The sequence below is a fragment of the Gopherus evgoodei genome, chromosome 2 (assembly GCF_007399415.2).
Source record: "Gopherus evgoodei ecotype Sinaloan lineage chromosome 2, rGopEvg1_v1.p, whole genome shotgun sequence".
NCBI lineage: Eukaryota > Metazoa > Chordata > Testudines > Testudinidae > Gopherus > Gopherus evgoodei.
In genome coordinates, this window is record NC_044323.1 from 141,918,003 (window position 1) to 142,924,311 (window position 1,006,309).

At 41.2% G+C, this 1,006,309-nt stretch overlaps 1 protein-coding gene and 3 long non-coding RNA genes across 6 annotated transcripts; 3 read left to right on the forward strand and 1 right to left on the reverse strand.

Annotated features, from left to right (window-relative positions):
• Positions 1–348,180: 348,180 nt before the first annotated feature.
• CDH12 (cadherin 12) lies at positions 348,181–971,197 on the reverse strand. Of its 2 annotated transcripts, XM_030551749.1 has the most exons (13): positions 971,136–971,197; positions 690,824–690,967; positions 581,566–581,981; positions 518,757–519,051; positions 458,241–458,360; positions 453,993–454,160; positions 411,066–411,253; positions 387,745–387,998; positions 369,332–369,468; positions 362,277–362,398; positions 358,774–358,891; positions 355,153–355,404; positions 348,181–349,205 (listed from the first exon to the last, which is right to left on the reverse strand). In XM_030551749.1, the coding sequence occupies exons 3-13, from the start codon at positions 581,794–581,796 to the stop codon at positions 348,706–348,708; spliced, it is 2,385 nt and encodes a 794-aa protein (XP_030407609.1). In that variant the 5' UTR covers positions 581,797–581,981; positions 690,824–690,967; positions 971,136–971,197; the 3' UTR covers positions 348,181–348,705. The 2 variants fall into 2 exon arrangements, with proteins under 2 accessions (XP_030407609.1, XP_030407608.1); XM_030551748.1 differs by lacking the exon at positions 971,136–971,197 and having other exon boundaries at positions 690,824–691,059.
• LOC115646189 lies at positions 454,374–457,919 on the forward strand. Its single transcript, XR_003998966.1, has 2 exons — positions 454,374–454,639; positions 457,857–457,919. It is a non-coding gene; the product is annotated as an uncharacterized LOC115646189 (long non-coding RNA).
• Positions 494,046–495,719, forward strand: LOC115646187. The gene is made up of 3 exons (XR_003998962.1): positions 494,046–494,149; positions 494,714–494,801; positions 495,647–495,719. It is a non-coding gene; the product is annotated as an uncharacterized LOC115646187 (long non-coding RNA).
• On the forward strand, positions 511,603–516,912 carry LOC115646188. 2 transcript variants are annotated; one of them, XR_003998965.1, is made up of 3 exons: positions 511,603–511,809; positions 512,008–512,097; positions 514,807–516,912. It is a non-coding gene; the product is annotated as an uncharacterized LOC115646188 (long non-coding RNA). The 2 variants fall into 2 exon arrangements; XR_003998964.1 differs by lacking the exon at positions 514,807–516,912 and adding an exon at positions 512,504–513,207.
• Positions 971,198–1,006,309: the final 35,112 nt, after the last annotated feature.

The window sequence follows — 1,006,309 nt, forward strand, 5'->3', positions numbered from 1 at the left end:
GTCTATGTACACTACATTGACTGATAACCTGGCCCACATGTTTGTTGACACACTCAAAGAATTCTGATAGATTGGTGAGGTATGATTTATTTTTACAAAAGCTATATTGACTCTTCCCGAACATACTATGTTCATCTATGTGCTGATAATTCTCTTCTATACTATAATTTCAGCTAGTTTGCCAGGTATTGAAGTTAGGTTTACTGTCCTGTAATTTCCAGGATCGCCTCTGGAGTCTTTCTTAAAAATCAGCATCACATCAGCTAGTTGACTGTCATCTGATACAGAGGCTGATTTAAGTAATTGATTACATACCACAGTTAATAGTTCTGCAATTTCATATTCCAGTTTCTTCAGAACTCTTGGGGGTATATCATCTTATCCTGGTAACTTATGACAGTTTAATTTATCAATTTGTTCCAAAACCTTCTCTACTGAAACCTCAATCTGGGATAATTCTTCAAATTTGTCATCTAAAAAGAATGGGTTAGGTATGGGAATCTCCCTCTCTGCGATTACTGTAAAGTTACTAAAGTGTGTAAATATTTGTGGAATCAGGGGCTATCTTAACTACTAGTTTAAAGGTATTGTTTTACACAGAATTTTCATGAAACTGGCATTTTAAGAATTAGGTATGAATATTTTTTTTTACAATAGACATTTAATCTTTTTTTGTTACCTTCTATATAATAGAGCTGGTTGGGAATTTTTTGACAAAATGTTTTTTTTTTCCCACTAGGAAATACTGATTTGTGAAAATCAAAACTGTTTGTGATATCTGTTCCTTTCAGTGTTTGAGCACTCCTCCCTCCCTAGTACAAAGCCTAAATTTTGTTAGTTTCAGATTTGCTGCTATAATTCTAAAGCAAGCACAGAAGACAGCTGCGTTTGTCAGTTCCCTCTGTATCTGTCTCTTTCTCTGCTGGATCCAGAAATATAACCAGTTGGTTTTGACAAATTTCCCATTTTTTGATTTTTTTTGAGGGGAAAAAGAAGTTTGAAATAGTCAAAATGGCCTGTTTTGAATTTCCTCAATACAAAAGTTCTATTAGTGTTTTTTTTTTAAATTATTTTTAATTTCAAAATTCAAGTTAATATATAGCAAAAATCCTATTAAAGGTCCAAATTGAAACAAAAGATTTCAAAGTGTTTCAATTGACCCAATCCATTTTTTTCCTGTTGGTGAAAATTTTCAAGATTTAGACTTTTTGTCTTGATTTGGGATGGATTTTTTAATCTTAAACATTTTCAGGGATGAGAAAACCCTTGCTGCTCAGTTCTATATATTACCATATTGCTTGTGAACTATTAGTAGTGTCCTCTGGATAATCGTTTACCTATTCAAGACAAAACCAAAGTGAACATTGAGTCATCATTTATTTAAACTTTAGCAAGATTCAAATGCTTAGCTCACAAATCTAAATTTAAAAAGAAATCAATAAGAAGAAATAATGTTTTTGGTTGTGTAAAGTACATAATGGTTATATTTTAATAGGCTGGAGGGGGAAAATAACATTGACAAAAAGAAAGCAATGATTAACACACAAACCCTATTTCTTCACCCCACGCACATAACAGAAACAAGATGCTTGAAAATAATGAAAACATGATTTAAGTCATAAGGTCAACAGCACGAAATGCATTATTCTGGCTAATGAGACACAAAGGACCTAGCAAATACAACAGTGCTGTTTCTCCCATTGTTGTTTATTCATGCTAAAACATTATAAAGATAAAAATACAATATCAGTACAAGAATCCACTGTTCATGGATTACCTGTGGGAGCAACATGGATACAATTTGACACATGCACTCAAAATGTTGCTAGGATAAAGCTGAGGGACGGGAGGTCATACTGATATTTTGAATAGATCTTACCTTTCAGGAAAGTTGGCTAAAAATAGGAATCCAGAAAATTCTGAAGTTAAGATTGTATTTCCACAGGAAACCATGGATTTACAGTCCAATTGCCATAACCCTAGGAGTGCCTAGATAGAGTTGATACAATGTAGAAGTCTCAGATTGATTTAGAGAACATTGCGTTATTTTGTTTTATTTTGTTTTTCAATTCACCTTAAGGGAGTTTGGGTATTCAGTTTAGTTATCTTTACATAAGTGAACTCCATTAAGAGAATGATGGTAAAATTGTTGACTTCATTTAGAGACCAATTGTGCCAAGCTCTTTCATGAACATCTTTCCTACATGGTTATTTGAAATCATTTTCTCTTGGTCAATATAAGCATCATAAATCCTATATCCCACCTCCTACAAGTGTGAACCTCGGGCACCATAATGAATTTGTATCTTGTGTTACTTAGTCGTGTATTTGTGTAAGCAAAACTGATATTTTAAAATGTTTAGACAAACTTATCTAAACTCATTGGGTTCCACTGAGCTTAAGGTTCTCAGTGGTCATGAAGGATCCCACTAAGTTTTTATGAAGGTTTCCAGGGGAATCCTCAAGAAGCATCTCAAGACTTTCAATAGGGTTGACACATTTCCTGAAGACTTCCCAAGGTCCACAAGAAGTGAGCACCTTAACAGGCCCCCAGTAGGCGTGCCTTGGGTTAAGCATAGGATATGTGTCAGGAGAGGTAGAGTGGATAGCAAAACAGGAAACCATGCACTAAATTGCCATATAGTTATATCCTAATTAACTTTCATGTTGGTAGTAAAATCCCCACTCATAGGAACAAAGGAGTACAGAAATTGCCATAATAGATCAGGCTAGCGGTCCATCTAGTCCAGTATCCTATTTCTGTCAGCACCAGCTGTTCTATTTCTATTGGCACCAATTATTCCATAATGGATAATTATGGAATAACTTGCCAGGTGATGATTAGGCAAACGCATTGACCACATTCCTTCTTACTCTTGTCAATTAATGTGTGGCTTTCTCTTTTGTTTCAGTCTAAGCCTAATTTGGAAATTTGAATTAAGAGAGAAAATCTTGGGGAGAGAAAGGGGGTTTGGGAAGGAATTGTTTGTGGAATAGGGGATCTTGAAGGAGGATGGGTTATTTTAAAATCTGACTCTCAAATAATCTGTTATTTTTTGTTAACTTTTATGTGTTACCAAATGTAGCCAAAATGAATTCTGGAAGCATGCATCATAATATCTGCCTGGGACTGATGAAAAGTCATTTGTATTGCAACGCAGGTTGCAAAAATTCTCAGTTGCTAATTTCTATTGTTTTGGTTCAATGTTTTTGTTTTGTTTGTGTTATTAAGTGAAGAATTAGTGCTCAGGACCAAAATGCTGTGCTCTTTACATGAGTAAAGAGAACCAGCCACCATCATCTTCCCCACAAAATCACTTGCACTGCAAAACCTAATGCCTGGCATCACCTCCTGTATATTTTGTTTCTGAATGATGGAGATAATTGCATACTGAATCTTGGGACTGAGATTTGGAAAGGCCATTTCCTCACTCCATTTATATTAAAAAAAAACCCCCAAAACTGCAATTCACAGTGGGTAAATGCCCATGCTCTCAAGTGAGACTTAAATGGTGCACATGCCTTGTACTGGCCCTCTGCACAAGGATGAATTTCACCTGTCTAATTTTAATCTGCTCTACTTGATCACCTCAAGAGAGGGTGCTTTATAACCAATGAAAATGTGCTTCTGAAGAAAATGACTGAAGCTGGAATAAATAACATACTTGTAATGGTCAGTAAGCAGAGCTCATTTATATTCAATGAAGCTTAACATTAAAGCTCAATTTTCAGAACCATAAAAAGGTTTTGACTTCCCTTGAAATATATGTCAATGGAAAGCTGTGAGCCTGCTGAACTTCAGGAGCTCCTACTGAGGTGGCATATGGCTTATTCTTGATACTCTCTGGGAGCATCATCCACTTCTTTGTTTATGCCTGTAGGCTGAGAGTTTCAAATTCAAATCCTCGTGGATTTAATTTTAATGGGAACTGGGCATCCAAATCCCTCAGGTGGCTTTGAAAAATCTCATTGAAGTAACACTTGTGCTTGATGGCTGGATATCTCAACATAGATAGAGGCCAAATGCTGTTCACCTTGCCCATGTGAGAGAAGCCCCATTAACTTCAAAAGAGACTACTGATACAAGGCAGGCAGGAGGCAGGTGTTGGCACTAATTGAGAAGGTCATTGTGTTGTCTTGCAGTTGTCACTTGTGTGGTGCAACAAACTGACCAGATCAGGCAAGACAGAAAAATTAACTGCTGACAGCTGATGGAAAAGATAATACTTTTTCCTTTTTAAGACTTCTAAGTTTGTTCTGTGAGGTTTTTTTTCACATTTAAGAGTCAGTGGGATGGTTCAGAAAAAATAAGAGGCTGTCCTAATTTCATCTGCGTTGATTTTAAAGATTAGAAATGTTGGAGGGAAAAAGCTCTGGGAAGAACTTTCCACAAAACTCTGAAGCTCCCGTTAATAATTGCTCCGGATCAGTTCAGTGCATTCACAGATTATAAGAACAGAACATTTTGATCATCTAGTCTGGCCTCCTGTATAACAGAGGTCCTATTAATTAATTCCTATTTGAACTAGAATATGTGTCTTGGGGGTGGGGGGAAAATCTACTTTTGATTTACTAATTTGGATGCATTGCCCTGTGCAAATTCCACTTGTGCTGAACATCTGGTTATAAAGCCCAAACCTGAATTCCTTATGCACAGGGGCATCAGGACTGGAGCATTAGTATAGTTGTCCTGGGGGAGGTGGAAATGGGTTTAAAACAAGACGGCCACTGTTCTTTCTTCTCTGCAACCTCCCACACCTTCTACCTTTGCTGGGCCTAAGCTGGTTTGTCAGTGAATGCTAGGTTGCATTATCTGCTGTTTTCTAATCTAATGCATTCTAAGCCCTCCTTAGAATGGGGGATGATACACCAGAGGCTGTTCTGGTTTGTGGAAGCTCCAAAATGTACTAGCTTTGAATAAGCAGCAAAGAATCCTGTGGCACCTTATAGACTAACAGACTTTACTTTGAATAGAGTAGCTTGACCACAGCCCAACACAATAAGTGTCTGATGTGAGAACCATCTTAAGCTCTTTATTGTCTAAACCCATAAAGGGGATCACAAAAAAGGACTTAAGGAACAACCAAAGAAATGAATGGGACAAATGATAATTTGTTTGGGTTGAGAGGCTGGGGAAAGGCTGTAAGAAGACAAGAAGGCCCTGAGAGAACAAAGTTCACATAAATTTGTATAGTTTCCAGCTAAGCCTATAGAAATTCAGAGGTTTATCAAAATTGGAATGACAATTTTGCCTTCCAGTATTTGTAAAATGTTTGTTTGTGGCTTTTAAAGGTGTGTGGAAATAAATTTGTTTTAAAGACTGTAATAACCTTTCTAAATGGATAATATACGAGGCTATACTCTTCAGGAAATGGGATGTAATTAACCTACTTGTTTTCTATCTCTCTGTTAAATGGTAAAGGCCTCTTGGGTATTCTAGTCCATTCCCAACAATGTAATTCTCTATAGCACATTTCCTAGTGCACTATATGATTTAGTTTTAAATGTGCAATGCGGCTATGTCCATTTTCCACACCTATAACACATTTCATTCTCTGGAAATCGTTTCTGATATTTGGCCTCTGCCTTTTCCCATTCTTCATTTAGCACAGTTCCTCCTAATTAAATTTGTTGCAGATCCCTAAACAATTCTTCTCTCTGATTATTACTTTCATGGTAGTCATGCTGAGATGAAGGCCCCATTTTACACATACATAATAAGAGAGATTTCCTGTTCCAAAGAATTTACAGTTTACATAGACAAGAGAGAAGTACTGCGGTGTCTATTTTACAGATAGGAAACTGAGTCACAGAGGAATTACACGACTTCTCTAAAGCCTCACAGGCAGTCTGTGATAGAGCTGAGAATTGAACCAAATTCTCCTATGTCCCATGCAAAGATCTTAAACCACAAGGCCACTTTCCCACCTCTCTTAGCATTTATAATGTTCAGTAATTTGTTGACTGTTTTAACATCCCTCCACTAGCCAAGAAATGCATACTGGCATAAACAGGCACAGCATCATTGCAATCAATGATACTATGCTCATGTACAGCAGCTGAAGATTTGAACCATTGTCCTTAGCTTTCATTCTTTCCTCTTAAGTCAGTCCTTCCAGCCCCCTAATCATTGATAAAATATCCAGGTAGTTATCATACCATTACTTCCCTTAGTATATGCAGTCTATAATTGCACTGGACTATTTTAGAACCACAACACATTACTAAATCATGTCTGTCTGCTGTCCACTATCAATCTCAGCTCACTTTTTTCCAAGATTTGCTTTCAACTAAATAACTATATATTGGATTAGATTTTTGGAGATGTATTTAGTTGCTTCTTTTTCAAGTCAAATATATCACTTTATATTTTTGCCCATGTTTCTAATGTCTTGAAATCCCATTGTGTTATTCCTCTATCCTTACTCTTATCTACAACTCCACGGAACCTCTGTATTTTAGCATGCAGTTTATCCCTCTGTAAAAAAAAAAAATTTAAATAAGAGTAGGCCTAATACGAGTCTCTGTGTTAACACTAGACATCTCCCCTTTGTGTCATGTGTTGTTGTCGTTGTTTTTATTACCCTTTTTTGCCAGTTTTAATTTTTCCCCAAGATATTTTGAATTAATTTCAAAATATTGCTTGAAATGTTGTATTAAAATTTAAATACATTCCATTTTCCATTTTTTTCCATAGAAGGGTGGAGTACATTGCTACAAAGTCATCTTTACTTTGTAATAGTCCAAACTTCTTTTCTAAGGCCATGTTTACAATATGAAAGCTTTGCCAGTATAGCTATATAGTATATTATATCAACAAATTGCTCCTTGTTTGGATGCAGTTCATACCAGTATAGCTGCAAGTTTACTGGCATAGCTTATTCTATCCCGACTAGGAAAGACAAAATATAGTGGCTAAAGTACAGTTTTGCCAATATAACTGATTTTGCTGGCACATCTAGGTCAATCAAGGATCACAACCCTTCACACGCCTGATACATGTACAGATACATGTACAGTCTCTTGTGTAGATGTAGCCATGAAGAGTGCAATAAACAGTCATAGGGTTTTGTAAATGTATGCCTTGGGAAAAGGATGAAGGAGTAAAGGAAAGAAGAGATGGAGACAAAGAGAAGTGACTTAATTACAGTCTACAAGTAATAATAAATAATAATAATATAATAATAATAATTTTTTTTGTTATTATTATTATAAATGCCTATGTTGGGAATAGATTTCTGATAGCTGTTTAAGAGAAAAAGGCAAATGAGATCTAATGGTTGGGAGCTGAAGATAGACAAATTCAGACTAGAGAAGTAAGGTACTTCAAAATCTATGAGAGCAATATATTACCACTATTGTGAGTGAGTGGAGAATTAAACAGAAGAATAAAGACAAACACACACTAATTTTCCTTGATAAGTATTTGTCACTCTGCACAAAATGAAATGCTATGATGTCAGAATTCTAACCATGCATTGCAACTTGCCAATGGTGTCATTTCATTTGCATATCTCAGTTTGAGATCGGGTCACCTCTTTAAGTTTTCTAACGAAACCAGGACAGAAAATGATATAGATACTAAAGCACATGTGTAAATCTATCTTTAATGAGGACAGCAGTTAAAGACATGCTCAACTTTATGCATGTTTTAAGTTTCATTGAAATAAGACATAAGGACCTGCTTAAATGATGTCCTGAATAGGGATGCTTTCTTTAAAGTCCTTAAAAATTCATTAGTTCTTTTCCTGCTGTCTTAAAATATAAGAACAGGGAGTAACTAGGTAAAAATAATGGAAGATACATTTAGATCAAATAAAAGGAAATATATATTTTTTCACATAGTATGTAGACAGACTGGAATTTACTGTCAGAGAAGATTATAGAGTCAAAAGCATGTGCATATGGATTTATAAAAGGGCAGGATATTTTTATGACCTGTTTTATCACTGATTCTGCATGTTAAGAGAAGTGTAATTAAGTTTCACAGTTAAAATTATAAGCAGATCATCTCAGCTGTTAGGTTGGAGTCTCTTCTACTGTGTATTGCACTGAACATTGGGCTAGGTTCATTGTCCCCTCACCCCTTCCTTTGAAGCATCATGTTATTGAATATGGCCAGAGGCAAGATATTGAACTCAGTGGACCAATGGTCTTTTTCAATGGCAAATCCTATATTTCTGTGTAAACTATATATATTGGAGATCTCAACATTTCTTACATAGGATGGTAGAGATAGAAATGTTGCAGCAAAGCATGCACAATGTTGCTTGGTGAATGACTAAATCTGAAAATCAGTAAGCCTTTTTTTAGTTGGATTAAAAACTAGGCTGTTCATTAACCAGAATGGAAAATTGTGACAGTTCTTCACAAGGATTTTTTTTTCTTTATAGAATCATGGAAGATAGAGATGGGGTAACCCATTTGAATAATCCATTCCATCTCTTTGCCAATGCAAGTCTGTTTCCCAGAGTACTGGGGTACTTTATAGTGCTTTGTCAAGTTTCATGTTTTGAATGTCACAAGATAAAGAGTTTCTGCCATTTCCCAAGAAAGATACTTCTAAAATTTAATAGATTCCATGTCAGGAAGGTTTTCCTGACATTCAGCCTAAATTTCCGCTTTCTTAATGTCATTCCATTATTCCTACTTATAGTCCTGTTAAATACAATCATGTAAAAAAAGAGAATAATTATATAAAGAAATAAATTGGAAGATCCTAATCTACACTAATTAAACAGAATATGGATGTAGTGCAGTACCTTTCAAAACTATATTACAATATTCCTTCTCATGTATCATTCATGTGAGCTCGATTCTCAAGGCAAAAACATATTATGAATCCTGAAATTTCCAAGCTCAGTCTTTGCTTTGGACCACCTGTATTTCTATCCATTGCAATGCAAATAATATTCAGATTTTCTCACCCCAATACATTATATAAAATAAAGAGATAATCACAATACTTAGAATATTGCATGGGTTCAAACTTAAAAAGATTGCAATGAAGAAGAAGTTTAAGAAGAAATTTACTCTGGGTGGAAAGTATGAAAAATGTATCTGAAGTGTACTTAACTCTCAAGAGGCCTTCTGCATGATCCATAAGGATATTTAATATGCACCTCAAAAATAGACTGAGATAATTTTGAGAGTATTACAATTGTTTATTTTAAGACCATCAATCTTGAGGACTTTTTGAACTGATAAATTACCAACCACTTTAGTAATTTGGGACGGCAGTTTTGGTATATTGGTTATTTTAAGAGCTAAATGCCAAATTCTATACTGACTGAAACCCTGTGCAAATTTGTTGATATCAGTGAGGTTGCATGGGCTGCAAGCCACGACAGAATATGTTTGTATATCATCTAATCAGTCAATATAAGCCACAAGGCTCAAAAGTTGTGGGTTTCCTAAACGTTTGTGATTTTAATAACAAAACAAAACAAAACTTTTTGAAAATAACATTCATATACATTACAGAATCCTTGGCTGAATTCATTTTCAAGCCTGATTCATTTTTAATTGCCAACTATACCCTGAAAATCTTTGTTATTAATCAGTCTAGCCTTCCATCTCTGTTATGTCATGCATATAATTAGAAAGCTGCAGATGTTCTTGAACTAAAATGATCGTATTGTAACTAAATATTTATCAACATACAACTATAATAATAGTGAAATTCTGTTACAAGAATTCATACGAATAGCCCTATTTAATCATTATGTCTAAACTAAACAAACAGGTCCATTTTAAATTTAAAAAAAGGGTGGTTCCCAAATCAGAAACATGTGAGCAGAAACATGAAAATCTCCATCTACTAGGCATTTCAATGTGCAGATAGGCCAATTAAGTTATAATTGGCACTAAATAGCACCCCTACAAGCTGTAGCAAACCTTACTTTCATTTGAACTACAATCAGGCATGAAATTCTTTCTTCCTTTGAAAAATGAAAGCAGTAGTTCCCGATATGATCCTTACAACTAAAAGCTCACTGATTAGTATAATCAAGAGGCAAGTACATTAGAACCAATGACATCTGAATTGCAAAGCAATTTTTGATCTGTGTAGTTGAATGAATGCAACAAGTAGTTATCAGTAAAATTGAACTACAGCATACATTAAAATGAAAATATACTGGTCAATGCAAATTAATGGATTAGATTACCCATTAAAGGTAAGTACTTAAAAGAAAAAAAACAGAACATAGATACAGATGAGCAATAGGTAGTACTTAATTACACACCCACTTTAATTATATGGAGAAAGAAGAATGACATATGGAAGAAAACAGTCTATGGTATTTTACCTTTATAGTATATACTGTTAAAATAAGCTTCCCAGAGAATTATGCAAAATAGAACTTTTGAGAACTTCCTGGTCTCAGCAGTTTCACAGAAATAGTGCTTCCACCACACATAAACCAGGTGCTTTACTTTGTTTGGTCAGCTACAAGAGGATAACTTAGGTTCCCGTTTTCTTGTATTCTCCATTGAAGTGCTCTCATCTTCCTTCCTCTTTTTTTTTTTTTTTAAATCTAAGTTGCTTACCTCAGGATAGGACATAATCGTATTGTTGCCATAATGGATTTCTTGCCTTCTTGCAGTATACACAATCAACTTCTGAGCATTACTGCTAGCAAGATTTATTTCTGCAGCTCCCTTCATCTGGCCTCACTTTTCTCCTGAGAATTCTTGATTGTCTTTCAATGTAGATAAGATACTATCCAATGTCTTATCTGTGGATAAATAGAGACTCTGCTTCACAAATAAACTCAGAGAAGTCAGAAAGTTGTTTCTTAGACTCTGATTCAAGAAGCCTTTTCAGCACATTCTTAAGTGCCAATGAAATCAGAATAAACATGTGATTAAGTGCTTTGTTGACTATGGATCAACTGCTGAATTGAGGCCTTCTTTCTCTGAAACAGTTATTCCAGAGCTGCAGGATAATTTAAAAAACAACAGGAGTACTTGTGGCACCTTAGAGACTAACAAATTTGAGCATAAGCTTTCATGGGCTACAGCCCATTTCATTGGATGCATGCAGTGGAAAATACAGTAGGAAGATATATATATATATATATATATATACACAGAGAACATGAAACAATGGGTGTTACCATACCATATATACCATATATATATCTTCCTACTGTATTTTCCACTACATGCATCTGATGAGGTGGGCTGTAGCCCACTAAAGCTTATACTCAAATAAATTTGTTAGTCTCTAAGATGCCACAAGTACTCCTGTTCATTTTGTGGATACAGACTAACATGGCTGCTACTCTGAAACCTGTCATTATGCAAGGATAATTTTAGAATTTTAAGGGCAAATTTTCCAATGTGTGCACAAAATTTTGCCTCCAGTCTGCATGCATCCACCTTATGCTCACAGTCCTGATTTACATAATGAGGTGTTTATGTGCCTAAGTCTGGTGCATATGAAAGTGTAGGCAGCCTTAATTTGAAATGCTGGTCCTTTATTTGCCTTTACCAAATGTTCAATGGAAGTAATTATCCATGTTAAGTAATCATTTTTATGGAATAAGATACAGAAAGACAGATCTTAAATGCTAATGTGCTCTGGAAGTAGTGTGAGTCTAGTTCAGGGATGCTCAGATTGTGTTGCCTGACTCCAAAGATGATCACAAAAAGTTGCCTATAGGGATGCCAGGCCTCATTCCCTGCCAGAAGCATTCTGCATCATCCAGCTGATACATTTCCTCCAGGCTCTGTATGCTAATAGAGAGTGAGCAGAGCACAGGAAAAAAGCTACAGTTTCCAAAGGCTCTAGAGGTCAGAGGCATTTTTCATGCCTAAACCCCAGCACCATCCTCAGACCAGGAGAAGACAGACATTGCCCCACCTATCACATCTGTGGGGCCCTATCCAGTGGGTGTGCTCTGAACATGCCTATCACTATACAAAATGGCCAAAGCAGGGTGTATGTGAAAGGTGGCTGACTCCCTCTAACCTTAGCCTATGGTTGGGGAACTTCCATGGGACATGAAAGAAATCCAGTTCAAATTCCACTTCTGTCTGGTTAGACAAAGAGATTTTTACAGGGCTTTCCCATATCTAACGCAAGTGCCATAGCCACTGGACTATGGGATATTGTGAGATGAGGCTCTCATTCTTTCCTGTTGAAGTCATTCCACTTTGTATTATTAATTAAATACTAATTGGGCCAGAGAGAGAGCTAGAATGTCTCTATAGTTCAGTGGTTGGTGCACTAACTTGAGAGATAGGATTTGAACAGGGATTTCTTTTCTCCTCAACCTGAGGGGGAAAAATAAAACCTGGGTTTCCCACATCTGAGCTAAATGATATCAAGGAGGCTTTTGTCTCCTTCTTCCATCCCCTGGCCAATTTATATGAAGGTATATGTATGTTGCTGCCCTTGCAAGAAACAGTTTACAAGCCTGACTATAGAGAGAGTGACTGGTTCTGGAATGGAAACAGAGATAAGTATATCCCCCCAGCCAAGGTGAAGGTGAGAGGGGTGGGATTTAAGCAGGGCTTAAATTCTCAGAGTCTATTTTCTGGAGCCTCCGCATCCCACCTCCATCTGGGGCTCTGAGCCTCAGCTGCAGGCAGGGGTGGGGGGTTTCTTGAAGCTTTAGCCCCATGGAAGGAGGGAGCACAACAGGATTTGTGGCTTTAGCCCCATGGGGAGGTGCCGGGCCTCAGGGCTTCAGTCCCACGGTGTGGGCTGGGTGTCTCATGGGTTTTAAAATATTTACTGGCTGAATTTTAAGCCCTGGGTTTAGGACACACCTCTTGCTGTCTGCTTTTGGCTATCTTAGATTGCTCCACACCTACTGAACATGCTCTTGTGGATCTCATTCTCAGGTGCCTGTCTCTCCCCATGCATTTTATAGGGAGCGTTGGTGCCCAGCTCAGGGTTTGCAGATTGTGCTAGATGCCTAAAAGTCCCTTTGGGGATGGGCCCCTGTCCCCAGTGCACACAGCTGCCTTGCCTACACCTCAGCCATTTTTTTTTGAAAACTTCATGGACATGATTAGGTGCTTATATCTTTAATGTATATGCCTATCCAGCTCATAGAACCACCACTCTGTTGAGCAGTTTTCTCCCCGCACTGCCAGATTTCCATGAAATCCAAAGGACTCCCTTGTGCTCACTGCATGTCTGCATCTCTCAGGTGAGGTAAATAGCTTGACCTCAGGCAACTGAGACAGAAAACTGAGGGCTTGTCTACATCACAAAGTTGCAGCGCTGGTGAGGGGGTTACAGCGCTGCAACTTAGGAGGTGTACACATCTGCAGGGCATCACCAGCGCTGCAACTCCCTGTTTGCAGCGCTGGCCGTACTCCCGTTTTGTCTCGGGTGTAGAGGATCCAGCGCTGGTGATCCAGCGCTGGTAATCAAGTGTAGACACTTACCAGCGCTTTTCTTGACCTCCGTGGAATAAGCAGGTATCCCAGCATACCTGAGGAAGCCTCTGGTAATCAAGCTGGTCTCCTTCCCCGGTTTGCTCTCGCATTCCCCGAACCCCGAGCAAGCAGGTCTCCTTCCCTGCGGTTTGCAGGGGGGTTCGGGGAACGCGAGAGCAAACCGCGACGAAGCTGGTCTCCTTCCCCGGTTTGCTCTCGCGTTCCCCGAACAAGCAGGTCTCCTTCCCTGCGGTTTGCAGGGGGGTTCGGGGAACACGAGAGCAAACCGCGACGAAGCTGGTCTCCTTCCCCGGTTTGCTCTCGCGTTCCCCGAACCCCCCTTGAAGCCGCCCAACAGCGCTGCAGTATGGCCACATCTAACACCACTTGCAGCGCTGGTTGCTGTAAGTGTGGCCACTCTGCAGCGCTGGCCCTATACAGCTGTACTAATACAGCTGTAACAACCAGCGCTGCAAAATTTTAGATGTAGACATACCCTGATAGTGATGAATTTTGCTCTCACAGCCTAAGTCTTGCAAACAGGGTCAGGCTGGGAGAGGGAACTCAAGGTGGCCATCAGGCATAGGATAGTGAGAGAGAGAAAAGGCAGTCTGTGTGGGAAGAACAGCTGTGGTAGGAAGACAAAGGAGGCTTTAGAAAACCTAATATGTTTTCAATATATGTAGTACAAGGTAATCTCTTTCCCCTAGCCCCATATTTGTAATTGATTTTCAGGATCTTTACTGTAATCATTGCATTTCCCCTGTAGAGGTAAGGTCCCAGTTTAGTCATTGAAATACACCTCAGGTTATGCTGCCAACCCATATTCATCTTTGCCAAATGTTTACTCATTCTGAATCTGTATGTGTTTAAAGAGATTGGTATTTTCTTCTTGGTCCTGCAACCACGTGTCCTATCCTTTTACATTTGCTTTGTAGTTTTAATGTAAAGAGATGTAAATCCTGTACCAGAGAGGCAGTAGCCGTACTTGACTTAAAATTGTATAACATTTGTTTCCTCAATAACCATCTTAAACAACAGATGAACAATGAAAATTGAACATCTACTTTGTCTATCACATTCTTGCTAACACACAGACAGCCTTTTAAAGAAATTTCAATGGATATAACACATCAGGTCCAACACATCAGGTCCAAATTTCAATGGATATAACACATCAGGTCCAATAAAAGGGAACATACCACGCAGCAGGATGATGTAAGCTGCTTTGCTGCTGCAATTGGGTTGTGTTTTGTTTAGCTTTGACAGAACGGTCCTAGTGGCCACATATTGCACATGTCATTGTTCAGTTATGTTGCAGGAGGGTCAGTTAATAAACCAGCAGGTACAGATTGGAGAGTAAGTAGTGCACTGTATTGTTTCACTCTCCTGTGGCTTCACAAGAACCATGTGGCATTCTGAAAGCCTTCAATTGCTTTGCTTATTTTTCCTGGTATAATTATGCGTGGTGGGTGGCAGCAGGTGGCTGTGCTTATGACATTGTCATTAGTCTAATAATAGTATTATACTCTGCCAGAGTGGGACCCACACAAATGAATGCATTTTTTAAAAGGAACTATTTAAAAAGATGCACTTTCTGGGCAAGAAACCAAAATATATCGACTACACTGAAGCCTTCATAAATGAATAATTAGGAAAGAAATAGACTTGTTAAATGCATAAATCTCTCATGCCTAAAAAAGAGAGAAAACAATAGAAAAGAAATCTGATGATGAATACATTCTCCATGTACTAGACTCAAATATATTTTATAAGAACCCAGGGGCCTTTTGAAATTAATACCTCTTTAAGAAATAGATCTGTTAATATATATATATGTATATATATATATATATTTCTGCTACCCAGTTATCAGTTTGAAAGGATTTTATATTTTATTTATTACTTAGCATAGTAAATGAAATCAGCACTGACTTAAATTAGGTGCATGGGGAGGGAGCCTAGATGACAGTGACAGGGTTTACCAACCCTACACTGGTGAGGTGAGCGTTAAGGATTTGCTCTGGACACAGGAGGCCATGCCCCCTAATCCTTGCTAAGCATGGTCTCAGAGGTGGGAGAGTTCAAAAGGGATCAACTTAGTCTGAGTGGACTGAACTGAAGAGCTATTGGGTGAAGCAGTGTCCTGCAGAGAAGTTCTGGGCCTCACAGTCAAACCACTGTCACCCTTCAATCGTGGGGCTGAAGATGATGAGTCACTACTGATAGGGAAAGATGCTCCAGAGAGTGACCCAAGAGGAACAGAAGTAGGGGTAGGAAGTAACCCAGGGAATAGGTGTAAAGGTGATTCCCCCTAGGCCATGTAATTGGACCATTATTTTGAAGGGCCCAGGGTTGGAACTGGGTAGAGCAGGGTAGGCCTGGGTTCCCTCTGCCCTTAGTAACTGACTCTCACTGTTGGACAACATTGACACTGGCTCAAATGGCTAGGCGAGGCAGCCAAAGCCTCTCACTATTGAACGACATTCCCATTGACTCTAGCGGCTAGGCCAGGTGGCCACTGGCTCTCACCACTGGATAGCCTAGGCTGGAGTATTGCCACTAGACAGTACTACTTGCCTTGAAAACAACCCCCCCACCCCCAACAATGTTATAAAGACATAAAAGGGATTGCTTTTTAGAAGCACTGAGCACTTGTAACTCCCTTTGGCTTCAGTGGGGTTGTGGATGCTCAGAACATATGAAAATCAAGCTCAGACAGTCAAATTCTGCTGTGTTACATCCCTGTAAATCTGGAGTAATTCGAGTCCAAGCAGTGATAGTGTTGTTTACTTGTGTTACAGTAGCATATAAAGACCCCAGTTTAGGTCAGATCCCCTAGTGCTAGGTGCTGTGCAAACCCAGATTAAGAAATGGTCTGTCTGAAGAGTTTAGAGCCTAAGTAGACGAGGGTGGGAGAAAAAATGAGGCATAGAGCAGTGAAATGATGGTCCCAAATTCACACAGAAGTTCATTGGTACAGGTAGGAATAGAATTACCACTGGTCTTCTGTATTCCATGATAATAAGTCTAGATGCTGCAAGGTGCTCAGTGCTCTGGCCCTGATCCAGCAAAACACTTAGCTGTATGCTTAACTTTAAGCATGAGTATTCCCACTGAAGTTCCCTATTGACTACACACATGCTTTGCTAGATGAGGGCCACAGTGCTCAGCATTTTTCAAGATTTAGCTCTGAATGAGGCTGGTAGAATATAGCAGAATGTGGCCCATAGCAGATGCTCTTAATTTTGATTCAGTTGATTTTGTTTTTCAGTTAGACTTATCCTCCTGACCAAGCAAAATTTGCTTCTGTTGTTCTCATTCTGTTTCTTAATGAGGATAATGTTCTTTTTAAATGGATTTTAATTCTGATGTTCTCAGTTTTCTAGCCTTTCTTGTTCCTTCAAATGACAATTGCATGGCAGAGACTGAAAGCAATCTCAGCATTCTTTCTTGATAAGTGTAAACAACTCCTACACTGCTCTGCTAATATTAATTTATTTGTTATGTTGCCTGAAGACACTCATAATCGGTTCATAAAACTGATGCCGCCTGAAAAGGCTTTCCTTCTCTTTCTCTTTCTCTCTCTGAAATTTTTGTGACTTCCCTACGTGACTCATCGATGCTCTGGTGTGTTCTTATATATATTTTTTCATTTCTAAGACTAATAACCTTCCTTTGTTCCCTGTTCTTCCTCCTCTTTATTCATTAGATTCCACAATGCTCTCTTATATATCAGTTATTGAAGCATTAGAATGTTTGTCAATTAAAACCTACTCCAGAATTATCCAAAATATTTACACACATGCATCTGAAGAAGTGGGTATTCACCCACGAAAGCTCATGCTCCAAAACGTCTGTTAGTCTATAAGGTGCCACAGGATTCTTTGCTGCTTTTCCAAAATATTTAGTGAATTTAGACCTTTTTCTTTTTCACTAGTGGTAAAATTCTGGCCCTCTTTGAAGCCAATGGCAAAACTCCTATTGACTTCAAACAGGCCAACATTTCTCCCTAAACAGTCACAGACTACACTTATTACATTCTCATTTGGTATTCAGAATTGATCAGTGACTGTTTTATGTAAACAAATTATCACTCCCAGTTGTGTTCAAACTGTGTTCAAGTCTCATGACTAGAAGATCTAAAAGGATAGAGCTCTCTGCTCTCTCTGTTGGGGAGAAGCTGAGGCTGGCCAGCCTCATTTGCATATTTTTACCCATAATTCCACCTACTGAGTTTTAAGTTTTCCCGTTTTGGTTGGTATTTGTTTCATTTTTTAGGTGTAAAGGTGATATTAAATAATTATCTTTACGGTCTAAGGGCATAGGATCTGTGCAAAATATGCCCTGGATGAGATGTTACCATGATTAGAGAAAGATAAAGCTAACACAGAGAGTATGGTTCCTAGAGTATGCTGGATTCAGGACAAATGGACATGTGGTGCCAGATAAGTGACTGATTGGCTTTGGCTGAGGATGAGCACTTTCAAGTACAAACTCTCATCTCAGAAGAATGTTAAAAAACGTACTAGGGATGAACTTTAGTTGGGCAATGAAGATCAGGCATAGCAAAAAGAAAAGGAAAGTACTCTTTCCTGAAGACTAGGAGCTCCATACATTGGAACCAATTGGACTAGCAGTGAATCTGACTCCACAGCAAGGACCAACTTGACCAGCAGGTAAAGCAGTAAAGCAGAAAACTGACTCTACCGTTAAGCCTGACTGAACCAACAAAGGTAGAAGTAAGCCAGAGATGACTCCATGGCAAAGTCAGATTGAACCATCAATGTCAACAATGAAAAATCTCTGAACTGCACGAGGTGGCTGCACCTTGGAGTTGGATTTAGCTGAACAGTTCCCTCAGGACTACAGCAGACCAACAGAGGACAAACACCCTCAGATGTCTTTGGCTACCACTGAGACTGACACTGTTGGAAGTGGAGTTGTTAATGGGAGAGGTTTGCGGTGAGACAGTGTTCTGAGACTCCATCAGCCAGACATTAAGACTAAGAGGGGTGAACCAAACTGCTAATCTATTCATTTGGGTTGCTCAATTTCTTATATGAATATGTAAGTATATATACTGGTTATGTGTGTGGGGGAGAAAGGGTGTATGTGTGAGAGAGGAGTCCAGTTATATTTCCCAGAAATAAGAGTTGAGTTCTGGGTGGGAGCTTCAGCCATAGATTGATTTTTTTATTTTTATTTTAGTTTTTATAAAGAAGAAACCCAAGACACTTGGAACCCCTTCCTTGTTTCTGCCATTGGCACCTGGTAGAAGTGTCACACTATTTATTGGAAGTCTTTCTTTGAGTAATTGGTATTCATAATTCAATAGTCAGGCTTGGTAACATGGTAACTGTAGTCATATAATATTTTTCTTTTCTTTCATTGGATGATCTAACCAAAACTAATTTTGCTTTGTGTTCTTCACTGTGATCATTGGGACAAGTAAAAAATTCACACACAAATGTTTCTATAAAAAAAAGATTACACCCCCCCAACTTTTTTGCAACATGAAAGCCTCTATTTCCATATTCCTTATATTTATGTCAGTTGATTGATTGGTACATGGATTTAATGAGGTCATATATTGTCTCACCAGTTCTATTTTGTAACAATTTAAAATTCAGTCTCATAGACTCACAGACTCTAGGACTGGAAGGGACCTCGAGAGGTCATCGAGTCCAGTCCCCTGCCCTCATGGCAGGACCAAATACTGTCTAGACCATCCCTAATAGATATTTATCTAACCTACTCTTAAATATCTCCAGAGATGGAGATTCCACAACTTCCCTAGGCAATCTATTCCAGTGTTTAACTACCCTGACAGTTAGGAACTTTTTCCTAATGTCCAACCTAAATCTCCCTTGCTGCAGTTTAAGTCCATTGCTTCTTGTTCTATCACTGGAGGCTAAGGTGAACAAGTTTTCTCCCTCCTCCTGATGACACTCTTTTAGATACCTGAAAACTGCTATCATGTCCCCTCTCAATCTTCTTTTTTCCAAACTAAACAAACCCAGTTCCTTCAGCCTTCCTTCATAGGTCATGTTCTCAAGACCTTTAATCATTCTTGTTGCTCTTCTCTGGACCCTCTCCAATTTCTCCACATCTTTCTTGAAATGTGATGCCCAGAACTGGACACAATACTCCAGTTGAGGCCTAACCAGGGCAGAGTAAAGCGGAAGAATGACTTCTCGTGTCTTGTTTACAACACACCTGTTAACGCATCCCAGAATCACGTTTGCTTTTTTTGCAACAGTATCACACTGTTGACTCATATTAAGCTTGTGGTCCACTATGACCCCTAGATCTCTTTCTGCCATACTCCTTCCTAGATAGTCTCTTCCCATTCTGTATGTGTAAAACTGATTTTTCCTTCTTAAGTGGAGCACTTTGCATTTATCTTTATTGAACTTCATCCTGTTTACCTCAGACCATTTCTCCAATTTGTCCAGATCATTTTGAATTTTGATCCTGTCCTCCAAAGCAGTTGCAATTCCTCCCAGTTTGGTATCGTCCGCAAACTTAATAAGCGTACTTTCTATGCCAACATCTAAATCGTTGATGAAGATATTGAACAGAGCCGGTCCTAAAACAGACCCCTGCAGAACCCCACTTGTTATACCTTTCCAGCAGGATTGGAAGCCATTAATAACTACTCTCTGAATATGGTTATCCAGCCAGTTATGCACCCACCTTATAGTAGCCCCATCTAAATTGTACTTCCCTAGTTTATCTATAAGAATACCATGCGAGACCGTATCGAATGCCTTACTAAAGTCTAGGTATATCACATCCACCGCTTCTCCCTTATCCACAAGGCTCGTTATCCTATCAAAGAATGTTATCAGATTAGTTTGACACGATTTGTTCTTTACAAATCCATGCTGGCTATTCCCTATCACCTTACCACCTTCCAAGTGTTTGCAGATGATTTCTTTAATTACCTGCTCCATTATCTTCCCTGGCACAGAAGTTAAACTAACTGGTCTGTAGTTTCCTGGGTTGTTTTTATTTCCCTTTTTATAGATGGGCACTATATTTGCCCCTTTCCAGTCTTCTGGAATCTCCCCGGTCTCCCATGATTTCCCAAAGATAATAGCTAGAGGCTCAGATACCTCCTCTATTAACTCCTTGAGTATTCTAGAATGCATTTAATCAGGCCCTGGTGACTTGCAGGCATCTAACTTTTCTAAGTGATTTTTTACTTGCTCTTTTTTTATTTTATCTTCTAAACCTACCCTCTTCCCGTAAGCATTAACTATATTAGACATTCCTTCAGACTTCTCAGTGAAGACCGAAACAAAGAAGTCATTAAGCATCTCTGCCATTTCCAAGTCTCCCGTTACTGTTTCCCCCTCCTCACTGAGCAGTGGGCCTACCCTGTCCTTGGTCTTCCTCTTGCTTCTAATATATTGATAAAAAGTCTTCTTGTTTCCCTTTATTCCCATAGCTAGTTTGAGCTCATTTTGTGCCTTTGCCTTTCTAATCTTGCCTTTGCATTCCTGTGTTATTTGCCTATATTCGTCCTTTGTGATCTGACCTAGTTTCCATTTTTTATATGACGCCTTTTTATTTTGTAGGTCACACAAGATCTCATGGTTAAGCCAAGGTGGTCTTTTGCCACATTTTCTATCTTTCCTAACCATCGGAATAGCTTGCTTTTGGGCCCTTAATAGCATCCCTTTGAAAAACTGCCAACTCTCCTCAGTTGTTTTTCCCCTCAGTCTTGATTCTCATGGGACCTTACCTATCAGCTCTCTGAGCTTACCAAAATCCGCCTTCCTGAAATCCATTGTCTCTATTTTGCTCTACTCCCTTCTACCCTGCTTAGAATTGCAAACTCTATGATTTCATGATCACTTTCACCCAAGCTTCCTTCTACTTTCAAATTCTCAACAAGTTCCTCCCTATTTGTTAAAATCAAATCTAGAACAGCTTCCCCCCTAGTAGCTTTTTCAGCTTTCTGCACTAAAAAGTTGTCTGCAATGTAGTCCAGGAACTTATTGGATAGTTTGTGCCCCGCGGTGTTATTTTCCCAACATATATCTGGATAGTTGAAGTCCCCCATCACCACCAAATCTTGGGCTTTGGATGATTTTGTTAGTTGTTTGAAAAAAGCCTCATCCACCTCTTCCACCTGATTAGGTGGCCTGTAGTAGACTCCCAGCACGACATCACCCGTGTTTTTTACCCCTTTTAGCCTAACCCAGAGACTCTCAACACTCCCATCTCCTATGTCCATCTCTACCTCAGTCCAAGTGTGTACATTTTTAATATATGAGGCAACACTCCTCCCTTTTTCCCCTGTCTATCCTTCCTGAGCAAACTATACCCATCCACACCAACATTCCAGTCGTGTGTATTATCCCACCAAGTTTCAGTAATGCCAACAATGTCATAGTTGTATTTATTTATTAGCACTTCCAGTTCTTCCTGCTTATTACCCATACTTCTTGCATTTGTATATAGGCATCTAAGATACTGGTTTGATCTTGCCTCCGAGGTTTGCCCTGACCCTCCTTTCTCTCTGCCATTATAAGCTGTGCTCCCTCCTGTTTCCAACCCATCTCCCAGGTCTTGTTCCCCACTTACCTGTGGGGTTTGCTCACCTGTCCCCGTCGAACCTAGTTTAAAGCCCTCCTTACTAGGTTAGCTAGTCTGTGCGCAAATAAGGCCTTTCCCCTTCTCGAAAGGTGAACGCCATCTGTGCCTAGCAGTCCTTCCTCGAATAGCATCCCGTGGTCCAGGAAGCCAAAGCCCTCCTGGTGACACCATCTTCGCAGCCAGGCATTCACCTCCACGATGCATCTGTCTCTGCCCGGGCCCCTACCTTCGACAGGAAGAATCGAAGAGAATACCACCTGCGCTCCAAACTCCTTAACCCGTACTCCCCGAGCCCTGTAGTCACTCTTGATCTGCTCAGCGTCACACCTCACAGTATCATTTGTGCCCACATGGATGAGTAGCATGGGGTAGTAGTCAGAAGGCCGGATAATCCTCGACAATGCCTCTGTAACATCTCGGATACGGGCCCCTGGCAGGCAGCATACCTCGCGGGATGAACGGTCAGGGTGACAGATGGGTGTCTCTGTCCCCCTCAGCAGAGAGTCTCCAACCACCACTACCCTACGTTTCTTATTATCAGTGGTGGCAGCAGACCTCCCAGCCTTAGGAGTACGAGGCTTCCCCTCCTTAACTGTTCGGGGTGATTCCTTCTCTCCTGTATCAAGAAGAGCATAACAGTTATCTATTACCACAGCAGGAGGGTTTGCAGCAGGGGTGGAGCACTGCCTGCTGCCAGAAGTAACCAGCTGCCAGTGTCCACCCTGAGCCATCTCCTCCTCCACTGGTGTGTCAGTAGTCCTGTGAACTGGGACAGCTATGTCAGCTGTCTCCACATGGATACTGTCCAGGAATTGCTCATGGATACGGATGTTCCTCGGCCTAGCCATCTCCTCCTGTAGCTCTCCCACCTGCTGCCTGAGAGATTCCACCAGTAGGCACCTTTCACATTGGATGCCACCCCCAGCCTGGATATCAGCAAGTGGAAATTGCAAGTTACAGTCTTTGCAAGCCCACACCAGAATCTGGGTAAAAGCATCCATGCTTTGGTGCTCTGTCTGGCTACAGGCGCAGGTGGATGAGACAGAAGCAGTGCTGCCACAGGTGTTGCGAGTCCTCCTCCTCACCATCGTAAGCCTCCCTCTGTCAAACTCTCTCAAATTCCCATCAGCAGCTCCCTGTCCGCTCTGCTCTGCTTTAAACAGAAAGGTTTTGGATGTGGCTTGGTTTATAGGTTCAGGGGACCAATGGGTCACAGATGAGACCGACAAGGGACCCCCACTCCCTTCCTCCTCCCCTTCCAAACTCCCTTGCGAAACTCCCTGTTAGCAGCTCCTGTTCACTAAGCTCCATGGTCGCTTGTGCACAGCTTTATGAAGCCCTGGCCTGAGTGAATGCCCCGCCCATTGGTTAAGGCTCAGCCAATTACCAGAGGCTTCTAGCTTTCAAACCTTCCTTAGTAGCTCCGCCTCCAACTGCCAGCTACAGCACACGTTCCTTCAAACAAACAAACCACCACAACAACCACCTTTGGTGTCAGATTGAGACAAAAGCTTCTTGCAATTTTGGCAGAGAAGTTATGGCAAGCAGTTTGTTTACATTTACTTGTACCTGTTTATTGTATACCCCCACTCATGCCTGGAGTAAGTTTAATTTTTATTGGGTAAAAGGCAGATATTAACATGGTTATTGAACTGAGGGATCTCCTCATGTGATGATAGATTGATGTCTGGTAGAGAAGATATTTGGATTATTCTGTTCTTTTGTTTAGTTCCTTGAATATTTTATCTGCAGTATTTTGTTTCTATTAATTTCTCTAGTTTTTGTGAAGATGCAAAGTGTGAAGTAATTTTTTATTTTTTTATTTTTTTATATATGGCCAGCATGGTTCTCTTTATTATTATATTTTATTTGCTTTTTGTATAGTGGCAACTCCTACAAGGACCAAATCAGGACCCTATTATGCTCAGTGCTATACACACCAATAACGAGGAAGTCCCTGCTCCGGCAAGCTTAGAAGTCACTTACCATACATTAGCTACAACATAATACCACAGTGTCTTTTTGGTATTTGATGGCCAATGTTACAAGAGAAAATGGTAAATAGTGCAAAGTAAAAGATCTTCATTTGGAATGGTGGGTTATTCTTGTTTATAATACTGAACTAAGTTAAAGACTTAAAACAACACCTTATATGCCATTAAACTGGAATCAGTCTGCTGCAGAACCTGGGCAGCAGCTGCCCAATAGAGGGAAATATACTCAGAGATGTGGGAGGTGAGTATCAGAAGCACAAAGTGGAAGGGAATGGAAGGATAGTTTAATGGTTAGGTGATTCAGAAGACATGACTGCAATTCCTTATTCAGTCATAGATTTTCTGTGTAACCTTGGGCAAGTGGAATTTCAGATTCTTCTGCAACACATATTCATCAGTGAAATTAAGGTGGGCCTGCTTTATAGCCTAGAATGTTTTTAATTACCGTAAGTCATTATCTCAAGTTACAATCAGTGCAGACTGCAGACGATTTAAAGGACTTGATTACACAGACCACAGTGGTTGAGGTACAGACCGTCTCCTGAGGACTAGAGAGAAGTTTAAGGAAGGAATACCACGAACAGCCATTAAACCTCGTCAGTTATTAAACACCAGGAAATGCCTGCACTTCAGTCAATATCATATTACAAACTTAAATAAAGAGAGAACCAAATTCTGCTCAGGTGTAATTCTGGAGTCACTCCATTGATTTTGAATTTACTCTGATGTATATGAGTGCACCCACACCTTAACTGTGTTTCCAGTTCTGCTTGACCCATCTCAAAGAGGATTTAGTGGAACTGGAAAAGGTTCAGAGAAGAGCAAGAAAGGTTGTTAAGGGTATGACATGACTTCCATATGAGGAGAGACCAAAAAGATTAAATCTGTTCATATTAGAAAATAGATAATTAAGGGGAGATGTTATAGAGGTTTATAAAATCATGAATGGTGTGGAAAAAGTAATAGACATGTTATTTACTCTTTCAAACAACACAAAAGCCGTGGGTCAACCAATAAAATGACGAGACAACATAGGATGTTGTAATTGCCAAAGGTATAATGAGGTTCAAAAAAGAATTAGATAAGTTCATGGAAATAGGTCTATCAATGGCTATTAGCCAGGATGATCAGGGATGCAACTCCATACTTGGAGCAACCCTAAATTTCCTGGAGGGGAAGACAGAGGTGGATCAATCCATAATTGCCTTAATGTGTACACTCCTCTTGAAGTTTAGTAGTGGCCACTGTCAGAAACAGGATGCTTGGCTAGATGGAGCTTGGTCTGGTCTAGTATGACAGTTTTTATGGTAGCAGAAATTGGCTCAAAGACATTTGCATTTTTGATAAAGTGGTACATGGAGGGTATTTCAAAAGACTCAATATCCTGTACAATAGACAATCAGATTACTTCATTCAACCTTTAACATTAAATTCACTTGAGAATGAAGTGTATTGCATTGCTACATGAATTAAACCATTGCTATTTTAATGCTCAGGAGATTCCCACCACACTGATAGAAACAGTGGGTATGCATTATGTCTATAAAGTCCCTAAGCAGTGGAAAGATGCCGAACTCCGTCCCCCACATAATATATGGCAGAAAAAGGATTTCCAGTAATATCTTACCATTTCCTCAATGAGAATCGTAAAATGTTCGGAAATCAACCTACTGCATAACGCCACTAAATACAAATGTAAGACACTAAACAATATAGGCAGTGTGCCACAATTATATTGTGAAAAGATAACTCAGGTATTTAAGTAAGTAACGGGGAAAAGATGGTAAGATTAAATTGCATTCTTTGTCAAATGAGTTTGCAATCATGTGAAATTGCCTTGCTTAGTATTTAGTGCAATGTTGTCATGTGTTGTGTTCTGCTTTATGGCGAGATAATGCAAAAGTACTAATCCAGTAATGTGAATTGCTATTTCATTGTGACATTAGGCCAGATCTTCAGCTGAGGTGTATTGGCATAGCAATATTGAAGTAAAAGGGGCTTATGGCAATTTACATCAATTAAAGATCTGGCTTATTGTTCCCAGCAATGTATTTAGGTTTCATCAGGGTAACAAAACAGCACATAACTATGAATACCATTTATGCACCATTAGAAGCTATTTGTCTCAGCACTTAAGACCAAAGTTTGCTGTGAAGCCAATTAAGTTCCTCATATTGGTGTATAGGAAGTAAGAATAGAGGTTGGCCTCATGTCTTTCAGTAATTCACAAACATGTCTATCTATAGTCAGGTGTCAAGGCAAATTCAGTGTCTTAGAACCAAAAGAGAGGTTTATTAAATCTCTCAAAAATACATCATTATTGAGCTCTGAACTAACGTATGGTAAATGTAATGGAGAAAGGCTCCAAGCCCAGTTTCGTTATCAGTCACACCATTTGTAGAAGGCAAAAGGACTCAACCAGTAACATACAGACAGAGCTAGAATTTGCAGGCCAATGTTAAGAGATAAAAAACCACATGAGATAATGTGAAAGGGGTTAGGGAAATAAGAAAGGATTTTGCAAACATATCATCAACAACAACAATAAATACTGGAAAGCGGGCACCTTAAATTAATGAGGACTTCAAAATGGCAGTAATACTGAATTGCTTTTAAAAATCAGTCTTAAATAAACAAAAGAGAGAAAAAGTAAAGATAATTAAATATAATGAAGGCCTTGTAAATATAGCTATTGATTTTTTAAAAAAAGAATGATTGGGAAAAAATGCACAAATATACATCAATTAATAAGGCCAGATGAGACATATGTTTGGGTGCTGAAGTATAATTACTGCCTGCCCAGAGGAGAGCTATATAAAGATACCTTGTTAGTCAATGTATCTGATCCCTCTGCACAGAGTCTTTCCAGTGAGATTTATTAGTTTTACTAAGGCCTGGTCTACACTACAGGGTTAGGTTGATGTAAGCTGCCTTGCATCAACCTAGCTGTGGAAGTGTCTTTCCTTAAATTTGGCTCATACCGACATAAGTGCCTCTCTCCACCAATTTAGTAATAATGTTGAGTCACGGTTGATGTAAGTAGGTCAATGCAGTGTCCGTGTAGACATTATGTTGCCTATGTCAACTGTTACTGCCCTCCAGGAGCCATTCCACAATGCCTCACACTGACAATGCAATTGATACAAGCATTCATTGTGAGAACATGTACCGCTGACACAAGGAGCCAAATGAGTGTGTGCACACAAGCGATTTAATAACTGTGATGGCTATATGCCAAAGTAAGTTAGGTTAACATAATTGAATAGCCGGAGTCGGCAACCTCTGGCATGCGGCTCACCAGGGTAAGCACCCTGGTGGGCCGGGCCAGTTTGTTTACCTGCTGCATCGGCAGGTTCAGCGGACTGCGGCTCCCACTGGCCACGGTTCAGGAAGCCACGGACAGCACATCCCTCACCCGTGCCGCTTCCCGCCAGCCCCATTGGTCTGGGACGACGAACCGCGGCCAGTGGGAGCCGTGGTCCATTGAACCTGCCAATGCAGCAGGTAAACAAACTGGCCCGGCCCACCAGGGTGCTTAACCTGGCAAGCCGCATGCTAGAGGTTGCCGACCCCTGTTGTATAGTGTACGCAACCTGAGAGAAACAAGTTTTATTACTATTAACAGAGACAATGGGCAGACCAACCTGATTTTCATTCTGACTCATTTGTTATCAACAATCATGTCAGTTTTGATTCCAGAATCTTCATAGTGATAATGATGAAAAAGAAAGACAGAGCCCAGTTCAAGGTTAATTATCAGAACTGGCCATTATAAAAATAATCATTTTAATTTTAAAATGAATATATTTGCTTTTTGCATTATTGTTGTAGCTGTGTTTGTCCTAGTATATTAGAAAGACAAGATGAGTAAGGCAGTATTTTTTATTGGACCAATTTCTGCTAGTGAATGAGACAAGCTTTTGAGCTAACACACAGCTCTTCTTCAGATCTCAGAGTTCTATGTAGCTTAAAAGCTTGTCTCTTTCACTAACAGAAATTAGTCCAATAAACAATATTGCCTCACACACCTTGTTTCTCTACATTAGCCATGGATGTCATTGACATACTAAACATTAAACCCCACAATATCACTTTTCTGGCCATACTCATACTTCATAAATAAATCACTAGCTATTACTTTTTTTTAAAAGCAATGGAGATATGGGACAGCAGTGGGAAGAGGAGAGAAAAGCAAGCATAATATAATTCTTTAAAACACTAAAAAGTGAATATACAACTCTTTACACAGGTGCACAAAACTAGGAAAATTGAATACTATAGACTATTGTTATATAACCAACTGAGTGGATAAAACAGGCCTGTGTGCCATACCGATATGGTCTGAATTACCTAATCAGAGTGAGAAGAATATAAGCTTTCATTTTAAAAGAAGTAAGTTTCTAACCCTTGAGGATACAAAGATAATCTCACAGAGAAGAAATGACTGTAAAGTGATACAAAACTCCCATTGACTTCAAGGGTTTCACCCATAATGTTTGCCTAAGTCTGCAGGTAGCTGGAAAAATGATTCAAGAGGGTGAATTCCCTTGTCCCTTCAGTGTCATCATTAGTTATGTCACTGCAGATCATTTTAACACACAAAGGAGACATAAGGTGAAAGTGAAACTCTCGAGTGGTGAGGATTGGTAAAGAAATGAAAAAGAAAGAACAGAAGAGACATGAGAAGAGGGAGAGAAATAGAGAAAGGAAGAGTAACAAAAGATAGAAGTAGTAGTGGCCAGCAGAGGTACATGATCATGAATGTAACAAAATACAGAATAAATAATAAATAAGTTTCGTTTTATATAAAGTCAGAATTGTCCTCTTGATTTATCTGCAAATCTCCTCCTGACATCAGAGGAATAGATGTTCTGGATCGAGGGGAGTATTGAAATCCTGAATTTATATCCTGGCCCACTAACCATAATTAAATATGGAATCCAGCCCTCTCCTCTGAATGAGCTCATCATCCCTGCTATGGGTAATTCTCTTTCCAAGCTATGCTGGAGAAGCTGTGGAGCTCTGGCATTGTCCAATGGTGATTATCTCACAAAATTTCCTGCCTAGATTCTCTGCTGCATCAGGTTGCGGGGCAAAAGCAATCAGAGACTAGTCAGAGTTTCCTGATTTCTCTGTTCAGTTTCACATTTGCCACAGCTCTGTCAGAGTTTAGAGCAGCTTATCACTGCTAGCTAGTGACTGTCCCCCAAGGCCTGTTTCAGACTGACTCTTTTAGTGCACAGTATCATGGATCCCGTTGTTTCTCTCTCCACCTCGTCTCCTTTAGGGTGATTTATGCCCTGTGAGAAACATGGGGGAGCCCTAGCACAGGAAATACAGTTGTACCTGGCCTACATGTACAGTTCATGAAGGAGCTTGCACAAAAACTGACAGTCTAAATCCATAATTCTAGGACACAGTTTATACTAATCTACCCTTTCTCATTTTGGTCCTTTAAGAAAACAGCACCTATATATTATTATTCTTTTCACACTGTTTACATTTAATGCCATCAATGATTGCTCTTGAGAACGTTAAAGGAGTCGTACATAAACCTAATATTCTTCCAAAAACATTTCAGAATAAAATAATGTATAGAGAATCAGGTCTCAGAAATACTGTTGGATTTACAATATGCAAGATTTTAATAGTTCTTTCCTTGCTTGGCCAAAATGTAAAACTGAGAATATCTTGGGGGAGAAATATGTAACAGACTCCCACATTACTACCAAAGATCATGCTTAGTTTTTATGCTCCCTTAGACTGTCCATTAGTTTGTCACAAACCTTGCAAAGCTATAGACCCAAACTATTCCTCCTTATCCTGAATTCTTTGCACGAATTTCCTAAACATAAATACTAACTAGAATGGCATAGGTTAAGCTGATTACATTAGCTCAAGAGAAAGCTAGCACAAGGACCATTATCAGGTAATGAAAAATATCCTATCTGTCCTTAAGAAGCAGCTCAATTTTTCCTCTTATCTTGCTGGCATTTTGTGTGGTCCCAATGCCACGCAGAATCAAATGTGAAAATTTAATCTAGTGTACAGTCAAAACCATCATCTGAATCCTGCAACAGTAGTTAAAATACAGAATTAAAACAGCATGATCAGATATGTTTATCATGCAATGGCAGTACCAAAAAAATATAGGGAGCTGAAGAATGAAAAGTAACATAATTAGCATGGAAATCCAATCAAAGAAGTTTGCATTGCGAAAATTACTTGCTGTATCTAGGCTCCAGCCCAGAATGATGGGGAGATGCCATAAACCCCACACTGCTCAATATCTTCTCAAAAGAAATCTCGTGGAAAGCAAGAAAGCATTTCTATGCCAGTTGTACTAACATATGGCATGTGTATTATGCCTTCAGCCTAGTAGGTTGGGATTCTCAGAATGAGACCCAATGGGCTGAATAAAGTGTGTCTACTACATATCAATCACACTTCTTCTTTTCAGCAATGTGGGACATGCCGAATGCTATCTAGGATCCCTTATGGGTATATGTAGATCTGCTAAATGTCAAATATCTCATATGATGCCCATACATGAAGGCTTTCCCCTCATGGATCCCCTCAGATCTGCCTTAGCTGGGCTCTGCGCAACGAGGAGCCTCTCGCTAACGCAAGGCACAACAGTGGGGCAAGTTGAGCAGGTGGTCACACCCTCTGCTGCTTTTTGCTACCCCTGCTGGTTCTCAGCCTACATAAGCAGCAGCAGACAGCAAAGGAAGCAGTGGCATTGTCATCAGTGTCCCACAGAGATGGGCAGTAAGATTGTGAAGGGAAGAAGGGACAAGACCCAGGAGCTAAGCAAGAACTAGGGGGAGCAGCAGTTTTTGCGGGGAGAGGGGAAACAGAAGCTCAGGGAAAGAAGGTAGGAGCAGAATCTAGCATGAAAGTTGGCACTAGCAGGGAGCATGGGAGCAGGAGCTAATGATGGAACAGGCGAATAAGTTTGGCACCCTTTAATAACCCCCTTTCACTGGTTTCACTCCAATAATCTCTTGGCTCTCTCCTGGCTAACAACTACACTTGTCTCAGTCTTCCTAGCTTCCCCAAGCTGCTACTAGTTCCTCTCATCCTCTGAACCTCTGTTCCTGAGGGCAGCAAGAAATAAAGTCCTACCTTCCCACACCTTTTCCCACCACTCAGGGGAATCCTGTGAACAAAACCAGTCACTTGTCGCTACTGCCTCTCTGCTTTTCATCAGTACAACCGGCACGCACTTTTTAAAATGGAAGTGTATGGTTATATGCAAGTTATCAAATTATTTACAAGCATGCCAATAATGTATTGCATAATTTGCATAAAATGTCACACATGAAGCTGCACAATACTTGGCAGCCATGCACATGGTGGCCAAAAGGGGGCTGAGAGGATACAAAACCATGGCTTTGTCCTTACATATCAGCTTTCACAGATGACCCACTGTGACTTTGTGTATCTCAGTGGAATACCCTGCACCCTCATGTTCATCCTTATAATATGATTATTTGGTATCCAATGCAAAGTTTGTCACGTCGGGTGTCTTTGGAAGGCTCATGATGCACTGAGTATTGTTGTTATAGTAATGTTATATGTTGTAATTTCATGTATATAGTTATGAGGCTAAAAATATGTCCTCGTGGCTTAAAGCAGGCCTGGGCTAAATCTCCCCAAGAGCAGAGGGGCAGTTCACACCTCATCAGGGCATGTACGGAACAAACTCAGCCCAGCCTCACAGGAACAAAGGACACTTGGCTAGGCAGCAACAAAGGATCTGTTGGACTCTCGAGTGAGTCATCCCCCTTCCTTTGGTCAGTTTGGGACTGTGATGAGGTAATGCCCACCTGACTCTGAAGGGGGAGGCAAAGCCAAGATGGAAGAAAGAACATAATGAAAAGAAGAGACTTTTGCCATTCTCTTCCTCTCTTCTCCACCTCCATCTATAGACATCATCACCAAACTACTGAAGCTCTGATGAAAGGGGAGAGCCTGGCTGAAGGGCAACCAGCCAGTCTGTGTTGAGAAGTATCTAAGTTTGTAAGGGCATTGAAAGTGTTAAGATGAGCTTAGAATGCTTTTTGTTTTTATTTTATTTGACCAAATATAACTTCTTGTGCTTTGACTTATAATCACTTAAAATCTATCTTTGTAGTTAATAAATCTGTTTGTTTATTCTACCTGAAACAGTGTGTTTGGTTTGAAGCATGTCAGAGATTCCCCTTGGGATAACAAGCCTGGTATATATCAATTTCTGCAAGACAGAGGTTCCTAGGGTTGTGTCTGGGACTGCAGATATTGGCTAGTGTCATTCAATTGCACAGTCCAAGGAGCAGCTTACATGCCAGAGGCTGTGCATCAACAGCCCAGGAGTGGGAGTTCTCACAGCAGAGTAGAGTAAGACTGGCTCCCAGAGTCAAGGACTGGAGTGACCTAGCAGATCACCAGACCAGATAACACCAGGGGAATGTCACACCCACAATGTGGGGAAGAGAGCTTCACCCCAGGATGGGGCACTCTGAGAGGCATTCTGCTTCCCAGTTCTCCCAGTAGGGCAGTGTACTCCCCCTCACTATGTGCCATTAACACAGTTCAGTCCTTATTGATTGGTCACCACTTTGCTAATGAAAAATAAAGATTCAGTTGTATATTCTCCTTGTAAAACACATTACTGAGATAAATGCAACCTGATGACTGAAACCACTAAGTTTCAAGTTTTCACAGAGGTACAGATCTTTGGGCATTCCTGATCTCAAGGGAGTGAATTTAGTTGTTTAGCTTCTTAATTTTGTATTTTCAAGAAGTAGTATAATTTAGCACTCATAAATACTGGTTCTCTTCCTGACATATTTCTCATAACAAGATTATATATATATATATCACATCACTTAAATTAAAGTCATTATATAGATATAATTTTAATTCAATTAAAGAATATGCTACATCTTAGAAAGGAAGATCCAGAATAACAGAGCAGCTTTGTGTTAAACTTTCACCTTTCCATCAAGAAGGCAGACAGCACTACTTTTCCATCGCAGACAAGAGATTTCAAATCAGCTTATGCTAAGAGTTTCAAAGTCCTTTAATGAACTCAGTTTTAAGGTGGTGGGGTTCCTTTCATGCGCTTTCTCATGTGGCTTTGCATTTTTACATTTCAGAATGTCAGACACAGCTAGGTAGAACTCACATTTTATGCTCCAGCTGTCAAACTAAAATGAAATAATAATTTTTGAGTTTCTGCAGCTGCTCCCATATGTCCACATTTTTAAGCCAGACCAGAAGTAGTACTGTACTGCAGTTCAACAAGTCATTTTTTTCAGGTCAAAAATCAGCAACAGAAATGGTCATTGTTAGAATATAATCTAAAAATAATAACTCTGTCCTCAAATATTCAGCAGGTGTATTATATACTCTTGAGTATAACCGTTAATTCAAATAATGTTTTGCATAATTTTCTCTCTGATGGTTTGCATAACTTTTTGTTGTGCTCATAAATTTAGTAAATATAGATACAGATGTGCAAGTAAAAAAGTATCTTGCTAGCATAGCTTATTCTATTTGGACAACTAATTTAAGCTATACTGGCAAAATAACTCTTTTGCTAGCAGGGGTGGCTCTAGGCATTTTGCCGCCCCAAGCAGGGCAGGCAGGCTGCCTTTGGCACTCCTGCAAGAGGTCCGCCGAAGCCGCGGGACCAGGGGACCCTCCACAGGCAAACCGCTGAAGGCAGCCTGCTTGCTGCCCTCTCCGCGCCGGCAGAGCACCCCCCGCGGCTTGCCACCCCAAGCACGCGCTTGGTGTGCTGGGATCTGGAGCTGCCCCTGTTTGCTAGTATAAGCTGCATCTCCCCTAAGGGGGTTTGCCAGTATATGTCTAGCAACAAACCATGTGAAGTGTAGACAGGCCTGGGACTACATTGTACCAGTATAAACATATTTATATCTGTGTCCACTCTACAGAAGCTTACAACTTTAACTATAGTGGTATAATGAAAGTGGGAGTTCAGTTCAGACCTTTCAAATGTTATGAGACTGTGTGGAGACTGAGAAAAATTACAAAGGCATTCTTCATTTTTGGCTTTTTTGTTTGTTTTGCAAAATACAGGCTAGAAATTTGACTTTAGTTTCAACAAAAGCTTAGATTTTAATTCATTTATATTCTGTAGCAAAAGGTGGACTTTGCAGCATGGTTTTGCCTTTTATTGCAACAGTATTGCACTGTTGACTCATATTTAGTTTATGATACACTATAAACCGCAGATCCTTTTCTGCAGTACTCCTTCCTAGGCAGTCATTTCCCATTTTGTATTTGTCCAATTTATTATTCCTTCCTAAGTGTAGTACTTTGCATTTGTCTTTACTGAATTTCATCTTATTTATTTCAAGTTTGTCAGGATCATTTTGAATACTAATCTTGTTCTCCAAAGCACTTGCAACCCTTCTCTGCTACATATAATCCCCAAACTTTGTAAATGTCATCTCTACGCCATTGTCCAAATCATTTATGAAGATATTAAAAGATTGGACCAAGGACAGATGCCTGTGGGAACTCACCTGATATGTCCTATCAGCTTGACTGTGAACTATTGATAATTATTCTCTCAGTACACTTTGCCAACCAGTTGTGCACCTACCTTACAGAATGACTATCTAGGCTTATTTCTCTAGTTTGTTTATGAGAAGATCACATGAGATGACATCAGAAGCCTTACTATATATTGCATCTACTGCTTTCCTTCCTATCCAGAAAGTATGCTATCCTGTTAAAGAAGGATATTAGGTTGGTTTGACATGATTTATTCTTTACAAATCCACATTGTTACTCATCGCCTTATCTTCTAGGTACTTACAGATTGATTGTTTGATTATCTGATCCATTATCTTTCCAGGTACCACAGTCAAGCTGATTGATCTATAATTCCCTGGGTTGTCTGCATCCCCATTTTTATAGATAGATATTATAGTTGTCCTTTTCTGGTCCTCCATGAGTTCTCAAAGATTATTGCTAATAGCTCAGAGATTTCTTCTTCCAGTTCCTTAAGTATTCTAGGACATATTTTATCAGGAACTGCTGATTTAAGACCACTATTTTTTTTCTAAGTAATTCTTAAGTTTTTCTTTTCCTAGTTTCGCCTCAGATCTTACTCCATTTATATCGATATTCACTGTTAATCATCTAATCACTGCAAACGTTTTGGTGAAAACTGAAACAAAAAAGGAACGTAACATTTCCACCATTACTGCATTTTCTGTTATGTTATTTTCCTGCTCACTGATCAACAGGCCTACCCTGTCCTTCGTCTTCCTCTTGCTTCTCATGTATTTGTAAATTTTTTTTCTTGTAACTTTTATGTCCCTAACTAGTTTAATATTCTTTTTTGTTTTGTTTGCCTTGGCTTTCTAATTTAGTCCCTACGTGTGTGTATGTTCAGTTTTTGTAACTTGACCTAAATTTCCATTTTTTTTATGACCTTACTGAGTTTCAGATCATTTAAGATCTCCTGGTTACCATACGTCCTGTCTTTCCTGTCTTTCCTATAGGTTGAGATAGTTTACTCTTATGCTAGTAATAAAGTTGCTTTAAAAAAAACAAACAAACGATAAAGAAAACCTGCCAATTCTCCTGAACTCCTTTCCCTTATTTGTTTCCCACAGAGTCTTACCTATCAATTCTTGGAGTTTGCTTAAGTCTGCCTTCTTGAAGTCTATTGTCTCTATTCTGCTGTTTTCCTTTCTCCAATTCATTAGAATAATGAACTCTATCTTTTCATCCTTAAATGTGATTTATCAATCTTTTGTTCTTAGCAGACTTCATGTAAGTCTTATCACAAATTAACACTTGTGGTGTTCTAATGCAGCTGATACAATATGGAAGTCCAGAAAGCTAAACGAATTAACCTGCACAATGACTATATCCTCAGCTTTGATGTTCGTTCACTCTCTTTGTTCAGGTTAGTGCCATGCCCGGGTTTTGCTGGTGAAACAAGATATAGACGTTTAAAAATGTGATAGCTGTAATTACTACTTTTTCTAGCTATTTTAACCCACTTGAAATGCCAGCCTGATGAGTCATCTCAAATTATTGTCCGCCTTTGCAGAAACTTGCACAATAATCAGCCCTCCCAAGCTACCTTTGTTGTCACCTGTGGGAAAACTAAGCAAAATAATATAAAGAGAAAATACTTTTACCGTCATGATTTCTTTCCACTGTGTCTCTAGTCTATCATTCTATCTGCATTTTCCAAAGAGTGCAATAATATGATAACGCAGGTTCTAATTAAAGCAGTGGTTCCCAATCTGTGGTGGTGTATATCTATGTATGCTACTACTAAATTGTCATTTATATATAATACATATAAAAATAGTAATGCCTCAACGTACTTATCAAGGATCGTAGCCTCATATTAAAGGTACAATAAAGAGACAGTGCCTGTCTCAGAGAGCTCACAGTCTAGGTTATGGCAAGATACAACAGGTATATTAGACAGATAAATGATGGGCAGAGAAACAGTGAAACAAGCTTAAGCAGAGGTCCCAGCCAAGATATGTTGAAAGTGGTTTACAGGCAGTGTAGCCAAGATGCACCTTAAGGATCAGTTTGAAGGGGGTTAAGATAGTGTCTTCCCAAACCTTTTGATGGCGTTTCCCCACTCATACAATGCAGCATGAGAGAAAGTGTTGAGGTGTTTGAGGGAGATGACTGGTGCACAGTGAAGTTTTGGTACACTAGTACAGTGAACAGTGAGGTGAACATCAAAGTAAAATAATAGACTTGTGTAGATGGTGTGTAGATGGTACTTGAGGCTCTCTTTCCTTGACTTAATGATGCGTTGCCACACTGTGGCAGATGCATCTTTGCTGCCTGATTCCATGCTGTGCCTGTTGGTTGGATCAGCGTCTTCCTCTTTCCCTTTAATTGTGCATGTTATAACCCACAATGGGGCTTTAGCAGCTCTAAACCCGAGTCTAGCATTTCCCTTCCTTATAGGAGCAGCTGTGCAGTGGAAAGACACCTTGCCAACATACCAAGGAATGAGGATGAACAGCTTTTGCAGTCTGATGACAGCTGACAAGTTTCTGGGCAGGCTCTGCAGCTTCCTTTCCCACTCCTTTCTTGAGGCCACAGCTGCACAAAGGAAAGGGCACAGCTATCACCAACAAAATAAAAGTCACTCTCAAGTCTTCACAAACTTAGGGGAAGGAGGTTATGTCTCCCTAAAGAGGGGTACAGACAGAGGAACCTCCACATCCCCCACTTTCAATAGGAACCAGAGTAGGGTATCACCCTCATCACATGTAACCAGCTTAGCTCTGATCCTACCATGGTCTTAGAGCTTAGAAACCCTTATCCGGGAAGGGTTTTCTCCTCATCTGAGGAATAAGCAGTATGGGGCCTTTCACTGCTTGGTATCAAGAATAGATTACACCTTCCAAGGCCATCCTGACCTCTGCTTCCCACAACAGTCTGATTCCTTTTACAAAGACTCCTTTTTGCAGTCCCATTTCACATTACTCTGGAGCAGCAGTTAGCCCTTTCCCCCAGCACAGCAATAGTACAGTGCCCATGAATGCCAAGCATCCTTGGCATATCCTGAACATCTGACTGCTTTCTAGGTATCTGGCAATCACTAGATCACCACCATTTCCAATCAGGCCAACCACTCACCTGCATCTGTCCCCAATATAAGTCATAGTAGGAAGAAATAAATAGAGAAAATAGCAACCAGTGCCTGGAAATAAGCTCACTAGAGTTTCAACCATTCCAGTGCAGTCAACTTCTAACCTAACTAAACTTTTCCCTGGGAAGTAAATAAGAAGGGGAGAGGTGGCTATTGCTATTTTTTTATTTGTGAATATTTGAAAGATAGTCAGATCCTAAAGTGAAGGGAGTGTTGAGGGGTATTCATATAGCTAGATGGGGATCTGACTCCAAGAAGTGCTGAATGCAAGCATCTGCATGTGGAATCAGTGGGAGATGCAGGTGTTCCTCACCATTTGGATGAATTATTAAGAGTGTTGCATCACTTACAGTATGCTTGACACTAATTTGTATTTAGCAATAATAAACATGGGATGTGGAACTTCCTGGAGGCGACAGGCACCTATAAGTGCATCCCTTTGATGTTATAAAGGCCAAGACTATAACAGGGTTCAAAAAAGAACTTGATAAGTTCATGGAGGATAGGTCCTTTAATGGCTATTAACCAGGATGAGCAGGGATGGTGTCCCTAGCCTCTGTTTGCCAGAAGCTTGGAATGTGAAACAGGGGATGGATCACTTGATAAATACCTGTTCTGTTCATTCCCTCTGGTGCATCTGGCATTGGCCACTCTCTGAAGACAGGATACTGGGCTAGATGGACCCTTGTCTGATCCAGTATGACTGTTCTTATGTTCATTGGCCTCAAGAACTTGGCGCCTGAATTAGAAGCATCACATACTTTCATAATACACACGGCCAAATTGCTTCCAGCTGATAAAGGGTCAGTAGGTGATACTCTCACTCCTATTACATAGTACTTTACATCGGGACTAGTTCTAGTAATGTCAGTAGGTATATTTGTGGAGTAATGTCCTAAGTGTGAGCAAGGGGATTTATCATGAGCTAGCCTAAAGATTTGTCAACCTTTTCTTCAAATCCCTGTTTTAGTTGGCTAGGTTTTTCTTAAGCACCCAAATGCCCATAAAATCAGAAAAGAAAAACAGCATAATTGACAGAGGCTACTCATCTGTCTTGTTGATTCCTCTAGACATGAACTCAGCAGTGAAGTTACTTTGTACTTAAGACAGAGTTTCAAATCTTCTTTTACATAATATGTATTAAGTTTTCATTACTAGCACATGCATATTATACCAATTGATCGAGTACATCTTAAAAACTTTTATCCAAATTCTTTTCTTATACCCAATATATTCTGCAACCCATTTTATCTCAAAGTCCTATGGCTAAAAATAAAGATGGTAAAATAAAATCAGTAAAATCAAGCTGTTACTCATTGTCTTCCCCACCATGCTAAAACACACATGCTATAAGAAGATTCTTTTGCCCCAAAAGTGGTACCCATCTGTCATGTATAAGTAAATTAGTCACCTGTCTGAATCTCTGACCTAAAGACTAGCTCTGCTGTTCATACACTTCATAAGCAGCATCCAGAGATGATCAAACTGGCGTTGGCCTATTTAGAAATTATACATTACTTCATATGTTGCCATTTGAATCAGTACTAGTATTCAGCCTCTAACTAGCTTCCTTCTACTGAGGAATCAAAATCCATTATGCCACCATAAGAAGTGTTTAAAAAACAGTCCAAAGTCTAGAGGAATACCAAAGCCATTTTAAGTATCTTTATTCTGAAAAGTAATTCTAAAGATGGTGTTTTCTTACTCAGAGACTCTAATCCTTATATGTATTCTAGATTCATATCTTCTTCCTTTTACTGACTATGAATTTTTTGATACAACAATCAAGAGTAAAAATTGTTGACTGTGCAGTGCTATAAAAGGAGGACCTGGATTCCTCAATCGTCACAATATGTCCATTTCTTTCAGTAGTCCAAATGCAATATATACTTTAAGACTTTCATAATGGAGAGTTGAGCCTGTACTATAAATATATTTATACTCAGACAATAAATAAATAATCACTTCAAGATATATGTTGGTCAGTTATCAAGTATCTTATCAGAAGTACCATGTCTGTAGTTTCAGAGCCAGTTAACCTCCTCCTCCTGAGAGGCAAAGGTGTGTGCTTGAACTCTATTTCTGATTATAGCCTTGGCAAACCCCCATTCTAAGCATTGCTGGTACATCTTCAATTATTTCCCATAGTTAAAAAAACTTGGAGTATAGGCTGCAAGAAATAGGGCAAAAATCTTTAGCACCTCTCTGAAAGATGTCCCTAATGAGTACAGCAGTTGGAAAAATCCTCTCGCTCTAGTTTAAAGTAGCATTTATACAACCAGATCATGTTTGAGGCTTTAATCTCCTCAGAGTTCTTCACAAGAAAAGCATATTACTGAGTTTAATAATAGGTTTTTCAAACCCACTACTTTTGACAACTTTTTCAATGTAACACTGTCCAAGTTTCCATCTTTGAACCTGTGACAGGTATGCTAGCAATCCACATACTTTAAATCCCTGTCTGAATCTACACAGATCATTATTTTTTCAGATCTTTTTCACTTGCAGAATTTCTACAATGAGAATGTCATGCCTGTCAGTGATGATCTCCAGTGCTAATACCTTCCCATTAATGTTTTGCATTTTCTTCCCACAAGTCACCAAACCTTTCTCAATCACTTCCTGTAAAGAGTCAAAACTGACTTTTAATCATTTCCGAAACTTTTTTGTAAAGTTGGTTCTCCCAATGGACCCATGAAGCAGGCATGATGTCTGGTGAAGGTGTCACACTTCTTGAATTTCTTGTCTGGCAATGTTCATTTAGCGTGGTAAGACCAGGAAAAAGATATATTAGAAATAACAGCAGACTATCTATAAGTAAATAAGACTTTCAAATAAGTAAATGCACCAAATAATGCTGGAAAAAAGTGTGATTAAGCCACTGCATTTTGTGCTATCACCTTATTTTATTATTTATTTATACTGATGCCCCTTGGCCCTATTGCAGCCAAAAAGCCCATTGTGTAGTCACTCTATAGACAACTGTAAAAAGACAATCCCCATCCTAAAGATTTTTGCAGCAATGCTGTGTCCACCTCCAACTCCACATATTAAATATGAAGGGCATTGATAAAAAAAAAACACATTACTAGATAATGCAAAATAAATTTGATATGTATTCATTCAAAATAACCTCATTTAAATTTTTATGCAAGAATCTTAAACTTTCCTGGGACTGTTTTTTAAATGAAGGAAAATGGCCAGGATTTTAGGCCCAGATTTAGCACATCACTTAAATGTATGGTTAATTTCAAACACATTCCAAAGTCCCATTGATTTAAGTGTTTTACTGAACACAGGCTGACCTAAGGTTATTGCACTGCATATAAAATTGGGATAAGGAGATGCAGCAGTCAGGGACTTCTTGGGGACAATTTCATCTGTGACTTACATCGGGTAAAAGTTACTTGTGGGGTGTAAGTACATACAAATTGTAAAGTAGTGTAACTTTCACTAGTTTGGCACTCAGTGGGTGTGCAAAACAAGTGTTTGTTTTTTAAGTTTACAATCGCTCCATAAAAGAGGTGGAGGCCATCCTGTAATTTACATAGCAAGGAATTGGGGTGCTGCTCAAATAGGAGAGTATTGACCAGGATAAAAAATGATGATTAAAAATTTCTTTTTAAATTAAATATGTTTTCTTTTAAAAAAAACTATTTAATTTTAATAGGTTTCAAAATTTCATATCTTAAGACCTACACTTACTACAATCTTTTAATTATTTAATTTAAATAGAAATATTCAAGAAATACATGTTTGCTGCACTTTAATGAAAGTCAAACCACTGAACAGGTGGAGGCTGCTAGCTTAGCATCTAGAATAAGTTTCTTAAAGTATTAACACAACTTTTCACAGAAGTAGCCTTTTCTACAGGTGAAGAGAGAATACTTTCTTCATTTCAGTTTATTCATCCAGTTCAGTTCAGTCACTAGTTCAGTCAAAATGATGACAAAAAGGAGTTGAAAAAGGTAGGAAAGCTGTGAATGAAAACAAAGTGTTAGAAAATGAGCTCATTTAGTTCTAAAATCTTGAAAGACATGGTGATCAGAAACAATCTGTTTAATTCACTAACAGATAATACTTTTCTTAGTAAATTATTTAGTTTTAAATACAAAAATATTTTGATAAATTTATTTTCCCTACATCCTGCACATTTGAGGCAACTTTATTTAATTAATAAACAACTTTAAAATGCTGTTTGTTTTAATTACAATTTCCATCTTTGTGCAACTTGATGCAAATCGTGTTTTTTTAAATGTTCATCTAGTAAATAAGTGTCTTTCATATTTTTTCTAATAAAGTAAAATAAGAATTTGAATAAATGAATGTTAAGCTATAATAGTTATTTAAATTAATGTGTATAGCTTTGGTGTATCCCCCTGGTTAGCAAAAAAGTGCCAGATTATCTGAATCAACAAAGTATATAACAAAGTACAAATGCAAAACAAGATTTAATCAAGGTTTCTGCTTGATGATTTTAATTCATGATTTGTTAACATAGGATATGCAATCACTGATATGGTGAGGAGGACATGTTTAATTGAGCTGCCTTTTGGAACTTGATGTATTATACATACATACATATTGGTTGTATTGCTGTATTGGTGAACTGGTCGAGGGGACCCAATAAACAGCACACTGGTGCTTATAAACTTGGAAGCATCCAGCCTGTTCGTAGTGGTCCAAGAGGTAGAGAAAAGAGTGCTAAACTGGCAGGGTGTGTGGCATGAGGTCGCTTTCCTTTATGCCCATGTTTTGCCACTAACAATCTAATGCCCTCCCACCAATAATCACACCCTAGTTCAACATCAAACAGTCTGAGAGCAAAGATATTCAAAGAGCATCCATTTGTCCAGGAACTATGCCAATATATGCCCACTGAGGCTCTGGCCTGTCATTTCTTAGACAACCGCATGGAACTTGGCAGAGATTGCACCAATTTCAATCTCCCATTTGACTAAAATAGTTCTGGACACTTCCTTGACTGAAATCCAGTAAATAGAACTGGGGATTTCAGTGACTTTCATTTCTCTGAACTGGAGGCTTCACACTCAAACATACCTCCCCAGAGTAATGTTGTTTTTGTAACTATTTCTCCCAAACAACCTATAGAGGAAATTTGATTTTCGAATGGTTGACCTTTCTGTGAAGACTAATGGAAGTGCTAAGTTTCAAGTGTAGGGGTGAGACTTTCAAAGCAGATGAGCATAGTTAGCCACCCAATCCTAATTTCAGTGGGAGCTGTGAGGCTAAATCTGAGTCAGCTTTCAAATTCTTAAACTGGGGTTTCTACTCATCAACCTATTATGTCCAAGTATACCAAATATCAAGGTTTTAGCTTGATAGGAATATGAAAATTATCAACTATTGTTACATATTACAGGTTTCTGTATTATATGTCCCATTAAATTTTGGTGTTTTTTTTATGATGGAAGCTTTGTAATTAAATTGTACTTCATTGTACCTTATAACATGTAAAGATTCTTCACAAATTTACACTTGCTGTAGATTACAAATGGAATTAATAGTTTAACAGAGGATTAGACAGGTTACACATGGAGTAAAGGATTCACACATGGAGTTTGAATAACCCTATATCACCATGCTGAAATGCTTAAGAATTGTTATGTTCCAATCTCTTCCCCAAGGAGAAACTAAAACAGGCAATCATTCACTGAATATAGCCAGATTTTTATTTATAAACCTACAATGTTCAATTTTTCCTTGACTCAGCAGTTTTTCTCAAAGCCCTGCTTCTGTGAAATGTTTAGACAAATACAGAGGTGTCTTAAGGTACTCTAATACATTTTTTTTTACCATGTTGTACTTAGCATTGTCTGAAAATTACATATGGTAGAGAACTGTTCTTGAAAATTGCAAGCCGAATAAAATATTTCTCTAGTCTTGCAATTTTCCATTATAATGGCTCCTCATTTAAAAAAAATCAGTTGGTAGGTCCCCAGCAATCAACAGAACAAAGATTAAAGTATTTCAATATGTAAATAAAGAATTATTTCTATAGCATGCTTCTCCTGCCTTTTTTTCTTTTTTGTGGAATCTGTAGACAGGGACCATCATTTTCAGATTTTGGGTGCTTAAAGCAAGACACTCAAATATATATATAAGCACTTAAAATACCGGACTGACTTTCTTAGCACCTGCAACATCTATTGAAGTAAATGGGAGCTGCAACTATGTAGCACCTCTGGAAAACCTCACCACTTTTGTTTAGGTTCTTAAATACAGGTTTGAGGCATCTAATTTGAATATTTTGGCCATGGGCCTTCTGACCATATTTGTAAAGACATATGTGAGCAGATACACAGAAAATATTGAACCTATACTATGCAATCACAGCTGTTGGGTTATATGTGAATTTGCTTTAATGTTTGCCATATGGCAGATACATAACCAGTTATGGCAATGTTTAAATGAAGAAACAAATGAAGGTTGTCCCCTTTCACACAGTGCATAAACAACCCACCAGCCAATACTTGGCTAGACATATTCAAATACTGAAAATTTTGAGCATAGTGTAGAATAATTGCAATAAAACAGAAAAACACTAATGCTGGTTAACTCACCTTACTATTTTCTTCACTTCTGTTCTGTCAGTAAACACATTTTCTTATTGTTTATACTGTAGTTCCCTAGGCAGCCATTAAAAATGACCTTTACATAATTGTACACAGGGCAATTTCGCCGTCCCATGCCTGCGGGAGCTTCACCGGAGCCGCCTGCCGCCATCCTGGCAACCAACAGAGCATCCCCCGTGGCATGCCACCCCAAGTACACGCTTGGAGTGCTGTGGCCTGGAGCCGGCACTGATTATACATCTGTCAGAGAATATTAAATTTTGTATTTACTCCCTGCCCTTCTCCTTGCATATTTCCTGCTGAATTTTGTCTTCTCAAAATGCAGTAAACAAGGAATGCAGAGACATTAAATTCAGAATAAGCACTGTGTGAAAGGAGACAACCTTTTAGAGATGTGCATGGAACCACATTTTTTATACACCTTAATGTAACAGGAAGATACTAGAAATGGATCAGGACTGAACTATCTAGCACAATGCCTTTGGCTAGAACATGGTAACAAGGGATAGCTCAGTAAGGAGATACAACTTAGCTCAATAGCAAACAATCCTTCAAATTGGCAGAGCTTTTGTACATAATATTGGAAAGCACATTTCATCCTAAATATGGCAATTACAGATTATACAAAAGGAGTATTATTGATGAACTACTTGTCTTACTATACCGTTCAAATAACGAGTAAATCTGTGCATATTTTCAGTGGTATGTTTCACCTTCTGAGGTCCTGTCTCACTTATTTTTTGCTCAGGCAAACACCTATTGACCTCAGTGCATTTTACTGTATAATTTTCCTGAGGACACTATGAAAACTGAGTAAGGGCTCCCACCAGGGTTTGGTCAATGAGAACTTCTGAGCTGCCAAAAGGAAATATATGCATTATAAAATATTCCTGACTTTCTATCTGTCTAATAATGAACTGAAGTATGTAACATAGTGCAAGGCTTTGCAAATCTTAAAACTTATTTTCTTCATATGTGTGATTTTCATTCTGTGTTATTCCTGTCTCTGGAATTCCCAGACCTGAGTTTTGTTGTGAATAATTTATTCATAGCAAGATAAGATCGTCTTCCCCTCTTCTACTTATATAGAAGTCTTCAGAACTGGACATACTTACTACACATAATGCATTGCTCCACTTCCTTGCAATGGTCTTGAACAATACAATACAGTACAATACAATGTCTGCTTAATTTTTTAACAAAGGTCTGTAGCCAAATGAACATAAGAACATAAGAAAGGCCATACTGAGTCATACCAAAGGTCTGTCTAGCCCAGTATCCTGTCTTCTGACAGCGGCCAATGCCAGGTGCCCCAGAAGGAATGAACAGAACAGGTAATCATCAAGTGATCCATCCCCTACTGCCCATTCCCAGCTTCTGGCAAATAGAGACTAGGGACACTATAGCTGCACATCCTGGCTAATAGCCATTGATGGACCTATGCTCCATGAATTTATCTAGTTCTTTTTTGAGCCCTGTTATAGTCTTGGCCTTCATAACATCCTCTGGCAAGGAGTTCCACAGGTTGATTGCATGTTACGTGAAAAAAAATACTTCCTTTTGTTTGTTCTAAACCTGTTGCCTATTAATTTCATTTGATGGCACCTAGTACTTGTGTTATGAGGAGTAATTAACACTTCTTTATTTACTTTCTCCACACCAGTCATGATTATATAGACCTCTATTATATCCTCCCTTAGTTGTCTCTTTTCCAAGCTGAAAAGTCCCAGTCTTATTAATCTTTCCTCATATGGCAGCCATTCCATACCCTAATCATTTTTGTTGCCCCTTTCTAAACCTTTTTCCAGTCCATTATATCTTTTTTGAGATGAGGTAACCACATCTGCACACAGTATTCAAGATGTGAGTATAGCATGGATTTATATAGAGGCAATATGATATTTTCTGTCTTATTACCTATCCCTTTCTTAATGATTCCCAACATTCTGTTCGCTTTTTTGACTGTAGCTGCACATTGAGTGGATATCTTCAGAGAACTATCCACAATGACTCCAAGATCTCTTTCTTGAGTAGTAACAGCTAATTTAGATCCCATCATTTTATATGTATAGTTGGGATTGTGTTTTTCAATGTGCATTACTTTGCATTTATCAGCCTTGAATTTCATCTGCCATTTGGTTGCCTAGTCACCTAGTTTTGAGAGAATACCTCAAATGCCTTTGAATTACAGTCATGTGGGTAATTTTTCTAAAATTCATGAGCACCGATATGTTTAGAAGGATAGTCTGGTGGCTAAAGAAATGGTATGCATGAGACCCTAACTCAATGTTTCTCAAACTGGGGCTGCAGCTTGTGTAGAAAAAGCCCCTGGTGGGCTGGGTCGGTTTGTTTACCTGCCCCGTCTGCAGGTCAGCTGATTGCGGCTCTCACTGGCTGAGGTTTGCTGCGCCAGGCCAATGGGAGCTGCTGGAAGCGGCAGCCAGTAAGTCCCTGAGCCCGCATGGCTTCCAGCAGCCCCCATTGGCCTGGAGTGGTGAACTGCAGCCAGTGGGATCCACGATTGGCCGGACCTGCGGACGGGGGAGGTAAACAAACCGGCCTGGCCCGCCATGGGCTTTCCTTACAAAAGCAGTGGTCCCAGTTTGAGAAACACTGCCCTAACTGTTCCACATAATTCCTGTATGACATCAGGCAAGTTATTTAGGGCCAGATGATTCTCAAATCCAGTCTACACCCAGGGGCGGCTCTAGGCATTTTGCCATCCCAAGCATGGCAGGCAGACTGCCTTTGGCAGCTTGCCTGCAGAGGATCCGCTTGTCCAAGGCTTCGGCAGATCTCCTACAGGCGTGCCTGCTGAGGGTCTGCTGGTTCCGCGGCTTCGGCGGACTCCTGCTGGAGGTCCACCAAAGCCGCAGGACCAGCGGACTCTCCACAGGCAAGCTGCCAAAGGCAGCCTGTCTGCTGCCCTCACGGCGACTGGCAGAGCGCCCCCAGTGGCTTGCCACCCCAAGCATGCACTTGGCATGCTGGTGCCTGGAGCTGCCCCTGTCTATTCCTCTCAGGTGGGACCAAGGAATTGGATTTTGTCCATAATTGGCCAATTGGAAACTTCTCTTAGAGCAGGTAATCATTAGAGCCAGAACATGTACCAGCCACTCTCAACCCCACTTCAGTATATGGGACATAGATGAGGAGAGAGGCAGCATGGAATAGGCAGGGTGGAACTCCTCTTTCTTGTTTCTCAACTAGCACATGAGCCCTAGGCTGATCTAACTCAGGCTGGGTCTGAACCCAGCATAGGCCATCTCAGAGAGTCAAACCATATACTTTTTCTAAGCCCATTTTAAGTTTTGAATCATGTTTTTGTTAGAGCCTTTTGCAGATGTTGAAATTCTAAGTTCAGTATTAGTTGTGGGTTATTAGACAAATTCAGGTCTAAAATCTGCAAAAAACAGTCCCAAAATAGCAAAATTCCTATAATCTCTAACTTCTGCTAAAATGTTTTGCATCATGGGAAACTGATCCCAGATCTTCAGGAATCTGTTCCGATGTTTCATCCACGTAGCAATTTCTTTCATGCATTGTGGGAGTACATGCTTCCTTATGGATAATGTCAGCAATTACACCCCAAGAGTTTGTGTTGATAATGGAAGGTAAATGAGATGTGAGCTTGCAGCACAAAGAAGCTAATACTGTATTATTTAAGGTTGTTATTCAGAGAGTCACTGTAATGGATCCAAGGGAGATCCCTGTTCATGAAACTCTGGTGATCATATGGAGTTTTTGGTCACTCAGTAGCACAAAGACAAATTAGAAGGAATGCCGAGGGGAGCAATTTGATTAAGGGGGCTGTGCAAATTAATTTAGAAGGAAAGATTTATTTTTTTAAAAAAAACCCACAACCCTTAAATGTGCATAGATGCACTAATCAGTGAATACTGGAGGAGAAACAAAACAGCCTATGTATATTTTACAGACATAAATACAAGGACATACAATTCATGAATAAGCAAAACTAGCATTTTATGGTATGAAACCATAAAGATAATCAAGCAAAAGATAATCTAGACTGGATTATTTTGTTAAAGTTTTGAAATCTGGGTATTTTTCTGGATTTCTTGCCGCTCCTGGCACTGCAGTTGGCCTTAGTGGCCAAGAATGCTGTCTCTGTCGGAATCTACGTAGACATCTGAATACATTTTTCTTCTATCTGGACCTTTCCCCAGTGACTTCTGGACTGAATCATGCCCTACTTGGTGATACAAATTGAAGACTATTCAGAAACTATAACTGGTGAAGAATATAGCTGCTTCCCTGTTTAGTGATATTATCCGTAAAGACTATATTAATCTGCACTCTGGCAACTATCGGACTCCTTCTCTGCTTCAGAGGGAAACTTAATTGTTTAAATTTTGATCTCTGTAGGATGGCAGTACCTTATGGTTTCAGATCAGGATCAGTGCCCATTGTGTTAGGCAATATGAACAGGATGTACCTTGCCCTGAAAAGTTTTAAGAGCCTGCAAACTCGTGATCATTTATGCACATGTTTGGGAATACGACTGGGACCTAAATTTGAAAATAGGTTGAGAGAAAAAGAGCATGGATGAAGGTAACAGTGATAAAATCATGCAGATATATAGGGTAGATAGAGCACAAATTGTTGATTTTTGATTCAATTAAAAGTTTGGGGCAGAGGGTGTTTTTTTATAAAAATGCCTCTGCCTGTAGTTAATTCTTATTTTATTTCTTAGGTTTTGGATAAGTCCTCTCTCTATTCTTTCTTTCAAGGTTTTGTGTGTATGTGGGTGCATTTTATAATCTCTGCTTCTACTTGTATTTAACTATACATACTTACATCTCTACCTTTGTCTAATTTTTAATTATAAGATTAAAAAAAACAGTAATGATAATGTAATCATTTCCATGCTAATTGTCTAGGCACATACCTTTCATAAGAGCCTTATTTATATTTCAGGAGCACCTTGAAGCTAGAACTGACACCATGCTCCGTTGTACTCAACACAGTACCAATTCATGAGAGATAATCACTCCTGCAAAAAGCTTGCTGCCTAAATAGACAAGGCTGACATAGAATGGGAGGGAAAACAGCAGTGACTTGTCCAAGGTCATTGAAAAAGCTGGGACTAAAACCCAGTGCTTTTGACTCCTAGTACATTGCCTTATCCTTTACATCACACTGCCTCTCTTGGGGCGTCTCCTAACATCCCCTTTATAGTCAGATAATTTCCCTTTATGGAAGCACCAATAAAGGGCAGTAGTGATGTCACAGGTTTGTCCCCCCATACCACGCAGCCAAATCTGGGTTAGGGTTCTATTATACTAGATATTACACAAATATATATGATGTCATAGACCCAGTCTCTCAGCATAGAGAATATAAGGGTTGGAAGGGAGCTCAGGAGATCATCTAGTCCAAATCCCTGCTCAAAGCAGGACCAATTCCCAACTAAATTATCCCAGCCAGGGCTTTGTCAAGCCTGACCTTAAAAACCTGTAAGGAAGGAGATTCCACCATAGGTAACCCATTCCAGTACTTCACCACCCTCTTAGTGAAAAAGTTTTTCCTAATATCCAACCTAAACCTCCCCCACTGCAACTTGAGACCATTACTCCTTGGTCTGTCATCAGGTACCACTGAGAACAGTCTAGATCCAACCTCTTTGGAACCCCCTTTCAGGCAGTTGAAAGCACCTATCAAATCCCCCCTCATTCTTCTCTTCTGCAGACTAAACAATCCCAGTTCCCTCAGCATCTCCTCATAAGTCATGTGCTTCAGCCCCCTAATAGTTTTCGTTGCCCTCTGCTGGACTCTTTCCAAGTTTTCCACATCCTTCTTGTAGTGTGGGGCCCAAAACTGGACACAGTACTCCAGCTGAGGCATCACCAATGTTGAATAGAGGGGAATGATCACGTCCCTTTATCTGCTGGCAATGCCCCTACTTACACAGTCCAAAATGCCATTAGCCTTCTTGGCAACAAGGGCACACTGTTGACTCATATCCAGCTTCTCATCCACTGTAACCACTAGGTCCTTTTCTGCGGAACTGCTTCCTAGCCATTCGGTCCCTAGTCTGTAGCAGTGCAAGGGATTCTTCTGTCCTAAGTGTAGGACTCTGCACTTGTCCTTGTTGAACTTCATCAGGTTTCTTTTGGCCCAGTCCTCTAATTTGTCTAGGTCGCTCTGTATCCTATCCTTACCCTCCAGCATATCTACCACTCCTCCTACTTTAGTGTCATCTGCAAACTTGCTGAGAGTGCAGTTCATGCCATCTTCCAGATCATTAATGAAGATATGGAACAAAACTGGCCCCAGGACCGACCCTTGGGGCACTCTGCTTGAAACCGGCTGCCAACTAGACAGGGAGCTGTTGATCACTACCCGTTGAGCCTGACGATCTAGCCAGCTTTCTATCCACCTTATAGTCCATTCATCTAGAACATACTTCTTTAACTTGCTGGAAAGAATACTGTGGGAGACCACGTCAAAAGCTTTGCTAAAATCAAAGAATAACACATCCACTGCTTTCCCCTCATCCACAGATGCAGTTATCTCCTCATAGAAGGCAATTAGGTTAGTCAGGCATGACTTGCCTTTGGTGAATCCATGCTGACTGTTCCTGTTCACTTTCCTCTCCTCTAAGTGCTTCAGAATTGATTCCTTGAGGGCCTGCTCCATGATTTTTCCAGGGACTGAGGTGAGGCTGACTGGCTTGTAGTTTTCTGGATCCTCCTTCTTCCCTTTTTTAAAGATGGGCACTACATTAGCCTTTTTCCAGTCCTCCGGGACCTCCCCCATTTGCCATGATTTTTCAAAGATAATGGCCAATGGCTCAGCAATCACATCCGCCAACTCCTTTAGCTCCCTTGGATGCAGTGCATCTGGCCCCATGGACTTGTGCTCGTCCAGTTTTTCTAAATAGTCTTGAACCACTTCTTTCTCCACAGAGGGCTGGTCACCTTCTCCCCATATTGTGCTGCCTAGTGCAACAGTCTGGGAGCTGACCTTGTTTGTGAAGACAGAGGCAAAAAAATCATTGAGTACATTAGCTTTTTGCACATCCTCTGTCACTAGGTTGCCTCCCTCATTCAGTAAGGGGCCCACACTTCCCTTGACTTTCTTCTTGTTGCTAACATACCTGAAGAAACCCTTCTTGTTACTCTTAACATCTCTTGCTAGCTGCAACTCCTAGTGTGATTTGTCCTTCCTGATTTCACTCCTGCATGCCTGAGCATTATTTTTATACTCCTCCCTGGTCATTTGTCCAATTTTCCACTTCTTGTAAGCTTCTTTTTTGCATTTAAGATCAGCAAGGATTTTACTGTTAAGCCAAGTTGGTCACCTGCCATATTTACTATTCTTCCTACACACTGAGATGTTTTTTCCCTGCAACCTCAATAAAAGTTCTTTAAAATACAGCCAGCTCTCCTGGACTCCTTTCCCCCTCATGTTATTTTCCCAGGGGATCCTGCCCATCAGGTCCCTGAGGGAGTCAAAGTCTGCTTTTCTGAAGTCCAGGGTCTGTTTTCTGCTGCTCTCCTTTCTTCCTCGTGTCAGGAACCTGAACTCGACCATTTCATGGTCACTGCTTCCCAGGTTCTCATCCACTTTTGCTTCTCCTACAAATTCTTCTCTGTTTGTGAGCAGCAGGTCAAGAAGAACTCTGCCTCTAGTTGCTTCCTCCAGCACTTGGACCAGGAAATTGTCCCCTACACTTTCCAAAAACTTCCTGAATTGTCTGTGCACCGCTGTATTGCTCTCCCAGCAGATATCAGGGTGATTAAAGTCTCCCATGAGAACCAGGTCCTGCGATCTAGTAACTTTGCTAGTTGCCGGAAGAAAGCCTCGTCCACCTCATCCCCCTGATCTGATGGTCTATAACAGACTCCCACCATGACATCACCCTTGTTGCTCACACTTCTAAACTTAATCCAGAGACTCTCAGGTTTTTCTGCAGTTTCATACTGGAGCTCTGAGCAGTCATACTGCTCTCTTACATATAGTGCAACTCCCTCAACTTTTCTGCCCTGCCTGTCCTTCCTGAACAGTTTATATCCATCCATCCAGTCATGTGAGTTATCCCACCAAGTCTCTGTTATTCCAATCACATCATAGTTCCTTGACTGTGCCAGGACTTCCAGTTCTCCCTGCTTGTTTCCCAGGCTTCTTGCATTTGTGTATAGGCACTTAAGATAACTCGCTGATTGTCCCGCTTTCTCAGTCTGAGACAGGAGTCCTCCCCTCTTGCTCTTGCTTCCTCCCGGGATCCCATTTCCCCACTTACCTCAGGGCTTTGGTCTCCTTCCCCCGGTGAACCTAGTTTAAAGCCATCCTCTCTAAGTTAGCCAGCCTGCTTGCAAAGATGCTCTTCCCTCTCTCCGTTAGATGGAGCCCGTCTCTGCCTAGCACTCCTCCTTCTTGGAGCACCATCCCATGGTTGAAGAATCCAAAGCCTTCTCTCCGACATCACCTGTGTAGCCATTCGTTGACTTCCACAATTCGACGATCCCTACCCAGGCCTTTTCCCTGCACAGGGAGGATGGATGAGAACACCACTTGCACCTCAAACTCCTTTATCCTTCTTCCTAGAGCCACGTAATCTGCAGTGATCCACTCAAGGTCATTCTTGGCAGTACCATTGGTGCTCACTTGGAGAAGCAGGAAGGGGTAGCGATACGAGGGCTTGATGAGTTTCATCAGTCTCTCCGTCACATCATGAATCCTAGCTCCTGGCAAGCAGCAGACCTCTCGGTTTTTTCAGTCAGGGCTGCAGATAGATGACTCAGTCCCCCTGAGGAGGGAGTCCCCAACCTTCCTCCTTCTCTTGGGAGCAGTGGTCATGGAACCCTCATCCTTAGGACAGTGCATCTCATGCCTTCCAGTCAGTGGAGTCTTCTTCTGCTCTGTTCTCTCAGATGTACCATCTAGTCCACTTTCCACATTAGTACCTGTGGAAAGAACATGAAAACGGTTGCTCATATGTATCTCCATTGCTGGTACATGGATGCTCCTCTTTCTTCTTCTGGAGGTCACATGCTGCCAAATTTCTTCACTGTCCCTCTCTCCTCTCTGCACAGCGTGCTCCAATTCTTCAGGACGTTGTGCCCGTAGAAGCATATCCTGACGTCTGTTCAGGAAATCTTCATTTTCTCTTATGAAATTCAGGGTCTAACACATGTTCTAAGTGTTCTAAGAAGAAATGTAACATATGACATCTGCCAGTAAAGGCATACAATCAAATGTAAACAATTTTATATACATTTGGTTTATAATTATTAAATAAAATGGCAGTTATTCCCATCTGCCCACTAGCCATTCTTAATCTAGCTGTTGGCAGTTTATCAATAGTCATTGTAACAGAATTGGGTCTCGAGGATGGGATTTGAAGGAGTAGATGGATTTATATTTTGTTTATTTTAGATCTAGCCCTTTGGAAATAATAATCACAGCCCCTGTGTACATAAATATTATCCGCATTTTACAAAGTATAAATCTGTGCCAGAAAGGTAAAATGACTTAACCAAGGCCACTAATAGAATCAGAACTGGGATGAGAATGCAGACATGACTCATTGTTAGTTCATAGATTGTGTTGCCTCATACACCGAGGGTATGTCTACACTACGGGATTATTCTGATTTTACATAAACCAGTTTTGTAAAACAGATTGTATAAAGTCGAGTGCACGCGGCCACATTAAGCACATTAATTTGGCTGTGTGCGTCCATGGTCCAAGGCTAGCGTCGATTTCCATAGCGTTGCACTGTGTGTAGATATTCCATAGCTATCCCATAGTTCCCACAGTCTCCCCCGCCCCTTGGAATTCTGGGTTGAGATCCCAGTGCCTGATGAGGCAAAAATAATTGTTGCAGGTGGTTCTGGATAAATGTCGTCAGTCATTCCTTCCTCCGGGAAAGCAACGGCAGACAATCATTTCGAGCCCTTTTTTCCTGGATTGCCCTGGCAGACGCCATAGCATGGCAACAATGAAGCCTGTTTTGCCTTTTGTCACTGTCAGTGTATGTGTACTGGATGCCGCTGACAGAGGCGATACTGCAGCGCTACACAGCAGCATTCATTTGCTTTTGCATGATAGCAGAGATGGTTATCAGTCGTTCTGTACAGTCTGCTGCCATTGTAAATTGGCAATGAGATGACGGTTATCTGTCATTCTGTACCGTCTGCTGCTATTATGCGTGTCCCTGGCTGAGGTCGGCCGGGGGCGCAAAGGCAAAAATGGGAATGACTCCCTGAGTCAATCCCTCCTTTATGGCATCTAAAAATAGAGTCAGTCCTGTCTAGAATATGGGGCAAGTGTACTAGAGAACCAGTGTATCAGAGAACCAGAGAGCACAGCCGCTCTGTGTCAGATCCTGCAGAAATGATGAGCTGCATGCCATTCACGGGGGTTGCCCCTGCAACAACCCCACCCATTGCTTCCCTCCACCCCCAACCTTCCTGGGCTACCATGGCAGTGTCCCCCCATTTGTGTCATGAGATTATAAAGAATGCAGGAATAAGAAACAATGACTTGTTAGTGAGATAAAATGAGGGGGAGGCAGCCTCCAGCTGCTATGATAGTCCAGGCAGGACATTAAGTGGTGTGGGGGAAAGGATATGCTATGATAGTCCAGGCAGTACAGAATCTTTTGTTTACATATGAAGGGGGGGGGCTGATGGAGCTCAGCCCCCAGTTACTATGATGAAGACGGTTACCAGATGTTCTGTACCATCTAGTGGGAATGACTGGGAATCATTCCTATTTTTATCCAGGCGCCCCCGGCCAGCCTCACCTGAGGCCAGCTAGGAGTGCCCAGCAGCTATCAAGCATATTGTACCGTCTGCCACCAAGGAGGGAAGAGGAGCGGATACTGCTCTTTACTGCCGCGGCATCGCGTCTACCAGTAGCATTCAGTACACATAGGGTGACGTTAAAAAAAGTCAAGAAATTATTTCTTTCCCTTTTCTTTCACATGGGGGGAGGGAGTAAATTGACGAGCTATACGCTGAACCACGCTGGACAATGTGTTTGAACCTACAGGCATTGGGAGCTCAGCCAAGAATGCAAATACTTTTTGGAGACTGTTGTGGACTGTGGGATAGCTGGAGTCCTCAGTACCCCCTCCCTCCCTCCATGAGCATCCATTTGATTCTTTGGCTTTCCGTTATGCTTGTCATGCAGCACTGTGTAGCTTGGAGATTTTTTTCAAATGCTTTGGCATTTCGTCTTCTGCAACGGAGCTCTGATAGAACAGATTTGTCTCCCCATACAGCGATCAGATCCAGTATCTCCCGTATGGTCCGTGCTGGAGCTCTTTTTGGATTTGGGACTGCATCGCCACCCGTGCTGATCAGAGCTCCACGCTGGGCAAACAGGAAATGAAATTCAAAAGTTTGCGGGGCTTTTCCTGTCTACCTGGCCACTGCATCTGAGTTCAGATTGCTGTCCAGAGCGGTCACAATGGTGCACTGTGGGATACCGCCTGGAGGCCAATACCATTGATTTGCGGCCACACTAACCCTAATCTGATATGATAATACCGATTTTAGCGCTACTCCTCTCGTTGGGGAGGAGTACAAAACCAAATTAAAGAGCCCTTTATATCGATATAAAGGGCCTCATAGTGTGGACGGGTGCGGTGTTAAATAGGTTTTATTGCTGCTAAAATAGGTATAAATGCGTAGTGTAGACCAGGCCTGACTCACTGCTTTTGGAAAAAGGACTCATGGTTAGCAAGCAGTTGGCTGGGGGTTAGGGGAACTCACAGTGGCCTTACTGCCATCAGTGGCAGGCTGCCTTCACAGCGGTGAAACGAGGTCCTCCCCAAAATGGTGGGATTTGTGGCTATGGGTTTCAAAGGCCAGCATTGGGCAGCTATGGGGCAAGGACTTTGTGGAGTTCAGGAAAATCAGGAACAATCTTTCATTCCTAGAGATCAGTTTGCGATGTCAAGACTATTTCTCTTAAGAAAAGGTCTAGGAACATCTTAAAACGTGTTCTGAGAATTAGCTCTGACATTTCTAGTTATCTCAAATCAGATGAGGTTTTTTTGCAGATCCCAGCCTGTCTGTGTCATCAGGGACTGCTAGCTAGTTGCTGGAACCTAACAGGGATTCGATCATTTTAAAAAAAATAAAGAAAAGAATTCTAAACCTAACCAGGCTTGGGAAAGTCCTTATCTACAGAGTAATGGAAACCTTTTTAATTCTAAAGAACAGTCTCCTGTGTTTTGCAAGACTACGAAACCAGCCCTGTTATGCTAATCACAGGAAAGCTTTCTGGGACCATTCATTTTTAACCTTTTAAAATAAATGTTCTTGAGCAATAATAAAAGCACTTTTTTTTCTCTCTCTCTCTTTCTCTCTCTCTCAATGTCTGGTACCTGGATGGACTTGCTTGAAAGAGCCTGCTATCTGAAAAATGCGACATGCGGCATTGACAGGCAGCTATTCAGAGAATGGCAGACAGCCAATAAATCACTCAGTGGAGTTTCCTGTCCTTCCAGCCATGTCGTAAAAAATCTACAGTTGTCTTCAAACAGTATACATCAATGTCAAAGAGTTTATGTACTGTTTAAACTTTTATATCTTCCTCTGACAAAAAAACAAAACAAAACACATGTTGCTAATTGATTTCTTCTCTCTTTTTAAAATTCAGGTGCACAAATCTCAGCATATGTTAACAAATCTCTTACAGTGCTCCAAAATAGCTTGTGTGTGGGTTTTTTCCCCCCTGATCTCAGGGAAAAATCATGCTACATCCCAGGACCCTGGATCATCCAAATTTCTAATTGAATGATTGGCAGGTTTTCATAAATCTTCAGACCTGAACCTGCCATTTCAGTGCTAGTTGTAGTATAAAATCAATATAAAGGATTACATACCTTCTTTATATTTATTTCAGTATAAACACACATTGAATGGCTTTTTTTAAAAAAGCTTTTAGCTTCATTCTAACCTCTCTCACTGAAATTGGTGTATATGGGTGAATCTGGTACTATGATTTATGGTCAAGCAATTCAAGGGAATTTATGATAATATACTTTAATCTTGATGGCCTAACTTTGGAAAAGTGAGCAGTGATATTTTGGACATCAAATGTGAGATGCCATAGAACTTAGCACTTTCTGAGCACCCATCCTATGAAATATCAGGCCTTTTTAAGGTGTCTCCAACTGGATGCTCAAAAATGGATAAATCCCAAATCACTAGTCACGTCTGAAAATTGAAAACATTGTCTTCATGTCTTTATCATATGGCCCCCTATATAAATTAAACACACACACATTATATATAATATTCATATATCCAGAGATACAAATGATGCATTTTCACAGATTTCCGATATATATTATATAGAAGTTTGAACTGCTTGATTTTCAGGTTTGAGTCTGAAATCTGTCTAATTTTCCACCTGTTATCTGTCTGAATCTCAATACATATTGCTTCCTATCCTTTTCCCAAACAGATTTTATGTATACCATCAGTGTTCAGCAAAATGCCATGTACGGAAGATGCTTGAAGTACAATACCCCTACATTTAATTAGTATGTGTGACATTGTGCTCTCTGATAGAAGTTCGTCTAAACTGATATCTAATTTTTATGGTTTGCTTTGCCTCAACTGTAGATAGCGTCTTCATCTTACTGAATCCCAGTGTTTTATGTGAATCCAAAATTATATAAGAATAACGGCCAAGTTTGCAAGTGCCCTTTGGCTGCTCTGTGACACTTGAATAACACAAAGAAGCCATAAACTCTGTTAACTGGCTGGTTAAATCAGGTTTATAGCTTCTTTGCATCATCATAATGTACTTCTGAAACTGGCCTTAAGACCTGTGTAAACTCTTAAATTGAAACAAACAATATAAGCATTTTACCATCAACAACAATATAAGCATAGTTCAAACTAATAATAATTCTATGCAATTTTATATTTACGCTCAGCTTTCAGTGCATCAGAACTTAGAAGACAGTATTAATCTTGAGCAATGCTGAAAAACAAAGGTCATATTTGTGATTCTAGCCATGTTAAGCAGCTGGCTATATTCATTCAATTTGCTGATATTATTGGAAACTCTAGATTATTTTCTTACCTCCATTTTGTCACCTACATGAGAAGGATTGACAGATTGTTTTCTGGAACAACATGATGAATGTGGGGTCAATTGAGCAAGTAAGAAGGACCTGGAATTATTGGGCCCAACATGAAAGTCTTTTAGGCACAAGACAAAATATAGACGTTGAAACCTAAAACTCTGTGTGCCATGCAGATGCTATTCCTCAACCTGGATCCAAGAGGAGCCTGCAGTGTCTTTTACTCTCTCAAAGAGCCAGGTCCTCAGACAATGTAAATCAATGTAGCTACACTGATTTACAGCAACTCAGTACCTGGCTCAAAGTCCTTATTCAATGTTATTCATAGCTTATTATCTATGAAATACTTACAACATAATCTAATCACTAGAAAATTTAAAAGCCTTTAGCCTGGTTTTCAGAGTAGATGAGCACCCAGCACTCTCAATGAGCTCCACAGGAGCTGACCACCATAAAAAGTAGATTTGAATTATGTAACCTATCAGAAAAGTCCTGTCATACATCCACTGGGAATGATGAAATATTAGGTGCCATATGTGAGTTCACTCAAAAAGATCTTCTACTACAGGGTTTCTCAAACAGGGGTCGCTGCTTGTGTAGGGAAAGCTGCTGGCGAGCCGGGATGGTGTGTTTACCTGCCCCATCCGCAGGTCCAGCCGATCACAGCTCCCATTGGCCGCGGATCACTGCTCTGGGCCAATGGGAGTTGCAGAAAGCCGCGGCCAGTATGTCCCTCAGCCTGTGCCGCTTCTAGAAGCTCCCATTGGCTCGGAGCAGCAATCCGCAGCCACTGGGAGCTGCGATAGGCTGGACCTGCGGACAGGGCAGGTAAACATACCGGCCCAGCCTGCCAGGGGCTTGCCCTACACAAGCAGTGTTTGAGAAACCCTGCTGTTCCTGATGTTTATTTAACCAAGGATATTGTCGAAGAAGTTCATTGTAATCCAACCTTCATCATTGATAATATCACTAATGGAAAGAAGTGGCAATTTCATTGCAGGACCCATGCAATGTATAGTGGATCATTGAGACATGCAGAACTCTAACCACACACTTGCACTACTTTATGAATCCTTTTTCTTATCCTGTTAACTTGGAATTCACTGATAGTTAAGGTTGCAACTTTTTTTTTGAATCGTAGTTGATGACTAAATGAGAATTTGTGATATATGTGATTATTTGTGTTTGGTGGATGTATATTTCACTGATGAGACACCAAACTGAGGGGCATTTCAGTTTAATTTCCCTGCCTTCAGTGGAATTCAACCTCTTTTTGAACAGTTGTTCTTATTATAAGGTTTTCTTTTGCTTATTTTTGTTGTTTAAAATATCTGATTATGCAAATAAGCAGGCCAGATAGCAGTATGTAGATTTACACCAATTTAGATTCTGACTTGACAAGCTTATATTGGTAGGACATGTATGAGTACTCATAGATTTTACTGCATATTTGAGAATTAGCATGTTTGTATATCAACTGAAGTAATTAAATCTATAAAATGTAACTATTCGTATGAGACTTTGGCTTTCTAATCCAGCTTCTCTTTCAGTTACTACCATTTGCCAAGCAAGGTCATCATGGTACCCACCTAGGCATTTCTTGCACTCCCTTTGAAATTGTTCTGACCACTTCTGGAAACTACTGATCCAGATATATGTTACATAGGCAAAATACTCAAATATATGGGATCTTTTTCCTTCAAACACCTTCAACTGGGAAATATTTAAGATTTACTCAATAAGCTTAAGATGTGTCTGTATATGATTCCTGTTTAACAAAGATAGAATATGTAAAACAAATCCCTTCTAAAAAAGATATTGTAGAAATTAGAAACTACTCCGTACCCTTGTTTAATTGAGGCTACCTTATCACAATATAGGACCCGATCCTGCAAAAAATTAAGCACATGGTTAACTTATGTACTGAATGCAATCTAATTAAATAGATAATGGGACTACTCACAAAGCACAAAGATAAGCAATGTCATAATGAATATTTGACATACTATTTCTAGAGGCTGTACTTCTGTGGAAGGGAGTAATAAATACACATGTCTGATTTTTCCAAAATTAAGACCCAAGGCCTTTTGTATAATCTGTGTGGAACTTCATGCAGTAGTTACAAATGAAAATTAGGCAACTGCACACACAATCAAAAATTTGCATCTAAAAATTTACATATGCTTATGCCCAATTATGTGACACAATACCATCTGTTGCATAAATATCTGATTTGTAAGCCTAGTTGTGGTAGCTCTGTGCACAACTGTGATAATTGCACAGGTGGACTGCCACACACTAGTATGCACACAATAACATAATATACTATTTCTGCTGCACCATAGATTTCTTGTGGGACCTTATGCAAATCACTTAGGCCCAGAGCCTCACAGGTATTCAGACACTTTTTTGAGGATCTGGGCCTTTTGTCTCTTTGCACCTCAGGTTTCCATCTTTAAAACTGGGATAATAGCACTTCCCCACTTGACAGGAATATTGAGGATAAACATATTAAAGATTATGTGGCACTCAGATACTACAATAATGTGGGACATATAAGTAACTAAGATAGATAATAAAAGAATAGGTTACAGAGCTTTTATCTTCACTTAGTACTATTAGAAACAGTACAATTGAAATTACAATAATATAGGAAAAAGGGCTAGCATTTTTAACTGAGTACTTTACTATTCAGACAGCTGTGGCCAGTAGGCAATTTCATATTGAATTTAATGTATTACTTTCATTTTCAAATCGTAGAAAGCAGATATATACCTTGGGATAAATACAGAGAATAAAAACTTCTAATTAGCATTGCCACCGAATATCATCATAGTTATTTGAAACACCTGGTTGAGACACAGATAAAATAATGTTGAAACAAGAGGGACAGTAATAAAGCAGATGTTTAGAGATATCATTTGTTATGATGGAAATCTGTGGTAATTCAGCTCATCTGAAATGTGGTTGTTGCACTTCTTTTAAGAGAACTGTTTGCTGACTGTCTCACTTCGAAGTTTTCTTCTGAGAAACATTATAAATGAGGTGTGTACACACAACAAAACACAAGTAAAAAATAATAATCAAATTTATTGTAGATAATCTGATACACTTCTTAGTATGAGTAGTACTTGTGTCCTGACACCAGTCCTTTTTCACGGCAGATGGGATTAAGTGATGGTCTCCTGCCCACATAGCTTCTGCCTTCCATGGATGTGGAGTAATTATGCTGATGGAGAGTACTGTCCCATCAATATAGTGCATCTTTACTATAATGCATTAGTCTATGTTAAATCTCCCTTGCTGCAATTTAAACCCATTACTTCTTCCCTACCCTCCATGAATAAGGAGTACAGTTGATCACCCTCCTTTTTTAATATAACCTTTTTATATACTTGAAGACTGCTTTGTGCCCCCATGTCTTCTTTTCTCCAGACTAAACAAACCCATATAAATATCCAGTCTCTTTTTAATCATGTTAATTTCTTAGCTTCAACAATTGCCTGTGGTAAACCACAGTCAAAGCACACTCTGTATGAAAAAAATATTTCCCTTTTCAGGAATTCTTTGGTTGAGTTCCCTCAGCTGAGCCTGGGGCTAGCTGGTTCATCCCTAAGTCATGTTAATGAGCCCAACTGAGCTGTAACAGAATTGCCTGATTGATCGGCTTGTCTAACTGGCTGAAAGTAGCCAACAGGTCTGTATGTAAGGTCAGAAACAGCAAGCAGCTGACTGCTCAGTGGTTATGCCTGCAGTTGTGATCACTCTTATGCTTGCCTTGTTCCCAGCCTTGGACCTGCCTTACTCATGTTTTTTCCTGTCCTGTTTCAGTCTGCACCTGCCTCCTTCTGGACCTGCTCCAGTCTGCCCCAGCCCTGTTCCCGCCCATCTTCTGTCTCTGGCTGTGACCACTGGGTCTAGTTACTGATGTCCAGTTCTGACCACTAGCTCCAATTACTGGTTTCTGACTCAGGCTTTGACCTCTGTCTCTGATTATTGACTTCAGCTCTAACCTTTGGTTTGATTCCCGGTTCCTGATTCTGGCTTTCACTTGTGGCTCTGGTGCCTGTCCTCTGGCTCTAAACACTAGGTAAGGCCATCCACATCCTGGTCCTGACATTCTTTTGTGGCTTTTGAATTTCCTATCTTTCACTTTCATTGATTGTCCCCTTGTTCCTGTGTTATGAATTAGAGTGAACAGAAAATCCCAATCTCCCTTTTCTAGACCATTCATTATTTTATATACTTTTATCACATCCCTTCTCCTTCATTTCCTTTCTATGATAAACAATCCAAGTCTATTCAATCTCTCTTCACATACAAACTTTTCCATGTTCTTGATAGTGTTCAGAGATGAGTGCTAAAACCATTCTAATTCTACAATTTCCATTTTGCCAGAGGGTGACTAGTACTTCACAGTGTATTCCAGATGAAGCTGCATCATTGATTTTTATAAAGGCATTATAATATTCTTTGCATCCTAACTCCTCATTAACGTCTTTGTTTTTACCACAGCAGGCCAATGAGCGGAGATCTTTATTGAGCTACCTAACAATGGTGCTTCAGGCCCCTTTTAGAAAAGAGGAAACTTTTCTAGGTTTAGTTTTGCTTTCATTGAAATTGTCCATGTGGAGAAAAAAATCCAATTAGCTCTGATGTATAAATTACTTCACTAATTTCAGTTTACTGACTGATTTGAACAAAGCAAGTAGGAGTTAGTTTGCTATATCCAAGTTTTTTTTCCCCCTGACTTTTTATAAGTTTCCTTCTAAAATTGTACTCTGCCTATATTGTATGCAGTTGCCCATAGACATTGTGGGCTAAATTCAGCCCTGGTGCAAATGGGTACAACACCACTGTTTTAATGTGCTCCATACTGCCTTGATGGTAACTGCTTGTTCCATTTCTATGCCATAGCAAGGGCTGCAAAAGGTTATTTCGTCTGCAACAAACTGCACAACGCTTGTAACAACATGCTTGAGGAAAATAGCTAGTGATCACTATTAAGTATTAATAAGTACTATAACTTAAAACTGCAAAATGGGAACAAGCAACACAATGTGGTGCTCTTCTTATCACTATTATTTATTACATAGAGCAATTTTATTTAAAACAAAGACTTCAAGAAGAGACTAGGTTCCAAGACCAGTTAAAACACCTTTGTTTTGGAATGACATTTACTCAAAAGGTACATTTTAAAAAAAATTCAGGTAGACTGAATCATGAATTATTTGGAGTTCTTTCTGCAAGACTTACATCAAAAATAAATGGAATAGACAGCTGTAGATTGCTGTAAAACAGCTCCATTCCAGACACAATCAATTTCAGTGGATTGTTGAAAATAAGCAGTGAATTGATAAATCTTGTGTCTGTGTGTTGTATAATTTTATTTTTTCATACTTCTTTTCCTAGTTTTTTAAAGACCAGGAATGACCATTACGATCACCTAGTCTGACCTCCTATATAACCCAGGTCATAGAATTTCACTCAATAATTCCTGCTTCAATCATAATTTATGGTTGATCTACAGAATATATCGTTTAGAAAGACATTCAATCTTCGTTTAAAGATCTCAAGTGATAGAGAATCTACCACATCCGTAGATAAGCTATTTCTATTATTTGCTCCCCTCACTGTTACAAATATTTCTGGCTTGAATTTGTTAGCTTCATCTGTTCACTTTTCTTTGGATAAACTAAATAGATTGAGCTTCTTTAGTATCTCACATTTATGCTGATTTTCCAGAAATTGAATCATTCCTGTAGCTCTTTTCTGTGTCCTTTCCAATTTCTCAACATCCTTTTAAAAATATGGACACCAGAACTGAACACAGTATTCCACTATGGTTTTGCTAATGTTTTATACTGAGATAGTACCATATCCCTGTTTTGACTCAATATTCCCCTACTTGTGTATCCTAAAATTACATTACCCCACTTAGCCACAGTATCTCACTGGGAGCTTGTGTTCAGTTGGTTATCTACCATGATCCATAAGTCCTACATTCTAGGGTACAAACCCCAATCTGTATTACCTATGTTATTTGTTCCAACATGTATGACCTTGCCTTTGGCTGTATATTAAAACATATGTTGTTCAAATGAGCCCTGCCTGCTTACCAAGTGACCAAGATCACTTTATATAACTGACTTATCTTATTGTTAAATTACCACTCCACCAATCTGTAATATGACATACCTCAAATTTAAACTTATAAGACAAATAGCTAAATTAAAAAGTAAGTTCACGCACAATACAAATTTCTATTAAGATCTTGCAAGTAATTAAGTTGTCATCACTAGGAGTGAAAAAAAGTTAAGGCTTGAGTTTCTCTCTTCTTTTGATAAATCCTAAATTCAGTTTTCCTAGGAAATAGCCATCAAGTCACATCTTGTTATCATGAAGGCCAAGGTAGGTGGAGAAATCAGAATTAGAGCTTCTGCTGATGAAAGCTGAAGACAGTCTATATTGCATGTATTTCATATATAAAGACTGAGTTTGATAAGTAAAACATATTCACAAAGGAACTGGGAATATATGAATTGGCATAGCTCCAAGAGAAGAATCCACCCAGGTTATTGACAGAATAAGATGTGCTCTAGGAAATATTATTTGGAGTAGGAGGGAGTTCTATGGCTTGTGTTATACCAGAAGCCAGACTAGATGACTACAATGATCCTTTCTGTCCTGGGAACCTGTATATCTAAATGCTGAAGAGATCTTCTACATCTACTCATTTAATCAGGGAAGGTTTGTTCCTGCTAATGGCATAGAAGAATAGTTTTTAAAAAGGTCATCATTTTTAAGTCTGTTTCTATAATAGGCTGAAATAGGATTCTGTTTTGAACGGAATCACAGCTGAATTAGGCCCATATTTTTTGTGGGGTACATTTAAAAAATCTAAACATTCATAGTCTCGGAAAAAAAAAGTCTGAAAAATGTGTGGACTTGGTTCTAATATGAAGAAGGAATATTCTTAGATGCTCCCCCACCCCACCACATTAGCTGCCATATTTACTCTTGCAAGCCATAATAAGTCTTTTCTACTATTCTGTTATAGGAATAAGGTAAAAGTTAATTTTCTTTGAATATTCCTTAATTATAGTAAGGAAAGTAATAGTTTTAACAGGCCCATTCACCAGAATTGAAGGGCCAGATCCTCAGCTGTTGTACAGAAAAAAATAGATTAATTGGCTTAAATTAAACTATTCTGATTTATACTAGTTGATGATGTGACCCATAGCTTTTATTAGTAGGAATAAGAGAGTTTTATATTCAAATTGTCTTTTTAAAAGATGCTGGATTTGCCACTATTTAATGAACAGTGCAATCTTCCCAGGCTTTAACATAACCTTTAAATTAAAATAATGGCAATCAGTGGAATAAATCTCTAAATTATAAAGGCATTATATTAATTTTTTTTTTACTTTTTAACATTATTATCCTTAATTCACAGATAATTAGATGCATATAATCCTTTGAGGACAAGGACTGAGAGTTCAGATATGGAGTGATCACTTTGTGAAAAGTATTTTCCCATGGCTGATAAAATGATAAAAGACAAAAAGCACCTTATTTAACCTAGTGCTTACAGCCAGATGCCAGAGCCAAAGGCCATAGTTAGAGTCAGGAACCAGGAATCAAGCCAAGGGTTAGAGCAAAAGTCAATAACCAGAGACAGGGGCCAGATCCTGAGTAAGAAGCCAGTAACTGGAGCCAATGGTCAGAGTCAGAAGCTGGATAAGGGAGCGGGGCCAGGGCAGACTGGAGAAGGGCTGTAATGGGGCAGGAGCAGACTGGAGAAGGACAGGAGCAAGGCTAGAGTAAGGCAGGACCAAGGTGGGGAACAAGGCAGGCACAAGAGTGATCACAGCTGTGGGCATAAGTGCTCAACAGGCTTATTTATGTATTGTCAATGGGGCCTTTAGGAGTGCTTTGGTTAATTGCCTTTAAAGTTTAATTTCAAGAAGGTTCAGATCCCAGGATTGGTGTGTTTTCTTTATATTATCATTTATTATTTGAGCTGGACAAACAATGCAGAATTTAAAAAAAACCCAAAAAACAGGTGAAAATGTTCACCTACATTTTCCATAAAAATGTAGAGGTTTCGAAACCTATTTACCATTCTGTAAAATGGCTGGCAAAATAAAGGAAGAAACTGGCTTGTACTGAAATGATTATTATTTGTATTGTGGCAACAAAAAAGGGCTCTAAAGAGGCTTCACGGCACAATTGTGCTAGTCCAGGGATTGGCAAATTTTGCCCGTGGCCCATCAGGGAAATCTGCTGGCAGGCTAGGACAGTTTGTTTACTTGCAGCATCCACAGGTTCAGCTGATCACAGCTCCCACTGGCTGTGGTTAACTGTTCCAGGCCAATGGGGGTTTTGGGAAGCGACATGGGCCGAAGGATGTGCTGGCCACCACATCCCGCAGCCTCCATTGGCCCAGAACGGTGAACCACAGCCAGTGGGAGCTGTGATCAGCCAAATCTGCGGACGCTGCAGGTAAACAAACCATTCCGGCCCGCCAACAGATTTCCCTGATGGGCCACGGGCCAAAGGTTGCCGATCCCTGTGCTAGGCACTGTACAAACACATATCAAAAGATGGTATCTTCCCTGAAGAACTTAAATTCTAAATATTCAGAGAGAAATGAAATGCATGTATGGTATTTATCTGTCCTCCCCCATTCCCACCATTACTGTAGTATTTGACTTCCCCCCCATTAACCCCCTGTGAGGTCAGAAAGCACAGAAATCCCAATTTTACAGATAGGGATCAGATGCACCAAGGCCCTGATCAACAAATAAATGTAGGCATTAAGACACTTAGCCACAACACCTAACATTTAGGCACTTGGAAAATCACAGGAATAACACTAAAATCCATGAAGTCTGAGTTAGGCCCTTAGGGTCCCTATACAATGAATGGGGAGAGACTGGCACTCTGAATATGAGTCACAAAAGCCAGCACAGTAGATGTGGAGCCACCTAAACTAAACAGGAGGAGTTGCTGATCAGAGGTATGTGTGCTAAGCCCTGCCCATCTCTTGGAGATTGGCCCCTAAGTCTGGTCTGCAGGGAGGTGGACAAAGGCACCACCATCACTTTCTCTTCCTACTCCTGTGGCCAGATTTTGAATGGTACTCAAATGTGTTAGGGGCCTCTGAGCAGAGCTACCACACTGGTGAAGCCTCTATATTTCCCTGGTTTGTGGATCACTCTGGGAATTGGTCAGGAGAGAGGTATCTGGATGCCTAGAGGGACATAGTAGCGTGCATGCATGGAGGCAGAAACTTTTACTGGGTAGTAATGTAGGCACCAAGTGCATATAAGCATCTGCAGGGTTATATGGCAACTGAGCAGGAGTTGTGTGAATCGCAGTACTGCCTAAAACTGGAGTTTAGGTGCCTAAATCCTTGGTGGAGCTGAGTCAAAGTGGCTTACCGAAGGTCACATATGAAGTCTGTGGTTAAGTAGGGAATTGACTTGTGTCTCCTTAGTCCTAGGCTACTGCCCTAACAAGTGGACCATCCCAAAGTGATTTATTATGGAGGATCCAGTTGTGTTCCTAGAGGTAAGTTTGACTTGATAATGGGTACAGTTTTAAACAGGTATGGAAAAAACAAAGCACATCTATAAATTCCATTGATTTCAATTGGAGTTGCAAATTCTCAGCAAGAGCCTGACCAAAGTCCATTGAAGTCAATGGGAGGGTTTGTTTTTGTTTTCAGTTGGATCAGGTCACGCAACATCTCAGAATTTGGCCATTTGTTCCTGTAGTCCAATGGCTTGACACTCTGGTGGGGTAAATCAACATAGATCCACTGATTTTAATAGAGCTTATGCCAATTTACACCAGCTGAGGAGCTGGTTCTAAACTTTCTTGGCAACATGTGATTTGAGATGTTTCAAGAAGCACCTTGAATTGAATCTAAAATACATTTTGTTCATATTAACTGTAACCTTTAAACAATCAATGGCTATGCAATTTCAGTAATAGTTCCTTAAAATTACAATTTTGAAAAAGTCTTATGAGCAGTGATGAACCAAATAAAGCAATATTGATCAGCCAAGGAAAGACATTGACTTGGTAAACTAGTCTAATGCTGGAAGAATTATATTATTGTGCTCCTTTCTGCTACTATGTTCCTGAGTTGACTATAATCAGATTCACAGATTTTATTTTATAAAGTAAATAGTATTTTAATAACTTAAACAAATTTTTGACTGCAGAAACTTCAGGATCTCAAATACAGCATGTCGATTGAACAAGGGGTGTAAATATACACAGTTATTCTGTATTGCGTATATTTATGCTGCTTATCTTTTACTGAAGAAATATATTTAGTGATATAAGTAATTGTGTTTCTTTGTTTCAAATATGCCGAACTTGTGGAAATCTGAGCTTGTTCAGCCTTAAATAAGAGAGAAGAGTAATATGTAATTTTACACTTATATAATTATTTTTCATTGTTACATTAAATTCAATCCAATTTGCAAAGGATATTTTTGCTGGAACTTATGAGGTACGTGCATTATGAATGTCTAAATGGAGATAAGATGATCTGTAAGAGGATTATGTCAGGAGATGCTAAACCGGAGGACTTCCAAATAGATTATGCGATTAGAAATATTCAGTTTTTATTTAGGGAAGTATAAACTAAAATAGAAGCTTATACAGTTTAGCACACTTATGGCTAGCTCATGGTCCATGGTCTGCAAATGACACATAGGAAAGTTTCTACAGCTTGTGACCTGTCACCTCACTGCAGGTACTTCAGAGAAAGATTTAATTGCCTATTTTAAATATGTGGAATCAAACTGTATTTATGCTAGGATCCAGCAGAGCACCTACCAATTAAATTATTTCCTTCTCTGGTACACCTAATCCCATTCTCATCTGAGAGAGTATTTGGTGAACTTCATACTCTGTTACTCCTGGAATCATCCAAAAAATTAACTGGTATGAAGAGTGTTGCATTTAAGCTGGGCCCCACCTGTAACAGAACCTCATCCATAGTACAAGGTAAGGTAGGATAATACAGAGGAAGATGGAGAATCATGGTATCTGGTAGAGAGGCCTTCTGGAAGCCGAGGGTGGGTGGAGAAGAAAGAAGGTCGGAAGAGTCTAAATATACATGGACCGGCAACCTGCACCCCAGATACCAAAATGTTCCAGCGGTCCACTACATGCTCTTCCAATATAACCCCTTTGCAGGTGCCAAGCCTTCTGCTTGAACAATGCACACATCCTGCCTTCCCTAAACTGCCAAAATCTGCATCCAGCAGCATTTTAACCAGCATACACATGGAATCCAAGCCTAAGGCACAGAGATTAACACCATAGTAACTATAGTTGCTTGTTGGCATATTTTTATAATAATTTACTAGACAATCTTAAAAAAAATTTTTTTTACTGTTTGACCAGCTTTACAAACCATAGTATATATTTTATAACTTAGACCTGCCAAAAACAGTGAGAGCTGAGTTAACAGTAAACTCATTGCATGAGCAAAGTAAGTTCCCAGAACTCAGACATAGGCAGTACTATGCACCTCATTTCATACATGACAAAGACAGGATTTTCAAAAGTAATCAGTGTCGGCCCAACTTTGCTCCCATTGAAGTCAGTACCAAAGCTTCCATTGGCTTCAGTGGGAACAGAGTTAGTCCAACGCCAAGTGTTTGTTTCTTGAAGATCTCAATGTGTCTTTGGGCCTCTATTCAAACCCTGCAGCAGGAGAGTAAGAGAATGAAAAGAAATTATTTGCCCTGTGTGCTGATGCCCAAAGTTAGTTCTGTGTTTACTCAGAAGAAAGACGCTCTTAATCACCATGTTGTACTAATCTAATCATCCCATCTTCAGAAAAAATGAGTCCCATAATTCTGTACAGCACTGACGCATCAGCCAGCCCCTGAAACTAAGAGGCGACTCTTTCAGGACATGGACTGTATTGCCACAAGCAGGGATCATTACCCACTTAGGCCATGAACAGTTTCAAACATTGATTGAGACAGATGTCCCTGGAGAAAAGGACACAGTCCCTAGGAATCCTGAGAGGAACAGGAAAAGATTAAGCTTGCCTGTTAATTAAGTTACCTGGGCAAACACATTAAAAGTACATCAGAAATGCTTAGTGTCATAAAGGGGAAAAAAAGAAAATAATAGCAATAATAGAAGACCAGGACAACTGTTATTTGTGCAAAATTAGAACAAATAAACAAACAAAAAAAACAACAACACTTCAGTTGTTCTATAGTCCTGTCCTCATTGGCAGTAACCACAGATTAATTTCTTGACACCTGGCAGCCTAAGTAAAATTGGTTGGTCTCAGCCTAGATCCTAGTGAATAGATGACCACATCACAAAAACTACAATGTAAGTAGGCATGTTCAGAGACAGTCAAAATCTACAATTTACTGAACAATATTTTATTTCTTCTATGGACAGAGGGCTTTCATTTGTACTATACTCTGATTCCTCCACCCATCCACCCATTTGTTGAAGTCCCATTTCTCTCACTGTCTTCCTTCTTCTGCATACTTCATTAATAGTGCTTTTTTAAAAATCTCTAATGAACCATCCCGACTATAATAATTGCCCAAATATTGTCCCTGCTGTATCTCCATAACAACTATTGCTAGAGAGGAGATATACGCATGTGGATCTGTGGCATGGAATGTTTCGGCTCCTTCCTTCCTCAGTGTTAAATTAAAATTCTTCTCTCTGATCCACATTATGGACATCTTATCAGCATGGATCTATATTGCAAACTCTGTACTTGCTCTGTGTGCAAATCTCCTGTTAATGTCAGTGGAAATGTCAAGCATTTAATGAGTTCAGTGTATGCAAAAGGCCTGCAATGTGGCTCAGGAGAGATTTGTGCTCCAAGTTTGTCTGCATTTCTAAACCCTGGTATATAAAAGAGATCTTCATAAACTCACTTGCAAGGGTGTATATTTGTATGTAAGTATGAGTTATGTTTACGAGGCAGCTGAGTTTCATATTGCACTGGTTGCACTAGACTAGTTAACTTCTATTGAATGAAATGTAATTACACTAGACTTGCACTGTGGCTCCTGAGTGTCCATGGTTTGGCAGGAGGATATATGAAAAAGACCACATGACAGAGTTTCAGAATGCTGAAACATTTTTCATTGTTCTCAGTGGGAACTTTTAGGTGCTGAACACTTTTCAAAGTCCACCCATTTTATTTAGATGCCTACATGGAAGCTGAGCTCTTTAGAAAATCCAGGCACTTATTTAAACTAGATGCAATCCATTGAGTGTTGAGCATACTTTGCTGCTTTAGATTTTTTTCCTTTAGTTACATCTGCTCTCAAAGAGACAGAATCTTATTCTTCTTCTGTGTACTTTGGATTTACACTAGTGTAATACATTTTGCAATTCAATAGTATTATTCCATTTTTATACCAGTGTGAAAGAAGAAAATCACATCCACACTATGGGATTTCCTTCCATATGTTTTAAGAAACAGTGTTGTTTGGGTTTTTAAGTTTCCCTGTAATTATTTTCCAGAACTGACAAATGTGGTGGAGAGGCTTTTGAGTTTATTGGATTGAGTGAACAGACAGGGAACACATTATCCATTTTAGGCTTTTGAGCATGTGCTCAATAGGATGCTGTTGGGATCAGTTCAATGGGTCAGAAAGAAGCCACACTAGAAGGAAGGTAAGAATATCACCCTTTTGTGTGACATTGTGATATTATTTTCTCATAAGATTTTCCAAGTTTCTCCTGAAGACTACATGCAAGAATATTTTTCAGTAGGGGCTAAAGACTATGTAACCTCAGTTGTATTGTTTATTTACAACTACTCTAAAAAAGAGATAGAGAAAGAAACAGAGAAAAATGAAAGGGGATACTAGAGAATCTGAAGAATTTGAAGCTTTTTTATATTTTTGTGGGAGGTAGTCAGATAGCCACAGATAGTCAGGGAAGGGCAACCTTATAAAAACCAAGATAAATAAATATACCACCAAAACATGCTAAATAATAAATCACCTCTGAATTCTTCTGCACTAGTGGTCACTGGGAGATTTGTGTCATTCTCTTAAATCTAGCCATGACTCATGTAAGCCTGGGAAACAATATGCACTGAAACAACAAGGGATTAACAAATTCTCAGGTATATAAACTGAGGACAACCAAACAAATCATATGAAAACCATGCAGGTTCATCTTTAATGAATCATAGCAGTCTGAAAGTCTGAAGGCTTTAAATAATTCTCTGTCTGAAACTAACCCTCTCATGACTGGTTAGGCTACCAACAGAGCTAGGGTTGAACAGTATTGTCAAGGTTTTTTCCCCACTTTGAACTTTAATCCCACCTCTCCCACCATGTCAAGGTTTTTTCCCCACTTTGAACTTTAGGGTTCAAGAAGTGGGGACGTGCATGATCACTTTTAAGCTTAATTACTAACTTAAATTTGGTACGCTGCCACCACCCAGAAGTCTGTGTCTGGCGCACTTCTGTTCCCCAAAAACCTTCCCTGGGGAACCCAAGACCAAATCCCATTGGGTCTTAAAACAAGGAGAATTTAACCATCCCCCTCCTTTTCCCCCCACCAATCCCTGGTGAGTTTAGACTCAATCCCTTGGATTCTAAAACAAGGAAAAATCAATCAGGTTCATAAAAAGAAAGCTTTTAATTAAAGAAAGAAAAAGTAAAAATTATCTGTGTAAAATCAGGACGGAATATGCTTTACAGGGTACTCAAATTCATACAGACTAGAGGGACTCCCCACCCCGCCAGCCTGAGATTCAAAGTTACAGCAAAAAGAGGTAAAAATCCTTCCAGCAAAAAGACACATTTAACAGTTGAAAAAACAAACATAAGACTAATCCGCCTCGCCTGCTATTACTTACTATTTGGAAACATGAAAGACTGATTCAGAAAGATTGGGAATCCTGAGTGTACGTCTTGTCCCTCTCAGTCCCGAGAGCAAACAACGAACAAAACAAAAAGCACAAACAAAGACTTCCCTCCACCAAGATTTGAAAATATCTTGTCCCCCTGTTGTTCCTCTGGTCAGATGTCAGCCAGGTTCACTGAGCTTCTTAACCCTTTACAGGTAAAAGAGACATTAACCCTTAACCATCTGTTTATGAAACGCCCCCCAAATCTCAGACAATGTGGAAGCACACTGGCGGGTGATTTCTTCCCAGAACTTTAGAATAAACAGATTAATAAAACATATGCACCTTTACATATACTACTAATTATGTAAACTACAATACTTTTCACATTTTAAGGACAAGTTTTAACCAGTTGATTCTGGGAAACTTTCACGGGAGAGTGCATCAGCTACTTTTTTAGAAGCTCCTGAAATGCGTTGAATTTCAAAAGCAAAATCTTGGAGAGCTAAACTCCATCGAAGCAGTTTTTTGTTGTTTCCCTTGGCAGTATGAAGCCACTTTAGCGCAGCATGGTTGGTTTGTAGCTGGAAACGCCATCCCCAAACATACGGGCATAGCTTTTCCAGGGCATACACAATGGTGTAGCATTCTTTTTCACTGATTGACCAATGGCTTTCCCTCTCAGACAATTTCTTTCTGAGAAACACGACAGGATGGAAGTTTTGATCCTGTCCTTCCTGCATTAAAACTACTCCCACACCACTCTCAGATGCATCTGTGGTTACTAGGAATGGTTTGTCAAAGTCTGGGGCCCTTAGCACAGGGTCAGCCGTGAGTGTTGCCTTAAGCTGGGTAGAGGTCTTCTGATACTCAGTAGTTCACTTAACTGCATTGGGCTGGGTCTTTTTGGTCGGTCTGTTAGTGGGGCAGCGATTTGGCTGTAGTGTGGTACAAATCGCCTGTAATACCCGGCCAGGCCTAAAAAGGATTGGACCTGTTTCTTTGACTTTGGGACAGGCCACTTTTGGATAGCATCCACCTTGGCCTGTAGGGGGTTTATGGTTCCTTGATCTCCCTGGTGTCCAAGATAAGTCACTCTGTTTTGGCCTATTTGACACTTTTTAGCCTTAGCAGTTAGTCTTGCCTGCCTGATGCGCTCAAAGACTTTTTCCAGGTGTTCTAGGTGCTCTGCCCATGATTCAGAAAAAATGGTCACATCATCGAGGTAGGCAACTGCAGATTCTCCCAATCCTGCTAGGACATCATTTATAAGTCTTTGGAAGGTGGCGGGTGCATTTCGCAGCCCGAAAGGAAGCACATTAAATTCATACACCCCTGCATGGGTAGTGAAGGCTGACCTTTCTTTGGCTGGTTCATCTAGTGGTACTTGCCAGTACCCCTTGGTTAAGTCTATTGTAGAGATGAACTGGGCACATCCCAATTTCTCCAATAGCTCATAGGTGCATGGCATTGGATAGTTGTTGGGACGAGTTACAGCATTTAGCTTATGGTAGTCCACGCAAAAGCTTATTTCCCCATCTGGTTTGGGTACCAGAACCACTGAAAATGCCCAGGCACTGTTAGAGGGGTGGATTATACAAATCTGTAGCATGTTTTGGATCTCCCATTCTATAGCAGCTTGGGCATGAGGAGACACCCGGTAGGGTGGGGTTCTAATTGGGTGAGCATTACCTGTGTCAATGGAGTGGTATGCCCATTCAGTCCGTCCTGGGGTGGCTGAGAACAGTGAGGCAAAGCTAGTGCACAGCTTCTTAATCTGTTGCCGCTGCAGATGTTCAAAGGTTGTGGAGAGGTTCACCTCTTCCACACCACCGTCACTTTTTCCTTCATAGTAGACACCTTCAGGCCATTCAGCGTCATCTCCCTGGGCTGTAAACTGACAAACCTTTAAGTCTCTGGAATAAAAGGGCTTTAGAGAATTAACATGGTACACTTTAGGCTTTAGGGTGGAGGTGGGAAATGCTATGAGATGGTTAACAGCTCCAAGGCGCTCTTGGACCGTGAATAGCCCTTCCCATGATGCTTCCATCTTATGAGCCTGTTACATCTTCAAGACCATAAGCTGGTCTCCTATTTTGAAGGAACGCTCTCTGGTATGTTTATCATACCAGGCCTTTTGCGCTTCCTGAGCATCCATTAGGTTTTCTTTAGCAAGGGCTAAAGAGTGTCCTAGGGTGCTTTGTAGTTTGCTTACAAAGTCTAGAATGTTAGTTCCTGCAGAAGGTGTAAACCCCTCCCATTGCTGCTTCACCAACTGTAATAGCCCCTTAACCTCATGGCCATCCAAAAGTTCAAATGGTGAAAACCCTAAACTGGGATGTGGTACAGCACTGTAGGCAAAAAGCAACTGCTGCAACATAGGTCCCAATCATTGGAGTGTTCATTTACGAATTTACGTATCATGGCCCTCAAAGTTCCATTAAGCCTCTCCACCAGGCCATTGGCTTGATGGTGGTAAGGAGTGGCAACCAAGTGATTCACCCCATGAGCTTCCCACAGATCTTTCATGGTCCCTCCCAGGAAATTAGTTCCTGAATCTGTAAGGATGTCACAGGGCCAACCTACCCTGGCAAAAATGTCTGTTAAGGCCTGGCGCACAGTGTTAGCCCTGGTGTTGCTTAGAGCTACTGCTTCCAGCCATTAGGTAGCAAAGTCCACGAAAGTCAGTATGTACTGCTTTCCTCTGGGGGTCTTTTTTGGAAAAGGACCCAGAATATCCACAACTACTCGCTGAAATGGGACCTCAATTATGGGGAGTGGCTGGAGAGGGGCTTTGACCTGGTTTTGGGGCTTTCCCACTCTTTGGCACACCTCACAAGACTGGACATAATCAGCAACTTCCTTGCCCATCACCTCCCAGTGGAAGGACTTCCCCAACCTGTCTTTGGTTCTGTTCACCCCAGAATGGCCACTGGGATAATCATGGGCTAAGCTTAAGAGCTTTCCCTGGTACTTAGTTGGAACTACCAACTGTTTTTGAGGATGCCAGTCTTCCTGGTGTCCACCAGAAAGAGTATCCTTATATAAAAGTCCTTATTCTACAACAAACCGGGATTGGTTAGAAGAGCTGAGAGGTGTTGGGGTGCTCCGTGCTGCCGCCCAAGCTTTCTGAAGGCTATTATCTGCTTCCTGCTCAGTCTGGAACTATTCCCTTGAGGCTGGAGACATCAGTTCCTCCTTGGACTGTGGACTTGGTCTTGTAGGTGATGGGGTTGTTTTCATTGATGGTGAACCGCTTTCCGCTGGTGCACTATGCGATATTTCAGGCTCTGGCTGAGCCTCTTGGGTAGGGTTGTCTGCTGCTTCTGCCAGTTCAGGCCCGCTGTGCCCTCTGGCATTGGAGTTGGAGATGGTTTTGCAAGCGCTGGCCTCAGTGCTGGCAACAGTTCTGGTGTTGGTTGCTTTTCCAGTTCCGGTTCTGGGACTGGATGCACTGTGGCTATTGCAGTTGTTGGCAGGGAATCCGGGTCCACCACATCTGTCTGGGTCTCTGGTAACACAGATGGGGCCCTTGTGGATGGCTCAGGACCAGGGATGGATCTGGAAGCTTGCCTGGCTTGGCTGCGTGTAACCATTCCCACCCTCTTGGCCTGTTTCACCTGGTTGGCCAAGTCTTCCCCCAGTAGCATGGGGATGGGATAATTGTCATAGACTGCAAAAGTCCACATTCCTGACCAGTCCTTGTACTGGATAGGCAGTTCAGCTGTAGGCAAGTTTACAGATTTTGACATGAATGGGTAAATTGTCACTTGGGCCTCTGGGTTGATGAATTTGGGGTCCACTAAGGATTGGTGGATAGCTGACACTTGTGCCCCCATGTCTCTCCATGCGATAACCTTCTTTCTGCCCACTCTCAAGGTTTTCCTTCGCTCCTAGGGTATTTGAGTTAGGCATCTGGGCCTGAGGATCTTTAGTGTGATGATGGTGTAATGAACTGCACTCGGTTGGGGTTCTTGGGGCAGTTGGCCTTTATATGTACCAGTTCATTACATTTAAAACATCGCCCAGATGACTGGTCACTGGGTCGAGGTGGGTTGCTGGAGACTGGTGAGGTGGGACAATAGGGTGTCTGGGGCTTTCCTTGGGTTGTAGGTGGGGTCTAGGGTTGCCCTTGGTGATAGGGTTTATTTTCTGTTTGCCCCCAGTGATATTTGCTCCCCTTGCTAGTAGCTTTTTTCTTTTCTGCCACTTCCACCCATCTGGCTCTAATCTCCCCAGGCTCGGTTACAGTTTGGGCTTCCTATCTTGGACATACCTTTCTATTTCCTCAGGAACACCTTCTAAGAACAGTTCCATTTGCATTAGGAGGGACAGCTTTTCCAGAGATTTAACATTTGCTCCTGATATCCAGGCATTCCAATTCTTTCCAATGTGGTAGGCGTGTCAGGTAAATGACACATCTAGTTTCTACCTTAGGGCCCTGAACCTCTGACGGACATGCTCAGGTGTTAGCCCCATTCTGATTCTGGCTTTGGTTTGAAAAAGATAATAATCGTTCATGTGTTCCTTAGGCATTTCAGCCGCCACCTCTGCTAAGGGTCCACTGAGCTGTGACCTCAGCTCTATCATGTACTGGTCTGTAGAGATGTTGTACCCAAGGCAGGTCCTTTCAAAATTTTCTAAGTCCTCAGTGTCATCACTTGCCTTGTAGGTGGGGAATTTTCTGGGCTGGGAAACAGTACCTGGAGAAGCGTTGTTAGGGTTGGCTGTTCCATCCGGCTTAACCTTTGCTAATTCCAGGGCCTGCTGGTGGGCCTCCCTCTGGAGCTCCAAAGCCCTCTGGTGGGCAGCTTCTTTGGCTTGTTTTTCTATTTCTTTCATCTCCAGCTTCCTCCTGTGGTCAGCCTTTTTGGCTTTCTCTTCTGCGTCCAGCCTAGCGATTTCCTGTTTAACTGCTTTTTTGGCACTCATTTTTTCTGCTTTCTTGTGCTGGTCACAGTACCTCTGCAGCTCAGGCTGCTTGGTTAACAGATATTTTTCTAACTAGCTATACCTGAGAGGTAGAAAGAGAAAAAAAGACAATTTAACTTGTAAATGCCTTTTGCTGGCTATCTGCTGGCTCACAGCTTGAAGCCTCCTCTTAAAAAAGATCCTTGTTAAAAAAAACTTAACACCTCTGCCCTCAGGCTGCTTTCCAAGCAGCTAGAAAGGAGAGGGAAAAAAATCCTACTGGCTTTTGTTTCCTAGAAATCTCAGCGCTGCTCACCATGTCAAGGTTTTTTCCCCCCTTTGAACTTTAGGGTTCAAGAAGTGGGGACTGCACGATCACTTTTAAGCTTAATTACTAGCTTAAATTTGGTACGCTGCCACCACCCAGAAGTCTGTGTCTGGCACACTTCTGTTCCCCAAAAACCTTCCCTGGGGAACCCAAGACCCAAATCCCTTGGGTCTAAAACAAGGAGAATTTAACCATCCCCCTCCTTTTCCCCCCACCAATCCCTGGTGAGTTTAGATTCAATCCCTTAGATTCTAAAACAAGGAAAAATCAATCAGGTTCATAAAAAGAAAGTTTTTAATTAAAGAAAGAAAAGGTAAAAATTATCTCGTAAAATCAGGACAGAATATGCTTTACAGGGTACTCAGATTCATATAGACTAGAGGGACTCCCCACCCCGCCAGCCTGAGATTCAAAGTTACAGCAAAAAGAGGTAAAAATCCTTCCAGCAAAAAGACACATTTACCAGTTGAGAAAACAAACCTAAGACTAATCCGCCTTGCCTGCTATTATTTACTATTTGGAAACATGAAAGACTGATTTAGAAAGATTGGGAATCCTGGGTGTACGTCTTGTCCCTCTCAGTCCCGAGAGCGAACAACAAACAAAACAAAAAGCACAGACAAAGACTTCCCTCCACCAAGATTTGAAAGTATCTTGTCCCCCTGTTGTTCCTCTGATCAGGTGTCAGCCAGGTTCACTGAGCTTCTTAACCCTTTACAGGTAAAAGAGACATTAGCCCTTAACTATCTGTTTATGACAAGTATGAAAAGAGATTCCCAAATAGTTTCATTCCTCCTCACCATGAATTTGTTATGCTGTTATTCCTGGTGTTATAGCTGCCATTATTTGGGACTTTTAATTGTTAAAAGGTTCATGAATCCCCAAACTTTCCTAAATAGTCTAATGAATGATTATGGATGTGAATATTTACACTGGAAGTACATTTTACTGTTATTTTTATGTTATTATACTCCTGTTTAAAAAAATTAAAAATCCTATCAAAGCTCAGAAGCTATACCAAGTGATTTAGGTGATTTGCCCAACTCTACCACATCATGCACAGGAACTGAAGTTGGAATTTCAGGCCAGAAACTCTGCAAAAGAATTTAAAGTTTATCTTTTTCATATTTTTTAAGCTCTATTTTGTTTTCAAGACCTGATGTATTCTGTGATGCCAAGGGCTACATTTTTTTGCCACAGACCTCACCCCTTGCCAAAGAATGATGAATCAGAATTAAACTTTTCTTTTAAAAAAGAATATGTCTATATTATTACTGCGGTGACACCCTAGAGACCAGATCTGATATTAGAGTCTCTTTGTGTCAGGTGCAATTTTTGAGGCTGCCCCACACATCAAAACCCAAGGGTGCCTGTAGCATGCCAGGTGTACTGCAATTTGGAGACAAGCACCGTAGGTGGTTCGTCAACTAGGTCTTGGAGGCTCTACTCCTGGTGGATCACAAGAGCCAGTCACGTGCATAGCCAAGTGAGAGAGTATATTACTAGGGCTGTCAGGAAAGGGAAAAGTTCCAGATATCTTAGGGTATGTCTACACTATGGGATTACTCTGATTTCACAGAATTCGATTTTTGGTAACAGATGTATAAAGTCGAGCGCATGCGGCTGCAATAAGCACATTAATTTGGTGGTATGCATCCATAGTACTGAGGCTAGCGTTGCACTGTGGGTAGCTATCCCATAGTTCCGGCAATCTCCCCCACCCATTGGAATTCTGAGTTGAGATCCCAATCCCTGATGGGGCAAAAAACATTGTCGTGGGTGCGTCTGGGTACATGTCCTCAGGCCCCCCTCTCCCTCCCTCTGTGAAAGCAATGGCAGACAACTGTTTCACGCCTTTTTTCCAGGGCTACCTGTGCAGACACCATACCATGTCAGCATGGAGCCCGCACAACAGACCATCACTGTAAGTCTCCTAGGTGCTGGCAGACGCGGGACTGCATTGCTACACAGCAGCAGCTCATTGCAATTTGGCAGCAGATGGTGCATTAGGACTGAAAGCCTTTATCATCCTACAGAGATGAGAGTGACTCAGCCAGGTCATTTCCCATTTTCTGCAGAGCGTCCAGGAGACGTTGAGGGCTAGCAGTCATAATGCAGCATCTCCTAGCGAGTAGTCAGACGACAATGGCTTGCACTCTTAATGCAGCATCTTGTGCTAAGCGCCCAGGAGATGACGATGGCTTGCAGTGATACTGCACTGTCTGCTGCCAGCCTAAGATGTAAAAGATAGATGGAATGGATCAAAACAAGAAATAGACCAGATTAGTTTTGTATTCATTTGCTCACCCCTCCCTCCATGAAATCAACAGCCCACTAAAACCAGGCTTTTGAGTTCAATCCTTGAGGGGGCCATTCTGTGTAACAGTTGTTTGTGTTTCTCCTTGATGCAAAGGCTCCACCTTTGTGGATTTTAATTCCTTGTAAGCCATGTTGTCAGTCGCCCCTTCCTCCATCAGAGCAATGGCAGACAATCGTTTTTTCCTTTTTTCCAGTGGAGACGCCATACCACAGCAAACATGGAGCCTGCTCAGCTCAATGCAGCAGTCAAGAACATTGTAAACACCTCACACATTATTGTGCAGTATATGTTGTGCAGTATATGTTGTGCAGTATATGTTGAACCAGAACCTGGAAAACCAGGCAAAGAGAAGGCGACAGCAGAGCGATGACGAGAGTGATGAGGACATGACACAGAATTCTCTCAAACTGTGGGCCCTGGCGCTTTGGAGATCCTGGTGTTAATGGGGCAAGTTCATGCCGTAGAACACCAATTCTGGGCCCGGGAAAAAAAAACAAACTGGTGGGACTGTATAGTGTTGCAGGTATGGGACGATTTCCAGTGGCTGTGAAACTTTTGCATGCGTGAGGACACTTTCATGGAACTTTGTGACTTGCTTTTCCCTGCCCTGAAGCACCAGTATACCAAGATGAGAGCAGCCCTCATAGTTCACAAACGAGCGGCGATAGCCCTGTGGAAGCTTGCAACGCCAGACAGCTACTGGTCATCAGGAATCAATTTGGAGTGGGCAAATATACTGTGGGGGTTGCTGTAATGCAAGTAGCCAAAGCAATCACTGAGCTGCTACTACCAAAGGTAGTGACTCTGGGAAATGTGCAGATCATAGTAGATGGCTCTGCTGCAATGGGATTCCCTAACTGTGGTGGAGAGATAGATGGAACCCATATCCCTATCTTGGCACCGGAGCACCAGTGCAGCAAGGGGTAATTTTCAAAGGTGCTGCAAGTACTGGTGGATCACAAGAGACGTTTCACCAACATCAACGTGGGATGGCAGGGAAGGGTTCATGACGCGAGCGTCTTCAGGAACACTAGTCTATTTAAATGCCTGCAGCAAGGGATTTACTTCCCAGACCAGAAAATAACTATTGGGGATGTTAATATGCCTATAGTTATCCTTGGGGACACAGCCTACCCCTTAATGCCATGGCTCATGAAGCCATACAAAGGCACCCTGTACAGTAGTCAGGAGCTGTTCAACTATAGGCTGAGCAAGTTCAGAATGGTGGTAGAATGTGCATTTGGACGTTTAAAGGGTCACTGGCACACATCACTGACTCGCTCAAACCTCAGCGAAACCAATATTTCCATTGTTATTGCTGCTTGCTGTGTGCTCCACAATCTCTGTGTAAAAGTTCTGTTTGTTTCTCCCAGATGAAAATGCGCCCCCTTGATGACTCATTCCTTGTAAGTCACCTATCCTCCCCACTTCAATCACAGCTTGCTTGCAAAGGAAATAAAGTCACTATTGCTTAAAAACCATGTGTTCTTTATTAATTGATTATAAAAATAGAGAGAGAACTGACAAGGTAGCACGGGTAGGGTATGGGAGGAGGGTAGGAGGGAAGGAAAAGGCCATTTCAAAACCTGTTGAATGACAGCCTTCTGTTGCTTGGGTTGTCCACTGGGGTGGAGTGCAGGGTGCATGGAGCCTCCCTTCCCCATGTTCGTGGGCGTTTGGTTGAGGAGGCTATGGAACTTGGGGATGTGGGAGGGCAGTTAAACAGGGGCTGCAGCAGGTCTGTAATCCTGTTGCCATTCCTGAAGCTCCATCAGATGCCAAAGCATGTCAGTTTGATCCCGCAGTAGCCCCAGCGTTGCATCCTGCCACCTCTGACCTTCCTGCCGACACCTCTGATCTTCCTGCCGCTGCCTCTCATCTCAAGCGTCCCTCCTGTCCTCACATTCATCCCTCCTGTCCTCATGTTCATTGGCCGCTTTCCTATACTGTGATACTGTGTCCTTCCACTCATTCAGATGAGTTCTTTCATTGCAGGTTGACTGCATGATCTCAGTGAACATTTCATCTTGCATGCATTTTTTCTCCGCCTTATCTGAGATAGCCTTCGGGATGGAAGAGGGAGGCTTGAAAAATTTGCAGCTGCAGGATGGATGGAAAAAAAGGAGAGAAGTATTTAAAAAGATACATTTTACATAACAATGGGTATACTCTTTCACAGTGAACAACACTATTCACATTACATAGCACATGTGATTTTGGTACAGGGTCACATTTTGCATCTTCATATTGAGGGCCTGCAGCTTCAGTGTTAGAGATCACAGACTCAGGGCCAGGCAACAGAATTCAGCTTGCATGCGGCCATGGTAAGCCATTGTCTTTCGGCTTCTGCAACCTTCATAAAAGCAGCACCCTCCTTTCCCATACCAAGCAAAGCCCATTGAGTGCTGCAGTTTTCCTGTTAACGTGCAGCAACAGAAACCAAGGCAACTCGCCTCCCTCCTGCACTCCAATTCTCTGGGATGATTGCTTTACCCCTCCTCCCACAGTGTGGCTGGTATCAAGGAAGATCCCTGCTAGCCAAATGTGAACAGTTCAGTGCCAATGCCCCCCACACACACACACCACTTGGCTAACTGCAGGGAGGATTTCTTTTCAGCCACAGGCAAACAGCCCAGTAGGAACAGCAACCTCTGAATGTCCCCTTAATTAAATTCCCGTATTTCAATGAGGTTACCATGAACAATATCACTCTCCTGAGGAAAACACAGCAAGATAAAGAACGGATGTTGCTTGAATGCCAGCAAACACTGGGAACATACGCTGCCAGGCTTTGTCATGCAATGATACCAGTTTACTTGCTACTAGCATCGCGTGGTAAAGTGTCCTGTCATGGAGGACAGAATAAGGCTGCCCTTCCCAGAAACCTTCTGCAAAGGCTTTTAGAGTACCTCCAGGAGAGCTTCATGTCCCTGGAGGATTTCCACTCCATCCCCAGACACGTAACAGACTTTTCTAGTAGCTATACTGGCCATGAATGCATCTCAAGTCCTCAGGGCAAACTAATCATTAAAAAACGGTTGTTTTTTTTGAGGTCCATTCTCCAGCTTCATGGTCCAGGATACTGCTTTGGAGGTTGGGAGGCTATTTCAGTCAGGCTGAGGAAAAGACCCTGGCTGTTGGGAAGAAGAGTGTGCTGTGTCCTCTCTGCAAGCTCATCCTCCTCCTCATCATCATCTTTCCCATCCGCAAAATCCTCAGGCATGGCTGAGAGTACCCCCTCCTCGGAATCTACGATCAGGGGTGGAGTAGTGGTGGCGGTGCCCCCCCCAGAATTGCATGCAACTCAGCTTAGAAGTGGCATGTCTGCAGCTCTGCCCTGGAGCATCCTTTTGCTTCTTTGGCTTTCTGATAGGCTTGTCTGAGCTCCTTAACTTTCACACTGCACTGTAGTGAGCCCCTGTTGTGGCCTCTGTCCATCATGGCCTTGGAGATTTTTTCAAATGTTTTGACATTTTGTATTTTGGAATGTAGTTCTGCTAACACAGAATCATCTCCCCATTCAGCGATCAGATCCAGTACCTCCCATACAGTCCATGCCGTAGCTCTTTTTTGATTCTCGGACTGCATGGTTACCTGTGCCGATCAGCTCTCCACACTGGGCAAACAGGAAATGAAATTCAGAAGTTTGCGGGGCTTTTCCTTCTACCTGGCCAGTGCATCCTAGTTCAGATTGCTGTCCAGAGTGGTCACAATGGTGCACTGTGGGGATAGATCCCAGAGGCCAATACCGTAAAATTGCATCCACACTAACCCTAATTCGAACCAGCAATGTCAATTTCAGTGCTACTTCTCTCATCAGGGAGGAGTACAGAAATCGATATTAAGATTCCTTTATGTCGAAGTAAATGGCTTTGTTGTGTGGACGGGTTTATTCGATGTAACGCTGCTAAACTTGTGTAGACCAGGACTTAGGTACAGAGGCTTAAACAGTTACAGTACAAAGTGAGCTAAAGTGGTTCCATGGGGTCCATGTGAAAATTTAGGGAGAGTATAAAGTAAATGTAGTTCAACATCAAATTAAATAACTCAAGGAATGTTGTAGTATTCATTTTCATATTTGATTTAATAAAAAGCCTCAATTTTTAATTTGCCAGAGGCTGCTACAGAATTTCTATGCTATGTCTTTCACACTCGTGCCTAAAGCTGAGTTCCTAAATAAGTGGATGGAGTTTCAAAAAGTCAGTGGAAGCTGCTGGATGCTCAGTTCTTTTGAAGATCAAGTATTTTAGTTGGCAAACAAAATAAGGATTCACATTTTCAGTAGTACCTAAGAGCTAGATTCACAAATGTACTTAGGCATTGCAATATTGAATGTTGAAATGCCTGACCCCGAGTCATGCTAGCCAGCTGTGAAATGCAAAAGAAAGAGGAGGAGTTTAGGCCCATATCTTTGAAAGTATTTAGACACCTATGTCCAGTGATCTGAACCTTAGGTGTCTCACTAATGGGCCAGAGAGAATCACCTCCTTCTGCTCAGAGTTCTCAGCTGTGAGTCCTCTCTGAGAATTAGGTGCCTAAGCCAGGTCAGCCCTTTCTTATGCAAAAAGACAGAGAGCCACCTCACACCCCACCGTTGAACAGCCAATATCCCAGTGGTTAGGGCACTCACCTTAGATGTGGGAGCCCTGACTTTAAGCAGATGGGCCAAGCACGACTACAGGCTTGAGTCCCATTGGTGAGGTAAATGGTGGAACACACAGGTTCAGAATCCCACTTTAGAGCTGCTGGGTATTTAGTTTGCTTACGGCTACAAGCAGTTCATTAGCTCTGGGGTGGCATCAGGACTTAGGCAACTTTGTACATGGAAAGCAGAAGAAAATTAGGCAGCAGATGAGCAGTGCATTTTGGAAATATCAATGATGACTAAACGTTGGACTTTGTGCCTAAAGGTCAGATAGGATCTGATGTAACTTTGTGAATCTGGCCTTCTCAGGTGAGTGCCTAGCCATTGGACTATACAGTGACTCTCTGGTTCCTAATTCAGAGAGACCCACATAAGAATACTCGTTCCTTGGCCTTCCCTCCCTGGGCCATTTTGTGCAGGTTAGGCATTCCCACAGTACATCTTACTGCTGAGGGCATTATGAACCAAAAACATAAAAATTCTGCACACAATATTTTAAAATTCTGCAAAATTCTTCAACTATCAACTGTCAAATAAATGTGGAAGCTCTATCATGGCACTAGGGAGTATGGGTCACTGGCTGCAGAAAGGTAGGAGATTACTGCATAACTCCCTCTGGGACACAGACTCAGCAATGAGGCTGCACCCAACCTTGACACAGCACAAGGACTGGGCCTGCCCCAGAAACACACCAGGGTCCTTCCTGCCTCTCTGTGCCAAGTGGACCAGGTGTGTGCAGGCAGGCTCAGCAATGCAGGATCCAAGTATGGAGGTGATAAGTGTGGGAGGATCCACGTGTGGGTTGAGAGGGCTCTGGGTAGGGCAATCTGGTTGCAGATGCCTCAGTGTGGGATCTGGATGCACAGGGGCTTGTTGGGGGGTTCTGGGTGTAATGGTAATTGGGCTCTGCAGAGGGGGGTCCAGGTGAAAGTGGTTGGGGCTTAGCAGGGGTGGGTCTGGGTGTGGGGGCGACAGAACTTGACAAGGGGGTATCCAAGTGAAGATGGTTGGGGCTCAGTGGGGAGTCCAGATGCAGCTGGTTGGAGATCAGTGGAGTGGGGATCCAGATGAGGGTGGCTTGTCAGGGTGGTCCAGGTGCAGGGGGAGTGGGGCTCATTGGGTGGGGTTCCAAGTGTAGGGGATGAGTCTCGGTGTGAGGGTCTGGGTGTGATGGAGTCTGGATGCACAGGGATTGGGCAGATGGGGAAGCATCTCCCTGAACAGGGATCCCTCCTTCTGCAGCTGAGGAGCAATGGATGCAGGAGGCTGGGGGTTGTGGAGATTGCAGCCGGGGGAGAAATCTAGAGGTGGGTCTGACTCAGCCCTGAATGACATAGAAGGGAAAAGGAAGTCCCTTCCTCCCCAGCCCAGCCGGGACTAGCAGCTGAGCCTGGTGCAGGGTAGGAGCCACCAGCTGGGTCTTCCCCAATCCCACTTCCTGCCCTACGGTGATTTACCTCTGTGCCGACTGGCCTTGACCCCTGCCACCAAAACATTGCTGCGGAGGGTTACATGACCACTCTTGTGGCTTCCCTTTGTTTCCCCATCAGAAAGTCATTTTTCTGCTGGGAATCAAAGAAATCTGCATAGGACATAAATTCTGTGAATGCACAGTGGCACAGAATTCCCCAAGGAGTAAAACATATCAGACTAGGACCCACAGACAAGATAGATTGAAAAATGCCCATCTTCCCACAATGTGGATCACATTGAAGTTTAGGTAGATGTCAGAATGCCAAGAGTGAGGTAGCAGTGCACATGTCTCTTCAGAAGAAGAAAAATAGGCACCCTACGGATTTTTTTCAGTGAGAATTTAAGGTGTTGACTAAATTAAGTACCTATACCATTATGTGGCAGCCAAGAAGAGTTTTATAGATTGCAATGGTGCCTTAAAATAGGACTTAAGCACCTAAATCTCTATTTTTCATATGGCCCTAAGTCTCATTGACTTTCACTAGTAATCACTGTTCAATGTGGTTTTTGTCTCACCTTTGGGGAAAACTTGATTCCAGTCCACTGATATAGAATGCTGCAGAATTTAGGGGCATGCATGGAGAATTTACTTCATGATTTCAATAGAGTAAACGGGGGCCTTGTATATGTTTAATACATCTGTTAGGGGTATTTTATCATTATGTCAGTTAACCCGAATGCAATTTTGTTTGTTTGTTTTTTTAATTCAAGTATTTTAACTATTACCTACAGATTTATTTTTGCTCATTAGCAATTTAAGATATCACCATGTTTACAAGAAACAACCTGATCGCTGAGGCCTTATCTTTGCAATATCTTAAATGCTAAAGCTGAGCATGAGGTAATTTAACCACACATCACCAAAATAATAATTATAACTGATTTCCCTTGGTGTAAAATGTATTTTGAATTATTCTACAACAGTTTCATGGATGAGGCATTCCAGTGTGATGATTTCCATCTTAATGGCTTAATCAAACTATTTTTGATCTTTGTGTCATCTCACATTTGAATGCACTACCTATTGAACGTGAAATAGCTATGCAAGTAATTGTTGCTTTTGTGATTCCGAGAAAGACCACTGTTTTCAGGCAATGGATATTTCTTTTCACTGAAGAGGAACAATGTTTCTGGATTCTAGATACAGTAGTTAAACTTCAAAGCCTGTTTCTCTTTTTATCCTTTGGTCCTTTAATAAGAGACTATTTGTACAACTATCTGTACAAGAACAAACTTCAGAGATCACAGAAAAAGATTTTAACAGTATCTGAGGGGGAAGCAGACTCTCCAAAAGCAATTTTTTATTAGAGCAAAAGGCAAGGAGGAGAGATTTTGATTCATCTTTGTTCCCACATTGAACTCAGGCTCGTCTATCAGGGACAATAAAATGTTTCTCGTCTTTCTCCTATAACCTGCACCTCACCACACATACAAACAGGTGTGGATTCATACTCTTAATAAAATAAAAGACAGGAGATCTAAAGCCTGTCCATGAGAATTTTTTTCTCAATCAAGTAACTTAATGGTATCTACCATTTGGAGGGGCTACAATTCCATTGCAGAGGTCTCTGTGTCATAAACAACAAAGAGCTGTGTAGGCACAGTATTCTAAACATTATTATTATTATTATTATTATTATTATTATTATTATTGTGCAGATCAGGAGCCCATCGGACTAAATGTTGCACATAGTCAGAGGCGATCTTTGCACCTGATGGGACTGGTCACAAAAGTAAAGTTATGCACATTCATAAGTTTTTGGAAGTTTAGGGCCCAAACAAACAAATGAGTATTATTATTATCCTCATTTTACAAATGGAGAATGGAGATTCAAAGGCACCATTCAGTAAAGGGTTTAAGCACCTGAATAGTCCCATTGATATGAATATAATTACTCAGGTGATAAATTTAGGCCCACTGCTAAGTACCTTGCTGAATCAAGAGATTTATATGGGATAGTCTGATGTGGGGCTCTCCTTTTGAAGCTCTTCCTCTGAAGGTGTTGAAGCTGTACCACTTCCCAGGTGGGCCCCTTAACCATGAGACAACAGACTCATTCTCTCTTGTACTTACTTTCTCTCTCTCTCTCTCTCTCTCCTAATGAGTATTTAAGTATTTGTCCACAATGTAACAGACTTTGGGTTACAAAGACTGTAATCTAGTGTTTGGGACACTCACCTGGTAGATGGAAGACCTCAGGACAAGTCCCCTTGTTCCAATCACTCTTTCATTATTTATCCACTGTGGAACAGCTTCAATGGCAGACACTGCACATAGTCAGAATACTCCATAACTCAATGGTTAGACCACGCTCCTAAGCAAGTGGGAGCTCCTTGTTCAAGTCTTTTCTTAAAGTGAGCACTGGTACCACCATCTCCTCCTTCTCCTACTGGATTTTGAATGGGACCTGATCAGACAGAAAGCCTCTGAACAAGCTACTGGATCAGGCCCTGCACAGAACTTAGGTAGCCAAGTGCCTATCTTCTCCCAGTTTGTGAATCACTCTGGTGCATTTAGGCAGGAAATAAGTGTCTGGGCTCCTAGAGGGTGGTAGCAGTGGTATGCTCTGAAGCTGAAACCTTGGAGCCTAGGGAGCTTTTACCCTGAAAATTTAGGCACTGATGAGTTTAGGCACCTACCAGGATTAGTGGGAATTTTGTGGATTGCAGTGAAACTAAAACTGGGACTTGGGTGCTCAAATCTGAGACTTAGGTTCCTAAATCTGGGGTTTGGGTAGATAAGTACCGTTGTGGAGGTGGGCCCAGGTGATTGCTCTGATGTAGTAAAGGAGAAACAGCGAATGTGTCTGAAAGTAGCAGAGAAGAAACAGTGATTATTTCATACTGTTTCTAGCATACTAAGACAAAGCTAATACTACCATATTGTTTTTGAGGACCCCTCTGTTAGATAAACCCACTACAGCTGCTGGCTTATAGACAGAACAGGTTGAAATCTTTCTTGTCAAACATATGGGGTTTGATTTTGTTTTATCAAAATGAAAATATTCGTGAATGGTTTTCATTTGAATGAAAATTGACTGTCAAATAATTACAAAATTAAAAAAAATATCAAAGTCTCTCATGTTTTGCTAGGGAAAAAGTCCATTCACTTTTTTTACTCTCTCCTCCTTTATTCCCACTGGAAAAGAAGGAGAGAGAGAGAGAGGGAATTAAAGACAGTGTTGTTGATTTTTTCCTGCTCATGAATTAAATTGTCCAGAATAAGAAACAATTTTAAAAACTTTCATTTAAAAATACCTGAAAAACTATGAAAAGAAAAATGTTTTTTTTTAAATTTCCATACTACTTTTTTTGTTGGTTTTTAACCAACATTGCTCATAGAAATTTTATGGGCTTCCTGACTATCTGCAGCTATGATGCTAATCCCTGTCTGGCAGGGGGAGTACTTCTTAGTCGAATCATTCATATGTTTATATTTTTCTACTTCTTGGGCAACCCCTAGATACTGAACTTGATTATTTGATGGGACAGGTGAAATAAGAAGGAGGTGCGTGCTATATAAAGCCATTTTTTCCCTTGATAAGTTCAGTCTCTTATGAAACTATCATGCATGGTTTTCCTTTGCTAAATGATTTGGAAAGGCATGGATCTCTTCAACTGAATGAGGCACCAATTTTTCCTACCATTATGTTTAATTTGGTTCAATTTCTATAGGTCAGAAATATGAGTGAGGTGCATATATGTATTTTACTCAAAAAACAAAAGAAAAGAAAAAAAAGAAAAGAAACCAAGTATAACCCAGGGTGAAGTATAAATTTACTTTGCCACTGACTGTGCTAATACAACAATCTTCATCTTTGCTAACATGCAAAGACCTCAGGGAGTCAAATACATAAATCTCTACAGATTATGCTAAAAAGCTAGGTGGGAGTGAGGCTAGATCCACAAAGGCATTTACATATTGCAATACTCAGTGTTGCAGTATTTAGTCTCCCAATAGTGTCCAAAGGTGTGAGTTAGCCACCCTGACTCCCTGCACAATGCAGATGGAGATTTAGGTGCCTAAGAATAGGCTTCACAAAAGACAGCATGCCGAGCAAGGAGAAGCCTAAATTAAGCAGTAAGAAATGCCAAGGAGACAGGTGTATCCTAAGCCCCGCATCTGAGAAAGAGGTCAGTTAATAAGTCTGGGTCAGATGGAGACTCCTCAATCTGCTTAGAATTCACAGCTAGACCTTTCTCTCTCTCAGATAAGGCACACCCTTCCCCCTGTTTACTTTTAGCTCAGTGGTTAGAAAAATCATCCAGGCTGTAAGATACCTAAATTCATTTCTTCCCTGCTGTAGAGAAAGGATTTGAGTCTCCCACATGAGTGCCCTAATCACTGGACTATGGGTTCATCTGCTATCTGGCTAGCCTACTGAATATTTAATTGTTATACAATGGAACAGCTTCAACAGGTGAGATTGAAAGCCCAGTGCCAGAATGCCCCAAAGCCCAGTGCACTGTCCTGTGAGCAGGGGCGGCTCTAGGCATTTTGCCACCCCAATCACGGCAAGCAGGCTGCCTTCGGCGGCTTGCCTGCGGAGGGTCTGCTGGTCCCTCAGCTTCAGTGGACATCCCACAGGCACACTTGCGGGAGGTCCGCCGAAGCCACCGGACCAACAGACCCTCCGCAGGCACGTCGCCCAAGGCAGCCTGCCTGCCACCCTTGCGGCAACCGGTAGAGCGCCCCTAGTGGCTTTCCACCCCAAGCACGCACTTGGCGTGCTGGTGCCTGGAGCCGCCCCTGACTGTGAGGTAGGAGGCTCAGATCCAAATCCTTTTTCCACATCAGACAGAGGGAGGATTGAATCTGCCTCTTCTACATCCCAAGTGAGTCTGCTAATCACTAGGCTACAAGTTGGTCTCTTTTTCTGTAGGGTTAGGTGTGTGTTGAGACTTCCTACTAGCTTTGACCCTGCAGTCGAAGTAGGTAGGGGAATACCTAATGTGAGGATCCTGCTGGCACCTGAGGCACCTAGGTTGTAGCAACAGCGCACAAACACAGTGACAGATTTTTAGGTGTCTAGGGGACTTTACCAGCAGAAATTTAGGGACCTCCAGAGTTGGGCAGTAGCTGAGCCAGGGTTTTAAGAATCTCAAAAGTGTTTAAATGCCAAAAATTGCAAATAAGCTAAATCCCCCTTGTGAATTTAGCCCTTTGCAATCAGAGACTGTAACTCACCCATCCGCTGTATGTTGGGGATAGAGGAGAAGACACAGAACATACTATTCAGTGTGTTATAATATAGTAGTAATATACACAACACAGAAGAGGCCGCTTCTTTACCAGTTTCTTGATTCCTATTAACTCTTTATAAAACCTTCTTTTAAAGGGATTTCCTTTTATACAACTTGCTTTCCCAGCACACCTTGCTGCACTAGTCCTTTAAATTGGGCAGAGCTAAGCAACTTCAGCCCTCAAGGAGCCATTTTGTACCTGGAAGGTGCCTCTCTACTTTTCTTGTTAGTACTTACTTTGTAAGTACTCAATTAATATTTTCAGCTGCTTTTTCCTTTTGTACTTCAGGGAGATACACTCTTACACTGGGATCAACAAATATAGTTCTAAGTGACATGAAATGGCAAAAATCTGGATCCTCATCTGGCAAACACTGGCCCTTGTGTTATCTGTGAGTGTTCCTATTGAAATCAACGGGGATACGGGTGGTAGCAAAATACATGGGTTAGTGTTTGCAGTGCAAGAGCTTTGGTTAGTTCTCACTGTTCTTTATTTGCTGATGTAAGAGTCAGAAGAGTGTCCTCAGCAGATTTTGTGAGGTAATTATATAATAAAGGATATACTCACATTTAATCAGTTCTAGCAGAAAATACTATTAAACTGTGTGTGTACCAATGTGTTAGGAGAAAGCCACCACCCTGTCTTTGAGAGAAATTATTGGAAGACTCAAAAGTTTTGAAGCCTCACCTTTGCAATGATGTCTCAAGGCTGCAGTCTTAATTAAGGCAAAATGCCCACTGAGGTCAATGGGAGCTTTGCAGGATTGGTCATTTTGTTAAAAGTTTTCAGAGAGAAAAGCCAATGGTACTAATTTGTTACTCTTCTGTATTAACTCATTTAAGAGAATATCCCTAAGTGTTAGGGAGTCTATATAAATATTTTCTCAATGAAAAATCTTTGAGAGACCATCCCTCCTCTCCATGAAATTACATATGCATTAATCCTTTCTTTGATCTAAATATTATCTTCATCTGGAAACGTGCTATCAAATCCTAGTGAAAAAAATGACATATTTATTTATTTGTTTATTTAGGCAATGGGCTCTTCAAGAAGACACCTCGTTGATTTAAATAAGGATCTACAGAGAAACAGAAATCTGCCTGTATGGGGTTCCCTGCAGAAGAATTTAGGTTGTAAGCTGTAGGCTACAATCCTGCAAACATTTAGGCATGCACTTAACTTTAATGAGACTATTCATGGTAATCAAGTTTAGCACATGTGTAAGTGTTTGCAAGATTGGATTATATTAGTTAGGGTCTTGCCAAAAGAAAATTCCACAGTACAACACACATCTGAGGGATACAAAAGTATTAGTCATCAGTTCAAATATTAGTGGGGAAAAGAGCCATAAGCATGTTTATTAATTAAGACATTTCTAATTGTAATTTGTAATAAACTTTCCTTAACTAAAAAAAGACTTTAAACCCTGATCCTGTAATAATTTATGCACAAGCTTATCTTTGCACACTCTTAATTCCACCAAAGTTAATGAGACTACTCACTGTGTGTAAAGTTAAGCATATGCATAAGTGTTTGCAGTGTTGGAGCCTTTGATAACAAAATTCTTGTTTCTTTTTCTTTTTCTTTTCAATTATAGTTTACTTCATTTTCAGTAATTTGTATTTTTTCCCCACTGGCTTAAATATTACATGTGATATATCAAGTGCATGCTATTGAAAAAAAGACAACATTTACATTAAAAATGGCTTGTTAAAGTGGTAGTGGTCTCTGATAAAACTGGATTTCTTCTTTTTGAAATATATATATATATTTTACTCTGGCAATTTAGAAGCACTCATTAGCTATGAAACAAACAGGGCAACCTCATTTCTTGTATTACCCACAAGTTGTCAAGGCCCTTTCTTCAGAGTTTGTACCTGAATCTTTTTAGGGATAATTTGGCTTATCATACTATATCTTCATTTACAATGATGCTTATTCCGCAGATGATAGAATATAGGGCATTGGAAGCTATGTTCCACTAGCAAAATTCCTATTGTAGCCTCCAAATTACTTTTCAAAATATTTTTATAGCACGTTCCAGTATTGCTGTTACAAGCCTTTACCTGATCATTTTAAAGTGCTTTATAGATTTTTAGTAGTATAAAACATTAATAAATTCTTCCCTTGCATATAAAGGGGAAAACAAAGCTTTGTGTTAAAGGATGACAGGAAGCTACTGTACTTCAGATCCCAATTAAAGATAAATTCATTCTAAACATCCCTCTCCCTGCTTCAATGATACTTCCTGACAAAGAGGCTCTTGGTATATTGTGTTTGAAAATGTAGCAGTGGTAAATTAAGATGTGCGAAGCAGTATCAAGGAAAACTATCTGTCCAAGGACACATCTTTTATTTTTCACCTTCTATCAAACCATTAAAACATATGGGCCAGCAATAGATAACTTCTTTTGCAAATATAAAAATAAAAGGTCCTATCCTGAGTGTCAGTACAGTAGATAAGAGTTTTTTCTGGCTGCAGTCTTGATTGTCTTCCTTATTTACAGTGGAAGCTTCAAGGATGCTTTGAATTTATTGTCAGAAAAGAAAATAATTTGTAAAGTTTACTTTTTTAGTCATATAAAAATGAATTTTAACTATAGCTCATCCAGTGTACTCTACAGTTAAAGTCTATTTCACCTATTTCTATTATAACCATCTGTTTCCTGGGATTTTTAACAGGCTTACAAATTGGCTAAATGTCAGCACGCAGAAGTCTCAGGCTGGAAACGATGTTGTTGTGTTCAGGAGTTAGAAAACTCCAGTGATATTTTTAGAATAAAAAATAATTTGGATAAGACTTTATTATTTTCTTGGTTAGGACATCCAAGATGTTAGTAGAAAAGACTCAATTCATCCAGCCTTATGTTGAGTGGTATCCAACTTAGTGAACGATGCCATGGACCCACAGGTTGAATATGATACTACTAAGTTGTGTGTGTCAAAAATAATTTGGTGAAATCATTTTCCATTGAAAAATGCTGTGTCATTGAAACTGAAATGTTTCACAGAAATGTGCCGGGTCTGTGGAAATATATATTCTCAGGCCAAGGGTGGAATTTCACAGAGAAATATGGAGATGCTCACCACCCCAGAGTAGCTAACAGCATGGTGGTAAGGGTACTAGCCTGCTTAATTCATAACAGGAACTTGAATTGGGGCCTTCCAAATCCTATGTGAGGGCCTTAACTACTGGACTATTGGCTATTCCAGGATGGGTTTCTTGTCTTTTTTTCATTAATAAAATTTCAAAAGTTCTCATTTTTGTTCTGCATCAGAAAAAAAACAAAATGTGAAATGTCAATACTATTCATTGAATGGGATTGTTGCTTTTTGAACAGCTCTGCTACTTAGTATGAGTAAGATGACAAAATTAGACTGTAAATTAGCACATCTAACTTTCAAATATATTAATAAACATATCTTAATAACACTTTCTATTAAGTTTTGGAGTAAAACTGAATTTTGTACAAGCTTAGCCACACTAAATTAATGTAGAAATGAAGTTCTTCAACACAGAATAAATGAAAATCTTCAGGAAGTTGGAAAATAGATATTGTGTGCTTAAATAATTAAAAATGATGTAAACTGGTGATATATAAAGAACTTCATGCAGCTTTAATGGTAATAAAGTTATTTTTAAGAGCTATTAGAAAAATATTAGGCAACAAGATTCCTGAACTATCAGTATTGTTTGAACAAAGGCCACCTATTGGAAAACTTGATAAACATCTATTACATAAGACAATTAATCAAGATCTTATCAACTTGATTTTTATATGAGATGTTTCAAAAAGGGTGCAGGCAAAAGATGCAGGTATTCTTCATGTAACTCAATCTAAAAGACAACTTATTTACAGTTTTAATAGATATCAGTGAAAGGCAGATGCAATATAAAAGGACCTTTTGCATCTCCACACTGAGTTCCAGTTAACATCAGAAACCTCCGACTACGGAAGAAGAAGCATCTTGAGGAATAATGAAATAATTCTCTACATGGCAAACATCATACCACAGCTTCAGCAGTTCAGATACTGAGGCCAGTTTGTGGGTGAGACCAAATGTGTACAAAATATTTATCTATTTTTATCCATAAGTCAGCCACCTATATAGATAGCTGGTATTCTGATTTGATGAAATAAGAAATAGTATTAATTATAATTTCTAGTCATAGAATTATTCCTCAAGCAAGTTTAGTGGGCCCAGAGATACCTATATTGGAGCTAAAGCATACAGATACTTTAGTAATTTCCTTTGCTGGACATTTACAAATATGTACTTTGAGATCTAACCGCAAAGACCAAAAAAAAAAAAAAAAGATTTGTTTGTGTCCAGTATAAAGGACTGCCATTTAAAGGAACAGAAGCTTAGTCTAAGCTTTCAGTTATGAATAGGGTAGGCTAAAACACACAGACAAGGTTTACTGAAACTGAATGTTGTAGTACTAAGCAACTTGCTGTTGAACATTGAATTGTGAAAGGAGAAATAGATGTGCTGTATTAGCAATCATGTATTGGTAGTTATTACTGAAGTTCATTTTGTTGTGTGATAATGATTAAGTAATTAATTTAAGGTTGAAGAATTCACATAGATCAGCTTCTGAAGGTGTAAAAATGACCCTGGGAAATGAGTTAAGACTGTGGTGGATGGTTTTTATTGGTAATAATTAATTGCTAAGGTTTTCTGAGTATTAAACTCTGTCAAGGGCAAGACAGAAAACCTAGCTCTGGTCATTTGTCTGTAAGTTACTTCATGAATTGTACTGGAATATAACTGATGTCTGAAGGGAGTCATCCCTATTTTCCCTGTTTTGTTTTTCATGTAAATTCACAACTGTTCAATTAGTAGCTCAGAAACTTTATTCTCCCTAAAATACATTTCCAGGAAGAGTTTATTCCCATTAATTACCCCTGTTTGAATGTTTAAAGTGGAGAGAGAGGAAGAATAAGAGCAGCAGAGAGTGAGCTGAACCTTAATACATTACCAAGTCTTGATTTTTATGTTATATCTTGATATCCTGGAGAACTTTCAGGACTCTTAAAATGTTCCTTTTTTGTGTGGGGGGGGTCATTTTGTTTAAAAATGATTCATTATTTTAATCGTCAAATCATTTTTTTAATAACTACAAAATCTGTGTTCAGAAAGTATTGCTTACCAAGTAGAATTTTCTCTGTGTTTGCCAAGAATTTACAATCCCAGGGAATGAGCACTCTGTGTGATGAACAGTTTTTGCCAGGGTCAACGCTCGTTTGACGTTTCTTTTCATTTCAGTGCTGCTGTTTGGCACAAAATGAAGTTAACCATGGCTCAGTGTTTCATAATACACTCATTCAAAGCTCTCTGTTACTGAAAAATATCCTGTGCTCAAAGACATTATGGACATGTTGCTTCTGAGTCAAAAGATGGTAGTAGCTACAACAGCATACACTTTAAAAAGTATAATTTTGTATTATATATTATTATTTCACAACCCCCAAATTTGTTACAGTTTTGAAAATATAGTTATCTAGTCCATAAAACAGGTTTTCAATAACTCACTATATTTATAAACAAACAGGCCTCACTTAATGTAACTCTAAGCTCTTAAGTGATCTAGATCGGAATCATTATAATTTCATTTTTAAGCATAAATTGCAGTAGGTTAGAGTTGCATGTCAATATATGGCACAAAAACATTATTACCAACCCATAGTAACCAAGCAGTATTGATAAAACAACATCCAAAGACTAGTTAAAAAGAAACCTCTACCAGATCATCCTTTTTTAGATTATTAAAACATAGCAATGGTTAGAAAATTTGTTAAGTCAGGAATTGGCAACCTTTGGCACATGGCCCGCCAGGGTAAGCTCCCTAGCAGGCTGGGTTGGCTTGTTTATCTGCCACATCTGCAGGTTTGGCCAATCACCCTCCCACTGGCTGCAGTTCGCCACTACAAGCCAATGAGAGCAGTGGGAAGTGGCGCGGGCCAAGGGACGTGCTGGCTATCACTTTCCACAGCCCCCATTGGCCTGGGATGGCGAACTGTGGCCAGTGGGAGCCACGATTGGCCAAACCTAAGGACGCAGCAGATAAACAAACTGGCCTTGTCTGCCAGGGTGCTCACCCTGGTGAACCAGGTGCCAAAGGTTGCCAATCCCTGTGTTAAGTTCATCTATTGCACAATTAAGGGAATATAGCTTTAAAAATGAAAATGTAATTTCAAATATTAAGTTAATCTTGTTGTGTTCCCCAAAGTATACTGCAAACAATAGTCTGATTAATGTTAACATACCAATCCCAATAGTGACAACTTTTATATGGTTATGTAGCAGCTTGTATCTCAGAGAGTTCTGAAGGGCTCTATATACTATTTTGGCCCATGATCCAAAGTAGCTCTGCTGAAATGAGTCCTGGTGTAACTGAGACAAAATATAACCCTCTGTCATTGAATGTGAACTAATGACTCCCATTGACTTCAGTGGAAACTGCACATGTATCACGGAGTTGAATTTGGTCCATAATAAGTAAAGTGCCTTAGAATATTCTGTCATGAAAACTGCTACATGAATATAATCTGTTGGTCTTTATTAGCATGATATGACTGTGATAATTTGGGGGAGATATGATTTTTATTCATGGGTATATTCTTTGTCCTAAGCAGCAAAGAATCCTGTGGCTCCTTATAGACTAACAGACGTTAGTCACTTTGTCCTGTGCTATACGTGACTATTTTTTTGTGTTAAAATAGAGCATAATGTGAAAATTCCTTTTTGTTCAGTTAACATTTAACTTGGCCAGCTTCTTACTTCTGTCTTCAAAATATTATGTCCTTCAAACTATAATATGACTCAAGAAACTAGAGTTCATTCTGTTAACTATATTTCTGTCACGTTATATTCTTTTGTGGTTTATTATCCTATACTAATCTATAACTATATTCTTTAGTATGAGCATTATTCTTGTATTTGAGAAGTTTGCCCATGAATTTCTTGTGTTGACCTTTCACTTGTATCAAATTCCATTTGAAAAGCTGATTTTTTTATTGAAAAAAAAAAAGGCTTTTGCAACCAATTTCTGTTTAAAAATAGTCTTTATACTTACCTTGATCAAGAACATACAAAGGGCATGCAAGTACTATAATGGTTTGTAAAAAATAATCTAGTTCATTATACCCATTCCTTTTATTGTGCATAAGTCTCTATACTTGTGTGTGGATTTGATTTCCTACTGATGCCATCATCACCCTAACTCAGTTTAGCAGAGTCTTTAAATAACTGTATACGTCAAATCTGATTTAAGTGAAATCTGTCACCTTTATAGTTCTAACCTTCACACCTACTACATTAATGAATGGTTCATGTAAAGGTTATGCACAGTGACATTGCAAGCACCCTTAAAGATCATTATTCTCACAGCAATAAATATTCTACTTGCAATTGAAGAGGATAATTAAAACCATTTCTGTGACTAGAATTTTGGTGCTTAGTGGAGTCCAAGCACAACATTGCTGAAGGATTTATGAATTAAATTTGCCTGATGAGCTGCAACAAAGATGACAGCAACTCCCGTTTACAGCCCTGTTTTTAATTTCAACATGTTATGCATGGCCAGAAACAACAACAGTAATTTCCTTTTAACAAGCATTATTATTTATAAATCATGTCAGTGGCATAACTGCATTAATGTGAATGGATGAACAGCTAGAGGTGCTGTAACTACTTGATCTGCTTTCTAGTCTTCATCCGACAAAACAAAACAAAACCCAAGATAGTCAATAGGGTAGGACTTCAGGTTTAACTGCTTTTATGCATTAAAAGTAGCTATTTCTGAGATGCAGGTTTACAAGGGAGGATAAAGGTCTAAGGCTCTGATTCGGGAAAGATCATAAACCAATTCTTCCCTGAATTGAAACCTAAGTCACCCAACCCACGAAACCAGTGTCAGAGTACTGCATGTGAGGCAAAATTAGAACCATATCAGAAAAAGGTGGAGTTTCCAAACTGCCATTTTTCTGTTAAAATATTTTATTATAACTTGTTCTTAATGGTTAAAGATCAGTCCCTGACTTTATTATTTTTTTATTTTAATATTAAATCTTCTCAGTTGGATTCTTATTAGGACTCTTCTCTGAGTAGCATCCTGTGATTGGAATGTGATTAGGAATTTTTTGATGAAACTGTTTTTTATCAGAAAATGCCAGGTTATTGAAACTCAAACTTTGCAGGAAAATATTGATTTTTTTTTACAAAAGTTTTGTCAGAAAGGCTTCTCATCTCCAGCTTGGAAGGAAAGGGAAGAGTGAGAGAACAAAAGCGACAACTGCACTCATGTGCCTCAGAATTTGGAAGCAGGGATTACAGTAAAAACATTGATAGCAAATTCCTGTATTTTAGTGGAGGGTTCAAAAGATAATATCCATCTTATTGGCAATATTGTCACCTCTGTTGAGTAGTAGTGGGTATCAGGGATTTGCAGATTAGCTTCTTGTTAGAGGAGAAATCTATTTTATATATTCTTAATGTGACTTGTTTCATTAACATATATGCACCAGTCCTGGAACAATGGTGGGCTCCAGTGGTAGCCTGCTAATCTCCTCTTTCAGAAATCTCAACCAAGTACCAGTTACTATAATCCAAAAAATAGCACTTCTAGCTGAGATGATGACACTAGAATGCTATGAATGGTAACACTGGCTTTAATTACTTCCACAACAGAGTACTGAACACTTATTTGGGAAAGAAACTCACACACGGACTTTGTTGATACCCAGCTAAATGTGGCTATGAGACTTATAACTAGAACCCTGATGTCTGCTCTACTGCCTTACTCTGCCTCACAAACATTCCTCCTGCAACCATCAGGAGAGAGATGGCTACATTACTTGAAGAACTGGAAAGCTCTTTGTAACCAAAAGCTCCCACTGTATGACAATTTTTTCACCCTTCTCGCACTCACCTTAAGTCCTGCTGACCATCCTGGGTGGTTGGAGAAGCAGTTTGGTCATCCAGCTTCAAGCCAGAAGACATCTGCAGGATGCAATGGGCAGACTTTGATGTAAAAATAGCAAGCACCTCATAAATGATCCCACCACAAAATCACCTGGTTTCTTGCTCTAACAAACACAGTGAACAATCATTAACCACATCAGGACATCACATGGAAGATGAGCACACCCGATACACAAATGGATAACTAAGGATTTTCCATAATATGAATGCGGAGACCTGCAAACCATTGACTATAGTGTGAACAAGTGTCCCATTTCTTCATTTCCAGGAGGCATAGCAAAGATGCATTGTGCATCTCCCGAAGCTCTCAAATGGATTTCAAACCTTTCTATTAATTTTCAAATATTGTTATTTTCCTATGAAAGGAGTGTCAATGGCCAGATCCCAGGAATATATCTGTCTCAGGAATGGACCCTTCATAGAGAGATTATAACAAAGTCTAAATTCCCTTGCTACTTGCAACAGTTACACACACACACACACACACACACACACACACACACACACACACACACACACACACACACACACACACACATACTCGAAAACTAAAAATAACACATTTCTTCCAAAATCAAAGTTTTATCGCAGTCAAAGAAAAAAAATGTAAGAGAATGTATAATGGCACCAGCTAGTTATCCCTTGCCATAATCATATTTAATATTTTTATTTTGATAATGTCTGGAGGACTCAACAAATTAGGGGGTCCCATTGTATGATATGCTATACAAACATTGTAAATGATAGTCCTTGCCCCCAAAAGCTTACCATCATGATAGATTAGGTGGATAAACAATTAAATTATAATAACTGCCTTTAATGATTTTAATTATCATTAACCAACAAGGGTATCAAATAGACACGACAGCTAGAGAGGGGGAAAAATTGACTGCTAAACAGGAGCGCTTAAGATACAGACAGATGCAAGGGTCAGATCCTATCTGCCCTCAGTGTAGCTTTGCCATCATGCTCTGAGCATTTGCAGAAACATGATTGTGAGTTCTTAAATTCCACATCATGTGAACATTTTTTTTTGCAAATCAAACATAGCTGCTCAAATGTTAACTAACTTTACAGAGATAAAGACAAAACTGGAGACAGAGAAGTCTGAGCAAATATTTGGGTAAATACTTTTTACAGTACTCTCCTGACTTTACTTCACAGTAAATTAATAAATACACTGTAGTATATTTTGCGAAAATAATTAAATCCTGAAATGACAAGTCTTTGCAGCAGCTGTTATTAAATCTTTACTGATACGGGGGAGAGACAGATTTTTTTTCCTGAAGATTACGAAGTATGTGATTTAGCAAAGCAATGATCACAGTACAGTTGTAGATTTTAATTCAATAGCTATGTATCAAAATGTGTACATTTGTCTGACCCATCCGGTATCCCAATTTGATTGGAAAGATAACAATGAAATATGCACTGTGGTGGGAGTTCCAGCACTTACTAGTTTCATAGCATTGTTCTGATAGCTTTTCCTAGCACAAAACAAGAGGTAGATAAAATGCTAAAGGGACAGCATGGACATGGTGCCTGTCATGAGAAAAATCGCATTTGTGGCTCATTGTCAGAAAACGTAGCAGAAGTGCTTCTAGTATCCACACATCATCTCATGATGATCTCCCTTTCTGCTGTTGCCTTATGAGTTACACAAAGCCTATATTCTGAAGGGAAGTGACTGTACATTTCTTCTGCTACCCCTCATCTTGAAGATGGAATTGACACTTTAGAATATCCATGTCATGTGACTCTGATTAATTTGAAATGGCTCATATTATAGCATATTCAGTAATTAATTTTTTTTCCACCAATGTTTTTTTCCACCAATTTTTGTACCAATGTTTAATTTCCCCTATTAAACCAGAACAGTTAAGCCTCAAACCATTCTCTGTTTAAAGTGTCAGTGCAGTGAAATTGAAGAAGTTTCAACTTGCACACAACTTGAAAGGTGAAAAGATTATCTTGGTAAATGTTGAAGATTATAAAATTTAGACTCTAACATGCAGCTCCATGTAACCATGAGGTTTTCATAGAACCCTATGCAAAGACAAAGTAGGGACTGTAAAGCTAATGATGAAATAGCATGTGATCATGCAGTTTAAGACTTTATCATAATGCATATCAATGATTTAGCCAAGTATTTTCAGTGTGAACCAAACTGCTGACCTGTCAACCAAATCAGAAGCTGCTTTGATGTTGATATGTCCTGTGAGAAGCAGGTGATTATATTCCTGGTGCAGTTCAGTCAGAAGCCAGAGTATGAGGACAGTGTTTATTGTTGACCAGCAGACAGTGGAATCTGAATGCTATGGATGACAATGTCTGTTATGGAGTGGCTGCATCCTGCCAAGCAGAATGTGACTGAAGACTTTTTCCAGGAACTGATAACCATGAGATCGGCTTGTGTTACCATGCCTCAGTGGGTCACAACTGAAAATACCAGATTTAGGACAAACTGCTGAGAAATAGGGCAGACAACCTCAAAACTAGTGATTGTTCTTGCATAGGATATACCAAACCAGGAATAAAAGTCAACTTCTGTCTCACCACACTGGCTAACCAGAAGTCAGAAATGTCATCTCCTTAGGTATCCCAGCTCTTGTTCCAACTCCCAGACACAAAACTTAATGGCGAATGGTTATTTAAAACCAGTTTTATCAAACAAACGTTTTTTCTGATCCCCAAGGACCAGCCACATATGCAGGTCAATAAATAACTCAGATCTTACCCAACAATCACATTGTTGTTAATCCTTTAGTATCTAATATCTTAAGATTTATTTATAAAAAGAAAGAAAGAGTTGAGAGTTAAAGTTGGTCAAAGGAATCAAATACATACAATAATTGCAAAGTTCTTGGATCAGGCTTGAAGCAGTGATGGAATAAACTGCTGGCTTGTTAAGTCTCTGGTTCCTTCAAAATGATTGGAAGGTCCTTAGTCCTTTGGTTAGAATGCTCCCATTAGTATAAGTTAATAGTCCAGAAATTAGAGCAGGAAAGAGGCAAAATGGAGATGGTTTCCATGGCCTTTTATAGCTTCTGCCATGTGGAGGGAACTTCATTATCCTAAACAAAGCCCTCAGCACGGTTTGCAGAGTTCAGTACCACATGACCTAGTCACATGCTTTTACATACTTTAGTGAGTCATAGCAGAGGCCATAACCCATATTCTATCTAGAACATCCACAGGAAAGTCCATTAGATATGGACAGCTTCTTCTATGACCTGTTGTTTTTGTTGATGGGCCATCAACCTGAATACTCCACTCACAATGTGCTGGCTAGACTTGATGTAAATTACTATATGAGTGTTACCACAGGAGAAAACATATTTGAAATACAGGTACATAGTCAATATTCATAACTTCAGGTATGAAAATTATATACACATACAAAGAAGATAATCATAGTCAGCAAATCATAACTTTTCCATTGACACCTGACATAACATACTTTGCACAAGCTTTGTTGCTATTGTATAACAGTAGCAGCAACAATGATCTGCATGGTCATATTTTAATCATATAATGTCGCAACTTGCACCAGGTACTTGACTCTCATCCTGTGGGTGGAGTGCTGTTGTCCTTTTAGCAGGCTCTGGAATTTGTTGGAGTGCTTGAATCTTCACTGTCAAATCAAGTTCATTGATCTGTCTTGTTTCCTGGAAGAGGAAAGATCTCTGACTACTGCCTTAATGAAGTGATGGTCTGTCCAAGATAGTGGTTGTGTTGTAAAGTCCTCCATATAGTTATTTAGGCCAAAGGCCAAGTTGAGGATGTGATGAGCTGTGGGGGTTGAACCAGAGATGACCTGTGAAAGTCCTCGGAAGGAGATTAATTTTAGACTTTTGCATCTGTGGCCTTTTTCGTGTGTATTGAAATCTCCCTGGGTGACAAGTCTAGAATATTTCACTACCTTCACCAATAAGATATCATAAGCTTCTCTTCTCTTTTTTTTCTCTTTTTTTAATTCTTTAGTCTGTTCTAGTTAATGAGTATAAAATAGGTTTGGCTCCTGCACATCTTTCATTTGATGGTTTCAGAGAAGCTTAATGCAATTCTGCTTGCCTTCTAATCCTGCCTGAGTCTGTGATGTACCAAGCCACACAGGATTCACTGAGTCATTCTACTAGGTCTCAGAGATGCAGGCTATTTTGGATGCTTTGTCACTGATGAGGTTGCATAGTTTTTGTGTGTTTGTGCTGTCTGCTCCTGGCCTATGTTGAGGTACAGTTCCGTTGCAGTAAATAAGTGCTAGATATCTGGAATCTGGATTCTTATATCTGTTTCCTAGGACAGTTCCTGACTATCTGAACTGTGATAGATGATGACGTTGATTGTACCATGGGATAATCCAAGTGGAGGAATGATTCTCTGATGTGCCAGACGCCATGGGAAGGCAGGTCTGTTGGCTACCTTTTGGCATGGTAACATGCATCCAACAAAGTGGGTATTCACCCATAAAAGCTCATGTTCCAATACGTCTGTTAGTCTATAAGGTGTCACAGGACTCTTTGCTGCTTTTAACAAATATCAGAATTTCCTACAGGATGGAATTTTTTCTTTTAATTTATCTCTACTTAGGGTAAAATTTTCAAAAGCATTCAAGTCCCTAAACCAAAGGATATACAGAAAGTCTTGGGCAGCTGGAATGGAACCCAAACCTTCTAAATTCAGTCCAGTGCCTTAGCCACAAGACCTTCGTTGTTGTCAATAATACTTACATCACAGTCATGGACCCAGAACCCGTTGTACTAGTTTCTGCACAAATACAGAACAAAAAGAAAGTCCCTACGCCAAAGAGCTTTCAATCGAAGAATAAGACAAGAGAAAACTGATGGATATAGACAGACCATCGGGAAGTACAAGGAAATATGGAGACAGTATTGGTCAGCATAAGCATTCTAACTGTTTAGATTTTTGTAAGCATCGCAACAAAGGAAGGATTAGGGAAGCTAAAGGAAAGATTTGAAGGAGGATAAGGAGTTCATTTTGCAGATGTTTATTGGGAGCTTCTCCCAAAAGTGAAGTGGAGCATGGGAGGAAGCATGAAAGTGCTTGTTTGAAAGTTTAACAATGCTTGAATCTGAACTATTATTTTCTAGTGCAGCTCTAATGTCTGGTATGCTTTAGGTATGTGCCACCTGCATTTACCCAGTGCTGTTCTCTGTTCTGTCTAGTGGCTGGACCATATAGGGGTTTGAGTCTGCTACAGCCCTTGTGCTAACAGAACTGTGATTTCTAGTCCACGCACTAGAGGCTCATGCTTTTAAATGAAGAATTACCAGATATTATCCTCACTGCTGGCAGTTGTGTTACATATTCATTCAGATATGAGAAAATTCTGCATCCCTGCTAGAACCTTGGGCAGCTGCAACCTGTGAGGTTTTGCTGCATGAGGACAGGACAGGATTTAGAAGGAACTCCCTTTATGGCAAAGCCTGGAGGTAGATAATGTATGCAGGCAAGGGAAAGGGCTGGACATTTTGCTGCTATGTGGTTCATTCCATCTTCCACCCAAGAGCTGAAAACATAAAATCCACTCCATCCCTTTAGCCTGGGATGGTGGGAGTGACAGTTACTCTTCCCTCCTTTTCCCTATTTGTCTGTGGAGTCTGGTTACTTGGGCTGGACACTGAGCTCTAGATTTCACCTATAACTACTTAATGATTATAGTTTTCTTCCATGCTGAACATTAGTACTATGCATTAGTCAGATGGGTATACAGTTTTGGTAAATGGCCTCTTGAAATGTAAGATGAGAGAACTGACACACAAACTAATTTTCAATTAGTCCCTTAATTGCTTACAGCTAATAAGATCAGAATAGGTCAGCAATTAAATTGTCCTGGCAAATTAATAGCCAAGAAGCTTTGGAAAGAAAGTCTGCTAACAAAGCAGATAGTGAGGTAGTTTGCTCAGCTAAATTCCTCTTCAGAATTACAAGGTGGATTTTTTTCTCTTGTAGTTTTTAATAGGTTATTTCATCAAAATTTTGTTATGCAAAAGAGCAATTGACCTAAAATATACTAGGGCTAAATATTTGCTTGGCCTTAGACACAAAGTCATCTCAGACAGAGCCCAGATTCTCTGCTATAGTCAAGATCCATGGAATGTAGCAGAGAAGGGGGATGCACTAAACTCTGCCAGCCCCTAGTGGATTGTATGCCAGATGGGGATTGTTGGAGCGCGGCACTCTCTGATCCTGCTCCTGCACTACCTTTGGCACACACTGTGAGAGGCTGATGCAGGAGCTAGGTATGCTAGTTTGAGCATTTCCTCACATGAGGGGAATTAGAAAATGGCCAGATCTAGCTGCGTTCTGGCATCCTTACCTTGCCTGAGTGGCACAAAGGAGCAGAATGCACAAAATCATCAGTCTTACACTCTATATTGTTTTTTTTTTAAAGCATCTAGAGGGATGAAATCTATTTAAGCATGATCAAACTGGTTCTGGGAAGATGAGAAAAGGACCTAATTTCTGACCAAATGTTGACACAAGTCAACCAGGAAACTTTTGTTAAGTTTGAGCTATTTAAAAATTTTCCATTGATGTTGTTTTAGAAAATAGAAAATGGTTTTGCTTTATTAATTTATTAATTTATTTTTTGTCCTAAACATTGCTTTAGGCAATGTCCATTTTTTTATTAAGTGTTAATTGAAAAAGTTATTTTTCCCATTTTTTTCTTACTAAAACCTGAAAGACAGAAGAATAATTTCAACAAAAGAAATCATTTACAAAATATTTTGCAGGGTAAAAAAATTTCCCAGGGAGCTCTAAAAAATACTTCCCTTCCTTCTCCACATGTTCCAACATGGGAATTACTGCGATGGAAGGTTGTCCTTGGGTCTCAGAAGGGTCTGACAATCTCTCTTGCTTCTGTCTTCATATCTTACGAGATACGGAGCTGCCTAATAGTGGTTATTTGACGAGCGTTTTGGGCTTTTGATGGAACTGCCATAGCTTTAAGGACTGCCCCCTAAAAGTCAAGTTTTTAGGCTTTGATCTGGTTGTATCTCTTGGCATGACTGCAAGAGCTGCAGCTGTGAAAGTGAAAGCTGAATTCAGTGTTCTGTGGTTGTCAACAGGGGTACATGCACTCAGGGGGAATGCAGAGGTCTTCCAGGAAGTACATCAACTCATCTAGATATTTGCCTAGTTTTAAATTGGCTACGTAAAAATCGCTAGCAAAGTCAGCACAGACTAAAATTTCATAGAGACAATGACTGGTTCATACTGCTCCATATAATGAAACGCAAGTGCAATATTTATATTCCAATTGTTTTATTTTATAATTACATGGTAAAAGTGAGAAAGTGAGCCATTGTTCAGTAATACTGTGCTGCAATACTTTTGTATTTTTATGTCTGATTTTGTGAGGTGAAACTTGGGGGTATGCAAGACAAATCAGGCTCCTGAAAGGGCTACAGTAGTCTGGAAAGATTGAGCACCAGTGCTTTAGACCAAGTCACAGCAACGTGTGCTTACAGACACCCATCATTATGGAAATATTGTTTTTGTGCAAGATTACAATAAAAATTGAAGGTTAGAACTTTTTCAGAATAGAATAAAGTTGTAGGGAATATTTTATTTCAGAACAGTAGATGCCTGTGTAAGAGTGGGAAAAGATTTAGGACATTAATCATTATAAATACACTTCGCAAAACAAAAGGTTCAGGCATAATGATCATACTAATTGAATTATCACACTAAATTACAGAAGTAGTGCAGTATGTTTGGAAACGTTGCCTAAATGGAGGAAGTCTTGATCTTGTTTGTGTTTATAAGAAACCTTTTTAACAACGAGTAGTATCTTACTCAATAAGCAGTCCCATTGACTTCAATGGATCTGCTTGTAGGGTAAGATAATTTGCAGCATTAGTAAGGGTGGCAAAATCTGCCCCAAAGACAGTATGAATCAAACTCTAGCTTGATGGCTTTGACAGGTCATGGATGCTTTAACCTGGGATTTTGAAACAAGGCTAATAGAATTAGATGTTCAACTTCTGTTCCATTTCTTTGTGAGAGGTGCATCTAACTCCTTCAGGATTCTGAAAATCCCACCCTTACACAAATACAGGATTTTCTATTAAACTTTGTTAGTGCCTGGAGGGAGGAAGAGGGCTAATAGTAAAATATACTAGTATGATAATCAGCATCATTATTAAAGATCTTCTCTAAAAGGGAAATAGACCAAATGATAACAGGCAAATATATCTTGCTTCAAAAGACCCAGAACATTGTTTTCAACAATAACTTTCTGATGTATATTCTTTGACAGAACTGTGTTAAAGAAAGATTGACCATGGTTTTGGTAGACATGCAGTAATAAAATACTAGAAAAATATTGATATTTAAATATAGGTATTGATACATACAAGATCTTTATAATCTCTTAATTGCCTTACAGACAAAATAAAAAAAACTTAATCTCAAACCTGTGTAAATCTTGTGTAAAACACTGAAGAACTGAAATCAACATGCTCTCTGGCTGTCTTTATAACTGAGATAAAATAATATGCATATAAAGATATATTGTAGACAAAAAGTAAAAAAAACATTTATCTAAATTGGACAAGAATGAACACAATGTTAAAAAGGCATTATGCATTCAAAATGAGATACCACTGTCCAAAAGTCACAGTGATTCTAAAATATATCAACTAATTCACGTGCTAGGAAGGGTGCAGCACAGCAAGGAATCAACACAGAAACAAAAGCAATAACAAGCGGACAGAATATTGAACTTGGCAAGTTAAAGCAAATAATCTTTTAAATCATAAGCTTTATATGCAATTTAATTGTTTCATATTGTGCCACATGAATATGGAAAAATTTACCTTTAACAGTGTCCAATGTACAAGGTATGTCATTGTGTGATTATGCATTGTATTCAAGGCTAGTTCTTGGAGAAGATGAGTGGAACATTTGCCGTGGATGACAACTTCCAGGGAGCGCTGTGCCTCTGGGCTTTTTTTTTTTTTCTCCCACCACTGATCATCTGGCAGTGCACTTCAGCTGCTGGGATCTGGGGAGCACAAAAATGTTTTCCACTTTGACCAACAAAACATCTGGGACCACTTCAGATTGTGTTATTCAGGTCAATGCTACTGATCCACATTATCTCATTATATGACCTTGAACAGCTACCAGTTCTGCAGGGATTTAAGACCTGTTCTAACTTCGGTGAAAGTCAATGGAAATGCTCCCATTGAGGTTTGGTTTTTTTTTATTTATTAGGTCCAGACTGCCAGGCAGTATTAACTATTGTGAGTAGTCACTCTCGCCTACCCATTGCCTAGTTTACCATCTCTTTACAATTCACTATTTTGTACACCATTATTATGAATCCTCTTAGTCTACCTTCTACACTATGCAGACCTAGGTTGCAATTTTCAAAGGAACCTAAGACAAGTCAGTGCTCAGCTACCATTAATAGTATCAGGGTCAGATTCTTCATTGACCTGCACATTGTGTAATCACTTCGATCAGTGCAAAATGGGTGCAAAACACTAGCAGTCTAATTTAGTACCCTCTGTGTCCATTTTGCACTCCGGCCTTTTGTACAGTTTCTCAGTTTATTAAAAATTACCACAGGACAAAAGTTTGAAATGAAAACTTTTTTTTTCTTGCTTTAATGCTTCATCACTCAGTATTGTCAGTGAACTTATTTTCCCAATTCCACAGCTAGCAATTTCTTTATTCAGTGTCTTGGGTTAAATGTTCAGTACATTGCATTGAGAAGTATATATACAAATCCATTAACAATAATTCCCTTCATATATTTGGAACAAAGAAATTGCCACACACAGGATGAGAAAATTTGTCCAGTTAGAATAGCATCCTGTTCCCAGCAAATGCCTAATACTTTACAGTAATAGGAAGCATACATACCAAACACCTTGTGAGATATTTATTCAATTGTCTTGATATTCTTGGGAGGAAACATTTTTCTTGACAGGGATAGATGATCTCTTTGCAAAATCTAGCATGAGATTTACTTGCCCATATCATTATCTTTGCATGCATAATTTTATGAATATTGATAATAATATCCAATCTTTCTTTTTTAATTTTTTTCATTTTTAATCTAGACATAGTGTTGGAGTCAATCAATCCTCTGGAGGAAAATTAACCCAAATATATTAGTTAAACCAGTTGCAACTCTACAGACACAGAGGTGAAAAGACTGAATCAAAGCTATGTTTATTTGGTCAAATGATCAAATTAAAATAGTACTAAACCTAGCTAAAGGGTTTGAAAAATCCACTCAATGCTGTAAAATTAGATTTACATATGTACTAGATGGCTTAATTCTTCACCCTCTGTTCAGAGAAAGTTTCCTACTCACCAATAATAATTGTATGCATTTTTGAAGCCTTTTTAATGGGATTAACACGGTTTTAATTTGTCACATATGTAGTCATTATTGTAGTGAAAATAACCTTCCAAATGTGAATCTGTGCAGCTCTGTGACTGAATCTGCAGACAGACAGCTCATGTGTCTCTCATCTGGTTTATACCTTTCCCAGAGTGAAATTAACTAGTCCTCAGTCAGATACATTGACTAAAACTGAAACTGACTGGTCCTGTACTTTATTTGCTGATGACCAAAGCAGCATCAGAGGCAGGCACTTGGGGTATTCACAAAGAGGGAGGGTCTAAAAATAGATTTGTGGGAAAAAGAGGTATAGTAGTTGCTAAACCCAGAGGTTCCCATCAGGAGGCTCTGGGTCAGGATGGCACAAAGAGAGAAGGAGACCTCATTTTTCCTTCTAGTAAGCCAGAGGCAAATGGAGAACAGCTTGAGATTTCAAAAACCTACTAATCAGAAGCTGACCTGAACTATGAAACCCCTGAAGAAATTATTGTGAGAAGCACTCACTGCTACTATTATTTTCCTCTTGTTTCAGGATATTCTATTTTAAAGCTGGATGAATACTGAAGAATTTCTCATCAGTGTTCACTTAAAATTCAAAATGAATTCACTAGGTTGTGCTCATTGTATGAGAACATTTAAGTAATAACATTGTGTATATATATATACACACACACACAATATAAATTCCACACTTGGAATTTTGGAAGGATACATAATAAAGTAGTTGAAACATCTGCTTTAAATGCAAAAGTCAGCTCAATCTTAACTATAGAAGTGCAACTGGAGCTTCCAAATTATTCAAGGGTTTGGTATTTTGCTTGACACCACTACTGGCAAAGGTACAAATTACTTGATTTCTTAACTTTCTGGTGGTGAAGACATGCACAAGTACTGTGTATACAGTATCTATATTTTGGATTGAAAAACTGCAATCTCGTTTGGCAAATATAAAAGTTTAATTTATTCTAGAAAGCTAATTGATATCCTGAGCCAAAAGCAAGTAAGATCACAGCATGGCAAACACAGATTTGCACTGTCCCCAGGTTTTTTCCAATTCTCATTAAAATAATAACAGTTAATTCCGTTCTGAAAAACATGTTGTTTGTCTATTATGTTCCACTTCCTCAGTTAATGTTCTTCTTAATCCTTTCTTATGCCCGACAATTGGCATCATGCTCTGTGCACAGCAAGGGTTCAAGTATGAGGTAAAGAGATTTTTTTTCCTTCCCAAATTGCCTGTGCTACTTAGAATTAACTAGTATATCTAGCTTCCTTAAGATGATAGATGTTCTTCCCATGTTCAGAAAATACAAAAGTGACACCATTATTAGAAATGCATGTTCATTATTAACACAAAACTCTGAGAAGGGAACTATATTTTTATTTTAATCCACATGAATTAACTTGAGGTTTATTTTTTAATCTGGCTCATCTAGCTGTGATAGGTTTTTATACCATGGCTGTCGTTATCCAACAAACTCAAAATGAAACCAAGTGAAATCACAAGGCTTTATGTGGTTTCCAATCAAAATGAGACCAAACTGCAAATTTCACATTATTTTGGGTAAATATAGGCTAAAACAAGGAAACTTTTGTTTGCTAACCCCTCCAACCCATGCCCCAAACCTTGCAGTATTCAGATGCAATGGGATTAGGGGGTGCATCACTTGTACTTTCGATTTTCAGTTCATAAAACTAAAATCTGATGAGACTTTGCAAAATTGAAATAATCTCTCTTCTCCCCTCCCCCTTCATTTTTGTGCACATTTAATTTGGGAGTGAAATTACAAACTCCCCCATATTGACTTGAAAGATTGATGAACACTGGCAAACCTTTCAGGTACCGTGGTTTGAATGTGTAACAAAAGCTAAAACCAGGTGAGAGTCAAAATTTTGCACATCGCTAATCTTATGAAAAGAAATATCAGTGTCTGTGGAAAAGTACTGGAGAGTGCCTACACAATTCAGGATGAAATTCACACAGACTTTTCAGCAGACACCACATTCTGCAAAGTGTCCTTGGTTTTGAGCTCATATGTAAATACTTTATTATTAGTAGTAAGTATTTATTTTTCCAATAGCACACAAATGTCCTGAGGGCAGGGTGTTGTACAAACACAGAAAAGACAAACCTTGCACCCAGATTCTATAATAATCACTACTGTTCAACACATTGTTCATTTGCTAATTCAAGTTCTTCAAGGAGATTAATATCCTTTTGATTATAATATATTAGAATATATTGCTTACACTTTTTAATGAGAAGTTTAGTTTTTTCAGGTTTTGAATACTAACCATGTAGAATAACATTCTAGGGCATTTAATTGTGCAGGACAAATACAATGTAATATAATCTCAATGTTCTTTCTATGCATGAAAAATCAATGTTTCCCCTCTCCTTTTCTGAAACAGAAATGTGTCTGCTACAGCTATCCCCCTACTCCATTTTGTTTCTTACAGCTGTCCCCATACTTCATTTTGTTTTTGTTCTCCTCCTGTTGGGCCCGGGTACCAGGGCCATCCTCTCAACGGGAGGGCTGTTAAGTTGTTTACCAGGGCCATTGCCCTTCTCAAAGGGATGGCCACTTGTGCTGTGTGCTAAGTGGGACCACTGCCCTGTTCAAAGGGTTGGTCCTGTTATCACCTTGTTAAACCTGGGCTTTGTGTAGGGTAGGCAATGCCTAGAGCTGCAAGACCTAATATGTTTTTAAGATCCTGGGCATGAGTCATAGGCCTCATGTGCTTTTGAGTCCTGAGGTGTGACCTCACACCTATTGTTCAGGACTCTGCCCAGGTACCTCTCTGTGCTCACCTGCAGTTTTTCCCTGTGCCTCCTCCCCTGTGACAGAGGGAGCCTATCAGGATTACTGGCGGGAAACTGCCTGAGTCTGCCTTTAAAAACAGGCATTTTTAAAACAAACGTTGGAAAGGTTCCTGCATTGCTGCCTGGTCTGATCAGCCAGAGGTTCTGGGGGGGTCCTTACTCTGCTCTCATTTTATTTTTGAGCATACCCCCATTTTTTAACCCCCCTCCCAAGAACGAATTGCTGCCTGAGAGATCTCCTGATTATCGAGACCATACCAAGCCCTCCTTGCTTCTTCTGATGTTGTTGCTGCTTCTGCCTTTGCTGCTACCTTGGGGACTGGTAAGGATCCCTCTGTGAAACTTTCTATACTTTTATTTTATTATTTTAGCTGCTGGCTCTGTTTCCCCAGTGCACAGACTCAAGCTAAACCTTGGTCTGTGTCTTAAAACCTCTCTTAAGCTCCACAGCGCTTTGCCGCTAAAAATAAGTTTGTGCCCCTGCCAAGCTCTGGTCCTGTGGGCTTTGCTTCAGGGCTCACTGCTTTCAGTCATATCCACTGCTGCAGCCACCATCCCTTGGCTTCCTGTGGGGGGCTGTCTTGGGAGCTGTATTCTGGGCACATACTACTCTGCCCTCTATGACTTCCCCATAGCATAAGGTGCACCATAGGTTTTGCTTTTTAATTTAATAAGTCATAGTTTGCTAAGATTGTAGCGCTTGTAAGTTTCACCTGCCTTGCTATAGTTGCTTGTTATAGTTTGCTTAGAATTGTGATATTTGTTGTTTTGTCTAGTCATTGGTTAAGATAGATTTAAAAAAGCCATTGCCTGGTCGTATTCTGTGCCTGTTTTGTTACTTTGTATAAGCTGCTTGTCATTTTATATAACTTTGATTAAGTTAGATGATAAATAAGGTTTTTGCTGTTTGAATTCGTCTTCCCGCTGTCCCTATCTCTCCCTGAACATTCCCGTGTCTGTTTTTCCCCTGGTCCAATCTCCCCCTCTGTGTACTTCCCCGTGTCTCCCTGTTGTAACCCCTTGCTTCTTCTCCCCCTGTGTAACTTCCCAAACCTTTTGCCGCTTCTCTTCTTCTTTTTTTTTTTTGGGTGTCCCTCCAGCCCTTCCTTACACCTCTCTGCTGCCTCTCCCTGTATCCCCTGTGTTCGTGCTCCCGCTTCTCCGCTGCCCCTCCCCTACTGAAGATCACCATCACACTGCTCTGCTTATCTTCACCCCACTGCTCGGCAACTTCCCTGAAGTGCTCTCCGCTGCTGCAACCTGCTTCTTCCCTCAGCCGTCTCCCCCATTCTCCACGTGCCTTCCCATCGCTTGCACGTTCAGCACCCTCCCCTCTTGCTGCTCCCAGACTCCCCTTAAGTGCGCTCCAGCTGCTCTTGTCTCCCATACGTCCAGCCCGCAGGCTCCTGAAGACTGCTCTGGGCTTCACCCCACAGGGCTTCACAGTCCCTCGCTGCTTGCAGCTGCACTCTCCTCTCATCAGTTGCCACTGATCATTCACTCCCCTCCCCACTCCTGTTTCTTGACTCAGCCTTTAGGTACATTCTTGCAGATTATCTGCTATTACAACCTCACAAATTAAGTCATTAATTTTCTTCTATGCTGTTACATTGCATAATTTCACTTATCACCCATATTGTACTATTGCACTGTGATTCACATTTTACTTGTGGTTATAACACCCCATTGGTCGCCTCCACTTTTCTGATATACTTTGTATTTGCATTGATGCCACTGTGTTACATTGTATATATAGCTATTAACCACTTAATACATTCTATCTGAGATTGTTGACCATTTCATATAGAAGCTACCATTTTACTTTGCATTTCTTTTTGGTACATTTTGCATTCCACACTGTATCTAGAGTTGTTCCTATATAAAGTTGAGTTGCTTATTGACTGTACTGTATCCCATTGTGCTGAACCCCACTTACTGCACCGCACTGTTAGAACTCCCTAAACTGTTCAATAAGAACCTCCCCCTATCATTGTCTATTGTAAACACCATATACACCCCATCCCATCCTATTTCATTGTTAAATTCCCACCACTTCCTTTTTCCTTTAATAAAGAAATTAATTGGCACCCCACCTGTGTGGTAATTGCTCCCCAAGATCCCATATACCTGCGGGCAGGGACAAAATGCTTCATTTTTTTACCTCTTGCAGACCCTGATTTTCTTATTTATCTATTTTAAAACAATTTAAAACAATTACTATAACAATGGAAATGATCTCCAGTAATCTTTTACTGGGTTCACTTTCTAATCCATCATAGTTGGACAAGTTTATATGAGAAAATGGGGCCAGATGTTTTCCATATATTCTTCCATGTAAATGGGCAAAAGAGATACTTCAAACCTCTGAATTATTTATTGCTGATTTATTAAAATAAAATATTCCCTTTTTGCAGGACAGTTGTAGCAATCTTCCAGTAGCACCAGCAAATGTTCCTTTGTCTTATTTCATACTTTCTCCTGCTTGTCAGCGAACAAAAATGTTCATTAAGTGAGATTTATGTCCTAGATCAGCTCAGGCTTCAGCAAGCAGAACTTGTTGCATCTGAGGTGTATGCAGGAATTTAAATGTTACCATTTTTGGAGTGGCATGTTAGAGCAGTGACCAAGGGCTGGATCAGTGGCCAACTGCTGGGTGATCGGCTGGGGCTGGAGCAGTGGCGAGGGCTGGATCCAGGGCCAGAGCAGCAGCTGGGGCTTGGTGCAGGGCTGGAGGAGAAATACATATTTTTAGATGCATGAGGGGGGACCTGCCCCTCCTCCTTGCTCCCCCTTTGTGCACTCCCCTGCTTCTAGCAAAACAGTGAAAGGCTCATAAGGTCATGGAATGCAGAGCCAACATTACTTTCTGGGCAACTTTGTACTACTTATATCATCAAATATCCTATTTATACACTTAGTTTCATCCTATGTAACCTCTGCGTTTCTCTTTGATCATTCTTTATTACCAGGGGCATTTACCATTAAGCAATACATTTTATTTCTTAAGGATTTAGTTGCACCCAGCCCCTACACAGTTGCACAATGCAAGGGGAAGGAGAGGGCAAAAGATATTTTTCCCCCACCCCTTGTCTTGTTCCCATGTGCAGGGCAAGGCATAATTGCATTCTTTGCTCTCAAGTTACCGAAGAGCTACAGAACTGTAAGCAACTATTGGTTTAATGACTGCCATCTCTGTCCTTACCAGCGATTGAATGCAGGGCCCTCCTGAATTAAAGTTCAGGTATCTATGCTTCAGTCTATAGGATTTAAAGCCAAGATTTTCCAAATCTGGTGCTTAAATTCAGGCTGCTAAATAAGTGACCCGAGTTTTCAAAAGTGCTGAGCCACCCTACAGCTCTTTCTGACTTGAATGGAGAGTGCTGAGTTTTTCAGATGCAAATTTTGGCTCTTGTATGTAGGTGTTAAATTGCTTGTACCTACAAAGTTCTAGTTGCATGTATGTATGTATGCAATTTTGGACTCATTCTAAAGCTGAGGAACAGATCATTTACACCATAGAGTCAACCAAAGCAACAAAACTCTCATAGATGCTCACATCCTAGGTAATGAAGTACAAAATGTTCTCAGAAGCTAACATAATCAAAACAAGAACAAAAATGACCCTTGAGTGCCTCAACTTCTTGATGATTGAGTATAATTGCCCAGGAAGCTACACAATTACATAGTTGTAGCACAAACATTTGTCTGAAGGTTCTACAGTAAAAGAGATCACTGCTAAATGTTGCTGCCTTTATCTACAAGGAATTCTTCAAAGCATCTTCCAAAGTCCTTAACTAGTTCATTAAAGTTCTGTAATGCTGTGTTTCAGGGTAGGCACTTTCTTAAGAGACTTTTCTAGATAACAAGTACTGTCATTAATCAATTCAATCAATGAAGAGAAAAATAGATAGGCCTTGTCACTGTGTAAGTGACTGTGAAGTAGCAAAGACTTTATTTCAAAGACAGATATGGAACCAAACATCTGTTATGTGTTTCTCACAGATAACATGTCCAACATGTCCAATGATGTGTGGTGTGTCACAAGACAGTCAAGTCTAATACCTTTCAGGACTAATAGGTTCTGGAGGAGAAAATAGTTCTTTTTCTTTAGTAATATCACTAGAGCTGAGGGGTGGGGAAAAGCACAAACCCTGCTTCTGCTTAGTCTTGTGACATACGAATATGATACCAGGTCCTGATTTTACATGGCAATATGTTTATTTTGTGTGTGTTAATATTTGTGGATGTGGTGCCCTGGAGTCTCAGTTCTTGAGCCAGATATTCAGCTGGTATATCTTGGTGTAACTCCACTAATTGGAATAGCTCTACACTGGATGAACATTCTGGCTTTCTCTGTTTAGCCACTCCTTCCCCATTGGCATTTCAACATCATGCCCACCAGTGTATCACCCTGAACTGGAAGGCATATCTCTAAGGGTGAATGAATAATCCAATCTCAGTCAGTATTGCCAAACCCAAATATCCAAAAAACCCTGAGTCAAACCTAAAAAAATAAAAAATTTCTAATAGAACATGATTATAAAAAATCACCTATGCATATATTTTGGGTTCTTTTTATTTTCCTGCTCATTTCTGAGTCATTTTGGGTTCATGTTTTCAGACTGTTCTCTACAACCATGAGGACTAGAAACTTTTTTTTTCCTCCTATAATCACGACTCCAAGAGTTGAGGGCTTTAAGAAAATCACCCCAAATCTCTATACTTCTGACAAAATCACAGCAGTTGGCATTACTGCTTCATAATAACTCATTTCATAGTCTCTTGACTGAGGGACCCACTCCAGAAATACTTATTCATTCATGACATTGTCATCTGTATCCTGCTGGTGGTAGAAGGCATTCTGGAATGAAGCTGAATACTCCTGTGCTCCAGCTTGTCTGATTTAATTAAGCTTGTTGATGTCATAGCTTAGTTTTTCTAATTCGCTTCCAAAATTTTTAATGTCACAGTGTTGCAAACTATGATACTGTGCTTCTTGTGAACATTTGGTATTTTTCATAAAGCCCCAGATCCTGGAGTTATGTGAGGATCCTACCTTTCATTTAAAAAAAAAAAAGTTTCCTGCTCTCTCATTTGTGGAGGAAAGCTTGAAAAAGTGAACTTAAATGGCTCAAAAATCAGAAAGCAAAGAACCCACCATTTATTATATATTAAAAATATCATGGCTTTTTAAGCCAATCTCATGATTTTCTTGTGCTCCTGACATGATTTTTGAACACTTACTATTAGCAATACTGATGCTATTGCTGCAAATGAAACAATATGAACATCTGTCTGCTAGTAACTGAACTAACTAATTTTCCATAAGCCACTAAATTGAATCTCTCTTCAGTTATGTGGGAGGGATTTCAACTGTTGTTTTTAGACCCTGATCATACAATTCACTCTGCACAGGTAGACCCCTGCCTCTGTACAGAGTCTCACTGAAATTAATGGGGCTCCGTGAAAGCCCTGGGGTCCCATTATTGCCACCCCCCAATGTTCATCGCCTGCGGACACTGGAGGTAAACAAATCATCTCAGTCCACCAGTGGCTTGTCCTGATGGCTCGGGAGCCAAAGTTTTCTGACCCCTGAATTATAGGGTCAGCTTATGAACGAGTTATAAAAATTTACCATTTTTACTTGTCCATCTGAGGGCTTCGGCTTATAAACGAACTGGCTTATGTTCAAGTATATATGGTATCTCACCCATCTTGTCTCTCTATTATAACTCTGATATTCTTGTTATCCATATCAATGTCCACTCCCTTTTTGAATCTTGCCAAATTCTTGGCCTCAGTGACACTTTGTGGCAATGGATTCACAGTCTAACTATATCATGTTTGAATAAAGTATTTCCATTTATCTGTGAAAACTTTCATTGAATATCCCTTTTGTCTTGTGTTATGAGACAAGAACAGAAGCAATCCATCTGTCATCTCAATAACATTTGTTATTTTATATATTTGTTTAGGTGGAATGATTCTTTGAAAATCTGGCCATGAAAGTCTCTGTGTTTCTGAATTTTACCCAGGAGCAGAACTGGAAATGCCACAAAACATCTGTTCTCATGCTAATTCTAGTCACAACATAAGTCTCAAATACTTCATGAGAGGGCTCTTTTCTTGCGATTTCCAGTTCAGTATAGCTAATTTATATGCTTCAGACAGTACAGGGAATCATCCAAACTTTTAGAGGTTCACCTTTCTTTCGTATTAAAGCATGAAGAGCAACATCAGCCTGAACTAGAAAGTTACAGAGAATTCCTGTGAGTTAATGCTGTGTATTTTAATAAAGTTTCACTGATGCCATGCCCCTGAAGTTAAAAAGACCCAAAACCATGAAAAAAGTTCAACTGTCTTTGAGTAGCAATTCTTGTAGGTGGTTATTTAATTCCATTCCAGTTATAAAAAGCTAACATTCTGTAAAAAGCCTTTCATTTTGTCTTAGTTTTTTTTGTTATGGAAGACAGAGGGCCAAATTCTGCTTTCATTGACTGATGTAAACCCAGAGTAATTTAATGGACTTCCTGGGAGTTGCTCTGGATTTTACATGAGTGCAAGTGAGAGATGATTAGACCTTAAACATATAAAAATAAGATTTTATATCAATCTTCAACATTTCCTGTTTTCTAGCTCTGCAATGATCTGATTTATTTTACTTTGTGTTCCTTAGATTCTTAGCCAAAATCAGAGTTGTCCCAAAGCAAACTTGCAGCTCATCCTGCTAGTAAAAAAGAAAGATATTAGCATTATTGCTGACATCTAATTTATTTTATTTACAAGAACCTGTTTCTAATGACCAATGATTAAACCCATTGGAAGTTTGAAGTTAATGTTCCATTTAATCTCTTGTCAATGAAGACTTTTCTCTGTTAAACATTTATTTTACTCTGCAACATGAGGAATGGTTGAAAACCCATGTTTTCTGCCAATCTTGCTACAGCAATATCCTCTGGGCAAGATTAACTTCCTTGTTCATGTCTGTTTCTGCATAACTGAGGAAGTAATTTTAATAGGGACTTCAGCTGGCATAAACTAAGATACAGGTCTCCTGCTGCCTGGGAAGGCCCCATGGCACATTAATCCTTCCATTGATGTGTCCACAGGTGACCAGAGGAGTAGGTGAGGTAGGGACATGACCAGGGCACCTACGGTTATTCAGCACATCCTTACTGCACCTTCCACCGATAGGTCATTTGTACAGCCTATCACAGAAAATAAATCTGCCTTCCCTTTGCATGCCCCAGGGGAGGATGGCAGTCTCTCTTTACAAAGTCTTTCCCCATTATGCACTGAAAATACTTGTTGGTGTGCTTTGATGGGCCAGGAAGTTGCTCAGATACTACAGGGATAAGGTCTGTATAGGAACTTAGTCTGTCTTTACATTGGAGTTGGTAGTGTAATTTGCAGCTTGGGTGGACATAGCTGCACTACCTCTGATCAAGCTAGTGTGCTAAAAATAGCAGTATAGCTGTGGTTGAATGCGTGATAGGAGAAGCTGGATTTCCCAATTACATACCCAGGGTTACAGTTCGGATTGTAATCAGGATGACTAGCCCAGTCCTGCAGTTTATGCAGGGACACTGCTGTTTTTACTGGGCTAGTGTGAGTATGTTTATGCATGCTGGAAACTACCCCTCCAACTTCAAGTATAGACAAACACTTTGATTCAGCTTCTTGTGCCTGATGGAGTGAAGCTGGCCTTGTTTTTATAAAATGATAGGGTATTTTCAAAAGAGGTTTGCTACCTGATGCCTGTCAGCTTGGGAGTTTAATATATATTGCTGCCACTGACTCCATGTGTGTCTCAAATTGGTAGAGTAAGCAGCTCTGCCACTCATGTTTGATTAAATGAAATCAATAATCCTGTCTTTGTTTGTCATAAGCAATGTAGTCATGCCAACTTTCTGCTACACTAATTATTCTGAACCTTTCTTTATTTTGTTATACTGTAGCAATTTTATACTACCAGAATCTGGATTTTTCTGGTCTCATACTGTGTAGCTTAAGGCTTGTATTCTTCCCTCAAGAAAGTTTGATTAAATAATTGTTATGCAGATAACCAGTGGAAGATAATGTTTTATTATGTGATACACTGACTGTATCATTAAAAGAAACAGATTGTTTTAGATATATTCACATGTGGGGATGATATTCATGTGATAATTTGCAGAGCTCTAACACTGGTGCCTGTACAAGTTTTGTTTAACTGAGTGAACAGGCAGTTATATTTTAGGGAAATGTTAGTTGTGGAATAGTTCAATTTCAGAAGCTGTTACCTATACATTAGACAAGTTGATTCATGATGTGCGTCGCTAACAGAAACATTTTTTTAGTGGCAGAACTGCTATCTGCTGGATATATACACACACACTATGTGTAAACCTTGCCAAAAAAAATTGAGATCCACCATTAGTTGACACCATCAACACCTCTCTATGAGAAAGCACCTTGCCAGCAGTTTATAGATGGGCAGTGTATCTCTTGAGGAGCCTTATTAATATCACCTTCTCCCATTTGGGGGAAAATATTATTGAGATGGTTATGGCAAAGTAGTTCTGACAATATCTGGATCCCAAAGATTTTCTAGACCTTTCAGTCTGGTTTTTGGCCTGGGTGTAATACAGATATCAGTTGGCCTAACTGGGCAATCATCTTTCCCCACAAGCAGCTGTACCCTTTGCTAATCTCCTCTTTTGGTTTCTTTTATATTATTACTTTAATGTAAACACATATTTCCAATATTTACTTTAATACTCTCAAGGATTTAGTTAAGTGAAACATTTCAGAAGCACAGATTTAATTTTTTTTCTGGCACTGCCAAACTGCTTCAATATCTTGACACCTGTAAAACTCAGCGATAAAAAGTGATCAAATTCACATAATGAGAAAAACAAACAAAAATCAATTCAAGCCTGTATATGAAATACCTTGTCACAGTTAATCAGATGCAATCTATCAAACCATATATTTTGTTTACTTTCTGGAAAATAAGTTCTGATGATCTATAGCTTGAGGCAGTTAATTTTAAATTGGAAAATAAGTAACATTGCATATAGTACTTCTGAATTCTCTGTACACTAAGTGCAAAAGCAAACATTCTAATACAGTGAGCTGTGGTTTCACTCTTACGCTAGGTCTTCTAAAAGGTACTCTTTAAAGTGTTCTCATGCTGGCATCTAGTGACTATTGACTAAGGATGAGCATTTGAGGAAGGATGCAGAAGGCACAGAACACACAGGGGAGTGTGGGTATTTTGTTGTTCTGTTATTTTTTTATTTATTCCTGGATTTTCCTCCCCTCCTGCAAAAAAACAAACAAACAAACAAAACCAGTCATTAGAGAAAGGCAAACAAAAATTAGAAATAATGATGGATTGGTTCTTTCTGCAATCTGATTCACAGATTCTAATACTTCCAGGGACAAACTCATCTTTATCGCAACTCAGTTGATGTCAGCAGAGTTACTGGGAGTGGGTTTTGCTCCATGATGTCTATGAATAATGTTGTAAAGGAGATGCAAGGGTTTGGGCTATCTCTGATTAGTGGTGCTGGAATAATGTTAAAAGTGGGGGTGCTGAAGGTCAAAACCCTATATTTGAATTATTATCACTTCAAGCCAGAGGGTGTGGCAGCACCCCCAGCGTGCTTAGTTCCAGCATCTATGTCTCTGATTCTAGTTATCTCTAATATTTAAAACAAAAGGTTGAATTCTACACTCATTTGCTCACTTTGTATACCACCATCATTGATCCCGTTGTGTCTGCTTTAAACCTAGTACACTCTGGGTTGAGATGTTGATTTTTGTGAGCCATGGTATACTGTTATATGTTCTTTTGCTAGAGAGATGCTTAATAGTGCTCCTTATTGCGATCTACAGAGCAATTATTTAAATTGCAGGAATAGTGGCTGCAGATATACTAAGATATCCATATATAGTCAATACTAAGATATCCATATATATTCAGATATACTAAGATATCCATATATAGTCAATATTTATTCTATTCAGGATGCTATTTATTCATTTCATCTACCCGACAAAACTATAAAATGTATTTAACAAACTATTTAGAGTACCTTTAAAGTACTAGTAATATATCGTATTTCTATAATTAGTCAATGAAAATTAGTTGTTCTATGCCAAGGCTATTTTCATTGCAACTTAAATATGTTTATTTCTAATAAAACTACTGAAAATCACTAATATTTTTGTGAATAAAAACAGTTAATTCAGTTGACTGTTGTTCATGCCAGCCATGTGAATAGGCAATAATCAGAAAAGTATTTTTTTTCTGAACTCAGGCAAATTGAAAATGGTAGCATGAATAATTATGCATCTTAATATTCATATTAGAAGTGTATTATGTATTATTTGCTATCATTATTCATCATTCTCTGTTTATTCTTCTTTTTTATTTTTTTTCTATCTTTTAATCAGGGAGCAGAAACAATGACCTGTGACTTGGGTAGCTAATCATTCTCCATGAATAATGAGTATTTAACAGAAAAATTGGTCAGTTCATGAAAAACACCTTGGGTGAAAATTGTTCAGTAGATTACTTAGATATTCACAAATAAAATAAATTTGCTGAAATCAGGATTAGTTTACAAATAATAGGGGCTGTAAAATGGACTAGATTGGTAATGAATATTGTACCCATCATTTAATTCAGTCAGCTCTCGGCTAAATTCTCTGTTAGTGTAAATGAGTAAAATTGCATTGAGGTCATGTGAGCTGGGCCCATTTATAGCAGGAGAGAATTTAGCCTGTTGTCTCCATGAATTGCTGTTAACTGCTGGAGTATTAACATCAGATATTGCACTGTCCTTAAAATCAATTAAAATCTGAGTTATTCACAAACACTGTATTTAAATACCATCAGTGTGTTATTAAGGGGGGAAACACATTTTTATTAAAAGAGAATTCAATCACAAAATCACACACAATTGCACTTTAAACTTCATAGTTTTTTAGGATTTATTACTACCCTGATGACTTGACTACATTGCAGGGGTCAGTACAGTTTATCTTTGTATAATAATCTATTGAGTGATCAAGCCCTTTCATTAAGCAGTTTAAAACCAACAAAGTACATCTAAAAAAGCAATTCAGTGGAAATGTGCAATGTCACGTGCTAGAAAAAATGGTAGTGTATCTATAGATGCTTCTTTACCTACATTACCCAGCACACTTGCCTTCCTCTCCTTCATCCACAATGGAATGATAATTAAAAAAACATTGAAAAGACTGAGAGAAAGGGAGAAAGTTGGGACACATGCAAAGTACAAACTCTGCACTGTCCTCCCCACTCTTGCTGAACAGGATATTTGCAATTTGGACTGATGCTATTTGGCTCATTTAGGTTCATCCTAAAACCTGAAGGCAGATGCTCAACTAGTGTAAACCAACCTAACTTCACTGAAGTCAATGGATTAGGCTTCATACACTTAGCTGGTGCTTAGGTGTTTGTTCATTGTGGTATTTTTAGATTAATCATCACTCTAGTATCTGATGGTAGAGTATTTTCAGTAAAGAGTTCTTGAAGTGGAACCAAAAGGCTGGCAAAACTTACAAGCTTCGCTGGATTTGTCCACAGTTTGTTCTTGAAGCATTTATCAGCTATCTCCAAAGGAAAAGAAATCTATGAAGGTTACACACAGCAAAAAAATGTCCTCACTTACAGAGATTATAAACTCAGCAGGAGAAAGTCTCCCTCTAGTGGAAGCTACAGATGCTATGGTACCATAAAAAAGTTAACAGAATGTTTCTGCTCTGAAAAAGTTTCCAGAGAAAAAGTTTTCTATGCTGAAAACATTTTGCTAAGGTATTGACTATGATACCAGCTTCATGGTTAGTATCACAACACTCTAAATTTGAGGTAATTTAGTTTTATATGGCCAGGAAGTGATGGCAAAGTGATGGCAAATTACCTGTTTTCCCTTAGAATAATTGGTTTTAAAATCTGGGCTCTTGTGAGGTTTTCGACAGAGTTGTGGTTAAGTTTATTCCCGTATTTTTCCTCTCTTTAACCTGGGGAATAGGGGGATTACACTTCTCCTGGGGTTTGTGCCTCCTGTGAGCCCTTGAGTCAATATATTCATCAGCAATCTCTGCTACCTCCACAAGTATAGAAGGTTTTTTGTCACAGATGGCCACTTTTACCTCATCAATGACCATCCACAACAATTGTTCTTGCACCATCAGATCAAACACTTTTCCATAGTTACCTTCAGATCCTGCCTCATTATGTATTTTTTTTCATAAAATTACACGTTATGCACATATCCATAATGAGTGATATTGTCAATCATTTAAAGATTTCTAAACTTGCTAAGATTCTGGCGGTAATCTTAAACCTTTTCAATACATTTTCTTAAATTTTTTTATACAATTTATCATCACTCTCTTCCATATCATTAAAAACTTGTCTTGCCTTCCCAGTTAATCTGGTCAAAAGGATGGGCATCTACTTATTCTCTGAAATCTTGTGGATCCCACATGGTCTCTTAAAGTTAGACAGGAACTCCTTGATAAATTGGGTAGGCTTTTCCCTACTCCCTGGTGCTAGGGTGGGCCAGGCGGGGTGGGGCGTGGAGGAGGTGGGAGGAGGAGCAGTACTCACTGGCTGAGGCTGTTGTTTTTGCTGCTCCAGTACTTTGAGCAGATACTTTGAGCACACGCTCCTCTTTCTAGCTCTTGAATAAATTTGTGTAATACATTTTAAAAAACAAAAATAAAAAAAAACATTGACTAGTGTTACTTGCCATTGTCCATGCCCACAGCCTAAACCCATTCTGAAAAAACACATAAACATATATATCACAATATATGTTGAGAGATCACAATACCTTATTTTTCAATAGCTCTGCTAGCTCCTTTGCTTGGAAATTTTGGGGATTTCTTTTGGATTGAATTTTGTGAGTTTAAGATTTGGACTTTGTATATCCAGTGGACACATTCTGACTTGAGCTGAAAGAATCAACCAGCAGGTAACTTGCATGTTCCAAGCAGTTTGTTTAGTAGTGTTTGTCAACCTGGTGAACAGGTCACTAAAACTTTACTCTGTGTCATCACTAAGTGACAGGCACAGCTCAGTTGAGCAAACAAAGTACTTTATTTCCAAGATTTTGCATTATGATTAATTCAATTATCTCCCCTTCTGTAGGAGAGCAGTGATTATATTGGATAGTTTTGTTTCCTGCAGCAAAGTAATTTTCTGCATGACCAGCAATAATGTAATATGGGAGATTTTAATAAACGGCAATTATTTTTTTTAAATTAAACTTTAAACAGAATGCAGATTGTAATTATATGGCAGATATGTGCACAAAATTATGAGTCACTCTTAAAACGGTTAACCCTGAACTATGTTCCAGTATAGGATAGCTATGACAAAAGGAACAGATTTCACCCCGCCCACAAAACAAACAAACAAACAAACAAACAAAATCTTAATACAAGCAGAATTGTTGCATCTTGCTTCTATTGAAGTTTGGCTATTGGCGTCAATGACAAGACAGTCTATGCATTATTACACCCATAGATCTATGTTAAAAAGGTTGTTTTTAAGGTTGCAAAGTCAAGCACTCAAAAATTAGGAAATGCCAGAATTAAAATTGCCCATGCAATTCTGGCATTTCCCAATTTTTGAGTGCTTGAGGTTGCAACATTTAAAGAACCATTATTAAAGTAGTTCGTGAGTAATTTCCTAGGTTTTTTAAAGCACCAAACTGGAGTGGGAGAGGGAGTGAATCCTAGTGCTAGCATAATCTTGCAGGAAATCGACTGAAGTGGTATTGATGAGCTGTGTGGGCTCTGAACTACATTACCCACCCACGCTTAGGCAATACCATGGGTTAGATAATATTCCTTAAACTGGAACATCCCTTAGTGTTAGGCTTGAGACCTTAAGGTGGTTCTCCATGCAAATGGTACATATCAAACATGTAGTTCTCATCTATCAGTCATGTATTGCTTTGTCAATTGCTATATGTCACGTCGCATCTTGTTGAAACACATATTATTTAGCAGCAAGGTTGGAACCTTTAGATCCACAACACAGACCTCTGTCACTTGAGCTAATGGAGTAACTGATAACAGTAGTACGTTATCATTCTCTGTGTGGCTTGACAGTAGAGAGGGATGAGACATGCATTTGCCAGTGGATTTCACAGATAATTGCTGACATTAGAGGAACATGCTCTAGTCTGTAGACACATACTCTTCTGCCTGTTCTCCACAACCTTGACCCCCTTCTGTCCTGTTTCAGTCCTGTCTCTTCTCTGCCCCTGCTCATTGTTCCAATCCCATGCTCCTTGCCATCCCACTCCCATTGTCTACTCAGGGGTTTGTCTTCGCTACCGTACTACATCTGCACAACTGTATCAATGCAGCTGAGCCGATATAGTATGTGTGGTGAAGATGTGCTGTCGACTGGAGAGCACTCTCCCATTGATATAATTACTCCACCTCAATGAGAGGCAGAAGCTATGTTGGCAAGAGAGCATCACCTGTGGACGCTAGTGCAGTGTAGAAAGTTGGGACACATGCAAAGTACAAACTCTGCACTGTACTTTTAAGTCAATATGACTTACATTGGTTTTCACACCCCTGAGTGACATAAGTTACAGTAATTCCTCGATTAATGTTGTAGATAAGTTCCTGAAAAATGCGACTTTAAGCAAAATGATGTTAAGTAAATCCAATTTCCCCATAAGAATTAATGTAAATGGAGTTAGGTTCCAAGGAATGTTTTTTCGCCAGACAAGACTATACACACACACAGAGTATAAGTTTTAAACAAACAATTTAATACTGGTACACAGCGATGATGATTGTGAAGCTTGGTTGAGGTGGTGAAGTCAGAGTGGAAGAGGGTGGGATATTTCCCTGGGAATGCCTTACTACTAAATGATGAACTAGCAATTGACTGACTCCTCAAGGGTTAACACACTGTTGTTAATATAGCCTCATACTCTACAAGGAATGGAGGGAGGGGAGACAGCATAGCAGACAGAGAAATACACTGTGTGTAAGAGAGATAAGCATTGCCCCTTTAAGTATGCTGACTCCATTCTAAGTACACTGCCTTTTTAAATAGATCAGCAAGTTGAGACAGTAGCTCCTTCGAGCAAACTCTTTCCATCCTGAATCCTGCCATGTATCCCCTCTGCTCTTTGGAAATGAGGCAAGCGTGGAGCAGAGGGGAGGGGGACACCTTGACAGCCCCTCTCCCCCCACCTTTTCACAGCAAGCAGGAGGCTCTGAAGAGCAGTTCCAAGCAGAGGGCAGGAACAGCACAGGGCAGTGGGGGGAGGGACAACTGAACTGCCGGCAATTGATAGCCTGCTGAGCGGCTGCCATACATAGAACTTAGGGGAATGGGGAGCTGATGGGGGGCTGCCGCTCCACCTTGATTCCAAGCCCCCACCAGCTAGCTGCAATGGGCTGCGCTTTCTGCAAGCCATGGACAAAGCGGGCAGCTGCCAAACAATGTTATAAGGGAGCATTGCACAACTTTAAATGAGCATGTTCTCTAATTGATCAGCAATGTAACAACAAAACAATGACAACGGGGATGATTTTAAGTGAGGAGTTACTGTACACTGATATAAGTAGTACTGTGGTGTATACCAGCCCTCAGACTTCTCATCTCAGTTCTAGTCTCTTTGCTCGACTGGTTCTAATCTCTTCCTCTGTGCTTGTTATCATAGTCCTATTCTCTACTCCCAATCTCTCCCTGTCCCCACATCCAGTCCCACTCTCCTTGCCCAGCCAGTACCATTTTCCCCAGCTCATCATCCAATCTGTCTTTTCCTCATCCCCCCAGCTCCCAGTCCTGGTACCCTTCCCAGGATAATCATCCAACCTAAGTCTTTCCATGCGCCTCATTCCTGGTTCCTTGCCCCATTTCTCTCCCTACACACTGCTCACATTCCCTCCGCACTGGTTCCTAAATCAGCTGATTGCAGGATGAAAATTCTGTTTCCCAGCATTATTGAGGCTTCAATTTTGTTCCAGTGAGGAACAAATCCAAAACTTTTTCAAATGTTTTTGGTAAAATGGAATTGTCAAAATCTCTAGTTTTGAATAATAAAAAAAACCCTGAGGAGTCCACCTTGATGTCACAATCCTCAGCAGGAATAGTTGAAATTTCAATGCACTGGAATTTTAATAAAGTGTTAATTAGCAAGATTATTAGAAAGCCAATAAGTCCTTCCATTAGACTCCTTTTACTGACCTTTATAGTTTTGACTCGTTTCTTCTGGTCTCCATTGTTTCCAGCTCCAGGAAACAATAGATCAGTGGACTGATTGTTCTATTCCAAAACCCACATGAGAACTGGAACCGGCTGAAAATAAATCTGTACAAATAGCCGCAAAAGGAAAGCTTATCACAATGTTTCTCCTGACTGAAGTAGATAAGGACAGATAATAATGAACAGAACATTAGCAGATGAGGAAGGTTCCTTAACTCATGAGTATCTTGAGAGAAGTCTGTTGTACATGATGGCCAATTGGAGAGAGGGGAATGTCTGGATCTTCAAGGCTGCTATTACCTCAATCTGGTAACATCTCTATTAGGTCATTATCACTGTCTGCAGAAGTTACAGAAACTAGATTCAATTCAGCTTACTTTATGTGGAGTAGAAGCTAAAGTTTTAAATATGAAAAAATATTTTACAGTTTTACTTGAGAAGGAGGAAGAAACCTGAGCTTTGCTTCTTTTTATGGAAACACAAATTGAATCATTAATTCCAGACAATGTATCTTTCAAAGAATGGAAAACAGGTAGCAGTTTTACAAATATTTAAAATATACTACTTGTGAACTTTCTCATTTATGGACCTGATCCAAAGCCCACTGAAGTAATTTGTAAGACTTCTACTGAAGTCAAGGGACTTTGGGTCAGCCTCTATATCATCAGGGAATTCTAATGACCAATTGCCTCTTCTGTTCTTTTTTTAATAGATCTCAAATGGGTGTTTGAAATTAAAAAGTAATGTGTTCTTCCAACAACCAAAGCCCTTTTTAGTCATCTTACTGTCTTCACCAAAATCAAATAATCTCAGAGGGGGAGATTTTCAAAGACCCAAATGGTATTGAGGCACCTAATTTGCACTGAAAGCCAATAGCAACTATGCATCTAACCACCAGTTGTGCGGTTGAAAATCTTTCACAATACCTGTTGCTGACAGGTTTTGCTCAACCATACAATGTGTTCCCAAGAAACACCTGTATTGTGACATTTGTCTTTACGGTGTTTTAAACTGGGAATGGATTTTATGACTAGAGATATGGTATAATGGAAATATTATTCAGTGATTAGACAGATTTTTTTTCTTTCCTGGCATGATGTGAAGAAAAAGAATGTTAACCTTTTTTGACAGAGGTTATACATGAACTATAAAAGGAAATTTTAAACTCAGGTTCCCCTGCTGTTGCTAGAGGAGATGAATGGCAAAGTGCATTTGTTTTATGATCCTAAGTAGAGGCCTGATTTGTGTTTCTTAAGAATAAAGCTTTCAACAACCAAAAAAAAAGTCTCTCCTCAGCCCTAGATACTCAAAGGTCCAATCCAAGAGAGGAAAGATTTTTGAGGAAATTGTAATAATGACATTTCTGTCCCTTAGATTTATTTTTAGTGTTTTCTTTCTTCTTCTTGAATGTAGAAATATATATCTTCAGTCTGAGATTGACAGTTTTATCATACAGAATTAAAAGTTGAGCTACAGCATGAGTGGAAGATTGTTGTATATTTATAGCTTTGCTTTGTTCCAACTTTTTAAGTTTCTGTACTATTAGTCACAGTTCATGAAACTACATAAGCCCAGAACTTGCAAAGACTTACACACATGCTTAACTTTACATCCTCTGAGCAGGACTTCCACAAGAATATTCACAGTGCTCAAAGTTAAGCACCTTTCAAGTCTCTGCAGGACTTGAGTCCTTTTTTATTAACAATTTTGCTATTTTATATCTCTGCTTGTGCATTTTAGGGAGATTTTCAATATTGTGAATGGCTATTAAAAATTTTTATGTTAGAAAGCAATGAGGAGAAAGAATGTTTTATGTAAGACTTTCAAAAATACCTAAGTCCCATTGAAAGTCATTGAGATTTAGATGGTGCTTGAAATTTTAAGGTACAGGACTCAGAGGCTAGAATCCTGGTCCAAATCTTAACAAGTCAAAGATCTTCAGAACATCTGAAATAGCACTCACTGAGTGTAACTATTCAAACTTGACAAGATCATTCAATTTTCCTATCATGAAATTTTGCAATGGTGAGTCCAAGTAACTTGTATTCATATTTGCAATGTTGACAGTGAGGTTTTTTTATGCTTTTATGTGCAATTTTCCAATGATGAGGTTGACTTTTTTTTTTGTTGCAAGCTCTTATGTGTACTTTCCCAATAGTAGGGACAGATTTGCCCATTTTGTTTACACTCCCAATAAATAGCCCTACAAGCAGGAGAAGAAATAATTAAAGGGGAGAGGAGATATTTCAGTTAGCAAGTCAAAGGTGCACAGTGGAAACCGGAAAGGGGTAAAATACTGCAGATTCCAACAGGCAGCGACTGCCAATCTTGGAATAGTTTGAAGCTAGCAAAACTAAAGCACAATAACTGGGCTTTCACTTAAGTATCATGCCTGAAAAATAAAGAAACATACTTTTCACGGCTAAAAATCCTTATAACTTCCTTGCTTACATATAGTCTCATATTCCTGAGAAAGTGGTGTTTTCCCGTATCCATTTTTTGTCTTAAGTTATGTCTGTATCTGGAGATGGCCGAAGAATGAAAATACAATGTTCATGAATGTTTGTTTGCTTTTCCAAGCAACGGCTCATATTGTGAACATCAAGGGCGGCTCCAGGCCCCAGCATGCCAAGCATGTGCTTGGGGCGGCAAGCCAGTGGGGGCGCTCTGCTGGTTGCTGCGAGGGCGGCAGGCAGGCTGCCTTCAGCGGCTTGCTTGTGGAGGGTCCCCTGGTCCTGCGGCTTCGGAGGACCTCCCACACAAGCTGCGGGACCAGCAGACCCTCTGCAGGCAAGCTGCCGAAGGCAGCCTGCCGTGCTTGGGGTGGCCAAATGCCTAGAGCTGCCCCTGGTGAGCACCCTTTTACCTGCTGTTTGCATTCATTCATGTGAGTGCATTTTGTGATGTAAGAATATTTGCAAAATGTCTGTTCTAAGAACAAATCATATACCACAATTGGCATGCATTCAAAGGTATATGTGCATGAACAAGACGGTTCACTTTTCATTATTCACAAATTGGTATTCATTATTTACCACTTGTTATTATTCTCCTATTTAAAATAGTTCAGACAATCAGGGAATCGGCAGCATTTCTACATGACTTAAGGGGCTCTGCAAATAAAAAATAGCCAATAATGGATAGTTGAAATGAACAATTTGTAAGTAACCTATAATGTGAATATTATTTGTCAGAGTTACTCAGTAAAATCTTACTAATGACAAATACATTTACATGAATACAGTAATTGCAGCACTGGTCAGACTCAAGCTCCAGTTAGGCAAATATCTTCTCTCTGACTGTGTCCAGCACCAACTGCTTCAGCAGAAGATGTAAGAACTCCATGGTAGGCAGTTGTGGGATAATCTGTCCTCCACATTAGATCTCATCTTGATATCTAACAGTTAAAAATTAAGTCCTGAAACATGAGGTTTAATATGCCTTCCAATATTTTTATATTGGAAGGCATATTCTAGAGCATCTTGCTATCCATATAACTATCTATCTATATCTATAACAATTCATGAACTGAGAATGGGCCTAAATTAGTCATATAGTTTATTTGCAATGAATAAGGCCACCTCATTCTCTTACTATTTTGTTTATTTGTGTTTCAGTAGGGACAAGACACTGATGCCCATTTTACTGGGCACTGTGCAAACATATAACAGAGGACTGCTTCTGCCCTCAAGAATTTACAGTCTAAGTATGAGATAGAGACAACGGATGGAACCAACATCCACAGTGAGATTGTTTCACTTTGATGTTCTCTACACATGCAGAAAGTCCATTTGAAAGTTTAAAGGAAGTGTTAGTGCTTAAGTGATAACTTGCAGCAGCAATATGCAGAAAGGCATGTGGAAATCACTTAAGTGTCAAAAATATAATTTGTTCCTTCCCCTAATACACTGCACATAGTTTATCTACTCCAATGTTGTTATGTAGCATACTGAACAAAAGTTCAGGATGGTAATAGATTAATGAAACATTTGTCACAATATAAATGAGGAAGTTAGCAGATTTACGTTACTGTAAACCAGAAGATGGATGAATGTAATTTCTATTTTGGTGCCTTGAATTTAATTCATCAGTGTTACCAGGAGAAAATGTGTTATTGGGAACATGCTTCAAGGGAGTATGGATTATAGTCGTACTAGGACCATGTAACTTGAGTATTATTTACTATGGATCACTGCAACAAAAAATGAGGGCCCAATTCTGTGATATGCTAGGTACTTTGACAGGATCAAGCTCTTACTTTGTAAGAAAATGGAATAATTTCTGTTACCTTTCTGTGTGCTGAAAAGCAGATATAGGAAAAGTATGAACTGAGTGGGAGGGGGACTGCATTTTTTTCTTTGGTCTTAAATTTCTTTAATTGTTTTGTAAGAAAAATGTAAAAACTTTGTTTTTATGCAGACTGTAGAAATACAGTCCTAATCTCAGAATACTGATAGCTCCCTAATTCAGGAAAATGAACTTGATTGCTTTCCTGGATAGGAAGGGATTGAAACACGTGCTTAACTGCTTTTCTAAATACAGGCCATTATTTTTGTCCATAGATCTTTTACTTGATAAGAATAGGGTAATATTCCTTTAACTAGTCTGTGAACCTTCCAGAGCAGCCCAGGGGTGAGGGGGGCAGGTGGGGCAATTTGCCCCAGGCCCCGGGCTCCACAGGGGCCCCCACGAGCATGGCTGAGGCCCCCTCCTGGGCCCCACCCAACCCCGTCTCCTCCTCTCCCCTCTCCAGGAGTCTCAGCCCATCCAGCAGCGTCCTGGACACCTGCAGCGTGGAGCTCCCAGCCCCGTCCCCTGATCACGCGGCTCTGAGCAGGGCGGGGTTCAGGCCCCGCTGGAGTCACGCTGCCTCTGTCGAGCGAAGCTCCTGAAACCCTTAGGCTCCAGGTGAGAGGGGAGCCGGGGTAAGGGGCCAGAGCTGGGAGGGTTAACTAAGGGGCAGGGAGTCCCAGGGACAGTCAGGGCACAGGGAGGGGGCAGAGGTTGGGGTAGCAGTCAGGGGACAGGGAATGGTGAGGATGGATTGGATTGTGGGTGTTCCGGGGGTCTATCAGGATTCAGCGGTGGGGGGGGAGGAGGTGGATAGGGTTGAGGGCAGTCAGGGGACAGGGAGCAAGGGTGGGGTCCTGGGGTGGTGGTGGGGGGTCTCTGGGGCATAGTGAGGGGACAAGGAGCAGGATGAGTCAGGGATTCTGAGGGGGGTGGGCAGTTTGGGGGCAGGAAGTGGGTGGGGGTCAGATAGGGGGCAGGGCCAGGCTGTTTGAGAGGCACAGCCTTCCTTACCCTAAAGCTCATTCAGCAGTTTGAGGCTTGCAGAGGAGCCAAGCTGTTAGCTTTTCCATTAGGACTACCATCCCTTTCACTTCTCAAATACCAAATTATAGTCTATATTTAATTTCAGTGCCACAGGGAGATTCATGTCAGGGGAGGGAAGCTTCATTTAAAATTAGTCACTGAGGGAGGGATCACATGAGAAGAGCAATTTGCTACACCACCTACCTCCTTTCCAACCCTACCAAGGGAGACCCTCCCCCACTCCTATATTTCCTGAGACTCCAGAAGGTTTAATTCAATGGTTCTCAAACTTTTGTACTGGTGACCCCTTTCACATAGCAAACCTGTGAGTGTGACCCCCCCCTTATAAATTAAAAACACTTTTTTATATATTTAACACTATTATAAATGCTGGAGGCAAAGTAGGGTTTGAGGTGGAGGCTGGCAGCTCATGGCCCCCAGTAATAACCTCATGACCCCCTGAGGGATCCCGACCCCCAGTTTGAGAACCCCTGGAATAATTTAATTTTAACATCCTATGTCCGTTCACATGCATGTGCTATTTTGAGCATTTCAGTTTTCACAACATGGGCTCATCCCAGATTTGGAACAAGCTCAAATGCTCAGTTCGTGGAGTATGTACATAAGACAAACCCACAGTAACCGCTTCCAGTTTATGAGGGACCCCATGGAGCCAGTCTCTAGGAAACAGATAAATGCATGGAGGTTAAGTCCATTCATGGCTATTAGCCAGGATAGGTAAGGAATGGTGTCCCTCACCTCTGTTTGTCAGAGGGTGGAGATGGACGGTAGGAGAGAGATCACTAGATCATTACCTGTTAGGTTTACTCCCTCTGGGGCACTTGGCATTGGCCATTGTCGGTAGACAGGATACTGGGCTGGATGGACCTTTGGTTTGACCCAGTATGGCTGTTCTTATATTCTAACCTAAGTGAACCCAAAAAGTTATGGAGACAGATTTGAGTCAAGGAAGCCAGCAGAGTATCAGAACCCCGGAAAAATCTCTGACTGGATGGGCTCAGGCGTTTGGTCACAAGCTGAGGTGGTTCAAAAAGTTTTGGATATTTTTTTAAGCAGAATTTTATTAGTGTTTCTTTAAACAATCAAACATAGCAAGCAGCAGATATTTGGCCACACACTTCTAAAATCCCAAACCATATTCAGGTTATGGCAGACTAATTTCAGCTTTTCAATTAAAAAAAACACAACAAATTTTGAAGGAAAGCAGACGCTGTCTGTGATTTTTTTTTTGCTTTTTAAAACCCCCTAGTTTTCGATTCAAAAAATGTTTTGATGTAAAATGTTTGCCCAACCCTTTTAATGAGCTTTAATGCCTTTTAGCACTAGCTGATGCTGAGAACCAGTGATACCTTGTAAAGAAGTTTTCTCAAAACTGGATTTGTGCCAAGATGCAGAAGGTTTATTTTTCCCAGGGCCGCCCATGGTGGGGGGGGAAGCAAGTGGGCAATTTGCGCTGAGCCCCGTAGGGGCCTCATGACAATATAGTATTATAATTTTTTTAATGGAAGGGGCCCCTGAAATTGCTTTGCCCCAGGCCCCCTGAATCCTCTGGGCGGCCCTGGAACCTTCTAGTGGTGCTCACTGTGTTCTGTGGCTAGAACTGGACAGAAGTCAGCCAGCGCAGCGATATATACTTGTAGCTAAGCCTTGAATGTTGTGATTATTTAGTAAACACATTTATTTGAACTCCACCATGCCCATATGAGTCCTCTACATTATGTTCATTTTGTTAAGAGCAAAAGATACAATAGAGAGTGAAATCCTTTACAAAGGTATTATCCCCATTTTATATGTAACCCTGTTCGGGAGATATCTTAATCCTGAAAGAGGCCTTGAGCACAGCCTGTGCTTAACTAACTATAGTGATATAGTTAAATTAGTGCAATTACCCCTAGTGTGAACACAGTTACACCTGTCAGGAAGGGGAATAAATGATACCAGTATAAATAGTTTTACACTGTTAATAACTGTATCTACACTAGGGGTCGTAATGGTACATTTGAGTTTTTAAAAAAAATCACACCCTTAACCAACATAGTTATACTGGTACAATACCTGTGTGTAGACCAGGGCAATGTTCAATAAATATGGCAATATTTGATCTTGCAGCCTGTTGTCACTTCTGTTTTCCCAAGCAAAGTAATGAGTGTGAGAGAGGGACGGGTTAATAAAACTTTATAAATAAAAGCATCATAAAACACTTTCTAAAGATAGAGCCCTGGTGTACATTACAGATTAGGTCAATGCAAGACAGCTTACGTCGACCTCACTCTATAAGCATCTACACTAAATTGTTGCTCCCACTGATGTAACTGCCCACTACACTGACTGAATAACTCCACTTCCACAAGAGGCATAGTGGCTGGGTCAACTTAGTTAGATCAACACAGTGTCAGATTTTATTGCTTACATCAACTGTTGCTGCCTTTCAGATGACGGCCCACAGTGACCCCAACTGACATTTAAATTGGTGCAAGTGCTCCTGGTGAGGACTTGCCCACCAATACAAGGAGTGTAGTGCGGATGTGCAAAATCCATTTAATTACTGTGGTGGCTGTATGTCAACATGACGTAGGTTGACATACATTTTTAATGTTGACATACCCAGAGTTCTTTGCAACTTCTCGCTTCATCCTGCTGTCCTTCCAGTCAGCAGAGAGAAGGAAAATAAATGAGAAAATCTGCTCTTCCTGTTACTGTGAATTTGAAATGAACCAACAGTGAGTGTTCCCTAATTTTGAGGGGGATGGATATTAACTTCTGGAAGTAGGAACAGACTTTTAATGAGCAATCCAAATTAATTCATCTGTTCCAGTTAGCCTTTCAAAAATGCGAAGAAAGAATCTTGCAGACATTCTAATATAAGTATCCTTCATAGCTTTTGATATGTAAAAAATTGTTTGGGTCAAGAGCAAAGCACCATATGACATTTATAGATAGATATAATATAGATATATACTATATACTAGGAAAAAAAGATCACTAGTTCTAATATTCATGAAAATGCTGCACCATGATTACTTTTTGATTGTCTTACTAGTTGGATGATTAAAAGATTTTTTTTAAAGATCACCCTCAAAGAAACATAACTAAAATGCTTTTATTTTATTATATTTTACATTCTTACAATCTTTTTGTTTGTTGTATTTGATCCCACCCTCATTTCCCCCTCACTTAGTTACTAAAGCAAAAATGCAATTGTGCGAACACAATGATTTCCCTATTCTAGTGCTATGTTGTAGGTCAAGAAATGTCTAAATCAAAGAGATGTACTTACTGAAATGTTCTTTGTGGATTATTTTTATTCCATTTATTTCAACTGGATGGGGACCTGTGCAATCTGAAATGTCTGTTTTATAGGTTGTTACCATAGAGAGGGAAAAAACACACACAGTTGTAATCAGAGATAGTTGAACAATGGAAATATTGTGAGTTAAAATTCTGCTGGCCCTTGGAGACATAGAAAAGTGAAATCTCACAAAAAGAGAGGTGGGGGCGAAGCATAAGTTACAATAAGACTGTTTCCAAAGAAGCAAAGCGAAGGAGGTCAGACCCTATTATATATCTTAAATACCTTCCCAAAGGTTATCCCAACAATGGTTAAAAAATTCTTTATAGAAGAAAAGCCTCAAGGACATCATAATTCTTGAAGGGAGACAGCTTCTTTGATTATAAATTCCTCAAAAGGGACTGCTCCGTATAACTACAGAAATCTTCCTTTACTCCTCATACCTTTCACTTTCAAAATGAACATAAATCGGTATGGTAATGTCTTTGAGAGATGTTGTGTTTTACTATTTCTGCAATATCCATTCCAGCTCTGATTGAACCTTCTGCTTATATGAGGGCTATTGACCAAAGGGGAGAAAGAGAGAAATGATTGACTGAAATTCTTGAATCCCACAACAAACATAACTAATCAGGCATTATGAGGGTGTCTCATGTGAGAACTGAGGGAAAGAAATCCAACTTCCAACCTTGCACAGATCTTTGGTCTGCAGCTGTTTGGTGTCCCTCAATATCCCTTTTTCTAGCAATGGGATATGTGTAAAGACAGATTCAGTGGTCTTTCTCCATCTCACCTCCAATGCCCCTCTCTTAGGGTGACCAGGTGTCCTGATATTATAGAGACAGTCCCAATATTTGGGACTTTGTCTTATACAGGTGCCTATTACTTCCCACCCCATCTCGATTTTTCACACTTGCTGTCTGATCACCCTACCCTCTCTGCACTGGCAAATTTGGAACTAACATGGAGCACACAGGGAGTATAGAATTCCCCCAGCACAACTGTTCCACCCATTCCACCTTCTCTATTGCAGGCAGGGCTGCCCAGATGGGGAGGCAAGTAGGGCAATTTGTCCCGGGCTCTGCAGGGGCCCCCACAAGAATGGATGAGGCTCCCTCCCTGGCCCGACCCCACCTTTGCCCCTCTCCTGGAGCCTCAGCACATCCAGAAGCATCCCTGAACAGCTGCAGCATGGCTCCGGCGGGGCCTGAGCTTCTCCCCACTCAGAGCCGCGTGGTAAAGGGGCAGGGCTGCAAGCTCCAGGCCAAGCAGAGGGACCTCAGGCCCTGCTGGAGCTTGCTGCCCCTGCCCCTTACCGCACGGCTCTGAGCGGGGAGGAGCTCAGCCACGCTGCAGCGCTGTTCAGGGATGCTCCTGGATGTGCTGAGGCACCAGGTGAGTGGGGAGCCGTGGTAAAGGGGCCAGGGTGGGGGGGTTGGATAAGAGATAGGGAGTCCCGGGGACAGGGAGGGGGCAGAGGTTGGAGGAGGCGGTCAGAAGACAGGAAATGGGGGGGGTTGGATGGTGGGCATTCCGGAGGTCTGTCAGGATTCAGCGGGGAGGTGGGGGGGTGGATAGGGATCAGGGCCAGGCTGTTTGAGAGGCACAGCCTTCCCTACCCTTAAGCTCATTCAGCAGTTTGAGGCTTGCAGAGGAGCCAAGCTGTTAGCTTTTCAATTAGAGCTACCATCCCTTTCACTTTTCAAATGCCAAATTATAGTTTGTATTTAATTTCCATGCCTTAGGGAGATTCATGTCAGGGGAGGGAAGCTTCATTTAAAATTAGCCACTGGGGGAGGGATCACATGAGAAGAGCAATCTCCTACACCACCTACCTCCTTCCCAACCCTACCAAGGGAGACCCCCTTCCCCTGCATTCCCCGAGGCTCCGGTGGGGTTAATTTAGTGGTTCTCAAACTTTTGTACTGGTGACCCCATTCACATAGCAAACCTGTGAGTGTGACCCCCCACCCCTTATAAATTAAAAACACCTTTTTAATATATTTAATACTATTATAAATGCTGGAGGCGAAACGGAGTTTGAGGTGGAGGCTGACAGCTCGTGACCCCCAGTAATAACCTGATGACCCCCTGAGGGAGAGAAGAGACTGCCCCCAACTTTTTTGCCAGGGAATTCCTATCAATCATAGACCCAATGCGTCGGAGGTGGATCAGCATAGTAGGTGGGGAAAAAAAGGGTGAATGGAGGTAGTGGAGGGTACAATATATTCTGGCAATCACCAGCAGGCTTATGGTGGTTTGGAGACAATAGCTAGCTGGCACAGTGCGCAGTAACCAGCTGTTTGGTAGCCTCCTCATCTCTGTTGCATCCATCAGGAATCAGGATACAGCAGAAGTGGTTTTTTTGTTTGTTTGTTCTGTTTGTTCTCACTTTTCTCTCCCCCCTCCAGCCCAGCTGCATTTTTCCTCTCTGCAACTTTTCCAAATGGAAAAACGTTTGAAATGTTGCCGTGGCGGGGAGGAGAAGAATAAAAGCCTCTTCTTTCTATTTCAGATAATGGCAAAAACAGGAAGAAAAGAGAGATACAAAATTGAAAAATTAATTTAAAAAAAATCAAAAGAAAATATTTCTGGGGAAAAAATAGTTTTCACTAGGATTGAGTGATTCTGTGGGAAATATTCCTGGCCTATGGAAAATTCCTTTTTTTCAATATTTATTTTTGACTCAGTCTGGACAAAACTTTGCATTGTCAAAACTTTGAGCAGAATGAAAAGTTCAAAAAAAATCAGAAAAATTGAAATGTTTCATTTTACATTTTTGATTGAAACAATGTTTCAATGATCATGAATTGAAACATTTTGTATTGGTGCATTGAATCAAATTGAAACATTTCACTTGGACTGATTTCAGTATTAAATTGCATCTGCCAATGAAGTTCGGGTGCCTCATGACATCCTTCTTCCCTATGGACTGGTCTTCCTGGGTGCAGAACATCTTCCATGATGCACCACAGTTGTATTACTACATAACATTGCATGGCTTGGACAGTGGAGAGACCTTTGGTTCATCATGAGTGGTGATATTCCTCCTGGGAGCCTGGCCCATAAAGGAAAATAGAGACATAGAGTGACCAAACTACAGCTCCTATGAGATACCACAGCATCATAGTCTGATGATTTTAATTCAGTCTTTTGATTCAGTCCTACACACTGACATTTTTCAATTTGGGTTCAGCCAAACCAAACCAAATGAAAATATTTCTTTCTAACTTTGCTGATAGAATTTGAAACATATTGGGCTGGTCTACACTGCTGCTTAAGTCGATGTAACTCACATCACTCAGTGGTGTGAAAAAGCAACCTAATGAGCAACGTAAGTTACATTGATTTAAAGCGATGTTTACACCCATGCTATGTTGGCAGGAGACGCTGTTCTGCTGGCGTAGCTTCTGCCTCTCGTTGTGGTGGAGTAATGCCGATGCGTGAACACACTCCTGTCAGCATTGTGCATCTTCACCAGACTGTAGCACGGTAGTGTAGACTAGCCCTTAGACTAAATCAGAATTTTCCATAGGATTTTGCAGAAATTGCATTTTGTCAATTCTCAACTAGCTTGCATTTTAACTAAACCCATTTTTGCCAGATAAGTTTTTCAGTTGAAAAACTTAAGCTTAAAAACTAATGATAAAGGACTTGATTTAAAGTTGATCCCTCCAAGTAAGTCTCTGCTGCTTTGTGGTTGTTGGATTGTAAGCTCTTAGCATTGATTGTATATCTCTCCCACCGAAAAAAGAAATAAATAAAATTGTTCACTTGTGGTTTTGTCCATTTTGTCTACACTTGGGGTCCACCTTGACTATGGAATCAGCATAGGCATTATATCTTTTTAGGCAAAGCTATTGATAAATATATTTTAAAAGGAACTTCAGTGACAATTATGCTAATACTTCCAAATGGCCTTTTTCTTTTCTAAATCTCAGCCATTTACTCTAATGAGCATAATGAAGCCTGTTTCCTTAAGAATTTTGTGTATCGTAAGCCACTTAAGCAAAACTAATTATACCTGAGTGAGCCTGCATATTTTGTCTGGACACAGTCATAGTCTTCCCATCCAATCTGCCATTTTGATCAATTATTCACACAGTAGAGATTGCTGGCATTCAGTAAAGATTGGCCTGCTGATTTGTTTTTGGCTCTGATCGAGCTCCAACGCTTTTGCTGGTATTTATATAATTTGATTGCTTAATGAGATTGCTAGCTTTTTAAAATTTCTTTCTTTCTTTCTAAATTATTTCCACTTTTCTTCCAAAAGATCCTTTTGGCTGGAATTTTATTTTCCTGAATGATCGTGCACATCATTTGAAATCCACGTGCCTACTTTGACGACGATGATGATGAAAATCAGTCATATATTTGGCAATATCTAGGGCTGGTTGACATTTCTCAGATAAATAGAGCTGGGCAGTCATTTTTCTTCTGTGAAATTTCAAATAATTTTTGCATGCTGAATCAGGATGAAAAGACAAAATCTCAAAAACATTCATAAACTGAAAATAAATAAATAAGTAACCTGAGGCCAATATTTAAGAATAATTATTTCATTTCAATAATTCCAAAATGTTTTTTCTTTTTATCTTTTATTTATTTATTATAATTAGTTTAATTTCAAGACAAAAAATATTTTCAAACCAGAAAACTGGAATTTTTCATTTTGAAATTGTCAGATTTTTTTTTATTTCAAGTCTTATAACTTTCTTAATTTTTCAAGCAGTTTGTCTAAGCACACCCTTTCCAGAAAAGAAATAAAGCTATATCAAACTGATATTTTTCAACATTTTGTCAAAAAATTCCTATCCAGAGCTACAAATGAAAAGATTATTTTATTGAAACATAATTTTTTTCAATGAAAACATTGGCTAAAACTGTTCTTTTTCCCTCTATATTTTTTTGCCACAGAAGTTTTTTTGAGATTTTGAATAAAGATTTTATTGAAACCACAATTGATATATCTTTTTTTTTTCATTTTCCAGCAGTCAATAAATTAAAAGGTATGTTTATATCAGAGCTGTGTACATACCATTTTTTTTCAGTTCACTTGTCTCTCCTGTTGCAGCTGTTTCACTTTGTATAAATAACACTGGTCTACAATTTTTGAGAAGTTGTCTGCTTCAGAGATAAAATGTGCTATTTATTATGTATTTTGATGTGCTGAATTCAAATATGACAATTAAAACAACTGATTGGCTACTGTTTCTAAGATATTTAAGTTTTTACATTTTATGTCTATGTATATTGTGTAGATAGTAGAGTTTTAATCATAAATTGTAAACCTAGGTCTTTTTATGTGTTTATGGTTGCTTTACATGATAATATTTCACTTTTCCTGTTTATGTAACACTTTAAAATCAGCAAAAGGGTTATATAAATAAAATGTATTATGAAACAAAAGGCAAAAAACTATTATGTACATAGTTTAGTCCTATTCAGTATCTACTCGGCGCTTCTTGGCTTGTCTCTTGTATTCATTAAATGGAGCATCTCTTGTCACTGTCCAGCAATAGTCTGCAAGCATTGATGGGCTCCATGTGCCCTGATAGCCTGCCAGGAGATTCCACTGCTGTAGTCTGGAGCCCAACAGCTCTGCCTTACTCTTGGGTAGTTCCAAATCCCTGACAAGGTCATTCAGTTCACCTTGTGTTATGAGGTGTGGTTCAGAGGAGGAGGATGGGAGCAAATGTGGGTCCCGTGACAATGATGGTTCAGGACCAGAAGTTTCATCCTCTTCCTCTTCCTCGTCTGACTCAAGTGAGAATGATTCTGGTGCATCAGGAACTGGCAGTTCTTCTCCGTGGAGTACTGGGCATATAGCTGATGGAATGTTTGGATAATGCACAGTCCACTTTTTCTTCTTTGACACACCTTTCCCAACTGGAGGCACCATGCAGAAGTAACAATTGCTGGTATGATCTCTTGGCTCTCTCCAAATCATTGGCACTGACTGCAAAAGGCATAGATTTCCTTTTCCTGTTCAACCACTGGTGAAGATTTGTTGCACAAGTGTTGCAGCATATGTGTGGGGCCCACCTCTTGTCCTGATCTCCAATTTTGCAGCCAAAAGAAAGGTGATTGGCTTTCTTAACCATAGTGGTTATACTGCGCTTTTGTGATGCAAAAGTCACTTCACCACAAACAGCAGAAGTTATCTGCACTGTTCCTATAAGTACAAGGCATCTCTGCTCACTTTGGCTAAACAGAAATGTGTCCCTTTGCAAAATCAAACACTGACAAATAAGAGAGCACGACACTGTATGATTTCTAGAGCTGATATAGGGCAATTTGTTCAGCAGAGTGATGTAAGCTTCGCTATGATTGCATCATCCATGACTTCTAGGAATAACATGATGCAATTCATATCATGTATGATGCAGTACCAGCTTCAGATTGCATCATTCATTGTTTTGCCTAAAAAGCAAGTACTGTCCAAACCTAGTCATAGATTTATTCATAGATCCAGTCAAAGATGTATTTTAGTCATTTCTGGTTTAAATTGAAATCCTTTCCCTTTATAACTCACTTATCCTCCGCCATTCCCAAGTCAAGGGTCGTATATACTGACCCAATATCATATCTTGAAAACTAAAGCCAATCAACAATTTTAAGCATCATTTTCATTCTGTGACCCAGAATTAGTAAAGTTGGACTACAATTATTTCAGAAGCATTTTGGCTGTAGAGCAGTGTAATTAGTCATGGGAGCAGGAGTCCAGATATCCCCCTCTCAGGTGCCTGACTTAACCACCAAGCTATAGAGTCATTCTGTCTCTGGCCCAATAGCTATTTAAGAATTTATGTGTAACCCTTCTGCCCCTCTAAGTTGGCAGCAACAAAGGCCGGTTTCAGTATCCAGGGGTTCTGTTTCAATAACAATGCAAAACTGGCTCGAGCCCCCACCCAGTGACCTGGGAGAATAACATTCCACCTCCACAGGCACCTCTAGAGGCAATACTTCCCCTCTCGAAAGCACGGAGTCTGAGTGTAGCAAAATCCTTTTAATGAAGGAGGGAAACAATGCAGCATCACGTTGGAGAAACACCACAAACAGGATTATAACGAACCATAAGCAAAACCCCACCTCCAAGTATGTTTGGCAATGTCCTTTCCCCCTTAGGATCTTAAGTCCAATCACCTCAAAGTCCAACAACCCGAAAATCTCTGATTAGTGCCACCCCGGAGTTCAAAAGTTTAACTGCAGAGTTTTACCACCCCCAGCCTGGGTGGAAATGGGAGGGGGCACACATACACAGGGTGTTAAGGGGCACTTTACGTGAGCCAGGGCCAACTGCTCCGCCTCTCCGTGGAGTTCTGCTGCAGCCTTCACCACGACCAGCTCCACTCTGCTCACTGTTCCATGGGCTGCTCCAACATGCTGCAAACTGCTCCGCTCTGCCAGCTGCTTAGTGATATATCTTCAGGCTCTCCCACTAGTTAACACAGCACTCAGTGATCTCAGCTCAGTAAGCTTAGCTCTTTTAGTGATTTCAGCTTGTAGTAGGGGAGCCCTGGTGCTGGCACACCATTGGCCCAATGTGAATTCAGCTCAGCAGCCTCTAGATGGACTCCTAATGGAATCAAAATTAGCTCTACTCTTCAACAGTGGAGAGAGGAGGCTGTGCAATTGGTGTTCCAGGCCCTCTAAAGGGGCTCATACCATCAGGTACACACACCAGTCCCCAACCTCTCTCATTTCAATGGGTTTTGGCACCCATGTCCCTTGTCTAGCAAGTGCTATTTAATTGATATTAAGACATCTCTGTCATAAAGCAGTCTCATAGTTCCTCATTCACATAATCAGGGTGACAACACTTTATTCCTCCTGCCCCAATAACAAAGAAATTGGGAATCCCAGAGCTGTCAAAATAACCATCCCAGGCTGCCGTGGGCTGTGCTAGATGGAGTGGGTGTACCAATGAAAATACCTAAAATTCCTTTCCACACTCCCCATAATTCACCACCAGATGTCAGGGTAGAGCTCATCCTGACTGCTTACATCTGCAAAGTGGTGAAGAGACAACTATTGAAAGACATCATCTCAAGGAACAAATATCTGAAGAGTTTAAATGTAAAATACAGAACGAATGTAGCATACTCGAAGGGGGTATAATTTGGAGTAATGAGATACAATTAAGAAAGGGGAGAAGTAGGCTGACTCTCAGGAAAACTGATCGGTTAGGCTATGGAATAGTTTTACAGGAGAAAGGCTAGAAGCCTTGGTACCTTTAAAACTAGGTGTGACAAAACTTTTGTAAATGTACAGTACAGTATACTCCCTATTATCCAAATCTTCCCATTATCTGAATTCCTTCCTTCTCCCCCAACATGAGACCCGATCTCTGCTAGCACAAGGTGAGAGTTGTGAGGTGGGAGTGTGAAGAGGCTGTGATCCTGGGTGAGACAGAGCACAGACCCCGAGCCATTACTATGAAAAGGAGAGAGACAAGTCGCCAGATGCAGGGGAAGCCACCCTAATACTGAATGGCTCCTGCCCTCTCAATTATCTAAACTCCCAGTTATCAGAATAAAATCTGTGTCCCTCATGCTATTTGAATAATTGAGAGTATACTATATTCCTAAAGAGATGGGCTAGGTAATTTAATAGGTCTGTATTCCATGGGGCAAATGAATGCTTGCATAGCTTGCAATGCTGTGAGGAGATGGAGGTGCTGTGTGAGATCCCTCCCTTCCTTTGCACTAAGGGAACAAAGTTCTTCCTGTAAAGGAGGGAACATTATTGGGAGAAGCTTCTCTACATCCTCTCCCCAGCACACTTTAATTAGGCCAGCCATGAACTGACTCTTAGCATCTAGGATATAGATGTTGGAATGTAATTCCTTTGAACCTGGTGCTCTGATAACCTTCAGTAGCTCTAATTGCCTTATCTGCTCTAGTGCAACGAGAAAGCCTTTTAACACTTTGAACCTGTCCCCAAGAAAAATACAAGTTAACCTCTCCAATGTTACCTTTCATTTCCTTTATGAAAGTTCAAAATGAAGAAATCATTTAAGCTGTTCCTCTGCATATGAAGGCTTGTTAGCAGCAACCAAGTTTAATCAAAGCTGAAAAGTAAATAACGACTAAGCTGACAGTGTAAATTGTAACAAATTATCTGTTGTTGATTTCACTTTTGCAGGTTTTAAATAAGCGTAATCACAATGACTTCATTAAAGCTACTCCTGATTTAGACTCTTGGAATTGAGGTCAGATCTATCATATATAGGTCCCTAAAATGCCTACATCACTGTAGAATGTGAGAGCCTTCTAGTTGTGCATTAAATGACATAACTAACATCTGTCACATTTGGTTTATTCTCTTTCATTGTTTCTACAGGGGGAGAATTGTGTCTATAGTGTAGTGTTCAGTTTTGGTATTTATTTAAAATTAATATGTATATGCTATCATGTATGTATATTACAGAAGACAAGGTCAAATAAATAATAATTGGAGATATACTAGTCTCCTAGAGCTGGAAGGGACCTTGAAAGGTCATCAAGTCCAGCCCCCTGCCTTCACTAGCAGGACTGATTTTTGCCCCTGATCTCTAAGTGGCCCCCTAAAGGATTGAACTCACAACTCTGGGTTTAAGCAGGCTATCCCTCCCACCCACCGAGCTAAGGTGGTGAGATTTGTGATAGCCCTTAGTTCCTCTGAGGAAGCTCATTCCACAGTCTTGGACAGCCACCAAGAAAACATTATCTCCCACACAGACCTTTACCCTTATGATGGAAATCTCCATTTTGCCTGAGGAGTAGAGTTAACCACCACTGTATTCATCCCAAGGCTTTAGGAGATATTTTAGGTATCCTGGGCCATGGCCATTGATGCTAAGGACTAAGACCTTGAATTTAACTCCTTATTTTATGGGAAGCCAGATTAAAGAGCAACAGATAGGTCTGATGTGCTTGTAGTAGCCCCAGCAGGTGAAGTGCTGGAATGCATGCACTGTAAAATGCAGTTCTGGCTCCCTAAAAAAATGCTGGACCTGTGTCCTAGAGCATCCTGGCAGGACTCAATCACTTGGTAGCCAGATTTCTGAGAAGCATTCTGTGCTAGCTGGAGTTTAAGCATTAATGTATTAATACCCAGGTACCTTACACTGCTGTGGTATCTGACGAGGGCATGGTCATTGTCTGCCAACATGAGATGGAGTGTCCTATTAGTCTCTGAGTCTACTGTATTGTGTCCACTTATTTTCACCCACATATGGAATTATGGGTACAAATCAGAGCATTTGTTCTCCCAATTACATGGAGCACACTCACTGTCAGATACTTAGAGGCATGAGCCTGCTTGCAATAGAACGGTTAGTGGTCGCAGGATATCGGTATTCTTGCAAGCTTGCCCAGAAAGTAAGCTGTGCCTAGTTGAGACACTAGGATTAAGTGGTACTCACAGATTGTGCAGATCTTCATAATAGGATTCTTCTCCTTTCTTAGATGTTATGATCAGCAAACAAGCTAAAATGTTGACATTTAAATTATCACTATTGGCCATTTGAGTTAATAGCTCGCTGTGATGAATGGGATAGTTAATAGATTGCAGAGCAATTCTTAATTGCTGTCTGCTAGACTTGGCCCAGAATATCTAAAAAAATCTCCTGAAGATTTGATATGAATACCATGGTGGTGCTTTCAGGCAGAAGTCACTGCAGTAGTTACACTCACTTCAGGTTTTGAAGGCTAGCTTTGCATCCATAAATGCTGGAGACTATTTTAAAAAAATGAAAACTATAATTACAGATCACTAGACCATTTGGAGGAGCTGAGCAAATACAATATCTCCATACAATCTCAATTAAAACCGCACTCATAATCCACTTGTGGATGCAAAAAGTCAGCCATACATTTTGTGGGCACAAATTGCTTCAGAAAAAGGCAGGTTGTGTTTTGAATATTTGTCCCAGTCTGTATTTTACAATGAATTACATACTTAAATAATTAAAATTTGTATGGTACAATAAGTCTCCTCTAGGCCTGAGTCGCCACTGATTTATTTCAGTTTTATGGCAGCGTAATAGGATATTAACCACTCCGTGCTGCACTTGGCGTTGTACAGAACTAGCATTTAACAGTATAATGATTGTGTCCATAAAACTTCTTATTCAAGTGTGCAACAGAGAACTACAGAACTGCAGACTATAATTTCCAGAACAGATTCATGCAGTTTTCTTATGTTTAATATTAAGTTTCTCCAGAACAAATATGGTTATGCTGTCCCTTCACAACTGCATGTGCAGAATGGTTAAGTAGTCATGTAACTGGCTGTTTGTATGCCCAATTGCTACACTTACATACGAATGAGATGTGCACCACACCTGAACCTTTCTGAAAATCCTGCCCTTTATGTCTAATTGTAAACTTCAGAGACTTTGAACTAAAACTGTGAGCCATTTTTCACACATGATCTGTCCCCAATTGTCTAATTTACATATATAAGTAAATCAGATTTTTACTGTAGTAATATCAACACTAATAATGCATTTGAACAATGCAAAGAGGCTAGAATGGATGGGAATTGGTTGATTAAATGTGTCAACCATAACTTTTAAAAAGATAAGTCAATTAATTAGACACTACAGTATTTATCATCAGATAAATTTAGGAGATAACTGTTTAATAAGACAACATTGTTTTACATTCAAATGAACAGTCATATGAACTAATTAACTCTCCTAGTACCACCCACTTTCAGAGCATGACCAAGAAAATTATATCCACTTGCTAATCTGTATTCATGCTATCATTGTGCATATAAATAAGGACCTTGTACATTCAGTTCTAGAATTTATATCTAGAAATCTTTCATGGTCAATAGATAGACAGAGGTACAGAACAATACTTAGGCCTTGTCTAGACTATACAATTTTGTCAACAAAAGTTAGGTTTCATTGACAAAACAGTAGATGTCTACACACAATAATGCTACTCCCACTGATTTAACACTCCTGTGATGCCGACATAATAAAACCACTTTAACGGGTGGCATAGAACTTTTGGTGACAAAGTTAGAGTGATCCAGGGACAATATAGACATGACACTTGCTTATGTCACCTTATGCAGCCTCGAGGAGGAGTCCCACAATGCTGATCGTGACCTCTCTGGTAAGCAGTTTCTATTCCACTGCCCAGAAGCCAGGTACACAGGCATGTGCCCCTCCCTCCTGAAGCACTGAGAATTTTTTAAATTCCACTTCCTGTTCGCTCGGTGTGAACAGCTCACACTGCATCTTCCCAGTTAACCATTCTGGCTTTCCACAGCAAATGGACTCCCATGTGGGGTACAGCAGAGTTGATGGACCTGTGGGGAGAGGAGGCTGTGCAGTCACAGCTCCTATTCAGACATAGAAACTTTGACACATACGAGTAGATTACTTGTGGCATGGATGAGAAGGGGCACAAAAGTAACATTCAGCAGTGCCGTGCTAAGATCAAGGAACTGAGGCAGGCATACCAGAAGGTAAGGGAAGCCAACCAACATTCTGGTGCAGTGCTGAAAACATGCTGCTTCTACAAGAAGCACTATGCCATTCTCAGCGCTGACCCCACCTCCACTGCCAAGAGCCCAGTGGATACTTTGGGGAGAATGGAAGCAGCAGACTGTGGAGTCAAGCCTGAGACTGAAATGGTGGATGAGGCTGTTGAGTAGAAGGACGACGTGGGACAGGTAACAAGCTCATCCAGTGGCATGATGAGACAAGACCTTTTTTCCGGAGGGGATTAGCCAGTCCCAGCAGTCTGGCTCTGGCATGCCTGAAGCAGGGACAGGAAGCTCTCATAAGTACTCATTTTTCTTTTATCGTGCACGGTTACAGGCAGTAGAGATGTCCTTTATTTTGCTACATGGGGAAAGGGATCAAAATTAATCCCATTTATAGGAACTTCAGCCTGGTAAAATGACAATCTCTGTTCTCCACCACCTCCTTCACCCCCTGCCAGCCTTCTGAAAAAAATATAAGTACTAGCAGCAAAGAGCATCCGACGAAGTGGGTATTCACCCACGAAAGCTCATGCTTCAATACATCTGTTAGTCTATAAGGTGCCACAGGACTCTTTGCTGCTTTTACAGATCCAGACTAACAGGGCTACCCCTCTAATATAAGTATTGTTGTTGCAGCAATCCTGTTCTGATGCAATACTGTGATCATGTGTGCTACCTTAGGTGTTAGGTAGATTGAGTTACTATACAAATGTCAGAGAAAAAAAAATCTACTTCTTTTCCCCCATCAAACTGCTATGCTTTTGCCCTTTCTCCCTGGAAACATAACCACTGCTTTATGTGTATTATATATTATATGTGTAAGGCTCTGGGCTGGCAAATTTAATATCTTTCTATTACTGTTTTTATACTGTGCTCATCACTATGGTACCTGAGTGCCTATGAAATAAGAGTAGAAAATCTATAGTGCTTTCTTTAACATGTTTTAATGTAATCTGTTTCCCTTATTTCTCTCTGTAGATTATCCACATCCAAGTCTCTCCACAAGATATAATTCAAAGCAAAGATTATCTATCTAATCTATTTTATCTGTCTATCTAATCTATCTATCAATTCATATTCCTTTTTGTTAAGTTTTTACTGTCTTCAGTTTTAAGATTTTCCATTTCAATGCATTCTGGTTTTAAATTTGTTACAGTAATTACTTGGGGCTGTGTTGGAATCAATTAAATTGTTTCCTGGGAGCAGAGAAAAAATTGTTATGCAGAAAGAAAGGGCATAATAATATGTAGCTGATATGCATTTTTCATTTTTTAATCTCTGTTTTGTCAGTGTACAGAACTAGGCCCTAGAACTGCAAGGAGTTGTGGATGTTTAATTTTATGGGTCTCCTCATGTGTAAGTTAAGCAAGAGACTTAAACTGTAATTATCTGTTCCACCTAACAGTTAGAGCTAGGTGAATAATGAGTTGTTTAGTTTGCTGGCAATTCTGAAAAAAATAATTAGTTTTGGCTCTAACTGAAAACAGCATTTTTTTATTTTTTTTTTTTTAGTGTTTTGGTAAAGTGCAAAGTTACAAAAAAGTGAGTCAAAATGAAACAAAATGTTTCAACATTACTGTAATGAAAAATTGAGTGGAAACATTTTGTTACAGTTTGATCTGAAATTGTTTTTTTTTTTTCGGTTCAACCACTGAACCAAAAAATTAATTATTTACCCAGTCCTAGTGATAACGTCCCTTCTGCAATAAACAGAAGTAATACTCTTTTGTTTCATTTACTTGCTCTGTATTTATTGACTGGTGATTCCCTACCACGTGAATCAGCTCCCTTGTGTACTTTTCTCCTCCTCAAACCCTTTTATTTCTCTTTTTTTTTAAATTTCCATTTGTTCTGTGTGTGTTTCTGATCAGTATTGTGATCTTGTCTGTGTGAATCTTAGGCTAGTTCTTCACTACTGGCCGTATCATAGACTCATAGACTCTAGGACTGGAAGGGACCTTGAGAGGTCATCGAGTCCAGTCCCCTGCCCTCATGGCAGGACCAAATACTGTCTAGACCATCCCTAATAGACATTTATCTAACCTACTCTTAAATATCTCCAGAGATGGAGATTCCACAACTTCCCTAGACAATCTATTCCAGTGTTTAACTATCCTGACAGTTAGGAACTTTTTCCTAATGTCCAACCTAAATCTCCCTTGCTGCAGTTTAAGCCCATTGCTTCTTGTTCTATCATTGGAGGCTAAGGTGAACAAGTTTTCTCCCTCCTCCTGATGACACCCTTTTAGATACCTGAAAACTGCTATCATGTCCCCTCTCAGTCTTCTCTTTTCCAAACTAAACAAACCCAATTCCTTCAGCCTTCCTTCATAGGTCATGTTCTCAAGACCTTTAATCATTCTTGTTGCTCTTCTCTGGACCCTCTCCAGTTTCTCCACAACTTTCTTGAAATGCGGTGCCCAGAACTGGACACAATACTCCAGTTGAGGCCTAGCCAGCGCAGAGTAAAGCAGAAGAATGACTTCTTGTGTCTTGTTTACAACACACCTGTTAATGCATCCCAGAATCACATTTGCTTTTTTTGCAACAGTATCACACTGTTGACTCATATTAAGCTTGTGGTCCACTATGACCCCTAGATCTCTTTCTGCCATACTCCTTCCTAGACAGTCTCCTCCCATTCTGTATGTGTGAAACTGATTGTTCCTTCCTAAGTGGAGCACTTTGCATTTATCTTTATTGAACTTCATCCTGTTTACCTCAGACCATTTCTCCAATTTGTCCAGATCGTTTTGAATTTTGACCCTGTCCTCCAAAGCAGTTGCAACCCCTCCCAGTTTAGTAACGTCCGCAAACTTAATAAGCGTACTTTCTATGGCAACATCTAAATCGTTGATGAAGATATTGAACAGAGCCGGTCCCAAAACAGACCCCTGCGGAACCCCACTTGCTATACTTTTCCAGCAGGATTGGGAGCCATTAATAACTACTCTCTGAGTACGGTTATCCAGCCAGTTAGGCACCCACCTTATAGTAGCCCCATCTAAATTGTACTTTCCTAGTTTATCTATAAGAATATCATGTGAGACCGTATCAAATGCCTTACTAAAGTCTAGGTATATCAGATCCACCGCTTCTCCCTTATCCACAAGGCTCGTTATCCTATCAAAGAATGCTATCAGATTAGTTTGACATGATTTGTTCTTTACAAATCCATGCTGGCTATTCCCTATCACCTTACCACCTTCCAAGTGTTTGCAGATGATTTCTTTAATTATCTTCTCCATTATCTTCCCTGGCACAGAAGTTAAACTAACTGGTCTGTAGTTTCCTGGGTTGTTTTTATTTCCCTTTTTATAGATGGGCACTATATTTGCCCCCTTCCAGTCTTCTGGAATCTCCCCCCTCTCCCATGATTTCCCAAAGATAATAGCTAGAGGCTCAGATACCTCCTCTATTAACTCCTTGAGTATTCTAGGATGCATTTAATCAGGCTCTGGTGACTTGCAGGCATCTAACTTTTCTAAGTGATTTTTTACTTGCTCTTTTTTTATTTTATCTTCTAAACCTACCCTCTTCCCGTAAGCATTCACTATATTAGACATTCCTTCAGACTTCTCAGTGAAGACCAAACAAAGAAGTCATTAAGCATCTCTGCCATTTCCAAGTCTCCCGTTACTGTTTCCCCCTCCTCACTGAGCAGTGGGCCTACCCTGTCCTTGGTCTTCCTCTTGCTTCTAATGTATTGATAAAAAGTCTTCTTGTTTCCCTTTATTTCCATAGCTAGTTTGAGCTCATTTTGTGCCTTTGCCTTTCTAATCTTGCCTCTGCATTCCTGTGTTATTTGCCTATATTCGTCCTTTGTAATCTGACCTAGTTTCCATTTTTTATATGACGCCTTTTTATTTTGTAGGTCACGCAAGATCTCGTGGTTAAGCCAAGGTGGTCTTTTGCCACATTTTCTATCTTTCCTAACCATCGGAATAGCTTGCTTTTGGGCCCTTAATAGCGTCCCTTTGAAAAACTGCCAACTCTCCTCAGTTGTTTTTCCCCTCAGTCTTGATTCCCATGGGACCTTACCTATCAGCTCTCTGAGCTTACCAAAATCCACCTTCCTGAAATCCATTGTCTCTATTTTGCTGTACTCCCTTCTACTCTTCCTTAGAATTGCAAACTCTATTATTTCATGATCACTTTCACCCAAGCTTCCTTCTACTTTCAAATTCTCAATGAGTTCTTCCCTATTTGTTAAAATCAAGTCTAGAACAGCTTCCCCTCTAGTAGCTTTTTCAACTTTCTGAAATAAAAAGTTGTCTGCAATGCAATCCAAGAACTTATTGGATAGTCTGTGCCCCACGGTGTTATTTTCCCAACATATATCTGGATAGTTGAAGTCCCTCATCACCACCAAATCTTGAGCTTTGGATGATTTTGTTAGTTGTTTGAAAAAAGCCTCATCCACCTCTTCCACCTGATTAGGTGGCCTGTAGTAGACTCCCAGCACGACATCACCCGTGTTTTTTACCCCTTTTAGCCTAACCCAGAGACTCTCAACACTCCCATCTCCTATGTCCATCTCTACCTCAGTCCAAGAGTGTACATTTTTAATATATAAGGCAACACCTCCTCCCTTTTTCCCCTGTCTATCCTTCCTGAGCAAACTATACCCATCCACACCAACATTCCAGTCGTGTGTATTATCCCACCAAGTTTCAGTAATGCCAACAATGTCATAGTTGTATTTATTTATTAGCACTTCCAGTTCTTCCCGCTTATTACCCATACTTCTTGCATTTGTATATAGGCATCTAAGATACTGGTTTGATCTTGCCTCCCAGCTTTGCCCTGACCCTCCTTTCTCTCTGCCATTATAGCCCGTGCTCCCTCCTGTTTCCAACCCATCTCCCAGGTCTTGTTCCCCACTTACCTGTGGGGTTTGCTCACCTGTCCCTGTCGAACCTAGTTTAAAGCCCTCCTTACTAGGTTAGCCAGTCTGTGCGCATATAAGGCCTTTCCCCTCCTCAAAAGGTGAACACCATCTGTGCCTAGCAGTCCTTCCTCGAATAGCATTGGCTAATTGGTATCAGCTGGTAGCAATCGATTTCTCAGGGATCGATGTATCATGTCTCATCTAGACGCTATATATCGATCCCCATCGACTCCGGAACTCCACCAACGCGAACGGCGGTAGCGGAGTCGACAGAGGGAGCCACGGACGTCAATCCCGCACCGTGAGGATGGTAGTAACTCGATCTAAGATACTTCGACTTCAGCTACGCTATTCACATAGCTGAAGTTGCGTATCTTAGATCGATCCCCTCCCCTAGTGTAGACCCGCCCTTAGTGATCTTGGCATTACTTGGAGAGGAGAAGAGGGAAAGGAAGGGCAAGGTGTGTGTGTGAGAGAGAGAAAGCAAGAGTCAGAGAGAGACAGAGATGGAAGTAGTGATGGTATACAAAAAACTGATGGCAAGCTCCTTCTCCCATTAACACTTTTTAACCAGAAGCAATGGGAAGATTTAATTTGCCATACTGACCTAAATGAACCCACTTCATGCATTGGGTACAGAATACTGGGACCAAACATACAAATTATGCAGAGAATCCTGAAAATATGCATTGTGTTTCATATGGCTTGAAAACATTCCCTTCACTTTTAAAGATTATGTTCTGTGTTTCATTGTGCCATCCAGCCAATTCCATTCCTAAATATTTAAGGACAAAAGGAACTAAAACTGGGCAAATTTGTTCACAAATAATAAAACTGCAAAATATGCATTTTCTGGAGCAACAGAACTATTCATCAAATCAGACTGATTTCAGCAAATAGTTTTGGGAGAAAAAAACAGGAGGAAAACAATATTTTAGAAATGTTTAATTTTGACATTTTCAAAAATGAACAATGTTGACATTTTTTTTGAAATAATGTTTTTTAAAAGAAAATGTTGATTCAAAATTAACACCTTTGATAATTTTGTTTCAAATCAACATTTTGTTTTGAAATCAACCCAACATTTTGTTTCAAATCAAACCAAAAACGGAGGGTAGGGGGAGTTTTTAATAAGAAACTTGTGTTCTTTTCTTTTTATCTCCTTTTTTTTTTTGGTTTGATCACCAAACTGAAAAGTAGGTTATTCACTTAGCTTGAAAATCAACTGCTATGATCATCTAGTTTATCCTCCTGCATAACATAAGGCATAGAATTCACTGACCTTATATGTTCATTTTTGTGAATTGTACATCTCTGCAAGTCCAGCAAATTCCAACTAAATGTGTCAAACTGAAGTCATCATTCCTCCCAAGCTCCCCACTCTGCTGGCAATTTTGCTACTCTCCACCCCCCTCAAGCTTCCTATCTCATTTCTTTCCACCTCCTTCCACAATGATGCTCTCACTAAATCCCGAATGTATTTCCTTTGACATCTTCTCCAAAATCCATCCACTCTTTTCCTTTCTGACTCTGGAAATTTTTTTTAAAGGCCGTGATGATTTCTAATCTTGACTATTTTGAAATTGTTGATTCACTGTTGTGGTTCTGTCATTTGCAGTACTATGGGGGTCCATTTTATCATCCCTCTTGCTTCCAGTATATATGAAGCTTTAATAGGCTAATGAGGAGGCATGCTTTGAAGTGCTCTCAGTACGTTGACTGCACACAGATTTATATTTCTATCTCAATCAGTCCAATGGGAGTGGTTCAACGCATTACCCTGTCTGGTAGAAACTGGGGCATGGATGAGAGCCTACTGGTTGAAGTTTAATTCAGATATGATGGAAATGATTATTGTAGGTTGCATAAAAAAACCCTTCAAAATCTATGGTTCAGATTATATCTGCACTTTTGATTGTGGGTATACATCTGCCACTCACTGCCTGATTTCATAATCTGGGATGTGGTTAGAAGAGCAACTGGTTTTACACAAGTAAGAAGCAACAGCAGACATATCATTTTTTTCATTTATAATGAGTCAGAAGAGTCCAATATTTTCTTTTAGCTGAAGAATTTGGTAGTGTAATCCATTTTATTACTGAGATTAGACTGTTCTTTATGGGGTTACACCTTCATTCTCATCAGAAACGTAAACTGGATAAGGAATACAGCCACCTGCTTATGGGAGGAAGTATCTCACTGGGAGTATACAGCATCTTTGCTCCATGAGCTGCACTGGCTGATGGTTGGCTTTCAGGTAACATTTAAAGTGTTGACTTTGCCCCATATAGCCTGAGACCCCCTTCTTGATATAGTGCATCTCTCTCCTTACATCCCTGCCACAGCTGCATTCAGCAGATATGTTTGAGTCGAACATATCTTGGTCCTTGTAGCATGCTTTAAAGGTAAAACCATCTATTGTCACAGGCATTTGGGAAGGGGATACAGAGATGATGAGGTGGAGCTTTGAGGTGGATTGGGGTATTGATTTATTTTTTTCTGTTATTTTGATAATGGATCAATTCTGTTAAAGGGTCAGGGTGATTGATTTGGCTTTTCAGTATTACATATATGTGTATATGATACTTTAATGTAAGTGTAACTCACACACTTTCTGGGTGTGGTGTTCAGTCCCATGTAGAGGCACTGAGACCACTTAGAGAGAGTTAAATGAGTCTGCTGTACAGCCTTAACTAAGAGCCAGTTGGCTTTTAGCTCATGCAGTAGAGGCTCATGCACTGAGGGCCCAAGTTTGATAGCACCTGCAGACGACTGGGGACTGTTGGCGTTACATAAGGACTGTGGATAGGTCCTTTTCTAGATATCAGAAGAAAGTCATTTTAAAAATTAATGAATACTGCAACCTACTCATCTCCGAACTTCTGGATTTAACTTTGCTCTCTTCATACCTTCCAAAATGCATCCACGTAAATTATCTACCTTCTTAGATGTGCTGTCGTATCCAGCCCTTTTACATTTCCTTTCATTGGCTTCCCATCTTCCCTGCATCAACTTTCAATTCCCTCTCTTTGCCTTTAAGGGCCCTCCTTAACCTGCTTCCTTTGCTTACTTCTGTGTTCTCATTTCTTTCTGCTGCCTTGTGTGCCCCAAACTCCCCCATGAATCCCCATTCTTATTCTTGTTTCCTCAGGACTTTTTTCCACATGGTCTTCTTGTATTCAGAATTTTCTTCATTAACCATTTCACTCTGTCTTAGGCAAAGGAGAAGGAGAGTAAGCACAATGTATATGTTTATCTCCTTATTTCCCTGGATGTGTTTCCCATATAGTTTCACTTAATGACTAGACCTAGGTAAATAACTTTTTTTAATTATTTTTTTATTTTTTTGTTCACTGGCAGTTCTGAATAAATTGAGGGAAAAAATCTTTTAGGTAAAAAAAAAATCCAAAGATTCTGAACAATCTCGGTGTTTGGGTCAAATGAAAAATGTCATAAAATAATGGCTTTGAATAGCCATTGGACCAAGGTGATAAAAATGACCCTACAGCCTGGTGGTAAGGCACTTTCCTGATACCAAGGAGACCTAAGTTCCAATTCCTTCTCTATAATATTTTTATTTATCCAATGTGGAATAGCTTCAACTGGAGATATTGATAAAGGCCCACATCAGAATAACAAGCAGCTTGGTGGTTACAGAATTCATGGGGATGGCAGACACCTGGCTTAAGTCCTTGCTCCAGAGTGTGAATTTAAACCAGGGGCTTCCACATTCCAGAATGCCCTAAACACTGGGTTCAAAGCTATACAGTGGCCACCATCACCTCCTCTAGCCTCTTTGTGAATCTAGCCTGAAAAAACAAGCATGGACAAAACTATGGTATTTTTCAGCAAATAAACCATTTGTTTGAAACATTTTACCCAGCTCCAATTAAGACCCTTCCCCTACCCAACACATCTATTTCCCAACACCTCCTCCAAATAGTCAAGTCATCCCCTTATTCCATACAGTCCCTCTTTTCTCTGCAGATACGGACAGTTCCCTCACCTAGGTCTGGCTGATGCCAGAGGGTGGAGTGAGCTTCTGGAGTTTTGAAGATGAGTTCCTGATATACCTGCTACTGTCTCTCCCAGGGTCCTTATGTGGCTGGCCAGTGGGAAATGCTGTTGAAATTTGCTGGGTCTGGGAAGAAGGCCTCAAGGGGGCTAGGTGGCCTAGCATCCAGGTTTCAAAGGGGAGTCAATTGGCTTGTTCCCACCCCTTGCCCTGGTATTTCCCTACTGCTCTCCGTTATGATCCTCCTCAGAGAACCTTTATACAGTTTCTACCCCACTTGGAATGTGTGGGTGGGTGGAAGTGTGTGCTTTGAACAGTATCAGTGGCCCAATCTCTCTACAATATAAACTCTGGGGACATTGTCTTCATACCTGTCTGTAAAGCCCCTAACACACTGCTGTTGATATACACATAAATAATGATATAGTAGTGTTTTAAATTGTTGTCCTTGTCTTTGTAGTAAGGACTTGTTCCCTAATGGGAAGCAGCACTGTTGTAACCACTGTATGTGTGTCCATGGTTGTAGCAAGCTGAGAAGTATCCCCCTCCCCATCCCAATCCTTGTAAATAAGGTAGTGCCACTACAGGGCCCTGTGACAGAGATTCTCAGAGACTCTGTGGGAGCCAAGGCTGTGAAGGTAAAATATTCAAACTGTCACTCAATTGAGAGTGACTGGATCTGACCATGAAGTGAGACAGCTGAATTCAGATGCTTCAGGAGAAAGTATTTGGGTATAATTACCTCCTGTGATGGGGTGGGGGTCCCCATCAAGTGTGGGGTGAGTACACCCCATCCCTTGAGTGTCAGTTTCTTTGGGGTAGGTCACCCAATGAACTTATACGGTAAGATTATTCCGCATCACAGGACAATAAGGCCTACTGGTCAGAGCCAGTGGCAAATATCTGGTTTGCGGGGTCAAGGCCTAGTGGCCCGAATCATTGAGGCACCCCTGGGTGGCAGGGCAGGCAGGCCTTGTGGATCAAGTTGCTGAGGTAGGCTACAGGGTAGTGGGCTGCCCCCTTGGGGAGTGTGGCAGCCTAGGGTAGGGGGACCCGGGCCCTCCCTACTACACAGTGTTCTAATCCAGGGCCCTCATAGTGGCAGAGGGTTCCTCCACTGAGGTCAGCGGGGATCCAACCACAACATGCTGCCTATGTCCAGGACTATGGCTAGTCCCTCCAGGCTACTTCCTACTATGGTTGTGGTGGCAGTAGTTGGGGCATCTTTGGATTGCTCGGCTGGGGTTGTTCCCACCGTCTCCGACCCCTTCTGGGTATCAGCGAGCACCTGAGCATTGGCTGAGGCCTCAGAGCTTTGGGCTTCTGCAAAGTGGACTGGGAGCTGCTCCCTGGCGAGAGCCTGTGTGCTACATCCTTCCCCTCTGGCAGTCAGCCCCAACTTAACTGAGCTGCCTGCCTTTATTCAGACACTGCTCCTGGAGCATGCCCAGTAGGGCCATGGCTTCCTCAGCCACCAAGAAAGAGTTAAACCCTACTTGTCCAATGTGGGGTGTCACCCCGTCACACCTCCCTATAGCTTACCTGTCCTACGAGTACCACTTTTCAAAATGACCTTGGTTATCCATGTATATCCATCCCACAAAAAAGCCCCAAAGAACTTGTTGCAGTCTTTTGTTTCAGATAAGGGCCATCAGAGCCACTAACTCCTGTTAGACAGAGCCAGGTTAATGAAAGAAGGGGAAGTTGTGAGGAAGTAAATAAGGAAATCCCCTTGAGAAACACTACTCTATTCTCTCTAGTGCCACAGTGTCTATTGCTTGTTTAAATAGAAGGCTAAAGTTGAAGGTCTGCAAGTTAGTTTAATCAGCAGTGTCTGGAGACACTAAAATGAATGCTGTAGCCTTTATTGCCCAGCTAGAGTTTTAGGAAGCGGCTGACAAAAGACAGAATAATTCTTGTTGGTAGTTGTCAAAGAGTGAACAGTGCTGATGTTCATCTATGTAGCCCTTTACTTATAGAACTAACTTGTATGAACTTGACATTTGCAAGTCTCAAAGTTTGGCCTAGAGAGATTTGCATCTTCAAAATACTGTATATATATTAATGAATTGATCATTGCAATATCCCTGCGAGAGAGGTAATGGATAATTACTCATTTGTACTTCTGCTTCTCTTAAGGAACCATTTAACTAGATTCCTACTCATAGGTCTCAGATACCTAATGTGAGCTAGACCCTCCGTCTCCCCCAAGTTCATAAAATGATGGGGTCTAAAGATGGGGTCAAGAAAGAGATCTTGGAATCATGGTGGATATTTCTCTGAAAACATCCACTCAATGTGCAATGTCAGTCAAAAAAGTGAACAGAATGCTGGGAATCATTAAAAAGGGGATAGATAATAAGACAGAAATATCATATTGCCTCTATATAAATGCATGGTACACCCACATCTTGAATACTGCATGCAGATATGGTCGCCCCATCTCAAAAAAAGATATATTAGAATTGGAAAAAGGTCAAGAAAAATTATTAAGGGTATGGAACAGCTTCTGTATGAGTAGAGATTATTAATACTGTGACTTTTCAGCTTGAAAAAGAGGTGACTAAGAGCGGAAATGAGAGAGGTCTATAAAATCATGACTGGTGTGGAGAAAGTAAATAAGGAAGAATTATTTACTCCTTCTCATAACACAACAACAACTAGGGGTCACCAAATGAAATTAATAGGCAGCAGGGTTAAAACAAACAAAAGGAAGTATTTCTTCACACAACGCAGAGTCAACCTGTGGAACTCCTTGCCAGAGGTTATTGTGAAGGCCAAGACTATAACATGGTTCAAAAATAGCTAGATACATTCATGGAGGATAGGTCAATCAATGGCTATTAGCCAGGATGGGCAGGGATGGTGTCCCTAGTCTCTGTTTGCCACAAGCTGGGAATGGGTGACAGGGGAAGGATCACTTGATTACCTATTCTGTTTGTTCCCTTCTGGGGCACCTGGCATTGGTAACTGTTGGAAGATAGTATACTGGGCTAAGCCAGTATCGTCATTCTTATGTTCTTTAAGAACTGTTGGCCCTGCATGAAACACTGGCTTGTGAGATCCATTCTGACTAGCTGCAAGCACTGCAGTGTATAATTCTTTACATTCACAAAAAATCAAGGATTGAACCACAGCCTTGCAAAGTGAAGTCTTGACTATACCAGACATTAAAAAGCAGTCATCTTGATGAAGAGTCTGTAATAACATTCTCCCTCAAAAATGTTAATGGAAGAAAATTTCTCCAGTAGGATAATCAACTGCATCTAGCATGTACCATATACGTTCCTTCTTCCTCAGCGTCTACTAAGGTCATTGGCCTATGTGTGTATGTGTGTTTGTGTCTGTATCCATCTATCTCTATCTAGATATTATATATGTGTATGTATGTATGTATACACACAATAGACACATTTCATCTTGAAGTGTAACTTACCCTCTACGTTAAATGTGAGGCTCTGTGCATGCCTTCAGACTTCTAAGCATTCCCTGAACAATGAAAACAATCATAAATAAGGCTGTGAGTCTGTCATGGAGGACATGGAAGTCATGGATTCCATGTCTTTCCATGATCTCCATGACTTCTTCAGTGGCTGGTGCTGGCTCAAGGGCTGCCCGAGCCAGATTGCGTCGGACCAGCGGCAGAAGTTTGGGTGGTGAGGGGTAACTCAGGGCTAGAAGCAGGGGGTTGATGGGTTGGGGGGGTGCTTACCTCAAAGTGGGGGGCTTCCACTGACATGGCCCTACAGCTCCAAGGTGGCGGAGGGCCCTAGGGGGAGCTCTGTGCCACGGGCTGCCCGTGCCCAGAGGTCCTGCCCCCACAGCTCCCATTAACTGTGGTTCCTGGCCAGTGGTAGCCGGCACTTGTCCCTCCGCTGCCCAGGAGCTGCAGGGATGCAGAGCTGGGTAGGGAGCCCCTGCCAACCCCACCAACCCTCCCACCCTCTAGAACCAGCAGGGGTCCTGGGCTACCTCCTCCAGCACCTTTGGTGCCCCCGGACTGCCTCCCTCCAGAGCACCCCAAGTTTTAGTCACAGGTGTTTTTAGTAAAAGTCATGGACAGGCCACGGGCTGTGAATTTTTGTTTACTGCCCATGACCCATCCATGACTTTTACTAACAATACCCATGACTAAAATGTAGTCTTAGTCATAAATTTATATTATTAACATGTTTTTTGTAATCTTTAACACTCTGCAGCTCTGCATCAATAAAACCTATTAAGTTTTCTGATTGTCTAATACATGTCAATATTGTCTCTGATATCAGGCTTGGGGAAAAATACATGGTTATCAGCTCCAGTATAGTACATTTTAATGTTTTCTCTTAGGTTTTATATGGAATCATATTCCTTAGTTTAGATGATTAACTTCAGCCACTGCGTATCATAACATTTCCCTCTTAGAAACAGTAAATCCTTTGAAATGTACTGAATGGTATTGGTACAAAAAGTTGCAAAGCAGTATTTGAAATGATAAAAAGTACCTACAGACTCTACAGAGACTCTAGACAACTTGTCAATCCATTTATCAAATTGTGTGTGATTCCTATCTTTAGGCAGATTGACATAATACTAAATATTAAGCTAAGAAAGTTCATCTTTCTCCAGAGCTTTTCAATAAATATGTTTTTTAAAAAATCAGCGCAGAACCATTGGCTTTTGCAAACTGTTTGGATTTGTGTCTTGTTGTAATCTCCCAATAGAATAAATAAAATTATTCCTAATACTGAAGTGACTGGCAATCCAAACGAGATTTTATCAAATTATATAACCCTTTGAGGGAAATCCTGGCAGCTACACCAATAAAGATAATGTTTATCAACCATATGTCAGGCTGTAGAGCAACTGTCTGTGGGGCTATGGAATGCATTCGTTGAACTACATTTTACATCCAGAGGAACCCGAAGGGATCGAAAGGATTATGCCATTGTAAGGCATTTTTCTTTTTATTCTAGATTAGAGATGAGTCAGACTGCTTCAGCAATGTGGAGTATCCCCAAAATCTGGGGATTTGGAACCCACCAATAAATGAATAATTGCCTGCTGCTGCTGGTCCACTTGAACTCAGATTAGTAGTCCAGACTATTGGAAGTGTACAAGGCATGGAAGATTTAACCAGAAAGAGGAAGCTCTGCTACTATATCTAGGTGTTCTCCAAAACCTTTTCGTTATTTCAAAATGAATTTAGATCATTCTTGACTATAAGGCAATTTCTAGCCTTAAATTATAAAGCTCCTGTCAGCTGAAAAATACAAGTTAAACAATCTACCCATATTTCACCTATTACTGAGGATCTCCAAAACATTTAAAAATAGAAATAGATTTCTCACTCTTTTTTCCTTCCCAGCCTTATTAGAGAAATGGATTATTTACTTGTGTATATATATATGTGTGTGAATAGAGCTGACTGAGGGAAAGGCAGGTCAAAGAGATGAATTTTTGCATTAAGTTCTTAACATGGCACACCCTGTCATCGAGATGGAGCAGTGCATATGACAGTCTTTCTGATCCATCTACAATGTACATCTGCTGGTATCTTCATACTCTTGATACAAATGATCTTAACTTATCACTGAGCTATAAAGTTAGTTTCTGTCTGTCCCTTCCCTTCCTCCAATTGAAAAATTTCAAAATGTCTGTTTTTCCTGTTTTCTGGAATGTGAAAACTGTTTCCTGCCCAGCTCTACTTCATACCTCTCTAATGTTTGTCCTTTATAACAGCAGCAAAGATTAATCCACAAGGCACATATCAAGTATCAGAGGGGTAGCCATGTTAGTCTGTATCAACAAAAACAATGAGGAGTCTGGTGGCACCTTAAAGACTAACAGATTTATTTGGCCATAAGCTTTCATGGGTAAAAAACCCACTTCTTCAGATATATGGAGTGAAAATTACAGATACGGGCATAAATATATATTGGCCCATGCGGAGAAGAAAGTTACCTTACAAGTGGAGAAACAATGTTGAAGGCTAATTTGGGACATAAGCCCAGCAAGTCCTTTAAAGTAATTATGAAGGGTAAAAATAGGTCCTTAAACAGGCCTTCCACTGGTGCAAAAGTCTGTGTTAGCCCTCTGTTCAAAGGGGGAGGTTTCACTTATAATGAATACTTAGCCTAAAATGTTGTTGTTGTAACATGCAACTCGGCAACCTGCAGACCTTATGGATGCTTTGTGTGCTTAGGGCTTGATCATAATAGTTGCTGAGCACCTACAATGCTCAATAGGTTAACTGGATGTTGTACATGCTCCAAAAGTATGTAGCAACTCTTAGGGCAGGCCAAGAGCCCTAGTCCTGCTTTAACTGTGATCTAGGGCAGTTTTTTTTTCCATTTACTTTATTAAGAGTAAGTTTAGGCCTTATGCTGGGCTCTTTTAAATCAGTGAGAACTTTGTCACTGATTTCAATGAGTGCAGGATAAGACCTTAAATGAGCAGAAGGTTTTCTACCATGTGTGTCCCTGTTGCTGTTTTATACTCTCTGTGGGAGTACAGTTATGATTTTTATTTGAAAAGATAACTGCATCTAATTTCCACAGTTCAGCTATCTGAAAGTTGAAAAGTTCACATGGGGGCAAAGCACTTGTCACCATGAATAAACTGTTAAATATATTTGAAAATATTTATTATAAATTAAAACTGACATTTTTAAGCCTTCTGCTGGTTGTGGCCATCTTATCATAGTCACATGATTATATGGCAGTATGGGAGAAGCTAGGACGTTTAAGATATTATTTAAAAAAAAAATCTGTTAATCATGAATACATTATCTTTTGAATTCTCTCTCTACTACTATTATTCCCCAAGCTTAAAACAAGTATCGTCTGGTGCGAACTGTTCAGAGTGACCAGCTATCATGACAACTGAAGCACAAGATCAATGAATAAGCCAAAAACCTTTTGTTCATAAAGCAGGGCAATTTTTTTCATCCAAAACTTCTTTCACCAAAACTTTGCAGATTTGGGTCAACTAAAACATTTTGTGAATTTATTGAATTCATCATATTATTATGGTAGGAAAAAAACCACCCATATTCCAAACAAAGTGAAAATGTTTTGTTTTGACCTTTAAACATGAAACATATGAATTTTTCAATTCAAAATGACTTTATTTCCAATTTCCATTCAATTTTATTTCACAATGTAGAAGGAAAAAAACAACAACCTTAAAATCAAAATGAAATGTTCTGTTTCAGGTCAAACAGAACATAGTGTTTGACTAAAACATATTTTTTATGGTATCTCATTTTGGTCAGCAGAAAAGTCAGTTATTTTTGTTGCTCTATTTCTTATTATTTGATGTAGTGTTTCACTAAAATACAGAATTGCAGTACCACATATTACCAAACCAAACATGAGGTCATCAGGAAATTAATTAAGAGACATTATCAAATTGTATACTGATTGTGGATAACCTGGTAGATACAAGCAGAATAAAACTTGAGTGCCTATGGTATCTGGGAATTACTGAAAAAAAACCCAATTATTTTTGGTAGCATGAAGAAACACACATTTAAGAGAAACTGTATATTCTTTTTCTCAAGGCCCACAATGCTGTACTCAGTCATTTTGTCATAAATATGCAAAATAAAGGACAAATAGAAACCATGAAGTTTTGAATGACGCATTCTAATATGAGTTGCTTTGTAGCCCTCCATTTATGGAGCTTTCTGTAAACCCCAAAAGTGTGGGTATACATTGCCTGCTCACCAAGTCAAACTATTCTGAGGAGGGTCTCTCTGTTGTAGTTAAGGGGAGAAAGTGATATTTATCGACAGTAGTCACATTATTCATAAAATGCCCAGTTATTCCATTATTTGGTTCCACCCTGATTATTGTTTTAAAGATTTAGGTTTCCAATTCAGCAAAGCATTTAATCACATTCATAAATCCAACTGAAGTCAATGGAACAGCTGCATGTGGTTAAAGATAAGCACCTGCTTAAGTACTTGGCAGGACTTAACCATGTGCTTTCATCGATTAACAGAATTTTCAAGCTGGAAGGAGTTGTCATGATCATCTAATCTGACCTCCTGCATAACACAGACAGAGTAATGTTAATTAGGCAGATAACTTCTGTATGAGCTATAGTCTATTTTTTAGACAGATCTCCAATCCTGATTTAAAGATTTGAAGTGCTGGAAAACCCATCACATCCTTAGGTAAATTGTTCCAATGGTTAATTACCCTCATTGTTAAAAAAATGCATTTTATTTATTGTCTGAATTTGTCTGTATTCAGCTTTCAGCTACTGGATCTGATTATGGGTTTTTTTCTGCCAGATTAAAAGTTCGTGTACTATTAGCTCCTCTCTCATGTTAGGTACTTGTAGATTGTGATCAAGTCAACTCTTAACCATCTATTAGATAAACTAAAAACACTGAGCTGTTTAAATCACTGGCTATGAAGTATGTTTTCCAGACCTTGAATCATTCTTATGGGTCTTCTCTGAACCCTTTTCTGTTCTCCAACATCATTTTTGAAGCATTGACATCACAGTAGGAAACTATATTACAATAACAGTTTTGCCTTTAAGCTAAGCCCGTGCTTCAGTGGTTTGATAAAATTGCTGCCTCTGTAAGTTCTGAGGGAGAATCATCCAAAACTAAACTTTTTAAAATAGTACTTCTCTCCACTGAAGAAGGTTTATGTGAGTTATTGTGTCTAGTTCAGAAAGTCAAGCACATTCATTCTAAATAGTAGAGATTCAAAACAGACTTAAAGAACCAATTCTGGTATCAGATACAGCTAGAGAACTGTGATTTGACTTACATTCTGAAGTATACATACTTATATAAATATCTGATAGAATCATAAATGATATGTAGAGATGTTTTGATGAACGACTTGGTAAGAATTTGAGGTCTAAACTAATGAATTTGTACCTACCTGCCAACCATTATACCTACAGAAACCTCTTATTTACACTAGTCACGCTCACCAGTCACAGTAACTGAATTCTGATTTGCCCATCCATTGTTCTTGGCTATAAGTGTTAAATCAGGCCTTCCTTCAGTCTGGTTGCATTCTGATTATATAGTGGCCGCTTAAGTAGAGAAAACAGATTTTTCCTGAATATGAATCCTTTATAATCATCTTTCATGGCTATGCAATATAAATTATTGAAAACCTTCTGTCTTTTTGGCACAATGTCAATTAATATTGATTGATTGATTTTACAGTGCACAGAAATGTGCTACATGCTGTACAGAACAAATTTGTAATTTAATTTAGTCCATATTACTTCATTTTTACTTTATACCTGATTTCTCTGCTGTTATAGGAATAGGTTAACAGATTGATTTACACCTGCTGAGAATCTGGCCCTGCATATTTATAGCTGGATGAAGAATTATTAATTTGAGCCACGTTAAATGCCTAATAGAACATGTTCAGTTATTTAGCACCTCTAATCTTCAGATGCCAAACAATTATTAGGCAGTGATAACATCTCTGTGTCGGGAAGGCATTATTTCTCTTTTACAGCTGAATAAACTGGGGACACAGAGGGGTTGAATAATTTGCTCATTTGCTACAGAGTGACTCAGAGAGATACTTGAGAATAGAAACCTTGCATCCCGATTCTCAATCCTGCTCTTTAATTACTAAAACCCCCTTCCAATTAAAATAGAAAAGTGTCATGGGAGGCCCACCAATATATTGAAACAAATATATCTTGCACTATTCATAACATTTGGAAAGGTTACTTTCACAAGGGATAATGATAGTATGTTGATCCGTGCAGGTAAAATTTTGGGTATACATTGTGAATGGTGAAGGTTGCAACTAGCCAAGAGTGAGACAGCTTTCAATACCATCAACAGCTGTTGACAAAGAATATCACTCTGCTCTAATCCTACACCTGTCCCTTTAATGCAGAATTTTTAAAAATTGAATACAACTAGAACTTCAACTATTTTGAGGTGGTAAAAGAATCCAAATTCTTCATGTGTTTATGACCACGGAAATTAATACACAGACGTGAGTAAAAATTACTTCATATTAAGGTCATTTTTTTTCCCCAGGATCATTTTTGCCAGTCTTTGAAGTAATGAGTGAGCTATTAACAACGATACATTCCACTACAATAATAGGAAAATGTAGAAGTATATACTGTAGCAACCAGAGTCCTTTCACAGTGATAAGAACAAAGATTGGCATACACATTATTAAAACTCATTACCAGGAACGAGAGTGGAAAAGGGAGGCTGGGGGAAGCAGATGAAATATTGAAAATGAAAGCAAGGGTTGAAAAAGAAATGAAACTGAACTGTGTATATAAAATGGAGATCAAAGTCCATGCAAGGAAAAAGAGTTTGAATGACTATCATTAAATATAACATGTACAACAAAGTGAATGTTGGTAGGATTTAGAAGGTCTTAGACACACACACCAGAGAAAATTTACCATGATTAAGAGATACGGGCTATGGGAACTCCACTGTCTTAATGAAGAAAAATGGGATAAACTAATGTTTAACCATAAGGAAATGTTCCCCAGCATTTTCAGAACCCAAAACAATGGTAACTTAACTGTTTCACTCCAGGGAGTGTCAGGAATAAATCAAAAAACACAGCACTCTGGCTGATGAAATTTAATACAGGTAAGTGTGCTCTTATCTAAAACTACAATTTATTAGATTTAAGCACACACAAGCAAGAGGTTTATATCCGACATATTTACTTAAAATCTGAGATGGTATTGAGTAAGATGAGGCATTTAAGCAATTGTTGGTTGCTTACCTGTTGGGGATTCAGGTGTCAGAAAAAAACCTCTCTCAGGGTAGCTTCAGAGGACTACCCCAAAGTGCACTTTATTATCTAGTCCTTTTTTATAACTAACTTTAACAAAATGCATAGATCATAGCATAGGCACTGACTTTTGGTTTTGCTGGTGGGTGCCTCCCCCCAGCCCTGCCCCCTCCCAGGGCCCTGCCTCTACTCCGCCTCTCTCTGCTCAGGGTAGGAAGGGTTTCCTAGTGGTTAAAGCACAGGCCTGAGACTCGGGTGTTCTGGATTTGATTCTCTGCTATGCCATAGATTCCATGCTTATCTCTCAGGAAAGTCACTTCACTTCTGGGTTCTCTAGATCTCTTCTTCCAAATGGGGCTAATACTTCTCTGCCTCCTAGGCTAAATCCATTCATGCCTATGTGATGATGGGGGCAATGGAGGTATCAAGGTTTTGGCCTTCACAACATCCTCTGGAATGAGTTGACAGGTTGACTGTGAGTTATGTGAAGAAATACTTCTTTTTGTTTGTTTTCTATAAGCTCTAAGACACCTGAAGATGTATTTCCAGTAGATGCAAATGTTATCACCTTTTTCCAATGGCAATGTTTTCTTTTCCTTTTAAGATACTCAGAAATTAGAAATAGAGTCTTAAACATTGTAATCTATTTATACAATGCATTTAATATTTCTCCAGCACAAATGAAAACACACTCCAGTTCAAGGTACTAAAGGTGTAAAAATTCAAAACATAAAAACAAATTTAAAAATTGAACTTACATTTACAAATGACTGATCCATAGTCCCTGGAACAGTTCATCCTGAGTACGTATCTACAGCGACCCAACTGGATGATTCTTAACCATGCCTTAATGAAAATATAATATTACTCTATATATCTTAAACGTTATTAAGAAGATTTGCCCTCTAAACAATGTCATTTTCAAGGGTATACTCAAATATTAAGGAAGTTAGTAAAGAGACCTGTTCTAAGGCTGCAACACCTTGTAGAATTAAGAGCACTTCAGGAGATGTTAAAAAAGAAAAAAAAGTCTCTGGGGTCAATAGACTAATTCAAGAAAGAAAACATTTGCATTTCCTGATTGAGAAGTCAAGGTATATACAATGACTTCCTCTGATTTCCATCAGGAGCAACTGAAATGTGTAAGGGAAGCACTGACTGTTATACTGAAAATAAAACTGATCATCTGTGTGAGAGAGTCTTAAGAAGATCAGCAGTAGTCAGGTCCCTTCTCTTGGCCAAGGCTAGCCAGACACTGCTCTCTCCTCACTCTCATCCTATCAGTTAGGTAACAAGGAGCTATTTACCCATATGAACTGCTTTCAGTGCCCCTCCTGGCTGGCAGCAGGGTTTCTAAGACACACAGGCTCTCAGCCACCCAGCCAAGGGGGCATTTGGGAACCTCATTAGACACTTCCTCTGTGTACGAAGGGGTGGGGCAGACAAAGCAATACAGACAGCTCTCCTGTTTCCAGCCAAGGTGAAGCAGCACCCTGCACAACTGGGGAATTTACCTTTCCCACAACCTAGAGCCAAGTGGGAGGGAGGGGCTGCTGATCCAACTCCTCCAGGACAGATCTACTAACCAACAGCAACCTCTTGCTCAGCTCACAGATAAAGGCTTTGGGTTCCTCCTGTAACAGAGTGGAACAGCAGTTCATTTCATGGTACAAAACTCAATGGGGAGCAGAAATCCTCCTTAAATGGTTCCTCTGCTCCGTCTACCCTGGAAAGGGACTCGCCTGCAGTCAGAGCTGGGCTGGGAGCTGCAGCCACACATGTTGGGAAACAGCTCAACCTGGCTCCCTGACAAACAGCTAACCAGGGGTCACCTGCCAAACAGCTGATTGGGGGGCCACCCGCATGCAAGAGCTGATTTGTGGCTGCCCACAGCTGATCATCCCAGTGGGTGATCTTTTCCATGGGTGCTCCAGCCCCGGAGCACCTGCAGAGTCAGCGCCTATGGATTATAGTGACCCCTACTGGGTCCTAACGTCAATAAACAATTTATCAGCAAACATTCCTAAAAATCTTAGTCCTAATAAGCTTCTATATCAAAGGTGCACAAAACTCCAGGTTCCCGTTCACTTATTTTCTTTCAGTCTCAAATTGTTGATTCTTTTTCTCCTCTCCTCCCATTCTGATTAGCAGAAACTACAGATAGTTTTGACCTTGTGGCCAGAAACCATGCTTGTTCAATTAACCCTTAATTAGGTGGTCTTCTATTTTATAAAATCATGGTGGATGAATGAACATAATATGTTTGCAATTGATCAAAATCTGGTGTGCACAATCCCTCAAATCTGGGCAACAGAAGAGCTAAACTCTAAAGGTATATCTGCCCAGCAGGAGCTGTGAACCAACTAGCCTCCCTGAGCTAGACTGAATCCAGCTAAGCTGGGTAACAACAACAGCGTGAGCTTCAGTAAAATCCTGACATGGGTATGTACTCAACTTACTAGCCCACTCTGAAGCCCACACTGCATTGTCTTCCCTGCTGTTGTTACTCACCATAGCTGGATTCAAGCTAGCTAGTGCACAACTGCTGCTGTACATATATATCCTTAGAAAAGTCAGTGTGCATGTATACATAAGTTTCCTTTAAAGAACAGATGAAATATTGACCCTAATTTTGTTTAAAAGTGAGTGTCAATGATAGACTGTCAAGATATTATAATAATTTAAGCACGTGAATAAGTATTCACATGGTCAGCATCTATATTATGAAGAAAAGGAAGAAAGAATCACTGCAAGTTTCTATGGACACTAGTTTGATGGGAATGGAAGGATTAAAGCCACACAGTTACTTAAGTGAGTATCAAGGGAGCATGAATTTACAGTCAAGGACTAAGAGAATATAGATGGAATTTTTATCTTAGATTACCAACATTAGGAAGACGAAGAACTAATGAAAACACTTTTTAAAAGGCATTAAATCTGTTAACATAATTGTTTTTATAAAACATTTTTATTAATGTATAATATTATACAATTTTACAGAAAAAAAGAAGACGGCACAATGACTAAACAAACAACGACTAAACCCCTCTCTATGGGCTTGATGTAACACTGATTAAAATCAGTATGGGGTTTTCATGGGCTTGGATCAGATCCCATATGAGCAAACAAAAATGAGTGGAGGTTAACATCACAGTTAAGTGCAACTGCATCTGTATTTCCCCTCTGTAGTCCAGCAAGTCACCTGCTCTCAGGCTTCTGACTCTTCAGCCTCTCTTTGGCAGAGGTATTCAACATCTCTTTTCTTCCTGATGGGGGTAGTTTCCGGCTGCATAGTTCCCTGCCTACACTGTGAATTCCCCAGCAAGTCATACTGCCTCAGCAGGCCTGCTTTGCCTTTCTTCCTCGGATGCTATAAAAAGCATAATTGCCAGAATGAAGTTACCACATAGCTCTTTCTAAGCAGACACATTCTTTTTAAGGTGAAAACATTAAAGAGAAAACATTAAAAACAATGAAAGAGACTATCTGCATTCTGATAAATGTACCAGAGATCACTCCAGCTCCATCAAGGGCTCTGTTCATCAAGTTCATTACAGGTGTTAGCTCAGACAAAGTACCCCAAGAATGAGAGCAGCTTCTTTATATAATTTGGGTCTTTGATCTGTCCTCATGTAATAGGTGATCAGCAGACAAAAGGTCCTTTCCTCCAGGTGAAAAGCTTCAAAAGGCTGAGTCTGGGGGTGGGAAATTAGAATTCCTTCCAACCAGGTCATTCCTAGAAAACCCACTTTACTTTAAAAGTTCACATTATTTCAAATTGTCCTTTGAAGCTGTCATAAACAGATAAGAGAAGTTAATAGCACAGAAGTACTTTATATCTCTTTGACTGTAAAGGGTTAACAAGTTCAGTAAGTCTGGATGTCACCTGACCAGAGGACCAATCAGGAGACAGGATACTTTCAAATCTTGAGGGAGGGAAGTTTCTGTGTGTGCTGTTAGTTTTTGGTGGTTGTTCACTCCGGGGGCTCAGAGGGAGCAGAGGTGCAACCAGGTTCCTCTCCAGTCTCTCCAATACAGGCTCTTATAAGTTCAGACTAGTGAGTACTAGGTAGATAAAGTGAGTTAGGCTCATATTTGTTTTCTTTATTTGCAAATGTGTATTTGACTGGGAGGAGTTCAAATGTGTATTTGGCTGAAAGGAGTTCAAATTGGTATTTTGCTGAAAAGATTTTAATTTGTACTTGTATACTTAGGCTGGGAGGGTATTCCCAGAGTCTATAGTGAAAGACCCTGTACCTATTCCATTATAATTTACAAAGATAATTTTTACTGTTTTTCCTTCTTTAATTAAAAGTTTTTCTTGTTTAAGAACCTGATTGTTTTTTTATTCTGGTGTGAGACCCCAGGGGACAGGGTCTGGATCCACCAGGGAATTGGTGGGGAGAAAGGAGGGAAGGGGGAGAAAGAGGCTAATTTCTCTCTGTGTTAGGATCACTGTCTCACTCAGGTAGAGTCTGGGAGGGGGAAAAAGAAGGCGGGGGGAAGGTGCATTTTCCTCTCTGTTTAAGATTCAAGGAGTTGGAATCACAGTGATCTTCCAGGGTAACCCAGGGAGGGGAAGCCTGGGAGAGGCAATGGTGAGGGAAAGGGTTTACTTTCCTTGTGTTAAGATCCAGAGAGACTGGGTCTTGGGGGTCCCTGGGCAAGGTTTTGGGGGGACCAGAGTGTTGCAGGCACTGGAATTCCTGGTTGGTGGCAGCGCTACAAGTACTAAGCTGGTAATTGAGCTTAGAGGAATTCATGCTGGTACCCCATCTTTTGGACACTAAGGTTCAGAGTGGGGAATTATACCATGACAGACGCTCATAACACTTCCTAGGATTTACATTAGACAGGTCTCTTCCTTAGAGACGTTACATATGATCACAGCAGGATACATAAATATTTGCATTTTAATACATGGAACTCCAAAGATACTTAAACTTAACTCAATAAAGTTTCACTTAATTCGGTAACGTTTTGTTCAGAATATTGCAGAAAATTGCCAAAACTGTCACAGTTAGAGCTGGTTGGAGATTAGTCATCACACTCAAAATATTTTGTGAAAACAGTCACTGCCAACAAATTGTTATTGAATTGCAGGCAGGGTTCCAGTGGGTTCCATAGTGAATGACTACAAATGACAACATATAGTCAAGGAAAGAAAATAAGTGATTCTATAGTTTGGCCATTAGCACACTTACACAGAATTTTTCATGTTCTAGTTTGCCTTTTAAATACCTATTTATGCACAGTGGAACAGTTTCAAAGAGGGAAGATTGAGGAAAAACTAGCCTTAGAATACTGTAGAGCCCTGTGTTTGGGGAACCTACCTACAATGTTAGGAGACCCAGATTCAAATCCCTTTTCTGTATCAAGCAGAGGGGATAATTCAACCTCAGTCTCCCACCTCCCAGGTGAATGCTCTTGTCATTGGCCTAAACATTATAAGGGAGATATGCTAGCTAGAAAATCCATTCCCAATTGACTCATTAGACCCAACATGGATTGTTTCAGTTCACCAAAAGCTTTCATAATTCTTGGACTTTGTGTCAAATCATTTTTTTTTGAACTGCCAGTGAACCAACAAAATTAGTTATTTGCCGTTATCTAGTTGTAACAAATATCAAGGGACTAGAGTGCTGGGAGGCAGATGCTTACAACAGTTAACTAGTGTGGTGGGTACGATTATTTGTGGGATCATTTTGGAAGAAACAATTTCAGATAATGTTACTTTGAGGGGAAAGCACAGTCTTGTAGGGTTCACAGGAGATGTTTTAAAGAGTGGCTTGAAAGCATGGTGGATTCAGACAGTAAGAGAGATCTGGATGCCTGGAGGAAGGAACTGAGAGGGGATTAAAAGAAGGAAACAAAGATGCTGGTTAATTTGTGCAGTTTGCAGCAGAATGGCAGAGGAACAATGTAACTGTAGTACATTATTGCTGTTGAAGGGTCAGAATCCATTAGCTATGGGTGTAAGATCTTAACTGCAGTTTCTGCTAAGAACTTTTCAATATAGGCCTGGAGTCCAGAGCTTGGTTTGGGTTATGGGGGCTGGCTAATAGAGAACAATACATAGCTCAGAGGAAGCTGCGGTAAACAGATAACTTTGTGTGTTTCAAGTCAGTGAGCGGAGTTAGCATAACTCTGAATGTAATTGGTCATCCTTATCGTGAGTTATAGACACATGAAGCGCTGAAAAATGCCTCCTGGTTACTCTCTAATGCAGGGAGGAGATAGTGGTACAGTATCCCTCAGATCCTAGACAAAGTTTGGGGAGAAGCTTAATATGATTGACATGAGTTCTGACACCCTCCCCTCACAGATGTATGCCAGTCCTAGCCCACAGAAATGCAAGGGTAAACTTTTGAAACTGTTAAGTACTAATTACTGCTTTTTCACTTTAAATCTCTAGGACTGTACCTGTTGGTCAACCAAGACAGCTGCTACCTCATTCCCCTGGACCCCAAAATTAGGATTTAACCTAAACACTTTAATAGACATAGTTTGGGGGTAATTACCTGTGTGTCAGCAATATGTTAATTTGGGCCATGGGCAAGGCTGATGCAACCATTTAGGCCACCTAGGATTTGGGGGGCGCCATTTTCTTTGGCAGCGACTGCGGCAGCCAGATCTTCGGCCATCCCGGTCACCGCTGGCATTTAGGCAGAGGGAGCTGGGGCAGAGGAGCGCAAGGAGGGCTGCAGCAAGGTGGGGGAGGCACGCAGGGGAACTCCCTGCCCCAGCTCACCCCTGCCCCGCCACCTCCCCGAGCATGCCATGGCTGTTTCACTTTTCCCACCTCCCTGGCTTGCGGTGCCTAAGCTGATTATCTTAGGCGCTGCAAGCCTGGGAGGCGGGTGAAGTGAAGCAACCACGGCGTGCTCTGGGTGGAGGCGGAGCAGGGGTGAGCTGGGGCGGTGGGGGGGTGCCTCAGGGTGGAGGGGGGAAGCTGCTGCGAGGGGGGGTTCAGAGCGGAGGCGTGGGGAGGGGCGCAAGGTGGAAGTTTCGCCTAAGGCACGAAACATCCTTGCACCAGCCCTGCCCATGGGCAGAAGCATTATGTAATCTTTTAGATCATTGGCTTATTGTGCTTATCTTGCCTTGCTGTTAGAACCTATCCAGGGGTTTGGGAAAACCCATCCCTGTCACTTCTCTCCATCTAATGAGCACCATATATAATCTATTGTAACTAATTGTTTTGCAGTGTCACTGAGCCTAATAAGCAAAGTGACACTCCGCCAGTGCTATGTGTAATAAACTCCTGTGCTTGACTCTACATGGTGTGGATTATTGTTCCTTCACTGTAATATTGTGGAGCAGAACTAGTAAATGAAAGGAGGTGATGGAAATACTGTGGTTGAGCTTTCAAACCTGCTTCTCCCCTAGATCTTTATGTATCTGACATTATGTCCCTCTGATACTGAGCAAGAAAAAGCTGTATAATAATAATAATTAAAAAAAGTGTTATGCACTGATGCAGGGAGATACTAGTTGAGGGTAATTAATTAAGATATATAACTACTTTAATTACTAAGAACATTAATGTATGAATCAAATGGTTGATTTCCATGGAAACTGCTTGGAAGTTGCAAGTACTAAATTCAGAATCAGAAATGCAGTTTTTTGGTGGTGGTTGTTTTAATCCAAGTTAATGGATCAGTTACTCAAAGCGATTAACAGATACTGTATCTTTTTTCTGAGTCACTCCCCTTGTAAGTCATACTCATTTGCACCTTAATGTACTTACAATTACATGCTTTAGTTTGATATTGTAATATGCTCCTTATTATTTACTAAAGGTCTATTTCTGACACAAAAAAAAGCAACCAACTGTGAAACAATTGCCTTAGCACTTTTGCCTGTTAGGGGACATAAACCCCAGCTTGTGTCTCAGAAGGAGACCAAACCACTGCTGATAAAAAGGTAGCCATAAGCCGTTCTGCTTATTTACTTGTTTAGTTATAGTTAAGATATGGTGTCAACCCTGAAAATGGAATCAGAAACAGTTTAATTAAATCTATTTTGTAAGTGTTGTCAAGTTACACAGCTTTCCTTTACTCTCCCAAATGATAATTAAAAACACAGTTGAGTTCCAAACATGCTAAAAGCTCCCCCTGCTGGCAAAGACCATTAAGAGATGAATCAGTCTTCCTTCTTTGTGTTGTAATGGAAAGCAAAACTTCAGAGCTGTAAACCTGTTAGTAACCTGAAAAACACTCATTAAGTAAGGGCATCTGCAACCGATAAAAAACAGGAATGTAATATGCTTGGTGGAGATTTTAAATTACTGTAAGAATCATAGGATAAGAAGAAATTTCAAGGAGGAAAAGAAAAGACTACTCCAATTAAGCAAATAACAAGAGGAAAACAAAGCTACTGTTTAATTCTGCAACAGCACTATTATTTTAGAGTTGTAGAATTAATGTATACTGTGAATAATTCCAGTTTCTGCCAATGTATATTTCACAGTTATGCTTTAGTCTGAGATACTTTGTTCAAAGGAATTCTATTTTAGAATAATATTAACTTCTGAGCCTGATTTACAGAAGTGCAGCCACTTACAACTCTAATTAAAGTCTGTGGCATATAAAGGTGAATCAGAACCTCTAAAAATCAGTCCCTTCATTATTATTCATAATAACTCAAATTAGTTTATAACAACGTTAATAGATTCATAGATTATAAGGCCAGACAGAACCACTTTGATCCCCTCCTGAATAACACAGACCATAGAACTTTCCTCAGTGAATTCCTGTTTGAATTTGAGACAACAGTTTATTAATGGCAGGGCTTTTTTGTGTGTGTGTGTGTGTGTGTGTGTGTGTGTGTGTGTGTGTGTGTGTGTGTGTGTGTGTGTGTATCCGTTTTTCCCCAAGGAAAACAGGTAATGCAATATATGTTATTCACTACTCCCAAGTGAAACTTTGTCCAAAGGGCCTGTGTATACTAAGTAGTGCATGTTGGTGAACACCATGCCTTGAAAATAATAATGAATTATGTTGGTGTAAAGGAAATAAGCAGAGATGAAGAGGCCCAGAATGCTTAGGATACTGAAATAAATTGGCTCTTTCGTAAATTAACTGATTTGTTTGCCTGTCCTGGCCAGATAGGCCTCTTCTGTTTTCTCAAAGGAGTGCCTGCTTTCCAGCAGCATTAAAAGCAGACTTTCAGGGATGCCCCGAATGCAGGTCTAGCATTGGGAAACCCACCAGAATCATAGCCATCCAAGACCAGCATTAAGATGGCTATAAGGTGTGCAAGGGTGGGTGGGGGTGGTGGCGGGAGGATGCTGTCATGAGAGGAGGGTGGCAGAAGCTGTACTGGTGAGGGTTGTGAAATGATGGGATGAGAAGGAAACAAAAACATATACAATATTGTGGTGGCTCATGAACCAAATAGGACAAGTAGGAAAATTGATCTGGAGTAGAAGGATGAGGGATGCATGTGTGCTGCATTCTATGTCTATAGCACAGAATCTTGGCCTGTGACCCAACTTGTCTGTTTCAGGCTGTTAAAGTGAATATAATTCACAGCTGAATTGGTGACAGTTACGCTGTACTCTAGGGTAGAGTCCCAGCTCTGCCACTGAGTTTCTGGGTGATATTGACCAAATCACTTCAACTATCTCTGCTTGTCCTCAGTTTATTCATCTGTAAAATGGGTTAATGATGCTTACCGTCTTTGAGGTTGAAAAATGAAAATTGTTATATAAGGGCTAAGTATAGAAAAAGGGTTATTGTATAAACTGGTCTGGAATTTTTCATCAAAATGGCTTTTAGTGGAAAATGCAGCCTTTGGCAAAAAAAAAAAAAATCTATCTGGAGAATCTGAACAAAATATTTCATATCAGGTTGACCCAAATCAAAAAATTTCAGTCTGTCAGACCAAATCAGAACTTTCATTTTGGATCACTGTTCGTCTGTCCAGTGGCAGTGCATCAGATGTAATTTGGGTGCCTTGTGCCCCATTCTCATAAGATGAGCTTCCTGGCTGGACTACATCTCCAATGATGCTATATCACAGCTTAAGTTGACATAAGTTATGTCACTCTGGGGTGTGAATTAGCCACACCCCTGAGTGATATAACTTATGCTGACTTAAGCACCGCTGTGGACAGCACTATTTTGGCAGGAGAGCTTCTCTCGCAGACATAGCTACAAACACTCATGGGGGGGTGGAGTAATTAAGCCAACAGGAGCTCTCTCCTATCAGCTTAGAGCAGCCACACTGCACTGCTGTAAGCTCTCTAGTGTAGACATAGCCTCTAGATCTCTCTGTTGGTTGAATTGATACAGTGCATCATGGGAGATGTAGTCCAACTGAGGCGCATGGGAAACAGGCTCTTAAAAGTGCAGGGTGTTTTTCATATTGAAGGCAAGCAAACTCTCTGCACATGGAGTATATCACCTTATACAACTAACATTTTGTTTCTATCAAGCTGAAATGCTGAAGCAAATTGTCTAGCAATTCAGTCAGTGGGAAGGATTCACGCAACTCAATATTTTAAAAGCGTCAACTAATATATTATGCAGAGCGTGCAGCATAAGACCAAATTCTCAGTTACATCCATGCAATACCATTACAATCAATTAGGTGGTACAGATATAGCTGAAGGGAGAACTAGCCCTCTAGCGTTCAGCTAGAAAAACTAAATGGAGGACCCATTTCACTGTCATGATTCTTTGTAAACAGAAGTGCAGCATATCTTGTTTTCCAGGATGGCAAGCGTAAAAACAGGTATTAATTGCCACAAAAGTCGTCGTGAGATCTTTGGTACACAGTGGATGTTAGGTATCATCTACATGATTATCTAGACCAGTGGTTCCCAAACTTGTTCTGCCAATTGTGCAGGGAAAGCCCCTGGCGGGCCAGACCGGTTTGTTTACCTGAGATCAAATGGCATATTTTAGATCTGGGTGGGGTAGTAGTCTTATGTAAACATCTATCTATAAAGCATATAGTAATCAAGATATCTGGTCTTTCACAATACATCTTCACTTTCATTTCTTTGCAGTGTGACTGGGTGATCAGGGAACATGTGACACTAGTTTCTCTTTTCATGGCTATTTCTCAATATTTTAACTGGCAATACTCCTTTTATGATTTCTGTATTAGACTTCTGTTACCCTTTTCATATTGGGAAGCATCACAAAGCTAGCTTTTTACCCTTCATCTTACAGTACTTGTAGCACTTAATACTGTTTGTTTTATACCAGCTGCATATCTGATAGTACATTTGGGTACTAGTTTATTCCCAAACTATAGATTATACAAGTGTCTATGTCTATGCCTTATTCATGGTAAGAGCTCCAAAGAATCCAGTATATTCTACTGCTCATCTATGTTACTTGATTCTGGATCAATTCCTTTGGTGAAACCTTTCCTGTTGTGACAGCCTTTATCAGTGTTTATGATTTACTTGGGGTTGTTCCTGTTTTGAGCAGGGGGTTGGACTAGATGACCTCCTGAGGTCTCTTCCAACCCTGATATTCTATGATCAGCTTATTGTGTGAGAATCACAGAGGGTTTACAGATTTGTTACTTGAGGGTGCTATAAGAAGCCTTTACTGATTTTAATAATGAGAAATAGTCTTCCAAAAATCCAGCTTTTCTCTTTGATCTGATACTTCTTCATTCCTTTGTTCCTCAAGTTCTGCTTCCCCATACATCAAGAAAGAATGCTGTTTTCATTCCACAAGCATTATCTTCAACAGCTGTTCGGTTTACATAATAACACCTATTTTAAGTTCTTCCCTTTCTATGTGTGCATTGTTGCAAATTAAGAGACTTAATTAACAAGGTGCTGAGCACCTCTTGCAAAGTGCTTAGCTACACAGACTAGAAGTTGAATGTCAGCATCTCACGGGTGGTACACAGTACTGATGGAATTGTGTCTTAGGTCTGTAACATCTTACTAAAGCAAAAATAGTTCTTTATCTCTTATGATTTGCCTTTCAGAATATTGTATTTGATTTCAACACTTTATTAGATGACAGCTGTCACCTTAGTACATCAATTTTGTATATGCCGAGTAATTTTTTTTCATTTTTTTTGCTATTTGTTCTAAAAATGCTGCTGCATTCTTTTGAGAATATGTCAAATATTTCTAAATGAGTCAATCTAGGAATCAACAATGGGTTCTTTTTCATAAAGCAAAATTGCTTGTAAAATATTTTCCTTTATGCTCATCTGAAAAATACAGAACCCAGAACCCGGTGACAAACAACATTGGCCCAGTTCTTTGTATCCCAGAGGCACCATACCTTTCTCAGCACCCTATGCAGCAGTGCTTCTTCAGACTATCCCCTACTCTTATTTGACTTTAAAAGGATTGGGATAAGAATGCTGAAATATCCTGAATTCCTGATTTTTTCCCTGTACTATTTACAGTCCTTATTCATGCTGCTGAGCATATAGATGTTGTCTACTTTTGGATTTTTACTCCAGTGTAGCTGCATTGATGCAAAACCCTCATGTAGATGCAATGCAGTGATAAAATCCATGACTTGTCTTGGTGCACAATTCTGCTCTAGGGCTTTGCACTGGTGCAGGTAAGCTGGTGTAGAAATATTAGTGTCTGAGAGCCCAATGTAGGTAAGGCCTTATACAAATGTCAGTGGAAGCTTCTTGTGTGAGTAAATACTCATTATCCTGAGTAAAGGCTGTACAATCTAGTTATATACACCTCTACTGATATAATGTGACCTGATATAACACGAATTCGGATATAATGCGGTAAAGCAGTGCTCCGGGGAGAATGAGGGGGCTGTGCACTCCAGTGGAGCAAAGCAAGTTCGATATAATGCCGTTTCACCTATAACGTGGTAAGATTTTTTGGCTCCCAAGAACAGCGTTATATCGGAGTAGAGGTGTACCTATATAGCCCTCATCACCATAGCATCTGAGCACCTCACAATCATCAATGGATATTATCCTCACGACACCCCCATGAGATAGAGAAGTGTTATTGTCACTTTATAGATGGGGAACTGAGGCACAGAGTAAATTAAAAGGAAGATTTTTCAGGGGAAGATATGACAAGTGCTTAACTCCCAGGCAGTATCAATGGAAGTAAAGCATCTCACTACCATTTATGCCTTTGAAAATTTCCCAGTAAGTGACTTGTCTAAGGTCACACAGGAAATCTGTGACCGAAGCAGGAGCAGAATGCAGCTTTCCTGAGTTTCAGTCCAGTGAATGATCTGCTAGACAATCCTTCCTATTCCAATTAGAGTAGGGATGAAAAAAGTCAGTACTATTATGATATAAGTAGTGCTTTAGTTTATAAAAAATAATATTAATTACAAATTGTATAACATTACTGTTTAAATTAAATGTGTAAAAAATTAGATTTAGCCTAACAGATATTGATGGTGTAATAAACTGTTGAAAAGAGTTTACTTTCCTTCATGATGAATGAAATCAAAACCAATGAATGTAAATGAATACATTAATTCAAATTTTAGGGAAGTACAATATTCCACAGTATACAGTACTCTCTAATGCTTTTATTGGTAGTGGTGATCATAATTTAACACCTCGGGCTCATAATAACTTTTCACATGGTGGGAATGTGGCACTAGAAACACAGGAAGAGGAGGGGAAACACAATAAAAGGCCCCTAGGATTTTCAGCACTCTGATAGTTTGTTAAATGGTTCTATGCTTGAGGTCATTTGGCTTTTCTTATTAAGCTGTAACTTATGGAAAGAAGATTTGTTGGTAAGAACACTTTTTATAAAGATCCCTTGATTGTACATTACAACATAAATATGAACATATGGGAAGCAGTGACCTATGCAGTGAAAAGATTCCATGTTGTGAGCAATTGGTCTTGGATGAAGAAATTTGAAATCTGTTAGTGAACACAGTTGTTGGCAATAAGAGAGAGAGAGATTAAAGGAACCGAGCAATCTGCATTACTAAGTGTTTCCTACAATTTTGGATGGCTGTCTTAATTTCCCCCTACTCGTGTTTAGCTGCTGTTAGATAAAATTTAAAATTTCAGTTACTTAGTTATCTATTCACTTGGCAGTTTTGAACTGCCGGTGTAGTAAGTGGGTCTGCATTGGGAGTGAGGTCAAACTTTTTTGGTTACCTGAGTTATTCACCACACATTAGCTAGTGTGTCACAAGTGTTTTGGAGTTGTTCTTTTAAACTCAGTTTGGATTTCCTTGACATTCCCTTAATATTATGGGCTGGAGTGAGAGACAATCGGAGAAGCTTATGAAATTGCAGACAATTTTTGTGGTACATAAAGAATGATTAGAGATACTCAGCCAACAGGCAAGCATGAAGCAATGACAGATGCCTTATGAAGCTGAATAAAACGACGTCTTGATGTCAACGAGAGGCAGAATTATAGAGGGAGAGTCAAAGTGAATAAGAATGAGTATGGAGATGCCAATTCTGAATGCCTGTGGGGAAAAGGGCTAAAAAAGTTCCATTAGTGGCATAGAGAAAGCAGGGACATGGTGTGGAAGAGGCCTGGAAGAATTATGGAAGTTAATGACTTCCATAATGACTGAAGTGAAACGATAAAGAGCATGCAGGATTTAAAGGACATGATGAAGTACCATTGAATGAATGGGAGAGAACTGGCATTTGCATGACATCTCAGGGATCTTTTGGATGAAGCTGACTGGTTTCTAAACATTTTGGAGCTGGAAACCATAATGAAATGGGTACGACTTGGTGAGATGGTGATACAAGTGAAATGGAGATGATAATATAACCATTAATAACCTAAAGCAGAGTTCAGAGTAGCAGCTGTGTTAGTCTGTATCCGCAAAAAGAACAGGAGTACTTGTGGCACCTTAGAGACTAACACATTTATTTCAGCATGAGCTTTCGTGAGCTACAGCTCACTTCTTCGGATGCATAGAATGGAACACACAGACAGGAGATATTTATACATACAGAGAACATGAAATGGTGGAAGTATGCATACCAACAGGAAGAGTCTAATCAGTTGAGACTTTAGTAAACATAATCTAAATATACCTGAGACTAAAGAGGTAAGTAAGCATTTCCCTAAGTAACTATCCCCCTGAGCAAACCGGGTTCTGGGGACTGCTCCAACGTTCATTGAAGTCAATGGAAAGACGTCAGTGGAAATTGCGTCAGGCTTTTGGTAATAATCCACTTAGCAATAAGTACAGATAAAGACTAATCATTGTTTTTTTTTAAATCCATCTGACTTATTTGAACACTTGTTTGTCATAGCTCAATGTGGCAATTAACCCCTTCACCCCAAATTGTAGCCACCACATGCAAAACTTGTCACTTATATAGCTTTTAGGATCTGAGTGACATTGACTAGAGAGAGGGGCAAATAGAGGGTGAGATTATGATTGGCCTTTGTGTGCATGCACAAGGGAGAAAGGAACAGGGAGCCTTATTTCCCACCAAATGCCTTAAACCAGGAACCACTGCAGTCCCTATGTTTTGTTCAGCACAGGAACTGCTTCCTGCTAGCAATCCCTGGAGTGCAAAGACTGGGTAGGGAGAATATGGCCCTAGTCCCTTTGCGTCTGCAGAGGAAGTAATATTCTGCACTATCTTGATGGGACATTCAGCAGCCCTGTTTCCTCCGTGCTCCAAGGAGATCTGGAAAGCATTGAGTTTTTCACATACTGGATGGTGAAAAGCTGCACTACACCAAAATGAACCTGTGCTTTCAAAGCACAATTTGGCTTTCAGGAATTTTTAAAAGCATTTGAAACCAGAATAGCTGGGGGAACTGAATATTTTATTGTAAATGTTTGGGGTTCCTTAGCACCTCAAAGGCAAAAATCAGCAAAGGAGGAAATAAGATAATGACAAAATACAATACAAAATTAAGCACTATAAAATGGGGGAAATAGTTTAATATCTGTGTGTATGAGAGAGTGCTTAAATATACCATCTGACACTCGGAATGCACATCATTACCTTTGGTTTCTTCGTCAATAGGATGTGATACTAGAATAACTAGAGCATATCTTAATCAGTTCAGATTCAGAACTAATTAGTGTTGCCTTTGAGTTTTGAAAGGTAAACAGGGCAACTACCAGTAGGCTGCTAACAAAACTCTCTGAAATCATATGGAGTTGCCAAATAAACATAGAATTTTAAAGACAATGGAATAGATTGTTAGGTAGTATAGATCTACATGGATCTACTCATGTCATTGAGATGATGTTGATTTTCATCATCTGATGTTCTGGCCTTCTGTATGTGTGCACAGCATATTTATATTCAAAGTCAGAAAGCTTTTTAACTTTTTAAGGAGACTGGGCCCAGTTTGTCTGATAGAACCCTGTTTAAGTAAATGGAAATAGATCAGGGATACATTTGGACCACTTAGTTTAAATTAACGTTTTCCTGGCCAAGACGTATTGCTAGTTTATGTTCTATCATTATGCAGAATGAATTCTGTATATGGTATACTCAGAAGAGAAGGGCAAAACTGAAAGCTTTAATGATTTTTGCAAGACCTCATTGGTCATGTGGTCACAAAACCAGTACAAAGATTTCGATCTCATTCCCGCTTTAAACAGCTGAGTTAATTACTTGCCCAAAGCCACTGATGTTGTTAGAAGTGGTATGGGGACTCAGAAAGAACTAGTTTGTCCTCTGTTCAAAACTCTGAACCACTGATTAGTCCAGAATACCATCCCTTGCATGAAAACATATAGGAAGCCGTGTGGCATGGTGGACAGAGTGGTTTGGGATTCAGGAGCCTGAGGTTCTCTTCCAGGTCTGTCACTTACCAGCTGTGTGACCTTGGACATTGATCTGCTTCTGTTTCCACTCCCACACTTTTTCTTGCCTATCTAGACTGTAAGTACTTTGGGTGTTTGAGGCAGGAACTCTCTCTCTCTCACTGTGTGTTTGTATGGCACCTAAAACAGTGGAGCCCCAATCACAGTTGAGGTCCCTAAGAGCTATTTTAATTCAAATAATAAGCAGAGAAACCTCACATATATATTTATGATAATGAGCACAGACTGAATATTGTTTAAGATCCAACTAACATTTTGTGGTACAATTTGGAAGAAGGAAGCATTTTGTTTTGCAAATTGTCATTCCCTAGCAAACCTAAAACTGAGGTCCCAAAACATATTGCCTGCAATGTGGACATCATTTAGGGGAAAAAAAATTACACACACACACAATGTAGAGTTAAATACAAGGAAGTGTCTTTTTTTGGTTGGTGTTTTCCTTTCTTCAGCAGAATCCACTATACCAAGATTCAAGGAAGAAGATGCAGTTACCCTTGATACCAATGGTATCTGGGGGTAGTAATTATTAATTGATTTACTCTTTTACTCTTTATTCCAGTTATGTATGAATATTCTCAGTCACATGTACAAGTTGAGCTGATCAACATATCTTAGAGGTCGAAGATATTTTTTCCCAGGACATATTGTCAAGGCTCTTAAAGGGTTTTCCCCCTTCATCTGTAGCACTGAGAAAGGCTCATCTGTTAAGATCAGTTAGCGGCCTATCCTACAGAATTAATATGCTGATATTGCAAAGGGACAGGAATTGGTGGCTCTCAAGCCTTTCTGTTTTACTTTTCCAAGAATAGAGGTGGTCACTGAAACTGTGTGAAAAGTTGATTGCAAAACCCGAGGACTTTCTACTTTCCGATTATGTAGCAAACCGAGATCACATTTGTTTCAAAATATTTGTTAAGTTTTGCAGATACTCTTAGCAAACCTGGACCTGACTCAAAGTGAAACTGAGACATTTTATAGTTTGTGATAAATTAATGATTTTGCTTGTAACAGGTGAAACTTGGTAGTTTTAACTGTTGATTTCTGTTTTGGGGTTCATTCATCTCAAAACAAAACGAACCAGCACAGATGGAAAGCAAAGAAAATGTCTAACTTTCCCCTGTAAAGTGACCCTAGATGTATGCTGGCTTTATTGCAAGATGGTAAATATATTCTAATCAACAAAAATTCCTCATACAAATTTGGCTAAAGCCGAGTATTAACAATTCCATCCAAAAAATCTTTTCTCTATTTTTGCTGCTGCATAGTGGTTCACTAACAGTTGATGGTCAACCTTTTTTTTGGCTCAGATTCTTCATCTGCTGAAGCTGCTTTGCACTACATTGTTGGTCTCACACAAACCTGACTATAGTGGTCCCTCAGGCTCAGAGAGAGGACATTCTGTCTTGTTGAGTCAGGCAGCAAATAGCAATCAATTATCAATCTCTGCCTCTGAGTGGGGGTAAGATCAAGCCTCCTGGCTAGGGCAGACAGCAAACACAGTCTTGACTCTGACCCTCTGGGTGGCACAGAGCAATGAGAAAGTCACAGGCCTTCAGACCTAAGGAGACTGTGCAGCCAATCCCCAGCTGTGGGGTTGGCAGCAAAGGGGGTAGGAGGACTCAGGGCCAACATACTTGACCAGGTTCCTCCAAGGGCCTTGTTAATGGTGGATGATCCTGCCAATTGGTCAGTGGGAAAGCCAAACTCCACTGCCCCGCTTCTTGGCAGCACAACTTGACCGAAGTCTAGTTCCCCTGGGCTACTTCCTATTGCCCTCCATTGGCATGGCTCCATAGTCAGCAAGTACTCAGTCACTCCCGGGTAGACTGCTGACGGCAGTCCTAGTAATGCCTCTCCTCTCTCGGTCTCCTCCGGTGGTAGGGTGAGGCACAGTTCAGTGCCTGGCCAGAGCCCTGTGGAGGGCTCAAGATGTCTGCCTCCTTCTGTGGCATAGCCCCAGTTGAGCTGTAGGGCCCTCTCTTTAGACTTTCTGTCCTGTATGGGGGGAGAGATAGCTCAGTGACTTTAGCATTGGCTTGCTAAACCCAGGGTTGTGAGTTCAATCCTGGAGGAAGCCATTTGGGGATTTAGTGGAGAATTGACTCTACATTGAGCAGGGGGTTGGACTAGATGACCTCTTGAGGTCCCTGACAGCCTATTCTTGTGAGGTCTCTTCTAACCCTAGTAATCTAAGATTCTGGTAGGGGAGCAGAACTGGTTCAGCTCCCCCCACTAGGGGAAGTACAGTGATCTCAAGCTTGGAGTGAGGCCACTCTGCCTCACTACACAGACAAGACAAGGATAACCACAATACAAAGGGGTCTTCCTTTACCATAAAGAGTATACTAACTCCTGCATGATTCTGCTGTCTGTGGCAAGTGTGAAGTGAAGGTGGCTGGGGGGGGGAAAGATTTTGTCCAGAGCTTTACTACAATCCTCAGCTACTATATCTGCTTTTTGGCAGTATTAGCCGCTGGGGTAAGCCCTCACACTGTATTTACTTATGCTAAGGGAGTTACACAATGAACAGCTGGCCCACGGGTATAGGAGAGCATGTGAATGCACATACCATAAGCTTATTCACTCAATAGAGAATGGACAGATTGGAGAAAAAGTGAAGAGACTGAGTTGTAAAGTTAATTACATATCTTGTTAATTTCACAAATGTTGCCTGAATTTTATATATAATGTATAATTTCTTCTACACTACCAAAACCTTTTCTGAAGGGTAACGTGCCGGTTGGGCTGAAATATGTTGTAATTGAATCTCTGCTCAGGAAATTCTCTTGACATTGAGGAACTAGCCTTCTATTTAAAGAAAGGTAATCAAGAAACTTGCAACTAAGCGGCTCCAGGGCATCTGGACAATATATGATTTTATCACATCTTTCAACTTGGTGTGGGTTTTTAATTCTTCTTAGCTTTGTCAGTTGCTCCATATTAAGTAGAAGGCAGGGATCAAAAATTAGGATATTCAAAGCAGAACCCACCAACCACCTCTATCAGCACAGGTTTAGTTTTGGAGGCTTTCTTGGTATGGACATAGTGGAATGGAAGACCAACAAATTCTGAAGCAGGATTACCAAGAAATGCTGCTATGTGGCCAGCAATCACATGGATGACAAAAGCTTCAGTGGTACAATAAGATTGCCAATATCAAGCATAACTGAATAAGAACGTAAAAGCTAGACTACCTTAAAGGTCTAGCTTAGGGGTCGGCAACCTCTGGCACGCAGCTCGCCGGGGTAAGCACCCTGGCAGGCCAGGTCAGTTTGTTTACCTGCCCTGTCGGCTGGTTTGATAGACCGTGGCTCCCACTGGCCGTGGTTCACCATCCCAGGCCAATGGGGGTGGCGGGATGTTGTGGCCAGCACATCCCTCGCCCGCGCCACTTCCCACCACCCCCATTGGCCTGGGACAGCGAATTGCTGCCAGTGGGAGCCACGGTCCACCGAACCTGATGATGTGGCAGGTAAACAAACTGGTCTGGCCCGCCAGGGTACCTACCTTGGTGAACCGCGTACCAGAGGTTTCCAACCCCTGGTCTAGCCAGAGACAAGTCTGGGTGGTGGTGAATTTTCAGATAGACTACGTCCTTCTGGGTTTTACCAAGATGATGATGAGGAGGAGGAAGAGGATCTTGGTGTGGGGATGTGGCATGTTGTGGCATTAGTGTGCGTTATGGATATTGGGATGAACACCAGACAGATTTCCAATGTTCTTTTCGACTAGCTGTTTTTGATATAATTGATTGCAAGTTGTTCCTCAGTCAACTGCATGATCTAACAAAAGTGAATGGGACTGATCACCTCAGTGATCACCTATATATTTCAGAGAGTGGTAATGAATAATACTCATCTAGTCCAATGACCATTGCATATGGTGTCCTACATAGGTCTGTTTAGTCATCGTACTGTTCAATGTGTATATGAAGCCACCTCAAGAATAGGCACCAAGGTCTATGCAGTGAGAATTACCAGGTCTTACATAACCACCGAGTCCAATCTCGGCAATTCTGTCTTGGCCAGAATTGCAGGGTGGTAGTGAGACATTTGGTTGAAACTCCTAATGGACAATATGTAGGTATTTTTATGATGCATGGAAAACATATTGAGGATTCTTCCTCTGCATTGGAGGCCGTAGAAATAACAAAACTTATTCCAAACAAATTAATAAAGTCTACAGTTTGGTGAGGATCCATTTCTGACGTGGAATTAAACATGAAAGTTCATATTTCTGCAATGGTCAAGAATGGCTGTTTCAATCAGCAGAAATCAGTCTTTTCTTCCCGCTGCATGAAGCTTGTCAGAGAATGATCATTGTCCTTTTGACTTCTAGGTTAGTTTGCAATGTGAACTTTCATTGGAGCTACATTTCAAAAGCACTCTTAGATTGTAACTAATTCTCTTGAGAAGCTGAGACGAATGATCTCAGCCCTATGTTTTCTAAAATGTCTGTGTAGAGTGAAAAACTTGATGTGAAACTATGGAGCTTCTATGACACTTCCATAATAGAATTCACAAGCTGTCTTATCCACTAAGTTTTCAAAATCTGTATTGCTTTTGAATCCTTTCATAAGTAATTTTGGACTCAAGTAGACCGGGGTCTTTTTAAGCAAATGTGTTGATTTTTTTTCTAAGTATTTAATCCTTGCATCATTCACTCTGAGTGGTACAATATGTAGTTTCTTTTAATACTTAATGAATAAAATATTATCTTCCTGTTTTCACAAACAAAGCAGAAAAGTAACCTGATCTGTTGTTTCTTCTCATGTCCTTGTAATTTACACTTCAGCTGCAGCATTGTTTATTGTGCTGAATTTCCTGACCAACTATTGTGACATGTTCCAATCTCATATTTGCAAGCATGGGTATTGTACTTTGTAATACAATGAGAAATGTTTTCTTTGCTTACAAAAGATGTTTCCATTAACACTGTCCATGTAGTTTGATTTTTTTTAAATATAATTGTAGTGACTATTCAGATAGATGAAACTAGACTGATGTTGCCCTGAAGTATGAGTAGTTCTATTTAACTCAATGGGAGTTGAAGGTGCTTACACAGGGGCTTAGTCTTATTCTTCATATGATGTCTTGCTATATGACATGGTTGTGTAGAGTGCCTTTACTTTTGTTGAAGAGTCTATTAATGGGAAAATACGTACCTAGAAATTTGATGAATTGAACTATTGTGCTGAAAAGCTTTTAGTTTCTAATGCTACATTTTAAATGTTGGGAAGTGCCTAATAGTCACCAAAGAAATACAAAATATAAATAAAAATTAACAATATATATTGTCTATTAGTCAGCACTTTAAAAACAAAGTAAGTTACATTCCTCCCTGTTGAGCACACCCAGGTAAGTGTTGTATGTTTCCCATATGTGTCAATTATCAGCCTTCAGATCACATCACACAGACGTTACTGCAAGGTGAAACTGCAGCTTCAGTGATAAGGTGAAAGACTGGTGCTGATAGTACTAACACAATTACAAAACTGTTCAACAGAAGGAAATTAATGTTCTGCAAGATACAGGAGAAGCAATTAACATGGTTTTTCACTGTGTATTGAACATAACAGACATAATGGCATTGAAATGGCTGACTGCTTGTCAATATCTGTACAAGTCATTATGAATAAGATATGTAGTTGATGAATTGTTATAGAAGAACAATGGAAGAGTTAAAGATATATATTTCTATATATAGATATATATTTAAAGTTTAGCACCAAGTTGCATTATAGTACAATCTTTAGGTTCTATCCCTATGGCTTGCGTTTTGCATTTTTGATAGGCATTTAATTCACATTCCTGTTGGAAGCAAAACATCTCACAATAATCATTGGGTTGTTGTGTTGTGTTTTCTTGATTTATTTCCCATGGTTCTAGTGCCAAGCTCAAACATTGCATTTTACACAGCCGACTAACTTCAGCCATTTAGTCAGTCACCCTGAAGATAAAGAAAGAGAGTCTTCCTGCCAAAAGAGAAATAGAAAGTTAGTTAAAAAGAACTGATGAGATAGCAATTGTATTGGACAAAAAACAGATCAGGTGGGTAAATTTTAACAATGTGTAGTAACAAACACAGGCATAGGCATCAACCAAACACCGAATATACAGCATGGAGAAAAAAAAACTTATAGCCTTTCAAATGTGAGCTCTGGAGATAAGCCTGGATCAAAACCCTGGATCCAAATACTCCTGATTTGGGGGCAAGTTTGGGTCTAGAACTGACAATCCTGACCTGATTTTCTTCTCAGCTGGCCCACATTTAGGCCAGTGTAATACCACTAACCTCAGAGGTTACTCCTGATTTACACTGGTGATAACAGAATTAAGCCTAAACTCGATGGCCTGCGCATATTTAGTGCAACTATCTATCTTGATGTGCTTTAAAGGGTGAGATCTTGCTTCCCAGCATCATCTATATTGTATGGCATTAGTAACAATCTTTAGGTATGAGGCAATAATGTGGCCACTAAAATGAATCCGTAAATTAGATAAATCACAAATATGAAGAATTTCTTGCAAAGAGGAATGGAATAGGACTGCATTGTCATGTTGGCATCTGGTTTCATTTAGTTCATGTGTCAGAAATGATTCAATACAGTTGCTTTCAACCTGGGGTTGTGACCAATGTTCCCCTTCACCTTTTTTCACCGGTGTAAGGAATGAGAGTCTGACTGAATGCAGGTTTAATACTGAGCTCAGCTCCTTCATTCTCTTTTCACATACTCTTTGGATAAGTGGTTCTCAGCCTGCGGCCCGCAAGCCACTTGCGGCCCTATCAGCACAGAACTGTGCCCATACAAGTAATATATATTTTGTGCGGATGCAGTCCACATAACACATAGAAATCTGCATATGAGGCCCACAATGGTAAATTGATTGAGAACCAATACTTTGGATTCATTCTTCTGAGGCATCGCATTCACTCTGTCCTAAATTCTATCCAACCCATTCACCAAGTCACTCCCTGTTCATTCTTAATCCCTCTCCTAGTCTAGCTTGCTCAACCATCTCCTCATTCAGTACTTCTCCCTATGCCAGCTATTGGGAAGCCTCTACTAGAGGCAGTAGCTCTGTTGTTGTTGTTGTTGTTGTTGCTTAGCTTTCCCACTGAATTTTGCATCAAATAGTAGTTTCTTCATTGTTTCAGGCTCACTGATTTGACTTGCTGTAGTGGCCCCTTGCTCTCAAGTGGGGAGGATGGCCACTCAGTGCTCGGGTGTGGGTCCTGCTCGTGGGGCTGACTCATGAGCAATCTATAGTTCTGTAGCCACCTAATAAAGGCAAACAAGAAGCAAGGCTCTCACCATCCTTAGGACGGGCAGGGGGCACTGAGCAGTCTTTAGCCCATAGCTGCTTGGCTAGGCTGGCACCAATTAACAATCTAATGCTCTGGTTCTGTGGGCAGGACAGAGCAGGGAGCATGCTTTAACCTAAGCTTGTGGGCTAAGGAAACCAACAGTTAGTTTAGGCTTCAGCTAGGGATGAGCATTCACACAGTCTAGGGGCTTCTGAAGGGGCGGCACCAACCGAGTCTAGCATCCTAGTTTGACGGACAATAGGTTCACACTGGTCTCTTGCCCAATGGTGGGGAGTCGGCCACCCTAGGGGTGGGGTGGCAGGGGAAGGGCGATGCGGGCCCACCTGACTCCACCAATTCCCAGCTCAGGACCCTAACAGCAGCAAAGTGGTCAGCCACTGGGTCAGCGAGGATCCAGCCACAAAATGCTGAACCTGAGCCAGTCAACAGTGTAGCCGGACAGTCATTGGTTGCCTCTGGGCTACTTACTGCTTCCCCAGGGTTTGGAACCTTTGTAATCCACGGGTCCTCTGGCTCCTCTGGGTGCACAGCGGATGGTAGTCCTGGCAATTTCCCTTCTGGGTCAATCTCTTCCAGGGGCAGGGTGCTGCAGAGTCAGTTCAACTCCAGGGTACTGCAGCAGAGTGGAGGCATCCATCTCCTTCTCTGGCTCCCACTCAATGGAACTGCAGCACCCTCCCTTTATACTTCCTGTCCCTCCTTGGTACTTCCAGCAAGGGGATGGGGCAGGTTCGGCAGGGTGGTCCCTTGCTCTCAACTCAGGAGGGAGGCCGCTCTGCCTCATTACACTTGTGCTTAGGCTGGTTCTCATCAGAATCTGTCGTCTTATCTCCCATGCTATTTATGAAGAAACTAACTTGGAATTCCCCACCTTAGTTATCAAGTGCAGATGCCAAAAGCAACTGCTAAAAATGGACAATCCATTAACACCAATGTGATTAAAAAGCAAAGCTAAAAGCATATGGGGCATTATGGAGAACATAATCTTTTTGTTCCTTTGCAAGTCCTGTTTTATCACTCTTCCCGTCATCTCCCCCCATCCTACCTTGCTGCTTCTGGACCTTTAAGTTTGGCGTGTTATTTTTTCCTCCCTGAAGATTGGCATGTTCTTTTTATTCTTAGATTCATAGACTCTAGGATTGGAAGGGACCTCGAGACGTCATCGAGTCCAGTCCTCTGCCCTCATGGCAGGACCAAATACTGTCTAGACCATCCCTGATAGACATTTATCTAACCTTCTCTTAAATATCTCCAGAGATGGAGATTCCACCAGCTCCCTAGGCAGTTTATTCCAATGTTTAACCACCCTGACTGTTAGGAACTTTTTCCTAATGTCCAACCTAAACCTCCCTTGCTGCAGTTTAAGCCCATTGCTTCTTGTTCTATCATTAGAGGCTAAGGTGAACAAGTTTTCTCCCACCTCCTTATGGCACTCTTTTAGATACCTGAAAACTGCTATCATGTCCCCTCTTTCCTAGGCCTTCTTGCTAGAGCTAGGTGGAATTTTTTGGCCAACACTCTTTTATGATGAAAAATGCAGATTCAGGTTGATCGCAACATTTTGCAAATGCATATTGAATTCATTAAATTTTTTTTGTTAAAAACAATCTATAAAATTTAAATGTTTTGAAATGAAATGTTCTGATTTTTTATTAGAAACGTCTTTTCATTTCAAAATTTACTTAAATATTATTTTTAAAAATAGCACTTTAAAAACCTCAAAAATAAAATATTTAGTTCAACTCAAAAAAAGCTTTTTTCTCCTTTTTTTTAATTAAATCAGTTCTTCACACAGCTATATTCCTCATATTTCTCTGTAGTTTCTTCCTAATGGAGTCTAATTTTTCTTTGGTCCTATGCTGGTCAAGGGCTTTTCTTGTCCTCTCAGCCCTTCTCTCCTTTCTGTGGATTCCTCTTTTGGGGCCTTCTCCAGTGCTTGGGATGAAGAAAACAATTCCTCTTCTCTGAAGGTGGAATCCAGTCGCTTCTAACCAGGGGCAGCTCTAGGGATTTTGCCACCCCAAGCACGGCAGGCAGGCTGCCTCTGGAGGTTTGCCTGCACTGGGTCCGCTGGTCCCGTGGCTTCAGCGGATCTCTGAAGCCGCGGGACCAGTGGACCCTCCGCAGGCACAGCTGCAGGAAGTCCACCAAAGCCACGGGACCAGCGGACTCTCCTCAGGCAAGCCGCAGGCAGAGCATCCCCTGCGGCTTGCCACCTCAAGCACGCGCTTGGCATGCTGGGGCCTGGAGTCACCCCTGCTTCGAACATCGTATTGTATTGTGGCGCATGCAAGAGCAAGGAGTATAGTGGTTCCAACAGAAGTAAGAGCTTTATTCCAAACAAGTGAATGAATACTATTTTCAGGTATAATGAGGCCGTCTAAATTAACCTACCTCAGTCTAAAGCAAGGCTGGCAAACTAGGTGGCCTTATGTGTGATGTTTAATAAGCAAGCAGGAGTCAAGTTTTTCAGGAAAGATGGCTCAGTACTACTTCCTGTTTGAGGACTTCATTATGATTCAACCTGTTCAGGTTTCTAGAAAATCAAATTGATTTTCCATTTCTCTGGTATGGAGGGGAAATACAGTATTTAGTTCCATGAGGTGGAATGAAGGGTTACTCCATGATGTTACTCAGTGACAACTTTTCTGGAGAAGTCTGTGTGTGGAGGGGAGGGGGAGAGAGAGGAGCAATCTTTATTTCTCTTTTATTTTTTGAGCCTACAGGGGACATTCAGGCTTTTCTCTGCAGGTATTAGGGCTAAAAACTTCTTTAATTTGTAAAATGAAAGCTGAAATAATAACACCTAGTGCTTATATTTCACTTTTCATCAGTAGATCTCAAAGTTCTTTAAAAAGGGAAGTATCATATTCTCCATTTTACAAATGGGGAAACTGAGGCACAGAGAGGTGAAATGACTTGCCCAAGGTCACCCAGCAGACCAGTCGCAGAAGCAGGAATAGAACCCAAATTTCCTTCATTCCCGTTCAGTGCCCTATCCTCTAGGCAATATTGACTCCATTGACTTCAGGTGCAGGGTCTTTAAGAAAATCACCAAATATCATGAGATTTACAATAAAATTGTGAGTTGGCAACACTAAATACCACTTTCCGTTATAGTAGACACTTCTGCTTCCGTGCAGCTGTCTTTGATTTAGAGATGGATTGGAGTAAAACAAAATGGCTGGTGTTTCAGGGCTGATGTTTCAGTTTGCATCCTTCTTATAGAAGAAGGATTGGGTCATAAAGTTTGGATTGGATCCAATCTAATTTACAGAATGTTCAAAGGGGTCTAGATGAAGTGTCCCGATTTGGGTCCATCTGTAATCTAATTCTAGGCATAAGTGCATCTGCTGTGAAGATATGTATAAAGAAAGAAGACATCTGGAGAGTGAACAAAGCAAAGTTTGAGTTTCACCAATTAGAGCACAATGCGGTGGTATTAATTCAGGAAAAATAAAGTGATCTTTATGAACTGGGCACAGAAAAATAGATTCTTAAAATATATTCATCTGAAAAATGCTTACAAACATTTGTATGGAAACTACACACACTTTTAAGTTGACAACAAATTTGAATATGCTCATTAAAATTGTTTTGAACTCTTTTTTAATCTGCAGGGAAAATAGCTACTGAGGAAGCCACTTTTGGACTTCTTCAGGATACCTGATCAAAATATTGTGCAGGCAGGGAGAAAAAAAACCAAGATGGAAAAGGAACTGTTAATTTCTTTAAAAATTAGGTCCAAATTGTGCTCTCACTCATTCCACCATGAATACTTATTGTCTTTAGTGGAGTTACTCCAGTTTTCCTCCAGGGTAACTTCAAGCTGAATTTGGTTCATACTATTTATTTAAATATGCCTCATTTGAACAAAGTCAGTCTTCTAACTAGTCAAATTAAGAAAGTTAAATTAGAATGTACTTATTTCCCTTTCTAGGGCTAATAAACACATAATGCAGATCTGAATTGGAGATATGCAAGATGCCATCTAATGGTGCTTTCCTACTTGACCATAGTACACTACTGAGACAGTTATTCTGATCTGTTACATTGTTGCAAACCTAGAGTGATACAGGGGTAGTGAAGTAACACCTATGTAACTGAGATCAGATTATCCCTACCCAAAGCAACTACATCTGTGGCATGCAACTCTCAGTAACACCAATGACTACCACCTATCCACAGATACCATTTTGAAAATGTAAAGCCTTTTCAGAATCAAGTTACAAACAGAGTGTAAGTAAAAACATTTCTCGCAGCAGATTACATGTAGGTGCCAGGTACCATGGTAGTTACACAGAGTGAGAAATATTGTGGTGAATGTATCAAAAATACTGCAAATACAATGGTAAAGACAAATATCACGGTGTGGTAAACATCTAGATTTTATGTTGCCCACTGTACCTGTAGTTACATTCCTATATTTACCCTGCAGTTTCATGCTATTTTTAAAACAAGAGACATGGGGAATACAGAATTAACGTGCATCAGCAAAAAGAGCATGTATTAATGGTGCCTATTCTACATCATTGTTCTGTAAATCGCGATGTCACTATTGTCGTTTCTCCGGGCATTCCCTGAGGCTTCAGAGGATTTAATTCAGTGGTTCTCAAACTTTTTTGTCCAGGTGAGCCCATTCACATAGCAAACCTCTGAGTGCGAATCCCCCTCCATACAATGAAAACACTTTTTTGTATATTTAACACTATTATAAATGCTGGAGGCAAAGCGGGGTTTGAGGTGGACAGCTCGCGACCCCCAGTAATAACCTTGTGACCCCCTGAGGGGTCCTGACCCCCAGTTTGAGAACCCCTGGGGTAATTTAATTTTAGCACCCTGTGTCCATTCACATGCATGTGCTATTTTGAGCATGTCAGTTTTCACAACATAGGCTCATCCCAGATTCTGGAACAAGCTGAAATGCTCAGTTCATGGAGTATGTACATAAGCTATACTAAAGACAAACCCACAGTAACCGTCTCCAGTTTGTGAGGGACCCCATGGAGCCAGTCTCTAGGAACAGATAAATGCATGGAGGCTAAGTCCATTAATGGCTATTAGCCAGGATGGATAAGGAATGGTATCACTAGCCTCTGTTTGTCAGAGGGTGGAGATGGATAGCAGGGGAGAGATCACTTGATCATTACCTGTAGGTTCACTCCCTCTGGGGCACTTGGCATTGGCCATTGTCGGTAGACAGGATACTGGGCTGGATGGACCTTTGATTTGACCCAGTATGGCCGTTCTTATGTTCTAACCTAAATGAACCCAAAGTTATGGAGACAGATATGAGTCAAGAAAGCCAGCAGAGTATGAGAAACCTGGAAAAAAATCTGACTGGATGGGCTCAGGCTTTTGGTCACAAGCTGAGGTGGTTCAAAAGTTTTGGATCTTTTTAAGCAGAATTTTTTAGTGTTTCTTTAAACAATCAAACACAGCAAGCAGCAAACCTTTGGCCGCACACTTCTGAAACCCCAAACCATATTCAGGTTTTGGTAGACTAATTTCAGCTTTTAATTAAAAAAAACGCAACAGATTTTGAAGGAAAGCAGACATTGTCCATGATTTTTTTTTTTGCTTTTTAAACCCCCCTAGTTTTCGATCCAAAAAAAGTTTTGACGGAAAATATTTGTCCAGCCCTTTTAATGAGCTTTAGTGCCTTTTAGCACTAGCTGATGCTGAGAACCAGTGATACCTTGTAAAGAAGTTTTCTCAAAGCTGGATTTGTGCCGAGATGCAGAAGGTTTATTTTTCCCAGGGCTGCCTCTGGCAGGGAGTAAGTGGGGCAATTTGCCTGGGCCCCTGCAGGGGCCCCCACGAGAATACAGTATTGCAATTTTTTTTATGGAAGGCCCCCAAAATTGCTTTGCCCCAGGCCCCCTGAATCCACTGGGCGGCCCTGCAGCAACCGTCATAGTAGTTGTCTTAAGTGCCTGGATGAAGCATATGTGAAACCAGGATTTGCCCAGAACTCAAGCCTAGAACAAAAAAGGAGAAGCAGGAGAGGCTGAAATTCCTGCTGATGGAGGCAGCACTTAGATCCCCATTCGAGCCTTCTGGTCCAACTCTTTGCTGAGTGCTGCAACTTCAGTGAGAAGCGCATGCCTCCAGCATTATCGGAGTCCCAGCACCGATCTCCTTCTCCCATGTCAAGGAAGAAATGAGACTCTGACTAGGGGAATATCTCCACCTTCCACGTCTGGTAGGAGGGTGAGAAGGAGTCAAGTAGAGTGCATCTGAAATCTAGGCACTCCTCCTACAAATCAGTGCCGCAGTTGGCTCCAGTACTAGAGAGGGCACTATTGTGCCTGATGCCACAAATGGCACTGTAAACTTCACTGGCACAGCAGCAAGATAAAATCTCCATACTGAGGTTCCTGGAGGTGTTTGCAGCAGCAAGGAATTTGCTTGTCCTTTTGATGCTAATGTCACCAGCAGTGCAGGGTTCAGATTCCTCGGCACTATTGCCCCACCTGGCATCAACACTAACAGTGGAACTTGTGGTACCACTCCAGCTGCCTTCTTCCCAGATGGTCAGCCTGATGGTACCGCCTAAGAGGATGCCAGCAGTGATGGACCCAACACCAACTGGAGCAGTCCCTCCATAGTTGGAGGAAGGGGAATCTTCATCATCAGACTTGGAGGTGGGATCTTATATCTCAACCCCAGACTAGAATCAGACGGTCCCTTTGAAGACTGTCCTTCTTCACTTACCATCACAAACTCACAGTTGGAGCTGCCATTGGAATGTGGTCAGGAGATCACTGGAATCCAGACCCATATCCCTGGCCTTTTTGGAACTTGTGGAGTTTTTCCCCAGCTTCTATATTTTCCCTTTGTCATGACTACTAAGTGCCCTATTCTAGGTGGGGGAATCTACACACCAGGCTGCCCTGTCTCCTGTGTCCAGTATTAGGCCCAATGCCAAGCCTCAAGAAGAGGTTCTGGAAGCAGAGGAATAGCCACTCTGTGGAAGAGTGTCAACCATTTCCAGTCTTGGCTTCCTCCTTATTCTCTTGGGATGAGGTGGTTTCCTCATAGGAAACTTTACTATCTCCTGCTGATTGTAAAGCTTATCAGGAATTGTTAAAGAGGGTGGATTCAGACATAGTGATTCAAGTCAAGGAGGTCAGGGAGTGCTCACATTGCCCAATTTACATTTATTAATGGCAGGTCCCTCTACCATCTCATTACAAATTACTGAAGCAATATACGAGCTTACAGAGACACTATGGCAGACCTCATTTTCATTGCCTCACATCTCAAAGCAAACAGAAAGAAAGTACTATGTGCCCTCCCAAGGCTCTGAATATTGTTATTTCCACCCACCTCCAAGGTTGTTAGTTGTTACAGCAGCTAATGATAGCTAGTGAGAGGGCATCAGGCTGCCACTCCCAAATCAAAAGACAAAAAGAGATTGGAGATTGGCAGAAAGATTTATTCAGTTGAGGAACTGCAACTTTGAATTCCCAACCATCAGGCTCTGCTGGAACACTATGATTTTAAATTATGGGGATGCAGGGAAAAGTTCAAAGAACTGCTTCCTGAGAGTGCTATGCAAGAGTTCTTTCTCTGATGAACAAGGGCAGACAAGTAGCAAGAACATCACTGGATGCTGTGCAGAATGTGGCAGACTCAGCAGCTAGAGCCATGACTTGTGGTTACAGTCTTCTGGTCTCCCCTATGAAGTCCAGAATACTATTCAGAACTTTCCTTTTGAGTGTCCTTCTCTGTTCTCAGGCCAGATGGCCTGTAAGCACCATGTTCTTGAGGACTCAAGAGCCACTTTAAAATCCTTGGGTTTGTACATTCCTGCCCCAGTCAAAAGCACTACTGACCTCAGCAGATGCACCATTTTTCTGCTCTACCTCTTTGTCAGGTTCTGTCAATAAAGAAGTCAAAGCATTATAGGCTCAGGCCTTCCCCTTCAGTTCCAGTTTTGGGACCTTCAAGATACCTGGGAAGTACCAAACAGTCATTTTGATGGGCCTGTTGAGAACACCATACCAATATCTCTCTCTCCAGACACATATTCCCCCACCTTTACAAAGAGTCTGTCTCATTTCTTTGCTGCTGGGTCCCAAATTACTTTAGACTGAGGGCCATGAGCACTGTGGTGTTGGGATAAAGTCTACAGTTGTTTCTACACCTTTCTCCCACTCTCTCTCTCTCTCCATCCCTTTCAGGAACCATTCTTAAAGGGAGCGCCTAGTCCAAGAGGTACAATCTCTCTTCTCTTTACAGGCGGTCTCATGCTGTCTGAGAGAGAAAAGGTTTTATTTCCACTATTTCCAAAAGCAAAAAGGGGAGAGGGGGTTCAGACCAATTTTAGATTTGCATTTACTCAACACATTTTTTAAAAAAGATAAAGTTTTGGATGGTTACCCTAGCTTCCACTATCCCTCTTTGGATCCTGGGGATTGGTATGCCGCCCTTGATATAAAATATGCCTACTTCTATGTGGTAATCAACGAAGCTCACAGGAAGTAGCTCAGATTTCTGGGTAATTCAAAATCAATACCAATTCAATATACTACCATTCAGCCTGCCAGCATCTTCCAAGGTTTTTACAAAAGTTGTGGCAGTAGTAGCTCCATTCCTCAGAAGATCAGGGGTTCAAGGTTACCTCTATCTGTACAACTGGCTTGTCAAGGGCTGATCCAAGAGGCAGGTACTCTGTATTAGGTATCCCTAATGTAGTCAACATTCAATGCTTTGGGACTGCTAGTCAATGCAAAGAAGTCTCTCTTGTCCCTGGTCCAGAGAATAAAATTTATTGGGGCTTACTTGATTCAACTCAAGCTAGAGATTTTCTTCTAGACTTGAGGTTTCAGGCAATTCAATCAATTGGTAGATAGAAAAGCATACCCAACATAACAGTATGAAAGTGTTTGAGGATCCTTGGACGGATGCCTCCAGCACTTATGTGGTTCAGGTTGCCAGACTGTGCCTCAGGGTTTTAAGGGTTGGCATGCACCAGTTTGCTCACCAAGCTGGCATCATCTAGACTTGGTAGAGTGTGTCCATGACTCCCTAGAATGGTGGATAATGTATGTATAGGAATTCTCTTAGCCCACACGCAACAGATGCTCATGTTAGTGATAGTCGCATCTGTCTTTCATTGCGGGGCCCATCTGGGTTCTCTACAGACTCAGGTCTAAGTCCATGGAGGACTTAGCTTTACACATCAGTGTCAGAGAGCTGACTGCAGTTTGATATGCCAAGTGTTTCAAGTGCAGATAAAGTTCTATCTCAACAAGCAGGGAGGACCCTGATTTTTTTCTACACAGTTCAAACACAAGTCTGCTCTGGGAGCTCTCCATTGCCAACTTATATCTAGAAGCTTCTTGGCTACTAAGATTCCAAAATGATCTAGCAGCAGTACTGGATTCACAATGCCACTAATAGTGCTGGGGCACCAGGCCCACACTCAGACGGGTCCCAGTGCCCAGACTGTGCCCCCACACTCCACCCTGAGGCCCTGCCCCCCCTTGGCCTCTTCCTCCCAAGGCCTCAGCCACCACTCACTCCTCTCCACCCCCTTTCCCTGTGAGAAAGGTGGGAAGATGCTGGGTGGGACGGGGCATTGTGTGAATGGGGCCCTAGTGGGACGAAGCTGAGTGGGGATGGTGTCCCGGGGTGGAGCTGGGTGCAAGACCATGGTCTGGACTCTGCGGCTCACAAAAGATTACCCTGTCCCTGTCTAGCAGACAGCCTGAGCAAATTATTTACAAATTACCAGGAATGGACTTTTTTTCCAGACATGGATAGATACATCTGCCATGGATGGGGTTTCCTCCAAGTAGACCTATTTGTGACAAGGACCAACAGAAAGTATCAGCAGTTCTACTCCCTGTGAGGTCACATCCTGAGTTCTCTGACAGATGTGTTTTTACTCCTATGGTCAGGCAGTCTCCTCTATGCTTTTCCCCCAGTTCTTTTCATTCACAAAGTATTATTAAAGATAAGATGGGACTAGGCCAGTCATAATATTAGCTCCAGTGTGGGCCCATCAGCACCGATTGTCCACAGTCCTGGCACTGTTAGTGAAACCTTCAATCTCACTTCTGCTGTACTTGGATCTAATCTTGCAAGATCATGGTCGCCTACTCCACCCAAGCCTACAATCCCTTCACTTGACTGCATGGATGCTCCATGGCTAGATAATAGAGAGTGGTCTTGGTCAAAAGAAGTTCAAGAGATAGAAAGCTAAGTAGTAGAAATCTTTCTACAAGAGCCACTTACCTCTCAAAATGGAGATGTTTTTTCCATCTGGTCTAGCCAGTATGGAGTATCACCAACCTGTTCTTCAATTCAGCATGTTCTGGACTACTTGTTGCCCCTGAAACATTAAGATATGTCTGTTAGTTTAATCAACTATATCTGACAGATATTTCAGTGTTCTGTCCTAAAGTTGATAATCACTCTATTTTCTCTCACAAGTCCATAAGGTTTTTGAAAGTCAAGTTATATTCTCAGGTGCAAGATCACATTCCCCTGTGGAATCTAAACTCAGTGTTATCATAACTTAAGGGTTCTACATTTGAGCCTTTGGCTACTTACTTTCTGCTGCATCTATTAATTAAAGTAGCAATTTTAGGTAGTCATCACCTCAGCTAGAAGGGTAGGAATGCCGGGCCTCCCTACATGATATTATTTAAGGACAAGGTTTAGCTGTGCCCTTCTCCAAGATTTGTCCCAAAGACCAAGTGGTGTCCTCTCCATATTAACCAGTCAATTTATTTGCCTGCATTCTACTAGAAGCCACATTTGAGGAGAAAAGAAAAGTGTTTACGTACCTAGGACACCAGAAGATCTCTGGCATTCTACATGGACAGAACCAGGCAATTCTGTAAGTCCTCCCACCTCTTTGTAGTGGTGGCAAACAGAATAAAAGGACAATCAGTCTCTACCCCCCAAAAAAACATCCTGGATAGTCTCCTGTATATGCATACACTAGGGCCTGACTAATGTCATCCTGCCAAGCAGAGTCACAGGTCATTCAATGAGATGGCAGTTGGCCTCAATAGCTTTTATGGCACGTGCTCCAACTGTGAATATTTATAGAGCAGTAGCCTGGTCTTCAATCCACACATTTGCCTCCCATTACCCTGTTGCTTAGGATTCCAGAGTTGAGGCTAGAGTTGTACAAGCTGATCTTCAATCTTTATTTAAATAGACTGATCCCACCTCCTGTTTTCATGGCTTGTGAGTCACCAAGACTGGGATGCATGTGTACAAACAGTGACTAACGTGTTCTGTAACTGTTGTTCTTCGAAATGTGTTGCACATCTCCTTTCTACAACCTGCTCTTCTACATCAGAGTTCCAGAAAGAAGGAATTGAGGTGGGCTAGAGATGGCTCTGCTCTTTATATCTGCGTACAATGGCGAGCAGCAGCAAAGGGTGTAGGAGCCTCCCAACAGGTACTGCTGAGGGAATAATTTTCTGACTGCTGTGCATTGAGTGTACAGACAACATGAGTGGAGTGGACATGTACAAGACATCTTGAAGAACAACAGTTACTGAATATTTTAGTAACTTTTTTCCTCCCAATGGGCTGAAATTCATCCCAGAGCATAGTACACTTTCATGACAAGATCCTGGGTCCATTGAAAGTAAATGATAGCTATTGCTTAAATATCTGTGTGGAATCACTACACTGGACTGCATCTCACCAAAAAAAATGAATATATATAATCTATTAGCTAAAATAGGGTTATTAAGAGTGATTTTGTGGGTTTTAATTACAATTTCAAAGTGGCATATGTATTATGTCCATTCTGTTAGCCAAGTAGCACACTTTAACGTATTGTTTTGTAAAAGACTACCAGGCTGAAAAGGCTCTGTTTATATTTGTAATATATTAAATATATTTGTGGCATATTATTGCTTCTGTGACTTTGAATATTTTTGTTCAGGACCTAACCCTGAAAATTCTTATCACCATGAGTAACCCCATTGATGTATGTAAGTATGTCCTTTGGTATTAAATGCCTGTATGACTGGACACTCATTTTTCATCAAGCACTTTTATTGACCCAGGTAGTATGTTAGTAAAACACAGTGGGAAATCTTTTGTTCTGTCGCCCAATAATTAAACTGTATTTATTTCTTTCCCCCCCACACACAAAAAGAGAAATAATTCCTTTAAATGAATTCACGTTTTGTAAATTATCACAGCTGAAGACAGTCATAATTTACACTCTATAGATAACACAGGTTGTAGACTCTTAATTAAATAATTAAAATTAATGTATTCAGTAAAAAGGTAGATAAAGGCTATAGTAACCCCTGTAATACACTTTCCATTAGAATCTTCTATTAGAATTTTAATGAGCCAAGTTGCTGTTTCAAAATACAAGGAGTCATATGATTTCTCACTGTGAGAAAACTATTTCAGTTTAATGGAAAGGCACAGAATATTGTGTTCAATGGTTTTCACAATGGGAAACCTGTGCTTGTTCACAAAAAGGCCAAACATTTGTCGACAGATGGCATGATTCCTAAGGGACCACACTAAAGAGGGAGAGTGTTTTGAAAAATATATTTTTTCCTTTGCCAGTTTCCTGAAAAAGAGTTTATCTTAGATTCCTTTTGGTCTTTTAATTCTTAATCCATGGTATAAAAAAGAGCAAATTACTGGATAAACTAAAGGAATTTTGCTCCAGACAAGCACAAATAGGATAAACCTTGATTTATAGTTTTGCCGAAACAATCATAGCAAATTGCAGACTTCTGCAGATAATTGAAAAAAGCCATATATCTCTTTTGTGGAAATTTTCAAATCTGATGTCTCTTTGCACCAGAAGCTTACTTAAAGGGATTTTATCATTAAGTCAACAGGAGAGAAGTTTGCAGCTGGGTAAAATAATTAATGTTAAATATAACGAATGCCAAATTTTGTGTCTATTTTTTTTGGCAACCCTGCTGTGAAAAAATCTTAAACACATTTGGAAGCTAAGTGTGCTAGACGTTGGGTGAAGCTTAACACATGTGAGGCAGAGATACTCATGTTTCTTAATTCAAACCTTTATTTGAATCAAAACCATAACTTGCACTTACAATTACTATAAAAGCAATACAGATATACAGAAATTTATAATCATCAGTTACTTTCTGCTGGGGCATAAGCAGGTCATAATGGATTTCTCCTACGATACTCCAACTACTCCATTACATTCTAGGATATTTATACCTTTCTAATTATGTAACCATAACTTTCCTCCAATTGACATTAAGCATTATATTGTATGTAATTCACATAATATATATGTGCAATTTTCAGATTAAGTAATTTTTGCTGTCCATGCTATTTTCATGTTATATTTCTTTTCTAATTGTGTTTTTTTCCCCTATTGATCACGCACTGATCGTGCATGCTGATCAGGCCATGTACCTCTTACTTAATTAAGGGACTTTCCTGTTTTTCCTTAATTGCTTTTTGGCAGTACAAGCTGTATATCCGTTGTTCTGACAACATCCTCTTATTTATATAATATTCCCCAACTTAGATACATTCCTTGTTCAAAATAGTACCTGTGTTCTACCCAACACCTATGAGCATTATTGAGCAAGTTTACATAGGGACAAGTCAGCAAAGGAGCATCCACATCAAATATTATCCCAGCCTGTCCAAACTTACTGACTGTCTGTGATCCATACTTCTGACATTTCCAACAACATGTAAGTACTGGCAGTGTTTCACCTCACTATATATAACTAAGATTGAACAAAAAGAATAGGATACTTGTGGCACTGTAGAGACTAACAAATTTATGGTAGCATAAGCTTTCGTGGGCTAGAGCTCAATTCATTGAACCGATATTCATCATTTTAACCAACTTATAACTAGAAATGGTAGAGCGGGAATCCTTGTAAATATTAGAAGTGTTTGAAATGTTTGTAATATTATCTGAAGTTAGGTGAATCTCAAAGGTAGTGCTATTTGTAAATGGTAAATATTTATGAATTTCACATGGAAATATTCAGCATTTTATTTTGTGATACATTCTCCTGAGATTTAATTTTCCCATAGTACTTTGGCATCATATGGTTATTTTAGATTTATTTGCCAGGATCCATCTCTGAGACCATTATTAAGTCAAAGATGCCTGTTGGTTCATATAATCAGTGACATTGTTACCCATGAGTGCTCCTCTGTCAAATTAATAGTAATTGATAACCTATATGTGAAAGCTTCCCCCCTCCACCAGGTAACACGGGTACTGAGTCTTGCTTATCTTAAGCATGTAAGTAGTCCTATTGAAATAAATTTGACTACACATGTGCTTAAAGTTAAGCAGGCATTTTGCTGAATCAGGGTCAGAATGCTCGGCAATTTGCAAGACTGAGTCCATAATGTCTAGATATCTAAGTACAGGAATTTAAACTCCTTTTAACCCATCCCCTGAACTTCATTCTCAAGAACTTTGAAGGAACTAGATGGAAAATCATAAAAATATTGAATCCATATTCTTTTTTTAAAACTGCAGTCCAGATCCACATGGGCAGTATTGTGCCCAGATGGAGCTCCGTTGACTACAATTGGACTCCTTGTGAGGGTGGAAGATTTTGCCCTTGCAGATTCCATTGCCTAAGTGGATCTAATTGAAAATCTCTAACATAAGAATTAACAGCATTTAGAGAAATCTTTCTTTGTCACCCCATCACAGGTATTGTAAACTGGTTATGTGATCAGAAAACACTCATCATCTGTTCCCATGTCATTCACACCTTTGATAGTAGCAGTAATTATATGTTTATTGACCTATAAACAGATTGCACAGGAGTTAATATACAATACAAAGTAAATATAAAGATCAGTTTAGTTGTTCAGCAAATGGCTCGGTTTTTTGAAAGGAATGCTAAACGGCTGGCATGAAATGAGATTTTAAATTGTATGTTAATTGTTGATATCTGACAGACTGGTGAACATAAATAAACACTGGATATTTATGTGATACAATTTTTGCCTGATAGGGTCTGAGATATTGAGGCCTGATGATTTTAAAGTACCTTTTATTTTCTGTAATTTAAATATTACTTGCACTGCAAATAATCTAAAAGAAATAATAGGATTACTTTTGATTGACTTAAATCAGCCTCTTTATTTATTTGTCCTGAGTTTTGTATAGATTCATGGATGTTAAGGTAGGAGGGGACCATTAGGATTCATTTAGTCTGATGTCCTGCATAACAAAGATCATAGAACAGTGGTGGGCAATCTGTGGCCCATGGATCACACACGGACCATCAGAGTAATCTGCTGGCAGGCTACAAGGCAGTTTGTTTACAATGACCATCCACAAGCACAGCAACTAGCATCTCCCATTGGCCAGGAATGGCAAACCGTTGCCGCTGGGAGCTGCGGGTGGCCGTGCCTGCAGACAGTCATTTAAATAAACTGTCTGGTGGCCTTCCAGTGGACTACCCTGATGGACCGCGTGTGGCCCGTGGGTCGCAGGTTGCCCACCACTGCCACAGAATCTCATCCAGTAATTTAGGTTTCAAGTCCATAACTTCCATTTGAAAGTTATCCAGTCTGATTTCATGACTTCAAGTGATCGAGAATCCACCAAGTTGATCCAATTGTTAGTTAACCTCATTGTCAAAAATGGGTGCCTTCTTTCTAGACAGAATTTATCCAGCTACAGCATTCAACCACTGGATCTCCTTGTGCCTTCTTGTACTTGATCTTCTGCTTTCAGAAATCTCATGATCAAGTCACCTATTAATCTTCTCTTGCATAAACTAATTAGATTGAGCTTCTTAAGTATCACTATAAGTCAGATTTTCCAGACCTTGAATCAATCTTGTGGCTCTTTTCTTAAAGGATCAACATACAAACCCTACTTTTCACATTTTATGCAAGTTTCCATTCAATAAATTTCAAGGTGATACAAGGTACATTATCATCCCTAAAAAGAGCATCAAGTAGTACAATTATTACAAATATTTTTATGTAGCACCTAAAAGTATGCTCACTATTTTACAGATCTATCAAGAGAAGTCATTTCCCTAAGAAGTTCATGCTCTAAGTCCCAATTACTTCAATTAGACTATTTCTGGGTGTCAAGTTAAGCATGTGCATAATTGTTTGCAGGATTAAGGACTAAATAGATATGAGTTGAGACAAGCGAAGGAATCAACACAGGATTTTTTTCTCACTTCCAAAATCTTATTTGTGATTTATTATCTTATTGCCTCATAAGCAGTAATTATAATGTTATTTATTTGTACTGTGCATAATCTCTATTGAGCTGCTAAAATTGAATTACTTTATTTTCCCATAAATTTAGCTCTGATTTCAGTCTGACCATGCATCTATATGTCAGACTCTTGGGCTCCTTTGCTCACCTGTGTTGCAATAGAGTGGGGAATAAATATGTAGAAAAAGGACTGAAGAGGCCACTGACAATTAAAAGATAGTTACAAGGAAAGTTCTCTCTCACACCTAGAGGACACCAATTTTGCGTCCTTTTGAACAGTGTTCAGTCAGAAATACGTGCAGTTGGAAGGTAGAAAATAGCTGATCAGAAACAGTTCAAACTCAGCAATATGCTCCTTGACTGCATGCTACTTTCACCAAGTAAGGTCAAATTCTTCTCTTAATCACACTGAGTCAGGAATAATTCCCCTGATGTCAGTGGAGTTACTTCAGATGTGTAAAGAGATCAGAATCTAAGTGTGTATTAAACACTATTGACTTGTGAAAGTAGAGCTGTTCAATGCTACACACTTCCTATTCCTGCTTCTGAAATTGGAATAGTGTGTGACCTTGGACAATAAATGTTACATGGCTCTGTTTATCCATTCACAAAATAATGACATACGCTGGGGTGCTGTGGGTTAGTTAATTAATATTTGTGAAGCACCCTGAGACCGTAATAACTTGAATTGTGTTTTTGATTTTTCCTTTTATCATTGCATTATTATCGAAACCATCTCTCCACTTCCCATGCCCATCTTTATACCCTGCTCCCATTCATATAACTATGGCCATCCTACAGGAACAGCACAAGGTACCATGAACAATTTCAGGCTTGGGGTTGGGGACAGAAAAATCAGTGAGTGAGCTGTCACATAATTTCTGACCAGAATGAAACTGAATTACAGATTCATTCTCTATGCCCATGCACCATAGAGATAAAATAAAACAGCATGCATACGACTGAATATAAATTGTTATACTCTGTGATTACATATCCAGTAAAATATTAAAAATTGGCTTGTTGTTCTATGAAATGTAAGCAATAAGTAAAGCATTGTGCAATATGTCAACTGTACTGAGAGTAAAATTAGGCTTGTTTTTCATATTTACATATTTGGAAATGACTTTAATATTGCACATGCAACACAATGAACACATTTATATGACATGATGCAAATCATATTGCCATATTATTGATGCTGTTTGTGAGGGGTGCAATAAATATGACATTAGCTATGCTTGAGTATGTGCGTGATTTCCCCTTTCTTAGTGCAAATCAGTGTTTTCATAAGAATATGCCATATTGGGACAGACTGATCATCCATTTAGGCCAGTATCCTGTCTGTGACAGTGGCCAGTACTGTAGCTTCAGGTGGAGGGCACATAATGGGGCAGTTTTTGAGACATCCACCCCTATATTCCCCTCCTGGCTTCTGGCAGTCATAAGTTTATAGTTGCCCCAAATAGGGGGTTGCATCCCAGCCCATTTTGGCTGATAAAGATTGATGGATCTATCCTCTTGTAAATTTATCTAGGTTTTTTTTTGTTTTTGTCTTTTTAATCCAGTTATACTTTTGGCCATCACAATATCCCAGGGCAATGAGTTCCACAGGTTAATTGTGCATTGTGTGAAAAAAGTATTTCCTCCTGTTTGTATTAAACCTGCTGCCTATTAATTTCATCAGGTGACCTCTATTTTTTGTATTGTGGGAAAGAATAAATAACACTTCTCTATTCATTTTTTCTGTACCATCCATGATTCTACTGACCTCTCTCATATCCTCCTATGATCATCTGTTTTCTAAGATGAACAGCTCTAATCTTTTTCTCTCTGGTCATATGTAAGCCATTCCATATCCTTTATCATCTTTGTTCCTCTTCTCTGGACCTTTTCCAGTTCCACTATATTATTTTTAAGATGAGGTAGTCAGAACTGCACAAAGTATTCAAGCTGTTGATGCACCATGGATTTATATAGTTGTGTTATATTATTTTCTGTCCCTTTCACAATAGTTCCCTGTATTCTGTTAGCCTTTTTTACTTCTTCTGTGCATTGAACTGAAGTTTTCAGAGAACTAGCCATGATGACTCCAAGATCTCTTTCTTGAGTGATAACAGCTAATTTAGGACACATCATTATGTATGTGTAGTTGGGATTATTTTTTTCAATGTGTTTTATTTGACTCATAGATTCATAGACTTCAAGGTCAGAAGGGACCAATGTGATCATCTAGTCCGACCCCCTGCACAAAGCAGGCCATAGAACCCTACCCATCCACTTCTATAACAAACCCCTAACTTATGTCCCAGTTATTGAAGTCTTCAAATTGTGGTTTGAAGATCTCAAGCTGCAGAGAATCCACCAGCAAGTGACCCATGCCCCACGCTGCAGGAGAAGGCAAAAAACCTCCAGGGCCTCTGCCAATCTGCCCTGGAGGAAAACTCCTTCCCGACCGCAAATATGGCGATCAGCTAAACCCTGAGCATGTGGGCAAGACTCACCAGCCAGCAGGAAAGAATTCTCTGCAGTAACTCAGATCCCATCCCATCCAACATCCCATCACTGCTCACATGGCATACTTATTAATATTGAATTTCATCTGACATTCTGATGCCCATGTCTTGCTGTCTGGACTGATTCACAACTGATTGCCAATCTCAGGGCAGACTGTCAAAAAATAGTGCAGATGCCTCAGACTGTTCTATAATTAGATTTCACCAACTCAGTAACAAATATGAACTCTTGAACACTGTGTTTGTCTTGGAGTCACAGACAGTCCCCTTGGGCACTCCAGTCTATCTTGCCACTCAGGCAAGCTGGACTCTGTGATAAATGGTCACTTACACTATTGATCACAAAATATTCAGGTTTCTCCCTTTCTCAAGAGACAAATCGCTTACCCCAGGTCAATGTGTAACTTTGACCTCACACCAAAGACAACATTAGTAGCCAATCCTATAGTAAATTAACTAAGAATTTATTAACTATGAAAAAAAGAAATGAGAGAATTATTTACGAGTACAGCAGGCAACATGTATGCACAAATGAGTGCATGGTTCCAAAAGATTGCAGAGTTGTAGTAATCTGTCCCCTGAATGTCTTTTAGGGCTAACCGTGGTTGGCCCTGGAAGTTTCTGCTTTTGTTTCCTAGCTCCAGCCCTGTGAGAGTTCAAACAGCATAAAGATGAAAATTTTCCTGTCTACTATCTTTTCCAGAATTCACACTGATGGCATATTCTATTCTGCATGTAGCCTGTTTAGGGGCAGTTTGCAAAGTCTTTCTATCATGATGCTTTACAATGGACAACTTAGTCTTGATAGTCCTCCTCAATGGGCAGGGGAAATCACTTCTTCTGTCTGAATTCACAGGGTCACAGCAGGCATTTTTACAATTATAAAGCAAAACATAGACATTACCTTACTGCATGGGATGCAGACATTACAAGTAATATTAATGGAAGCAGCAACATAAAAGCATTTTATAGAGACTGAACCAATCTTTACAAGTTAACACCAATTTTGAACAATACTAACATACAAGTGAGATGGTCTGTTTTCTATGGAAATGAATTTGTTAGTGCTCAGCTTACACCAACCACCTTAGCAAGAGCTGATACCTGGTCAACTAGGATCACAGCCCAGTCAACCAGTTACCAGGTCAACTAGGATCACAGCCCAGTCAACCAGTTCTGGTAGTTCCCTCTGTAACTCTTTGCAGTGAACTTTGGACTTAACTATCCTGAACAATTTTAACTCATCTGCAAACTTTGCCATTTCACTGTTTATTCCCTAGTTCAGATCATTAAGTAATATGTTGAACAGAACAGATCCCAGTACAGATCCTTAGAAGGCCCAACTAGTTACCTTTCTCCATTGTGAAAACTACCATTTATTCCTACCCTTTGTTTCCTGTTTTTTAACCAGTTACTGATCCATGTAACTCTTATCCCATAGCTACTTAGATTTCTTAAGAGCCTTTGGTGAGGGATTTTGTCAAAGAATTTCTGAAAATCCAGATATGCTATATTGATAGGCTCATCCTTATTCACATGCTTGTTGACACTCTGAAAGAATTTTAATAAGTGGTTAAGGCATGATTTCCCTTTACAAAAAAACATGTTAGTGTAACACTGACAGTGTCATAGGTCCAAGGACTCCATCCCTCGAGGTCCCATGGGGAGGCAAATCAGCACTGTATGTTGTTAATGAGGTTGCAAGCATCGCAAGGCTTTTTGGGGGAGGGTCAAAGGTGTGAGTGTGAAATGGAAGATTCCTTTGCAGGTTGCAAAAGGCCAAGAATGGGAAGGAGGAAGAGAGCAGAGAATGGGTTAACTCGACACTTTAGCTAGCTCTGTGTGAAGATTAGACACTGGCCCTTATCCAAGGTCATGGGCTCAACAAGAAATCTGCAGCTGCCCAGCCAGGAGAAGAGCAGAATTAAGTTGAGCAGGGCTGCAGAGATAGTAGTGAGAACAGTGAGAGCAAATGAGATGGCGAAGGCCAACGGGGGGAAAACAAAGTCTCTGGAGCCGGAGTGTTTTGGGAAGCCAAGGAGGCTACAGCAAGGAACAGACAGTCCTAAAAGAAAAACACCTCCAAAAGAACCCAGGACTTAAAAACCCTCCTGAGAGCCAAAGCAGGTCAGAGGTCACAGCGGACCCTGGACGACCCATGCATGGGACAAGAACTCCCATTCACCCCTCCCCCTCTTCTTCTTATGTTACACCCAGACTTGGCCAGCCTCGGGTTGTGCACATGTGAGTATTACAGTGGGTTAGGGCTGGGGTACTAATGCTTTCTTGCTTCTTTTGAGTGACGGAGGAGCAGTCCCAACATTCACCACTGTTATTTTATTAATAAAGCTTTAAAACCTAGACACTTGGTATGCTCCATCATCTCCTTCCCTAAAGATCCTGCAACCTCAGCCTGATCACCTGATGACCCAGGCAGTTTGGTAACAGAAATCTGTCACAACACACCCTGGTCCTTGGAGGGCTGGATTGAACCCAGGACCTCTGGAGCTTAATGCATGAGCCTCTGCTACATGAGCTAAAAGCCACATGGCCCTTAGCTAAGCCTGTAGAGCAGACTCATTAATCTCTCTCTAAGTGGCCTCGGTGCCACTACATGGGACAGAACACCACACCCAGGAGGTGTGTAGATTACAGTAGCTCTTCCCCAACAAATTGTGTTCATCTATGTGTCTGATAATTTTGTTTTTTACTATAGTTTCAACCAATTTGCCCCACACTGAAGTTAGTTTCATCAGCCTGTAATTGTCAGGATCACCTCTAGAGCTCTTTTAAAAACTCAGCCTTACATCAGTTACCCTTCCGGTCATTTGGTACAGAGGCTTGTTCCAATGATAGATTACATATGAGCTTTTCTGCAATGGCCTTGTCTTCCTTCAGTGCTCCTTTAGCACTTTTGTCATGTAGTGGCTCCACTGCCAGTTTGACAGGCTTCCTGCTTCCGATATACTTGAGATTATTTTTATGGTTGGTTTTTGCATCTTTAGTAAATTGCTTCTCAAATTTTTTTCTTGGCCTGCCTTATTATACGGGTACACATAGCCTGCCAGAGTTTGTTTTCCTTCTTATTATCCTCACAATATTTTGACTTCCAGATTTTAAAGAATGTCTATTTTGCCTGTAATCTTTGTGATGGGGTGTTTACCCCATACCAACCCTGAAAGGGTTTACGAAGCTCAGAAAGGGCCAATTAGTGTGATAGGCCCCACAGGAGGGGATTAGACTGGAGCAGCAATGCCTGATTGGAGGATAAAGCTCATCTGACCAGATATGGCTTGGGCTAGTATAAAGCCAGGAAGCTGGCAATAGAAAGGATGGCAGTGGGGAAATGTGTATCCTCCTTCTGTGCATTAGAGAGGGAAGGAGGGAACCAAGGGAAAGAATAGGACCCTGGGATCCTGGCCCTGAGGGAGAGGTATATCCCAAAGAGAGAAGGGTGGAGAAGAAAGCCTCTGGGAGGTGAGTATGAAGCAGCCCAGGGAATGAGCAGCAAGGTTGGGGACTGAGCAGACCTTGGCTGCATGTTGTACGGTCCCTGGGCTGGAATCCAGAGTAGTGGGCAGGCCCCGCTTCCCCTACCAGCCACTGACTGAGTGGCACTGGCTGGACATTGGATCCAGGAAGACTGTATCCTGGAAGGGGAAACCCCATAGTGACCAGTTTGGAGGGCTGAGTCATGAAGAGGAAGCTGCAGCTCATGGAGCGGGGGAGAGGCTGTAGTGTGTGTGAGAGAGGGCAACAAGTTGAGATACCACAAGGGGAGATGTTGGACCTGGCAGAGAGCTAATCTCCAGAGCAGCCAGAAGGAGGAACTCTGTGACATTCCCCCATTACTCTGCTACTTAGCCACGATGGCATTCTTTTGGTGATCTTACTGTCTTTTCTGATTTGGGGTACACATGTAGTCTCTGTTATAGTGTTTGTAAATATTCCCCTGGATGCTTTCAGGCATTTAACCCTTATGACAGCTCCTTTTAATATCCATCTAATAGCTATCCGCTTTTTGTGTAGTTCTCCTTTTTAAAATTAAATATTACCATTGTGGAGCCTTTTGGTATTATCCTCCCAACAACGATGATAAATTTTATTATTGAGTAGTTCAGCTATTTTTACTCTTGGACCAGATCCTGTGTTTCACTGAGGACTAAATCAAGAATTGCCTCTCCCCTTGCAGGCTCCAGGACAAGTTACTTCAAGAAGAAGTCATTATGGTGTCTTTATTGGTCTTTCTAAAACTGTCCTACATGTGAGCCAACTTCTGGAGAAGTCCTACCCTTCTGGGTGGAGTCAGAGCTGAGAATGGATATACTTCATGCGTATCACAGGATCTAAAGTACTCAGGTGGGGATGGGAACACCCATTGAGATGAATAGAGCAGTTCAGTCCTCTCGGTACTATTGTTTCAGTCTATATTCATCTCCACAGGGTGTTGTCATTCCACTGAGAACATCACATTGAGCTGAATGGGCCACTTCACACCTTTCAGAGCATTCTATGGCGCAGATGGAGATGTAGAGGAGCCCATTCCTTACATTGTCCTTGTATTCTTTCAGTTTAAAAGATGATGCTTTTAAGTGCTCTAAAATTCAATGCTTGTATGGAATTTCTTGCTGTTTGCTCTACCTTATGCAAGTGCAGAATAGGGTTAATGACTCATATTGGGGTTGTTTGATCCAGTAGTTCTGAAGAGAGAAGTCCTGAAAAATATAGACATTTAAAAAATAGGTGAAGTGGAGTTTTTGTGCAAAATTGACTACAGGCAATCTTTGAGATACCTGGGAACAGAACCTAGATCTCTTGGGCAAAACTTTGGCCCTATTGAAGTCAATAGCAGTTTTTCCACTGGTTTCCATGGGCTTGTAGTTTCACCTTTTGAGACCCAATTCTAGTGGTAGGCCTGGTCTAGAGTAAAAAGGCAGGTTGCTGTGTGTTGAAGCAAGTGGAGCTTTCATGGTCAAAACCAAGAAGACCTAACTTGAAGAAATAATGGAGGTGACCATCCATATCCAAGAGGAATGGGCATATCTTTTTGAATGGGAGCAGATAGAAGAAGAAATTTCTTGCCAGTATTTGCTTAAATTTCTAGGAGTAGTAAAGAGTTCAGCAGGACTCTAGGATGACATATCCAAGGAAAAATGACTTGTAGAATGGGAAAACTATGTTCCATAAATCTCCATGAGTGTTCTTTCTCGCTCTAGTAGTACAAATTATATTTTAGTTGAACTACCCTGAGCCAGTTGCTTTGCATCCATATGCTTATTGCTTATTTTTCATTGTAACTTCTAGGTTGTCCATGTCTCCTTGGAATGAAATATCCACCCGAGATAATGCACATTTCAATAGTCTAATCTCAGTGACCCTAACTATTGGTACATGGATATCTAAGCACATATGGATATCTAAAGCCATGTCTACACTACAGAATTAAGAAGGCTTAAGATTTGTTGATGATCATAAATTGTTTTAATAACATCAGTGCAGCACATCCAGACAACACTCCTTGTTTTGGCTGAGTGCATCCACAGTCATTGCTCTTGCATCAACAGAGTGTTGCATCGTGGGTAGCCATCCCACTGTGCAACTCACCACCATCTTTTATCCTCTGCTGCTGGGAGCTCTTGGAATGGATCACAATGCATCATGGGAATGTGCTCACCGTCCCGTGTTGCAGTTTATTCTGTTCCATCATTCCATGGGCTTCCTAATTCATTTTGTGCTATTTTTCAACAGCCCTTGTAAACTGTGTGCCCACCATCTCTGCCTGACAGGATGGATCCTGAACGGCTGACCATTCTGCTGATAAGTTTATGAACACAACATGACTGGTCCTGCAGTATTTCATGAGCTGCAAAACAGAGAGTGAATCAGTGATGCCTGCTCTGTTGTCTGCCATGGAAACTGTAGTGGGGTGGTTACCCCCCTCCTGCCCATAGGGGTTAAAAACAGCCCAGGAGAGGGCTGTGGCTGGGGCAAGCAGGTCCAAGCTGATTGGGGAAGGTCCAAGGCCCAGCTGGACCTTATAAGAGGGCAGTGGGCCAGGAGCAGACAGTCTCTCTCTGCCTGTAGAGAGGGAGATGGGCCTGGCTGCTTAGGAACTCCGACCTGGAAAGTCCCCAGGCAGCAGGCCTTGTTAAAGGCCCAGAAGTGTACTGGGATTGCAGAGAGCAGCCCAGGAGTAGGCCAAGGCAGCAGGTCTAAACCCCCTTGTGAATGATGAGTGGCTTTTACAGACTGCAGTCTGCCCCAGTAAATGGGAGCTAGATGCTGACTGGAAGTAGCCACTGAGGCAAGGTGGGGATAGGGGGCTGGGGGTTTCCCTGAGTGGGGAAACCAAGATTGTGGGTTGCTGAAGTGGGCAAAACCTCTAGGTAAAGGGCACCGGGGTCCAGGAGGGACACGGGGTCCAGCAGCAAGCGAGACACTGGCCTGCAGAGGATGCTCTGGAGCTGGAAAAAAGAGCTAATTCCCAGGAAACCAGCAGGAGGCACCTCATTGGTGAGTCTCGCACTGCTACGGAACAAATAATTCAAGATTGCTGGTGGCATTCATGAATCAGCTTGTCACAGTGGACTGACAGTACTGGGCTTTGGAACCCAGCACTGAGTGGCGGGATAGCATTGTGATGCATGTCTGAGATGATGAGCAGTGGCTGCAGAACTTTCAGATGCACAAAGTCATCTTTCTGGACCTGTGTACGGAGTTCATCCTTGCACTGCAGCACAAGGACACCAGACTGAGTGTTGCCCTCACTGTGGAAAAGTGAGTGGTGATCGCTGTATGGAAGAATGGAAGTTGGCAACACCAGGCTGCTACTGGTCAGTCATGAATCAGTTTGGAGTTGGAAACTCCACCGTGGGTGCTGTGGTGATACAAGTGTGCAAGGCCATTAATTGCCTCCTGCTACGAAGGATTGTTAATCTCAGTAATGTCCAGAAAATAGTTGATGGTTTTGAGGCATTGGGATTCCCTAATTGTGGTGGGTTGGTAGATGGAACTCATATCCCAATTTTGGCCCCTGACCATTTTGAGATGGAATACATCAACCAAAATAATACTTCTCCATGGTTTTACAGGTGCCGGTGAATCACCAGGGTTGGTTCACTGACATCAATGTGGGCTGGTCAGGGAAGGTGCATGATGGAACACTGGACTGTATAGAAATCTGTAAACTGAGACTTTCTTTCCAGACTAGAAGATTCCAATGGGGGATGTGCAAATGCCCATAGTGACCCCCTTGTTCCTGGTGTAAGGCTGCATGAGTCACAGGAGCTTAGACAGCAGCAAGAAGCACTTCAACAATAGGTTTATCAGGTGCCAAATGACCGATAAATGTGCCTTTGGCTGATTGAAAGGTCACTGGTGCTGTCTTTTTGGCCAGTTAAACCTCAAAAAGGAAAATATTCCAATAGTCATTGTGGCCTGCTGTACTCTCTATAATACATGCATATTGAAAGTGGAAAAGTTTCCCTAGGGGTGGGCTGCTGAGATTGATCAGCTCACTGCTGATTTTGAGCAGTCAGATACAAGGACAATGAGAAGGGCACAGGGGTGGCTCTTTGAATCAGGGAGGCTTTGAAGGAGCATTTCGACAATGATTCCCAGTAATGTATCTGTATATGATGCATTTGGCCAGGCAATGTTTATTTGCTGACATAAATTATCCTTTTAGTGTCAATAACTCAACAAATATTTTCTTGAAGTATCTGACCAACTCTAATAACAATATTCATGAAGGAATCAAAGTTCACAGTTAATGTCAGTGTATTTTGAATGTCATTCTCTTCATTGTAGCACAGACATAAAATGAAGTCCTGTGTAGTTTCCAGGGGATGGACCCTATCTGTTGTTTTGAACTAAAGCTGGTCCAAAATTTTCCCCTGAAAATTGTTTCCACTAAAAATATGTATTTTTGTCAATAACAGAAATGTTCATGGGGAAATATTTTTAAATTTTCCCTTGGAAACTTCTGAGCAAACTAGAACTAACATTTTCAATGGAAGTTTTTATTTTATTTTTGAAAACCTATTTTTAAAAAAATATCAGTTTTTAATGGGGGGAGGGATAGCTCAGTGGTTTGAGCATTGGCCTACTAAACCCAGGATTATCAGCTCAATCCTTGAGGAAGCCACTTAGGAATCTAGGGTAAAAATCAGTAATTGGTCCTGCTAGCAAAGGCAGGGGGCTGGACTCAATGACTCTTCAGGGTCCTTTCCAGTTCTAGGAGATAAGTATACCTCCATTATAAAATGCAGAGGTATGAATAATGGACAAGAAGGTTATTTTCACCTTTTCTCCCCCATTCAGTTTCTTTAACTTTTGAAAAGTTTTGGAGTGGCCAAAGATAAAAATGAAACTCTGTAACATTGCCACTTTGTAATTTTTGAAAAGTTTAAGTTTTCAGAAGTTACTGTGGCAGCATTACTATTGCCAGTCTAACTCATCCCAAACTGCAGAAGTTTTCAAAATTACAGTAGAATGAAGAGGAAAATGGGGATGGTGGGTATGTGAGGAAATGGACATTAGCCACTGTAGTTTGCACACAGTGAAGAAATGAAAATTTTAAAAAAATCACTAATTTGAAAAAGACAAAACCAAAAAATGTTTCCATAAAATGATAAACAAAATATTGACATATTGATATTTTTCATAGAATAGATTTTCCATTTTTCAACCAGCTCTATTTGGAATGAATCCATTTTCTGGAGCAATATCACCAAAACTGCTTCAGCTATCACGTGTATTATCTGCACAAAATATAACCAGCTTGTTTGGATTGTTGCCCTTTTTATTTCTTTCTTTGCATAGCTCTCCACTGCTGCGAACATTAATATCGTGCCTGATCCACTTCCAAATTTTAGCAAAGCATTAGTGGCAGAAGTTATAACCAATTAAAATGTATATTTCTTATTTTAGTTGAACACTGTTGCATGACTCAAACAGAGCCCTTATACATAGTCTCTGCCCTGAAGAACTTTCAGGCTAAAGAAATGAGAATCTACAAAAGGGTGGGAGGAAGAAAAACAACATACATGGAATAAAAATGGGAAACTGTGGTGCACAGAGATTAAAAGACTGATCCAAAGATTAACATAAATAGCCTTTACTTTAGTGACCTTTGAATCACACCACAATTAACTTGCTCAAGGTCCCAGCTGTAGTCTGTGGCAGAATCAGGAACTGAACCCAGATCTTCCCAGTCCCAATATAGCAGTTGTGCAAAACAACAACCCATGTTGGAGCTGAAATGCATCTGTGGAAAATCATACACAATTAATATTTATATAATACCAACACAGCTACCGTGAGAGCCCTTTACTCTTCTGCTCCTTTTTCTTCTATGGCTCTTCAACTCTCCATCGCTTTTCAAATCCAATTTTTAATTTTTTTCTTTGTACCGCCCCTTTTCCTTACCTGTTAATTTCTCTCTTTCTTTAACTTTTTAAATTTTGTAGCCGAGCTATTTTAAGACTATATTGTGGCTTTGCCAGAAGCCCTATATAATGGGATCATAATTCTTTCCTTTTCCTGTTCCACGTCAGTAGCAAATTATTGCTCCCCAACCCCCTCTGAGGTATCTTATGGGAGTGCTGGGGAAGTAGATCAAAGGCTAGATGTCAGTGGCATTTGTTATTCAGCACCTTTCCAGATTAAGCCCTTACATAGCCATTGCATAAGGCATGTTAGCCTATATTTTTTATCTCTTTGCATATTTTAATGTCACACCACCATTATTGAAGAAGTAATGGCTCCTTGATGTAAGCCTGGTTTGATTCAAGTAATTTGCCTCATTTTTTAATGAGCATGACTGGGACAGTGAATGGAAGGCTAAATTGTCATGACAAGTACTATGCTAGAGTCAGGATGGCTAGCTAAAATTAGCAGGAACATCCTGGTGTTAGTAAATGAAGCTCAATGTAAGGCCTGGTCTACACTATGCGTTTATACCGATTTTAGCAGTGTTAAACAGATTTAACACTACACCCGTCCACACAATGAGGACCTTTATATCAATATAAAGGGCTCTTTAAACTGGTTTCTGTACTCCTCCCTGACGAGAGGAGTAACGCTGAAATCGGTATTACCATATCGGATTAGGGTTAGTGTGGCCGCAAATCAATGGTATTGGCCTCTGGGCAGTATCCCACAGTGCACCATTGTGACTGCTCTGGACAGCAATCTGAACTCAGATGCACTGGCCAGGTAGACAGGAAAAGCCCTGCGAACTTTTGAATTTCATTTCCTGTTTGCCCAGCATGGAGCTCTGATCAGCACGGATTGCGATGCAGTCCCAAATCCAAAAAGAGCTCCATCATGGACCGTACAGGAGATACTGGATCTGATCGCTGTATGGGGAGGCAAACCTGTTCTATCAGAGCTCCATTCCAGAAGACAAAATGCCAAAGCATTTGAAAAAATCTCCGGACAGAGGCCACAGTACGGACTCAGCATAGTGCTGCGTGACAAGCGTAACGGAAAGCCAAAGAATCAAATGGACGCTGAGGACTCCAGCTATCCCACAGTCCTCGCAGTCTCCGAAAAGCATTTGCATTATTGGCTGAGCTCCAAATGCCTGTAGGGTCAAACACATTGTCCGGGGTGGTTCAGGGTGTAGCTCGTCAATTTACCCCTCCTCCCCCCCCATGAAAGAAAAGAGAAAAATATCATTTCTTGACTTCTTTATATGTCACCCTATGTCTACTGCATGCTGCTGGTAGACGCGATGCTGCGGCACTGAACAGCAGCACCCTCTCCCCTCCGCTCCCCGGTGGCAGATGGTACAATATGACTGCTATCCATCAGCAGCAGCAGCCCATGAGTGCTCCTGGCTGGCCTCAGGTGAGATCGGCCGGGGGTGCCTGGGTAAAAATAGGAATGACTCACGGTCATTCCCAGTAGATGGTACAGAATGGCTGGTAACTGTCTTCATCATAGCAATTGGGGGCTGAGCTCCATCAGTCCCCTCCTTTCATGTCTAAAGAAAAGATTCTGTACTGCCTGGAATATCATAGCAGCAGGATGCTGGGCTCCTCTCCCCCGCACCGTTTAATGTTCTGCCTGGACTATCATAGCAGCTGGAGGCTGCCTCCCCATCATTTTATCTCACTAACAAGTAAGTGTTTCTTATTCCTGCATTCTTTATTACTTCATCACACAAATGGGAGGGACACTGCAATGGTAGCCCAGGAGGGTTGGAGGAGCAGGGAAGCAACAGGTGGGGTTGTTTTAGGGGCGCCCCCTAGAATGGCATGCAGCTCATCATTTCTGCGGGATCTGACACGGAGTGGCTGTGCTCTCTGGTACACTGGTTCTCTAGTACACTTGCCCCATATTCTAGGCAGGACTGACTCTATTTTTAGATACAACATAAAGGAGGGAATGACCCGGAGGATCATTCCCATTTTTGTCTTTGCGCCCCCGGCGGACCTCAGCCAGGAGCACCCATGACAGCAGCAGATGGTACAGAACGACTGATAACCATCATCTCATCACCAATTTACAATGGCATGGCAGATGGTACAGAACAACTGATAACCATCTCTATTATCTTGCAAAGGCAAATTAATGCTGCTGTGTAGCGCTGCAGTACCGCCTCTGTCAGCGGCATCCAGTACACATACGGTGACAGTGACAAAAGGCAAAATGGGCTCCATGGTTGCCATGCTATGGCGTCTGCCAGGGCAATCCAGGGAAAAAGGGCGCGAAATGATTGTCTGCCGTTGCTTTCACGGAGGAAGGAATGACTGACGACATTTACCCAGAATCACCAGCAACACTATTTTTGCACCATCATGCATTGGGATCTCAACCTAGAATTCCAATGGGCGGGGGAGACTGCGGGAACTATGGGATAGCTACAGGATAGCTACCCACAGTGCAACACTCCAGAAATCGACGCTAGCCTCGGTACATGGACGCACACTGCCGAATTAATGTGCTTAGTGTGGCCACGTGCACTCGACTTTATACAATCTGTTTTACAAAACCGGTTTATGTAAAATAGGAATAATCTCGTAGTGTCGACGTACCCTAAGATAAATTAGCGTCAGATTATCTGTGAAAAGAGCATGCAGCACAGGGATTGGTTTTTACAAAAAAACCATGCCAATCCCAAATGTGTGATGCAATATAATGTGTAAATATATAGAAAGGAAGAGGTTTTCTATAACTTTGGTTGTAGATGCCCTGTACTAATCCTCTATGCTCAACTCTGCATAGATTTCCTGTATACCAAATAAAGGATACGCAAATGACAACATCTGAAGTCGAACTGAGTTCTTGGGAAGCTGAGTGGAAAGAGGTCTGAGAGGGAATCCCAATAATTGGTACTTATCTACTTTCCATGATTAAGTTGCCCATGCAAGCAAAGTCTTTTAAAGGATTGCAATAGAGTTTTTTTGACCATACATTAACATTTTTTTAATGAGATTTTTTCCACTTAACCCAATCCAATATTCAAAAAGCATATGGAAAAAAAGCATCAAAGGAGACTTGTATCTTTCATTCTTCTTCGAGTGATTGCTCACATCCATTCCAGTTAGGTGTGCGCGCCGCGCGTGCACGTTCGTCGGAAACTTTTTACCCTAGCAACTCCAGTGGGCCGGCAGGTCGCCCCCTGGAGTGGCGCCGCCATGGCGCCCAATATATATCCCTGCCGGCCCGCCCGCTCCTCAGTTCCTTCTTACCGCCGTGTCGGTCGTTGGAACTGTGGAGCGCGGCATAGCTGTCCTCCACGTCCCTAGCTCTCCTAGTTATCTATCGTTATCTATCGTTATTCTCTAGTTCCATTATAGTTGTTAATTAGTTTGTTAAGTTGATAGTTAAGTTAATTAGTTGTAAAGTACTTCTTCGCCGGGGGCTTAGCCCTTCCCGGCACCCGGCACCGGGCTCATGCCTGGTTCGCCGGGCTTCAAGCAGTGTGCGGCCTGCAAGAAGCCCATGCCTACCAGCGATCCCCACGAAGCGTGCCTGAAGTGCCTCGGGGAATCGCACAGATCTGACAAGTGCCGCATCTGTAAGGCCTTTAAGCCGAGGACAAAGAAGGAGAGGGATCAAAGGCTCCGAACTCTCCTAATGGAGGCGGCACTTGACCCGACGGCTTCGCAGGCCGTGGTATCGGCACCGGCACCGGATCGCTCCGGCACCGAGAAGACTCCTCGGCACCGACCCTCTCCGGCACTGGAGCCAGAGCCAAGGCCGTCGAAGTCTAATACTCCGGCCAGGCAGACCCGGCTAGAGCGCCCGGCCTCGACATCGGCCGCGGCGCCGCCGGCACCGTCAGCACCGTTGACTCCGGGCCCGGCGGGTCCGTTGAGTCCGGTGCCGCCGAGCTCCCCCATGAGATCTGGGGTTGAGATAGTGGTCCCATCCACACCGGAGACCTTCGCCTCGGCTCGGGACCTTATTGCCCTGACTGAGCCTACTCGGCTGCCACCCCCGGTACCTCCGGTGCGGGTCGTGTCCAGAGGCAAGCCCATGATGTCGGCACCGCCCAGAGACAGTCGTTCCCGATCCAGGTCCCGACGTCTTGGGCGCTCCAGATCCCGACGCCGCTCGCAGTCCCGGCACCGCTCCCCTCAGCGGTACCGGTCGCACTCGCGGCACCGGTCGGCATCGAGACGGTCGCGGTCAGGCTCCAGTCGACACCGGCACCGCGACTCCAGGAGCAGGTCCCGACGCTACTCGCCGCACCGGTCGACCTCCCGGCACCGAGCTGGTGGCAGGTCCCGGTCCCGGTCTCGCTCGACCTCCCGGCACCGAGCTGGTGGCAGGTCCCGGTCGACCTCCCGGCACCGAGCTGGTAGCAGGTCCCGGCACCGAAGCGGCGCCCGGCACCGATCAGGATCACGGCACCGTGACAGATCCCGGTCCCGGTCCCGATCCCGGCACCGATATGACTCCCGGCACCGGTCCCCGGCACCGAGACGATCCTCCGTGCCGACCCGCGCAGACCCGTACCATCCAGGGTCGGCCCCACCGTGGGCCTCGAGACAGCCGTCCGTATCCTCCCAGACGGACAGCGGCTATGCGCTGGGCACCGACTGGCAGGCGGCGCTGTTTGGTGATCCGCCGCTGCAGGACCAAGGCCCACAACAGTGGGGATTCTGGACACCCTGGGCGTACCATCAGGCCCAGGGCCCCCAGCAGCTCCCTGCTAGGCCGGCGACTGCGGAGCGTAGGGCCCCTGAAGCCTCCTTGTCTCGCCCCCCTCCCTCCCCGGAAGGGGACGAAGGGTCCAAACAGCAGGACTCCGCTGTGGCTCCGGAGACAGAGGCGAGGGCTGAGGAAGACCCTCAGTTGGACACTATCGTGCCTGGGGTCTCATCATCCTCCTCCCCGGATGAGGCGGTGGCGGGTACCTCCTCCAACAGTCCCCCCCCGCTAGATCTCAGGGCGCACCAGGACCTCCTCAGGCGATTGGCTCAAAACCTGAGTCTGCAGGCAGAGGAGGTCTCGGAGATAGAGGACCCAATTGTCACCATCCTCTCTTCTGATGCTCCCACCAGGGTCGCCCTACCCTTCATACGGACCATCCAGGCCAATGCCAATACTATCTGGCAGTCCCCGGCCTCCATCCCTCCGACAGCGAAAGGAGTCGAGAGAAAGTACATGGCCCCTTCTAGGGGCTATGAATATCTACATGTTCACCCGACTCCCGGTTCACTGGTAGTGCAATCGGTGAACGATAGGGAGCGTCACGGCCAGGAGGCTCCGGCCCCCAAGTCCAGAGAGGCCAGGCGGATGGACCTCCTTGGCCGTAAGGTGTATTCGGCTGGGGCGCTGCAGCTCAGGGTCTCCAACCAGCAGGCCCTGCTGAGCAGATATGCCTTTGATTCCTGGGTGGCAGTGGACAAATTTAAGGAGCTGCTGCCACAGGATGCTCGCCAAGAGTTTACGGCCATCTTGGACGAAGGCAAGAAGGTCGCACGCACGGCCTTGCAAGCCTCCTTGGACGCTGCGGACTCGGCTGCCCGTACCCTTGCGTCAGGAGTTACGATGCGTCGCATCTCCTGGCTGCAGGTTTCCGGCCTTCCGCCGGAACTCCAGCATACTATACAGGACCTTCCTTTCGAAGGCCAGGGCCTGTTTTCTGACAAAACAGACCCCAGACTCAAGAGTCTGAAAGATAACCAAGTCGTTATGCGGGCCCTCGGAATGCACACTCCCGTGACGCAGCGTAGACCCTTCCGGCCACAACAACAACAACAACAACAACAACAACAACAACAACGCAGGCCGTTTTCCCAGTTCCGCCAGCGGCAGGACCTTTACAGGCGCCGCGGCAGGAACGGGAGGCGCAGGCAGTCGGGGAACCAAGGGGGGCAGAACCAAGGCTCCTCAAAACCCCCGCCTGGTCCTAAGCCTTCATTTTGAAGGTGCGCTCGAGGGCGCAGTAACAGTTTCCCCTATGGATCCTTCCCCCCCGTTTTCCAACCGCCTTTCGTTTTTCCTCCCGGCGTGGTCCCAAATAACATCGGACCGCTGGGTCTTAAGCGTGGTGCAGACGGGATACCGCCTGCAGTTTGTTTCGTTTCCTCCTTCCCGCCCTCCTTCCTCGTCCCTCTTCAGGGACCCCTCTCACGAGCAATTCCTTCGGCAGGAGGTGCAGACGCTCCTCAGCAAAGGAGCTATAGAGGCGGTTCCGAAAAACGAGAAAGGCAAGGGGTTTTATTCCCGCTACTTTCTGATCCCCAAGGCCAAGGGGGGCCTCAGGCCTATCCTCGACCTGCGAGAGCTCAACAAATACCTCGTGAAGTTGAAGTTCCGCATGGTATCCCTGGGGACCATTATTCCATCCCTGGATCCGGGAGACTGGTACGCCGCCCTCGACATGCAGGACGCGTATTTCCACATTGCCATTTGGCCGCGCCACAGACGCTTCCTCCGCTTCGTTGTGGGGGCTCGTCATTATCAATTTGCAGTCCTCCCGTTTGGCCTGTCCACGGCCCCGAGGGTGTTTACAAAATGCATGGCAGTTGTTGTGGCGCATCTTCGGCGCAACCGTGTCCACGTGTTCCCTTATCTGGACGATTGGTTGATTCGGGGCACGTCGGAACAGCAGGTGAACAGCCATGTCCGCGTGATCACCGGCATGTTTGCGAGTCTGGGCCTCTTGATAAACACAGACAAGTCCACCCTGAGGCCCACTCAGAAGGTGGAATTTATCGGGGCCGTCCTGGATGCCACTGTGGGCAGGGCCTCGCTGCCTCTGCAGCGGTTCCAGACCATGGCGGCGATCGTTCAACGCTTGCGGTCAGCCCCGTTGACGTCAGTGAGGACATGTCTAACCCTGTTAGGCCACATGGCGGCGTGCACCTTTGTGACCGACTACGCTCGGCTCCGCATGAGGCCTCTCCAGCTGTGGCTTATCAGTCATTACAGGCCAAGGCAACCGTTAGACATGTTAATCACAATCCCCCAGAAGGTCTTAGATTCCCTCGGCTGGTGGTTGGACCAGTCCGTATTGTGTGCGGGTCTTCCCTTTCACCCGTCTCAGCCCTCGGTATCCCTGACAACGGATGCCTCAGATCTAGGCTGGGGGGCCCACCTAGGGACCCTGCGGACGCAGGGCCTGTGGTCCCAGGAGGAGGTGGGGCTACACATCAACATGAGGGAGTTGAGAGCGGTCCGCCTTGCTTGCCAAACGTTTTGTCATCAGCTTCAGGGTCGTTGTGTAGCCGTGTTCACGGACAACACGACGACCATGTATTATATCAACAAGCAGGGCGGCACCAGGTCCTCCTCCCTGTGCCTCGAGGCGATACGACTCTGGGACTTTTGCGTAGCCCACTCCATTCACCTCAGGGCTTCCTTCCTTCCCGGAGTACGGAACATGCTGGCGGATCGATTGAGCAGATCCTTCCTGTCACACGAGTGGTCCCTTCGCCCGGACGTCGCTCTCTCCATTTTCCGGAGGTGGGGTTATCCCCGGGTGGACCTCTTTGCGTCCAAGGGGAACAGGAAGTGCCAAGCGTTCTGCTCCTTTCAGGGCAGGGAGCCGGGGTCGATAGCGGATGCCTTCCTCATCCAGTGGTCGACCCACCTGTACTATGCGTTTCCTCCGTTCCCTCTGGTTCACAAGGTCCTCCTGAAGGTGCGCAGAGACAGGGCTCGTGTGATCATGGTGGCCCCGGCATGGCCCAGACAGCACTGGTACACCATGCTGCTGGACTTGGCCGTAGCCGACCCAGTTCCCCTGCCCCTTCATCCGGACCTGATTACTCAGGACCACGGGTCTCTCTGTCACCCAGACCTGCAGTCGCTGCACCTAGCGGCGTGGCTCCTGCGTGGCTAACTGGTTCCGAGCTGCGCTGCTCCACGCCTGTGAGAGAGGTGCTCTTGAGCAGCAGGAAACCGTCCACAAGAGCCACATATTCGGCGAAATGGAAACGCTTCTCCTGTTGGTGCGTAGAGAGAAATCTCCGCCCTATGGAAGTTTCTGTAACCGAAATCTTAGACTATGTTTGGTCCCTCAAAGAGCAAGGTCTGGCCTTATCGTCGTTGCGAGTCCATCTAGCAGCTATCTCCACCTTTCATCCGGGTGCGGACGGTCGCTCCGTTTTTTCTCACCCGACGGTGTCGAGATTCCTTAAAGGGCTGGAACGGTTATTCCCTAACGTCCGTCCCCCTGCTCCAACCTGGGATCTTAACCTGGTGTTGTCCCGGCTCATGGGGCCCCCCTTTGAGCCGTTAGCTACTTGCTCCCTGCTTTACCTCTCTTGGAAGGCTGCCTTTCTAGTGGCTATCACCTCAGCTAGACGGGTGTCGGAACTCCGAGCCCTTGTGGTAGACCCCCCATATACGGTCTTCCACAAAGACAAGGTGCAGCTTAGACCACACCCTGCCTTTCTACCCAAGGTGGTCTCAGCCTTCCACGTCAACCAAGAGATTTTCCTCCCGGTTTTTTTCCCAAAACCTCACTCCTCAGGCAGGGAGCAGCAGCTCCACTCGCTGGATGTCCGTAGAGCTCTCGCGTTCTACATAGAGAGGACCAAACCCTTCCGCAAATCCCCCCAGCTTTTCGTGGCGGTAGCGGACCGTATGAAAGGGCTTCCTATCTCCTCCCAGAGGTTATCCTCGTGGGTTACGTCCTGTATCAGGACCTGTTATGACTTGGCCCATGTCCCTACGGGCCGTGTGACTGCGCATTCTACCAGGGCGCAGGCATCGTCGCTGGCTTTCCTTGCCCGTGTGCCCATCCAGGAAATCTGTTGGGCAGCGACCTGGTCATCGGTCCACACCTTTGCTTCCCACTACGCCCTGGTACAGCAGTCGAGAGAGGATGCGGCCTTCGGAACTGCAGTGCTCCATGCCGCGACTTCTCACTCCGACCCCACCGCCTAGGTATGGCTTGGGAGTCACCTAACTGGAATGGATGTGAGCAATCACTCGAAGAAGAAAAGACGGTTACTCACCTTTGTAACTGTTGTTCTTCGAGATGTGTTGCTCACATCCATTCCACACCCGCCCTCCTTCCCCACTGTCGGAGTAGCCGGCAAGAAGGAACTGAGGAGCGGGCGGGCCGGCAGGGATATATATTGGGCGCCATGGCGGCGCCACTCCAGGGGGCGACCTGCCGGCCCACTGGAGTTGCTAGGGTAAAAAGTTTCCGACGAACGTGCACGCGCGGCGCGCACACCTAACTGGAATGGATGTGAGCAACACATCTCGAAGAACAACAGTTACAAAGGTGAGTAACCGTCTTTTCTTTAAACTGAAACATTTTGACCTCGATAAAAGGAAATGAAAAGATAGAGCGAAAGGAATATATGGATAATTGAATTGTTCTTAAAAAGAAAATGGTGAGCCTAAAAGCCTGCTATGACTCCAGTATGCATATTTTTTCATTGTAAAACCTTGGGTACGTCTTCACTACCCGCCGTATCAGCGGGTAGCAATCGATCCCCGAACGCACTTATATCAATTCCGTAACTCCACCAACCCGAACAGAGTTGTGGAATCGACAGGGGGAGCCACGGACATTGATCCCGCGCCATGAGGACGGTGAGTAATTCGATCTTAGATACTTCGAATTCAGCTACGTTATTCATGTAGCTGAAGTTGCGTATCTAAGATCGATTTTCCCCCGTAGTGTAGACCAGCCCCTTGTTAAGAGATGCTAAAAATGAAATAAAAAAAAACAGGGAAGATCTGTCATCTTCTTTGAAGGACAGAGTTAATAATAAAAAAGCCAATGCTATGGTTTAGAAAGATCATATTTTATAACTATTACTAAAACATAGTCACTCATTCTATAGTGAAACTGGTGGAGACCCCCGGAATTATAATTGAGGACTAGTCAATAAAGACATTTTAGTGCCTCTACCCTCTTTAAGTTGTTAATTCAATTTGCAAATATTAAATTTCTAAAGCATTCTTAAATGTTGCTGTTGCAAAATTGTGCTGTTGATTTCTCTTTGCCTTGTGTTCAGTCAGAAAATTGTTGATGATAAAGTGTTAAGATTTTCATGATTCCTAGGGCCAAGAAGTGAGTACTTAGCAATTCAGTGCCTTTCCTTAGGGAAACTGATGTGATGGCGTTAAAGTAGCAATTTCAGTCAATAAGAGGATTTTTTAACAAAAGATTCACATTAACCTTCCTTGCAGAGCTGCTACATCTTAAGGATTTCAGACCAGGAGGATCCCAAAATACAAAGAACCTGGTCTTGAACTGTTGTATAATTTTGCTCAAAGTGCATTTTCTTGCCAATTTTATTTGTCGACATAGGTAACTGAGTTCAGTGCCCTGGTGATTCCTTTAGCTTACTCTATAAATTATTGTTAAACACATGGTAACTCAGTCATGAGAACTACAATTCATGAGGAGGGGGCTTGTGTTGGGCTGATTTAGCATGCAAAAAGGACCAGATTTTTGTAGCCTCTTTTCTCTCAAATTATTCAGAAACAGAGGATCTCAAAGAATAGTGACTTCATCAACACCACACTCATAAATAGCTATAAAACAAGACTGCAAATACCCTGAGTGCCTCCTAAAAACATCTGTATCCAATTTCTGGTTCTAGGCTTGAAATCATAATTAGCTTCCTGAGAATCTTATCACTATTAAAAATGTTTTGTTTTTACAATTATAACCTATTGGAATATAAACTCATATCTATCGATATTCAAGGAAAGCTAAAATGCCTATTTAAGAGCATTTGTTTAATTTGTTTGGTTTGTATGTTTGTTTGGTTTGGCTGTATTTATTTTGGTGGTAGGGAAGCATCTAAGGCTTGTCTGCATAGGAAATATTTAACCAGAGTAGGTCAAGTTAATCCAGTTTGAAAATGCTTGCATACGCAGGATGCAATTCATTGTAGTACACTGACTCCACATGTATTTCAAACTCTGGAGTCCTCTTTCAAAGGAAACTAACTGTGAATTAATTTAGTCTGGTCTATTGTTTGTGTGCATGCAATGCTGCTGTAATCTACTCTGGCACTATTTGGTTGGCTAGCCCATACTGTTTTGATGGTGACTATTAGTGACCTGTGTGTCCTCACCTCCTCTGGTGTCAAGTGGACTGGATGTCCCCTTCCCCATTTATCAGTTGGCACACAGTTAGATTTTGTCCATTTGCTCCTGGATTCCAGTTTATAAAAACTGCTGTGATATTACTCCAGAAGCCCTACAGTCTGCCTCAAGAAGATGCACTGAGATCCTGGATCTTATTGCCATCTGGGGAAAAGCATCAGTGCAGGAGGTTCTTGTAACCAGCCACTGCATTTAAAGACCTTACTGTGGACATTGCTAGGTAAATCTCTGAGAGGGGCCAACAATGCCAGATAAAGAGAAAACAGCTTGGAAGGACCTACATTAAAACGAAGGATAACAGGGAGGAAAATAGGACACGTAAACTGTATTCTTTTTTTTTTTCAGGAGCTGGACAGGATCTGACATAACTATACAACCATTCAATCCAGGAAGCTTGCGGAGCCTGCTGCACACTTCCCTCTCTCACCTCCATCCCTCTCCCACAAAGATGACAAGCAAGATTCATTGGCGGATAAGCACGAGGAAGCCAGTGAAGAGAAAACTAGGATCTCTTTGGCACTCAAAGTGCTGATTCCTGCCCTGCAGAAATCCAACCTAATTCCCAGGCAGCAACTCAGCCCAGGGGGAGGCTGATCCTATGGAGGGAACCTCAGCTGGTAAGTCTTTTTATCATTTTTAAAAACAATTTAAGTTTTACAATTTATTATAATCCTGCTATACTGCCATACTAGCTTCTGTTCTGAGTGGCCCATGGCCATAGCCATGCTGGGCAGATTTTACCTGCAAGGCTCTCCAAGTCTCAAGTCCCTCCCTCCAACCGTCTCACACTGTCCATTCAGCCCCCACACATCATTTCAAAATGGAAGCTACTTCAGTTGGTCAGTCAGCCTCTGTCTCATACTAAAACTCTGACTGCTGACCATTTTAAGGCTAACGCTGCAGAAGGCATGTGCCCATGTACTTATTCTTCTTTCCCCTTCCCTCCACTGTCCTTCCCAGTGGACACTGCCACCCTCCAGTTCCTGCCCCCACCCCTCCAGCAGCCCCATTCACCATCTCATAATGGCATCCAGCAGGTGTAGCTACAGCTTCTACTATGCCTGTTGTATCCTTGGGGGTAGCCATAGACTTTGAAAAGCAGCCATTTATTGCCACACTGAAGTAACCAACAACCACCAAAATCAGCTGGGCTATGCCCTAATAGTCTAACTCAGTTGCCATAGCAACAACAAGATGCTATTACTACAACGAACAAATACACAGCATATTCTTCCCCCGCTTAATGAGAATATCCCCTAAATAAAACAAACACTAAACTAGAGAAGGAGGGTAGACTGCCTCCATTCCCAGCTAATCCCTGGGGATTATTTTCCCCTATAACCGTGGGTTCGCCCAAGCTAGAGATCCAGTCATTGAGAAGGTCTTCTTTCTCTAGATGGATGGACTTCTGGTGTTGTTGCACCCAAAAGTATCTAGAGGGCAGGCATGACAATGGGCTCAGGGTTCATAGTATAAATGGGTGAGGATGTAGTATCAGCTCATCAGGGAAGAGGTGTATCTCCATCACAGGAAGTAATGGAGGGGGAAAGTCAGAAACAGGTGACTCTTAATTTGGTGTCTCGCTGGAAGGAGTGAAGTCAGGCAACTCAACTGAAGATGTGTCCTGGGGACTAGTATGACCTGGAAACAGCTGATCTACATGTTGCCAGGTGAGATCCTTGGCAATCTGTACAATGTAGGAAATAGGTCCTGTTTGGGCAATGACAGCGGCAGGGACACATTTAGCTCCAGAAGCATAATTCCAAGCCAAAACCCAGGCTAAAGGTTCAGTCTTTTGCTCTGGGTGCATGCCTGAGGACTTGATCTTGCTGCTGACATTGCACAATTTGAGGGGTTCAGAAGATTTCAGCAGATCAAAACAAGTGCACAACTGTCATCCCATCATTAAAAGGCTGAGGATGCCTTGGTTGTCATGTGAGATGTGTTTCTGTAGGATAGTAAGAAGGTGTCCAGATGGTTTTGAATGGATAATTGTCCCCTTGTTGATTTCAAAGCTTGTTTCATTGTCTTCACAAATCTTTCAGCTAATCCATTGGTGGATAGATGATATGGTGTTGAAGTGATTTGTGTATCCCATTTGCCTTCATAAAATTTCCAAACTCCTGAGAGACAAACTGTGGTCCGTTGTCACTCACAGGTTGTTCTGGCAGACTGAAATGACTAAAGAGTCCCCATAGTTTTTGGATAGTACTCTCTGCAGTAGTGGACTGAATTATAGAGACATCTGGCCATTTAGAATGGGCATCTACTACCACAAAGAACATGCTTCCTTTTAATGGGCCAGCGAAGTCAATGTGAATATGCTGCCATGGGTTTTCAGGTCAGTCCCACGGATGCAGAGGTGCCCACTGAGGTGCATTCCTCACATCTTGACATGATGTACAACCTCTTGCCTTCTCTTCAATAGCACTGTTCAATCCTGGCCACCAAAACTAGCTTAGTGTAATTTCCTTCATGCGCAGTATTCCACAGTGACCAGGATGTAGCTGGTCTAACATCTGTGATCTCAGTGATGGCAGGATAATTACACATCTTCCACATAACAAATAGAATGGACCGATAACTCCATTCTCCCAGACATGTAGGTAACAAGGTTGGGTGAGACCGGAGAGGTTCATTGAGATGTTCCATGCATCACCAGGTCTATAACTTGAGACAACACTGGGTCAATGCAAGTTGCTTTCCTTACCTGAGTAGCGATGATGGTTGTATTGTTTACTAGTTCAGAGTAAAAGATTTCCTTCTGGGCATCTTGACATTTGACTGGCAAAGGCAGCCTTGAGAGATCATCTGCATTTCCATGCAGAGTGAATTTCCAATACTGGATTTCATATGTGTGTGTGGAAAGCAACAAAGTCCATCATTGCATACGACTACAGCTAATGGGGGAATCCCTGTTTGTGGTCCAAAAACTGAAATCAGAGTTTTATGCTCTGTGAGAAGTGTAAACTTTCGTCTGAACAGGTACTGATAAAACTTCTGAAGTCCGAAAATGATTCCCAATGCTTCACGTTTGATTTGGGCATAGTTAGTTTCTGCTTTGCTTAGGGTGTGTGAAGCAAAAGCAACAGGTCTCTCTTCTCCCAAAGGCATAATGTGTGACATGACCGCTCCCACTCCATAAGGGAAGGCATTGCAGGCCAACTGTAGAGGTAAGAATGGATTAAAGTGCGTCAGAACTCCCAAATTTAGCAATGCACACTTTGCTTTGTTAAATGCAACATCACGGGCTTCAGTCCACTTCCAGGCCTTGTTCTGCTCCAGGAGTTCATGAAGTGGTTTTAACAGTGTGGCTAACTGCGAGATGAGCTTCCCATAATTGTTCAATAGTCCTAGAAATGAGTGAAGCTGGCTAACATTTTGAGGAGGTGGAGTCTCCACAATATGTAACTTTTTCAGGGGCTTTATGAAGATCCGTAGCATCAATGATGTGTACAAAATATTCAACAAGGGGCTGAAAGAATTCACACTTGTCTTTGAGGACTCATAGGCCATACTTTTCCAGTCTTTGTAGGGTAGCCTCTAAATTCTTTAGGTGATCCTCCTCATTCCTTCCAGTGACCTGAATGTTATCCAGATAACACTGGACTCCTGGAAAGCCACACAAGATCTGGCCCACAGCCCTCTGGAACAAGGCCGGAGCAGATGTTATTCCGAAGGGTAGGTGACAGCATCGATAAAGCCCTTTATTTGTCACAATTGTCAACAGCTCTTGGGACTTTTCATTGACGTGCATCTGTAAATATGCTTGACTCAGATCAATCTTATTGAACTTTTGTCCCCCAGCCAGGCCCACAAAGAAGTCATCAATGTGGGCAAGAGGGTACTGGTCTGCACACAACACCGGGTTGACTGTTACTTTAAAATCTCCACAAATCTGGAGGGAGACATCTTTCTTCACTATTGGAACAATTGAGGTTACCCATGGGCTATGGGTAACTGGTATTAGGACTCCATTTGTGACTAGGTGCTCCACGTCCGCTTCAACCTTTGGCCTGAGAGCATATGGTACAGTTCTAGCTTTCAGATATTCAGACTGTCTAGTTTAATATTCAATGTCATGGTGATTCCCTTCATACTTCCCAGATCCTTTCCAAAAACATCAGCAAGTTTCCTTAGTACAGTGGTCTGACCTGTTTCATCTTTAGTCATTCGGTGCACTTTTGCCCAGTTCAGCTGAATCTTCGTCAGACAAGACCTACCCATTAAGGCTGGGTAATTTCCTTTTACCACAAATGGTGGCAATTTAGCAGCCTGTCCGTTGAGCTCCATCTTAACATCAGCAGTGTCCAACATGGGCACAGCTTCTCCCGTGTATGTCTTCAGAACAGTTTTCCTTGCCTTAAGTGGAAGATGCGGTAGCTTTTCTTTATACACAGTCTCTGAGGCCAGTGAGATGGCTGCACCAGTGAGCAGATCCATCCGTACAGGTTTGCCATCCAACAACGGCGTTACCCAGTGTCAAGTTTCCTTCCCCACTCTGAACTTTAGGGTACAGATGTGGGGACCTGCATGGACACTTCTAAGCTTAATTACCAGCTTAAATCTGGTATTGCTGCCACCATCCCCAAGCACTACTTTTCTTCCCTGGGTAGTCTTGAGAGACTTCACCGATTTCCTAGTGAACACAGATCCAAACCCCTTGGATCTTAAAACAAGGAGAAATTAACCACCCCCTCTCCTTTCTCCCACCAACTCTTGATGGATCCAGATCCAACCCCCTTGGATCTAAAACACAAGGAAAAAGTCAATCAGGTATTAAGAAAAAGGATTTTAATTAAAGAAAAGAAAGGTAAAGGAAAACCCTCTGGGAGAGATTAGCAAACCAGTTACTCTCACAAACAACAGATTCGAAACACAGAGGATGTTCTCCTGGGCAAAAACTTTTAGATAATGTTTTCACCTCTTAGCTCAGAGAGCCGAGAAGTGATAATACACACAAGTATGCCCAAATTTGATAATTCCCTTAATGGTACCAAGACAAGTTACAACGAAAATAAACATAAACCTATTTATCCCTTTCTAAAACTTACTACTCTGATAAGAGGCTGGTTCCTTGATCTTTTTTTACTCCGGCTGAAACTCAAACCCTAAACAAAGAAAAACTTCCCTCCTTCCTTTTTAAGCATCTTGTTCCCCCATTGGTTCCTCTGGTAAGGTGTCAGCTAGACTAGGTGAACTTCTTAACCCTTTACAGGTAAAAGAGGCATTAACTCTTAACCATCTCTTTATGACACGCCCCCCCAAATCTCAGACAGGGTTGAACGACACTGGCGGTGATTTCTTCCTAAAACTTTAGAATAAACAGATTAATAAAACACATGCACCTTTACATATACTACTAATTTTGTAAAACTACAAGATTTTTCACATTTTAAGGACAATTTAACCAGTTAACTTTGGGAAACTTTCATGGGAGAGTGCATCAGCTACTTTGTTAGAAGCTCCTGAAATGTTTTGAATTTCAAAATCAAAATCTTGGAGAGCTAAACTCCATCGCAGAAGTTTTTTGTTGTTTCCCTTGGCAGTATGAAGTCACTTTAGCGCAGCATGGTCGGTTTGTAGCTGGAAATGCCATCTCCAAACGTATGGGCGTAGCTTTTCCAGGGCATACACAATGGCGTAGCATTCTTTCACTGATTGAGCAGTGGCTTTCCCTCTCAGACAGTTTCTTGCTGAGAAACACAACAGGATGGAATTCTTGATCCGGTCCTTCCTGCATTAAAACTGCTCCTACACCACACTCAGATGCATTTGTGGTTACTAGGAATGGTTTGTCAAAGTCTGGGGCCCTTAGCACAGGGTCAGACATGAATGTCGCCTTAAGCTGGTTAAAGGCCTTTTGACACTTATCAGTCCACTTAACTGCATTTGGCTGTGTCTTTCTGGTCAGGTCTGTCAGTGGGGCAGTGATTTGGCTGTAGTGTGGTACAAATCGCCTGTAACATCTGGACAAGCCTAAGAAGGATTTGGGACAGGCCACTTTTGGATAGCATCTACTTTGGTCTGTAGGGGATTTACTGTTCCTTGACCCACCTGGTGCCTCAGGTAAGTCAATCTGTTTTGGCCTATTTGACACGTTTTAGCCTTAACAGTAAGTACTGCCTGCCTGATGCACTCAAAGACTTTTTCCAGGTGCTCCAGATGTTCTGCCCATGAATCAGAAAAAATGGCCACATCATCAAGATAGGCAACTGCAGATTCTTCCAATCCTGCTAGGAGACCATCTACAAGTCTTTGGAAGGTGGCGGGTGCATTTTGCAGCCTGAAAGGAAGCACATTAAATTCATACACCCCTGCATGGGTGATGAAGGCTTACCTTCCCTTGGCGGGTTCATCTAGTGGTACTTGCCAGTACCCCTTGGTTAAGTCTAATGTAGAGATGAACTGGACACGTCCCAATTTTTCCAATAACTCATCGGTGTGTGGCATTGGATAGTTGTCGGGACGAGTTACAGCATTTAGCTTATGGTAGTCCATGCAAAAGCATATTTCCCCAGCTGGTTTGGGAACTAGAACCACTGGAGATGCCCATGCACTGTTAGAGGGGCGGATTATACCCATCTGTAGCATGTCCTGGATCTCCCGTTTTATAGCAGTTTGGGCATGAGGTGACACTCGGTAGAGTGGGGTTCTAATTGGGTGAGCATTACCTGTGTCAACGGAGTGGTATGCCCGTTTGGTCCATCCTGGGGTGGCTGAGAACATTGGCGCAAAGCTAGTGCACAGCTCCTTGATCTGCTGTTGCTGCAAACGTCCAAGGGTCATGGAGAGGTTCACCTCTTCCACGTCACCGTCACTTTTTCCTTTGTAATAGACACCTTCAGGCCACTCTGCATCATCTGTTCCCTGCTCAGCCTGGAACTGTTCCCTTGATGCTGGAGACATCAGTTCCTCCTTAGACTGTGGACTTGGGCTTGGTCCCTGTGGAAGCGATGTAGGTGATAGGGTTGTTTTTGTTGATTGTGAACTGCTCTCCGCTAGTGCACTATGTGATATTTCAGGCTCTGGCTGAGCCTCTTGGGTAGGGTTATCTGCTGCTTCTGCCAGTTCAACACCAGAGGGCACCAGTGGGCCTGGAGTTGTGGATGGGTTTGCAAGTGCTGGAGTCAGTGCTGGCAACAGTTCTGGTGCTGGTTGCTTTGCCAGTTCCGGTTCTGGGACTGGATTCACTATGGCTGTATCATTCATGGGTAGAAGATCCCACCTCTGTCTGGGTCTCTGGTAACACAGAAGGGGCCTTGGTGGATGGCTCAGGAACAGGGATGGGTGTGGAAGCTTGCTTGGCCTGGCTGTGTGTGACCATTCCCACCCTCTTGGTCAGCTTCACATGGTTGGCCAAGTCTTCCCCCAGTAGCATGGAGATGGGATAATTGTCATAGACTGCAAAAGTCCACAATCCTGACCAGCCCTTGTAATGGACAGGCAACTCAGCTGTAGGCAAGTTTAAAGATTTTGACATGAATGGGTGAATTGTCATTTGGGCATCTGGGTTGATGAATTGGGAATCCACTAAGGATTGGTGGATAGCTGACACTTGTGCCCCAGTGTCCCTCCATGCGATAACCTTCTTTCCGCCCACTCTCAAGGTTTCCCTTCGCTCCAAGGATATTTGAGAGGCATCTGGGCCTGGGGATCTTTGGTGTGATTGTGGTGTAATGAACTGTAATTGGTTGGGGCTCTTGGGGCTGTGGGCCTTTATATGTCCTAGTTCATTACATTTAAAACATCGCCCAGCTGACTGGTCACTGGGCTGAGGTGGGTTGCTGGAGACTGGTAAGGTGGGACAATAAGGTGTCTGGGGCTTTCCTTGGGTTGTAGATGGGGCCTTGGATTGCCCCCTGTGATAGGGTTTGGTTTTGGTTTGCCCCCTCTGATATTCGCTCCAATTGCTAGCAGTTTTTTTCTTTTCTGCCACTTCCACCCATTTAGCTCCAATCTCCCCCACCTCAGTTACAGTTTTGGGCTTCCCATCTAGGATGTACCTTTCTATTTCCTCAGGAACACCTCTAAGAACTGCTCCATTTGCATTAGGAAGGACAGAGCTTCCACAGATTCAGCACTTGCTCCTGATATCCAGGCATCCCAATTCTTTCTGATGTGGTAGGCGTGTCGGGTAAATGACACATCTGGTTTCCACCTTAGGGCTCTGAATTGCCGACGAGCATGCTCAGGTGTTAGCCCCATTCTGATTCTGGCCTTGGTTTGAAAAAGTTTATAATCGTTCATGCATTCCTTAGGCATTTCAGCCGCCACCTCTGCTAAGGGTCCACTGAGCTGTGGCCTCAGCTCTATCATGTACTGGTCTGTAGAGATGCTGTATCAAGGCAAGCCCTTTCAAAATTTTCTAAGAAGGCCTCAGTATCATCACCTACAATTGTAGGTGGGGAATTTTCTGGGAAGGGAAACAGTACCTGGAGCAGAGTTGTTAGGGTTGGCTGGTACATTCTACTTAGCCCTTGCTAATTCCAGTTCATGCTTTCTCCCTCTTTCCCTCTCCTCCATCTCTTTTTGTCTTGCCTCCATAGCTCTTTTGTGGGCAGCCTCAGCCCTGGCCATCTGTCTGTCATGTTCCTTTTGGCTCTCCTCAGCCTGGAGTTTGGCTAATTCCAGCTGCTGTTCGATGGGTTTTTTTTCTTTGCCTGACATTTCACCCCGGTCTACCTTTGCTATCTGAGGGAGGGGAAAACAGCTTGGAATCTTTGGTTACTGTAATGTGACTCTTTAGAAAAAAAAAAACAAGTAAAACAGGTTTTTGTGACTTGTCTTGGCAATGTTAATGACCCTCCAGTGATCACAGCTGGATCTTCCCTTCTAACAAAGCTCTCTGTTAGAATCTATAATCTGTTTGTCTTCAGGGTTTCTCTCCTTCACTGCTTCCCCAGCATCTCAAAGGAGGAAAAAAAAATCTGCCTTTTGATTCCTAAAAAATCCCACACCACTGCTCACCATGTCAAGGTTCCTTCCCCACTCTGAACTTTAAGGTACAGATGTGGGGACCTGCATGGACACTTCTAAGCTTAATTACCAGCTTAGATTTGGTATCGCTGCCACCGCCCCCAAGCACTACTTTTCTTCTCTGGGTAGCATTGAGAGATTTCACCAATTTCCTGGTGAACACAGATCCAAACCCTCTTAAAACAAGGAGAAATTAACCATCCCCTACTCCTTTCTCCCACCAACTCCTGGTGGATCCAGATCCAACCCCCTTGGATCTAAAAAAAACAAGGAAAAAAATCAGATATTAAGAAAAAGGCTTTTAATTAAAGAAAAGAAAGGTAAAAGAAAACCCTCTGGGAGAGATTAGCAAACCAGCTACTCTCACAGACAACAGATTCCAAACACAGAAGATGTTCCCCTGGGCAAAAACTTAATACACACAAGAATACCCAAAATTTGATAATTCCCTTAATGGTACCAAGACAAGTTACAACGAAAATAAACATAAACCTATTTATTCCTTTCTAAAACTTACTACTCTGATAAGAGGCTGGTTCCTTGATCTTTTTCACTCCGGCTGAAACTGAAACTCTAAACAAAGGAAAACTTCCCTCCTTCCTTTTGAAACATCTTGTTCCTCCATTGGTTCCTCTGGTCAGATGTCAGCTAGGCTAGGTGAACTTCTTAACCGGTAAAAGAGGCATTAACCCTTAACTATTTGTTTATGACACCCAGTATTCATGTGAGCCCACTGCCAAAGACAAAACGTGTAGTGGCACCCCTTCTTCTGACGAGGTGTCACTTTGCTCATCCTAGGTCTGCTCTAGGGTATGCAGCATTTCCTTTTTGGTCCATCAGACCTCAGGCCTCTTTTTCTTTTGTTTACAGGCACACTAAATATGTCCCTTTTTGCCACAGTGTTGACACACCAAGTCCTTACACCAGCATTCCAATGCATGGTGACCCAGCTTACCACAGTTGTAACAATCCTGACTCCCCACAGTTTTGTGGGTAGGTTTCTGTGACACTTTATGCACCCTATGGGGTGCACCAATGTATTGCACCTCCTTTGTAGCCAGTTCCATGGAGACCGCAATATCAATGGCCTTCTGTAAGGTAATCTGAGCCTCTGACAAAAGGCACTTCTATATAGCTTCACTGTGCAGGCCACACACTAACCAGTCACGCAGGATTTAATTTAACATCTCCTTAAATTCACAGTGTTCCACAAGCTTTTCAAAGTTGCTATAAATTGTACAACTGTTTTGTCTTCTTTCTGGTCGCTTTTGTGGAACCTATATCTTTCAGCAATTACCAGTGATTTTGGAGAAAAATGGGACCCCAGTATTTCCACAATGTTACTGTAAGATTTGGTCTCTGGTTTAACAGGATATAGTAAGCTGTGTTGCAGGAAGTAGGTCTTAGCCCTGACCACATTTAAGAATATTGGCACCTTCTTCTCTTCTGCAATGTTATTTGCAATAACAAAAAACTCAAAACACTCAGTATATATGTGCAATTGAACTGCAGTCTCCTCAAAAGTTTCCAGTGACCCTGTGAGTATAGCCATGATTTTAGTTTCAGTTTGTACCAGTACATACCCCCTTCCAACAGTAAAAAGATTGTATTTTATTTTATTAATGACCTTGACTTTTACCTTATTCTGTTGCTGAAGCAGGGCAGGGATCCCACCCTCATCTCCATTTTGTTTTATCCTTGGAGAAAGCAGTTTTAGGAAGAATCACTTGAGACACAGAGAGCTGCAGACCTTGAAAAGCAGCCATTTATTGCCACACACTGAAGTAACCAACAATCAGCCAAAACCAGCTTGGCTATCCCCTAATAATCTAACTCAGTTGCCATAGCAACAACAAGATTCTATTACTATGGCAACCAAATATACAAAACCACCCCCCTCCCCTGCCACCCAGGCAGTTTTGAATGAGGAAAATATTCTTTTGTGCTAAATGCAAAAGTTTGAGACATAAGTGAGAGGAAAAGAAGTGTGGGCAGAGCTCCTAGTTTACATGAGGTAGACATAGATACTGGATGCCCTGAAAGCTACAAAGAGTACAGCTCCCCACTGAGGTAAAAATGCCCTCTAACATGCATACTTACAGACTGGTAACAGTGATCCTTCAGTCAATCATTGCAGAAGCCTGTCTTTTTCTCTGCACTGGCTGCAGGGGTGATAAAGCAAAATCTAAGGCTCAGAAATTGCTCGATTTTTGTTCAGGAATTTTCAGAAATAGTTGCACAGCCTTCTCCAGCAGTATAGTTTGTCTCCTTTCCACTTCTGCAGTACTTCTGGTGGGGACCATCTTGGTGGATAACTTCCCAAAGTATCTTGCTGGTCCACTCTTTGCCTTTTTGAACAAGGTCATTCTCTGCTGCCTCATTACTCACCTCAGTGTAACATCGTCCAAAGTCAGGACAGCCTAAAGGGGTTGTAGAAGGAATTATGATAGAGCTCGCCCCTATAGTCACCCTGCAAACCCCTTCAACACCATATAAGCACCTCTAAGGCATTTATCAATAGCTGAGCGGCTGGCAAACCTGACAGAAGGAATTTGACAAGGGGCTTTCCAGGGAAATCACTGAAGTGATCAATGACATGTGGCACTTGCCAGGCATGACCATGTCCAAAGACAGACTTAAAAAAAGCAACTCCTGCAATGCAAAGCCAGAATGCCCTGCTGCAGCCAGATGTTCCAATTAGGGCAGCAGGCAATGCAGTACCATAAAACAACACCCTGAACAATACAGACTACTGCAAACTACAAATTGTCTTCCCCTCTGTACGCCTGTAGCAGTGCTCCCAAAGGCCATTCTGCTCACAGACCCCAGCTCAGATTACTGAGAATAGTGGTACCTGGGAGTGGGATCCCAGCTCTTTTGAACCCTCTATCTCCCCTGGTAACATCATCTCAGTACTCAATACCAGAAGTCTCACAAACCAAGAGAAGCAGAGGCAAGACATGTACTTATATGTGACTTTAAGTTCTGTCCCCTTGTCTTGTGCACTGTAGTGCATTGAACTTTGCTTTTTTGTTTCACTGATGCTTTAATGAAAGGGTTTTTAGTGCATGGTTTCTTAATTAAAATCTGTTTTTTTCAGTTTAAGGTTCATTTATGTTTGTTACAAAATATTGTTTAATAATAAAAATCTTTAAAGTTTCCTTCATAAGTAATTGAGATTCCATCTTTAAGAGAAAAATGTGTTTGTACTAATTCGTAAGGTAATTCATACTTCATAACCAAACACACAAATGTACAAGAGAAATTGCCTCAATTATTGAGGCATTCCACTGCCCATATACAATGCTGAACTGCACAAAAAGCTTCCAACTGTGCCCTCTACAGGTCAGCAGCTCAATGTACATCTGCACAGTTACAAGCCTGAGACTCAAAATAAGAGCAATGGACATCCTTGACAATATTCATGGGTGACAGGTGGAGCCCCCCTTCTAGGAGGCTAGCTCCCAGTTCTGCCCCTTCCACCGCCCCACCCCCACCTTGAAGCTGGAGCCCTGATTTCTCCCCTCCCCTTGGCCGGAGGAGCCACAGGCCAACTGGAGCCCATCCCCTAGGCCCTCACTGCACCGCACCTCCCCAGACCCAAAGCTGCCCTGCAGGAAAAGCTCTTGTCTCTTCCCTTCCGGAAGAAGAACATGAGCTTTTGATATGCACCATGCAGGTTACGGGGTGGCTGAGGAGTCAGTATGTTACTCAGTTTCCTGGGTTCCCCAGTAATCTCCCTGAAATTTAGGGAGTTTACTGATGAACCCAGGAAACTGAATAGCAGATACTACCCCCTTGGCCATCCCGGAATGTACATGGGGCATAATAATAAGTAAAAAACTTTCCCCACCAAACCCACAAATGGCCTATTATACCCATTGTCCATGACAATATTGCCCCAGATGTTTTCGCTTTGTATTTGACGCCTTCCTGGCTGCTTTTAAAATACTGAGTCAGCCTCTGCACCTGAGTTTCCCACCCATCACTAAGACTATCTCCCTTATTTTCACAAATAGTGTGTAAAAGTACAATATTTTGCTATGATTTTGAGGATGTCTTTTGCAGCTGCTTCCACCATATTCCACAAACAGTACCATCTCTCTTTCAAATGGCACACTCTGATGGCTTCATTAACTAGGAAAGCAGAAAATAAGCTGGGACAACCGAAAGAATGTCCCTACCATTAATGTCCACAATGTTCCTGCATACAAACAGTCCTTTCTCCATTAATTTAAACAGACTCGAGTTTCAGAAGATCCTAGGATCGTGAATCTTTCCAAGCCACCCTGCATTTATGGGATACATCCTTTCCATTTTTGAATTCTGATCTCTGATTGGGTGGTAGAGATAGGAGCAAATAAGAGGCACATGTGTCCCATCAATTCCCCTAGTAAAGTTTGGGAACCCTATGTCTCCAAAGTCACCAGTAATGAGCATTACCAAGCTTTATAACCTGGTGCAACAGTATACTTTATTCATGACATCACTCACCTGCATGACAATTGTCCAACAATCAATCTCTTTGTAACCAGCTGGTTCGGCTTGGCATGGTAGCTTTCAGGGGTGGCCATTTTCCTTATGGCAGTGGTGACTCACTTGTCCATGGTTATGGGGCACCACATGTTGGTACATTGACACTGCAACTCAAGAGTAGGTTCAACACCTATCTTCAAAAATATTGCCTTCCCCATTCTGAAATTCTCTCTCCACTGCTAGTCATCCCAAGTCTGCAGAGCACTCCTTTCCCACCAATCTTCTGGTTTCCTGAACCCAGAAAGTATGTTGCATGCTGTGAAGCTGCTCCAATGACCAGTCTTCTCCAATCAGTTGTTCAGTATCTTCCTTTTCTGCATCCTGGTTTAATGGTGGCTGAGGCTCCTGCTGCTGCTGCTTCCATCTCAGCTGCTTGGTGGTGCAGCAGGCAAAATCCCAAGCTGACTTCATCTAGCACTGAGTGCTAGCCTCTGTGAATTCGTGGTTGCCACCATAGTGGCATGTAGCATTGCTGGGTCCATGCTAGCTGACAGCAATTGAAAAAGGGCAGTAGTCCACCTGTAAAGGAGGTACAGTGGGATTTGTTTCAAAATTTGAACTAGCTTGGCTTCTGCTATGCATCCCATAATGCACAGTGAGAAAAGGCCCAAAATACACACAGTATAAGTAACATGTTGTCTTTAAAATTCTAGCACTTTGTTCCTCTTCCACCATACTTAAATTGTTTGCTGTCCATTTAGGGCTGGGATTTCAAAGGAGTCTAAGGTGCCCAGTTCCCATCCATTGAATTTCAGTAGGAGCTGGGTGTCTTAAGTCCTCAGCCTGAAAAAGATGATGATCTTTTGGGAAGATACCTTATATTTTTATCTCTATGTGACTCACCCAGCATAATATGGATGCCCATATATGATAAATATAGAAGATTCCTGGAACTATTACCTTGTGCATCAGCATCAATGTATATCATGAGTGAGAAATGGGGCTAATAATTCTTCATTGTTTCATGGCAGGGTTTCTCTTTTCCTTCACTGTTATGAGTTTTGGATAAATACTGAGGATTTGCTTTCTTATCCTCCAGAAAAGCCACTTAGGGCTAGATTGTAGAGTTACCACAGGCCCTGAGGAAGGGACAATGTGTAGATGAACTGCTCCCAGGAGCTTGATTGTCACTTGGTAAATATCAGTAGAAAATTATTTGATCTGTGAATAGTAAATTCACGCCTCTCTTTTTTATAGCTTTAATCACCATTTTGTGGTTATTTTTATGGCATGTGTTGTTCATATTTTAGTAATGAACTTGGAAAATAAATATTGAAATATAAATGAAAATAATTTAAATTCACTTAAGATGTTGCAACTAGAATCTACACTCCTATTTTGAAAGCTATTCTAAGGGGAAGGATCCATTGACCTTTGGGAAAGCAAATGAAAAATCATTTCCACACAAATTGAACTTGCATTTTCCAGGAGCCTTTCCCTTATGAGCTTTTCAGAAGTTATTGGATGTACAAGAGTTTCTCATTCTTAAGCTTTATCACCTAGCTGAAGCACTTTGAAGTAGCCCTGAAAATTTGTGTGGCAGGGAAAAGTCAATTACAGTCTAAAATTATTAGCAGTCAGTAAGTGATAAAGTGTCCGATAAAGCAGGAGATCTCCAAATTAACTCTTTATTGAATAGCCTGCGAAGATATATATATGTCTAGGTTTATACAATTAACAGTTCATTGTTTTCTGATGATATATCTCACATTAGGAGCATAAAGAAAGATTATCTTAAGATGGCTCCAATGTGTACATGTTATAGGAAAGCAAAGCAGTTTTTCAAAGAGGTAATTTTTTTAAAATAAATATCAAGGCAAGTGAGGCCTAGAGCAGGCCTGCACAACATGCGGCCCGCAGAGGCTCACTGTGCGGCCCGCAGCAGGATTCAAAAGGCTCTGAGCTGCCCACAGCGGTGGGAAGCTCAGAGCTCTTTAAATCTCAGCCGCGGCCGGGATTCAAAAGGCACTGAGCTGCCTGCAACGGCGGGGAGCCCAGAGCCAGGGCAGGCTTTAGGCGGATTCACCCGATTCCTGGGAATTGGGCCCTGCGCTTTAGGCGCCTTTTAAATTTTTTTTACTTACCCTGGCTGCGGTCTGCTCCGGGGTCTTCCATGGCCCCGCTCCCCTGACCAAAGCTCCGGCGAAAGCGCGGCTGCCCCAGAGCCCCGCTCTCTCAGCTGGAGCTCTGACCAGAGCGCGACAAGCCCCGCGGCCCCGGCTGGAGCTCTGGCCGGAGCGCGACAAGCCCCGCGGCCCCGGCTGGAGCTCTGGCCGGAGCGCGACAAGCCCCGCGGCCCCGGCTGGAGCTCTGGCCGGAGCGCGACAAGCCCCGCGGCCCCGGCTGGAGCTCTGGCCGGAGCGCGGTAAGTCCTGTAACCTCGGGTAGAGTTCCGGCCGGAGGGCCGCAAGGCCTGCGACCCCGCTCTCCTGGCTGGAGCTCCGACTGGAGCGCAGCAAGCCCCATGCCCCCGCCTGGAGCTCTGGGCCCTTTAAATAGCCCCCAGAGCCCTGGGGTAGCAGGGGACTCTGGGAGCTATTTAAAGGGCCAGGGCTCCAGCTGCCTCTGCCACCCCGGTCCTTTAAATAGCTGCCGGAGTCCCGCCATCCCCATGCGTTCCCCAGGGCTCTCACGGCTATTTGAAAGGTCCAGGGTGGGGTAGAATCAAGGGAGTCCCAGGCCCTTTAAATAGCCCTCAGAGTCCTGGGATAGCGGGGGGCTTGGGGGCTTTTTAAAGGGCCGAGGCTCCAGCTGCCTCTGCTGCACCCCCTGCCCTGCCCACACCAGCCCCGCCCCCCCCCGCTGCCTGCAGCCAGCTCTGCACCCCATGCCCACAGCCAGCCCCTACCAAGCCCCCTGCCCTGTCTCCAGCCAACCCCTGCCACACACCCCTGCCCGCACCAGCCCTGCACTGCCCACCCTGTCCTGTGTCCAGCCAACCCCTGCTGCACCCCCCTGTGTGAAGCCAGCCAGTCCCATACTCCTGTCTCCAGCCCTGCCAACCCCTGCTGCACCCCCCTGTGGCCCTGCCTGAAGCCAGCCCACCCCACACTCCCCTGTCTCCAGCCAGCCCCACACCCCTTGCCCTGCCTGCAGCCAGACCCTACCTCCAGTCAGCCCCTGCCCTGCCTCGAACCAGCCCCATGTCCACTGCTGCCCTGCAGTTCCGAGGCCAGTGACCTGCACATCTGCTTCAATGAGGGGGCAGGAAGCAGTGGGGACCCACACATGTGCACACCCCCAGGGAGTGGCGGGGACCCACACATGTGAAACGGCATTCATTAATAACCAATCAACAGCATATATGATGCAATGTACATAATACAAAATTTTATTATTTATATAGTTATGGAAAGTAAATAATACATGGAAGAAATGGAAGGCTTTTTTTTTACACTTTTTTCTTTTTAAGTCATCCCTGCCAGGGCCCTGCCGAAAGTGTTCGAATTGGACCCCATGCTTCCTAAAGGCGGCCCTGCCCAGAGCTCTTTAAATCTCAGACGCCGCAGGGATTCAAAAGGCTCTGCGCTGCCCACAGCCGCGGGGAGCCCAGAGTCCTTTAAATCCCAGCCACGGCTGCAATTCAAAAGGCTCTGGGCTGCCCGCAGTGGTGGGGAGCCCAGAGCCATTTAAATTTCAGCCGCAAGCGGGATTCATAGGGCTCTGGGCTGACCGCAGTGGCGGGGAGCTCAGAGCTCTTTAAATCTCAGCCGTGGCCGGGATTCAAAAGGCTCTGAGCTGCCTGCAGCTGTGGGGAACTCAGAGCTCTTTAAATCTCAGCCGTGGCCGGGATTCAAAAGGCTCTGAGCTGCCTGCAGCTGTGGGGAACTCAGAGCTCTTTAAATCTCAGCCACTGCCAGGATTCAAAAGGATCTGGGCTGCCCGCAGCCACGGGGAATCCAGAGCCCTTTAAATCTCAGCCGCGGCGGTGATTCAAAAGGCTCTGAGCTGCAGGCAGCCACGAGCTCAGAGCTCTTTAAATCTCAGGCATAGCCGGGATTCAAAAGGCTCTGGGCTGCCTCCAGCCGCCAGGGCTGGCTTTAGGCCAATTCAACCAATTCCCCTGAATCAGCCCGCCCCTAGGAGGACCACATACCCAAGCCCCAGTACTGTGTAGTGGCAAAAGCCAGTGCGCTGTAGCGGGGTGTCCCAGCTTCCCTAGGGGGCAATTTAAAAGGCTTGTGGCTCCCAGGCCCTTTAAATTGCCACCAGAGTTCCACTGCTGGAGCCCTGGAGTAGGGCTGTGGGGCTCTGGGGGCTATTTAAAAAGTCTGGGGCTCCCATCACTTCTACCGCCCTGACCCTTTAAATAGCCACTGGTGCTCCACCACTTCCCCAGGGTTCCTGTGGCTATTTAAAGGGCTGGAGTGATAGGAGAAGGGGAGCCCCGGGCCCTTTAAATACCCCCAGATCCCTGGGGTAGCTGTGGGGCTCTGGGGAGTATTTAAAAAGTCTGGGGTTCCCATCGCTTCTACCGCCCTGACCCTTTAAATAGCCACTGGAGCCCCACCACTTCCCCAGGGTTCCTGTGGCTATTTAAAGGGCTGGGGTGGTAGGAGAAGGGGAGCCCCGGGCCCTTTAAATACCCCCAGATCCCTGGGGTAGCGGGGGGCTCTGGGGGCTATTTAAAGGGCCAGGGCTCCAGCTGCGTCTGCCGCACCGGTCCTTAAATAGTAGCTGAAGCCACACCACTTCCCCAGGGCTCCCTCAGCTATTTACAGGGTGTCATAAACAGATAGCTAAGGGTTAATGTCTCTTTCACCTGAAGCACCTGACCAGAGGACCAATCAGGAAACAGGATTTTTTTTCAACTCTGGGTGGAGGGAAGTTTGTGTCTGAGTCTTTGTCTGTCTGCCTGCTTTTCTCTCAGCTTTGAGAAGTGATTTCTGTTTTCTAATCTTCTGTTTCCAAGTTGTAAGGACAAAGAGATCAAATAGTGAGTTATATGATTTCTTTTCTTTGGTATTTACATGTCTATAGTTGCTGGAGTGCTTTGATTTGTATTCTTTTTGAATAAGGCTGTTTATTCAATATTCTTTTAAGCAATTGACCCTGTATTTGTCACCTTAATACAGAGAGACCATTTGTATGTATTTTCTTTCTTTTTATATAAAGCTTTCTTTTAAGACCTGTTGGAGTTTTCTTTAGTGGGGAACTTCAGGGAATTGGGTCTGCAGCTCACCAGGGAATTGGTGGGAGGAAGAAATCAGGGGGAGGTCTGTGTGGACTAGATTTACTAGTCTGACTTTGCATTCCCTCTGGGTAAAGAGGAAAGGTCTTTTGTTTTCAGGACTGGAATTACAGAGGGTGGACTCCCTCTGTTTAGATTCACAGAGCTTGTGTCTGTGTATCTCTCCAGGAGCACCTGGACGGGGGAAGGGAAAAGATTTATTTCCCGTTGTTGTGAGACTCAAGGGTTTGGGTCTTGGGGTCCCCAGGGAAGGGTTTCGGGGGGACCAGAGTGCCCCAAACACTCTAATTTTTGGGTGGTGGCAGCAAGTACCAGGTCCAAGCTGGTAACTAAGCTTGGAGGTTTTCATGCTAACCCCCATATTTTGGACGCTAAGGTCCAAATCTGGGACTAAAGTTATGACACAGGGCTAGGGCAGTAGAAGCAGGGGAGCCGCGGGCTCTTTCAATAGCCCCCTGACCCCTGGGTGGTGAGGGGGGTGTTTCCAGATGCCTTCGCTGCCCTGGTCCTTTAAATAGCCCCTGGAGCCCCACCACTTCCCCAGGGCTCCTGCAGCTATTTACAGGGCTGGGGCAGTGGAAGCAGGCCCTTTAAATAGCTCCTTAGCCACGGGCTGCTACTGCTACCCTGGTGGGGGAGGCAGGAAGAGGGGGCACTCAGCATACAGGATGGGCTGTACCCCCTGTTCCTACACCAGTTGCCCACAGCCAACCCCTGCCACACCTCCTGCCCTGCCTGCACTACTTCCTGTCTGCAGCCAGCCCTGCACCCGCTTCCCACAGCCAGCCCGTCTCCAGCCAGTCCCTCACCCCCTGCCTTGCCTTCAACCCTGCACCAACCCCTGTCTCCAGCCAGCCCTGCACCCCCTTCCCTGTCTCCAGCCAACCCCTGCCGCACCCCACTGCCTGAAGCCAGCCAGTCCTGCACGCCTTTGTCTCCAGCCCTGCCAACCCATGCCGCACCCCCCCTGTGGCCCTGCCTGAAGCCAGCCAGCCCATCCCACACGCTGTCTCCAGCCTGCCCCACACCCCTTGCCCAGCCTGCAGCCAGACCCAACCTCCAGCCACCTCCAGCCAGCCCCATGTCCACTGGTGCCCTGTAGTTCCCAGGGAAGTAACCCTGCACACCTGCTTCAATGAGGTGGGCAGGGAACAGCTGGGACCCACACGTGCACCCTAGCACACCCTCAGGGAGTGGCGGAGCTCATTTTTAGTTCAGACACATCTTTTTAAAAAAACAACTTTAAGTAGGGTTAACATACATCTGTACTTTCCCGGACATGTCAGGCTTTTTGGATCTTAAATCGCCATCCAGGAGGAAAATACGGATGTATGGTAACCCTATTGGTACAAAAAATACATACTGTGGCAGAACTTTTTATAGGGAACCGGTTGCTAAGAAATGAGAGGCTTTTTTTTTACATTTTTTTTTTCTTTTAGTCATCCCTGCCAGGGTCCCGCTGAAAATGTTCGAATTGGGCCCTGCACTTCCTAAAGCCAGCCCTGCCAGCTGCGGATGGGATTCAAAGGCTCTGGGCTCCCCACAGCTGGGTTTCAAAGGGCTCTGAGCTGCCCGCAGAGATTCTCGGCCATGGCTGAGATTTAAAGGGCTCAGGCCTCCCCGCCGCCACGGGCAGCCCAGAGCCCTTTGAATCCCAGCGGCGGCTCCAGCGGATGCGCTGGGGCTGGGATTTAAAGGGATCGGGCTCCCCTCAGCAGCAGGAGCTCTGGGCCCTTTAAATCCCTGCCCCAGCCCCACAAAGCTCCGGGTTCCCACAGCCGCCAGGGCCCCGGGCCCTTTAATTTGACCCTGAGGGCTCCCAGCCAGCTCTTCAGCTGGGAGCCCCTGGTTGGTTTAAAATCAAGTATCACCTCCTCACCCCCAACCTTCCTTTTTGGCCCACAGCTGTTTTGGTGGGGCGGCACTGGGAAAGGAGGGTTTGTTTCTGCAGGGCTAGGTGGTGCTGGGATGGAGTGTTTCCGCTGGGCCGGGGGGGGGGAGGGTGTTTCCACAGGGCTGGCGGGGTTTCGGCCCTCAGCTGTTTTCTTTGGAGTAATGTGGCCCTCTCTGCTTTACGAGTTGTACAGGCCTGGCCTAGAGGAATGACATAGCCTGAAATGGTAGGACTACCGTTAATGTGAATGGGCTCTGGATCAGACCATATACACAAAGAGTGCTTTGTTTCTTGGCAGCTCTCCCACATTTTTGTTCTTGATTCCTTGGAAGGGAAAAATGGCTAATCAGGGAAAGGGTTTGCATGAAGTCAATATTTCAAGGATTTCCTCTTGAAGCTAGGAATTGATCAGATTCCCAGCTGGGGAAGTTGGTGTAGCTTTATTGACTTCAATGGAGCTTTGTCTGTCTGTAATGACTTGTCATTTCAAGAGTAACATGTTTCATGTGGTGCTGTTTTAAATTAGTATTCACAAACATTTTTCATTTTATATGACAAAAGTGGGTAAGTGTTAAACACACACAAAATGAACTAAATAATCATCATGATTATGACGTATAAACCACCATCGGTACAAAGGATAACACTGGATGAACAAAAGTCATTAATTCTATTCATATTCATATATTGGTATCCACTTTACTCCCGTGCACACTGCAGCCATCAGTCTACATCCTTCCCAATGGGTCCATGCCATAGCCCTAAATGTAGAGTGGATCTAACAGACTAATTTACTATATTTTGACAAGGCTAAGCCTCCCTGCCAATGTCTTGTGCAGGGATGCTGTCAAACAATCAGGTGGATGGCATGCCCATTTTCTCAGATCCAAGTTACTCCATTACTCATCATGCCCTTATGATTTCTCTCTGCCCCAGTTTGTGTCATAGTTTCCCTAGGTAATCATGAGAATTTCTATATATTACCTTTTAAATATTATCTCTATTGGCTTTGAGAATGTGTAACATGTTTGGAACAGTCCACTCCTGTTTCAGTCTCTCTCACTGAAAAGACTAGGAGTGTCAGCTCCTGGAACTCACTACCCTATGGGGGAGTGCTCAGTGGCCTTGGCCCCTGGTCCTAATTCCCCATCTGCATAAGATTCAAAGGTATTTGATCAGTAACATGCTGCTGGCTGGAAGGGCCCATACCCTTTTGGCTACTGTCGCTACCCCAATTCCGCACAAAGGCATGACTGCAAATGGCCAAATGCTTTGTCTACCCCCTAAAGATTGGGCTATATCATCCACAAAATCCACAATTCCATTCTGGTCTCACAGTCCAGCCACTGGCAGCAGGTGGAGCCTACTCTATAGACTACTGCTAGTCCCTGGAAAATCCAAGGGAACAGAAAACTCCTCTAACACTCAATCCTTGTGTAGAGGATCCTCCAACTTCCTCCCCGAGATCACTGATTCCAACCCTGGAAAACTCCTGGCCTCTCCCCTACTTCTTATTTCCCCTCATAGCTTGGTAAGGGGAAGAGCATGGCTAGGATATCAACTGCCCTATGCCTACTCACCCACCCCTGGCCAAGAGAACACCTATCATCGCTGCCATCCTTCTTGGTTTCTGCTTGGGGAAAACAAGGGTCATGATGTCCCCACAAGGGAAAAATCTACTTTTAACCTATATTTAAAGGGCCTGGCCCTTGGGCTGCTACTTCTGGGGATGCCCACCTCTGTGCTCCGGGGGATGTTTTCCATCCAGTCTCTATGGCACCCTGCTGGTCACCCTGAGACTCAATGCAGTAATGGGTATGTGTGTAAACACAGCAGGCTCCTTGCAGCCTTTCCAATGCAGACTGCTCACCCCAAGTACAGGGAAGAGCTTATAAACCCTTCCCTTGGGTTTACATAAGTAAAATAGGCCTATGTTGTACCTGTTTGTTCAACCAGTCAGCCACAGAGCACTATTCCTCAATTGCATGAAGAAAGAGGTATACAGCAATTCTGACGGGGTGTCAAGGGTTTTCTTTTTCTTGGTGTTCCAGACAAAGCCCTTCCCCCACCTCTGAGACTGCAGATGGGGCACGTTCTATATATAAGTCATCAAAGAAGGTGCAAAGATGCTTGTGGAAGAAACAGACCACTGGACCATGCAGGCTGGAAACGAGGAGGTGGTGGAAAAAATGATAAGCCATAGTGGCAGACAAGTAAGTAGGGGATAGGGTGGGTAGGGCCTTAAAGTTGAGGACAAGAAGGTTGTAATTGATGAAGTGGACCTAGAGGAGCCAGTGAGAGGATTCAAATTTTTGGAGGGGCAGAGGATAAGATATGGACAGAACAAGAAGATAATCTTAACAACAGCATTTTGAATGGATTTGAGTCTGTCAAGGGAGTTTTTAGGGAGGCTAGAGAGGAGGAGGACCAGGCTGAGAAGTTTACCTATGTGAAGAGATTAAAAAGGCTAGATTTTAGGGCTTGTCTACACAGGAAAGTTAGTGCGGAGCTAGCTAGGTACAAGGAGATGAGTCATCCCTGAATGAAAGCCTGATTAACCTCTGACCTGGGGCTCCCACCAGTAAGTCCAACTGCCACCACTCAAACCCATAGGCCTGACCACACCCATCATGGTGTCTGATGCCAGGCTGTGAATTTACTCTGCACTAGCTATTCCCAACTAACTCCCTGGGTAGATACTGTGACCTAAAAATGCCTTTGTGCACTTTAGCTTAATATGCTCCAAAGTCTACTAAGCTATGCCACCCAAAGGCATTTTTCGTTCAGAGGAAGAGTGTCAAAATGGGGAATTAGTACAGAATAGCTAGTGTGATGTAAATTCACACCCTAGCTTGCTGAGCACTAACTTCCTGCATCAAAAAGCATTTACAGATGTTAAGGAGGAAGACACAGCAAGCTCTGTAGACAGATGTAGTCAACACTGTATTACCCAGTGATCCATGTGTGGCTGGAGCCATAATCTAAGCAGCCCTTACTCCAGGAAGCATGTAACTAAAGGAGGTGAGATTGGAGCAGAAGGGAAATACTCCTCTTCTTAGCCAAGAAAGGCTGTAATCCTTTCTGTGCTCATACACATCAGCATGTAAATTTTTTGCCCTGTCACAACTAATCCACTTGGATGACTTTCAAAATGGTTTTCCATAGGAACCAAGGGTTTGCCATATCACAACAGACCATTGGTTCATTAAGTCCAGAATCCACCTTTTGTCTGTGTCCAGCTCCTGATTTCAGAGAAAAGGGGAAATACATTTCTGCACCTCACTAAAAATGCTTATAATTTTGAAGTCTGAAATTTAATTAGCCATTTTTTGCTTTCATATCAGTTACAAATAGTTGCTCAAAAATATCTACCCTTTATTTAAAATCTATCTAGAGGATTTGAGCTCACACTTACCTATGAATATTGCTATGTAAATTTCATGTCCTTTGTATGTTAAGACCATCACTATTAATAAACTACAATTTCTTTGGACTTTTGTGATGCTTTGGGGATTCACCCAGATTAGTTAAGGGGTTGGGTCACTGCCTGCCCTGTAACCCTGGGCACTTCTGTGCTGCTTTGTCTTACACCATAATGGCCTCACCCTGGCTTCCAGCAGCCTGGTTATGCCAAGTACAATGACACCAAAACTCCTGCCATTCCCAGGTCTCCCCTCAGGAATCTCCTGGTAGCATCCAGTCTCTCACACTGGATACTCACAGAAGTTATCCACAGTTTGCTGCCTCCAAAAAGACAGAACAAACACCATCCTGAAAGTTTGGCTGAAGATCCACAGTTCAGTTAAATACAGAGCATTGAAATGGCTTTGTAATAAAACAAAAATAAGTATGTCATAAGGTACTGCCTTAGGTACCCTACATGCCTTACTGTCTAGCCAGTTACTGCCATAAACATGCCCCAGTTGTTTTCCTTTCAGCATATAGACCTTTTATTCCTTTGCTCATCTATGTACATAACATAGGCATCTCATAGCACAACTTGCCTTCTGACTCTTCCATCCATTCCTTCTACTTATATCCTCTCAGTTACATTATGAGCTCAATAATTACCACCCAGGGGCTCACGATCCCCCAACAGAAAGTGTTTCATTGCTCACAGCTGATCCTGCAGCCTTCTTTGTGCTGCAGCAATGTCAGCAATCAGGGTGCTGTTACTAGCACTCTGTCACAAAGTTTATTAATAAAGAATGTAGATTTAGATGATTTACAAGTAAGAGTGAGCGAGACAGGAAAGGTTACAAATAAAGCAAACAATATGCTTTCTACTGACTAAAACTTATTTCTAGTAAGTTACAATCTTTGCCTAAGCAGTTTGCATAGTTGCATCAAGTTATCACCACCCCTAATACTCCAGAAGGATCCAGCTTGAATAGATTCTGAGGTTTCTGTATTCTATTTTCCCCTCAGTGATGGATACCAAAATAATATTTTGGTTCTGCTCATATTTTCCCAAATATAATTAACGCTGTTTCAAGGGGCAGAAAGACTAGGGGGTATAGTCTCCATCCCCTGTTTTGACTGTTAAGAGGTCATTTTCTTCCACTTGCTCTCCTGATTGCTCTGCTGTCCACACTTATAAATATGCTTTTCTTTTTCTTTGGCCTTGTGACATTATCTGATTAAAATATGACTATGTAGATCTTTGTTGCTACCATTGTTATATAATTGCAACAAATCGTGCACAAAGTATGTCAAGTACAATGTCTATTGAAATGTTATGATTTGTTGAATACGATTATGCAATTTGTATGCATGTATCATTTTTGTATCTGAAGTTATGAATATTAACTATGTATTTGTATTTCAAATGTTTGCTCCTGTGGTAACACCAACATGGTATTTAGCCTGCATATCTTGAAAGGACTATTCAAGTTAAATGGCTCCTCAAGAAACACTTAACTCGGGATGGACCATGGAAGATGCCTATCTACACTTAATGGACTTTCCTGTAGTGGCCTCTTCTATGACTAAGCAAAATAATGCATTGCCATGTGACTTGCCCTTGTGACTCCAAACACCATCTTATTACCTGTAATTTTCCACAGTGAGAACAATGGGATTCCCTTTACTTGGAAGAAACTATAAAAGGCCCTGGAAACATCTCAGTTTCGCCTCTTCCCTGCTCAAACCTCTGGACTATGAACTTATACTAATGGGATCCTTCCAACCAAAGGACTGGGGACCTTCCAGTGATTTGCAAACAACTAGAGACTTAACAAGCCAGTAGTTTATTCCATCACTGCTACAAGCCTGATCCAAGAACTTTGCAATTATTGTATGTATTTGATATCTTTAACCAATTTTAACTCTCACTTTCTTTCTTTCTGTTTATAAATAAACCTTTAGGTTATAGATACTAAATATTGGCAACATCATGATTTTTGGGTAAGAGCTGAGTTAGATATTGACCTGCGTGTGGGGCTGGTCCTTTGGAATCAGATGAACCCTTTTGTTTGATTAAATTGGTTTTAAATAGCCACTCATCATTAAGTCTAGTGTCTGGGCGTTGAATCCAGGACTGGAATACCTAAGGAGGCTGCAATTCTGACTTCTTGTTAGCCAATGTGGTCAGACAAGTGTTTACTTTTGTTACTGGATTGGTATATCTTTTGGGAGAATAATCACCATTTTTGGGGTATGTCTGCCCTATTTCTCAGCAGCTTGTCTTGAATTTGGTATTCTCAATTCTGACCCATGGAAGCATGGTGACAGGCCTCACTTTGCTTAATTTACAGTGGAGACACAGCCCCTTTTAAGGCCACTTTACACTGGTAGAGTGGTGTAAAGGGCTTTCATGTAAATGAAAACGAGGCACATTTTACTACAACTGTATTATATTACATGATAAAGGAAAGGTCTGCTGCTTTCTTTTTTTCTCTTTGGTGTCTGAGCATTCCGCATGCTTCTGAACTCCCCATCAAGTTCAATGGCACTTTGTGGTGCATAAGGAGGACTGGACCATAATTTTGAAGCTAGCAGAAAATGCAGGGGGTTGGACTAGATGATCTCCTGAGGTCCCTTCCAACCCTAATAATCTATGATTCTATGAAGCCAGTGAAACAAAATTCCTTTGTCTAGGACAGGTTGGACTTATGCATTGCTTGCTAAACACAGTTTTTTGAGCTCACATTTGTAATTCTTCATACACTGCCTGTATATACGTCACACAATAATATTAATGACCAGTGTGTTACCAGTTTTCATATGACACCTTACATGACTTAATTTAGATACACTCATTGCCATGGTTCAGTGTTGTCATAACCTGTTACAGTCAGTTTTTGAGTGATCCATCCCTTGTTGTGCAGTTCCACCTTCTGACAGTCAGAGGCTTGGGGACACCCATGGGATTGCATCCCTGACCTTCTTGGCTAATAGTCATTGGTGGGTCTATCTTCCATTAATTTATGTAATTATTTTTTGAACCCAGCTATACTGTTGGCTTTCATAACATGTCTAGCAATGCATTCCACAGGCTGATTGTGCATTATGTGAACAAGTACTTTCACTTGTTTATTTCAAACCTGTGGCCTATTAATTTCATAGAGTGACTCCTGGTTCTTGTGTTTATTTGAAGTGGTAAATAACACTTTTTCATTAAATTTCTTCACACCATTAATGATTTTTATATATCTCTATCATATCCCCTCATTGATTCTTTTCCAAGCTGAACAGACCCAGGCTTTTTAATCTCTCCTCATATGGAAGCTGTTCCATACCCCTAATCATTTTTGTTTCCCTTCTCTGTAACTTTTTCCAATTCTAATATATCAGAGATCAGCAACCTTTGGTACACAGCTCTGTAGGGTAAGCACCCTAATGGGCCGAGCTGGTTTGTTTACCTGCTGCGTCCGCAGGTTTGGCCAGTCGCAGCTCCCACGGGCTGCAGTTCGCCATCCCAGGCCAATGGGGGCTGTGGGACATTGCGCAGGCCGAAGGATGTGTTGGCCACGGCTTCCCGCTGCCCCCATTGGCCTAGAGTGGTGAACCGTGGCCAGTGGGAGCTGCAATTGGATGAACCTGTGGACGCGGCAGGTAAAGAAACCAGCCCGGCTCACCAGGGTGCTTACTCTACAGAGCTGTGTACCAAAGGTTGCCGATCCTGTAATATATCTTTTTATTGAGATGGGGTGACTAGAATGGCATGCAGTATTTAAGGTGTGGGAGTAACGTATGTATACAGAGACATTATTATATATACTGTCTTATTGTCTATTCCTTTCCTAATGGTTCTTAACATTCTGTTAGCTTTTTTGACTAGCACAGCACAATGTTCATGATAACTGCAAGATCGTTCTTGAGTGGGATCAGCTAATTTAGACCTCATCATTTTGTAGGTATAATTGGGATTATGTTTTCCAATATACATTACTTTGCATTTATTAACATTAAATTTCATCTGCCATTTTCTTGCCCAATCAGCCAGTTTTGTGAGATACCATTGTAACTTTTTACAGTCGGCTTTGGATTTAACTAGCCTGAGTAATTTTGTATCATCTGCAAACTTTGCCACCTCATTCTTTACCCCTTTTTCCAGATCATTTATGAGTATGTTGAATAGCACAGGTCCAGTGCCATGCAGGTGACTTATTTACCAATCTCCATTGTAAAAACTTATCATTTATTCATACCCTTTGTTTCCTGTCTTTTAACCAGTTACTGATCCATGAGAGGACCTTCCCTCTTATTCCATGACTATTTACTTTGGTAAAGAGGATTTGGTGAGGACCTTGTCAAAGGCTTTCTAAAAATCCAAGTACACTATATCAACTGGATCACCCTTGTCCACAGATTTCTTGACTCCCTCAAAGAATTCTAATAGACTGTTAAGGCATGATTTCCCAGTACAAAAGCCATGTTGACTCTCCCCCAATATTCCTTGTTCATCTATGTGTCTATATTTCTATTCTTTAGTGTAATTCAACCAATTTACTTAATACTGAAGTTACGCTTATCAGTCTATAATTGCTGGGATGGCCTCTGGACCTTTTTTTTTTAAAGAGTGTTACAGTAGCCATCCTACTGTCATCTAGCATGCAGGCTGATTTAAGCTGATTTAATCACTACAGTGATTAGTTCTACAATTTCATATTTGAGTTCCTTCAGGTCTCTTCTGTGAATGCCATCTCATCATGGTGACTTATTGCCATTTAATGTATCCATTTCTTCCAAAAAAAAAGAATGGCTCATTTGTGGAAATCTCCCTAACATATTCTGCAGTAAAAAAATGATGCAAATAATTCATTTAGCTTCTCTGCAATGGTTTTCTTTTCCTTGAGTGCTCTTTTGGCTCCTCAATTGTCTAGTGGCCCCACTGATTATTTGGTGGGATTCTTACTTCTATTTATTTTAAAAAATTGCTGTTATTTGTGTCTTTTACTAGTTACTCTTCAAATACTTTTTTGCATGCTTAATTATACTTGATTTGCCAAAATTTATGTTCCTTTCTATTTTCCTCAGTTGGATTTGACTTCCATTTTTTAAATAATGTCTTTTTGCCTGTAACTGCCTCTTTTACTCTGTTGTTTAGCCATGGTGGCTTTTTTTTTTCCTATTTATTTATTTATTTATTTATTTATTTGTTGCTCCTCTTACTATTGTTGGGTATTTTTGTTTGTTTTTAATTTGGGGTATACATTGAATTTGAGACTTTATTATGGTGTTTTTAAAAAAAATTCCATGCAGCTTGATGGAATTTCACTCTTGTGACTGTTCTTTTTTATTTCCATTTCAGTAGCTTCCATATTTTTTGCGGGTAGTTCCCCTTTCTGAAGTTAATTGTTAGTGTGGTGTGTCATTTCCACAATAATGTTAAATGTATTTACATTATGGTTGCTATTACTAAGTAGGCTAGCTGTATTTTCCTCTTGGACCAGACCCTGTGTGCCATTCAGGATTAATTCAAGAATTTCCTCTCCCCTTTTGGGTTCCAGGACCAGCTGCTCCAAGAAGTAGTCATTAATGGTGTCTAGTCATTTTATCTCTGGATTGTATCCTGGAAGTGACATGTACCCAGTCAACATGGGATAGATGAAATCCCCCATTATTATTGAGTTTTCTATTTTTGCAGCCTCCCTAATCTCCAAGAGCATTTCACAGTCACTGTCACCAGCCTGGTCAGGTAGACAGCAGTATTTTCCTACTGCTATATTCAGGACCGGCTTTAGGCCGATTCGACCGTATCTGGGGAATCGGGCCCCGCCTAAGAGGGGCCCCCGCCTTAGGCATCTTTTTAATTTTTCTTTTAAATGTACCCTGTTCCCTGCTGCGGTCTGCTCCAGGGTCTTCCATGGTCCCGCTCCTTTGAGCGAAGCGCCGGCGGGAGCGCGGCGTGGCCCCGCTCTCCCGGCTAGAGCTCCAGCCGGGGCGGCAGGGCTTGCCGTGCTCCAGCCGGGAGAGCGAGGCCGCGGGGCTTGCCACGCTCCAGCCGGAGTGCGGCAATCCTGGCGGCTCCGGCTGGAGCGCAGCAAGCCCCGAGACCCTGGCTGGAGCTCTGGGCCCTTTAAATAGCCCCTCAAGCCCTGGGGCAGTGAGGGGCTCTGGAGGCTATTTAAAGGGCCAGGGGCTCCAGCTGCCTTTGCCACCCCGGTCGTTTAAATAGCCGCCGGAGCCCCGCCTACCCTATGCATTCCCCAGGTCTCCCGCGGCTATTTAAAAGGTCCAGGGTGGGGTAGAAGGGGGGGGGTTTGGGGGCTACTTAAAGGGCTGGGGTTCCAGCTGCCTCTGCTGCACCCCCTGACCTGCCCACACCAGCCCGGCCCCCCCTGCCTGCAGCCAGCTCTGCACACCGTGCCCACAGCCAGCCCCTGCCAAACCCCCCCGTCCTGTCTCCAGCCAGCTCCCGCCACACACCCCTGCAGCCGTGCCCAAAGCCAGCCAGCCCCACACACACTGCTGCCCGCACCAGCCCTGCACACCCTGCCCAGCCCGCACCCTCTGCCCTGTCTCCAGTCAACCCCTGCTGCACCCCACTGCCTGAAGCCAGCCAGTTCCACACTCCGCTGTCTCCAGACCTGCAAACCCCTGCTGCATCCCCCTGCGGCCCTGCCTGAAGCCAGCCCGCCCCACATCCCTTGTCTCCAACCAGCCCCACACCCCTTGCCCTGCCTGCAGCCAGACCCTACCTCCAGCCAGCCCCTGCCCTGCCTCCAGCCAGCCCCATGTCCACTGCTGCCCTGCAGTTTCCAGGGCAGTAACCCTGCACACCTGCTTCAATGAGGGGGGCAGGGAGCAGTTGGGACCAACACATGCACACACCCCCAGGGAGTGGCGGGGACCCACACATGTGAAATGGCGGTCATTAATAGCCAATCAACAGCATATATGATGCAATGTAGATAATATATAATTTTATTATTCATATAGTTATGGAAAGTAAATAATACATGAAAGAAATGAAAGGCGCTTTTTTTTCACTTTTTTTTTTAAATCATCCCTGCCAGGGCCCCGCCGAAAATGTTCGAATTGGGCCCCGCACTTCCTAAAGCTGGCCCTGGCTATATTCTTATTCAAGCATGGAATTACTATCCATATAGATTCTATGGTATAGTGTGAGTCATTTAAGTTTTTTACTATATTTGTCTCTATGCATTCTTTCAAATATATTGCTACTCCTCCCACTAGCATGACCTACTCTGTCATATATATTAATAGTACAAAGTATTACCATGTCCCATTAATTATCATTATTCTACCAAATTTCTGTGATGCTTATTATATCAATATCCTCATTTAGTACCAGTCTACCCATCTCAGCTTTTAGATTTCTAGCATTTGTATGCAAGAACTTAGAAAAAAATGTCATTATTTGGTTGCCTGATTTCATGTGATGTAACTGAATGAGACTCTTTTTCATTTGATGGTTTCTCTTCAGCTCCTACCTGTACTTTATCAACTTCCACTATACTAGGATCTAGTGAATCTCCATTAATAGATCTTTCCCTAAGGGATGGTTCTGTCTAAAGTGAGTGCTCCTCTACACCTGTTGGCTTTCTCCCAGCCCTTAGTTTCAAAACTCCACTACAATATTTTTTTGTTTTACATGCCAGCAATCAGGTTCATTTTGGTTTATATGGAGCTCATCCTTCCTGTATGGTCACCTACTTTTCCCAAAGGTTCCTTAGTTCTTAATAAACTTAAAGCTGTCCTCCAAATACCATTGTCTCATCCAATCTTTGACACTCTATCTGGCCCGGCACGTGGAACTGGAAGCATTTCAGAGAATGCTATCATCAAGGTCCTGGACTTCAATTTCTTATCTGGCAGTTTAAATTTAGCCTACAGGACTTCTCTCCTAGCTTTGCCATGCCTAATTATCAGGACCCTTCTTCTAGCATCCACTAACCTAGTTTATCTTTACAATCTGCCTCTTTCCCTTAACCTATAAAATTCAGTTTTGGGTTTGATTGATCAAATTGCTAATAATAATAACTACAACATCTGAAACAAACAAGGACCCTCTCATCCACAGACAGTTAGCTGTATAATCTATCTACACTAGAAACTGTCAAACTCTACCTCGTATAATTAGACATAAGAAAATTACACTTTTTTCTAGGGGCTTGCCTACACTTAAAACGCTACAGCAGCATAGCTGGGCCACTGTCATGCTTCATTATAAACACTACCTGTGTTAACAGGAGGGATTGTCCTGTCAGTGTAGGTAATCCACCTCCCCAGGAGTTGGTACTAAAGTTCCTCCTTCCACCTAGGGCTGTGTGCATGGGGATTTAGGTTGGCTTAACTACGCTGCTTAGGGATTTGGATTTTTCACACTCCTGACCAACGTGGTTATTTCAATCAAATTTTCTATTGTAGATCAGGGCTGACACTGCAAATAGTGCTTCCACTATGATTACATACCTTACCCAACCACCCCCCCACCCCAAACCCAATAAGAAAAATAACTTCTGAGCAAATATTTCAGAGGCAGACAATCACTGGGTTATTTATTTATTTATTTATTTGTTTTGAATAATTAGAGAGTAATTCTTTTCAATTTTGAGAAGTCAAACCAGTTCATATTTAAATTGGAAAGCAGACTTCTCTAAGTAAGCATGTCACAGCAAGAAAGCTAAATAAACTGAGGTTTAACAAAAAACCCACAGAGTACTACAATGGCAGATTCTGCTCTCAGATAAAAAGGTGTAAATCCAGAGCATTGCCATCACTGAACTGAAATGATTCCAGATTTACATTGGTGAAACTAGAGCTGAATGTGGCCCTTTGTTTTTTTTCATTATTATGTGACCTTGGTGACAGTATTCTGTAAAATACTTTGATAGCAGCCTTGGGCTCAGCATGTTCTGTTTGTTTTTAAGGAACCTATAATTACATTTTCTAAAAGTCGATGTTCAGAATTCAATAGTTTGTGATGATGTGTATTTCTTTGGTCAATTTCATCTAGCAGATTTTTGACACAGCCTGTACTTTGGCTCCATATTTTTCATCTATGTACATAAGATAAATAAATGGAGAAGAAAATTTTGCTTTAATAGTGCATTAACACATGTACTGTAAGTCACACTTCCTGGTATAGTTTACCACTCAGAGTGCCAAGCTCAGGTCAGACTGTCAGGAAACAGGGCAGACACCTGAAACAGGTGGTGTGTTCTATCATTAGATTTCACCAAGCTAGTAACAAATGTGCACTCCTGGATTACTATATTAGTCATACCATGGAGCCACACACAGTCACGTTAGGCTCTCTAGCCCGGCTTTGCCAACCAGAAAAATTGGACTTTGTGATGAAAGGTTATTAAAACCAAAAATCACCTTATATCAGGTTACTCCCAACCTCAAGGGTTCAGTCACTTATCCCAGGTCAATAGATACTCTGTATCTGATACCAAAGATCTTACAGCAAATTATTCTAGTAAACCAACTGAAGATTTATTAAATAGGAAAATAAATAAGTTATTGAGAGGTTAAAGCAAGTAAAATACAGGTGAGTCAAAATGTGTAAGTCCAAAATGATAGCAGAAATGTAGTAATCTTCTAGTTTTCCATAATCTCGCAGGGTTGCGCAAAATAACTTTGGAGACCTGTCTTTGCATCTTGATCACTCCCTGTAAGCGTCCAAGACAGCTCAGAGATACAGGATTGCTCCCTGGATCCATTCTTATAGCTATCTTCCCTGGAAAGCAATCTGGAAAGTGTCTCCATCACAGCATGGACTTTTCTTCTGTTGACTAAACACAGACCGGATCTGTAGATTTTCCACAATCAAACACAATGACCCATGCTTTGAAGTTAGCATGCTTCTTCATTTACAGTTCCAAGGCTCCAAACCCATTTGATGGGCAATCCAATTATTGTTGCATACATAATACATTTAGTTACCAGCAATATTTCATTAGTTTTAATGTCGTTTAAACATCAAGTAAATACACCTTTGATATAGGATTATTTCATTACAGTGTATACGTAATGTAACTACATGTAATGTGATAGCAGACAACAAAATACAGATAGGAGAAAAATGTGATGTTGCACTCCATATGCTTTATGGAAATAAGGTTATGAATATGACATAACTGGAATATGCTTTTCACTAAGTACTCCTTATATGGTGTCATTAGAAAGCTTGTTTGCAGGTATTATTTCTATATCTGGAGTTAGGAAAATAAGATATAAACTTGTATCACTGATATAAACATATTAAATGGAGGCCATTAAGAGTGCTCCAGAAATAATCTCTTGTAAATGGCCTTAGTTACTTCAAAGCCTTCCTGTGTATGTGTGGGCCACCCCATGGGGAATGGAGACTAGGGGTCTTACAGTGACATGTGACCATGTCATCTGATAATGAAATCCATCTTAAATCTGGTATCTTTCCATTTAGAAGGAGGGATGAGGATCCAGAGAGACAAAAGATTCCTGCCTTGTGCCAAAGCTATAAAAAAGGGTCTGCCAGTCCTGAGAAAACCCCTGCTTACCACCTGAGATGCCTGCTGGAACTAAAAGGACTGTACCAGGGGAAAGGATTGGGCCCAGACTAGAAAGGAGTCTAGTGTGTGAAAGAAGCTTATTGGAACATCTTTGAGGCTGAGATATTACCTGTAATCAGTTTCTTAATGGATTAGGCTTAGATTTGTGTGTTAATGTTTATTTTGCTTGGTGACTTACTTTGTTCCATCAATTATTACTTGAAACCACTTAAATCCTACTTTTTATACTTAATACAATCAAATCACTTTTGTTTATTAGTAAACCCAGAGTAAGTGATTAATACCTGGGGGAGCAAACAGCTGTGCATAGCTCTCTATCAGTCATATAGAGAGTGAACAATTTATGAATTTACCCTGTATATGCTTTATACAGAGTAAAACAGATTAATTTGGGGTTTGGGTCCCATTGGGAGCTGGATGTCTGGGTGCTGGAGGCAGGTAACTTGTTTAGCTGTTTGGTTCTACCAAGTGAATTGGCTTGAACATGCTATGACCTTTGAACATTTCCTTGATATTCATGCATAAGTGAATTGCCCTATTGCTCTATCCTGAGCAGGCAATCTGCTAGCCAGCATCACACTATATACAAAAGTTAAATGATAATAAATAGTGATTATAATCATTATCATTATAATCAACATAATAATTATTAATTAACTCTAGCACCAAGGGATCTAAATAAGCCCATTTTAGCCAGGGTTCATGATTGTTGCTGAGTAAGAGTGAAGGGGATTTGCTGAAGGGGACTAAGGTGAGAGCCCCCTTGCCATCACTAAGGTATACTTTATGAAAAGCCATCCCTGTAATGAGCATCTACAAACCTCTTAGCTCTTCTTATGCGCCTATCTAATTCACCAATTACATAATCTCACAGTTAGATTTCACCTTCCTGCTACAGTGACAAAGCTAGAATAAACACAAACACTTAAGCATACTCTACACTAGAAAATTAATTCAGCTTCACTGCGTTGCTCAGGGATGTTAAAAATCCACACCTTTAAGTGGTGTAGTTAAGATGACTTACCCGCCCCTCTCCCTGTGTAGACAGCACTAGTTCAATGGAAGCATTGTTCAGTTGACATAACTACTGCCTCTCACCTATGGGGAAAGGGGAGTATTCTCCTGCTCCACCCAATCCTGCCTGTTGCTTTGCCTGACTGTACCAGCTGCCTTGCTGTGTGTTCCCCTGGGATTGAATCTCCTGCCTATTGGACCTCTTGGGTACAGGGGCAGCTCCAGGCGCCAGCACACCAAGTGCGTGCCTGGGGCGGCAAGCCACAGGGGGCGCTCTGCCAGTCGCCGCGAGGGCAGCAGGCAGGTTGCCTTTGGCGGCATGCCTGTGGAGGGTCCGCTGGTCCTGTGGCTTCAGCGGACCTCCCGCAGGCATGCCGCCAAATCCGTGGGTCCAGGGACCTCCCACAGGCAAGCCACCGAAGGCAGCCTGCCTGCCGTGCTTGGGGCAGCAAAATATCTAGCACCATCCCTGCTTGTGTGAATGCTGACCACCAATCTAGAATGCCCTTCAACCTGCCTGACATTACATTGCTGGGCCTTACATCCTCCTTAGGACAAGCCACCTTTCCCATCCCCAACCCCACTTAATCTGTGCCCTCAAACTCCACCAGAGAACAAGTAGAGAGATTACATCCTTCCCCACCAACTTTTCTTCTTAAATAAATAAATCAAAGACAAACTGTAAACTCAGACACAAATGAAGGTATGCAGATGTGAAGAGCTAATGTGAACTTGGCCCTTTAGTTAAATTAATTTAATATTTGTGTCTATTAAGAAATGATGATATAAATTCTCCAAAGAAAGACTTTATATACAGCTGCCAATGTTAAAGCCCTCCAAATAATACAATAGCATTATGATTATCTTGAAACAGTATGTCCTTTTCTATCATGCAGATTTGCTTATGAGCTCAACTGCTTTAAAGCACAGTAGGCACATTACTGAAATCACTGCCTGGGTTGAATCATATACAGATTTTCTGGTGTCAAAAAGGAGTTGCTAGGTTCATTCATGTTCCATGTTAAGTGCTTTAAGAGGCTTTTCTTTGTATTTCATAGCTAGGAACTGCTTAAAGGAGAGCTATATTTTATTTTGTTATAGTGGTCTTTCCTTTTCAAGACTGTGACCCTTGCTCACCAAAAATTTTCTTTTTGTCTGAGGCAGTCTAGGCTTTTATTATCATCTCTTGAAGCTGACACAGCACACAAAAGTGTAGGGATCGGTCCTGGTTGGCAAACCACCAGAAACCGCCCCCTGCAAAACCCCCTTTTTGCCACAGAATGCTGATTTGTCTCAGAATGCTGACTCCATATTATCACAAGATTAGGAAAGTATAGCACGCTCTGCCCACATGCAGTGGGTGAGGGGAAAAGGGGAAGAAAGAGTCCTCCACCAATGCGAAACAAGTAAACAAGGCTGTAAGCTATGCATGACGCTGTAACTGAAAGAATAAAAAGGTTGCCACGCCTCATGGCGGCGCGCTTTCCTGAACACACAAGCTGTCTGCGTCTGGTTCCTTCCCGCATCTGGTGGCCCCGACGTGATTCCAGCCCTCCGTACCCACCGGCCGGTCGAGCCGTGGTGCACCTCAGTGCGTCTTTGCGCACTCCCTCGTGAGTATGGCGGGGGATTTATCCGTGCAACAGAAAGCTCATGCGAAAGAGCTGGTTAAGTTACTCAAGGTAACCGGTCGCACGACAGTGTCACAGCAACATGTGGAGCATTTGCTCCAGGTCATAGAGGTTAAGTGCCCTTGGTATCCCAAGAAAGGGTCTCTCGAGGTTTCTGATTGGCAAAAGATAGGCGAACGGCTTTGAAAGGAGCCACGAGTGCCCATCCAACACATCTTGCTGTGGCAACACTGTGCAGAGGCAATCGGGCATTTGTGGAAGGAAGCGCCCCCGCTTGCCTCTCCCACCCCTACCCCAACTTCATCCCAGGTCACTGAACCTACACCCCCTTATCCTCCCCTTAGGGCGACGGCCCCCAGTCCTACCCTTTTTAATCCCCCATTACCGTCGCCTCTTTCTCCTTCCCCTTCGCCCTCGCCGACTCAGAGCGCGGTGCAAGCCGCTCTCCAGCAGGCGATAGCGACCGAAGCTTCCCCCTTGTTGGAGGAATGGGAGGGAGAACTCCCAGCCCTTTATCCAGTTACGTATAGCTTGAATGCGGCCGGACAAACACTTGCTACACATAACCCATTACCGTTCAAAGTTATTAGCGAACTGAATAACGGGATTCGCCAATCCGGCCTTAAGTCCACTTATGTGGAGGGTCTCGTTGAGGCGATAGGCACAATTTATACTATGATACCGACAGACTGGAAACACCTGTTCCGAATGATTTTATCTCCCGCCCAGTATTGTGTGTGGGACAGTGAGTTCCGGGCTGCAGCAGTGGCCTGCTCCTCTGCAGAGAACATCCCTGACCAAATTTATGGGTCGGGACCGTTCGCGGAGGTGGATGCACAGTTGCAGCTCCCGAAAGAATCCTTCAAACGCACCGCACTCTCCGTCATGCGAGCGTTTCGTCGCGTTCCCGCGACTGGCAAGCCCTTGTCATCATTTACCAGTGTTAGACAAGGGTCTTCTGAGCCATTCCATCAGTTTGTAGATAGATTAAAAGAAGCTATTGCCCGACAAATTGATAACCCAGAAGCCCAAGAAGAACTCATTCGTCGGCTGTCGGCAGAGCAAGCTAATGCCGATTGTCGCCGCATTCTCCAAGCAGTCATTCACCGCTCGCAGTACTCTTTGGCGGACATGATCCAGGCTTGTGCCGAGGTGGGGACACAGACCCACGCCATGGCGTTGCTTGCCGGAGCCTTGCGCGCCGGCAGCAAACCTCTGGGCAATTGTTTTAATTGTAACAAGCCGGGCCATTTTCGCCGAGAGTGCCGGGCGCCAGGGGGAGGAGCTAGCCGCGAGCGGGGACAACCACCAGGAGGAGGGGGTGGAAACCGCCCGAACAAAAAGTGCCCCAAGTGTAACAAAGGCTTCCATTGGGCTAATCAGTGCCGCTCTACCCCTTCGGGAAACTCCCAGTCGGGCTCCCCTCGGGCCCCGGTCTAACCGAGGGAGAGAACGGTTTCCCTCCCCCTGCCACCTCTGGCAGTGCGGGTATCGATCTGGAAAACGCTCAAGACATGAATTCTCAGCTCCCCGGGGAGGTGCTCCTAATGCCCACTCAACTTCGGGGCCCCCTCCCTCCTGGAACGGTGGGGCTTGTACTCCCCCGTTCTTCCGCTCACTATAAAGGCATTATGACCGTCCCAGGGGTCATCGATGCTGATTATACTGGCACCATCTATGCCCAATATTGGGGGCAGCTTCCGCTGTCCCTTAAGAAAGGGGAGTCCTGGTCCCAATTGTTATTGCTTCCTTACCATTGTCCCGCAGTTTCCCTACAGGAACGTACAGGGGGATTTGGCTCCACACGCGCTGACCCCCTGCAACCCACCACCGGCGAAAAGGTAACACCTGACTCAACTTACCACCCTCAGGTCGCCGCCGTGCTCCAACACATACACAATCGTAAGCCTACCTGTTCTTATCAGATCCACGGTAAGGTTTTGACGGGGCTCTTAGACACTGGGGCTGACGTCTCAGTAATAGCAGACAAGGAGTGGGACCCTTCCTGGCCCTCCGAAGTGGCCCCTTCAGTGTGGGGTGTTGGAGGTAGCCAAGCCTCCAAACGAAGTAGCAACTGGCTACCAGTGGTGGACCCTGCCACACAACTAACAGTGGCTCAAATTAAACCCTGTATCCTTCCCATTGGGTTTAACCTGTGGGGCCGAGATCTCCTTTCTCAGTTAGGAGCTACGCTTGTACTTCCTTAAACTTATGCACCCGTATCACAATCATTATTACAACGAAAGCTGGCCTCCAACCGAAATTTACACGGCTCTTGTTAGCCCCCTCCTTAATAATGGCATACACTGCGACGACTCCAATCCAGCTGCACAAAATGCCTATAAAGTGATATGTGACCCCTCTTACCGTGACCGGTTGTTTGTCCGACGCTCTTATTCACAAACTTCCTGCCCTGCGGCCCTTCGCCCATTTCTGTATATTCGACAAATAGGAGGCCACTTTGAAGTATACTTTATAGCCACCAACCCGGCCGGCCAGCCGCCTGCGGCGTTTTATGAGGAGGAGTACGGCGAGGACCGTGACTGGTGCCTAGCCTTAAGTGCCCTACCTCCCGACTGGGAACAGTTGGACCACCTTTATCGTGAATTCTTTTTCTATCCACCCCTTTAGTTAAGGTAATTTTCTCTGCCTTCATATGGCAGCTACTTCCACCGCCTTAGCCCTCTCATGGAAACCTCATTCCCCTGTTTGGGTGGAACAGTGGCCCCTCCCCGCCGAAAAGCTGGCCGCACTCAATGCCTTAGTTCAGGAACAATGTACGGCCCGACACCTTGAACCCACCACCAGTCCCTATAATACTCCTGTTTTCGTAATAAAAAAGAAATCAGGAAAATGGCGGCTACTGCATGATTTGCGAGCCATTAATAAAATCCTAGAGCCCATGGGCCCCCTGCAATGCGGCTCCCCAAATCCAAATCTTATCCCCCAAGGTTTCCAGTTGGCTGTAATTGATTTAAAGGATTGTTTCTTCTCCATCCCACTCCAGAACCAAGATAAAAAGTATTTTGCTTTTACAGTTCCTGTCCTTAATAATTCTTGCCCAACCCAACGTTATCAGTGGACTGTTCTCCCTCAAGGCATGCTTAATAGCCCCACCTTGTGCCAGCATTATGTAAACACTGCCCTAACCCCCTTTCGGCAAAAGTTCCCTTCTCTCCTTGTTTACCATTATATGGACGACATTTTGGTTGCCGCCCCTGTCCTCCCAAAGGAGTGGCTTAGTCAATTAACCTCTTCTTTGCAGGGTCACGGGCTACAAATTGCCCCTGAAAAGGTTCAGCTCCATGAACCCTTTCAATATTTGGGCCATAAGCTTCATGCCACCTACTCCGTACCAATCCTTCCTTCTCTTCACCTTCCCAACCCTGTCACTTATGTGGTTTTACAACAACTTTTGGGAGCTATTAATTGGCTCCGCCCCTATTATCAAATTACCACTCAGACACTGCGTCCCCTCTTTATGGCCCTCACTCAAGGTAAACATCCCTCAGATCTTATTACCCTTTCTACTGAACAATTGGCTGTTTTAACTGCATTAAATCAGCTTTTAGCCCAACGCTGGGTGGACCGTGCCTGCGAAAATGTGCCACCAAAGTTAATCTGTCTCTGTGACACCCTGCAGCCCTGCGCCATTGTGGCTCAGGAGCCTGCTGCTGCCCCACTACATATTCTTGAATGGCTCTACCTCCCACATTCTCCTCCTAATACCTTGTCCCCCTTGGAGCTCATGATTGCCCAGCTCATTACCAAAGGCCGACACCGTTGTCGCGCCCTTTTTGCATTAGATCCTGTGGAAATTGTTCTTCCTCTCCCATTGCGCAGCACCGAATCGGCCCTTGCCTTTTCTGATGCCCTCCAACTGGCTTTGGCAGGTTTTGTGGGTTCTCTTTCCTATCACACTAGCAAGGACCCCCGCTTACATGCCATTCGTCACATTCCCACTGTGTTTCATAACCTTTGCCAACTCACCCCTATAGCTAACGCACTTACAGTTTTTACTGATGGCTGCCCCACCCGCGGTGTGGTTTCCTGGCGTTCTGACACACAATGGCATTCAAAATTTACTACTCCCCAAACCAGCCCTCAGCGAGCGGAACTTGCTGCTCTCTGCTTAGCCTTTTCTCACTTCCCCAATATCCCACTCAATGTTATTACAGACAGTCTTTATGTTGCAAATGTTGGCACTGCTATAGCCGGTAGTTATGTTACTCCACTTATGGAGCGGTCACTTCTTGCCCTTTTCCTTACCCTCCAGCAATTGTTACGTGCCCGGACCCATCCATTCTTCATTGCACACATTCGTAGCCACCTTCCCCTCCCCGGGACGTTATCTGAAGGCAACGCTTATGCTGATGCACAAGTGCGCATTTCCTGGGTTCACTCCCCTACCTCCAGCCATGCCTTTCATCATCAAAATGCTAAAGCGCTTGCGCAACAATTTTCCATCCCATTGGATGAAGCTAAGGCTGTTGTCCAACAATGCCCGCAGTGTTCTTCCCTTCATTCCTACCCTCCCACTGGCGTTAACCCCCGCGGCCTCGGCGCCAATCAGCTTTGGCAAATGGATGTCACACGTTTTCCCCCTTTTTCCCCTTGGAATTTTCTTCATGTTACTGTTGACACTTACTCAGGTTACCTTTGGGCCACACCCCATAAAGGAGAACGTGTTCGACACGTTATTAATCACTTTGTTCGTTGCTTTTCTGTTATGGGCATCCCAGCCAAGCTCAAAACAGATAATGGGCCTGCATATTGTTCTCAACAATTCACTGCATTTTGCTCCCGTTGGGGCGTTGTGCACACCTTTGGCATCCCCTACAATTCACAGGGCCAGGCCATTGTGGAGCGTGCCAACCGCACCTTAAAAACAGCTCTCCTCCAACAAAAAACAAAAGAGGGAATTCCGCCCACCTTGCCAGACAAGGAGGAGTGGTTAGCACACGTCTTATACACAATCAATCATTTAAATCTTGTTTTTGATGGTACCCATTATGTCTCCTGTCTACAAAAACATTTTAGGTGCAAGGAAGAACTCCCCGCCCCAAAAGTGACGTATCGGCAGCTCCCCGGCACTACGTGGAGTGCCCCAGTTCCTTTAATAACCTGGGGGCGGGGATACGCGGCCGTCAGCACACCACAAGGACCGGTGTGGGTCCCAGCTCGTTACATACGTCCGTGGAAGGAGGACCCCACCAGCGACCCACAGCATGGCGTGGCACCAGGGCCTTAGCAATCCCATTCCTAATTTTAACCCGTTGGTAACTACAACAGTGACTTTGTCTCAAGAGCGATACCGCGGTCCTCCCAATGCTCCAGTGACGTGGGGGCAGATAAAGTCTCTCTCCCAACAGGCTGAACACCTGCTAAAGCAACAAGATAAGGAGAAGTCCCCGGAGAATTTTTTACTTGCCCTCATTGCTTGTTTAAATGCTAATTCTTGTGTTTTATTGAGCATAATGATATTTGTTATTTGTCTGCCCTTGGGATCTGGGGCAGCAATACATCCCCCCTATTCCCAAGCTACCAATGTGTGGGAGGTCCTGGCTCTTTCCATTAATCGTACTGATTTTTGCCTTTCCCAGCAAACAGCAGTAGGACAGTTACTTGGTACATGCCTTATCCCAGTTTGCCATAATGCCAATGAGATAGAAAATAGCACCTGGTTTTACTCCAGCCTAGAAAGCAACACCACAATTAAAAATCTGGGCTATTCAGCCTATCATAATTGGGGACCCCAGTCTCAACGCCTTCCAGATGGGGCTGTTCAGTTGCTTACCCCTTATGTTGCTGATTTAAATGCTAGCTGTGCACGTATGACCAATTGCACAGCGCACACCTGTGTCACTCTCCCTGCCACCCCCTTGAATTGTTCCAGGCCATATAATATTTCTTATCTTTACAAGCACATAAAATTACCCCCTGGATGGTTCTGGACCTGCACTGATCGAACCTTTAATTATATTCCAGCTAATCTTACTGATGGCACCTACTGCTGCATTAGCCGTTTGTCCCTTATTCTTACTCCCCGATCCGAGCATACACCACGAGCAAAGCGTTCATACACTCAGCTGTCAGCTGATTGCGACTCCAAAGTCGATCTCCTGTCCAAAACCGAATATGTGGCCCTGGCTGCTTCTTTGGTTGGTATACCTGGCTTGACAATTATGAATAGCAAAAATCTTAACCGGTTAGCCTGTTCAGCAGCTAAAGCTCTTAATGCCACGTCTATTGCAGTGGCATTGCTTAATGAGGAACAAACGCAGTTACGCCATGGTATTTTGCAAAATAGAGCTGCTATTGATTATCTTTTGCTTTTGCATCATTATGGCTGTGAAAAAGTTAATGATATGTGTTGTTTTAATATTTCTGATCATTCTCATGCTATTGACAATCAATTAGCCATTATTAAGAATCTTACTGCTCAGATCCAAATTGACAGTGACCCATTTTCCTCCTGGTGGGACTGGCTATCTAGCTGGCTGCCAGGATGGGGTTGGCTACATCAGCTAATAACCTATGGAGGACTCTGCCTCTTATTCCTCGTACTCGCCTGCTGCGGCATTCAGTGCATCCCCTCCTTAATTTCCTTGTGCACCCAAGGGTGCCCATGGTCCAAACAAAAGCCTGCCTTTTCCTTTTAAAAGAAAAGGGGCAGATGTAGGGATCGGTCCTGGTTGGCAAACCACCAGAACCCGCCCCCTGCAAAACCCCCTTTTTGCCACAGAATGCTGATTTGTCTCAGAATGCTGACTCCATATTATCACAAGATTAGGAAAGTATAGCACGCTCTGCCCACATGCAGTGGGTGAGGGGAAAAGGGGAAGAAAGAGTCCTCCACCAATGCAAAACAAGTAAACAAGGCTGTAAGCTATGCATGACGCTGTAACTGAAAGAATAAAAAGGATGCCACGCCTCACGGCGGCGCGCTTTCCTGAACACACAAGCTGTTGCGTCTGGTTCCTTCCCGCACAAAAGCACAACAGTTTAGAGAGAGCGAGGAAGAGAAGTTGAAATATGTCATCCTAATGATACCTAGGGCTTTCTTTTGCTATCTGTTACCACCCCGTAGGAGGATTTTTATTTGTTTTATTTTTGGATATGCTTATGTGAGAGACCCAACTATATCAGCATTTACATCTGATTCATATAAATAAAGTTTGTCAAAGACTTCTCTCCCAGACACCTCAATATGATAACCGCCAATGTTTGACTGTCTGAATCACCTTAATATGGAGTGTAATTTTAGCCATGCCAGTCCCATAATAGAAAGACAAGGTGGGTGATGTAATATATGCTATCGGACCAGCTTCTGTTGGTGAGAGAGACAAGTTTGTCTCTCTGATGCATTTTAGACCTTTAATGGACAGCTCCAAGATGTATTGCATGGAGACAACTCCCTGGCTTGTCATGGAAAGAGAAAATTCTTTCCTGAGGGCCTGAGGCTGTGATTCAAAAATATTCTTGTCTGGCTAGATGACATGTAAGAACAATTCTGTTCATAATGACACAATGTATCTGAAAAATATCCCTTTAAAGATGACCAGGAGGGAGAGGGGGAGAGAGAGTTGTGTCTTTTGCTGCTTATATGATGTGTAAAGAAAGCAACACATAGTTAAGTTTTTTAAAACATTTTTCTGCTTGGCTTTTTTAAAACTAGAAACATTGAATCTTGGCTTTGATTTTGCTGAAAGTCTTTTCAGAACCTTGGAGAACATGAGTCTTGTGTCAGCATACTCCCTTCCGAGGCAGGGGGTTGGGAAAGCTATATTGCATTTTCCAGATGATCCTTTGCTTTCAGGGGGAATAAATTATATTTTATACTAAAAGAAATAGACAACAAAAACAACAACAGAAGGAAAAAACAAAAAAAGTCTCCATGAGAGAGGACAGTGTGTCTCTTCTTTAAGATGCTGCAGCAACTGTCTGACAGAATGGCAACTGTAGGAGGCAGACTCTCCAAGATATTTAAAGTTATGGTATATCTGCTAAAAGATAATGACATTTACATAGGTGCATATGTAATGAGGGGCAGGGAAGGCTCAGGCAAAATTCTGTTTAACTATACACTCCCCTTCTTCCTGCACCTTATCTTAACTCTTTGCTGAAGCATAGGCCAGCGTTGTGTGTTTTCAGGACCTTTTGGAAAGCATTACTCAGAGTTAAATCTTTTAATGTGTGTAAAATCCTGGTAAATGGATGTGAATAGCCCCAGTGAAGTTCAAAGAGAGAGCACCTTACACTTTCTTAGTAAAACGAACATCTATACAACATTGTAAATAAGGTTTGGAATACTATGAATAACGTTTGAACAAAAGCTTTTATACAGTAAATTACTGGAGTTCCTTATGCAAACTCTCCTCTTTTTGTTTCTGTTACAAACATTTAAGCATAAGGTTTCAATATAACATTTTCTATACTTCAACACACACATCAAAGCACATTCCCTTCTGATCTTCTCACAGAAATAATTTCTTAGTCTTCCTAATTTGAGAGTGGTATTTAGTGGCTGTCATCTGGACTCTTCAGAGCTTGATAAAATGGCCCCATCTCCATCCTTTCAAACACGTCAGAACCCTGTCAGCAAACAAACAGTCTGGAGGTCTCCACAGACATCGGCATTCCATCCGTTGGGTTAGTAACTCTCAGTTGCTGGTGAAACAGAAGTCTGTAGCCTGTATTCAAAGTAATATAGGGATTGGGATCAGCATACAAAAGAGCCATTTCCTGGATCTCTATAAGACTCCCACACTATAGAGCACCATCTTCACCCCAGCCCTAACTGCAGACACATTTCTTGGTCCTTTTCTGATCAATTGCTGTGTCCATACTGATGTCTTTAACTCCTGTATTTATGATTTCTCCCCTTGGACTCTGACTGATTCAGTTTCAGAGGGTCACTAGGGCGTGCCCTGCCAAGTGGATTGTCAACAGTGAAAACTTCCTACACAGCCTCATAAATAGCTACTGAACATGTATAATTAACTGTAACACCCCATTCTGGACGTTTCTGGATCCTTCTAATTCAGTTGCCCTGCCTTGCTTCTCTACAGGTGTGCAGAGAGACAGAATATCCAACTAAGATTTTTGTCTTCTCTCCACTACTTCTCTCCCTCCCCTCAGAAGAAACAAAGTCAAATGCTGTGGTATAAATCATGAGAGTTTCATATACAGTAGAAGATGCAACTAAGGTTTCCACCTCTTGGGATGTTGTTGTCCCATTTTGTTACTCTTCCAAACAAGACCTCCAATATTTGATATATTTAATGGGAGGGAAAAATGGTGGGGGTAGAAGGAATAGAACAGAAAATAAACTCTTCTGGGAGCTAACCGATACTTTAGACTTCAATAGTGACATCCACCTGGGTTCAGAAAAAGTGAGACTTAAGTGATATTTAGGTCTTGTGCTGGCCCTCAGTAAAGAAGTGAAATTAATTCCAAGAGGGCAATGAAGACCATGATAGTTTATTTTCCTTTTGCAGTACAACTTTATATGTGATAACTCTGAAGAGAATTACATTACTGTGATGCATCAATGCTATTAGAATTTGTTTCAGGGAAAAAGAAAGCCAAACACCCAGGCTCTGAGATCTTACTGCTGCTCAGTATATACATGCAGGCACCAAGATTTTCATGGGAGTGGCTAGCAAAAATGTGCTTAGAAAAGTTTGAACTTTGTGTGAAAAATCAGAATAGGCAGGCACAAATAGCTATAATACAGTGAAATCAATCAATCAATAAAAATGCCAAGGGTTAGCCAGTGGAGGAAGCATGGTTTAGTAGAGTTAGAGGAATGGGAATCAGGACATGGATTGTATTTTCAGCTTTGAACAGGATGGCTGTGTCATAACCTAGTCCCAGATTTGGACCTTAGCGTCCAAAATATGGGGGTTAGCATGAAAACCTTCAAGCTTAGTTACCAGCTTGGACCTGGTATGGCTGCCACCACCCAAAAAATTAGAGTGTTTTGGGGCACTCTCGTCCCCACAAAAACCTTCCCTGGGGACCCCAAGACCCAAATCCCTTGAGTCTCACAACAAAGGGAAATAATCCTTTTTTTCCTTCCCCCCTCCAGGTGCTCCTGGAGAGATACACAGACACAAGCTCTGTGAATCTAAACAGAGGGACTCTCCCCTCCCCGTTTTCCAGTCCTGGAGAACAGAATTACCGAGAGTTAATCTCTCTTTCCCCCCTCACCCAGAGGGTATGCAAAGTCAGGCGAATAAATTTAACACACACAGATCTCCCTCTGACTTCTTCCTCCCACCAATTCCCTGGAGAGTACAGACTCCATTTTCCTGAAGTTTCCCAGTAAAGAAAAACTTCAACAGGTCTCAAAAAGAAAGCTTTATATAAAAAGAAAGAAAAATACATAAAAATGGTCTCTCTGTATTAAGGTGACAAATACAGGGTCAATTGCTTAAAAGAATATTGAATAAACAGCCTTATTCAAAAAGAATACAAATCAAAGCACTCCAGCAACTATAGACATGTAAATACCAAAGAAAAGAAATCATATAACTCACTATTTGATCTCTTTGTCCTTACAACTTGGAAACAGAAGATTAGAAAACAGAAATTACTTCTCAAAGCTGAGAGAAATGCAGGCAGACAGACAAAGACTCAGACACAAACTTCCCTTCACCCAGAGTTGAAAAAAAATCCTGTTTCCTGATTGGTCCTCTGGTCAGGTGCTTCAGGTGAAAGAGACATTAACCCTTAGCTATCTGTTTATGACAGGCTATGTGGCCTTGTTCAGTGTAGACAGGTCAGTCCCTCCAGGATATTAGAGAGAAAAGGGGTGAGATATCTGGGGATGATGTTTATAACCTCACCTACCTTGTCTCAATAATGACCATGTGTAAGACATTTAGAACAAAATGTTTGTATTTGGCTGCCTAACCATTAAGCTCTTTAATCCATATCTAGACTCCTAAGTATGTTATCTGATTTTCAGGAGTTCTGAGCACTGGAAACTCCCACTGACTTCAGGGAATTTTATTTATTGAGAAATATATTTTATTTAAAAGGTCACAGTCAGATCTGAAATTCTATCTGATTTTAAAAATGACATATTTTCATGAGGGCTATGGGGACTTGTTTCCACAAAGCAAGAATTGACCCAAGCCTTCATCCAGAGGTTGAATTGAATTTGAACAGAATCTGTTTCTATTTGTTTGTATTTTGAATTAAAAAAAAAGTTTGGTTAAAATTACTTAATTATTTTTCATTTTCTTCAATGATTTCTAACTCTAATCTGGACCAGAGGCACAATTGCTGAAATGCCCCAAGAAAGACCACAATATTTATAACCCAAACAGAAGCAGGAAGTACTAGAAACCTCTCTAGAATCTTAAGGACAAAAATTAGGATCTAATTCAAAGCCATTTGTCATCAATGGAAAGATTCTCATTGACCTCAGTGAACTTTGGTCAAGCCCTTAGCAAGAGCCCAGAGTCAGAGATGGAGGACTAGGGAGAGAAGAGATACAGTTAACAGTGAAGTTGCAAGTCTGGGGAGTAGGGAAGATAAGAATGGTTTTAACAGTGGTTAAAAAGGCAGGGAAAGGAGAAGTATGGACACAAAAAAAACCTGTCAAGATGAGTTTTAGGTATATTGAGCATGAGGAGGCTGCAAGAAAGTAGGTAGTATATGCATAACTGGCTAGATGCAGAAAAACAGAAAGCTAGATTGGCCTTAAAATAAATTACTTACATAGAATGAAAATAAAATCTGGTTTATATTTGCACTGATTTAAAAAAAAAACAATTTAAATTCTTCTTTAATATTTTGTATTTTCCCCAGCTGTTAACCAGAAATTATTAAAGAAGGGATCTTTAGAGTCCGCCAAAACTTCAACATACACCACTTGTCTGCTAAAATGCCTCCTCCAGTTTAGGCTAGCAGTATGCAGCCAGGCATTTCATATCAGAAAATAGCAGGCCTACAATGTATCATTATTATTGTCACATCTGATTCAGCCCTTTTTTTTTTTTCCTTCAGGGAGAAGGCCTTACTGATAGTGCCCACTAACTATCTTTGTCCACAGTCACACATATCTTTACCCCATCATTCAATTTGTACATTTCTCTAACTTTCTTTTTTATTTTTGGCAAAGAACCATACATTATAGGATTAGACCAATAAGGTAACTTTGCCTCTTCCTTTCGCACAGTTCATATGGATGCATTTGATAATCTGTAGAAGAATAAAAGACAACTGACTGTAGAAGCACCTGCATTGTTCTTCTATGAATTTAACTTTATTTTGGGTGTTAGAACGTAATACACTTATTATCTAGTATGAAATATCAGGACAGTAGGGAGCTGTATTCTTGGAATTAAAGACATATATATTTCAATCTTTTAAATTACTTTTCCTATTAAGATAAATATAGAAGAATTAACAACTGGCAATGATGAAGCTGGAGGTGCAACCTGCTGTGACTTTTGCCTGCAGTAAAAGAGAGAACAAACAAACTAAACCAAGATTCTAGCTGCGCACTACAGAACCAAGAATATACATTTTTAGTACTTTAATTTCAGTTTATTTTTTTATTTAGGTGTCACATAGATGATAGATTTTTTACAAAGACAAATTCATACAATCCCCAGCAAGACATACTGCAGTCTCACTAGAATAACAGCGGTGAGTGATCCATCCTTAATATAGTTCAGATTTTCATCAGGGCAAATGTAGAGGATGAGTTCCTGGCAACGAATGAACTGCAGGTGCAGTTCTATAAGGACAATTTAAAGAAACTTCAATCTAGATGAACAAAAATGTGTAGCCCAATTGTGGCAAGAGACTGATGGTAGCTGAATTTCTGGTGGGAGGAAAATACATGTTACAGATCTTGATGGTGCACATATAATTTTCAGAGTGGAGAGGGGTGCACACAAGAACTGAATTCCAGGCACCATAGTCTTATAATGTTCCAGGTAAAACAGTTGAACTCTCGGCAAGTGAAAACTCAGGGATTTATTATTTGTTAGGGGATAATCAGAAGTTGAATGACTGATGAAGAAAACTAAGTTAGAGGCAGCAAAGAATCCTGTGGCACCTTTAGACTAACAGACGTTTTGGAGCATGAGCTTTCGTGGGTGACTACCCACTTCGTCAGATGCATGTCATTCATAAGTTAGAGGGTTATTTAACAGTTTGACAGGACTACTGGTGAATTACAAACTAAAACTGTATGAAAAGGGGAGAATCACTAAACTGTCAAGTATATGATTAAAGTAATTGATTATCAGTTTGAATTCCACAGATGTAATATCATTAAAGTTGTATCATGCTTATTGTTACTGTGCAAAATGCCATACAATTTTATAACAGAATAAATTGGGATTTGCATTGCTAGGAGGACTATGAGATAGATTTAAGGCTTTTTGCTCAATAATCCATTATTCCATTTATTTTTATTTCCATTTCACTCCAGATACTGTTCTCATATGGGATAAAGCCTCAACTTCCAGTCATCATTCGTTGTGATGAAATGTCCACCCCACCCAGTGCAGACCAGGTTAAAGTAGGTGCAGCCTATCAGGGTAATTAACCTGCAAGAAAGCCATGGCTTGATAGTCTGATTGATTGGGCCCAGCTGAGAACAGATGGGGCTGATATAAATCCAGGAAGTGGGTAGCAGAAAGGGCTGTAGGGGAAGTGGTCTTCAGTTACTCTCTGGGAGAAGGCAGATGTGTTTGAGGCTACAGAGTTAAGTAGTCTGTAGTTTCCCTCTGAGAAGAGGGAGTGTGGACTAGTAAACCTGGGAGCTATGTAGGAAGGAGTTTAGGTATATAGCCATGGAATCTGGGAGAAAGCAGACCACAGTTGCTTAAGGTCCCTGAACTGCAACCCAATGTAGAGGTGGGGCCTGGGATCCCCTCTGAACAACTAGGGAAGTGGCAGAGACTGGATAGAGGAGTAGAAGACTGCCTGGGCCAGTTCACTTGTAGGACTGTCCTGTCCTCAAAAGGGAGATCTATATTGACTGGGCCTGAGGGAAAACCCATGATGAGAGATCACTCTGAGTTTCAGAGGGAGAGGCAGAAAGGTGTGCGAATGAGCAGCAGAATTGGGTGTTGGATACTGTGTATTATACTTGAAGGGGTTAATGGTGTCATTTAGGCACAATATAGAGTAAGAGGGCATTGTGGACCCACATCCTCCTTATGGAGTTCTACTCTACAAATTTATGAAGTTCACCTTTGCTGTTCAGCACATGGAGAGGAAGTAAAGCCATGGTCATTCTTCCTGCCCCTCCACTCCCACTCCTTTTTTGGGATACTGGGTACCCTTGTAAGAGAAGAAAGGAAGGAACACCTGCACAGCCTTGAAAACAAGGGAAACCTATTGTCTGACCCATGAGACAATCAGACATAATCTAGTTTAAAGAAGATATATTCTCTAATTTGATGTGCTATTTACTAGTACTGAGTGTGAAAAGGCTTTCTTCTCCTGTGAGAATTTTTGTGGGTTTTTTTGTTAAAGAAACTTTAATTTCCTGAATTGAGATACAAAATTGAAATCTCAAACCAAAACAGAAAGGGGGAGAGAGAACTGGATCGGATTAATTGAAATGTTCTATTTTGATTTCAAACTTTTTTTCCAGTTAATTAACTCTTATCTTGAAATGAAAAGTTGTTTCAATCTGAAAACAGAAACGTTTCATTTAGTTTTGAAAATGTGAAATGATGGGAAATTTTGACAAGTTTTAACGTTTTTTACTTTTTAAATGGGAAACTTACCAAACCCAATCCTTTCACGTGAACTGCTTTTGTTTTGATGAATTGGCAATTTCTGACATAACGTGTTTTGCCAAAAAAATTGGAACAAGGCTGTACTAATTTCTGTCTAAATAATACTAGATGGTCGATGCTTTAATATGGTGCAAGACTTGCACATATCAGTGGGAAGATCAAGACAATGAAAAAGCAAGCATACCCGTATTTGCATATCCATCCCTGAAGAAACAATCTGTACAGTTCATCCTTTCTTGAGTTCTGGCCAAAAGAGTCTGGTTTTGAAAAAAATGAGCTTGGCATGATTGGTCATTCAGACTGGAGATGCAAATCTAGGCAAGATCAGAGACAATGAGAATAGATTTCAGAATCATTAGGATAGAGGTGGTGATTGAGGATAATGGAAGACTCCTGATATGTTTAATCTAAAACCACTGAAGTGATGATTCCATGAGAAGGCTTGTCATGGTATAATTCCCCACTCTGAACCTTAGCGTCCAAAAGATGGGGTACCAGCATGAATTCCTCTAAGCTCAATTACCAGCTTAGAACCTGTAGTGCTGCCACCAACCAGGAATTACAGTGCCTGGTATACTGTGGTCCCCCCAAAACCTTGTCCAAGGACCCCTAAGACCCAGACCCTCTGGATCTTAACACAAGGAAAGTAAACCCTTTCCCCCACTGTTGCCTCTCCTAGGCTTCCCCTCCCTGGGTTACCCTGGAAGATCACTGTGATTTAAACTCCTTGAATCTTAAAACAGAGAGGAAAATGCACCCCCCCCTTCTCTCTTCCCCTCCCAGATTCTCCCTGAGAGAGACAGTAATCCTAACATAGAGAGAAATTAGCCTCTCTCTCCCCCTTCCCTCCTTTCTCCCCACCAATTCCCTGGTGAATCCAGCCCCCGTCCCCTGGGGTCTCACACCAGAATAAAAAAACAATCAGGTTCTTAAACAAGAAACTTTTAATTAAAGACAGAAAAAACAGTAAAAATTATCTTTGTAAATTTAAAATGGAATAGGTACAGGGTCTTTCAGCTATAGACACTGGGAATACCCTCTCAGCCTAAGTGTTCAAGTACAAATTAAAATCCTTTCAGCAAAATATAAATTTGAACTCCTTCCAGCCAAATACACGTTTGCAAATAAAGAAAACAAACATAAACCTAACTCGCTTTATCTACCTAGTACTTACTATTCTGAACTTATAAGAGCCTGTATTGGAGAGATTGGAGAGAAACCTGGTTGCACATCTGGTCCCTCTGAGCCCCCAGAGTGAACAACAACCAAACACTAACAGCACACACAAAAACTTCCCTCCCTCAAGATTTGAAAGTCTCCTGTCCCCTGATTGGTCCTCTGGTCAGGTGACAGCCAGGCTCACTGAACTTGTTAACCCTTTCCAGGCAAAAGAGAGATGAAGTACTCTTACTTATCTGTTTATGGCAAAGCTGTATTATAATTAAGCCTTATTGAGATAATTGTCTTCTTTTAATGTGGTAAACTTTGTTTGAAGTTGTGAGTGGGCAACAAAAATATTCACCAACAGCAATCTCTGGGACAAATTACAGTAACTCTACAAATCAGGGGGTATTGCTGTGTTCAGATATCCTGTACCAGAAAATGGGTGAGAATATCTGTGATGTCTGCAATCAGAACTAACCATTTGGACTGGTTTCATACTTTGATGTAATATATAACAAGAGGTGTAATGTATGAATTCCTGCAGTAGTTCTTGCTGCAGTGTTGGTCTGATGTACACAATTGAATGCTGGGGATGAGGGTTTGTTTGAAAAGCCAAAGTGGACAATGAGGTTTCTGAAATATAGGAATGGCAAGTATAAATAACATTAGGTGATAGCATACAGTACTAGGGAGACCAGACAGCAAGTGTGAAAAATCGGGACAGGGGGTGGGGGGTAACAGGAGTCTATATAAGAAAAAAAACCCAAAATCGGGACTGTCCCGATAAAATTGCGACATCTGGTCACCCTATACAATACTGAAATAACTCAAACTGAATTTTAAATCGAGGAAGTATAAATAGAAGAGATGAAGTTCACCTCTACAAACCTTATCCTTCCACCACTCAGGATACTCCTTGACCTCTGCATGAGTTTCTAATTATTTAATTGCTCATGAGCTTATTTATATTTTGTTCCTTTTCCTAAGGTGCATTGAGCCTTATCAAGTGAACCGTGGGAAAGGTGGAGGCGGTCAGGAGAATACCTAGTACAGCAAGGCAAAAATGTTTGTTTCTGCTCAAAATTTAGAAATGAACATTGAAAAAGATTCAAATGTCCTGGGAAATTCTCTTTGCAGTGATTTATGGAAAAGGGTCAGAAAGCAATATACTCTTACTGCAATGCTCAATAATGAGGAAAATGAAAGATGACTGCAGTTATATTTAGTCCAACTGAATGGGGAAAACAAATGTATCATGTGCCCAGGAGAGTCAAGACAGAGTACTAAAAACAGTATTCGGATGTACATTGATGATTCAAAGTAGCAGTGGGTTTAATGTCACAGTCATAACTATCACAGCAAAGCAATAACAAACAGGCATTTGGGGGAAGGAAGGTATCCTGAATTGTTTATAGGCATTTGCTTTTATTTGCCCAAACTCATAATAATGGACTGAATTTTGCCTTTGCATTACTTGGCCAGACAGAGGATAGGAGGTGTAAAGACACTCCCCTATCTTTGTGCACTCAAGAGCAGTTTGAAAATACAGCCTGGGCTCGGAAGAACACAGAGTATGCACCTCCCTTCCTTCCTTCTGTGGCAAATGGATCAGGGTGGAAAGGAAGCAGATGGAGCAATACTGCTGCACCAGCACATGCTAAGTAGCACATCTAGCTGTTTGTACAGTAGTGTGTATGCTGCATCTCAAACAGATTCCCACTCCTTCCAATGGGGACCACTGGGAGGTATTGTGAGAATTCCTCCAGCATTTGCCCTGTGAAGGTGTTACCTCCACACCGTCACTTAACTCGGGTTGTGCCTAATGGCCAATGAGAAAAATAACTTTAAACATATCCTCTGGATATTTTGTTCCTGTTTTATACAATTTATTAAAGTTTTAATGATGTAACAACAATTACTGATGTATTCTTAATGTTCAGAAAATGTTAAAGGGTACATCAAACTATTTTACAAAAAGCCCTTACATTACATTATGTATTAAAGTGCTCAGGTGGGAGAGATCTTAAACTGGCTATATTTTAAGTGTTGCATCTCATGTTTGCAGTGTGATAGTCTCAGACAATATATATTGTACAATTTCACAAATGCAGCATATGTCTACATTTGAGATTCCCAGCTCATGAAGACATACTCACAGTAGCTGTGCATGAGCTAGTACCTGAAACTAACTGCCTACAGCTGCACAGGTTTAGATGCACAGAATACAATCCTGCCTGGCTCCCTGGCTATTTACTAAGCTGGCTAGCCTGAGCTGCTGCCTATGCAACCACAGACACACTGCTGTTTTTAGGTGCTAGTGCCACAGAGCTAGCACAGGTATGTCTACATGAGCTGAAAAATCACATCTCCCAGTTCAAATGTAGCTGTACCCTAATAGTTATCTGACACCTGCAGTTCTACTTTTATACTCTTATGTTTAGAGCGGGTTTCATACTTGGGATTTTTTTATGGCATAAAGAACGTTTCATCACTGCTATGTACAGCTGTGTTTCTGCCTGCATCTCAATTCTCATTTCCTCCTCCTCTTGCACCCTACCCTGTCGACTCTGTTCCAGCTTTGTTTCCTTCTAGTGGGACTACTGAGGGACTAAGGTTCTGCCCAGTCTGAATAAAGTGGCAGAATCTTGTCTATTGACTGTAGTGGAATACTTGTAGAGCAGGGGTTCTCGGACTTTTGTACTGGTGACCCTTTCACATACCAAACCTCTGAGTGCGAACCCACCATATACATTAAAAACACTTTTTAAAATATATTTAACGCCATTATAAATGCTGGAGGCAAAGCGGGGTTTGAGGTGGAGACTGACAGCTCGCGACTCCCCAGGTAATAACTTTGCAACCCCCTGAGGGATCCTGACCCCCAATTTAAGAACCCCTGTTGTACAGTAATATGCTAATAATCAACATGAGTAAGGATGACAGAATCTGGAGTGGATTTTGAGCATTTTAATACAACTGTGTCCTGAGAATCCAGTTCTGTACTATTTATGGTGTGACTTACTTCCCTGAACAGTCACACTGAACTCAATGAGCCAGATGTTCAGCTGGTGTAAATCCATGTAGCTACATTTGATTTTAATAGACCTTCATCAATTTACTCCAGCTGAAGATGTTGTGTAATGGGACTACTGAGGGAATGAATACTACTGCATTCAAATAAAGTAAAGAATTTTACCCTTAGATCAGAAACAGTAGTTTATTAAAGTGCATTTAATTAGGCTGCACAAAGTAAAGCTGTCCTGGGTAGCAGAATCAAATAAATGAACATTATTTGTGACATAACCTGACCAAGGCCTATGCTATGATAAACAACAGAGATTATCATTCTGCATGATTATGAAATGTGAACCAAAGATTTATACTTTTGGTTCAATGTTAACATTAATTCACTGTGTGAGAGCATACCAGAAATGTCATCCTGCCAACTTCTTTATAAAACAACATTAAAGGTAACTCTTTTTCAGTAGTCGTAGATTTTTGATCAATTTATGTGTGTGTAATCAGATGATAAATGAAACATTCAACTTGAAGCACAAAGAGGGGGAAAAGCCACTATATGGCTTCAGGCTGTCATCACTATAATTGCTGAAACAACAAAGTTAAAGTGATATAAATATATGTGAATATGAACCCTGTAAAGTTCTAGGCAGCAAATTTGCACAGATGAGAAGTACTATTGGAGACAATTGCCTTAAGATGCTTTCTGCACAAAGTGAGTTGTGCTAACTCAAACAGCTTAAATGCTCTTGGATGTGGATAGAACACATCTGGAACCTGTGGCAAAGCATCCAAATGGCATAGTAGGCACACACAGAACAATTTATGTCTTTAATTAAATAGCAAAAAAAACAACCTCGTTAGCACAATATTGAGGTTCCCAGTGATAGCTGGTTCCCTTCCAGAATGTTGAGTTCAGCAAAACTCAGACTGCTGAAAAGCAGGCAATACCGAGTAACTGTCCATGCAACCTTAGCTCTGACTGCCTAGTAGTGTTCCACAGAGCATTCTCCAGTCAACTCTGGTACTCCACCAGAATGAGAGGAGTAACGTAAGTCAATGGGAGACACTCTCCTGTCAACTCCAGTTAAGTTATTCATGTAGCTGGAGTAGCATAACTTAGGTCAATTTACCCTGGTAGTACAGACAAGACCTTAGTGTACCTAACTGGAGAAGCTGACATTTTTTTAAATGATATTTTAATTTTATTTCCGCCGACGTCTGAGTATGAATGGATGTCGGTGTGCGCAACTGCACTGCCCCAGGAGCAAACACACTGCCTTCTTTTGCTCTGAACTATGCAGAGCGACTACCAACCACTATGCCAGTTCCTCCAGATATTGTGAACAAGAGTCAGAGCCATGACATTGCCCCTCCCCATTCCTTTAGGAATAGCTTGCAGTCAATGGGGTACTGAAATACAATCGATATTGTCTCCATGTACATGGCTTATGAATTATAAACTGGAGCAATTTAGACTACTTTGGCACTTGGACCCATCTTCTTACATGCAATTTATACCAAACATTTAAATCATATATGAATGTAATCCAACGTCTCTAATCAATCAGATGAAAATCATGCAGTGTAGAATATCTTGAAACGAATTTTCCTCATTTTAAATTTATCAATGTCATAGTGACTAGATTGTTACATTAAAAAAAAACAATACTACAACAACAACAAAAGCTTGCACTGGGCATGAAAGCCATGCAGATATTACATTTGTCACTGGTCAAATTTGCTTAATGCCTCTTTGTAAACTTCTTCACTGTGGAGCACCTTTTGAAATGTAGTTGCCAGTGTCATTTCTGGGACAAGGCTGATTAATCACCAATCAACAGCACACCACATCCCAGCAGTCAAATTAATAACCATAAGCTGAAGGTTAGCTTGTAAATGGCATCAGGACTTCTGTGATGAGGCTATAGATCTTGAAACCTCTGAGATGTTAGTCTTCTCAGCATCTCTCTCTTGAAAAACCTATTTATTGCTACCAGAAGTGAATGAATTCTGTTTTTATTACCAAGAATAATTGAGTACTACATTCTCCATTTTTCTTTGACTTAAACACTTGGTCCTGGCTGTTAGTTAAACAAACATCTGGTTATCTTCATCCAGGGTGCTAGCTGTCAGGGCAGTAAATTGAATAATGATTTGCTTTAATGGAAAACAGAACTGAGCACAAAATCTCTTTGAGGATATAAGTTTCCATCTATACACAATAAATAGTAATATTTTATCTTTTGGTCCTTTGTATGTCAGGATTTCTTTTTTAAATGTAAATTATTTTGAGTTAATGAGTCACTGTATCTGAAACTGAATCACCTATTAATGTGATTTATCGCAAATGTTACACTGTGTTCCCTTGGAACCACACACAGTATCCCCTTGGAATCTAGTGGTCCAATCCTGCTTTCCATGCAGCTCTCCATGACATTATGGGGACTGGCTATACATATCTGAGAACAGTATTGGACTGAAAATATGTCTGGGCTTTCAAACCTTGACTTTTCTACCAGGAAAATTATGCTTTAAAACAAACAAAACAACAGGACCATTGACATGAGAGTTCAAACATAGAGTCACAGATCCTCAACTGTGATTGAGATGTGCTAAATGCCACTGTCAGGAGCATGTGTGCGCAAAAGTAGTTTTCCAGTCTTGGGGCCATCTTGCACTAAGTCAATCTCAATCATAAATTAAAACAACAGTGTTATTGTAATGGTGACAGACTCCAGTCATTGGTGGGCAGGATTGAACGAGGTACCTCTGGAGCTTAATGCATGAACCTCTATTGCAGGGATTGGGAACCTTTGGCATGTGACCTGCCAGGTTATGCACCCTGGTAGGCCAAGCCAGTTTGTTTAACTGCCATGTCCACAGGTTTGGCTGATCGCAGCTCCCACTGGCCGAGGTTCAGGAGCCATGATTGGCTGAACCTGTGGATGCGGCAAGTAAACAAACCAGCCCAGCCCACCAGGGTGCTTACCCTAGTGGGCTGTGTGCCAAAGGTTGCCAATCCCTGCTCTATCACATGAGCTAAAAACCACTTGGCTGTTAAGCATACTTATTTAACTCTCTCTCTAAGAGGTCTCGGTGCCACTAGATGGGACAGAACACCACACCCAGGAGGTTTGCGAGCTACATAATAATCTGTCACCTGCCAGGTGTCCCCCTGGACTATTCAAGCAGTCATAGATTGTTGGGAAGTAGAGACAACCTGGTCATACTCTCTAGGCATCTCATAAGGAGGTTTATGAGGGAGGAACTAAGGAGGCTTTATGCCAGGTGTGGCCTCACTTACTGACCATTCAAGCCACATATGACAATCTTTGGAAGTTCAAGAGCTGGGGTGCTCCTGCAAGGCCTTGGAGCTTCCACCTCAACAAGCACTTCCTGTGGGGCTGAAGCCCTGAGACCCCCTCCTCTCCACTGGGAAGAAGCCAGAGAGAACCCATAAGTGGGCGCTCCACATGTCCCCCCAGATGTTTGCTGGGGTTTGCTGGCCCTGTTCAGTCACATGGTGCTACCGGGCTGCTTCCCTACAAGGCAGCTGCTGGAGCTGGCAAACTGGGAACTGTGGCCATGGGAAGAGGCAGCGGCAAACAGCTGAGAGCTTCAGGAAAAGAGGCTGCTTTTGCTGCTGCCTCTTCCCAGGAAGCTAAGGCAATGGCTCCTCCTTGCAGCTTCCAGCTGTTTACCACTGCCTCTCCACGTGGAGCAAACACCTGGGAGCTGCAAGAAGAGGCCACTGAGAGGGACTGCATGCTTGGAGGTTTGTGACTCAGGCTGTGGGTGGGATCTTTAAATTGTGCCCTTTTCCCTCTTGGCAGGCACCAGTCATCTCTGAAAGCCCTTAGCCCTTCCACTCCACTGAAGGGCAGAAGCCCTGAGCTCCTCCCCTACCCCAGTCTGGTAGGTAGGGAGGAACACTTTAACTGTAAAAAGAGCCACACAGTTTGGCCACCCCTGTTATATGCTATCCTTGGATCCCTCTGTGAATGGGGACTCCTAAAGCAGCCGTATTCACTGGGATTAGGGAAGGTTTGTGCCTGCCCCAGAGCAGGGCAGAATGTGGCCTCAAAAAATCAGTAAGTAGGCTAATGATAGTTAAATAATTCAGCTAAAAAAAAAGGAAAAACAAGTTTGCTTAATTTTATGGTGTTTTAATTTACAAATAGGCAAATGACGGACTATACCCAGAAGATTTTATTCATTCATGGTTGGAATGTGTCACACATAAAATTTGTCTTTTTGTGAGTTCCTCAATAACCTTATCTCTTTATCAATAAACACCAACTCAGAATAATTTAATGATAATGAAATCGAGCCTACCAACATGTAGATGGACTGTTCTCACCCAAATTGTCCTAGCCTTGTTGATCCACCATTACATTTTGTCTTTTCTGGTGTGGTGCTTCATCAAGTGTCATTAACAGACAATGACAAATAATCAGTATTACTAGCTCTGCAATTATTTACAGAGTGTCAAAATGAGCTGAGGCTGAGAAACGTAACTTCACTTTTTTGGATGCTTCCCATGTATCTGTGTAAATACATTTGCTAATTGTAGGTGATCATATTTCCCCTAGCACCTGGCCTCAATTGAGGATCCCTGCTACTTCCTCATAGCTACAGGAGTTATTCCCTTAACTCAAGTGCTAGGGAGTTTTGGAGATGAAGGGCTTAGATTCTATTTCTGCAGATGAGTGGTTGCTGTAGGTATGTGGTGATGAGTTCATTACATTTGCTCCTTTGACAGCTATGAAGATTATAGGGGAAAGGAGTTACATTAAAACAAAAAAGGAAGAAAAAAAACATTCAAAAAGTCCCACAATAAGCTCAGGCAACTGTTTATAGACTCTGTTGAGCTGATCTGACATTTGTATCTACTTAGACATCGTACAGATATCTGCTGTTGGCGGTATAATTGCTGACCCTTTGTGGAACAATGGTTGGAGCATGACAGAGTCTCCTGCAGGTGCCACTATGATGGCTGCTCCTTGAAATCACTTCGTAAAAGCACTATTTGTTGTCTTCAAAGAGTCTTATCAATGAAGGAAATTCTTGAATGAAGTAAAGTATTTGCCACCCTGAATTACAATCTATAGATAAGGACATTACAGGGATGCCTATCATGGTGCTATATTTAAATGTTTGCATGTGATTCTGTGAGAAACTAAGGTACAGGACTGGGAATCAGGAGATCTCGGTTCTGTTTCTGGCCCTATCATAGGCTTCCTTCCATTGCAAAAGTCATTTAGGCCCAACTTTTCAAATTTGGGTGTCTAATTAGGCACCTGAATAAGTGGCATGATTTCAGAGATACTGAGCACTTGCAGTTCTCCCCAAAGTCAATGGGAACTGCAGGTGCTCAGCACCTCTGATAATCAGGCAACTTTCATTGAGTCTAAATATTGTAATAAAATCCAGGCTGATGGGGGAAATAACAAATATTCTGGGAATAAGAAGATCTAGTGCAGGGGTAGGTAACCTATGGCACGGGTGCCGAAGGTGGCATGCGAGCTGATTTGCAATGGCACTCACACTGCCTGGGACCTGGCCACCAGTCTGGGGGTCTCTGCATTTTAATTTAATTTTAAGTGAAGCTTCTTAAACATTTTAAAAACCTTATTTACTTTCCTTACAACAATAATTTAGTTATATATTATAGATTTATAGAAAGAGACCTTCTAAAAATGTTAAAATGTATTACTGACACATGAAACCTTAAATTAGAGTGAATAAATGAAGACTCGGCGCACCACTTCTGAAAGGTTGCTGACTCCTGATCTAGTGCCTGGAATTTGGAATGAAAAAAGAATTGAAATAGAAAATAAAACACCATTTTTTCAACAGTGAGGGAAATTAAACATTGGATCATCTTACAAGCAATTAGGGTAAATTCTTCATCATTTAGAGTCTTTAAATTAACATTATATGTTCTTCTAAAGGATATCCACTTGTTCACTAAAAGTTATTTGGCATAATACAGGAAATACTGGGTAAAGTCCTATGGCCTCTATTACGCAGGAGGTTAGGTGAGATGGCCAGGAATGTTTTCTTCTTACCTTAAAAGTGATTAATCTTAGGTTTTCCAGCTTTGCTATATTGACATTATTTGGGGAATCTGTTTATATGCAACTTTTTAATTATGATGTTGTGACATTTTTGACTCATGGAATGCCTCCGTGCATGTGAAGTCTTTCATCTGTTGTCAGGGCTGTAACATGTGCCTCCCAGGCCATGTGCAATGGTGGGTTGTTAGACCTTAACTGTTGTCTATTCAGGTGCAAATACTTTAGGACAATAATCTGGTCGAGGTTGGGAAAGTTCTCCAGCTTCTCTACAGAGACCTGGCATTTGGAGAGCAGAAAATCCCCAAAACACAGGACAAAAAAAGAGAAAGATGTTTGCTAACCTTTAAAACTACAAGGACACACAGGCCGCTTTAGGCCAGAGAGAGGAAGAATGGACATGAGTTTGTGGTGGTGAGCTTAACAGAGATTAAAGGAAGCAAGGTGTGACCTAGAATAGAAGGAGAGAGACTCCATAACTTGGAAGAGAAACCATGTGCAGGAGGGGGATCCTGAAATCCAGTCTGAGGCCCAAGAACTCCCAGAGGGATGATGAAACAGAGGTATGGGAATATGGACAGGTTTGTTTATTATTTAGTCTAGATCTGTGTATATCATGTGATATTTGAGAAGATAGGTTCTGTAAGGGTTTCTAAAAACACAATAACTATCTGTGTCTGTGTGCTTCACTATAATATGCCCCTAACGAATTACTCTGTAAACCCAGAGCATGCACATGGTTGGAGCTCAGGGAGAGTGTGTCCTTATCGTACTGGGGAATCTGGGTGGTTAGCACTGGTGTTGAGGCCTAAAGCAGTTAGGCCACAGGGACCAATTTCTGTGAAGGGATAAACAGAGCCTAGGCTCAGGCAATGTCACAGAAAGGACAACGGGAGAAAGAGTACTGTGGCCTACTGAGACCCAGCAAAGTTAGAGAATGAATTCAGTGGACTGGAATTCAACATAGCAGCCTAGTGAACGTCCAGCAGAGGAATTTTGAACAGGGCTCTGTGTGACAATTAGCAATTGAGACACTTACTTTTTTGGTTTTATCTGTGTAGATATGTATCAGAGCTTTATAGCTAGTCATCATATTTCTTCTAAAGAAGAAATAGCCCAATTTTGTTGCTATTGAAGTCAATAGAATTTGGTCTTGAATTCATCCACTGTCCAGTGTTTTACAGATCAGAGGTAAAATCTTGTTAACCTTGCTTGTTTGATTTATGCTGGAATCTAGTGGGATTGTGTGGCAACATCCTGATACAAGAAATGAGGGGCGGAACACTTTAACACTTGCTCACTTGAATAAGGCATGCACAATTTACTGGTTTTGAGAAGTAGTTTCATCCCAAACATTACATCATTGTCCTAGTTCATAATAACCAGAAAATTAACAATGCCCAGAAATGGAGCAGTTCCCTTTGACTTATGGAAACAGAAAAGGAAACAAGCCTCTGTGAATAATGAAAAATAAATAGACCTGTAGCAATTTTTAAATTCCTAATCTAGAATGTTATCAGTAACATAGGTAAAGATTTCTTTTAAAGTATGGTATGTTAAGCCTGATTCACCTTTGCAACATTATTTACATGAATGTGCTTGTACTAGTATAACTGGAGTAGAATATAAGCCATAACATTTATTACGATGATCCTCCTTTAATTTCTAAAAGGTTAAAAAAAAAACAAAAACCAAACCCATCTGTTATAGTACACATTTCTGCACTTTTTGGCATTTTGAATAAAAGCTGCCTTTCTGGGTATTTTTCAGCTTGAAAAAGAAATTGCTGGGGTGAGTCACCTTTGAGTCTACAAAATGAATTCAGCTATAGCACTTCCTGAAGACTGTTGGTGCTAGTTTTGTTCGGTAGGAAATAAATTCAATCAAGCCTTCATTAGTTTTCTCAGTTAGAATGGCTAAATGAAATAAATAAATGAAGAGACATTTTACGTTCTGTACAACGGTTTGTGTCCAAAGAAGTAACACAGATTTTGAATTTTGTCCTGTCTATCTAGTTTTATTGCACTTTACTTTGACACCTGATTGAAATTTTAATAGTAGCTGTGGTCATCTGAAAACTTCTCTGTGCGTGAGAGGAGTGAAGGGAGTTTACATTCCCAAACTTCACAAGCTGCTTTAAAATTGCTGACACAACTGCCCACTTTTAAATAAGCTTTTCTAGTCTTTTTGAAGAGATGAAAGGGTGCCTGGTGGCCATATGAGTCAGGGCCTTGCATAAATAGTCTTTCTGGCTGTGAGTGGAGGAATCATGCAGGCAGAAACTCTCATTTCCTCATGGGAAGATTTCTTGCTGTAATTATACCAGAAAGAAAGAAGAACTCATAACCTAGGAGCATTATACTTAGCTACCTATGTTATTAAAGGGAAAACTTTGTGCTTCTAATCTTCCCACATTTCTGAATGACCAGTCAACAACTTCAATCTGATTACTGAGCCAAGGCCTCCCATGAGCTTTGCTACTTGTTTTTGGCTTCATAAATGCAAGGTTTTCAGAGATGTCTAGTGACTGGAGGACAATTCAAGGAGCTGATTTTTTGGAAACAATTTAAAGGCCACTTTCTGAAAATCAGGTCCATTTAGAGTGTCTTGAGTTGGCACCCCAAGACTGAGGCATCTAAATTCACATCCTTTCTGAAAATTTTGGCCAAAGAACTTCATCTTCAAACTACGTACTCTAGTGTAAACTTTATTCACATTGGCTGAGGGGGACCACTTGTGTGACTAATGCTCACCAATGTGAGGGCTGTGAAATCAAATCTATGGCTTGAGCCACACTACTGAGTTAAGTTGTCGTAAGGCGGCTTACATTGACGTAATTATGTCAATGTGCACACTACAACCTTGCTGCTGCCGATATAAGTGCCCTACTTATGTCAGTGTTGTTAAGGCAATGGGGTATTGGTGTAGACAGCACTTTTGAATTTGTAGGTGGAATGGATTTAGAAGATGGGGTGGTAGATTGAGAAATAGGTGGGGCAAAGAGTTGTTGGGGGAAAACTAGAATATGTTTGTCTTTGGAAGGAAAAGAGCTAAAAGAGAGCAAAGATTATGATTGAGAGGAAGGGAGTAAAAAGTGTGGATGGGCAACATGGAGCTGAATGGGCATGTGGAAGGATTAGACTAGAGAAAAAGCAGGGGACTTTGCCCCTTTGTTAAATTGCACTGGGGACCTCTTACTGCACATGAGCAGGGACCACACAGACCAATTAACGTGCATCACAATAGTGAACATTAGAAATCTCACTCATGTAGTGTACCTTAGCCCACTGTGTAAATGTGCTCTGTTTTATGTATTATGGCCCTGATCCTGCTTCATTGAAGTCAATGCCAATTTTGGCATTGACTTCAACAAATTGTAGGGTAAAGCCATAAGAGTTTTAAAGTAAATACAAAGCTAGAAATAACTGGTCTTCCCCCTACGTTTTGTAATGGGTTGAACACTGTCATTATCATTATATTGGACTGAAGATGCTTACTTGACTGAACCTAGTGTTCAGCCCATTATACAGATTGGAATTCACTGCAAAATTCAAAAATGTGTTCGGATTTCAAATCCCAGGCCCAACATTTGGGGTGATCCACCCAAAGTATACTCTTTCAAAAAAAGAAAGAATTTGCTTAATGACCCATAACCATTGCCAAATTTTTATATCCTCTGCAGTGTGGTACTGTTAAATAGTTTACTTCCCAGACAGGAAGTGTGAGGAAGGGGCTGCAATAGTCCATGTTTTGATATGCAAAGGCAATAGGTGTAGCGTCACAGACTGTCAAGGCTGATTCCCCCCTCTGGCACTTTGAGTGCAGAAAGTGGGGCCCGCAAGAATTCTAAAAATTAATACTGGCCACTCCAGGCATGTATTAACTCCCAGGGTTACAGCTTTTCACTGACCTTAGCTTGGTAAACGCTGCCACCACCCAAATGCAAAACCCCTTGGAATCCAGGAAGGTGCACTTGGGAATTCCTCCCTTGTGGGGTATCCTGAAAACCTTTTACACACACCACACACACCCAGGAAGAGCTGAAAAAGGAAAACAAAGAAATCAGCTGTTGCGACTAATTAACTTAAAAAAAAAGTACACAAACCTCTTAAGACACAAAAAACCAAATTCTGTTCTTAAAAAAGGTAAATTTTATTAAAAACAAAACAAAGAAAATATATCTGAAAACTCAGGCTATTGCTAGATTTTTAAAAGAGCATTTCCAAAAATGTCTGTGCCTAACAAGGTAAAGAATGTGAGTGAAGCCGAATGACAAAAATTAAGATGTCTGTACACTAATGCGAGGAGCCTAGGGAACAAAATGTAGGAACTATAGCTACTGGTGCAGGAAGTGAAACTGGATGTTATAGGGATAACAGAAACATGGTGGAATAGTAGTCATGACTGGAGTACGGGTATTGAAGGCTATGTGCTGTTTAGAAAAGACAGAAATAAAGGCAAAGGTGGTGGAGTAACATTGTTCATCAATGAGGAGGTTAACTGTAAAGAAATAAGAAGTGATGGAATGGACAAGACAGAGTCTATCTGGGCAAAAATCACACTGGGAAAGAAAGCTACTAGAGCCTCCCCTGAGATAGTGCTTGGGGTGTGCTACAAACCGCCGGGATCTGATTTGGATATGGATAGAGACCTCTTTAATGTTTTAAATGAAGTAAACACTATTGGGAAAAGTGTGATCATGGGAGACTTTAACTTCCCAGATATAGACTGGAGGACAAATGCTAGCAAGAATAATAGGGCTCAGATTTTTCTGGATGTGATAGCTGATGGATTCCTTCACTAAGTAGTTGAAGAACCAACAAGAGGGGATGCCATTTTAGATTTGGTTTTGGTGAGTAGTGAGGACCTCATAGAAGAAATGGTTGTAGGGGACAACCTGGGTTTGAGTGATCATGAGCTAATTCAGTTCAAACTAGATGGAAGGATAAACAAAAATAGATCTGGGGCTAGGGTTTTTGATTTCAAAAGGGCTAACTTTAAAGAATTAAGGAAATTAGCTAGGGAAGTGGATTGGACTGAAGAACTTGTGGATCTAAATGTGGAGGAGGCCTGGAATTACTTTAAGTCGCAGCTGTAGAAACTATCAGAAGCCTGCATCCCAAGGAAGGGGAAAAAAACCATAGGCAGGAGTTGTAGACCAAGCTGGATGAGCAAGCATCTCAGAGAGGTGATTAAGAAAAAGCAGAAAGCCTACAAGGAGTGGAAGAAGGGTGGGATTAGTAAGGAAAGCTACCTTAGTGAGGTCAGAACATGTAGGGATAAAGTGAGAAAGGCTAAAAGCCAAGTAGAGTTGAACCTTGCAAAGGGAATTAAAACCAATAGTAAAAGATTCTATAGCCATATAAATAAGAAGAAAACAAAGAAAGAAGTGGGACTGCTAAACACTGAGGATGGAAAGGAAGTTAAGGATAACCTAGGCATGGCCCAATATCTAAATAAGTACTTTGCCTCAGTCTTTAATAAGGCTAATGAGGAGCTTAGGGGTAATGGAAGGATGACAAACGGGAATGAGGATATGGAGGTGGATATTACCACATCTGAGGTAGAAGCCAAACTTGAACAGCTTAATGGGACAAAATCGGAGGGCCCAGACAATTTTCATCCGAGAATATTAAAGGAACTGGCACATGAAATTGCAAGCCTGTTAGCGAGAATTTTTAATGAATCGGTAAATTCAGGGGTTGTACCATATGACTGGAGAATTGCTAACATAGTTCCTATCTTTAAGAAAGGGAGAAAGAGTGATCCAAGTAACTATAGGCCTATTAGTTTGACATCTGTAGTATGTAAGGTCTTGGAAAAAATTTGGAAGGATAAAGTAGTTAAGGACATTGAGGTCAACGGTTATTGGGACAAATTACAACATGATTTTACTAAAGGTAGGTCGTGCCAAACCAACCTGATCTCATTCTTTGAGAAGATGACAGATTATTTAGACAAAGGAAATGCGGTAGATCTAATTTACCTCGATTTCAGTAAGGCATTTGACACAGTTCCACATGCGGAATTATTAGTCAAATTGGAAAAGATGGGGATCAATATGAAAATTGAAAGGTGGATAAGGAACTGGTTAAAGGGGAGACTCCAACGGGTCATACTGAAGGGTGTATTGTCCGGCTGGAAGGAGGTTACTAGTGGAGTTCCTCAAGGATCGGTTTTGGGACCAATCTTATTTAACCTTTTTATTACTGACCTTGGCACAAAAAGTGGGAATGTGCTAATAAAGTTTGTGGATGACACAAAGCTGGGGGGTATTGCTAACACGGAGAAGGGCCGGGATATCATACAGGAAGATCTGGATGACCTTGTAAACTGGAGTAATAGTAATAGGATGAAATTTAATAGTGAAAAGTGCAAGGTCATGCACTTAGGGATTAATAATAAGAATTTTAGATATACATTGGGGACGCATCAGTTGGAAGCAACAGAGGAGGAGAAGGACCTTGGGGTATTGGTTGATCACAGGATGACTATGAGCCGCCAATGTCATATGGCTATTAAAAAAGCTAATGCGGTTATAGGATGCATCAGGCGAGGTATTTCCAGCAAAGATAAGGAGGTGTTAGTACCGTTATATAAGGCGCTGGTGAGACCCCACCTGGAATACTGTGTGCAGTTCTGGTCTCCCATGTTTAAGAAGGATGAATTCAAACTGGAACAGGTTCAGAGACGGGCTACTAGGATGTTCCGAGGAATGGAAAACCTGTCATATGAAAGAAGACTCAAAGAGCTTGGCTTGTTTAGTCTAGCCAAAAGAAGGCTGAGGGGGGATATGCTTGCTCTTTATAAATATATCAGAGGGATTAATATTGGGGAGGGAGAGGAATTATTTAAGCTTAGTACCAATGTAGATATAAGAACAAATGGGTATAAACTGGACACTAGGAAGTTTAGACTTGAAATTAGTCGAAGGTTTCTAACCTTTAGAGGAGTGAAGTTCTGGAACAGCCTTCCAAGGGGAGTAGTGTGGGCAAAAGACATATCTGGCTTTAAGACTAAGCTTGATAAGTTTATGGAAGGGATGGTATGATGGGATAGCCTAATTTTGGCAACTGATCTTTGATTATCAGCAGATAAGTATGCCCTATGGTCGGTGATGGGATGTTGGGTGGGATGGGATCTGAGTTACTGCAGAGAATTCTTTTCTGAGTGCTGGCTGGTGAGTCTTGCCCACATGCTCAGGGTTTAGCTGATCACCATATTTGGGGTTGGGAAGGAATTTTCCTCCAGGGCAGATTGGCAGAGGCCCTGGAGGTTTTTCGTCTGCCCCTGCAGCGTGGGGCATGGGTCACTTGCTGGTGGATTCTCTGCAGCTTGAGGTCTTCAAACCACAATTTGAAGACTTCAGTAACTCGGACATAGGTTAGGGGTTTGTTATAGAAGTGGATGGGTGGGGTTCTGTGACCTGCTTTGTGTGGGGGGTCGGACTAGATGATCACATTGGTCCCTTCTGACCCTAGAATCTATGAATCTATGAAATTAAGCACTCAAAATAGTCTTCTGGAGGTTCAGCTTAAAGTCTACAAGCATCTGGGGTTAGCACAGAGGAATCAACAAGCATAAGAAATAAACAAAATAAATCTAATCACGTCTTTCTGCACATTTTCTGATCTACTTACATGTCTGGGTTTTCAAAGAAGAAATTTCTAAATATGATTTTGATGATTTTCATTCCTGGCCTTTAGCTTCTCACAGCATAACTGCTGCTTTGTTCCCCTCTTCCCTGGAGAACCAACAGCAACCCGCAAAGGGGAAGTCTTGTTTCAATTTTAAAATATTCTAGCTGTCCCATTGGCTCTTTTGGTCAGATGCCCACTCCCTTTCTTGTACCTATGCAGGGAGATTTTTTTAACCCTTTACAGGTAAAACAAGAAGAGAACAGCACCAAGAGGGACTTTATAGCTAACTGGCTGGCTAGGTGTCCATAAAAGGGAACTCCTCACCCAACCCTTCATTTATCACTGGTTTACTTTTCCAACAGGAAATGTGAGGAAGGAGCTACAACAGTCCATGTTTTGTTATGCAAAGGCAGTAGGCACAGCATTACTGACTAAAGAGGCTCTCTTTCAAACAACTTGAGTCCAAAGTGATACCTGAGCAACACAAAAAGTAGCTCTATAACTGGTTGGATAGTGTAACTAAAATTTGGATTATAATTTATAATTCTAAAAGTATATATGGAAAATCTTAAAAAAACACTAGTATGATTAATATTGTCCCCTAATGATTTTTTTGGTTGAATACATTAACTTATTACATTTATCACTTAAGCTCACTTTTTTATACAAAATTAAGTAAAGATGTTAGTTTGGGATTTTTTCAAAGAAACCTAAGGGAGATAGATGCACATCTCCCCATGAATTTTACTGAAATATAGGCTTCCCTACACTCCTTTGAAATACTCCCTTCAACTCCTTTGAAAATGCCAATCAATTATTGTTTTATTAGGTTACTGTTGTAAACTACCAAAATACAAATATCTGCTTCAGGTCAAGGACACACACAGATCTTTCTGCATAATAATAACTCCTTGAAACTGACTTATAGCTAGCAAGCAAATACAGAAAAAAAATCTTATATATTCTGCAGGCCCAGGAACTGCAGATGGGCAAAAAGCTCCATTGAATAGTATATCTGACACATTTAGCAAGGCATGATACCAGATCTAAAATATGCCTGAGTTTTCACATCCAGTTTTTCACCTAACTGGCACAAAACAATAACCATTGGGTGGAGGCAATTGGTATTGTCTGCAGGTTCATTTAGCCTACACTTTTATATTATACAAAACACTGCAAAAAGTACTAGGACTGCTAGGACTTGTGCATGAAGATTTTTGGACATTTAAGAAGACCTCCTTATGGACTATGTCACTTAGTACCTGTGCGTAGGCCAATTCAGCTCACATTTCTTGACTTTATAAACCAATCAGTAAAGAAAACGGCAATGCAGAAGTTCAAAATCATCTCACTCCACAGCTGTAACTCTACAACATGTATCATTTAACTGATCTATGATATAAAATAACATGACTGACTTAACACTTACTGAAGAGAAAACAAGATTATCTGACAAAAATTAAGATCTTAAAGAAATGAACTGGAAATTCCAAGCCAAGCCTTTCTTCGTTTCCTACTCATGTAGCATTGATGGAAATTGATGCATCTTTGCCTGACAGGAAGTACAATATAGGGATGATATTTGTAACTAGGGCATTGTTTCACATTTGAGCAGAAAATCTGAAACTACTGGGCATATGATCTTCAAAAAGGAGAAAATTCCTTTATCAATAGCACATTTCAAAGCCAGATCCTCCACTTGAGTAGATCCATTGAAATCAATGGATATGTAACAACTTACACCAGCTGAGGATCTCATCCAGAATCTTTTACTATAATCTTGTTGTTTGAACTTAGCCAAAAGGTGAAATACATACATTTTGGAAGGTTTTTTATTTAAAAAAAAATCTGAGTATTTCTTTTGTTTTATGTGAATTGTTGTACTTGTTTGTGTTAATTTCAGACAACGAACAAATTCATAATAAGGCTTCTCATAAATTCACAAAAAGGAAGAAAAGACAAAATCTATCTGCTAAAAGGGTGCACAATGAATAATTCCACCAACTCTAATTTCTTACTGAAATCAGGCAAGACTTGGTGCTCTTGGTTCAGTTTTAAATTGAGTTTACAGAATGGAATCCAGAACTCAAAGTGAAATACAGGACTTGTGAGTCCATGAGAACTAAAAAGGTTTGAACAGCTGTATTCACAACATACGGGAAGTATTCATAGAATAGTAGGGTTGGAAGAGACCTCGGGTGGTCATCTAGTCCACCTCCCTGCTCAAGTTTCTCTAAACCAACATCTATGTCTTCATATGGCTCCCATCAGTGTACTATTTGGGTGCCTCACAGTCATTAATAAATTATTTGCAAAATAAAATCCTTGCAAAATCCCTCTGAAATAGGGAACTACTACTTTCCTCTATTAGCAAATGGGAAATGTGAGCATAAAGAGATTATTACTTTCCCAACTTTACAAAGAAATGTTTGACCTGTTTGACAAACAAAAGACTGTCCCATTTCCAAAGAGCCTACAATCTAAGACCTGTCCTACACTAAGGTCTACAACCCTGGTACACTGCACAATGGTTTACATCCCTGAAAGATGTACCTATACCGACCTAATCTCTGGTGTAGATAGCACTAGGTTGATGGAAGAATTCTACAGCCTCTCAGGGAGGTGGATTACCTATGCCAACAGTGAAAGGAAACAGTATTATCCCCATTTTGCAGATGGGAAGCTGAGACAGAGAAATATATTTGTGGGGAAGATTTTCAAACACAAAAATGGCATTTGGGTGTCTAACTCCCAGGGACTTTCAGTGGAATTAGATGTCTAATTGCCATTTGTGTCTTTGAAAATCAGTTCCTAACTGAATTGCACAAGATAGCACAGACTTCCTGTGTGACATCTGGGATATAAACCTTGACTTCCTTAGACCCAGTCCAGTGGCTTATTCATATGATCATTCTTTTCCTTGTGTCCACACAACATCTATGTCATTTCTTTCATGTTCTTGTTTGTATTTAATTATAAATTATTGGGTTTTTGAGCGAAATACCCGCCGAAAAGGGACCCTGGAAGCTCTGGTCAGCACTGCTGACCGGGCCATTTAAAGTCCAATTGGTCTCGCAGCGGGCTCCATACAGCTCGAAAGAAATGGCCACCATTTCTGGCTCCTAGGCACAGGGGCAGCCACGGGGATCTGCGTGCTGCCCCTGACCCGAGCGCCAGCTCTGCAGCTCCCATTGGCTGGGAACCACGGTCAGTGGGAGCTGCAGGGACAGCACTTTCGGGAGTGGAGCCTGCAGGTGTAGGCAGTGCACAGAGCCCCCTAGCCCTCCACCTAGGATTCTGACATGCCATTTCCAGGAGCCACCTGAGGTAAGTGCTGCCCAGCTGGAGCCAGCACCCCGAATTCCCACACCTGAACCCCCTGCCCCAGGTCAGAACCACCTCCCACACCCTAACTCCCAGAGCACACACCCCTCACCCCAACCCCTCAGTCCCATCCCAGAGCTCCCTCCCACATTCGAAACCCCTCATCCATTGCCCCAGCCCAGAGCCCCCTCCTGAACCCTGGACCCCTCATTTCTGGTGCCACTCTGAAGCCCGTACCCCCTCCCACACTCCAACCCCTTGCCCTAGCCTGGTGAAAGTGAATGAGAGTGGGGGAGAGGGAGTGACAGAGGGAGGGGAGATGGAGTGCATGGGGGCAGGACCTTGGGGAAGGTGCAGGACACAGGGTGTGGTAAGAGTGTTCAGTTTTGTGCGATTAGAAAGTTGGCAACCCCATTGTCCAGTCATCTTAAAAAAGTAATAAATAAATATTCTAGGTAACCCAGATTGTTCCTACACTGTTCAAAACCAACCATTTTCTGCTTATTTATTGCTCATGTGCATACAATATTGTCTTGGATCTGCATTTTGGTATATTGATGGGGTTTTGTGTTTTCTCTTTAGGGAGCAGTTGTCTCAATGCTGCATTGTTTCTGAAGTTAAGAGCCATAACTGTTCCATTATCATTTTTAAAGGCCTTCTGTTGTGCAGCAAATACAATATGCTTCAAATACAATGTTCCGTCCCACGCAGTCAAATTGTATACTCCAGAAATGGCCTTTTTATAATTACATGTACAACAGCAGTAATTCGACCTAACTGAGATTTGTCTTCACTGAGAGTATTCCCCTTTCTATTGCGCTAGAGCAACTAAATTTGAGGGTGAGGGGGAGGGAGAAATAGGGATTTTTAAAAATGTTTAAAGATGTTTAAATTCACTTTCTATCTTTAAGAACTTCCTCCAAATGAATAAAGTTGAGTTATAAAGAGTGCCATAAGTCTTTCGGTCCAAATTCACAATAATGTAAGAGGGAAAAGACTCCATGAAAATCAAATGAGTTTTGCAGACTTACACTAGTACTTATTTTTGTGCTATATGTAGCTAATATAGGGCCTAATTCAGAAGGTATTGAAATGTATGCCCAACTTTAAGCATATAAAAGGGTTACATCAAGATCAAAGGAATTACTTTACAGTTGTTTTTTGTTGTCACACTCCCTTGTGGTCCAGCTGCAATTAGAAAATTAGGAAGCAATCGTGGCTGGTTTCCTTCTCTTCTCCCTCCCTTCCCGCATCCCCAATCTTTAACACAGGGAAAGGGCTATGGAGACTTTCTTTTCCATGTGGACCCAGTCACGACCATCTATGCACCTTGAGACTACTTTGAATAGATTACAGTGCATTCTATAGAGGACTACATCTAAAAACCACCTGGAAATTGCAGCAGGTGCAAAATTAATTCTTTTGGTTGGTAAGAGGAAGGTTTATTAGGCCTGTGCTCTATGACCTGCAGTTGGCTATCTAATAGTTGCCAGGCTGATTTTAAGATGTTGGGCTTTATAGGTCAAAAACCTACGTAACCGGGAACCTCCCTAAGAAAACATTTTCTCCCCATAAGGCCTTGTCTGTAGTACACAGTTAAATCAACTTAAGTTACGTTGATGCCCATATGCTATTGAAATTCATCAGTTGTGCATGTCCACACAATGCTCCTTGTGCTGACAGAGTGCATCCACAGTTGGTGCTCTTGCATCAACAGAGAAGGTGTTGCATTGTGGTTAGCTATCCCACTGTGTAACGTGCCACCCCCTGCTGCTGGAAGATCTGGAAATAGATTACAGTGCATCATGGAGGTGTGCTAACTATCCCATGATGCAGTTCCTTCCATCTCATCATTCCATGGGCCTCAAACTTTGTTTCATGCAATTTTTTTTAACAGCCCCTATAAACTGTGCACTTACCATCTCTGCCTGAAAGCATGGATACTGAACTGCTGACCAGTTTGGTGATGAGCATTCTGAACACAGTATGATTGGTCCTGCAGTATTTAATGAGTTGGGAAACAGAAAGTGAATCTGTGGTACTTTCCCTGCTGTGTTCAATGGAAAGAAACAATTCAAGATTGCTGCTGGCACTCATGGATCAGCTCCACATGGTGAACCATTGGTAAAGGGCTAGGGAAACAAGCATTAAGTGGTTGGATAGCATCATGATGCATGTATGGCGTGATAAGCAGTGGCTGCAAAACTTTTGGATATGCAAAGCCATCTTCCTGGAACTGTGTGCTTAAGGACTTGAGACTGAAAGCTGCCCTCACTGTGGAAAAGTGAGTGGTGATGGCTGTGTTGAAGCTGGCAACTCCAGACTGCTACTGGTCAGTCGCAAATCAGTTTGGGGTTGGAAATTCTACTGTAGGGCCTGCAATGATGAAAGTATACAGGGCCATTAATCACCTCCTGATACAAAAGGCTGTGACTCTAGGTGATGTGCAGAAAATAATTGATGGCTTTGCTGCAATGGGAGGTGGATATGCATTCCATCTCAATTTTTACCCCAGACCACCTTGTGACAGAGTGCATCAACAGAAAGGTCTTCTTCTCTATGACCTTGCAGGCACTGGTGGATCACTGGGGCCGTTTCACTGACATTAATGCAGAATGGTCAGGGAAAGTTGATGATGTACATATCTTTAGAAACAATGGACTGTATAGAAAGCTGCAAGCTGGGACTTTTTTTCCAGATGAGAAAATTATAATGGGGGATATGTAAATGCCCATAGTGATCCTTAGCGATCCCACCTACCATTTGCTCCTGTGGATCATGAAACCTTACACCAGGAACCTAGACATCAGCAAGGAGTGCTTCAACAACTGGCTCAGCAGATGCTGAATAACTGTTGAATGTGCCTTTGGCAGGGTTAGACCTCAATGAGGAAAATATTTGATGGTCATAGCATCCTGCTGTGTTCTGCATAACATTTGTGAATCAAAGGGGGGGAAGTTTCCTCGGGGAAGCACTGAGGTGGATCATCTGGCTCCTGATTTTGAGCAGCCAGATACGGGAGTAATTAGAGAGGTTCAGCAGGGTGCTATTAGAATTAGGGAGGCTCTGAAGGAGCATTTTGACACCAAGCACCAATAATGTATCTTTATATGATACATTTGTCAGGCAATGTGTACATGTCATCTCAAAAGATCCCTCTAATGCTTGCTTCCTGAGCTTTAATTCTATTGAGCAAATGTTCCTGCCTATTGCCACTATGTTTGAATTTAAGCTGCAACTACTGTGTGCATGACACAAAGAGAGACTCATTTTGCTTCAAATATTAGTTAATTAAAAGATAACTCACCCAATTTTTTGCAAATGGAGGACATGGCAACAAGGTGCAGTCTCTTGGTTCAGGCTCTCGCAGATGTATGAAACTCTAGCTGTATTCATGAAACCAATCTGTAGGTGTGGATTGCAAGGGGTGCTGCGACAAAATGGGAAAATGTGAGGAATGTGTTGGGAGAGTTTGGGGAGGGCATTATGTATTGATTGCAGGGAAAGTCATGCACTCAGATTGCTGCGCTATCATGGACTTGAGCATTTCTGTCTGTCCTGTCAGTAGCTTTATCCTCTGCTCCTGCCTATGTATCCTTTCCAGGCAATCCAGCCTGAGGATTTCATTCATTCATTCTCTCTCTCCATGCTCTTGTCTTGCTATATGCTGCATCTATTGACTTCAGCACTTCTCAAAACATATCATCCTTACTCCTGGTTTGCCTACTTATCTGATGGATGGCTCCTCAAGTGTGTATGGTTTGGTATTGAAGGACACATCTGCAGAAGCCAAAGAAACAGTGAACAGAGACAGTATTGAGAGTGCATTCAAAGCTATGAATCACAAAAGTCACATACACTTCTTTGTCACTGTCCCTTTGCTAGCATACAGCTCATCAAGAGTCCCAGATTTGTGATTTTGGTGGGGAAGGTGGGAAAGGAGAAGTTGGGAAGGGGAAATGGGCAAGAAGGGAAAAAGGAGCTGGGTGGTTTGCAAAGAGGATCAGTAAACACATGTAGGGAGAGTATTCTGAAAATTGGCACCTTTTTCCAAAAGCTGGGGTAATTGAACCAGATATCTCACACTTAGGAGACAAGGGTGCATCTCCTGCATGCGTGCCAGTTCAGACTGGCTGTCAGGCTGTCTCTTTATCACTTTGAACTTTAGCGCCTAGAAAGTGGGGACCTGCTGTTCCCTTCTAATCTTAATTCCTAGCTTAGATCTTCTCATGCTGCCACCAACCCAAAATATAGTGTTTGGGTATACTCCTGGTCCCCCAAAACCTTCCCTGGGGAACTCAAGACCCAAACTCCCTGGGTCTTAAAACAAAGGGAAATAAACCATTCCCCTCTCCTTTCTTCCTCCCAGATTCTCCCCTCCCTGGGTTACTCTGGGAGATCACTGTGATTCAAACTCCTTGAATCTCAAAACAGAGAGGAAATTCACCTTCCCCTCCCCTTCTCTCCCCCTCCCAGACTCTCCCTGAGAGAGAAAAACCGTGATCCTAACACAGAGAGAAATTAACCTTTCTCTCCCCCCTTCTCTCCTTTCTCCCCACCAATTCCCTGGTGAGTTCAAAACCCCCTCCCCTTGGCTCTCATACAAGAAGAAAAAAATCAATCAGGTTCTTAAAAAGAAAAGCTTTTAATTAAAGAAATAAAAAAGTAAAAAATATCTCTGTAAAATCAAGATGGAAAATGTTACAGGGTCATTCAGCTTCACCTAGACCAGAGGGATCCCCTCTCCCAGCCTAAATATACAAGTTACAGCAACCAGAGTTAAAACCGTTCCAGCAAAATACATATTTGCAAATAAAGAAAACAAACATAAATCTAATCCACTTTCTATCTATTATTTACTATTTGAATAGAGGAGACTTTTTTCAGGAGATTGGAGAGTCTGTATACATATCTGGTCCCTCCCAGACCCTGGAGAGAACAAAGAAGAAACCAAAAAGCACAGACAAAGGCTTCCCTCCACCGAGATTTGAAAGTATCTTGTCTCCTGATTTGTTCTCTGGTCAGGTGTTCCAGGTTTACTGAGCTAGTTAACCCTTTACAGGTAAAAGAGACATTAACCCTTAACCATCTGTTTATGACACTGGCTCTCTATGCTGCTAGCCTACAGGGCCGTCCTTACCCATGCACAAAGCACGCAGCTGCATAGGGCACCAGGAAATTTTGGGCACCACATTTTCTGGTGCTCTGCACAGCTGCATGCTGCTGGAGCCCCTGCTCTGGCTCTTCCCCAGGCCCCTGCCCCTGCTCCGCCCCAGCCCCAGTCCCTCCTTCCCTGCCACTGCCCAGCCCTGCCCCCACTCCCCTGAAGATTGCAGCCAGGCCGGACCCTGCACTCACTGTGTAGTAAGTGGAGTGACCTGGCACCAGCCTGCTCCTCTCCCCTGGCTCCCAGACAGCCACTTGCGAGTGCTGGGGGTGTTTCCTCCCTCCCACCAAGCCTGGGAGCCAGGGGAGTGAAGCAGCCTGAGGCCCCAGGCCTCCACGGGTGGGAGCAGGGGAACCTGGCTCCAGGCCTCCATGGAAGGGTTGTGTGGGGCCTCAGGCCTCCATGGACTGGCCCCAGACCTCTTTGAGGGACGGGGGCCCTGGCCACTTCCTGCGGGAAGTGGAGTGACCCGGTCGCGGCCTGCTCTGCTCCCCTGGCTCCCAGGCTTGGGAGGAGGGGGAAAATGCCCCCCAGCACTCACCGGCAGTATGGCTGGGAGCCAGGGAGTGAAGCAGGCTGGGGCTGGGTCACTCCACTTCCCGCAGGAAGTGGCCAGTTCCCGTCACGCACAGAGGTCTGGAGTGGGGGCCCCCACAGCCTCCCCATGGAGGCCTGGGGACAGCCACGGAGGCCTGGGACAGCTCTCCCCACTCCCCCCTGTGGAGGCCTGGGGCCCCACACAGCCCTCCCCTCCCCCCCATGGGGACTGTGTAGGGCACCAAAATAGCTAGGGACGGCTCTACTCGCCTATGTGCCGCTTTGGTCCCTGCAGAAATAATTGCAAATTGGCTCGGCAAAGTTTCCAACAGTGGGGGCAGAAACAAGGCAGCTCTGCCAAGGAACCTTCAACAGAGGATTGCTGATTACCTACATGAAAGTTTCCTAGAGATCCCTATAGAGGATTCCCAAGAAGTCCCAGCGTACATTAACAAACTTTTCTGCCAGGCCACCACCACATAGCTGCATAGGCTCTGTTAATCCTTTATCCTTCCTCTACCATATAACAAAGTAAATGCCAGGTCCATCACTTCTCCCTCGTCTCTAGGGAGCTGGGTGAAGCTTGAGAAGTGATTGGAGTGAGGACTTCAGCGGTGAGCCTATTAAGTGAATTATTACATTTGTGTTTATGTATGTGGCTGCCAGAGTAACGTTATCTGATGGTAATTGCAGTGGTGTTTGTCAGTGCTGTTTGGGATCAGCAGCTTCGGTCTCATGGAAGTGCTCACTAACATGCGTAAAAGGTTTGAGTTCTGGCCCATATTTATGTAGCACCCATTGCCAAAAAGACACCTGAATACTATAGGTAAAACACTGTATAAATCAGGCCCAATGGCCTGGCTATAACCCTCTCAAAACTGGCAGAGACTAGAGCTTGGTGAATAATGGATTTTTTTTCTTTTTCTTATTTTGGGAGGGCTTATGGGGGTGGGGTGAGGGGTGTTCACTGGTCATTTTGAATTGTTGTATGTGGGCCGTGGACAAGTGGAGGCGAGAATTCCTTTTTGGTTGGACCAAACCTGACAATTTAAAACAACCCCCCACGTCCCCAAAGGCTTTTGTTTCAAGAAATTTGAAATATTTTATTTTGGCTTTAACAGTTTTTAACTTAAAAAAAATAAAGGAGATTTTGGAACACACTTAACTGATTTTCAGTTTTTCAAAACTGGCAGTGAAACGATCAGTTATTCACTCAGCAGTACTCATAACATCATCCTGCCTTTCTTCCCTCATCCATTTGTGTAAAAACAGAAAACAGCCTTAGTTAAAATGACTTAAAATGAGTTCAAAAAACAGCCATGACCATCCTCTCTGTTGGAACTAATTACTACTTATATTCAAAATCAGTAGAAATTTTGTCTTTGTTGCTCCCGGAGATATTATGAAAGAACCGTGATGAAATTATTGGTACTGGTATGATCTCTTCAATGATTTAAAACAAACAAACAAAAAAACCCCATAGAGTTTAAGGTATGAGGTATGATATAAAATTGCTCATCCATGGAAGTTCTTTTTTTATTGGCAATATTATTACTGTTAATAATCTTTCTTCTTTCTTTTGTGGCGTTTGACCATTAATCTTTCTCATTTTAGGGAAATCAATGTGTTTGGAATAAGTGTGTCATCAACACACCACCTACGCTCTGTCAATGTCCATTTCAGAGTTCAGTAAAGGGTCACTATTTCAGTGTGGCAAAATGACAATTTGAAGACATTTTAGACTTCATACATTCACAGGACTTTGGCCATTTTAACAAAATATTCTGGAGGACACTTTTGTAACCTCATGACTGTTTCAAGAGAGTATATTCTACAGTGGGTTTTTGTTTGTTTGTTTGTTTGTTTTTTACTCTAAATTAGGGTATGTCTACATTGCAATTAAACACATATAGCTGGCCCATGTCAGCTGACTTAGGCTCATGGTGTCAGGATAAGGGGCTGTTTTAACTGTGGTATAGATATTTGGGCTTGTGGTGGAGCCCAAAACCAATATTAGGAACCTCAGGTCCCAGACCTTGGCTCCAGCACAAGCCTGAACATCTACACCATAATTAAACAGCTACTTAGCACAAGGCCTGTAGCCTGAGTTAACTGACACAGGACAGCCACGGGTGTTTGTGACCGAAATTCCAGGTTAGCCAGCTGAGGTCACTCAATTAGGGGGAACTATAAAGAATGGGGCAGGCAATTCCCAAAGCTGATGGATATTCCAATACCCCAGAACAAAACATCTTCTATTATACCTCACTGGTTACTCAGAAGTCAACAACACACTTCCCTTAAGGTAATCCAGCCTCAGGGACCCAAGTCAGATATGATGAGGATTAATGAAGATCTTATTCATCATGCAACAGAGGTTCTACCAGTGAATATTCCAAATCTTACCCAAATACACGCTTATAACCAATTCTTATTAACTAAACTAAAATTTATTAAAAAACAAAAGAGAGAGAATTGATTAAAAGAACAGTCAAAAATGAGTCAATCTTGAGATTAAGATTCATACCAGAGATGGTGAGCTTTGTAGAGGCAAAGAGTTCCTTCAGAAATAATTCAAAGGTTATAGTACAATGTTTATATTTCTGGGGGGTCCAGTCAGAACTGGGATCTCAGTCCTTGTGGCTTAGCCTTTCCCTGCATAAAACCTCAAACAGATATGAGATGACAAGATCAGGACCCAAGGGTCATTTATACAATTCCAGGCCTTCTTTGACACGTCAGAGTCCTTAGTCGAACAATAGGCACTCATGTGGACTTTGAAGTGGACCCCTTTCTTAAGCATAGATGGTAATTATCCACACAGATTAAAAAAAGGCAATTGCCTGTTTTTCCACCATTCACAGATGATTTGCCATAGACTTCAAAAAGAGATGAATACAGGGATATCCTATGTTTATAGCTCATTTAAATGTTAAGATGTTCTTTTGATCTCTGAGTTAACAGAATTCAGCATAGGCAGGGACTGTTTGATCACATTGTTGATTTCTACCAATCAAGGCTGGCTCCAGGGTTTTTCCCACCCCAAGCAGTGCCAAAAAAAAAAGAAGCTGTGATCGCGATCTGCAGGTCTACTGCTGCTGCTTCAGTCTTCGACGGCAATTCAGTGGCAGGTCCTTCGCTCTGAGAGGGACCGAGGTATCCGCCGCCGAATTGCTGCACATGCTGCCCCTTCCCCATGGTCAGCCCAGGTGCCTTCTTGCTGGGCTGGTGCCTAAAGCCAGCCCTGCTACCAATATATACGTAAATACACAAAAACACAAACATTATCTCCCCATATGTTTTTAAGGGTTGAATTTGAGTCATTTATCCTGCAGGATGCTTAACCTTTTTTGGTCATGTGTCACAGTGCTTAACTGCAGTGTAGAGATACCTTTACTGTATTGTGCTGGTTTCAGAATTACCGTAAGGCTGGCTTCCCCCTACCCACAACATAACCTATAGAGCTCTTTCCTTTCAGAATGAAGCATTACAAGGGCTGTCCATCAATCACATTACAGCACACCATGAAAAGCCTTTCCTACGCCTCAAAGGAAAATCCATTTCAATTCAGTACACTTCAGTTCTAGCTGATAGAATTATACATTATATTATGTAGCATGAGCAACAGAAAGGGGAAAAAAATAACCCTGATGTACATTTTTGTTAATTTAAGTAATGATAAACTACATGGCAGGTTACACTCACACACACGTCCCTCTGCAGCATTAGAATAAGCTGCAGTGAGAGCCTTTCACACTTGAAGGCAGGTGTGATTCTGGGCACTCTCTCATGCTGTTTTATGCTGTGGCATGAACATTCCATGGCACTAGAATCTAGTGAATGGCCAAGCTAAAGAGATCTTCATTGCTTTTGTGATTTATATGATGTGATCTTAGCAAAATTAGGTCATCCTTCAGATAGTGCATTCTTCCTCCCTTCCTATGATACCAACAAAATAATTGACTACTTTCTTCCCCTCCCTTCCCCCTTTTCCCCACCAAAAGAAGAGGGAAAGATTGATTGCAATGATAAAGGAAAACCTCATCAACTTTATACAATACATATATGGTAGGGCTAAAAATCTTTGTCTTTCTCATGAGATAGTTGCTCCTGTTAACAAAAGACATTATATTAAGTTTAGCATTTTACCTGGGAGCATCATGCTATGGCACCTGTTAGCAGAGATGCTAATTTATAGTCTGATCTTGCAAACTTTAATGGAGGTACTGTACATGGACTTCAGATGCAATAGTATATGTTCCCGGGTTACAGGATTCCACTCATTACTTTTGTAATACTACTAGTGTGTGTGTTTTTAAATTTGACAGAGTACCATGCATTCTGGTTCCTCTTTTTATTGTTATTAAAATGTTGCTCTCCATATAATATTTTCCTGAGAGTCAGTACGTCAGCTTTGAAGTAAGCAGACACAACTCTCACTGACTTCAAGGGATTAGAACCTACTTATGTCTGGGCTGAATTTGGTCCATTGCTTTTAATTAAGTTGTGAGCATCAGATTCCCCACTTAATAGGAGTAACATTATGCTAAAGATCTATACTGTGAGACGACACTATACGTTACATGCTATTAATTCATAGCTGCAAAGTGCATAGAATCTTCCACAATGTTAATATGCAAAGTGCCATAACACTCCATTAGGAATCAAATCTCTCTTGCTGCAGTCAGCAACAATTCTGAAAAAAGCAGAGAGCTGTTGGTTTCTTTTTAGCAGGGATTTGATTGCCCAACATTCTCCCTGCTGTTGAATTTAAGTATGTTCAAACAATTAAAAAAACCTTTAATAAAAAAAATGTTCATTATCAGTGTTGTCAGTATAACATCTTAGATTAATACTGTTTTTTTTAAATTAAACAGATCACATGTACCTTTTAAAAATGCTAATTTCTGACTATTACTAATGTTTTCATAGTTATAAATGCTAGAAATAGCAAATATCAAAAAGTAAAATGACCACTTATGAAGAGTTAATGTTGACAAAAACCTACTTGAATAAGTGGAAACAGCTAGTAGGTGGGATGATTCAATGAACTGTATGTTTTATTGCATAGTGAGTACTTTCAAAAAAACCTCAATACATTGAACTGTACAGCATAAGAAATTATATGTACAACTAGCTTTGTATTATGAGCACAGTGTTAGAATGTAATAAGTCAATTCCCAAACTATAAACAAGATGTGTACAGTGGGTGAAATCTTGACCCTATTGAATACAAAGGGAGTTCTTACCATTTTGACATATGATGTCTTAATACATGTAGGGCTGATTGAGTATAGCACATGGGGAATCAATTAATTTAGAATTAAGTGAAAGAATGAGAGATTTTTGGTAAGTGTGTGTGTTTACATTAAATGTACAGTAACAATGAAATTAAGAAAAGAAAAAAAACATAAGTTTAAAGGTGAAAACTATTAGATTACAGTGTAGTCTTTCAAGAAAGTCAGTCAGCCTACAGTATTTAGGGTCTTAAGCAGTACTGATGGCATCTAAATGTCACTAGCTAGGCAAACTGTAGAGTTTGATCCTGTGCTCTATGGTGTTAAAAGCACTGTTCAAACAGCTAAAAGACTAAAAATCTTCAGTGGCATGTGTAGACAACTTATAAATCTATTAGCCTTGAGAGGGGAGCAAAGACCTATGTTCTTATTGCAGGTTACAAGAACATCAAAAAAATTAATCGCTTCACATAGCTTTAATTTTTTCTTGTCCCCTCCTATATCTATAATTAGTTAATTTGTTTGAAAATGATAGAAGCTCCATTGCTACAAGCATTCTTGTAGTGATTTTTCAAAGTAGAGAACAGTCTTTGAGGCCTTGAGATGGATTAATTGGCCTAATAGGTGTTTAATTTCTGTGTTACTTTAACAAAGCTATATACTTCATGGTGGTTGTTATGGTGTTGTCAGGGTTCCCTCCCCATTCTGAACTTTAGAGTACAGGCATGGGGACCCGCATGAAAGAACCCCTAAGCTTATTTCTACCAGCTTAGGTAAAAAACTCCCCAAGGCACAAATTCTCCCTTGTACCTTGGATTAGGTAATGCTGCCACCACCAAGTGATTAGACAAAACTCAGGGAAAGGACCACTTGGAATTCCTACTTCTCTCTAATATTCCTCCAAGCCCTACACCCCCTTTCCTGGGGAGGCTTGACAATAAACAAGATGAACAAAGACCAACCTTGGTTTTTTTTGTGTCCTAAAAAAAATAATCAGATTCTTCAAAAAAAAAAAACCCAGAACTTTATTAGAAAAAAGGTAAAAGAAGCACCTCTGTAAAATTAGAATGGAAGATAATCTCACAGGGAAACCAGATTCAAAACACAGAGGGTTTCTCTCTGGGAAAAACTTTAAAGTTACAAAAAGAAAACCAGGAATACACTTCCCTCTCAGCACAGAGAAAATCACAAGCCAAATTAAAAGTAAGCTAACGCATTCCCTCATTAGTACTTATTAATTCTAATAGAGTTGTATTGCTTACTTTCTTGATCTGTCTCCAGCAAGCACACAGAACAGACAGACAAACAACAGACAAAACAAAGCCTCCCCCTAACCCTACTTTGAAAGTAACTTGTCCCCTTATTGGTCCTTTTGATCAGGTGCCAGCTAGGTTACCTGAGCTTCTTAACCCTTTACAGGTAAAATGATTTTGTGCCTCTGGCTAGGACGGATTTTATAGTACTGTATACAGGAAGGGTGTTATCTTTCCCTTTATATTTATGATAGGTGTACACCACGGACATTGTGATCCTGGGAGCCCCTCAATGGCAACTGCAGAGAGCACATCATACTGAAACTCACATCAAGTCTAACGCACTCATTGCCCCTATATACTGTTACCAGAATCTGTGTCTATAAGGTATCTGGTAAGGTACCATATGCAAACTGGTAACCTGATGGTCATTCATAATATTGTGTGATGTATGTGTGGGCAGTGTATAAAGAATTATAGATATGTGCTGGAAATGTGTACTTAAATGGTGTTTTGCAAGCAGTGCATAAACCCGGACTGTCCAAGACAAAGGGATGTTGTTTTCCCTGTTTTCCTGTGTCTGCAATGTAAACTGAACCAGGTATACCTGTGAAGACAATGAAAAGTACGTCTGCATGGAAGCTAAACAAAGCCATTAAGCGAAACAAATGAGAGAGGAGGGCACACGTGGGAAGACTGCTTAATGATCACAATGAAGGATGGAGTGTCAATCTCCAGTTCTTAGCTCTTGAAACAGAGACAATAGACTTTGGGAAATATAAGCAAAGGCAGAAAGACATTTTGGCATCCACCATGGAGGAAATTAAATTTGTCACTAGAAAGCATGTTTGTTTTACTTATTGTTTGCAGTGTTGTTGTAGCCAAGTGGATCTTTTGTCTTTTCTTCCTTATCACTTCACTGTCAGTTCTCCCTTAATAAACTTAAGTTTGTTTTATTCCAAAGCTGAAGGGTGAAATCCTCAGCTGAACTATGTGTATTCTGTCTCTTTGGAAGCAGTGAACTAAAAAATGCCTATGAGTATCCAATGAAAGGGATTGGACACTGCAAGGGCGATTGTTTTGGGGAGACTAGATTGGAAGGACTGTTGGTGTCACCCTGCAAGGAGCAGCCAAGCTGAGGGAAACCAGGTTGAGGTCATTGTGTTGTGAAAATACTGCTGGTGTCAGGGCTCTGAGCCAAAGCTGCACACCACAGAAGCACCCAGGGTTACAGGGCAGGTGGTGACACAATCTCTTGCAGGTCTTGGTGAAATCGCTTAGCATCACAGCCAATAGGAACTTCACAGTGAGAGAAGAGACTACATTTACATTCTCTGTTCCCAAATAGCCTTGCAAATGGAAAATTCTTGCAGGGGGATTAATATTTAAAAGTACACATTCCAGCCAATAGAAGGCAGGGGTAGGCATTTTCTCCAGGTCATTGCAAGCTATTGAGATAAGGACACATACTGAATAACTTAACCTCATAAGATATAATTGTATGTAATGATCTGTAAGCAAGGGGAAAAAAATCAGATATGCCTTTCTAGAATACATCGTAACTGGCAGCCGCATAAATACCAGTTTCATAGTAACTTATGAGAGACTACTCATGGCTAATTTAGGATAAATTGAAAAAGAGTTTAAACATGTATTGTCTCAGGCATCTCATCTTGTGCTATAACATCTCACAAACTAAGTAGAATCATAGAACTGGAAGGGACCTAGACAGGTATCTAGTCCAGTCCCCTGCACTCTTGCAGAACTAAATATTATCTAGACCATTCCTGACAGGTGTTTGTCTAACCTACTCTTAAAAATATCCAATGATGAAGATTCCACAACCTCCCTTGGCAATTTATTCCACTGCTTAAAAACCCTGAGAGTTAGGAACTTTTTCCTAATGTCCAACCTAAACTGACCTTGCTGCAATTTAAGCCCATTGCTTCTTGTTCTATCCTGAGAGGTAAAGAAAAACATTTTTCTTCTTCCTCCTTGTAACAACCTTTTACATACTTGAAAATTGTTATCATGTCCCCTCTCAGTCTTCTCTTTTACAGACTAAACAAACCCAATTTTTTCAATCTTCCCTCATAGGTTGTGTTTTCTAGACCTTTAATCATTGTTGTTGCTCTTCTCTGGAATCTCTCCAGTTTGTCCACATCCTTCCCTGAAATGTAGCTCCCAGAACTGGACACAATACTCCACTTGAGGCCTAATCAGGGCAGAGTAGAGTGGAAGAATTACTTCTCGTATCTTGCTTACAACACTGCTGTTAATACATCCCTGAATGATGTTCACTGTTTTTGCAACAGCGTTACACAGTTGATTCATATTTAGCTTGTGGTCGACTTTGACCCTCAGAGTCCTTTCCACAGTGCTCCATCCTAGACAGTCATTAACCATTTTGTATGGGTGAAACTGATTGTTTCTTCTGAAATGGAGTACTTTGCATTTGTCCTTATTAAATTTCATCCTATTTGCTTCAGACCATTTATCCAGTTTGTCCAGATCATTTTCAATTTTAATCCTATCTTCCATAGCATTTGCAATCCCTTCTAGCTTGGTATCATACTCAAACTTTATAAGTGTACTCTATATGCCATTATCTAAATCATTTATGAAGATATTGAAGAGAAAAGAACACAGAACTGGTCCCTGTGGGATTCCACTCATTATGCCCTTTCAGCATGACTGTGAACCACTGATGATTACTCTCTGGGAATGGTTTTCCAACCGATTTTTCACCCACTTTATAGTAGCTCCATCTAGGTTGCATTTCCCTACTTTTTTATGAGATGGTCATTCAAAACAGTATCAAAAGCTTTACTAAAGTCAAGATATGCCACATCTACCATTCCTCTCCCCCCTCCCCAAGGCTTGTTACCCTGTCAAAGAAAGCTATGAGGTTGGTTTGACATGATTTGTTTTTGACAAATCTGTGCTCACTGTTACTTATCACCTTATTATCTTCTAGATGTTTGCAAATTGATTGCTTAATTATTTGCTCCATTACAGTAGTTTAGCTGACTGGTCTGTAATCCCCTGGGTTCTGCTTATTCTCCTTTTTATAGACTGACATTATATTTGCCCTTTTCCAGTCATCTGGAATCTCTCCAGTCAGGACTTGTGAACTGAAGGTCAAGCTGGCCTGGGCCAAATTCAGCTAGAATTTTCTATATTAATTTGGTATCCATGTCACACTGGCCTTATTAGAGATCTGATGAAATTCCTGTGACTCATGGTGTGTCCCTAGGCATTTCAGGAGCTGGTACATAACCTTTGCACTTGCTACAACTTCCATGTTTACCAACATTGACATTGCCTCAATCATGGAGTAATTGTTGTAGTGTCAACAGGATGTTTTCAGGAATGCGTAAATAAACTAGTTCACATGTATATAGTAGAACATGAAGCTGGGACTGAAGCACTCTCCTGATGCTATCATCATGGTACAGATAAGTTGGCCACAAACACTTTTTTGCAAGGACTTACATTGAGTGACTGGAATTATGAGGCAGAGATTGTCCCATTGTATTTTCCTTACCAATATTCAGACTGTAAAAAGAAGTGAAATTCATTACCCTACTCAAGCACCCAAGATTACATGTTAAAAATAAAAAAAAAAAAAGCACTCCCGAGTACTGTCAGAACTAGCCAAAGTAATATTAGTTAAGGACACACTTAATGAATAGTTTTTACAGGAGTGATGACACCTGGAATGGCTGTCTGGTGCATCAGAAGTTCTGGTACACAAATTAGCCACTATCTGCTACCCAGAAAAGGTAAAAATTACTCTGGATAGGAGGGCTTGAATAGGGTGGTGCAGCACCCCAGAGGCTGGAGGAATGATGGAGGAACTAAGCTTGTGCCCTATCCCTGGGGTCAAGGATGGATTTCACTCTCCAACCCCTTTGAACTTCCTCAAAGTCCAGATTTTATAAAGTTATTTGGAGATCAGTTTTGCTGGGAGGAGTGGAGTAGGGTGACACAAGTGGCTCATTGAGTCTACTTTGTTTGATTGTTGTGGAACTTAAAGGGGGCATCTTTAGCTTATGATGCTAGTGGAGGCCTTTCACCAGCATGGAATGTGGTAGCATATCCTTTTTCTGTCACATAACCTTCTCTTTCCTCCTGTCCCCTTACACTCAGAAGAGCTGCTTGACACTGATTGGAGATTCCTCCTGCAAATACTGATTTAAGTTTAGTTTGCATTTTATAAGCTGTGCAAAGTGAACTATTTAGACCAGGGTTTCTCAGACAGGGAATGCCACTTGTGTAGGGAAAGCCCCTGGTGGGCTGAGCCGGTGTGTTTACCTGCCCTGTCCGTAGGTCTGTCCATGGCATCTCCGCTTCCAGCAGCTCCCATTGGCCGGGAGCAGCAATCCATGGCCAGTGGGAGCCATGATCTGCTGGACCTGCGGATGGGGCAGGTAAACACACTGGCTTGGCCCACCAGGGGCTTTCCCGACATAAGCGACGACCCCTGTTTGAGAAACTCTCATGTAGACTATTGCTTGGTCTACACCAAAAATGTAAGTAGACTGAACTATATCATTCAGGGCTGTAAAAAAATGTGCTCTGTGTGTCGTAGTTAGGTCAACCTAGCCTCCACTGTAGATGTGGCTAGGTGATAGATGAAGTCCTCCATCAACTTAGCTACTGCTTCTTGAGGGAATTGATTTTCTTCAGTATCAGGAAAAAAAACACCTTCTGTTTCTGTAGGAAGAGTCTACACTAAAGCAGCATAGCTGCCATGCCTCTGGGGAATCTGGCTCTGATCATCCTAAGCAAATTTCCTTCTACATTGACAAAAAGGTGTAACTAACATATTCAGTTAGTGACATGACTTCTGATGTTCCCTGAGACTGTTTTGGTGGGGAGTAGGGAGAGAGATCTGTATTTAAAACAAAAAACCCATCCCAGCCAAAATGCAAGCTAATTAATGGTGTCAGCCATCCCAAATCTAGATGTGGTCTGATATTTCCACTATGCAACAATTTTGTAGATATTTGCTATACCTCAAAAGCAGCTGTCTGACCACAAAAGGAATAGAAAATATAGCACATGTAAGGGAGATAATTGAAAACAGGGCTTGGAAAAATGTGTTTTAGTCCCTGAATGTGCAGTATTTTTATTTTTATTTTAATGTTTACTGGCTTTTTCCTTCAGTTGTTCTTTCATTTGAAAAAATTATGTCTTTTGTTAAAGAAAATATAGATGCTGTTTACACTTTCAGAGCTAAGCTATGTTGCATTAAAATCCATTAGTTTTCATTAACTCTGCTCACTTCTGTCTAGCCTATGAACCATGCTAAACCTTTTCAGTGGTTTTTTTTAGCTCTATTCAATTTTTTTTAAAAAATCAATTCTTTGTTAAAAGATTCCATTTCACTGCACCAAATTTAAATATATGCAGAATATCTATGTTGTCTAGTGAAGATAGAAACCTGTTTTAAAAGATACCCTGAAGCTTCAAGGTAATCTACAAATTGAGAATATTGGAAACCTAACCCATAAAAAATTGTGGGGTTTTAAAATTAAAATTGATCTAATCCTCAGTATACTTCATGAGCCTGAATACATACAGTTGAATATGCAAGCTCTGTTTCCTCTTCTTAGTTATACCATTGTAAATTAGGAGCAACTAAGTCAGCTAGCTGCAACAGGCTGCTCTTCCTGCAAGCAGTGGACAAAACAGGTGGCTGCCAAAGGACATTAGAAAGGAGCATTGCAGAACTTTAAACGAGCATGTTCTCTAATTGATCAGCAAAGTAACAATGAAACAACGTTAACCAGAATGACTTTAAGTGAGGAGTTACTGTATAATGAGAATCTATTTATACACTTTCAAAGATCAGACTGTCAAAGGAGCAAGTTTTCTATTTAAAAAAACTGATTTTAAAAAGTTTCTACTGTAGAAAAATAAAATAATATTAGTGCAGTATTTATATCTATCTGGAGTAATGCTTTACATAGTTAAACTAAAAAATATTACAGAGCTCTTTACTTGAACTCAATAACAATGGTTTAATAACTATATGTATATATATGTAAAATTGTCAACAATTAAGCAGCTAGCACTTTCTTGAGAGACTCAAGTAACTATGAAAAGTCATTTAGGAAATAGACATAAACAATAACACTGGGTTTTGCTAGTTGTGGAATGAAAATGACAGTGCAAAGGGACAGTCATGGAGTTGAGTAAATAAGAGGGAGAAATTACCCAAGAGAAAAGGGCTTAGCTTGACAATAAATTCATTGGATAGAGTCTCTCTTCTGGAAGAAGGAAAATCTATGGAACTGAGCTTTTCTTCACAAAGGATAGGCACAATTTCTATAACTGCAGGAGAGAGGTGCCTGTCATAGTATCTTTCCCCAATCCGAACCTTAGAGTCCAAAAGTTGGGGTACCAGCATGAATTCCTCTAAGCTTAATTACCTGCTTAGATCTGATAAGATGCCACCAATCAGGAATTCCAGTGCCTGATACACTCTGGTCCCCCCAAAACCTTTCCTGGGAACCCCCAAGACCAAGACCCCCTGGATCTTAACACAAGGAAAGTAAACTCCTTCCCTCACCCGTGCCTCTCCTAGGATTTCCCTCCCTGGGTTACCTGTAAGATTACCATGATTCAAACTCCTTCAGTCTTAAAACAGGGAGGAATGTCCCCCCCACCTTTCTCCCTCACCCAGAGGCAAAACAGATTCAAGCTAAACAAAGGGATTCCCCCTTCTCCCCTCCCTCCCTCTTAAGTACAGACTCAATTCCCTTGAGCCTCAACAAGGGGAAAAAATCAAACAGGTCTTAAACACAAAACTTTTAATAAAAAGAAAGAAAAAGAGTAAAAGTTATCTCTGCAATTTAGATGGTAAAAGTTATAGGGTCTGTCAGCTTATAGAAACTGGAGAAAAAGCCTCCTCCAGCAGAAATACAATTTAAAATACTTCCAGCCAAATACACATTTGCAAATACAGAAACAATCAAAAGACTATAACGGCCTTTCTTACTAAATACTCACTATTCTGAATATATAAGAGACTGTAGCAGGGAGATTGGCAACAAACCTGGTTGTACGTCTAGTCCCTTCCAGGATCCAGAGAGAACAAAGCCAAACCCCAAAAACACAAACAAAGGCTTCCCTCCACCGAGATATGAAAGTATCTTGTCTCCTGATTGGTCCCCTGGTCAGGTGTTTGGGTCCCTGTTTGTTAACCTTTTACAGGGAAAAGAGACATTAACGCTTAACTATCTATTTATGACACGCCCCCCAAATTGCAGACAGTGGGGAACCACGCTGGCGGTGATTTCTTCCTAGAACTTTAGAATAAACAGATTAATACAACACATGCACCTCTACATATACTACTAAGTATGTAAACTACAAGACTTTCTACATTTGAAGGACCAATTTTAACCAGTGGATTCTGGGAAATTTTCACGAGAGAGTGCATCAGCTACTTTGTTAGAAGCTCCTGAAATGTGTTAAATTTCAAAATCAAAATCTTGGAGAGCTACACTCCCTTGAAGCAGTTTTTTGTTGTTTCCCTTGGCAGTATGAAGCCACTTTAGCGCAGCATGATCGGTTTGTAGCTGGAACTGCTGTCCCCAAACGTATGGGCATAGCTTTTCCAGGGCGTATACAATGGCATAGCATTCCTTTTCAATGACTGACCAGTGACTTTTCCTCTCAGACAGTTTCTTGCTGAGAAACACGACAGGAAGGAAAGTACTTAAGCATGTGCTTAAAGTTAAACGTGCAATCTTTGGGCTTATCTACACTATCTGCCAGATTGGCGGGCAGTGATAGATCCAGCTGGGGTTGATTTATCGTGTCCAGTATAGACGTGATAAATCTATTGCTGAGCACTCACCTGTCAACTCCAGTACTCCACCAGCACGAGAAGCACAAGCAGAATTGACAGGAGAGTGTGAGCTGTTGACTTACTGCTGTGAAGATGTCACAGTAAGTAGATCTAAGTACATTGGCTTCAGCTACGCTATTCATGTAGCTGAAGTTGAATATCTTAGATCAACCCCATGTAGTAATGTAGACAAGCTCTTTGTCTGTATTGGGGCCACTTGCCTGGGGGAGCTTTTCATATCCTTTGTGAGGAAAAACTCAGTTCCAGAAGATGGGGATCATCAGCTGGTATAAATTCTCATAGCACCATTGAAGTCAAGTCAGCTGAGGGTCTGTCTTTAGGTTTTGCTTCTGACCTGACTCACAGCCAAAAGGATTAAGAGACACTGGAATTTATTCTGATCTCATTTACCTAGAGTAAATCAGGAGTTATTCCATTAATCCCAGTGTAATTGCAGCAGTTTAAAATGGGAATGAGGCCCACAGAAATAAAAAGCTCCACTGTAAACTTTGGCCATTAAGCGAGGTGCTAAATTCAGCAGAACTAAACACAAAATTCATTTTTTTCCCCCAATAATTCCTCTTCCACTAAAAATTCGGGAATACTTACTATCTTAATGTTAATAGACATGATTTTTCCCCATTATTTCCATTTCCCTGAATACTAGTATTTTGTATTTAATGCATGTTCCACTTATTTTGTGTTTGTTTGTCCCATTAATTTTATTGCCAGGCACTTTCAGTGTGTTTTTCCATAGACAGAACATTATCCAAATCTAAGATTCTTGTGGGAACTAGATCTAATTAAAAAGTTTGTGAGCCTAATTAATTTGTTGGCATATATACATACTTCTGATGTTCACAAAGAGTGTGAAGGGCTCCTGCAGGGATGACCAACAGAGCTATGACAGAGAGAAGCCTGAGGAACAGGAGGCTCTTATTGGGAAATTGTGATAGCATTTGGGCCTAGAAGTTTGAGGACCTAGATGCTAGTGCCAGGCGGCTAAGTGCCAGCTAGCAAGAGCTGGGAGGACAGATTTGGACAGAAGAAGAGCTCTTGTTGTGAGATAAACTCAGAGCTAAATATGGATGGTTGCATGGTGAGGGACTTCATTTGGGATCCTGAGGATTGTTTTTTTTAAAGTTTGTTATTTAAACAAACCAGAGGCGAGAGTGTTCGTTATCCATGTGAAAGACTGTATGCAGTTCATATGGGGCCCTCAAGAGGGGGCTAGAAGGGGCAGAGTGCATGCAAAGTGACCTCTGGCCATGAGGAGGCTCTCAGTAAATGTCCACCCTGCTACACACTAACATACACAGAACACTGGAGACCATACAGAGTAAATTTCTCTCTCACGTACAAAATCTATACAGTAACAGACAGACAGGAAGGAAAGCAAATATATGATCTATGCACACCAACAATAAAAGTCAAAATGTTGAAAAGTGTTCACCCTTTGACCCAACTCTGCTCCCAACTGAAATCTCTTGTAAAACTCTTACTGATGTCAATGGAAGTAGAGTTAGGGCAATTCTAAGAGCTTTTCAAAATCCCCTTCTAAGTAAATAAACCAACTCCACAATTCCTGTCTGCAGTGATGCTTTGTGTAGTGCTCTGTTTCCACAGTGAACATTCAGCTATAATCAAATTTCCAGCCAGCACCAAAGATGGAGTACACAGGGGGATAGAACTGGACTTCAAAGTGATCTGGAAAGAGGAGAGAAGTGAAGGCTGAAGGCAGCAAGGTCATATTTAGTACAATTAAATGTAACGTCTGACTGCTACTGGCAAATAAACATTACAAAATGTGGGCTCATAACCAGAGAGTGGAAAACATTCTATTAAGGGAAGTTTATTTTTATTCTCCTCTAATATAATTTTTTTTCATGCAATTTACCACTCCATTAGCTGCAGGTGAGGGACTGGGAATCTGAAGCTAGAATGGGAGGTCTCCAAAGAGAGATGCTCTGTATTTGAAGACTGTGCACTTATAAGTTTTAGAACTATAGTTCTGAGACACAACCAATGCCTGTTGCAAAATAACTTATATCTAGTGCAGCAGTATTCTCAGCTGCAACAGCATCCTGAGCTTGTGATTGACACTGAGATAGGGATTCTCTTAGAACATTACTAGAAAGGTTACTCCTATTTCCCCTTGGCTTCCTAGATATATTCTTAGGATAGAGAGGAATAACAAGAGCAGAGGTTTCCCCTTTCCCCCATAATGAAATAATTGATAAAATAGAGACTAAGCAAAACCCATTTCACTAGTCCATACCCACCTGTGTATTTTCCATGTTAAGGACAAATTAGTATAGATACAATGTAAAGATATTCATAACTATAGAGTGTATGTCACATTTTATGATTCAAGGGAAATCACAAATTACGTACATGCACATATATACAAATAATCAAAATGGGCCTAAGACAATGGATCTAACTGATGATACTGCACAATGAGATGGGAGGAGTTTTGCAACAAGCAATTTGAAAATTCAATAAAATTCATACAGAGATTACAGAATATCAGTGTTCAAAGGGACCTCAGGAGATCATCTAATCTAATCCCTACCTCAAAACAGGATAAATCCCCAAACAGAATTGTTGTTTAAACCACTCCAGTTCCATAAGCGGCCCCATCAAGGATTGAACTCATGACCTTGGGTTTAGCAGGATAATGCTCAAACCACTGAGCTATCCTTTCCTCCTGTCATAAACAGATAGCTAAGGGTTACTGTCTCTTTCACCTGAAGCACCTGACCAGAGGACCAATCAGGAAACCGGATTTTTTCAACTTTGGGTGGAGGGAATTTTGTGTCTGAGGTCTTTGTTTTCTGGCTGCCTGCTTTCTCTGAGCTTTGGAGAAGTAGTTTCTGTTTTCTAATCTTCTGTTTCTAAGTGTATGGACAAAGAGATCAGATAGTAAGTTATATGGTTTCTTTTCTTTGGTATTTGCATGAATATAAGTGCTGGAGTGCTTTGATTTGTATTCTTTTTTAATAAGGCTGTTTATTCACTATTCTTTTAAGCAATTGACCCTGTATTTCGTCACCTTAATACAGAGAGACCATTTGTATGTATTTTTTCTTTCTTTTTTATATAAAGCTTTCTTTTAAGACCTGTTGGAGTTTTTCTTTACTTCAGGGAAATTGAGTCTATACTCACCAGGGAATTGGTGGGAGGAAGAAATCAGGGGGAGATCTATGTGTGTGTTGAATTTGCTAGCCTGATTTTGCATTTCCTCTGGGTGAAGAGGAAAGTGCTTTTTGTTTCCAGGACTGGGAACGGAGAGAGGGAGTCACTCTGTTTGGATTCACAGAGCTTGTGTCTGTGTATCTCTCCAGGAGCACCTGGAGGGGGGAAGGGAAAAAGGATTATTTCCCTTTGTTGTGAGACTCAAGGGATTTGGGTCTTGGGGTCCCCAGGGAAGGCTTTTCAGGGGGACCAGAGTGCCCCAAAACACTCTAATTTTTTGGGTGGTGGCAGCAAGTACCAGGTCCAAGCTGGTAGCTAAGCTTGGAGGTTTTCATGCTAACCCCCATATTTTGGACGCTAAGGTCCAAATCTGGGACTAAGGTTATGATATGAGTAGCAGCGGTTGGGATATAGACAGAATCCAGAAGCCAGTAGGAATATTATTTTTTTTCTTTTCTCTGCTAAGGGCTTTTTAGCAGAGAGAAACAGTTGGTTTTAAAAGGGAACCAGAGAGAATTTTTTTTTCTGCTCTCTCTGGCAGTTTGTGGCTTGCATCTTAAGCAAGAAACCATTAAGGTGCTATTAAGAGTCTTTTGTCACACAATAGCACTCCCATTGAGAGTCATTACCAGCACTATATACATGCAAATAAAGTGGTTTTTCAGGTTTACTTAACATTGAAGATTAGCTAAAGGCACTGTTGCTAGGCAGACTTCAGGAGGCAACAGAGAACCTGCAGTTCAGAAGATAAACACCGGAGGGCACCCCAACCCAAGAAAACAGGAATCATGACTTCTAAGGCAAAAATTGAGGCCGAAAAACAAGTCAGAGAAGCTGAACACAGGCGACAACTGGAGCTGAAAGAAAAGAAAGAAAGCATCGAACAGGCAGCCAAAGAGGCAGCACACAAAAGAAAACTAGAAGAAGAAGAGGTGGCCTACTGAAGGAAACAAGCAGAAGAAGAGATGGCCCACCGCCGAGAAATGGAAAAACAACAAAAAGAAAATGAAGAGAAGGAAAAACAGAGAAAGCATGAACTGGACTTGGCAAAAGCTGGGCTGCATGTGCCAGCCAACCCTAACTACCCGGCGCCAATTATTGCTCCACAGCACAGGAAATTTCCCACCTACAAGGCAGGGAATGACACGAGGCCTTCTTGGAAAATTTTGAAAGAGCCTGTCTTGGGTACAGCATCCCCGAAGACCAGTACATGGTAGAATTAAGGTCACAGCTCAGTGGACCTTTAGCAGAGGTGGCAGCTGAAATGCCTAAGCGGCAAATGAATGACTATAAACTTTTTCAAACCAAGGCCAGATACAGGATGGGGATAACCCCAGATCATGCCCGTCGGCGCTTCAGAACCCAAAAGTGGAAACCAGAGGTGTCATTTGCCAAACACGCCTACTACATTGCAAAAAACTATGAGGCCTGGATAACAGGAAACAACGTTCAAACCTTGGAAGAACTGCACCTCCTCATACAAATGGAGCAGTTCTTGGATGGTGTTCCTGAAGACATCACATGGTACATACAAGATGGAAAACCCAAAGATCTCGCTGAGGCGGGGGAGATTGGAGCCAAATGGATGGAACTGGCAGAAAGCAAGAAAGCTACTGTCAAGGGGAACGATTACCCCAGGGGGCACACAGACCATAAACCCTACAACTGAGGACAGCCAAAGACCCCACATACCACCCAAGTAAAGCCACAGACACCCTACCCTTCCACTTCACCAGTCTCCAGTAACTCACCTCGGCCCACTGACCCATCAGATGGAAGATGCAAAAGGCTCAGCCAGAGCCTGAAATACCCTCAGGTGTACCAGCGGAGAGCGGTTCACCAGCAACGGAAACAACCCCATCACCTACATCGCTTCCAGAGGGACCAAGCCCAAGTCCACAGTCTGAGGAAGAACTGGTGACCCCAGCCTCAAGGGAACAGTTCCAGACTGAGCAGGAAGCAGATGACAGCCTTCAGAAAGCTTGGGCTGCGGCACGAAGCACCCCACTGCCTCTCAGCTCTTCTAATCGATCCCGGTTTGTTATAGACCAAGGACTTTTATACAAGGAAATTCTTTCTGGTGGACACCGGGAAGAATGGCAGCCGCAAAAACCGTTGGTGGTTCCAACTAAGTACCGGGGGAAGCTCTTAAGCTTAGCCCATGATCATCCCAGTGGCCATGCTGGGGTGAACAGAACCAAGGACCGGTTGGGGAAGTCCTTCCACTGGGAGGGGATGGGCAAGGACGTTGCCAAGTATGTCCGATCTTGTGAGGTATGCTAAAGAGTGGGAAAGCCTCAAGATCAGGTCAAGGCCCCTCTCCAGCCACTCCCCATAATTGAGGTCCCATTTCAGCGAGTAGCTGTGGATATTCTGGGCCCTTTCCCAAAAAAGACGCCCAGAGGAAAGCAGTACGTACTGACTTTAGTGGACTTTGCTACCCAATGGCCAGAAGCAGTCTCTCTAGGCAACACCAGGGCTAATACCGTGTGCCTGGCCCTAACAGACATCTTTGCCAGGGTAGGTTGGCCCTCCGACATCCTTACAGATTCAGGGTCTAATTTCCTGGCAGGGACCATGGAAAAACTGTGGGAAACTCATGGGGTGAATCACTTGGTTGCCACCCCGTACCACCATCAAACCAATGGCCTGGTGGAAAGGTTCAATGGAACTTTGGGGGCCATGATACGAAAATTCATCAACGAATTCTCCAATAATTGGGACCTAGTGTTGCAGCAGTTGCTGTTTGCCTACAGGGCTGTACCACATCCCAGTTTAGGGTTTTCACCATTTGAACTTGTGTATGGTCACGAGGTTAAGGGGCCATTACAGTTGGTGAAGCAGCAATGGGAGGGGTTTACGCCTTCTCCAGGAACTAACATTCTGGACTTTGTAAGCAACCTACAAAGCACCCTCCAACACTCTTTAGCCCTTGCTAGAGAGAACCTAAAGGATGCTCAAGAAGAGCAAAAGGCCTGGTATAACAGACATGCCAGAGAACGTTCCTTCAAGGTAGGAGACCAGGTTATGGTCTTGAAGGCGCAACAGGCACACAGGATGGAAGCATCATGGGAAGGGCCATTCACGGTCCAAGAGCGCCTGGGAACTGTAAACTACCTCATAGCATTTCCCAATTCCTCACTAAAGCCTAAAGTGTACCATGTTAATTCTCTCATGCCTTTCTATTCCAGAGATTTACAGGTTTGTCAGTTTACAGTCCAGGGAGATGATGCTGAGTGGCCTGACGGTGTCTACTACGACGGGAAAAAAGACGGTGGCTTGGAAGAGGTGAACCTCTCAACCACCCTGGAACGTCTGCAGCGGCGACAAATCAAGGAGCTGTGCACTAGCTTCGCCCCATTGTTCTCAGCCACCCCAGGACGGACTGAACGGGCATACCACTCCTTTGATACAGGTAATGCTTACCCAATCAGAACCCCACCCTACCGGGTGTCTCCTCATGCCGAAGCTGCTATAGAACGGAAGATCCACAACATGCTACAGATGGGTATAATCCACCCATCTACCAGTGCATGGTCATCTCCAGTGGTTCTGGTACCCAAACCAGATGGGGAAATACGCTTTTGCGTGGACTACTGTAAGCTAAATGCTGTAACTCGTCCGGACAACTATCCAATGCCACGTACCGATGAGCTATTGGAGAAGTTGGGACGTGCCCAGTTCATCTCTACAATAGACTTAACCAAGGGGTACTGGCAAGTACCGCTAGATGAACCTGCCAAGGAGAGGTCAGCATTCGTCACCCATGCGGGGGTGTATGAATTCAATGTCCTTCCTTTCGGCCTTCGAAATGCACCCGCCACCTTCCAGAGGCTGGTAGATGGTCTACTAGCTGGACTGGGAGAATTTGCAGTTGCCTACCTCGATGATGTGGCCATTTTTTCAGACTCCTGGCCCGAACACCTACTACACCTGGAAAAGGTCTTTGAGCGCATCAGGCAGGCAGGACTAACTGTTAAGGCCAAAAAGTGTCAAATAGGCCAAAACAGAGTAACTTACCTGGGGCACCAGGTGGGTCGAGGAACCATAAACCCCCTACAGGCCAAGGTGGATGCTATCCAAAAGTGGCCTGTCCCACGGTCCAAAAAGCAGGTCCAATCCTTCTTAGGCTTGGCCGGATACTACAGGCGATTTGTACCACACTACAGCCAAATCGCTGCCCCACTGACCGACCTGACCAAAAAGACCCAGCCAAATGCAGTTAACTGGACTGATGAGTGTCAAAAGGCCTTTACCCAACTTAAGGCAACGCTCATGTCTGACCCTGTACTCAGGGCCCCGGACTTTGACAAGCCATTCCTAGTAACCACGGATGCATCTGAGCGTGGTATAGGAGCAGTGCTCATGCAGGAAGCAACAGATCACAACTTCCATCCTGTCGTGTTTCTCAGCAAGAAACTGTCTGAGAGGGAAAGTCACTGGTCAGTCAGTGAAAAGGAATGCTATGCCATTGTGTACGCCCTGGAAAAGCTACGCCCATATGTTTGGGGACGGCGGTTCCAACTACAAACTGACCATGCTGCACTACAGTGGCTTCATACTGCCAAGGGGAACAACAAGAAACTTCTTTGTTGGAGTTTAGCTCTCCAAGATTTTGATTTTGAAATTCAACACATCACAGGAGCTTCTAACAAAGTTGCTGATGCACTCTCCCGTGAGAGTTTCCCAGAATCCAGTAGTTAAAAAGTGTTCTTAAAATGTAAAAGTCTGTTAGTTATATACTTAGTAGTATATGTAAAGGTGCATGTGTTGTAGTAATCTGTTTATTTTAAAGTTCTAGAAGGAAATCGCCGCCAGTGAGCTTCCCCACTGTCTGCAATTTGGGGGGCGTGTCATAAACAGATAGCTAAGGGTTACTGTCTCTTTCACCTGAAGCACCTGACCAGAGGACCAATCAGGAAACCGGATTTTTTCAACTTTGGGTGGAGGGAATTTTGTGTCTGAGGTCTTTGTTTTCTGGCTGCCTGCTTTCTCTGAGCTTTGGAGAAGTAGTTTCTGTTTTCTAATCTTCTGTTTCTAAGTGTATGGACAAAGAGATCAGATAGTAAGTTATATGGTTTCTTTTCTTTGGTATTTGCATGAATATAAGTGCTGGAGTGCTTTGATTTGTATTCTTTTTTAATAAGGCTGTTTATTCACTATTCTTTTAAGCAATTGACCCTGTATTTCGTCACCTTAATACAGAGAGACCATTTGTATGTATTTTTTCTTTCTTTTTTATATAAAGCTTTCTTTTAAGACCTGTTGGAGTTTTTCTTTACTTCAGGGAAACTGAGTCTATACTCACCAGGGAATTGGTGGGAGGAAGAAATCAGGGGGAGATCTATGTGTGTGTTGAATTTGCTAGCCTGATTTTGCATTTCCTCTGGGTGAAGAGGAAAGTGCTTTTTGTTTCCAGGACTGGGAACGGAGAGAGGGAGTCACTCTGTTTGGATTCACAGAGCTTGTGTCTGTGTATCTCTCCAGGAGCACCTGGAGGGGGGAAGGGAAAAAGGATTATTTCCCTTTGTTGTGAGACTCAAGGGATTTGGGTCTTGGGGTCCCCAGGGAAGGCTTTTCAGGGGGACCAGAGTGCCCCAAAACACTCTAATTTTTTGGGTGGTGGCAGCAAGTACCAGGTCCAAGCTAGTAGCTAAGCTTGGAGGTTTTCATGCTAACCCCCATATTTTGGACGCTAAGGTCCAAATCTGGGACTAAGGTTATGATACCTCCCAGTTAGTAAGTAGTATTCTGGATCTTTGAAACACACACTTTTGCCCTTTAGACTAATATCACTGGGACTTTGCAAGGTAAAGTGTGCTTGCAGGTTGTGAAAGGGAACTCCTGAAAGAGCACTTTAGCTTTATAATAACAATGATAAAAATCAAGATAGCAGAGTCTTCTGCAGCCAAAGTGGAAAGGACAACCAAATAATTTCCCTTTACAAAAAGAACACCCATAGCTTTAAAGATGAAAGTGGATTGGGAACAAATCCATTTTTACAAAGAGTTCACACCATAAATTGTGCTGTCATAAAAAATGGTGCTTCTCACTTTCATTGATTATTAATATTCATTTTATAAATGTTTGTTTCTCACCTTAATTACTTGATTCACATTTCTTCCTCTACAGGTCTAGCAGCAGAAAAGCTAGCATTAAGCGCTTTTTACACATGAGAGTTGCAAGCGAGAGTACATAGAACCTCAGCTTTGATCTCAACCTCCCCCTACTCCCAATGTAGTCAAGATATTATCTCATGTTCTTAGAAAAGATGTCAGTTATACATTGTACTTTCTTCTGAGACACTCAAAGCCACTTTATCGTGAATTAAGGCTTACAACAACCATGGGAGGTAGAGAAATATTACTATACATCTCTGTATGTATATTGGGGAGCGTGCAAGCTGCCCTACATTCCGGATAAATATAAGAGCCAATTAAACCCCTTTACGGAGTAAGATAGATGGAACAGTAGGAGTCATCACCCAAAACACAGGCCTCATGCCACATCAATCAGACATTGATCTATGTAGGTGACAGGATTTGGCTGGGGCAGGCGTGATTGCAAACTCAGGGGTCTGTCAGCAGGAGTCAGTAGCAATCAAGAAGAAGACAGAGAGAACCAGAAAAGGGATGGGACAACAAGAGATGCACTTGGAGAGTGGCCCTAGGAGGAAGTCAAACTTGAGCATTTTGGGCAGAGTGCTGGCTGGAAAGAGGATTGGAATTGTGAGAGAGAAAACTGTCTCCTGTTGTTTGATTCCTACTATGTTCAGAGAAGCAAGACTTCATTTACAAAGAATGTATATGAACAAGATTGCTTTGAGGAAACACCTGACTCTATCTTCAGTTTCTCCTCCTAATGGAAACAACCTGGAAGACTTTGAATATTGGCTACCCACTTGGGCAAAAAATGGGTAACACTGGTGTCATTTGTGGGATCCAGGTTCCAAGGTGAGAAAAGGTAAGCTGGTATTCCTGTTGAATCGTGATGGAGAAAATGACAGAAGTTCTTGCAGAACTTAAAGATGGCCAAAATAGTTTAAAAGAAGAACTAAACACTTTGCAAAAAGGAATTACAACAACATCTGGATGCGTCCCAGAAAGGACTGAGAAATGAAATGCAGGCAGAGATGAAAATTTTGTTATATGACAGCAGCTACAAAGAGTCTGAGTAGTTTAGGAAGCCCAGATGCAACACTCCTAATCTGGAATGCTAAAATGAATTGAAGAGATCTCCAGCAACCTAATTGACATGGATCAGAAGGTTTCTCATGATCTACGGAAGATGAGGAAAGCCTGGCCAATTTGGAACTAGCTAACAGAGAAGCTGTCATATGGGCTGAAGGACTGAAAAATCACATGGAGAAGTAGATCAAATCTTGGAGGATCAGCCCCACAGACGTTATTAAGGTCTCAGCAGCTGAACAACAATAATGGCTACTGAATGTGTAATAGGATGTGTGAAATGTGTGGGGATAATGGACACTGGATGAAACATAAGTCATTGGACCAAATACTGTAAAAAGGTTGGAGAATAGGGTATCTAAAGTGAACCACCTAATTGGTCCCAGTTGAAAACAGAGACTGAGGAATGTGCACCAGTCAAAAAAAAAGGGGAAAAATGATTTGAAAATTGGATCTCAGAAATTCAAGAAAGAAATCAGGATTTCTGAGGCAATGGACAAGCTAATAATTGATTTGGATTTCATCCTGGCTAAATGCAGGGAAAGGAGTCATACAAATTAAGTCTGTGGAAATGCCCTCTAAAAATATGGCCCAGGTGAGAGAAATTACTTATATGGCGAATAGATGATGTAGCAGGTTCAGTATGGCTTTCCACACTGGATCTTAAAAATGAGTATTCATGGCAGGGCAAAGCCTGTGGCAATTTAAAGTGATGGCTTTTGGCTTGTGTAATGCACCAACCACATTGAAGAGGCTATTACAAGGCAGGAATTATTTGTTAGACATAGATGAGGTCCCGAGGCATACTAAAAACTTTGAATAGGAATTTACAAGTGGTCTGTGGTAAGCTAAAGGCTGCCAATCTGAAACTGAACCCAAAGAAATATAAGTTGTTTCAAACAGAGGTAAAAGTCCCTGGGTACACAACCAGCGAAGGGGGGATTTCCAGTGATAACTATAAAAATAAGGCTGTTAAGATTGATCCAGCTCCCCAGGTACTTGCAGATGTGCAGAGTTTTGTAGGACTTTACAGAAGATTTATTTAAGTGTTTTCTAGTATTTAAAAAACATTGTGTCAGCTGGGAAAAAGAAGGGCAATCACTTCAGTGGTCAGCAGAATTTTAAAAAGTCTGTAGTGACTGCTTCTGTCTTAATTTTCCTGTGTTTCAAAACCCCTTTCTTATTGGACACAGATACTAGTCTTTACAGCATGGCATCAGTATTGATCTAAGAACATAAATAGTAGTGGTGTATAGGTAATTATTTTTTAATAGTAAATTCACCAAAAATGTTTCCCCCCTCTCCTCATGATACCAAAATTATTTGAGAATATGGGTCAAACTTGGTGAATAGTTGGAGACAAAACCCCCTGAACATTAAAATTTTGGACATCTCAAAATGGTTTATTTTTTAAAAATAATTGAAACAAACCATTTGAAATAAAAAGTCAAATGAATTCGGTTTTTTTCAAAATGTTTTGTTTTGACCCGAACAATTTTCTTTTGTTTTGTTTTCATTTTGTCAAGAAAAATAAAAATCAACTCCATTTTGATTCTAAATGAACTGATTTTATTAGTAAGTATTATTTATTATTGTTTTTTAGTTTGGCTCCTGAACTGAAAAATGAATGATTCATTCTGCTCGCAGGCTGATGACTTGTCCAAACAGCCTTGTAGTGAGGCTAATTGCAAACAATTCTCTTATCACTGTGTGGAAAAAAAATAGATACTCTTTGGGGGAGCTATGGAACAAGCCTCCTCCTAGAGTGAGAGGAAATTAGGCCAGGAGAGAGATAAGCTCCAGGAAAATATGGATGGATGTGAAATTATTTTGGTTTAGTGATGTGTGAATATCCCCCCCAGAAAGACACTACGTTAATAGCTAAGATTGTGTACTTTGTAATTTTTGTTTTTTTCTTTCTTTCTGGGATAGGTGGTTAGGGTGTCAGTATGTTAAGCTCCATTGGGGACAAAGGGCAAAGCTGAGATAGGGCAGACTACAGGGCATGCTAGCTGCCCTTCATTAAGTATAAATGTAAGAAGCACTTAAGTCCCTTTTGTGGAGTAAAATAGTTGAAATAATGGACTTCACCTTCCAAAACAGAGGCAACATGCCAAGCTGGCCAGAAGCCAGACTATGTGGGTGGAGGGGTTTGGCTGGAGATCAGTTGCAAAATGCAGGGACTGTGTGCTGTGTTGTATGTGCATCAGAAGCAGGCAAAAAAGTAGGCAGAGAGGACCAGAAAATGAAAGAAACAGGCAGAAAAGTGTTTGGAGTGTGGGCCTGAAAGAAAGAGACCTTTTTCAGCACAGCGCTGGCTGGAAAAGTAGGCTTTGAATTGTGAACAAGGAAACTGCCCCCTGATGTTTGATTCCTATTGCCTTCAGGGAAACAGAACAGTGTACATTCTTTGTAAATAAACAGGGTTTCTTCAAATAAATACCTTATTCCATCATCAGTTTTTCCCTCCTAATAAAAACAAGCCACAGGGCTCTGAATATTGGCTACCCACTTTGCTCAAAAAGGGGTAATATATATATATGTATATATATATGTAAAATGATGTGAGTATATATATACACACATCCATTTTACAGATGAAAAAGTGAAGGCACTGTGAGGCAAAATGTCTTTCCCAAGGTCACACGGTGGATCAGTGGCAGGAATAGAATCCAGGAATTTTGAGTCAGAGACCATGGCTGTGACCATTTTAAAATGACCTCTCATTAAAACAGTCTCTGTCTCAATCTCAATGTACAAACTGCAAAAGTATTTTCTCTCCAATGAGGCCCATTCAACCTTTTATTTAGTTGAAAGAATGAAGCCTCATGAGACATCTCACAACAGTCTTGGTGCCTTTTTGTGGTTGATGGAGACATAGTTTGTATTTGTATTATTTGGTCAAAACTGAACATTTCCATTTTGTGGGAAATTTTGAAAGGTTGTTTCTTTGGTCTGAATCAGAATCAAATGTAATCTCTTAGAAGAGAGAGATCAGTTATAGCAGAAAGTTATATAGGATTTGCATTGCTATTGTTTTGTTTAGACAATTTATTCTGTTCTTGATTTAAACAAAAAATGAACTAGGCTATTATTGAACCTGGTGCTGCATTAGCAGAAGGCTAGGTAGTGGTATAATGCATTTTGATTGTTTGGGACACTTAAATGTTACCCCCATTAGGGTTATGATTAAGGGTCATTTCATTATTTGTTTTCATCATGCTTTACATCTCAAAAACACTCACTGTTCAGGAGATGTGGAGTGGAGAAAAATAATTGCAAGGAACTTACACAAACGGAAGTTACCAAATGAAAAACAGACGTACCATGTGAAGAATGATGAGCTACACTTTAATGGATCAGTAGACCCTCTTTCTTTAGCTCTATTTTATACAGAGTCACAGTTTACTGTGCTATGTCAGACACAGTTTTAAGAACTCCTTTATCTTCATAGATGTAATTAATGCTTAAATAAATACAATGCTTGCAGCGCTGTAGGATAAAGCTTTGATAAGTCTTCAAAGAAAGATTTTTTTCTTTTGCTTTTAGATGTGGATACTCTTAATGTAAGAATATTTTCAATGAAGCCTCTGTAGCATAATAACTCAGTAGGTTGTCCTTTGACGCATTTAAATACCCTCTGGTCTATAATATACTCTGAGAGACAAAGGCTTGATCTACACTGCATACATACTTCAGTATAACTGCACTGCTCAGGAGTGTGAAAAATCCATGCTTTTCCGCTGACATAGCTACAACCTCTCGTGGAGGTGGACTTACGAACCCAATGACCAGACGTGCTATAACAGAGCCACTGCATCAGCACAGCTGTACCAATATACATTTGTAGTGTCGACCTGTCCAAAGTCTACTCTCATGTTCTCCAATGTAAATACAAACTAATTCCATTGTCTTCAATGGAGAGTAACCCTGGATTTGTACTGGAGTAACCCTGAACAATTTAGGCCAGACTTCCTTTGCATCATATGCAAACTGATCTCTGTGTGTGAAACACCCTCTTTCCATCTCTTCCCATGTTCTTGCAATTTGAATTTTTGACTCTGTTGCAAATCCACATTTTAAGAGCCATGTTTACAAAGCTCGGGTTTACAAAGCAGAATGTTCTTGAGTCTACATTTCAATGCATATTTTAATTCTGATAATGTAGTTAAACCATCTGAACTTTTCTTACTACTAACCTTTTCAGTACAGAGACATTTAAAAATAAGTCTTTTTTTCTATGCTATAAAACTCACACTTCAGACTATGACACAAAAAGGTCTGTAGTCTTATATAGTCATAATCTGAACCCATCAATTTTCTTTTTTTTAATTCTAACTCAGATCGCCTTACACCTCTATCTTTATAAGAATTTCTTACATCAGTGCTAGAGAAAGGAATTGCTAACGGTAACAGGCTGGCCAGGTGAGCAGCACTAGGATAATCCGTGCCAATACACACAAGTGAAAAAAACAGATGTATGCAGATGGGCCCCTGTGCCCATTTGGAGGAATCCTATTGAAGTCAGTGGGACTCTTCCCCAGCACAGGGATCTTTACATGCACATGACTGTGCAGGATTGGAGCCTTTTTTTTTTTTAAACATCTGAGTGTTTTGGATGTCCAGTTTGTGACCCCTTAAAAGGGCCTGTTTTTAAGATGTGTCAGACACCCAAAATCATCAGTCATACTCGGATCTGTAGACCTAGATATCTACCTATGTTCTTTTGTGGCCTTCATCATCATGATATGCTATAGCCTCATAGTCATTAAGTATTTACAATCATGACACCACTGAGAAGCAGGAAGGATGGAGAATTGAGGCACAGAGAGATTAAGGGCCTGATCCATCTCCCAAGTCTCCATGGACTGTAATGAGAGCTGGATTTGACACTAAGGACCTGATGCTCAAAGGTAATTAGGTGCCTAAAAATACAAATAGGCAATGCATAAACGGTCTTCAAAAAGTGTGTGTGTAGGGCTGGGGGCATCCTATCATAATCTGGGAGCAGCAGCTTTGGTACAGCTGTTCTTACAATGCACCATGCAACCACCCAGTTCAATTAATTGTATTTATTTATTTATTTATTTATTTATGTATTGCTGTGTCTGTGACCTATAGTGCCTCCCCAGTCCACATGCATGTGCACATTTTTCAAGTACTGCAGATACGAACCTACTACAATCTTTGGAAGATTTAGGTGCCAAGTGCCACTGATTTCAATGGGAGTTCAGCACCAAGACACTTCTCAAAATACCACTAGCTGCCTAGCTGCATTTTCAGGCATCTAAATCCTTTTGTAAATCTGGCTCTAAAAAGTCACACAAGGTCTCACAAGAAGTCTGTGATAAAGGCATGATTTGAATGGAGTGTCCAAACCACACATTAACTACTACCCCCATCCTTCTCCCTTGTTCCAGATATCCACGTCCAATAGTAACTTCAGCAGGCTAAGCTAAAACTGTTTGATCACTCTTTAAATTAAATGGCTGAAATAAAATTTTTAATTAAGATTGACAATTAAGTTAATATTAATAATTTCATATTAATTCATTTAATTTTAAAAATCTTGCTGCAAGTTGATTAGCTAGATGATAGGAACATCTCATTTACAAACCTCTTAAATGTCAAAAATATATGCATTTGATAATCATTTTATATTTGTTTAGCAAACAAGAACTCTCTTGTTAAATATGTATTGTGAGCAATGACATGACAAGGATCATATTCTCTGCCTACTCAGCTTTGGAGTCCAGACTGCACTATCCAGACTAAATTCCAGTCTGCTCCAGAGCCCCAATATCCGATCTCCCAGTATCCAGTAGAATTATAACTTTTAGTGACATTCATGCTCTGTAAAGTCAGACAGTCAGAATCTGCTCTCTGTTACACTACTGTAGGGATTACTAGTGAGATATATGTCAAGAACCCTGAGTAATGTTACCAGGAGCTGAATCTAGCCCTGTGATTTCACTAGGGGAATGGACAGTATGGGAGTCAAGTATCAGAGGGGTAGCCGTGTTAGTCTGGATCTGTAAAAGCAGCAAAGAGTCCTGTGGTACCTTATAGACTAACAGACGTTTTGGAGCATGAGCTTTCATGGATGAATACCCACTTCGTCAGATGCATGTAGTGGAAATTTCCAGGGGCAGGTATATATATGCAGGCAAGCTAGAGATAATGAGGTAGTTCAATCAGGGAGGATGAGGCATATGATGGTGTATATTACATTGGTGGACGTGCAGGTGAATGAACTGGTGATGGTATGGCTGATCTGGTTAGGTCGTGTGATGGTGTCACTGGTGTAGATACGTGGACAGAGTTGGCATCGAGGTTTATTGCATGGATTGGTTCCTGAGCTAGAGTTCCTATGGTGCGGTGTGCAGTTACTGGTGAGAATATGTTTCAGGACTGTCTGGATATGTGGACTCTCTACTCAGACCCTATGCCATCAGCACTCCCAGCTATCTCCGTGACACCACTGATTTCCTGAGGAAACTACAATGCATTGATGACCTTCCAGAAAACACCATCCTAGACACCATTGATGTAGAGGCTCTCTACACGAACATCCCACACACAGATGGAATACAAGCTGTCAGGAACAGTATCTCTGATGATGCTACAGCACAACTGGTTGCTGAGCTCTGTGCCTTTATCCTCACACACAACTATTTCAAATTTGATGACAATATATATCTCCAGATCAGTGGCACCGCTATGGGCCCCTGCGTGGCCCCACAATATGCCAATATTTTTATGGCTGACCTGGAACAACGCTTCCTCAGCTCTCGTCCACTCATGCCCCTTCTCTATCTACGCTACATTGATGACATCTTCATCATCTGGACCCATGGGAAGGAGTCTCTGGAAAAATTCCACCACGATTTCAACAGCTTCCACTCCACCATTAACCTCAGCCTGGACCAATCTACACTGGAGGTCCACTTCCTAGACACCACGGGTCAAATAAGTGATGGTCACATTACCACCACCCTATACCAAAAACCTACCGACCGCTATGCCTAACTTCATGCCTCCAGCTTCCATCCCGGGCACATCACACGATCCATTGTCTACAGCCAAGCACTGAGGTACAACCGCATCTGCTCTCACCCCTCAGACAGAGACCAACACCTACAAAATCTCCACCAAGCATTCTCAAAACTACAATATCCGCATGAGGAAATAAGGAAACAGATCAACAGAGCCAGACGTGTACCCAGAAGCCTCCTACTGCAAGACAAACCCAAGAAAGAAACCAACAGGACTCCACTGGCCATCACATACAGTCCCCAGCTAAAACCTCTCCAATGCATCATCAGGGACCTACAACCCATCCTGGACAATGATCCCATACTTTCACAGGCCTTGGGTGGCAGGCCAGTCCATGCCCACAGGCAACCTGCCAACCTGAAACATATTCTTACCAGTAACTGCACACCGCACCATAGTAACTTTAGCATAGGAACCAATCCATGCAACAAACCTCGATGTCAACTCTGCCCACTTATCTACACCAGCGACACCATCACAGGACCTAACCAGATCAGCCACACCATCACCAGTTCATTCACCTGCACGTCCACCAATGTAATATACGCTATCATATGCCAGCAATGCCCCTCTGCTATGTACATCGGCCAAACTGGACAACCGCTACGGAAAAGGATAAACAGACACAAATCAGATATTAGGAATGGCAATATACAAAAATCTGTAGGAGAACACTTCAGCCTCCCTGGCCACACTACAGCAGACCTTAAGGTGGCCATCCTGAAGCAAAAAAACTTCAGGACCAGACTTCAAAGAGAAACTGCTGAGCTTCAGTTCATCTGCAAATTTGACACCATCAGCTCAGCATTAAACAAAGACTGTGAATGGCTTGCCAATTACAGAACCAGTTTCTCCTCCCTTCGTTTTCACACCTCAGCTGCTAGAACAGGGCCTCATCCTCCCTGATTGAACTACCTCATTATCTCTAGCTTGCCTGCATATATATACCTGCCCCTGGAAATTTCCACTACATGCATCTGACGAAGTGGGCATTCACCCACGAAAGCTCATGCTCCAAAACATCTGTTAGTATGGGAGTCCTAATTTTGCTATGGCAGAAGAGGGCTGATGAAATTCCTGTCCACAAGGACAGAGATGAAGCATCATATATAAATCCATTACAATCAACACACCACACAGACTACGGTGAGAGATTGTGGCATATGATGAAGTGGGTTTAAACTCAGAAAAGCTTATGCCCAAATAAATGTGTTAGTCTCTAAGGTGCCACAAGGACTCCTCATTGTTTGTGCATCACACATACAACACATAGAAAGGGGTGCCTCCACACATGTGAATTTTGGCTGGATCAAGCCTCCCTGGCAAATGCTAGCACATGGTTCACATGAAGTTTTGTTTTACAATTGCACAGTAGGGACTTGATTCTCATTTATGCTATACTCCCTTAACACCTCTTTAGCAGTGTAATTTACACCTACTTTAAGAGCAGTGTAAAGTGACCTTAGTGTAAATTATAATCAAGCCCTAAATTTGATTAAAATGTGTTAACTGTGCTTGACATTTATTAGTTCTTTAAATGGCAGAGGATAAGACATTGTCCTTTGGTGAATGAAAGACTGTGATTCACTCAAGGCTCACACTCACCCTGCCAATGCCATAAACCTCAAGTGCAGTGCAAGCAGATTATGGACCACTGTAGAAGCCTGAGAGAGAAAAAAAATGTGTATTCGCTTTGGGCCACAAACTGCTGATTCTAAAAAAAATTGCCATACTTTAGATCAGCAGACAATTTAACATTAATATTAATACTGATGTGGCATCATCCAGGCCAATCAGTATCAAAATGATCAATATTTTCACAGACTGTTTGTTTGTTGAAAGTGTAAGAAAAAATGCAATAAAAAATCAGATGGAAAAAAATTTCAAAAATGTAAAACAAGGAAATGCCAACTGGAGCTTCCAGTTTCGTGAACTTTGTTTATGATGTCATAATAAATCTTCAGTGGAATGATGCCTGTGTACCACATGATTGAAAGGATATCCACTCCTCTGAGTATATGAGTATGTATATAAAACATTTTACATGTATAATTTAATCTGACGCTGAATATTTTCTTGAAGACTACTGTAGACTTCATTTTCAGAGTGCTCTAAGACATTTGAAACATCTGACAGCATAGTGGCACTGATATGAAAGTATGACATATCCTGAATTTTAGGACCAGTTGTGCAGGTTCCAGCAGGAGTTTAACATATATGTCTTCTCTGTCATGTATGTCTACAATATTGACAGAATGACAAACTAATTTCAAAGAAAAGCGATGTGAGGTTCTTTATATATATTTCATTAGTCATACTTACAATGAAAAAAAAAACCACTGATACTAAAAAATACATTAGCCTTCTTAAAACAACCACTGATGGACAAATAATCTGTCTGTATATGATGAGTGGGAGTCAAGGGAAGTTTCCTTCCTATAAAGGAACAGATGTTTTCATAATTTTCTCTTTCATCCTGGAAAAAGTGTAACTGATTAACTTTTTAAATATTCCTTTATGTATGCTAAGATCAAAGTGTGGTGTGTTTTTAATTTTGGGCTTTACATCTTGAAATTGAGTAATAGCATTTTTTATTCAATTTTTCAGTGAAATGCAGACAGAAGAAATGTGATATCTTGGCATACAATTATTATTATTATTCCTTAAAATGAAATAAAAATCCAAAACACTACCCCTTGAGTTGTGGTCGCTGGATATATTCCAGAAAGTTATCTTCATTTTTGTTTTAAAAGAACTAGAAGTCAGCATGTTGCTATTGCTTCTTGACATAAAGATAATGTCCTTTATGTTCAGTTTACAGCTCAATTCTGTAATACCATCATAGCAGAGTCTTTACCACTTTAAATGATAAAAGTTTCAATAGGCACTTTAGTGGAATTAAGAAAAATCTACCACTCTTCCACCATGATGCCAGAAAGCTAGCTTCTGTCTAAGTTGTCATATCAGTACATTGTAGCTAATAGGCCTGAGCTTGTCTCAGTGTTATTCCCAAGTAACAAAAAACACCAACAAAAAAAGTATATCTTACAGGGTTTATCCTCCGTTTGCAGACCAAACCAAAACTGACAGTGTGATAAATATAGTAACTTGCTGGAAACAGGTGCTGTCTTTTATAATCAAAGGAATCTTGTCCTATAAAGCCTGGGTTTTATTTTTAGTTTGTTGTTCTAGTTGTCTTATTCTTTCCTTTTGGGTTTCTCCTCACTTAAGTGACTTTATCAGTATTATAATTTTCTTCCTCTCCGAACATCTCTGCCAAGACCTTAAAGCGGGGTCCCCAGTCACTCAGGTAATCATAATCCTGGTCTGCCTCTGTAGTAAGTGAATCGATAGAGCTCAGAGACTCTGCTACAGATCCATTTCCTTCATAGGCATAGGTTGCCAGTGAATCATAAGGGGGTGCAGTGGGATCCACATCGTTTTCCTGCAGCCTTTGATTAATGAAATCTCTTATGTCTGTGTTGTCTTCCACTGGTGGTCTCTGACGTGGGAAACATAGAGTGTCTGGTTTTATATCCCTGCGTATTTTGTTATCTTCAATCACTTTTGGATTCCTCAGGGCACCGATGTCGAAAGCCTGGGTGTCTTCCTCTCCACCTCCTTCATCATCATAATGGATGACATTGTCTCTGATGTCTTCTTTAGAGGTCATCAGGGTGTCTTTTTTCTTCTGCCTTCGGAGTGCCACGTACAGCACAACAATGACTGGAACAAGGGAAGAATTGTATATTAAGAGAAGTATGGAAATACCTTGATTGTCTGCTGACACACTAATATATCCTTCTATGACAGATAAGAGCAATCAAAGGGACCTTTTATTTAGAGGACATGCTCCTGCTGCTTTATTTTTTTTTTTAAGCAGTGCTGTAACCAGTAAGGTAGTATTTGCAGCTTGATGTACCTAACTCCCATCATTGCCAGCTATGCACCGAATAATGAATAAGCCCCCAAAAGACTTGGCTTTACTATAGAGCCATGTAGGAATCATATATATATATTTTGTTTTTAAGGTAGTTTCACAATGTGAAAATGTATTCCATTCCAAAATAGATGGAAGAAAATTGAAAATTGTTAAAATTTCCTGCAAGCTGAAATTGGGGGGAGGGGGGATTGGATTGATCAGAATTTTTCATTCAGATTTTGCCTTTTTAATTTCATATTGTGTTTTATAAAACACATTTTAAAATAACTGAAACAAAAATAGTTTTGAAACAGAAAACCAATCAAAGAGGTCAAAATGTTCCTTATCACTGATTTGTTTGTTTATTTTTCAGTTTGGAAATTAATTTTCATTAATGGTGACATATTTTGCTATTTGTTTTTATTTTTCACAAACCAGCATATTCTGGTGGAAAAACAATTCATAATAATATTTGAACATGACCTTGAGGAGTCACACTAATGACATGATGCAGATAGTGACTTTGCAGACAGGGACAAATCATGTTCAACATGGTATAAATTAGTTGGGCTTAAACCCAGGTCCATATAATTTAACCAGGAACCAGTGACACAGTACTGAACATGACTTCTCCCTGTCTACACTGACTGCAGGATCATGGCCAATAATATTTTGTTAATTAACATAGCTCTTCAAGGTGGTGTTCTAACTCAGTGTAATTGTCTAGTGAAAATGAATCTTAAGGGTACAGCAGGTTGACTTTTGAAATATCTGATTTTAAAATCCCTGTATCAGGTAGGTTTCTTAAATAACAATTTGGAGTAGGCTTCTAAGTTACCGATACAACAATACATAGTAGGAAGTGGGTTTGAGATACAGAAGATCACCTTAGGCTATGGGGAGAACTGAAGATTGTCAATGACAAATTAACATTCCTAGGTCAAGTGTAACATAGCACACTGTTACCACACTGAGTGGAATGCAGAGAACTACTAAGAGACCCTAATTCTCTACTCTGTACAATGTCAAAGTAAATGGGCCTTGGAGTTCTGTGGGAATCAATGATGAAACTGACCCTTTATCTTAGCAGCTGTTGCTATAGTCCTTATTACCCAGTTGCTGTGTCACATAGAATTACAGACATGCCGGACTGGAGGGGACCTTGATAGATGATCTAGTCCAGTGTCCAGTGTTTCTCAACCTTTTTGGGCTCAGGATCCATTTGTAAAAGTTTACGACATGTCTCAACCCAGTAAATAGTCTGAGGGTAGAGGCCCTGGGGTGGCTTTGGTCGGATCCAATCCCCTGTGGGGGATGGGTGAGTGGCACTATATGTGAAAGAAAATGTAGATTCAAATGAAGTAAAAATCTTAAGCGAATCCACATGTTCCATAGAATCTCTACGGATAGAAATTTCATGCTCTAATAAAAATATAACATTAGGGATCTATTATTGACCACCTACCAAGACAGTAATAGTGATGATGAAATGCTAAGGGAAATTAGAGAGGCTATCAAAATTAAGAACCCAATAATAGTGGGAGATTTCAATTATCCCCATTTTGACTGGGAACATTTCACTTCAGGACAAAATGCAGAGATAAAATTTCTCGATACTTTAAATGACTGCTTCATGGAGCAGCTGGTACGGGAACCCACAGGGGAAAGGCAACTCTAGATTTAATCCTGAGAGGAACGCAGGAGGTGGTCCAAGAGGTAACTAAAGCAGGACTGCTTGGAAATAGTGACCATAATACAATAGCATTCAAATCCCTGTGGTGGGAAGAACATCTGAACAGCCCAACACTGTGGCATTTAATTTCAAAAGGGGGAACTATACAAAAATGAGAGGGTTAGTTAAACAGAAGTTAAAAGGTACAGTGACTAAAGTGAAATGCCTGCAAGCTGCATGGGCGCTTTTTAAAGACACCATAAAAGAGGCCTAACTTCAATGTATACCCCAGATTAAGAAACACAGTAAAAGAACTAAAAAAGAGCCACTGTGGCTTACCAACCATGTAAAAGAAGCAGTGAGAGATAAAAAGACTTCCTTTAAAAAGTAGAAGTCAAATCCTAGTGAGGCAAATAGAAAGGAGCATAAACACTGCTAAATTAAGTGCAAGAGTATAATAAGAAAAGCCAAAGAGGAGTTTGAAGAACGGCTAGCCAAAAACTCCAAAGGTAATAACAAAATGTTTTTTAAGTACATCAGAAGCAGGAAGCCTGCTAAACAACCAGTGGGGCCCCTTGATGATCGAGATACAAAAGGAGCGCTTAAAGATGACAAAGTCATTGCAGAGAAACTAAATGGATTCTTTGCTTCACTCTTCACAGCTGAGGATGTTAGGGAGATTCCCAAACCTGACCCGGCTTTTTTAGGTGACAAATGTGAGGAACTGTCACAGATTGAAGTGTCACTAGAGCAGGTTTTGGAATTAATTGATAAACTCAACATTAATAAGTCACCAGGACCACATGGCATTCACCCAAGAGTTCTGAAAGAACTCAAATGTGAAGTCGCGAAACTATTAACTAAGATTTGTAACCTGTCCTTTAAATCGGCTTCGGTACCCAATGACTGGAAGTTAGCTAATGTAACGCCAACATTTAAAAAGGGCTCTAGAGGTGATCCCAGCAATTACAGACCGGTAAGTGTAACATCAGTACCGGGCAAATTAGTTGAAACAATAGTTAAGAATAAAATTGTCTGACACATAGAAAAACAAACTGTTGAGCAATAGTCAACATGGTTTCTGTACAGGGAAATCGTGTCTTACTAATCTATTAGAGTTCTTTGAAGGAGTCAACAAATATGTGGACAAGAGGGATCTAGTGGATATAATATACTTAGATTTCCAGAAAGCCTTTGACAAGGTCTCTCACCAAAGGCTGTTACATAAATTAAGCTGTCATGGGATAAAAGGGAAGATCCTTTCATGAACTGAGAACTGGTTAAAAAACAGGGAACAAAGAGTAGGAATTAATGGTCAATTCTCAGAATGGAGAGGGGTAACTAGTGGTGTTCCCCAACGGTCAGTCCTAGGACCAATCCTATTCAATTTATTCATAAATGATCTGGAGAAAGGGGTAAACAGTGAGGTGGCAAAGTTTGCAGATGATACTAAACTGCTCAAGATAGTTAAGACCAAAGCAGACTGTGAAGAACTTCATAAAGATCTCACAAAACTAAGTCATTGGGCAACAAAATGGCAAATGAAATTTAATGTGGATAAATATAAAGTAATGCACATTGGAACAAATAACCCCAACTATACATACAATATGATGGGGGCTAATTTAGCTACAACGAGTCAGGAAAAAGATCTTGGAGTCACCGTAGACAGTTTTCTGAAGATGTCCATGCAGTGTGCAAAGGCGGTCAAAAAAGCAAACAGGATGTTAGGAATCATTAAAAAGGGGATAGAGAATAAGACTGAGAATATATTATTGCACTTATATAAATCCATGGTATGCCCACATCTCGAATACTGTGTACAGATGTGGTCTCCTCACCGCAAAAAAGATATACTGACACTAGAAATGATTCAGAAAAGGGCAACTAAAATGATTAGGGGTTTGGAGAGGGTCCCATATGAGGAAAGATTAAAGAGGCTAGGTCTCTTCAGCTTGGAAAAGAAGAGACTAAGGGGGGATATGATAGAGGTATATAAAATCATGAGTGATGTGGAGAAAGTGGATAAGGAAAAGTTATTTACTTATTCCCATAATACAAGAACTAGGGGTCATCAAATGAAATTGATAGGCAGCAAGTTTAAAACAAATAAAAGGAAGTTGTTCTTCACGCAATATACAGTCAACTTATGGAACTCCTTACCTGAGGAGGTTGTAAAGGCTAGGACTATAACAGCGTTTAAAAGGGAACTGGATAAATTCATGATGGTTAAGTCCATTAATGGCTATTAGCCAGGAAGGGTAAGGAATGGTGCCCCTAGCCTCTGTTTGTCAGAGGATGGAGATGGATGACAGGAGAGTGATCACTTGATCATTGCCCGTTGGGTTCACTCCCTCTGGGGCACCTGGCATTGGCCACTGTTGACAGATACTAGGCTAGAAGGACCTTTGTTGTGACCCAGTACAGCCGTTCTTATGTTCTTATAGGTCTTGTCAGGCACGTGCCCCTCAGTGGCAGCTCCTGCAGATCTGTACTGTGAGGTTGGTTTGGCTTGGCTCTCCTCTCTGGGCATTGCAACCTCTGGGGTTGAAGCACCGCTCAGGTTTGGCCTATCCCCCTCACTGGACTAAATTTGTGTGAGTGAAGTTGTTACCATTTGAAACATTCTGGCAACCTGATTTGAGGTCCCGACCTCAGGGTTGAGAAACCCTGACCTGACCAGTCCCCTGTACTGAGGCAGGACTATTAGTAGCAGTAGTGTTATCTAGAACAGTGGTTTTCAACTTGTGGTTCCCAGATCCTTGGGGGTCCACAGACCATGTCTAAGATTTCCAAGAGGGTCCACACTGCCATTTGAATTTTTTTAGGGGTTAGCAAATGAAAAATGGTTGTAAATCAGTGATCTAGAACAATGTTTCCCAAACTTGGGATGCCGCTTATGTAGGGAAAGCCCCTGGCAGGCCGGGCCAGTTTGTTTACCAGCCCTGTCCGCAGGTTCAGCCGATCATGGCTCCCACTGGCTGTGGTTCACTGCTCCAGGCCAATGGGAGCTGATGGAAGCAGCGGCCAGAACATCCCTCAGCCCACACTGCTTCCAGCAACTCCCATTGGCCTGGAGCAGCGAACTGCCGCCAGTGGGAGCCATGATCAGCTGAACCTGCGGACAGGGCTGGTAAACAAACAGGTTTGGCTTGCCAGGGGCTTTCCCTACACAAAGGGCATCCCAAGTTTGGGAAACGCTGATCTAGACCATCCCTGATAGGTTTTTGCCTAACCTGTTCTTCAAAACTTTCAAGGACAGAGATTCCACAATCTCCATAGCTAATTTGCTCCATTGCATAACTATCTTATATGCCAGGAGTGAGTGTGTTCAGGAGAGTCTCTTCCACCAGTAGTTCTGTGTAAGGAGCTAGTCTGAAAAGCTTGGATTCAGGGCATTTAACACCTTAAGTGTCTATCAGAATCTGAGTTACCCAGTCTATTGTGTAAGCAATAAAGTAGGTTTGATTACACTACTAGTGTACTAGGGCTTTATTCTGGGGAAGATAGGCAGTAGCATAGGCTGCCAATTACATTGTATAAGTAAGACCTTATGGTAAAGAGAGTTTGTACTCAAGCAGCAACAACATACTATGGAATCTGTACAAATGTTATATTATTTTGCAATGGTCCAGTCAGCCACAGTCTACATTATAATTATGTCTTTCTGTCTCATTTCTTCATTCTTCTTACTTAATCCCTCATAATAATTGAAGAAAGGCCCTTACCAGGTAGCGGCTTGTGCAGACTTAGAAATTTTAAATATATTGAAATCAGTTCCTCATGAAAGGTATTTAATCAACACTGTTTCAGAGCAAAATTTGTGTTTCAAACCAAACTGTAAGGTATTTTTTCCCGCTCCATAAGAAATATGTAGCAGTTAGCAGATTGCATGCTCGGATTCAAATTAATGGTCAGTGCTTTGGGATATTTTTCTACAAAGGCAGAAACATAAAAGTTCGTTTTGTAAACAGTTGTACATTTTCAGTGGCCTTTGTTAAACAATAAATAGAACTATGGTGACAAATTAATTCACAAGTAAAATCAGAGACATACTTTGTTACAGGATGAAAACTAACCTAGAAGTATAACAATACACAACAATATTGCGATCAAAGCCCCTGTGCTGAGTCCAACTGGTAGGAAGATTGCTTCAACATTGCAGGATAGGATGGTACCATCAGAATCGCATCTACAAACATGGATAGTCATTGTGTTTGTGCTGCTCTGTACAGGATAGCTGCTGTCTTCTATCACAACTGGGAGGAAATACAAGTCTTGCTGCCTACGGCTGTAGCCACTTCTCCTGGTTTCAATTCCAGCTGTGTTGTCTGCAAAACATGACAGTCATCATAGGATTGTTTTTATTGTGCTTCACTTAATATTTAAAAGTTTGTATTTTGTTGAGCATCAGAAAAATAATCTGGCTTCCTGAATCAGTGGATTATATATGCTCTGTGAGTCCCTTGGTTCATTATTACTGAAGCTGTCAAATTCAAATCAGATGCAGCCAAGGTTTTTTTTCCAAGGCAACAACTAATCTTTTTTGTTTGTGTACATTTATCCTGCTAAGCTTGACAGCTAACATTTCAAAGCAGAAATGAAAAAGAATATATATTTCCTTTTTTTTTTTCTGTTACAAGTATTCCATTAGCAGGGGATTTCAATCTTTCCTTTCCTTTCCTTGCAGTGGAGTTTGGATCTGGTCCCCACTATGAATATGTCTCACTTTAGCCCTTTGGATTTGACAATGAGGCAGCTGGAGGAAGCGCAACAGCCCCTCGACTTCCCCACCCCACTGAAAACAGACAATTAAAGAAAAAAATTACAGCAATCAACTGATCCCTTTATACCATTAGTACATTTGCCCCTAATCAGTGCACAAACTGCACAGAGCTGCCAGGAGCTGAGTTTTGCCACTTCTTCCTAGCAGGAGCTGACTTACCACTGCTTTACATGAATCAAGCAAACTTGAGTAGGAAAGCAATGATGTGAAGATTAAAAAGATTAAGTAGAGGCAAAAGGAAAAGCATGACTGGAAAGCAATTTACTGTCAGATCTAATTGGGGATAGCTTGCAGTGCTCATTCCCCTTTACCATCTCCCCCATGTGCATTACTGTCTAGTTCAGATCATTTGCTGCAACATTACAAGAGTTCACTTACTAGATTTTTTTTCCCTTCCCCCTTTGAATCCTGCCACTGAATATAGAGATTAAGAGCCACATCTGGCTCTCAGATACCAATGTTCAACAATCATTAAAGCTGATAGGAGTTGAGTGCAAGTATCTATAGACCAGCTTTCTTAAGCACCTAGATACTATTCTGATTAAAACCGGTTGAACATTGTCCAACTGAACATCTTTCTTTCAGACAATGGTGTTTCATTGAAATTGAAACTTCTCACAGGAATGTGTCAGTTTTAACAACATTTTGTCATTCTGGGGTGGGGGATGGAGCTTATCTGATAAGATCTAAAAGTTCCATTTTTGACCTGAACATTTTGGTTTCTTTAGTATCAACATGGCATTCCATTAAGAAAATAATTGTATGTTGTATAGTAATGTCAAAATTTAAAGAAAAGATTTCAATAGTCCCAAAATGCTCCTTTCCTCCCTCCCCCCAAAAATCTTCATGGATAATTTTTGACTTTTTTTTTTTTCTAAATCAGAATGAAGGCAAAGAATATAAACATTCTGGAATTTATCACAAAGCAGAAACCATGGTTCCGATTAGGTGCCTAATTCCGATTAGGTGCCTTAGAGCTGGTCTACATTTACAAATGCCACAGCTGCACCACTGCAGTTGTGTTGCTGTAGCGCTTCAGTGTAGAAACTACATACACTGATGGGAGGGATTCTCCTGTCAGTGGAGCTAATCCACCTCCACTAGGTGATAGCTTGGTCAACAGAAGAATTCTTACATTGACCTAACACTGTCTATAAGGGGACTTAAGTTAGCTCAACTATGTTGCTCTGCGGGTGTGGATTTTTCACACCCCTGACTAATGTCATTAAACCGACCATTTTTTTTTATTGTAGAACAATCCTTGTAAGTACAATAACAGACAGGTAAAACTTAGTCCTAAATGCAAATATCAATTGTTATGGGAAATTAGCATAAAAATAGGCCTAAAAAAGCTCTTTGGATATATGTGTGCGCCTCTGGACAGTGGTGACTACTCTGGTAACTTTTATTTTATTGCGAGTCTTGCAATGCTTGTATTTTTTCTTCCTTTTAAACCCAAACTCCTGGAATTAGGAGAATCTCAGCTTTCATTTTAAAATGTTTTAAAACCTCATAGTTGTAGAGAGAAGCTTAAAAACATGAAATCACTTAAAATATTTTCTGTTTCTTTTAATGTCTCATGATTTTATGTCATTTGTGATTTTTGGGAGCCTTAATTCATAAGGTTTGAATGGTTGTGTCTGGCAAAACTGCTGCCACTGTAGTTGCTAGGAGTCAGTACATGTCTTTAAGAGCAAAATCTGGTAGATTACTTTGGTGTGGTTTCCCCTCAGCCTCTGATCCCAGTGATTTCTTCCCCCTCCCCTCCCTCTGCCCAAAGGAGAAAATCAATGTTATGAGAAAAACGCGTTCATGCTTCATTTCCCTTCTGTGCTTTCCTTCTTCATTTCATGGCTGAACTTGAGGCAGAACTGGATGCAGTTTTTTCATGACAAAGTGCTGCTTTCTTGAAACCAAGGCTTCTTGTGGGAATGTAACAGTTTTAATGAGAGAGGTTTCTCAAACCCAGGATGGAATTTCTGGAGATGGAGAGAGTGAGCCATCCCAGAACAGCCAATAGCCCACTGGTAAAGGCACTCACCTGGGATGTGAGAGACACAACTCCCTTTGATTCAGGATATTTCGGGGTGTCTCGCTTTTTTTTTTAATGAAAAAAAAAGGTCTCCATTTTGTTCTGATATATAGCGGGAAAAATTCTGACATCTTGAAAAAAATTTCAGGGCACTAAATAGAGTTGATAAAATTAACTTGAGGTATTCCTCCTACATTCTACTTCATCTCATTCCTTCAACCCCGTACCTTCCTATTTTTGGGCTTCTCTCACTCTATCATCAGCTTCTTCTTTTTCACCTTCTATCATCAGAAAGAACTCACTGGCTGACTATGTAGGAGAAACAGTGAATGTGATTGTGTAATAAGTGCTATCAAATGCACTAAGTAAATGAACTGAAAAAAGAAAAAAGGTGAAACTCTTTGTGTAAAGCTTCACTGTGCATGAATCATAATGCACTTACAAAAATGGACTATTGCACATACATGCTGATGCTATGTAGTTCTCTTTGGCTTTGACGACAAAATAGAAACACTGGTACAGATTAGTTGGCCTTTTTTGACCCATGAATGATTAAGGCAATGGATTATGTAAATATAAAACAGAGATTATTTACATACTGTATTACATTTACATATTCGATAATATTAAAATATTCAGTTTACAAAATATGTAAATTATTTACAAAGATTAACAAATTTTAAGGCCAAATGGGACCATTACATCATCTAGTCTGACCTCCTGCACACCACAGATCCTTACATTTCATCCAGTCACCCTACTGAGTTCAGTAACTCATGTTTGGCTAATGTATATCTTCTGGAAAGGCACCCAGTCTTGATCTGAAGTAATCAAGAGCTGAAAATGCACCATTTCCCTTGATAACATGGGTAAACAACTTACTCCTGTAGTCTTGGACTGTGAAATTTGGTTTGGTAGACACTTCAGGTGACAGTCTAAAAGAAAACCTTTGTCCAGCAGGGGACAAATCTTTGTCCGCAGCACTGACAGTCTGAATGACCTGAAACCAGATTGAAATTGAATTTGAGGTCAGTTCACTCTTTTAAAAGAAACAGCTTTGCAAGAACATTAATGTAGTCATCAAATGAAACAACAGAGATGGACATTTAAGCAATAAGACACGACAGAGTCTGTTTCCTGCTAGAATAATGTGCCATTCCTCCGTGTTGTAAAGTAAGGGGATGAAGGCAGAATGCCACAGTCTCGTGCAGAGTGGTGTATCCAAGCAAGTCACACTGTGAGCTGTCTGAATGAGATTATAAAATCATCCCATGAAAATAATAATGGAAACAAATATTTTGTAACTTGTACCTAAAAAGCATAGTGATAGTCACAGGATAGATATAGATATTCTCTTGCCAAGTAGTAATGCCATACTATATAGTTCACATTAAGAAAAACATGATAATTAGGAAGAAATAAATGAGACTTTAAAAACAGAGACAGGTTTGAATCAAAACTCCAGTTCTGAATGCCTTTCACAAACTCTGTGGAAGTTTGGCTCCCCATAGGCTCTTGCTATAATTAGTTTAGAGGGAATGGCCAAGAGTCTGTCTCAGAAGACCTCTTTTGTACACATATGGCAGAGGGGAAGCATAAGAGCAAAGGTGCAGAGAGAAAGCCAGAGATGCAATAGTTTGGGAGTATGTGTGGGACTCTGACTTGATCTACATGTACATCTTGCACTGGTTAGAGTAAAATTGTTTTTAAAGCTGATTTAGTAAAAACCGGTACAAACCCCTTTATGGATGCTCTTAAGTCACTTTGCATCATCTTTATTGATTACCAAACTAATACCAAACTTATGTAAAATGCTTTTTAATCAGCAGCTTTCATAGCTCTTTACAAAGGAGTTAGTACCATGTCCCCATTTTAAACATGGGGAAATTGAGGCACAGACAGGTGACATGACCTGCTCAAGGTCACAAAGCAGGCCAGTGGAAAGAGCTGAGACTAGAACATAGGTCTCCTGAGTCCCTGGTCCAGTGCTTTATCCACTAAGCCCCATAAAAGCATGGTGTAAACTGATGTATGTGTGCCTCTATAAGAGCTTTCATTGGTTTTAAAAAAGAAAACTCTTAGTTTAGAAAACACTTAATACTGGTACCTGTTCAAGCTTTGCAATGCTCACCTGAACCAATTTTTTTTAAGATTCTCCAATCACTAGTATCAGTGACTAGATAACACACAGACACATGCTTTATAAACACCATATATTACATTATACTGGTAAAATAAGAAGGTAAAATACATAAAACAGATTAGTAGACAGAGGTACGTGCAGATCATAGATGCTCACTGATTACTACAGCAACTCACTGACACTGGTTGATACACTATGCTCCTTTTATGGTAAATTTTGAGCTCCCAGCCTTCATCCCAAAATAAAAACAAATGGGCTGGCACTGACGTTGGGATGAAGTATAACAACTGGGTTAGCCCCCTGTCTTCTCAATGAGCCAACAATTTTTTGACAGTCAATTTTTATATATTCATGTATTTTGAAATCACAGACAAAACTGTCACTTAAAAAATGAGTATGATGGTTACATAGGCAGGTGTGTTTTTCTTTTTGCTAGTCACTAATTATAGAGCAGGCAAAATTATTCTAATTCCATAGCTGATAACCAATGTTCCCTCTATTTTTTTCCACGCATGTGTGGAATTAATTTTGTTATGTGCACCAGTATGGAAGTAATGTGCAGATGTGCACCATCAGTAGAAACAGAAAACCTAGATATAATATATATATTTTTAAAAAATTACCATAGGGATAATTACTCCAGCCAGGACAGGTTAGGCATTTTAGAACTCACTACTCAAAGATTTACATTTAAGCATAAAAGAGAAATAAAAATTATGAAATGCGTAGACCAGCCAAAAAAATAAAATAACACTTTGAAAGAATAAAATTAGAGAATATATGTGCATTATGGGAAGTAACAACAACAAGAATAATACAAGTATGTGTGTGTGTGGGTGAGTGTGAAACACTGTGTGTGTGTGTGTGTGTGTGTGTGTGTGTGTGTGTGTGTGTGTGTGTGTGTAAGACACAAAGTGTGAATGTGAGACACAGAGAAAATGTGTATGTGTGTGTGTGAAAGAGAGAGAAAGAAACACACACATACGCAAAGTCTCTTCCCTCCATGGCCCCGAGGCTGGGGGGGAGGAGTCTCTCTCCGGCCACCACAGCCCCAAGACTGGGGTCAGGTGAGAGAGTTGTTTCTCCAGGCCCAGCCACAGCCCTAGGGATATCTGGGGCGGGGGTGATTGCCGTCTCTCTCATCCCTGCGGCAGCCCCAGCCAGAACTGGGGCTGGGGGAAAGAGGCGTCTCTCCCTCCCCCTAGCCCAGCATGCCCCAAGCTCCTCCAAACCTCCATCACCTCACCCCACTGCCCCCACCCTCCACATTCTTCATGCTCACCTGTGTGCATACCTGCCTGGCTGGTGCACGGCCCTTGATGGGCTCATGTGCAGCCACACAGGCACACACTTAGAGGGAACACAGCTGATAACGGAAGTAATCAAACTGTTAAAAGCTCCAAGCCCTGTTTCCTTGAGGCAAAATTTTGATACAGTGCAAAAGATGTTAGCGCCTAGGGCTTTGCAGACCTTTGACTGTACAGCACTTAAACAGGACCACATACCAAAGAATTGTGGACCAAATTCTGATGCTTCAGTCAGTTGAGAAACATCTTACTCTGCATATTTTACTATTAACTTAAATTAATCACCTGTGGAGTAAGATGCCGTTCAGCTGAGTGAGGGTATCACAATCAGATCCTGAGTGTAATGTGTATATTTCAGACTGCTGATTTTGGGTGAAAATATCTCCACTTTGTTGAGACTTCTTCCCAGGGAAGGAACATATGGATAAAGACACCTAATCAAGTATCATCGAATCGCTTCCTTGAGCCCACCTCCTCTGTTTTATCTGCCTGTTGTCTATAGTCTTATGCTTAATCCTAAACTCTTTGGGTTAGGAATTGTCTCTGCTGTATACTTGTACAGTGCCTACAACGGGGCCCTGGCCTCTAGGTGCTACCATAATACAAATAAATAGTACCAATAACAGAAAATGTGATGGGGAACAATAAGAATTTCAAAAAGCCAGTGCTTGTTTTCAGTGGGAACACATAGCTAATTTCCAAAAGGATTACAAACTGATACTATCAAAGCTTTCTAGGGGATTTGGATGCTGAATCTTTGGTGCTCAAATCTCTTAGGCAGCTTTGAAAAATCTCATCCACATTTTTTTATATTTAAGTGTGTCCCATGAAAAATACAGTCCTCCCCACCACAAACAACAACAACAAAAAAAACCCTGGCTTTTACTTTTATAAAATAATAGTAACATTAAAAGGAAACCAAAATATCAAAATACCTGTCCCGGTTTTGCATTTTCACATACAGATGTCTCATATGGCACTGAAATTTCTGGAGGAAATTCGTTGACATCTAAGACATTTATTATAACATTGACTTTGCTGGTTAGTAATGGATTACCTATAAAAAAATTTAGACAGAAAGAAAGAAGAATTAAGAAATACTATTTCTGTATGTCCCTCTCAAAACAGTGCCCATTATCTTGCATGAAACACTCAAGGGTTCCAGATACACAGCTTTCACGCTAGTGCAACTCGTTGACTTCAATGGACTTAGTTTTCATTCTCAACAGTGTGAGATCAGACTCAATTCAAGGGCTTTATTGTTTTGGACCAGATCCTGATTACCTTACTTACACTGAGTAGTATCTTCCTATTCGTGGAGTAAGGTAACTACTCAATACAAGTAAGGTTATCTGAAATTGACTCTTCAGATGGAAATTATAGGTGCATACTTTTCTTAGATCACTTTAAAAGAATTCTACTGCTAATCATTTCTCATGATTTAAAACTGTATTCATTTTTTCTAATGATGAAATATAAAAAATCTAAAAACTTAATAATTACAAGCTACTATACCTCTTCAAGATGCTGTACAAATGGTAATTAATTAGGAAAGTAAATAGATATACACATTGTATGGATGGGGAAAATGAGAGAGAAGGGTTCAGTGACTTGCCAAAAAAGCCACAGAGTAAGCCAGTGATAGTCAGCTTTGGAACTCAGGTGTCTCTAGATTATAAACCAACGGTTAGTCCACTGAACTATGCTGCAAAAATTATCCATCCATTGTGCAGGTAACACATACACATGTGCAGAAAATTAATATTTAAAAAGGGTATGCATCTTGTTAATCGGCAAGGACCTTCCAACTCTTCCAAACTGCTGTATTCTACAGATATTACTGGAGAGTTGTTTATAGATTTATGTGCAAATTCAGTGCTGGTGTAAGCAGGAACAATTCCACTATGCAAAATTCTCTATAGTACACAGGGGTTAGAAAATCAAAAGATAATTTTTTTCCTTCAGGATTGAAAATATTCAGGTTTCTATGCAGTTACAGTTAGCCATAAAAAAAAAAAGTGCTGTAAGTCATGGCTGGCAGAGACAGAACAGAATGAGATAAGAAATATAAGAACTCTCTTACACCTACACCCATTTTTAGAACCAAATTTAAACAGAACCTTTCAGAAATGCTGAATTATTTGGATTACTTCCATATTTAATATTTTTTGCACAAGCCACTGCAATCCTGGGATCTGTGGCCAGCACAGGCAACAGCATGGATGGAGGATATAATAATTTGCTGTGTGTATAGGTTAGCAATTTACAATTCCCCCCTCCAGACCAACATAAAAGCATGGTGAGAATTATACCTCTGAGAGGTACAATTTCTTTCCTGTCCAGTGGCACAGCTGTATGCTACCTCTTACAAAGCCACAATATAGACTTGAATGATTTCCAAATCAAATTCATTCAGCTGCAAGTAAAAAGTTGTTGTTATAAATATACAAGTAAAGTACTGCTGCTAGCCCTGCAATCTCAATTTAGGATCTAAAAAAACCAACAAAAGAATATAAGCTGCTGTGTTATTTTTTCTTGTGAATCAACACTAGTACAAGTGCAAGTCAATTTTTGTTCCTTTGCAACCCATTTCCTTCAAATTCATCCTCAGCTACACATTTGAACCTCACTGAAGCCAAAAGGATATAACAGAGGACAGAGTTTGGCCCCGCAGTTGGGAATTAAGTGACAATTTTGTTGATAGACAATCTAAAATAAATTCTACCCCACTCTCTCAAGGTTGAATTGTCTCTGTAGTGCTAAAAAAAAATAAAAATACAGCAAAAGTTTCTTTTGGTTACTAAAGAAAGCAATAGTGATTCTGAATACAGAGATCAGATGGGTCAAGTAAGAATGTGTCGTTTTCACAGCTTCACTTTGAACAGTACCTCATTTTAAAAATCTTGCCCATGCAGTGGTGCTCTCTGGAAGGAAAATTGTATATTCATACAGAATATCTCGGTCATATATGATTCTTTGAGTCTATTGTAAGTTCATTTTAGGGGAAGCAATGAAGATCATTCTGGATTGTGTTAGCAGGAGTGTTGTAAGCAAGACACGAGAAATAATTTTTCTGCTCTACTCCGTGCTGATTACGCCTGAACCGGAGTATTGTGTCCAGTTCTGGAAGCCACATTTCAGGAAGGATGTCCATAAATTGGAGACAGTCCAGAGAAGAGCAACAAAAACGATTAAAGGTCTAGACAACATGAGCTATGAGGGAAGATTGAAAAAATTAGGTTTCTTTAGTCTGGAAAAGGGAAGACTGGGGAGGGACATAATAACAATTTTCAAGGAAAAAACAATGTTTTTCTTAACCTTTGAGGATAAGACAAAAAGCAATGGGCTAAATTGCAGCAAAGGAGATTTAGGTTGGACATTAGGAATGAGTTCCTGTCTGGGTGGTTAAGCACTGGAATAAATTGCCTACGGAGGTTGTGCAATCCCCATCATTGGAGATTTTTAAGAACAGGTTAGTCAAATGCCTATCAGGAATAATCTAGATAAATCTTAGTCCTGCCATGAGTGCAGGGGATTAGACAAGATGACCTCTCAAGGTTCCTTCCAGTCATATGATTCTATGAGAGATAGCTGCAGAAGAAGTTCTGAACCTAAGTTGTAGATGAAGATGACAATATGAGGGCACAGTCATCACTGTCAGTTCCTTTTTATCACTAAAAATATATTAAAATATTTTTCTAATAATGCATTGATTGTGAATGATGTATGTTCTTTCAAGCGTCTTGTAAATGGAAGCAGCTGACTAGTTAAACTGTTTAAAATCTTGGTAATTCCTATTAAAGTGGTAATCTCTCTATATATCATATTGATTTGAATTTTCTTTTGGAAGTGTTTCACATGAAAGATTATTTTCATTTTGTTTTCAGCTTCTGTAGCACAGTGCAGAAATTAATGGGGTAAATTTTTAAAAAACAAAGGAAAGTTAGAAGGAATTAAAGTGACTGCCATAAAAATCAATGGGAGTAGTTTGGTTGTGTTTTTTTATTAATTCCTGTGCACCACTTTGAAAATATACTTGTTTCAGCCTGTCACTGATAATCATGAAAGATAATAGAAGGGAGTAGATTCCTCTATCCTCACTCATATTGGCTAATACCTTACAATAGTGCTGCGTGAGCCTAGCTATAATCATAAGAATAATAGTGGGGCTGCCTGAGCCTAGCTATAATCATAAGAATAATAATGGGGCTACCAGACTTTGCTCTGGTCCTTCAATCTATTTCCTTTTAAAAAATATAACCTCTGGTGCTAATAATAACAATATATGAGCCACAGCCAGCATTATCAGCTTGTAAGGAAAGTCTGCATTATTCATCCATATCTGCACTCAGGTTTATATAATGCCTGCCACTATCTTTAGCAATTTGAGCTGCATTGTACTTGTGCTATTACTGAAACGTAATTAGTTTTTGTGAGGCCTGCACAATCACTCCTAGTCAAGATTAGCTGTTGTGGAAGAAAGGTAAGATAAGTATCATCACTGAGTTTAAATACAGCCCCTCTTGAAGCCACAGATGTGCAATGGAAAACAATAAGGACTGTGTCCCAGGGATGAGACAGGCATAGCTGATCCACAGAAATTTGTTCATGACCTTGACATTATTTTCCATGCAAAATGGCATGGTGGCAAAGCCCAGTTTTATTTGTATTTCTCTTTGAGTTGCTGGGGGCCAAGATGGTGGGCAGTATTTAAGTGAGAAACACAAGAAGCAGATCACATAGTCAATTGCAATAGGGCCTTAGGAGCCAGCCAGAAGTGTGATTTTCTCTAAATTGAGGAGAACAATCTTCTTATTTTGTTTTTGTTCATTTCACAAATGTAGATTATTGTATGAGAGGAGAAAACTCTGGACAGCAGAGAAAAGTGTTTACTTTTGTGATCCATTGTGCCTGTGCTGATTTGGGCACCTAAATACAAGTGATCTGACACTTTCTGAAGAGCTGAGCACAATCAAATCCCAGTGAAGTCAGCAGGAACTGCAGGTGCTTGGACAACGATGGTACAAGCCCCTGTATCTTGTCTATCATCTCTACTCTTAGAGCAACACTTCTTGGGTAACTATGGGCTGGAAAATTCCTAATGAAGACAAGAGGATGGCTTGTGCTTAAGGTACTGGATGGGGACCTGGGACATCTGAATTCACTTCCTGGCTACAGAACTCTTGTGTAACCTTGGGCAGTTTGCTTCACCTGTGCCTTAGACCACTGCCTGTAAAATAGAACATGTGGAGAACTGGGGCCCTAGAGATTGCTTTTGGAAATTTGGGCCCTTAGCTATTAAATTCATACCTTGCATACTTGAACTATATGTATATCACTCCATAAATACACATATGGTTAGGCTTTTTTTTAATAGGCTAGAACTGAGGGCTATATACAACTACTTGAATGGATGAGACAGTTAACCAAATCATTCTCTCTCATCCTGGGAGAATTAAAATTAAAATGTCAATTTTTGTATGTGCTAATTTTCAAAAGTTATAAATTTTGTTTTGCTGGGGTGGCTTGAAATGGGGAACATATGAGATTATTTCATCAAAATTGCAAAAGGGAATTGAAAAAAAAGTGAACATCTTTTGCTCACAGCTACGATAACAATTCAAAAGGAATATAAAACCTCATGCTTCAGGACATAGGATAACCTCCAGTTGATGGGGTTATGGAAGAAACTTTCTTGATGGCTTGGTTATTCTATAATTGTCCATTATGAGGTATATTTCACCTTCCTTTGAAGCAGCTGGTAATGGCTGCTTTCAGAGACAGGACACTGCGCTGAATGGACCATTAATCTGATCAGGTGTAGCCATTCCACTGTTCCTACATCAGTATTGAGTAACTGCCATAATGTTCAGTTTTAAAGCAGGAACTAGTCTAAATAATTAAATTAGTTTTCTCTGTCTTTTTCCAATGGTCCACTCAGTACTTCTCCCTGACAGAGGCAGTGAATTGATAAAGTATTTAAAATGTTTCCATGGCAGGGAAATTCAGAAACTTTCCCTTTCCCCCTTTTCTACTACTTCTTTGCATTTCTGAAATCCCAGCATTTCCCTCTGTTACCTCTGAGTCAGACAGACCTATATGAAGCTTTGACAGGTAATATTTCTTTGTTCTCCAAAGTATTGCCAGTTATACCTGTACTGTATGTATAACATTTATTTTTAATGACATGAATAACATTTGATGCACAAATATTAAGGTACATGGGGATATGAATTTCAAATGTATGAGAGGTATAGGTTTACTAGGTTGGCTAATGGTTAGAATTGGGAATTTTATAATGTGGGGTACATGCAACAACTCTTAATATAAGCACTATATTACTATAACTGTATTTCCCTTTATATGGCATGTTGAAGTGAACTTGTTTTTTTTTACCTGTTTTTTTAATTACTCTGGAGTCTGGGAGAATAATAGATTCACAATGAGTTCACTAGAACAAATGCCTTATTTCAGGACAAATTCGCAAACCAAAAATGCTCCTTACTTACCAATAAATCTAAATGTTTAAGCTTTGCTTAAGCACAGCCTATTAAGAGATCTCCATGCTGCAACACCATTTCTGCATGCCTTTCAAATTCTCTGAAATCAGATTACAGTTCTGCTGGCCTATATTTTTTCCTAATTCACTCAAGAAAATGTACTTCCCCCATACAAAGGTAAGGTCAGAGGTCACAGGTTTAGGATATACACATAATCAGATGACTCCTTCAGTTTAAGTGCATAGGCACTTTATTTTATTTCCTGTTCTACCTTCAGCCTTTAGGGATATTCCTTTGGCTCAGTTTGGGATAACTACAACTGATATATTTTTTTTCAGCTGAAGCAAGTTTTAATAACACACACACACACATATATATATATATATATATATATATAAAGTCCTACCTTCTACGTTACTGGTATGTATAGTTTATTGAGTAATCATTGCTGAATAATGCATAAGGGAAAACATGGTCCCTGCCTCTGTAACATACATTCTAAAACAGATAAACAATACAATACTGTAGTAAAGTGCACCAGGGGTCCAGATCCACAGCCTATTTAAGTCAATGGACAGACTTCGGTGAATCAGATGCCAGATGATCAAACAATAGGCTTTTTTCCAAAGGATGAAACAAACCTAGGAGAATTAACTTTGACAGGGAAAGAGGTGTGCTATACAGAAGCATGTGAATGAAGAGGGGGATGCTTGCTTGATGCCCCATGAGAAGGAGGGAGTTCCTAACATTGGAGGGCAGACTAAAAGAAGAGCATGGGAGAAGACAACCAGGGGAGTGATTAGGCAGGGAGGCTTGGGCAGATTGAGAGGAGAGATGGATCAGGCAGGTGAATTCATGCAGAGCCTTCCATTACTGATATCACCTCAACCTTAACTGCATTCTAATATAGTTTTTTGTCTGGGAATTAAAATAACCATTATACTCTCCTCCACACAAAGAGGAAAGGTATGCTTTCTCCTTGACTATCCTCAACTTGATCTTATTAAGTAAACAACAAAACAAAGAACAAGAGAAAGGTCTCTGTGTGAGAGCACCAACTCTCTCTCTCTCTCCACTGTAGCACCCACAGACAAAATGGCAGCTATTTCTGCAGCAAGGAGGTACTTTTCTCCATTTAAAAGTTCAGTACACATACGAGACACAAACTACAGTAGTTACATCACAGTTATCAATTGTTTAATCACAATAGTTCCAGTAAAATGTATGTTCTAATATCATCCTTTAACTCCAACCTCTTTCTGATAAAATTTCCATTGACTTTAGTGGGAACTGTGCTTGCTTAAGGAGTACAGGATCAAACCTGACTATATGTGAGTATTTGAATATGATACTTAGCTTTACCAAACTGAAACATTTATGCATCCTTAAATCATTTCATCCTATAAACATTTTATAGGAGGCTCACATCTGAGAATTGTATTTTGAGAGATACCACTTTAGTATCTTAATTCAATTCATGCCATACTTACTAACTTTACTTGCAATTATAGAGAAATTGTACTGTGCGGTGCTTTCTCTGTCCAGTAATTCATTAGTTGCAATGGTTCCTTCAGATCCATCTATTGTAAAGTAGCTCTCTGAATCACTCTTCCGATCTATGAAGTACCTGCATATGAAAAAAGTAGATGCAAGTGTGCAATGATGATACTAGCTTGATTATACCAGGCTAGCTTGATGTGTTTTGTTCCCCCACCCCATCCCCCATAAACAATGATTTCTTTGCTTCAAGGTAAAGGGGAAATGGGAAATAATGAAAGATTTAGTACTACTAAAGTTCATATTATTTTAAGCCCTTGATACCTACAAACTCATCACATACTACCCAGCTTCAATGACCTCTGATCACTACCGCAAATCACTGCTGAAAGTATCAGAGAGACTTATAGGGGGAAAGGAAGAAGGGATGTGAAACAGCATTAAAGGGCTGGATTCTCTAATCAGATATGGGCGCTTTTCACCATCAGGAGGTACTAAAATGCCAGAAACTGGCGGCAACTAGCCTGGAGTGAATTCCCCTGTTGGAGATGAACTCCCTGAAGGCACGAGTGTACTAACTTCACACTGGGTGCCTATCAGTCCCCTCGTTCTTGGCTTAGGTGGCATATCAAGGGAAGGAGGGGTCATGTTGGGGGGAGACGGGTGGGAAGTGGGTGTGTTATAACTCCACTGCACTACATCTCTCCTCCACTGGTGTAGAGCTCATCGAGGACCCTGTATCAATATATCAAATTAGAGCAGCCCATAAGCAATCCTGACTTTTGTCAGGTCCCGGAATCAGAGAGCTGTAACTGTCTTCCTGTCACTTCCTTTGAGCCCCTCTGTGCCAAGCGAAGCTCCTGGAACAGCAGAGAATCAAGCTCTGTGTGTTTTTCTTCTAGGAAGGACTTAATAGAAGAAGTAAATGTGCTTGTCTGTGAACTGTTCTGTTTACAATCTGATAATTTGTTCCAAAACCATTCCCCTTGAATTCAAATTAATTTCTCGTCTAATTTCTCATCTGATGGTACTGTTTGCAATTATAAAATAATAATAATTTTTTTCTGATGCAGTGCCCTGAGCTATTAATTCCTTTTTCTTTTTCATTATCAGGTAACAACAGCTGCACATCTAGCTGCCATTGCTTGAATAGTAGGCGGGGTGGAATAGACACAGTCATTTGCAAAAAGTAGACAATAAGGATAAAACTGATCATAACTGTAGGTGAATTTAATAAAATATAAATATCAGAGGACTGTGGACTTCGCACATCTTGTGATTTTATGCTCCCTCCACTCTCTTGTGAACCAGTGAGAGTGATTTATAGGAAGAAAATATATGTACTGTAAAGGCAAGCAGTAGAATACCAGACTTTTCCTCACTGCTAAATGAAGTGATGAGTAAAAGCGGTACTTGACATATCGCAGAGTAAATCAGTTGAAGTAAAACTCAAGAACTTCAACTGGAGAAGAGTTAAATTAAATTTCATGACTGAGATGAAGTATTCCTTGGGAGATGTTTGCTTTCATTACAAATATACATGCGCGCCAAGAAAATCCAAGAAAATCCTATATATATATCTATATCTATTTCTATAGATAGATAGATAGATATAGATATAGATATATAGAGATATAGATATAGATATATATAAGCAGAGTGAAAATGAAGATGAGCTCTACCCTGACATCTGGTGGTGAATTGTGGCAAGCGGTGGAAAAGAACTTCAGAGGCTGATCTTGTTTGCATAGGCACACCTACCGCACCTAGCATGAGCCTAAATGGTCACTTTGTTTGCTGTGGGATTCTCAGTTTCTCTGTTATTGGGGCAGGAAGAATAAAGTATTGTTACCCTGATTATGTCAATCAAGGACAATGAAAGTGTTTTATGACAGAGGGATTCACCATCAACTAAGTAGCACTCACTAGACAAGAGACATGGGTTCCAAAACCCAGTGAATTGAGAGATGCTGGGGATAGACATTTGTACCTGATGGCATGGGCTGCTTTTGAGGGCCTGAAATACCAATTGTACCCCTTTCTCTCTCTACTATGGAATATCAGAACTAATTTTAATTCCATTAGGAGTCTAGTTACAGGCTGCTGAGTAGAATTCATATTGGGCCACTGGTGCACCAGCACTGAGGCTTCCCTACTACAAGCTGAAATCACTAAAGAGCTAAAATTACTGAGAGCTGAAATCACTGAGTGCTGTGGGGGAGCCTGAAGCTATGTTTCTGAGCAGCTGGCAGAGCAGTTTGTGGAACGACTGAAGCGGCCTTGCGGGACAGCTGGTGGAGCGGAGTGGCTGGTGGAGTGGAGCAGAGCAGTTTGCGGAGTGGCTGGTGGAGAAGCTCATGGTGAAGGCTTCCGCGGAACCCCATGGAGAGGCAGGGCAGTTGGCCTTGGAGCACATAAGGTGCCCCTTAACACTGCTGTGCCCGCCCCTCCCCAGGGCTGGGAGGTAAAACTCTGCAGATAAACTTTTGATCTCGGAGGCTGCACTGACCAGGGACAGAGACTTTTGGGTTGTTGGACTTTTGGGTGATTTTGGGGTTGCTGGATTCAAGAGACTTTTGGGGTGTTGGACTTTTGGGACTTTGGGTGATTTTTGGGGGTTGGTGGACTTAAGACCCTGAGGGGAAAAGGATACTGCCAAACTTACTTGAAGGAAGTGGGTCTTTTGCTCATGGTTTGTGTTATGAATCCTATTTATGGTAATTCCCCAACATAATGCCACTTTGTTTCCCTCCTTTATTAAAAGCATTTTGCTACACTCAGACTCTGTGCTTGTGAGAGGGGAAGTACTGCCTCTTAGAGGGGCTTGAGGGATGGTCTTTGGATGGGGGCTTGAGCTGGTTTTGCATTGTGTTGTTGAAATGGAACCCCTAGATACTGAACCTAGCCCTTGTTGCTGCCAACTCAGACGGGCAGAAGGGTTACATATACGTGAAATATATTATTGATTAGCAGCCAGCTTTGCCAGTCCACATCTTAATTTTAAAACCTTGTAAATGATTAGCTAAAGGCATGGTGTATAGTTGTATACAACTGTATTGCAATGATCTGATGTAGGTGACCGACATTAGCCAACCATTTTTGAAAATGTGAGCGTCAATGTTAAAAGTAAGTTGTTAAATAACATTTATCAGAACGGTATATAGGTAATGTGCTGTTTGTAGCGTTGTTGGTCCCAGGATATGAGAGACAAAAGGTGAGTGGGGTAATATCTTTTATTGGACTAACCTATGTTGGTGAAAGAGACAATCTTGCAAGCTTCATAGTGACTTGAAGAAGAGCTCTGTGAAGTTTCAACACTTATTTCACTCACAAACAGAAGTTGGTTTAGTAAAAGGTCACTCACTTTGTCTTTCTCATAGGTGAAATGTGGCAGTATGCTTTCAGAAGTTTCTTGTTTAATAAAGTGTGTCTGCTGCATGTTTTAATTTGCAATCATTGCTGAAATATACTAGAGACAATCATGAGAAGGCAGCTTCGTTTATCTTCCCTTCTTTGGTGCCTGTGTCAGTTATGTTTGGTTAAATATCTTTGCATGAGTCAGAGAAGATGAGTCAGGATCTGACTCATAGCCCTTTGAAATCAGCGGGAGTTTTCTATTGACTTCAGGTCCTTGGATCCAGGAGGCTACAGTTTAAGGTACCAATCCTACAAACACTTATGTCTGTGATTAATTTTAAGCGAGTGAATTGTTCTGCTGAAGTCAACAGGATTCATCTTGTGTTTATAATTAAGCAGATGCATAAATGTTTGCAGGCCTTGGGACTCCAGCCTGCAAACCCTAATGCATGTCATTAACTTGATGAATATGAGTCCAATAACACTACTCATATGCATATCGTTTACAGGATCCAGGATTAACCAATTAATTCCCACACAGTGGACCTAACACTGCTCTTTCTGAATCCATGACAAAATTCCTACTGACTTCACTGGGATTGAAAATAATTTGAGATGAGAACAATTGGCCATACTTATGAAAACAGCATGGACTATTTATGCTAGTAGTGCTGGCAATAGTCTGAAAAAGGAGTGGAATCACCATCATCAAATTCAATGAACAATTGTGTCCAGTGGTTGCAGCATTTAATCATTTTCTCGATTGCTGTTACTTTACTCATAGCATATTGAACCATACTTCTAAGGAAGAAAAATATTCCAATACCCTTTTTTTCACACAACACAGAGTCAACCAGAAGAACTCCCTGCCAGAAGATGTTGTGAAGGCCCATACTATAACAGGGATTAAAAAAAGAACTAGATAAATTAATGGAGGATAGGTCCATCAATGGCTATTAGCCAGAATGGGTAGGGATGGTGTCCCTAGTCTCTGTTTGCCAGAAGCTGAGAATGGGCAACAGGATGGATCACTTGATGATTACCTGTTCTGTCCATTCCTTCTGGGGCACCTCGCTTTGGCCACTGTCAGAAGACAGGCTACTGGGCTAGATGGACCTTTGGTCTGACCCAGTATGGCCGTTCTTATTTTCTAATGAACGCCATTCAGGTTAGGGAAATAATACATAGGGACCTAAAGAGCTGGAAGAAAATAAAATAAGATTGATTTTTTTTTAAATATCCCAATTAGGGACACTGTATAATTATACATGTAATTACCAGGGGAAAAGAAGCAACAATGAGGACAGGTGGTGGTGGACTGAAAGAAAGCAAATTAAACTTGAGTTTAAGATATGGCTGCACAAAAGTCTACAAAAGGCATTATGTAATGTAGCAGGGAGCTAATAGACCCTGTTTCTGGTAAATGATACCAAGAAAACTGAATTTTGTCTTGGGCACCACATGGCAAATAAGATATCAGCAAATAGGAGGGAGTTCAGAGAACAGTATTAAAAATAATTCTGGGTCTTGAAACAGTGAATTTTGAGGAAAGATTAAAAGATCTACAATATGTTTACCTTGTATAAGGGATGACAGGAGAGATATGACAATGGTCTACAAATAGTGGAAGGTTTTAAATACCAAAAATGAGAAGACTATTATTTAGTATTATATAGGGGATATAACAAGAATACGGGATGAAATTAAGAAAGAAATTTAGGTTCAATAACAAAATCTTCCTGGCAGTGACACATATGAAGCTGCAGAGTAGTTTCCTGAGAGAAATGACAAAAGTCCTATCACTGGACATTTTAAAAACTAATTTGGGCAAAATCATAATATATTTATTGTATGGAAGAATACTGCATTGTCAGGAAGATGTATTGGGTGATTTCTTAGGTCTTTGCAATCTCTGATATCTGATTATAAAGACATAGATATTTCACACTAAGAATCTAATTACATATAGTAATACTCACAGATAAAGTTTTCATTAAATTGGAATTAAAATTGAGTACATAAAAACAAATTAAAGACTTAGAAAAAACATTGCAGTTCTTTAAAAAAACAAAAATACAAGAAGAAATTGACAACATTTGGCTCTAAAGTTATGCCCAAAAGAAATCCAAATGTTTTAAAGTAATGAAGTTAAAAAGGTGCAACTCTGTCCTCAGCCTCCTATCTCAATTTCTTTGGTTCTTTCATATCCACTTTATAGGATGAGTTATTCTTGGATTACAAACTTTTTTTAAAGGTATAAAGAACATAAATTTGGGAGAAAACACCTTGTGTCTAGAGCATCAAAAATGTGCACCATGTAATACTGGTTCATACATACATATCTTGTTCACTGAGATGTTTTGTTATCATACCAACCTTTGTCCTTCTTGTGGAAATTGCATAATTTCTTGATGTGGACATAGGAGATTTACACAGGTAGGTAAACTGGGGTCTGTGTCTAATAACACCTCAATAATTGGCAACACATGGAATTCTAATCAAGAGTGATGAATGATTGCCTTCAGTTTGCTATTTATTCAGTCACAAGCTTGTATTACAAGTATGTCTTCCTCAGAGAGTTCTTCATGGCTGTTAAGGGCAGCTGGAACTGGTATAATCAACACATCAGAAATAAGGCATTTTGGTTTCTGTGGTCAGTGATGCTGTTAAACTTCTTACTATGGCTAGACAGGATTTTTCACAGGGCCTTCATATTTGGGACAATATTAAGATTATTTGGGATCCTTATCTGTACTTACAAAGGTTTGAGTTTAGTTGAATCTTCTTTTGTGTTCTAAGGTCTTGCAGGAGGATGGATTTGAATATGCCTTTTCTGTGTTTTAACTAATATGATCCTATGAAATAGCTGTATCAAAGATGAAATATGTTTTCATAAGCACAGAAGACAAAAGTCTTCACAGATGTGGACCACATAAAATTCAAGTTGTTCTGTGCTAGCAGTCCCCAAATCCTTTCTGCATGATTTTTCAACTCCTCAGTACTCTGTACTATCCAGTGCCCATAGCATTTTATATATACATTAGGCTGACTATGCTGTATCAGGTATCTTTCAATAAAATCAAATAAAACTACTATTTTCTTAGTTAAATCATATTTATTTTGAAGTTAAGTGAAGGTTAACATATTTTAACCTATTAAAAACCTACAGGGCAAATCACACCACTGATTTATGCCAGTTCTAATATTGGGATTTTTTCATAATGAAGCATTCCTACTTAAATGATAAAAATCCTGTGAATATCAACAGAAATCAATTAGTAGGTTTAACCACCACAATGCAGGAAATGTGGTCTTATATAGGAATGGCTAATAATGTTTTGGTTTTTTGGTTTTTTTAAACCTAATACTGTTTCTCATAATATCCAGCCAACATTGAATTTTCTCTCTATCTTGTATTTATTCTGAGCAAAGAAACAGGAAGGATTGGTAACAGAGCTCAAAAGAGGCTAATATATTCCCCCCCAAGTTTTTTTCCTCTTTAAATAATTTAGTGAGGCTAGCTCATCTTCTCTTAATGGGGGCATGAACTCCCTATACCTATGCTAAGGATTTTCAAAGCCTTGTTATTTCATTAAAGGTCAACCAAATAAAATCCTAATGGAGTTGCTGTCCGCTCTTATCTTATCCTCCATGTAACCCTATGGGTACCAGCTTGATCCCTAAAGAAACCAATCTATGTTAATATCATAGAATCATAGATTATTATGTCCCAAACAATTTATAGCATCACTGCATAAATGCTTGCAGGAGAATATTAGCCAAGCAAAATACAAACAAAATGGCAGAAATGTCAAAGATAACAAACAGAGACTTCTTAGGCAGTCTGGGTTACAAACTCACTTCACTAAACCCTTACTTAGCATCCAGTATTTTGCCCATATGCTCCCTTAAATGTCTTTACTAGCACCCAAAGTATACAATATGTGTACAAGAACAGTGAGGTATGGAATGGTGTAGAGGTCTATTAGCATGAATTTGAAATGGTTGCATTATTCACCCGTGGAAAAGTCAACAGTGAGTTGGGTAGGTTATGTCTAACAAATGACAAAAAACCAACCCCTTTCATTTTGCACCTCACTGGATAAGCATTATAAATGTGCCATATATTTTCCATGAAATTAGTTTTACAGATATTGTAAAGTGTTTGTAAAATGTGCAATGGGATTACTTTTTTTTGTACCCTTCCACCTGTAAAACCAAGTATCTTCGTTACTGTGAGGTTTTCAGAAGTATTGGCCTAACTCTTCTCCTATGCAAGTCAACTCTCATTGACTTCATAGCCACAGTTGGGCACTTTTAAAAATCCCATCCATAAATGAAACTGTATAAACCTCTGAGGGAGAGTAACACTAACTTACCTAACCCCCCTGTATAAATGACTCACAATGGCTTTTCTAGATATAGAAATGTTTTGACTTTGAAGTGTTATAAAGCTTTGATGTTTTGTGAGACCTCAGACCCTAAACTTTTCACGATGCTAGACAGAATTTTGCATGTTATGGCATTGGGTAGTTGTGACTTCAGGAGGGTGGAGGGAGAATTCTACATTTGGAGACAAGAAGAAGAAAACATTTCTCTTCACCTTATGACATGGCCAGCTCTTTCACACATGAATTAGATATAAAACATATGAAGAAATTCAACACTGCCACTGACTAGAATTCTTTGCACACTATAATATATGACTTGAAGTCTTGCTCACAGCAAGCTACAATCTCGCTCCATTTCTAAATAATGAGGGTGAAAGATTAATGCTTTTCAGCAGCTAGCAGGCCACCTGATGTGGTGCAGGTAATGTCAATACAGACAAATCACACTTTGCTCTTAGCTTCTGATAAGAATAGTGAATGTTTATTTGGCATGATGCAGAACTAATTTACATGAAGGCAATGGCCTTGGAAACACTCACTGATTCTGATGACTACATCAGATTTATCTGAAAGAAGCTGTTAAACTTTTCATAAGCCCTATAAATTTTACATATGAATTTTAGTAAAACACACTAGACAAAATGGGGAACAAAATCTGCTGCACTTCAATTATCAACACTTCCAAAGTGCCAATTTCATCGCTTCCTCACCCTCCCCATCTAAAATGCTGTTCATATACTCATCAAAATCTTCAGTCAGCTCTATTGTCTGCTTTGCATTTCTCACAATGAGATGCATATCTTAGCAAAAGCTGTTGTCATTTGGAAAATGCATTGTTTTTATTTTTACTAGTACTCTGAGCAGGCAGCGCTGCAAGACCGAGAGAGGATGAAAAGCCATAACTTGTATTTCAGGCTTATATGTTTGGGGTAAAATGTACATCTTCAGAAATCTTGCATTTAACCCCTTCAATACAAGCTTACAATGCACAACATCTCTCCAGTGCTGGTACAACTGTGGTGAACCTACAGAACAAAATTAGGTTAAGGACAAAGCCTCAGAACCTCATTCTGCTTGATACTGTACTGGATCATGAAATGCTTCTTTATATATTGCTGAGGTTTGGGGCAGACCTGAATGGTGGAGGCCATCCTGCATGTGCACTCTCTCGCTCTCTCTCTAACCTGTCCAAAATGAGGGAAGGATGGTACCATCTGAGTCTACTGGTCCAGCATTGGTGGGAGAGCTATTTGCTACAGGCTGATTTATTTCCACTGCCTTCAGATGGGGAGATCAGAGTATGTGAAAGGGTTCCTTCTCTGCCAGCTTTCCATGGGGGAAGACGTGGACATTAAAGAACATCCTAGAATCTCTGGTGATAGGAGGGGCATTTGAGGATGGTTTGGGGATGTATAAGTTTAAAAGAAAAAAAAACATTGTGAGCAGATAGGGAGCTGGTTGTGGCTCCCTCTTTCTCAGCTGCCTGTCTCCAGGCAGCTTTAATTTACACCCACGCATAAGGTTCTCAGGGTCTTAACACTAACCAAGAATCAAGGGGAGCAGAGCCTCACTATACCATATCCCTTTTGATTTCTGTCATTCTCCTGACACACCCAGCTCCTCTCCTTACATCAGGAAGCAAATTTCCACTTCAGAAAATGGTGGTACAAGCATATGTGACAGCAGATCTGGTAGAGGAGGCCACAGAGCTTCATACTAGTAATATTTGTCTCACCCAGCAGAAATTGCCTGCTTTGAGTATACTTACCAGTGTGTAAATATTTGGTGTTCAATAGCCTATCTTAGTCTTTGAGATGTGTTAACTCAGTAGCTATTTGCATTGCATAAAGTCTATCCCTTATCTCATACAACTAGGAGGGACCCCAAAGGGTCAGCAAGTCCAGCCCCCGCCTTAACTAGCAAGATAAAGTACTGATTTTACCCCAGATCCCTAAGTGGTCCCCTCAAGGATTGAACTCACAACCCTGGGTTTAGCCAGCCAATGCTCAAATCACTGAGCTAGCCTTCCCCTCTCGTGCAAGCAGAACCATAATGAAGCCAAGGAAGCCAAAGAGAGAAAGGGGGTCATACTGAAGACCAATGGTGATAAAATTACACGAATGGGAGCTGTGGCCACACAGTGAGATGATTGTTACCTACTCTGGCCTGTATGGGAGCCTCACAAACCCTGCAGTGAGGGTGTCATGGTATAATTCCCCACTCTGAACCTTAGCGCCCAGAAGATGGGGTACCAGCATGAATTCCTCTAAGCTTAATTACCAGCTTAGAACCTATAACGCTGCCACCAACCAGGAATTCCAGTGCCTGGTACACTCTGGTCCCCCCAAAACCTTGCCCGAGGACCCCCAAGACCCAGTCCCTCTGGATCTTAACAAAAGGAAAGTAAACCCTTTCCCTCACTGTTGCCTCTTCCAGGCTTCCCCTCCCTGGGTTACCCTGGAAGATCACTGTGATTCAAACTCCTCGAATCTTGAAACAGAGAGGAAAATCCGCCTTCTCCCCTCCTTCTCTCTCCCCCTCCCTGACTCTCTCTGAGAGAGAAAGTAATCCTAACACAGAGAGAAAATAACCTTTCTCTCCCCCCTTCCCTCCTTTCTCCCCACCAATTCCCTGGTGGATCCAGACCCAGACCCCTGAGGTCTCACTAGAATAAAAAAAACAATCAGGTCCTTAAACAAGAAAAGCTTTTAATTAAAGAAAGAAAAAAACAGTAAAAATTATCTTTGCAAATTTAAGATGGAATATGTTACAGGGTCTTTCAGCTATAGACACTGGGAATACTCTCCCAGCCTAAGTATACAAGTACAAATTAAAATCCTTTCAGCAAAATACAAATTTGAACTCCTTCCAGCCAAATACACATTTGCAAATAAAGAAAACAAACATAGGCCTAACTCGCCTTATCTACCTAGTACTCACTAACTCACTATTCTGGACATATAAGAGACTGTATCAAAGAGATTGGAGAGAAGCCTGGTTGCACGTCAGGTCACTCTCAGAACCCAGAGAGAACAACAACCAAACACTAACAGCACACACAAAAACTTCCCTCCCTGAAGATTTGAAAGTCTCCTATCCCCTGACTGGTCCTCTGGTCAGGTGACAGTCAGGCTTACTGATCTTGTTAACCCTTTACAGGCAAAAGAGAGATGAAATACTTCTGTTCTATTAACTCTTATTTATCTGTTTATGACAGAGTGGTTTGGTACAGGTACATTGTGGGGGATCCTGTGGTGCTGTGCAGCCCATAGCCGTGAGGAGGTGGCCATAAATTGGAATAGTCCCAAGGCTGCTCTGGTTTACACTGAAAGTTGTTCAAACCCCACAGAAACCCAGAATCTGGAAGGTGGTTGTTGGCACCCCTTGACTTCCTCTTGGGCTGTGACCTCTGAGGACATATCTAAGGGGATTAAGGCCTAAATAAGTTTGTTAATATCAGGCTGCAGATTGTGAATGTAAGATCCAGATGGATGTGAATAGCGCCATCCCATTTTATGTTGGCTTTTTCATGTCATCCATATACAAAGAGGTGGTCTCAGCAGTTTATTTGCTACTGTCCTATGTGTAGTTCCATTTCTCTTAGAAGTCTAAGGACATCCCAGGCTGAAATTGTACTCTAAGCATGTGACCAAATATATGGGACTGTCAATAAATCCTAGCTTAAAACTACATTAATGATGCTGCAAGGAAACAATTGCTCAAAATATAAGAACCTCTCTAAATGAAATGGAACAACTGTTTAGACATATACACCAACAAACTACACAACAGGTTGGACAGGAAGTTAGCACTAACATATCCAATTTAATTAAAAGGGAAATTTAGATAGAATGTATTTGGAGTTCAGCCAGGATTCAAGAGCTAAAACCACTATTCTTGTGAAAAGTGCAGTAATCTCTTTAATTACCACAAGTCATCCGGGATGTAGTTTTATGTGGTGGGGAACTATTTCAGTTTTGACTAAGGGAAGGGAACTACTTTACAGAATGACCAACACTATTCCCTGTAGCACCTGAGTTTCTTTAGAGGTTAGTCTAAGTAATGACCTAAGGAAGATTAAGATACATTTTGAGCCATGACAAGATCACTGTTTGAGATGATATGGCTGTAGCCCATGAAATCACTGTTTCTAATCCAGTCATTGCATTTTATAGTGTTTGAGGAATCCATTGCTGCAGAGACTTGGAATGAGGACCTTTCATCCAAAAGCAGCAGTTCTACTACATGAGCTAGACTACAATTGCAATAGAATGCATATTCTTTGCAGAATCTAGCCACTAGAAGTCAAAAGTATAATATGCTGCTGCTCCACTAAACTACAAGTGGGTAGTCATAGAATCATAGACTTTAAGGTCAGAAGGGACCATTATGATCATCTAGTCTGACCAGCTGCACAATGCAGGCCACAGAATCTCACCCACTCACTCCTGTATTAAACCTGTGTCTGAGCCACTGAAGTCCTCAAATCAGGGTTTAAAGACTTCAAGGTGCGGGGAATCTTCCAACAAGTGACCCTTGCCCCACGCTGCAGAGGAAGGCGAAAAAAACCCAGGTCCACTGCCAATCTGCCCTGCAGGAAAATTCCTTCCGGACCTCAAATATGGTGATCAGCTAAACCCTGAGCATGTGGGTAAGACTCACCAGCCACACACCCAGCAAAGAATTCTCTGTAGTAACTCTGATCCCACCCTATCTAACATCCCATCACAAGCCATGGTCAGATCGTTATGCACTGCTGAGCGCTTACCTCCCCCATTCCTGCTTCCTGGCTGGTCCTAACCAAATTTAGGAGCCTTCTATGCCAATTCTTCCCCTTTTCCTCAGTTCTAAACACTCTTCTGAGCTACCAGCACACATTTTCTGACCAAACTGTTCATTCAGACAAAGCTTGATAAACTAATGGAGGGGCTGGTATGATGAAGTTGCCTACAATGTTATATGGCCCACCCATGACTGCTATTAACAAATATATGGAGATGGGATACTTGATGGGAGAACTCTGAGTTTCTATAGAGAATTCTTTTCTAGGTGTCTGGCGGGTGGTCTCTCCCCTTGGCTCAGGGTCTAACTGATCATATTTGTGGTTGGGAAGGAATCTTCCTCCAGGTCAGATTGGCTGATCCCCTTGGGATCCTCTGCAGCATGGGACCCGGGTCACTTATTGGTTTGAACTCAAGTAAATGGTTGATTCTCTGTAACTTGAAATCTTTAAATCACGATTTGAGGACTTCAGTAACTCAGCCAGAAGTTATGGGCCTATTACAGGGTGACTGGGCTAGATGAACTGTCAGAGCATGGCAGGGCCCCTTGGCTCTTTCCTCTGCTATGTCCACAAAGTCATTCTAAGACCCTGGGGTTAGTATCTACTGGTGCAGTTTATTCACAGGCTTGTTCCCACCACCATTTCACCATATACAGTTGGCCTATAACAGTGTTCAGGCAGGCAGAAGGGGCTACCTCCCTGCTTCCACTCTCTGCCTTTTCACTTTCTTTCTGCTCTTCCCTGGCGTTTTTCCCCTGAGGCTTTTATACAGCCCCAGGCTAATTAGGTGGCAGCTGTTTCTGCTTCTCCAATTAGGGCCAGGTTATCTCCAGCCAGCTCTCATTTATTCTCCTAAATGAGAGCTGGCCTGACAGAGGACTGAATCAGCAACCCTTCTCCCCGCACCGTCACATGGACCTTTGGTCTGACCCAGTATGGTCTTTCTTATGTTCTTAACAGTACAGAAGGATGTAGGTAGGAGGGTTTATATCCTAGTTCCAGAGTTCTGGATCTGAGCAGGATGAATGCACAGCTCCTAGGACTTTTTTGCTTTAAATGGTTCTGTGGCTCATGAGGTAGGGCATGTGAGTCAAGCAAGGAGGTTCTGCAGGGCAGTGTCATGGAGGAGAATATCAAACTAATTTTAATTGAAGTCACATTGGTAGTTCAGACCAAAGGTAAAAATCCTTTATCCAGTAAGATACATCATCTCCTAAGAAATTTGACATCTTCAAAGGTGCCACTTGAAATGTGGCTTAATCTCACATAGTGTTAGAGAAGAAATCTCTATACTCCAGATATCATTGTATGTAATTGTGATTTCCCTACCATCTACTTATGCTGGCATTTTTGTTCATCACTTAGCTTTGTCCCTAAGATGTCACATTGGTCTCAATCTATATAGAGTATGTGCAGATGTAAGCACGATTTTAATAAAAAAAGCCTGATGCTATCTCCCACCAAAATAAATTAATTTTAATTGATACCAACGTTTTCTGATTTATAAATGACATAAATTCTAGGTGTTTGTCTGAATACAGATGCTCGTCTGTCCTGGAGGGCTTGTAACTGTCATGGGCTAGAGGAATCTGATAAGAACATGTGAGAATATTTTCTTTCTTTTTCTTTGAGAAGTGCTTTGGGATCTTTAATGGCCACAAAGTAGAGGGGACTTCATCTTAACATTTATGCCAAGCATTTCTTGCTATGGTATGAAGGAAATGGAAATGGACAGAATATCTCTCCCACGAGTACTAAAATCTAAATTTAACACAGTTTGAAAATCAGGTCCACTAGGGCAATGTTCTGAAACTGTGTCACAGTGAGTCATCTTTGCAGATGCTGACTAACTAAGGAAGCTTCTTTTCTCTGTGTGTTCCTATTTCTCTTTCTCTGAATGTGTGTTCTGAGCCTCTTCATTTCCATATTTCTGTCAACTTCCATCCCCACAATCCACACTTATTCAAACTCTGAACTTCTCAGAAACCTCAACAGCCCTAATTCCATCTACTGGAGAATTTTCAGTGATTTCCAGCGACATAGTCTCCTCTTCCCCTTTCCCCCCTACAAATCCCCTCAGCCCTAAATTCAGTCTCCACTATTATTAAGCTACTATCTCCCCCTCCCCATACATTCAAAACAGACTTAACATTTTTGCCTGATAAAGTGGATTAAGTTGCTGCGACTAGTGTTGCATTCTTTAATGTGAGCTGTTTTACACCGCTTTGTTCTGTTGAGTTATAACTTCTGCTGCATACAGTGCAGATTTGTCTTTTATTCTAGTTTCCATTGTTTTGCAGATTGTTGTTGTAATAGGCATCATAATGGCTAAACTGCTCTAGGAAAACATCTCTGGGAACATGAATTAATTTGTAAAGAAACTGTACCATCCAGCACATTATATTGCCTATTACCTCAGAGAACATTTCTTGCCATTCTGTGTCTACTTAGAGGGTCTCTTTATTTGGAAGCAGTGTTACACTACTTAAGCTTCTTCTTTAAAATATTGTAAAACTGACAGACCACTCCTACAAGGTAATCTACATTTTAAATAGCTAAGAGACCATAATTGCTGTGAGACCCGTTTGAAAGTTGTAATCACATGCAGCTCTTTGTAACTAATTCAGGCTTTTGCTAACTTTTCTTTATTGACTCTTACTTTCAGTTAGAGGACATAAACCTTATGGAGTATTGAATTCTAATATGTAAGTAATTAACAATTGCATCTATGTTCTTTCACTTGAACTAATCAATATGTGAACACAGACAGGTTAAATAGTAATCAATGAACATCTTATCCCCACTCCCCAAATATGGGAGTTCTTTAACAGGTAATTTCCATAATTCTAAGGGACTGATCCAAAGCTCAATGAAGCAAATAAGAGTTTTTACGTTGACTTAAGGAGCTTTGTGCCAAGGCCCAAAGGTATTTGGATGGGAAGTTATAAGGGGAGAAGAGATAAGTATGTGTTTTCAGGACCAAAATCATGATGGCTTGGCTGAAAGAAATTATCTTTCAGAGTCAAACGGAGAGAGATGTACTGCTTCTACAGTACCTAGAAGTTGTTTTTCTTTTTGTTGTCCCAGTGTGTCTATTGGCCTTCTGACACTGCCTCACTTATCTGTCCTTAAAGCACAAGAGTCCTACACTCTGGGCCTGATCCAGAGCTCACTGAACTGTATAGGAATCTTTCCACTGACTTGAATGGGCTTTGGATCAGGCCCTATGAGCCCAATTTTCAAATCTGGGAAGCTAACTCAGAGTACCTAATCCCTCATTTGGATTCTCAGACTGCCACTGGGACACCTAAGGGCATAGACAACTTGTGACTCCTCATATGAGGCGAGGTGGGGAGGGAGAGAGGCAGTGCACAATCTAAAGGGGAGGACATGTGACCTCCCAGCCAGGGTCTCTCAGGCAAAAGTGGTTCCATTCAGCTCCCTTCCCAGCTGCCAGGGACAGTGGTTGAGTGTGTTGGGTGGGGAAGAGCAGGGAGAGAAGGACAGAGCCCTTTCTCCTTCCCAGCCCCCAGCAGGTCAATCTGGGGGTGGGGAGCACCTGCCCCCCCCATGCCTCCCCTACAAGTCACCTCTTGACTGGGCATATGTGGAAATGAGCACCTCAACCTAAAATAGGCCCCAGTACTGCAATGAGCTCTGCATGGGTGGGCTCTAAAGGATTGTTAAATCAGTTATTGTGTTTGCCATAGTTTTAATTTAATGTTTTAACTAAGTAAGGAAGCTCAGAAAGAGATCCAAGAAAGGGATCCAAGAAAGGGAAGATGCACTATAGTGTAAATCCTCCAGGAAACTAAGAGATGCCATTCTTCATGCAGTCTTTAGTTTCCTGGGACACACTTCCTTCTGGAGCAGAAACAAAGTATCCCAGAACACGGCAGTCATGGGCTACAGCTACACAGAGTAGCAGACAGTTTGTTACTTCATTTCTATATATATAGCTTCTATACATAATAAAAGGTTTATCTTGACACCACTCTGCTCACTATAAAAATATCACAGGCTACTGCACCCACAAGAAGTCCCACGGACTTAACCAGCGGTTCCTTCAGGCAGATCCAGTTGCAGGATCAGGGCCTAAGACACTCAAGCATGAAAACTGGTCTCTCTCAGGGCCAGATTATCAGCCAGTTTCTCTCACTGGAGAACAATTACTTATTCAAGAGATTAACACTGGACCTTTTGAGTGAGAAACTGCTCAGAAACATGAATAAGGGGCTCACTCTCTGGCCCCATGAGAGAGTCCAATTTTCAAGATAACACTGGTTTTGATGGGACTACTTTTGTAAGCTCACTGAAGGGGTTCACAACCCGGCCCTTTGTTAGTGGCGGGGGGCAGGGGAGGGAATGTAACATATGCCCCCCTGTCTATATGAAACTACACCATCTTGTGGTGGAAAAGAATGCAAGACGAGCAGGCACAAGAGCTACCTATGGGAATGAAATCACCTTTCCCATTACTATGTCAGCTATCCTGGACTCCAGCGATATTTGCATTCTTGTCCTAGGCACCTCTGAAAAGACTGGCATTTTTGTTGAATTGTGTTGTAGTTTTGGAGATCTACTGGGCAATGGTTACTAAGGACAATTACAAGCTTAACAATTTATTTTCACATGTTAAATGTAATCTCCACCAACATATGAACTCAAGTGTCAAGACTAGAGTAGAGTAAATTATTTTTAACGTATCAACTACATGTGGTATTTTAGGAGAATCAAATTTCATTCAATCATTAATGTGCCTTTTCTAAATCAGAACCATTAATTCTGTTTACATAAAGTATATTTATCATTAGCATCAGGGTTTTTTTTCTGGAAGTCTGAGGCAGTTTTAGAAAGAGTGAGACTTGTCACACTTTATAGTGAAGTTCCATTTTTTAAATAAAGGTTTAATAAATTATTCATGTTATAGACATGAATACCATACATAATAAATGGTTGTGAGCACATCATTAGAAGGTGTTAATGATGGATTGTTATATGCAGCTTATTTACCTCTTTGACACTAATAATCTATAACAATTGATTAATCCTTTATTACTCTTTATAAACTATTTATGAATGGAACCTTAATATAAAGCATGACAAAAAGACTATTGTTTGGGAAAGGTGTAGCACTGATATCCCTCCATTTATGCATAATATAGATGTACTATGTCCAAAGCATTGCCAATTCCCCCACCCTGCCTTTCCACATTTGCCCCCAATGTACTTCTAAACAGTTTTTGATGGACTCCATCTCGGTATGACACAAGTCTCCATACCTGTTCAGTACCCAGAACCTCTGCTGAGGTCAAGGGTGTTAGTTAATGCCAACTGGTATGGTGCTTTTTGTGATATGGATTCCTGTTCTCCAGTATCTACTATATATAGACCAACTCATTTCATATATGCCACCCAATGCAGCATGTACTTTTTTGATAATTACTTTCAGCAACAATTACCTGGGATTTTGACTTTCATGTGAAATGGTTCATATATCATATATTCATATATTCTCCTGATCCATTCAATCTCATTCTCAGACTGAATTTAGAAAGAAAAAGAACATAAGAACAGTCATACTGGGTCAGACCAATGTTCCATCTAGCCCAGGATCCTGCCTTCTGACAGTGGCTAGTGCCAGATGCTATGAACAGAACAGTGCAATTGCTGAGTGATCCATCCCTTGTCGTCCACTCCCAGCCTCTTGCAGACAGAAGCTTATGGAAACCCAGAGCATGGGGCTGTGTTGTGGACTATCTAGCTAATAATCATTGATGGACCTATCCTCTGCAAACTTTATATAATTCTCTTTTTGAACTTTTCTGAGTTTGATTTTTATGAAAGGTATGTAAGAAGGAAAATGTTTTCTTACCTAACAGAACTGCTGCCAACATCAAGGTCCTGTGCAGTTACAGCACCTATAATGGTCCCCACAGGAGTATCCTCATAAACCTCCATGGTGTACATAGGCTTGCTGAAAACTGGAGGTTCATCCACATCCAACACATTGATCTTCACAGTGGCTGTATCTTTGAATGGACCCACAGAGTGGAATCGATGATCAAGATGAACATTGGAGGCCTCTACTTTAAAGGTATATGCCTTTTTTGTTTCAAAGTCTAATGGCTGTGGTAAGGACAGACAAAAAACATCATCAGATCTGGCAAAATCACTTTGTAAAAGTCTCTGCAGACTGTACAGTTTAACCTGCTATTGATGTATCAGAGATTGGCAAGCTTAGTTCCGAAATGCTCTCAGTAGATTTGAGATCCCTCCAAATAGTTGGATTACAATATTTATTATTAGCATTATGGTGGCTCCCAACCAAGCCCAAGTTCACACAGAAAGGGTTAGGGTAGAGCTGGGAATTGAACCAGAATCTTCTGTATCCCATTCTAGTAGAGTAAACCCAAGCCCCATTTTTCCTTTCACCACAAGGAACAAAAGAAAGAACACTCTTGATGGAAATGGGTCCAACCCAAAATCCTGCTGTGTAGAGATGGGTTCAAAGCAAACTTTAGGGTTTGGCTTAGACCTGAATTCTTCTTTCCATTATGAAGAAAAAGCCAGGAACACCCAACAAACCTAAAGAATTTGAGTAGGGATGTAGTCCTAATCCAGATTTTTATTTTGCAGATTGGCAACAGCTCTAACCTATAGTGCATTGAATACAACATAGTAGTTTGGGTACAGCAAGCTGTAGTTGCTTGACAGACATACATACTGAAATGAGACTACTTTGATTTGAATTTCTTTCATTATAAAATAATCTAGTGTTCTTGGTTTTAGTAAAGTGACCAGGGATATCTCTTCTGTGCATTATTGCAGTGATATTCTGTACATTAACAACAAGGAGTCCAGTGGCACCTTAAAGACTAACTGATTTATTTGGGCATAAGGTTTCTTGGGAAAAAAAACCTCAGTTCTTCAGATGCATCCACGAAAGCCTGTGCCTAAATAAATCTTTTAGTCTTTAAGGGGCCACCGGACTCCTTGTTGTTTTTGTGGATACAGACTAACACAGCTATCCCCTGATTCTGTACATTACTGTACTCATCTAGTCAGAAAGATACAAAAGCTTTACGATCAATACAGCCTTTTCCTGATGTTTAGATAATACTGACATCTAGTGGCTTTTAGGTATAATAGCCAAGTTAGAACATTTCAGTTTAAAAGGATATGGTATTTGAAGAAAAACACTAGGTTACAACTGTAGGATTGCAGCAAGAATAGTTTGATGTTTATTTCATTTCCATCATCATAACCATTGCAACATTGTCTCCCAATCAGTTTTCATTTCTAGCATGGGTTTAAACTCTGCTATTTCTGCCCTTGTCGCAACAAGACTGGAATTGGCCAGAGGCTGGGCTGGCATAAATAGGAGTAGTTCCATTAAAGTTAATGGAGTTATGCTGATTTATACCAGCTAAACACACTGTATAATTGTTTTAAATCCTTGTGAAAGGCTCTATTTTTTAACAGACTATATGGCCAAGCTTTTCAAGCTGGGGACTTAATGTTAAGCATTTTCAGTCATGTAAATAATCAAGTTTGAAAACTTTGACTATGATGTGCATCTAATATCAAACTGAGCTGTCTTCATTCAGGAAAAAAAAAACAACGCTATTGAGTCAGTGTGAATTTCTTCTGGTTAAGGACTGCAGAACTGGGCTGAGAGGGATCAATTGTAAAGCATGTGCCTAAAATATATATTCAGAGGTTTTACTTTAGGCATGGCCTTATGATTTGTGAGACTCCAGGTTACCAGCAGGGGCAAGGGGAGGGGAGTAGATAGCCTCCAAGGTTATGATTACATGGTGTTTCAAAATCTGTAGCCACATGTCTCTGAGCACAGGTCTACAGATATGGGCTTGTGCTATGGTGCTAAAAAAGGCTGTGTAGAGATTGTGGCTACGGCCACAAGTGCTGAAGCCCATCTCCCCTCCCCAAGCTTCAGAACCTCAGCTGTAGTCCCAAATGTCTACACAGATATTCTGGCACAGCAGTGCAAGCCCAAAGCAGTAGGACAAGGGTCTAAGACTCACTACCATGTGTTTTAACATAGTGTAGTCATAACCCTAAGTCGCCTTCCCCTCCAGTGCCACCTCAACAACCCCATATTCCAGGTTGAATGAAATGTTTCGCTCAAACCCAAATGAAACATTTAGTTTTGATTTTGAGATTTTTTTTAATGTTTCTAATTTTCTTAAAATATATTTGAAGGAAATTGCAAAATAAAATAGTTTTGAACCAAAAAAATGGCAAAATGTTTGTGTGGCTGAATCTGCATTTAGCATTGGAAAAAAAAAAGTTGTGGACAAACAATTTCACCTAGCACTAGACAGGAATGATGTTCGGACCCAAAGAAGGTACTTCTGTTACAGATGGCCCAGTCTGACTGGATGTCTGATTCACCTTCTCTCCCTGGCATAGTGAGTCTGTAATATGGACTGCCCAGAAACATAAACTGTACTGAACTGAAAGAGTCAAAATAATACATTCTATAATATTAATAAATACAGAAGTGTTGAGTGCACTATTTCAGACAAAATACAAATGGCCCAAAAGATGACATCTTCCACTATCTAGTCATGGAAAGACTGCATTTTCAAGACTGTCTGCCAAATGAATGTAAATGGGATTTATATAGACCAAAAACAAAGTATGTCTGTAGATGCCAACTGACTCAAATTTTAGGGTTTTTCCACTCTCCCCTCTCCCTCAATAAATATCATTTTGGACAAGAAAGAAACAAGTGAAATAAAGTGTAGAAGCTCTTAAGCGTCATTAGCTGTTCCCTGTCCTCATTCCTCTTCATCTAGCTGCTTGCCTACCCAAAGTGCTCTCAGATATTTCATTCCATTTCATTCAACTCCAGAAAGGGCATTGGAAATATTTGCTTTACAACCTGTAGCTGAATGTAAATGAGATTTCTTGCAGACCTTAACCCTGCAGATAATTAGTGCAAGTCTTTCTATACACCTCAAAACCTGGCATCCAGTTGGAGTATTGGGCATCTGTCAGAAAATTTGATGTTTGAATATCCTGGAGCTGCCTAGCTCTCTGCCTAGATTTCTATAAACTTCTCAAGTTTTACAAGGTCTGGAATGTAGTCCTTTGTATTGTTTTTGGGGATGCTTCTCACATCACAAAAGAAGCTATATAGTGCCCTACTCCTGACAGTTAACTGTAGTATGTTAACATGGTCTAGCTGGCAAAAAAAAAATTCCCATCTGTGCTGCCACCTGGTGTCTGATCTATGTAACTAAACCCTATTATGCACATAAAGTTCTTAGTGCTAGTAAACTAGTAAGTTTGATGTTCAAGGATTCCGAGCACAGCAGAATTTGTACTTGATAAATATTCGGTTCCTCAGATAGCTTTACCTAAAAGATTCCCCAGTCAAATCTCTCTTTCTAACGTAATGATTAAAATGCTTTAAAATTAATGAAAGAAGTTAATAGACACAAAAAAATGAGGTTCTATTAAAAAGCAAGGGTCTATGAAAGTTCTGCTAAAAACCTATAGAGTTGAATATGTAATAAGCTCCTTTCCACAGTTTTTTTTAAACCTATTGAAAATTCTTATACTATAGACTTCTATTAAATTTAAATAGACAGATACAAAAAATCTGCCATAAAGAAAGACAATCATTTTGTTACCTTTCATAGGGTTTTTCCCATAAGAGAATGACAGTTCTGCTAGCACCAATGTGGCTATTTTTTCAACCTTGTAGCTATAGAGCTGTTATGGGAGCATTTTGTAACGATGTCCTGTCAGTCCCATAACAGGAGTTTGGCTCCCTTGGCAAGCCCTGTCTTTCTTCTCTCTCTTTTGGCTATTAGCTACTGTACATAGATGCCTAGTAATACATTATCAGTGTATGCAGACCTGTGTATCGCAATGTCACTGTGTAAATAGTAAAATGAACGAACACATAATGACAAACCACATTATTTAGTCTCATAGGAGTTACTAGGAACTGGTTTATTTAGTGTGAACAGGAAAGCACATCAACCCCTCTGGTTTGAAAGTAAAGGTATTTTGAAATATTACCGCTTCCTTTACCCCATATGGAAGTGAAGGGATACTGAGAAATAATACTCTAATGTAAACATTGTGTAAGTAAAATGCAATAGAAATTTTCCCTCTCCAAATAGAAGGTTGTCTAAAATTCTAAAGTTGCAAAACATGCCATAGATTGAAAGTGGCTGAATGAGTTATCCTGATAAGGATGACATAGGTGGGAAAATAACTGTATGTATCCATCTCATTCTCACAATGAGAAAAAGAAGAGCTCACAAAAAGTGCTGGACAGGCAGCCTCATGACCACCAATATTTATCCACAGAACAATACAGCATGACACAGGCAGTACGAGCTTCCCCCAAGCTGCCACATCCATATTTCACAATTCTGTCAAGGAGGGACTTGGGGATGGGATGGTTGGCCAAGGTTTGAATGAACACAAAATGTGATCTGTTGAGACTGCCAAAAAGGAAGTCAATGAGTGCTCATTGGGATGATATGTTTTCGTAATGTTTCAACATCTGATCCACAGAAATGGGTTGAGACCACCAACTTTAACACAGGCTTCTGAAATATCTGTCGGATGGTAACTGTTTTGTATTTTTTCAGTAACTACTGGCCCGCGTTGGATTTGAAATAGTAGAACTAAAGATAAAAGTGACAGGACATGCTGGTTTGTTAAGGAAGGCTCCAGCTCCAACAGTGTCCTATGCTCCTGATGTGTGCTGAACAAGCAGTATGCTAGGAGCTCTGGTCCAAGGTACAGCTAGGAAATGTTAGCAGTTACCTCCAGGATTGATGAGAAGGAACAAGATGTACATATGAGCTCCATTCCCTCACAACAGGGAGAGAAGAAACAGCAGGAGGAGTTCTTGGTCTAGGGTGGCAGCCTGAGAAGGATCTAAAGCCACAAGACCAGGGTAAAGCATCCTAGAGACAGGGATGCTTTCAGCAACCCATGGGAAGCCAAGAAAAAGAAGGGGTTAGGGCTTACTGTTTACATTGCAGTTTTGTGGCTTCGATCTTTTTCTTAAGACTCCAGAAAATGTCAAGGACTGTAGACAGAGGTGAAGGAAGTGTCCTTGAGCAGAAGAAACAGTTTGATATCTGGACTAGGTGCCGGCTTCCTTTTAGTGGCTGGAATGGGACAGAAGCTCTGCTTCACTCAGTTCACCAAGGTGAACATAGATGCTCAGGAAAAAGCCTGTGGCCCAGGCAAAGAATGGGAAAAGGGGGGTTGATTTTGTACTTTGGTATTTTTGGACTATCGTTATTCCAGAAAGGTGTGGCCTAGTTAATGTGGAGATCTAATCCAATTTGCCAGTGAGAGCAAGTGAGGAAATGGCTGAATTCCCATGACTATAAGGCGAGATCTCGTGACAACGTGGCACATCAATGCTTGTTTTTGCAGGCAGTGTGCTAAGAATGGAGTTAATCAGCCTTGTAATAATGAATTACGAGCAAAATGTATACAGACAGTACACAATAACAGCTAGAATGTTTAAAGTAAACTGGTGTTGATAGATGTCTAAGCAAAGGATAAATTTCCCACTCATCTATAGGGAGCTCCAAAAATGTTGCTAGCCTATACAAACTCCTGCAGTGTTTCAGTTCTTGAACTGCTACCAAAAAAAAGCCTCAACCAAACAAACAAAAAAACCTGGCAACGCTGGCTGATCTGGTCTTCAGGGACTCAAGACCTTCACTTCTGTTTTCGATCACTTCATTAGCTTTGTACTTTTTTGATGACCATCATCATCTTTCTGATAGCATTCTTTGCTTTATTGTGGGTATGTACTTATGCCAAAGGCTTGGTATGTCTACTCCTCCTTGTTAAAATGTGAAGTCTCCCCATACTTCACACACATGAAACATCCTCTCTGACAATTTACTGTCTGTCCTATTCTGGGTATCGGTGTCTGCAAAAACCCTTGACATTCTCTTGGGTCACCATAGTTTATAGGTTTTACTGCTCTTGTAATATATCCTGCGGCATGTACAAGTGTCCTGTCATTAACGTTATTGGCTAATGAAACTTTTGCTTTTTTGTTACTGTGAGAATTTTTAAAAAGGAAAATACTCCTTTAAAGTGCAGGGAAGTACTCAGGGCCGGCTCCAGGCACCAGCTGACCAAGTACGTGTTTGGGGTGGCACCTTGGGGCAGGGCGGCGCTTGGGGTTTTGGTTTTTTTTTTGGCTCCTCAGGGCAGCGCTGGAGGGGTTTTTTTTTGTTTCTGTGACCCAGCGCTCAGGGGGGAGCTTTGGGTGGTGCGGCGCTTGGGCAGTGCGGGGTGCTCGGGGGGCAGAACTTTGGGGGGCGCTCAGAGGAACAGGGGCTTGGCGTGGCACTGGGAGGCGGAGGCTTGGGTGTCACTCAGAAGGAGGGCGGGGGCTTGGAGCAGCGCTCGGAGGAGGCGGGGGCTTAGACCAGTGCGTCGCTCAGACAGGGGGCGGGGGCTTGGCGTGTCGCTCGGAGGGGGCAGGGGCTTAGAGCAGTGCAGCACTCGGGGAGGGCGGGGGCTTGGCATGGCGCAGTGCTCGGGTGGCGTGATGCTTGGGGGCAGGGCTTCGGGCGGTGTGATGCTTGGGGGAGGGCTTCGATGGTGTGGCGCTCACAGGGGGAGTAGGGCGGGGTGACGCTCTTCTTTTTTGCTTGGGGCGGCAAAAAAGTTAGAGACGGCCCTGGAAGTACTGTATTCCCCAAATCGCCTTACAGAAGCTGTGATAGTGAAATAATGTCTGATTTGGTAGTTCCAAATTTCTGGTTGTTTTATAATCACTTTGTAAGCATCCATTTTTCATATATGGTCTGGTTTCATATGCCCAGTGATATGTTATGGCTTACTGGAAGAAGGTTGAGATACCCTGGGAGCTCAGATGCAAATTCCATAGGTCTGACTCAATATTCATCATAGAATATCAGGGTTGGAAGGGCCCTCAGAAGGTCATCTAGTCCAACCTCCTGCTCAAAGCAGGACCAATCCCCAGACAGATTTTTGCCCCAGATTCCTAAACAGCCCCCTCAAGGATTGATCTCACAACTCTGGGTTTAGCAGGCCAATGCTCAAACCACTGAACTAAATAAACTTAGTGTCAAACAGTTTACTGTGCTTGGTTCTCGCTGTTTGGTGTGTTCCATTCTAGTAAGATGAGGGCGATGTGTTGATATCATGGGGAACTATTTTCTCCTCCCACACTGGAATGCAGTATTCTGCACAGTAGTAACCTGCTACCCAAAGGCATTGGCTCTTTCTATTACTGAACTTGTTTGTTTCTGCAGCAGTTTGTGAAGCCCTTTGGGATGAAATAAGCTATATAAATCTTTAAAAAAGGGTTTATGTAGTGATGTTGTATCTGTGTTGGTCCCAGGATATTAGAGAGACAAAGTGGGTGAGATAATATTTTTTTATTGGGTCAACTTCTGTTGATGAGAGAGGCAAGCTTGGGAGCTTACACAGAACACTTTTTCATCTCTGGGAAATGTACTCAGGGTGTCACGGCTAAATACAAGGTGGAACAGATTGTTCAGCAGAAATAGTTAACACATATTTCAAGAGCCCATTGTAGGTGAAGTGGCCCATTATCATCCCTCCAGTCATAGGAGGGAAAGGAAGGGGCAGAGCAGCTGGGGCGGGGTGGGGGGGCAGGGATTGTTAGAAGCAAGTTCCCTAAAGACAAGGACACACTCACTCAAATCAACACCAGACCCTGCTAGAACAACAGATGCAAAACCTACAGACATATTTCCATTGCTATGATGATCAGCAGTCCCACACCTTTCAAGAAGCATGGGTCCTACACATGCCTATTACATGTGATGTACCTCATCCAGTGCACTAAATGCCCCAATAACAACTATGTTGGTGAAACCAAACAGTCACTGCACTCTTGAAAGAGCTCAGATAGAAAAAAAAAATTCTCTCACCAGTGGACAAATGCTTTAATCATCATTGTATCTGATCTCTCAATCCACATACTGCACAACATCTTCAAAAGATGAGCCTGAGAGCTTAAATTCATAACTGCTAGACACTAAATATCATGGACTGAATAGAGACACTGAATTGATGCTTATTACAACAATTGATACACCACCAACAGCACCCCCATGCCCCAGCTGCTTTTTTTCCTCCTCGTTTCCTTTCCTCTCAGGACTAGAGGTGTGTTTTATGGACCATTTCATCTTGAATCTGCCCTCTGGTGTCCATGCCTTGTTGTGGCAGGACAGCTTGCATGCTCTAACAATCACCAGAGTCTGTGTCGGTGGGGGCTTTTTGCTCCTGGTAGGTTCAACCATGCTGGATTGTTCTGTGGGGGAAGGGCTAAAGAAAAAAGACATCTTGGTCCTCCAGGTTGGGGGTTAGGCACAGGGCTAACAACCCTGTCCCGTAAAAAACAAAATATGTTACAGGAACAGCGATGGAGAAATCCACCATTACTGTGTGTGATGGCCTTCAGGAGTCAATGACCCATATGACTGCCAGTGGTGAAAGCCGAAAGGAAGCCACTGGCATGAAGACTGAAGTTCTCAACACCAAGACAAAAACCAAACTTGTTTTTTGTAATGTACGGACAATGTACGAAACAGGGAATCTAGCTCAGGTCACAGCAGAGATGAGACATTACAGCTTACGTATACTGGGTATCAGCGAGAGCAGATGGACGAGATCAGGAAGATTAACAACAGCCTTGGGAGAAACTTTGCTGTATTCTGGACGGGATGATGGACAACACCATGAGGGTGTTGCCAATATTTTGAAGAAAGGAGTGGAGCATTCCCTACTCGACTGAAAGTCCATCAGCAGAAGACTTATGAGAGCCAGACTGAAAGGGAAACATCATAATATCACACTGATTCATTGCTATTCTCCGACAAATGGAAGTGATGGAGAAGTAAAGGACAAATTCTATCTTACATTACAGGCGAAGTTAGAGACACCACCATACCATGACCTAACTATTGTCATGGGAGGCCTGAATGACAAGGTCGGTTTGGATAACACAAACAAAGACAGAGCAATGGGAAGACATGGGCGGAGTATCATGAATGAAAAAAGAGATAGGCTTGTTGATTTATGTAATATGAATGACCTAGTCATTGGCGGAACCCTATTTTAACATCGTGAAATTCACAAACTGACACAGTGTTCTCCAAATGGCAGAGATAAGAACCAGATTGACCATATCCTGATCAATGGCAAATGCAACGTTCACTGACAGATGGGAAAGTGAGAAGGGGTGCAGATGTTGTCAGCGACTACACCTTGTGACAGACTCCATCAAGCTAAAACTGAGAAGTGTGGTTCACCAAACAAAGGGCATAGACGTTATGACATTGACAAGCTAAAGTCCCCTGAGATACAGAAAGCCTTCCTTCTATAGTGAAAGAACAGGTTTCATGCACTTGCAGACCTTGATGAAGAGGAGGGGAATGAAGATGAGGAGATCAACAAGAAGTGGGACAAATAATAACTTACACACAGAGCAGTGAAGCCTGTCTAGGATACAAGCTGAAGAGAAGGAAAAACCAGACGAACCATGAAGAAAAAAGTTTTAAACACAGAATCCCAGAAGCTAAAGGACAAATACTGTATGCAGTATAGCAAGGCGCACTGGGAGATCAAATGCCTTCAGAGAGCAGACAAACAACATTATATGGATAATTTGGCAATACAAACAGAGGATGCAGCTGCTCATGGTGAACAAGAAACAGTCTATAAAATGACATGGCTTATCAGTGGTAAAGAACAGACACCAAGACACTCTCATTGGGGACAAACAGGGCCACCTACTAACAAGAGAAAAAGAACAAGAAATGCGCTGGACAGAGCATTTCAAAGAATTGCTGACCAAGGAGCCACTTAAAGAGGAAACAAACATCCAGGAGGCAGAAGAAGATCTTGATATCAACACAGACACCCCAACTAAGGAAGAGATCGTTCAAGCCATCAAATCCTTTAAAAATGGGAAAGCTCCTGGCAAGGATAACTTGAATGCAGAATTGTTCAAGGTAAATCTTGAGTTAGCAGCATCTATCCTGGTCCCTCTATTTACATCAGTCTGGGAAAGGGGAAAAGTGCCAGGTAAGTGGACCAATGGTGTTATAGTGAAGATACCAAAGAAAGGAAATCTCAGTGATAACTGGCGTGGTATCACACTTCTATCTGTGCCAAGCAAAGTATTGTGTAAAATCACTGAAGGCTTTTGATAGCATTCACAGGACCAGCTTTTATTTCAACTTTATATGCAATGTTGATCACAGTAAGCTCAGTTTTGAAGTGAAAACAGGAGTACGTCAGGGTTGTGTCATATCTGCAATTCTCTTCAACATTGCCATCAACTGGGTAATGCAATGTACAACAGAAGACATGTCAAGAGGCATTAAATGGACATCCTTCTCATCCTTTGAAGACCTGGACTCTGCTGATGATCTCGCTCTCCTATCACATACCCAATGCCATATACAAGAAAAAAACAACTTGACTCAACTCATTAAGCCAGCAAATTGGATTGAAAATTAACCACAATAAGATAGATATCATGACCTTTAATATTGCTTCACCATCCCCGGTATGGATAGAGGATTATGTTCTCACCAATGTAAAAACATTCACATACTTGGGCAGCACCATCAGCCAGGATGGTGGAACAAGCCAGGATATCCGGAAAGAATCAATAAAGCCAGGAACACCTTCAGGAGCTTAAATACAGTCTGGAAATCATCGACATAAAAAACCAAAACCAAAAACAAGATTTATCAGAACTTTAATGTACTTTAAACATTACTTTATCATGCACAATGTTGGAGAAGGAGAAAGTATGACATGTCATACTATCTTCACTCCATAAAACCTGCCTCAGAAAAATCCTCCATATCTTTTGGCCGACACAAGGAGCGTAGTGTGTACGTGTAAAACCAATTCAGTCACTGTGGTGGATGTACAATGATATAACTTAAGTCACCTTAATTTTGTAGTGTATACTTGCCCTCAATACATTTCCCAGAGCTGAAGAAGATCTCTGTGTAAGTTTGAAAGCTTGTCTCTCTCACCAACAGCAGTTGGTCCAATAAAACATATTAGCTTGCCCACCTTATTTCTCTATAAAATGATAGTCACTGTCTATGAAACAAAGATACATTTATGTGCATAAAAATGAGTAATTATATGTCTAACTACTAATATTTGTGAATTTGAAAAACAAATTGATTAGAATGTTGTTTTTAAACCATAAGGAATTCCCCTCTACACACAGTTTTTACTTCATTGCTTTCATTTTCCTTGAAGCTATTCTTATACCAACCACACAGTGGTGCTAAATGCCAGTAGGAGCCTCTGACTTGCAGAATGTAACATAATCTGTTTCTTGTTCATAGAGTGATCATTGTAATAACTAAGCTTATACACTGGATCTTACCTTGAAACTAAATGGTCAGCAACTCCATTCTGAAATTTAAGATGTGCACCTATTCCATATGAAAAGCATTGGCTTACAAAATCCATCTAGTGCCAGAGAAGCACAAAACTCCCTCTCCTTGTCAATTCACTTGGAATACTGAAGAGAAAAACCTGGCATGTCATTTCTGCCAGCAAATATAGCTTTTTACCCAAACAAATTTACAAAGACATGTTCAGCATGACATGTTTCGTTTTCATATAGAAATTGAACCATTCAAAAGAAAAAGCTTTATGTGGTGAATAAGAGGGTCTACCACTGGGAACTTTTCATGGCAAATAAAAGCAAGCCTTACAAATAGCTTGACTTTGATTTGATACAGCTCAGCGCTGAGCTACAGCAGTGTTCCATAGATGTTAATAGTCTGTGATACAGGAAGCAGAGAGGGGAAAGCAAACTGACTTTGCAAGCAGACAATAACTGTTTGTTTGGTTAAATGGTGGTACTGAGAAAATTGTGATTTTTAGTCAAATAGTTACTGGAGTTGTTGGGTCTAAACTTTTGGTGAACTTTGGGGAGCCAAAACACACCCAGACTGGCCGTCTCTGCATAATCCTTTCTGAACCCTTTATCGAACAAAGCACTGACCTGCAAACTACTCATGACACCCCCTTTCTCAAGTAGCCATTAGCCTTTATCTCTATGCATTTACTTGTTAAACTTGCTTTTCCTGTAAAATCTTGATTGATTATGCATGACCATTATCTTTTGTTAATCACTTTGTTTACTTCTGTGTATAAATATTGATGCTCACCCCTAATAAAGGGGCCACACTTAATCTAAAGCTTTGAGAGCTAAGGATAGTGTGAGCCCGTTGATCAACGCATTGGTGTCTGGTCTCTGACAGAATTGTGTGCCCATACCAACTCCGCACGAACTCGGGTGCTGGAGAGGTGAGTGAGGACTTGCTTTATTACCTAACAATTTGGGGGCTCGTCCGGGATTTCTTCTGGTGCGGTACCTCTGTCCAGTGGTCAGACCACTCATATATGAATTGGCAAGGCGCCACAGGAGATTTCTCCCAGCCAATTCAATATTGAGGGGTCGTGTATTGGACAGCAGGGTAAACGCCAGTTGGAGGGCTCCTGTCAGACACCATGGGTCAAGGGACTAGCGTGCCTCTTGAGAGTCCGTTGGGGATTGTAAATAAGTTATGGAACGAAGGGAAACTCCCAGTACAGACAGGAATGTCTAGGAAGAAGTTGTACACACTATGTGTAAGGAATTGGACTGGGTATACCGCGGTATTGGCCGACCCAGAGATGAGGTGGCCTTCGTATGGCTCTTTCGAACAGGCTGCCTTAAGAGGAGTAAAGAGCCAGATCGAAAAAGACCATCCGGGACAGTTATGTTACTGGTTTTGTTGGGACACAGCAGCAGAGCTGTGGAAATCTTTAAAAATTATGGCAGTCAGGTACTCTCCCGAGAGTGAACCCCCTCCAGGTTATTTCGATGAAGGGTGTAGACCACGGCGTGTTTTGACTCGTCAGCTGGTCCCCTCTGCACCTGCCCCTATTCCTCCGCAGGGGGACTCTCTCCTTGTAGCAGAGGGGAATCTGCAGGATACCAGATTGGAATTTCTGCAGAAGGATGAGGAGGAAATGGAGGGGCAAACCTCGGGAGGAGTAGTTACTAGGCTAATGTCCAAGCAGGTACGGCAGGGTGCATGCCCCCGCCCTGAGGATAGCCCAGAGGATGTCCTCGTCAAATCTCTTGCGAGTAATAAAAGTATAGTTAGAGAGATGCCTTTACAGGTGCACGATCAACCTTATATGGGCAATGATGGACGGTTACAACATGCTAATATTGTGGAATATAAAGGATGGCTAGAATGGGACTTGAAAGAGTGGGGACAGTTGTCAGGGTCTTTTGGGGAAAATCCCCGAAAGATCATAGAACTTCTAGAAAGATTGTTTTTAAGTTATAATCCTACTTATACGGATGTGGATCAGTTGTTAAGTAGAGTTTTGACCGGAGAGGAACGTAGTAGATTGTGGATGGCAGAAAGGACATGGGGAGATAGCAATGCAGTTAATCGTACTTGGATGGATAGGCGGGATCTGGCCGCTGGCTGGAATCCCCTAGACTGGACTCAGCCAAGGCTGACCCAGCTGCGAACAGATCGAGAGCGATTATTAGAAAGACTCAAGGAAATGGCTCGCCGCTCGCCTAATCAGGCTAAGTTCATGCAGATTCGGCAGGAATCTGATGAGCCGCCCAGAAAGTTCTGGTCGAGGCTATTGGAGGGGGCCCGAATGTTCACTCAGATGGATCCTGAGAGAGAAGCAGACCACCCTACTCTTATTTCATTTTTTGTGAATCAGTCGGTGCCCCCTGTAAGGGATTACTTCTTAAAGTTTCGCCCTGGTTGGGGAGGTGAGTCAGTCACTTCAGTGTTGGACGTAGCTGATTTTGCCTGGGAGAAAGAAAGGGAAAGTAGTAAAAAGAAAGAGAAAAAGGAAGAATATAAGCTGATGGCTTTAGCTTTTCACGGCGGTGTTCGAGGCAAAGGCCGTGGCCGTGGCAGGGGATTCCAGGGTGCTCGGGGAAGAGGGTCCTGGCAACCCCAGCCATCAGGAAATTGTTTTCAGTGCGGACAGCCTGGTCACTTTAAACGTGAATGCCCCTGGGGACGCCCAGAGGGTCTGGTTGCATCCGCAGATGCTTACACAAGTGAGGAATACACCCCTGCACCACCAGCTCAGCCCATTCCCCAGGCCTGGATCAACTACGGGAAACAGCAGCAGCCGCAGCAAACTCAGCCTCCTCAATGACGGTACCCCGGGGGCGAAGGCAAACAATGTGATGGTCTTATTTCCTTAATGTCTTTAGCCGGCTCCTTTCTCACTTTCTCCCCTCCCAGCAAAGAGCCTCGTTTAACCCTTTCAGTCCAGGGACTGCCTGTCTCTTTCCTCATAGATACTGGGGCTACTTTCTCTCTTTTAAATCATGCCCCCTCTCCCTGGCTATCCTCTGAGGTTAAAACTGCGACTGGGGTGGAGGGCAACCCACAGTCTCTGGAACTCACTTTGCCTTTGAATGTTGTTTATGCTGATAAATGTTTTCCTCACCGTTTTCTTTTTTCCCCAGCTTGTCCGATCCCTTTGATGGGCCGGGATTTACTCTGTAAGCTTGAGGCTACTTTAACCTGCACTCCTGAAGGGGTAGGATTATTGATGACAGTGTTAGGAGATTCGGCCCCTACTCAGGGTAATTGGGAAACACCCCCCTCTCTCTCCCCTGACCTCACTGACTTGCCTTCAACCCTCTGGGGAATTTCTGACACTGATGTTGGCCTGCTCCTTTCGGCAGAGCCCGTAAGGATTCAGGTGAAGCCTTCCTTAACCCCCCCATCAGTCCCTCAATACCCCCTGTCGCTGAAAGCCCGGGAGGGCATCCGCCCCATTATCGAGGGATTCATTGCACAAAAGCTAGTCCGCCCTCAGCGCACTCCCTGTAACACCCCTATACTGCCTGTCAAAAAGCCTCCTAAAAAGGACGGAGACCCTGTTCGTTGGCGCTTTGTACAGGATCTACGAGTTGTTAATCAGTATGTGGTCCCTCTTCATGCAGTAGTTCCTGACCCAGCTACTATCATCAGCCAAATCCCCTGGGATGCTGAGTGGTTCACTGTTATTGACTTAAAATCAGCTTTTTTCAGCATTCCTGTGCACCCAGACTCTCAGTATCTCTTTGGTTTCACCTGGGAGGGACAAAGTTATGTCTGGCAACGACTTCCTCAAGGCTACAGAGACAGCCCCACGATTTTCAGCCAGTGCCTCCGCCACGACTTGGAAGGCTTCACCAGTCCGCAGGGATCCACATTGGTCCTATACGTAGATGACATCCTATTAGGTAATCGCGAAGAAGCTGCCCTCCGCATCGATGGTAAGGCACTTTTATTATACCTACACACCAGAGGCCACAAGGTAGACCCTAAAAAGATTCAGTGGGTCTCACAAAAGGTCCGATATCTGGGCTTCCTGTTAACCCCAGAGGGAAGACAGACGGACCCAGCCCGCATAAAGACTATTCAAAACTGCCCTCTACCGAACAGCAAGAAACAACTTCGAGGTTTCTTAGGATTAATTGGCTTCTGTCGCCCCTGGTTGCCGTCCTGCGGGGAGTTAAGCAAACCGCTCCACCGACTCACTGCTAACCTTGCTCCTGACCCTTTGCAGTGGTCCACGGACACTATTCAAGCCTTTCAGTTACTCAAGGACAGTGTGGCCTCCTCCATGTCTCTCCGCCCCCCCAATTACAGCAAACCCTTTCACCTTTTTGTCCACGAGAGGGGCGGAATTGCTAGTGGTGTCCTTACCCAGCTGAGCGGGCCCCACCATTTCCCGCTTGCTTTTTACTCTCAGCAAATCGACCCTGTTGCTCAGGGAACCCCATCCTGCACCCGGACTCTGGCAGCAGCTGCTCTGATGATCACAAAGGCAAAGAGCCTAACCCTGGGTCATTTTACCACGGTTTGGACCTCTCATGCCTTGTCAGCCCTTCTGCGTAGGGGCACAACCCAAGTCTTTTCGGCCCATCGTCAGCAACAGCTAGAGGCCGAACTCTTAGAAGACACTAACCTAATTTTTGAAAGGTGTGGACCCCTTAATCCAGCTACCTTGCTTCCTGACCTGCCAGTCCTCCAGGATCAGCACGACTGTGTGAAAGTAGTTTCCAGCATCTTACAGATAAGGGACAACCTGTTTGACGTGCCACTGGACAATCCCGATTGCATCCTGTTCTCGGACGGAAGCTCCTTCTATGTTGATGGCAAGCGTTTCACAGGTTATGCTGTCACCTCTGAATGGGATATTCAAGAGGCCGCCTCACTGCCAGGCAACTGGGGAGCCCAAGCCGCTGAACTCTATGCCCTGGCCCGAGCTTGCCAGTTGGCCGCTGGTAAGACCGTTACCATTTTTACTGATAGCAAATATGCTTTTGGAGTTGTGCATTGTCATATCCACCTCTGGAAGTTTCGAGGTTTCCAGACAGCTGCCGGTAAACCCATTCAGCACCTCCCGCTCATCCACAAGCTTTTGGACGCCCTCCAAAAACCCTCTGTCCTGGCTGTAGTTCACTGCCGGGCCCATACTAAAGATAGTAGCCCCGTTACCCGTGGGAATGCCCTGGCTGACGCCTCCGCCAAGAAGGCTGCCACCTTACCTTTAGCCATGCCCACATTGGCTATTGCAACCTCCTCCTTTACTCCACCGCACCCCGTACCAGTACCCGCTGCTGAACTACAATCGTGGGAAAGCCTCGGGGCCACACTGGTCAAAGGGACCTGGCTTATGCCAGATGGCCGAGCCTGCCTCCCTCGCTCCACATACCCCGTGGCAGTTCGCTGGCACCATGATAAAGGGGGTCACTACGGCACGCACGCCCTCGTGGACACTATCGCTCGCTTTTGGTATGCTCCAGGCATTCAACCCTATTGCCTATCAATAGTGAAAGCATGCAGCACATGTCAGCGTAATGGACCTGCTCCGCCTCTTAACAAAATTAAGGGTGGAAGACCTCTGCCTGCTGCTCCATTTCAACATCTTCAAATTGACTTTGCAGATATGCCAAAGGCTTTTGGGAAAAAGCACCTCCTTGTTTTGGTTTGCCCTCTGACTTCCAGGGTCGAAGCTTTTCCTACTGCTAATTGTACTGCTGCCACAGTGGCGAAGATTCTCCTTAGAGACATTGTACCCCGTTTTGGCATCCCTCTTGTGCTCGACTCAGATCGCGGACCTCACTTTACTGGTCATGTCCTTGGCCGTTTAGAACAAGGACTGGGCATTTCACACTCCTTTCATACACCCTACCACCCCCAGTCTAGCGGGAAAGTTGAGCGTATGAATAGGGAACTTAAGTTTACATTGGCTAAATACTGTCAGGAAACAGGATTAAAGTGGCCTCAGGTACTTCCCTTGGTCCTGTTTCACCTTCGTACTCGCCCAACCCGCGCACTGGGATTATCCCCCTTTGAACTGCTCTATGGACACCCCCCTTTCAAAGGCGGGGCGCTACCACGTGCTGATGTTTCACTATTGGGAGGGGATCATATGACCGCGTGTCAGTTTCTCTCCCTACAGGCTCGCCTCCGTACCCTTTGGAAAGCCTCGCAGTTTTCCCAGACCGTGCCGCTGGAGGAACAAATCCACCCGTTCCAACCAGGGGACTTCGTCTGGGCCAAAAAGTTCGTTCGTGACGACACCCTCCAGCCAAGGTTTACTGGACCCCACCAGGTTCTTTTGACAACCCAGACTGCAGTGTTCCTGGAAGGACGCAAATCTTGGATCCACCACTCCCACGTCAAGCCAGCCGTAGTGGACCACAGTGATGGACCAGCAGCTCTTGTCACCACTGAGGACACTGCCTTCGACCAGTGGACCAGCTTACCTCTCTCAGACATTAGACTTAAATTGACTCGAAAAAAATGAAAGGACCCTTTATTCTGACAACTGTATGGTTTTTTTTATGCTTTTTTAGTTTATTTTCTGCTTATGAAGATAATGCTTTTATTAGATATTCCCACGAGGTTAAAACTCGTATTTTAGGAAATAGAAGTGATTGCTGGGTATGTACTCAATTTCCAGTAAATGCAGCACAGGGACTCCCCTTCACACCCATTCCCCTAACCACTGCTAATATGACTTGGATGCCACCGACTAGAATAAAAGATCCAGTCCAACCCAATCTTACATGGGACAAAACAGGAGTGCCAATTAACAAATATCTCAGGGTAACCAATCAAACAGGATCACTGTGTTTTGTTAAAGAAAAAGGGTCAACTTTTGTGGGAACAAGTAAATGCAACATATATTTTAATGGCACCGCCTTTAGTAAAAATCTAGGCTTCAAGCCTTGCGCATCCCACTTATCCCATATGTGGATCCCTCACCCCGATCCAACCTTTTCAACTTTTTCATGGAGGGGCAGGTTTTCAGAGTCAGTTTTTAAAAAGCCCTGCTCAGATCTCGAGGGTGTCCAACTAATTGTTAAAGGATACACAATTGCCTTCTACAACTGCTCAAGCAGTACTACACTGCCCTTTGAGGACAACACTACCAAATTGTGCCTCTGCAGTTCACACAACGACCCCTCTGCGTTACCAGGGGAACAGTGGTACAACGGGTGATGGGTTACCTCCTACTTTGAGAAATGGAATACCCAAAATGCATTATATGGAACATACTGGGTGTGCGGGCCCAAGGCTTATTATTTTCTCTCCCCTGATTGGGCAGGGTCATGTTATTTGGCATGGCTAGCACCGCCTTCTCGCATCTCCCTCACTCCCCCTCATTTTCCCCACGTTCGTAACATCCGTGAAACTGACAGAGATATTAATCTCCGTGATGGTTTGTCCTGGCAGCGGTGGGCTGGTCACACTAGCTTGAAGGGTGCTATCATCCGTCTACAGGGACTATTAGAATCTTTGACCAATGAAACTGCAACCCTATTTGAAAATCAGGCCGGGGAAATGTCCCAGCTGCGCCAGTTAGCTTTGCAAAACAGAATGGCTTTAGATATGATGTTAGCAGCCCAGGGAGAAACTTGCGCCCTCATAAATGAAGAATGCTGTGTTTTTGTAAATGACACCTACTCTGACACTTTTCAACGTACCAAACACCTAAGGGAAATGGCTAAAAACTACTCCTCTGGCCAGCCACCTTATGATTGGTGGGGAGCCTTATGGAATTGGCTGCCCGGACTTGGGTGGGTTAAAAACCTCTTGGTGGGTGTTGTTGGGGCCATAGTAGTCCTTATAATACTGTGTTGCTGTATTCAGTGTGTCCCCTCCCTCATAAACTCATGTAAGTCAGTTTATTCTTTTCCCACTTCAGCTAAAAGCCTTACTCTCTTCGAATTGGCCCAGGCTGAAATTGCCAAGCGGCCCTTGAGATCTTGAAATAGGGTGTAGCTTTTTGATTAATAGTTATCTCAAAGCTACAAATGGAGGAATGTTGGGTCTAAACTTTTGGTGAACTTTGGGGAGCCAAAACACACCCAGATTGGCCGTCTCTGCATAATCCTTTCTGAACCCTTTATCGAACAAAGCACTGACCTGCAAACTACTCATGACACCCCCTTTCTCAAGTAGCCATTAGCCTTTATCTCTATGCATTTACTTGTTAAACTTGCTTTTCCTGTAAAATCTTGATTGATTATGCATGACCATTATCTTTTGTTAATCACTTTGTTTACTTCTGTGTATAAATATTGATGCTCACCCCTAATAAAGGGGCCACACTTAATCTAAAGCTTTGAGAGCTAAGGATAGTGTGAGCCCGTTGATCAACGCATTGGTGTCTGGTCTCTGACAGAATTGTGTGCCCATACCAACTCCGCACGAACTCGGGTGCTGGAGAGGTGAGTGAGGACTTGCTTTATTACCTAACAGAGTCTTAAAGATGAACCTTCACATTAATAGGTCCAAATTTAGCAAAGTACTTAAGCATATGCCTAACTTTAAGCATTTTAAGTAGTCCTGTTGAGCCTAAGAATGTACTTTGAACAGTTTTTATGTTGAACTTCACAACAACTAGGCCCGTGTGAGTAGTACCATTGACTATATGTGTAGTGAGCATAATCCACATTGTAGCAAATATCTAAGGGAGTTGTGAATGCTCAGCACCTCTGAAAATCATGACCTAGATCAGAATCCAGCAAAACAGTTGAAATTATGCTTAATTTTAAGCATGCAGGTATTCCATGGAAGTCCACCAAATAAGTGTCTTGATTTAAAATACATAAATAAATAAAGTTCATGAATAATTTTAGAGGCTATGTGATGGTCCTTTTAAAAATATGTTCCTTAGTGTAAAGACTAACTAGTATGAAAGGCTAGTGTGTTTGCCAGGGATTTCATTGTGCATAAAACAATACAGTAACTACTGGTATCCTAGACAGGCAATGCAGGTTTGTTGCTTGGCTTGTACTGAGCATGCTCAGTAACATCTGCTGGAGCTGCTCCCTCCTTCTCTCCCCTCGCCCACTCTCAGCAGGTAGGAGTCTGCATAAAAAATGCAGCTGAAGAGCCTAATTGCTGTATTTTATAGGAACAATGCAAAGCCAAACTTCAACATTGAATATATTAGCACCCTTTTACTGGGACAATATTCCAGTTAAAATACTCATTCCTGAACCTAAATAGAGGGTGTATCTTACTGCCTGATCACACCATATGTGTGCACTTATTATAACAGACGACTAAGGGAGCAGGAGGTTTTCTGCACCTCTGAAAATCATGTTACTTTTATTTATGACTCCCTCCAGTAAAGTGTCTACATCGGTGCACAACTTTAACCTTGTGAATCTTTAAGCACCCAAGCCATTGAAGTCGGAAGGGATAAATCAATGGGAATGTTACTTGAGCAAAATCATTCAAGGGCAAAATGCAGGATCAGGGCCTATGTAAAGGCATCCTTCAGTGGAGGGCCCTGCACTCTGGAATTATTTCTTTTGCATTACTTCATACTACAAAGCAAGAATTCTTGACCTTCAAAGCCTCTCTCTAACTGCAGGCTTTTTCTGGTTGACGACTGAGAGGGGATTATGGGTGGGTTTTTTTAGTTTGTTTATTTTTTTCCTATTCAGTGCCGGAGTTCTGTTGCTTGCATTAGGTAAGGTTGATTGGCCAATATATTATAGTAGGGATGTTTTATTGTTGTAAATGCATTCAGAAGATAACAGGTAAAGGTTGACAATGCAAAAGCTAAAATAAGTAAATACAGCAAAAATAGTGTTAAGACCCCAAAATAGTCAGACTGAGGATTTACCTGTGTCCATGAGTTTTTATGAGTGGCTCAGTGAGATATTAACCTCTTCCTCACAAGCCAAAAAGTGGGGTCTGTGGGAAAATTTTTTTGTTTTTGAAATTTGTCTGTTTCATATTAGAATTAATCTGTTTTTTTTTTTTAAATCCTGTGAACCAAAAATCCCCCCAACACACAATTCTGTTTTGGAAACACCAACAGATGGTGTTTCTGAAATGAAATCTGCTCCCTGGGAACCTGAGAGTGGCTGAATGAAATTGGCATTCTTGTTAATTTCAGGGCTACCCCAGAACCCTAGCCTCTAGGCTCTAACAACCCTGAGAGCTTTATCTAGAGCTAGGGTTCTCAGGGCTTTCAGGCTCCCTGCTGTGGAGCTGGAAGCCAACCCCTAGTAAGAGCTTAGGCTCCTATGACTTTCAGAAGTGATGGTAGAGACAGGCTTCTCTGTCCCAGGGCAGGGGGAATGTGAGGGGGCTGAGTGCCTGGCTCTTTGCCTTTGCAGTCTTCCAGGAAAGATTTTGTCAATTTCACCACAAAAGTGAAATTTACAAGAGCCATACAGAAGGGCAGTCAGTTAGCCATCCTTCTTGACCTCACCCCCCCAAAAAAACAAAACAAAACAAAACAAAACAGAAAAATGAATTGTTTGGTCAAACTGAAATTCTCTCACATTAAAAATTAGTTTTGTGAAAAGGGGTATTTTTCATCAAAAAATCATTGCAACAGAAAATATGTTGACCACCTCTACATGGAAGCCACTTAAGATGGCCTTTTTTGTTTTGTTTTGTTTTGTTTTTTTTGCACTAGTGTAGTTGCATCAGTGCAAACCCTTGCACGCATGTGTTGTTCCAGTGCGGGAAAAATTTTCAAATAGTGCAGCCTATCCCTTCTTCAAACTTTTTTGCACAAGTGCAGTGTGTATACACTGTAGGGCAGCTGCATTGCTGAAGCGACACCGTTGTGAAAACCTCTCTCCCTCTCCTCACACACAGCATAATAGAGGCTTAAGAGAAAACCCAAGGCCAGGGAGAATTTAATCTTATCTGAAGCCTACTATGCCTGCTCAAATTTGTTTTTTCAATCAATCATTTATACTCATTATTGGTTCAAACCCGGCGTCTGGTGTCCCTTGCTTTGTTTTTACAAGTGTGACAGTTAAAAATGTAGCTGTTTTTGAAGTATCTGCTCAGGCAAATGGGTAATCAGAATTTTCCTAAAGTAAGAGATGTAATTTTTCAAATAATTCATCAGTTAAAAATGACAAGAGAGATTATATCCAAACTTTTGCAAATGAAGAAGGAAAAAAAGGCTGTCCTGGAAATGATGAGGTATGGAAATGAAAGCTTGAAGTCAGGTATTGGGTGATAAACTGCAGGTGACCTTGTCCTATGATTAAAGGTCAACAAAAGATTATAACGGAAAAGAGACCAGCAGGGAGCAAACCGTCATGGTTGAAGTACCTGAAAGGAACCTCTCCACACCAGGTAGGTGGAAGACCTACTTGGAGAAACATGTGGCATAGGCAGGGGTAGAAACCTTACTGAGAAGAGGCTATAAAATTCATCTTGAATAAATTAATAAAATAAAACAATGTCAAAATCTTAGTAAAATGTTATGATTGACCTGGAATTACATATTTTCCAAAATTTTATAGTGTGGGAAATTTTGGCTTTTTGTTCTGAATTAGAACATATTTTTTAAAATGTCCAAATATCCTGAAGTATGGAAATCTTGGTTCCTGATCAGCTCTAATAATTAGTATATAAATAAAACTCATGTGCCATAGGTCATTGTTGATTGTGTGTGACACGAGGTGAAGTTCTGGCTTCACTGATGTCCATGAGAGCTTTGCCATGGATTTCAATGGTACTAAGATTTCACCCTATATGACACGTCATGACTCATTTTCAAATTTCAGCCACTAGATTTGTAGTAAATGAATACCTTTTTCAGTTTGATGACCCCTTCCTGGGTGTTCTCATCTGTAGTGATGTCAAATAAATTCCCTCCATCTCCTGGGACAATGTTGTATTCAATTTCTGCATTTTCCCCTAGGTCAGGATCCACAGCTCTGATTCTTCCAATGGCTGAACCAACAAGTGAGGACTCGGGTACTTTCAAATGGAAGATACCTGAGAGAAAGTGTTAAACAATATTTTTTGGGAGTTAACACAATATATTTGATCAGGAAAAAGCATCCTGTATCAAACTAAACCAGACTTTGTAAAGATGATGTGCTCACAGCAAGATCGAGTTAGAAAAAGACATGTCATGTGACAAGTTAAACATGGTACAGTTAAATTCCCAGAGCCTCCAAATATGGGTTTATGAACCCTGGAGAGCTTAATTGTATGTTTTAAAAGTCTGTCTATATAGTTGACCCTTTTTGATTTGTAGTTAGTGCATGTTTATGAGCATTACTACATAGTCTATTGAAAATGTTTTAATTAATGTAAGTCCTGTGGCCTGAAGACTTAGACTGAAAGGAGGTCACTACAATCGTCTGTTGGTGAAATGGGAGTGTCCCAGAAGTGCTTAAGAGCTGGGACTCCACTGGCAAGCGAGTTGGAGAGCTGGCATCTGTTGGAGAGCAAAGAGAGTAGACGGAAAGGGCCAGGCCTCATTTTACATTTCAGTTTTGTGATGGTTTGGCACATTGTGGTTGAAATTCAGTTATATTTTGAGTATGGGGGACAACAAAATGGAATCGACATTGCTGGGAAATGCAAGGCCAAAACACTGATATTAAATATGCCTGGGCTTTCCCTAACTGACACTGCTGTCAGGCACTATTGGGTCAGGGAACCTGGACAAAGCAGAGGAAGAGAGAAAGGGAGAGGGAAAGGGAGAGGGAAAGGGAAAAGACTATTTTCCAATACTGGGAGACCCTCTCTAATGGTAAGGGCTTTGTCAAGGTCCTAGATATCAATGATCTCTCTCTAAGAGCTGAGCCAAGCCTGCTGTATTGTGGAGTGTGCAGACTGGTGGAAACTTCAAGGCAGTAGCAGCAGGTTGGTGGCAACAGATGGTATAGGGCAGTAGTGGCAATGGCTGCACGGTGATGAATGGTGCCAAGTGGCAGCAGCAGTTGTTCTATGGTGACAGATGGCTCAGAGTGGTGGTGGCACCTTCGAGGGATAGACAGCATGGAGCAGCAGCAGGGATAGGCAGCCTGGTCTGAAACTTCAGAAAAAGCAGTAGCCTACCCAAGTGATTCTGGGGTGGGCTCCCTACCTAGCAATTAAAATAGAAATCATCTCCAGCTGAGTTAGTTAGTTCGGCCTCTAACCAGCCCCACAGCACTGACCAGCTAGAATCCTTTAACTTCTCCAATCCAGGGCAGCTAACCATGAGTGGGAGCTGGGGAGCAGTTCCAGCACATGTATGACATCTAAAAGACATCAGCCACTCTCAATGGCCAAAGGAAGACTGAGGTTGGGATTAGTGTTCAGATACTTTATAAAATGGAATCTGGAGCTGTTTACTTCTGCCAACACCTGGAAGAATATTTAACATAATGTTGCAAAAGCTAAATTTAGTTTTGTTTGGAAAACTGGATAGAGTTTATCCATCCATTTCACAGTGATGGCTAATGAAAAAATATAACTGCAGTAAGATTTGACCCTGTCACTTTAAATACCAGTGGAGTACTATATCCAGTAAATAGGACATCAGATTTGTTACAGATTTTCTTCTGTTTCTCCATGACATTTTTGTCTGTCCGTGACTCACCCCATAGCAACATATGCTTTTTGGTCCCTTACCCATGGTGCTCAGCCTAGCTTTCCACTCTGGGCATTATGACCTGGTGCACCAGGTCATACTACCACTCAGGTTTGGCCTGGCCTCTTTTTGTCATGACAGGGAGGGATGGGGGGGCAGATCAAACCTGAGCCCGCACACCTGTTAGATTCAATGTCTGGAACAAAGACCTGGGCCCAACCCCATAGGAGGTAAGAGTGACTCCAGCTGTTCCCTACCATCATGTTCGGGCTGGGATTGGGGTTGTGGTCCCAGTAGCAGAGAGTGCTGAGTATAATGGTTGTTGCCCCCATGATGAGATGAGTAAGAGGACATTCCTTATTAAAATCAGACAGCTGTTCCAGCACATGTATGACTCTTACTAAATTTACTGTTAGTGCTCTGGGATTTTTGATAAAATTCAACCCTACCAATAAGTTATGCAATTTCTATAGCAAAACACATAAAGCTTTCAGGTATTAACATATTAGCCACCAGAGGGTGTTCTTACTAAAATTTTAAGGCCAGACTTCTAAAGCTCCAATTGTGCACACCAGGGTTTTTAATGTTTTTTTTTTCATTTGAAAAACCAGACAACCATGAATGAAACTTCAATATTCATTCATAATTACACCCACTTTTGTATGCCTATGCAAATTTTGCTATCACATAAAAAGGCGGCTTGGAACTGAGGCCAAAAATCATAATTAATATAACTTTCATAAAAGGGCTTCTGAATGCATTAATTCCACCCTAAAAAATAACCTAATCCTGCTTCCCTTGAAAGCAATGGGAGTTTGGACATTGACTTCAACAGAAGTAGGCCAGTAATTAGGACTATGAGGCTTACCTTGAGGTATTACTGCTTGACTGAAGAGGAAGACAAATGTCTATAACATTAAGCTTTAGCTTTTCTGCATTACTATTATTAATTATTATTATTATTATTATTATTATTATTATTATTGACATTTCAACAAAACCAAAATAAGTTTTGGCTTTTGTGTTTATTACGATAGTATTAAAAAGCATGAAAATGACAGCAGCCTAAGGGCCACTATAGCTATCCTAGGCACTGCACAAACACAGAGTAGTAGATGGTCCCTGCCCTGAGGAACTTACAATCTATATATACCATCCAGACCCAGAGTGGGGGAGAGGGTATAACATATAGAGTGAACTATGAGATGGTGACAAATGCCCTGTTAATGAAATGATTTTTTTTTTTATTTTGGGTATGAGGAGGAGAGTTTAGGAAGGAGACCAGCTAAATTAAAAGAAAAAGGAAGGGAAGAAAAGAGTGACAGATTGGCCAGGGGAGAAGAGGGGAAAGTGTGGAGTGAAGCTCAGGTGTAGAGAGACCATTGGGGAGGGTAAGGAAGAAGGTGGGAGCAAACAGCCAATCAGCACAGGGCAGATAAAGTCCACTTAAAACTTTTGATAGTTTTCTGAATAATGTCTTAAGGTCCCTGTTCTGGCTGCTTGTGATCCTACCAGTTGTAGTCTCAGGATGGCTTCTCTCTGCAATTTTTCCACAGGGATGCATGGCTGGGGCATTGCTTCTAGACTGGTGGAGGGGTACCCTGCATAATTCTGGGTCCAGGAGAATGCTGGAGAGTTGGGGATCCTAATGTTAATACATTTTAGTGAAGCCAAGCTCCTCTCTCTGCATTAAGAATACAGTCTCAGAGCTCTTTTGAGTTGGTGGCACTAAGATTCAATCATATATCATGATACTACAATATGTCTGCTGAAACTAATTTGCAACTTTAGGAGTTCAGTTCAGCAGGCCCATATTGGCCTGGTTCACTTTATCACTGTCATAAACAGATAGCTAAGGGTTAATGTCTCTTTCACCTGAAGCACCTGACCAGAGGACCAATCAGGAAACCGGATTTTTTTCAACTCTGGGTGGAGGGAAGTTTGTGTCTGAGTCTTCTGTCTGTCTGCCTGTTTTCTCTGAGCTTTTGGAGAATTAGTTTCTGCTTTCTAAACTTCTGTTTCTAAGTGTAAGGACAAAGAGATCAGATAGTAAGTTATATGGTTTCATTTCTTTGGTATTTGCATGGATATAAGTGCTGGAGTGCTTTGATTTGTATTCTTTTTGAATAAGGCTGTTTATTCAATATTCTTTTAAGCAATTGACCCTGTATTTTGTCACCTTAATACAGAGAGACCATTTGTATGTATTTCTTCTTTCTTTTTATATAAAGCTTTCTTTTAAGACCTGTTGGAGATTTTCTTTACTTCAGGGAAATTGAGTCTGTACTCACCAGGGAATTGGTGGGAGGAAGAAATCAGGAGGAGATCTGTGTGTGTTGGATTTGCTAGCCTGATTTTGCATTCCCTCTGGGTGAAAAGGAAGGTGCTTTTGTTTCCAGGACTGGAAACGGAGAGGGGGAGTCACTCTGTTTGGATTCACAGAGCTTGTGTCTGTGTATCTCTCCAGGAGCACCTGGAGGGGGGAAGGGAAAAAGGATTATTTCCCTTTGTTGTGAGACTCAAGGGATTTGGGTCTTGGGGTCCCCAGGGAAGGTTTTTCAGGGGGACCAGAGTGCCCCAAAACACTCTAATTTTTTGGGTGGTGGCAGCAAGTACCAGGTCCAAGCTGGTAACTAAGCTTGGAGGTTTTCATGCTAACCCCCATATTTTGGACGCTAAGGTCCAAATCTGGGACTAAAGTTATGACAATCACTCCCTTGATGCTCAACCGAACAGGGAAGCTGCTGGACTCTAGTGGCACTGAATCACCGTCTTGCAGCTCTCTCGCTGTTTTTCCTTTGGCTTATCAAAATTTTTCATATATTGCTCTTTACATATGCAGATAGGTTAGACCAAACCTATACAAGTTTTAATTAAAAAAAGGAAGTGCCAACATAGGCAGCTTTGACTATATATGATAGAGACCTACAGAAGACTTCACCAAGGCAGTGGTTCAGTCACTCTTGACTGGTAAGGGCTGAGTGAATTTATAGCCCACCTAAAGGCAGGACAGGAGACATTCACAGTATTGAGAGAAGTTGGAGGGCTTCCTGCTTGGGGATGCAGAAGAGCCACCTCCTTGTTGGTTTTTAACTGCACAGTACATTTGGTGTCAACTTATTCAGCTTCACAAAGTTTTGCAAAGAGAAACTCTCTCAAGAGATTCCATCAGCGCTAGATTAAGAACAAACCTTTGCTCTCTTGTGAGTTAGCAACACACCAGCAATTATTCATATCCGTACTGTGGTACATGCATTATTTGCTTGCCTAGTTGAGGGGGTACTGTGTAATTACACACTGCCTGCCTTCTCCCTCCCTTTCAGGAGGTGTGGATGCGAGGACACAGTCTGGCTTCCATGATTAATAGAGAATCCCCAAGTGTAAAAAATTAGTTGGGTCAGCATCCTCATTTGGTACATTACCTGTATGGCTTTGTAGTATGCATGCACTAAGCAGTAAAAGATTGCACAGATACTTTTTCACTATTTTTTCCCTTTTGATGTAACATGCTGAGATCTGTTTTTCAGCAGGAAAACAAAATAATGAGGCAAATAATAAGAAATATCAAGTCAGACTAGGCTCAGCTATTTCTTAGTGGTACCTCACTGATTTAGATTAAGAAGTAAATTTTGTGAGTGGTGTATGGGAGGTACAATCACAAATCTTATTATTAGTTAATGAGATTTGAGCTCCACATGGAAAGTTATTGCTAAAAGAAAAGAGAAACTTGACGTCAACCAACAGGGTTTTATTTACTGTGCCTCCACTTAGCTTTAACTCTGTTGTCTGAGTTTTCTCCAAATATTTATGGGGAATATCACAAAAATCATTGTTGCAGCATTGCTCTGTACAGCCACAAGTTTAACAACCATAAAGCAAAGGAACACAAGAGACTGAATTTCCTCCTTCTTTCGCTAGTAGATATATTCTTAGTGAGCCGAAAAGCACTCAGATTCATTAAGAACAAAACATTTCTTGATAAAATATTGTGCCTGGTTGTGAGGTGCATGGGACTTATATGGAGTCAAAGAAACTATACATTACTCATTTCAGATTGTTCAGGCTACATCCGTTTATTTTCAGTGACCTGACATTTTATCAGTTCCAGAAGTATAACAGCAGTAAAGCTAGGGTCATTCAGATTAATTTGAAATCGGAAGCGATCTTCAACTCTATCAGAATCAGATCCCTGAAGATGTACTATGTAACCACGCTGCCATCATGCGCCCATAATAGTACCTTCATAGCATGTGGAAGTGCTTAATGGTGATACCTTGAGAATATACTTGTAAAGTAAAAACAATGAACACAAATAATATACATTTCTGGCAAGACAGGAGAAAAAAAGCATCAACAGAGTATGAAAACAAACTTATGAAAACAAAACTTTTTTTTCTCAAAAATGCTTCTTTGTAAAGAAAAATGTGAATAAATACAGATAATAAGGACTGCTTGTGAAAAAGGCCAGAATGACCATTCAGGGAGAGATCTGACCTGTCTTTAGATTATAATGTTCCACTGTAATGGATTTGAAGTGACACCTTTCTTTTGGTAAATTGTTATATTCAGTACTGCCTGTATACAGTCCTGCATGTATTCATTGCACCACTATATTGAAATCAACCTGGAGTAGCAGTCTGTTCAGCCTATTCCCTTACACTCTGGAGACCTTCTGTGGTCCTCCAGAGCCAAAATGAAACATGGGACAAGCAGGACAAACAAGTTTATGTAGAAACTAGTTACACTGCAGAAGCATTTGTCACAAATAGGCAGTCTCCCAGGGCCATGGAGAATAGGGACTGACAGGAGAAATATGCTGATTTCAGAGCAATCTGTTTTCCTGTTTTCTTTTTAACAGTAGCAGTGTGGGTGGGAGAAGGTGAATGTCTGGGTCTTGTTGGGAGAGTGGCAGTGCAGAAATTTAGCACATGCCTGTTCTATAAAGTGGTTAAACATATAGATTTAGCAAGAAATCCTTTTGTATAAGACTTGGTACATGTAATCAGAAATAGATGCTGACTTTTGTAAAGGGCAGGTGATTATGGGGAACTACCAGAGATACAGCAGATCAATCCCTTTCTGTTCTTAATCAGCACTAGGTCAGTTTTTAGCTATTTCTTCATTTGGTCACATTTAGGCAAGTATAGCTGTGAAGCGGTATGATTTAGCCACAGGACGAGTCCTGTGTAGTAAGGCCAGTGAGAGTTCAGGCTTCACCATAGCACCCTATCAACATCCCTCAACCCTAACCTGGCTGAAACTTGTAAAACTGGTGTGAGATCCATTATATTAAATGTTGGTGGACCTTGCAAATCAAAGTTAGTGTGTCTAATCACAGAGGTATATAAACTGTCAATCTCAGCTGAGTTTGCCTGAAACTCAGCCTATACCCCACAGAAGTAGGTAGCCAAAAACCCCTCCCCAAAACCAGTGATTCTCTAGTTACAATGCAAGGAGGTTTGTTTTTTTAAAATTGGAGATTATCAATCTCCTAGACCTGGAAGGGACCTTGAAAGATCATGGGGTCCAGCCCCCTGCCTTCACTAGCAGGACCAAGTACTGATTTTTGCCCCACATCCCTAAGTGGCCCTGTAAAGGATTGAACTCACAACCCTGGCTTTAGCAGGTCAATGCTCAAACCACTGAGCTATCCCTCCCCCCAGGATTGTCTTATGCTGTAGGCACAAAGAGAGGCAAATGGTTTTCTACATCACAGCTGTCAGAGCACAAATTGGCAACCTACCCAGTTCTTAGTCTATGTTGTGAGTATGCAGGAGAATGGCAGATTGAGGAGGTATTTGCAGTGTTCATGGAAAAAGGGGGGGTCGGGGCAATCTTGATACCACTGAAGATCTCAGGTCTAAAGGCTAATGAAGAATCTCAGCTGGCCCCCAAAGACACTGACAAGGCCAAGGTGAGGGATGGGAATACAACCACATGCTACATCCCACCCAGAAAGCTTCAAAAGCACAGGATGGGATCCCAGATATTTTTGGGAGAGGGGCAGGGTTGTGTGAGTGAGGAGAGAACAGTGATATTTGACTGAAACTCAGCCCAGGTGTGCAACACTTTTGGCTCAGTTGGGTTAAGCTTCACTTTCTGAGGCCTGAAACTAGCTGAGCTCTGATGTGTTTTGTTTTCCACAACAAATATTTTTCTGTACCTGGAGTTATTGGATGTGTCTCCATTGATTTCTAGTTTGGACTTGGATCAGAGCCTTTATGCCCAGTCAACCCTTGGTATGCCGGCTAGAAAAGTTGTCAGCTATGATAAGAACAATGACCTGAGATCACCATTTCATTTCACAAAGACCAGCAAACAGCCATTAGATGGTATCATAGCCAAGTCACTAACAACGGGGGCAGGATTCATACTGTCTTTCAGCATAATGGCCAGGGTCAGCTCTAGGCATTTCACTGCCCCAAGCATGGCGGCACGCCGTGGGGGACGCTCTGCCACTCGCCGGTCCCGTGGCTCCGGTGGATCTCCCGCAGGCGTTCCTGCAGAGGGTTTGCTGGTCCTGCGGCTCTGGTGGACGTCCCGCAGGCGTGCCTGCGGATGCTCCACCAGAGCTGCGGGACCAGCGGACCCTCCACAGGAACGCCGGCAGGAGGTCCATCGGAGCCGCCTGCCGCCCTCCAGGCAACTGGCAGAGCGCCCCCCGCAGCATGCCGCCCCAAGCACGCGTTTGGTGCGCTGTGGCCTGGAGCTGGCCCTGATAATGGCTATAAATCTCATTAACAAACCTCTGGGCCTCTAGACATCCACAAAAGTGTTTTTATGTTTGTAAAATTATCCTTTCCTGCTGTTTCTTCAGCTATATTTATTTTAGCTTTTTTAAAAAAAAGTAGTATCCAAAGCACTGTTTGAACACTATTAATGCCATGTAATAGACAACCTAACAATAAATCATTCCTACTGTAGCATTCTCTTTGATCTAGATCTCATTTGTTGTTGTGGGAGGAAGGTTGTATGTTTGTTTGGCAGAATTTTCAATTTATTATGAACCTTGAAATGCTAATGTTCAAAAGTAACCTAATTGAAAAGAGAACCATGCCTCGAAAAATAAAATGAAAACAAATATTGTGTTTCTTCTTAGCTTAACCCACCAAAACATCTCAATTATACAATCCACAATGGCATCAGAGATGTTTGGGCAAGTTTTTTGAGGTGATATTTGCCTGATTTAAGGAGAATCCAAGAAGGATGGTCAGTGTTTGATGGTTACTTGCCTATAGTCTAATATAATTTGTTCTAGTACTGACAAATGTAAAAGGTAAAATAAAATAATTACTTGGCACTTACATAGTGGGCACAATTCACATTTTTTAATCAGTTGTGATAATATTGTTTAAGTAGCTATTCCTGGTACTTATGGGAATAGCTGCTCAATACTATTACAATCTCCTCTTCAAAGGACTTTGTCTTTCAGAGCTTTCTTGCGGGGAGGGAGGAGGGAACCCATCAATTGCAGTTCATGAGAATTTTGCTGGAACCAGGACTGCAGGATCTAGAAGACCGATCAACTACTGGGGCTCCTTACGTGCTGAAAGATAGACACAGGCCTTTACACCTTTCTTAACTGGTGCCTTACTACATTTCCCCTGGGGATATTGAGGTATCTTTGAAATAAAAAAGTCAGAAGACAAAGACAAGAGTGGTATTGAGGTCACCAAACTTTTGTCAGCCTGGTTTTAGTTTTACAAAGCCAAATTCAATGTTCAGATTCAAGGCCCATTATCTAAACTTCCATGAGGTCGGCAGACGGGCGGGGAAGGAAAGGCCTGCAGGAGGAAGGCTGAGGCCTGAAACTATGGAAGTAGTCTTATCTGGCCTGCTGGTATCATTACCTTTGTGTGAGCTATTGCTGAATGGCTTCAGGGACTACCTGGAGAGGATAGGAAGGGAGTGCTGTTCTGCTTGGGAGCCATTACACTAATGTTATGAAAAGAGGAACATGTGTGTATATATATAGTTATTTAATACCAAAGGCACCATTTACTAACACACATGAACAATACAACATATTCTCACATTAGTAAGTTCAATTAAGTTGTTGTTACGCATTGAAAATTGATTCTAAAGTACAGCTTTTAAAAGAACAGGTGAGAAGCAGTTTCCCCAAATTATTGTGGATCTGTGCTGACTGAGAGGAGGACAAATTAACTACTTACAACTGGACTATTGCCTTAAATGATATAGGAGAGCTGGCTGAGCATATGGGTAACTACTTGGTGTCCTGTGCAATTACCTGATTTCTACACAGGTTTTTCAGGCATGATTTTGAAAACTGTTTTTTGAAAATCTGGTCAATATTTTTGCCTATAGCAAAATATTACTCTGGTAAGGCAAGCCATATGGGACAGTGGTCTAATGGACAATGGGAACTCCTGAAATCAATTCTTTGTTCTGTACTATGTGGCACAGACCACAGTTAATCACCGTGTGTCAGTTTCCTCACTTGGAAAATGGAGGTAATTCAGAGGAAAAAACAATCGTGATTTTAAACTAAGTTCACTACCTAACTTTGGAGTTAATAACCTGTTTATACCAAATAACATTATAGGATAAAAAAGCAAAGCATTTAAATTATGCAAATAAACAGGTAAGGGAAAAGGGATAAAAAACACATAGTCCGCATAATCTCTTAAATAAGTGTACACTAAGAACAGCAGTAATGATTACCTGATTCAGAAGGGTCATAGGAGGATAATGTTAATTAATACTTGTTTAGCACTTTGAAAGAGTCCACTGAAGTCTACAGAAAACTCTCACTGACTTCAATGGGCTTTGGATCAGTCCCTTTTTTATTTTATTTTTTTAGTTTCTTGTTTGTTTGTTTTTCACAATCTGAAATAAAAGCCATCTAGACTTAAAAAAAATGTATTTTCTTTCTTAAATGGGAAAACATAATGTCTTCCATTAACATAGATTACACCAGAGATTTTGAAACATAAGAACATAAGAACGGCCATACTGGGTCAGACGAAAGGTCCATCCAGCCCGGTATCCTGTCTACCGACAGTGGCCAATGCCAGGTGTCCCAGAGGGAGTGAACCTAACAGGTAATGATCAAGTGATGTCTCTCCTGCCATCCATCTCCCTCTGACAAACAGAAGCTAGGGACGCCATGCATATGGACATTAAGCACAAATGTGAACAATATGGTAAGATTTGTTTTCTGTTAATTCTAAAGGTTTTAATCAAACATTTCTATGTAAGTATTTCTATAATATGTATAAAGCACCATAAAGATGTATGGTGCTTCATAGGCACAAAAAAGATTATGCTCAAAAGTAACCAACCTTGTTTCAAACATTTTCATGAAAAATTGGAAAAATAGTTTTGTTCCTGGGGAGCCACTATACTATCATGGGGGAATAACACAACTTTGTGTATTCCTTCTATAGAACTTAAACAGTATGGTATATGAGACCACCAAAGTGATAAAAATATATTGCCTGGAATGGAACATGGAGTTTGTGCTGCTCTGATTAATATTTCAGTACATTGCTTCTTAACATCTTGTGGAAGCATTTTTCATACTTTCTCCATCACTACAGAACCACAAATAACAAAATTTTATTAACCAATCATCTCTTAATATTCTTTTCCTGATATCCCACACTTATATTGCTCACAAGTATGTTTATTATGGAACCATAACTTGCACATCCCATTACAAACAATTCTACAGTCAGATTCTACTATGGAGAAATGTCCACTTCTTTTCAGCAAATTGTGTGCACAGGGTCTGAAACAGAAAATAAGATTTAAGATGTATCCAGATGTAATTATCCATATATATGTGATTACAAATACGAAATGTAGTTAACTCTGCTTAAGTTATGACTTTTCTGTATGCAGTTTCTTTAGGCTAATTTTCTCTGCAGATTTTCACTTTAAAAGTGAGATGTAGTCAGAAAAATAACTCTAAAATTGGGGTGGTGGGATTTTCACATTTGTTCATTCTGACTTCTGTAACAAATTTAATCAGTTTACTGACAATGACAAAAAAATTTCAAACTTGTGTGCCTAAAAGGTGAGTTTCTGCAACTCCCACTGAAGCCAATGAGAGCTGTAGGGGCTCAGCCTTTTCATAATCAAAGCACCTATTTAGGTGTCTAAATATGGATTTAAACATCTTCCTTTGAAAATATTGTCCATCACCTTTTGTATACTGTACAAACTTGCTGTGTAAGTCACCGAAAGAGAAAAAAAGTTACCTATCTTTCTGTAACTGTTGTTCTTCAGGGTGTGTTGCACATGTCCATTCCATTGTAGGTGTACAGTTGTTGGAGAAATGTTTCCGTCAGTGGTACCCTGTCAGGGCAGCTTCAATACCCTTTGCTGTTGTGTGCCATCACATGCAGGTATGAGGGGATGAAGCTGCACTCGTCAATCTTCTCTGTCCCTTCTGACAGGAAGGGAGGGATTGCAAGTCATGGATTGGACATGTGCAACACATCTCGAAGAACAACAATCAAGGAAAAGTAGGTAGCTGTTTTTTCTTCAGTGATTGAACATATTCATTCCACTGTAGGTGACTCTCGAGTAGATTACCATGGAGGTGGGCTTGTAGTCTATCTGAACAGTGATTGTAGAACAACCAGGACCGGTGCTAGGGGTTTGAGCGCTCTAGGTGGACGGCAATTTCACAGCCCCGCGCGCTGGTCACGTGTCTCCAATGGAGCTGCCGCAGTGGTGCCTGTGGAGGGTCCAGCGTGCTGCGGCTCCGGTGGAGCTGCCGCAGTGGTGCCTACAGGCAGTCCACTGGAGCCGCACGAGCAGCCGACTGTCCGCAGGCACGACTGCGGCAGCTCCACCGGAACCGCCTGCCTCCCCTCCAGCAAAATGGCGCCCACCAATTATTCTGGCTCCCTAGGCGATTGCCTAGGCTGCCTAAATGGTAGCGCTGGCCCTGAGAACAACACATCCAAGACTGGCAGTGTTCCTGAACTGATGGGAAATGGAATAATGAACAGCAAAAGTGTAAACTGATGACCAAGTCACAGCTTGGCAAATATTTCAAATAGATACTTGTTTGAAGAAAGCTGCTAAAGCTGCTTGTGCTCTTGTTGAACGGGCCAACACTCTCTAAGACAAGGATCGTCAGCCTTTGGCATGCGGCCTGTTAAGGAAATCTGCTGGCGAGCTGGGATGGTTTGTTTACCTGCAGCATCCGCAGGTTCGGCTGATTGTAGCCCCCACTGGCTGTGGTTCATCATTCCAGACCAATGGGGGCTGTGGGAAATGGCACCCAGCATATCCCTCAGCCCATGCGGCTTCCCGCAGTTCCCATTGGCCTGGAACGGTGAATCGTGGCCAGTGAGAGTCACGATCGGCCAAACCTGTGGACACTGCAGGTAAACACACCATCCCAGCTCGCCAGTGGATTTCCTTAATGTGCCGTGTGCCAAAGGCTGCAAATCCCTGCTCTCAGAGGTGGCATGACATGAACTAACTGGTAGCTCAAACTCAAGAAGAAATCCAGGAGGAAACCCTCTGAGTAGAAACTGGTTGGCCTTTCACCCTGCTTCAACTCTGACATATAACTGAGATGAGGGTCTAAAAAAGACCTGGTCTTGTCCAAGTAGAAGACTAAAGCTCTTCCCACATCCAATTAATATGTGTGAGGATTCAGGAAGAAAGCTGGCAAATACATTGCCTGGTTAATGTGGAAACTGGAAGCCACCTTTGTCAAGAATGTTGAGTGAGGGCAGAGGTAAACATTATCCTCATGGAAAACTGTAGAAGGCAGCTCTGAAACAAATCTCTCAACTCACTCACATCCATAGAGAGGTGCAGTAGGGAGCAAGCAGCAAGAGATTTAAATGGTGACCCCATTAATGTTGTTAGTACCAGGCTGAGATCACATGGGGAAACAAGTTTTGCATCTGTGGCTATAACAAATTTAACACTTTTAGAAATCTGATAGTTATGGGATTGGGAAAAAAGGGTGGAAAGCTGAAATACCTGCCAAATGTACATAAATAGAACTAACTGTCAGACCTTGATGTTGATGGAAGCTTGCACTGGAGAGGCATATTTTTGTTGAAACCAAATAGAAAAAAAAAGTTTCCATTTGTCCAGGAGTTAGCTGTCTCCCTACCTGGGGGAAAGGATCACTAGCCTGCCAACTACGGCAGCCATCTGGGAGTAAGAGCCTGGGACCACAACAAGATGCCACTGAAGATGGGACTCTACAGGAAGGAAGCCACCCAGCAAACTGGAATAGAGAGGCCCAGTAGTGCTGGAACTAGGGTTGTTGCCGCACACCCTGATTTGGAATAGTAATAACAAACACCAAATACATGGTTTCCATGATTAGCACACCTACTATAAAAATTGTTCCAGCACCCATGGAGGGCCACACCTCAGACTGAAAAGATAGGTAGGGAGTAACCCAGGGCAGCAGATTCTGACTCCTTGCTTGGAGTTCCTGCTGGTCAGGTGCTGATGTACACAGGGCCCTCAGCTGAGACCCAGTGGAAAGGGAGGGCCTGGGTCTCCATACGCCCCTGGCCTTAAAGACTGAATCTCCTCAACCATGCCAGGGCTGAGACCCAAGCCCTCTAACCACTAGGCTACCCATTCCTCCAAACCATCTATTACATTCCCTCTAGAAGGTGAGATTGGACTGACCACTGAAGAATGGTGTCATAAGAGTAGTCCCTGAAGAGGGACATGGAAGGGCATGCGAAGGAAAAAGAAAAACAAATTTAGGGCATATCTCAGATCCACTGTGGTTAGGACCCATCGATCCAATCTGATGTCAGTCCAAGCACAGAGGAATTGAGATAGACAATTGAAAAACATTTGGGTAGGAACAGAGGGGTCTGTAGGAATTGGTATTGCTCTTGACAAACATGTTTAGTTTGGGCTGCTGGTTTAGAGGAACCTTCTATTGAAGAGGAGGAGGAGATGGGAGGTGGTCACCTCCTAACATTCCTGCCCCTTTTTCTTGACAAGGTATAAGCAAAGGTATAAAGTTCTGATATCTGTGAGCCTGCTGGCGCTGGAATAACTTCCTCTTTGTCCCTGATGTATAGATTCCAGGTGACTTCAGAGTTGCCCTGGAACCTTACAGGCAAGTAGCCAATCATCCATCTTTTCCAGAAAGAAGGAGGGACCTTCAAAGGACAGATCTTGGATGGTCTGCTGTACTTCGAAAGGGAGATTGGAAGACTACAACTATGAACATCTCCCCATAGATATGGCAGACAACATGGATTGAACTCCTGAGTCTGCCATGTCCAAACTGTCCTGGCCACTAGCTAGCCCTCTTCCACCATCATACTAAATTCCTGATAGAGACTTCCAGTAACTTGTCTTTAAACTTCATGATGTTTTTACACAAAGTGAAGTCATCATGAATAAGAGTTTGCTGGTTAGCAATTTTAAGTTGCAGCCATGCCCCTGAATAAAATTTACAACCAAACAAGTGAAGTCTATTTGACTCCTTCCCCTTCAGTGTCGATGCTTGGTACCCCTGCCTCTCCTGCTTGTTAGCTGCTGCCACCACCAAAGAACCTGGGGGCTGGGGGACGGTAGAGTAGAGGTATTCAAAACCCTTAGAAGGGACAGAGTATCTCCTCTCTAACCATTTTGCTGTAGGAAGGAGGGATCTGCCAGGATGTTTTGATCAGCTCCAGAATTGCTTCATTAATCAGAAGTGCTACACTGGAGGGCCCTGTTGAAGCTAATATGCCCACTAGCATGTGAGATTTCTTGCAGATCTCATCCACCTGAACAGGTGCGGCTCTATGTATTTTGCCACTCCAAGCACAGCAGTCAGGTGGCTTTCGGCGGCACACCTGCGGGAGGTCTGCTGTTAACGCGGATTGGGTGGGAGGTCTGCTGGTCCCACACCTTTGGTGTACCTGCCACCAAATTGCCGCCGAAACAGCAGAACTGGCGGACCTCCTACAGGCATGCCGCTGAAGGCTGCCTGACTGCTGCCCTCATGGCGACCGGCAGGCCACCTGCCGCGGCTTGCCAGCCCAGTCACGCGCTTGGTGAGCTGGTGTTTGGAGCCGCCCCTCCACCTGAATGTGTAACATTGAGGCCACCCTTTTACACAGTTCTAGGTGAGTTCTTGTAATCCTCTGGTGGCAGTGAATCGCTCACCATCTCTCCAGTCTCATCTGGTGATAAGGATGAAGACACACCAAGATGTTGAGGATAATGTTGTCTGTGATGCTGATAATCTTGGTTCATCCTTGAGGAAGTAAACTCAAGTGGGTGAGAGGAAGTTCTAGCGGGGAAGGGTCACTCTAATGTGTCCACAAGGGTCACTGACATGTTGGTGGTGGGCCCCATGCTTGCGCAGACCATTGTCCCTTATTTATTTATCTATCTAGTATTTGCATATTTGCTGAACCCAGCAATAGTGTTTTTAGTGGCCAAATGGAGCTCTGAGAGACAGCCATTGAATTTGGTTAGTGGGCACTCCTCGACAATGTGTATCATTATTTGATCTGTGCCATGGGTGCCGCTTGGATTGTCTCAAAGACCCCGATGGTGCTGGTTGGCTTCACAGAGGCCTGGCCCAGTCTGGAATCCTTTATAAAGGGCCCACTGATTATATGGAAGGTTGAAACTGGGTGATATTGAGATCTCACTCCTGGGACTGACCCCAAGGCTGTGATGGAGGGTATGCATCCCATCTCACATGGAACACACAAGACCCCATCTCCAAGTCCAAAGAAGATAACTCAGAGTAGTGTGATAATAGTGGAGCAGATCCTGTGTGGACAGGAAAGAGCTAAGTCTGTGGTTTGCCTCTGAATTTTACCAGCCAGTTTGATACCAGAAGTGCTGAGGGTATTGATACCATATGCTCTGAGGAACTAGTATAGGAAACACAGTCATTAGTATTGGCTGAAACCCTTCCTGCTCCCATGAGGACACTGGTACCAAAAAGTTGAGTAGTTGTCCAGCAGCTGCATATGCTTCCATTGTTGTGAGTACCCAGAATTGGGTTTTGAGTTTGATGTCTTTGCATAGGAACTTCAGGTGTCAGCCTCAATGCCCTGGCACAGGTTCTGGAGTCAAGGATTCCCCCACCCCGCTTCCTAGAATTGGCATGCTCTGGTGAACATTTTTCCTCAAGAGTCTTTACCTCTAGGTGGCTTTGGTACCAATGATCTTGCTAAATGGGAGACTGACTCCTTGGAAGATCCGTGTCTTTTCTTCAGTACTGGAGCCATACAATGAAGTGCCAAAGGGAGTAAGCGCTGAACCCGATGGCTCTGGTGGAGGGCAGAGTGCTGCCTCCATAAGGAAATACTTAAATCTCACTGCTCTGTCTTTTTTAGAGCAAGGCTTAAATTCTTTATAATTGTGACACTTGTCACTGATGTGGGACTCCCCCAAACATTCTAGGCAGCTGAGTTGTGAATTCCTGACTGACATCAGCTGGCAAACAATTGGCAGGACTGAAGCCCCAGAGCAAGGCATGGCTCCAGTCCCGGTATCAAGATTCAAATTTGGTCCAAAATCTGAAATCTAACATTCAGTATACTTTATACCTAACTAGCTACTGAAAGAACATATGATCTATATGCAAAGAGTGAGGGAAAAATTTTCAGTATCAAGATGGGAAGCACTTCAACAACAATCATTGAAGGTAAGAAGGAACTGAGGAGTTCGGGGAAGGTGTGCAGTGGCAGAAGGCACTTGAGACATCCCTACAGGCACTGCTGAGGGAAAAAGTTCTCTGATAACTGTGCACTCCTCAGGCACATACCTACAGTGGAACGGACATGTGCAATCACTCAAAGAACAAATAAGAATTTGCAGAGAATTCAATACAAAATGCTGAAGGGATCACTTGCAGTGTTTTTCTGCCCTCTGGTCTTCTCTTGTGGCTTTCTTTGAGAGGTAGCCTGAAACAATATACTTGGAGCCAGATTTCCATAACTGCTTAGTTCTCATGTAGACAAATAAATAAGTGGCCAGATTTTCAAAATTGATCAGTAGAACTCGTTGAAAAAAAACAACCAACCTTGCATTATGCTTTTTTCCACTGAGAAATGTCATTTTGTCAGCACCCAGAATGTTCTGAGTAAATGTATCAGTTTTGAAGAACATTTCTCAGGTCAGGTCAAGATGGGGGAAGTACTAAGAAACACCCTAGAACAGCCCAGTGGCTTGGCCAGTCAGCTGGTATGTAGGAGACCTGGGGTCAAGTTTCTATTGTTCCTGCTTCAAAGCATAGCCAATATTGCAGTGGCTAGGGGATTCACTTTGGCTTATGATATGTGTCTAACTTGGGTAATTTTCATTCCATCTCCCTAAATACACCAGAATAATTTCCTCATATCTCCTCACAAAAACCGAGCTGGGTAGAATGGCTGCTATGTTTCCACTCAGAGGTTGCTGAATTTCTATGAAACACTTTTGTATATACCTTTCATCCAGAAAACAACAGACATAAGGTATGATTATTAATGAAGACAATCTCCTGCAATGATTAACCTACACATTCTACTGTTAACGGCCAGCCAGCACTTAAAGCTGGCGGTAGGTTAAAATAACCCTATTTCATTAACTGAATAAGAATAGACTAATAACACCATCTTTACAACATACAAGTAATATTTATCTTCTAACCACTATTTGGTAAATAATTGTCATTTTTGTTCTGGGAATACAATGTGTACTGTACCACAGTACTATATTTTATCTATTGACAAATTCTCTAAATACTATAGTTATTCATTGCATAATGCCGAGCACCATTCATTTTTTGTTTACCTGCTTTGATGTTGTTGATGGCTCAATCTGTCTTGTTTGAGTATTGTAACAGAGGCTTTTATTTCATTCAATCAATATTCTGAACAGCCTTTCAGAAAGTTTCATCTGAATTACGTATTTTTGTGAGAGCTAAAAATAAAGTCAATTCAGTAAGAACATGGCAGACAAAAAAGCGGTAAATGTTAAACATTTTGAGATGATGTATTACCTGAAAGTTTGTCTCTCCAGATTTCTGAAAGTATTCCTCCCATTTTTTTTCCAGTTTATGTTTTAAAGGCGTCCTTGCATTCTTCAGTTTAAATAGAACTTTTCATTTTTCCAGATTCTTCATGACCAGGAACATACAATGTTGATAGCTGACTATCAAAGATAAACAACTATCTAAGCCTTAGGAGTCTTCTGGGAGGACTGAATCGACTGTTGAAGAACTAAGCTGCTCTCAGTGAAAGCTTATGAGAAGTTCTGCTATGATAGGGTGGGTATTCTATGCTATTAAAAAGAATTAGCTTAAAGTTAAATGGAAAACTGAATAGAGATTTAGCTACTTTTATTTATTTATATATCCTGGATTAGATGATTTTTTAAAATGTTATTTTTTTAAACAAGTAGGTACATCCATAACTGTGAAATCATAGTGCTGCATTTGACTGATGGACAATGTGGCCTTGGTACTGAGGCAGGAGACCAAGGTTCTAGTCTCAATGTTGCTACTGACTGGACATGCTGTACAGTCTTGGGAAAAATCACATACCTGAGCTGGGTCTCAATTAGTCTCATTTTACACATGGGGAGAAAACTATAATACTGTTGTTACCTATTCCAAGTTGTGCGGGGAATGCTAATTTGTTAGTTTGTAATAAAATCAGTAAGTGTCATATAATAATTATTGCATAACTTCATAAAATGCTAAGCCCAAAGGTTTTAGGCAAGGTTGGAGCTGTGCTTAGATGTTGCACAAATATGTAGGAAGACATAGTCCCTCTGCAATGAGTTTAAAAACTAAAGCTCTGGTCCTGCAAACTTTGATAGATATTAGGTGCTTAATTTTACCACTGTGAGTAGTCTAGCTGAACAAAAAGTTAAGCATGTGTGGGTTTGCAGGATCAGGGCCAAAAGGGAGGAAAGGAGAAATAGAATAATCTATAAACATTTTAGAGACAGTGGAGCTGTTGGAAAAAATGGAAAAAATAACTTAAATAACTTTGAAATATCTAAAGCGGTTTCCATTTTACAGGGTTCAAAATGGACTCATTTTTGTTTTTAAAAATTGCAGCTTATTATTTTATTTTATTTACTGAACTGGATTTTAAGGTAACTGAAAAACTTCTATAACCATGTTGATAAAAGTGAACACAAAAATAGGCAAATAGTTTTGGTAATGTTGAGAAAATATTACAAATGTTTTTGGTTTTGAAAAAAAATCATTTCAGATTTTGACTAGTTCTAATGTACACATGGACATTTGCAATTTTCTCTCTTGATAATTAAAAATACTCTGTGTAAGATAAGTGTCAACTGTTGCCATCTGCCTTCACCCCCATTACTAACGGGATCATTTTTTAGAAGCCTCATGGCAGAGGTGAGCCTGGAGAGGCTAGGGGCCCTACAGAACGGTTCAGTCCCCAAACGGCAACATGGAAGAACGCATGAAGGTGTCTGTGTGAATAGCTGACAAACAGAAGCCTGAAGCTGAAGTAATTGATGATAGGACAGAGAAGGTAAGGGAGGGGCAGGGTAATAAGAGAAGAGAAGAAGAGTTGACGAGGTGCAGCTGCACAGGGCTTGGAAGATGAGGACAAGAAGCTTGAATTTAATGTGATGAAATGGGGGAAGCCAATGGAAGATCTGGTCAGAACTAAGGGTAAATGAAATTATCTTAGCAGCATTTTGAGAGAGAAGGGCATTAAGGGAGGCAGAGAGTACAGCAGTGGCATGAGAGGCAGGTGTGGTCAATGTGTGGGTTTTCTTTTTTTTGTTTTGTTTTTGAGGCTAGAGGTGAGAGACCAAGGCATATTTTGGAGGAAATATGGAGGAGGAAGGAGAGAGATGGAATCTGAGAGTGATGAGGGATGTTAGTAGACCAGAAGAAATGTGGCTTAGGGGTGGCAAAATTAGGACGCATACAAGAAAATTGTCCTACAATTCTGCTCCATGGTTCATGTGGGAATATTGTAACAGTATAAAGTATTGATTTGTGAATATTTATCCATGCCTCCAAACACCTCTTGATTTTACTACAGTTGTGCTGGTAGAGGGAACAGTGAGTGAAATCTGGACATAGGCACACAGCCATAGCCATTAAATTAAGGCCATTTGAATCTTTGGTTATAGAGGATGAAATTGCAAGGTCCCTGCATGGTTTCCTTATTCAGTCTTAAAAATGTTTTGGCCAGCCCCTCTCTTCCCTAACCCTTTCTTCCAGCATATAGCTTCAGGATACTTCTTTGACTCAAGGTATCTTCAGTGGGGTATGGGGAAGATATCCCTTGTTCCTTTCTCCTGAAGTCTTTGAAGGCAGATGACTGACACACTGGACTCAACTAAGACTCTTCTATATTGCTTTGCTGGCCCATCACCCTCATCAACAACCTTTCGAAAATGACAACATACCTCCAATTCAAGAACGTTTCTTGACCGCCTTGATCTAAAGCTGTGGAATGGAAAACTCGTTGCTATACTTTGTGGAGTGGCATGCACCCTGGCCCCTCAACATCAGGACTGAAAATTCCAAATTGGAATGAGAAAGCAGCAAAACTATATGAAGGGAACCTGCATCATTTGTTTTATTGAAATGGCTGAAACAAAACCCTGGCCTTCTACTAAACTCATAGCTAAATCTTGCATGTGATTTTTATGAGGCACCATGCTTTCCAAAGATAATTGAATCCATAAAAACAATGACCATTATCAGAAACAGGCAATATTGCTTGTAAATCCCATTCTATTATCATTTGACAGGTTTTAAGACAAATGTGTTTCCTTTCTATACAAAGAGAACAGGCAACTGGAATATGTTAAAAATACATATAGGCCTCAAAAGAACATAAGAACAGCCATACTGGGTCAGACCAAAGATCCATTGAGCCCAATATCTTGTCTACTGACAGTGGCCAATGCCAGGTGCCTCAGAGGGAGTGAACATAACGGGTAATGATCAAGTGATCTCTCTCCTGCCATCCTTACCCACCGTCTGACAAACAGAGCCTAGGATTCCTTACCCATCCTGGCTAATAGACATTAATGGACTTAACTTCCATGAATTTATCTAGTTCTCTTTTAAACCTTGTTATAGTCCTAGCCTTCACAACCTCCTCAGGCAAGGAGTTCCACAGGTTGACTGTGCACTGTGTAAATAAGAACTTCCTTTTATTTGTTTTAAACCTGCTGTCCATTAATTTCATTTGGTGGCCCCTAGTTCTTATATTACGGGAACAAGTAAATAACTTTTCCTTATTCACTTTCTCCACACCACACATGATTTTATATACGTCTATCATATCCTCCCTTAGTCTCCTCTCTTCCAAGCTGAAAAGTCCTAGCCTCTTCAATCTCTTCTCATATGGGACCCGTTCCAAACCCCTAAGCGTCTTAGTTTCCCTTCTGTGAACATTTTCTAATGCCAGTATATCTTTTTTGAGATGAGGAGACCACATCTGTATGCAGTGTTCATGATGTGGGCATACCATGGATTTATATAAGGGCAAGATATTCTCCGTCTTGTTCTCTATCCCTTTTTTAATGATTCCTAACATCCTGTTTGCTTTGTTGACTGCCTCTGCACACTGCGTGGACATCTTCAGAGAATTATCCACGATGACGCCAAGATCTTTTTCCTGACTCGTTGTAGCTAAATTAGCAGCCAACATATTGTATGTATAGTTGGGATTATTTTTTCCAATGTGCATTACTTTACATTTACCCACATTAAATTTCATTTGCCATTTTGTTGCCCAATCACTTAGTTTTGTGAGATCTTTTTGAAGTTCTTCACAGTCTGCTTTGGTCTTAACTATCTTGAGCAGTTTAGTATAATCTGCAAACTTTGCCACCTCACTGTTTATCCCTTTCTTCAGATCATTTATTAATAAATTGAATAGGATTGGTCCTAGGACTGACCCTTGGGGAACACCACTAGTTACCCCTCTCCATTCTGAGAATTTACCATTTATTTGTACCCTTTGTTCCCTGTTTTTTAACCAGTTCTCAATCCATGAAAGGATCTTCCCTCTTATCCCATGACAACTTAATTTACGCAAGAGCCTTTCTTGATGGACCTTGTCAAAGGCTTTCTGGAAATCTAAGTACACTATGTTCACTGGATCACCCAACATGTTTGTCGACCCCTTCAAAGAACTGTAATAGATTAGTAAGACATGATTTCCCTTTACAGAAAACATGTTGACTTTTGCCCAACAAGTTACGTTCTTCTATTTATCTGACAATTTTATTCTTTACCATTGTTTCAACTAATTTGCCCGGTACTGATGTTAGACTTACTGGTCTATAATTGCTGGGATCACCTCTAGAGCCCTTTTTAAATATTTGCATTACATTAGCTATCTTCCAGTCATTGGGTACAGAAGCTGATTTAAAGGACAGATTACAAACCATAGTTAATAGTTCCGCAATTTCATATTTGAGTTCTTTCAGAACTCTTGGGTTAATGCCATCTGGTCCTGGTGAGTTGTTACTGTTAAGTTTATCAATTAATTCCAAAACATCCTCTAGTGACAATTCAATCTGTGACAATTCCTCAGATTTTTCACCTACAAAGGATGGCTTAGGTTTGAAAATCTCCCTAACATTGTCAGCCGTGAAGACTGAAGCAAATAATTCATTTTGTTTCTCTGCAATGACTTTATCATATGTAAGTGCTTCTTTTGTATCTTGATCGTCCAGGGACCCCACTGGTTGTTTAGCAGGCTTCCTGCTTCTGATGTACTTAAAAAAACATTTTATTATTACCTTTTAAGTTTTTGGCTAGCTGTTCTTCAAATTCCTTTTTGGCATTTCTTATTACATTTTTAGACTTAATTTTGCAGTGTTCATGCTCCTTTCTATTTACCTTACTAGGATTTGACTTCCACTTTTTAAAAGATGCCTTTTTATCTCTCACTGCTTCTTTTACATGATTGTTAAGCCACGGTGGCTCTTTTTTAGTTCTTTTATTGTGTTTTTAAATTTGGGGTATACATTTAAGTTGAGCCTCTATAATGGTGTCTTTGAAAAGTGTCCATGCAGCTTGCAGGGATTTCACTCTAGTCACTGTACCTTTTAATTTCTGTTTAACTAATCTCATTTTTTCATAGTTCCCCTTTCTGAAATTAAATGACATAGTGTTGGGCTGTTGAGGTGTTCTTCCCACCACAGAAATGTTAGATATTATTCTATTACATTACAGTACATTACATCCATATATAACATTGACGGTATCTTTAGTAGTAGTATTACACATTGTAATATTGCTGAAGTCAACATGCATATAATGTTCAGTAGTGATAGCGTGACAGCTTCAATTAGATTTAACTTATCCCATTTTTAATAGATTCTATTCAACTTCCTTGGAAAACATTGTACTGTTGATGTGAGGGGCAGCAGGCACACCTCAACAAAAAGGTTATATCTGAATCACTAAAGCAGCCAATGATTGACTGATTAATACAGAAGATAGGGGGTAAAGAAATGAGGCTTCCTAGTGGGACAATTTGTATTTTAAAAGAAGCCATTCGAATTGGATATTTGTGGAGAACAATGTAAGGTTTTTTTGTTTGTTTGTTTTGTTTTTTTTTCCTAGACAAAACTGTATGTTGTTATAGTGCCTAATCTGTGAGAAGGCTCCTACTGCCTTCAACAGGTTTTGGATCTGGCTCACAGTGCATTATTTACAGGAGGATATAAACCTAGATGCTAACTAACTTCAAAAATCTAGAACCAAATTTGGTTTGTATTTACTCTGGTGTAAATTCAAGTAGCTCCACTTATTTCAGAGATGTGATGGAGAGCAGGGGATGAACAGTTCAGTTTCCATTCTATCCTTGGCCTCTCAATGTTACAAAAGTTAAAAATGTGCCAGTGGGCCTTTGTCATCCCTCCTTATGGAAGTAGATTTGTGGAGTTTCACTAGCAGTGACTGTGGAATCAGTAAGGTGGGCAAGAGTGAGCCCTTTGGGATATGGTTTCTTGTCCCCTAGTAAGTGCTTCAACACATTCCAAACACAGCAACCAATCAATATTGAGGTGATACCTTTTGGTGACCAAAAGGTGAAAAGCTCTGTGTCACTTTAATATTTCCTTAACCATCCACCACTCAAGTAATTTTGCTATTATGCAAACAGCTTCAAATCCTACTATTATGCAAACAACTTCACAGTTAAAGCACCCAGGAGTATATTCAGTCACATGTTCTTTAGTGACTTGCGAGTTATGTGACAAAACTCTTTATCTGAATAGGGTTTTTTTCAGTAAAAGGTGAATTAAGAGGGTGTCAGGATTTAAAGAAATAACTAATCTGACTTCCAAGAGGGACATTTTACGGTAGTCTCATGTTTTCTAGCATAGGAATGAAAACAATATAATTTTAAAGTATTGATTCTTTTTCTGTATGAGGTGGGGAACGTTATCTTCTAAAAGGATATTTATCTTATTAAAATAATATAAACAAGTGTTTCCTTGAACCAGACTGTTTCTATGAGCATTTATTGTATTATATAAAACATTTTATTTCTCTATATTGCTTTCACGTTCACTCTGTCATCACTGAGCAGAAAAAAAAGGCAGGGCAGCTAAAACACAATAACATTGCAAATTATGAATTAACCACTTCACTTAATTGGTTTGATTCCATAATGTATAATTTATACCAGCTAATTATACAGCTATTGTCATTTAAATGTTGAAGCAAATGCTTCCCATCAAATTCTTCTGAAGCTTATTTTAACAATTGGAAATCAGCCACAACCATCCTAGAGCCTAGCTCAGAATAGTCTAACGCCAACATGTTAAGGGTTAGCACATTAGCTTCAAGAAATAATGTTCTGAATTGTCTTTTTTACTTAAACACTTCTCCTTATGCATTACTAGCTGAGAGAGAGAAGACCCATTAGATGAAACACACCTGAATGTGAATTGCATTAATCCAGGCTTGGTCTACACTAGAAAATTAGGTCAACATAAATACTTTTCTCAGGGATGTGAAAAATACTTACCCTTGAGCACTATAGGTAAAACAACCTTAATCCCCATCAACTAGGGCATGTCCACACTATGAATTTAGGTCAATTTTATAGAAGTTGATCTTTAGCAACCTTTTTTATACAATCAATCATGCACGTCCCCACTAAGTGCATTAGGTTGCCGGAGTGCATCCTCAATACAGTGGCTACCATTGACTCATGGAGTGGTGCACTGAGGGTAGCTATCCCACAGTCCCCGTTGCTCATTGGAATTTTGGATTAAGCTGTCAATGCCTGATGGGGCAAAAACATTGCCACGGGTGGTTTTGGATACATGTTGTCAGTCTCTCCTCTCTCCAAGAAAGCAGTGGCAAACAATTGTTTCGCATCTTTTTTCCTGGGTTATCCATGCATCCGCCATAGCACAGCAAGCATGGAGCCTACTCAGCAGCACACTGCTTTTGTGAGCATTGTAAACTCTTCACGCATTATCCTGCAGCATGTGCAGAGCTAGCTAGGAGCTGCCAGCACGAGGAAGATTGTGAGGAGGACATAGACACAGATGTTCCTGAAAGTAAGAGATGTGGCAATTGGGATATCATGGTGGCATTGGGGCATGTTGATACAGTGAAATGCCAATTCTGGGCCTGGCAAACAAGCACAGACTGGTGGGACTGCATAATGTTGCAGGTATGGGATGATTCACAGTAGCTGCGAAACTTTCACATGCACAAGGCCACTTTCATGGGACTTTGTTTGTTGCTTTCCCCCAGCCTGAAGCAGAGGAATACCAAGATGAGACCTGCCCTGACAGTTTGGGGGGGAGAGGGATAGCTCAGTGGTTTGAGCATTGGCTTACTAAACCTAGAGTTGTGAGTTCAGGACTTGAAGGATCCACATAGGGAGCTGGGGCAAAATCAGTATTTGGCCCTACTATTAAAGTTAGGGGGATGTGAATTCAATGACCTTCCAGTCTATGAGATAGGTATATCTCCATATTACAAGCAAGTGGCAATAGCTTCCAAAGCCTGATTGCTTCCAGTCAGTCAGGAATAAATTCAGAGTGGGCAAATCTATTGTGGGGGCTGCTGTGATCCAAGTAGCCAAGGCAATCAGTAACCTTCTGCTAACAAAGGTAACAACTCTAGGAAACATGCAGGTCATAGTGGATGGCTTTGCTGCAATAGGATTCCCTAACTGTGGTGGGGTGATAGAACTCATATCCCTATCTTGGCACCAGACCACCTTGCCAAACAGCACATAAACAACAAGGGGTACTTCTCAATGGTGCTGCAAGCACTAGTGGATCACAAGGGCCATTTCACCAACATCAATGTGGGACAGTTGGGAAAGGTGCATGACATTCACATCTTTTGGAAATCTGGGCTGTTCAAAAAGCTGCAAGAAGGGACTTTCTTCCAAGACCATAAAATTACCATTGGGGATGTTGAAATGCCAATAGATATTCTTGGGGACTCAGCCTACCCCTTGCTCCCTGGCTCATGAAACTATACACAGGCAGCCTGGGCAGCAGTAAGGAGCAGTTCAACTATAGGCTGAGCAAGTGCAGAATGGTGGTAGAATGTGCCTTTGGATGTTTAAAAGGGTGCTGGTGCTGTTTGCTGAGTAGGTTAGACCTCAGTGAAAGCAATATTCCCACTATTATTGCTCCTTGCTGTGTGCTCCATAATATCTGTGAGACTAAGAGGGAGATGTTTATGGTGGGGTGGGAGGTTGAAGCAAATCGCCTAGTAACCAATTTTGAACAGCCAGACAACAAGGCAATTAGACAAGCACATCAAGGTGTGCTGTGCATCAAAGAGGCTTTGAAAAGCAGTTTCATAACTGACCAGGCTATGGTGTGACAGTTGTGTGTGTCTGTCCTTTCCCTCTTTGGTGAATGTACTTCCCTGAAAGCCAATCTCCCTCCTTATCTTCGACCACAGCTGACACAAGAAATAAAGTCCCTATTGTTCTGAATCCATTCATTCTTTATTTATTTAAAAAAAAAAGTGAGATCATTGACAACACTGATTAGTAAAAGGTAGGCCGGGAGGGGTAGGGAAGAGGGAAGAACAAGGCCACATTGCTTATTGTAGCCACACTATGAATCAAAGCTGTTTGAATGACATTCTTGCTTGGGCCATCCCTGGAGTTGAGTGGCTGGGTGCCCAGAGCCTCCTCCCTGCCACGTTCTTGGGCATTTGCGTGAAGAGGATATGGAACTTGGTGGGGAGGGCAGGCGGTTACACAATGGATGCAGCAGGGCTCTGTATTCTAGTTGCCTTTCCTGAAGATCCACCAGATGCCTCATCATGTCCATTTGATTTTCCATTAGCCTCAGCGTCTCCTCCTGCATGTTCCAATCATGCTCACTCTATGCTTTCCTGGCCTCTGCCACCGAATGCCTCCATGCATTCAGCTGTGCCCAATCAGTGCTGATGGACTGCATGAGATCTGAAAACGTGTCACTGCGAGTGTGTTTTTTTCGCCTTCTAATCTGCGATAACCTCAGAGACAGAGTTAATACAGAGAGCACAGAAACATTTGCCGCTGCAGTGGAGGGAGGTAAGAGTAGAAATTAAGAAGATACATTTCTGAGAACAAAAGGGAGACTCTTTCACAGTGAATCAAGCAATTCACAGTAGACAGCACATGTGTTTTAGGTACCAGGTCACTTTTTGCCCTTCCTACAGAGTGTCTGCCGGTATGGTGACATATCACACACACACACATTCAGTTTCCAAGCAGCCATGGTAAGACAAAGGGTATGCAAGGTTGGCTTCTTCCGTGTTCATAACATGTGGCAATGGTTTAATACTGCAGTGCCCTCCTTCCCCGTAGCAACCAATGCTGGTTGGGTTTGCTATTTAAAAGGAGGGACTGTGGTTTTGGGGCGGAAATGAAGCACACCCCCCCGCTCTCCATGTGGCTATTCTCCAGGATGATCCCTTTTAGCCAAACGCAAACAGCCTAGCATGACCGGAGTCTAATATGCCAGGGATCATCAAACAGAGGTGATTACTGTTCCCTTACAAATATTCCTCTATTTCAACCAGGTGACCATGAATGTTATCACTCTCCTGAGGCTGACATAGAAAGATAAAGACCAAATGTTGCATGAATGCGACTAAAATCCAGGACCATTCGCTTCCATGCCTTGTGCTGCAATGATTCCAGACTACTTTCTACTGGCTTGGCGTGGTAAAGTGTTCTACCATGGAGGATGAAATACAGCAGCCCTCTCCAGAAACCTTCTGCAAAGGCTTTCAGAGTATCTCCAGTAGAGCTTCATGGAGATGTCCCTGGAGGATTCCCGCTTCATCCCCAGACACGTTAACAGACTTTTCTAGTAGCTGTACCGGCCGCAAATGCATCCCAATTGTTCAGGGCAAATCAAACATTAAACACATTTGTTTTTAGCCCCTGCAGTGTAGTTACAAATGTGCACTCACCAGAGGTGTCTTCTCCGCCTTCAGGTCTGGGAACAATTCACCTTGGGAGGGTATTGGCTCCAGGGTGAGGAAAAGGTCCTGGCTGCTGGGGAGAACTGATTCTCCATTTTCCTGCTGCATATTCTCCTCCTCCTCCTCTTCCTCATCCACAAAATCCTCCTCTGTGTTGCATGAGCCTGCCACCTTGTAGGTGTCCATGGACAGTATTGAGTAGTGGTAGGGTCCCCCTCTAGAAACGCATGAAGCTGATTGTAGAAGCAGCATGTTTGGGGCTCTGACCTGGAGTAACAGTTTGCCTCCTTTATCTTTTGGTAGGCTTGCCTGAGCTCCTTAATTTTCATGTGGCACTGCTGTGTGTCCCTGGTTTAGCCTCTCTCCATCAAGCCCTGTGCAAGTTTGGCATATATATCAACATATCTTATGCTGGATCAGAGTTTTGCCTGCACAGATTCTTCTCCCCGTACTGCAATCAGAGCCAGTGTCTCCAGTTCCCTCCATGCTGTTCCTCCCACCTGTTCTGCTAAGCTCACCATGCTGACCAAAGAGGAAATAAGATTCAAAAGTTCCTGGTACTTTTCCTGTGTGCCTGGCTAGTGCATCAGAGCTGAAAGTGCTCTCCAGAGCAGTTACATTGGAGCATTCTGGGATAGCTCCTGGAGGCCAATACCATCGAATTGCACAGCACTTTATCTACAGTACCCCAAATTCGATCCAGGTAGGTTGATTTTAGCAATACTCACTTCGTCAGGGAGGAGTACAGCAGCTGATTTTAAGAGCCCTTTAGGTCAGCGGAACAGGGTTGGTTGTGTAGACGCATTCCTTATAAATTCAACCTAATGCGGCTAAATTCGACCTAACCTCATAGTGTAGTCCAGGCTTAAAATACCATATCTCAGGGAGGTGGATTACCTACCTCCCGATGAGGGAACCCCTCCCATTGACATAGTTAATGTCTACGTTGAAGTGCTACAGAGGCTCAGCTGTGCAATGGTAGCATTTTTAAAGTGTTTTTAAGACCCTCAGTCTTCTCTATCCAAAGTCTTGTCCTTTCTTTCCCTGAGGATGTATTACTTCACATTCTTGATTAAATTGTTCCAGACATCAGCATTATTCCACTGAAGATGCACACATTTTCAATTCCTCGCCTCTTTGGTAATATAAAGAACCTTTGGATCTGAGAAGATGGTCTCCATGTTTACAAATGTATTCTGTCTTTATCTACAAATCATGCTCAGTAACTTAGAATGGCAGCTTGGTCAGAAGAGTTAGTCATAATAGCAAAGGCGTGCGCAGCACATTTAATTAGGATGTGCACCCAGGGAGCCCTACCCAAGCCCCACCCCCGCCCCGATTCACTCCCTCCCACTTCTCACCCCCTGACTGCCCCCCTCAGAACCTCCAAACTCCCCTGCTCCTTGTCCCCTGACTGCCCCCTCCTGGGACCCTCCCCCAACTCTCCCCCAGGACCCCACTCTCTACTTGTCCCCTGACTGCCCTGACCCTTAGCCACCCCCCTCACCCCAGACAGACCCCCGGGACTCCCATGCCTATCCAACCGCTCTCTGCTCCCTGACAGGATCCCCAGAACTCCCAACCCATCCAACCCCCCCTGCTCCTTGTCCCCTGACCGCCCCCTTCCAGAGACTCCCTTGCCCCCTAATCACCCCCCAGGACTCCACCAACTATCCAATCCCCCTTTCCCCTGACTGCCCCAACCTCTAGCCTAGGCTGACCAGACAGCAAGTGTGAAAAATCAGGACGGGGGTGTGTGTAATAGGAGCCTATAGAAGAAAAAGCCCCAAATATCTGGACTGTCCCTATAAAATCAGGACATCTGGTCACCCTACCTAGACACATACCCACCCCCGACAGGTCCTCTGGGACTTCCACACCCTATCAAATGCCCCCATTCCCTGTACCCTGGCTGCCACCGAGACCCTCTGGTCCATATCCAAACCCCCTAGCCCGGCCCAGCCACGTTACCATTCCGCTGCTCAGAACAGAGTCCCCACCAAACCCCACCCCTTGGACATACCCCTGAACAATGATGTGATGGCACTTACAGGCAGGTGCAGAGAGCGCCAACCAAGCTGGAGCGTAATGGTGGAAGACCACTATGACTGATGTAAGTCAAAGGTCACATGTAGCACCGAGGAGGCAGTGATTGGCTGGGCATGCCCAGGCGGGGGGGTTAGGGGGAGTCATGGTAGCAGTGTGGGTTTCACTGTGTGACACAATAACAACAACTTTGTGCAGCTGCTGGGGAAGTTTGTACAGGCAATAAATACACCCTGCACGGGTGGGACCCTGTCACCCCAACTCATAGGTGCTGATTTTTGGTTTTACCAGTGGGTGCCCCATCCTGGCTCCACCCCTTTATCCAAGGCTCTGCCTCCCACTCCACTTCTTCCTGCCCCATCCCCCTATACCCCCCCTGAACACCACCTTCTTGACAATTCCCTCCCCATAATGCCTCCCACCAGCTGCTCACTCCTTTCTGCCCCCTCCTGCCTTCAGGGCGAGGTGTGGGTGCTGGAGGGGTACTCTGCCAGTTTTGAGGGGAGGCTATTTTCAACTTTCATTCTAATTATTGAAAGTGTGTCTATTATTGGTATCTCCCCTTTCTGATGTTTCCCAGTTCTTGCTCTCCACCTGTATCCCTTTTCTCATCTCTCTCTGCTCCCCACTTCCTGGTAGCTCTGTTTAGCACCTGCTCCCACCCACGTACTCTAAGCAGCTCTTGTCTCCCCCAAACCCCAATCCCTGCAGCCAGCTTAGAAACTACACATCCTGTTACAGAGAGAAATTTAATTCAAAATCTCAGCACAGAAATGGCCCATTCATCCATCCTGCTGTGTGGTTGCTGTGTTGCTCCAGCTCTTCTCAATCCCAGGGCTGCAGCCCACCCCCACTTTGACTCCTTCACACACTCTACAACTTTTGTGTGAGGGGAGCCCCTGATGGGACCATGGCCAAAGGCAGAGGAGTGGGGGCTAGTTGCCTCCTCCACTAGGCTGCAGCAGCCCAGCACCCTGAAGCAAGAGGAGCTCAGGTGTCACAAGGTGAAGTAGGGCAGCATCTCCTTGAAGCTGATACAGGGGGATGGATGCAAGGGAAGGAATTCCCCGGGAACTGTTGGTGGAGAGGGGAATCCAGGGGAAAGGAATCAATCCTTCCTTACACTGGGAGGAGGGGATGCTGATCTGCAGGGGAGGGGATACATTTCATCTCTTGGAGGAAAAGCCCTTCAAGTAGGCTTGATCTGGGCATGGGGGAGGGGGAGACAGCTTTAAGCTGGGCAAACATACTTTCCCAGGCATGAGAGAAGAACAGGGGCTGGGAAGCTCCCAGAGCCTGCGTGGGAGGGGTCTGGGCAACATCCAGACTTGGGGAGGCAGTTCATTTGAAGCTGGGGTTGGGGCTTCAGTGAAGCCCCTCTGGATGGGTAAAGAAAGGGGAGGGGATGAGCTGCGGGCCCCAGCCCAATTTCACTCATCAGACATAAGGGAGAACTTTTCTTAAAGGAGCCATGTCCTTTGGTTTGTCGTCCTGCCCAGCACTAAGATGGTCTGCAGCTGGTTTGTCCTGGCTGACGGGGGAGCACAGGTCCTGGGGGAAACATCAGAGTGGGCTGAGATTGGCTGGCTCGGTCCTTGAGAAAGCCCCCAGCCCATACTCCCCCCAGCAGACCCCTGGAGCCAGCTGAGAAACTGCCCACCCATCTCCCTCAGTCCCCTGCCAAGAGGCTGCTCACCTCATTTCCCCACCCCTCCATAGCTAGCCCAGAAACTGTCGTGGCCTGGCTACTGTTCCCCCTAGCCCAGCTCCCTCTACCCTGAAAATCAGAAAGACTCACCTCTGCCTGAAGTCTCTGAGCTTCAGCAGCGGCAGAAGAAAGAGCTGATAGGCGAGGACTTCGCTCCAAACAGCTGATTGGCTGCAGCCAGCCAAAGAGCTAATGAGGGCTGCTGCAGCATGCTAAATAGCTGATTGGCAGTTGCCAACAGCTGATCTCCCCGAGGGATGCTAAGCAGCCTCCTCCTCTTCCTCCTCACCCCTCCAAGCCTCCAGCAGGGGAGGGGGGAGGAGCAGCCTTAGCAGCCTTCCAAGACAGAGCTCGGGCAAGATTAGGGTGTGCTTGGGCACACCCAGCACACCCCGTGCACACACCTATGCATAAAGACATGTGTAACCCCTATGGAAACATATTCCTAGGGTATGTCTACACTACAGGATTATACTGATTTTACAGAAACCGTTTTTTAAAAACAGATTGTATAAAGTCAAGTGCATGCGGCCACACTGAGCACCTTAATTTGGTGGTGTGCATTCATGTACCAAGGCTGGTGTCGATTTCCGGAGTGTTGCACTGTGGGTAGCTATCCCATAGCTATCCCATAGTTTCCACAGTCTCCCCCGCCCTTGGAATTCTGGGTTGAGATCCCAGTGCCTGATGGGGCAAAAAACATTGTCACGGGTGGTTCTGGGTACAACCTCACCCCTCCCTCTGTGAAAGCAGCAGTCAACCATTTCGCTTTTTTCCTGGGTGAACTGTGCAAACGCCATAGCACAGCAAGCATGGACCCTGCTCAGCTCAAGACAGCAATCATGGACATTGTGAACACCTCGTGCATTATCGTGCAGTCTATGCTGAACCAGGACCTGCAAAACCAGGCGAGGAGGAGGCAGCTACGGCAGAGCGGTGACGAGAGTGATGAGGACATGGACACAGAATTCTCTCAAACCGCGGGCCCTTGTGCTTTGGAGATCCTGCTGGTAATGGGGCAGGTTCTAGCCATTGAACGCCGATTTTGGGCCCAGGAAACAAGCACAGACTGGTGGGACCGCATAGTTTTGCAGGTTTGGGATGATTCGCAGTGGCTGCGAAACTTTCGCATGCGTAAGGGCACTTTCATGGAACTTTGTGACTTGCTTTCCCCTGCCCTGAAATGCCAGAATACCAAGATGAGAGCAACCCTCACAGTTGAGAAGCGAGTGGCAATAGCCCTCTGGGAGCTTGCAACGCCAGACAGCTACCGGTCAGTTGGGAATCAATTTGGAGTGGGAATATCTACTGTGGGGGCTGCTGTGATGCAAGTAGCCAAAGCAATCATTATGCTGCTGCTACGAAAGGTTGTGACTCTGGGAAACGTGCAGGTCATAGTGGATGGCTTTGCTGCAATGGGATTCCCTAACTGTGGTGGGGCAATAGATGGAACCCATACCCCTATCTTGTCACCAGAGCACCAGGGCACCCAGTACGTAAACCGCAAGGGGTACTTTTCAATGGTGCTGCAAGCACTGGTGGATCACAAGGGACGTTTCATCAACATCCACGTGAAATGGCCAGGAAGGGTTCATGACACTTGCGTCTTCAGGAACACTACTCTGTTTAAATGGCTGCAGCAAGGGAATTACTTCCCAAACCAGAAAATAACAGTTGGGGACGTTGAAATGCCTGTAGTTATCGTGGGTGACCCCTTGATGCCATGGCTCATGAAGCCATGCACAGGCAGCCTGGACAGTAGTCAGGAGTTGTTCAACTACAGGCTGAGCAAGTGCAGAATGGTGGTAGAATGTGCAATTGGCCGTTTAAAGGCACGCTGGTGCACATTACTGACTTGATCAGACCTCAGCCAAACCAATGTCCCCTTTGTTATTGCTGCTTGTTGTGTGCTCCACAATCTCTCTTTATGGCGGGTTGGGAGGCTGAGGCAAATCACCTCGCCGCTGATTATGTGCAGCCAGACACCAGGGTGATTAGAAGAGCACACCAGGAAGTGGTGTGCATCAGAGAAGCTTTGAAAACAAGTTTCATCACGGGTCAGGATACGGTGTGACTGCTGTGTTTGTTTCCCCTTGATGAACACCCCCCTCCTTGATTGACTCATTCCCTGTAAACAACCCACCCTCCCTCTTCATGTACATTTTACTTAAGGAAATAAAGTCACTATCATTTAAAAATCATGTATTCTTTATTAATTCATTATAAAAAGAGGGAAAGAACTGACAAGGTAGCCCGGGTGTGGTTTGGGAGGAGGATAGGAGGGAAGGAAAAGGCCACTAAAAAAATTTCAAAGTAATGACAGCCTTTTGGTTGGGCTGTCCACGGGGGTGGAGTGGGCGGGTGCACAGAGCCTCCCCTACGCGTTCTTACACATCGGGGTGAGGAGGATCTGGAACATGGTGAGGGGTGAGGGTGGTTATACAGGGGCTGCAGTGGCACTCTGTGATCCTGCTGCTGTTCCTGAAGCTCCACCAGACACCAGAGCATGTCAGTTTGATCACGCAGCAGCCCCACAGTTGCATCCCGCCACCGCTGATCTTCCTGCCTACACCTCTGATCTTCCTGCCACCACCACTCATCTCGAGCATCCCTCCTGTCCTCACGTTCACTGGCATCTTTCCTGTAATTTGATACCACATCCTTCCACTCATTCAGATGAGCTCTTTCATTGCGGGTCACTTCCATGATTTCTGAGAACATTTCATCTAGCGACTTTTTTTTTTGCCGCCTTATCTGAGATAGCCTTCGGGATGGAGTAGAGACGCTTGAAAAATTTGCAGCTGCATGAGGGAGGGAAAAAAGGGAGATAAGTATTTAAAAAGTTACATTTTACAGAACAATGTTTATACTCTTTCACGGTGAACAACACTATTCACCTTACATAGCACATGTGATTTGACTACAAGGTCGCATTTTGCATCTTAATATTGAGTGCCTGCGACTCTGGTGTTAGAAATCACAGACGCAGGTCCGGGCAGCAGAATTCGGCTTGCATGCAGCCATGGTAAGCCATTGTCTTCTGCAGCCTTCATATATCCAGTGCCCTCCTTTACCAAATAGCAAGCAAAGCCTGGTCAGTGCTGCTTCTTTCCTGTTAACATGCAGCAGCAGAAACCACCCCCCCATCCAAATGTCTGGGATGATCGCTTTACCCCTCCTCCCACCTTGTGGCTGGTATCATGGAAGATCATTGCTAAACACTTCCCCCCACACTGCATGGCTGGTAGCAGGGAAGATCCCTGCTACCCAAACGTGAAAAAGCTCAGCGCCAATCCCGCCCCCCTTCCCCTGCTTGGTTACCTGCAAGGAAGGATTTCTTTTAAGCAGCAGGCAAACAGCCCGGTAGGAATGGCCATCTCTGTCCTCTTAATTAAATTCCAGAATTTCAGCCAAGTTACCATGAACTATATCACTCTCCTGCAGATAACATAGCGAGATAAAGAACAGATGTTGCTTGAATGCCAGCAAACACAGGGATCATACGCAGCTAGGCTTTGTCATGCAATGCTATCAGATTACTTGCAACATGCATGGCATGGTCAAGTGTCCTACCATGGAGGACGGAATAAGGCTGCCCTGCCCAGAAACCTTCTCCAAAGGCTTTTAGAGTTTCGCCAGGAGAGTTTCATGGAGATGTCCCTGGAGGATTTCTGCTCCATCCCCAGACATGTTAACAGACTTTTCCAGTAACTGTACTGGCTGCGAATGCATCCCAAGTCCTCAGGGCAAATTAATCATTAAAAAACATTTGCTTTTAAACCATGTTTTATATTTACAAAGGTACACTCACCAGAGGTCCCTTCCATGGCTTCATTGTCTGGGATAGTGGCTTGGGAGGGCTGAGAGGGTAATTCCGTCAGGGTGAGAAAAAGCTCCTGGCTGTTTGGGAGAATGGAGTGCTGTGTGCTTTCTGCAAGCTTGTCCTCCTCTTCCTTCTCCTCATCTTCCCTGTCCTCAGAATCCTCAGCCATGGCTGAGATTACCACCCCCACCTCAGAATCCATGGACAGGGGTAGGGTAGTAGAGGCGAAACCTCCGAGAATTGCATGCAGCTCAGCGTAGAGGTGGCATGTTTTCAGCCCTGCCCCGGATTTTTTGTTTGCTTCTTTGGTTTTCTGGTAGGCTTGTCTGAGCTCCTTAACTTTCACACGACACTGTACTGAGTCCCTGGTGTGACCTCTCTGCATCAAGGCCTTGGAAATTTTTTCAAATGGTTTTTTCATTTCGTCTTTTGGAACAGAGTTCTGTTAGCATGGAATCCTCTCCCCATACAGCGATCAGATCCAGTACCTCCTGTGCGATCCATGCTGGAGCTCTTTTTCGATTCTCAGGAGACTGCATTGCTACCTGTGCTGATGAGCTCTGCGTGGTCACCTGTGCTGGTGAGCTCTCCACGCTGGCCAAACAGGAAATGAAATTCAAAAGTTCGCGGGGCTTTTCCTGTCTACCTGGCCAGTGCATCCGAGTTCAGATGGCTTTCCAGAGCGGTCACAACGGTGCACTGTGGGATACTGCCCAGAAGCCAATACCGTCAAATTGCTGCCACACTAATCCTAATCCGACATGGCAATACCGATTTCAGGGCTACTCCTCTCGTTGGGGAGGAGTACAGAAATCGGTTTTAAGAGCCCTTTATATCAATATAAAGGGCTTCGTTATGTGGATGGGTGCAGGGTTAAATCGGTTTAACTCTGCTAAATTCGGTATAAACGCGTAGTGTAGACCAGGCCCTACTAATGTAAACTTAAAACCATTCATCATTCCAGTTATATGAAAGTCTGTGGAAGCAGGTTACCTTGCTTTCCAAAATGTGGGTCAAGAGTTACCTGCAGCTCAAAAAGCTCAATCACAGATGCATAATGCTTCAAGGTTTTCCTGTTTTCTCACTGGTCCACCTTCATTACATAAAAATACACAAGATGGAACTTTTCTGTTGAATAGTTTCAAAAGTGTATTTCCTAAATAAAAATGCCATGTTCAGCAAGACAGTCAATGATCTTTGATCTCTAGAATCTGCTATTCTGTCTAAACCCACCTGGCTCTTTTAAGGAGCCTCCGTGAAATGAATGTGGTGGTGTGGGCTTGAAATTTCTTTGGCAAGCTTAAAATCCATTATTTATCAGTGTATAGTTCCTTCCTAGTACTAATAACATATGCTGTCTCACTTTTGTTGGGAAAAAAGTCCTAACTGAATTCGGAAAATAAGCCTAAACCTTATTCTATCATAATGAATAGTTTCTCACTCTATACAATAGTGTGCTGCGTAGGCGGCAGGTTTGTATAATGTTTGGTGGTGCCCAAAATGGTGGTGCCCCTCCCCCCTGCTCCCACCCTGTAAGCCGATATAAAATGAAGTTACAATGCTTCGGCACCACAAGATTACAAAGGTCAATTAAAAGTGGAAAGTTAGAAGCAGCACTTGCCTGCTTCAATATATAGTATTATATTTTGTTGCACCTGTTGTGACAAAGTGTGAATGTTCTTAATGTTTTCTCTGAACACTGTGTGGGTGCCTCAGTTTCCCCTGCAAGGTGCCAACTGAAAGTGTTGGGGACAAAGAGATCAGGTGGCCTCCTTTTCCCAAAGATTCACAAAAGCTAGAGGAGAGAGTGCCAGTTTGGAGCTGGCTGGGGAAATGGGGAGAGGCCCAGAACTTGAGTCTAGGCTCCCCACCCTCCAAGATGGACCTGACTGAGGGGTTCTGTTTTCTGTACCTACAAGCTCTGTTTTAGACCGTGATCCTGTTGTCTAATAAACCTTCTGTTTTACCGGCTGGCTGAGAGTCACGTCTGACTGCAGAGTTGGGGTGCAGGTACCTCTGGTTGCCCCAGGGCCTGCCTGGGCAGACTTGCTGCAGAAAGTGTATGGTGTGGAAGGGAATGCTGAATGCTCTGAGGTCAGACCCAGGAAGGTGTAAGCTTCTTGCCCTGGAGACAGTCTGCTCAGAGAGAGAAGGCTCCCCCAGAGTCCTGACTGGCTTTATATAGAGTAGTTCCAAAGCATCCCAGCATCCCCTCCCACACCATGAGCTTCCCGGAAGTTCGCACAGGCATTGACACTCTCTCGTCTGGCCTTTGTCTCTTTTCCAAGCATTAGGAGGCCACCTAATCTCTTTGTTCTTCAACACTTTCAGTTGGCACCTTGCTGGAGAGCAGCCCAGGCCATCAGTTGCCTGGTGACAGGGTTTCGGCCATTCTCTGTGCAGACGGTATCACACTGGCACTCTAGGGCTCTACAACAATCATGCCCCCTTATCCCACTATCTAGATCCTTGAGAAATGCATAGGGGAAACTGAAGCACCCACACAGTATTCAGAGAAAACATTAAGAACATTCCCACTTTGTAACACCTGTATACGACTAGTTATATACTTTAAAGGGTGTAAAATAATCAAGTATTGTGCTAAACACAATGATATTCCAAACTGACCACCAAATTTAAGTTGCAAGGTTTTCCCCTCAGGTGAGGGCTCTGGGGTGGGGCTGGGGATGAGGGGCTCACAGTGCAGGAGGGTGCTCAGGATTGAGGTGCTAGGGGTGCAGGCTCTGGGGTGGGGCTGAGGATCAGGGACTTGGGATGCAGACAGGCTTCCCCAGGGCTAGGGCCAGAGAGGACTCCCCCTCGCTTACTGGCAGCAGCAAGCTCCAGGGGAGGAACCCCTCATCTCCCCTCTCCCCGCAGCACACTAATTCTGCACCATGGTCACTGCACATGCTCCTAGGGACTCTCACAGGTCCAGAAAGCCTACTCGCCTCCCTTATGGTGGGGGCAAGGGGAGGTTGCAATCATTTATGGCCTCCCCTGCTGCTGCCCCTCACCATAGCCTCTCTGGGGATGGGGGATGGGACTGTCCCTTGCCCAGCATGGGGCAGGAGTGGGGGCTGCAGGGGGAGGGGGTGGATCACAGGGTCAAACCTCACAGAAGCCCCAGCAGCTGCTCAGGTGAGTGAGGTCCACCCCGATGTCCATCTCCTGGCTGGAAGTCCTCTTGGTGTGTTCTCCATGTGGGTGCCGGAGGGTGTGGGAGAGAGCTCCCAAGCACATGTGTGCCTCCCCCTCCCCTGTCCCTCTTCCCCTCCCCCGGTGCTCCAAGAGGCTGCCAGCTGCTGATCTCTATAGCCTTAGGCAGAAGCAGCACAAGCAAAGGAGAGAGGCATCGGCTGTTTTCTTTCAGGCAGGGAAGCTTCGAGGTGGGGGAGGGCCAGCTCCAGGCAGGGCCAGGGGAGAAACCCAGCTCCAAATATTGGTGGAGCACAGCCCCCAGCCTTGAATATTCCTGGTGCTCGAGCACGTTGAGCCCATATAACCTGCCGCCCCTGGTGTGGTGTGCAGCATCTTTGGCGACAAGAGTAGTTGCCCCATTAATGGACCCAATTTTGCATGGTCCTGAGCAACTTTGGTGAGATGTCAAATGCCTCAATTGCCATGGATCATGGACTCCATAAAGACACTTGTTTTGTGTCTCATTACAACAATCTGTAACCCACTAACCCTCCTTTGTCCTACCTATGACTGCAAAGGTGTTAATTGCCCACTTCATTTTGAATGTTTTTTTGCAACTTGTTAACTCCTTATGTTTAGCAATCTCTTCCATCTTGTATTTAGCTGTGACATTCTGATTACCTTCCCAGACCTGAAGAGCTCTGTGGAGTTTGAAATCTTGTCTCTTTCACCAACAGAAGTTGGTCCAATAAAAGATACTATTTCACCCACCTTCTATCTCTCAATTCCAATGAAATAGATGAGGGCATTTGGGGCCTTGAAGGCCTGGGCCTAATATGGAAGCTTAACACCAAACTAAAAATATACACTAAAAATACATTAATTGTGACAAGCCAGGGTAGGATTCACAAAGGTACTTAGGTGCCTAACTCATTGATTTCAATAGAAGTGATGCACCTAAGTACTTTGTTAGTGAGGAATCCATCTCAAGTGGGTGTCCAGATCGAGGGCAGGTCCACACTACAAAATTACTCTGGTATAACTATGTCATCCAGGAATGTGAAAAATGCACACCCTTGAATAATGTAGTTAGAATGACCTAAGCGCTGGTGTAGACAGCGTTATGTCAGTGGGAGAGATTCTCACACTAATGCTAATCCACCTCTGTGAGAGGCCATAGCTATTATGCCAATGGGAGAGTCCCCATTAAGCAGAGCTTTTGGCTATTACTGTTCTGAAAAAGCAGTAATTACTTTTCCTTAAACTAAATCTGTTCCTTCTGTGACACACCCATTAAAGACTGTTTCAGTGACGTGGTTACCCCTGAATATGCAAGTCCTTACTGGAAAGGAATACCCCATATCATTTTCTCACATTTTAGCCTTTGGCCATAATAAATATATGTTACTTTCATTACACACTGTGCATCTCAGATATTATTCCCTTCTGTTTCATCAAGAGCTATTGTTATTAATTAACTTCTGACATTTGATATAATAAGAGAAAACGTTTACAACTCTCAATATGCAGAGGAGAGGAGAAACATGATCTGTTGATATTTTAGCCACTGCACACAGCCTTGACTGGACTAAAAAGTCATCACTACAGTACACACATGAAATAAGACCTTTAAAGCTATCTTCCTGGAAGTCTGAAAAATAACCTCCTGGTATCTTTATTTTTTTTAAAGTATATTTTTTTCCTTTGTACTTTGAAATGTTTCAGTCTATTAAGCCAAATGGTCACATTATAAAGTAATTTGGGGGGCTGACTGAAGCCCATAGCAGCAGAGTCAAAGGTACACCTGAAAATCTGCTGGAAGAAGGGCTTTGTGAACTGAGATTGCTCCAGAAATGCAGTGAATTCCATTCTTGAAGGTGAGAAGAACAAATGTTTGAGAAAAAAACAACAGTCTCATGAAGACATAGGTGTGATCTGGAGCCTATGTCACCAAAAAGCCAGTTTTATGTAATTACAGTATGTTATGCATTCCTCAATGTGTAGGAATGTAATCAAAACAAGGTAGAACCATATAAATAGTGGTAAAACCAACATTCTTGTGCCATCTCTAAATTGTTCATTCAAATATTCTAATCTAATAGAAGTTTGTCTTGTTGACTATCATTTCGCGACTAAGGACAGGATTCACCAAAGTAATTAGATTTCTATCTCCCATTGAAACCAGTAAGAGTTGGGTGCCTAAATACGTTTGTGAATCCCACCCTAATAGTTTGTCATGACTATTGAAGTTTACAATTGCAACATGTTTGCAAAGTTTCTTGTTTTGAATAAATACCAAAGACTCAATTTTCAGATTCCCTGAGCACTGACAACTCCAATAATCTTCAAAAAGATCTGCATGTGCTAGTGCTTCTGAAAATCACCGCCCTATCAAACAACCTTTTTTAAAATGAGCACATTTCTTAAAAGCCTGATTTCAACTAATTTATATAAACATCTTTGGTACATGATCTCTATTCTGATTCCATAAATATTTTCCAGTACAGACTTAACGTCAATGGGCCCAGCTGGCACAACAGAGTTGCACCTGCTTATGACAACAATTATTCTGACTCGTAGTACTTTTACCAAATATTGTTTCTTAGTTTTTCTTTTGAGAAATTCCACCTTATACCTTTAATAAAAAGGTCAGAAATGTGTGAACCACCCTCAAATGTAATAAGTTTATAAGCAGGAGTCATCTGAAGAGTAACATCAGCTTTCCCTGGATAAAATATATGCCCCAAACTTATGTAATAAAAAAATATAACTGCTACCAGCTATGGGCCTGATCTTGCAAGATCCTGCATATCCTCATTTCCCATTGGATGTTTGGCACCTTGCAAGATTGGACCTTGTGTTCTTTAAAACAGTTCTTGTCTTAGCAAAGATCCATTCCATACTTTTCCATCATGCATTAGGGTTCCCTTCTGTCTGACCTCCAACCCAAGAAATCATTTAAGGGAGTCTTCACATTGATGTTATAAATGACACTCCTTTTGAAATTAATGTATGTAAAATAAAACATACTCTTGGGAAATCTGGGTGGGTTGTCATTGACATCGGTGAGAGTTATGTTTACAGTGGTAGTTCCAGCTAAACCTCCCAGCTGTCCTCCCATATCCTTGGCTTGGATGAGGACTTGATATTGTTCTTTGACCTCTCTGTCCATGTTTGGCAAAGCTGTTCTTATTACACCTTGGAGGAAAAAAAGAAAAGAGAAACACAATACATGTAAACCAAAGCCTTGGCAAAGGTTCTGTTTACAGAATAACATTCTTTCCTACGTACGCTGATGGTCAGATTCCCCAAAGAGTTCATCAATTGGCAGTTCCCATTTAGACACTTAAATGAAGTGCTCAGATTTCTAAAAGAGCCCAGGAGTCAGCAGCTTCCATAGAGAGACTCACGTTGATTTCAATGGGTGACCAGAAGGAAGCTTGATTACACAGTAGTATTTCAGGGCCTGTCTCCCCTGCCCCACTTTAAATAAACAACATTTTGGATGGAGAATTAAGACTGACAAGTGAATTTTGACTAGGGATGTGAATGAGAAGAGAGTGAATGTCTCCACATCAGAATGGAAAAGGCAGAAGGGGCAGTGTGGATAAAAGCACAGAGACGTGAGTGGGAGAAGAAGGAGTGAAGGGTGAACAAAAAAAAAGAAGTAGAAAGAGGTGAGTAGACTTCACTACTTCCCAGACTGTCTCTATGAATCTCCTGCATTTGAAACAGAACATCCACTATCACCACCAATGTAATGAGGTTTCATTGGATAAGACAACGTCCCTTATGTACAAACAATGGTGTTTCGTTACAAAATGTATCACTGATCACCTGATACAGCGATTGCTGAAAATGCTCAGGCACTTTTTGAATAGGGTATGGTAAATATCTTACATTCAGTTGCAAACACACAGTTAGTCATTAATCAGTTATGTTTTAATCTTGAGTGACTTTGAACAGTTGGCATCTAACGACACCTTCTGTAGCATTCTTTCTGTTATATTAAAAATGTAGGATCCTGTGACCAAATTCATGGGAAAAGGTATGTTACTTTGTCATAAGCCAACACCGTATAATGCAATATAATTAAACAATATCTCTCAGAAATGGTTCAGTGCAGGCAGTTTAATGCAGACAGCCAGTATAGTTACAAAATAAACCAGTTGGAGAGGGATTATTATTATTTCAGAAATTATTATCTATGAACATTAGGCTGGTTGGTTTTAAAATCTGTCTTTTTCCCTTTTGTTACAATGTACACAGAGTGATAAGAAAAAACTTCTCTCTTGGGATGCTTGTTATTTCTTTGCAATTAACTCGTGTGTCAACCAGTAAGAATGGAATCAATTAGTTGATAACGCTTGTTAGGAGTCCAAAAATAACTTTGGCTTGGATTCACCACCAGTTCAACATATCAAAAAATTCTTATAAATTGATTGTATAAAAATAAAGTTTTCTTTCATTTGTAACATTGATGACAATAGTAACAATTATTGAAAATAATGTACTGACTTCTTCCTCACATGGCAGTTAAAGCATTAAATAATAACTAACGTCTGAAACAATTAAGCACATGTGTACATAGTCTTGAAACAAAGGTTGTGATTCTTTTATTTTCAAAAACTCGATGCTATTCAAAAGGCTCTACTTTTCAAGGTAGAACTCCTGCACATTAAAGCTCCAGGATTATAAAAATAACTGAATATACATATTTTAAAAGTGAATAAAATACTAAAAAGCCCTACTAGCATCATTAAAAATGGGAGTCATTGGAGACTGAAAACAGAAAGGGAAGTATTTTCAACTTTTTTTTTTTAAGCGGCAAAAGTTCTTTTGTAAATTGGAACAAAACTATCAGTTTTCCACTGAAACCTCTTCCCTGTTCCATGACTTAACATCCTGAAATGTTTTACAATGTATTTTTTATATCCAAGTCCAGAGAGTAAACAGATATGGAAATTAATTGTTCCCCTTATTATGGTAACAGAAGAGACCAAAATAATAATAGTTAAATAAATAAATTAAATAAAATTGAGGTGTTCAGCACTCCATGGAAGAGGCAGAGAATATTTCACAAACAAGAGGTGCAGTTCACCTTAATTTTTACATTATTTTTAAGATAACAATGGTTAGCTTTAAACCTATTAAAAATCTTCCTAATAGATTAAAGTACATAAACAATTGGCTGTCACTCTAGCAGTGAAGTGCCTAATCACCTACTGCTTTTCCTGTTTGGAAGTTGGAAGCATCTATAGCTTTTCCCATAAGAGATCTCTGTCTCCAATAAAAATCAATGAAAATAATTTAAATGTCAAAAATAGTCGAATGGCAATATTTTCCCTTCACTTTGTACTCTATATTAAAAGACTAAATAAAAATGAAAAACAACTTTTTCTATAAAAAGGCATGTGTTTATATGGATGTTTCAGAGAGCACATTTAAGAATCTTGGTAGAGCAAATGATTATATGGAGTAATGATTAACAGGAAAGAAGCCATTGCATTTCTTCTTTCTCTTCACAAAAAATATTAGAATTTTGAAATCAAGGCTTATTGTAATGAACAGATATACATGGATTCAGTACTGCACTAAACGTTCCCAGCTTTTACTATTTTAAATATTTTAGTGTTAACCAAGAGGGCCACAGAATTGAATAATATTTAAAGATTTTTTTGTTCATTTGGTTGGTTGGTTGGGTGTTTTGCAACAAATACAGATAATGAATGTGAACTGATATACAACGTTCATGAGGCTGCCAAAAGACTGACAAGTATAAGCTCCTGTCATGAGTTCTATGCAGATAGGCCGTGCACCTGGACTGCCCTACAGTGGTATTAATGGAGAGTCAGGGGTCTGCCCACATGAAGGATCTGAGCCCCTGCACCTGATCTTGTAAGGAAGTTCATGAGTTAATACTAATTTGAGCAGTTCCCTTGGTGTGAATATAACCCTTCTAGTGGCTTGCATATACCCTTGTATATTGCAAGTTAATGTTGCTCAGAGTAGCATTAATCTATATGCTCATTTCTGATATAAGTTCCACTTGAGTAGCATGTTCAGAGGGGTTGATGGTGGATGTGTGATATATCAGGTTTCCCCTCTGCATGACTTTCAAGGTCTCTTCTTGTGTAAGCTTTGCCCATCTGCTCCACTCAATACTGAGTAATAAAAGACAGCATATATCCCAAAGAGCTAAAACAATGCAGGGAATGCTGGTGGGGATATCATCAAGTGTTACATGAGAAATATAGACACCTGTATTCAACTTGTGGCTGGTTAAAGCTTTTCAGTTCACTTTTAAATTCCTCTCCATTTCCCCACAAGATTTAATCCAAAAAGAAGCATTAAGGTTAAGATTTTTTCCAGGTGTCTGAAAAAGTCAGATTTTGATTTTCAAAGTAGAGTCATTGAGCCAGCCTGCAATATGATCTACTGCTAAATGGAGCATGTGACAGGGGAACGTGACCTTTGGAGATTCTGCACTAACAGTGTCGTATCTCCCATCTTCAATTATTGATTAATCTGTGAGAAAGTCTTTAACATGCCATCTGACATTCAAGTACAGCTTCACTGGGAGAAGAAATTCCATTTGTTGAAAGAGGCATATGGGTGACTATTCCTGTACACATTCAATCGTTTGTAGCATTTAGTGCGTACATTCTTGGTTCTTTCACTGAATTATTAAATATAGAAACAGGAATGGCATTTAAAATATAGAAAACAATAAAATATTGCAGTCTCCCTTTCTTCTCTGCCAACACATCTAACAACCTCAGACCAATATCCTGTGCCCCAGCAAAAGAAGAGGGAGGGTCCAATCAGCTGTCCACATTCTCTAATTAAGAACATGCAGCACAAGAATCACTGCTAAAGTATTCTTCATTCTAGGAAAGCAGACTTCAAATTGAGTCAACAGGATGAAGACTTGAGATTTGGAGTCAAAACATCCAAGAAAAAACAAGAGAGAACACACAAACTGAGCAGTACTTCAAGACAGAAGCAATCTTAACAATGTGGAAGTAAGTGTGCATCAGGAAAGACCTCTTCAACACATACATACTTTAGACATTCCAAACTATACGGCAGATTGCAATTTATTCAAAACCCAATCTGCGCACAAAGCAAATATATGATTATGTATTGGCCTTTGGGTGTATCACAGCATCAGGTATTTATTTCTATACACCCCAATAATGCTGCCGCCCATCTGTTTAATCAAAATGTAAATGTTTGAAAGCAAAATGATAATATTGTTGCTGATGAAACATTTACCTGTCTTAGGATCAATGGAGAAGTATGGTTGCCCCTGAAGAATGCTATAAACCACTCTGGCACTGTTTCCATATGTTGGATCGTCAGCATCTGTAGCTTTAACCTGAAGCACGTATGCTCCTAGAAAAAAAAATACAGATGTTTTAATTTCCAAAAGAAAACAAAGATCAGGAATATTGCTGACATATTATATAGCTTAGCCCCTTTAGATGAAGGCATTTGCTGTAGCTCCTGCTTCTTTGGAAACAGGAAAAGAACAATGTAACGTTTCAGCACCACACTGACATAAATGTAAGTAGCAGTTGCAGCAAATGGGGAAGAGAAGGCAAGGTGGGCAGGCACCCACTCTTCAGAAGACACTTACCAGCAAGTTGGAGGTGAGGGGTGATGTGCGGGAAAGCAAGCCAATTGCCCACCCTTGGAAATGTAAATAGGTGTGGGAGTAACAGGATAATCAATTTCCCCTTTAAGAGATGTCTAAAGGCAAGGGGGAGCCCGCCTACACCCTGTTGGAAGGAGGGAGCTAGAGAGGAGGGTAATTCTTGTGTGCTTTGACAGTTTTAACAACACTCACTTGGGACCACACAATTACCAGTCTGGCTTTGAGCATTTGGATTTGCAAAGACACCAAACTCCAAGTGCAGCTTGGGAGTCCCCACACTTTGTAAACCAAGATCATCAGCAGGGTTTGCTGACATTCATGTGAGTGCTCAGCACCACTGAAAAACAAGCTACATATTTAGGTGTCTACATTTGGATATAGGTGCTTAATTTTAGACAAGATTGTGTATTTGGACCTCTTTGTTCACAGGTTTAGTAACACAGCCACAAATATTGCTTGCTTTTGTATATCAGCTCACCATGGAAACTCTGGTTTCCAACTTAGTGGAGTTATCAAGCACTTTAGTGTCATCTGTCTCCCTTGTCCTAATAACAGGGATTCTACAGTTATGTTTACAAATAATATTGGTTCTAAAGACCTCACTTACAATAATAATAATAAGAAGATTTCTCCAAGATTTCTCCAGGGGCCTGATCCTGCTCCTGCCATGGGCATTTTGCCATTACCAATAGCATCAGACCTTTGAAGAGATTTAGCTATTTATTTACAAACACCTTCCCTTCACATATGAAATGGACACTGGTGAAAATATAGTGCCAGATTTAGAATGTGGGTGCCTAAAGTGCATGTTGAAAGATAGATACAGCTCAAGACATGTTCAAAACCAACATTTTTGCACCTAACTAGCATTTGCTAAGTAAAATGTATAAACTGGCACTGAAATCAGTACTTAGGCAGGCAACCACCTGATCTGCCTGCAGGCAGACCACAAAATACCATGAGAATTATAGCGTGGCCTCCTAGAAGAAAACTTTTGAGTGCTAGAATACAAGTCCAAAAACGAGTGTGTACATTTTAAAATTAACAAAGTATTTTATTCACTAAGTTGAGTTTGAAATCAAGGCTTGAGTTTTGTTTCATCTACCTGCTTTGGTCAGCTTCAGATAGGAATACTGCAGAAATAGAGTACTGACACTTATATCAGATGTGTTTACAGTAAGATAGTCTGCCTTGTGTCCATACATATAGGAGTACTCAGAGAGTAAGTTTACTCCATTTCCCCTCTGTGTCATATTGAGAAGTAGTTGTAAAATGGTGGTCTGAAGAGAACTTCAGGGTGGTCTGCAGAGAGCAAACTGGCTATCCCTCCATGTTTCTGATGCAAAACTATATTACTTTCATATTATTTCTCCATGTAATTAATTGTGGTAGTTGCCAAAATGATTTTAAACAATCACTTATACAGAGGGGAGTGAATGGGAAGGAAGGTCATATGACACGATGGTCTATCACACAATCTTTCTGTTAGTATGGAGTGCATATTACACACCTGGCATTCCCCAGGGAATATTGCAAATGCTGAAAAATTATTAGCTATAAAGGTAACTGGAAAGTTTTTAAGCATCATCATTGTACTAGAACTAACAGTGATTTGCATGTCAATGTTTATTTTATTTTTCAAAAAAATAAACAGCTGTTTTGATAGTGAAAGATAATCCAATATAGTCAAAGGAAAAGTTTGAGGTGATTTTTTTAAACTCTCCTACACATCTCTACTTATGATTGCCAGCACCGGTGGAGGAATTGGAAGTGGAACTGATAGTGAAAATAAATTGACCGCTTGTTGAATAGTATTGTAGAGTTGCTACAGTTACAGATGGTCATTGGCCAAAGTAAAAATGTTAAAGTGCCACAGGAGATTTTTTTTTTACTCCACTGATGATCATGGGGAAGCATGAGAGTTAATGAAAAGCAATTTGATTAGCAAGACCAGTTTTAAAATAATGCTGTTCATGTTTACAAGGTGACGGCACGTTAATTAGAGTCAACTTTCAATGAAAGGAAAGATTAGGGATGCAGTAAATAAAATAATACTACAGAGATCATCCGGACTCATTTCAGAAGAAGCTTGAGGTTAGTCTTTGATTTTCTGAAGGATGGGAAATGTCACATTTTAGAGGCTATGAGGTGCAACAGAAGACCAAAGTCATAGTTCAACATAATGATTATGGAAGCACTGTATATTCAGACATTTATGCCTAAACTTCTCATCTAATACAGAATCAAGATAACAAAATGTGTACTATGTAACTCTACTGGGGGGCAGGGGAGAGGCATTGGGTATGGAGGTTCTCTCTCTTGGCCAGGATAAGGATCAGCATGTTTTACAATACATACAAAACTTTCCATGGACTCTTACCACAGGGGGACAAAGACAGAGGGGTCTATGTAGCAGGGTATCTGCCAGTCCCAACCCTGTCAGCACTTGCTGGAATACAAGGAACCCCAACAAAGCTGAATTCTCTACTAGGGAAGGGGAATGCATAGGGATTGCATGATATATGCCTCCTAAATCGTGCCCCTCAACTCTCACCTTGAAAAGTAGAACATCATTGGTTCTTCTGCTAAGGGACCACTAGCATTTCAGAGGAAAAGGCAAGATTTTCCCCTTACTGCTTAATTACACTAACAGGAGTGCCATATATAACATAACCCAGGTTACTCACAATACACTAGAACATTAATTCACACCCTCAATCCAGCCACATTCATAAATCTTGATACCAAACCAGGGCATAACCCTATGGGATAAATATATACTATGTATTAAGTTGCAGTGATTGAGGACTTCATGGGATTGGGTAAAAAGGCTGTGCATTTGGGTTCCACAGGAACCTCAATAAACAGAAATATTTAGATAAGCTTGGGCATGTCAGTATTTCAATTAGAGTTTACAGTTTTTGTGGGCTTTTTGAGGTGGCGGGATGCTCAGGAATTCATTTATAGGGCTAGTAAAAGTGTGATCTGTATGACTTTAGGTATTCCCTGATCCATTAAAGAAGCTAGTAAAATGCAAACCCCAACTACTTATACAAATAAACACAAATACAAGTAACTACAACCCACATACAGCCCTAATTGCCAATGGAATATGGAGACATTTATCTTGAAAAATGCCCTTATGTCTATCTATCCATCCACATATCCTTCCCACCTCACAGTATCTTACTATCTTTCCACCATAAAACTCCAGTTTATTCCATTCTTTGACTGAGGGAATGTTTCTTTGTGTCATTTTCCTCCTTGTCCTACCCTGCTACTTTCTTTCCTCATATAGCTGGTTTTTGTTTCCAGCTCAAACACTAAACCCAAATATCTGATTCCTTGAATCCTGAGATTTGAATTAGAGTTGGGTGATTTAGAGGTTTGATTTAAATAATCATCCCAAAATTTGTATTCCCACTAAAAGCCTGGCTGGTCCTTCAGGCTCTTTCTCCCCAAACAGATCTCCTCCTTTGAATCCATTCCCTCCAAACTGCCCCTTAAATTTTAGGTTGGCTGCTGTTGTGAGGGGAAGAGAAAAGGAGTTGGGAAGCCCATATCAGACCTCAATAGCAGGTTTTAAGAGAAGTAGGAGACTATCTACCCCATTTAGGAAGCAAGAGCATATGAGTAACAGAACAAAGCTCTTTCCCAACATTAACAAAACAGCAGGGAGGCTACCTTGAATTTGTACCCCAGAGTGAAAAGCTTTCTCCTCCTACTCCAGATGGAGAGGTACACCCAATTTTTCAAAAGATGGTGAATTACACTGGGGCTTCTGAATGTGTGTCAGCTGATTTTCAAAAGTGTTGGGCACTAAGTAGGTCTCATTGAAATCAACCAAGATTTTTAGCTTAACTTTAGGCTCCTGTTTTTGAAAATCTTGGCCACAATGGCCCTCTCATATGTATTATCAGAAGGGTTTGAACACAAGGGGCTTTCAAGCACTATGGCATAGCCCTCCAATAGTTGAGTTAAAAGAATAACTCCTTTATTGATATAGTTGGCCGGCTACCAGAAGGGGATGAAATGCACATTTTTCCAGTGTATTACATAGATAAGATTTTTTGATTGCTTCATGCATTCTGGAGCTCAAAATACCAGAAATGTAATGTCTTGCATTTGAAAATACACCTGAAGCTCTATTATGGATTAATATTTAGAAACTCAGGTTCAATACAGCTCACATACACCTTGAAAATAGTACATAACATTGATCCATTCCCCAGGATTTTTCTTCCCTTTAGCTGAAATTATAATACTGTATTGAGCTTGCAATTTAAAATCAATCCTAGCTGATACACTGTAGCTGCACAGAGGAAAAATAAATAATAAATCTGATTTTACTTCAAGACATTTCATCAAAAAAAAATTACTAGTGCTGATTTAGTTAATCAGTAACACTTCATTTCTAGCCTTTACAACTACAGCACAGCATCTATAATTATCACCATCTCTGGTATTATTTTTAATCATTAGGTGCTCAGTTCATAAGATAGATTTAATTATAGTGTACTTTATAGTACAGCTTCGAATATGCCAGTTTTTCTCAGTTTATACTCATAAAAAGCAAGGCAGACTGTGATCAGGTACATTCATAGAATCATAGGAATGTAAGGCTGAAAGGGACCTCAAAAGGTCATTGACTTCAGCCTCACCTGCACTGAGGCAGGACCAAATATATCTAGACTGTCCCTGGCAGATGTTTGTCCAACATGTTTTTTTAAAAACCTCCAATGACAAGGATTCCACAATTTCCCTTGGAAGCTTATCCCAGAGCTTAATTACCCCTATAGTTAGAATATTTTTTCCTAATACCTAACCTAAATCTCCCATACTGCAGATTAAGTCTATTACATCATGTCACAGCTTCAGTGGACATGGCGAACAATTGATCCTCTTTATAACAGTCCTTAACATATCTGAAGACTGTACTCAGAGCCTCCCTCTGTCCTTTTTTCTCAAGACTAAACAAACCCAGGGTTTTCTTAACCTTCCCTCTTATGTCAGGTTTTCTAAACCTTTTATCATTTTTGTTGCTCTGCCCTGGACTCTCTCCATTGTGTCCACATCTTTCTGAAAGTATGGTACCCAAAACTGGACAAAATACTCCAGATAAGAGCTCATCAATGTCTAGTAGAGTGGGACAACAACCTTCTGGGTCTTATGTATGACACTCCTACTAATACACACCTGAATGACGTTGGCCTTTTTCACAATTGCATCACACTGTTGGCTCATCTTCAATTTGTGATCCAGTGTAACCCCCAGATCCTTCTCTGCAGCATTACTGCCTAGCCAGCTCTTCCCCATTTTATATTTGTGCATTTGATGTTGCCTTCCTAAATGAAGTGCTTTGCACTCGCCTTTCTTGAATTTCACCTTGTTGATTTCAGACCAATTCTCTTATTTGTCAAGGTCATTTCGAATTGTAATCCTATTCTCCAAACTGCCACCGCTTTGGTGTTATTCTCAAATTGTATACACATACTGTCCACTCCATTAGCTAAGTCATTAATGAACATGTTGAATAGTTACAGATCTAGGACAGACCTCTGTGGGACCTCACTATTATATGGGACAAGTCTTGCAGTCTTTACATTGGTCTTACTTAGGCAAAACTTGTGCAGCTTTCATGAGCCTTTTGCTTGAGTAAGAATTTGGTCTTGTATTTGTTGGATTACACACAAAATGTTGTCTCATTCATATTCTATGCATGTAAGTTAATAGAGTGCCACCAAGGATGATTAGGGCCCATTATCCTTATACAACATTACAGTTGTGATATAAACTCATAAAAAATAAATAAATTTGGAGTTAATAGAGTGCAAACTCTGCCTTTAACTCAATCCATTATGCCTAGCTATTACAGCACACACAGCATGGTATTTAATTTCACTCAGTGATCTGAAAGAAAAGAAAGTCCAGCACAAAAGAGTCATAAGATTCACTAGGATACAGCAGTATAACATTGTTTAAGGGCTCAGTCCAATGCCCACTGAAGCAAATGGGAATCTGATTGGAACCTCACTATATATTCCCAGAAAACAAACAAACAAAAACAAAAACAATCACCCCCCCAAAACCTATGTTATGGTGGATTGAAGTTTGAACATATGTATCAGTAACACTGAAGGATAAAAACATTACTGCGATATTGCAATTCTCAGCAAATTAAACAGTAAAAACCCAAGAAATTTAGCAGTTGCAATTAAAATAAATCCAAACATGCTTTGGTAAGAAATGCCCTATTAAAACAAAAAATAATCTTAATGTTGTCCTGCAGTGATGTCATGAATTAACCATACAATGATGATTGCATTTCAGTGTTTGCAGTCCCAAATTAGATTAAACAGATTTTATTGGGCACAGCTGGTTATTTTCATATTTTTTTCTCTTACTATCACTACGGACTAAAAAAGGTGGCCATGCCATTTGACCTGCTCATTTATCTTTGCTGCATGCATGAGGCTTTATAGACATAAGTATTAAATAAAAAGAGACCAGAGTGAACCCAGCTGAAATTAGATTTGGTTCCTGGAGGTCCCAATCTTTAACATTGCTAACAGGTGTATCATGTTAAACAAAAGCTTTCTGCTGGAAAAATATTTGAGACTGTTAGAAAACTGGCCTTGCTTGTGAAATTGTGATAGGAGTGCTGATAAAGGAAGCACCAATAAAAATAGTTTCCCCTGGAAAAGAACCTGTTTCTGGAACCTGTTCTATCTTGAAGGGATTAAGGCCAATGTTTTCAAAGGTGGGTGCCCAAAATTAGGCCCCTAAATTCATACCCATGTTTAGGAATCTAAATAAAAGTACCATGAGTTTCAAAGGAAATGGAAGTTGCAGGTAATCATAACCTCTGAAAAATCATGCAGCTTAATTTGGTGCCCAAGTATCAATGTAGATGTTTAATTTTAGATGCCTATATATGTTACCTTAAATTCCTTCTCACATACTCTCTACATACACACACCAGCTAAATTATTCAAAATAAGGTAGAACTGGTCAATAGTAAACTGTTTTATTAAGGCAAACACTTAGTCTTGTTTTCCTCAGGCAAGTAGATGGAGGTAGGCTTGAGAATCCCAACAGTAATGTGTGTTGGTTTTGAAAAATAATATCTAGATATTATTAATTCACCTTCCAACTCCCCAAAAAACAAACTGGAAAACATGGATAGTGTGTGTTTTTCAGAGAGGTCATTTCTTGCTTAGTTTTTTCTTATGTGGCTTCATTGGTTCTTCAACGACTCACATACATGTCCAGTAACAGGTTTTTTTTAAACGTGTTTCTCATCTTTTCAATGTTATTAAGCATTGTCCATTCTGCCTGACTAACAAATGAACTGTTTTATAGTAAAGCATAAAAAACAATTATAAAATCAGCCTTTATAACTTAGTTATTTCTCCACTAAATAATACAGTGCAATATAGCAGTGAATATTCATTGTCTACTAAGCACTGATAGAGGGTTAAATTTATTACCTCCCCAGGGATTTTAATAAAAAATATCATTTTATTTTTATGTCTTTATTAATAAACAAACATAATAAAAGGGCCAAAATAAACAAACTATAATTTCTTCCACTGTAGACATATCGGACTATATTCAGAATAAAATGAAGTTTTATATCATTAATATTTGATCTATAATTTGGAAATCTTTGTTTTAGAGATTGTAAAATACAGCAAAACAGACTGATATGTTTAAGCCCTTGCTCTTTCTTTTTAAGGGTGGGAAAAGGCTAAATTTAAATGCTCTGAAATGCCAAAGAACTTTAAAGGCTTAAGAAAATGGACATTCTAATGGTTCATCAGGAGTATTTTTATTTTAAAGTGACAGCAAATGACAGTGGAGGACTAGTGTATTTCAGATGGTTGCTTCAGACATGTTGATTCCAAATGGAACAGGATCATTACCAATGACTTAAACCACCCTGACCAAAGATAGAGAAAAGTATTGTAAACGTTCAAAGGGGTGATATTAGGATGGCTAAGAGAACTTCTACATAGAAAGCCAAGGGTTGTGTATTGTAAAGTGGATGCTCTTAGAAATAAGGACCTTGAAACAGAAGCTAAAATCAAGATTACTGCAAGTAAAGTAGGTGCTCGGAGAAGTATCTCACACAGTTTGGATCAGCAGCATTTCCAGTCCTTGGCCCACCCAGTGAACAGGATGCTGATACTATCTGATATTATGGCCACAAATAATTCTAAATGTTCAGTTTTACAAGTACTAGGGGATTACTCATATGCTTAAAGTGAAGTATGTTTTAAAATGATTCACTAGATCAAGCCAGACTGCCCAACACCTGTAAGTATTGAGCCATAAACACACAGAAACTTGTGCCCTAAATGACAATTAATCCAAAGTCTCCAGAAGTGAATTCACTAGTTCACTAACCCTTGGTACAATCTAGTTCACTACAGTACTACTGTAGCCATGTGTGTCACAAATCTCATTGTGGAAATATCATGGACATTTCTGGATCTGGAAAAGCATTACATTGTAGCAAATACTTGTATACAATAATGAGAAGCATTCACAACACAGCATAAAACTGGAGTGGTTTACGTTTTGTGTGATTTTTTTTTCTTTTTTTTTTTAAACATACAGCTAACCACCAGAAAATAGCTGTTGAGCTTTTTATTTGCTGGACATTATTCCAAAAAAATGAAAAGGGATTACCGAAAAATCATAAGGCCACAGCACTGAGAAGTCAGTTCACTGGGAGCAGAAAAAAATATTTATTTTAGGGGGAAAAATGAGGACACATGACTAATAAAGTTTTCATATCTACTATTATTTAAAGTTATACAATTCCCACAGAAATAAGTCTCTAAAATAAAAAATAAAAACTGCATAAAAAAGGGCTAATCACCAAGCCTTTTCTCACCAGTAGCTTCTACATGAGCCCACAGCATCTCTGTGGACATCTCAGGCTGCTTCTCTCAATACGGTTTTGTTCACACAGCTCACCTCTAACACGTTGAAGTCCACAGGACTTTAGGAGCCCCAATTAGTGAGGTGGGTCAAACTCTCTGTGCCTTGCAGCACAAAAGGATCCTCTCCATGACCAGAGGACAGACATCCACTCTTTTCCTGTTGGTCCTTTATGCAACGCCTGAAACTGCTGACCATAAGATATTGCTGTCTCACTTGAGAGAGGTGGAAAGGGTTCAGAGTAATGCACTACAATTGCTCAAATCCATTTCTGAGAGATACATCCAACAATCAGTGATATGAAAATACATCTCCACCACAAGACCCCTCAGTTGTGATGTTCCAGAAGCATCAATTCTCTGTCCAGTCCTTTTCAACATATATATGCAGCCTTTAGATAAACTGGTCAGACAACATGGACTCAAGTGCCCTGAACATGCACTTTAATACAAACTCTACCAACCTTTTAATACAAACAACCACACCACTAGCACCAAGATGGCCAACTGCTTAGATGAGGGCAGCTTATGGATGAAAAAAGCTGGCTGAAGCTGGGCCTAAGCAAGTCGAGGCAATACTAGTGGGGAAGCATTTTGAAGAGTTTGCAGCAGCAGCGCAGTCTCCTTTGGTTGACTGTACACATCCAAAATTGATCAATTCAGTCTGCAGTCTAGGAGTAGTCTCAGCTTCTTAGCAGACACTAAGATCTTGCATAGCAGCATCCATAACTAATACTTTCTATCATCTCCAGTTGGCTAGAAGACTGCATCCCATTCTACAGGATGAGGATATGGCCTCATTTATTCGTGCCTTCATCACTTAACTGGACTAGAGCAATGTGATATACTTGGGCATGAAGCCTTCAGCACTTAGGAAACTCTGGCTAGTACAGAACGCTGTAATGAATCTACTTAGTAACACAGGCTACCATGAGCACATCAAACTTGTCCTTCACTCTCTACACTGGCTTCATATAGAATTTTGAATGAGGTTCAGGGTCTGAGTCCTTATATCCAAAGCATTCATGGCCTGGGCTCAGAGTATCTAAAAGGCTGCTTAAAAATCTTGGATGAAGACCATGGTCAACAACTTCATTCCTTTAGCACAATGGATCTCTCTACAATAAAGGTAAAGTTACTCTGTGCAGAAGCCAAAATTTTCTTTTGGGCTGCTCTGAGATGGTGGATTGAATCCTCCAAGGTCTAGGGACCACCACAAACCTCAATACCTTCCACTGAAAGTTCATGGCACATTTCTTTTACCTGCCCTTCTCCTAATATAAATGCAAAGCAACATATATACAAACAAACCTAAAACCCCAAGAAAACAAGACTCTCCACTGTACATGCTTCTCCCTTGGGAGAATATTCTAACAAACACTATGTAGCAGATGTGAAGTCACATTGTTTAGTGCACTTCTGGAAGGAGCTCACATAATATGGTGGTAATTATACCTGTAGTTTCTTAGGGCTTGTTTGTGCAATCGTAGCTCATGGGGGTAATGCTTACTGTTAGCCAATATATGCTAGGTCTAGTATACGCCACATTAATAGGCATTATGTGCATAGTATTAACACAACATGCATTTATATACACACACACACACACACTAGGGCTGTAAAATGACTAAAAAAAAATAATCGCAAGTAATCGCGCTGTTAAACCAATAATAGAATATTATTTACCGGTAGTTAAATATTTTTGGGACTGTACCTTCAGTTGTCAGCTATTTATATATGCTTGCTTTTTGTTTTTGTTTTGTTTTTTTCAGTTGCAACTGGCTGTACTGAAGGTTTAAAAGATATGCCATCGTCTCATTTGTAAAAACTGTTCCTTTCTATGTTTATACATTTTGTGTGTTTGTCACAGTGCTGGGAACTGAGGTGCTCAGCACCTTTGAAAAATCAAGCCAATCGTACATTACTTTTTAAGTTTTATATTTTTCATAAGGGCACTGGGAGAGAAAGGAAACGGTAGCCCAGAAACCTCACACTTGCAACAACATTCCTCATCAATATTTCTCAAAATAGCTGCCTGACATCCAAAACAATGTTCATCTTCATTTCTGAACTCAAACAAGACCTAATCAACATCTGCCTACCTTGTTTTTTTTTCTTGTTTAGAATACGTGGAGAGCAGATTATGACTCACTGCAGCACTACATTGCAATTCAGATCAGGAGGCCCCCAGTCTCAAAACACATTCCCCTGACCTACCATTGACAGTTTTAGCAAAGCTCCAGCATCGTGTGAGCGTTTGCATCTGTAAAGAGAGATGCTGACATTGCCCTTGTGGAGTTTATCTTTTATAGGAAAAAATTATCAATAATATGTTCTGAAGATATACTCTGGAAGCTGACTCCTACATAAGTAATATGAGAAAGAAATATTTTACTTAGAGATGCCTGTTTCTAGCTTATGCATTCACGGCTGTGCTGCCCTGATAATAATACCACCTTGCTGGCTCCATCAATATCTTGAATACTAGACAATTGGGAAGGCATACTCTTGTCCTGTTTTGCATTTCAGACAGTACACTGAATATAATATTTTTTTTCACTCTTAGCTGTCAGAAGTAGCCATGTCCACAAAAGCTATGCTGCCATACCCGATTATGACTGATGAAGAGTGGCAGCCTTTTGCTAATACCTTCAGTGCACCCGCAGCTAGCGGCAATTGGCCCAAGTTTCAGTGTTTAGTGCATGACTAAATCTATTTCTAATACCTCCAGAATAACACAAGTTGATTTATACTGCTGACAGAGTGGGGAATATGAAGGCTGGAGTTCACAACAGGTTTAGTTAGGTTGCAGCATAAGTACACTCTGATTGCATCTACAAAATATTCAGTGCACACAAACCAACATTTCAAGGCAAAACTTGAAGAAATGCCCCAAGTAGTATAAAGGGTAAATCAATCATGACTGAACACTCAAGAGTCAACCCATTACCTCATTGGCAGAAATATAAATTTATAACATGACCTTTGCATTGCAAATTGTTGAGGCCAATTCCCCTTTTCCCCTTGGATGCTGGTAGCTGGGACGGAGGTGTGAGTGGAGGGTGGAAAAATATAACAGTAGGATCTTTGTTTTCAGAAAATTGTATTGTTTAGAGACCAGTTAGGCATTCATTTTTTCTCTTCCATTGTGATCAGTCAAATATAAGCCACTAAAAATGTGTCTAAGTTACGGGTGACTCTGTCTGCTTGAATAATTATTTAATTTAATTATTTTTTATTAAATACAATTATTTGTTTATTTATAAAGCAATCTAGCTGTATACACAGTCCCAGGGCTCCCATAACATTTACATCCATTGCACACCTGAAGAAAGCAAGGAGCTCAAAATAGCAGTTAATAAGCTGTACCCAAAAATGCACATGAAGAAGCAGTTGGGTATAAATAACTGCAAGAAATAATGCACTGGGAGAGAAGCACAAGTTCCAGTTAGGAAATACTAGGTTTGCTACCCAGCCATTTAAAATATATGCCTTTTTAGAGTGATTTGTCCCCTCCATTCTCAACTCTGTGAACTACGGCACTGTCACTCATGTAATTTAAATGTGTGAAAAGCCAAAACTACTCCAACTGCCACTGTGACTGGTGTTTCAAAAAGAATAGAATTTAAGGACTAGAGAAACCTATATTTGACATGTTGTTTGTTTTTATCATCATGACCACAGTGGCACCGCATTAAGCCCAGATTTCACAAGTGGCTTAACTACGTGCCTAGCTTTAAACAGGAGTTGTCCCGTTAATTTCAATGGGGCCACATACATGCTAAAAGTTTGGAAAATTGTAGTGTTAGAACCATAAAGGGACTTAGACTCATCATTGCAATGCCTAATGCCATCATTGCAATGCCTGATGCATAGTGGCTGTCACAAATTCTTGTTAGAAGCCCAGGCTCCCTGTGCAATACAGGGAGTGAGATGGGTACCTAAAAAAAAAGGTGCTGGCGATACCCCATCACTCAATAGCTCTGTGATTACAGGACAGTGATGATCTACATTATTATGCTCACCACTTTTAGAAAACTATGATTAATCTTGTATAAAGTATGCCTTGTGAGGCATCATTTGAAAACTCATAATCTGTTGAACATTATTGTCCTGGTAAAATATGTGCATCAACACCGAATGTAAAGTTAAAAGATTCTGCTGCATAGTATTGCTGTAATATGTTCCACATTTAGGAAAAGCAGGCCCAAGCCAGTTTTTCAGAGTCAGACACACTAGCACCCCCAGGCAAGTGTTAAAGAGCTATCACCTGTTTAAGTGCCATTCTCCAGCAAGAGGAGGATGTAGACAAAAAATGACATTTCATCACAGGGATGGTGCAAATGTTACATCCACAACTGTTTGTGTGTCACTATGACTCAGCAAAGATGTTTCTAGCACAATAAATTGAATTATGAAGATGCGAGGAAATCGCTGGATTGTTCTCTACTCCTTCATCCTTGCTCATGACATCAATGACTCTCAAAGAACTGAGCTAACGGGGACCCAGCCTGTGATATTTACTGCAATGTACGGTGAGACAAAAGCTTTTGCTTTTAAGTTCACTTAGATTAAGTTTGGTATTATTATTTACTCTTATTTTCTTTTGTAACCAATCCTGACTTCTATGTACCATCATTTGTAATCACTTAAGTTTATCATACTGTTTTATCTTAACCAGTGTGTTTGGATTAAAGTGTGTGGGAAACTCCATTTGGGATAACGAGGCTGGTGCATATATTATTTTCCTTCAATGAAATGACAGACTTTCTATAAGCTTGCATTGTTCAGTAATGAGCTGGATAGTACAAGGTGCACATTTTGGGGGGAACAAGGGTGGTATTAAGAATTTGTAACAAGGGTGGTTGTTGCTCTATATGTAATTCATGAGTGACTGGTCAGAGTGCTCATATATTTAACTGGGAATGAATTTGCATGTTGAAGGGCGTGTAAACAGGCCAGGAGTGGATGATATGACAGCAAACAGTGTAAAGTGCACCCCACACTCAAGGTTCCCTCTAATTTTTTATGTCCATGTGTGGAATGAATTTTGTTATGTGCACCAATATGGCGGTGATGTGTCACACATATTGGTACACATAACAAAATTAATGTGGTCGGAGTGGGGCCAAAGAGTTCAGAGTGTGGGAGGAGGCTCAAGGCTGGGGCAGAGGGCTAGGGGGGGTGAGGGCTCTGGCTTCAGGGGAAGGCTCTGAAGTGGGGCTGTGGATGAGGGATTTGGGGTGTGAGAGGGAGCTCTGGGCTGGGGCAGAGGTTTGGGGTGTGGGAGTGTGCAGGCTCTGAGGTTGAGCCGGGGATAAGGGGTTTGGTGTGCAGGCTGCCCAGGAACTACAATGACTCCCCACACCCCCAACTCAGAGAGGACTCCTCCCACTCGAGCCCTCTTTCATCACAGCAGTTTGGGGCCCGGGGAGAGGTTCCTCGCCCACGGTTGTGGCAGCTCCAGTAGGACTGGGCTGGGCTGAGGGAGGGGCTCCTGTCTCCTGGCCACAGCAAGTCCGAGGAAGATCTATGTTGGGGCCGGGGGCAAGGGTGTCTCTCTCCACCGTGGCAAATACTGGGCAGCTCCACATTGGGGCTGGGGAGAGGGGCGTCTCTGCTCCAGCCACGGCAAGGCCACAGCAAGTTTGGGGCAGGTCCGCGATGTGGCTGGCAGGGAAGGGCACCTCTCCCTGCTGTGGCAGCATTGTGCTGGGCCCCTAATCCCTTGCACAGGGCTTAATAGGTAGCTGTGAGGCTACACAGCTTAGAGGGAACCTAACCCATGCTGCAGAATTCAGGGGACACAGTTGTTCAGAAGTCCAGATTATACCCTGGGTAATGTTACAACGACTCAGCCAGGACATGGGATACCCAGGTTCAAATCTCTACTGATTCAGAGCAGAGTCTGGGTGTCCCAACAGAGTGCTCTAACCCAGTGGTTTTCAAAGCCGGTCTGTCGCTTGTTCAGAGAAAGCCCCAGGTGGGCCGGGCTGGTTTGTTTACTGGCCGCATCTGCAGGTTTGGCCAATCGCAGCACCCACTGGCTCCAGGCCAATGGGGGCTGCGAGAAGGGCAGCCAGCACATTCCTTGGCCCGCGCCTCTTCCCGCAGCCCTCGTCTCCCTGGAGCAGCGAACCGCGGCCATTGGGAGCTGCGATCAGCCAAACTTGCGGACGCGGCAGGTAAACAAACTGGCCCGGCCCACCAGGGATTTTCCCTACACAAGCAGCGGACCGGCTTTGAGAACTACCGCTCTAACCAGTGGACCATGGGATAGTGTAGGTTGGGCTTCTGATGATGTCTTCTGCTGAAGCTTTTCCACTTTGTATACAATATTTAAATAATCATTGGGCCAGAGAGAGAGAAAAATGGCACTATAGTCTCATGGTTAGAACACTGTCCTGGGAGACGCAGGGTCCAGTCCCTGCTCTGATACATATTTAAATATGGCGGGGAGGGGGGGACACTACCTCCTCCTCAGCAATGCTTTCTGTGATTTAGGTGTGCCCTAAGAGTGTCTACCAGAATGGGCCCTGCAAGCTAGATAGCTCATGGTGGAGACTCTGAGTTTGAGAACCTTGCTGGGATTTAGGTACTGAGCTGTTTGGTGCAGAAACTTAGGTGCCTACAGCAGTGGTGGGCAACCTGCGGCCCATCAGGGTAATCAACTGGCGGGCCGCGAGACCGTTTGTTTACACTGACTATCTGCAGGCATGGCTTCCTGCAGCTCCCAGTGGCTGCGGTTCACCGTTCCCAGCAGATGGGAGCCGCGGGAAGTGGTGGCCAGCACGTCCCTGAGGCCCGCGCTGCTTCCTGCAGCTCCCATTGGCAAACCGTGGCCACTGGGAGCTGCGGGTGGCCGTGGCTGTGAGCAGTCAATGTAAACAAACTGTTTCATGGCCCGCCAGTGGATTACCCTGACACATCATGTGCGGCCCACAAGTTGCCCACCACTGGCCTACAGGGTTAAACAGCAACTCAGCAGGGGTTTTAAGGATCTAAATTTTGGACTTAAGGAACCTAAAGTGGCAGTTAGGATCCTAAATCTCTTCATGGATTTAGTTTTTGGTATTTTGGGGTGAAAATATGCATCACAGAATAAAACTAAAGGCACAATCCACCTCCATAAAGCAGTATCAGCCTCACCATGATCAAAACATGCTTCTTAGCAAGCTTGAACAGAGGTTGTGTGATTACCACATTTAGTCTGTTCAGTGGAGACTGTAATATACTGGAATTGATACCTGGCATTTGAAAATTAATGTGACTAGATGGTTGTAATGACATTGAGATGCACAACATTCATTATTATATGCTGAATGCCTTTCAAATTCCATGCCATCCTCCAAGTACCAGCTGAAACAGTACCAATGGATGAAATATTTTAAAACCATTTAGGCACCAGCACGCACTTTTCCCATCCAGTAGCTCCCTGGAGACCTTGAAGGTGTGACAAAGGCCTATAAATTGTGACAAACAGACCTAAATTGATGGACTTGACACAGAGCACAGGAGGAAGCTTAGCATAACGTTCATTTCTTTAATACGTAAAGTTGTTCATGAGCTGAGTTTCACACCCCAGCATTTCAAATGTCAAATAATTTACACAGTACTTAATAGAAAGATAACCACAGATTTACACAGGACAGAAAGAAATATGGGTCTGAAATAAATGTTATCCACAGTGTGTGGCAGTTCAGAGGACTTTGTCTTTATTTGTGATTTGCATTTGATACAAGCATTGTGCATGAAGGCTTGGTTGTTTGAACTGTTTAGTCCAAATTTTGAAAGTGATTACAAATAAATGCATGTATCAACCACTCAGGAGTCCCAGATAAATAACGCTTGCAATTCTGGGGTAGAGTTGAAAAAAAACCTCATTGGTTCCATGTCACAGGAGTTTACTAGACCCTTTTTGCTAATTTTGTTTGCTTAGACCAATATTTCCAAACCTAGCACATAAGCGTGGGTGCCCAAGCAGGACATCTTATGGGACCTAGCTTTTAAGAGTATGGGGGCTTAGCACATTCTGAAAATCAGATCAAAGGGGTTTTGCCTGCTTTCTGTTTCCTTATGAAAGCTTCATACTGTGATGTTTCCCTCTGGTGTTATCGGGACCGATAATGTGCTAGGTCACTCCAATCCTTGACTTTGGGATCCAGCCTTACTCTGCTTTGCTGTGAGAACCCTCACACCTGGGCTGTTCACACATAGCCTATGGCATGTAAGCTGCTCATTTGATTGTGAAACTGAATGACACTAGCCAGTATCTCTCATCCCAGAAACAACCCTAAGAACCTCCATCTTGCAGTGTCAAGTTATGCTCGCTGGACACTCCAAGCTTATATGAGTTCATCAATTTAACACAGAAATTGATACGTACCAAGCTTGTTATCTCAAGGGGAGTCTCTGACATGCTTCAAACCAAACACACTGCTTTAAGTACAATAAATAAGCAGATTTATTAACTACAAAGATAGATTTTAAGTGATTATAAGTGATAGGCAAAAAGTCAGAGTGGTTGCTAAAAGAAAAGGTAATATAAGCACACAGTCTAAATTTTCAACCCTATTAGACTGGACAGCAACTAGATTAAGTAGTTTTTCCTCACCTCTCTGATATTGCAGTCAATAATATACAGGTTTGTTCCTTAAACCTGGGCCAATCTCCTGTGTTGGAGTCTTGTCTTCTTCTCAGCATCTTGGGTGCTTGCAGCATAGGTGGGAGCAGGAGAAGGGCCCAGTATGTGTCCACTCTGTCTGTCTGTTTTATACCCTCAGTCCATGTGCTTGGGGAGCAAAAGTCCAGGCATGTCTTGGGGGCATTGCTGAGTCTCTCCAAGCAAGGTTGAGCAATTCCCCTGGTGTGGCCTCATGCAGGTGAATTATTGCATTGAGGCTCCCTTGCTGGACAATGGCTGGTGATGGCTTGTTTGACACCCCACCCTGGCGTTGGTTAATTTCCTTGCTGTTGCTTCTCGGGAGCTAAGATCTGGCTGATTCCCCAAGTTACAGCATGTTTTAGTGACCATCATACAACACAATTCTCATAACTTCATATGCATTAATGATACACATATATGGATAGAGAAATTACTTTCAGCAGATCATAACCTTTCCCCTGATACCTTACAAGGTATGCTTTATATGTAAGATCACTATTACATGAAAATGAGGAATATGGAGGTTACAGCAGCAAAGAGTCCTGTGGCACCTTATAGACTAACAGACGTTTTGGAGCATGAGCTTTCGTGGGTGAATACCCACTTCGTCAGATGCATGCATGCATCTGACGAAGTGGGTATTCACCCACGAAAGCTCATGCTCCAAAACGTCTGTTAGTCTATAAGGTGCCACAGGACTCTTTGCTGATTTTTCAGATCCAGACTAACACGGCTACCCCTCTGATACATGGGGGTTACAGTACGCTTCCCCAAGGTATAGAATGTCACACATACATCTTTAGTCAGGGGCTCACACAGTTTCATGGCCGGCCAGAAGAGATTCATATGCAGATTTGTTGCTGAATATAAGTCAACTAGCTGCTTGTTTCTTAAAAATTACATGGTATATTCTCCCCTCCATATTGTTATGTTTGTGCCAAAATACTATGAACAACCACACCTGAGATCAAAATCTTTTAGCTCATAGCAAGTGCTGAAATGAAAGCTGGGCTCACCCCTGGTTTGGCACCTCGTCCTGGTCACTGTGGTGATTAGCTCTCAAGGTTAATGCCTCCATCTGCAATTTGCATGCCATCACTCTGACTCTAGTCTGCAGCCCCTCTCACTCCAAGACCTGCAGCACCCTCTTTCTGAGTTAGCCCTCCAGCTAGGTCACTCAGTACTTCTCCTTCCAGGGTTCAGTCCACCAACAGTCCTAGGCATTTTTTCCCCATTTACTGCCTCCATGCCATTCCCTCAAAGGCTGATAGGGGAACCCAGGCCTGGCGTCTTCTCCAGGTCCCAGTCCAGGGCCCTTAGTTCAGCAGTTATAGGCCTCCTCTCTCTAACCTCACTGCTCCTTCCCTGGACTGCTTCCTCCTCTCTGGCTCCCCTTCTCTCTCTGGGTGTCCCAGCTCCAAGAACCCTCTTCACAGAGAATGATAGCCCTTTCTCAGCAGCTATTCCAGAAGTCAGCTTCCTGACTCTATGAGCCCACCTGTTCCTGCACAGGTGAGTCTGTTCCTAGTTAGCTGCCTATAGCCAAAAGCTCCCCTGTTTGAAGCCTAATTAGCTGATTGGGCCCTCCTGGATGAATTCCACTCTTGCAAGGCTAGTGTGAGGATCTCATAATAGTACACTATCATACAGATGATGCTTGATATTTAGATGACTCAGGAATGGATTTCTTATAGAATGGCACAGATTCACTTCTGGTCCCACACCGGCTTCTGCTGCTATACACACTTGTGGCTTTAAATCTGCCAGTCATGAGACTGCTGCAGAATATAAGAAGATGAAATCTCCCCTCCTATGGTCTTTAAGCAGCCAGAATAACCCTAAGTGGTACTGGTTGGGAAGAGGGCTTAGATGCGGTAGCCTTAGAATGGAACACATCACCTCTGCAGTTTCTGTTGAGAAACAACTACAATTTAAAGTCACACTCCCTTGGTAGAAACCCAAGGGAAGAGCAGATAGCAAGACCATCAGACAGAAAAGAAATCAGCTGGTGCAGAGAGGTATAATTTACTCCTCCCTCTGCCAATATGCTTGAGTCAAATGCTATCCATTCACTTTGAAATTCACTTTTTCCTCACAAAAACTTCTTTCCATGTGCCAGAAATTCTCATTTCCATCTTTCATGTGCTCCCCCTTCCTTCCCTCTTCAAGTTAAATTAATGTATAGAAATCTCAAGACATATTAAGCAATATTATTCATGGACTGATACACAGAAGCAAGTTCCTCAGGGATATTGATTCCAAACCTGCTAGTTGTCTTGTTACAAGCTACTTAAAATTTCAAGCTAAATCCTTCATAAAAGATACAGTCAATCTTCCATTTGAGTTTGAAATATGTTCTGATGATTCTGCTTTTGGGTTGTTGGGTCCCATTCTCCCCTCCCTAGCTCCAAATTGCTAAGCCTTCTAAGAGGCAATGATGTTCACGTGATAACAAGCAAAATTATGTTTAGAAAGCAATGCTGACTATTACTTTATATACTGCATGAGATGTATCTAAACATTAGAAAGAAAAATTGCACACTTTTTGCTGATTTGTTATTTTAAATCACTTTTTAAAAAATTATAACTATACATAATTGAGGAGAAAGATTAAATGGAACTTTTTGCATCAACTGTGCTCTCTCTTTTTTATGCACATGCGTGCACACACATCTACACCCAGTTGAAATAGCAAATAAAAGCCTTAAAGAAAGGGACTCAATTCTCATTTTTCACTAACGTCCTTTTACACCGCTGTGGTAGTATAAAGGGCTACAAAATGAGCATAAATATGATTTGCAACCATTTTAAGGCCCTTTTACACTGTCAGAGTGACATAAGGGGGCCCTAATATAAACGAGCATTGAATCCTTGGAGTAAACAATCCAGTGAGATAATTTTGAACATGCACTTGTCACTAGACACAAAACTTGATGCACAAGGGACATCTTTAACAGGATATATGCTGCTAAAGGCCATTAAGAATATTTACATGAAAACATGTCGTGGTAATGGACAAATAAGGGATTTTTATCATTAGCAGTGGTTTTTAGACCTTATTTTCAAACTGATAAAAACTGGAAATGACTTTGAATCAAAGATCAGCTCAAACAAAATTAACCAAGACCCCACAGAAGTACCCATCCAGACTGTGAATTCTGTTAACACCTAGTCTCCAAAATCTGACTATCATACAAGGTTGATCCAATTGTATTTGATGCAGGATATACTGTACACGCGCACACACAACGGATTTGTCAGTCAAAACTCCCGTTGATTTTGAGGTCAATTTTTAACAATGACCAACAGCATTAACTAGATTTTTTTTAAAGAGAAGCCTAAAGATTTTTATTGTTTAAAAAGCTTTTTCTATTGAGCTTGGGAAGCTGAACCATGTCGTAAATTAACTTTAGTGGAACTCTATACTATGCCTTTCTTATTTTAAATTGCTTATGGTTATGACAAGGTTTTTATGTACTGGCAACACAGATCTAAATAGCATTAAATTTGTAAGCATGTTATACAACTGCAAGAGGAATAGTCTGAACCAGTGTTTCGCAACATTTTCAGGACTGCATCTGTTTATTCAAAATCAAATTTTTCCCCAACAGCCTTACTATAAAAGAAATAGTAAAAGTGTATCAGTTATAAGTCTATATAATTTATTTGATTTTTTCTGTATGCATGCATGTGTTTCAAATTGAGGCTAGAGAATACCTGATCTTGCAGGGTAAGGGAGTGAGATTTCCTTTTGCTTTAGGCTATAATACAAATTTCAATTACACATGACACCCTTCTCCCCACTCCTATTTCCTTTCATGACCCACGTGCCCTTTGGGATTCTAACCCATTGGTCAAGAAGCACTAGTCTATAGCATGATTTCTGTTTGCATAAATGTTTCAAAGTATCTCTATCCACAATAGAAACTGCAATCATGCTAACACTATGATAGCTACAACAGTGCTGAAAATGAATGTAGATAGATTCTGTTTGAGTTGGCAGAAGAAGCATGCTAAGTGATTTCCACCTCTGATACTTCTGCTACCACCTGTGGCCTCATGCAGAAATGTTTCCTTCTTCCAGACCAAGATCAGTACAGAAGAAGAAAAAAGAGGGTCCACTGCATAATTGGTTGTAACTCAGGCTGTGGTACAGGCTGACTCCAAGGTCATTCACTATTTGTCTAGTTTAACAAGATAATGTTTTCAATTAACATCAAAGGAACTGTTTAAAATGTTCACCTTATTTCTAGCCTGAATTTGCCTAGCTTCAGCTTCTAGCCACTGGATCTTGTTATGTAACATTGTCCCTGTAATTAGCTAAAGTAGCCCCTCACTTATATTGTTTTAAACAAGAAAAAGTAAACTTGTGATGACTGTAGAATACAATAAAGGTACTTATTTTTGGTCTATTTTATCAATGTGACTGTGACGGAGTGTGATTAATGGGTGACTTTTATAGGGATTGTGGTGTGAAAGACTCAGGAATTCTTCTGACAACATGCCACATACACTAAGTGTTGAATGTAGAAGTCACAGAGGACCTGGGGCAGCTCTCAATTAAAGGGATACAGTGAGTCAAGATAGAGCATATTGAAAACAAATACTCCTCATTAAAATTGCTAATAGAAAATTAGTCCATTGAAATGAAATATTTAATTTTTAAAAAATCTAAATTGACCTTTCATAATTTTTAAATAACTTGTGCACTTGTTCTGCTTCACTCAAGCTTGGCTGCTGGACTAGTCAGGTTCTCTCATCAGTTTCACTGTCTGATTTTTACACACCAGTACAATGTTGCAGTGTTTGGGCTTCCAGCCCCAGAAGAAAACATTCACTGGGCCCAGAGATGGGGCAGAATATACAATACCACTATTTTTTAGAATTGCATAGGAACAATCACCACCGGCAGCAATGTTGTTTATGGTATGTATTACAAATACTACCCAGAGGTAGCTGCATAGTGGTAAATGAAGCAATACCTAACCTAGCACAGAGTCTGTATAGCAGAGCTTTCTCAATGCAAGACACTTCAGACCTGAAGGTTGATAATTAAACTGTATCCTCAGTATAACAAACAATTTGGGGAATTTATGTAGCCCTAACTTGGTACGAGAATGTATTTTCTATAGCGATAATCCCTCTTTCCTGAACATGGAGCCTGGGGTCCTCTCCTAGCTGATGTACTGAGGATTGTCCATGCTGTGAGGTTTGTCAAAGACAGAACAGACGTAACTGGCTTCACAATTACTTGCTTCACTTTTAGCATGGCAGATAGGTGAGGATGGCTGTTGCGTGACACCATATTTGGACTGAAGATGAACCACCTAATCATGAACTAATGTAGTCACATTAAGCATGATACATTGCACTTTCATCCCTTACTATCAAGGGAACTACTCCTGTTCTTTTTATAAAGCTTCAGTAAGCAGCATCAAATGTGCTGAAATGCTGACACTTATTCATCCCTATTCCTCTTCAATAAGGGCCCAAATTCAACTTCCTATTAAGTCAATGGAGAGACACCCAGTGGTGAGCTGGAGCCGGTTCCCACCGGTTCTCAAGAACCGATTGCTAAAATTAGATATCCATGGAGAACCAGTTGTTAAAGGGCCAGGAGGTGGGCAAAGAACTCCGGTCTGTGGGCCGGACCATCCAGTTACTCCCAGGATTTCCAGCTGGGGATGCTGAGGCTCCCCCACTTCCTGCCAGCTGCAGCATGGCCAGCCCCTGGCACCAGCTGGGCAGCTCAGCTGAGCTCTGGAGTCATCCTGCTGCCACTTTTTGAGTGGCCTGGCAAGGTGGGGGTGGGGGGCGCTGCTGCAAGCTCCAGGGCTGGCCAGAGGGGAGGGGAAGGGGCAAGTGGGGCAATTGGCCCAGGCCCTCCAGGGGCCCTGGGCCCCACAAGGATGTCGCCCCCGGGTTCTCCACCACTTCCCCCACCCCACAGAGCCGCAGCATGGCCAGCAGCTGGGCAGCTCAGCTGAGCTCTGGGCTGCCGGCAAGGTAAGAGGGTGGGGGGCTGCGAGCTCCAGGGCTGCAGGGGGGGCAAGTGGGGCAATTTGCCCTGGGCCCCAGCCCCATGAGGATGTCGCCCCCCGGCCTCTCCCCCCCAGAGCTGCAGCATGGCCAGCAGCTGGGCAGCTCAGCCGAGCTTGGGAGTCCTCCTGCTGCCGGCAAGGTAAGGGGGGTCAGGGGGATGCGAGCTCCAGGGCTGCGGGGGGGGGGGAGGCAAGTGGGGCAATTTGCCCCAGGCCCTGCAGGGGCCTCCAGCCCCACGAGTATGTCTCCCCACGCCCTGGCCCCTCACGCACTCCTCCTCCCTCCCTTAAATCAGAACTTTTATAGGGAACTGGTTGATAAGATTTTGGCAGCTCATCACTGGAGATACCCCTGCCCCACTGACTTCAGAGCAAGCTGGATGAAGCCCTGAGACAGCGTACAAGTGACTGACAGAATAACAGACTGGACACTATTATTGTAATCACCTGTTTATGGGGAGGGGAGTAAACTTTTTTGCTCATTTCAATTGGGAAGAATTCCCTTTAGCACTGTTTGTTATAATGAAATTATATGGAATTATTCTAGGAGATACAGGTGAAAATCATCCCCTAGTGCTGCCATTCTCCCATGTGGCTGGTATTCTAGTCTCCATGGGCTGAAATAGCAGCCACAACCCCACTTGAATGGGGTGTTCGGGTGACTGGATATGAGGAAACACACATCCCAGGGCCCCTTCCCTGTTGAATCTCTTTTGATGGCCTTCAACATAAGTTTATGCACAGACTTGTTCCATGGCATCTAGAAGGTGCATAGGCACCCCATATAGTCACTCTACCTGCAATTCACCCTTTTGGTGCCTTTGTGCATGACTTACATGGTTCTGTAAGCTTTACCCTCTGTGCCATGTGTGAATTCCACTGTCTATGCTTTCAGGTAAGTCTGTTGCTAGCAAAAGCAAAAGCAAATCCCTAATATTTTATTTAGAATTCACACATGCCATTTCTTCTTCAAAGCCCTTTACACTCATTAACTATTGAAACAAGTATATCACACCACACCACACACCTTAAATAACTGTGTTTAAAATAAATAAATTACAAGTGTATTTAAAGTTTTAATTTAAAAAGAGCAAAGCAACTGCAGGACATTGATCCAGATTTCATAATTAAATTCACAGAGGAACTTCAATCCACACCTGCATTTACTTTATTTTTATTTTCTCTTTAATCTCTGTATATTTGAATTGAATAAAATTAAATTTAAATTTGAAGTGACACCCTACCAGCATAACTTCAGCCCCTGGCTCTGCTTTCCTCATGTGCTGATGGAGAGACTGTGATTCCTGAAAGTGTGCTCAGATTATTACAGATTATTACATTAAAAGCTGTACACTACTTTGGTTTTCTTTTCTTATTATAAATTTGACTAATTAAAATTCCTTGGGCAATATTCTGTTCTCAGTTTCATGCATGCATCCCCACTGAAGTCACTAATTAACATTTAACCAGATACCCAATAACTTCTCAGGAAAAGAAGGTAAGGAAGGGAGCAGGAGGAGGAAATGAAAGGGCTGGAAACCTCAAATGAAAGGAGGATTAATCAATGCAAATAAATAACATGGGTGTAACTGATGGCTGAATTTGAGCTTTCTTCTTTTTCTAACTTTTATGACTTCACATTCATAATAAGCTTGGCGTTTCTTTTTAAAGGGCAAAATAAAAATGATAAACTGCTTAGTTATGATCTCACTTGAATATTCCACTGTGGTTATTATTGTGGTGCAAGATACTAGGCAGGTGGGTGGTGGAATGTCTGTTAAGTACGTACCCTGGTAAAAAACAATGATCCATAATTCCTTAACATTTGTAACAGTGGAACTGTCATGTAGGTAGGGTACAGGCATTTTTATCTCTGTCCCACCTAGCCTTAAGTCAAGGTAGTTAAAAATACTTACCCCATCTTACAGTACAGATACCACCATTGCTATCACAAGCAAAGCTGTTTTGGTAGAGCATTGCAGATCTGAATTTTGCTAGCGTAGACATAGCTTAATCAAATCATACTTTCACTATGCAAACTATGGCTACACTGCAATCTGAGGTGTCGTGCAGTTTGGGTAGCCATACCCAAGCTAGTTTCTAATCTAGTTACCATGCTAAAAGTAGCAGTGAAGGTGCAGTGACATGGGTTTCAATGCAGGCTGTAAAAGCCCATTTGATCTACATGGGTCTGTACTTGTGATGCTAGTCCATGCTGCTGCTTCTTCACTGTTATTCTTAGTGAACTAGCTAGGTTAAAGCTAGTGCTAGTACACCTACCCAAGCTATAGTTGTACCTTGGCAGTATAGACATAGCCTGACATTATGAGCCCCATGCAAAACATCCGCCATCAAGCTGAGTCCTTCCATTGACTTCAGTGGGCTTTGGATAAGGGCCTATAAGAGCTTTTTACTGTACATGCAGGAAAAGTATTTTTCACATTTTTACTAGCATTAGGAGTACCTCAGAAGGTTCAGAGTTTGGATTTGAATCAGATAAGGCCTCAGGAGTCTGAAAGTTAATCCAAACCTTATCTGACTCTGATGAGTTTTCAAAATCGAGTTTGAAATCTCATGAGAAAAAGGCTCCATCAAGAAGCTTTCCAATACTCTGCTTCCAGTCAGGCTTGGGGATACTGAAAAACACTCTTTGTTAGTGATATTTCAGCATTGTTGTTATTATTATTATTACTATTATTATTATTATTATTTGGCACCAGTCTCAGCTGGAAATGCAGATGAATGTGCAAATATCAGAGAATAAAACTAACCAAATATTTCAGACCTTTCCAAATATTTTGGATTTGTTTCAGGATTTATTTAAAGGATCTTTTACTTTTTGTTTCCTCATGACCTTGTCTGCCTATATCTAATTTGTACTGAATATTTAAGTATCTCTTTATTTTGTATTAAGATTGACTTTACATTAGTTTCAGAGGGGGTAGCCGTGTTAGTCTTTATCAATAAAAACAACGAGGAGTCCTTGTGGCACTTTAGAGACTAATAAATTTATTTGGGCATAAGTTTTTGTGGGCTATAATTCACTTCATCAGATGCATGGAGTGGAAAGTACAGTAAACAGGTATAATAACTATACAGCACATGAAAAGATGGGAGTTCCCCACTTGGTAAAGCAACTCCCGTCTTTTCATGTGCTGTATATTTATACCTGCTTACTCTTTTTACTACTCCATGCATCTGATGAAGTGGGTTATAGCCCATGAAAGCTTATGCCCCAATAAATTTGTTAGCTTCTAAGATGACACAAGGACTCCTCGTTGTTTTTACCTCCGTTTTATACTTATGTCCCATCACTGGGACTCAACAACCCTGTTTTGGCAATTTAGGTGATGGGTGTGTTCCATCTTTAGATTTTATAATTTAATAACAATGACAAATGAATTCTAATATATCCTTTAATGTATGAAATAGAAATAAATTCCCACACTGTAATAGGTTAGCAATTGGCCTGCCTCTTTGACTCAGTGGGAGGTCACTCTGCCTCATTGCATCACTGGGGCACTGCTCAATATCAGGGAACTAGCAAATCAAGTGCCAGGGCTTGAAGTCCTTTTGGCAGGGTAGGGTAGAGCAGCAAATAGTCTAAGGAATTGAGGCTCTCAGGCAGGGCATAGTCATAGGCAGTCTTTCTCCTGGCCTCCTGGCTCAGGCAGATGGCAGATACAGGCCTCTGGGCCTCAGGGGGTAAGTTGCCACACTAGGAGTGGGGCAGACTCAGGAGGTTGGGGAACCAAGGCCTACCCTACTCTACCGGTCCCAGACCAGGGCCCTGACAGTGTCAGAGGGCTCCACCACTAGATCAGTGGAGATCCCACCAAAACATGCCGACTTGGGTTCTGGCAGTTAAACAGGACCAAAGTCAGGTTTCCTTAGATACTTCCTAAAACAGTTTGGACAAGGGGTTGTGTAGTCCATGGGTCGTCTGTCTCATTGGACTGTTTGGTCACTGGCAATCTTAGTCACTATTCTCTGCTCTCAGCTTCCTCTGGGGTCAGGGTGCTTCTTGGTTCAGGACCAGAGCCCAGGGTCTGCAGCAGCCTTGGGACATCTGTCTCCTTTCAGTTTCAGGCTCAAATGAGCTAGAGACCCTGTCTTTTATACTTCCTGTCCCATCCCTTAGCTTCTGGCATGAGGGGCAGGCCACACCTGGCTCCACCCACAGGGGAGCAGAGTGGTCCCTCCCCCTCTGGCTCAGTGCAAGGCCACTCCCCCTCACTATACACACTTATAACTCTGCTATCCATCTGCTTTCCTATTGGTGTGATATGGATAAACACAAGCTTGCTAAGCATTCTACACTTCCATCTGTTAATAATTAACTCGTATACTACTGTCTCTCACACAGTGCCCTTAAAAGTGGCCCACAGCTTCCTGTTAGAAACCTAAATACAGTAACTCCTCACTTAACATTGTAGTTATGTTCCTGAAAAATGTGACTTTAAGTGAAACGATGGTAAGTGAATCCATTTTCCCCATAAGAATGAATGTAAATGGGAGGGGGGAGGGAATTAAGTTCCAGGGAATTTTTTTTCACCAGACAAAAATCTATATTTTATATACACACACACTATAAGTAAACAATTTAATACTGTACACAGCAATGATATTACACAGCAATGATGATTGTGAAGCTTGGTTGAGGTGGTGAAGTCAGAGGGTGGAAGAGGGTGGGATAGTCCCAGGGAATGCCTTACTGCTAAATGATGAACTAGCATTTGGCTGAGCCCTCAAGGGTTAACACGTTGTTAATATAGCCTCATTCTCTACAAGGCAGCACAAATGGAGGGAGGGGAGACAGATTGGCAGACAGAAACAGAGACACATACCCTGTGTGTGTGGGGAAGAGAGAGAGAGAGATGTGCATTGCCCCTTTAAGTACTCTGACACCACTCTAAGTACATTGCCTTTAAAAAGATCAGGAAGTTGAGACAGCAGCTGCGGCCAGCAAGCGCTCTCCATCCTGAATCCTATCATGTCCCCATCCTGCTCTATGTGGAGAAGAGGTAAGCGAGGGGCAGGAGTAGGGGGGAGGAGGACACCCTGACATTAGCCCCCCTTTCTTCTGCCCTTCCCTGCATAGCAAGCAAGAAGCTCCCAGAAGCAACTCCAAGGCATAGGGCAGGAGCAGCACATGGCAGTGGTGGGAGGGACAGCTGAACTACTGGCAATTGATAGCCTGCTGGGTGTCTGCCGCACAGGGAACTTAGGGGAGCGAGGAGCCAACAGGGGGGCTGCCGGTCCACCCTGGTTCCAAGCCCCCACCAGCAAGCTCCAATGAGGTGCTCTTTGTGCAAGCAGTGGACAAAGCAGGCGGCTGCCAAACAACTTATAAGGGAGCATCGCACAACTTTAAATGAGCATGTTCCCTAATTGATCAGCAATGTAACAATGTAACAACAAAACAACGTTAAGCAGGATGACTTTAAGTGAGGAGTTACTATAACTACATGCTCAAAACCACACAGAAATATCAAAATATGGAATCCAATGAAATATATCTCTATAGCCTGGGATTTACTAAACCGGATGTGGCTTGCAAATACCTATTATCATTCAGTCTGTCACAGTTGTTGGCATTTATCGTTATAGATGCATCCATTCTTACTGCTAGGATTGTATTGTATGTTCACTGATTCCACATGAAATCATATTCACTTACTTTCACTAAGTTTGCTTTGAATGTTTGATTGTGACCTACGTGGCAAAGTTGAAATGTAGCTTTCATTTGCAATTTTTTTAGTTTTACAGAATCTCACTGAATTATCTATGGTACCTGTAATAAAGCACTATTGTAAAATTATGTTTAATTAGTGTAGTAGTTATATTCAACAGTAAAATGAAAGCATCACTTGAAGATGTCATATGGTCCGCTTTATTTTCTAACAATCTGGAAATATGGATCAGAAAATAATGTTGCACTACAAATCTGAGATATATTAAGAGAGTTTTCTACTTTAGAGCTTATTCCCTCTCGAAAGAGGTGATGACGTTTGGAGTGGAGAACTAGCGTGGGCACTTTGTCATGAAAACAATCACCTTGGATGCTGAGTGAAACGTTTCAACATTTGCAGTAAATGAAGCATGGAACACATACTCTAAGGCATGACAGCCAAATTACTGGGTAGGTAAATATTCTGTCTTGGTGCCCTTTCGCTGCCATATACTGTTAAGCAGTGAAACTGTGGTTCTGCTGTGAAAAGTAACTATGAAAAATGGCAGCTTCCTGCTTCCTATGTTTTCAGAGTCACGCTTGGTCACCTTACCAACTAGATTAGAGTTCACTCCTGCTTGTTACCTTAATTTGTTCTGTACAGCTAACATAGCTATGGGAGTGAGAGCAGGAGCTTTACATCTCACAGACAGAATTGTTCACTAAGTGTCAGTAGCAGAATCTTAATGGTTGATGCATCCTGAAGAATAAAGATGATGGTATTGAAACTTAATTCACAATTCCATTCATGGTAATAATATCTCAGAAACAATAAATCAATATTATCTTCCTGCTTCTTATACCTTGCCTAGCACTGCAGCATTTTAGCATTTTAGATTAAATCTGCCCTTGATATTACAATGGTTCTTTTCATAATTTAGAGTTTATGAAAAAATAGTCAAAGAACAGCTAGAATAGTTCAAAGCCTGTGCTAAATGTGAGGAAAAAATGGAAACAACATAAGAAGGAAGAGCTATGGGGTTCTAGAAGGAAAAGTTTCTCCAAATACACATCAAGCTGGCAGTGCAGCTGCTTAGTTCCTGCCATCTGGGTGTGTCTAATTAGAAACTACCTAGAATAGGCTCTCACAGAGCTATTAAAGGAAGTTCCACAGCAGATATTGCTTTGAATCCCTGAGGACTCAAAGATAAGGCTGCAAGAACTTGTGGATCACTGAGCATTGGGAATATCATATCACCTATCATGGGGCTGTTGTACAATGCAATGTTCCTAAAAGAGCTAAATATCACTTGTGTTTAGAATTTACATGAAACCCTACAGGGAGTGATGATTACAGAGAAGAGTGAATACAAAGAAAGTGAAACAACATACATACAGCTTCACGCTGCTAATGCAGACGCACCACAGTTTAGGCTGAAGTGTTTTTTTTTCCCCTTCCTTCGAAACCTGATTTTCAGCTTTTAAGATCTCCATTTCAAATCCGATTGAGCTAACACTGAATTCATGTACTTAATTTCAAACCTTTATTTAAAAAAAAAACCACCCTAAAATAATTTTGAAAGGTTAAATAATGTTTAGGTCTGCATCAGGCTAAAAAAGGTTACTTTTTCCTCATTCTCTAGCTAAAAATGGGCTATTTTTTTTATTATTATTAAATGTGCCAAGCTTGTCTGGACTAGTACTTTCATAGTTATTTGGATATAGTGCGTAAGTACTTAGGGCCCCCGGCATGACTATACACGGGGCAGCTACCTCGTCCCACACCCCATGCCACCATGGCTATGTTTCTATTTTTAGCATGACAGCTTGATCAAAGCCGGGGCCTGTATGTCTACCTGATCTAGAGATTACACCTCCAGCTTGAAGTGTAGACATACCCTAAAACTAAGTCTATCCTTGCAGCAGAATGTAGAGTACAGATATTGCATCTGTACTAACTAGGCATGCAAACAGCAGTGTAGATGGTGAGGCACTGCTTAGAAGAGTAGAATACAGACACACCAGCACCCTAGGTTCTCTACATGTCAGAACCCTACATGGCTTTCTACACACCCAAGCAGTGCCTCTCGTGTGAACACTTATTTTTAGAAGTATAGTCTCCCACTGTCTCCTCACTGCCAGAACCTTTCCCTGGCAGATGGGAAAAGCTATGGCCAGGAGTGGGGAACTGCTGCTGTCACTGTATTTTTATTCTCTATTTCTGAAGCCCCAAATAAATTTATATATATATAATTCACAGTTAAAAGGTGGTCTTATTGTGTTTTTTACAGTAGTCTTATGAAAGGCATCCTCAATAATGAGTAATATTATATGACTCAGAAAGCAATATGATTTCTTTCACCAATCTGGCCTGTTCCTCTTAAAATCCAGTACAAGAACTTTTTAATACCACCAGCAGCCATTTACAGGCTCCAGTAATTCGGTGGCAATTACAGACACCTGGAAGTTTAATTGACAGGCCTTTGGACCAATGGCATAGTTAATTGCCACTTCTTAAAAGACCCCAAATTAGCATAATCCACTGTTGTGAGTAAATTTGGAGATGAAATGAGTTTAGGGCCTCAACTTAATCTGCAGAGGAAAGGTGTCCCTAATCACAAATTTGATCAGAGTGTGTTATGATTTTATTAGAGTTAAGCATGATGGAGAGCTTATGTTTAGGATATGCGCAAGATTGAAATAGCATGCTTGTTGCAGGAGGGGACCAGAAAATGTGTTGGCAAAACAGCATGGGAGAGATTGCAATGCACCTATCTTTTGGAATGCTGTTCCTTGCAAATGCTGCAGGGCTGGCCGGAGGGGTGGCGGGTGGGCAAGCGGGGCAATTTGCCCCAGGCCTCAGGGGCCTCACAAGCCCTGGCCTGGTTGTAGTCCAGGTTTTCGGCTGCATTTCGGTGGCGGGGGGGCCTTAGTTACTCTGGGTCTTCGGCAACATTTCGGCGGCGGAAGGCCATTCAGTCGCCTTCAGGGCTGCCAAAGATGCAGAGCGACTGAAGAGCCCCCTGCCACTGAAATGCCGCCAAAGACCCGGACAGCCGCTGGGTGAGTGCAAGCACTGCAGATCCCCCGCTTTGCCCCAGGCCCCCTGAAACCTCTGGGCAGCCCTGAAATGCTGTCAGTTTGGGTAGAGTAGAGCTTTCGGGAGTGAGGCAATTTTCTACTTTTTACTAAAGAAATAAAACTTCCCTCCACGCCACTACCTTATTCTGTCATTTAAAACATTAATAATACTTGGAAATTTTAAGGGAACAACACTGCTAATATAATTTGCATGCCAAATATATTTTAACACTAAAAAAGTTATACATATTATAGTGGGATCAGCAATAGCACATTCCAGTAATGATATGCCCCTACATCTGGGATCGATGGCTGGGAATCCTACACTTGAAAACATTCCTATAAACATGACACATTGTACATGGTCTTTTGCAAGCTCAGTCTCATGTCTGTTCTTTAGAACAATATTGTACCTGCAGAAAAATTTGTCCAACCTTTGTTCTGTGTTATAAGGGAGAGGTAACCATGGGATTAGATTGTTACCACCTATAAATACCCCATAGTACCTTCTCTCTGGAAGCCCCAGTTTCCTATAGCGCAGCTGAAGTGGTATTAGCACTACACACCTTGTTACATCTCAGCACAATGATTGATATCTTTGTGCCACCAAAAGGAGGACTGAAAGAAAGATAAATAGAATTTATGGGCACTTCTGAATGCCAAGAAGCTAATGCCTTGGAAACATTGCAAGACAATCTAGAGGTGTCAGAATGCATATGCTGCAGCATGGATGTGCAGCCTGCAAAAAATAAATGCAGTAGCAGAAATTGGCACCAGAAGGAACAGTGAACAAGGGTGAATGTGACAAAGTTCAGTTCATAAGTAATGCAGCTGCTCCAGGAAATAGGCCAACAGGCAAAGGAAATTATACATACTGGTCACTGCCAGGATATGAGATGACACTTGATGTGGTGAAAAAACAATGAAAAGTTACTGTGAACTTCTGCCTGAAAAACAGTGGCAAATCAGGAAGGCACCTTCAAGGACCCTCTACCCATAGACAGCCAATGGACAGAAGCAGTTTGGCATAGAAGATTGCATGTTACCAAGAGTCATAACTTGTAATTGCCTAGTAGTAAAGCAAAGGTGTGGAGACTGTTCCACTCTAAAGACAGTGAGATCTGGCAACATACTTCTGACACAGCTTCCATTATTTCAATAAAGGAAGGATTGAGGGAGAAATGGTGTAGCTGAGCGCAGATTTTGGTTCAATATTCTTAGTTTAATCAATGTGTCATCAGTTTGGATTCCTTTTATTCTACACTTATTCTGAGGTCTTGATTCAGCACAGCACTTACACAGATGCTTAAATCCCACTGACTTTAGGGGGACTTAGGCATGTAATTAAAATTGAAGTTAAACATGCTTAAGTTCTATTGTGAATAGTGATCAACTTAAATATGTTCTTAAAAGTAAAGTATATGCTTAATTTATTTGCTGAATTGTAGGGATATTTGGGAAAGACTGAAAGTGTGCAAAAGAAGGAATATTTGGTAATGTTTTCAGATATGCTAAGTGATTTAGGCACCTAAATCCCAATGAAACTCAGACACACAGGTAATTTAGGTGCTTTTGAAAATGTTGCCTATTGTCCTGTCAGCACATGGGAAATCTAAGTGTACAACTCCTATTGACTTTACAATAGCTACCTACATAAAATCACCAAATAGAAATGGAAGAATACTCCTTTTATGAAAATATAGAGCTGAGAAATTCTGAAATTTCCCTACCCCCATGGAAAATTTCAATAGCATTTTCAGTGAAAACTTCCATGGACAATATCAACTTTTTGGCAAAAAATTAAACACTGAAAATATTCAGCTGAAAATGTGTGATCTGGAAATGCCACTGTAGTACCTCATGGGACTTATTATTCAGCTGCCTCATGCCTCCATTCTTATCTATGGGCTGTGGTCCCAGGTTGGACTATGTCTCCCATGATGCACCACGGTCTCCCCTCTTGATAAGCTACCATGGTACATAATGGAATTGTAACTCTAGTGCATCATGGGGGATTTAGTCCAGCTAGGGAACCCAGCCCACAGAGACAAATGGGATCATGAGAGTCCAAAAATATGACTCCCCTGGGTCACTATGGCTTAATTGAAACTGTTGGTCAAAACTTTTTGCTTTTCAGCTGTTCATTTTTTTTTCCTAACAAAAAGTCAGAATGAATTTTCTGCAGAAATCATACTTTCCTTGAAAAATTTAATTTAGCTGAAACCCCACATTTCTGTCACAAATCAGTTTAAATGGAAAATATTTGACTAGCCCTATGTAAATAGCTGTGGAATGTCAGAAGCCCAAACACTAAGATGGTGAAATAAGATATAACTCAGGATACCTGAAGAAGAAAGATATCTGCTATGGAGTGAAGCCCGAAGCCCCATATTTGGTATCAGCATATCACATAATGAAATCTCAAATCCAGGTATCAAAAAGTTAAACTTACTACAAAAACACAAATGCACAAGAGCATTTTAGTTTCTATAGTCTAGATTATAATGATGTGATTTAAAAAGCATTCCTATAACTCAAGATTTCTCAAACAGGGGTCGCTGCTTGTGTAGAGAAAGCCCCTGGCGGGCCGCACCGGTGTGTTTACCTGCCCCATCCAGAGGTCTGGCCAATCTCGGCTCCCACTGGCTGTGGATCACTGCTCTGGGCCAATGGCAGCGATCCGCAGCATGTGGGAGCCGCGATTGGCCGGACCTGCGGATGGGGCAGGTAAACACACCGGCCCGGCCCGCCAGGGGCTTTCCCTATACAAGCGGCGACCCCTGTTTGAGAAACCCTTCTATAACTTGTCCAGCCTTCTTCTTGATGATAGAAATACATATATAAAATGTTATGTTTGCTGTTCTCCATCAAAGAAATCTCACGACAGGGAATCAGAATTTTGCTAACAAAACCTGTGAAGAAGAAAAACGGAAGTGTGACCCCTGAAGATCCATGACAGTAAAAAAGAAGTGCTGTCACAGACTTTTATTTGTGTCTGCCTCTTACCATAGGAGAGAAACTGAAACATACTGTGACGCTGACAGAGACGGCTGTTGCTGCAAGACAGAAGAATTTTGGAGCACAGCAACTGTAGGTAATGTTGAAAAACAACCATGATAAGGTGAGATCCTCCAAACCTGCTATCTAGTTACTTATATGGAACTTATCACTGCCAGATCTGAGCCATTCAGCATCTTTAATGGATTTTATTCTCACAACTCCTGTTAGGTAGGGAAGTGAATTGCCCACTTTACAGAGAGGTGACTGAATTCCAGGGTAAATTATGTGATTTTCCCAAAGTCACACAAGAAGTATGTGGCTGAAACCAGATATCCTTCCTACCCTTCTCCAAATAAATTCTATATATAAAGTATAAACTTATACATCCATGGAGTTTGCCTTTATTGGTAGCTCATATAATAACTTAAGCTGATCAAATATAAGCATTTAAGAAGTTCCAGAGGTAATGGTAATATTTTGACATTTGTCTTCATCTCCAATGGAGATGAAATGTCACAATATTAAAGTTTTTTTACTGAATGAAAAATTCCTAAAAAAATATTTTGATTCAAAATGTCTAAATATTTCATTATGAGTCAGTCCGATTTTGAACTACATCTACCTGAGTTACCATGCCTCATGGGAGTTGCAGTTCAGGTGTCTCATTTCCTCATTATCTCCTAAGGGCAAGACTCTCTGGCCAGATTACATTTCCCATGATGAACTGCATTCATAGGACTCCCAGGATGAACTTTGGCAGCTCAGCAAGAAGAGTGAGTAATGGAAAATATAGTCCTGCAGGGAAATCCATCCCATCAGGCATCAGATGACTGATCTACAATCCCTAAGGCGATGAAATGTCAAAGCAGCTCAGGGGGACACAGATTAATGTCAACCCAATCTGAAAAAAAACATTTTGTTTTAATTTTCCCAAATTAAAAAAAAAAAGAAAATTTGCATTTTCCATGGAAAATTTTGAATCAGTGGAAACTAAATTTTCTGTCAAAAAACATTTTGATGGAAAAATTCTTACAAGCCCTAATAACAACAGACCATGAAGTTCAGCCTAAACGTACTTCTGAAGCCTGACTGTTCCTGAAGTTTCCTACAGGACTTCTCTATCTTTGGCCTTTGTTCCTTTTGACCACAGGACCACACCCAACTGTTCTGGTGGTAGGAACAGGTTTGCACTGGACATAATGAGTCAGCAAAACGTTTTGCTATCTTTATGCTGGATTTTAACTAGCTAAAAGGGAGGGTCAACAGAAGAGACTGACATCCCCATACAAGGACCATTTGTTTTGGGTAACCATACTCTTGTTGCCGCATAAAATAAGAACGCATATCTGGCCTCAAGCAAAACATTTAAGTACACTCCTATTCAGAAAATTACTAAGAACATTCTTAAACCCACTGAAATCAATGTGATTTAAGGAATGGACTGTTGAATCAGGTCTTAAAGATTAAATGTGAACAAAAGTCATCAGAATTTATTGTTAGAATGATTTAAAGATGTGTGATTATGTAACAGGTAGTTCTGTCCCCTTTACACTGCTCTTGCCTGTCTTACTTTTGCCTCTTTCTGGCTCTGCTTCCTACTCTCCCTCTACTGACTAAGGGCAGAACATGCAGCTGGGAATTTCTGAGATCAAATCCCAGCTCTGGCACTGATTTCCCCTCTACAGAACTGGGTAAGTCACATATCGGCTTCAGTTTCCCCATCTATGAAATGGAGGCAAAAATACTTATCTACCTCTCAAGGTCATTGTTGTGCTATAGAAGGATGACATTTTTTTTTATTAACAATAATTATTAATATTTGAGAATTCTATAGTGCCTTTCCTACTAGGATTTCAAAGTACTTTACAAACGTTGATGATTGGTTAAGCATCATAACATCTCCATGAGGTTAGCCAGGATACATATTGGTATGCATTTTTTTAAAAAAATACTGCACTCTTCATTTAAGTTTTGTATATAATTTTTTAGGAAAGATAAGCATGTTTTAATATATGCCTTTTGAAAAAGGAATAAGAAAAGACACTGAATACCAAAATCAGTTGGGTTCAAAGGGACACAGAGATGAACTGTAGATGCCTAACTGTCTGTGTCTGTCCACTGGTAAGCTTGCAGCACTCTTCATTCATTATTATTTTAGTATCTTCCATATTACAGGTTACTTTTTGCAGTAACCAGAAGCTTACTGAAAACCATTATTAACTTTTCATACGAAAAGAAAAGGCTCACAGCAAACAGAAGACAATGGCAGTATAGGGCATGCACATAACTCCTACTAATGATGCAGGTGTGAACATTTAAATAGTTGTACTACATACCTTCGTTCTTGAGTAGTTATAACTATGACGGACAGACAATATCTAGATTTGTCTTTTGCACTGTAGAAATTATAATGACAGATAAAAACCCCTCCTTCTTGAAAACCCTCATTCTTATTAGAGCTATACTGTGTGTGCTCTGCAATAATTTTGCCCCCTACTTTGCATTTTTTCCTATTTTGATGATCAAAATCATTCCCCTCTGGAGACCAGATAAAACATTGCTTTAGTTTGCACAGTAGCAAAGGAGAAAAGAAAAGAAAAGAAAAGAAAAGAAAAGAAAAGAAAAGAAGGGGAAAAACAGACTAATGAAAAATAAAGCTCAAATTGTAAAAAAAATAATAAAAAACTTTGCCCAGAGTCTTTGGTTGTCATCCAGGCTGGAGTGTGATTTCACCCTCCTTTAACTTTAGTGATAATTTTATTCTAGTAATTTGTCTTTGTAAGCCAAAAAAGCTCCTTTTATCTTGTTTACATACAGTCACAAATTCTAAAACACATATCATCATCACATGTATTAGTGAGTCTTGATATAAACAAAATATTCAAGTACTGAAATACGGAAGGTGAAAAAAAGACTTTTCTATACTTTCAATAACTCACCTTTTTTCTACATACCTGTGACTATTCCTTAAGTTATACAAACAAATGTCTTTACTTCTTCACTAAATATTTCTTAACGTGTTTTTATATTTCTAATAAAGATGGACCAAAACTGCTAACTTCTAGATCTTGATTTTAAAAGACAATGAACAAACAAAAACCCAGCAGCATCACCACCACCAACAAAAAACAATTTGGGTGTGTGCAGATCCCAGGTTTTACTGAACTATGGGCCAGCTGATAAACTGAGATCTGGGGCCAGATTCTGATTTTCCACTCGCAAGGTTGAAGGGTGCTTAGATCCAGGAGTTATAAAAGCTGATCCATAATCCAGAGAAAATCAAGAGGAATCTTCCTATTAACATCTAAATGTGTTGGATCTTACCCTTAATGTCTGATCCAGGCCCCAGTATAATCAATGGAAGTCTTTACACTGATTTCAATGGCAGCTGGATCAGCCCCCAGTGCAGGCCTGTCTTTAGTATCTACCATGCATTTAGGACCATCTATAAATATGTTACTAAAATTCCACTTACTGATTGTCCAAACTGTATCTCTTTCAACCCCCTTCCCAGATTAAAAGAAAAAAAAATCTGCCGGATCCCATGTTACTGTCTACTATTAATTGGTAATCTCTTGACTGATTACTTAGAACACAGATAGAGGAAATTAAATATCATTCCTCTTGTGAAATGCCAGTACAAGGACAAAAAAGTAAAATAAAATAAAAACAACCAGGCACTTCCTCTGGCACAGATACTTAGTAATAAGAGTTGATTTTTTCCAAACTAAGCTTTCTGCCTGCCCGCGCATTTCCCAGTCCTTTTGGCACTGTATCAAAGAGTGGATAGAAGTCTTTTCTAAAGAAAAGAAAATGATAGTGATGCTGAACTGTTTTTCAGATACTGCAATTTAAGTGTAAGATCAGAGAGCAAAAGAACAGCCACACAAGCAAGACGGGAAGTAAAAATGATATAGAGTAGATGTTCATGGTTAGGAATGTGCTTTATGCTCAGGAAATGATTGGTTATAACGTTTATGTTTGGGTCAATCATTATTTGACTGTTTAATGGCCATAACACCTTTCCTTTGGTGTTCAACTATGGGCTACTGCCTACCTCTTCATTCTACAGTTCCTTTCTTTCACATTTAATTTTGCGATTGCCTCCTGCACCACACACACACACGCACACACAACTTATTTTCTCTCCTGTGGATCTCCTCCAATTCCCTTCCCCACCCATCTTTGCTGCATCATTCTGGATTTATGGATCCAATGAGTGACAAGTGTGCACAAGCATTGTAATGCATACTCTCCCCTGACAACTTAGGTACTTATACCATCCCGATTGTTGTTGTATCTAAGCACTTTTCTGCCTCCAGTGTATCAACAACACCCCCGTGAGGCAGAAAAATACTATCATCCAAGTTTTACAGATAGGGAGCTAACATGCAGGGAAACTGAGTCCCAGATCCACAAAAGTACTTAGGTCCCTAAACCCCAGATTTAGGCACATAAGTACCAGATCTGGCTTCAGTGTGATCCACAAAACTGCTGCTCTAGTCAGTAGGTGCCTACACTCACGTTGGCACTTAAGTTTCCAGGTTATAAGTTTTCTAGGAGCCTAAGTTTCTGTCTCTGAACATGTGCACTGCTGTCTCCCTTTAGGGGTCTGGCTGCCTAACTCCTGCCTAAGCCCCAGAGCAATCTACCTACTGGAGGCAGATATATGTTCAGCTGCCTAAATTGTGTGTAGGGACGGTTCCAGCAGGCATGCTCAGAGGCCGCCTACCAGCTTGGGTCCCATTCAAAATCTGGAGAGAGGAAAAGGTGGTGGTGGTGCCCGCCTCATAACTTTTAGCCCAGTGAAAAGAATGTTCATGCAGAATGTGGGAAAGCCAGGTTTAATTCTCTCCTCTGCCTAAGGAGAACAAAGGATTTGAACAGGGCTCCCCCATAACTCTCAGGAGATGTCTCTAACCACTGAGCTATTCTTATGTGGAGATAACATCAAACTCTCCTGCTGAAGCTGTTTCTCTGTAGATAAATAATGAAACAGTGATTGGAGCAGGGGGACTGGATCTAGGGTCTCCCAACTTCCAGGTGAATGTCCTAACCATTGGACTACTGAGGCAATTCCTACTTTCTTTTTGCCCAATGGCTGTTCCACTGTGGATAAGTTGGACTTAAATTGTCCTTGGGTATGCACGTGCATGAGAGAGAGAGAGAGAGAGAGAGAGAGAGAGAGAGAGATTGAAAGATTCTGTGGTCAGGGCACCCACCTACAAAGTGGGAGACCCAGGATCCAGTGCCCTTGCTCCAACCACTTGTTCATTATTTATCGACAGTGGAGCAGCTTCCACAGGAGAGACTGAGGGACCCTCATATGAGAATATCTTATAGCTCAGTGATTAGAGAACCCTCTTCAGAGGTGTGAGACCGCTGTTCAAATCCATTCTTCCCCTCATCTAAAGAGGAGAATTGAACCTGAGTCTCCCACATTTGTACTGAAAGGTGAATTGTCAGGCTAGAGGGAGGTTACTAGTGGAGTTCCTCAGGCAGGGCCGGTGCAACTATTTAGGCAAACTAGGTGGCCGCTTAGGGCGCCTAGTGGTTGGGGGCGCCTAAAAGCCCCCTCAGGCGAGGAGGTGGAGGTGAACTGGGTGGGGGGGGGCGGAGAGGGTTGCCCACAATAACGAGGGAGAGGCGCACAGGGGAACCGCTCCCTGACCCAGCTCACCTCCGCTCTGCCTCCTTCGCTGAGCACACAGCCCAGCTCTAAGTCTCCTCTAATCAGCGTCGCAAGCCTGGTCGAGGAGGAGAAGTAGAGCAGCATCAACGTGCTCAGTGGAGGAGGTGGAGCCGGGATGAGCTGGGGCAGGCTACTCAGGCAGGCTTAGTTTCCGCAGGAGGTCTCCCCAGGCAAGATTAGCTGCCAGGGGAAGGGGGAAATCTCCCCAGGCAGTGTTAGCTGCCGCGGGGGGGAAGGGAGGAAGTCTCCCCAGGCAGGGTTAGCTGCCGCGGGGGGGGGGGGAAGGAGGGAGGGAGGGAGGCAGGGTTAGCTGCCGGGAGATGGAAGGGGGGGAGTCTCCCCAGGCAGGGTTAGCTGCCGGGTGGAGGAAGTCTCCCCAGGCAGGGTTAGTTGCCATGGGGGGATGTGGGGGAGAGGGGTTAGCTGGGGGAGCTGCAAGGTGGAAGTTTCGCCTAGTGTGCGAAACTTCCCTGCACCGGCCCTGTCCTCAGGGATTGGTTTGGGGACCAATCTTAATTAATCTTTTTATTACTGACCTTGGCACAAAAAGCGGAAATGTGCTAATAAAGTTTGCGGATGACACAAAGCTAGGAGGTATTGCCAACACAGAGAAGTATCGGGATATCATACAGGAAGATCTGGATGACCGTGTAAACTGGAGTAATAGTAATAGGATGAAATTTAATAGTGAAAAGTGCAAGGTCATTCATTTAGGGATTAATAACAAGAATTATTGTCATAAGCTGGGGAGGCATCAGTTGGAAGTAACAGAGGAGGAGAAGGACCTTGGAGTATTGGTTGATCACAGGATGACTATGAGCCGTCAATTTGATATGGCTGTAAGAAAAGCTAATGTGGTCTTGGGATGCATCAGGTGAGGTATTTCCAGTAGAGATAAGGCGGTGTTAGTATCGTTATACAAGGCACTGGTGAAACCTCATCTGGAATACTGTGTGCAGTTATGGTCTCTCATGTTTAAGAAGGATGAATTCAAACTGGAACAGGTACAGAGAAGGGCTACTAGGATGATCTGAGGAATGGAAAACCTGTCATATGAAAGGAGACTCAAAGAGCTTGGCTTCTTTAGCCTAACCAAAAGAAGGCTGAGGGGAGATATGATTGCTCTCTATAAATATAAATATATCAGAGGAATAAATACCAGGGAGGGACAGGAATTATTTAAGCTCAGTACCAATGTGGACACAAGAACAAATGGATATAAACTGACCATCACTAAGTTTAGACTTGAAATTAGACAAAGGTTTCTAACCATCAGAGGAGTGAAGTTCTGGAACAGCCTTCCAAGGGGAGTAGTGTGGGTAAAAGACATATCTGGCTTTAAGACTAAGCTTGATAAGTTTATGGAGGGGATGGTATAATGGGATAGCCTAATTTTGGCAGTTAATTTGTGTTTGACTACTAGTGGTAAATATGCCCAATAGCTTTGTGATGAGATGTTAGATAGGGTAGGATCTGAGTTACTACAGAGAATTCTTTGCTGGGTGTCTGGCTGGTGAGTCTTGCCCACATGCTCAGGGTTTAGCTGATCGCCATATTTGGAGTTGGGAAGGAATTTTCCTCCAGCGCAGATTGGCAGAAGCCCTGGGGGCGGAGGGGGAAGGTTCTCTGCACCTTGAAATCTTTAAACCATGATTTGAGGACTTCAATAGCTCAGACACAGGTTTGATACAGGAGTGGGTGGGTGAGATTCTGTGGGCTGCATTGTGCAGGAGGTCAGACTAGATGATCATAATGGTCCCTTCTGACCTTAAAGTCTATGAGTCTATGGCTGGTGGCTGATTTAACAACTGGGCTAAAAGTTAGAAGGTGGCTGAACTCCCACCTCATTTTATGTGGCGTAAGAAAGGTGCCTAACTCATTCTTGTGAGAAACACCTTAGGCACCTAAACTGAACACACCTTTCTGTCAGCATCTCTCCTATTAGCTAGCTTAGGCAGCTCCCTGCCTAGAATACTGTCTTTTGTGAATTACACTGTTAGGTATTTATCTCTTCTCATTCATTGTACATGGAACCTAGGCACCTAAATCAGGCTTTGTGGTTAGCAGCATTGTTCCTGTGATTGTCTATATGCCATGAAACTCAGCATTGTAATACACAATATCCTTTGGATTCTGCCCAAGTGACTTGCCCAAGATCACACACAAATTCTGCAGCAATGCAGGGAACTGAACCCAGAATGTCTGGGTACAAGGCTAGGGTCCTAACGCTGGACTATCCTTCCCCTTCCCGGACATATGAGCAGAAGTTAAGTCCTGAAGTTACTTGCAGATCCAAGTCTCCAGCACTGTAATATAATCTGCTATGCAATAATTCTAGATTCACAGAATCATTTAGTATTTCTCTAGATTGTAAAATTAACCTACTTGGATATAGATTTTAAAGAAATCTGTCTGAAAAATGGCTCCTGTTAACATGATTTGCTTTGAGCGTGAATGGAGCATAACATTTTAAAAGTGGTGATTGAGGACAGTTTTCAAAACCATTAAAACAAATTGCTGTTCCTTCTGTCTTAATTGCAAACTTCACTATAAGAAACTACTTTTAAGACATAGTTATTTAGAAAAGATTTCTGAACACAGCTGATTGTGAAGTCTCAGCAACTATTATACAATATATGAAGTAACCAGAAGCTCTACTTCATTACACATTTTTAGGTCAAAAAATTCTAATTTGGGTTTCAAAAGTCAGGTATCCAAATAAAATGTGCCTAATATTCACATAGGCATAGCAGATGCCACTTTTGAATAGCTGGTGCTAAAGGTCAGATATTTTAAGGTATTTAAACACCTAAAGATGAAGACAGGCATCTTTAAATCCTAGTGGGATTTTCACAACTGCCCAAAGGCCAAATTTTTAATGATTTGTAGGTATTACTGTGCTCAGCATTGCAATGCCTAACAGACTTAGGAGTCTACATCTCATTTCCAGAAGGGGCTTAGGTACTTAGAAGCCTGAATCTCATTGAGAGTCAATGGGGTTTAGACTCCTAAATGCCTAAATCCCTTTGGAAAATGAGATTGAGGCTTCTAAATCAATTAGGCATTGTGACACTGAGAACCTTTAAAAATCTGAGCCTAAATGCCTGCCTCTCATTGAAATCAATGGTTTTTAGAAACTTTTGAAAATCCTACTTAGGCATCTTTCTGCATCCTTAGGCACCTAAATGCCTTTAAAAATCTGCCCCGGGGTATATCTATGAAGCATTTCAGAATAAGCAGGACCTAGCACCCAGCCTGGATTGACAGATATGGGTTAGTGGGGCTTGTGCTAGCACTCTAAAAATAGCTGTCTAGACAGCTTTGAAATTGCGGGTCAGGCTGGAGCTCTGGCTCTGAAGCCCAGGAAGGATGGCAGGCATCAGAACCTGAATCTCAGCTTCAAAGTGCTGTCTATACCGCTATTGTTAGAGCAGTAGCAAGAGCCCAACTAACCCAGGTCTGTCAACCTAGGCTGGAAGGTTCACTCCACCTCACCTAGACATAAGTGAGGATGCCATGCTGCGGGTGTCAGAATGGGCTGCACAACCCTGTCTGACACCCTGAAGTACATACTCACTTGCAGAGCCTACATTGCAATGTCCTCACTTCTATTTTTAACAAGCTAGCTAGACTACAGCTAGGGAGAATACATCTACAGGAGCTACAAATCACACCAGTGGCTACAGCATATAGAAGTACCCTGTGATGCCTTATTTACACTAGAGATTTAGAGTGTCAGTTAGAACATATTAGCTAAAGCATTCTGTCCTAGTCAAACACACAGAGCTCCATGCATGCAGTGGCCTGGAAGAAAGGATTCTTTTCCCACAATCTTGCAGCTACTCCCCTTGTGCACACCCAGTTTCTTGGGCTATGTTTTGGGGCCAGCATATGGGCCATAAGTAGTTCAACACATCTCTATTATTTTAAGCTGCCCATTTGAGGATTCCGAAACACATCCCTGCATTCACATAACATTCAGTTCACAGTGATAATGGCTAGAATATTAGCTTATTTATTGATTTGATTTAAATAAAAGCTTAACTGATGTAGAAACATCAGCTCATCAGGGCAGCGACTGTCTTTCATTCCATGTCTCTATAGTGCCTACCACCATGAAGTCTCCAGCTTGGTTGAGGTACTTAGGTGCTACTGTAATAAATAATAATAATAATCACTATCATCACAACAAGTAAGTGTATCTGTCATTCTCCATACAGACTTTGGATATGTGGAGCACTGCTCAGATTTTATCAGTTTCTGATATCAAAAATCTTTCCCCTCCCCCCTGACTTGCTTTTAGAGGAAAGAAAGGTTTTCCTACAGCAACAGCAGCTGGAAAAGCTCTGTAAGTCAAGTAAGATCATCCATTATTTGAACAGCAAGGTGTTTTGTCTCACTGGATTATGTTCAGTGATTACTGTTGGTTTAGATCTAAAAAACTGTGAATAGAGGCTTTTGTAAGCATTACATGTGAGCAAAAAGCTGTCTGACAGAGTTAGGTTTTTGTTAGGGATGGCGGATATGGAGTGCAAGTAGCAGGAAAAACTGGATGAGTTTAGAATTATTGAACCAAAGAAGTAGCAAGAGGGGCTGCTAATTTGACCAGCTGTGTCTGTATCATCTCTCACAGGAGTATGAACTGCAATGGTGAGCATTTGAACCTGCTCTTCCAACATGTTTATTTTTTTCTTCTGAATTATTTGGAGTCTGTTGAAAATATTAGTTAACTTATTGCTAAAAAGATGGAGCAGAATATAGCAGGTTCTGAGGCAAGCGATGAAAATAATCAGAGGTCTGGAAAGATTTTCATATTAGGAGAGTTTTAAAAGAGTATTACTGTTTAGTTTTGAGATGAGACAAAGAGTATAAAATAATCAGTATTACAGAGAAGGCAAACTTGCTGTTTCTACTTAACTTTTCTCATAGTACAAGAACAAAGGCACATTCAATTAAATTGATAGATAGCAAATTTAAAAATGATAATAGGAAATAATTTTTAGATAACACATAATTAACCTGTAGAACTCTCTCCCACTAGTGATCACAAGGCCAAGACTTATGGGAAATCAAAAAAAAAAGTATGAGACATCTATAACACTCAGTAGGGTCAAAAAGGGATATAAATTCTTAAGACATATATTAGTAATGGTTGTTTGGATGAAACTCCCTTATTGGCAGATTATTGCATAACTATCTGCTTCAGGGTTTTTGTACATTCCTCTGATGTACTGGCCTCTGCCAGAGAGAGCATACTGCACTACCAATCTGATGTTCCCATGTCATATGAATCCTGGGTATCATATTATGAGATATTTTCAAGTTATTTTGGATACTCTTTTATACCAGATTAAGTGATGAACGCCTCTTTTTTTTTTTTGTTCTAACATAAATAAATCTGCACTGGCTGATGAACTACATGATTCACCGGATCTTTTCCAGTTGTAGAACCCATGATAATATTGTTACCACATCAATATATATGCTTTGTATTTAGACTTATAACTGGATTGCCACCTAATTTGCATCCCAGAAATGATATACCCACTTCACTGGGTCAGTTGCCAGAGAAAAGAGCAACTCCAATGAACACCGTAAACTCAGAAGAATAGTGTAATGGTTTTGTGAATTTAGTTGTGAATGGTCAATTCAATGGTATGCGGAAGGTTGCTTGAAAGCTTATTTCCAGTCAATAACAGGTGTGAATTGGTGTTTGTGTGTCAGACATTTCCCACTCCATGTCCCTTTTTTTACTACATGCTGTTACCCTTCTCCCTTATGGTTGCTATTTGAGTTATCTTGGTTGTTGTTTATTCTTAAAGCAGATTATAAAATAAAAGTAAATATCTCTCAGCAATGGGGACTGGGTGACCCTGAGGACTGGTAATGAGATCTACAGCCATTCCTTTTCTGATTGCCAATTTGAATCGAACACAGACCATTAGTTACTGAAAGTTACTACTGATGGCTTTTCAATGGCTTCTGCGAAGAGAGTTTTGTTTGTCCCAATTAACTATACCTCAATACAGCTATCATCTTGTTCCTCTCTGACTTCAACACTTGTTTCTCCTCTTTCTCTGCTCCCAGCACCCTATCCTTATCCTTAGGGACTTCAACCTTCCTACTGATGAGCTGTCTCACTGCTGCTTCCTGCTCGCTCTTCTACATTTTCACTTTCAATGTGCAACTCTGAACCAGGACCCCCGCTGGGCTCACCAAATATTTCTTTTACACTCTCAACTTCAGCATTCCCTTTCTCTAATCTGTTTTCATACTGCTCATGCAGGGAGTTCTTTCCCCATTATGTGTCTGTATCCTCTTTCCTTTCTCCTTCTGTGACACTGGATGTGGAGAATATTAAAAGAAAAACCTTCCTGAGTGACAGCTGCTTTATATTTGGTTGATAGAATGTTATTAGCATTGAGGACTCTTGGATTAATAAGTAGCCTAGACAGATGGGGATGAATGCTGGGGGGCCAGCAAAGAACAGAAGGGTGATCCTTATGCCTTGTGATACTTTCTTGGCGGTGTCCAGGACTATGTCATCTTGTTACCCTCCTGCCTCCAGAGAAAAAGAGAGAGGGAGACTTGATGGTGCTCAACTGAATGTCAGCTCCCTGACAACATCAGTCTGTTATCCAGTCCAACAATCTCTACTCCTGAGGGAATTCTGTTCCAAAATATTAAAAATTCGGTAACAAAAAAAAATCTGCACACAATATTTTCAAATTCTGCAAAATTCTGCATATTTTATTTGTCAAAATAACACAATATAATCACATCAGTTTCAATTATTTTTGGTGATTTGTTACATAATACTTGTCAGCAGGTATATCTGTAACTATACAGACAACAAAAAAGATTCAGGCAATGTTTTTTTTGTTTGTTTGTTTTGTTTTTTGACAAATAGTCATGTTACTAGGCCTATTAATACAGAACTCTGAGTAATAATCCATTTAAACTACAGAACCATATTTCCCACACCCCTCAGAAGCAGTGCAAAAGCTTGGGGAAGTCAGGGCTAATGGAGGAGCTGAGGGAGAATGAAGTAATTGCTGGGAAGGAACCTGGGTGTGAACTTGGAAGGTTGTTGGATATGGGTGGGAAAAGTATAGAACAGGTTGGGTTTTTTTGGTGTGGGAGGGATTGTTAGGGAGCTTCCCCCATGCAGACCCTGGCTAACCCCTAGTCTCTCCCATTCAGTTAGGCACATTTGACTCTATCCCCATGTGTCCTGCACCCCCATGTGTTCTTGCACCTCCTGCCCACATGTCCCTCCGTACCCACTCAGACACCCACTCTCCCTCTCCCCATGTGGCTCTGAACACCCTGCCCTCATCACCATGTGTTTCTGTGCCCCCACTCAGCCACCTCACTGTCCCTATGTGGTCCTGCAATCCTCCTCCATCAAATCTCAGAGGTTTAATTTGTTAATTGGGGATTCTGAATTAATTAATATAGCCAATATAATCAATATACAATCAATAGATCAAGCAACACATGTGAACCAAGGAAAACAGGTGAATACACATCCTTTGTCTGGCAGAAACCTATTTGTCAACCCTGCCTTAATTTAGACTTTTAGGAACATATTTTCTCTCTCTTTGTGTACACACATACACAGAGAAAGCTTCTTATATGTTATGAGTATATACATTTCACGACAGTATTAATTATCAGTGTCACTTCAGCTTTTACTGCAGACCTCACATGACATTCTTTATGAATACGTACAATGAAAGTAGTGTGATAAGTGTAGTGAGTTTGTCAGGCCTGTTAAGAGTTGCTATTACAGAACAGTGAAGCCTTTGTCAGCTTGTACGAATCCGTCTCAGTGTCACATACCTACATACCTATTGTATATTAGAGAAGAGCCACCTCGAGTAGAAGTAAGACATACAGACAGACAGACAGAGGCAGCTCCAGAGAGGATAAGGAAAGAATATTGAAGTCAGCCTCTAGGTACCACTTTTACAAAACCTTCCTATATTAAATAATTAGCTAATTAACGTATTATAACATACACTTGTCTTAAGTTCCTTTCCATTCTTACTCATAGTTGGGAGAAAAAAAACCGCTTCTTATTCTGAAAATCTTAATAGTGATGGCTCAAATAATAAAATGCTATTTGGGTAAATAATTAGTTGCTTTATTTAATCCTAGAAGTTTGAGATGCTTTCTTAAGGACCTTGCATTGATGAGTTATTTAAACATTTCTGCTGGGTGCACTCTACCCAAGCATAAATTTCAGATCTCATTTTCTTGTATTGTATATCCATAACTTACAGTATTCCCAAAATATCTATTTACACATCTCTCCTGTACATTTTCTCACCCATCTTCCCACTTCCTTCCAAACTATGCCTTATGACTGAAACACCTTTCCTATTTGGGTATGCTAAATAACTACCAGTTAATTCCAATCCCTTTTTAAAATGTGCTTCAATACCAATCCCCTAAATACAGGTCAGCTCCTTCAGTGTGTTGCACCTTGTGCAGTCAGAACACGGCACAGGGTGTGCAAATTGGATCTAAACTGTTGCCATTTTGATTTGGTATTGTTTCAAACCAACTTTTTACTGATGTAAATGACTATATATGATGTAGAGCAAGAGAGAACCAAGCCTTAAGTCTTAATATTCAACTTAAAGAAAATGTGACATTCACACCATTCAGCAACTGTGCCTTCTCCTTGAAATCCAGAGTATTGTGTGTCTCAACTGCATTATCTGTTTCACTTAGATTATAAACTTCTTGGTGCAGTGATTGTATTTTCTTGCAATCAGTAGGTGGGATTGCAGCCCATGTAGACAGATCTGAGGTTGCTTTAACCTAGCAAGGCAGCGGAGGTGGTGGCACAGGCAAGCCCCACTCATCCAGAACCATACATACATACTCAAGGGGCTAGCCATGATGTTCTGACTTCACTGCTATTGTTACTCAAGATGGCACTGTATGTCTATACATGCTGCAATAACAGTTCCTGAATGCTGTATACATGTACCCTATGTTGTGTACAGTGCTAAGAACAGCAGCAGTGCTCAATAAATGATAAATAACAATGGTCTCAAGCCATTTCCTAGTGGGACGATGTGCACATAACAAAAAACATGGCCATCATTGGCAATCTGAGCTGACCAGAAGGTGGAATTTCCATTTTGCAGGAAATTCCGGATTGTTGATGTTTTGATTTCTATCAGAACAAAACATCAACATTGTGGAATTTCCAGCAAAATGGAACTATCCTTCTTGGTGCTCCCCAAATTGCTTGCCAGGCAGTGGGGCAGCTGGCTGGCTTACTGACTGGCCGTGTGCCTGGCTGCCCGGCCAGCCTACCCTTCCACCAGCCAACCAGTTCGGCAACAGGCAAACCAGCCAGTTCCCCCAGCTGGGTGAACTCTCTGGCTCTCTGGCTTCTCAGACAACTGGCTCGTGGGTGGATGGGGTGCCCAGTTCCCCTGCCAGCTTGTCAGGCAGCTGGCAAGCTTGCCAGCCAGATGAGCTACTAGCCAGCCTGTCTGATTTCCTGCCAGCCCAACTGCTCACTAGTTGGCAAGGCAGATGGCTGGCTGGCAGGAAACCAGACAGGTTGTCCAACCAGTCTTCCTTCCTGGTTTCCATCAAAAGTTTACACAGAACTGACATGTTCCTGCTGAATATTTTGATTTAGTTGAAACCATATTTTCCACTAGATTTTCCAGTTGTTCTGCTGGAAATTTTTTGATCAGCTCTGTTGGCAACCTTATTGGCCAAAGGCTGAAGGGGCACAGAGTTTAAACCTTCATCACATCTCTCTCTAGATCAGGACAAGGTGCTTGGGCAGGGCAGCATGAGGGAAATCTTTATTGCTTCTGCCCATGTTGTATTTGATCTGTGGCTCAACAGAGGACTCACAAGCACTAAAGTGCACAGACAGGCACACTTAGGCATGCCGTTTAAACAGATTGTACTGTATTCTGTCACTCCTTTTTATAATATTTTTAATGGATTTTAAAACTTTATTTTACATGTAATTTGTCTAAAAGATTACTTTTATGTCCAACACCTGGACTATATATTGTAAACCCTTACAACCCATAAACAAAGGAGAAATTGTCATTTTCGTCATGTTTGTGATCAGTGATTTTCCTCTTTAAACTCTTATTAATCCAACTACTTGTGATCACTTTCTTGTCACTTTGAGCCTTCCTGGGATTGTAGCTAGTTTGCCACATGGAGTTATTTCTACACCTAGAATTAAAGTCATTAATCATGTATGGTTTGCTGATTCCCATTTGCTTAGCAATCTTGAGAACATTTTGCCTTCTGCTTTGTCCTATTCTAAGGCTGCTCATGCCTCAATTGATTCATGCAATCCATCAGTGTCTGGTCTTTTAGACCAGCTTGCCCTAATGCTGCAGATGGCTCATGTCTGCTTACTCTTTGGTGTTCACTGCAGAATTATACACTCAAAAATGTGGGGGAGGGAGGGAGGCGAGGAGGCAGAGAGAATGAAGATGCGCCTGATGCCTATATATCTATATATAGATATATAGGCTGTATATCTATTATAATCAGTTTAAATCTCAGCTTGTTCTCATTATCCACAATGTCTTTATGAGGGTACCATGACCGGGACATGATTGCTTGTCATAAACTAAAAGCTGAGTTGTGACAATGAGGTCTTGCGCTTGCTTTCTTGTGTGAGAAGTATAAATAGAAGGCAGCTAATAGAAAAAAAAATAGCTCAGTAGCTGGAAAGCAACTTTAAAGAAAAATTATGTCCATAGCCACTCAGCCAGTAACTGGAAAAGCAGTTTTTATAAAACATATTTAATGTTTACAGGCACTTGGTGGCTGGGAGAAGTAATACTTTTAAAATATGTTTAATGTTTAGAACCATTTGGTGACCAAGAGAGCAGATCCTGCTAAAAAGTATATTTAATGTTTAGAGTTGTTGTGTGGTAAGAGAAAAGAAACTTCTTGTTAATTTTTAACATTTACTGTTGATCAGTGGCTACTAAAGCAACTATTGATGCATGTTGTATGTTTAGAGATGCTTTGTGCCTATACAAAAATAATTCCTACACATCTCAAGCCAATACCAATGCATTGCAGTATCTTTACTTCAACAGTAGCTTCAGTGACAAAAGCAACACATACCCGTAACTATCTAATACAACCTCTCCTAGACCTCAGTATGATTATGTGTACCAGTATTCACTCCTCAGCAAGCAACTGATATTCAGTTTATCAAAAGTGCCTAACAGGTCCATTCAGTGTAAAAACAATAGTTGACTCTGAGAGCCAAAATGCTAGCTGGTTAAGTGTACAAATGAGTTTCAAGGTCTGGGTCTGAAGATCCCTGAATTTTGGGGTGATGGGATCCAGTGTATTGGCTGAGCTATTACACTGAGAAGAGCCAGGAGCAAAGTTTGGATCTAGGTTTGGATCTGAACTTCGCCAGTGCTGAGAGGGTCTTCCAAGATGGGATTTTGGCTTGCTACATCTCTAGTTAAACATATCAAAGGCTGTGTCCAAATATAGATGAGATGGCTCACATACCCATAGGAAAAGTACATTTCATAGTGCTGGCAACTATTTGGACGTGTGTTTTTTACTACATATCGCTTTTTGAGTTTTCACATCCTTCAAAACGTTAAGGCTATGAATTAGCAAGAACTGTTTAATCAGTTTTCACCTAGCTTTAGTTTTAGCAATTTCTCACTTACAATCACTGTGCTCTAAGGGGTTTGCAGGACTCAGCCCAGTATGTTTTTCATTTTCATTTCAGATGGGCTCACAGTAGCCAGTATTATTTGTCAACTTTAAGGTCTTTCATAACTTTTAACACTGTATCTATATGTTCTGCTAATCTATCATGACATCAAGCCCTACTCAGTTCAACCAGCATTCCTAGCCTTTGCGCCCTACCTGTCTTCTTCTCCTTTAAACACCTCTATGCTTTCTTCTAGGGCTGCTCCTTGTGCATTGGAAAAATTCCCTGATAAAATCCAAGCAGCCATGACCTCATCTTCCATCAACTCCCTCTTCTGCTATGAAGATTATAAAACCCACCCTGATGATCACGGCTGGGCAGTTGACAGACAGTGACTACTGCTTTTCCTTCCTTTCTTTTCCTCTCTACCTTCACTCCCACTTAAAAAAATGCAATATAAAAAAGCTTTGGCAATTCTATATCAGGTTTACTGTCCTGCATGTTGTATCCTACCCCCTACCCTTAATCTGTTTGGTTTATTAAACCTGTAAGCCTTTAAGAACAGGAACTTTCTCATTTGTATTTGCAGAGCACACAACACAATGGGGCCTGAGTCTGATTGGAATTTTGGGGTGCTACCAGAAAGAATAATATGGGCAGCTGGACTGATGTTTCCCTGGTAAATACTGTTTTGGCTCTCCAGAACTGCTTGGGCACACTGTTCTAAGTGAGCTGACCTTTGATATTTAAAAAGTGATTACTTGTTATTATGGTGACATTATGGCAAGGTGGATCATATAAGTGAGAATGAGCTAAAGGTAAAAACAGAGGAATAATTTTCCTGGGGTAGCAATATGGTGAAGAGACTTTACTTTAATTTAATATGAATGTATAGAATGTCTAGTATATGCCCCTGTAATTTTATCTGTTGGTCCTAACTGAGAAATGTGCATGTTTTCTCACATTCACCTTACTTCCATATATAAACATGGAATCTTCTGCATTTTTTACTAACACTTCACTAATTAGTTTGCTTATTGAACACTGTAATTTATCTGGATGGTCTCTATGTTTCTTCTTGGTAGGCAATTACAACACTACACCCTAGGACCAAGTTAAATGCAAGAAATGAGTTTATGGGCACTATCCATCATACAAAATAGCTGGGAAGCACAGAAAAGGGAGAGATAGATACCATGTCATCCCCCCTGCCCTACTGTATAGTATGGACACCTTCATCTAGAATCTGGCAAATAGAATCAAATTATAATTATTCTTTTGAACAACACACTACACATTCAATTATTTATGTATTTAGTTTTAAATAATATTTTTTAAAAATGCCGATCCAAATCTCTAGAAGCCCTAACACATCATTCATAATACAATCAAATCACAATAGCATTGAACTAATTATTTCAACAGGCATGCAACTAGTCAGCCACTTACAGAAACTCCTTTGCACCCCTCCTTCTTGGTGGGCAACATACCCTCAGACTTCTCCAAAAATCTTATCAAAGAGATGTTTGTTGCAGCAGGAGGATACCAAATTTAAAACATTTATATAGATAACTTTAGTATCATTGTGGTGGGGCAGGTGCCCCACAGAGGGAGAAGAAGGGGTTAAAAAGCAGCACCAGGGAGGCTGCACAGAACCCATGAATCAGGAAAGGGTTTATTGAGCCCACCAATAGGGGGAAGGCTTGCTGGAGCAGCCAGTCATGATCAGCGAGGACCATATATAAAGGGCTGCTCAGCAGAGCACAAGGGAGTCTTTCCCTGGAAGGCAAGGGAGGAGGACTGGCTGCCTGAACAGGGGCAGCGCTATGTATTTTGCCGCCTCAAGCACAGAAGTCAGGCGGCTTTTGGTGGTGTTTCTGTGGAAGGTCTGCTGGTAACATGGATTTGGCAGCATGCCTGCGGGAGGTCCACTGGTCCGGCACCTTCAGCATACCTGCTGCCGAATTCCCGCTGAAGCCGTGTTTCCAGCAGAACTCCTGCAGGCATGCCGCCGAAGGCTTCCTAACTGCCGCCCTCACGGCGACCAGCAGGTCGCCCCCCATGGCTTGCCGCCCCAGGCACATGCTTGGTGCATTGGTGCCTGGAACCGCCCCTGTGCCTGAAGAAGTGTCATAGATAGAACAGTGCTGGGCAGGGGCAGTGGCAGCAGAGTGCGAGGGTGAGGGTGAGCTGCTGGCTGACCACTGCCAGGCTGGGGCCTTGCTACAAGGGCTAAGATGGTGCTAGGACTACGGGGGAAGTGGCCCAGGGAAAATAGGGAATAGGTTGGAGGAGGGCAGTAGGTAGCTGCCAGCTATAGGGTCCCTGGGTAGAGACCTAGAGTAGTGGGTGCACCTGGGTCTCCCACTTGCCAATGAGGAGAGTGGCAAGTATCCAGACTGCAGTTTGCCCATGAGGAGAGGGGCTGGATCTTGGAGTGCAGTTGACCGCTGACGCAAGTGGCAGGACTAAGGACTGCCAGTCCCCTGCAGTGGGGGAGATACCAAAGTAAGGGCACAGCTGGAGGACCATGCCCAGAAGAGGACCCTGCAGTCCAGGGACGATGCAGGTCCAAAGAGTGGAGACAGCAGTGACAGCAGGCATGACACCATTAGCTGAAGGCGGATTGCAAGGGCCGAGAGCTAATTCCCAGAATGGCCAGCAAGATTCACCGCGGTGGTGAGTCCTGCTTTATCACAATCATGATACAGAGTGAGTACTAAAGCTATATCAAATAGAATTTTCAAGTAAAACAATAATATAAATATTTTAGGGCACCCATTTTTAGATACTTATTAATTAAAAGTTGCAGAAACAGAATAATTCCCACTGTCACCTGTATAGGGTGACCAGACAGCAAGTGTGAAAAATCAGGATGGGGATGGGAGGTAATAGGAGTCTATATAAGAAAAAGCCCCAAATATTGGGACTGTCCTTATAAAATCGGGACATCTGGTCACCCTACACCTGTACTTAATTAAAAAAATAAATAAAACCACAAACTTAAAGGACAACACTGGCAATATTTTCTTATAAATGGGCTCAGTTATACACACACATGCCCTGCCTCCAGATATCTTTGCATCCCTTACTTGTACATGTCTGTATGTGTTGGTTCTGTTTTGTTGTGTTTTTGTTTTCTGTTATGTGTGGAACTCTATAACTTAATAATTAAAGTCTTTAAAAACAGAAACTTCTGAAAGTGTTCTACTATTTTAAAGTAAATAAATAAATAAATAGTACTTCTTGCACCTTCCTCTGAAACTTCTAGTACTGACTACTGTTAGAGACTGGATATCAGAGTAGATGGACAACGGGTCTGACCTAGTATGACAATTTATATATTTCTGAAATATTTGTTTTACATTCTAATCTTCTTTCTGTGTAGCTTGTACAACAATTTAGAATACATACTTCGTAGTCCACTACAATTTTGGAGAGGCAATAATATTAGTAATCAAAGAGGAAACAAGAAACTCTGGCACCCTCTGAAAAGTATTTCCCTAAGGAACTCCATGTTATTCCTTTAAGTCTTCAGTTGTCCTTTCTACGAGAACTTCTTCACCATAAAACACTCTATGAATAAACACTTTTAACTTGCTATGTAAATCATCACCTGTCAACACTGAAAACAGATACTGAAATCCATTCATTGCAATGTATTACTGTACATACAAGGGCTATGATGGGAAAGTATCAAGGAAAAAGGAAGTCCTCAATGTGCATAGCAGTTTGTAGAATGTAACTTCCAGCTGAAGAGAATTCCAGGGGAGAAGGCCTGCGAATGAGTGTACTATCCTCATGTCCTCTGCTTCAATGAGCTTACAAGCAGAGTCAAACAAAATGCTTAATCTCTATGCAGTTCAATAGTTGAGTATATAAGATGATAATGGAATCTGTGACCATTGGGGGATTTGTACATGGTATCCAATCTTATTTCACCTAAAAGTGAACCAGTTGCCAGGGCAGAGGTCAAAGGACAAGTGTAGAATCTTCTTGTCTGGGGACTCTACTTAGAAGAGAGGAAGTCACATCCTGCACAGTTGAAACTTCCAAGAGGTCTTCAAGGTTTGTCTCAGGTAGTATCCACAGAGCACCAATAACAGTGGTAAGATTTGCGTCTGAGAAGAAAAGTCCCAATTTCTTGGCTAATCATAAATGACAGAAGGCATTTCTGGACAATTTCTGGGAATCTAGGAGCTGAGGATTGTGACTCACTTTAGTAACAGACAATCACTGAAGTGAAAGTGTATGCTTAGGACATGGATGAAAATCCACCAGGAACGGTTGTAAAGAAGAAAACAATTTTTAACTTCTCCTTTTAAAGTGCAGTTGGAGCTGCTATGATCATATCTTCTAGGGGCAGAGAAAACAACTGGAGAACAAACAGACCTGATAAGAGGATACCATAAGAGAATGCCTCTTTGTAGGCACAGTGGAAAGTCAAACGTATGTCTCTGATATCCCAGATGAATGCCCTAATTGCTGGGCTATTGGGTATTCTGGGACATATCCATTGACCAGCCTTAAAAATTCCAGACTTGCTTGCCCCCGGCTGTCTTTTAGGAAATTTTTAGGCCTGCTCAGCAGATGCCTATTGGATCAGTCCCCAGAGACAAGATAGGCAGGGAAACACCTAGTTTGAGAATCCTGATGGGGATTAGACATGTCCCACAGCTGCAAGCAGCTCAGATTAGCTGTAGGACCATTGTCAGAACTTCAGCAGCTTTGGGCAGCCATACCAGTGGAAATCTAGTCATATATGAGGATTTAGGTGCCTACTGGGTTAGGCAGCAGCAGAGCAGTGGGTATTTGAATGTCAGCGGTGCCTATTTTTTGGACATGGGCACCTACGAGGGCAGTTAGGTACCTAAGCCCCTTAGTGAATCTAGCTCATGGTATTTAGTGCAGCGTAATAGACATACTGCACAGCAGAACCTGAAGGCAGCTCCTCATGCAAGACATCTGGTTCTATTTTGTTAGTTTCTATATAAACATACCTTTCAGCAATAAGAGAAAAGAATTCCCTAATCATGCAAACAGTGATATTGGTCATCATTTATTTTTGTCCTTTGGTGTAAGACCATATCCTATTAGCATCCATTTACTATCTGATACATCCTCTCATGGGAACTATATTTTGTACTCAAAATCTAACCAGTCCTTTCTATTATTAACTAATTGAACTGCATGTATATTTTTATAACTCAGCGAACTTCTCTGAACCCACTTGTTAGGTCAGGATGATAACATGAGCTGACTGCCTGATCATATCACATATACAAATTTCATATACATCCCAGTTAATTCCATAAGACAATTTAGGTAGCTGGCTAACCTTTTTTTTGCCCCCATGATAGTCTATCCAGTCTCCATTATATGTGCTGTTTGGTTAGAGGGCCAGGAAAAGTCATCTCTACAGTTTCAGAGTTAGACAGTGTCATAAACAGATACTTAAGGGTTAATGTCTCTTTTACCTGTAAAGGGTTAACAAGCTCAGTGAACCTGGCTGACACCTAACCAAAGAACCAATCGGGAGACAAGATACTTTCAAATCTGGGTGGAGGGAAGTCTTTTTCTTTGTGTGCTGTTTTTCTTTGTTCTCTGTTCTCTCTTGGGATTAAGAGAAGCCAGTCATGTAACCAGATTTCTCCAGTCTTTCTGAAAAAGTCTCTTCTATTCTACAGTGTAAGTACTAGATAGCAGGTGGATTAGGTATTTGTTTCTTCCTTTATTGCAAATGTGTATTTTGCTGGAAGGATTTTAACTCTGCTTGCTGTACTTGTATACTTAGGCTGGGAGGGGGAATCCCTCTGGTCTAGGTGAAGCTGAAAGACCCTGTAACATTTTTCCATCTTGATTTTACGGAGATAATTTTTACTTTTTTCTTTCTTTAATTAAAAGCTTTTCTTTTAAGAACCTGATAGATATGTTTTTATTCTTGTGTGAGTTCCCAGGGGACGGGGTCTGGACTCACCAGGGATTGGTGGGGGGAAAGGAGAGAAGGGGGAGGGAAAAGTTAATTTCGCTCTGTGTTAGGATCATTGTCTCCTTCTCAGGGAGAATCTGAGAGGGGGAGAGAAGGGAAAGGAAGGTGAATTTCCTCTCTGTTTTAGGATTCAAGGAGTGATCTCCCAGTGTAACCCAGGGAGGGGAAAATCTGGGAGGAAGAAAGGAGGGGGGAATGGTTTATTTCCCTTTGTTTTGAGACCCAGGGGGTTTCGGTCTTGGGTTCCCCAGGGAAGGTTTTGGGGGGCATGGAGTGTACTCAAACACTATATTTTGGGTTAGTGGCAGCGTGATAAGATCTAAGCTAGGAATTAAGCTTAGAAGGGAACAGGCAGGTCCCCACTTTCTGGATGCTAAAGCTCAAAGTGGGAAAGAGACCCTGACAGACAGCCTTACCAATTGTTCATACTTGGAGTTTTAAATTATAGCCTAGGAGGTGATGAGCAACTCTGATCTGTGATTGTGCTAGGAAAAGGGGTAGCGGTTTTGGAGTGAGTGCAGGAGGTAATAAACAGCAGCAACCAGGCAACCTATACATGGATATGTGAAAGCTCCTTCCCCCTACCCCATAAATCAGAACTAAGCAAAATTATTGTTGGTCAGGTAGTGCTACCTTGGGAGAGAAACTGGTTCTTGTTTGAATTGAAATCCTTGTTTCTATCCCCAGGTTGTATGGATAGCTGATCATGATGTGAGCACAGTTTGTGACCATTTAAGAGCCAGACTGTGGCTGTCCAAGTGGATGCACAAAGTAGTGGGGACCAGGCACCAAGAGTCTTTTCCCTATTGTACCACTGCACAGGCACCTGCCATGATCACCCTAAGTGCAAAAACTGTGTGAAACTAGCACCCTCATGTGGAGCAGGGGTAGGAGATAGCCTGGTGCTATGGTTCTATGCCAAGCCTCTGCTCTGGACAACTGAGCTGGTGCAAGGAGAGAGCACACTACAATGTGCAAAACACCCTTCCTTTTTGCGTTCCTCACAAAGCCCACCGACCCATTTTGTTTGACTTATCCTGGCTCCTACTGCTGAACAGCCCTAAACATACTTGCCCCCAATCCTTCTCCGTGCAGGCTATGACTTAAATCCCTTGGTAGCCACTTATGTATTAACTGTGGGGAAGAGAAGAGACTTGAATGTAAGAAGATAATGCTAAAATAAAATTGAAATCTGTATATTCCTAAGAACAAACCCAGCCATTTTCTGTGTTCTAACCACGAATTTTAGCAGCTAAATTTCCCCTGCAGCTTCCTCAGTAGGAAGTTAACATTGAAAACCAGTAGGTAGGATCTAGTTAGTTATAAAGAGGTGTATATTTATTACTCACCCACTGGAGACATTTCTGGTACACTGGCAACATATGGACCATCTAGGAACTTCGGCTCATTATCATTAATGTCCTGCACTTTGATGATGAACTCTGATTCAGGCTCCAGTGGTTTCCTGGTGTCTATGTCCACAGCCTGAGCACGGAGTGTGTAGAAAGGCTTTTCTTCTCGATCAAGGCTCCTTATGGCGTGTATGTCCCCTGTGGTCTCATCGATGGTAAACACTGTGCCAGCTCCATCTCCTGAGAGGGTGTATTTAACAGTGCCCGCTCCCTTGTCCAAGTCAGAATGAAGCTTAACAAAAGAAAAAAAGAAGGTGGGGGGGGAATATTAATGCGTCATTCTGTGCTGGAAGACAGATTATTTTGTGCCCTCTTAATGTCATTTAGGTATAAGAGGAAATGGCTGGCAATATACCAAAGATCATTTGTATCAGTTACTAATATCTAGGAAAGAAGTATTTCAAAATCCTAACTAATTAGAGCCATGCAAATTCCTTACCATAAAAGCTCAAATGCACCAGGTTTTGACTACAAATTTAAAGCTAAAACCAAGTTCATCAGAAGGTTGGCTACCACTTTAAGCAAACTTCGGCCTAGTTTAAAGCAAACATGAGCTGATTTGCAATTGTGTGTCAAACACATGAGATTCCTTTGGCTTTTACACACATGCAGATGTTATGACTGAGTTTTGCTTTTAGATGATAGGTTTTTTAAAACTCCAAACTTTGTTTAAAAGGCATAATGAATTTACTATGTTATAACTTGATTCTAAGCAAGCCAGGAAGCTGAAATTAGAACGCATTTAAGGTCAGATTCTACCCTCACTTACACCCATGCAACCCCATTGACTTCAATGTTCAAATAGTAATCATTTAGCACACTCCCTACTGTGAACTACAGTAGTTTCATTATACCCTGTGACACAGCAACCACTTGGCAAAGGGCCGCCTGCTCTTTACAAACATCTCTCACCTCAGACTTCACAGTCTCACTACACCAAACACACATCTTACAGGATATTTACCCATAAAGTATCTAGAGAAAGCTTATAATAATTGCAAGATGTATGTACAGGTAATATTTTTAGGAATAAAAAAAAAGTAGTCCCTAGTGGATAATGAGCCTTGGTGATGGCCCTTTTGGGCAGGGAGAAGTTGCCCCCTTGTCCTATTTAACCAGTGACACAATGCAAAGCTCAATTGTTTAGCCTTGTGTGATACTAGGACTTTGCCTCTGGCAGTTTCCCAATAAATGACAAACAATCAAAACCACTTGCAGGAACTTTAGAACAAGAGAGAGATTCACCCTGTCTGTGACTGTAAACCAAAAGACTGTTTTCAGTATAACACAGGGAGGGAGAAGCACTGGTGATCCATTTGCTGAGGAAGCCCCTTGTGGAGCATGACCAAGGAGCTCATGAATGTTGGCATTCTTGTTCCTGTGAAATCAGCCAGCTCTGCAACAAACTGAATTGGGGTGGGGGTTTACTTTATTAGCTAGGAAAGAACTATTGATACATGTAGATCCATGGGGTTTTTTTTGTTTGTTTGTTTTTTACTTTGTCTTGTAACCATTTATTTCCATCATTTGCTCTAATTTCTTGTTAAACAACAATCCTACTTTTATTTTATTGCAAGTGCTCAAATGTGCTGTTGATTTACAGAAACAATGGTTTACGGTGAAACTGGTAAAACCACCTCAACGAGCAGCAGTTGCTATGTTGGTGGGAGAAGCTCTCCTGCTGACATAGCTCTATGCACACTACCACTTATGCTGGTGAAATGTATGTTGCACGGGGGGGGATGTTTTTTCACACTGCTGAACAACATATGTTTTGCCAGCATAAGTGGTAGTGTAGACATGGCCTAAGTTATTTTACTGAGAGAGCCCTGGTTTACAATAAAAAATTACTTCAGTATAACCATAGGCACCAACTTTTGATGGCACTGATGAGAGCTCACACCTGGCCCCTCGCCCATCTCCACCCCCTCCCTGCCTCTGTTGGATCCCTCCCAAAATCCCTACCCTGGCCCTGCCTCTTCCCCAAGTGTACTGCGTTCCTCCTTCTCCCACCTCCCTCCCAGACTTGCCACGTGAAACAGCTGTTTTGCAACACAAGTGCTGGAGGGAGTGTGGAGAAGCAGGACACAGTGGCCTGCTCAGGGGAGGAGACGAAGCAGAGGCAGAGGTGAGCTGGGGCGGGGGGCCTGGGGCACAGAGCACCCACGGAGTCAGCGCCTATGGGTATAACTACGTCTCTTAGAGATGTGAATTATCCAGACCCCTAGTGATGTAGTTATATTTACCTAACTGCCAGTGTGAACAGCGTTATGTTGGTGGGAGAGCTTCTCCCATTGACATAGCTCCTGCCTCTCATGGAGGACGAGTTATTAAGCCGATGGCAAACTTAGAGGATCTTCATTACAAGTGCTACAACAGTGCAGCTGCATCTGTGCAGTTGTGCCATTGTGGAAGTATAGAAAGAATTGATAGGGATTTGTAGGGGATATTAATGCATGATAGTTTTTATTAGCAAAAGTTAGGCTAATTGTAATTTTAATAATGCAAGATTTGTAGAAGCAAGAATTGTGTGAGGCGAGCAAAAGAGAATTGTGTAAAAGTTGTTTTGATTTTGTGTAGATAATGTGTAGATAGATTGAGGTTTTTTAGAAGTAAAAAAAATAAGATATTAGGATAAAATATAAGTATAAACAAAATGCAGCTGCTGCTTATTATTGTCTGTAACAAAAGTATAAATGCTTGCTGTAATTGTTTACCTGTGGAGAGACCTGTCTAAAAAGGGGAGACCCTATGTCCTAGTGCACTCTCTCCTGTTGTAGCTGCTAAACAGAATAAAGTATCTGACTCTGCTGCACCCAAACAAAAAAGCGAGAACTGAGTTTTTCTCCAACATCACTGTAAATCTCTAGTGTAGACCTGTCCTCAGAGGGAAAACTAGGGCTGGAACTCAGTAGTTTCTGCTTCACAGTTCCACACATTTGCCAGCCTGTTGGAATGGTAATTGTTTATTCCTAATGGGATAAAAACCCAAACTACAAGACTTCTGGCTCAAGGACTAGCTTTTTTGTTGTTTGTTTGAATAGTGCCTAATAGAATCAGGCTTTAATCCCTGTTTGTGGGGACAGGAATTACCATGATAGTAACAATAAATAATATCATCAGGTTTCTTTTCTACATGCTGACATTGGTTTCACACTCATATTTAAGATGAAGCTAGAAAACTTTAATGGATGCCCAAAGTTATGTCACAGTAGTCTGAACTCCCTGGTTTGCCACAGACTTAAACAAAGGGGGACATTTTAGATGCTCCTAGTCCCATCTAATACAGGGTAAGCAGATCTGCTGTAATGGACATAGCCTGGAAACAAACTTTCAAAATGCTTTGGAGTGAATTTTCTTAAACCGTGCAGTCAGCTATTGGCTTTATTTATATTATGCATTGTAGAAGGCAAAACACAATACAGAAAACATGTAAAGTGAAAGTAAATTATACCAAAAATGCATTACTGAGAACTAGCTAAATGGTCTCAGTAATGGGGCAAGAAGCTGAGTTACAAAGGAAGCGGTGAAGACATTTATTAACATTTATAGCCCATTCTTTTGAAATTGAATCTAGGTCCTTGTGACTCAGGAGGAGGTCATGGTTTGCGAGCTAGAAAAAGCACTCACACAAACGGATTCCCCTTCCTAAGCTTTTTTAGCCCATCCCTGCTCCTCTCTGAGGTAATGGGTAGCTGACCCTGCATCTAGCTACCTTATAGGTGGGGTTTAAATTACCTCACCACTTTAGCATAGCGTGCTCCTCCCATTGTGTGCTAGGTATAAAAAAAATATTAAAGCTAATGTTAAAAAAAATTATGTAATACATAGGTTGAGAAAAGTGTTTGTACATCTGGGTATAGTGCTTAGATTATCCACAAATACATATACACAAATATCATAAAAGTCATATGATACATAGAGTACATAATCAGCAATAACCCAAATTTAGGTGAATAAATTTAACAATACTGTTTAGATATTTGATTCAAAGGCAGCTTATCAACCCGCTGCTGTGAGTCAATCACCCCTTTGTTTGTGAAATGAAAAGATAATGGCTGCTGCCCTGAGATAATTAATGTCTCTCTCTTCATCTCTTAAATTAAAGTGGTTAGTTCACATGCATCCTGCTGTGCCATTATACTTTGGTCAGTTAAAGCTGCTTTCAAATGTAGGTTTAAAGTCATTTGAGGAGTAGGAGAAGAAAAAAAACAAAATGGAAATGAATAAAACAGAAAAATCTTCATATGGCACTGAGAATTGCAACACTTTCTGACATGTATGTTACTGAAATTAAGGCTTTTTTTTGGTATGTGTATCATGTGAGCTGAGCTGTTCTAGCAGCTATGACAAAGGAGGGAACGACACAAGCCAAATGTTTGTGGTTTGGAAACAGGAATTTGCAAACAGGGAGAGCCACACCAACCATAATTTCTCTGCCTCTTCCTCTCGCTTTGGATCAGGGATGGCAGACTGTGATTCCTATTTGCCAGTTGGAGAATCCATGACGGTGTTGGGTCTAAACTTCTGGTGAACTTTGGAGCCAAAACACACCCAGACTGGCCGTCTCTGCATAATCCTTTCTGAACCCTTTATCGAACAAAGCACTGACCTGCAAACTACTCATGACACCCCCTTTATTAAGTAGCCATTAGCCTTTATCTCTATGCATTTACTTGTTAAACTTGCTTTTCCTGTAAAATCTTGATTGATTATGCATGACCATTATCTTTTATTAATCACTTTGTTTACTTCTGTGTATAAGTATTGATGCTCACCCCTAATAAAGGGGCCACACTTATTCTAAAGCTTTTGGGTTAGTGTGAGCCCGTTGATCAACGCATTGGTGTCTGGTCTCTGACAGAATTGTGTGCCCAAATACCAACTCCGCACGAACTTGGGTGTTGGAGAGGTGAGTGAGGACTTGCTTTATTACCTAACAATTTGGGGGCTCGTCCAGGATTCCTTCTGGTGCGGTACCTCTGTCCAGTGGTCAGACCACTCATATATGAATTGGCAAGGCGCCACAGGAGATTTCTCCCAGCCAATTCAATATTGAGGGGTCGTGTATTGGACAGCAGGGTAAACGCCAGTTGGAGGGCTCCTGTCAGACACCATGGGTCAAGGGACTAGCGTGCCTCTTGAGAGTCCGTTGGGGATTGTAAATAAGTTATGGAACGAAGGGAAACTCCCAGTACAGACAGGAATGTCTAGGAAGAAATTGTACACACTATGTGTAAGGAATTGGACTGGGTATACCGCGGTATTGGCCGACCCGGAGATGAGGTGGCCTTCGTATGGCTCTTTCGAACAGGCTGCCTTAAGAGGAGTAAAGAGCCAGATCGAAAAAGACCATCCGGGACAGTTATGTTACTGGTTTTGTTGGGACACAGCAGCAGAGCTGTGGAAATCTTTAAAAATTATGGCAGTCAGGTACTCTCCCGAGAGTGAACCCCCTCCAGGTTATTTCGATGAAGGGTGTAGACCACGGCGTGTTTTGACTCGTCAGCTGGTCCCCTCTGCACCTGCCCCTATTCCTCCGCAGGGGGACTCTCTCCTTGTAGCAGAGGGGAATCTGCAGGATACCAGATTGGAATTTGTGCAGAAGGATGAGGAGGAAATGGAGGGGCAAACCTCGGGAGGAGTAGTTACTAGGCTTATGTCCAAGCAGGTACGGCAGGGTGCATGCCCCCCCCCTGAGGAAAGTATAGTTAGAGAGATGCCTTTACAGGTGCACGATCAACCTTATATGGGCAATGATGGACGATTGCAACATGCTAGTATTGTGGAATATAAAGGATGGCTAGAATGGGATTTGAAAGAGTGGGGACAGTTGTCAGGATCTTTTGGGGAAAATCCCCGAAAGATCATAGAACTTCTAGAAAGATTGTTTTTAAGTTATAATCCTACTTATACGGATGTGGATCAGTTGTTAAGTAGAGTTTTGACCGGAGAGGAACGTAGTAGATTGTGGATGGCAGAAAGGACATGGGGAGATAGCAATGCAGTTAATCTTACTTGGATGGATAGGTGGGATCTGGCCGCTGGCTGGAATCCCTTAGACTGGACTCAGCTAAGGCTGACTCAGCTGCGAACAGATCGAGAGCGATTGTTAGAGAGACTCAAGGAAATGGCTCGCCACTCGCCTAATCAGGCTAAGTTCATGCAGATTCGGCAGGAATCTGATGAGCCGCCCAGAAAGTTCTGGTCGAGGCTATTGGAGGGGGCCCGAATGTTCACTCAGATGGATTCTGAGAGAGAAGCAGACCACCCTACTCTTATTTCATTTTTTGTGAATCAGTCGGTGCCCCCTGTAAGGGATTACTTCTTAAAGTTTCGCCCTGGTTGGGGAGGTGAGTCAGTCACTTCAGTGTTGGACGTAGCTGATTTTGCCTGGGAGAAAGAAAGGGAAAGTAGTAAAAAGAAAGAGAAAAAGGAAGAATATAAGCTGATGGCTTTAGCTTTTCACGGTGGTGTTCAAGGCAAAGGCCGTGGCCGTGGCAGGGGATTCCAGGGTGCCCGAGGAAGAGGGTCCTGGCGACCCCAGCCATCAGGAAATTGTTTTCAGTGCGGACAGCCTGGTCACTTTAAACGTGAATGCCCCTGGGGACGCCCAGAGGGTCTGGTTGCATCCGCAGATGCTTACACAAGTGAGGAATACACCCCTGCACCACCAACTCAGCCAATTCCCCAGGCCTGGATCAACTACGGGAAACAGCAGCAGCTGCAGCAAACTCAGCCTCCTCAATGACGGTACCCCGGGGGCGAAGGCAAACAATGTGATGGTCTTATTTCCTTAATGTCTTTAGCCAGCTCCTTTCTCACTTTCTCCCCTCCCAGCAAAGAGCCTCGTTTAACCCTTTCAGTCCAGGGACTGCCTGTCTCTTTCCTCATTGATACTGGGGCTACTTTCTCTCTTTTAAATCATGCCCCCTCTCCCTGGCTATCCTCTGAGGTTAAAACTGCGACTGGGGTGGAGGGCAACCCACAGTCTCTGGAACTCACTTTGCCTTTGAATGTTGTTTATGCTGATAAATGTTTTCCTCACCGTTTTCTTTTTTCCCCAGCTTGTCCGATCCCTTTGATGGGCCGGGATTTACTCTGTAAGCTTGAGGCTACTTTAACCTGCACTCCTGAAGGGGTAGGATTATTGATGACAGTGTTAGGAGATTCGGCCGCTACTCAGGGTAATAGGGAAACACCCCTCTCTCTCTCCCCTGACCTCACTGACTTGCCTTCAACCCTCTGGGGAATTTCTGACACTGATGTTGGCCTGCTCCTTTCGGCAGAGCCCGTAAGGATTCAGGTAAAGCCTTCCTTAACCCCCCCGTCAGTCCCTCAATACCCCCTGTCGCTGGAAGCCCGGGAGGGCATCCGCCCCATTATCGAGGGATTCATTGCACAAAAGCTAGTCCGCCCTCAGCGCACTCCCTGTAACACCCCTATACTGCCTGTCAAAAAGCCTCCTAAAAAGGACGGAGACCCTGTTCGTTGGCGCTTTGTACAGGATCTACGAGTTGTTAATCAGTATGTGGTCCCTCTTCATGCAGTAGTCCCTGACCCAGCTACTATCATCAGCCAAATCCCCTGGGATGCTGAGTGGTTCACTGTTATTGACTTAAAATCAGCTTTTTTCAGCATTCCTGTGCACCCAGACTCTCAGTATCTCTTTGGTTTCACCTGGGAGGGACAAAGTTATGTCTGGCAACAACTTCCTCAAGGCTACAGAGACAGCCCCACGATTTTCAGCCAGTGCCTCCGCCACGACTTGGAAGGTTTCACCAGTCCGCACGGATCCACATTGGTCCTATACGTAGATGACATCCTATTAGGTAATCGCGAAGAAGCTGCCCTCCTCATCGATGGTAAGGCACTTTTATTATACCTACACACCAGAGGCCACAAGGTAGACCCTAAAAAGATTCAGTGGGTCTCACAGAAGGTCCGATATCTGGGCTTCCTGTTAACCCCAGAGGGAAGACAGATGGACCCAGCCCGCATAAAGACTATTCAAAACTGCCCTCTACCGAACAGCAAGAAACAACTTCGAGGTTTCTTAGGATTAATTGGCTTCTGTCGCCCCTGGTTGCCGTCCTGCGGGAAGTTAAGCAAACCGCTCCACCGACTCACTGCTAACCTTGCTCCTGACCCTTTGCAGTGGTCCCCGGACACTATTCAAGCCTTTCAGTTACTCAAGGACAGTGTGGCCTCCTCCATGTCTCTCCGCCCCCCCAATTACAGCAAACCCTTTCACCTTTTTGTCCACGAGAGGGGCGAAATTGCTAGTGGTGTCCTTACCCAGCTGAGCGGGCCCCACCATTTCCCGCTTGCTTTTTACTCTCAGCAAATCGACCCTGTCGCTCAGGGAACCCCATCCTGCACCCGGACTCTGGCAGCAGCTGCCCTGCTGATCACAAAGGCAAAGAGCCTAACCCTGGGTCATTTTACCACGGTTTGGACCTCTCATGCCTTGTCAGCCCTTCTGCGTAGGGGCACAACCCAAGTCTTTTCGGCCCATTGTCAGCAACAGCTAGAGGCCGAACTCTTAGAAGACACTAACCTAATTTTTAAAAGGTGTGGACCCCTTAATCCAGCTACCTTGCTTCCTGACCTGCCAGTCCTCCAGGATCAGCACGACTGTGTGGAAGTAGTTTCCAGCATCTTACAGATAAGGGACAACCTGTTTGACGTGCCACTGGACAATCCCGATTGCATCCTCTTCTCGGACGGAAGCTCCTTCTATGTTGATGGCAAGCGTTTCACTGGTTATGCTGTCACCTCTGAATGGGACATTCAAGAGGCCGCCTCACTGCCAGGCAACTGGGGAGCCCAAGCCGCTGAACTCTATGCCCTGGCCCGAGCTTGCCAGTTGGCCGCTGGTAAGACCGTTACCATTTTTACTGATAGCAAATATGCTTTTGAAGTTGTGCATTGTCATATCCACCTCTGGAAGTTTCGAGGTTTCCAGACAGCTGCCGGTAAACCCATTCAGCACCTCCCCCTCATCCACAAGCTTTTGGACGCCCTCCAAAAACCCTCTGTCCTGGCTGTAGTTCACTGCCGGGCCCATACTAAAAATAGCAGCCCCGTTACCCGTGGGAATGCCCTGGCTGACGCCTCCGCCAAGAAGGCTGCCACCTTACCTTTAGCCATGCCCACATTGGCTATTGCAACCTCCTCCTTTACTCCACCGCACCCCGTACCAGTACCCGCTGCTGAACTAAAATCATGGAAAAGCCTCGGGGCCACTCTGGTCAAAGGGACTGGGCATTTCACACTCCTTTCATACACCCTACCACCCCCAGTCTAGCGGGAAAGTTGAGCGTATGAATAGGGAACTTAAGTTTACATTGGCTAAATACTGTCAGGAAACAGGATTAAAGTGGCCTCAGGTACTTCCCTTGGTCCTGTTTCACCTTCGTACTCGCCCAACCCGCGCATTGGGATTATCCCCCTTTGAACTGCTCTATGGACACCCCCCTTTCAAAGGCGGGGCGCTACCACGTGCTGATGTTTCACTATTGGGAGGGGATCATATGACCGCGTGTCAGTTTCTCTCCCTACAGGCTCGCCTCCGTACCCTTTGGAAAGCCTCGCAGTTTTCCCAGACCGTGCCGCTGGAGGAACAAATCCACCCGTTCCAACCAGGGGACTTCGTCTGGGCCAAAAAGTTCGTTCGTGACGACACCCTCCAGCCAAGGTTTACTGGACCCCACCAGGTTCCTTTGACAACCCAGACTGCAGTGTTCCTGGAAGGACGCAAATCTTGGATCCACCACTCCCACTACAGCCGTAGTGGACCACAGTGACGGACCAGCAGCTCTTGTCACCACTGAGGACACTGCCTTCGACCAGTGGACCAGCTTACCTCTCTCAAACATTAGACTTAAATTAACTCGGAAAAAATGAGAGGACCCTTTATTCTGACAACTGTATGTTTTTTATGCTTTTTTAGTTTATTTTCTGCTTATGAAGATAATGCTTTTATTAGATATTCCCACGAGGTTAAAACTCGTATTTTAGGAAATAGAAGTGATTGCTGGGTATGTACTCAATTTCCAGTAAATGCAGCACAGGGACTCCCCTTCACACCCATTCCCCTAACCACTGCTAATATGACTTGGATGCCACCGACTAAAATAAAAGATCCAGTCCAACCCAATCTTACATGGGACAAAACAGAAGTGCCAATTAACAAATATCTCAGGGTAACCAATCAAACAGGATCACTGTGTTTTGTTAAAGAAAAAGGGTCAACTTTTGTGGGAACAAGTAAATGCAACATATATTTTAATGGCACTGCCTTTAGTAAAAATCTTGGCTTCAAGCCTTGCGCATCCCACTTATCCCATATGTGGATCCCTCACCCCGATCCAACCTTTTCAACTTTTTCATGGAGGGGCAGGTTTTCAGAGTCAGTTTTTAAAAAGCCCTGCTCAGATCTCGAGGGTGTCCAACTAATTGTTAAAGGATACACAATTGCCTTCTACAACTGCTCAAGCAGTACTACACTGCCCTTTGAGGACAACACTACCAAATTGTGCCTCTGCAGTTCACACAACGACCCCTCTGCGTTACCAGGGGAACAGTGGTACAACGGGTGGTGGGTTACCTCCTACTTTGAGAAATGGAATACCCAAAACGCATTATATGGAACATACTGGGTGTGCGGGCCCAAGGCTTATTATTTTCTCTCCCCTGATTGGGCAGGGTCATGTTATTTGGCATGGCTAGCACCGCCTTCTCGGATCTCCCTCACTCCCCCTCATTTTCCCCACGTTCGTAACATTCGTGAAACTGACAGAGATATTAATCTCCGTGATGGTTTGTCCTGGCAGCGGTGGGCTGGTCACACTAGCTTAAAGGGTGCTATCATCCGTCTACAGGGACTATTAGAATCTTTGACCAATGAAACTGCAACCCTATTTGAGAATCAGGCCGGGGAAATGTCCCAGCTGCGCCAGTTAGCTTTGCAAAACAGAATGGCTTTAGATATGATGTTAGCAGCCCAGGGAGGAACTTGCGCCCTCATAAATGAAGAATGCTGTGTTTTTGTAAATGACACCTACTCTGACACTTTTCAACGTACCAAACACCTAAGGGAAATGGCTAAAAACTACTCCTCTGGCCAGCCACCTTATAATTGGTGGGGAGCCTTATGGAATTGGCTGCCCGGATTTGGGTGGGTTAAAAACCTCTTGGTGGGTGTTGTTGGGGCCATAGTAGTCCTTATAATACTGTGTTGCTGTATTCAGTGTGTCCCCTCCCTCATAAACTCATGTAAGTCAGTTTATTCTTTTCCCACTTCAGCTAAAAGCCTTACTCTCTTCGAATTGGCCCAGGCTGAAATTGCCAAGCGGCCCTTGAGATCTTGAAATAGGGTGTAGCTTTTTGATTAATAGTTATCTCAAAGCTACAAATGGAGGAATGTTGGGTCTAAACTTTTGGTGAACTTTGGAGCCAAAACACACCCAGACTGGCCGTCTCTGCATAATCCTTTCTGAACCCTTTATCGAACAAAGCACTGACCTGCAAACTACTCATGACACCCCCTTTATTAAGTAGCCATTAGCCTTTATCTCTATGCATTTACTTGTTAAACTTGCTTTTCCTGTAAAATCTTGATTGATTATGCATGACCATTATCTTTTATTAATCACTTTGTTTACTTCTGTGTATAAATATTGATGCTCACCCCTAATAAAGGGGCCACACTTATTCTAAAGCTTTTGGGTTAGTGTGAGCCCGTTGATCAACGCATTGGTGTCTGGTCTCTGACAGAATTGTGTGCCCAAATACCAACTCTGCACGAACTTGGGTGTTGGAGAAGTGAGTGAGGACTTGCTTTATTACCTAACAACGGGCTAATTATGAACTAGACATCACTGTACATGGTAGCTATGAGTCTCCATTCTACCAGAGAGGAATGAAAAATTGCTGTGTGTAAAAGTGGCCATGGGAGAAAAATATAAAGTATGTGGAGGGAGAGAAAAAGAAAATAAAAGTTTCTGAGAGAATGGTTGAGTGACAAGAAGCTTAAATTGGAAGAGAAGCACAACTGCAAATTAACGTGGTTAGTTCAGAAGCAATACGCCTTGCAAGTGTTATATTTTGCAGCATTACAAGTTCAGTTGTCAAAAATATGTTCATTGTATTCCATACTAGCAATGGGCTAGATCACCAGTCAGCGTAGCGCCATTGATTTCAATAAAGTGATGCTGTTTTACACTAACTGAGGATCTGGTCCATTATATTTATTTCATCAAGCTGTTTTGTCCTTTGATTTTGCTGATGAAATCCATTAGTGGACAGCAGGCAGACCTGGCACTTACTTTTAGTTATTTTGAGCTATACAAATTATGAGGTGATTTGTAGATACACAGCATCTCCCTAAATATGATAAACCATAACTAATCTCAAATGAACCAAGTTCTCCAGCAGAAAAAGAGAAAGCACATTAACCAGCTGCATCACCTAGGCTTAATCCCATTGAGTTCCAAATTCACTTAGATTTCAAATAACAAGCCATTTAAAAAATAAGCAAACAGTTGTGTAGGTGGTGGAACTATAGATCGGCATCCAGACAGCTGTTTGCTATTGGTGGTGGTGTTATTGTTGATGTTCCCCACATCAGCTCAGATGGTGCGTGAAAATCAGATGCCAAGAGAGCGAGAGAGAAGACTAGGATCTGCTGGGTGTGCACAAGAGTATAGGCTGATCTTGACTTTCATTGCTTTAAACTTTACAGAAAGCAGTTTAGTCTACAGAATAAGTTCTTGCTATTCTGTATCTGATTTATATGTTGCAAAGTGTACTGCACTGAAAGAAAAGACATTTATCCTTGTCTAGTCCGAGTTGAAAAGTGCACATAAAATTTGAGAGAGCACTTTTTCTATCACTGTGTCCAAGAGTAATTTTATTTCATTCCATTTTTTTCTTGTTGCTTTTATTTATTTTCTATTACCTGCTTTTCTGCTCTTTGAGCAAAGCTAAAGGGAAAGAGAATAGACCCCTCCCCTCAACTCAGAGCTCAGCTTTGTTTAAATATTGGTGTGAACTGAATTTACTGTACAGTAACTACAAATGATTGCATCCATGCCAATTTCCTTTGCTATTGTGTTTTCTTTGTAATTCTTGAGTATTCAAAAAGCCATGAAGCTTTGAACACATGAAGGATTCATTCCCAGCATTATTCAAATTAGCTCTCTTGCTCTCTGTATCCCAGTAACATAGAGATAATTTTTAAAGTCACATCATTGTTTAGGCAAATCTTACCCATATGTAAAATTAAAGATTTATTACAGCAAACACTGTTAGTGCAGAAAATCATGAATATTTCTCTGAATGACAGCAAATAAAGACAATGATTATAAAAGGAACGCTAGAATCTCTCACCTATCATAACACACATATCATACCATCAGCTACTGATATATGCAACAAAAGGACATGTACCACTGGGGAGTTGGGTGTTAAAAATATCAGCTGTATCATGCTATCATGGAGATACTTGTTAAATATCTTTGCTAAATGTACTTGGAAATTAATAGATTATCCTTAGTCAATTCATTATTTTATAATAAACTCCAGTAAACAGAGAGAATGCCTTCCATAGAGGATTTGCCAAATGAGATCAGGATTTTCTTCATCCACTCTAACATCTGATCTTATTTAGGCTGCTATCTTGTAGCTAATACTCTGCTTCAGAGGAGGTAAAAATCACCACAATACATATAGTCACCTATGTAATGCATATGTACATTGAGTTTATCTGGGATAAATTATTTTTCTGAGTCTCACAGGCAATTAGTGCATGACTTTAAAAATGAGATAAGATTACTGCTATCTTAGCAATAAATGTAATGGGTGGTCATACAATTGCTCACTCCCTTTGAAAATAAAGTCATGACTTGCTAGAACAGTGAATTCACAGGTTTATTATGCACCATACAGTCATCCGATTGAATTAATTGCTGATGGAGATCAAGTTCTTCTACAATACCTCCTAGCTTCAGTAGAACATTGTGAAGGCTTGACTGATGAAAGAAGTCTCTGGCTGCTGCCTCTGTTAATGAATTTGTGCTATCCTTCTAATAAAGGAATCTCCACTTTAGGAGGGTCAGGATTCTGTCTTTGGTATTCCATATCATTTAACCCCATGTGAATACAAATCCTGGGTTATACCTTATGGGATTGCCACCAAACAAGCAACACGAATACTTATAAACAAGCTCAGTCGCTAACAACCTAATGCAGGAGCAAGCTCTTCTTTTGCAAAATGCAACTTGTTTAACTTTTATAAACACCTTTTATGCCCCTACTGGAAAACAGTTACATTTCTACCATATGCAGTGGGTTTTGACAAGACTGAACTTTAAAAGAACAAGAACACTCATAACATCTGAGAAAAGAGTAGATGTGTTGGAGTATTATGTTCTGGAATAGGAACTTAATAACACACAACTGGCATCTGATGAATCTCTCAGGAACACTATGGACTACTAGGTCCCAGTAAAGCACATGCTGAAGTCTCACTAACTTCAGTAAAACATGTACATGCCTAGGTGTTTCACTGAACAGGGATGGACTTCAGAATTTCTCAAAGTTAAACAAGTCTTTGAGTACTTTGCTGAATGAGGTCTTTACTGCTTCAGAAACTTAACAAATGTGTTACAGCCTTACAAAGTCCATTCCTGTTCTCAGACAATTTAATTATTCAGCATGTTAATTATTCCCGCACACTTTATGGGGCATATTACACTGGAAAGTGCATAAAACTTTAGCAAGTATGTCAGCCCTTATACTTCATAAGGTACATAAGAGTCGTGGCACAATTGTCAAATGGTCTTCAGGCAGTAATGTGGATTACCAGTGTTTGTTCCTTGGAGATGTACTCTTGCTCCATTCATGACAGCTGAAAGTCAACATAACTTCAAAAGGGCTGGTACACATTTCCTGAGGTAGGCAAAAGGCCAAATGCACTTCATAAAGGGCAAAGGAACTCTGATACAGATGCTGAATAATTAAGTTGCTCATATACTCATACACATTTTGTAAGGTGTGCAAGGCCTGTGATGCTCCTGCCAAGATTATATGTAGTTTATAAAATGCGCAGGAGCTGCAAAATGGATGCTGAATAATTAAGTTCCCCATGGATTTGTGCGCCTACTGAATTCAGTAACAGTTCTGAAAAGGAAAAGAAAAGAAAAGAAAGCTCTAAAAGCAGGAAAAAAAAACCTAAATCAGACTCCAAACTAACAGATACAGCCTCTGTTATACTCTGATATGCAAGGTTATATTAGCCAATTTCATAAGATTATCTAAGGGTACAGACAAAAATTCCTATAGCAGACTAACTCTTTTGATACAGGGCAGGTTTAGGCTGCCAACCAGTGCAGGTTTAGGCTGCAAAACAGTGTTAGGTGTATACTCTTCATTGTTAACCTTCGCATGTGAGTGCTGACCTCCTTTTTATACAGCCCATGCCTAAATCTTCTCAGTCTTTGCCACTTGTTGCTAGTTTCATTTTTTATTATTGTAAGCAGAGGCAGAACGGGCTCTACCCTGATATCTAGTGGAGAGCTGTGGAAAAGAATTACAGGGGCAGATCTCGTCTGCATGGGCACACCCACCCTGCATAGCATGATGGAACTGCTTGCCCAAATGGTCACATAGGCTGCTGTGTGATCCCCAGGCTCTTTGTTATTGGGGCAGGAGTAATAAAGTGTTGTTATCCTGGTTTCGTGAATCAAGGACAGTAGAACTCTACTTGGCATTTTATGATGGAGGGACTCGCCATCAACTAACTAGCACTCACTAGGCAAAGGACATGGGTTCCAAAACCCAGTCAACTGAGAGAGGTTGGGGATAAGTATTTGTATCTGGTAGCATTGGACCCTTCTGAGGACCTTAAACACCCCTTTGACCCTTTCTCTCCACTGTGTAATAACAGAGCTAAATTTGATTTCATCAAGAGTCTTGTTACATGCTGCAAAGCTGAAATCACTAGTACATAGGTCTAAGCCAGTATTTCTCAAATGGGGGTCACTGCTTGCATAGGGAAAGCCCCTAGCGGGCCAGGCTGGTTTGTTTACCTGCCCTGTCTGCAGGTCCAGTCAATTGTGGCTCGCACTGGCTGTGGTTTGCCACTGCAGGCCAATGGGGGCTGCTGGAAGTGGTGGCCACTAAGTCCCTTGGCCCACACCACTTCCAGCAGCTCCCATTGGCCTGGAGCAGTAACTGCAGCCAGTGGGAGCCGTGATCAGCCAGACCTGAAGATAGGGCAGGTAAACAAACCGGCCTGGCCCGCCAGGGGCTTTCCATACACATGCAACGACCCCAGTTTCAGAAACACTGGTCTAAGCATTAGACTTACTTTGGGCTAGTGGTGCACCAGCACTGAGGCTTCCCTACTACCAGCTAAAATCAGTAAAGAGCTGAAGTTACTGAGAGTTCTGTTAAGTATGGGGGGAGGGGACCTGAAGGCATACTGGTGAGTGGCTAGTGGGGTGGCTGGTGGGGAAGAGTGGCTCGTGGTGAAGACTGCAGCAGAAGCTCACAGAGAGGCATGGCAATTGGCTGTCAACACGAGCAGCGGAGCATGTAAGGTGCTCCCATACCTTCTCCCCTTCCGCCCACGCTGGGGGGTAAACTCGGGGCAGTGTGTGTGGGGGGTTGCTGCACTGAATAAGGACAGAAACTGTGGGTGGGGTGACTGTTGGGTTGCTGGACTTAAGACTCTGAGGGGAAAAGGACACTCCCAAACTTACTTGGGGGTGGGTCTTTTGCTCATGGTTTCTGTTATGAATCCTGTTTGTGGTGTTTCCCCAACATAAAGCCGTATTGTTTCCCTCCTTTATTAAAAGGCTTTTTGCTACACCCAGACTCCATGCTTGCGAGAGGGGAAGTATTGCCTCTTAGAGGCACCCAGGGGGATGGTATGTAATTGTCCCAGGTTACTGGGTGGGGGCTCGAGCTGGTTTTAAATTGTGTTACTGAAACGGAACCCCTAGAAATTGAACCCGACCCTTGTTGCTGCCAGCTCTGAAAGGCAGAAGGGTTACATTATACAATCCCTTAAACTGTGGAACCACATTAGTCCAAGTAACCAAAGCAACGTAACTGAAGCTTAGTGATGAAAATATGGAATGGTGGCTTGTGTAGAGGCATGGAAATAGTTAACTGTGTAAGTTAAGGTACGGGGAAATTAATGGTTGTGTAATGCCTGGTAAAATGGTGTAGTAGATGGCTGTGTGAGCGATGGCCATTGAAGAAATCGGAAATATAGATAGTCTTGATACCAACACCTCTGAAAATTTCCAGTTTGGATCCAAATCTATCCTCTGTGTTTAAAGATCTATATTTTGTACACATTTGTATTAGCAAAAATCACTAATATCATGGACGGAACGGAGACACTGGATTTATGGCTTATTACGAAAAACTGTAAGCCACTTAAGCCAAAACACACTAGCACAGCCTTTCCCCCCCTTTCCCCCTATGACTGGAGAGGTATTAACAGGTCATTTCACCTTTTCCTTGAATGGTACCTTGAAATACATGTTAAGGGAAACTAAATAATGACTATATAGATAATAAGCACAAGAGAGTTTGTTTACTTAGATTGTAAGCTCTTTGGGCCAGGGTCTGTCTTTTTGTTTTATGTTTGTATCATGTCTGGCATAGTAAGGTCCTGGTTCATGACTGTGGCTCCCAGGTGCTATGATAATACAAATAATAAATAATAAAATAATGCCAGAAATAACCAGCATTAATTAAATTTGTGAAACCAGCAAACTATGCATTGATCATCACCATGACCATTTTGTTTTGGTGTCATATACCTTTAGCTGCTTTTCCTGCTGTGTGTATGAATATGTGTGTGTGTGTATAATTATTACATTTCATTATTATACAGGAAGATTGATTCATCTATTCAAAGATTTATAAAAATAAACAGCACATATGAAGCATTTAAACAGCCATTTAAAGTAAAGATTATGATACTTTACATATGCTCTCCAATGAAGTTTCTGATACTATTAGTATTAGACAGGAATTAAACATCTAACTCATTCCTAATTATTTCTGTTTGACAAATAAAGCTGAAGGTTATTTAGATTTAAATTAAACCAGCAATTATCCAATTAAACAAAACATTATCTCCTCCTGTCACAAAGGTTTAATTTAAGTACACCAATTCATCCCCAATTTTTCCATTAAGGACTGCAGCTGCCTTTTAATAACAGTATTGATTTTTTAAAAAAAGAAGACATTAGGGAAGAGACAGCACTATACCTGATCTGACCTGGCCCTGATACTGCACAGGTATCGGGTACCATGGACCTTTATGGGCCCAGGAACCCATTGTGGAGTCTCATTGACTTCAGCGCTAGAGTCTATTTTTTCCCATAATCACAAGTGTGTTCCATTCTGTTGCATTATCAAGCATGCAGCAATAATGCATGTCATAGCACAGGGATCGGCAACCACTGGCACGTGGCCTGCCAGGGTAAGTACCCTGGCAGGCTGGGCCAGTTTGTTTACCTGCCGTGTCTGCAGGTTCAGCCCAATGGGGGCAGCGGAAAGCGGTGGCCAGCACATCCCTCAGCCTGCGCTTGCCTTGGTGGGCTGCGTGCCAAAGGTTGCCGATCCCTGCCATAGAACATTCTAAAAATACATATTTTACTTGTCCTACATAAGTCAAGATTGGATGTTTTTCTAAAAGCTTTGCTCTATGAATTACTTTGAGGAAGTTCTATGGCCTGTGTTATGCAGGAGGTCACACTAGATGATCACAGTGGTCCCTTCTGGCTTTAGAATCTATTAAAATATAATTACCCACAGACATGAAAAATGTACCTCTAAATGAAAAAATGCAACATTAGTAAAACATATAAAAAGTAAAAAACAAAACAAACAAACAAATAAAAACCCACACACACCCAAACTCTAGTCAAGAATTACTTGGTTTTGTAACTAGATTTCCTCATTTATTTAAAATTAGAACACACTCATTTTTATATACATACATACACAGACAGACAGACAGATCTGGCCTTATTTCTTACTAATCCTATTTTAATACAGTATGCAATTACTTCTGGAGGTAAATTATTTTTACTGGATGCAAGTAATACAACCATGACACATTTATTTATTGCTTGGTTTACTCGAATCCATACCAACATTCATTTCTAGTTGAAAAAATAAGATTTGCAAAGGTTCTTTCATCTCAGCTCAAATCCAGTACATGTGAGTAGTGAGATTCGACCATCTGATGGAGTGGTTGGTAATTAACATGAAAATGAGTGTGGTCATCTTACCAACCCAAGTGTTCAAAAATCATGTGATAGGCTTACAATTCATAAGGCTTCAGAAATAATAAGCTTTGGATTCTTTTTATTTGTCATCTTGGTTTTCAGTCTTTTGAGTTCATGGTCCCAAGATTTCCTATGCAGCTGTAAAGGCTAGAAATTTTGTCATAATTATTTTTTTATAATTAAAGCCAGCAGTCCCATAACTGAATCTCATGACTCCAGGAGCTGAGTCTTTAAGAAAAAGCACACCAAAGATCTCAAGAATTTGCAATATTGTCTCAGTCTATTTCTAGTTAGTCAGGTGGCAAGCTGTGCTTATTGATCCTAAGATTTGTGTACTTTTGTCATTCCCATCTCCCCTGCTGTCACCATGACTCCCTTTGTTATTCTCATCCACCTCTTATGTTTTGTCTTTCAGAATGTAAGTGCTTTGGAACAGGGATTGATTTTCTATATGTTTGTACAGCACTTAGTCCAATGGGGTCCTGACATGGTCAAGACCTCAAGCACTATGACAATATAAATATTTAATATCAACAGTAAATGTCAATGGAAAATTCCAATATGGTTTGCTAGTCACTAATATACTATATATACTCAATCATAAGCCAGTTCGTTTATAAGCTGACCCTCCCACCAAGATGGATAAGTAAAAATGGAAATGTTTTATACCCCATTCATAAGACAACCCTATAATTCAGGAGTCAGCAAACTTTGGCTTCCAGGCCATCAGGATAAGCTGCTGGTGGGCCAAGATGGTTTGTTTACCTTGAGTGTTAGCAGGCACTGAGTTAAATCTAAGTAACGAAGTATCCCAGTGCACCAGCTGCTTACTCTGAAGGGCTGGGACAGCAACTGGTGGGGAAATTTTTTGGGGGGGAGAAGCTGGGAGTCAGTGGAGTAACCCCTGTGATCACCCCCCACATGATGCCACCCCTAGCCTGGGACCCCCACAAACACCCCATGCCATCCCTTCCCACCTTATCTGGGGAGGGCCAGGGGAGGATGTCATTGACCTGGCTGGAGCTGCTCCGGCAGGTTGGGCGGTGCAGCCGCTGCCTGCTCAGGCGGGCCAGACCGGGCGGCATGGCAACTGCATGTTCCTGCATGGCTGGGCGGCACAGCAGCAGCGTGCTCCGGTGGGCTGGGCAGCATGGCCACAGTCTGCTTTGGGGGTGTGGGGGCGCGAGTGCCAGCTCTGGAGCTGTAGCTGCTTCAGAATCGGAGGCTGCGGGGAGAGCAGCATGGCCAGAAGTGGAGAGACTTTGGACCCGCCTCTTCCCTTCTGGCTCTGCTGGCTGTGCTGCCTCTCCCTACTCCCTCTGTTGGGGGGAGGAGCTGTGTCCGACCTCTCCCTCTCTATACCCATTCATAAGCTGACCTCTTTCTCTGGTGCTTCCCTTTTTTACTAAAAAAATTTGGCTTATGAACAAATATATATGATAAGCACCAATTCAGGAAACACCTCTGTTGAGGACAGCACTTGGCCACATGCTTATTTTTCAGCACACACTAAAAGGTAAGAATATAATTAAGTGTTCTCCTGCATATGGATGGACTTGCCCATGTTTCAGTGCTTTCCTTAATCAGGGCCACAATGACTGCACTATAACATGTGTAATGCAATATTCACTGTAAGATGCAGCTGCAACTGGAAGACTATTGTATGTGTTTAGCAATATCAACATGTCAGCACAAACCTAATTTATTTGAAAATCTTTACAGTCAGACAAGATAACTTTATAAATAGATTTGTTCCCTACAAGATAAGGCACCTTTACTAGCTCTGCAGTTTTTCTTGCTAAATTTAACTATCTTGCGATAAAAGAGGAGGCAGTACCATGTGGACTTTGAGTTCAGGACAAAGGCCTTATTCTGATCGCAACTGTGTAATTCCACTGACTTCACTGAATCAACGTACATTTCTGTACAGCGGTGTACAGCAAGGCCAGAGTCAAGCCTCATGCTTCAGTTTCCAATAACTCACTTTTAAACTTGGGGTTGGTTTTAAATGACAAACATGAAACACTCTCAAAACCTATTTTTGTTTTGTTTTAATTTTTCCCACCTGGCCAGGTGCAATCTGACCTAGGCTGTTTGCTGCTGATGCTGTACAAATAAGCAATCAGCAACTCAAGCTTTCAGTGCTGGCTTACAACCATCTTTAAAAGGGTCTGATACCACTGAAGTGGGAAATAGCAGGTGCTTATCTCTTCTCAAGGTCATTGTGCATTCACTACAAGCACCAACAGAAAAGAGATACTTGAACTCTCACTGCTACCCCCAACAGTTTAAATATCCACTCTGTTAACTAGTTCGTTTTTGATGATCTCAGCAGAACATCCAGCATTTGTGCTCATCTTACAATGATCTCCCTGACTTCTCCAATAGGAATATAATGGCAATCATTTACACAGGGGCTACTAATTTCATTGTATTAATGAGTTTCACACTTAGGGTTTTTTTAAACTTTCTTTTTAGTCATTAATCTGAAATAGCCACCAAAATTAACAGTCAGCCACACAAAAGGGACCTAATACCGAATTTAGGTACAGCATGCTGTGGAGCACTTGGGGCCTTGTCCAAAATTCTCACTCGCATGGGCCTGCAATTTATGATACACTGACTGGCTTGTGGCTGAAAAGTCAGAACCAGATCCTCACCTTGTATAAATCAGTATCTTCACTACCAGTAGACTATTTGATTTACACTCAGGAAGGATCAGGCCTCATTCGGCTCTGGCATAGTATTTAGCCAAATTTCAAGTGAGTAGGGAAGAATTCAGCTCTGATGGTTGAAGCTGAGGAATAGAGGAAGGGCTACTGTACTAAAAAGGGGCTTGTAGGGATGAGGGAAGTCACAGCTCTGACTAGAAAATATCACCCTACAAAGAATTTGTATTTCTTATGATAAAAGTGCATGTAATAAATTAGAACTTAAAACTGAATTCCATATTTATGTTGTTGGTTATGGCCTAGATCTACAGAAAACCTGTTGACCTTGCTATAATTAAAATGGCAAATGTAGAGCTGCAGTACAATTATTTATTTAGTAATGATGTGCTTAGTTTTTTTTTCCTTATTGTAACAGAATTCACTGTATGAATATCAGAAAAGAACTGCACCTTTTTGTGTCCCAACTACTAGTAACCTATATAATTTTTACAGCATGCTCCCTGCTGTAACACATATAAATTATGAACAGACATGAAAGTATTATTTATGTTCCATGAGTAAATATAATAGAAGTGTATAGGTGCTACTTCCAAAGCTTTCATATGAAACATGTTAAATCTATAATGAAAACTTAAAATACACATGTTTAGAAGATAGTTTATGATTCTGATTGATTGACATTTATGATGATTTTCTTTGTGAAAAGAGATTGCAATTGCTCACAAAGATAGGAACAAGGAGGAATACAGTAGTGTAAATTGCTACTGAAATTAAATTGCTGGCCAAGTTAGGTTTCTTCACTGTAAAATAGTGTCTTTTTGATCATGTACTGAAATTACAAAATCTGATTTCTTTCAAGGATGTGTGAAGGTGACCTATTTTCTGCAGAATGATATTGTATGGATGCCTTATGCTATAAGGTATAAAATCATGTCAATGTACGTTCTTTTCCTCATTTCTTATCAATTAGTTATGTAGGTTTTACAAAGAAAATATCATTAACAACAATGGAAACAAACTCTAATTATACATAATTTGAAATGCATGTATATGTGTGAGATTTCACACATCATCTCATAATGGGTCTTGATCATAAACAATTTCCATTAGATTTAACTGCTTAGTCCACCTGTAAAAGTTGCCCAATGCTGTAGCCTTTCCTTTCTCACGTGAATTGTACGGCTGACTTCAGTAGGAATACTTCTGTAAAGGCTGCAGATTAGGCCGCTAAAATATGCTGCTAATATTAGTTTGGAATAACAGCATGGTTACTGCTTGTGTCCAGTGTATGAAATATTGACAAATAATAAGAAATTCAGCAGAGAAAGTAATATTCATGAGTCCTACACTCTGACCTAGAATTTTTTTACCTCTGCAAACAAATAGAAAAATATGAAATGTTAGTGATCACATGTAAGCCAAGGAAGAACTGGGATTATTATTACAACCGAGGGGTGAAAATTCTTTAACCGACCAAATTCTGAGTTCTAAGAGAGAAAGGATAGTCCAGTGGTTAGGGAACTAGCCTAGAGGAAGACCCAGGTTCAATTCACTGCTCTGCTACAGACTTCCTGTGTGGACTTGAGTCAGCTGACCCATGTTAGGGGGAACCCTGGGTTTGAGCATCTACATTGTATTTTAATCCTATGTCAAGACTTTTCTAACCTGCGCTCAAACCCAGGGCTCTGGTATACATACTGCAGTGTGCAGACCCGAGTCAAACTACCCATACCGCAGAGTCCCTAGTTCCAGCCCTCCCCCCTCCCCAAATGTGGCTGCTCTAGCCCTAGAAGTGCTGTAGCAAAACTTTACTCCCCACCCTGCATGTTACCAGGAAGCAACTCACTTTGCAAAAGGCTTGATTTGCTTGCTCTCCATTGCAAAGCCAGGAGGCTCACTGACAGTGTGCTTACAGACCGGTGATCAGAAGAGAATGGCTTAACAATAGCCTGAGTTGCTGCCATTTGCTGGGAAGGGGCGAGTGAGAGGGGGCTTTCATTTTCAATAGAGTGTATTGCAAATAGAGAGGACTAAGGAAGTTGTACTATGGAATTATGGGATACTTCTGGCTGTTTCCCAGACCCAGGTCAAGTGGGGCTTCATCTATGCTGGAGGGCAATAGATCTTGGACCCTGGGTCCTGGATTAACTTGAGTTTGGACCCTCCAGCCCTGCAGGGTCCTGAGACCCTGGATTGGAGCACTGTGCTAGTGCAATTGCAGTGTAGCTGCAAGGGGCATTAGGCTTGAGTCCGGGCTCAAGCACAGGCCTACATTACAGTGTAGGAATACCTTTAGCCCAGTGGTCCCCAACCACAGAGGACCGTGGCTGCAGATGAGCATCTGCTGAAATGCCGCCAGCAAGCAGCAACGTCAATAGGCGTCACCACCGAAATACTGCAGACAAGCAGCAGCATCCAGCGTTGTCACCGCCAAAATGCCGCTGAAAATCAATGTCATTTTGGTGGTGACGCCTCTGGATGACGCTGCTTATTGGCAGCATTTCGGCAGATGTTCATCCACCAGCCAGCACATGGGCTCACTTAGGTGCCCCGGCGGGCACCATGGCACCCACGGGCACTGCATTGGGGACCCCGCCTTAGCCTCTCTGTGCCTTAGTTTCCCATCTGTAAAAAGGTGGAAATAATACTTCCTTACCATGGATGTGGTGAGGATAAATACATTAAAGACTGTGAAGGCTTTGAGATCTACTGATGAACAAGCACTATATAAGAGCTAGGTAGTATTACATAGATATAGATTAATGTAGTAAAGGTAAATAAATGACCTTGAAATTCAGGGCTTGCACCCTTGTAGCTAGATAGGTGTCTGAAGAGAAATGATATTACAACACCCTCCAGGGGTGCACAGGTTTGTGAGGCATCTCAGCTCTACCTCCCCTTAGTGTGAAGCAGTCTTTGTACCTGCTGTAGCTCAGCTCTCTGAAACCAACAGCCTCTGGCCACACAAATACTGTCTTCCAGGCCTCTGCAGACCTCACTCTCTACATTCAGCTTAGTAATAAGCACAACAGCCACCAAGTCCCCAAAGCATTCCCTCAGGAGGATCCAGCCCTGTCACTGGATACTCACAGAAATTACCAGGTAAGCTGTCATTGATGAAAGAGTATACACACAGTTTGACTAGTACAATTTAGGACAGATCCTTTTTATAACAAGACAGCACTGGAATCTACTTATAGTGAAAATGAACGTAAGTTTATTAACAAAGATAAGATTGAAGAGCTAGTGAGCAAGGATAACAATAACAATAAAGAAAACTTATAACATGCAATCCTAAGTCTACACTTACCAATAGTTACCTTTCCTATTTAATAAAGTATATTTTCTCTCAAGGAGGCAGCCTTTGACAGAGCCGCTGATTTTCAGTCACAACCAGGATCCAAGTTTTCATGAATACCCAAACCCTTCAAGGGATTTTCTCTGTGAATGGATGACAAAATATTTTTTTGCATTTTCTCATATATTCTCCAACAATCATTGTTTTCTCCTCCCAAAACAGATTGACCCCTGTGGGTCTCTTCCCGGGTGTTGGCTTCAAGGTGTCTTCCCATACTCCCCACACACCCCATATCAACCTGTTTTTCCTGTTGACTGTCACATATAAATGGAGATTGTGCTGGCTTTGCAATGCTTAATTTACAGAAGAGATAGGAGAATAGACATGCGTTGTCTGGCAGAAAACCTGGTTGCTAGCTCTGCCTTGTTACAGACTTTAAAGCATAGTTTCAGTGTGTATATGCAACACTGACAGACCTCGGTCATCAGTGGACAGGATCGAACGGGGGACCCCAGGAGCTTACTGCATGAGCCTCTATTGCATGAATTAAAAGCCAACTGGCTGTTAGTTAAGGCTGTAAGACTCATTTTATCTCTCTCTTTAAGTGGTCTCAGTACAACTAGATGGGACAGAACACCACACCCAGAAGGTGTGTAGGTTACATATACACAACTCCTTTTATAGTATTTCACAATTATATTAACCACCAGTGTGTCACTGGCTTCCATTTGATACCTTACCAGACAAGTTCTGGATAAATAATATGAAAGCAGCATGTTGGGTACAATGAGTTTGTCAGGCCTGAGCAGAGTTACTGTTACAGAACAGTGGGCCCTGCTCTAGTTGGCACTGAGGGAGTCTTAGGGTCCCAAATGTCATACTGTTGTGTGTGTACTGCACCTTTAAATGTGCAGGAGTCTCCCTGCCTCAGGTCAGGGGACGTTTAAGGTAACTACATTTTGTGTTTCAGTTCAGATTAAGGACAATGACAGATATATATAGAGAAAAAATATAATGCCAGAGAGAAAGAAAGAACAAAGTGATCTGCTCTGTGCCACTCTGTATCTGAAGTGACAAACAAAATGGTAGCTGCCTCACAGCTGCCACTGTGGTTGACAGGGAGACTCCTACATATTTAATGGTGTGGTACCCACAAAAAACAACAACATCATTTCCTTTTAATCTCTGATATCCCTGTTTTCCTTATGGTAAGTAGGGATACAAAGATTACCGGAGAGAATCTTCCTGCATTTCCACAGATACACCTTTGTTGAAAACTGTGGCTTGCCTCACAGAATGCAAGCATGTTACTGTGACTATATTTCAGGGGAAAGTTTCAGCAGAATCTCCATGACAAAATATTCAACCCATATTAATGTGAATGAGAGGCCCTGCTCATATATTAAGGGAAGAAAAGATCCCTTTAACTTGAAGATGAGGAGAGAGACTTGCATATGCACTGTAATTGTGTGGTCCCTTGCTCTCTTTCAGTAAACACGTTCTTGGCAGCATGCACTGAAGCAGCATTGATTTAAGTCCACTGCATTTGTAGAAGTCAAAGATTTTAAAGGGATTATAAAAGCTTATGCTTAATTTGACATTGATTGAGACTAAGCAGCAAATAAATCTTTCACTGGTTTATTTATTTCAATTTGTTGTTAAATTCCACTAAGATTGTATGGTGTTCTAGGGCAAAAGTATTTTAATTTGGGCTGGTATAGATTAAGAGTCCTTGATTATGATATTTGAATTATGTGGAGTTATGCAATTTTTTTCTTATTTTTTTTTAATTACTCTCTTCACTAGTTACATTCCAGATAGATACAATATCTCTTTTCCTCCCATACCATTGAATTTAAAAACAACAAGATGTTATGCAAATCATTCATTTTAAAGTGCTGTCATTTAAAGCATCTAATTTTTGTTGGATAATGATATCTCAGAACCTGTAGGGAACAATAGAACAGAAAAATTCTGCTTCAATCTGCCTCTCTCAGTTTCACATGACCTGGAACAGTAAATAATTTGACCAAGTCTCATTCTTTTTGAACCAGGAACAAAATATCAGTTTATATTGGATCACAACGTTGAAAAAATAATTTTACTGAATATAATAATGAGAAATTGTTAAGTACTTTAGTAAGGCCAAAATAGGATCTGCCATACAACAGCATAATCTGCTGTGGAATGTCCTCTGCATTCTAAATCTCTCTCACACTCCCTCTCAGTTTTTTAAATTCCAACTTGGTCAAAAAATTAAAAGCAAAATAGCCTATCTGCCAAGGTCCGCTAAATCTTAACCCTGCATGGTGGTATGAGGATAAAACCTCCCTTATGCCTCTCTGTGTAGGATTAGTCACAATTACAGCTCCTATGCTACAGGAGGGCACAGTTCATATGATTCTAAAAGCCCTACTGGTGCTAGACTCTCCAGAGGGGGCAAAAATGGGCTTTCGTCTTAATCCCCCACCCCAATTTCCATAGGTAAGAAGAACTGACACTTTATATGATGAAGCTTTCCCTGTCCCCTGTCAAAGGGTGGTATAGCAGTAGCACACTGTTGAGCTGTGAGAGTCAATGTGCCTAACTCCAGGAGTTCCCATTTAATAGCGTGCCTCCATACATAGGCCACAGTCTTGCCTAAGCAAGCTCAGGCAATAGTCTAAAACACTGGGCTGTGACTCTGGAGATCTGGATCCAATTTACTGCCATGTCAAAGATTTCGCTGTGTGGCTCTGGGCAAGCTGCAGAATTCTCTGTGCCTTGGCTTATACTCAACAAAATGGGGATAATGTTTCATTTCTGCCACCTTCTGCCTATCTTGTCTAATTCAAGAAGAACTTTGCTTAAATGTAAACAGGGAAAGCTATGACACTCAAATCTCATAATAAATAGGGAGGCTTTGTTGGTTCCTTAGATGGTTGTTTAAAGCAGACTTCATTGTACCAGGGCCTTGCAATAGAAACGATAGACCACCACTGTAGCACTTCAGTGTTGATACTACCTATGCCAGTGGGAAGGGTTCTCCATCAGTATAGCTAATCCACCTTCCTGATAGACAGTAGCTAGGTAAACAGAATAATTCTTCGTTTGACCCAGCACTGTCTACTCCAAGGATTAGCTCAGCATAACTCCATCTCAGGAGTATGGATTTTTCACATGTTGGAGAGATGCAGCTATGCTAATGTAAGTTACCAGTGTAGACCAACCCTAAGGTATCTCACTTATTTGCAATTACATCCTTCTTAACTGAGGCTTGGTTTGCACTAGAAAATTAGGTCAGTTTAACTATATCAGTCAGGAGTGTGAAAAATCCAGAGTTAAGCTAACCTAAGTCCCCATGTAGACAGCATTAGGGCAATGGAAGAATTCTTCTGTCAACTGAGCTACTGCCTCTCAGGCAGGTGGATTAATCATGCCAATAGAGGAACCCCTTCCATCAGGAGAGATGAATAAGACTGGGACTTTTCAGTTCGGAAAAGAGATGACTAAGGGGGGGATATGATTGAAGTCTATAAAATCATGACTTTTGTGGAGAAAATAAATAAATGTTATTTACTCCTTCTCATAACACAAGAACTAAGGGGCACCAAATGAAACTAATAGGCAGCAGGTTTAAAACAAACAACAGGAAGTATTTCTTCACACAATTCACAGTCAATCTGTGGGATTCTTTGCCAGAGAATGTTGTGAAGGCCAAGACTATAAGAGGGTTCAAAAAAGAACTAGTTAAATTAATGGAGGATAGGTCCATCAGTGGCTATTAGCCAGGATGGGCAGGGATGGTGTCCCTAGCCTGTGTTACCCAGAAGCAGGGAATGGGTGACTTGATGACTACCTGTTCTGTTCATTCCCTCTGATGCATCTGTCACTGTTGGAAGACCAGATCCTGGGCTAGATAGACCTTTGGTCTGACCCAGTATGGCCATTTTTCTGTTCTTACATTCACTATAGTTAGTGTCTATACTGGTCATGTTTTTTGGTACTATCCAGCCCAAGATTTAAATTCTTACATTAATTATTATTCACTAATAGTATATTTTTTCCATGTTTCCAGTGTTGTTGTAGCCGTATTAGTCCCAGGACATTAGAGAGACAAGCTCAAAAGCTTCTCTCTCTCACCAATAGAAGTTGGTCCAGCAAAAGATATTACCTCACCCAATTTGTCTCTCTAATTTTTTCCACACATTTATTCTGTACTCAGGAAAACCTCAGCTTGGCACCTGTCTGTAGCTCAGGCATCTTAATGGGTTGCAAAATTGTATTTAACTACACATCAGTGAGTGATGCAATATCAGAATAATCTTTGGCAGAGATGGGTCCAAAACACAAAGTTCAGATCTAAATCTAAATGTGTACCTCTGAAGTCTTTGGAACAAATCTGGGATTTAATTCATGCCCATCTCTAGTTTGATTGAGCCAGATTACACTTTTAGGAGCACAGAGTTATCATACTAGTAGATCTGGTAACTCCATTTTACTAGTGCCCCTTGTTCTGCACTGCAAGTGAGCTTCCAAGTGTCAGTCTCGACCCCACTGATATCAGAGAATAAATTCCCATTGATTTCAACAGGGCCAGAATTTCAGAATTTCTCTTCAAAACTTTTACTTGGGATTTAATTTCTAAACAGACATGTTAATAATACATGTCACACAACAAAACATAACATTAATGAAAGGAGAACATCAGCCTCTTGTTCTGTTTAAAACAGCAAAAATTCAAATATTTCTTCCCCTTATAAGTTCAGTTATTCCCTCACTAGCCATGATGTCTGATGCTAGTTGCTGCCACAGAGGATAGGCAGCTATGGAGGCAGCAATGGCAGCTGGAGTGAATGGAACTGAGCTCTAATGGCTTCTCTGGTGATAATGTCAGGCACTAGAGGTGGAAGGGAGTTGGGTAGGTCTAGCAGCTGAGGACTCAAGTTCTCTTACCACTATGAAGATATTTATGTTTGGGGGTTATAATGGAGAAGTTACTCTGGAGGCAGCATCAGTGGCTAGAGCTGAGGGGAGCAGGGTTTCCCCTGACTCAAATAAAAGAAGCAACTGGGAACAGCTGTGAGAGGGACAGTCTGAGGGAATGAATTCCTTGGGGCAGAAACAGTGTTCTACTATGTACTTGTACAGTGCCTAACACAAAGAGCCTGTGATGCTAATTGGGGCCTCTGAGTAATACAAACAGTAATAAGTGGAGGCCCCAACACCACCTTAAGAGAGGTGTTTTGTGTTGCTTCCTGGGCGGTTGGTTTTCAGTCTGATTAGCTGATGAACTTTGCACCATGGATCATCTAAAGGCCAGTGAGCACAGTTTTAACAGTGGCTGCTTAACAGCAGAGTCAAAACTGAAGCACTGTTGCTTAAAACAGGTTGAAATAATAGGAATAAGAAGAATCTGCCACAAAAAGAGCAGCACTGTGTTGCTGAGGTGGTTGGATTAATGGGGAGAAAGGGAAATATATGGGAATTGCATGCTTTGAAGATCTGCTTGGTTTCCATTCCATGCAGCATGATGTCACTGGATGACCCCATTATCATTCCACATGCAGAACTACCATAGAAATTAGAGGGAGCAGAGTGCATATCAATGGCAGAATCAGGCTGACTGAGGACAAGAGCTATATTCAATTCAAGCTCCATTAGAAACAGGAAAACATATCATAGCTGTAACACCTAGGGGTATAAATTTCATTACCAAGCTTTGCCTATTATAAATAAGAACAAAATGTATGATCCTGCAGTGTTTTACTCATGTGTTAACACTATTTTTATGGCTAGTATCAATGATTTCAATGAAACCTTGCATGTAGAGTGCATTCATATAGGTGAGGCATGAAGGACCAGTGAGTGTAGTAAATATAAATAAAAATAAATAAATAAAGCTATATATAAAGTAATGGACATTGCATAGTTTGCATTTTTATCTAGTTAGTCTCACTGAAATATGTTCTGGCAATTTTGCAGGCACAAATAAATGTCTCTCTTACTGAAGTGTTTCAATCAATCAATCTGCTTTCAAAACTGATAAAAACAGACTCCTGAGGTATAAGTAAACTGCCAGACACATTTTGTTCTTCAGGTTTGGGTGGTTTTGTTTGTTTGTTTGTTTTTTAAATCAAGCAGAATTTATACTAGACCATACAGAATTTTATGCTATTACAAAGATTCTGAATGCATTATAAATCCCAAACCATTTCAACTGTTTATAGGAGAATCAACGTATTGCTGTTTAAGTACTCAACTGTCCACTTCCTTTCCTATGTTTAACTCTTCATAGTCTTTCAGATAGCAGTAGAAGAAAAATTATAATATGTACCTGAGCACAAATAACCAAAAGAAAAAAAAAATCCTCCATGGCTTGAGATTGAATAGCATCTTCTCTTGTTTTTGTTGTTTGTTTGTTTTTTTGATTGGCTATTTATTGTCTCTGCTGGTTCCCAGGCTATCCCAATACAATTGTATCAAAATCTGGTTGTTGTGGAATTTATGTTCTTTCAATGTACTGTGACAAAGTTCCTCCTCTACCTTGGTGGGTACTGCGCTTATTGGCAGATTTGCTCACCTCAGTGATCTTCCCCACAGTCTGGATCAGCTCCTCCTGTGTCTGATCAGAAGTTGGGAGGTTTGTGGGGAACCCGGGCCCACTCTCTACTCTGTGTTCCAGCCCAGGGCCCTGTGGATTGCAGCTGTCTATAGTGCCTCTTGTAACAGCTGCATGACAGCTACAGTTCCCTGGGCTACTTCCCAATGGCCTCCTCCAAACACTTTCTTTTCCTCACCACAGGACCTTCCTCCTGGTGTCTGATAATGCTTGTAATCCTTAGTCCTCCAGCAGCACACCCTCTCACTCTCAGCTTCTTGCTCCCAGCTCTCCACACACACACACACACACACACACACACACACACACACACACACACACACACACACACACACACACACACACACACACACTTCCTCTCCTCTGACTCCTCCTTCCCTGACTGGAGTGAGATCCTTTTTAAACCCAGGTGTCCTGATTAGCCTGCTTTGATTGGCTGCAGGTGTTCTAATCAGCCTGTCTGTCTTAATTGGTTCTAGCAGGTTCTTGATTACTCTAGTGCAGCCCCTGCTCTGATCAGTCAGGGATCAGAAAACTATTCACCCAGTGACCAGTATATTTGCCCTCTACCAGACTCCTGTACCCCACTGGCCTGGGTCTGTCACATATCCCTCCCCCCCACCCCGCTCAACACCAAGGGGTTGGGCAGCTTGGGATGCCAGACAGTGCACACGTGACAAGCCATCGACATTACCGTGACGGCTTCCTGCTCTGTATTGCACACAGAACTGGAAAGGTTGGAGGGATAAGAACCATCTGGTCATCCTTGTGTTCTTCTCCTTGTTCCACTGCATCCATTGAAGAGAGGCATGGTCAGTCATGAGGACAAATCTGCACCCGAGCAAGTAGTAGCACAATGCTTCCATGGCCCATTTTACGGTGATGCACTCTCTCTCCACTACTGCATATTTTTGTTCCCTCAGAAGGAGTTTCCTACTGAAGTAGAGAATTGGGTGTTCCTTCTCCCCAACCATCTGTGATAGAATGGCCCCCAACCCTACTTCTGATGCATCTGTCTGCAGGATAAATTCCTTGGTGAAATTAGGGGCTATCAATACGGGGTTACTGCAGAAGGCAGTCCGTAGGTCTGTGAATGCTTCCTCTGCTGCATCAGATCATCTCACCAGATCAGGTCCATGGGCTTTCACTAGGTCTGTCAAGGGGCTTGCCCCGTGGCAAAGTGGGGGATAAATCATCGGTAATACCCCACTACACCTAGGAATGCCCGGACTTGTTTCTTACGACGTGGCCGTCGCCAATTTTGGATGGCCTCCAACTTGTTCACTTGGGGTTTTACCAGACCTTTTCCCACAATGTAGCCAAGATATTTGGCCTCTGTAAACCCTCCAGCGCACTTGGCAGGGTTTGCTGTAAGGCCAGCTCGCCTGAAGGTATCAAGGACTGCCTCCACCTTCTCTAGGTGGGTTTCCCAGTCTGGGGTATGAATGACCACATCGTCCAAGTAGGCAGCAGCATAACTGTTATGCGGGCATAATAGCTTGTCCATGAAGCACTGGAAAGTAGCTGGGGCCCCATGTAGTCCAAAAGGGAGGACAGTATACTGAAAAAGACCCTTTGGTCTCTTTGGTGTAGAGAACGCAGTCTTTTCCTTTGCGTCTTCTGCAAGGTGAATCTGCCAGTACCCCTTTGTCAAATCTAGGGTAGTCAAGTACTGGGCATTCCCCAGACGATCCACTAACTCATCTATGCAAGGCATGGGGTACGCGTCGAACTGGGATACTTTGTTTAGTCGTTGGAAGTCATTGCAAAACCTGGTGGTGCCATCAGGTTTGGGCACCAGCACGATTGGGCTGGACCACTGACTGTGGGATTCTTCGATGATCCCTAACTCCAGCATTTTTTTTACTTCTGCTTTTATTTCCTCTCTTTTGGCTGCTAGCACCTGATAGGGCCTCATTGTTATTCTGGCCCCAGGGTTCATGACGATGTGGTGATATGTCTCGGTTGTTTGACCTGGTTTTGTCGAGAACACATCTTGGTTCTGGAAGATCATCTCAGACACCTCATTCTTCTGGTCTGGTGTTAAATCGGGAGACATCCTCACCTGCTTGGAAGGCTTGTTTCCCTGGGCTAGGTCTTTTTGGACAGTTATGCATGCCTCTTGTGCATGCCAGGGTTTCAGAAGGTTGATGTGATAAATGTGTTCTTGTTTTCGGCATCCTGGCTGCCGCACCTTGTATGTTACTTCCCCCACAGGTTCAACCACCTCATAGGGTCCCTGCCATTGGGCCAGAAGCTTGCTTTCTGCTGTGAGTACCAACCCCATCACCTGATCCCTGGTTGGAACTGTCGGACTTTTGCCTGGTGATTGTAGTGGGTTCTCTGTACCTCCTGTGCCTTTTCCAGATGTTCCCATACAATAGGGGTGACCAGGGCTATCCGGTCTCACATCTGTATTACATGTTCTATTATATTTCTCCCCTCATTGGGTTCCTCTTCCCATATCTCTTTGGCAATATCTAGTATGCCACAGGAGTGACGCTCGTATAATAACTCAAATGGGGAAAACCCAGTTGAGGCCTGAGGTACCTTCCGGATAGCAAACATAAGGTAGAGTAGTAGAGTGTCCTAATCCTTCCCATCCCGACTTACCACCTTCCATATCATAGCCTTGAGGGTTCGGTTAAACCTTTCTACCAACCCATCAGTCTGTGGATGGTAGACTGAAGTTCTCAGGGTATGTATATGAAGCAGTGTAAAGAGGTCCTTCATTAGCTTTGACATAAATGGGATTCCTTGGTCTATTAATATCTCCAGGCAAAGATCCCCATCAGCTCTTTGGCTATCGTTTTAGAGGCTGTGTTCCACAGGGGGACGGCTTCTGGGTAGCGAGTAGCATAATCCAAAACAACAAGTATATATTGGTGGCCCTGAGCCGTCTTCTCCAGGGGTCCCACTAGGTCCATGGCTATTTGCTCAAAGGGGACCTCTATGATGGGAAGGGGTACTAAAGGTGCCCTCAGGTGGGGATGGGGACTGTGCAGCTGACACTCCGGGCAGGACACACAGTACCTCCGCACTTCTTCATGTACTCTAGGCCAGATGAATCATCATAGGACTCATGCTAGGGTTTTCTCTATCCCCAAGTGCCCCCCAGAAAGATGACTATGAGCAAGACTTAATACAACGTTCTGGTGTTTTTGAGGTACTAGGGTCTGCTGTACCTTCTGCCCCTATACTAGTGCAACCCGGTATAAGAGATTCTTCTTCATTATGAAATAGAGTCCTGGTCCCTGGGTTTTCCCTTCCATGGGACCCCATTTATTTCAGTCACCTCCTTTCTAATGTTGTCGTACCTTGGGCCTTCAGCCTGGTCCCGTCCAAAATTTCCTCTTCCAGGGCTAATCTGCTCAAGATCTAGGGGCCCAGTCTCTGTTGCCTCTACTGGTTCAGAAGCGTTAGGGTGGGGGTTAAACTCAGGTGCTTCTCTCTCCTGGGTGGCCTCCTTTTCAGCTGCTCAGGTCCACCTACCTGTGAGAGCAACCCTCTGACTTTGGGTCAGTATTCGGGTCTCCAAGGCCTTAGCTGCCCTCCTTTCCCTTTTCGACTTTCTATCCTGTCTGGGAATGGAAAATAAATCTGGGGATATTTTAAAGAAGACTGGGGGTTGACAGTCTACTGTGGATGCCTCACTAACTTCAGGGTTCCCCTCTTTCTCCAATCCTCCTACTGAGAGTAAGTCTCCAAACCCTGGGAAGCCCCTTCCTATGAGCACCAGGTATGGGAGTTTAGGGACTATGTTGCTACCTCAGTAGTGTTCCCCTGAATCTCGAGTTTTACTGGGATGGTGGGGTAATAACCAACTGTCCCATGGACAAATATTATCCCTGTATGCTTAGCCCGCAGCAGCTGACTACAGTTGACGAGCTTCCCCGAGACAAGTGTGATAGCACTCCCCGAATCAACCAGTGCCGTGGTCTCTATCTCATTTAGTTTCACTGGTCTGGTGTACATATGTGGGGTTAGTGAGACCCCCACAAGGTGGATTAGGGAGCATGGGTCTGCCCAGTTCCCCAGGTTACACTGCATTGGCTCCTCAGCATTGGGACACTGTACAGCGCTATGTACCCGCTCCCTGCAGGCATAACATCTGTATGGAGCTCTAGGCATTCCCCGGTCTCTTGATTTGGGCAATCTAACATGATGATCCTCTTCTCCTTCCATGCTCCGACTCCTTGTGGCCTCTGGTGGGCCTTCAGCCCCTCTCTTTTTCCACCTGGGCCCTCCTGGTGGCCCAGTCACCCAAGCTCTAGGGCTTGGTGCTGCTAGTTTAACCCAGGGTGCCTCTTCCTTAACTGATCGGGTCAGTTCCCTTGCCGTCCTTAGCCTTTCTACCAGTGCAACAACCTCATCATAGGTGGAGGGTTCGTTCTGGCTTACCCAGGCACGAAGGTCTGGTGGTAGTCCCCTCATATATTGGTCGATGACTAGAACCATTAGTATCTCTTTCAGACTCCGGTATTCCGTTCGCAACCACTTTCGTGTGAGATGGATGAGGTCATACAATTGGGACTGCGGGGTTTTGTTTTCCTGGTACCTCCATTCATGATACCATTAGGCCCACACTGCGGTTGTTACCCCAGATCTGGCCAGGATCTCTGCTTTCAGCTGGGGGTAGTCTGCTGCAGCCTCTTCAGGCAGATCATAGCAGGCCTTCTGGGCCTCTCCCTAGAGGAATGGGGCGAGGATGCCAGACCACTGATCTCGAGGCCAGGCCTCCAGTAGGGCCATTCTCTCAAAGGCCTGAAAGTATGCCTCTACATCATCCTCCCGCGTCATTTTCTGCAGCCAATGGCTGGCCCGTATGAGCTGCGTCCGATCATGGCCACGGTTCAGCTCTGTAAGAGTCTTTACCTGGTTTACCAGTTCCCGCAACATAGCCCAGTCTTGAGAAGCCTGGTCCTTCAGCAGGCGATTAGACTCTTGCTGCAGCCGCACTGCCTCCTGTTGGGCAGCTGCCTGGACACAGGTAGCCTCCTGCTGGGCTGCCATAGCTTGTATCAATGCCCATACTAAGTCATCCATTGTGGTGAAAAAAAACAAACCCTCTACCTTTTTTTTTTTAAATCACCCTCCTCCTTCTGCCACGCTGTGCACACAAAATCCCACTTCTGACACCAGTTGTGACAAAGTTCCTTCTCTATCTTGGTGGGTCCTGTGTTTATTGGCAGATTTGCTCACCTCAGTGATCTTCCCCACAGTCTGGATCAACTCCTCCTGTCTCTGATCAGGAGTTGGGAGGTTTAGGGGGAACCTGGGCCCGCCCTCTACTCCGGGTTCCAGCCCAGGGCCCTGTGGATTGCAGCTGTCTACAGTGCCTCTTGTAACAGCAGCATGACAGCTACAACTCCCTGGGCTACTTCCCAATGGCCTCCTCCAAACACTTTCTTTTTCCTCACCACAAGACCTTCCTTCCTGGTGTTTGATAATGCTTGTACTCCTTAGTCCTCCAGCAGCACACCCTCTCACTCTCAGCTCCTTGTGCTTCTTGCTCCCAGGTCCTCACACGCATTTCCTCTCCTCTGGCTCCTCCTTCTCTGACTGGAGTGAGATCCTTTTTAAACCTAGGTGTCCTGATTAGCCTGCTTTGATTGGCTGCAGGTGTTCTAATCGGCCTGTCTGTCTTATTTGGTTCTAGCAGGTTCCTGATTACTCTAGTGCAGCCCCTGCTCTGGTCAATCAGGGAACAGAAAACTATTCACCCAGTGACCAGTATATTTGCCCTCTACCAGACTCCTGTACCCCATTGGCCTGGGTCTGTCACAGTACATAAACAATTTTCTTTCTTTTCATGTCTTTGGGCAATTCTACACAACCGTGCTACTTCAGCACTTATGAAGACACACTATGCCTATGGGAGAGCACTCTCCCATTGGCATAATTACTCCACCTCTGTGAGAGGTGGAAGCTATGTTGGAAGGAGAGCGACATAGTGTGATATGGACATCACTTTAAGTTGATGCAATTTACGTCACTTGACGAGGGAGGGTCATTTTCACATCCCTGAGCAACAAAAGTTACATCAATTTAAGCAGTGGTGTAGACAAGCCCTGCATGTTTTTAAGGAATAATGAAAAATACCCAGATAAATTAGTGGAAAGTAGAGTGTAATAGATTGGGAAATTAAAGAGCAGTATGAAATGGAACAGGCATAAGTATATAGATCCATTAAGACCTGTGGTTTCTATACCAGCAGTCCTACCAATATTCCTTTATCCTTATGAGGCCAAACTATGGCCATCTCCAACACTGCTGTGGTGTGGAGAGAGGAAACAGACAAGTTATTACTCTATAGTACACAGAAAGCAGCCATAATTTGGTTACAGGTTATGAGGAGCATAGGAGAAGAGTAGAGCAAGCTGGGAGGGATGTGTCTGCCTGGGCCCAGCCATCTTGCCGACTGGCAGGTCTGCTCTGGAGAAGCTCTGATTATGGTTGTTCTACAGGTACACCAAGTCCCTCTGCATGTCCTCCCTGGAACATCTAGAGCCCCTACAATTTAAAAAGGCATAATCTCTATAGGCACCAAAAAGACATAATTGTGCTCATATGGTGAAATCCTGGCCATAGTATTGTCAGTGAATCTCACCCATGGATTCCTGAAAAGTTGCTATAAAGTGTATACTGTCCTTTCCCTCTGAAACAAATGGAAACAAAATAGGGCTATTTTGGTTTTGTTACTCAAACTAATAAACTTCTTTCTCAAAAGTGCTAAGACTAACTTGTGTCTTAGAGAGAAGTATTAATTAGAGACTAGTTCCATGTCAAAACCACACAAGTGACACAAGATTTTGATAGAAAACCATGCAATGTCCCATGTTTACAACCTTTTATGCACTTTTGACTAATGGTCTGAGAATCATGTTAGGAATAAAACTTGATCAAGGGAAGATTTGCACAGTTCTAGTAATAATCCTTTTCTTAGGCTGAAATGACTCTGAAGTATCTTTATTGGTGCAGGAGTTGTTGGTTATATGGGAGTTGGCCTTATCTATATACTAATATGGGCGGAGGGTTTCTCTCACTGGTAAGTAGCTATAGATGTTGACAGTCAGGTTTGCCTCTGATGAATTCATCTGGGTTTGATGAAGTTTCTATTTATGAGAAAGGCAGCCATGTCTCCAGAAGCTGCAGCATACTTTCCCCTTTGTTCATAGTAGGAGCAATGTTCCCTTTAGATCAGAGGTTGGCAACCTTTCAGAAGTGGTGTGCTGAGTTTTCATTTATTAACTCTAATTTAAGGTTTCATGTGTTTTTAAAAGGTCTTTCTATAAGTCTATAATATATAACTAAACTATTATTGTATATAAAGTAAATAAGGTTTTTTAAATATTTAAGTAGCTTCATTTAAAATTAAAAATTAAAATGCAGAGCCCCCCGAACCTGTGGCCAGGACCCAAGCAGTGAGAGTGCCACTGAAAATCAGCTTGCATGCCACTTTCGGCACACATGCCATAGGTTGCCTATCCCTGCTCTAGATAGATGCTCTTCATGCCTCTTTGAATCCAAAATCAGAATTGGCTATTAGATAATAAGAGTTCATGAGCTGGAGACCTTCTAGACAGCACAGAAGACCTACTTCCACTGCTGTCTGAATTTTCATTTTCATGGATTTACAACACAGTCCCCCTGTTAGCTGTCTTAAGAATCTTACTCCACATATGGAAAAGTAGATTAAGAAATATGCCTTCTATAAGCAAATATTTTTATTTGCAAAAATCCCCACCTCTGGACTCACACTAATGTGTTAAACTTCATAAACAAAATAGTGCAAGGATATCAGAATACAAACTGTGGATTGTAGTGGTTTTGTGATATTGAGTGGAGTGATTGCTCTTTAAAAATCATCAGTCTAAACTCACAAGATCTATGATAAAAACAAACTTCTGCATTTTTCCTATAGAGAAAATAATATATTTCACTCACTGAGGAACAGAGAACCTGTGCTACCAATTAGCTTGGCTAAGCTAACACATTACACCAACCTTACTGAAAGATAATGAATCTTAACCATACTTGAAAAAACAGCTATAAAGAAACTACATATTCACTAATGAAATCACAGAACACTGATAACCATTTGAAATTAGATTAGCTAATCCTAAATTAATTAGCATATGTTTGTTTATTACTTTAGCAATATTAGCACCGTAAAATGATCCTTATTTAACAATGGGAAATAATGAAATCTAATTTACATAGGACAATAAGTCAATTACTGTAAGGACCAAATTTTTTAATGGAATTTATTATGTAAACTAACTTTGGTTTTGTTTCATGCAAACTAAATTAGAGACAGGTGGTTGCACTGATTGGCTAATGAGTTTGGAGAAAATTAGTTTGCAAGAAAATGCACATCCAGGTTTTTGGGCGAAATATTCTAATTAAATATTAAAATGTGAAAAGTTACTGCTTGTAACTTCATTAACATAGGAAATAATACTTCTCTTTATTTCTTGATACAGAAGATTTATGATCATCTATTTGAAGAAATTATATATAATGAAAGTTTTCATCAGAGTAATCTCACATTCAGGGCCAAATCCAACACAAGAGGTTGGGGCTAGGTCTGAATGCTCATGTTATCTAAGAGGCAAGGTTTGTAGCATCTACGCAGCCCCTCCTACAGCCTCAGGGAAATAGATCTGACCCCAAAAGTCCATACTGAACAACCACTGTGGACTCTCTTGCTATGCTGTGCTCCATAGCTTTATCGTCATTTATATTGTAATAACATCTGAAAGCCACAAGCAGGGCTCGAGGCTCCAATGTTCACTGGTAATAGACATAACAAAAAAGATCCCTTCCCCACAGAGCTTACAATCTAAGGACTTGATCCTGTACCTTTGAAATCAATGATAGTTGTGTCACCTGTTTCAATGAGAACAAGGTTAGGCCTTAAGTATCTGCCCACCATTCCTCTCCTGCCAAAATACACCCACCTTTCCATGCTCCCTGTCAGTCTCTGCACAATGAACCATCATCTCTATGATGGTGGGCCACATGCAGATCTCACTTAGAGTAGAGGATGTAGCCCAAATGCTAGGTCAGGGATTGGCAACCTCTGGCACGGGTCCCACCAGGGTAAGCCTCCTGGCGGGCTGGACCGGGCTGGTTAGTTTACCTGCCGTGTCCACAGGTTCGGCCGATCGCGATTCCCACTGGCCATGGTTCGCTGCTGGAGGCCAATGGAGGCTGCTTGAAGCGGCATGGATCGAGGGACATACTGGCCGCCTCTTCCCTTGGCCCACACTGCTTCCAGTAGCTCCCATTGGTCTGGAGCGGTGAACTGCAGCCAGTGGGAGCCATGATCGGCCAAACCTGTTGACACGGCAGGTAAACAAACGAGCCCAGCCCACCAGGGAGCTTACCCAGGTGGGCCGTGTGCCAAAAGTTGCCCATCCCTGTGCTAGGTTTTCCAACAGACTGGCTAAAAACATGAAAAAGTAAAGCACTCACTTATAAAGTACATTTTTAAACATTTGGCATAGGGTCATCACTCACTGGCATCCAGATGGCCTTGCTTTGAGCACTGTACAATATGCTTTGAAAAAAATTATATAGCAGAGATGATGAAAAATATTTACGCAAAAAAAGCTTTTGATTTACTATACCTGTGCCTTAAAAGTGCATCTTTTTCATTTTAATAATACATCTACAGGAAGCACATATTGCTGTTATGAGATCTCAAGCACCTGTCACAACATGAAATTTTGTGCTATAAAAGTACAAATAAGTTGTGCCGCAGCACAACATCTTTGTTATAACAGAAAGCAATTAAACTCCATGTTTTTTCCAAATATACATTTGGAGAGCAGAAAGCAGATGGTGGGGCTTCTGCTTAGAAATTGGACGTTCATAAATACAGTAAGGTTTCTTTGCTCATTTATTAGTTAAACTTCCTCACCTGCCCAGACTAATGCTGATTAATATGTTTGTTCTGTACCTTGACTTATCCACTGTACATTAGGAAGGCAGAATTGGTCAGACTATAGTAAGGTAAAGGAAGGGTATTAAGATGAAAATCTGGTTGAAATATTATTTTTGAGAGCAGTGTTTTCACCACTGGAGCAATGGGGACCTCAGGAAAAATGAAAGCAAAATAAAATAAATTTTCCTTCCTCCCAATGCTATGTACAAGTCACAGCTGACACTTCCTGATGAAAGATCTATATGTGAGCAGCTGTGCTAATGCCTCAAACCACTCATACAAGGCTTGCATTAGCCACTTATTAACAAAACCAGAGTTTGGGCCATACAATATAGAATTCCAGCTTTCATTAACATATCTAACCTTTGTATAGAGCTTCACAGCTTTTAAGGCCAGAAGAGAGCATCAGATGATCTAGTCTGACCGCCTGTATATCACAGGTCATTAAATTTCACCCAGATACTTCTATATTAAGCCATAGGAAACCTCAGAAAAGTAAGATGCCTGTCACAGACAAAGAACAGGAGAGACTAAGGTGCTACCAGTTCCTGAAATACGTCCATGTGATCCCAGGAAGAAAACCATACCTCATGCATCAGAGGAAGGTGAGAACTTCTGTGATCCCTGCCAAACTAATCTAGGGGGAAAATTCTTTCCCAAACCCAAATCTGACAATCAGTAAGATTCTGAGCATATGCAAATGACCCACCAGCCAAACATCAATCAAATAAAAAAATTATCTGTACCATTTCAGAGCACTGGTCTGCTCTGTCCTATGTCCCATCTCCAGCTGCATCAAGTCTCTGCTGCTTTAGGTGAAGTTGTAAAAAAAATTGCATATTATTTCAAGGTTGAATTTGTCTAACTTCAACTTTCAGACACTGGATCTTGTTATGTCTTTGCCAACAAGGTTGAGCTCCCCCCTACCCCCATATATACTGATCAACTCTCAACCTTCTTTTTGATAATCTGAGTAAATTGAACCCCTTAAGCCTCACATTGTAAGGTTTGTTTTCCAGACCCTGGATCATTTTTGGGTCCCTCCTTTGAACTCTCTCCTGTAATTCCACATCATTCTTGAAATGTAGATACCAGAACTGGACATAGTATTCTGGTAGTGATCTTATCAATGTTGTGTACAAAAGGCAAGATCATTTATTTACTTCTACTTGATGATCCCCTTTTGGTACATCCTAGGATCACATTAGCCCTTTTTGCTACAGAATTTTACTGACAGATTGTGTTGAGACAACTGTCTGTGATAACCCCTACATCTTTTCCCTTGCAATGATCACCCAGAAATGATAAACAGAGAAAAATCAATTGTAATAGTGAGAAGAACATGAAGTGAGTTTGTATGTCATCAGAGAGAGGCTGATGGGATAAAGGGACTACCCAATGTCATACAGCAGAATCTTGGTACAGAACCCAAGTTTCCTGACACCCACTCCAGTGCCCTATCCATCATCTGCTTTCCAAAACCAGACAGAACTTGGCAACTTTGGATGAATGTCAGTCTGTCTGTTGTTTGTTCTAACACAAACCACAATGTGAAGATCAGATGTGTGAACTTGTTTGAATCAGAGCCACCTAACTTCACAGAGCTTTCATTGGAAGCATCTAAGAAGGGAACGTGCCACATCAGTCTTAGTCACAAGCAGCCCCTTATCCTTCCTCAGTATGAAAGTAGGTCAACCCAATCCATGGGGAAAGAACTGGATGAAGTGGTTATTAAAACGTTACCATTACTAACAGTTACATAGATGAATAAATGGAAGGAGGGATGACTGTCTTTCTGATTCATTCTTTTCCCTGTAAGGGAAAAATCAGAATGTGATCAAACACATATAAATCACATCTCCTGGATTCTGCATTACTAATAGAGGCTACCAAACGGCTAGTAAATGTTTCCAGACAAGGGACAAATGGATTTTACATGTGGAAAATGACAAATATTTCAAAAATACACATTTGAAAAGGAACATGGAAAAAAACACAGATGGAATTTTAAACTGGATTCTAAGTACAAGAACTCTCTATTAAGGGTTGTGAATAATATATGCATCCCTTTCTGTCTCTTTAAAATATATATTAAAAAAAACTTTGCAAGATTCACTTTTGTATTTTAGATACAATTATAATGAGTAATTTCATTAACATATTTTCAGGAGAAACTATTGCCTTAGGAATCAGTATGCATTAAGATCATTCTAAAAAAAAATAAAATAAAAAACAGCTTGAAAAATTTCCACTCTTCATAGCCCTTTACACATTTTTTTCATATGGAAAATAATTTTCTCTTGACAAATTCGTTACTGAGTTGAGCTCCTTTTCCTTTTATTTTTTTAACTGAAGTTTGCCTTGCAATTCTTTCATTACGTCAACAGAAGTCCATCATTTCATTGTTTCCTAAATTAAGTTCATCATTATATTCTTTTTTTCATTTCCCATTTGCCCTGCAATAATCTACTCACATTGATTGTGTACACTTACCAGCCCCTAACTGCTTGCTGCACTAAGGTCTTGTCTTTATATCGTTGTCTTTCTGGGGGCAAAGCCCTTTTCTTTACCTCACGTACTTTTCTCATCCTCTCAAGACAGTTATACCAAGCACTGTGGCGACATTCACATGGTAAATAAGCACCCTAACTTTCACAGTAAGCCAAAAATCAAGCTCATCCCATTTCAAAACAAGGCCAAAACAAGCCAATCCCTAAGAATCCCAACACTCTATTGACTAGATCCCTCCGGCATGCAGTCTGGGACTGTGGTGTGCCCGGTGTGCACCCAAACTTTCTCTTCCCTTGCCCCTGCTTGTCGGGAGCCGATCAAAATAAAGAAGCAACAAGCTACAGCAAGCTACAAGCCAAACAAGCTACAAGCCAAAAACTACCCAACAAGCAACTCACAAGCCAATTAAGCCAAAAACAAGCCCAATTTCTTCATCTTTTTGCAGGTTTGGCATGTCTGATACCAAGCTACTAGACAAAGGTCCTACACTCAACCATGCCCAAGCTGCACTCAGAAGTAGTGGAGAGTGACAGCTAGAGAGATCCCATTACAGTACTCTGATTTGGGGCTGTCTGGCTGGTGCTGTAAATTATGGCTGTACATGGACAGCCCTAACTTACACCACTAGTAAAAGTTCTCTCACAGACTTCAGCAGAGGATAGAACATGGCAGACTTCCCTCCCTATCACCAGTAGACATGCTCCTTCTTTTTTTCCATATTCTGGGGTGGGGGGCGTAAAAATTGGCAAATTTAAAGGAGATTGCTGACTTTAAAAATTACCGATGTTATTGAGGGCCTATCCAGTAAAGATTTATGTGTACTCTTAGCTTTAAGTATGAATTCAATGGGACTACTTATGCACTTAAAGTTAACTATGTATATAAGTCTTTGCACAATCAGAGCCTATATTTTAACCCATAATTGTTATAAGTGTGTGTGTTTCCTTAGTTTTATTCAGTTGTTTACTTTGTGATTGGCAACACTTTGCATTTTCAATTTCACTCTTTCCCTCAATAATCCATTAGTTAGGGCCAAGTCAAATGTTCACGGAAAAATATGGAAAGACTAATGTTGACTTCAATAGGCGTTAGATCTGGCCCTTTATTTCCTGTGTTCTTTGTGGGGGGCTTTTCACACAGCAACAGGAGACCGAAAAACATCTTTTAAATAGAGGAAAATGTAACTGTAAAACCAACCAAACAAACAAAAATGGCAGAATGGCTCCCTAACTCAAATTAATTTTAACTCTTTTTTTAATTGACTGGATTAAAAATGGCAGTGTCTTTTTTAACTCTTTCATATAGGTAACTTAGGTAAATATATTCATTCAACAGTATTCTCAATAAAATATTAATAGCAAAGGACTAAAAACAGACTCTGAATAGTAATCATATAAATTACTGTGTACTGAAGTTCTATATAGTTTCTCCCCTTTCTGATGAAATTTGGCTTCACAAGGGAGTTTTGTACATCATTTCTTTCTTGTGGCACTAGCTCTATAGAGTAGTTTGGTACAGCTAAACACAATGTGAGACACAAAATATTGAAAAGATTGGAGGGTTTGGTTAAACCTTAAGCAAAAAAGAGCTGAATCTGAACATGAACATGTTCATTTGGCCCTAAAGTCAATCTGTTTAACACCTTCATACTTTATTTTAATTAACTGGGAGAAAGTATTAGCTAGCTCTTGAATTCTAGGTCTTTGGGGAATAAAAAACTAAAAACAAAAAAAAAAACTCTTTCCTATTATCCTGATTATATTTCTCTCTTTTAAAGGAAAAAAAAAGGAAAGACCCAGTTTATTTAGGTTTCAGAGTAGCAACCGTGTTAGTCTGTATTCGCAAAAAGAACAGGAGTACTTGTGGCAGCTTAGAGACTAACAAATTTATTTGAGCATAAGCTTTCGTGGGCTACAGCTCACTTCATTGGATGCATGCAGTGCAAAATACAGTAGGAAGATATATATACACAAAGAACATGTATATATCTTCCTACTGTATTTTCTCTGCATGCATCCAATGAAGTGGGCTGTAGCCCACAAAAGCTTATGCTCAAACAAATTTGTTAGTCTCTAAGCTGCCACAAGTACTCCTGTTCTTTTTCCAGTTTATTCAGTCCAGCATACAACTAAATGCATCGGTGATTATTCCTTTAGTTTACATCTAAATTACAATGTACGGTATCTTCTCCTTAAGTAAGAATATACATTTATTATTGACTGCTTATAAAATTAGTGCTAGCAGATCATGAAATGAAGTGGAATTCGATGGGGGGAATGAAAATTTATATCCTTATCTCTAACTGAATACAGATTCTGTAAAATGCATGTGTAGGATATTGGCAACACTTTGACAAATGTCACCATTATCTCTTGCACAGGCACTGTTTTGGGCCCTTGTTCATCCTGTCCCTTAGTTTATATCACCCATGCACATTAAGACTGTAAATAACTTCAGCTATTTAAATACATAATCATGATATAATATCAATGGATTAGCAAAGTCCTTGCATAATTTTGCATGTATTTCTTTTTTTTAACTTATTTCTTCCTGCAGTGCAAGCTACTTTAGTTACACTGGAGACTAACTACTAAAGCAAAAAATGTGCCTATTCATCTGGCTTACACTAATATATGGATTTCTCCATTGGTAATAGTCATAAAAATGGAGCTGACATCCATAAATGGAATGGATTAGCTCTTATTTCTAGTTTTGTGGATTATGTGCTGCTAGTTAGTAAATACTTCTTTTCTATAAAACAATTGACTTGTGGCATTTGCATAATGTACTCATATTGAGTATACAACCATTATTCTCCAATTATACAGGACAATAACAATACGAAATAAAGACTTTTTTCAAAAACTATATAACTGTAGGTCGAGCTATACTAGGAAAGTAGGTCAGTAAAACTACGTCTCTCTCTCAGGAGTATGAAAAATCCATATCCCTGAGTTAGACAATTAAGCCAAACTAACCCTCAGTGTAGACAGTGCTAAATTGTTGGGATATCTCTCCCACTGACCTAGTTACCACCTTTGGAGAAAACCCTTCCTGTCAGCATAGGTAGTGTCCTATGTAGGTCCTAGGTAGCACCGAAGCACTGCAGTGGTGCTGCTGCAGTAGTTTAAGTGTAGACAAGCCCATAGTTTGTTGGAAAGGTAATACCATTGATCATATAGTGATTGGATGGCTCATTACATATGTGATTGTTTCCAGAAGTTGCTATTAGTAACACTTAAAGATTATTTAACAAAATGATCAGTTGTGCCAAAATCATTTAACATATGTTTAGCAAACAATTATTGCAAATACTGTAGAATCAACTTTTGGAAGTTGGACACCTCTTACAGAAAATAAATACAAGGCAACTTATACAAGCAAAATAAGGGGAAAAGCTAAAGACACAATATGAAGTATAAAGGAAAAAAATGAGTAGACTATTATGATTTTAAGGGCACAGTACTTTTTTATTGTATATTTTTCTCTTGTTCTTCTAATACTAGTGTAGTTTAGTTTGATGATTTATACATGTAGACTTGTTGGAGATGACAACTTCCCTCTCTTGCCCCCTCCCTTCACTCCCGGGAGCTTAGTTCACCTTGCAGTTGTAAATTTGGTAGTGTTACTATCAAGTTGCCTGACTTAGAAGCTGTTCACTGAATCTAATAAGAACCATAATTACTGGATTTAAAGAAACCTCCTCAATAAGCCTTTTATTTCATTTTCAACAGGGCATATATCCTCACTAGGATAGCTGCCAACCACCAAATTGTAGGCCGTTATTCACATAACACACTCTTTTTGGTAAGACAATTAATAAAATAAAGCATTAAACGTGAATGAAAAACACAAGGCCAAATTCTGCACTGATGTATATACCCCGTGCCACTGTACTGAATTTGGCTCTCTAACTACAGTACAGATGGGAGGTAGGAAGGATGGTCTATACAGAGCATTGGACTATGACTCAGGTGACCTGGACATGGTTCTGACACAGACTTCCTGAATGACCTTGGGTAAGTCTATGAATCTACCCTCTTCCTCAGTTCCCCATCTGGGAATGCGAGGACAATGACTGAGATATTCAGAGACGATATACCTATATGAATGCTTACATTTTATAGAGAGAGGAATAAGTGCAATATTAGGGAATTTTCATGTGGTACATATTCAAATATATATAAATTACTTATACAAAACCTTACAGTAATGTTTGTGTCTTGTTTTTCTTTTTACATGAACCAATAAAATATTTATGGGCCTGATTCTCCACTGTATTGCACCCATAATTTATACCTGTGCAAAATGGGTGGAAAATGACACAGCATACAAGTAGCAGCAAATTATATCCAGTTTGCACAGGTATAAATTATTATTTAGGGACACAAAGCAGTCAAGAATCAGACCCTATAAATCTGCCATAGTATTTGCAACTGGAATACTGTAGTATTATGTGAGCAAATCAAATCAGTCGAGCTTTACTTCGTATTTTGTGTAAAATATAACAAGTTTTTTAACACCCTCCCCCCTTTAAAAAAAACAACAAAAAAACCATAGGTAAGGATTGTTTTGTGTCCATTTAATTTTTAAGGTATATGAAACTAGTCTGCACAGCACAAGAGTTATTCATGAAAAGCAAGTATTTTAAGTTAGTTCTATGACTTTCTATTTCTTGACAAAACTGCAATGTGTATTTTACTGAAAGGAAACTGGTCATTGTTTCATCTTTGCAGTATATTTATGACAGCTGTTAAGCTGCTCGAATGCCAGCTGCCAGAATTAATTAGGATTATGTGTGAATCTTCTTCTGAATCCACAGACATTCATCGATTTATTTAAGGTCTCTACCACTGGCATCAATCAGGGTTAAACTAGAAGCAGTTACCTGCTGTCAGATTGATACAGCTGGTGTTGACAACTAAGGGCTATTAACTGGATTTTATTATTGTCTCAAAAAAGTGTTCAAGATTTGTACATTGCCCTAATCATTGAAATGAGATTTTTTTCTGGCTTTCAGGAGGAAAATTTACTGCAAGAACAAACAGAAGGTTCCTCACAATACAAATGGTGATGATGATGATTGATCAGAATGCACAGAGAAGAAGGTTCACTACACCTCCCTAATGGATTACTGTGCATGCAAGTTATAAATATGTGTATGTATGTGTGTGTATATACACACCCACACACCACTCAATATTTTCAGACTTGGTGATTAAAATCTATACTTTGGCACCAAAATTAAAAATGACCTCATTTTCAAAGGTGCTGAGCACCCACAAACCCTACTGTCTTCAGCAGCATTATACTCCATATTTACATTAAACCGAATAGAATATTTCAGAATATGGTCTAGGGCTCCAAGCTGGTTAACAACTTGCTAGTTCATCACTGCTGAGAAGCAACATGACTAGCAGGATCCTAATAGAACATTGGCATCTTCTCAACTCACTGATTTAACATATTTTCCAGGGATTATTTTTTGTTTATGGCCATAGCCAGAGTTTAAAAGGGTGTCCTTTTCTAATTAAAACAAGTTTATTGACATGCCCCACTTGAACTATCTTTACACGGAAAAAAAAATCATTATGATTAAGCCTTCCCTCAAGCTTCTTAAAAGAGCACCTGGGAACTGGGCATCAGAGTACATTTTTAAACAGCCATAGGAGTTCAGAAAATCAGAAGTCTAGTATAAACGTCCCTTATAGACAAGAATGTTTACTCAATCCATACATCCAGCACATATTATTGGCAAAATTATCTGGTGTTTAATTTGTGTTTTGGAGTTTTCCTCATAAAGATTCACAAACCATTGATGTTAGTTACGTAAATTAGATGCATTTATTTTTAACTGCACGTGAGTTTCAAAGCGTGATTTGTTTAAAATACATCAAAACTAAGCGTCTGTGATATGAGAAATGCTCAGTACCTCCAAAGGGGTACTCAGTAACCTACAAGATTAGGCCTTTAGTGAACATCCATTATCATCTACTATACAGTACTTCAAGTAACAGAAGGGAAAGGATTTGGGAGAACATCACCAGCAAGTGAGCCTAGAAAAAATATTTAAAAGGATGATCCACAGAATGTTGTGGGAAACTCCAACACCTCTTATAGACCCTTTCAAATTACCAAATGAACCAAAAGTTCTTCCACAGAAGCAAATAGAAGACAAGTGTTCTTATGTTCACTTCCTCTTTCTTAATGCTATTTATTGTATCAAGAACAAACACAGGGGCCAGAGTTTGATCCTTACTCATGTTGAGTAGGCCTCTTTTCATGAGTCATCCCATTGGCATCATAAATAAGACTACACTATCTAAGAGTGCAGAATCTATCATAAAAGATGTAGGATATCACAGAGCTGGATTTGATATAAAATCTAAATATTTAAATAGATAAGAAGAATAGAAACATTGTAATCAAGATAGCAGCATGGAGACATGACATCCACCTTGGGCCCAACCCTACAAAGTCTTAAACATCTTCAACTCTCACAGATTTCAGAGGGAATTGGAAGATGTTCTTGGTCACAGATCCTAGTGAGTTCCCCTTCCTGGACACCTTTAGGATGGCTGTGAGGGAAACCCAATCCTCTGTGCTCTGGATCCCCTGGGATGTGTTAAGATTCTGGACAGAGTCCAGCCACTATCCCAATCTCAGAGTATTTAGGAGGCAGACCTTCTGTCTGGCACCTCTTTTCTGAGTTGTAACTACAAAATGCCATGTTTGTAAAAACATTGTGCACTCGGTATCCTTTGGTGACACTGAAGCCAGCAGAATAACATTACTAGTATATCTGAATTCTTATTATTTTAGATTTATATCTATAAAAATTCTACTGTATGATCTATTCTGAATTGCATCTCACTAGATTCTATTAAATCTTTTAGGTATAGTTTATAGGGCAGTATTATGGTATCCTATTGATTTGTATCATCTCATCATGTTTCAGTAATTCCTATTAAGTTATGACCGCCTTCTATTTCAAGAAACCCTAGTTTTTACGTATAAGATTCTTGCATTGATATAGGGATGGTGGGACATTTATTCATTTTTATTTTTAGCTGTCTAACTATTTTTATCTCCCTAGCCTGACACTCTTCTGGTATTCCAGAATTTAATTCCGTGATCTCAACCTGTTCTTCCTTCAGTTCTGATATAATTTCTCTTTTAATCCTTTATTGGATACAGAGTTGTTTTTAGATTACCAGATGTCTATGTCTAAACTGAGTGTTCCTCAATATCTGTCAGCTTTTCCTCAGCATCTAAATTAAAATCCCCTTCAGACTTTGCAAATCATCTCTGCCAGCAGTCATGTTCCATTTTGGTAAAATTAGAGCCCATCCCTTATGCATACACTCTTACTGATCCACAAAGTTCCCAAGTGCTTTTAAATCCTCCTTCTTCACACCAACATTTTATCCATTCATTGTGCTTCTGACAATCTCACATCTGTCTGAACCTGCATGTACAAACAGAAGCATTTTACGGAAACACACTACAGACACAAGCAGCCTTTATTGTAGTAATCTAAATTTAGCTTCCATGAACTCTCTCTTACACATCCTTAGATCACAACCACAGGCTTATCCTCAGCACCATCTAGTAGTTTATTTCTAGATATCTCATGAGATCTGTTGCCACCAAGCGGGGAAACCACTGAATAGTCCTCACAGTCATAACACACTCTGCTACCTCTGATTGAATTCCATATCACCATTGATTGCTGATGTCTCACAACTGTAACCCCTCTCTTTTGTGACCTCCTTAGTGTATGAGGAATGATCATTGATCAGCTCCCTTTACCTCTATCAAAAAGTGTGTCCCAACTCAAAGAGTTTGTCCTCCCATTCCACCTGGGTCTCCCTCACATCATAAGTCACATTTTTGTCCATTCCTGAAACAAATTAAAATGAAGGTTTCATCTGGTTTGTTTGATCACCACATACTTTATGTAATTCTTAGCAGTATAAAAACCACAGGGAGAAACTGTTGCTGTGATAGATACCTGGGTTTCTAATTTTCCACCTAAATTGCCTGATGTCAAGCATTAAAGAAGCAAATCCACTAGATCAACAACAGCAATAACAAGTGTGTTATATTTATCTCACAGTCCTTTACGACATGTTTCACTGATACTGCGTCTTTATGAAATTCATATAAAAGATAGACTTACGAAGGGAAACATTCAAAGCAAATTTACGTTGCTACTGGGAGTTTCTGTATTTCTACAGATCCACTTTACAAAATTCCATCCCACAATTTCATGTGCATTTGTTAAATATATTGTGAGTCTTGTGTACTTTATGCAATGAATTGGATGCAAAACTTTCAAAATCCTCCAATATTCACTATTTAATATTAAAGGAGAGAGGGGAGGTCAAATGGTCTGAGGATAGTCACATGAGTTCTAATCCTAGTGCTGATTCCCTCTGTGATCTTAAGCAAGCTGCCGAACCTCTCTTCCTCAATTTTTCCATATCTAAAACTGGGATACTGCTGCTCTGCCAGTTAACTTCACAGGGACATTGTGAGAATTACCTGATTTTTTTAAAGCCCTGTGAAGACTAAAAGTGCTAAGTATTATTAATGTCTCATATATTCTTAAAAGAAAGTATATGTGTTAGGAACAAAGCAATCATCACAACAATATCCACAAGAGGCACGTAGCTAAGAAAGAACATCACTGATTAAAGGTTTATCTAAACGTAATTGGAGGTGTGTTTTGCAGCTTCTGTAGACATACCTGTGCTGACCTCTAGTTAGCTCACTAAAAACAGCAGTGAGGATGTGATGTCATTGGCTTCAGTGTGGGCTACACAATTCCCCCTGAACCCCCGGGGAATGTACTTGCTTCTGCAACCCTCATTGTCTTGACCTCACTTCTATTTTTAGCAATCTAGCTAGATTTCAGTTAGTGTGGGTATGTGTACATGAGATGTAAATCACAGCCTGGCTGCTATTTAGACACACCCTAACTGAACAGAAGCATCTAAACTGCAAAACAAGAGTCCCAATTTTAACCTCCAGTACATTGGTTCATCTCCCACTGAAACCTGTGGGAAATGTCATCCATGGGGTTGAAATGGCTGAGAGTTTCTGGTGGGGTCAGAAAACATGCTGAATAGCTTATTAATAGAACTACTGCTGTTCTGAAGCTGTTCATTTAACTTTAAATGCAATTTGCCCACAATCCTTTATATCCAACAAGTGAGTAACTGGGATGTCCTTCTCAAGGGACTGAATTAACATATGTCATAACCAATAGTCCATGGAACATCATCTCTTTTATCTCCTTGAAAGTGACATCATATGAATGACTAATGGGAATGATACAGACAGTGCTTCCTATTTCTTTTTTCAATAGCCTGTTCTCATTTGTGAGTTTTGAATCAGATGTTCTAGCACAAAAGCTGAGTGACAGCTGGCAAATGAAATGTTACCATGGTATTACTCAACAATAGAAATCTATTACACATATAATTTAAAAGAAAATCAGATTAGCCACGGCACATGCCTCAATAAAGATTTAGACTACGATTTTTGTTTAAAGGGCAATATGGTTTCAAAATACGGACTTATCTTCCTTTTAATTTTATTGTTTTATTTCCTTCAAGAGAATGCAGTGTTTGTAAACAGTGTCAGATTAAGCGTCCCAGAACCAGAAATCTTCTGTTTATCTAGAGGAGAATTATAGCGCATGTGGTTCAAGCTTCCTTTCCTATTTTGTTTTGTTTTGGAGACATCAGCCTGAATGAGAAAGGACAGTTCACTCTCCCGGAACATTCTGTCCTTGGTATCTCTTCTGAGCCTGCCAACACAGGCACCAAACATGCTGGTGATTTTTGTAATATTGATATCTGTCCATCATTAAATGGACTGATGCCAGCAACTCATTTCCCATTAAGAATGTGTATAGTCCAGTGTTCAAATTTCATGTTTGTTGGCCAGATTATCAGGAAACATAAAGAGAATTTCCTCTATAGCTCCCTGGTGTGGACATCTCCCTTCCCACACTGGTGTAGAGGGAGCAGCAGGGGCATGACTGAATGCAGAGAGGGCATAGTGGAGAAATAGTGGGTTACACCTATCCTGCAGTGGCATAAGGACCATTAAGAACCTTATGTCCGAGGCCTGCTAGCAGCTTTACATTGTGTTGGGGCTAGAGCTAGTCCTGAGGATCAGGGTTCCCACATATATCTCACCTTTCTGTGCCAAACAGAGGTCTGAGGAGAGAATCTTGCCATTTGTGTTTACATATATATATAAATCCATTTCATTTGTTGTCTTTGATGTCACTTTTCTGGCATCTCGAAGCATTAAAAATCACAAACATTATTTACTTATACACACACACACACACACACACATAATGTTTATGTGATTTTTAATGCTTCAAGATGCCGAGAAAGTGACATCAAGGACAACAAATGAAATTGATTTATTTCTACCATCCAATAAGCATGCAAAAATCCCTGTGATTTGCACAAATAGAACTCAGGGCAGTACTGGGCATAATATTTGCATTTTAATCTAGAACTGCTATAGATAACTGCTAGACAGACTTCCCTGCGTCTCTAGCCTGTAAATCTGGCAGATTCTTACTGTGCTCCCACACTACTGTCCAATATGCAGGCACAGGATTTCTGAAACTTTGATTTACTGTTCCATTTACAGTGGCCAAAGTGTGTTGTCAAGAGAATTCTTTACGGACAGCTTTGAATGTGTCAACTTTAAGCACTATTTCAAGTTCTCTAACTGTGAACTAGCCTAATCACCATCAGTTTCTACAACTATGCAACCTGACACTTTTTAAGATAGTCTCCTGAAAACCAACATAAACTGGATTGAGAGTTTGGGTTGATAATATCTGACATTACTGCTGTAAATCTCTTCTATTCTGTTCCAAGTGGCTTCCAAAATTAAGTAGTCATCCCTAAATGTTTAGTGAAATTGGCAGCTGATTTAATGAGCACATTAAACTTTTATTTATGAATTACAGAGATATTGTTAGTGCTGCAGTTCTATAATAAGCAATATAACCAACAGTGCCCCTATCAGAGAATTGTCCTGTTATCCTGGCTGGAAGAAAGAGATACAAAAGCTGTAATTCCAAGCACAAAATATAGTCTTACGTGCCACATGAAAAATCCTGGACATTCCAATGCACTTAATAACACCTTCAAGATATATACGTAATCAAGTAGTGCTAAGTCAAGAATTGTTTCCCAAATATACAGCTTTAACTTGATGCTAAAGAATCATTACAAATAAAGCAAAGATTGGATTTTTGAAAATATTTAGGAACTCATTTGTGCACCACATGCAAAACCTGAGATATATCTCCACTGCCACAATGATCAACAGCCCCCTCAATGCACTTTTCAAGATTCATGGATCCTACACAGACCTATCACAACAAATGGTGTACCTCATCCAGTGCTTTACATTCCCCAATAACAACTATGCGGGTGAAAGTATAGAATCACTATTATCTTGAATGAACTCACACAGGAAATTGATAAAAGACAAAAACACCCCATCACCTGTGCGCAAACACTTTTCACAAAGCGATCACTCTCTGTCTGACTTAAAAGTCCTCATCCTCAAAGGAAACCTGCACAACATTTTCAAAAGATGAGCCTGGGAGCTTAAACTCATAACTCTGCTAGACACATAAAATCATGGACTGAACAGTGACACTGGATTCATGGCATATTACAACAATCTGTAATGCACTAATCCCCTCTTTTTGTCTTATGACTACAGAGGTGTTATCGGGCCACTCTAACTTGAATTGTCCCTTAGCATATATTGTAAGTACTTATACTAAAAATCTATTTCATTTTGCTGTGATGCTGAGAGTAACTTTCCCAGACTTGAAGAAGAGCTTTAGACTCATAGATTTATAGACTTTAGGGTAAGAAGGGACCAATATGATCATCTGGTCTGACCTGCTGCACAAAGCAGGCCACAGAACCCCACCCATCCACTTCTATAACAAACCACTAACCTATGTCCGAGTTACTGAAATCTTCAAATTGTGGTTTGAAGACCTCAAGCTGCAGAGAATTCACCAGCAAGTGACCCATGCCCCACACTGCAGAGGAAGGCGAAAAACCTCCAGGGCTTCTGCCAATCTGCCCCGGAGGAAAATTCCTTCCCGACCCCAAATATGGCGATCAGCTAAACCCTGAGCATGTGGGCAAGACTCACCAGCCAGGACTCAGGAAAGAATTCTCTGCAGTAACTCAGATACCATCAGATCCAACATCCCATCACAGACCACTGGGCATACTTGTCTGCTGATAATCAAAGATCAATTGCCAAAATTAAGCTATCCCATCATACCATACCTTCCATAAATTTATCAAGCTTAGTCTTAAAGCCAGATATGTCTTTTGCCCCCACTACTCCCCTTGGAAGGCTGTTCCAGAACTTCACTCCTCTAATGGTTAGAAACCTTCGACTAATTTCAAGTCTAAACTTCCTAGTGTCCAGTTTATACCCATTTGTTCTTGTGTCTACATTGGTACTAAGCTTAAATAATTCCTCTCCATCCCTAATATTAATCCCTCTGATATATTTATAAAGAGCAAGCATATCCCCCCTCAGCCTTCTTTTGGTTAGGCTAAACAAGCCAAGCTCTTTGAGTCTCCTTTCATAAGGCAGGTTTTCCATTCCTCGGATCATCCTAGTAGCCCGTCTCTGAACGTGTTCCAGTTTGAATTCATCCTTCTTAAACCTGAGAGACCAGAACTGCACATAGTATTCCAGATGAGGTCTCACCAGTGCCTTATATAACGGTACTAACACCTCCTTTTCTTTGCTGGAAATACCTCGCCTGATGCATCCTAAAACTGCATCAGCTTTTTTAACGGCCATATCACATTGGCAGCTCATAGTCATCCTGTGATCAACCAATACCCCAAGGTCGTTCTCCTCCTCTGTTGCTTTCAACTGATGCGTCCCAACCTAAAATTCTTATTATTAATCCCTAAGTGCAAGACCTTGCACTTTTCACTATTAAATTTCATCCTATTACTATTACTCCAGTTTACAAGGTCATCCAGATCTTCCTGTATGATATCCCAGTCCTTCTCTGTGTTAGCAATACCCCCCAGCTTTGTGTCATCTGCAAACTTTATTAGCACATTCCCGCTTTTTGTGCCAAGGTCAGTAATAAAAAGGTTAAATAAGATTGGTCCCAAAATCGATCCTTGAGGAACTCCACTAGTAACCTCCTTCCAGCCTGACAGTTCACCCTTCAGTACGACACGTTGGAGTCTCCCCTTTAACCAGTTCCTTATCCACCTTTCAATTTTCATATTGATCCCCATCTTTTCCAATTTAACTAATAGTTTCCCATGTGGAACCGTGTCAAATGCCTTACTGAAATCGAGGTAAATTAGATCTACTGCATTTCCTTTGTCTAAATAATCTGTCACCTTCTCAAAGAAGGAGATCAGGTTGGTTTGGCATGATCTACCTTTACTAAAACCATGTTGTAACTTGTCCCAATTACCATGTACCTCAATGTCCTTAACTACTTTCTCTTTCAAAATTTTTTCCAAGACCTTACATACTACAGCTGTCAAACTAACAGGCCTATAGTTACTCGGATCACTTTTTTCCCCTTTCTTAAAGATAGGAACTATGTTAGCAATTCTGCAGTCGTACGGTACAACCCCTGAGTTTACCGATTCATTAAAAATTCTTGCTAACGGGCTTGCAATTTCATGCGCCAGTTCCTTTAATATTCTTGGATGAAGGTTATCTGGGCCCTCCAATTTTATCCCATTAAGCTGTTCAAGTTTGGCTTCTACCTCAGATGTGGTAATATCCACCTCCATATCCTCATTCCCGTTTGTCATCCTTCCATTATCCCTGAGCTCCTCATTAGCCTTATTAAATACTGAGGCAAAGTACTTATTTAGATATTGGGCCATGCCTAGGTTATCCTTAACCTCCATTCCATCCTCAGTGTTTAGCGGTCCCACTTCTTTCTTTGTTTTCTTCTTATTTATATGGCTATAGAACCTTTTACTATTGGTTTTAATTCCCTTTGCAAGGTCCAACTCTACATGGCTTTTAGCCTTTCTCATTTTATCCCTACATGTTCTGACCTCACTAAGGTAGCTTTCCTTGCTATTCCCACCCTTCTTCCACTCCTTGTAGGCTTTCTGCTTTTTCTTAATCACCTCTCTGAGATGCTTGCTCATCCAGCTTGGTCTACAACTCCTGCCTATGGTTTTTTTCCCCCTTTGTGTGGCTTAAAAGCTTGTTTCTTTCACCAACAGAAAGTTGGTCCAATAAAAGATACTACCTCATCCACTTTGTGTCGGTAATGGAAGTTTCATATCATCCAGTGGGGAAATGTCTGTGAATATCCTCTTCCCAATTGGGTGTGCATCCCAAGGTTAAATAACAGCTCTAGATATTTACTCTATTTACTATACTTTCAGTTGGAGATTATAATTCATTATACTTTCAGTTGGAGATGATAGATAGATAGAGATAGAATCTCCAGCTGAAAGTATAGTAATAGCTGTATGTCTAGGATAGAGCTGTTAATTTTACACACACACACACACACACACACACACACACACACACACACACACACACACACACACACACACACACCCTCTACCCTGGTATAACGCGGTCCTCTGGAGCCAAAAAATCTTACCACACTATAGGTGAGACAGCGTTATATCAAACTTGCTTTGGCCCCCCTGCTCCTTGTCCCCTGACTGCCCCCTCCAGAGACTCCCATCCATAATCACTTCCAGGAACCCACCCTTCCTGCTCCCTGTCCCCTGACTGACCCGTCCCCTTTCCACACACACCCGCTCCCTTACAGGCACTCACCGGCAGCGGCAGGAAGCAGACCAGCCTGGCCCCAGCCCGCTCCACTCCACCAGCTCCCAGCCACGGCGTTCCGATTCCTGCTGCCAGTGAGTGTGGGGAGATTGGGGAAAGGACGCTCCCCGCACTCACCTGCGGTGGGAAACAGAGTGCCGTGACCCCAGCCCACTCCACTTTCCTTGCTCTGGCCCCAGCCGTGTCGCTGGGGTGGGAGATTGGAGAAAGATCCCACATTCACCGGCAGTGGTGGAAGCGGAGCAGCCCGGCCCCAGCCGCTCCACTCCACCAGCTCCCAGCAGCAGCACTCCACTTCCCACCACAGGTGAGTATGGGGGGAGTCCTTTCCCCAACCTCCCTGCACTCACCAGTTGCTGCACTGTATGCAAACTGCTGTTATATCGGGTCATATTATATCGGGGCAAAGGTGTGTATGTATACACATTATATGGGAAATCAAGCAAAGAAGCATAAAGTAGAACCACACATTGTTTCAATACATGATCAGCTCAAACAGTTTTCATGTCCTGGAATCAGATCTGTGTTTTCTGCCTCAATGTTAATGAGGCATTCATTACCCTTTCTCAATTATTGTGTGTTCCACGAGCAGATCCTTCATATTTTATTTTTATCTTCTAGGTAGAAGTGGCACACTAGGGGCACATTTCCTTAAAGTGTACACTAAGTACTCAAGATGCATCAATATTACTTATCTTAAAGTGCAATTATATCCATAACCCTATATGTGATAAAAAAACCTCCTTTTTTCAGCAACTTGAATCAGTTAAAAAAAAACTTCAGAATTAAAGACAGACTTGGTTAATCTGTAAATTGTACTCATGACCAATATTGCTCCTTAGCCATAATGGTTCTTTTGGTTTGACAAGTAAAGATGGACAATGTTACCCATTGTTCATGCAAGCCTAATATGACCCAGTTATCCCTTTGTCAGTCTAAAATTGCCTAGAATTATTAGCCAATCATCTTACATAAAATCACAAAGATCTATGAGCTATGGTAGTGCTATGTTCGCATCTCTATGTGCTGCGACAGAGGAAAGCTTAGTAATCCTGTACCACAGCAGATGATGTGATATAAAACCTTGCAATAGGATTTCCTCTCAAGCATTTTCTGTATAGGACTGAGGAAGGAGTGAATTAAGATAAACTATAATGTACAGCGGTAGCAAATTTGATGATCACTTTTATTATTTACTTACATTTTAAAAAGGGGGAGGAGATGCAGGGTTTCCCACCTCTGTGTGCTCAGAAGATCAGGCTTGTGTCCGATCAGTAGCACTGTAGTATATCAGGATTTTTCAGCTACTTTGATTGAGACAGGATTTGTCAAACAAGCATCCAATCTCAAATAAACAATCCTAAAGTAATTTGAAAAACCCAATACAAAAGACAATAAGATATAAAGCTACATTGTCTATCTATCCATGTCTGTATAGCACTCTTATCATTACAGTATGTGAGCACCTTTTCCTGGTGTCACTAAACACTGCATAACTCCAGGAACTATAGGTACAGTAAATCTCAGATACAGCATCAAGGACCAAATTTTATCATCATATTAGTTTGCTTTTGCAGAGGATGGGAGAAAGGGTGGTAAATAGGTTCACCGTGTTACCTTTTGTGTCTTGTCCTCATTATATGTATTTTGCATTTCAAAATTTTCTCTCTCTCTATTTTAGGATTTTATTAATACCCAAAGCTATAATATTTGAATATATTCCACTTTACATTGGCAAAGCAAAGTCCCTAGTGGATTTTATGGAGTCTTCTATTCTTCTTTCCCTGGTTCTGAGGGGTTTGCTTGGGACAGGAATGGTAGAGAAGTGAAGTTGTTGTAAATATCATTCAGGTTACAGTTAGAATATGGTATTCATTCCCCACATAGACAGAACTATTTACATTTAAAACAATGATGGAAAAAAAATCTCTGTGGTAATAAGCTGAGAGCCAATGCATGATGCTGCATTTCTGTTGCAAGAAAAACTCCAACACTCATTTCAGTGGCAGTTTTGAGTGCCCAAGGAACAAATCATTGGCCTCTGACTTCCAGTGAGTAAAGTCCTGTGGTCAAAGTAGAATTTATGCATAACAGAAGAGAGGAAAAATATTAATTAGGTAAAACATCACTTGGTCAATTTCCAGTGCATCGTACAGATTTTGATGTATCCTACTAAAATTTAATTGGAGCAGTTAACTACTCCTCCAGCCTCTGTGCAACTCTGAACATTGGCTGCCTGATACTTTAGGTTGTGTCTTATCTTTCATTTCTGAAGACACTTTTCTCACCATTGCCCCCACCCCATCCAACTGGTTGCCAGCTTATTCATGCACCAGAGAAGAAATAATGATCAGTGTAACACACACACACACACACACACACACACACACACACACACACACACACACACACACACACACACACACACACACTCAGTCATGGCTCAAACAAATTTTATCTTATAATGCAGCCCTTATATTGTGTATGTATTTCTGAACACACACGCACACACACAATACTAGAGCTGCATCAGATTAGTATATTTGTTTGAATCATGTGACATGAGGGAACCTGTCCACCTGTCAGACATGCATGGCAACAGTAGGAATGCTCAGAAAGTGAAGCATATGATACCATAATATGATTTGTCCTTAGCAGACCAAAAGCAATTGTTTGCCAAAAAACTAATGTGAGTAATAGTTCCCAAACACAGAAATGACAGTTTACACATACAGTACCTAAGTATGGATCAAGTGGCAGTATGCTTGCCTCTTTGCCCAAGAATGGCAGATCCAAATCCGACCCCTGAAATTGATCTTACATCTAATTCTAACAATGAACAGCAATATAATAGATCCTACTAGGTTTAGTCATACATACTACACCAAAATGTTTCAGAATTCCCAGATTTATTTCATCTCCAAAGCATGGGATAGGAAAATTAGTCGGATGTGAACATAGATAGTAAGGGTTAAAAATTTGTGGATAAAATATTGATATTCACATTAATTATATGCTGACGTGGGGAGTTGTTTGTACCCTAGTATTCTAAAAGAAGGTCTAATTTTCAGCTGATATAAATCAACATAACTGCACAGAAACAAATGGAGCTATGATAATTTACATCAGCTGAAGATCTGATCCCTATACAGTATGTAAACTGCATTATTAATAGCTTTATTGTTCTCTTTGCTTACGTGGCAACATGTACGAAACACCAAAACATGGGTTATTTATTTATTTACTTATTTTAAAGCAGCAGGAAAAGTGAGGGACTTTCTGAATTTCAATTTAATTTAAGCACAGTTTTGCATTCATATTTTGTATGATCCACTAGATACACAAAATATAACACCAGAAGACTCAGTTTAACTTTATGGGAGTTGGGAGTGGGAGGGAAGGATGGAGAAAATTCATCCTGTCTAAAATGTACACATTTAAAGCTTATATTACTATCTGTGTGTCACTTCAGCATTTAAAGAAAAAATAAAAAATTACCTTTCCCACATACTGGGGTTCAGAGCCCATGTATTCCTCCAGCACAAAAAACTGATTCCATACCCAGCCTCGTTTGACCCGCTGGGCGGATGACCTCCTCCCTGGGATTGTGACAACATTTTCTCTCGGCTGTGCTTCTAAAGTCTGTTGTAGTTGTGGATGCAGTGGTGTTAGGAGACCTCCATCAAACAGGACCCAGAGAAGCAGGGATAAACAGTTCCTTGTAAACATTGGCAAAGGCTTCCCTACAGCAAGTAATAAAAACTCCAGCACTTAATGTAGAGCTGTAGAATCCAGGTTTGAGGTGTCTGTGGCCTCCACCACTTAGCTTCAGATTTTATTGCGGAAATGCTAATGCAGACATTAATCCTTCTGATGACAAGGTTTTTGCCGCATTAAATTCCATCTAAAGGGACCTATAAAAGAGATTTACATGGCAACATTAAATTATGTAAAATTACATTGAAGTGTTCATCAAAATTCTCACACCTAGTTAGTTTCTTGAGACAGAGAGAGAGGATCAGGAAGCAGAGTTTAAAAAACTAGTACTCTTTTGCTGATAGCATTGAGTTGCTGGAGGATACTGCACAGTAACTGTAGGAATGGTTCATTCTTACTCTGTTTAGTATTACTTTTGTGTCTGTCTGAAGATAAATGCTCTTTTTAGCCTAGTTATCAAATAAATTAGTTACACCTCAGCGATTTCTAATATACTTACTCTTGATTCCTGCAGAAAATATTGACATATAGTGTACCAAATTATTAAGAGGTGGGATGCTGTACTTTTTTTAATCTCCACCACAAAATATAAACCGTGGAAACATTTCCCCATTCTTACCATAACTGGAGCTATACACAGACAGCTTTGCATTGAACCTTATTCGCAGACAGATGAAAGTGTGTGAATTTCACAGGAACTAAAAAGGATGAAAAGGAAACTATGCCAATACAGCAGAATAAAATAAAGCCACTGATTAAGAATGCATGTGTCATGATTGGCGGTCTCTTCTCAGGAGAAGCCTACTGTTAAATGGCAGGGATGTTGCAGTTCAGGAGTCGGCTGGGTCCTGAGCTGCTACCAGAATAAAACAAAATAAAAACCCTCCCCCCGCATTTCTAACTTATGGAACTTTTTCTCTTTTTGTTTTCTTAGTCTATCTACAAACTTATTGATCTGTCTAATCTTTCTCTCTGCCTCTGGAAAACAGCGTTTAAGACATCAAATATTTTTTTACCAGGAGCAGTGAGACCCTGCTAGGGGGAAAATAGGAGGAAAATAGCAAAAGAGCAGCAAATGGGGAAAACTGCAAAGCTGCACACACACACACACACACACGAAACTGGTAATGCAAGACATTGAGAAACATTTACACTGACATATACCAAACCTACAGATTAAAAAATAAATCAGCACAGTAACTATGTGGCTGAGACAGAACTATCATATCAAGGGAGTTATTACAATTGTAGTGACCCTGTAGCAGCCAGATGCCAACAATGAAAAATTATATTGTCTGTCTGTGTACTTGTCTCAGTGAGTCATATTAAACACATTAAACTGTTAACCCTAGTGTAGAATATTTCATATGACTGATGAAAAAAATGTTGTGTTTTCCAGCCAGTGTAATTACAGTGGTGGTGTTCTCTCTCCCTCTCTATTATTTTTGTATTTATGAAATTATTTGATTCATTGTCAGCAGTTAGTAAAATGGCAATGGTAGAAGTATTCAAAATAAGCAGTTACAATATTTAAAAAAGAATGGATCAAGTTCAGCCCAACAAAAGTCTGAGCACAGCTATCACAGGAGTCTTTGCACCAAATTCAGTGGGCTATAAAAGGTGAAAATTAGCACGCACAACACCTACCTATGGTCTGATTCAGAGCCTATTAAAGTCCATCTAAAGATTCCCATTTACTTCATTTGGCTTTGGATCAGACCCATACCTTTTAACTCATGCCATTTCATGCCCAGCAAAAGCTGGCTCTCTTGTAAGTGAACTCAGGGCTCAACAGATGAAACGTTGTTCTCAGTTTCACTGGTGAAAATCCACAGAATCTGCACTGGAGTCAATGGAGTATCTCTGGATTTTAGAATTAGGTAAACATTACAACCTGTCTACACACAGCCCCATTGTGTTGGATTTCCACTAACATTCAAGCAACTGAAGTATGCTTGAACAAACACTCAGAGAATATTCTTGCACAGGTAAGTATTCATAGTCAGCAAATGTTTCTTGCCATGATGATGATGCTATGATGATGATGATGATATGCTGGTGGAATTGTCAGGATTAGTCCCTTGGCATTTTTATGGGGCCCAAGTATGTCTGTTTGGTGCATCTCCCCCCTGGGCTGATATGACTGCTCCTTCTTCATTGTGTGCTGCTGATGGCCAGCAAAGGCAATCATTCTTATTTTCATGCCAGGGAAGCAGAGTTGTTTTCTGCCTAACTTACACCTGCACCCATCATGTATTTACAATACCAGCAAGACTGGGACTCCAATGGAGATCTTGTGCACAACAAAGATAGGTTGTTCAAAAGTTCTATGTCTGATGTTCTAAGGCAAAATGCAGTTTCTCAAGCATGTTGTAAATTTCTCCCAGGGTTTAAGAGAGGTGCATTTTAAATCTTAAAAAAACAAAATGCAATTTATATCACCATGGAATTTACCACTTTGTTAGGGCCATAGTGTGCCATTGACTTTTAAGCAGAAGTCTTCACTGATTTCAGTGAAGACTTCTGCTACTAAATAGATAAATAAATAAATAATCAATGTTGCAACATGGCCTTTAGTAAAGACGACACTGCAAGCTACCTTACTGGGTATATTTTCTCATGTTCAAACAATGTCAACAGTTATTTTTCCTTGTGCATAATGTGCTTCTTTCAGTAGTCATGATGCAGTTATTATTTCTTAGGCCTGGGCTACACTGGGGTAGGGGGGGAATCAATCTAAATTATGCAACTTCAGCTATGTGAATAATGTAGCTGAAGTTGACGTACTTAGATCAACTTACCGTAGTGTCTTCACCGTGGTGAGTTGACTGCTGCCGCTCCCCCATAGACTCTGCCTGTGCCTCTTGCGGCGATGGAGTATAGGAGTCGATGGGAGAGCGCTCAGGGATCAATTTATCATGCCTAGACTAGACACAATAAATCGACGCCTGCTGGATTGATTGCTGCCCGCCAATCCAGGGAGTAGTGTAGACATACTCTTACATATAGGCTCAATTCTCAGTATAAAAAAGACACATAATTATGAGGTTAGGGAAATGTAACAAGCTTTGAGGATAAAATAAAGTAGAAAAAACCTACATATCCTAATCATAAAGGATATTTCTCTTCTTCCATCCCCCCCAAAACCATTACCACACTGGACTCATTGCAAGATTTAAAGAGCAAACAAAGACATGCACAGATATTAATAAAATGGGATATTAAAGTGCAGTGAAAAGGTATTTAGTTAAAATGACTGCTTGATCTATATTTTGAGAATGGATTAAAGTTGGTATATGTAATATGGGAAAAATAAGGAACAAGCCTGACCCAAATATTTGGTTTTAATAAAGATACTTTCTAAATTTATGCAAGACATTTCTCTTTTAGGTCTGCATAATGGAATATTCTTCGGTAACAAATGAAAATTATTGATTGTCAAACTTTAATACTCCCTCAAACTTCAACCTACTTTTTATTTGTTGTCTTCTATAGACACCAGCCATAAGAAAGGATTCTATTGTACTACAGCTCTGCATACATTCTCAATATTGGTACACATAAAATTTCATTTATTTTAACAGCTTTATTTATTTAACAGTTCAGATGATTTTTTTGTGCTTCCCTCTTTAATGCACATACTGTATACAGCATTGTGTTAATCAATAATTCAGTTCCAGGACTGCCAGCTCCTCGTGCCTCTCTTGCTCTGCAGTTGCTGAGTTTTTACCTAGTTTGAATGACAAAATTCCAACAACCATGGATCATCCAAACAGAAAACCACGTCTTCTCCAAATCCCCAGTCCCAGATTGGAGCTGAAAATAAATAGTGACAGAAAAAAGCTCCAGGAGAAGCTAAAAATCATTCTGTATTCAATTTAACAGCTATACCACTGTCCTTTATTGAGGAGGCTCTAGTCAATACATTATAGTTCTCCCAGCAGATCTCGGCCTCCGGCCACATCCTTCAGCCAGGGAGCTTTTAAAGTGTTATATGGCACCAAAAGTAATGTAAAGAGACTGAAGGACTCTAGCGAAAGGGGAACAGTTCCCCTGTGTCTGGAAGGTTGGTATATAATAAAAATATATGATTTTAAACCCTTCTCTGTTGGTCTGTTCACCTGCTTTCCAGCATCTCAGCTGCAGTAGAATGTTATGGCATTAGTGTGAAGCCCCAGTGTTGCTGACATCTTCTACCTGAACTATCTAAGTCACTGTGTGTGCATGGGGAGGAGAGAGGGGAGGAAGGTGATGACAGGAGTGATATGTGGAATTGAGAAGCAGCCTCTACATCAGCTGCAGCAGAGTTCACCATAAGAAAAAAAAATCTGTATGTGGACAGGCCCAGAGCTTAAAAGATGTCTCTTTAGCAGACACATTTCCCACTCTTTTGCATGAATCTTCTGCTAGATTACACTTGAGCAATTGGAGATTGAGGCAGAGGTTCAGAAGAAAGGAAAGAATAGTTCTTTAAAAAAATAAAACTTTTTGCTGACAGCACCAGAGGAAGACTGGCAGAACTGACAAACAACTAGTAAATTTAGCAATGCATTGGACACCCATTTTGTTGACATTGTACTTAAATCTGACAGAAGTATTTCAGCCATATTTTTTGGTCACCAAAAAAAAATAAAAACCCAACCAACAACAACAAAAAATTAAAAAAAAAACAAAACAAAAAACACAAAAAATAAAAACAACAACAAAAAACCACTTGCAGATTCAAATAAACCAAAACATATTGTGAATTTGAGTTGATTTTGGCTAAATGTTTCAGATGAAACATTTCAGGAAATTATTTTTTTGGAAATGTCCAAATGAATCCTTTTGATTTTTCAGACTAGATTCACAAGAGGATTCAGGTGCCATTCACAAAAGAAGAGTAACAAGAGCCAGGAAACATTCCTGAGATATGAGAGACCCAAGTTCAAAACCCTGCTCTGAAGCAGGGACATGAACCCAGGTTTCCACCCCCTAAGGAATTGCCCTAACCACAAGGCTATTGTCTATTCTAGGACACAGCTTTCTCAAGCTGTTCTGATCAGACCTAGATTCAAGTGTCTGCTCCAGAGCAGCAGTTCAGACTTAGGTCACTCACAGGAGTACCCCTTGCCACTGAGCTGTTGGGAGCACTACCACTTGAATCTACTTAATTTTAATTTCTTTTCCTTTGCTTTTTTAAAAAAAATCCCCAAAACAAAACAAAAAATCCTTTGTGATTTTTGTTTATTTGCCAAAAATTCTGGTTTTGTACAAACACAAATTATTATTTCCTTTATTTTTCTGAAAAGTCCATTATTCATAGATTCCGAGGCCAGAAGGGAGAGAGTCCAGCAAAGTGGATCGAAAATGATCAGGGGGCTGGAGCACATGGCTTACGAGGAGTGGCTGAGTGAACTGGGTTTATTTAGTCTGTAGAAGAGAAGAGTGAGGAGAGATATGATTTTAGCCTTCAACTACGTGAAGTGGGGTTCCAAAGAGGAAAGACTGAACTGGGGAGGCAGTCCTAGCTTGGAAAGAAGAATCCTAGCTTCTGTATTAATGAACTATACCATCACGGTGAGACACTACTTGATTTAAATCCTGTCCAGTTTATAGAACTCAGATTATAATTTTACTTTTTATTTGTTAGGTAACCAACTTTAATCTGTAAATTTACTACTTTTAATCACTTAAAATCTACCTTTCTGTATTAATAAATTTGTTTTATATTTTACCTAAAACAATGGGCTTTGCTTGAAGTGCATGGGAAATCTGCTCAGGAACAAGAGCTGGTGCAGGAACAAGAGCTGGTGCATGTCCTCTCCACACTGAGGGAGGGCAGACTGGGTAATCAATTTACACTGTTCAGGCTTCTGACCAGGGCAAGATGATACAGCCCTGTGATCCTAGGCTGTGGGGAATTGGCTGTAGCCTCTCTATTGTTGGTTCATGAGCAGCTTGCAAAAGTGTTCATGTAACTCATTTGAGTGTATCCCTGCCTTTAGACGTCTGTGTAAGTGCAGTACTGGGGGGAGAGGAGGATTTTCAGCTTGTCACAACACCACAGTGTGAGAGGGAGCCCAGACATAGAGCTCAGCAGTACCCAGTTCCAGGTTGCACCCCGGGGAACCTGTCACAACATGTTTTCTAATCCTTTAATTATTCTTATGGCTCTTCTCTGGACCCTCTCCAATTTATCACAGCTCTAATTGTTTTGGGCAAATAGGTACAATGGCTCTATAGTTCTGCCTATATATATTTATGTATCAGCATTTTATGTTTATTGAATTGTGGTTTTGTTTTGTTTTTTCAGCTATGTCCTGGGCCCAATTTTTAAACTTGGATGCCCAAGTTTGGTGCCTAAATCCTAACATTAAATGTTTAAAAGTGGTATCCAGGTCTCTATGTGCCTGATAAATATGCAAGGGGTATTTTGGCAACCAGTTTAGGTGCCTTAGTTTGAAAATTGGGCCTAGAACACTTTTGTCTAAACTCTGTGCTCTGTTCACAAGTCTGGTGCTCATCTAGCCACCAAGCCATGTGTCGAAGTGTGCTGTCCTATATTTAGCTTCCTATACAGTAGATATTAGCGCAGAAGGTTAGATTTTTATCTTGTTGAAAACCAGTTTCCCCTCACAGTCCTATTTGGACTTAAATATTGTTACTTAAGTCTTTAACCTGCAGAGGAATCTGCAGGGGGAGACCACCTTCAGAAGACTGGAACCCTAAAGAAGTCAAAGGGACATAATACGCATGGACTCCTTTGCAGGAATGAGGCCTTATCCTTTTTTTCATTTGGTTACTTTCCCTGACCCAACTTCTCTATTAGCAGTGCACCTGGCTGACTGCAAATAGGGACATTCCAAAGAAACATGATATGTAAGAAATCTTGTTCCTATTTACCTAGTCAATACAATCCAAGTAAAGTAGTTCAAGACTAGAGCCAGGCATAAAATAGTTTTTCTATCTCAAGTTTTGAGATTTGGGAAACATTTCTCTTCCTGGATCAGGACAAAATGTCATTTTTTGTTTCAAACTGAAAATCCCCCAAAATTCAGTTTGGGTCAATTACAATGTTTTGTTGGGATTATTTTGAAACTTTTCCTTTTGATTTTTTTTAAATGCATTACATCTTAAATTTCAAGATGATTTCAATAGTTTTCCAAGTAGAAGAATTCATTGAAACTGATACTTCACTGTGGAAAAGTTCAGTTTTGACGAATTAGCATTTTTTATGAAAAAAAGTTATTAAAAAATTCCCAACCAGCTCTATTCATAACATGCAACTGAGAAATTGACTCTAATAATTTATTAATAATATCAGTTTAATGCAGTATTATTGTTACTACTTGAAACATTCTAATACTAAAATTAAATTAAGTTGACAAACAATGAACAGCTTGAATGAAGGATTGCTCTAAGAGCGGAAGCGCCTGCATGCTACAACACTGCCATTGCAGCCTTTAGCGAAACATATTCTGGTACAGAACAAAAGGATATCCTCCCTGAGCATGGCAGTGGCTACACCATTTTATGGAAAGGACAATCATATGTCCTTTGTGACCACTAATCTGCCCATAATAGTCAAATCTAGAGAGAACTTTGAAACACAGACCTAAATGAGCTTTGTTGTTTATAAGGTAACTGGTGGAGTAAAAGACAGCAGATGAGCTATAGTCCCATATAGACTAACAAGAAACACTAAAGTTCCATGAAGCACTCAAAACTGTCTTCAGTCCAGCAAAGATGATAATTACACCACTGTGAATGGATGTGAATTGCTTACTGACAAAGTATCCATTATGCGCTGATGGTGGAAACATTTCAACAGCCACTTTAATCATAAATCAGTTATTTGAAAGAACACTTTTTGCTTATGTGAAACACCAGCTAATGCAGAACAACCATCTTCCTACCCATAAAAAAGTTTGAAAAGTCTTGGTAATAGTGAAAAATGATAGATCTGTGCCAGATGGAAAACCTACTAAGATGTAAGAATGTGTAATGGATGACCATCTAACCTCATTTATCTGCAGCATCTGGAAAACAGAAATAGCATTGCAACAGCTAATAGATTTTGAAAAATATTAGAACAGAAGGATGGGCCTGGGACTCATGAGGTCTAGGTTCAAGCCCCACTTTTGCTACAGACACACTTTGTGACCATGGGAAAGTCACTTAATCTCTCTGTGCCTTATTTCCCTATCTGTAAATACTGGGATAATCAGATCCCTACAACCTTTTCTATTTAGATTAGCTCTTTGGGGCAGGCAAGGTCTTTTACTGTCAAGGAAAGGAGGGATTTTGATTTTGTTGCGGGCTGGTCGGTGCTTCAGTATTACAAATTATAATAAATAGAAGCCGTGGTGCAGTAAAGCATTTAAGCACATGCTCAAATTTAGGCATATGAGGAGTCTCATCCCTGTTCACCAAAGCACTTCAGTATGTACTTAACTTTGAGACTACCAACCTGCTTAAAGTCAAATATATGCTGAAGTACTTTGCTGACCAGGGATGGGATTACTCAGGTGCTTAAAGTTAGGTAGATGCTTAAGAATTTTGCTGAAGTGCAGCCAATGTTAGAAAAGTTCTTGTCAAAAGACTAATTAATAACATTATATAGACAGAATCAGTACAAACAACATACAAGAATCACAGTGCAATTGTCAATTAGAATAGAACACTATTAAAATTATCTTGTTTGCTTGGCAAATACAACTGGAAAAATGGAGGGAACAAGAAAGTTTTTACTGACCTAATAAAAACCTTTGAAACAGTGAGGTTATATGGATTTTGGAGACTTCTGAGAGAGAAAAATATGGATGCCTGCATGGCATGGTCAACACTGTCTGTTGGAATAATGAGGGTGACTCACATGATTGGATAAATCTATTTAGACAGAATTTTATCTTGCAGATAAAATAATACCCGATTATTCTGAAAATACACGTTGTACACAGGGTGGAGGACTCACTGTCTTATGGTTATGTTCAATGAAGTCTCCTTTTGTTGCTCTCTGTGTATGAAGATTAGCTTCTGTTCAGGCAACCTCTTTAATCAGTTTCATGTCTGACAAACCATAAATGCAGTGAGTGGGAATTCCGAATACCGACTTAGGGCCAGATTCTGATCTCAGTTACATTGGTAGAAATCAGGAGTAACACTGGTGCAAATCTGGATTAACTACTGAGTTAGAACTGGTATAAAATGAGGCCTTCAGTCTGTGTATGACTGTTCTCGTAGCATATTCAGAGCAAGACAAACATATAATTATATAATGTTCTGGGACCAGCTCTGTAAATGTTGACTTCATCATTAACATTACAAAAATAAGTGATATATGAAACCAGCATCCAACAAATAAGGCAGAGACCATCTTTTTGTTCAGTGTCTGTTCACAGTGGGGCCCTAGTCCATGACTGGGACAGTTAAGAGCTATTGCAGTGCCAATAAATACTAATGATAGACTCATCATGCTCCAACAAATGGCTCTGAAGTGTAATAGGAAAAAGGATGACGCTATTGTTTTGAAGATTCTCAAAAACAAACAAACCTGTGGCTGTGTATTATTGACTTAGAGTAATAGTAAATTATAGCTGCCAAATAAACCAATTAGTGACAAAAAAATAAATGATGGAAAGACACTGTTTGGAAATAGTCAATGTGATTATAGAACAATGTACCACCTCTGCCTACAACTAATTTTCCACATCCAATGTGTCAACCTCATCAACACCAGCAACACATCTATCTAACCCAGAGCAGAACACTGAAGTCTCAAATGTAAGACCTAAAACCTGCATTTTTCAAATGTGAAGATATAATCAATTTTAATCTACAAATATGCATAAGAATATCTTAGCAAGAGGAGTGGAATCAAAAGAATAGGGTGAAGCTTTCATTACAAACCTGAAACAACACTCAATACAATTGGTTCCTGGTTTCATTACCAAGTTGACACATCCCACTAAAGATGACAAGTAAACCTTGACCACCCAGAATTCAAGACAAAGTCTGCATTTCTATCAAACTCTTATGTAACTCTGCAGCTTAACTGTCAGTTCATTGTGGTTTTTTTTTAAATGCCTAATAGTAATGTACACTTTTGCCTATTTTCTGAAAATGGTCAAGTGATACACTGAAATTACCAGTCTTATTTCTGTTCTGTTTTACATAAATGTGCATGCAATGTTGGCCCCCGCTCACAAAAAGTACTAACTTTCAGAAGAGAATATATAGCCACTTGGTCAATGATCTAGAATCTTAAATTTTTGATAAATTACAAACGTTTTCATTTCTGGTAGGAATCTATCAAAGTCAAAATGTGCATACTCATGAAACCATCCTTCATTTGATTCTGTCAGCAATGTTTTAAGATAGAGGGGGAAAATATCAAGCTCTTTCAGCAGACTAATAATGTCTATTAATAGAAACTTGAAGACAGCAGGCTATGACTAAAAGGTGTTTTTAATTTTACAAACAATATGTGAGACTGAAATGAATCAGAGCCTATTTGTAGCCAGTTATTCTGAAACATGCAATATTGTAATTTTTTTAGGAGGGTTGCATCAGGTTATCATGTATTCTAGTAAAACCTTGTGAGTACACACATTTTCAGTGAAGTTCTTCTTTTACTAAAAATTCTCTGATATAATTACAATGATCTGATATAATTAATCCAATTTCATTAGATTCCTTCATAATTCCCTTTGCTAGGAAAACTATATCATCAAAATAATCAAAACACGCAAAGCCAAAATGTTCCAAAGAGGGTGCTTAAAGTTAGGCATCTCAATCCACATTTAAGCACTTTAATATAAGGCAGGGTTTCTCAAACAGGGTTCGCCGCTTGTGGAGGGAAAGTGTGGGCTGAGGGACTTACTGGCCGCTGCTTCCAGCAGCTCCCATTGGCCTGGAGCAGCGATCCACGGCCAGCGGGAGCCACGATCAGCTGGACATGCAGACGGGGCAGGTAAAGAAACTGGCCTGGCCCACCAGGGGCTATCCCTGCACAAACGGCGACCCCATTTGAGAAACCCTGATATACGGGGACTGATTTTCAGAGATGCAGCACACGTATGAGTGAGCAACTTCTGTGTGACTAAGTATGGACTGAGATATGTAACCTTAGACACCCATGTGTGGAAATATTGGCATCAGCTTCTAAGGGATTATTAAAATTAGGGGGGCAATGTAAATAAAGAATTTCTATGACCCCTTAGTCCTTATTTTAAGAGATTTTTAACCCTTTGATCTCTTTCTAGATCAGATACTTGGTGGCACAGCTAGATTTTTATCTCACTTACAATTTGGGTTTCCTGAATAGTCCAACACAATTAAAACAAATCTGTTATCTATTTAATTTCATAGGCTAATACCCTCTCCAGGGTAAACTGACAGCCTGTTTGCACAAAGAGCTAGAAGCCATCACTTTTTAGCCTGTGAACATTACAATTTAGTAAGCATTGGGTTGAAGAGAAGGCATAGTTCTTTCACTAACTTCAAGAACATTCATATTGGGGTTCTGAACTAATTTAGGTCACATAGGGCATGCTCAGAAGCTTAACACAAACGTTAGCATAGTCACTCCCATGCTATCAACATGTCATCTGTTCTCACAGGGTTTAGATTTGGTCACCTCTGTAGATCTATCAGATCAGATGCTCAGCTGTCATGTCATGCTCCGCTAAGTCTCTGGTCTGGGTCCCTTCTTTGAAGATTGATATATTAAAATAGAACTTTTGTGTTTTGAAAGTGTCAAAAAATGTCACTGTTTTCTGCGGCTTATACTTTTATTCTTGAAAACTGACAGTACTTTTCTTTGGCCTGGCTGCCATTGCAACATGAATATTGAAGGATAATGTATTAATAAATAAGCCATGCACTGGTGACTGGCTCGCTGCTATGACTAAAGACAGCTCTGGCCACTGAAACTGGCAACACTGGTCCTAACTCAAGATACCAGCCAATTATAAATGACTCTAATCAAAACAAATCTCCATGTTTTGGTTGTGCAATTTTTCAAAGCAAGAACCAGATATGTTTCAGAGGGAACCTAAATATCATGAAGGCCCATGAAACACCACAGTATTCTCATTTCTCCTTTACAGAATTTCCACTACTGTCCTTGTAGGAGACTACCAGATTTGCAGAACAAAGTTAGCTACTAAACAGCTAGACACATTTAAAATAACTATTTTACATTAACTCTCTAAGTAAAGTAGAACAGGAATCTTGTTTAACCTATATCATTAGAAACTCTTAAATGTCTCTGGTGTATATACCACACATTTCCCAGTCTCATGACTAATGAATTGAGTAATTTCACAACAGATGCTTGCTCTGGGTTTCAGCACTTAGGGCCTAATGCAGACAGCATATGGTGTGATAGAAAGAAGAAATCAAAAGAAACATTTTTTGACAGCTTCTAATGCAGTATCATTCTGCATCTTGTCTAAAGAAACAGCCTGGATTCTTACAAACACACACTCCATTTAACCCTCACCTTTATTTCTTTCATTCAATTTCAATGCCATTCCCTCCAAATATTTGAAATATAAAGGGGAAAATGAAAGTAGTATAAAAGGACACAGGTATATACTAATCCAACAACAAAACAGAGAGAAAATTATAGGAGGCTACTGATTTATTTTTTGCAGTCTCTCATTGTCTGACACTTCCTTTCTCCATATGGTAAATGAGCTGTCTTGTACTTTTTTTTTTTTTTTGGTATGAACATATATTCACACTTCCACTCAATGCAGGTAGCTCCTTTAATTTCAGAAATGAATACCTCTTAATGCTCTTATCTCTCACTCATTCTGTTTGTCTTCTGTCACATATACACATCCTCTCAGTGTTATACTATGAATACAAGAAATAGGCATTTTACAGTGAACTGAAAAAAATCACCTTCTTTAGAGGCATTGCTACAACTATAGGATATTCTTTTCCAGCACTGAACTGTGTGTCCTGCCAATAAGGCAGAGATAAAATAACTGGTTCAAAAATAGATATTATAAGGCTAACCTACAGTGATGGCCAAAAAAGCCAACATTTGCAGTTAGCTGTTTTACCTTATACTAAGAATAGGAAACACAGAGACACCAGTGAATTGTAACTGCTGGCAAATATTGGCCATTGTAACGGCAACCACTGCATCATTCAGGGGCATTCTGAGGCTTAATGCATTATGTTGGTTATACAGAAGGTCAGACTAGAGGATCTAACAGTTCCTTCTGCCCTCAATTTCCATGCTTCTATGCATATAAAGATCCTTGAGATCTTCAGAATGACTTTTAACAATTAAAACTGTTTTCTTCCAAATCATTCCTTTTGGATTCATATCTAATACAAATACAGCTATATGGTTATGTATGTGTTTATGTTATATATAAACTAATTCAATGTAAGTAATCAGAATTCATGTCTGCTTATTGTGTTATTTTTTATAATAAGCATAAATGTCTTGTTATTGTACTTTGCAAAACTGTGGTTTAGAAATGAAATCAATAATGCACTTGGACAGTTAAGACTCAGTGAAACAAAGCACAGAAATAGTCCCTGGTGAAACTATAACTTAGCTGAACTGACAAACATCAGCATTATGAGGAGAGGATAATGTCATACCTGCAGTATTATAGATTGTAGCCAATCAATCAGATATACTGTAATAACTAAGGTACAATCCTCCTATTGTGCTCAAGAAAACTGTGTTTCAGTCTCAAGATATGTGGAAAGATAGGCAGATCTGTTTGGGAGCAACTTAGATTGGATCCCCCATAAAGAGGGGTAGACAAACCTCACTATGGGATATAGCAAATAAATATATAAAAGCCTTCCACAAAGAAGCATGAGTATCAGAGAAGAAGCCAGGGAGAGAGTGGTAATGCTCTTAGCACCAGCAAAGCACATACAGAGCCAGATCATGCCATCAGTTTTTAAGCAATATTTGGGTCCCAGTTTATGCTCATTCTCCCACTAGCTCCTCTCCATCGTCCCTATGTCCCACCACTCACCATTACACTGATCTCTTTTCTCTTTGCCCTTTGTTCTCCTGCTGTTTACTACTGGTGAGGCAAAGGCGGGCAGAGAACCAGCAGAAGAGATCAGCTCCTACCTGTGCCCTACTTATGGTAACGAAAGAAAATGCTGCAGCTGGGCTCTGTATAGCCATTTTCTCCTTTCTAGGGATGCCATTCATTTCAAGCTCAGCGTTTTCTATGTTTCATACAGATTTGGTATCCCTTCATTTTTATTGTTGAATCTTATTTGTGGAAGCAATAAAGATGCCTATTCCTGATTTTTTTAAAAATAAAAAGCTATTTACACTAAAGGAAGGAATCCCATAGTATTTTAAGGTTTGTGGATGAATAAATTGTTTTGCGTTCCTCCTTTTGTGCTTGCGTCATGCTTTATGTTCCACATTTGGGCTTTGGCTGCTCTCGAGATATGCTGCCCAGAAACCAGTCAAAGTGTTATAGGAGTGCTCTAGATATAAGTGATGTCTATATAGGTAAATAAAGGGCCAGTAGATGGTGCTCAAGAACACAAAGCATAGATCCTGAGTTTTAAATAACCAACGGAACTTCATGCTGTGCATTGCACCAAATGGTTTCCATTGGCAGCTCTTTATATGGAGCACTTAACACGCACAAAGGTCATATAAGCTGTTGATGGAAAATCTTTTGAAAATTTTAGTGGCATATTTTAATGTGGTTCCCTCGAATTGAAAATTAGGAGGCACATTCCCTGCCTGTCATAACTATGCTTCTGAGTAGAAACTTGGCAGATATAAGTTTCAGGTAGTAGAAGGGGCGAATTCTCAGATGTGAAAAAAAGGTGGCTTTATTCGCAATTTATATTTTTTTAAAAAAGTTTTCCTTTGATTTCAGGAGCAATGTAAAGCTGTTTATTTGGTAGAAATAGTGGCAGGTTTTTTTCTCTGAACACTTGTAACCCTTCTGCCAGGAGCTGTCATACCTACTAGGGGCTGGACATTAATAGCTAAGACTAGGTTCCTTCTTAGTCTGGGCCCAATCCTTTCCCCTGGTACAGTCCTTGTTAGTTCCAGCAGACATCTCAGGTGGTAAGCAGGGGTTTTCTCATGACTAGCAGCCCCTTTTGTCCTGCTCCACCCTTTTTTATAGCTTTGGCACAAGGTGGGGATCTTTCGTCTCTCTGGGTCTCCATCTCTCCTTCTAAATGGAAAAGAACCAGATTTAAGATGGATTTCATTATCAGGTGACATGGTCACATGTCACTAAGACCCCTAGTCTCCATTCCCCATGGGCTGGCCCACACATACAAAGGAATGATTTCAAGTATCTAAGGCAATTTACAACTGACTGTTTCTGGAGCACCCTTAATGGCCTCCACTTACTATGTTTACATCAGTAATACAAATTTATATCTTATTCTCCTAACTCCAGATAGAGAAATAATACATGCAAACAAATAGGATGAACACACTTAGTAGATTACAAACTTTCTAATGACACCATACAAGGGTTATTTAGCATAAAGCATATTCCAGTTATGTCATATTCATAAGCATATTTCCATGAAGCATATGGAGTGCAAAATCACAGGGTGAAACCAGCTTTCTACCATCGAGAGCTTTAGGCCAGAGCATTTACATTTACACAGATTTACACAGAGCCAAAATCATTCCCACACACATTCTGAAGTAAGAACCTAAGTGGTTTAAATTCTTTCTTCTTACTTCCCCATTAATTTTCTCTCTGTTCTTTCCTGTTACACAAAGAGTAAGGACTCAAAAAGTTAAGTCCCATACCAATAGCTGAAGCAAGATAAAAGTCCTTCCTTTATTTACTCCTTAAATGTGCCTTCTGAATTTTTTTTCTTTTCCCAGTAGAACCCCTTGCGTGACATCACTTCCTTTGATGCTTAATTAATTATTTTAATTCCTGGGGTTTGGGAATTGTATGTCTTGGTTTATTTCATTTTTAACCCCGTCTCTGGTTTACAAGGACATTTTAGTTGTGAGTGACATAAGCATACATATATACATACAAACACACACACACACTTTGGGTATCCACATTTTTTATATCTATATATCAATATATAAATATAAACATTTGGATACACAAAGTATAGGTACCTAACTTAAGCATCTAAATAAAATTGGCTTGATTTTCAAAGATTCTGAGTATTCACATCCCATGCTGACTTCAGGTGCCTAATTTAGGCACCAAGGTATTAATATTTTAGATGTGATTTGAGTACATAAAAACTCTAAAATTCTTTGTGAGGAACAGTGCTATGTATGTGTAAATAATACAATAATAATATGGATATTTTAAAATAAATATTAGATGTGGTTTTATTTAGGAATGTAACATTTGCATTTCGTTAAAAAGAATAATTTGCATATTGTGCATATAACATTTCCATCCAACATATTATTCTGCTATATATTAACATGTTTTGAGTTATATTTTTGCCATATATGCAGTTAGCAGAACTTGGCTGGTGACACAGATGCTATATGGATAATTTTCAAATTTAAGAGTTAAGATATTTTGGAGATTTTCTTCAAGTATATTAAGAACATTTAGGTCAATCAATAGTCTAAACAAATTATTCAGTTGTGCACCTCCCTGGAGATGCTAAAATAATTTGTCAGCATTTAGATTATTCAAGAATATCAGGTGGATAATTCATCCTCCATAGAACCAAGTATTTCTTTTTCTGTAGTGTCAGTAAGATGTTGACAACAATCAAGAATATGAAAGATAATAAAAATTTCTCTCTTAAAGAGATTCCAGCTAGACTGCTTTCATTTCCATGCCTCGCTTTAGCTAAAAGTCCCTCTGATGATTGAGCTTTTGATATTCCTAGAGGGCTTTCTCCCCAGGAGGACTCTTGCTTTGCATTACAAAAAGAACTAAAACAAGTCTTTGTTTTGTACCTTATTTTGATGCACATACATGTTTGTGTATGGGTTGTTGCACTAAAAGGTATTAAAAACTAAACCTTGCAACTTAGAAATTGAATAAAGTTTTACTTTTGAGATTATACCTACAATTATTGCCTTTATTACCCCTTTGATGGGGCAATGAGAATATAATACAATAATTTCTGTGATTAACAAGAATTTTTTATTGATTCATCATTTGCAATGTTGTTTGCCACATGTAATCATCTGCCCAGATGCCATAACACTAGGAACATGGAGCCCGCTCAGATCACCACGGCAATTATGAGCACTGTAAACACCACGCGCATTATATATTAGGACATGCGGAACCAGAACCTGCCAAAGCGAAACCAGGCGAGGAGGTGACAGCAGCACGGTGATGAGAGTGATGAGGACATAGACATGGACATAGAATTCTCACAAATTACAGGTCCCGGCAGTGTGCACATCATGATGTTAATGGGGCAGGTTCATGCTGTGGAAAGCCAGTTCTGGGCCTGGGAAACAAGCACTGACTGGTGGGACCGCATAGCGTTATGGGTCTGGGACGATTCCCAGTGGCTGCGAAACTTTCACATGCGTAAGGATGCTTTCATGGAACTTTGTGACTTGCTCTCCCCTGTCCTGAAGTGCCAGAATACTAAGATGAGAACAGCCCTCACAGTTGAGAAGTGAGTGGCGATAGCCCTGTGGAGGCTTGCAACGCCAGACAGCTACCGGTCAGTCAGGCATCAGTTTGGAGTGGGCAAATCTATTGTGGGGGCTGCTGTGATACAAGTAACCAACACATTCAAAAACCTGTTGATATCAAGGGTAGTGACTCTGGGAAATGTGCATGCCATAGTGGATGACTTTGCTGCAATGGGATTCCCTAACTGTGGTGGGGTGATAGATGGAACCCATATCCCTATCTTGGCACCGGATCCCCAAGCCAGCGAGTACATAAACCGCAAGGAGTACTTTTGAATAGTGCTGCATACACTGGTGGATCACAAGGCACATTTCACCAACATCAGTGTGGGATGGCTGGGAAAGGTATATGACACTCACATCTTCAGGAACCCTGGTCTGTTTCAAAAGCTGCAGGAAGGGACTTTCTTCCCAGATTGGAAAATAACTGTTGGGGATGTTGAAGTGCCTGTAGTTATCTTTGGGGACCCAGCCTACCCCTTAATGCCATGGTTCATGAAGCCATACACAGGCAGCCTGGACAGTAATAAGGAGCTGTTCAACTATAGGCTGAGCAAGTGCAGAATGATGGTAGAATATTCATTTGGACATTTAAAAGCACGCTGGTGCAGTTTACTGACTCGGATAGACTTCAGCGAAACAAATATTCCCATTGTTATTACTGCTTGCTGTGCGCTCCACAATATCTGTGAGAGTGAGGGGGAGACGTTTATGACAGAGTGGGAGGTTGAGGCAAAACGCCTGGCTGCTGATTATGCGCAGCCAGACACCAGGGTGGTTAGAAGAGTACAGGAGGCCGTGGTGCGCATCAGAGAAGCTTTCAAAACCAGTTTCATGACTGGCCAGGCTATGGTGTAAAAGTTCTGTTTGTTTCTCCTTGATGACCCCCCCCCCCGCCCCTTGGTTCACTCTACTTCCCTGTAAACTAACCATGCTCCTCTCCAACTTTCGATCACTGCTTGCAGATGCAATAAAGTCATTGCTGCTTTACATTCATGCAGTCTTTATTAAGTCATCATACAAATAGAGGGATAACTGCCAAGGTAGCCTGGGAGGGATGGGGGAGGAAGGAAGAACAAGGCCACACTGCACATTAAAACTTAAAGTCTTTAAAACTTATTGAATTCCAGTCTTCTGTTGCTTGGGCAATCCTCTAGGGTGGAGTGGCTGGGTGGCTGGAGGCCCCACCACCACGTTCTTGGGCGTCTGAGTGAAGAGGATATGGAACTTGGGGAGGAGAGCGGTTGGTTACACAGGGGCTGTGGCAGCAGTCTGTGCTCCTGCTGCCTTTCCTGCAGCTCAACCATACACTGGAGCATATGAGTTTGATGCTCCAGCAGCCTGAGCATTGACAAGCTGATGCTACCTATTATCTTCAGCCCACCACTTACTCTCTTCAGCCCGCCACTTCTCCTTGTGTTCATATTGTTCTTTCCTGCACTCTGACATTGTCTGCCTCAACACATTCTGCTGTGCTCTGTCGGTGTGGGAGGACAGAATGAGCTCAGAGAATATTTCATCCAGAGTGCATTTTTTTCACCTTCTAATCTTTTCTAGTCTCTGGGAAGGAGAAACATATGCAGCTGGTGGAGGAAACAAAAGGGAAAGTGATAGTTAAAAAGACACATTATATAGAGCAATGGGTAAACTCTTTCACAGTAAACCTTGCTGTTAACATTACATAGCACTTGTGCTTTCATTACAAGGTCGCATTTTTACAAGGGCTTCACCCCTCCCCCCACCGCATGGCTAACAGTGAGGATGATTTCTGTTCAGCCAAGGCAAACAGCCCAGCAGGAACGGCCACCTCTGAATGTCCCCTTAATAAAATTCTCCTATTTCAACCAGGTGACCATGAATGATATCAGTCTCCTGAGGATAACACAGAGAAATAAAGAAGGGATGTTGTTTGAATGTCAGCAAACATGGGGACCATACGCTGCAATGCTTTGTTCTGCAATGATTCCCGACTATGTGCTGCTGGGCTGGTGTGGTAAAGTGTCCTACCATGGAGGACAGAATAAGGCTGCCCTCCTCAGAAACCTTTTGCAAGGGCTTTGGGAGTACATCCAGGAGAGCTTTATGGAGATGTCCCTGGAGGATTTCCGCTCCATCCCCAGACACGTTAACAGACTTTTCCTGTAGCTGCAATGGCCGCGAATGCCAGGGCAAATCAATCATTAAACATGCTTGCTTTTAAACTGTGTCTAATATTTACAAAGGTACACTCACCATAGGTCCCTTCACCCCCTGGCGGGTCCGGGAAACAGCCTTGGGTGGGTTTGGGGGTTACTGGCTCCAGGTCCAGGGTGAGAAACAGATCCTGGCTGTTGGGGAAACTGGTTTCTCTGCTTCCTTGCTGTGAGCTATCATCTTCCTTATTTCCAAAACCCACTTCTGTGTTGCGTCCTACTCCATTGACGGAGTCAAAGAACAGGGTGGAGTGCTGGTGGCTGCACCCCCTAAAATGGCATGCAGCTCATCATAAAAGTGGCATGTTTGGGGCTGTGACCACAGCAGCCTTTTACCTTTCTGTTTTTTTGGTAGGCTTGCCTGAGTGCCTTAATTTTCATGCAGTACTGCCACAAGTCCCTATTATAGCCTCTGTCCTTCATGCCCTTGGAGACTTTTTCAAATGTTTTGGCATTTCATTACTGGAATGGAGTTCGGATAGCATAGATTCGTCTACTATACAGCGATCAGATCCCGTACCTCCTGTTTGGTCCATGCTGGACCTTTTTTGCGATTCTGGGACTCCATGGTCACCTCTGCTGATGAGCTCTGCATGGTCATCTGTGGTGACCAGCTTGCCACGCTGGCCAAACAGGAAATGAAAGTCAAAAGTTTGCGGGCCTTTTCCTGTCTACCCGGCCGGTGCATTTGAGTTGAGAGCACTGTCCAGAGCAGTCACAATGGAGCACTCTGGGATAGCTCCTGGAGGTCAATACTGTCACATTGTGTCCACACTACACCAAATTCAACCCGGCAAGGCCGATTTCAGTGCTAATCCCCTTGTTAGAGGTGGACTAAATAAATTGATTTAAAGAGCCTTTTAAGTCAAGTAAAAAGGCTTCATTGTGTGGGCGGGTCCAAAGTTAAATGGAGGCAACGCTGTTAAATTCGACCTAAAATCATAATGTAGACCAAGCCCTAGTTAACTGCATTCACTTCCCCATTTCAAGGGATTATTGAAATCACAAATTTACAACACTGCTACACAAGACGGAGCAATTCTAGAAGTAGCCCTGCACAACATTTATCTATTTATCAAGGAGTGAAAGCTGAACAGAGGACTCCTTTTAGAGACTAAGAGGGAAAAAATCAATAGTAACCAGTAAAACAAAAAGTGTTCAAATCAGTAGTAGTAGGAAGAGTAGCAGCAACTCCATACCCTATTCATTCTTTGATTCATGATTGAACTTGTGAATGAATCTGAGAAGTTTGTGGGATTTGTAGAAGGGATGAGAAAACTAGCATGTATAAAAGAAAAACAAACAGGAAATTTTGCCCATTTTCAGAACCTCTGCTAAGGTTCTGAAATGGGTAGATAAGTGTTTTACATCTTCACATTCTGGCTGGGAACAGAAAGCAGAAGCCTAAATACCATTACAAACATTTTTTCTCACAATGTATCCATCTGGGAGTGGCAGCAATGGAAATCCAAGAGCAAGCTTGTTCTCTCCAAACAAAAACCCAGTTTTGCAGATGCAGTAGTTTCATTTTAGCACTAGAGTTTTGGATAAGTAGCCACCCTTTAGGATGCATATCTAAAAGCAAATCAAATTCTGAATCATTTTAAATTTGACTGTATTTAATCCATAGAAGCATTTTGTAACCAACAATTTTGTTTTCACAATGTCTTTATGTTTAAGGATGACATTCCAGTCCAGAGGTAATTATAGGGCAGTACATTCCCTACTTACATTATTTGAAGCATTTATAGCTTTCCAATATATTTACCATAGTAGTAATACCACAGTTTCTTTTTTTTTTAAATAATGCTAATTGTAAGGTCACACTAAAAGACCAGTTATTGTAAAATGTTAAATTGAAATACCAAAGAGGCGTGATACAGTTATCATTTGTTTGCAAAGTAACTATATCAAGGGCAAAATAAATGTTAGCTTGAAAGTTTGATTGGTGGAGGGACAAATAAAAGTGTCACCAGACTTGTCCTATTTAATATCTCTCAGTTCTCCTCATCCCTTGAGAAAGTTAGCAGAGGGGAAATAAAACCTGTCTGCCTTTGGTAGAGAATCCATGACTGTAATATCTAAACCAGGGGTCAGAAACCTATGGAATGCATGCCAAAGGTGGCACGCAAGCCAATTTTTGATGGCACGTGGGGCGGGCTGAGCCACTAAGCCCGTCGCTGCTCTGGGGTTCCCACTGCTGGCCCCTTGCTAACCGGGGTCCTGCCGCCGGTCCCACTCAGCACTCGCCTGGAGGAAGGAACCCCAGGCTGACAGTGGGCTGAGATCTGGGGTCAGCTGACAGTGGGCAAGAGCTGGCAGCTGAAATCACAGATGGGGTCTGGTGGAGACGCCCAGCCCGCTGCCGCTCTGGGATTCCGGCTGCTGACCCCTTACCAGTCGGGGTCCCCGATGCAGCCCCACTCACCTTGCTTCCAGCGCAGGCCTCCTGCCAGACAGGGTCCAGGCTTCCGGCTCTGCTCAGCCCTACCAGCTGCCAGCTGCACCTCACCTCAGCTGCCGATCTGGGGTTCCAGCTGCTGACCTGCTGCCAGCCGGTTACCAACTTATAACTCAGAAGCCTATGTGCAGCTTAAAATATCTAAATACCTGCCACTAGATATTGGAAAAGTCAGCAAAGAAAAGCAAGGCAAGGATCACATTAAACTAATAAGATCTGCATTTTTATTCAATTTTAAATAAAGCTTATGAAACATTTTGAAAACCTTGTTTACTTTACATATAACAGTAGTTTTGTTATATATTATAGACTTATAGAGAGACCTTCTAAAAAACGTTAAAATGTATTACCAGGACGTGAAGACTTAAATTAGAGTGTATACATGAAGACTTGGCACACCACTGCTGAAATGTTGCCAACCCCTGATCTAAACAGTACTAAAATAATTCAGTAGTTAGTTAGTGTATTTAGTATCTGGAACAATATTTTGGGGAAGGGTCAGAAACTATGGTATCCATGTTTGAGCTGGATAGTAGGATGGAGAGCTCCGTGGGAAGTAGACAGTTGGAACAGAAAGAATGACTATATGATTATTTCTTACTAAAATGTATGTAACTTCTCTCAGCCAATCAATGGAAAATGATTTGCATACTGGACCATTTTTCAGAAATAACTTGAACAGTGATTATGCAAATCAAAAACCTTCAGCCAGATGACAGATATTTACATATTTTACTGTTACTGAAAAAAAGCCATTCCATAATTATGCAAGTGAACCTCCCAGATAGGGTGCAGAGAATTGCATAATTACAAGATAAATGTACAGTTAGGCATCAATAGCTGTACAACATCCCTGGATTCTGACTGGCTGAGGTTATTCCATTTAAAATGGTGTACAATTCTATGCAAGAGAGTCCTCCTAATGTATCAAGAAGGTGGGCACAGACACATGCACGCGCGCACACACAAAATATGCCACTATGGTAAGAATTTTACACATGGCATTTTGGGGAGGAAAAGGGAAATATCAGTAAATGAATGTTGGTAAAAGGGTTGAAAACTGATCACTGGTCCAATACTTTCACCCATGACAACCTTAAGAGTGACCTGACTTTTTAAAACAACAAACAAACAAACAAACAACTATTAAAGAGGAACTGGAGGAAGCCCTAGAGAGTAAAGAGATAAATAGGAATGAAGTTCTGAATGAAGAAGTCCATCTGGACAAAATAGTGGATATTTTGGTTCTCTGGTAATTGTGAAAAATGGAAAAAAAAAAAAACCTGGGATCAAACTGAAAATATTTTTTCAAGGATTTCATTTAGATTTTTAGCATTTAATATTTTATTTAAAAAAATTGTAAGCAATTTTGCAACAAAAATGTCAAAACAAAAACACTGGGTTTTTTCATGTTTGCCCCCCTACCTCCCAAAAAACACAATTTGGCAAAATCAACGCGAATGCATTTTTCACCAAATAAAGGTTTGGACAAAGGTTTTTTAAATCTCTCTTCAGTATCCTCATTCCACTATGGCTGGGAAGGGTAAAAGGGTTGGGGGGCAAGAGGGAAACATATAGAAAGCTGCAGGGCTCCCCAACCAAACTGTGCGTGGGGGGGTGGGAAGTGATAGTGGGCCCCCTAAAAAGTACTATTGTAGGAAGCATGCTCCAAAATGGTATTTCATGGGTTCTCTCCTCCAAAATATTGTTGCGAGGGGAATGCTACTGAGCACTCCCTCATCAGATCCTTCTACCACACACTGTCTAATAGCAATACAATGAAACAACACCTTTACTCATATTCACCTCTCTAATCCATACATTATCATCATCATCATCAACAATAATTATTTCTATTACCATGGAGCCCTAGCCACGAACCAGAACCCTACTGTGCTAGGTGCTGTACAAATAGAACAAAAAGACAGTCCATTGCCCAAAGGCCTTACAGTAAGTATAAAACAAAAGACAGCAGACGGATATAGACAGATGGGGAAGTGCAAGGAAACAATGAGACAATATTGGACAGCATGATAGGCTGCAGTCTCTGCACACAAGCAGAATAACTGCTGTCGATTTTTTTGTAGGCAACATCACAAAGGAGAGTTTTAAGGAGTGATGCGAAGGAGAACAATGAAATAGCTTTGCAGGGTCTCCCTCCTCCTGCATAGAAGGGAGAGGTAACTGCCATTCCAACACTGTTCCGCTCAACATCTAGACTCCATAGAGGGCATACTGTAGGTCCAATATCTGTGCAGACTGATGCAGATTTTGGTCATATACTTCCACTATAAAAATAGCGCATAATAGAAAATTATAGCATGAAAAATTATGCACACTTTTCTATTGTTTTGCTATTATTCAATTCATTCTATAACTTGGTGTACTGCCCCCCTCTCAGTAACACCTTATGGCCCAAAGATTGTTTTCAGTTCTTACTTTTCCATTGTAAAAGCTAAATCTGGGCTTCCAATTAACTTCTAGCAATTAATGGGGTGTATGTGTGGTGGGGGAGAGGGTACGACTTAAATGGCCAAAGGGCTGCTGAAAATACATACAGGTTCATGCAAGAAAGACAGAAAGGATAATGTTGATTAAGATGCCAGAGGGAAAACAGGAATTTAGTCATAATTCAGCTGTGTAAAAAATTTTGTTTCCTCCAAAAACATAACATTAAAGATGAAACAGTCACTTCCTATCGAAGCCAAACCACAGTGCTGAGCACCACAGCATAACCGAGGTGGCTGAGCTGCACTGAAGCTTTAAGAAGCTGAACTGGGAGCAATTTCAAGGCCCCTTGTTCAACTGAAGATGAGATGAGATGTTTAAATGAAGAAACCCAGCACAAACGGCTTGGGTGAAAAAGTTAGCAACAGTTTAAAATCATCATGGCTTTCTTTTCACACACTCAGCCATGCTTTTTCCTCCCTCCCCCATTAATATTTTCACAAGGCTATAATTGAAATAAAAAACTAAAGGGGATATATTTTCTTCCCTATTCTGTCTCCTTTGCACCAGCAACACAGAAGATATTAAATCGGGCCACAGAGCTCCTAATGGAGACAAAAGTCATGGAAAGGTCAGGAGGACGAATGGTCAAAATACATTAGGCTCTGGTTATCCCCAGAGGGTCACCTATGAGTTGGACCTTGCTAGTGAATCAGTCTCACAACCAGTCCACTGACTGCTTCTTCATGCAGCTGCAATACTAAATGGAGCTTGCCTGTTGCAGAGAATCTGGCTTATCTTACACAACACATTGGGAATTTACCACTTCTGTGTTTATGGAATATGGCCTTTGCCTTCAGGTCAAACAGCACACCTAAAGCATAGTGATATCTTATGACACATGCCATCTCACATAACCTTGCTTCGTTAAGCCATTACCACAAATTGTGTGTGGTTTCCCCCATCACCAGGATATTAGGATCCTGGTTATTTATGTAAGTTAAGCTAAGAACAGCTTTGGAAGACAATCCTGCCAAACATATTGAAGTACCAAGGGTGAATACTTTGACCATCCAAAACACTCCAATCAATGTATTTTAGAGGACTAAAGGATGAATTTCCAGGGCTGACAACACAGGAATTTGCACTAGCACTAAATTCACTTTAATAAAAATAAAACCAAGCCCCAAATAATGAAAAATACTTCAGAGATCTTGGCTTCTATGTTATCTTTGCATAATGAAGCAGATAATTTGTTAAGCAAAAGACTCTTGATTTTATGCATTTTCCAGAATAGAAACATATCTGTACATATTGGCATAAATGCCATGATTATTTTGTGTGATCCCAGAAACAACTTTTAAATCAGTTCTCATAATGGAGTCATAGTCATTATTCCTCTGATTCTTGGCGTACTAATAGCGCCACATATGCTGAGGCACTATTTTAATCTACGTGTCTGAAATAATAATCAGACATTACTATTTAGTGCATCAGGGCCAATATGTATAATATGCTGTCCTAACTGTGGAATTTTATTGAAGCAATAGGTTGTGACCTAATGTTCATTACACTTCGTTTCTGAGGTGCCGAAGATTGATGCATGAGCCAAAGTGCATTACTGTTTTCAATGAACCTTTACAACTATTAGTCACAACTTTGAGGCTAATGGAATTAGTCTGTTAGTGGGATTGATGTCCAAGGTTAGATGAGTGGATGAGCTCCCGTTCTTGACCAGAAATTATTTGCCTGCTAACAGTTAGAAAAGGAAATAAAAAAAGGGTAAAATGGAAGTTGAAGTTAGAGCTAGCAAGAACAGATATTAGATGTACACTATAAAGAGCTAACAGGCCAAAATTCTCAATTTCATGAATACATTTTGCTACAGGTTGGATTATATTTGTATGGTACTGAAATAAAAAATAATGGCATAAGAAATCTTTTTCATTCGCCTGTTTTCACATAGTTTTTTGTGGCACTATCTTATGTGAAGTAGACTATAACAACATTACAGGTGACACAATGAAAGTTAATAAAAATGACTCCAAGGTTTCTCATGAAACATGATCAAATGAGATTTGCAAAAAGTAAATCTGTAAGCCATCTCTGGGGAATCTGAACAGCTCCCTATAGTTAGAAAGCCACAAGCTACTCATCACCTTTCCTCGATTGCATATTGTGATGCTTTAACAACCTGTCACTACACAGTACATAAAAGCATTGTATGTAATAGCATAATGCAACAGTCTTCCCCTCCAGGACACATATTTTCCACCTCCTCCACATACATGAGGCTTTTTCTTCATCTTACTGACTCAGTTCAAAGATTCAATTCTAAAATTTTTTTCATTTGTGTTTCTTTACATCACAGAAGAACTCAGATGCTTGAATAGATTTACTGTTCAGAACAATATATAATGGGTCTTTGTTTTGTTTTTGTTTCTGTTTATTTTCCAGTAGATTGTTGGGATATTAATTGGATATTATTGTAAAAATATTTCTTGTACCACCTTTCAAATCCTTTACATTATGTAATCCTTTTCTTGTTATTCTTTAGTTCCCATTCTTCTTCACAGAAAAATCCATGCAGAAATACAGCAGAGAAAATATCTATAGAAATACATGTCCTCAAAAATCAAGGTCATTCACTGAATCAAAATTCCTGAGATATGCATGCTTTTTAACTACATTTATAGGTAAACATTTTTTTTTCAAGTTTCCATTTGTAATTACTTGTATTAGGACTTTTCCTCAGCTCTCTGTACTGGAAATCCTACAAAAGAAAAAATGTATTATGTCTCATATTTCTGAGAAAGCACAAAAATTGTTTTCTCACAATGTTCTCATTGGAATTTCAAACAAGACAGTTTCCCGTTTTATTTCTGGAAAAGTGGTGTGGAATGAGATACTGGAGAAATGAGACAGGGACATATTCCCACAGAAATCTGAGGAATTGCCTATTGAGCAATATGTTTTCTGGTAGGAAAAAGTGAAGCAAAGGACTAAGAAGTGAAAACTTCTTTTTTTACTTGGCACATTTATGTGATTTGTTATTTTGAGGAGGTATGCTGACTATCAGAAGTAGTTGGAAAACACTGTTGAAATGGTTGTGTCAGAAAATGCTGTTTCAAATTATATGATTTCCTCAAAAAAATAGGTTTAATTTTGACAAAGCTTCACTCTGCAAAATTAGAAGAGATTTTTCAATATTTTTGGACAGAACGTGTCTGTTTTTTTTACTCAAAACAACTTTTCATGTTCTCTATTACATATAAAACTAAAAGTGGTCAACATTGAAACAAAATGTTTCAACTGAAGTAAAAATAAAGTTTTTTGGTAGTTAATTTTGTTAAAAAAATAGAAATTTTGCCTTTTTGTCATAATTTGGGCCTGATTCTTTTTCCTCAAAGTCTCAAAATTTTTCATCGGATGGAAAATCTGTTTTCTGATTAGCTCTGAGAGTTGCTCAGAGTTCAAAAGGTAGAACTGGTCTGAAAATGATTTTCATCCTGAAAAAACTTTTCATTAGGGCAGAGGATGCCTTTAGTTTTTGCTAAAATTTTTCCACAAAATATTTGGATTTATTGCTGAAAAATCTAAAAAAATGAAATATTCTGGGAAAAGATCAGAATATTTCAGCCAAAAATGGCAATGTGTGTGTAGCGAGGAGGCCTCACTCCCCACCACGCCTAAGAGGGACAAGCCAGAACAGGCGCGGGAGTGGGCAGAGCCACCACCGCCTGTCCCCGCCCCCAGAAGTCAAGGGGCAGGACAGGAAGTATAAAAGCCCAGCCCCGGTGCTCAGTTGAGGGGAGGCTGCCGCAGAGAACAGACGCTGGTACCCGAGCTACCGCCAGGCCCAGCCTGCCCCGTGCTCGGTACCCGGAGGAGTGTGTGGCGAGCCGATGTGGCTCCCTTCCGCCCCTCGGGGAGGGTTGAGCCCCGGTCCCACCCTTCTACAGTGTGCCTCATGGAGTTGTAATTCTCTTCAATGGGCTGTGCTCCCCACTTGGACAACATCTCCTCTCTTTTGGTGAGGAGAAGCAGTACATGATGGATATGGTGGCTATGGTACATAGTGGTAGATGTAGTCCAGAAGGGATCCCAACACACAGAGGAGAATGGGGACATAAGAAGTTAACTACAAATCCCATGAGATACTTCTTGTATCCTCATTCTCCTCTATGTGCTGGGATCCCTTCTGGACTACATCTCCCACTATGTACCATAGCCACCATATCCATCTCCCACTACGTACCACAGCAACACTATCATGATGCACTGCTTCCCCTCACCAACTCCATGAGATATACATTTCCATTTTTGGCTGAAATATTCTGGCTTTCTAAATCTTCCTATCAAAATCAAACACTTTTTGTGATGCAGAAGCAGTTAAGAGAATGTCAAGCTAAACAGACAGCCCACTACAACAAAGAAGCCACAGACCAGAGGACACTGTGCACAAGTGAGTAGGGCTGAGTCCAACCATCAGATAGTCACACAAAGAAACAACAAAAGGTGACATGCCAAGCTGTAGTGGGAAACAGGTCAATTGAGGTAGCTACAGACTCAGGATCAGGACAGCAGTGGAGATGAAACTGAAGATAAGTGTAGAGTAGTGGCAGATAGCTGATGCGTCTGGGCAGACGGGGCCAGAGCCAGGACCTGGATGACATAGAAAGAGACTCAGCCATCAGCTGGTCCAATGTAGGAGAGTCAGAAGAAACAAGGTACATGAGAACCGCAGAGGACCATCAGAATACCAACCTACTGACTGAAGGGATAAACAATGTAGAAACTGATCTCCCAACAACACAAACAAAAAATGGCAGACTCATTTGAAGACCAGGACACTTGAAGGACATGAGTCCTAAGAGGCTGCAATGGGATGATGTTAAAGCAATGTCCCTAAGGTAGGCAACGTACTAGTAACATCTGACCCCCATAAGCCAACAAATACAGTCACCAAAGACATAACAAAATTGTTAAGAAGAAACTGAGGGGAGAGGGGAGAGCACAGATTACAGGATGCACCAGGAATTCAGTCTATGTCATATAACTAGCTGCAGATGCAGCATCTCTGTAAATAGTTGTCTTAATAAATGGCCAATTTAATTTTACAACCATGGACTCCTTTCATATTACCCAAAATGCACTGCATGAAGCACTCACCTTCCTCAGAGCTGATAAGCACAAAGCTTTCTCCAGTTGCATGCTGCCAATCACAACTGCAGCTTCCCTCTTGGCAAGTTGCACCTGCTAACAACATGGAGGCCAGTAGCCATCTTAAAGAGCCCATCAGCTCAGCTTCTGCTTTCCCACATTGTCTCCCTACACATGCACACTTCTCTTCTTATCAGTATTACTTGAAGTAACAAAACAGACTTTAGGTGTGTGCCAAACCTCATGGAAGTAAATGAAATTTCTTCCATTGACTTCAATGCATCCCATCAATGTCTGGCACTCTTGATCCATAGGAAGTTTCTCTATCAAGTCAGGTAAAAGGAAGATTTTAAAAATGTGCTAAAAATGTAGCATGCCTTTGCACACTGAATGATATGAATAATGTTTTATAAGATTACAATTTCAACAGGATTTAACCTCGGTCCTTTTGAAAAAAAGCAGATCTTTTATCCATTATATTTCAATTTAATTAAATTTTAAAAATGAACAGAAGAATTATAGAGTCAGATTCTGATGATAGTTAGATTCACGTAAAACTAGAGTAACTCCACTGAAGTCCATGTAGTTAGTTTTAATTTGATATGGCTCTAAGTGAGATCAGAACCTAGCCCTAACACTTATTTCTTCTTTTTTTTTCCCAAAAAAATAAAATGTCTATTCATTCACAATAGTTTTGAACCTAAAACAATACCTGCACATTCCCATTGCTGCTAACCAACAACTTTGAAGTGTAATGAATAAAGTGTCTGTTCCATATATCCAAAATACTTACTTTTTTTTTTTGAACAGGATTCTAAGTATTTCTAGATTTACATGGGAATAGTTATCAGACTCTCATCCACAATCATTTTTCACCAGTCTTCACGAAGATCTACATGTATATACATTTTTCTGAAAAACAGAATACTTTTGCCTTTCCTTTCCAACAAAAAGCAAGGAGGCGGTGAATTTTCTTTATATATATTTTAGCTACATGACAAATAGAAGTTAGTGACAGAAAAGATCTTGACAGTAATTATATTCACCCACTATCAGTTCAGGGCTGTTACCTAAAGTATAGTACCTGGTACATTGTCCTGTGACAATTGACATCTCTCAACAACGTCACTTGAGAGACTAATCCACAAATTAATAGATCTCGTTACCAGGGATTTTTCCCCCTTACTAGTCTGTCTAAATTTTTATTTCATTTTTCTATAAATAGGGTACTATTAAATAAGGGTTTTTTTAGATTAATCACTTTTAAGTGAAGGAGAGACCATTCTGATCCTGATTTCCTGCATAAACACAGATCATCATTGTGAGTCTGAGATTTGGTATTTAGTCTTTGTTCATGACAGTTAGGCTTGTATGGTAAGATCACGGATTTTTGCAAAAAAATCACAAAATTAAAAGTTTAAGTGGTTGGCACGGTCAAGATCATGCCATAGATTCTTCGTCAAGGTCCTTATCCTGCAGTTATTGTGTACTCAAAATTCCCATAATCTGGAAAAATAATGCACGCTAATGCTCCAAATTTTCGAGCCTTTGGAGAACACAAGTTTGGGTTCTTAGGGCTTGTTTTGTTTTTCTTGGGGGGCTCAATTTTTTTCTATATGACTACAGTGAATATCATTATGTTGTACATACAGATGTTTTTAAACAGTCCTATATGTATATAACAATGCACACAATTTTCATCATTTTAGGATGACAAAATAATTACTGCTTTCTATTACTGAAGTCATTTTGAGTGATGTAAGTAAATCAGTCAGAAGTGTATTAGGAGGTGATCTTTTCAAAATAATCAGGCATCCTTTACTTCAGTCTGTCTTGGTTCTTTGCCTCTGTCTGTCTGTTGGGATTCAGAAATCATTTGTAAGATCATTTTCCTACCAAAAAGATTTACACGGTTCCACAGAACTGACAGGAGAATTTTCATCATTCAACATTTTTTATCCACATCCTTTTTAGAAGTGAAAATTCAGTCATTTTGTGGGTTGTGAGAGACTGGATGTGGTGTTAATATCTGCTGAGGCCCTGTCTTAGATAATCAGTTCTACTCTTTTTGAGGAGAGGTACCTGCAATTATTATATGCCAGTCCACATAGCCAGTTTGAAAAGCCTGACCTCATGCTCATTTAGATTCCATGAACTGAAAACTGACAGGATACTTGCACATCATCTTTAATAATCAGAGAAAGCAAGGCTCCTTGAGCATTGACTTGGATGAAGAGCAAGATTAAAAATGGTTACGGAGTTCCACATGAGTTATTAGCTGTTAGCTTGCTGTAAACATGACTAATGGATAATGGAATTAGCTTGGCTGAGCAGAAGTCACTCAGAAGAGCCAAACACATCCCTTCCATCATTGAATATTTCTTAGGAGGCGGGAAAGAAGGTCTTTCTTCTGTGTGTGTCACTTTGGGAGACTGGGTGGGTTGTAACATTGTTTGAAATAGAATTATCTCGGGGAATGCACCTTTGATCTTTACACAAGCAGTTGGAGGATGGAGAAAAAAATAAATAGTATGGAGAATGGAACATCATAAAAAGAAGTGTCTCTGTCCTCACTCACTTCACTTTCATAATGTCTTGTCAAAAGCTTTAGTTGTGTTTGTCATTGCTTCCTCCCATACATGGTTTTCTCTAAGACCTTTGCACTTATTATCCTACTAAATGCTTGTCCCTTAAAAGTTAAGAACCTGTTTATTTCTTTATAACACTCTTTACTCTCTTTATAAGCAATAGCAGACTTGATACTCCATTATTTAGAACTGACTGTCAGAGACTGGAAAACTTTCCTGCACAAGCTTGTAGGTATACAGCTATTTGCCCACTGTATTTTGAAGATGAGCAAGCCTTACAAAAAAAAGGAAAAAAAAATCCTCACCTCAGTTACACAGATATAAATGTAAATGAACTCCATTGATTATAGTGTGGTTACTCCAGATTTACACCAGCATAACTGAGATCAGAATCTAGCAACTGATATTTAACATTCAAAGGATATATATGTGTGAAAAGTGCAAAATCTGAGTCCACACACACCACAGCATGGAAGAAAGATAGAAGGAAGGAAGCATAAAATAGTGTGACAAAGTTCCTCCTCTACCTTGGTGGGTACTGCGCTTATTGGAAGATTTACTCACCTCAGAGAAACTTAGATTCCTAAGCAAAAGATGGCAACATCCAGTAAAAAGTACTATTATGTAAAACCACTGTAAAGTACTCTATTCACTTCTTGGGCAGCACCGCAAGTTCCCAAAATCAGCCTGGGATTTCCATTATATTACATGCTGTACAAACACACAGGGAGACACGATAGCTACTCAGCACTGCAAATTTAACTAACTTTTCCCATAAAAATTGCAAATTTTGCATAATTTCAATGAAAATTAATATATCAACCAAGTTTGTTTGTAGACAATTGGTCACCTGAAGAAACCTATGAACACTGGCAAATCTTTCATAAAATCTGCCATGAGAATTGAATTTGTCCTAAAAACTCAGTGACTTCCATGACAGCCCCCGTATAAACACTATGGTTTCTGCATGCTTCCACTCTATACACATTACGCTATTCTATCTACTGTAAACAATGCTTCTCAGCTAGAGGCACAACCTAAAGTGGTCACAATAGAAGTCCCAAAGAGTTACACAGAGTGGCTGAGAACTGCAAAATCTCTGAGTCACTAGGCAACTGCTTTCCCACTTGTCCTTCTGCTGCTACTTTCACCCGCCCCTCAAATCAAGAGCAACTCCTCACTCATTCTTTAAACATTTACCCAGCATTCACCTGAGGATCCAGCTTCACAGTCTCATGAACCAGCATTTTCCAACCCCTGGACCCAGTGTTCTTCAGATCGATGTAGAGTCAAAGGTGAGGGAGAAGCCTCTTCCACACACTCCCTTTTTTTTTTATATACAACCCATAAAACAACTGAAAAATTGTCAAGTGACCCTAATCCCACAACTTTTCATACCCACAAAGAATGACAGGCTGTGGTAATTTTTCAGCCATTTTGTAGTTTGAGGAACAAAACAAAACAAAAGTCTGAAAAACACACAGTATTATAACCTAAATGCACTCAGTGTCATCAGTATATAGATTTTATTCAAGTGTTATTAAGACATTGGGTTATCTCTTTGTTTTGTGGGTTCTAATGTGTATTTTGGTGGATGTGTATCTCTTCAGTATACCAATGATCAGAAACAGAGGTCATCTCATACTTAACTGGGAAATAAACTAAAAAAGTTTAAATTGCAATAGTGTGTTTGTGTCCAATTCTACACTCATCCTTATACACATATGTTCTGCAAAGTCTGGAACATCAGATAACGCTATAGACATGATGTTAATAAGTTCTATGTTGCTGTTAGTATTAGGGAACTGTCCAGCAAAAAACAACAAACAAAAACAGAAAAACAGTCTCTGACAAACATGATATCTGTTCTGAATACTAAATATTGAAAAAAATATTACAAGTAAACATCACCTGCAGCCCTTTATCTCTTCCTTCTGCCCTGAGGAAAAAAAAACTGTTAATGGACCAAAATCTGATGTAGACATAACAAGAACTTTACAATTTATTATTATAGTTACTTAGAAAGTAGTCTGAGGAGTATTTGTGCAGTATATTAAATAGAGAAACATATGAATAGCTAAAAAGTTGTTTATAAAGATACAATTATTAGCCATTCCAAGCATAACTCAATTCATTATGTAAGCAGGGTCTGAATGCGCTTTCCCCTGACAGCTAGCTGGGGAGGGGAAAAGGCTTCAGTACCAGACTGTAGTTATATGAACACACCCACTCTGCCTAGGTATCCAGCAGACAGAGCTGTATTGCCAAAATGATCAACATTGGTTGATACTGAGTTACAAATCAGTTTGAATGCAGCGCTAATGAAATGTTGTTGTCCTTACTGTATGAGTAACAGGCAGCAGAACTCTGCTTAGCCTGCCCTTTTTGAGGGGGTTACCCTCAACTGAAATGAACTCTTTAAGCAAAAGGCTCGGATGCCAGACCCTTGTAAACGGTAAGAGGAGATGTCCCTGCCTGGAGGTTGGACTCTGCCTAAGATGGCATGGTTTAACCTACCCCTCCCTGCGGTTCAAAGATAGAGCTAATTAAGGCTCTATCAAGAGTCTTTTGTTAAGTGATAACTAGAGCTGAAGTCACCACTTGGGAAAGTGTTTCTTCCCAGCCTGCTCCAGCAATGAAGTTCCCCTACTAATTGCTGACAGTCACTGAGAGCTGAACATCACTAAGAGCTGGATGGAACCCAAAGAGGCTGACCCATAGAGGTCATGGTAGAGAAGCAGGTGGCAGCAGAAGGTAACAGTGTGCAGAACAGCTGGTGTGGAGGCCAGTGGAGCAGTGAGTGGCTAGTGGGATGGCCAGCGGAGCGGTGGCTGCCTGGCAGGGTGGTGATGCCAAAGCAAGCAAGGTTCTTTCTGCTCAGGGGTGGCTCCAGGCCCCAGCATGCCAAGCGCATGCTTGAGGCGGCAAACCGCAGGGGACGCTTTGCTGGCACCACGAGGGCAGCAGGCAGGCTGCCCTTGGCAGCTTGCCTGCGGAGGGTCCGCTGGTCCCGCGGCTTCGGCGGAGCTCCCGCAGTCAAGCCGTGGAAGGCAGCCTGCCTGCTGTGCTTGGGGCAGCAAAATTCCTAGAGCCACCCCTGCTTCTGCTCCCTCACTCCAGTGGGAGGTGAACTCACACAGATGCACCTTTGAACTCTGGGTCTTTACTGACTAAGGACAACCATTGTGAGTGGGGTATGGTGAGGGAGAAGAGAGTGGCACCTTAAAGGAGCTTCTAGTTGTAGAACTCATGAAGCTGAGGCAAAAGACACTGGCCAACATATTCTGGGGTGGATGTTTTGCTCATGGTTTTATGTTTATGAATCCTGCTTACTGTGTTTTCCCTAATTAATGCTAGGTGATTTCCCTCCTTTCATTAAAAGTTTCTTTTTTACATTCAGATTCTGTGCTTGTGAGAGGGGAAGTGTTGCCTCTTAGAGGCACTCGGGGTGGTGTGTAATTTTCCCAGATTACTGGGTGGGGCTCAAGCAGGTTCTGCATTGTATTGTTGTAAAGAAACCACTAGATATTGAACCCAACCCTGTTTGCTGCCAACTCCACCTGGCCAAAGGGTTACAACTATAATATGGTCATATTCAATGGCCATAAAAGTATTTCTATCCAATGTATATAGTGCTATCTGTCTGTACATCCATGCACCCATATATTTTCATTAATAACTGTTTATCTGAAGATCTCATAGCACTTTTTGAGAAAAACATTCATGAATAAAAGCATTACACCAGGCCTATCAGGAACATGAATATCAGGAAATTCATTTTACAGAAAGAAAAACTGACACAGATAATATATGATTTAAGTCTGTCTGGGCCAGTATGATTATCACAGAGCTGGGATTAGCACTGATGTGTGCTGAATTCCAGTCTAATATTTTAACCACTTGGCAGTCCTTCCTTATTCTTGGAAATACAGATGAAAAGTTTGAGTTTAGAGGTCATTTTAAAAGCAATGTGACCTTCTAATCTGGTGGGCACAAAAATGCATTCATAGTTGGTACCATTTACAGCCACGTGATCTGTAGGTGTAAATGCTGAATTTAGACTTCTGAGGCAGAATTACTGAAACTGAATTATCTGTTATGTTAACTGCTGCCATGCTGCAAGATTTTCCAGGTACATTGAGCAAAATGAACAGCATATACTGTCATCTATCAGGAATGTAACTTTGAGGCACCAATATTTCTATGGAACCAGGGCATTTTAGAATGACAGCACCATATTCCATGACAGCATAGAAGCTATACAAGAACCAGAACCAGCACTGATGAGGTTAAGATTTATAGGGAGAGTTTCTTTTTCTAAACAAGGTAAACTTTGTGTTTGAACTTACTGGACTAATAACAATGTCAAAGATATAACTATTTCACTGGACATGCTGATTTGTCCTTTATGCTGTTCATCGTGTTATGTCTTAGAGGAGGGGAGTTATACCTGTTAGATGGCATTAAGCTTTGTGGGTTATGCAAATGAACTATAACAAAAATATTGCTGAACTTCTCTCTTTCCTGAAAGTAATGAGTGATTCGCTCCCATAACACCTCTGCTTCCAACAGTTAAGGTTTAACAGCACTTTGAAGAGTCACTGGATATAGCCTGTCATTACTGAACTATAATGTATAATCATCCTGTACCTTCACTTTTGTTTTTAATAGAGGTGATAATTTAGTGAACTTTATTCTTCTGTCTCTTTTGAAGCTTTATTAATCATTGTAAAGATGAACTGGTTAAATTAAGTTATTGAATAGTATAGTATTACCATTAACAGGAGAGCTACATGCTGATCAAATAATAGGATCCATTTTTGAATAATAAAACAATCTATCAAGTATTTCTAAGGTGCTTTCTGGTATCCAAACACCACATCCATTTTAAATGCCAATAAAAGTTTTAAGCAGAAGTAATAAATATAGCATTTAGCAAAAATGTTTGTTAAACTTTATTCCTTCAGTTATTCAGTATAAGTAAATGATTTTCATTGCAGCTATAAAAACTTTTCATATTTAAATCCTTAATCAGATTAAACTCTCAGGATGATCAAGAAAATCTCAAAGAAAACCTTGGCTGGCTCGGAACCATTCCTCTCAATAATAAATCCCTCTTAGACAATATTTCTTAGTCCCCATCTGTTCTTTGAGAGGTCTTCTTGCTGGAAGCAAGAAGGGCTGTAACTTTTCATCCCATCTGAACTCCCTGGACAAACTGGTTGACCTTTCCCTCCCAACTCCTGAGGATTCAAAAGACAGTTGTTTGACTGACTCTGCTTTAGGGAAAGTAGCCAATATGTCTGTTCTCCCTCAAGATCTAGTTTGTATTTTTTGATGAAGGGTCTTCACTATTTTTCCTTGCAGCTGTGACATCAAGAAATGTCTCTCTTGTCCCACTGCTGCTAGGTATCTAGGACATTTACATCGCTCTGGAGCAGACACCCCATAACATGGTTTGGGACTGTCCAGAAGGGGGACCCTTTTTTAATATGGCATTTTTTGGGGGGGAAGAGGTAATCCAGCTCTCTATTGATGATACCAGGAAGAGGCCACCAGTGCCTTCCCAGAATGTCAGAAACCCTGATGCAGACAGTCAGGCTTCAAATAATCCTAATGTTAATTAAATTGTGTAGTTCACTTAGATTTAATAGAATTATGTATGAGATCACTAATGAGAAAGATTTATTCAATTATTCAGTCCATCTTCCCTTTTGAATGCAACATTCCCTACAATATATATTTTCTCTAATATATCTTCTGGTTATCTCTAGATATGGTAATATTGTTTAAAAAAAACTTGCACACAGACAGGCCTCTGAATTAGAGAAAGGTTTTATATTCAGCCATTTTATATCCTTTACTATGTGCAGTTTTCAAGTATCCTTATATGAGCAAGGTTTTCTTGGAATGTTTGCTGAAAGGTGCATTTTGGGCTCATTTCAGGGATCAGAATTCATTTTGGGAAATATGGAAGAAGTTTATAAAGTTTAAGTAATCCTTTTGGGGAATAGAAACAATGCTATGCAATTTAGATGACCATGACTTCCAAATCAATGGAATACTAGCTATTATAACAACAGCTCACATGAGGCTTTCAAAAACGAGTAAGCATTATTTCCCCATTTTACAGCTGAAGTAATGGAAGCACAGCAAGGTTAAGTGACTTGCACATGGTCATACAGGAAATCATTTATAGAGCCAGAAATATAATCCAAGTCTCCTGACTCAGCTCTAATCTTATACAACAATGCTTTCAGGAAGTCTCATAAGAAAGCCATTCTTCCAATTTCTCTCCCAAGCAGAATGAGTTTGGATAAGATCAGGAAAGCTTCGTGTATCCACCCAACTATTTAGCAACTCATCCCAACCAAACCTTCAAATTGACTGCTAATGATTCCATATATGACAGTAAGTGGTTACTTGGCAAGATTCCCCATCCTCATCATTTGGGATGATTTGTTATATAAATATATAATTTTATAAATAGTACCTCACAATTCATCTCACACCTAATGTTTTTTAAGACAGTTTTATTCTCAAAGGCTTGTAAATGGCCTTCAGCAAGGTGCAAATGTCTGCTTTTGATAGAAGCTGAAGAAACAAAAATGAGTTAAAAGATTTCTGTGTGGCAAAAATTGGGGGAAAAATACTCACACTAAAGAACTGCAACAACCAATCCTTTAATATCACCTGGAAATCTGTACCATTCTCTTATACAGTATAATTCTGTTCTCCTAGGAAATGGTGGAAATAGTGGATTCCAGTGCTTAATTTGTGTCAGGGCTGAGCCCCAGCACCTCTAGGCTTGGAAGTTCACAGCCCCAGCACCTCTGGGCTTGCCACGTCAGTTATGAAAGTGAAAATATTGCTTCAGCCCCGACAGTTAATTGCTTGAGCCCTGACACCTCTTTCATTACAAATTAAAGCACTGGTGGATTCTTTGTAATTTGGAATCTTTAAACCATGATTTGAGGTTAAGGTCTCTGATAGGAGCGGGTAGGTGAGGTTCTATGGCCTGCAATGTACAGGAGGTCAGACTACAAGATCATGATGGTCCCTTCTGACCTTCAAGTCTATGAGTAAGTTCCAAACCAGTTGGGTGCAGGAGTCTGGCAGAGGGAAAATATACTGATCACTGAATGAATAGTTTTCTGTTCCCTGAGTGACCTCAGAACAGGGGCTGCCCTAGAGCAATCAGGAACCTGCTAGAACGAATTAAGACAGGCAAGCTAATTAAGATACCTGGAGCCAATTAAGAACTTACTAGACTAAATTATGGCAGGCAGGCTAATCAGGGCACCTGATTTAAAAAAGGACCTCCCATCAGTTAGTGAGGGGCATGCAAGGAGTGGGGGGTAAGAAGTTATGCAGCTGGAGGACTGAAGAGTGCAAGTGTTATCAGGCTTCAGGAGGAAGGTCCTGTGATGAGGATAAAGGAGGTGCTGGGGGAGGCCATGCGCAAGTAGCCCAGGGAGTTGTAACTGTCACTCAGCTAATACAGGAGATGTTGTAGACAGCTGTGATCCACAGGGCCCTGGGCTGGAACTCAGTGTAAAGGGTGGGCCTGGGTCCCCCCTATTTCCCTATCTGACACAGGAGGAGTTGACCTGGTCTGAGAGATACACCAGAGGGGAAGGTCTAATATGGAAAGGGATATGGCCAGTCCCCGACCCACTAAGTGAGACAACAGAGACTGCGGAGATTGTTCTTCGTTGCCCCCATGCTGGCCAGTGATGAGGTTAGCTGAGTGAACGGCAGGTTGGAGCCTCTAGCAAAAGCAGCCAAACTGAAGGCTGCCATGAACCTCTGAGGTGAGCAAATCCGCCAGAAAGCACAGGACCCAGCAAGGCAGAGAAGGAACTTTGTCACAATATATACACACACACTGTCATAAACAGATAGCTAAGGGTTAATGTCTCTTTCACCTGGAAAGGAGTAACCTGAAACACCTGACCAGAGGACCAATCAGGAAACAAGACTTTTTCAAATTTGGATGGAGGGAAGTTTGTGTGTGAGTCCTTTGTTCTTGTGTCTGTCCCTCGGCTATGAGAAGGATTTTTCTGTCTCCTGCTTTCTAATCTTCTGTTTCCAAGTTGTGAGTACAAAGATCATAAAACAATAGGGGTTATTGGTTTTTTTCCTTTTGTATTTACATGTGTGTAGTTGCTATAGTGTTTTGAATTGTGTTCTTTTGAATAAGGCTGTTTATTCATATTTCTTTTAAGCAATTGACCCTGTATTTGTCACCTTAATACAGAGAGACCATTTTTATGTATTTTTCTTTCTTTTTACATAAAGCTTTCTTTTTAAGACCTGTTGGAGTTTTTCTTTAGTGGGGAACTCCAGGGAATTGAGTCTGTAGCTTACCAGGGAATTGGTGGGAGGAAGAAGTCAGGGGGAAATCTGTGTGTGTTAGATTTACTAGCCTGACTTTGCATTCCCTCTGGGTGAAGGGGGGGGGAGAGCTTGGCTCTCTCTCTCAGGGCTTGTGTTTTCCAGGACTGGAAATGGGGAGAGTGGAGTCCCTCTGTTTAGATTCATGGAGCTTGCTTCTGTGTATCTCTCCAGGAACCCAAGGAGGGAACACCTGGGAAGGAGGAGGGAGAAGGGAAATGGTTTATTCCCCTTTGTGGTAAGACTCAAGGAATTTGGGTCTTGGGGTCCCCAGGGAAGGTTGTTGGGGGGACCAGAGTGCCCCAAAACACTCTAATTTTTTGGGTGGTGGCAGCTTTACCAGGTCCAAGCTGGTAACTAAGCTTGGAGGTTTTCATGCTAACACCCATATTTTGAACGCTAAGGTCCAAATCTGGGAATGTGTTATGACACACACTATATATATCACATACACACATGCACATACACACACTCACACCCCAGCTGCAACTGTTCTCTGTATTCATGTTTGTTTTCTTTCCACACATAAAAGGACCCTACAATTTGCAATAATTCAAAAATTAACTAAACAGTTAGAATTTCTTGGAGTTGGGGGGAAGAGGGTGCTGAATATGAAGGTGCAGAAGAACTACTTGACTCACATGGGCATTTCTTTTGGTTTGTGCGATGAGAAAGGGTGAAGATGTTGTGGAGGAGTCTGAGAATAATACAAAACAAAGAGGAAGGCCAGTGACATTTGTGTCTTATATTAGTGGTCCAGTGTCTTTAAATGAGAAGTGATGTTTTGCAGTTTAAACCTCTTGAGACCTTTTTTCACTAAAGGTCCCCTTGGGATAGAGAGAGAAATGTGGCTACCCAGGGCCTGGTCCAAAGGCTCCTGGCCCCTGGAAGATGTGTCTGAGTATGTCTACTCTTCAGCTAAACACCCATGATCAGTCCACGTCAGTTGACTTGGGCTCAGGGGTATTGGGCTACGAGGCTGTTTAATTGTGGTGTACATGTTTGGGCCTGGGCTACAGCCAGGGCTCTGGTATCCTACGACGGGGCAGGATACCAGAGCTCAGGCTCCAACCTGAGTCCCAATATCTACATCACAATTAAACAACTCCTGATCACAAGCCCATGAGCCCAAATCAGCTGACATGGGCCAGTCATGAGTGTTTAGCTGCAGTATAGATATACCCTCCAACGTAGGATGAGAGCAAAAATGATCATTTGCAGGTTTTAGTTGATAGTGAAATCAACTAGCAAGTAATTTCATTTCATTTCAGCTTTGAAGGAATATATGAGTACAAGCATATACCATAATGGCATGATTTTTTTAAATGTATGTAAATAGGTAAATTGAGTCTTCTCTGTGAAAATGTAACCAGTTGGTCTGTGTATACTACACACTCCCTCTTTTGCCTGATCCAAAGAGTACAAGAATCCCATGTTGTGAATCTTTAATTCAAGCTTAAGACTTTAATGCTCTTGGACCCCAGTTCAATCCATAATGTATTGGCCAAGTGGGGGGAGGAGGGTTCAGCTAAGATTCAAATTCCCTTGCACCTCAGATGCTTGGGATGAACTGCCTCTGTTCAGATGAACAATGCAATTCACTGACAGTGTGTGTTATGGATTTCCCCACAGAGAGGATGTGGACCTGCTACAGCAGTCACCTACAGAAGCTGGTTCTTAAGCTCAAACTGCAGAGAATCTTGCTTTGGTTCTATGGTTCAATCTCCAGTGCCAGTGAAAATGGCAGCCATCACAAAAATACCAGCAGCCTGGTCTGTGAAGAAGGAACAAATGCTGGGAATATATTCTTCAATTCACAATAGCTCTACCAAACTTCATTTCTTCATTATAAAGACTGCTTGGACATAGGGATTTAATTATGTCTGGGTAGTCTCTCCTACAAGAGTCTTCTTAATTATTTTCTTGGTGTGTGTGCGTGCCTGTGTGCGCGTGCACGCATTATCTAATTTTACTGGGCATTAACACTTCTCAACTCTACTTTGTCCATCAAGTCACAACTCTAACCATAGAGCTAAAGGTGATTTTCTTTGAGCTGTTTGAGTTGGGTGACATTAAACAGATAGGAATACACTACAGATGAAACAGATACAATAATTGTATCTTTTTCAGGATAGTGCTTTTCTACTTCACAAGGTATTCTGTTGGGAGGCTCAGTTCACCAAATGTTTATTAAAAAAAAAAAACCTTTGAAATCTTCAGATGGGAGTTGTTACAGAAAACCAAAGCACTATTTTTGCTTTTTAAATTCTCACTACAGAAATTATTTTGGTCACAAAAAAACTTTAATGCCTTCATTTTTAAACTTCTAGCACGCATGAGTGCACACATACACACACAGAGGTTTGTTTCATGTTTGCCACAAAGCTAACACATCTCCCTTTATATGTTTGGTCCCAGGAAATGTACAGTAGGGATAGAGTTATTAGTGACACTGTGGGTTAAGTAAAGTAATCACCTAGAAATAATGTGAAAACTACCTTAAAACCCATTTGAAAATTATTTTGTGGCCTCAGCCTATTGCACAGTAGAGTTGTGTCCCCATCACAAAGCCACCATTCTGTTTCATAGAAAACAGTGAACTTCCTGAGTCCCAAAGCCAAATGTGGATACCTCAAGTTGGATTCCTAAAATCTTATTTAGAAACCTAAATAACTTCATTTTCAGAGGTCCTGTGACATTAGGATAGAGTTGTAGGTGTCAAAAATTAAAAAACAGGCATCTTTTATTAAGATTTCTTTCTAGATGAGGATTTACACAAGATTCTTGCTCTGAGGCACATAACTTTGGGGGGGGGAATGGATAAAATGTGTAGCAACGGGAAAAAAAAAGATATAGCTGATATTTTGTAGCAAAAATTCTTCATAGCAAAATAGATACTGAATTATCTCTAATGTTTCTCTGAGACATGTTTGAAGTACCCATTCTCCCACTCTTCTCTATGGGCTGGCCTCCCAACCTAGACTTTATCTCATGATGCATCATAGCCATGCAATTGCCATGATGCACCACCTACCCTTACCAAGAGAGAAAACCATTGTGCATCATGAAACATAGTCTGATCAGGGAGTTGGACTATAGAGAAGAATGGGAACATGAGTTACTCAAACTGCAGCTCTTGTGAGGCACCACATCAAATTTCTGATTCAAATTACTTCAGTTTTCAGCCACAAATATTTTCAGGTTTGATTTCTCTGCACCCCAAAAAACTCAACATTTTCCATGGGGAAAGAGACCCCCATTTCCCAACCAACCCTAATCTCCTTGTGTGAGGCATTTTACAGACACAGCAAAAGATTGTACACTCTTCCTGATTATCTAAAAATAGATAAAATGGACAAAAGGCTGAAGGAGAAAAAGTGCCACATAGAGAAAAAGTGACTTTCCCCAAGCTCACAAACAGGTCAGTGTCAGAGTGAGGAACAGACCCCAGTCTCCTAGCTCTCAGTTCACCAAACCATACTGCTTCTCTCTCTCATCTCTTCGTAATAAAGATCCATATTGTGGTTCTAAAGAAATCACTATTACAGATCACATCCCTAAAACTCCTCTCTTTCAATTTGCTACCTCTAGTGCACAATGCTGGTATGTTCCAAAGCGTAAATAGACACTTAAAATCATCCACTTTTGTATTAGTCCATAATCTTAATTATAGAATATAACTGAGTTTGTTACAAACACTCAAGGAAACAGTAGGCTCTTTAAAGTATGTGCGATTGCAGATGTACAAGCAGGGTGATGTTCTAGCATACAGAAAATGTCCCTTGTCTGATTTGTATTTTGTCAAGCGATTGTAAACCAGACAACCTGAAACAACTGCAAACTGCTGAAACTACATTAAGAGTCAGACCTGGACAAAAGCCAGGAAATTCAAAGTTGCAGCTCAAGGAGTTTCCTGAGTATTTGGCTTATCCTATATACCTTGCTCAGCTATACAGTCCTCCTGAGTGCAGTCCTTTTACCCTCCATTTCCACATCTGTTTCTATATTAGACTGACCTACCTTCTTCCACAGCTTTAGGTCTGTACCCCACAGCTCCCTGTGCTAGTCAGTCCCCAACATGTAATAAGGAGGTAGAGGTAAGTGTAACACAGAGAGAAAGAGGGAGTAAGGACTTAAGCAGTTGAAAAATTTTACATGAAAAGTCATCTACTGGACTGCTTTCACATTTTCTGAATCAGTTAAGAGGTTTAAAGCTTTAGAATATGCCAGAATACTAATGTAAATGGCACAACTAGTTGAAAACTGATATATAGTTTCTAAAAAAGATTTCAAATGAAAAAAATGTTTTTGTTGTGTTTCAACGTTTTAGTGGAATTTTCCAGTCCCATTTCCTGTCCCATACACATTTAAGGGGTTATTTATTTATTTCCCTCTTCCAATGGAAGAAAAGAGAAGTAAAAAAAGAGGGGGACTCCCGGGGGGGGGGGAAGAAAATTTGGAAAAAGTTACTTAAAAGAAAAACAAACCAAAAACAAAAAAACACAAAAAATTCTTTTCAGTAAAGAAGCCATTTTTGTCCCTGCCCAAAAAATTGTGAAAACATTTTTGGCCAGCTGTAGTTAGAATGCTTTATTGAAAATGCCACCTAAAAGTCTGATTTTTGGTAACTATAACTGTAATATAATAATACACATCATTCTAGGAGAAGCATCTTCTATGTGTTCTCATATATCAGTCGAACTACATCTCACCTTATGTTCTTGCCCTCATCCAGCCCAAGAACAGGTCACATCTATCCATCTGTATGTTCAGTACTGAAGTGTGGTAGCTCATCTGGCTAAGATACAATGAGGAGACAGGTCTTATTTCTTGACTACGATCTCCTCATAAGGGTCTTGACTTACTCTGGCATTTTCCTGCTGAGCAGCAAGAATGAGACTCATCTCGAAAGGAGAAGTGGACTCCCTGATACAGACACCCATCCCAATACAGGTGGGCCACACACTAGGTTTCACTTTCCAGTAATGCATCTGCAGATGAAAGTCTAGATGAATTTTGTGGCTATTACAAGATAGTAAACCTGTGGAGCAACTAAATGAAGGGGTGATTTTTCCCAGTAGGTACTTGATCTGCAGGGATAAAAACTGTTCCTGGAAGACCTCCAATAGGATCACGTACTTTGGTCAAGTATGAATATAAAAAAAGTCAATATTTCTAAAGACTACAATATGTGTCAGTTTTCACCATTACTGTATCTGTATTATTGTACATGCTTTGATATGTTTGTTTATTATAGAGTCATAGATGTTAACATCAGAAGGGACCATTATGATTGTCTAGTCTGACCTCCTGCACAATGCAGGCCTCAGAATCTCACCCACCCACTCCCGCAACAAACCCTTAACCCAAGGATTGGCAACCTTTGGCATGCGGCTTGCCAGGGTAAGTACCCTGGCAGGCCGGGCCAGTTTGTTTACCTGCCGCGGCCACAGGTTCGGCTGATTGCAGCTCCCTCTGGCTGCGGTTCGCCATCCCAGGCCAATAGGGGCTGCGGGAAGCGGTGTGGGCCAAGAGATGTGCTGGCCACTGCTTCCTGCCACCCTCATTGGCCTGGAGCAGTGAACCGCAGCCAGTGGGAGCTGCAATCAGCCAAAACTGTGGACGGGGCAGGTAAACAAACAGGCTCGGCCCTCCAGGGTGCTTACCCTGACGAACCTCATATCAAGGGTTGCCGATCCCTGCCCTAACCTATGTCTAAGACTTCATGGTTTAAAGACTTCAAGGTGCAAAGAATCCTCCAGCAAGTGACTCGTGCTCCATGCTGCAGAGGAAGGCTAAAAGGAAAAAAACAAACAAACAGGGCCTCTGCCAATCTGCCCTGGAGGAAAATTCCTTCCCGACCTCAAATAGGGTGATCAGCTAAACCCTGAGCATGTGGGCAAGACTCACCAGCCAGACACCCAGCAAAGAATTCTCTGTAGTAACTCAGATCCCACCTCACCTAATATCCCATCACAGGCCATTGGGCATATTTATTGCTAATTGTCAAAGATCAATTAATTTCCAAAATTAGGCTATTCCATCATACCATCCCCTCCATAAATTAATCATGCTTATTCTTGAAGCCAGATATGTCTTTTGCCCCCCACTATGCCCCTTGGAAGGTTGTTCCAGAGCTTCAGTCCTCTGATGGTTAGAAACCTTCAACTAATTTCAAGTCTAAACTTCCTGATGGCCAGTTTATATCCATTTGTTCTTGTGTCCACATTGGTACTGAGCTTAAATAATTTCTCTCCATCACTGGTATTTATTCCTCTGATATATTTATAGAGAGCAATCATATCTCCCCTCAGCCTTCTTTTGGTTAGTCTAAACAAGCCAAGCTCTTTGAGTCTCCTTTCATAAGGCAGGTTTTCCATTCCTCAGATCATCCTAGTAGCCCTCCTCTGTACCTGTTCCAGTTTGAATTCATCCTTCTTAAACATGGGAGACCAGAACTGCACACAGTATTCCAAATGAGGTCTCATCAGTGCCTTGTATAATGTACTAACACCTCCTTATCGCTACTGGAAATACCTCGCCTAAGGCATACCAAGACTGCATTCACTTTTTTCACGGCCAACTCACATTGATGGCTCATAGTCATCCTGTGATCACCCAGTACTCTGAGGTCCTTCTCCTCCTCTGTTACTTCTAACTGATGAGTTCCCAGCTTATAACAAAAATTCTTGTTATTAATCTCTAAATGCATGACCTTGCACTTTTCACTATTAAATTTCATCCTATTACTATTACTTCAGTTTACAAGGTCATCCAGACCTTCCTGTATGATATCCTGGTCCTTTCATGTATTGGCAATACCTTCCAGCTTTGTGTCATCTGCAAACTTTATTAGCACACTCCCACTTTTTGTGCCAAGGTCAGTAATAGAAAGATTAAATAAAATTGGTCCCAAAACCGATCCCTGAGAAACTCCACTAGTAACCTCCCTCCAGCCTGACAGTTCACTTTCAGTATGACCCGTCGTAGTCTCCCCTTTAACCAGTTCCTTATCTACCTTTCCATTTTCATATTGATCCCCATCTTTTCCAATTTAACTAATAATTCCCCATATGGAACCGTATCAAACGCCTTACTGAAATTGAGGTAAATTAGATCCACAAACCTTTATCTAAAAATTCTGTTACCTTCTCAAAGAAGGAGATCAGGTTTGGCATGATCTACCTTTTGTAAAACCATGTTGTAATTTGTCCCAATTACCATTGACCTCAATGTCCTTAACTACTTTCTCCTTCAAAATTTTTCCAAAGACCTTGCATACTATAAATGTCAAACTGACAGGCCTGCAATTACCCAGATCACTTTTTTCCCCTTTCTTAAAAATAGGAACTATGTTAGCAATTCTCCAGTCATATTGTACAACTTCTGAGTTTACTGATTCATTAAAAATTCTTGCTAATCGGCTTGCAATTTCATGTGCCAGTTCCTTTAATATTGTTGGATGAGGATTATCTGGGCACCCCAATTTCGTCCCATTAAGCTGTTCGAGTTTGGCTTCTATCTTGGATGTGGTAGTGGCTACCTCTATATTTTCATTTCCATTTGTCATCCTGCCATTATCCCTAAGCTCCTCATTAAAGACTGAGGCAAAGTATTTGTTTAGATATTGGGCCATGCCTAGAGTATCCCTAACCTCCACTTCATCCTCAGTGTTTAGCAGTCCCACTTCTTCTTTCTTCGTTTTCTTCTTATTTATATGGCTATAGAACCTTTTACTATTGGTTTTAATTCCCTTTGCAAGGTTCAACTCTACATCGCTTTTTGCTTTCTCACTTTATCCTTACATGTTCTGACTTCATTAAGGTAGCTTTCCTTGCTGATCCCTCCCATCTTCCACTCCTTATAGCCTTTCTGGTTTTTCTCTGAGATGCTTGCTCATCCAGCTTGGTCTACAACTCCTGCCTATGATTTTTTTCCCCTTTCTTGGGGTTGCAGGCTTCTGATAGTTTCTGTAACTTTGACTTGAAGGAATTCCAGGCCTCCTCTGCCTTTAGATCCATAAGTTCTTCAGTTCAATCCACTTCCCTAACTAATTTCCTTAATTCTTTAAAGTTAGCCCTTTTGAAATAAAAAACCCTAGTCCCAGATCTTTTTGTTTATCCTTCCATTTAGTTTGAACTGAATTAGCTCATGATTGCTTGAACCAAGGTTGTCTCCTACAACCATTTCTTCTATGAGGCCTTCACTACTCACCAAAAACAAATCTTGTTGGTTCAGCAACTACTTGATGAAGGAATCCATCAGCTGTTGCATCCAGGAAAATCTGAGGCCTATCATTATTACTACCACTTGTTCTCTAGTCTATATCTGGGAAGTTAAAGTCTCCCATGATCCCACAATTCCCATTAGTATTTACTTCCTTAAAAACATTAAAGAGGTCTCTATCCATATCCGAATTAGATCCCGGTGGTCTGTAGCACACCTCAAGCACTATCCCAAGGGACATTATAGCTTTCTTCCCCGATGTGATTTTTACCCAGACGGACCCTGTCTTATCCATTCCATCACTTCTTATTTCTTTAAAGTCTACCTCATCATTGATATATAACGCTACTCCACCACCTTTGCCTTTATTTCTGTCTTTCCTAAACAGCACATAGCCTTCAATACCTGTACTCCAGTCATGACTACTATTCCATCATGTTTCTGTTATCCCTATAATACCTAGTTTCACTTCCTGCACCAGTAACTCTAGTTCCTGCATTTTGTTACCTAGGCTCTTCACATTGGTGTACAAACCTCTTAATTTTTGCTTTTGGCTTCACTCACATTCTTTACCCCATTAGGCCCAGACATTCTACTGCCAGTATCACCTATTAAACTGGTATCTACACTACCCTTCCTCCTCATGTCCATTCTCCTACCCATGGCTGTATCCTTTCTTACTTCGTTTTCTTCCCTCTCAATGTTAAAATCTGGTGTGGAGATTACCTGGACATCTCCCAACCATCTCCACTAAATTCCTAGTTTAAAGCTCTCTTAATCAATTGTGCCAGCCTCCATCCTAGAAGTCTATTTCCCTTCTTACTCAAGTGAAGTCCATCCTGAGAGAACAGTCCCATGTCCATGAATTCTTCCCAGTGGTTATACATCCCAAAGCCCTCCTTATAGCACCACTGCCTGAGCCATCTGTTGATCAGCATAATCTTGTCACACCTTTGTTGCCCTTCTCTAGGAACAGGTAGAATCCCACTGAAGATCACCTGAGCCTTGATTTCCTTGAGTATCTTCTCCAGCCTGGCAAAGTCTCTCTTGATACGTTCCAGTGAGAATCTAGCCATATCATTCGTTCCCACATGAAGGACAATCATTGGATTCTTTCCTGCTTCTGTTAATATTCTCTTCAGACTCAGGTCCGCATCCCATATCTTAGCACCCAGAGGACAGCACACCCTGCTGTTCTCTGGATCAGCTCTAGTTACAGGCTTGTCTCTTCTTCTCAGTAAGGAGTCCCCGATCATGTAGACCTGCCTTTTCCTGGTAACAGTGTGATTCTCCAGTCTATCCCCTGTTTCCTCTGGCTGCAAGTCCTCTCAATTCCTATTCTCCCTTGCAGTCCTCTGCAAAACATCCTGTATCCTCCTGGGGCTCATATTTGCTGTTGTTGTCTCCCATTGTCTCTTCTCCTCTTCCTGGAGAACTAGCTGCTCTTCTCTTCTTCCTTGCCCTCCCACCTTCAGTGAATATCTGCTTTGCCCCTTTTTCATTTTCCAACTTCGCAGAGCTGTTCCTGAGCTCTTTCTTCTTCACTATCCCATTTTTTCCTCTGCCTGGTTCTCTTAGTCTCATGCTTCCACTGTCCGCTTTCTTCACCCAGCAGTCTCCCCTCAGAGTTCTTTGGTCCTGATCAGCCTCCAGGGGCGCCTCCAGGCCCCTCACGCCAAGCACGTGCTTGAGGTGGCAAGCCACTGGGGGTGTTCTTCGGACCAGCAGACCCTCCGCAGGCAAGCCGCCGAAGGCAGCCTGCCTACCATGCTTGGGGTGGCAAAATGCCTAGAGCCGCCCCTGACCCTCCTCATGTCTTTGCTCCATCATCTCCTTGAACACCCTGTTATAACCTTAGTCCCAGATCTGGACCTTAGCGTCCAAAATATGGGGGTTAGCATGAAAACCTCCAAGCTTAGCTACCAGCTTGGACCTGGTACCTGCTGCCACCACCCAAAAATTTAGAGTGTTTTGGGGCACTCTGGTCCCACTGAAAAACCTTCCCTGGGGACCCCAAGACCCAAATCCCTTGAGTCTCACAACAAAGGGAAATAATCCTTTTCCCCCCCCCCCCTCCAGGTGCTCCTGGAGAGATACACAGACACAAGCTCTGTGAATCCAAACAGAGTGACTCCCCCTCTCCGTTCCCGGTCCTGGAACAAAAAGGACTTTCCTATTCCCCCAGAGGGAATGCAAAATCAGGCTAGCCAATTCAACACACACACCGATCTCCCCCCTGATTTCTTCCTCCCACCAATTCCCTGGTGAGTACAGACTCAATTTCCCTGAAGTAAAGAAAAACTCCAACAGGTCTTAAAAGAAAGTTTTATATAAAAAGAAAGAAAAAATACAAATGGTCTCTCTGTATTAAGGTGATACAATACAGGGCTAATTGCTTAAAAGAATATTGAATAAACAGCCTTATTCAAAAAGAATACAAATCAAAGCACTCCAGCACTTATATTCATGCAAATACCAAAGAAAATAAACCATATAACTTACTATCTGATCTCTTTGTCCTTACACTTAGAAACAGAAGATTAGAAAACAGAACTACTTCTCCAAAGCTCAGAGAAAGCAGGCAGCCAGAAAACAAAGAAATCAGACACACAATTCCCTCCACCCAAAGTTGAAAAAATCCGGTTTCCTGATTGGTTCTCTGGTCAGGTGTTTCAGGTGAAAGAGACATTAACCCTTAGCTATCTGTTTATGACACACCCTTTGAAACTCAACCAGAATTTCCACCTGCATCTCCAGTCCTCAAATCTTTTCTTCCATCAGCTCTATCAGGCAACACTTCATGAAGACGAAACTCAGGTACCCACTCCAGGATCATATACATACCGCAGCTTCCACATCCAGTCATCTTCATTGTGTCTTCCACTGTTTGGATCACTAACCACTACCATTGCTTCCTCTGTATCTGTCATAGCCTTCCCATCTAAGTGCAGCCTCTACAAATGCCTTCTCCTCCAACAGAACTCCCACTCAAACTCCTCTGTTTACAGCTCTGTCTGCTGGCTCCTGTGCCACTGCAGCTGTGTCAGTTACTTGTTAAGGATTTTGATTTTTTTTTAAAAAAAAAAAGCTTAAAGGAACCAAGCAGGAAAGGGGAAACCAGGGGCGGCTCAAGGCCCTAGCACACCAAGCGTGTGCTTGGGATGGCACGCCGCGGGGGGCACTCTGCCGGTCGTTGGGAGGGCGGCAGGCAGGGTGCCTTTGGCAGCATGCCTGCAGAGGGTCCGCTGGTCCCGCGGCTTCGGTGGAGTCGTGGGACTAGTGGACCTTTCGCAGGCATGCCTGCGGGAGGTCCACCGGAGCCGCGGGACCAGCGACCCACAGAGCACCCCCCGCGGCATGCCACCATGCTTGGGGCGGCAAAATGTGTAGAGCCGCCCCTAGGTGAAACAATGACCTAGATGAGAGGCATTCTAGCAAACACAACAACCATGTTTATATCTCTGCTGAGACAATTCCTTGGATCCAGCCGTTATGACAGCTCTTTTGCCAAGGCTGAGAATCTGTAGATCCAAAGACACCGGTCTTTTAAAGGACTTGCTCTACAGAGAGGGAGTGGGGAAGTTGTCAGCTGCTGCAGGCTGACACAGACTGACTAAGAGCCAGAGGTCTTCCACAAGCAGGCTGTAATTTAGTCTCCAAGAGATTAGGGGCACAATGTCATGCCTCCAAGGACAGGAGGGGAATGCCAAATGTAAGTATGACATGTACAGGTCTTTGTTGTTTTAAATCCATTTCTCTGAGTGCTGCGAACCATTTAGCAAAACAAATCATACTTTGGTTTGAAAAAGCTGCTTCTCTGACACTGCATAGTGTTACTGGCCACAGACTTTCAATGGGAAACTCTTCCTATTAGGCCTGCTAGCTATCACATTTGGCAACCATGAGGGAGCAATCCAGAGACCCAGTCAGAGAGTAACTGGATCCTGGGATCCCATTCCAAAAAGAAGTGGAAACTTGGTCCTGTCACTCAAGAGTTGTATGCGTGGAACTGGAAAAGGGCCTTGGAAGGAGCAACCTACCCATAGACCCTGACTAATCACATCTGAGATACCACTGACTTCCCCCATACTTGTGGGGGGAAGGGTAAATTACTATGTTAACTGTTGGTTAATATTGTATTTATAATGGTGACCACTATAGTAACTACTAGCACAGTAGAGCAGAAATTGTCATATTCCACTTTTGATATCAATAACTTGTATTAAGAAGCTAAACACAATGAGTGAAATCCTGACCTTTCTTAAGTCAATGGGAGTTTCACCACTGGCTTCAATGGAGCCAGAATTTACATCCCAAAAGTTAGTGCATATTAGAAAAGAGGTAACAATGCTCCATTAAAAGACATTGAAGCCTTAGAAAAACCCTCAGATGACAAAAAAAAAATAAAAGGAAAAGGAAGATGTAGAATGAGAACAGCAGTATGAGAAGGAACTTGAAAGAGAGAACCACTGAACAACCATGCCAGCTAGAAGGAAATGAAAATTACATATGCATGGAGATGTTCAAATCATGATGATAATGGTTATTTTATTTAATTCCCTCTACTTTTTGAAGCAGACTCTGTTCAATTAACCTGCTGAAGCTGAATATTCTATGTAGTCCATATTACAAATTCCACAACACATTTAGCCAGCCCGAGGGGTGACACTTCTCCTTTTCAGCCACACAGGATTCCCTCTTTTCCATTGCTATGCAGTGTGATAGTGCTATAATGCACAGTAATTTTGAATAATTACAGAAAACTAAACACTACAACTTTAATTACAAAATCCAAAGCAATCAAAGCCACCAATCCATTTAGCATAATTGGCAATGTCCATTTAGGCCTTAATAGAAAGAAATAGGTGGTGCACTGTCAGATTGCCCATTCAGCTCTGCCAACAGCTGCTTGAAATATGCTTTCCTTCCTCTACTGTCATCACCTCTACTCTTTCCGGTGGTATAAAATTCACACACAAGAAGTATACAAAACTGTCTAGTTGGTCTTAAAAATCTAAAGTTAACTGTCACTCATTCTTCCCTAGAGCCATGGATCGCTGGATCCTACTTGATACATAGTTCTGTACTGAGATTGTCATTATTGATAAGAAAATGCTGACAGCCAGTGGGACTCTCAGCTCTTATCAGAGAATGCTATCATGATGGAACACCCACTCCACTTTGGCACCTCATAACAAAGACCTTCAGAGAGAAAGGGAAGGCTTTATTAATGCATAGCATACTCTCAGACATGAACACTTCACCATAATAACCAATGGGACAATTGGGGCACGTATGAAAATCCACATGGTTTATAGCTTACTTTACAGAAGATCTTTTGAAATATATGCATTGCAAATTGTAATATATAAAAACATTGTGCACTTTTGTGTCTGCCATCTGAGGATCTCCAGATGTAGATTTCTTTTTTTAGACTCTTGCACTCAAATTACTTACTCTCTCTTTCCTAAAAATGAGATTCTCACTTTAGATTTGTTGGTGCAATAACAATACATTGAAGTCCTAAGTGCCTTTTCTAATGCAGGGAGATAAAAAATAAATGAAAACCTTTTGTCTTAAAAACTTCTGCATTCTGACAAAGCAAAGTCATTTAAAAAGGGATTACATTTAACTTGTATACTATATGGCCATTTGAACAGTATGACTTGAAATCCTCCTGGACTATTTGGAGTTTCAGGTAGTACAATAAGTCATTCAAAACTTAATTTCCTTTAGTTTTCCAATGAAGTCCTATATTTGATCTATGACATCTACGTCACAATAAAGTGGCCATTCTTAATGCAACTGTGCCTCAAACACATGCTTCCACTAAAGAAAAATATGTTATGAAGGATATTTAGCCCGGTGGTATGGGTCCACAATCATGAATAAATAAACTGAAAATGACATAAAAAGCACTATGAAAAATAGGAACATGTTGAACAAATATAAATCATTGCACTAAGCCTTCAATTCAGCAAGATACTTAAGCACATGTCTAACTTTTAGCCTGTGGTATATTTGTGCCTGTGTTCTCACCCACATGGTGAAAAGGAAGTACTGGGGACATGGAGGGAGTGTGATTGAGCTCTGCTCTACTACTCCTTTCCTCCACTGGCATGAGGCCAAATGGAAATGCAATTTAGAACTGGCTGGCAGCAGCAATAAGTATCACTGGAGCCAGTGCCGGCTCCAGCTTTTTTGCTGCCCCAAGTGGCAAGGAAAAAAAAAACCCAATCGAGCTGCCGCCAAAGAGGATGACAGCAAGCCAAGGACCTGCCGCCAAATTGCCACTGTTCTGGACATGCCACCCCGACAACAGACGCACTGCTGACCCAAACACCTGCTACCTTCACTGGTGCCTGGAGCTGGCCTTGACTGCGGCTGAGGCTGGCCCTAAGGGCCAGGAAGTCATAATCAGCTCCCTCATGCCCTTGGCATATTGCTCAGACAGAGGGGCAAATCTGACTCTCTATGGATAGAATCACCTCCCCAAATCCCCAGTTTACCACTTTCACCACTCCCCCTTGTTCAAGGACATCCAAAAGTCACTTTTTCCACAGCGTCTACAAAAAATAATTTAGATTATGCTGGAGTTTGGAGGGGAAAAAATGAAAAAAAAACCTGCACAGTTCTCTTTTTCCCAATGCCCTTATCTTCCATGTGTATCTTTTAAATCATACTTTTTGGGGGCATGTAAGGGTCCGGTGCTGGGGCTTGTCCCTTTCAGGCATGGCGGGGAGCCAGGGAGCCTCACTACACAGCAGCAATCTGTGCAGGGCTCAGATCCTTCAGCGGGGCTAAGCAAACAAACCATCTAAACAAGTCAGAGTCCCAGCCCTTTAACAGGGGCTGGGCAGACACAGAGTCTGTAAGCCCGGCCCTGGAGCAGGGCGGGGCAGCAAACAGTTCAGGCTCCGGCCTTTCAGCAAGGCTGAGCAAATACAGAGTTAAACAATACAGAAGGCCTCCTCAGGCCAGGGGGAGGGGGAGTCTGCCACCCTCGGAAGGGTAGCAGGGGGGATGCAGGCCCTCTCACTCCACTGCGTCCCGGCCCAGGGCCCTGGCAGCGGCAAAGATTTGCTGCAGTCAGTGGGGATCCTGGCTGCAATACACTGACATTCGTTCGGGGTCCCCTGGAGCCTGACTGGAGTCGGCTACCCCTGGGCCACTTCCAACTCCCCCTCTCTAGATACCTGTCTCTCGCCGGCTTCGTCCAGTGGGTCCCAGACCATGGGCTCCTCAGGATACCGGTTGTAGGGGAGCTCAGGTGACTCCTCTGGATAGTGGCTGGGGGGAAGCTCAGGCAGCTCCTCTGGATACTGGGTATGGGGAAGCTCAGGCAGCTCCTCTGGATACCGGCCACGAGGAAGCTCAGGCCAGCGCTCTTCTGGATACCAGGCACGGGGAAGCTCAGGCCAGCACTCTTCTGGATACCGAGCATGGGGCAGGCTGGGCCTGGCGGGAGCTTGAGCACCAGCGTCTGTCCCCTCCGGTGGCCTGCGCCTAACTGAGCGCTGGGGCCGGGCCTTTATACTTTCTGTCCCGCCCCTTAACTTCTAGGGGGTGGGGACTGGCAGCGGTGGCTCCGCCCACCTCAGCATCTGTTCTGGCTCGTCCCTTTCAGGTGCGACAGAGAGCCAGGGCGCCTCACTACAGGGCACAACTGTCTTCATTTTTTATATTATACCAAGCGTAGGGTCACTGCCAGATAAATAATATCCATATGATAGAGAATATCTATGCTGATACTACTCTGTTGCCAGTTGGGTTCTTGAGAGAAGCAGATCACACAGACACGGTGCCGAGGTAAAGACTATGGAATTGAAACTGGGGTTGTCTCCTTCATCAGAGACACAAACAACCTGTAGGCGGTCAGACCAAAATGAAATAGAGGTGTGCAGATCTACAGTTACAGTAGTAAAACCAAAGAGAAACGCATGAAATAAACCAGACTCCCTATTACAAAACCATGTGTAAATGCAGCCTCAGCATTACAAAATTTCATTTAAAAACAAAGTAAGATGCGCACATAGCAAACCACTGTTATTCATGGTAAAATACAAATAAAAATACTGATGAGGAAATGACAACAGTTTCAGAATTTGGGTCAGATAAACATGTGAACATAGACTGTATAACTAAACTCTCCCAACATCTGCAGTCCAAACAAACAGTCTCAGCACTTCTTCCTCCCGCTAAAAAGCCCTGTGATAGACCTTACTTCCATGACAACCTCTAGCCACTATCTCCCACAATAGCTCCTATCCAGTGTTGTCTTCAAGGGGATATGTAACCTGCTTAATTTACCTGGTGTCTTTTCATATGGCTAGTTTGCTCCTCTTTTGGTGTATTTTGGGATTGTAACCCCAACCTCCCTCTTACACAGTCCTGAAAAACAAAATCAAAATGGCTTGTGCTAGGCTTAACCAATCAGGAATTGTGAAGAAATGCCAGGAGATACTTACTTAATAACCCCGTTAAAGTAAGTAAGTAAGTAAATAAATAAATAAATGTCTACCAACCCAGCATAAACTTGAAAATGGAACACAAACAATAATCTGTCTTTGAAATTTTTGCCAAAAGTCAGATAGTGAGACAAAAAATTATCCAAAGGGAATTGTCTGTGCGATCAGGTAGTTCTCTGTCCCTCTCTGACAGCAAAGATTCTGAAAGAAACACCCTTGTAAGCAAGAATATTCAGGGAATGGCACTAGTTGTTCACTTACTGCTTCCAGAGTGTATTCCATCACTGATCAGCTTCTACTACCATGCAATGCCAAAACAAACCATTTTTTCACCATTCAAAAGACTGAACCTTGTTTCTAGTTCAATAAAATATCCCTCATGTTTTTTGTGAGTTTGTTGTATTATCTCTTTCAAAATTCTGTGCTCAATATTATGCTAACAATATTTTGCACTTTTATAGTGCCTTCTGTCAAATCATTTCTCAAACATTAATATACTTCCAAAGAAACCTTCTGATATAGGGAAGTACTTGTATCCCCATTTGTCAAATGGAGAAACTGAAGCAGACAGACTTAGCCCCATTTTTTTTTAGAAGAGGCTTCTCATATTGGATGACTAATTTTAAACATCTACCTCAACTGAGGCATCCAAAACAAGAGGCCATTAAAAAAAATATAGGCCAAGTGATTTAACCTAGATAAAGGAAGTCTCTGGTAGGGCTTGGAGTAGAGCACAGATTTCCCAATTCCCAATCCAGTACATCAATACAAGACTGTCCTTCCTTTTAGTGTTCCTGCTACATTTGTGTTGACAGGCTACCTATTTTAGAGTTAATGGAATAATACTAATTGAAGAAGCAGTATTTAGGAAGGTCACAATATATAAATAGCACTACATAGCATGATGCAAGTTCTGTCATGGCATAGCCATGTTAAGATATTTCCCAGCTCCCATGCAACTCGACATGAAACATCCCAAGATAAACAACAAAAAGCATCATTATGAATTATCTAAATCCTCCATCAATAGGATGGGAAATTGCATGTTTAATACACCATTTAGAAAAGTTAAACATTTAAAATAAATTAAAAACTCATATATGAAGGGTGTATATTACTACACAGTCATAACTATTGCCATAACCAGAAGGAAACCATTTAAGATATGGTGCAACACATTTCTGTTCAAATAAGCATTTTAGTTAAGCAAACATTTATTACTTGTGGATGGGAAAAATCAGTGAGGACACAGTAGAAAAATATAGTTTAAAGAGCCATTGTCATTGGCCATTTTGCAGTGTTTATTTTTAATTTTTGTCATCACAAATAGATACGGATTCAGTATGTTCATTGTAAATTATTGCATAAATATAAAGTAAGTCCCGCTGACATAAACACTCAGTGATAAATAATACCAAAAAAGAGGCAATATCATTTTAGTTCCATTGTTGATCAATATTTATTATTGAAGTGTTCAGATTATAATTTGGAACACTTTTTAAGTATGGTTTTAATGGTTGCTGTACACCAACTAGTCCTTCTGCAGAGTTTTGAGTTTTGTACACTGCAGATGTTTATTAGGTTATTTTATATACCAAACTAAGGCCTCAGTATTGCAAACATGTATGTGCTTAACTTTACTACAATGAGCAGCACTAGCACATTAGTAAAATTAAGCATACACATCCATGAGGGGAAAGCAGTGGATGTGTTATTCCTTGACTTTAGCAAAGCTTTTGATATGGTCTCCCACAGTATTCTTGCTGGCAAGTTGAAGTATGGGCTGGATGAATGGACTATATGGTGGATAGAAAGCTGGCTAGATCATTGGGCTTAATGGGTAGCGATCAACAGCTCCATGTCTAGTTGGCAGCCAGTTTCAAGCGGAGTGCCCAAAGGTCGGTTCTGGGGCCGGTTTTGTTGAATGTCTTCATTAATGATCTGGAGGACGGCATGGACTGCACTCAGAAAGTTTGCAGATGACACTAAACTGTGAGGAGTGGTAGATACGCCGGTGGGTAGCAATAGGATACAGAGGGACCTAGACAAATTAGAGCACCAGGCCAAAAGAAATCTAATGAGGTTCAATAAGGACAAGTGCAGAGTCCTGCACTTAGGATGGAAGAATCACCATTCACTGTTACAGACTAGGGATCGAATGGCTAGGAAGCAGTTCTGCAGAAAAGGACCTAGGGGTTACAGAGGACGAGAAGCTGGATATGAGTCAACAGTGCGCTCTTGTTGTCAAGAAGGCAAACGGCATTTTAGGCTTTATAAGTAGGGGTATTGCCAGCAGATTGAGGGACGTGATCATACCCCTGTATTCGACATTGATGAGGCCTCCTCTGGAGTACTGTGTCCAGTTTTGGGCCCCACACTACAAGAAGGATGTGGAAAAATTGGAAAGAGTCCAGCGGAGGGCAACAAAAATGATTAGGAGGCTGGAGCACATGACCTACGAGGAGAGGCTGAGGGAACTGGGATTGTTTAGTCTGCAGAAGAGAAGAAGGAGGGGGGGGATTTGATAGCTGCTTTCAGCTACCTGAAAGGGGGTTCCAAAGAGGATGGATCTAGACTGTTCTCATTGGTACCTGATGACAGAACAAGGAATAACGGTCTCAAGTTGCAGTGCGGGAGGTTTAGGTTAGATATTAGGAAAAACTTTTTAACTAGGAGGGTGGTGAAGCACTGGAATGGGTTAGCTAGGGAGGTGGTGGAATCTCCTTCCTTAGAGGTTTTCAAGGTCAGGCTTGACAAAGCCCTGGCTGGGATGATTTAGTTGGGAATTGGTCCTGCTTTGAGCAGGGGATTGGACTAGATGACCTCCTGAGGTCCCTTCCAACCCTGATATTCTATGATTCTATACAAAACATATGATTCTATGTTTTGCAAAACTGAGGCCTGAATTCTCCAGTTGACTGCATGCTGGTCATGAGGTGTGCTTACATGCTGTCAGTTGCAGGCTCAGCATCAAAGATTCCTATTATTCTATAGGAAGGCAATGAGAGGAACTTACATGAGTTTGCTTTCCATGATTCCATTGAGAGTGTCCACTTAGCCCATCCCCATTGTAAAAGTAGCAGACAACTCATATTACAAAATCACTTTTCTGACATATGCTTGAGTACCTGGGAGTCAACACAGTCCCTTTGCCTCAGCATTCCCTCCAAAGTCCCATTTGTCCTTTGGCAGTAGGTCTGCTTTGGGCTCAAAGATTTGTTTAGTCTAACCTAACATCACTTAAAGGGCAAGATGGACACCCATATGTAAGAAAAAGAGTATGTCTTTACTCTCTGCATTACAGAATGATATTAAAATTAAAGGACACACTCCTACAATTGAGTGTGCATGAACAGACCCTTACACCTGCATGAAGTCTGAATGAAGTTAATGTGGCTCCATATGGGCACAAGGGTTGGCTCTGATTTCAGGACTGAAGTTAAAATGTTAGACTGGGATAAGAAAATAGGGTCACGGAATATAAATGTAAACCAATAAAGATAAACTTCATATGGTTCTGAACCTTTTTCAGCTCAGGACCCATTTGTAAAACTTGATGGCCCATCACAACTCAGAGACTTCCTTGAGGCACCCCAGACCTGATCCCCCTCATGCACAAGGGTTCGGGAGACAGGGGAGAAGGAGGGTTGGTGAGGAACTCGGAACTAAGATTCCAGATATTCCAGGCAGATGTTAACAGCTGGGGACCATCCTCCAACAACTGGAAGGAGGCATGGTGAGCTAATACACCCCCTAAAAAATTCACAACCCTCCAACTCACAGGCCATGGAGGACAGAGGGTAAGGGTTGGGGAGATCTGGGGGTCCTGAAAGTGAAATAGGGAGGTTGAGATGTGTGTGCGCAAGTAGTGAGGAAGGACTGGGAATTATGGGGGTGCTGGAGGAAGAATTGGGGGAAGAGTAGTATGAGAGAGCAGTGGCAGAGTAGAGGAAAGATATGGGGCAGAGCGATCTGTGAAGGGGCAGTGAGCCAGATCATCTTCCAAAAAAACAATCAGCCTCCCACACAGCCTATGGGGGTGGGGGACAAAGTGTAAAGGGATAGGGGCTTGGGGTCCAGAGGGTAAAGTAGGGGAGGGCTGGGGAGATCAAGGAATGGTGGTATGACACAGGAGCAGTCATGTGGAATGGGGAAGGTATACATTGGGGCGCCCATTCTAGGGAAGTTTGGGGGCAGAACAGGGGACATAGAAGATGGGGTGTTACCTGGTTGTGGGGAGGAAGGTGGTACTTATCCGAAACTGGTCTTCCCCTGTGGGACGAAGGGGCAGGTAAGGGCAAGCAACCCTCCACCCCAAGGCCACCCTCCCGTGAGTATCCCACAGCAACCTGCTGTGTCCAGTGCAAACATACATCAAGCACTTCCTCCTGAGTCCTGCTTCGCGAGGCTGGCTGGGCTGGGCTTCCCGCTCCAGGCATTGTTACCTCAGGGGTTGCAGCACCATTCAGGGTTGACTCAGACCCTTAAGATGCACCAGCCAGGCCAAACGTCTGAATAGTACACAGAGTCAAAACACCTTCTCCTCAAATTTGGCCTGGCTAGTCCCCCATCATCATGGTAGAAAGATGGTTGGGCTAAAATTGAATGGTGCTGTGACCCTGAGCAACAGGTTGCAATGCCTGAAGCGGGGAGCCGAACCCAGACAGCCCCACAATCCTTTCAATCATTCTGGCAACTCACTATTGGGTCATAACCCATCTAGCGAGAAACCCTACTCTAGAGAAAATTCCCCGTCATTCCTCACTTCTGTATTCATGGTTGGCCTAATCTGCAAAATGTTCTATCCAAGTAGAAATTCAACAGAATTAGTATATAACAAACTATATGTCCACCATTCCTTTATCATGCCCAACAGCATTAAACATCACATATCCTCCCATGACATATCCATCTGAATCCATGAATATCAATAATCTTGCCCTGTCATATTACTTTCACCACCCACTCTACTCCTCCCACCTCTACATTATTACCAACAGAAATGCCAAGTACTAAAAATAATGACTATAGAATATTCTGCAACTCATCTTGTTGGCAGCAGTCTTCTTTGTACTAGTAGAAATACTCAGATGAGCCAGCCCTGAACAATGCAAACTTTGTGCAGTATCTCAAAAATCAATGTATGATCTCCTGCATAAACCTCTCTCACTCCTTCTTTATTTGTCCTCTCTCTTTATTAAAGGAAAATTGTGAAAGCTAAATTCTCCTCTCTAATTTGTAGTAGTCAGTTAGAGAAGTGTACAGATTTGCTTTATTTAGCTTCAAAGATAAGATTGCTTGCTGGGTTATATGTTATATTCTTTGAGTATCTGGATGTGAATTGGAATTCTTCTCCTCAATTTACAATACCTGCACAATTTAGCCTGACCCAAATTCATGGGCAAAGCCGTGTTTCTAGAATATATTTGTTTGTTTCTAATTGTTTGAGGGCAGAGTTGCAATAAGTGATGTAAGCTGTACAATGACAACTAATTTTCACGCAAAAAAAATAGTAATCATTATCCGCAAACTATAGTGGCTTGCTTTGCAGTCAGGTATAGGCAGCAGAAACCAAACCTGCACACTTATTTAGAGTTGTCACAGTCCAAACAACCTGGATGTAGGCACACATGCAAATATACATAAATTGGCTAAACAGAGCCCCCAGGAATACATTAGCACAAGGCCAGACCTAGCTTAATCTGGACCTAACGTAGGCAGAGTAATGAGCCACTGACATACCACCATGGCATATATGTTTAATCAGACTAAATGCTCCTGAGATGTCCAAAGGGCAGAGTGAATCATTGCATATGCCTGAAGACTTTGATGCACAGAGAATCTCTTGTTCACAAAACAAACGTTAAGTGCCTCGTCTCCCTTCTCCATCATAAATAATTTCTGCAAATGCCTATTCTATTTACTCCTTTTGCTTTGATTGCTTTGGCATTCTGTTTCAAGAAGAAAGTCAGTCATATTGCTTCACCTCTTGGAGCTGTCTGTTATATTTCAAAACCATGTCACTCTATATTTAACAGCTTCATTCCAGTTTTTGGAGTAATTTAGACAATGTAATGGTCTCTGGTTCAGTTTGAAACCAACAGACACCAAAGAGGACATGTATCTGTCAAGAATCTGTGAATCTCATCTGCTTTATTTATGTACCTTCTTTTGGCTTTGGTTAGAAAAAATTATCTCCCCCAACATCAGATCACCTCATCATGTGAGTAGCTATCCAAAGTGTTGGACCTCCTAACAAGCTCCATTTCATTTCAGTTTTTAACTATAAAACTGTTTATTGATGGCTTTGTCACTTAACCTATTAACCAGAGAACATATTTTGACCCAACTTCCGTTTGTCTACTTTAGTTAAGAGGAAAATTGTGCCCTATTGTTTGTGTAAATAAGAATTCCACGTGCACTTTTTGTCCGCACTCTTAAAAAAAAAAAGAAAAAAAAAAGAGAGCACTGACTCTCTAGCCATCCTAATGTGAAAACTGATCTTTGATTATGCTGGTCAGAAAGTGACTATGTAAAATAAATACCTGTTCACTGCACAGATGTGCTCACTGTGTGAATTTACAGCTATCTCAGTTTTCTTCAGTAAGAAAATAATGCTTTTCCTACACTATTTCTAAATGGCAAAACAGACCCTAAACAGCTACGGGAGAGTGATCTCGATTCTTTTTTGGTTCAGGCACCAAGAAACCTGTTAACTATGTTCCAAATACAGACTTTTTACCTCATGCTGTGCAGACGTACACCTTAACTATACCGATAAAACACTTCAGGTGGGATACAGTTACTGGCAATAGTGCATGAAAGAAAACAGCTTGACCTTCAAACTTCAGTGTTAGTTTGCATGGCTGGCCAGGTTAAGTACAACAGCATCATTTTACTTTCTAAATGAAAAAGGTTGATACTGAAGCAGCTGAATGACCAGAACTGCATTTTAAGGCCTCTGTTCTTACACTGGCAAGCCTGCATTACTACTATTAACTTTAACATATAATCCCATTTTTTAACCAAATGCAAGAGTACTAACACGGGCATTTTCCTCAACCTAATCTTAAATAAAGCAATGAAGTTCTCATACAATGCTTCCTCAGCTCTCATCCCCTAACATCTCTACTCTACTTGTGCTAAATTGATGACATCTTCAGCATCTGGACCCATGGGGAGGAAGCCCTTGAGGAATTCCACCAGGATTTCAATAATTTCCAGCCCACCATCAACCTCAGCCTGGACCATTCCACACAAGAGATCCACTTCCTAGACACTACAGTGCTAATAAGTGATGGTCACATAAACACCACCCTATACTGGAAACCTACTGATGGCTATTCTGACCTACATGCCTCCAGCTTTCATCCAGACAACATCATATAATCCATTGTCTACAGCCAAGGTCTACGATACAACTACATTTGCTCCAATCCCTCAGAGACAAACACCTACAGAGTCTCTATCAAGAATTCTTAAAACTATAGTACCCACCTGGTGAAATTAAGAAACAGATTGACAGAGCCAGAAAGGTACAGAGAAGTCACCTATTACAAGACAGGTCCAACAAAGGAAGTAACAGAACCCTGCTAGCTGTCACCAACAGCCCCCAATTAAAACCTTTTCAGTGCATCATCAAGGAGCTACAACCTATCCTGAAGGAAAATCCCTCACTCTCACAGACCTTGGGAGACAGGCCGGTCCTTGCTTACAGACAGCCCCCCAACCTGAAGCAAATACTCACCACACAACAAAAACACTAACCCAGGAACTAAACCCTGCAACAAAGGCCAGTGCCAACTCTGTCTGCATATCTATTCAAGGAACACCATCATAGAACCTAACCACATCAACCACACTATCAGGGGCTCATTCACCTGCACATCTTCCAATGTGATATATGCCATCATGTGCCAGCAGTGCCCCTCTGCCATGTACATTGGCCAAACTGAACAGTCTCTATGAAAAAGAATAAATGGGCACAAATCTGACATCAGGAATTACAACATCCAAAAACCAGTAGGAGAACACTTCAACCCCTGTGGTAACTCAATAACGGACTTAAAAGTGCCAATTCTTCAACAAAAAAACTTCAAAATCAGACTCCAACGCGAAACTGCAAAATTGGAATTAATTTGCAAACTGGACACCATCAAATTAGGCCTGAATAAAGACTGGGAGTGAATGAGTCATTACAAAACCTAATTTTACCATACTAATTTCCCCTACTGTTACTCACACCTTTTTGTCAACTACTTGAAATGGGCCACCCTCACTACCACTTCAAAAGTGATTTTTCCTCCCTTGTTATTTTAGTGTGAATTGAATTGTCTTGTTTCATTGACCCCCCACCTGGTAAGGCAACTCCCATCTTTTCATGTACTATATATAAATATACCTGCTACTATATTTTCTACTCCATGCATCTGATGAAGTTGGTTCTAGCCCACAAAAGCTTATGCTCATTAGTCTCTAAGGTGCCAGAAGGACTCCTTGTTGTTTTTGCTGATACAGGATAACACAGCTACCACTCTGAAACCCTACATCACCATCACTGTCCAGATGATTCTAATGGTCCTGTGTAGTAGAGGTTACTTTTAACTTATGTGCTATACCACAAGTCAGAGAAGGTAAGGGTGATATAATGGGTCACCATATATCCTCTCACCAGAGATGCAGAAGATACCTCACCCCAAAGGCAAATTCATCAACATGAGTTTAGATGAGATGCAAATCCAGAGACAGGACCCGCATGGGAATCCTAGTACCCTAAACTTATACTGGCCTTTTATTAGAACTAACAAAGCTACTATCAAACTCAGCACTTGAGTTGCCAAAGTACATCATCTTGGAAGGTTTCAATACAAATGACAATTACATTTTTTAGATTTCCACAGGAGTCTGACAGACTAATCCAGTCATATCCACCAGGGGACTCTGAAATAGTCCTTAGACCCACTCATACTGTAGGACACGCTCTGAACTTTAGCTATAGTACAGTTAGTGGAAGCGCAGTAAGTAGACCTGGCCGAGAAATGTTCTCCTACCCACTTCAGAAAATTTTAATTTTTTTTGTTAACAGTCCCTACATCCCAGGAAAAAAAGAAAACAAAGCTTTTTGTTCTTCAGTTTGTAATGGAAAATAAGATACTTTTAGAAACAAATCTGTTTAATCAAAAATAAATCAGCCTTAACAGTAGAATTATAAAAACAAAATAATGAAATTATTTCAAAAGGAATATATAAAGGAAGGTGCCTAAATTATTGTTAATAAAAAGACAGCTAGTAGAAAAAAATGTTTTGTGAAAATCTGGAAAAATGAAGCATTTTCATTCCATTTGACATTTTTTCAGGATTTTCTTTTGTTTTATAATGAAAAGTTTTAAAACTTTTTTATTTGGAAATGGTGAGGAATAAGTTTTATATTTTTTACACTATCACTTTTCCCCATTAGGAAAAATATAGCACAAAAAAGTAAAAACAAAAAATGGAGAGAAAATGATTTTTTTTCTGTCCACAATTTCAAAAAACATTTAAAAAATTGTCCATTTTTTGGAGGGTGAGGAAATTGTGTGTGGTGCGGTGACAGAAATTCAACAAAATATTTTTTCCTCCATGAAGGACTGTTTTCAATGAAACCTCATCTTTCATTGATTTTTTTTATACCACGTCGCTCCTAAACCCTTTTTATTACCAAAATAAATTTCCTGGATTTTAGAAAATATGCTGAGTATCCAGTATTTCCCAATGAGGTCAATTTAAGGTGAGTACATTAAAACTTTTTTTTTTTAAATAATATTAGGGCCGATCAAAAAACAATCATCAAAAAACTGTTTTTCAGTAGTTTGTCTAAACTCAATATTTTGCAAAAAGTGATTGCTTTCTATATATATTTTAAATTTAAAAAAAAATGGTCAACTTTTTTGGTTTATTTTTTGCAATAAAAATAATCTAAATTTTCCATGAAAAAATCCAACCAAAAATTAAAAAAAATAAATAAATAATAAAATAAAATAATAAACTTAATTTTCTGACCAGCTCTATTGATTACTTCAATATTGTTTGTCAGCACTTATGGTGTATAGATTTTATTTCAAATGTTTGCAACAACCTTTCTGTATTCAGGGATGGAGGCCATCAAATACAAAGCTAATGTAGGTGAGAATTTAGGTGTCCTACATATGCCCAAAAATAATAATATTGCTCAATATTACACACTCAGTAAGTAGTATGTTTTATAAGATGGCATTCATGTGGTAAAAACAGAGGAAAACTCTGTATAGTAGATGCTTCACAGGTATAGAATAATGTATTTTTAAAAAAAATCTAAACAAAACATTTTAATTGCAGTCCAAGTAATCCATGTAAACAAATTACTTTCAGAAGAGTCCAAAATATTTTATAAGAAGTCAGAAGGATCAGAATAAATATAGAATATTGGGGTTGAGGGAAAGAGTTCTTTTAACCTCTATTAGAACTGTAAATTTGATGTGACTTTAAGTTCTTTTTTTAATATGGTTAACATCAAGGCCATAGAGCAAAACTAAACATTTCAGTCCAGAAAAGAGAGGAAAGGGGAACAGCTACACCAGGTACTACCTATGGACAATACATTTATCACCAAATAAGTTTAAAAGTAGGTTTTCCAAGATAATATAATGTCAGGGCAAAATTATTCCTTCCCTTATGTGGGTGCAATACCAAAGGAAACGTGAGGTCCCAGGATAACCTGACTCCCAGCAATCCATAGTGCAGGGGGAACACCTGTGCTGCCAGAGGGGTCACATTACTGCCACCATCCTGCTCCCTCTGTGTGTCACAACGCAGCCAGTGCTCTTTCCAGTGCAGCCAACAATTTACATGATCAGGAGACCTTTCCTTCAGTGATCCCACAGTCCCAGAATAAATTGTGCTTTTCAGAAGCACAGTAATTGCAAAAACATATTCCCCGTGGCACCACCGCTTGTGTGGTGCACTTCCTTCCTTTTCCGAGCATGGTTAAGGATGTTAGGAACCTTAAAGGAGCCTACACTGTCTCATATCATATGCACTACACTATTTTTTATAGCTTTATACAAATACTTAAAATGTTTTGACAGACTGTGTTCTAAGAACATTTAACTGAATTGCAAGTACCTAAAATCACATAAGTTTTTCTGATGCCATTCCAGTGGATTAGCTATAGCACAGACACATGCTCAAATACCGCAAATGGATATTTATAGTTTGCAAAATTATAAAGATGACATTAAGAGATTCAATATAAAACAATGTTTTCACTCTCTTGAATGTATGAACCTGCTAGAATTCAGTCTTGGGTGTTTTCTTTTTTCTTCCGGAAGACACAGGAAAATAAATCTGAATTCATTAGTGGACACCATAAAAAGCCAATTTCTACTCAAATGTGCTACTAGCCTTCCAGCTCAATAGAAATAAGATTTATATCCTACTTATCTATTGACTACTGTAAGGCAGAAGAAATATTACAATATTGACCCTTCTCCCTTTTGTTCTTTCTCCAAATTGATAAAACACTTAACAAGGAATGTTTTGTTGCCATTGCTAGAAATAAACCAAACTACAACAGAAAAGTCAACGTCTCTGAGAGGTCTGTTCTCCCATCCATTTATACACATGCCTTCTATTAACACTAATGAGAATTACCCCATGAATTACGGATGAGAGATCAGGCCCCTTAATTTGTTTAGATGAGACCCATTTTAATCAGTGTAGGCCACACATAATATTGTACCATGCATGTGCAGCTGGTGAGTCAACGCATTTGAGGTTTTCACTTTATATTGCAGGGGCTCTAGCCAGGCCAATAATTTTAAACAGAAGCATGTCAGAATGTTACCCTTGACTAACATTCACAGGGTATTTATCCCCGGGTGAAGGAAATAAAGCCTCAGGGACTTGGAATGACTTTGTAACAGTAAACTACTGGGGACCGAGCACTGAATGTGATAAGCAAGATTCAACCCTGACCGCATGGTACCAATGTCTTGCAGCTGCCACTGTTTCTATTATATAAGAGACTTTGATTTTGTTTATTAAAACACGGGTCAGCTAACATCTAGTTCTCATGACACTTCAAAATTTTCATCACCTTTTACCCTCTCAGTAACCTGACATTAAGCTCAGTAAAGACATTTGTTCACAGAACAACCATCAAGGGAAATCATTTAGAAGTGCTACATAAATAGCACCCAAACACAGTATACAGAGTGAGATATATATATATTAAAAAAAGAACTCAATGGAGGACATATTTCTTTATGCCACTGACCTCTATTTGAGAATTGCTATCAGTCTCAATGAGTGGAGGAGAAAAACACTCCTACGCCAAAGTGTACATATGCCACTACCTCTCTCTTGTAATGGAGATCATTCTCCCGAACCCACTTCATACAGTTCAGATTTTCCCTCAGATGCACGGGGAATATCTTCCCAAATTACAACAAAAACTTACATTTATTATGATTTATAGAATATATTAAGCAGTGGAAGCATTCTAGAGATCACTTAAGTCTCTAATGTTAAGGGCCAGATTTTCAGAAAGGGTGTGTGAATTTGGACATGCCATTTACATGTGCATTTGAAGTCCACAGGTCTTTGCTCAAGTGTGTGTGCACCTCATGCAGAGCCAACTGAGGGATTAGAACCATGTATTTTTCCCTGATGCCCCCTTCAACATTTCTCCTCCCAACCCTAGTATGATGTTAAGTTGTTACTCCTGGTACCATGGGATGGTGATCTTCAGAGCATCCACTTGTGGCCCATCCTGGCCCTGCAAGCGTGCTGCTCACAGTACTCACTCATGCTCTTCCAGTCAATCACCCGGGCCAGATTAATTCAAAACACATAACCTTTTTGTCAGGGTTGAGTTCATTAACTCTATAGAAAATAACTCACTTCTTTAGTCATCCAAGTTCACATCCATTCTGAGTCCATGTAACTGTGTCTAGGACTCTCTGGTAGATTTTTCTTACTCCATTTCAAGAAGTCCCCTTAACCCCACAACTCCATTACTGGAACTGAGATTGTTTTGAAACACAACTTAATCTCCATGAAATACAATCAGTCACTCAAGACACGAGAGTCCCCAGCTCCTCCTTGAAGCTGTGGACTATTATTTAAACCGGGGTTGGCAACTTCTGGCACACAGCCTTACCCTGGTGGGCTGGGCCAATTTGTTTACCTGTCGCGTAGGCAGGTTTGGCCAATCATGGTTCCCTCTGGCCGCAGTTCACCATCTCAGGCCAATAGGGGCGGCGGGAAGTGGCGCGGGCTGAGGGATGAGCTGGTTGCGGTTTCCCGCTGCCCCCATTGGCCTGGAATGGCAAACAGCAGCCAGTGGGAACAGCGATCAGCCGAACCTGCCGACACGGCAGGTAAACAAACTGGCCTGGTCCAACAAGGTGCTTACCCTGGTGAGCCGCGTGCCAGAGGTTGCCAACCCCTGATTTAGACAGTCCTTGTGTCTCTCCTGAAGACAGGAGTCTTAAATATTCACTTATAGAATCATAGGGAACTACTGGAACATTGCCAGTAACAACTCCAGCACACATAGGCAGGACTGAATTTTTTGCTAATTCCCCGGATCAGATACAACACCACAAGGACACACTAGACAACAACTTAACACTAAGCTAAAGATAAAACACAATCTCTTGATAGGTGCTGTCTCCACTGATCATTACACAGTATTGTCATCTTCAGTAGATCAAAAATCATGAGTCAGATCCCCACAAATCAAGAGATATTTTGTAAAGGATTATATTATGGGGTTTTTTTTAGGTCAGTCTCTTGACTTTGAACTCCCCCTGCCCATCCCCAGAATATGAGCATGTGACAATTAGTGTTGAACACTCTCCTAAATGTATTGTATAATATGATTTTGGGCCTTGGTGCTGGAGTTCTCACCCCCACATCTGTCAGTCTCCTGCCCAGCAATTAATCCTGTCCTCCAGTCTCCCATCAGTTCTGTCCCCACCCAACCCCACTTCAGTTCAGCCCTTTCTCAGTTCAGTCCCCAAACCCCATCGACCCCCCTCCCTCCCTCAGTTCACCCACCCAGCTCTCACGCTATCTACTCAGAATCCACCATCACTACAGCCCCTCCATCCCATCAGGGCCCACCCTCCTCATTTTAGCCCCCTTGCAGCCCCAAGGCCACAGTTCAGCTCTCCCAGCCTCACCTCTGCTCCTTTTAGGGATCTTCACCCACAAAGGCCTGTGGGGGCTTCAGTGAGATCCAGTCTCTCACTTCTAAGGCTGAGAGCTGAAGCTGGTTGCCCAGGGATGACAGCCAGAGCTCATGAAAAGGGGCTCCTGCTTTCAGCCTGCAAAGAAGGGACAGTGGAAGCTGACAGTGAGACCACAAGCCAACCTGGGCTGACAGGAATTTCTAAGTAAAAGTAAGCCTCATTCATGATCTCAGGATAGAACTCTCAAATGTCAGGATATTTTTTTTTTCAGTCACGGCTGAAAAAAAAAATCCTGACATTCAAGAGTTCTATCATGAGACCATGAATAGAGCTTAACTTTTACTTAGAAACCATGTCTCTGGCGATAAATTTGTGAGAGTTGTCATGTCTGATTATAAGTCCCCCAGTTCTTCTCCTTGGAACTTGGGTGGAACTCAGGCCAGCTGTAGGGCCTTAGCCAACTTCTCTATCAGCTGGCTTCTTTTTCACTAATTATTCTTCAGGCTCAGAGGGTTCAGCAGGCCAAATTTCTCCTACTGGTGTCTCTACTGCTATGTGGTAGAAGGCAGAATGTATGCTGGTTGCCTACCTAAAGCTCATCCCCGTTAGCTGGGAGACAGATGAGCTGTGTCCTACCCACTCTGCACACTTCTTGGTCCTGGACTGTTAAAGAAACAGTAAGAAGATTTCTCCCCAAATACTACTTAGTCCCAGGACAGCTTCATCTCTGTCAATATCACCTAAGTCCTTGAATATAACAGGTCTTCTGGAATCTTAAAGGGTAATGAAATGTGAATGGGGTAGGCTGATTCCAGGCACCATTTCCCTTAACGGAGCAGACTACTTTGCCACACTTAGTTTTAACAAATCCAACTCACAACATTTTCAGGCTGTTCTATTGTAACTTCAGGGTCCTGTGAGGCCAGAAGGTAGGGTGAAGCCATGAGAGGGTTATGCAGGTCTTCCCTAACAAAGGTCCATATAATCTGCATACCACACCATGCCATTAGATATATTTGTATATGCCACAGGTATAAGATTTTTTTTATAAGTGGCTTAGAGAGTTTTAAAAATGTCTATTTGTTATTATTTTTGTAAAACACACACAAAAATAGGACCTAAAATACACAATGCTTCAATTTTAAGGGCTGATATTTTGCGCCCCCTCCCCAATTAGAAAAAAAAATGCCATCCTATTGGAAAGGTGGGGATGTTCCCTTTCATTGGTATGCAAAGCTTCAGTTTCCAGGCTTCATTACACATGAGATGTCAGAAGTTTATCCTGCCAATAGCGCATGAGTAAGCATTGCTCTGCACTCCTCCCCACCCAGTCATACTTTGGGTGTAATCAACATGTGTGTGTTCTGGTGAAGGAAGTATCTCTCTTGTGCCCCACCGCTCCAGCAGATCTGGATTCATGAGCAGAGTCCAGCTGAAGTGGCCAAAAGTGCATGATTAATGCAATTTATCACATCTTTGCAATTTATCACATGGCTCTCATATTTCCCTTCTCTCACACAGATCTAATTGTTTTCTTTGCCTTCAACACCATTTTCTCCCTGGACCATAAGCGGTGCAATGAGCAAAAGAAGTGGAGTACACACATTTCTTTTTCAGTCTGATGAAGATTAAGTATTTTTTAAAGAAGACAACATATTACACTACTGACTTCTTCATGTGATAATATTTATATAAAAATCAATGCTGAGATTCACATTGCACCTGTTGTAGAGTAATAAAATAATTTCTTTTTGAGCTATTTATTCATGCTAGCATGTTTAGCAAATTTTGCAGATGTTATTGTAAAGAAGAGAAAACTGGATTGTGGAGCTATGCAATTTAACACTGGTGATATTGAGAAAATAACTAGCAATTAAAATGTTAACATTACATACAGTTTCCTTGATTTATGAAGGCATTAAAATGAGAAATTGTTAAAAACATTTTAAAGGGAACCATATTTCAGTTTACTAACCTAAATGTATACAAAGAGCCTAGAGCTTTTGAAGCAAACACCTTATTCATATTAGACTGAGGGACAAATAAGCTTGAATGTAAACAAAACAGTGCCCTCACAATAATTTTATCTTAATTAGAGTCAAAGGACTCATTGTGATACGTCTTAACAAGATGATCCCAATAGATATGAGATTGCATGTTTAGTAAATACATTCATCTTTAATCTCTGATGATCCAGATTCAAGTCTACCAAAGAAATGAACCCAAAAGTTACAGTGTACTTTCTAGTTGGGGTTTGTTCACATCTCAAAATCATTATGCATTTTAAAGCAAACGCTGCACATCTGTCAATTTCTGCTCAGGACCATGCTATTCTATCCAAACTGAGTTTTCATACTGTACCCACCCACCACAGTATCTGAGTACCTAAACTGGCTGACAAAGAACTGCCCACTTTCTGCCACGCTCTTAGTTTTTTGCTTGCCTAACTGGTAAATTCTTCATCCGATTTAAAATGAATTAACTGTATTCCCAGAAAAGCTCTAAAAATTCACATAGAAATTAAGGCTTCCCTGGAGATAAACCATTTAATTAATCTGCTTGGTTTGTCAACACCTTTTCATTTAAATATTGGAAGATGCAAGGATACTGAGAATTAAGAGAATGTCAGGTCCTTATTCTGCTCTGAAAAAAAATGATGTGAAACCTGCTGAGATTTACTGATCTGTTTTCCACTCACAGAACTATTCAGAAGAAAAGTATACCAAGCCATGAAAGTATTTTGGTGATCATGTACAGGAACTTCCCACAGAGAGCTGTTAGGAAGCAGAGCTGATGCTAAAAACCTGCTCTGCTGAATTTTCTGACTCAGAAGATTAAAAAAAATATGGTGTTTTGCTCCAGCAGAAGCAATTTTTGGGAGCTGACAGTCAGTCTTGCCAAAAGACTGGCTGGTAAGCTGTTACCACTTGTTTTTAAAATATCTAGTTTCCTGACAAGTCGGATGGAGAGGGCGGAGGCCATACTCATATATATCTTTAACTCTTTGGAAGGATGCTAGTTAAGGATGTCTATATCTAGATAGAGACGAGCTACCTTTTCTCGACGAAGCTTTTGAAGACCTGTGACATAGACATCAGCATGGGTTTGAAGCATATTTTTATATCTATGTTGGAGAGCAGTGGTGTGGGAGCTACTTTCTCTCTCTTCCCTCTCCTTTTTTCCCCATTGAAAAATGGATGAAGCTGATAGGTTGCCAAAGAAAATAATGCAAGCACAATAAAAGTCAGTCTAACCCAGAAGTTGCCCACCAACTAGGTGGTGGGACATCATACTTAAGGACATGGCCAGGTCGTGCTTAATGGAGAAACAAGCATGGCTGGGAATGAATAGTGATTCTGTATTACTCCCCATGACTGCCAAGATGCCCTGGAATGAAAGAAAATTGTTTGTAAGTTTCCATCCTGTTTATTTACAGACAGACAAATTTTGAGAGGAAAGAATATAAGCTCTTTAAGGCAGGGAACATCTTTTGTGTTTGAATTGTGCAGCTTCAGCCTTCCAGCACTACCATGACTATAAAAAAAAAAAAGTATTTGCAGAAAATAAAAATCAAGTCCAACTACTAACTTTAAGGAGTCAGAAAATGAAAATGGAACTCTCTGGGGGCAAGAGCGGTAGTCGTTTGTATTGGCTATGTCATCCAGTAAATGAAAGAAAACAAACCACTAATACAATGCCACAATTGGAGAAACATATCGGCTGCCATGCAAGGAGCTTGGAGTCCTGGTGCCACAGATGAAGAATACAGATCACACTATCATCACTCCAGGAGATAGAACCATGCCGGAGAGGACCCTGAAGGATACCATCCACTGTTAATATGTGGAAAACCTGAAACAGATTCCGGACCAGGGCAAAGCCTTCTAAGTGATGTGCAAGTGGGAAGCCAGCTTCCATCCCGGGGGCAACTTCATCTGATTTGCCAGCTGGAGGTTCATCCACAGGGCCCAGCTCAACTGTGTCCCATTGAACGGAGCTATCCACCACAGGAATTGGGACAAGCAATGCAGGTAGTGCGTCTACGCCAATGAGACACTAACCCACGTCCTGTATAGTGCGAGCCCCATTTGAGAGCTTGGAAGCTGTGACACAACCGCATTCAAGATCACTTGGCCAGCGCCATCCCACCACCCGTGGGGAAGGTTGCCATAAACTCTGCCATCCATGGAACCAACAGCCAACTTCAACCAGATATCATCATCACCAATGAGGACCAGAAGAAGATCATCATGGTGGAAGAAGATCATCATGGTGGAAGTCACAGTGCTGTTCGAGAAGACCTGACTTTCCACAATGCTCGAGCTCGAAAGGTAGAGAAATATGCCCCTCTGGCCAATACTTTGAGAGCTAAGAGTTACCAGGTCCAGACACATGCACTGATTGTCAGAGCCTTAGATGCATGGGACCCCAGTAATGAGCAAGTGCTGAGAGAATGTGGAATCAGTCAATGCTATGCTCGGCTGATGCGGCAACTCATGGTGTCGGACACCATCAGGTGGTTAAGGGACATCTACACAGAACACATCACTGGACATCAGCAATACCAGAAGGTATGAGCTGGACTGCCAATGAGAAGCGCAGTCAGGAAAGTAACAAATACTTTCCTCATGGATTGTATTTTCTAAATGGACAGCCAACCTAATTCTCAATTACTGAGGGATCATCTTGACTCACTGAGATATTTTGCTTTCCACAATCAAATCTCTGTACAACCTTTCATGAGTGATGTACCAGAGTATTCAGATTCTAATATCTAAACTGTATTGTTAAATCAATTCACCTAAATTTGGGTTATTGCTGATTATATGCTCTATGTATCATATGACTTTTAAACATTAACTTTATATTTGTGGATAATCTAAGCACTATACCCAGATGTACAGACCCACTTTTCCCAACTTATGTATTATTTTTTTTAACACTGGCTGTATTGGCTATGTCATCCAATAAGAGAAAGAAAACAAACCACTAACACACCAACACAGTTTGACTAGTGAATTTCAATTATTGTATAAAAAAGGGAATATTCACATTTATCACAATTCACAAGTAATCCATCGACTGGCATTTACTGACCAAAAACATTCCATGAACAATTTAGAATACCAAACAAAATCATGAAAGAAATGCAGGAAGAGGGCTAAATTTGCTGAGTAAACTGCTCTTAATCCTTTGACCAGATCTAGTCCATTCCTTTCACTGTTGGGGGACAGCTCAATAGTCATGGATTAACCACATTATCTAAACAAGGTTCAAATGGTAGGAGTGTTCTCTTAGAGTTTTGTATTTCTGAGGCAGAATAAATAAGTGCCACACAGTTTTCTGTGTGGAGGTAGGTCTTGTGAACCAAACCTTTATAAAAAGAAATCGAAGTCTTGACTGATTTTCTAATGTTTATGGAGGTTAAAGGCCTCATTAGTCAGAGAGCTAAAAGTACTTATATCCACAATTGGTGGGCTAATGTGCCAAAAATGTTACCACAAATGTGAATGCAAATACCCAATCTGCATGCAGAGCGGGTGCAACCATTTAGGCAACCTAGGCGGTTGCCTAGGGCACTAGGATTTGGGGGGCACCATTTTCTTTGGCAGCGACCACGGCGGCTGGATCTTCAGCTGCCCCAGTCACCGCCAGCATTTAGGCAGAGGGAACTGGGGCAGAGGAGCACGGGGAGGGCCACCTGCAGCAAGTAAGGGGGGGGGCGGCATGCAGGGGAACTCCTCGCCCCAGCTCACCTCTGCCCCGCCACCTCCCCGAGCTCACCGTGGCTGCTTCACTTCTCCCGCCTCCCAGGCTTGCGGCGCCTAAGCTGATTGGCACAGCAAGCCTGGAAGGTGAGAGAATTGAAGCGGTGACAGTGTGCTCGGGGAGGAGGTGGGGCAGGGGTGAGCTGTTTCACTTCTCCCATCTCCCAGGCTTGCGGCGCCAATCAGCTTAGGCACCGCAAGCCTAGGAGGCAGGAGAAGTGAAGAGGCCACGGCGTGCTCGGGGTGCTCGTGCGCGGAGCAGGGGTGAGCTGGGGCGGGGGGGGGCCTCAGGGCGGAGGGTGGGGAGTGGGGAGCTGCCGCAAGGGGGGCACCTCAGGGTGGAGGGGGGGAGGAGCTGCCACGGGGGGGCGCCTTAGGGTGGGGGGGGTGGGGGGAGGGCGCAAGGTGGAAGTTTCGCCTAGGGCATGAAACATCCTTGCACCGGCCCTGTCTGCATGTGCAATATAGCAGTAATTGCTCAAGCAATCTAGATACATAACTGTGCATGAACGTTTGCAGATGGTCCTAGACACACTACCTTTTGTCCAGTTGCACTCGTTGCAAGATTAATTATCTGCCCCAGTGTCTTGATCAAAATTTCATGTTATACGTTGTGCATACATTGTCAAAATTCCTTGATCTGATATGGCAATATGGAAATTCCTATTAAAAGCTGGAGCTAAGAAAACAATCTGGTATGTGTAATTGTGAAATTATTTTTGTCCTGAACCTTAAATCTTTTCCAGATGTTGATTTTTTTTAAATATGACTGTAGCAGAGGGAAGAAATATGTTACAAAATATGTGTTAATGCTGAGAAATGTCGAGCACCCACAATTCCAACAGATGCTTTCTGTGGGAGCTGCAGATGCTCAGCACCTTTCAGAATTAGGCTCTGAAGGCATCATTTACACCCCAAGATTTTCATATTTTAAGGTAGAAAGAATGTCTGGGTGTGGTCTGAGTTGAGAACACCGAATCAGAAACTAATAATTTCTTACAGACTCTTTCCATGGTATATGGCCTCAAACCAGCAAATCACTTAAGAATTAATTTTAAATTTAAGTATGTGAGTAGTCTCCTTAAATTAAATGTGACTACTTGTGTCTGCTTAACTATAAGCACATACTTAAAAGCTGTGCTAGATTAACGTGCATGCAATCTCTTATCTTAAATTTCTACATCTCACTATCTTAACTGTGATCATTCAAGGACTGATCAGATAACATTTGTAAACTTCAATATAAATGTTACATTTATTATTATTGAAAATCTCTGTTAAAGATGTGGAAAATGTTCTGGCAGTTTCAGATGAAATAATAGATAAACTCTATGAGTCTAAGGCCAGAATGGACAATCAAGGTCATCTAGTCTGACCTCCTGCACATCCTAGACCGTAGAAACTCAGTTACCCCAACATGTAATAGGCCCATAACCTCTCGCTGTGTTACTGAAGTCCTCAAATGTTGATTTAAAGACTTGAAGTTACAGAGAATCCACCATTTACTTTAATTCAAACCAGCATGCTGAAGAGAAAGGCAAACAAAACAAACAAACAAAAACAAACAAACAGGGTCTCTACCAATCTGACTAGAAGGAAAATTCCTTCCCAATCTCATATATAATTATCAGATAGACTCTGAGTATGTGCGCAAGACTCACTAGCCAGACACTTGGAAAGAATTTTCTGTAGTAGCTCAGAGTCCACCCCATGTAGCATCTCTTTGGGGACATTCTCTAATAGCAGTCGCAGATAGGCCATATGCCATTGTAAGTGACCTCATTATTCCATTCCCTCCATAAACTTATCAAGCTTAAAACAAGCTAGTTTTTTTCATCCCCACTACCACCGTTGGAAGGTTGGACAAGAACATCACTCTTCTGATGGTTAGAAACCTGTGTCTAATTTCAAGCCTAAACGTATTGACGGCCAGTTTATATCCATTTGTCCTTTTACCCTGGTCTTTTAACAATGATCCTTAACTTAAAGAATTCCTGTCCCTCTGTGACGGGTTGGATCAAAGAAACCCTCTTGGGAGCTGCCACCTGATGTGACAAAACTACTTCCAGCCCTATTTTCCCTGCCAGCTCGGGACTCCAGCACCATGTCTTGCTGAGCCAGACACTACTGTCTGCTCCAACACAGACCCAGGATCTGAATTACTTGCCCCAAAGCTGCAGGTATACCTGAAAGCAGCTAACAGAAGTGTTCCTGTCTTTAACACTCAGATGCCCACCTCCCAATGGGGTCTAAACCCAAATAAATACGTTTTACCCTGTATAAAGCTTATGCAGGGTAAACTCTTAAATTGTTCGCCCTCTATAACACTGATAGAGAGATATGCACAGTTGTTTGCTCCCCCAGGTATTAATACATACTCTAAGTAAAAAGTGATTTTATTAAATACAGATAGTAGGATTTAAGTGGTTCCAAGAAGTGACAGACAGAACAAAGTAAGTCACCAAGCAAAATAAAATAAAATGTGCAAATCTATGTCTAATCAAACTGAATACAGATAAGATCCTCACCAGTTCCAGAATGCTCCCTTTTACAGATTAATCTCCTTTTAGCCTGGGTCCAGCAATCACTCACACCCCTTGCACACTGCCCTTTGTTCCAGTTTCTTTCAAGTATCTTTAGGGGGGAAAAGGCCTTCTCTTTAGCCACTGAAGACCAAAAAGAGGGGTCTCCCAGAGGTTTAAATAGACTTTGTCTTGTGGGTGGAGATCTCCTCCTCACTCCTATGCAAAGTCCAGCTCCAAGATGAAGTTTAGGAGTCACCTGGGCAAGTCACATGTCCGTGCATGACTCACACTTTTTACAGGTAGCATCCATTGTTTACATGCTACCTTGAATGTCCTCACATAGACTTCTTATGTGGATTGGAGCATTCCAAGATACATTGTCCTTTAAGTGTTTCTTGATTAGGTACTTAACTTCAACATTCCTTTCTCCAAGACCTGACCAAATGCTCTGCTAAGGTTATTTAGAAATCAAGCCAGTGCACAGCCAACATTCATAATATTCATAACTTCAAATACAAAAATGATACATGCATATAAATAGGGTTAATACATTCAGTAGATCATAATCTTTACGGAGGTATGTTACATGGCATATTTCCATAAAACACATTCTAAGCATATTTCCATAAAGCCTTATGGGAGGTACCGTCACACCCTCCTTGGCGTTTATCCCTCAGAGGTATTTATAGAGAGTAATCATATCTCGCCTCAGGCTTCATTTTTGTTAGGCTAAACAAGCAAATGTCCTTAAGTATCCTCTCATGAGGTAGGTTCTCCATTCCTCTGATAGTCCTAGTTGCCATTCTCTGCATCTGTTCCAGTTTGAATTAATCTGTCTTAAACATGAGAGACCAGAATTGCACACAAGTATTCCAGATAACGGTAATAAAATTTCCCTATCTCTTTTGTAAATACCTTGCCTGATGCATCCTTGAATTCCATTATCCTTTTTCATGGCCATATCACACTGGCAGTTCTCATTCATCCTATGATTGACCAATACACCCCAGGTATTTCTTCTCCTCTATTGCTTCCAACTGATACATTCCTAAGGTATAGCAAAAATTCTTATTGTTAGTCCCTAACTGAATGACATTGCACTTTACATTATTGAACTTCATCCCACTTCTAACTCCAATTTTCAACGTTGGCCAAATCTTTGTGTATGATTTTCCTGTTCTCTATGACCTTAAACACTCTTTCTTTAAAAATAAAAAAAATCACACATGTGCAAGCACATACACACTACCTGACAAAAATTCCACACTCGCCTGCCCACAAAATCCCTTTTAGAAACACACACTCAGACTTCTTCATTTTCAGTTGTGTTTGCTGGCTCCTGTGCTCCTTCTCCTCTGCCATTGTCTGGCTGCCTTTATAGACCTGCTGATTATGGATGCTATGCCATAAAATTATTCCTCATATTAATAATTCTCAGTTTTATATATGAGTCCAACTTTGTAGCCCTGTACATAGTTCTATAGCTCAAAACACTAGACTGCAACACTAACGCATCCCAAGTCTCTTTCACTATTCACACACACACACACACACACACACACACACACACACACACACACACACACACACACTATTGATATTAATGGAAAAAGTTCAGTATCTCTCATCACAAGGTAATAAAACTTGACTATAAATTGTTTCTTCATTGCTACTAATAACTATTAAACCTCTGATAGAAATTGCTGCCTGCTGATTAATCCATGCGTTGATTTTTTGAAAGTTAACACAAAATTTCTGGGGTTAGAGGTGTTGCAATGGCTTGAGTTATTCTGTGCTTGGCTGAACATATGGACTGTATGAGAATTTTACTAGTTGCACTTCCATTAGAGCTCAATAAAACTTTAGGTATGAAACCCAAACTCAAGCGAAAACTTATCTGGTCCCTCACTTCTTTACAAGTTTGAAACACAGCCCACAGGCAGTTTGGGTTGAGTTTGGCCTTGCTTTTTTGTACAATTTTAAATCTGAAACTCAAAGTGAAACTCAGAGAAAGTAGTACATGTGAACAAAAGTCAAATACAAGTTTTCTGTGAACTTCTGCAACCATCATTCTAAGCATCCACCCCATAATAATTTGTTCTTGAACCCAATTCCTTGCTTGGACATCCTGCTTCTGAAAAACAATTATTTCAAGAATGATGTTATTGTAGCTGAAATATTGACTATACAAAATAGAGGGTCAGCAGGTAATCTACGACACCATGTGTATATATAGGTAAGCAGTACTATAAAGACAACCTATTTATGTGGGGTGTGTTTCTCTGCTTCTTTCATCTAAACACTGCCTCTCTCCTCCCAAGATCCTTAGTTTTGAGTCTCACACAGAGTAAAGATTGGGATTTTGCCTCCTGCCCCTCTTCACTCAGCTAGCTTTCTCACTAGTATAGCTTTCATCTGTTCATGAAAGCATCAGAACATCACAAATAAATTCAAGTATCAGAGGGTAGCCGTGTTAGTCTGGATCTGTAAAAGCAGCAAAGAATCCTGTGGCACCTTATAGACTAACAGACGTTTTGGAGCAGATGCATCTGAGGAAGTGGGTATTCACCCACGAAAGCTCATGCTCCAAAACGTCTGTTAGTCTATAAGGTGCCACAGGATTCTTTGCTACAAATAAATTCCTGTAACTGGTGGATTTAGGGTGAAGTAGTGCAGTCCACTGAACTTAGTTCTCTCTGTTCCCTTTGTGGGGCTTTGAACCATTGTTGAAGGCAATCTTAGAGATCCCAGTTGGGCTCAGTCTATTTGACCTTCTAATTTGCTTTCAGGGAAAAAGCACAGTGCAGCCAGGTGCCTCTCGTTCAGAAAAGCCATTCCTCATAGAAATGGTGCCTTTCATGAGATTGTATAAAGCCTCGCTTTGCCATAGCTTTTCGAGAGCCCCAGATCATCCCTCCAAAAATCTCACAACTACTAAAAATTGCATATAAGATGCAGTTATTAGAAAAGGCATATGTTAAAGCATTCTCTACCTCCAGGTTCTGCTAGTCTTCACTATATTGTTCCTCCTCCTTAAACCAATCGTGGAAGGCAATTCCTAGTTTGCTTTACATACTGATCCTGACTGAGGAAACTTGTCTCAAACATCTGAGCTCCACTCAGTTCAAGTCCCGGATGTTAGTGTGCCCCCTTTATAACCGACCACTGCTTGGGCTAATAGTAAGGCTTGAAACTGGGACCTTCAGCACTAATATCATGAGCCTCTAGTCCTTGCACTAAAGGACTAAGTACTAAGTAGTAGCAGAATTATGTCAACCAGGCTTTGGCAGGGGACAAAACTTTCCTTCTTTAAGTTAGCTATAGTCATTCCACTACTGGTAACACGGTACTTATCCTTACAGATGGGACTTGGTGAAAGACCCAGCACCTAAGGATGGCCTCAACACCTCCTACTCCTCTCATTGACAGGTTATGATATGACCTGAATACATATTTTTATCACTGCCTTTTGCCAAGGTACTTCTTTTGCATATGGATCGTGTGTGTGTGTGTGTATGTGTGTGTGTGAGAGAGAGAGAGAGTGAGTGAGAGAGAGAAAACACAGCCCTTAGTGTTTCACCTAGGTAAAATCCTAGAATATTTTTCTCCAGGAAGTTGGGATTTTGTTTTTGTTTTTTTGGTTGTTTGTTTGTTTGATATGGGCCTGGCTTTCAGTAAGGTTAAAGGCTAAGCGTCAGACCTCAATGCTATGATGTTAATCAGTTAATGTCTGCACATCATGTTGGTAATGTAAAATAAGATGTAAATGCTAAATATTGTTATTAAATGATTCAGACTGCCTGTAAAAATATATTACCCCACTGTCCCTAAAATACAGTCTATAGCAGTAGCTTTCAAAGTTATTTTCTGGGGACCCAGTTGAAGACATTAGTTGATGCCCGTGACCCAACGGAGCAAGGGATGAGGGATTTGGGGTGTGGGAGAGGCTCAGGGCTGGAGCAGAGGGTTGGGGTGTGGGGGTGAGGCTTGCAGGGTGGGGCTGGGAATGAGAGGTTCAAGGTGTGGGAGGAGGATCTGGGCTGGGGCAGGGTTTGGGGTCCAGGAGGGGGTCAGGTCTCTGGGCTGGGGGTGCAGGTTCTGAGATGGGGCCAAGGATGAGGTGTTTGGGTTGAAGGAAGGGGTTCCAGGGTTGGGGCGGGGGGTCAGGACTGGGGCAGGGGATTGGGGTGAAGGGTTGGCACACGGATTTACTGCTGGTGGCTCCCAGTCAGTGGCATAGCCAGGGTGCAGAGTCAGGCTTCCCATCTGTCCTGGCACTCTTGATTGTGCTGCACCTGAAGTGACCAGCAGCAGGTCTGTCTCCTAGGCAGTGGCGTGCAAGCGGCTCCATGCGGCTCTCGCCTGCAGGCACCATCCTGTCCAGCTCCCATTGGCCGGGAACCAGCCACTGGGAGTGCAGAGCTGATGCTCAGGGTGGGGGCAGAGCATGGACACCCATGGCCCCCCGCCTACAAGCCAGACCCATTGCCGGCCACTTCTGGGCACAGCGTGGTGTCAGAACAGGTAGGCACTAGCCTGCCTTAGCTGTGCAGCACTGCCGACGGGACTTCTAATGCGCTGACCAGAGCAACCAAGTGCCTTACATGCTGCAACCCAGTACTGGGTCACACCCGAACTTCGAAAAAACACTGGTCTAAAGAGCTTTATCGAAGGCTTACCTTAAACCTTAAGGCTCTGTTTCTGATTGCTATTGTTTGAGAGAGAAAGCCAGTGAACTCTCCCTTAAAAGGAATTCTCTAAAGATTAGATGGTTCTGGGTACTGTTCCTTGTTTGTGCTATCCTGTTTTCAAGGCAAACATCATCACAGTTAACTGTAGGCTAGCAGTTCTCACTGGTGCGAGCATAGAACTCCGATGCCAGTGCAGTAGGCCTGATGCTGCCAAAACTAACCTAGTCTCCCATTCAGCCCCTTTCCCCTATTACCTTGGCCTATGTGCTCCTGACAGATTTCTCAACTCATTTCAACTCTCTTGTTTCAATGGCAATGATATTCTCAGTAGCTCTCACCCTGCTGCAGGAATTGGGGGACAGAAGGAGGCAGAGAGGGGACATCTGAACATTTCACTATGAAACTGTATTCCCCTCTGTCATAAACAGATAGCTAAGGGTTAATGTCTTTTTCACCTGAAGCACCTGACCAGAGGACTAATCAGGAAACAGGATTTTTTTTCAACTCTGGGTGGAGGGAAGTTTGTGTCTGAGTCTTTGTCTGTCTGCCTGCTTTTCTCTCAGCTTTGAGAAGTGATTTCTGTTTTCTAATCTTCTGTTTCCAAGTTGTAAGGACAAAGAGATCAAATAGTGAGTTATATGATTTCTTTTCTTTGGTATTTACATGTCTATAGTTGCTGGAGTGCTTTGATTTGTATTCTTTTTGAATAAGGCTGTTTATTCAATATTCTTTTAAGCAATTGACTCTGTATTTGTCACCTTTATACAGAGAGACCATTTTTATGTATTTTTCTTTCTTTTTATATAAAGCTTTCTTTTTGAGACCTGTTGGAGTTTTTCTTTACTGGGGAACTTCAGGGAAATTGAGTCTGTACTCACCAGGGAATTGGTGGGAGGAAGAAATCAGGGGGAGATCTGTGTGTGTTGGATTTGCTAGCCTGATTTTGCATTCCCTCTGGGTGAAGAGGAAAGTGCATTTGTTTCCAGGACTGGAATTACAGAGGGTGGACTCCCTCTGCTTGGATTCACGGAGGTTGCTTCTGTGTATCTCTCCAGGAGCACCTGGAGGGGGGAAGGGAAAAAGGATTATTTCCCTTTGTTGTGAGACTCAAGGGATTTGGGTCTTGGGGTCCCCAGGGAAGGTTTTTGTGGGGACCAGAGTGCCCCAAAACACTCTAATTTTTTGGGTGGTGGCAGCCATACCAGGTCCAAGCTGGTAACTAAGCTTGGAGATTTTCATGCTAACCCCCATATTTTGGACGCTAAGGTCCAAATCTGGGACTAGGTTATGACACCCTCTATTTTTGTCTCTAAGTCTAATAAAGCAGAGAGACAGCTTCACCGTCAAAAGGGATTATGAGGATGACAGTGAGTTTCCATTGTAACAAAACCAGATAATTTTTGTGTAGGTCAACAGCTGTTTATCCTAGAAAAAGATTTAAAGCTGAGTATTAAGAGCACTGATCTGTACCTTGATTACTTACTTTGATATATAACCTGATAGCTGATTAAATTTGTGTAAAGTATTATTTTGGCACTAATTTTATATGCACTTCTGTATTATTAGTTTACTCAGATAAAGTACATTTGGTATTTACTTTTGGATTGGGAGTGATACCTTGTATTCCTCTTTAATGACATACCTGTGATTTCACTCTCTACTTCTGATAAGTGGCTAACAATCGAACTGAGGTTTTGTTCTTAATGCTTACAACAGTAGCTGTTAAAGAACTTGGGAGAAAAGGATGGCCTAAAGGTTCAACACAACTTTCATTGAAGTCAATAGGAAGACCCCAATTCTATCAATGGGTGTTGAATTACACACTAAATTCACACCAGAAAAATCCAGCTGCTACTTTAATTTCCCTGCCTGTTCAGTTTATGACATGAACAGAAGCTCAATCAGTGTGGAATAATTAGAACCAGTATCATTTGCAGCTAAGTAGCCTCTTTTCAGCATTTTTTACAATCAAGGCCACTCCACCAAATAGAAAGGGAAATAGGGAGAGCAGCTAAGAGTAGTTAGCAATTTGAGCTAAGACCAACATGGAGAAGACAAGAGAAAAATTCTGAAGGAAGCGTGATACGGAGCCTTTCATTTGCAGTACCAATGATCTCTGTCAATACTGGAATTAACTGCAGGCCAGCTTTATAAAAGCCTGAGATAAATAGATTAATGCCCAGTGACGTGTTAATTTTAGGGAAAGGATTATTTGAGAGGGGAAAAAAAAGTAAAAGAGAAGATTTCACAATTTTCTTACAACAACTCTACATAGCTAAAACAAACTAGTTCAATTATACATGAATGTTATAGCAGTACTGTAGATAGAGGGATGTCTCATCTCAGGGTCATTTATGTGGGGTCATGGGAGCATACAAGGGGCATTAAATCCTCCCCCTACTCTCCCTTCTTGGAACAATTGTGGTCCCTTTATTAAGAGGAGCATAGTGTCTGCTCCCTTCACTGTGCCCTAGCACCACAATCCGCCTCAGAGGAAGACACTTTACTTCATCACCCTGTGAAACTGGGTTGGGGCAGAAAGGGGAGCAGACTGTGACATCCCAAGGGTGCATATTTCACTGTGAATCAGTGAGCTAGGGAAAAGGTTGAGAGTGTGACTCCTTGAGGCATAATCCCTCACTGAATTACCAGTGTGGTGGGATGGCTCTGCGTGGCTTCCAATGTAGGCCAGTGAAATGCCATGACCTGATTCATACTGTGTTATATCCACCCCCAAATTTTAATGCATGGTTTATTTTCTTTTATGAATTATGTTCCTGCTGAACTTCAAAACAAAATTGTGAAACAAATTGTTTTCTTCTTAGTGATTACACATTGCAAAGGTTCAAATTAATTGACTTTAAAAGAGTTTACAGTGATTAACTCAGGAGCATATTGCTCTGTCATGGTCAGCCTCACTTTGTTTTCTCCCTTGAAATTGATATTTCATGTTAAGAGCTGCTCGCTGTCTTAACACTCTGCTCTCTGCTTCAGTGTGCCAGTAACTCAAGGTCTTTGCTGGGAAATTCAAACTCACAGCAACAACGTCAAATAATTGTCATGAAATTGGGAGCAGATGCAGCCTCCCGATATTGACTAAATGAGTCACATCAGAGTTTCAATAATCTATAGCTATACTTTCTTTTTTGATTTTTTTTTTTTAATTTTTAGGGTTGCTTGCTGTTGAAAGCAGCAACCACACTGATGAATTTGTGCGAGGAGGAGACAAGACGCATTTCAAGGCCAGCTCTTCTAAAGTTTTAAAGACTTAGCTCCGTCTCCTTTCTTCCTTGAAAAACTCCAATGAAGTCAGAAGAATAGATCTGCAGCTGATGAAAAATTGGCATAGCTGTAGTGAAGTCAATGGAGCTAAATCTATTTACACCAGCTGTGGGTCTGGCCCAGGAAGTGTTTTGCCATTGACCTCAACGAGAACTGGACCAGGCTTTTAGTGGTGAGATATAAATAATGACAAAGATTTTGATTAGATTTCAAATACATATTGCATTTTTTTTCATGTGCACTACCACTAGCAATTTCATCTCAAATACCAAAGCACAAAAAACAAACCTGAATCTGTTGTGTTATAACTGGGCTGGACAGGCACAGATGAGCTAGATTTCGATCTCAGTTACACCAACGTCAATCGGAAATAACATTACTGAAGTAATTGGGGCTAAGTCAATAAAACAGAGATCAGAATCCGTCCCATTGTGTCAATAGCAGAGAGCCATCTACAAGCTGCATAAAGTTTTAGTGGGTTTTCAAACTGCAAATGCTAACCGTGACCTTGGTCTTCCTTAAGGAGAAGCCCTTGGAAGGACTGATACCTTGAACATGTGGCATAAAGAGGTGAGCCAGCATCTTTTGGAAGAAAGGAATTAAAGGAGCAGCATCATGATTACCTGAAATGGTTAACTTAAATGTGCTGTCTACTCCACTTTCTCTTATCAGTTGAAGCTGAAACATGGATTTTAAAAGATTTGCAAAAGTCTAAGTAAAAGGAAATTTAAAATGGAAATGTAAGGGGTTTGATTTGGAAATGCAAACTCCAATTTTGCCTGCACAGTTTTGTGCTCACAGATCAGGTGGTCAAATATGTAAATTAAGTAGTTTTCAGCAGCAAACCTGAGCCTGCAAAATTTAAGGTCAGGTTTAGGCATTTTAAGAATCAGACCTATGTATGACATGTAAGAGCATATATAATCAATCACTTCTGCGGTACAGGAGATCTGAGTTCAGCTGCCAAACAACTAGATTTTGCAGTACTCATGCAACCAAAAAACTCTGACCATCTTCAAAATGAGTTTTTGGTGCACAATGAGGGAATAATGCCAAGCTCTGTGCACCCATGTGCACTGCGCCAATCACATTGGTTGGTACTGGAGCTGCTCAAAGGACAAATAGCTATTTTTGAGGTGGGAGGGGGAATTAAGCTTTTATTTTAAAGTGTTTTTTGAAATTGACTCAATTTTCTGCAGGAGTTTTCAATGTTTTCTTTGTTTTAAATTTATATTGAAAACATTTTTGAAAGGATCAACATTTTTTATTTCCTGCAAAAATTTTCACTTGAAAGGAAAGAAATCTTACCAAAAAAAAATAAAATAAAATCTAAGAAAAAAAGTAAACAAATCCCTGAGTTTCCTCCAAATAGTTCAGTTTGGGGGCAAAAGGCCATTTTTCGATGAAAACTCTTTTCACTCCACAAAATTCCAACCCATTCCAGTTGGTGCTAAGAAGGAGAGATAAAGGAGGAAGCACTGGAGTCCAACTTACACACATACGGTAGCCTCCTTACATATAGAAGGACAGTGATCACTATTTCAGACAGTAGGATGGAACTGCAGCCACAGAAGGATTATACTGCCCCATGGTTTGAGTGGTGAATTCCTGCCTCCTCAAACCACGCAGTTTTATCCTTTGTGAAATGGGAACAAAAAAGAATGGATTTTCCCCTTTCCACCACCAGCACCCATTATTTTGTATATTTAAAATATATTTATATATAGGTATATGTTTATGTCACAGAGTCACTGCGTTCCAAACACTCCTGCCTGGCTGCCAACCCACTCCTTTCCAGCAAGAACAAGGAGTAATGGTCTCAAGTTGCAGTGGAGGCATTTTAGGTTGAATATTAGGACAAACTTTTTCACTAAGAGGGTAGTGAAGCACTGGAATGGGTTACCTAAGGAGGTGGTGGAATCTCCTTCCTTAGAAGTTTTTAAGGTCAGGCTTCACAAAGCTCTGGCTGGAATGATTTAGCTGGGGACTGGTCCTGTTTGAGCAGGGGGTTGGAATAGATGACCTTCTGAGGTCCCTTTCAACCCTGGTATTCTGCGATTCAAGATTCAAATCAGGCCCCTTCCCCTTCCAAATTTTATCTTTTTATTTTCTCCATCAGTTATTAGATACAAAACAGTTTCTACCTCACATGGGTTCGATATAGCTTTATACTAAGTTCTTAAAGCAACCCTTCATCCCACCAGAACTTTATACAGCTTTACATCGGGTCCTCATAGTAAACAGAAAATCATTTGCCCTACCTAGATTTTCTGTGGCATTATCCAGGACTCTCAGCAAGCTCTCTTCTCAGAAAGCCCACAGTTAGTTAGTTAGTTAGTTAGTTAGTTAGCTTTCTTTCTTGCCCAACCTGAATTCTTACCAGACCCTTTCCAGCCTTTCCCTCACGTCTTCTCCACTGGGTTTCCCCCTGACCTTTAGAGAGGCTAGCTATCTTACATGAGGTTGGACCGGGGGTGCTAATTAGTCACAGGTGGGCTGGACCTCGCTCCCATTAAAGGGGCAGAAATCCCAGTGGTGCCAGAACAATTTCTACAGTAAGGGTGTGACATTTTATACCTTGAGAGAGCATCTTGTAACCCCCATATTCCTCATCTCTGTGTGTGTGTGTGTGTGTGTAATTGTGATCTTGCATGTGAGATATCAGGGGAAAGGTTATGATCTGCTGAAAGTAATTTTCCTTCCATATATGTATATCATTGATGCATCTGAAGCTATGAGAACCATATTGTATGGTTGTCATTAACACATGCCGTAAATTGGGGAATCAGCCAGATATTAGCTCCCCAGAGAAGGCAGCAAAGAAAGTAACCAATGCCCAAGTGGTGTGTCAAACAACCCATCAGCAGCTGTTGTCCAGCATGGGAATTACAATTCAATGACTCAGCTGCATGAGGACACACCAGAGGAATTGCTCAACCTTGCCTGGAGACTCAGCAATGCCCCCTAGACATGCCTTGACTTATGTGTTCCCCAAGCACATGGAACTGAGGATATAAAACAGATCACAGGCACCCCATGCTGGGCCTTTCTCCTTCACCCACGTACACTGCAAGCAACTAGGACACTCTGAAGACTCCAGCTGAGGGGACTGGCCTGAATTTTAAGGGTGAAATCTGTGTACTATGAACTGCACTATCCAGTGGAGTGAAAAAAAACTGCTTAATCTAGATATTGCCTAGTTTAACAGAGGTGAGAGGTCAGACTGCATGCTTATATTTTATTTTAGTAACTAAGTCTGACTTTACCTATCTTTTGTAGTCAAATTTGTTTTACTGTTTATCTTCACCAGTGAGTTTGTATTAAGTGTGTGGCAAAACTTCTCAGGTTTGCAAAGGCTAGTGTATGTCCACTTTCCATTGATGAAGTGGTGAACCAATTAATAAATTTGTACTGCTTATCTTGAGCAGTGTAAAATGGCATATTCCTGAGGTACTGTGCTAGAAGCTGGCTGGTGCCTTTCCCTGTGCGATTCATGAGTGGCTCTGGGAGCACTCTTGCAATCCAAATGGGTGTGGGTCTCTATATGGGGCTGTGATGAGTGATAACAGCACTTAGAGGGGTTTGCTGCTTGTCACTAGCAAGGCAATGTGAGAGCAGGGCCGGCTCCAGGGGTTTTGCCGCCCCAAGCAGCCAAAAAAAAAAAAAAAGCCGTGATCATGATCTGCGGCAATTCGGCAGGAGGTCCTTTGCTCTGAGTGGGAGTGAGGGACCCTCTGCTGAATTGCCACCAAATACCTTAAAGTGCTGCCCCCCTCCGGAGTTGCCACCCCAAGCACCTGCTTGGTAAGCTGGTGCCTGGAGCCGGCCCTGTGTGAGAGACAGCCCAGGCTGGAGAGAGTTAAGAGGGGCACCGTGGGGAACTTATCTCAGCTACAGAACCAGACCGTAAACCTGTAAATGATGGACCACACCCCTAATTCCAGCACCTATGCCAGGCCCACCAGCAATAGTCCAGCAATCATTCCCAAACAATAATTTCCATGACTATCAAATATTTTTAGGCAGTTCTATAACTTGCTTTCCTGACCACATACTTAGAATTATTTTAGGAAAAGTAAATCTACTTGGCATATTTGTGATAGCACTCTTGGTAAGGGGGTGTGACTGAGGAAAAGAAATTAATTTCAAATTGCATATGCCTAAATGTATCTGCCACTTTATAGTCACTGTGTAACCCACTAAATGAGAAACACTGGTGTTGGCTGTAGAGTAACAACTCCTATCTGTATTCAACTAATTCCATGTGGTCAAGGAAATTAAGAGAGATTTATTTCATTTATTAAAACAATGGGAATCTTTACTTTCAAGATCATGCATAATCAGTACTATCTCAGGATGACAGCTTGCACCCTAAACAACTGAACTTTGACCACCATTCCCCTTTAATGTGTGGTGTCAGTATCATCTCTCAGGGAGACAAGCTTCTCCATTTGAGAGTCCATTTTGACCCCAAATGCATTAACCCAGCCTGCCCACATTTCTTCCTGTGTTGTCATATAAGATGTACTCCACATGAAATAAGGAACATCGACCTTGAAAGGAAAGGGAAGGGAAAAAAAAGCATTCAGCAGCCCAGACCGAGATCTAGGCTCTGTCAAAATGATTTCTTATTCCATTTTACTGAAGCAGTGCCATGCTTTATCACTTCTGAGTTCATGTCTTACAGCTGAGGCAGCCCACTTGAATTGGTAAGTTGTTTAGTTAAAGTATACATGTGCTATTCACATTGTCAATATAATTTAAAGGGAAAGAGGCATTTTGTAGGTGAAATACAGCTGCAACAGTCATAGGAAAATGGAACCCAAAACATTAAACCATCTATAATTAATTGCTATGTGTCTCACTAAACTTTTCTCTGAATTTATGGGCAATTTACAGTTAGACTTGTGGTTTGAAATGCTGGTGGTGAGTGGTGATGGTACCAGCTTCAGATCATTTGGCAGCTTTTGCTAAAGTCTTTCACAGAGACATAAGTAAAATGGGTCTGATAATCTTAGCTAAGTCTGATGAACTGTCACTTGCATCATTAAATCACTACACAAATACATGCACATAGATTATGGCAGAACTTGCAGCAGTGCTGAAATTGCTTTCTGAGTATAAACTGTAGTTGAACACTTCAAAACAAAACAAAAAACAAGTCACTGAAATCCTTAGTTTTCAGCCATGAAAGTTAATACTTCACTACACTTTGCTCAGAAGCAGTTATATATATATATTTTGTAGAGGTGGTCTAGGATGCTTAACTTCGGCAACACAGGCAGGTTGCTGCTTTAATATGAAGTATCAATGACAGTAATAGTGCAGAGTAATTCTTCTGAAGTAGAAATATCCCTATTAAAGTCCAACTGAGGAGGGCGATTTGCTCAAACAGCAGAGAAATCAAAAGCCGCCTTATTGTTATTTGCAAATAAGTACGCCCAGATCTGGAATGCTAGAAGTGCTCCCCTAACTCTGTTTTAATTTTGTTTTAATGTAACTGAAAAATCTGTGGAGTCAGTGTTGAAAGTTGTGCTCATTTTCCATTACATTATAGTACAACACCAAACAGTCTATGCATTTCATGTAAATTAACATTATCAGACTACAATGAATATAAACACTCCTCCATCTGTAAGTTCTGAAACGTGAATAAATAAAAACTTGAAAGTAATGCAGATGAAGGTGCTGACAAAAAAGCTGTACAAATTCAGAAGTAGGTCAAAAATGAATGCATTAGTGCTCGATATAATTCCATCTGAGATTTTAATGCTCTCTTTCTTCTTTTGTTCTTGCTGCCAATTGATTACCTTTCAGTAAAGTTTACATGTTATCATTAAATGTTAATAATGCATAAATATTAAGCACATCATTGTAAACTTAGCAACACTATTAATACCCTCAATCTTGGTAGGTAATATTAGAAGTTACCAAGATCAGTGTCAATTGTCAGAATCATAAAAACCCTGTTACTCTGAAATTGATAGCTATAAACAATAGTTATGGTGCAATTCATAATTAATATATTCATCCCTTTCTCTGCGGAACTGCATAGAAGGAAGAAAGCAGAGTTAGAAAATCATAAATAATTCCACTTAAAATCCTTTGTTTTGTTTTTATAACATACCCTCTTTTGTCTGTCTATATATGGCATTTCTAAGGTATCTGTCACCACCTTAGTACCTTGGCATATTCTGCTCTGCAGTTTGTTCAACAAAAAGCAAAATCAACCTTCTGAAGCATAGATGTTACTGTCAGCTTCCTCACCACAGATCCTTGTCAGGCAGGGCGTTGTTAGAGAAGCAGGCAACGACTTAAATATGCATTGCTGCTCTAGATCTTCAATCCCACTACGTGACAACTGCTAGTTAAAGTTACATGTGCAGTAAGCTTTACAACCCCCTAAGTGTGCTAAATCATTGTATTGGCTCAAATTTGTTTTTTTAAGAGCTTTGCTGACTTCACAGCTGGTAAGTTGACACTTTCCATCACTCCACCACTTGGCAACAGATGTCTCTCACTTGTGCACAGATGCTGAGTATCCACCCAACCCTAACATTAGCCTTGTGTTCTGAACTAATTGGGCCAACACAGTTGTAATTAAGATTTGAATAATTAGAAAACTAACATGATTACATTCACACTTAATCTTCAGATTGTATCATTATACTTTTTTTCTGGAATTATGGTGTTGATCCCTTCTTATTTCTTTGTGACCTGTACCATTATCAGCCTTCTAACCAGTGGAGTAGTAAATTATTTTGAGGATGATAATTATAATAAAATGGCTTTAAAGAGGATTGGTGGACAGCAATCTTACAGTGGTACAATAAGCACTTTTGATTGAGTTTGTCTTCCGATCAATTTGCCTTTTGCATGGGTTGTCCCTGAACAATTTCATAGAAAGACTTTCTACTCTGTGATTTTTCTAATATAAAGCATTTCAATGCACATGGGTGCATGATACAGAGGAAGCTGGTTAACATGGACTAATATCCATCTGACTTGATGTCTGTTCTAAGTTGGTGGACAGTGGGGAGTTACTTTCCAGCAAGGGAAAACAACAGAGGGGAGAAGAAACAGCAAACTACTTGGGAAGTCTGTCCGGGTAAAATGATGATTTCAGTATCAGCAGACAATAGCAGGGAGTCTTATTTGGAGGACAGATCGGTGAAGAGAGGTGGTGGTGTAAGGGAAACCTTTAGAGAACTGAATGAAGTCAGGAAAATGTCCATCCGATACATAGCTGTAGATGCCATTCCAAACCTTGTATACTTTGGATGATAAATTTACATGAACGAACTCTTTAAGGTTCATCAGTCACTCATATACATCATGTGAGTGTGTGCACGTGCACACGTGTCCCAGATCTGTCTGAGATATGCTTCTAAACACGTCCTCAGAGCCCAGATCAGCTCCTGAACTGAGATATTTCCATCTGAAAATGTTAAATCCACAGCAGTTGAGCTATTTTAACCTTTTACTGTTTATCATGATGCTTTATAACTACAGCAGATAGTTTCTGATTGCTAATGTATGTTTGTGGTTTCTAAAGAATGTTTCTGGCAGGGTTGCTAATGTATGTTTCTGGCAAGTGTAGCATTTTACTTAAAAACTTTCTTCTCGATAAGTAAAAAAATATAGTACATTTATATAAGAGATACACACTTCACACAATCTACACACTGGTTTTATAAAGCACAGGGCATCAGAATAAGGTTGTGTGATATGTGCTCTTTCTGATGGCTGACTCTGGGACTCCAGACCTTTGGTTCACGTCACCATATAGGAAGTCTGGTCTTTGTTATTTAAGTAGCTCTTAAAGTGTGGACAAGGGCAGACATGTCATCCATAGTATTGGATTGAAAATCAAATTGAATTTAATGGAAGTTTTGTTTGAATAAGGAATACGGTATCAGGCCCTAACAGGGTTACTTGATTTTTTCCTGGAACTAATTCAGATCTTGGCATTCAGCATCACTCAAGAAGCATTAAGAAACCTACCAGACTGGACCACATGTGACGATCCCTTCAGCAATATAGACCTAAAGAAACCTTGGGTGAAAATCTGGTACCGTTAGTCACCCTTTTTTTACAACTTCTATTATCGTAGCACAATATATTTTATTAAACTCCTTTAAAACACCTGGACATGTATCAAATATTTATAGATGTGTTGTATGATGGCCAGAACTGTTTATTTCTTACAGTTTAACCTCAACTTTAACTTAAGCTGGAAAATTAAAATATATCATCTGCAGTTGAGAATGTCTTCAAGTTCCCCCTTGCCTCCCAACCCCTGAAAATATCGAGGTAACGAGCCCCTTTTAACAATGATGGATGAAAGATAGGCCATTCCAGTAGTCCAAAAATATATTGTCTGCTTAGATACATAAACTATTAACATGGAATACTATAGAATATTTTGTCAGAAACTGCAGGGCAATACAAATTGGGGAGGCCAGGTTAAAAGGAAATGCAGGAATTTCTAAAAAACAGAAACTATTCATAATTTTAAATATTTTCCATGAAAACCATCTAAACCTTTACTTTTTCTGTTCTGTTTATGTATCTTGCCCTTTCATCTCTCCCACTAATGGACTATACTAAGACTTGGAAGGATTTGATGCTGATCAACATAGATTTTATCATACACAAACACACAAATACTTGTCAAGTATCAGAGGGTAGCCGTGTTAGTCTGGATCTGTAAAAGCAGCAAAGAATCCTGTGGCATCTTATAGACTAACAGACGTTTTGGAGCATGAGCTTTCGTGGGTGAATACCCACTTCCTCAGATGCATGCATCTGAGGAAGTGGGTATTCACCCACGAAAGCTCATGCTCCAAAACGTCTGTTAGTCTATAAGGTGCCACAGGACACAAATACTTGTTTATCAATACCTGCCATTGATAAAAACACATTTAGAGGTAGGCAAAATCGAAAAATGCTACTTGAGAACTTATTAGCATTTGATTTAAGCATATTTATTTTGTGAATTTTGACATGTGATGTTGGCAATTTGTATTTTAACAATTGCAAAGCTATAACTTTTTGAATCTCAACATCTACTGTTGCTAAATAAATATTGTCTCATCCTCTTAGTATCTGCACATACCCATAATTTCCTGCAACTGAGAACATTTAAAATCAGTACACATATAGAATGCTTAAAAATAAATAGACATTATCTGTCAAAATTATTTAAAAAAAATATAAATTACATTCTGCCAAGCCTAAGTATATAATATTTGATATATAGAGATAGACCCAAGATAAAATCCCAGATCTCAATAGGCTTAAACTTTATGGAAATACAGACATTTTTGCAACTTGAAGTTATCTCTACTAATATCATTGTAGAGATTCCAAGAACTCCAAAAATGATGTCAAATAAATAGGGAAGTATGGACAACTTTTTCCTACATAAATGGAACAATTTTAAAAGGGAAAAAAATGCTTCTTTGGCTAAAGAAAACCTTACCAGTGTCAGGCCTGGACTGGCTCAGGATTCTTAAAACATCATGGTATATGTGGGAAATGACTTGTGATTTTTTTGCCTGTTCTATTAAAAAAGTAATACTTCAAGGCATGGTATCTCATGAATCACTAGGGATTATAAACTGATGCTACTGTAACACAGTTGATACACTGGTGACTGTTACTGCTCCCCAGTTAAAGTTCCTTTAGCTTGTGTGATTGAGGATCTATTCTTTGGAGCTACAAGTCCCAGGCACAGCTGTATAATTAACAGAGTTGTCTGAAAAAAAAAATCATCCAGCTTCAGTCCCAGCTGCTGACCCAACTAAAAGGGTTAGTAAACTATATGCCATTGGACAACCGGGAATCTCACTCAATTAATGATAATTGTTCCTAGTCTTGGTAGTTTGTAACATATCAGATTTCAAAATTACATTGTTATTACCTTCTGGACCTTTTTCTCCCACTTTCTTTCCAATTTGATTTTAAACACCTTGTACCTTGTGAGCTGTTAGAGCTGGAACTAATGCTTAATACTCTCAGCTTTCAAGTAGCATAAAGCATTAATATCTAGCTCTAGGAGTTGGTAAAAATATTGGCTGTGAAAGTAATACTGGAATTGAAGTGTGAGGAGAAAGCAACATAGTAATTAGAATTATCCTATTTTAAATAATGAGTGGGAGTTCATCTATTATTTCGCCCTAACATTTTTTATTATTTTTCAATATAAATTATTTAAAACCTGAGTAATTTCACAAACAAAATTAAGGGTAGGTTAATTTGTGCTCCAAGAGGCTGCAATTCATTCCTGCCGCAAAGTCTAAAAGGCTGTTTAAATAGCTATCAGACCTGGTCATTTAGTTCAAGCTATAGAGGCTTATGCTTTTTTTTATGGCCACCCCACCTTCAATACCTGGTCTTGGACAAGTTAGTGGTCCTCACACAACCACATTAAAAAAGTTGGGATGGCTGTCCCCAGGAGTGAGAATGCATCATTCCAGCATAGTCACCTTAAGAAGGATATAAATAGAATGGTAAAAAAGCTGGGGAAGGGGAGAAGTTCTCCTTCCTTCCATCAATGGTTGTACCAATGTGCTACACCTGGTCAACAAAGTAGAAAATATTGGATGGGAATGGAAATAATGACATCCACTGAACTCCAGGTGGGGCTGTTGCAGCACTTCTTGGATGCGGAAATGGGAATTGCTTGTGAGGTCGTGCTATAAGCAGCATGGGAGTCAAACAGCCTGTAGCCTGATTTAGGGTGGGTTAGTAGGGTTGCTGTAATCTATCCACTTAATTTTATTTTACTTTATTAATTAATTTTTAATTAATTCATAATAATAATAATTGGATATTAATTAGTAAGGGTTTGGCTTGCCAATATATTTGATTAGAAGATAAAGTTCATCCTGAATCAGGCTTCACAGAGTTTATAAAAGGAACTTCGGGGTATATGACAGGAGCTTACACTGAGACAGACATAGTCATAAAGACCTTTTATTAAAATCAATGAAGCAATAAACAAATGTTAAAACACTTTAAGATTACAAAGTTACAAAATATCAGTTTTTTTAAGATATAGATTTATGCAAACTTGAATACTCACTTTGGTGTTGCAGCACCTCTTGGGTGGTTTCACACCTCTGGCAAAGGAAGTTATTTCAAGATGGTTTGCATTCTATTTTAACTCTATATATACACTAAATGCTAAAACTAAAATGAAATATAAGGGAGATTAAATCCCTTTTTACTTACTGTTTTGAAAAGAAATAATACTACAGACTATTAATAGTTAATAGCCATCGTAGATGGGTAGCATCGATATGTAGATGAGGGTGGAGGCGATGAAGAGTAGACAGGAGCAGATAAATGGATGTATCGCCTCCCTGATGGTGAGCTGTCTCACCTTTTTATAGAGCATTGGTTGGAAATCCTTTCTCCTATGCCCAAATTTCATCTTTCCCCCACGGAAAAGTTAGGGTACACCTGCCTCATAGGTTAACATTTATGTGCGTATGAATGACAGGTATATATGCATTTGTGGTGTACTTGATGGATTTGTGGGCAAAAATCCCCTTTTTCCACCCTTTACTGTTATTGGTTCAGTTAAAGGTCTCCAGATATCTGAGTAGGTATTTTGTCTTATTATCACTTCTCTGAATAAGGGTCCCAAAATGTGCTGAAGTTGCCTTAGCGTCATACAGGATGTTTGCCCTGTAGGTTTCTTGCATTACAGCTATTGCATTATAAATTTATAAGCCTATTACATTAAATACTTAAATTTATCAAAAAAACATTTTATACAGACCAACAGATTAATCCTCAGGGTTACAAGCCACTCAGACTTTGCCAGGAGAAGGAACCAGCCACAGCCAAGGGATACATATGCACTTTTCAATCAGTTTTATGAAACAATTGAAGTTCTGAATAATTAACTTTAATGACAATAAACCTATTGGACTAAAATAGCCCAATAAGCAAGGAGGGGACATACATTTTAAGATCTAAGACACTGACTTCCCAAGGCAGAGGAACATTTAGACAGACCACTGAAATTATTTCAGCACCAGTAAACTTTTGTAAACATTGACCCTGGGACAATGACCAGATTGAGGATAGCTCAAACGAGTCACAGTAGTAATGCCCTGTAAGCAGCAATGTCACTCAGCTGTATGCAGCAGTCTCATCTCTCAGTACAATCCACCCAGCATACAAGGTGGGTTTCTGCCTACAGTAGTGTTGGGGACAAGCAGGGTAGCTGGCGTGCGCACCAGAGAGGAAGCATGATCATATCATAGCATCCTGGACTGTGACCCACCATCCCACCCCAGGCAGAAGCATATGCTAGCAATCAAAAGCTATCCACTGCAGTTATAAAATATCATTTTAAAGGTTAATAAGAAAGTAGCTCAATTGCTATGGATTTGTTTAGATAAAAATATGTGAATCTCAGGAGCTTTGAGTCTCTGTGGATATCTATCAAATTTATCTATAGAACTGGGTTTTTATAGTTTATTCATCATCTTCTCATAATGCCTTGCATAAAGGGCTTGATACAGCTACTACTGAAGACAACAGGACTCTTTCTATTGACTTTAGTGGGAGTTTCATTGCATCTTAACTCAGGTTTGATCACTCCCAAATTTTATTTTATTTTATTTTTTTTGCCTCTATGGTACAAACATTAGCCTTCTAATTTTCATCTTCTGACCAAGATTTCCCCGAGTTCCATCTGCTTCCTTAAGGATCTCTTTAGGAACATGGCACTGGACAATTAAAAATACTTGGTAACTTCTTTCCAACTTTGTTGGTGGACACAAAATCTATTTTCATGAAAAGGACAGATCCCTCTTTGCCTGGATGAGAGCGTTGGACAACAATCCTACTGCAGTATGGTTCCCTTTATACCTGCACAGAAGAGTATATATTGTAACAAAGAGGTATCAATAAATCTCACACTCATTATCAAAGAACATTTAACTCCTTGGACACTTTGAAAAGTTTTAGAATTTAAACTAGTAAAACCCAACTTTTTTATAGTTATATAACTTCAAAGCATAATATGCTGATGCATCAAATGGTTGTTTTGCATTCATTTCCTTTTCTGTACATTTATGTCTTAGTAACTTTGGGTTTTGTTATAATTTCTTATCTTCTAAAACATCTCTCTAGTTATTTATTAATATATCTTACAACTGCTTATCTTTGCATCTGTAATCCTAGTCCTTGTCAAGATAAAAATAATTGTATAGCTCTGTACTTGTTTTGTAAAAAATATATATAAACGAAGAGGAAATAATATAATAAAGGAAAAGCAAGATATCTAATTAGACTTCTGAAAGGACTTAGACTCCTAGAACAATAAACATGCTTACTCCCCACCACTCTTCTGACAAGAGATATTTCTCTATTATTTTTGTATTATGTTTCTTCTTAGATCCTAGTTACAACATTTATCTTAGTGTTATGGTTCTCTCTCCTTTTTCAAATGTTTGCCTCCAGGGGTACTGAAACTACTAAAATGCATTGTCTTTGGTGGATCTGCATTAAAAAAAAATCACTTTTCTCCTGAAAAACAATTTAAAACAGCAAATTTTTGCCTTGCAAATTGATCTTTTTAAATATACAGAGAGAGACCTAGAGCTATCTGACCCAAGTTTATTTTTCTCCAACAATTGCAATTACCATTTGGGACTATTATTGTTAAATATCTGTGATAGAAATACTTTAAAAACATTAGTTTACTTTTTTATTGATTTTTAGAACATGCCATAAGAGAAAATGTATAAGAACAAGTCATAAAAAGACAACTTAATTATAGATATATCAGAGATAATGGTATAATTATTTCTCAAAATAAATTTTAGGAAAAGAAGAATGATCAAAAGGCCATACCACATACAGATGCAGCTTACATGTATACAATATTTTGTATTTTTAGGCAGTATGCAAAATGTATTGTTTTTATGTTATTGCACCAATTATTTACATAAACATGGGGAGAGACTCTTAGGATAAATTAATTGCAAATCCATCCTCTAATACAGCATTTGTCCCAGTAAGATGTCGAAGATTCAAAATAGGTTCCTGGTAAAGAGGGGGGAAGCTGAGATCTCAGTTACTGCGATGATGGGGACAATATAAGGACCTAGATAGACAGAACAGACAAACTTTGTGTTATGCCTTGTATGCCATGTGTTACTCTGCACTGAAACTGGCAACTGAAGTAAACTACAGAGGACCAGTTCTGTCTGTTACTTATCAGAGGAAGACTTACATTCAAATGAATTTGTTACATCTTGGATTTTAGTTTAAATTATAGCATACTACTAACTATTTGGGCATGATGAACCCAATTTTGACATGTGCCTCCCTGCCCCCTCCCCCCCACACACAAACACAATGACTGGTTTCTGTATTCAAGAAAAATCCAAGCACACTGAATTTAATCATCTAGTTGCATCTGGTAAACGGTAATCCCAGCTAATACACCTGGGAATATAATCCTGAAAAGATCTGAACACCTGCAAAGCCCTGTATAATCAATGGCAGTTCTGGGCATTCAGCACCCCCCGAGGATCAAGCCCTCTTTTAGTCCAACAGAGAATTTCTGAAAGATACTAAAGTGCATGAATTTCTAATTTAAAATATGCATGCTCATTGATCACAAATAGGGCAAAAAAATGTCACACAGTTATTACAGAGAAAAGTGAGTTGATTAAAATAGGCGATCTTTAAAAAGCATTTGCAAAAAATGTCTACTGTTTGTTAGAAGATAGTGCTCGAGGGAATTCCAGACTGGGTTCAACTGAATAGTTTAAATAACAAGCTTAGAAAAAAATGTAGGATTCTATGTTTTTGTGTGTTTTTGTTTGTTTGTTTGTTTTTAAACAGGAAAATATATTTCTTTGGAGTACTCTCTTAGCCTTTTTTTAACTTGACCTATTAATATGTTCAGATGGTTGGACTGATGGCTATGCTTTATTCTGTCACACAGGACACCTCATTTGAACCCAACCTAAGGTTCCTCATTTTATGGGCTGGTGCAGCTCAGATGTGTCATTGACTTGACACACTTGGGGTCTCAGGGTTAGAGAGAGTAACAGGTAATTGCTACATCAGTGCAGCGTGTGATAGCTAATTCAAAGTGGCACTGATGATGGTCTTGAAAGCTCACCCATTCTGTAAACTAGATAAAGGGACCACAACTTTCTAAAAGAAAACAGTCATGTTATATAAGAAAATAGTTGTCCCTCAAAACAAAGTGCAAGATTCTTAATGCCAGATCTGCACAGATGTGCAGTGAGTGCTAAATATCAAGATGGAAAAGTTTACCTGGGATGAATTTTAAGGACTGAACATAGAAAAAGCACATGAAGTTAGTTATTGTCTAGTCTCAGCAAACCTTTGATTTGCAGACATAGATGAGTTGCTATAAGAGAAAAGCAAATCTTTTTTTACATGAACCTTATCATATTGTGGTTAAGTTAGTTAACTATATCTCCCTCCCCTTACCCAAACTCCTCCACTCCCGCACTTTCTGTACATAACTACTCTTCAAAGTAGCACCCAGTTTCAAAGGCAGAAAGGTCAAAACACTGAAAGAAAAACTATTCTCATGTAAAGTCCTGCCCAATTTTGTAGGTCTAGGAGGTTTGCCTAAGCATTCAACTTCAGGGTGGGAATCAGAAGCAAAGCTGAACTTTTGGAGACATGCATATCGTTAATCAGTACAATGATGAATGTCCAGTTAAAGGCAGAGGGTCTGGTTCTGATCATAAGAGTAATTCAGAAGTAACTCCAGTGAAGCCAATAGGCTTGCACTGAGGTAACTTCACACTGAATAGGTCCATTATCTGTTCTCAGGCACACATGTTTATCAGACAATGGAGTAAGAAATGCTATTTTTGAAAGAGAGCGCAATGAGTTCTTGTTATATTTACCAAGTTACCAGTAGTTAAAGATTTAAAATTAGATTTACTGTAACCAGCTAGTAAAAGAACTTAATATTTGTATTAGCATTTTAGTTATAAGTGCAATAACCATTAACACGCAAAACATTCACATATTCTTTTGTACGGCTATGAAAAGGCTTTTAGCTTTTGCTGGTTAATGAGCACCTCAGTTAAATGTCTAAAATGCTGCTTTAAATGAAAGCCAGTTGAAAATATAATCTGTGAAATGCTTTGGTCATAAAAATCCTTAACATGAATACTAAATTAAAGAATTATACTCTGGCTATTCAGACCAATGGAAACCCAGTCAAATGTATTAGTCTTATTCTCCTTCCACTCCAGTTGCAAATATTCTTAGAACACCACCATTAAATTGTACTACTTGATACATGCATTCCATTCACCAATATTCTTTTTTGTTTGCTTTATTTTCAAAAATGGGAAAAGTGAATGAAACTTGCGACCAAGACATATTTTAGATCACATCCTGGAACACAGATATCGAACTAAATACAAAATAGATATATGAAAGACTGTAACATGCACAAACAGACTAATTATGTACAAAGATAGAAATGCCAAGTAGATTCTTCTTAGCAAATATATCCCGCAGTCTCCATATAGGCGCTTAACAGAGTTACTCAAACTACCATTTCAAGAATGCCCAGAAGCTTTGCACACTTTAAAATAAATTAATCTGAGAAGGCTGGATATCTCAAAATGTTGAGAGAGGGATACAGAACACAGTGATTTAAAAAAAAAAAGAGAGACATTGGACCATAGCCTGTACAGTGGCCTTTGTGAAATGAGTCAATGTTTCAGGCCAGTTTTTGGTGGGAAGCATTCCACCTCACCAATACTACAATTAAGACTGGTACTTGCTGGCAGTCTTGAAAGAATGGCTAAGAAATGAATAATCACAGATTCTCAATGACCTGTCAGTCCAATTGGTGGGTCTTAGGGATCAGAGTCAAAACATATTGGAAGGGTCAGGTCAAAACAGATGTCTTATGAATCTCTACCTGAATGGGGGGGGGAAGAGAGGATTTTGGGCTCCAGAGCTATTATAATGAGTAAATAAAATACTATTTATCAAGAGTCACTTACTATTGTATTGTCAATATGTTTGGTGTGTTGGGCAGAGTGGTAACGTTATCAGTGATTTAATGAGTTTGTGATCAGTCATAAATCCAGTCTAACACTGGAAACAGAAACCTAGTGCAGGATTCCCTTTAATTCATTGTTCCTAACAATCTTCTTTAGAGGATCTTCCACTGAGTACATCAACTTTAGATTTGAAGGACTCAGTCTTGTGAGGTTCTGGGCACTTCCTGAAAGGTGTTAGGCAATCTTCACTCTGAGTGAAGTTAATGTGAACTGAGAGTATCCAGTATATCTGAGGCAGAAAACAGCAGTTTTCACAATCAGGTCCACAAGCAACATGATCAGAGTGTTGGAGAACAGGTGTCCTGTTAGTTTCAATACTGGGTTTTGTTTTATTTATTTTTTTTGTAGAGTTCATTTTTCAAGGAGAGGACACTAACAGAGTAGTGGTAGCAAGTAGAATGGTAAGGAAAAGGTGTATTTAAAGAAGCAAAGGAGTGGAGGAAAGGATGGATAGGAGGAAATGGGGACAGATAGAGTAGAAAGATATGGGAGATGGAGGGAAGGGAAAGAAAGGGGGGAAAGAGGAGATGCTGTGAGTGGAAGGATGAGAAGGAGTATGGTCAGGATGGGGAATGAGGTGCTATATCGGAGGGAATTTGGTAGCCACAGAGAGACATGAATGAATATCCAGGAAACAAAACGTGAAAGTGACATGATTTCAGTTTCAAAGGTTTCAGTGACAGCGGGAGGCTGCTGGACATGTGAAGTCTTGCTGGAGATGCTGTTGCTGCTCCTGTAAGGAGTTCTAGGGGACTGGAGATTTAAAGCTGCCCTCAGAGCCTCTCTCTCACTAGTCCTGAGCCTTTAGGGTCTGTGAGCTCAGAGAAGGGAAGCTGCTGGAACTCGGTGCCACATAGCATCTCCAACATAGTCTTATTTGTCTTTTCTCATGCCCATCTAAAATTATATAGTTACCCTTTTCATTCCCTGGCATGGAATTGTTAACTTTAGCCATTAACAAGAATTTCCTTTTTTTTTCTCCCACACTATCATCACACTTGGATCAGAAGTGTGCCTTGTTGCTCTACAATGGGTATATTTCTGTCTGCCTGTAGACAGAGCTCATTGCTTTTACCTGTGTTATTTTAACTTCACTGGTTGTCAAACTTTCTTTAAAGAAGCCCCAGATATGAAAGTGTTAGTATCAGATACTCATTTCAACTGAGATGAGCTAGATAGCAAGCTCCATCTTCTGTCACGAGTATGAAAGTTGGCTTGAGGCAAAGATTTGAACACTGGCCTCATTCAAAGACCTAGAAAGAACTGAAATAGAGCTGAAACCTATATATAACTCCTAATGTTACTTGCTATGGCCTTATGGTCAAAACAAAGGCCTCAAAGGCAGAAGACCTGGGCTCTATTCCCAGCTCCACCACTGGCCTCTTCCATGAGTATATCACACAACAGATGTGTCTCAGTTTCCCTATGTACTGTGTTTAATGGGAATAATTATACTCTCCTTCATCCCTGATATAACATTGAAAGGGAAATGCTTATAAAATGCTTTGAAATCCTCAGACAGATGGTTGTTCAAAATAATTAGTATCGTCTTTTTATTTTTTCATAATGTGAAGAAGATTGTAGCGGTGGAATCTGCAGGTGTTTGGAGAAACATCCTTATATATGATCCCAGCAAATTAAAAAGGTCTCTTCACTTAAAAACAGAAGGTGCATCTGGATTTGGTTTGGTTTTTAAATATTCTAATAAGTGAAATACAAGTGCATATGGGTTTAGAGAGCCACAGACGTGATGAAACTAAATGCGATGCTTTTCTTTTTATCTACTTCAGTGTCTTTGATGGAAATGCAATAAAACCCATCATGTCAAACAGTGTTTATAGTTAGCCCTTGCAAAAAACCAGACAGGAAGTTGTTGCTGTTTGCATATGAGCACACAAATCAGCAGCTGTGTAAGGAATACTTAATCTCAAAGCTAGGGAACTTTTTCCTGTAAAGTAATAGGGTGTTTTCTTTTGATTAAATTTTGGATAGATGTTTTGACTCATGTATATTAATACTAATTATGTCGAGGAGCCATTGATTACTCATGAAACACAGTTCAGTGCAGATAGCTAGAGTAGGAGCTCGATTTATCCTAATAAATCCCCTCCCAGCCTTGGTCAAGACAAAATATCCTCTCTGGGGAGAAGCAGCACATGCCTGAGTAAATATCTCTTCACTACTATAAGGGCTGAGAAATGGGTCGATGTGGCAAATCAAACTAGTTGTCAATGCCTGTACCTACCTCCAAAAGCAACTCCATTCCCAAGAATACAACAGTTACACGGTGACACTAGTCTCAGATACACTGCCTATGGAAATTAGTATTTTCAAGAATGAGACCATATTGACAGCCAATTAAGATTTTCAGGGCTTTCAGTACATTCCCCAAAACCATAGTTCAGTTTCACATATGCTTACATTTATGAAAGCAGGATGGAAGAAAGGAAACTTTTCACCAGCTCCAGCCATGAAAAGCTGATGGGATAAGTAGTAAACTTGTAGATAACTGAAATTTTCTTGAACAACTTTTGTTTCAGGGGGTGGGGAGATTAAGAAAATCTCTCCAAAAGTGTGTCTACATATTTAATGTATGACAAAATGCTATTAATGCTATTGAAAATAATGGTAGCCGATAAATTATATATGGATATATATATTGATGCCTGCTAAAATGATTTTAATGATATTTACAACGCTATTGGCTGAAAAATAAGGACATTTAATCACACTTTTAAAAACTACTTACTTTCATATGAATATATGTTCATATGAAAGTAAGATATGAAATCAATTAACTTTCCATTGATCTCACAGGGATTTTTCTCTTTATTATGATAGAACATTTTATGTTTCCAATTTTCTTCTTTTTATTGCCCTCCCAAGTAACATTCTTAATACAACAGATCTTACTTTGGGTCTCTCGCTGGGTTACAAAGTTTGGACAGTTTAACCAGCTCCTCACATCTAGCTCCTGACTACGTGGACATTAAGTATGGACTGAACTGAGACCATCAAATTCAACTCACTTTAGACACATTAGGCTGGCAGGCTAACAGCAGTCACTGTAAACATCCCTGACTTTTTCTTAAGAATACATTTAATCTTTTGAGACATCTTCTTTTACCTGTTCTCTGTTCTTTTACAAATAAACATCTTAATCATCAGTTTCTTTCTTTCTTTCAACATGCCATGCTGCTTCCATCACTCTATGAAGGTTCAGTCCCCATCCTTTCAATCAAAACAATGATTCATGTCAGACTACTTTTTCGCTGAAAGCTATAGATTTAATTCTCTGACCACTCACATAAGAAACAGCCATCCTCCCCAGCCTAGCTGCTAGTCCTGCACTGGAAACTGTTCAAAAACATGTCAGATGCTTAGTATAATATCTCAGACTCCTCAATGGCATTGCTAAACTGGGAAGCTGCACACATATTCTCAACTCACATTTGAAATACCCCTTTCTCATTCAAATACCGTGGAACTTTGAAGCCTTTAGACCATAACTTTCCACTTTAGCATGAACGAAACCTCTTTAATCAAAATTAAGTTATCTTTGCCTTGCAGACTCCTTTAAATATATTAAGGGCAAAGAAGAAAGAGAGTGTGTTTTCCCCCTTCTTTCCCACCCCTTCTTATTTCTAATTATTTTTGCAAGATTCAGAAGACCATCTGATCAGAAATATTTCCAACAGTTCAAATGAATCTGTCTAACAACCTTATTCTCTTAAAACAATAGTTCCATTATGGGACACTTATCTCTAAACTAAGGCTTTTACTGACATAACAAACGGACTGTCTTGCTGCAGTGCAGAATGTCAGTTTACTCAGTTAGAACTTTCAATACAGAAATTCAGCATGATGCAGTCCCCCCAGATAAAGCAGCACTTACCTTAATTGAAATCCTTTCTCTGATAGAGCTGAGGCATCAGTCAAATCAGCAGTGATTTGGGGGCAATCTAAGTTTTCAATCAACACCCTCCAGGTAGCCGCATACTGTACTGCCTTTTTTCGTTTGTGTTGAACTCCTCACTGTCTAAAAGAGAGAGAGAGAGAGAAGCTGAAATCCACAGAGGTTCCCAGTGAGTGAGAGAAAGAGTACCAAAGCACTGTTTCTTAACATGAGATTCTCAGCAAATGTGCTCAGGTCTGGAAGATCATGTAACTGCTGTGATAGGCTCCTGTCATGTCCCGGGAGCTGTGGGATGATCATTGACCTGATTAGTACTGAACACTCCCCACATGCAGAGAAAGCATTGAGAGGATTGGTGAGTTGCAAGGGAATTTGGAAAGGCACCAGGGCCACTTGGGAATCTTTTCTCTTTCAGCCTAATGGATATGCTGCAGCTGAGGCTGTAATTTGTGAGGAGGTTATGCACAATGTTAACTGTCTAAGGACTTAAACAAATATGCTTTTGCATGCTGTTTCTCAAGCTGCATCATCATTCAACATAAGGTACATCTGAGTAATTAGAGACCGATGTAGCTGTTTTGTAATATGAGGCTCTCTGTATGTAATGTTCTGTAATCTGGGAGATAAAATAGATTCATACACTTGCCTATGACCCTGGAAAACAGAGCTCAGTTCCAGCCTAGAATAAATGAAATGAGTTTGATGGGCTTATGTTAGCCCCCAGACTTGTCTATGTTAAAAAAAACGCAGGCTAGACATAGTAAATAATCATATTTGATAGCTTAAATAAAACAGATTAAGAATGCTGAATTATTATTTCATTACAGAAGGACCCCTTCAAAGAAGCAATGTGCAGAATAATTTAAGAAGCAAACATAATATAAAGCAACTAAACTTTACAGGGCTTGATTTGCCTCCCACACCACTGTAAATCAGGTATTGGTTAAAAACAACCTGGTTTAGAGTGGAGGTGAGGGTAGCTATACAAAATATGTATCTATATATAACAAATGGAACAAAGAGGAGGATGATAGTAATGAATATAAATCAGAAGTGATAGAAAATTTATAATGGAAACAAAGCGACATGAGGAGAAATCTATGGCTAGCAGAGTAAAGGACACTGTTTTTAAAGTGTATTAGAAACAAACAAAAAATCCTAACAGTGGTATTTGTGTATTACTAGATGGAAATGGTAGAATTATCAGTAATAATGCAGAAAAGGCAGAAGTGGTCAATAAATATTTCTGATTTGCATTTGTGGAAAAAAAGAGATTATGCAGTCATGCATTATGCAGTTATGATAACACTTTTGCCATTCCACTACTACACCTCTACCCCAATACAACACTGTCCTTGGGAACCAAAAAATCTTACTACATTATAGGTGAAACCACATTATATCGAATTTGCTTTGATCTGCTAGAGCACACAAACCCCACCCCCACAAGAACTGCTTTACCACATTATATCCAGATTCATGTTATACCGGGTCACATTATATTGGGGTAGAGGTATACCACAGGAGGATACTAAACAAGAGCTACAAAAGTCAGACTAAACTGCAAATCCAAATACCTTGCATCCAAGAGTTTTAGAAGAACTGGATGACAAGCTCATGGATCATTAATACTGTTTTTCAATAACTCTTGGAACACTGAGGATGTCCCAAGAAAGCTAATGTGCCAATATTCAAAAAGGGTAAACGGGATGACCTGGGTAATTACAGCCAGGTCAGTCTGACATCAGTCCTGGGACAGATAATGCAACAGCTCACATGGGACTACATTCATAAAGAATTAAAGAAGGGTAATATAATTAATAGCAATCAACATGGGTTTATGGAAATTGCATCCTGTCAGGCTAACTTGATATCTTTTTTTGATGAGATTACAAATTTGGTTGATAAAGGTAATGGTGCTGATATAATATGCATAGAGTTCTGTAAAGCATTTGACTTAGTACCCCACAATGTTTTGACTAAAAAACTAATCACATTAAATGGATTAAAAGCTGTCTAACTTATAGATCTCAAAATATCATTGTAAATTACACTACACTATTTAACATTTTTACCAATGACCTGGAAGAGACATAAAATCATAACCAATGAAGTTTTCAGGTGACACAAGAATTCAGGGAATAATAACTAATGAAGAGGACAGGTCACTGACACAGAGCAATCTGGATAATACAATTTTTAATGTGGCTAATTGTAAATATATGTAACTAGGAATAGCGAATGCAGACTATAGTTACATGATGGGGAATGCTATCATGCAACGTAGTGATTCTGAAAAAGATTTTGGTATTGTAGGGGACAATCAGCGGAATATGTGGCCAAAAGGGCTAATGCAGTCCTTGGATACATAAACAGGGGAATCTTGAGTTGGAGTAGACGGGTTATTTTTCCTCTGTATTTGGCACTAGTGTGACTGCTGCTGGAGTACTGTGATCAGTTCTGGTGTCCAAAATTCAAGATGGATGTTGATAAATTTGAGACAGTTCAGAGAAGAGCCACGAAAATGATTAAACAATTAGATGAATGACCTTACAGGAATAGACTCAAGGAGCTTAATCTATTTAGCTGAACAAAGAGATGCTTATGGGATGACTTGATTGCAGTCTATAAATACCTGCATGGGGAATAATATATAATACAGGGCTCTTTGCATACAAAGGTATAACATGATCTAATGTGTGGAAGTTGAAGCTAGACAAATTCAGACTGGAAATAACACAAACATTTTTAACAATGAAGGTAATTAGCCATTGGAACAATTTACTGATGGTCATGGTGGACTATCCATCATTGGCAATTTTAAAATCAAGATTGAATGGAATCATTTTCTGGAAGTTTTACAGTCTGTGTTATACAGGTGGTCAGAGTAGATGATTCCATTCATTTTCTGGCCTTGGAAATCTATGAACCTATGAAAATGTATGGTTTTAAATAGGTGGAAAACCAGTTTAAGAAGAATCAGGCCCATTATTGCATTGTTCTTAATACACAAAACTCTACTGGTATATTTATTAACACCAGTTAAACAAAACTAGAATGCTGGACAGAAATTGAACAGATTGTGGCGGTCAGTCACTTTGTTTCAGATATGAGAACTTTGGTGACCACAGTCACCTGCTAAGTGCCTGCTCCTATCTGTCACTAGTCAACTAACAAGATTTCCCCCTGGGTGTTATCTTTGGAAGCACCTGGTCACTAAAAAGAGATGAGTTCAAAGAACATCTTCATTAGCACTGGCTGCCTGATGAGGGAACACCATATAGAAATAACTCTATGGATAAAGGAAGTCGGTATCATTATCTGGTAAGTAGAGGCCTAGAATAGTAATTAATTGTTCTGGAAAAGGGGTGATCAGTGAAGTGGTAAAATTTGAAATGACTAAAATATTTAAGTTAGTCATAATTAAAGAAGACTGTGAGAAACTCCACTGGGACTTATTGTTAAGTAGGGCAGCCTAAATGTCATTAAATTCATTGCTGACAAACATAAGGTAATGCACATTAGAAGGAATAAATCTGAACCACTTGGACAAATGGCTGAGATCTAAATCTTTTAGGGATTCAGAATACAGATCACAAGACTGGAAGCCAGGAGATTTGGGTTCTATTCTTGCATCTGCCACTAATCTGGTATGCGGACAAGTTACTTCATCTTTCTCTGTCTCATCCTCTGGTCTCTCATCTGTATTAAGAGGAAGTGTAATGTATCCTTCTTTGTACATGACTTTGAGGTTTATGCATGACAAGCACATAAGAAATGCTTAGTAGTAGTAGTAGTAAACTAACTATAACCACTCAAGTAAAAAGGTCCAATGGCAGCATTGTGAACAGCTCAATAAATTCAGTGCAGTTTTGTTCAAAAGAAGAGACAACGTATTTGGATGTATAAAGAATGGTATGAAAAATAATAGTGACAATTGTCTAAAGTCGTTATATGTAATTAATGACACATCTTCACCTGAAATACTAGGTTCATTTCTGGTCACCCATCACAAAAAGCAAACAAACAAACAAAAATGTAGAAATAGACCCCAGGGACAAAAATGATCAGAAGAGAGGAAAGACTTCCACAGGAGTAGAGAGTATAAATATATAGCATAATAAATGGTATAGATAAAAAATGGATATTCCATTTTACCCTTCTTTGTACTACGAAAACAATGGGACATTCAATGAAAATTAAAGGTAACAATTATAGAAAGAGAAAAGGAAATTTTTTTTACACAATCCATAATTAATCTTTGGAACTCTGCCAAAAGATATCATTGAGGCCAAGAATTTAGCAGAACTCAAAAAAAAAAAAAGGATTAGTGAAAATATGGTTAGTGAAAATATTTATATTAGCATTACAATATATAAAGGATATAAATCTATAACATAAGAATGGCCATACTGAGTCAGACCAGTGGCCCCCCTAGCCCACTATCCTGTCTTCCAACACTGCCAGATCTAGCTGCTTCAGAGGGAATGAACAGAGAAGGGCAATTATTGAGTAATCATCCTCTCCTGTCCAGTCCCCACTTCTGGCCATCAGAGGCTTAGGAACACTCAGAGCATTGGGTTGCATCCCTGACCATTTCAGCTACTAGCCATTGAGGGACCTATTCACCATGGAGTTATTTAATCCTTTTTTGAACCCAGTTATACTTTAGTCCTTCACAACATCCTGTGGTAACAACTTTCACAGTTTAACTGCATTGTGTGAAGTACTTCCTTATATTTGTTTTAAACCTGCTGCCTATAAGTTTCATTGGGTGATTCCTAGTTCTTGCGTTATGTGAAGTTATTATATACTCTCACGCTTAAGGGTATAAGCCAATTATTAACAGTGAGAAGTTAGGGGGAAAAATCGTTTTTGGGCGAGTGATTCCATAATTCCAATTACAAGATTTATTGCACTTTTTTCTGAAGCATCTGATATTGGCCACTGTCAGAAGCAGAATGCCAGAGAGGATGGACCACTGGTCTGGCTCAGTATGGTAATTCCCTAATTCCTATTTCAGATACCCTTGATGTTGACTTTTAGTAGCAACCATTATTGTCTTAGAAAATAACCTGGCCTACTACTGTGCTTTAGTACTTTGATTTATTAATAGTAAAGCTTCAAAGCAAACCACTATATCACTGTTCAGGTTACAGAATTCACAGTGAGAGGCTATTAGGTATTCATTTTTCATTAACAATTACTTTGATTATTATGGCTACAGCATTTCAGCAGATAAGTGGTAAATGTTGATGAATATTCTTAAGACCGACATTTGTTTGGATGGGAAGAGCAGATGTGATGTCAGAATAAATACAGCAATGATGGGCTGGCCTGGTGGAAGTGTACTGCACTTCCATTTGGGAAACCTATTTTCAATTTGCAGATTTCTTCCTCCTTAGCTAAGAGGGGTGAGGAGTACGATGGATGGGGTACACTAAACACTTGACAGGATGCTGAATGACTCACAGAGGGACTCCAAAGTGGGTATTGTCTAGTCCATCTTGGCTAGAAGGATGGTGACCATATGTTACCTGAAGGAGTGACCTCGAATAAAAATATAACAAACAAAACAAAATAGTTTTAGTCAACAAGCTCTTTTTCTCAAAGGTTAGTGTAAATCAGAAAATAAAAAGAAAATATCCTTCGGCTTGCGCTTCAAGCCAGTCCTGTAACCCCTGGACGTGGAGCCCTCCCTTTTCAAGGGTATTCTTCTCATTTTATCTTCCAAGTAGCCATTCTTTTAGCCTTTCCCTGTGCATGGAGAGGGCAAAGGTCAGCTGGGATTAACATTTTGTTCACTTGGACATGCAACCTGCAACACCATTGTCATAAACAGATAGCTAAGGGTTAATGTCTCTTTCACCTGGAAAGAAGTAACCTGAAACACCTGACCAGAGGACCAATCAGGAAACAAGACTTTTTAAAATCTGGGTGGAGGGAAGTTTGTGTCTGAGTTCTTTGTCTTCTGCTTGTCTCTCTCTCGGCTATGAGAGGATTTCTGTTTCCTGATTTCTAATCTTCTGTTTCCAAGCTGTGAGTACAGAGATCATAAAACAATAGGGGTTATTTTTTTTTCCTTTTGTATTTACATGGTGTACTTGCTGGAATGTGTTAAATTGTGTTCTTTTGAATAAGGCTGTTTATTCATATTTCTTTTAAGCAATTGACCCTGTATTTGTCACCTTAATAGAGAGAGACCATTTTTATGTATTTTTTCTTTCTTTTTATATAAAGCTTTCTTTTAAGACCTGTTGGAGTTTTTCTTTAGTGGGAAACTCCAGGGAACTGAGTCTGTGCTCACCAGGGAATTGGTGGGAGGAAGAAGTCAGGGGGAAATCTGTGTGTGTTAGATTTACTAGCCTGACTTTGCATTCCCTCTGGGTGAAGGAGGGGGGTGGGGGAGAGATTGGCTTTCTCTCCTTGTGTTTCCAGGACTGGAAATAGAGAGGGTGGAGTCCCTCTGTTTAGATTCACGGAGCTTGCTTCTGTGTATCTCTCCAGGAACCCAGGGAAGGGAAATGGTTTATTCCCCTTTGTTGTGAGACTCAAGGAATTTGGGTCTTGGGACCCAAAATCCCCAGGGAAGGTTTTTGTGGGGACCAGAGTGCCCCAAAACACTCTAATTTTTTGGGTGGTGGCAGCTTTACCAGGTCCAAGCTGATAACTAAGCTTGGAGGTCTTCATGCTGGAAAGTCAGTACGTACTGCTTTCCTCTGGGCGTCTTTTTTGGGAAAGGACCCAGAATATCCACAGCTACTCGCTGAAATGGGACCTCAATTATGGGGAGTGGCTGGAGAGGGGCCTTGACCTGGTCTTGAGGCTTTCCCACTCTTTGGCATACCTCACAAGACCGGACATACTTGGCAACGTCCTTGCCCATCTCCTCCCAGTGGAAGGACTTCTTCAACCGGTCCTTGGTTCTGTTCACCCCAGCATGGCCACTGGGATGATCATGGGCTAAGCTTAAGAGCTTCCCCCGGTACTTAGTTGGAACCACCAACTGTTTTTGCGGCTGCCATTCTTCCCAGTGTCCACCAGAAAGAATCTCCTTGTATAGAAGTCTTTGGTCTATAACAAACCGGGATCGATTAGAAGAGCTGAGAGGTGGTGGGGTGCTCCATGCCACTGCCCAAGCTTTCTGAAGACTGTCATCTGCTTCCTGCTCAGTCTGGAACTGTTCCCTTGAGGCTGGGGTTACCAGTTCTTCCTCAGACTGGGGACTTGGACTTGGTCCCTCTGGAAGCGATGTAGGTGATGGGATTGTTTCCATTGCTGGTGAACTGCTCTCCGCTGGTGCACCTGAGGGTATTTCAGGCTCTGGCTGAGCTTTTTGGGTATGGCTGTCTGTTGCTTCTGCCAGTTCTGGCTCACTGGCGTTGAGTTTGAAGATGTGGTTGCAATTGCTGGTGCTGGTTGCTGTTCCAGTTCTGGGCCTGTGACTGGAGATGCTGTGGCTCTTTCAGTGGTTGGCATGGAATCTGGGTCCACTACCTCTGTCTGGGTCTCTGGTAACACAGACGGGGCACCTGTGGACGGCTCAGGAACAGGAATGGGTCTGGAAGCTTGCCTGGTTTGGCTACGTGTAACCATTCCCATTCGCTTGGCCCACTTCACCTGGTTGGCTAAGTCTTCCCCCAGTAGCATGGGGATGGGATAATTGTCATAGACTGCAAAAGTCCACATTCCTGACCAGCCTTTGTACTGGACAGGCAGTTCAGCTGTAGGCAAGTCTACAGCTTGTGACATGAAGGGGTAAATTGTCACTTGGGCCTTTGGGTTGATGAATTTGGGGTCTACGAAGGATTGGTGGATAGCTGACACTTGTGCCCCCGTGTCTCTCCACGCAGTAACCTTCTTTCCGCCTCTCTCAAATTTTCCCTTCGCTCCAAGGGTATTTGAGAGGCATCTGGGCCTGGGGTTCTTTGGTGTGATGGTGGTGTAATGAACTGCACTCGGTTGGCGGTCTTTGGGCAGTTGGCCTTGATATGTCCCAGTTCATTACACTTGAAGCATCTTCCATCTGACTGGTCACTGGGTCGAGGTGAGTTACTGGAGACTGGTGAGGTGGAAGAATAGGGCATCTGTGGCTTTACTTGGGTTGTATGTGGGGTCTTTGGTTGTCCTCGATTGTAGGGTTTATGGTCGGTGTGCCCTCTGGGTTATTCATTCCCCTTGACCGTAGCTTTCTTGCTTTCTGCCACTTCCATCCATCTGACTCCAATCTCCCCCGCCTCAGTGAGATTTTTGGGTTTTCCATCTTGTATGTACCGTGTTATGTCCTCAGGAACACCATCCAAGAACTGCTCCATTTGTATGAGGAAGTGCAGTTCTTCCAAGGATTTAACATTGTGTCCTGATATCCAGGCTTCATAATTTTTCCCAATGTAGTAGGCGTGTTTGGGAAATGACACATCTGGTTTCCACTTTTGGGTTCTGAAACGCCGACGGGCATGATCCGGGGTTATCCCCATTCTGTATCTGGCCTTGGTTTGAAAAAGTTTATAGTCGTTCATGTTCTCCTTAGGCATTTCAGCTGCCACCTCTGCTAAAGGTCCACTGAGCTGTGGCCTCAATTCTACCATGTACTGGTCTTCAGAGATGCGGTACCCAAGATAGGCTCTTTCAAAATTTTCCAAGAAGGCCTCGGTGTCATCACCTGCCTTGTAGGTGGGAAATTTCCTGTGATGTGGAACAATCATTGGCGCAGGGTTGTTAGGATTGGCTGTGTTTTGCTTAGCCTTTTCTAATTCCATGGCCTGTCGGTGGGCTTCCCTCTGGAGTTCCAGCTGTTTTTGGTGGTCTGCATCTTTGGCTGCTTGCTCTCTTTTGTAGGCTGCCTCTCTTTCTCTCTCTCTCAGCTCCATCTCTTTTTGTTTTATTTCTAGTTCTTGTATTTTTTTTCCATCTCTCGCCCGTGCTCGGCGTCTTTGATTTGTTCTTCGGCTTCCATTTTTGTCTTGTTAGGCATGGTTCCTATTTTCTTGTGTTGGGGTGCCCTCTGGTGTTTATCCTCTGAACTGCGGGTTCTCTGTTGCCTCCTGGGGTCTGCCTAGCAACAGTGCCTTTTTCCCTTTCTTCCTCTAGCTAATCTTTTCAATGTAAAGTAAACCAGAAAAACCACTTTATTTGCATGTGTATTGTGCTGGTAATGACTCTCGATGGGAGTGCTATTGTCACAAAAGACCCTTAATAGCTCCTTAATGGTTCCTTGCTTAATATGCAAGCCACAACTGCCAGAGAGAGAGGGAAAAAAAAATTCTCTCTGGTTCCTTTTAAAACCAAACTGTTTCTCTCTGCTTAAAAGCCCCTAGCAGAGAAAAGAAAAATATAATATTCCTACTGGCTTCTGGATTCTATCTATCTCACCACTGCACATCATGTCATAACCTATTCCCAGATTTGGACCTTAGCGTCCAAAATATGGGAGTTAGCATGAAGACCTCCAAGTTTAGTTACCAGCTTGGACCTGGTAAAGCTGCCACCACCCAAAAAATTAGAGTGTTTTGGGGCACTCTGGTCCCCACAAAAACCTTCCCTGGGGATTTTGGGTCCCAAGACCCAAATTCCTTGAGTCTCACAACAAAGGGGAATAAACCATTTCCCTTCCCTGGGTTCCTGGAGAGATACACAGAAGCAAGCTCCGTGAATCTAAACAGAGGGACTCCACCCTCTCTATTTCCAGTCCTGGAAACACAAGGAGAGAAAGCCAATCTCTCCCCCACCCCCCTCCTTCACCCAGAGGGAATGCAAAGTCAGGCTAGTAAATCTAACACACACAGATTTCCCCCTGACTTCTTCCTCCCACCAATTCCCTGGTGAGCACAGACTCAGTTCCCTGGAGTTCCCCACTAAAGAAAAACTCCAACAGGTCTTAAAAGAAAGCTTTATATAAAAAGAAAGAAAAAATACATAAAAATGGTCTCTCTCTATTAAGGTGACAAATACAGGGTCAATTGCTTAAAAGAAATATGAATAAACAACCTTATTCAAAAGAACACAATTTAACACATTCCAGCAAGTACACCATGTAAATACAAAAGGAAAAAAAATAACCCCTATTGTTTTATGATCTCTATACTCACAACTTGGAAACAGAAGATTAGAAATCAGGAAACAGAACTCCTCTCATAGCCGAGAGAGAGACAGGCAGAAGACAAAGAACTCAGACATAAACTTCCCTCCACCCAGATTTTAAAAAGTCTTGTTTCCTGATTGGTCCTCTGGTCAGGAGTTTCAGGTTACTTCTTTCCAGGTGAAAGAGACATTAACCCTTAGCTATCTGTTTATGACAACCATCTTAAAGTGAAGTAACCTCACGGCTTAATAGGAGAAATGGGGAGGGAAACCTCCTTGTCTTTCACTTCCCCAGAGTAAAACAAAACCATAACAAACCTATTAAACTTCCCAATAAACTGCCCAAGCATTACTGAAGACAAACAATCTTCCTATTTTGGGGAAATTCAGCACCCAAACTTTTCCATGAGAGTTGGGAGCTGCCAGGCTGGCTACCTATCAGCAACACCTGGAAACTCCTCTTGCTGGTATTTGTAACTCTGGGGGCCAAGTGCCTAATCCTATTCATATTAACATCGACATAAAGCTTTAACTGACTTCAATAGTACAGGATTAAACCCCACAACCTCAGCAAGCGTAAAATAGTATAGCTGCATTGACATCAGTACACATTTTACGCTAGATGAGGATCTGACCCTAGGACTGCAGCAACTTCTTACGAGATAGTACCATATATTCTGCTGGACTCCATACATCAGCATCCCTTGCAAAAGTTTCTAGTTTTTGTTGTAGCCCATTTTATAGCCTCCTTTTCAAACTGCCTGGACTTCCTGATGTACAGCCATCACGGGAAGCTTCTTTTGTATCTAGCAACACTGTCAGCATAAACATTCAGCACTTTAATTCATCTCCTTGTCCAACAAGCTGTTGAGGTTCAGTTAAAGATATTACCTAGTTGGAAGGGAGCATCTGGCTTCTAGCCACACTCAGTTGAAACTGCTTGACTCCTCCACTTTTCCCTGCTGGTAGCTATAGGAATCTTGTTAACTGCAAAACACACTTGTCCTTATCTGCCTACTGCTCCTGAACACAATCCAGGAACAATCCTCACTAACATCTTTCTTTACCTAGGCCAGGCTTCTAAAAATAAGGGTAGTTGTACAAACAATTGCTGCAAGACTTATCGAATTATTTTATTTCATGACATGAATTGAACTGGCACACATTTGCTAAGCAGGGTGATATACTGAACCATACCAGTTCTGATGCCCTTGCTTTAATTCACTGGGGGTTGGCCCACAATGTTGGAGACCTCCAAAGAGAAGAGACTGAGCAGGGATTTAAGAAAAGTTCCATGAGCTGCATGGAGAGAACACTTTGCAGATGTTGAAGCACGAAACCTCAGGGTAGGACAGATCTTGAAGTGAAGCTGATGTCAGAAGGCAAATGGTGGCTGCAACACCCAGCGCTCCAGGTTGAGTCAGGTTTTGGAGCACAGTCAATGAGAGGAGACTCAAGAGAAACAGGGAAACATGAAAGGAATAGGGAGTGAAAGGAAACGAAGGATGGAGGGACTGGAGCAGCAGGGCTGGAACAATTTCTATAGTCTGGGTGCTGAGAGCCATTGAACCAACTTGTAAATCCTGTATACGATGGAAACCAGTTCAAAAAGTAGAAATAGAGAGAGGAGGGCTCAATAACAGAAAGAAAGGAGAGAGAGGAGGAGGCATCAGGAGAGGATGGAGAAAAAAAGACTGAGTGGCAGAAGTGTCGGGAGGCTGTAAAGAGGAAAAGATGAAAGGAGAAGAGGTAAGAATGGGACAGAAACCTATAATAAGAAGGAGATAGCCAAAAAAGCCATCCATGAAGAAAGAGAAAATGATGATGATGAAAGTGGGAAACAAAAATAGAAAAAGAAAACCACACACTGTTAAGGGTAGCAAATATTGTGGGTGCATGGGGAGGAGATAATTTAATTATTCATGTATTTACATTGCTTTTCTTGTATTTCCTTGGCAGAAAATCAGGAGGAGAAAGGAGGAAAAATCTACTTTAATCCCAGGGTTGGTGGATATAGGAAACCTTTTGGTCAACTGAAGCTGGGAAGGAGTGCTCAGAACCTAAAGGCAACAAATATTTTCTCTATGGGATGGGGGAAGTGTATTACCAATGTTCTTAGTTCTCCAGGTCAGACATAGAGGGATTGGACAATCAGCAATGGATCTCTCTATTAGGCTAGGGATAAAACCTTCCCCAGCTAATAGCATTTACTCAGTTTCAGACTAAAGTAGGTTGCTATTGCCTTAGGTTCATTTTTATTTTTGTTATGGGAAATTCATCCATTGTGTATCGTAAAAGATTTTTACAGTGCTGGTTCAAACCATCAATTAAATGGCAGATAGTGACAAAACCAATACAAACAATAGACAATTATTTGACTATGTTACATGCCTGGAGTACTATTTACAGCAGGATATTATAGAAGGCAGCTTTGGTGAAACATACTATCCTCTCTGCTAGAGAGAGAAAGCCTTATACAGGAACTCAGTGTTAGCCAGTGGAATGCACCCTCTGCAGGCAGGTGGAATTTTGTGTTTTATGAAGAGGGGGAGAGAGGAGGGAAATTTTTGACAGGTAACTCATGTAAGAGGGATTTCTTGCTCCCTTGCATGAGTGTGAAGTCCAAGTTACAATTTACTCCTAGGATTCTCCTAGGCATTTTTATAATTAAAGCCAGCTCTGCTACTTCCTGAGAATAATAAATTAAATCAAACACATTTTAAGGGACACATTTTAAGAGTCATAAACTATCATGCCAGTCCATTTTTTTTCCAGAGGAAAATCTAGGATGTTCAGCATTCTATAGCATGCAAAGAGGGTCATGTCTTGGGACGGGAGAGCACCTCTCCCTGACTTAAGGGCAAGAATATTTCAGGTATTGTTTGGTTTGTGTAAAGAGTCAAACCACTGTTGGATAACAGATTCAAAACCTCAAGTACAGCAAACTTCCTAACAAATAAATATTGTACAATGGTGCTCCATGTCAGTAGGTATTTTTCATCCCTCAACCTTTTCTCACTTCCAACCCTCAACAATTTTCTTTTGTATCATAAGGTGTCTTTTCTTCCCTCAGACTTATTTTATATAATATCTCATCATTTATTTATTTTTCTTTCCTCTAAAACCCTCGGCAATCTTTCTTCAAGACATTTTTTTTATCCTTCTGGTATTTTCTTTTTCCATCTTGCTTATCTCTCTAATCTGCTTTCTGTCCAAATCTCTCCTCATCTCTTTTTTTCCCACAATTCTCCCATAATGCAATTTCCCCTGTATCCATAAACAACCCTTAGTCTTCTACTCAAAGGATTATTTCCCCATCTCTCTCTGTCTTGGGTGGAAGCTGTGTGGAGGAGAGGCAGGGGACAGGAGATCTGTGCCGCATTCATTCCACGGGTATGCAGCACCCCTTTCTGAGGAAGAGGAGGAAGTTTGGCAAGATGCATTCTCACTCCCTCAGCTCCTTTGCAGCACTCCCTCAGCTCGTCTTCAGCAGGACCCAACCAACAGGAACTGGAAGATTTGTCTGTTGCCGAAATGGGCTGGACTTTTCTCTGTTAGTTTCACTGTGAAGCTCTATGCATGTGTATTTCTGTCTCCCCATTCAACCCATTAAAATTGATTTCCCTCTGAGAGCGACAGTAGCTCTCCAGCTAGAAATACAGAAGTAAGCTGCTCTAACACATAAACAGAGGAGACAGTATACCCTATTGTGTTATTTTGGTTTGAATTATAGTGGACAAGGCAGATGAACTGATGGGTTGATGGGAACATTGGCCACAAACTGAGCTGTCCATTAGCTTCTACACATCCTCTTAAAGGTTTGCAGTGGCAGGCTAGTATCTAGTTCACTTCCAGCTGTCAGAATACTCACACTGTAACACTGGAGGGTGATGCTGGAAAAGGAGATTCGGCAGAAATCTCCTTCTAAGCGGCCTGAATAGTGCAGAATTTTCAGAGCCTTTAAGGAGACACAATCCAGATTATTACAATGTGATGGGCTCTGTGAGTCCTCATACAAGCCATTACTTCTACAATGGCTACATTCTCTGCAAGAATTTAATCGGCTGTGGGACTCTCATCTTGAATTCTATGGCTCCCTTATGGTATCCTCTGATGCCAAGGAATCATGAAGTTATCAATCTGGGTAACTAGAGACAGCAGCTGTTCAGTTATGCCTGAGTCTGTGTAGCTTTATTTTTGTTAATCTTGCTTATCTTCATCTCCCACATTAATCCCCTTAAGTCTGTCCTGTTTCAAATAGTGATATCTAGTAGCACCCTACTAGGTAACTGTTCATGCTGCTTTGATTAGGTTGACTGTCCTCTCTCAACCTTCTGCACAAATCCTCAAACGGTTTCTGTAACTAATGCCTACCTTCATTATCCTATTGCTTTCCTGCACTGGAAGGAGTGTCTGTACTGGAGGCACCAAGTGGTCTTCAATAGAGTAAATTCCAATCCAAACCGAAGTCGCCAAGCATTTGCAATCATCTGGTAATTAGACTAAGTGGCAAGAAGGTACCTATAGATGAAAAGTATTTTTTCCAATTTCTCATCTACGCAAACATGGTTTCTTGTGAGACCTATACATTTATGAATAGAAATGCTTAAAAGTTCAGAAAAAAACTAGGGCCATATTGTAACAGACCATTGCGTGGGTGTGAGCTAAGGGAGGCAGGGAGTGGGCATGGAGCTTCCTTCACTTGTGCAGCCCATCCAAGGCCCATAGGCAGCAGGTTTAAAAGAAACATAAGGAAGTACTTCTTCACACGATGCAAATTTAACCTGTGGAACTCATTGCCATAGGATGTTGTGAAGACCAAAAAAGTTAGGATAAGTTCATGGAGGATAGGTCCATCAATGGCTATCAGCCGCAATGGTCAGGAATGCAACCCAGTCTCTGGGTGTCCATAAACTTCTGACTGCCAGAAACTGAGACTAGAAGGGAGGTGGTGGATCACTTAATAATTGACCTGTTCTGTTCATTCCCTTTGAAGCACCTGGCCACTGTCAGCAGACAGGAAACTGGCCTGGATGGACCATTGGTCTAACCCAGTATGGCTATTCTTATGTTCTGAAGGCCTTGTCACAGTTGCAGTCCCTCCACAGACTGCTTTCCTCAGTGTGCCTTTAAGGAAAGTACACAGAGGAGGCTGGCAGGGTATGTAGGACTTCAATCTCCATCCACAACGTCCTGAGGAACAGGCTGTATTATCATAAGGGATGGTACAAGGCATGCAGCCCCTCTTCATGTTGGGACTGCACTTCCATGAGGCACAATCATGGTCACCTACAGGGTGACTGGTTTTTCCCCACCCAAGACCAGGGTGAGTAGATAAATACCACTGGTTGTGCCTTATGGAATGCTCCGGCTGCAGAAGACAAATGAATCATTTATAATATGTTTAAAATAATCTCCATGTTCATAATAATGCCTTCTTCTGAACAGGCATTATTATTATGTGATGATATCCAAATTGGCCCATTAGCCTCTCTTTCCCCTTGTCCTGGTCATTGAAGAATGAAAGATACTTTAATTATAGCATTATGGAATTACCTCCAATTGGGGATGGTGGAGGAAGGATACAGCATAATCAGAATACAATGCATAGACTCTAGAATATTACTTTAAAATACTTATTCCCAATATCTCTCACAGTTCCACTTGCATTCAGAATGAAGCACCTACATTTAAAATACATATATGTGGGATCAGATTAAAAACAAAAAATGTACTCAAAGCCACATTTTAGAATTTATTGGCCTTGTTCCCCCCTTCAGTGGGTCACAGTTTTTCTCTCCTTGTTTTATAGATACTGGGTGGTATGAAATGAAATCTTCTAAGGACAGGATTCAGATTATATTAAAAATTACCAATAAGCTGTATTGTGTATATTAGCCTGAATAAAGAATGCCACCCAGACCATATAAGTACTTGTAGTGGTACCTAGTGGCTACACTGAGACTCAGAAGACCTGGGTTCTGTTCCCAGGTCAGCTACCAACTAATGGATTGCCTGGGGCAAGTCACTTCCTGCTCTGTGCCTCAGTTTCACCATCTGTAAAATGAGGATAATGATACTGACCTCCTTTGTAACACGCTTTAATATTTACCGATAAGACCACTAGATAAAAGCTAGGTATTGTTATCACTCATATTTTCCCATCTCCCAAATCAAGTATATTGTGCAAAGCTGCATTTAGCTAAGGTCCTATGAAAATCACAGATTTTTTGTTGTTGTTTTATTTCTCTCTTTCTTTTCTTTTCTTTTTTTTAAAGAAAATTCACAGCAGTGTCATGGGTAAACTTGCAAATTTTACTGAATAGGCACAGAATGCAGTGAGCGAAAAGTCGCAGCTGAATTTCTTTGTATAAAACTCACCTCTGAATCCCAACTGAACTGCTGAGATTTTTCAAACAGCAGGGAGGCTGAAGCAGGCTTCCCCATGCCCTGGTCACATACTCACTGTGGTTCGTAGTCCACAACAGCATCATATTGGAGGAGCAGTTTGGGGTTTCACATAAAACTGATAAGAAGTCCTCATGAACTGCTGTTGGGTGCTACAAAGCACACTGGGCATGAGATGAGTCTGTGTGGATGCTGTAGGAAAAACTGAAGTATTGAAAAATTTCACAACTTCCATGCAGTCTGCGAAATTGCAATTTTCAGAGGGTCCTAATCAGAATGAATCAGTAGAAACCCCAGTCTTACTTATTTCCCTTTCCTATTTAAAGGAACACTTTTGAGAATAATAATTACACTACGTGGCCTTTATATAGTGCTTTTAATCTTTAAAGTGCTTTTCAAATACTAACTCACTAATTAATCTTCACAGCCCCTCTTGTTCCCATTTTACAGATGGGAAAGCTTTAGCAGAGAGGTTAAGTGACTTGCCCAAGACCACAAAGGGAATGATGGACGAAAGTAACAAAGGAAAAGATGTATTTAACTAGTAAGAAATGAAGGTGGGTGGGACAATTATGGTGATGTTTCAGCAAATAGTCCTGCATCTCAAGTGAGGAGTTTAACTTGTCACTGGAGGCCAGGCAGTGCCAACTGTACTATGCATTATGCAGTTGCTCAGTATTTCAAAGCCTGAACAAATAAAAAAATGGAAATGACAAATTAAATGTATATTTTAAGAAAAGCACACTTCTGAAACATTTGTAAACGAAATGCTATCTGTTCTTAGGTACCACAAGAATCTTAAAATACATGCTGAGAACAAAATTTAAGTCAGGAAGTTGGGAAATTCCTTCTAATTGATTTGGCATTCCATTTGATGGTGGGCTTCATTTCCTAGACACTGAATTAATTGAACATAAAAACTACATAATATACTGTGAAGACAACTTATGCTGAATGACTAGAACTTTTGTACCCAGATCCTGTTCCTCTTCAGGGGGGTTCATCCAAAGTCAGTGGGCTTTGGTTCAGCTCTCAAGGCAGGCTGTATGAAACCAAAGGCCTAAAAAAAAGTTTTCCAGAGGCAGAATGTCAAATAACAACAATTTAAAATTGCAGCTATTCCACTCAGATTTTTTTTTTCACAATACACATTTCCCTTTAATTCAGATCACAGTGGGGTGTCTCACTGTCTCCTAACTGACTGCCTCAACAATCAGTCGCTGCTTTACTAGACATACCCCAATTTAATAAGACGATTTTGCATGCGCGCGCGCGCACACACACACACACACACATTTTGGGTAAATGGGGTTGTGTTATTGTATGAGAGTTTAAGTTGAGCTAGTCAGAACATTTATGGCCACCAGAGCACTGGCTTGGGGTGTGTGAGAGACAGGTTCAAATCCCTGGTTTGGTCTGATATGGGGTGAAAAATATAAAATATCTGCCAGCAAACTGGAATATATAATGTCATATTCATTACAGCCAAATCCAGCAAAGCCAACACATGTGTTTAACTTTACTCACATGAGTAATCCACTATTCACACACTTTTGTCTTTGGTGGACCAAGAGTTATATGAAAAGAAGATTTTGTTTTGTTTTTTCTTCTTTTTAAATTACTCCATAGCTTCTAATAAAATAGTGTCCAACCCTGCTAACACTTACTACTCTGTATAGCACAATGCCTTGTGGAAAATTAGGTTACAGAATATGGCTTCATGCTAGAAACCAAGTGATAACATTTCAGAAATCAAGGCGTTTAAAATTTTGATGGGTATATATATATATATAGAAGAGACACATCTTTTGTTATTGTTAGAGATTCTGGTTTGATTATATTTATTGAATTGAAACAGAGACAAATTTGGGGCTGCTGGCCACTGTACCCCCCATACACCTCACCGCTGGTGGATGGCAAGCAGGGATCTGGCCAGAAGCAGGACTGCCAGTACTGATTGGCGGGGGGTAGGGGGAAGAGACAGAAAATAGGGGACAATTTGCCAGTTTTTAAGAAAAAGTCGAGACACCTGCAGGAGGGCTTACATACAGGACTGTCCCTTTAAAATGGGACATCAGGTCACCCTAGTAATGACTATATTAATGGAACTCACAGAGTAGGAAGATTAGCAGCACAAGTGTCCAATACAAAGACACTGATTTTCAAAGGCTTCCATCTCAATATGAATGGCTGCATTCTGGGTAACTTTACATGTTGGTTGTTACTGAGGGGAGATAAGGCCTATAAAGATGTAATACGGAGTGTGATTGAAGGGAGACAGGGTGGAGACAGGGGCCTGGGGAATATTCTGCAGCTATTTTGTATCTTGTGTGGAGAAAGGGTGGGGAGTTGATGAGTGCAATGTTTTGCCTTGACTATTCCATTATCAGAGAAAGCAGTTCAGTTTTTCCTTGGGTTTTTTTGGGGTGGGCTTTTTTTTAAGTAAGACACTCAAATAGAAGAAAAAATTCTGAAAATAATATTTTTAATATAGTTGTTTTCCTTACTATTTTTAAGCAGCTGACCTGTAGGAAGGTGAAAGTCAAACTTGAAAGGGAAAGAATACTTGATGGTGTGTAATAAAGTTTGGATTGTCTTCAGTTTGACATTACCACATTACTCAGTGTGAGTTACGGCAGTCATTATGAACAAGTGTTAATACAACCTTTATACCTTATCACATCATCATGGATTTTTACTTATGCCACACTGAACTGAAAAGATACTTCAGATTTTTCTTAAAATTGCAATATTGTGTTAATTTCCATGTCCCACTGCCTGGAACATTGGGTTGCCATACGCAGAGTACCTGACACTTTAGGTAGATGGAAATAAAAACAGCACTACTGTATTAGAAAATAGTCTGAACATTTTATAGACTATTTTCCACTCATAAAAAATAAAGTGGTGATCCCTCAAAATGACACTCTTTTCCCCTCAAATTCTCCTTCCCAAGTCACTACAAACTTAAAAACTCCTGATTCCCATTTTTTGACTAACTCTACTTGTCAGTGTTTGGGCTTTGTTTTCCATAAAGTTTCGTACAGTCACTGATGAGTTATGTGTAGATAGCTGCAGTTAAGGCTGTAAACTGACCGTAAAGGATAAGGGTGGAAATATTTGGACTGTGGATGCTGGAAAGGAGATATGAAAAAGAACTGGAGAGAGAACATATGGATGAGCTATTGAACAGAGCTGGTCAAAATTCAGAATTTCCCTTCTGTGGAAAATGCCAATAAAAATAATAATTCTGTTTCAGAATGAAAAGTAGAAATTTCAAATTTTCCTGTGGATAGGGAACATCAAAAAACCTTAACCCTGTAGGCAACTTAACTTGGTGACTAAATTTCCTCTGTAAAAGCCCAGTAGGCACCTAAATTTCTGCCTCTGGGCATATGCACTGATGCCTTAGGCAGGTGTCTGGATATCTATAACCACACCTGAACCCCATGTGATTCTCAAACAAGGGGAAAATAGATGGGGGAACAGCTATTCCACCTGAGGGGCCTAATCCAGTAGGTGTGTTCAGATCAAGCCTATCTCCATGTAGAATAGGGGCGGGAGGGTTGAGGGGGAAGGAGGTGAAGGCCTCCTATGCTATAATTAGGGCTGTCAAGCAATTAAAAAAACAAATCATGATTAATCGCACTGTTAATAAGAGAATACCATTTATTTAAATATTTTTGCATTTTTTCTACATTTTCAAATATATTGATTTCAATTACAACATAGAATACAAAGTGTACAGTGCTCACTTGATATTTATTTTTATTACAAGTATTTGCATTGTAAAAAAACCCAAAATAAATAGTATTTTTCAATTCACCTAATACAAGTACTGTAGTGTAATCTCTTTATCATGAAAGTTTATCTTACGAATGTAGAATTATGTTAAAAAAACTACATTAAAAAACAAAAATGTAAAATTTTAGAGCCTGCAAGTCCACTTAGTCCTACTTCTTATTCAGCCAATCGCTTGGACAAACAAGTTTGTTTCCATTTGCAGGAGATAATGCTGCCCGCTTCTTGTTTACAATGTCACCTGAAAGTGAGAACAGGTGTTCTTGCGCCACTGTTGTAGCTAGCAGCACAAGATATTTTTTATATCAGATTTTGGAAGACACTTCAGATTCTTAAATCTTCGGTAGTGCTGTAACTATCTTTAGAAATCTCACATTGGTGCCTTCTTTGCATTTTGTGAAATCTGCAGTGAAAGTGTTCTTAAAATGAACAACATGCTGGATCATCATCTGAGACTGCTATCACATGAAATATATGGCAGAATGCAGATAAAACAGAGCAGGGGACATACAATTCTATCTCAAGGAGTTCAGTCACACATTTAATTAACACATTTTTTTAATGAGCGCCATCAGCACGGAAGCATGTCCTCTGGAATGATGGCCAAAGCATGAAGGGGCATACAAACGTAAATACCTTGCAATACCGGCTACAAAAGTGCCATGCAAATGCCTGTTCTCACTTTCTAATGACATTGTAAATAAGAAGAGGGCAGCATTATCTCCTGTAAATGTAAACAAACTTGTTTGTCTTAGTGATTGGCTGAACAGGAAATAGGACTGAGTGGGCTTATAGGCTCTGAAGTTTTACATTGTTTTGTTTTTCAGTGAAGTTACGTAAAAGAAAAATCTACATTTGTAAGTTGCACTTTCATGACAAAGAGATTGCTCTACAGCACTTGTATGAGGTGAATTAAAAAATACTATTTCTTTTGTTTATCATTTTTACAATGCAAATATTTGTAATCAAATAATATACACTTTGATTTCAATTACAACACAGAATATAACATATATGAAAATATAGAAAAACCATCCAAACTATTTAATAAATTTCAGTTGGCATTCTATTGTTTAATGGTGCAATTAAAACTGCAATTAATCATGTTTTTTTTTTAGTTAATCGCATGAGTTAACTGCAATTAATAGACAGCTCTAATTATAGTCTTTAGTCCAGTTGTTAAGGCACTGGAGAAATAAGGCCTGTCTCAGCTGCTATGCCTTTAATATAATAAAAACTACTTGTATAATAAGGTATTTTTTAGTGTCATTTTAGCAGTATTTGCATTAGCAAAACAATATCAGCACAAAAAGCCATTTTAAAATATGAACTATCAGTATGAAGTAACTGGAAAGCGTTTTGTAATTTTTGTGAAATTAGCTTTATGTTTTATTCATAAATTTATGAAATTTTGGAATGATGTCTCTCACAAGGTTGTTACTGACAACTTAATTGAGCTTCAAATCTACACCCAAAAAATCAGTGTCATGTAGCATAATGCTATTTATCTAGAGCTCAGTGGATAGCCTTTCATACAGGTGTTTGCTGGTCCTCAGAGTTTGGTACCTGCAATTAAACCACTGTTATCAGCACATATTTAATTAACATTTGTTAATATGAACTGAATGTTGCTGATGCCAACACTTTCAAGTATTGGACGTTATTTTGAGCTAGTATGAAAGTGTCACTATTATTTTTAGCATCTTTATGTTTCCATATGGTTTGGCTTTATACTCTTCTTCCACAATACAGTACATAATTATTTTCGATGCCTTTTTTTATTACGTAATTAAAACTACACAAATGGAATAAAGTAAACTAGTTCTATCACAACTGGCATTTGCATAGCAGCACATTTCCAATCAAGTGAAAGTCTATTTGTCCAATGTCATTAATGATATAAAAGATACAAATTACTTATTTATGATGAATATTAATAATAAAATATTAATTTCTTCAAGAAAATGCAGTATAAATAATAAATAATGCTGACCTCTTCAAGACCAGAACAGCAGGATTAAATTTCTCTAAAATAATTTAGAAAATAATTCTACATATAACCACATATGTGAAAAAGGATTTTCTGTCCTTGTAAGCATTGGTAAAATACAAATCTCAGAACAATGCTTTCATAACAACCCATATGTAAACATCTGCATGAGAACTGTATTGTAATTTTGAATTAACATACTATACCATACCTTAAAACTGAGATGCACCTTCAAAATGAAAGTGTCATTATTTTTCACAGACAAAATTCTTGACTGACAAAAGAACCTCAAAGTCTAAAATCAGCAATAAAAGACAGGAAAGAGAACCTGAAGGAAGTCAGTCGAACAATACAAACACACATTAATCCTTATATTATTACAGGCTCCAATTCAGGAAAACATTCCTTGATCGGAAAGCATTTAAGCATGCGCTTATCATTAAGCCTTGCTTGAGCCCGATTGAAATCAATATTTTCTTTAACCAGAGACATTATTAGCAAAAGTATTGTTAAGGAAATTAACTAGAGATGGATCAGAACAAAACCCTGGATCTGAATATAGTTACGGATCCAGAGCCAGAGTTTTCAAGTTATACCCAACTCTAACATTAACTTGAATTTGCATAGCATCTGTCATTCCAAAGAATCTCAAAGATCTTTACAAACAGGCCCTGCTTCAGTTACTTGTGCATGTGGCCTTTAACTGATCTACTTACTTTGTATTCTCCTTCTTGCTCCCTTTCTTTCCCTTATGTTTTCATTCAACTCATACCCTTTACAACCTTTTCCACTCTTGGATTAATACCTTCACCTAGGCTTCCACAAAAGATAAATCACTTTCCCCCTCTCATGTCCCCCCAAATACCTTTCTCCTCCTTCAAATTTGTTCAAAATACATTTCTTCCATATAGCTTTCCAATCATGACACCTGGACCTTTCAATCTCATAATGTCATTTGCTTTATTAAGTGCCTGAGCCGTTTTGCCTGGTTCTTAATTAGATGCTTGTCATGAACAGATAGTTAAGGGTTAATAGAACAGGAGTACTTCAAGTCTCTTTTTCCTGTAAAGGGTTAACAAGTTCAGTGAGCCTGGCTGTCACCTGACCAGAGGACCAATCAGGGGACAGGATACTGTCAAATCTTGAGGGAGGGAAATTTTTGTGTGTGCAGTTAGATTTTGGTTGTTGTTCATTCTGGGGGCTCAGAGGGACCAGACGTGCAACCAGGTTTCTCTCCAATCTCTCCGATACAGGCTCTTATAAGTTCAGAATAGTAAGTATTAGGTAGATAAGGCGAGACAGGCTTATGTTAGTTTTCTTTATTTGCAAATGTGTATTTGGCTGGGGGGAGTTCAAATGTGTATTTGGCTGAAAGGATTTTAATTTGTACTTGTATACTTAGTCTGGGAGGGTATTCCCATTGTCTATAAGCTGAAAAACCCTGTAACATTCCATCTTAAATTTACAAAGATAATTTTTACTGTTTTTTCTTTCTTTAATTAAAAGCTTTTCCTGTTTAAGAACCTGATCGGTTTTTTATTCTAGTGAGATCCCAGGGGACTGGGTCTGGATCCACCAGGAAATTGGTGGGGAGAAAGGAGGGAAGGGGGAGAGAAAGGTTAATTTCTCTCTGTGTTAGGATTACTTTCTCTCTCAGGGAGAGTCTGGGAGGGGGAGAGAGAAGGAGAGGGGAAGGTGAATTTTCCTCTCTGTTTTAAGATTCAAGGAGTTTGAATCACAGTAATCTTCCAGGGTAATCCAGGGAGGGGAAGTCTGGGAGAGGCAACGGTGAGGGAAAGGGTTTACTTTCCTTGTGTTAAGATCCAGAGGGACTCAGTCTTGGGGGTCCCCAGGCAAAGTTTTGGGGGGACCAGAGTGTACCAAGCACTGGAATTCCTGGTTGGTGGCAGCGCTACAAGTACTAAACTGGTAACTGAGCTTAGAGGAATTCATGCTGGTACCCCATCTTTTTAGACGCTAAGGTTCAGAGTGGGGAATTATACCATAACAAGGCTGATCCTCCAAACACTTAATACTAGGCATAGTTGCAATGACTTCAGAGGAACTATAACTGGTAGTAAGCTCTACACCTGACAGTATGTGTCTGCAAAGTCAAGCCCCCAGACCACTGGGTTCTTAGAACAAGGATTATATCCCATTTTTGTACAATGCAAAGCACAATGTACACTCGCAATACATTATAAACCAGGGGTTGGCATCCTCTGTCACGCAGCTCACCAGGGTAAGCACTCTGGTGGGCCGGGCCAGTTTGTTTACCTGCTGCGTCAGCAGGTTTGGAGGACCGCGGCTCCCACTGGCCGCAGTTCGCCACTCCAGGCCAATGAGAGCGCCAGGCAGCCGCGACCAGCATATCCCTTGCCCACTCACTTCCCGTCGCCCACATTGGCCTGGTACGGTGAACTGCGGGCAGTGGGAGCCGCGATCTACTGAACCTGCCAATGCAACCAGTAAACAAACTGGCCTGGCTTGCCAGGGTGCTTACCCTGTGAGCCGCATGCAAGAGGTTGCCGACCCTTTACTTAGAGCCTGACCCAGAAAAACATATGCAAGTGAATAACTAATGAGCAAAGATTTTAATGAAACTACTAGTGTGTACTCAAATTGTGGCACATAATTTGCTTAAATTCTTCATGAAGTATAGCATTTTATTAGGTTAATATCTGCAAGAGATCAAAAATAATGTTAGAACCTGAAAATTACTATTCTCCTCTTGATAAAACATCTATACACACCTGAGCACAGATTCTTCATAATGCTACACCTTGCATAGCCTTCTACATCAGCACAGAGTCGAAGGAAAATGATACATTCTACTGCAGTAGGCTTTTATTTCCACTTTTCACTGCTGTAAATGACTACACACAATGCTGGGCAACTAAGAATCAGATTGTGTGCGTTGCAACAATGACTTAACCTGTGACTATTCATGGGAGCAAAGATTTTCACTGAATTTGGCTCTCAGTGTGGAACCAAAACATTTTTGAGTTTTTTGAAAGTACTACTTTGGGTGCAAAATGTATGGAACTGCACTTCAGGGTCTCACAGAAGTGTTCACAATTAAAAATATTTTTACACCAATGAATACTTCATATTGTTATTAAAACTACATAAGACTCAGTCTCTGTAGGCTTCCTCCGACTGTGTGGACACAAAAAATATAACATTTATAATAAAATAAAATTAACCAAAAAACCCCACCCTTATTTCTAATGTGCTTTGTTCTCCTTGCTTGCCAAGCTTGGCTGCCTGAATGAATACCTACCTGGGCATTCCACAGTGTCCTTTCACATGTTGTTATGCCAGATGTTAAACTGAAGGGCATTACACTACAGTTCCCATCATCCATTGCTGTTCTAGCCTGAACAAACTTTGTCTGAAGAACCAATAGCTAAAAATAATAAAAGTACTATCTGTGCTCACTCAGGACCCCAAAACTCTGTACAAAAATTACTGAATTGAGATTCACGTAACAACCTTAGACTCACAAATATTTTACGCCCATTTTATAGATGGGGAACCTTGGATCAAATAGACTAAGGGCAACATGTCCTGACTTGTTTTCCTATGATTAGACACCTAAATCTATATTTAGGCATCTAAATAAACTGTCTCATTTTCAGAGCTGTTGAGTACCTTTATGTTCCACCATAGGTGCTGGAGGTGTTGGGTGTGTTGCCACATCCCCTCGCTTGAAATGGATTCCATTATATACAGGATTTACAGTTCAGTGACTCTCAGCATCTGCACTATATAAATTGTTTCAGTGCTCCTGTGTCCCACTGAAGTCCATAGGATTTGTAGATGTCAGCAGCTCTGAAAATACAATTACTTTTATTTAGGTGCCTAGATGGTGCTTTAGGTCACCACCTTTAGGCAAACAGGTCTGGAATTGGTGGCCGAAGTGACTTGCCCAAACTCACGCAGTTAGTCAATGTCATACCCAAGTGATTTGTGGTATTCCAAAGAGTGACTTTAATTTATTTTGTTTTATTTTTAATCTTCAATGAGTTTGTGCTCAGATGTAAATACATTTGTAAGATCTTTCTGCCATGCGAGTGGAAATTAGTTTGTGTGCCCAGGTTGACCATTTTTATCCTTTGTAAAATTACACAATTATTTGATAGTTTGCAAAAGCAATTTCTACAGTTTTGCCCAGGTCTAACATTTTAAGCTGTGTGTAAAAACTTTCCATGTGTGCTCTAGATTAGAAAGAATATGTAAACTGATTTTACCTTAAATCAAAGATACCATTTTACTACTCCTTAACTCTTCTTCCATGGATATTGTTTTAGTATGAGGTAAATTTTCAGTACAATACTCTAGAAATTAGCCACTCAACTCCCACTGTAATGGGAGTTCTGCCTCTAATTAGCCATGAAGCACACTGCCAACGTACAGACACCCTGCTGTAAGTCCAAGGTAAGAGAAAGCTAAATGGTATGGGTATAGCCAGAAGGAAGAGAAAATGCACACATTCAGAAAATAATTAAGGTTTTCTTGTTCCCAATATCAGGCTGATTTTGAAGTTTTGTCACAGGAATAACCTGTCATTTTTGACAATGTTGTGTGGGGGAAAAGAAACAATTATAGGTAAGACTGCAAGAAAATCATGATTTTTTGGTTCAAAAGTTGCAGACAGTTTGTTCAAGATGCTGTTTTGGTGTGGTCAGACATCAGCAGGTCAGCATGGCACTAGGCAGACACTCCCCAGGTGGTCTAGTCTCAGGTTTCCTCTCAACTTTTTTCCTGATGAGAAATTAAGACCTCTCTCCTTTCCATAGTCTCCACAAGAAGCAGCAGCCCTGGGCACACACCCACACATCAGTACTAAAGCACCCTCCTCCAAGGCATTCAGTCCTACCTGCCATAGTAGGGAAGCAGTACAAAAGAGAAGCATATGTCCTACTTGGCTCTCAAAGTCAAGAATAACGGAGGGGTGGCCTGGCCAAATTTGAATGGTGTTGTGACTCTGTGTACCAGGTCACAATGTCACTCACTCAGATTTGGTTCAGCCAACTTTCCATCATGGCAGAGGGGCAGCTAGGCCAAATGTGAGTGGGACTATAACATGACACATAAGATCACAACAATATTCAAATATGCAACAACTATAAAATGTTTCAGTGTGTGTTAAAAGTTGAAGTTTCCATAACAAAACCATGGCCTACAATTTTCTGACAGCCTTTGTTATAAGTAATGTGACAAAGTTCCTCCTCTACCTTGGCAGATATGCTCGCCACACAGATTCACCCTGTGGGTCGGGAAACAGCCCACACATATTCCCTTCTGATAAGGGCCACAGTTCAGGTCAGTTCCCCCTGTGTTTGATCAGGAGTTGGGAGGTTTGGGGGGAACCCAGGCCCGCTCTCTACTCCGGGTTCCAGCCCAGGGCCCTGTGGACTGCAGCTGTCTAAAGTGCCTCCTGGTACTGCTGTGCGACAGCTACAACTCCCTGGGCTAACTTCCCAAAGCTTCCTCCCAACACCTTCTTTGTCCTCACCACCTCTTGCTCCCAGTTCCTCACATGCACTTCCTCTCTTCTGGCTCCCTTTGGCCTGACTGGTGTGAGCCCTTTTACAGCATCAGAGGGACCTTAATTAAGGTCAGGTGCTTAACAGCCTCACCTGACTCTAAGCTGGTTAATTGGAGTCAGGTGTTTTCATTAACCTGGAGCAACCCCTGCTCTAGTCTCTCAGGGAACAGAAAACTGCTTATCCAGTGGTCACTATATCTCCCTTCTACTACTCTGCTGTTCCCAACTGGCCTGGGTCTATTACAGTAAGTATTGTTACTTTACTCACAAGAGATCCATGTGAATTGCGGGTGTAAATATAGCATCTCTGCTCTTTGGGGCAACAAGGGAACATTTCCAATTTTATTCTGTAAATGCCTTGTCTTCAAAACTGTGTAATCATACTCAGTATAGCCCTTCCCAAAACTGGGTACAACACAAGGCTGTGCTGTAACAAAGAGCTTGTGAGGAAATTGATAGTGGCCAGCTGGAGACAGTAGGTAAAAATAACTAGAGCCATTTCTTCATCTATAAAGGAGTGTGACAGAAACCATGCTTTCACATGAAATAGAGTAGCTCTTTTCACTGAGGAAACGACAGCCACACTCCCATATAATAAGCAGACATCCTAATGTGAAGCACATGTCAGGAGTGCTCCTATAAAGCTGATAGGACAGACATTCTTCTGTATTGGAGATGCTGAGACATGCCACATAAAATGCTATAACCTATTTATGCAATCTTAGTCTCATCATTATATGTCAATCAATCATATAATGGCCACTGCTTCCAGCAGCTCCCATTGGCCTGGAGCAGTGAATTGCGGACAGTGGGAGCCGCAATTGGCTGGATCTACTGACACAGCAGGTAAACAAACCAGCCTGGCCTGCCAGGGGCTTTCCCTAAACAAGCAGCGTCTCAAGTTTGGGAAACACTGCCTTATGCCATTTTCTTTCTCTCTTCTTTTACTTTTTTTTCTTTTTAAACCAGCATAAGAATGGGAAATTGGGTCAATTAAATCAATGGAGTTACGTGAGAAATAGAATTGTCTTATTAGACATATCTAATGCCTACAAAATGCATGAAAAATAGAAGTACACAATGCTACTGTGCATCCATTTAAATGTTTTCTACTTTAGCTGGCAACTAACGTAAAAGCTGTGAAGGCAACAGTGATTTTTTAGTCACATGGTAAAGGTCAGATTAGCATAGTTTACTGTTTTTGTCACAGGTGTATAGCATTGTTCTGTGTAAAAATATTGTAATGAGAACAGAATATGTAACTACATGAATCCACTCTCATGATAATGATTGTAATGATAATTGGAAATTGTACAAACAGAACCAATCCTATTGCAATTTAAAAATGTTAATCTCTAGACCATTCCCAGTTTCAATCTTCTTGTTTTCAGACTGAATAAAATGCATGTAGAGTTTATGTATAAATTTAAAATAGGAAATAGCACACCTCTTAACAATCATTACATCTAATCTACCCATCTGTCATAGTGCACACATATTAGACAGACAGGTATGTACTAGAGAAGTATGAAATAATCTCAGCATACTGTTGCTATTATTTTAACAAAGCATTTTGTGCTATATTTCTGCAGCATTAATAAACACCAATAAGTTACAGATTATGAAAGGGTAATTCCATTTGATTTATTATAATGAATCTCTTTCTTTTTAATCTAATGGCTGTGAACCACAATCTCCCAACATTCATTTCAGAATAGTGAATAATGGTTATTAAATTAAATTTTAAGAGATACTAAGCATCGTTACAATGCCACACAGGAGAAACACAAATATCATGCACTCTATTTTAAAATACAATACATACGCTTTCTGTGTGGGTATATTGCAATTGCAAAAGTAAAATGTAACCCTAGAACCTACATTTTCATTTATTTTCCCTAGAGATGTAAACAGAGAAAGTTGATTTTCTTTTCACTTTCAACTGTGTAAATTGGGATGAACTGTAATCAATCAACTTACATCAGTGTAATATTAGAGTAAGTGATATCAGGAGCAGGACTTAAACCATGTATGCTATTTATGAAAGATCCTTTGCAACAACAAAAAGATACAAAAGCCTAACACTCTGGTATACAGAGAGGAAATAAAATAATAGCTTTGTCTTTGAATTGCTTTAGAAATGTAACTCTGTGATATATGGAAACATGAAATTCATCCATCAGCATTATAATTAGAGGTGCTGAGTACTTCCAATAAAATCCAAACCATTCTCAACTCCCCCAATATCAAATGAAGTTGGGTAAAATTTTTAACTGTTCTCCCCTGCTGCCCCAACAAAAAATTCAGACTTGGCAACACCAAAATGTTTTTGTGAAATCATGTTAGTTTCACTGAATTGTTTTTTTTTTTTTTGGGGGGGGGGTATTTTGATTTTTTTTTACTCTGAAACAAATTTTTGTTTTAAAAGTTCCTTTCACTTTATTTTTAAAAATTCAAAACCATTAAAATATGTTTATTTTGGTTCAAGCAAAACATTTTATTTCATCCAATAATGCAATTTTTAAAAACTTTTCAATTTGCCAAAATTTTCCATTTTTGTTGTTTTCAGCTTGACACAAGATTTTTTTATTATTTTTTCGTTATATTTCATGGAATTATAAATTAACCAAAACATCACCAGTTCTACTCCCAAGTCCTACTGACTTTGGAGTAGACAGGAGTTAATGACATTCATCTCTTCACTAGAATGGCTCAGCATGTTGCAGTGAGCCAAAATACTGTAATTTTTCTTAGCTCTTGCTCAGGCAACGATCCTATTGAGTTCATCTGATTTAGTGAGATTTTTGTCTGTTGAAAGACCACACATTTTGGACCAATGAAAATGATGCACACTAAATGTGTTTCTCATACTTGTGTTTCTAACGAAGTAGTAAAATAATTACAAAAAAATATTCTAGGCAAGACTGACCAAAAGGCATACAATAAATGTACGCTTTAAAATACTGCCATGTATAATAATATGAAACTATGAAATTTAGTTTCCATATACCCATAAAATGTAGGCTGTGTCACAAAATTAAAACACCATATATTCAGCACATAATATCTGGGATCTGAATGATGAAATTTAAAGATATTTCCAGTTAATTCCCAGGATCAGTACTTGAAGTAAATCATTCGATAGTGTGGGTTTTCGGCATCAGCAAGAAATGACAGAGTGACATTTTCAATAACATTGCAAAAATGGCAAGCACACTAGCATTTGAATACAGAAGGGTTTGAGGTTTGTAACAGCTACATAAGTAAAGACAAAGACAGGATGCTGTCTGGACTCTCTTGATATACTCTGAAAGTCATTAGTTCTAAGAGGAAACAGAAAATCTGTAGCAGCTTCCTTGAATTTTGTTCTGTGTTATCTTGCTGTCACTTCCACAGAATCAAAAAGCTTGCGGGATAAGGTAATTTTCAAAATAACAGAAGTGTCCATAGCCACCAAACTGTTTGTTCCATTAATAGCACTGCAAAATGGTCTTTGGTTTTAATTACATTGTTTTAATTTTCCACCAGGCTCATTAGCATACACTTTTGTTTGTTTATTTCACTTCCTTACTTAGCCCCTATGTTTAAGATGGATCAATTTCCCCATCCCCTCTCATGTGATCTTAAGGAAAACACTGTGACCTAAGCTTCATTAGGTATCATGTTAATTGCAGAAGACCTTGTATTTCACCTTCAATAAAATCAAGAAAGAGGAGCCAAAACTTCATGAGGGGGATGATCTGTGGCGCCATGAAATTCTTTCCCCAGCCAACCAGAAGAAGACTGTACAATTCTATTGGTTCAAGGCTTCCTGGATCAGGAACAAGGAGTGTCTAGAAGGGAGATGACAGAAGCAGCTGAAAATCACAGCAATCTGCTCTCAAAGCCTCAAGAAATATCCTAATGGTTATCAGTACAAAAGTTAATGCTACTCTAAACATTAATATTTACTACTGTAACTAAGCATTAATATTGCAATTGCATTATGTTGGCATACTATTATTTATTACCCACGGTGTGGTAGGTGCTTGACATGAAATAGTCCTTCACACCTTTTGACAGTCTCAGCAAGGAGACTAAGGACTGAATAGGCATGAAGACTTAACCATCGTTTTACTTCTAGAGGTGCTTCTGCCAGATCGGGGTTTTGGATATAGGCAAGGCAGTGTGGGAAAGCTGCACTGACACTATTTCTGTAGTATCTGTTCTGTGGATAACACAGAGGGCTTTGGTTTCCATGGCTGACAATCTGGTACCTTTCAGAAGCCCTAAGATTGTTCATAAAGCATAAAGAAAGAGAGAGAGGAAACAAAAGAAGATCACTGCAACCTTGTACACATCACTGATGGCTCAATAAACAGAGAAGCAGACACATTATTATTGAATAAGTTACAAACTTGCATTAAGTACCTGCTAATGTAAGGGCTGCACCAAAGCAATGGATGATCCACACTTAAAGTAATGGAGAAATAAAAGCTTTGGAGATAATCTTACATTGTGCCTCATAAACATTTCCACAGACCATCAGTGACTAAGCTTGCCTGAAGAACTTTGTACTTTGTTCAGGGGACCTTCTAGCTCACTGATCTCCTTTACACCTGAATGCTACCCAGTCTATGCAGGATGTGTTCCGCAGCATTTGAAATGAGCTGGAAATTCATACTCTAACTTCATTGTTTTAATATTCAAATACAAACTCATTTGAGCCAGACTATGAATGAACCACGCAAAGGTGAGCAGGAAGAAAGAACTCAAGCAATCTCCACATTGCGTGGCCTGAGCATGACCCACATAACTGTAGTCCTTATGTAGTCCTCCAGGAAGTTCAGGCTATAGGAGAGAATGGGAACCTGAACTGCAACTCTCAGAAGGCATTGCACTACAAAGGAAAATGCTATTTAATTTTTTTGTTGAACTAACTTGAAACTGTTTTGAGTCAGTTAAAATACCCAAAATATTCCAAGTCAGGTCTAGCAGACCCCAAATGAAATATTTTATATAGATTTTCCTGACAGAAAATAGAATTTTGATTTTTCTACAGAGATTGCATTTTCTGTCAGAAAATCATCCCAATGGAAAATTCCTGACCAGCTCTCCTCAGAATGAATGTTCGCTACCATCATTTCACTTAATAAATGGAAAACTGAATTGTATGATGTGTTGTCTAAGGAAAAAGGTATATGATTTGTGCACTGGACTAGCGCTCGAGAAATCTAGATTCTATTTCTGGCTCTGCAACAGGCCTTATCGAAGACCTGGGGCAAGTCTCTTCACTTCTTAAAGCCTCAGTTTCCCCTTCTGTAAAATGGGGATAACAATACTGACTTCCTTTGTAAAATGCTTTGAAATCTACTGATATATAGAGAGCTAATATAAGGAAGACATTATTTGTTGCTATTTATAGAAAGGCATGGCTACTTTTTGTCATAATATTTTGGATAATATTCAGAGTCTGAACAAATCTGTAAGCCTCACTATCTTTTCTCTTTATTAATGATATCTCTCTCTTATGTCTCTCTATGCCATGTAGACATATGGCCCTTCACCACTGCTTCTCTCCTTTGCCAGTCTCCCAACAAGGGACTACACTCCCACCAGCATAGCTCCTAGTGTCATGGGGGCATGAACACCTTCCTGCTACCTCAAGATGAAGTCCATGGGAAATGATTAATTAATAATATATTTTTGTTAATAAGAACAATGTCTCATAGCAATGTTTGCAAAAGAAATATTAACTGTTTGAAGTAAATGCATTGCACGAATTCGCAAACTAGCAAAAATGTAGGTTAAAGAACAAATATATTAAGTAAGAAAATGTGTAAGAAATGTTACCTGGATATTATGCAGGAGATTGTACAGACAAAGTTTTATCCTATTATGTTAAAATGCAATCTGTTCCTTTGAACTCTGAAGTTTAATTTTTTAAATGCTAACTCCCTTTTCAAGTTCACTGCATAGGAAAATAGCCAATCTTCTGACAGACAGACTATCGACACCTTCTTGATTAATTTCAGGAAATTTATTGAGGTCTCGTCTTAACAATTTATGGATAAGTACCTCTTCCTATGTCCCTAGAGACATACGTATAAGATAGAATTTCAATATCAAACTGCTTTATTTTCAGACCACGTGATCACCTGAAATTTTTCCACAGTGATCTACTGATTTTTCAGGAATCTGTTTCTATAGTAACTGTCACAATTCCAGGGTAACTACACCTTTATTCTCCCTCCTTGGTCACTTAAGGGCACCCATATAAATGTTTCTGACTTCTAACCATCTCCTCTCTTGGGCAAACACTCATATCTCTTTCCCTCTTGACTGGGGGTTTTAAGGCTGCATACCTTATGCTATGATACAACCAACAAGCCAGATTGTGTAAACAGTGCCTGCATTTTGCCTTGTCTCCAAGGGCTACAACCAGTGAATTGCAAGAAGTTACAAGTTAACACACTCAAGCACATTTATTCTTAAGGTAAAATCATAAAAGAGAAAATTTATTAAAACAATAAAGGAACGTACACATGCACTAAAAAAGCTTACCAGAGGTCACCCACAACTCCAGCATTCTGCTCTGGTAGGTTTTAGTACTTCAAAATTCACAACTGGGTTTTCCTATGGTTAGAAGCTCATATCCAACTTATATCCAGAACCAGAATAAAGGCTGGGCAAAAGCAACAATTTCTTTATACAGCGTGGGCCTTTGATTTTAGCCTTCTATAAAAGATTATCAGAAGACAGGGACCTTTTTATTCAGGGACTAGATTCAAAAGTCTGAGTTTTTCGTCACTGAAGTTGGGTAATTTCCATGAACCTCCCCCTTGGGACTCGCCAGAAAATCTATCTCGCATTTTTTGTTCCAAAAGTCCAAGCTTGCAAGGAACTTTTTCAATATAGTATATTGAACTGCCAGGTCTTACATATGTCACTTCATCTCCCAGAAAAGTTATATATAATCCTAGATCAAAATAATATATAAACGAAATACAATAAGGTCTTTCAAGGATATTGCAGGAAACTGCCATATCTGTCACAGTGACCTTCCCAACTTATTGGTGGCTTTGTTTAAATTATTTGTGAAGTCTTAGGCAGAGTGTTATTTTAAGTGTAAACATTAATGGAGCTACACAAACAGTAATCTTAAAAGAGGTGCAATCTTTTATATAATTGCAATAGAATTCCCCTTCTGGCTAATTAACATTTGAAGAGTTAAGTGCCTCTCAAATTTCTTTGTACCATGATTTTTCCATTAAAATGACTTCACGGAGTCAGCTGTAATTCAAGACAGACTAGAACAATTACAAAATGAACATACATTTGTTCCTCACAGGCCCACACACAGATGAGAAAAAAGTCAGCCAACTGTGATCACCCTTTTTCTCAGGATCTACACTGATGGCTCTTCATGTGGTTCAGGACCCATCAATGAATAAGAACATAAGAACATAAGAACGGCCATACCGGGTCAGATCAAAGGTCCATCTAGCTCAGTATCTGTCTACCTACAGTGGCCAATGCCAGGTGCCCCAGAGGGAGTGAAGCTAACAGGCAATGATCAAGTGATCTCTCTCCTGCCATCCATCTCCATCCTCTGGTGAACAGAGGCTAGAGACACCATTCTTTACCCTTCCTGGTTAATAACCATTTATGGACTTAGCCACCATGAATTTATCCAGTTCCCTTTTAAACATTGTTATAGTCTCAGCCTTCACAACCTCCTCAGGTAAGGAGTTCCACAAGTTGACTATGCGCTGTGTGAAGAACCTCCTTTTATTTGTTTTAAACCTGCTACCTATTAATTTCATTTGGTGACCCCTAGTTCTTGTATTATGGGAATAAGTAAATAACTTTTCCTTATCCACTTTCTCCATATCACTCATGATTTTATATACCTCTATAATATCCCCCCTTAGTCTCCTCTTTTCCAAGCTGAAGAGGCCTAGCCTCTTTAATCTTTCCTTGTATGGGACCCTCTCCAAACCCCTAATCATTTTAGTTGCCCTTTTCTGAACCTTTTCTAGTGCTAGAATATCTTTTTTGAGGTGAGGAGACCACATCTGTACATAATATTCGAGATGTGGACGTACCATGGATTTATATAAGGGCAATAATATATTCTCAGTCTTATTCTCTATCACCTTTTTAATGATTCCTAATATCCTGTTTGCTTTTTTGACTGCCTCTGCACACTGCGTGGACATCTTCAGAGAACTATCCACGATGACGCCAAGATCTTTTTCCTGACTCGTAGCTAAATTAGTCCCCATCATATTGTATGTATAGTTGGGGTTATTTTTTCCAATGTGCATTACTTTACATTTATCCACATTAAATTTCATTTGCCATTTTGTTGCCCAATCACTTAGTTTTGTGAGATCTTTTTGAAGTTCTTCACAATCTACTTTGGTCTTAACTACCTTGAGTAGTTTAGTATCATCTGCAAACTTTGCCACCTCACTGTTTATCCCTTTCTCCAGATCATTTATGAATAAATTGAATAGGATTGCTTCTAGGACTGACCCTTGGGGAACACCACTAGTTACCACTCTCCATTCTGAAAAATTACCATTTATTCCTGCCCTTTGTTCCCTGTCTTTTAACCAGTTCTCAATCCATGAAAGGACCTTCCATTTTATCCCATGACAGCTTAATTTATGTAAGATTTTTGGTGAGGGACCTGGTCAAAGGCTTTTCGGAAATCTAAGTACACTATGTCCACTGAATCCCCCTTGTCCACATGTTTGTTGACCGCTTCAAAGAACTCTAATAGATTAGTAAAACATGATTTCCCTTTACAGAAACCATGTTGACTGTTGCTCAACAGTTTATGTTTTTCTATATGTCTGACAATTTTATTCTTAACTATTGTTTTGACTAATTTGCTCGGTACTGATGTTAGATTTACCGGTCTGTAATTGCTGGAATCACTTCTAGAGCCCTTTTTAAATATTGGCGTTACATTAGCTAACTTCCAGTCACTGGGTACCGAAGCCGATTTAAAGGACAGGTTACTAACCTTAGCTAATAGTTCTGCAACTTCACATCTGTATTCTTTCAGGACTCTTGGGTGAATGCTATCTGGTCCCGGTGACTTGTTAATGTTGAGTTTATCAATTAATTCCAAAACCTCCTCTAGTGACACTTCAGTCTGTGACAATTCCTCAGATTTGTCACCTACAAAAGCCGGCTCAGGTTTGGGAATCTCCCTAACATCCTCAGCTGTGAAGACTGAAGCAAAGAATCCATTTAGTTTCTCCGCAATGACTTTATCGTCTTTAAGCGCTCCTTTTGTATTTTGATCGTCAAGGGGCCCCTCTGGTTGTTTAGCAGGCTTCCTGCTTCTGATGTACTTTAAAAACATTTTGTTATTATCTTCGGAGTTTTTGGCTAGCCGTTCTTCAAACTCCTCTTTGGCTTTTCTTATTACACTCTTGCACTTAAGCTGGCAGTATTTGTGCTCCTTTCTATTTGCCTCACTAGGATTTGACTTCCACTTTTTAAAGGAAGTCTTTTTATCTTTCACTGCTTCTTTACATGGTTATTAAGTCACGGTGGCTCTTTTTTAGTTCTGTTACTGTGTTTCTTAATTTGGGGTATACATTGAAGTTGGGCCTCTATTAGAGTGTCTTTAAAAAGGGCCCATGCAACTTGCAGGGATTTCACTTTAGTCACTGTACCTTTTAACTTTTGTTTAACTAACCCTCTCATTTTTGTATAGTTCCCTCTTTTGAAATTAAATGCCACAGTGTTGGGCTGTTGAGGTTTTCTTCCCCCCACAGGGATGTTGAATGCTATTGTATTATGGTCACTATTTTCAAGCGGTCCTGCTATAGTTACCTCTTGGACCAGCTCCTGCGCTCCACTCAGGATTAAATCTAGAGTTGCCTCTCCCCTTGTGGGTTCCCGTACCAGCTGCTCCATGAAGCAGTCATTTAAAGTATCGAGAAATTATATCTCTGCATTTCGTCCTGAAGTGAAATGTTCCCAGTCAATATGGGGATAATTGAAATCCCCCACTATTATTGGGTTCTTAATTTTGATAGCCTCTCTTATTTCCCTTAGCATTTCATCATCACTATTACTATCCTGGTCAGGTGCTCGATAATAGATCCCTAATGTTATATTTTAATTAGAGCATGAAATTTCTATCCATAGAGATTCTATGGAACATGTGGATTCGCGTAAGATTTTTACTTCATTTGAATCTACATTTTCTTTCACATATAGTGTCATTCCTCCCCCTGCATGACTTGTTCTGTCCTTCTGATATATTTTGTACCCCTGAATGATTGTGTTCCATTGATTGCTCTCAGTCCACCAGGTTTCTGTGATGACTATTATATCAATATCCTCCTTTATCACAAGGCACCCTAGTTCTAGTGGAGAGATGAAGATAATGTTTTGTTCTCCCACTGCACATACACACATCAACACCAGTGAAAAGAGAAACTTAATCAAACTCCGGCAACCCAACAAAGAGCTTCTCTGGGACAGCCACAGGCAGTGGTGGTCTGCGATGAAGCCAGTTGATACAAGAGGCTCTAGAGCTTCCAGCAGAGTTTGGGGGAAACTGGATGTTATAGGTGTCAAACCCTCTGTTTCTTTATGGGGGTATGGTGAGGGGCAAAGCCCTCTTCATAACAATAGAATTTAGAAAACAATCCACACAGAGAACTTTGCTGATATTTCCTCCTCTCTTGACAATCTCCCATAGGTTTTCCAGTGGGAGGGAATATCTGAACTGCAAAAGTTGTAAGATTAAATTAGTGAGAGCTTTAGTGACATTCATACTTTGCACATATGCTGTTCACATAGCCTTAGGGAAAAAAATAAATAAATCTTTGTCATCATAGAGTAAATGTTTGCTTCTAAAATTTTGGCGAAAACTCAGATCTACAAGTATTAACAGTAATAGCTCCTCAAATTTAAACCACACTCAGGGTGTATCTACACTATAATTAAACACCCACAACTCTCCCATGTCAGTTGACTCACATTCATGGGCTTTGGGCCCTAGGGCTGTAAAACTGCAGTGTAGACATTCAGGCTTGGGCTGAAGCCTGAGCTCTGGGACCCTCCCCCCATGCAGGATCCCAGAGCTTGGACTCCATCCCAAACCCAAACCTCTACGCTGCAGTTAAACATCAGCAGTGAGTCTGGGTCAGCAGACATGGGCCAGCTGGAGATGTTTAATTGCACTGCAGACATATTCTTATATGCCTAAAATTGTTATGGGATCTATTTTTTTATTTACTTTTTTAGAAATGACCAGTGATTTAAAATATCCATCACGAAATTAGAGCTGGGTGGGAAGCAATTTTTCCATCTAAGAATTTTTGACATTTGAAAAAAAAATCCTTCTAGAAACAGATGGAAAAGTTGAAATCCCAAATAATTTCACAAATCAAATGTTTGGGGGCAAAAATCAGTTCTAGCCAATCAAAATGTTTTATTTCATTTTTGATGTTATCTCCATTTAAAAAAAATTAGTGTCAATTTATTAAAATTTTGAAATGAAAACTCATTTTGACTCTACAATCTCAAAACGTTTTTAAAAACCAAATATTTTGAATTTGATGTTTTGTCGAACTTGACCATTTCATAAACAAGTTGGTGGTGGTGATTAATTTGCATTTTTGGGGGTGAGGGTGGAAATGTTATTGAAAAATTCCCAACTGACTCTACTTGAGATTCCTTGAAGGAGCCTGATTTTCACAAAAAGTATTGGGAATCTTCCTTCTGAAAATAGGTCTTCATTACAACGTCTCAATTTGTTAACCCGAAATCTGAGGTAGCTACAAAAATTAGGGTCTTTTAAATGAGTGCATTGTAGTCACAAGCTGTGGATTCCTCTTTTATGATGTCAGGTACAAATCTGAGTGAGAGATTGCATTCAAATTTTGCTCTATTAGACACAGCTAATCTGATTTACCCAGGCAGTCACGCTATGTATCTGAAGATGTACTCTGAACAGAGACCATATCCAGATTATTGGATCACACTAATATTTTCAATGTAATAGCCAGGTTGGTATTTTGTTTTTCTTTCCTCTTGCATGCTCATAAGAATTTTGAAAATAGTCAGTTCAAATCAAACCCATCTCTTAAAAACAGTGATACCAATAGCATCATGTGGAGGTTTTACAAGAATATTAACATGGAGAGGTGAATTATAGAATATCAGGGTTGGAAAGGACCTCAGGAGGTCATCTAATCTAACCCACTGCTCAAAGGAGGACTCCTCCCCAAACAGATTTTTGACCCAGATCCCTAAATGGCCCCCTCAAAGACTGAACTCACAACCTGTGTTTAGCAGGCCAATGCTCAAACCACTGAGCTATCCCTCCCCCAATGACAGCACAGAGCTTGAAGACTTATCATTTTGGTCAAGTACATTTGTTCCCCCCGCCCAAAAAAACAGGAGTCTTTCCAATGACTCATAGAAACGTGAAAGGCAAAATAATGGCAAAAAGAAAATTAGAATAACAGAGCTGTTGAAAAGCTGAGGATAGGCAAAGCCAAAGGTGACGCATGAGGGGGAGAAATGGGGAGTCACATTCTCCTCCACTCCCAGATTTGCTGTTTGGTTTGTACTGAGTAAGCTCACAGGGACTGAGCAAGCTCAGTAACACTGCTGAAGCCAGCTGCCCTCACTCTGCCCCCCCTCCCCACTATCAACAGGCCTGGGTCATCTCTGGACAAAGCCCTTAATATGACATTTATTTTTGCTGTGATCCTGTCTCTTTTGTAGAGTGGAGTGCAAGGTTGTTGCATTACAGTACAGGTGCAAGCAAAAACTATATATGGCCACACATCAGTTTAAGTACTAGAACTGCAAGGAGCTGAGCAGCCTCAACTTTAAATGACTTCAGGGAGAGTTAAGCATGCTGAGCACCTCAAAGGAGTTGTCCCTGTGTATGGTGAGTAGAAATCAATCTCAATCTTAAACTCTTAAGAGCACAAAGTAAAAGTTGACAAGATGTGGGAAGAGAATGTGCATGTCTGAAGACGCAGCCTAAGTGTGATTCTCAGAATGCAGATAAGGTGCTTAGAGGTGTATGTTTCTATACATGCTTATAGGCTGGAATTACTTGATTTGGGCTCATTAATAAAAGATTGGGGTCTCTTCCTGCTCCTGCATTTTGCACTCTTAGTTGTACACCTACAAATGAAACACTTTGCACCTGCTCACTCAAGTGTACATAAGAATACAATATATTTCTGTCAAGACCAAAGAGAACAGTTTATTTAGAGGAAAACATCTTTTTTTTTTTTTTTTTTTTGGTACTGTAGGTCATTTCACTATAGGGTGTCACACATTTTCTATTTTGGATTAAGTTTTTAATGACAACATTTTTATTTCAGAACCCAAGTACAAAGAGATTTTCACAAGCAGAGATGGACTTATTAAAATAGTTTCAATTGGAAAAGGAATGTTCTTCATTCCAGTGGTAATGAAACAAAAGATGGTGCAGCTGTCATTTTACTTTCCATTGCTCAGAGGGTATCATTGCATAAGTGAAGCTAAGCAAGCCTTAGTCAGTTTGATTAGATTGAAGCTGTCACCTCCGGGGTCACCAGTGTTTGGAAATAATCCATAGTGAATGAAATATAAAAGCAGAGAAAAAATATTCCACAGAGTCACAAGAAGGGCATTAGAATACTTACTGGGTAGACTTCTGATATCAGTGCCCTGGTAGCTACATAATTAAGAGGGTATCCATGTTTTCATTAATAACTCCCCATTTATAAATACAATTAGGCATTAGTGCATTTGATTACTAGTTTTAGGATAATCCTGGAAAATGCTGAGCAATCTCAGGCCCGATTGACATCAACAGGAATCAAGGTTGCCCAACAATTCACAGAGGTGACCATCACCTTGTAGGTTTGGTTCTATCTTCTGTAATTTTAACAGAGAACATAATTTATTCACCATATACAGTATATATTCACACCATTAAAAAGTCATCCCTTGCGAATCAGGATATCCAGGGATGAAGCCCTTGCCTGTTTTGGATGGGCAGAAGTCAACCACCTCCAGTGGAATAGTTGGTCAGCATCTACATAAGCCAACATGAATGAAGCTTCCTGCTCCCTACATGGGAAAAACCTGCAAAGTGGCAAACGAGGCCCTTAGTTTGTTTATCTACTCTGTTTAGTCCCATACATAAAGGGAGCTCATCCAGTGCTCTGAGCACTGCCTACAGAATCTCACTAACTCTCCCACAGCCATGTTGGCTCTGCCGTGTGAACAGGAATAACTAGTTAAATCCTGTATCAGTCAATAGTGTATGCAGATTGGACTCAGATCTGTTGACTATGGAAGGCTATTTTTACAGTCAATTTTCTGCCCCAAACTCCTCTTTAAGATTCAGACAGAGTATTTCAAAAGAAATGTCTTCTTTGTTAATCTGGAAACAGATACTTTTAACAAGAAAAGGCACCCTTGAGACACTGCCACTTGGCTTCTGGATTAAATGGAAAAACAATTCTGTACGTGACACCAGTTGAAATGGTAAATTTATACTGCAAGATGTAATTGCAGAATGACTAATTTGTGTTTCAAATAAAGATTAAATCAGATACCCCATTTCATAATTTCACATATGCTGCTGATGCCTATATATTCTCCTCTGTACCTTTCAAAAGAGGCACATAGCCTGAGGAACTAATTGTCCTCTAAGCGTCTTTAAATAAGGCTGTCCCGGTTTCCTTTGAAGGGAGCTTCATTATTCAGTGATGTCGGTGGGCTTGTGTTATATGGTGAAGCTGGGAAAAAAAGATGAGTTACAGGGTGTGTATGTGTATATGAAATGTATTTCATTAAGTAGTCTCAATAATTCATTAGTGCTGGACCCTTCAAGATTATTCATAATATTTGCACATCTCAAATAAGATTTACAACTATATTAACATAAGAAAAAGGCTGATTTAACTGTTTGCTTTATAATTTCACTTGTTTAATTCCAGCTCCATACTCCAGATGTATATAAAACAAAATTCATTATTTATCCAGCCAGGCTCCCTCAACCAGAAACATCAAATTTAAAGAACTTATGAACCATTAGTCCTTTTGTAATAACATGTAAACATACTATCATTTACGGTGATAACTAACATAAAATGTTTCATAAATTAATTTAAAATAACTAAAACCATTGCTGTAATGGAATTTCTTAGAAATCTCATATGTGAGATGTTTTGAATAATTTAATTATATCAGTTTATTTTATCTTTTCTAATACTGGAGCATTTTTGTTCAAACACTTACATTTTCATCTTTTATTCATTGCCTCACTTCAAACAAGCTTAATTGCAATCAATTTCCAATACATTAACTCTGACTTCTGGATAATTTCTTGCTCTTTTTCTCTTGTCCCTCCTGTGTAGGTGTGATCTCTGTTCCTCTCCTCTTTCCGGAAGTTGTGCCTGAGTAAGGACTGTAGTACTAACCCAACTAATTGAGAAATTATCAAAAAAGAGTCTGATGACACGTCAGATGCCAGAATCATGGATCTTGTCTGCTCTTCACATTAATTAACCATGGCTGAATACACATACAAACACAATGATTATCAACTGGGACTGAATTCAGAGCTTTCAACACAAAAAGCATAGGCCCCTTCCAACTGAGGTAAAGAGGAACTCCGTTAGTTGTGAGATAGTAGTAGGCTATGTAGTCATTGGGACTAGCCACTGGAGGACACCATGGTCATATACATTAGGCCACTATACTATATACTGTTGAGGGAAGTACATCCACATTCATCCAGCTGAACCTCTATGTGGTACTTGAAATGATGGAGCACAAATTACTACTATCCTGCCCCTGAGATGCTTCAGAGGTGAATGTAAATACCCTGCATAGTCCCAACTCCTTCCTCTTAAGGAATTGGTCTATGATTGTTATGGTAACAGTTCATCCACCTACAGAGCCCTTACTTACAAAGAAAGTACCACAAGACTCAATTCTCTCTACCTAGCACCTCGCTGAAGTCATTGGGAGAGCTTGTGAAATACAGGCCAAAGTGCCAGCTGTATGCAGATAATATCCTTCTCTACATCTCGAGTTCAAATGCAAACAGCCCCAAATTCCTGATTTCTCAATAGCCAACCAAAATCTGAATCTTTATGATGACTAGTTAGGTAATGCTCAACCAAGACTGAGGTGATGCTAATGAGGAGGAAGAAGCAGTCTATAGAACTTCATCATCTATAACCCCATCCAAGGGTGGTTGGTGCTAACTTGTTAAGTAGGTTCATATCCTTAGGGACTTTTTGGATTATGCAACACAACTAGATATCCAAGTAGTCAAGGCACCAAAAATTACTGTTACTGGCCAAGGTGTTGCATCTCTTCTTATTAGACAATGCTCTAGCACTTTAGAGGAAGACAGAATTTGACCCATTCATGAGGAATCATCACTATTACCATGTGACATAAGACTGGAAGGAGTCCAATCCCTGGCTATCATAGGCAACCCAATCATACAATCCATTAATAAAATGTATCAAGCTTCATCTTAAAACTAGTTAGGTTCTTTGCTACCACTACTCCTATTGAGAGGCTGTTCTAGAATACCACTCCTCTGATGGTAAGAAACTTCTTCTAATTTCTAGCCTATGTTTATTCATGACCAGTTTATATCCATTTGTTCCTGTGTCAACATTGTCTTTTAGCTTAAATGGCTTCCCCATGCCCCTGATATATTTATAGTCAGCACTCATGTTTCCTCTCAGCATTTATTTTGCTATACTAAGGAAGTCAAGCTCTCTTTAGGCTCTCCATTCCCCTAAACTTTCTTTCTTGAAATGCGTGACTGGAATTGCACACGGTATTCCAAATGAGGTTTTACCAGTAGTTTATACGACAGCACGAATACTTCCTTTATCTTTACTGGAAATCTCACCTGATACATCATGGGATTGAATTTGTCTTTTTCATGACCACATCACATTGGTGGCTCATACTCATCCTATGATCAACAAATATGCCCAGATTTTTCTGCTTCTCTGCCATTTCCAACTGATGACTTCCCAGCTTATATACAAGAGAACGCCAATTGAGCAATGTACTTAAACATTATTGTATTGTGATCCAATTTGAACTTTCCCTCTCCATGATAGCAACTTAGTTTTTAGAGTAAAATGAGTACAAATATATAATTTCGTTCAAAAAAATGAAATTTGGTCAGAGATCAGTTCCTTAAATTACCTGATCATTTATAAATAAAATAAAATGAAAAAAAATAAATACATAAATAAATAAGAATTTTAAGTTTAAGAAGGGGCTACTGCTCCAATGGATTTTTCTCCAAAATACAAGCCATTATACATTTTTAAATAAATGACAGCATACTTAAGACTCCTTTTAGGTAAATAACATACATGTTACTGACTTATTTTTAAGGGTCCAAAGGAGAGTAATCAGATACCCTGATTATGTTTGTTGCATAAGTGTATTTTCCTGAAATACTAGGATGTGTCTTCTCTGTAGTTGCTTTTATAAGCTTTAAATTAATTAAATCATGGCTACTCCAATGTTCACTTCCATTGCTGGAAGTTGACTATCAACTCCTATTGTCCTATCAGCCAGGGCTTTTTGTGCTGCCCCTCTAGCTAACACAATGAATACTCCTAGCCTATTGTTGTTGTTTTTTCCCCATATACAGCATGTGCAGTTCCAGCATCTGACTGTTACCCATGAGGAGTTGTGTCATCACTTGCTCTTCAACCCTGGGAACCTTACAATGCTTTGGTACAGTAGCTTTCTGCCTGAGATGCTTACAAGCACACAGGTCACACCCTAAGTGTCTGTGTGCTAGACAGCCCAGGTTCACCAGCCTGTCTAAAGCCCCACAACTCCATTCTGGCTTCCACCACCCTTGGTCACAATCAGCCAGGTGACTCCAACGCTCTCCTAGTCCTGATTTTTTCCAAAATCATGTGCTCTGCAATGTCTAGCCCTCTCCTGGACAGTTCAGGGAAATAATAAGGTCTGTTTGTTTAAAGAAATGAAAGCGCATAACAGCTTATTAACTTAATTGGAGTAAATACACCCTTCCCTTTGAACACAACATGAGTTGGTTTATAGTAAAAAAAATGAAACAAATTTATTAACAATAGGAGATAGGTTAAGTGATGCCAATTAAAAAAAATAAAGTTAGAAAGGGTCAGAAGGAAATACACATGAAAACACTTAATATAACAAAGCAAAGGCTTTGTTCAGAGATGGTTTCTCTCACTAGTAATAATTCTTTCCAACAATGACTGATATCCCTCAGTCAGGACCTTTCACAGAAGTACAAGATGATGGCTTCCCTTGTCTTCCTAGGTGAAAGATCTTTGCCTAAGCAGGTTACTCACCTATATTCAGTTCCCAGAGACTTCATCCTATCTGTCCCCACCCCAGTTGAAGGACCCAGCTTTCTCAGGTTGCAGTAACTTGGTTTCCTTGTATCTGTTTAATTTTGGATAACTTAGGGGTTCTCTGCCCTTCCCTTTATAGTTTAGTTAATGTTTAATTAACATTTGAAAAGCATCTCTCTCAAAGTTCATTGAACTTGCTTCAAGAAGCAGTATGTTCTCATGCTTTTCTTCCCTTCCTGTGGCTTTCTCATCCCTCTGATGATTTCTGTGTAAATGGAGCATCCATCATTTTTGATAACACCTTGCTTCATTTCTCTGGGTACAAATAGATAGCTGTGACATTCCCTCCTGTCTGGGAGAGACCTGTTTCTCTCTTTGTTTGGGTCACAGCTATTAAAGCATAATATGCTGCAGCAGCACAGGAGCCAGCTAACAGAGCTGTAAACAGGGGAGTTTCAGTGGGAGTTTCCAGGGGGAGGTTGCAGGAGAGACTAAGACAGAGAACTGACAAGATAGTTAAGGGATAGGGTGGTGGTCTGGTGCCTGCTGGGGGTTTGTGTTGTGTTGACTACCAGGCGTCAGGTGGGACGGCCATGACTGATACAGAGGCAGCAGTGAAAGACACAATGAGAATGACTGGATGTGGAAGGTGCAGCATGTACATGATCCTGGAGGGGGTGCCTGAAAAGAGCTTTGTCTGCATGAAGTGCCACCTGATAGAGCTGATGGAAAAGAAGATCCGAGAATTGGAGATGCAGGTGCAAACTCTGGTTGAGTTCAGAAGGGGATTTGAGCAGATGATGGAGCACGGACACGAGGGGGCTGAAGGGATAAGCTCAGATGTGCAGATGGAAGCAGGACCAAAGAATTCAGAGGAGAGACTGCTGGGGGAGGAAAGTGGATGATGGAAGCATGTGACTAAGAGAACCAGGCAGAGGAAAAGACGGGCCAGTGAAGGAGAAATAGAACTCAGGAACAGGTTTACAAAGTTGGAAATTGAAGAAGGGGCACAGCAGGTGGTCGCTGAAGGAGAGAGGGCAAGGAAAAAGAGAAGAGCTGATAGTCCTGCAAGAGGAGGGGAGGAATCAATGGAGTCAACACCAAATATGAGCCCCAGGAGGATTGCAAGGGGGAATAGGAATCGAGAGGACTTACAGCCGGTGGGTGCGGGAGATAGACCGGAGAAGCGCACTGTCACCAGGAAAAGGCAGGTCTACGTGATTGGAGACTCCTTACTGAGAAGAGTAGACAGGCCTGTGACTAGAGCTGATCGGGAGAACAGAAGAGTGTGCTGTATGCTGGGTGCTAAGATACAGGATGTGGACCTGAGGCTGAAAAGGATACTAGCGGGAGCTGGGAAGAATCCGTTGATTGTCCTTCATGTGGGAACGAATGATATGGCTAGATACTCTCTGGAATGTATCAAGGGAGACTATGCCAGACTGGGGAAGACGCTTAAGGAAATCGAGGCTCAGGTGATCTTCAGTGGGATTCTGCTGGTTCCTAGAGAAAGGCAACAAAGGTGTGACAAGATTATGGGGATCAACAGATGGCTCAGGCAGTGGTGCTATAAGGAGGGCTTTGGGATGTATGGCCATTGGGAAGCATTTACGGACAGAAGACTGTTCTCTCGGGATGGACTTCACCTGAGCAAGGAGGGAAATAAACTTCTAGGATGGAGGCTCGTCGACCTGATTAAGAGAGCTTTAAACTAGAAATTTGGGGGAGATGGTTGGGAGATGTTCGGGAGATCTCCACGCCGGAATTTAACCTTGAGAGGGAAGTAAACAAAGTAAGAAGGGATACAGCCGTGGACAGAAGAATTGGCATAAGAAGGAAGGGTAGTATAGATAACAGACGAACAGGTGATGTTGGTGGTAGAATGTCTGTGCCTAACAGGGTACAGAATGTGAGTGAAGCCAAACGGGAAAAATTAAGATGTCTGTACACTAATGCGAGGAGCCTAGGGAACAAAATGGAGGAACTAGAGCTACTGGTGCAGGAATTGAAACCGGATGTTATAGGGATAACAGAAACATGGTGGAATAGTAGTCATGACTGGAGTACAGGTATTGAAGGCTATGTGCTGTTTAGGAAAGATAGAAATAAAGGCAAAGGCGGTGGAGTAGCAATGTACATCAATGAGGAGGTTAACTGTAAAGAAATAAGAAGTGATGGAATGGACAAGACAGAGTCTGTCTGGGCAAAAATCACACTGGGAAAGAAAGCTACTAGAGCCTCCCCTGAGATAGTGCTTGGGGTGTGCTACAGACCCCGGGATCTGATTTGGATATGGATAGAGACCTCTTTAATGTTTTTAAGGAAGTAAAAACTAATGGGAAATGTGTGATCATGGGAGACTTTAACTTCCCAGATATAGACTGGAGTACAAGTGCTAGCAAGAATAGTAGGGATCAGATTTCTCTGGATGTGATAGTTGATGGATTCCTTCACCAAGTAGTTGAAGAACCGACAAGAGGGGATGCCATTTTAGATTTGGTTTTGGTGAGCAGTGAGGATCTCATAGAAGAAATGGTTGTAGGGGACAACCTTGGTTCGAGTGATCATGAGCTAATTCAGTTCAAACTAGATGGAAGGATAAACAAAAATAGATGTGGGACTACAAAAGGGCTAACTTTAACGAATTAAGGAAATTAGTTAGGGAAGTGGATTGGACTGAAGAACTTGTGGATCTAAATGCGGAAGAGGCCTGGAATTACTTTAAGTCACAGCTGCCGAAACTATCAGAAGCCTGCATCCCAAGAAAGGGGGGAAAAACCATAGGCAAGAGTTGTAGACCAAACTGGATGAGCAAGCATCTCGGAGAGGTGATTAAGAAAAAGCAGAAGGCCTACAAGGAGTGGAAGAAGGGTGGGATTAGCAAGGAAACCTATCTTAGTGAGGTCAGAACATGTAGGGATAAAGTGAGAAAGGCTAAAAGCCAAGTAGAGTTGAACCTTGCAAAGGGAATTAAAACCAATAGTAAAAGGTTCGATAGCCATATAAATAAGAAGAAAACAAAGAAAGAATAAGTGGGACTGCTACACACTGAGGATGGAAAGGAGGTTAAGGATAACCTAGGCATGGCCCAATATCTAAATAAGTACTTTGCCTCAGTCTTTAATAAGGTTAATGGGGAGCTTAGGGGTAATGAAAGGATGACAAACGGGAATGAGGATATGGAGGTGGATATTACCATGGAGATGGATATTATTCCATCTGAGGTAGAAGCCATACTTGAACAACTTAATGGGACAAAATCAGAGGGCCCGGACAATCTTCATCCGAGAATATTAAAGGAACTGGCGCATGAAATTGCAAGCCCGTTAGTGAGAATTTCTAATAAATCTGTAAACTCAGGGGTTGTACTGTACGACTGGAGAATTGCTAACGTAGTTCCTATCTTTAAAGGGAGGCAGGACTGACGTAAACTCTGGGAAATGCTGTGAACTTCCAAGGGCTCTTTTAAAATAATGGGCCAGATAAGACTGAGTTTTTAGTCAAGTGAGATTCCTAGAATATACCTGGGAGAAGGGGAATGCAAATTTCCACCACTGGACACATCCTTTTGAAGTTAGGAGGAGAAATTCATTGTCTGGCTGATTACATATTTATGGTCTCTGCAGATCAAAGATACAAAACTACATAACAGTGACTTGCAGATTGTTGGGGATGCTTGTTCTGAACTTGTGACTACAGCAAAGTCCTTTGTTGGAGTATGATGAACTGGTCACCAATCAGAGGCCGTGTTGAATCAGGGCATGATCTCTCATAAGCTTATTAGTATGCATGCAGGTTCTTTTGTTTTTTTAATATGTTTTCTCTGTAATGTTTCTACATTAAGAATAAATGTGCTTGCTTAGAAAGAGCTGTGCGGTAAACTATAACAGTGGCAATTACTCTGGTCATAGCCTTCAAAGAGAAAGCAGAGGAGGCCTGCTTGGGCGGTCTGATTTTGCTGGGGAATTCACAGTGGAGGCAGGGAGCTGTGCAGCATGAAATACTCTGGTCAAATAGGAGAGAGGTGTGGGTCTCCACCTAATAGAAGGGACAGCTGGGTGTGAGGCACCTCAGAGTGGAAGATCTTGCTAAGCCATGGTGGGAAGAGAATGCAGGTGCAGTTGCCATGAACTGACATAAATGTTTCATTTTTTTGTCCCAAATCAGGATGAAAAGCCAAAATATCACAAGTTTTGTCAAATGGAAAGTTAAAAAAAAATTAGATGCAGCAATGTCAACCCTTTTCATGTTCTGCCTGAGCTGCTGTAGTGCCTCATGGGAATTGTAGCTAAGGTCCCCTCATGTTCCCATCCCCATCCTGAGAACTCAATAGAAAATTCTCTCAAAATCAATCTTTTCTGAGGAAAAAAATAACTTTTGACAGAACCCAATTTTCTGACATGTTTAATTCCAAGTTTTTCAACTAGCCCCACTAACAAATATTTGCAGACTGCAGCCCAGATGTATATTTTATGTTTGGGGCCCTATTTGGATTATACTGCAGTACTGCCAGGGTTGTGGCAGAATTTGCAAGCATACCACTTAGTATATGAGACTGTGTTTCCTATCAGTACCATAAGAAGTCATTCGAATAAAGCACCTTGATTTTGTTTACAAAGTAACCTCACTCCACAATGTTGGATTTGCTAAAGGATGTATTTGTTAGTAATTGAATGTTGAGATGCTAAGATAACCCTAAAATGGTGCCATTTTCTTTCAAACTGAAGTGAACTATTCAGTGGAGTCAAGATATGGCGAACAAGCCCCTGAATGCTCTTGAGTTCACTGCCATTAATCCCCCATTAGACTTGCACTGAAAAGCAAGTCAAACAATATGTTGCTGAGCTGACAGAATGTTTCAGACTGCCTCAAGCACAGAATCCACTGGAGCTGATGAAACTCCAAGGTAACAGTTATATGCTGTAGGATACTCTCTTCTCATACCAATGGGTCTTGAAAACTAATTGCAAAGATCTGTTAATTTGTGTGTATCACTAGCATAGGGTCTTGGGAAGCAATTCCAATTCTACGACTAACCTTTTTTGCACATTCAGTGGTCTTTAGAGACAGAACAAGTTAACAAGGTGTGGGAATGTCCTGCTGTACAAAGCTGACATGAAGACCAGAAGACTCAGAGGAAAATTAAAGGGAGCCAGGAGACTCACTAAAAGAGAATTGAAGCATATTGATGAAAAAGCTGCCAGTGAGGCTTGGACAAAAGAACACTGCGGATTTATTGCAAGGGTCCACAAAGATAAGTAGCATTGGAAATGGCATAAGTGTAGCCACCCTGATAGGCTAGAGGAGAATATGAAGGGAACATGAGTGTGTAAAAAGGGGATCAAGGAATTATAATTCATGTAGACATTGTTCCATATGTCAAGGGGCTTACAGAAAACATCACACACACACACACACACACACACACCACAAACACGCCTGAACATTATAAAAAAAGGAATGAAGGTTTAACCAACTTTTCAGAAGGTTCAAGTTGTAGGAATGGGCACAGTTCCAGTGAGTAAAGGAAGGTAGGTTTTCCCCCCAACCATTCCTGTTTTCAAGCAACAGTATAAAGGCATCTACAATATGTTTTGTTTTTCATTTGATCTCACTCTTGACATCAGCTTGTTATTGTATATTTTAGGATTCACAAAGGTGTTCCTCCCATATGCTGCCAGCTAATGATATCCTCCATATTTTTATATCTATATCTAAAATTTGCCTAGAAGTGCCAGTTATTCAAGTGTGATTAAGAAAGCCTCAGGTTGCTAGGATTAGTCTTTCAGATTGACCTGGTTGTAGAACCTCAGATCTGAATTCAGGCAAATTACTAATACAAAATGCATACTGATTAGTGGCTGAAGACCCTACATGGCTTGGCTTGGCAGATTGTTGGAACAGAGCAAAAGTGTAATAATCTTATTACAATAGAGACAGAAAAAGATAAACTAAGTGTTAACATGATTTTTTTTCTAAATCTGCCCTGAAATGAAAAGTGCAAATTAGGCTGGTTGTAAAATGTCTCATCCTGTCTAATACTGCACAAAAGGAGAGATTGGAAGTTCACGAGGGAAGTCCTGCCCCACTGACTAGTAGCGTTGTCACTGACTTCAGTGTGGCCAGGATTTTACCCTCATTTAAGATATTATTTTCAGCTCATGCAGAAGCCAAAGAAATGGGGAGATTGTAGTTATATGTTCTTTTCTCCTAGAGCTATGAGATCTTAGTCAATGCAACAGTCTGGCAAAGTTTTTAAAAGTAATCAAGCTTAACTTTTTATGTACCTTTACAGGCATTTGACATACAGATATCAAAGTGATACATATATTTTCTATGGGTGTACTCTGAAATAATTGAATTTTTCTTTAAGGATAACTATAAACACGCAGTGTCAATGTACCTCCATGGGTGACAACTGAGAATACCAGATTCAGGACAAACTGCTAAGAAATGGGACAGACCAACTCCAACAAGTGGCTATTCTTCCATAAGATATAACAACCTAGTAACAAAAGTAAACTTCTGTCTCACCACACTAGTTAATAGTATATCAAAAATGTAGCCTCCTAAGGTATCTCAGCCCTTGTTTCACTACTCAGCCACTAGACTTTTTGATGAGTGGTTACTTAAAACCAATTTCATCAAACAAAGGGTTCTTCTAATTCCAACAGATAAGCCATATAGCCAGGCCAATATATAACTCAGATCCTATCCAATTATCATGCTTTTGCCAATCCTTTATATCTAATATCTAAAGGTGTATTTGTAAGAGAAAAGAAAGAGGAGAGAATTAAAATGGTCAAAGGAATCAAATACATACACTCATGGCAAAGTTCCTGTATCAGGCTTGAAGAAGCAATGGAATAAACTACTGGCTTATAATGTCTCTGGTAACTTCCAAAAATTGGAAGGTCCACAGTCCATTGGTTGTAATGCTCCTGTTACTGTAAGTCCATAATTCAGAGATCAGAGCAGGAAAAAGGCAAAATGGAGATGCTTCCATAGCCTTTTATATTTTCTCCCATGTGGAGGGAAAGCTCTTAGTCTTAGTTTGTGGAAAAGTACACATACAAGATGGAGTCCAGGGTCACATGAGCAAGTCACATGCCCTTTCATGTTTTGATGAGTCATAGGAGGAGCCATTAGCCATATTCTGGCTGAACTGTCCTCAGGAAGACTCATGGGGTGGGAATATGCATCTTCTATCTTCTATTGTGTAAGCTAAGTGTCCTTCAATGAGTCATCAACTTGAATAGTCCATGCTGGAGAGACTTGATGTAAATTAACTATCTTGTGGGTATTATCACAGGAGCAAACACTTTTGAAATACAGGTGCATAGTCAAAATTCATAACTTCAGACACAAAATGATATATGCATCCAAACAGGATACTCATATTCAGCAAATCATAAGTTTTCCATTGATACCTTACATGACATATTTTGTACAAGATTTGTTGCATTTGTATAACAGTAGTAGCAACAGTGATATATATGCTCATATTTAAATCATTAACATTGCACCCAGTAATTCATGTCCCTTGAATATTCACCAGCTGTCACACCCATTGAGTTGATCAAAGTCAGATGAGACAGAGAGCTCAGTCCAAATGTGTGTGTCTGTTGGGCAGAAAGCAATATTTAAATGTCCCTAATCCCTTTTAAATTCAATTTGAAGTGCAAAGTGCAAACCCATCAAAAGAAGCAGCAACCCTATTGGCCCACTTATGTCAGGAGTAGACCTGGTACAGTATTTACAATTATCCATGTGTGTATACATCTGGTTTATTGATAATTTATTTGATTGGCATGTTTGATACAACTGCTGGGAGTGAACCTCACAGCCCAAGTTGACAAATTCTTGCTAGTGGGGCTCGAGCTAGTGCACTAAAAATTACTGTGTAGGCATTTGCTGTGAAGCCCAAACCCCTCCCTAGATTTCAGAGTCTGAGTTCTAGCCTGAGCAGGAATGTCCACATTGCTACTTTTGGTGTGCTAGTTTGAGCTAACACAATTTTGTCCACTAGGGATGGAAGACTTGCTTCCATCAGCTCGGGCTGCTGGGATAATTTGGATAGTGGGGGCTGCTGCAAGCCATTGACCCAAACTGTAAATCTTGTATATGGTGGAAACCACTTCAAGCCAGGGGGTGTGGCAGCACCTGCAGCATCCATAGTTCCAGCATTTATGCCATAAGCTGTGGATACAAACCCACTAAAGCATCTCTCTACCAGATAAAAATGTCTTAAGCATCTACAAGGAAGTATGAATCATTAGCCAACAGCTTACAATAATTAGTGTTTGCTTTTTAATAAGTTAATTTTGAGAGGGAGAGAAATAAAAAATACTTACTGGCCTATTTCTGAAGCCTTTATTTTTCCAAAAGTCCCCTGAAATCAATGGGCCAAAATCTGCTCTGAGTTATATCCATGCAAGCCCTCTTTCCTTGGCAGAAATTGGGCAGAATGTAACCTAATGGGAGTTTTGCCTAAGAATAGAATTTAGGATCTGACCCATTGTGAATAGCTTTATGTCTTAGTTAAATATTTTCTATTTTAGTTCACCGCCCACGTAAATTGTTCCTCCAGTTTCAACCCACCCCCCAAAAAGAGACAGAACAAGTTTAGTCAAGTGCAGAAATAGTGTACTGCACAATAAAGTAATGCTCAAGTTCTGCTTTAAGTCAGATCAGAGGTAACTATAATAAATGCCTCTAATGCCTTCTGGAAAAATTGAATTGTGTATTACAAAGTTAGAATAATGTGATGTGTTACTTCTTGACAGAACTGAGACAGCCTTGTAATACACAGTTTCCACAGAACCTTTTGACATTCATATATCTCTGCATCATAATCTGGTTTGCATTATTTTCTTGTGCAAACACACATGCACCTCTTCCGTATCCAGTACGTTCCAATCAACTGATTTACTAACTGATAAAATTGTTTCTCCTTCAGCTTTCATCAACTGCTGATCAATTCCCTTCTATTAGTTCTGAGCATTAATTACTTACTTATAGCTCTTCACTGCACTTTTGTCTTCAACTTTTCTCTGGTCAGCATTTATTATTCAAGATATATTAGCTGTTAACAGCCACAGATACCCATATCTACTGTTTAACAAAATTATATGCACACCATTCACACCACTTGAGTTAAGGTTGTGTCAGCATTTCTGTAATAAAAACTGCTCTTCAGAGGTTTATATTTCAACCACAAAAATTTGGTCTGGGCTGAATCTTGGCATATAAGGTCATAGCCCAAGGCAAATTTGTTTTACCAGTTTTTAGACAAATTGATTCTGCCATTTTGAGTGGTGCAAGTATCAATCAAAATAGAGATTTACCAATTTAAACCTAAAAATGGTGGGCCAGGTTCATCCCTGATGCAACATCATTGATTTTCATGGAGTTACCCAAGGAATGAATTTAATCTCATCAGCCTAAACTCTGCATTACTGCTTGTGTACTTTCAGATAAAACAGAGGACTTGGGGATCCAAATGGATGATTACTTCTCCCTTAGGCAGTTCTAGGGCCAAATTCATCACTGGTCCACTTCCACTAACTTAAACAGCTTTGCACTCACCTATTTGAATCATGAATTTGATGCTTTGTCAGTCAGGGGACTGAGAACAAAAAAAGAAAAAAACCTGCACAGCCAATATAGCTATGCTGGCAAAAACTTCTGTGAAGATACAGCTTTGATGACATAAGATAGTTTCTGTGATTTAGATAAAGTTACTCAGAGTGGTGGTGTTACTCTGTCAGCAGAAGAACTCCTTCTGTTGGCATATACTGCATCTACACTTGGGGCTCTGCTGTCATAGCTATGTTGCCATAAGTTCTGTAGCGTGGACATGGCCACAGTTGTACCAATTTAATTACATTAGCTTATAAACCATGTTTATAAAGCAAGTGTTTATATCAGTATGGCTTAATTCTGTAAATTCATGGCTACACGGATATAAGCACCTTTATGCAGACAGAAATGCATCTACCTTAAGGGTTTGCCACAATTTAACGGTTTCTGTTTCTAATCCGATACACTTACATCAAGACAAAAACTGTGGAATACAAGCTCTCAGATAACTGTGAATGAGTTTAATGATAATCTTATTACATACATAATACACTTAGGCAGTCTTTGCTGGTGGCAAACTTAAGACTGGTTCTTATTTTTTACATTAAGTGGACAGAGGTTTCTTGTCTTCACAAGAGAGCTGGCCCATGTTAGAACTTAATATTAGTGTCAAAAACTCAGATGAGTTCCTTGAGGGGTTTGTTTCACTGTAGCAGGGAATTTGTGTGGGGTGATTTGCTGGTAACTGCATGACTTCAGAGGAATTTATGCACCAGACTGAGAAAGAACTGGTGTTCCTGCAGACAATGCAACTTTGCTATACTTCTGGAAAGGTAAATCACACCTGTCTGGAGTGCAGTAGTGAGACACTTAAATGGTGCCATGTTATATGATGCCAGTGATGTTTGTGTGTGAGACCAATGCAGGTGAAAATATAATAGGCATAGTAAATTGCAATTCTATCAAGTTAGAATTGTTTTAGACCTTTGGAGCTTGGCCAGATGGACAAATAGAGAGACCTTCTCCTGAGCATTAATTTCTCTAGCTCATCCAGGTAAGATACTCCAACATCATCTCAGTCCTTGTTTTATTTTAACAGGTTTTCTCTGTTTACATTATACTTTCATGTTTGTTTGTTTTTCAGGGAGGATATTTTGAAAAATATTTTTTTCCTCAAAATTTTGTATAATTTTTTTTTCGAAAATTTCAAAGGAAAAATTAAAATGGAAAACTGATTTGTTTCAGTTTTTCTTCTCTTTCTCTCCCTCTCTCCCTGACCTTCCTTTGTCCTGTATGGCTCCTACTTCCCCTTTTCCAACAGTGAAAAGGAAAAAGCAAAAGATTGGGGGTAGTTTAAACAAACCAAAACACAATAAATTAGTTTTCAAAAATAATGTTTTGGTTTTAATTGAAAAACATATTTAAAGAAAATTCATGATAAAGTTTCAATTCGGAAAAAAAAATTCCAAGGGAAAATACTTCAACAGAAAATATTGACCAACTCTAGCTGGTACAGTAGCTCCTCGCTTAACTTTGTAGTTATGTTCTTGAAAAATGTGACTTTAAGCAAGTCCAATTTCCCCATAAGAATTAATGTAAATAGGGAGGGTTAGGTTCCAGGGAAATTTTTTTCATCGGGCGCGCATGTGCGCACGCGCGCGCACACACACACACACACACACACACACACACACACACACACACACACACACTATAAGTTTCAAAGAAACAATTTAATACTGGTACACAGCAATGATGACTGTGAAGCTTGGTTGAGGTGGTGAAGTCAGAGGGCAGAAGAAGGTGGGATATTTCCCAGGGAATGCCTTACTGCTAAATGATGAACTAGCAATTGGCTGAGCCCTCAAGGGTTAACCCACTGTTGTTAATGTAGCCTCACATTATACAAGGCAGCATGAATGGAGGGAGGGGAGACAGCATGGCAGACAGAGACAGAGACACACCCTGTGTGTGAGAGAGAGATGTGCATTGCCCCTTTAAGTATGCTGACACCACTCTAAGTACCTTTTTAAGTAGATCAGCAAGTTGAGACAGAAGCTGCTGGCAGGAAACTCCCTCCATCCTGAGTCCTGTCCTGGTTCTCCCCCAATCCCCCCCCGCTCTATGGAGATGGGTAAGCGGGGGCAGGAGCAAGGGGAGGACACCCTGACATTAGTCACCCGCCCCCCGCCCAGCAAGCAGGAGGCTCCTGGGAGCAGCTCCAAGGCAGAGGGCAGGAGCAGCACATGGCAGTGTGGGGAGGGACAACTGAACTGCCAGCAATTAATAGCCTGCTGGGCTGCTGCTGCACAGGGAACTTAGGAGAGCAGGGAGCTGAAGGGGGGCTGCCAGTCCACCCTGGTTCCAAGCCCCCACCAGCTAGCTCCAACAGTCTCTTCTTCCTGCAAGCAGTGGACAAAGCAGGCAGATGCAAAACTACATTATAAGGGAGCATTGCTCAACTTTAAACAAGCATTTTCTCTAATTGATCTGCAATGTAATAACAAAACAACATTAACTGAGACGATTTTAAGTGAGGAGTTACTGTATTTTGCTTTTGTCAGTATCAAGCTCATTTCCTGCAGAATAAAACACAAAGTAAAGGCAAAACTGGCATTTACATTTTAAATGCGATTTACTGTATGTGCCTAAACACATTTGAAAAACACGTTTGATGTGTGTTTTTTTTTAAACTTCCAAACGTAGTGGCAATGCACCGCATACGTATGCCAAGTATTCTATAAACTAATTTACTGAAAATATATTTAAGACGTATATCAAAATATTGTGGTAAATTTGCCAGTATTCAAGCAATATCAGAGAAAAGTTTCAAATGATGACCTCCTTTTTGCATGCACAATATGTGCCTTTAAAGCTTGTGTTTTTGTGGGTGCAATTCAGATACCTGTGCCTCTAACATCCAATACTTATAAACCTTAATTACTGTTGTATCTGAGCACCTCACAACCTTTAACATATGTAAACACAAAACACCCCTATAAAGTAGGGTCAAGGCCAGACTAAGACATAGCAAAGACAGGGATGTGCTTAGGGCTCACTTCTTGGGCAGACCAACCTGAGGTCCAGCTAGTCTGGTTCACATACTGGTGCAGGAGTTGGCCCAATGGCAATGGCAAGGAGCAGCAGCAGGCCAGTCATGAGGGAGGGCTATGGGATCAAACCTGAGCAGGCCATGGGGCGGCCAACAGTGCTTCTCTTCACCGTGGAGTTGGCTCCTGCACCAGGGCTCCGCACCCTTGGGCATATCCAGCTTCACTCCACTTCCAGCAGCCCACGTCCCCACAGTCTGCCCACAGGACTTCCTCAGTGACAGCATCAAGTCTTGCTTCAAGTATGAGCTGTGGTGAGTGACCACACAGGGGACGGGTGATGTGGAGCACTGGGGGACAGATATGAGGATGTTTTCCTAGGGGTTAATCCAACCCTGGGTAGGGCAGCACTATTATCCTCATTTTAAAGATGAGGAACTGAGGCATAGGGAGCCTGTGTTTGTCCAGAAAGGAGGGAACTGAATCCACATCTCCAGTATGCCAGGCTAGCACCCTAACCACTACACCATCCTTCCTCTCTAATGCTGTGGACTCAGGTATTAAGAGGTACAATAGTATCCACATCTTGTAGGACCAACTGCATATGCAAAAGGAGACATAAAAGGCAGGTAGGCACCCAACTCCTATTTGCACCTCTGAAAATCTCAAGCTACACAAATACATATTGGAAATAATATTTTGTACATAAACTTTGGCCATTATCATGGTATTGTTAATATCAGTATACCATAGACTCTATTGATAGTGACATAGTCAAGCTCCATTTATAATGATGCTGGATGGAAGTCCCAGATTAGCTATGCATGGAAACAATCATGCTTCTGGTTTTAGGCTCTGTCCATTGAAACCCATGGGAGTCTTTCCATTGACTGCAGTGGGCAGTGCATCAAAGCCACAGTGATAGCCTGCCTCAGGTGAAATTCGGTGGGAGCGGAAGGGGGGGAATATACTTCAAAATAGAAGGCTTCCAGTAAATTGTATTTATTCACTGTCAAATGCATTTAAACATGGAGTACATGCAATACATTTTGTATAATATACAGTACATTCAGGGAGAATGTATTGTTTTTCTGTATGGGTAATAGAGCTCAGAATTTTATTCAATCAGTAATTCACTCTGGCATACACAAATGAATAATGTTGCACTGATGATTTCTGGCAAATTTGTGCTGTACATGGAACAGCACTGGTGGCTTTGAGAATGACTTAACCTGAGTCATACTGGAATAAGGGATATAATATCAACATTTCCCTAACCTGCCTCTTAAATAATTGGAATCACTACTACACTTATCATAATACTTAGCCAAGGGTAATCATTTTAGCTCTATTGTAACAGAGCCACAGAGAGGTTAAGTGACTAGCCCAAGGTGACACAGCAAGTCAGTTGTAGAAAGAGAGAAAGGAAAAAGTACATGCCTTAACTCCCAGCCCTGTGTGCTCAGTTCAATACACGATAGCTGCCAGCTAATTACATTACTTGTTATAATGAAAACCAGAGTTACCAAGGATTAGAAAAGAGAGACAATATAGGCTACCTTTAGGATGAAACTCTTTCTTCACTTCATTTGTGCATGAATTGTACTCTGCAAGATTGCTGCCCAGTTCACACAGTGCTGAGAGAATGAGTCTATTGAGTTAGGGAGGCTCTTTGATAGTAAGCAGAGCAGGTTTTGCCTACACTGCTTTGAAAAAGAGTCCTGTATGATCCTTATCTGCTGCTGCAAATTGCTTCTGTATATACAGAACCTATACATTTTTGTGTGTTCTTGTTGTCTGCAGTGATTCAGCCTTCAGTCCATGTAGATGCTGATGTGGCCTTCATTACCATATATCTGAGCACCTCACAAACATTAAGGAATATATTCTTATTGAACTCCTGTGAAGCAGGAACATATTAACTACCCCATTCTATAGATGGGGAACTGGTGGAGGGGAATAACTTGCCCAAGGTCACGTAGAAAGTCTGTAGTAGACCTGGGAACCAAAACTAGGTCTCCTAAATCCCAGGCCAAGGTCTTAACTAGGGTTGCCAGGCATCCTGTTTTCAACCGGAACGCACAGTCAAAAATGGACTCTGGCAGCTCCAGTCACCACTACTGACTGGGCCCTTAAAAGTTCAGTTGGCCAACTGCAGTGAGGAGGCAGGTTGCCTGCCCAGCTCCACACAGTTCTCAGGGAACTGCCGGCATCTCCTTCTGTCTCCTAGGCATAGGGGCAGCCACAAGGGCTTCGTATGCTGCTCCTGCCCTGAGCATCGGCTCTGCAGCTCCCATTGGCCGGGAAATGCAGTCAATGGGAGCTACGGGGTGGTGCCTGCAGATGGGAGTGGTGCCTGCAGATGGGCGTGGCACCTGCAGGCAGGGGCAGCACACAGATCCCCCTGGTCATGCCTCCACCTAGGAGCCAGAGGGAGATGTTGCCACTTCCAGGAGTCACCTGAGGTGAGCGCCACCTAGAACCCACACCCTGAATCCCCTCCCATACCAACCTCCTGACCCATCCTGGACCCCCCTTCCACACTCTTAGGCCTGGTCCACACTATGCAGTTAAATCGATTTAAACAGCGTTAAATCGATTTAACACTGTACCCGTCCACACTACAACACACTTTAAATCGATTTTAAGGGCTCTTAAAATCGATTTCTGTACTCCTCCCCAACGAGAGGAGTAACGCTATAATCAATATTACTATATCGATTTAGGGTTAGTGTGGACAGAAATCGAAGTTATTGGCCTCATCATTTTACAGTAGCTACCCACAGTGCGCCGCTCCAGAAATCGACGCTAGCCTCGGACCATGGATGCAAACCACCAAATTAATGTGCCCTAGGGTGGACGCATAAAATTGATTTTATAATATTGGTTTTATAAAACTGGTTTTAGTTATTTCGATTTTATGCTGTAGTGTAGACGTAGCCTAAAACTCCTCATTTCTGGCCTCACTCCAGCCCAGAACCTATACCTCCTCCTACACCCCAACCACCTGCCCGACCCTGGAGCTCTGAACTTTCAGCCTGGAACCCCCTCCCAGACCCCAAACTCCTCATCTCCAGCTCCCCACAGAGTCTGCACCCCCAGACAGAGACCTCACTCCCCTCACACCCCAATGCCCTTCCCCAACCTGATGAAAATGAGCGAGTGAGTCGGGCGGGTGGCAGAGTGAGTGACAGAGGGAAGGGGGAATGGAGTGAGCAGGAGGCAGTGCCTCAGAGAAGGGATGGGGCAAGGGTATGACCTCAAGAAGGGGCAGGGCAGGGCAGGGCAAGGGTGTCCAGTTTTCTGAAAATAGAAAGTTGGAAACGCTAGTCTTAACCACAAGATCAACCTTTTCTGTTATTTAACTGTTTGGACTTAAATTCCTTTTTATATGCTCTGAAAATCTAGGAGGAATGACCAGTGTGCATCTGCAATGGAAGCCTGGAAGAACCATACTTTTTATTGAAGAATTTAAAATCCAGGCCCTATGCCAGTGAAAGGGTTATGGCAAATCCTGCCAAGAAATTCCAAAGGTGGGAAAGATCACAGCCTAAATTTAAATAAAACAACCTTCGGAGAAAACATACATCCAAGTGGGTTCTTGGAATAAAGTCAGTCATCGGGCATCAAGGGGTGAGGAGATTAAATAAAAGAAAGTGACTGGTCAGTTAATAGTTATTTTCTTCAGTTGCTTTTTTTAGGTATCTTATTGATTAGCTAAATAAATCATGGTGAGCAGAAATAGGTTCCAAAGCCTATTCTGAGTTTTGTGCATAAACAAGCTACTTATCTGTGTTGACGCTTTGAGACTGTAGCAAAATCTACAGCCTATCAAAACACTATGTATAAGTGGCTCTTGAATAAGATGGAAACAGAGATAGACAATTGCTTCCCAGTAACTTTAAATAAATGCATTGACTGTATGTGAGTTTAATTGTTTCTGAGACACTTTTTCTGCATTTATTAGGTGGGCAGAGTGTCACTAAACGGCTTTTATCTTAAACTCGTATATTTGTGAGGTTACTTTTCCACAGTCTGGTGGAACTTTTTTTTTTTTTAAATCAAATTCTGCACAAAACCAAACCAAACAAACACACACAAGATGTTCAGTTTTCCACTGTTTTACAAATTGGATAACTGACACGGAAGGGTGGGGCGGGGTGAGAATGGTTCTGATCCTGATAATATAAGTTATACCCTAGGGTACCTGTGACCCTAATAGCACTCCTATGCCAAGCAAGTGGATCTCTGGTAGGTAGCAGCAAGTTTCAGCTAACCTGACCAGTTCAGTGTATCCCAATTTACTATTGTTATAATCTATATCTAAAGAGGTTTCATGTAACAATATATAATTGGAAAACTAATAATGCACTGATCATTAATATGTGTGCATGATGTATGTATGGTCAACCTACAAAGGATTATGAAGGTATGGTAAAAACTTGATAAAACCAGGCAATCAGGGGAGTTGATTAACGGGTTTTCTTAAGACGAAGAGGCCAACACTTCAAACCAGGTATGGCCAAATTCAAGGAGTTATTCATTTGTACTAGAGGCTGTAGGAAGAGATCATGTGCTTTGTCAAAATCCCCAGTAGGGAAGAAGACAGCATGGATTCTACGCTAAGTGTGATGTCCACACCCAGCAGTGAAAAGGAACTTCATCTGGCTTTACATTTCAGAAGAATACATTTCAAAGGTTTACTGGACTATAAAGAGAGTGAGGGAGAACCTTTAAGTTATCCTTCACCTGAGGAAACAAGGAAAACCAGCATCTTGGACTCTGTGGGGATCCTAACTAAAAGCTTGTCAGCCATTACCGGGAAACGAAGATTGGTGAGGCAACTACCTTGAATAAAGACTGTAGCTTGTTAAATTAAAACTTAGTGTCATGCTCTCTGGAATGGCTCACAGCTATGAGTCTGAATCTTAGGTCAGACTCTCAGAAAATAGGGCAGATTCCCCAAACTGCTGGTATATTCTACAATTAGATTTAACCAAGCCAGATAACAAATGTGAACTCCCAGATCACTATCAGTCTTACCATGGAGTGCAGATAGTCCCCTTACCATCTCCGGCATATCTTGCCACCTAGGTAAACTGAACTTTGTGATAGAAGGTTATTAAAACCAAAAATCACACTACATCAGGTTGTTCCCAGTCCCAAAGGTCTAGCCACTTACCCCATCCCAGTTAATACTCCAGACCTTACACCAAAGACAATGCTGTCAGCCTTTTCTATAGTAAACTAAAAAGAAATGAGAGTTACTGAGAGGTTGAAGCAGGTAAAATACATTAATAGGTGAGTCATAATTTGTAAGTCCAAAATAAATGCAGAGATGTAACAGTCTGACAGTTTCCCAAAATTCTTTTCAGGGCTACCCAGAATAACTCTGGGGACCTCCATCTTCTTTTCAGTTATTCTAACTTGTTAGAGTCCAAACAGTCCAGAGATAAAGCATCTCTTTGAATTAGTATTGATAGCTTTTTTTCATGGACAACAATCTGATAAGTGCCTGGACCTACACAATGGCCAATTGCTTTTAATATAGCACTCTTCTTCATTTGCATTCAATGACTTATTTAGTCCCAGGGATATACATAATGTAAATACCTGCCATTATATTATAATATGAGTAGAAAAGTGAAAACAATACAGCCAATATTTCATCCATTTTCAAGAAGTTCTAACACCTGAATACACTCTTACATTAACACACGCTTTGATCAAAGGTTATTCAATTACTGGACATGCATAACTAACTTTATCCCTTATGCTTGAGCTCACTTAACTCTCTTTGATTAAATAAACTTGTTTTAATTCTTATTTAAATCAACCAAGTGCTTTTGATTGAATTGAAATGCTTGTTATTCCAGTCAAGATAATAATCTGTTTCTATCTCTTTCAAGGAGCAGCAGACTTCTGCAAATATCTTCTGTGAATATACAGTGGTAGAAGTTGTGCACTACAGAGAAGAATCACCAAGGAGGTCAGGGAGTTCACTGATGATTTCTGGCAAGACAGACAAGCTGGTGTGTCAGGGAGTTGTCACAGAGCATAGCTGCAGCAAATCTCCCACTTGCTGAGAGAGGTAGTACAATGTCTCACAGCTCTAGATAGCCCCAGCAGATTATCACAGTGAAAAATCAATATTAGCTCCATCAAAGTCAATAGAGGTACTGTGACAAAGTATGAGTAAAATAAGGGTTTTTTCCCCCCCTTTGCAGCTGCACTCACTCTTATCACCAATCTAAGATGTGGAGCTAGCTATTGGTGCAGAACATACCACAACATGGAGCCAACAGGGCTGAGCCCATGCTGAGCTCATTGCAGAACTGGGGCCTTAGAGCGAGAGTATGCCTGGCCAAGAGCTGGAGTCTCTTATGTTGCAGCAGCTTAGGTATTAATTGCCTATCAAGCTGTTTTGGTCCAATGTGCAGAGCCATAAGAGTGGTTGTCAGAGGGAAAGGAACAGAAGTCAAGGCAAAAAAAGTGATGAGAACATGTGGTACAATAAAGCTGGGATGTAGCCCTGGCAATCAGTCTCCATGGCACTCAGTACCAAGATAAGTAAGATCCATGGGCCCTGTTTCTACAGTGCACACCTTGCCTTCATGCCCAAGATGAAAAACAATCACTTCGAAGCCTGGGAGCAATTTGGGGCATGAAAAATAAATGAAGCATATACTGAAACATTAATTAGAAAATATCATATTTAAATGTAATAAAACATTTCAAGACAATTGGGAAAACTAAACTCAACTTTGTCCATCTAAGAGTTTGCAACAGTTGAAAAAAATACTGCCTAGACTTTCTCTTTCTTGAAACGAGCTTTCCATTATTTCCGTAGACAAGCTACATACTCCATGTAAAACTGTTTAAACAATAGCTCCAGCTTATAGGCTCCTGGAGAGGCAGCTGTGGCAGCAGGTTTAGCGGGAGGCACTGATCAAAACACTAATCCATGTTGGCAGAAAATGTGTTTCTATTTTCTATTACAATGGAAAATTAGTTTTAAAAACTAGCAACACGTTAATAGAGTTTAGACCTAGGTCACTCTTTGCTACTGAATCTCAGCCATTCTTCCAAGGTGGCAGTTGCACCTGAAAAAATGAAACATTTGAAAGAATGGAAAACTGTGTCAAGAGGAAAATCAAGTGTAATAAATAAATAAATAAATAAAAGTAAGCACTGCTGGGGTGGGAAAGTAATTTGAGTTCTCCCCTTCAAGTAAAATAAGATCTGACAGACTCAGTCTTGTCTCCAGTTCACTTAAATCCAGAATGAAATTACTTCAGATTCATCACTATGGAACTTGGGTCTCACTGGGTTCCACAGGAACATTTGAGGGTTGAATGCAATACAAGTTGATTCTGATAACTGTAGTTAAAGGTCAACTTTCAGATTTGTGTAAAAACTTCTGCATATTCAAGTTAACATATAAGTGACAGGTTGGATCACAGAAACCCCCTGGAGCTGTCAACTGATGTGCCAAGACTACTTCTGCCTCTGCTTTCCCTGCCAGCTTGGGATTCGGCACCCTGTTTTGCTGAGCCAGACATGCTAACCTGCTCCAACACAGACCTAGTGTCTGAACCACATGCCCCAAAGCTGCAGACTTAACTGAAAGCAGCTTAAGAAGAGTTCATGTCTTTAACACTCAGATGCCCAACTCCCACTGGGGTCCAGACCCCCCAAAAATCCATTTTACTCTGTATAAAGCTTATGCCGGGTAAACTCATAAATTTTTCGCCCTCTATAACTCTGATAGAGAGATATGCACAGCTGTTGGCCCCCCAAGGTATTAATACATACTCGGGGTTAAATAATGAGTAAAAAGTGATTTTATTAAATACAGAAAGTAGGATTTAAGTGGTTCCAAGTAGTAACAGACAGAACAAAGTGAATTACCAAGTAAAATAAAACACGCAAATCTAAGCTTAATACAGTAATAAAGCTGAATACAGATTCAAATCTCACCCTCAGAGATGTTTCAATAAGTTTCTTTCACAGACTGGATGCCTTTCTAGTCTAGGCACAATCCTTTCCCCTGGTATAGTCCTTGTTCCAGTTCAGGTGATAGCTAGGGGACTTCTCATGATGATTGCCCCATTGTTCTGTTCCACCCATTTATATATCTTTACATAAGGGGGGAATCCTTTGTCCCTCTCTGGGTTCCCACCCCTACTTCTCAATGGAAAAGCACGAGGTTAAAGATGGATTCCAGTTCAGGTGACATGATCTCATGTCACTGTAAGATTTCATTCCCCACTTGCTAGCACACACGTATACAGGAAGACTTACAAGTAACACAGAGTCATCTACAGATAATTGTCCTGGTTAATGGGAGCCATCGAGATTCCAAACCGTCATTAATGGCCCACACTTTGCATGATTACAATAGGCCTTCAGAGTAATATTTTATATTTGTAGTTTAAGATACAAGTGTGGTACATTTACACAGATAGGATGGCCACACTCAGTAGATTATAAGCTTTGTAATGATACCTTACAAGAAACCTTTTTCATGAAGCATATTCCAGTTACATTATATTCATACTCATCAGCAGACTTTCATAAAATCATATAGAGTGCAACATCACAATATATTTCTGTAAATTATTATTATCCTATAAGATGCAATTACAACTGTTGTCATTACACTTTTATTTAAATAAACCAGTTCAGCATGCATTTTCTTGATATTCTTCTCTTTTCTGTAAGATTAAATTTGATCGATTTGTAGTCAGGTGTATTAAAAAAAACACAGCATACGCAGAACTTTGTATATTTATTTATAGGATACATGCTTTTCTCCCTCTTTTTGTTTTTAAATTCATTCCACAAAATGACATCCAGCATACAGCATGCATTTCGATCAGCAGTGCCACTTCGAGAGGTCACAAAGCCAAGCAACCAGTTAATTAAAAACAAAACAGAACCACTGCTTAGAGTCAGCATGTGGTTGGGAAGCTGGAGTAACCTCAGAGATGAATACAGCTTCTACTGATGTGTACTGGAGTAACTCTGGAAAAATCAAGTACAGGACTGGAAGTGGAATTCATACCTCTGGTATTGAAAATATAAAAGCATGGGGAAACATTTCTTGTACTATTGCAATTTGTGGGCCTGATTCTTCTCCTATACTGGGGTAAATCTGGAGTGACTCCTCTGAAGTCAGTGGAGATTCTCTGGCGTGAGACAGAAATCTAGCCCATTATGAATAAAAGTCATGTGTTTTAGTCATTCAGAGTAAGGAGAGAAGCATATGGAGCTGGCTGCTGGGAAGTTAGAATATGGGTGTATGTTTGCTATTGCTCCAAAGCAGCTGTATTCAGAACAGACCAAATCAGGAAATGAAAGAAATGTCAAATTCAAGTAAGTGCAATCAGAATCTGAGGCAAGAAGAGAACAGACTGAAAACCATCCCCTTTCTTCAGAGACAGAGAAGGGAGTAGAGACAGCAATAAGAAGAGACTGGAGATGGTTTACATAATCTAATCCAACACTAAGCAGGACAGGCTGCTAATTAAACAATCTTCTGTCAGCAGGCAGACACTGCAGAAAAGACAGAGTTCTCCTAGTCTTGCCCTTCCTGCAGGTGGCACTCAATTAGAAGCAAAAATACAAACATCAGTGTAAGGAAACGGACAGACACTGGCCATAAATTCTATCTATTCAGACACCTGAGGAGTGAATTTTGAGAATCTTGTTGAGGGAATAGAAAATGAGACATATTTTAATGGCCTTAAGACTGAATGTGGATTTTAACATTTAGTTCCCATGAGCACAACCAATGCCAATCTTCCAACAATAGGCAATGCAACAAATCTAGCAAAGTCTCTCTTTTTGAAAAGCTTCCTGGGTCTTTTAGCTGTCTGCTAATTTAAAGAAACAAATATATTGGTCATAGTCTCTCTGCAGAGAGGAGGGATAGAATCATAGAGTCATAGAAGAATAGGGTTAGAAGAGACATCAGGAGGTCATCTACTCCAAATCCCTTCTCAAAGCAGGATCAACCCCAACTAAATCATCCCAGCCATGGCTTTGTCAAGCCAAACCTTAAAAACCTCTAAGGATGGTGATTCTACCACCTCCCTTGGTAACCCATTCCAGTGCTTCACCATCCTCCTAGTGAAATAGTTTTTCCTAATACCCACCTAAACCTTCCACACTGCAACTTGAGACCATTGTTCCTTGTTCTGTCACCACTGAAAAACAGCCTGGCTATATCCTCTTTTGAACCCCCCCTTCAGGTAGTTGAAGGCTGCTATCAAATCCCCCCTCACTTTCCCCTTCTGCAGCCTCTCCTCATAAGGCATGTGCCCCAGTGCCCTAATCATTTTCATTGCTCTCTGCTGGACTCTCTCCAATTTGTCCACATCCTTTTTGCAGTGAGGGGCCCAAAACTGGACACAATACTCCAAATGTGGCCTCATCAGTGCTGAATAGAGGGGAATAATCACTTCCCTTGATCTGCTGGCAATGCTCCTACTAATGCATCCCAATGTGCCATTAGCCTTCTTGGAGACAAGGGCACATTGTTGACTCATATCCAGATTCTTGTCCATTGCAATCCCCAGGCCCTTTTTCTGCAGACCTGCCGCTTAGTCAATCGGTCCCCAGCCTGTAGCAATGCATGGGTTTAGCATAGGTTCGTAGTTAAACCACAGGACTGGGATTGTAGACACTGGGGTTCCATTCCTGACATCCTGTGTGACCTAGGGAAAGTCACCAACTCTCTGCCCCTCAGCTACCCATCTAAAAATGCAGATAATACCACTCCTTTTCTCCTGATCCTTGTCTGCCTCATGCATATACATCATAAGCTCTTTGGGGGCAGGCACTGTCTTTCTTCATCTATGTTTATACAGCTCCTAGCACAATGGAGCCCTGATCTCATTTGGGGCTTCTAAGGATATGTCTACAGTACAACTAAAAATGGCAACAGGTCCATATTAGCTGACTCAGGTTCCCAGGGTTTGGGCTAAGGGGCTGGTTACTTGCGGTGTAGATATTTGGGCTCGGGCAGGAGCCTGAGCTCTGGGACCCTCCCCACTTTCCTAAGGGTATGTCCACACTACATTGTAAACCCACTTCAGTGGGATCCAGGCTTGTGGACTCAGTGTTTCCAAGCCCACTGAGCATCCAACACTGCACTGTAAACCTGCGCTTATAATTGCTGGACCTGCGTCTCATAGCCATGCTAAAACATCAGTACGGCACTCTGCACACTTCTGAGCCTTGAGTTGAGCCCACACTGCAAAATGACAGGACATGGGCCCACTCGAGTTACAGTAGGACTTGGGCTATGACCCTCTCACTCCACAGCAGTCCTAGGCCTTGAGTCCTTGGTATTTGCTGGCCTGAGTATGACTGATTTGTGTATGGCTGAACAGGGGTCTTGAACTCCAAACTGAGTCAGAGCCCAGGCTTAGTGTGCTATAATAAGAGTTCACCATTTAAACTCAGGCTTATAATTTGCTTATAAACAGTGAAGTCCTTGATTCATCAAAACGCATAATCAAATTCTTAACTTCACGGATGTGCTTAAGTGAATGAGACTTAAGTAATGTGCTTAATTGCTTTGCTGAATGGGGATGGAATTGCTCACATGCTTGAATGCTTTGATGACTCATGTAAGAATTCTGCTCATATAGCCCTATATCTGAAAAAAATAATAATCCATTTCCCTACAAACATTCAGCAGATTTGTAGCTAGTCTTAACATGAAAAAAGCCCTTTAATTATAAATGCCTAGCACAGATGTATAATTGATATCATAATATACTGTAGGTAGAGATTCATTTCAGATGAATGATAGTGAGCAGTGAATTTTTCGACTGCTAACTAGATCGCTGGCTTCCTGCACACCAAGTCCAACGCATTCAATCACCAGACCCCACCTCTTTCTTCATGGGTTGATAGTTTTGCATTAGTTTGCAACTATTGTAAATGACTCTGACATGCAATAATTTGGGGTGAATTATAAGTACTCTGTTGAAAGTTAAAACCAAAGTGAATATCCAGACTGAATTTTGAAAGTCACAAGTGAGGGATTTCTAGAGATATTATTCAGGTGCTGTATAACATAATTGATAATGCTGTTCCTTGAAACAATACGTAGTAATCCACCCTGTAAACTGAATCCCAGCGCTGCAAATGAGGGTGGGGGGCAGAGCTGTATCTGAGGATATTATAAGTTCCCCAGAGCTCTCCTATCACCAAAGCAGGATGGCTCGAGGGGTAATACATGATAAGGCACATGCTGCTGCTTTAAAAGAAAACAATGCATGCTTCTAACTGGGATTTGCTGCAGATTTCAGGAAAATAACTGGAGCTTCAGCACATCCCTTTATAACTATGGAGAGGTTGGTGTGTGCATGTGTGTGTGCTTGTGCGTAAGTGTAATACCTAATTCAATAGAGGGAGAAAGAAGTTTCCAACAAGCCGTTCTCTTTAGCTCAACACAGGGCAAGATTTGGCTGGTCTAAATTTCCCAGTACAATCCACTCAAGCAGCACAATGTGCATGGATTTCAGACAAACTGGCTGAGAGGACCCTTTGCAGAGGGGAACTGTGCATTGGCATAAAGCTGTCAGAACTAGGAATGGCATCAGCGGTCTGACTCTGCCCTGGTGCAGAGGATCATGTGAAGGAGAAAGGATGTGCTGCAGAAATGGACAGGGAACACAATAGTCCAAAATGCTGATTCTCCCATTGGTGGCTTTAACTAACATCAGGGCCAGGCTGACACTGAATCAGGGAGATGTAACATTCTCCCTGATACTCCCCATCAGTCATCAACTTGTGACAAGTGGAGATCAGGTGCAGGGGAGAATTGAGCCATGATCCAAGCCTCACTTATCTTTCTAGAAGATAATTGAAAATCATAAAGAGAAATATTATGGTAAAACATTTTTAGTTATACTGTGTGTATTTTGCCATGGATGCCTCTCACAGGTGCTGGGACTATTGGTAAGAAGGGGCGGATTATGCTCATTGCCAAGACCCCTCAGACGAAAAGTCAAAATTTCAAACCAGGTTGGCCTTTTAATGACCTGTCCTTTGAAAGCAGCTTTAGCATTTTTCTTCAAACATTGCAGAAATATTTCCCTTTGCCTTCTGGATAAATATGCCATTTTTTAGGCCAAATGGACATCCCAAGTCAAAGTTACAGGGGTGCTAAAACAGATAAGCTATCTGAAATAGATAAATTAAGGTGCTACAAATACTCATAAATAGTTATAAGGCCATAAAAGGTTTGTAGTGGAAGCTTGTTGCCACATTAACCACTGAAACACAGCTGCAACTGGGGAAGAATATTGTAGTTTAAAAAAAACAAAAACACAGCATCCCTCTAAAGTACTTTAGGACTGTGTGATGGAGATGTTTCCCCCACACTAGCCCTGAAAGTATTAATGAGGCTGAAAAGGGAGCCAAATTAACTTGAGAGGCTACATGTGAAGGAAATGAGTCTGGATAAGCAACCCTGGACTGAGAATAGAACCTATCTGAGAAGGAAAAGATAGGGTTAGGATAAAGCCATCAGAAAAGGGCTGCAATGTAGAGTCCTGCAGTCACTCCCTAGCTGTAGAAAGGGAAAGGAGGAAATGAGAGGGGGAACAGAGCTCTTTGAATCAAGGCCCTGAGGGAAGGGTGTGCTCAGAGATGGGTGAGGCAAGAGCCTGATAGAGGCTAAGTAGGAGCAGCCCAGGGACTGTGCACAACATGACTGCTGGTTATAGGGTCTCTAGGCTGAAACCTAGAGTAGTGGGCAGGCCTGGGTTCTGGGGAAGTGGCACAGAGCAGGCTGTGGAGTAGAAGACTGCCTAGGGCTGTTATCCAATAGGACTTTGGTACATTGGAAGGGGAAGATTATAGTGACCTGGCCGGAGGGCCAAGCAATGGAGAAAGAGCAAGCCATGAAGGGAGAGCACCCTGAGTTGGAGAGAGAGAGAGAGAGAGAGAGAGAGAGAGAGAAGTGGCAGGGTGTGTGAATAAACAACAGAAGGGGGTGTTGGACCTGTAAAGAGCTAATCCCCAGAGCAGACAGGATGAGGTGTCATGGCAGTGAGTGGACCCTGTTACAGACAGGAAATCAAAAGTGGAGGTCACTTAATGTAATTGGAAGTTATTAGAAATGTGTGGTTCCTATCTGTATTCCATACATTGGTATGCATGCACACCATGAGCCTGAGTCTGGAGATTTTAACAAGCAATATCTGTTGGCCCACACATATGCAGTAGATCTCCACATACTCCTGCAGGTTGACCTCTGCTCAGTTCCTCTTCTTACCGCAAATTCAATCAGATCTGAAGCAGAGGGGATGGAGGACAGTTAGTGGAATATAGTAAATAATCTTCATTTCTTTTTCAAATGCTGACCTTTATGTGGGTTCCACATGCGAGAGACTGACAAGCAGTACTTAGATTGAAGGAAACCAGCAATAAAGATGCATGCAGTGCCACAGATTCCATTGCTGCATCTGCACTAGATGTATGGACTAGTGCGTAATGATTATCAAATGTGTGTATAGTGCTCCTGGTGTCTGCTCTGCATATGTCCTGTATCGGGATCTCCTGCAGAGATGCTACTGTGGCAGCCTGTGTTCCCATAGAGTGGGCTATTATACAGGCAGGATGCAAGCAAGTCTAGCATTTGATAACGCAGCCAGAAACCCACTTAGACATTCACTGAGTGGATTTAGCTTGACCACAGGATCTCTCTGCTATTGCAATGAAGAGTCTAACAGACTTTCTGCTAAACCTTGGTTCTTTGCAGGTAAAAAGCCAGTGCCTGCCTGACACTGAGGGAGTGAAGTCTCTTGTCTTCAGGAGAAGCATGGTGTTTCAGAAAGAGAACTGTATGTGAATACAGTGGTTAAGATGGAATTCAGAGACAACCTTATGTAGCAATTTAGGATGAAGGTGAAGGGATACTTTCTCCTTGTGAAACACCATAAAAGGCAGGAGAAGCAATTCTTGAAGCCTGGGACTCTTGCCATAGGCTCTGACCATGGGGAGGGAGTCCCCAATCCAGGGAAACAATCTTCACTAACTATACTAAAAACAAACTGAACTAAGCTAAAAAAATAACTATTTGCAAGCTTATTTACAGGTTTTTTGAAAGGCTGAAGCAAGAAAGGACACTGGATTTCGACTCAGGCCATTCAGCTGTAAGAAGAAACTCGGAGCTTCTATCTTCACTGCCCTTATACCCTTGCTTGGGAGGATCAGGAGATCTACTGCATGTGCAATCCAAATTGTTAAAATCTCTGGAATTGGGTGCATGGGGTGCATGCATACTCACATGTGAAAGCCCATACCGGCCATCACTTGAAGAATAGCTAGTTATTATTTACATAGAGAGGTTAAAAGTGTGAATTTGGTTAGGTGAGGGTGGTTAGTCTCTCTTCTCTTTGGAAAAGTACAATAGAATCTCTAATGATCACAAGTGCTCTCTCACCTGAAAGCTGGAATCTCAATAGGGCTGCCGCATGTTGCTATTCAGAACACGGGCTGTATATCAGTGGTGTGTAACCTGTGGCTGGCAGGCCGCGAGACAGTTTGTTTACATTTGCACAGCCACCCGCAGCTCCCAGTGGCTGCAGTTTGCCATCTCCGGCCAATGGGAGCTGTGGGAAGAGGTGAGGACCTCAGGGGTGTGCTGACTACTGCTTCCCACATATCCCATTGGCTGGGAATGGTGAACTGCGACCACTCGGAGCTGCAGGCAGCCATGTACATGTAAACAAACTGACTGGCAGCCTGCCAGTGGATTACCCTGATGGGCTGTGTGCGGCCCGTGGGCGGCAGGTTGCCCACCACTGCTATATATCCATTGAGGGATGTGATGGTCTTGGACTGCCCAATATTAATCTTTCTTCAAAATAAGCAGCACATCAAAATAAAAATCTCCAGTGTGTTAGAATATTTATATAAATGGTCACTTTCTCCCTAAATTACCCATTGTGTTTTATTTCTTGTAGGAGACATGACTGATCTACACTGACCCTGGGACCAGAGTGGTACAAGGGAGGGGATGATTTTGCCTAATTTCAATTCTGGAACTTTTACTCACTTGAGCAATTATTTCCCCCGTACATAGTCCCACTGAAGCTAATGAACGTACCGTCCTCAGTAAGAATTATTAATGTGAAATTAATGAGTCTCATAATGAGTTTCCATTGAACTTCCACTACCAGTGACCTCCTCAAAGGAAACCCAGTGTGGAGAGACTACAACTGAATATATGATATTTCTTTAGGTTATTACACTTTCTTGAACAGTTCTCCAGGACTTGAGGGGAAGCAACATGAGCCCTCATCCTACACACATTCAACCTATTCATTGACTTTGCCCCTCCTACTGGTCCAGTGTTTATACTCTCCACTTGAACAGGCTCCAGACCTCTGGAGCACCCTTTGTGAAGCCCAGATGTAGAAAGGGAGCGTGCTGCGAAAACATCTGAGCCTCACATGCAGGGGGAATGATCCAGGCTATTAATATAATTGTTATTTAAATCTATTTGTTTATATCTAAACTTATTTAAAGAAATAGCATAAAGCAATCCACTATAAAAGTAATATTTGACACTTAAATATTCTTTGGGCTGCTTTCAACTACATAAAAGAATAAAATTCCTCCAAGATGTCAGATTTTAAAATGAAAGAATGTTAAAAAATACATCTAGAATAAGCCAACTTATTTAAAAAAAAGATTTAAATCTTTGAGACTTTTTATCAGGGAAAATAAATCACAATTCTAAGATGACAATGTGCTACTTGACAACATTAAACCTGATGTGATGAACAATAACCTGCTCAAAATCAGAGTTTATAATGCAGCAACAGAACCTTTTCATTATTAGTGACAAAAAATTGTTTTCAGTGAGTAATAGACAATATTAAACTTTAATATAAAATTCCTGTACAAAAACACTTGCTTAAGAAGATACATTTCAGGATGAGACTATATGGTCCTTCAACATTACCTTCTAGGTTACAAACAACCACCTACAGACTAAATACCTCCTCTGTGCCTCAGTTACAGAGTGGGGATACATAACATACACCGAACAGTGGGTTACATGATCAATGCTCATGCATCAAAGTGCAAGCCAATAAGCAACAAGGGTCAGGGAAATATTTACTCTCACAGTATTGTAAAATTAGATGCATCACTGAGGTTTTATGCCTTCCTTTAAAGCACCTGGTAGTGGCCACTATGCCAGACAAGATGAACTAATGGTCTGTTTAAATTTAGCATCTCCTAAATACCCTCCCCTTCCAACCTAAAATTACTCATGGATAAGAGACGTCAGGTAAGCAATAGGCCTATTGATGAAGAAAAACTGATTTAAACTGTATTATTTCATGCTATTCAGTTATTAGCTACTTGAACAGAAAATTTCTATTCATAGAGTGTACATATATTATTATGATTTCTTTCTCCCCAATAAAAAGGGGAATCTTACTGTATTCTGTCTCTTGTTTTCTTAGTTGACAAATCAATGTTAAAACTGATAAAGTGCACTGCCACAGTTTTCTGAAGATTCACAGCTATAGTGCAGCTAACAGGCAGATTGGTAAAGGCTGTTCTGGAGCCTGTTTTGGCCCCACAGTAACCCAGAACCCAGAAACACAAAAATGATGAAGGGGAGGAGCTACCTGTAATGCAACATGAGTGTGAGATGTGGAGAAAGTCTTTGTTCTCCTCCAGAGGCAAGGACATTAAGTTGTGGAACCCGAAGATAGAACCATATAAACGTAGGTCTGGAAGAGACCTCAAAAAGTCATCTAGTCCATTCCCTTGGGCTGAGGAAGGATTAAGTATATCTAGACCATCCCTGACAGGTATTCGTGTAACCTGTTCTTAAAAACCTCCAATCATGGGCATTCTACAATCTCCCTCAGTAACCTGTTCCAGTGCTTAATTATCCTTATAGTTGGAAAGCTTTTCCCAATATCTAACCTGAATCTCCCTTGCTGAAAAGTATGATGAGATTTTGCCCTGTCCTTGGTAGACATGGAGAACAGCTGATGACCATTCTCTTTGTAACCATCTTTATATATTTTAAGACTTATGTCTCCCTCAGCCTCTTCTCAAGGTGAAAAAATGCCTAGTTCTTTCAACCTTTCCCCATAAGCCATGTTTTGAAACCTTTTATTTGTGTTGCTCTCTCTGGACTCTCTTCAGTTTGTTCACATCTTTCTTAAAGTGCTGAGTCCCAAACTGACCACTGTACTCCAGCTGAGGCCTCACCAGATCTGTGTATAGAAGAAAATTACCTCCTGTATCTGACATATAACACTGCTGTTAATGCACCTTAGAATGACATTTGCCTTTTTCATGCTAACATCACATGTTGACTTATATTCAATTTGTGATCCTCTATAACCTCCACAAAATATTGTTCTACTGTTACCTGGTCAGTTATTCCCATTTCTATTGATAAATTTGATTTGTCCTTCCTGAAGTGTAGTACTTTCTATTTGACGGTAGTAAATTTCATCTTTCAGAGTGGTAGCCGTGTTAGTCTGGATCTGTAAAAGCAGCAAAGAATCCTGTGGCATCTTATAGATTAACAGACATTGTGGTGCATGAGCTTTCGTGGGTGAATATCCACTTCGTCGGATGCAAGATAGGGTAATGAGGCTAAGCATCAGCAGCTCAAATTTCATCTTATTGATTTCAGATCAATTTTCCAGTTTATCAAGATAATTCTGACATGGTTTGCCCACTAAACAAAGATTTAGAGCATAGATAGGGGACATTTCCCAGAATGCAAGGGGTTTTGGAGGCAAGATGACTCACTCCCACAGAGATTTAGGTTACTCTACAAGTAAACTTTAAATCTGCCCACTAATCCATCCATGTTCATATTATTTCTGGTATTCCAAACAATTTAGCATCTTCAAAACCTGCAATATTTTTGGCAGCCTGTCAGAGAAACTGTTTCCTTCTTCCTTTCAAATGTGGAGTTTCTTCTTACTACTGGAATAATCTGAGGATAGGGTAATGAGGCTAAGCATCAGCAGCCCAATGAAGTCCACATCCAGCTAGACTGTCAGGAGGTGATTGAAATTTCCCAGTTTCCTTAATCCCTTCCCACTTGCCCCCGGATTTGAGAAGACTTCCAGCTAGAAGGCAAAAAAGGTGTCTGAATTAACACAACATCAGTTCCATAGCAGAGGCAGCAGTGCAACTAACAAGCCACATAGCTACTGCTCCAATCCCTATTGCCTGAACCTATCAAGCCACCTGTCACAACTTTCTTGGTACTAGTAGGCTATTTATTTAATTGTGCTAGATATATGATCATGAAAGTGATAATATAAATAAATATATATATATGGAGATATACTTATCTCATAGAGCTAGAAGGGACCCTGAAAAAGGTTGAGTCCAGTCCCCTGCCTTCACTAGCAGGACCAAGTACTTATTTTGCCCCAGATCCCTAAGCGGCCCCTCAAGCATTCAGCTCACAATCCTGGGTTTAGCAAGCCAATGCTCAAACCACTGAGCTATCCCTCCCCCTTTATCAGGTATGTTCCTTTATTTCACATGAAAGGTTATACATTTCAAATCCACATATTAAAACATTACACAATCCTATATTATGATTCAAGGGGCTGGTTGAAATTTCATGAGTGTTCAGTTTTTGATTAAACTGTTTTTGTTGAAAAAAATGAATTTTCAATTAAAAAGTGTCAAACATTTCTGGATTTCTTCAAAGAGCTATAGACCTGGTCATTTTTTTGATAATTAAAAAACTTTCAACTTTGTTTTATATATTTTTTGAACCACTAGTAAATATTTTCAAAAAATTACTTGTTTTTCAATCAATTCTAATCATGTTCTCTGTATTGATTGCTCTATCCTCTGCATGCCTTCTTATAGTAGGTTATGGTGCTATTGATAGGTAGCTAGACAAAGCAACTAGGCCAGAGTATGCATATCTTTGTTTCTGCCTATGTTGCTTATCCACTTCTCATGATAGACACTTTGCTGTTCAAGATAAAGTGCATCTAGGGGTCTCCATTAGGTAGTTGTTTATACCCCTTAAATTTGTTTGATTAATGTTACTCATCTTTTTGCAAAACTCCAAGCTGTTGCTCTATTTTGATAAGAGTTTAATTATATTACCCCAGTGATACCTAGCTTGGAAGGGTTGTCTCAGCTAGGACTAGAGATGAGTGAAGAAGGTAGAGAGTTTGGACTCAGTAGATTTAGTCTGGGGCTGGGGATGGGTTTAGAGCTCAGACAGGATTAGAACTAGATTTAGCTGTGCTTAATTTTTATCTACTGCTCAGTGAGGTGACATATAAGAAGTACCGCTACTTTTTACAATGGATTAATTAATTTGTAAATTAATGTGTATAACTGTAACTTATATTTAAAAAATAGTAATATTTCTAAAATGAAATACACATTGTTTAAATAACTCTTAATTTCCTAGTCCCAGGTTTTTTCCAACTTGTGTTTCCATGATGATGACATTTTACAGAAAAAAGGAAAGACTACAATAGAAGTACTTAAATGAGACAACTAAGAAAGAGGAAGATTCCCAAGCTACAAAATAAAAAAGAGCACTAGCCATACAAACACTGATAAATGGCCTAGAAAAAGCATTGAAATACTTTGAACTTATGCTTGAACATAATAATTATACATGAAACTACAAATAGTGTAGGAATGTTTGGTAACTTTTGCAGAGCTTTCCCAAACAATTAAATCTGAACAGGTAATGCAGTATGTGAGCTGTTAATTTCTTTCCTTTCATATATTGTTCAAAATATGTTTATCATGGGAGCATTTTCTTACCAGATAGTATGCTATAAACAGGACACTTAAACCAGATACTTTTCTTTAATAAATAAATAAATCCCAAACCAGCTCCACATACATAGAGGAAGAAAGCCCCTAATTTATATTATCACACAACTGAAATTATATATTATATATAATTTATTATATATATAATTTCTTTTTCCCAGATCTCAAACATGCTTTATTACTGAAGGTTTTCAGAAGCTCATGCCACATTACACTTTCAGCAATGACAAAAAAATCTCTTAATGCATTTTTTTACACAATGCTCACTCTGTGATTATCTGGCATGCCCTGGGATCTTTCACCATAGATCGAAAAATAAAGATCCCAATCACATCTGCAGTTTGTGATGTTATTGACATGAACTGGGACCGTATAGATCATTGGTGCAACCAAGGTCCTGTAGTGGCACCAAATCTTGTATAAAGAAGGTCAAATAAGGTGTCCAAGACAAGATTATGGTTTGCTGGTTATGATTATGCTATCTGTATGCATGTATCATTTTTGTATTTAAAGCTATAAGTATTGGCTTTATACTATCTGTATTTCAAACTTCTGCTATGCTTCTGGATGACACCCGAGACAGTTTGGCAACAGCACTGCCTAGCCTGCTTGATGGCCCATTAAGGACCATCAGCTATACAACTGACCCATTGAAAGAAGGCAGATACACCTTGTGACTCAGCAAGGCATGCAGGGACATGCCTAAGGACAGAACTCTAAGGTTTTTTCATGCCATGTGCTGGAATGCTTGTCTTTGGAACAAAGAAAGGAAGGCCACATGACAAGAGACTATAAAAGGCTGCTGCAGCTCCTCCATCTTGTCTTCAATCCTACTTCTTACTTCTGGAGGAACCTTGCTACAAACTGAAGCTCTGAACACAGGACTGATGACCCACCCAGCTGTGGATGTACTCAAGAGACTTGATTTAAACCTGCAGTTTATTCTATCACTTCTACAAGCCTGAACCAAGAACTTTGCTATTACTGTATGTAATTGATCCCATTGACTTAGGTTTGGGGCTTGGTCCTTTGGGATCGAGAGAACCTTTTTTCTTTACTGGGGCATTGTTTTTCATAACCATTCATACCTATAATGAGTGGCACTGCTGGTGATACTGGGAAACTGGAGTGTCTAAGAGTCTAAGGGAATTGCTTGTATGACCTATGGTTAGCCAGTGGAGTAAAACTGAAATCTTCTCTGTTTGGCTGGTTTGATTTGGTTTGCTTTGATGTGCAAAGGAACCCCAGCCTTGGGCTGTAACTGCCCTGCTTTAAGCAATTTGTCCTGAATTGGTACTCTCAGTTGGGTCCCACCAAAGCCAGCATCATTACAGCAGTGTCAACTGAAAAAAGATGAATCAGTAAAAAGTAATTTGTGTTAACCCTGATGCCTGGACAGTTGGTTAGTTTTATTTGGAAGAGGTGTTGTTGTTGTTTGTTAATAATCAGAATGATCTTAGCATTACATATCTTAAACTATGTATTTGATTATCGATCAACCATTTATTTTGCTTACATCCTCTGATGATTAAGGCTGACGTTTTCAAAGCCACTTAAGAGAGTTGGATGCCCAATTCCCATTAAAATTATACAAGTCCAGTGCAGGAAAACTACCTCCAGTCATTGCTGTGCATGTGGGTGGAAGGAGTAGCAAACAAGAGTGTCTGCACCTCCTTTGCAAGTCTATGGCCACATTCATCTATGCTGTGCCTGGACCCATTAGCTAGGCCACTGACACTCACACATAAACACCCCACATGGTGAAATTTGTGATCTGCTGCAAAGGTCTCTTAGTGTGGTTTCAACTGCTTTAGCTTCTCCTGCAGCAGATATGCAGCTTTTAAGGTGTTTTTGGCCCTTCTGCTCACCCATATAGAGGTTATAGTAAAAAGCCAGCCTTCACCAATAGTTGACATGTGATAGTATTTGCAACTAAGACAGTATTGCTCTCTACTTAGAACTGGATATACTCTTTAATGGTTTCTACTCTACAGTGGTTTCCATTAAAAATCAACATTAATCAATAGTTGCCACAAAATGGTACGTGAGATAATGCTTTGTATACTGAGAATGGGAAACAGTTGTGCTTAGGTTCTGTATCATGGTGACTGGCGCATGGAAGAGACAGAGACAAAGAAAAAAGAAAAAATAAATCTCAAGATGCCACAGTGAGGTAACTGTAAACGACTCTTTAATGGTAACCACTGTAAGTATCCTGGGATTGGACCCTATCCCTTTTAAAGCAGTCCTTCAGTATATATATATTTCAGCTATGTGTGTTACTAGCTTATTTTATATTCTAAGAACCTTTGATACTTGTGTGATTCACTAGGATTAAGCTGCTCTTTCTAGAGATTGAGAAGACAAAGAGAACAGCAAGACTTGTACAGTAATAGAGTGTAAAGTATTCAACTCAAATCTAAATGTACCTGAAATTAGACTTGGTTCAAATTCCACCTACAGTTCTAAATCTGTAGGAGTTCATGTGTGTTTTGTCCAGGCCTACAAACTTTTAATCAAAGCTCATTGCAAACTATATGGCTTTATTTTGGAATCCAAAAACATTTTTAGCCTCCTCTATCAGTGCAATTCAAGTGAAAATTATATTCTTTTGGAAAGATCACATTGGGTAACTTGTATGGTATTTTCCAATATGGAAACTGATCCCACTCCCAGTGATCCTGTGAACCTATGATAGTCTGTGTGAACTGATGAAAACTCATACAAATGTAAGCCAAGCCATCAAAAATAATCATTGCCTATGGCATCATAATGGGATGTGACATGGAAAAAGTATTGTTTTTTTAAATGAACTAGAGCCTCTGAAATTTCAGAGCCTGTGAACTCACGCAGACTGAAAACCTACAAAAAATTCATGAATACATTCTATACTGAATTTTAAAGAGGTTGCATGACTAGTACAGCAAAACATGGTTTTTTTTGTGTATGGCTAGGTAAGTAAACAAAAGAAACACAGATGCAACATTTATTAAGCAAGTTATAAAACTCAGAGATTCAAATTCTTTAGAATGTTATACTGCATAATGAAAGTTTATTTGCCACACCACATTTTGGAAAGTCAGCCTTATGCCAAGTGGAAGACAAAGAAAATGAAAATCAGGAAGATACATTAAACTAGAAATTATCTGTTTCAGCTATGCACTATAAAGTCAGACTCTTCCAAACTCTTTTGGAACTCAAGTCTAATGAACAAACAGAACAATTGTAAATATTTGTTTGTGAATAACTTGGAGAAAACTGTGAGGCCAACATCTAATCTGTGGGTTGCTTTCTTCTTCTCTAGTTAGAAATCCAGTGGTGGAAATTGGTGGGATGGGTACTAAGGATTTCTTGATTACTGAATAGCCTGGGCATGATTGTGCATCTGACCACTGTGTGGGTGCAGAAAATGTTAAGGAATAAAGAGGCTTTCCTTGACACTTTTCAGCCCCTTGCAGTATGTAGGTATACTGGCAGTGTTTGTGTGTGCTTAGGAGGTGAAGCATACTGCACCTATATAGAGCCAACACATTTAGGTGTTATGTGGGTGAAATGAGGAGTAGTAGGGGAAGTGATAACCAGCCCCAACCCAGCCAGGGTCAGGATATGGAGCTACTGTGCAGTCAGCCTCTCACCAACCCATCTGCACTTGTTGCTATCAGCCTTTAGTCTGCAATAGAGGCTACAGAACCTCTATGTGAGTTGCATGGAGTATTGGGGTACTACCACAGCTTAGCATGTCCTTATCCTCAATGTGGCCTTCTGTATTAGTCTGTGTGGGCCCAGCATAGAAACTTTTTATATAATGCATAGAGGGAGTACCAGCATGCCTATTTGACCACTAAGGTACACCCCCCACCCTCTCTCTCTCTCTCACACACACACACACAATCAGTGCTCAGCTTATGTAGTGATGGGAGCTGACATAAAGTCCTTTAAACCTGGGTGAAAGCTCAGCGAGTGGTATTGCTGACAACAGCCTCTTCAAAGGAGGCAGGAAGACGGAGGTCAATGGTTATACACAAAGTGGAATTCATGTGGCACACTCTTTCAAGCTAATACAATACCTTGCTCCTCTCTGCAACCTACAGTTAGAGCAGGCATTGTATCTGCTTCCAGCCCTATGCCTCCTGCAGTTCTAGCATCTCCTTATCCCCAGCACTGGACAGCTCTCCCTCACTCTCCAGAACCATTTCACACCTCTAGTTTTGCTTTCACAACTTAGGCCATGCAGGGTAATGAATATCAGGGCTAGATCCTCAGCTGGTTTTAATCAGAAGAGATTCATCGAAGTCATTTTATGCCATTTTACCCCAGCTGAGAATCTGAGTCTATTAGGTGGTCTCTAATTGTGTTTGCTTTAAAAAAAAAAATAGAAAGGATGTCTGTATATAGTTGTCTTTCTAGATTATGGTTATTTTCCTAGGCTCCTGGGTCCAGTCTTGAATGTGCTCCATTCATTACATTCCGGTTCAGCATGCAGAGCACTTGCAGGGTCAGGCATCTTTACCAACCTAATATCCTTTGTTATGAATGTGGAGGAAAAGTTAGCACTTCATGTATTTAATACATTCTGCCACACACACTGAATTCCTATGAGATAGGGCAAAGAATCTAATCATCATAATACTTACAATTGTGAACATTATAATCTTTACAATGTTGCATTTGCAAGTACTGTAGGTAGTGTTACATGGTGCTGTTAAGCACAGCAATTTTAATAATTTACAAAGATAAAGACTGTTATGGTGACCACTGCAGCATTTATATACACACAATTTTGAATTTTTGAAAGACTATGCAACTAATTAATCCTCAGAGATCCCCAAACAGATTTTACAGATGGAAAGTAAATGAGAAACAGAGGGACATATTAAGTCAGTGTATGAGTCTCACACCACTGATTTGCCTCCAGGGCTGAATTTGACACACAGACACATATAAGTGGCCTAATTTTTAGAAGAGATGAGCACCTACAATTTCTATTGAAGTCAATAGGTGCTGGAGTTGTTCGGTACCTCTGAAAAAAAGGTCATAAGTAACTAGTCCCAGGCACACTGAAATTAGCGGGACCATGGATATAGTCAAGTACGTTTATGGATTGGGGGCAGAATGCTGAGTGCTTTCAGGATCAAGCCCAGAGTTAGTAGTCAAGCCAGAATTAGAACACATGAGCTCCTGGCTCCTAAACACATGCTCAATCTTCTAGATATTGCTTCCTTCGTAAATCATGCAGAAAAGACCTTGGTAATCCATTTTCTTTCCTTTCTCCTCTCTTCTGTACTACTATGCATCACACAAATATCTGAGACTGTGCATAGAACTACAGCAATACACTTTATTTTATACACTGCATGCATCAGCAGCTACTCACCCCTGACAGTGCTGAAACACCCTGACAATAGTTATCTGGTAACACTCTGGTCACTGCAGGTCTGTCTGAAGGTTTGCCTACTCTATCTTTACTGATAACACAGAAGCACAAAGTGAACCCTATCTTTTTACACATTAGCTAGCCCAATGAATCAATATGCAAGTGAGACTTGTTTCTTAGGCTGCAATGCGAAGTGTAGAATCCCTCCCTCTTACTATTACTGGAAAAACCCTGGATTTCGATGATTTGGAAAAAAATAAAATCTCTGCAGAGAGATGGAGGGCAGCTTCCAGGTTCTATTGGGACCAGAACAAGAAATTAACACCCACCTCACAAACAACATTCTCGACTGCAGAAGCACTGTCCACCAACAGGCAGCAGTCTTATATCATCTTTTGCTCCCTGTCCTCCCCACTAAGAGAATCCTCTAGATTTAGCCCAAACTCATCATGTTGCCTCCCTTAACACTGCTCCGACGTGGCTGGAGATGTACCAACTCTACTGTCACCTCATGCAATATGTGCATGTCTATATGTCACAGCGCTGGGTGTGAGCACCCTGCTGGACACTCACGAGTTTTCTGGATACATGTGCTTTAAGCTCCCCTATGCCTGAGTAGGCTGTTTCTTTCTTTGGCCTCTAGGGTCATCCCTGGCCATAAACACTCCCAATAGGACCCCTTCTCTGAAGTAAGACCCCCTCTGGCCAAATGCCCTAGGTCCCAAACTAGTGCTTCCAAGAATCTCAGTAGCTTAAGCATACGTTCTCCACAGTTCCACCCTAGTTGGAACAACTATTTATAGTTTAACCCTTTGGGGACATGAAGAAGTTGAATCAAATAAAACAAAGACTTTGCAGAGGGATTTCTAAACCAATCACTCTTTATTTCTACTTTTACACAGCATGAAAGATATAAAGATATGTGGAAATAAGCAAAACCTGTACACTATTTCCTGACTCAGTTTCCTCAATACCGAGCATTCTTTAGGATTTAATCAGCGTCATTTCAGGGCTCTAGGACCCCTTTCCTAGACTTTACTTCTCCAGCACAAGCTTCTCTTTTCATTTTCATAGAATTATAGAACTGGAAGGGACTTCAAAAAGTCATCTAATCTAGTGCCCTGCACTCAAGGCAGGACTAAGTATTATCTAGACCATTACTGACAGGTGTTTGTCCAACCTGCTCTTAAAAATCTCCTATGATGGAGATTCCACAACATCTCTAGGCAATTTATTCCAGTGCTTAACCACTCTGACAGTTAGAAATTTAGAGCCCATTCTTCTCCTATCTTCAGAGGTTCTTGTCCTATCTTCAGAGGTTAATTTTATTCCCTCCTCCTTGTAACAACCTTTTATGTACTTGAAAACTGTTATCATGTCCCCTCTCAGTCTTCTCTTCTCCAGATTAAACAAACCCAGTTTTTTTTCAATCTTCCCTCATAGGGAGTGTTTTCTAGACCAGTGGTTCTCAAATTTGGGCCACCGCTTGTTCAGAGAAAGCCCCTCGCAGGCCAAGCCGGTGTGTTTACCTGCCACGTCTGCAGGTTCGGCCAATCGCAGCTCCCATTGGCCACAGTTCGCTGCTCCAGGCCCCTGTGGCTGCAGGAAGTGGCGTGGGCTGAGGGATGTGCTGATCGCCCTTCCTGCAGCCCCCATTGGCCTGGAGTAGCGAACTGTGGCCAGTGGGAGCCGCGATCGGCTGAACCTGTGGACGCAGCAGGTAAACAAACTGTTTCAGCCTGCCAGGGGCTTTCTCTGGACAAGCAGCGACCCAAGTTTGAGAACCACTATCTTAAACCTTTAATCATTTTTGTCACTCTTCTGAACTTTCTCTAATTTGTCCACATCTTTCCTGAAAAGTGGCATCCAAAACTGGACACAATACATCTGTTGAGGCCTAATCAGAACAGAGTAGAGCAGAAGAATTACTTATCATGTCTTGCTTACAATACTCCTGCTAATACATCCCAAAATGATGTTTGCTTTTTTTGCAACAGCATTACACTGTTGACTCATATTTAGCTTATGATCCACTATGACCCCTCCAATCCCTTTCCATAGTGTAGGCAACTATCGTGTATTTTAGGCCGCGAGTTGAGCGGTCAGTCTGGAAAATTACTGGGACCCTTGTCATAATCATGTGATTGTCTGAACTTTTGCTAACCTTGCATAGTACGGTAAACAGGGCCTTTTATGGTGCCCACAAGATTGTTGCTTTGTGCATGCTGTGCGCGTGATAATACGCTTTGGTCCAATCATATAATTAGTATGTATAACGTCAGTATGCATGATCAGCACTTATGTAACTAGGTTTAACTATATAAGGAGGTAGTAAAGAAAATAGAAGGAAGAGAAGATTTTTTACTTGTCTGCAGCTGTGTTGTGTGTGAATTTTCTGTGCTCCGCATGAGACGCCACACCATAGTACTCCTTCCTAGACAGTTATTTCTCTTTTTGTATGGGTGCAACTGATTGTTCCTTCATACGTGGAGTACTTTGCATTTGTCCTTATTGAATTTGGTCCTATTTACTCAGACCATTTCTACAGCTTGTCCAGATCATTTTGAATGTTAATCCTATCCTCCAAAGCATTTGCAACCCCTCCCAGCTTAGTATCATCTACAAACTTTGTGGACAGACTGCAGCCCTGTCCCTACTGTGCTCTATGAAGGTGAGCTTAACACACAGTGCTCTACATCTGCAAGTGTAGCCATGCCCTTAGATCATTGAAGATCTCCTGGTTAAGCCAAGATGGTCTCTTGTCATACTTCCTGTCTTTCTTACGCAGTGGGATAGTTTGCTCTTGTGCCCTTAATAATGTCTCTTTGAAAAACTGCCAACTGTCTGATTGTTTTTCCCCTTAGACTTCCTTCCCATGGGATTTTAGTTACCAACTCCCTTGAAATCCGTTGTCTTCATTGTGCTATTCTCCCTCCTACCATTCCTTAGAATCATGAATTCTACCATTTCATGATCACCTTCACCCAAGTTGCCTTCCACTTTCTTAACCAGTTCCTCCCTATTTGTCAAAATCAAATCTAGAATAGCCTCCCCTCTAGTAGCTTTCTCCACCTTCTGGAATAAAAAATTGTCTCCAATAGTTTCCAAGAATTTGTTGGCTAATCTGTGCCCTGCTGTATTATTTTCCCAACAGATGTCTGGTTAGTTGAAGTCCCTCATCACCACCAAGTCCTGTGTTTTGGATGATTTTGTTAGTTGTTTAAAAAACAACCTCATCTACCTCTTCTTCCTGGTTTGGTTGTCTGTAGTAGACCCCTACCACGACATCATCCTTGTGTTTTATCCCTTTTACCCTTACCCAGAGATTTTTAACAAGTCTCTCTCTTATTTCTATCTCAACCTCAGTCCAAGTGTATACATTTTTAATATATAAGGTAACAACTCCTTCCTTTTTTCCCTGCCAGTTCTTCCTGAGCAAACTGTATCCTTTATACCAATATTCCAGTCATGCATATTATCCCACCAAGTCTCCATGAAGCCAGCTATGTCACATTTGTGTTTATTTACTAGCATTTCAAGTTCTTCCTGCTTATTCACCATACTTCTTGCATTAGTATACAGACATCTGCCCCACTCCCAGCTCTGATTTGATCCCCCCCTCTCAGTTCTGTCTTGTATTCCCTTATTTCTTCTATAACAGCCCATGCTCCCCCCAGATTCCAACCCCTCTCCCAGGCTTCCATATTTTTGACTTACCTGTGGGCTTTGGTCACCTTCCCTCATTGAACCTAGCTTAAGGCCCTCCTCACTAGGTTAGTCAGTCTGTAGCCAAATATGCTCTTCCCCTTTCTCAATAGGTGGACCCCATCTCTGCTTAGCGGTCCTTCTTCCTGGAACAGCATCCTGTGGTCAAGGACACTGAAGCCCTTCTAGTGACTCCATCCTTGCAGCCAGGCATTCATCACCAGGATGCCTCTGTCTCTGCCAAGGCCCCTACCCTTGACTGAAAGGATTGAAGAGAACACCACCTGCACTCCCAATCCCCTCACCCTTACTCCTAGAGCCCTGTAGTCACTTCTGATCTGTTGAGGGTCATACCTCACAGTATCATTAGTGCCCACATGGAAGAGTAGCATGGCGCATCACCAGGATGCATCTGTCTCTGCCAAGGCCCCTACCCTTGACTAAAAGGATTGAAGAGAACACCACCTGCACTCCCAATCCCCTCACCCTTACTCCTAGAGCCCTGTAGTCACTTCTGATCTGTTGAGGGTCATACCTCACAGTATCATTAGTGCCCACATGGAAGAGTAGCGGCGCAGTAGTAAGAGGGCTGGATCATCCTCAAAAATCCCTCCATAACATCTCAGATACTGGCCCCGACAGGCAGCATACTTCCTGGGATGCCACATCAGGGTGACAGATGGGTGCCTCTGTTCCTCTCAGAAGAGTCTCCAAACATGACCATCCTACATTTCCTCCTCGGAGTGGTGGCTGTGATCCTCCCAGTTTTTGGGGTACATGGTTTCTCCTCTTCAACCTTTGGGGGTAATTCTTCATCACTCATTGATAGGGCAGCATAACAGTTCTCCATCACCATGGTGGGTGGGTTGGGAGTAGGGGTGGAGCACTGCCTGCCGCTGAAAGTAACCAGCAGCCAGTGTCTTCCCTATACCAGTGCCTTATCCTCCTCCCCCAGTGGCATGACAGTAATCCTCTCTAGCTGGCTAGCGTTCTTAGCCTTGGAAGCCTCCATATGAATACTGTCAATGAATTATTTGTGTGCTCCTCAGCCTAGCCACCTCCTTCTGTAGTGCTCCCACCTGCTTCCTGAGAGATTCCACCAGTAGGCACTTCTCACACTGGATGGTCTCCCCAGCCTGGTTTTCTGTGAGTGGGAAATGCAGGTCACAGTCTGCAATTCCACACCAGGATCTGGGTAAAGGCATCCATAGTTAGGTTCTCTGTCTGGATACAGGTGCAGGTGGAGGAGACAGAAGCAGTGTTGGCAGAGGCGATGCGGCCCTTCCTAACCATAATTATATTATGACTCCCTCCAACAAATTCCCTCTCTCAAACTCCCTGTTCGCTAGCTCCCCTTGGTCGATTAGCTTCTGGCTTTAAGGCCTTCCATCCTAGGTCAGTCCTACGCCTTGCTAATCACACAAGAGGAGGAGGATCACAAGCCTGACTGAGGCTGATCCAAGATGATCAAGGACACAAAAGATCAAACTGTCCCCAAACACACAATCCCAACTGACCCAGCAACTGAAATAACCTGAAAGAAAAACACAAACAGCAAAACAAACTCACTCACTCACCCCAAGGTTAGTACTCACACCTTGTTTGTTCGGCAGGGGGATCTCCCTCGCCCTCTCTGAAACTCCCCTGTTTGTGGTCCCCTGTTTGCTAGTTAGTGAGAACACACTGCTCCAAGAAGACCTAACCCTCCTGGTCAACCTCAAATTCCCTGTCACCCTTTCCCTCCCCCTGCCTCCTCACCCAGGTGATCAAGGTCCCCTCTGAGGTGGTTGCATGGTTACTGCCTACCTGGACTCCAGTCTTGAAAAAACTGGTTAACCATTGTTCTGCTAGGGAAGGGCCTATTCAGTTGCTGATGGTACTTAACAACCATTTCAGACAGAGAGACGCCCAAGCACTATTCCCCTGCCCCTCTTCTTAACACATGAAATGTGATGTAAGTCTTCAGCAAATGACAGCCAAGAGGCATAAACATACAAAGACTTCAAAAAAAATCAGACTGGAATTCATCATTTGTACAAAGACGGGTCCCTCAAGTCATCACACTAAGCACTCCAAAAGAAAGAAACAGGATGATAAGAAAGAGAAAATGTAAAAGGGAAAGATGATTGAAGAACCAATAATTTTGCTTATGAGCCTGATTCACTCTTGGCATAAATGCCATACCTCTGACTTCAGATAGCTGCACCCTCCAACACAATCTAAGACTAGATGTGAATTTGGTCTTTATGTGCCTAAAATAACAGGTTATTTTAAAACAATCAATACATCAGACAGAAACAGTGACCACAATATATTGGCCCTTGAAGAAAGCAGGTTAGCTTAATGGTCTACACCCCTGGGGAAGGACAGATGATATTTATGTAGCTCTCTGCATATGAATAAGAAAGGGAAAAAGGTGAGGAGGTTATTCTATTAACCAGAACCATCACCGGACAGCATGAAAATTGTATTATATTTCCCAACATAGTCTGGGGGGAATTGTAATGGGTCCATTGATGTTATTTTTTTATTCTGTCTAAATTAAGTGAAGGCTTTACATTTATATGTTTTCTATATAGCCAAAGATCAATATCCAATTGCATGTTTCAACTTACTGTGTCCTGTAAAAAGTTTTTGCTGTGATTTATGGGGGAATTTTAATTACCGAGTGCTGTATAAGTAATTGAATTATGAAAAATATGTCCTTTAAAAGACAGCCGTAAGTCATGCCCAAATAGAACTGCTAAATAAAACCATGAACTTAAAATATGCAGGTCTCAACTATAACCTCTAGTTTGGTGACAAATTGTCCTTTTTACGTAACTCAGACTCATAGACTTTAAGGTCAGAAGGGGCCATAATGATCATCTAGTATGACCTCCTGCACATTGCAGGCTACAGAACCTCACCAACTCGCTCCTGTAATAAACGCCTAACTTCTGCTTGAGTTACTGTAATCCTCAAATCATGGTTTAAAGACTTCAAGTTATAGAGAATTCACCATTTACACTAATTTAAACCTGCAAGTGACCCATGCCCATACTTCAGAGGAAGGCAAAACAAAAAACAAAAACAAAAAATCCCCAGGGTCTCTGCTAATCTGACCTGGGGAAAAATTCCTTTCCGACCCCAAATATGATGATCAGACAGACACTGAGCATGACAAAGGGTCAAATCAAAATTCAGAATTTGAACAGCTTTGTACACTGAGGAAGGATAGTCATGTAGATAAGATAATGGGCTGGACTCCTGAGAACTGCTTCTGATTCTCATCTGTCCCACAGACATCTGGTGTGAGCTTGATCCTTCTCTGCCTCAGTTCCTAATTTGCAAAATAGGGACAATTACGGTTTCTTTCACCCTCTTTTCTCCTCATCTGTATAGTATGCAATCTCTTTAGGGGTGGGACTGTTTATTATTGTGTATTTGTACAGCACCCAGGACAATGGGGCCTTGACATCAGATGGGACCACTAAATGGTACAGTAATGTAAATAATAGTACATTAAAATCTGAAAGAGTACAGAACCAGATCAAGATCTGAATTAATAGCTAGTCTCTATAGCCCTCATTTTCAGTCAGAAGGATGTTTTTGAAGATCTGACATAGGGCTTCCAATTCCCCAACATGTGCAAGCAAGTCACATTGTGTGTATGCATATATACATGTACGCATGCAAATCCAAGTCATGTACACACACAAGAGATATGTACGTCCAAGATGGGAGCACAAAACACACACACACACACACACACACACACACACACACACACACACACACACACACACACACACACACACACACACACACACTTGGGTCCTATTCCAAAGTCCATTTAAGTTAATGGAATTGGCTCAGACCTAAAGCTGACTGGAAGATGAGGATTCCTTTTTGTAGCAACTTCAGTGGTTTCAGAGTTTGTTTTTGTTCTGCACTGGAATGAAAACAAAATCTATTCAATGCTTCTGCAAAAACACATGCATATGTCTTTCTCTGGGTTGTTAGGAGACTGGTCTGAGATGTGGGAGACCCAAGTTCTCCACAGGGATTTAAATCTGGTCTCCAACATCCCAGATCAGTACCAGTCACAGAGTCAGTCAGTTGTCTCTCCCCCAAAAGCCTCTGACAGAAGTTTAATGAAAACTGATACATTTTCATGAAACATTTCAAGGAAAATGTTCTAAAATATGGTCTAGGCAGACCTTTAGATGCACACCTGTTTGAAAATCTGGTTAATCTCTGTAAGGACTAAATCCAAATCTAGATCCAGGCTACTCCCAATGTTTGGGAAAAGTGAGAACCATATCCAAGCTTTGAAAGAAACAGAGAAGGTAGATTCTAATAAAGGGGGATGGGGGAAGGGAGATCAACAAGACCAAGTACAAACATTTGATCCTATCTACTAACTGAAATCTATTCTTTTATTATTAGGATGAATGATTCCTTTTAAATATCAAGCACTAAATGTTTTAAAACACAGGAAGGATTCTTAGCTGTATATTGACAGCCCACATACTGATCCACACACTGACTATTACCCAAGAAGAAAGTGAATCATATTCAGAGGATGATAAGTAATATTTGTATGCACCATGGCATATACAAGGTCATTGTTTGAAATTCAGAATCACCACCAAAAGCCAAATTTGTTTAAAAAAAAAAAAAAAAAAAGAACTAACAGTCTTGTCTTCCCGGGTGGTGTGAAGGGAAGGTGTGTTGTTAACTTACACAGGGTAAAATTCTAGTGAAGACAAGGCAATTTGAATTTTCATATAAATTAAAAGATTGAGGTAAACCCTAGGCATCCACATATTCTTTAACTTGACCTGATGAGTCAAGTGAAAAATTCAAACTGCCTTGTCTTTGCTGGGATTTTAACTTGTATTAGTAAACTTGAATGAAGATCATATCTTTTTTCCTAGTGAAGACACGGCTTGAGCGTCTTCATGTTTTACTTACACATGATGTTGGCTGTAAATTCTACATAATCTGAATGAATGATTCACAAAGCTACAAATAACTTAGAGCTTTAGCATACACCACCAGTAAATAGATTCAGGGACTTATATTTGGTCCCTCTTAAAAGAGACATACAGCTGCCTTACAGCAGCAGCTGATTATTCCCAAGGCATAGGGGAATCCTGAGTTGCTGTAACTATATGTGTACCTGTCTCTTCTGACCCCTTACTTGCATCCAGTACAGGGGTTACTTGTTGATCACAATCTGTGCAGCAACCTCCTGAGGACTGTTATCTGCTGGTACAAGGTAGAGCAGCACCTTTAATTATTTAAGTTTAGTACTAATGTAGGCACGAGGACGAATGGGTATAAATTGGATATTAGGAAGTTTAGACTTGAAATTAGACGAAGGTTTCTAACCATTAGGGGAGTGAAGTTCTGGAACAGCCTTCCGAGGGAAGTAGTAGGGGCAAAAGACTTTTCTGGCTTTAAGACAAAGCTTGATAAGTATATGGAGGGGATGTTATGATAGGATCGTTAATTTGGGCAATTGATCTTGGATTACCACCAGATAGGTCTGCTCAATGGTCTGCGGGGAGATGTTGGATGGGATGGGAACTGAGTTACTGCAGAGAATTCCTTCTTGGGTGCTGGCTGGTGAGTCTTGCCCACATGCTCAGGGTTTAGCTGATCGCCATATTTGGGGTCGGGAAGGAATTTTCCTCCAGGGCGGATTGGCAGGGGCCCTGGAGGTTTTTCGCCTTCCCCTGCAGCATGGGGCACGGGTCGCTTGCTGGTGGATTCTCTGCAGTTTGAGGTCTTCAAACCAATTTTGAGGATTTCAATAACTCAGTCCTGGGTTAGGGGTTGTTATAAAAGTGGATGGGTAGGGTTCTGTGGCCTGCCTTGTGCAGGAGGTCAGACTAGATGATCATATTGGTCCCTTCTGACCTATGAGTCTATGAGTCTATGTGGCTTTTTAAATTGTGCCAAGAGCCAGTTTGGCTCCTGGAAGACCCCTTTATAAGAACGTGGCAAGGTGGAATGAAACTACTTATGTTTTTCCTGACCCTTTCAAAGGTAGGCCAAGCACTGCTCTGTTATACCTGGTGATACAGAAAGTTCATGCAATGTAATAATGCTGAATAGCCATATCTCCTTTCCCCACATTTCATCACATAAAGTATGTTCCAGTTTCCCTAAATTCAGAGAGCCATGATCTCATATCCATAAATATTTTAATCTGCTGGTTGCCACTGAACAGCAAATATAATTTTCACAGGACACTGGCACACAAATTACAGTTAAAATTAATGGTAGGCTAACTTTTTTGCAAGAATTTTCTGTCTCCAATCGACAGACATTCAATGGGGAAGAACAAAACATATATTTTTCTCAGCATACAATCCATTTAGTCTGGCAGCTGAAGTAGAAAGAACATATTTCATTACACAGTACTAAAGATTAAAAAAGATAAAAGGGAATGCGTACAGCAAAAACCATTCAAATACATAGGTTTGGTAGGTGTCCTAATAAACAGGGTTCCTAGTTATAATCATCTCTCTTACAGAGTTTCAAGTCAAATAAGATATAAATGATTGGATGAAATAAAGCCAAAAACCACGAAGCAGTGTTGTCAGAAACTATGTCTAATTATGCTGAGTAGTATCAGCAATCACTGGGTTCCCTTGTGCAGTAAAACGTTACTCAGTAAAGGTTGGAAGCATCGGGTTGGAGAGCTTTCATTTTTACCATAGACACAGTGGGCATTGCACATCACTTGTTGAAGAAGACTCAGCTGTATTTCTTCTTCGGAATGGTGGGGAACTTCAGTGCCTCATTTTGTATCCCCATATTCTGTGACTGTTGTGGAGTGAAACATTTGTATTTTATTATGGAAAACATATTATTTCTCTTCTTTCGAGCTGGTGCTAGAGGATTATCTGGAAGATGCAGTTAACAGCAGCAGTTTGCATGCTTTTCTCCAAAATAAAGTCCCAATAGAAAAGTAATTGAGAGATCTGTTTCATATTACATTAGCATACTCATTGATAAGAAGGGAGAATGTAGATTATGAAGCAATACAGTATTAAATATGTCATTAACAAGCCAAGAAAGATTTGGATATCTTATATGGGCAACTTACTTTGTCATCAATATTTTGGATATTTTACCATTTCTTTATCACTACTTACACATACTGAGCTAGATCTTGCTCTCGTTCACATCCATATAAATCAAAAGTAAATACACTGACTTAGTGTAGCAACACCAATTTAAAGTGAGATTAGAATCAGACCAGAATCTTCTTTTATGTCTTATCAATATTTTACTTTTATTGTGTGTGTAAACTACAACACAGTCTCTAACTAGATGGTGATATTATGGTGCACAATGGTGCACAACATTAAATGGTGCACAACATTATACTTTTTAATTTCTGAAAAGTATCAGTGTCTGAAACCAGGAGGTTACAACAGCAACCATTATGCAACCTTTACTACAGCAGTGTCTGTCCTTCTCACTGTCCCAAATACAACACTGAGCAGGTAACACATATTATCTGCTTTCTTTAGCTTTTATGATTCTAAACCCACTGCCTAAAAAAACCACCAAAAACAAAAACAAAACAACCCGGATACACTATTTTAAAGTAGGTGGCCGACATTTAATTGATAGTTTTATATACACATGGTTTTGTAATTTCATAGGTATAGCTATATCCCCTTTTAGGCCTCAAACCAAATCAAGCCAACAGAAACGAATACAGAAGCTCGAGAACCAAGGACAAGCTAATTAAAACTATCCTCTCTGCATCTCTATGTGAAAAGTTACACATCCACAGACAAAGAGTCTGTTTGAGGAGGTGATAAGAGTTGTTGTAAAAACAACTGTGCTTTGAAATTAGTCTTGCAGAAATCCCATACCCCCTTCACTTATTATCCTGCTTGTTTTCTGCTATTGTATTAAAAAGGTTAAATAGACTGATGAAAGTCTGTCACATCTGTAAAACAGAATTATAAAATAAGAATGTCGAGGAAGAGGAGGTAGTAAAACAATAGTGTAATATGTGACTTAAAGATAAAGGATGAATGTGAATGAATGTGTGTGATGCAAATAAATAACTAGCAAATCAAAGGTGCCAGCCTAAGAGTTATAACTGTGATCTCCCATGGCTGAAGAATGCGTAGCACGGAGATAACCGGATGACCTGCAAGGCAAGCCAGAATCCACCCAAGTGCCCCTCCCTGCCCCCATGGAGGGCTGAAGACTCGAAGAACAAGCCAGCCATCAGGGACGTGCCACTTGCTGATTGATAATCACTTCAAACAAACATCAGCATGATGAAGCGATTCCCACAGACTTGTATAAGGATAAAATCCTATAAGAACAGAACCAAAAACTCAGAGACTTTGAGTCTGGTTCTGTAACCACCCTCCAAGAACATCGGATGCGCTTCTGACTCAGCTCCACCCTTGTGTGCAGGCTACCTGGTCAGTACTCTGCTACGAGCAACCTCTAGGCTGGTAACTATAGCAACTCTGCAGAATTTGTATGAATGAGTGTGTGAATGAATAAGGAATAGTAGTGAAATAATATTGAACTGCATATCCTGATTTCTCTCTCTTTCTCTGTATTTACAATAAACACAGCATTTTGTCTTATCCCTCTTATAAGATCCTGTTGGTATTATTTTATTATTGTAACACCAGGGAAATTATTTATGCCTATTATTTCCTTCAACTAGGACTCAGAAAATGTTGATTTGAAGGACAGCTTTCAGCCATTCAGAATCATAATACACCTCACTGTTGGCAAGGCAACCATAACATCAGTAGTACCCAGTCCCTTTCTGACCTTATGTTCTGTTTTGTGGTTGTTTTTGTTTGTTTGTTTTTAAGGGGACAATTCCCTTTGGATGAATCTTCCTGTTAACAGACCATATTTTAACCAACCTAAGACCAAATTCAGGACACCGACTAACCTTTAAAAGATAGAAACATCTCAGACAAGGGACCTGAGAAAAGACAGTCGAGCAGGAAAAGACAAAATGATTTGTGTTGTGGAATCAGTTTTAACCTTACTTTCTTGACTGTGTGCTTTTACAGATGAACTCCATTATTTAAAAGTGAACAAGATTAGAAAAACATCCCTAGCATTTAAACGTGTGTTAAACTTTAAGCCGGTGCTTAAGCCCCTTTACAGTCATGTGCTTAAATGCTGTGCTGATCAGGGAAGGATTTAAATACATGCTTAGCTTCTTTCTTCAATTGCGCTCTTGGATCTTAATGAGAAAAGAAAGGAAAACCATAAATGGATATAGGACTGTAATGCCATGTAACAAATAGCCAAGGAATCTGTTTGTTCAGGCAAAATGTCATGCAATTGAATTATAAGATTGTAACTAGCAGTAAAAAGAGGAATAAAATAGTGCATTTTAAAAGTAAATATTCTCAAACTAATTTGTTTAAATAGACACATACACACAAAGAGTGGCCAAAATTTAACACCACTGTAAAGTTAATCTGAGTGACTACTGTGAGAGGTTTTAATTAACCATTGATCATGTTAAATGTTTTAACAATCATGTAACTATTCTGATGTAGAATGGACAGAACTGCATTAGGCAGCAGGAGAGCACATAGAAGCCATAGAATATCAAAGATTTCCCTTTCGTTTTAAAAGTAGCAGACTCCCCTTCACACAAATTTATCATTCAATGGGTAAGTATTTCATTGTATGTATAATTTCAACGTGAATACTCCAGTTTCAGGTTGGAAGCACTTCAATCGCTTCAAACCGTGAATCTAAAATGATAGCTTTCAGTGGTGGAACATGCAGGAGAATATTCTTTCTGTGGGGAAAAAATAGAGAAGAAAACCAATAGTACTTTATTTATGCAAACTAGTTAATCCCCTTTGCCAAAAAACTGAAAGAATATTCTCAGTGTGATAAGAACATACTGACCGTTGAAGGTAACATACTAAAAGAGGTTCCCTGACTCGAATTTCCAGAACTTGTACACTAATGGTATAATAGATTGTTTCACAATCCTGAGAGGCAGATAAGTTATTAGTTCACGCTATCAGACTCCTGCCATATCTAGAAAAGTACAGACATAGAATTGCCTTCTAGACTCATTCACCCTGTGGTACTACCAGACTGCTGACCTACACTAATGAATCATTATTATACAGATAGACCCCCTTTGAACAGAAAAGCAGTGTTTCCAGCAGCGACTGCATAGGTTGTCCTTACCATTGTAATTGTAATAGATGATGATGAGAATTGTATGAGTGAAAAGTTAAGGTTGCATTGCAAGCATGGGTCTCTACTTAAAGAGCCTTACCTGGCAGCAGCGACAGATTCATTAATCTCTTATGTGGACCTGCCATTAGCGGAGGGCAAAAAACTCGATTACACATGCAACAATCACCTTTGGCATCTCTTGACTTTGGAGTGCATGCTAAGCCCTGCATACTAAACTGTTTTTTTTTTTCTTAAAGCAAATATTGTTTGTTTATATTTTGCATGTCAAATTCGGCTCTGATGGAAGAAAGCACAACTCTCACTGAATTTGATTCAGCAACTTTAGAATACTCTATTATTGTATGAAATTAAGCAGAAAAATGCTAGTTATTATTTATTTTTATTACAGTAGCACCTACGATCACCAAACATGGACCAGGACCCCACTGGGCACTGTGCAAATGCAGAACAAAAAGACAGTCCCTGCCCCAAAGCAGCTCACAATCTAAGTATAAGACAAGAGACAACAGATGATATAGCCAGACAAATAGGGGAGTGCAAGGTAATAATGGGACAATATTGATCTGCATGATAGACAGTGGTCTCTGCACACCACCAGCCTATCTGTTATGCAGATGAAAAAGCACTCACAGAACCATTAACAATGATTTACTGTAGAAGTTAGAGTTACTAAACTGAATAGACTTTTATTTTATTTTGAATGCTGAATCAGGTGGTTACAAAATTCCAAATATGGCTTGATGAATTGAAACTATAAATGAAAAATAAAAGTGTTTGCATACATGTGATGCCTGCTGCTTCAGGACCAACCTGACTGTTCTGAGGTGTAATAGATAGATAGACACATATTGTGTTCCTAGACTTAAAGCTCTAGAAAAATAAAGGTATTAAGGTATTAAAATTAAGCTTCTTTGTCCAGATACTCAGTGATGTAAGCAGGCCTTACTCCCATTGAAGAAAATTAAACTACCTCAATTTACATCAGCCCATTATTTTTCTTTCTAATACTTCAGAAACTCTCACTCTCTCTATCGCAAGAGCAATACCTACCCTTTTCTGCTTTCCCCCCCCTAAGATTGTTTTCCTTGGGTCCTGAGTCTTCATAACAATAAGAAGACCAATAATCATGTTGGCAGTCTCAGCTGAGAGGCAAGGATTTAATTAGCATGAATTCAATCTCAATTACCTCATTCACATCTAGATCTGCTCTCCCTCCAAACAGATTCAAAGCACATAGAAGGGGAATGAAGACACTTTGGATGATGTACTTTCTGCATGTACATGGATAAACTAAGGAATTTGGTATCCTGAGTTAATAACACTGCTCTACAGCCAAAATGCTTCTGAAATAAATGTAGTCCAACTTTACTAATCCTGGGTCACTGAGAACGAAAATGATGCTTAAAATTGTTGATTGGCTCTAGTTTTCAAGATATGCTATTGGGTCAGTATATACGACCCTTGACTTGGGAATGGCGGAGGATAAGTTAGTTATAAAGGGAAGGGATCTCAATTTAAACCAGAAATGACTAAAATACATCTTTGACTGGATCTATGAATAAATCTATGACTGGGTTTGGACAGTACTTGCTTTTGAGGCAAAGCAATGAATGATGCAATCTGAAGCTGGTATTGTGTCATACATGATATGAATTGCATCACGTTCTTCCTAGAAGTCATGGATGATGCAATCATAACGAAGCTTACATCACTCTGCTGAACAAATTGCCCTATATCAGCTCTAGAAATCATACAGTGTCGTGCTCTCTTATTTGTCAGTGTTTGATTTTGCAAAGAGACACATTTCTGTTTAGCCAAAGTGAGCAGAGTTGCCTCGTACTTGTGTGAACAGTGCAGATAACTTCTGCTATGTTTTTCGTGAAGTTACTTTTGCATCACAAAAGCGCAGTATAACCACTATGGTTAAGAAAGCCTATCACCTTTATTTTGGCTGCAAAATTGGAGATCAGGACAAGAGGTGGGCCCCACACATATGCTGCAACACTCGTGCAACAAATCTTCGCCAGTGGTTGAACAGGAAAAGGAAATCTTTGCCTTTTGCAGTGCCAATGATTTGGAGAGAGCCAACAGATCATACCAGCAATTGTTACTTCTGCGTGGTGCCTCCAGTTGGGAAAGGTGTGTCAAAGAAGAAAAAGTGGACTGTGCATTATCCAAACATTCCATCAGCTATCCGCCCAGTACCCCACCGAGAAGGACTGCCAGTTCCTGATGCACCAGAATCATTCTCACTTGAGTCAGATGAGGAAGAGGAAGAGGATGAAACTTCTGGTCCGGAACCATCAATGTCACAGGACCCACATTTTCTCCCATCCTCCTCCTCTGAACCACACCTCATAACACAAGGTGAACTGAATGACCTTGTCAGGGATTTGGAACTACCCAAGAGTAAGGCAGAGCTGTTGGGCTCCAGACTACAGCAGTGGAATCTCCTGGCAGGCTATCAGGGCAAATGGAGCCCATCAATGCTTGCAGACTATTGCTGGACAGTAACAAGAGATGCTCCATTTAATGAATACAAGAGACAAGCCAAGAAGCGCCGAGTAGACACTGAATAGAACTAAACTATGTACATCATAGTTTTTTGCCTTTTGTTTCATAATCAGTTTTATTTATATAACCCTTTTGCTGATTTTTAAAGTGTTATAAACAGGACAGGTGAAATATTATCCTGTAAAGCAACCATAAACACATGAAAAGACCTTGGTTTACAAAAAATGTGAACAAAACTAGAACGATAGAGTCACACTTTTCATAACATTTTCCGTACTCTGTTTTATAGGTAAAGTTAAATTTTCCTAGATAATCACTGATAAAATGTACCCTGCCGTAAACCAGTATGATTGCCTCTAAATTGACAGTTGTGTTTCCCCAAACATCTTTCAATTTTATTTCAGATACCTCAATTTTTCCTTCCAAATTCATAATTTATCACCCAAATAAAGATTATTTTGTCCAAAGAGTGATTTTGTAAAAGGAAATATCTTATGTCTGCAGCAGTAACATCCTTCTACAGGATGTGGTTCTGGGCTAGATGCGAGGTCGGGTGAGACTCCATTGTAGATCAATGCTATGTCTCTCTCCATTTGTCCTGGGGAAAACAAATCCCCGCTGGACTCCTGTTTCATTTATTCATTTAATTTTCTTAGAGCTTTTACAACCTGTCTCTAACAGATTATCAGGAAAAACAGACATATAGAAACTAAGTAAAAAGTCCTTACTGTCATGAAAGGAGCTCCCAGAGTGTCTAGCAATCTTTCTGGCTGGCATGAGTATATAGCAACCCAGCTCTGTTCCTTACACTAAGAAAAGATTAGCTGCTCCTCACATACTATAAATGACAATTGGCAACCTATACAACAAGAATAGGCAGCCACAATCCACTGAGCCTGGCTCTATGCCAAATGCCTCCAACCATCCTCACAGCCCAGGGACCAAACCATAATTCTCTGGGTAAATACATTCCCATAAATTACTCCTTTAATTCCAGGTAAATGAGAAGTGGAGCAAATGAGAACACTACAGACAGAAACCGGAATTAACTGACACAATTAGTGGTTTATTTGGGACAACAAAGTAAAACAAACAAGCACTTTGCTTTCAGAGTTAATTCCATAGGCCAGACCATAGCATGGTTCGTTCTACAAGGACATAAATAGGAATGAAAGGGATTCTATGTGACTGATACTTTCCATCCTCCTGGTAGGGGTGGCTCCAGGCACCAGCGCTCCAAGCCGTGGGGGGTGCTCTGCCGGTCGCCGCTAGGGCAGCAGGCAAGGTGCCTTCGGCGGCTTGCCCGCGGAGGGTCCGCTGGTCCCGCGGCTTCAGCGGACCTCCCGCAGGCACGCCAGAGGGAGGTCCGCCGAAGCCGCGGGACCGGCAGACCCTCCTTGCCCGGGGCGGCAAAATGTCTAGAGTTGCCCCTGCTTCCCAGGCGAACAAGGAGCGGGCAGAGAGGAGTAGGGAATGTGTGGCATCTTAAGTCTACCCTCCAGTGTGCTGGCCAACACATTGAACTGTCATGGAGACTGGCCATAATTTGATACTGGCCCTCTCTTCCTCTGTGCAGAGGGAAAGAAGATGGGGTATTGTGCCACCAAGATGTAGAGTTCTTTGCCTGTGTGCTCTCCAGGCAGTACAGCTCCTCTCCGTACACAGGGCTAGCTTTAAATTCTTAAAGGCCCAATTCTGTGAGGTGCAGCACATCTCAGGAGTGTGAGGCACTCAATATCCCTTTGACCATGTCCAGTGCCTTACTGAATTGGGCCCTTCATGTTTTGTCAGCCTACGTGTCATGTGCAACATTTCTCCTTGTTTGAAAGGTCATCAAAATAACATTTTTTTAATCTGTGTAGTAACATTTGCTAAACAATAGAAACACAGTAAATATTCCAATAAATAATTTCACAGATGGGCTGTTTCCACCATGGGCTTGCAGGTCATATTCATTGTTGATTATTTTTGAAACAAAACCCATCAGGTCAGTCTTTATATTTGGGTTGAAAACGAAAGAGATGATCTCGGATGGGCACAGAGGTGGAGTCCAGCACTCAGTGAACACATTTAGGAAATACATAGGAATTCACTTTGAAGTAAAAACCTGCCCTTTTCTGGATGTTTCATTCTGCAGAATTATCACTTATTCTTATTTTAAAACACAGGTTATCTTGGACACCCATTACAGAGCTGGTTTACCTATACACAAAAGTTAAAAGACAGCTAAATTGTTCAGTATTAAGCCTTTATTAGCATTATTATAATTAATAGATTTCAAATCCAAACAGGACCATTGTGAGCATATAGTCTGATCTCCTGTATAACACATTTTAATTTATTATTTGTATTAGAGAAGCTCCTGAATTTCCCCCAGCCAAGAATCAAAGCCCCATTGTGCTAGGTATTATCTAGCAACCACAGTTATTATATCTTCATTGTCATTGGTAAATTAAAGATTGTGAGGTGCTCAGAAAGTACTGTAATGGGGGTCATACTAGTACCTAGTCATGACATTATCTCTTTTAATTTAATTTGGGGTTGACATCCAATGTTGTGTTTATTTTGAGCACAAACCCACTCACTCACTCACTCACATGAGGTTTATTCCAAACAAGCACACAGAGAACCACATTTCAGCCAGCCTATATATTTGTGAGCACACCTTCTACATTTGTGCACATAAAGCATGTAGTTGGTTGTGCAGTTACCTGAGGTCTGTATACAAACAGGTATGTACAGGTTATTGCCAATATAAGTCTAGAGGTGGTGACTGAAGAGCTGGTCCCAGGTATGAAGTCTATGCCCCTCCTTCATTATGTACACTACACATATATAAAAGCAAACACAAAACACTAGTTATTATGGTTTTGTGAACAAATAAAGATGAAACATCATAGGAGCTACTCAGTGTGATGGAGAGTTTCATAAATATTCATGACAGAAGGTAATAAAACTATATGTAAACCAGCACTTGAATAATCATCCACGATGTCTAGATTCTTCCAATATAAGGAGCAGAAAGTGACATTGACTTACTGTTATTCTTTCCAAAGCAAGAAATCCAAACTCAAGTCCCTTACAGACTCCATTGAATGAGCTGGGCTGGAAGAGAAAGTTTCTTACCCATCTGTAAAATCTACAACAATACAACATTACTTGCCAATAACTGAAACAAGACTGGAAATAAACTACTAGCCACGTGTTCAAAAGACTCAATAAAACCTATCAAGCTCAGCATGGCACCTCCTGCTGTTGTGAACTGTGTTTTCCAACACATGCAGAGCCGAGAAGATACTGCTGCAGTTTCCCAGAAATCCTGCATAGGCACGAGGAATATCCAACAAACTGGCAGTGGCCTAAATGGTGATGAAGAGGATCCTGAATGCAATCTTGTGATTAGACAGACCCACAGGGGGAAGAGCAGTGCAAAATGCCAGAGATGACACCTCAGATGTGCAAACAACTGGTGATACCACTGGGGGAAAACCTTTTGCTCCCATCTACCTCCTCTCCCCAAGAAAAAAAGAAAAAGAACAAGAAAGAACAATTCTTATTTCAAGTCAACATTGAATATTCCTTCATCTAATGTAATGGCTAGATCTCTGTTCCTTTTGTCCATAATAGTATTTCTCAACTACTAGGTCACAACTCCTCTTCCCCTCCCCCCCCCGACCCCCAAGGGGGTTATCACAAAAGACATCTGGGAGCTTGTAAGCTGTTGACAGTTTTATTACGATCAAAGCAAAGAAAATCTTACTCCTCCATTCACTACTCACCCTTACCCTTGAAGGTCCAGTATTCTCTACCAACCTCTCAAAATATATACACAAATTATATACGCTTATCACAGATACATTTACTATCAAAGTAAGAGTGAAAAATGTTAGGCTATTTTGAAAATTCTTGACTTCAAATAATGGGATGCCAACCTGAAAAGGTTGAGATACACTGATGTGTAACAATTTGATCCGGCTGATTCACCGCCAGCATTCAAAGAGGCAGGAAAAGGACACACAAATCATTCAATGAGCCAAACACTGTAGGTTTGTATTTGGAAGGTGAAAAGGGTAGGAGGAAACCAGATAGATTACAACCCTGACTACTGTTCCATAAAGGGGAATTGGGAGATGTGAGGAGGGTATAATTACCAGCCTGCACAGGCTACCCATGTTGCAGCTTGCAGCAGTGAGATGGAGAGCAGTCACAACCCAGCTACTGATTCCCAGGGTGGTGTGTGGGCAACTCTGGCTTCGACCCCATGTGCTAGCCAATGCAGCTGAGCTGGCAGGTACAGAGGATGAAGTAAGCTGTACCAAGAAATAGGCGGGCTCAGCACACTGCCCCTATGGAGCAAGAAAGGGGAAGCAGGGAGTGAATTGTGACTCTGCTTCCAAGACAGCCTAGTTTAGGGTTAATTGCAAAATGCCAACCCAGCCCTGAACAATAAATTTACCTAAACTTAGACTCTTCCTTATTTGTGGTGTATGGAACTATCAATGGCACTACAGTAGACCCTTGTTTTATGAATATCAATCTTACGAATGACTGGTTATCTGAATCATTTTTATCCCTCAATCAACAAAGATCCATGCTTACACTGGTAAAAGCACTTTTTATCAGATAAATCATGCCTCAAAAGGGTTCTTTGTGAGTTCCCCCCACCATATTCCTTTTTATGATGGCTGAAAAAAAGAAAAATCAGCAATTTCTCTAGAGATCTCAGGGTTGCTACAGCGTAGTATGTACCTATAACACTGTATGACATAATTCAATCTATTTGCAAGATAGCAATAGGCTCACTGTAGACGTTTGTTATGTACACTATCATTGATGTTTTAATGCAATAATTTATGTGCCATACCTACTACAATTTTGTGATGTCCAATTTTATGAACTTTTTCAATCTCCAATCAGCTTTTACATCTAATGTACATGTATATGGTGAACAAAGTTTGGACCCAATTCTTGCCAGTCTGCTGGACTGAAAGTTAAGGAAACCATCCTTTCTATGCTGATTAAATTTGATAAGCAAGTCATTGAGAGGGAACAAATAATGAGTGACAAAGTAACAATTACATGGTCACTTTTCTGGTATGCATTGAAACTCACTGGACATCATTCCGTCTATAGAACAGCATTGCACATTTTATTCCAAAATACAATATTAAAGTACTCAGTATTGGATTCAAAAGAGCCAATCATGTTTACTGAGCATATACTGTAGTACACATTAAACACTTTATAGAGTAAAATGACTCTTTTGCATTATTAGTTTATTACGATCAATAGGGTAAAAACATATTTTAGAATTTAAATAATTATTCATACCATAGGTTACAATATCAAAGATCTCATGTCTGAATTTTCACACATTCCTTTAAGAATATTTCTATGTATTATTTCAAAAATGTCAATATTACACAAAATGAACAAAGAAAATGTTAAATGACATCAAAATATATGCTAATTTGGGGCCTCATTCTGGTCTCAGTTACTCTAGTGCAAATCAAGAGTAATTCCACTGAAATCACCAGTCTATGGCTCTGATCCTGCAGACACTTAGGTATGTGCTTAACTTGATTATTGTGACTTCAGTGGGGACTGCTCCAGTAGTAAAATTAAGCATGTGTATAAGTGTTTGCAGGATCAGGGCTTAAAACTGGCATAGGCAAGAGGAGAGACTATTCCTTTATGTTGATAAGGAAACTCAAAGTCTGCTGCCTTGGACAGCCTATAGACTTCCTGATTCCTCTCTCACTTAAATTAGAGTTTTAGTTACTGTTGATTTACTACTGTGTGAGGGGAGACTCAGGCCCACAATACCTCTAAATACTGTTATTAGACATCTGCAAGATCACAACAGCAATGCAACAGGACTAATGAGCTTTGTGCCAGAACACTTCTTCCTTAGCTTTAGGTTTCCCTGTTCTTGTGTGTTTATGCATATTTTTAAATACAAAAAATGTTGCTTCATCTGCTGTATATTTTGGAATTATTTCCCAAGGCAAGTTAAAATTTACATTCCATTCCACACCAACTGCTACACTGGTCTAGTGAAATCTATACTTTGCTATTTACACACTTTGATTATATTCTTGTGGGACCTATGCATGTGACAAAGGCCTAATCATGTCAACTTTTATTTGCTTTACTCTTGCGAGTAATCCCATGAAGGAAGGGCCATTCACATGAGTTTTTGTAGGATCAGACCTCAGGTTACAAAACTAATAATTCTGAAGATAACTATTCTGCACTCTGAGCAATGGGATCCACCGCACAAACTCAATTAGAACTCATATTAATATTTTATACATTACATTTTATAAATTATACTTTGGTGAACAGAGCAACTGAATTAAATTTGATTTATAATTAAAATCTTATCAATCATCTCAAGAGCATAAGCACAACCATGCTATATACTTTGCACTTCCCTCTCACTGAAAATTGCAAGGTAACCCGTCAGGTAATAAGAGCCATTACTTCCACGCAGGAGACAATTGTTTGTGGTGATACACTGAGTATTTACAGCTGATCAGCAATGTCATAATGATTTATTACATTCATGAAATGTATACTATACCAGAACACTGCAGATACGCAGTGATGCATAAAACATCAAAGTTAAATAGTTTTCAAAGTTTAAGTAGTTCTGCATTGTAAAGCCTGGTTTGGTTTTCCTTCATTGTAAAATATATAAATGGGGTGGGGGGATGAGAGAAAAGTCTTTTTTTACAATAATGTCTGTATAATCCAGCTTCAGTCATTATGGGCTTGATTTGAAGTCCAGTGAAGTCACTGGAAATCTTCCCATAGACTTCAACAGGCTTTGGATCAGGCCTTACATGTGGATACAAATGGCGGTGTTGAAAGATGTGTTATTATTTCTCTTTCAATCATCATTTAAAATACATTACAGATATATTAAGCTGACATAGTTTTGTGTTTAGCATTTTGAAGTTGATATGGCTCTATGATTATATCATTATGGTTAAGATGATATACAGGGCTATATGAGGGGACTACCAGACCAGTGTGGAGTTATTTTTCATATTCTGTCTATGTTGTTAAAGGATCCAATCCTGCTAGGGACTGAGGATGCTGACCTCAATTCATCAGCATTTCCAATAATCTTTGACTTTAGTAGGACTACTCATGCTCTGAACGTTAAGCATGTGTTTAAGTGCTTTTCTGGATCCAAGCCAGAATATTCAGCACCTCATTGGTTTAATTTCATATAGGTAAATCCACTGAGCTTTATCCAACAGTATTTAAATAACTGCAGTATGACATTCCCATAGACAGAGCTAGTATGTACTCTCACAATAAACTGAATGAAGCTCCTGAACTTCAGAACAGAACTTATGTAAGGCACACTTCATTGATCTTCACTGTTTCCAAATGGACTGATAATCTTAAATAATAAAGGCTGACTTGATTAAAGCCATTCCTTTTTATATTAAGTAAAATTCAGGAAAAACTTTGATTGCATAAGTAATAATAAATGAAAACTCATTTTGTAAAATATAGTTCAGGAAATTGCATTGTTTCAATCTAACATTTTGCAAATGGGTTAAGTAAAAAAATAGAGGCCAATGCCAGACACAATTTTTCTCTCTCATTTATTTCCTTTGAGCTCTTTTTTCTGATTTCTTTCATTTTATCCAATATTATTTATCTCATAAAATAAAATAAAAACTTAATTCAGGAACATTTAGACTCATAGACTCATAGACTCATAGGTCAGAAGGGACCAATCTGATCATCTAGTCTGACCTCCTGCACAAGGCAGGCCACAGAACCCCACCCATCCAATTTTATAACAACCCTATCCCAGGATCGAGTTATTGAAATCTTCAAAATTGGTTTGAAGACCTCAAGCTGCAGAGAAACCACCATTTACATCAACAATTGTTTAGCCTGGATGGTTGTTTGTAGGTAGCTCGTTGAAGACTTGGCAGATAACTCCTGAACTGTGTTACTCAGTGATTTCTTGCATCTTGCATAAGACTATTTCTCTTAGATGCTACTCTGCCTCTCTTCCACTACCATCTCTCTTTTTCTCTGACTTAATCAGAAAGCTGTAGGTTGTATCAGCAGTAGAGGACCTCAGGCCTCCAAGCACATTATATAATGTGCAAATCCCATATGTTCATTTATATGAAGGCACTTAAGTCTACCAAAACAAGTTAATTACTGGTATTATAGTGAGAAGTGCAAATAAACCACCCGCCAGGTTTCAAACTCTGTCTTCCCTTAGTAATCCCAAACTTAAAGTGCCTACTTATTGACTACAGTATGCGAGGATGGTGGAAAGATGTATGAATCACTCAGTAGATTAGTTATTCAAAATGTCTGCCATCCTCCACAATGTCTTTTTTCATCTGCTCCTCGTCCAATCAACTGAGAGTGGCATTTTAAATTTATTCTGAAACTAGGACAATAGAGCTATTTCTCAATGCCTGTGTGACATATTATGAAGTTGGATCAGGAAAATAAAGGTCACATACACTCTCTTGTGTGAAACAGGAACAATTATTTTGTTACTTAGGTTGAGATTTTCAAAAATGCTTATGAGAATTTGCCACTAGCTGGTTTTCAATGAGAGATGGACATCTTACTGCCTTTCTGGTCTTTGAAAATCCCAAACTATCCAATTCTGTCCACAGATAAGCATATGACCCCCATTGATATAGTATCTGAGCACCTCAGAAACTTTAATTTATCTCACAACACCTCTTTGAGGCGGGGAAGTGCTATTATATCCATTTTACAGAGGGGGCACAGAGGCACAAGAGTCTAAGTGAGCTGCTCAAGCTCACACAAAGTCTGTGGTAGAACAGGGACTTAAACCCAGGTCTCCCAAATCCTTGGCTAGTGCCCTCACCACTGAACCATCCTTCCTATCTAATTAATTTATTTTGCATTCAACTGCAGAATGGATGAATGTCTTCCTCCTCTGTGGCCCAATGTACCCCAAGGGTATCCTGTACTGAAAATCCCAAGATCAGGACAGTCTGCAAAAAGGAGAGCAGATTCTCCCAAAACTGGGGGTTAACATTATAGATATATTCACCAACCAGTCACAAACTGTGTCCCAATCCCCGACACTAGTTATCCAAAAGCTAAAAAAAAAAAAAAAAAGAAAAAGAAATCACACAGCACCCTATATTACATTTCAGTCTCAGCCTCCCAATCCTCAAATAAGTGTAGTAAAGTGAGAAGTTATTTAAAACTCTATTCACTACACAACATATTATTCTGATAACCAAAGGGCCAGCCACATTACTAGAACAACACTAGTTTGGATCTTACCAAAAATACTACGTTTCCAGCCAATCCGTTAGTATCTAAAACCAAAGGTTTATTATAAAACAAAGGAAAAAGAATAAATTTGTTAAATGGTCAAAGCAATCAGATATATACGTATGACTTCATAGTTCATATATCAGGTTCTCAGCAGCATTGGTGAGTTTTGCTAGCTTGCAAAGTCTCCCTGGAATACTTCCAAAGCATGGATGGGTCTATCAGTCCTTTGTTCAAAGCTTCAGTTAATACAGAAACTACTCCACAAGTGAGAAGTAGGATTGAAGAGAAATGGAGAAGATGCAGCTACCTTTTTTATATTCTTTGCCACGTGACTTATACATCCTTTGTCACATTCATAAGCTCACAGGAAATGGGCATGGAAAAGTATTTGGAGTCCTCTGTCCATAGGCATGTCCCTGCATGTCCTGCTGACTCATAGGCATAGCTCCTGGCTTCTCTCAATGGCTTCATTGTACAGCTGATTGCCCTTGATGGGACATCAAGCAGGCTGGATAGTGCTGATGCTAATCTTTCTGGGGTGTCACCAAGATACACACAGCCCAAGGCTGAGATATTAATATACCATGCATATTTATAACTCACAATACAAAGATGATACATACATATAAAGAAGGTTATCATACTCTTTTCCACTCATACCTTACATGGTGTAACTTGTAAGATTCACTGCAATTTTGTAATATTGGTATCCATAATATTATAAATGGTCACCCATATTCCATACAGCATCACACCCTCCCTCCCTACCATAGAGCTACATACTAGATAAGGGTAGTTGAACTCAGGACTTTCAAGTCCTAAGTCAGTGCCCCACCACTGCTAGGTACAAAGTGCCAATTTCTAGGGGAACTGGAACTGAATCGGGATGCTGAGATGGAACCCAATGTGTGCAATAAACTGAGACGAGAAGGTGCCACTTCATGATATCAGACATCTCCCTCATGTGCAGGAAGCAAGGCGTGAATAAAACACAAGTTACTCTGACCATGATCCTACTAGCTTTCACAGCTTGGATACCTGTCCTACCAGGAGGATAAAGGCAGGCATAAATGCAACCTAACAGAGTTCAATGAAATAGAGTAGTAGAAAAAAATGCTAGAGAAATAGTTTCAACCAAATAATTGCTGTTCTGTTCAAGGTACAATAAGACAGTGTGTTTTCTCAGCTGCAGATTGTTTTGGGTACTTTCATGCATCTCTTTTTATGAACATGAGGCCAATGAGTGCATCATTGTACAATATCCTCTAAGCAAAGAAAGAAAAACGTATGTCTGATGCCAATGTGATTCTTTGATTAGGGTCAACTGATATTATACTGGCACAAAATCACTGAAAGACAAAGAACAACACAAAGAAGTAGTAAAGATAAAGTAGAGAAAGAAGCTAAAAGAAATCAGTTGAAAAAGAGATTAGCCTAAGTCACGCAGTTTGGATCTGGATCCAAGCATCCACTGTGTTCAAAGATTTGGTATGGGCTCATGTCCACGTAAAAATAAGAAAATTATTAAGAGAGCCTTATTGTTCAGATTACAGGGGAAAGAAGGATTAAAGGATGCCAACTAGAGAAGAGGGAAATGAAAATAAATAAACAAGGAAGAAAAAAATGTCACCCTCTTATCTGATTGAGATAGAACTGTTAGAAATCAAATGAGTTACGTGGGGAATGTCTTGCATTTATTTAGGTAGAATTTCAGTTTAACATGGCACATAGACAGAGATGGTCCCACAGCACACTGTTGAACCTAGTACAGAAGGGCCCACACAACAGCTTGTATACCACTGAAAATTATACATTTTATACATTTCAAAAAGTCGACCAAAAATTGTCAAAATTGTGACTAAACAAGGGAATTTTTAATGGAATTTTCATAAATCTCCTCCCTCCACTTTTACATCATCTGATTGGATTTTTTTTTTGTATTTCTATAGCACTTGAAATTTTTAACAAAAATGGGGAAAGAACTATTTTTAAATTGTTTTTCCAACAAGCTCTGGTTAAAAAATATTTTTTCCTCTGCCAACCACACTGTAAAGGCAATTTTATGAGATTACATGGTTATTGTTTTTTCAGTAATTTAAACTTAAAATATTTCCAGGTTGCAAATCAAAGCTCAGCCTAGGGTGGGGTAGGCAACCTATAGCACGCATGCCAAAGGTGGCATGCGAGCTGATTTTCAGTGGCACTCACACTGTCCAGGTCCTGGCCATCAGTCCAGGAAGCTCTGCATTTTAATTTAATTTTAAATGAGGCTTCTTAAACATTTTAAAAACTGTATTTACTTTACATACAACAATAGTTCAGTTATATATTATAAAGTTATAGAAAGAGACCTTCTAAAAATGTTAAAGTGTATTACTGGCATGCGAAACCTTAAATTAGAGTGAATAAATGAAGATTTGGCATACCTCTTCTGAAAGGTTGCCGATACCTGGCCTAGGGTCTCACTCAAAATGGGTTCTTTTCCTTTCACACATTCACCAGTAAAGACTCTGCAGACCAGATTAGATCCTCAGCTATAGATGTGCAACCCCGCTATCCTCAAATTATGTCATCAGTAGGCACAGGCGGAGGGTGGGTGAACTACAGACTTGGGGAGGTTAGCTCCTGGCCTGGCTCACCCCTTCTGCCTGAGGCCCTGCCCCTCCCACACTTCTTCCCCCATGGAAGTCCAAACCCCACACCTCCTGCAGCTGCCAAATTGCCCCCACCCCTGAGCTACCTGAGCCTCAAAGCACCATGTGGGCAGCAGACAGCCCCACCTCGGCCCCAGAGCACTGGGTTGCGTGTGGCATCCCCCAGCCCTGGAGCTCTGGGTGGCCCCAGCCACCCTAGCCTTAGGTCCAGCTGGATCCTGGAAGAGAAGCAGCCTCCCTGGGCTGGGGCCAACTAGCAGCAAGGAGAAGGGGGCCTCAGGGTAGAATGTGGGCAGGGCCATGTGGGGCTGTTTGGGGAAGCACAGCCTTTCCCTGCCTATGTTATTCACTGCCCATGTCAATAGGGCTGATTTCAATATTTTTGATGATGTTTCACAGGAGCATGATGACTTTTGGTGGAACATTTTTGAAGCAATTCAAAATCCAAATGGGGTATTTTCCTCTGACTTTCACATTTCATTCTGACTTTCTTGTTTTCTTGTGACTTTCTTGCTTCATTTCAAAGTTTATATCAAATTATAAAATATGAATTTTAATGTTCCATTTTGTATTCATATGAATTATATTTAATATTTTGTTTTATATTTTGAAAGTCTCAAAACATTTCAGTATGGTCACTTTGATGTTTCTAATTTTTTTATTTTTATTTTTTTTTTTAGAATTTCCTTCTATGGGGAAAAAAGATGAAATTTTGACTTTTCACCCTGATTCGAGGGATGGAAATTCAATCAGCTCTAGTCCTCACTGACGTTTGTGGAAATATACCCATTGTATTCAATAGGTTTGGACATATGGACCTGATCAGAAGTTAGTAAATAGTTCCACTTATGATGGACAAGAAGAAACAGAATCCTGTTCACTGTGTCTTAGCTGTGTTGATTACACAGGCTAAAAAGCAGAAAAGGAAAAAATATATATTCTTTAAAATCACTGACCTTGAATACATCAGAAAAAAAATATGTGGGGCAAGAAGTTTCCATTTCATAATCACCTTTTAGAGCAGACCCACTCTAATGTGCTGAAGAAGTGCTGTAGCCCACTTGGAGGTCATTAGATTTCACTCTAAGACCTGCTATCAGTGCTGGCCTAGGAATGGCCTCCAGAACACGGTTCCAAATAAAGAAAAATCCTTGATCCTTAATGTTTAGTTAACACTTGTAGACAGTAGCAAAGAGCAGCAGCACCGAGACACAAGACCCGAGGAAAGTTTATCCAAAACAAGCCATTTCTTGGTAATTATTGCATTTCATGGCAGTTATTTCTCGTTTCATTAACAACAACATCACTCTCTTTTTTAGACCATAAGGAACCTTGCAAAAAAACAAAAAAAGGACTTGCTTGGTTGACATAAAGAATTTACTACAGCGGAAGCCTCTAATTGGTGTCACATCAGGTCAAGTTGCTTTGTCACTGCACTTACACTGGAGGTAGAGCAAGAGTGGCCAATGTAATAGCTCATGAAACCTGGCTAGGGATAATGAGCGCCATGTCAACATGATGCATCAAAAATTGATTCCTGGCTTTTGCAATTAAAGCAGAAATTGTATCACTTCTTATGGGCTGATAGAATTTTTAATTAAAAAGATAATCTTTCTTAGCCAATGGCCCATAGTCTATTTTGATTTGGGGAGATGAGGCTGCTTTCTCCAAGCAAAAACAGAACTCATTTTCAAAGTATAGCACAAAGAGAAAAGGGAGGGCTCAATTACAAAGCGTAGCACAAACAAAAAGGGGAATTAGTGCTCACATTGTTGTACTGTAAAAAGAACGAGAAGTACTTGTGGCATCTTAGAGACTAACAAATTTCTTTGAGCATAAGCTTTCATGGGCCTGTACTGTGACAGCTAACAAATATGATTTGTCTTTTTCAGGCAGGCATCATCATATGTGTATCTTAATTACTGATGATGGAAAAGAGAGGGATGGTAACTCCCCCGGGAGATCATGCCCATGCTGCCTTGTGGACATTCGCTGATGAAGAGTTCCAGCCAAGACACACAGTAGCTGGGACTCTCCCCTCAGGGAACTAAATGGTTCACTTTAAACACATTCATCCTCTGTGTGCCCAGAACTGGGGATATAGCACCGCGTTTGAGTAAGATCTCCCTTCTGGGACAGCAGTGTCAGGAGTGTGACACAAGGGAGTTGAGCATGTTCAGCTATCAGAAAACGTGCCTCAGCATTGACTAGGTTCCAACTGTTGCCTGCGAAATCCTGCATAATTCACTCTGAACACCTGCTGCATTAAAAAAAAAAAAAGGAGTATCATATCCTATTATTGTAATATGCAAAAGAATGCCGGGAACTTATCTGCTATGGTACCAATAATGAATATAATGCATAATGTAGTGAATAGTTTGCATTTCAGTTGCCTTGCAAGTTTTTTGTAAGATTATAGCTATAAAGAGTTGGGATTTAAAAAAAAATGTTTTATGTATTCTGTGCTCTATTCCACTGCATAATTTCGCAATTTTAAGTAATTGGAATGAGTTTTATATGAAAACGATAATGCTTTTATTTAAAAAATCCCCCTTTCTGAGTTATGTATATCACATAAAAAAACAAGGCCCCCACCATTGATAGCATCCTTCAAAAGCAATATAGGCTAGCACTTGCAGGAAATAAATTGACTCTGAGGGCTGGCACTGTAATGCATGTCTTTTTTTTTTTTTTCAGTATGGCAACATATGGTAGTTGGAATGGAATATATTTAGTACTTCCTACTCTATTTCAGCCTGGATCAATGATTTCAAAGCATTCCAACCACTTTACAATCTAGAGTTGTTCATTTAAAATAAAAGAAACTCAATAATAATAAAAGAGAGAATACACTTTTTTTTCTGAATTCAAACAGATGTAACACATTTTAAAGATACTGACCTTATTTGAAATTATTTTTGAAGAAAAAATAAATTAAAGGAAACAGCATAACTAAAAAAATAATGATAATCCACATGCCATTGTAAAGAGGACATACCATCCAGCCTCTAATCTTGCACATGCAAGATCAAATTTACCCTACAGAGAGGGTAAATTTGGCCCACAGAAGGCCTAAAATTGTGTGAGTCTTCTTGTGTGGGCCTAAAATTGTTTGGGCCCTGTGTATTTGGCTATGAATCCACACACTTTTCATTTAATCAGGTAGCATAGTGCTTAGAGTAGTACAATTACTTCACCAGATGCTCTCAGAAGAGGATTCCTGAATGGATTAGGGTGAGAGACAAGACACCTAACTGCTCTTCAAGAGGAAAAAAACAATCAAAAGAAAAAAAGAGAGCATAACATAGGGGTTGCCCTGAGGATAAGTACAACATGACTATGCCAATTCCCGCTTTAAATCTTTGAGTGTGCCCAGTGAGGAACAGATATTTTCACAAGCCTGAGAAGACTTGAATTGAGCTGAGTGCTCATGAAAGTCAGAAAAAGTGCTGTGCCTTTTCCCTTGAGTGCCCTCTTGACTCTTGAGTGCCCTCCAAACACTCTATGGGATGGTGGCATATCCTATATATAAGACTGAACTATAGGATGTGGGGAATCAGGTTGCTGTGCTTCCCTCTTAACCAGGAAGACCTTTGGGTATATCATACAAATCTAAATTATGCCATATATTTTAAAAGTGGCTTTTTAATCTGACAGACTCTAACAAAGGGAGCCATTTTGCAAATCCTTCTTAGTCTATGCACTATTGATTTGAGTCAATTGAGCTGCCAAGCATGTAAAATGAAGTCCATGTGCCAAAAATAATCCTCATGAAATACTTATTGGGGAAAAATACTTCATATTTGCACTAGTGACATCTACAGTTTTGTAGCTCAGGGATTTTAAATCTGCTTTTTATTTCTCCAAATTACCAAAAACAACTAGACTATGTCACAGAACAATCATTCACCATCACAGATATATTTTAGATCTCTGAAGCGAGAAAACCACATTAAATAGATCACATTCACATGTTCCTTCCTACTACTCAGTCGTGTAACTTAAAAATGGTCATATTTCAAGTGTCAACCAAAATCCAATTTTCATAGCCGACTGCAACCTCCTAAACAAAGTTTATAATCAAACAGCAGATAGAATGTATATAGAGGAGTGCATCATATAACAAAAGCTCTGCTGTATATTCAGGGAAGTGAGTGTGCGATATTCTTTTAAGGAATTTAGAAAAGACTTGTGACTGTAGATTTGAGGGTCTTGCCAGACTCATCATTCTCATTTGTATATAATAATTATTTGTTCTGATATAACAACCATTATATGAGTTTCTCAAAGCACTTTGCAGCACTATGATAGTAGCTGACAAGTTATGGTCCAAGTCTGGCTGTCCTTTGTGAGACAAGACTCCCATTAAATCCAATATACAGCACTACTGTTGAGGCTCAGCACAAATGGGGTTTTCCCTGAGGAAGAACTGCATGATTTCACTTTGTACATGGCATAGGCTCCTTTGAGTAGCTTTGAAACCTGTTTGTTTTGGAAGAATCCTTGCATTACCTGCCCCCCTACCCCCACATCAATCCTGTGTAGACATCTAGGAAATGGTAACAGAACTTCAGACTGTATGACCTTTCCCATTAACCTCCTCCATGCAGGGAAATTATGCAGGAGATCTTCACTGAGGGCCTTATCCTCAGAGGGCATCAAATGCATAACTCCATTAACTTCAGTAGAGGGCAGCTCACTGACACTAGTTGAGGCTTCTGCTGAGAGTTTTCCTCCTTGCAAATCTCAACTCACTGGTATCTCCATAGGAGGGGAAGCTCTGGGTCCTGGACCATACCTCCTCCCCCTCTCTTTTTTTTTCTCCTCCATGAGGTTGTTGTTATTGCTGCTGGATGTTTATTATCACCTTATTGCAGGATGTTTATTATTATTTTACAAATTAAGCCCCTTTTAAAGATTTCTATTAGATACTTTTTATTTTCCAAAATATTCCTATTTGTTTCCCAGGATTTATTTTCTTTCTCTTCCTCACTTTTATTTTTTTTGTGCCTTAATGGGATCGTCATTTTCATACTACCATTGCTGCTGTGACTGCTACAGTTCAATTTATTTCATGAAGACTCAATCACATTTATTTCCTAATTGTATCATGGCTATATTTTTCTTTTATGGTTTAGCATAGTATGTCTCTCAAAGCTTCTGCTTCTTGATTCAGTGAAATTTCTAATGTGCTTTGTTGTCTTATTTTGGAATATGTGATTCATTTCACATTAGGGCTAGTGGGCTCAAGATAGTACTTGAGCTCTGAACTGTCACAGGGCTGCATTTATACTTGACAGCATACAGAAAGTTGCATATGCCTAAATACTCTTCCCTTTTCTAATGTGCTTTCATTCCTGATTCTCATTCTCAAGAGACACTCTGTTTCATTCCCCACTCTTCGCATTAATCTAGAATTTGTCTTATTCTCAGCTTGACTTAGTGTTGTCTGATTTCTAGTATCTTAACCCCATGTGTTCAAATTGTACGTCTTTTTTCCCTCTATTTATGCACAATCTAGATAAATGCATCAACTTTGTTAATGCAGTGTTGCAGTGGAGGTTTTATAGTCACAAAAGCTGGACACTGCAAAAGTCTGGGGACTAATACTCTTTGTGGGAAGTACCCAAACAGGAAACTAGTAAATTCAGCAAGTTGAACATGAAGAATTTCCATTCTATTGTTCTGTGTGGGAGAGAGGAAGAAGTGGAGAGGGGGAGAGATGCCTCCATGTTGAATGCACAGATGCAAGATCCATCAGATCTGCATATAACCTGAGTTAGGCAGGAAAATGTTGCCATGTTTGGCAACAAGGATGGGCAGTTTTTTGGTTTTTTTTGAGTGAGTAATAAATTTACCAACAAGTGTTTTTTTTTAGCACACCACAACTATTTGCAAATTGGCGTAGAATTCTGTAAATAGTTTCATCTGAATAAAATGAAATAAATAAATAATCAATTCAAAACAACATATTTAAAACAAAACATCAATTTGAAGCCACATTTCATTTAGAAAATGTCATTTTGATTCACACTGAAAATATTTTGTTCAACCCACATAGCTTTTTTCAGTTTTGCATTTTGAAACAAACAAACTAAAATTATTCCCTCATAATTATTCTCTACTTGATAGACACAGACACCCAGGATAGGGCAGTCCTCCAATTTGCTACTTGTTCACTTTACTTTGTGACAACATGCTCCTTCCTGGTCAGTGTTGTTATGCTATTTCCACCGGCTGCTTCTCTGAAGCCACCCTTTGAGACGGGTGATGTGTGGGATTCACAGCACAGGGGGCAGGGGAAAATAGGTTCTCATTACTTTCTTGAGAAAATTCTCATGGGTGTTGTGGAATGGGATAGAGTACCTTACCCCTTAAGTAGCTGCCTTAAAGTTAATTGAACTATATGTGGCGTAACATGCTCCTCAACTTAAGTGTAACAGAATTTGGCCTTAGCCAGCAGCCATCCTCATTCCCCGTATACCATGGTGGAAAGCACTGACTGAAAACCAGACCTTCAAAAACAAGTGCCTAAAGTCAGACTCTTATGTCTATAGCTGAGCACCTAAATAAAGGAACAAATTTCCAAAATTGCTGAGCACTCAGTATTTGCATTGCTCAGCAATTTTGAAAATCAACCTGCTTGCACAGGTGCTCAACTTTGGCTTTAGGAGCCAAATTTAAAACACCCATTTTTGAGAAAATTGGCATTGACAGAAAATAATAAATACTTTCTGCATGGAACAGTATCAAAAATTCAGCATAGGCAGAATCTGTTAGAGAAAGTCACCTCCTTACATAAAGCACAGTCAGTCATTTCTGCTTAAGATTGCCATTTGGCACTGACATTCACTTAATCAAGCACTCGACCAAAGGTCACCATGCTTTCTGGAGGAAATATTATGAAATCAGATTGCATATCATCAAATTCTGAACTATTTGTTACATAACCTATTATTTAATGATACACTCTGCTTTACGATTGTCAACTGCTTTCTGTTTATGATGGAAAGTCCCAGGAGGTTTTTATTTGTTCTGAGCTTGGGAAAATGTCAAAAGAAGACTTCTGTTGTGTGTGACACAACACCACTTCTTGTGGTATTTAGAAAAATCCCACGTATTTGATTAATACTGAATCAAAAAGATCTTTGATGATGGGGAAAACACCACCCCAAACAATAACAAAAACAAGGACAGCACTAGCCCAATTAAGCTTTGCTAAATATTTTTGGCCTAACTTCTCCAAACTACATTGCAATGTGTATAATGCAAAGAATAATGTTATACTGAGCAGGTATTTCAGGTGAAGTGAAGTGTACAAAAGCTCCCAGTTAAAGACATATTGCCTACTTCATGTAGGCTTATTCCACTTTCCCCCATGCAAAACTTTCCCCCAAGTACCCCTCTTAATATTTGGCTCCTAAATCAACCCAAGGTGTTTTGGGGTTGTTTTTTTTTTTTTGCTTTTTTTGTTTTTTTTTTCTCTGATCATTTCAAGAATATGGTTTTTGAACTCAGAGCCCAATTCTTGGATGCTATTTGCTCCCTCTTCACTCAGCAGCCAATCTTATATTTTTATTCCAATTGTGAAAAATTTTAGGATCTTTCTTTTTGGTTCTCTGGACCCTACATTATGCGATAGTGTTGGGAAAAATAGAGTTTACCCCTTGTGATGTTATTGATATAATCTGGGACCATATAGAACATGGTTGCAAACAAAGTCCTGTAATGGCACCAAATCTTATGTAAAGGGGGTCATATAAGGTGTCTAAGACCAGGTTATGAGTTGCTGGTTATGATTACACTGTCTGTATGCATGTATCATTTTTTAGTTGAAGTTATGAATATTGGCTCTGTACTGTCTGTACTTCAGACTTATGCTATGCTTCTGGGTGACATCCCAGACAAGTTTGTGTTAGCTCTACCTAGCCTGCTTGATGGTCCATTAAGGACCATCAGCTATACAACTGACCCACTGAGAGAAGGCAGATACGCCTTGTATTCAGCGAAGTATGCAGGAACTTGTCCATGTGACTCCAGACTCCATTTTGCTGTAATTTTCCACAGTAAGAACAAAGAGGCTCTTACACCTGGAAAAAACTATAAAAGGCTGATGCCTCATCTCCATCTTGTCTTCAGTCCTGCTTCTTACCTCTGGAGGGACTTTGCTACAAACTGAAGCTCTGAACAAAGGACTGAATGACCCATCCCAGCGGGGGATGTACTCCAGGGACTTGATTTAAACCTGCAGTTTATTTTACCACTGCTACAAGCCTGAATCAAGAACTTTGCCATTGCTGCATTAATTGATTCCATGTAACCAATTCTAGCGCTCATCTATATCTTTTTCCTTTTATGAACAAACCTTTAGATTTTAGATTCTAAAGGATTGGCAACAGCGTGATTTGTGGGTAAGATCTGATTGATATATTGAACTGGGTCTGGGGCTTGATTCTTTGGGATTGAGAGAAACTTTTTCCTGTATTGGGGTGTTGGTTTTCATAACCATTCATCCCCAGGACAAGTGGCATTGGTGGTGATACTGGGAAACTGGAGTGTCTAAGGAAATTGCTTGCATGACTTGTGGTTAGCCAGTGGGGTGAGACCAAAGTCCTCCTTGTCTGGCTGGTTTAGTTTGCCTTAGAGGTGGAAAATCCCGAGCCTTGGGCTGTAACTGCCCTGTTTTAAGTGATTTGTCCTGAATTGGCACTCAGTTGGGTCCCGCCAGAACTGCATCGTTATACCCCTACACAGCCCTGCAGCTTAAAATACACAGAACTTGTGTAACAAGTACTCTATGCCCATTACAGCTGCTGGCAGAGGAACTGGCTCCGATATTACCTCCCACAGCCTCCTTCAGCTCAGCCAGTTTGGTTGGGTAGTTGTTTATTTCTCTTTTCCTTTCATCTCCCTGACCTTTTTTTCTAATATGTTGAACAGTGTTTGGAGTCAGTGATGAATGAGATGTGATGATGAAAATCATACTAAGGATGCAATGTGTAGGCTTCTTTCTCGGGCAGCACAGATATCAGACAAGTAGGAGGAAAAACAGTAGAAATCTGACAAGTTTAGCCTGCTGACAGCCCATGTTTATGAGCTCTATAAAGAATACAGATCAGAGAGAAAAGAGGAAGAGATGACTATGGCATAATAAATCTTAGCCATAGTGTTTTCCACCAAAAAACTGAAGAAATAAAATCAAGTTTTGGATGCTGTTAATGGTTAGGCTGTCACAGGATAGAACCTTTTCACTGTCTGCTTCTCTGGATGAGAAGGTTCATTAGACTTCTCTGTATAATACCTATGAGCTGCAGCCGGAAAAATACAGAACTTCTCTCCCTCCAGACCGCAAGGCATTTTGGACAGCAAATAAGTTGGGTATTCTGGTTCAAATGCACAGGGTAGTGTGTCTGTCTCCTATGTACCAATAAGATCCTAAAATATCCAATGGGAAAACTATGGTGTATAATATATTTTTTAATGAATTAATGTTTGTAAAGTACTTGGCAGATTAAGAAAAAAATAATTGGCCAAATCCTGAAGCTCTTATACACAGACAGTTTCACAGCTTTTGTAAATCAATGTATCTCTACTAACTTCAGTGGAGCTATACCAGTTTATACCAGCTGAGACTCTGGCCCTCAGTTCAGACTTCAGGATTTAGCCTATTATGCACTTTGTAAATATTTAGAGTACTGATGCTTGGGATTTTTTTCCACTAATCCCTAGCCTCTAGACATGATACATATTTCCTCCCATCATATTAATGTATCTGACGTAAACATGGCTCAGATTTCCTTTGCATTAAACTTTAGATTGTCTTTTTTATTTAACTGCAGTCTCAGGCAATTTCCCATGGCAAAAATGTACCATACAATCTCAAGGAATCCTGAAATCACCATTCACTGAAAAAGAAAATATTTAAAAAATAGGAGAGGGATCAATGTCCCATTCTCCAGTGACCTGTTCCATACATATTATAATTGACATACTTTATTATACATTTCAGTGACACCTAAGTATGACAGTCAAAATGTTGCAGCAATTAATGTAATTTATATGTGTATTTATACAATGCAATTTAGCCCACACATTTTTACAGTTAATATATGCTTCAAATCCCCTAAAAAATGCAGTGTATATACTTTATTGTGCATAAATTAACTAAGTAAATGGGGCATTCGGCTAATATTAAGTCAGAATTAATTCTGTAATGATATTAATTACATGAGGCCTTCCATGTTTGTAATCCTGACTGATCCAGTTTCTGTTATCAAACATTGTGTGGGATCAACATAATAGATTGGTGATGTAGGCGTCCATGAATATTCTCCGTGTGGAACATGTCTTCAGTGCTTGTGAAAGGCTCAATGCAACTCCCATCGAAGTCAGTGTAAGTCTTTCCATTGGTTTTAATAGGAGTTGAATGGGGCAATGAGGAAAGTTCCCCACAGCGGTTATATTATATGAGAAGGTTCCATCAATATCAGTAATGACTTACAGGAACTGAAGACAATGAAAATCGAGCTGTTTGACCAACACTGAAATGAAAACCCATGTTCTCCAAAAAGATAAGTACATGGGTAGAGAAATGAAAGCAAAGATACTACAAGTAAACAACTATTTTTTAATTTTATTTTTTTAAGGCAGGAACTTTAATTATGATTAAGGAATTGTTTCTTTTAGAGTTACAGCTGGATTCATTTTAATTAAAATAAAAATTACACACAGGTCTTACACAGCACTTTTCATCTGATGTCTCAAAGAGGTTTGAGGAAGACAAGCATTATTATTCCCATTATATACATGCCAAAGCAGAGGCACAGAAAAGTGAAGTGATTTGAACAAGGCCACACAACAGGTCAGTGGCAGAGCCACAAATGGCAATCAGACTTGCTGACTCCCAGTCCAGTGAAGTTGCCATTGGACAACACTGCCTCTCAGTTAAAATATAGCAAACATTTAATTTAAGAATCAATGTTAATAGTAGAAGCCAGTTTTAAAAGTGTGAGAAAGCTTTGTGGGAACAACTTTTGTGAAAATAAGGTTCTCCAAAGATGGCCACTTGCAGTCTTTCTTGGAATTCTTCATAATCTATTTCACATCTTTAAGCAGATATATGCTAAATATAGTCAAACATATGCTAAACATTACCACTACTATAACCTACTGTAACACTTACTAACACTAAATGTACACTCACCTCCATGACAACATTCATTTCCCCCCACAACATTTAATATTATACCCCATGGATATTTTGGCTACCGGTTAGTCATTCCCTGCCAAAAGTAAACCATGTTCAGGCAAATAAAATCCACTGTTTCTTTTATTAAGTGTCCTCAGTTCACAAAGGATACAAATACGATACAGGTTCCAGCCCAGGTACAAGATCTTACACTTTAGCTTAAATTGTAGAGGCTCATGCTTTTAGTTCTTGAGGTCCTCTGTTCAATCCCAGATGTCAGCCAAGATGGCGGTCAACACTACATCATCAGAATGCAAACCCAGGTCTCCCACATAAAACTGCAGACTAGCATCAATAGGCTAGCAGACAAGACATAAATGGCCTAATTTACAGATGTGCTGACAATTCACATGTCTTGCTACTTAGCACTTCTGAAAATCAGGCCACATGTATAAGTATAACATTTGAAAAAAAGATATGAAATATTTGAAAAAAAATATTAACATAAAATCATTAAGAGCAACCATTTATGGGTCAAAGAAACATTATATAGTCTGAGCAACAGAAGTCATCCGTCCAGATACTAACAGTGGTAGAATATCTTCCTAGTGTCCTAGATAGTAATTCAAAAATGTGTCTATGCTCTATGTAGTCTATCTAATGTTTGAATCTGGTAAACTTTGAGTATGTGCAAAACTGCATTGGGAATAGTGTCCAAGTGATCATAGAATATTCACTGGGTTATAATTCAACACAGAATCAAATCTAAATGATATCAAAGAGTGTCTGTTTTCTCCCTCTCATCATTCAACTGTTACCCATCATTTACTACTGTCTCAGCATTGGCCCATAGGTAAACAGCACTGTTAACAAATGCAGAACTGGTTTTGCTTCTAAAATCATGCAAATCATCAGGGCCACAGAGGATTCAGGGGGCCTGGGGCAAAGCAATTTCAGGGACCCCTTCCATAAAAAAAAAAATTACAATACTATATTCTCGTGGGAGCCCCTGTGGGGCCCGGTGCAAATTGCCCCACTTGCTCTCCCCCCATGGGCGGCCTTGGGAAAAATAAACCTTTTGCATCTCGGCACAAATCCAGTTTTGAGAAAACTTCTTTACAAGGTATCACTGGTTCTCAGCATCAGCTACTGCTAAAAGGCACTAAAGCGCATTAAAAGGGTTGGACAAATATGTGCCGTCAAAACTGTTTCTGGATCAAAAACTAGGGGTTTTTAAAAAGCAGAAAAAAATCACAGTCAACATCTGCTTTCCTTCAAAATTTGTTGTGGTTTTTTTAATTGAAAAGCTGAAATTAGTCTGCCATAATCTGAATATCGTTTGGGGCTTCAGAAGTGTGTGGCCAAATATCTGCTGCTCACTGTGTTTGATTGTTTAAAGAAATAATAAAAAAATTCTGCTTAAAAAAATATCCAAAACTTTTTAAACCATCTCAGCTTGTGACCAAATGCCTGAGCCCATCCAGTCAGAGATTTTTCCAGGTTTCTGATACTCTGCTGGCTTTCTTGATTCATATCTGTCTCCATAACTTTGGGTTCATTTAGGTTAGAATATAAGAACAGCCATACTGGGTCAAACCAAAGATCCATACAGCCCAGTATCTTGCTTACCAACAATGGCCAATGCCAAGTTCCCCAGAGGGAGTGAACCTAACAGGTAATGTTCAAGTGATCTCTCTCCTGCCATCCATCTCCACCCTCTGACAAACAGAGGCTAGGGACACCATTCCTTAACCATCCTGGCTAATAGCCATTAATGGACTTAACCTCCATGCATTTATCTGCTTCCTAGAGACTGGCTCCATGGGGTCCCTCACAAACTGGAGACGTTTACTGTGGGTTTGTCTTTAGTATAGCTTATGTACATACTCTACAAACTGAGCATTTGAGCTTGTTCCAAATCTGGGATGAGCCTATGCTGTGAAAACTGAAATGCTCAAAATAGCACATGCATGTGAATTAAATTACCCCAAGGGTTCTCAAACTGGGAGTTGGGACCCCTTAGGGGGTCACGAGGTTATTACTGGGGGCTGCGAGCTGTCAGCCTCCACCTCAAACTCTGCTTTGCCTCTAGCATTTATAATAGTGTTAAATATATTTAAAAGTGTTTTTAAATTTATAAGGGGGGGTCACACTCACAGGTTTGCTATGTGAAAGGGGTCACCAAGTTTGAGAACCACTGAATTAACCCCTCTGGAGCCTCGGGGAATGTAGGGGAGGAGGGTCTCCCTTGGTAGAGTTGGGAAGGATATTGCTCTTCTCATGTGATCCCTCCCCCAGTGGCTAATTTTAAATGAAGCTACCCTCACCAGACATGAATCTCTCTGTGGCACTGAGATTAAATATAGACTATAATTTGGTATTTGAGAAGTGAAAGGGATGGTAGTCCTAATGGAAAAGCTAACAGCTTGGCTCTTCTGCAAGCCTCAAACTGCTGAATGAGCTTTAGGGTAGGGAAGGCTGTGCCTCCCAAACTGCCTGGCCCTGACCCCTATCTGACCCCTACGCACTTCCTGCCCCCCAACTGCCCGCCCCCCTCAGAATCCCCCACCCATCCTGCTCCTTGTCCCCTCACCATCCCCCAGAGACACCCCACCACCACCCCAGGACCCCACCCCTGCTTTCTGTCCCCTGACCGCCCCCTCAACCTCTGCCCCCTCCCTGCCCATTAGCCACCCCCCCCCCACAGTCCTGGCCCCTTACCTTCAGCTCCCCTCTCACCCGGAGCCTCAGCGGATTCAGGAGCTTTGCTCGACAGAGGCAGAGTGTCTCCAGTGGGGCCTGAGCCCCTCCCCGCTCAGAGCCGCATGGTCAGGGGGCGGGGCTGTGAGCTCCATGCTGAGCTCAGCTCCCTCCGCTCAGCCTGGAGCTCGCAGCCTGGAGCCTGGAGCTCGCAGCCCCGCCCCCTGACCTGACCTGCTCAGAGTTGCACGGTCAGGGGGCGGGGCGGGGGCTCAGGGCCCCGCCGGAGCCATGTTGCAGCTGTGTGGGGTGCTGCTGGATGGGCTGAGGCTCCAGAAGAGGGGAGGGAGCCTTAGCCATGCTCGTGGGGTCCCCTGCGGAGCTTGGCGCCTGGGGCAAATTGCCCCACTTGCCCCTACCCTGGGTGGCCCTGCAAATCGTATTCCACATATAATTCAAATGTTGCAAAATTAGACCTCTTGACTTGTTCATTTTCAAGCATGCAGTCAGTGCACCTCCACTTTAATGGTAGAGTGACAAATGGATGAGGAAAACAATCCTGGAATTCTGCAAGTCAGGGGTCAGGGTCACAGCACTCTGAGAATTAAAAAGACAGGGCCTAACAAGGTAAATATAGCCATACAAACAAAACACACAGACTTTCATCAAGGCAAAGGTACTGGGCAAGTTTTTACATATAACTTGCAATTTTTGGATGCCTCAATTTGCTATTTCAAAAAAGCCCAATTTTCAGAAAGTGCTAGACACCTGCCTTTGAAAATCAGGCCTCTTTTAAGGAGTCTCAATTTGGGTACTCAAACTCACTAGTCACTTTTGAAAATTGTGACCACTGTCTCCTGGGTAAAAATAAATTACCTGTAGTAGATAACATGATTACTCTATGACTTTGTACGTGATAACAACATTTGATGGTTATGTAATAGCTTTCATCAAAGAACTTTACTAACATTAATTAGGTAAGCTTCTTGATACCCAGTAAATTGCTCAAATATTATATTAGTTCTACAAATTAGTAAACATATGTAGGGAGAGATCAAGTGATTTGACCAACATCATCCAGAAAGTCAAGAGTGGAACCTAGAAATTCTAATTTACAGCTGCTAATCTAATTATTAAATAGACCTGAATTACAGCTTGTTACCAATTACTTTATCAACGCCTACCCTGGTCACTATGTGCAGTATAATATAGCACATATTTATCATCAACTCTATTACATTTACTCTGGCTAATGGGATTCCTTCAGTCCCTGCAGAGAAAAGATTTTTACTGAAGGGGAATTATTTACTGGCAATTATGTTACTTGTAATTATTTTCTTTGAAAGTCTATTAAAATGTTTCTAGCTCTTCTCCTACAGAAAATAGGGAGGCTGTGGAACAGAGACTCTAATACACAAATTATAGCAGATATATAAACAACAAGAATAATAGAGAACAAAGGAGAAAAATCATAGGAATAACTAAGTAGTAATAGAACCATTATTCTCTAGAGAGACAATCCTATATGTACACTGTTGCAGCTACTGCCAATTAAACAAGATTACTTGCGTTAGTTATATTTTAGTATTTTTATGTTCAGCCATAGTTGACAACTGTTTGAATATTGACAAGCTGATAGCCGGAGGTCCAAATTTTCACTGACTCTAAATTATGCTTATTTAATTAAGCAAGAATTGGAGACACCAGGAATGATGGGTCTGATTCTCCGCTTAGTGCAGGACCAGAGGGGAAAAAAGGGAGCAAAGGCTGTAACCCACCCCTGTGCCTACCTAATTCTGGTCCTGGCTTCTCTCACTTGTGCCAGCATTGTGCCCCAGCCATGCCCACGCTTTCTCTCTCCCCACTCCCATCTAGTCCTAACCTGACCCTGATACACCTGATACACCTGACCCTGATACACCTCAGGGCTGAGGTGGACGGCAGGGGAAGAATGGTGTAGATCTCCACATGTGAGGAACCTCCCTTCTCTATTTGCAGGTATAAAAAGGTGCGAACCAGAAACCATGGAAGCTGTTTTAGACCTACTTTATGTTACATTTTTATTAGAAACCATTTTAAAAGGTGCCATTGGTCAACCAATCTAAAAGAAATGTAAAGAAAATAACTTGAGATTCAGTTAATTAAAAGTGCCTCAGGGGACCGTCCTGTGCTATATGGGACCATCCATCATAACATGCCAGAACACCATGCTGGAGAGAGAGGAAAAACAAGAAGGACTATGGTTTGTCTGAAATGTTGACTAGATATCACATTTACAGAAGGGATGAGACCATATAAGAGAGGTGGCTGCATCTAAAGACTATTTGTTATTTTGAAAATACATGTGACTCTTTAGTGCTGTCTTCACAGCAAAAGTGCCTGCAATTAAATATTTATTTTGCTATGAGAGTATTCCTTGCTTGCCTGCCATGTTATCCCAGAAGGTGTTAACTGAGACAATCAGAGTACCCATAATGAGCTGGAACTCTGAAGCAGTAAGTATAAGCAACTGAGGGCTCAGGAGGGCTAAGACACTGTGTTTGAGGGTTTCAGGGAGCCAGTTATGGAGCCCCACATCCAAAGGAAGGGTGGCAGACAAGTGGTCTGCCCCAGGAGTTTACCTTAGAGGACTAGAGCTAAGAACAGAGACCCAGCTTTTCCCAGACACCAGGGGATTAAAAACATGTGGGGATGTATAGGAGTGTTGTGAGAATACATACATTAGAAATTGTGAGTTGCTCAGATACCATGATAGTGGACGTTAGATGTAAATACCTATGGATAGATAGAATCATTGAGCTGGGAATATGGTGGGAGATACACAGCTGTCCTCTCATTGCATACTTCATTTGCTGCAAAACATCTTACGACTTAAAAACAGCAAGAATTGATTTATTTTAATGGGAAAATTGGATAGCAGCTAGGAGAAGAATTAAACAGCAGTGCACTCAACATTTCTTTCATTGTTCTGAGATTAGGCATTTCATGTGACGGGGAAAATCTCCATGTCACAAAAGGATATTTCTCTTATACCACAGCTGGAGGTGTGTGCTATAGAACAGTGCTTTCGCAAACTTAACATTGGGTTTGACCTGACCCCCACTGAAATAAAAATGTTCAGAAAGTTCTCCAGAAACCACAGATCCATCTGTTCCTCCATGCCGGCATCAAAAAAAAAAGAAGCTCATTGACTTGGAAACTAGATTGGGATTTTTGTCATTATTTCCAAATGGAAAATTAATAATGATGCATCAAAAACACACCAATTAATTAAAACATAAAAAAAGGGTTTTATTTTTAGTTAGCATGATGTAGTTACTTATTAAATATAGAGAGCAGAATGCAAGATCAAAGTTATCATAGAGGTCAAACTGCTCCCAGCATCAGAGGGGCATGTTGCAATGAAATCAATGGGAGTTACAGACATATCACTAGGGGCTTGGTCCAAAGCCATCATTCAAATAACAAGTTTTGGAAGAATCAGTAGATCAGTCTATCTAGTGACCTTGCCACTTTACACTGCTTAGATGGCATAAAAGAAATGGATACTGCCTGTATTTGGGAAAATCAAATTATCCCTGGTCAGGAAAGGAGCTCTCAGCTGGCAGAAAGTTTGTGTAGCTGGCTCTTATGCCACCCTCCATCACAGATCCTGACTTGACGGGTGTGCTGGGTGGTACAGGAGAAACATATATATATATGAAAGAGACCTGAATGTTCATAAACAGTTTGTTAGTAGATAAGGTTCCAGCAGATGGCAGTAGTGAGATGGAGTGGCCTCCTTCTATACTTGAGAGCAAGGGACCACAACTCTCCCTCTGGTGGGTGGAGCCAAAGCTGACCTGCTCCCCTCACTGGAAGTACTGGGGTGATCTGAGACCTGGTGGAGATAGGAGGGCCTGGTCCCTCTACCCCTTGCCACCAACCCTGCCCTGGGATGGTGGCCTATTCACCCCTAGACCAGAAAGCCTATGCTTTGCTTGTGGTCTTCCCCAGCCAGGAGATTATGGGCCACAGTCTGTTTGCTTGCAATCTGCTTTAGCCATGAGGCTTAGGAAAAAGCCTACTCCCTGCTCTGCCCCGCCCAGAGGGACAGTGCCTCCCTGATAGAATGTTAAGTGCTGTCTGCCCCAGCCAGGAAGTTATGGGCTACAGACTGCTTGTGCTCTGCACTGCCTAGAGCAGTTGTGGACAACCTGCAGCCCCCAATCCACACACAGCCCATCAGGGTAATCTGCTGGTGGGGCGCCAGTTTGTTTACATTTGCATGGCCACCCGCAGCTCCCAGTGGCCGCAGTTCGCAGCTCCCAGCCAATGGGAACAGCGGGAAGCGGTGGCCAGCACATCCATGTGACCCACGCCACTTTTTTGAAGCTCCTATTGGCCGGGAATGATGAACTGTGGCCACTGGGAGCTGTGGGCAGCCATGCAATGAAACAAACTGTCTTGTGGCCCACCAGTGGATTACCCTGATGGGCTGCAGGTTGCCCACCACTGACCTAGAAGGAGCTAGAACTGCAGACTGATAATTATTGTTTACCCCTGCTGGGGGCTATGAGCTGCTTACTGCTCTGGCCAACCAGTAAGACCTGAGCCGAGTACTGCTACCTGATGCAAGTGAGGAATCACTACAGTGACACTCAGAATATTTAGCACAATTCCTGGGTTTTCTAGGATCAATAAAATGTGTTGCATTGTACAGTGCAAATGGTTTCCTGGTGCAGGATTTTTTCATGGCATTCTTAACACTGGGAAGCAGAAGGGTGCATGTGGCTGGATCGTCAATCACCAATGCCAGTTCTCAGTTGGTGGATGGTCCAGATGACATATGATGCTCTGATCTATGCCAAGCAATGGGGCTAGTGTTGAGCAGGGAAAGGAATCGGAGCTGTAGTTGGCATGCTGATGTCTCATTCCTTTCTCCTGTGCTAAGCCAGTGGCAGATTAGCCACTGGGTCAATGAGGCCCATGCCTGGGTGCACCCAGAAAAATGGGTGCCTCTGCCCCTACCGCCAGGAAGCAGCATCAGGGCACAGGGGCTTGTCCCGTTCCACCCACCTGGAACTCCTGCTGGGAGCAGGGGAAGTCACTGCTCCCCAAACCCGCTCCCCAGCAGGAGCACCGGGGGCAGTAGGGGAACTGCAGGTGCAAGGGGTGGGGAGAGAAACCCACTTGCTCTGGCCAGGGTCCCTCAAACCCCTAATCCACCTCTGCACTTTGCATATATAGGCACAAGAGAAAATCTGGCTCAATTTATACTCTAGGAAGTGTCATTTCTGTTGAACAGGAGGGTTCTAGAATATGAACCTGACACTAAACATGACCTGCTGCACCTTACAACTAGCCATGGTCAAATACATCATCTCCTAGATCGCAGCATGTAAAATTCATGCAATTTTTCAAATTACCTTCCTTATAAATATATTTATGTACATTTTTGTACTGATAAATACACATGGTCCCAAAAGTGACCTCCATTTCTCCAAACTGCATAACCAACTTCTTAAAATAAATTTAAAGGATTTCTGTAAACAGTGACCTCTGAGGTGCATGTAAGTGCACTTAGATGATTGAAATCCAATAAAAACAACTGTTTACATTTTGGTGTCCTATGATGAAAAGGTGGACATATCAGAGCTTTCGTGTTGGTGTCTCCATTAACCCTACAGGATGGGAGGAAATAATCTTGACAACATGGCCATTGGCATTCTAACAACTTTACAGCAGGATGCAAAGGAGATTTCTGCGCCTAAGATGTTCACATTAGCTAGCTGCTAATGTGATAATATTTCAAGAAACCCATTCCACCAAGGAATCTCAATTACAAATCAGGGTTTATCAGCTTGAAGTTGCCACTCATCATCAACAGTTCAGAATCTGCACTTGTGTGAAACTTGAACTTAAGTTTCAAGTACTTGGAGAATCTGAGGAAGGCAACATCATCACCTGGCACTTTATATTTGCAAATGGAGTAAATATGCTGAATATTTACCACCTTCCACCCCGCCCCTTTGGAACAGTAGCAACATCCTCCCCTGCCTTTTGTTTCAAATACTGCAGTGGTATGCGGAGACTTCATTTCACCTCTACACAATTGCCAGCCACCTGATGCCCTTTGATTGGGCAATTGCTGTCAAACTATCCTGCCTTTATGAGCTAAAACAGTTTCATACTCACCACTCAGCTTTTTGGGATACCAGAGCTCATTTTTTTACTTCTGCAGATATTCCATTTTCAATCTCACAGCATACATTTGGAAACTTTCCACACTCATAGCATCAGCCCCTTTTAACAGAGATAGCAAGTCTAGAGATTGCACCGGCTCAGGTCAACACATAAAAGAGATGGAACTTCTGGTGTGCTAGTTGGGAACACTTCAGACAAGAAATACACAGGGACTCCTCATAGTTAGGGAATTATAGCATATAGCTATATGATATAGCTATATGCTATAATAGATATGATAGATATATCATCTACTGATGATATGAACTGGCTTACAAGGTCTTCTCTGAGACTTTAATAAGTGTGGCTAGAAAGTTGACATGTTTTCATAGGGCATATACCCCAGGCTCTGATGATGTCAATGACAACCTCTATCAAAAAGAGATACAGCCTGCTTCACCGGATACACACACACACACACAAAAGCCACTAATATGGAATGTCTTAGTGTTAAGAAGCAAGAAAGTTAGCATGAATGTTTTGAATGTCTAGACTTCATGTGCTCAGGACATAGGATTTGGGACCTTCTTTGTAACTTTTGGGCAAAGGAAACCCCTAGATGCCCTACACATCTCAACAAATGCGGCGGCAGCCCAACCTGTGACCAACAGCTGACCACTAACTTTAAATAGAGAATATGACTGTAAGGTATTGCCACTCACAAAGTTTTGATCTACCCCCTCAGCCAACTCTAGCTTCTCTCAGACATTCACTAGGCAGGGAACTCTGATTTCATTCTTAAAAATCTTACAAGGCTCTTGAGCTAGTCAACATCCATGGGGAGTTCCTGTATCATATGAGCTCATCCTGTTGCAACCTTCTGTTAAGATGCTATAATATTTATCTGGAATGCAGTACTGTTCCAAAGATCTTGCAGAAGTCACACTTAGTGCACTTCTAAAGCCCGGAAGGAAGACGGATGACCCAAAGGACTTTAGCCTAATCACTCTGATCAGTGTCACTTTTAATCACCTTAAAAATCTGGTACTTAAATGACTCTTGCCTTTAATCAACCCACAATTACCTCATCACCAGGTATGGTTTCAAACAGCTTGTAGTACTGAGGATGAAGTGTTTATTGAGGATGCCTTTGAGGCAGGAGAGCAGGTTGGCACTGTTTTTGTTAACCTTTCTTCAGCATACTACAAAGTTTGGCACCATGAAATAGTCTTAAAATCATATTCCTTGGTCCCAGACAAGAAACTTGTAGAGTTTTTAATGCAGATGATTTCTGAAAGAATAGTGCTATCAAGTGTAGAGATGGTTCAAGGCTGTATGAACCAATGACTTCCCCGGGGGCTGTACTCACTTTCATGCTCTTTGATATAAATACAACTGTTCTGGTGCTCATCTCAACAATTGAGTTTGTGTACTCTGAGGACAACTGCCTGGCAATAGCCAGAAAAGCTCTGTAGAGCTGGAGTCCTGCCTCTCATCTGACCTTGATGTACTTACCAAGTACTTTTTGAAGTGGCGACTTAAACTAAATGCACTAAAAACTGTTTCATCTTGTTTACATCACAGTAGCTGGTTAGCTCATCAATAACTGCAGTTCCTTCTAAATAATCAGTCCATCATTTTTTAACCCTACCCAATTTGTCTGGGGATGAAGCATGGCCACTGTTTCTCCTTTCAACCATAAACCTAGAAGATATGCTAAAATCTATTTGAGAATCCACTTCTTTGCATTTTATTGGCAACTCATGAAGCACCAATGCCACAAACTTATGGACATCTACCAACGCCCTCCGTTCAGCATCATGGAGCTCCAGATGTCATTGTTACAATGATCAACTCTACCCTTCACATCCTCACTGGTGTGACCTGGACAACTCCAGTCTCCAACCTTCTGGTACCGGTTGGCATTGGTCCCCTGACGATTAGGTGTAAAGGCAGGGCCCTGGCCTCCTTACTGCATTCAGACAACTATCAAGATATCTTACTTCACAATTTCATCTCAAAACACACAAATTATTTGCTGAAGTAAAGATGTCTCTTCCTTGAAATAGTTGACCGTCTCAGACAATTCATCAGACATGACTTTTCTAAGGAACAGCAGCAGCAACAGATGATGCAGGACTATACTTTGTGTCAATGGTGCATTTCTTAGCAGATGGACAGCTCAGATCTGCATCCCCTGCCTCTCTGGATCAGCTGTTGCATGTCCCTCAGAACAACCTTATGAACCCAAAGATCCATTTTTGTTAGAATAGGATACATTGTGGTCCTGGACAGTTTAACTTTCATTTTTACAGTCAGGTCTTCTTGAGCTCCCCATTCTTCCCCTGTGGAGCTCAAGAACAAACATTGTGCCATTTGGTTATCAAATGCTCTCTTATGATCTTAAAGATGGATGGATGTGCTTGACATCTTCTGGTACTGCTGCTGATGTAGAGGGGCTACATCTTTTACCTAGCATCTAATTCACTGTTTATGCCTTCAGAAACCATACTCCAAAAGAAAAAGAAAAGGTCAAATTTCAAATGTGGGATTTTCTTCTGTACTCTGTGGCACATAATAAATGAATACATCACATTTCAAGATACCAGATCAGTGAGAACATGAACGTTGTGTCAGTCAGTTACTTGTTGCAAGACTGCTTTGTGTACATACATTATTCTGCAAATTGTGTATTTTCACTCTCTATAAGACAGACATCTAAGTTTTCATCACCCATGCGATCACACATTGTTCTTTTAGCTGTTTCTAGGTCAGTGAGTTTCAAACTTTTTTACTGGTGACCCCTTTCACATCGCAAGCCTCTTAGTAAATTAAACACACTTTAAAATATATTTAACACCATTATAAATGCTGGAGGCAAGCAGGGCTTGGGATGGAGGTTGACAGCTTGCATCCCCTCCTGTAATGACCTCACGACCTCCTGAGGGGTCCCGCCCCCCAGTTTGAGAACCCCTTCTCTAGGTCTTTTGGAATAGATGAGGATCATAAGACTCTTACTGAACAGCAAGAATATTATCAAACAAGTGCAACTTTGCAGCACTGACTGGTGTCCATCTGTGATGTCAGAAGGGAATTCCACTACGCTAAAGAGCAGTTCCCCAGAGCCTAAGGGGCAGTTCAGCTGTGGCTGAAGGCACTGCTAAACCCATTAGGTATAATGTATCACGCACCCTTTGCATCGATCCTGTAACCTATGATCACAGCACAAAGGGGCACATCCAGCCACCTACTCTGTGGCTGGCCCCTTCACAGTGAAAATGATGTGGCTCCACTGTGCTACAGGGGGCCTTGGTGCATGAGTGGCAAACAAAGGGTGTTCACTTGGTCTATGTGAGATCTGCTTGGCAGCTTGTAGGTTTCAGGAGGGGTTGGACTTGGGAGGGTTGGGGAATAGAAGGCTGGGATATAGTCACCACTGTCTCAGGAGAGTGTGGCACACATATTGGGGGATGCAGAGCACATAAAGAACTGTAAAGGCTATCCCAGTCATTTCACAGCCTGGGTGGGGTGTAGACCTCCTGGCTACAATCCCATCTGCCCTGTTATGCATACTAACAACTGGACTCAGGATTTATTACTCAGGGAAGAAATATTAGAAGTTGTTATCACACAGGAAAACCTTGTCATTGTTGGTTGCTTGACACAGGGTCGGTGCAGGTTCTCCCACTTTTGTGCCTGAACTCTGTGTTTAGGCTGGTATAATAAAAAGCCTTCCATGCCTTCTTTTGCTAGATCACCCAAGTGTCTTTATTTACAACATTTGTGCAGTTCCCCAGTCTCCCCACAGCTAGCGCCCCACAGACCCTTCCCAGGGTCTCCTGCCTTTAAGGCTCCCCTCTTTGGTAAGGAGGCAGCAATACTACCCTCCTGTCTCCTCCCAGTCTAGCCTCCTCACTGAGGTTTGTTCAGGGTTTTTTATAGCCCTCCCATGCCTCAGCCCAGCTGTCAGCACTCAGCTCAGCAGGTTCCTCTGAGCCAGCCCTGATTAGGGTGTGCAGCTGGGCTCCCTCCTGAATACCTTTGTCTCTACCCTGGCCTCCTGGCCACAGAGCAGACTGCAGCCAGCATTTTGGCAGGGCTTTGAAGGGGGGTGGGGTTACCTCTGCCCTGCCACATTGCTATACACTGTATTTGCTCTACCTTTCTTTGTTACTATTGAATCACTCTTCTCTAATTCTTAAAGAGCAACAGATCATGTATTGGAAGGCAGTTGTGAAAGTGCCAATTTCATTTTAAAAAAGAAAATGAAACTCCCTTCAGCATCTCTCACATATCTACTAAATCTGATTTACAAAACTTTATCTTATATATGAGGTGCCAGAAGAAAGCTCCCCTACTTAAAAGGTTAAGCTGAAAGGTTTTTTATCAGTTATGATCTGAGCTACAGGTGCTTTTTCCAAGGACAACATTTGACACCAACACCACCTAAAAGAGAGCAGGAGGCTGTATTTTTTACATTGCATTAGTTGTAAGTGCTGTTCTCAGCAGTCAAAGGTGAAACACAGAATCCTGAACTCAAGTCCTTGCTAGAAAGGACTCATTAAATCAACTTATATAACATAACATAGTATTTTCACTGCTAAAAGGGCTGAAGGGGTGTCATCTTTTTTTAAAATAAAGTTAAAACATTAATGGTTTCTTCTTATGAACTTCTAACATAAGAAATTAACCCAGACTGTTACATTTTGAGAACTAAAGACAAGCAATTCAAATATAGAAAAGCAACAGGGTTAAGTCAAACAGCAACTGTTACAGGCAACCACTGAAAATGTTGACTTTCCATCTCATGAGGAAGACATCTTTTGGTCTGTTAGTTCTGTTACTGAGCAGCAGAATAGAAGTCTGAGTGCAGGAACAGAACCCAAGGCTTTGCTGATGGGAGAGAAAAAGAATTGATTTTTAATGGTTTTCTTTTTTCATTTACATGTAATTTTAAAAGTCTCCTTGGATAGGATTATTTCATAGATTTCTTGGATTTTAAGGCCAGAAGGGACCATTAGATCAGCTAGTCCAGTGGTTCTCATACTTTTGTATTGGTGACCCCTTCCACATAGCAAGCCTCTGAGTGCGACCCCTGCCCCGTACAAATTAAAAACATTTTTTTTTATATTTAGCACTATTATAAATGCTGGAGGTGAAGCAGGATTTGGAGTGGTGGCTGACAGCTCATGACCCCATGAAGGGTCACAATCAGTGTTCCCTCTAATTTTTTACATCCAGGTGCAGAATGAATTTTGTTAGTTGCACCAATATGGAGGTGATGTGTGATACATCACCTTTATATTGGTGCACATAACAAAATTAATATGGTTGGGGTAGGGTCGAGGGGTTCAGAGTGTGGGAGGGGGCTCAGGGCTGGGGAAGAGTGTTGGGATGTGGGGGTGTGAGGGCTCTGGCTAGGGGTGGAGACTCTGGGGTGGGACTGAGGATGAAGGAATTGGATGTGGGAGGAGACTCAGAGCTAGGGTTGGGGTGGGGGAGGATGAGAGCTATGGCTGGAGGTGTTGGCTTTGGGGTGGGGATGGGGATGAGGGGTTAGGGATTCAGGAGGGGCTCAGGGCTTGGGCATAGGGTTTGGTGCAGGGGGTGAGGGCTCTGGCTAGTGGTGAAGACTCTGAAGCGGGCTGAGGATGAGGAGTTTGGGATGCAGGAGGGGGCTCAGGGCTGAGGCAGAGGCTTGAAGTGTGAGGGAGGGGCGGTGCAGGCTCCAGCTAGGGGTGAAGGCTCTGGGTTGGGGCCAAGGTGAGGGGTTTGGAATGAAGGCTTCTCTGGGGTTGTGGTGGGGAGAGAGGACTCTCCCAAGCCCTCTGTTGCTGCAGCAGCTTGGGGCTGGGTGAAAAGCGCCTCTCCCTGGCCACGGCAGCTCCGGCAGGCCTGGGCCAGGCTGAGGGAGGGGATCCTCTTTCTGGCAGCTCCGATGGGAATGGACCTGGGCTGAGGGAGGCGCACCTCTCCCTGCCTGCCTGTATGGTCCTTCAGAGCCTGCTGTGTGGCCACGTAGCTTACAGGGAACGTAGGTCACAACCCCCAGTTTGAGAACCCCTGATCTAGTCAGACCTGCTACATAACATAGGCCACAGAATTTCATTCAGCTACTCCTGTACTGAGCCCACTAACTAGTGTTTTGCTTATAACTTGGGTATTTTTGTGGACCGTTTCGAATAGAGCAGACTGCAGGGTAGTTTCTCCTTTTTGAAAATCAGAGAGGTGGCAAACAATGGCAGATGGCACCACACATTTGTTCCAGTAAAATACACCTAGGGAAAAATAGGAGAAAGGGGCAGGCTAACAAATACCAGGGAACTCAAGAGTCAAAGAGTAGAGGAATCAGTGTAAAAAGGCACCAGAGAGTTTTGAAAGAATAGCTGCATTCCTGTAGGGAATAGAAACATAACCAGAAACCACAGTCATGCTGTATTTAATATTGGAAGCTATAAACAAATGCAGATAAGACCAACCTTTTTCAAATCAATTTGGGAATCCACAGGCTCATGGTGTAGGTGTCCCCAGTTCCACTCTAGTGAGACCCTATCACAGCTATGGAGATCTGAGATTCATTTGGTCCTCTCAACATGCCTCCTCTCAATATCAGGCTCCAGCATTGCTCACTGTGAGGTATCATTAGCTGCCAGTCTTGTTCAGAGAAAATCTGGGACCCAGTTTCTTGAATACTTAAAACAGAGATTATGCACAGGCCCACTAACATGTCATCCTTCTCAGACAACAAGTAGTTTTGGAGACAGTGAAGGAAAGAGAACCATCAGATGCCATTTGGATCTATACTCTGGTAAAAAAAATATTTATAAGCCCTTTGCTAGCTTACAGACTCAATAACTTTTGAAGGCAGCAGTCTTCCAACCACTCTAAAATACACAATATCCCTACCAGTGATCAAGAAACCATAACTCAGTGCAACTGATTGTGATTAATCTGAGCAAGAGCTTTGTCAAGCTTAAGATGAACAACAGTATTGCCAGTGTTAGGCCTAAAACTTCCGGAAGCCTCATAAAATGAGCTTCACAAAATTATCTTTAAAACAGCAATCTTTGCAAAATTAAGCTGCAACTTGTGGTCAAAAGACGCCTGCAACCAGACAACATTTTATGCTGACTCCTATATGGTATAATAGGTCATGCCCCCGGGTATGGCTTATTGAAACCACCTTTGAAACTTGTGGTTAAAAGATGCTGCAGCCAAAAAACTGATTCCTATGTAGGTTTGATGGGCTAGGCCTTTAGGCCTAGGTCATCAAGATAATCTTATCCACAATCAAGCCAACAGCCCATTTAGAGGTAAGTTACCTAGAGAACTAAGGAAAATCACAGTCAAGACAGTGGGCTATATATAGAAGTAAGCTATCTCCTTAAACATAACTTATAAACTAAAACAATAATTGACTACAAAAAAAATAAGTAAGCATGAATTATACAGCCAAAGCGATAACACTAAATTTGGTTGACCTACTTCAAAACACGGCAGGCAGATGAGATTGTACAACCTCAGGGGTGTGTGTGTGTGTGTGTGTGTGTGTGTGTGTGTGTGTGTCTTGGTCTAAGAATTTATTCTCTTTGATTGGTCTGTGTGTGTGTGTGTCTCTTGGTCTAAGAATTTATTCTCTTTGATTGGTCTGACCTGCATCCCCTGAACCGAGGAAACCTGAACTGCACCGACTATCTGCACCTGGCCAATGCAAAGAGTGGTCGACTAAAAGGTAGCATATTCTAGCAGGGTAAGGTTTTAAAGTAAAATAATCTGGTTGCATGCAAAATAACGTAACAGAGTAAAGAAGTCTGGGTTGCTCGAGCTGTTTTGATCTCAAGTTGCACTGACATTATAGTATTAAGAATGGTAGTGTTGGGATAATTTGATATCAGATTATATTAATGCTGAGTATTAAAAATAGTAGTAAAAGTTTACTTGTACTTGTGCTTGTCTTCTGTGTTGCATTTACAGCTGTAAGTCATTGAAAGCCTTTCTTGAGGAATAATCAGTAGTTTTCATTTCTTTATGCAGACACCACTTAACCTCATTACATCTGTGTTGGGTAGTGGGAAGTAGTGATCACCCAGAGCCCCATTTGGGCCCTGATGTGTGTCCTCTTCTTCCTGTATCTCCACAGTGATCTCACTGTCACCTAGAGTCTAATATTGTCTTCCTGAGCAAAGTGATTAAGAAGGTGATAAAGAACCATCTCCATCTACAGCTGATTTCTCCAAATAGCCTGACTGCTTCATTTCAGGCTTAGAACTGAGATATGACACAGAAATGAGGCTGCTCATGCTAGGAGAAGATAATCTGCAATGGACAATGGGCAAATATTTATTGTTATACTGATGATACCTCTCAGATGCTTTTAATACAGTAAACCATGAAAAGCTGGTGGCATGCCTTGAAGATCTGGCAGGAATGAAGTGCCTTAATAATTAGAAATAGAAAATATATATTTGTACATACATTTATTTAATACTTAAAACATTTCAGTTTACTTCAATAATATACCATTGTGGCAGTTTGGAATATCTGCATATGAAAAATATCTACCTTTAATAAATCACGCTTTCCTTTTCCATTTATTTTATTTTTTCTCTCTCTCTCCTCTCCACCCTCTCTTCATTGTGTATGCTTGACGCATAGTAATTGAAGATCCATAGTGTACAGCAATTTCATAAGACGAAGCATCAAATTACCTAGAACTCCAGTTGTGAAACAACTTAATGTTGCTTAGATACTCATCTCACCCTTGTGCAAACTTTTCTTGAGGCACCACTTTTCTTACAGTTGAGAAGAGCTGACATTCAAGATTAATGCAATTTGGTTTTTGATTTTTCGAGGACAGTCAAACACCAAACGTGATTTAATTTTGAATTATTGTATCATGAGGATTACTGTTAAACCATCACATCCCTTGACTTATTGCATGAGTTTCAATGGACAACATTAAACCCACAGAATTTTCAAATTGAACATGTTGCTGTTCAAGAAGTTATTAAAATTCAAGACAAAATGCATTAATGTACTAGGAGATAAGAAGCTGAAGGACCTTTCCTCATTCCTAAAATTCATATATTTTCCTTTGCAGAGATATATCAAACATATTACTTCAGCCTGCCTAGAAACTATTCCATTCCTAATATTTATGCAATATTGTTTAGTTTGGTTAATGATGAATGTCTTTCGATGCTACCATTAACTGAAGAAGCAGTGTGATAACTCAACTACAGCAGACATAAATAGCAAAAACAGTTTTGATAAGTAAAACCATGTTCATTATGTAGCTGCAAAAATGTTGCGCACATTTGGTGTACAGTAGTTCTGTATATTCTAATTGGTGATTCATTCATTAAACCTTTAAATGGCAATTATATTTTACATTTGGTACTCACTATTTTTAAAGTGGTGACTTATGCTTAAAAATAAATTATTTTAAAATCATTGCTTTTCTTGCGTGTCCCATCCTTTAAGCATCTAAATGATATTATAATGAAAGTGAATATGTTTTTTTTCCAGAAGGTTATTATTAAAAAAACTATACTAGTATTTCATTTTATTAGTATTTATTTTTATTGACATATTTTTATAATCTGGCTCCTGTACCAAGCTCTGGACACTTAACATTATTTAAAATACATTACCACATTTTTTAATCTACAAAGCAAAATTTAAAATGTTCAGTTATTCAATTATCCAGTAACCTCAATGACCAATAAAGATGATAAAACCACACACCAAACTCCCAAGACTCCAGCTAAAGCTACACACTGTCTGCAGGCCCATCCACATCTCTCCCAAATGCTAGAGGATTAACAACTCTGAGGTCTGGCAAAGGGGAGCAAATTCTAGAGCCAAAGAAACCTCACAGAAAACACCATAATAACAGCTCCCATTTAAACCAGGGTAATCCAGTTTACTCTGAGGGTATCACACAGGGAAACATTAGAGATGTTAAGGAAATTAATTTTTTCTTTTTTAAAAATGTCTGACAACATTTGGGTGGGGTGTAAGCAATGTTTTGGAATAATTATGTGCAGTAAAGGAAGTGAAAGTTGTAAAAGCCCTTTTCATGCTCAAATTTGATCATGAGGAACAAACAGTCATGGCGATGCTTCCCTCCAGATCACACAGCCCAGATGAGCTCTGAGCTTTAGTCCCACTTTTGTTACTGCCTGGTTTTATATCACTGGACAGTCTTTTATTTAGTTAGATGACAAGGACAAAATAAATTTCCCCTATTTAACACACTAGGAATAATGTCAGTGAAACTGAGGCTCAGAAAAGTTAGTGATATATCCAAAATCTGAACCAAGTCAGTGTCTCTACCTGGATTAGAGCCCGATTCTCTTGTCTGGTATGGCCCATGCTTAATTCACTCTTAAGCACTGCGCTTCAGGACAATCACTATGTATTGGTTTCTCCAGCTGTAAAGCTGGAATAACGCATATGACTATGGCTCAAAAATTGAAAAAGAGTGAATTTTTCATGTAAAGTTTCCAACATAACTTTCAAAAACTTTTTTTTAAGTTTTTGTTTGTTTTTTCAAAAGTTTTCAGTTTATTATTTTTCTTTCATTTTACCAGTATAATGAAGTGTGGATGAAGAGAAAAGGAGGAGAAAAGGGACAAAAATAAAACCCAAAAGCTGAAAAAAGGAAAACAATGTTTTTGAGTTTCGGAGGGAGAAAACAAAACAAAACACCTGAACTGTTTTTTTTTTAGAAGTTTATTCTTCCACCACAGGAGCTGAGACAGACAGCTGCTGGCTGTTTTCTAATTACACTGATGTAGCTAGAGTTGAAATTTTGAAGGACCCTGACTTATAGTGGACAAGAAATTTTCAGCAGAAATGGGAGATCCGCACAGACTCAGGGGCAAGCACTGGTTGAGCTGGGTGGAGGAGTGGTCAGCAGCTGCATGGAACCTGGTTCTCACTGAAGTTGACCAGGGCCAGGAGAAGTGTGTGGCACTTGGAATTCACACAAGCTCAAATTTGAATGTGCCCGGGTGCTAATGGAATGGGCCATGGCCCATCCAGGCTCACCTGAGTTAATCCCTGTGTCACACGCCCTCGCATACGCCGTTTGCCAGAGGCAGGACTCAGGGTGAAAGAAAGGTGGAGGAGGTGGAGAGGAAGCACATATTGCTGCTGAGATTCTGGGCAGAGCTGCTGCTCATTGGCAGCTAGGGACTGGCTACCGTAATTCAGGCATCCTCCAGACACAGCACAGCCTGTCATCCTTATTTTGCAGGTACTTAGCTGTACAACCTGCCCTCCTAAACAGTGTGGTCAGGTCTTGAATAATGTCACTATTCAAGAATCCACCTCTCTAAGTAACAGTTACAGGAATGATATCACCACCTCACAGAACCTTCTACTGGCTAACAAATTGCAACATTATTCTTGAGTATACCATATCCTGTGGCAATATATCATGTCAGAGAGTGGTTCTGATTACATACACAAATAGATGGTACATTTGTGGGTTACGCATTCATTCTTAAGAGGGTCAAGTATCCTACTGTTTGCTCATCTGTTGTAAACAATAAAAAGAAAAAAATATCACTTACTTGGAGTAATATTTAAATTGAAAACTCTCACAATGGCAGTTACTTAGAGGTCAGTGAACCTCAAATGAATCAAAATGTTGGTGAGTTGTAATGTTTAAACCATCTTCACTTAAACATTCAAGAAAGCATCCTCCACATTATATGCATTACAGGCAGTGTCCAATCTGATAAATGACCATCACTGCAAGCTAACTAAAATGCACTACCACAAACTGCAGCTAAAGTTATGGAACTGCAACAAGCAAGTGTAATGAACTAAAGAAAAAAAAAACTTCTATTGTATATTATGAAGGATAGTAAGCAGTGGCTGGATATCTATTTGCATATTTTGTATATTACATGTGGTGAAAATATACCTATATTTTTCATGATAAAAGTAATCATCATAAAGTTGACATACAATATTTTAAAAACTCTTCAAATAATCTTATATTTAACAGTTTGTTATGACTTCACTATCTCATATGCCTAGTTTTAGATACGTGAAAAATCATGTAGCTGTGTCTTGTTAAATTAAATTATGTACCACATACGGCTTTAGCAATTGGTGTAATTACTCTATAATTTCTAAAATATGTATAATAGGAATGCACAAATGATATAAAGCCCATTATTCTGTAAACAGAGTAATTAATACAGAAATCTCAAACTCTCCTGACTGTCAAAAGCAATATGCTTGAAAACTTTGGGAAGGTCTGGCTTAGTGCCTTGAAAGACTTTAGAAGAAACAGTTTAAGCAGCTTTCAGCACAATAAATATGTTCATACACTATGCAAATGAAATTCAATAGGTATTATATAACAAATGCCCTAGGATGTGAAGCTATGATTCACCATTTGTTTTTTCTCAGGATAATAAAGACTAATTGTGACTTGCTCATCTGAACAGGAAAAAAAGCCATCAATCTTTGTATCAGAATACAGAATGTGATTTGGTGGTTGGCATCACATCTATCCTCATTGCTTGCGGTGGGCTCTACTCCACTCACGTTTATGCTGGAGTTGGGCAGACTCTGAACAAGAAAGAGGTACAGTACACCTCTTTTCAAATGACTCAAAGACGGTATTTTCCTTCTGACAACTTGGGACCCAATTCACTCTGCTTTTACCCTGATGTAACTCCACTGATTTCAAAAGAATTACACTGGTTTAAAACCAGAACAAGTCAAGGGTGAATAAGGCCCTTAGCGACAGCAGTTGAGATTGGAATCATTTAAAGGGCACACTATAAATGTCTATAAGAATCGAGAGGAATAACAGTGAGGATGAAGAGGCCTAAAGAAGCAATTTACAGTATCTTCTCTATTTTTAGTCTATTAAGTATTGGATTAATACACAACTACGAGTAATTTCAATGTGTCTAACTCCAAACTATTTTTATTATTGCAAGTTCAATCTTGTCATAAACAGATAGCTAAGGGTTAATGTTCTTTTACCTGTAAAGGGTTAACACAGGGAACCAAACACCTGACCAGAGGACCAATCAGGAAACAAGACTTTTTCAAATCTGGGTGGAGGGAAGTTTGGGTGTGAGTTCTTTGTCTTGGTTCGGTGACCCTCTCGGCTCTGAGAGTGATTTTTCTATCTCCAGGTTTTCTAATCTTCTGTTTCCAAGTTGTAAGTACAAGGATAGTAAGACAATAGGTTTATATATATTTTTTTTATTTACATGTGTGTAGTTGCTGGAATGTATTAAATTGTATTCTTTTTGGATAAGGCTGTTTATTCATTTTTTTCCTTTAAGCAATTGACCCTGTATATTGTCACCTTAATACAGAGACCATTTTATGTCCTTTTTCATTCTTTTTATATAAAGCTTTCTTTTTAAGACCTGTTGGAGTTTTTCTTTAGTGGGGACTCCAGGGAATTGAGTCTGCAGCTCACCAGGTGGGAGGAAGAAGTCAGGGGGAAAAATCTCTTTGTGTTAGATTTCTAAGCCTGACTTTTCATACCCTCTGGGCGAGGGGGGAGAGAGGTTAGATCTCTCGGTGCTTGTGTTTCAAGGACTTGAAGCAGGGAGGGTGGAATCCCTTTGTTTAGATTCACGGAGCTTGCTTCTGTATATCTCTCCAGGAACCCAGGGAGGGAACACCTGGAGGGGAGGAAGGGGAAGGGAAATGGTTTATTCCCCTTTGTTGTGAGACTCAAGGAATCTGAGTCTTGGGGTCCCCCAGGGAAGGTTTTGGGGAGACCACAGTGAGCTAGGCACTGTATAATTCCTGGCTGGTGGCAGCAATTACCAGGTCCAAGCTGGTAACTAAGCTTGGAGGTTTTCATGCTAACACTCATATTTTGGACGCTAAGGTCCAAATCTGGGAAGAAATGTTATGACAAATCCCACTCAAAGAGTTCATTAGTGCCATCAGCAAAGGCTCTGGAGGCTAAAGCATTCCAAGCATCTGAAGTAGCTGCCTAAAGAGCATTCAGCAGGAGTCTTTTGAGGCAGTTCTACCATCCAGTTCCTGTTACCCCAACTAGTTCATGCCTATTAACCACTTGTGCACAGTGCATCATTATGAAGAAAATTCCTTGGAGCTGAATACTATGTAATGCACACAGAACAAAGCAAACTTCCATTGTCTTTGAAAAAATGCCCATATTCTACACCCTTGTTCAAAGGAGCCATGGGTGAAACGGCATGGATGAAATAAGAACCAACCTGCTCAAAGGTCAGACTGAACCAGATAACCAAACTTTTTTGAGGTTTGAATTGTTACTAAGTTGTTGTAGTTTTCATTTTCGCATTCTTTCAATCTATGTAGTTGAGGCAAATTTCTGAAAAACCATGAGAAAAAATATTAGTATTATAATTATTTATGGCAGCACTCAGAGATCCCAACCATGAAGAGGGCTCATTGTACTAGGTACTGTACCACCAAAAAAAAAAATAGAGTAAATAGAGTAAGACAGTCACTGCAACAAAAAAGTTTACAATTTAAATAGAAAAGACAGAATAAGAAGTTACAAAGAAAATACCATTACTGCCATTTTATAGATCGGAAACTAAGGCAAAGAATGATAAAGCAACTTACCAAAGTCACCCAGAAATAAGAGTTGTGCAAATAACAGATTTCTCAGTTAACTGACAATTCCAAAAAAAATCGTTTCAGGTTAACCTCAAAATGATTTTTTTTTTTTTTTAAATTTTCAGTGACTCAAAATGTATAAAACATGGTTTGGGTTGAAAAAAATGCTTCATTTCAATTCTGAGCATTTTAAACATTTTTTAAACAAAATTGAAAGAAATTTCTAAACAAAAAGTAATTTTCAATAAAAAATTGATTGCTTCATTTAAAAAATTTCCAATAAAATTTTGACTTTTTTGAGACTTATTATTAGGTGTTTTTTATATGAACAGTTCAGTGACACTCACATAATTCATGAAATGCTCTGGTGTCACAGAATCTGCATTTTTTACCGAAAAAAGTCTCAGCCTAATAAATTTGCCCAGTTCTACAAGGAAATTCTGTGGCAGAGTCAAGAACCAAACTCAGATCTTTTGAGTCCCATTCTAATGCCTTATACACAAGCTAAGAAAGTTTTAATAATCCCTCCATCTCTGTGTTTGAAGTTAGAAGTATTTATGTAAACAAATATTCCTGTTTAATCAATTGTTTGAGTAGAATTTAAATATTGCCTGCACTTGACTTCTCATTTTATTTGCACAAATGCAATTATTTTTTTCAAACATTGTTCTGTAACTATACTGCAGATGTATCTATTTATAGTACCTGATAACTGGAAGCATACACACATGCACACAAACAAAATAGCCAATCCTGTCATCTCCATATACCTCAAACTACCAAACACATGCAATTTTGTAGGGCTGGGCAAACTACATGATGAGGGTCTAACAAATGCATCACAATTAGGTCCTCAAAGTTTTTAGTAAGCACACTTATAATGATCCTAATTAACCATCTTCAGGGCCAGCTCCAGGCACCAGCATAGCAAGCAGGTGCTTGGGGCTGCCAAAGGAAAGGGTCGGCATGTCCGGCTCTTTGGCAGCAATTCGGCGGTGGGTCGCTCAGTCCTGTTTGAGGGAAGGACCTGCCACTGAATTGCCTCCAAAGACGGAAGCGGCGGGGTAGAGCTGCCACTGAAGTGCTGCCAATCGTGGCTTTTTTTTTCCCGCCGCTTGGGACGACAAAAACGCTCGAGCCAGCCCTGACCATCTCCAATAATAAAATTCTGTCCTATTTTCTGAAATACAGTACTTCAAAGCAACATAGTTATTTCCAGGGTAGTGTGCATAATAGAATCTAAAAATAATAATACTAAGAATCTATATAGTACTTTTCATACACTGGTCTCAGCAAAGAAGGTTAAATGAAAATATCCATGTATTAAATAATAGAGGATAAGTGACTGCTCAAGGCCACAGAGGAAGTCAGTGGAAGAAATTGCCTCTCTTGTGCACTATCCATTGCACTTTGATGCCTCCCTATAAAAAATACAAAAATTCCAATCTGACAAGCAAGTCATAGTTAGTTGAATAGCAACACTAAGTTCACCTGCATTTCCCATCAATTCTGCGTTACTTCGTTAATATACCATCTGACTTATTTGTCAACAGAAATTGCTTCTGATGTGTTTCTAACAGAAGAAGAAAAAGAACTAGGAAGCTGGTAAGTTTGAGGAAGGGGTGGCATGGAGAGGATTATGCTTTCCATGTGTATTGTTTGCTCCTGTAAACTCAGTCCACATGACTATCAAACAATAGCTAACCTTAAGCAAAATGCTTGGTAATGTTTTTAACTACTCATGAGTTATGAAAGAAAAAAAAAGAAAAAAAAAACAGAAATCCCCAACACACAAACCCTAGCCCCACCATCCAAATCACCACTACACCAAAAAACCCCTTCATTCTACTTTCTCTTGCTTTCCTTTTTTTCAAAAACAGACAACGAAATTAGACGGTTTATAACTTGCTGTATCCTATTTGCCATCCGCAATTGGAACATCTTATTTCAGCCTCATTGTACACAGCCTAGCCAGCCTTAAAAAGCTGGCTCTCTTCGAACCATGGGAAGTGCAGCATAGCAGACACAGATGTTAGAGGAATATTGAAACAACCAAATATTATGTTCATTTTGGCAAACATTTTGCATGTTTGTTTATTGGCATCTCTTTAATATAGTTGTCCTGGTAACTTTTTTATGCAAATTAGTCAATACTGGGGATTGTAGAAGCATGGTCGACTTGCTATGAAAGTCTATAGCCAGCAGGCTTAGATTTATCTTTTATGCCATGACCATGAAAAGTATGTACACAAAACACAATACCACAGCTGGAATTTAAACAAATGGTAATCCATTAAGTGTTTTTTTCCCCAAAACATTTTAAACATCTCTTCTCATATCAGACAGCCCAAGGGCAAACAAGGTTGCTTGTCAATTTATAGGCAAGCTTATACCTGCAAGTGTCCCATGAGCATGTTCTAAGCCTCAAACAAATGTCTGTTTCCTTTATGATGCATTTGGGCTTTTGAGACCAACATCCTCTAGGTGCATTATCTTTGTCTGAGACTCATTAACATGGTAAGATAAAAGTTATAAATGACAGGCTGTGAGATGGAATCTTATTTTAGCATTTTAAGGGCTAGGTTTACTAAAATTTTGCATAACCTTATATATTTGGTACTGTTAAAAAATGAATGAGACAAAAACAATGTTTCAATACAGGCAAGCTAATGTTAAAAAGTGCAGACAGTTCCAAATAAGGGGATACCCATCTATACATTCCTGTTTCACTAAACTGCTTAGACATTACTAAGCAATATTCTCAGTAAAGAAGAAAAATCCAGTTGGATCGTGAAAGAGTTCAGTATTAGAATTTCAAGAAGGCTCATTCTCCATTCATACCTCTTGTACAATATTCATCATTGTTATTCATTTGTACTTACAACTCACAGTCACTTACTAATCTTTCTTTCTTTCATATGGTTCATTGTCCTGTCCCCATATATCACAAATTATAAATCTCTTTTTTCCTGGCATTCCCCATCCCCATTTAATTAAATATATTGAGATCTTTCCCCAAATACTTTTGATGATAATAAAATCAGCTAGACAGAACAGGACTGGTGTTGGAAAAAAAAAACCACCACACACACACAGACAATTTATCAGCAAAACAGCTTTTTAAAAAGGATATTTAAGCCTCCCAGCAAGAATATTATATGTTAGCGGTAACCCTGTCTTCTCAATATTTCCTTCTTCCTCTCACCTGCCAGTCTGCTCATTTTCTCTTGTTTCCTCTTCTCTCATCTCCTTTATTTTCATGATCATCTCCCCTTATGATGCTTAGAGGGGTGCAAAGTAAAAAGGAAGCTTGAGAGCTCCACAAGGAGTTTGAAAGTCTTGCAAAGGACTTGGGGCATGATCCAAAGTCCATTGAAATCAATTGAAAGACTCCCACTGACTTCACTGGGCTTTGGATCAGGCCCTTAAATGATTGTTTAACTTTAAGCAGGCCAATGGGTCTATTCTCTTGCAGGAAGGTAAGTGCATACTTAAGAGCTTTGCTAAATCAGGGCCAATGCTAGAACAGATTTAAATATAGCAACAAAATATACACTTGCAGGATCTGAGATGGCATATGTACTTACCTGTTTAAATATCTGCAAGCCCACTGGTAAAAGCTATCTATTAATAAAAGCTAATAATTAGTTGATAATTTATGAACTAATCCAGATAGTTTTCTCAGTACCTAGATTTATTTCTTACAAGACCACGTACAGCTATTATAAGGTGCAATACACCTTGGAATAACACATCATTAATACAGAAATGAGATCTCCTACCCACTTCAGAGTTATATTTTTATGTGATCTGTTAGCAATTCCTTTGATTTCAGCACTGGGCAGGCCTGGGTGATGTACATTTCCTTTTATCTTTGTTCTCTCATATATTTTTCAATCATCTATTCCATGGCTTCTGTGTGCTCTTACACATATTTCAATAGCATCTATAACAACATGCAGTAAAGCCCAAAACCAAGAAATACACGTAATAGCTTATACAGTAGTAGTGTCAATAAAGTACTTATGGACTCCTAACCTTTATGCTCCTAATCAGGTTTGTATTCACAGCAGGTTCTTATTTAATCACATACATATATGTTTATTGACCTACTTGTGTTTTAGCTCATTACTCATAGTGACTCTTAATAACCAGGGGAGTATAAGATGAAAGCAGCGTGAAGGAGGACCTGATTGAACCAAAAGGTGGAATTGCTGTTTATCTACAATAGCTTCAGAAAAGCTGCCAACAAAAAACAAAACAAAACAATAACAACAACAAAACCCAACACACATGCTTCACTAGGGAAGGAGAGAAAGCAGTGTTTATTTCATTGGTAATAGAGAAAAGCATCCCCCTTAGTTATCAACAAATCAGGATGTTACTTTGTAGCTTTATAATACAGCTGGTTGGAAAACAGAATTTCCATTTCATGGGAAATATTGATCTTTCAGAACAACAAACAAACAAACAAAAAAAAAACCCTGTTCAACATGAAAAGATTTTTGCAGAATGGAAATTCCAAAAAATATTCAATTAGGAAACATCTACATATTTTGTGTTAATAAAATTGAACCATTTTATTTCAATTATGTCAAACATTATACAAGAGTGTACATATATTTAGTATTAAATTATTTGCATTACATGAAAATATTAATATTAGTTTCAATAAAATTAAATAGACAGAACAAAATGTGTTTACCTTTCTCAATAAAATGTTTAGACATTATTGAAATTAAATGAACATGTCAAAACTATTTGTTTTGATTTTTTCCTTTTGAAAATTTCAACAAAATCATGTTCCCATGAAAATATTTCCATTTTGATACAAATGCAATATACCACAGAAATTTGTTCCTTTATTTTTTCCAACTACCTCTACATTTTGAAGCTCACATTTTGTCTTTTAATCCCATACTAATGAGCCTTTTCAACGTTGTCACTCTGTTCTGCTCTTGCTGCCTGTAGTCATAACAGAGACCACAAACTAAGCCCCTAATTTTCTTGTGCACAGTTTGCACTGAACATAGCAGAGAAAGATGGGTGAAATAGAGTCTGCACTAATTTCATCAGAGAAAATTCCACTGGCATATAATGGGCATTTTATACACAGAGCAAGTATAAACCATGCAAGAAAGATGCAGCTTAAAGAAGGGAATTTTCTCTATTGAGAATAAAACTGCTACTGAAAAGATGCCCTTGTATGTAGCCTACTGGAGAGTTCTGTAATTTACTGGGGGAAAAAAATGGATTACATTTTTGTTCTACTTTCTAGCATGCATGGCACATTTAGCGACTGTATTCAAGAACACAGACAAATTACCACTGGATAACATTAATGTATTTTTTTAAAAAAATGTCCTTTTATGTTCTTGCCTAAAATCTGCATTTTATTCATGCCACTGTACCAGCCACACCATTTGCAACCACTCAAATGAATCTCACGTATCAAGGTAATGACTAGGCCCTTAGCTTGATATATTATATGCTACAGTATCTTGAGAAATGAGTAACACATTGTTGTGCAAAAAACCCCCACAAAAACACAATCAAAACATATATTTAGCAGGAAGAAGCTTCTATGTATAAAATACCAGGAGTCTAATGTTTAAACTGTGCCGGTGGGTGGTTATGGCTGATGCTAGAAATCTGCATGAAATTTCCTTAAAAAAAATAACATTAACAAATAACGTGACTAGTTATTTATTTATTTACTTACATCCTTGTAGCCTAAAAAGAACTCAATGGATATTTTTCCTACATCTGATACAAATTGACTTTATCCTTGGCTGAGACATGTTTATACTAGAAACAGTCAGTCTCAGCAACAAGAAGTAGGTCGCTACAGATTACAACCTCCTCGGGGTATGGATCATTTCTTTGTATGTTACCTTATACAATGGAGTCCTGATCCTGGGCAGGGTTTCTCAGTGTTATCACAACACAGATAACAAAATACTGTACCATAAAGGCATTTAAACACCATGTTAAAGTACAAAGTGGCATTAATATTAAAATTACAAGTTTAAAGGCATGAAAGTCAGGAAATATGGAAGTTAAAGTTAACAAACCTCGAGTCCATTATGTCTATGCATTTTTATTTATTTATTTATATTAGTATCTAGGAGTCATGGACCAGAACCCCATTGTGATATGAAACAATTTTTGAAAGCACCTAAGGGATTTTGAAGATGGGAATTATTCCAGTACAGCTATTCCTGATTAAATCCTGATGTGGATGCTCGTCTTCTAGGTCCTGGTCTACACCACAAGTTTAGTTCAAATTTAGCAGCGTTAGGTTAATTTAATCCTGCACCCATCCACACAACGAAGCCATTTTTGTTGACTTAAAGGGCTCTTAAAATCTATCTGTGTACTCCTCCCCTATGAGGGGATTAGCACTGAAATCAACATCGCCAGGTTGAATTTGGGGTAGTGTGGACTCAATTCAACGGAATTGGCCTCTGGGACCTATCCCAGAGTGCTCTATTGTGATGGCTCTGGACAGCACCCTCAACTCAGATGCACTGGCGAGGTAGACAGGAAAAGCCCCACAAACTTTTGAATTTAATTTCCTGTTTGGCCAGCGTGGAGAGCTGATCAGCACAGGTGACCAAGGAGTCCCAGAATTGCAAAAGAGCTTCAGCATGGACTGGGAGGTACGGGATCTGAATGGGATGTACGGGATCTGATCGCTGTTTGGGGAGACAGATCCATGCTATCAGAACTCCGTTCCAAAAGATGAAATGCCAAAATATTTGAAAAAAAAAATGTACAAGGGCATGAAAGACAGAGACTGTTACAGGGACCCACAGCAGTGCCATGTGAAACTTAAGGAGCTGTGGCAAGCCTACCAAAAAACCAAAGAGGCAAACGGCCGCTCCGGATCAGACCCCTAGACATGCCGCTTCTGTGATGAGCTGCATGCAATTCTAGGGGGTGCCCCCACCACTACCCCACCACTGTTCACGGACTCCTGTAAGGGATGAGAAATTTGGGGATGAGGAAGATGATTATGATGATGATGAGGAGGGTAGCGCACAGCAGGCAAGCAGAGAAAGTGTTCTCTCCAACAGCCAGGAATTGTTTATCACCCCAAAGACAATTTCCTCCCAACCCTCCCAAGGTAGGCTCTCAGACCTTGAAGGCGGAGAAGGCACCTCTGGTGATTGTACCTTTGTAAATATAATACCTGGTTTAAAAGCAAGCATGTTTAATGATTAATTTGCCCTGACGACTTGGGATGCATTCATGGACAGTACAGCTACTGGAATGCATTCAAGCAACATCTTTATCTCTCTGTGTTATCCTCAGGAGAGTGATATGATTCACGGTCATCTGGTTGAAATAGGGGAATTTTATTAAGGGGACATTCAGAGGCAATATGCGACTTTGTACCGAAAGCACATGTGCTACATAATGTTAACAGCTTGGTTCACCATTAAGGAGTCTACCCATTGTTCTCTAAAAAAATGTGTCTTTTTAAATACTACTCTCCCCTTTTTTTCCCTACTGCAGCTGCAAATGTTTCAACATTCCCCCTATTTATCTCCATCCCAGATGCTAGCGCAGATAAGAAGGCAAAAAAAATCACTCATGATGAAATGTTCTCATTCAGGCCTCCTGCACTGAAAGAGCCCAGCAGAATGTGTGAAGGCAGACAATGTCAGAGTCCAAGAAAGCACAAAAATGAATGTGAGGACAGGAGGGACATGTGAGAGGCAGGAGCAAGATGACAGGTGACCGCAGCATGATGAGAGGAGGCAGGATACAATGCTGAGGCTACTGGAAGATCAAACTGATATGCTCTGGCATATGGCTGAGCTGCAGGAAAAGCAGCAGGAGCACAGACCGCAGCTGCAGCCACTGTGTAACCAGTCGCCTTCCTCCCCAAGTTCCATAGCCTCCTCACCCAGACGCCCAAGAACGCGGGGGGGAGGGGCCTCTGGGCACCCAACCACTCCACCCCAGAGGACTGCGCAAGCAACAGAAGGCTGGCATTCAATAAGTTTTGAAGTGCAGTTTGGCCTTGTCCTTCCTTCCTCTTCTCCTCCCACACCCCACCCAGTGCTTCCCTCCTCTCCCACTCCACCTAGGCTACTTTGGCATTTATCCCCCTATTTGTGTGACAAATTAATAAAGAATGCATTAATTTGAAACAACAAAGACTTTATTGCATCTGCAAACGGTGATCGAAGGGGGGAGATCTTGGTTGGCTTACAGGGAAGTAGAGTGACCCAAGGGGGAGGGTTTTCATCAAGGAGAAACAAACAGAACTTTCACACTGTAGCCTGGTCAGTAATGAAACTGGTTTTCCAAGCTTCTCTGATGTGCAGCGTGCCCTGCTGTGCTCTTCTAAACACCCTGGTGTCTGGCTGAGCATAATCAGTGGCCAGGCAATTTGCCTCAACCTCCCATCCTTTGATAAATGTCTCCCCCTTATTCTCATTGATATTGTGGAGTACACAGCAAGCAGTAATAATAATGGGAATATAGTTTCACTGAGGTATAAGCGAGTCAGTAAACTGTGCCAGCACACTTTTAAATGTCCAAATGCACATTCTATCCCCATTCTGCGCTTGCTCAGCCTATAGTTGAACAGTTCCTAATTACTGTCCAGGGTGCCTGTGTATGGCTTCCTGAGCCATGGCTTTAAGGGGTAGGCTGCGTCCCCAAGGATAACTATAGGCATTTCAACATCCCCGATGGTTATTTTTTGGTCTAGAAAGTAAGTCCCTTTCTGCAGCTGTTCAGATAGACCAGAGTTCCTGAAGATGTGAGCATCATGTACCTTTCCCGGCGATCCCATGTTGATGTTGGTGAAACGTCCCTTGTGATCCACCCATGCTTGCAGCACTATTTAAAAGTACCCCTTTCGATTTATGTACTGGCTGACAAGGTGGTTCGGTCCCAAGATAGGGATATGTGTTCCATCTATTGCCCCACCACAGTTAGGGAATCCCATTGCAGCAACGCCATCCACTATGCCCTGCACATTTCCCAGAGTCACTACCCTTGATATCAGCAGCTCTTTGATTGCCTTGGCTACTTGGATTACAGCAGCCCCACAGTAGATTTGCCCACTCCAAATTGATTCCTGACTGACCGGTAGCTGTCTGGCGTTTCAGGTTTCCAGAGGGATATCACCACTCGCTTGTGAACTGTGAGGGCTGCTCTCATCTTGGTATTCTGGTGCTTCAGGGCAGGGGAAAGGAAGTCACAAACTTCCATGAAAGTGCCTTTACGCATGCAAAAGTTTCACAGCAACTGGGAATCATCCCAGACCTGTAACACTATGCAGTCCCACCAGTCTGTGCTTGTTTCCCAGACCCAGAATCAGCATTCCATGGCATCAGCCTGCCCCATTACCACCAGGATATCCAAATTTCCGGGGCCTGTACTTTGCGAGAGGTCTATGTCCATATACTCATCACTCTCAATACCACGCTGCCATCACCTCCTCGCCTGCTTTTGCAGGTTCTGGTGCTGCACATGCTGCAGGATAATGCGTGAGGTGTTTACAGTGCTCATAACTGCCACGGTGATCTGAGCGAGCTCCATGCTTGCCATAGTATGGCGTCTGCAGGAGGGCAGGAGACCAGAGTTGCAGCAGAAGCGATGGATGACGGAATAGATATTTATATAGAAATGCCACGAGAATAGATATTTATAGAGAATGACGTGAGGACCTGTGAGGTGGATTCATGAGAGCAGGAAAGCAGATTTGCAGCAGAAGTGGAAGCCCATGACAGCCAACATGGAGATATTCGCTATCCATCGAGACAAGAGCAGGAGAGCAGAGTGGCAGTGGAAGCGGTTGTTGGAAGATCAGTTTTGCAGACTTACTTCACCATCTTCTGCAAGGACACAACAGTGGTGGTGCCCATTAGCTGAGCTGAGCAGGCTGCACGCTTGCCATGGTACGGCAAGACAAGAGCAGGAGAGCAGAGTTGCAGCGGAAGCGGTGGATGATGACAGTCATATAGAGGACCTGCGAGGTGGATTCATGGCACCAGGAGAGCAGAGTGGCAGCAGATATGGTAGTTGGATGGCCAGTTTTGCTGACCTATTGCACCGTCTGCTGCCAGCAACACCAGGACACAACAGTGGTGGTGTCCATTAGCTGAGCGGGCTGCATGCTTGCCGTGGTATGGCAAGACAAGAGCAGGAGAGCAGAGATGCAGCAGATGCCACAAGAATAGATATTTATTTATAATGATGAGAGGACCTGTGAGGTGGATTCATGGCACCAGGAGAGCAGGAGAGCAGGGTGGCAGCAGAAGCAGTCGTTCAATGACTACGGTTAGCAGTCCTACTGTACCGTCTGCTGAAAGCATTATGGCACCTGCATGGAAAAAAGGGGTGAAATGATTGTCTGCCGTTGATTTCACAGACGGAGGGGCGACTGACAACATGTACCCAAAACCATCCATGACAATGTTTTTGCCCCACTGGGCATTGGGAGCTCAACCCAGAATTCCAATGGGTGGTGGAGACTGCGGGAACTGTGGGATACCTACCCACAGTGCAATGCTCTGAAAGTCAATGCTAGCCACGGTACTGTGGACACACTCCACCGACTTAATGTGCTTAGTGGGGACACACACAATCAACAGTATAAAATCACTTCCTAAAAATCGACTTCAGTAAATTCGACTTAATTTCGTAGTGTAGACATATCCCAGAATAAGAGTGCTTTACTCCAAATTAGTTTAATCCACTTGCAAAATGGATTACGCTAATTCAGAATAAGGCTTGTCCATATTGACATTTAGTTCACAGCAAGTTGGGATGTGAATCTAGCCTGATACGCACTGTCATCGTGGACCCTGCTGATGGATGCCAATTATTCCTTAGTGCTCTTTGATCTATTCTTGTTTCAAAGTGGGGTAGATCAAAGCAAACTAGGAAACCATTAGTGTGCAGCAGCGGGGTCTGCTGTGATAATTGAGCCTACAAATTTACCCTTATTGTGAGCTCAACTGTGAAAAAGTGAATGAGAGTTCACAAAATGTCACAATAACCTATAAAAAACAAACACTGAAGAGAAAAAGGAAGACAGGAAGACTGTATTAGTCTGAAAAAAAGGCTTAATGCGGTAATTCAAAGACTGGGTTAAGGTCATGTCTGGTAAACAAGTGTGGCAGTGGACTGGAATTAACCAGAATAGGCCTAATTCATGGGCACAATAATGAGAGGCTGGACTATGCCACCTGCCACTTGACTTTTGGGGTCCTCAAAAATACTCTGGAGGGAAATTTGGCAAGTGGACGCAGGGATGAGAAAGCTGGCTGACTGAAAGAAGGAAGGAGCAAGCTTCACTCTCATTATGGTCATCCTCACAGTCCCCTGGGACCCAAGGATCCAGCATTACACTCCTGTATCTTAGACCTGGTCTACACTACGAGTTTATTTCGAATTTAGCAACATTAAACTGAATTAATGTTGCACCTGTCCACACAATGAAGCCCTTTATTTTGATATAAAGGGCTCTTAATATCGATATCTGTACTCCTCCCCTATGAGGGGAGTAGTGCTGAAATCGGTATTGCCATTTGGGATTAGGGTTAGCGTGGCCGCAATTTGACGGTATTGGCCTCCGGGGGCTGTCCCACAGTGCATCATTGTGACTGCTCTGGACAGCAATCTGAACTCGGATGCATTGGCCAGGAAGACAGGAAAAACTCCGCGAACTTTTGAATTTCATTTCCTGTTTGCCCAGCGTGGAGCGCTGATCAGCACAGGTGACCATGCAGTCCCAGAATCAAAAAAAGAGCTCCAGCATGGACCGTACGGGAGATATAGAATCCGATCTCTGTATGGGGAGATGAATCTGTTCTATCAGAACTCCGTTTCAATAGACAAAATGCCAAAATATTTGAAAAAATATCCAAGGCTATGATGGACAGAGGCCACAACAGGGACTCAACACAGTGCTGTGTGAAACTTAAGGAGCTGAGACAAGCGTACCAGAAAGCCAAAGAATGAAATGGATGCTCACGGAGGGAGGGGCGACTGACGACTGTAGCTATCCCACAGTTCCCACACTCTCTGAAAACCATATGTATTCTTGGCTGAGATCCCAAAGCCTGAAGGGTCAAAAACATTGTCACAGGTGGTTCAGGGTATGTGTCATCAACCCTACCCCATCCACCGTGAAACCAAAGGGGAAAAAATCGTTTCTCACCTTTTTTCAATGTCATCGTATATCTACTGGATGCTGCTGGCAGACACAGTGCTGCAGCGCTACACAGCAGCATCCCCTTGCCTTGCCTTGCAGATTGCAGATGATGCAGTATGACTGATATCCGTCATCATCGTGAGTTCTCCTGGCTGGCCTCGGTGAGGTCGGCCAGGGACGCCTGGGCAAAAATGGGAATGACTCCCAGTCATTTTCTTCTTTAAGTTTTGTCTCCTGGAGATTCACTCCTGCCTGGAATATCATAGCAGCTGGAGGCTGCCCTTCCCTCCCCTCTTTGATCTCTGCTTGCAGAGGCAATAAAGCCAGTCTTGTTTCTTATTCATGCATTCTTTATTACTTCATCACACAAATGGGGGGATAACTGCCAAGGTAGCCCAGGAGGGGTGAGGGAAGCAATGGGTGGGGTTGTTACAGGGGCACCCCCTAGAATGGCATGTCTGGGGCTCTGACCTGGAGCGGCTGTTTGCCTTTCTCGTTCTTTAGTAGGCTTGCCTGATATTCTAGGCAGGACTGACTCTCCCTTTAGACAAAACTTAAAGAAGAGAATGACCTGGGGAGTCATTCCCATTTTTGTCCATGCGTCCCCAGCCGACCCCACCGAGGCCGGCCAGGAGTACCCATGACAGCAGTAGACGGTACAGTATGACTGGTCACTGTCATTGTCAACTTGAAAAGCAGCAGATGGTACAGTAGCGCTGCAGTACCACATCTGTTAGCAACATCCAGTAGACATACGGTGACAGTGAAAAAAGGCTGAACGGGCTCCATGGTTGCCATGGTATAGCGTTTGCCCGGGCAATCCAGAGAAAAGGGTGCAAAATGATTGTCTGCCGTTGCTTTCATGAGGGAGGATTGTCTGACGACATTTATCCAGAATCACCCGCGACACTGTTTTTGCCCCATCATGCATTGGTATTTCAACCCAGAATTCCAATGGGCCGGGGAGACTGCAGGAACTATGGGATAGCTATGGGATAGCTACCCACAGTGCAATGCTCTGGAAATCAATGCTAGCCTCAGTACATGGATACACACCACCAAATTAATGTACTTAGTGTGTCCGTGTGCACTTGACTTTATGCAATCTGTTTTTAAAAAACGGTTTCTCTAAAATCAGAATAATCCCATAGTGTAGACATACCCTTTGTTGTCCTGATCCTGAGAGATGTCCTGACCAGACCAGGCCAGAGAGGGGAAGCTAGATGACAATAACATCACCACCTCCACCAGCAAAATCTTGAACACCACCAGGGATGTCAGACTTTGCACATACATTCATGAGCACACACACAGAGCATGTCTTTTCTTTCCTCATTTTATTCCCTCTCCTTCCTATCCTCCTGCCTGATAAGAATTTGTCTCAGGCAGCCAAAACTGCACATTCTGCCACACTGTGAACCTCTCCCCAGAAAGATGCAGATCAAAAGCAATGCCCTAAACAGTCTGACGCTGGTACAAATTTGTCATGTCCTGGATTGTGTGCTGTGCCTATGTTTTGTTCCCAGCAGTGAGGTTGCACCTATTGAGAATCTGGGAAAGGGCAGGCACAAATCCTGCCTATATCTAAAAGCCTTTCCTCCCAACAAAAGGGGAGAAGCTACCAGACCCATATCCCAAGTAAATATGGCTGACGACAAATGATAAAAACAAAAGCAGTGAGGTTGCAACAAGAGAATGTGAAAACCAGAATAGAAGCTGCCTTTTCTATCTTTGCTCTTCTTTTCTTTGCCCGTGTGCGTGCGTGTGCATTCGTGTGTGTGTGTGTGTGTCAGGGCCGGTGCAAGGAAGTTTCGTGCCTTAGGCGAAACTTCCACCTTGTGCCCCCCCCATCCTGCGACAGCTTCCCGCTCCCCCTCCACCCTGAGGCACCCCCACCCCCGCAGCAGCTCCCCCCCTGCCCTGAGGCTCCCTCCCCCGCCGTGCAGCACCTCCCCACCCCAGCTCACCCCTACTCCACGTCCTCCTCGAGCATGCAGCCCTGCTCTAATTCTCCTCCCAGGCTTGCGGCACCAAACAGCTGATTGGTGCCGCAAGCCTGGGAAGCAGGAGAAGTGGAGCAGCGACTGCACGCAGGGGAGGAACTGCTGTAAAAAAAAATTGGGGGCACCGTTTTTTGGCACCCCCAAATCTTGGCACCCTAGGCAACCGCCTACTTCGCCTTAATGGTAGCACCGGCACTGGTGTGTGTGTTTGTCTTGTTTAATCTTCTAGAAGATAGGACTGAACTTCAACAGCAGAAGCCACAAGAGCTCCAGCCCATCTCAGCTAACTTCTCTTTTCCCAGTAAAGGACAGTTACCACCATCTTTAATACCACCAGTAAGACTCAAACAAGGAGTATTTCCGTATCAACATTCTGTACAGCAAAAGGGAAAGGGAACAAAACATTGTTAAAATGAAAATTTTACAAAATCCTTAATCATTTACATTTACAAAGGTTTTAAATATGTTTAATGCATGTAAGATGTTTGGTGTGTTTTCCATGGTACTAAGCAGGCAAAGGTTTCTGTATACCAAATTCCAAACCTTGCTTAAAACTCTTTAAAGTTGGACAGTTACAGGATCATGACAACACCTTTGACTTTTTGGGTCCATATAGGCCATCTAAATTAATTCAACAGATCCACATGCAGTGGCAGGCTAATGTGGGATATATTTACACCCTCAGCTTGCCACAAACTAAACGTTGCTGTAGACAAGCCCTAATATGCTCTTATTCCAATATAAAAGCATTCACAGAGAGTGGTAATCAGGAAGATCAAGTCTATTAATTAGCTGTTATTCCAAGTTAGCTTCCCTGTGTAGACAAGCCCTAAGTGACTGAGGAGCCTAAGTTTAATTTTTAAAAGTGGCTCCTAAGTCACTTTTGAAAACTTTACTCAGTCTTTAACAATAATGTTTACTATTGCCCAAATAATAGAGTGCCATTTATGCATATTTAACTTATTTTCACATTGACACTGAATGAAGAGACATACTTTTTGAGAAAAAGTGGCCCCCGTGGGCAAGATGTCCACATATCCCACCTTCCTTAACAAAATGAAGTAAAACTTGCTTAGGCAGCAATACACTAGGAACCAGAGAGTTCCTGCAGTTGCTTCAGGAAATGGAGACAGGACAGCTGTATCTAATTACCAATGAAAACAAATAAAGAAGAGTATCCAGAAGTCACCTACTACAAGACAGGCCCAACAAAGAAAATAACAGAACACCACTAGCCGTCACCTTCAGCCCCCAACTAAAACCTCTCTAGAGCATCATCAAGGATCTACAACCTGTCCTGAAAGATGATCCCTCACTCTCACAGATTTAGGGAGACAGACCTGTCCTCGCTGACAGACAGTCCCCTAACCTGAAGCAAATATTCACCAGCAACCACACACCACAGAACAAAAACACTAACCCAGGAACCTATCCTTGCAACAAAGCCTGATGCCAACTCTGTCCACATATCTATTCAAGTGACATCATCATAGGACCTAATCACATCAGCCATGCCATCAGGGGCTCGTTCACCTGCACATCTGCCAATGTGATATATGCCATCATGTGCCAGCAATGCCCCTCTGCCATATAAATTGGCCAAACCAGATGGTCTCTACACAAAAGAATAAATGGACACAAATCTGACATCAGGAATCATAACATTCAAAAACCAGTAGGAGAACACTTCAACCTCTCTGGCCACTCAGTAACAGACCTAAAGGTCGCAATTTTGCAACAGAAAAGCTGGAAAAACAGACTCCAATTAGAAACTGCTGAACTTGAATTAATATGCAAATTAGACACTATCAATTTAGGCTTGAATAGAGACTGGGAATGGCTGAACTGTTACACACATTGAATCTATTTCCCCATATTAAGTATTCTCACACCTCTTGTCAAACTGTCTGAAATAGGCCATCTTAATGATCACTACAAAAGTTTTTTCTCTTAATTAATTAGCCTCTTAGATTTGGTAGGACAACTCTCACCTTTTCATGTTCTCTGTATGTGTATATATCTCTCCTCACTATATGTTCCATTCTATGCGTCCGATGAAGTGGGCTGTAGCCCACGAAAACTTATGCTCAAATAAATTTGTTAGTCTCTAAAGTGCCACAAGTACTCCTGTTCTTTTTGTAAAGAGGGAAGTTTCTCAAGTGGAGGTTTTGTTAGGAGTTGTCCTGCTATTCTGATGTACATATGAGGGTAATGTCTACACTGCATCTGAGAGCAAGCTTCCCTGCCTGGGTCCACAAACTTTGCTAGCAAGCATTGCAAGCACTAAAAATTGGATGTGTAAACATTGCTGCTCAGGTTCTTGAGCCTGGATCCCAAAGCAACATCTACTCAGCTATTTTAGCAGGCTAGAACAAGGCACACTGACACAAGTCCTTGGACTCAGGATTGGACACCCACCTACAGATGCAGTGTAGAATACATTCAGGGTCTTTATTTAGCTCAGTTCACAACTGTGGAGAAACATCATTGCTCCTGAGTCAGTACTTAGCAATACCATAATTTCTTCCTCTTAAACAACCAGCTTGATTAGTGTATCTTTCATTCAACCCTTTTTTCTCCTTTCTTGTTGATGTATACTAGTTTCTTATCTATTTTTTTTATTTTGAAATATTTACCTTCAGTAAAAGCTTTTCTACTGTTTCCACTGGTTACATTTGATCAAAATGGCATGGCTAACGTGTAGTCTGGGGTCATTCAGAAAGTCTCATTAGCTTGTTGATTGTCTGCGACATCTTCCAAGAGAAGTTTTAATTATCTTGCAAATGGAAATAGCCCTTTGTTCAGACAAGCTAACTGTTACATAGCATAATTTATAGATCACTAAATATTAAACTCATCAAAATGTAGAGAGTTGATGAAATCCACATCACACCAACTAGACATTGCCTGTTACTCACACCAAGGGTGAGGAAAGAGAGAGAAAGATAATGGGGAGTCACCTGTATGCTGTGACATTGTTTTGTGTTTTTGTTTTTAGTATTCAGTTCAAAATGCAGCCAGGAAAGCCATTCAAACTCAGGGCAACACAAGAAAGAGAAAAGCACACTTAAACTGCTCTTTCAAAATCAGTTTTCTTAGCATGCCTTCTCCATTCTCTAGGAAAGATTCATCACAGCAACCACCATTAAATAACCAGATCATTAAAACATTTGTGAAACATAGAGCTCTTTTCCATACATTTTGCAAAGAAATGGGCCAAAGCCATGAAGTTTGCATCATGATCTAGTGCTCTAGTTCGGACTATTTGAGAGAGTTTGGAGCTTTCAATCTATGAAAGAGTTGAAGCATCTGGATCCAAATTTAATTATCCCCATATTTTGGGACGGCGAAAGGGCTAGATCTGGTGTTCAGCTTCAGGCCTGTCTTCCACAACAAGAAAAAAAAAAACCACAGAGTCAGAGAGAAAGATTGGAAGAAAAGCAGCCTATTGGGAGGTACACAATCTGCGGCTATCTGAAAAAGCTTCTGCTTGTGCCAATCAGTCATAGAGAGATCACTATAGAAGCATGTATTTAGCCTCCTCTCCACGCATGCTACTCCTCCAGGGCCAAACTGACTTGTAGTTCAATCTTCCTGAATCACCATCAGTGAGTAGGTTGTGCACTACTATTGACAGAGGGTGTACTTATGACAGGAATAAACAGCCTTTTCTAGAAACTTGCTTGACCCTTCTTAAATATAAAGGCCCAGATTATCTTGTCCTGTTCCAGCCACTATGTGACATCTGAGCATGTCAACAGGGGCAAAAACTGGCCAGCTAAGAATTTACCAGCATAAAGGAGCTTACAGAAGTTATAAAGTGAGGTAGATAACTCCTACACCAAATGCCCCCTCTTCTGGTAGGTGGGCATTAAGAGGTGACATTGAGGTTAAGCCAGTGTGTTCCTGCACTGTACCAGTTCACAACCACTACATACTCCCACAGAGTCTACAACCACCTGGCATATGTTAGAGCCATTAAGGAACCTTGCTGACTTATACCGAGAGGCTTGGGCCAGCACAGAGGCATCACAAGAATCAGGGAAGTATAACGTGTTTCCTGATGGGTCCCTCCCTCTTCTTTGCCAAGTGACTCTCAGCACAAGAAAAAAATGGCCCAAATCTCCTGTTTTTAGATTAAATCTTATGAGAACTTTAACAGGAAATAAAAATACAAATTAAAAATGGACAATGTAAGTAAATGTTAATGTCCATCTGGTAGGTTGTATATATGGACATTTCCAGTCAACAGGCAGCTGTGACGGTTTAGGAATAAAATCTTTTTAGACTCTGTGGATATTACCCTGAACAATCAATGCTGATATCCTATATTGAATAAAGTGGACATCCACCCAAGCACTTTAGTCAGTCATTCCATTCTCTACTTATCTGATTATTAGAAAGACGCAGAGTGATCTTTTAGACACACAGCATTAACCTTCAAATCAATAAACACTTTAATGGCAGATGGACCTCTCTTTCTTCAACCTCTTCCAGCTGCATTACTGTGACACCACCATTTGGATAATGATTAACATGCTCAATATGTCAAAGTTTAATTCCTGTTTACACTGAAAGATGCTGCATTACACATTACACATTTCTACACAACATTCCAGGTCCTCCAGTAGTGGATTCTGACAAAGATAGGCTGTTGATTGCTTTCAGAATGGCCTCTGCTGAAGAACAGGACTGCTGTCCCTTTTTCAACACTGTAAATCAGTAGGTGAAATTATGTGAAATGCTACTATTTGGGGAGTTTTAAACTATGGAGGAATATATGTACACTCTAAACGCTAATTTACACTCTAAAGCAAAACCAAAGAATGTATTTTTTCTGCTCTTCTGATTTTTTAGTGCAGACAAAATTTAAAGGGTAATCTAAAAGGGTAATTTTCTGAGTAAAAAGCTAAAACCAAGCTAAGTTTATCGTTTCTTTGCTGATATAAACTGGAGCATGTATATTCAAGGGACAGCCATCTGCATCATCTGGTAAAGAAATGCTGAGAAGTTTAAAAATATGGAAACCCTTTACAATAATGATTAATTCTTTTACGTGTATATTACAATGGAATTCCTATAAGTAATATGAATAGTACTAGGCAAGCAGTGTTTGCACATCAGAGATAAAGCATCAAAACAAGCAAAATCTATTTTGAAATCAAGACTTTGTAGAACTCATAAATTGTTTGACTTTCTCTCCAAACTTCCCATTTGGAGAGAACCAGAAAACCAGAAAAATCACAACTCTGAGCTGATAAGAAAATTTTCAATTATTTTTAAAGAAAAAGAAGGTCAGAAAAAATTTGTTATACAAGTATTTATTGCATGTAAAGTACCTACTATCTGTAGCCTTTCTGCCTATTCATAAATAAGCAAGTATCTTATGTTAGGAAACATTTGCTCTTCTTTGTGCAAAATTTTTAAGTAATTAGTTATTAACATGTTTTTATGGTGCATCTAGCCAAATGCTCTAGGTTCATGTACCAATTACTAATAACTCTAAAATAATAGAAAACTATAGATTCTTCACTGTCCTATTAACTCAAGAGGATGCTATATCAAAATGATCAGTAACCTGTCCCCATAAACGCTCTCAGACCACTCCCATCTCAACAGGAGCTTTGCTCTTGTGTATGTGGTGTATTCTGAAGCTCAGCGGAATCAAGTTTCCATTGACTAGAAGGAACTGAGTTCCACAGTCAAAAGACACTCATGAAAATGCCCTACTCCCTCTCTCCATTTAAGCCAGCTGGGTGCAACCTTGATTGGCTCAGCTGACCCCAAGTGCTGTGCTCCACCCTATGAGAGAAAGGTAGCTGCTAAGCAGACTAGGCCTTAAATTTTCATGGGCCCCAAACCAACACTTCAAAGTGCATGTAGAGATGAACTGGAACCTGGTGCAGATGATGGAGCATGGGTCTATGGTGTTCACTGCTTGATTCCTGTTGGATTCTGGGAAGTGGGTGGGTATAAGCCCGCCCATGGCTAAAGGTCCCTCCCCCAGCCTAAGAGGAGGAGCCACTGAGTGTGGGACTCAATTAAATATGGAGAACAACAAGAGAAAAAAAAAACAGGATATGTGTGAGGGTGAAAAGGTCAAAAGTAGGGAACTTGAAGGAGACACAAAGCAGAGAACCCCGGACAGCACCCACTGCTCCTCGAAAGTGTTAAGGGAACCAGCAGACATGGCCCAGAAGAACTCTACCCAGATATGTGAATGGAGAGAGGAACAGAAAGAGGCCCCACAGTCGCAGAGAACCTCCTCGGCCAATATCCTCTCCCTGGTGTTATAGATGGCCACTTTGGCCATCGCTAAGAGGAAGTTGATGAGGAGGTCCTGTGACTTCTTGGGGCCATGGGTGTACATAAACAAGAAGGTGGGAGGAGAAAAAGCAAAAGCAAGTCTAAGAGATCTCCCTCATGTGCCAGGGTTTCCCTCATGCCACAAAAGGAAAAGGCATCGCGGATAGGGGTGAACTGTGCCAGGTACACACCTTTGCTCATGGCTCCATGATGAAGCTGCCAACTAAAATCCCTGGTGGGCCATGGGACCAAGGTGGAATACAGTCTGGCCCACAGGGCTCACTGCTTGGCTAACAGGCAGCCACATTCCACACTGTCTGAAGTTTCTAAGCGGTTTGCAAGTGTAGTTCACATAGACAGCATTCCCACTATGGAAAATCCAGTGAAATTAATGGAGCTATGACCATTTACACCAGCTGAAGATCCACCCCAGGGATGAACTCTCCCTCCATTGGAGTCAATGGGAGTTTTGCCATTGACTTCAATAGTGCCAGGATTTAACCCTAGGTGAGGAAGGCATGGCTAGCCATAGTGAGGTCCACATCCAAAAGAAATAGCTGCTACTGTTACCTTCTAGTTTAGCCTAGATGGTGAAAAAATGGCCACTGTTGCCACCTGGATATCCAAAAGCAGCTGGTGATCTAACAAGCTCTACAAATTATGAACCTGCCTAACTAATAAAGCTGATCCCAATTTTGGTGTTTTTTTTGTTTGTTGGAGAGGGGGGTTATGAAATATTTTATCTAAGTTTTGAATTTCAACAGAAGGAAGAAATATATTTTTGGAAAAAAAAATTCTCATTTTCCAATCAGCTCTAACAATTAACAGGCATAGTCTCCTGTTCAAAGGAGATGACATAGCTACCACTCGTCCTTCTGTAAGAAAAGAAAGAAACTGAGCTAAGCAAAGAGGAGAAACAAGTCAGAGGAAAGATGGCACTCAGAACCTAATGTGAAAAAGGTTGCCCTCTCATGCTGGCTTACCCCTGGATCTACTAGAGAATGGTAGGTAGAAGAAATATCTTCAGACTGAGAAGAGTGGATCGTATACAATATTTCTCTGTCTGCAAGAGATATTATATACAGAAGATAGATCACATTCTACAGTCCTCACTAAGGGAGAATTACCCTGGAGAATGACATAAAACTGAGTAAGGTCTGCATGACCTGCTCCTTTAAAAAAAATACAAATAATCCTGCTTTTCGTTTCCTAAAATGAACAAACAAAAATGAACAAAAACAAATCTACAAGATATTGGTTTGCATGGTGTATTTTCCAGTTTCTTCTCACATTTCCACTTAGATGATATTCTTGTTCACTTACTGTCTTAAAATGTTGTGCAGTATTACAGCATGCACTGTTTAACACCTTCCATATACCACCCCAGAAGTAGCTGCCCTTGTGTGGTAGGGAAAGTAACACATGTACAGATTCTACAATAAAAAGCACTATGTCTATGCAAGAAAAAATAATAAGTAATAATTACTATCACCAAGGCTTGCTTTGGACCTGCACTTAAAAAAATGCTATTCATAGCCACAAATATAGGTTTTTGTTAAGACTAAGGGCTTGTCTACTGCAGCTGAGCTGCTGTAGCACTTCAGGGTAGACATTGCCTATGCTGAGGGGAGCGGTTCTCCCAATGGAGTAGCTAATTCACTTCCATGACAGGCAGTAGCTAGGTCAACACAAGAATTCTTCCACAACCTAGCACTGCCTACACTGGAGCTTAGGTCGGCTTAACTATGCCCAGGTGCGGCTCTAGGCCCCAGCACGCCAAGTGTGTGCTTGGGGCGGCAAGACGCAGGGGGCGCTCTGCCGGCACCGCGAGGGTGGCAGGCAGGCTGTCCTCGGCAGCTTGCCTGCGGAGGGTCTGCTGGTCCCGCGGCTTCGGTGGACCTCTCACAGGCAAACTGCTGGAGGCAGCCTGCCTGCTGTGCTTGGGGTGGCAAAATCCCTAGAGCAACCCCTGAATATGCCCCTCAGGGTTATGAATTTTTCAGACTCCTGAACAACGTAGCTGGGTCAACCTAATTGTTTAGGCCTAAATGGAAACCTCTATTAAAGATTTTGATAAGGTGAACAATCTACTCAGTTTAGTATCCAACAGACAACAGGGCTATAGGATCAATTTCTGCATCTTTACATATTAGATGTGTTTAAAATGCCCACAGGCCCAGGTCTGCTTTTAAAAATGTTTTTTCCTTCTCTTCTTGCCTCCACCCCCACCTCCCAATCTCTTTCCATGGTGACTCTCAGTTATTTAGAGTGGGTAAATTTCCTCTTGACTTGATAGCCAAAGTGTCTCACTGTCTTCCCATTAACTGTAATGGTCCATTATTGTCTTTTCTTGAGTTGGACAGTGGGTGATTATTTGGAACTGGTTTTCATGGTTTGGGAGGTGCCTCTACCTATTGTGAGGTGTAGCTGAAGATGTAGTATGGGTTATGAGCACAATTTTCTATATACATAAATTCATAACCACAGTCTGTATACAGCTCATAATGATCATGATGTGATAGCCTAATTTTGGCAATTAATTGATTTTTGACTATTAGCAGTTAATATGCCCAATGGCCTGTGATGGGACACTAGATAGGGTGGGATATGAGTTACTACAGATAATTCTTTCCTGGGTGTCTGGCTGGTGAGTCTTGCCCACATGCTCAGGGTTTAGCTGATCACCATATTTGGGATTGGGAAAGAATTTTCCTCCAGGGCAGATTAGCAGAAGCCCTGGGGAGGTTTCGCCTTCCTCTGCAGCGTGAGGCATGGGTCATTTGCTGGAAGATTCTCTGCACCTTGAAGTCTTTAAACCATGATTTGAGGACTTCAATGGCTCAGACACAGGAGTGAGTGGGTGAGATTCTGTGGCTTACATTGTGCAGGAGGTCAGACTAGATGATCATAATGGTCCCTTCTGACCTTAAAGTCTATGATTCTATGAAAAGACATAATTTTAATATATTGAATCCACATAGCCCACTTAGAGAAGCAGTTGTTTTCTACTATAGTTCAATTAGTTTTGTACTACATCATCTGAGGATGTTTATGTAGAAAAAGAACAATCAAAAGCATTATCACAGCAAGTCAGCAGGATCACAATAGCATGTAAACAGCAGTCCAGTGGTATCAGGCAAGAGTAGAAAGGCAAAACTGAGAGCATAAAGGACAGGCTGACAGTGATGGCTGGACAGCTCAATATTCAACGGTAAGGAATTCTGGGGATTGCTGCAAGCCATAACCATTTTAATTTCTCAACATTTCTGCCTCTTGGCGTGTTTCCAAAAATAGACAACAATGCCCTTGCCCTCCTGGATAATACAATATTACAACTTAGTTACTGTTATCTATCAGACTTACTAATTACCTGATCCAGCAATCTTTAAGTGTGCCAAATTCCCACTGAAATCAATGGGGAGTTATACTTGAATGAAGACGGCAGGGGTGAGTTCTAAATTTAAAATGCTGGAGCAGACAGCAAACTATGGGGGTTTATCCACTCTGATTAAAAACATGAAGTCTGCAAGTGTTTGATGGCCAGTGGGTAATATCAAGGCATCTTTAGTCTTTTTAATTTGCTAAACTGTACATCCAGGGTACTTTGTTAGCAAAAATGTGCTATATTTTACATTCAAGACTCTGCCTTAATTGCAAAACTCTGTGCCTCATAGGAATTACACAGGAGTGTAAAACTGCAGTCAGTAATAGATTTGTGTGCAAGAGGCCAACAGTTGTGAGACTGTGACTGACAGTTGGATTTTCATTTTAAAGTCTTCTTCCCTGCTCTAATTACTGACATTATAAGCAAAGGGATATTTGACTTACTTAAAACAGGCTACTTCTAATTAGCTAGCTTTTTGCAAGCACATACAAATTCTCTGTGAGGTCAGCTATGCTTTCAGGTAATCGCTGCTGAATTTATAGGACAGTATACAGTTAACTGCAATGGTTATTTTCAGCTTTAGTCATCACTGGAGCTTGTCACATTTACGTGTTTTGATCTCTCTTAAGCCCTATTCACCTGCATCATGTCAGGGCCACTGACGATCTAAAAACATTAGGGCACTGGAAAAGCTCACTTTAGATTAGCAAACAGCTTATGATGCCAGCTGTACAAAGGATTCTTATACTGCAGTGCCGCATTCTTTTCCCATTGTCAGCTTGCAGCCAATAACTTAATGAGACAAGAGAGGGCTAACGGAGACTGATGAGAGTTGAATTTGATGACAGCAGTTAGAGGATAGCTCAGCCAAACTAATTTGGTGCTGTGACTAACTAGCCAATATTTTGATCAATAACACCTCTTAATCTTTCATATTTCATTGTATATATTATTGTGGCCCTCTTCCCTCCCCCACTTCCCCACCCAGTAATTACAAAATGGTACTGACACCTCTGGTGGTGGTGATCAATTTTCCGCTAAATTAGCCCATAGTTGGTAATTCCAGCTTCTATCCTGAGGCAGCTTTGTGCATGCTCCAGAAATTTAATAGTAAAGGAAGCCATTCAAGGCGTTAACATTTGCAGTGCCTACATGATAATGGTGATCACTGGAGCCTTATGGTGCAAACAAACAGATTATAGAACCTCTCATGACTACTTCTTGTAAGGACTGGGAGAGGGCTTGTTCAAATAAAAGAAAAAAAAGTATTGGTGTAAGGCTAGCACTTTATGTGAAGCCACTAGGCCAGACCCTCAGCTGGGATAAACTGAAGTAGGTCTTTAGTTTCCATGGAACAACATGGAATTATTGCACCAGATCTCAGATGGTGAGAGTGGAAAGGACAATAATAGTGCTATATCCTTGTTCCACCTTTGAAAACTGGTTTATTTACCTATTAGCTACACCTATTATATTCTATTTACTACAGAAAAGCAGGAGTGTTGGTGTGAGTGTGGGTTTGAGGGAAAACCATCATCATCTTCTCTATGCTTTTTGTGCAGCTCAGATCTTCAGCATCAGCATGTGCAGAATGCTAGTAACCCACCTTTTCACATATACAAAAATATATATACCGTATATACTTGATCATAAGCCAGTTTGTTTATAAGACGACCCCCCCAAGATGGATAAGTAAAAATGGAAAAATGTTATGACTCATTCATAAGCCGACCCTATAATTCAGGAGTCAGCAAACTTTGGCTCCTGAGCCATCAGGATAAGCCATGGTGGGCTGAGATGCTTTGTTTACCTTGAGCCTCCGCAGGCACAGAGATAAACCTAAGTAAAAAAAATGTCCCGACATGCCAGCTGCTTACCATGATGGGCAGGGACAGCAACTGGTGGGGAAATGTTTTGGGGGGAGAAGCTGGAGGTCAGGGGAGTAATCCCTGTGACCACCTCCCACATGACCCCACCCTTAGCCCAGAACCCTCACACTCTCCCAATCCCATCCCTTCCCACTTTATCTCGGGAGGACCAGGGGAGGATGTCTCTGGCCTGGCTGGAACTGCTCCGGCAGGCTGGGCAGCGTGGATACAGCATGTTCCAGCGGGTTGGGCCGGGCGGCACGGTGCAGTGTGCTCCAGCAGTGTGGCCACAGCCTGTTCTCGGGGGCGGGGCTGAGCGGGATGGCTGCAGCCTGCCAGCCCCGGAGCTGCAGATGCTTCAGAGGCTGGGGGGAAAGCAGTGTGGCCAGAAGCGGAGAGACTCTGGCCCCACCTCTTCCCTTCTGTCTCTGCTGGCTGTGCTGCTTCTCCTTGCTCCCTCTGTTGAGGGGAGGGGCTGTGTCTCACATCTCCTTCTCTATACCCGTTCATAAGCCAACCCCCGTCTCTAGTGCTTCCCTTTTTTACTAAAAAAAAATAAAGGCTTATGAACGAGTATATACGTATACTGTTTGTCTGAGCTTTACTAAAGTACCAAGTACCATTGTATCTAACTGATGAATACAAAAGTAAGAATCACCTTATTTGGCAGAGTTTACTGTTGCTGAACCATTTTTTTTTTAATATATGACAAGGCTAGGTGTTTCTAGTGGAATCCCATGGGGATCTGCCCAATGCTATTCAATATTTTTATCAATGATGTTTATGAAAATATAAATTATTGTTGATTAAATTTGCAAATGACACAAAAATGGATGGATTGGCAAATACTTATAAGGAGAGGTCAGTTTACTGAGTGATCTGGATCACTTGGTAAGCCAAGTTCATTTGAACATGTGTTTTAATACAGCCAAATTCGAGGCCATACATGTAGGAATCAAGAATGTAGGTCACACATCACAAGCAGTGATTCTGAAAAGGATTTAATGGGAGTCCTGGCGGACAATCAACCGAATATGAGCTCCCAGTGCAATGCAGTGACTGAAAGAGCTAACACAATCCTTAGTCTTATAAGTAGGAGAATATCAAGAATAAGTAAGGAGGTGGCATCACTTCTGTGTTCAGTAGTAGTGAGATCATTATAACAATGGTGAATTCAGATCTTGGGTCCACATCTAAAAAAGGATCCTTAAAAATTACAAAGGCTCAAAAAAAGAGATACAAGAATAACTAGAGGTCTGGTAACCCTACCATGTAGTAAGAGGCTAAAGAAGCTCCATATATTTACCTCATCCAAGAGACACATCAGTCTAAAAGTACTTATATGAGAAGAAACAACGAGGAGCATTTGTGCCACCTTAGAGACTAACGCATTTATTTGGGCATAAGCTTTCCTGGGCTGAAACCCACTTCCTCAGATGCATGGAGTGCAAAATACATAGGTATATATACACAGTACATGAATATATCCAGACTAACACAGCTACCACTCTGAAACCTGTCACTACATGAGAAGAATATTTCTCATAGTATAGGGCTCTTTAATTCAGCTAACAAAGTCATCATACGATCCAGTGGCGAGAAGCTGAAGATAGTAAAATGCATACTAGAAATATGGTACTTTAAAACAACAGTGTGCATGGTGACAGGGGAAGGGGGAGAGATTAACCTTTGGAACAACACATGTAGGAATGTGGTACATTCTTCCATCATTTTAAGATTTTAACTCAAAATTAGATATTTTTCTAGAATATAATTTTTACCATACCAAAAAGTTACAGTATTGCTGCAGGAATTACACAGCGAAGTTCTATGGCCTGTGTTATGCAGGAGTACAGATCAGAAGATCATAATGGACCTTTCTGGCCTTTGAAAATCTGTCTATTTATAAGTTCCAGTTGAGTTATTTCCTCAGAAGCCTTTTTGAAGTGTAAACAAACTTTCTTATTTTCTTTGTTTTTACTACACACTATTTTGTTAACAAGTTCAAAAAATGCCAATACATTAGAGAGGAATAACGTGTACTCTTTCAAATGTCATGTTGCTTTGCTGCTATCACTGAATAGCTGTTATATTTGTAATAGCTAATTATTTTCTCACCTAGCATTTTTTCCCTGTTGATGAGTTAAGCATCATTATATTATAATTTCTATGATCACTCATCAATCTCGCTCTCTATTTTTTTTCTTTTCTTTAATCAACCGGTACCACATTCACTATTCAGGCTGCAAAGAGAGCATCTGGCCCTGTAGAAGCTGCCAGGCCTTTTAAGACCCAGACTTAGGTTTCAAACATGAAATTTGATCTGGCTCCAAACTTTGCCAAAATTCTGAAGTGTTTGATGAGGGCTTTGGTTTGGGTCCATCTGTATCAAGTTCCCACTACTGATCTCACATAAAATCAGTAAACATGTGGAAAGGACTCTGGCATTTACGTGGTAGAAGATACTTTGGAATGGGGAAGGGGGTGAGCTGATGAGACAACCCAAATTTGAAAAAGTTCTGGGCTTATATCAATGTTGAAAGTTCAGTACATCTTCCCCCAGGTGGCAGTCCATAACCAGTACTGATCACATTCTGAAAGAAAATTAATGCACTTCTTCTGTGTTTTTTTCTTAGCCAAAAGACACATTGGAGTGAAAAGAAGCCAGCATCCCAACCTAGGCAGCTCAGCTTTTCACTGACTACAAACAGCTATCTAGACAATAAAACACACTAAATTCCCAACAGGACAAAAATTTGAGTGAGTGAATGGCAAATGCATAAATGCATTCCCTCCCAAGCGCCATCATGAAATCTAAGCTTAATGGATCAATTATGAAACAGTTGATGTTAAATAGTCCCTGGTGGTGGTTGTCAAACACATGACGTATACCTCAACTTAACATTGATTTACAACCAGAAAGCCTTTAAAACTGCAAATATTCCATCATTTTTATGGGATTCCATCCATATTCGACAGTCACAGATAAACAATTATAATGAGGGGGAAAATCTATATTCTACTATTTCTCATTAACCATAATGACTCTGTAATGTCTGTAGAGAAAGGTTTACTGACAAAAAATATGAGACTAACTCTGCGTACCAGACATTTGTCTTCTTATGTGACCTGATTGGCAGGATATTGGTCTCATGGTTCGGTAACAGCAGTTATTGTATTTCACCAGCTACAGGATGCAGAAAAATGTTATGACACAATCTGTCCACTTCTTTGAGAGCAAAATATTGACAACTTAGTGGTTCTAAAACGAAGATCTGCCAGAGCCTAGAGAGACTTTTTTTTTTTTTTGTGGGCCACAGAACCCCAAGAGAAAGAGAATGATGTGTGGAAAGTGGGTTGAAGAAAGGACTATTAGAAGATCTTTTCTTACAAAGTCATGCACAAAGAGGAAATGATGAAGAACCCTGGGACAAATGGGACAAAGCAAGCAATCCTTATTGAGTAAGACAGCAGTTGATACGGATGACAGTGTGTGATGCGGGCATAAATTTCAGGATAGAACCCTAAAACAAATTGACATTTTTCTGATATTTACTATAGACAAAATCTAGCCATTTGTCTAAGTATATGGTACAGATAATTGGATGTAAAAATGTGTTTGAGGAACCTGGTCAGCAAGGTCCCACTGTGATGATATTTACTTGTAGATGTACTCTTTAGCCACTAGATGTCTCCATGCCATATTGTAAATTCCAGGAACAGGTATGTGTCTTTGGATGCAAAGGTGGAAGCCAGTCTATTTTACTAGTACCTTATTGATGTTCTCCCTAACAGAGACCTATTTTTAAAAGAGGTTTGTGGCTGCATATAGTATGACACTCACAATGTGTATAATCCAGACTTCCCATCTCCAATACTTGACCACTCCATGCACCTCTCCAAACCCCTGTATTGCCAGCCATAAGCATTTAAAATGCAGTAGTCAGGATCTAAAAAATCATGGGATTTTAAAAATAATCAATTTCAGGGTTTTTTGTTTGTTTGTTTGTTTTATAATTGGCTTGTGCTGTTGGTGCATTTACGATTCAGGATTTCAAGCTTTTATCCACAACTGTGAGGGATAGAAACATACGTTGTTTAAAGGAAAGATGAGATTCTCAAGTAATAACTTGAAGGGGTTTTCAGGAAAATACCATGAAACTGTAATAAAATCATGAGGCATCTACACTATAACCCCAGTCATTAACCTTCTGTATCACTTCACCAGCACACAAGGAAAAGCACACCTTGTCTGCTACAGCAGCAGCTAGAAGATTATGAGCTACAAATCCTTGTGAAGAAAGAGTGTGGCACAAGAGAAAGATTTTTCCAATACCCAACTTGTATACTCAGGCACACAGAGCAAAAAGATGCTTCCTTACTGTTCTTAATCTTTTCCTTTGCAGTTTTATTTGTTTACTTGCTTTCTGTTTAGTGAGCACTGGATTCCTCAACATGGAAGCAAACTCTTACTTTTTACATAAAATGCAACATCATAACATTTTGATATGATCAGAGGAGAAGCGTTTGCCCTACCAATAGTAGCACCTTCTATTTGAGAGTCTCACATCATTTTACAAGCCTTATATTTAAATCTTACTCTTATGAGTAACAGTTTTACACCAGTTTTACAGATAGGAAAATGGAGGTACAAAGAAATTAGCTGATCTGCAGAAGATCAGAGAGAGCCAGGAATAAAACTTGGGATTCATGATGTTTGCAGTAATACATACACAAAGATCAGACAGACATTCTCACTCTGAAGGACTTGTTTGGAATTAGTAATAAGAAAGGAAAAAGGTAAATTCTTCATGAGAAAGGGTAGTGTATTTCTCCTCTGCAGAGGTTGTAGCAAATATGAGAGGAAAAATGGCCACTGATCTTCACAATTCATTTATAGAAGTGTAAAAGACACAATATACACAACACAAAGGTAATCCAGTTTCATAGTTACATACACCACACTAGACTATCTCCTACTCTAACTACTTGAGAATTTGGAGATGGTATAATTAGGGCAAGTTCCTCCTTCAATCATAGGATCTTTTGTTTCTAAATGTTCCATAGACTCTTTTTGTGTATTTTAAATAAACACATATTCTATATAATTTCAATAAAATGAAGGAGAAATGTATTCTAAATATATTTCATACAGTTTCTTGTCTTTGTTCTTTTTTCTTTACAGCTCTTATGGCTTTTTGAAGATTCCACAAAGCACAGGGTCAGCGAAGCATATAAATCATGTTTGCTTTGCTACTTCTTGTGAAATAACTTTAATTCTTCTAATCTTGCCTTTGACAGTGGACAGGTTAGCAGGTCTAATGGATAACACCACAATAGCACTTCAATAGCTTTCATCCCAGAGAGTTACAGCCATGTCATTACTTTCTAGTGCAGGGGTTGATTTAAGAGTTATTTAAAGGTTAGATCACAAGTGATAATAGATTGGTGTTTGGGCCTTTTTGTTTGTGTTTTTAATTTGGTTAACTACCCCATTGCTCCGAGGAAAACCGAATTGCTAACAAGAAAGGTTACTCTTGACTTTATCATGCCACACTCCCTTTTCATTCTGTGTCCAAGGGTTAAAAGGATATATTGCTCTTTGCAAGAGGTAGTTCGAAAAGCAGCCAGGATTGCTTGAAGAAAGATTCAGGCAGAGATGTGTGACTAAACTGATGGAGAATGCACAACTGGAAATGACTCAAGGAAAGATAATCTGTAAGTAATTTGAAAGTAAAACTTGATATGGTACAAAAAGAGCACTCTTTCATTTCAGATACTTATGAGCACCTCATCCTGCATTCTGACATCCTGCAGAGACAAATGAAAATTCCTTTAAAGGCACAGATTAGATCAGAGGGTCTCAAACTGTGGTATGTAGAAGGCTTGGTGGTGATCTAGGCAGAGCCAGCTGCCTGCTTGCTAGTTCTAGTTCCTTGTTTCTGCTAAATCAGCTACAACTCAACAATACTTTCCTAATATTACTGTTCCATGTAAGCAATTGGTTTAGTTACCAAAAGGATGTTATATAATTGCTAATGGGAAAGCAGAATGGTCCAGTGAGATGGCCCGCAGTATGGAAAAATTGGAGAACCCCTAAAGCAAGATGTAAATAACATGCTGCATGAGGCACTGTTCCTTTGAGCAACATGGGATTGCAGGAATACAACAATCAGTGACCCTTCATAATGAGTGATTACATACCAAAAGATTGGTTTAGGCTTCTAAATCTCTTGGGAGATTTTAAAACCAAGAAAAAGTTATAGAAGAACACAGAGAACAGGCCCTGGTGCTAGTGATCATGAAAAATAACCACTTGATAACTTTTGTTTCAAAAAGAACAAACACTGATAACATGAATTAATAAAATAGATAAAGGAAAAGGAGACAGACGTGATGTATTAGTGAGAACAAGGAAAAAATCTAAACACATTATTTCTGCAAGGATGCTACAAGCATTATTTTCCCCTGTCTTATATAAAAGGGGGGAGGATAGTGCATTCACTGACCACTACTAGGTGCTGTCAGAAGGAGAATGTAAATAATTTGAGTGTTATCAAACTTTTTTTTTTTCGGAACTAAGTGGTATTTAAAAAATAATAATATGATGGAATAGTCTCATTTTGTGCTAGATTCTGCTGAATGACAATCCTGAACCTGCATCACACAGCAAACTCTTTTAAAAATTATTTTAAAAGTAGCTAAAATTCCTTAGAGTAATGAAATACCAGTGCTGCTATTACAACCAGGGCTGGTGTCATTTAGTCCCCCTTTAGTGGTAACTAGGCCAGCTAGAGTTCAATGAGTATGCTATAAGCCTTGGCTAATAGAGACGTGTCTTTTAGTTCATGCAGTAGAGGCTCATGCATTAAGTTCCAAAAGTCCCAGATTTGATCCTGGCCACTGCTATCAAGCGTCTGTCGCCAGTACACCATGGATATAGCTTTGCAGACTTAGCTTTGAGTGGCAGCATGGCTAGGGCACTGTACTGGGAGCCAGAATACTTAGATTCCATTCCCAGCTCTGCTGCTGATTGTCTGTGTTTCCTTGGACAGGTCACTTCTGTTTCCCCTCCCCTCCTTTGTTTTGTCTATTTAAATAAGACCCTTTAGGGCAGGGGCTGTCTTTCTGTTTGTACAGTACCTAGTACATGGGACCACAATTTTGGTTGGAGCCTCTAAACACTACTTTTAATTAATAATGCAAATTAATAAATAACATGCTTTCTGTGCTGTATTACTAGTTTGATCTCTTTGTTCAAGTTAAAATGTTGCTTTGGTTGAAAAAGACGGGCATGAGGACAGGAAGTTTTCACAAATCTGTCTTTTGTAAGGGCTTATATATAAGAATTTGGTTAATGGAAATCGCCCTTTAGGCTTTCTTCTCTCACAGTCTGGCTTGATGGCCGATGCTCTTATTTAGTGACTAAACCTGACTGATATATGATTTCTCATCCACACAGCTACTTAACTGCCTTTTTCAAATCTTTCCCCTGGGCACATGTGATAACTGTAAAACTCTATCTACTAGTTTGAAGAATATTCCCATTTAAAACCAGCTGATTTATTCATTATGGGGGGGGAAAAAACAAAACCTGATCAACTGAATTTCACTTTCCTTTCTGTTCCTAAGTTTTTGGTGAACAAATCACAACTTTTGTGAACGTATTAGTCACACAGATATGTGTGCAAGCATACTTCAACTAATGTAATGTTAGAGCAATGTTCGTGATAATCTTTAATTCAAGCATTTGGAATGTGTTATTCAGGCTAGTCGTCTGGTCACCTAATTCACATGGCATTATTTCTCCTCCCTGATTATATGAGGAACACTTTACAAATGGCAAGACTGCCTGAAGTAACCACTGGTTCTTTGATTCTTCCAACAGATAGCGAAGTAAGAAGGAAATATGTGGCGGAGGGGAGGAGAGAGATAAGAACGCGTACAGTACTTTAGGAAATTCTGAATCTTTTTCTGTTTCCTTGTGCACAAGATCATAATATTTGGCTTTTTTCATGAACTCGGGTTCAAGAACACTTAGATTCTGTTCTGGAAAGAGAAAGAGAAAGAGAAAGAGAAAGAGAAAGAGAGAGAGAGAGAGAGAGAGAGAGGTCATATTTACCAGTTATTTAGCAGACTTCAATTTTGTCTTATCACATTCACATAAATGTGAATGTGCTTTTACTGCAGTGCATGTGTTCTCTTGTTTTCGTATCTTTTGTTTGAGCAGTCGCCGAGTGCCAGGGATCTGGCCAGAGGGTCTTGAGGAGCTGGTGTGTATTGTCATATTCCACATGCAACACACTGGTCTAGATCCCCAGCGAGTATAAATGGACACAGCTCTCTTAACATCCATTGCACCTCTGTACACCAACATTGGACCTGCACCTCTGTACACCAACAGAGAAAATGGCCCACTATTTTGTACATGAACTGAATCTAAGAGGTTTAATTTTACATCTAAGCCATAAGCACCAACTTCTTCTCTACCCAGGGGCTGCTCAACCCCCACCCTGCCCTAGGCTTTGCACCCACTCCACCCCTTCCTCCAAGGCCCCCATGCCATCTCTTCCCACCCTGCCTCATCCCCACCTCTTTCCACCCCGTCCCTCTCCCTCCCAGTGCTGATTCGTGGTGCGCAGGAGGCACTATGAAGGATGGAGAGGAGTTGATCAGTGGGACTGCTGGGGGGCAGAAGACAGTGAGGGGAGGAGGGAAGGGGTGAGCTTGGCTGCCAGTGGGTGCTAAGCACCTGCTAATTTTTTCCTGTAGATGCTCCAGTCCTGGAGCACCCATGGAGTTGTTCCCTATGATCTAAGCTTTCACCAAGTTCCAAGCACTCCAGTCAAGGGATCTTTCATTCAGTCTTTCCCTCTATTGCTCACTGCAGCTCATGCAGATTTTTTAAGAAACCAGTGATCTTGAAAACATTCTCCCTGCCTCCTAACATCCTCACTGACAAACAGACAAAATCAGTATGGGCAGTGGTTAATTCATATATTGTTATGCCAGCACAGCTATTCACATTTGCATGTAAATATTCTCATATGCACTAGAAAAACACATATTTATTCTTAATATAAGTACCTACTCACACATTCATGCAAACAAATACTTCACAGAAACGTTATAGGAAAACCAAAGAAAAAAGGGTAGCAGGCAGGGCAGAATCATAAAGAAATCCAGAATTTGAAAAAATAAAATAAAATGACAGACAGTGCAGATTTTAAAGCACACTCAACTGATTTTGGATTTTCCCTGATGTATTATTTTTATTTTTGTTGAACATGCCATTATTCCTTCTGTTAAGTACACCACACTTTGATCTGTCAATATTTTTGTTGCAGAAGAAGTTGGCAAACTCCATGCTGTTTACAGCTCATTTGCAATTCAATTTTGTTTACAGAAAGCTGGTGAAACATGGATGATCCGGATGGCACTCAGTCTGCAAGGAGATTTCATCCCATTGGGATTTGCTTTGATAATGGTGATAGTAAAATATGGAAGCAACAATTTAAGTACAGCATCTCCTGAGATGTGGTGTTCAATTGGCATAACTATAGACACACAAAAGCAGCAAAGAATCCTGTGGCACCTTATAGACTAACAGACGTTTTGGAGCATGAGCTTTCGTGGGTGAATACCCACTTCCTCAGATGCATGTAATGGAAATATCCAGGGGCAGGTATATATATGTGTGCTAGCAAGCAAGCTAGAGATAACGAGGTCAGTTCAATCAGGGAGGATGAGGCCCTGTTCTAGCAGTTGAGGTGTGAAAACCAAGGGAGGAGAAACTGGTTCTGTAACTGGCAAGCCATTCACAGTCTTTGTTCAATCCTGAGCTGATGGTGTCAAATTTGCAGATGAACTGAAGCTCAGCAGTTTCTCTTTGAAGTCTGGTCCTGAAGTTTTTTTGCTGCAGGATGGCCACCTTAAGGTCTGCTATAGTGTGGCCAGGGAGGTTGAAGTGCTCTCCTACAGGTTTTTGTATATTGCCATTCCTAATGTCTGATTTGTGTCCATTTATCCTTTTCCTTAGAGACTGTCCAGTTTGGCCGATGTACATAGCAGAGGGGCATTGCTGGCATATGATGGCGTATATTACATTGGTGGATGTGCAGGTGAATGAACCAGTGATGGTGTGGCTGATCTGGTTAGGTCCTGTGATGGTGTCGCTGGTGTAGATATGTGGGCAGAGTTGGCATCGAGGTTTGTTGCATGGATTGGTTCCTGAGCTAGAGTTATTATGGTGTGGTGTGCAGTTACTGGTGAGAATATGTTTCAGGTTGGCAGGTTGTCTGTGGGCAAGGATTGGCCTGCCACCCAAGGCCTGTGAAAGTGTGGGATCATTGTCCAGGATGGGTTGTAGATCCTTGATGATGCGTTGGAGGGATTTTAGCTGGGGGCTGTATGTGATGGCCAGTGGAGTCCTGTTGGTTTCTCTCTTGGGTTTGTCTTGCAGTAGGAGGCTTCTGGGTACACGTCTGGCTCTGTTGATCTGTTTCCTTATTTCCTCATGCGGGTATTGTAGTTTTGAGAATGCTTGGTGGAGATTTTGTAGGTGTTGGTCTCTGTCTGAGGGGTTAGAGCAGATGCGGTTGTACCTCAGTGCTTGGCTGTAGACAATGGATCGTGTGATGTGCCCGGGATGGAAGCTGGAGGCATGAAGGTAGGCATAGCGGTCAGTGGGTTTTCGATATAGGGTGGTGTTAATGTGCCCATCACTTATTTGCACCGTGGTGTCAAGAAAGTGGACCTCCCGTGTAGATTGGTCCAGGCTGAGGTTGATGGTGGGGTGGAAGCTGTTGAAATCATGGTGGAATTTTTCCAGAGTCTCCTTCCCATGGGTCCAGATGATGAAGATGTCATCAATGTAGCGTAGATAGAGAAGGGGTGTGAGTGGACGAGAGCTGAGGAAGCGTTGTTCCAGGTCGGCCATGAAGATATTGGCATATTGTGGGGCCATGCGGGTGCCCATAGCAGTGCCACTGATCTGGAGATATATATTGTCATCAAATTTGAAATAGTTGTGTGTAAGTATAAAGGCACAGAGCTCAGCAGCCAGTTGTGCTGTGGCATCATCAGGGATGGTGTTCCTGACAGCTTGTATTCCATCTGTGTGTGGGATGTTTGTGTAGAGAGCCTCTACATCCATGGTGGCTAGGATGGTGTTTTCTGGGAGGTCACCAATGCATTGTAGTTTCCTCAGGAAATCAGTGGTGTCGCGGAGATAGCTGGGAGTGCTGGTGGCATAGGGTCTGAGTAGAGAGTCCATATATCCAGACAGTCCTTCAGTGAGAGTGCCAATGCCCGAGATGATGGGGCGTCCAGGATTTCCGGGTTTGTGGATCTTGGGTAGTAGATAGAATAACCCTGGTCGGGGCTCTAGGGGTATGTTGATTTCTTCTGGTGTTAGTGTAGGGAGTGTCCTGAGTAGATGCTGTAGTTTCTTAGTGTATTCCTCAGTGGGATCTGAGGGAAGTGGCCTGTAGAATTTGGTATTGGAGAGTTGTCTGGCTGCCTCCTTTTGATAGTCAGACCTGTTCATGATGACAACGGCACCTCCTTTATCAGCCTCTTTGATGATAATGTCAGGGTGGTTTCTGAGGCTGTGGATGGCATTGCGTTCTGCACGGCTTAGGTTGTGAGGCAAGCGATGTTGTTGTTCCACGATTTCTGCCTGTGCACGCCGGCGGAAGCATTCAATGTATAGGTCCAGGCTGTCATTTCGACCCTCAGGAGGGGTCCATGTGGAGTTCTTTTTCTTGTGCTGTTGGTGGGAGGGCACCCGTGTATCAGTGCACTGTTCAGTGTTGTCCTGGAAGTATTCTTTGAGTCGGAGACGGCGAAAGTAGGCTTCCAGATCGCCACAGAACTGTATCATGTTGGTGGGGGTGGCAGGGCAGAAAGAGAGTCCCCGAGATAGGACAGACTTTTCTTCTGGGCTGAGTGTGTAGTTGGATAGATTGACGATATTGCTGGGTGGGTTAGGGGTACCACTGTTGTGGCCCCATGTGGCAGGTAGGAGTTTAGACAGCTTACAGTCCTTTTTCCTTTGAAGAGAGGTGAAGTGAGTAATGTAGATCTCCTGTCTTATTCTAGTGAAGTCCGTTTGTATAGAAGTTTGGTTATTAATGAGAGTCTCCAGGTTGGAGAGCTCTTTTTTGATGTTTTCCTGTTTGCTGTATAGGATGCTGATCAGGTGGTTCCTCAGTTTTTTTGATAGAGTATGACATAATCTCTCACTGTGGTCCGTGTAGTATGTAGATAGCAGTGGATTTTTTACCTTTAGTCCATTTGGTATGATGTCCATCCGTTTGCATTTGGAAAGGAAGATGATATCTGTCTGTATTTGTGCAAGTTTCTTCATGAGGTTGATGGATTTCCATTCCATACGGCTAAATGCAGTGCCTTGCATGGTGTCAAGTATCAGAGGGTAGCCGTGTTAGTCTGGATCTGTAAAAGCAGCAAAGAATCCTGTGGCACCTTATAGACTAACAGACGTTTTGGAGCATGAGCTTTCGTGGGTGAATACCCACTTCCTCAGATGCATGTAATGGAAATATCCAGGGGCAGGTATATATATGTGTGCTAGCAAGCAAGCTAGAGATAACGAGGTCAGTTCAATCAGGGAGGATGAGGCCCTGTTCTAGCAGTTGAGGTGTGAAAACCAAGGGAGGAGAAACTGGTTCTGTAACTGGCAAGCCATTCACAGTCTTTGTTCAATCCTGAGCTGATGGTGTCAAATTTGCAGATGAACTGAAGCTCAGCAGTTTCTCTTTGAAGTCTGGTCCTGAAGTTTTTTTGCTGCAGGATGGCCACCTTAAGGTCTGCTATAGTGTGGCCAGGGAGGTTGAAGTGCTCTCCTACAGGTTTTTGTATATTGCCATTCCTAATGTCTGATTTGTGTCCATTTATCCTTTTCCTTAGAGACTGTCCAGTTTGGCCGATGTACATAGCAGAGGGGCATTGCTGGCATATGATGGCGTATATTACATTGGTGGATGTGCAGGTGAATGAACCAGTGATGGTGTGGCTGATCTGGTTAGGTCCTGTGATGGTGTCGCTGGTGTAGATATGTGGGCAGAGTTGGCATCGAGGTTTGTTGCATGGATTGGTTCCTGAGCTAGAGTTATTATGGTGTGGTGTGCAGTTACTGGTGAGAATATGTTTCAGGTTGGCAGGTTGTCTGTGGGCAAGGATTGGCCTGCCACCCAAGGCCTGTGAAAGTGTGGGATCATTGTCCAGGATGGGTTGTAGATCCTTGATGATGCGTTGGAGGGGTTTTAGCTGGGGGCTGTATGTGATGGCCAGTGGAGTCCTGTTGGTTTCTCTCTTGGGTTTGTCTTGCAGTAGGAGGCTTCTGGGTACACGTCTGGCTCTGTTGATCTGTTTCCTTATTTCCTCATGCGGGTATTGTAGTTTTGAGAATGCTTGGTGGAGATTTTGTAGGTGTTGGTCTCTGTCTGAGGGGTTAGAGCAGATGCGGTTGTACCTCAGTGCTTGGCTGTAGACAATGGATCGTGTGATGTGCCCGGGATGGAAGCTGGAGGCATGAAGGTAGGCATAGCGGTCAGTGGGTTTTCGATATAGGGTGGTGTTAATGTGCCCATCACTTATTTGCACCGTGGTGTCAAGAAAGTGGACCTCCCGTGTAGATTGGTCCAGGCTGAGGTTGATGGTGGGGTGGAAGCTGTTGAAATCATGGTGGAATTTTTCCAGAGTCTCCTTCCCATGGGTCCAGATGATGAAGATGTCATCAATGTAGCGTAGATAGAGAAGGGGTGTGAGTGGACGAGAGCTGAGGAAGCGTTGTTCCAGGTCGGCCATGAAGATATTGGCATATTGTGGGGCCATGCGGGTGCCCATAGCAGTGCCACTGATCTGGAGATATATATTGTCATCAAATTTGAAATAGTTGTGTGTAAGTATAAAGGCACAGAGCTCAGCAGCCAGTTGTGCTGTGGCATCATCAGGGATGGTGTTCCTGACAGCTTGTATTCCATCTGTGTGTGGGATGTTTGTGTAGAGAGCCTCTACATCCATGGTGGCTAGGATGGTGTTTTCTGGGAGGTCACCAATGCATTGTAGTTTCCTCAGGAAATCAGTGGTGTCGCGGAGATAGCTGGGAGTGCTGGTGGCATAGGGTCTGAGTAGAGAGTCCATATATCCAGACAGTCCTTCAGTGAGAGTGCCAATGCCCGAGATGATGGGGCGTCCAGGATTTCCGGGTTTGTGGATCTTGGGTAGTAGATAGAATAACCCTGGTCGGGGCTCTAGGGGTATGTTGATTTCTTCTGGTGTTAGTGTAGGGAGTGTCCTGAGTAGATGCTGTAGTTTCTTAGTGTATTCCTCAGTGGGATCTGAGGGAAGTGGCCTGTAGAATTTGGTATTGGAGAGTTGTCTGGCTGCCTCCTTTTGATAGTCAGACCTGTTCATGATGACAACGGCACCTCCTTTATCAGCCTCTTTGATGATAATGTCAGGGTGGTTTCTGAGGCTGTGGATGGCATTGCGTTCTGCACGGCTTAGGTTGTGAGGCAAGCGATGTTGTTGTTCCACGATTTCTGCCTGTGCACGCCGGCGGAAGCATTCAATGTATAGGTCCAGGCTGTCATTTCGACCCTCAGGAGGGGTCCATGTGGAGTTCTTTTTCTTGTGCTGTTGGTGGGAGGGCACCCGTGTATCAGTGCACTGTTCAGTGTTGTCCTGGAAGTATTCTTTGAGCATACATGTGTGCTTAAATAAGTATCATCCTAACAGAGTTTTGTCTGTGTAATTTTATTTTTCCTGCCAGGATCATTTTATAAATTTAACATTGCTTAGAGTAGCTGGATGTACGTACATAAGCACACATATGCATATGATTTTAAACTCCCAGCATTTCTTGGGCTGTGCACTGGATCTCATGAAAAAATAAGAGATTATGCTCTCAAAGGATGTATAGTTTTAATTCTATTTTAAAATGTAGGTGCACACAATATGTCATTTCTTTGACAGCTGTCACCTGAGACTATTAAACATCAACTGTTGCATAATTAATCTGTTACACTTGGACTTCATAAAGACTCTGAGACTGATCAATTTGCTGTTGACTCATTTTGCATAAAGCAGCAACTTGAACTTGAGGCCAGATTCTAGACTAAAAAGTTCTGTAATGAATGCACTAAAGCCCACCTTATACCTTGAACAAGATAATTCTTAACTCTGTGAAGCACAGTTAGGATGTTCGCTGTGCAGATCAAATATTTCATACAACAAATCATTTGTCACCCAAGAACCTACCTCATTTATTAACAAGTGTCCTAATGAGGATCTCACCCAAAGCAAAAACACATTTTCTAATAAAACATTGTGACAGAGTGGTAAATTTATCTTTCAGCTATTCAGTTTCTTAACTTTTCATCCAGTAAGTTTGAAAGAAAATTGCTCTTTCTTTACAATTTTGATAATTTCGATCAACAAAGCCATGACAAAATTAAACATTAAACCTCATTTAAATCAATGTGAGTATCCTCTGTATCCCATATCTGCCAGGAGAAGACTCTGTTGTCCCATGCCGGAAGGAGACCTATGTACCATTCTGTACTGTAGTGGGAAGAGCAGAGTGTATTTTAAAAAGGCAAATATCTTTTTGTCCTTGTGTTTAAAAGTTTTCTTTCCTCTTTTAATGACACTGAAAAAATTTTAAAATTTAAAATAATCTATCATTTTTTGATCAAATGTGTAGTCCCTTCTCAACTTCTTGTATTTTTTCTTAGCTTTTGCCAGTTTCATCTTAGTTTATGATTGCTCACAAATTTCACTTTCTGGTTCTCCTGCACTACCAAAATGCTGAAATGTTTGGGTTGCAAACACTGCAGGGAAACGTTTGTGTGGGGTATTTTGTTTGTTTTTTAAGTGTTGATAAACAAAGCAATTTCCTGAAAGCAAGAATGTTGGTATTAAATTCTTTGTTTGTTTTTGTGGGTTCCTTCAAAGCTGTCGGACATACATATTAGCCACAAATGGAGCTTGAGTGACCTTTCTAAAGAGATATCATCAATGTGATTACACTAAGCCTGCATTAAAAACATATGAAAATTTGATTTGTACAAACAACACAAATATGGTAGGTGGGTTTACCAACAGATGTAGCACATGGGATTTTTTTTTACGTGCCTACTTCCAAATAGCTTGCAAAAACAGAATTAGTAAATACACACACACACACACGCAATTCCATGTCTGGTGGGTCTCAACCTTTCAGGAATCTAATTTCTCTTGCGTACCCCCAAGTTTCACCTCACTTAAAAACTACTTGCTTACAAAATGAGCCATAAAAATACAAAAGTGTCACAACACATTACTACTGAAAAAATTCTTACTTTCTCATTTTTAAGATATAATTATAAAATAAATCAATTGGAATATAAATATTATACTTACATTTCAGTGTATGGTATACAGAGCAGTCATTGTCTGAATTAAATTTTAATTTGTAGTGACTTCTCTAGAGCTTTTTATGTAGCTAGTTTTAAGATTAGGCAAATATCTAGATGAATTGATGTAGCCCCTGGAATACCTCTGTGTACCCCCAGGGGTACATGTATCCCTGGTTGAGAACCACTGTTCTATTCTATTTAGTATCTTCTCTATTAAGAATATCTAGATAGGCATCATGAATAGGACACTTTCAAAGGATACAGTTGAACAGTTTCTCTCAAAACTATTCTTGGAACTGTATAATGAAGAGAAACTTCAGGTAAAAATTTTAGGACCTCATCAGCCTTGTTTAAAACTCAAGCAGTCCTCAAAAAGATAGGAGTAACAAAAGCATAGTGGCATGGGATTTTAGAAAGTTATTGTTCTGCTTTGTCTTCTTGCTTTTTGGAGTGAATGATTTAAAACATCTTTTCAAAAATATCAAGAAACACAAATCATGTAAATGTGACTTGGACATCTGTGACATATGATTAAATTATGACTATGCATATAATTTTTGCTACCACTGTTATACAATTGAATTGTAGAATATCAGGGTTGGAAGGGACCTCAGGAGGTTATCTAGTGCAACCCCCTGCTCAAAGAAGGACTAATCCCCGGACAGATTTTTGCCCCAGATTCCTAAATGGCCCCCTCAAAGATTAGAGCTTATAACCCTGGGTTTAGTAGGCCAATGCTCAAACCACTGAGCTATCCCTCCCCCAACAAAACAAATCTTGTACATTGTACGTCATGTAAGGTGTCAATGGAAAAGTTTGCTGATTATGATTATCCTGTTTTTATGCATGTATCATTTTGGTATCTAAAGTTATGAATATTGATCCAAGAACTTTGCAATGAGTTTATGTATTTGCTTTCCATGACCATTTTAACTCTCTCCTCTTTCCTTTCTCTTACAAATAAACCTTTAGATATTAGCGACTAAAAGATTGTCAACAACATGATTATTGGGTAAGATCTGAGTTATATATTGGACAGGCTACATGTCTGATCTCTTGGAATTAGACAAACCCTTTGTTTGATGAAACTGGTTTTAAATAACCACTCATCAAAAAGGGTAGTATCTGGGTGGTGAAAAAAGGGCTGGGGTGACCAAAGAGACTGCATCTCTGACTTCTTGCTAGCCACTGTGGTGAGACAGAAGTGTACTTCTGTTATTGGCTTGGTATTTCTCAGCAGTTTGTCCTGAATCTAGTATTCTCAGCTGTGACCGACTCAGGCACAGTGACAACATTTCAATAAAGCTGGCAATATCTGGAAGTGTAAATACTGCAACAGAGCAGGACAAAAATCTAACAGGAAAAAAATCTAGGGGAAAAAGGAGTTTAGGAAAGCTGGCATCTTCTCAAGGACATAATATTAAAGGCACAACTGCAAACTATCCTGATGTGAAGAAAAGATAGGAGGACTAGTAAAAGGCCAATGCACCTCCATCAGGAGCTCTTTAATGACCTGAAAAGAAAAAGGAATCACAGAAAAAGTGGAAGCATGGACAAACTGCTAAGAATTACAAAAAATATAGGAACAAAAATCAGACAGGCTAAGGCACAAAATTAGTTACACATAGCAAGGAACATAAAAAGACAATAAGAAGAGAGGTTTTTTTAAAAAAATACATTAGAAGTGAGAGAAATACAATAGAATGTGTATAATCTCTACTTAGCAGAGGAGAGCTAACAACTGATGACACCAAGAAAGGTGAGGTGTTTAATATCTATTTTGCTTCAGTCTTCACTGAAGCATTAAAAAGGTTAATGGTGACCAGATACTCAAACAATTAATATTAACAACAAGGAGGATGAAATGGAAGCCAAAGTAGGGAGGAAAATAAAACAGTTTAAAAACTATTTAGATATGTTAGATACAGTGTTCCCTCTAATGTTTCCCAGACATATGCGGAATGAATTTTGTTATGTGCACCAATACGGAGGTGATCATATGTGTGTCACACATTACCTCCATATTGGTGCACATAACAAAATGCATGCGATGGGGTGGGGCCAAGGGGTTCAAGAGTGTGGGGAGGGGATGATGCAGAGCGTTGGAGTGCAGGGGGGATGAGGACTCCAGCTCAGGGTGCAGGCTCTGGGGTGAGGCCAAGGATGAGGGGCTCATGGGCTGGGCTGGGGTAGAGGTGGGGGGGTGCTTGTGAGGGCTCTGGCTGGGGTGTGGGCTCTGGGATGGGGCTGAGGATGGAGGCACAGGGATCTGGGTGCAGGATGCCTGGGGCTAAAATGGGGAGAGAGGAATCCACCCAACTCTATCTCCCTGAAACAGCACCAGGGCTGGGGGGGATAGGCGCCTCTCCCCCTATCATGGCAGGTCCGGGACAGGGCTGAATTGGGCCAGGCAGAGGGGCACCTCTCTCCCCGGCAATGGCAGATCCCAGGGACACCTCTCTCCCCAGCAATGGCAGGTCCGGGCCAGGCCTTTGTTGCAGCTGGGGGAGGGGTGCCTCTCCTCCCCCACCCCACCCCCATCCTTGGCAGTTCTAGGCTGGGTTGGGGTTGGGACCAAGGGAGGGGCTCCTCTCCCTGCCACAGTAGGTCTGGGGCTAGAGGAGAGGTATCTCTCCCCACAGCAGCCCTGAGAGCATGCACAGTGCTTAATAGGCTGCTGCGTGGCCGTGCACCTTGGAGAGAATTTATGTTACATATATTCAAAGTCAGAAGAGCCTGATGAAATTCATCCTAAGGAACTGAAGGAACTAGCTTAAGAAATCTCAGAACCATTAGCAATTATCTTTGAGAACTCATGGAAGATGAGCGAGGTCACAAAACATTAGAGAAGAGCAAATGTAATACCTATCTTTAAAAAAGGAAAGGAAGAAGTCCTAGGGAATTATAGATAAGTCAGCCTAACATCAATCCCTGGAAAAAATATTGGAACAAATTATTAAACAATCAATTTGAAAGTATCTGGAATATAGGAGTTCTTTAAGTAATATTGAGCATGAATTTGTCAAGAACAAATCATGCCAAATCAACCTAGTTTCCATTTTTTGGTAAGGTTACTGGCCTAGTGGATAAGAACGAAGCAGTAGATGTGATATATCTTGATTTCAGTAACAATTTTGGCAAAGACCCACATGATATTCTCATGAGGAATTTAGGGAAATGTGGTCTTGATGAAATTACTGTAAGGTGGATGCACAACTAGTTGAAAGACTGTACTCAAAGAGTAGTTCTCAATGGTATGCTGTGAAACTGGGAGTATCTAGTGGCGTCCCATAGGGGGCCAGTCCTGGGTCCGCTTCTAGTCAATATTTTCATTAATAACTTGAATAATGTAGTGAAGAGTATATTTATAAAATGTGCAGATGACACCTCATTGGGAGGTGTTGCAAGCAGTTTAGAGGACAGTATTAGAATTCAGAATGACTGATAAATTGGAGAATTGGTCTGGAGTCAACCAGATGAAATTCAGTTAAGAAGAGTTTAAATTACTTCACGTAGGAAGAAAGAATCAAATGTACAACTGCAAAATGGGGAATAACTGGCTAAGTGGTAGTACTGCTGAAAAGGATCGGGACATTTTAATGAATTAAACACTGAATATATGTCAACAATGTGATGCAGCAGCAAAAAAGGCTATCATCATTCTAGGGTATTAACAGGAGTGTCGTATGTAAGACATGAGAGGTAATTTTCCTGTTCTACTAGGAACTGGTGAGGATTCAGCTGGAGTATTGTGTCCAATCCTGGGCACCACATTTTAAGAAAAATTTGGACAAATTAGAGAGAATCCAGAAGAGAACAATAAAAATAATAAAAGGTCTAGAAAACCTGAGGAGGAAAGGTTAAAAAACTGGTCATGTTTAGTCTTGAAAAATGAAGAATAGTCTTGAATGGGTGACCTGATGACAATCTTCAACTATGTTAAGGGCTGTTACAAAGAGGACAGTGATCAATTGTTCTCTGTGGCCATTGAAGGTAAAACAAGAAGCAATCAGCTTAGTTTGCAGTAAAGGAGATTTAGGTTAGATTTGAGGAAACAATTTCTAACTGTAAGGGTAGGTAAACTTTGGAACAAGCTTCCCAGGGAGGTTGTAGAATCCCCATAATTAGAAGTTTTTTAAGAAGTGGTTGGACAAACACCTGTCATAGATGGTCTAGGTTTGCTTGGTCCTATCACAACATAGGAGGCTGGACTGAATGACTTCTTGAGGTCCTTTCTTGCTCTACATTTCCATGAAATCTATCATGTAGGAATAAGAAAACATAATAAGGAAGTTGACAGGAACCAGTATATTCTGTCAAAATTAATTGTTTGTGTATGCTTTTGAATTGGCATTATTTGACCATAATGAAACAGAATCATCTTTGAATCTAGGAGTGTTTTGAGGTTTAGCAGATTTTCTATCCAGTATAGACATGGAATGTGAAATGTGAAAACTATAAGTGTTTAAGAGTCTTTCAAAAACTATGCAGAACGAGCTACTTGAATGTATGCTGCACATGATTAAAGAGTTCATTATCCAGCAGTTGAGAAGAACCTAATATGTGGCTAAACAAGCTGCTGATCAATAGTACTGGTTTACTGATGGAGATGGGTAAAGGTTTTATGGTTTTATACATTTAAAAAATCTTGTGCAGAATCAAATGCTACAGCTTTTCTTGATCAATTTTCTTTGAGCACTGTGACAAACAGAAATTGATTGCTCAAAAACATGATGCTGCCAGTGCAATATTTGAAGAGTTTGGCAGAATCCAAAGGAAGGGAAGGGACAGAAACCCAAATGTACATTAGGTTTATTGTTATGCCCACCAACTAAACCTAAACATGGAGCAAGAAATATGTAAAATATTGCAAGGGAGAATTTTCTTTGGCTTTGAAGCCTTCTTTACACACTCTGAAAAAAGGACTGAAGATGCAGATGCCAGTGGCTAGAAGGCTTCAGAAAGGGGTTGCAATGTGATGGAACTTTATTAGTTAGCCACTTAATGTCATCTCTCAGTGTGAAGAGAATCTTCTTGAATATTTTAAGACAATCAAACTTTTTGATTATTTTGAGTCGATTGTAATTCAGTTGTTATGGGTATTTGTTAGAACGCTGGAAATCAGGGAATTCCTTCCCTCCTGCCACAATAGAATGTGCCATGTTGATGTGCTGTACAGCCAACTGCAAAAACAGGACAGTGAGAGAGTTACTACTGAGTTTGTGAGCAGTATCAACAAAACGTGGGAATCCATTGAGGATCCAGGATGTCAAGTTGCTCAACAAGCAGCAGTGCCAACTTTTTAATCTCTGCCTCAGGCCCGGCCCCCAGTCCACCTCAACCCCTAAGCTTCCACCCCCATCTCACCTTGTCCACCCTGCCCCAACCCCGCCCCAACTCTTCCTTCCCCTGAGTTTGTCCCATCCTTGCTCCACATCCCCCCCCAGTGCTTCCTGAACACCAAGGAACATCTTATCATGGTGGTAAGAGGTGCTGGAAGGGGGAGGGAAGGCACTGATCAGAGGGGCTGCTAGCAAGTGGGAAGCACTGGGGGGAGTGGAAGGAGCTGGCTGCTGGTGGGTGATCTGCACCCACTATTTTTTCCCCATCAGTATTCCAGTCCTGGCTCACCCAAGGAGTCAGTGCCTATGTCAATAAGTCTGAGTTTCCCAGATGTAGAACTGAAATGAAGACAATGAAACAAGAGGCACAAGATATCTGTGACAATATAATTGTTCATGTATATGAAAGCTTTGTATTAATAAAACATCTGGTGAGTGCATAGTTATTGCAAAATGACAGATGGCAGGGGACCCCCCACAGCTTCCCAGCCCTGGGGGTGGGGGATCTGCAGCTGCCCAGCCATAGTGGGTGGCAGGGGGACCCTTTGCAGCTGCCCAGCCAAGGTGTGTGTGTGAGGGGAACCTGCAGCAGCCCAGCTCCCATAGGAGGTGGAGGACCCCCTGGAGCTCTCTCCTGCTATGGGCAAGGGGCTTGGTGTTCCCTGCCACCACAGAGGTCCCCCATACCGAGCTGCTCAGCCTCCATGAGGGGTGGGAACCCAGCACTCCCACTCATCACTGCAGCAGGAGACCCCAGAGCCACAGCAGCGATAAGGGCTGAACCCGCCTCCCTCCCCATTTTCTCAGGGATATTTTTAGTGAAAGTCAGGGACTGGTCATGGGTTTTCTTGAGTTTTTCTTTATTGCCTGTGACCTCTCCATGACTTTTCCTAAAAATATCCGTGACAAAATCTTACCATTAATCATAAAACCATAAGGTTAGAAGGGACTGTGAGTGTCATTTAGCCATCTCTCACCAAGATGCAGGATTTGTTGTGTCTAAACCATCCAAGACAGATGGCTATACAGACTCTTTCTGAATACCTCTAGTGTAGGAGATTCCATGACTTCTCCAGACAGTCTGCGCCACTGTCCTACTGTTTTGTTTTGTTTTACAATTAGGAAGCTTTTTTTCCTGAGATTTATTCTAAATCTGCTATGCTACAGTTTGAACACATTGCCTCTTGTCCTGCCCTCTGTGGCAAGAAAGAACACTTTTTTCTCCATATTTCTTATGGCAGCCTTTCAAGTATTTGAAGGCCACTATCATGTCTCTACTTAATCTCCTCTTTTCTAAACAAAACGTAGCCAGTCTCTTCAGCCTTTGCTCGCATGGTTTGCATTCCATCCCTTGGATCGTCTTGTCAGTCACTTGTGAATCCTTTTCAATTTCTCTACTTCCTTTTAATACAGCACTGGCCAAAATTGGACGCTACTCTAGCTGAGGCCTAACCAGTACCAAGTAGAGTGGTACTATTACCTCCTATGACTTGCATGCTATGCCTCCGTTAATGCAACCCAAAATTGCATTTGCCTTTTTTTGCAACTGCATGAAATTGTTGACTCATGTTGAAGTTGTGATTCACCACAATTCTCAGATCTTTGCCAGTAGTGCTGTTGCCACGGCAGTTATCCCCCATTCTGTATTTGCACATTTGCATTTTCTTCCCCAAGTGTAGTACCTTATATCTGAATTTGTTGAATTTCATTTTGTTATCTATAGCCTAGTTCTCCAAATTATCAAGATCCCTTTGAAATTTAGTTCTATCTTCTAAAGTGTTGGCAACCCCCATACACACATACACACCCTAGCTTTGGGCCATCTGCAGATCTAATCAGTATGCTCTGTCTTCCAACATCCAGGTCATTAATAAAGATGTTAAATAACACCCGACCCAGAACAGATCCCTGTAGAACTCTACTTGAAACCTCCTTCCAATCTGAATACACTAGTGATGCTGTCAGTGGAGAAACAGATCATCCAAGAAATAGCAGATTTCAACAAGACAACTATTGAGAAGTTTTCTGCTCTCAAAGATCACCTGGAAAAAATCATTTATAAGTAGCTGAGTGTGTTTTACTTCATGACTGCTTTACTTTATAGAAATATCTTTTTTTTGTTCAAAAATTATTTTTCAGTGACATACATTGTACATTGAGCACATCACTACATAGTCTTCTGACTAAATTGCACAGTGAACAAAACTGTTTATACTGGCCCTGTATGAATAGATGTCACTTTACATAATACGGATGCTAGTTAATCATAATATAATTTCGATGTTAAGAATTGGTGTGAAAAAATTTTTAGTCATCAATATGATTTCATGACTTTTTCCCCCTCCAATGTCCCACTTGCACAAGGCTCATAAGTTGTCACTTACCATACAGTAGAACAAAATTACTCTAGACAAGTCATTGAATCTGTACATGTAGTTCCCCTACAAGTCAGCACATCATTCAGTTCTCAAAAGGAGACAGAAATCCTTAGAGCAATACACTTTCACTGTTTTTTTCCCATTCTTTGTCTGTTCATTCTTTGAACTGCTTTTTCATACAAAGACAATAGTCACAAGCTCAGCTGCAAAGCTTATCCCCAGCTTGTACACGTGAGATGTATTTCCATTCTTTGATGAACTGTCTACTCCTTTGTTCACACTAGGAATTGTCATTTAAACACTTGACTGTCATTGTTAGACTGCAGGCATAATATTAACAATAATTTTGTACATGTATAGAGTGACTTTCATCCTGAATAATCCCATGTATTATAGGGATTACAGGAGCATGGTGGAATAGCATTCGTGCCTGGAATGCAGGTACTGAACATAGGTGCTGTTTAGGAAAGAGAGAAATAAAGGTAAAGGTGGTGGGGTAGTGTCGAACATCAATAAAGTAGTAAACTGTAAAGAAATAAGAAGTGATAATATGGACAAAACAGAATCTCTATTTGGGTCAAAATCACTTTGGGGAAGTATTATAAAAAGGTTTTGTTGAGATAGTGTTAGGGGACAGCTATAGATCCCCATGGTCAGACCTGGATATGGACAGAGGTCTCTAACATTGTTAGAATGATAAATACTTTTGGAAATTTTCTTATTAGGGAAGACTAAATTCCCAGATATAGATTGGAGAATAAATGCTACTAATACTAGTTATTCCTCAGTGTGATAGATGACAGTTTTCTTTATCAAATTGTAACTGAACCAACAAGAAGTGATGTAATTTTAGACTTGGTTATGGTGAGTAGTGAAGGCATCATAGAAGAGATGTCATAGGAAATAAGCTTGAATCAAATGATGGTGAGTTGATTCAGTTTAAATTAAATGGAATGATAATCAAAACCAGGCTGTCAACTATGCTTTTTTTTATTTCAGAAAGGGCAGACTTTGGAAAATTAGTTAAAGAAGTTAGCTTCACTGAAGAATTCAAGGATGAAATATGGAGAAGGCCTGGAATTTCTTCAAAGCAACTGTACAAAATACTGTATTCCAAACAAGGGGTATAACATTTGTAGGCTCCAGATTTTGCTGGATGAATAATCACCAGAAATGCTACTTCATGGAGGTTAGAACATGTAGGAATAAAGTTAGAATTGCTAAAAGCCAAACTGGATTAGCTCTTGCCTAGGAAATTAAAATAAACAGAGGTATGAGTTATATCTATAAAAAGAGAATAAGGAAGGATAAAGTTGGGCTACTATGCAGTGTGGCTGGGAAACAGATGAGAGAATCTAGGTATGGACCCAAAACTAAATGAATATTTTCCATTGATTTTCAATAAGGATGATAATATGGAACATGTGCATGAAGGCAGTACAGCAAACAGAAATGAGCATCTAGAAATGGATGTTACCAATCTGAGGTGGAAGAAAAATGTAATGCATTCAAATCAGGAGGAATAGGCCATCCCAGAATATTGAGAGAACTGGTACATAGGAATCATAGAATCATAAGACTGGAACAGACCTTGAGAGGTCATCTTGTCCAGTCCCCTGCACTCAAGGCAGGGCTAAGTATTATGTAGAGCATCCCTGACAGGTGATTGTCAAACTTGCTCTTAAAAATCCCCAATGATGGAGATTCCACCTCTTCTCTAGGCAATTTATTCCAGTGCTTAACAACTTTGACAGTTAGGAAGTTTCTTCCCAATGTCCAACCTAAACTGCCCTTGCTTTAATTTAAGCCCATTGCTTCTTGTCTTATGCTCAGAGGTTAAGAAGAACAATTCTTCTCCCTCCTCCTTGTAACAATCTTTTATGTACTTGAAAATTGTAATCATATCCCCTCTCAGTATTCTCTTCTCCAAACTAAACAAACGCAATTTTTTCAATCTTCCCTCATAGGTCATGTTCTCTAGACCTTTAATCATTTTTGTTTCTCTTCTCTGGACTTTCTCCAATTTGTCCACATCTTTCCTGAAATGTGGTGCCCAGAACTGGACACAACACTCCAGCTGAGGCCTAATCAGAGTGGAGTAGAGTGGAAGAATTACTTCTCATGTCTTGCTTACAATACTCCTGCTAATACATCCCAGAAAGATGTTCGCTTTTTTTTTTGCAGCAGTGTTATGCTGTTGACTCATATTTAGCTTGTGATCCACTATAACCTCCAGATCACTTTCCACAGTACTCCATCCTAGTCAGTCATTTCCCATTTTGTATGTATGCAACTGATTGTTCCTTCCTAAGTGGAGTATTTTGCATTTGTCCTTATTGAATTTCATCCTATGTACTTCAAAACATTTCTCCAACTTGTGCAGATCATTTTGAATTTTAATCCTATCCTCCAAAGCACTTCCAACCCCTTCCAGTTTGGTGTTATCCACAAACTTTATAAGTGTACTCTCCATTATCTAAATCTTTGATAAAGATATTGAACAGAACCAGACCCAAAACTGATCCCTGCAGAACCCCACTTGTTCTGCCCTTCCAGCATGATTGTGAACCAATAACTACTCTCTGGAAATTGTTTTCCAACCAGTTATGCACCCACCTTATAGTAGCATGATCTAGGCTGTATTTCCCTAGTTTATTGAAGAGAAGGTCATGAGAAACAGTATCAAAAGCCTTACTAAAGTTAAGATATAGCACATCTACCCCTATCCACAAGGCTTGTAACCCTGTCAAAGAAAGCTATCAGGTTGGTTTGACATGATTTGTTCTTGGCAAATCCATGCTGACTGTGATTTATCACCTTATTATCTTCTAGGTGTTTGCAAATTGATTGCTTAATTATTTGCTCCATTATCTTTCCAGGTACAGAAGATAAGCTGACTGGTCTGTAATTCCCCAGGTTGTCCTTATTTCCCTTTTTATAGAGGGGCATTATACTTGCCCTTTTCCAGTCTTCTGGAATGTCTTCTGTCTTCCATGACTTTTCAAAGATAATTGCTAACGGCTCAGATATCTCCTTAATCAGCTCCTTGTGTTTTCTAGGATGCATTTCACCAGGCCCTGGTGATTTGAAGACATCTAACTTGTCTAAATGCTTTTCAACTTGTTCTTTCTCTACTTTAGACTCTGATCCTATCTCAATTTCACTGGCATTCACTATTTTAAACGTCCCAACACCACCAATCTACTTGGTGAAAACCAAGAAGTCATTAAGTACCTCTGCCATTTCCACATTTTCTATTATTGTCTTTCCCCTCATTGATTAACGGGCCTACTCTGTCCTTGGTCTTCCTTTTGCTTCTAATGTATTTGTAGAATATTTTCTTGTTTCCTTTTATGTGCCTAGCTAGTTTGATCTCATTTTGTGCCTTGGCTTTTCTAATTTTGTCACTGCCTACTTATGTTGTTTATATTGATCCTTTGTAATTTGACCGAATTTCCACTTTTTGTAGGACTCTTTTTGAGTTTTAGACAATTGAAGATCTCCTCGTTAAGCCAGGGTCATCTTTTGCCATACTTTCTATCTTTCCCACGCAGTGGGATAGTTTGCTCTTGTGCCCTTAATGATGTCTCTTTGAAAAACTGCCGATTGTCTTCAATTGTTTTTCCTCTTAGACTTGCTTCTCATGGAATTTTACCTACCAATCCCTCAGTTTGCTGAAGTCTGCCTTCTTAAAATCCATTGTCTTTATTGTGCTGTTTTCCCTCCTACCATTCCTTAGAATCATGAACTCTGCCATTTCATGAGGTTGCTAGTCCAAGGGCAAGGATTTTTAATAAATCTATCTATTTTGGGGTAGAACCATATGACTGGAGAATTGCTAATATCATATTTGTAGTTAAGAATAGGGGGAGAAATGATCTGGGCAATTACAGACCTGCTGGTCTGACTGCAATAATATTCAAAGCTTTAGGATAAATTATGAAGGAAAGAATAATTAACTTCTTGAAGATAAGTGGTAAAGGTAGACCATGCCAAACTAACCTGATCAGCTTCTTTGAAAAAAAATAACTGATTTGTTAGAAGGATAAGTGCAGGGGATCTAATACACTTGGACTTCAGTAAACTTTTTGATACAATACCACATGGGAAATTATTAGTTAAATTAGACAAGATGGTTATCAGCACAGGCATTGTAAAGTGGATAAAGAACTAGTTTAAGGGGAGAAGAAAATGGATTGTGCTGAAAGCTGAATTATTGGGTGGGAGGAAGGTTGCTAGTGGATTACTTCAGGGATCGGTCTTGGGACCAATCTTTCAATAATTTTATTAGTGGTCTTGACATAAAAATAGTAGCGTGCTAATGAAATTTACTGATGATACAAAGTTTGGAGCATCATCAATATGAAAGAGGACTGGAATTCTATGGAGGAAGATCTAGATGAGCTGTAACCTTGTTGAACCCAGGATATTAAAGTGACAAAGTGGCTGAGGTAATCTCTTTTATTGGACCAACTTCTGTTGGTGAGAGAGTTAAGCTTTCAAGTTTACACAGAGCACTTCTTCAGGTCTGGGAAACATACTCAAAGTGTCAGTTAAACACAATATGAAATACGTGTTAACAACTTATGCTAAAAAATGTGTTTAAACCTTGTTTTTAATAATGATACTTGAATTAGTTTCCCAGACCTGAATAAGAATTCTGTGTAAGCTCAAAAGCTTATCTCTCTCAGTAACAGATGTTAGTCCAATAAAACATATTACCTCACCCACCTTGTCTCTCTGAAGGCTAGAGTAACAGAATTGAGATGAAATTCAATAGTACAAAGTGGGAGGTCATGCACATAGGATCTAATAATAAGAATTTCTGCTACAAGCTGAGAGCACATCAAGTAGAAGTGACAGAGAAGGCAAGAGAGACTTGTGTGTATGGTCAATCAGAGAATGACTATGCACCACCAGTGTGATGCATTTTGGGAAAGAGGCAAATAGAATCCTAGGATGCATCTGCAAGGCACTTCTAGTAGAGAGACAGAAGTATTAATGCCATTGTACAAGGTAAGACCTCATTTGGAATGCTTGTTCAAGAACAATTAATTCAAACTGGAGCAGGTCCAGAGAAAAGCTATTATGATGATGAGAGGAAGGGAGGGCCTATCTTATTAGAGAAGACTGAAAGAGTTTGGCTTGCTTACACAGGAAAAAACAAACAAATAAACAAACCAACCAACCAACCAACAACAAAAGCTAAGAGGGGATATAATTGATCTCTATAAATTGTGGGGTAAATACCAGGAAGGGGTAAGAGCTATTTAAGTTAAAGGACAGCACTGGCCCAAGAACAAATGTATTTAAACTGGTCTTGAACAAATTTGGCCTGAAAATTAGAAGAAAGTTTCTAACCTTCTGAGGTTATGGAACAGCCTCCTGATAGGTGTTGGGGAACACAACTTAAGTAATTTTGAGAGAGATCTGGACAAATTGATTAGAGCAATTGTATGATGGGGTTGCATCTGATGGGGGCAGGTATCAACAGCCCAAGGGCTGAGTTTTGTTAGACATCTTATGTTTCTAATAAGGGCTTATTAGGTTTATTATTAATAATCCTGTTTCAGGGTTTCAGATGGTCAGGAAAGGATTCTTCCCTGCAGGGATCAAGAAGAGATTTTTCCCTCCCCCAGAATTGCTTTTTTCCCCATTTCCTTCCTCTGAATCACCGGAGGTGGCCATGGCTAGAGATGGGGCACTGGACAAGGAGGGTCAGTGCTCTGAGGTGGCATTGAAGTTCTCTCTGTCTCAGGTGCTTGGCTGACTTTCTCTGTCACATGCTCAAGATCTAACTGATTTTCTTCCCAACCCCACATTTGGCATTTTCCCCAAGGTCAGATTGGCAGTAACCTTGGGGTTTTTTCACCTTTCACTGAAGTGGGGGTCACTTGCCAGGATTATCTGGGTATTCATAGACTCTAGGACTGGAAGGGACTTCGAGAGGTCATCGAGTGCAGTCCTCTGTCCTCACGGAAGGACCAAATACTGTCTAGACCATCCCTGAGAGACATTATCTCAATTACACTGGTCTACAATTTTTGAGAAGTCTTCCGCTTCAGAGATAAAATGTGATATTTATTATGTATTTTGATGTGCTGAATTCAATTTTGACAATTAAAACAACTGATTGGCTACTGTTTCTAAGATATTTAAGTTTTTACATTTTATGTCTATGTATATTGTGTAGATAGTAGAGTTTTAATCATAAATTGTAAACCTAGGTCTTTTCATGTGTTTATGGTTGCTTTACAGGATAATATTTCACCTGTCCTGTTTATGTAACACTTTAAAAATCAGCAAAAGGGTTATATAAATAAAATTGATTATGAAACAAAAGGCAAAAAACTATTATGTACATAGTTTAGTCCTATTCAGTGTCTACTCGGCGCTTCTTGGCTTGTCTCTTGTATTCATTAAATGGAGCATCTCTTGTCACTGTCCAGCAACAGTCTGCAAGCATTGATGGGCTCCATTTACCCTGATAGCCTGCCAGGAGATTCCACTGCTGTAGTCTGGAGCCCAACAGCTCTGCCTTACTCTTGGGTAGTTCCAAATCCCTGACAAGGTCATTCAGTTCACCTTGTGTTCTGAGGTGTGGTTCAGAGGAGGAGGATGGGAGAAAATGTGGGTCCTGTGACATTGATGGTTCAGGACCAGAAGTTTCATCCTCTTCCTCTTCCTCGTCTAACTCAAGTGAGAATGATTCTGGTGCATCAGGAACCGGCAGTCCTGCTCCGTGAGGTACTGGGCGTATAGCTGATGGAATGTTTGGATAATGCACAGTCCACTTTTTCTTCTTTGACACACCTTTCCCAACTGGAGGCACCGTGCAGAAGTAACAATCGCTGGCATGATCTGTTGGCTCTCTCCAAATCATTGGCACTGCAAAAGGCATAGATTTCCTTTTCCTGTTCAACCACTGGCGAAGATTTGTTGCACAAGTGTTGCAGCATATGTGTGGGGCCCACCTCTTGTCCTGATCTCCAATTTTGCAGCCAAAAGAAAGGTGATAGGCTTTCTTAATCAGAGTGGTTAGACTGCGCTTTTGTGATGCAAAAGTCACTTCACCACAAACGTAGCAGAAGTTATCTGCACTGTTCACACAAGTACGAAGCATCTCTGCTCACTTTGGCTAAACAGAAATGTGTCCCTTTGCAAAATCACTGACAAAGAAGAGAGCACGACACTGTATGATTTCTAGAGCTGATATAGGGCAATTTGTTCAGCAGAGTGATGTAAGCTTCCTTATGATTGCATCATCCATGACTTCTAGGAAGAACATGATGCAATTCATATCATGTATGATGCAATACCAACTTCAGATTGCATCATTCATTGTTTTGCCTCAAAAGCAAGTACTGTCCAAACCCAGTCATAGATTTATTCATAGATCCAGTCAAAGATGTTTTTTAGTCATTTCTGGTTTAAATTGAGATCCTTTCCCTTTAAAACTCACTTATCCTCCGCCATTCCCAAGTCAAGGGTTGTATATACTGACCCAATAGCATATCTTGAAAACTAGAGCCAATCAACAATTTTAAGCATCATTTTCTTTCTCAGTGACCCAGAATTAGTAAAGTTGGACTACATTTATTTTAGAAGCATTTTGGGTGTAGAGCAGTGTTATTTCTCTGCCACTGCAGGGTCCTTGGGCATTGGTGCACCTCAATCCCTCCTATTCTCTGCCTGTGGCACATATTCTAATCTAATGTAGCAGGTGCTGGGTGGTGTTGGTGGCCTGTTATATAGAGGAGATCAGATTAGATCATTTGGTAGTCCCTTCTAGCCTTAAACTGTATGATAATATTTGCAAATATTGTCTGTTACAGCTATAGCCCTACTCCATTTTGTTTCTTACAGCTGTCCCCATACTCCATTTTGTTTTTGTTCTCCTCCTGTGGCCGCCCCTCCCTGGCTGTTAAGTTGTTTACCAGGGCCACTGCCCTTCTCAAAGGGAGGGCCCCTTAAGTTGTTTACCAAGAGCCATTGCCCTTCTCAAAGGGATGGCCACTTGTGCTGCATGCTAAGTGGGACCACTGCCCTATTCAAAGAGTTGGTCCTGTTATCACCTTGTTAAACCTGGGCTTTGTGTAGGGTAGGCAATGTCCAGAGCTGCAAGACCTAATGTGTTTTTAAGATCCTGGGCATGAGTCATAGGCCTCAAGTGCTTTTGAGTCCTGAGGTGTGAACTCACACCTATTGTTCAGGACTCTGCGCAGGTACGTCTCTGTACTCACCTGCAGTTTTTCCCTGTGTCTCCTCCCCTGTGACAGAGGGAGCCTATCAGGATTACTGGCGGGAAACTGCCTGAGTCTGCCTTTAAAAACAGGCATTTTTAAAACAAACATCGGAAAGGTTCCAGCATTGCTGACTGGTCTGATTAGGCAGAGGTTCTGGGGGGTCCTTTCTCTGCTCTCGTTTTATTTTTGAGCGTACCCCCATTTTTTAACCCCCCCATGAAGAACGAATTGCTGCCTGAGAGATCTCCTGATTATCGAGACCATACCGAGCCCTCCTTGCTTCTTCTGATGTTGTTGCTTCTGCCTTTGCTGCTACCTTGGGGACTGGTAAGAATCCCTCTGTGAAACTTTCTATACTTTTATTTTATTATTTTAGCTGCTGGCTCTGTTTCCCCAGCACACAGACTCAAGCTAAACCTTGGTCTATGTCTTAAAACCTCTCTTAAACTCCGCGGCGCTTTGCCGCTAGTACAGGTTTGTGCCACCGCTAAGCTCTGCTCCTGTGGGCTTTGCTTCGGGGCTCACTGCTTTCAGCCATATCCACTGCTGCAGCCACCATCCCTTGGCTTCCTTGGGGGGCTGCCTTGGAAGCTGTATCCTGGGCACATATTACTCTGCCCTCTATGATCTCCCCATAGCATAAGGTGCACCATAGGTTTTGCTTTTTAGTTTAGTTTAGTTTAGCTAAGATTGTAGCACTTGTAAGTTTCACCTGCCTTGCTGTAGTTGCTGTTTTGTTGCTCCGTATAGCTGCTTGTTATAGTTTGCTTAGAATTGTGATGTTTGTTGTTTTGCTTAGCGACCAGGAGCTGCTAACAGGGAGTTTTGCAAGGGAGTTCTCCAGGTGAAGGAGAAGCACCTACAGCATCTGTGGGGTAAGTGACTGTCTGCAGTGTTTGGGTTTGTGTGTGTGTTTGGGGGTTACTTGCTGTGTGCTGAGCTTGTGTTTGTCAGTCTGTTTGGTTTGTTTGTTTGAAGGACCGTGTGCTGTAGCTGGCAGTTGGAGGTGGAGCTACTAGGAAGGTTTGAAAGCTAGAAGCCTCTGGTAATTGGCTGAACCTTAACCAGTGGGCGGGGCATTCACTCAGGCCAGGGCTTTATAAAGCTGCGCACAAGCGACCAGGGAGCTTAGCGAACAGGAGCTGCTAACAGGGAGATTTGCAAGGGAGTTTGGAAGGGGAGTAGGAAGGGAGGGGGTGTCCCTTGTCGGTCTCATCTGTGACCCATTGGTCCCCTGAACCCATAACCTGACCACATTGAAAACCTTTCTGTTTACAGCAGAGAGGACTTTGAGAGAGTTTGACAGAGGGAGGCTTACAATGGTGAGGAGGACCCGCAACACCTGTGCTAGCACTACTTCTGTCTCCTCCACCTGCGCCTGTAGCCAGACAGAGCACCAAAGCATGGATGCTTTTACCCAGATTCTGGTGTGGGCTTGCAAAGACTGTAATTTGCAATTTCCACTTACTGATATCCAGGCTGGGGGTGGCATCCAATGTGAAAGGTGCCTGCTGGTGGAATCTCTCAGGCAGCACGTGGGAGAGCTACAGGAGGAGGTGGCCAGGCTGAGGAACATCCATGTCCATGAGCAATTCCTGGACAGTATCCATGTGGAGACAGCTGATGGTGCTGTCCCAGTTGACAGGACTACTGACACTCCAGTGGAGGAGATGCTTCACACTCCAGTGGAGGAGGAGGCTCAGGGCGGACACAGCCAGCTGGTTACTTCTAGCAGCAGGCAGTGCTCCACCGCTGCTGCGAACCCTCCTGTTATGGTAAAAGATAACCATTATGCTCTTCTTGATACAGGAGAGAAGAAATCACCCCCAGTAGTTAAGGGGGTGAAGCCTCGTACCCCTAAGGCTGGGAGGACTGCTGCCACCACTGCTAAGAAACGTAGGGTAGTGGTGGTTGGAGACTCTCTGCTGAGGGGGACGGAGACACCCATCTGTCGCCCTGACCGTTCATCCCGGGAGGTATGCTGTCTGCCAGGGGCCCGTATCCGAGATGTTACAGAGGCTTTGTCGAGGATTATCCGGCCTTCTAACTACTATCCCATGCTACTCATCCATGTAGGCACAAATGATACTGCGAGGTGTGATGCTGAGCAGATCAAGAGTGACTACAGGGCTCTGGGAGTACGGGTTAAGGAGTTTGGAGCGCAGGTGGTATTCTCTTCGATTCTTCCTGTTGAAGGTAGGGGTCCGGGCAGAAACAGATGCATCGTGGAGGTGAATGCCTGGCTGCGAAGATGGTGTTGCCAGGAGGGCTTTGGCTTCCTCGACCATGGGATGCTATTTGAGGAAGGACTGCTAGGAACAGATGGCGTTCACCTTTCGAAGCGGGGAAAGGCCTTATTTGCGCACAGACTGGCTAACCTAGTAAGGAGGGCTTTAAACTAGGTTCGACGGGGACAGGTGAGCAAAGCCCACAGGTAAGTGGGGAACAAGACCTGGGAGATGGGTTGGAAACAGGAGGGAGCACGGGCTATAATGGCAGAGAGGAAGGAGGGTCAGGGCAAAGCTGGGAGGCGAGATCAAACCAGTATCTTAGATGCCTTTATACAAATGCAAGAAGTATGGGTAATAAGCAGGAAGAACTGGAAGTGCTAATAAATAAATACAACTATGACATTATTGGCATTACTGAAACTTGGTGGGATAATACACACGACTGGAATGTTGGTGTGGATGGGTATAGTTTGCTCAGGAAGGATAGACAGGGGAAAAAGGGAGGAGGTGTTGCCTTATATATTAAAAATGTACACACTTGGTCTGAGGTGGAGATGGACATAGGAGACAGAAGGGTGGAGAGTCTCTGGGTTAGGCTAAAAGGGGTAAAAAACACAGGTGATGTCATGCTGGGAGTCTACTACAGGCCACCTAATCAGGCGGAAGAGGTGGATGAGGCTTTTTTCAAACAATTAACAAAATCATCCAAAGCCCAAGATTTGGTGGTGATGGGGGACTTCAACTACCCAGATATATGTTGGGAAAATAACACCGCGGGGCACAGACTATCCAATAAGTTCCTGGACTGCATTGCAGACAACTTTTTATTTCAGAAAGTTGAAAAAGCTACTAGGGGGGAAGCTGTTCTAGACTTGATCTTAACTAATAGGGAGGAACTTGTTGAGAATTTGAAAGTAGAAGGAAGCTTGGGTGAAAGTGATCATGAACTCATAGAATTTGCAATTCTAAGGAAAGGTAGAAGGGAGTACAGCAGAATAGAGACCATGGATTTCAGGAAGGCGGATTTTGGTAAGCTCAGAGAGCTGATAGGCAAGGTCCCATGGGAATTAAGACTGAGGGGAAAAACAACTGAGGAAAGTTGGCAGTTTTTCAAAGGGACACTATTAAGGGCCCAAAAGCAAGTTATTCCGATGGTTAGGAAAGATAGAAAATGTGGCAAAAGACCACCTTGGCTTACCCTTGAGATCTTGCGTGACCTACAAAATAAAAAGGCGTCATATAAAAAATGGAAACTAGGTCAGATCACGAAGGATGAATATAGGCAAATAACACAGGAATGCAGAGGCAAGATTAGACAAGCAAAGGCACAAAATGAGCTCAAACTAGCTATGGGAATAAAGGGAAACAAGAAGACTTTTTATCAATACATTAGAAGCAAGAGGAAGACTAAGGACAGGGTAGGCCCACTGCTCAATGAGGAGGGGGGAACAGTAACGGGAGACTTGGAAATGGCAGAGATGCTTAATGACTTCTTTGTTTCGGTCTTCACTGAGAAGTCTGAAGGAATGTCTAGTATAGTGAATGCTTACGAGAAGAGGGTAGGTTTAGAAGAGAAAATAACGAAAGAGCAAGTAAAAAATCACTTAGAAAAGTTAGATGCCTGCAAGTCACCAGGGCCTGATGAAATGCATCCTAGAATACTCAAGGAGTTAATAGAAGAGGTATCTGAGCCTCTAGCTATTATCTTTGGGAAATCATGGGAGACGGGGGAGATTCCAGAAGACTGGAAGGGGGCAAATATAGTGCCCATCTATAAAAAGGGAAATAAAAACAACCCAGGAAACTACAGACCTGTTAGTTTAACTTCTGTGCCAGGGAAGATAATGGAGCAGGTAATCAAAGGCATCATCTGCAAACACTTGGAAGGTGGTAAGGTAATAGGGAATAGCCAGCATGGATTTGTAAAGAACAAATCGTGTCAAACCAATCTGATAGCGTTCTTTGATAGGATAACGAGCCTTGTGGATAAGGGAGAAGCGGTGGATGTGATATACCTAGACTTTAGTAAGGCATTTGATACGGTCTCGCATGATATTCTTATAGATAAGCTAGGAAAGTACAATTTAGATGGGGCTACTATAAGGTGGGTGCATAACTGGCTGGATAACCGTACTCAGAGAGTAGTTGTTAATGGCTCCCAATCCTGCTGGAAAGGTATAACAAGTGGGGTTCCGCAGGGGTCTGTTTTGGGGCTGGTTCTGTTCAATATCTTCATCAACGATTTAGATGTTGGCATAGAAAGTACGCTTATTAAGTTTGCGGATGATACCAAACTGGGAGGGATTGCAACTGCTTTGGAGGACAGGGTCAAAATTCAAAATGATCTGGACAAGTTGGAGAAATGGTCTGAGGTAAACAGGATGAAGTTCAATAAAGATAAATGCAAAGTGCTCCACTTAGGAAGGAACAATCAGTTTCACACATACAGAATGGGAAGAGACTGTCTAGGAAGATGTATGGCAGAAAGAGATCTAGGGGTCATAGTGGACCACAAGCTTAATATGAGTCAACAGTGTGATACTGTTGCAAAAAAAGCAAACGTGATTCTGGGATGCATAAACAGGTGTGTTGTAAACAAGACACGAGAAGTCATTCTTCCGCTTTACTCTGCGCTGGTTAGGCCTCAACTGGAGTATTGTGTCCAGTTCTGGGCACCGCATTTCAAGAAAGATGTGGAGAAATTGGAGAGGGTCCAGAGAAGAGCAACAAGAATGATTAAAGGTCTTGAGAACATGACCTATGAAGGAAGGCTGAAGGAATTGGGTTTGTTTAGTTTGGAAAAGAGAAGACTGAGAGGGGACCTGATAGCAGTTTTCAGGTATCTAAAAGGGTGTCATCAGGAGGAGGGAGAAAACTTGTTCACCTTAGCCTCTAATGATAGAACAAGAAACAATGGGCTTAAACTGCAGCAAGGGAGATTTAGGTTGGACATTAGGAAAAAGTTCCTAACTGTCAGGGTAGTTAAACACTGGAATAGATTGCCTAGGGAAGTTGTGGAATCTCCATCGCTGGAGATATTTAAGAGTAGGTTAGATAAATGTCTATCAGGGATGGTCTAGACAGTATTTGGTCCTGCCATGAGGGCAGGGGAGTGGACTCGATGACCTCTCGAGGTCCCTTCCAGTCCTAGAGTCTGAGTCTGAGTCTGAGCCTAGTCGTTGGTTAAGATAGATTTAAAAAAGCCATTGCCTGGTCGTATTCTGTACCTGTTTTGTTACTTTGTATAAGCTGCATGTCATTTTATATAAATTTGATTAAGTTAGATGATAGATAAGGTTTTTGCTGTTTGAATTCATCTTCCCACTGTCCCAATCTCTCCCTGAACTTTCCCGTGTCTGTTTTTCCACCACTCCAATCTCCCCTCTGTGTACTTCCGCGTGTCTCCCTGTTGTAACCCCTTGCTGCTTAACTATTAATTTCCTTGGTTTTGAGTGCTTGGGCGGTGTAAATAATGAGACAGTTAAGTATATTTTTGTCAGTTAGGAACCTTGACTGCTTTTTTTTTTTAATTCTTCTTTTTTATTAATTAATTAATTTATTTATTTATTTTTGCAAGAGGCCTATTGGCACTGAATTGTTTTTATTTCCTCATCTTGGAATCTACTTAAGCTACTTAAACTGTTGCATTCACACACCCTGACAGAACCTCAGAAGAAAATGAGTCCATAAATATTTCAGAATTACTGAACTCAAATGCTATTTTTAAAAGTGTTAACTATCAAGACACATGTACCATTTACCAAGGAATTAACTATCTATTGTTTCTCTTGTCTTCCCATCTGTAGCAAGGGGGCCTCACTCCCCGCCGCGCCTGAGAGGAATAGGCCAGAACAGGTGTGGCAATGGGTGGAGCCACCGCTGCCTGTCCCCGCCCCCCAGAAGTCAAGGGGTGGGACAGGAAGTCCAAGGCCACCGCCACCTGTCCCTGCCCCCCGGAAGTCAAGGGGCAGGACAGGAAGTATAAAAGCCCAGCCCCAGTGCTCAGTTGAGAGGAGGCTGCCAGAGAAGGCAGACGCTGGGGCCCGAGCTCCCGCTGGGCCCAGCCTACCCCATGCTCGATACCCGGAAGAGCACTGGCCGGACCTACCCCGTGCCCGGCACCCAGACGAGTTGCCTGAGCTTCCTGACGGCCAGCCTTTGGAGGAGCTGTCGTAACCTCCCAACGCCCCGTACCCAGAGGAGTGGACTGGACCTCCCAATGCTCAGTACCCGGAGGAGTGGACTGGACCTCCCAATGCCCAATCCCCAGATGAGTGGACTGGACCTCCCGACGCTCGGTATCCTGAGGAACCCATGGTCTGGGACCCACTGGATGATGCTAGCGGATGGCAGGTACCCAGTGAGGGGAAAGTTGGAAGTGGCCCGGGGGCAGCCAACGCCAGTCAGGCTGCAGACTCACCTGAGCCGATGTCAGTGTGTTTCGGTCAGGATCCCCCACTGACCGCCAGCGGTGTTGACCGCTACTAGGGCCACGGGCTGGAACGCAGTGGAGTGGGAGGGCCTGCCTTCCCCCTGCCACCCCTTCAAGGGTGGCAGACTCCCCCTCATCCCTGGCCTGAGGAGGTCATTCCTGGTGTTTGTTGGCTCAGACCTGCAACCAAGGGCCTGAGCCCCCTGTTAACTGTTTGCCTGTTTGCTCAGCCCTGCAACCAAGGGCCTGAGCCCCCTGTTAACTGTTTGCCTGCTTGTTCAGCCCTGCAAACAAGGGCCTGAGCCCCTATTAACTGTGCCTGTCTGCTCAGCCCTGCAACCAAGGGCCTGAGCCCCTTGTTATCTGTTTGCTTGTTTGCTCAGCCCTGCAGCAGAGGACCTGAGCCACCTGTTGACTGTTTGCTTGTCTGCTCAGCCCTGCAACAAAGGGCCCGAGCCACCTGCTAACTGTGTCTGTTTGCTCAGCCTTGCCGCAAATCATCCGAGCCCTAAGTGACAGTGGGCGGCCGCCCAGCCCCAAAGCAAGGGGCGGGCCCCGGGCCAACGGAATGCGGTAAGCTGGTGTGGCTCCCCCCTGCCTTCAAGGAGGGTTGAGCCCCAGCTCCGCTCTGCTACACCATCCCCATGTTTAAGACACATGTAGGTAAATGAGTGTTAGTCAATAGGAATCTAAGTTAGTATAGTTTGTGTGCTTAATGGACCAGGAGGTGCTGTAAATTATACAAACTTTATGGCTTGTCTACTCAGGCAAGTTTCTGCTCAGTAAAGCAGCTTTCTATGTTGTAACTCTCGATGTGTACACACTGCCAAGTCACTTAGTGCAAAGAAACTGTGCAATTGCAGTGCTGTAAAAAAAAAAAAACAACAAAAAACCCCAACAAAACACAAGAAGCATACAGCTTTCTGTGCTGGGGCTACAGAGCCGCGGTGTCAGTGTAGGCACACTGGTTGATTATAAATCAACAATTTTCCTCCAGGAGTTGTCCCACAATGCCTGTCATCACCTCTCTGGTCATCAGTTTGAACTCTACTGCCCTACCCTCAGGTGACCAACCATGAGCCCCACCCCTTTAATTCCTTGGAAATTTTAAAAGTCCCCTTCCTGTTTGCTTGGTGATCCATGCAGTGGTTTCAGCACATCCTTCCAGGTGACTAAGCCTGCTCCATGCACCAGGAGATCCCTTGCTTGGAGCAATGCCGAGCCGCTGGACTTCATCAGCATTTGCGGAAAGGAGTCTATCCAGTCCCAGCTGTGCTCCAGCCATAGTAATTATGATACCTACGGACAGATTTCAAGACTCATGATAGAAAGGGGCCATGACCGGGACACGCTGCAGTGAAGGGTCAAAATGAAAGAGTTGCGGAACACCTACCACAAGGCACAGGAGGCAAACCACCACTGTGGTGCTGCGCCCACAAGCTGCCAGTTTTACAAAGAGCTGAATGCAATACTCGGTGCCAACCCCACCTCCACTGCAAAGGTCACTGTGGATACTTCAGTGACTTGTGTGCTGGTTGAGGGTGGACTAAGCCAGGAGGAGGAAATCTTGGATGAGGATGTGGAGGTAGAGGATGACTTGGAGGTCAGAGATGCATGCAGCCAGGAACTCTTCTCTTCCCGGGAGAAGGCTAGCCAGTCACAGCTGTCGGAGCTTGGTGAAGCACAAACAGGAGAGGAGGCCTCTGGTAAGTGGCTTTGATTTTGGGAATCAGTGAAGTGAGTTGTTGGGGGCAGGAGAGTTGCAGAAAGCAAGCTTGTGTCTGTATGATGCGTTTACCACCACATGCCTGGTCTGAGCGGTGGAACAGGCTGTTGATTGACTCCCTCACTTCACGAGAATCTGCCTCAGAGATCTCCATGAAACTCTCATGGAGATACTGGGCAATTCACTGCCACACATTCTTTGGCAAAGCTGCTTTGTTTCTTGCCCCATCAAGGGTAACTTTCCAGCACCACTCTGCCGTCAATGAAGGGGTAACCATTGCTGCACATGGACAAGCCGTATAAGGGCCAGTGCAAAAGCTGCAGTCTTGGAGAAGACCCGCCCTTGATTCCCTGCCCACCCTCAGCAGCAAGATATCTTCCATAATAAACACAGTTTGTGGAAAATGTGAGGACAGGAATGATTATAAGCTCCCCCACCCCAGTGATGGCTCTCTCCAAGAGCCACATGCCTAGTATACAGTACGGTCCTGGAACACTGATTTCCCCTGCCCCTGTGGTTACTCACTATTTGTGTGTGTGTGTGTGCACGGGGGGTCTCATGGCTCATGTGTGCTTGCCTGGGGTCAGCCAGTTAGTGACATGGTATGTGAATAGTTTTAAAATCGCTTGATCAGTGGTCTTTGTATTGCAAACAATACTGCTTCTGTGAAATGTCGCATTTTGGCTTCACAGATATGACCTTGGGAGCCCAGCCTCCCTCTTTGTTATCGCTAGCTGAACAGCTGCACAGAATTAGAAAGCAGCCACAAAGAACTAAAGAGGACTTTCTGCGTGAGGTCATGATGCACTCTGTGGCTGAAAAAACAAGAATTGAAGGAGTGGGGGGACAGCAAGAAGAAAGACCAAAAGGAGAATGCGGCATGCAAGAATGAAGCCATGGGGCATCCCTTAAAGGTTATGGAGTGCCAAGCTGACAAGCTCCACATGCTACTAGCACTGCAAACTGAGCAGCTCCATGCCCAACCTCCCCTCAGCAGCTGTTTCAAAACTCTTTCCCATGCACCACCCAGACACCGCTAACAAACTTTTATCAACCTCCTGGCTCCAGTCTTTATTCGCTGCATTCCCCTCCTGCCCTGCCATGTCACAGTCCAGCTACAGTACCCACTGCACTAAACACCCGTCCCTTAGCAGTTTAGCCCTGCTGAAGTACAGTCCCCACTGCACTGTACTCCAAAGGACAAGGCTGCATATGATACCTGGACATACACAAATCTTTAACCATCCCAGGACCCCTCCTCCCTTTCCCTACCCCCTACAGTGCTGATGGGTTGTTTTTTTTTGGTTTGGTTGGTTTTTGGGGGGGTCTCTCTCCTCCTATTTTTTTTTAAATAAAACAATTGTTTTGGTTTGAAAGCAATCTTTATTCCATTAATTGAAAGCAAATAGAGCCCTGCAAAGCAACAGGCGGTTTTCTTAAACCTTCACAGTGCATCATCTGCACCAATTAGAATCACTTCCTAGGATTGGAAGCACTGCACTCTCAAACACAGCATCAAATATTAGTGGCTTTCAGCTTCAAATTGCTTTCTCAAGGCAACCCCGATGCTTATGGCCCTGTGTTGTGCCCCTCTAATAGCCTTGTTCTCTGGCTGTTCAGATGCATCCTCCAGCCACTGAGGCTCAGCGGTCCAGCCCTGAATAAAGCTTTCACCCTTCCCTACACAAATATTATGGAGTGTACAGTACACAACTATAAGCATAGGAATATTGTCATTGGCCAGGTCCAGCCTCCCATAAAGGCAGTGCCAGCGGGCCTTTAAATAGCCAAAAGCACACTCAACAGTGATTCTGCACTTGCTTAGCCTGTTGTTGAACTGCTCCTTGCTGCTGTCAAGATTCCCTGTGTATGGCTTCATAAGCCAAGGCATTAAGGGGTAGGCAGGGTCTCCCAGGATCACAATGGGCATTTTTGACTTCCCCTTCGGTGATCTTCTGGTCCAGGAAGAAAGTCCCTGTTTGCAGCTTCCTGAACAGGCCAGTGTTCTGAAAGATGCATGTGTCATGCACCTTTCTGGACCAGCCTGTGTTAATGTCCATGAAACGCCCACGGTGATCCACAAGCACCTGGAGAACCATAGAGAAATACCCCTTCCAATTAATGTACTCAGTGGCTAGATGGTTTGGTGCCAGAATTGGAATGTGTGCGTCATCTACCGTGCCTCTGCAATTAGGGAAGCCCATTTGTGCAAAGCCATCCACAATGTCACACACGTTACCCAGAGTCACGGTCTTTTGGAGCAGGATGTGATTAATGGCCCTGCACACTTCCATCAACAGACGTCCAATGATTGACTTTCCCACTCCGAACTGGTTAGTGACCAATCGGTAGCAGTCTGGAATAGCAAGCTTCCACAGGGCAATTGCCACACGCTTCTCCAATGACAGGATAGCTCTCATTCTCGAGTCCTTGTGCCACAGGGTTGGGGCGAGCTCATCACACTGTCCCATGAATGTGGCTTTCCTCATTCAAAAGTTCTTCAGCCATTGCTCGTCATCCCAGACATGCATGATGATGTGATCCCACCACTCAGTGCTTGTTTTCCGAGCCCAAAAGCGGTGTTAAATTGTGGTCTGCACCTCCATGAATGCTACAAGCAATTTCGTGTCGTAGCTACTATGCGTGGCAAGATCAATGTCAAACTTCTCTTGCCTTTGCAGTTTAAGGAATAACTCCACTGCCACTTGTGATGTTGTCATAAACAGATAGCTAAGGGTTAATGTTCTTTTACCTGGAAAGGAGTAACCTGAAACACCTGACAAGAGGACCAATCAGGAAACAAGACTTTTTCAAATCTGGGTGGAGGGAAGTTTGTGTGTGAGTCCTTTGTCTTCTGCCTGTACTCTCTCTCGGCTATGAGAGGATTTCTGCCTCCTGTTTTCTAATCTTCTGTTTCCAAGTTGTAAGTACAAAGATAGGAAGACCATAGGTTTGTTTTTTTGTATTTACATGTGTGTAGTTGCTGGAATGTGTTAAATTGTATTCTTTGTGGATAAGGCTGTTTATTCATATTTCTTTTAAGCAATTGACCCTGTATTTGTCACCTTAATACAGAGAGACCATTTTTATGTATTTTTCTTTCTTTTTACATAAAGCTTTCTTTTTAAGACCTGTTGGAGTTTTTCTTTAGTGGGGAACTCCAGGGAATTGAGTCTGTAGCTCACCAGGGAATTGGTGGGAGGAAGAAGTCAGGGGGAAATCTGTGTGTGTTAGATTTACTAGCCTGATTTTGCATACCCTCTGGGTGAAGAGGGAAGTGCTTGTGTTTCCAGGACTGGAAATAGGAGAGGGTGGAGTCCCTCTGTTTAGATTCACAGAGCTTGCTTCTGTGTATCTCTCCAGGAACCCAGGGAGGGAACACCTGGAAGGGAGAAGGGGGGGGAAATGTTTTATTCCCCTTTGTTGTAAGACTCAAGGAATTTGGGTCTTGGGGGCCCCAGGGAAGGTTGTTGGGGGGACCAGAGTGCCCCAAAACACTCTAATTTTTTGAGTGGTGGCAGCTTTACCAGGTCCAAGCTGGTAACTAATCTTGGAGGTTTTCATGCTAACCCCCATATTTTGGATGCTAAGGTCCAAATCTGGGAATAGGTTATGACATGGTGTGCAGTGGTGAGATAGATAGAATCCAGAAGCCAGTAGGATTATTATATTTTTCTTTTCTCTGTTAGAGGCTTTTTAGCGCTGAGGGTTTGGTTTTAAAAGGAACCAGAGAGAATTTTTTTTTCTGCTCTCTCTGGCAGTTGTGGCTTGCATATTAAGCATGGAACCATTAAGGAACTATTAAGGGTCTTTTGTCACACAATAGCACTCCCATTGTGAGACAAGTATCCAGCAATACACATGCAAATAAAGTGGTTTTTCTGGTTTACTTTACATTGAAAAGATTAGCTAGAGGAAGAAAGGGAAAAAGGTACTGTTGCTAGGCAGACCCCAGGAGGCAACAGAGAACCTGCAGTTCAGACAACAAGCACCGGAGGGCACCCCAACACAAGAAAACAGGATGTCACGAAAACGAGACGCAGTACAGCTCGAAGCAATGGAAAAACACATAGAATTGCTCAGAACACAAATGGCCAGAGATGAGGCAACTCACAAACAAGAGATGGAAAGGCTACAAAAAGAACAAGATTCCAAAAATGCAGCCCACCACAGGAAACAAGAAGAAGAAGAGGCAGCCTACAAAAGAGAGCAAGCAGCCAAAGATGCAGACCACCAAAAACAGCTGGAACTCCAGAGGGAAACCCACCGACATGCCATGGAATTAGAAAAGGCTAAGCAACAGGCTCCAGCCAATCCTAACAACCCTTCGCCAATTATTGTTCCACATCACAGGAAATTTCCCACCTACAAGGCAGATGATGACACCGAGGCCTTCTTGGAAAATTTTGAAAGAGCCTATCTTGGGTACAGCATCCCTGAAGACCAGTACATGGTAGAATTGAGGCCACAGCTCAGTGGACCTTTAGCAGAGGTGGCAGCTGAAATGCCTAAGGAGAACATGAAGGACTATAAACTTTTTCAAACCAAGGCCAGATACAGAATGGGGATAACCCCGGATCATGCCCGTCGGCGTTTCAGAACCCAAAAGTGGAAACCAGATGTGTCATTTCCCAAACACGCCTACTACGTTGGGAAAAATTATGAGGCCTGGATATCAGGACACAATGTTAAATCCTTGGAAGAACTGCACCTCCTCATACAAATGGAGCAGTTCTTGGATGGTGTTCCTGAGGACATAACACGGTACATACAAGATGGAAAACCCAAAAATCTCACCGAGGCAGGGAGACTGGAGCCAGATGGATGGAAGTGGCAGAAAGCAAGAAAGCTACTGTCAAGGGAAATGAATACCCCAGAGGGCACACCGACAATAAACCCTACAACCGAGGGCAACCAAAGATCCCACCTACAACCCAAGGAAAGCCACAAACACCCTATTCTTCCACCTCTCCAGTCTCCAGTAACCCACCTCGACCCAGTGACCCCACAGATGGAAGATGCTTTAAGTGTAATGAACTGGGACATATCAAGGCCAACTGCCCAAAGACCGCCAACCGAGTGCAGTTCATTACATCACCATCACCCAAAAGATCCCCAGGCCCAGATGCCTCTCAAATACCCTTGGAGCGAAGGGAAAATTTGAGAGTGGGTGGAAAGAAGTTTACTGCATGGAGAGACACGGGGGCACAAGTGTCAGCTATCCACCAATCCTTCGTAAACCCCAAATTCATCAACCCAAAGGCCCAAGTGACAATTTACCCCTTCATGTCACAAGCTGTAGACTTGCCTGTCCAGTACAAAGGCTGGTCAGGAATGTGGACTTTTGCAGTCTATGACAACTATCCCATCCCCATGCTACTGGAGGAAGATTTGGCCAACCAGGTGAAGCGGGCCAAGAGAGTGGGAATGGTTACTCGTAGCCAAACCAGGCAAGCTTCCAGACCCATTCCTGTTCCTGAGTTGTCCACAGATGCCCCGTCTGTGTTACCAGAGACCCAGACAGAGGTAGTGGTCCCAGATTCCATGCCAGCCACTGAAACAGCCACAGCACCTCCAGTCCCAAGGCCCCTCTCCAGCCACTCTCCATAATTGAGGTCCCATTTCAGCGAGTAGCTGTGGATATTCTGGGTCCTTTCCCAAAAAAGACACCCAGAGGAAAGCAGTACGTACTGACTTTCGTGGACTTTGCTACCAGATGGGCGGAAGCAGTAGCTCTAGGCAACACCAGGGCTAACGCTGTGTGCCTGGCCCTAACAGATATTTTTGCCAGGGTAGGTTGGCCCTCCGACATCCTTACAGATTCAGGATCTAACTTCCCGGCAGGGACCATGCAAAAACTGTGGGAAACTCATGGAGTGAACCACTTGGTTGCCACCCCGTACCACCATCAAACCAATGGCCTGGTGGAAAGGTTTAATGGAACTTTGAGGGTTATGATACGTAAGTTTGTCAACGAACACTCCAATAATTGGGACCTAGTGTTGCAGCAGTTGCTGTTTGCCTACAGGGCTGTACCACATCCCAGTTTAGGGTTTTCACCATTTGAACTTTTGTATGGTCACGAGGTTAAGGAGCCATTACAGTTGGTGAAGCAGCAACGGGAGGGGTTTACGCCTTCTTCAGGAACTAACATTCTGGATTTTGTAAGCAACCTACAAAGCACCCTCCGACACTCTTTAGCCCTTGCTAGAGAAAACCTAAAGGATGCTCATTGGTCAACAGTCCAGGATCCATTCCTGCAGATTGAAGAGGCAGGATGTGCAGTACACAAATTGTTAAAAGATGGCACCAAATGCGGACAGAAGCACAGGGATTACTGGGATGTGAATCAATGCATCATGGGGCATTTGGATAGGACCCAGAATGCCCCTCAACCCCCTCCGCCTTCCTACAACTCTTAGTGGCAAAAGAAAAAGAGAGGTTCAGTGGGATAGCTGCCCAGAGTGCACCACTCCAAATACCAATGCAAGTACTGCAAGTGAGAACACGCTATTGTGCAGGCAGCTGACATGTGAACATATAATAGCGGTTTCCCTTCAGCTCTCTCTGAGCAGCACTGTAACTGCCGGCACTGTAACTCTGCCAATGTAGACATAAGTCCGACTTCTGTATTTACCCTCTCTCTTTTAGGTGTCTGTGAAGAATCACATATCTGGTGTCTCCAGGGCAGGGCATAGTCCCAGTGGTGGTGCAATACAGTTGAATCTTGCAGTGGCATTGTCCATGCTATTTGAATGATGTGGATAAACAGAAGACTTTAGTCAGCAGGGCCATCAGACAGATTTTTTTTTTTAAGGGCCGAGTATGTGAGATTTACATGCCTTGTATCCTAGCCAAGATTATCTAAAAGTAATTTTTTAATACAGTGCAGAGTACAAATGTTCATCACGTCTGAGGATTTATCACATACCTGCCCTGTTTCCTTCTCATTACTATTCTTGACAACATTTGCATGCCGTTATAAAGTAATTTTAAATCTTCATTTTGAAACATTCTGATGTGCCAAACAGAGATGGTAGGAGTATCATGTTGTGTCATGATTGGAATTAGAATAGATTGTTTCCCATCAGTTCCATGTTTTCAGTCATCTTTAAAAATGAATCAACAGACTCTTCATGTGGCATAAAGACATTGTTCATGAACAGGTTTTTTTTCCAGTGAGACCAATTCTAAGCTACTTTCTTTTTTTTTTATTTAAAAAATACAAACACTATACATAAACATAAAATGTCTAGAAACTTCCAAAAGCTGTATGCAAAGCACAAATAATCAGGAAAAAAAATCAGAGCCATGTTAGTCTGGATCTGTAAAAAGTGACAAAGTCCTGTGGCACCTGTGACAAAGTTCCTCCTCTACCTTGGTGGGTCCTGCGCTTATTGGCAGATTTGCTCACCTCAGTGATCTTCCCCTCTTGTGGAACCCACAGTCTGGGTCAGCTCCTCCTGTGTCTGATCAGGAGTTGGGAGGTTTGGGGGGGAACCCGGGCCAGCCCTCTACTCCAGATTCCAGCCCAGGGCCCTGTAGATCACAGCTGTCTATAGTGCCTCCTGTAACAGCTGCATGACAGCTACAACTCCTTGGGCTACTTCCCCATGGCCTTCTCCAAACACCTTCTTTATCCTCACCACAGGACCTTCCTCCTGGTATCTGATAATGCTTGTCCTCTTCAATCCTCCAGCAGTACACACTCACACTCTCACTCTCACTCTCAGCTCCTTGCCCTCTTGCTCCCAGCTCCTCACACACACACTCCTTCTCCTCTGGCTCCTCCCTGCCTGACTAGAGTGAGCTCCTTTTTAAACCCAGGTACCCTGATTAGCCTGCCTTGATTGGTTGCAGGTGTTCTAATTAAAGTAGCTATCTCCACTGCCTTCTAGAAAGATCTTAGTTGGCCCCAGGTGCTTGATTAACCTGGAGCAACTGCCATTTGATTACCAGGGTACTAGGGATTTCTTTAGCCTGGGGCTAACATACCTGTTTCTCAGTACTTTACTGTAGCCATCTGGCCTTGCCCCATCACACATCTCATAGACTAACAGACGTATTGGAGTGGGGGGGGAAGAACCTCTAGGCCTAGGACATTTAAAATACCCAGTATGAAAACACAGACAATAAAATTTAAGGCTTTGATTATGGATTCTACTCCTATCTTCTCCGTGGATTTTCCTACAGCACATCTGCACGGCTTCCTGGTTTGTTGTTATTTTTTGTTTCTGATTCTTCCTTAGTACCACACAGCTATTCTTCAAAGTATTTTTCGATAGTCCCTGACTTGTGCAGAGCCCTTTCCCCTCACTCCTCTCCCATCATGATATCCTCATGCAAACTAGTCCTGGTTAAAAAAAAAAAAGTGACTTCATCTCAATTGTTGTTCAAATATTTTGACCAGCTCTTTTTTTGACTAAAAAAATAGATGATTTTTAAAAAATGCAAAGAAGTTCATCTCTCTTTTGGTAGAAATTTTGAGTTTTATCCAAAAAGAATCAAAACATGGAAAAATTCAACAAGCTTTAATGAAAACACATATAGCTGGTTTAAAATGACTTAATCCAGTTGGAAAATTTTGGAAAGCTTTCATGAACACATCCCCCCTCCATTTTCGAAAAGATCCATTACAGACAATAGATTGTCTTTCTAGATAGATTACAGTAAATACAATACAATAATATTGTAATAGATACAATAGTCTAGAATAGATAATTTTTTTAGGCAGCATAGCCTAGTGGACTGAGATTCAGAAGACATGGCTACTATTCCACTAGCCTGATGGGTGATCTTGGGCATGTCACTTCAACTCCCCTGTTCCTCAGTTTCTCCATCTATAAAATGGAGACAGCAGTACTGATCTCTTTAGTAAAGAGGTTTGAGATCAACTGATGAAAAGTGCTAGGTAAGGGATAGGTTTTATTATAAATTATTATTATATGTGCAAATAAAGTGCATTGCCTTTTATTGCAAAGCTACATGTCTGAATTTCAGCCAGAATGGCATTGGCAAAATATTATCTCTTGGCTGTTTAGTATACTATAAAAATAAATACAAATTGGTGACACTAGACTACTTCCTAGTAATAGATGTCTATTATTTATAGAGCATCATACATGTCAGTTTCTGGGTCCTTTTAGGCATTTGGTCAAATGAACAAAAAAGAGAATGAAGCATTTGATTAAATGCCTAGAATTCCTCACTGAATTAAACAACCAAAGGGATAAATGCTTCATTGCAGAACAGAACAGAACAGACTATCAAATGTCATTTATTTTTCATCATTATGGAGAAAATTTGCTTCCTTTTCCCTGAGGGAGGAGTGCCCTGTGCAGCTGAGTTGCCCTTGGAGTCTTTTGGTTCACCAGTTACCATAGGAGCTGACCAGGATGGGCTGTATGAGGATTTTAATACAGGGGAGGAGTGCCCAGTAAGAGATCATTCTCTCTTTCTCTACTTAAGCACATGAAGTCTATTGCCTCTCTGCTCACATTATAGGCTCCAGCCCATAGTAGTCAATACTATTCAGCTGTATTATGAGGGAACTAAATTTGTAGTCTCCACAGGTAGTCCATATGCCTGGTGGCCACTCAGTTCCCCGCACTTTAGGATTGGCATTGGCAGAGATGAGCCAATAGCAAGGACAGGACCAGTGCATCAACTGAGGCCAAAAGGTTAGCAAGATCCAAAAGAGGTTTGGACATTTACATAACTAACAAAAACAAAAAATTACACTAGTAAGGAATACATAATTAAAATCCATTTTTAAAAAATGGTTTGGAAGGAAAATAAACCAATATTGCAAACCCCAAACATTCAAAACTCATGAGTCAGGCACCAAATACTCATAAGAGTAGCTTCAAAATCATGAGGACTTTTTAAAACATAAACAAGTGTGTGAGTTCTTTTTATTTGCCTTCAGGGTGTACTCATTTCACATTTTCAAACTTTTCTCCCTAATCGTACTTAAAAAAAAAAAAGAAAGAAAGAAAGCTGAGCTGCTCATGCATTCTCTGGATTCTAGCAGCCATGGCTTTAAGAAAAAATATGAAATAACAGGAGGCTCAATAAAATCATGAACAGTTATCAACACTGATCAGCTACATACTTCAGGGCATAATCTGACCTCTCACTAAAAGGGGATTAGGAGGAAACTCCCTGCAGCAGGTTACCCTGTAGCTGCCTAATGTAGGGTTTCTTGCACTTTCCTCTAAAGCACCCAATGCTGGCTTCCATTACTGACAAATTATTGATCTAATCTGCGAGAAAGGGTTAATGATGGAATATTATGTTGGAGAAATCAAGCTCACAATTCAGTCAGCTGATTTGATTTATGCACATTCACTTGATTATTTATGCTTGATTGAAGCTAGCTGGACGTAATATAAACACACTCTTATTCCTTGTGAGATACCTCTGCATCCTACACAGCAAGCCTGAACATGCTTGCCATCACTGAGCTTACTGCAGCCATAGCAAATAGGACAATAAGGGGTTATCCTATCTCTTATTGCAACATTGTCCCACAATCGGTAGTTTTATTGTAGATACAATAAAAAGATTTGATGAGCATGAACCCACAGGCCTACATCAAAAGTTCAGATTTAGCTTTCCTTATGGCAACCGATATAATTTTACTCATAGCAGTATTTGTCAATTACTATATAAATGGATTCCCCCAGAAAATCTTCAGAGCAGGGCAAATTCAATCAAATTTGCGGAGTGTTATTACAGCAGTCACTGCTTGATTGTTATTATACTTTCCCTCAAGGTTAGCATGACAAAGCAAGCCTAGGGATTTTCTTATGGATCTTTCAAGAATGAGCTCTAGTGATATAATTTCAACAGGATATTCTGGTTCCATGATAATTCATACCACAGTTTCCCCTGGAGTCTGCAATACAACACTGAGAGAGAGAGAGAGAGAGAGAGAGAGAGAGAGTGTTTTGGCCTTCTCCTTTGTTCCAACACTGAGAAAAGGTAATGGATGAAGAGTGAAGCAGTGCAGAAAAAAAATAATGTGTTACAGCAGTGTTCTCAAACTATTATTATTCGTATTACCATACCACCTAGGAGCACTAATCAAGGACCAGATTCCCTTTGTTCTAGGTACTGTAAAATAAAAGAAAAACGGGGTCCCTGCCTCAAGGAACTTACAATAGCCTGTAGACCACCAAAGGACCATAGGGCTCTTTCTACTGATCCACCAGACCATTGGAGAAAACAGAGAATGCAGTGGGGAAGAAAGCAGAACTGAGAAGCTGGAAGAAGCAGATGATTCATCTCTTAAAATGTTCTACAGAGTAAGGAAGTGTGAGAACTATTGTGTCTGAGGTTTGACAACTAGTCAAAGTTCTCCTTAGCCAATGGCTAACTAGGTTGGAGGAGGGAGGGTTAAAGTGCACCAACAGTACACAAGGGAGTGATGTGGCTAGCATCATAGTTGAGTGTCCTGACCCAATGGGTCACGTGGCTGAATAGTTAAGAGGCTCAACTGCAATCATGAAGATCACAGATTTGAGTCTCACTCAATCTCATGCTGAAAGTCAATCTCTAATTCACCAACCTAATCTACTAGGGACATGGACAACTGTGGAGCAGAAAGAGATGAAAAGGGAAGACTAGTGACTGAAGCTGTATCTGTGAATAATAAAAACCACAAAAATAAGACAACTTCTCTGTGAGCAAAATTCAAGTGTCCTGTCTTTGATTGTGGGTACAAGAATAACCTAGTAAAGCAGCTATTTATTCAGGTTCAGTTGGTTTGGCATCATAATATTCTGTCACAACCACCAGGTGGTGTATTAACATAACCATAGTACACAAGAGTTTTACTTTGTTCAGCACAATTATTTTAATTCCAAAATGCCTCAAAACAGAAGTAAGAGTTCACTTGACATTTAATGTGTTGTATTTAATTAGTTCTGAGGATTTTTAACACAATGGAAAAGAAACAAGAACAAGTTAAGTATGTCTTGTGATTTCAGTAAAATTCACTATGAATAATCCCCTTTTGTGTCTGTATCTGTTATTTTATTAATTTTATTTTTAACCTGTGTTACAGACTATTTAAAAGCTTAGAAGTCTCTGCATTACTGCATTTCAAATCCTATTACAATTGAAGGCTGTTATAACAAACATTTCCCTTTAAAAATAGATGACCAAAAGCAGGGCTTGTACTAAAAGTAAAGTACCATTGTGTTGCCTTTTGTTTGTATTCTTTATCTCAACACAATATGTTCAACTTTCACAATTCAGAGGTATATGTTCTTGGTACATTCAGTTGCCTTACTCAAATCATTGTAATTTAGAGATTATACACAAACATCTCCAATCCTGCTAGAGAGGGTTGAAATGTTTCTAGCTAAAAGATTTTCTGATAGAATAGGGGGGAGGGGTTGGGAACAAAATGTTTGTTTTGAAATGTCATTGTTTGTCATATTTTGGTTTGGTTTCATAAAAACGTTGAAGCAAAGATTTTCTAGGGAAGAAAAAAACCCTTGGCAAAAATTTTCATAGGGAAAAAATAATAATCTCCTGACCAATTCTGCTCAGAACTGCAGGTGTCTGAAGTATAATGCTAATACCTGATCATCTAAAACTGGAAGAACACAAATCCAGTGATGTTGCATTAAAAAAAAAAAAGAACGTAGACAGAGGTATAACTGAATCGAAGCTCTGGTGGAGGCCTGCAACTATAAAATAGAAAATGTAAGTGTTAAACATTTACTATCCAGATTCCCAGATTCATATTTTTATTAATGAAAATGCTGAAATTGTCTTACATGTAAATATTTTTTTTTTTACTGAATTATACAGCTGGAGATGTGTTGTGCCTGTCAACTAGTATGCCAGACCCCAGGTCCTACAGTCCTTGTATGAAGTCTCCTTTGCAGTGTTTGCATTTCCTATTTGTGCATCTTTCACATTACTTCACTTAGGACTCAAATTGTGACTCCTGTGGGGTCATTCAATAGGACTGCTCATGGCACTAAGGTCTCACCCAACAGTAAACTTTTGTAGGGTTGGGCTTGTGGTCTCTAGCAACAGTTCCGTCAAGTAAATAAAAAGGTGACCAAGCCAGTAGACGCTTTGCTGAACTTGTCTCATCTGGAAATTGGTCTTGGCAAGGTTATAGTATAATCTGGAGGTAGGCAACCTTTCAGAAGTGGTGTGCTGAGTCTTCATTTATTCACTCTAATGTAAGGTTTTGCGTGCCAGTCATACATTTGAACATTTTTAGAAGGTCTCTTTCTATAAGTCTATAATATATAACTAAACTATTGTTGTATGTAAAGTAAATAAGGTTTTTAAAATGTTTAAGAAGCTTCATTTAAAATTAGTTAAAATGCAGAGCCCCCCGGACTGGTGGCCAGGACCCAGGCAGTGTAAGTGCCACTGAAAATCAACTCACGTGCTGCCTTTGGCACACATGCCATAGATTGCCTACCCCTGGTATAATCCCTTGAATTATAAAAATTTGATACTTCACATGTACTAATTGTCGAAAGAGACCAGCAGATCAACAGAGCTCTTTTAATCACTTTTTATGGATTTTAATTGACTTTATTGTTGGTGATTTTGGCTTCTGTTCTCAAAGACAAACTTATGTGAACTTATCTACTACACTAGAATCATACTAATGTCAAAAAACCCTACAGATGTGAAAATGTATAGTTGAGAGATACCTTCATGATTCTGTAAATAAGAAATGATGAAAAACACAGGAGGAAATGAGAGAAGCAGTAATTAAACACTGTAAATTTCTTCAGGATATGAAAGGGTTAGTATTCTGCAAAAAACATAGAATATTTATAGAGTAAACTAGACATCACTTGTAATCAGAGCATTCTTTGTAGACATTTTGATGACAGAGTACAAGAAACAGCACATGTATGTCTACCATCCAATCCAAATTATTTACATATTTTTTCTGTAATTTTTTCCATAACCCATCTGTAGTTTATTCTTTGCCACCAAATATGGTCTTGTTCAGGGTAGTAATGGAACTTGTGTATACAGGTTTTCTAACATTTATTTAGCAATGGATTTATCTTTACAGCTGGTAAAACCTGAAATGAATGTCTACAATGAACTAGCAGCTACCTCAACAATGGAACAGCTTGCTTTTTTGAATGAGATTGCCCTCAATCACATATATCATCATACAATGGCTACCAGCCATAACCATAAGCTTCTATTGTAGTGAAACCAATTAAGCTGGGCCTCCTTTTTTTTTTTTTTTTTTTTTTTTTTTTTTTTTTTTTATTGCAAAGTCCGTGGATGCTGCATCATTCTGGTGTTGCAAACTAGAAGTGCTGTTGCAGTTTCTTGTAAGTTTTTTTTTTTTAAAAAAAGAGGTTTTGAATAAATGGAATATGAAGGTGAATGATATTGTTGCTATGATTGTAATTGTCTTTATGCTGTCTCTATGTTTTTAATTTTCAGTATGCATCAGATTTTTGTATTGATGACATGTAACTGTGGTAGTTATGGTGGAAGCTGGATGTGTTGGCAACTTGACTAAGGACAGTTGAGAGCGTTAGCACCTGAGAGGGCCTGGGAAGCATTTTAGAATTGTGGAACATGCACATTAGTTGGGTGTGTCTTCTAAAATGATCACTTTAAATAGTTGTCAATGTTGACATTTGCATTATTATGCTGAGGTTTCAGAGTCAGTAAGTCACTGAAATAAATGGGGCAGTGTGCATCACTCAGATCTGTTTCAGGCTGTCTATAGACTCAGAAGCAAATATTGTACTAGTTTAGACTCACTTCACATTTTTAAAGTTGTCTTTGTAGCCAGGAGGGCTAGAAATACATATTAATGAATATTTAGATTTTGAACACAATTCTGTGGCAAGTGTTAAGCAAGGGGTGGATTCTATTTCAAACAGTGCACTATGCAAACACAGAACAAATAGAGTCTAAATTACATTCTACATTTCACTTAGAATGGACATCTCTTTTCTGCTTGTCTGCAGTCACCTGTGGCAATGTACAAATAGTACTAAATGCTGTATTTAAAATTCAATGGATTGACATCACCAGGTACCAATGCCAAAACCATTTATATTTATAAGCTTTGAGGGGTCTTTTTATTATACGTATGTACACTCAGTGTCTAGCACAAAGGCATATGATTCCCCATCAGGGCCTAAAGGGATGACTCCAGTACAAAAGTATCTTGCTGCAGAACAAAGTTGAATCTTAATATAGCGTAACTTCTCCTACAAACAGAATGGTCTTAGAGCATTCCCATCACTAAGACTACTCAAGTGGGTAAAGGTGCTTTTGCTATATGATATTAATGAATACCTCTGATATGTGGCTCTGTGATGGCTTTACCAGAGTAAAGATGCAACACACAGTTGTATTGTCCAAGCAGGAGACTACATGGGAGACTTTGATTCCAAGAGCCATGTAACATCAAAATACCCACACTATTAATATAATTAATGGTCCATATACCTCAAACGTTTACCGCCAAATAATAATCATCTCAAATCTCTACTGAGACAACCTCAGATCCCCCAAAATCCCATGTCTCTATCCAAGCCTCTGAAAGCAGAAGACAAATAAAGATAACTCAATGTTATTTATCAGTATTTTAAATCTCCTGATTTGTAAGCCAATTTCATGATCTTGGCAGTCCTTGAGATTTCTGTAAATTTGTGGTTGTCAATACTGGTACAATATTTAGCTGAATGGGCCCTTGATCTCATTCAGAACATCTGCACAATATTATAATGCAAATAGTTTTATTAAACTAGCAAGAGAACAATCCACAGACTATGGGATCTGTGCCAACAAATACTGATGCAGGACAAAGTTCAAAAGAGTGCAGAATTTAATCACAGGCTGCATGGCTGATCACTTAGGACTGAATTTCCTGACAGATAATGCCGTAAAATTCAACTCTGTTCTTCCCAAACAACTTGTTAATTATATTTCAACTCCTCTTTCAGTAATACCACCTCTTAGATAGAAAGATTATTTACATTTGTGTATAACACCCCCTAAATACAGATGCATTTTGCTCAATACAACATGATACTATCCAGGGACAGATGCCATTAGACAAGATTGAGGACAGGATGGAGGTTTACCCAAAATAAGGTTATGAGTTTTCTTTTCTACAGTAAGAGGGTGTCATGTTAGTTCATTTTAAAAACAAAGTTAAGTGTTTGATTGGCATGGGAGGGTTACTCTTTGCAGGAAAGATTATGGAAATATGGAGGTTTTGACAGGAATTTAAGGAACAGATGATGAAAGCACTCTGGAGTGGATCAGGGAGGGTAGTCCAGACATAGGTGGCAACACAGAAGCAAATGAAGAGGCACTTGTTGAAGAAGAGATAAAAATGGAATTAGCAGAATTTAAGTCACAGGGGTGACACCACATATTAGATATTAGCAAGGACAGAGCTGTTTATAGTCTTTGAGGTAAGGATGGAGTATGCATTTGAGGTGGGAGGATTAAAGAGAAACTCTAGAGAAGCAATGTGGTCTATCAGCACTGGATTAGGAGACCAGACTGATGAGTTTTAATCCTGGTTCTACCTCTCCCTTGTGAAATACTGGACAAATCATATACAAACTGAGCCTGTAAAGATTTATGCATGTGCTTAACTTTAAGCACACGAGTAGTCCCACTGCTTCAACAGACTACTCATATGCTTAAATCTAAGCACCCGCATAAGTCTTTGCAAAATCAGGGCATCAGAAATAAATTTTCAAAAGTGACCTTTAATTTTGTGAGCCTCAGACTGTGGGTACTCCTTTTTAGAAAATCAAGGTCTCTAAAGTTGGGAAAATCGAAGAACTAGGGCACCGAAATTCAGAGATCACTTTTGAAAATTTTCTCCTATATTTCTCTGTCTCTGATACCTATCTGCATTGTGAGGCTCATAGTACTTCTCCAGATGGTGCGAGGAATAGCTAGTTAATGTTTGAAAAGCATTGTATGAATGCTGAGTGTTAGATTTATTATATGCAATGTCATTAAAAAGGTCAGTAGGCACCTATAAAAAGACATCTTTTTAGTGAAAATATGGACTTCTCCATAGTGTTTTCTTTCCTCTGGTTAAAATCATAGATGTTTACACTGACATTTTAATTTATTTTTCAGATTTCCCTCTCTTTCACTACCAGTCTCAGGCTCAAGGAAACTCCATTACTGGCAATCTGATGTTGTAGTAAAACCAGGGGTTAAAAGCAGCCCTGGAGAAAACTGCAGCTAGGAGAAGCTAGGCTGATCAGGGAAGCAGCCACAGCTGGGGCCACAGCCCAGTCAGGCCACACTTGACCCTTTTATAAGGGCTAAGGGGGAGCTGGAAGAGATTCTCTCTCTCTCTCTCTGTAGAGTGTGAGAGAGAGAGGGGAAGGGAGGACCTAGCTGCCAGAAGGAGCAAGGATACCTGAGGCTGAGCAGTACTGGGGAAGGGCAAAGGAGCTAGGGAGCTCCAGCCCGGCAACTCCCCAGACTAAGGCCTTGGTTAAGTCCTAAGGTACTGGGGATGCAGGGGTGCAGCCTGGCAATAGGCAGAGACAGCTGATCCAATCTCTTTGCCAGTGATGAGTGGCCAACAGACTGCAGTTTGCCCTAGTTAGCAGAGGCTAGATGACGACCGGCAGTAGCCACCAAGGCAATGTGGGTGTAGAGGGTTGGGGGTTCCCCTGAGAGGGGAGTCTCAGCGTGTGTGGGTACTGCTGGGGCAGCACCCCAAAGTAAAGGGCACCAGAGTCCTGGAGAGACACTGGGGGTCTGAGGCAGGTGAGCCACTGGCCAGCAGTGGGTGCTGTGGGCTGAAATTGAGCTAATTCCCAGGATAACCCATAGGCAACAACTGTTTCGCGCTGCAAGCCTGGGAGGGAGGGAGGGAGGGAGGAGGAAGAGGAACACAGCGCACTTGGGGAAGAGGCGGGGCTGGGACTGGGATTTGGGGCGAGGTCCAATAGGGGCAGGGAGGGGGCGGGCCGGGAGGCACGAGCACCCACCGGTGCCAACAGAAGTTGGTGCCTGTGGGATAATCAGCAGGCAGCACCACACAGGTGAGTCTGTCTTCACTACAGACGTATCTAGGTAACAGTTTACCAGCACTTTACAATGTCTTAGCCTGAACACAATGAGATTATTAACTTTAGGCAGCGTTTCCCAAACTTTGGATGCCGCTTGTGTAGGGAAACTCTCTGGAGGGCCAGGACAGACCAGTTTGTTTACCTGCCGCGTCCACGGGTTCGGCTGATCACGGTTCCCATTTGCCGCAGTTCGCTGCTCCAGGCCAATGGGAACTGCTGAAAGCGCCTGGTCCGAGAGACATACCGGCCGTCGCTTCCAGCAGCTCCCACTGGCCTGGAGCAGTGAACTGCGGCCAGTGGGAGCTGCGATTGGCTGAACCTGCGGATGTTTGGGAAACACTGACCTAAGGTTAAACTGTATCCTCAGCACTAAAATTAAATTCTTATCTGTTCAAGGTTCTGCATCTCAAAATGTAGAAGGTCGCCAACAGAGAATCGTGCTTTCTCTAGAGGCAGAAGCGGTCTCTATAATTCAGTTTCTTTCCATACCTTTATCTCCTTAGTACTGTAAAACTATTTTTCAGCAATCAACCATATGACGTGGCCAAATCACAGCTATTGAGAGAGTCTTTTTCCTTTCCTATATTTACAAAAGATACCTCCAATGTGACCCATTGTTCAGAACAGTAGAATGTCATAATACCTTACAACACTATGTGTCATGACTTACATATCAAATTACTTTACAGACCCTGTGCTAATTTCAGCTCATGATTCAGAATCTTCAGGTCACACCAGGTTCACTTTTACAATAAAGGGCACCTCCAGAAGAGTATTGCCCCCAATAGGATGTTGGAGAACTGGTTAAATATAGATTGAGAAGGGAGAGTGCCACCAACTGAACTGACAATACCATTTCACCTGGGGCACCTGGACTTTCCTTGGAGATTTACCATTAATGTACCTGTCATACCAGACTCTGCTTAGCTTAAGGGATCTGGACATAACAGACTGTTATTGAACCCTGCATTTAAACGAGGCACAGTCAAAATTATCTGTATCTATTTTTGATAAACATTTTCATTGAAATCTTGAGAAAGTCAATAAAAATGGAACATATTTCCCCCCTAAAAATATCTTACTTTTTCAACCACTTCTAATTTAAATTCAGACAGAGTTAAATATTGTTGTTGTCTTTTCCCCCCAATATGTATAGTTTTCAGATTGTGATCAGAGGACTACTGGAGAGCCACAGAGACTCTGCAAGTGGTTCAAGGAGAGTTCCAGTTGTACATCATGCTGTTGCCTTCCCCTTCTGCATCTTGGAGCTGACGTGGCTATAGAAGCTGAGGGGAAGCCAGCTTCATAGTACGTATTAAAGGGCTGCAAAAGGATCCTGGGACCAAAACCATCTACTCAAGGACCTGGGATACAGGCCAACAGATACCCCAGGGGCTGCAACACTATGTTCTAAGGCCTTAAGCCAGGAACTACCAGCCTAAGAGGTAATGCAGGAGCCATACATGTCAACTGTTCTCCTCAACCATGAGCGAAGTTCTCTCCTTTTCTCCTGTCCCCATTACCCTGAAATACGTCCTGGCCTAGTGCCTTATTGAAGTGACCTAGCTCTTGAACTACTCCTTCCCCCACATCAACTCCAATAATTCTCCTGCTACCTTGCTTTAAACACTGGCCACTGGTACCTTTCTCCACTACTATTTTAAGCTTTTTGTTTCTGCTACAGATTGGGTACTATGTTCACTCTGGATGCAGCTGTATTTTCATGGGAAGTGACTGATTCTTCTCAGTGTAGTCTGTAAGGCACTCGGGGATCCTTCTGGACATAAAGTACTGTATAAATATGACATTTTGCTGTTATAAATAAATGGATAAGTAGAAGATAGAGCACAGAAGATCCACATCCACATTATGGTAAGGATCATCTATTGTTTGATGCCTCATATCCCATATAAAGTCAATATAAAGAACACAATGTCTCTTCTATTTCAGCAATAATCATGCACAGAATGATACAATGACATACAATGTAACATGAATGCAATTTTAGGTTGCGGTCCTGTAAAAATAAACTCTGTAGAGTAGTTTTCATACAGCTGTCCTTTATTTCTTTGAAACATAGGCAGTAAGTTGATTAATATATATTTGGGATTTTGTATTCAGAGTTCCCTACCCACAAATACGTAGATAGACCTTTCCTGAAGATTTCTATCTTGTGTTATACATGTCTTCTCCAGACAGACACTACATCTACTTCCTTCACTGCAAGCCCATACATTTTCTGTGAAAGCCCATATTTTAGGACTTCTCTTGGCAGAGGCCTGACATATTGCATTTTTGCTGAATCAAGACTTTGGGAAAGGATGGAAAGCCCAAGCAAGAACAATTGATCAATAAGATAAGCTTGTGGACATGGGAACAGATCCTCAGCGAATGTATCTTGGTGTAGCCCCATTGACATCACTAGAGCTATGCCGATTTACATTGGCTCTCCTTTTGTCACCTATCATTTTATTTTATTTTTAAAAAAGATAAATTTTTAATGCTGTACAGAACAATTATTTTATTACAAATTGAAAAGAACTCTTGGCAGGTTAAGAAATATATAAATATTTCTATGTTAATGTCTACCATGCTCCGGCTGTCAGGTTCCCATCTCCCATCAACACAACAACATTATTTTTCAAACCTCTAAGATTTTTGTCTGCTAGAATTTTAAAAGGCGGACACACACACATTGTATCACTGAAGAGAGACACTTATTGTCATATAATACAAATCTGAACAGGAAGTAAATACAGTGTGAATACATGATAAGCAACATGTATACGTTTGATGCACAAAACATAATTATAGGTAATTAAATAAAAGAATATGAGGCATCTCTGTTAATGTCAGCACAACAAGCTAACCTACAGAAGCAAAACATTGTCTTTGAAATGGGAGTAAAGAATGTCAAAATAGCTATTTCTGTGATTGTCATAAACAGATCAGTAAGAGTTAATAGAACAAAACTGCTTCATATCTCTTTTGCCTGGAAAGGGTTAACAAGAACAGTGAGCTTGGCTGTCACCTGACCAGAGGACCAATCAGAGGACAGGATACTTTCAAATCTTGAGGGAGGGAAGTTTTTGTGCTGTGCTGTTAGTTTTGGTTGTTGTTCACTCTGGGGGCTCAGAGTGACCAGACATGCAACCAGGTTTCTCTCCAATCTCTCCAATACAGGCTCTTATAAGTTCAGACTAGTGAGTACTAGGTAGATAAAGCGAGTTAGGCTTATGGTTGTTTTCTTTATTTGAAAATGTGTATTTGGTTGGAAGAAGTTCAAATGTGTATTTGGCTGAAAGGAGTTCAAATTGGTATTTTGCTGAAAAGATTTTAATTTGTACTTGTATACTTAGGTTGGGAGGGTGTTCCCAGTGTCTATAGCTGAAAGACCCTGTACCTATTCCATTTTTTTTAAATTTACAAAGATAATTTTTACTGTTTGTTCTTTCTTTAATTAAAAGCTTTTCTTGTTTAAGAACCTAATTGTTTTTTTTATTCTGGTGAGACCCCAGGGGACTGGGTCTGGATTCACTAGGGAATTGGTGGGGAGAAAGGAGGGAAGAGGGAGAGAGAGGCTGATTTCTCTCTGTTCCAGGATTACTTTCTCTCAGGAAGAGTCTGGGAGGGGGAAAGAGAAGGAGGGAGGAAGGTGAATTGTCCTCTCTGTTTTGTGATTCAAGGAGTTTGAATCACTCAGTGATCTTCCAGGGTAACCCAGGGAGGGGAAGCCTGGGAGAGGCAACGGTGAGGGAAAGGGTTTACTTTCCTTGTGTTAAGATCCAGAGGGATTGGGTCTTGGGGGTCCCCGGGCAAGGTTTTGGGGGGACCAGAGTGTACCAGGCACTGGAATTCCTGATTGGTGGCAGCGCTACGGGTACTAAACTGGTAATTGAGCTTAGAGGAATTCATGCTGGTACCCCATTTTTTGGTCACTAATGTTCAGAGTGGGGATTATACCATGACAGTGATATCATTGCTAGATTCTGCATATTTAGTAAAAGAAGACCAAACTGCATAGTACAATCCAGTAATGGATATTTTTTATTGTTTTTCAGTCTTGTAATTTCATACATTGAAAGAACATTCAAAATGTTATTAAACTAAATATTTAAAGTGTTCTAGCCTGAGGCAAAAGTAAGAGATGAGCTGCAGTCAAAAGAAATTTAAGAAGAGAATCTACTTTCCCTTGTATGATTTTTATTATTCATACCCAGGAGATTGATGGACATATTTAAATTAAATGACATAATCATCTTTTTTTAATATATTGAGAAATTAATTTCCCAAATATTTTAACTCTGTGTCAGCATAGTTTCTGAAGGCATTGCTCACATCATTACCAAAATGTCTCTTTGGTGAACTTATTTTATATCATCCCTGTGATGTAAGATATGAAAAATTTGATCATTTCTATTTAAATAAACTCCAATCTTGCACAACACTTACACAAGCAACTTCAATAGGACTACTCACAGTTCACTCAATTCATCATAGGTATACAACTTGATAGGATCAGAGCCATGGTGTGTACATATGTGTAGTAAGTGAAGGCCCTGATAAAGGCCCAGTATGAGGCCTGAGGCCTGAACTAAAGTAATGGCCAAGACTTTGCTAACATAAAGCAAAGTGAAGTTGTGAGCCAGAGGCAGGCCCTGCTCACAGAAGCTGGCAAGGAAAGGGCTGATGCTGCAAGAAGATACGTACCTAAAAGGTACTGAACACTAGAGATCAGAACATTCACATACTTTCACATTCCACACAGATAACAAGGAACAGACTGACCCATCCCAATGACAGGGGCAAAAGGGTAATATGATGGATAGAGTTGTTTTGATCGAATCAACATGTACAAGGTGAGAGGCGGCACTTTACTACGTAGAGGGGTTGTACCTTACTACGTAGAGGTGCTGCACCTCAATACATCAGGAGTGATGTGTAACTTGTTTGTACCTGTGTATAAAAATGTATCCCTGGGGCGATGTCTTTGTCCGGCCGAGGGGGCAGTGGAAAGTCCCGCCACTGACTGAGCTGGGTCCATTGCCAAGAGGCACTTTCTCATAGTATGCCCTGAGTTAGGCTAAGAAACCTACAGGGAACTGTCATTGTGTCCAAGATCGCAATAAACCTAGCAGATGTGACTTTGCACCTTACTAGAGTCTGTGGTCATTGGGGGTTCTCGTCGGGTCTGCTGTATCAGCTATCTGCAGAGCTGGGGCAGCACACAGGGTGAGCTCACGCACGCAGCCGAGTGATACCAACAGAGAGAGCAGAGCACACCGGTAGCATCTGACAACACCACCTCTGACAACAATATGTTAAGCAGATTTCCACAGTTTTTTTCCTAAAATTTGTTGCCTGTGCTCATGGTGACATCTTTCCATAGATTTTCTAGAAGGGGCTGTATTTTTCACACTTCCACACTTACGTGAAAGGTCTAATTTGGGTCAATGGAGCTACTCATGTAAATTACAATTCAACTCCAGTAAGGGACATGGAATTAGGCCCTCAATCAATAAAGTTAATGGGGCTGTTCATGAGCACTATTTAGTTTGTGCAAAGGGTTGAAGAATTTAGGTTTTGTGCAGATGTGTTAACAGTATTGCCTTGATTTTGAAATGTCTTCCTTTGTGTAATAGTGAAAGGGTTGGCTGAATTTCTAAGCCTGCTATTGGTCTTAATGAGAATTATTTGTAATTATGCAAATATAACTGTTTTGAAACTATTGAAATAAATCTAAGTTAATGTTGTGTTGTTTTTTTTAAAGTGATAGAAATTGGACAACTAAGCATTTGTTCAATATTGATTATTTGTATAAGATTTGCGTCCTAAAGACTCAAATCAAAATCAGGATACATTGCGAGAGGCACTATACAGGCACAGAAGGAAAGAAAGGCCCTGCTCCCAGGAGCCTAAAATCTAAATAGAGAAGAATGGACAGGGAAAAAAGAGGCACAGAGTGGTGAACTGAATTTCTCAAGATCACACGTTGGGTAACTGGAAGAGCAAGGAGAAGAACTGAGGTCTCCTGACTCCAGATCCAGTGCTCTATCAACTAAATCACCCTGCCTCCCTATTTCCATCTAGCAGTTGACCAGATACAAGTTATTGTGTATACTGAAAATAATCTAGTGCCTAAAGAAACAGTGATTAAATAAAAATGTATTTAACAAAGGATGAGATGGAATATTCAGAATTTTTATGAATTCTGCCCAGATAGTGACAGTTTATCCTTTTGACCAGACATTTTTTTGATGCAATGTAAACTAGAAATACTGAGGTTGAATTTAGAGGACATTTAAAAGAAAAGAAAAGAAAAGAAAAGAAAAAAGAAAATGAAACACTTACCTCTATTTGTCCTTGTAAAATGGATTCACTTTGTTGGTAATTTGTATCTACTTTCTAAGTAACCTGCATACATTCTAATTCCTTCAAAGTAACCATCAACATGATAAAACAAATACTCAATTAGTCATGAGATAACACTCCTATGTCATCAGATATCCTTTTCTAATATACTAATATGCATTCTGATATGGCTACAGTAGCCTGAACAGAAGGAATGCTTTCTGACTGGCTCATTCACACCTCTGTCCCTGTCCTCTCCTTCTGCTCAGTCACTTTCAGGAGGCAGCTTTAGTTCCAAACACATTACATAACTGGCTGGAATGACACCAAAGAACTTCTCGGTGCATTTGAGACCCAAAGATGCCAATTGGATTGCTAGATTTGAAGGCCAAAAGGAATCATTATGACTAGGTAGATGCATAAGTGAGCAGAACTGGACACTCCCAAACCTTATTATATCAATTATTTAAAGTGTGGATATAGGTAGTACTCCAACCTGAGGCAGTGAGATAAGGGCAATTAGAGTAGGTCCATTGGTGAGTGACCACAGAAGTTCCTTTATGAGCTCAGTGGTGGCCCATCAGAAGTTGTGCCCTAGACACCCACCCATGGCAATGATACTTTGCAAGTGTCTAGAACTGTTTATCTTATCTGGATTTAAATTTATAATTCATTACCTCCTATAATCTATTTTCAGGCTATTGGAGTATATTTCTTGTATGAGGAATGTCACTTAGCCTTTTATTTTATATACAACTTGTTCAGATAACTGCTCAGTGAAATGTCAGTGTGATGGGCTGTACAAGCCTCACAGTGAGGAACAAGGGGTTAAGGAACTACTCTGGGCTCAGCCATCGGCACCCTGCCACACCTATAAGTGAATGCACTAAATTGAGAAGGAGCTAGGCTCATTTGGGGGCAGACCAGGAAGGAGAGCAGACCTACTGCAGACTGCTCCAGGAAGAAGAGTTGGGGGAAGACAGAATGTCTCTTGAAACTGCCTGCCCAAAGGCCCCTCCCCGAGGGAAAGGAGAGCCAGCTGCAGAGACTGCCTGAGAGGGAAGAATTGCCCTCTCATATGAACTCTGGATTGGCTTTATCCCCTTTATTTTTGTTTGGATTACCCCTGCAGAGGGAAGCCTTGGACTGAGCTGGTCCAGGAGGCTGGGCCATACCCCAAGACGACGAAGTTATCCTCATGCCCCAGACAATGACCTTTGGACAATTGCAGGGAGGTAATAGGAAATGGCACAGGGAGGGCTGTCTTAAGCCTCCTTGGCTGTCAGAGCACTGGTAGCCATCAAAGGGCACTTAGTCAGAGCCAGGTGGAGTGGGAGGGCCTGAGCTCCCCTGCCAACAAGCCCACTTTGTGTCACTGCCTAAGCCCCAACCAGTAAGCCATCCTACCCTACCAACCAGCTCTGAGTGAGGGCTGTCACAGTCAGCAATGGCATCCTTTTGTATTTTATGCTCTTTTAACAGCAAAATCTTTTAGGAATACATTATACTGTGAATGTAAACCCAACTATGGCACTAAGGGGGGGTGGAGTATGTACAGACCATGTAAGGAGTGGTGTGAAGCTGCACCACCCCCAAGGGAGCTTGAGAAGGAAGAAAACATCAAGCAATAAAACCCCTCGCTGAGTGGCACACAGCACAGGCGGACTATGCAGATTGCAGTATCATTGACAACAGTGCCACCTGCTTCCCTCTGTGCAGCCAGCTTGCTCTGTGTTGGCCAATAGACAAGGTTGCCTTGCTGCTCTTTGCTTCTTTTAGGGCTCTGTATGACCCTGGGGACGTACTGATGGAGGAGTCCCTGCTCAGCATGTAAATTATATTACCTTATCATCCCAGAAGTTCATGCCATGTCTGAATATGGCACATAGACTAGGTTTGTTTGCACGTGGGTGTGATGTCTGTGTTAGCTCATGTCTTTCAGAATAATTAAGCACTGAAACCACAAAGATCATGATGGGAAAAAAGCTAAGCCTGTCCTAGATCCACAGCTGCTAAAGTTGCCTAGGTTCATTATACCATCTCATCATCATCCCTGATATAACTGATTGCATAGCAGGTCAGTGAAGCGAGCCAGGGTGGCCTCCCTCCAAACCAGAGGGTAAGGAATCGCTCTCACAGTCTGAGTGGGCAGAGCAAGGCCAAGCTTACTCAACCCCACGGAAGGGGAGGGATGGAACAGGAAGTACAAAAGGCAGGTCCCTTAGCCCAGTGAGGGCAGCACCAGGGAGGGAGACAGACACATACCATCGGCTGTTCCCTGTAGAGCCTGCTGCCGAACCAAGGGATGCTCTGGACCAGGAGAAACCTGACCTTGAGGAAGGACTTGGGCTACCAGGACTGCCAGCTGCAGAGTATCCTGAGAGACTGGAGGAGCCAGGCAGCAACCTGAGCCCGAGTGGGCCTGACACTGAAGGTAAGCTGGAGCTATCGGAGCTACTGGCAGCTGAATATCCTGATGAATTGGAGAAACCAGAGGGACCCAGTCGAGAGACCGGGTAGGAAGTAGCCCAGGGGCAGAACTGAACAGTGCAATGAGTCTATTTGATCAGCATGTTGTGGATGGATCCCTGCTGATGCCGTGGTGGGACCCTCTCCTCCCATCACTGTCAGGGCCCTGGGCTGAAACGCAGTAGAATCAGGTGGGCTTGTGTTCCTCTACCCCTGCCACCCCACCTTGGGGTGGCAGAATCCTGATAAAGAGCTTTGACCCTTGCCAGCGCTCCCCTGTCTGAGGGGCATGCTACTGACCCTTGCCAGTGCTCCCCAGCCTGAGGGGGCACATCACAGACTCTTGCCGGCACTCCCCTGCCTGAAGGGCATGCCACTGACTCTTATCAGTGCTCCTCTGACCAATGGGCATGCCATGGACTCTTGCTGGTGCTCTCTGGCCTGAGGGGCATGTCACAGACTCTGGCCGGAACTCCTGTGTCACGCCAATTTGATGGCACTTCTCTCTCCTCTAATTCCCCGTCGATGGAGAGGTGTGACCAAAGCCTTTCAGCAAGGCAGTAGCTCCCCACCACCTCCAAGTGGCTTGGCGGACCAACTGAGACCTTGCTACAGTCAGATTCAATTATTTTTTTCCATGATGCCCCATAGTCCTATTTCCAGCATCATCTGAAGCTGACCGAAACTAAAGGAACCAAAAGGCAGCTTTCAGAGGTTGTTTAAATTGTTGGGTCTCATATGGAGTTTCACCAGAGTCCTAGCTGCCTGAACTAAACAGAAATTTTAAGTGAAACTGAAGGGATGTGAAACCACAACAACGACACACAAAACGTCTAATACAGAATTCCCCCCAAGTTGGATGAAAACACTTCCTTAATTAGGAAATTGTCATCCATAATAGTTAGTAAAATTCCAAGGTTGTTTTAGTACCAGGAGCTTGAAACCTCCACCATATGTCACTCAGACTGAAGTTTCCCTTGATCAGGAGATTTTTCCCTACACATTATAGTTAGGTGTGCAGGGAACTGGTCATCCTGTTCCCTAGTTTGATTGATAGTCTATAGCAGACACCAACTAATGTGTTTTATTTGTTAGAACACTGATTCATGAGCATCCAAGATAATTTTCTTCTCAGTTATCACTGATTCAGAACCAGGCAGCACTATTTTTGACAGAGCACCCCTCCCCTTCCTTTTTAGCCCATCCAATCTTTCCAAAATAGGTTCTGATCATTGATTTTAACATTCCAATCAAGGGAATAATCCCATTAGGTTCCAGTAATTGGCTTCCACACCATCCTTACCTCTTTTCATTGTCTCTTCCTTAGCTACACTCAGCTATATCTAAAATCTAGCCTTCGTGTAAAGGCAAAGAATTTTCTTGGCCAGGTACCACAAAGAGTTCTTGCTATGAATCTTTAAATATAAATGTCTAATTCACCTGTGCCAGGATTCCAGGGTTTTGTATTTTGAGTCCTTCTTCAAAACTACCATGCTTCAGATTTGACATTGACATGATGAGGTATGAGACATTCCACAAGAAGATCTGGAGACCGGAGTAAGAAAACTGCAAGAGATCTGTGGCAGAACTGTCTTCATCAAAGGCAAAGTACAGCATTCTGGCAGAGATAATTTGGTCATAATGGCTAAGGAATGTACCCTTTAAAGAATAGTCTGCTGCTTCTGAGCTCCCTCCCCAAACGATGAACAGCTCGGAAAAAAAAAACATTATTAAATAATTGCCCACATAAACTGCTGAAAACAAAGAGAAAGGGGAATTGGCCCTCACAATTATAATCCTATAATACTCTACATGGCAAAATAAAGTTCCCAAGGAAATTGGTTCAGGACATTACTTGCCTGAATACACTACTATCCTATTATTATAATATTTAAATTTCAGCATCCTTTGAACATTTTCCCCGTTATCATTTAACTCCCTATGAATTTTCTGGCCTCAAGGATCCTAATTTGAGGGAAGAGAAATTAGCATATTTGACACATTTGTTTTCTCTGATTTTCCCAATTCCAGAGAGTTTCACCTCTCTCCTGCTCCCTCCCCTGATCCTAATGTGAAGCATACGACCTTCCTAGCCCTCCTCTGATCCCCTGAGGAACTCCAAATGTGGGTTCCCCCACCACGTAAACTGATGTTTGCCCCATTGTCACCTTCCCCTGCCAGACCTTCATCCCTTACTGCCTCAAACTGCCTCAAATGGCCCCTGTTCCTTCTATACCTTTCCTGTGCAAATGCCCCTTCCCTCATGTCTTTTGCTCTGAAGGAGTATTGGCATCAAAATACGGCAAGAAAGCAGCCTGGGAGAGGAAGACAATGCAAGAATCATTGCAGGCAAGACTCCTGACCTGGCCCCACCTTTTAGCAGTCAAACACTCTACCTTCTCAGCACAGTAAACTACAGTTTGCTACTCCTTAAGCCCAGGGAAGTGGCTGACCCTTAACTTATAACACACCCAGTGATTTTCTAGTCACCAAGGCATAATACAATTCTGAACTACTTTTTAAAAAAGTTTCAGGTTTCTATTTTAACACTTCTTTATTTATAATATCGTCCTCAGAAGTTTGAAAATATTTCTTTCCCTATAGGCTTTATCTTCTTTTCATCTAGCAGTCATTGATGTATCACCCCCTCCCCATGTTTCTTACACAGCAAAGTCAACACAGTTATGTTTTATTTACATTCTTATTTGTGTATCAACATCATAAATGGCAACAGAATAGTTGTTGCCAAGTTTGGTTTTTTTTTTCTTGTTAACTTGTACTCCATAACAAATCACAAAATATTGTAGCCTTCCCCCATAAAGTGACTTTTTTATTTCTATGCAACAGTGGGAATTAAACATGAATAGATATTTGTACACACACATATAGTGCAAATTTTAAAAAATGTTAAAATGAAGTTAAGGTTGAGAGTATATATCAGAAATTTAATAATAAAAACACATTACAGGGATCTAATAATTAACCGCAAAACAAATTTTAACTATAACAGTCCAGCTACTATTCAGGGTCACAGTTTCCAAGGAACCATATATATATGCACAGTTTAGTAAAGTTGTCATCCACAAGAGATTTGATATACCCAACAAAGATAGCATGTAGAAGTCCTACTGCTTGTCAATACGCTACTTTGGCAACAATAGAAGTCTCCATCCACTCTTAATACACAAGTGACTAGGTAAGTGCCATTGTATCTACATTAGAGCTGGGTGAATTTTTAGCTGAAACTTTTAAAGCAAAAAATGCAGATTTTTGTGGGTCTCTCAATCTCTCCCATAGAAGCTGTTCCAGTCTGTACAATATTAATTGGAACAGGAACTGAAACCCCGGTGTTTCCTCTCCCAAGTGAGTACTCTAACCACCTGGCTATGGATTCAGCCTCACTCTCTTTCTGGCACAATAGCTATTTAAGTATAAAGGTGAGTGCTTTAACCATTTACTAAAGGTTATAAGGGTGCCATTGGTGCCACTCCAACCACTTTTCACTTTCTTTATTTAAAAAAAATGCCCAAGAAGAAACTAAATGATTCATTTGCAATAAAAGATTTTTCCCTGATTTTGGATTTGCCAAAATTAAACAATAAAAAAGTTTTAAAAACCCCAACCCCTCAAATTTTGTAAAAAAAATTCAGAACTGCCACGAAACTGAAAAAAAACAAAATCAAATCAGTTATTTACACAATTCTAATCTGCACTGAAGAAGACTTCAATTACCACTAGCACCATCAAAAAACTGATGTTCAGAGATTCATCGAATTTAAGACAAGAAGAGGTCATTAGACAATATAGTTTGATCTTCTGTATATCACAAGCCATTTCATGAAGTTATCCCTGTATGATCTTTATTGTTCATAAAAAATATGGGTCTGATCCAGCATACACTCCATGTGTATAAGTCCAATTCAAGTCAATGGGAGTTCTGCGTGAAAAGACTTTACCATATCCTTACATTTTTAATCTTCTCTTTTAAAAATACTGATACTTTATACTTATTATACAGGCTTCACTCCTACTTCCATTAAAATCAAGCGGTTGTATAAAGTATATTTCCATATAACTATCAAAATGGCATCTTATGTTTCCATGCTTATCATCATTCAATGATTTCCTGATCAGCATTGTATTTTTTAGAAATGCAAAAATGAATTTCCTATCTGCCAGTTCTGTAAAAGCGTGGGATCTAAAAGCTAAGCTGAATTATTTTCAGGTCTTACATCATCCAAACAATTGGAATTTAGGTAATACCCAGCTAATTTTGTGAGAAATGAATCCAGCTCGCTGTCCTAGAGCGGTACTGCTCCGCAGTGCTATCAGGACGCAGTAAAAAGTGTAATAAATACCATCAGAGTAGTCAGCTCTCACTCTGGATGAACACAGGAGGCAAATCCATTGAGTAAAACAAAGCCATTTTTACATTGCTGTTTTTCATGGTAGAACTTCACTTTAAATGAGAGTGCAGAAGCATGCAGTTGGCCTCAGGGGAGTTGCTGTCTGTTTCAGTGGGCAATTGCATTTTCAGCATAATTTGTGATATAATTGTGCATTTAGATTTAGTCAATTCATTCGTTCACATAATTAATTCTGATTTATTTTCAAGCTCTCTCTTTGCAATTCTTTGTTTTCCATTTTCTGCTTATCAACTTGCTGAAGAATAGATTAGATTTTGAAATCCTTTGGAAACTGTTTTGATTTTTTATATTGAGAAAATTAGAAGTCAGAAGTGTTTTTTCCCTCCCTAATAATAAGGCAACACGTTGTCATTTTTATTTTTAACATTCTGAAAACAACAAACATTACAGAAGAATCCAGAGGTCTTTACTAATTCTTTATTCAGCACTCTCCTTTACAAGTTGCATGGTCCAACTGTGGGGAAAAGCTAAAAGTGACTACAAATTTGGTTCCCGATTGTTGCTCTAACTTTGACTGGAGATATTGGTTCTGCATTCAGTGGCCCCATGATGAACTTTATGCCACCTTTGCACTCTACCAATCCATGTTGTGTGCAGTTCAGCATAAGATCTAACCATATATCCCAAGTGTTAGATTTATGAACTGCTTTTACAACAGCTGTTTGTGATTTGTTGATTGAAATGGAATCCTAGTGGAAATAGATGTGGCTGCCCTTTTGTGGCCTCGTTTCTATCGTTGTGCTTCGTTTTCGCTAGTTGCTTGTCTGCCCCAAGAGCTCTCTCGTATAAGGTTTGACAAGATTCCATCCTCTCTCCCTCTCTTCTTCAATATGTGCATGAGGTAGGGTTGCCAACATTTGTATTTCAAAAATATGGGACTGTTTTATTAGCACCCTTACCCAGAGGAGACATGTGTTTGGGGGTTGTGGGGGAAGGAGAGGCATGCAGGGTCATGTGCTCCCCCAGATTTGTTGAATGGCTTGTACTGAGCATGCTCACACCAACTGAGCATGCTCAGTAACATCTGCTGAAGCCACTGTGCTCACTTTGCCCTGCTCCCCACGACTAGTCTGTACAAATCATCTCTTCCCCCTCCCAATATTAATTATTATTATTATCCTCATAATCAAGTAATATTCACCTATTTCTTGCTGCCTTTTTTATTTTTTGCAGCACTCAGCAACTCCCAATCTTCTTGTACAGAGATAAAGAAATCTTTGTAGGATAACTGGAAGATTATGCAAATTTGGAGGTTGCTTTTAATTAAATTTCTGTTGCATGTATTCCGTACATCAGACCATTTATTCCCTATTAATGAAAAAAGTCCTCTGTACAAATTTGATCCTGGCACACTAAGTACAAACAACATAATTTAGAACAGGTTTTTCAAGTTTTTTCTTCCACACTTCTGAAGCTCATACACCCATTTTTTTTTATTGATAGATTTGGAAATGTCATTTCTTGATGTTTTGATTGCTTGCTAGTTTCTCAAAACTTGATCAACTGCTGGGTTAAAGGATAGCCATCTTGTACTCAAGGATCTCAGTACTTCTTTCCATACAATGTTAACAAGCTCAAAAAAAAAAACTTCACAGTTGTTCTCCACATATTGCAGACACAGAAAAATAGCTATACATTTTCAACACAAATGTTTCTATGTCAACCGACAACTGATCACTCACATGTTTGCAAGTATAATGACAGGGCAGTTCACCTTCAAAATGGGGTCACTTTCAGGACATAACTGATATACTAAATTGTGTTTGCCGTAGTTCACATTTGCGTCAGAGTATGCAGTAATGCAATTAACATTAAGCTGGTGTTTCTCGAGGCAGTTCATTACAGCATGATGAATGCCATTTACAGATTCATCACTGTCTTCATAAAAATTGAGCCACTTGCACTGAACACCATTTGGTATGGTGAAATATCATAGGCACATTGGAAACATCTTCCTGTTCCCCTTATTTGAGGCATCTGTTGCTACAGAGAAATACAAGTGCTGTTTTGGGGGCGATGGTAATAAATCCCATAAACAATCCCCCACAGAATTTGGGACCAAAACATTGGTCACTAATAGCTCTGCTTTGGTTCTTCCACAACACAATTTTCCGCAATATGTTAAACAAAACGTTTCACTGGCAAGCTTATTACCGCAGTCCAAACTGTTGTAACTTGGGTTGTGTTTAAGTGTGTGGGAAACAGTTGTAATTTCTCATGCTGCAATTCTGTCACTTTCAGTGTTTGAAAAGACAAAGAATTTGCTAATATTTATCATAGTTTTAGCCTGTGTGTTTTTCTTATGTTCATCAGTTGCTGTGTGCTTCCTCAGGTCAGTTTTGCCTCCATGCCTGATAGTGAATTCACACTGGCATAAAGTACAAAAGGTTTTACCAGAATCACAACTGACAGGTTTAACCCAGTCATATTTTTCTTCACATTGACTTTTATATCTACGCTGTCTCTTTTTTGGTTTAGGTTCAGGAGGACTGTCTGGCGCTCCCACTACTTTGCTCTTAATTGCATTGTACATTTTCCTGACTGTAGCGAGGCGACCCTGCTCCCCGCTGCATCTGAAAGGGACGAGCCAGAACAGATGCCGAGGTTCGTGGAGCCACTGCTGCCAGTCCCCGCCCCCCAGAAGTATAAAGGCCCGGCCCCAGTGCTCAGTTAGGCACAGGCCGCCGGAGGGGACAGACGCTGGTGCTCGAGCTCCCGCCGGGCCCAGCCTGCCCTGTGCTCAGTATCCAGAAGAGTGCTGGCCTGAGCTGCCCCATGCTCGGTATCCAGAAGAGCACTGGCCTGAGCTTCCCTGTGCCTGGTATCCAGAAGAGCGCTGGCCTGAGCTTCCTCGTGGCCGGTATCTAGAGGAGCTGCCTGAGCTTCCCCGTACCCGTTATCCAGAGGAGCTACCTGAGCTTCCCCACACCCGCTATCCAGAGGAGTCGCCTGAGCTCCCCTACGGCCGGTATCCTGAGGAGCCCATGGTCTGGGACCCACCGGATGAAGCCGGCGAGAGACAGGTACCTTGAGAGTGGGAGATTGGAAGGGGCCCGGGGGTAGCCGACCCCAGTCAGGCTCCAGGGGACCCCGAACCAATATCAGTGTGTTGCGGCCAGGATCCCCACTGACTGCAGCAAATCTTTGCCGCTGCCAGGGCCCTGGGCCGGGACACAGTGGAGTGGGAGGGCCTGCGTCCCCCCTGCCACCCTTCCGAGGGTGGCAGACTCCCTCTCCCGCTAGCCTGAGGAGGCCTTCTGTGCTGTTTAACTCACTGTATTTGCTCAGCCCTGCTGAAAGGCCTGAGCCTGAACTGTTTGCTGCCCCGCCCTGCTCCAGGGCCGGGCTTATAGACTATGTATTTGCTCAGCCCTGCTGAAAGGCCGGAGCCTGGACTGTTTGCTGTGTCCGGACTCTGTGTCCGCCCAGCCCGGCCCCTGTTGAAGGGCCGGGACTCTGACTTGCTTAGAGACTGTTTGTTTGCTCAGCCCTGCTGAAGGGTCTGAGCCCTGGACAGATTGCTGCTGTGTAGCAAGGCGCCCTGGCTCCCCGCCACACCTGAAAGGGACGAGCCCCAGCACCAGACCCTTACACTGACCATGTGGTAAAAGTGTGCTGCAGCTAATGCTAGCCGCTAATAATATGATTTCTAACTATTAGGTCTGCTATATTTTTTCAGTAAATCATGGGACCAATTCTGCATTACTACATTGCCTAATTTGAAAAAACTTTGTATCATTGGAAGGTAAGGTAATAATAAAACTGCCTTTGCATGATATTTTTAATATGCTGAAATATGGGATAAAAGGTGACCCGTACTGATTTAGTACAGGACAGGCAATTTTCTATTTAAATAAGGGACATCCCTTGAAATACGGGACTGGGGGCAACTCTGCCAAGGAGCCATTAGGAGGAATGATAAGTAAACATGGGTTATAGTATTTTCAGTACATTGATAACACCCAGTTCCATAGCTGTATACCATTACTCCAAGCCAAAGCCACTGAATTCCTTAGCCAGTGTTTGGTAAACAGTAGGACATGGAAGAGGTCTAGCTGGTTCATCTTCAATTGGAATAAGATTGAAGTATTACAGGTAGGATGAGAAAATAACTAGAAGAGTTGGGAGATTATATCTGCTACTTTCCTCGAGGGTATGTTACAGTCATTGGTTACAAATATTATTTAGGGTCATGGGTGGATCCCTCAATTGCTATAAAGGGCGACACTGCAGCAACAACTAGGATGATTTTTTTTCAGTCTACATCTCTGGCCAGGAAGTTGCAGGTACAGACTTTGCTACCATGATTCACATCTTGAGACCAAACTGTATGAATGCTCAGTCTGCAGGGAAATGGAAGCTGGTGCTGAATGCATTGGCTTATACCTTATGGGCTTTTTTTTTTGACAAGCATATAGCAAGTTTTCCATGATCTGCACTGCCTAGCTATCAGTTTCCAGGAGAAATTTAAGATGATATTCTCATCCTGTGAAGCTTTTCATGGATGCATACAATTTGGATGAACAGCTCCCCAATGTACCCTAGTGTTGTATTTGAAATCAGTAGAACTGCTACAACTGAGGCATTCTCAGTTCAGAAGATAAGCATTTGGAATTCAATTCTCTTCTTTGGTCTAGAACAGTGATCTCCAAAATAGGGTGTGCACATCCCAGGGGGTGTGCAAGCGGATACTTCAGGATGTGCGGCAGGAGGAGCACCACCATAGCAGCACCGCTTTTTTTCCCCCTCCCTCAGCAGTTCTGCCGGGAGTCCGAGCGGCTTCCCACCCTTGGCAGGTGGCCCAGGTGCGCCCTTTTTTTTTTTCACTTCAACAGTTCAGCCAGGAGCAGGGGGTGCGTGCTCAAAATTTTTTTACTGATGGGGTGCGTGATCAAAAAAGTTTGGAGACCACTGGTCTAGAATAATCCACTTCCGTGGACCTTTGGGATGTCATGTAAAACACGTTTCTTAAACCAATCTTTTGGACATGGAAGGACACATTGGGTAAATGATTATTATTATTTTGTTTTTGGCTATTTTTTACCCTGTTTTGGGGGAATCTGCCAAACTAATTTGTGTTTGAACCTGGATTGTCCTTTGAGCAGATTTCAAAGGAGCATAGAGAGCAGAACTGGTACTTTTAAAATGTATCATACAAATTCAAATAAAATATACAAACATTATGGGAGAGAGGAGTGCAGATCTGAATGTAATCAAATTTAAATTAAGCTAGAGTTTTGAAATCCAACTTTCTCACCCTCTTGCGTAATAGTTATTTGTAATATAATTCTTTTTGCCCTCATTGTCATTTTTATCATTTTGGTGAAGGTGGCTCAGCAGATTTTGCCTACTTTTGCAACAGCTTTACAAGCCTTAGTTAAACTCCTCCATAGATTGGATCTTTATGGACAGATAGATAATAGGCTTCATGAGAGAAATGAAAGAATACATCTGAGCCCTTTCAGACTTGCAGTGCTATTGTGCTGATTGTGTATTGGACCAGTTTCGTTTGCCTTTATTTCTTTTTAATGGAGGAAAGAAAGTGACTTCTATGCAGTTCTAGAGAGGACAGATGGAGATTGTGTGGCTCTTTCATGACAATTGTATATGGAAGTGCATGCTAAAATGTTTTCAAAATGTAATCTCATTTAGTTCCTATTTCTTGTAGAGAATTATTCAGTGAGTGATATAAACCAAAGATGAAAATAACATAGTGAACACTAATAGAGAGAGAAGCCATTTCGAGCAAAGGGAAACTGCAGAGATTAGTCAAAGTAACAGAGATAGCTAAACAAATATACACACACACACACTAGTATGTACATATAAAACAGAGTTACTGAGAATAAAACATACAATTTGTCCTTTGTAGCTCTGCCCCTGTGGATCATAATTAAATCTGCAATTACGCCCTCTTACTGGATTGACTTCCTTGTTCTATCATGTACATTTTGTAATTATTATTCCAATACCATTTTTCTTGATTTGAATTCATACTGTTGGATTTGTGACTTCACAATTATTTCCATCACAACAGGCAAAGATGCCATAAGCAAGTTTGCTGATTTCTCTGCAAGATGGGTCGGAGACAAATAGCTTCAATAATAGCAAAGGCCAAATAAATTTCATTTTAGTTTGTATTTTTAAAGTGTTTTCCCCACTGTCACTATAAAAAGACTATATTGTCATGGATTAAACTACCAATTTAACCCCTTAGTTCTTTCTAAAGATCTTCACAAATTGGCATGTTATTGAAACATTTCTGCACTAATAAATCCCTTGGCATATTCTCTTAACTTCTGATTTAAAAAAAAATAGAAGCCCATCTGCTTTTTAAGCCGTTCTCTCCCCCGCCCCCCCATCCAAAACTAAAACAATCTACCCTTTCTTTCTGGAGGTTTGAATAGCAGAGAACCTGGAGAACATTTTTGTCCCTTGTTTGTTTCTTCAGGAAGACATGGATGAAATGCACTAAGACACAGGGAAGGAAATTCTCTGAAACACCTGCTAATGGATTCTTTGCCTGACCCATCTTCTCTCTTTTTGCCACTGGATGAAAGGTACGCAATGAGTTTCAATGCAGACGACTTGCCTTTGGAGATTATGTACCTGTTATATTACATTTACAGTATTTATTAAAAGGTGATTTTATGCTAGAGGTCAGTGATGTGGAACCTTTCCAAATGTGAATGTGAAAAATGTCATTTTGATGTCAGGTGCCCCTTCACTCCTCTATCTCTGCCTTTTTTGTACTCTCTCTCTCTCTTCCACTCTCATCCCTTCCTCTTATTGTGCTTCATTTTGCCCATTATGCGCCTTTCACTCCTATTTCTTCTCTTGTACCCTTTTCTATCTATATATCTAAAATGTATGCATGGTCCCCATCAACATAGTATCTGAGCGTCTCACAATCTAATGTATTTGTTTTCACAACACTCTTGTGAGTTAGGGAAGTGCTATTATCGCAGCTTTACAGATGAGGAACTGAGGCACACAGAGGCTAGGTTACATGTCCATTGTCACACAGGAAGTCTGTGTCAGAGCAGGGCATTAAGCATGTCTCCCAACTGCCAATCTAGTGCCCTAACCACTGGATTACACACACTCACACTCACACACAAGAGAGCAGCCTGGAGAGCAGAGGTTTCAAAATTTGGTTTCATTATTACAAACAAAATCCAAGAATCTCTAAATTCTCTGAAAAAGAGAATTCTTACAAAATTTAGTTTTGATTGCCACTTTTTAAAATTGTATTTTATAATATACAAAATAAAATACAAAATTTGGAAAAAAATGAAAGCATTGGAAAACAAAAAACACACAAAGTTATGAAAATGTTTTAATGGGGTGTTTCAGCATTGTCAGACCTTTTTCTATGAAACAAAAGGTGCATCTTCACTAAAAATGCTGTGCCACTGCTGCTGTGCCACTGTAGCACAGACACTTACTGCAGGAATGGAAGAGGTTCTTCCATTGCTTTAGTAAATCTATCTGTCTGAGATGCAGTAGCTAGGTCGACAGAAGAATTTTTCCATTGACCTAGTGGTGTCTACACCAAGGCTTAAATCAGCTTAATTGCATTGCACAGGGTGTGATTTTTTTCTGAGCTATGAAGTTATCTTGACCTAACTTTGCACCATCAACCAGCACACAATTTTGTCAAATTCAACACCTGTCAAGGTTCTTCCCCTACTCTGAACTTTAGGGTACAGATGTGGGGACCTGCATAAACACTTCTAAGCTTAACTAACTACCAGCTTAGATCTGGTTTCGCTGCCACCATCCAGATTCCTCAGTCTGGAACACCCCCTTTCCTCCCAAAACCTTCCTCTCCCTGAGTGGCCTTGAGAGACTTTTTCACCAAGTTCCTGGTGAACACCGATGCAACCCCTTGGATCTTAACACAAGGAGAATTTAATCACCCCCCGCCTTTCCCCTACCAATTTCTGGTGAGTCCAGATCCAATCCCCTTGGATCTTAAAACAAGGAAAAATCAATCAGGTTCTAAAAAAGAAAGCTTTTAATTAAAGAAAGAAAGGTAAAAATCATCTCTGTAAAATCAGGATGGAAAATACTTTACAGGGTAATCAGTTTCATATCGCCCAGAGGAACCCCCTCTAGCCTTAGGTTCAAAGTTACAGAAAACGGAGGTAAAATCCTCTCAGCAAACAGGAACATTTACAATTTGAGAAAACAAAAATAAGACTAATATGCCTTGCCTGGCTGTTACTTACTAGTTTGAAATATGAGAGACTGGTTCAGAAAGGTTTTGAGAGCCTGGATTGATGTCTGGTCCCTCTCAGTCCCAAGAGCGAACAACCCCCAAAACAAAGAGCACAAACAAAAGCCTTCCCCCGACCAAGATTTGAAAGGATCTTGTCCCCTTATTGGTCCTTTGGATCAGGTGACAGCCAGCTTTCCTGAGCTTTTTAACCCTTTACAGGTAAAAAGATTTTGGCATCTTTGGCCATGAGGGATTTTATAGTATTGTACACAGGACAGCTGTTCCCTTCCCTTTATAGTTATGACAACACCGTTTCTTGAAGTGTTTATATTTAAACAGAACTACATTTTCTGTCAGAAAAATATTTCACATAAGTTTTTCCAGCCAGTGCTAATTCACAGTTTGTGCTGGTCCTCTTGCTCAACTTCCAGTGCAGTTTCAATGTACATGTTAAAGAGAGGGAATGGAGGACACATTGCATAAACCATTAGGTGACTGAGCTACCACCAGCCATCTTTATTTGAGCTTCCCACACCACACACTTGGGAATTTAGCCACCCACTACACAGACTGCCTCATTCAAAGTCCAGGACATCATTCCATTTGAGTTATCTGCTCCATATGGTCTTCATTACCTCTACAGACTGAGGAAATAAATCAAATGTAAACATCTTCCCTCACTTCCAAAAGGAATCTGTTTATACATCCAAGCACACGCGGTCATGTCACACATTAACTATATTTTGGTCTAGTTTTAACAGCTACATTGTAAGTCTCTAGACACATATGTTTTGTTTACTCTCCTTGCATCACAAACAAATGAATTAGCAAAACCTGCCTGAAAATGAAGAATTTCAGTTTGTCTATATGATAATTTTGGACAGTAAATACTACAAACCATGAGATTCTTTTTATTTTAATACATAAGAAGATAAGAATGGCCCTACTTAGTCAGACCAAAGGTCAATCTAGCCCAGTATCCTGTCTTCCGACAGTGGTCAGTGCCAGGTGCCCCAGAGGGAATGAACAGAACAGGTAACCATCAAGTGATCCATCCCCTGTTGCTCATTCCCAGCTTCTGGCAAACAGAGGCTAGGGACACCATTCCGCCCATCCTCGCTAATAAGCATTGAAGGACCTATCCTCCATGAATTTATCTAGCTCTTTCTTGAACCCTATTATGGTTTTGGCCTTCACAACATCCTCTGGCAAGGAGTTCCACAGGCTGACTGTGTGTTGTGTTAAGAAATACTTCCTTTTATTTGTTTTAAATCTGTTGCCTATTAATTTCATTTGGTGACCCCTAGTTCTTACATTATGAGAAGCAGTAAGCAACACTTCCTTATCTATTTTCTCTACACCAGTCATGGTTTTATGGACCTCAATCATATCTCCCTTTAGCCGTCTCTTTTCCAAGCTGAAAAGTCCCAGTCTTATTAATTGCTCCTCATATGGAAGCTGTTCCATACACCTGATCATTTTTGTTGCCCTTTTCTGAAACTTTTCCAATTCCAATATATCTTTTTTGAGATGAGGCGAACCACTCTGCACACAGTATTCAAGATATGGGCATACCATGGATTTATACAGAGGCAACATGATATTTTCTGTCCTATTATCTATCCCTTTCTTAATTATTCCCAGCATTCTGTTCACTTTTTTGACTGCCGCTGCACATTGAGTAGATGTTTTCTGAGAACTATCTACAATGACTCTAATATCATTTTCTTGAGTGGTAACAGCTAATTTAGACCCCATCATTTTATATGTATAGTTGGGATTATTTTTTCAAATGTGCATTACTTTGCATTTATCAACATAAATTTCATCTGCCATTTTGTTGCCCAGTCACCCAGTTTTGAGAGATTCTTTTGTAGCTCTTCGCAATCTGCCAGGATCTTAATGATCTTTAGTAATTTTGTATCATCTGCAAATTTTGCCACCTAACCATTTACCCCTTTTTCCAGATCATTTATGAATGTTGAATCAGACTGGTCCCAGAACAGACCCCTGAGGCACACCGCTATTTACCTCTCTGCATTCTGAAAACTGACCATTTATATCTACTCTTTGTTTCTTATCTTTTAACCAGTTACTAATCCATGAGAGCACCTTCTCTCTTATCCTGTGGCAACTTACATTGCATAAGAACCATTGGTGAGGGACCTTGCCAACATCTTTGTGAAATTCTAAGCACACTATATTTAGTGGATCCCCTTGGTCCACATGCTTGTTGACCTCCCTCAAAGAATTCCAGTAGATTGGTGAGGCATGATTTCTGTTTATTAAAACCATGTTGACTCTTCCTCAACAAATTACATTCATCTATATGTCTGACAATATTATTCTTTATTATTGTTTCAACCAGTTTGCCTGGTACTGAAGTCAGGCTTGCAGGCCTGTAATTGATGGGATCACCTCTGGAGTCCTTTTTAAAAATTGGCTTCACATTAGCTCTCCTCCAGTCATCTGGTACAGAAGTTGATTTAAATGATAGGTTACAGACTACAGTTAATAGTTCTGCAATTTCACATTTGAGTTCTTTCAGAACTCTTGGGTGAATAGCATCTGGTCCTGGTGATTTATCGCTTTTAATTTATCAATTTGTTCCAAAACCTCCTCTAATAATACCTCAATATGTGGCAGTTCCTCAGATCTGTCACCTACAAAGAATGGCTCAGGTTTGGGAATCTCCTTCACATCCTCAGCTGTGAAGATCAATGCAAAGAATTCATTTAGTTTCTCCGCAATGGCCTTATCGTCCTTGAGTGCTCCTTTATCACCTTGATCATCCAGTGGCCGCACTGGTTGTTTAGTGGGCTTCCTGCTTCTGATGTACTTAAATAAATGCTATTACTTTTTAAGTCTTTGGTTACTTTCCTCAAATTCCTTGTTGGCCTTCCTAATTGTATTTTTACACTTCATTTGCCACTGTTTATGCTCCTTTCCATTTCCCTCACTAGAATTTAACTTCCACTTTTTAAAGGCCTTTTTGACACTCACTGCTTCTTTTACTTCTTTTGTGCAGCTTGCAGATATTTCACTTTTGGCACTGTACTCTTTAATTTCTGTTTAACTAACCCCCTCATTTTTGTGTAGTTCCCCTTTCTGAAATTAAATGCTACAGTGTTGGGCTGCTATTGTGTTTTTCCGGCCCCAGGGATGTTAAATTTAATTATATTATGGTCGTTATTAGCAAGTGGTCCAGCTATATTCACCATTGGACCAAATCCTGTGCTCCACTTAGGACTAAATCAAGAATTGCCTCTCCTCTGGTGGGTTCCAGGACCATCTGGTTCCAAGTACATGTCAAGAAACTTTATCTCTGCATCCTGTCCTAAAGTGACAGGTACCCAGTCAATATGGGGATAATTGAATCCCCCGTTGTTATTAAATTGTTGCTGTTTTTTATTATAATAGCCTCTCTAATCTCCATGAGCATTTCACAGTCACTATTGCCATCTTGGTCTGGTGGTCAGTAATATATCCCTACTGCTATATTCTTATTATTAGAGCATGGAATTTCTAGCCATAGAGATTCTATGGTATGGTTTGATTCATTTACGATTTTTACTTCATTTGATGCTATGCTTTCTTTCACATATAATGCCACTCCCCCACCAGCAGAGCCTGTTCTGTTCTTCCGATATATTTTGTACCCTGGTATTACTGTGTCCCATTGATTATCCTCATTCCACCAAGTTTCTGTGATGCCTATTATATCAGTATCCTCATTTAATATGAGGCACTCTAGTTCACTCATTTTATTATTTAGACATCTAGCACTGGTATATAAGCACTTAATATACTACTTCTGAAAATGTATTTTTAGGCAAATACTGAACAAAATTTTAATTTTTCTTACCAATTAATGTAATTTTACTTCCAGAGGATCATTAACCTACTGCTTTACTCCTTATATCTATTCTTGCTCATAGTACTGCAGGATTATTTTCTTTGAAATCAGATTTTGAAAACTAAATAATTTGAGAATACCTAGGGAGCCTATTAATAATATAAAGGATTACCACCTTCTCTCCTCTGCCTCCTCCCTCATCCCCACAACCACATATCTTTTACATATAAAATGCATAAGAGTTCAATGCCATTTAGAAAAAAAAACCTTGTAACCTTTCTGTCCTTACAATAAGCAATCAGATTTCAAATCTGAGTGTAGAGATCCCCATTATATTTTCCCCCTCACCCCACAAACTACACTTAGGTAGGTCTGTAAGCACTTGAGAATGGGTTTTCCTTTGTCTTGGGCCAGGACACATATGAAGGTTATGATAAGTCTGAGCTGAGGCAAGAATCCGGAATGGTCTGGATAAGGGTCACAGATTTTTAATCCACCCCAATCTTTCTCTCGTTTTACAAGGAACAGCTAAAACACAGCATATAGATAGCTCTGTTGTGAAGAAAAGGTGACATGTCTCCTGTCAGTGCATAGGGAATTACTAATAGTGGATGTTGGTTAGCAGTACATTGACCTCTTGAAAGATGGAAAGAACCTATCCCCTCCACAGCATTTTGAACACTTATTGAGCCAGTGGGCGAAAGCCTAAACTGAGTCTGAAACCAGAGTCTCTCATGTGACAATGAAATGCATTAATGTCTTTCTTGGTTGTACATTAATACATTTAACTATTGTATAGGAAGCATAATGAGTTCACAGTTAATGTTAACCTCTAGAATAATTGGATGCCATCATAGTACATGTGTGTACATTTTATTTCCCAGGGATATTTTAGTGCCCCCTTCATTTACTTCAGGATCACCCCGTACATTAACCAGTCGCTATGAGTCCCTTGAGCCCCACTGCATTGAGGTATGTAGTGTATGCATTCCCACAACATAGACTTTATAAAGGTAAGTCTTGAATAGCAACTGTTTTGGTTTACGCAAACAATTTTTCCCATTCTGATTGCAACTTCTGGGCTTTTATGAGTTTCAGGCCCATATAAACTCCAATTCCAAAAAAACAAAACAAAAAACCCTAAGCCAGAACAGATGAGATACGAAAGATTGATACCGTCTGTGTCACAAAGTTATGAATTGTTTCCACCCAGCCCCATAAATCCATCGAAAATTTTGCACATATTCATAAAACGATATGTAAACTTTTGGTAAAGCTGGTTTGAGCTTCACATTTGATATAAAAGTTGAAACCATGGAAAAAAAAAGTGTCACAACAATACAAGCAGTACTAAAAAATCTCACTAAGAAAGTTTATCATTTTTGACAAAGATGAGAAACAGTTGCAAGCACACACTTTGCTCAGCATGATGCAGCTGTTTAAGCTTTCAGTAGGAAACAAAACTATTCTAGTCATGGCAAAACAGCAAAGAGAACCAGGATACCCTGTGCTGCAAAGTCAACTCCCATCCCAGGTCTGAATACAGGAGCTTATGCAAATCACCATATGTCAAATAAAGCTGACTGAGCTACAGCTAATTATATTCCACTGAATTCCACTTGTCCAGGGCATAAAAGTCCAGAAAGTCCATTTGATGGTTGTTCAGCAACCTACAGTCTGTGAAATTAGTGGTCAAATGTACAAAAGCAGCATGCAACTGACTCTGTAGCTTGGTGGTTAGAGCACCCACTTGCCAGATGGGTAACCCAGGCTCTAGTTTCTCTGCTCTAATTATTTCTAGAAGTTATTTTTCCACAGTGGAACAACCCAGTGACGAGGGCTGTCATGTGAGAGTTGAAAGATCCCAGCTGAATTCCGTTTTACTGCTCAGGCAGAGGGAGAACTTGAATTCTGGTAGATAAACAAAGGATAAAAGTCAGTTTTCACAATAGAAAGAGGTAAATAGAGGGGTCCCAGAAGAATCTGTACCGCTAGCACTGTTGTTCAACACATTCATAAAGGATCTGGAAAAAGGGTAAAGAGAGGTGGCAAAGTTTGCAGACAATATATAATTACTCAGTATAGCTAAGTCCAAAGTTGATTGTGAATCCATCAGAATTGGGTGACAAAGCAAGAAAGTGGCAGATAAAATACAGTTTTGATAAAGTCAAAGTAATGAACATTGGAAAACTGAATAGGGAAGTTTTATTTACTCTTTCATATAACACAATAACTAGGGGTCGCCCAATGAAAATAATAAGCAGCAGATTTAAAACAAGCATACGAAGTACTTCTTCACATGACAGTCAAAATATGGAACTCATTGGCCTCTGTGAAGGCCAAAAGAATAACTATATTAAAAAAATAATTAGATATTCTCTCTGAATATATGTCAATTAATGACTATTAGCCATGCAACCTCTTGCTTCAGGTGTCCCTAAATCTCTGATTGCCAGAAGATGGGACTGGATGACAGGCAGGGTTACCAAGTCTCCCGGATTGGCCAGAAGTCTCCCGGAATCGGCCTCAATCTCCCAGTTGCTATTGAAAGCAATCCAGGAGATTTTAACAGGCCAAAAGTCCAGTCAGTGGGGGTGGCACAGCAGGACTGAGACAGGCTGTCTATCTTCCCTGGCTCCACATGGTTCCCGGAAGTGGCAGCATTTCCCTATGGCTCCTAGGTGGGAACTGCAGCCAATGGGAGCTACAAGGGTAGTGCCTGCAAGCAGGAGCAACACGCAAAACCACTTGGCCACCCCTGCTTGTGCCTAGGAGCCAATGGACATGTCACCGTTGCGGAAGCTGCCAGAGGTAAGTGACGCCCAGCCAGAGTCCGCACCCCACACCCCAATCCCCTGCTCCATCCCTAAGCCCCCTTCTGCACCAAATGCCCTCCCAGAACCTACACCTTGCACCCCCACCCCCAGCCCTGAAACCCCATCCTGCACCCAAACTCCCTTTCAGAGCTTGCACCCTCACACCTCCCTGCACCCAAACCCCAGCCCTGATCCCTCTTCTGCACCCAAACTCCCTCCTAAAGCCTGCACCTCACACCCCAAACCCCTCATCCCCAGCTTGAGACAGAGCCTGCCCCTCCCACACCCCAATCCTCTGCCCCAGTCCTGAGCCCCATCCTGCACCCAAACTCCCTCCCAGAGCCCAAACTCCACAGTCCACACTCTGCACCCCCTCCTGCAATGGATGGGGGTGGAGTAAGTGGGGGAAAGGGCCTCAGAGCAGGGCTGAGGTGTGGCCTCAGAGCAGGGGGCGGGACAAGGTTGTTTGCGTTTGTACAATTAGATGGTTGGCAACCCTAATGACAGGGAATGGATCACTCGGATAAATACATCAGACAAGATAAACTATGTAATAATATCTAACAATATGCACTGAAGCTCCAACTTGGGTTTTGGCACCACACACACACACACACACACACACACACACACACAGAATGAATTACAAAAGGCAGAGGTGATACCAAAGAAGGACATTTCACAAACAAAGATGCTGAATATGTCAAAGCCGCAGAACAGGTGTCTTGTTGCCATTAAAATTAATGATGGTTGAGAGTTAAAATCTTCTCAGGCCTCTCTGTAAGTCTTCATATCCAGGCAACATCTACGTCTTGAAGATTTTCTGAATAACTTCTCTAAGCTATAGATTTTCCTATTCACAGCTAAAACTCTTGTCAAGGTTCACATTGTCTTGTGTCTCAATTACTTCAACGTCCTTTTATTTGGCTTCGACAAATTCAATCTCACATTATTTCAGAATCTCAATGACTCCTGTCATTAAATAAATTAATTGTCTGACCCTCCCAAAAATTTTCTGCAACTATAAACATGTAAAAAAAAATCAATAAAAATAAATATTGGAAACCCATAATTTTGCACAAACTATGAACCTAAAAACTTAAAAAAATATGCTTAAAGTAGATACTAGCTATCAAAATTTAAAATAAATATGCCCCAAAACATCCTTTGGTGCTCCTTCATCAGCTTGGTCTGTGGAATGGGATCACAGAAAGGGTATAGCTTTAAGATTGTGAACCGAAGCCACAGGCCACAAACCAAGGTGCAAAAGGAATAACTGATCAAAATGATACTGCCCAATTACTGCTACTTCATTTGCAAGTCTATGTCCCCTGGGTGAAATGTTTCCTGACTGTACTGGGAGTTAGTGTGGCTCTACATGACTGGAGTTTGGTTTCTATTAGCTCTATGCCCCAGGGTCCCAATCATCCATGGAGAGGGCCCTGTTGGCTTTGTCTTCCATCCTCTGCCCCATCCTCAGTCTGATACCAGCACAGGGAAATAAATAAATAAATAAGCAAGCAAGCTTTTATAGGCTTCCCTTTAAGACATACTGTGGCTCTCCCTTCTAAGGCCCTATGCATAGCTGAAAGGAAGTAGCCTGTAGGAAGAAGACAGGGGAGGATGGAATCATTCCCACAACCTGCATGGGAGGCAGGGCTGTCAGGCTCTCTTCACTGTTGGGCCAAGGATATTACTACAACATGAGACCACGGATATAGGGAGAAAACAACAGGCATAGCCCTCTCCTCCCCCCTCACTGGTTTGTAGCCCCACTGATCCAACCTCTGCATAGGCTGACTAGTTATACCTCAAAAACGGCCTCCTTCCAATCACTGTGAAATCCAACACACTGTTGTCAGAGACATCTGCTATGACACAGGAGTTGAGGCTCCCTTGTTCAGATATTTCACTGCCTGGCCTCCCAGACAGTGAAAATGTGGTATTTATGAGGTGTTCAGGGCCACAGACATGCATGAGCTGGCCTATGTCCCTCTCTGTAGAGAAGCAGGGACCTGAGAAATCCACTTAATTCCTAACATAAGTTACATGTACCACGTCACAGTGTGGGTGAAGAGCAGCTAATACAAGCTGCTATTCTCCCCACTGCACAGACACGTAGGCAAGAAGTGGATGCATCCTTGACTGCAATCCCTTCTTCCCAATAAAGCAGCCAACATAGCTGAGCTGGCATAGAGGAGGCAGACAGCTGCATGGGGAAAAGGGATATCATAGAACATTGGGAAAACAGAGAGTATGTTGTGACTGAGTTACAATTCTTTCCCTACTGTGCTCCTTGGACAGTGAAATTATATGTTACCCCCCACTGATGGCAGATTGCTAGGGGCCAAATCCAACAGAGAGGGAACAGCAGTAATTGCTCCTTAACTGAGGGTGGTGGGGTGAAAACAGTATTAAAACATAACGTAGGCAATATACTACAGGGAGGGACTGAATGCTTTTAAAAATGACTTTTTAGTTTCATTTTTGAAATGTCTTATACATGTTTAAACTTCTCCCATCACTTTTGAATAACTATTGTGAAGGAGTGCCCATCACCAGTGTTTTATTGGCAGCATCTAAAGACTTGTGTTATAAACATTAGAGTTGTGTCTGATGTAATTCAAGCAAAATTACCTTATAACAAAGAAGAATGTAAAACCACAGTGTTAAATTTTAACATGATTTGACATAACTAACACAGAAAAGTAGTGAAACCGACAGCTAAGTAAGTCTTCGAACAAATCTTGACATTCCTCATTGTCTGCCTCCTCCTCCCTGCCCATTACCTTTCAGTTAGGCAGCAAACAATAGAGGCTTGAAGTCAGGAAAGCCTTACATTGTTTATGCATCATCTGTAAAAGATAGTACTTTATATGCTATGAGACATATTCAAGTTCTCAATCCCTCGCCTAGCATGAAACCATCATGGACACTAATTTTAAAAAACAGGCCATGAGCTCTGAATAGCACAGTTATAGAGTCCAGTTCTCAAGTTGGATAACATTTCCTATCAATAATCAATCAACATTAAAGGATACAATATCTCTAGATGAAGGGAACATAAAAGGTTACATCTTAAAATTACAAAAGCTAGGATATTAAGAGCTGACACAGTACCTATGAAAATTCATATATGTCTATATCAGCATCCAGAATTTGGGTAATTGCAGAGATCAATACACAATCAATGTCCCAAACTGGTGGTATGAAGGAGGAATGACATTCTGAAGTGTGTGTCACTCTGCCTCCACCAGCATGACCTTGCGCACACAATGTGTGTGTGATCACACTGGCAGGAGTAGAGTGGTGCACTCTTCAAAATGGTCTCCTCCATAATGTGCAACCTTGCACATACAGTGCATGTGAGGTCATTCCAGTGGGATGAGTGCTCTTCAACATGGTGTCTACAAGGTCATGCCAGCAGGAGTAGGCTGTCATAAACAGATAGCTAAGGGTTAATGTATCTTACCCCTGGAAAGAAGTAACCTGAAACACCTGACCAGAGGACCAATCAGGAAACCAGACTTTTTCAAATCTGGGTGGAGGGAAGTTTGTGTCTGAGTTCTTGGTCTTCTGCCTGTCCCTCTCGGCTATGGGAAGGATTTTTCTATTTCCTGCTTTCTAATCTTCTGTTTCCAAGTTGTGAATACAAAGATTGGTTTAGTTTTTTTGTATTTACATGCATGTAGTTGCTGGAATGTGTTAAATTGTATTCTTTTTGAATAAGGCTGTTTATTCATATTTCTTTTAAGAAATTGACCCTATATTTGTCACCTTAATACAGAGAGACCATTTTTATGTATTTTTTTTTCTTTTTACATAAAGCTTTCTTTTTAAGACCTGTTGGAGTTTTTCTTTAGTGGGGAACTCCAGGGAATTGAGTCTGTGCTCACCAGAGAATTGGTGGGAGGAAGAAGTCAGGGGGAAATCTGTGTGTGTTAGATTTACTAGCCTGACTTTGCATTCCCTCTGGGTGAGGGGGAAAGAGAGATTAGCTCTCGGTACTTCTGTTTTCCAAGGCTGGAAACGGGGAGGGTGTAATCCCTCTGTTTAGATTCACGGAGCTTGTTTCTGTGTATCTCTCCAGGAACACCTGGAGGGGGGAAGGGAAAAGGTTTATTTCCCTTTGTTGTGAGACTCAAAGGATTTGGGTCTTGGGGTCCCCAGGGAAGGTTTGGGGGGACCAGAGTGCCCCAAAACACTCTAATTTTTTGGGTGGTGGCAGCTTTACCAGGTCCAAGCTGGTAACTAAGCTTGGAGGTTTTCATGCTAACCCCCATATTTTGGACGCTAAGGTCCAAATCTGGGACTAGGTTATGATATAGGCCCACACCATTCCCAGAAATACAAGAATACCCAATATTCTGGGGATGCATGAGTAGCCACCCTAACATACAAATCTGAAGCTGCAGATATCATATCCAGGCCCACAGTTCACTAGCCCTTCATTCTTAACTCATCGTGCTGTGCATTTCCATTGCAGAGCTTCACTTTCTTTGGCCCTAATTTCATATTTCTGTATTTTATCAAAATGCCATAGGATAGGTGACTTGTCAGCAGAGATAAAAGCGTAGTATAACAAGTGCTGTTATTACATGTGTGTCAGACTACAATGAGTATCTCTTTCTTTAATAGGCCTTAGTCATGTGAACACATGCATCCAGGTTAACTGAATTTTCAGATGAAGTGCAACTAAGGATACTGCAACAGTAAGCAACCAAGATTTTCAGAAATTACTAGTGATTTTGGATACCTCAGTTTTCATGTGCTCAACCTGACACACTCTGAAGGAGCCTAATTTATAGAGGGTGGGTGCTAAACACTTTGCAGAAGTTCCCTATTTATTCAGCTAGCTAGATCGTCAGCCAGTGTAATGCATAGACTTACACCAGCTGAAGATCTTACAGCAGGTTTAGTCACCCAGGTATTTGAAAGTGAATATAGCACAATGTTTTTGCAGCCATTGATTTCCAATTCTGAATGTCCTTGGCTTTTGGCACATGCACTATCAAACTTATTATAGTCTGTATGTATTTAATTTCCTCTTTTGGTTTATGGCCTTTCAGAGATGAAAATACATTTTACGTAGAAAAATAATAGAGATGATTGATAGCCCATGTCTTCTACAATAATCATTTTATTACAATTTTTATAGAACATACTATGTACCCAATGAACCACAGAAGTCTGAATCCTCATAATAGCTCATCTTGGTAATGCCTATTTAAATAACTCTTAAAAGCACACAATGTACAGTAATTGAAAAGCTAGGTCCTGACCTTGCAAACAAGTATTTTTTTGGTGAGTAGTCCCATTGATCCCAATGGGCTCAGCAAGCATGAATCAAGATTACTCAGGTGAGTAAGAGTACAAATGCAGGGCTCCTCCACCTATTGTACAAACTGTCAATATCAGTTAAAATAAGTGCAGTCTTGGTAAATTCTCATGTGCGAGGCTATTTCAAAGTGGTAGAACTACAAGAAGTACCACTGACACTTTCACACACCCCAAAAGGGAATAGACTATTTGTGCTATACTTAGAAATGCTGTGTATGAAACAAGTTTACGTTATTTTGTACAGACAGACTGGGTGATTTCAATGGATCAATATCTTTTAGGACCACGGTCTAAAGAACGTATACAACAATGTTATATATATTTTTTAAAAAGCATACAAAGAACTGTAGCAAGGGATAATGCTTACTTCAGGAAAAAAGTTTTAGAAGGGAATGTTGACAGACCAGGATCCATCATTCCTGTACCACTGGTTTGAACCTTGCCCAACCCTGGACTGTCACCAGCTAATAATTCTTCCACAGCATGTATGAAACAAGATTGTGTCAGTATAGACCTTAATTAAATGGACCAATTGGCAATGACAGCAGAGAGATCAAGGGCTGTGGGCATGGAATGAATATTGAACTATAGTCTCATCCCTAAGCCATTTCCTTCAAATCAGGATTGTGGCACATTTTAAGAGGAGTTTGCACTACCCCTGACTGTACTGTCTGTGTTCAGTAACAGGATACTCCACATTCCAAGGCAGTCAGAGTTTCACTGGGCAGGGTCCAGTGATCCCGTGGACTCCTCCTCAAGGCAGTGGGCAACATCAAAGTCCTTGTGACTTGAACCTCCATTCTTGTTTGTTCATGCTTTGTTTGTTCATGCTTTGTTCATCTGTACTTAGTTAAGTCTTGGTACTGTGCTCCCTTCCTCCTCTAATGAGACAGCCTTCCACTACTTTGGGGGGCTCTGCCCATCAATCCCAGAATGTAAATAGGGTTTTAAATGCACTAAGGAATAAAAAAAAGTCACAAACAGAGGCAGTGTTTCCTAGTGAATAGAGCAGTGGACTGAGACTCAAGACACATGGGTTCTGTTCCTGGCTCTGTCACTGGCCTGCTGGGTGATCATAGGCAAGTCATTTTACCACCATGTGCCTCTGTTTCCCCTTCTGTAAAATAGTAATCTACTGATGAAAAGCATTAAGAACTAAGTATTATTAATTAGTAGATGAGCTTTGTGTAACTCAAAAGCTTTTTTCTCTCACCAACAGAAGTTGGTCCAATAAAAGATATTACCTCTCTCACCTTGTCTCTCTAATCCATTTAATGAATTATGCAGTCATAACTGATTGCATGATCCATAATAGTGATATCAAGCAAGGTAACAAAGAAGTCACAGACACCTTGGACTGCATTCTATGTGAGAGAGAGAGAAATTGTACGTTGTACTTTACAATAAGAAAGGAAAATATTGGTAGGAAAAAAATAACGTTTGTAAGAAAGCATTTCCAATCATATAATTAAAAATAAAACTAAATTAAAAATGTATAAAAAGGTAGTGTTTTAGCATCTCATTAACTACATCATGCTGTCTAACATACTAGATACACAAAGTAATGTCCACATCCATTGTCTCTATTATCAGTCAGATACTCAATGAAATATCAATATCCTAGGGGAATACTGGCAATTAAATTAAAACCTATGTATTCAGAGAAAGCAAAGGAATGGTCATTTAAAAACAAAACAAAACAGGTATTCCATTATAGGGAAAAAAGTGCAAGTCATACGCAATCTGTTTGGATTATCAAAGAATATAATTACTCATGAATGAGGTAAAATGGTATTATGTGAAGCCTTTAAAGCTTTGTAATTTTTTTGGGAGGGGGAGCAGGGAGGGAGCAAGGCTCAAACTGAGCTGGCTTGTAGCATTTCAGCAAACCAACACTGATAACTAACTATTATCTTCTGTTTCAAACCCTAGGATTTCTTTCTTTGCCCTCCCCCGCCAAATTAAATCTTTGCAAAAAATAACCAACAAATGTTAACTAAGTCTAAAATGATGGAGATGTCTGCCTGAGTCTGAAGAGAGCATAAACAATAGCCCAGAAAGTTTTGAATGACCCTTTATTCATTTCAATACATTGTTAATTCTGAAGTTGAATGATGATGACGCTTTAAATGTCAGCACTGGACTATTTCACTCCTGATCAAAGTACACAAGAAAGAGGAAAGAGAATGTGATTTTAACGATATACAGTGAGCAGAGTTTCTTTCTAGGTGGAGCTTAGGAAAACCACCACTGTTCCCTGCCTCCCTCCCAAAATAATGTTGCTGCTTTTAGCACTTTACATTATTCTCTTTCACTGAAGCTCAGCAGTTTATTCAGAATCATCAAGCTGTGCACACAACTAATTACTACCACTAATCGACATTACCCATGTCTTTACTCACCCACCCCTTCTATTATTCATCACACATTTGTTATACATTGTCTTAAAATTAGTCTGCAAGCTCTTTAAGGCCAGGATTGGAGCTAGTAAAAACTTTGGGAATTGCACACATCTCTCTTTTCCCCTCAAACAGTCATTTTATTAACATTTTGTTTGTTGATGTATTTATTGCAGCTTTATAGGTGTGTTGTGTGATTTGTTTGTTAAAAGAAAACTCCGAAATCAGGAGAGGGAGGATTTTTTTTTCCTTTCCCAATATCCCTTCCCTCACTTCTTCATGGACAAAATGGGAAAGAAAAGGAATGATGAAGGGAAAAAAGGAAAAGGAGAATTGGGAAGAACAACAGGGAGAGAATGAGGAGAAAAACAACAAGTATGTCTACTATAATTGGTGTGTGTGATAGAGCAGATACGCCTACATGGGCAGCAATCTTTAATCTAGCTAGAGTGAGTACCAATAGCAATGGAGCTGTCAGATTACAGGATTCGGTCTGGGCTGCCCACCTGGGACCCTAAGTGCACATGCAGTGAGCGAGCCTGTTCTGAAGCCCAGAGTGCTGCAGTTTCCCTGCTATTAGTACCCAAGCTAGGTAGATTAAAGTTTGCTTGGGTATGCAGCATGTGGAGACAATAATGATAGGAGATATGCCTATCTCCTAGAACTGGAAGGGACCTTGAAAGGTCATTGAGTCCAGCCCCCTGCCTTCACTAGCAGGACCAAGTACTGATTTTTGCCCCAGATCCCTAAATGGCCTCCTCAAGGCCTGAGCTCACAACTCTGGGTTTAGCAGGCCAATGCTCAAACCACTGAGTTATCCCTTCCACACCTCTGACTGCAGCATAGCCAGAGGAAATATAATTAAGGTGCTCACTAAATTTTTGGAACAAACAAAACAAATTTTGACCAGCTCTAATAGAGAGCACACCTTTTTATGTGTTTGTATGGAGTCCAACGGAAAAGATTCCCCATTCTCAAGGGAACACCCTGAGAGTGCTACCACAATACAAATGTTAAATAAACCTGCAGTTAATGTAATGATCAGTTATTTTGTGGATTGATTATTTGTGGTAAAGAGTGAACTGGAGGATCAAGGTCTCATACCCTCTTACCAGAGAAGTGGTACTGCAGTAGCCAGTTCCTTTTCAATATGCCATTTTAATCCTTTTACTCATTTTATTGGAAGTCAGATACCAAATTACAAAGACACAGACAGTTAAACAAACAATAATAGTGATGAATTAAGTTTCAAGATAGATTGAGATCTGGGGAGGGAGGGGGAAAAGATGACTCAATATACATAAATCCACAATGGTAAAAAAGTAAAAAAATCCCTGAAAAAAACCTGAACCAATCACATGAACTACAATAAAAAGCACTGATCTTTATGCTAAGACTCAAAATGCTATCTTAGACAAATGTATTTAAAAAAAAAAAAAAAAAGGTTGTATCTGATAGATAGACCCATAGGACAAGATTTTCACAACTGGATGCCTAAAGTTGGGCTATAGAGTCCATATTTAGAGGTTTTTAGTGGCCAGATTTTCACAAGTGCAGAGCACTAACAAATTCCCAGTGAAGTCAATGGAGAAACACCAGGAACTAACATCATCCAAACACTGGGCTCAAACTGTTTGAGGTCTTTCAAGTTTTGCATAATTATTTTTAAGGTTATGGAGATAAGATTATCCATGACTGTTTTCAAAGATTATCCTTCCTACTCTCAAAGTGGTCTTTGATCTCTTTTAAAGTTCCCAGGGGAACATCATTTCTTAAACAATATCAAACAATATGAATGACATGCATGTGCAACCCAAATGATAAATGTCCTCACAAATAACCTCAATACTTGCTTACTCCCATACCCAACCTTTCTTATACACAGACAAGGGCTCCCACAGCCAGTGCTGGCACCATAAGACTTCCCTTAGAACTCTAAAAGCAGCAAAGAATCCTGTGGCACCTTATAGACTAACAGAGGTTTTGGAGCATGAGCTTTCGTGGGTGAATACCCACTTCTTCAGATGCATGTAATGGAAATATCCAGGGGCAGGTATATATATGTGTGCTAGCAAGCAAGCTAGAGATAACGAGGTCAGTTCAATCAGGGAGGATGAGGCCCTGTTCTAGCAGTTGAGGTGTGAAAACCAAGAGAGGAGAAACTGGTTCTGTAATTGGCAAGCCATTCACAGTCTTTGTTCAATCCTGAGCTGATGGTGTCAAATTTGCAGATGAACTGAAGCTCAGCAGTTTCTCTTTGAAGTCTGGTCCTGAAGTTTTTTTGCTGCAGGATGGCCACCTTAAGGTCTGCTATAGTGTGGCCAGGGAGGTTGAAGTGCTCTCCTACAGGTTTTTGTATATTGCCATTCCTAATGTCTGATTTGTGTCCATTTATCCTTTTCCGTAGAGACTGTCCAGTTTGGCCGATGTACATAGCAGAGGGGCATTGCTGGCATATGATGGCGTAAATTACATTGGTGGATGTGCAGGTGAATGAACCAGTGATGGTGTGGCTGATCTGGTTAGGTCCTGTGATGGTGTCGCTGGTGTAGATATGTGGGCAGAGTTGGCATCGAGGTTTGTTGCATGGATTGGTTCCTGAGCTAGAGTTATTATGGTGTGGTGTGCAGTTACTGGTGAGAATATGTTTCAGGTTGGCAGGTTGTCTGTGGGCAAGGATTGGCCTGCCACCCAAGGCCTGTGAAAGTGTGGGATCATTGTCCAGGATGGGTTGTAGATCCTTGATGATGCGTTGGAGGGGTTTTAGCTGGGGGCTGTATGTGATGGCCAGTGGAGTCCTGTTGGTTTCTCTCTTGGGTTTGTCTTGCAGTAGGAGGCTTCTGGGTACACGTCTGGCTCTGTTGATCTGTTTCCTTATTTCCTCATGCGGGTATTGTAGTTTTGAGAATGCTTGGTGGAGATTTTGTAGGTGTTGGTCTCTGTCTGAGGGGTTAGAGCAGATGCGGTTGTACCTCAGTGCTTGGCTGTAGACAATGGATCGTGTGATGTGCCCGGGATGGAAGCTGGAGGCATGAAGGTAGGCATAGCGGTCGGTGGGTTTTCGATATAGGGTGGTGTTAATGTGGCCATCACTTATTTGCACCGTGGTGTCAAGAAAGTGGACCTCCCGTGTAGATTGGTCCAGGCTGAGGTTGATGGTGGGGTGGAAGCTGTTGAAATCATGGTGGAATTTTTCCAGAGTCTCCTTCCCATGGGTCCAGATGATGAAGATGTCATCAATGTAGCGTAGATAGAGAAGGGGTGTGAGTGGACGAGAGCTGAGGAAGCGTTGTTCCAGGTCGGCCATGAAGATATTGGCATATTGTGGGGCCATGCGGGTGCCCATAGCAGTGCCACTGATCTGGAGATATATATTGTCATCAAATTTGAAATAGTTGTGTGTAAGTATAAAGGCACAGAGCTCAGCAGTCAGTTGTGCTGTGGCATCATCAGGGATGGTGTTCCTGACAGCTTGTATTCCATCTGTGTGTGGGATGTTTGTGTAGAGAGCCTCTACATCCATGGTGGCTAGGATGGTGTTTTCTGGGAGGTCACCAATGCATTGTAGTTTCCTCAGGAAATCAGTGGTGTCGCGGAGATAGCTGGGAGTGCTGGTGGCATAGGGTCTGAGTAGAGAGTCCATATATCCAGATAGTCCTTCAGTGAGAGTGCCAATGCCCGAGATGATGGGGCGTCCAGGATTTCCGGGTTTGTGGATCTTGGGTAGTAGATAGAATAACCCTGGTCGGGGCTCTAGGGGTATGTTGATTTCTTCTGGTGTTAGTGTAGGGAGTGTCCTGAGTAGATGCTGTAGTTTCTTAGTGTATTCTTCAGTGGGATCTGAGGGAAGTGGCCTGTAGAATTTGGTATTGGAGAGTTGTCTGGCTGCCTCCTTTTGATAGTCAGACCTGTTCATGATGACAACGGCACCTCCTTTATCAGCCTCTTTGATGATAATGTCAGGGTGGTTTCTGAGGCTGTGGATGGCATTGCGTTCTGCATGGCTTAGGTTGTGAGGCAAGTGATGTTGTTGTTCCACGATTTCTGCCTGTGCACGCCGGCGGAAGCATTCAATGTATAGGTCCAGGCTGTCATTTCGACCCTCAGGAGGAGTCCATGTGGAGTTCTTTTTCTTGTGCTGTTGGTGGGAGGGCACCCGTGTATCAGTGCACTGTTCAGTGTTGTCCTGGAAGTATTCTTTGAGTCGGAGACGGCGAAAGTAGGCTTCCAGATCGCCACAGAACTGTATCATGTTGGTGGGGGTGGCAGGGCAGAAAGAGAGTCCCCGAGATAGGACAGACTTTTCTTCTGGGCTGAGTGTGTAGTTGGATAAATTGACGATATTGCTGGGTGGGTTAGGGGTACCACTGTTGTGGCCCCATGTGGCAGGTAGGAGTTTAGACAGCTTACAGTCCTTTTTCCTTTGAAGAGAGGTGAAGTGAGTAATGTAGATCTCCTGTCTTATTCTAGTGAAGTCCGTTTGTATAGAAGTTTGGTTATTAATGAGAGTCTCCAGGTTGGAGAGCTCTTTTTTGATGTTTTCCTGTTTCAGGTGGTCCTGTTTCAGGTAATCAGGTGGTTACCACCTGATCAGCATCCTATACAGCAAACAGGAAAACATCAAAAAAGAGCTCTCCAACCTGGAGACTCTCATTAATAACCAAACTTCTATACAAACGGACTTCACTAGAATAAGACAGGAGATCTACATTACTCACTTCACCTCTCTTCAAAGGAAAAAGGACTGTAAGCTGTCTAAACTCCTACCTGCCACATGGGGCCACAACAGTGGTACCCCTAACCCACCCAGCAATATCGTCAATTTATCCAACTACACAGTCAGCCCAGAAGAAAAGTCTGTCCTATCTCGGGGACTCTCTTTCTGCCCTGCCACCCCCACCAACATGATACAGTTCTGTGGCGATCTGGAAGCCTACTTTCGCCGTCTCCGACTCAAAGAATACTTCCAGGACAACACTGAACAGTGCACTGATACACGGGTGCCCTCCCACCAACAGCACAAGAAAAGAACTCCACATGGACTCCTCCTGAGGGTCGAAATGACAGCCTGGACCTATACATTGAATGCTTCCGCCGGCGTGCACAGGCAGAAATCGTGGAACAACAACATCACTTGCCTCACAACCTAAGCCATGCAGAACGCAATGCCATCCACAGCCTCAGAAACCACCCTGACATTATCATCAAAGAGGCTGATAAAGGAGGTGCCGTTGTCATCATGAACAGGTCTGACTATCAAAAGGAGGCAGCCAGACAACTCTCCAATACCAAATTCTACAGGCCACTTCCCTCAGATCCCACTGAAGAATACACTAAGACACTACAGCATCTACTCAGGACACTCCCTACACTAACACCAGAAGAAATCAACATACCCCTAGAGCCCCGACCAGGGTTATTCTATCTACTACCCAAGATCCACAAACCCGGAAATCCTGGACGCCCCATCATCTCGGGCATTGGCACTCTCACTGAAGGACTATCTGGATATATGGACTCTCTACTCAGACCCTATGCCACCAGCACTCCCAGCTATCTCCGCGACACCACTGATTTCCTGAGGAAACTACAATGCATTGGTGACCTCCCAGAAAACACCATCCTAGCCACCATGGATGTAGAGGCTCTCTACACAAACATCCCACACACAGATGGAATACAAGCTGTCAGGAACACCATCCCTGATGATGCCACAGCACAACTGACTGCTGAGCTCTGTGCCTTTATACTTACACACAACTATTTCAAATTTGATGACAATATATATCTCCAGATCAGTGGCACTGCTATGGGCACCCGCATGGCCCCACAATATGCCAATATCTTCATGGCCGACCTGGAACAACGCTTCCTCAGCTCTCGTCCACTCACACCCCTTCTCTATCTACGCTACATTGATGACATCTTCATCATCTGGACCCATGGGAAGGAGACTCTGGAAAAATTCCACCATGATTTCAACAGCTTCCACCCCACCATCAACCTCAGCCTGGACCAATCTACACGGGAGGTCCACTTTCTTGACACCACGGTGCAAATAAGTGATGGCCACATTAACACCACCCTATATCGAAAACCCACCGACCGCTATGCCTACCTTCATGCCTCCAGCTTCCATCCCGGGCACATCACACGATCCATTGTCTACAGCCAAGCACTGAGGTACAACCGCATCTGCTCTAACCCCTCAGACAGAGACCAACACCTACAAAATCTCCACCAAGCATTCTCAAAACTACAATACCCGCATGAGGAAATAAGGAAACAGATCAACAGAGCCAGACGTGTACCCAGAAGCCTCCTACTGCAAGACAAACCCAAGAGAGAAACCAACAGGACTCCACTGGCCATCACATACAGCCCCCAGCTAAAACCCCTCCAACGCATCATCAAGGATCTACAACCCATCCTGGACAATGATCCCACACTTTCACAGGCCTTGGGTGGCAGGCCAATCCTTGCCCACAGACAACCTGCCAACCTGAAACATATTCTCACCAGTAACTGCACACCACACCATAATAACTCTAGCTCAGGAACCAATCCATGCAACAAACCTCGATGCCAACTCTGCCCACATATCTACACCAGCGACACCATCACAGGACCTAACCAGATCAGCCACACCATCACTGGTTCATTCACCTGCACATCCACCAATGTAATTTACGCCATCATATGCCAGCAATGCCCCTCTGCTATGTACATCGGCCAAACTGGACAGTCTCTACGGAAAAGGATAAATGGACACAAATCAGACATTAGGAATGGCAATATACAAAAACCTGTAGGAGAGCACTTCAACCTCCCTGGCCACACTATAGCAGACCTTAAGGTGGCCATCCTGCAGCAAAAAAACTTCAGGACCAGACTTCAAAGAGAAACTGCTGAGCTTCAGTTCATCTGCAAATTTGACACCATCAGCTCAGGATTGAACAAAGACTGTGAATGGCTTGCCAATTACAGAACCAGTTTCTCCTCTCTTGGTTTTCACACCTCAACTGCTAGAACAGGGCCTCATCCTCCCTGATTGAACTGACCTCGTTATCTCTAGCTTGCTTGCTAGCACACATATATATACCTGCCCCTGGATATTTCCATTACATGCATCTGAAGAAGTGGGTATTCACCCACGAAAGCTCATGCTCCAAAACCTCTGTTAGTCTATAAGGTGCCACAGGATTCTTTGCTGCTTTTACAGATCCAGACTAACACGGCTACCCTCTGATACTTAGAACTCTAGGAACCTCAAAAGACCCCAAAGGCACCCAGCCTTCCTAACGGACTTGAGGGAAAGAAGAGGAGGAAATACAGTTCCAGGAGACATCTGATAAGACAGAGGTAAAGGTTGTTTACTTCCCCAGGCAAAAGATATCTAAAATCTTGGAGGAAGAGTTAAGTTGAGCAGAGGAAATGCAACATAGGGTAATGAGTTCTCTTATCTGAGAGTGGAGTGTTGGAATAGGTGGAGGTGCATGTTATACTCTGTTTTAAAGGTCCAAATATTAGTCACTATTAAAACCTCTGAACCTAACTACTGCATTATTCACATGTGCCTGTTTATCTAATACTTAATACTCCCAAATACTTGGGGGGAAAAGCCCAGTTATGATCACATGAGATGGATATATCTGCATCTTAGATTGGGGGTACCTCTGAGGGGGACAGAGAACATACACAACTATCTACAGTGACATCACTAGAAACCTGAGAAGAAAATGAATAAATAGTAACTTCAAAGCTGAGGATACTGTGGTGGAAGGGGAGGCAAGAATGAGACTAAGTAGTGTCAGACTTCTTTACAAATTGACATCAAACTTCTCAAGTGGCTAAAAGTTTTAAAATGCAAAGGGATACGGATCACTTAAAAAAATAAATCACATTTGTTTTTACCATTCAGAAAACAAGATGGATGAAAACAAAATAATTTGAGGCTATGTACAGTTATGGGCCAAAGTTTGCAAAAGATGTGCCCACATTTATATTTTAAACCCATATTTAAGCACCTAAATATATGACCTGATTTGCAAAAGAGCCAAGCACCAGCTGCACAATGACTTCAATGGGCACGTTTGAAATCAGTGGGTGATGTTGGGTGCTCAGTACTTTTGAAAATGAGGCCAACGTAGGTGGCTAAATAGGGAAGTAAGAGACTAATTAGGTATTATATATCTTGGCCTTGAAGCCTTAAAACTCTACCTTTCCTGTGAAGAGGAAAGACAAATCCTGTAGGACAAGAGGTGATTTAGGACTCCAGGACTATAATGTTTGAATTCTATTTTTGCTGAAGTTCTTGTGTATTAAATCCAGCTTCCACAGAAGGAAATAAGACAGAAAACACCAGTATAGCTTAATGGGAATCAAGCTATCCAGACTTCCTTTATATATTTTTTCTTGAAGGAAAGTGCTTTTATTAAGTCTTCTTTTAATAGGTAGGAACTCTTATTAAATCAACTTTAAAACTATTTTTCCTCCTCTCTTCCCAGAAGGCACATGCCACTGCTAATTGAGGGAAGCTTTTAAAAAAATTGACACTTTATCCCTGAACAAAGATTACATGCACACTAAGTTGTAATCCTTGGCTTTGCAATATTGCTTTACGAGGTTAAGAAGATGAATGTTCATTGCTTTTAATCCCCACCATGATTTATGAGGCTCTGGGTATCCTTTCCTCAGAGCATCTACAACTGTGTGGTTGTTCCGCCTGCTGCTTAAATTACAGAGACATCTGCAAAGTAAATTATGGATTGTTGTCTTACAGCCGAGCTGCCTCTTCATCTCTTCTGCAATATTTCTTTGATTGTAACAAGAGGATTTTACATTTTACCTTGTTTGTTTACTCTGTTTGTTTCTCCCCAGAGTGGGTGATATTATGATGACCTGGATTACTGCCTGTCATGCTAACTTTCAAACATTACTACAGCTGTAAAACCAGTAAGTGGGTGGGAGCTGAAATCACCCTGCTTTTTTATTTAAAGCTCTTAAAAGTTCACAAATCTAGTACTGATTTTCCTAAACTTAACTGAGAATTCTGTGACCAAAGGACCACTTGAATGTTCTGCATTTATAATGAATACACAACATCTTTCTGTTGCCCTGACTGATCTAAATTATTATTTCAATATTAGAATTGCACACACACACACACACACACACACACCCTTATCCCTCCACAAATATATGTACTCCTGTATCAATGCATATACACATATTATATGTTTGTGTATGTTTATATGAGTATACACATCTGTAAGTTAACCTATACCATATTGTGAATGTTTGAAACCTAGCTGTCTAAATGTAGGCATCTAAAAGCTACATTTGTACACCTAAATAAGTGACTTAAATTTGCGAGGATGCTGAGCACCTGTACCCCTTTGATATGACAGTTGTGAGTGCTCAATACCTGACAAATGGACACCTTGTTTCAATGGTTAAATATTGATTTATAGCCTAATTTTAGGAATAAAAGTGTTGGAAATTTGTTATGATGAATATACACATTTGATGCGCTTCTCCTAGTAGGCTTAAGGGGACTGAGGTACACAAGCATTCAAATCTCTAGCGAAAAGACGACTTCAGTTTTGCTTGCAAATAAGTGCTGGCAGTCTCCATGCTGAAATAGCCAACTGCACTTCCCCTCTCTTATTTGTTCTTTATATTTGTTATCTTTTGTAGATGAATCATGATTCCTGATAAGCATGCACTGTCAAGTCTTGACACAAACAGCACTAGAAAAATGTCTAGTGCCATGTTGTCTACCAACATTTCCTAAGAGGCATGATTTGTAATTCCAACTCTAATCCCACTGTCAAAAAATTAAGCAAGCAAAGTAAACCACACAGTAATAGGTTACCTAGGGCATTCTCATGAGGCAGGAAATGTATTTTCAACAGCTAATAGCACAACATGCTCCTGGAACACAACTACCAAAGAAACTAATCAAGATGTTGATGGCACTAAATATCAGAAGCTTAAATTATGCATCAGGAAAGAGAACTATCAAGGTATGGGACCTCTGTATTATATCACCAGGTCTGTTTTGATTTGACATACACAACACTGTCCCATGAGGAGACACAAATAGGGACATATGGCAATTTTATTATATTGCTGTTCTCAAAGGATTCTAAATGGAGATAGAGCTGAACCAAAATCAGGGTTCCAGATAGTCCCAAACTTGGAGTGTTTGAGATTTTTCATCAGAATTGTGTGGCCCAGACTCACTGATGAATTCAAAGTATTACACATACTACATACTGTGCATTCAGAAGAGTTATTGAAATGCAGCTGCCTCCGTGGCAGAATGTGGCATCTGTAACACCATTACCACTCAACTCTTTAGGACAGAATGTGAAGTACATACTATCGAATGGCAACTACGAGAGGTTTAGACATACAGAATGGCATTACGCAAGATGGCATTTGGGCAGGCCACCATGCCAAATATCTTACTGTGAAGACAAATACAAGGATTATTTAATTACCAAAACCATCAGGTCCTTAGTTTTGCATCCCATCCAAATGATGGCACATCCAACATCACACTGTCCCCAGCGCTGTGCTCAGACTGAGATATAGTACTGCTTCTGAGGGAAGACGGACACCTATTGAATCACCAACATTACTTCCCTCTTCATGTAGGAATTCCTTGAAGATATCCCATCCAATGCTGACCTGGTTGAATCTTACTTTCCTCATTATATTGAACAGAAGCACAAACCCAGGTGGTATGACTGCAAATATCCTACATTACAAATGTAACTCAACTACTCTTCCCAACACACACCCCTCACTCTCTTTGCTGAATGAATTGTTCACTAGACCAAACGGCTAATCTAAATTGATTGTCATCTCCTGGGGATTGAGATGCAGACTCCAAATTTATTTTGATTTCACCTTCAGAGTGCATAATATAACTGCCATCACACATATGACAGCAATGCTTAAAACCAGCTACTTCCATCTGGTCTGAACTTTAAATAAGTATGGAACATTATCAGTGGTCCTCATTCCCCAGCATTTGATTCCTGACATCAATAAAGGAAGAGAAGCTTGGCGTTGGATTCCACAATTGATCTAGACAGTAGCATATTAATATTAATAAACATGAGGGAGCCTGTGACATTGTCTTCTTTTCTTCTCTGAAAGAACTTTTACTGAGGTATGACTTTGAAATAAGGCATCTCATTTGACAAAAGTAATACTCTGCAATTACGAGGAAAAAAACATTATAAAAGTGAAGCTCAAAAAAAGAAAAATGAATTTTTGTCCTTTAAGAGGCACTGAGCAGGCTGTAAAAGGACTTTCATTTCCTCCAATCTGCATGTAAATTGAAACAGTCTGAAATGCATGACATACAGTACAGGCATCTGTAAATATAATTCTGTGAGCAGAACTGGTCATTTTTACAAGACTCCAGTTTGAACAGAATATTTCTTTTGAGACTTGCACCAAACACACTATAATATCTGGATTCTTCTTTCTTGGTTTTATGTAGCAAAAACTGGCTTGACTTTATATACAAACAAAATTGAAAAAAAATTGCATTTTAAACCACAAATTAAATGGATTTGTTTTAGAAAGAGTAATTTCATTTAGCACAGGTTTCCAGCAGGTGATGCAGAGATCTATAAAATAGAAGAGTCTACCTGTGATTATGTTGCCACATCATCCAAGAACTTAGAGAAGTACAGTTCAGTCCTTAGCTGGCCTCATTCTCCAAAGTCATCACTTGGTTAGTCACTAAAATCTGCCAAAGCAAACATACAAAAAGAAAAAGTAAAATATTTAATGTCAACAGTTCACGTTTAATGCATGAAGTGACATAAATATCTGATTAAAAACTCAGTCCTATGGAGGGGGGAAAACAAAAAATTACAGCTGCATTTTTTTCTCTGGATCTTAAGCGTGAGGGGGAGTGGCTCCTTGAGGTATGTGGACTCCAGCTGAGAAAACATGCAAAAGCACTGAAGTGCCTGTATTTCTAACAAGCTGCCTAAAAACCTGTTGGATTTCTATTGCCAATGCCCATTACTGAAGATCACGATGCTAGGAAACCTGTGATAATGTAGATTCACTGTTACGTCTGTATTTCCTTCATGCCAACTATCATTCATCTCAGCATGAAAATAAACACACAATGATTTATCTAATGGATGGCACAGTGATGACATGAGTTAATTGCATATTTAGTGTGAAATGCTGTGTTAACGTTCTGATTGTTTTGAAGTTAAACTGTGTAACCACTATGATTTATTTCAGAATCACATACTGACTTAACTAGTGCACCGCTGGACTGAAGATGTAATTAAAAAGCCTATAATGGGGTAAGTAACACAGCAAGGTCATGTTGCTCTCTCATTTTTGGAGCTCTGGCTTCAAAGCTGAAAGAATTAATAAGGCACGAGTGAAATACTTTAGACAGAGTCTTGTGATTATTATAGGATTGACAATGTGCTTAATATTGTAAAAGACTAAGTGCCCACCCCTGAGATTTTGATGATCTAGAGGACAGAAAAAGACAGACAAGTCACAATGGTAAATGTAAAAGAAATTACCCAAGATATATTGATAATGTTTTTAATAATGTACACACTGGCTAGTTCTGCATGGGTGTATTCCAACACCAGAAAAAAAAATGGTCATGGAGGATAAGGCTTAAGTGGCTTAGCTGAGTTGTGGGACATTCATAGCACCATCCCAAACTGTGCCTAATGCTAAGCAAGAATATCAGTTTCTGACTTCCATGAACACCACCCTCTTAAAAGTTAGAGTCACATCCCCAAGAAGTTAGAGTTATTTTACTGCAAAAATCAATAAACAGTGCAGTGATGACCAAATAGCATAAGCACCAAAATGGGGAAATTGACATTCTCTTGTGGAAAAAAAAGAACAGCATAACCATTGGAACTTCTTAAAGGCACTGGCAACTGAACAACTCTACTAGTGTTCTGTTCCTGCACTCCGTCACTGGATGCAAGGCTAATCAGTTTCACTACATAACTAATACAACAAGAAACCTCGGGGGTAAAATCATGGTGCAGCTGAAGTCAATAGGAGTTTTGCTATTGACTTAATCAAAGTAGGATCCTTCATCAATTTCTTGTTCAGTTGTTAGTGCACTGGAGTCAACTGAAGGAAAATGAAATGAAAAATGAAAAAGAGAAACAGAGAACAGAAAGGAGTAGAAAAGAAAAAGAAAGTGAAAGAAACTAACAAAACCCACAAGAACTAAGGCTGAGAGAAAAAATAATGAAAGACTGTGAATGCCCAGATGAAAAGAGGAAAGATACAAAGACAGAAGTAGAATTGAGCTGACAAGCAACTTTTCACCCTCTACCTTTGGTATCCCATGTAATTTTAGCATGATAGATAATGTGGATTACTAGATCACACTGTCCATCAATGCATGTACAACACTGGCATAAACATGCACACAGCAAAAATAGTTAATCTATGCATACAAATATATACAGCAGTGGTTTTCAGCCTGTGGTCTGTGGAACCCTTGGGGGTTCACAGACTATGTGTAATATTTCCAAAGGGGTCCGCCCCTCCATTCAAAATTTTTTAAGGGTCCGCAAATGAAAAAGGTTGAAACCTATGGCATATAGTATAGGCAGAAAAAGAGAAGTAAACCACCACAAATCTAGCTATATTTTAAAAATATGCATTTTATTACATAGCATTCTACTGTCTTAGAGAGCTAATTATGCATTTATAAATACAAAGCCTAATTTTGCAGTCCTTACTTGGGCTATATTCCCACTGATTTCATCACTGAGCCCATAAGAGTCAATCCATCTTCTGTGTATGGTTATCAATACCATGCCATTTAAACAAAAGCTAGCACCAAAATGTCCATTGGCTTCACTGGAAGCAGGATTGGGTCCCAAATGATGTGTTTGTAATTTTGTATGCCATGTTGTTGTAGCCATGTTGATCTCAGTATATTAGAGAGACAAGGTGGGTGAGGCACTCTTTTATTGGACCAACTTCTGTTGGTGAGCAAGACAAGCTTTTGAGCTTACACTGAGCTCTTCTTCAGGTCTGGTAAACATACTCCCAGCGTCACAGCTAAATACAAGGTGGAACAGATTTAGCTGTCAGTACATTTTCTAGACCTGAAGAAGAGTTCTGTGTAAGCTCAAAACCTTGTTTCTCTCATCAACCAACACTGTTCCAATAAATGATATTAACTCACCCACCTTGTCTGTAATTTTGCCATTAACTTATAACTTCTAATTAAACCTCAGTTTATTTGGCCTGGTAGTGTTCACTTAAGTGAGAATAAAGTCCCTTTACTGCAAGAAGTGCTGGGAGAAAAATTCTATGGACTATGTTATGAAAGATGACAGACCAGATGACCAGTGATCCCTTCTACTTTCAAAAAATCTCTGAATCTCATACAAAATAATGTAATAGGAGAGCCAAATCTAGAACTGGTCAGAAAATATCAATTTGTGGAACCCAAGATGTTCTCTTGGAAACACAAAAGTCCTTGAAAACCATGAAAATATTGCTTCTAACCTAGGTTTGGCTCCCAGCCCTGCAGCTGGAAGCCTATAAACCTTAGAAATCCCAGCTCCAACTAGTGCTCTCAGGGATTGCAGGCTCCCTATTGTTGGCCCCAGGAGCCTGTCTGGCCTGAAAGCCATGGCTCTCATGATCTAGGCACCACACCAGGATGTCTGGAAGTCCTTTGAAACCTGATGTAAGCTAGGGATCTCAGGGCTCCTCATGCCAAACTCTCAGGGGAGCTGGTTTTTCAGGTTGCACAATCTGGACAGGCCTAGTAAGCCCACTGGTCCAGGAGTTTGGAATCCATGGGATCTATGGCCCTGGGGCAGTGCGAATGACTGGGCTGCCCAAGAGGCATGGACCCTGAGGTCCACAAGAGCTGCTGAAATGATTCTTGTGAGATTCAGTGCTGCCCAGTAGCAAATAGCAGCAGTGAGCCTGACATGAATTATGTCAATTTCACTGAGCAGCTCCTTTCAGAAACATTGTTTCTGGTTTTCAAAAAAAAAAAAAATTTTTTTTTGAATGTCCTCTTCATGGAACATTTCAAAATGACAATTTTTCCTGAAATTCTGAACTTCCAGTTTTCAACAAGCTCTTGCCAAGTCCTGCTCACCTTGTTCATGAGACATCCTATTGACTTCAGTGTTAAAGCAAGAAGGATTTGGATGTCAAGTTTTTAGTCCCAGAAAAAAAAATTGCTTTTCTTTTTAACAATTTACTGGTGACCCTGCAGAATTCTCTAACTCACATTAAAACGTGAACATGTTTAGAAGAAAGTAAAAAAGAAACCTTCAGAAGCTCTTTGTTTCTCAGAATCTGTCACATGACAGAGAGAGTGACAAAAAACTCCTTTGATCTGTCTACTGTAGTTTTGCCTTTGCAGGCTTTACATCTGATCTGCTGAAACATGCATGCGTGTGCACACCCACACATCGAATTTTCACTTTCATTTTTCCACTGCAGTCAGAAGTCATCAGAAGTTCTCCTAACAAATTTATACAGTAATAATATAAACTTTTTTCTCATCGTGTCAGTGTCATGTACTATTGATCTGGGCTTTGTTCAGCAATATTAACTTCCTGGATCAATAACTCTTGATATCAGTTAAAAACAGAAGTCAAAAATTTTGCTTAGGGTTACACACACTACACTATTCTTAAGAGAGATACTGTGGCTGCTGATATGGAAGATGGATATATGTATTAATATACAAATGAATATTATAATACTGGAATTTTGAAAGCCAGAAAATATTTAGATGATTTTTAGCATTAACATTGAAAACCCTTATCTTTTAAAATTAGTTTTAACATACAGTGAGTGCACGGTCCCAATGGTTTTCTGCTTGGCACTTTCTACTGAAAAATACTGACAACTAGAAAGATATTAGAGTGATTTATATTGCCAAATAAAGACTTCTTTGGTACTGTAGTATTGATTTTTTTTATTAGTTACACTGATTTAATTTAAAAAAATCTTGTTTCTAACTATTCAGTTTGCCTAGCTGGAGGAAAAGACGAGCACACACAATATAATGTATGGTTTGGTTTTATCATCATCAAGTCTAGACTGTGACTTAGAACTATGCTGCTTGAATACACCAGAAAATACTCATGACCACAGGGAAGTTTAGAAAAACCATTTACAAAACAAAGTTAATGCTGTCAAGATTGTTATCCCCCAGGAAACTGAAGGAGAAATCTTGTTGAACCAAATGATATAGAACCTGAATACTTGGCAGAATACTGTGCCATTTGAATTAGAATTTTTTTTTTTAAACAAGACAATTAACTGGTGGCCATCTACCTTAGACTGGATCAAATTACAGTTCTCTACTCTATCCTTTCCACTTGACACATCTGGGACTCCATTAAAGCTTCTAACAATTAATGAGAGCTGGAATGTTTATTCAGGATATACACTATAACAGAATAAATGGACAGATTAGGGATGAGCAAAAAAAAGGGGCCCTCCAATGAGTACCTTTTTGGCTGAATTCCTTGACACATACCACCTACAATGGTTGCAGATTGGAAATGAAATTGGAAGAGGACTGTTTACTTGTTTGAGTGAAAACTAAATCTTACATAAACTACTATTATTTAAAATATTATACTCCAGAATGGTGTAAAACACGTTCAAACTCATGATCTTGTACGTCTGCCAACAGCCTTGAAGAGATGAATGTCCCAGACAAAGGCCTGGGACTGTTGACAGGTATCTACTCCACAGTTTCTGTTGTCTCCTCCACTCCAAGATTTAACAAACAAACAAAAACACAAGTACCACCAGCTTTTGTATTCTAGCGCTTGTTCCTGAACAGCCGCAGTATGGTGCATTAATTAAGACAATCTCCATACATGAACAGCCTGACAGGTGTTATGGGAAGTGAAGTGGCCATATGTTCGACACTTGAGGACAAACCAAACTAGACCTCTGCACTTGGTGCTCAGAATGATCGTCAGAAGGGAGTCACAGTACACAGGAACAGAACAAGTGAACAGAGAAAGTTTATGTTGATTCACATATATAAAAAAGACAACTATCCAGGAGAGAAAGAAAGACAGGTCATTTATTACTTTTAGCCTTAATCTTGCTGTTTTTGATGTCACATCGACCTGGTTGCAGTCTTAAAATAAAGATAAAGTAAAAATCTGACAAACATTAGTATCCTGTGCTTCAGATCAGGAACTTTAAAAACTAGAAAGATTAGATAAGTGATGTTTTGATAATCCAAAAGAATGATCAACACATACCGGGACATTGTCAGTCTTACTGTAATCAAACAAAGGGAAAAATACACACACACACACACACACACACACACACACACACAGAGGACCTATCACAATACTCCTGGAAGTTTAGAAGATGAGGCACATTACTGTAGTCATTTCAAATAAATCAAATAATAAATCATTATTGGTGGATGAGTGACTAGGAAATACAATCTCATAAAAGATATGGACCTATGAATAATGCAGATTAAAAGGACCTCACATTGTTTGATTATAGATGCATATAAATATATTGCACTCTGGTTGGATTAATTATTTATCGGGCAATTAACTTGTCCACCTCTTAGATGCATTCACTTCTGCTGTATTATTTGTGGGACTGGCATTCCAGCTTGCAGTCTTTGTCAAGTCCATTGTGCACCAGCATGTATTCTTCATAAAGGAAAGACTTTCAACTAAGGTAAAGATGGTCTTTTTGTACCCATCATGCTTATATGCAAAATCAGTTGAGGACAGACTGTGATCATAGACTGAAAGGCTTTTCCCTCCTTTACTTTACTAAATCATCATCTTGAGACTGATCTTATCTAACATTGTCATTTAATGAATTTGGCACGAAAAGTGGGAGTGTACTAACAAAATTTGCAGGTGACCCAAATTTGGGAGGTGCATTGCCAATATGGAGGAGGACTAGAATTTCAAACAAGAACATTTGGATGATTTTGAAAACTGGAGTAATAGAAATAGGATGAAATTTAATAGTGTAAAGTGCAAGGTCATGCACTTGGGGACTAACAACAAGATTTTTTTACTATAAGATGTGAACATATCAATTGGAAGCAACAGTGGAGAAAAGCCTGGGTGCATTGGTCAAATCACAAGATGACTATCAGCTGCTAATGTTATATGGCTGTGAAAAAGGCTAATCCAATCCTAAGATACATCAAGTGAAGTATTTCCAGTAGAGATAGGGAAGTGTTAGTGATATCATAAAAGGAACTGGCGAGTCCTCATCTGGAATATCATGTGCAGTTCTGGGTCTCTAGTGTTTAGGAAAGATTAATACAAACTAGAACAGATGCAGAGAAGGGCTACTAGGCTGATCAGAGGAATGGAAAACCTTCTTTATGAGAGGAGACTCAGGAGTTTAGCTTGTTTAGGCTAAGCAAAGGAAGATGGAGGGGAGATATTATTGGTCTCCATAAATACATTATAGGAAGAAACACCAGGGAAGGAGAGGAAATATTAAGTTAAGGGCCAGTGCTGGCATAAGAACAAATGGATATAAACTGGCCAAAATGAGTTTAAGCTTGAAATTAAAGGAGAGAAGGAGAGTGGAGGCAAAATACCTAACTTGTTTCAAGACTGAATTTAATAAGTTTATGGAGAGGATGGTATGATGAGATTGCCCACAATGGCACAGGGCCCATCTGAAACTGCAAAGCATGTTGCAAAGAAATAGACTTCCATTGGGGGTTTATTTTATAAATATACACTCACATAAAGATGTGGTGAGGAACAGTTAAAAATGTTGTCATATTTGCGCCTCCAAAAATCAATACATAAATTACACTTACTCTTCTGCCAGGGCCTCATTCTCTCCCTAGCAAAATTAATAGCAAAACTCCCAGTGGCTTCAAAGGTACAAAATCAGGCTTTGGAAGCGCTTTCCCACACTGCTCCTATCAACACAGTCCCCCTCCCCTCTTTTTTTTGTTGCTATTTCTTCTGTGATTAGTAGGTTGCAACAGTGCTTTCTGTTGCAGGTGCACTTCAGCTAAATTAGACCTTGGTTACTAAAGCAACATGTTTTGTATGACAGAGCAGCCATGGCTGCTCATGTTTTCATTCTTGGCCATGTAAAAAGGCATATCTCCAAAATGTATGGTTTTAGTCACAAAATTCTGTAGAATTCTTAGAAAAGAAAGGTTTTTAAAAGTATCTTTCTGCCTGTGGGTAAATACTGCAGCTGCAGTAATATCTGGTCCATACTGTCCTTTTGTTTTGAAGGAACTTCTATAGTAGTAAGTATTGCTCCATTAAACTTTTTTTCTTTTTTTTTTTTAAACCTTTCACCATAGGTGAAAACTTTTATCACTTATTGCTCTCCTCTGGACTATCTCCAGTTTATCCACATCTTTCCTAAAATGTGGTGCCCAGAACTGGACACAGTATTCCAACTGAGGCCTCACCAAAGCTGAGTAGACTGAGACAACTACATCTGACGTCTTACAAATAACACTCTTGAATGATATTAGCCTTTTTTTAAAAATGCATCACATTGCTGACTAATATTCACTTATGTTCCACTATAACCCTCAGATCCTTTCAGCAGTACTACCAGCTGGCCAGTTATTCCCCATTTTGTTATTGTGAATTTGATTTTTCCTTCCTAGGTGAAGTTTTTTGCACTTTACTGAATTCCAGCTCATTGATTTCAGACCAATTCTCCAATTTGTCAAGGTTATGTTAAATTCTAATCCTGTCCTCCAAATTGCTTGCATCCCCTCCCAGCTTAGTGTCCTCTGCAAATTTTACAAGCATACTCTCCACTCCATAATTTAATTCATAATATGTCAGGGGTAATATAATAACCACAGGCCTGCTGGCATTCATAGAACCACAGTGTGCGGTGTTTAAATGACTGAGGGCTATGTTTGTCCCATTCCTTTTACTCCTTTCTGAATGAAACTTGGCTTCAGTTCCTACCTCCCGAGCTGCATCATCTTTTTCCATCCTTTTCACTTCTGTCTGAATGCAACTTGGTTTAGGAGGCGTGGATGTGACCAAAATAGCCATGTTTAGATCTTTTCATCTACTCTCTCGCTTTCAAAATGGCCTGCTAACTAATGGTAACTGGGGAGAACATTTACTAAGGCCTCCTTGAAACATGGGTTGCACTATTGCTCAAACAAACTGACATTTCAGTCACTGTATGAATTGTATCATGTGTACAAACCCTTAATTTAATTAATAATTGGAGATATACTTATCTCCTAGAACTGGAAGGGACCTTGAAAGTTCATCGAGTCTAGCCCCCTGCCTTCATTGGAGCAAGTACTGATTTTTGCCACAAATTCCTAAATGGGCCCCTCAAGAATTGAATTCACAACCCTGAGCTTAGCAGGCCAATGCCCAAACCACTGAGCTATCCCTCTGCCTTTATGCATAATGATTTGGAATCTATTGTCTAATTCACTATTTTCCCCTGGTGATGATGTGCCTCCCCACACTGGGATCTAAGGGGTTAATAGAGCCCTTGACAGGCTGCTCTGGAGGAAGCCAATCAGAGAGAGGCTGCGATGAGCAGCCAATCAGGGACGGGCTAGCCCATATAAGAAGGGCTGCAGAACAGAGCAGCTTCAGTCACTCCCTGGAGTTGGAGGAGAACTGGTTTCCTTGCAGACTGAAGGCAGCATGCACTCTGGACAGAGCAGTACTGCAGGCAGAGATTCAGGGTATGGCTACACTTGCAGCCATACAGCACTGCTGTAGGAGCGCTCCCACGGCAGCGCTTTGAAGTGCGAGTGTGGTCGTAGTGCCAGCGCTGGGAGAGAGCTTTCCCAGTGCTGCAGTACTCCACCTCCCCGTGAGGATTAGCTTACAGTGCTGGGAGCTGTGCTCATGCTGGCGCTTTGCAACACTAACTTGCTGCACTCAGGGGTGTGTTTTTTCACACCCCTGAGCGAGAAAGTTGCAGCGCTGTAAAGCACCAGTGTAGCCAAGGCCTCAGGGAGTTAAAAGCAGCTCCTGGCAAGGTGCAGGGATTTGAAGGCTAAGGCCCTGAGATGAGGGCAAGGAATGTTGGGGCCATAGGGAAGTGGCCCAGAGAGATCTACAGAGGAGTTGGAGGGGACAAAGCAAGTGGTAGACATCTACAGGGTCCCTGGGCCTGGACCGAGAGTAGTGGGGTGCTTGGGTCCCCCCCTTTTCACCACTGAAGAAGTAGCCAGACAATTAGTTGCAGTTGCCACTGAAGGAAATGGCTGGACAGTGGACTGCAGTTCCCTCAGGAGAGAGGAGAAGCAGGTGTAAAACAGATGGAGGGTTGTGTCCTGAAGCGGATGCCGTGCTCCATGGGATGACATTGGTCTTGGAGCAGAAGTGATGGTGGCAAGACATCACCAGAAGAGGGCACACTGGTGAACAGAGCTAATTCCCAGGACAGCCAGCAGGAGATGCTGCAGTGGTGAGTGAATCTCATCATATCCCCCTTATATGCTACTTTACAAGGCAGCATTTACTTTGCTGGCTAAGCCTTATGGGGCTTTATTACAGGTGGGAACTTGTTTCTTTATCTTCAGAAAGAGAAGGAACATAAGCTTCCCATCATTTAGTTAGTTTTGTCCATGTTCATGTGAAGAATCATTCATGGAGTACTTTTTTCTGGCACTTAGTTAGTAGTAGCACTTCTTACTGAGGTTTGCAGGCCTCTGCCAAGGACTGGCCAATATACTGAAGGGAATAAGAACAATATTGAGTTACTTTAAAAAAAAACAGCCTAATAACAGTTTTCAAATATATTAAGGGATGTTATAAAGAAGACAGTAGTCAATTCATTTCTGAAGGTAGAAGAAATAATGGACTTCATGGTATTTAGGTTAGGTATTAGGAACAAAAACTAACTACAAGAATAGATAAGCACTGGAATAGGCTTCCTCAAGGGAGGTTCTGGAATCCCCATCATTGGAGGTTTTTATGAACGGGTTGAACAAACTACTGCCAGGGTTGGTCTAGGTTTACTTGGTCCTGCCTCAGGACAGAGTATGGGACTTGATGACCTCTCGTTGTTCCTTCCAGCCCTACATTTCTATGATTTTTTTTTATGTACATGTTTTTAATTCATTTTAGTGCTAATAGAAGATGCCAATGGTGCAAGAGAACTGGAATTCTCAATTTTTCCTAAACAGCAGCAGCCTGGGTAATAGTTGTGTCAGCATCGGTAAACTAACTGCCAGATACCTCAGCCCTATTTTGGAGGGACTGCTTCTGATAAGGTGATTAAGGCTCCATTGCCCACTCAATCCTTAAATCTTCTATAATGCTGACAATGGTAGTAGTTATTTTTCCATGTGGATACCAGTTCACTAGGAACTTCCGTGAGACCAATCATACATTCCACATAGCAACTGCAGCACTTTCAGATAGTAATGATTTTCAGTCACCACTGACTTGGCTTGAATTTGAACTACTGACCCAAAGGGCAAAAGCACTCTAGCCAATTATCAATCTCCTGAGCCATCCAGTTCCTTCTATTATCTTGATTTCCTTTACAAGATTAACACTATAATTTAATCAAATGTTTTGAGTCTGACATTGACTTCATCCCATATCTGCTTCCTATCAAAGATAGGATGGGACAAGAGGGCCTTAAAACAGCTACCACCAATATCTCTTAAATTAAATGCTGACTGCTCAGGCTATGCATGAAGAATTAAGACTGAGAATTCTGTCGATTCACTGTATGGTGCTGTATGTCTTCTTGAAGATGGCAAAACACTTTGCCCTAAGTTTTCAGAAGGGAAAAGTAATGTGGGGTTGTTTCAATGATTGGGTGCCCAACTTGGAACATCAAAAGGGGGATGATTTTCAATGAGTAGGTACTCGCCACTTTTTAAAACCAGGCCCTTTTAAAATGTACCTAGTTGGGCACCAGAATACTAACAGATCAAAATAATTATTCTCTCTTTTTGAAAATTTAGCCCACCACATTACTATGGTACTCAACATACGTATAAAATTACCAGATACATCTAAGATGGGAAGTTGATTCTAGACTGGTTCACAAACACCTGATGGTAGTTTACTACGTCTTCAGATCGAGACTACTGGGGATTTCTCAGTGTGCATTAATCTCAAACCACTTTTATGCATATGCTAGAGGGAGAAGGCGGCTCTTTTTAAATTCCACAACCAAAAGGAAGGATTCACTCTGAATATTGCTAAGTGATCTTTCGTAAGGCTGATTTATCTCTGGGTCTGAAAATACTTTAGAAGACTTTCATCGTTGGAATTGACCGCATTGTATCAAGTGTAAGGTACATTAAAAAATATAAATAAGAGGATCATCTACAAGACTCTCCCGGCATGGTCTTCACCCCCCATTCAATTTGAAGTTATAAATATAGTACAGAGTTCAACTTTTAACACATTTTTCAGGAACAAAAAAAACCACAACTTTACAGTGAACATACTTTAGACACATTCCTTTGTAAGATGGGTTCACTTTCCTTCTTGGAAAATGGCTGAGAACATGGTTTTATTTAAATGGGAAACCAAATTATTGAATTCTCCACTCTCTCACCTCTCCCTCTGCAACTGTGTACATACCTACTACTGGGACACCGCTTTATCCCAGTTTAAGTAGGGAGTGGAGGATTTTTGTGAGAGAGGATACCAAATTTGAAGTATGTTCCTACTGCCAGTTTCCCTATCATTACATTTTATTAATTTGAATCGAGACTGTATGTCAATGAATCATAGAATAAAGCAGCATGTCAAAATAAACAAACAAGTAACTTTAACAGAATTCCCATCAACCTCATTTATTGCAATAAGAACACACAGAATAACATACCAGAATAATCTATTATGATTCCATACCCAAACTGGTGATTACATCGGATTCTGTAATCCAGTTGCCCATATGTACAATATATTCATGTTGAATTCATTTATTAGAAAGCCATCATCATTTTCCAACAGTCCAAAGAACCACCCTTAACCCCTCCAAAAAAATCTGTTATAAGGACATTTAACAGCATTGAACACTGGATTTGAAAGCACAATGCCAACTGAAACCTATTGACCAGTTTAATTCATAACTATAGAATGAGATTGAATTGCTCTCTCCTTGGTAAGGATCCATTTGAAAATCAGGAGAGAGGAGAAGGAAGTGATATGAATCCAGGAGCTATTGTGAAATCACAATTTGATTAACCTGTAGGTCTCATTTCTGCAAGAAAAACATTTCTATAGATATAATACCTATAAATAAATAAATACATTTTTCTTTTGCATACAACTAGACAAACTATTTGGTAAAAAATTAGAGTATTATTTTCCCTATCTCTCAGGCTTGCTACATAATTGATTTGCTAACCACTAAAATGTAAACCTAGACACACACACACGTACGTACGTTTTAGCAGTTAGTAAATCAATCATTGCTTCAACTACATGTTATACATGTGACTAGGCACGTGATATTCTCTCATGTATTGGATGATAAATGGTTTGAACAGAACAAATAATGCACATCCTATATGAATATGCAGCCAATTGTGTGTTAAATTTGTGAAACTGTCAAGATTTGAGAAATTTTTCATTATCCCATAGTGACTGACAGATCTAGTATTGGCCCTTTTATTTCTGAAAATATTCACAGCTTTTTTCCTTCAACAGTATTCAACAGCTTTTACTTCATATTAGTTCAAGGATTTAAATTTACTAGAATACACTTGTAGATTTCCTTTTTTCATCTAAAAGAAACACGATTTTTTCTGAACATGGAACTTGCAAAAATTTTGCTAAATTATATGTGAGCATTGAGATTGTGACAATCTTCATTAAATTCAAAATTGTGGATCCCACAGCAAGAAAATAAATAGGTCAAAGAGTTAAATTTACCCACCAAAGACTTCACCACGTCAACATAAGGAATGTGGAATGGACTCCAAAACTAGGGTGACAGGTCACAGTATAAAACTGTAGATAGATAACACTCAGTTCATACACCCACTGCGAGTACATCAAGGGCTTTGAGATTTGTTGAGACATGTAACCTATGTCAAAGAGAGATTACATGATAAATAATGCACTATTGGCTTGATTTTGTGAGTGCCCACCCATCCTGCTAGAATCAATAGGAGCTGGAGGTGATAATCACCTTTAAAAATCAGACCGTGTGTATTTAGTTGTGTCTAATTAAAGGTATTTGTTGCAATAGATGAGATGTACATTTCTGCTTGTGTGTGAGTAGGCTTGGATATCCACAGTTAGTATACCCTGAAGTCAATACAGGAAATAATATCTGGAGGTATGCATATGATACAGGAGTTGCCCTGACAAGTCAAAACGATGAGTCCTTTGTGGCACCTTAGAGACTAGCAGTTGCCAACAGATATCACACAACTCACAGCTATAACCTATTTTAAGTAGGATAACACTATATAATATAAGATCTACCACTGTAGAGCAGTGGTAGCACAAACACTGACTCTTTAAAAATGACCATTTCATTTTCATTTGTTTATAACATTCTCAAGCAGCTCCTTTGCAAACTTTGCAAAGATGACATGAATTGTCTTCAGTGGCACTATTTTTGTGTTAGCTGAATGTAAACAAGTTGGTATATTTTTAAATGGTGAAAAATATTGGTTAAAAATATTTGGTTAATCTATATATGGCTGACTGCATTTGATGCAATTTTTTTGCCAAACAAATCACAACCAAGCTAAGAACTGACAAAATAATATCTGCTGAAACATAATTATGATGTTACAAATAGTAGTATTCTAAAAATATAGTCAAACCTCGCAGTAACGTGCTCCACTATAATACGAAATGGCATATAACGTGATCATAGGTTGGCTCCCCTTTAAAGCAGATACAACTTAGATAATGTTTTCACAGTGCTGTACAGTACCAGTGGTTCCCAACACCATTGCAGGGGAGAGAAGCTGCAGCCCCCCGCCTGCCGGGGACAGAGAACTCTGGGGCTGCGGGCACCGGTGCTCTCTGTCCCCGGCATCTGCAGGGCTGCGGCTTCTCTCCAGCTTCAGGTGGAGCCACGGCTCCCCACCTGCAGAGGACAGAGAACTTCAGGGCTGCGGGCACTGGTGCTCTCTGTCCCCAGCAGGCGTGGGGCTCTGACTTCTATCTGGCTTCTCCAGGGCTGCAGCCGCTGGTGCTCTCTGTCCCTGGCAGGCTGGAGAGAAGCCACGGCCCTGCACCTGACAGTGACAGAGAACTCCAACATAAATCTTGAAAAATTGTTGTTGTCTCTGCCACACTCTTCTCAAAACATGGATGTGCTATTAGCCACAAAAAGGTGGGGGACCACTGGTTTAAGTCTTGTGTAAAAAAAAACAAAAAAACAAAAAAACCACACACACACACACACACCCCCAATGGTTATCCCAGCCTGTTTCCAACACAATAGAAGTAAATTTAATAAAATGTACATGAAAGAAACGTGAAAACTACAGTACTAATGATTGTGCAGAGTGCAAAATCAATCCAGTTGCATGACTTCATAATTTTAAGTGTCATCGTTTCTTAAAAAACAAAAAGCTATCTAGTGTGGTCTGCTTATTTGCTGTGGACTGTTGGCTTCTAGCAAAGTCAAGTATGCTTCTGAGTTGGAGGATTTTGATGCTCTCCACGTCTTGAGTTTCCAGCCACCTCAAACTGGCTTCTAGGTGCTTTACTGACTCAGATGCTTTTGGTAGTGGAGTTCAGGTGGCATCGTTGTCATCGTCATCATTGCCACCAGTTTCGGGCTCTAGTGGTGCAGCTTCATTCTTCCGGCTGACATTTGCAACAATATCATCTGAGATGTGTTCATATATGGGGCAGATGTCATCTGCTGAAAACCAGTTGAGGATATCATGATGACTGTGCTCATATTCTTTCAGTGCTTCTTTGGCTAAACATATGTCTTCAATGAATCTTGTAAATTCAGGCTCATCATCATTGCCATCATCGAGTGTAGATGATGGAAAAGCTGTACCAAGACCCTTAATCCAGCACTGTTCAATTCAACATGCAGAGATGGCAGGAAAACCTAGGATGCTGAGGTGACAGACTTCTTTCAAGTTGAGTGCTGCCAGTGATGTGTGGACAGAGGAGTTGTTACCCGCTACCATCCTCTTGATCATTTCCCAACAATAGTTTTGTTTAAATACCGATATGATGCCTTGGTCCAGTGGCTGGATTTCTGATGTAGTGTTCTTCGGGAGATAAAAGACTTTAATCTTACCATCACAACTGACAAGATTTTCTGCTGGGGGGGTGGGCAGGCCAATTATCCAGCAGGAGAAGAGCTTTTTCCTCCTGCTTCAGTTTTTGCAAATGAGCCCGAACGGCTGGTACAAGTTTTATGGAATCAGCCTTCAAATATGGAGCTATTCCTCCATTCATTCTTGCTGTTGGTGTATTCAAAGGGAAGGGCTTTCATATTAACATCTGGGAGATCTCACTTTTCCGATCATCAGAGGTCTGAGTTTGTGGCTGCCAGACTTGTTGACACACAACAAGAGAGTGACTTGGTCCTTTTTCTGCTTAAAGCCTTCTCATTTGTGACTGTCAGTCTTGGTTGCGAGGGTGTGATTGGGTAACATTTTAAAGCATAAATCAGTCTTGTCGCAGTTGTAAACTTGATCAGCCATGTAGCAACCTTCCTCCAGCAAATTTTTAAGCTCAATTGGATAGGAATCAGCAGCCTCTATCAGCTGAGCTGATTTCCCCAGACACAAGAACTTAGCTTATAGTGTGCCTTTTCTTGAATCTGTCCAGCCAGCCATTACTCGCCTTAAATTTGGATTCATTTCCATTGATAAGGCGATCAAATTTCTCTGAGCTTTCAGAATAGGGCCAGAAATAGGAACTCTTTCTGAGCGGGCCTGGACAAACCATTGATACAAGGCTGAATCTAGGCTTTCATCATTAGCAAACTTGACCTTTTAGTGCTGTAAACCAGTTTCCTCTTCAAGAATGCAGGGTAGGCTACGGAGCTTTTCTTCTTTTTTCCACCCTCGCAGAGTGGACTCGCTAATTCCTAGATCTCTAGCAAGCTGAGTTTGTTTGCCCTTCTTTAGTTGATCCAGGGCATACAATTTCTCTCGGGCAGAAACGACTTGCATTTCTGAACTGGCGTATCCATAACGGTGAAATATCTTTAAAATATAGAAAAACTAACAACAACTTCATAGACAGACACCATACACATGTACAACCTGAGAAATACAGTAAGTGCAATGGCCACAAGTCACTTTATCCTATATGACTGAAAAAACATGGTTTATTTATAAATGTTGTAAAAAAGTACAGTATTCCAGCAAAACGCGAACAGTATTACAACAGTATTCCAACCTTTTTGTGGTCAGTAGCACATTCATGTTTTGAAAAGAGTTTGGTGGAGCCAACAATTTTTCAAGACTTTTATTTTGGAGTTTTCTATCACTGGCAGGCGTGGGGCCATGGCTTCTCTACAGCCTGCCAGGGACAGAGATCACCGGCGCCTGTAGCCTGGAGAAGCTGGACAGAAGCAGCAGCCCTGCATCTGTCAGGACAGAGGGCACCGGCGCCCGCAGCCCCGGAGTTCTCTGTCCCCGGCAGGCAGGAAGCCATGGCTCCTCTCCCCTATGGGGCACTAGGTGGTGCACATGAATGCGCTGCTTTGGGGACCACTGACAAACTGACTGGTTTGAAACCCTGCTATACTGCAACCCCGCATTTAGCACGAAGGAAGTTTTTGGACCCCAAACGTCACGTTATAGCAGGGTTTCATTGTATATAGCTTCCTTAGCTATCATTTTTCTAAGAATTGGTACTAAATTGCTAGAAATGTTTTATAAACATTTCCCTCCTAGTGGAATTTGCAGATGAAAATATTCAACTGGTTCCAGCTAGCAAGTGGAACAAAAGCAATAAAATGTTTTGGTAGCCTGGTTCCTGGATCCTCTAGTAGAAACTAAGAGTGATCAGCTGAGAGCTTTTAACCAAGTCTACTGGAATGCTCATTTGGACTACCCATTGCTATGTTCTACAGTAAAAAACAACAACATTTTGTTTTTGCTGACCTAAAAGCTGAAAAAGGCATGATATTTCAGTTCTTCTTGCCTAATATATATGTAAATTGAAGTGTAGCTAAAGCTCATATTCAATGCAAGAACTGCAATTTCTTAGAGCAGTCTTTGCATTGTTAAGAGTGGATCCTTCTTAATGCATGTAGCTAAGGCTGTAATGCACAAGTTATTTTCAATCACAACAGAAAAGACAACATACGAGCTTTACTGACTGTCCAAAGATTGTGAATTATAGTTTCAGAGATTCCATTGTTCTGCTCAGAAGTTTATGAAGTCAATGTTTTAAGCAAAGGGTATTTCCTAAGACCTTAATTTTGACAACTAAGGTGTTGGAGTCAAAATAAAATAGTCACTACATTTCATCATTTTAAAGAATTGAATTATTTTAAAAATTCATAGCCTGCAATCACATACTTTCCTGTATAATCTACCTTTGATATTTATTGAGTGCCAGTCACTCACTACCAAGATGTGAAAAATGCCATGTATGTTGTTTATGTAGCACCAACAAGCTGTTATTACCTTGTTGTCTATAAAGCACCTAACTTATTATGAAGTAAAAATGACATAGCATCCAAATAAAATTTAAGACTATGATAGCTGTGCCCTGTAAAGAGAATTAGCATATATTTTTATATTTAAAATCACCGACAGATTTAGAACAGTTTAAAAACATCTGCTCTCAACCAATGCATATAATGTACAAAGGGTATTTTTCACATAGGACCTCCTTTTGAAAAGTGTTTGCACACCATTATGTAGTGGAGCTGTGCTTCTTGAAAAATAGTACAGAAGGGAACAGAGGGCAGGGCCAGTAAGGGGTGGCGACATTGTCGTTAGGACCATAATTATGCAGATTCAGCACCCAAAGGCTGAATTCATAGGAAGTGTAGCCTCTAGGAATTAAAGTAGCTGCTGCAGGCAGGATGAAGGGTTTCCCCAGAGGCAGGACTGGATTGTATACTCTCAATACTGCACAAAACCAGATTTTCTCAACAAGAGTGTCAGTGTGTGTGTGTGAGAGAGAGAGAGAGAGAGAGACTGTATGTCTGAAAATTGAGCATAAGTGTCATGATATTTTTATTTTTCATTTTCAAAAATGTACATGCAATTGAGAGACTTATCAGGTACTAAAATTGCCTATTCAAAGAGCCAGCTGTGAATCTACTTGGAAACTTCAAGCAGAAGTGCCAGACTTGTGAATGTGTGCAAAGGTGGTAAATGCACATGCATACCTGCCAACAGTCTCATTGTCACTTTTTAACTCTGAACTCTAAAGAGAAAACATACATTGAGTTCTGTTAAATAAAAGTTCTTCTTAGATGGACTTTCAAGAAGGTAATCTCTTTTTTGTGTAAGTAAGAATGAGGGGTGAAATTCAGATCTGGCCATAGCTAAATGGAGCTCAAGAAAATAGTCTTTTGAGATGGAACTATGTGCTGGTGGAGCCTCAGCAGCCATGAAGTCCTTCCACACTCACTACTCCAGCCCATTACAGGGTACCTTATAGCTACTGAATGTGTAACTGTCTATCACAGCTATATAATTGTGGAGCCCATGGCTACAATCTTGGCCCTCCTCCTTTCACTCTGTCTTTACAAAGCCCAACCCTGCTATGAACATTAGGTACTCAGCTCCCCTTGCCTGCCTGCCCTCCTCCAACAAGCCAGCAGCGATTATAGGGCCTTCCAAGGACCTTCTATACAAGGTGAAGTTCACCCTCTATGACAGTTCTGCAGTTACACACTGTCAGCATCAAGAAATCGCACCTAGGGTGGATATCACTTAATAGCAACACTTTGTCAGGAACCAGTCCTATCCCTTCCAATATGGGCAATGGCATGCCATTTACTGAGAACTCTTTTTTGGAAGAAAGGCACTGGCTGGAGGCAGGTTTGTGGGGCTGCAGCTAGGGAAGAAAACACTAGAAGGTGTGAAGCCCCACAAAAATCTCCCTGTTCCTGGAGAGTGCACAGGAAGTAATGGGCTGGAGCACCTACATCCCTGCTCAGTGGGGGAGCCCCTGTCAGAGTCCCAGCACTGCTGACCGGGAGGGGAGGCTTTGGGCAGGGTAACAGCAGGAAGGGGGGTTGCAGCTCAGATGCCAGAGCTTTCCACAAGTAGTAGGGGCTTTGGGGGCCATGGAGCTGCATGGTAGTTCTCCCTGCTGCTGCTCTGCCCAGTCCCCTCTCAGCTCCACTAGTGCAGTTCTGCAGGTGCCACTGCCTTCATTCTCTGCTGCAGGCCCTGTCCCTGTGGAAAGCTCCAGGGTGCCACTGCCTTCATTCTCTGCTGAAGGCTCCCTTCCTGTGGAAAGCTCCAGGATCCTGGCTGTAGCACCCCTCCCCATTGCTGCCCTCTCCACAGATAAAAACGGTTTTCACAGCTGCAGCCTGATATGTCCCAGCATTTCCTTCCCTGGCTGCAGCCCCATAAACCTATCTTCCATGTACTGGCAACTGCCGAATAATGGCAGATTTTAGCCATCAACCAAGGGGTAGCTAATAAGCAGAACCTACAGCATATCATTTGTCACCTGGGGAAAAAAATTTTAATCCTCCCTTTGTTTAAAAAATAGAACTTGAAGGTCTTGATCACAGGTTGACATTTATATTCAGAAAGAAATAACCAACTGTAACCAACCAGGGATTATTGTTCAACCATATGAATGCTTTGCTTATGATTTTATAGATTTTTTTCATTATTTCAACTATGAAAGATCTCATGACCAGCTTGTGAATTTATCATTTTTATTCCTGTAGTTCAAGGGGCCTTATTTATCATTCCTTGTTGCTTATGCATAATACATAGTCACATGAAACTGACTAACATGATGAAAAGGACTAGGAAAATTTATGTATGTTTGCCCCCAAAAAACAATGTCCTTTCCCCAAGTAGTGAGATTAACTGACCCTGTAATGCATTTTCAGTCTTTGGGCACAGAATTCAGACCCCTTTATCCCCGGCTCAGTGACACTGCTGAAGAGCTTGCCAGGTGTGGAAGCTTAGTCCTGTTAAATCAAATGCATTCTTATGACAAAACTATAAATTACTTTCAACATGCATATGCCCACTGCATAGCATGAAAACTTTGATTCACTTAGCTAACAAAAAGGGTTAGGTTAACATAGGTTAGATATGTGGCCCATACCTGAAGAAAAATTATGGGAAAAAACAGAAATAATTGTTCTGTTTTTCAGCATGGTTAAACCCATAGACTCTACAATGAGATTGTGTCAGCAGGGAGCAGCTAGGCTGTGGAAAATTTAACCTTATATAACTGAAATTGAAATAACTATGCACATAGACTGATAACTAATTTACTGAAGCAAACACCATCCAACCACAAACAGCATCAGAAGAGCCTAGCAGGCCAGTTTGGAAGAGTTTTATGAAGGGATGCATGGATTATGGGGCACATGCAGGACCGGCGCTAGGGGTTTGAATGCCCTAGGCGCACAGCCATTTCACCACCCCGCGCGCTGGTCCCCCGGGTCCGCAGTCCTGCCTGTGGACAGTCGGCTGCTCCTGCGGCTCTGGTGGAGCTGCCACATTCGTGCCTGTGGGAGGTCCACCGCAGCTGCACAAGCAGCCGACCATCCGCAGGCACGACTGCGGCAGCTCCACCGGAGCCGTGGACCAGCAGACCCTCCGCAGGCACCACTGTTGCAGGTCCACCGGAGCCGCCTGCCCCACCCCCAGCAAAATGCCGGCCCCTAATAATGCTGGCGCACTAGGCGATTGCCTAAGCAGCTAAATGCAAGCGCCGGCCCTGGGTGCATGCCTTCAGATTGTTTTAAAAACCCAAAATTCTATTACTGCTCTTAGGGAGTGGGGCCTGAGTGCAGAAAGAGAAGACAAGTTATTTGTCATTTTCAGCTGGGATCTACCCAAACATAGGCACTAACTCTGTGGGTGCTCTAGGGCTGGAAAAAGAAGTCAGCAGGTGCTTAGTATCTGTAGGGATCGGTCCTGGCTGGCAAACCACCAGAAACCGCCCCCTGCAAAACCCCCTTTTGCCTTTGCCACAGAATGCTGATTTGTCTCAGAATGCTGACTCCATATTATCACAAGATTAGGAAAATACCGCACGCTCTGCCCACATGCAATGGGTGAGGGGAAAAGGGGAAGAGAGAGTCCTCCACCAATGCGAAACAAGTAAACAAGGCTGTAAGCTATGCATGATGCTGTAACTGAAAGAATAAAAAGGTTGCCACGCCTCACGGCGGGGCGCTCTCCTGAACACACAAGCTGTCTGCGTCTGGTTCCTTCCCGCATCTGGTGACCCCGACGTGATTCCAGCCCTCCGTACCCACCGGCCGGTCGAGCCGTGGTGCACCTCAGTGCGTCTTTGCGCACTCCCTCGTGAGTATGGGGGGGGACTTGTCCGTGCAACAGAAGGCTCATGTGAAAGAGCTGGTTAAGTTACTCAAGGTAACTGGTCGCATAACAGCATCACAGCAACATGTGGAGGATTTGCTCCATGTTATAGAGGTTAAGTGCCCTTGGTACCCCGAGAAAGGATCTCTCGAGGTTTCTGACTGGCAAAATGTGGGCGAACGGCTCCTAAGGGAGCCACGAGCGCCCATCCAACACATCTTGCTGTGGCAACATTGTGCAGAGGCAATCGGGCGTTTGTGAAAGGAGGCGCCCCCGCTTGCCTCTCCCACCCCTACCCCACCTCCCTCATATGTCACGGAGGTTGAAACCCCAAGTCCTGCACCCAGGGCGACAGCCCCTAGTCTAGCCCCCTCTGAGTCCTTGCTGTCGTCGCCCCCTCCCTTTTGCCCCCTCCAGTTCCAAGCGCGGTACAGGCTGCTTTCGGCCCCAGCTGGCTGTGAAGGAAAAATATAGACAGAGGCGAAGCAAAGGAAATACAAGTTACAGAACTGAAATTACATTTGCAAAGCTTAACTGTCCAGTAAGATCCAACAGTGTGCCTTTGTGACCCTGGAGTCGGAAGCCACAGGCAGCCGACATGGACTGGAATCTCTGAAAAAGACGCCGCAGGAGATTCCAGGGTGTAAAAGAACAGCCCTCTCAAGAGCAGAAGCATGTTGGAAATTCTGGACAAGCTGTATACAGGATAATCTCCCTTCCACCTCTCCCCCTCCTCTGAACATTACACACAGAAGTGGCCAGTTTGGACGTACCTGTGTAAGTATGAAAGAAGCTTCGGGCTTGGGGCATTAATATTTTCCTGAGTGATGTGGGAGCGTTCCCAACACTCTCCATTGTTGTTTTATTATTTTATTAATGAAGCTTCAAAATTCAGTTATATGGTGTATTTTCTTTATCTTCCCCCAGCAATCCTGTAGTGTCAGCCTGATCACCTGACACGAGGGATAGATTGGTAACAGAAATTTGTCACAGCTTGGTGAGCAATTTAGAAGGGGGGAGCACTGCAGAATTTACACCATCTATTTGTTTTACCCTTGTTATTTTGTGTTTGCCTTGCTTGGTACTGTTGGTGCTATATGTTAAGAATTGCATAAGTAAAAGTATGCCTTAATAGGATAAGGAAATGCTATTTGGTTCTGGTTCTGTTCTGTTTAACCGGTTACTGTTGTTTTTCTGCTCTGTATACATTTGGGCGTTAGGAGTGTGGGCGGAACTGAACCTCTCGTTCGTAATTCCTTGGAGTGGAAGCCAAGAGTGCGAGGAAGCTCTGAGGTTGAATTGAGATCCTTCTGTCCCGTCCCCTGTAGCGGACAGTGTATAGAAGTGGGAAAGTCTGACTTAGACTGTAATTCCCTCTGCGCTCTGTGTAATTTCTTTTTTCTGTTTAAGTGTCAGCAGACAGATGGGTGGGTCTCTAGGTAAACTCTCTAAAGGGGTTTGGATTTTTGTTCAGGTGGCAAGCCTCATGAAGGAGGACTCGGGTAGTCTTGTGAGTAAGAAGGTTTAAGAAAAAAGACCAGGAGGGGTGGGGGCTAGTTAAAAAGCCCACCCTCCTAGCTAAACTAGTAGTGGAACAAGTTGGTGCCCATGGAAGGGACGGTTCAGCAAGAAAAGCAGGATCGGGCCCAGGCAGGCAGGCAACAGAGAGAGAAATTGAAAAGCAGGTTGAAAAACTTTACGGGTGTAGTGGAAGAAAAAAGTCAGTAAGTGTAAGCATGGGGATTTCAAATACCCAGGACTTACTTGGCATGGTGATTTAAGTTGATAAAAGTGGCTGTTGGGAGACAAGCAAGTGATTTAAGGGAGAGTGAGAAGTTAACTCTGTAGTTGCTGGAGGAAACAGCAGTTGAACTTTGTAAATATGCTAAAGAAAAGGGCTCTTGGTGTCTGCGAAATGTTTGTAAATAAATTTAGGCAAAAAAATTATTGAATTGCTATTATTTGGTTTGGCTATGAATAATTTAGTTAAATTAGCTGAAGAATGTATACAGTGTTATGTAATTGAAAACCTAGGCTGCTTATGAAACAAATATAAGAAAATATGGGGTAATTCCTCTGTTCTTGCCTGAAGTCAACAAGGGTATTTGTATATTTCAAGCGATGATTGTCTACCCAGAAGGGGTGGGTAGACCTCTGTTTTTTGTCTTTCAGATAATCAAAAAAAAACTAATGCCAGCTGAACAGCATTCAACGTATCATGCATTTACTGGCACAACAGGAATTATGTTTTGTGTTCTATGTCCTGTCTTGTGGTGTTTGTCTCGTGGCCAAAATTGTTGTGTTTAATATTTTCATAGGATAGTCTAGTTAAAATTAAATAAAAGGGTTAAATGCAGATACTTGTTTTATTCCCCTTTAAAATACAAGGTGTTTGGATAAATCAAAAAAATGTAATACACTAAAGTCTAATGCATTTGCTTAAGTAAGAAACAGAAATTGTTGTTATAATTTGCATGCCAACGGTCTTTGAAAGCAAAGACATGAAAAGTTAACCCACTCCCCATATTGTACATGGGATCTTTCTGGCTGCCTCAAATTTCTAGCCAGAGGGCTGGGGATGGTGGAAAGCCATTGGACTAGAGGTTGAATTCAATGAACTCCTCAAAGTGGGTGTGCTTGTTCTAGCTCGTTGCTCCAAAGTTCTGTAATAAGGTTATTTTAGTAAAAAAGTATGTGTGACATATATTAAATAATAACACTAATGTACTGTATAATGGCAATGTTTACGTGTTCGTTGCTGGGAAAAGGTGTATAAGTAAAAAGTAAAAGTTTCCTTTGCAGGTTAAAGGAAGCCAAAAAGGGAAAACAAAAAAAAAAAAAGAACAGAATGAGTTAACTAAAAAGAAAAAAGAAGCTAGGAGACTGTAGATAAGACACTGTCTCCATTCAAGGACACTGCTCACAGCTAAAACTTGGCTGATAACCAAGGAAAGGGGGGTGGGGCTTGAATGTGCCCAAGCAGCTATGAGATTTGCAAAACACTGCCAGGCACTAATGAAATGTGTTAAGTTTCTTTTCTCACAGGTAAAGAAGCGCTACCCAAAGACCGAATCAGCCCTTGCCTTCCCGGATGCCCTTCAATTAGCCCTGGCAGGCTTTGTGGGCTCCCTGTCCTATCATATTGAGAAAGATCCTCGCCTGCATGCCATTTGTCACATTCCCACTGTATTTTGTAATTTTTGCCAGCAAACCCCCATAATTAATGCACTTACAGTTTTTACTGATGGCAGCCCCACCCGCGGTGTGGTTTCCTGGCGTTCTAACGCACAATGGCATTCAAAATTTACTACTCCCCAAACCAGCCCTCAGCAAGCAAAACTTGCTGCTCTCTGCTTAGCTTTTTCTCACTTCCCCAATATTCCACTTAATGTTATTACAGACAGTCTTTATGTTGCAAATGTTGGCACTGCTATAGCCGGCAGTTATGTTACTCCACTCATGGAGCGGTCACTCCTTGCCCTTTTCCTTACCCTCCAGCAATTGTTACGTGCCCGGACCCATCCCTTCTTCATTGCACATATTCGTAGCCACCTTCCCCTCCCCGGAATGTTATCTGAAGGCAACGCTTATGCTGATGCACAAGTGCGCATTTCCTGGGTTCACTCCCCTACCTCCAGCCACGCCTTTCATCATCAAAATGCTAAAGCGCTTGCGCACCAATTCTCCATCCCATTGGACGAAGCTAAGGCTGTTGTCCAACAATGCCCGCAGTGTTCCTCCCTTCATTCCTACCCTCCCACTGGCGTTAACCCCCGCGGCCTCGGTGCCAATCAACTTTGGCAAATGGATGTTACACGTTTTCCCCCTTTTTCCCCTTGGAATTTTCTTCATGTTACTGTTGACACTTACTCAGGTTACCTTTGGGCCACACCCCATAAAGGAGAACGTGTTCGACACGTTATCAATCACTTTGTTCGTTGCTTTTCTGTTATGGGCATCCCAGCCAAGCTCAAAACAGATAATGGGCCTGCATACTGCTCTCAACAATTTGCTGCATTTTGCTCCCGTTGGGGCGTTGTGCACACCTTTGGCATCCCCTACAACTCACAGGGCCAGGCCATTGTGGAGCGTGCCAACCGCACCTTAAAAACAGCTCTCCTCCAACAAAAAACAAAAGAGGGAATTCCGCCCACCTTGCCAGACAAGGAGGAGTGGTTAGCACACGTCTTATATACAATCAATCATTTAAATCTAGCACACGTCTTATATACAATCAATCATTTAAATCTTGTTTTTGATGGTACCCATTATGTTTCCCGCTTACAAAAACATTTTAGGTGCAAGGAGGAACTCCCCGCCCCAAAAGTGACGTATCGGCAGCTCCCCGGCACTACGTGGAGTGCCCCAGTTCCTTTGATAACCTGGGGGCGGGGATACGCGGCCGTCAGCACACCACAAGGACCGGTGTGGGTTCCAGCTCGTTACATACGTCCGTGGAAGGAGGACCCCACTTGCAACCCACAGCATGGCGTGGCACCAGAGCCTTAGCGATCCCATTCCTGATTTTAACCCGTTAATAACTACAACAGTGACTTTGTCTCAAGAGCGATACCGCGGTCCTCCCAATGCTCCAGTGACATGGGGGCAGATGAAGTCTCTCTCCCAACAGGCTGACCACCTGCTAAAGCAACAAGATAAGGAGAAGTCCCCGGAGAATTTTTTACTTGCCCTTATTGCTTGCCTAAATGCTAAATTTTGTGTGATGTTATGTATAATGCCTTGGCCACCTCCTTGGTTGACATACCTGGCTTAATAATTAGTAATAGTAAAAATTTTAATTGGTTAGCTTGCTTAGCGGTTAAAGCTCTTAATGCCACGTCTATTGCAGTGGCATTGCTTAATGAGGAACAAATGCAGTTACGTCATGGATTTTTGCAAAATAGAGCTGCTATTGATTATCTTTTGCTTCTGCATTATTATGGTTGTGAAAAAGTTAATAATATGTGTTGCTTTAATATTTCTGATCATTTTTATGCTATTGACAATCAATTAGCCATTATTAAGAATCTTACTGCTCAGATTCAAATTGACAGTGACCCCTTTTCATCCTGGTGGAACTGGCTATCTAGCTGGCTGCCGGGATGGGGTTGGCTACATCAGCTAATAACCTACGGAGGACTCTGCCTCTTATTCCTCGTGCTCACCTGCTGTGGCATTCAGTGCATTCCCTCCTTAATTTCATTGTGCACCCAAGGGTGCCCATGGTCCAAACAAAAGCCTGCCTTTTCCTTTTAAAAACAAAAGGTGGAGATGTAGGGATCGGTCCTGGCTGGCAAACCACCAGAAACCGCCCCCTGCAAAACCCCCTTTTGCCTTTGCCACAGAATGCTGATTTGTCTCAGAATGCTGACTCCATATTATCACAAGATTAGGAAAATACCGCACGCTCTGCCCACATGCAATGGGTGAGGGGAAAAGGGGAAGAGAGAGTCCTCCACCAATGCGAAACAAGTAAACAAGGCTGTAAGCTATGCATGATGCTGTAACTGAAAGAATAAAAAGGTTGCCACGCCTCACGGCGGGGCGCTCTCCTGAACACACAAGCTGTCTGCGTCTGGTTCCTTCCCGCAAGTATCCACCAGCATTCAAGCTCTGCTCCTTCCCCTTCATGCCTCCTTCCCCCCAGCAGTTTCACTGATCTCTCCTCCCCCTCCCTCCCAGTGCCTCCTGCAGATCAGCTGTTCTGCAGCATGCAGGAGGCACTGGGAGGGAGGAGGAGGAGGAGTGGGGATGGGCCACACTCAGGGGAGAGAGTGGAAAGAGGCAGGGAAGAGACAGGGCAGGAAGAAGCAGGGCAGGGGTGGGGCCTCGGGAAATAGTGGAGTGGGGGCAGGGCCTGGGGCCACAGGAGGTGGGGTTGAGCACCCCTGAGATAGAGAGGAAGTCAGAGCCTATGTACTGAAATATTGATGACCAAGCATTATTGAGCTTGATCCTCTTGTTTTATCTAACTGTATTGTTAGTCCTGTGTGGACATCCAAGCTGCACCGGAGTGTTTTCTCTTGGGTGTCATGGCTTGAGACAGAAGGACAGTAGTGCTCTCTCCCATGATTTTTGGGAGATGAAGTTGACTCTAGGGATAAATACTAGATTCACTCCAAAAGCCCTTTGTCAGCATGAAAATACTATATGGACAGAGCTTCTAAAACCAATGTTTGTCTGTCCACTGGGATTTTATTTATGTAATGTGTGTGTATATGCAGGAATACTTGAGAGAAACTCCTAAATTTTTCCTCTGGTAAATGATGTTTCCAAGAGCTATTTTACTTTGGGAAAAATCAATTTTAAAAAAAAGTAATTTCAATGTTAAAATATCAATGCTTATTTTAACTTTTTCTATTTAAATTCACTGTTGTAAGAAAGCATGTGGAAGAGTCAGACAACAGGGTGGATCAGACAATAGTTCTCTAATGACAGTAGACAGATTCAAGAAGTAAAAGCTTTATAAGTGTTAACTCACAAATTGTCAACATCACTGGTTAAAATATATTAAGTAAGTATCCATAAATCAAACTCACTCAAGCTGCAGTTTTCTTACTTTGCCTATCTACAAATTTTGATTTTCAAGGATGGAAATATTTTATTTGTTTTCTGTGTGTCCAGTGAAATTAACTTTTACCAACACTTACATATAAAATTCCAGTCCTATTTATGTGTCTTTTTTCCAGGAATACAGCCAATTTTACCTGCATTGGTGGCCAGAATCCTGCCTGAAAAATGCAAAATATGTGTCAAGGGTAATCTGAAAATAAATACTGCTAGGGATAACTACCGAAGGGTTGCTCTCAGCCTGACATTTTTTACCTTTTCAGGAAGGAAACTCATCAGCAATCATACCAATGCCAGGATCACTGATGTGGATCAATGTCACGGAGGCCCCTAGCATTGCTGAAGCTTCCTTGTAGCTCCTTAGAGATTATTTCATCTCTGTCAATTAGTTTATGGATATGAATTCACAAACTTTGAATTACAAATCCAAACCCCTTACCAGGGCAACGTTTAGGGATATAAGGACTTGATCTTGAGGGAAAATCTCTCATTTTGTTACTTGTGGGTGGGATTTTCAAAAGTGTCTAAATGATTTAAGGACATAAGTATCACTGATTTACAGTCTATTGAAAATTCTTCCCTATATCATATTTATTCTATTTAATAAAAGGTTCATTCAGGTTAAGGTTGACTGCTTCAATGGCTCTCCTTAGTCTCTGTTGTCTGAGGGAACAATCTTTCCTTCCAACAATTCTGCTGAGGACAGGAAGAGACTTCTCTTGCCTGTTCTTCTTGTAATTTAGACAATGCTTTGAATCTAAATCCTAGAACACTCTTGGTCAGAATCTTAATGATAAATCTGACTCGCCCTAAAAATGGCCAGTCTCCCTTTCATACTGTGTTTTTTCATGCTGTGCAACAGCTAAAGCTATATCTATGTGAAAAATAAATCTCCCTGACACCAAACAGCCCAAGAAACCCATGTTTTCACAGTTTTGAAATCCTACAGTTTTCCCTAACAGAAAATATTTGTTTTCTGCACATTAATCCTTGCCATATTAAAACTGGTTGTTCCACAAATCCACAGCAAACATATAAAGAAAAGGCCATTCCAGATCAGCTTGTGTATTATTATTTGTTGGTCTAATAGCATGATATTTTTTATCTACCCAGACCACACACAGCTGTCACCGGAAGACAAGCCAATTGATTCCTCTTGGCATTTTTGTGAAGTTCAAATTTAAGAGGCATATAATGCTGATATTTCATTTGCAAGAGGACTATGCTGCATTGGATCTGTGCATAGCGTCAAAAAGCATAGGTGCAGTTTTAGAATCTGATTCGGGAAGCTTGAGTCTCTCTCCCCTCACTCAAGTTTTCAATTCACTCATTCTGTGTTATTCAGGTATCTCACATCTCTGAGATGGAATACATACCACTATCTTCCTTTGAGTTAAGAGTATATGTAAATTAAGCTCCAGTTTAGAAGATGCAAATAGAAATTTTAACTACAAAAATATTTTCCTTTGATACTTCATGAAAGAGGCTCCAATGGACTGGCCAAGGAGCAGCGCAGCAATTGGCTTAATTTGAATTATTTATAAATTACCTCTTTCATCCCTGCACAGATTAATTTCCCTCTTTAAAATTTTAAGTATGCCTAAAAAAAGACAAATGGCACCTGGAGTTCTATTTTACCTCAAGATCCATTCAGACATAGAATGCAGCTACCAGGAAAATAAAATAACTCTTAAATTTTTCTTTTTAAATTCCCCTGTTTCTTAGATCCCCAGATTAGAGAGAACACAAACCAATTCAATTACACTACAAACTATGATGTTGAGCCCCATTGTCTGCAATGGTGTAACTCATGTACCTTAAAATGAGCTGGATGTGGCCCTTAACTAAAAAAATCAAAGATCACAACCACAAGCCAGCTCTGGACATGTCTTTACCACCCTCAAAATCAATTATTTCATTCAGAAGAACATCCAGCAGAGAGCTGGAGCATAGGAACAGATATACACAATAGCCTGAAAGTCTCAATTGGGGCTGGGGATTTGAATTTTCCTTTTGCTTATTCTGGTTTTTAGAAGTAAAAGACAAATGCATGAAAATAAGATGTGCTGGCAAACTGCCAAAGCACTGTACCAGCTGCACTGCCAGGTGGGACATTATGTTGTTTGACAGAAAAACTGTCACTCAGATGCCTAACACTATTGTTTGCTTGCAGCAGGAGATGTGATTTTTGAAGTGTTAGTGGGTAAGTTTACAGCAATTAATCCTTATGTCAGGCAAGGCTTTAGTTGCAAGCCTTGTTAGTAGCTGCTAAAAATACTTACCTGAGTACCACAAAAAAGAAAAAGAAAAAGACTCCCTTGGATTTCTGAAAGGTGATGCTTGGTAATGCACTTTTCTGCTCCATTACTAAAATTCTCTGTCTGGCAAAAGCCAACTAATTCTTGAGATCCATACTGAGACATGCATAAAATATATGTCTATGAAGGAGTATTAAACAGATGTGCATAATAATCTAGTTATCCTGAAAATAGTGACTGTTCTGTTCATATATTTACCTGAGATGCAGCACATCCATAGAATAGAATTTACTTCACAAAATTGAAAATGGGCTTTTGCTTAATCATTTACCACTTTGCTAACTGAGCCAGCACCCATATTAGTCTCAGTAGACATAGTTTAGACACATACATGTTTGTGAAAAAGAGTGCTTCTTTATAGGGTTATTTGATGAGGCAGATCTTTAACTGGCTTCTTCGTTTTAATGGGTCCCACAGAAGAGAACGAGAAAACATAAAATTAGTCACTTTGTTTTTGTCTCTGGCAAGGTTTCTGATTTCAGTTCATTACTAATAAAAACAATCTGCCAATTTACTTTTTCTTGTTCTGTTAGAAATTCTGGTATGCTGTTTTCAAGGCAAAGCCTAATTTTTAAGAGGTTTTTTTGCTACAATTGAGTGGCCCTTTGCGGTTTTTATTATTAATTATTATTATTATTATTATTATTAAATAAAGCAACATGGTTAAAGGTCAGAATCTCACACTATAGGACTTTGTTTCTCATCACCTGGATGTCTCTTCCTCATTTACAGGATTTTGCTGCCTCCAAACAATATTGATTCATTCCCTGGAAAGGATTACTACAATGTTTTAATGTATAAGGTTTCATATATTAAAAGAAAAAATGGAATCTAGCACTAATACTATAGAGGTAGATAGATGAGACAAAAAGGATATATAGATAGTACTTAAGATGGGTATGCAAGTCTTTGTCTACTAAAACTTCATCATTTGTAGTTCAGTTTTCAGGTTTAAAAAAAGAAACCACAGTGGAATCTTATTGGTATTCAAAAGGAAATCATTACTGATAGAATGTTCCAGAAACTGTAGTAGATACAGGCCAAGAGAGTAAATTAAAAAAACACTATGGTAACATTCTTCACATTTTACAAGCCAAGGAACATGATCAAGTTGCTAAGCTGACATAATATGAAACTAGACATCGGGTTCTGTTTTGGCTATACGTTATTATAAGCCTGATACTTCAATGAAACCGAGCAGCTCTTAAACTCTAGCAACTGGAACGGGGAAGACAGAACAAATTACACACACAGTTTAGTCCCAGAAGATTTCTAGTTTTAAGGAGAGCCTATGAAGATTTCCAGAATTAGAAGGAATTCCTCTGAAGCAGTTTAATGGATATTTTCATGACAGTTCTTCCAAGAGTTTCTTCCACTGATTTTCCCTTGGACAGATGCGGTGCTTTAAAATTCCATCAGCCTTCTTCCCTTGCAATAGTTGATATATGAATGGCTTCCCAAATCACCTCTTACAATGAGGAAGATGGTGGCACACTAACAGCTAGGACAGGATATTATGCAGTGGGATATAAAGAGAACTTTAAAACCAAGAAGATCTGGATGCTAAAGTGCAAATACAAGACATATCATAGAGTGACATACTTTATATAAAGGAAAGGGTAGTACTTTTTTTTTTCCATTTAAATGGATCTTATCTGTTGCTGAAGACTAGTGAACTTGACCTGCATGATGTCAATAACAGTGAGATTATTTTTTTCCACATAGTACATTTTTGTTAGCAATTATTTGAAATATTACTGTCTTAGATAGTCACAAAGTTGCACAGTGAAGGCTGCAAAGTTTCCTTATTACTCCTTGAAAAGAGGCCGCCCCAACCACCTGCTTGCTGGGCTGGTGCATGGAGCCAGCCCTGGATCCACCCAAGACAGGCAACAGCCAGAGAGCTGGAAACCTGAGAATTGGTACCCTTTCTGGGCAACTGAGGGGAATTAAGACACACCTTTTTTTGTGGGGGAGGGATAGCTCAGTGGTTTGAGCATTGGCCTGCTAAAGCCAGGGTTCTGAGTTCAATCCTTGATGGGGCCACTTAGGGATCCGAGGCAAAATCAGCATTTGGTCTTGCTAGTGAAGGCAGGGGGCTGGACTCAATTACCCTTTGGGGTCCCTTCCAGATCTAGGAGATAGGATATCTCCATTATTTAAAGAAAAAAAAAAAACACTTTTTCTATAATTGTTGTTAGATGTGAGAATAACCAGTAGGGAGATATCTGTGGGTCTTGACCTATTGAATTTTACTGTTATTACTTTTTGGTTCAGCACCCAAAGCTCTAGATATACACACACACACACACTATTCAAGTTCTGTAGCTTTTCATTACTGATACTACTTTTGTGAAAGAAAGAAACCTCTCTAAATGCATTTCCTTTGCAGACTGTAGCCTATAGAATGGTTTGGGTTAAGAAATAAGGGGAAGGCAGGTTTGAGGCCTAAGTTAACCTAAGCATAGGAGTATGAAAAATTGAAGTTGTTAGTGTGAGACAAAGTGTTATGGGAAAGTAATAATTATAAAGGATGTTACCCAGGGTCACATTACCATTACATTTGGATATAACTTGTTTTAGCAAGGTTTTTAAATGGCTTTTTTGTGAATTGTGAATGCTTTATTAAAATATTATCTATATTGACAGTATGAAAAGGGTATTGGTGCAGATGTTAATTTAAATAATGTGTAATGTAGAGAGCCTATAAGGGAAATATAATAATTATAGCAAAGGAGTTTAATGTTAATTAGCATTATAATGGAGTATAAAAGTAGTTTTGCTAAATTGTAGAGCGCTCCTACCCTTAAGTTTCAGGATTATAAGTCTGTACTTCATGCTGTTATCAGTGGACTTATCGCCCATACATCATTTCATATATAAGTGCGAGTATAATTTTCCATTTGTATAAGTAGTAATTGCATGCCTGCGTGCTTAACTAATCATTTTCCCTTTTAATAATGTTTGGTTGTATCATTTAGTGTGTAACCTGGAGGTCCTCTATTAAATAGATTTTTCGTAATGGACCTGGAGGCTCAAACCTGAAAACTAAGTTGATTTTTACTGCATCCTCATCTTTAACATAATATTATTTTAAAACATTTCAAGATAAATGTGACAGAAGGATACATGATTCATAGTTTAGGAGGGTGCCTTGTAAATCCCGGAACCATTCAGACGCATTAACTCGTTGTGATTACGCTCATCCACTAACCATCATTCTACGTAAGGTTACAGAAGACTTACCACTCCAACTATTCTCAAAATATAAAGAGGGAGAGAAGGAAGATGGTACAATGTGGATGCTTTCTATCTTCTGACACCTCACAGTACATCTGATGAGGCCAGGCCACAGAAATCAAACGTGAATTAAGCAACTTGTTTTCACTTATGTAAGGCCAAATCCTTAAGAGAAATCAGCCTAGCTATTCACATCATTAAAGAAGACCAAAGGGATGATTAAGCTATCTGTGAATACAGTTTCTGTTTACAAAATATTTCCAAACCCGTTACTAGCAAAGAACTCTATTTACTAGCAAGTAAATTTAGCTCTTTCTTCATGGATTGTTCACTTTAAGAGATTAAGCCGACAATTACAATGCCCAGTTGGAGGCTTGAGGAATGTATAAATCAGAGTGACATAACACACTCCAAAATAAGCATCTGATCTGATCCTAGAATCAAAGGAGAAGTGTAGATTTGTGTCATTAAGTGAACTGCATATCACTGCCTTGAAAATCTTATATACAGACACATGATTGAAGCAAGCCATAGAAACAGCTACACCCGAATTCTCCAAGAACACTGGAATTCCTTCTTGTTCATAACACAGTTTGTGTGTGTATTTATATAATCTGTGAATACAGATTAAGCTATATGATACACACACACATATAAAATACACACATTTATAAAAAATGTAAATATAAAAACCTCACTCACACAAATACTATCAAAATACGGGTCATCTATGACTTGCACTTCTCCCCAAATGCAAAAAGCAACTAGGATGATTTAAAAAAGTTTAAGTAGTTACAAATATTTCATTCTATATTTTTGTAGCTTAACATCAAGATCTACCACAAAGAAGAAGAAAATTATGGATGATGGTCAGATACAAATGGAATTCAGACACCTCCTGGAGCAATAATTTGGTGATTAACACCACCTTATGCCTTTGTGAATGAGTGTAAAGGGTAGAGGAGCAAAAATGCATGGATTTTGATTTCCCATTGGTTGCTATAATTGCAATGAAAAAGGGCAACCTTTAGAGAGAAATGGTGAAAAAGAAAGAAAGATAGATACAATCTTTGTGGTAAATACTAGATTAAAATCCCACAGCCACATTTACAACACTGGTTGCAAACTTGTGGGTACTACTTCTTAAAAATGATTAAAAGGAAGGTGAATGAAAACAGATGCCCCTTCCATGAGAACAGGAATGAACGTAGAGAAAGACAAGCTACATTTCACCAAGATTAGC

Coding starts and splice junctions, on each gene's coding strand:
- CDH12 (XM_030551749.1), bottom strand. CDS start 581,796: ATGTTTACAAGGAACTGTTTATCCCTGCTTCTCTGGGTCCTGTTTGAT. Junction 387,999..411,065: donor GGGTCATCAAACTGAAAAAG/GTATTCATTTAC, acceptor TCCTTACCACAG/CCATTAGACTTTGAAACAAA. Junction 362,399..369,331: donor TATAATTGCAAGTAAAGTTA/GTAAGTATGGCA, acceptor ATTTTTTTATAG/GTAATCCATTACTAACCAGC.